The sequence below is a fragment of the Cydia splendana genome, chromosome 15, assembly GCF_910591565.1.
Source record: "Cydia splendana chromosome 15, ilCydSple1.2, whole genome shotgun sequence".
In the NCBI taxonomy this organism is placed as follows: Eukaryota; Metazoa; Arthropoda; class Insecta; order Lepidoptera; family Tortricidae; genus Cydia; species Cydia splendana.
In genome coordinates this window covers 231,322-1,211,726 of record NC_085974.1, presented here as the reverse complement: position 1 = coordinate 1,211,726, position 980,405 = coordinate 231,322, and the positions used below count along the sequence as shown (strand labels likewise).

Here is a 980,405-nt window from a genome sequence, read left to right as displayed (position 1 = left end):
TCGTATGTGACTACGGTTATAGCCCAGTTCACCCAGAAATATTGTGTATGAGTAGCCTTGGTTTACCTTTCTAAGTACCTAAGTATGTCAGAAACATATGAAACAGAATCAACGCTGTATTAGTCAATTCCATTGATAAAATTATGCCGCAATTATGGCGCTTCCTCCATCACTTATTTTTAGGGATCGTTACCGGTATAACTAAAAATGACAATATCACATAGCATTAACAAATAAATAATTATTGATCAGATTAGCTATTAAATGCAAAAATATACATAAATAACCGAGATACCGTAATTGAATACCGGTTAATTTGTATGAAAATTATACCCTTATTCGGTCCCTGCTTATTTTATCAAGGAAATTTACCGATACAGCGGCGGCACAGTAACAGTCACAGCAAAAACAACGCCGCTACAGTAATGCAGCTGCAATTGACATCCGAACATTACCAGAGGGCCTTCCGCGAACCATGTTCGAAGTGTTTGCCTCCCTGTCACACTTACGTACGCATTTACAAGTGCGATAGAGAGGCAACACGTCGAACGTTCGTGGTAGGCCCTCTGAGCCAATTGAGTCATAAACAAATAAGCTTTAAAATTAATCATACCTCCACATAAGGGCTTCATGTACTAACATCTAACTTACCATCGATGTACCTTATGTCTGTCCATTAAGGTTTAACATTGGTCAGTCATGACCGACGACAATGTAACGATGGTAATGTAATTTGTCCATTCTTCCACACATTAACTGTACAATAAAATGATCGGACATTCGGACAAGATCGAGTGCATTTACCTGAAGGATTCTGTTGATGTATGATGAAATGTTAAGGATGCCACAGCGCGTATTATTGATGTTGAACTGACAGATGTGTTCTGAACAACCAGGGAACAAACAAAATTATGAATTCCGTACATAATTTCAATGAATCAGGTCTTAGTCATTTTATTCTAAATATGTGTACAGTCACCGTCAAAGACATGTTTACACTTTTGCACCTTACTCCATTGAAATATGGCGCAAAATGTAAACATATCTTTGACGTCGATTGTACCTCATGCGTACAGAAATAAGTAAAATCACCCATTACTCGCCATAATTTGTCTGAAGTAGGTATATAGTCTAGCCTAAATTAAAAATAAGTTCCCCAGTTTTATTTTATATGCAAATTCGACTTCCCTATGTAAGTCACATGTCAAAAATCCCCCAAATTCACCGGAAGCCGTGCGTTATTGCGCCATTGTGGGGTGAAACAAAGCGTTTCCTCCTCCAAAAACAATAAAAATGCCGCCTGCGCATGTTAGCCGTGCGTGTTGTTCACCAAGCGCTAGAGAACCGAACAAGTAAATTAACCAGTATACGAATCAACCAGGGACGAATGAGTCAATTATCTCACAGCTTGGCATCAAAACACGTCTGTCTACTATCTACCAACATCAGTTGCTCTTTTACTTTGGCCATGTTAGGCGCAGAGGTGATGAAAGCTTAGAACAAGTGATCGTGGTCGGAAAATTGGAATGCGAAGAACCTAAGGGCCATACCAACTAGATGGTCTGAACAAGAAGGCCTCCATCAAGCGGTAAGGTAAGGCGGTAAGGTAATAAGGGCTACGGGAGATGAGACCGATGGACACAATTCACAGCAACTGCAAAACTATACTCGTACTCACGATCCTCAGTAATGAGAGACAAGCAAAGAAGAAGAAAAAGATACGGAGGGACTTATGATAGGACTAGATATCGCTTAGGTACATACTTCACTTAAGAAAATAGGGTACGTACTGCATAATTGTTTTCCATCGTATTTTCTCGGAAACGTTCGTATTTGTCATGCTAGTTCAGTCAATGACAGTACTTTTTCTACCGAGATTGACTGATATAGCAATACACGTTCGTAAGTTTCCGTGAAAATACGATGGAAAATAATTATGCACTACATCTGTATTAATACTTAATCAGTTTAGATATACAAATACATAAGTAAATGTCATTTTTAAAACGTCGGAGATAATTATGAAGCTTACATATATATACGCCTTCAACTTCAACCCGTTTTAATGAAGGTTGTATCAAAACCAGTATAAAATCATAACAAATTGAAATCTGAATCGTGTTTCTGGTTTCCTTGAGTGTTCGACTCTCTATGTTCAGTAACTTCAGTAAGGGAACACACTTGTAGCTTTCAAAGCTCACCGGCGTAAACTATGCATACAATAAGGGAACACACTTGTAGCTTTCAAAGCTCACCGGCGTAAACTATGCATACATACGGTAGCGTTTGTATAACTTAGTTCTAGTATAGCTGATGTAAGGATTGTTTCCTTGAGTGTTTGACTCTTTACGTTCAGTAACTTCAGTAAGGGAACACACTTGTAGCTTTCAAAGCTCACCGGCGTAAGCTCTGCATACATACGGTAGCGTTTGTATAACTTAGTTCTAGTAATGGCTGATGTAAGGATTGTTTCCTTGAGTGTTCGACTCTCTACGTACAGAAACTTCAGTAAGGGAACACACAGCTTTCAAAGCTTACCGGCGTAAACTATGCATACATACGGTAATGTTTGTATAACTTAGTTCTAGTAATGGCTGATGTAAGGATTGTTTGCTTAAGTGTATGCGGCGGCTGATAAAGAAGCTTGGTTTTAATGATGATATTGTTTGCTTTTAGCCTTTACAAATGAATTTGTATGAAGTTATGACGTATAAAAGACACTTGCACTGCGTGTGCTATCAAAATCGTTGCAGACTTCTCTTGGTCTAACTCTACTTCATTTGCAATCTGAGTGTGTCTTATTAGGATCGCTGATAACCATCCAGAAACGAGTAGAACAAGAAATCGATCTATATTATAAATAAAGTCATTTAATATACATTAATATTATATACTTATCTGAATATAAATTAAATAAACAAAACCAACATAATAAAACTTAATACTAAGTACTTAACCTAACTACAGGTAAAAAATTTGCCCTAAATCGCCGTCAACGGGCAAAGTGCCCAGAAGGCTGGCCGCATTTCCTCGCTGTATAGCAAAGCTAATGCGCTGTGCGAAATACTGGCCAGCCCTCTGGTCACCCGAGGCCTCTATTAGGCGCGTCGATAGATCTTTATATAGCCGACGCGCACTTGGCCCCCACGGCCCCAATGTTTCCACGCCAAACGCCGCAAACATGTAGCTGGTTCCTAGGGCGGCATATTTGCGGCGTTTGAGGCTTTCGGCCGAGGATCCGCAGCGCCAGCAGCAGCGCTGGTGCTTGGAACATGGGACGGTGCCAGGGTGTCAACGCAAGTAGCATCCCAAACTAGCGGCCGACCCATGCTCCAAGGCACCAGCGTCATTCCGTCAGGCCTCTTGCTGTCGTCCCGGGCCAGCCCGCTGGGCTCGAGGATTGCCGGCACTTTCGCACTAACAAGGGCCCGACGGATGACATCGTTTATACTGGCGTGGCGGGAGAGTCTACCAGCGCTGCGGACACATGAGAGGCCATGGTGGCCCAGTGTGTCCACCATGGTGCCGCATTGACAGCGATGTGCCTGGTTTGTTGATGCCCCCAAACGTAAGCTAGCTGCCAGGCGGAAGGTGGTGTTATCAAGGAAGGTACCAATGTTTGGAGAGGGTAGCGCCTGCAGCCACAGACCCGACTCCCACTCCGCAGTCGCAAGGAGACGAGCTCGGTCTGCCGAACTAGTTGACGTATTTAAAAGGTTTTTCCGTACTAGTTGACAGAGCGGCTCGTCCCATTGCCTCTGCGAACAGGGATTGGCAGGCGGGTCTGTGTTGGGGCTAGGGTTGCCAGATCGAAAGGCGCTATTATCGGGAAAAAATATATTTTTTTCGGGATTTTAGGACTTAAGTCGGGAAAAAAAAACATTCAAATTAAAGTAATTGTATTAAAAACAACGATATTTTACATTATTGGCACTACGTTAGCTACGCGCTCGACGACAGTTCGGAACATGAAATTATTGTTTTATAACGTGAAGCTATTTTTCGGGACAATTTTCCCTTCGTCGGGAATCGGGAACACATGCTAAAAATCGGGAGAATCCCGCCAAATCCCGACCATCTGGCAACCCTAGTTGGGGCAGGTTATAGACCAAACATTCTTGGCCTCAGAGCAGTGTGCAGCCTCCATAGATCCAATGGAAGGATCTAATATTTTCTCTATAAGGCTTTGCGCACCGTGCACCGAGGACAAGAACGCAGGTAGAGCAACACAAGAAATTTTGCGGATACCCAGGCCGCCGAACCTAATGGGTAGGCTAGCCTGGGTCCAAGATCTATCGTCAAAAGGAATATTGAAGATGGATGTGAGAGTTTCTGCGACTAATGTATCTAATGTTGAGACCAAAGTGGGGTGTTTCCAAAAATGGGTTCCGCGAAGTATATATGTAAATTTTGGGACGAAAAGACAATGCTTAATGATTGAATAGGCTGAATGAAGATTAATTTTGGCCAAACGGTGTGATGTTGCTTTGAAATTTTGAATTTTTGAGTCGACGAAGTTTTCAAATGATTGGTCTAAGACGGGACAACCAAGGAGGTGAAGCGAATCTTCGTTTATAATTTTGACACCCGGGGCGAGTTGTGTAAAAAGGTCGATTGTATTTTCCTTGTCCGGACAGGTATCGGTGATAAAAAGTTCGCACTTGGAAAAATTTAGCGATAGGCCAATTTTTCCCATGTCTGTGTTAATTTATAGTGCGTGGTTTTATAATCTAAAACCACGCACGTCGATAAGAGATCTTTTTAGAGACGTAAACATTATCACATTACCGTCGCTCTTTATTTATGAAGTTATTATGTACGCCAGGAAACATTATGAGGAATTTCTAAAAATTAGTGACATACATAACTATAATACGAGAAACAAAGGAAAACTTGCGGTGCGGCGGTTGCGATTGGGAAAAGTAAGAAAGTCATTTGTAGGACAATCGATCCATTTTTACAACAAAATACCTAGTCACATAACAGATTTACCATACCATCAATTTAAAAGAGTCGTGAAAACCAATTTAACTAAGAAAGCCTACTATAAAATATCAGATTATTTAACTGATAAAAATGTTTGGGATGATTGTGATATTGTAACGTAAAGAGTAGATAATAAGTCTGTATAAGTGTTTAATTACGAGTATTACTACTAATAATACAACTGATATGTAACAATAATGTATTGTACACGACGGACACAAGTGTATCTTGTATACCTATGTGGGAAAATAAAAATAAAATAAAAAATAAAAATTTTATTTAGGTCTTCGAGAACAGAAATCGCTTCTCCGCCGAGGGTCCCGTCATCTAAATACCATACGTTTAATTTTGAATTTAGTTCCTTAATGATGGGATGTATCGCGAGGCTGAAGATGGCTGGACCGAGCGGGTCGCCTTGTTGACATCCTACAGAAGAAGCCAGAACGTTGCTTTTATACAATAATTTGGAAGGAGAACTATAACATTGCCAAAGAAATTTATATACCAGAGGAATTTTGTCTTTTATTTGGGTCAACAAGGCGCCTCTGTCTACGGAATTGAAGGCATTGCAAACATCCACCTTAAGCAGGACCTGCCTTAATTATGCTCGAGGAATGTTCGCACGGCGTGCACGGCAGCTTCACATCCACTTTTGGAGCCAAACCCCAGTTGGACAGGTTGAAGTTCTGGGGTGAGCTTCGAAAGGATGGAGCGGCAGGCGATCTTGGCGGCAAGACGTCGGAGTGTGGTGCCAACTGCAATGGGGCGGATGCCGCCGTCTTGTTTTGTTAGGGCACAAAGGTTGGCTCCATACAGGACGTCCTTGATGCCGTCTGGGACCTGGCCGGCCAGCATGATATTTACCAGTGCCGTCAGGTCCTTTAAGAGTATTTCCCCGGTTTCACCACAGCCGCTGCACAGGAGATCTTTCAGGTGTTGAGGTGTCAGACCATCCAGACCTCCCGCAGAGCCATTGGGGAAAGACATTACGGCTCCAAGGACATCCCGTGTGGTAGCAATAAGATTTGGATCACCAGGTAGTGGGGGATCAGGCAGGCAAAGGTTTGTAGCTGGAGGTGGATGCTTGCTGTGGAGAGCTGTGAGGGTGTCAGAGTTAGATGGGGCTACTGCATCGTCAGAAAAAAGCAAGCGGGCGGCACCTTTTATGTCGCCATCAGAAATTTTAGACTCTACTTTTTGAAATAAATTGTTGTTGGTGTTCCTAAAATTGTGAGAAGAGGGTTGAAATGAAATATCGCTGCAGCAGTTGGCTTTAACCGTTTTCGTGAGTGATTTTGAATTTTCATCGGAATTTATATGAAGAACTTTAAAGGTGAAAGTAAGTAAGTGTTCCCAATTGCGTATGGAGTTATCTGAGAGGACTGTTTTGATTGTGTGGCTCAAGGATTTGGCAACAGATACTCGGGCACCACGTGGTATCCGTTTCAATACCGGGCGCGAATTTTTTAAATCACTCAGAGTTTGGTGAAATGGTACATCCGATCTGGTGTGGTCTGATGACTGTGAAGGCGCTAAAACGTTTGGCTGGGACAGTACGGTAGATGAGGGTTGAGTATGGCTTTGTCGGTGTTTTTTGGTGATATGTATGTTAAGGCCTCTAGGGCCTTTATAATAACTTGGTTTGGGACATTCCGGGCAACGAAGGAGATTTTCTGGCGATGCAGTAGTTCGTGTGGGGCAGGAAAGGCTTACGAGGGGCATCTACAATAAAAAAATACAGTACTTAAATTAAACCTAAAATAAAAGACACCAATATGACTAAAGACTATAAAACTAAAGACTTAAGTAAATAAGTAAAGTAAATAAAAACTAAATTATGTATCTTCAACCGCAGGAGGTACAAACTCTGCTAGAGTGTCCTGTGAGAATGAAATTCCTGTGCGTGGAAACGGGTAGAGCCTCTGCGGCTCTGCTTTTCAGGCAGTAATGGCAGCTTATGCCCTTCAGCTGTGAATTTATGGGGCCTCTGAATAGTTGAAGGATAAAATCAGAAGTATTCACGTAATAAACAAACAAAATTGTACACAAGGCGATGTGGTGCTGTCAGTCGTATATTATATCATATTTTCCTTGTGATATCTGCAAAACATTGGTATATGTTACCGGAGCCGAAAATAGCAGTTTTCAATCGTTTATAGGAGCTTAAAACATGGTTTATATCAAAAAGAGAAATAAAACGGATTTAATTTTGCAGAGAATAAACAACCGTGACAGTTGACGTTGACATATATATGTCAAATTAAGTTCAAAATAAATGAAATCGATAAGTATAACAGAAGGCCTACCGCGAACACCGAAGTTCGCAAATTGCGGGCATCTTTCTCTTTTACTTCAATTAAGGCGTAATTAGAGTGACAGAGATAGATGCCCGCATTTTGCTAACTTCGGTGTTTGCAGTAGGCCCTTAGGAATCCTGGGCGGTTAAATTTGAGTCATATAACTCTGTGTTAAGGTTGAAAATAGATGTGATGGAGTGTAGGTTCTCAAGTGGACTAGACAGTCTGAAACCCGATCGGATGAAATTACCTATTTAGGTGGAGGGTTTCAAGTATTGATCGTATGACCATTTGTCATGGTATATTGTGTTTGTTCACTTTAAGTGTACCTACAGCTAATCTAATAGAATACCAATAGTCTAAAAAAAGATTAAATCTATTAGACAGAGATGGATAACTCATCTGGAGGAGAAGAGGAAATATGTAAGTTTGACAAAAAACATTCGTCAGTGGAGCATAGGCAGAGATGATATTTTTCTTATGCTAGTAGGTATTATAAACCGGATCCCTTTGTTTGACATAATTATTGAAAATTATAATGTAATGATTGTCAGATTATCATTAGTCATAATTCTGAAACCGTTAACTTTTCAGGATCTTCGTAAGGTTATCCTATAGATTGGTTAGGTTAGGTTATGTTTGTTTTATAGCAATCCTGAAAAGTTACGCGTTTCTGAGCAAAACCAAATTCTGACTAATGAAAATGCACACAAACAATATATTATGACTTAAAACTTTATGGTAAACCATAGAAACCCATTATAAACACAATAAGGGCAATGAGTACCTATAGTTTCATTCTACTTTTACTAACAAAATTGGTTTGCCAGACTATGAATAATAATTTCGATTGACTTTGACCGAAGCATTTGCCCTAGCCAACCTTGAAAACTCCTAATAGTACACCAAATAACTGGTGGAAGTGGTCCCCGACCGGCCACATTAGGAGATGGCGAGATAAGAGCGTGGGCGGCGATTAATAAGCTCCTACCACTAAACTATTAGAGGTTAGAGGTTTGCCGGGGGCCTAGACAACTGACAATCGTTTGGAGAAAATGACGAACGAAATTTAAATAATGTATGGAAATGATCACGGCACTTTTCGTCGCATCTATCATTTCAGTTACATTTTTTACTTTGCGATTGGAGTTAGTTTGCTATTAGTCTTGACTGTGTTTTGCTTCCACTAAAAATACCTGTTAAAATGTTGGTAAAGAAATTAAAGTTCTTGGAGTACCTACTATATAAACTGTCACCTTAAGAGTTTACTTGGGTTTCAAAATTTAAGAAAAGAAAAGGAACCCAATTCGTCGCTATTTTGACAAGCTTTTTATCAACCTTTAATTTATTACCTAACCTATGTTATAATACTTACACGTTTTGACCCACTTCCCAACTTCCAATGAAGCTGAAAATTTGCATACATATGTAAGTCGGGTGACAATGCAATATTATGGTACCATCGAGCTGATCTGATGATGGAGACACGTGATGATATTGTGATAAAACAACGCAAACTAATTTTTTTTTGGTGTTTTTTAAATTATCTCGATAAGTATTAGTTGCCTGTGGAAAGAAAAGTACAGTCAGCGATAAACCCTTGTACCAAAAATAAAATTTTTGCCAATAACTTATTTTCCTAATAAATGTTCCCAGATTTTTCCAAGATGTTTGATTAGTTTTGGAAAGTTTTATTGTTATTAATTAATTCAATGTGTTTTAAATAATTCAAATTATTTTTTTGATAAGATCTTGGAGAAATCGAGGGAACACTTTGGAACACATTATTGGCATAGCTAATGATTTGAGTATTTTTAATTACCTCTATAGTAACTTGTACTACATTCGTTCACAAAAAATGACATTTGTTGAAGCGAAAACAACAGTTCGGCAGGTGAAGACTTTTAAAATTATTGTACCATAGCATAGCATGGATTTATACATTCAAAGTTCCAAAACCACAGACTATCTCTATATCGGGTGGAACAGAACGAAGGACTTTTACGCAAACGGGGTATTGTTTAGGCTACGTTCTTTATTTTTCACTTATTAATCACGTTAATATTTCTAACCGTTTTTGAGATACAGATTGTTAAACATTAGTGCAAAAATCTGTATGTTTCAACCCTAGCAAGTAGATCCTATTGAATGACATGACATGTGTCAATTTAAAATGTAAATAACTTTGTAGGGTTGTCACTGATATAAAAATATTTCATTTTATTGATTTTGTTTAACTTTTTAATCCAGCTTTACGATTATAAGAACTCGATTGTAGATCACTTAGATAACACTATCCTTTTAGCTTAGTCTCTAGAAATGTTCCACCCTGTATAAGCTATGGAATGTCATAGATTCTCATCGAACGAAGAGTTTAACCCATCACCGTATTTCGTTTACTTGGCTTGCATTCTTTGCACGGCCGGCGTTGCCACGTTGACGAATTGCACGGGTTCATTGAACCGGCGCACGCGTCGATCGAATTCGCTAGGCTCGGCCGGGACAAACAAAAGCCTATCGCGACAGGCACGGCTAGCCAGAGTGCTTAGCCAAGATGCCAATCGCTTACGCTCCGTAGCGAACGAAACGCCAATATCCCTGTCGTATGGAAGAGTGATAGAGAGAGACTACCGTATCGTTTGCCACGGAGCGAACGATTGGCATCTTGGCTACGCAACCTGCCCCACCCCCACCAAACATATTCCACAAAAAGGTCTACTTTGTAGGGGATGTGAGGCGTATGCCAAAGTTTCCTTGGAGAAAAGAGGAAGGCCGCTTCTCCGTACAAACGGAGTCCCCATTTTCCTATCTAGATATAGACACTATGGAAAATATTTTACATAATTTGATATATATTAAGAAGAAGAAGAAGATGTCCGACCGTTTGATTTTTTTGGATTTTTCTATTATTATAAGAGGAGTATTTTAACATTGTATGAAACCTGTTTTCGCCCCTAACTTTTATAATCATTTAAAAAAAACCGGCTAAGTGCGAGTCGGACGCGCGTTCCAAGGGTTCCGTACATTACACAATTTTTAACAATTTATGTTTTGATGCGAAACGTGAGTGAAATGCCTTTTAAAAAACTCGTAAGGGTCGGATCAAAAACTAAGTTATATAAAAGTTATTAAAAAAAAATATTAGAGATTCTCACAATGAGCTATTTCATTTGATAAATAATACGATATAGTTAACTTTGTTCTTTAATTGTCTCATTTACCCCCCGAAAGTGCCCCCTATGTTTAAAATTCATTTATTTACGTTACACGTCCGTCTTCGGGTCACAGACTTACATATGTCTACCAAATTTCAACTTAATTGGTTCAGTAGTAATGGAGAAAACAGGCTGTGACAGACGGACAGCCAGATTTGTAGGCAATATAAAAACCGTGGCATTTATAGCTGAAGGTGTCAAACGTTATCATGCCAAATATCGGCTTTTTAGCTTTATCAGCAGAGCTCGGATTTTTCACGGCAAAACAAAACACTAGCGTAATCTAGCCAGAGCTTGAAATATTATTTTATCGATATCGAGTATTACTAGAGTATATGACAGGTATTGCCTCAATACATTTTTAGGGTTCCGTAGTCAACTAGGAACCCTTATAGTTTCGCCATGTCTGTCCGTCCGTCCGTCCGTCCGTCCGTCCGTCCGCGGATAATCTCAGTGACCGTTAGTGCTACAACGCTGAAATTTGGTATGAGTATGTATATTTTCCACGCCGAAAAAGTGGTACAATAAAATCTAAAAAAAAATGTATTTTTGGGGTACCTCCCATACACATGAAATGGGGGAAAAATTTTTTTTTCGCCCCAAGCCTACTGTGTGTTCTGACGTAGATTTTGAAGAAGAAATTGCGTCTGTTTCTAATATATAACTTCCTACAAATGTTTTTATTACATATTTATTTTATTTGGTGACGTATTTTCTTCTAGTACTGAATTATCGATATCGATAAAATAATGTTTCTATCACTGGCTAGATTCCGATAGTGTTTTGTTTTGCCGTGAAAAATCCGAGCTCTGTTTATCAGAAGTGAAAAAATAGCATCACGAACCCGACACTTTCCTAAAGAACCTATCGCGAAAACATCACGCTATCGAATGAAATTTACACTAGGGAGGGGCTCAGTACGTCTACCATCAGTTTTGACATTGACAACACGCTCACGTCTACGTAACTTACTTTCTATGCATCTCGCTCGTACTCGCATATTAGTGCAAGCGAGATGTACAGAAAGTAAATTACGTAGACGTGAGCGTTATGTCAATGTCAAAACTGGTGGTAGACGTACAGTTCTATAACCAACAAACCATATTTTCTTCTTGCATCTCAATTATTGACCACTAAAAAGGCCGTAACTCGATGCTCCTTTACATCCCATAACCTGAGTGGTTTACCTAAGACATTAAATGCGTTTTACACTTTACAACCGGTCGATTATCGAATTTGATATGTCATTTTTGTAACCATAGCTGGGAGGCCTGGGTGCATATTCGAACTTTAAAAATCTTTATCTATTTGGACGACCTGTCTGGCCTAGTGGGTAGTGATCCTGCCTGTGAAGCCGATGGTCCTCCTGGGTTCGAATCCCCGTAACGGGCATTTATTCGTGTGATAAACACAAATATTTGTTCCCGAGTCAAGGGTGTTTTCTATGTATTTAAGTATGAATTTATCTATATAAGTATGTATATCGTCGCCTAGCACCCATAGTACGAGCTTTGCTTAGTTTGGGGCTAGGTTGATCTGTGTAAGATGGCCCCTGTTCGATAGCAAAAGTGGATTGTATTTAGCGAGAAAGGGGCGAAAGAAAAAAACTGAAATTCAGGGCCGATGGAGCAAGAAAGTTGGGATAAGTCGGGATAAATAATATGAAGATTAAAACTAAAGTGTGTATAGGTGTACGCGAAGTTACCTTTGATCCGGAGACTGTGGGAGCCAAATCGTTAGTCACCGTTGAAGACCGCTGGTGGTGATTCTTGCTTTCTGTCGCAAGCTAGAGGAAGCGTAAAATCATTACCTGCAGTCGCCCAACTTAGACCTCAGATTTTCTCCTCCACGGATGAGTTCGGCTTCCTCCGGTACACAACACTGATACTGATGCTAATGAATTAATGTTCTAACGGTAGTAGTGCTTTGAATGAAGTGCGAAAATAAGCGAGAGCAACGAAAGGGGGTGTGAAATGGGTGTGAACTAGTAGTAGGTTTTTCAACAGTTTATTTTTTAAATATTTGAATTTTAACTGTGACAAAGTGTTGCCACAGTGAACAGTAACTACTCTAAAAATACGAATGACATAATTGAACAGCCCCTCATATTTTATTATTTTATTTGTTAGAACGGAACTGTGGAATGTGATACTACTTTCCGCGATTTCAGGTTATAAATTATATGGAGATGACAGGTATCATCCTGCCCTTCCAGTTTGAAAAAAACATATTATAATATGTTATTTGACATTAACAACTAAATAATGCTTCATCTTATCAATCAATCTACTTATAATCAGATTTATTAAATTGAATTATGTACCATTAACTGAAACAAGATAAAACACATTACATTCTATTTATCAATGTTATCCAAGTATATTCGTCACAACGGTACCAACATTGTAACATTTGTAACATTAGATACCCCATCAAAATGTTTGATGTTTATTCCGGTCGATTTATTGGACATTTGTAAGTTAATCACGTTAATTAGCAATCCAACATGTACATATAAATCGAGTGCAATAACCGGCGAGCATTTAATTAAGTAATAATATGTTTACAATTTCTGTTTGGCCGCGACGCATTCAGAGGGCTTACCACGAACCACGTTCGACGTGTTGCCTCTCTGTGACACTTACGTACGAATTTACAAGTGCGACAGAGAGGTAACACGTCGAACGTGGTTCGCGGTAGGTCCTCAGAACCAGTTTCTGTGTCCATTGTTTCGAGTCTTCCTTGAAATCCCCTTTACCATGAAATACTAAACTACTTTTTATCTCCGATCGTAATCCGTTGCGGGCGCACTAGGGTTATAGATTTTTGTGTGAAGTTGATAAGGCGCAGTGGATAAGGTGTGGAGTGATGGGTTATCTTGGTAGGGGGACGGTCGGTAGTAGCCTGAGGGTGCGTTAGCTGGTTGGGTCTGAGACCTGTATGTGTGTGGTTCAAGATATAGACGAGGGTTATTCGCGTGGCTATTAACGAGTCCGAGAGTTTATTTTATACATTTATAGCTGGTTTGTTAGTGCACACCGTTGTATGGGGACCTTGCACTTTGAGACTATGCGCTGAAACTTGGCACAGTTGGTTCTTAGCTGGTCTTTAGCAGATACAGACCGGGAGACATCGAGAGCCACCTCTCATTTAGTGGGGGGGAGGGAGGAAGTTCGACGCTGCCGCGCTTCACTTGGAGCAATATTTCTCTAAAACTATACCTATTAGGTCAATGTGATATATCATTTTCGGATAAATTAAGGATGAGGAATCTATTTTTACAACAAAAATAATGCATTTTCTAACAAAAAAAAGCATAAAGTTTAAAAGACTTAAAAATGTATATTCGATTTTTTTTTAAGTATTGTAGGAATCTGAAAACAAAAAATATAGTCATAAAGCTACACTTATTACGTTTAAATATATAGTCTGTTATACAAATCTGTTGATAAATGGGAAATAAAAAATAATATTAAGCGTGGGTCAGAGTGATCTCATATGAAGGTGGGAAGGTTTCTTATAATTTGTTCTACAATCCTTTATTTTTTTTAGTTTTTCGTAAATAACTCGTAAACGGTAGCCCACAGCAAAAAACTATCTTTTACGTAAATAATCTGTTTCAGATTTCTTATAATATAAGTGCTACTTTTTATCGCTAGGATCAATATTTAAAAAAATATTGAAGGGAGAAAATAAAACCTAAGGTCCCCTTTTTTAGTCATTCGTAAATAACTCGTAAACGATGGCCAATAGCAAAAAATGTTTTATTACATGAATAATTTACATAAAATTTCCTACAAAAAAGGTCATTCAAACTTTTTCGCTAGGATCAATATTAAAAACGATATTAAAGAGCGAAAATAAATTTTAAGGTCCCCTTTTTAAATATTGATCCAAGCGAAAAAGTTTGAAAAACCTTTTTTGTAGGAAATTTTATGCTAATTATTCATGTTTAGAAATATTTTTTGCTATTAGCCATCCTTTACGAGTTATTTACGAATGACTAAAAAAGGGGACCTTAGTATTTATTTTCTTCCTTTAATATCTTTTTTTAATATTGATCCTAGCGAAAAAAAGTAGCACTTATTTTATGACAAATCTGAAATAGATTATTTACGTAAAATATGTTTTTTTGCTATGGGCTACCGTTTACGAGTTATTTACGAAAAACTAAAAAAAATAATCGATTGTAGAACAAATTATAAGTAACCTTCCCACCTTCATATGAGATCACTCTGACCCACGCTTAATATTATTTTTTATCTCCCATTTATCAACAGATTTTTATAATAAACTATATATTTTTTTAAACGTAATAAGTGTAGCTTTACGACTATATTTTTTGTTTTCAGATTCCTGCAACACTGTAATCAAAAATTGGTAATTATAAAAAAATCAAAAATACGTCTTTTCTACTTTATTATTTTTTTTGTTAGAAAGTGCATTGTTTTTGTTCTAAAAACAGATTCCTCATCCTTAATTTATCGTAAAATGATATATCACATGCACTAATAGGTATAGTTTTAGAGAAATGTTGCTCCAAGTGAAGCGCGGCAGCGTCGAACTTCCCCCCTCCCCCCCACTAAATGAGAGGTGGCTCTCGACGGCTCCCGGTCTGTATCTGCTCAAGACCAGCTAAGAATCAACTGTGCCAAGTTTCAGCGCATAGTCTCAAAATGCAAGGTGTCGTGCACTAACAAACCAGCTATTATGGCGTTATTCATAAACGTATGTCAAGTCTAACAAGCATTTGATAATCCGTCAATTTGGCATTTGCGTTTGTTAGAAAAAGCGACAAAATTCCCTTAATTCCCCTGCTAGATAGTGTGCTCAAATTACTGCACCTATGCAATTAAAACTGCACGAGGCCATGCGCTTGCAGAGGAACAGAAGCCTATGGAGGCACCTTCTGGTCTTCAACAGAAGGACATGATGTCACGACTGCATTGAAGGAACGACTGAAGAAGAGAAGAGAGACCTAAAAATGTACAAATAATGGTAATTATTCCTCCGCTAGTTTTGCTCTCTGCTACGTGTCTGCACCGTTCATTTTTTTGACCACATTGCTCGCAGAGGTTCTGTCAATCTAGAGCGCCTTTTGGTCACCGGGAATGTGGAAAAGGACCTCGTGGCGGAGCCCTAACCATTGGACAGACCAGGTGGCATCAAGCCTGGAGATATTGCTCAGCACGGCTCTTCATGAGGCAGTCGATGGAGAGAAGCTATTTTGAAACTTAGTCGAAGGAGTCACGATCCTCAGTAATGAGGGAATATCAGCAGGTGGAGAAGTATAGTTTTATCGCAACAACGTGTAACTTGCGCCTACGCAGCCCTATTACGGGCGTTCCAGGGATATTTCCGATGGCCGCTGACCGGCCCGGGAATGTATTAATTTTGCGGCAAAAATAGCCCACAGCCACAGACCTTTACAATTTACATAATAACTCAAGAGACAAGGCTCAGCGAGGGAAGCAAATAAAATGTCGGGTTGGTTTAGTTTTCTGTACTGGATTTTTCAAATTCTTGGATAGGTATGCAACCGAGAGAAAAATATTGGAAGTTTATATGAAGAAACGACTTCTTCATAAGTCAAGTCCACGACACTTCACAAGATGATGATGATGATGATGATGCATTCCTGTTATCCCTCATTAGGGACATAGGGCTCGCAGAATAATCCTCCATTTGTCACGATCTTGAGCGACTTCTTCCAGCTCTTTCCAGCCGAGTCCAGTTGGTCCAGCCTAACAAGTCACAAGTCCTGCATATATTTATAAAACTTACCTACAATACATGTAAGTATACGTACTCATTATTATTATTTTAGATGTAATGTGAAGTTTTATTGTTAGTTGAATTTCAGTAGAATTATTTAGTTTTATACGGTCGTGTCGTGTGTCGTGTGGGTGTGTTTTTTTGAAGTTAAAACTTCTTTAGCGGCGTTGTGCACTTTTGTGATAGGGAAAAAATGTTAAACTCGCGACAGGTCACGTGACCGTAAGATTCATAAGACGTAAGACGGACACGTGACCTGATCGAAAAACTGTTACAATGTCATTGAGTTTTCACTTCTGCCGGCACTCCCGGAGTGCAAGCCGTTGTTTTTAATGTAAAGTTTGATTTCGATCAATTCCATGACTGGGCATTGCAATCCGCGCTTCGTACGCTCTTACCGCTAGGCCACCAGCGCTTTGCACGCTCTTACAGCAGCGCTTAGCGCCTGTATCAATTTGACTAAGTAGGTAATAAATATTAGTAATTTTCGATTACCTAATATTCGTTGCATGAGTTTAGCAGGATGCTCACCGCTCGTTACCTTTCACTATAATTATATATGCTTGGGTGGAAAAACGCCACTTGACGTCAGTTAACATGTTCCATATGCAATTTTAATTATTTCCGTATTAAAGTTCCACTTTCGCGTCGGTTCGCAATCATATTACACGCACACGGGTAAAGTGTCGCAACGTTATGATACGTACGCCCTGACTGGCTTGTCATATCCATGAATCTATTATATAACTGGATCAGGCCTGAGGGGTGGGAGGAAATGACCGAACAGGATAGTCTTATGTATCTTTCAGTAGGAGAAGCAGCGAAAGAGCTATTATTGTGTGTCCTTGTCACAGTCTCACATTGTTTTTTATTCCCCACCGCAAATTTAGTATGGATTATGGTGGGCAACAATTAAATTCGAGCAATCATAGCGTCGCATTGCGTATATTTTATCCCTCACGCAGGCACGCGTATAGCACTTCTATATAGGATCCTACTTTCTATGCATATACCTAACCCTTTGAAGTTTGAACGCCACGCCTATCGTGTATCACGAGGATTGATATTAGGCTGTAGCCGCGCGCATCAGAGGGCCTACAGCGAAAACCGAAATTCGCTAATTGCGGGGATTTTTCTCTTTTACTCCAATGAAGACGTAATTAGAGTGACAGAGAAAGATGCCCGCAATTTACGAACTTCGATTTTCGCGGTTATAGCCCAGTTGACGTATTTGACGGTCAAAGGATTTTTAGGCGAGGCTAGAACGGTCCGGACCTAAGCCAAGGCCGCGGCCGCTCGGCCCGAACCCGGACCGTGCTAAATCATTTCTCGTCAGGCAATAAAAGGCCCATACATACTGCCGTATTCGAACTTCAAGATATTCACAAGAGACGACACGTACTAGATCCATTCTAGATACGTTATAGTTTAGATATCAACTAGTTCTCTTTTGCAGCGCAATTCGGGCAACCAATGTCACTTTTACGTTAGATAGAGTAAGATATCTATATATCTTCTTCTTTCCAGTCGTATCCTCATTGCTGAGGGTCGTGATTACCAACGCTTAATACCACTTTCTTCCAGGCACTCCTATCCTGCGCCATTTGCAGGCAGGTCTGGGCCTTGGGTCCTGCATATGCCTTTACTGTGTCTATCCACCGGGTAGGCGCTCTTCCTCTACTTCTCTTCCCTTCTACTCTATCTATATATAGATAGAGTGAATTGGATCTCTAAGTCATATCCTGTGGAAAATTGGAAATCGTTCAAGAGTATCTCCAGAATCGCGCAAATGTCAAATTTGACAGGTTAGATCTTAAACATATCGTTATCGTATCTTGGTGATGTCTAAAAGATATCTAATAGATGTATATTTCAAAATCCGAATCGGGCCCATAGTATACATACCTTACAATACACATATAATGGCGCGATCTGCCGTGGCGGAAACATGCGCAGGCGCGTTTAAAACACCTTATTTGGGTAGATGGCCTATGGAGTTGGGAGCCCTAGCTATACGCTAGAATTCTAGGTAAATCCCTTTTCACTCATATTTACTACTAGCCTATGCAGTATAAAGACGTGGGAGTCAGCAGCTCTCCGCACTAATATCATGTGCTAATACGAGTGATATCAGGAGAAAAAACTAACATAACTGGACGATAAAACTCAAGTGCACTTTGCGTGGTTAAATTTACGAGTTGGGAGTACCTTTAAACGCTTAGAGGATATAACCAAACGGAGACGCCATGTCTATAATTTTTGGTACCAAATAGTCTGCCGTTTTTTGCGGGGGAGGGGCACATCAAATGTATACGTAAGGGGCTGTCCATAAATTACGTCATCGATTTTTGACGATTTTTGACCCCCCCCCCTATAATCATCCAAAAATCATGCTTCAAATGACCCCATTTCCTCCTACTTCATGCTACCGTCATCCGATGTCCAGACCCCCCCCCCCTAATTTGAAATGACGTAATTTATGAATAGCCCCTAACGTAAAAATTGCCATGTCAGATAAACATCAGTCCATACATGTGGTTGACATGAGGTTGACCATTGGCCGCCTATTTTCGACAGAGGGGAACGCCTGTTAATGACCACTCTGTAAACGTAATTTAGTAATAAAGTTATTAATATATTTATGACCTGCAATCAAACCTAACTTGTTTGCGGATCGGGTTTATACTTACACGTATTTTATGATGGCATAGATTTTTTAAGGCGATATAAGCCCAGGGCAATTGATATAAATAAGCTTTGATTGGATTTCGTAGTAATAAAAATTAAGACTAAACTATTAAGGCTAGGTGAAGTCATAGGTACATAACACTACTACATATGGTCCTACTTTCCGTGCGTATGTCAAAAGTTAAAAGGGCCATATGTACTGTAAAACGTTGTACGGTACACGTGCGAATAAGTAATTCGCAACTCGTGTCGATTTAAAATACTCCCTTCGGTCGTGTTTTAATTTATCGCCATTCGTTTCAAATTTCCTCTTTTCCGCATTTGTATCGTAAATAACTATATCTCTAACAGCTATTTGGAAAGAGAATTTTCGCTGCGTGTAATATAAAAATGAGATCAAATTCCCATAAATTACTAAAGTTCGAATGACATTGCAGTACGGTTACCATCAGTTTGTCACTGACGTAAACGTCGTCGAGAACGTAATTTACTTTCTATACATCCCGTTTGCACTAATATGCGAGTGCGAGCGAGATGTATAGAAAGTAAATTACGTTCTCGACGGCGTTTATGTCAGTGACAAACTGATGGTAAACGTACTGGTGATAAAATCGAATAAGACATTTATCAAATGATATGTAAAACATTGAAACGTCCTTCGTTGCACCTCGATTAGTGGCGATAAAAATATAAATAATCCGGAATTTATCAGTATCAATGCAGTATCTTGAAGACAAATCTTATTTCGATAAAAACGCTTACAATTTAATTATGTAACTCCAGATTCAGTTCCTATATGAATCATATATAATTATATACCTAGAATGAAATAAAATGCAGTAGGTACGAGTACATACTGTTCGACCTTAGACTTACCCAAAAGGAGCTTTTGCTTTTACACACTCTTTACAAAATTGCATGTACCTACTCGTGAAATTCAACAGGACTGCCGTGATCCGGGTGGCCTAGTAGTTAGGTATGGCATCTACAGCAAATGCAGAAAAGTAGGCTATAAGGCCGTTATGTTAGAATGCATTTAAATCACAGATAAGAATAATTGGGCTTCGTGTATGGGACCCCTAATTCTCCATACAATTACATAATAACCAGCTAGATAATAATATGCTATTACGATATTATTAGCTTCAGCCAGTCATGTCGGATAATTTGGGAATCGACACCGGAAAAGTTACCAATAATAATTCTATTAGTTAGGTATTTTAGTTAGTGAACCACAATTTGTATTAATAAGGAGCCCAGTAAGTTACATGACATGGAAAACCGTTTACATATGTATGTATTGAGTGCTTAAAATGTTAAAATAACTGCATAGGTACTTTGACACATAAATAACATAACTCAGGAACAAAAAGGATTCATGGTAATAGGTAGTTAGGTACACAAATAAATGCTCTTACCAGGATTTGAACCCGGGACCTCCTGCTTCGTACGCAGGGTAACTAATGTAACTATCCTTTTCGCCAGTTTGCGCCGCCACGGCAATTAAGTAATAATAAAGGGTCATCGACGCCATGTCAAAAATTGGACATAAACAACGCGTATAATGGCTCCTCTACATGATGGCCCAGCGCTGGTCCAGCAAGATGGCCATGCGATGGTTGAGAGCACGCACTATGGAATGGGCCACGTGTATTAGATGCGTACGCGCCATCGCTAGCCCACTACCATTGCTGTGCGGTCGAAAAACCGACACCGCAGCCATCCCATTACCATCCCGCCGCGCCATAAGCCATCGGACACCACTACCCTCTCTACACGCTGGCCCAGCTTAGTGGGCATGATGGCCCATCGTGAATTGTACTGACTTTATATCAAGTCAATGTCGGTGCAAATGCTAAAAATTATAAATCTAGTTTAACAGTGCAATTATAACTTGTAGCTTTATAAATCGCTAACGAGCATTTATAAAAGTTCGTCCACTCCGTTCAACAGGCCGATATCAGGTGCGATAATGTGATAACATCGCGATTAAACTTCGAGAGAAAGCTCTCGGCCTACGTGCTTTGTTTCGACTTTCACTTCTGTAAACACTTGCCTGCTGTGTACTTTAACGCAATTGCATTTTGTTTCATGTAAAGTAGTTATGAAGTTCCTAAAATCCTTTAATAGATTAGTTATTTTACGGTTTAAAAGATAGTTGGCTGAAAACTGCCAGTACCGATATACCAACTTCCGTTGTTTGTTGTTCCCAAAATTGCGAAATTTCCTATATTGCGAAAAAAGAACAACAACGGGTTGCACCCCGGGAGTCCCGGCAGAAGTGAAAACTCAATGTCATTGTAACAGTTTTTCGATCAGGTCACGTGTCCATCTTACGAAGCGTCTTACGTCTTACGCTGTCGCGAGTTTAACATTTTTTCCCCATGACAAAAATTGCACAGCGCCGCTAAAGAACTTTCACTTCAAAAACTTTGACATTTTTGTATTTAAGGAACTTTTTGTTTATCAAAAATATGACACTTTAGAAAAACAGCCATCTGAGCCATCGGTACATCTGTAAACTTTGTTATGCACAAAATATCCAAAGCGGTCACACGGTTGGGCAGTTGGAGCTGGTGAAATCGAGATAATTCCTTAAGCTAAACTTTTTTACGATAGGTACCTACAAGTTTAGTATATTATTTTAAAGCCTTGTATCAGAATATGTGGTATCGTTTGTGTAATTATTTTCCATTGCTAATTCTGTGTGCCCTTTGGCAAAGGCCTCCCCCAACACTTTCCAATCTTCTCTCTTCTGTGCCAGTCTATTCCAGGTTTTGCCAGATCATCCTCCTATCTTCTGAAAGCTTTTCCTCTCTTTCTCTTGCCCTCTCTTGGGTACCATAGTGTTGCTGAGCAAGCTTATGTAGTATACTTGATAACAAAAAGTCTGTTGAAGATAGCACCCATGAAAGCTATGAGGCTACGACCACAAAGCACGCTCTGACGGTAAACTATGGCGGCGCGCATTCAAGATGACTTCATAATGCTTATTCAGCGAGCGAGTAAGGCAATATAGTTTTGTATACAACTGTCTATTAGGAAATAAGATTATCTGAACAAGTGACGTCATAAAAATACCTGACAGTTTAAAAAGATTGCATTGTGTTTCAACAACTGAGGCAAATTTAACAACACCTTGTCTGTCCAAATCAATGAAATAGGACAAATTTTTATAGGAATATTATTGTTACTTACATTACACTAATTTAATTGACATTAATTTAACAAAATGTAATTAAAAATTAAAACTACTATTTAACTGTAACAAAACGTATTATCCTATCGTATCTTCAAAACATTGTACTTCACACAACATTTTTGTAATTTTTACGTCGTTATTTTTTCCATGGATTCCAACGATAAAGTACGATTTGACATTGTAATCCTTCCTCAATTTTAAACCTTTTATCCCTCTTTTAAAGTTCAAATCGGCTTATGAATATGGTCCTTAATTTAGGGCAAGCCTTAAGGCTGTATAAATTAGAGTTATCTCGGAATGAAGACATAAAGCGAGACATAAATAAGGATCGGCTGCGCCCGCGACTGTAATCCTCGTGCCAGGAATTCACATCGTAGTTGGTTATCTTGTATGGCTGGGTCGTACACAGATTTTACGTACCGTAAAATGGGGTGAGTAGGCGCAAAACTGACATTCAAACCTCGATAACATTTTATTTTTACATATGCAAACTGAATGGTGTATATAATAAGTGTTCCGGACGTTTGTATTTTAGTTTTTATTTTATTTTGGGTAGTTCCATTTCATAACTTTGACGATAAACAGGAAATCCCACCTCACCCCGTACTCCCTCGTCGTAATTGGGGTGAGATGGGTTTTCATACAAAGGTGATTTTGGAAGATTGTTGGATCGATTTTTTTTATTATGAGTATTACTATAGCTCCATTTTAAATTGGAATACATTATTTTTGTAGCAGTAGCCTTAAAATCCCATCTTATCCCCCATTTATCCCTTCTCTCCCCATTCATAACCCAACTCTCCCCGCGAACCCTACTCAACTCACCCCATTTTACGGTAAGTACCTACCGAATGCTCGGATTCAGTTGCTTCATATAAGAAAGTAATAATATCATCTTTACCCGCCAGTACTCGGTATGTGATCTTGTTAAGGTCGCCGGAAGACGCTGGATGCGGGTCGCTTCCAACCGGCACGTATGGAGGTCCAAGGGGGAGGCCTATGTTCAGCAGTGGACGTCTTATGGCTGAGATGATGATGATGATGATGATGATGATGATGATGATGATGATGATGATGATGATGATGATGATGATGATGATGATGATGATGATGATGATGATGATGATGATGATGATGATGATGACTAGGTATGTGGACGATCTTGCTTGTCTCTATTTTTACCCGACTACGGCAACGCAAAAGGAGGGTTATGATTTTGACCGGTATGTTTGGATCATCTAGTAACCTACTAAAGTGGGTTATCTTTTGGTCATACATTAACATAATCTCATTGGCTCAGATTATATTATGATGAAAACCATATATTATTATTCAATAGGATTTCGGTAAGTATGAGGATTATGGAGGACGTAATTTAATATCAAACCAGAATCTTTTTTAAATGTTTTGAGTTTTTAATGACTTTGATGAAATTTTAAATGAGAAACACTACATTATGGTCGGAGGTTGACGATTTTGTATTGATGTTAATATATGCTTTAGTGAATGGCTCAAAAATGTAAATAACTACTACTAAAAATAAAGTTCTTAGTCTAATTAATAATATAAATTTTTACTAGTAATCCAGTAACTTTGTCGAATTTCGGAATGTCGGCGCTCGAGGTCACAAACTTGGATTATTCATTGGGCCAACATCATAAACAAGTCTGCAAAAAATCAGAACTACCGGATTTGACGCAAACACAAAATGTATAATTTTACTGTATTATAGGAAACAAATCAAATTATTTGTGTTATTTTAAGTAGAAACACTAGGTACCTACTAGTGATTATGGCGTCTCTCGCGAATGCCGATGTCGCTGTGTCGATCTCAACCACGCTAACATGATAATCGTTTAAAAATAGAACACACCAACTGTGACTTTTTATCATCTGTAATCCCAAAATTTTTTTTTCTTTTCGTTTCGCGTTTGTCGATGTACGACTATCATGTTGGCTAGACCCCGTGGTTTATAATACAAATTAATGTTCAAAATTAGGTCGGGTGTTATTTCTGAACATAACGGGATTGTTTTAAATATTAGCTTTTTTTAAATGTCTCACTATAATTTTGAAAGCTAGAAATGATATGAGCTTCTCCATCTCACACGTACTCATACAAGTTTTAAACAGGACCACCGTGAAAACATCCTAAACACTAATTAACTATAAACGAATATAAATAATGTCCCTCCATTACACCATCGATTAGCTGGCGTCAAATGCCACCAGAATATTAATTAGTCGCCGTGAGTTATTCAATAACTATGGAAATTGGAGAGAAAGTGATTCATGAGGTTTGTATGGGGTAAGCTTTCTGCTTTCCAGTAAGGTCTGAGGTGAGCACAACATGTAGGCGGTTATCACACATAACATGACATGAGCGGTTTCTGAGAGGCTTGCGGGGATCTTTCTCTTTTACTCCAATGAAGGCGTAATTAGAGTGACAGAGAAAGATGCCTGTAATTTGTGAACTTCGATTTTCGCGGTTATAGCCCTGAGCGGATACTGTCATTCATACGGAGCGCTGACTGCGCTGAGCCTCATTTGCCACCACAATAAATATAATTATGCATAATATTATAAAGCAATTTGCAGATAAAATAACCGTTATAAATATAAAAAACAATGTATTTAATTAAAGCTGGATCATAGGTAGGTATCTAATTCTATTGAGTCTCCATTTTGGACTATGTTCGAAAATCCAAAATGGAGACTCAATTTTAGGTACCTACTTAGTCTGTTTTATTTAAACATAATGTGAATAGCCACCTGATTACATCATGCTTTCAAACCAAACCAAATGATTTATCACATTTCATTCAGCTCCGAACATCCTCAGTAGCCATTCGACCTTATCAAATTTAATGAAATCATATAACTGTACGATGTATTAGTCAATACGATACAACGTTTACGCTACATATAATTGACAGTCGATCCATCATAGCACTTTAAATATATCTCAACTATTAGTTCCACATTAACGAGATATCCACTCGTACGCATGTACGGTTTAATCTTACTCATTTATCTTAAGAACCATCCAATTCCAATTAAAAATCAACCTAAACATCTTATACACAGAGTTGATTATCCCTTTTACGAGCAGGGATAAGGCATCTGTCAACCATGGAACGTCGATAAGTTAACACCCAATATCCATCATGCAATAATTAATCCTACATAATTGTTTTTAAGGTGCATTTTTATTTGATGAGCAAGTGGTGCAGTAACTTTCGAATTTCGAACGATAACGGGGGACGCGTGCTTCGAGCGGCTTTTGAGGTTAGTTTTCTTTTTATTGGCTTTAAGCTTTTTCGCACGCCAGGTGTGAAAAGTGGCCAGTTGTTAATAAATTGAAATCTGCGTCTGGCAGAACTGTAATCACAATTGCAAATACTTTGACTGCTGACTAGATATACTGATACTGAATAGGTACTTACCTAGAAATATCGGTCAAGGCTTATGCAAATTAAAATATAGATTTTATATGTTTGATCGAAACATTTTAATAATTCATCTATTTAATAGTACTAAAACACGTTTAAATTAATTTGTTAGCAAATAAACAAAAGTTGTTACATAAAATAATATTATAATAAAATAATAACGTCAAAATTAATAATATTCATAAAAGTAGATTGAGTCGTTTATTTTATTTTAGGACAGGTGAAAATGAATATGTAAATATTATGTAAGTATGTGACATTAACTCAAACATATCGGAGTCATATATCCACACTGCATTCATAACATCTTGGCTTTCGACTTTCAATATACTCGTACTAAGGACTTAATCGGTACATATTTATTTGTGACGTTCCACGGCAAAAGGTACCTTATGGCGGGTGGCGCTTACGTCGCATAGCGCCGCAATAATATTGGAGCGGCGTTAATATTTGCGTAAGCGCCACCCGCCATAAGGTACCTTTACCCGTAGGACGTCACATTTGAGCTCCTAATATGGAATTTCTCACGCAAAGTAGTGTACAGTCGACGTCAAAGATATGTTTACATTTTTCGCCTTGTTACAAAGGAGTTAGGTGCATAATTGTAAACATATCTTTGACGTCGACTGTACAGTGGCGTTCAAAAGTGCATGGATAGATATCGACCGTAATGCCTTAACATTACGGTTGAAACACGTCCATGCACTTTTCAACGCCAGTGTACCTACTCATTGGGTCCTCTTCGATGTATGTCATTTGCACGACTTAAAATATAGTTGTAAAACGCATCTTTCATTACGTTGTAAACCCAAATTGACTGAAAATTATTATAATATTCACGTTACAGTAGTAATAACAGCAACTTGAAGTCTACATTAAAATGAGATTTAATTCAATTTTATTCCACCACGATACTAAATATGAGAATCAAACTTGCATTTACTTTATAAGGGACAAAATATTTTAAAGACTGGTCATCTCCATACAAAGATGTAACAGGGCCATTATTTTAGGGTTCCGTACCTAAAGGGTAATAACGCGACCCTATTACTAAGACTCCGCTGTCCGTCTGTCCGTCTGCCTGTCACCAGGCTGTAACTCGAGAAGGTTGACATTTTCACAGATGATCTATTTACTGTTGCGCCGCTATAACAACAAATAGGCAGTGATGTGACTTATTTGAAATACTTGTATTTAAAATGCAAATACAAAATGCAAAATACCTATTTTGTATTTTGTATTTAAATACCTTTTGAAGAAAACTATTTTGTATTTTATTTGAAATAGTTTTTGGGACCTATTTTCTATTTTCAAAATACAAAATACTTTATAGTAGCTAATGAAGGTAGGAGTTACATCTCTTCTGATGTAACTCCTACCTACATTATTCTGATACAGTACTGGCAACTCTCTCATTCTTTTAACATGGAACTGTTGAATCTGTTTAGTAACGTCGCACATGACCACAAGCGTAGCGAGTGGTTAAATAAGGGGAATCTTGAGTGTTGCGAGGGTTTCAAGGTACGAGAGGAGAGGAGAACAAACTTTTCTGCCCTGGTGAAACACAAACGAGACGTTTTCATCACACCATCGAGAGGAATTATACTAGCTGTAAAACATCACAAATCTAAATTAATGCTTTTAAAAATTGGCCTCCCGGTTAATATGAGCAAACAATTAGAAATTTGCACTTTAGATAGAAGACTGATTGACACACTGTTTTCAAAGAATAAGGAGAGTCTTTTCAACTCGGAAATTCCGAGTAAACTTTTTAATTCAGACTAGGTATTCACTGTTCTGAGTACCTTTTATCGCAAAGTATTTGTATTTTTAAAAAGTATTTTGAAAATACCTATTTTGTATTTTGTATTTGAAATACAAATTCAAAAACTATTTTGTATTTTGCATTTGAAATAGTTAATTAAGGAAGTATTTGTATTTTGTATTTAAATACTTTTTATAAAGTATTTTTCACATCTCTGCAAATAGGTAGGTACCTACTAAAAACAGTTTTTTTTAAGTGGCGCTCCCATACAACAAACGTGATTTTTTTGCCGTTTTTTGCGTAATGGTACCGTCGTACGGAACCCTTCGTGCGCGAGTCCGACTAGCACTTGGTCGATTTTTTCGTTTATATTATTATTTATCGTTTGATAAACTATTTGATTTAGGTTAGAAGACGTAGATATGAAAAAAAAAACAGTAACTCAAACGTCTCAAACTCAACAGTTAAGAATATTGTCAGTTTTATTTTTGACTTTTCTTCTCTTATATTCAATTAAGTACCTCGTATATCACAGTATCAAATAAAAACTTTTAATGATCGCTAACTATCTCCCCAGCAGCAATTTTGCTTTTTAATCCAGAATCCCTATTATTATCCCTTTTATTATCCCATCATCAAGGCAATGGCGACTCATAATGAGAAACGTCAGTTGACATGTGGGCGCCGACGATAATTAGTACTCCTTTAAGCATGACTCACGCTAGACCGGGCCGGGCCCGGCCGAGGCGTCCGACATGTTTTCTATGACAGCTGATCGGTGATCGCGTAGTGTTTTCCATAGAAAACAAAGCGCCAGAAGCTCAGGCCCCGGCCCGGTCTAGCGTGTCATCCTTTATACACGGTGGCTTAAAAATAACTGCATTCCCGTTGCCAAGAAGGTTTTTGCCTTATACTGAACAACTTTTACTATGTGACCAACCCCGAAATAGCGAAAAAAAAAATTACCCTTCCATAGAAAATGGACCAGCCAAAATGAATGAAACAGCCATTTTTTTTTCGCGATTTCGCGGTTGGTGCCATAGTAAAAGTTGCTCAGTATAATCCCAAAACCTCCCTGGCAACGGGAATGCAGTTATTTTTTGGCCACCCTGTATGTAGTTAATTGTAGTTCTAAAGCCCCCCGCTGAACTGCACAACCGTATGCACTTGCAGTGGACTTGCGTAGCAATTAGGGGTGATGTACGTAACGAGCAACCATCTTGCTAAGATGCCTAGATTAGTTCCTTTAACAACGAATTATAGGTAAAAAAGTAAAGCTCCTCTTTTATATTCTATATATAACCTTTAAGTTTATAATAATAACATTAAGTGCCCTAATTGAAGTGCAGAAACAGGCACCGCGAGCGCGTTGATGTCGTTCGATTCAGATACCCATAAAGTTTTGTTCTTAGGGCCACCTAAGAGCTACTAGCGTCTCCCGAGCGTCGGCGTCTACTCAACTCAATGGCTGCTGCTCGACGCAACGTTGGCGCAACTGCGCAGCGACGCCATTTTCCATAGCGCTGACTGGACGCCGACGCTCAAAAGACGCTAGTGTGGGGTGGCTGTTAAATTATAAAAAAAAATTACAATAGTAACAAAAAGGCGGCAAGATTAAAAATGATAATTAATTCGCGACGATAACCAGAGACGCGGATAGAGCCGTTACCCCCGCTGTGCTTTAATTACTTATTTCCCATAAAATACATAATTATATACCAAAAACATAAAAACATATATGCTGTTATCACCTTTACTACAGTGGAATAAAATTCATAATCGCGAGACAAGTTTGACAATGACGAAATATGTTCTGATTAGTATACTTTATTAATGAGATGTCGCTTTACCGCCCGCGGCTTTGTTTTATTACTTTAGTTTTTTTATTATTTATGTTCGCATGTCAAATGACGCAAACCATTTTGATCCATTGATTGAATGCGTTCCCGTACTTAATCGGCAATGTATTGAAAATCATGCGATTTATTGCAAGGTTTTTAGAGTTCTTTAATAATTTATAACTTTTGTTAGATAGGGCAGACCTCAAAGAAACCAAACCCCCAATCGGAAACCTGACAAGTTTACGAAAAAATAAACTTCTCACACCACCGGCTGATCTTGAAACTGGATACACAATCCTTGTGGTTTTGTAAGTCTTGTAAACATTATACTTCAACAAGGAGCTTTTTGGCAGGTATACTTATATAATATACAGACATCAAAAAAAAAACACGAGAGTAAAACAATCGACAGTGAAAAACACAACGGGACACCTTTTGGCAGAACAGAATCTTAACAATCGATTCAACTGCAATGGTACATTAGATATAATACTAGAAAAACCGGCCAAGTGCGAGTCGGACTCGCGTTTCTAGGGTTCCGTACATAAGTCCGACTCACGCTTGACTGCACATTTCTAATAGGTTTTCCTGTCATCTATAGGTAAAGAACTATTTTGTGTATTTTTTTTTTAATTTTAGACCCAGTCGTTTCGGAGATAAAGGGGGGAATGGTCATTTAATGGCTATTTTCTTAAATAACTTCAAACCTATGTATTTTAAAATTATAAAAAAAAAAATATGTCCATCTTTGGGTCACTAATTTACATGTGTACCAAATTTCAACTTAATTGATCCAGTAGTTTCCGCGAAATTAGGCTGTGACAGACGGACAGACAGACAGACGCACGAGTGATCCTATAAGGGTTCCGTTATTCCTTTTGAGGTACGGAACCCTAATAATACCTATTAAAATTGGTATAAAATAAGGTTTCTACCTAAGTACTACGCTTAGATTAAAAATCACACATTTAACCACTAGCACTAGCAAATTAGTGCTAGTAAAACGAGAATGCCGATCTCAGAAAATAGCAATCGTTAAACCCAATGAAGCAATCACACAGTTAACTGACTTCCTCCGCCGTCCTTGTCAATCTCGCCGCCAAAGACAGGGACAGGGATATTCGCCGGGTGGTCTGCGGTAATCTACAATCACCTGCCAAACTTTACTGCCAATTGCACTTTAATGGTTGATCTATAATCTATATGACCACTTGGAGAGATTGTGAAATTTAAACGAAAGATTTTAAACTCAGGGGCTGATTTTTGAATTCCGATCGCTCGATTTCGGCACTCGATAATCGGTGGAAAACGGAGAAATGCTAATTTTTGAAATACGAGCGATAGAAATTGCGAATGAGTGGTATTATTGACCACTCGTTTTCAATTCTAATAGTAGAATTTAAATGCCTAGTAGCGGAGATATTATTGAACAAAATACACGAAATCCAGCGGTCGAAATTCAAAAATCGGGCCCCTGGGATGCGAAAAAGGCTTTTCCAAAGAAATTTAAATTACGAAATAGGCATGGTATAATAATATACTCCGCCTGGTACCTATTCTCTTCCCGTCTTTTCGTGGTCACGTGACTGACACAAGCCTACGTCATCATGCGACAGCGCTATATGATAATATGCGACAGCGCTATATAAAGTGGCAATGTTATTGTGACGTAGGCTTGTGTCACTCTGGGAAGAGAAGACCATGTTTTATTGGACTATGGAAATAGGTACACTAACATCGAGTCACATGGCAAATAAAATAGGAGTTACGCTATTTGCAATAAAATTATAGGAGAAAACTCTACCGGACTCTACTAACGGAAAAGCTTAGTTTTTAGAGTTCCGTATCCAAAGGGTAAAAACGGGACCCTATTACAAAGACGTGGAGTCTTTGTAATAGGGTCCCGTTTTTACCGTTTGTCCGTCTGCCTGTCTGTCTGTCTGTCTGTCTGTCTGTCTGTCTGTCTGTCAGTCAGTATGTCTGTCATCAGGCTGTATCTCATGAACCGTGAATTTTCACAGATGTATTTCTGTTGCCGCTATAACAACAAATATTACAAAGTACGGAACCCTCGGTGGGCGAGTCCGACGCGAACTTGTCCGTTTTTTTACCACCGTGCGCGGTGGTTGCACTCAATGCAGGTTTGCCATGTTACAACGGCATTTAGGGACGTATTTTTTAATCATAGCATTCCACAATTTTAAAACGTCAATGTTTACCCAACATAACCTCATAAACCACGCCTCATTACTTCGCTGCCGGCTTTGCCGCTTAAAAATATCACATCCCATCAAATTAAAATGGCCGACAATCCCGAGTATCAGATTTCATACGATAGCTGCCCGGTGGGCCGCTGCGTCAAGAGATTAGCTCAGATTACGCTTTCATCCTTTTCCGACGTATCAGAAAAGACAGGGAGGACAGGTGCCGTGGTTGATTTTGTCCGCTTCGCGGGCCACTGTGCGGTGAGTTACTTCTGACAGTGGGTGTTAGTTTCATTTACCGAGTACGGGTGAACCGGGAAGTCACGAGAACCAGTATAAACTTCTTCGATTATTATAAGGCTTTATACTAAAATAGATTATATTGTTCTTACGGTTCTGACTCATCAATAAAGGCATAGACCAAGATAAGTCTGCAAAGATTTTGATAGGAGACGCAGTGTTATTTTAAACGTCAAACTTCTATGAAATTATGACGTAGGTACCTACACTTGCACTGCGTGTGCTATCAAAATCGTTGCAGACTTGTCTTGGTTTAATTCTAGAGTGATATTATTTAAATCAACAGTGCTTTACCAAAATTCGTCGTTTAAATTCGTATTTATATCGCGAGCAAGATCCGCGGCAGATTTTTAAAGTTCTAACTTTAAAAATCTGTACAAAATTTCATTTTCGCTCGTCCCAGATTTAAATAAAATCAATTGGAGATCATGTAAGCTCAAATTCGGCTCCTATACTCGTTCTCGCACGCCGAAACGGAATACTTACAAGGCAGAGAGCCTACCGCGTACCACGTTCGACGTGTTGCCTCCCTGTCACACTTACGTACGAATTCACAAGTGCGACAGAGAACCACGTCGAACGTGGTTCGTGATAGGCCCTCAGAAGCTCAGCCTGTCACCTCGATGCATTATGGGCGCGCAGTCAGCCGATGAATTTGTTTTGTTATGTGTAGACAGGTTTCCGTTAAGAGCTTTTTTAATTTGATCTCGGGATCTTTTTTTGGGCTAAAACTGACAGGTTATTTAAGCCTGTTAAGCACTGACATATAATGGAAGCGATCTAATGGTTTCATTTTTTTTTTTGAAGCTAGACTGTGATTTAAATATGAGTTTATTATAAAGCAGCATTACTATAATAAATTAGTGTAATAATATTATATCGTCGTGTTTCTTTTATATTTATATTTTATGCCAAAATTCAACAGATCATCACGAAATACGAACTACCTTCTACATAATTAATTACCTACCTTTTATAACTACGGTAGCTTTATAAAGTATGTAATTAAATTATATTTATGGATCTGGCTATTACCAGAACAGTCCTAAATAATTATATTATGCCCCTTTCACCCAAAACAGATTGCTTTTTAGGAGGAAATAAAATATCGAAAGGGTTAATACATTTTATCTGTTCCTATTAATCTCATTCCCGACATACTAGACATTTATATCAAAGCTAATTTAAACTATAAGACCGAGGAATAGAGTTCTATTTACTGTGACAAAATACGACGAGTTTGCTAAAGTAATTCATCGATGTACTGAAATATAGCGTAACAAACTTACTAATGCAGCTAGCTGCAAAGCTGTTGACCTTTATGTTACACATCTAGTATATGACACATCTAGCTCTCATTTTAATCAACCGCATATTTAATTTTGTCGATAGTCGGTTAGCCGGTGGTCTCAAAGTAATGGCTACCGATTCCTCACATTAACACTTCAATTGTTTCAGATAAAAGGGCGTAAATGACATGAATTTCCGTTAAACATAAGCCCTTTGTTATGAGTCGATCGAGTCGCTTTCAAATTCCAATACATTTATTTAATTAAAATTGATTTTGTCCGTAAAACTATTAGATTAGAAACACAGTGCGCTTTAAAACGTTTGAAATAGGTAATTCGGTTTGCTCTTTTATCTTTTTGTTTGCCTTTGGGTTTGTGGAAACATTTAATTTCGATTTAATTGGGTACTTTTATAGTCACAGATATGTGTAATCTTTATGCATGGTTAAATTGCTTAATTATTTAGACGAAAAACGTTTTCTATCAAGAAAATATTTCAGAGTAATCTCTGCTATGTAATATGTACCTATTATAAATGCGGTACCTAGTAACTCTTGTCTGTCTGCTTCACGCTTAAACCGGTGAACCGGTGAAACGATTTAGATAAAATTTGGCATGGATGTAGTTTGAGGCCCGGAGAACACAATAGTCGCTTACAATTTTTTGAACAATTATAAAAATTCAAAATAAATACTTAACCACTAAAAACATTATTCATCTTCTTTGCACATGGCAATGATTTGTTAATTTGTTTTTAGGGCAAGATAATTAAGATAACAAAACAAGTGACCCTTCAATTGCACGCCATTGTTAGTAATTAAAATTATCCGTTAAATTAACAATTTGACCGTCAATTTGTGATCATTATACTTAATTTTTCCTTTGATTTACGTCACAGTTTGTTGAAATCATAAAATGGCGTGAAAAACAGTTTATCACAAAAATATTGAAGTAGCTTGTTGCTAATTAAAACCACTGGCAATTTTTAGGGTTCCGTACCCAAAGGGTAAAAACGGGACCCTATTACTAAGACTCCACTGTCCGCCTGTCCGTCTGTCTGTCACCAGGCTGTATCTCATGAACCTTGATAGCTAGACAGTTGAAATTTTCACAGATGATCTATTTCTGTTGCCGCTATAACAACAAATACTAAAAAGTACGGAACCCTCGGTGGGCGAGTCCGACTCGCACTTGTCCGGTTTTTTATGATATAGGAGGCAAACGAGCAGACGGATCGCCTAATAGTAAGCTATAACCGTCGCCCATGGACACCAGCAACAACAGAGAGGCAGTGGGGGATTTGCATGCTTTGCCGCCCTAGGCCCCAGGCCCTGCATGTAGCCGCCCCTTTCTCAACACCCATCATATTGACTACATTTTGAGTTATTTCTTGTTATCGTCAGCGAATTCTTTATCACAATTTGCCGCCCCTAATATCATGCCGCCCTAGGCCGGAGCCTACTTGGCCTCAGGGCAAATCCGCCTATGCAGAGAGGCCAAAAAGCTGCTTCCATAGTTACAATCGAAGAACTTACGCTCTCATTTAAAAATAACATGACAATATACATGAACATACAAGGAATATAAAGGTAAACGTACTAGTGCTCGACATGCTAATGCCCAATATATGACACCTTGCTGTCACCTCTATTGACAATGCACAATGACGTAAGTTTCAAGATGACATGACTGGGACCGCGTCGAGCACCAGTACGTTTACCTTAATGTAAGGTGCAGGAGGGCCATTTCGACTACGGGCAAATTTCAACTAATCGAAATATCTTCCATGTTTTACATTATTAACTGACAGGCTGATGTCGTCCGGCGAACTGGTAAATAATAATAATGGCGAAAGGTGTCCCAATGTTACGTCGAACACCTTATAAAAACCGACAACCCATACGTAATGGTACCTACGTCTTCCCGCCATGACAGATGGTGGTAATTTACCATCCTTTGTTGCACTAATTACAATCATAATGGCAGGACCGAAACTGATTAGGTTTTTAAACTCTGGCAGCCGACGGATGGGAGTGTTGAGTAAATGGGACTTGTGATTGGGTTATCAGTCAAATTGGAATTCCAATTTTTGTGACCTTCGTTTTTTCTTTACTAGGTAGCCTTTGTCGGGCATACGGCCCGATTCGAACTTTAAGATAAGTCAAATCTTACGGCTAGAAACAATATAGGTTAGATATGTCAGTGTCAAAAATGACGTTTTTGTTTGAAGAAAAGTCACTTTTGACACTGGCACATCTAATCCATATCGTTTCTAGCAATATATATATTTTAATATTTGACGTATCTTAAAGTTCACATCGAGCAGTTAGTCTGCCCCCAACTTCATCCTCGTATCTAAATGTCTTTTGAATTTTCGAATCCATTTTCACTTCCCTTGTTTAGAAGTTTTTTCAAAGGTCCTCTGATATCCTCGTCCTGCACAATGTGATTTTTAAGAACATATTCCCTTTTTAGCAAATTATGAATAAAAAGCCAGGACAGGTTGAAATTACACTGAAAATTCTTTTATTTTACTTAAAACGTGAACCAAAGGAAAATCATCTATATTATCCAAATACTTTGGGTTTTTCAATGGCTGAAACTGAGTATGGTGGGCAGCACGGATATCGTGGTCGCATTTTTATCACCTGTCATGCCATGCGTCACTTTCACACTTTCATACTTATAAGAACGTGACAGGCATGGTGACAGATGATAAAAAGGCGACCATATTAGCCTTGCAGGACGAGGGTCCCACACTGGGTGTGTTATAACATCACGTTATACAATAACTTCGTGTGTTAGGGATGAAGTGATAGTATTGATGGTATTGATGGATTGGTGTTTTATTATATCGTCCCTGTCACATCACATATGTTATATATGTAGATAAGAGCCAATGTTGGATTACCACTGGTTGAGCTCTACAACAGTTAGAGAATACAGGATGATTCATGAGACGTGAGCAGGACTAATCCTGCACACTCAGTAACTGATAATTGATATATCACCGTCGTATTTAGGTGAAACAACCACACTTTTTCCTATGTTTTAACTTTTTGGTGAGGACAAATTTAATTCTCTACAATCATGGTCACCCTACAAGACCTAATTAATAAACATAAAACCTCTTTAACCGTAATGACAGCATTTTGATTATGAAGAAAATAAACTGTCAAACTTGAGTGAGATACGAGTTTTCAAAAGTAACCAGACCGTGATGACATTGATGTCATTCAATTTGACACAGAATATCGGTAGTTTAGCATTCTAATTTTAGGGTGACCATGCATGTCGTAAATAAATTAATAACTTTTTTTTTTCAACACGACTAGAAAATCAACGTTAACCTCACTAATACTTATACGAAACAGTTGCTTATAATTTAAGAACTGCGCAGTGTTAGTCCTGCTCACGTCTCCTGCTGAATCATCCTGTATATACCTAATATATTTACATTAAATATTGTCTAACTGTTGTAAGAAGTTGTGTTAAGGCTGTGGGTTGTCTGTCAATATTAATATTTTAAATAATTTAGGTGAGAAACTAAGCTATGCCCCTGATTTCAGCTATGTTTATCTTAACCGGGTTGAATTCTTAAAAATCAATTAGCATATATGATATTTTTGAGTCTGCTTTTTATATGCCATGAAAGGTCGTTCTCCGTTTATAAAATTTAGTATGAACTATGAATATAACCATTCCCACGTCAATTTACCTAAACCAAAAAGAATAGATAGTATAGAGGGGTCCTGTCAACTCCTGTCATTGTAAATTTTGTAGTCACTGTAAATTTACTGCCATCTATCGACACACGACTAAAACTCAAAATGAAAACGTATAAAGTCTTAGAGGATATAACCAACGGAGACGCCATGTCTAAAATTTTCGGTACAAAATAGTCTGCCGTTTTTTGCGGGGGAGGGGCACATCAAATGTATAGGTACGTCATGTCAGATAAACGTCAGTCCATACATATGGTTGACATGTGGTTGACCATTGGCCGCCTATTTTCGACAGAGGGGAACGCCTGTTAATGGCGGCTCCATTGTTAATTACTCCGAGTATAAACTGATATCTATGTGTTAAAATTGTTAAATATGAAACGGTGTCGTCACGCCATCTAGCCGAGGATAGGCTAAAGGTGTGTGCGGCATCCATTCGAGAATGACTTTTAGTTGAATTCCGAGGCACGTTTTTTCCTTAGACTTTATTCGTCTTATACGAAGTTACATATGTCTTTGCCTAAACGTAAGAGAACGATAACATGTGTTAGAAAGTAGATTGCTACAAGTTATACGGTTATCTTTCGCTCATAATCGCATAATTGTCAACATGAATACCTAATCCGAGCAATAAACTCCAAGAAAAATCATAAAACTCAATTTATTTCTATACTCTGTATGGAAAATCAGTATCTTAAAGAAATGTTTTTTTTTTCCTTTTTCACACGGGGCTTAGAATTATTGTTATGGCTGCTAATAACAGCTTAACGAGGAAAGGCACTCATCAAAGGCCTATATATAATGTGATATGTATTGACGCTGTACCTGCATGCTTCAGTAATAAACCAGTCATTGGTCCGAACGGTTGTTTTACTAAATACCTCACTGGCGACGACGCGAGAGTACCCACGCATTAAAAATAAATATGGCGAACTCTTATCTCGGTTCTTTGCCTAATTTCGACTACAAATCCGGAGAATGGTCTATTTTTAAAGGCAAATTAACTCAGTTTTTCAAAGTAAATGCTAATAGTATTACAGCCGATAACAAATGTGCAGTGTTAATAACGCATCTTTCGGACGATTCGTATCGCTTGGCACGTAATCTCGTGTACCCTCGTGATTTAGAAGTGCATACGTATGACGAACTTATTGCTGTTTTAGATAAACATTTTAAAATTAAAAAGTGTTCGTTTGCTAATAAGGCGAAGTTCTACAGTGCGACGAAGAAACCAGACGAGTCTTTAGGAGACTGGGCGGCGCGGCTACGCGGGTTGGCAAGTCATTGCGACCTGGGCATCGCCCTGGAGACGGTGCTGACGGACCGTTTCGTCCTCGGTCTGGGTTCTGGCCCCGAGCGCGATAAGTTGTTTGAACAAGACGCGGCGACCCTTACGTTCGTCAAGGCGCTGGAGGTCGCGGAGCAAGCGGCTAGTGCTAGGCAAGCCCAGGTGGTGGTAGGCGAGAACGGCAGTATCGGCAACGTGCCGATAAAGGAGGAGCCGGTTTTCCGTGCGGCGAGCGCGGCGATCCCTGGGCGCGGCGGCGCCCGTGGTCGCGCCAGCCGCGGTGGCGGAGCTGGTGCCGGTCGTGTTACGGATATCGCATCGGGTTCCAAATGGCATGAACGTGATGACGTCAATAGGTGTAATATTTGCGGTATGAAGAACCACAGTGCGGAAACGTGTCGTTATAAAGGTTATAAGTGCGGCAAGTGCGGTGTTAAGGGACACTTAAAGAAAGTATGCAAACTAAGATTTCACAATATCCAGGCACAGGAAGGAGAATCGGAAACTTCTTGCGAGGACTGTGAGGAGTGTGCGCTATACAATTTAAGGTATGAACATTACGATCCCATTATTTTAACTGTATTAATCAACGGTGACAAATTTTATATGGAACTAGACTCGGGTTCGGGTATAAGTGTGATTTCCGATAAATGTTATAAACAATATTTTTCTCATATTCAGTTACATAAGTGTAACATTAAGTTATGTGTTTATAACGGGCATAAAATGACGCCAATGGGTGTATTGTTAGTAAATGCTGAGTACAATTCAATTAAAGACGTCCTTAAGATATATGTGATACCTAAAGGAGGTCCACCCTTAATTGGTCGTGATTTTATGACTAAATTCGGCATTAAAGTTACTACTGAGGAATATTATAATAATAATAGTATAGCCACTGACCATTACGCCGGGGAGGTTCAACAATTATTACATTCTTATGCCGATTTGTTCAGCGAGGGATTGGGAAAATTTAATAAATTTAAAATCTCACTTCGCCTTAAAGAAAATGTTGTACCAGTTTTTTTTAAACCCCGACCAGTCCCCTTTGCCCTTAAGCACAGAGTCGATGAGGAACTCGAACGCCTTGTTGGTTTAGGTATATTAGTACCAGTGAACTTTTCGAAGTACGCGACTCCAATTGTTCCGGTTTTGAAGGAGAACGGGAAAATTAAAATTGCAGGCGATTATTCGGTAACGCTAAACAAAGACTTGGTTATTGACAAATACCCTATGCCGCGTATAGAAGAAGTGTTCGCGAAATTAGGAGGCGGCGAACGTTATACAAAACTAGATTTGAGCAATGCGTATAACCAATTCGTATTGAGTGACGAGTCCCGGGAGCTCACTACCATCAGCACCACGCGAGGGTTGTTCCAATACACCAGGCTCGTATATGGTCTGGCCAATGCGCCGGCTATATTTCAGAGAACAATGGAGACCCTGCTGGTAGGAATAGACGGAGTGAGCATCTGGCTGGATGACGTGTGTATCACAGGGCCGGATAAGGCGACTCATTTGGAAAGGTTGCGTGAAGTTTTGTTTCGAATTAAAGACGCCGGTTTAAAATTACAAAAAGATAAGTGCGAGTTTTTTAAATCGAGCGTCACATATTTAGGTTACGTCATTGACAAAAACGGCCTTCGAACATGTCCAAAAAAGATTGAGGCAATAGTTAATGCCCCTCGCCCAAATAATGTTCTGGATGTTAAGCGGTTTTTAGGGTTTATTAATTATTATCGGAAGTTTATACCGCGCGCCTCGAGTGTACTTAATCCGTTGCACGAGTTACTTAAGGTTGATGCTATGTGGAGATGGGGCCCCGAGCAAGAGGAGGCATTCATCGCGATTAAACGTGAAATGGCTTCAGGCCGGGTTCTAACTCATTTTGATCCGGAAGCGCGACTGGTTTTGAGTGTTGACGCGGGACCTACCGGTCTGGGTGCCGTGATATCGCTTGGGCCGGAAGGTCACGAGCGACCCCTGGCTTTCGCCTCCCGGGCACTTACGCCCAGCGAGAAAAACTACAGCCAAGTGCACAAGGAAGCCGCAGCCATAGTGTACGGAGTGAAACATTTCCACCAGTACCTTTACGGGCGAAGTGAACCATTTGTACTCAAAACTGACCATCGACCCCTACTTGCCATATTTGGCAAGAAAAATGGCATATCCGTTATGGCTGCCTCCCGTTTGCAACGGTACGCTATTTACTTATCAGCCTACAACTACGTCATTAGTTACATTACTAGTGAAAAAAATGTTGTAGCGGACTATTTCTCTAGGGCACCGCCGAAAGTAGTAAATCCGTCGGAGTTAAACATTGACGAAGGTAGTTCGTATTTAAACTTTTTAGACGAGCAAACCTTGCCAATATCTTTTGAAGATATTAGGGCGGCGACGGCCTTAGACAAGACAATGAAAATTGTTATGAAGTACATTAAAAACGGGTGGCCGCGTAAAATTAAATGTAAGAATATTCAACCATATTTTAGATGTAAAACTGATTTAGAAGTCGAAAAGGGTTGTATTTTACGCGGTCATCGAATAGTTGTCCCTCCGGCTCATAGAGCACGCGTGTTAGAGGAATTGCATAGGGGACACTTAGGGATCGTAAAAACTAAGAGTATTGCGCGCGGTAAGCTTTGGTGGCCAGGTTTGGACTCCGATATAGAACGCATTGTGCAAAATTGCACCGTATGCAGTAAACTGCGGACCGCCCCACCCCGCTCGCCCCTCCCGTGGCCTAGCGCGCGCGCATGTTGGGAACGTCTTCACATTGACTACGTGCAGGTTGGGCAAAGGATGTACTTGGTCGTGGTAGATGCATTCAGCAAATGGTTGGAGTGTCTACATATGAGTAAAGATGTTTCGTCAAAATCCCTAATTGTAAAATTAAAATATCTATTTTCTACATTCGGCTTACCCAAAACTATAGTGTCAGATAATGACCCAAAAATAAATAGTGAATTATTTAGACATTTTTGTGCAGTTAACGGAATAAAATATTTAAACTCACCAATTTACCATCCCTGCAGTAATGGTCAGGCCGAAATATGTGCTAAGATTTCAAAAAAAATGATAAAATGTATTCAAAGTTGCGATGATAAAATGTCAACGGAGGCTATTAATGAGCGATTGTTAAGTTTTCTATTTGAATATCGCAACAGTGTCCATTGTAGCACTAACGAAACACCTGCAAAACTTATGTTCGGTAGGGATTTACGTAGTAAACTCGATTTAATGTTACCTAGCAAAGAAACCGATAGTAATAAAGTGCACGTTGGTTTAGCAGGTGCGCGTAAGTTTGATGTGGGCCAAGTTGTTTTAGTTCGATGTTTTGTTGCTCAAAAGCCTGTATGGCGAGTGGGAACAATAATAAATAAAGTTGGAAATAGGATGTTTACTGTAGACGTTAGAGGTATCGGTAAATGTATACGTCACGTCGATCAGCTGTTGCGATATTCAGGTGGGTCGCTTGCTGATAAGATTGATAATGCTGCGCAAGCAAACGACTCGCCGCCGCCGCCCGCGCCCGCGCCTTCCCCGCGCCCTTTGACCTTTTCGCCCGCTCCGGCTCAGGCGCCGACGGCACAGGCGTTGCAACCCTCACCCCCGCGCTCACCTATGTTATTGTCGAGGCCGGACGCAATTGAAAATATTGATCAAGAGATTAACGAACCACAAGATATTGCATCCGACAACGACTTTTATGAGTGTGATGATAATAATGTCGAGGGAGAGGAAACGGATCGACCGGTGCCAGAATTAGAAACGCTAAGCTCTGTACCCGCGAGCCCCGCGTCCGCCTCGGCTCCCGCGAGCCCTGCAGCGCCCGCGTCCCCCGCGGACTCGCAACTGCTGCGCCCGCGAGCGCAGCAGCAGCACCTGGCTCAGAACGAGCAGACTGATAACCAGTCGGATCCGGTTCCGCGCCGATGTAATTTAAGGCCTAGAACTAAAAGGGTTAATTATAAATAATAATGAAGTATAATATTTTATTATATTTCTTGAAGATACCTATACCTAAAATATTGTCTGTTTTGTTGTCAGGTTCCCAGAATAATGTGGGAGGAGTGATATGTATTGACGCTGTACCTGCATGCTTCAGTAATAAACCAGTCATTGGTCCGAACGGTTGTTTTACTAAATACCTCATAATGTCTTTATCAGATGATTCAAGATATACGTATGTGAAAATTGTATTTACAATAACTTTATTGCAGTTATAAAAATGTATTTAAATAAAATTTATTTCCGCACATTAATTATTAAATAATAGGTATATCTACTAATAAAATAAAATAATACCACTATAGGCAACTAACCTAACTCAAAACAATCAAATTGTATTTAGTAGTTACACAATAAATTTCCTTAGTTTTAGCAGCTTTAGCTAACAAAAATAGGTATCGACGTTAGTTGCTTTGTAACATCTTAAGAACCAACGGGAGTGGTCATTTCTCCGTACAAACGTACTCCTCGTTTTCCTCCGTGGTTTTTGAAGCTAGAGCAATGATTTTTTCAACACAGATTAATATTGTCAATATCTGTGTCGGACCGTTTTGATTTTTTTGATATTTTTGTTTCAAAATTATAAATGGCCAAAATGGCCTAATTGACTATGCCGCAATGAGAGGCGTGGCATTCAAAACTGATATCAATTAGCCAAAAAAGCAAAACGGTCCGACACAGATAATTTCATAATCATTTAGATTGCCAAATTTGGTTACGATTGGTTAAGTTTTGGAGGAGGAAACAGATGAGTACGAAACCTCGATTTTTGAGATTTTTACGCAGGATTTTTCGCCTTGTCCTTATCGCACTACTTTTAGGTGCCGCTTCCGTTAGCGAGACGGGTATATTTACCTAAAATATTTAAAACTCAGCTCCTGTTTCATCTTAAGTCCCCGCTTACGTGTTGTACAAGTTCAACTTTTAGAAAAAAAAGTCATTTATTCAGGAGAAATACCATACCCAATTTTATAACTTTTTTTTTCTTCTGCCAATCTGCAGGACAGTTTGTTGGCAGAGGGAATTCCCTTAAAACACAGATGGGTAGACTTAGATTAGGCAATTAATAGTAGTATACTTACAATAGGCTAGGCAATTAGCCTAGTTCTAGTTAGTTGTGTAATTGGTAGTTAGTTAGTTGTGTGGTTGTTGTTGTAGTAGTAAAATAAAGTTCCAATATCATAAACACAAATATTCCCCTGGGTTACGAGGTTAAAGTTTTGGCACTTAAAGGTTCAGCATCGACGTGTACTTCAAACATGTAAGCAGGATAAAATATAAAAATTAAGCTTAATTGATAGTTATAATAAGTCTTACAACAACGGATGATGATGATGATGATGCCCTCCTGACCGATTTCGGCCACAGCGACTGTGTGCTCTGGAGTAGACAATTTTAGCTCATGTTAATTGCCTTACAACAACAAGATTTTAACGAAAAACAAAACCTGTCCAAAGCGATCGTTTAGCGGTAACTTCAAACAATTAATTGGCACGCAACGTTCCCAACGTGAAGAGACAGGTTTTTTATAATCTAACATTCGTACCATTGACAAACTTGCTAATAACACTTTAATTCACCGCAAAAAGTGAATAAAGCTATAACATAATAACCGCAAGAACAATGAATACATACAACTTTCAACCATACACAGTAAACATAAAGTTTAAAATAGAAATTATTGTAAATCAACCGGTATACTACTTTGTTGACAACTTCGACATATGTAGGTATATATATGTATACTAGCCTGAGCTTGCGGTTTCGCCCGCATGAGGTTACCATGTGAAAATATTTAATAGGTATCCTAACAAAAGTTGGACATCAGCCTGAAAATTCTGACATTTTCTGAACGATTATTTCTTAAGCCACCTAAGAGTCTCCCCTCCTACGTCTATCGACGCAGAATCGACGTATTTTCTCCTTCGATATTTTACTTAGAAAATAGGTTGGAAGCTTTAAAAAAACTGTTTTTGTGTCTCATGAGGCTATAAGGAACCATTCAATTTTCCCTTCCGTCTAATCCTCTCTGGAACGGAGTATAGTTAATGAATAGTGATTGAGAAACTCTTTTAGACATTAAACACTGCTCGTATTCATACCGCATCTTAATAGCTGTCATCGCTTATTTTTGGCCGACTGCTTGATTGATACGACCAACAAAGACATCATACGTGACGTACCGCGATCGTGACGGATTTCGGCGTCGTGATATGTCATAACTCGTCTTGAATATTGAAACGATGATGACGAATTGGGGGTATTTGTAATTCTGTAGCGTATTTAGAGTTGTGAATATAAGTCAATATACATATATCTCGGCAACCTTGTGTGAATTACTTTTTCATAAAATATGATTAAGTATGTTAGTGAAAAGGCATTATTACAATTATGGGATTGTGGCTTATTGGTGTTCTATTGGTTCATTGAGTTCTTTGGATCGTATAGTGTACATGTTAGTTGAAGTTACATGTTAGTTATTATAAGTGCACAGGGTTCATAATGGGTTGTATGTAATGCGTACACGCAGATACCTGGCTTTGAGGGTAAGGTTTCTAGCAGGTTATAGTAGTTAGTTGAGTTTTTCTATTGATTACTTCGTAGTAATGCTTATTATTAAATCTTGCGCCACCTTACGGTCATGGGTACTCATAGGTATCTATCGTAACGTAAGTGGTCGTAATAAACGCGTTTTATTTAACCTTCTGTACCTATAGTAGGTATATGTACTATTATATTTTATTCAGTGTCTACGTGTCTAGTCAGATCGTTTCCGCAGATAATTTGCGTTTTAGTTAAGGACAAACAGCGTCCAATTTTATCCAAACCCAGCTACAATTACGACAAAGGCTGTGCCGTGTAAGGGGACTCCTTTAATGGTCAAGCACGATCGGGTAGGATTACAGGGCCCGTTAGACGGATTGCAATCTGAACTTAATAAATTAGTTTTTGAACCTTGGGACATAAATAGATGAGAAAATGTCTATGGTAGTATACTCGTAGTTTTCAATGGGCCAATGAACTCGATTTCCATCGAATTATTTAGTTTTTGGCATTTGGGGGCCGATTTTTTAATTTCGAGTAGGTATTTCGTTTAATAATATCCCACTACTGGGCATTTAAATACTACTAATAGAATTGAAAACGAGTGGCCGATGCCACTAGATTCCAAATTTATATCGATAGTATTTCAAAAATTAGCATTTCGATGTTTTCTACCGATTTTCGAGTGACGAAATCGAGCGATCGACATTAAAAAATCGCTATCCTGCATGATCGATTCAAATTTAACAATTTGCTTTTGTTTTGAACTAGTTTTGATACGATATTGAAAATTGTGTTGATTGGCGCGTAAATCGGCGTGAGCGCTCTTCAAAGTCTTATCAAAACATTACAACCGTAACAAGTTTTTAAATGTGAATCGGCTCCAAGTCTGTGGTAAAAGTATTTAATTTTAGTCCAAAGCTCGTGGTAAAAGTTATTTTAGTCCAAAGCTTGTGCTAGGCGATGACATCGTTGATTGACCTTTGACATTCCGAATGGATGTTACAAAGAGCCGGAATAATCGATATCGCGTGACAAAGTGTAATATCGCTGACTTGAATACACATGATTATGTCTTCATAACAATAAATAAGAACCAAATAATAAATAAACTCTCTTTTTTTATTACCTACATATTAGGTAATTTTATTAACGCGAAAAAAACTCTGTCTGTCTGTCTGTCTGTTACTTCGCTTAGTTAAATACAGCAGGCCCCGTAGACAATATGCCAATCGCTAACGCTTCGTAGCAAACGAAATGCAACTGTCACTGTCACACTAATATGGAAGAGTGATAGAGAGTCACAAAGCGATTCGATGGCGAAGCACAAGCGATCGTCACGATGGCTAGGCCGCCTGAATCGATTTAAATGGTATAGCGGTTAAAGGTACCGGATATTTAAAGGACACAGGATAGTTCGTATCACTGAATTCATGAATTAATGTTGACAAAGTCGCAGGTAGAAGTTAGCTAACCAACCTATTAGGAGCTGCGGGCTCAGCACGGTTCCATTTTTATCGACTATCACTATGCGCGTCCCTTTCGCACTTACATACTTGTTAGAACGTGACAGGCATGGTGACAAGGGATAAAAATGCGACCGTGCTAAGCCGCCTGGTCAACAAATCAAATGGTCAACTGTGGACAAATCGTCATCGATATGGCAAGAAAAAAAATATAGGTAGGTAAAGTGCTGGTTTCCTAGGATAGCGGTGATCAAGGCACCACGAAGTCTAAATATTTGCTTGCAATGTGTAAGTACCTGCACGCACACACTTAAACCTCTTTAGCCTGTAAACTATTTTTTACCCCACCATTGTCCTGACAGTCTAAAGAGCGAGTGAAAATAAGAGTGAGCGCAGACGTGCGTAATTGGCCTAATCACCGTAAGTCGTGCGTGCGCGCCGGGGCTAAACGCTAAATTGCCGTCTTCTTTATGGCGACAGATTAAAAGCGCATTAGGCTTGTGAATTCTTCATTGAAATGAGCTGTTTAAACTCACGTTGTCACTTGCCACTATTAAGTTCCTATTTATGGACATACGGTCATTTCCATTGAATTGTTGAGTACAGTCAGCATTAGGTAGATGATTATTAGACTACACGCCAAAAGTATGTACTATTCTGTGCCTTCGGATCACTGAGCCAGCTCAGCCAGTAATAAATAAGTTCTTAAATCTTTGTTTCAAAAGCAATCCATTTATCTCAGTCGGTGAGACGCCCCACTGGGAACATATTGCCGACAGACAGGGCTGGTGGTGAGCAAATTATTTCACCGGTAACGAGTCAGGAATATGGTGCGATGACTCTAAATAGGAGGCTACGAAAAACGCTCAGACCAAATTGTGATATTCCTAACTCGGAGGCCTCAAATTGAAAGAGCGAATGCGCGCTGAAAGCAAAAGCATTCTGAACATTACCTAAAGAAACAAATCCTAATGGTGTGTGTTTTATAGGTCGGAGTGGTATCCAACACAAGAAGGAAGGGGATATGATGTAAACGAAACAAGAAAGCATTTTAGAGTCAGACCAAGAAAAGTCTGCAGCGGATTTGATAGCCCACGCAGTACACGTGTTATTTTAAATGTCAAACATCTATGAAATTATGACGTATAATTGATACTTACACTGCGTGGGTTATTAAATCCGCTCCAGACTTTTCTTGGTGCGACTCTAACACTAGCACCGTCGAGCGTCAAATCACGAGCATGGATTTTATTTTACTTTGAATTGCATTGCATGCCCAATTCAAATATTCAGAAGTACGATTTGTAAGATTCTCCATAGCGCTTTATTAATTTTCTTCAGCATCTATCATCAATTTCTTAACCGACACCGATACCAGACATTGTGAAACTGCAATAAAACTTGGGTCTTCCTATAAATCTGAATCTGACTGGACGCCCCACTGAACGTACATTGCCGACAGACAGGGCTGATGGTGAGCAAATTATTTTGCTGCTATCGTGTGAGAAATACAGGCAATGAGCTTTCCATAGAATTGGGGTGATTTTTGAACACTTCGTTTCTCCTATACTTGTAGTTGGAGTAAACTGAGCTAACGGTTCTCTAAAATTTAGAGTTATTAGACTCTAAATCAAATTATTTTTCTGAATATCATTTCTCAATCAACTTTTAGCATAATTTAATTTTTCCGAATGGCCACGTGGCAACTTCAACAGTATGTTTGGACATCAACTTTTCAAAACGCTACGTTTTAGAAAGCAGAATGACTTTGTAAGTCTATTACTCGGTCAGCGCGAACTTACTTAAGTTCGATTCGCAAGCATTTACTTAGCCAATTTCTATGCTTTGTACAAAGAAGTAGAATATTTTCAAAGTTTTTGTATTGTAGTAGGTAAAACCATGTCAATAACTCCTCAATTTCACGCAAATTAGTCTGCGATCGTCTATCCTACAATCGATACCGGTAAACGCGGCTAAAACCCATCTCAGCTGAACCCATCTCGGCTAATGGTGCTTCAGAACATTACGGAGCCTTACCGTTGGTCGGAGAATTAATAAAGGCTTTTAGTTACTGTTAGAACTATATTCGGCCTGAATATTGTCGTTGATTGCAGTTTTGTTTAGGTATACTCAAGGGCAATAAACACGGTTCACTTTCTATGGAAATCCAGATAGCGACTCATCTCTATTGCTGTCTACTGTTGTTTGGTGAATGGTTCCATTGTTTTAAATAATGACAATTTTCTTGCTTAATTATAAGGTGGTGGTACTGGTGCTCGACGCGGTCCCAGTACATGTCATCTTGAAACTTAAGTCATTGTCAATAGAGATGACAGCAGGGTAACATTGGCAGGGGCGTATTTTGAAATTTGGCGCCCCGGGCCAATAAGTTTCGCCGCCCCAGAAGTTAAGGAAAAATAAGTTTAAATAAAAAAACAGAGAATCTTTAATTATTTTTGACATGAAACGTTAGGTAAACGTCTTTAAAAACCCGTAGAAGGAGAGGTCGGACCAAAAACCAGATGTAACGAAGGGTATGAAGTGGTGGCATATATCTCTGTAACTATGTACCTAATTATAATACCTTAAATGTATAGTTTTGATATCAGTGTATAGAAAAAAGTAGCCATTACTCGGAACTGCATGTGCAGCGGACATTATATTAGACGGCGCTGATTCTGCGCTAGAAACGGTGCATTCGGAGCTAAAATTACCCCTATTTGCAGTGTTTATTCCACCCAGTCCATCCATTCCAGTCCATTCCATCATCATCATTGCAGTCCATTAACCGATTCTAGTGAAATTGGTGTCATTTGATAGATTGTATTCAATGTTTATGAAATTTAGAAAATTTAAATACGAGGGATTATTAAGCTGTAAAAAACTAAAATTGTGGCATTATTTACAGAAATTTTACGACTGCCGTGTGCGAGAATTAATGCACAAAACTGACGCAAAATTCCTCGTATAGAAGGATAAAGCAAAAACAGTTTTTTATTCCTATTCCGATCCTTTTTAACCCTAGTAGAACATGTTCATCTCCTCAATTGCATTAGATTTTATGGCCGCGGCGGCTCTATAGCGGGTACAGGGCGCCTGAGACTGTAAGCTGGCATACAGGGCTCTTGCATACAGGGCGCATGCGGCGCCCTTTACAGTATAAGCTTTGGTCGCTCTGATTTACAGAGGGCGCCTACGGCTCACTCGACACTGTAAGGTCGCGCGAAGCGCGCTCTATCATACAGGGCGCCTGCCTGCCTTTACAAGTTTACACTGTGGGGTCCCTATAAGCGTCCCTAAGCGGCGTTTGCGATAACTTTTTTACGTAAACCACTGCGGCTGTGTCCCTGATGACCCTGATACAGCCTATCCCTATTTTATATGTTAATTTTAATTTGAGATTGACAATAAAAAAATAAAAAGTAAAAGTTGGTTGAATGGTGGCGCCAAAACCAATACAAAATGCAATCGGCCAAAATGCATTTGCCGCCCCTGGCGGGTTGGCGCCCCGGGCCATGGCCCGGATGGCCCTAGGGTAAATACGCCCCTGAACATTGGGCCTTAGCATGCCGAGCACTAGTACCACCACCTTACCGCCTTCATAATTTTGAAAGTGCAATGAAAATGTACGAATAACAATGGTGGTGATAGAATATTTGAACCTAGTGATCAACACCCACATTCTCTTATCACCAAAGTGTGTTGGAATATAATATATTCCAACATATTATATAACTTATAACTTGCCTTGTATATACCTAGGTATATTGTAATTTTTACACCGAAATCATGCACTTCTTAAAAAATGTAAAAGAGGTATTTTGTAGGTAGATACGATTCTGGGATTTACTATAATCATCAAAATACTATCTACGAGTATAGGTACTTATTATTATCTATATAATTTCATATTTCAAATGTGCTAATTATATATTATGATCCTAATAGTGTTTTTGTAAAAAAAAATCTTATTGTTTTCATGTTATTATATTTACCATAATTTATGTAGGTACACGTATTTCCTAGTTTCATGACACAATATATTTGCCAGTCCCCGGAGTGTTTGTCATTACTTCCACATACTAAATCACCTTGCAGAACACTTCAATCGCCTAAGGCTCCGTTTTATTTCTCAATTCCACCTTTCCAAGCAAGAAGGTACTATGTATCTATGAATTTATATACAACATACTATTTTCCGCAAAATGGTGGAATCACACATGAGCAGTTCGTAATATTTTAACGGCTTTCTGCTAACTAATCAAGGAATTATTTATGTTTTTAAAATTTACGCGAAAACTGAACTTAAAAGTAATGTCAGTTACGACTTAAAGTGACGATTTTATATGGAAATAAACTTAGTAAAAGCTTAAGAGACAAGTTCGTTAAAGTGGAAATAGGTCTTGTTCGGCTTTAATGGGCGTTACGAGTTATGGCTCAATAACAAAAGGGACCGTAAAATTGTTGATTTATGTATGTATCGATACGTTATTGTAATGATAAGATATTACCTTCTCATAAAAAATATGTCTTAGTTCCCAGTTTAAGATTTATGGACTAGAGAATCAAATATGTTGTTCATAATCAAACACAAAGGCCAGATGCTTCGTCAAAACACAAACGTAATCCGCACAAGCATCGTCATAAAACCTTATTCCACATTAGGTAACACTAAAAAAGGCCAAGGCAAGGCAAAACACATCAACCAAGCAGCTAAGCAGCAGGCTAAGGGTAAAGCTTGTGTCAAAGGCCAAGATCCTTTTTGGGTCACTGAGCCAGCGATGTATGTATGTATGTATGTAACACTAAAACACGATACCTAATTATTTTTGCCGCAAGCTTCGTTACATAAAAACAAGAAACTAATACCCACCCTGCAACAAGTCTGGCCCTAAAGTTCCCATTATGCTTGCTTAGATTAACTAAGATTGTTACCTTCTTTTGACTTTTTAAAATTATTATTTTAGGTACTTAAGAGTTAGTACTTAAACTACTATGACAATATCCAGAAAGGAAAATGGTTAGGACTCCGGTTGTACGAAGAAGCGGTCGATAATTTTCCTCTTCTCCGTTGTCCGTGTCTTTTTTCTCTTTCTCCGTTGTAATAAGTACTATAACTTAATGACTTGCACTTTTATCAATAGTGAGAAACACTCGTAATCGCCAAATGAAGGTTTCCGCTATCTAAAAGCCGCCTATTACCAGATTCGTCAGGCTCTTAGTTATACAATTACACAGTTATTACATTCTTCGGCAATTTCGAACAATTGTCGAATTTGTGTCGACGCGTCACGCTTTTCCTCTCGGAATCCGACATGGTTTAACGACTGCGGCCATGTCATGAGATTTGCCATGTCACTTGTAGCGATGAAACTATGTAGGATTGTAACAAATGGGTTAAGGTGACAGTCCATTTCCAACGACAGCAGCACTACCATTCATTTTACTATGGAAATTGACAATAACACCGACACGTTCGTACTAGTAGTGCAGCTGCGGTCAGAAATGGAATGTTACCATTAAAGGTGACGTTCGGGTGTCAACTGCAGCTGTATTTTTGCGGCGTCGTTGTTACCGCCTCTGTATCTGTCAATTTCTTTGATAAAATAAGTTTTTGGCAAAAATTTCATATTTGATACAAGCTTTTATCGCTGACTGTACTTTTCTTACGACAAACAACTAATACTCATCGAGACAATTCTAAAAACCAAAAACCCCTAACACAATAAGGTTGCGTTGTTTCATCCCAGAGTTCCTATGGCCACCTCCTGTCTCCATCATCAGATCAGTATGTTCAAACTTCTTGAATAAACGTCTTTTATTGATTATTTATTTATCAGGTCGACAGTACCATATTATTATTGTATTGTCATCAGAACTACATACAGCTGCCAATTTTCATGACGCTACGATCCTTGGAAGATGGTTAAATTAGTTACCTTAGATTACATTACATCGACCTAATAAAAGCTTGTTAAGGCCACCTCCTGTCTCCATCATCAGATCAGCTCGATGGTACCATAATGTTGCATTGTCATTCGATTTATACATGCATGCAAAATTTCAGCTCAATCGGAAAGGCTTATTATTAACAGGGCAACTAAAATATTAAACAGGAACTTTCACTGGGCATATAATAATATAATTTGGCTGTGCATTAATATTTTAGCACCAATAAATTTATATTAGCCTCAAATTTAAGCATCATATTATTAAAAAACTGGCAGCAAAATCAAGCCACCCAAAAATATTATAGGGAACTTGAATTGATAGGTTGGCGTCTTAAATAATATGTTGGCAACTAATATTGTAAAGCGATCATAAAATGTGGTTGTTTATATATTTTGTACATATACAGAATACCTAAGATACCTATATACATAAGCTTTAAATACTCCATTTTTAAATAATTTAAATTTAAACGTATGCATACCTAGTACTTTAAATTGTCAATTTTCCTAATCCACAAAACACCACAAATGTATTTACCAATAATACCCTACTATACTTGCTATACTTATAGTCGAAATTCCTAATCATGATTGGCCATTATACCATTAGGTCTTTAAATTTTTAATTACTAAATTCAATAGTTACCACTGTGTTCTGCCGGAGCCAAAAGATAGGTGCGACGACGAGCGAAGCGAGGAGGAGTGTGTTAGGTTGACCGTGTAGTCCGTGTAGACCAAACAAAATATTTTAAAAGAACTTCATCTTTAAATTAATAGATAGCCGTTTTCTTTTTAAAATGTGCTTCATAAATAGTCGCCAATATAATAATTCAGTCGCCAAATAAATATTTGGTACCTGCCTAAAAATAAACAAAAGCTGTAACGGCATTAAAATACAACTCATATTGATATATTTTAAGGCTCCGTTTTTGTTGCCAAACTATTAATTTTAGTACCCATTTCTATTATTTTAAACTACCCAAATTCGATTAATTAGTTGACCGGTTAAATAGGTGCCAATCGGAAACCGGGAAGTGGATCAAATTTAACTTGCAAGATTTGATTACATAGTTACATACAGGTCGACCTAATAAAAGCTTGTTAATAATGAGTGACGGTCACGGGTTATCATTCGTCATCGACGGATGTCACATTACAATATTTTTGAAGCACAAAAGATTCGGGTTTTCTTTTGATCAATGGTTTTTTTTTAATACAAATCTGCGGGCCTACAACGGTCGCGCGTTTATCGTCTGAGATAGCTGCCGTCTCTTTCTAACAAGTGCCAGAGTGACGCAAGACAAGATAGATGAAATAAATGCAACCATCATATCCAAAATCCATCCATACCTACCGATCGTGTTACTATTATGATTGTTTGAGCTAATGTGAATGAGACGAACTCTCGATATAACCAGCCATTTGAGCTTCATATCTTTAAGAACTAACGGCTCAAATGCTTATAAGAAGTCACAGTGGCACGATACCGATCTGTCAGTGTCAAAAGTGATATTGCTTATATCAAATCTATGTAACAGCTGATTCGAGATAACATGTTTTGGTAATGTAGTACGGTCCACCATCCCAATAAAGGCGAGAATACACAGCGCTCGTATTTGAACTTTAGTACCTTCGCGATACAGTTGCTTTTTAAACGGCATTGTTGCTTTGCCACGCGCCAAAGTTGGAAGCTTGGGCTCGTCATAAAAGAAACAATGGCTTTTGTTTAACAGATTAGGGTCTTAGGCGTAAAAATCATTTGAGAAAATTCATACTATAATCGAACTGTTCTTATGCTGGTTTTTCTTAGTGTTCGACTCGCCTATGTACATATTAAGAAGCATTGACAAATAATATGTACTTCTGATCTCATTCTGAAAGATAACGTCCAATGCGTGCTCTAGCTAGCTTACCTATCATATTATACGACGAAAACCAGCAATATTGACTGGATGTTTATAATGCACTCGTGGAAAGCATTATTTCCTATGGGTTAAGTAGTTACGGCCGTACATTTAAGTCATACTATGACGTTCATTTCCCGCACTCAGCAGGGTCGGCTGAATTTAACAGGCTCAGAAATCTTTACTTTAGGACACCATTAATGCCCACTAAAACTAGTTTCTGTAGACGTTTCAGCTCCTACCTAAAACCGTTCCTTTACAAAAAGTTCTGCAAGACCTCCAAAAAATGACTGAAAGAGAAGTATGTGGGTGATACGCTCACTCACACATCTTCACTCACTTTAATTTGTAAATTAATTAGTTAGTAACTAGTTGTAAGCTTCCTCTTATTTTAGTTAATCTCTTCTTAAATTATTTAACCTAACTTTAACTTTTCCTTTTATACTAATTCTTAGTTCTTTAAGTGTCGGTAATATTTTCTGTAAAATTTTCTAATGTCAATTGCTTTCTAGGAGCCCAAGTCACAGGCATAGCCTAGTTTGGGATCCACCTGTGTCCATGTGTTTGTAAGATCGTTTTCTTTTGTCAATAAAAATATTCTATATTCTATATTTTCTGTCACTCATTTTATCATTATCAAACAAATTAACAGATACAGCGCAGCGGCGGCAACAATGACGCCACAACAGTAATGCAACTACTGTAGACATCCGAACTTCATCTGAAGAGTATCGTGTACTAATAGCGATGGTGAGATGCACTGTGAGTAATATCAGATCAATATCAAAACAAGTTAAGGCCGTTCCCTGAGCCAGAAATGTAAAAATACCCCAATAATTATCCTATTTTTCTAAGAAACGGTGATATTTGTAGACGTGGGAAAAATAAATATAATTCTTGATTATATTATCTTTAATAACACAGCTTTCGATACACGATTCATAACACTTCGTTCGATACAATTTATTCCCAAAGTAACCTCCAATTCGAATTTTTACTCCAACTTTACTCGTTTCTTTACTATGTGACACTATGAAACAAAAAAAGGAGAAAAATCAATCATAAGTATAACAGTAATTTGACAGCTTTAGAAAAACGATAATTAGAGGCAATATTTTTAAAATAAATAAACATCAACTAATTCTATCGTAACAAAATATCGACTCCGGCCTGCATGCTCTATCTCCGTCCGTCTTTCGAAATGAGACAGTGATGGCTGAGCGCTCGTGCCAGACGGACCTGTACTAGGTGTCCCCAAAACAAATATAAGATTTACTTATAAAAACTGTGCTGTGTTGTGTGTCCTAGTGATATACCGTGTGCACCAAAACCTTTAAGTTATAATGGGTAACAAGCAATTGAAAAAAAGAAGACATCTCGAAAAAGACAACTCGGAAGATTCCAACAAACAATGGAACTAACGTAAGTAAAAATGTATATTTATTACACAGTGAAATACGTAATTATTACTTAATTTAATATATACTTGATCGTACTAATTAGTAATCCATATAACTTAAAACATTCTAGAATTTAATAATCGCTCCATCTACCGGTTAAACATTGTCATCAATTCATCATCTAAATAGCTTAAAAGGATATTGCGATTCGCGACGTTTACACCACGCGGCACTAGCGCCTTGCACGGCAAAGACAGAAAACATTGCCGTCTATGTGTGCGTCTCCGTGAGTCGTGTAGTTACGCGGTTGCGGTGTAGTGGGCCTTCCTATAAATACGAGCACACAGTGATACATGTAACGCACACAATTAGACGCATAAAGCGTTCTTTTAGCAATCCATCCACCTATCGAGGGTTCGAACCTCAGCTCGTGATTTGTCATGCGTCTAAACTTTTTACTTTTTTGTCTTTCTAGGAAAAGAAGAAAATTGGATAATTTCACAGCCGAACATGATACTATATCTTTAGACTACATCGAGTGAGTATAATTATTTGACTTGTGCTTTTTAGCCCTACCTACGTAACACAATACACTACTACAATTTATCTTTATTTACAGACTGCAAAATATGGAAATGGAATCTCCGATTTCATCAACCACTGACATTCAAAATAACGAGTAAGTTCTAATTCTAATTGTGGCATTATCTATGAAAAGGGACCTTATTGTCTATGGCGCTTACGACGCACTGCGTCGCACGGCGTGGTATTTATATCAGAGCATCGTTAATAATGGCGGAAGCGCCATCGACAATAAGGTCCCTTTTCATAGATAACGTCACAAATACCTACCTACTCAAGTACTCACAGCGGCGGCGTACGAAAAGACCTTAGTTAGATTTAGATACCTACTGTTTTCCTATCAGTGCAGATGCTTATATCTTTTTATGAATTGAATTGATATTCTCAATTATTTGGACATATTTTGTACTTATTTTCCTAGATGGCTATTAGTAGTATTAGTACTACCTACTTAGCAAATGTTCGCCGAAAACTAAATAAAATGTCGCCAATCAATAATATCGTACGAGATACATTGCCCTCATCAGTTATTTGATATTCTCCAAGAGGTACTTAATTTAAAAAAACCGGCCAAGTGCAAGTTGGATTCGCACACGCAGGGTTCCGTACCATTATGCAAAAAACGGCAAAAATCACGTTTGTTGCATAACTATTTATTTTATTCTGTTTTTAGTATTTGTTGTTATAGCGGCGATAGAAATTCAATCATCTGTGAAATTTTAAACTGTCTAGCTACCACGGTTCATGAGATACAGCCTGATGACAGACGGACAGACGGACGGACGGACAGCGAAGTCTTAGTAATAGGGTCCCGTTTTTACCCTTTGGGTACAGAACCCTAAAAATGTACACTGATAGAATGTAATAGGGTTGCCTGAGTAAGTCCCGGAAATTAAAATCCCGGGATTTACCGATTGTCCGTACTTTCGTTATTCTTTTACGTATTTTTTAATGAACTGGTAGTTATTTTATATTATACCTACCCTACACAATAGTAAATGATTTCCTTTTCTTGAGTGTGTTGACCGATTTTTTGTTTTAATAAAACTAATAATCTTGGGCAATTAATTCCATTTTCAATTTCTCATTTACCTGTGATAGAGCATTTTTAGGGTTCTGTAGCCAAATGGCAAAAAACGGAACCCTTAAGGATTCGTCATGTCTGTCTGTCTGTCCGTCCGTATATACAGCCACTTTTTTCTGAAACTATAAGAACTATAGGTACTGTTGAAACTTGGATATTCCAACAAAAATAGAAAAAAAACAATACATTTTGGGGGTTCCCCATACTTAGAACTGAAACTCAAAATTTTTTTTGCATCAATCCCATACGTGTGGGGTATTTATGGATAGGTCTTCAAAAAATATATTGAGGTTTTTGATATCATTTTTTTCTAAACTCAATAGTTTGCGCGAGAGACCACCTCCAAAGTGGTAAAATGTGTGTCCTTTAACTTCTAAAATAAGAGAATGATAAAACAAAAAAAAATATATATGATGTACATTACCATGCAAACTTCCACCGAAAATTGGTTTGAACGAGATCTAGTAAGCAGTTTTTTTAATACTTACGTCATAAACCGCAATTTTATTATGTTACTTGCTAGATGTTACTATTTGGCTACTTTGTTGCTACAAAGTATTTGACGCCGACTGTACCTGTAACCAGCACAATGGTTTATTTACTTTCAAGTAGTTTTCTCCATTGTCATCACTTGTTATAATATAGGTACCTACATAAAAATTTTGAAATTAGTCTGTCTCACTTTTCGAAATAACTGCATTTCTGGAATGCTGCATTTCGCGAGTCCATGATCAATTTATGAAATAGTAATGGACTAATTTATAAATTGAGTGATGTTGTAAAGAAATGACTGGCTGCTACAATTCTTCGACCGACAGATTTGTCCGGATGCTTAATGAGAGGCAAAATGTGGCTGTTATTGTTCATCATCACTTGATGATAAAAAATAGTGCGAAAAATAGTTGACATGAGTTGCGTATTACCTATTCTCACATGTATCGTACAACGTTTTACAGTACATATAGCCCTATAGGTTAACTGGAAGAGATCCCTCAAAGGGATAAGTTCGCCTTTGTACTTCTTGCTAATTGTATGTTATTTTTAATATGTCTTTTTGTACAATAAAGAGTTTACTACTACTACTAGCCCTTTAAATATTTGACATAGTTACGTAATGTGTGTGTGCATTATCGCACTAGTGCGGTAAAGTCCATATGTGCTGTAAAACATCATACATTTATTTAATTTTGGTTTTGTCAGTGAGGCGACCGGCTCAAACATTTTGAACCCACGCATTGCACAGGTGGATGACACTTATCGGGTTCCTAGTATATTAGAGGAAGAAGATACCCATGAGGTAGGTGATTCATGCTAATTATGCTTATTGATTGTAGAGCAGAGAACAATTTTACCTTTTGTACTAACTACCTAGCTAGAATAACATTGTTTCAACTTCGTGTGCCAGAATTCCATCGTAAATTGATTTATCACACGATTCGTAGTCATTATACAGGGTCTTACTTTTATTTCTCTCGTTGGTTCTTTACCACCGGTGCTTTATATGTACAGTCGACGTCAAATATATGTATACATTTTTCACCTTATTACAAAGGAGTATGCTGCAATAGGTACATATCTTTGACGTCGACTGTACATGATGTGACAAATTGTAAATGCTAACACATACAATATATTTTATTTTCAGTTACAAATATCGTTCAATGTGGAAGAAGAGCTTCCTGACAAAACCGTCGGTCGAAGAATTGTCGCAGTTAGTTACCATTCGTTTCGATTCCTCGCATTTTATCCAATAAAAGATTGTATGGAAACTATATACATAAACGCAATATTTCACCGACAAAATCGCAATTTTCTTGTTTTGTTCATACTTCAAGATGGACTCTTTGTGACCTTGACGTCACGGTCACATATCGTTTTGTTCGGGGCGTTTCGCGAGTGAAGTACGACTGTCGGACTTTGACTATCATTTCTGACTTTTGTATTCCTTTAATGCAATGGATCCCATATAGACTTTTGATCCTAAAGACAAACCTGATCGATTGATACCATAAATGAAAATTAGTCATCTATTATCGATAAGTATATATGTTTTTCTTCATCAAATTATCAATAATTTTCATTTTTTAGATTGTTCCCTCTATAAACTCCTAATAGTCTACCTTGGTGCCAAATAGGGAATGCAAATCGGTTATTTTTTGTATGGAAATAATCGGTTATTAACCGAAACCGCGTTTCCATACAAAAAATAACCGATTTGCATTCCTTAGTGCCAAATTTCAAGTTTCTAGGTCAGCTCGAAGTGGGTTAGGTTTTTGATCTATAAGTCAGTCAGTCACAAAAATGCCGGTTTTAAAACGTTAATTTATGAATAACTGTTAGAGCTACGTTTACGAAATTTTGTATTCTAGACAAGATAAGGGGCTTGAATAAATGTGCAAAATTGCATGTGAGTAGGTAAAAATGGTAATAAAATTATCAATAGGAAGGATCAAGAAGTTGTTGCAGCCAGAATTAAGAATTTACCAAGGAGAGGACATGTCACTGTAATATTTTAATTCATTTTAAAATGTCATTCAGATTATCAATAAGAGTTTCTTATACCGTATTCGAATTAAAAGAAATATTTTATTAATAACACAATTCTCTCTAGTTTTTGCTCGTATTTAGTATACAACTAACTAATTATTCGTATAAAATTATTTATCGTAAAAACACTCGTATAGTTTCAAAATAAGCTATTTTATTTTGTTGGCATTGTCAAACCCATTGACTATTTTTGTTTTGCTTTAATATATGGTCAGTCGTAAAAGTATTAGCGTCAGCAATGGATTTATATAATGTATTTCTTTAAAAAACATGATATTTCATGCTAAGTAACAGAAAACAGTCAAATATTGTACCGGAAATATTAGTCCCGAAAATCCCGAAAGTACCGGGAATTTAATTTTGAAATCCCGGTTATTTACTTGGCTCTAAATCCCGAGAATTCCCGGTACTTTCGGTACCGGTATTTCCCGGGAGCAAACCCTAGTATGTAGGACTGTAGGTACTGTAAAACGTTGTACGATACATGTGCCAATAGGTAATTCGCAACTCGTGTCGATTCAAAACACTCCCTTCGGTCGTGTTCGAATTTATCGCCACTCGTTTCGATTTTCCTATTTGCCGCACTTGTAAACGTAATGTAGGTAAGTACTATTACAATATGGTGCTACTTTACCGCATTAGTGCGATAATTAGCACATTACGTAACTATGTCGAAAATTTAAAGGGCCATATTATGTACTGTAAAACGTTGTATGATACATGTGCGAATTACCTATTTTTCGCACTTGTACCGGTATGCCCTAATTAGGGTTCCGTACCCAAAGAGTAAAACGGGACCCTATTACTAAGACTTCGCTGTCCGTCCGTCCGTCCGTCCGTCCGTCCGTCCGTCCGTCCGTCCGTCCGTCCGTCCGTCTGGCACCAGGCTGTATCTCACGAACCGTGATAGCTAGACAGTTGAAATTTTCACAGATGATGTATTTCTTTTGCCGCTATAACAACAAATACTAAAAACAGAATAAAATAAAGATTTAAATGGGGCTCCCATACAACAAACGTGATTTTTGACCAAAGTTAAGCAACGTCGGGAGTGGTCAGTATTTGGATGGGTGACCGTTTTTTTTTTGCTTTTTTTTTTGTTTTTTTTTTTTGGATTATGGTACGGAACCCTTCGTGCGCGAGTCCGACTCGCACTTGCCCGGTTTTTTTTTAATAAATATCGATGATATACCCAGTCGCGTGCACAGAGATTTGGGACTGGGTAGGCAAAATTATATCAGAAAACCGGGAAAGTGCGAGTCGGACTCGCGCACGAAGGGTTCCGTACCATAATACAAAAAAAGGCAAAAAAAAAACGGTCACCCATCCAAGTACCCCGCCCTACGTTGCTTAACTTCGGTCAAAAATCACGTTTGTTGTATGGGAGCTCCACTTAAATCTTTATTTTATTCTGTTTTTAGTGTTTGTTGTTATAGCGGCAACAGAAATACATCTGTGAAAATTTCAACTGTCTAGCTATCACGGTTCGTGAGATACAGCCTGATGACAGACGGACGGACGGAAGGACAGCAGAGTCTTAGTAATAGAGTCCCGTTTTACCCTTTGGATACGGATCCTTAAAAAATGAGAGCTACTAACTCACCAAAAAAATTGCGTGATGGTTTTCATTTTGTTGTCAAGTCTTTTCAATTACTTCTTTTTTTGGCTAAACGAAAGCTTCGAAAACGCATCATTTTTAATAGTTTGCACACACACACACCCACCACAACTTTCACAGTTAAATTATCCATTTTTTCACTAATCGCACTTTATAATTTCCGGCAACTGTTAACTGTTATCTCATAAACTCACCAAAACAAACAAACAATGGCGACCGAATAAAAAATGAAAATAAACTTAACCAAATACTGTAAACGAATAAAAAAATAGTCTCGTATTTGCACTAAATTACCATAGCAAATGCTACTTTTTAAAATAGTCACATAAACATCGGAACTATTCGGAAACTTTCGGGCGTCATTCGTTTACGTTTGGTACGAAAGACACTGCCTATTGCGTCTAAATGTGTGCGTTACTTGTATAATTGTGTGCTCGTACTTATAGGAAGGCCCACTACACTGTAACCGCGTAACGACGAAGGCACACATAGAAAGATTTAGACGGAAATGTTTTCTGTCTTTGCCGTGCAAGGCACTAGTGGCGCTAGTGCCGCGTGGTGTAAACTTCGTCGCGTAGAATTATTATAGATGATGACTTGATGACAAAGCTTAACCGGTAGATGGAGCGCTTATTAATTTTTAGAATGTTTTAAGTTATATCGATTACTGATAGTACGATCAAGTATAAATTAAATTAAGTAGTTTAAGAGGATAGACATCGGAATTATAGTAGGGTAGGCAGTGCCTTTTTGCCTTTATGAAGTGCACGCCACTGGATATACCTGCACAGTATACCTAATAAATAATGATATTATAGAAAACTTGCAGTCATTAATTTGTTTAAATATAAACTGTATTTACCCTTATAATTAAATATTATTGAAATAAGAGTTGACTTCATTAAAATGAATATTTAATTTGCACTATGTTTCATTTATTTTTCCAATTTAACTTTAACGCCATCTATGAGATGCAGCATGCTTTTTTTCAGTATTTAGTAATAGTAGAAGAGCCGGCCGCAAAATTTCTAACCGACTTGATACCACGATGAAATGCACAATGGTTTCCCAGAAAAGTTATGCTAAGTCCGAATTCGATAGTCTGCCACGGCGGAACTTGCCGAAAGTACGAAAAAGAAGGCCACTTCCGGTGCGAAAAAAGGGGCTGATTTAACCCATCTGATACCGAGATAGTAGTTATGGCAGCAGTTAGAAATTTACATGTAGACACAGAAAAGCGAAGTCTGCCACTATTTTTTTTGCCGGAAGTGCTTGGCAGACGCTCTCAAAGGTGACCATCGGGACCCCTAAATTAACCCATCTGATACCACCATGAAACCAATGCCAGTCGGTAGGTATGAACTCTCATGTCAGGAATATATAAGTCTGCCAAGGCTTTTCCTGCCGAAACACCATGGCAGACGAGATTATGTAAGCAAGGTCGCCATCGGTTACCCTACACTAACCCATCTGATACCACCATGAAACCAATTCCATTCGGTAGGTATGAACCCCCATTTTAGGAATATATAAGTCTGCCAAGGTTTTTCCTGCCGAAACACCTTGGCAGACGAGATTATAAGCAAGATGACCATCGGTTACCGTACACTAACCCATCTGATACCGCCATGAAACCAATTCCAGTCGGTAGGTATGAACCCTCATTTCATGAATATATAAGTCTGCCAAGGCCTTTCCTGCCGAAACTCCTTGACAGACGAGATTATGTAAGCAACATCCGCATCCGTGGGACCGGTATACGTGATTACTGTAGGCTTATTTATTACTTTATGCTTTTACATATTTGTATATTATTATGTTATTAATGAAATATATTTATAATTTATTAAACCTATACCTAATACATTGGGAATTCATTACCTGCTTACGGCAGTAGTAGGGAGTAGTGGGTGAGTTCTGGCTCACTTAGCCAGGCCAACAGTCCCTCCCCCTTTTTTTCCCTTGTTGAGGCCCTGCAACCTTACCTTGAACCCAACCTAATGTCATTGTAGCTCGAATCTAACCTAATCTATTTTTATTGCTTTTAGAAAATATTCTAATAACAATTATCTACTTTTGCAAAGTTAAATGTTGAATTATTTATTTCGCAAAATGGAATTTTAATGTGACTATAATGTATGTGCAATCTACTTAGAAACTGGGTTTAGAAATATAAAAACACACATTTTATATAGGATAATAAGTTTATTCAAGTAATATTCTGAACATATGAGATATAGTAACATCATTACTTATTCTGTGTACAGTGGAGAAAACATGCAAGTTGACATTTTTCGTTTTAAAATAAAGATAAACTAAACAGTATTTGCCACAAACCGATGTTAAAAAACTTTGCAGTTGTTGGTTGGCATAGTACCATCTCTTACAATTTCTCTTCATTAACATTTTATGATACCTTCCTGTTTTTATTTACTTAATTTAATTTTTTACTTTTTATGTGATCGGTACTTCATTTATTTTAGATTTTGGGCTAATATTAGTTTGTTAACCGACTTCCAAATCTCAAAGAAGGAGGTTATCAATTCGGTTGTATGTTTTTTTTATTTTTTATTTTTTTTATGTTTGTTACTCTATATCTCCGTCATTCCTGGACCGATTTTGAAAATTAGTTTTTTGATTGTATGTATATGCATACAGATTGGTTCCGTTTTTGTCAAAACCCAGTTCTGATGATGGGATCCATGAGGAATCGAGGGAACTCCTCAAATTTTAAACGCATACATATAGTGATTTTTGGGTTTTTATCATCAAATTAAGCATACACATTCAAAAAAGTGACATTTGATGAAGTGCAACTGCTGATGATGATCAGAACGGAACTCTTCAACGACGCATAGTTCACGTTTGGCGATTTGTCGTCTTCGTTATGTTTGTTAAGCAAGTCAAGTTTTTAAGCCACATTTTTGTCAAGCTCGAGTTCTGATGATGGGATCCATGAGGAATCGAGGGAACTCCTCAAATCTTAAAGGCATGCGTATAGACATTTTTGTATTTTCATCAGAAAATCAAGGATTTTCATTAAAAACTGGCGCATTTGATGAAGTGGAACTGCTGCTGATGACCAGAACAGAACTCTTCAACCACGCATAGTTCACGTTTGGCGATTTTTCCTCTTCGTTATGTTTGTTAAGCAAGTCAAGTTTTAAAGTCACATTTTTGTCAAGCTCGAGTTCTAATGATGGGATCCATAAGGAATCGAGGGAACTCCTCAAATATTAAAGGCATAGGCATAAGTATAGATTTTTTTTGTATTTTCATCATAAAATCAAGCATTTACATTAAAAACTGTCGCATTTGATGAAGTGGAACTGCTGATAATGACCAGAACAAAACTCTTCAACGACGCATAGTACACGTTTGGTGATTTCTAATTTCGATTTTGACTTGGACTGCGACCCGGACTCGGACCCAGAACCGGACTCATACCCGGATCCGGTTCGGACCCGGACTCGGACCCGGACTTGGAATCGAACTCGGACCCGGACTCGGACTCGGACACGGACTCGGACTAGGACCCGGACTCGGACTCGGACCCGGACTCGGAACCGGACTCGGAACCGGACTCGGACTCGGACCCGGACCCGGACACGGACTCGGACACGGATTCGGACCCGGACTCGGACTCAGACTCGGACCCGGACTCGGACCCGGACCTTGACCCGGAAAACCACTATAATATATATTATATTATAATTATTATTATTACACGTAAATTTGTTCACGAAGAAACCGTGTACCGACTCTTCATGCCATTATATTTTTAATTTGCTGTTATTCTCTACAAATCGACACTAAAAGTATCAAAATATCAAAATATGGAGTTCCGTTTGAGAAAGAAGCAAAACAATTTTGTCTTTACTATGAAGTATTTGAACAAATTAAATTATTTTTCAGAAAATATTTTTATTTCAGTTTATAATTTATATAGTAGTGTTTCTACTTGATAAAAACAAATTAAAAATATTTTCTGAAAAATAATTTAATTTGTTCAAATACTTCATAGTATTGATTGGCAGCGCCATCTCTCTCGCTAGCTCGGTATCATCATGAGAATGATCCAGATAGAAGGTTCGAACCATACTGTTCTACCTTAGAGATGGCCAGGGGGCGCCACAAGCCTTCAGTAGGAAGTGCATATACTTGGAAAAATTTGACTAATGTCGCTGTGGCCCGGTGGCCGAGTGGTTCAGGCACCTGCCGCGATAGCAGAGGACGCTGGTTCGATTCCAGCCTGGGGCACTGGAGGCCTTGGTCACTTTTTCTTAGTATATGACATTTATTTCAGTTTATAATTTTGTCTTTGACAGTAATTGAATTATTGTGTGATTTTGAAAGCTAGACAATTCAAGATTTATATTTTTACTCACAAAGACAACACAGAAATTCAATCTCAAATGTAAACTTTCGAACAATTTCCATACATTGACGACATCACTCAAAATTCTTCTTCAAGTCAGATGCCCGCTGGGGCTGCACCGGAGCACACGTATAATTCTTCAAATAAAAATGACAGCTTGATTTGACATTAAATCATATACGCACACGAGAAAGTATACCAGTAGATAAATTGTATTTCAAAAAATAGGGTACATAAATATCAGCTCGCGTCTCCTTTAAATTTGATTTGCTGTTATTTACGGGTCATAATGGTTGAAAACCTCAGTAAACTATCTTAAAACAATACGATTACAGTCGAATTTAAGTATTATGTTCCTTCAAATCAAAACTCGCTTAAAATGAAAAAAGTTTAAAGACTCATCCTTTACTGATTGGGATTAATTTTCATTTTGCGTCATTTTAAAAACGTATTTGACTTCTGTACGTCAATTAATTTTGATGACAATTGTAATCTTGTAATATATTATAGAACTTTTATCTTAAAATATTGCCTATTAACAGGAAGCGTTATGTAATTCGTATAAGTAATACCTGAAAGTCTTGTACCTAGATCTGTAATACCATGGATTGCGACGAATAAATGATTATGATTATGCCGTTCGTTCCGTCTATATGTATAATGCGTGTACGTGCTGTTCTCTTAAAATCTTCAAGAAAAAATAACGGCTAGACCAGCACGAAGTACTAGCGAGTTTTTGCGGCTTTGGAGACCGAGATAAAGCTTACAGGCCAATACCGCTGTGGCCTGGTTATTGTTATGTATACCTATGTATCGAATGTTTTAAAAAAAAATTTACTATAAAAAGCAATGTTTTATTTCGATTAGGTCTACATTTTGTGCATATTGTATATCTGAAGTATTTTCGTACTAAACTTGAAACTTTCGTTGAAACTAAATAAAATAATTATTCCTAATATACAGTCACCTGCAATTTATGTTACACAACACACAACGAAGGCCGCAAAAATATCTGACACGATCTTATTTGTAGAACCATAAGAGCATGTCATATATTTTTGCGGCCTTCGAAGAGTAGGTACCGGTCATTATCACCAACTTTGCCCGCATTAAAAAAAAAACACGAATTTCTCAAAAAAAAAAACAAATCGTAATTACTTTTTTTGCTCAGCACGTCCATTGTGATCAAACGCATCAGTTTATTTGAAGAAAAAATATTTTTATCGTGTTTTTACCCATTTTTTTGCGTTTTAGAGGGTGGGCAAAGATATCCGGAGTTTTCGCCAACATTGCCCACGTCAATTTGGTATTCAAATACAGCTCGTATGATGATGATGTCTAAGGATCACTGGTTTTGGGCAATCCTAACATTCCCTGTTAATAACTTAGCGATAAGTGTAAAAACTTTTAAATAAATTTGCTGGGCACTGTTGCCTACCCGTTTTTGCTCATTTCCATATAAGGCTCGCCTAAGCATTTTACAAAGGCTAGGGTTGTCACTTTTGAGAAAATCTGTTACAATCTTACAATAGTTTAATGGCCAAAAATATGATTTTTGCTGTGTTTTTCATTAGTTAACGGGATAAAACATCTAAGTAAAGGATAATAAGACAAATTAAATACAGTATATATTTATAAACTTACTTTAGTGTACAAACATAACCTTATTTTACATGCGAAGTTGGGTAAATTAGATGAAAGTGACAACCCTAATCCGTTTTTGGTGGTGGGCAATGTTGGTATGGATGCCAAATCACCGGATTACTTTGCCCACCGCTAAAACTCGCTAAAAATTACAAATTAAAGATATCTTATTGATACTGTTTTAACACCCCCTGGCACTGATTAAAATAACCGACTTGGTTTCACATTACATCTCAAAACTTTTTGAAGTGAAAATTTCTTTAGCGGCGTGTAATAGTGCCCTTGCGGCCTATTTGCTGAATAAATGTTGAAGTTTGAAGTTTGCATGCCAAGTTTCGTGCTTTCTGCCGGATGGGACAGGATTTAGGATGGGTCAGACCAGGACCGCATTTTTGCAGGTTCATCTTTTATTAGCCAGACTCTACCTCCATACTAAATCGAGCTAAGGAGTCGCACTATAAAGAAATATTGAACATTTTCTTTCAAGTTGATATACAGGATGTCCATGCATTAGGGTATTTATATTCAATATTCAATAATTTATTCATAAAATCAATACAATTTTACACGTCAATGGTATTTAGAACCAGTATACAAAGTATCATAACAAATTACGATTTTTTTACTTTGGAGCAACCTGTATGTGTTAGTAGCTCCTGAGGTAATAAATAGTATGACTAGATTTTGCCCTGTGCGCGGGGCCCGAGGGCCCCGCGGTCTTCCTGTAGTTTGTTGTTGGTGCTGTTGTTTTTGTTGTAGTAGTAGTAGTTTGTTTTCCAAAGGGAAAAAGAAATAAAGTTGTACTTTTGCTAGGACGAAAAGATCCGCGTGAAAGCACTACATTCCCGCAGCTCGGCCTGGCCTCGCGTGCTTGGGAACTCGTAAGGGACGCTCCGGGCCTTCGGCCCTACGCGGAGCTCGGCCTTCGTCCTTCGCTGGGTTTCGAAGCTCAGCGTCGGGCCTTCGGCCCGCCGCTTCGCTTATTAAAACAGTTGGGAGGGTTGGTTTTGCTTCGGGGCTTAAGCGGGAAGTTGGAGCTTAAACACGACCCAATAGGAAAAGTGTCTTAGACAAGCGAAACGGCGGGCCGAAGGCCGAAGGCCGTAGGCCAACTTCCCCCTCTCGTGTGACGCTTCGGGCCTTCGGCCCTACGCGGAGCTCGGCCTTCGGCCTTCGCGAGCCTCGACGCTTCGCCGTCGGGCCTTCGGCCCGCCGGCTTCGCTTATCAAGACAGTTGACTTTGTAGAACGCTTGGGGGAACTGCATTCACGCAGCTCGGCCTTCGGCCTCGCGTTTTGGGAGTCGGGGTGGAGGCTCCGGGCCTTCGGCCCTCCGCCGGGGTCGGCCTTCGGCCTCCCGGCCTGAAGCTCGCCCTTCGGGCTCGCTTAACACACTTTTTGTATAGGATTTTGCTTTGTTCGTCATTCCCGCAGCTCGGCCTTCGGCCTCGCCCAAAATTACTGGGGGTGGGGCACGCTTGGATATTCGGGGTGAAGCTCCGGGCCTGACGGCCCTACGCGGGGTCGGCCTTCGGCCTCCCGGCCTGAAGCTCGCCCTTCGGGCTCGCTTAACCTACTTGGAAATTTGAATTTTGCCCTTGTCGCCCGCCTTTTTGGATTTTTCCAAAAAATTTTTTTACATGGTAATGATGGGCCCCCTAGCTCGCCGCATGCCAAATCTCAGCGCACTCGGACCAACTTGAAAAATTAAAAAAAAAAGTCGGCCATTTTGAATTTTTTTTTATGCAGTTTGCTTTGTTTCGGGGCCCTCTGGTCGACATTTGTCGGTCGGTGGTGACATTTGGTCGAGCACCCCCCACCTACCTCGCACCGTTTAAAAGTTGCCATACAAAATTAAAATGACCATTATTTCCGCCATCTTGGATTTTTTCCATAAATTTTTTTTTTCATAGGAATCTAGAGGCTTCTATCTCTCGCCATGCCAAATCTCAGCGCGCTCGGACCAACTTGAAAAAATAAAAATAAAAAAGTCGGCCCGTTTGAAAATTTTTAAATGCAGTTTATTTTGTCTCGGGGCCCTCTATGACATTTGGTCGAGCACCCTCCACCTATCTCGCACCGTTTAAAAGTTGCCATACAAAATAAAAGGGGCCATTTTTTCCGCCATCTTGGATTTTTTCGAAAAAATTTTTTCCCATACGAATCTAGAGGACCCCGAGATTCCGTGACCAAAAATTCAGCGCGCTAGGACAAACTTGAAAAAATTAAAAAAAAAAGTCAGCCATTTTGAAAAAAAATGGCGGCGTCAAAAACTGCCAGGGTCCCTCTATGACATTTGGTCGAGCACCTCCCACCTACCTCCCACCGTTTGGCCGGGCCGTCGAACATTTTTCTGACCGGAAGCGGTAGGCCAAAAGTCGGAATTTTCTGAAGTCACGAGACCGCCCTCTATACGACCGTACCAAAGTCTAACACCCCACGAACCTCCTTCTGGGAGAACAATCATGTCAATTAATCAGTCGTGTTGCAGCTTTAAATAAGATTAAATATTAATTATTAAATTATTAAATTATTAAATTAAATTAAATTAATTAAAACTTTCTTCGACCGTTTTGATTATCTTTTTTATTTATGACATTAATAAGATTCTGACTTTTGACAAATGTCATCATTGCCGCACATTTTCAAACAAATTGTCAAAAGCACTGCCAATGATTAATACAGTATGTTTCTTTTTGTTGTCGATTATTGGAATTAACTTTTGTTTGATAATTTAATGTTTTATCTTTTGTTCTAATTAAAAAGAAATTACCGTTAGAGCATTTCTGAGAAGTAACCCTATGTGGGATTTCAGGGTTTGTCCAATGGCTAAGGTCACCCTGTATTTAAAAACGTAAACGTTAAAGTTTTTGGGATATATGTATAGTAGACTATTTATACTCCACATTGATACCATAAGAAGTTAATAAAACTGCCTGAAAGTTAGAGAGGACTATGGAGGAGATTACTGTTTACTAGCTTTTGACTTAACTCATGGCCCCTGTTTCACCAACGTGACAGGTGCGACGAATTGTAAAATCACTGTTGCTGACGTCACAGGCATCCATGAACTACGGTTACCGCTTACCATCGGGCGGGCCGTATTCCTGTTTGCCACCATCATTGTATTATTAAAAAAAAAACTTTATGATATCGGAAAAAAAACAGATATTTCTCTTGCTAAGTTTATGACAATTGTCACAGAAACACTGCAATTGTCACGAAATTCCGACATATAACTCATTACCTGTCAAGAATTACCTACAATTCTTCTAGATCTTTGACAATTGTCAGAAACTTCACAGGAGAAATATCTGTTTTTTCCGATATAATAAAGTTTTTTTATAATAATACAATGATGGTGGCAAACAGGAATACGGCCCGCCCGATGGTAAGTGGTAATCGTAGCCCATGGATGCCTGTGACGTCAGCGATAGTGATTTTACAATTCGTCGCACCTGTCACCGATGTGAAATTGGGGCCTGGCCTCTATTTCACTACGGTGGCAGGTGCGACACTTGTCGACATCACAGTTGGTACTGACGTTACAGGCCTCCATAGGCTACGGTAACCGCTTACCATCAGACTGGCGGTGTGCTTGTTTGCCACCAACATGTTAATAAAATAAAAACTCCATTATATCGCCAAATACTAAGTACTTATTTTGCGAAGCTAATGACAATTGTCACAAGAAACACGACAATTGTCGGTAATTCTTGACAGCAAATGAGTTCTGTGTAACACTATATGAGTAAAATGAATATAGGCGTGGAATCGAATGTATTTGCAGCCAACAAAATGCCAATGTTTGTTCAGCTACCTGTTGACCTGTTTAAATTGCTTATTATCGATTTAGATCCGGATTTTAAACCTGGCTGACATCGGATAGCCATTTATATTGATGTCAATGGTGTTGGTGAATATTTTAATTCATTCGGGCGAAAACCGGAAGGTTGGTTGGGTATCATAAAATGTTCATGGAGAGAAATTGTAAAGGCCCCAGTACACAATGGGCCATTGCCGGCCACTCCAAGGGACGCAGCCATGCGGTAGAATGAGATAGCAATATCATTTGCTCCCTCTAACGCATAAATGCGTCCCTTGGAATGGCCGGCGATGGCCCATTGTGTACTGGGGCCTTAAGATATGGTATTGTAATCAACAACTGCAAAGTTTTTTTTACATCGGTTTGTGGCAAATACTGTTTAGTTTATCTTTATTTTAAAACGAAAAATGTCAACTTGCATGTTTTCTCCACTGTACACAGAATAAGTAATGATGTTACTATATCTCATATGTTCAGAATATTACTTGAATAAACTTATTATCCTATATAAAATGTGTGTTTTTATATTTCTAAACCCAGTTTCTAAGTAGATTGCACATACATTATAGTCACATTAAAATTCCATTTTGCGAAATAAAGAATTCAACATTTAACTTTGCAAAAGTAGATAATTGTTATTAGAATATTTTCTAAAAGCAATAAAAATAGATTAGGTTAGATTCGAGCTACAATGACATTAGGTTGGGTTCAAGGTAAGGTTGCAGGGCCTCAACAAGGGAAAAAAAGGGGGAGGGACTGTTGGCCTGGCTAAGTGAGCCAGAACTCACCCACTACTCCCTACTACTGCCGTAAGCAGGTAATGAATTCCCAATGTATTAGGTATAGGTTTAATAAATTATAAATATATTTCATTAATAACATAATAATATACAAATATGTAAAAGCATAAAGTAATAAATAAGCCTACAGTAATCACGTATACCGGTCCCACGGATGCGGATGTTGCTTACATAATCTCGTCTGTCAAGGAGTTTCGGCAGGAAAGGCCTTGGCAGACTTAACAATTTCCGAAATGAGGGTTCATACCTACCGACTGGAATTGGTTTCATGGAGGTATCAGATGGGTTAATGTAGGGTAACTGATGTACACCTTGCTAACATAATCTCGTCTGCCAAGGTGTTTCGGCAGGAAAAGCCTTGGCAGACTTATATATTCATGAAATGAGGGTTCATACCTACCGACTGGAATTGGTTTCATGGCGGTATCAGATGGGTTAGTGTACGGTAACCGATGGTCATCTTGCTTATAATCTCGTCTGCCAAGGTGTTTCGGCAGGAAAAACCTTGGCAGACTTATATATTCCTAAAATGGGGGTTCATACCTACCGAATGGAATTGGTTTCATGGTGGTATCAGATGGGTTAGTGTAGGGTAACCGATGGCGACCTTGCTTACATAATCTCGTCTGCCATGGTGTTTCGGCAGGAAAAGCCTTGGCAGACTTATATATTCCTGACATGAGAGTTCATACCTACCGACTGGCATTGGTTTCATGGTGGTATCAGATGGGTTAATTTAGGGGTCCCGATGGTCACCTTTGAGAGCGTCTGCCAAGCACTTCCGGCAAAAAAAATAGTGGCAGACTTCGCTTTTCTGTGTCTACATGTAAATTTCTAACTGCTGCCATAACTACTATCTCGGTATCAGATGGGTTAAATCAGCCCCTTTTTTCGCACCGGAAGTGGCCTTCTTTTTCGTACTTTCGGCAAGTTCCGCCGTGGCAGACTATCGAATTCGGACTTAGCATAACTTTTCTGGGAAACCATTGTGCATTTCATCGTGGTATCAAGTCGGTTAGAAATTTTGCGGCCGGCTCTTCTACCATAATACGTTTTACAAATCAGTGTCCTGTTAGTTCATTTAAGTCGCTACTTCTTGCGTGGCGCTGTTGTATCGTCATTGTATCTAGGGGCGGGATGGGTGGCGTGAGGGGAGGCTCGATTGTAGATTTCATTTGGGTACGGGAACGGCCTTAAAGTTCGAATGGTGTCTGAAGGCGTCTCTTGAACCCAATCGATCGTGTTGCGGTTTCGTTATTTACAGAAGAGGGCTTGAATGCGGTCGCTGCACCATTTTGTATTTACGTTTACCGGTAATAGTGTTGTTGCAATCATCCACATCATTATTTTTATAAATTACACTCATTACGAACAGAAATCTTCGTTAAAATGACGTTAAAAAGCCAGGAAATGATAAAGGAGCAAAAGTCATATGGCGCGCCGCGCAAAACTTTACGACGGAAGATTTGACGATTGCGGGGCTTTTAATATTTTACCTCAGTAATTAATTTTGCTAGTCAAATCCCTCGGCTATAATCACTAGCTATTTTTTAGTAAAATTATACTGCCTGTAGTATGCAGAAGAATAAGAAAATTAGAAATGTTTTGAGCGTTTCTTTTATTTTTTGCCATTTTTATATATTGTGACCTTGTTTGCCACTTTGGGGCTGTCCATAAATTACGTCATCGATTTTTGACGATTTTGGACCCCCCCCCCTATAATCATCCAAAAATCATGCTTCAAATGACCCCATTTCCTCCTACTTCATGCTACCGTCATCCGATGTCCAGACCCCCCCCCCTAATTTGAAATGACGTAATTTATGAATAGCCCCTTTGGTGTTATTTCTACTCAGAATCGAACGAGCTCTTTCGATCCTAATGGGATAAAAAAATGTCCCAATGTTTTTTTCCTATTGTGTTACCATTTCCCCATACACTTTGTATGGCGGTAACAAAAAGGAAAGTTTGAAAAATGTATGGAAATTTTAGGACACTTTTTAAAAAGTGTAATAAGGATGAAAAGGGCTCGCGATCCTGACTAGAAATAACACAACAGTGGTAAAAAAGGTCACAATATATAAAATATCAAAAAATAAAAGATACGCTCTTTTCGTGATTTTTTTCTATTGAGCCAACTTTAACTTTTTACGGTTTGGCTGAGAGTCTGTCCTCACAAAATAGTTTAGTTTTCGAGTGAAATTTTTCATGGCATTTGCCCTTCATTAAAACATGTAAAATTTTAACATAAAAACTGCAATTTTGTAAATAAAATAAAATCCATCCTCATTATTATTGTAATATTTTCGATATCTCTTCCATTTGACACGCAGTGTTACCGATATAATCGACCGCTCAATCACTTCGGCCCGTCGCATTCAAAATTTTTATCAGAAGATTAAAGATAGTCGCAGACAAAATAAATTCACATTTATCTTATCCTTTGACGTCCATGCACGTTATTGTAACCGAATATATAGTAAACATAAATCGCCTTATTACCAAGTAATAAGGTACTTAAGACTTAAAAGTACCCACTTAAAATATATGTATTTGAGGTCGATTGTATGGTTTTGATGTCGAGTTTCACGGGCGGACGGGGAACTACATATAAACTGACACCTATACGCGTTCAAAATGACAGTAAAATTGTAACATTATCTTTGGTAAGCTTGGAGTATTGATCATATTCCCAATGGGTCGTCTTTTATACGACATTTATTAAAAATATCTATAATCTTTAGCACTTCATACAAAATAAGCGTAGGCTATCATCAATCATCAAATTGAATAGGTATAAAGTTCTTGATAAAAATGAAATATTTGTAATGCAGTCAGCAGCATTAATGCCGCAGTATTTCAGCGCGACATTACTGTCGCAAATGTCAAAATCGACGTTGCTGTCCGCATGTTTGACATGTTGTGGCAGCAATGCATTCGGCAGTCATTTTACGCTGCATTATAGCAGCAGTATAATAATGATGCAGTCTGAATCCGAACGGTAGCTTTGTATAGAGATCATCATCATCATAACTTAAGAGCTCTGCTCTTGTCGGTGGAGTACCTAATCTCCAACCATTTCTTTCTTGTGGCAGTCTTTTAATTTTCTCATACGACGCATTATCTTATTGTATAGAGAAATAATACTAAAATCCGTTTCATGCGAAGCGTTCGATGCATGCGATGCAGCCCCGTGGACGTCTACCTTAAAGCGCAGTCTGTGTGTGGTAGGCACTAGGTATTCAACTAACCATCAAACCTCAAAATATATCAATCTCCCGTCTATTTAACTTTATGCATGTAATAAAAGTACAAATGTCCCTCCATGTGAACGCATGTTTAACTAGCCCCATAAAAGCAAACGAAGCGAAAACAAAACACAATCATTACTCACGTATAATCATAAATATGTGCACTATTTTGATTCTTACGCCGACGGAATAAGGTATAAATGTGTACTTATAGTATTTTATAAGCGTGGCAAAAGTGCGTGAACTCATGCGCAGTCACGGGCATGCGCAAATCAGAAGAAAGCCTTTGCAACTTTGAATGTCTTCGGGGTCTAATAACATTTCCGATGAAGAATAATTATGGTCAACTCCTAAAAATATCTGCCGATAATATCCCAAAGAATTAAAATAATCGGATTAAATCGCTGCTTTATCTAGTCACACGCCCAGAAATTAAATTCTAGCGGTCTACAAATCAAAACCTACCAAGACCAATTAATTTTTATTTGTTAATATAAACGCTCAAAATGCACAGGACTTGAAATGGAAATCTTTTTTACAGGCACCTGGGAGAAGATAAAATAAAATAGGATCGAGCGCGCAAAGACAGCGCCCAGAGCGACAGAGGTGCGAAGTGCGAACTAGATAAATACCGTCTTCTCATCTTCTCATCGTATGCCCATGATTGCGCGCGTGTGCCTGATGTACCTATGTTTAGCGAGGTAACAGTAACTAAGTACCTATAATATGAAGGTAGTTATAGTAGTTTTTGTGAACATATTTAGCCCTCAGAGTAGACTTATCTTTAACTAGCGACCAGTCCCGACTTCGCACGGGTAGTAAAATAAAACATTACCCCTTCCTTTACACAAAACCTTAACAAATTATACTCCTAAACCTTCCTCAATAATCACTCTATTGATAGGTGAAAACGGTATGAAAATCAGTTCAGTAGTTTTTGAGTTTATCGCGAACATACAGACAGACGCGGCGGGGGACTTTGTATAAGATGTAGTGATTATCTTTATTCAGGACTGTTCTAGTGATTTCTAGCTTTGACCTTAATAATCAATTGTGTAGCAGCACTAGCAGCCTATCTAATGCTGATGTAGTCTAAATCCTAACGATATCTTTTCCGAATCCTAAAAAGGAAATATAACGCCTAGCATACCTACACTGCATCCTGTACCCTTACCAACACCAGATAAACCTAAAGATCCTATTATTTACCTATTTCTTTATCAGGCCAGCAACCTGCCATTGCTGCTGCATAATTCAAATGCCCAATTGCACTCTGGCCGTGACCGCGGGCGGTGTGGAGCCAGCCATTATGGTAATACCGACCATGCCGTGATTCCGGGATGTATGAGATGCGTTCACGACTCGAATGATAATGGCTAAAGGTGATGGTAAGGGCCGAAAGTAGCAATGCACGCTCGAGAACTTTCCAAAGTTGCGAAACTTTCCACATGAGAATTTCTCGGTAACTTCTGAGAATGTTCTCGAGAACGAGAATTTATTTATTTATCGTAGTTTATACCATGAATATTCACGATAGTTTAGGTGTAGTATCCTTACCCCCAGAAAATTCCGACTTTTGGTCTACCGCTTCCGGTCAGAAAAATGTATAACGGCCCGGCCAAACGGTCAGACCTAGGTGGGGGGTGCTTGACCAAATGTCATAGAGGGACCCAGGCAGTTTTTGACGCGGCCATGTTTTTTTCAATATGGCGGACTTTTTTTTTATTTTTTCAAGTTTGTCCTAGCGCGCTGAAATTTTGGTTACGGAATCTCAGGGTCCCCTAGATACCTATGAAATTTTTTTTTTGGAAAAATGCTACAATTGCGGGAAAACTGGCCACTTCTATTTTGTATGGCAACTTTTAAACGGTGCGTGATAGGTGGGGGGTGCACGACCAAATGTCATAGAGGGCCCCGAAACAAAACAAACTGCAATAAAAAAAATCAAAATGGCCGACTTTATTTTTTTATTTTTTCAAGTTGATCCGATCGCGCTGAGATTTGGCATGGCGGGAGATAGAGGCCTCTAGATTCCTATGACAAAAAATTTTTTTTGGAAAAAATCCAAGATGGCGGAACAATAAATTTCCATGTTGCAGAATGTTCTGAGAACATTCTCGAGAACGTTTCTGCTTTTTGGGAATGTTCTGCAATTTGTACATTGCTAGTCGAAAGTCGTAGAAATGTGCAATTTTATGTCAATTTTACAGCGATCGACCTAGTCCCATAGCACAGATTATATAATAGTTTCCACAGTAAGCTCAATAAAATGAGGCTTGTGTTGTAAGTTCTAGACGACGATATGTACTTATAATATATAGCTATATATAAATACATAGAATACACCCATAACTCAGGAACAAATACGAGTAGGTATTTGTGATAAACAGCCCGTACCAGATTATAAATTATAAATGCCCTTACCAGAGTTACCAGGATTCGAACCCGGGACCTCCTGCTTCGTTCAGTATGACTATCTCAATACATTTTTGCGCTTCGCACTCGCTCGGTTAACTACGTATGTATAGAGCCAGCATTATGGTAATGCAGAGATTCCAGAGTGTATGAGATGCGTTCACGACTCGAATGATAAACGAATGGGCTAAAGGTGACACTAACCAGTACGATGCGTTAAAATATATGAAGTTTTCAACCAAAAGGTAGCACATTGTCGGTTGTCGATAAGGTTGATTTCAAATTGAAGCTATATGGAAATAGCGCCTTATTGACAACCGACACTAAGTACGGTAAGTACCCTTTTGATTGAGAATGGTGCATATTTATAGCGAGCCGGAGCTAATTTGGAGTTCTTTTTCCTCATGATTTGAAGGAAAAGTGCTAAAATTTCTGAATTTTTAATGGGAGTTAAATCTATGAAAATACATTGGACAAACCGCGTCTGGTAAAGATAGCACCAACAAATGTCAGAATTTGAAAAAATATTGTCAGAAAATACGGCTAACTATGTCCACTAAACAGCACTCTATATGTAATGCCTGAAACGAAAAAAGGCGATTTAAGGATGACTCACGTTAGACGCATCGTTTTCTATGGAAAGCATCACGTGATTGCCTGTCATGTCATAGAAAAGTGAGCGCCGGAAGCTCCGGCCCGGACACGGCCCGGTCTAACGTGAGTCATCCTTTAATGTACAGTTTTCCAGAATATTCTACTTTGCAAACTTCACTAAAACCTAATTAAAAACAAAGTAACAAAACATTCTCCAGAAATTCCAGAATCAAACTCTCCAGTATATTTCAGCCGTTGTCAAATAAAGCCATAGACAATGATCGTGACCGCGGATCGTGCGCTACCCCACTGCGCATGCCCACTAATATATACTTTACCCGTTTGTGTACAGAATTCACGACTTCATATGATACGCTTCAACACTATATTCTCACATAAATCGTGTAGGTACATAACTCGATACCTGCAGGTTAAAGTGACCTAGGTCGATTTTGTTTGTTCTGTTTTCATTATCTTCAATATCACAGATTTTTCATTGAAGCAGGTAAAGGTTATATTCGGATGTTAACTGTAGCTGAGTTGCTATGCGACATTACTGCGGCAGGGTCAATGATATCACCCCTGTATCTGCCAATTTACTTGATAGAACGAGTGACGTTCGCCGCCTCAGTACTGCCGAGATTTTGACGTTCATTCCGTCAGTCATTTTATCATTCACGGCGGAGGCAATGATGACGTCGCAACAGTAATGCAGCTGCGGTTGAAATCCGAACGCCACCTGCGTTAACGTAGTTTGCATCATTTACTTCAACTTACATTTCTGTTTTAATGTCAGGATGATTATTTGCAAAATTATTATTGCCACAAAAAATACTTCATCAATAAAATTATACAGTATCAAATAATATCACTTTTTTGCAACAAACTAGTCATAATTTTGCCGGTAATACATAACCTCACTTTGCAGCTTGCGTAACGCCCGCGGCAGGTGCGAGAGTTGTTGTTTTGTAGGCTGAATGTCATGGCAAAGTTTTATAAAATTACCGATTTCCTTTACTTATTTATTGTTTACATCATGGTGACCAATACTTCTCTTTTGATTTTGCAAAGAATGTTAGTTATTTTTTAGTTTGACAAGGGTAGTTTTTAATACTTCTAAAAATGAAATAAAGAAGATTTTTGCTGTTTTGAAAATCCATGAAAATTATATAACAGTGCTAGATCAAAATTTGTATTCTTATCATTCACCTAAAAAGAATAAATCGTTCGGGAATGACACTGGTAGGTACTCCAAATGGAGTACGGTACGGTAGTAAAAATTTTTTTCATCCACCTGGACAGGCTAAAGCTCTAAGCCATAGTGCCTAAGCTCTAAGACATACCTTTTTATGTATAGTTGACGTCAAACATAATTTTTACGTTGACTATAGGTACAATCAGCAGCAGAAGTTGCTAAGCGGGCGAGGTGTTCAAAATTACCTCGACACGCTCTTATTCTCTTAACAATAAAGTCGCGTCAAGATCATTGTGAACACCTGGCCCGCTTAGCAACTTCTGCTGCTGACTGTACTTCTATTGTACATGCCGACATTTGTCTGAAAATCTGTCCATGTCAACTAAGAAACTGAAAATATTTCAAGAGGCAGTAAAAAGCTACATAAAAGTAAATGGAAATCAACATGAAAGTTATTATTACTTACCAAGAAAGTTTCTCCGTAGTTCACAATCCTCAAAAAAACACTCGCAAAACACTTTAAATGGTCACGCAACACACAAACCGTCACGTTCCGTATTTTTGAAAATCGAACTAGAAATTGGAGCCGTTCGTGGTCGCTCGTGCGTTGCCGGCGACTGCCGGGCTATCCAAACCGGTGGTTGTTTGTCTCGCTTGCGTACCCATTGATTTATGGGGTAGAAAGGGATGGGTGGCAAAAAACTTTAAAAGCGAATGACATGTTATTATAGGAACAATCTGATATTGCTGGGAACTGGGTGTTAGTTAGTGCGATTGCAGTAAAGTTATAGGTTGCAGGTTTGCAACCCGCATTATGTCATGTCAAGGAATTTTATTTTCTTCAGACCAGCTTGTAAAGGCTCTCTATAATGTTCAAAACTTATGAAAAAGTTGTATTTTGTTCACAGGAGTGGCAAAGTAATGAATTGTAATTAGATGCAAACTAGACTAGGTGTATTAGCAAGGGCAGGCTACTATGCAAAACTTTAGAAGGATAAAGTTCGCTGGATAGAAAAAAAATCACGAAAATATGTCAAATTTTCATTTATTTTGCATACCATAGCAGTATAATTTTAGAATAAAATAGCTAGTGATATAGCCGAAGGATCTGACGAGCAACATTTTAAACAAAGCCAGGTTTTCACCTTTTATCGTAATAAAAGCTGCGCGACGGCCATATCTTCCATCGCAAGTTTCTCGCGGCGCGTCATTTCTTTTGTTCTTCTAATATTCTGGCTTTTGATCCCTCTCAATGTACCTATAAATGATATTTTACAAACGAGCCTGAATCCAGGAGGCATAGGCTGTGACCCTCATGTAACCAGCGGGATGGCCGCGCTGGCAGCCGTCACGGTGACCGAAGGAGGTCACACCGATCTGAAAAATATAGGTATCATCACTACACCTTATAAAACAAAGTCCCCCACCGCGTCTGTCTGTATGTTCGCGATAAACTCTAAAACTACTGAATGAATTTTAATGCGGTTTTCACCTATCAATAGAGTGATTCTTGAGAAAGGTTTGTTGATGAACATTGATTGGACATGAAGAAACTACCTATATAGAGAAAGATACTGACCAGCTGATTATTAGCGGCGTTAGCCAGAGGCCCGCCAGAATCTCCGCTGCACGTCCCGCGGCCGCCGGTGGTGTCAACACAGATAGTGGAATCAACAACGGTTGCAGTGCCGTAGGTGCTGGCGCACACGGCGTTGGTGATGACTTGCACCTGCACGTGGGACAGGACTTGGCTGGTTGGGAGAGAGCAGCCTGAAAACGAAGTTACAAGTGAAAGTTGGTGTAATATTTAATGAGTATCATAGGGGAGACTAAAGCTCAGAGACTCCTTTGGCTAGGCCATCTTGATGAGAGAGTTGAGAGAATAGATGAAGATCGGAATGTGAAAAGAGCGCACCTGGGCCGCCTAGCAGGAAGACGTCCTGTCGGACGCGCCAGATGTCGCTTGGGTGAAATGGTTGAGGCGGATCTGATGGCAAATTTTTAATTTCGATCGCTCGATTTCGTCACTAACGGAAATCGGCGAAATGCTTATTTTTGAAATAAGTACAAGCGATAGTAATTGGGAATCTAGTGGTATTGACCATTCGTTTTCATTTCTATTAGTAAAATTTAAATGCCTAGTAGTGGAGAAATTATTGAACGAAATACACGAAATCGTGCGGTCGAATTCAAACATCGCCCCCCTGTGCGAATTCGCCAATTGTTGCGAGAAACTAGTCTCATTTTGGATCACTGGGGCACCGAAGTAAATACCTATGTAAATAATGAGCATGAGTTGAGTTGAGAGTGGATGAGGAAAGAATATTGACATGTGGCAAACGATAGACACTGAATTAAAAATAACAAGTACCTACTCTACAATAAAGGTGACATTCGGATGGAAACAGCAGTAGCATAACAAAGAATACTGCTGCGCGTTGACGCGGGAAATGTCACTGTGAATTTCCTTGAACTGCGTTACTGCCATTTCCATTACTGCCGAGTAGAACGTTCAATCTGTTCCACTTATTTTATCAGGAACAATAAGGCTGCGACAGCAACGCTGGTGCATTCGTAATCCGAATGTAAGCATGCAGCTTGTAAAAATGACAGAACTTACCATCGCAAGTCAGGCCCCAGCCGGATGCCCAGGCCCAGGTGCCAGCGAAGTTGGCGGTGCCCGTGGCAATGGGGATAGGCTGGATATTATCTGTGGCACAAATTACAAATGTTAATATCTTAAGATGAAAATATTTTTTTTTAACTTATGTTGATATGCGACTTTATTTCCTAAAATCTAGCATTAATATAAAAAGTTGGTAGTGGAGGCCTCCACTAGAACCACCTCTTCACCGCTGAGGTCGAAGACTTGCGGAGTAGCCCCGACTGCCCCGAGGTCAGCGAGCGAACGGGACCAAATAGTAAAGCAAACCAAGCATGATAAAGAAATAAAAATAGTATAGTACTTACGGAGATATAAAAAAAATGTTAAGTCGGAGAAAGGATGATTCACGGTCCAAGTCCGGGGAGCTATAAATCTGGATAGGACATTCCAGCAATAACACTAATAGTAACGCAGAACTTACTGGTAAAGGTAACCCAGGGAAGCCTGATGATCGCGATATCATTGACAAGCGTGTTCATGTTATAGTTGGCGTGCATCTCAACATCGGTGGTGGTGACTCTGGTGCCGCCGGAGAAGAGAAGAAGGGAGCCATAGACGACAGTGAAGGAACGAGCTTGGGAAAACTGCGTGCGCCAGCAGTGGGCGGCGGTGATACCGCGGGTGTTGGAGAGGAGAGAGGAGCCGCAGACGGAGGTACCGCCAGTGGTCATGGTGATGACCAAGCCACCCTGGAAACAGTTTTAAGTAAAAGTACCTAGATTTAAAAGAAGATATGTACTCGTTTTTACAGTTTTAGTTTTATAGGACCCATATATCACGAGGACACCATCACGAGAAAATATACAATAACATGACAAACAAGGAGGATACATAAGATTAAGAGATATAGGACCAGTTGCACCAACCACATTTAGCGGACTGGTCAACATCACTCAGCAGTCAACTATGAAACTTCCGATACGATAAAATTTAGCGAACGCTTTAACGGTGACGATTTGGTGCAACCGACCCTAAGAGAGGTAAGTTAAGCTTTATTAAAATGCCTGGGAGAACACCACTAGCCACCCAGAGCTAAAAGTACAATCAAAGAATTTAATTACAGTTATTTCGTACCTTGGTACAGTGACAATCAATATGAAAATCGCTAGGGACCTCATACTATTGTCACTGTGGCAAGGAAAGAAATGGTACTGAAATTAAATTCTTTGACCGTACAATTGAATAGATGAACACCATTAGATTTTTTATCTTGGCAAATCAAATTGCTTTTGTCTCAGAAATTATCATCATGTGGGTGGATACTTACAGTATAACGGTACTGTCCAAGAGAGGCATGGCCACCGCCTACTATCCTCGTGCCATCGAAGTCCAAAGCCTCTTCAGCCGCCTTCAAGCGAGCCGCCAACGGTATACCGATCTTATTATGGTAGTCATTTTCCACTACAGATTCAGTAGGACCGTGTATGACCCCACCAGCAACCAGACCCACCAGGACGAACGCGACAAGGAGCTTCATGTTGAGACTTGCACTTGAATGTGCTCGATGTAAGTATTTTTTAAATCCTTTTATATCTTCGATGCAGTTGACAAGCTAAGCTAATTGATCGTCATTAATCTGGGATTAATTTTGTTTGATATGATTAAGAAGTAAGAAGATTACTCTGGAGAATCATGTGACTTGATTATTTATTACAAGAGCGATAGAGATGATTCCAGGCTATTTTTTTTGTTATTTATATGTTATTCGTAAGTGATTGTAATTTGTAATGCGATAGGAGTAGCACAGTGCCAAGGAGAATTTTCAAAAATTGCAAAGTTCCCATGAAAATTGTACACGGCGGGACGAAGTGCCGACACAAAATTAAAGAAATTTGAACCTTATGAAATTATATTTTAAATTTATATTTCTTCACTTTTATATCAACTTTTTTCCGCCGTGTACCGAATGTTCTCGGTGTTTTTTCTACACGTTCATTGCCAAACCTTCGTACAGTTTCGATTTAACTATATGACACTTGAAATATACGCCAATGAGTGACGTAAATGTTACATGAAATAGTAATCTGTAATCTGAACGGGAACTTTCTAAGTGGAAACTTGCATGAGAATGAAAGTTTTCAGAAATTTCGGAAATTTTGAAATATTTGTGCAACTTGCACATTGTTTTCTGTGCCATCCGTACTGGTGTTTTATAAACATATCATTTTGCGTATCATAACAACAGGTATAGGGGTTGCAATTAAGTTCGTGTTGTTGCGGAACTTGTGAATAAAAGGTAGAGCCTATCATTTCTCTCTCTCTCAACTTTATCTTGATGTCTATATCAGTAAACCTGCTATGCCAAGTTTCGTATCGTTTTCGTATAAATTGGGGATGCCGAATTCATTTATGGTATCATATTGACACCATTCCAAAATAAAAACATATTAAATATTTTAATTTTTTTAGTTCCTCTTCAGCTTCACGCTTTTTAAAGCGCTTAATCGATTAAGTTAAAAAAAATATATAGACATAGTTTAAGTCCCGGGGAAGGACATAGGATACTTTTTGTCCCAAAAATCATTCCAAGGAGTAGGTACCTACTTATACATATGTATTACCTATTATCTACCTATTATCATTTGAATATAAACTAAACTCCTACCATTATGTAGTCTAACAATACTACCATTTGAATTTATTGTGTCTTCATTAAAAGCAAAGTTTAATTAGGTACTCCTCTGAGACGTAACTCGTGCTGTACAACTTGTTTTAAGACTTAAGGAATGAAACAATCCAATTCGATGTTGCGCTGCATACCGCCAAAGGACCTGTTTTTTTGCAAGAGATGTACACGATAGTGCGCAAGCGATGACGTTAACGTGCCGGTGCCAAGGAGTACTGACGTGGTGGAGAAAATTAAATAAGGGCCGGTTCAGACGGGCTGCCAGTGGCGTAGTGGGCGCAGTGGGCCGTCGCCCACGGCCTTGCGCCTCAAGGGGGGCCTCGCGCGAGGCCCCTTCGGGCACAGTGAAAGAAAAGGGTTTCGGAGAAGCGATTTCGCCCACGGCTAGATTAGTTCACGCAACGCCACTGCGGACTGCAACCCTGTATCGGCTTCGGCCCTAAACATACATTTTCGGATACTTACTCATTAAGCTAATTTTATGGTTTAACTCACGTATTTTCACGAGAGTTCATGTTAAACGAGTAACTAAAAATACGTGAGTTAATACCGTAAAGTTAGCTTAATGTTAGTATGAATCACGACAGTTTAAATTCGATTACTTTTACAAATGTACCCTATTATAAACCAGTCCTGCGTTGCGCCCAGACGTTTGCCGTTTATGTTGATATGTATGTACTACCAAACTTTGTTATTGCAAAATCTGTGCAGTTAGCTTGTACTACTCTAGCCGCCTATAGGTATGGTCCTACCTATAGTCTGACAAGAAATTGTAGAAAATTATTAAGCGCGCCACTTCCTACGTAGCTGTCACATTTTTGACGTAAAATGCTTAAGCATGGCAACAATTTAGTACGGAACTTTTTTAGTTCCATTTTATTTAATTTCTACAATTTTTGTCCCACTATAATACTTACTCGTATTTTCTAATTTGATATAGGTATGTTCAAATTTCACTGGCAATTTTTGACTTTTTTCTTGTATAGCTGGGCCTCAGGAGGCTAGAATGTTTAATTCTTCTCCATCCTCAATCTCCCTCCTTGGCAAGATGGCGGGAAGTAAAAGCGGCCAGTTTGAGAAACGGCGCAGCCGCACAATGGCATTAACGAGGCCGATGCAGATGAGATGCGCCCAGATATACGCAGCTGCATTCAAACTTTACGCAGCTAACATGTCGGCGGCCGTTCGTGAAATCAGGCTGATCATAAAATTCCTAGGCATATCGTGAAACAAGGCAAGTCGTTTGCGATTTTTTTTATATTTGTATAATATACTTAATAGAATAGAATACAATATTATTTAAATCATTAAATTATACTGAAGCAGAAGAGCTATTACGAATCGTGTTCTAGTAAAACAATCTAAAATAACCAGACACACACGCGCGTAAACACACAGAAACACACACATACTCTAAAAATCAGACACACAGAATACTCACACACGCGCGCGTACACTCACATCATAATTTCATCTTTCTTTAATTTTAATATTGTTGAATTTTTTTATTTTATTAGCCTGTTGTAGTGTCCCACTGCTGGGCAAAGGCCTCTCCCCCTGATTTCCACAACTCCCGTTGTAGTGCCTTCTCCGGCCAGCCACTGATGAAGGTGTCAGTCGTCCCGCCTTCTCCGTCTGGGCCTGCCACGTCCGCGCTTCTTTTGTGGCATCCACTTGGTGGCTATACTAGCCCACCTATCCGGATGCATGCGGCAGACGTGACCCCCCAGTCCCACTTCAGTTGAATAATTATGAAATATAAAATGTCTAACATTGTAATATTACCTTACCTACGCTTGTAATTGGGAAGGAACTGGCTCTTGAGACACAGGGAAACCTACTTTGAGAGCCAGGAACCAATGTTATGTAACAACTCAAAGTTGCAATAAAGATTTTTTTTTTTATTCTATATCTGTGTTTATTTGTTTATTTATTTGTTTATTTGTTTATTAGGATCACCAACAGAAGATACAATTTACATACTAAATATAAGTAACACACTAAGAGGGCACATTTATTATTGCTCCCCCACTTATAGGCAATCACAGCATGCATTAAGTATTATAATGTTTGCCGCGCCACGATGTGTCCCGACCGGATGGTACAAGTTTGATCGGTTAATCCGTGTACTTAATTCATCTCTTTTTTGTATTAGCTGTGTAAAATGTGTGTAATCAATTTTTCAGTTTATTTTATGTTTCTTTACTTATTTTTTTGTCTGTTACCTTCCGTGATTATTTCTCACTTGATGGTCTAATCGGAAGATCAGCGCTGGAAGTCGCCAGCAACATGCTGAGATGGGACCATTTCGTGACACTTTATTTTTCACTATGTTTTTTCAATGTATGTCTGTTGTCTGTGTGTTTACGAATAAAAAACTATTCTATTCTATTCTATTCTATTCTAATTTACACATTTTAGTTAACACTCAAGAAAAAGACTAACTAAGTATAATTTACAATAATTAGAATAAGTCCCTATTAACAACTCAATATTAACAATAATTTTTCCACACAACGTAACTAAGGTGAGTTAGACGAGCTAGCTGAGGTTGCCAGCAGATAATAATTTGTTTTTAAACGAGGCTTCACTGTCGTGAAACACATCCAATGAGGGGACAATGTTAGCATGCTTGTTGTATAGGCGAGCCAGGCGAGGCAGAGGGGAGTGAGCTAAGAGGTTTCGACTACGACGCACATAGAGTAAGGCACAAGGATAACGTGGCAAACGAGACGGCACCTTTAGCCCTATCTGACTAACCATATGCATACAATCAATCTTGTCGTTTAGAAGCTTGTGCATGAACATCAGGTCCAGCATAATACGCCTACTACTAAGAGATATTAATTTAAATTGTTTAAGTCTTGTATTATATCCTTGGCGGCCTGTTCCAAAGCGATACGCAATATGTCTAGTAAATCGTTTTTGCAGTCGTTCAATCCTTTCAATATGTACTTTGTAACTAGGATTCCAGATAATGCTACAGTACTCAGTGTACATATGATAACGTTGATATGGAAAAAAAGTGCGACAAATTTCGAAATAGTTACGTGTTTTATTTCAAAATAATGTATAATTGCAACATTTAACAAGAAAACATTTGTAGCTATTTACAAAAATATATTCGTAAGTTCACCAGCAATTACAGTTGACATGAACTTTTAATATCACTGGTGGACGTACGTCGCCTGGTAGTAAGCGGTATCGTAGCTTATGGACAGGTTAGTAACGAGACTGGAGCCAGAAGGCGAACTCGGAGACGCGGGCGAAGCCGGCGGGGTGGCCGACCTGGCAACCGTCGCGGTGGCCGAAGGAAGTCACGCCGATCTGGAGTATAAATAAATAATGGGTAAATACAGAGAAACAGCTTCAGGGAATTTAAATGTATCTTGAGGGTCGAGAATGTCGCGAATTTTTGCCGAACATATAGTCCGTATCTTTAGGTATTTAAATAAAAGTAAACAAATAAAACGAGACTTAACGCAAACGAGTACGTCCGACACGTACTAGATCCATTCTAGATACGTTATAGTTTAGATACCTGTCAACTAGTTCTCTTTTGCAGCACAATTCGGGCAACCAATGTCACTCTTACGTTAGATAGAGTAAGATATCTATTAGATGTGAATTGGATCTCTAAGTCATATCCTGTGGAAATCGTTCAACAGTATCTCCACTTTTCGCGCAAATGTCAAATTTGACAGGTTAGATCTTAAACATATCGTTATCGTATCTTGGTCATGTCTAAAAGATGTCTATTATAAAATCCGAATCGGGCCGTAGGGGTTGGAATTTTTAACTATCTACAACATACAGTGTATCTAACTTGATGTTGTGGTTAATTTCGTAACATTTAATGTGATTGATAATAAAAATAATTAAGTACCTTTATAATTCGTTTTAATGACCATGAGATACCTATATGTAGGTACATACCTACGCTTCGTTTTGTTATCTTTGCTACAATAATCTCCATGATAAATAAAATCTTACTTTGATTACTTTGATTGATTGTTGCCTAATCTTATCCTTAAAATGAATTTAATCTGCCTAATTTTATCAAAGTGACAATTCAAATCAAAATGAAATAGGTATTTTGAGTTTTAATGGCGCTGGGTATTACGAAAAGGCAAATGACCAATGCCAGATATATTTGATGATTATTAAATAGGAGATATAATAGAAAAAGAAGAAGAAATAATTTCCACCGAAAGATCATTTAGGTACCTCATATTAAAATGTTTTTAAAACGAATCAGTAACTACGTAAGTATATAATTTTAGTCTATTGACATATTTCGTTTCGATCCATTTCAAGGAACATGACTGGAGCAGCAGTTTACGTGAATAATTCGTTTTAAACTTGTCCTAATATTGGAGTCGGTGACTGTGAAATGTGTCATAATAAAATCAAAACTTTGAAGAAATTGTAAATCAGATAAACCGTTCAATATCGATCGAGTCGGCTTCCGATGTAAAATGGGTTACTCAGAAGGAAAAAAAAAACGAAAAGTAAGCTCTGTGCATCTGAATCCTTATAGTGTAAATTTCATTCGATAGCGTGACGTTTGCGTTATGTCTATTTTTGTATGGGATATCGAACAGTGCGCCAAGCGGGACGTTTTGGAAACTCGAAATCCCATACAAAATGACACTTAACGCAAACGCGTCACGCTGATAGAATGAAATGTACACTAGGGGAACTGTAAGCCAGTGTTATGCAATTTCAATCATTTTCAACAATAATACTGACCAGCTCGTTGTTAGCGGCGTTAGTCAGGGGGCCGCCGGAGTCCCCGCTGCAGGTGCCGCGGCCGCCGGTGGTGGCGATGCAGATGGTGGTGCCCTGCACGGTGGTGGTGCCGTACGTGGCCGCGCACACATTGTTGGCGATCACTTGCACCTGCACGTGCGACAGGAACTGGGCGGTGGTGATGGAGCCACCTTCAAACAAAAAAAAAAAAAATAGACACGCCGGGACCCGGGTAAATGTCCTTAAACTACGTCCAAGACCACCGGTGGACGGGCAGCAGCGTCCCTCAAATTCGGTGTACTCGACTGCGATCGCCAACCCGCCTGCCAAGCGTGGCGATTATGGCATTCATCCCCCAAAGGAGGAGGCCTATGTTCAGCAGTGGACGTCTTATGGCTGAGATGATGAAACACGACGACTCTTTAACCCAGCGGTCGGCAGCCTTTTAGCAGCCAAGGGCCACAAACCAGTTAACGTTGTTGACGCGGGCCGCACTATGTTAATATTTATGACTTCATCAAACATTGTCATTTGTCAATATTACATACAAAATAACCAGGGAGTCTCGCTGGCCGCATGTTGCCGACCACTGCTTTAAACCCTTTGAGAGCCACGCCTATCGTGGGCGGCCTGCCATCGTAAACCTTGTCGGAATGCTCTAAAGGTGGTTGGGTAGTTTGGCGGTCAAAGGGTTTAAAATGAACTAAAAGATAAATATATTTCGAAGCAATGACAAAAAGTTATACAGATTTATTATCGTGACCCTCTTTTAATCTGATTTTATTTCAATTGTAGTCATGTAACCTTTTAGACGGGAAAATGCAAATGCATCGAGTAAAAAAATGGGTGGGATGTAAGTAAGTGTTGGTCTTAAGGCTTAGTCACGAAAGATTTACGTGAAAGATGAGAAACTACAAAAAATTGTAGCTGGTCATGATGAACAAAGAGTTAGTCACTGGCAGACTAATGAGGAACGAGGAACTATTCGGCAGACATTTTTTTACACTTAGTTTCATTACTGATCACTGGATTTCCAGAAACGTCAGAAGAATTCAGTAAAGTCCAGTTTAGATAAAATAATGTGCGAACATCGTGAAAGTTTATATCATAAATAATTAAAAAATAAAACATTATAAATCTTACCATCGCTAGTCAGACCCCAGCCGGAAGCCCAGGCCAAAGTGCCGGCGTAGTCGGTGTTGCCCGAGGCGAGAGCGATAGGCTGGACAGTGTCTGTAACACAATGTCAAATGTAAAATACAGATTGTAATACTCGTATAACAGGGCCAGATTTCCGCCTAGGCCCACGAGGCACGGGCCTAGGGGCCCAGGCAACCCAGCAATGGTTTGGGGTGGAGAAGGGGGTTCCCTAAATTTTAAGTGCCATACCAAGTGCATATTAGGGACCCTAGGTCTCTATATCCGGGCCTGCGTATACAGCAGGCGTCCATCCATGATGACGGATGGGCTTATAATATCTATTGGTGCTAAATTAGTGTCACTTTTTAATACCAGGTAATTAAGAGAGACAGAGACTGTCATTATGATGTCCTGACTCCTGAGGCTCGCGAAGTTGGAATCTCGACACAATGCGAATTTTAATTCGTTTGTGTTAAGTGTTCCGACTGAACGTCTAGCGACCTTCACCAAGGAGGAGTTATGGCCGAAATTTGTTGACAGTTGAAATAGGTAAACTGAAAATAAACCCCAGGAATAAGTTATAAAAAATTACTTACTGCTGTAGTTGACCCATGGAAGCCTGATAATAGCGATATCATTAACTAGCGTGAGCATGTTGTAGTTAGCGTGCGGCTCAACATCGGAGGTGGTGACCCTGGTACCGCCGGAGAAGAGCAGGGTGGAGCCGTAGACGATGGTGAAGGAATTGGCCTGGGAGAAGAGAGTTCGCCAGCAGTGGGCGGCGGTGACTCCGCGGGTGTTGGTAAGGAGACTCGAGCCGCAGACCGAGGTGCTGCCGGTGGTGAGAGTGATCAGCATACCGCCCTAAAACGTTTTACTGGTTATTAGTGTTAGGCATTTGTGAGAAGTTCTAGCCCTGGGGGCATATCCACAATCGTTTATAGAAAACGCCTATCGAACTTAAATGTTATTTGGAAATGATGACGTGACATGTCATCCCGATATATTCTCGATAAACGATTGTCTCGGTCCCTGCTAAAAAATAAGTTGCAAGAACAACTGAGGTAAATTGATATCCTGATACTTAAGTAACCGTTAAAAGGAACTTGTATCTATGAAAAAGTTTACTCATGAGATATAGATACAGCACAATAGATATTAGTGTCATCTTGTTTAGTTTTACCAGGCTTTACTGAAAAGTCTGATAATCAGCGTCACGTTGTGTGTCCTAGGACTCACTTCGGAACATCAAACTGAGTGAGGAACTTTATAGCGCAATTGACTATGTTCTAATAAAATATTAAATACTTGTGCTAATAAAAGAAAAGAGCATTTGCTGGATATGATAAAAGTTTGAAATATATAGGGGTACTTACGATAAAGGGGTACTGTTCAAGAGAGGCAGCGCCTCCGCCCACAATCCTGGAGCCATCGAAGTCCAAGGCCTCTTCAGCCGCCTTCAAGCGCGCCGCCAGTGGGATTCCGATCTTGTTGTGGTAGTCAAGCTCCACTACCGAGTCGGCGGGAGCATCTATGACACCACCAGCAACAAGTCCCACCAGAGCGAACGCGACAAGGAGCTTCATATTGAGACTGGAAATTGATTATACATAATCATCTATTACAAATCCTTTTATACCATTTTACCAAAAGATTCTGATGTCAGCTGAGTAATTGATTTTCATCTTATCTGGGATTATTTCTAATTAATTACTGATATGTTTTTAAATCGGACGGCTAGTGTCATCGCCTAAAGTGTACTATAATTATTGTGCCATGTCAATCAAAAGGGTACTTATTGTCGGTTGTCAAAAGGTGCCATTTCCAAATACCATGAGTTTAAACTTTATCGACCACCGACAATGTTGTACCTTTTGATTGAAAACGTCACAATTGTTAATATTAAAAGGGACTTTATGCGCAATTTATTAATGAACATGTGTAACGAGCGCCGGATACGATAACGTCGTATTTGCTGTGGCTAAAAATACTGATAATAGGATTAGGATTTCCCAAGTTATGTGTGTCTTGGGAAATCCTAATCCTACAACTGAACTTACTGAAAAACTATAATGGACGATTTAGGGCGTCCTCTAGCTGATGCGATTGCACGGAGCGGGTGGGCGGGAGTCGGGAGTGAGTAACCCGACTCAAATAACTAAGGCTTAACACAGTTCTTCCACTACAAAAAAGTTTCGTCTTTTTACCTGTAATGGTTTTGATGGGATATTTGTTTCTGAGTTATTGACACTTAGAGACCTTTACATCTCTAAGTCAATTTAGGCTAGTAATTATGTGATGCTATACTGTCTTTTTATGTAACATACGAGCACAAAATGCTGTGTCTTACAGCTACATGTTATTACTATTTTAATATTAATATAGGCCGGTAGCTTGAACATGTCATGCTCGCTTAAAAGTCTTTGCTTACGGTGGCGTCGTTGATCGGGTCGCCACTTTCCCGAATGGAGGTTGAGGGAGGCGATGGCTGAGATACGCGTCATAATCGTGAACGGGTGCTGTTTGTGGAGACTGGCAAATCTATCCTAAATAAATAAATTAAAAATTTATCCTTGACTTGGAACTCCGGTAGCCGTTTAAGAAGTGCAACACTCTTGCGGTAGATGTCGCTAAGGGTCCCCTTGACCCGTAATATGGTGGAAAGATTTGCTGGCTATGGATGAGGTCTTGGTGGCTCAGGTGGCAGTGCGCTGGAGTATCGATCCAGAGGCCGTGAGTTCAAGTCTCTCAGTGGAAAAATTACTGTCTTGGAGTAATTTTTCCACTTTTAAATTTATCCTAAGCTCAAGATAAAGTCTGCAACGATTTTGATAGCACATACGCAGTGCAAGTGTTATTTTAGACATCAAATTTCTATGAAATTATGTTAGTACCTCTCCATCTAATACCTTGACAGTGGATGACATGACAGGTGATCACGTGATGCTTTCCATAGAAAACGATGCGCCAGAAGCTCCGGCCCGGACACGGCCCGGTCTAACGTGAGTCATCCTTAATTTTCTTATTTAACCCTTATCCACATGAAAAGGTACTCTTTTTATTTGGATAAGTATGATAAAATCATTACCTACATGCCCACAAGCTGTTAACTATTGCCCACAGGAGAGAAAACTTGTGTGTTCGCGCGAACTGGACAGTTTTCTCTCCTGTGGGCAATAATTAACAGCTTGTGGGCATGTAGGTAATGATTTTATCATACTTATCCAAATAAAAGGAGTACCTTTTCATTTGGATAAGGGTTAAACTAGTAGTTCGCCCCGAACTGAGACCTCACGGTTCGCCAAAAAGATCAATTTAATGCAGTACTACTTAGTCCGAAATGGGCATTTCGTAATTGATTCCTGATTCCACGATTACTTGAAATTACTTTGTAATCTGATTACCGATTCCCAAATTACTTTGTAATCTAACAATAACAATACCGAATTACTAAGTACAATTCCATTTGAGGAATCAGGAATCAATTTTTCGAATGTTACAATTACTAGTAATTGGAATCAATGTCGATTCCTCATTACAGATTACAGGAATGCATTACTTGATTCTTTTCAGATTACATTTCGTACTACTACTATCAAAAGTACATTTCAATAGTAGATATAGATGTTGTTGACTTACTAGGATGCATCTATACCTTATTTGAAACAAGTGTGCAGATTTCGAAAATGATGACCATTTTGGAATCCAAAATGGCGGCCATGCAGTATGTCATAAAAGTCGTCATGGATCACATGAATGTCGTCCAAAATGGACATCATTTTCGAAATCGGGGCCCCCTAAAACCTATAAAACGACATCCATGACGACTTTTATGATATAGTGCATGGCCGCCATCTAGGATTCCAAAATAGCCATTATCAGACCCCGTTATCAGTGGTGAAATTTTATTGAAATTCTAGGGTTGGCACTCACTCCCCGCCCGTGCGGGTAAAATTCCGCAAGCTATTAGGTAAAAGTACGCATGTGGGGTAATTGTTCGCATCAAGAAAATTTTAATGGAATTGTCAATAAAATAAAGTTTAACGAATATTTTATGAAATTGTCTGATCAATATTTTGGAACCACGTGAGCTGCGGACGCAAAGCGAAAGCAGTTCGACACACGTCGTATTATTAATTTATAATTATGACCTCTATAGATCATTTAAGTCAAGTTTTGATGCAATAATGCAGCATTATTCAATATCTTAAGTATTAATGTTATTTAATATTGTTAAAACGTAGGTGGTTATTGATCAGACAATTTCATTTTCGTAAAACTTTATTTTATTGACAATTCCATTGATTTTTTTTTGATGCGAACAATTACCCTACATGCGTACTTTTACCCAATAGCTTGCGGAATCAAGCATATACATTCAAAAAAGTGACATTTGATGAAGTGGAACTGCTGATGATGATCAGAACGGAACTCTTCAACGACACATAGTACACGTTTGGCGATTTCGAATTTCGATTTGACAGAGCTGGCCCTGGACCCAGACCTGGACCTGGATCCGGGCTCTTATCTGGACCTGAACCCGGACCTGGACCTGGACTTGGACCTGGACCTGGACTTGGACCTCGACCTGGACTTGGACCTGGACCAAGACCTAGACCCGGAACTGGACCCGGACCCGGACTCAGACCTTGACCCGGAAAACCACTGATACCTACACTAAATAAACAACTATGATTACCTACCATAAAATGTAGGTACTTATAAAGTATAATGATGCCAAACTTACTAGCCCCTCCCGCTCAAACCCCCGTACACCGCACCGCACACGCCGTTAAGTGGGTTAGGTTAGGTTTGAACTGCGATACTCACAGAACCGAACAAAAGTGGTTTAGGTTAGGCTAAAACTGCGACCCTTACAGAAACGAAATGCTACCTAGAGTCGAACCAAAAAAAGTCTGCAGCGGATTTGATAGCCCTCGCAGTGTAAGTGTTATTTATACGTAATATTTTTATAGAAGTTTGACGTTTAAAATGACACCTTCACTGCGTGGGCTACCAAATCCGCTGCAGACTATTCTTGGTCTGACTCTACTAGAAAAGTGGGTGGTTTTACCTCCTTAGAAGTCGGTTTATTTTTCTTAAAAAATATTTTCTACTAATTTACGTCGCACTATACGAGTGCAACAAAATCGCTCTATATAATTTTTGCCAAACCACGAGTTCTCAGTTCGGGGCGAACTACTAGTTATTTATATTAGGTTGTATAGTAGAAACAATTGCTTCATAAGTGAGAAACGCGCATGTGACACCCTTAAAATAGCAACATCAATAGACTACGAAAACCACTTAGCGTTGCCTGTTAGTCTCCATAGGCTACGGTGGCCAAAATCGTGAAAACAACTGTCTAAAATAGTTATTTGTACAACAAGAGATCAAAGTTTGATATTTCTTCGAGTGCTTATTTTGAGTCCCGTGCAAGCGTAAGATTCTATAATAGATTCACGAGCGTAGCGAGTGAATCTAATTTAGAATCTTGAGCGTAGTAAGGGATTCAAAAGCGCACGAGATGTAAATAACTTTGATCTCGTATTGTACACAAAATTTTTCACCCTAAGCAGTGAGAACATACCTAGAGGGACAGAGATAATAGAACCCAAGTATATCGAACTTGTATTAGACCCCGCATGTTGAAATGACATTTGACTATAAAGGTCACTTGAATGTAATTTTGTCTCACTCAGTGAGCAAAATCGCATTTTGCTCACTGTTTTTAAGAAGCAAAGTACCCTTGTTCGAGCTGCTGAGGTGAAAATTTAATTTAACGCGGAGCAAGTACCAGGGCCTCATGAGTTACGACTGTTACGAGGTATCGTTGACCAACCCGCTGTGAGGCGCGGGGCGCGGCGGCCGAGTCGCGTACGAGTATGAAGGTATCTTAGCTGTATACTTTTGGTTTGTTTGCCTAAATGATTCTACTAGTTAAAATTATTATTTTTGTTGAAGTGTAGAAAAAGTATTGTATACTTGTACAATAGTGATATAATCAAGCTTTTCAATCTCGTACCTTACTTAGCCAACTCAGCAAGCTTCGTTGTCTAAACACGGTACTCGACTGAAAAGCTCTCCATTATATCACGTTTGTATAAAATACTATTGACATTGAGTAATTATTTTAAAATCTTAAAGTTAAAAAAAAACACAATATTATAAATGTGTAAGGGCATTTCGCAGGAGGGCCATTTTTACGTGTCCGGGGCAATAAATGATTGAATTTACTGTTCAATAAATCTGAATTAATTTAGGCATGATCTTCAGCCTATATTCTGTCTGGGGCACTATCAAATTATTTATTTATTATTTATATAATACAAGAAAAAAAAATTCAAATGCCCAAAATGATGTTCGGTGGGAGTGTCCCGCACCCAGATTTTATGAAACAAAAAATTATTACTCAAGATGGGGCATTAGATCGGAGTTATTATGGGTATTCACGCATAGGGTATTAGTTAACTTATCATATTCTTTATATCACAATAATGTGTTTGCTCAACTCATTGAATAAAACCAAATTTACGATGTGTCCCGGGCTAGTGCCTGATTTCGGTGTAATTTGCAAAACATGTCGGTACTCCTTCAAAGTTGTAAACCAGGAACTCAGTGTCTCAAACATAGTATGCTTTAGTTGTGCCTTAACCGTTGAATAGAGCAGAGGTACAGTCACAGTATAATAAAGTGATTTTTTAAAGGTTTCACCGTCCTTCGGTGGGTTTGGTTCTATGTTTTTTTGAGATCGGTGGTGCAATTTACTCCGAAAGTTTTAGTGCATTTATCGTTATGCAAGTGATTAAGAAATCCTCGAAAGTACGTAAATCCATCATTATTACATCTCCTCTGTATCACTCATGCTATTTCTGTAATTGCTAAAAAGCGATTAATTTTGACATCGCTGGTGTTGATTTCCTTGGATTCGGTGGATTTTTTGACCACCGATATCAAAAAAGTGATCACTGAATTCAAATCCTGCTTTGTAACCTAGTTTATTGTACTAATTTCTCACACTTAAAAAGTGCAAGATACGTAGTATAAACGTAAAATTATGTTTGTAAATAAATTAAGTCATAATAGGTACAAAAGATCACTAGTTTACTATGAGTAGTTTTTTAAACCAGACGTGTGTTGAAACTTGAAGACCCAATGTTTCTTTCTAAATTATGTTAATTGTCCTCTGTATCACCTGAGGCCCTACACCTCGATACCTTTAAACGTGTCAGGCATGTTAAATGAATGCAGTCAATTAGATCCCACTTCTTTTACAATAACTTGTGTATGTAAGTACTATGCACACCCAAGGGACAGGATGTTCAGAACAAGGGATTAAAAATAAAGTGGCCTTCTAATGTCGAGATCGCTTCAAAGGCAATGAGACCTAGACATAGACCCAAATTGAACATAGCAAATGTTTTAACAATCCTCAATATCTTATGTCTTTATGTCTAAATATAGGAGTTACAAATTAGCTCAAGTGTTTGAGGGTGCTCTCCAGCACCCTCAAATAATTAACGGGTAATTAGATCTTCAGGCATTAGTCGACCACTTCAAATAGTTTTAAATTGATGGAGTTCACGCTTTAAAACTCTGTTATTCAAAAATACTTGTTTTCCGTATTGCATCACATTGCTTTATATATTTTTGAGCATTGATCAAAAGTTTCTTGTTTATCGGGTGTAGGTAACATAAGTTTCTTTTTGATGCGTGTGCGGTCGGATTGTGTGAAACAAACACCTTCTCCTTTATGGCACTAATGAGCGAATTTGTGGTCGACATGTCTGAAACTCGTTCCAGGACCATACATCGCCCATCACCCTATTATATGAGGACAGTCAAATAGTGTGGGATATCTTCTAGAGATGTTATTTTACAAGCCGTAATTAGATTACTTTAAAATCTTGGGTCTATATCTATTACATTTATGTAAGCTTTCGACATCATTAGCCTTGTTACATCGCTTATAATCAAATAAGAATGAAAAATATGATTAAAATGTAATATGGATATAAAATTGAAATGTGATTTTTGTGTATGCATTATTGAATTCGGTGACGCCAATTGATTTCAGTGCCTGCACATGATTTCGGTGTTTTTTAAATCTCAAATATCTTAAAAACTATAACGTTCTTATGGAGGCCTCCACTACCAATATTTTTTATATTAAGGCTAGATTTTAGGAAATAAAGTCGCATATCAAATAAGTTAAAAAAAAAATTTGGCACCGAAGTCAGGCACCGAAGGTCATCTCTGAGAAACGCCCGTAAACCGAGCACTTTCATTTGACCAGGTACAGGACCAGATTCGAATTAAAATGACCAGAATAGCAAGACCCCTCACAAATAGCTCTTTAGCATTTTAAGCTCTTCTAGCTCAATAACCTCTTGTTCGAGCCTGCTCAAAATTTAATGACTAAAATATAATGCGTTCACCCAATTTCATTTAAATTAGAACAAATTTACTTAAGTTATTGTGTATCAAACTATCCTCTGATAGTTCAGCTTAAAAACATCGACATGCTGGGACGTGCCCCTAGCCAGCAGTGTGTTCCAAGTTGAAAGTAAGCTTCGCTTCGCTCGCTCGTTCGACAAGAAAATTATTAACCTTAATAGCTTTTGTGTAAGTATTTCTACAGGAAAGGCGCGAACACATTTTTGTGTTTGACCCAAATACCAAATACCTACGAGTATGTGCCATTCTGACCGCAGCTCGATATTATGTACCTAAGGAAGTACATTGGGTTTTCCCTGTTTGAATAGCGTCATTCATAATCCGTAGATAAACATGTATTTTTAATTATCTATTACGTATGTACGTATCTACTTACGTACGTACGTATCTTAGTCATTTCCTTAATTTTCTTGGACTTTTCCACGATAACAAGGACTTTAAAATATAATCCTTGATAAATAGGAATTAGCTAAATAAATTTCTCTTTGTGTTTTCTCTCCTGTGGACAATAGTTAACAGCTTGTGGGCATTTTATGTATGTATGTATGTAAACACTTTATTGTACATAAGACAGGTTAAATTACAATGAAACAAAAAATATATATAATGTACAAAGGCGAACTTATCCCTATAAGGGATCTCTTCCAGTCAACCTTTGAGCAATTGAGAGTAAATTAAAACAAACATGATAGACAAACGAACACTATGTACAAAATAGTAAACTATGGTTCAATTATTACGCAAGTAAATAATTAAAACCTATACTTAGCCTATAATATAATAATATCATATTTTATCATACTTATCCAAATAACAGGAGTACTTGAATGGGAGTATTAGTAGGGTTAATATTACCTTCCCCCCCTAACCCATATAAACCGTCAATTAACATACCCTCCCTTGTTATCAGAGACATGTTCCGCGACTGAAACTATTAATATATGATGCGCCTCTGCAGGTTGTAAATTTTGTAAGCAGGTTTTGTAGGCATCGCGATGGTAGGTAGATAGATTTTTTTGGTAAATTTTCAACATAGGCAGAAATTGGATAAAAAAGCAAAGCCGCCTATGCCTATTCTATGGCGCCTAAGACCATTGTGAGTTCGCTGTAATGACGACTCAACAAAGTGTTTTTTTTTACATTTTTCAAGCTTATCGCGAGGCCTACAACTCACAGCCGCTAGTCTAAATTAGTCTGAATCCGTGTAAGTACATGAACATCCTTATCTTCGTATCTATGTACGTATACCTACTTTACAGGATTAGGGTTCTACAGTTAATTATAATTTTATAAAATTACTGTTACGTAACCATAACATAAATCGGCCGGTAGCGTAAAGGGGCCCACTGATTAACAGTCCGCCGGACGGTATCGGCCTCTCAGTTGTTCGAACTGTCAAAATTTTGTTCTAACTGACAGGCCGATAGATACCGTCCGGCGGACTATTAATCAGTGGGCCCCTTTACGCTACCAACTGGTAAGCTGGCCAACAACTGACGCACAGCCGTCCCCGCAATCCGAAGCAGACCCATCACCCCCTAACACAGGAAGGGTGTCGAACGATCTATACACTATCTATTCCGTACCCAAAGGGTAAAACGGGGCCCTATTAGGGCGATTGTGCACTACAATGAATTTTACTGTCCGGCAGTCCGAGTTTTTACGGTCCGACATGGCACGCCATTAAATGTATATAGTGGCTTGTGCACTACACGTAATTTTACCGTCCGACCGGGGGTGTTTCATGCCACTGCGCCGCACCTGCAAGTAAAAAGACGGACAAGTGCATAAGCCAATCATCCGTTTTTTTCATGCCACTGCGCCGCACCTGCGAGTAAAAAGACGGATAAGTGCACAAGCCAATCATCCGTTTTTTTCATGCCATATCGGACCATGAAAACTCAGACTGCCGAACAGTAAAATTCATTGTAGTGCACAATCGCCCTTACTAAGACTCCGCTGTCCATCCGTCCGTCACCAGGCTGTATCTCACAAACCGTGATGTATTTCTATTGCCGCTATAACAACAAATACTAAAAAGTACGGAACCCTCGGTGGGCGGTTACTTTTATTAATTACGAATTAAGTTTTAATACCTTCATTTGGTCTTAAAACCACTCTGACTTGACTAATCCCCGCATTAATTAACACTATCAATCATTACTTAAAATTAGAATTAATCGTAATTAATGACAAAAACATGATAGGCTGCACATTTGCAATACTTATCTCTAAAGATAATTCATAGTATAAATAGCTGATATTTTTGCGGAAGACACATATTTGGTCAATATGAAACTGCTGGTTGCTTTGGCTTTGGTGGGTCTCGTGGGCTCGGCGCTAGCCGAGGAGTTTGTGGCGCCCATCGAGGTGGACTACCACAACAAGATCGGTATCCCCGAGGCTGCCCGCATCAAGGCCGCTGAGGACGCCCTTGACTTCGATGGAGGCAGGATCGTGGGAGGCGCTGCTGCCGCGCTCGGACAATACCCTTACCTTGTGAGTACAAGCATGTTAATATATGATCTGATTAGCAATGTGCCACAAAGAATTTTCAAAACTTGCTAAGTTCTCATGACATGTTATTGGTATTTTTTCTGCACGTTTGTTGCCAAAACTTCTTACAGTATTTTCGATTTCTATGACACTTGAAATAGACGCCAATAAGTGACGTAAATATTAAATGAAACCGTCGTCATCGTCAACAGTTAAGAACATTCAGTAATAATCCCTAATCTGAACGGAAACTTACATGAGAATTTTCTCATGCTAATTGCCAGAAATTCTCGGAAATATTGAAAATGTTTTTAAATACTTAAGTTCTGTAACTTGCACATTGCTAAGCGGGTCAAACTCAAAACCATGTTCAGGTCTTTCCTGTGGACATACCCAAAAGTTAAGGGCTATAAATATTAATTTTCTTATTTAACCCTTATCCACATGAAAGGGTACTCCTTTTATTTGGGTAAGTATGATAAAATCTTTACCTACATCTACATGCCCCCAAGCTAACTATTGAGCACAGAAAACATCACAGTTCGGACAAGTTTTCTCTCCTGTGCCCAATAGTGCCCTGAACATGGTTTTGAGTATGAGCGTGAGCTCGTAAAAGCCCACTGGACCACTCGATTGGCAATGACCACTTGTCTTTAAAACCAACTTCTTTTCCCAGGGGGGTCTGGTTATCACCCTGACCACCGGCGCAACCTCTGTTTGCGGCTCCTCTCTCATTTCCAACACCCGCGCCGTCACCGCCGCCCATTGCTGGCAGTCCAGCGGCGGTTCGGCCCGCTCCTTCACCGTGGTCCTTGGATCCACCCTGCTCTTCTCCGGCGGCACCAGAGTCACCACCAGCGATGTCTCGATGCACGCCAGCTATAATATGTGGACCCTCGTTAACGATGTTGCTATCATCCGTTTCGGCTGGGTTAACTACAGCAGTAAGTATTTTATTGTGGTTTTATTTTTGTTGCGATTTCGTTTGCGTAGAATGATGATTCCCATGAGAAAAGTAATCATATTATTACCCGGGACAAAAATTATTCTATAGGTAAGGCATTTTTCTAAGAATTTTTGTCGTAAAGTTTTAAATCCCCAATCTCCATAAAATATGCGTTAATTGTTAGCTTTACGGTACTAATACAATCAATGGCGTATTTTTTACCGCAATTCATGCAATACCCGATATTGTTTTTTTATTGTATTCTTCAGTAGATAATTACTAGTAGATATTTCCGATAGTATCGTCTGATTCTATAAATTACTCTTAGGCTTGAAATGATGATTTCCACCTTGAGATTATTTCCACCTAGGTAATGGGACTTTTTGAACCCTTTAAGCTCACGATTCACTTTTCTTGCAGACACCATCCGCAATATCCCTCTCGCGTCCGGAACTAACCAATTCGTCGGCACCTGGGCCTGGGCTGCTGGCTTCGGCAGAACCAGCGACAGTAAGTATTTAAGATTATTTTTATGAAGTTTTGTAACTGTGATTACGGATCAAACGATAATCACAGAGGAACTCAAGAGCTTCTGATTTGATGTTTAGTGAAAATGAATGATTTCGAAGATATATCTTCCCTTTTTTCTCTTTTACACTCACAATCACTAAATCACAATCACAATGACGACCAGTCTGGCATAGTGACGCGATCGCAGCTTGAACACACTCAGCGCGTAACTAGTCTTGTTGCGATCATATTCCAACACATCTTCTGCCGTATCCTCTTTGTGCTTGAACTGAATTGTCACGTAATATTTATTTATTATTATTTTATCTTTATCTGTCTAAAAAACCCTTCAATTCTTCCAGCCGCCGCCATCGGCAACAACCAGTTCCTGTCCCACGTGCAGGTACAGGTCATCAACAACGCCGTGTGCCAGCAGACCTACGGCACCGCCACCGTCCAGGCCTCCACCATCTGTGTGGCCACCACCGGCGGCCGCGGTACCTGCGGCGGCGACTCTGGCGGTCCTCTGGTCGCCAACAACCAGCTGGTCAGTATCTTTCTCGTGTTTCCTCATGTCCAAAACCTACGGCACTGCAATTGTTTTTGCCTTAACCCTCTGTGAGTACCGGCGGCCACAGCACCTATAGTGGAGACTCTGGCGACCGCATTTACTTACTATAAGTTAACAGAACACCAAATGTCTACTGTTGTAAGGGTCTTCCCTTAAGGTTTTTGGACACATAATGCACTCTGGTTAGACCAGCTCCCATCTCAAAAGCAAGCATTTTCTTTGTCGTTCCCTCATGACCAATGAAAAAGAGCCACAAAATCCGGATGATGTTAAGATGGTGTTTCATTACTGGATAGCTGTTGGCCCTTTGGCGCGCTTACCTACGACACTTTGTATGGTTTTATAGAGCTGTAAAATAAATGTAGTATTTACTACATGCTACATGTTCTCATAAAACTGAAACTTAGGAGATTAATTTTTCAACTTAGCATGTTGCGGGATACAGAAGTCACCGTCAGTCTCCTTGAAGATCTGCGAGATTAACTAGCAACGATATGCCTTTAGACAGTTTTATTTCAATACAATTTCATAATAAAAGTCCAGTATTTATTACATGGTTATTTCTTTTGCAGATCGGTATCACCTCGTTCGGACACGTCAGCGGCTGCCAGCGAAACTTCCCCGCCGGCTTCGCCCGTGTCTCGGTCTTCAACGCCTGGATCTCGTCTCAACTTTAAACGAATGTCTTTGTAACCGAACTATCATAAATAAAGTACTTAATTTATAGCTAAAGTTTTATTTTACAACTAGCAATGTGCAGATAGCAAAACGTTTTCAAAATTTAAGAAATTTTTGGAAGCTTTATTGAGAAAATTCTCATGCAATTTTCCACTTAAAATTTCCCGTTCAGATTAGGGATTATTAATCAATGTTCTTACCTGTTGACGACTGTTTCATTTAACATTTAGGTACTTACGGTCAATCATTGGCGTCTATTTGAAGTGTCATAGAAAGCGAAACTAACTGTTAGAAGGTTTGGCAATAAACGTGCAAAAAAATACCTACCGAGAACATTTCATGGGCTCTTTGCAATTTTTGAATCTTCTCTTTGGCACTTTGCTAATTAAGTACTAACACCAAAATTTCAAAATATTTACATACTTATGAAGTAATAGGTACCTACCTATGTTAATTTAATGTTTTTTAAATAGAGAGAAGAGGGCTGGCCAATATTTTGCTCAGCGGATCAGCATTGCCATCCAGCGGGGCAATGCGGCAAGCTTTCTGGCCACCCTACCGAGTGACTAAGACTTAGACCTATTTTTTTTATTTATAACAATATACATAACCTGTCAGGCTTTATATAATTTGAGTCCACCATTCCCTTTCAGCCAAGGGGCCGAATTTTGAAATTCGACCGCTCGATTTCTTGTATTTCATTCAATAATATCTCCACTACTAGGCATTTAAATTCTACTAATATAATAGAAAACGAGGGGTCAATACCACTAGATTCCCAATTCTATCGCTCGTATTTCAAAAATTAGCATTAGACCTTTTTCCACCGATTTCCGAGTGACGAAATCGAACGATCGAAATTAAAAAATCGGCCCCCAGATCCACATTCTCGATATTTTACTAGAGTAGGTATCTGCTCCATCTTCGCACTGAAAAACTCTGACATTCCTTGTGCCCCTCACTCATAATTCCTAGAGACTACTTTTATTACTGAGATTTGCATTTTTACTTTACCTTCAGCCAGTATACTGAGAATACGCTTTTCCCCATTTCTCATTATAAGACGAAAGTGGAGGACCTGCGCGAAATCGACTTTTCATACAAACGTAGTACCTAGTCCTCATTTTCCTCTCTGGATATTAACATTATTTAAATTATTCGACACAACACAATTTGTTGAATATCAACCACAGCTATGTTTTTTTCGAAAAAAGTCAAACGTAGGGGCATAGCTACGGTTAATATACATCAAATTATGTAAAAATGGTTTTATTAATGACAATATCCACTATATCCAGAGAGGAAAATGGGGACTATGTTTGTATGGGGAAACGGCCGTCCCCTTTCATCTTAAGCCTTGATGCGTTTTTTTATCTGTTATATTTAGTTCCTAAGGCTCCACCCTGACTCCATCGCACTAGTGGGGTAAAAGAGCCTCTTAAGTCTTCAGTTTCTCGGTCGTATTTTTAGTCCTTCTCTCGACAGGGAGAGCATATACTCATAGTCATACTCATTCTTTATTGGTAATAGGTAATTACATGTCAGCTTACATAACTAGTACAAATAACATTAAAAAATTAAAATTAAATACATTAGCTACTTGCGTAGATTTCTATTTTTATCATTAATATTTCGCAGTCAGAAATTCTTCTATATTATAGAACGACCGCTCAACAAGCCAAGCTTTAAGTTTATTTTTTAAATAGTTATTTGTTTTACAAGGGGGCAAAGTTGTTGTTTAACCGCTCGTGCTAATATTGATACCCAAGCAAGCGAAAGATCCCAAAGTTGAACCACGAGCGTAGCGAGTGGTTCGAAAATGGAATCTTGAGCGTTGCGAGGGTTTCAAAGCACGAGGGTTTAACAAAATTTGCCTCCGAGTGAAACACAACATTTTTCACCACACCAACCCGAAGCAAATATTTAATGTAAAATATCAAACAAAATCAAACCAAATCAAATCCAAATGAATGTTTTTAAATATTTATCATCCAAAATCATCATTTAAAAGTCAATTCTACCAGCAAACATAAGAAAACAACTCAAAATTTGCATTTGATTACTTTGCCTCACATGTGAATAAAATGCAACTTTGCTATCAGTTTTTGAAGTGCAAAGTGAGCCTTTCCGAGCTGGTGTGGTGAAAATTAACAAACTAGGTGCGTCTGTTATTACTGTTGGTAGATTATTATACACAGAGGGGCCCATGACGTGTATAGTTTTTGCCGTCTTTGCTAAGCTACGGGGCACTGCTGCTAGTTTGTGCCCGTATCGTGTAATACGGTCGCTATTGTCACCCCGCCTGTGGTATTTATCTAAATTATCTCGCGTGTATGAGGCTATTTGCAGTATCAAGAGACCTGGCAACGTGATAATCCCTAGGTTAGTGAAGTGTGGCCTTGCAGACTCGTACCATGGAACTCGAGCAATAGCCCTTATAGCTCGTTTTTAGGGTTCCGTACCCAAAGGGTAAAACGGGACCCTATTACTAAGACTTCGCTGTCCGTCCGTCCGTCCGTCCGTCCGTCTGTCACCAGGCTGTATCTCACGAACCGTGATAGCTAGACAGTTGAAATTTTCACAGATGATGTATTTCTGTTGCCGCTATAACAACAAATACTAAAAACAGAATAAAATAAAGATTTAAATGGGGCTCCCATACAACAAACGTGATTTTTGACCAAAGTTAAGCAACGTCGGGAGTGGTCAGTACTTGGATGGGTGACCGCTTTTTTGTTGCTTTTTTTTGTTTTTTTTTAATATGGTACGGAACCCTTCGTGCGCGAGTCCGACTCGCACTTGCCCGATTGTTGGAGCCTAAAGACACGTAGCCAATCGGCCGCACGTCCCCATAGCTCAAGCCCGTATTGAACGATGGACTGTATGCTGGCGAAGTAACAGCTGCGGACTGCCTGAAGCGTAAGTACTGTCATCAGCCTGCCAAGGGCGAAACATGCCCTTCCCAATTTGCCGCACAGGGAATTAATATGACTCTCCCATGTTAGGCTTTGGTCTATGTGGAAGCCCAAAAAGGAGGTACTTTTAACCTGGTCTATGGTGCCGCCGGCGAGGCCTATATGCATATTATATTTTTGCATTATCTCCATAACCGTATTAGGCAAAACATATTCCGTGAGTTTCGGGCTAAAAGTGCTTATAGTTATGTCATCCACAGACTTGCAAACTGTGTTGCAGATCTTGTTTATTGTATCCCATTATAAAACTACAAAGACTAAAAAACCGGAGATTTGCGAGTGGGACTCGCCCACTGAGGGTTCCGTACTTCTTAGTACCTATTTGTTGGTTCATAAGAAAATGAAAATGAAAATTTATCACGGTTCATAAGATTCAGCCTGGTGACAGACAGACAGACGGACAGACGGACTGTGGAATCTTTAGTAATAGGGTCCCGTTTTTACCCTTTGGGTACGGAACCCTAAAAAGGACACGCTTTTAAAGCTTCTGAAGTCTTAAGACGAAACGGGAGCTGAGCTAAAAGTCAATTTTGAGATTTCAAGCTGAATATACCCGTCGCTCTGACGGGGCGTGAGAGACTGTATTTGTGTGTGTAATGCACGCACACAGATGCGTACGCTTGCACCCGCGCGCGCCTCATTGCCGACAATTTGCAATGTTATTTTTCGTGCGTTACTGCCACGAGGCGTTCACTTATTACTTACTGTGTTGCGATTGAATTTTTTGACCCCGCTTACGTTTACGGAACTCGATAATCTTTCTACTACTGTGACTTGGCTTTGTTTACTTGACTTTGCTGATCAGCTTATTGTTTTGGACTCCGTGAGTTGTGGTTACCTATTGGACCGCACGCAATTCATCTACCTTTATTCAAGTAATTAAGCGTAATTAGCCGAAACCTTTATAAGAGTGTAATTCATAAGAAGTACATAAGATATAATTTATGTACTGGTTTGCTGTTAGCTTTTAATTGTATCACTTTACATATATGTTACTCAAATAACTAACACGGTTACACTGTTGTAAGAACATTATTTTTCAGGTAGGCCTTATTATACCTACTATAGGCCTTATTACCTCCTAGTACCTTAGTAGTACTAGTACTACTACGGAAATTGATTCAAAGACTCAAGACTGACTTAAGTGGCAGTAGGGTGTAGGGTTTTTTCTAGGCTTAATGAGTTCGCTGAAGCTTATTTTTTATACTTAGCGCACAGAACCACTAGTTTAACAGTATCAGCTCTAACCACATGTCACCATTTTGTCCTTTACGTAACAAGCTCAGGGGCCCAGAATATCCGATGTACCTATCAAATCCAGGTTCTGTACCAAATAAGGCCCGGTTATTATAGTTCGTTATTTTTTAGCATTAGAAAGAAGGTAAACAATCATGACGTCTTTGACGACGTGACGTCTTTTTATTAATAATTATTGAAAAACGCTTTCAAAAATTAGTTTATATTACTTATGAAAGCAAAAGAATATAAAAAAGTATATGATTAATACATACATACATACATACATACAATCACGCCTATTTTTCGGAGGGGTAGGCAGAGACCACGGATTTCCACTTGCTACGATCCTGACATACCACTTTCGCTTCCTTCACATTCATAACATTCCTCATACACGCTCGCCGGTTTAGGGTGCTCTTGCTTATTAATATGATTAATATGATTTATAATTCTAACATATTTGCTATGACTTATTTTTCAATGGTAATTTTTAATAAGACATGTCAAAATCTGTTACCTTAATGCAAAAACTAGGGTTCCGTACATAAGTCCGACTCACGCTTGACTGCACATTTCTAATAGGTTTTCCTGTCATCTATAGGTAAAGAACTATTTTGTGTATTTTTCAATATTTTAGACCCAGTAGTTTCGGAGATAAAAGGGGGTGAATGGTAATTTTTTGGCTGTTTTCTTAAATAACTTCGAACCTATGTATTTTAAAATTATAAAAAAAACATTTCCATCTTTAGGTCACTAATTTACATATGTGTACCAAATTTCAACTTAATTGGTCCAGTAGTTTCCGAGAAAATAGGCTGTGACAGACGGACAGACAGACAGACGCACGAGTGATCCTATAAGGGTTCCGTTTTTTTCCTTTTGAGGTACGGAACCCTAAAAACGAACTTTAAGCGTGCTAACTTTCAAAATTTCATTTTTTATTCATATTCATATTCATATTCATATTTATTATTAAAAATCTACACATAAATTACACGTCAAATATACAAACGGTGAAATAATAACTAAGCAAAGCATCAAAATAATGATATGAAAATTATGCACAAATGTGTACAATAAAATTAATTATTGTACGTACACAAATTACCTATGTAATAAAATTACTCATGAAAATTATTCTATTTTACTGTGTTCTACAATATTTCATTAATGTCGTAAAAGGCATTGTCAATTAGCCATTTTTTTAACTTATTATAAAATGAATTATTTTTTGATATACTGGCTATATCTTCAGGAATAGCGTTATAGATTTTGGGGCCCATAGCATACGTCGTTTTGGTAGATTTAGTTAGTCTGAATCTAGATGTTTCAAGTATACCTCTGTTCCTGTATCTTAGGCTTCTTAGGTTACCCGCCCTGAGGGGAAATGCGTCAATGTTGGTTCTTACGAACTTCGCGATGTTGAAAATGTACTGCGATGGTAATGTCATTATTCGTAATGATGTAAATAGTTGGCGAGCTGGTGAGCCGGGAGGGGCGTTGGCTATTATTCTTACAGCTCGTTTCTGCAGCACGAAGACGCGATGCCAGTCAGCGGCGACTCCCCAAAATTCGAAATATTTTTTTATAAGATAGTATAAGTAGATGGGCAAAAATTTTGCGTCCATGTCCACCAGTGAGTAAGTGATTGAGATACCTAAACATTTAACTTTATAATGTAAAATGATATAATTTACTAACCTACTCGTTTAATTTCAGGTAGGTTGAATAAGGAACCAAGTAACCATGGGGAGGAGCAGTATTTACTAACATTTTCTTTTTGGGTCTTCAGAGTGTATCGTTTCCTTTTTTTTGCACATATTACACTTAAATATATATTCTCTGTGTAAACCCTTACGTCTTTCAATGACAAAGGCAAGATCAGCAAATGTACAATTTGTATGATCGTGCCTGATATTTGAGATCACAGAAAATAAATATTTTAAATCCACTATTCTGCGACCTTCTAAAATTTTGTTTTATCATGATTCATGATCAAAAAGCTCGGATTCAATAGTCATATCAAACGTCGATTATGCAGTTGATGATGAGCTTGCATTTTCTACCATTGGTGCTGCAAATGCATCAACCGGTGGCGATAAACTTTGCCCTCTTGTAAAACAAATTACTATTGTGATTGTGTCCAGCAAAAGGCCAAAATTCGGTTTACTTTCCTGTTTAAAATATTACTAATTTATTCATATTTCAGATTAGGTACATAGGTAACTGTCTGAATGTTACAATGCCAGCTGGCAAATTCTATCACATTTGTTTGTTTGGTAGTCATGGTAACATTCACTTACATTGATATCCTTATTAAGATCTGTATCTTATTATCCAGACCTTAAAATATTGCCACCGTTGCCCTTTAAAAAAATACTGTTTAAATAATTGGCTACTCAAACAATGCTTCTATAGTATAAATAATGACTACACAAAATTGGGTAGTATTGTATATAATGCACGAAATAAGGCCCGATTCTTAAGCGGGTTTAAATTTTGAGGCCATGTCCGCTAATACTATAGACAAAATATCAAGTTTAATAAACACAAAAAAAAACATTGATGGGCCTTATTTTATAATTTAGGCCTTACTTTGTAATTTAAAGTAGAGTTAGGCCAAGAAAAATCTATAGCGATTTTGATAGAACACGCAGTGCAAGTATTATTTCAAACGTCGATTCTATGAAATTATGACATATAAATAACACTTGCACTGCGTGTGCTATCAAAATTGCTGTAGACTTTTCTTGGTCTGACTCTAAAATATTCTTTATTACACCACAAACATAAAAACAAATTTAAAAAAAACCGGCGAAGTGCAAGTCGGACTCGCACACGAAGGGTTCCGTACCATTATTTATAAAAACGGTCACCCATCCAAGTACTGACCCCGCCCGACGTTGCTTAACTTCGGTCAAAAATCACGTTTGTTGTATGGGAGGCCCCACTAAAATTTTTATTTTATCCTGTTTTTAGTATTTGTTGTTATAGCGGCAACAGAAATAAATCATCTGTGAAAATTTCAACTGTCTAGCTATCACGGTTCGTGAGATACAGCCTGGTGACAGACGGACGGACGGACAGCGGAATCTTAGTAATAGGGTCCCGTGTTTTACCCTTTGGGTACGGAACCCTAAAACCGATTTACAATGTAGATAAAGGTAGCAACAGGCGGTCTTATCGCTGTTAGTTCTTATTCGTTTGTTTAGCATTAGAGTGAAGGTGACGTGTCTTTTTTAAGCATGCAATCGTATAATTATTTAGCTTTTTTTGTAATAGTTATGTACTTAGTGGTTAATATTAGTATTTACTATTTTTTTTTTTCAATAATGCTTAAAAACGAAGTATAGACATGACAACCAAATATTAACGCCATTGTAGGGCAGGATATACAGAACATGAATCATTAGTACTGTCACGCTCCGTGATTGTTGAGCCATTTAGGGTTCTAGCTAAATTGGACATTCCATAGAGCACGAGTAAGTATGGAACAACCAATTCAGCTAGGACCCTAAATTGCTCGACAATTACGAAGCGTGCCTGTAGGTACCTAAAAATTTTGTTAACCCATTTTAACCATGCAATAAAATATTTTTGATTTTGATTTCTAATTTGAAATATTAGAATCAAAAAGTTCATAATAGATTGTATATCATAACTACAAAAATGTGTTCCCTACTCTCAACCCAAAACCCCTTGTATCTTAGGATCTAGATATTTTTACACAAGACGGTTTATCGATAACTTCTTACATCACTAGATTATCGACATTAAATGTCGACTATTGCCCATCACTTTTCTGGCTGTGTACGTATTTAGAAACTTGACTCCGCCCCTAAAATTAGTGCGATAGGGACAACTGCAGCTGAGGCGAAAAATCCTGCGTAAAAATGACAAAAATCGAGGTTTCGTAGTCCTCTTTTTCCTCCCCCAAAACTTAACCAATCGTAACCAAATTTGGAAATGTAAATGATTATGAAATTATCTGTGTCGGACCGTTTTGCTTTTTTGGCTAATTGATATCAGTTTTGAATACCACGCCTCTCATTGCGGCATAGTCTATTAGGCCATTTTGGCCGTTTTTGAAGGGCTCTAGCGCCTTAAAAAACAAAAATATCAAAAAAAGCAAAACGGTCCGACACAGATATTGACAATATTAATCTGTGTTGAAAAAATCATTGCTCTAGCTTCAAAAACCACGGAGGAAAACGAGGACTACGTTTGTATGGAGGAATGACCACTCCTGTTGGCTCTTAAAAAGTTATGCGTCAATATGACACCGATTAGGTACATGCCTGTAGATATTTTAATATTATTAATTGGAGAAAAAAAAGTCTTAATATGTTGAAATTGGTATATTAAGAATATTACGCCATTCGATCCTGGATCCAGTCAGCGAAAGAGGTCACGCGCGTGAAGCCCGCGGGGTAGCCGACCTCGCAGCCGTCACGGTGCCCGAAGGAGGTTATACCGACCTGGGAGGAAAATGCTTGTTAGAACATCATAATTCATCATAACCGTATAGTAGAAGGAATAAGAAGTATGTTGAAAACCATAGTAGAATAGCTAAGAATTTATGCGTCGCTTAACTTCAAACCCGAGTAAATCCATCTGTCAGATTATGCGATTTTGGTATTAAGAAAAGGTAATAGGGTAGATTCGTTGTGATCTACATCTCACAGAACCACTAGTGATTAGATACAGTATACTGACCAGCTGGTTGTCAACGACTAGAGGACCGCCAGAGTCACCACCACAAGTCCCTCGGCCACCAGTGGTAGAAGTGCAGAGCGTGGATGTGCGCACGTTCACGATGGTGTATACAGCCGTGCACACGGAGTTGTCCACCACTGTGACGGACACGTGCGAGAGGAACTGGTTCGTCGTGATCGCGCCACCTACAAAAAACAGTTAAGGGTCAATTTTCAAATAGGCATTTTTTACTGTCCCACGGCTAAAACTAGAAGTCCATATGACTAAAAGACTGGGTAAGTATATATTTTCATTCAATGTATTATAAGCTTTAAAAATCATGCACAACTGTACCTAAAATATTATTGGTTTCTGACAAAATCTCATTTTAAGTTCCAAAAACGGCGAAATTTTCTGCTTTTTCGCGTGTCCCAGTGGCGGCATAGCGCAATAAAAAAAATCATAACTTTGGATGTAGGCAACGTATTATAAACAACTTTGTATTTTTATAAAGAGCATTTTCTAGAGAATTGATTTAATCATATTCATAAATTAATGCGTTATTTAATAAAACAAGGGAAGCCTTTTTATCGCTGTCCCGCGCGGCACCTGTTTTGATATGACTTAAATATAGGTACCCCCTATAATCTTCTTTGTCTATTGAATAACGGTTAGATTAAATTTACGACGCAATAGTGCGGTTAGTTGGTCATCGATTGACATTGAGTGTGGACGCGGAAACAGTTTAATTTATTTAAAAACAGGTAAGAATCTCTTTCGATATATTTTGATACGACTACAATGACATTTGTATGGACGCTTAATACGTTGGTACATAGTTGTAATAAAAATGTTTATTTTATAATAACAGTTGCAAATATAGTGTTACAATATATAATAAAATAAATAAGTGAATCCGTTGTATTGTGTAGGAAATATCGCAAAAAAATATTATTAGCGACATGTCGCGACATTTGTATGGCGACATTTATACGGCTATTTTGACCGTAAAAATGTCGATTGTGGTATACAAATGTCGACATAGTGTCATACAGATGTCGAGAAGGTGCCATACAAATGTCGTCAGGGTCTTATAAATGCAACAAAAATAATAAATAGTGGCATATACATCTTGATACTGCCATACAATGTCGAAAAAATGCCTTATACATGTCAAAAGCGCCTTACAAACGGCTAAATAGTGCCATACAAATGTCGATCTTTAAACGTCCATATCTAGCTAACTATAAAAAGTGCAGAGGTGCCTCGTACAGTATATTTTTTGTTGTTAAGAACCCTTCCTAATCCGATGATTATAAATCAAATTTTTCAAAAATAACAAATTGCCATACAAATGTCGAAAAAACACCCTCTTCAAAAATTTACCCTTAAAGATGACAAATACATTTATTTACATAAAGAATCACAGATTTCGTGCCTCACACGACTATCGAGCACATTGGGAATGAATCTACGGAATTCGAAAAAATATTGTCGCTGAGCGACGAGAAAGTCTGGATAAGGAAAAAGTTACAAAATAAAACTACAACGTTGAATGATAATTATTTTATTCTTAGATTAACACAAGTATCCTGGACATAACGCATGTGAACAAACAAATTGCAAAATTTCCACACGCGTATCGAAGTTTGAATAATTGTCGCCGTGGCCCATAAGTATAGGTACATATTTAATTTTTCGATTAATAAGCAGGATATATTAATGTTCAAAGTACATACAAGAAAATTATTACACGGCAAATCCGTAGTCAACTCGAGAAGTGGTAGCCACATCGCCGTTATCGTCACTCGAGTCTTGATCGGCAGCGGCCCATTTGCTGCAAGATATGAAATTTTCTTGACAGCAGTTTGACGCGACGAGAGATGACCATAACAGCGTTTGTCTATGTTGCACCAAACCTAAGTTCCAATAGGTACTACAAGGGTTCAGCATCAGCTATCTTGGGTAATGCTCTACCATGTGATCATCATGACGAATCGGATGTCCAAAACAGCGCGTGCCTATGTTGCACCAAACCTGAGTTCCGCTAGGTACAACCAGGGTTCAGCATCAGCTCTATCTTGGGTACTACTCTCCTAAGTGCTCATCAAGACGAGTCGGATGACCAAAACAGCGTGTGCCTATGTTGCAACAAACCTGAGTTCCTTTAGGTACAGCCAGGATTCAGCATCAGCTCTATCTTGGGAACTACTCTCCTAAGTGCTCATCGAGACGAGTCCGATGACCAAAACAACGTGTGCTTATGTTGTATTAAACCCGAGCTCCACTAGGTACTGCCAGGGTTCAGCATCAGCTATCTGCTAGCAGCCGCCAGCAACATGCTGAGGTGAGACCATTTCGTGGCACTTTTTCTTTTTTATGTTTCTCTGTATAAGTTTTTATTTTGTGTTTGTGCTCACGAATAAAATTATTTCTATTTCTATTTCTATCTCTGCCTCTACCTCTACCTCTACCTCTACCTCTACCTCTACCTCTACCTCTACCTCTACCTCTACCTCTACCTCTACCTCTACCTCTACCTCTACCTCTACCTCTACCTCTACCTCTACCTCTACCTCTACCTCTACCTCTACCTCTACCTCTACCTCTACCTCTACCTCTACCTCTACCTCTACCTCTACCTCTACCTCTACCTCTACCTCTACCTCTACCTCTACCTCTACCTCTACCTCTACCTCTACCTCTACCTCTACCTCTACCTCTACCTCTACCTCTACCTCTACCTCTACCTCTACCTCTACCTCTACCTCTACCTCTACCTCTACCTCTACCTCTACCTCTACCTCTACCTCTACCTCTACCTCTACCTCTACCTCTACCTCTACCTCTACCTCTACCTCTACCTCTACCTCTACCTCTACCTCTACCTCTACCTCTACCTCTACCTCTACCTCTACCTCTACCTCTACCTCTACCTCTACCTCTACCTCTACCTCTACCTCTACCTCTACCTCTACCTCTACCTCTACCTCTACCTCTACCTCTACCTCTACCTCTACCTCTACCTCTACCTCTACCTCTACCTCTACCTCTACCTCTACCTCTACCTCTACCTCTACCTCTACCTCTACCTCTACCTCTACCTCTACCTCTACCTCTACCTCTACCTCTACCTCTACCTCTACCTCTACCTCTACCTCTACCTCTACCTCTACCTCTACCTCTACCTCTACCTCTACCTCTACCTCTACCTCTACCTCTACCTCTACCTCTACCTCTACCTCTACCTCTACCTCTACCTCTACCTCTACCTCTACCTCTACCTCTACCTCTACCTCTACCTCTACCTCTACCTCTACCTCTACCTCTACCTCTACCTCTACCTCTACCTCTACCTCTACCTCTACCTCTACCTCTACCTCTACCTCTACCTCTACCTCTACCTCTACCTCTACCTCTACCTCTACCTCTACCTCTACCTCTACCTCTACCTCTACCTCTACCTCTACCTCTACCTCTACCTCTATCTCTATTTCTATTTCCACCACCACAAGAAAAATCTGCAGCGATTTTGATAGCCCATGCAGTGCAAGTGTTATTCTGCCGTCATAATCCCGATAATTCACAACAAACACCGATAACGAACTCTGCGAAACATGAAGTCATAAATGTCATGTGAAAAATGTCGTTCTGACTTTTTGACTATTTTAAGGTTAGGCTACAGGGCAAACCCTTAACCCGATCGTCTTTGTTTTAGGCTCAAATTGTAGCTGACTAAATTGTCCAGAGCCGTTTTTCTCAAATTTTTGATATCATTCTTCGTTTCCAAATTATCGAGCACCAAAATCAAAAATTCGGAAAAAATTGAATTTTTTTCACTATTTCGAATAATTATTTTTGCACCTTACAGCTCTCGTGATTATGCGTCTTTTGATCCTATTTTTTAATATCATATCTTCACAACTTTCCGAGATATAAGGGGATCGCACTTTTTCGTGAAATCGGACCCTATACTGGAGCGAACGAAAAGACATTTCCAATGTCAAAACCGTACGTGGTACTACTAAACTAAATTAATTAAACTAGATTAAATAAGAAGGGAGCGTACATAAACTGTAGGAGCACAGACGCACCCTGTTTAATATGTTCTTTATTAAGTTTCCGATTTAGGTTATGATGATGGCAGACCCTCCAACGCGTAAGAAAGCGTGCGTGCACTTTAAGAATGACTCACGCTAGACCGGGCCGGAGCTTCGGGCGCTTCGTTTTCTATGGAAAGCACCACGTGATCACCGATCAGCCGTCATAGAAAATGACATGTCGGACGCATCCGCCCAGACACGGCCCGCTCTGGCGCAAGTAATCCTTTAAATAGGGGGCAGCGTTTATAGACTAATTTATTCCTTATTAACTAGCGCTAAGTATAATTGTGATATCGCAATATCTACATTCGTAACCTATGGCGATACAGACATTATCTAAACTAGATCAGCGCGTGCGATAATAGGTAGGTACGAGTACCTACGTGTACAGTGAAATTATCCTAATTGATAAGGTGGTGGTACTGGCGCTCGACGCGGTCCCAGTACATGTCATCTTGAAACTTAAGTCATTGTGAATAGAGGTGACAGCAGGGTGTCATCTATTGGGCATTAGCATGTCGAGCACTAGTACCACCACTAGGGTGGTTCACGTTTGTATGGGAAAAATTCAAACTCTAGCTAGAAGAAGCGGCACCCTCTCATTTTGTTACACTTGTTCTGTTGACTAAATAATATTTATGCCAAGTTATGTAAGTAATCTTATCTCAACTACAAGGAGGTGCTCAAACACTTTGAAATTTTTCAAAGTTGTATGAAATCCAAAAAAATCAAGGTATTATTTTTTTGAGTTTTATGTAAGTAGTAGTTTTCACATTATTTGAAAGTGTGATTTAAAAGTTATTTGGTGAAAACCCATTTTTATTTCTATTTTTTATGATTTTTTAGGTGAAATTCTAAAAATCTTACTTTTGAAAAATTATAAAAAATTGAAATAAAAATGTTTTTCTACTTAAAAACTTATAAATCACATGTGCAAATAATGTGAAAACAGATACTTAAATAAAATTCTGAATAACAACATACTTGTTTTTTTTTTGGTTTTCATACAACATACAAAATTTTCAAAGTGGTTGAGCTTCCCTTGTAGTTGAGATAAAATTACGAAACTTGGTGTATTTTATCAGCATAATAAGTGTAACAAAATAAGGGGGTGCCCCGTCGGAAAATTAAAAAAAATGTTTTTTGAACCACCCTAACCACCACCTTAATATACAGTAGAATGAACTGTCACCTGCGGTAATTCCGTACACAGCCTTCAAATCTTCAAGGAAAAAGCGTACTTACTCCCATATAAAAGTCCGGCAACGTACTTGCCACCCCATCGCTCAATTGCACACCATCGGGCGATTTGTCTGGTCGTTTGCTTCTTATATCATACTTACTTAGTTACTGCTGTGGCGCAACGAGCAACGACCCGAATTGGATCTTGTCGTCCGACACCAAAGACCGCCATGCTACTCTGTCCAAAGCCGTTTCTGTCCAGTCGACGCGTCGTCGATAGGGTTTGCACGACGGATCTGAAATGTATGGGAAGATCCACGGATCCGCATCCAGATCCGGATAATTTCATACATTTCGGATCCGAATTGCAAACTCGAGGCGTCGGCGGCGGCGGTGGCGGCGGCGGCACTAACACAAAATGAGAAGCGCGCGCTGCTGGTAGCTAACCGGAAGAACTACCGAAAAATATTGGGACCCACACGTCGAGAAGACGGAAGCTATGGACTCCTCTTATATCATAAAAATGATCGTCAACTTACCATCATTAGTGAGACCGAAGCCAGCAGCATAGGCGGTGCTGCCAACGAAGGTGTTGCTGCCTGAGGCGACCGCAATGGGCTGGATAGCGTCTGAAAACATTGAATTAGATATGAAAATATTTTATTTTCGCTTTTTTTTTAGTTCAGATCAATCAATCAAGTCCGAGTTCAATTAAGTGAAGAATATTAGAGTTAGACCAAGATAAGTCTGCAATGATTTTGATAGCACACGCAGTGCAAGTATTATTTATACATCATAATTTAATAGAAGTTTGACGTTTTAAATAACACTGCACTGCGGCCACTGCGTGTGCTATCAAAATCGTTGCAGACTTATCTTGGTTTGACTCTACCTGCAATGACTCGAATGAGAAATCGATCATATATGTAAAATGCGACTCGATGCTGATTTATGTGATTCGACCCATATAGTCAGGTTTTAAAACTTTTACACAAACCCGCAACAAAGCACTTTAGGAAGATGATTACGATTGATATTGTTGTTAAATTGTCACTTACTAGTCAAAGCAATCGCTGGGAACCTAATGATCGCAATATCATTCACAGGCAAAAGACCATTCCAGCTGCTATGCGACTCCACGTCGCTGGTGGTGACCCTGGTGCCACCAGAGAAGAGCAGGCTAGAGCCGAGGACCACGGTGAAGGCTGCGGCTTGGTGGGTCAGGGTGCTCCAGCAGTGGGCAGCGGTGATGGAGCGGGTAGAGGAGATGAGAGAGGAGCCGCAGACGGAGGTCTGACCGGTTGTTAGGGTAATCACTAGACCGCCCTGAAATTCATTATTAGGTATTTAAAACACGACACAGAATCGCTGGCAACATAAACATAAACCCATACCACACAATAAATTATAACATAGGTATACTTAGTACAGTCCTCTAGAGCAGAAACATTTTCTGCACACTTTTTAGAACAACAACGGCCCACTTTCAGAGCATGTAAAATGAAAATAATTTAATCTAATCTATTACGGGCATTACGGCTGCAGTTATCTTTAAGTTGTTCGAAAGCTACCTATGAAATAATCGAATGTACGAAAAAATAAAGAGTACATACGATGAACGGATAGTCTCCCACAGCCGCCGGGGATCCTCCTACGATCCTGGATCCATCGAAGTCCTGCGCCTCTTCAGCCGCCTTGAGGCGAGCCGCGACAGGAATGCCGATCTTTCCATGGTAGTCGAGCTCCACCGGGGAGTCTATAACTGCCTTCCCGGCCACCAAACTTATCAATGCGAACGCAACCAGGATCTTCATTTTTAGGACTCGATTGAACTAGTAAATCTGAGAGGTTGTTTTTTATAGACTAAATGTTTATCTATATTCTATAGGATTAAAAAGATTGATTTTGGTAATTAATTATGATATCTTGATCATTAAGTGAAGATTACTAGTCGCTAATCTGCGTCACAGAATAAGTAATGGTATTTAAATTCATACAGAATAGCGACGCATGCAATGTACAAGTTGCGGAAAGTTATAAGTTGAATCATCGAGAGCGTGGAATTGCATATGTAGTAGTATTGTTTGTTTACAGGCATTCTATATTTGAATTTTCTATTTTCTTGTACTATCAGCATACAACCACTGCAAATGCAATTCCATCTTCTCGATAATTCAACTTATACCAGAAACTTCTTTGAATGATTTTAAGTATATCATTAGAATGGTAAGCAATGACCTTTGCCGATTGACACCCGCAAGTCCCGCAACACCAGTTACCGGCCTTCAATATAAGAGTACGCACTTTACGCACAAAGGATGAAAGTTTAAAGAAAAAGTTCCCGGAAATTATAGGAAAATTTCACACGAAATAAAGGAAATTTTCATAATGATGAAAAATTTAAAAAATCTACAGAATAAAAATAATTAATTGACTTAACCAATTTGAGTTTTTTCAATGATTAGATATCTCGTTCATTAATGAAGATAAGCGGCTAATCTGTGTTTAGGTAAAGTATGGAAATTGGATAAGGTTATGGATTTCCCTATTTATTTCATTCAATTTACGCCATGTCATACTCATAAATACATGTACCTAGATAAACGTATTACAGTCCAGGTCAAAAATATGTTTACACTTTCGCAGCTTATTACGACTTTGTAATACGGCCAAAAATGTAAACAAACACCATTATCATTAACGTCCACTGCGCCTTTTGTTTATTATTGTTGATTATTGTCATGTTACAGTATTTTTATTAATTAATGCGTAGGTACCTACAGTTAGTTTTTATTTATTTATGCCACTCTTATGACTTTTCATACGATTAAGGAGGGAAGTATTTTCTTTGTCAGGAAGAAGGTATTGGTGGCTTCTACCAACCTACTTAGAGTAATTATATAGGTAACACAAAATCGCAATATTGGAAACATTTATAATTTGCATCTTTTCAAGACACAAAAAAATTGATACTTATAGTTAAGAGTTCTTAGATCACTTAAAACTATATTTGCGGATCTTAGAGATTCTTAAAAGTTTTGTGAGTCCGCAAACTTCAGTGGCTATAATTAGAGACGATCATTGATCCAGGCAGCAAAACAGTTGACTCGCGTGAAGCCAGTCGGGTAGCCGCGCGTGCAGTCCCCTGCGTGTCCGAAGGACGTCACGCCGATCTGCAAAACAATACAATAAGAATACGTTTTAATAGTTAGTTAGTTTTGCTGGGCATTTTACGCAAATCGACAGCCATTGTGCCTATTTTGCGTGCTCCATCTGCCTTTATTACATACCAGCTTATTATCCACAACGAGCGGCCCTCCTGAGTCCCCATTACAAGTGCTCCTCCCCCCAGTCGTCGCCACGCAGAGGGTAGAGTTAATGACAACGGGACCGTAGGTCAGTTCGCACTCCTCATTTTTTATCACTTGCACGAACACGTGTGAGAGGAAGCGGTCGTGCGGAATGATAGCTGTAATCGTAACAAGCCAATTGAAGATCAAATGGAGATTCAAGGCTTGACTATACATGAAACTTTTACTAGACCTATAAGTGCATTTTCTGGACCAGCCTAAGGTGCCTTGTCGGTTGTTAGAAGGTTATCCATTAATTACTGAGCAACCTGTATACCTAGGTAGGAGGTAGTTCTGAACAACTGTGTGTATTGTCTTAAAATTCTGGTATCCATATAATAATAATAATAATCTTGAGAGACTCTCGCTAGGTGGTTAGATCAAGGGTCAGATGCAGAAGGCGGTGATCTTGGACACGGCGCGTATAGTACGTCGGTTCCTCTCTCTGCAGCCCTGACCACCGGTAGCTTGGGCCTTGCCCCCCGCTGCTGGCGGCCTACTAGGTTAGGTTTTTTATAATGTGTTTATATTATTTTTTATTGTTTTGTAAGTGTTTTTATATTTTACTTTTATATTCATATTATAAATAACCTAACTTAAGATGAGAAATGAATAAAGAGAGCAATAATAAAATATAATAAAATAATAAAATGTATATATGAGATTTCATTTAAAAAATTAAAGTTAAAGTTATGCGCAGTCAAGTCTAATTAAAATGTCAAGACATAAAAAACTATTCCTAAGTTAGGATAATGTGGGAACATGGAGACTATCCCAGTGCCTTGCTATAGGACAATCTAGCCTATTAGCCACCAGATTTAGGATGCTGTTGGAGCTCTCACGTACGCGGCGTATAAGGGAGGCGGTTCATATCATATCCTTATTACTTAGAGAAAACTCACTCGGGAAGAAATTTTTTGCTTTTATCAGTTTCATCGTGTAGGACTTTGGGGCTACTAATTTGCATTTTGTGATGATGTCCCGAATCAGGAGTACAGCTTGTGCATCTATTTTATGGACCTAGTCACTTTTGAATGAAAATTATACGAAAACCCATTTTTATTCCTCATGGGTGTACAAGACTTGGTCACAAGATGTTAGGAAATGAAGATAAAAATCGTTAGTCTTTACTTACGACTATCACTGGTTCTGCCGAAGCCTATTGCCTGAGCCCACTGGCCGACATAGGAGTCTTCACCAATGGCGATGGGGATGGAATGTATGGCACCTGGAACACATAAATAAATAAATATATATTAGGGGACAACTTACACACCCCCAAACTTAGGCTCTGTGGTACTTTTCATCTAAGGCCGTCATCCTCCTAGAATTATCTCGGCATTTTTACCACGGCTCAATTAGGGAACCGGGTCCTGCTCGGCGACCTCATTCCTAAAATACGGATTACTAGTGGAAAAGCGAATGCCATCCAAACTTCCAACAGATAGGAAAGTAGGCCTTATTGAGACTAATATAGTCTGGTTTCCTCACGATGTTTCCTTCCAATGAAAAGCGGTTGGTAAATAAAATTATCACAATGATATTCCGTAGATAATTTTAAGAAACTAGTACGAGCCGAGATTCAAACCCGCTACCTTTGGTTTGGTTTGATTTGGTTCGGTTCATCTAAGGTTACTTACTGTTGAAATCTACCCAGGCATGCTTAATGATAGCAATATCATTATAAATCGTGGTCGAATTGTAGTCCTCATGCACTTCAACGTCGCTGGTGGAAACCCTGGTGCCCCCGGTGAACAGAAAGATGGAGTCATAGATGACGGTGAAGAGCTTGGCTTGGGAGAAGGTGGTCCGCCAGCAGTGAGCGGCGGTGACGGCTCGCGTGTTGCTGAGTAATGTGGACCCGCAGACGGATTGGGTGTCGTCGATCATTGTGATTAGGATACCGCCCTGGAAAGGAGAGGGGAATATTCTGTCAATCCTAACATTTATAATAGAAGTAACGAATATTGGGAAACTCATTAAATTATTTACGGTATTCTCTCGCTATACATTCCAAATCCAAACTGGTTTTAGGTATGAGACTCCAACCACGCTAATTTTACACTACCTTGGCAGTACCGCAGCGTCTAGTTGGTGAAGAACACGCGAACGCGAAGTCAAGTGGTGCGGCGCGGATGAAACAATCCTTTGATACCTATAAAAGTGTCCTAAAGTGATCGATCTCGTTGCGATCGCGAAACGGCGCGAACAATGCAAACATATCACATAGAAGTGCTATAATTCACTGGCACTGTGCAGAAAAACTTGGCATGGTCCGACTCTATACTACTGTGAATGGTGGCACTGATTCCATAACTGGACACAACGTTACAAGCTTTAACTGTAAACATAGATAATGTCTACGTCTTTGTCAAGCAGTAGGTATTATGTTATGACTGTTTTGTTGTAGCACACGATCTCGTCCATTGTGGACGTCTTGTGTCCAAATAAGTTACAGTTGAAACACTGTGTGTCCCGCATGCTTTTGAGTTTATAATTACGTTATTATAAACAATGATTCTTATTTTTCAGTTATTAGAGGAAGAGAATAAAAGTAACTGCTTGGCTCTTGCTCCAGCTGTCAAACATTTAACTGCCCTTAAAAACTAACCAGCATGAAAGGATTAAAAAAAATATCGAAACTTACTCGAAGGCACCTCGAAGGCCAAGATTCTCTTTAGGTCGCTGAATTTCCTGTCATGCTTATAAACTAGGCTAGGCTAGTTTAACTTCGACTCTTAAGTAACTACTTACAAAGAACGGATATTGTCCAATCCTAGCCGGCGCTCCCCCTGAAATCCTAATACTTTGGTGCATTTCCAACTCATGGGCTTTAATCCGCTTCGCGGCAGGAATACCCACATGGTTATGATAGTCCAAATCCACATGAGATCCCACTGATTTTCCACACACCAATCCAACAAGAGCACACACCACGACAAGATCCATCTTCAAGATACAACTGCCTTACACGTTCTATAAAGAAAGTCAATTTAATCGCTATATCATGGCAATGAAGCACTTTCTTAATAGTGCTATTATTTCTGGTACGGTTATTGTTTTGTACAATACAGCTATTACAGGTGGCATTTAAGTATGGTAAAAATAAACCGTAATAACGGTGTATTTTAATTTACTCGCGCGGAAATGAAGAAATTCACTGTCCCACGTGTCAAATTAAAACTTAGATGAGACAAAAGGGTGTCATCTATTGGGCAATAGTTCCTATGTCAAGCACAGGGACGCTTACCACAATAGGCTCGGAAGCATCGCCTGCCTTCAAAGTTGAATGCTGGCGAGGGTATTGATTTCCGTGATTATCACGAACATTTGTTGACTTATTATGTGTGTTTTCTCTGTACTTATCCAGGTATCTATACCATCTATGGCATTTATCTATTTAAGTAGGTATGTATTTGTGAAGAACGACGTAGTATCTCAATACCTGCACAACCTCGGCCATGGCAACTGGCGAGAGCTATCGCAAGACCGAGAGGATGGCGTGATCTGGTGTCGGAGGCCAGGCGGCTTAGCACGGTCGCGTTTTTATCCCTTGTCACCATGCCTGTCACGTTCTAACAAGTATGTAAGTGCGAAAGGGACGCGCATAGTGATAGTCGATAAAAATGGAACCGTGCTGAGCCCGCAGGACTCACTTTGGGTCGTTACGTCACCGTAGTAAGTATGTATATTGTACATCGTCGTCGTCGTCGTATAGTAGGTACTTACTTAGACCTTACCATGAGAGTGATGAGTGAGAACTTACCATATCCCCCTAATATCTGGCCGAAAGGTGTCGTGTTTCGGAGGTTCCGGGGCAAACTGCCGATCCCGACACAAGAGCAGCCGATGCAACGGAGCCACGCCGTTTTGTCGACAAAATAGTGTTTAGTTTTAAGTTTAAAATATATATGTATGTTAGTCTGTAAGGTATTTAATATGGGCCTTGTTGCCTGAATTAAATTTCTAAATAAATAAATAAATAAATAATATTAGACTATAATTAGTAATCAGCTATAAAACACCTAAAAGAAATTCAAGCGCAGTTTTTACGAGCACTTAAATACTTTCAACATAACGCTCGTATCTTGAAAAAGTTAAGAAAGTAACAAACAAACCTTCGTCTAATCATATAAAGTTTATATTTGACTATAGCAGCAATGTTTTATCATAGTATAAACTAACATAAACATATTATTGTTATCTAGAACGGTATGTTTAAGGTGCGTTTTATACCATTTTTATTAGAACCAATAAAAATCATATTACTTTCGTCAATGGATGTGGGGATTAGATTCAATACCTATTAATTAATAAATGTATCCAATCCGTTATATGAATGCACGTGGTCGCATCGCAGTTGGGTGAATCAACTTTTAGAACACTGATTTCGTGTCCCTAGACTCCCAAGCAAAGAAAAATCGATTTTTTAATAACCATGTTGATTTTTTAACCGACTTCAATTTCATAGAAGGAGGAGGTTCTGTATTCGGTTCACCGATTACTCCGACATCCGTAGTCCGATTTCAGTAATTCTTTTGACATTGGAAATGTCTTTTCGTTCGCTCCAGTATACGGTCCGATTTCACGAAAAAGTGCGATCCCCTTATATCTCGGAAAGTTGTGAAGATATGATTTTAAAAAATAGGCTCAAAAGACGCATAATCACGAGAGCTATAAGGTGCAAAAATAATTATTCGAGAAAGTCAAAAACAAAAAAAGTTATGGTCGAAATAGTGAAAATAAAATTCAATTTTTTCCGAATTTTTGATTTTGGTGCTCGATAATTTGGAAACGAAGAATGATATCAAAAATTTGAGAAAAACGGCTCTGGACAATTTAGTCAGCTACAATTTGAGCCTAAAACAAAGACGATCGGGTTAAGGGTTTGCCCTGTAGCCTAACCTTAAAATAGTCAAAAAGTCAGAACGACATTTTTCACAGGACATTTATGACTTCATGTTTCGCAGAGTTCGTTATCGGTGTTTGTTGTGAATTATCGGGATTATGACGGCAGAATAACACTTGCACTGCGTGGGCTTTCAAAATCGCTGCAGATTTTTCTTGGTCTAACTTTATCTATCCTGTTTGAGACGGGCGTAGATAACGCACTATTCGACAATCTATGCATTATTGTGGTGGTGGAAATAGAAATAGAGATAGAGGCAGAGGCAGAGGCAGAGGCAGAGGCAGAGGCAGAGGCAGAGGCAGAGGCAGAGGCAGAGGCAGAGGCAGAGGCAGAGGCAGAGGGAGAGGGAGAGGGAGAGGGGGAGGGGGAGGGGGAGGGGGAGGGGGAGGGAGAGGGAGAGGGAGAGGGAGAGGGAGAGGGAGAGGGAGAGGGAGAGGGAGAGGGCGAGGGAGAGGGGGAGGGGAGGGGGAGGGGGAGGGGGAGGGGGAGGGGGAGGGGGAGGGGGAGGGGGAGGGGGAGGGAGAGGGGGAGGGAGAGGGAGAGGGAGAGGGAGAGGGAGAGGGAGAGGGAGAGGGAGAGGGAGAGGGAGAGGGAGAGGGAGAGGGAGAGGGAGAGGGAGAGGGAGAGGGAGAGGGAGAGGGAGAGGGAGAGGGAGAGGGAGAGGGAGAGGGAGAGGGAGAGGGAGAGGGAGAGGGAGAGGGAGAGGGAGAGGGAGAGGGAGAGGGAGAGGGAGAGGGAGAGGGAGAGGGAGAGGGAGAGGGAGAGGGAGAGGGAGAGGGAGAGGGAGAGGGAGAGGGAGAGGGAGAGGGAGAGGGAGAGGGAGAGGGAGAGGGAGAGGGAGAGGGAGAGGGAGAGGGAGAGGGAGAGGGAGAGGGAGAGGGAGAGGGAGAGGGAGAGGGAGAGGGAGAGGGAGAGGGAGAGGGAGAGGGAGAGGGAGAGGGAGAGGGAGAGGGAGAGGGAGAGGGAGAGGGAGAGGGAGAGGGAGAGGGAGAGGGAGAGGGAGAGGGAGAGGGAGAGGGAGAGGGAGAGGGAGAGGGAGAGGGAGAGGGAGAGGGAGAGGGAGAGGGAGAGGGAGAGGGAGAGGGAGAGGGAGAGGGAGAGGGAGAGGGAGAGGGAGAGGGAGAGGGAGAGGGAGAGGGAGAGGGAGAGGGAGAGGGAGAGGGAGAGGGAGAGGGAGAGGGAGAGGGAGAGGGAGAGGGAGAGGGAGAGGGAGAGGGAGAGGGAGAGGGAGAGGGAGAGGGAGAGGGAGAGGGAGAGGGAGAGGGAGAGGGAGAGGGAGAGGGAGAGGGAGAGGGAGAGGGAGAGGGAGGAGAGGGAGAGGGAGAGGGAGAGGGAGAGGGAGAGGGAGAGGGAGAGGGAGAGGGAGAGGGAGAGGGAGAGGGAGAGGGAGAGGGAGAGGGAGAGGGAGAGGGAGAGGGAGAGGGAGAGGGAGAGGGAGAGGGAGAGGGAGAGGGAGAGGGAGAGGGAGAGGGAGAGGGAGAGGGAGAGGGAGAGGGAGAGGGAGAGGGAGAGGGAGAGGGAGAGGGAGAGGGAGAGGGAGAGGGAGAGGGAGAGGGAGAGGGAGAGGGAGAGGGAGAGGGAGAAACACAAAATAATGTCGTGTTCGTCATGATGAGCACATGGTAGAGCATTACCCAAGATAGCTGATGCTGAACCCTGGTAGTGCCTATTGAAGTAAAGTTGACAGATGGATACGCTAGAGGACTGTAGTCCAGATAAAATATTTTACAATTAGGTACCACTAAATAAAACTACACTCCAAAATCAATAGCTTTTTTCGCCCTTATTCAAATTTTACACGTGATTTAAACGACAGAGTAGTAGGTGTATATCGGACGATACAGTAAGGTATACGCGCGCGAGCGAAAGCGAAGCGGCCTGCCTGGCTAGAGCGCCACTCACCGTGGTCTTCTTCAGACTCCTGAGGAAGACCACGTGCCCCTTGTAACTTCAATGCGTTGCGAGACTTTCGCGAATGATTCGTTTTTTTTCGGGAAGGCATGGTAATGCGTATAAATTGCGAGTCCCAAATCGTATGACTCCGCAAACGACCAGTGCCGGATTAAGATATTTTGATGCCCTAAGCATTTCTCCCTAGGGTCATCAAGATTACATTGAATTTTTTTGGTAAATTGAGTGAAAGTTCATTGCTGCATTACAGCTGAGAATGGAAATCAGTCACATCATTTTATCACGAAAATTGACAGTGCCGCAGTAACGTTACAACAAAGTAATGCTGCTGCATTCGCCAATCGAATGTCACCTTTATCTTAACTCAGAAAGTGATTGAAAACGCGAGCGAAGCGAGCGCGAAATTTTTTCTATATAAAAACGCAATTTGATACAGTTGTACATTTTTACTTTTAGTATGGAAATCAGTCACATCATTTTATCACGAAAATTGACAGTGCTGCAGCAGTAACGTTACAGCAAAGTAATGCTGCTGCAGTCGCCAACCGAATGTCACCTTTGTCTTAACTCAGAAAGTGATTGAAAACGCGAGCGAAGCGAGCGCGAAATTTTTTCTATATAAAAACGCAATTTGATACAGTTGTACATTTTTACTTTTAGTATGGAAATCAGTCACATCATTTTATCACGAAAATTGACAGTGCTGCAGCAGTAACGTTACAGCAAAGTAATGCTGCTGCAGTCGCCAACCGAATGTCACCTTTATCATATCCCAGAAAGTAATTGAAAACGACAGAGACAGAGACAGATAGTTGTACATTTTTACTTTTAGTCCAAACCAGGCGCGAATCCAGGATTTCATACAGAGCCGGGATGGGACAGTTTTCTATCAGCCTAGCTTCGCATAGGGCTCGATATAAATAAATATTTAAGGGTCTCAGCGAGGTTGTTTTCATACAGAAAAGATGCAAGAAAGCAGAGCTTGGAATTGACCAAGTAAATTGAATTGGCGAAGTGTGAGCAAAGCAGAAGGCCCAGCTGCGAAAGAGGAAAGCTTGGATTTGGATCCACGCCCAAGTGTAATTAAGGCAGAAGGTCAACTTTGCCGTAAGGCAGAAGGCCTCGCATAAGACCTAACGCCGAACTGCAAAAGAGTGGCTTGAAATCGTATCTATGCATGTAATCCGACTCTTCTACTGCTCGCTCTTTGGCTTCACTCGAAAGCGCTACTTGATAGAATGCTTTTAGTTTTCGGCTTTCACGGGGCCCCTTATAACACTTTGACAGTTAGGTCTCAGGATCGCGGCTAAGGAGCAACTCGGCTTGGCCTTTGGCTTTAGCAAAATTCGCTATAAAATCCCTAACCTAACCTATGTCGAAAAAATCGGCTGGCCGCAATCCCGAAACCAAGATTTTTTTTCCATGAGTAGGGTAAGCCGCGTAAGGTCAAATCGAAAGCCTACGTTGGAGATGTTCGTACCCTCACTCTCTTACTTGATCCCTAAGACCCTTCGTTATTAGATGGGTACTTGTACACGTATAAAAGTTTCATGTAGGTACCTACTCCACGACGACTGCAATGCTGATGCAGCCTGCGCGTTTTTTTGCCTACGGTTTTGGTGCCCCCTAGACGTGGTGCCCTAAGCAAGTGCTTATTTTGCTTAAAAGGGTTAATCCGGCACTGCAAATGACAGAAGTCAATGTTTTTTTTTTTCAAAGTACCCATTTTCGTGGCCATTATTAAGTGATTAATACGTATGAGAGTTAGGGCGGGTTGCACCGTGCCCATTTGATGTGCTGATCATGGCTAAAGATGGCGCTAACGAACGCTAACTGCATATTTGGGTTGCACCACGCCTAACGTCTGTTAAAAAGTTACGCTGCCCTTAACCGGTCGTAGACCACTGGGCCCAGTTTTATAAAGTTACAAGTTACAGGTTACAAGAGTACAGGCTACAGGCACCTGTAATGCACTGTGAACGGCTACAGGTGTTTTATAAATACACATAGATAATTACAGTTGTAAAGAACCACGGTCAATCTCGATTACATGTGAAATCTACAGGTGTGAAGGACATCACTATTTAAAAAAAAAGTCTGTCATAGATACTCTGTGCTCTACTAAATGCTGTGTAAGCTGTGTTATTGTTTGCTGTAAAATATTAATTATTGGAAAAATGCCCAGAAATTAAGGAAAAATCGAGTGGTTGAGAGCGGTGTTCGATGCCAAGGATATACTTTTCGGGCCGTTTTCAGATTCAGATTAAGTTAGATTTCATGAAATATTTACCTAATAAGTAAATAAATACTGTTTCACATTACATTATAAAATGTATCGCTTCGGTAGCGGCTCAAAGATAAGTACGCTGTGTATCGAAAATTATGAATAGTACACTTTACCATAATGTGAATGCACTATACTTAAATAAAGAGACGAATGCTAATAAATCAACGACAAATATCGGCACAAATCCTTTTCCGTTTCCTAGTAGATAAAATAAAACGATATCATCAATAAAATCAATATCAAACATATTGTCACTTTATTTCCTATTTACTATATACTTCAGATACATTAACAAAAACTGATGAGGTCAGTGCATGGAAAAATATGCATGCCCTGGCAAAATCGTTGGCGTTGGTGCCTAACAATAAAGAGTAAAGTTTAAAATCGCTCAGAAAACGAATAATTTTAATTAAAAATTAAGAATTACAGGACTCAAGACGTATGTCAGTTTTTGTTACAAGTGTACCAATCTACACTTGTAATTTACAATATTTTTATAAAACGCTTGTTCGATTATGAGTTTAAAACTATTAAACTCCCATATTTTCGTCTATGGTTGAGCTACAGGCACTTGTACCTGTAACCTGTAAAATTGTAACACAGTACTTTTATAAAACGCAAATTGTAAAAAACGGAGCAAGTGTTGCCAGTAAACGCCTGTAAACTTGTAACTTGTAACTTTATAAAACTGGGCCCTGGTTAACGATTTTACCGCCTGATAAAAATGGCGGCACTTTATTGAATTTGTCCGTATTTCATGAATTTATATTTGATTTTTCAATAATTTTAGGAAATATGTTATTTAAATTATTAAAAAAATGTTAATAACAATAAAATGTGGAGTTTGTAAACGCAAAAACGTGTGACAGTTGACATGAATGGCTCTAAAAGTCATTATAATTGGGAGACGATCCGTCTTTCATAAATACATTAATTAATTTATAGTTTAAAAGAAATGTGCGTGTTTTAAGTTTAAATTGCGTGCAAAATGACTCAAAGTTGGAGTTAAGACCAGATTGACGTTATCACAGGTTAACAAATACGTCCCATCAGATGAAACTCGACGGCATATAATGTCGGCACTACTTACTATATACTTGTCGCCAGGATGGTCATTAAAACCAATTAGGCTTCTGATTATTGGAATCAAGATAAAAATGATAAATCCTTTGGACAAATCCACCACGGACGAACTATGATATTCGAAAACAGCGAGATGGCACCTATAACCATCTACAAGTCTGCCTCTGAAAATCGTAACCCGCTATAGAAGTGAACTATGTTTAGAACTATAAACGTACATAAAACAAGTTGCGAAATATAAAATCAAGTATTTTGTGAAGTATGGCAAGTGAAGTTTTGTGAAGTGTGGAATGTATTGGGACAATTCCAGACTAGTTGGCATAACTAATAGGTTATAATAAAGTGACAAAAATGTGTAATGCAAAAGTGATTATAATACTTCAACTCCTACTTACTTGGGTTTTATTTGCTTTTACAACATAATCTTATTCATAATCCTAAGAAACAACAACTTTCCAAGTAGGCATGCCGACCGCTGCTTTAGCATAAAATAAAAATAAATGCCCGAGGGATGCCACTTTCCTAAGTAATAAAAAAAGCTAAAATATATATTACCGTGCCAAGGCGATACTGGCTGCCAAGCTTATTAGAGTAATTATTCTGGAAATATGGAACATACATGAGAACAACTGAGTTGTTTTAAAGGAACTTATAATATGCTTGTCAGATGCAGAAAGGAACAATACCCCTATCTGCATCTGACAAGCATATCTAATATATCTATTGACAAAATTCAAGGTATTCTGTAAGTAGGGCTCTTCCACTATAGTCAAAAAACATTTGCAGTGACTTTAAAAATACAAAGCAACATTTATAAAACTTTAATACAACTACCAATACCTGGGTCAAATAAAATATAATATGGCTTGTCTTCTTGTCACCTGAATTTTATTTGTGTTCAACCAGTCATACATTGAAATATATTTAACCATAGCCATGTATTGTAAATAATGTTCCAGTACAGTACCTACTGATTAACCTACCTCAAGTCCCTATATACATAACATTTAAACCTAACATAGGTACCTAAATAGCCCTGAATTTGTCACAAGAAAAGGCCCTCGGTCTGAATAATTTTATTTGTTTTCCCTCCATACTGGCTTTTTAATTATTTATCTACACCCGAAGAAAATAAAATAGTTAATAAGCAAGTTACCTGTATGACTGAAAATATAATAACTGATAGGTAGGTACCTCCTTAAATATAATTGTAAAATAAATAAGTTCTTTATCTACTCTCCGGGTAACCCTTTACCTCCATTGGTCACTAAACTGCTTAAGTACCTAAAAAGGATAATAGTATGAAATGGAAAATAAAGTAGATAAGGTAACTAGCAATATATTTTCTTGTCAAAATTGAAATTCAGATAATATTTCTAATTGTACTTTATTTTTTGTAACAAGTTTCTTCCGGTTAATTTAATTGTATAATTTGTTGATTTCTTGAATTCATTCACTTGTGTGTAACTTTTATCTTGTATTCCATATCATATGGTGTCAATCTAACCTGAAAAGAAAGCAACATGATATTATTATAAGTCATCATATTCCTCGCGTTTGTCCCGGCATTTTCCACGGCTCATGGGAGCCTGGGGTCCGCTTGGCAACTAATGCTTAGACCAAGTAGTTTTAAATTAAAGTACAAAAGTAACTCAAATGCCTGCTACTAACAGTTATGCATTATTTTGTCAACAATATAATTGGAATTTTTTCCCTAACTATCGTCTTTGCTTCATAGTTGTAGATAGCGTAGTTAGCGCAAGTAATCACTTGTGCATGCTTGTGCTTAGGGCTCTGAAAGGACTGAAAGTAGGAAGCAGCTATAAGCATTAAACTAATAAGATAACTTACCGGGCAATGTCGCTCCTTGTTTGATTCCGACTTTAGCTAGGCCATTCAACAATCGTAGTCAGACATTTCACTTTAGAGTGTTTTTAATATATAACCATAAATATATTCAGGAATGGCTTATATTGTTGAATATTTAGATTTTAAATCAAAGAAAGTGTAGTTCGCGCCTACAAAACTTTTCTCTTTGAGAATTTTGACAACTCAGTTTGGCATTTATGACTGGGTTGCTATATAAAATAAAAATTCTACCATAAAATTTTTGGTAGGAATGCGTTCATAATACGGCAATACGATTACCGATTAGTAATTTTAACGTCCTGTGGCCTATTTTATAAAGCTACAAGTTACAATTTACAAGCGGAAGTCTCGTTCTAACACATAGGGTCAGAAAGAGACTTCCGCTTGTAAATTGTAACTTGTAGCTTTATAGAATAGGCCACTGTTATTTTATAGTTGGTGCAACGCATTTTATTTAGCAATCGTTAAGACCCCCACGTCAGCGTTAAAATTTAGCGAACCGTGCTTACGTTAGCAGGTGGTTTGGTGCAACCCGCCCTTATTCTCAAGAAAGTGGCATCGACAGGTTAAAGTTATTGAAAAATTATTTTTTGTATTTTTTTTACTTTTAATAATGAAAAATATGTTTTACCGCTTCAAGTACCCCAAAATTTCAAAAGGGAACGGAAAATGAAGATGTTATTTTCAAGACATACAATAACCTATACATTGAACACAGGTTAAAGTTAAGCAGGTTACAGTAAAAAATACATTCATTTTTATTTTTTCCCTTGAACGGATAATAATACGAATGTCTCACTTTTAGCATAGATGAATAAACCTTCATACAATATTAAAATTATATTATTACATTAGGCCCCATACCAAATTCGTAAAATAATCGAGACAAGTTAAAGTTAACATTCCGTTACAAAATCCCAGATTTCTGCCTTTAACCAATTGTCTCTACGAAACTACGACACTTGGGTCATAATGGTACCCTACGGTGGTTAGCTTGATACTTACCTAATATTTTGCCATAGTTATGATCTAAATATTTTTTTCTGTGTATGAGTCAGATGCAATACCGCGCATGTACAGGTTGGTACAGGTTAAGAGAGAAAATATCCTTGGACAAACTTCGTGCGTGAATATTGTTGTAAAAGAAAAATATATAAGGCCTGTCCAAAGTACATTTTAAAAGGTATTGTTTATGTTATTATATAGCATGATATTTTATTTACATAAATTGGTGCTTATAAAATCTAAAGAACTAAAACTGGAAGAGCGATGCTTTTGGACAAGACAGGTTACAGTAAAAAGTGCTACTCTTTATTTTTTATTAACCGACTTCCATTTCATAGAAGGAGGAGGTTCTGTATTCGGTTGTGGCTATGTTTTTTTTTTATGTATGTTCATCGATTTCTCCGAGACCCGTGGGCCGATTTGAGTAATTATTTTTTTGTTCGAAAGGAGGTACTTCCAAGGTGGTCCCACATTAATCTGGTGCTGTTCTGATGATGGGATCCATGAGGAATTGAGGGAACTCCTCAATTTTTAAATGCACATGTAGGGTGATTTGGGTGTTTTCTTAAGCAACTCGAGCATTTTCTCTCGAAAACCACCAATTTAATGAAGTGGACCTGATGATGATGATTGTTTTGATGATAATCATGACGATTTCTTAAAATGTACGACGTTCAGCGATTATTCTGAGACCCGTGGTCCGATTTGAGCAATTCTTTTTTTGTTTGAAGGGAACTGCCTCCAAGAGCGTCCCACATTAATCTGGTGCTGTTCTGATGATGGGATCCGTGAAGATTGAGGGAACTCCTCAATTTTTAAAGGCACATGTATGGTGATTTGGGTATTGTCTTAAGCAAATCAAGCATTTCCTCTTAAAAACCACTAATTTGATGGAGTGGACCTGATGATGATGATTGTTGATGATAAATGATGATGATTTTATAAGTGTAGATTACTCCGGAACCCGTGGTCCGATTTGAGTAATTATTTTTTTGTTTGAACGAAGTTACGAGTATGGCGACATCGTTGTTTTTTATAGTAACTCAAACATTTCCTCCCGTTAATAACCCATTTGATGAAGTACAACTGTAGCCTTACCACGAGTTTGACACTACATCTTCGCTATCGTCTTCGTAACTTACTTTCTATACATCTCGCTCGCACTAATAGGATGCCAGTACGAGCGAGACGCATAGAAAGTAAGTTACGCACACGCTAAGCTAATATGTCAGTGTTAGACTTATGGTAAGGCTACTGAGGAGTCGGGAAATGGCGGTTGAAGGGTTGGTGGTTCAGGCTTCAGGGTCGAGGGGTGGCGTGATCAGGGGTTGATGTGCTGTGAGGTTGAGTGATCTGGGGGTTGAGGATTGGGTCAGTGGCGGGGCGGAGGATGGATTTTGTGTTTGTGCACTGTAGTGACAGGAATGATTACGAATTTAGTGATACGCATCATTATTATTTTCATTCATGCGTCACGCGTCACTCATAAGCTGTTAACAATGCCTTACAATTAAAAATGGAAAAATAAAAACTTTTACAAAAAAAAAGAAACCGACTTTAAAAAGGATAAAATAAAATATAATCCGTTTTTAAGTATATGCGTTACTAACTGATATGTTTGAAGTCGGTGCCAAGACAAATAGTAACAATACCGGTCAAAAATAATCAGCTTTATGTGTATAAATCACATTACAACTGTACTATTATAATAGGTATTATAATAGTGAAAGTAATTCTGTCTGTCTCTTTGTCACCTTTTCAGCTAAACAACTGCCATGTAAACTGGTGAAATTTGCCATGCAGGTAAAAAGTTAAAGCCCTGTAGATGGTTCTTGAATTGTTTTATATTTTGAAATCAAGTTCTCTGGATAAGAGGCGGGAAATAACTCAGTCCCAATCCCACACCTGAGTACTATGGACAGTTCGAAAATTAGTAAAAATTGCTGTTTAAAAAACATATCGGCAATCGCATTGGTTTTATACTAGAACAAACATGGTACGGACTGCGCCAAGGTGGATCGACAGTGGGTTCTTAGGTATCTACAGAAAGTATGATAATTGCTGTCGTGTAAGGCAATCCTTGTTATGGCAAACATTGTTACCGGATCGCCCTAAAATCATGGTATGTTTCAAATTTGGCTTGGCACCGACTTCAAACATATCAGTTAGTAACGCATATACTTAAAAACGGATTATATTTTATTTTATCCTTTTTGAAGTCGGTTTTCTTTTTTTTTGTAAAAGTTTTTATAAATATAAGTATTAAATTGAAATAAAAATAATGACTTGGCCTCGATAAACATTGTTTTAGTTTATCTAGATACATTTTTGTTTCATATGAAAAAGAGCCAATAAACATACATTCAATTCAAGAACTCGATGATAGGGTTAAGATGCCACTATTTTGAGAATCACTCATGAATATAGATTTGATATGGATGCGATATAATTACGATTAGGTATAATTCATGACGGAGAAAATTAATAATTTTAAATAATTATGCAATTATACTCGTGTTGATACTTATGTGTGTTTATTTTACTACTACATAACTATGTAAACAAACTCATTTTTAGTTTTCTTGATTACCTACTTAATGTTGACTCAGTTCCCCAAAAGATGGCACTGTGCAATGTGTGGCAATTAATTTATTGTCGTTTAATTTTGTTGTATTATTAAATCAACACAATTATTCAATTAAATTTGTTGATATCCGTACGGCTTCTAAACTTAGAGTTAATTTGACAAAATCCTTCCTCAGTGGCTTATTTATGTCACAACGTATCAAATTCAGCGCCATCGGTTAGTTTACCACGGTACTCTATAGTGGTAGCACATATTTGAAAAAAGTTTGCCCCTCTTTCCTAAGTAGCGCTATAAGATTCAGGGGCAAACTTAAGTCAATCGAGTGTTGTGGCTACCCCCCCTTTTAGGGGTTGAATTTTTATAGCCTATAACCTGGCCGGGGATTTTCTCGACAGTTAGTCAAGATTTCATAAAAATCCGTTCAGCCGTTTTCACGTGATGCGCGTTTAAATAAACAGACAAACAGACAAAAATTCTAAAAACTGTTGGAACGTGTTCTGTTATCGATTCTAAGTATCCCCAGCCAACTTTTTTTTCAAATATCTTCCATGTACAGACTTTCGACCCTCTTCAGCTTTATTATATGTATAGATTCACCCGTAGTTTTTTTCATCTTGGAACTGTCTTGCAAGTAGATAAGTTTATTTAACCACCAATACTCGGGTCTTAAATCACTCCTTCGTACTCTATAATCTCCCATGCAAATCATGCACCGCTAAAATATACATGCGCTATTTATTCATATTATACTTCGCTGAATGTTATAATCAATTAATCAATTAATGTTGGATGGGTGTACGCGATGTAAATAAAAAATTAATAAATTAATTGTTTGATCAAAAATGATTTAATTTCTACAAATTAGTTGGTAGGTAGATACTTAAAGTTGTTTAAAGCAATCTCGATCGTTGGCATAAATATTCAAACTTCTTTAATTTTTATTGTAGGTACTTATTACAATTTCTAGCAATAATACCAGATTTTATATTAAAGGAAAAAGCGGCCAAGTGCGAGTCGGACTCGCCCATGAAGGGTTCCGTAGCAGCAAGTAACATAATAAAATTGCGGTTTACGATTTATGACGTATTAAAAAAAACAACTTACTAATATCTCGTTCAAACCAATTTTCGGTGGAAGTTTGCATGGTAATGTACCTACATCATATATTTTTTTTAGTTTTATCATTCTCTTATTTTAGAAGTTACAGGGGGGGGGGACACATTTTACCACTTTGGAAGTGTCTCTCGCGCAAACTATTCAGTTTAGAAAAAAATGATATTAGAAACCTCAATATCATTTTTGAAGACCTATCCATAGATACCCCACACGTATGGGTTGATGAAAAAAAAAATTGAGTTTCAGTTCTAAGTATGGGGAACCCCCAAAATGTATTGTGTTTTTTCTATTTTTGTGTGAAAATCTTAATGCGGTTCACATAATACATCTACTTACCAAGTTTCAACAGTATAGTTCTTATAGTTTCGGAAAAAAGTGGCTCTGACATACGGACGGACGGACAGACAGACAGACAGACAGACAGACAGACGGACAGACAGACAGACAGACAGACACCTGTCCAATTTCCTGGTCCAATATGCATTGCGTCTCACTCTCTCCTTAAGCAAAATGTGAGACGCAAATACACATTGGACCAAGAAATTGGACACGAGGAATACCACCCTTACTTGAGTTTCATATCGTCGCTATACTTACTCAACCTCATATCTGCAACAATCATTTGATGGAAATGTCGCTTTTCTTTCATTCGGAATACGGGTCTTTTTGTCATCAAATGAGTGTTGAAGAGACGAGGTTGAGTAAGTATATCAGCGATATGTTATTTCAGACTGTCGTTTTAAAATGAGAGCATACATTTTAGATTATATGGCGGCGGCTAGGTACGTGTGGCCTACCTACAATTTATTAAACGTTTATCTGCTCACCGCAATATTTTATACTTAATTAAAACAAACAAGTATTTTTAATGACCATTACAAGCCATCATAATTTAGCCTTAAACCTACAAAGTATACAATTTAATCGGAATTTTCCATCCTCTAGAACCAGTATATAGCAATCATTACATTGTTTGCTCCGGTGTGCAAGCAGGACATCCCTATATACGTGTATATCGCTGTCTCGCTCACACACCCATAGTGTTGATAACCGCGTAAAGCCAGCATTCTTTTAAATAACAACGGGGAATATTTGCCCCGCGAAAGACATCGGTAATTTATGTCTTTATTCGGCCTGAGGCTATAAGATCGGTCAAGTGCGAGTCGGACTCGCGCCCTGACGGTTCCGGTAACAATGAGTTTTTTTCTGAAGTCCAAGTCACGTCTGACCCGTTTTTATTACTTATTTGTTGTTATGCAGTAGATATTCCTTTATTATCAGTAAAAATACAAATTATTTATTTGTACATATTTTTATCTATCTAAGTAATAGGTGCGTATCTAATAGCCGTATATTATATCACATCACTACCGCACTGCACCGCGACTTTGGGGCGGTGCGGTAGTGTGTTACGGCTTTATACGTGGTCTTTGAGATCCAGCTTTATGACAAATAGGGATTGCAAATATTCGAAACTTTCAGGTATTCGAATATTCGACTTTTTCTGACGACATATTCGAATATTCGAATAATTATTCGAATATTATAAAAAATAAGAAAAAGAACGAGAAATCGGTTTATTATCGTTTTATTCAAAAGCTTTTTTCACATATTGCTAAAACTAATGATATTTTGCAGAAATCCACTTAATTAACTAGATTTTATCATCCTACTATGAGATGCCCACATTTATAAAAACAAGTAAAACGCCAAAATAAGACGTATTCAATATTTCTAGATAAAACTTTAATTATAAATGCGTCGTTGCGTGAAATAATATAACTTTAACCATCCAAACACCTAGGTAAGTAAGATTTATTTTCTGATTTAAATTAACTTACAAATACAAATACAAATACAAATCGTTTATTGACCAAATATTTTTGTGACTTGTAGTCACTCTGAGGCCTGTAAAAAGGCCTTTAATTCCATTGTATTTGGAATCTTTATTGACTTTATTTGTTTTAGCAAGTTTTTATTCCTAATGGTCGACTTAATTATACAGGGTGATCAATCCAAATGGGTCAGTATGGAGAAGTCGGAAACTATGAGAGATAGCGAAATCTGTTCTTAGGAACCATGGCTTCGATTTTAGATTTAATAATAATGGCATTCAATTTTTTTTTAAATCTATCATACATAACCGGGATTCGAACCTGGTCAATATTCTTGTTGTTTGTTTGTATGGCAACTTTTAAACGATGCGTGATAGGTGGGGGGTGCTCGACCAAATATCATAGAGGGCCCCAAGGCAAAACAAACTACATTAAAAAAAATCAAAATGGCCGATATTTTTTTTATTTTTTCAAGTTGGTCCGAGCGCGCTGAGATTTGGCATGTGGCGAGCCTGGGGGCCCAAGATTACCATGTCAAAAAAACATTGGAAAAATCCAAAATGGCGGCGGACACGGGCAAAGTCAAATTTCCAAGTACGTTAGGCGAGCCCGAAGGGCGAACTTCAGGCCGGGAGGCCGAAGGCCGACCCCGGCGGAGGGCCGAAGGCCCGGAGCCTCCACCCCGACTCCCAAAACGCGAGGCCGAGGCCGAGCAAACGAAGGCCGAGCTCCGCGTAGGGCCGAAGGCCCGAAGCGTCACACGAAAGGGTGAAGTTGGAGCTTAAACACGACCCAACACTTTTCCTATTGGGAGTCGCGTTTTGGGAGTCGGGGTGGAGGCTCCGGGCCTTCGGCCCTCCGACGGGGTCAGTCTTCGGCCTCCCGGCCTGAAACTCGCCCTTCGGGCTCACTTAACCTACTTGGAAATTTGACTTTGCCCGTGTCCGCCACCATTTTGGATTTTTCCAAAATTTTTTTTTGACATGGTAATCTTGGGCCCCCAGGCTCGCCGCATGCCAAATCTCAGCGCGCTCGGACCAACTTGAAAAAATAAAAAAAAAGTCGGCCATTTTGAATTTTTTTAATGTAGTTTGTTTTGTCTCGGGGCCCTCTATGATATTTGGTCGAGCACCCCCCACCTATCACGCATCGTTTAAAAGTTGCCATACAAACAAACAACAAGAATATTGACCAGGTTCGAATCCCGGTTATGTATGATAGATTAAAATAAAAATTGAATGCCATTATTATTAAATCTAAAATCGAAGCCATGGTTCCTAAGAACAGATTTCGCTATCTCTTGTAGTTTCTGACTTCTCCATACTGACCCATTTGGATTGATCACCCTGTATAATATTGGAATATTTAAGGGAAAAAGTTAGTTGACTACTGGGTGGAGTATTCGTCAGCTAAAGGTGCACTGCATAGTTAGATTATCTAGTTGGGCAGGTTTGGTATGATCAAATTTGAGAATTGCGATAAGTGCGGGCAAGGTTTTGTCTTCAAAACATCTCTTAACGTACGCTTGCACTGAATAAACAGAATGACCCTTTAACTTGAAACTTACGCACCGTAAAAATAACATACTTTTGGTTTCGTTTTCTTTCAAATTGAGTGAAACTTAACTCAATAACTGTATTCACGAAGTCTATCGAGAGGAATACAGTAAAAAAATTAAAAACATTATTTGCTTCGTATTTGGGTACCTACCGTTCCTCATTCACTGTAAATACCCGGAAAACACACAGAAACTGTAACTACAGCGGATGAAATAGATTTTATATAGTAATAAAAAATATTCGAATATTCGAAAACTGAGCGGCCGAATATTCGAATATCAAAACAGGTCGAATATTCGACAAATTCCAATATTCGAATATTCGAATTGCAAGCCCTAATGACAAACAGATGGACAATTAAGAAGCTTAGGTACCGTAAATTGCAGGATCCTACTTTGCTCATATTTAGGAGTCCAAGGACCATTTTACGGAACCCTATCAAAGAGCTTGTTTTTAGGGTTCCGTACCCAAAGGGTAAAAAAAAACCGGCCAAGTGCGAGTCGGACTCGCAAACGAAGGGTTCCGTATCATTATCTATAAAAACGGTCACCAATCCAAGTACTGACCCCGCCCGACGTTGCTTAACTTCGGTCAAAAATCACGTTTGTTGTATGGGAGCCCCACTTATTTAATGTAGTAGTAGTCTTTATTTTATTCTGTTTTTTTAGGGTTCCGTACCTCAAAAGGAAAAAACGGAACCCTTATAGGATCACTCGTGCGTCTGTCTGTCTGTCTGTCTGTCTGTCTGTCTGTCCGTCTGTCACAGCCGATTTTCTCCGGAACTACTGGACCAATCAAGTTGAAATTTGGTACACATATGTAAGTTTGTGACCCAAATACGGACATGTAACGTAAACAAATGAATTTTAAACATGGGGGCCACTTTTGGGGGGTAAATGAAAAAATTTAATTTTTCAAACTATATCATGTTACATATCAAATGAAAGAGCTTATTGTAAGGATCTCAAATATATTTTTTTTATAATTTTCGAATAAACAGTTTAGAAGTTATTCAAGAAAATAGGCAAAAAATGACCATTCCCCCCCCCTTATCTCCGAAACTACTAAGTCTTAAATTTTTAAAAAAATACATTAAATAGGTCTATACCTATAGATGACAGGAAAACCTATTAGAAATGTACAGTCAAGCGTGAGTCGGACTTAATTACAGTTTTTGATCCGACCCCTACGGATTTTTTAAAGAGATTTCACTCACGTTTCACATAAAAAATACATTGTTAACAGTGCCGGATTACTTAGAGTAGTAGTTTTCTTAGAGTAATTGGTGATAATTTTCTGATAAGATAATCATTTTAAATATTTAACGGTCTTACCTACTTACGAGTAATTGTAAGGTCAAATTAAAAATAATGTTTAAAAAAATATGTTAAATTGAGAGCTAGCTCAAAGTTTTTTGTACTCGTCGACTTTAATGGTTGAATTAATAAAGAATTTGTAACCAATAAGCAAAACAAGCACGTGCTTACGGCACCACGTTCAGGGGGGGCACCAAAATGCCAGGTTGAAAAAGGTGAACAAATTTTAAAATTAGGGACAGACACATCGTTTTTACCACACGATTTTTTTCGCTGTCCAAAAGCTAATTTGCAAAAATAATGGCGCGTAATTCTTTGGGAAACAATCGGTAGCAGTAGAAGAGTCGTGATTACATGCATAGATTCGATTTCAACCCACTCTTTTGCGGTTCGGCGTTAGGTCTTATGCGAGGCCTTCTGCCTTACGGCAAAGTTGATCTTCTGCCTTAATTACATTTGGGCGTGGATCCAAATCCAAGCTTTCCTCTTTCGCAGCTGGGCCTACTGCCTTTCTCACACTTCGCCAATTCAATTCCAAGCTCTCTGCTTTCTTGCATATTTTATGCATGAAAACAACCTCGCTGAGACCCTTAAATATCGAGCCCTATGCGAAGCTAGGCTGATAGAAAACTGTCCCATCCCTTCTCTGTATGAAATCCTGGATTCGCGCCTGGTTGGGACTAAAACTAAAATTGCGTTTTTATATCGAAAAATTTTCACGCTCGCTTCGCTCGCGTTTTCAATAACTTTATAAGGTATGATAAAGGTGACATCCGGGTGGCGACTGCAGCAACATTACTCTGTTGCAACGTTACTGCTGCAGTACTGTCAACTTCCGTGATAAAATGATGTGACTGATTTCCATACTAAAAGTAAAAATGTACAACTGTCTATCATATTGCGTTTTTATATCGAAAAATTTCCGCGCTCGCTTCGCTCGCGTTTCTATTCCTTTCTAAGCTATGATAAAGGTGACATTCGGGTGGCGACTGCAACAGCATTAGGTACTCTGTTGCAACATTACTGCTGCGGCACTGTCAATTTTCGTGATAACATGATGTGACTGATTTCCATTCTCAGCTGTAATGCGGCAATGAACTTCTCTCAATTTACCAAAAAATCAATGTAATCTTGATGACCCTAGGGAGAGGGGGCACCTAGAAATGCTTAGGGCATCAAAATATCTTAATCCGGCACTGATTGTTAAAAATTGTGTAATATACGGAACCCTTGGAACGCGAGTCCGACTCGCACTTGGCCGGTTTTTAGTATTTGTTGTTATAGCGGCAACAGAAATACATCATCTGTGAAAATTTCAACTGTCTAGCTATCACGGTTCGTGAGATACAGCCTGGTGACAGACAGACGGACGGACGGACAGCGGAGTCTTAGTAATAGGGTCCCGTTTTACCCTTTGGGTACGGAACCCTAAAAACGGGACCCTATTACTCAGACTCCATCACTGTCCGTCTGTCTGTGAGCAGGCTGTATCTCATGAGCCGTGATAGCTGAAATTTTCACAGATGATGTATTTCTGTTGCAGCTAAAACAACAAATGCTAAAAAGAACGGAACCCTCGTTGGGCGAGTCCGACTCACACTTGTCGGGTTTTTTATTTGCCATTTTGTATTTACGAGCCATAACTCACGCTGCAGGTTTGTTCGTTGCCCGCATTTTTCTAAACACCCTAAACAGGCTATGGGAATTTTAATTAAGACTACAGTAACTGATTTTTAAAAACTACCTACTTTTTATCGAGCGCTGCAGGCTTTTCTTGGTCTAACTCTAAGCACTTAAGTATACATATATGTGTCATATTAAATCATTAGGCATATTTAGACAGGTATTTTATCTTAGAAACATGCATGATATTATACATTTATAAGTATTTTTATACGCGTCGTTTCACTTTAACGTTAATTTTACTGCCATAAATAAACGAAATTATCAGCATTTCTAGCGCCATTTAAAACTTGTCCCAATTAGTGGATGCTTTTACGATGACCAACTATCTTGCGTGTTATTCCAATTGCACCGTGCAAACTATTTCTTTGAAGTTATCGAATTTTAGCACGAGAGGTAAAGCAATAACTTTGCCCCCTGCCCCCTTGTAAAACAAAGAACTATTTATTTTAATTTCCAATATTTTTTTTACAATAAACATATTGAACAAGTTGCGGCATTGAATTCGTTGCTCGTACCATCAGCAACACATATAATCTGTGATCAGCAATTATCTAAATCGCATGACATAAGTAAGGCCTGTAGATTCTGTAGAAGGCTAAAAGGGTTTTGCTTGGTTGGACTTTAATGCCGGCTGTACACACTCGTCGAGAGCCCCCGAGACAGGTCGAGAACGAGTGTGTACCTACATACTGCTCCCTTCTTATCTCGCTGGTACTCGTTTCGTCTCGCGCTTTTCCGATTGGATCAGAGCGGTGCCGAGACTCTCGGCGAGAGGCTGTCGACGAGTGTGTACAGCCGACATAACAATCTAACATCACACGGGTATGTCTGCATTGCAAAACGACAACGAAGGAAGGATCTTAAGAGCCAACAGGAGTGGTCATTCCTCCATACAAACGTAGTCCTCGTTTTCCTCCGTGGTTTTTGAAGCTAGAGCAATGATTTTTTCAACACAGATTAATATTGTCAATATCTGTGTCGGACCGTTTTGCTTTTTTTGATATTTTTGTTTTTTAAGGCGCTAGAGCCCTTCAAAAACGGCCAAAATGGCCTAATAGACTATGCCGCAATGAGAGGCGTGGTATTCAAAACTGATATCAATTAGCCAAAAAAGCAAAACGGTCCGACACAGATAATTTCATAATCATTTAGATTTCCAAATTTGGTTATGATTGGTTAAGTTTTGGGGGAGGAAAAAGATAATTATAAATAAATAAATAAATATATAAATAATTAATATTGGGGACATCTTACACAGATCAACCTAGCCCCAAACTAAGCAAAGCTTGTACTATGGGTACTAGGCGACGATATACATACTTATATAGATAAATACATACTTATATACATAGAAAACACCCATGACTCAGGAACAAATATTAGTGTTCATCACACAAATAAATGCCCTTACTGGGATTCGAACCCAGGACCATCGGCTTCGCAGGCAGGGTCACTACCCACTAGGCCAGACTGGTCGTCAAAGAGGACTACGAAACCTCGATTTTTGTCATTTTTACGCAGGATTTTTCGCCTCAGCTGCAGTTGTCCCTATCGCACTAATTTTAGGGGCGGAGTCAAGTTTCTAAATACGTACACAGCCAGAAAAGTGATGGGCAATAGTCGACATTTAATGTCGATAATCTAGTGATGTAAGAAGTTATCGATAAACCGTCTTGTGTGAAAATATCTAGATCCTAAGATACAAGGGGTTTTGGGTTGAGAGTAGGGAACACATTTTTGTAGTTATGATATACAATCTATTATGAACTTTTTGATTCTAATATTTCAAATTAGAAATCAAAATCAAAAATATTTTATTGCATGGTTAAAATGGGTTAACAAAATTTTTAGGTACCTACAGGCACGCTTCGTAATTGTCGAGCAATTTAGGGTCCTAGCTGAATTGGTTGTTCCATACTTACTCGTGCTCTATGGAATGTCCAATTTAGCTAGAACCCTAAATGGCTCAACAATCACGGAGCGTGACAGTACAAATGATTCATGTTCTGTATATCCTGCCCTACAATGGCGTTAATATTTGGTTGTCATGTCTATACTTCGTTTTTAAGCATTATTGAAAAAAAAAATAGTAAATACTAATATTAACCACTAAGTACATAACTATTACAAAAAAAGCTAATAAATAATTATACGATTGCATGCTTAAAAAAGACACGTCACCTTCACTCTAATGCTAAACAAACGAAGAATAAGAACTAACAGCGATAAGACCGCCTGTTGCTACCTTTATCTACATTGTAAATCGGTTTTAGGGTTCCGTACCCAAAGGGTAAAACACGGGACCCTATTACTAAGATTCCGCTGTCCGTCCGTCCGTCTGTATCTCTGTATCTCACGAACCGTGATAGCTAGACAGTTGAAATTTTCACAGATGATTTATTTCTGTTGCCGCTATAACAACAAATACTAAAAACAGGATAAAATAAAAATTTTAGTGGGGCCTCCCATACAACAAACGTGATTTTTGACCGAAGTTAAGCAACGTCGGGCGGGGTCAGTACTTGGATGGGTGACCGTTTTTATAAATAATGGTACGGAACCCTTCGTGTGCGAGTCCGACTAGCACTTCGCCGGTTTTTTTTAAATTTGTTTTTATGTTTGTGGTGTAATAAAGAATATTTTAGAGTCAGACCAAGAAAAGTCTACAGCAAATTTGATAGCACACGCAGTGCAAGTGTTATTTATATGTCATAATTTCATAGAAGCGACGTTTGAAATAATACTTGCACTGCGTGTTCTATCAAAATCGCTATAGATTTTTCTTAGCCTAACTCTACTTTAAATTACAAAGTAAGGCCTAAATTATAAAATAAGGCCCATCAATGTTTTTTTTTTGTGTTTATTAAACTTGATATTTTGTCTATAGTATTAGCGGACATGGCCTCAAAATTTAAACCCGCTTAAGAATCGGGCCTTATTTCGTGCATTATATACAATACTACCCATTTTTGTGTAGTCATTATTTATACTATAGAAGCATTGTTTGAGTAGCCAATTATTTAAACAGTATTTTTTTAAAGGGCAACGGTGGCAATATTTTAAGGTCTGGATAATAAGATACAGATCTTAATAAGGATATCAATGTAAGTGAATGTTACCATGACTACCAAACAAACAAATGTGATAGAATTTGCCAGCTGGCATTGTAACATTCAGACAGTTACCTATGTACCTAATCTGAAATATGAATAAATTAGTAATATTTTAAACAGGAAAGTAAACCGAATTTTGGCCTTTTGCTGGACACAATCACAATAGTAATTTGTTTTACAAGAGGGCAAAGTTTATCGCCACCGGTTGATGCATTTGCAGCACCGATGGTAGAAAATGCAAGCTCATCATCAACTGCATAATCGACGTTTGATATGACTATTGAATCCGAGCTTTTTGATCATGAATCATGATAAAACAAAATTTTAGAAGGTCGCAGAATAGTGGATTTAAAATATTTATTTTCTGTGATCTCAAATATCAGGCACGATCATACAAATTGTACATTTGCTGATCTTGCCTTTGTCATTGAAAGACGTAAGGGTTTACACAGAGAATATATATTTAAGTGTAATATGTGCAAAAAAAAGGAAACGATACACTCTGAAGACCCAAAAAGAAAATGTTAGTAAATACTGCTCCTCCCCATGGTTACTTGGTTCCTTATTCAACCTACCTGAAATTAAACGAGTAGGTTAGTAAATTATATCATTTTACATTATAAAGTTAAATGTTTAGGTATCTCAATCACTTACTCACTGGTGGACATGGACGCAAAATTTTTGCCCATCTTATACTATCTTATAAAAAATGAAATTTTGAAAGTTAGCACGCTTAAAGTTCGTTTTTTTTGCATTAAGGTAACAGATTTTGACATGTCTTATTAAAAATTACCATTGAAAAATAAGTCATAGCAAATATGTTAGAATTATAAATCATATTAATCATATTAATGAGCAAGAGCACCCTAAACCGGCGAGCGTGTATGAGGAATGTTATGAATGTGAAGGAAGCGAAAGTGGTATGTCAGGATCGTAGCAAGTGGAAATCCGTGGTCTCTGCCTACCCCTCCGGGAAATAGGCGTGATTGTATGTATGTATGTATGTATGTATGTATTAATCATATACTTTTTTATATTCTTTTGCTTTCATAAGTAATATAAACTAATTTTTGAAAGCGTTTTTCAATAATTATTAATAAAAAGACACGTCATGATTGTTTACCTTCTTTCTAATGCTAAAAAATAACGAACTATAATAACCGGGCCTTATTTGGTACAGAACCTTGATTTGATAGGTACATCGGATATTCTGGGCCCCTGAGTTTGTTACGTAAAGGACAAAATGGTGACATGTGGTTAGAGCTGATACTGTTAAACTATAGTGTAAACAACGTTATTTACGGTATTTGACGTCTGTCACTCACTACAGCAACACTACGTAAAATGTCTTGCACATTGAAATCACAAAGGAAAACAACTGCACTGCGAACGTTTACGTTCTACGTCTTTTTTTTTTTAATTTTAGTGTTGTCCGGACACCACCGTTATGAATCGGTAGTCGTCTAAGTAAATCGATATGAATATTTCATTTTAGGTCGCAACAAAGCATTATTAAATTTATTATATTTACTTTCGAATAGATAGTGTATCGATTTCTGAACGATCCGGTATTGACGTTTGAAAGTAAAGTTTTTGTATTGGTGCAGTTCGTCGTAGTTTCTCCGTCTTACTGTGCGCTTTTCTAATTTCTCTTTGTATCTTTCTGACCCGGCTTCGTTTTTGGACTGATATTTGCATTCATCGTTGACCTTGGCTCGTTACTTACTGGACACTGATAAAATTTGTGATTTGGACTTGTGTTTTGACATCTTTTTGTCAAAAATGCCTAAGGTTTTAGGCAAACAAGCTCGGCGTATGGTCGTGCAGTTGTACGAGCATTTTGAGCGTGAAAGACAAAACGGTGGACCGCTTATCCCGGTGACTCAAGTGCAGCAACGCGTTGCAGACGCACTAAACATTAACAAGTGTACTGTTTCCCGTATTTTAAAGGAAAAGTATGGAGCTACCGGGATGGAAGCTAATAAATTACTATCACCGAATAAAAATCGGAAAAAAAAAGTGAAACCTGTGACCGGCATAGATGACTTCGATATTGCCGCAATACGCAACCATGTATATGGGTATTACATAAGGAAACAATATCCAACATTAAAGAAACTTACAGCATCATTGAAGGCGGCTGGACTATTTAATGGCTGCGTGACATCACTTAGGACAGTTTTAAAGGACATTGGTTTTAGATATATGAAAGTTGATCACAGGAAGATGCTTTTGGAAAGGTCAGACATAGCCCAAAAAAGAATGAAATTATGTGATATTGTTAAATGTTGTTTCTGTTTTAGGTTATGCTGCAAGAAAAAATACGAAACCACCCTTCACGACAAAAAAAATGCTGTTATTATTAAAAGAAGCATGTGCAAATGTCACCAGGGAGAACTGGCATAGTGTGGTGGAGCATACAAAAAAAATTATCTTAGAAGATTTTAAAAGAGATGTGACAGTCGACACAATTATTGATAACGAATTTGTCATCCATGTGTTCGATTCGGAAAGCTCTGCATCGGATGACTCTTCTGCATCGGAAGACAGTGATACAGACTAAATTAGTTGATAGTTATATTATAGAAAGCTATAAATGTTTTGTTCTGTTTGTTTGTTTTGTTCGAAATAAAAATATTTCATTTCATTTCATTTCATATGTGTCTGTCCCACTACTGGGCAAAAGCCTCCTCTCTCCCTTATCCGAATTATCTATTAATAAATTTAAGAATTATGTAAAGCGCAAACTTATTTCAGGGGCCCACTGATTAACAGTCCGCAGGACGGTATCGGCCTGTCAGTTGTTAGGAACTGTCAAAATTTTGTTCTAACTGACAGGCCCGACTAAAGCTTATTATACCACACAAGATTACATAATAATACAACGTGGGATTAATTGTTATTCGAAATGATTATTTATTTATTAGGTATATTTGATTATTGATGAGGAAATGGATATTCCGATAGTTTCAATTTTGACGATAGGTGCGACCTACTAGGTCGATGTATTAAATGCATTTACCTTGCGGGAAAAACATATAATTTTAGCTTTATTTAAATCTCAAATAAAAAATCATTATACGTCACAATTCGATACCTCAGTCTATGTGCCATCCAATCGTAATCGCTTGCTGTGACAATCGATTTGCGTTAGTTACATCTCTATATACGTCAGTCATAATGTGTCAAATACCGTAAATAAAGTTGTTTACACTATAGTGGTTCTGTGCGCTAAGTATAAAAAATAAGCTTCAGCGAACTCATTAAGCCTAGAAAAAACCCTACACCCTACTGCCACTTAAGTCAGTCTTGAGTCTTTGAATCAATTTCCGTAGTAGTACTACTACTACTAAGGTACTAGGAGGTAATAAGGCCTATAGTAGGTATAATAAGGCCTACCTGAAAAATAATGTTCTTACAACAGTGTAACCGTGTTAGTTATTTGAGTAACATATATGTAAAGTGATACAATTAAAAGCTAACAGCAAACCAGTACATAAATTATATCTTATGTACTTCTTATGAATTACATTCTTATAAAGGTTTCGGCTAATTACGCTTAATTACTTGAATAAAGGTAGATGAATTGCGTGCGGTCCAATAGGTAACCACAACTCACGGAGTCCAAAACAATAAGCTGATCAGCAAAGTCAAGTAAACAAAGGCAAGTCACAGTAGTAGAAAGATTATCGAGTTCCGTAAACGTAAGCCGGGTCAAAAAATTCAATCGCAACACAGTAAGTAATAAGTGAACGCCTGGTGGCAGTAACGCACGAAAAATAACATTGCAAATTGTCGGCAATGAGGCGCGCGCGGGTGCAAGCGTACGCATCTGTGTGCGTGCATTACACACACAAATACAGTCTCTCACGCCCCGTCAGAGCGACGGGTATATTCAGCTTGAAATCTCAAAATTGACTTTTAGCTCAGCTCCCGTTTCGTCTTAAGTCGCAATGTCCTTACAAGCTGATCTTATCACCTAAATGCACTGCTCTATTTGTCTTTCCAGCATTCTCGTTTCATAAAAGCATTGCAACTTTCAATCATACAAAAATCGACTCTATTGCAATCAACTTAAAAACTGATTCCCTAAAACTTGTAAAACAGATTTAAACCATGATTTATTTACGAATTTGAGCTTTGTGCGGGTGTTTTAAGGTTTGAATTAGGTTGTAAGAGGGTAGTTGGAATGTCTAGTCCAATTTGCTTGCTGTGGCATTTACATGTGTCAATTCGTGGTGATAGCCGTAAGTGACACCATACTTTATTCTTTATTCTTTATTCAAACACTATGTATAAGTTTACAGCTCCAGCCATGGCACTTATACTGTTAATTAGGTACATATGTTGTCAGTATCAGTCAGTATCATAAAATTCATAAAATTAGTAGGTACACTTATTGTATTACACACTTATCTTTATAATTGAACATACATATTATGTATTACTAAGTTACATAGAGATAAAAAAAGAATCTGATATTAAATAACATAGGTAGAGTTTAAAAAAAATCCTGATACTACGTTGTAGGGACGGCCACTTGTCTGCGAATATGTCTGCGTTTTGGACTGTAGCTATGAAGTTATTTAGTAATTCTATTGCTCGGTACGTGGGTGCGTTTGAACCGTGATAGGTGCGAACATTTGGATATGCAAAAAGGTTTCTGGCTCTACGTGCGCTACGCCCTACTGCAGCTATGTAGTTGTCTGGGGTAAAAATACGCATACGCTCCAGAACGGATGGGTTGTCAATACGATTTCTTAAAAGCAGACAATAGTGAAAGGCAAGTGTTTGCTTACGCCTTAGCTCGAGAGACTCTAACCCTACCATTCCCAATACAAAGGATGACGGAAATAAGTACGGGTAGTATCCGTAATACCTTTTGTAAAGATGTCTAGCAAATTTACGTTGGACGCGCTCGACCATTATGGTATATTTTGCTTCCCGAGGGTCCCATGCGATAGAATTGTACTCAAGCTTGCTGCGGACATAGGCATTATAAATAATTATTGCGATTTTAGGGTCACGAAATTCAGAAGTCGTTCTAATAACGAACCCTAAAATTTTGTAGGCACTTTTGCAGATATTTATAATGTGTGAGTGCATGTTTAGCTTAGTGTCGAGTGTTAACCCTAGATCCTTTATTTCTGTTACTCGGTCAAGGGGAATGTTAGTAAGAGTATATGTCTGGAGGATAGGATCTACAGACCGGCTAAAACTTATTACTTTGCACTTAGATTCATTTAGGTACAAGCGGTTTGTTTTACTCCAGCTGTCAACCATGTTGATTGTTTGTTGCAGTACCGTACAGTCGGATGGATTTACGACCGGTTGAATTATTTTAAGATCATCCGCATAGAATAGTGATTCCACGCCTGATATATTACTTGGCAGATCATTGACCATGATTAAGAAAAGAGTAGGCCCCAGAGTGCTACCTTGACTAACCCCGGAACGAGTGTAATACCTTTCAGATTGGTAAGAGTTTAATTGGACATATTGTGTGCGATTCCTGAGGTAGTCAGAGAAGAAAACAAGAAGTTGAGGGGTGAAACCTAAGGCTGACAGTTTGCATAGGAGAGTATCGTTGTCAACTAAGTCGAAAGCTTTCTTGAAGTCGAAATAAACAACATCAACTTGTCGTGCAGTATCCATTTGGCGCAAAACGCTATCAAAGAAGCAAATGTGGTTGGTAGTAGTGGATCGTGAAGCGCGGAATCCATGTTGACAATCTACTAATTTACGATTTATCTGATTAAGTAAGCAGTGGTTTAGAATGGTCTCAAACACTTTTCCAAACACGGACAATACAGCAATGGGCCTGAAGTTTGTGATATCGGAGGACTTACTTATCTTAGGAATTGGGGTCACTCTTGAGACCTTCCATTGGGATGGATATACGCCCAGCTTGAGTGATAGGTTGTATATGTGAAGTAACGAGTGTTTTAACAAGCATACACAGTCCTTGACTAGAAAAGGGGGTATACCATCAGGCCCAGCTGACGACTTAGGTTTGAGTTTCCGAATAGCGGCTCTGATTTCTGAAATACTGATAGTTGGGATAGCAATCATAGATTCATTGTTGTTACCAGCCTCCAGTTCCGCTTTTTTGGGATCTAGTTGCGGAGCTTCAGGCTGGAATACGGAGCTGAAGAAGGACGCAAAAGCATCGACTGCTTCTTGATCAACGACTGTTTTACCTTTATATATGTATTCAGATATTATGTTTCTATTCTGTTGTTTACTTTTTTATTTATAAATATTTCCAAAATTCTTGGGGGTTTTTACTTATATTACATTCAATATCATGAAGATATTTTTTATAAGATTTGTTAATTAACTCCTTTACGAGAGACCTGGACGGCTATGATGGTTTTGTCATCATATCATTAATCATTTAATGCATGATATGACGACTATCTGATAAATGATATAATTCGGTAAAAAGTCGCGAGGATAACGTATAAGTGGCTAATGATAGCGTGATATGTTTTGAGGTTTATAAAAATCAATTTTAAACTCGATGACTTAAGGTGTATTTTAAAGAAAAGATGGTTAAATCACATTCTACCACTTATCCACATATGTCATTGAGAGTTAAAACTTATCCATGATTTGAGCTTTTGAAAAATCAATTCTAAACAAGTTTACTTAAAGCGTATTTTAATTAATAGTTCGCGAGGATAACGTATATGTGACTAATGATAAAGTGACATGTTTTGAGGTTTTGAAAAATCATATTTATACTCGACGACTTAAGGTGTATTTTAAAGAAAAGATGGTTAAACTACATTCTGCCACTTATCTAGATATGTCATTGACAGTTAAATTTATCTATAGTTTGAGCTTTTGAAAAATCAATTCTAAACAAGTTTACTTAAAAGCGTATTTTAATGAATAGTTGGCTAAATGACATGCTATCACCACTTATGCACATGTGGCATTGATAGTTAAAAGTTATCCATGGTTTAAGATTTTGAAATATAGATTCTAATTAAGTTTATATAAGGTTTTTTTAAAGTGAATCTTTTATTCCATCGCCTCAAATTTAACCGTCTTTATCATGTCGCAAAATCTACTTTATTTCTAGTACTTAGAGTTCATAGTCTTTGAAATAAGCTACATTATCGGACTAAAGTAGACTCGGCTATAAGACTTAATTCACGATTGCTGATATTTGCTTGTAATGTCATACAAAATTTACTGTGCAGTCGACCTTATAACCTAAAATACGGTGATCTGACAAAATCAAATAAATAATTCTACCGTGCTTATTAAGAGCAGTAACTCATTTTGAAATCTCTTTCAATTGTAGAACATATTGTACAAGTACAAAGTATCCAATTGAATGACACTTCAAAATGAGTTAGAGTCGGACCAAGAAAAGTCTGCAGCGGATTTGATAGCCCACGCAGTGCAAGTGTTATTTATACGTCATAATTTCATAGAAGTTTGACGTTTAAAATAACACTTGCACTGCGTGGGCTATCAAATCCGCTGCAGACTTTTCTTGGTCTGACTCTACTGCTCTTGTTATAAATAAGCACGGCAGAATTGTACAATCACCCACACTGTTAACTGCACATCGGTGGACTGTATGCCTTTTGAAATAAGGTCCACCGATGTACCTACAGTTAGGAATGTTGCAGTTTAGAAAAAGAAATCGTTTATTTGAAAATAAAACATAACCTATTCGCTGGGTGGGATATGACAGCGGACTTTGAAATGTCAAATGGCTGGCTGTCATTACGAAGAGAACAAATAATTTCAATGAAATATTGTAATTTACAATGAATTTACATATATTCTATTCGAACATGTAAATCTTCATTTCCCCTCTAAAATGGCACAATCAATAAATTTCAGGTAGTACACACACACGGACTTTCTCATGGCTGACTTTACGAGAAGTAAAGAAATAAAAATCGAATAACGCATTTCATATAGGTAACTAATCTTCGAGCAACACGGAAGGGAGGCGGCATTCGCACTATTTCCCCTCTGCCGAGGTACAAGATTAGCGCGTCAATCTAATCTAGCGCGGGTAATAAAACTAGTTGCACTTGGATTTTTCACTAGACCGAGTCCAGACGCGCGCGTGAACACTGCTGCACAAAAATGCCTGTTTGCTCGGTTTTTTGTTATAAAAAGAGGTCGGGGACATCAAATTTACAAAAAGAAAGTGTTACATTTCACATGTAATATTTTTTGACATTGGAAATGTCTTTTCGTTCGCTCCAGTATAGGCTCCGATTTCACGAAAAAGTGCGATCCCCTTATATCTCGGAAAGTTGTGAAGATATGATATTAAAAAATAGGCTCAAAAGACGCATAATCACGAGAGCTGTAAGGTGCAAAAATAATTATTCGAGAAAGTCAAAAACAAAAAAAGTTATGGTCGAAATAGTGAAAATAAAATTAAATTTTTTCCGAATTTTTGATTTTGGTGCTCGATAATTTGGAAACGAAGAATGATATCAAAAATTTGAGAAAAACGGCTCTGGACAATTTAGTCAGCTACAATTTGAGCCTAAAACAAAGACGATCGGGTTAAGGGTTTGCCCTGTAGCTTAACCTTTAAATAGTCAAAAAGTCAGAACGACATTTTTCACATAACATTTATGACTTCATGTTTCGCAGAGTTCGTTATCGGTGTTTGTTGTGAATTATCGATAGGGAGAGGGAGAGGGAGAGGGAGAGGGAGAGGGAGAGGGAGAGGGAGAGGGAGAGGGAGAGGGAGAGGGAGAGGGAGAGGGAGAGGGAGAGGGAGAGGGAGAGGGAGAGGGAGAGGGAGAGGGAGAGGGAGAGGGAGAGGGAGAGGGAGAGGGAGAGGGAGAGGGAGAGGGAGAGGGAGAGGGAGAGGGAGAGGGAGAGGGAGAGGGAGAGGGAGAGGGAGAGGGAGAGGGAGAGGGAGAGGGAGAGGGAGAGGGAGAGGGAGAGGGAGAGGGAGAGGGAGAGGGAGAGGGAGAGGGAGAGGGAGAGGGAGAGGGAGAGGGAGAGGGAGAGGGAGAGGGAGAGGGAGAGGGAGAGGGAGAGGGAGAGGGAGAGGGAGAGGGAGAGGGAGAGGGAGAGGGAGAGGGAGAGGGAGAGGGAGAGGGAGAGGGAGAGGGAGAGGGAGAGGGAGAGGGAGAGGGAGAGGGAGAGGGAGAGGGAGAGGGAGAGGGAGAGGGAGAGGGAGAGGGAGAGGGAGAGGGAGAGGGAGAGGGAGAGGGAGAGGGAGAGGGAGAGGGAGAGGGAGAGGGAGAGGGAGAGGGAGAGGGAGAGGGAGAGGGAGAGGGAGAGGGAGAGGGAGAGGGAGAGGGAGAGGGAGAGGGAGAGGGAGAGGGAGAGGGAGAGGGAGAGGGAGAGGGAGAGGGAGAGGGAGAGGGAGAGGGAGAGGGAGAGGGAGAGGGAGAGGGAGAGGGAGAGGGAGAGGGAGAGGGAGAGGGAGAGGGAGAGGGAGAGGGAGAGGGAGAGGGAGAGGGAGAGGGAGAGGGAGAGGGAGAGGGAGAGGGAGAGGGAGAGGGAGAGGGAGAGGGAGAGGGAGAGGGAGAGGGAGAGGGAGAGGGAGAGGGAGAGGGAGAGGGAGAGGGAGAGGGAGAGGGAGAGGGAGAGGGAGAGGGAGAGGGAGAGGGAGAGGGAGAGGGAGAGGGAGAGGGAGAGGGAGAGGGAGAGGGAGAGGGAGAGGGAGAGGGAGAGGGAGAGGGAGAGGGAGAGGGAGAGGGAGAGGGAGAGGGAGAGGGAGAGGGAGAGGGAGAGGGAGAGGGAGAGGGAGAGGGAGAGGGAGAGGGAGAGGGAGAGGGAGAGGGAGAGGAGCTCGGGTTTAATACAACATAAGTACACGCTGTTTTGGTCATCGGACTCGTCTCGATGAGCACCTAGGAGAGTAGTACCCAAGATAGAGCTGATGCTGAACCCTGGCTGTACCTATTGGAACTCAGGTTTGGTGCAACATAGACAAACGCTGTTATGGTCATCTCTCGTCGCGTCAAACTGCTGTCAAGAAAAATACATATCTTGCAGCAAATGGGCCGCTGCCGATCAAGACTCGAGTGACGATAACGGCGATGTGGCTACCACTTCTCGAGTTGACTACGGATTTGCCGTGTAATAATTTTCTTGTACTTTGAACATTAATATATCCTGCTTATTAATCGAAAAATGAAATATGTACCTATACTTATGCGCCACGGCGACAATTATTCAAACTTCGATCCGCGTGTGGAAATTTTGCAATTTGTTTGTTCACATGCGTTATGTCCAGGATACTTGTGTTAGTCTAAGAATAAAATAATTATCATTCAACGTTGTAGTTTTATTTTGTAACTTTTTCCTTATCCAGACTTTCTCGTCGCTCAGCGACAACATTTTTTCGAATTCCGTAGATTCATTTCCAATGTGCTCGATAGTCGTGTGAGGCACGAAATCTGTGAATTTTTTTACATATCATACGTTTAATTACATTCAAACACAATTATTATATTTTAGTCTCATGTAATTGTTGGATTTATCGATTTTGCTCGCTCAGTACAAATTGCGGATCGGTCGAGCGGCAAATCCGACTTCTCATCTCTCAGAATACAATAACATACATCAACGAAAATGTGTTAGTGTGCGTGTTGTGACACTTGTCACTCGTCCGTACACAAAAAGAGATCGAGGTTTGCAAGATTTGTCTCTGACGTGTGTCATTTTCTATGTATTTGTGTCGTCATTACAGATTGGATTTTGTATGTAAGTGTGTGAGAAGTGCGACTGTGTGCACCTTTCCCCCCGCGAAAAATGGCAGAAAGATTTGTACGGTGAGATATCGCTTGGGCCCCTCCCTTCCGATGTGTCGGAAGCCGGTGTTGCTCGAAGTAACTAATATCTGGGAGACCGAGCTATGCTCGGAAAACATATAAAAACCTAGCTAGATCAATTTTTCGCCCCCGAAAACCCCCATATAGCAAATTTCATCGAAATCGTTTGAGCCGTTTCCGAGATCCCCGAAATATATATACATATAATATAAATAAATAAATATCCAAGACTTGCTCGTTTAAAGGTATTAGATATGACTGTAGTGTCGTTAATAATGCAGACTTTTCGTGTTTTTCCAAAAGGATAATAATAAGTTTTGGCTTAACATGTGCAAGATGTACCTAAAAGAAATCAAATGTGAAGATCATAAGAGCCACACCATTGAAGCTCGTGTACCTAATTCGTCAAACTTCAGTGACAAACATCCTTGAATGTAAGCTGTTTTTTCTGTTTTTGCGATCTTTGACGTAGTACATACATAATATTATGATCCATTAATGTAATAATGTAATAGAAAATAAAGAAATAATTTATTTTTTACAGATTGATTCTAGTCGTTATGTTACGAGTGGAAAATGTGATTGTGCGTACGTTAGGAGTAAACATATCGCGGCTCTGATATACTACATCAACTACTAAGAAAACTTCCCAAAAACCAGTGAAGAGCAGCAATCGGGCAGACCTAGTGCCAGACAGTTCGCCAAAGAAAATAACTCAAAAGGGAAATACCTACTTTGAAGAAATGTATGCACCTGCAAAGAAAATTAGGTGTAATCCTTTGCCGTTACATGTTGGAATTGAAGGGAGATTCAGCATTAAAGTTAATAATGGAAGCTGGTGCTTTATTTATTATTATTACTTTAAATGCACGGATACGTAGGTAAACCTCGCTAGTAAAAAGTGACAGTTGGTCTGCCGAAAGTTTCTTTTTGGGCCACGGTGCGCGTTGCGATCGATTCGTGGTTCTCCGACCCAGCGAATAATATGTAGGTACATCTTCTAGTAATAAGTAAAACTAAATGACTTAACAAATACAATATTACCCCCCACTCTGATTATACCCCGGACGTAATGTGCCAAAAATACTGGCGGCATTACCTCGCTAAATGGCCAGTGATATTTGTTGGACAAGGAAAGAACCAGAGCGAGGGTCACAGCCCCTTTCCCGTAAGCGTCACCTTATACTAGCCCTATAAGTTGCGGCAGGAGCAAATATCGTCAGTCATCGCCTCCCGCTTAATACTTTATCTGAGATGATAGTTTCTTAGATGCTATCGTGAATTAAAAAATTGTCAGCCGGTTGTATCGCTGTGGAAAGACCGTCAGTTGATCACATAAACATGTAAAAAAAAAATTTTTTTTCAATCATCGCCTACTGATACTTTGCCAGATGATAGTTTAGATGCTATTATAAATAAAAAAAACCGTCAGCCGGTTGTATAGCGGTGGAAAGACCGTCAGTTATTTGCATAAACGTAAAAAATACGGGCCTACCATTTCATGCCTTAAAGGGGTGCAATTTTGTATGGGGACTTAACAACAACTGCACATCAAACATTGTCAATAGGAACTGTCCCGTCCGCGCGGTGTAAGACGGGCGCTGGTGCAGAAATTAGTCGAAATTTGGTATGGAGATAGTTTGAGTCCCGGGGAAGGACAAAGGGTAGTTTTCATTCAAGAATAATAATTTAATAATTCAGCCTATATACGTCCCACTGCTGGGCACAGGCCTCTTCTCATGCGCGAGAGGGCTTAGGCTAATAGTCCCCACGCTTGCCCAACGCGGATTGGGGACTTCACATACACCTTTGAATTTATTCGCAGATGTATGCAGGTTTCCTCACGATGTTTTCCTTCACCGAAAAGCTAGTGGTAAATATCAAATGATATTTCGTACATAAGTTCCGAAAAACTCATTGGTACGAGCCAGGATTTGAACCCGCAACCTCCGGATTGAAAGCCGGACGTCATTTCCACTCGGCCACCACTGCTACTCATTCAAGAAATCACTCTTTAAGAAAAAGGGGGGTTGAAGTTTGTATGGGGAATCAACAAACCGCAGATTGAATAAAATAATAGCTACGTACCTAAATTAATAATTCCACGCTGACGAAGTCGCGGGCAAAAGCTAGTATTATAAAGGCGAAAGTGTGTCTGTCTGTCTGTCTGACTGTCTGTCTGTTACCTCTTCACGCTTAAGCCGCTGAATCGATTTAGTTGAAATTTGGTATAGAGATAGTTTGAGTCCCGGGGAAGGACATATATAGGATAGTTTTTATGTCGGAAATCATCAAAGGAAGGAAGGAAAAAATCAAAGGGGGGTGGAATTGAAAGATTTCATGAATTACCTAATAATTGAAGTAAGCAATGCGCGAATTGAATAATTGCTATTAGCATTATCCAGGCGCTATACCTACCTACTTTAGCTGCTATCACTAATTCCACGCAGACGAAGTCGCGGGCAAACGCTAGTATTATAAATGCAAAAGTGTGTCTGTCTGTCTGTCTGTCTGTTACCTCTTCACGCTTAAACCGCTTAACCGATTTAGTTGAAATTTGGTATAGGGGTAGTTTGACTCCCGGGGAAGGACATAGGATACTTTTTATCTCAGAACTCACCCCTTAAGGGGGCGAAAAGGGGAATGGAATTTTGTATGGGCAATCAATAACCGCTGAACCGATTTAAATGAAATTTGGTATGGTGATAGTTTGAGTTGTGGGGAAGGATATAGAATAGTTTTAATCCCCGAAATCATCCCTTAAGGGTGTAAACAAGGGGTAGAAATTTGTATAGGGGTTCAATAATTTCTTGAAATGGGACTTGCCTTTTATCATTCGTTCGTATTAAGAGATAAAGAATGTTTATGTATTTGTGACCAATTTTATTAGCCATACCTACCTTTAAGGGTGAAAAAGAGATGACATGGGGGTGGAAGTTTGTATGGAGAATAAATAAAAAGCAACTTTTAACTTCTCCATCTTCTTTATCTTCCTAACCTTCTTCAACTTCTCCAACATCTTCATCTTGTTGAACTTCAACTTCTTCAACTTAAACTTCTCCAATATATTTAACTTCTTCAACTTCAAATTCTCCAACTTTTTCAAGTTTTTCAACTTCGATTTCTCCAACTTCTTCAACTTCAAATATTCCTACTTCTTCTCCATGGTCTTGTCGAGTTCCTCTTTGGTAACTACCGTCAGCCAGTAGATGCAGTGATGTTAGAACCTAAAACAAAGAGTTGTAAGTTGGTAAGTCGTTATTAAATAAGGTGACAAGAATGATTTGAGGAATAGTGCAACATAATACGAGTATCTTTACTTTAAAATGTGCCGGCAATCCATCGCCATGTTGAGGCTTGAGGTCAGCGTCGAGTTTGGCACACAAATAGAGTGCCAATTCTTTGCGCACTATATATATGTGCTGAAATATCAAATGGGTTGCATGTAGCCCTTAATGGCCCGTCGTTGGAGTTATCTATGCTATTTTTCTCCGATAACTAGCAGCAGCTGCCAAGAAGAAATGATATTATAATCTTGCCATCCCTTAAAATAATGTACGTATTGATAATGTTATATGTAAATTCAAATTTAATTCAAAGTTCAAATTGTATATATTATATTTAAGAAAAAAAACAGATACTTACCTACTGATATTTTAACTTCAAGAAATTGCATTTTCACCACTTATATACCACAAGAGCACTTATGACTTATGAGTGAATTGCAAAAAAATTGTACATAGTTAAGCACCTGTAATTAGTCCAAAGTTAATTGCTTCCATTGTGTTACCACAGTTAAGCCATTTCTATTTAAGTTAGATGCATGAAAGTGTGTTAGCGAATTCTATAGACTTATATGTGTACGATTTAAGTACAATAACTACAATACAATACAATTTACATAGTTAATTTTCGTAACACAAATTAATCAATTAAGTTAAGACTAATCACAGCTTCTTAACTGCGCTTATCGTGACCCAGTGAGCACTACGATAAATTAATCAAAGGCTAGCCGTCAAAAATCGACTTTATGTCTACTTATCCAACAATTGTAGCCACTTACCGTGTATTGTTGTCTAAGTGGACAAAACGGTATGAATGTTATAAAACTGTATAAATCTAGACAAGTGACATTTATATCATTTAACTTATCCACTTATCCACTAAGTTTAAGTTGGAAATGTAGACAAATGACATATTATCCAACGACCATGTTATGCAGTTAATCGTTTAACGACTATCGCTGTCAAAAGTGGAAAAGACGACAAATCAATAAAAACTGGATAAAATGTCCGTTTTATCATCATTTATCCAGCCATATCATTTATACAGTCGACCATCATAGCCTTGCTGTAGTATTTAAACATTTCGAGGTTTAATTGTAGGCCTAATGATTTAAATTTCTTTAAGTGATAGTATTATAGTTCGATATATTTTTTGATTTCCGGTGTGTACCACGATGGATATGTATATACTTTAGTATATACATATCTTGACATACCCTTACAGGATCGTTGGTGGAATTTGGACTTTAACTGCTTGAATTAAGAGTGGTTTTACTAAAATGCTATTATGTAAAAGTTAAGTACTTTATATTTATTGTAGGGTAAATTAAACTTTTGTCGGCGCCGTTCCATTTATGAGCAGTTTAGTCTTAGGTATGTTGGGCCAGTAAGTGGTGCTAAATAGTCAAAAGAACAAAATACTAGGAGTTCTCTTGGAACATCCTCCTGGAAAAAAATGGAATTCATCATAGTAATGCGGCAGGTAGATAAAAATGAAAGTCAATAACATTATTAACACAATGTCTGTAATAATGTACTTAACTAAAAGTGTTTTATTATATACGCTAATATAAGTATGTTAAACCTACACTACACTTATGTAATTTTGCACCAGTGACGTTAACTCCCTTAGTAGTAGTTCGTTGCTTTCTGCATTGTACCCTACATTGGCAACATTTAGATTATTGCTCTTCAACATATCAGTATTATTTCTAATCGCCGATTTTCTTAACAATATAACCTTCTCGCTATCTTTAACCAAGCTACAACATTCTTCTACTAAACCTAGAACTTTCTCTTTAGTGAGCAGCTTGATGGAATTCTTCGATAGCAAACTGTAAGTTTTAACATATGAAATCAAATCCTCAGTTTCTAAATCTGCAGTAATATATAGCAGATCGTACAAAAGTACAAGTATTTCTCCCTCTATCTCCCTATTCACTCTTATTTCAACAACTTTATCTAACGGCTTGCCTTCAGCGTCTAATTTAGGTGCAGAAATATGACGCGACAATGAATTTATATACATGCTATGGAGAATATTCTTTATTATATTCAACACTCCTTTTATTAGTGTTTTGTCCTCTTTTCTCAACTGCCTTACGACGAAATGCAGCCACGACACAAGTCCGTATCCTTCTACCAAAATCTGCAACGCTCTAGGTATAGCTACAACAGCTCCTATCGCTCCTAAAATCTTTTCTTTAGTTTTCCTATCACTCAAAACGGAAGAGTAAAAATCCATGATCATTTTCAAGCACATAGTCTTAAAGATTACACTTATGTCTGTCATGGTTTTGGTCCCATGCTTGATTATATCCAAGATCCATAGTCTTCTATCGGAGGATTCAACGTCACTGTCATGGAAAAGGCTCAGAAAATCAGGGACGACTGTTAAATCTACAAATTGTTTGGCAATTAAGAAGTTGTTGACGGGTTTGTAAAGAGGGTCGAAGGGGGCGGTGCAGACCATGAGGGATTTGGCGAGGTAAATAGCATCGAGTGAGGGGAGACGGGGGTTTTTGAGACCAGAGTCGGGTTGGCTGTTGATTGCGGTGGACAAGCTGTGGCGGAGGGTCGCGATGAAGTCCGTGAGAAGGAGCTTGTCGTTCTTGTGTCTCCTGAAATAAAATTATAAGTTTTAGATGGAGTATGTTCACACACACATCGGCCATCGGGAGTTCTTAACTCAGTGATTTTAAAGGTACAATGTGTCTTACATTGCGGAAAGGGAAGGCCTATAAAAGTTCCAAAAAGCTGGTGGAGTTTCTCCTGATAAGGTTGCCGAAAAGCGGGCTTTAGGCTAGCTAGGATGTAACCGGGAACCGGAAAAACGCTAAAATGCTAAGGTGGAACATACATTACGGAAAATAATCATTAGTTTTTCATATGACCAACAACATAATTCAAGCATTTAATAAGTTCTTGCTCTTTTTACCATTTTACTAGTGTTTTCGATGTTGAAAGTTTAAATAAACATTTACTTACGTTTCAGTCTCCAGAAGCATATGGAACCGATGCAGCACGTGGTACGCGGCCGCACGCATATCAGGACAATGCGAACTCAACGCAACTACAGGCAGAGACAGCAACCCGCTTCTCAACATCTTAAAACACGACGCCATGGACCCCGGAGCTAACAGGTGACTTAGCAAGGGAAATATGAACGCTGGGTCGTAGATACCCTCATCTGCATCGACGTGTGACGCATTCACTATGTCTACGTCCTTTAATTCCGAAATTATGGCATCGTATCTTTGCTTTAATATCATCCGAGTTACATCGCCTTCGTAATCTTTAGTAGTTTTAAACTCCTCAGACATAAAGCGTACAGCTTCTTTAATACCCTTGCAAGAGTTAGATGAAGGTAGCTCATAATCGTAACTCAGTTTTTCAGTCACAGGGAAGTTCCGTACGGTTCTATCGATAATTTCCTTGTCTAGAAGGTTCATGACTTGGTTTGGAGTGGGATGACTCCAAAGAGACGCTGATCTGTTCTTGCGGACAGCGTAGAAGTTAGCGGCGGAATCTCCCCATAAGTAAGGCTTGTATTCGTTGACTGGAAGTCCGTGGGTCTCGTAAAAGTTTAGGATCTTTAATATCAAGCGATCGCAAGGACTTCTAGTGGCATGGTAAGCACTTAAGAACACTGGTATTTGTTGCGTTTTCATCACTGATTGTTTGCGAGAAAGCAAGACGTATAGAAGCTCTATCAATCTCGATTTTATTTCTAAACTGTGGTAACTAAGCATCACGTTTAGGAATTCAGAATGTGAAGTTACCATGTCGAAAAGAGTTTCTAAATCAGAGTGGTCGTTAGGATAGAAGAGTTTTACTAGATTTGTTAAGGTCTCAAGCAATAGCGGACCTGAGACATTCTCCTGGTCACCTGATCTCACTTTCAGGCAGTTTTTCAAAACAGCCTTGCAGAAGTTCTGCCAAATGGAACTTTCAGTCATTTTTACGAGAGATTCCTTGTTATCAATGTCAAAACCTTTGAAAGAGCCAGCAAGTCGAATAACATCGTGGATATTTTGTGCAAGATCTTTCATAACTTCAGTATTAGATCCTTGTAACGCAATTGTTATCAAATTCAGAGACGAGGACAAGTAGTTTATAAGGTAGTCTTTCTTGTGCCCTTTTTCAGAGAGACTAATTTTTAAAAAGCATGCCTGGAATAGATGTATGTGGCTTATTTCAGCGGTTTCAAACTTATGAATCTTGTTAAATATCTTTTCACACTCATTTTGAGACATGCACTCCAGAATCAGTTTTCTTATGAATTTCCAAGAGGAGATATATACTTGTCCAGCTTTATGCGGTTTTTCTAATACTTTTAAAATATTAGATTTGTATTCCTCGTAGACTTTAGGCAAGAAATCTTTATTCGCGACTAGGAAAGTGTCGTGGTGGATAATAGCATTACCGAGTGGTAAGGTGAGCTCCCTTTGGCTTAATATGTCTGGTTTGTCAATTTCGTCTTTAAATATTTTGCAGAATTTCTGACTGAGTTTGAGTAAAGTGGCTGCGAGGTGGGACGTTGTTTTGCGAATGGAGTTGGCTTGAAAGAAATTCTTGAACTGTTCCTCACTAACATGTTTCACTTGGTGAGGCTTGTTTTCAAAATGTTCAATCAAAGAGTTCTCAATATTTGTCAAGTTAGGAATCACTTCTTTGTTAGTCAGCAAGTTTGTGTACACCTTTATAATGCCCTTAAATACTTCTTTTGGTAATTCGATGGTTACACTTTTCGAGTACTTCGAGACAAGTACTCGAAGTACTTCTAACATGAGACTGGGTTCTTTATCATCTTTAACGCAAGCACTGGGATCTGCAGTAAAAATGTGTTGTAGCACTGTGACATCATCTGCTTCCGAAAGGCCAATTATTTCGAGAACTTTTATCGTGTGATCGCTGTTAACATTTTTCCTTTTATTTATTTTAATAAACGCTTTCACAATTTCACTACGGTTTTTCTGTTGATAAGGCTTAAGGACCTTTTGTGTCTTGTTTAAAGATGTCATAATATCTGCGTGTCTAGTCATCACTTCTAATAGGAATTTAGTCGCCAAAGTGTTGCATGGATTCTTGCTTAGATCTAAAGGCGTGTAGATATTAAGGTAGTGCGGGTTTTTGAAAAGCGACAGTACAATCGTACGACAAACGTCTCTCATGTGACATTTCTTCCCAATAAGGATTAAGCAATCAAAGTATAGGTTAATCTTCTTTTGCTGATATTCCGTCAAGGAGTTCATGTTTGTTAGCCTGACTATACAGAATATTAGATATTTCGCCCAAATCAGAAGTCCAGAGCCATCCACAATCTGTGCTGTGTTAACTTTATAAGGAACATCTTCTATGATAATGTCGCATTCTTCTGAAGAAACTTCTTCAAGACATTGGAAGATATCTTTTAGAAGAATTTCACTGTTGCCAATGATTGATGCTGATATATTTTTGATAGTATCATCTCGGCCTGATAAATTATCTGAGAGAGCCTCAGGTTCCGAAGTCCAACTGGCAACATAACTTCTTGCATCTACCTTGGAGTCTCCAATAACTATCTCTGTCAATTCCGGAGAATAATTCGCGTGCAGTAAATTAGCTACATAAATTGATAAAAATTGTTTCAAGGATTTTCTTGCTTCTTTGTTGCCTTGTATATATTGCATGCAGCCTACGATGAAGGGAGATGGCACTTTGTTTTCTAAAAACGTTGTGTTTTCCGTGTTCTTATTCTTCATAAGATCGTTGAATAGTTTGTCTAAGTTTTCTTCACTGGTTTGATCAGAAATCTCAAAGTTCACAATTTGATTTCTGATATTTTCAGTAAGATCTTTAGTGTTTTCTAAAACATATTGGACCAAATCTCCGATCAAGACAGTAGGGGTTGCACGAGAGTTCCTAAGGGTGTAAAGCATAAGGTGTATTTCGTTTTCATCCCCCTCAAAGATGCCTGTGTTTTTGAAAAACTTGCAAATCGTATCCTTGGCCTCAATCCATGTATTATCATCAGTGTTTGTGTAAACTTCCAGCATAATGTTGAAAAGATCTTTGAACATCGGATTGCTTAGTGAAATTGCTGAGCTGTCTAAAGTCAACCACAAAGACACGACTTTGAATTTCAATAGTGAAACTCTCCCAGCAGTCAGTGTCATGGAGAAGTCTAGAATCTTTCTCATGTCTAAGCTTCCTTCTAGCATTTCGAAGAATGTGGGGTGGATGTCGTTATACAGCAATAATAGATCCATTAGATAAATCAGGCTCTCTGTTTCAGATATTTTCGGCAGCCTGTAATCTTGAGTAGTCTCTGTAACCTCTTTACCACTTATAACATCTTGTATCAATGTTGCGATAATCGTAGGCACAGGCATGTGTTTTGGGAAGAAATACTCCATTTTACTCCTCAAATCAGAAATATCTACATGACTGTCTTCCATCTCTAAAATCCTTATGTACCTTCTTAAACATTCCAGCATTTTCACTAAAATCTTCACACAATATAAAGATATAGTTTGGTCTTTTCCTAAATGGGTCTGCATGAACTTTAGCAAAGGAATGGGCAAAGTCACGTATCTCGCAAAATTAACCACTTGAATTGATGATAGATTACCCATTCTAAGCACCATGTCCTCTGGTTTGAGTACATCCAATAATTTAATAGCAAACTGCAATGTTTTCTCCCAAATTGGGGAGTGCTGAGGCTCGAAACTCTGCTCCACAACACTTATTATAGCTCTGTGTAAGTCAGGGCATTTGTGAACTATTTTCAGTATAACTTCACACGCCTCTTCTGTCTCCCAAGGCCTTTTTAGCGTCAACAGAGCCTTGTAAAGGTTCTGATTTTTATTCGCATCCACCATACCTAACGTATTATCAGTAAAATATAACCCAAGCTTATGAGAAGTGAAAAGCGTCAGTACAATTTCTGACAAAAGTGCCATTATGTCCGGACGTAACTTATTTCTCACTTCCTGACTTAATTCTGGCGGTCCCTTCCAAGAATACAGTTTAAAGATATTAAATAGCACTTGGTGACTGAATGTTTTCAGTTTCAAACTCTTTGAAATGAAACTGTTCTCAATTACGTTCTTTTTCAGAATATTTAAGAACATCAATACTGCTTCAGGCTCATCGTGAATCAACCCTGGAATTACCAAAGGTAATAATCCTTGCTTATCTAATAAAGCTTTAATTAAAGGCAGATGTCCATCAACAAGAAAAGAAGTCATGAAATGCACAAATGACGTCCGAACATTATCCTTCTCTTTATAATTCGGTTTTTCAAGAATATACTGCAAATGTTTAGGCGTTAATGGTGCTTGGTTGATAACTTCAACACCCAAATCTGGATTTAAAGTGACTATTGATGTCAGGAGTTTAAGGACGATTTTTCTGTGACGCGGTCCAGAATTTTCACTAATCATGATTTCAACGGTTGGCATGAATGTGTTTAGGAAATATCGACTGGCTTCCTCAGTTATTGCGAACATTTGAGGATGTGAGGATTGTACTTTCATGATGATGAGGTGGAAGAGATGGAAGGCAGGGGTGGCGAGGGTGAGGTTCATCTTGCTGTCCTGGTTGATCTGCCGGAGGATTTCGTGGGAGTTGCCGCCGGCGTTTAGGTATTCAGCCATGTAGTCCACTTCACTGTCGGGGTTCAGGCATACTTGGAGGAACTGGGTCAGTGCTGGAAAATAACAAAAAAAAATTGTTACTAGGTGTTGACCAATGGCTTAATTAAGCCATAGAAGATTGGAAACTTTTAGGGAGCTTTGGAGCAAATGCAAAACATTTTTGATACAAGCTTTTATCATCACTGACAGTAGTTTTCTTTCAACAGGCAACCTAATACTCATCGAAGTCATTGAGACAATTCTAACAAACTCAAACACAATTAGGTTGCATCGTTTTATCACAGAGTACCTATCCTATGGCCACCTCCTGTGTGCATCAAGAGATCAGCTCAATGGTACCATAATAAAGCATTGTCACCAAACTTACATATGTATGTGAAGTTTCAGCCCAATCGAAGATAATGGGAAGTGGGTGGGTATAATTTACCTAGCAAGATTTGACCCAAACACACAGATAGCATACATAGCAAGTTAAATAAAAGCTTGTAAAAATGATGTTTCAATAATTACTGTCTTGTTACTAACTGTGCTCGTTGTGTTGCCTGCATGGAATTCTGTGTCATTTCCCCATCCTTCTCAGACTGAGCCAGGTGGGAGATTAGAACCATTTTATGAAAAAAGTGGCTAAATCTAAATATTTATTTTATGAGCACTCCAATAACACCTAACAAATCTAACAATACCTATTTGCACAAGACAAAAATAAAAATGTAATAAATATTTCGATTTGGTACTCTCTCCCGGACTCCCCCAAATCTATGTTCTTAGGCCTCAACATTTACAAACCTGATTTGCGTTGAAAATGGTTTATTATTAGCCGATTAAGGTAATTGAAGTCTGTAACACCCTGGGGTATACATATTATATTATCAGTGTTTTATTAATCTGTGTTTCCCCCATGGGCCATGGGGTTGCATAGTTCCGACGAAAACATTGAAAAACTGTTATTATAGGCAATGTCCAAGGAAAAATAAGAGTTTACTTTTTTCAATAATTTTAGTGGTTATTCTTTAAAGTTTTCATAAAATATTTCAGTTGCTAACCAGGAAATAGGTTAAATCTAACTCCTTCACAATATAATTTAAATTTAAAAGCTATGGTGATATGCAACATTCAATCCGTCGCTCTCTGGTTCAAACCCCGGCTCATACCAATGAGATCTTCCATAACTTCCTAGAAGTAACCTTAAATGAAGGTGTTGATTTTTTAAGTCAGTCAACCAACTCAATTTTCACAATTTAGATCAAGGAAATACTAAATAATTGCACCCGGTGTCGCATTTATGAATTATTTCATTATAACCCCTAACCTATGCATCATACTCAGAATCGTGCTGTATCTTGAAGCTATATTACTATAAAAATCGGGCAAGTGCGAGTCGGACTCGCGCACGAAGGGTTCCGTACCATATAAAAAAAAACAAAAAAAAACGGTCACCCATCCAAGTACTGACCACTCCCGACGTTGCTTAACTTTGGTCAAAAATCACGTTTGTTGTATGGGAGCCCCATTTAAATCTTTATTTTATTCTGTTTTTAGTATTTGTTGTTATAGCGGCAACAGAAATACATCATCTGTGAAAATTTCAACTGTCTAGCTGTCACGGTTCGTGAGATACAGCCTGGTGACAGACGGACGGACGGACGGACGGACGGACGGACGGACGGACGGACAGCGAAGTCTTAGTAATAGGGTCCCGTTTTACCCTTTGGGTACGGAACCCTAAAAATTACCAATACTCACCCATAGTTTGTCCGGTTTTCGAAGCTAGTTCTTTTCTAAAGTGCTTCACATCAAAACCATGCTGTTTATTACCAGCTTTCTGGTGTTCAGGAACCTTTTGAGGTTGTTCTTCGGATCCATTAACATTTTCTGCTTCCGGAACATCTTCGGAAGTCTTAATTTTCTTAGGCGCCTCTTCACTTTCGGTATTATATTTACGTTTACCCATTTTCAGTTATTAATTTTAATTTATTAACATGTTTTTTACGAAGACACGTGAGATCGGAGTTGTTTTGAAACACTTTGACGTTTGTGACAGTTTGGCAATGGCAGGTGACAGCTCGCCTGCGGTATCATTTGAGATACCTTTTATAGCGCTGATAATAGACTACTCGGTTACAATCGATTACAAAAAATCGATGTAAACTTCTTGTTAAAATGCTTTCACGTATTAACACGTTGCACGTAAATTTAGCCATAGAAAAGGATGCATTTTACAAATTTTATGGGAGAACACAGAGGGCCTACCGCGAAAAATGAAGTTTCGTTATCTGCCTCTCTATCGGTCTTGCATACCTATAGACAAATAAATAAATTTAGATTTTTGTTTTTCGCGGTGGCTCTGGACACAGGAAAGATTTTAATATGACTAATTCGTATTTGAACCCTCGAAGATCATAGATAATCTTTAGTTGTGGCAAAGGTTCTGGTTTATAATTTGATTGTATCTATAGTCTGTCAAGCCATTTCCGCCAGTAGAAAAAAAGCGGCAAATTTAAAAATTGTGGGCGCGAAGGGTCATCTTCCCATAGAAAATTTGAATTTCGCGCTTTTTCTACTGATAAAGTTGTTAGACAGACTATAACAGCTATTTGATAGGGTAAATATAGATGGTCAAGCAAATCTTGTCAGTAGAAAAAGGCGCGAAATTCAAATTTTCTATGGGACGATATCCCTTCGCGCCTACATTTTTCAAATTTTCCGCCTTTTTCTACTGACAATTAAGATCTGCTTGACCAAGTATAAAAAGAACGCGAATTAGAAATATATATCAAATTTAATCAATAAATGCTTTTGTACTCTAAGTACCCGCCATACAAACAAAAAAGATAACTGTTAATTTCCAAGTAACATTAAAATTTCAACTGCCATAATAATTACTTAATAAACACAAAAGTTAACTTCCAAAGCGAATCCAATTAAATCTTAAAGACTAGCCGGATTTGATCCGGAATTAGCAAAACTACTTTCTATCTTAATAAATTCTTTGAAAAAAAACTTACATATTATAGTAGCATCAATCGTTCCTACTCTAAGGGCGTGTTCACACTGCCACATTTGAGTCGACGTGTGCTAAAAGCCTGGCGCTGATAATAGACCCAGTAAAATTACGCCCTAGAGCTTTTGAACACTGGCGCTTTCACCGTCTCTCCTTTTATCGGCGGTATTGCCTCGGGCGAGTCACGTTTCCACCGACCGAGCGCCTCGCGCGACAATTTCCTCGCGAGGCAGCTCGTTCTGTGTGGACTGGCCTAATGTGCATAGGCCTTAAACTTATTAATGTTGTTTGTTCATGCTAAATCACTCCTTAAGTCAGACCAAGCAGCGAAGCGCTGCTTGGTCTGACTTTAATTTAGTAACTGACACACCTTACTTTAATTTAGTAACTGACAACAGTGGCTCATTAAAAACGCAACTACGTTAGACACGGTAAAGATTTGCATTTAACTTCTACGTATTGCTATGATTGCTATGAATAAGTGATGTGTCAGCATAAGCGTATCACTGAGCCGTGACCCTTTTGTCCTGCTGCAACGCACACAGTTTGTACCCACTTTTATTAAATTTTACTTTTGTACCTACTCATTTCCTATCTCATTTTTATTAGGCTATTTTCTTTGCTAGTGTAATAATTATTTTGTTTTGTTTTTTCTGTTCTGATGTCTGTAAACTTATACTGTGTGTCATTGCAGCTGTCAAATAAATCATTTATCTATCTAATCTATCTATATATATATCTATCATAAAAAAACTATGAAAATATGTCAAGGCACTTACACACTATGGGCCAGTTGCACCAACTACATTTGACAGACTGATCAAAATCAGCCGGCGCGCCCCGGCGCTTTACTATGAAACTTTCATACATAAAAAATTAGCGAACTCTTTAACGATACGAACAGTTTGGTGCCACCGACCCTATGTCACGTCCGGTGCAAAGTGAACTTGGTCCGACTACAGCACAAAGTATCACAACTCAGCTTAGCGCTTAGGCAACAACTGTAGAAGGTTCTGATAGATGGCGCCAGCATAGGTTTTACCTGTCACTAGTTTTGTTCTAGGCTTAAAGGGTGCTAGGCCATAACATTAAAATACAAACTAGAATTTGGTACTATTCGTATGACTGACAGGCAAAACCTACGCAGGCGTCATCTGTAAAATACTTCGACCAGCCCAGTAATGATCTTCCTTTAAATATAAATTTAAAATTCTCATAAAAAACGTATCAACAATAAATTACTTCAAAAATATAGTATTAGGGCGACTGCTATAGTTATTTTATTGGCCATTACATAGTAATTGGCCACTCTTAACGATAAGCCTTCAATTGGCTTGTTTCTTTCTGATTTGTTATGTCAGTCACCCTATGATATGATACTTAATTATTTATATTGTACTTACTCCAAAACTGAGATCGGATTGAAATACCCATCTACAGCATAAAAAGTAATTATTAACACGTATACTTAAACACTAATCATAGTAATAATCATTTGTCATAATAATTGTAGAGTAATATAATTTTAATAATAAATGTCAAAAAATAAAAGCGTTCAACTTGGAATGGAATTTCCAAAACAATAAAAAAAAACATACTTACCACCATAATTTTTATATGGAAGCCGACTTGAATAGTATGTGTTATAGCTTAAATGTTCTTACATGTACCTATAATTATCTTTGGCCCGGAATATTTCAGTACGATTCTCTACCAAAACTAACAACTATAAATAAATGATGGTATCAGTTTCACAAATGGTCGACTATATATCTATTATATCTATAACATTTAGAGGATAGTGGTCATAGTGGGCACCGCTTCTCCATACAAATGTAATCCCCATTTTCCTCTCTGTTGTTAAAATGTTACATTTCGGAAAATATTTTTACACAATATATTGTCTATAAGCACATAATTGTGACGTTCGACGGGAAAAGGTACCTTATGGCGGCTGGCGCTTACGCTGTTATTCACGTCGCTCCTATACGAATACGCTGCTACGCGTCGTAAGCGCCAACCGCCATAAGGTTTTTACCCGTGGGACGTCACAATTATTAATTACATAAATGTTCAGAGAGGAAAATGAGGACTACGTTTGTATGGAGAAGCGTTCATCCCCTTTTCTCTTAAAAGCGGAGTGGTTATTCGTTGCGGTTGATATTTTCGTAGTCGGGTTCAATTTCCCGAATCTTCGCCAGCAGAACTTCGGCCAGGTTTTCATCGGGATTTGCGTCTGAAATAAGAAAAAAAAAGCTACCTTTACAATACGAATTATGCTGGCATAGATTCTCATTATAATAGAGGGTTTTACTACTGCGAACATAGAAATTAAGAATTCGGCTGTGTAGACGTGTCTCGGCCTCGGCTGCATTGCTGCGGGCGAGGCAGGTGAGCTGATTCACGCGGCAATTTCCTCGCGAGGCAGCTCGTTCTGTGTGGCCTATCACCTTATAAAACAAAGTCACCGGCCGCCTCTGTCTGTATGTATGGGGAATGGCACACTGCATCCGAGTGTGCATGCCCCTAAGTTCGCGATAAACTCAAAAACTGCTGAACGGAGTTTTATGCGGTTTTCACCTATCAATAGAGTGATCCTTAAGGAAGGTTGAGATGGATAATTTGTTAAGTTTTTGTGTAAACTGTTTGAAATATGATGTCGGAAAAAATCCAGCTTAACTACCCGTGCAAAGCCGGGGCGGGTCGCTAGTTCTCTGATAAATCCGCCATGGGTGAGACAACTGAGACATGATACAGTAAAGAGTTTGTATGAACTGACCGTCGTAGTAAACGAGGTCAATCTTGCCGCGCAGCTCGGGGCTGTTGGCAACGATGGCGGGTAGTGTGGCGCAGAACTCCGCGGTTATCTCATCGCCGTCCGCTGCCGCTAGACCTGCAATATAAGTAATATAATATTACAATAGGTGTTGTTAAACCGCCATGCGAAACAAATTGCCCATCAGTTCGCATTTTTATGTTTGCATTGCATGTCAGATATAGTAGTGAGTCTGATAGGGAATACTTTAGGTCGAGACGGGGAATGGAGGCAATTGCTATACGCTACAGACCACCTGAGTTATTTATAGCCTAATTCGTTTAGTCACGATCGAGTTTAAAGTTTGTTTAGGCCTCGTCCTAGACATTGTGACCGCGCATGCTAGGCGAGGCATAAGCACGCGGCAATTTCCTCGCGAGGCATCGCGTTCTGTTAAGACCCGCCTAAGCATGGTATTCAATCTGTCCAATATTTTTGTCCAATGTATATTTGCGTGTTTAATTTTGCTTAGTGAGAGAGTAAGACGCAATGCACATTGGACCAAGAAATTGGCAGATGGAATACCTACCTAATGAACGCATCTATCGTATTAAGTAGGTACTTACGTTGGTAGACGGTGCGCCGCTGAAGTACCTTCCAAAGTGTGTGGAGAGGTGTAGCGCATTCTGCTACGACGTGAATGGGCCTCGGGTCGTCGGGGTGGCGGCGAATCTATAAATATATTATTTAATTATTACCTACTACCAACTGTTAATTACTACCAACTTTCTTACTTATTACCTATATTATATTTGTTGATTGTTGTTGTTAAAGTAGCACCACCCACAATCTCTCTGCTTCGCCTAAAGGTTGACTGGTAGAGAATCCCCCATGGCATTAAGTCCGCCTTTTATACTGTAAGGTTTTCTTTTGTGCAATAAAGGTTAAATAAATAAATAACTAAAATGATTTACTCAAACAATCTGCTGACACCGAGGACGCAACGCACTTCGCGCGGTAATAAATAATGGTGGTGGTTATAGTTTAAATAAATTAGAAACTATAGAAAAAAACATGGAACATAGGTAAGCAGAGTTAAACCAAGAAAAGTCTGCAACGATTTTCATAGCACACGGAGTGCAAGTGTTATTTTATACGTAATAATTTCATAGAAGTATGACGTTTAAAATAACATTTTTACTGCGTGTGCTATCAAAATCGTTGCAGACTTTTCTTGGTATAACTCTAGCCATTTATTGACACAATTTCTTTACACTGCAAATAGTAGATCTATAATAAGGACGTGAGAACATCACATCATCAGTCGAACACCCTACTGACTCGCGAAGGTTCGGATTTGCTCTAGTTTCGGCCGAAACCACAAAATAAATAATAGTACTACCGTACAGAAAGGAAACTTCCTACAAAACCGAAGTTTGACAGCGGTTCAGGGTCGAATCATGCTGTCCCTTTCTAATATATATATGGCACTATCCCTTTCGGCTACTTAGGGTTGTCAAAATTCAGTGTATTATAATTGAACGGAGCCGAGTTCGCACCCCTGCCGAAACATGATATTTACTGAAATCGAACCTTCGGCCGGACACTATTCAAAATCAATACCTACTCGTATTATGTAATACCTTTTTTTTTTTTTTTTTTTTTACATACAATATATGGCGACTGGTTTGCGACTCGGGGTTTCGGTGTGTACGCCACACATATGCTCTTGTGGCACGGACGTGGACCGACTGGGACACCACGGATTATCTTGTCAAAAAAGTGCAGGCCGTTTTTCGAGACATGCGTCGCTTAATGACATAGTCCGTCGTCCTCTTGCCACCATCAATGTGCCTGCTCTTCTTGAGCCGACTGGCATTATCAGAGATGATGGCAAGAGGCCCGATGGAGTGTCCTTAGTTCCTTGGAGCTTGGGACGGATGTTGGTGTGGGATGCTACCTGCGTAGACACACTGGCACCGTCCCACCTCCAACGGACTACTGTAAAAGCGGGCGGAGCGGCGGAAAGCGCCGAAATTCTAAAACGTAACAAATATAAGAGCCTCGGTAGAGAGTACCATTTTGTACCATTTGGTGTTGAAACTCTAGGTCCATGGGGTCCCAGCGCGCATAAGTTGTTCGCAGAAATCGCGAAGCGTCTGGTTGACGTAACTGGTGACCGAAGAGCTGGCGGCTACCTCGCACAACGTATCAGCATTGCGATACAGCGAGGAAATGCCGCCAGCATCCTTGGTACAATGCCTCAAGGGCCTATTTTAGATTTAAGCTAGTTATTAATTTCGTTTAGTAGTACCACTGTATATATATTGTAATACCTTGTACGTAGTATTTCTGTATATCCGGTCCCGCACTCCCGCGACATCTCTTTGCACGTCGGCCAGACTCTGCAAACATAAAAAAAATGACAATTCATAGTTATTTTATTTGTTTTACAAAGGGTCAAAGTTGTTGTTTAACCTCTCGTGCTAATATTGATACCCGAGCAAGCAAAAGATTACAAAATTGAACCACGAGCGTAGCGAGCGGTTCGAAAAATGGAATATTGAGCGTTGCAAGCCACGAGGGTTAAACAAATTTTGCCACCGAGTGAAACACGAAATTTTTAACCACACCAACGCAAGAAAAATACTAACGGTAAAATATCAAACAAAATCAAAGCAAATCGATTCAAAATGAATGTTGTTAAAATTATTATCATTCAAAATCATAATTTAAAAGTTAATTCTACCAGCAAACATAAGAAAGCAACTCAAAATTTGCATTTGGTTACTTTGCCTCACATGTGGATAAAATGCTACTTTCTTATCAGTTTTTAACTTTTTGAACGCCAAACGGCGCATCCATTTGCCGTGCCACTGACGCCACGGGGGTAAAATTTAGTTTTGTGAATAAATAATGCCAACCTAAAAGTGGGGTGTTTTTCAGTAGATTTTCATCAAAAAACGACTGACGTCAAATGCCGTCTTTGGCGTCGTTGTCACGATTTTGCGTTAACGTCAATTGCCGTCTGTGGCGTTCAAAAGGTTAAACAATCACGAGTGCCTTTACCAGCTGGTGTGGTGAAAAATACTTTAACACACCTAATAACCACACTTTTACAACGTTGTAAAAAATGCAATTCTAGCCTCATTGCCACTTTTTAGTCCTGGAAATCTGCATAAAGCATAAACTAATAACATCGAATTATGATGATGAAATTTGATGTTATATGTCCCGCTTGTTGAAACGCTCCCAGTTCGGCGGACAGAAGAGAGACGGTCGCCACTATGAAGAGTCCTCGTAAGGGCGAGGCAAGTCTACACCTCGAAACGCCTCGAATGAAATTGCCTCGCGAGGCAATTACTTGGTCACTTATTGGTTGTTAATGTTTTTTTTAAACTGATAATCACGTTCAAACGTGGGAGGGTTCAAACCCTCGAGTTGTTATTGACCTCAAGGTCACTCACCCTGCAGGCTTCTAGGCTGGGTAGCAACGGGTCCCGCCTGTTAAAATGCTCCAGGTTGGGCGGACAGAAGAGAGACTTGGTCACCACTATGAAGAGTCTCCGGACTGGGAAGAAGACGCCATGATCGGCTTCGGCTTCGCGAATTTGTTCTTCTAGGCCGTAGAATCTAAAACAATAACCTTTCAAAAGCACACTTGACATAATTAACTGACCCTACCCTATATACCGCGAACACCGAAGTCTGCAAAATGTGGGATTCTTTCTCTTACTCCAATTAAGTTGAAGTCAGATTCTCAGAGAAAGATGCCCGCAATTCACGAACTTCGTCGTTAGCCGTATGCAGTTGTAGACTGTTTATAGGTTACAGTTTCAATAAAAAAGTAAGGTCGGCAACGCGCTTGTAACACCTCTGGAGTTGCAGGCGTCCATAGGCTACGGTGACTGCTTACCATCAGGCGGGCCGTAAGCTTGTTTGCCACCGATGTGGTATTAAAAAAAAAAGTGTGATAAGGGCACAACATCCATCGAAAATTTTCTGTCTCGGCCCCCTTTGGTACACCCCAACCCAGCTTTCGTTGGTCCAGTTACGAGGTAACATTGAAAAGCCTTAAGGGGCCCACAGATTACCAGTTCGCCAGACAATATCAGCCTGACAGTTAAACGCAAAAGTTGACAGTAACGAACAACTGACAGGCTGATATCGTCCGGGAACTGGTAATCTGTGGGCCCCTTTAGGTACTGTTTACTTACTGCTTACTGCTAGCCTTTCTCCGCAGACGTTTTGTCTGGTTGCCCTTGGCATAGGCCTCTCCCATATTCCTCCACGCGTCCCTGTCCAGAGCCTGTCTTCTCCACAAGGCTCCAGTACTGTACTGAGTACTAACCTGGCTCCGTCGCTGGGGATCACTTGATATAGGTAGCCCTCTGCGAAACTGCACGCCATCCCTTCTCCGTACGTTATCGTTGCTGAACGGCGTTTCTGAAATTTCAATTTAAATTACTTAAAACTACACCAGAGGGTCCAGCCAACATGACAATGGCAACAATTTAGTATGAATTTTTTTTAGTTCCATTTTATTTAATTTCTACTATTTTATGTCGACCATTACGAAGAGTGCACTTGCATATAGGCTGTAAAAAATATGAAACAATCAATTCAAAATGATTTCATTCATGTTTTATATTATACGAAAAACTTACCGCTTCAATATATCTTCCAACAGAGCAAGCCATTAGTATCAAAACCACATCCAGCTCCAGCACCAACTGACTATTCACCGCAAGCACAGCCGTTGAAACTCCGAAGGCATAGACAGTGTTCCTATACTTGTCTCTCCATCGGAGCTCGGGGAGGCGCCTGGTTTGGAAGGCACTGTAGATCGTGTGAATAGCCAGCTCGAGGAATTGGCTGGATAGTAGGCAGGCGGTGAAGCGGGCTGGAAATATATTGTTTGCAACAGGGTCTATAAACTTTTTAGGCCATATTGCAGGTCAGAAAAATAATACTCACCTAATAATATCACATATTTCTGTATTGTTGGAATGTCCATGTTTAAAGAATCTGTAACAAAGGAAACTTGTTAATTTAAAACAAAAATCAAATACTTTTGTCCAAAGCTTCAAGCGTCCTGGCTTCCCACGAACTACTGAGGCCCACTAAAACCTTAACAATGGGAGTCCTTGTTTAAAAATCTAAACAGTGCATTCCTTGTTTAAAAACAATGTGGTTTTGATTTTTAAACAATGGACTTTGTTGCGTTCAAAATAAAGTTCAAACTTTAAAAAGCTATGCTTAGTTGCCTACTTGAATAATGGGCTCTGTGACCTCTTTGCCAGCAATAACTTTCATTGTTGTTATTCTTAATCTCTGGTTTCCTAGGATAGCAGTGCCTCATATAGTGGCCGTCTCCATACGAAATACTACCACAGAATAAATAATAGTACTACCCTACAGAAAGGAAACTTCCTACAAAACCGAAGTTTGACAGCGGTTCAGGGTCGAATCATGCTATCCCTTTCTAATATATGGCACTATCCCTTTCGGCAATTTAAGGGTTGTCAAAAATCAAGTGATTATCTTATCTGTGGTCATGCACGCAAAAGGAAGTCAAGTGGTGCCAACCCTAATAATTGGTTGGAGCAATGCTGAGCCGAGCGGAGCCGAGTTTGGCCAAAGTCAGGAGTTTCGACCCCTGATACTACACCATCCATATTTATTTAGACATATAATTATTTTTGGAGACGGCCGCTATTCTATATGACGGCACCGCTATCCTAGGAAACCAGAGCTTTAGGGTTATGTTACTTTATTAGACTTTGAGATAACTGAGTGAGTAATGTGAATAAACTGTAGATTCATATTATTTCTAAGTTCTAGGAATTCATACACACACGCAGATTTGACTAGAATCTAGGTGATATCATAAACATAAATAGTTATACATTTTATAAGGTTGTGGTGTAGCTTTCTTTACTATAACCTAATTTTTTAATGTTATTACTGTCAATTAATAATATTATACTTTTTAATGTACGCTTTTAAAGTGCTGTATTATGTCTGTACTTCTGTAGAAAATTACAAAGTACTTTAGATAATAGTTAACAATGTTATGTGCAAAACTTACGATATCCGGCAGTAATGCCGCCTAGAAATAAAACCTGGATGCCGAGGATATGTTCTAATTCCATCTTGTGACAGAGTTTTCATTGAAATAAAATCGATTTTAATCTAAGTCTTCTAATAAAAACAGAAATTCAAGGAAATACAAGTAAACAACACCGCACATCGCGCTACATCTTTTGCAAAATTTGATATTGAATTTGAATGGCAGAGGAGGGCCTACTGCCAACACCGAAATTCGCAAATTGCGGGTATCTTTCTCTTTTACTCCAATTAAGAGGTACGTAGAGTGACAGAGAAAGATGCCCACAATTTGCGAATTTCGGTGTACGCAGTAGGCCCTCTGATGACAATGACAGTGCTGCCATAATCTTGCAGCAAAATGTTGATTGATGGTTGAATCGAATCCGTGAATCGATTAATTAAATTTGAAACATTTTGTTATTCAAGACAAAGTGAAAAACGTCAGCTTCTTCACTACAAACTTATTTCTGTATTAATCGTTGACGTTGACATTAGTTAGAGTGAAGAGGTTTCAGGACTTTCCACGGACTTTCAGGTTACTACTGTTACTAGACTACTTGTAGCTAAGAGTTAAACCAAAGTTAAAAAAATTTAAGTCGTTGCTGGATTTAAGAGGCTTATACTTCTGTGTTACATTTTATACAATGGTGGTGTGCAAGTTCTTTCAAGAAGGATATTGCCGCTACGGTCAAAACTGCCGATTTGAGCATGTCTATGGCGCAAAATACAGCTACCATGGTACGTATTTGTTTTCCGCCGTAAATTACGACAAACCTTCCATTCATTTAGAATTCTTTGATGAGTCAACAGTGTAGAGGCATAAGCATAACATCATTATAGGATTCAACTTATCCTGAACTCAATCAAATTTCAATATAAAGGTATTGTTGAGTCTCTGTTCTGATCATAAAATCCTAAAAAAGCAGACAAGTTAAAGAGTTCTTTAACTCTATTGATTAGTCTGGGTATGATCATACTACTTTTAAGAAAGTATATACTATTCTTTATCCTCAGCAAATGCACCAACTAACCCGAGCCAACCTCAGAAGCAAGCACCGGGCGGGGTAACTGACGAGCAGCTAGTACAACAAGTCCAGAATGATGTCCAGTCAGTGTTAAAAGGTGGACAATGGCTTCTCTCCTGCTACGCTCCATTCAAGAAGCCTAACTTCCCGGGCCTTACAGACTTGTCTGCGGAGGAAGCCAGATTATTCATTTACGAAGCTAAAGCTAATAATACTGTTGATCAGGCTGTAAGTATTTCAAGGGAGGTTGATGTGGGGAAGACCGGCATATAATATTTTTGGATGAGACTGTCATACGGCAAGAACTCATGTAATTGAATACATACTTTGCTCAGATACAGTCAAAAAGGAAGACCTTCACTCTTTCTGCTCTACCAGCCTTCAGTAAGTGAAGTATGTGTACAAACACAAGAGTTAGAAGCGACAAGAGAGCTTGTAGACATTCTTATCCAGATGGACCATAGTTTAACTTTTATTCAACTTTTCAAAATAATTTTAATTTGGGTTGAATGTCCGTGTATGTACTGACTAAAATAAAAGAACAGCTTGTAATACCATGGTTGCAATAAACTGTTACTGATTTCTATACTGGTTAAATATGTATGCAAAAAAAATACCAGCCCCAGGAACTTTAGTGTCAATAAATGTATACCCTGTATAAATTTTGCAAACCATTATTAATGCAAAAAGCACAAAAATTACAAATAAATTTGTTCAAACTTAAATTAGATTATTTTTCTAAATTGCCAAATTATAAGAGACTATCTGTCATATCACTGAAACAAATTTCCTAATAAAGCAATTAATCTTTAAAAAAAATTGATAAAGAAATCTAACTTAAGTACATCTAAAATATTTCATTTTATTCAGGTTGCCTACTTGAACAATTTGACCAAAGAGGCAAGAAGCAAGTATGAACAATTACTCACCACATCACCGCACTTATTAAGGAGCCTCTACAACGGTGAATCTGTGACATCACCATTCACAACCGGACAAACACCTCAAAACGTCTTCGGGCAAGCTAACAACGCATCTTCAGTGTTTCGCAGTGCTGTACAAGATACAGCAAAATCAATATTTTCTCAAGCGTCACAGAATGTTTTTGGATCGCCGCCAGCCCAAAACCAAAGTATGTTTGGAGTGCAAACACAAAATCAAAGTCCGTTTGGTGCACAAACACAAAATCAAAGTACATTCAGTGCACAACAAGCACAGAGTCAGAATCCTTTCGGTGCACAGAATGTCTTTGGTAGTCCAACAGCACAGTCCATCTTTGCACAGGCTAACAGTTCCGTAGACCCGGCGAAATCTTTATTCGCTCAAGCTAACAGTCCATCAGACCCAAAGTCTCTCTTCGCTCAAGCTACTGCTCAAAGTCCATTTGGATCCGCCCCTGCCTCAACATTCAAAAGCCCGTTCGAACAGCCTTCTCCGTTTGCTCAAAGTTCTAACGTTTTCCAAACTAATGCTCAAACCATATTTGGGCAAGCGAATGTTTTTCAACAGACGCCCGGAGACGATCCTGCAATATATAGCAACATTAATGACGTGCCTCCTGAAGACCTAGAAATGTTTAAAGCAGATAGTTTTAAATTAGGCTTCATACCCGAAATGCCTCCACCGCACGCTTTATGTGTTTGAGTTAAGAATATATATATTATGTAAGTAAACATGCACTGTGATAGACTTTTGTAATAAATCTGTTTAAGAATTGAAGTAACTTGTCATTTTATTTCTCCATCTGAAAATCCACTGAGGCGGAGATGTGGGGCAAATGTGGGGAATAGGGAATATTACGCAAAACTGCGTAGGGGGCGCCGCTACCACTATCGATCACAATCTGGGGGTCTACCGCGAAACAAGAAAATGGAAATTTCGTTATCTAACCTCTATCACTCTTGCATATTCGAGCGATAAAGAGGCAGATAACAAAATTTAGATTTTCGCGGTTAGCATCAATGTCATATTTTACAAACTTTGTCAAAAAATCTTTAACTGTTTTTTGAAAAATGTGAAAATTTGTCAAAAAACAGTTGAAGGCACAGTATGTATAAGTTACTCTACGGTTTACTAGCTAGCTTAGTGCTGCACTCTTGCGGCAGAACATGGCAGTGATACCCCATTAACCAATAGCATTGGTTGTAATTCAGCGGAGCGGAGATTACAACCAACGCTATTGGTTAATATGAGGGCGCCGAAAACGCCCGGTATAGGAGCGCCTATCGCACTTTCTTGTAGGTAATAATAAAACAAAACATATCTTAAATCACTAATTGTATTTCCTTAAATATTTACTAGGTAAATTTTGTCTTTGAATTAAAAACGCTTTTAGAGTCAGGCTAAGCTAACTCTGCACCGTATATGATAGCACAGTGTACAAGTGTTATTTTAAACGTAACAATTTCATAGAGGTTTGACGTTTATTAATTATAATAACAGTTCCACACTCTGTGCTATCAAACACGGTGCAGAGTTAGCTTAGCCCATTATGGGGCAATGCCCTACCTCAAATTCAACTCTGGCTACGGTCCTGGCTTAGCCTGTCTCTAATTTTACTGTGTGACATAATCTATGGTTCGATCTCGCCGAGGTAGAGCAGCTTGTCGCTGCTGGCCGACAGCACGATGGGCTCGCGGGGGTGGAAGCGCGCGTCGGTGACGGCGCCGCGGTGGCCGGGCAGCTTGTACAGCACGCGCCGCGACGTCGTGTCCCACACGTGCACGAAGCGATCAGACGAACCCGCTGTCACCTGGAATTAGGTACCTCTTTATTAATGTTGTTACCACAACTACAAAGACAACCAGTGCGCGCTATGAGCGCCCTACACGAGGGCGGTTCTAGAAACTAAAGGTCGGGTGAAGCTTGGCATACAGAGAGCTCCTTCATTAGGGCGCCTCTAGAAACTCCAAGGTCGGGCGAAGGCCGCCAACCAGAGCGCGCTGCGCGCGCCCTACACTAGAGCGATTCCAGAAACTACAGCGCGCCTTCATGAAGCTCTGTTCTGCTCTGGAAAATAGTACATGGTTGGATACAGAGCGCGTCCTTCATGAGGGCGCCTCTAGAAACTACATGGCCGGGCGAATCCCGACATCCAGAGCACTATATACACGAGGGCGAATAAGGAATCTACAAGACGTACAAAGCGTCCTACATGTGGGCGCCTCTGGAAACTACAAGTTCACGCAAGGCCTGACATCCAGAGCCCTGTCTAAAATTTGCTTTCGTAATCTTTCACGTTGTATCGATACAAAATCGAAGTTACTTGCTGTACAACAAAACAGAACAGGTTAAAATATTAGATAATTTGATCTTTTAAGAGCCTAAATGTTATCTAGGATGTAGTAATAGTACCTTAGAACCGTCCGGAGACCAGGCACAGCGCAGCAGGTTCCGCTCGAAGTTGTGGTGGTGTCCGGCCAGCAGCTTGACGCAGCGCTCGGTGGGCGCGAAGGCGCGGACGTCCCAGATACGGAGCGTGCTGTCCATGGCGTTCGACAGGAGGTAGGAGCCGTCGTAGGAGAGGGCCAGACCTAAATTATATAAAATCTAGGTAAACGGGAATCACCCTATCAATTTTGATGAAATATACAATTTTTGCGGCATAAAGGACCGTATTTTTTACGTTAACTTAGAAGTTTGATTTTTTCACAGGTTCAAGGGACCGTAGACCTAAGTATATGGATAAAATTTCAACTCGATACCTCCACGCGTTCCCTAGATAAAGGGTCTTGACAGACAGACGGACGGACGGACAACAAAGTGATCCTAAAAGGGTTCCGCTTTTGAGGTACGGAACCCTAAAAAAAGATAATTTATGATAATTAATTCTTAACATCTTTGAAGAGAACAGTGTAACAATGAAACTAATTAATTTAATAAATTTGTTCCTTACTTTTTTTTTATTCGTATGTAACTTTTATTTCAGTTTACAAAAGTAAAAAGTTATAAATTGTTGTAAGATGCAACATGGTTGCGTTTTTTATCACTGAAGCAGAATATTTGAAATCTCTCTCTTACACTTTCTTCATTTTATACCATTCATCGTCTTGTCATAGCGTACTATAGTTAAAAAAATAAAGCGGGGTGACAATGAACGCTGAGCACACTGTTTGAAAGTACCTACAGTTCCAGGTTTTTCAAAACATGTTGTGCAGAGTAAATTAAAGTTACTAAATATTTTTCCCACAAAAATCTTAATACAATGAGCATGTTACCTGTAATGCTATCAGTATGTCCTTTAATCTTATACGAAATCTTGTTAGTTCTAATATCCCACACTTTGACGACATTATCGATGCCTCCCGATATGATCTTCTCGGCTGTGTCATTGAAAAGGACCGCTGTGACCGGGTACTCGCTGTCGAAGGAGGCGATGGGGTTCCTTTTTCTGGCGTCCCATAGTTTGATGGTGTTGTCGTCTGAGGCGGAGACAAGGAGCTCGGGACCGCGTCGGGCTCCTGCCATTTAAAAGGAAAACATAAATAAATTGTATGTAAGGAAACAAGGTTTAGTGAGGTCAATCTTAACATGCTTGAATTTACGAAACCATGGTTCTAAAAGTCTCACAAACCGTACAATCCACCATACAATCGCAGTTACGCATATAGGAGCGGTTTTTTAGCGGCAGGCTCATGTGACTCCTAAGAATTCATCCAAGAGAATGCATACATGTCATTCATGTGCATATATTTTTGAAACAATAAGGTGCAGTTTTTTCGGTAGAACATCATCATCATCATTGGCCTTTACATCTTCTTCAGATGTTTATTACAGCTGCTGTGTATTCCGAGAGTTGCATCTTTTCTTGTGACTGAACAAACCGATGCGGGCTCTGCACTGCTTCCCACAACGGTCACAAGTAAATTTGGCATTAGCTGGAGGTGCCAGTTGTTGTCTCTTTAGACGACGCTCCTTAAGTTTCTCAAACCACTGATCGTCTGATTTGTTCTACCTTTGCGTAGTAAGTGACGCCATTCCAGTCTGTCCAGTGCCAGGCGTTCCCAGTTTTTTGGCTCAATTCCAAAGTCCTTAAACCTGAGCATTGAGCATTGCCTACAGTGTTTTAAATACCAACGCCCACACTGTTAACTGTACATCGGTGGATATTATGCCTTTTGTAATAAGGTCCACCGATGTACAGTTAGGAGTGTTTCTATTTGTACAAATGCTACTACAATTTGTCCAGCACTAACCTGACACAGAGTTAACAAAGTTAGCATGCCCCTTCAGTTTCTTAATCCTAGTGCCGGTGGGGACGTCCCACACGGCCACCGTGTTGTCCGTAGCACAGGAGTATAAGTGTGAGCCGTCCGGGGAGAAGTTGATCTCCATGATGGCGCCCGTGTGGCCTTTCATCACCATTATGTTCTCGGATTGCCCATAGACATTCCATACGACTGAAAGAGTAAATTTTTTTAAAGTTTTTTGCTAAATTGATATGGTCATCAGATGATTATTTAAGCTCTTTATATTTCTTAAGTAGGCTACTGTCACTTAAAATTAAATTAAAACTTATGTAATTCACATAAAAGAAATATTTAGATGAGGAGACAGTATGATTTAAACAATATTATGGAAATAAACCTGTTTAGTGTAATAAAGTGTAAGTCAATTGCTCAGAGGTTACCCAGAACATATCCCTTAAAGGTAGGATAAGTTCGCCTTTGAACTAATGATGAGTGTGTTTTCCTGTTTTGTTCTCTTTTTTTTTGTACAATAAACTATTACTACTACAAACACTTAGGTAATGAATGATGATGTTTTAGATCAGCGGTCGGCAACCTTTTAGCAGCCAAGGGCCACATAGTATTATAGTTAAGGAAGTTGACGCGGGCCGCACTTTGCTAATATGTGTGACTTTATCAGACATTGTTGTTTGACAATATTACATACAAAATAACCAGGGGGGCTCGTAGGCCGCAAGTGAGAGCTTCGCGGGCTGACTGCTGTTTTAAATCATTATCAACATCATATAATAGTATTGGTAAATTGACCACAACCAGGTAATGTTTAGTAAGAACAGTTTACTTACAGATTTGTCTATCAAATCCACCGGACGCTAAGTGTTTGCCTTCAGGATGGAATCTGGTGGTAAATATCTCACCCAAGTGACCCTCCAGCAACATAATAGGCGCATAGAGATTTGATGTGCGTGGTACCTAGTGAAACAAAAACAAAATTGATAAATTTTAAATTACACAGTCCAAATCCTCAAAGACTGGTTGATGTTGAGTTAAGTAAAGTCTTTTCGTCATTCTGATGCTTACGTGTAAGTTAAAACATGAATGTAAACAACTCTAGCTAATAAATTTAAGTGAAACATACCGATGAAGTAACCACAGCTTTTTCTCTTGTTCCGACCACTGATATTTCATGTCGGGTCTTTTTTGCTGGGACGACTGAAAAGTCATCCGCTTTCCGTTTCTCTAATTCAGGCATTTTTATAAACTATGCCGTCTAAATTAAAATAGTTTCGTCAACGCAAAATCTAACCTAATACGCGTCGTTTTTGTTTAGTGACTTGACAGTTGATATTTATGTCAAAGCTTAAGCTATTTCAGTCATTGCTACAAACGCGTAATCGTTTCAAAATAATCGAATAACATTACAATCGATTTATAGCTTTTTTTTTCACGCTGTAACCCCTGAAATTTGACGTAACAGGTTTTGATATTTGCCAATCTATATCAAGTTTTCAAATTTCTTTATTTTCAAAATAGAGACTAAAATGAAGAAAATCAAACCCAGATAACATTCCACCATGCAGAAGCTACAACTAACCCTGGCCATAATCAAGCCACACGCTGTTAAAAATCCCGTGGCTCTTTCTTTCATTAGGAACGTAATAAAAAATAAGTTTATAGTCATAAAAACTAAACGGGTCTCCTTGGATAAGGAAGCAGCTGGTAAATTCTACAGCGAACATGTTGGCAAGTTCTTCTATAATCGGCTGGTGACGTTCATGACGAGGTAGGAATCTAAAATAATGGAAAATATAATGTAACCTTAACACTCGTATGACCTCTGGACTGGTCCTATTAGATCTATAGTAACAGCCTTGAGCTAGAGCTTGGTGTCGGCTTGGGCTTGAGTAAACTCCAGTAAAACGTTATGTAGAGTTGATGTTGTCTCCCAAAATTAAACTCGCCTCTAGACTTTTTTTCCTATTTATTCATAATCTCTGTACACCTATGATTTCAAAATGAAAATAAGTGTACAACAAAGGAAAAATACAATTTTATAGAACGGCTACCTCTATCATTTAAGAGATGTCTGCGAGCTAACCTGTAAGCTGATCTCTTGAACAAGATTGGCTCACTTTATATTTTGTCAACTTTACCTACTGCAATCTAAACAAATTTTACTTTAAAATCCATCCAACTGTTCCAGTGGTAGTGTGGACCTGCACATTATGGGCCACTGTAACGCCATAGAGCTGTGGCGCCGCATGCTGGGCCCCACCAGCGTGTACAAGGCACAGTTCCAGCAGCCCTACTGTCTCCGGGGCATGTTCGGCATATCCGACACCAGGAACGTTGCTCATGGCTCTGGTAAGATAGTACAGTCTCATATTTTAACCCATTAAGGCAGCATTTCCCAAACTATGGGTTGCGATCCATTGGTGGGTCGCGAGCGAATATTAAGTGGGCCCTGAAACTACTAGGAAAACTGAGCATACCAATAAAATTTTATGGTATGTAGAAGAGCCAACTGCACCATGAAACCAATTCCAATTGGTAGGTATGAACGAGGGTTCATAATAAAATGAGGATTTCAGGAATATATTAAGTCTGCCAAGGCTTTTCCTGCCGAAACACCTTGACAGACGAGATTATATTTATAAGCAAGGTGACCATTGGTTACCCTAAATTAACCCAACTGATACCACCATGAAACCAATTCCAGTCGGTAGGTGTGAACCCTCATTTCAGGAATATATAAGTCTGCAAAGGCTTTTCCACCTTGACAAGGCGAGATTATGGAAGCAAGGTGATAATCTCATCTGTGAAGGTATGCCTTCTGCAAATGTCTATGTCAAATACAAATTTGTATCTATTTTCACTGTGAACATTACTTCAATGTCGTCATTAAATATTTTCCTTTCTAATTGTAAAATACCAATTTTCAGATTCTCCACCGTCAGCAGAGCGAGAGATCAAATTCTTCTTCCCGGAGTTCTCTTTCTACCAATGGCACAATGGACACGAGGTGCTGTACAGGAAAGGACCCATCATCTTCAACGATCATCTCTTTGAACATGTCAGGAAACTGTAAAGATCGGTTTTCCGAGGATAGCGGTGCCGTCATAGTGGCCGTCTCCATACTAAATAATACGGCTAAATATGGATGTCGTAGTATTTGTATGGAGACGGACGCTATATGACGGCACCGCTATCCTAGGAAACTAGAGCATAACTGTAGAGAGCAGCTGCGTTTCCAGCAAAGAACCAATAGAATAACTTAGTTTACCTAATTGTGGTCAGCGCAGCTCTAGTGGACGATATTCTATTGGTTCTTAACATACACATCCCTCGCTACGCAACCTCGCACATCTGTGGTAAAAACGCAGTCTTACTATGGCTTATGGACAAAGTGGCGCATGTAGTACAGATTAGTGCATTATTATTTTCCATCGTATTTTCACGGAAACGTACGAATGTTGTCTTGCTATTTCAGTCAGTCCGATACAAAAAGTACTGAGTTTGACTGAAGTAGCATTATAAATACGAACGTTTCCGAAAAATTCAATGGAAGACAATTATGCACTACATCTGTAGTGTACTAATATAGAAGCGTAATATAGCGCCGTAAAGCGCCATCTACGTAGCTGAATTTGCGGTTACAATATTGTGCCACTTTTGGACCGCGAGCCACGAACAGATTTCCATGACCAATCGCCTTCCGGGCGATAACTATTGGTTAGCGGCTATGTATGATGATCCCTCATGGACGTCAGCTGGCACTTCGTTGGTGGGTTGAAGAATGGCAGCCACCGAAACATGTAAAAAAATAAAATAAATTTTGTCATCGCCTCCCGTTTGATACTTTGTCAGAAGAAGTTTAGATATTATTATAAATATAAAAAGCCGTCAGCCGGTTGTATAGCGGTGGAAAGACCGTCAGCTACTTGCATAAAGATGTAAAAAATAAGCGCTGTACCTTTTTATTATAGTAATAAATAATTCATGAAACTTTGCTACATGCAAAGTTTTATGAATTAGTTTTCATCAGGCATTTCAATAAACGCCTTACGGATTTGTGGACATGAATGCTAGGCGCATATTTATACAAGTAACTGACGGTCTTTCCACCGCTATACAACCGGCTGACGGTTTTTTTTATTTATAATAGCATCTAACCTATTATCATCTGGCAAAGTATCAATCGGGAGGCGATGACTGAAAAAAAATTTTTTTTACATGTTTTTGTGATCAACTGACGGGCTTTCCACCGCGATACAAGCAAACCAGCTGACTATTTTTAAATTCATGATAGCATCTAAACTATCAACAGACACAGTATCAAGCTGCGGGCTCAGCACGGTTCCATTTTTATCGACTATCACTATGCGCCTCCCTTTTGCACTTACATACTTGTTAGAACGTGACAGGCATGGTGACAAAGGATAAAAACGCGACCGTGTTAAGCCGCCTGGAGGCGATGACTGACGATATTTGCTCCTGGCCCGCGGTCTATTTATGCGTCATATTCTATAGGCAACAATCTTCAATAAGTCATAAATTTCATTTACTTCATTTTCTCATTAGGTAGATAACTTTTTGGGGAATTATCCCTCAGTAAAAATAAATATCTATTTTATTTTCATAAACAGCTGGACTACCAAAGTACCTGTTTAGTATTCATAATTATAAATTATATAATTTATCACTAAGCTAGTCAACATTCAATAAATTTTCGTTGCAGAAAATAAAGATGTTCATATTTTAACATTTCTTTCATCTTAATTTAAATGCCCATGCCGTTTGTACCCTAAAAAGACCAAGAATGATGGAGAGTCCCTGATGCGATCAGTTGTGAAGGGTCTCCTGTTACCACCATTATTAGGTATTTATTCATTTAGGCAGCAAGTAGAAAATGCAAAAAGACAAATAAAGTAAGTATGTATAATGTATTTAAACCAAAACTGTTATAGAAACACTGTAAAACATAGAAACAAACCTCATTTATAGTAATTACAAGAAACAACGTAACAATACGTACATACAAGCATGCATACATCAAGTAACTTAGTTACGAGAATTTAAAACAGAAACTAAGACGGATTCATTTCAATTTATAAAACGTTTTAAATTAGAATGAAGGTGTTCAGTGGTGTAGCTAAGAAAAAAGGCTCCTTGGCTTCATTTAGATCAAGGAACCTTATAAGAAAACTTAGGGCCTTTATCTTTTATCTTATCTTTTATTTTTACTCGATTTGAGTTGATGTTTTTCCCTATGTTAATAAATCTTTCAGTGTTCACAGTTGTGTCAATATTTTACATGAACTATTCTTATTAGTATGTTTAGCTTGGTTAGCTATTTGTCAGACACTGAGGACCATTTGAGGGCCTTTGGGGTCATTCATAAATTACGTCACACGAATTTTATGATTTTTTGACCCTCCAGTCATTGTCACACCTGGCAACCCCCTCCAGGGGCACACTAGGGAGTGTGACGTCACATATTTGGCAACTCCGTTTCCAACAAAATCAGCAATTTGATGTAAGTATTATTATACTTATATTAATATTTTTTAATAAAGCAATATTTGAAAAAATGACACGGAACTGATTAGGAATAAAATTTTCAAGAATAAAAACTATTTATCATTGCAAAAACCTATATTTTAGCTGTACTTCAAATACAAAAAAGTCACAACCAAATGTTCGCTTACAGGTGAAGTTAATGTCACAAGTGATTTCCCCCTCCCCTTGTCACGTGTCACATTTTCTTGACCCCCCCTCACCCGCTAAACGTGTGACGTAATTAATGGATGAACCCTTGTAAACCTCTCGCTTCGCTTGTACTTATTTTTATTTCGGAATCCTTCACTCAGCACCATATGTATACAAGAAATATGTACTAAGTTCGACGGACAGACAGTGACAAAACCACGCACGTGCTGAATTTACCAGAAATTCAAACAATTCAATCACGGAGCTTCTATGCCGAATATTTTTTCGTCAGAATAACATAAAAATTTAAGATTACGATTTCAATTCTGTACAATATTAGTGCAAATTCACCGTAAGTACCTACCTATGTCTCAAAAAACATACATACAATTTGTAACTTCGTAATTATTGTCTCCAAATTTTATCCAAATGTAACAAAAAAATCAACAAAATAAAAAAAAAACGGGCCAAATATCCCATGAACATAGTGATTTTTTTATACAAAAAGACAAGTGACAGAGAATATCTGAATTTACTTCGTAACCATAGAGATACAGGCTAATTTCTGATAAATTGTGGGTTAGGTGCACCCACTAACGCGGTTATCACACTGTTGCGAATTCGCACGTCATGCGTAGGTATATATAGAGGCCGTCTAGGTTAAATTAGCATCGATTTGAACAGAACAAAGCGAGTTTCATTGCCACACAATGTAATTGCAATTGCAAATGCAGACTTAGCTTGGTCCTACTCTAGCGATGTTCCGCTCGCATACCGGGGCGACGTACGAATTCCCATCCAATGTGAAGACCGTAGGGAACTATTTCTGCCACGTAAGCCACGGAACCCTACGCATGTAAACACTGCAACTATTCCCCTATCTTAACGAAGACCTTAGGCCTCGAGAACACCTTGATGCCCTCCTCCAGCTTGGCGAGCTGTTTCTCGAGCTCCATCTTGCGGTTCCGCATGCGGAGGGTGTCGGTTTTGACGGGCATCTTGTTTAATTCGCTTACTAGTTCTGCAAAACCTAAAATTTAAAAAAATGTGTCATAGACAAAAAAATAATGTTGTGGAAGGTCTTCTGAAGATAAAATTCGTATAGAATTTAATCGGTTTTCATCTTGAATGATTGACTCATTACATAAATAAAAACTTGATAGGTCTTCTAGTTTATAACTTTTAGTTTGGCTCAGGGGTCTCCAAGTTTTTTTAAACTCGAATCGATAACTAGGACCGGGACTTTATTTTCTTTACGCCGATTAGGCCCGAGGCCCACGGGTACAGATACAGATCTATGTGAACATTGGAAAAGTTCTCGGAATTTTCATGAGTTTCACAAGAACTGATCAAATGTAAATTTTTGAAACCGAAAACCGAGAAGTTTCCAAAATTATTCCTCGTAGGAATTTCGCAATTTTGGAGACTGTCCGACGGCACTTCACTCACGGGCCACAGTTTGGAGCCACGGCTTAGTTAAAAATAGGTGCAAACGGCAACACTCAACTGTACATCGGCGGACCTTACCACGGCAGGCATAAGGTCCACCGATGTACAGTCAACAGCGGGGACTTACTATTCCTAAGCATGCGCAGCGTCTCCTTGCGCTCCTGGTCGGGCAGCGCCACGTGGCCGGGCGGGCACTCGTCCCCGGGCTCGGCGCCCGCCGCGCCGGCGCCGCCCGCCGCCGCCGCCGCCGAGCCCGCCCCTCCCGCCACCCCCGCAACCCCCCCGCCCCCCTCCCGGCGCGCGCGCAGGTACGCCGGCACCACGCCGCGCTGGTAGCCTAGGAAATACGACCGAGTCAGCTCGGCTCCCGCACATACTTCACACTCGGGTTCCCCCGGTGTCTCGGAATGGAAAATCTATAGAATATTAGATGAATCCCTAGTGATAGAAATTTGTCATGTGGCCCTGGAATCTCATCCGACAATTTATTATTAGTCAAGAATATTACCTACCGTACTGGCAGCTATTGGTGGTGAAAGTTAGAGCTCGGCTCGATTCCAAAGATTTTGACGACCGGTCTAGCCTAGCGGGTGGTGACCCTGCCTGGGAAGCCGACGGCCTCGGGTTCGAATCCCGGTAAGAGCATTTATTTGTGTGATGAGCACAGATATTTGTTCCTGAGTCATGGATGTTTTCTATGTATTTAAGTATTTGTATATTATATAAATCGTTGTCTGCCTTCTTGAGCTTACCGTGAGACTTAGTCAATTTGTGTAAGCATGTCCCTATAATATTTATTTATTTATTCTGCAACCCACTTGCTGACCTACCAATCTGACTTACACCAGTAAACAGTTGCCAGATACTTAAAAACTACAAACTTCTACTACAAACTGTTATTTTTAATAAAATTTTATGTCAAAACTATAAAGTAAATTTTAGAAGAATTATACATTATACAGTGTGATAAAAACATCATGGAAAACCTTGCTAAACTAACAGATTGCATAAATTAAGTTACCTGTTGGTAGATAAGGATCTTTGTTGTCTTTGTCCTTCCTTTCCAATATTGCATTTAGCCTACTGCGATTCCGCTCCGAATCAATATTCATCTCATCACTACCCTTACGTCCCTTAGGCGTCGTCACTCGGTTATGGAGGCCAGAGTCCCCGCTCGCTTTTAACTTAGCTTCCTCATCCTCTTTCTTAGGGTATAAAACAGTAAGTTTAGTGCATTCGGTTAGTTGTTGGGCTAAAGTAGACTCTATAGTCTGACAACCTATATCTCTCAGGCATCCAGATGATTCTGATGATTTGACATCCTCTTCCTCTGTCTCTTCTTCTTTTACTTGCTTGGCACGTCTCTCTTTTCTCTCCAAGAACTCAGCCATATCACCTTTCTTTATTCGGACATCGGTTAATTTCTTCCGAGAGTTGCCTATGGATTTCCCAATTGAGAAGGCAGCTTTGCCGCTTTTGCTGGAGGCTGTTGACTTGACTTTGCTGAGGGCTACGGCTGACTTCCTAGGGATCTGCGGAGGGGCGCTCGTCAGACCTTGTTGTGACTCTTTGGGAGATTTGCCCTGAATATATTTAAGCTGTTTCATGTTTTCCCTTATGAAGTTTTTTTTCTGCTCCTTTTCTGAAAAACATGTAGTTCTGCTAAGTGAAAACGTAGAAATACAATTGAAACGACGCACTACACGACTTTTAAATGTTTAATTAAAATTGATTGATGTCAAAATAGTGACGGCAAATCGAGTACGTATTACTCGTCTATGGTGATACGGATATTTAGGTATATACGATATATTACATTTTTCTTTTGTATTCTAAGAGATGAAAATTAAATAAAGCATCTAAAATAAATTGTACTTACTTGGTTCTGGAAATATACCCTTAAGAGTATACATTTTGAACAATTACAACAAAAGCTCAGAAACAAAATAAACACTCATTATTTAACATACACTGTACAGTACACTTTCTAATGATTGTAAACGTTCATATTCTACACTTTCAAATATTATTTTATGAATATTCAATGGGTTTTGTGAAAATTTACGCTTGGTTTTTGTCACCTTCAAACTTATTCAAACAGCTGTCAGCCGTTTGTTTATGACTCCAAGAGTGTCTGGCCACCTGCGTCGTTTTTGAGGTTTTTAAATTTAATTTTGCTTTATGGTTTTAAGGTGTTTCACACGATGCACATTTACGAATAATATTTTATCAGTTGAAGTGCTTGGTTATTGAGATTATATTATCGCCTAGGGGAATAATCCTGCCTAAATAAAGTTATCATGTCTAGTTAACCTTGAACTTTAAATGAAATATTTTATTAAGTAGCAAAATACCTATTGGAATGAAAATAAGTGACCAAGTAAAAGCCAAGTAATAAATAGGATGGGTCACGTAATAAAGCGTAATAAAGTAACTTTTTAGCCTTTTTAGGTATCTTTTTTTGAAAAAAAGGTGTTAGTTATTTGTCAATGTCACGCTTCAAGTTGGCTTTACATTTATTCAATTTAATTACTTCATTATCGTGATATATTTCGAATATACTGGATATAATTGTTGGCTTCATGATGATGCCAATGCAATTAAATAGATCCGCGCCTCCTATTCTGAGTAACTCCGCCGTGTCTCGTCTTGGTCGGAAGACGGCTGTGGATGATCAGAAAGTGCTCGTTGCACTGCCAAGAGATATTATCCCTGAACGAATCTGGTACTTGTATTTGCCATTTAACTTGATTAATTATGTTTTATAATGACAAAGAACTTTGCATGCACTTGAACTTGCTTTTAAAGGCACACCGTTCTGATATTGTATTTTTATACCGTTGTGATGAGCGATTTATACCTATTAAGCGGAACACTAATATCCCCTTACTGATTATAAAGGTGTTTACTTGCCGAGTGAGATCCAATTAGTAAAATAAGAAACTATTCCCTGTAACTAATCAATCATATGAGAGCCCTCTAAAAGTCTAACAAAGCTCTCTCGAAGCTCCCGTATCGTTGTATTTTCGCGTAGCGCCTGATAAAACTGACTGAGCAATTTCTCATTCCTAATTCAAAACCATTTACTTGTCAGGCGTGCAAGTACTTTAATATTTTTAGGGTTCCGTATCCAAAGGGTAAAAACGGGACCCTACTACTAAGGCTCCACTGTCCGTATGTCCGTCTGTCCATCTGTCTGTCATCAGACTGTATCTCATGAACCGTAACAGTTGAAATTTTCACACATGATGTATTTCTGTTGCTGTTATAACAACAAATACTAAAAAGTACGTAACCCTCGGCGGGCGAGTCTGACTCGCACTTGTCCGGTTTTTGAAGTGAAAACTTCTTTAGCGGCGCTGAGCACTTTTTGAGGTGGGGAAAAAATGATAAACTCGGGACAGCGTAACGCGTAACGCGTAAGGCGTCTCTCCTCTCTTTCTACCGCACGGCGAAAATGTATGCCTGCACAGTGTTCCGTCTAGAACAAGCTAGGTGGACAAAATTCATTATCAAATTTCCACTAATGAGTAATTAGATTAAATAAATAACATTCTTAAACCGCCAAACCCATGAATAGATCATGCCTAACTTTCTAATTTTATGAGTTATAAGGGCGCCGAAGTCAGCTAACGAGGTAAGTGCAATCGCACAATTAAATCAGTTGCAATTCTGTGATGCGTTCAACAACATTATTAATAAGTAATAGTGTATAATTAATTATAAAGTAGACTCCTTAACTCAAAAAATCTTTTTAATTTAAGATTAGTAGTTAAGATTGTAAATATGCATGCTTTTTTTATGAAATAAACAGATTAAATTTTTTTTAATTTTTTTTTTTTTACATCTCTTTCAAGTAAAACATTATATTGTGGAAAGTTGTTGTGATGGATCTTATAGCTGACGGTAAGCACTTTATATTTTTTATTTAAACATATTCATATCTCTCGTAATAGTCCAATATATATAGCATTAAAAATGTACTTTAAAAATGTTGAATTTTATCTTAGTTTTCGTACTTTGATAGACTGGCAAACACTTGACAACACTTGACAACAGTCTAGATTTTACATATTATGTACTTCCATTATCCTTCTTTATGATGGTGTATATTTCATTTTTCACAAATTTTCACAACATTTTGTTTTCCATTTTTTTGCAGAACACGTTTTCTCTATTTCAAGGAAGGGGTTTTTGAAGAATGGACAAATAAGGGGAAAAATGACAAAAATTCCCACCTTTATCAGTTTATATTGGTAAAATATGAGTTACGAGATTTCACGAAAGAGTCTGAGAGACGGTTGAAAAATATTTTAACCACTTATTCATCAAAACTGAATACCAAGCGGAATAGTGCGTCAAGATTAAAGAAGCAGTTTGTGGAAAAGTTTAAAAGTGGTCTGGATGACCAAAATATAGAATTACGAGTGTGCATAACTAGACCAAGTGCATCAACGTCATCTGAAAATGTTAATCCTGCAGGAAGACCCAAATTAAACTTCAAAAGTTCCTCTTTCAAAACGAAACAACGCTGAATTAAAGATCTGGTACAATTACGTAGTGTTTTAACTGCTGCTGAAATCCCGATTGATTCGTGATCGGCAGGAAATGAACACGGCAAAAATGTTAAAAAATATTAGACAAAATCCACATAAGCCAACGTAGTCTTGTTCTTACGACAACAGTAGGAACTTCAATGAATTCTAGGCAGCTAAGTGTTAATGCGGCATTAGCATATTATTATGAGTCAAAATTGACAAATACAAACTTACAAGCAGACTAAAAAGTGGTCAATGAAGTCTGATCATCATAAATATCCATCATATCATTATTTGCCCAATGCAATAGGTGCATGCGTGTTTTATCCTTCAGAAGAACTTCAAGAAACTTACGCAAAACAAGGAAAACAATTATTATTCTGATATAATACATGAGTTAGAACAGATTATTAGGTTATTAATAATTAACAGATTAATAATTAATTTATTAATTATAATAAGTTAAGTTTTAATTAATTTTCTGTATATATTTATATTTATTTGTATATTTTTAAGTAAGTAAATAATTTAAAAAATAATGTATCTATTGAACTGTAAAAATTTGTTTATTATTGTGTTAGTAAATTATTTGTAAAAAATATATAATTAATTTAAATATATATTTTATTTTATTTTTTTTTACTTTTTTTCATGGTATTTTAAAAATTTTAATAAATTATATTTAATTGAACAATATTAACCATAATACTACCCAAAAACATAATAAAATAATTTTGTCCACCTAGCTTGTTCTAAACGAAACACTGTGAGCCTGCTGTTTCATGTAGGCGGCGCAGGGCGCTTGCGTGACTTATGTCATGTGTGACGGACAATGTTATTCACCAAATAACTTTAGTCATAACGTATCATAATCTGGTCAATTATTTAAAACTGGACTTTTATATTAAGCAATAAAGCTCAATGTTCTAATCTTGTACGGGCTGAAATACGAGGATCTCACAGTTACATTCTAACTTTATATCACTCCAATATAATTCAATAAAGTCTCATCTTGATGAAATCGCTAATAAAAGTGAACTCTAGTACTGGTGAATAAAACTCAAAATATCATGACCGAATATATTTAGATGCGAGGTCTGCAAGGTAACTTTACAATTTCTATATTTTAAACAATTAACGCTACAAAGACCATAGTCGGTTTTCCATAGTAAGTTGGCCCTTAAACCAATTTGATTCGGGTTTTTTTTGTGAGTACCTCTTATGGTGAAGGATATTTTTGCTGAGTATCAACATCCTACTAGTGACAGTTTTTGACTTATGATTTTTTTATTTTTTTTTCTTTAATGTATTGTTTATCGGGATGTATTCAAGCGATTTGCTTAATTTTTCTAAATAGTGTTCTTTACTTAGGTATGCATCTATACTCAAAAAACGAATACCAGTTGTCATATAAAAAAAAGAAAAAAAATGTTTAAAAAATTAATACATTTTTTTATGTCCTGGTGAAGTAGTGACACCTCTAATTTTTTTTTCTAGTTGTAGGCCAGACAGTGGCCTAGGTACTACTTGCCTAAATATCAAAATTTTCCAAACGGTACTTCCTGTCAAAAATTAGCAATGTGTGTGGTAACTTCTGTACTCAGTCGGTGTTTTTCAATGTAGTATACAAACTCTTCGATTATGTTTCTTATCAGGTTGTCGTATTTAAGAGTAAAATGCTAATGACAACTTAATGTTTGTATACTACATTGAAAAACACCGACTTTAAGTTCACTGGCCAGCAATTTCGGAACTAAAGTTTTTCAATAGAAAGGAGGATGGGTCAATTATACATAGTGCTGCAAACATTTTGGACTAGTTATTGAGTTTTCACTTCTGTCGGCACTCCCGGAGTGCAACCCGTTGTTTTTTTTTAAATACATACTTATGTCCATACCAAATACGGGTAAGTCTGCTATTGAAATACTGAAGGAATTAATTTATCGGATTTTTTCTTTATGTCCATTGAAAACAAACACACCTATACAACAAACGTGATTTTTTTGCCGTTTTTTGCATAATGGTACGGAACCCGTCATGCACGAGTCCGACTCGCACTTGGCCGGTCTTTTTGAAACCTTTGCCCTAATAATTGCCCTTTGCCTTAAATTCATAATGACAACTACTCATAAAAACTTATTGTATTTTACTATGGACAATATTGTTAATCATAAATATTGTTAACCATAAATATTGTCCAGGGCCGAGGTCCTACAGAAAGAGGACACAGAGATGATAGTCCTAGAGGTGCGGGAGGAGATCGTGGAAGATGCCATACAGATCGTCTTCGAGAGATACATGGAGCGCCAAACGGCGCCTTTCACCGTCCACTGCGCCGCTCAAGCCTGGCTTAAACTAATAGGCTGGTAAGTAATAAACTGATATAGATGTCATATACTAAAGAACAAGTGCGAGTTGGACTCGCCCACCGAGGGTTCCGTACTTTTTAGTATTTGTTGTAATGGCGGCAACAGAAATACATCATCTGTGAAAAATTCAACTGTCTAGCTATTACGGTTCATGAGATACAGCCTGGTGACAGACAGACGGACAGACGGATAGACGGACAGTGGAGTCTTAGTAATAGGGTACCGTTTTTACCCTTTGGGTACGGAACCCTAAAAAGTGACAAAGCCCTCCAACGGCGGAGGATTACTAATACTCGGAGTCACTACATACCTAAAACCTAAAAGCTTCTTAGAAGTCTTAACCACAGATCAATAGTTATTTGTTTTACAAGGGGGCAAAATTGTTGTTTAACCGCTCGTGCTAATATTGATACCCGAGGAAGCGAAAGATTCCAAAATTGAACCACGAGCGTAGCGAGTGGTTCGAAAAATGGAAACTTGCGTTGCGAGGGTTTCAAAGCACGAGGGTTAAACAAAATTTGCCCCCGTGTGAAACACAAAATTTTTCACCACACCAACCCGAACTCGAACCCGAAGCTAATATTAAATGTAAAATATCGAACAAAATCAAACCAAATCAAATCCAAATGTATGTTATTAAATATTTCTCATCCCAAATCATCATTTAAAAGTCAATTTTACCAGCAAACATAAGAAAACAACTCAAAATTTGCATTTGATTACTTTGCCTCACATGTGAATAAAATGCAACTTTGCTATCAGTTTTTGAAGTGCAAAGTAAACCTTTCCGAGCTGGTGTGGTGAAAATGAATTTTAAATGTACCTAGAGTTATTCTAAAAGCTTTAAATTTATTTTCTAATAAATATGTTTGTTAGAAAGAGCCTATAAAATTACAAATTTCAGTCCTTTATAAAATGGACAAAGGGCCCTCAGGGCCCTGCTTTACATTTGAATGGTCGCCTAAAGTGATTCTGTCGAGAGGTCGTGCCTATTCATAGATCGTGCGATCGAATACCTGCCAAATCAATTTATTTTATGGCGAATACCAATTGATGTTTGCACAAAATGTCAATCTATCTTGTATAAATAATTATATAAAAGATTTGAAGGACTCAAATTCCAAATTTCAAATTCCCAATGATTTATTAGTTAAACATAGGTAGGTACCTACAACAGTAGGTCTTAAATATACATATAATAAGTAAGTATGTATCACTATGCTTCGCCTTGTGGCATACTAATAGTTACAAAAGACATGTAGCGTGCATTTAAAACTAAAACTCTATAAATAATAAAATAAAGTAATACACGACAAATCAAAAAGTTGACTGTCTGACAAAAAATCTTGGATTGAGTAATACGCTTTAGTTATTAAAAAATCATACAGCATTTTCTTAATTTTTTTTTAATAACTCATTGTTTAAATCTCTTTTGGTAGCTTTATAAGTCTTTGATGCCATTCCAAAAAAGCATTTTGCTAGTAGTGCAGTTTTACATGACCTAGAGCAGTGGTTCCTAACCTTTTCAGTCCGGTCACCCCTATGACTAACTAGGGGACCCGTATTTACCCCTCCTCCCAATGGTAATAAAAAATAAAACGTGTACGTTTGTTGTATTGCTATATTAGGTTAGCTTATTACCCCCGTAAAATACCAGTTTTACCCCCAGGTTAGGAACCACTGACCTAGAGCTTATTTTATATTGTTGGCGATAACTATTGAAATAAAAGGATTGGACAAGGTTATACTTAATGTATAATGCGGATTCGTAAATATAAAGACAGGGAAGTGTGAGAACGTTTTAACTTAATGAAGTAGGGTTTACATGATTCTGTGGTTTTTATACCGCATACTGATCGTAAGCACTTTTTTTGAGCTCTGAAACTAATTCTCTATCAGTAGGTACAATTGCCCCAAAGTATAACCCCGTACCTCAGAGTTGATGTTTACGTGAGCGTGATAAACTGGTTTACTACTATTCGCAAATTATGTAACGCATATGAATATTTAATTAGTTTTTTACAAACGATTGATCGCATACATTTTGAATAGCTGCGATTTTTCTTACTGGTTCACATACATTTCAAAGCTCGCGGTCACCACTCATTGACGGTCCTAATTTAATATTAAAGTAACACGAGTAACACGACTGTTGGGCTCAGTAGGTACCCATTATTTATTATTATTTCAGATAACAAATTGCACCTTACAGCTAATGCCAAAGCGGCACAAATTGGAACACATTAACAACATAAAGCATTAACATTATTTATAATAATACAATATACAGCTAAGACACAGGTATTCATTATGGTATGGTACTCTTAGGCATCTCTCCCATATTTGCGATCTGAAGATCATTTCAGAACGCTTCTGATTTTCACAAGCAGAAGTCCCTTTCTGAAAGTTGTGGTATCACACAATATTTATATTAATGAAATGACTTTTTGTAAGCTTAGTTATCAATAATGTTAACCAAAATCGAGATTCAGAATTCATGAACTATTATAGTTTTATGGTATGGCTAATTTTAATATATGTATAGGTAGGTAGGTAGTATACAGTATGTAAACTAACGAAAAACATTTACTCAAACCCGTTAATGTGTAGGTCACACTGAGCAACTTTTAGTATGGCACCGATACAACTACGATACAACTATGTACAAACATAATGCAGCTCGTAGTAGGTATTTTGCGAGTAGGAGTGTCGCAATCTTTGCAATCGCAAGTCTTTGAAAAGTGCGACGTCCGAGGGTTTGAGAGTCTATGCTTTGAAAATCCAAAATCCTTACACACATCTCTCCAGGTACTTCTACAAACATGACCCAGGCGAGGATCCTTCCGCCCAACCTCCCTGCTTCATCCCAAAGCGTGTGGAGTCCTGGACCCCAGACGAGATGCCCTCGCCCTCCCCCAGGGATGCCTGGGGCCGGAAGAACCTGAACGTGGTGGAGGAGGTCGTCATCGAGGAGACGCTGAGAAAGTGGCCAAGCTCGCAGTCCATAGACTTACCCGTGGTGGACGAAATTCCGCCAGAGTGCCGGTATGGTTCATTATAGTCTCTCCCTTTAGGTAGTTAAATATGTAAATGTAAACAATGTGTTTTTACATTTTCGGGTAATTGAAACATTTATCAGTTAACCAACCAAACAGAACTATCTGGATCTGTTCCTTATCGTTCTAAGCTTGCTTTAAATAACCTATTTCATTTAATATGGGTTGTAGATGGAACTTGGCAGGTGTGACACAGTTGCCAAAAATGAGATGTCAATAATCTCCTGGGAATTTGCGAATAGGTATGACAGGAGAATGATTTTTTTGAAGATTGGCACTTCACAGTAAGAACTTCAAGAAAAGATGATGAATAAAAGTGATCATCACATCGGACTAAAATAAGAAAGTGTTAAAGTTAAAGAAATGTGTCAAGATTCGATTTTTGTTTTAATTGAATACTAGCGTCCCGCTCCGGCTTCGCTCGGGTTACCCTTAATAAAACCGCTTGAAAATCCGTTCAGTAGTTTTTGAGATTATCGAGACTTTGTTTTATAAGTTGCCTTGCATGTTTCACTAGGTTTCCGGGTAAGGTGATGCTGCCAGGATACATGTACGATGAGAGTTACGACTATGACAGCATTACGTTTGTGAGTAATGCTAATACTTTGACAGCCATTTTCTTATAACCCAAAAAATGTCATAAGCTCATAACATAAGCTATGAAGGGCTCTTAGCATACGCCATACTTAAGATTTATGAGCATTTTTGTCGCTATGAGCACGATATCTCACGGCGTCTTAAGGTTTCATCTTGTTCAAAGGGTTAAAATACTTAAAATTGATATAACTATTAGAGCCATAGTGAATCGTCTGTCTCTCTTCTAGCCGATTTAGTGCTCAGCGACTGCATTATTACATTCCTTATATACGTGCGGGAACTGAGCTAGTCAGTCCGCTCGTGTGATTGTGATCAGTGGCGTGCCTAGGGTTTTGGAGTAGGGCAAGCCGAAAGATATGTTTTCGTAATAACTGTCCAATCTTCACTCTTCGGACTTAAATGTATCTGCTAGCGTGTCGAGGCGAGCTAATCATAGCGCACTGAGGGCATACTATTACTAGATAGAATATTACAAACATAAAGCGATCCCATAAAGCGATCGTGAATATCGTTTTCACCGAAATATCTCAAAATCAAACATAATTGTTCCCTATGACTGACGTCAGGAGTTTCGTCAATTATAACAGAAACAAATTTAGTTTTTTTCACTTCATTTTCAATGCGAGCTCTTATCACGTCTGCTACGGGATGAATAATGTCATTTTGTATTTTGTTAGACAAATAGGTCGAGCTTGGTTTGTCGCTTTGAACATGTTTTTCTAGAACGCCGTCATATTTTGATAGCAACGATACAAGTTCCAAAAAATTGCCCCTATTTAATGAAGTGTTTGACTCACCGTGTCCTCTAAAAGGAAGTTCTTGCTGATCTAAATGGCACACAATATCGACTAACCTCTGAAAAACACTACGATTGATGTCAACACGCATGTTATGTTTGATATTTCTTCTGATAATTGGAGCGACAAAGAGGCCTCGATCCTTTGTTTCCCAAAATTGCTAAAAGAAATCACTGCACACATATGTTTACCGGAATTCATGTGCCTCTTTATCGCTCCAGATAAATTATTTAAATCGTTATAGCCAGAAGTATTCCAAACGTTAATATCGTTCGAAAAAAATATGCAACACCAGCAATACATCTTATTTGTATGGGAATAACCAACAATCCAATGAGTTTTGTAGACGGCCCTACAGAAATTTCTCTTACGCGACTGACTTGACTGAGAAATACACAAGTCGGGTGTTGGTTTTGCCGCTGAAATTATGTCCCGTTTTTCGACAAAGGTCAAAGACTTTACCTTGTTTTGGTTGACTAAAACGTGGACGCATTTCAAACCGTCACAAGGAACCACTTTTTGATCGATTGTTAACACTTATAAACTAAACGCCACAACAATGAACAAATCCACATTCACTATTTAATGAAATTCACTTAAACAAACTTTCGTTATTTTCAACTCGACCACTGACTCGACTTGACTAACTAAATAATAATACACTTGAAGTAAACGCGAACGAGCGCTCGTGAGAACTTATGCAGCTAGCTTCACACCAAACAAAAGCCAGGCTTAAATCGCCTTATAAAATTGCTATACATACCAACAAATAGTTACATCGTTCTTGAGCGGTTTGTAGGCTGATAGTGCCCAGAGCGGGACGAAAAAGCAAGCACGGTTGCAAGCCGACGAGTGCGAGCGCGAGCAGGATAGCTAGAACATCCTACGCCTGATTTCTTTCGCGCGGACGAAGCGCCACGCCGCGGCAAAATTTTGCAACACGCTCGTGCCGCGGTTCGAAGCTGTGACTTGAATTTAATAATACGGGTTCGTTTGGCGCGCGATTTTAAAATAATCTGTATTGATCTTATCACTACGTAATTTCGGTAAGGCAATTAGTTGCCTTAGGGCAAGCCCGGCTTTTGGGCTTGTATGGAAGTCACGCCACTGATTGTGATTGCAGTAGCCACAACTACCCAATCTTCGAGTCGTCTTCGATTTTTGTATCATTATTTTTAAGCATTTTAATGAGTTTTGCTTGTCAATGCAACTATTGCGCTTTCAATACAAGTTGATGTGATATGATATGACCTACATTTCCAAACAGGGCGAGAGCGTTTCTTCGTATATGGCCACCGAGAGTGAGCTTCTTCAAAGGGTCACTAACTACACTCCAGCAGAGACTTCCAACAAGGTAACCCCATGATTTTGTTTACTCCAAGGAAATTCAAAATTAGACTTAAGACCAACGGTTAAATTCACATCAATTATTCGTCGCTATTGGCGATATGTTTCGAACATCGGGGGTCCTTCCTCAGGTTTGAGTGCTCACGACGGCTGCACTCCGTGTCCTGCGCGGGCCGCCCGCTTCACCGCTCGTTGCGCGTGAGCCTGAAGCCTGAGGAAAGACCCCCAATGGGATCGAAAATTCGAAACATGTCACCAATAGCGACAAATAAGTGACGTGAGTTTGTCCGTTTGTCTTTAAATATACCAAAAAAAAATATATTTAATGTCACGACCCGAATAAGTAGACCAACCATCATCTTTGAATGAAGCACGAAATTGTCTTCGATTTTACGCATCTTACTCAACCAATGTAAATGCGTAATTGTGTAATGGCACCCATGATACAATCGTTAACCTTGTTTGTAGGAGTCAACGACCTTGACGACATTCGGCTCTCAAAAGGGTACAACCACTGAGACTACAGAGGTATCAAGCCCTCACCACGGAGGGGGGGACTCGCCCACACATCACAGCAAAATACCCTCCCACTCAACCAAGAGCAGGATCAGCACCCGATCCAGGTACGCCAAAAAACAAACCTTGGTTGTATATTGGGTAGGGTTTGTTCAAAAAACACGATTTCATCCCATTTTTAGAGCACCCCTTAATGTTTTTTACAAATGACTACCTACTGTATTACCTACATCAACAAAAAATGAAATTCGTCGCAATCACAACCTGTACCACGCAATCAAAACGTCGTAAGCGCCGTAATATTCATGGCGTTTACGCGTTTAGGTCGCGAGATTCACGCTCCGCTTCTATGGTTTGTTGTCAAAACAACATCAACTCATGGCGCAAAATACTGGTTCTCTGTGGCGTTCCTATACTTTAATAATAATGGTTCAATGCTGTATTACCTACGATAGGGCAAAAACTCTTGTATTTGTAATTCTGTAGGGGAGACCGAGGTGAGTTGTGACAGAAGAGATGTGACATTGTCGATTTTTTGGAATCTAATATCTGTTAGCTAGCTCGCAACAGTGTGCGTTTGTTAGCTCGTAACTTGAACTAACAAACGCGCATTATTGCGACCTAGTTTTTAGTTAATAGATTCCAAAAAATCGATGATGTCACAACTCTCCTGACTCTCCTCTGTCACAACTGATCTCGGTCTCCCCTATACGTACGTCGCTCAGACAAAGTGAGAAAGGAAGAGCTTCACTCCTTCTCTACCGACCTTTTGTAAGAAGAGTATGAATTATATTGCTGTCGCACGAAGGGAGTGTTTTTAAATCGACACGAGTTGCGAATTACTTTTTCGCACGTGTATTGTAAAACGTTTTACGGTACATATGGACCTTTCAATTTTTGACGTACACACGTATTTATTGTCCTTAATCCCGCACTGGGGCGATATGTACTGTGAGATATTTTGTGTGCCACAGGTGGTACAGTAATTACGAACTCGTGTTAATGAAGCCCTCGCCTTCGGGCTTCAATTCACACTCGTTCGTAAATTCTTGTTTACCGCCTTTAATACATGTTATTATACTTATTATGTACTAATCCGTTTTGTTTCAGCATGCTGGCCAGCAGGTCTAAAAACGCTTTACCTCCTCTCCAGTCGGACTCGCGATCAAGAGCATCTGCCATCTCAGACTGTCGGCTGAGAAGCCTCAGGTATAGCCATCGTTCAAAAGCCGCTCCCATACATTTGAAGTATCGCTCCCATTTTAAGACTTTACGGATTGTAATCATGTACACTGAAAAATGATACTTGCACCATGTATTTATAGTTATCGCGCGTCTCGCCAGCGCCAACACATGTACGGACAAGTACGAACGTACACAGATATCAGATTGACTTCAAACTGATGTCATTCAAATGTCGTGCAGTTCGTTTTGAATATGATTCAAATATCATTCAATTTTTAAAGTCATTCAGTTCAGGCCAATTCGAACAATACAATGACATACAGCGTGACCTTAGCCATTGGACAGACCCTGAAATGCCACGTAGGGTTACTTCTAAGAAGTGCTCTAACGGTAATATTTTTTAAATTAGAACAAAAGATAAAAAAATAAATTTTTAAAACAAAAGTTATTTCCAATAATCGACAACAAAAAGAAACATACTTACTGTATTAATCATTGGCAGTGCTTTTGACAATTTGTTTGAAAATGTGCAGCAATGATGACATTTGTCAAAAGTCAGAATCTTATGAATGTCATGAATCAAAAAGATAATCAAAACGGTCGAAGAAGGTTTCATACTATTTATTACCTCAGGAGCTACTAACACATACAGGTTGCTCCGAAGTAAAAAAATCGTAATTTGTTAATTTCTTCGTAACCGCTACACCGAGTGTTATGATACTTTGTATACTGGTTCTAAATACTCTAATGCATAATAATATGTACATTTCGGCTTTGTCCAATGGCTAGGGACACCCTGTATATCAGTTATCACTTATCAGTTAGGTACATCAAAGATAATTTAGATATTTTAGTATAGAGGCGGATTGTCAAAGTAATTTTAGTAGCCACAGTATTTACTGCCATCTTCCGCCCGCCTGCCAAAACTTTTAGAACGCCATTTGACTTGGATCCTTGTTCTTTCACTGATATATGTTTCAGATATGTGTTAAATTTGTAAAATGTCAGAAAGGGTCGCCATCTACACGAGCTTAGGCCAAAGGTATGGTGCCATCTTTTCGAGCGATGGGGACATACCTTTGGCCTCTGCTCGTGTAGATGGCGATGGCCTACTGTGGCTATAAAAATTACTTTGACAATCAGCCTCTATATCAAATTCTCTTTGGTTATATGACATTCTGATATCAGTGTATTAGCCTTGTTGCCTGCCTTTAGGTTTTTCATCTTGGTTTGTTCTAGATTGGACACTCAATACGAGATATCATCAGAGAAGATGGTTTCGGTACCGAAAGTTAATATCAAGAGAAAGTGACAAGTTGGGTAGGTGTGGTTCATTCCTTATATCAAAGATAATTTTATTGATTGTGGTATAGAGGAAAAGTCTAAAAAAACCGTGCCCCTTAGTTTTTGATATCCACAACAGATGGCGCTGTATTGTACTGCGCCATACGGTCACTGAATTGTCAAACTTCAACTTTTGACAATCAGAGTTACCGCAAAATGTATGGAGCTGTACAGCGCCATCTCGTTTACCTGTCAAATTCGAAGCACGGAATTGTCTTAGATTTTACGCATCTTAATCAATGTGTCTTTGCTTATACCGGGTGTGGCCTGTAACACGAGCAAATAATTAAAACATAGATTGTACTCCTCAAACGGTGACACTTTTGTTCAACAACTTTTAAAATTTATGAAGTATTTAGACTCCCTATTTTTCATACAAAATAAATATTATCTTCAATGGACGCCATCGCCACGCCATATCATTGTGATTGACGTTGCTTGTCACGCCTTAAACATAACAAAATTCGCAATACATTGCGTCTTAGAATAAACTTTAAAGTGTATTAAAAATCAAACCAATAGTTATTTTTAAAAGTCGCTGAACAAATGTTGGTCAGTATGAGGAGTACAGCCTACAGTTAAATTTTTTGCTCACATTACAGGCCACACCCGGTATATTAAATAAATATTATAATACTAGCTGTGATAAATTGCCAAAATCCTAATAAATTAGTTGAATAAACTGAATTAAATCAGAATCGTTATAGTTATTTTCATTTAGGCTGTAAAAGAGTGGGACATTATGTGAAAAAAATATTTTTCGTACTTAAATCGTGACAATCTTTAAAGTTAGGGATCTTTTGTTATTGTCTGTATCGAAAGTAAGAACTATTATAATAATCTGTGGCGAAAGTGCTAATTTTAAAAGTGATTTTTTAACAGTTTTTACACAAAACAAAACTAATCGGGTAATCACTTGTAAAACTGTGTCAGGTGTGCAATAAAGAGTATTGTATTGTATCACTCTATTGTATGTATATATACTATTACCTTTGTTTTAAGCTAAAAAACTTAAGTTTTATATATTATATATCTAGGAAAAAACAGCGTATTTCAGTCAACCTCAGGGACCCGGGGACCAAAATAAAACATTACTACTGATACTTTATTTACGCGCATTCATTTTTTAACGTTCATCCGACAACCTCTGGGTCAGAGGATAGTGGATAAAAAGATCGACAACCTTCGTACAAAGTTGAAGTAAATGGCGCTTTTGTTAATAGGTTTTTTGTATAAGGTTATTAGCCCCAAGAGTTTAGGCTCTTAAATAGAACTAGGATCGGGAGCTAAAGAGCTAAATAGCCTTTTAGCCTTTTAGGCGTCAAGAGATGAGGCGAGCCCTAAAAAAAGAGCTCCAAAGGCTCGAGTCTTTTAGATCACTATTCAGAACAGAATGCACATCTTCAGAATCTGAACGCTGTGCCCATAAAATAAAAGCAATTCTATTATGTTCTTAGGGCGCCACCTATTCTTAACTTTGTTTTAACCTTAATGTTGTCGGTAACAAGACTTCTTTTTTTTGCTAGCCTATTATGGTGTCCCACTGCTGGGCAAAGGCCTCTCCCCTTGAATCCCGACCCGACATAGCGCCTGCTCTGGCCAGTTACTGAGGAAGGTGACAACAAGACCTAACAAGACCTACAATGCTTTATTATTATGCTTTCATTGTACTTTTGTGCCTATGACATCAGCAGACAAGCAAATCCAATTTTATGTTTGATTCCATCTAAGTGACTATGAGATAACAAAGTATGGAAATTTCATTATAAACGTCATATTTTCATTAATAGAAGTTTCAGAGTTCGCTTGGTTAATAGGTTGACAATTTTAATAATCGTAAATATTACTGCCTCCTACAAGAATGTTTGTCTGTGTGTATAAGTCGCAGTACGATAGATAAAGCCGTTATATAGTTATAACCCTAGAGATATAGGTAATTATATGTCGTAACATAGTTATACGAAAGCGATTCATTACTATCTTACTAGGAATATAACTATAATACGTCTTTAGTTTAGTGATATAGTTATATTACTGGATTAAGTTTAGTGAAATAATTGTAGGTAGGAGTGCGGCGGTGCGGCGGAGGTAAGTATAGTTATATCCCTAGGGATATAGCTATATGCCGTATAATACGTATTATAATCATATTCCTAGTAAGATAGTATTTGACTAAACTAATGTGGTTAAATGGTTATAAATCTGCCAGGAAATCAAAGAAAACAGTAAGTATATTCGTTTTTATTTGATTACAAAATCAACTTTGTTGGTTGCAATTAGTTGTAATACTTTTACCAATATTACGTAAAAGTACAGGTCGATTCACGAAAGCTGTGGCGCGAGATTTCTACTGAGTGACAGCTATTTTAATAGAAATTCTGTCAAATCTCGCGCCAGCTTTCGTGAATCGATCGCAATGACTCATAAACCTTTAAAAATAGCAGCATGAAAATATAATATTAAGATACATAGTACATAGATATATATTATGAGTTATGAGAATGATAAAGGCACGCGGGGAATACGAAGTTGTACTGAGGTTGTCAGTCTTTTCAATTTACTAGCCTCTGCTCTAGATACAGCGTTACTGACAGGGGTCGGCCATTAGGGACTGTTTTGAGCGATGTCCGGAATCGAACGGTCCGATAACCCGGACCCTGGAATCTTTTCGCTGTATTATGCAATGCGATTAAATATTAAAGGCAACTCGAGTTAAGTTTTTGCGGAGAGAATGTTTAAAAAAAGGGGAATGGATGCTGAGGTTCACTTAGATTTGATGCGCGTTGAAATATGTGCCGTTTTCGGGCAAAAAATACCATTAAAAATTGAAATACATGGCATATATTAAAGAAAAAGTGACCAAGCCCTCCAATGGTCAAGGCCGGATATGAACCGAGGCGTCATTATCATCTTACGCGGCTAACGTCGTAAGTTCATAACATAACCTCTAAACCACTCGGTCACGGCGGTAGACTCAGACCAAACTAATTTGGTGTATAAATAATGCCACTTTCTCACTTTGATATGTTCAAATCGGTGTAAGGTCAGCTTAGTGTAAATAACTGATTAATTATGAACTGTGTGTACTATTCTGTGATTTATAAATATGTTATATTTACGAACAAATGATCTGAAATCTGAAAAAAAAAATGATGAATAAAATATGATGAATCTTAGAAGGACTCTATACCGTCCCAATTTTTCGAGTACTGTAAAGTTGGGTTACTTTAGCCCTGGAGGGTAACTTTGGCCATTGAGATTTACTCGGTCCAGGTTATATTATTGCACTATAATTATGGAAATATGCCATGAGGTTGGTTTTAGTAACCTTTGACGTTTTTATGTGAATAGAATCAGGCGTTACTTTACGGAAATCCATATTAATTAAAACCAAAATATTACTTTGCTAATTATTTCCTTTATTCAATTAGGGTCTTAGGTTAGGATTTTACAATGCGAGTATAAAAGTAAAATATCAAAACACTTACAAAACATGACAAAAAATATATAAACACATTATAAAAAACCTAACCTAGGGTGCCGCCGGCAGCGGGGCAGGGCTCAAGCTGCCGGTGGTCAGGGCCGCAGAGTGAGGAACCGACGTACTATACGCGCCGTGTCCAAAATTACCGCCTTCTGCATCTGACCCTTGATCCAACCACCCAGCGAGAGTCTCTCTAGGTGTTGGTCGAGACTCTTCGCTATGAGACCGTTCGCTGACACGACTATAGGAACAATGATCGTCGAGTCAACATCCCACATGGCGGTTATCTCGTGAGCTAATTCTAGGTACTTGCTGGACTTGTCCTTCTCGGCCTTCACGAGATTCTCATCATGGGGGATGGTGACGTCGACTAGCACGCCCCGGCGCTGCGATCGATCTATCAGCATGATGTCAGGCTTATTGGCTACAATAGTCCTGTCAGTGATGATAGATCGATCCCAATAGAGCGTGGAACGACCATTTTCGAGAACTGGCGCAGGTGAGTACTTGTAGTACGGCACTTCGCGGTCCACAAGGCCGTATAGGAGGGCAATCTGCTGGTGGATAATTCTGGCTACGAGATTATGTCTGTGCAAGTACTCGCCGTTAGCAAGATGAGAACAACCGGAGATAATATGCCTGAGTAACTCTCCGGGACGGCGGCATGCCCGACAAATCTCGACCGTACCGTCCTTCAGGATATATCTCCGGATATATTCGTCATGATAACTTCATCCGCAATTGCACAGGCAAAACCCTCGGTTTCTCCGAAGAGGTCCCCGAATCGTAGCCAGTTCACCGACGCGGGCAGGTCTACATCGGGTCCCATGAGGGCTCGGGTACTACAGGTTTGCGCCAGTTCTCGTTTGCCAAGGAGAGCGGCGTGAGGCCCCTGTCAGCTGCCACCACATCACGATGCATCCCACACTCGTTGTTGAGGAAATAATTCCTGAGATTGTACACCTCACGGTTGTGGAGATTTTTGGCGTTTAGAAAGCCGCGACCTCCACATTTCCGTGGGATGTACAATCTCATGACAGACGAGCGTGGGTGTAGCATACGGTATGTGGTGAGCAGCTGTCGGACCCTACGATCCAGGGCATCCAGCTCGGTCTGAGTCCACCTTAGTATGCCAAAGGAGTATGTGAGTATGGGCATTACCCAGGCGTTGAAGACGCGCACTTCGTTGCCTCCTGACAAAAGACTGTTAAGGACTTTTGTGAGCCGACCGAAAAAGCGCTCCTTCACCGACCGTCTAATACCCTCGTCCTCAATACCCAACGACTGTGACATACCAAGGTATTTGTAGGTTTCTGATTCAGAGATAGATCTGAAAGACATTGTCTCAGAAAGTTGTAAATTTGTTGAATTTATAACCTTTCCCCGCTGTACATGTATGTATAACTGCACATTTATCGACACCAAACTCCATGTTGATGGCACTACTGAAGACTTCAGTGGTTTTCAGTAGCTCCAACAAGCCTTGGGTATTAGGTGCAAATAATTTGAGGTCATCCATGTACAGAAGGTGAGAAATAACTTCACCCTCTCTCCGAAGCCGGCAACCTAGTCCCAAATCCTTCAATCCTTTGCTAATTATTATGATTATTATTAATTATTAGTAATTAATATTATTTTGTTAATTTCTTTGTTTTTATGTATTTTATTCTCATTTAAAATGGTCTAACCCTTTTAAATGAGGTATTCATGTGGGTCAAAGTTACCCTCCATTGCGTCAAAGTAACCCGAGTTTACGGTATATGCAATCTTTGAAAGAATAGGTAGCTTTGACCAACTCTAAAGTGCGAGTAGTACATGCTTGCACCTTCTATACGGATCCCTTAGGGATCCCTTAGTACTGGAGTCTTCTTCAATGAAAACTAAAAAGTGGAAAACTATTATAAAGCATCTTTCTCTCTTTTTTAAGTTTTAAATGTGTACGGCCATTACCCGGTCAGGGTTGGCTCACGTGTAGAGTTTATTAAATATACAACGGCGTTATGAATAAAAGCGTGTTTTATACATGAGTCGAAATCAGCCGTGCGCCATGTTTTATGCAAGTGGCCACTGCATTTAGGGTTGCCGACAGACCTTAGATAAGACTAGATGTCGCACGCACACTCAGTAGTAGCATGCCAAGAAAGTGTGTCGATTTTTAGAGCTCCGTACAAAACTTTGTTCACGGAGCTCTTTGTTCATATCTCCTGTCATGATACGAGAGCAGTTTAGCGGTGGAAAAGTGACAAAATTACTTAAGATTAATTAAGATTATTTTCTGTTTCAACAATCAGTTATAATTTGTTTTTGCAGAAAAAGACTCAATATTTCATTCCAGATTCCTACAAAAAAAAACCTGAAGATTAAAAGGGTATGAACTAAATGGTAACTATGTTTTGCCTACGTAGGCAATAACCATCCCATCTTTTATCTCTAGATGTATTTTAAGGAATCTAGAAGAGCGCCATCTACATTGTAAGAATATAAACATCTGATAAAACAGAGGGCCTACCGCGTACACCGAAGTTCGCAAATTGCGGGCATCTTTTTCTGTCACTCTAAATAATACGCCTTGGAGTAAAAGAGAACATGACGGAACGCAGCCGTGGTGGTCTAACGTGGCTTTGTGGATGATTGGCCGTCAGTCAACTAAGCGTTGTTCGGTGCTTGGCATTGGCACATAGAAGTGCATTTGCTGTGTCTAGTTCAATAAGTATATGGTCTGTGACTGAACAATGAACGTGAGAACATTAAATCCATGGGGTCGACATGGGAGCTATAGAATATGTGCTCTCTTATTCATAGACTTCCCGTTTTGTGGAACAGGGCGGCAGTGTGATGGATTATAGAAGGATGTCCTTTGTCTTTACTCTATTCTACCTTCGTATTATTTTATAAAATTAATCTGTCTATGTGGATTTTTTACCACGACTCTTCAAAATAATTTAATCATAGATCATATTTTAAATCAAGCCAAACCAAAACAGACGTGAAGGAACTGTCAAAGGTCATTCGACGTAAGAGTTACAGTGATAATATTGATACCCGAGCATGCGATAGATTGCAAAATTGAACCACGAGTGGTGCAAAAAGTGGAATCTTGAACGTTGCGAGGGTTTCAAGGCACTAGTGTTTTTGTCCCTTAGTACAAACAACAAGTACTTAACTCTTTCCTCTCAATTTCGCCCCTATCACTTTAGGGTAAACGTGCGGGTCGCTGTCCTCATCGTCACGCTGACCTGACCGTGCCCAACGCCATCTGTCCAGTTTTATGCTAAACGAGTTCACAACCGAACGATGAACTTCATCTGGTTTTCAAGTGGACATTAAAGGTGCATTCAAATGTACCTACGTCATACAGTCCAGCTGGATTCTCGGGTCACGAAAGTGAATGTACATTTATTATTTTGCCAGTTAAAATTGAACCGTATCACCGAGCAAGATAGGTGATCCTAGGAGACTAGGGGAAGCTGTGAGTATCAAACTCAAGAAATGTCTCTCGCTTACAACTTTACAAGTTAAGTAGGTACTATATATATATACCTAATTGAGTTGTTAATAGGTAGGGTAATTCGCCAGTAACTGGCCACTTTTAGGGGATATTACTGCAATGTTCTGCCGCCAGAGTGCAGCACTACCGAATCTAGTAAATTCATAGACTAACTTATACATACTGTGCCTTAAACTGTTTTTTGACAATTTTTCACAGACAATAAAATATGACATTGATGCATCAAGGCGGTTTGTTAACAAGGGCCTACCGGTAGGTAAACGTAAAAATCAAAATTAAGTTATCTGCCTCTTTATCGCTCGAATATGCAAGAGTGATAGAGAGGCAGAAACCGAACTTTCAATTGTCGTGTTTCACGGTAGGCCATGTGATTAACGTAGTGACGCATGATGTCTCATTGATGTTTGTTTACTGTATGTGCTAGTTGTGCCACCTACGCAGAGCTTTGCCTAATATTCCCTATTCTATTCACCTATAAATAGAATTCATTATAGGTGAATAGAATTCATTTCTAGAGTAGGGCGGCCAGTTATTAAAAGTGGCCAGTTACTGGTAAATTACCCTATATTGTCAAATAACGTCGTTAATGTCGTAATCAAAACGAGACTTTCTGTACTTAGTATTGTTTTTCATTTAAGTAGGTTATTCTTATTGGTCGTAGTACACCATCCCCTTTAAAATGTGTAATTCTAAGAAACCGCCATATTGAAACTGTCACTGAATGATGATTTCAGTACGGCGGTTTGTTTACATAGTTAGCAAGTTCCATAGAATGACACTTTAGGTGCAAATAACCAATATTCATCAGAGTCGAATCTGTGATGCGCGCAATTTGGTAATGGTATACGAGTATATCGCCGCTTTTCCCCTGATGTTTTCCTTTACGCAAAAGCAACTCGTAAACACAAAACAAAATTACAAAATGTTACTGTGAAGAGCTAGTCGAGAGCTGTATCGAGCTACGGATGAAGTGCATAATTGTTTTCCATCTTATTTTCTCAGCAACGTTCGTATTTGTCATGCTACTTCAGTCAACCTCAATACTTTTTGTACCGAGCGAGACTGACTGAAATAGCAAGACACGTTCGTACGTTTCCGTGAAAATGACACTACGGGCCCGATTCGGATTTTGAAATAGACATCTATTAGACATCTTTTAGACATCACCAAGATACGATAACGATATGTTTAAGATCTAACCTGTCAAATTTGACATTTGCGCGATTCTGGAGATACTGTTGAACGATTTCCACGGGATATGACTTAGCGATCCAATTCACATCTAATAGATATCTTACTCCATCTAACGTAAAAGTGACATTTGGTTGCCTGAATTGCGCTGCAAAAGAGAACAAGTTGATATCTAAACTATAACGTATCTAGAATGGATCTAGTACGTGTCGTGATGTCGTCTCTTGTGAATATCTTGAAGTTCGAATACGGCAGTACGACGAGGTATACTATAAAGTGTTGAAATCACTCGCATCACCAGTCTCAAGACGTTGAAACCCCAGTAATTGAGATAATATCTACGTTCATTCCACGTCGCCATAGAGTATAGACCCCCCGTCAATTGAATGGCGTTCCAATTTCCTGCCTCTTTGTCCCCCTCCCCCCTCCGACCGGCGAATTATAGTTGGGGAGGAATTGTGCTTCGATGAATATCCTCTATCATAGATTAGGAATAGTATTTAGGTAAGTCGTAATTCAAGATGGTAGTATGTAGAGTTTAACTCTGCGCCGTGTTTGATAGCACAGAGTGTGCAAGTGTTATTTTAAACGTCATAAGTAATTTCATAGAAGGTTGACGTTGATAACACTTCCACACTCGGTGTTTTTTAACACTGTAACATATCCTATGAATTGGATATTGGTTGTAGCATTTCAGATTATCACATTCAGTGCGGCAGCGCAAAACCCAAACTTACTGCCAGTGCTTTACGAGTCATATACTTCCCGTATTGAGAAAGCCAAATTTGCCAAATTTGTGGCACGACCTACATTTTCCCGTACCATGTGCTGACTTTAAAGGACCCTACAGACCTGGAATGTTATCGATTTGAACTAAAAGTCCGATCAATATAGACTATATCCTTGTGTAAACAACTGCCGTCGCCCGCGGATCTGTAAAAAATTCCAAAAGATATAGGCATTTTTCAAAACCCTTAATATTACGGAAATTTCAAAATTACAATTATTTTTTTTTTCGTTCCTCTAACTTTTCCGATGAGTGTATATTTTTGTATAGGTACCTATTATCTACCTAAGAGTCCTTCCAGAATATTATATGCCATTCTTAATTATTTTCCATAACTAAAATAGTAGTTTGTGTTACAAGGGATCAAAATGATATATTTCCGTCAAGGGCGTACATTGAATCCTGAATGAAGCGATGGATTCTACAATAAATTCTAAAGTAGAATCCTGAGCGTAATGAGGGATTCAAGTGTTAACGCCCAAGACGAAATAATTTTGATACCATGTGACACATACTGCTTTTCACATCAACTATGAGGAAATTGTTATGTTCCAAAATATGTATTATTTGACCAAAAAAAAAATAGTATGCAAGAAATAAAAAATCGTGTCCTAGAACAGAAACGTACAACTTTGATCCCCCTAGCAGGGAAGAAAAGTGCCACTTTGATCCCTCCTAGCGGGGAAGAAAAAGCCCTTTTTCGAATAGGTGATGTGAAAGTAATATTCTTTAATTTTGTTCACAACGTGCAACGTTCCAAATATGACACTCTAAGTTTCTTCGAAATCGAAAGCTGCACTAATAAAGAAATCAATGGATAATCGGGACGGGAACCACACCCTCTGCCAGTTGATTGAGGATTGGAAATGGAAATCTGTACGATAAAAATGGAATTTTCACGCCAACTGACTCGCGAGGCATAATCTTATTATTCAATTATATAATAGAGGGGTTGCGCAGAATGTGAAATAATAAAAGAAAAAACCGGTCAAGTACGAGTCGAACCCGAGGGTTCCGTACTTCGCATATTTTTTATCAATGCTTTTTTTCCTTAAAGCCGACTCACGATTGAAAGCAGACTTTTATTATGTTTTCCTGTAATCTATAGTATAGAGACAAACGGGAGAGGGAATGTTAATTTGCTCCAAAATTGGCTCCAATGTTAATTTAATTTAAGTATTTACGTTCCATGTCCGTCTTTGGGTCACAGATTTACGTATATTAATCAAATTTCAACTTAATTGGTCCAGTATTTTCAGAGCAAATAAGCTGTGACAGACCGACAGACGCCCGAGTGATCCAAAAGAGTTCCGTTTTTTAGAGGTACGGAACCCTAAAACAGTGAAGGGGAGTTTTTCGTTTAACTTTCAGTTAAATCCCGAAGGTTCGACGGTTCGTTCGTTAATTAGTCTTCGGGTTGGGAAAATCTTTAAGAATTGCATAAATTTTCCCTTTTTGCACAATTTTACCGCCATGACATTGAGTTATTGTAAAAATCTCATGCAATATAGCGAGACTGGGTTAAAAACCGGGCAAGTGCGAGTCGGACTCGCGCACGAAGGGTTCCGTACCATAATGCAAAAAAAACGAATAAAAAAGCAAAAAAAAAAACGGTCACCCATCCAAGTACTGACCACTCCCGACGTTGCTTAACTTTGGTCAAAAATCACGTTTGTTGTATGGGAGCCCCATTTAAATCTTTATTTTATTCTGTTTTTACTATTTGTTGTTATAGCGGCAACAGAAATACATCATCTGTGAAAATTTCAACTGTCTAGCTATCACGGTTCGTGAGATACAGCCTGGTGACAGACAGACGGACGGACGGACGGACGGACAGCGAAGTCTTAGTAATAGGGTCCCGTTTTACCCTTTGGGTACGGAACCCTAAAAATGAGTACTTGCCGAGTCTTTAAAGTCTCGAGTCGAGTCCTTTATTGAGTATTTTTTAAGCGTAATTGAAAATTCCTCGAGCCTTCAAATGAAGCCTACGTCAACAATTTTATGGGTGTATGCTAGCACCAGAGTGTCCAGAGTCTTTTTGAGTTGGGTACGCTTAAAAATACACAATAATGGACTCGACTCGGGATTTAAAAGACTCTGAATCGGAAGTTTTTTTAGTGCAGTAAAAACTCTAGTTCCTAATATCGAGTCAACACTATGTGGAATAGCTAAAAAACAAATATTTCTTTGTTTTTTAACTGCACTAATTCGTCGCTTTTTTTATAGAAGCAGAACTCAGTTGTTAACGTTAAGCAGTGTCAGCACAAGTCAAAGGTCACTCACTGCAGTTTGGAACCCCTGACCCGTATAATATCCCTCGATTATGCTGAGACGAGACGATAATGTATAGCATTAATACCAGATTCCCCACATTCAGGTTTAATGTGCATAAATGAATGAGTAAGTCAGGACCAGGGGGCCTACCGCGAACCACGTACGACGTGTTGCCTCCCTTTCACACTTATATACGTACGAATTTACAAGTGCGACAGGTAGGCCCTCTGGACTTTAAGACATTTGTTAAACAGGGGAAGGAAATAATTTGAAGTGGTCAATTGTTAATGACTAGCTCTGATAAGTATTTTTTTTTATTAGCATACTTTGGTGTCCCACTGCTGGGCAAAGGCCTCCCCTCGTTTTCTCCACTCGGCCCTGTCATCGGCGTTTTCCCACCATTTGAGGTGGAATGAGTCCAAGTCATCCTGCCATCTCCTTTTCGGTGTCTCCTTGTCTATGGTGTTCCGTGGGTCCCACTCAGTAACTTTTTTGGCCCACCTTTTCGGGTGCATGCGACAGACATGTCCAGCCCAGTCCCACTTAAGCTTGGCCTTGACGCCTAATACCAACCTAAAAAAATCGTAATAGAGTAGTCCCATTCAAAATTCCCTACACGCACTACTATACATCACAAAAATAACATACCTAAACCACTTTTAATCACGACCTAATCCACAAAAGCTGTTTCTAACCGAATTTACGACTTACAAGGACATTAAAGCGAACATTCGGCCGAATGACCAGTTACACGGTGTATACCTAATATAAAATATACAGGGTGGAACTTTCTAGGGACTGAGCTGAAAGGATAGTGTTATCTAAGTGATCTACAATCGAGTTATTATAATCGTAAAGCTGGATTAAAAAGTAAATTTAATAGCCGTTTAAATTATTTTTTACACAATTTTCGATTATGGCTGAATCCGGGTGGGTCTGTGCCTTCGAATCCTAACCTGCCAAACAAGACAATATGGCGGACGAATGTTTGAAATGTCACCGTATTTAAGAATTATTTCGCTTAAAATTTAGTTTTTTCTTCGCAAGTGTGATGAAAAACATTGTGTGTAACTCCGGGGGTAAGCATATTGTAAACTTGAGTGTTTACAAAATCTCGCTTACCCCCCACGTTGCACAATGTACTATATATCAGTGACATAGCAGAAGATCTAAGGTCCCGTTTTCTAAGGGGACCTTGCATTTTGGAGACAAAGCAAACCGCTTGGAACAGGTGTTCCTGGGGGTGACCTGAGCTAATTAAGCCCGGTTGCCAAGAGGTTCCCCCAGCAGGTGGGCAGGGGAGGGGGGGCAAAAGTGCCTCCGGCGCGCCTCACTCTAAGCTTTATATCTGCATACATCTCGCAACTATATCAAGTTTGGTGTCATTTTCGTATAATTCGAGGATGAAGAATTCATTTCTGTGACTAAATTTTCATTCACCCATACAAAAAATTCGAAAAATTCAAAATTCAAAAAAAATCTTTTAATTTTTTTTTCGAAAATCTTCAACAACATTTATACTATGAGGATTTGCTCTAGCAAAAAAATACATGTGAATAGCCCAGTTATCCTACTATACAGAATAGTAAACTTGTCAAACAATTTTTATCATAACTCTGTTAAAAAAAATGTTTTGTGTCGCGCGGCGTACTTGCTTTGTAAGAGTGGTATGCAACGTTTAGGATTTTTACATATTTAGATGATTTCTGATAAGTTGTTATTCTTATGGTGGTAGATTTCATTAATAAATTACTTCTGGATGTGATATATATACAAATATAAATTAAATATATAAATAAAGATGTTGGGAAAACTTTCGCCAACAGAGTTAAGTATTATAAATGTGATAAAATTAACATAGGAGATGTTTGACAAAAAATGCGGGTTAAAATAAGATATTATATTGTTCGTAATTGCCATTACATGCCCATGGGACTGTGCATTTTAGTTTTTTTTAACGCAGTTGCACCTCCCTGCGCATTTTGTTTTGCAGCGGCAACGAATAAGCTCTAAACAAGCAGCAGCCGCCGCAGGTAGGCTTGTCCATATGGGCTCCCAATAACCTTATTGTTTGGACCAGCCCCAGTCAGCAGGGCATGGTGGCTGTTGCTGAGGGGCTATAATCTGTCCCCAAACATAGACCAAATCGCGCCGTGCGCCAAAAACCGCCGTGTCGCTGAAATAATTTTCAACCAGGTTGACAAGGTGCAGAAAACCCTAGAGGAAAAGCAAACCGGTCTATGTGCGTTCCTTGATGTTGAAGGTGCTTTCGACAGTGCCCACAGAGACCATACTCAATGGTATGAAATCAAAGGGAGTAGACGAAACCACCAGATGGGTACATAGCATGCTCTCAAACAGAGTAGCCACTCTGACCATCAATACTATATATAGAGCATGAATTTTATACCACTAAAGGGTGCCTACAAGGAGGCGTTTTATCCCCACTATTATGGACCCTAGCAGTGGACCAACTTCTTGCAATCATGTCAGGCCAAGACTTTGATACACAAGGATATGCCGACGACCTTGTAGTCATCGTCAAAGGCCCTTGCCTCAACACAATATCCAACCTAATGCAAGGAGCTCTAAACACAATATTCAAATGGTGTAGAGAAAATGACTTGTCCATTAATCCGAGCAAGACTGTAATAGCCATTTAACCATTCACAAGGAAACGGAAGCTCGATAAACTCACAAAACCAAGACTTAATGAACAAATAATACCGTTCTCGGCAGAGGTCAAGTATCTAGGGGTCACCTTTGACCAAAAGTTAACTTGGAACCCTCACCTGAGAAACATTATACAAAAAGTGAAAATGGCCATGCGGTCATGCTGTCGAATGGCAAGAGCAAGATGGGGCTTAAGATCCAAATTGCTATGTGGTTATACACAGCGGTAGTGAGGCCAATTGTCACCTACGCCTCCGCAGTCTGGTGTAACAAAACCAGTCAAAAGACAGCAATAGACACTCTAAACAGACTGCAACACACGGCTTGTTTAACAGTAACAGGCGCCTACTCCTCGACACCGGGAGCGGCCCTAGATGCACTGCTGGACATCATACCACTCCACTTGCAGGTGCAAAAGGAGGCCAAGCAGTGCGTCTACAGAATATGCACGCTAAACAGGCCAAAATGGCGCTCTGAGGCATTAACCAATCTAAAGGCCTGGGTTTTTGCGAATAGAGCCCTTAGCATGCCCACTGATGACGCTCACACCGAATGTCATCTCACCAAACTGTACACAGTAGAAATACCTCCTAGAGACAAATGGATCAACAACCAAATGTACGTCGAAGAGGGAAGCCACATCTGGTATACAGATGCTTCCAAGAAAGGCAATGATGTAGGATGTGGGATCTATGTTGAGAGATCTAAGCTCAGAGCTAGCGTCAGCATGGGCACACTGGCCTCAATCTTCCAGGCAGAAGTCTTCGCCGTCAACAAATGTGCGAAGATCAACCTGGATAGAAACCTAAGACACCAGCTTATCTACATTAACTCAGACAGCCAGGCTGCTCCGCTGGCACTAGAATCCCTTGAGTCAAACTCAAAACTAGTCCAGAACTGTAAAACAAACCTAAATGCACTGGTTGACTCCAACAAAGTTACACTTAGATGGGTACCAGGGCACTCCGACATTAACGGAAACGAAGAAGCGGACGAACTTGCTAGAAAGGGCGCAGACACACCCCTGGTCGGCCCATAACCCTTCTGTGGAAGCACAAAACGAGATGCATATTCTCTGCTCAGCAACTTAGAAAAAACGAGAGCAATCGATTGATGGAAGTTCGTTAAAGGACAAGAACACTCGAATGCTCTGATCCAAGTGTTCAACAGCAAAACTGCTAAGGAGCTTTTAAGACTCAAAAGGCACAAAACCTGCGCGGTGACCAGAATACTGACTGGACACTGCAAGTTGAACAAACATATATGTTTCAAATTGGCAAGAAACAAGATGCGACATGCAGGTTCTGTCAGGAGTCAGAGGAGACTGCAATGCACGTTTTCTGTTCTTGTGGACTACTAATGTCAAAAAGAAGTACCTACCTAGGGCGACACGTAGTGCAACCCTATGAGGTACAAAACATTACGGCCCAAAGAATCTGGAACTTTCTGGATGCAACGGGCATTAGTAATGAACTTAAAGGGCCGTCACAATAGATCAATGCTGGTCAATGCGACACTCAAAGGCCCACAACACCACAATAATAATAATAATGTCCCGCGGGGGCAGCTTGTGGCGAGCTGACGGTGAGTGACGACACCGCGGACCCCTATTCCAGAGGGCCCTGTCATCTTGCCCTCGCCTCTGTGCTTGCCTTGATTGGCCGGCCAGAATGGATTCGTAAGAGCGGGACCTATGCTCCAGGTTGGAAGTGTAAAATGTCATAACGCCGGCGGCCTGCTGAACGGATTACCGGGATCTGGCTACCGCAGACTCACCTCTCGACAACCTCACAGCCACTCCAAAGTGTTGCCCTGTTGTCGCACTGTGCGTGCGGCCATTGCGGGGCCCACTCAATGAGTTGGCGAGTCACCACCTGTCATTTACAATTTTGAGACTGATTGTCACGGCAGGTGTCCGCTAGTCTCTCCCATAGCCCATTATCCAGTCCATCCAACTTTCAAATCTATAGCCCATGACCTTAGTTCCCATCGCAGCACAAAAGTGCTGCACTGCAATAGTCTTTGCACCTGGCGGGGACCATCTCCGGATGTATCACATTGTGCGTTCGGGGATAGTATCCACCACATGTATCCCTTGCTTTTAGATTAACGTGCCTTAAAGGGGCTCTGCGCTGTTGGCTTCGTCCCCACGTACGCCTCCCAAAGGTCCGGGACCCCATGGTCCGGAGATATGGAAAAGACATACAAATAATAATGATAATTTTATCACATTTATAATACTTAACTCTGTTGGCGAAAGTTTTCCCAACATCTTTATTTATATATTTAATTTATATTTGTATATATATCACTTCCAAAAGTAATTTATTAATGTAATCTACAACCAGAAGAATAACAACTTATCAGAAATCATCTAAACATACTTAAAAATCCTAAACGCTGCATACCGCTCTTACAATGCAGGTACGCCGCGCGACACAAAACATTTTATTTTTACAGAGTTATGAAAAAAATTTTTTGACAGGTTTACTATTCTGTATAGTAGGATAACTGGGCTATTCACAGGTATTTTTTTTCTAGAGCAAATCCTCATAGTTTAAATTTATTAGAGGATTTACGAAAAAAAAATTAAAAGTTTTTTTTTTAAATTTTGAATTTCTCGAATTTTTTGTATGGGTGAGTGAAAATTTAGTCACAGAACTGAATTCTTCATCCTCGAATTACACGAAAAAGACACCAAACTTGATATAGTTGCGAGATGTATGTAGATATAAAGCTTAGAGTGAGGCGCGCCGGAGGCACTTTTACCCCCCCTCCCCTGCCCACCTGCTGGGGGGAACCTCTTGGCAACCGGGCTTAATCAGCTCAAATCACCCCCAGTAACACCTGTTCCAAGCGGTTTGCTTTGTCTCCAAAATGCAAGGTGGTGGACCTTAGATCTCCTGCTAACAACCGTCACTACAAAGTTATTGACACAATGTCATTAACTTGACTTTACATTCGATGCTCGGATCTACTGGCTAGGATTGAAACATGCACATTTTTGCACTAATGTAACAATTGTAACAAACTGTAACTCACAAACTGTTAGAAATATTAACGTGATTAATAAGTAAAAAATAAAGTACCTGCGTGCGTAGCCTAAACAATAGGGTATTATACTGTATTTAAAATAAATTATTGTACACCATGCATAATAAAAAAAACACCAGATAATAATTATAAAAACACAGATAGGACTTACTTTTAAACACAAGTTCTATTTAATAAATCGGATAGAAATATAAAAAGTAGGTGAGTTGGCCGTGACGTCACGATGTAATGTTTCATATAAATTCCATATTAGCAAATCGTTTTGACAGTTCTAAAAAAGTAACTAATTTGACTAGTAGGAAAATACCCTATTCCCCGTTAGCATAAAAGTCCTTCGTTCTTTTCCACCCGATATACAAGTTATATAAAGTGATGTTATGGCGTGGAACACGGAATTAAGATAAATGGCAAGTGTTTTTTTACGAAGGGAGTGTCTGAGCCTTATTCTGGATAATTCGGATTATTGGATTATTGTTTTGATATGTTGAGTTACTTAAGCCGGGGGATGAAATAAAATATGCTGAATTTATAAGATGCCTCCTGTATTTCCTTGGGGTTCCAAAATTTTCTTTCTACGCATGAGAAGAGCCTGGATATTAAGTTGTAAATTTGTAGAGTTAAATAATTTCAATACGACTAAATAATTGTAAGTAACTTAAATGTTTGCAACCATGTGATCATCTGATCATATTAAGTTTTATTGAAAATACATTAAAATTGAATACATTAATCCACAGCGCAGGCTTCGTCATAGATGCTACTCACAAAAATAGTATCCACAACATGCTTCGTCAAAAAAAATACATAACAAAAACAAACAAACAAAAAAGCTTTTCTAACAATTAAGCCCCGAACTGGGCTATAACCGCGAAAATCGAAGTTCGCAAATTGCGGGCATTTTTGTCTGTCACTCTAATTACGCCTTCATTGGAGTAAAAGAGAAAGATCCCCGCAATTTGCGAATTTCGGTTTTCGCGGTAGCCTCTCTGTTCCCTGCCTGGCCCAAACGTCCCAAATATGCTAGCTGCATTGCCACGCTGAATAGCCAAAGATTTTTGTTGGACCAGATAAAAGCCAGCCCAGGGGTCGCAGCCCCTGTCCCTTAGCCGACGCCCAATTCCCTAACTAGCTTCTTGTATTGTAGGTATGTAAGTTGTAAAAAATGTGTGTGTTTTTTTGTAGCAACTGGATTAAAAACTAGCTATTCTGTATAGGAGGAACTACTGATGTAATGATGGAAAGTTTCCAAAACTACGAAATTTCCACTTGGATAATTTTTGGATGGTTGCCATATTTTTGTATAGGAAGTTTCCTTTATTTCCTGTGAACTTTCCTGAAAATTCCGAGATCTTTTCGTGGAAACTTTTCGCAACTTGCACATCTTTAAGAGGAACCCAGACTGTTAAGATATGTGAGAAGTATTATGTTTTCTTACTTTTTTTAGTGTCAGCCAAGGAAGCGATACAGTTCTACTATCTTTTCACCTATGGTCGGACGTCCAGAATAGGGGCGCCGTGTTATTAGATTAACAAGCCATTAGCCTGGTTTGTCCGTCTGTCTAAATGTGTTGACGATTGGTGAGGGTTGGAGTAGATACGTTTTACATACCTACATTTACGCGGCGGACATTGGATGTTAGGGGGCAAAACTTCATGATAGGTAGGGAGTTTCTATATCGATAAATTTTATCGAGACAAATAAGTGCATACTCACTGCACTTACTTACCCTACGAATACAAATTCAAAAAATTATAAACTTTGAAAGGCTTTATCTCGGAAACTATTAAATGTACAGAGATTATTCTAGTCTCGTACTGTAGCCAATCTAGTCCGGTTTAAAAAACGCCCTGAGAAGGCACTATCAAAAACTAGTCCTTTAGGGTCATAATCGTCCAAATCTAAAAGAAAACCGAAATTTTCGCGGGTTTTTCGATATTTGACAAAGTTGCGTTCGGCGCTCGAAATCACAAACTTGTATTATTCATTGGGCCAACATCATAAATAAGTCTGCAAAAAATCAGAACTACCGGATTCGACGCAAAAGAGCCAGGTTACAAAATTTGACAAAGTTACTGGATTAGTAATAAATGTGTACAAAAACGAACAGCCTCCAGGGTCTCGCATAATAGGGTTGCCGAACCGTCGAAGGTGACTCCAGAATGAGACGATTTGCCTAGCTATTCCAAGCGACAGCATTTATTTATTTAAATTTTGCACAGTAAAAAATCGTACAAAACATCTTTTTGTAGATTTTCAGCAGGTCAGCAGCCGCATTATGCGAGACCCTGAAGTTTTTGTCCACGTTTATTAATAGCGAGACCTTGTCAAGTTGGGTTTTACTTATATACTAGCATACTATTATATGTATCTACTAGCAGGGCCTGCGGCTTCGCCCGCCGCGTTAGTTACCTACCGTATGTATAATTTCAATTTTCTTTCGCAAAGAGTACATTTTCGAAATGAATTACTCGTAATGCGTCGATCCATGCGCAAAAACGCCATTCGTGTCAGCGTCACATGCAGACCGACTAGTCCGAATAATCGCTCTTTGTTCTAAATAATTTGATATCAAGATTATGCATCTTATAGGTGGGTATTAAATATAGTTGCAGAGATATAAGCGACTGCGCCACATCTTTTTCGCGCTTTCGTTACATCTGGTTTTTGCAATCGACCCCTATGGCTTTTAATAGTACATTACGAAAAATAGGGAATTCGCAACGAGTGGCGCTAAATTAAAACACGACCAGAGGGAGTGCTTTAAGTCGACACGAGTTACGAATTACCTATTCGCACATGAACGTACAAGGTTTTACAGTAGGCACCTATGGCCCTTTAAATTTTCGACATAGTTGCGTAATGTGCTAATTATCGCACTAGTGCGGTAAAGTAGCACCATTATTAAAGACAAATTTTTACGTGTTTTTGTCTCACATTAAAAATATCTTAGGTACTATAGCTTGGCATAGAAGGCAAATCATATTATTGTAGAGTCACCTTCAGCGGGTCGCCAGCCTGATTATGCGAGACCCTGGAACCTGGTGGCGGTTTTTGTACACGTTTATTCCTAAATGTTACTAAACTGGGTTCTGTAGGATAGGTCAAGCTAGACGCCGCTATACACTCGAAGTTACTCTCATTTAAAACGACATGCTACTCGTTATTACATGAAACTTGGAACAAGTTTTCAAGTTCCTAGGAACAATGTTGTTGTTCCACTTGTTCCTACTTATCTGATCCAATTGATTAAATCAAATGAATATAAACTTTAGTACTTTGTTTTTACATCAATGTAACAATAACATTTGCGTAGGAGTTTCCCCGAATCCGGGAGAAAACCCAGAAAAACATCACTTACTGTCTGTCACAATCTGTCAGTTAACAGTTATAGACCTTATTTCAGTGGCATAAGGTACATCTATGGGCAGTTGAGAGTGTTATTATTGGTTTATAGGTACGACAATTTTCCTTATTTTTATCACAAGTTAAATGTTAAATATAAGAGAGGGCATAGAAGGCAGGATATTAGAAGAAAACTAAAGATATGGCGTGCGCGAACGCGATGGAAGATATGGTCATGCGACCCATACTCTTCTGTTTAAAATTTTTCTCGTCATTTCCCTCGTCTACATCACTAGCTATTTTATACTAAAATTATATTGCTATGGTATTAAGGTTGTTCTGTAAATCTGTTGTTGTAAATCTTAGTTGGTCGTATTTTTGCAAACGGGAACCAACCCACACCAAATAGGTAGGTACTTATTCAAATGTTTACTACATTGTTTTCACATTAAGGTTCGATTTTCTATGAGTATTTAATTTTGGTGTGGATGTAGGTTGGTTCGCGGTTGCAAAAATACGTTCTGTTTTTTTTTATCAAGCCAACTTTAATATATTAAGAATCTGGCTGGAGTCTGCCCTTGCAAATATTGTCTAGCTTCCATGTTAATTTTTTCAGGGCATTTGCCCTTGACTATAACGTGTTTAACTATAAAAACTGCAATTTAGCGTCAGCACCCTCTTAAAACACTTGCAACACGAACCCTGAACATATTTACTTTGGAACAATACAATTCCACCTCTATTACACAGATTTAAAGTTGACATTTCAATAGCAGCACATTATAATGTTGTTGACAGAGTTCTAAACACATTTGTGAGTTAAAGAAGGCCCAAGGATACCGAAGTCAAGCACCGGCTAAACGGTATGGAAAATTTAAATGTATTCTGATAGTTTGTTTACGGTGTTACTGTGCAACATTTACATCGTTTGACTATATTAAACTTTGATTTAGAATCTTCTTATTTCTTGAAATTCTTAGATTTCTCAGTCTGCCGTCGGTTACAGATGTAGTGAATTGTTTTCCGTCGTATTTTCTCGGAAACGTTCGTATTTGTCATGCTACTTCAGCTTTCAGTGAACCTCAGTACTTTTGTACTGAAACTGACTGAAATAGCATGACACGTTCGTACGTTTCCGAGAAAATACTATGGAAAACAATTATGCACTACATTTGTACATATTGAGAAGAAAAAAAATACCACAACAATGACTTGAGAAAATGACACAATGCGATGTACAGTCACCTGCAATAATATGTTACTCTTCGAAGGCCGCATAAATATCTGACACAATCTTAATGCTCTACAAATAAGATCGTGTCAGATATTTTTGCGGCCTTCGAAGAGTAACATATTATTGCAGGTGACTGTACCTACCTAGCTACTTTCAGATCATTTCCAATAGTCATATCCTTCGAGCCACACCGGCTTTTGACACGTATATCCCATCATGATTTTCATTACTACTACAATGTTTTTCGATTTAAGTAAGTGATAGCCTGTCATAATATATTTCTATATTTTCTGATAACACCCCAGCTGTCGGGTTCTTTCTAAAAAAGTCCATGTTTACACCAGCAGGCACAAAAGTGAAATAATAAGAGAATATAGTTAATCCCAAGCTGAATAAAAGAGTTTGCACTTAAATAACGAATTTTGCGCAATAAATGTTTTTCGTGCGCCAAGAAATAATAAATAACCCAACAAATACGTTTTCTCACGGCTAACTTGATTTTTCCTGTAAAAACTTTTGGCTACGAAAGTAAATAAAGACTTATATCGTAGTTATCTTATACGTAGTTACGCCGTTTTGGCTTAAGACGTAGTTTATTATTTTCCTTGAACATTTTCTTCAGTGGGAAGTTTCGGAGAGTTCTCGTTAGTGATATAAAGTAGCTCGTTATGAAAGTACGTAGGTTGGGTTTTTGTTATTGATGTTTACGTTTAACGAATTAAAATAAAGAAAATTGACTTTGGCCGCGTAGAGGTTGTTAACCCGGTTTTCACCCCAAGGATCATCATCATCTCAGCCATAAGACGTTCACTGCTGAACATAGGCCTCCCCCTTTGGGGGGTGTATGCCATAATCGCCACGCTTGGCAGGCGGGTTGGCGATCGCAGTCGAGTACACCGAATTTGAGGGACGCTGCTGCCCGTCCACCGGTGGTCTTGGACGTAGTTTAAGGACATACCCGGGTCCATACCCCAAGGATACAATTCCATAAATCCTTTTTTTATACTAAACTAAAACGCTTGAAGTAATGTATGTATCAATTTTCAATCTCACCTTAAACGCTTTGGTATTGTTGAGAGAATTCGTCGTATTTCGACAAAATAATATTTAAATGTCAATATTTTAATGTCAGGGACAATTAATATGGGTCTCTTTGTGTGGCATTTTCTATACAGGGTGGCCCGTTTTCATTGTCCGTGATAAAGTTGTTTATCTTGTTAACTTTGTACCTACGAATGAACCTCCAGGTCTATTTGTTATTTATCTTTGTCTCCGTAGGTACATTGTGTACAATAGTATGTAATATCAGGCGTGGCTCACTCCGCGATTTCGTCGCTTTGCAACAGGTAGCTACAAGTACATCCGTTCCACACCAATTTTGGTGGCTAGCCATAAGCCGCGCGTGGCGCTGTCGCCACCTAGCGGCCGTATCTGCATGTGCTGATCGTAACAGACGCGTTTTGTTAGAGAGTGAGTCTTCTGTACCTAGTACTATTATTTATTCTGTGGTAATATGCTGATTACGACTGTTTGTGTTCTAAATAAACCAAAAAGAAAAATTGTGGATAGATAGAGTTGCCTATTCTGTACATAGTTAATAAGCACAATTTCAGAAAACATGTTCCACCGAGTTACTAGAGTTAGACCAAGCTAAGATGGCAGCGATTTTGATAGCCCAGAATGTGCAAGTGTTATTTTATACGTCAAACTTCTATGAAATTATGATGTTTAATTTAAACAAAAAGAATAGATAGTATAGAGGGGTCCTGTCCTTGTAAATTTTGTAGTCACTGTAAATTTACTGCCATCTATCGACACACGACTAAAACTCAAAATGAAAACGTATAAAGTTATCAAAAAACGTATATATATGGATAAATGATTTTATTATTTTTATATCATTTCGATCCATGTTCATTCACTGATATCTATGTGTAAAAATTGTTAAATATGAAACGGTGTCGTCACGCCATCTAGCCGAGGATAGGCTAAAGGTGTGTGCGGCATCTATTCGAGAATGACTTTGACTTGAATTCCGAGGCACGTTTTTTCCTTAGACTTTATTCGTCTTATACGAAGTTACATATGTCTTTGATTTAAATAACACTCAGTAGTGTAGGCTACCAAAATCCATACCAACTTAGCTTGCTCTAATTCTATTAGTGAGCTTCACCAGCTCTTCAAATAAGCCAAATTTTATCCAAATGTTAAATGTAATAAAAAAACCCGTCCAAGTGCGAGTCGGAATCGCGCACGAAGGGTTCCGTACCATTACGCAAAAAACGGCAAAAAAATCGCGTTTGTTGTATGGGAGCCCCACTTAAATAATTATTTTATTTTGTTTTTAGTATTTGTTGCTATAGCGGCAACAGAAATACATCATCTGTGAAATTTTCAGCTGTCTAGCTATCACGGTTCTCGAGTTACAGACTGGTGATAGACAGACAGACAGCGGAGTCTTAGTAAATAGGGTCCCGTTTTTACCCTTAGGGTACGGAACCCTAAAAAAGAAAACTAAATGAAAATTGGCACATAAAACACGGTGGTTTATCCCCAGTTTATCCAAAGGTTACCGACATGTATTACACTATATAAACCCTGTCAACTCGAGGTGTCTCCATCGCCATCCATCAAGGCGGCCAAACATCATCCATCTTGTTCGATATCTTAATGTCTTTGTCTACTTATCTGAGAGGGTTAGTGGTGTTAGGCCAAATACCGTCCACACTTATCCTTATTACGAAGCCATTAGGTCTACTGGGGGCTTAGACAGGATGGCAATCAGTATCGCACAAACGCCGAACGAAAACATGTATCGCGATGACTGATTACGAAAATTCACGTGATTATTTCATACAAATTATTTTAGTTTCGACTGGCATTTTCTTGCAACTATTGTCACCTGGCTAGGCCTCCTGGGGCCTATTGCATAATAAAATACAAGCTAATAATATTACTGATTTTATTTACATACAAAATCAGGAATATTATTAGCTTTTTATTTTGCTATGCAATAGGCCCCTGCCGTAGCCAGTGAAGTAAAATTTCCGGTATCCTCGGAATTCATTCTTAAAATGTTTATTTATTTAACTATCTTCGTTTTTTTCGCATTAGAAAGAACTCCGTGCAGTTTTTATCAGGCTCTTTGTTAAATAATATTTAATGGAAATATCTAATGTAGGAAGTGTATAGATCTTTTCCCCAAAATCGTTAATTCCGCGTAGCAAATTTTACATTCGCATTTTTTCCCACCCGAATTTGTACCCATACCCTCTTTTGTCATTCGCTTATCCTCCGTCTAGCTAAGTTGTAAACTAAATGTTTTTTGAAAAGAAACAGTGCGGTGAGACCATGGTAATATTATCGCCTAAGAAATAAAAATAATGCGAATAAGACGACTTGGAAAGTATTAATTATGAGAAAAATTTAACCTAAGAAATAAAACTGTAGAGATATAAGCAAATGACAAAACGGAAGAAACGGGACTTTATCGCGTAAAATTAAGTTTTAAATTTACCTCCTAAAAACGTTCAAGTTTAATAAACAAGACCAAGTGCGGGTAGTTCGAAAGACTCGCGCGCCTAGAAGATGATGTCAACTTTAGCCAGTCTTCTTCGAGACCACGGGGACAACGCAGTCTTCGAAACATCGGAGGTAAATTTAAAACTTAATTTTATGCGATTAACTCCCGTCGTTATGAATAATAATGAGTGAAAATCGAGAAAATTGAAATGTGTTTCACAAGCTCACCTCTGCGAATTCTTTCTTATGCTAAAAAAAACTAAATACCTATAATTCTTTAAAAAGTTTTAACAGCGTCACGTAAGGGGACGGCCAAATTAAGCCTCAAAGACAACCCTCGTTAAATTGTTAAAATTTTCTCAGTCTAGTTATGAAGGGTAATTCTACTTATAACTAGCAAGTCTAACTTCTAAAATTTCATTTAAACATATTTGAATAAATAAAATTTCTGAGCAATTTTAAAGAACAAAGGAACTTAAGAAAGGAATACTTATAAAGTTAAATTGAAGCTTCAGCTATATTTAGATTTCCTTTAAAAAGTAAATATTTTTGTAAGTATTTTTGGCTCAAAAATGTAAACCTTTGAAGATAAGACTCAAAGAAATCCAGATTCCATCAGAATTCTGTACGAAAATAACGAAAAATGATAAGAAATAAATAAACTCTTATTCCTATCTGTGAGAATCGTCAAGTGCGCGTCTTTAGAGGAAAGTTGCGATTGATAAAAGGCCCGAAAAGGGCCCTGACGGATACGCACAATTTCCGAGGATAAAAATGTATTTTCGGTACCGAAACACTAACCCTTTCAAAAATCGTATCTCGCATTTATTGCCCAGCGATTTAAAACCGTATCCTACTTTAGTTAAGGTTGATTTTTGGGTGTGAATTTAAAAAAGATACGAGGTTAGGAAAGGTAGTAGAAATGTACGTTTTATATAAATTCCATTTGTAGGAAGGATGTTTATTATAATGTTGGGAATGTATAAAGGTATGTATTGTGTTGCTGGGGGCAGGAAATAGACTGCTCTTTCGGCGAGGTCGGGGGAGATTGAAACGGAGGTGAGTTGACACAATGTCGAATACAGGCTCTAGGTGTGTGGAGTACTAATTTTATCAAATTTTAACAAGCTTTTATTAGGTTGACCTGTATGTAACTATGTATGTAATGGAATCTTGCAAGTTAAATTTGATCCACTTCCCGGTTTCCGATTGAGCTGAAATTTTGCATGCATGTATAAATCGGATGACAATGCAATATTATGGTACCATCGAGCTGATCTGATGATGGAGACAGGAGGTGGCCATAGGAACTCTGTGATGAAACAACGCAACCTAATTGTGTTAGGGGTTTTTAGAATTGTCTCGATGAGTATTAGTTGTCTGTCGTAAGAAAAGTACAGTCAGCGATAAGAGCTTGTACCAAAACAGAAATTTTTGCCAAAAACTTATTTTCATTTTAATACAGTGCGAGAGAACTAAAAAACGAACATAAATGTCCATAAATGAACATAAACGCGACAATGGAAACACCATTTTCGCTTTGAACAATAATGCAAACTCTTGATATTGTCAATTTATACACGACTAAATTAAAGACTTAATACTGTCAGTTATGTAAGTAAATTAATGGCCGCGGCTTTCCGTTGATGAAATTTCGGCACGGGTCGCTCAATAAACGTTGAAATTACTTGGAAACTCGCATAATTAGAACTTTATTGTTCGTGCCACTCCCTGAGGGGGGACGTTTCTATCTAATGATTGTAACGTTAACAAAGCGTTCGGTATCTTCAAGTGTTGTACTCGTATTTTCTGAAGTAATATAGATAAGTAATATTGGAATCATAAAATAAGTAAATAAGTTCTGGGTTATAATGTTGGGTGATAAGTAATTTTCACTTGTATTCTGTCGTACATGCATTTTTAAATTACGCAGTTACTGCCTTTATAACATCAGAATTTGACCTTTTTTTTAGTTTTAATTAAATATAACTTATTCTAAAATTTTAAATTATATCGTTAGTAGTTCTCGGGGTATTTAGCGGCGTGACAGTCGGGCATATGGACAGAGTCGCATCATAAGGTTTTTACCTTTTTGGCACAGAACCTAAAGAAATGAATATATCTGTTTGTTATTATACTCACTTATTAAATCAAATGATCCGGCGGTAGAATCCTGTCAATAGGATTTCCAAAAGACGAACTATTTTTTAAGTACTGTAGGTTTTTAAAGTGCCACAAACTAACATCTTTGGCGTAGGTATACATTTGATGGTAAACAATTAAGACTTTGTTTACCATCAAATGTAGCATATATGTTTGCCATCGATATTTTATAAAAACACCGAATCGCCTCAAACGCACGACCTATATCCATAAAGCCCTAGCAATCCCTACGCATTCCCACACCAAAACTCAAAGCAACATCAAAGTCCGTGAAATACTCGTTTCATATTTCCCTCATACAAAAGCGATGAATAAAAATTGGTCCTTTTATTTAAAAGGGATTTCCCATCAAAGTGATTGCTTGACTTGGGCCCAATTCAATTTTTTTCCCATTGTGCCCTAATAATTTGTTTGGAGCCCTCACGGGTTAGAAACACAAAGGGCGCCATTTGTTATGAAGCCAAGGGGTGTTGTTATAGTCATTGAACGAGTCAAACTCTCAAGTGGACCAGAAGAATAAGTAAGATTTACGAGTCTTCGAATAAACTGGTCTCTCTCTTAATTCTTCTTCAATTTAAGAGGTATCCTCTTGTCGGTGGAGTATTTTCTATTTCTCCCTCTCATATTCCATATCCTTGACCTCTTGATACGACACGACACCAGCTTCTTCTTTTATTTGGTCTACATAGCTACGTCTTGGTCTTCCCCTGCCTCTATTTCCTTCTATCTTGCCTTCTATGCTGGTTTTAAAGAAGTTGTCGTGCCGTAACAAATGTCCTATCATTTTTCCCCGTCTGTTGTTGATGGTGTTCAATATCATCCTCTTCTCCTTCACTCTTCGTAATACCTCTTCATTCGTTATCTTCTCCGTCCATTTTATACCTTCCATACGTCTCCAACACCACATTTCGAAAGCTTCCAGTCTTTTTCGGTCTCTCTGTGGGTCATAGAGAGATGATCGCATGCATATTGATGATCGTCTTGTTAATAGGCGCGCTGCGCGCATCTCACGCACGACTTTCACTACATTTCGCATGCACCAATCAGCTTGAGTGATCTTCAGGACAGGACGCTAAATGCTCGCGGCGCGCCAAGCGGCAAATCAAGGCCAATCTACATTGCGCTCGATCAAATGTATGAACTAGCGGCCTAGCCAAGGTGACAATCGCTTGCGCTTCGCCATCGAAACGCTTTGTGTCTCTCTATCACTCTTCCATATTAGTGTGACAGTGACGTTGCGTTTCGTTCGCTACGGAGCGTTAGCGGTTGGGTCTACGGGGCCTGTCTTGATTTTCTGCTCGCCGCGCCGCGCGCCCTTTGCGTCCAGTCCGCGCCCATTGCGTCCAGTCCGCGCCCCTTGCGTCCAGTCCGCGCCCCTTGCGTCCAGTCCGCGCCCCTCCCGTCCCTCAAGGTCGTATCAAAATAAGATTAGAACCGTAACAAGTTATTAAATCTGAATCAGGCACAAGGTACGAGCGTTCGTCTTTCTTTCGTTTGACAGCATTGGGAATCCGGCAAGGCTGGGTGATGTAAAACTGAAACTCATTGAAGTCAATGGCTTCGACAAAAGGTGGAGACGTGAATTGATTGTACGCTATCGATAAACTAATGTTCAGGTATGATTACTTTGGATTAGTTCTGTTGAAATATTATAATCCAATTTTATCTAAAGCACCCTCAAACCACCTAATAATAAACTTCCAAATTTTGTTTTTACAATTCTGTACTTTCTCCAGTTTCCCCGCCTACGCACCCGAATTTGACTTTCCGACAGAATGTCTAATTTTAACTTGAATAAAGTTAAAACGGATAAACAACGAAAAATAAACATGTTATTTTGATGATAACAGTAAATAGCTTTAGTTAGCGGTGGTTCTGACTACGAAGACGGCGGTCCTGGGTTCGAATCCTAATTTACGATACTAAATTAATGTCGGGCCATGCACAATGTAGGGTTCCGCAATTATAATTCTGTCAGAATAGGCTCAACGGGGGCTATTAGTAAGTATCATGTACATTAGCATAGGGAGTACCTACGCAGCGCTTCGTACGTGAGAGAAAACGTTTTGCGATAAATCCAAAACGGCTGGACCGATCATTTTCGCGACTTAAAGTTTTCATTAAAAGTATTTATTAAGCCCATGGTTCAAAAGTTAGAGGCCACACATTTTTTAGGTTTCCGTACCCAAAGGGTAAAAACGGGACCCTATTACTAAGATTCCGCTGTCCGTCTGTCTGTCTGTCACCAGGCTGTATCTTATGAACCGTGATAGCCAGGCAGTTGAAATTTTCACAGATGATGTATTTCTGTTGCCGCTATAACAACAAATACTAAAAACAGAATATAGCTCCCATACAACATACGTGATTATTTTTGCCGTTTTTTGCGTAATAAATGCGGAACCCTTCGTGCGCACGCCGACTCGCACTTGGCTGGTTTTTTTTCTTTCGGTGCGATTGTTTCCGAAAATATTCACTTTATCAAGAAATAGTTGTTGGATATCATCTTACACAAATCTATTTAGTTCTACAGTAAGCTCAATAAGGGCCACTTGCGCCAGCCAGGGTTAGCCATTCGCCCGGGGTTCACCGTTAACCCAGTGTCAAATGGCACCGGTAACCATGGTAACTCCAGGTTTCACTGGATAACATGGTGCAAGTGGCGCTAAGTCTTATATCTTTACAATGGATTATCCTTTAAGGTTAAAGTGCAACTTAACCCTTTATAAGGCATAAGGGTGGTACTTTGAAATAAAGTTCAAAATCAGATAGGAAATATATTCCCTCTGCCTTGTAAAGGCTTAACCTCGTAAGACTATGTAAGAATATGCCGGATATTATAAAGTTTTCATATTTTTCATTTGAACCTTAGGGCTCATTTAGACGGTGCGAGAAATCGCATCGAGTTTCATTCATCATCATCATCATCTCAGCCATAAGACGTCCACTGCTGAACATAGGCCTCCCCCTTGGACCTCTATACGTGCCGGTTGGAAGCGACCCGCATCCAGCGTCTTCCGGCGACCTTAACAAGGTCGTCTGTCCATCTTGTGGGTGGACGTCCTACGCTGCGCTTGCTAGTACGTGGTCTCCACTCGAGCACTTTTCGACCCCATCGGCCATCTTCTCTGCGTGCAATGTGGCCTGCCCATTGCTACTTCAGCTTGCTAATCCGGTGGGCTATGTCGGTGACTTTAGTTCGTCTACGGATCTCCTCATTTCTGATTCGATCACGTAGAGAAACTCCGAGCATAGCCCTCTCCATAGCTCGTTGAGCGACTTTGAGTTTTGAGATGAGGCCGATAGTGAAAGATCACGTTTCGGAGCCGTAAGTCATCACTGGTAACACACATTGATTAAAGACTTTCGTCTTGAGGCACTGAGGTATGTCGGACGAAAAGACATTACGTAGTTTCCCGCGCTGCCCAACCGAGTTGGATTCAGCGGTTGACCTCTTTCTCGAAGTTGGACCTACCTAATTGGACTACTTGTCCTAGGTAGATGTACGAGTCAACAACTTCGAGTACCGATAGTTCCCAACAGAGACTGGGATGGGCACAACATTGGCATTTGACATGAGTTTCGTCTTGTCCGTGTTCATTTTCAAGCCCACCCGTTGTGAAACTCGGTTGAGGTCATCGAGCATCATGCTGAGTTCCTCCTTCGACTTTGCCATGACTACGATATCGTCGGCAAACCGAAGGTGAGTGATGTATTCGCCGTTGATGTTGATGCCAAGTCCTTCCCATTCCAGGAGCTTGAGGGCGTCTTCCATTACGGCAGTAAACAGTTTCGGAGAGATAACGTCTCCCTGCCTTACGCCTCTTCGCAATGGAATCGCCCTCGTGCTCTGCTCCTGTACTCGGACCATTTCGATGTACCGATAGTTAATAATATGGCATCGATGAAGAGACTCAAGCACCGCCCATGTTTCCACCGAATCGAAGGCTTTCTCATAGTCCACAAACCCTAAGCATAATGGAAAGTTATACTCTTCGGTCTTCGAGTTACATTACATTGCGTTATTTGATTGGTCGGCTGAATTGTTCTAACCTCAATGCATGCGAGTTCGCGCGCCGTCTAAATGAGCCCTTATTCTATATGGTTTGTTTTAAAAAGCAATGAAACAAAAGAAATGCTGCTTTATTTGGTTCATGCAAGGTTCAAATTAGATTGCACGATTATGTACATTGTAATGTACATTTAGTCTCAGGAGATTAAAATAAAACTATCCACCTACCTGCAATATCACCTGTCAGAACGTTGCTCGCTCACCGTTCTCCCACGTCAGATCATACAGGGGCAATATGAAAAGGGCCAAAGACTGAGCCAGCAAATCATTTCGATTCCGCAACCTTTGTGTCGACATGCGTGATAACAAGTAGTTTACAGTATCAGCTACCCCTGAATCAGGTTTGTATAATATATATAAAGAAACACAAAAACAGAAATGAACCTGAATTAGTCGAAGTCTCCACACAAATGCATTTTTAGGGTTTCGTACCTCAAAAGGAAAAAACGGAACCCTTATAGGATCACTTTGTTGTCCGTCTGTTTATCTCGGGAAGGGAAGTCCCTTTATCTCGGGAACGATTGGGTCTACAGTCCCTTGATGCTGTGAAAAAATCAAACTTCTAAAGATAACGTAAAAAAAACGCATATTTCGAATTTTCGACACTCAAGGGAATCAAAATGTATAGGTTTTGATGACCTAGCTAGCTACCTAGCTTGATAAAACCTAGCTAGATAGATGGGACTATGAAATTTGGCAAGTAGTTAATAACCTCCTTAACTGCAAGAATAGGGAAAAATCTGTAATTATATACGTATACATTGTAATGTAGTGGCACCCGTGATCGACAGGGAACCAGTAATCATATACTTACTTAAATTATTGTCCAAGAAAATAAGCGTAGTAAGCCGATTTTTTAATGTGGCAACATTAGATCCTAAATAATGTATGACCATAATGTAGGAAATGAACGCATATAAAAAGTTTTGTTCCAGCAAAATATAACGTCGGCATATCACGCACGTAGAAAATCTTTTCTGTACCAAAACGTCATATAAATATTATGTTATGTCATTCCTTGTGAAAAGGGACCTTAGTGAAATTGGCGCTTATGTCTTGCTTATGTCACATACGTCGTATTAGTATGAAAGTATCGTTAAGAATGGTGTAAGTGCGAGTTAGCATAATGTTCCTTTTCATAGGTGATGACACGTTTACGTAGGTTACGTCTTTTCGAAATGAAAAGGAAATGAGATATATAATTAGTGCGTCATTAAGTGTCCCATTCATAAATAGAAATATGAGGCCTTCGGGTCTCGTGTTGTGGGTTAGTTAACTTGGAAGTTACTACTGACATAAACGAAGTTGTGTGGAAGTTAATATTTAGGTTACATGTTATATAACATACATAATAGATAAATAGGTTTTTATTTGGTAAGTATTTGGTATTTTCTCATATTTGGTATTTGGTATAATAAGTAGTATTATGAGAGTTTTTTACCATGACCAACTGATTGTAGTGTGTCTTATTGAAATTAATGAATATTTTATGAAAGCTAATTTAGTAATATTGTCTTCGTTTACCGCGATCGTTACTCATGAAATAAAACTATGAAAACGGATTATATCGCGTATAATGAATTTATAATACATCCCGATATAATCCGTTTTCATAGTTTTATTTCTAATTTAGTAATAAAATAAATTTATAAGAACTAAAAACTATTCTACGAGCAGTGTCCTGTTACTTCTGTTTAATTTAAATCCAATAAAAAACATGCTGAATTTAATTTAGTTTCATCGTAGGTACTTACATATGTTTCTTGGAAATGAATATTTGAAGAACTAGAAATATATGTAAATATTGATTAGTAAATATATATTAAAAACCCAGTAGAATATCAAACTAAAATAATATGCAATTTACTTATTATTTAACAAAATATACAACTAAACCTATTACAAATTAAAACTTATACCTAAACACACTCGATCAATTAATAAATTAACTCTAAATTAAACTAAATTAAAACTAAGCTAAATAAAGCCACAACCGAGAACTCAATCAAACAACCCGTCCCGCGCCCTTCCAGATGCAAAGGTGCCCATCACGCTCGCCGCGTTGCCACGCTGGACCGCGATAGACAGCCTCTGCATCAGGAATGACCCGGAACGAGGGTCATGACCTCCCTCCCTCAAACGTTGCCCCAATTCACTCAAAAAAATTTTGGCCTCGGCACACCAACACCCGGACGTCTCCACTGCCAAAGGGACAAAAAGATATTTTGTTAGCAGGGCCGAGTACTTATCGCGCTTCCGAAGCGCCGCTAACTCAGCCGCCGCTCCTGCCGCCCGGACCGTCCGGCCCATGTGCGAGGCGGCAAACGTGCTGACACATGTGGCATCCCAAAACAATAAGGCATATGCAATTGTACAGAGAAACATAATTAATTGTAACAAAAATGTAGGCTACGTTTATTCTAGAAATAATTTTCTTTAAAACAAAATTCGGCATAAAGTTTATCGGTTAAAGGGAACGCCGACTTTTTAGCACAGCTTTTACTATGCTTTCACTGTAGAATTAAATTAAAATATGCTACGAACCGCTACGCCGTAGGAGCTACGCAGCCAACTGAAACGCTGTGCTACGCGTCCGCCATTTTGAAAATAGTTGCCCGCCAAATTGCACCGTAGTACTTCTTGTGTCATGTACCGCAAAACTTGGGTGGCTCGATATGATACCTTATTACATTGAGTTTAAGTTCATTTCAGGTTGGTATGTAAAGCATAAGTTGGCAGTCCTTGACATTGACACACATATTACTAAAAATAATTGTAGCAAACTCGTATTTGTATTATTTTTGTAAACTAAAATAGACCGTGAGCAGAGCGTGTAAAGTATAAAATGTAATGGAATATTATAGATGTATATGGGTTTTGTGAAGTTGCGTAAAAATTAATATGCTCCATTTCACGCTTGGAGTAATTTTGTTTGTTTTTAACCCGGAAATTTCATGTTATGAGAGTTTTAATTGAGTTTTACATAAGGACCTTTAAATATTTTAACATTTCGTCCTAATTACACAAGATTATGCGAAAATTTGAATAATATGTATGTTTTGTAACATTTCCCATTGTTGGTCCTCTTTTTTGATAGAATACTGAGGTATTTGTTCTGCATAATTATACCTACTGTGAAATTATGTGTTATTCTGTGATTTTTGTTCGCTTTTGAAAATTTCGTATGCAATATAAAAATGACAATGAGAGTTGGTTGGATCGCTTGACTCAAATGGATTTAATTGTATGTTTTTTCCAATTGTTTAAAGTTAACTAGCTGCTGCCTGCGACTTCGTGTGGACTTTGTCTGCTTATAACGATGATTTCCATGATAAAAACGACTATTAAAACTAAATTATAGTTGAATATTATGTACCTATATGGCCCACATGTTCAATTGTGATTAACCTATTCGACGCCGTGTCAAACACAAAAGCAATCACCCGGACGCCACGTCACCGAAGTGTCAAAACTGAAATTGAACTTTATGCATATGCACGTAGGTCTATGTTGCTCTGTGGTCTGTGACCGATGAATCAGTCTTTGGCGTTGAACCTGCGGTGCGGATATATCGGTCATTGGCGTCGAAAAGGTTAAGTGTTTTTTTGTTTTCATACCTTAACGAAGATATTTGAGTTAGTTTTAAGCTATAGTTCGGAGATTTTAGCACAAATAATTGCCCTTTACCAGGATTAGAACCCGGGACTTCCTCTTTCGTAGGCAGGGTCACTACCGACTAGGCTAGGAGGCCGTCTAACTAACTAAATACCGAATGAAACCCATAATACTTATAGTAGGGGAGCCCACGATGCTAAATCGGGATTTTCTCGAGCATCATACAGACCTATTGGAATCGAAATATTAGATAATAAAAAGAAAAAAAAGTTATATAAAGTTTTTATTTTCCAGCGAGCCGGAAAGCGTCTACAATTTTTTTTTAATTTCGGAAAGTTGGTGGAGGGTAAAAAAATCGTTAAGCAGTTTGTGAGTTTGGTCGTTTTTGTCCTCGTTAATGCTATATTTTTTCTATAACTTAATATAACACTTATTTGTATTTTCTTAATCTGACGAACACGTTTGAAAAGTTTGACGCCTAATTTTTACATTGAAACCGTCAGATTAAGGAAATGCGTGCAAATAATTATCAGATTTAGTAATAGCACAATTATAGCGTTAATTTGGAGTAATATGACCAAATCCACAATCTGCTTAGCAATTTGTTGAACCCCCCACCAACCCCCCACCAACCCCCCACCAACCAAGGGCTCAACATAGATGGCTTAAAGGGGTAAAGGTAGACTACACGGGGTAGCAAGATATCATTCATATCTTAATCTGACGCGCTCGAGTAAGCCCAAAAATCCCCTCTTGGGCTCCTCTACCATTATTAAACTACCCATAACCAAAATACAATTTCAACTGATTAAGAACTAAATTACCAACTTCAATTAATTCGTTATTAAAGTGAAAGAGAAAGATGCCCGCAATATGCGAACATCGGTGTTTCGCGGTAGGCCCTCAGTTCCCACTAAGCCAAGCAATAATAGCCTCTATATCAAAGTCGTAAGAACCACATTGTCGCGTGGTTAGTTCTCGTTTCGGTAATTCCGGTCACGCCAAGAGAAGCCTTGTCGTAAACCTAGCAATATTTTTGTACGCATTCCTGTAGATGCCATAGCTGATAGATACGGGATAAGTTAAACAATTGAAAAAACAGTAAGAGCCATTTACAATATAAATTGATTTTAATAACAAAACTTCCGTGAGACACAGACATATATTAAGAACGGGTCACTCACGTATTTTAAGTCAAAAAAGCGAGTGACGTAGTGAGTGTTGTGTGCAACCCATCATTTGACAATAATGCCATAAACGAGGGTAGTTTCTCGCCCCCCTTGCCTTGAGTCATCGGGCGCGGAGGGCTGCGGCCCGCAGTCTGCGCCGGTCCGTCACCGTAAACGCAAGCTCCTGATGACACTCCTCGGTACGGAGTGAAACATGTCGAGCGTTTTTCGACTTAAAATACGCGAGTGACCCGTTCTTAATATATTTAATATAAATTGAAATAAATGACACATAGGTACTAAAACAAAAGTGGCAGAGGCTAGATTCGAACCGGCGTTTTCAGCTTATACGGCTAATGCGTTTACCTCTAGGCCACTCGGTCACCGGTGACCGGTGATCTATTTCAGTTTATTATTGATGTATGTCGGTTTTATTAAAGTAGTCATATTAAAATATTTAATAAAATGACCGACTACTTAGTTTGTATGCTTGCTTGATGCCGCCCACGACAAACCATGACTATCTAAACATAAACTAACTACTTAACTAACTTCATATTTTGGCTCAGCGATCCAAAGAGAATCTTGGCCTCCGAAACGAGAGCGTGCCACCTGTCCCGATCCTGCGCAACTGCCTGCCAGTTACTGACGCGAAGCTGAAGCAGATCTGCTGTCACCTGTCACACTGTCTTCCCAGCGATACCTGGGCCGACCCACCGGACGGCTACCAGTCGGTCGTCCCAAGCACGCCCTCTTGACAGCCCGATCCTCTCCCATTCTGAGTAGGTGACCGAACCAGCGAAGTCTATAACATATTTCTAGAAATTATTTACTCACGTTATTCTAGTAATAAATAAATAAACTGTTAGGTATTAAATAGCACACTACTGACGTGTCGAAACTGTACAGCATCGCCTCATTCGTCAGATATGAGTCTGACGGATGCCAATATCACGTCGCCATTTTCTTTCACTCGCACCGCTGCTCCGAATGAGGTATTGTCGTCCCTCCATCAAATAGATGAGAGTTTATTTGACTGGTCGATATGACAGATCGTGAGGTCGATCGTGTACTATACAGGATGATTCATGAGACGTGAGCAGGACTAATCCTGCACACTCGGTAACTGATAATTGATCGATCACCGTCGTATTTAGGAGAAACAACAACACTTTTTCCTATTTTTTTACTTTTTGGTGAGGGCAAATTTAATTCTCAACAATCATGGTCACCCTTACCTACTGGACCTAATTAATAAACATAAAACCTCTTTAACCGTAATGGCATTTTGATTACGAAGAAAATAAACTGTCAAACTTGAGTGAGATACGAGTTTTCAAAAGTAACCAGACCGTGATGACAGTAATGACATTCAATTTGACACAGAATATCGGTAGTTTAGTATTCTAATCAGGGCTCGGAACCGGTATTGAAATACCTGTTAATATCGTTCCAAAACCGTTATATTATTTCGTTCATTGAAAAACCGGTTAATTGACGGAACGCGAACTAAAAAATCACGTTCCCTCTCCGAACCGGTAAGAAGAGGGAACGGAATTTTATGGTTCGCAGGGAACTATATAATACCGGTTACTCTTGGCTTTCGGAGACTCTCGGTTAAACTCGTCGCCATTCGTGAAAGAGATAGCAATACTTACTCGTTCTATCTCGCTTCGATATTTTCAATTTAACCGGTTAATTTCGTTCCACAAAAAAGGAAGGCGAACGAATTTGGCATAAATCAGTGTCTCAAGAGAACTGTTCTTTAACCGGTAACCGCGAACGGAAACGAAATCCTTTTCGTTCCCGGATGAATGAACAAAACCGGTTTGAAAAATAAAACGGTCTCCGAGCCCTGATTCTAATTTTAGGGTGACCATGCATGTCGTAAAAAAAATTAATAACTTTTTTTTCAACACGACTAGAAAATTAACGTTAACCTTACTAATACTGATACGAAACAGTTGCTTATAATGAACGATATGCGCAGTGTTAGTCCTGCTCACGTCTCCTGAATCACTCTGTATTACATTTGTCATAAAGCATATTTAAAAACTCGGAAAACTAGTTTTAACTATACGGAATATTAGGGGTTTTGATTAAAAACGGATTTTTACGGTAACTTATAGGTACATAAACGGATTGTTTTTGTTTTGTATTCTTCAAGACGGCTTCTCAGTGATCGTTACGTCACGATAAACATTTCTGATTTCTGATCACTTGCCGTTTTGTTAGGGGCGTTTCGTGAGAAAAGTAGGTAGGTACGATTGTCAGACTTAGACTATCATTTTTGATTTTGTATTGCTTTAATGCAATGGGTCCCATATGATGATGATCCCATAGCTGGACCAACCGAGGAGTCAAGACACATTTGGCCTATTCTGCATTTTGGTGGCAGTTTTTATATTTCACAGGCCGTGTACATTCTAGACCTGTGGGTACAGTCGTAACCAGCGGGGCTACCGCGAACTACATTCGATGTGTTGCCTCTCTGTCGCACTTGTAAATTCGTACGTAAATGTGACAGGGAGACAACACGTCGAAAGTGGTTCGCGGTAGACCCTCAGATATATCGGAGCAGTCGAGGTACTCAACATATCACGCACTCTAACGCCTTAACAATAGAGGCGTGTTCAGATATTTGTGAGCACCTTAACCGCTCCGATATATGTGATAGAGACTGTACTTCATACGAATTTCAATCTAGCAGGGACTAGGAAGAGCAAACTCAGCAGTGGGCTAAGTTAGCGAGATTGCCACGATGTGATGTTAAGTCCTCCGTCTGTTTCATATATAACTTTATCGTATTTCAGCAGAATCACTGAGTAACAGGCCAATTCGAATGTGTACTGATATCAAACTGATATTGGAATCATATCAGTAATCTGTTGCTGTCATTCGCGTGTTCAATTGTTCATTTCGCTCAGACTTGTCGCGCGCTTGCTGACTTGTGTTTGTGCAAGCGAGACGCCCGCGCGAATGACAGCTAACTGATATGATTCCAATATTCTAATATCGCGGTTTGATATCAGTGCACGTTCGAATCGGCCTAAATGTTAAGTTCGTCTCTTTCATAACTTTGTCATGTTTCAGCAGAATCACCGAATAAGTTCCGTTACGCCACGTGGTGTGGCCATAACGTCGAGGCTCGTAAAACTTTACGATGTTGCCAACCGCGCCGAGCTAATGACTGCCACTTAACCGCAGAGGAACACTCTTACACAGTATGCGACACTTATACACTCATACATCATGCCGAGCCGCATCGTGCCGGGACCTTCTTTCAATATTTCGCTCAGCGGATCAATATTGCTGTCCAATGCGATACTGTCTTGCCAGTCTGGTCTGGTTGTCTGTCTGGTCAGTCTTTTGGGCACCCAGAAGGCTGACCTGGAAGTAGCGAGCGACTTAGAGCAATTTTTTTATATATTTTTATATTATGTGTTTTTATTGTTTCACACACTTGTTTTTTGTTGTATCAATAACAACTAAGGTAAGAAAGAAAAGTATTTTATACTTTTACAATTAAATATAAACAACAAAAATTAAGTGCCAGCAAAAAGGTTCAAGCTCAAATCGAAATCGGTTCACATGATAAAGAATTAACCATGAAAAACCAACATACTTACATACATTAGATCGCGCAAATTAGTGAGCCGATTTTCCGAGAGTTGGTGCTGTACACAAGTACCTACCTATACTTGATATACTTCTGGTCAATAATCGTTCGTATCGCAGAAGATTAATTTTATCCTGTTTATACTTTTATACTTTTTTTTAGCGGGAATTGGTGTATTGGATAATATCATCGAAGAAAGGATAATTTCAGTGATATGTGTCAGATAAGTGTGTCATATGGATCGTTTTTCGAAGTCTGTATAAAAATGTAGGCACTAAGAGCTTTGTCTATATACATATATTCTGTCGCTGATCTTATACTGTTTTGACACTGTTGACTGTGACAACAAGATATGGTAAGAGTCGGTGCCTTACACCGAGGAAATTAACTTTGTGAGTACGAACAGTAAAGTGTCTGAAACTTAAGAACATCGGCTGCAGATTTAACTTGGTTCAATTTAAATGAGACATTAATGAGCGACGCTGATGGGTATAATTACCACCTTAATATGTTTTCCTACCATGCAAGTTTATCAGTAAAAAGTATGAAATTAATATTTGGATTGAGTACACCGTGTTTTCTAAACTCCGTATACTTATATTAAATATTGTAAAAACGGGTCACTCACGTATTTTAAGTCGAAAAACGCTCGACATGTTTCCTCCTCGGTACGGAGTGAAACATGTCGAGCGTTTTGCGACTTAATAAGTTTATGGCAAAAATTTCATTTTTGGTACAAGCTTTTATCGCTGACTGTACTTTTCTTACGACAGACAACTAATACTCATCGAGACAATTCTAAAAACCCCCACACAATTAGGTTGCGTTGTTTCAGCACAGAGTTCCTATGGCCACCTCCTGTCTCCATCATCAGATCAGCTCGATGGTACCATAATATTGCATTGTCATCCGATTTATACATGCATGCAAAATTTCAGCTCAATCGGAAACCGGGAAGTGAATCAAATTTAACTTGCAAGATTTGATTACAGACAGACAACGGTCAGGTGAAACTAAATAAAAGCTTGTAAAATACGTGAGTGGCCCGTTTTTACTATATTTAATATGTCTGTGTCTCACGGAAGTTTTGTTATTAAAATCCGTTAACTTATGTTCTGAGGTATTTGGTTATATTTTAATTGACATTGAGTAAGGGCCTTTGTTAAACATTTTCAGATTGGCGGGGGGATTGCTTGGACTAGTTTGTTACGATGGCGTAGATTATGGATTTTCGGGATTAATAGTAATAAAATAATAATAATAATTCAGCCTATATACGTCCCACAGCTGGTCACAGGCCTCCTCTCATGCGCGAGAGGGCTTGGGCTATAGCCCCCACGCCAATGCGGATTGGGGCCTTTGAATTTCTTCGCAGATGTATGCAGGTTTCCTCACGCACGATGTTTTCCTTAACCGGAAAGCTAGTGGTTTACCAAATGATATGTCGTATACATAAGTTAAAAAAAATCTTAGGTACGAGCCAGGATTAGAACCTGCGACCTCCGGATTGAAAGTCGGGCGCCATATCCACTGGGCCACCACCGCTTAACGATTTCGATTGGGGATTTTCGGGATTGTCAGATAAATATACTGTCCTCATGTAGAGACACGTAACCAATACAAAACGTGACAGCTCACTGATGCGTCTCAACACTCTCAACTTCTTTCCAACTGCCATAGTAAGTAAGAACAAATGTATTCATAATTCAACTCTATCCTGTTGTGATAGAGTTGTAAATTGAAGATCGGGTATAATTTAATGCTTTTAAAGTTTAGAAAGCGTGATTCTGTATCAATTCACTTATCAAAACTCACATTGAATGAGATTTAGGGGCATGGCAGTGCCCCCGCCGAGTTGAGTAACAGAGAAAATACGGCGGTTGTTATTATGCTAGGAAATCATAAACAATTATTTTAATAAGATGTGCTCTCATTTCGGAGCAAGCCGTCTTCCCGTCAAACGTTGAATTGAATCATTTGCCGAAAAATATGTACCAACATACAAAAGCTTGTTTTAGGCACCATTGTTTGAAATGTAATTTTGACAGTTGCTTCTATTTGACTAACCCAATTGACACCCCTAATACACGTGCTTGAAAAATAGTTCCCAGAAACTGTCCTAGACTAGATGTCCTCGGGCTCGGGATCCAAACTATCTCCATACCTAATTTTAACTAATTTTAATATTCGTCAAAAACTAGTTCTGGATACGTTATGGGTCATAGTCATACCTAGTCATAGGTCATTTATTTATAAGTACCTAATATTTTAAATATTACCTACATGTCAAGTTATTAGTTATTAGGGAAAGTCCAAGGAAGGCGACCACGTGGAAGAAGCCCAATGCGATGGACAGATCAGATCCGCGAAGGCACTAAATCTAAAATCCACGATGCACTGCACACTGCTGAAGATCGCAACAAGTGGAAGGAGTTAGTCCACAAAATAATTCGTGGAGGCCACGACCCTCAGCAATGAGGAATACGACACAAGGAGGAGTCAAGTTATTTAGCAATAGGTATTCAGTTGTTATATGACATTCAAATTACTAATTAAATAATCAACTTAATTAAAATATCAGAAAAGGTACAATGTCATTATTCATTCTCTTTATTCATTTCTCATCTTAAGTTAGGTTATTTTATAATATGAATATAAAAGTAAAATATAAAAACACTTACAAAACAATAAAAATTAATATAAACACATTATAAAAAACCTAACCTAGGGTGCCGCCAGCAGCGGGGCAAGGCCCAAGCTACCGGTGGTCAGGGCTGCAGAGAGAGGAACCGGCGGACTATCCGCGCCGTGTCCAAGATCACCGCCTTCTGCATCTGACCCTTGATCCAACCACCTAGCGAGAGTCTCTCAAGGTGTTGGTCGAGACTCTTCGCTATTAGACCGTTTACTGAAACGACTATCGGGACGATGATCGTCGAATCAACATCCCACATGGCGGTTATCTCGTGAGCCAAGTCTAGGTACTTACTGGACTTGTCCTTCTCGGCCTTCACGAGATTCTCATCATGGGGGATGGTGATGTCAACGAGCACGGCCCGACGTTGCGATCGATCTATTATCACAATATCAGGCTTATTGGCTACAATAGTCCTGTCAGTGATGATAGATCGATCCCAATAGAGCGTGGCACGACCATTCTCGAGAACAGGCGCAGGTAAGTACTTGTAGTACGGTACTTCGCGGTCCACAAGGTCATATAGAAGAGCAAGTTGCTGGTGAATAATCCTGGCTACGAGATTATGTCTGTGCAAGTACTCGCCGTTAGCAAGATGAGAGCAACCGGAAATGATATGCCTGAGTGACTCTCCGGGACGGCGGCATGCCCGACAGATGTCGACCGTACCGTCCTTCAGGATATATTTCCGATAGTTGTTCGTCATCATCACTTCGTCCGCAATTGCACAGGCAAAACCCTCGGTTTCTCCGAAGAGGTCCCCGAATCGTAACCAGTTCACCGACGCGAGCAGGTCCACATCGGGTCCCGTGAGGGCCTTGTAGAACCGCCCGTGTAGCACCTTACTCTCCCATGCCGCCTTGCGATCCGCAGTACTTAGTACCACAGGTTTGCGCCAGTTCTCGTTTGCCAAGGAAAGCGGGGTGAGGTTCCTATCTACTGCCACCACATCACGATGCATCCCACACTCGTTGTTAAGGAAATAGTTCCTGAGATTGTACACCTCGTGGTTGTGGAGATCCTTGGCGTTTAGGAAGCCTCGGCCTCCACACTTCCGTGGGATGTACAATCTCATAACTGACGAGCGTGGGTGTAGCATGCGATGTGCGGTGAGCAGTGATCGGACCCTCCGATCCAGGGCGTCCAGCTCGGTCTGAGTCCACCTTAGTATGCCAAAGGAGTATGTGAGTAGGGGCATTACCCAGGCGTTGAAGGCGCGCACTTTGTTGCCTCCTGACAAAAGACTGTTAAGGACTTTTGTGAGCCGACTGAAAAAGCGCTCCTTCACCGACCGTCTAATACCCTCGTCCTCAATACCCAACGACTGTGACATACCAAGGTATTTATAGGTTTCTGATTCAGAGATAGATCTGAAAGACATTGTCTCAGAAAGTTGTAAATTTGTTGAATTTACAACCCTCCCCCGCTGTACATGCATAACCGCACATTTATCGACACCAAACTCCATGTGGATGGCACTACTGAAGACTTCGGTGGTTTTCAGTAGCCCCAACAAGTCTTGGCTATTTGGTGCAAATAATTTGAGGTCATCCATGTACAGAAGGTGAGAAATGACTTCACCCTCTCTCCGAAGCCGGCAACCTAGTCCCAAATCCTTCAGCAGGGTGCTGAGGGGATTCAAAGCTAGGCAGAACCACAGGGGACTCAGACTGTCGCCCTGAAAGATTCCTCGCTCAATCCTTATAAAATCCTGCGGGCCAGGGCGGTCATCCCGGCCTCCTGGTTGACGAAGGACTGTGGTCCACTGTCTCATACACGCGCTTAGGAAGGCTCTCAAAGCTGCATCAACTTTATACAGCTCTAAGACCCTCCCCAACCATGAATGAGGCACCGAATCATAGGCCTTCTTGTAGTCAATCCAAGCGGCCGAGAGGGCACCCTTATTCCGCCGGATTTGTTGGCAGATGGTCATGTCTATGAGGAGGAGCTCTTTAGTATCACGGGACCCAACCCTACATCCATTTTGAGCGGAAGCCAGAATATTGTTTGCGACAATGTGCGCGTTGATTTTTGCTCTCAAAATGGATGTAAGGAGCTTGTAGAGTGTAGGCAAGCATGTGATGGGTCTGTAGTTCTTCGCTTCCGTGGTACTACCGGACTTATAGAGCAGGAAGGTGACACCAGTTGTTAAGGAAGGTGGGAGAGAACCAAGCTCGAGGGCTTGTTGAAATTGTGCTGCCAAGCAGGAGTGCGAGCATCGGAACCACTTTAGCCAGAAGTTGTGCAATCCATCCGGCCCAGGACTTTTCCAGTTCTGGGCCGTGCGGATGGCACAACTGACGTCATCGGGGCTGATGGTGACTGCCCCCATAGGTTCGATGGACTCGCACTCACGCTCGACAACACTCATCCAACCCCCCTCGGTGTGTCCGACAGGCACCGACCAGATGCTACGCCAGAAGTCGGTCATGGCAGTAGCATCCGGCGGCTGCGTGTCGGGCGCACGAAGGTTGGCTTCCTCCCACCTTCGGTACACCTTCCTTTGGTCACTTTGAAAAAGGCGATTCTGCTGAAATCGATCCACACGCTCTCTGTAGCGGCGAATACGGTTTGCCCATGCATAGACTTTCTGCTTTAGAAAGTCGATGCGCTCTGTGACATTGGCCATGTAGTCGCAGGGCCTGATATCCGTCCCCGCGAACGCCTGGTTCACAAAGCGCATTACTCGGGGGCGATTGTTGCCCCCCCTGAAGCAGATCAGCTTTGCGATGAGAGTCCTAAACGAGCTGATACGTCGCTCGATCCGCGCTTGCCATGCAGGGACACCTCCGACGGTCCTAGGTGCACGTTCAGCGTCCGGGAACTTGATGCGAGCAACACGGCACGCCGCGATGGCTCCGCAGTACATGATCGAGTGCGTATCATCTAAATCTTTACTAGTCCGTAAATATGGCTCTAGTAAAGCGTTTAGGGCTCCCATTAGCGCTAGATTGCGTCTATTCATAGGCAAACGTGGTAATCGGGGCCTAGAGTTGGTTGTGGCGCGATACTGCGTAATCGCCTCTTCCAAAGTCCTCCTCAGTTGCTCATTAGCAGTTGTACTCACATTCTGACTCGCGAAGTCCCCCTCGTCGGTACAGAAATCAACCCGTGGCGCCCCCGGTGCCAGGTCGGGTGCGGGCACCGGATCCGGCGACGTGGCGGGCAGATCTCGCACCGAGGTGAGGTCCGCGCGAGCAGAGAGAGCCTCCTGGCGAAGCCGATCAAGTGTCGCGTCATCCAAGCGCTTTAGCCGCTGAATGACGCGCACCTGGTCCGATAATCGCTGCTCCGACACGGTGATGGTAGGTTCAAGAGCCTGAAACAGAGGCAGTATTCTCGAACGATAGGCGGACAGCTGTGTTCCCCCCTCTGTAGCCCCATAATAGGCGCGCATGACATTCTCGTTCATGTCTCGAGTCCATCTCATGCGTCGCACTATACCACCGGCAGCGGGAGCCGTGGGCGGGGCAGGATGTCCCGCAGGCCCCAAGCGTGCCGGCAGCGGTGGCCGCCCTCGTCGCGCAGGTGGTCGTGGCGGCGGCGGCGGCGGCCCGCTCTCGTCACTGGACCCGTCTGTGTCAGGCGCCGTCGCGAACTCGTCGCCTGACGACGATGTGGACGAGGAAGTGGACGAGGCGGGCGGGGGTGGTGGGCGTGCGCTTGTTGTTACCGCTTTTGCTCGACTCCTAGTAATCATTTCTATCAATTTCGTAGTTTTGCCGGTGGTGCATGACAAATGTCAACACGGTAGTGCGACTGCGACCCATGGTCGCGGTGTTTGTAATCAAATATATTCATTGTCCGCATGATGTACTAGTAAACATGAGTAAATTATCAATATTTTACGGCAAAAACCACATGTAAAAATATTATTTATGAAAAGAAATTTTAAAGGACGTCCGTCAGTGTCAGCGGTTTTTTTTTTTTTTATTCATTATTCATTATTCTTACATTACATTATTATTAATAAATTCCATTTATAAATTATTCGGTAGATCAAAAAAATCTTTAACATCATAAAAAGAGTAGTCCAACAGCCATTTGCTTATTATTTTGGGTACTACCCACAGTTTGAGCGTAAAGAGGCAACATTAAAAACAGAGACATGCTCTATGGTATTAGTAGGGATTAGTTGTGAATAAGGATCCATTCGTTAGTGTGTGTAGATATGTTGTCATTCACTAAAGAGCGTCTAATTCCAATGTAACACAGGTATAAGCACCATACATCGTAATGTACCCACATCTAATCCACCCATGAATTATTAAACGCACCTTAATGGGTATTAGAGCCGCTGCGAGGGATTAACCATGTTTTAACCGTATTTTCAGTCATTTTGAACCGTATTACAATTGTATAAGAGCTATAATAGGTAAGGGTGAATACATGGAGACATTTCGAAGTAATTGGAATCTTATGTATAAGAGTGTAAGGTTTAAAATAAGGTAGGGTTCGTTTAAGATGAAACAGTAAGCTTTCGTGTTGCGTCTTCTGTAAAGCATTTGTTTTATTTCGCTAATGCTGACAACGTGACAGTAGATTTTTTTTGTTAGGAAATAGGCTATAATTTGGATTTATTAAATGATATACTTACCTACATACATACATACATACGGAGGGGTAGGCAGAGACCACTTCCTTATACACGCTCGCCGGTTTAGGGTGCTCTTGACCGGGCCTTTCTTCAGGATAAAATGATATATAATTTTTAAATAGATCTAAATCCCTTCAAAGGAAGAGTTAACAGCCACAGAACCAGTGAGGAGAAAATTAGGCTATGTTAGCACTTTTACAGGTTGGCCTAAAATTAAGGTGAGAAAGATTTTTTAGAAATATGTTTTCATACTTACACGTCTTTTACAAATAGGTAATTTACTTTTTCCTTTTACTTATTCCTAAAATAACAAAAAATATGCTATAATTGACACTAATCGGTTTTTGAAAAAAAAAAAAAAACTATTTTTGAAAAATGTCGTGCCATATCCGCAATTTACTATAGGATAATTAAACTCTGTTAACAGAAAATTATATACGTTCAATATTTCCTAAATGTAAAACTTCCGAATAATTTTTTTTTGCTTCTTTTCGCTCTCCTGCAAACCAATGTAGTAAGTGGCGTTTGGCACAAACGTATTCTCACCCGACGATATGGCGCATTAAAAAATTTCAACATATTTTTGTGCCAACCTGTAATTGGATGATTTCTGTACCCCTAGTGTGCATTTTATTCGATAGCCCGACGTGACGTAGGTACCTGCTCGTTAGCGTTAAGTGTCATTTTGTATGGGATTTTGAGTTTCCATAACGTCCCGCTTGGCGCGCTGTTCAAAATCCCATAGACTTAACGCAAACGCGTACGTCCGTCACGTTATCGAATGAAATTTACACTAGGGGCTCTGAATTGTCTCCTCTTACTGTTTTTTTTTTTATATTAAAGCTCTACAAATCCAATTCCAATCCAAAATTAATATAGCAGATACAACTTTGTACCTGACATTAAGGTGAAATTGCTAGACAGATTTTTGTTGAATTTTTGAAGTGAAAACTTCTTTAGCGGCGCTGTGCACTTTTTATGATGGGGAAAAAATGTTAAACTCGCGACAGGTAAAGATTCGTAAGACGTAAGACGGACACGTGACCTGATCGAACTGTTTCAATGTCATTGAGTTTTTCTTTATTGATTTAAATGCCATCTAGTGAGTTTCCCTCTAACTGGTACTAATATAACTCGAGTACTAACAGTGATATGCTTAGGGGTTTCAAGTAATGCGACGAAATAACGCTAGACGGCGTTAACCTCAATTATACATAGTGCTGCAAACATTTTGCACTAGTCATTGAGTTTTCACTTCTGCCGGCACTCCCGGACTGCAACCTGTTGTTTTTTTATTTGCATTACCTTACCTAATAAGCAACACATATGATAAACTTTCGTAAATGCATACATATATTGAAAACTTCCTTCTTAAATTCTTTCACTAAACAAAACGGCATGTCAAATTAAAAGATCTCCCAAACCTTCGCCCAAACCAACAATCCATCTCGACTTTCAAATACCCTTGTCATTACGTAAGTTGAACACGTTCTTTACAACCATAAACATCTACACACCACTCGACCCTATCACAAAGTGATAAAATACAAAGCTGTGTAGATATTTATGAAGCGAACAGTTTATCTAAGCGAAGTTGGCCGTTTATAAATAAATGGGGTGAGACGGGCTCTAGTTTTAATTCATCGGCCAAGTTTGGCAAGTTTGCTCAGGCCCGGTGGCGCGGCGGTAACTTGCCTTTGACTAGTGATGTGCCCTTACCAAGAATTACATTAGAATATTGCCGCTTCGGGAATTTTCCTTTCTTTAAATCTCTTTGTATTTTCTGCACAGTATTCTCAAAAGTTAAGAATGTTAGTAAACCAACTGTTCAAAATATTGTACAATCCAAATACTTACTACCCAAATGAAATACCCATCATAATGTTTTACTAAAAAAATATGACTTCCATATTTCCTTATAAAATAATCTAGCACGCAATGTTTTTAAATATTACGCACCCTGGCACGCATTGATTGTTTTTGTTCAAAACATCGTACTTGCTAACACGACGTCACAACCTCACAACTGTCATAAGTGATGACTACGAGTAGGTATGTACAAACAGCAACACCCCATCCACTTACCATCCATCCATCTCCATCGGTGGTCTTTATGCCTTTTGTAATAAGTTTACCGATGGACAGATGACAGTCAGGGCGATAATACGCGACACATTACCGCTCGAAAAAAAAAAATGCATTCCGTTAGTTAAGGCTAACTAAATTAAAAATAAAATCCTTTTAAATTTATTTCATAGCATTGAAATCCTACACCTCGCGACGATTTGCGGTTGTATTAAAAATCCACGCTGCATAATAAATTCCTGGGAATGGTAAAACTTGAAGGCGCATCACTAGCCTGTATTGTTAGAAATTTAATTTATTTATTATCTTTTAAAGTTTGAAAGGGATTTGGGAAGAGAACAGGTTTTAAAAACTAATTAATGGCATGTCTTCAAGATTGTTTTACTTGAATATTTAGGACACGTTTACTGAGTTGTTTTAATTGGTTTTTTATACGGGATTTTCTTCAGGTGATTTAACATGGGGGTGTCGGATAAAAGCATGGAATTTTAACTTACCAAGTTTTAACTTATAATTAATACAAAGCTGCGAGTAAGCATTATAGAGACCGAGTGAGATTTACCTAACATACCTATTATAGTTTTAGTTTTTATCCCTTGAAGATCGCTCACGCCGAAAGGTGCATGCAAAATAAAGTGTAAGTCGTGCTTAAGAATCGAGATGCGTGCCAATCACCAAGACGACCAAGGTCGTGGCAAAACCATAACAAGTTTCAACATCTGAATCGATGCCGAATCCAACTTTAACTAACCGTCAACTATTCCCTAAGTAACCGGCTCTAACCGGCTACGTAACTGAATGGCCCGAATATAGGTATTGGACAATAGGCTATTTCCAGCACAATACAATTCGATCCGGGAGTTGAGAGGTCTCTTAAGAACTAATTTTCGTACAGATGGGACACTTTCGGTATAACAGCATTCGCACGTGTAAGGTTTCTTTACCTTTCAACGAAAATTGGTATTTTGTATTTGTTAAAGTTATCAATGAAGGTGACCCTGGTGTCCGATTGTTGAATTTCGACCACTCGTTTTCGTGTATTTCATTCAATAATATCTCCACTACTAGGCATTTAAATTCTACTAATAAAATTGAAAACGAGTGGTCAATGCCACTAGATTTCCGATTTCTATCATTCATATTTCAAAAATAGTATTTAACCGTTTTCCACCGATTTTCGAGTGACGAAATCGAACGATCGAATTACAAAAATCGCCCCCCTGTACGGTTACCATCAGTTTGTCACTGACGTAAACGCCGTCGAGAACGTAATTTACTTTCTATCAGGGACAGGAACCGGTTACCTTAACCGGGGTTTTTCATAGGGTTATTTTAGAGGTGTTTATAAAAACCCCTACCATAACGGTAACCGCTTAATAAGGTAACACTTTGATTCGGTAACCGTATCAGATCGAGTTAACCTCTGTTACCGGTAACCGAAATAAAAACCCAGTCTATTCAGTTACCTCATTATGAGGTTTTTGACCAGTTCAAACGATTGTAATCTTTACGCACACTTTAATTCAACTTATTATTGAATAACCGAGGTTGGCATGGGCGGTCTATGAAGCCTCCAGCACAAACAAGTTTTTTTGCCTTTCCTTTGTTTATCTTTATACCTACCTGTGTGGTGTGTTCTTATTATAAATATGTCTTTCCCATCACGGAACAATGGTGTTCCGGACCTTTGGGAGGCGTGCGCGGAGCCGAAGCCAACACGTAGAGGCCCTTTTGACACTTTAATGAAATGTAAGGGGTACACCGAGCGGAGGCTGCCCTTGCCCGTGTCATGGGACGCACGCAGAGGCAGCACCCGCCAGGGTGTAAGGACTATTGAGAGTTAATGGAATCTAAAATGAACTAGGTTATTGGGTGAAAGCGATGGACTAAGAACTGAGCTATGGGGTAAAAAACCGGACGCCTGCCTAATAAAACGGTATGCAATTTTATTTCCGGCAGACGGTGACTCGCCCTCACAAGATGGGCCCCCACAAAAAGCGACATCTAGGATGGCTCAAGGACAACACCGGTGTGAGCGGCTCAGGGGTGTCGAGAGGTGTGCGCCGCTTTCTACCCAGTGGCTGTTAACAGCCACTGTGCCAACTCGCGTCTTATTATAAATATTATTATATTATAACTAAAATAATTAAAATAAATAAATTAAATAAATTAAATAAATTAAATAAATTAAATAAATTAAATAAATTAAATAAATTAAATAAATTAAATAAATTAAATAAATTAAATAAATTAAATAAATTAAATAAATTAAATAAATTAAATAAATTAAATAAATTAAATAAATTAAATAAATTAAATAAATTAAATAAATTAAATAAATTAAATAAATTAAATAAATTAAATAAATTAAATAAATTAAATAAATTAAATAAATTAAATAAATTAAATAAATTAAATAAATTAAATAAATTAAATAAATTAAATAAATTAAATAAATTAAATAAATTAAATAAATTAAATAAATTAAATAAATTAAATAAATTAAATAAATTAAATAAATTAAATAAATTAAATAAATTAAATAAATTAAATAAATTAAATAAATTAAATAAATTAAATAAATTAAATAAATTAAATAAATTAAAAAAATTAAAAAAATTAAAAAAATTAAAAAAATTAAATAAATTAAATAAATTAAATAAATTAAATTAATTAAATAAATTAAATAAATTAAATAAATTAAATAAATTAAGTAAATTAAATAAATTAAGTAAATTAAATAAATTAAATAAATTAAATAAATTAAATAAATTAAGTAAATTAAATAAATTAAGTAAATTAAATAAATTAAATAAATTAAATAAATTAAGTAAATTAAATAAATTAAATAAATTAAATAAATTAAATAAATTAAATAAATTAAATAAATTAAATAAATTAAATAAATTAAATAAATTAAGTAAATTAAATAAATTAAATAAATTAAGTAAATTAAATAAATTAAGTAAATTATATAAATAAAATAAATTAAATAAATTAAATGAATTAAATGAATTAAATGAATTAAATAAATTAAATGAATTAAATAAATTAAATAAATTAAATAAATTAAATAAATTAAATAAATTAAATAAATTAAATAAATTAAATAAATTAAATAAATTAAATAAATTAAATAAATTAAATAAATTAAATAAATTAAATAAATTAAATAAATTAAATAAATTAAATAAATTAAATAAATTAAATAAATTAAATAAATTAAATAAATTAAATAAATTAAATAAATTAAATAAATTAAATAAATTAAATAAATTAAATAAATTAAATAAATTAAATAAATTAAATAAATTAAATAAATTAAATAAATTAAATAAATTAAATAAATTAAATAAATTAAATAAATTAAATAAATTAATTAAAATAAATAAATTAAATAAATTAAATAAATTAAATAAATTAAATAAATTAAATAAATTAAATAAATTAAATAAATTAAATAAATTAAATAAATTAAATAAATTAAATAAATTAAATAAATTAAATAAATTAAATAAATTAAATAAATTAAATAAATTAAATAAATTAAATAAATTAAATAAATTAAATAAATTAAATAAATTAAATAAATTAAATAAATTAAATAAATTAAATAAATTAAATAAATTAAATAAATTAAATAAATTAAATAAATTAAATAAATTAAATAAATTAAATAAATTAAATAAATTAAATAAATTAAATAAATTAAATAAATTAAATAAATTAAATAAATTAAATAAATTAAATAAATTAAATAAATTAAATAAATTAAATAAATTAAATAAATTAAATAAATTAAATAAATTAAATAAATTAAATAAATTAAATAAATTAAATAAATTAAATAAATTAAATAAATTAAATAAATTAAATAAATTAAATAAATTAAATAAATTAAATAAATTAAATAAATTAAATAAATTAAATAAATTAAATAAATTAACAAAATTTAAATAAAGTAAATAAAATAAACAATTTTTTTAGTATTTTTTTTAGTTCTGACGGCACATCACTAAAACTTCTTTAATGTAGCAAACCAGTAAGCAACCGATAATAAAGGTTACCATAACTGAATGAAAACCTGTTAAAAACCCTTAACAAAAACCCTATCGCGATGGGGTTTTGAGATTAACTCGGTTAAAGGTTAGGGTTACCGTTTCAATAAGGTTACCATTACAATCAGGTAACAGTATGATAGGGTTACCGAATGATAAGGTAACCGAATCGATTGGGTTACCGAATTGATAGGATTAAGCGTAAAGAGGGGTTTTCCGGTCCTTGCTTTCTATACATCTCGCTCGCACTCGCATATTAGTGCAAACGGGATGTATAGAGAGTAAAATACGTTCTCGACGGCGTTTATGTCAGTGAGAAACTGATGGTAACCGTACTGGTGTTGTTTACACAACTACACAATACCCTTTACCCATTAAAAGTTTATAATCTAGGATTCAATGGAACCTTAAAGGGTCACACGACTCACACGTGACACGAACCCGCCGCCAAAAACCACTCCCATACAATCGACATGCTTAAATTACATGAAAGTTTTCGTTGCTAAAATTACGGCACTTCAAACATGTGTTCTATTTTCGATGAGTAAGACTGACATTCGATTGTCATTTTTTATTAGGAACCTATTATATTATAGGTACTTGGTAAAATTGCACTCTATTTCGTAATATTGTACAGTTTAATCATAATTATAGTTTCATAATAAGTTGATTACTAGCACAGTTAATCGCAGTTGTTAGCGGCGAGTAGAAGGACTGGTTTAAAACTAGTGGAGGAAAATTGGAAAATTATACCTCTGGCTATACTCGTTTAATGCTTGTGTCACACTGTTGAGTAGACGATAATATTCATAGTATAATTTATTTAATCATTTTATTTTATCGGCTAAATAACCAAAGGTGTTCTAGGAGTATTTTGTGTTGATAAGATTTTTGTATTCGAATCTTTTGAGTCTTTGACGAACCGAACTTGTTTTTTGAGACTGCTCTAAAAAAACTTGAGTATTTTAAGTCCCGAGTCGAGTTTGTAGGTATCGGTAGGAATACATAATATATGTATCATATGTAGGCACTCCTTTAACCAATTCTGGAGCAATAAAGAAGTGCTTTTATCAAACCTTCCTATCAACCTTAAAAAGAAAGTTCTCGATACCTGTATTCTACCTTGCCTCTCGTACGCTGGCCAGACATGGATATTCAACCAATGCACAAGGAAGAAAATACAAACATGCCAAAGAACAATGGAACGGAGTATTCTAAAGCTAAAACGACTAGATAAGAAACGAAACACTGATATAAGAAAAATCAGAAAGCTGCAGGATGCTCTACAACACTGCAAGAGGCAAAAATGGAAATGGGCAGGTCATGTGGCTCGCATGCAGGAGGACAGATGGACAAAGCGAGTCACGACTTGGAAAGGACCGCCTGGCAAAAGACACCAAGGGAAACCTGTAGGAAGATGGATAGATGAAATAAAGAAAATAACAGCCAATAACTGGATGACCACGGCAAGCAACAGAACTACATGGAGGAAAATGGAGGAGGCCTTCACTCGCTGAGAGGTCCTTAATAATGCCTACACTGTACTTTTTATTTATGTAACTTATATTATTAAGGAAATAAACGGCTAATATAATATAATAATGTACTCCTTAATTATTTAATAAATTATATTGAAATACGGAAAAGAACAATAAAATGTCTGCGATGGTTTTCACCTGGGCCAAAAATCGACGGTCTCCTTTAACTCCGACAAATAAACAGAGTCAAAACTCAATTGGGGGCTATGTACAGTCGCCATCAGATATATCAGAGCGGCCAAGGTACTCACAAATATCTGAACATGCCTCTAAGCTCTATTGTCATGGCCTCATCATGGCGTTAGAGTGCCTGTTCAGATATTGTTTAGCACTACAGCCGCTCCGATATATCTGATGGCGACTGTTCTATGTGTAGAACGCCGGTAGTCAGAAATTTAATTATATCAAGCTGTTACTTTAATAAGTCGTCATGTGCAACAACCTTTACAGCCAGACATCAAACGCCTCAGAACCGCTCTCGTTTCCGGCCTAACCTTAATGATATTTAATAGCTTCTGTACTACAAGCCACATTAATATTGTTCGGAATATAGTTAGACCAAGACAAGTCTGCAACGATTTTGATAACACACGCAGTGCAAGTGTTATTTTAAACGTCAAACTTCTATGAAATTATGTCGTAAATAAAACTTACACTGCGTATGCTATCAAAATCGTTGCAGACTTTTCTTGGTCTAACTCTATCTAGTACCTACTGTACCTACCTAAAGATATAAACTATATTACTTATCTTGAAAACGGATGATCGTATGAAAAATTGTTTAAATCATAACTTGTCGCAATTTTTACGCTCTACAATTCTTACCTAGCCCTTTACCTACGGGCTATTGAATCGCTCCGTCACCGCCCAATACGGGCATGTTTTGGCGAGAGTCAGCAGTTAGGCATAATTTCACTTACTTGTAACTTTTGAAGTATTACAGCTACACACTTGAAACTTCACACACACAATAAGTATAATTTCGACGACCGGTCTGGTCTAGTGGATAGTGACCCTGTCTGCTAAGCCGATGGTCCTGGGTTCGAATCCCAGTAAGGGCATTTATTTGTGTGATGAACACTAATATTTGTTCCTGAGTCATGGTTGTTTTCTATGTATATAAGTATGTATTTATCCTATACAAGTATGTATATCGTCGCCTAGTACCCATAGTACAAGCTTTGCTTAGTTTGGGGCTAGGTCGATCTGTGTAAGATGTCCCCAATATTTATTTGTTTTATATTTTATTCATAATATGTTTAATCAATAAATAATCATTTGGAGTAATAATATTCACTATTTTTTCTGCTATCAAGCAATATACCAGTCACTAAGAAATTGAAGATTTTTAAGTTACTACTCGCGGATTTCACAAGTTTACGTTTAAGATCATTAGTTTATAATATACTTAACACAAATAAACACTTAAATAACGATAATTATGAAAAGAATGCATAAATATCAATCACAAAAAAACGTTGCACTAAAACAATTTGCCACTTATGGAAAATAGTGATGTGCGTCTATCGACGCATTTGTCGATATATCGATAACCTAGTAAATGTAAAACTGACATTTAACAAGTTATGATTGTGGTGGGTACTATTGTACCTAATAATGATTTCATAACATGTTAAATTCCAATATTTTAACCAAAAACGGTAAAAAAACACTAAAAATAACACTCCAAACACTCCCACGCCGTACTCTCATATCGACAACAAGTCGATGAAATTTGAAAACAACACTATTGTCCGCCATATTGAATTCAATTATTAGCACCTCTGCAGTACGGGTGTCAACTCCAGTTGCCAGCAAAAACGCGGTAATTTTAAAATTATGTTTATGTCAGAGCCATCTACCGAAATATTATGATATTTTTTTCTTTGTATCTATACTAATCACAGTGCATAATGTGACCGCTATTACCAAGCCACAAGGTCTCGTTTTGTTTTAAAAAAATGTTTAACACGACCATTACTTCGATCAACTATAGTTGACACCCGTACTGCAGCGGTGTTGCCTTACTGGCAACTCTGGTTGACACCCGTAGGTAAAGGGCTAGATGTAAACAAAATTGGAGCTACTTATAGAATTCTTCATATCTGCGAAAAAACAATTTTTATAACATTTGATTTAGAATAACTTCCGACGCGCACATGAAACTTTCTGAAATAATTGTAGTAATAGTGTATAGTAGTAATCACTACACAACACACACGCCACTGCTTTATTGTACACAACACAAGTTTACAAAAATAAATTACAGTAATGGAAGTAAAAGGCGAACTTATCCCTATAAGGGATCTCGTCCAGCTAACCTACGAGTAGATGATAGGAAAACTCCAGTCAGGTCAGATAGACAAACTTACGGGATGTACAATAATATTTAAAAAAATAAACTAACATATTGTCAACTCAGAAAATACATAAATAACATTATAGAATAAAATACATAAAATACCTACATACTAGCATACATACAATAATTAATTAATTAATTGTCTGTGCTTTTAAGATATCGAGGTGAAACCCCTAATTTATAAGTAATTTGAACAATTTGCTTAATCTTCCCTCAAAACACAATTTCCTTGACTCCTTTGTCTTATCGGTATTGTTTAGAAGATATTCAATAATAAATTAATTGAGTTTAATACTCCTCGTGCAGTGTTAATTTGGTAAATTATGCTTTGAAGTGGTTTGCTCGTTAACTTTCTACAGGCGCGTGGAAATTTAGTCAAAGTAATGTTAAGGAATTCAATTTATTAAATTACAAGGAAATTATTATATAGCTACATTCTACCCGCGATTTCGTCTGTGTGAAGTGATGATGATGATTGAGAAAAATGATTATATGTCCTTCCTCGAGCCTCAAACTATCCATACCTAATTAATTACATCTACATCCACAATTGTAATAAGCAGTGATCGTACATTTTCCAGCATTTTTGGTGCAGCAGAGTGGTGTTAACGGAATTGGTATAGATAATTTCAACTGAAATGGTAAATTCAATTCAATTCAATTCAATTAATTTATTTATAAAATAATAATTTTACACGTGACATCATAAAAATATATCACAATTATTAATAGTAAATCACACACATAATTACCTACATATAAAACAATAATTTTGTGGTACCTACATATATCACATGCTTATTTTTGTCGAGTATGAATGTAGACAGTTAGTGGTTCGACTTTGTACTTTTTTTTGAATAACTAGGTAGGTACATACTTTTTACTTACTTAAGAAATCACGCAACGAATAATACGCAGCAGAGACTAAGTAAGATTTCAGTTTTGATACGAACAAGTTATTGTTTCTAGCAGTCTTTATGTCATCGGAGACTTGATTATAGATTAAGGTTAATATTAACGTAATTAACGCTAATGAATCATTAGGGTTGAAATTATTTATACCAATTCCGTTAACACCACTCCGCTGCACCAAATCGATTCGCGTGGTGTTAACGGAATTGGTATAGATAATTTCAATTAAAATGGTAAATTAAGGTTAATATCAACGTAATAAACGCTAATTAATCATTAGGGTTGAAATTATTTATACCAATTCCGTTAACAACACTTCGTGCACCAAAAACGCTGGAAAATGTACGATCCCTGGTAATAAGCGTAAAGAAGCAATACAGATAGAGTTACTTTCGCATTTATAATATGTGGCTTTCCATTAGAGAAGGGTCCTTATGCTTCATGTGCATAACTTTGAGCTTGTATTTTATAATGCAATATGCCCCTGGTTAATTCTAATCTTACTTACTTAATTGGGTAGCTAAATAATATATCTTAGACGTGTCGTATGCTTGTTAACCACCATTATAGCGACGGCTGTGGTTGGCAGTCAATAACAGGGCTATCTTAACTTTCTCAGGCGCCGGCGCCAACCGATCATTAGAAAGGCATGGATTTACGGTCTTTTCTAAAATAAAAGGACATAACCGCCATATTTTTCCCATCATTATACGTCCTTTTGTCTGTATTCCATGGACAATGTTGCAACTTCAGCCAGATGTGTATTATAATAAGTCTTTTTGGATTTATGCTTGATCAGTTGAGTCAAAGTATCAGTGAAAACGCAGTGCAAGAGGTCCCGGGTTCCGAGGTGTTACTTACATCATTATAATTTATAATCTACCTAGGTTACCTACCTTATTTATCGAACCAAGGTAACTCTGCGTGAAATTTGCTCACAATACACAAGATTTATTGAGCTTACTGACGGACTTAGTCAATTTGTGTGACTGTGTCCTCATATATATTTATTAGCAATCACAAAGTGTGGTAATGTCTTCATTAATAACAATTTTTTTAAAGAAAATATGTACCTATACTTACCGATAGAAAATGCACTTTGAATAAAGTTTGTAGAAAAATGAGGCTAAAAAAAACGACTTCAAAAAGGATAAAATAAAATCCCTCCCCTGAGAGTTCTCTCAATTGCTCAAAATTTTGAACAAAAAAAATCCAAATTGGTTCACATATGACGGAGTTCTGAAGTAACCAACAGTGTCAACATACAAAAAACCGGTCAAGTGCGAGTCGGACTCGCGTTCCAAGAGTTCCGTACATTACCCAATTTTTAACAATGTATTTTTTATGTGGAACTTGAATGAAATGTCTTTAAACAACCTGGGTCGGATCAAAAACTAAGTAATTAAGTCCGACTCACGCTTGGCTGCACATTTCTAATAGATTTTCATGTCAAATAGGTAAAGAACTATTTTGTGTATTTTTCTCAAAATTTTAGTCCCAGTAGTTTCGGAGATAATGGTCGGACAGACAGACAGACAGACACACGAGTGATCCTATAAGGGTTCCGTTTTGTCCTTTTGAGGTACGGAACCCTAAAAATACGGTTGTATTGATAAGCTCCTCCTTTTTTCAAGGTGGTTAAAAAATCTGAATCAGCGCCACTTGCGCCATTCACTAACCCGGGGTTAATCGGTTAAACCTGGAGTTACCATGGTTACCAGTACAATTTGACACGGGGTTAACGGTTTAACCGGTCAACCCCGGGTTAGCGGGATGCTGCAAGTGGCGCTTAGTGTCAACTATGAAATACCCATTTAAACAAAAGAAGAATTTTCCAAATTGGTCCAGACGTTTTCGAAAACTCGTGAAGCAAATAGGTATCTTTATTATAGGTTTTTTTATACGTTAAGTTTGCTTTTGACCATAAAAACAGCTAGAAATGAGTACCAAAGTACCAAACCCCGTAGCCTCTTCACACAAGCTTGCAACAGACAGCCCACAAAAGGACACTTATCACTAAAAGGCCCACCATAATCAACTGGGGTAAGCCCGAGTAAACAGGGTACCCGGGGCAAAAAGCGCTGCCACCGACACCTGTGTTTGCACACTGTGTTTGCTCGTATTGGTGTCCGAACCCTAAATGAACTTGACAAAGTAGCTGACGCTTTATTTGAACTGTGCCTGGTTCTATATTTAAACACGCTCATAAGTATTATATGTATTTGTGGATATGTATAAAACTTGGGCTAAGGGAGCCATTTCATTTACTTTTGCTATATTTATGGCATGGGTATATGTAAATTGCTTATGTCATTTTTGTTAGTTTTTACTTCACAAAAGGAAAATGAGAAATTAATTTGAGAAGAACGTAAAGTAGCAGTAAGTATGTACTGACCAGTCAAATCGGCTACTGTTAAGGAATCCACTTTCTTTTAATGAGTTTGTTTATTATAACATAATTGATAGCGCAAAAATAATATAATATAAATTATATAAAATTTGTACGTAATATTAATAATATTTTGTATGATAATATTTTAACGGTTTCTTAAATTTCCGTCAGAAACAATACATTTTTTAGAACCTAATAAATATTCCTTGGTGCTATTAAAATATGTATATCCTGAAATAAACTGTTTACATTTCAATGTTTTTGACGACCTTATCTCAGCGTGCCAGGAAAAGTGTACCACAGGGAAAAGTAACTCTTTCCTGCAATCTGTGTTTTTTTAGGACACAAGTCCTCCGGGAGCCTTTGCCCCACCTGACCTTTTGACCCGAATTGCCCCGGAAATGGTTTTAAATTATGAATTTATGCAAAAAAGCAGAGGGCTACAGGGCTACATGCTCGTAGCCAAAACAAACCATCATCTTATCTCGTTTCGGCAATGTTTGGTTTATCCGGCCTGCAGGTGGGTTTTAATATTCATTGGATGTTTAAAGTGAGGCGAACGGAGTAGGATGTAGGACCAGCAAAATTGTATTGTCCAATGCGGTAGACGGTAGACATATATACTCGAATCATTTTCATAAATTGAAGAAAAGACACAGACAACTTGTCGGTGAAGATTGGTAGAGTTAGACGAAGATAAGACATGTCCTGCAACGATTTTGATAGCACACGCAGTGCAAGTGTTATTTTAAACGTCAAACTTCTTTGAAATTATACAATACAATACAAATACTCTTTATTGCACACCTCAATAAAAGAAGACAATACAAAAGAAAACAGAAATACAAGCAGAGGTAGACAATAGGCGGACAAATTAGACAAACAGGAGACACAGGAGACAGGAGAATAATTTTGTGGGTTGGGTAGACAAATTATGTAGTATAAATAACTCTTGCACCGCGTATGCTATCAAAATCATTGCAGACTTTTCTTGGTCTTACTCTATCACAGATGTAGTGCATAATTATTATAATTGTATTCCATCGTATTTTCTTGGAAACGTTCGTATTTGTCATGCTACTTCAGTCAACCGCAGTCCTTTTTGTACCCGGACTGTTTGAATTAGCAAGACACGTTCGTACGTTTCCGTGTAAACACGAAGGAAAACAATTATGAACTACATCTGTACGGATAAAATAACAGTTGCATGGGTGGTTTTACGGTAACAGATTTTAACTGCATGTAGCGGCAAACTGTATACATAGGTACTGTAAACGTTGTATTACAAAACCCAAGCCAAAAGTATCACTGGTTCCCCTCGTCGGCGAATGGAATACGGGAAGGAACCAAAAAACAAACACGGCTCGCGCAAGCCTAACACAATATAATTAAAATATTCACGTGTCGGTACTGCCGGTGCAGGAGTTTAGCCGCTGTTTGTGCTGCGCGGGCGCCGCTCACACCGAAGCTTCTAAGTTATTAATGTTACCTTATGACAATTAGTTAATATTGCCTACGAAGCAGGCGGTCCCTGGTTCGAATCCTGGTGCGGGCATTTATCACAGATATTTTCCTGAGTTTTGGATGTTTTCTGTGTTTTTAAGTATTTATCTGTATATTACATATATCGTCGTCTAGTACCGACAACGCAAGCCTTATTGAGCTTACCGTGGGACTAGGTCGATTGTGTAGTGTGTATTGTCCCATTTATTTTGTTTAAATATATATGATAATTCGTACATAAGTTCCGAAAAATTCATTGGTATAATATATCTACTTCTAGTAGTACTCTCGTGCACTTAATTCCAAATTCAACCTGGTATTCCAATGGTTGCTTGGAATGTTCTCAGCAGTGGGGCAGATTTCACGTGCAACATACTTGTTTACCGTATAACGTTGTTTTGAGTTTCCTTCGATCATCAGAATTTAAAAGGGCATTAGATATTATTATAGGGACATTCTTACACAAATTAACTAAGTCCCACGGTAAGCTCAAGAAAGCTTGTGTTGTGGGTACTCAGACAACGATATATATAATATATAAATACTTAAATACATAGAAAACAACCATGACTCAGGAACAAATATCTGTATCATCATACAAATAAATGCCCTTACCAGGATTCGAGCCCGGGACCATCGGCTTCATAGACAGGGTCAGTACTAGGCCAGACCGGTCGTCGACGATGTGGTGTCAAAAAACGTTGACTTTCCGGAGGTGGCGGGTTCAAACCCTGGCTAGCGTTTTCCAGAAGCCCGCCAGCAACAACAACGCCAGTAATATCCTCTTAAGGCCCAAGGTCACCTATAGTACTTATTCAGTTCAATGAAATTTAAATCATATTCGATTGGAACAGAGTTGCTTTTGCTTTGTTTCTTTCAGTTTTTGAACAACGCAAAATGAACTCTATTTCCTACACTAAAGGTTCAGATTTCTGTGGCAAATATTGCATTTCTCATTTGTTAGCTGGGCCTTAGGAGGCTAAGAGAATTACGATTCGGTGTGTTAGCAGCCGGCCCAGGCAAACTTTACGAAGTATATTATTCATGACATGGCCACAGTTACCATTCCGCCTCGACGCTAAAACAACGTTATCTTAAGTTATACTAACAGGCGAGGCACCGAAAGCGGTACTACCATGTACCATGTACGAGTATAGTGCATGCTAATTTATTGGCGTCTAATACACCCAAGAGCAATGAAAACAGTCGATCGTACTCCTGTACTAGACTGTTTTCATTGCTCGGTCCTGTACGGCTCGGCCACGACTTTGCGCGATCGGCGGCGGCGGCAGCGGCAACCATAGGTGGGAACGAAAGGTCCGATTGCTGTGTCTCGCTCCAACCTATGGTTGCCGTCGCCGCCGCCGCCAGTCACGCAATGTCGTGGCCGAGCCGTTAGAGTTGGTCAAAGACGCCTAATCTTTCAGAGATTGCATATACCTACTCTAGAAATTGGGACGGGTACCGCCGTGGCTGGTACAGGGTACAGGTCCAGGCGTATGTAGACAAAGATACCAATCTTTCACGCTTCGTAGCGTATTAGTTATCTCTCTCTATCACTCCTCCATATTAGTGCAACAAAGACAGTTGCGTTTCGTTCGCTACGATTAACACTTGGCATCTTGTCTACGGGGCCAGAGGGCCTACCGCGAACCATGTTCCACATGTTGCCTCCCTGTCACACTTACGTACGAATTTACAAGTGCGACAGAGAGGCAACACGTCGAACGTGGTTCGCGGTAGGCCCTCAGGGCGTTAGCCGCGTCAACTGAAGACGCCGGTTCGTATCCGGCCTCCGCCACTGGAGGGCTCGGTCACTTTTAGTACCTATATGACATCTATTTCAGTTTATAGTTCTCTCTCTCCCTCTTCAATTGGTCCCTCATTGCTGAGGATCGTGACTCCGTTTGATTCTGTCAACTAGTTGTCTCCATCGGTCTCGTTCTGTAGCTTGGTGGAGTGCGTCGCTGACAGGTATTTTTAGTTCCTCCGCTATTTGGTCCGACCATCGTTTGGGACTTCTTCCCCTAGGCCTTTTTCCCTCGATTTTACCGGTCACCAAAGTCCGGTCACCACCGGTCACCATAAGGCGTTCCAAATTGCTGGTATCCCTGCGTGCATGGTCAAACACATCATAGTTACAGGTAAACAAAGCGTAGGTATAATATAACAATATCCGTGGAAGCAGAAACCCCATATAACCATTCCAGTCGCAGAATCACAAAGTGGTAACTAAATGTCAGATGTGTCGTAACAGAGTCCACACAATGTGTCTAGAATTGTTTCGAAACAAAGTGTCGTCGCCGTGTCTACACTTTTCCGTAACAAGGTGTCGACACATTTGTGTGCACTTTGCGTGCGGTTTGCGACTAAATCTGACAGCAAATTTGTGACAGCAAATGTCAATATAAAATACCTCTTGAAAACCAAGGTTTGTCAAACTACTATTAGTGTCTCGTGTGCTCGTAATTCTAGTAAGTCATCATGGGCAATGCAAATGATAATAATCGACCGAAACCATAGGTATAAACACCCAACACCCGTCAACCTTTTACAGAAACGTTTTTAAAGAAATTCAATAAGCTACTTAGGTCAGGCAACGAATGCTCCAAAAGTTGTAGAGGGAAATGCTCGGAACACAATTTTTGACTCCGTAACTCGGTTTGACAAGTTAGGAGGTGAACATATCAAAAGTCCCCGGCCGTAGCCCTTGAGCGGGGGGGGAGAGAGGGGGCTTTGAAGGTCCCATTTTCCCGTTTTTCGATTATATCTCGGAAACTATGCATCTCAGCGACATGGCCACTTATACAAAATGAAAGTTAATTTAATTTGTTACAAGTTTATTCAGTCAATTTTTTCGATATGTTGAATAGTTTTTGAGATATCCGCTCTTGAAAGTTTATTTAGGGCTCTCAATTTTATCTTGATATATCTATATCAGTGAAGGTGCTAGGCCGTGTTTGGTATCGTTTTCGTATAAATCTGGGGTGCTGAATCCATTTAAGATATCACATTGACACCATTCCACAAAATAAAAATAAATCTTTTTAGGGTTCCGTACCTCAAAAGGAAAAAACGGAACCCTTATAGGATCACTCGTGCGTCTGTATGTATGTCCGTCTGAATACACAAAATAGTTCTTTACCTATAGATGACAGGAAAACCTATTAGAAATGTGCAGTCAAGCGCGAGTCGGACTTAATGTACGGAACCCTTAATACGCGAGTCCGACTCGCACTTGGCCGGTTTTTTTGAAACTCTTCTTGACGCTTAACCGCTGAACCGATTTCGTTGAAATTTGGTATAGAAATAGTTTGCGTCCCGGAACAGGACATAGGATAGATCTTATAACCAAAATCATCTTTTGAAGGTGTGAAAAGTGGCGTGGAAATTTGTACGGGAAATCAATAACCGCTGAACCGATTTATATGAAATTTGGGATGGTCTACATCTTTGATTTAGTTAAAAATGATGAAAAAACATGACTTCAAACCTAAACTTAAACAGTATTAACTTCAAGAAGTCAATTCTGAATTCCCCCCTACACCTCATTTCACACCTTTAAAGGATGATTTTTCAGATAACTTATTATATCCTGTCTCGGGACTCAAAATATATGTGTACCAAATTTAAATTAAAACTGTTCAGCAGTTTAAGCGTGAAGAGGAGTTTAAAAGAAAGTATTTTAATAAGTTTATATGTTTTTACTTCGGAATGGTGTCAATGTGATACCTTAACTAAATTTGGTACTGCGAATTTATACGAAAACGATACCAAACATGGCCTCGTAGCTTTACTGTTGTAGAAGTCAAAATAAAATTGAGAGCCCTAAATTCTTATTACTTGGCCAAACTTGTGTAGAAGGAAAAGGTAAAATAAAAGTCTTCGGCAGGAATATAAGACACAAATATATTTTTTTTTGCGTTACTATTTCATTCATCAAATATAAACATACCTTGATTATAGGTACTATTCTAGTGAGATCCTCATAGATAAACAAAAACATTTACTTAAAAAATTACAAGGTCGAAATGTCACGGAACTTGTGAGAGTAATATGTGAAAAATATAAACTTTTATGACAAAAAAAATCTGGACACAATTTAAGAATCACCCAATTGCGTCGAGGAATCATCTGTATTTTTGCTTGTTTCATTACCTCCTCGCTTCTTTTTTGTCCTTTGTATTCTGTAGCAATTTGTTAGATCTGAAAATAAAGATAACTTGCGTCGTCACGGATGTCGATTTATAGGTTTTATCCCGGAGTGCAGAATTCGAAAACGATGATCATTTTATAATCCAAGATGGCGGCTACGTATTTTGTCATAAAAGTGGAATCCAAAATAGTCATCATTTTCGAAATCTGCGCCCCCTAAAACCTATAAAATGACATCCATGACGACTTTTATGACATAGTGCATGGCCGCCATCTTGGAATCCAAAATAGTCATCATTTTCGAAATCTGCGCCCCCTAAAACCTATAAAACGATATCCATGACGACTTTTATGACATAGTGCATTGCCGCCATTTTTAAATTGAAAATGTTATCAATTTCGAAATCTGCGCCCCCCAAAACATATAAAACGACACCCATGACGACTTTTATGACATAGTGCATGGCCGCCATTTTGGATTCCAAAATGGTCATCATTTTCGAAAGCGGGGCCCCCTAAAACCTATAAAACGACATACATGACGACTTTTATGACATAGTGCATGGCCGCCATCTTGGAATCCAAAATGGTCATCATTTTCGAAATCTGCGCCCCCTAAAACCTATAAAACGACACCCATGACGACTTTTATGACATAGTGCATAGCCGCCATTTTGGAATCCAAAATGGTTATCATTTTCTAAATCTGCGCCCCCCAAAACCTATAAAACGACACCCATGACGACTTTTATGACATAGTGCATGGCCGCCATTTTGGATTTCAAAATGGTCATCATTTTCTAAATCGGGGCCCCCTAAAACCTATAAAACGACATCCATGACGACTTTTATGACATAGTGCATGGCCGCCATCTTGGAATCCAAAATGGTTATCATTTTCGAAATCTGCGCCCCCTAAAACCTATAAAACGATACCCATGACGACTTTTATGGCATAGTGCATGGCCGCCATTTTGGATTCCAAAATGGTCATCATTTTCAAAATTGGGGCCCCCTAAAACGTATAAAACGACATCCATGACGACTTTTATGACACAGTGCATGGCCGCCATTTCGGATTCCAAAATGGTCATTACCCAACTAACATTAGGCGCTAAATTTAAGGGTTACAAGAGATTTATATAAGCGCCTATTTACTCTTTAGGTGTTGTTAGTACTCTAAAAATAGGAGTTATAGCCGGCTATAACCCCGTTTTAACCCCGGATTGGGCACAAATTTTATCACCGTAAGATTTATAACAGTGCTACAGTAGGGTTAGGGGATAAAAAAAGAGACATAAGAGCGGTATAGTGGAGCTACAATAGAGTTAATTAATTCTTTAGGAGCTATAAGGGTTGCATATAGGTGACTACAAACTGTTGTAGTAGAAGAGCGCTAAAGTAGTGCTGTAATAGCGTTGATTAACAACTTAGGATTTAAAAGGGTGCCAAATAAGCGACTACTAACTGTTTGAGTAGTAGTGTAGAGCTATATAGATGATACTTTCAGCTTTAGATGGTATATTAGCATTTAAAGTCAATATTTGTAACACTCAAGAAGGTAATTGCACATTTTTTCCTTAGACCTGACTGCTTTGGTTGCAGATGTTTCCATTTTGTATTATTATTTGTAAGCTTGCACTGTGACAGCTTGAAGTGAAATGTAATGGCGGATAAATAAAAGCAAATAATTATTTTAGTTCACCGATGCCGGTGTTATCTGCGGATTTATGATGGCGAAATTAATTACACTGTCAATAACTATATGTATTACTAACAAAATTTTAAAGGGCCTCTGATCCTTTGCATATTTATCTGAATATAATATTTTTTAAATTGTGGTCCACCGTATTTAATTTTCGCAAAATTACACAATATACGTGAAGTCCGGTTTTAAATACAACAATACTAACATTATGTCTATATTGAGTAAAATTATCGATTTTTATTAAGTATTTACGTTCTAATTAACAGTTTTCGTTTTGCTTATTGATTCATCGGTCATATTAACATGGCGCTATAGGCTTAGGTTGTAAGTAAGACTCTAATAACACTATAAGATGTACTAAGGTATTGAATAACGCCCGTCTGCGACTACATGATCTATAAAAGTGACTCATAACTTCTCTTTTCGACTGTAAGTGAGACAAGAGAGTTAAGAAGCGATTGCGAGTAACGGAGATATAAAAGAGTTTTTATCGCCTGTTTAGAACCTTAAGTGAAAATTGCAGCTGCTTATTACTCATATAGATGTTAAGGTGGTAGAATTCACTTTGAGCTATAACACTAGCTGCTTAAGATCCATTATAGCGGCCAAAACGGCTACTGTGGATCTTAAAGCTATACATGGACTTTTTAAAGACCTTGATGTCACCAGAGCCTGTAAGCTTAGAGTATATAGCTATTCTCCAGCCGTTATATGTCTTTAGGTGATAAAATAAGTGCTAAGTGTCGCCTAATTGTTTGTTGGGTATATTCGAAATCGGCACTCCCTAAAACCTATATATCGACACCCATCTCGACTTTTATGACAAAGTGTTTTGCTACCATCTGCATGCAAGACATTTCTATTATTTTTACGTACAACAAAAATGGCCCCCTGTCAACTTTCAATCGAGATTTAATCGATAATTTATTCGATTAATATTCAGATTAATTCAATTTCAATCTATGTTAGGTCGACTAAACTAATCGCGATTAAAATTTGAGAATTAGCTTTTTTTATTCCATTAATTAGTCGAATAAACAGTTAATCGATTAATGCCCATCTCTGACCACGGCATTTTTACACTTTGAGAATATCTGAAAACAAATCAACACAAGGAGCCATTTTGCAAATCCAGTAACATACCAATAACTTTGTTATTACTTTTGACAGCGCGTGTCATGTGTCAACACAGAGTCGACACAAAGTCGAAACATTTGTGACTGCAATATTTCTCAGCCTTGAACCATATTTATACATCATAATTAACAAGTTTCGTAGTATGTAAAGCGTTATTTCTGTTATTTAAGTATAGTATACGCATCGAAGTACTAAAAATGCTTCAAATAATATAGTTATGAACACAGGCACTGAGAAGTAAACAATTTCATTTCCGGCTAAACTAAAACAATGTGGTGGCGCGTTGATTATATTACACTTAGTTTATCAAATCACTCGAGCAGTTTAATTCCCCATAATAATTTAAGTCATATTGTAATATAAATGCAAACAATATATAATTACGTCTTGTAATCCGTTTTAGAGATGGCGTATTAATGTCACTTATTTTTATTTAAGTATTTTTCCATCTGACAGTTTCCATTTGACAGGAACAAAATGAACGAATGAACGAATGATGTTGGCATAAAGTAGTCGCAAACCCGAAACAATGTGTGCACACGGCGACCACACTTTATGTCACTTTGTGTCATGTGTCGACCCTTCCCCATTTCTGGTAACTGTGTCGACACGGCGACGACTCTGCGACTGGAATTGTGACCGAAACAGACGGTGTCGACACAAGATGTGTCAACACCGCGTCGTAACGGCGACTGGAAATGGTTGTATGGGACGTGTCTGATGGGAGCGGACGTCGCGCCGACATTCAATTTCCGACCAATATCGGGAGCTTCTGACTAGGGAGTGCCTAATGCACAGTCCATACCTAATGTTCTATTTTATGAATTATGATACTACTTACATGTTATTGGTTCATCAATTCTACGCGATTGTTGTAATATTTTTTTTAATTCGGGAGTGTAATTTGGACACCTCAATATCAAGTCCATATATATATTGTTAAATTTGGTTAAATCGTTTGTCCCGTGACATTTTTATTTAGTACTTTTCACGTGTTACCGGCTTATAATTGCATTTTAGTACCACACCGGTTTTAGGGTAATAAGGGTTCAATCAGAAAACAAGGCGTTCGGTTTAACCCTTAACTTGAACTAAGTTCAATGTGGAGAAGACCGTCTATCAGTTAAAAATGTCTACAAGCTTCGTCGCTTCTAACTGTTGCGTTTGTAGACTTAAACCAAGAAAAGTCTGCAGAGATTTTGACAGCACACGCAGTGCAAGTGTTATTTTAAACGTCAAACTTCATGATGAATTGATGACGTATAAATAACACTGGCAATGCGTGTGCATGCTGTCAAAATCTCTGCAGGCTTTTCTTGGTCTAACTCTACACAGGTACAGTTACCAAAGAGAATAAGGAAAAGAAATAGAGGAATATTGTGAAAGTAAATTATGTAGTCAGTACATTTACTGCCATCTTTCGACACAAATGATTGAAACTTTTAAGGCCCCAGTACACAATGGGCCATCGCCGGCCACTCCAAGGGACGCAGCCATGCGATAGAATGAGATAGTAATATCACTTGCTCCCTCTAACGTATAAATGCGTCCCTTGGAGTGGCCGGCGATGGCCCATTGTGTACTGGGGCCTTAAAAGTTTCAATCATTTGTGTCGAAGGATGGCAGTAAATGTACTGACTACATAATTTACTTTCACAGTATTCCTCTATTTCTTTTCGTTATTCTCTTTGGTAACTGTACCTGTGTAGAGTTAGACCAAGAAAAGCCTGCAGAGATTTTGACAGCATGCACACGCATTGCCAGTGTTATTTATACGTCATCAATTCATTGTGTACTGGGGCCTTTAGAACGCCAAATTCTAAATTATCCATGGAGTTAGAGAAGGTCGGTAGAACGGAAGGGGCGAAGCTCTTCTTTTCTCACTGTGCCTGAGCGAAGTACGCATTTAAATACCTACCTACACGTATTTATTTAGTTCTTGCCCTACCCAACAAAAACTATAGGTATACATCTATGCCGGTCTTCCCCACATAGGCCGTATGTTAAAGTGAACTTTCTCGATTAACCCAAGTAATATTTATTAGGTAAGGATTTATACTCATGACAACTTTTATTTTTAAATCTGTGTATGATCTTTTTCGAGTTTATTACCACTTAGAGTGCTTTGACCTGAAATAAAAGCAATATCAGCGATTTCGCAATGTATCGATTACGGGCAATAAGTTGTGGTGATATTTACCTGCGACCTTTCTCTGGCCTGGCGCCATGGCAGAAACCGGCTTGGTTAGGGCGTCTACACGCGATCGTTGTTGCTGCCACTGCTGCCAGGCTCTTTGCCATTTGTAGACTTCGCTGGTTCGGTCACCTATTAAGAATGGGAGAGGATCGGGCTGCTAAGAGGGCGTTCCTGGGAAGACCGCCCGGTAGGTCGGCCCAGATACCGCTGGGGAGACAGTGTGGAAGTGGATCTGCGTCAGCTTAAAGCCGATAATTGGCAGGAAACTGCGCAGGATCGGGAAAAGTGGCGTGCGCTTGTTTCGGAGGCCAATACCCTCTGGATCGATGAGCCATATTAGTTAGTTACTAGTTAGTACGCAGTCGCATGCTGATAGTGATCCTGCGGAGCTCCTCTACAAGGCGGAGTCGGCATTCGTTAGTGGTTTTAGACGGTAGTCCTACCACTGGTTAGTCCGTCATCGCTCCTGGTTCCCCCGGGCCAGGTGGCTTGCGTAAACGCACTTCCCCAACGTTAAAAAAGGCTTTTTGCCATTTGCGGCAGTAATGTCACGTTGCAATACTGCCGCAGTGGGTGTGTAGTCTTCGGAAAGGTACGTTTATACACGTGTAAAAATATTCAATAATAGGATTCACTGTGTTAACAGGTTAAGGGACAAATACAAGTTCCACATAGCCAACAATGTGTATCCTTGGTGTGACGTGGTATAAAAAAACCTTGATGAAACAAGGGGTACTTCTATTCTGGTATTTCCTGGCCGGTACGACTTTCAAACTTTCAAGAAAAAAGCGTAGGTAGTCCCATCTTTAATGCCATTGTTGCAACGAATAAATGGTTTATTTATTTATAATTTAAAGGCTGGCAACGCACTTACAACCCCTCTAATGTTGCAAGTGTCCATGAGAACCGGTAATAGCTTACCATCACGTGATTTATCTGTTCGTGTGCCTCCAAATAAGCCCTAGTGCGTTTTAGTTTCTCCTACTCGTTACTAATCAAATATACCCAGTTGCTCCGTGTGCCGTTGCCCTAACAAGCGATAGATCAACGAGTAGCCTCCGGCGTGCCCTTTGCTCGCTCCTGATTGGTGCGATTGTTCGGAAACCAACATGGCGGCGCAACTTTAACCGCTTTGTCAGTCACAGAGACCATTTACTTATTAGATTGTAAAAGTCGACTCGGCGGCCATACAATAGTATAGCTTGAGTCCGTCTAAACTCTGTCAAAAAAGTCAATCAATAATTTTTTGAGTGATATGGCCTTATCAATATAACCGATGATTTCGCCAACGACAAGGTTATATTAAACAAGATACGAAATTACGAATAAAATTCATATATTTATTTGACTTTCATAGTGACACTGCACTGTTACTTCCACACTTTGCCACTGCAAAGACTATTAGTTACTTATTTCCTTACTTTTATCAAAGTAACCTGTTAATATTTACAGATGTAGTGCATAATTGTTTTCCGTCGAATATTCTCGGAAACGTTCGTATTTGTCATGCTACTTCAGTCAACTGAAATAGCAAGACACGTTCGTACATTTCCGTGAAAATACGATGGAAAATAATATGCACTACCTCTATAAAAACTACATGCCTACATTTAATGTTTCATTTTATTGCTAATTAAGTGATTTTCATAACATAAAAAAATTGCATAAGATAATCCTGAAATCCTTGTAATCTGCCAGCTGCTTTTGTGCGCGTCCGGATTAGTGAGGCCCTATTGTACTTTACAAGTTGAATGAGCGTCTAAAACTCTTTAATGCGGTGTCTACAGAAAGTACTCGGTGATCAATGATGCCCATTAATTTATTGCGGATCTGTCCAAAGGGCTGGCTTATGACAGATGAATTGTTAGATTTGTTAGTAAAGGTTAGATCGATTTCTGAACGGTGATTAGAAACCACTTTTCCTGTCACTTCGTACAAGATAATTGAACGGTAACACTGTAGACAATATCTCTTACCGGACACAATTAGGTATGGACATTGATGGATATGTGAAATAAAACGTACTTCATTAGAAAGGAAATCCTGATCATCATATAAGCCGACAATTCACTGCTGGACATGGGTCTTCACTACTTAGATGATTGGCATTGTGCCTCAACTGTACGATCTTTTTAGATTTACCATAAAGTTGTGCTTATCACATTTTGAATAGTTGAACAATGAACACCTCGCCCACCTATCATGTTATTCCACGGTGTCTGTGTCATAATTCTTTTAATTGTCTTGTTTCTGACCATTCTGTCGCCCTTTTTTTGTGCCTTCTATCAAATAATTAAAAAAATCGAGTGCTATTGTATAGATATGTCTACGTCTTTTTAGCTGTAGGTATTTTACATGAGAAACATTTTAAACCTAATTTCATCACACAAAAAACTCCACTCCGTCACATTTTTTGGGGATAACAAATAAAACAACGTAAACCTCTCTTCATTTTAGCGTTCAAGTTTTAATAAGGCTTTTAAGCTTCATTAAACACTTGTAATACTAACACTTTTATGGACCTATGCAGTCTGAAATAAATATATTGAATTGAATTGAATTAATTAATATAACTAGGTGGTTGTATCTAATACTTACCATTGTCTATGTCAAAAGAAAGCAGTATCACATCACAGATAACATTTCCTCGACACAATTTACAAATTATTTTCCATCTAAAATAACTTTTTTGTTTCACAGCAAATCTTAATGTATATCTCGCTTTCTTATACCCATAAAGATAAGTGTTTTCTGCGGGAACCGTCCTATTGTCCGTTAAGTGTGTAGATAAGTCTGGCTAATGGATGTTACTAAGCCAAGAAGTCTTATAAAACGTTAAAAGGGCTGTTATGTAACCTAAAGGAGGCATAGAAAAATAGGGTCGGCTGGAACTACCGTTTGGCGTTGGACCAACGAAATAGGTACTTGAGTATATAGACGGAGAGCTAGCTACGGAAATAGGTTTGTAATTTATAGAGCAACGAAATCCCTCTAGTTAGTGTGCCATACTATCATTATTAATTAATTCGGGCGCCTGGCAGCTCTCTTAGACCAATAGGCTTTATTCATATTAGGTAGGTATATTTATGTAAGCCAAAAATGAAGAGCGAGGTACTCTATGATATCTCTAAAGTAATAATCTAATATCATCATTTTTATGCAGAATTTTTAGGCCTATGAAATGGTTAAAATAAGGCTTTTTTGGGGATTAAAAAAAAATCTGAGCCGTTAAAAGTGTAGACAGCGATTTTTTATTAAACACAATATCCAGGGAGAGAAATGGGACTACTTTGGTATAGAGAAGTGGTCTTCTATCTTTTTAAAGAAGTCCTGTCCCTGTATCCATATTGCTCCGGGCTACTTTAAATTAAACATAATAATTAAAATTTAATATCATGAAGTGTTAAATTAATTAATTTTAAATTACCTATTTGACAATTAATTTCTATTACAGTCCATAAATAGAATATAAATTGGAATGTTTCCATATCTGGGACCACCCATGCTTAAGTTACTCATTAATATACCGCCATAGGGTTAATAGATTTTCGATTTTAATTAAGAACTGGTATCTTCATGCTTCGAATAATCGAATTAAAGATGGAGCAATATTCAGGTTCATTCGATATGGCTGAGGTGCATTGAGGTAACTTTGAAAGCAGGGTAATTTTAAAAATCAATAAAATCCCTAAGCACATCTATAGTGAAATATAGAAATGCCAGCAAAAAGCAGTACATATGATCGTGACGCTAAATGCTTGTATTTTATATAGATTCCATAGTAGCAAAATCGTTTTGACAGTTCGAAAAAAGAATCTGATTTGACTAGTAGTCAAATACCCTATTGCCTAGTTTCTTTCTGCCTTACTATGAAGTGACCAATTAATATGGGTTAACTTATACCTAACCATCTAGTAGTCACCCTACATCAAAAGTCCAACCGCCGTCCTCATCAATTTCACAATTAACCCTCTTAATTCGTTCGTTGAACAGTCCTTTATCCCGGAAAAGGCGGATTTCGCACGTACGTAAACAATTACCCGTCAGCAAAACGCCCCGCGCATATTTTAATTGTTTGTTTTTCAGGGAAATTCCGTTCCGTTCTGAAATATGCTTTTGAAGTAGGAAAATGATAGCGAAAACATATTGTTGGCTCACGAAATTGTCAGCGCCATTCTTAATTTGCATCGGGGTTTCGGTTGTCACTCAAGGAAAATGACCTAATTTTTTATTTTATTCACCATCGTAAGTATATTTTTACAAACACATATATTACCTACACTTAAATAGCATTCTTTTCTGGCAGTTTCAAAGGTCTTCTTCTTCGTCTCGTTATCCCGGCACGGCACGGCACATGGGAGCCTGGGGTCCGCTTGACAACTAATACCAAGAATTGACAGGCACTAGTTATTACGAAAGCGACTGCCATCTGACCTTCTAACCCAGAGGGGAAACTAGACCTATTGGGATTAGTCCGGTTTCCGGTTCGGTTTCTGGCAGTTTCAAAGGTATCGCGGGTTTAATGGTGTATCCATGTTACTATTTTAACTTGATATACCGCGGTGTGGCATCCAAAACCCTGATTACTGTTAATTATATTTGGAATCCTGTGTTTAAGGAAAAAGACCATAGGTACACCTTTTTTAGGGTTCCGTACCAAAAAAGGAACCCTTATGGTGCGATTCTGTCCGTCTGTCTGTCACATTACTAAATATCTCGAGAACTTCTTGAGCTATCGATTTGAAACTTTGAATAGTTATGGACGACGCTAAACCAGACACATTTTAGCGCCACTTGCACCATTCACTAACCCGGGGTTAACCGGTTAAACCTGGAGGTACCATGGTTACCATTACAATTTGACACTGGGTTAACGGTTTAACCGGTTAACCTCGGGTTAGTGGGATGGTGCAAGTGGCTCTTAAAGTGTTACTTCGCACAGCTAAACTGTGGAACGAACTGTGGTATTTCCGGCCGATACGATCTTAAAACCTTCATGAAAAAAGCGTACTCCCATCTTAAAGGCCGGCAACGCCTCTAGTGTTGCAGCTCACATGGGCGATGGTAGTTGCTTACCATTAGGGGATTCGTCCGCTCGTTTACCACCACTATAATGATGATGATGATTTCCTGTTATCCCTCATCAGGGACATAGGGCTCTCAGAAGGGATTTCCATTTACCACTATAATAAAAAAAACTCATTCTACGCTGCGTAGCTGACAATGAGATATGAAATAGTTATTTGTTTTAACAAGGGGGCAAAGTTGTTGTTTAACCGCTCGTGCTGATATTGATATCCGAGCAAGCGAAAGATTCCAAAATTCGAAAAATGCAATCTTGAGCGTTGCGAGGGTTTCAAAGCACGAGGGTTAAACAAAATTTGCCCCCGAGTGAAACACAAAATTTGTCACCACACCAACCCGAAGCAAATATTAAATGTAAAATATCAAACAAAATCAAATTCAAATGAATGTTATTAAATATTTATAATCCAAAATCATCATTTAAAAGTCAATTCTGCCAGCAAACATAAGAAAACAACTCAAAATTTGCATTTGATTACTTTGTCTCACATGTGAATTACCTACTGATAGCAAAGTGCAACTTTGCTATCCGTTTTTGAAGTGCAAAGTAAGCCTTTCCGAGCTGGTGTGGTGAAAATTAATATTAAATGTTCATTTCTGAGTAAGGTTTACAATTCCGCATTTCCTGAACCGTTGTTTTCCAGTTTTCGGCAAGACAGGTGCGGGCCGTCGCCGCGGGCCTTAAGCCCCCCTTTGATCTGGAATTACGGCTGTTTGTACAAAGAGATGTTTACGGCGAGTGGAGGACGGAGTTACGGGTTCTAGGTGAAGTATTTTTTTATCAGAAGTATCATACTATACAGGTAAATACGAACGTACACTTACAGTCACCTGCAATAATATGTTACACAACGAAGGCCGCAAAAATATCTGACACGATCTTATTTCTAGAGTCATAAGAGCGTGTCATATATTTTTGCGGCCTTCGAAGGGTAACATATTATTGCAGGTGACTGTACACTGACGTCAGAATGGCATTTGAATCATGCGTCTCGCTCGTGCTAATACATGTACGGACGAGTACGAGCGAAACGCAGGATAACTAAATAACATTATTCAAATATCATCCTGATTTCAGTGTATGTTCGAATTGGCCTGTTAGGTTCGGCAGGCCTAGCCAAGATGACGTTGATAGAAAAAGTCAAACGAAACTTAAATACTTACTTTGTATGGAAAATAATCACGTGAATTTTCGTAGTATCTGTCATCCCGATACATATTACAGCTCATTTTCTAGCAGCAATTCCAAAGGTCATGCGTTATCCGATATCGGATCGGACAATGTGATAACGCTCTCAGTGTGTACCTACCTTTAGATTGCAGCTACGCGTCAGCAAACACCGCCTTACAATAAGAAAGATAAATAACAAGTATTTCATACCCGATATCTACAACAGCTAGGTATTTAATGGTAAGATACAAAACTATAACAAAAGAGCTTATCCCGCAAAAACCTTTTTCCACCTTACGCATCACAACCTAGTTGCGAACTTCCTACATCACAATCTGAGGAAAAACGGCGTAAAACGCCTTCAATCTTCAAGGGATAAATCACCTTTTCGCTCCAAGATTAACGTCGAGATTTCTTTGCCTAATGAAAGGGATTTAGGTGGAAATGTATAGTAATGGTTATTAGTGATGTTTTTCGCCCGGTGAAAGTAACTTTGTGCTATTTTTCCCCTAACTGTCCTAATGGCGAAGGTAAGTTTCGGCAAAACAACTAATAAATAATATTCATAGGTAAACAGGGAAGGTGATGTTAGTAAGGTAACGACGTTTTATCTTTGTTTTTATTGTTTTGGAAAGGAAACGTAAGATCTGTTTACAGTAAGTTGTGCCCCGTACACGTCGAAAATATTTTTTCACCTCAGCAGCTCGAACAAGGGTACTTTGCTTCTTAAAAACAGTGAGCAAAATGCGATTTTGCCCACTGAGTCATTTTGTCTCACTCAGTGAGCAAAATCGCATTTTGCTATTACATCTATTATTATTACATCTATTATTTACAGTTATTTACATCTCGTGCGCTTTTGAATCCCTTACTACGCTCAAGATTCTAAATTAGATTCACTCGCTACGCTCGTGAATCTATTATAGAATCTTTCGCTTGCACGGGACTCAAAATAAGCACTCGAAGAAATATCAAACTTTGATCTCTTGTTGTACAAATAACTATTCTACATTTTGCTTCAGGTATTTTAAAACTTAGGTATTATATCCAGGACGTGCATTCGTTACTTGGGTTGGGGTCAAGTGGGAGTTATTTAATTTGCAAGATTTGATACGAACGATACATGAACACAAAAACATTAGGTACCGTAAAATGGGGTGAGTAGGGACAAAACTGACATTCAAGCCTCGATAAAACTTTATTTTTATATGTGGCAAACTGATTTTTATACATAATAAATGTTCCAGTCGTTTGAATTTTTTTTACGATTTTGTGTAGTTCCATTTCATAAATTTAGAGATAAACACGAAATAGTAGGAAATCCCAGCACACCCCGTAGTTGGGGCGACGAGGGATTTCCTACTAAGGTGAGTTTTTACGGTACTAGTTAAATAAAAACTTGTAAAACTGTCTTTTAACTTCTGCGCCCGGCACTACTCGGAACCATCATAATTCATAACTAAACTTTATTTTAATCAACTCCAAAATAAAGCTTCTAAACGTCACCCATTAATCATAATAGGGTACGGGAGCTTTCGTAGCTCGAAAAAGCTAATAAGCTTAATGCGTGAGTTGCGTGACGTGAGTCAACGCCGGCAGTCCAGTGTCCATACAAAGTTTGATAATTATTTGTTAAAGGATTAAATATTTGACGGTTGGATGGTTTTCGAAAATTACTGGTCAATAAATTGATAAATTCGTTTTAATATGATTTATAAACTTTGTAAAATCTTAAAACCACAACTTACACAAACAAATGGATTATACTCAGATTTAGGTTCTATTCTTAACCCTAAGCTATCATTTCTGACCCCGAAAGTTGAGAAACATTATCCCACACTTTTGATACAGTCCAAAATTACGTTGGGACCATTTTTGGCCCGTAAAAGTAGCAACCAGAAATTAGAAAAGAAAAAAAAATAACTTCGCGTGCAGATTTGGGCGTGAGGACCTTTAAAGGCCCAGGGCGCCCAATCTTAGCCCTTAGACAGCTATGAGAATCGCTTAGAAGTTCTAACATAACAATAGAGATGGCGCTGTATAGTTGTTTTTTTATCTCATTTGTTTTTGCGCGTACGCACGGCTGCGCCCACGCACCGCTTGTTTACAACGCTTATAGCACTCGTGGGGCATTAAATCTTCTTTACTGCCGAGGTGAACGAAACGATGTTTTTAAGGGATGTTTAAAAATATACAAACATATTAAGATTGGAATTAAACTAGTATTATTTGCTTCGTTTTTTCCAGTTTCTTAGCTTTTAGATTATATCGGACTGGCCATGGTGGTTAAAATACTTGAACATGAGCTCTAACATTTTATCAATAGAGGAGTGAGCAATAATTCCAACCTCTGTTTTCGTTTCTGTGCAGCTCCTGTTGCGTACAAGAGTGAATCTACAATGAATAAAAAATAAATGATTGGATACTTTGCATTTGTTCAGTGAAATATTTGCCTTAGAAAAGGAGTTACCTAGTAACAAAATTAGCTTCAGAATTACCTCAAGAATTCCTTCGATTTCCAACCTTTTAAACCTTTTTACTATTTAACATTTAAAACTTTTACTGGTTTTCTTTAAGTAATAGCTTTTTGGTTATTAAAATCAAATAATGAATTTTATTTTGTATCACCTTTATTATTTTATTAAGTATCCCATCAAAACACAAATGTATACAGAGCTAGAACACTTTAAAGAGAATTGAGATATAAATGGCTGCCAAATTCTATAAGTAGTTAATCAAATAAGCAGATAACTTAATATATGATAAATTAAAGGTCAATATTTAATAAGCTTTTATCAGCAACATAAACAATAAACATATATATAAACGATATATACTTAGGGCCGGTCACGTCTACCGCATGCATCCGGAGAAGTAGGCTAGCTTAGCCACCAAGTGGATGCCGGTAGAGGGACGTGGACGGGGCAGGCCCAAACGGAGATGGCGAGATGACCTGGACAGCTTCCTGAACAACTGGCCGGAGGAAACACCAAATCGGGAGTCGTGGAAATAAAGGGCAGAGGCCTTTGGTCAGCAGTGGGACACTCAGATAGGCTAGAAAAAAAAAGATATACCTTAAGGTTATGTGGGGTACTACAGGTATAGTTTATTTTTCTCGGGGCAAGTGAAAGAGTGGTATACCTAATACTCAGAATATCCAAAAGATATTCGCTGAAGGTCATTCAGGTATACGCACCGACCTCGTCACACTCCGATGATGAAGTAGAAGCTATGTATGAGGACGTAAGTAGGGCCATACATACTTCTAAAACCTACTTTACTGTTGTTATGGGGGACTTCAACGCAAAGTTGGGCAAGAGAAGCGGGGATGAGTTGAGAGTGGGGCAATTTGGGTATGGGCAACGGAACCCTAGGGGTCAGAGGCTGGCCGACTTTCTGGAGAGAGAGGAACTCTTCATGATGAACTCTTTCTTCCAGAAGCCGCCTCACAGGAAATGGACCTGGATGAGTCCTGACGGTTCCACGAGAAACGAGATAGACTTCATCATGACCGACAAGAAACGGATATTCAGTGATGTCTCTGTGATCAACAGGGTAAAGACCGGTAGTGATCACCGAATCGTAAGAGGCACACTGAATATCAATATTAAACTTGAAAGGTCCAGCCTGATGAAGTCTACGCTCCGACCTACTCGAGCCTATGTTCAAAACCCCGAAAGCTTTCAACTCGAGCTCTCTAACCGTTTTGCTTGCCTAGAGAACTTGGCTTCAGTGGACGAAATCAACGACGGGCTAGTGGAAACTGTCCACACAGTAGGGTCTAAGTTTTTTAGATCCCGCCGTAAAGATAGACCTCAGAAATTGACCGAGCAAACCTTGAACCTCATGGCTGAACGACGCTCGCTACAGTTGCAGTCTCCCGATGACGCGGAGTCATATAGGCAGCTCAATAGACGTATATCTAAGTCCCTGCGACATGATCTGCGTCTCTTTAATACTAACCGTATTAAAGAGACTATTGAGCGAAACCAAGGCTCCAAAGTGTTCGCAAAGGACAAGTCTATTGGGCAAAGCCAGCTGACAAAGCTGAAACGGGAAGATGGCAGCATAGCGTCGAGCAAAGCGGAGGTTTTAGGTGAGATCGAGAGGTTCTATGGACAGTTATACACTTCGATCGCAAAGCCCGTTGACAGCTTGGTAGGAGATCCAAGAGCCAAGCTGTCCCGACATTATACCGAAGATATCCCGGACATCAGTCTGTACGAGATTAGGATGGCCCTGAAGCAGCTTAAGAACAACAAGGCGCCGGGCAAAGACGGAATCACTTCAGAGCTTCTGAGAGCGGGTGGAACACCGGTACTTAAAGTCCTCCAGAAGCTCTTTAATTCCGTCTTGTCCGAGGGCATAACGCCTGAAACATGGAGTAGAGGCGAGGTGGTGCTGTTCTTCAAAAAAGGTGATAACAACCTATTGAAGAACTACAGACCCATCACGCTTCTGAGCCATGTCTATAAGCTGTTTTCAAGGGTCATCACGAACCGTCTCGAACACAGACTTGATGACTTCCAGCCTCCCGAACAAGCCGGTTTCCGAAAAGGCTATAGTACCATAGACCACATCCATACGCTGCGGCAAGTTATACAGAAGACCGAAGAGTATAACTTGCCATTATGCTTAGCGTTTGTGGACTATGAGAAAGCCTTCGATTCGGTGGCAACATGGGCGGTGCTTGAGTCTCTTCAGCGATGCCATATTGACTATCGGTACATCGAAGTGTTGAAGTGTTTGTATAGTAACGCCACCATGTCGGTCCGAGTACAGGAGCAGAGCACGAGGGCGATTCCATTGCGAAGAGGCGTAAGGCAGGGAGACGTTATCTCTCCGAAACTGTTTACTGCCGTAATGGAAGACGCCTTCAAGCTCCTGGAATGGGAAGGACTTGGCATCAACATCAACGGCGAATACATCACTCACCTTCGGTTTGCCGACGATATCGTAGTCATGGCAAAGTCGATGGAGGAACTCAGCATGATGCTCGATGACCTCAACCGAGTTTCACAACGAGTGGGCTTGAAAATGAACATGGACAAGACGAAACTTATGTCAAATGCCAATGTTGTGCCCATCCCAGTCTCTGTTGGGAACTCGGTACTCGAAGTTGTTGACTCGTACATCTACCTAGGACAAGTAGTCCAATTAGGTAGGTCCAACTTCGGGAAAGAGGTCAACCGCCGAATCCAACTCGGTTGGGCAGCGTTCGGGAAACTACGTAATGTCTTTTCGTCCGACATACCTCAGTGCCTCAAGACGAAAGTCTTTAATCAATGTGTGTTACCAGTGATGACTTACGGCTCCGAAACGTGGTCTTTCACTATCGGCCTCATCTCAAAACTCAAAGTCGCTCAACGAGCTATGGAGAGGGCTATGCTCGGAGTTTCTCTACGTGATCGAATCAGAAATGAGGAGATCCGTAGACGAACTAAAGTCACCGACATAGCCCACCGGATTAGCAAGCTGAAGTGGCAATGGGCAGGCCACATTGCACGCAGAGAAGATGGCCGATGGGGTCGAAAAGTGCTCGAGTGGAGACCACGGACTAGCAAGCGCAGCGTAGGACGTCCACCCACAAGATGGACAGACGATCTTGTTAAGGTCGCCGGAAGACGCTGGATGCGGGTCGCTTCCAACCGGCACGTATGGAGGTCCAAGGGGGAGGCCTATGTTCAGCAGTGGACGTCTTATGGCTGAGATGATGATGATGATGATGAAGTGAAAGAGTATGAGGATTCCCTACAAAAGTTTCTCTTGCCTCACTCAATGTACCTATGTATGTATAAACTCTTTATTGTACATGTAAAACAGAAAACACAAATATGGCACAGGATAGACAGTACAAAGGCAGCAAAGGCGTACAATTTTTATCTCACCCCAACTAACCTTATTTTACCAGCATTTCTCTGCTGTCTTTAGATGTTTCCCTTGAAATCAATCTTGAACTGGATTGTAAACAACATGTATTCTGATTAGGGATGTACCGACTAGTCGGGAAAGCCGACTATCCGGCCACATTTGTAGTCGGCGATTAGTCGGCGACTAGTCGGCAAAAATGGCCGATTAGTCGGCACTTTAAAGTGAAAGAAAAACAGAAAAAAAAAGAAATCAACAGTCAATATTTACCATATGTTTTATGTTTATTTTACTAAAATACCTATTCAGGGTGCAAACGAAAACTTTTGTTCATATAATTGACTGTTTGATCCTTATCGTATGTTAGTGGGCTGGTGTTTTCCTCTACAGGTCGATCTCAACTGATTCTCGTGTAATTTCATGTGCAAGTTCGATAGTTATATTTTTTTTTATTATTATTCAGTTTTTTTTTTAATGGTGGAGCCATGAGGAACTATTAATGTTATTGCAAAATTTAGAGACAGTCAGGGCATGTTGCTCGTAAAGACGCTGACCACAGGGGATAGGTTCTTAACTGGCCACTATTACGTACGGGAAATAGAGCCTTGGAAATACCTCCTACAAGCTGTACTGCCGGTCTACTAAGGATCGTAAAATAAAAGAACTGAAGACAGAAATTTAACGAAGATTCTTGTGATAGGTCTTAGAAACTTGTAGAGATCACCTTTTAGCCAAGCTAAATTATGATGAATAGCAACCAAAGGAGCAAAACTATTGTTTTTCACCTGAACTTATACGAAACTAATGATCTGGCCGACTAGCCGACTAGTCGGCCGACTAATCGGCCATTCGAGCGCCGATTAGTCGGCTAGTCGGCTAGTCGGCCAAATCAATAGTCGGTACATCACTAATTCTGATACAGACAGCTGGCCCGATAACAAGCTAAACAAACCGCCACGTGTGGCCTTCGAGCGTGAATCAGATCTCAACTGTCCGTTAATAGCCCATGCTACTCGAATTGGATCAGATTGGGTGCCCCTTAATAGGAGGAGTACTATGCTGTAATAACAGGTTATGAATTTGAATTTGATCGGATATGATCAATTTGATTGAAGAAATGTCACTTTTGATACTGACAGATAATATCCATAACATATTCAGATAAAATTAGTTACCTGCTTTTACAATTAGAATACGCCTCAAGGACATTACCAAGATGAAGAGCACTGCACTAACTATCTAATACACTAATGCCACCTTTCAATCGGCTTTTGTATAGAAGTAACATTTGGAAAATAACTTAGGACACTTTTTTCCGCTAGTATAATCAATAGTGTTCGTGATTCTATAATTTTCCGGAATCCTAAGAGCTTCTTACGTGTTACTGTTACGTGTTAGTTTTCATTGTTTAATGTAACATCTAACACAGTGAAGCTATTTATAACAGTTTGTTCAATGTGCAAATACATGTTATCGCTTTATGTAGCTACTTGCTGATGAAATAATAAAATACTGAACAAGCAGTGGGATGGGATGGAATAGATAATTATAAATAGTAGCGGGCCTAAGACATTACCTTGAGGTATTTTAAATATTTTTGTAAATAAGACTTTTATGGAAATTGAAATGACATAACATAACTAATTTAATAGTCGTCGAATACTGATGTATTTAGTTAACTCACGAAGCGCTTTATGCCCCACAAATGGATTATTATAGGGCATACCCAGCATCAAAATTTCATTCTGTAATAATTTAACAAAAAGAGATATATCTCTATATCTAAAGCAATATTATTACACTATGACAGATAACTGTATATCTCTATTAGGAAAAGTATTCCAGGGTGGCAGATACTTTTGGCTTTTGTATCATCCCCTACTACGCTACTACTATTGATGCTGACTGTCCCTACTAGTCTTTTCAGGCAATTGAATATATTAAACATAAATAATAGCGGGCCTAAAATTATACCCTGAGGTACACCAAACTTTTTACAATGAGGTAATAATACTCAGGACACATGCTGAGATGCAAATTAGACAAATGGAGCAAACAAGTTACCCTATGGTACCCAAGAGACGGAAGAAGAAAACAAAAACATCCAAAAACAAGATGGGTAGATAGACCGCTTAACCTTGGGGCCTTACTGGTCCAGAGTTGCAGAAGACAGAGTACAGTGGAGAAGGTTGGAGGAGGCCTATGCCAAGAGGCACACCGAACTGCGGGACATTTTGTAGAAAACACGATAACATTTCAAAAAAGCTTTTAAACCCAAGGATCGGAAACAAAAGGCTATATAGATAGATATAGATATAGAATAATACTCATTGAAATTACGCAAGTAACTTACCTATCATCAATACCTACATATCGTTTTATCAATGTCTCGAAGACCTCCGCACTCGTGACGGTCTGACAGATAACAATGTCTGACTGATAACAGATAAGTGGCACGTGTAGCCGTCAGACTGTTATCAACTTATCACCCAGACGGTACAGAGCGAGACAGTATGGCGTTGTGTTGACGATATATATACATGTAGTACAGAATAGATGTTCAAGGAGAAAAGCAAGTAGGAAAGCGGACCCTGGCAAAGGCCGGGATAACGCTTAGGTAGAAGAAGAGGTACACAGGCCTATTCAGATTTCGAGATAATCACAAGATCTTGAGACGATTTAGAGATCAACTAGATCTACATTAGATATCGACTAGATGTGACTTGGATATCTAAGTCATAACTTGTCGAAATCGTTCAAGAGGACCTCCAGAATCGCGGAATCGTCAAATTTGACATATCTATCTTATCTTTAAATTATCCGTATCGTAACTTGTTGAAGTCTAGTAGAAGTCTAATTCATTTTCCGAATCGAGCCGACAGATGTTTTAGTTGCGGAAAGATTCTAAAAATTGGAAATTCTCGGAAATTTCAGAAAAAATTCACAAAATCTTAGTATTCCTAAACAAAAATGTTTCCGAAAAATATGTGGCCTGATTGGGCTGATAGGAACATTCCATCATTTTCAGGCTTATAGTCTGACAGGCTAATTAAAACTCACGCTGACATAAGAATTATATCTAAATTATGCCATTCATTTCTCTCGCACATGTCCGTAAATGTATTGGCGCAAGCGTGACGCACGCTAACTAAATTACATAATTTAGATATCATTCTGATATCTGTACGTTCGAATTGGCCTGAGAGTTCGAATGCTATACCGTAAAACGGGGTGAGTAGGTTTCGCGGGGAGAGTTGGGTTATGAATGGGGAGAGAAGGGTTGGGAGGGGGGTGAGAAGGGATTTTAAGGCTACTGCTACAAAAATAATGTATTCCAATTTAAAATAGAGCTATAGTAATACGCATAATAAAAAAAAATCGATCCAACAATCTTCCAAAATCACCTTTGCATGAAAACCCCCCATATAACCATTCCAGTCGCAGAATCACAAAGTGGTAACTAAATGTCAGATGTGTCGTAACAGAGTCCACACAATGTGTCTAGAATTGTTTCGAAACAAAGTGTCGTCGCCGTGTCTACACTTTTCCGTAACAAGGTGTCGACACATTTGTGTGCACTTTGCGTGCGGTTTGCGACTAAATCTGACAGCAAATTTGTGACAGCAAATGTCAATATAAAATACCTCTTGAAAACCAAGGTTTATCAAACTACTATTAGTGTCTCGTGTGCTCGTAATTCTAGTAAGTCATCATGGGCAATGCAAATGATAATAATCGACGGAAACCATATAAACACCCAACACCCGTCAACCTTTTACAGAAAAGTTTTTAAAGAAATTCAATAAGCTACTTAGGTCAGGCAACGAATGCTCCAAAAGTTGTAGAGGGAAATGCTCGGAACACAATTTTTGACTCCGTAACTCGGTTTGACAAGTTAGGAGGTGAACATATCAAAAGTCCCCGGCCGTAGCCCTTGAGCGGGGGGGAGAGAGGGGGCTCTGAAGGTCCCATTTTCCCGTTTTTCGATTATATCTCGGAAACTATGCATCTCAGCGACATGGCCACTTATACAAAATGAAAGTTAATTTAATTTGTTACAAGTTTATTCAGTCAATTTTTTCGATATGTTGAATAGTTTTTGAGATATCCGCTCTTGAAAGTTTATTTAGGGCTCTCAATTTTATCTTGATATATCTATATCAGTGAAGGTGCTAGGCCGTGTTTGGTATCGTTTTCGTATAAATCTGGGGTGCTGAATGCTGAATCCATTTAAGATATCACATTGACACCATTCCACAAAATAAAAATAAATCTTTTTAGGGTTCCGTACCTCAAAAGGAAAAAACGGAACCCTTATAGGATCACTCGTGCGTCTGTATGTATGTCCGTCTGAATACACAAAATAGTTCTTTACCTATAGATGACAGGAAAACCTATTAGAAATGTGCAGTCAAGCGCGAGTCGGACTTAATGTACGGAACCCTTAATACGCGAGTCCGACTCGCACTTGGCCGGTTTTTTTGAAACTCTTCTTGACGCTTAACCGCTGAACCGATTTCGTTGAAATTTGGTATAGAAATAGTTTGCGTCCCGGAACAGGACATAGGATAGATCTTATAACCAAAATCATCTTTTGAAGGTGTGAAAAGTGGCGTGGAAATTTGTACGGGAAATCAATAACCGCTGAACCGATTTATATGAAATTTAGGATGGTCTACATCTTTGATTTAGTTAAAAATGATGAAAAAACATGACTTCAAACCTAAACTTAAACAGTATTAACTTCAAGAAGTCAATTCTGAATTCCGCCCTACACCTCATTTCACACCTTTAAAGGATGATTTTTGAGATAACTTATTATATCCTGTCTCGGGACTCAAAATATATGTGTACCAAATTTAAATTAAAACTGTTCAGCAGTTTAAGCGTGAAGAGGAGTTTAAAAGAAAGTATTTTAATAAGTTTATATGTTTTTACTTCGGAATGGTGTCAATGTGATACCTTAACTAAATTTGGTACTGCGAATTTATACGAAAACGATACCAAACATGGCCTCGTAGCTTTACTGTTGTAGAAGTCAAAATAAAATTGAGAGCCCTAAATTCTTATTACTTGGCCAAACTTGTGTAGAAGGAAAAGGTAAAATAAAAGTCTTCGGCAGGAATATAAGACACAAATATATTTGATTTATAGGTTTTAGGGAGTGCAGAATTCGAAAACGATGATCATTTTATAATCCAAGATGGCGGCTACGTATTTTGTCATAAAAGTGGAATCCAAAATAGTCATCATTTTCGAAATCTGCGCCCCCTAAAACCTATAAAACGACATCCATGACGACTTTTATGACATAGTGCATGGCCGCCATCTTGGAATCCAAAATAGTCATCATTTTCGAAATCTGCGCCCCCTAAAACCTATAAAACGATATCCATGACGACTTTTATGACATAGTGCATTGCCGCCATTTTTAAATTGAAAATGTTATCATTTTCGAAATCTGCGCCCCCCAAAACCTATAAAATGACACCCATGACGACTTTTATGACATAGTGCATGGCCGCCATTTTGGATTCCAAAATGGTCATCATTTTCGAAAGCGGGGCCCCCTAAAACCTATAAAACGACATACATGACGACTTTTATGACACAGTGCATGGCCGCCATTTCGGATTCCAAAATGGTCATTATTTTCGAAATCGGCACTCCCTAAAACCTATATATCGACACCCATCTCGACTTTTATGACAAAGTGTTTTGCTACCATCTGCATGCAAGACATTTCTATTATTTTTACGTACAAAAATGGCCCCCTGTCAACTTTCAATCGAGATTTAATCGATAATTTATTCGATTAATATTCAGATTAATTCAATTTCAATCTATGTTAGGTCGACTAAACTAATCGCGATTAAAATTTGAGAATTAACTTTTTTTATTCCATTAATTAGTCGAATAAACAGTTAATCGATTAATGCCCATCTCTGACCACGGCATTTTTACACTTTGAGAATATCTGAAAACAAATCAACACAAGGAGCCATTTTGCAAATCCAGTAACATACCAGTAACTTTGTTATTATTTTTGACAGCGCGTGTCATGTGTCAACACAGAGTCGACACAAAGTCGAAACATTGCAACTACTTTGTGACTGCAATATTTCTCAGCCTTAAACCATATTTATACATCATAATTAACAAGTTTCGTAGTATGTAAAGCGTTATTTCTGTTATTTAAGTATAGTATACGCATCGAAGTACTAAAAATGCTTCAAATAATATACATAGTTATGAACACAGGCACTGAGAAGTAAACAATTTCATTTCCGGCTAAACTAAAACAATGTGGTGGCGCGTTGATTATATTACACTTAGTTTATCATATCACTCGAGCAGTTTAATTCCCCATAATAATTTAAGTCATATTGTAATATAAATGCAAACAATATATAATTACGTCTTGTAATCCGTTTTAGAGATGGCGTATTAATGTCACTTATTTTTATTTAAGTATTTTTCCATCTGACAGTTTCCATTTGACAGGAACAAAATGAACGAATGAACGAATGATTTTGGCATAAAGTAGTCGCAAACCCGAAACAATGTGTGCACACGGCGACCACACTTTATGTCACTTTGTGTCATGTGTCGACCCTTCCCCATTTCTGGTAACTGTGTCGACACGGCGACGACTCTGCGACTGGAATTGTGACCGAAACAGACGGTGTCGACACAAGATGTGTCAACACCGCGTCGTAACGGCGACTCCAAATACGAGGCACTACGGGGTGAGGTGGGTTTTCCTCTTTATCGTCAAAGTTATGAAATGGAACTCCCTGAAATAAAATAAAAACTAAAATACAAACGTCCGGAACACTTATTATATACACCATTCAGTTTTCATATGTAAAAATAAAATGTTATCGAGGTTTGATTTCAGTTTTGACCCTACTCACCCCATTTTACGGTACTTGATTTCTTTAGTCGTTAGCACCAAGCTGTTTTAATCGTAAGAACGTTGATGAATAACTTAAATATATTAGTCTAATATTGAAGCCATTTAAAACTAGCTTTTGCCCGCGACTTCGTCAATACAAACTTCAACCCCCTTTTTCACCCCCTTAAAGGATGATTTCTGGGATAAAAACTATCCTATGTCCTTCCTCGGGACTCAAAGAATCTCTAAATCGGTTCAGCGGTTTAAGCGTGAAGATGTAACAGACAGACTTCCTTTTATAATATTAGTATGGAAGTATGGATTATAAAAGCACATAAAGAAAGAGCAAACCAACGCTAAATTAAATGTTTTGTTGTCCCTACAAAAATTTGAGTCAACAATGTTATTTGACCTACAAATACATAAATAATTTTCTAATCTAACAGATTAATCAATTACAAGCCACAATAAATTACACTGAACAAAACAAATCAAAAGCGAAAAGCTCTTACAACATATCAAAACAAATGTATTTTTACAAATATCTGTACAATATTTACAATTAGTAAAATGTCACGGCTTGTCATCTCAATGAGACACGTGTAAATAGAGTAAATAATGCGCTGCACCGTGTTATCTAGATAACATCCAAGGCCGCGCGTGGGTTACATAATGCGCACACGCCACAACCATTACAAATACAAAACGACGTATGGATAATTCGACCACACAAACATCTTTACAAGCCACTGCTTCAAAAATATATTCACACGACCTTACTGACAGTGTCTTAGAGGCATGTCAATTTGTTGGAACGTTGGCTTGTTAAGATGCTTTTGAACTCGGCCGTACGTACGGCACTCAGAACAGTTTATACCCCTTTTTGCTTTTACGGCTGTCTAATGCTACTGTAGAATTAAAATGTCGTAAGAATTTGTAAAGGGTTTAGAGTATTCTTCATTCTGATTTTGCGGTTAGTTGTAGTAGTCATCGAGACATCTTTAACATATAAATAATGTTCATTGTAGATTATAATGGTAGGTATATACGTTTGTAGTTGAGATGATGAAATTATAGAGCGGTATTGGTAAAGGTTTTTGCAGTGATTATGATTGACCTTCCGGATGATTAATGCCTTTAATTGTTATTAGAGCAATATAGATTGATGAACGTGTATGAGTAATGTTATATTATTTACACGGTGTTAGAAATACGATACTTTACCAAAACGCCGGAAATTTTTTTAGTAGAGTACTTAAGGATGATTCACGCTAGACCGGGCCGGGCTGGGCCGAGGCGATGGTCCACAACTTTAATTCGTAATTAAATATCAATACGAATGCTATTTTTGGTTTTTGAATTAATGAAAGTTTATTCACAAGAACATATAGTACAATACAGTAGTAGGTGTTATAAAATTTACATTGTTGACCCTTGATATGTTTTGTCTGAGTTTTTGCTTCCATTCTTACAAATATTTTGCCTTAGAACTACGACATTCATACAATAATCACACCTGATGATATTTGAGTCATTTTGCTTTGGACTGTATATGGGTCGTCTAATGGTACTAATTTAGACTCAAAACAACTGAACATCTCGACCCACTCGCTCAACTATCAAAAGATCAAGGGCTATGTTTACATCGTCTGCGCGTGCGGTCATGCATGACCGACGGATTATCACGATCTGAGAGGTTACGCACTATTCGACACGGTGGAAACATTGCTGGTTGTTGCAAATATAGTTTAAGGTACTTATCCGAATATTACTGAAAAATTCTTAACATTAAAAAAAAAATTCGACATATGGAAATAAGTAGGCTTGTTTATTTATTTATGACTTCGATGATATGACCTACATGTAAGCTGAGCTACGTTAACACACATAATAACACTGTAACAAACATTGAAAAACTTATTCAATTGTTTACCATACGTATTTTCCGAGCTAACAAATTTCAAATTCAAATTGGTCTTGCAATAGCTGTTGCCAAAAGAATAATGGATTAAATACATATAACGACAGATAGATAGAATACTCTTTATTGGCATACCTCAGTAAAAGATATAGCTTTATGAACACAATTAATTAAAGATAGAGGTAGGCCACACCCTGATTTATGTTTTATCCCTTTCTTACAAATACATAATCAAAATGACAGATAGAATGACAAATACATAATCAAGATGACAGAGGACAAACGATTATTAGCTAACTGAGGTACTTATGTACAGCAATTATGAATAAGGGGGTTAGGACTTAGGAATTAAGAGATATTTTAGTTCGAGACAAAATTGATCATGATTTTTATATTTATATACATATCTTAATGATACTTTTCAACAACAACTACTTTAATAAATATATATGGAACTATAGCTGATGCTGTAGGTGCTGGTAGGTACTGTTGTTTACATCGTCTTATATCCGGTGTGGTCACGCATAACAAACACGGTTTATCAATGCTATCATTATAATACCGTGTAGCACTAGGAGGTTGAAGTTATCGCTTGTTTTCACGTTGATAACAGATATCAAGCTATTTTTAACAAATTTTACTACCCATTTATTATTGACGTGATAACGTCTTATAAATCGATGAACACCGGTAGCATGCACGAAAAAGTGTCACGTTGTGGACAGATCTCCATGGTAACGTTGTGGACAGATCTCCATGGTAACGTTACGTAATGTTACTTTTTCTTATGACGTTATCACGCAAAATTATCGTCCGTAAACCGACTTTACAGACAACCATATTTTTTTTTCATAGAATATTGTCTGATCTTTATAGCTGTGTTCAAACTGAAAATAGCGAGGTTATCAAATTGTGTTTGGGGTTTTTAGAATTCTGTCGATGAGTTTTAGTTGCATGTGGTAAGAAAAGTATAGTCAGCGATAAAAGCTTGTACCAAAAATGAATTTTATTGCAAAAACTTATGCACGATACTTTTATCATTTTATTGAGTATATTATTATGCAGTTTACAAATGGTCAGTCAACCGTATCGTCGTTGCTATATACACATAGTAAAGTTGGCTAATCATAAAAGTACTGGTTATATAATTAGCGAAGCATAACAAGCAGTGAGTCAATTGTTTACCTCGCTAATACACGGGGAGCTGGCCACGGAAAACGGTCAAGGATTTCAAAAACAACTAAACTAGACTCATCATCATCATCATCATATCAGCCTATATACGTCCCACTGCTGGGCACAGGCCTCCTCTCATGCGCGAGAGGGCTTGGGCTATAGTCCCCACGCTAGCCCAATGCGGATTGGGGACTTCACATACACCTTTGAATTTCTTCGCAGATGTATGCAGGTTTCCTCACGATGTTTTCCTTCACCGAAAAGCTAGTGGTAGTGGTGGTAGTGGTGGTTAAACTAGACTATTTAATTAATAAATATTGTAGTACAACCTTACACAAAGTGGAAGACTTTGTAGGACATAACTACAGTGAAATTGTATTCGACGGAAAAAGAAACGCTATCTACTCGTATCAACCAAATTTTTATCAAAATCAGAGAAAAATTAAAAAAATTACAACAATATAAAAAGTGCCAGTCGGACTCGTCCACCGAGGGTTCCGTGGACTTTATAGTATTTGTTGTTATAGCGGCAACAGAAATACATCATCTCTGAAAATTTCAACTGGTAGCTAGCCACGGTTCATGAGATACAGCCTGGTGGCAGACAGATAGACAGACAGAGGGACAGTGGAGTCTTAGTAATAGGGCCCGTTTTCCATTCGGGTACGAAATTTTAAAAATGGCCCATTTGCGCCTTTATTTCTAAGCTGTTGAAATCGTTGACCATTTTCCGTGGCCAGCTGTTAGTCAATAGTGTTATTCAAGCAAGTGCAAGTAGTGCAACAGACAAGATTTATGTGTTTGTTTGTGGCACTTTGTTTTAGCACGAGTCTCGTTAGCGGGTACTATCGCCCACACTGTTAACTGTACAATTGTACATCGGTGGACCTTATGCCTTTTGTAATAAGGTCCACCGATGTACAGTTAGAAGTGTAAGTGTACTTAGACCAAGGAATGTAAACATTGGCTTAGGTTTAGCGATATCCGCTAGGTGGCATCACAGGTAATAAAAAAAGTATCTTTTACTACTTATGGACTTTAACTCCAAGTTTTTAAAACACTGAAATCGCAACAAAAAGACATTCTTATTTTTAATTTAACGACGTTTTTAATCATAACATGATTACGATTTTCGGTTGAACATCAAAATGGAAAAGTCGTTTCGAGAATATTTCTTTTGTGTTTTGCTCATTATTGTTGTTTGAAGTGTAATATAAATAGCCTATTATGCAGTGAATGAAGGATTAATCTCATTCTTTAGTCAACACCCGGCAACTCATCGTGGTTATTTCAAAGGGCTATTTGTGAAGTCCATGGGCCCGTTTCTCAAAAGCTTGTAACTTGTAATACAAGTGGAAGTCTCTTTCTAACAAACGCTGTCAAAAAGTGACATCCGCTTGTATTACAAGTTACAAGCTTTTGAGAAAACGGCCCCAGCTATCACTTTACTAAAAGCAGCTAAAAGTAGCTACCGAATAACACTATGCGCTCTAAGTACGAGCTCTCTTTTGACATGTTTAAAAAAAAGTAGAACTAAGGGTTAAAAAACACCCCTAAAAACTCAAAGCTAATTCTTCCCATTCCACAGTTTCCCAAGTCGTCCACTATGTCCGTATAATTCGAAGTATTTCAACAAAAACAACGCGGAAGTGGCGAAGTTCCTGAGGGAGATGAAATTTTCCTTTTAATTATTCAGAGGATATACCTGAGTGGGAAGTTGGGAAGTTTGTTCCCAGCGGTGGGAAAGGGGAGATTTAATTTTCACTTGTTTGTTAAGATAACGAGGCGTTGGTGGACTGTGTGAATTTTAAGGGACAGTTCAAATTCGAACTACACCAGAATTACTGCTGCAGTATTGCGGCGCGACACTGCTGCCGATTTCATTGCTGACGCGAATATCTAAATCGATGTAGAATATACTTATATTAACTTATAAACTAAGTAGCAGGTCACAAAATACACCAACATACCAAATTTTATCAAAACATTTTATGGCTTTTACTCCTCGCTAAATTTAGCAAGGTGGATTCTGCCAATATCGAGGTGTAGACTTTTGACTTGTGAGACGAGAATGTTCGGTTTAATTTTGATTTTTGTGAAAGGATAGACTGGGAACCTAAAACAAACAAATTATTATGGACATCACAGACAAATACATGACATGACACAATTAACATAGTACCAACATTAGTGAAAAAGAGCGGAAAGCGGATGACAGATTGTTAAGGCAAGCAACATAGCGGATGAAATTGAGGAAAAAACGTAGAGATTAAATTATAGATAGATAGAAAATAATAGTAAGACGAACAGTAAGAATTAAAGTTTTATATTATGTTCCTGTACCTACATACTTAATATGGATAGAAGTTAGGGGCGGGTCCATTAGAGTGAGAAGTGAGTAAAAATTAATGGGTCGCGGAATATTTGAAGGTAACACATCATACAAAGAGTAATTGAATCTCGGACAAGAGAAGAAAATGTGATCTACGGTGCCTTCGTCTAACCCACATTCGCACAGTGACGTATCCCGGACCCGTATCTTGGCAAGGAATACAGGCGTACAAACTGGCCCTAAGCGTTAACGGCAAATTGTAGACGTGACCCATTTAGGGTATGCTCGGAATCTGAAAAACCATGGTTTACGTGGAATATTGGGTAGAATGTGGCCATAATGTTTTCCTACCTCCAATCTGAAAGAATTCCAGAGATTTTGCCACGTGTTAAACATAACAGTCTGTGCATGGTTTAGAAGGTCAGAACTGTATATCCTGTCGTGGCCTGGTGATCCCATCTCAATAGCTCTCTTTGCCAACAAACATTTCTTATAGTTTCCAAGTTAAATGGCTGTTACAGATGGACAGACAGACGGACATGACCAAACTATACAGGTGCTGTTTTTGCCATTTTGGCTACAGAGGCCACAAAAGAATCAGGCCGATTTTTCGACATAATATATGTAGAGTCTGTGCGGAAAGAGAAGAGTCGTAGAACGTATTGGATCCCATACGACTCTTCTTTTTCCGCACAGACTCTATAATGGAAGTTGTTTGGGTCATCATATGAAAGGTACACTTCAAATCCAGCCACAGTGTCCATGTTACCCATATTTTACCATTAACCGAAGCGTACGCATATTTGTCACCTATTAAAATATGTTTCTAATTCTCTAATATCGTCCTGACACATTAATTACCAAGCGTCCTCAACCAATTGCCTCTTATCACCCAAATGTGTTTTAAACGAATCGTAATTAGGTCATATGGCAATTGTGATTAAATTAACAATTTGTAAGCTTATTTTTGCTATTCGTACACGGAAGCGACCTCCACTAAAACTTGTTTACTTCAAAACTACAACCGAAAAACAACCTAAAACTGTTGCTTTATAGTCGCAAATACTCCAGAATTAAGAACCTATAATCGACCTCAAAGAAAAACGAACTTTAATACAAGTACTCTAAGTTGTATTTCGCTTTTTTATTCATCGATCTCTTGAACTAAACTGCCAGCACGTGTAGTATAACCAACTTTTTTTTGCAGCTTCCGAACTCCATATTAGTCCTTATTAAGAACTGCATAAGGATATTGTTAAAGACAGGATGGACGATCAAGGCCGGTAGTTATCAGTCGTATGGAACAGATGTCGTTGGTGTAGAGTAACCTATTTATATTATGTTGCATAAGTGTTGTAAAAATGTGCCGTATGGGTAACAAGGAAGGCGTTATCAGAGTAGATAATAGTATTATGTTTGTTATTGGGGCCCGAAATTGGATTCTATTTATATTTTTTCATATCTCATGCTCTGAAAGTGGGTCGTTGTTGTTCTAAAAGGTGCGCAGAAAGTGATACGTTTATGCTCTAGCGCAGAAAAGTGGTGTACTCCTCTGCGTCCCCGTCCCACGAATAGAGATGGGTAGTGAGTAAATACTCACGGGTAAATACCGAGTAAATACTCAGTATTTACTCAATATACCCGTATTTACTCGTTTATACCCAAATTGGTGGGTATAAACTATTTACAGTGCTGAAAGGGGCATATAAATTTGAAATATAGGTGTATTTTGTATGCCGCTACTGGATTAAGTACTCAAAATTGTAAGAAATGTATTTTTAAGAGGGGCACTCCATACATGTAACGAATTGTCACAAAAATAAAATTCAGAAAGCACCAACGTGTTGCACATCATTAAATGGGTCTTTAAAAATAACTGGAATGTTTCTATGGACATTTTTGGATAAATTGAATATTTCTGGAAAAAAACCGTTTCGAAAGGCCAAAATAATGTTTATCTCTCTATAATCTACAGTTATAGAGAGATAAAACCAAAAGAAAAAGACCAAAGTTAGAAAAAATATGTAAACATATCGGGAGATTAACCGTATAATAGAGTACAAAAAACAATATTTTGAACATCATCAATTGAGCCATTTTTGAGTTTTCTTTAAAAAACCCTTAATAAAAGGTCGTAAGTGCCGCGTAAACACGGACTTTTGCGCGACATGCAGTTATCTAGAACATCGATAGAATTTAAGTACCATATTTTTAAGTATTTACCTTATTATTATACCTTATTATTTAAAACAAAATTGTTAACTAATGCATTATCACAATTTGCCTCTCACTAATAATTACCTTTTTTTCCTAAATTAAGCGTCCTATATGCTTTTTATTTTATAGATATTGTTAATACACGTTAGCACTCTTCAATAAAAGACAATTTTGTTCTTAAATCTCACTTTTTGAATATTTTATAAGCAATCGTTTTTACCCACCTAAATGAGTAAATACGGGTATTTATCGGGTGCTTTGAGTAAATACCGAGTAAATACTCAGTATTTACTCACCCCTACCCATCTCTACCCACGAACAACTGGGTGGAAACAAAATGGAAAAATAGTGTCTTTATTTCCTCGCCTGTAACAATTGGTAATTGTTTAATTTTACTAATCACACGTTGATCCTTTTTTTATAAAAAATGATGAAAGTAAATTGTTAAAAACAAATTATTCTTAATTTCTTTCGTTGAATTCTATTTACTCGATTTCATAAGACTCGAACCAAAAGGAATACACCAAAAATATTTTTTTAAACCTTACACTTGCGTAAATGAGCAAAGGCAGAATCTTATACAGCCAGAGTAAAACGTTTGTACGATATTAAATTGGTTTTTAAAGTTATTTAGCACTATATTCATAAAAATAAAATAAAATACAAGATAAAAATTTCTTATATTATTAATTACATTGTTATTTAATATTTAAAATACTTTTATTGTTATTGCGTGGTGCGGCGTACCAAGGTCGCGGTGCGGTCCGGTAGTCTGTGGCGGCTTTTAGAACGAAAAAGTATAAAATTAAAAAGTATGAGGCAATCCCGCTGATTTTCACACTATAATGAACAAATCATTTTAAAATTACTGCAGTTTGTTAAAAAATGTGTGTTTTCGTAAATATTGCAATCTGAATGATTTTCGCTAGGGTTTATTAATCTTCACACATGTAAAGTCTCCGATTGCAAGTAAGTCCTAAGGAAAAAAATCATGGCCGTAGGTATATTGGGTACTTCAATTACTGATTTTGCGAAATTGCCTTGTCTTGTTTGGTTTCCTCGCATTCGATATGAAAAGAAGAGTGTTTAACTCGGGTGAAAGGCACCATTTCCGTCTCGGACTATTGGCGCTCTCACTGCGTTCGAGCGCCAAACTACCTCGGCAGAAATGGGTGCCTTTCAACCCTTGGTTAACAATCTACTATATTTTGTTCGTCTCTACAGGACAGCTGTAAATTGGGTTATTAATTGTAAATAAGGAATAAATAGGTACCTAATTAAGATACCTAATTTAAGCAATCTTCAGTCAGTGTCAAAAAAGTGTCATTTTTACACTGACAGATCAGTATCGTATCGCCGTGACATCTTATAAACATTGTTCGAATCGGTTCGCATGTAATAAACATCGGTCAAGAGTACCTACCTGCCTAAATAAAACCTCGAAAACATAATTTGCATTTGGTTGTTATTGTGCATGGTCTATAAAGACATCTTATGCGGAAATGCGTACCGCGAAAAAAATATTAAAACAAGAGTTGCTAGGAATCAGTGTATAGTCTAACGGCTCGGCCACGACATTGCGCGACTGGCGACGGCGGCGGCGGCAACCATAGGTGGGAACGAGACACAGCGATTGGATCTTTCGTTCCCACCTATGGTAGTTGCATTAAACTTTTTAAGAGGCTTCTAATGGTAATCATGTCAATCGATGTATCTACAATAACCCCAACTTAGCCATAATAATGGCTAAACGTGACCAGCTTGTCAGAAGTCACTCCGCAAGTGGCGAGCGTCGTAAAACTCGCAAATGGAGGAATGACAACACTGCGGGTAGTTTTACAACGTCACGTCGTCGTTGCGTATTCGCTGCGCGTTGTCGTAAAACTTTTACTGGGTTACAGACTCGGACATGATTTTTAACTGAATCAGTTTTGCCGGTTTTGATTGCTCATATATTTTTGTTGAAAACGAAATACCCACAATTTATTTTTACTACTATTTCTTGTAAAAAAAAACTGTCATCGGATGATCGGAGCAGAAATTTGTGCCATATGCTGCAGCGTTCTTAGGTAATTAAACTAAATATTTAGAGTGCTTGAAAACAAGTTGTTCTTCCATTTTTTATTGTGGGACGTACCACATATTGTAAATACAGATGTCAATCACAATGAAAAAATCAACGATGACCAACTCTAGCCAACGTGGGACTCGAACCCACATCCTAGGATTGCCGGTGGAATTGGTAACGCATTGGACCGGCAATCCAAAGATGTGGGTTCGAGTCCCACGTTGGCCAGAGTTGATCATCGTTGATTTTTTCATTGTGATTGACATCTGTATTTACAATCTATAAAATATTAGGTACTTATCGCACAAATGCTAGAGATAGAGCGCTGATTTCTGTTTTCATGTCTACATTTCATGCGAGGCTTCATCTTACTGTACGATAGACATGTCGACAGGTATATGGACCGTGATTACCTTTTGTATTGTTTTTGAGGTCCCGGTCGATATAAGTCTAGTGAAATTAACCGTGACACATTCAAAACTGTTATCACACACACACGAACCTGCCACCTGAACCTGGGTGTTACTGTAATACACACGGACGATTTTCACGCGATTATGCGTAAAAAAATTACGTGGCTAATGGAAAATCGAATGGAAACGCGTAAGGGAAAATCGAAACAGCATGCTGAAGGTGATTGCGGACAGATTTAGCTGCCCCATAATGTGGCATTGGATGGAGCAGGTCCGGTCTACTTTGACCTATGCCAAGTAGGTACTGGGCCTAGTATTGTAAAAATTAATTAAAAATAGTGTAGGTAACTAATATAGCTTTTATTTTAAGTTAATGTAACTAACCATATATGGACTTCTGGGTCTGAAATAAAGATATATTTAATTTATTATTGTACGATACTTATCCACGTTACTCAAATCTTGTCATTCCTTACACCTGCCAATCGTAAAATTTATCGCTACCATCACACGTCGCGGCTTTCACACATAAAAGATACATATGGTGTATGTATGTATGTATAACCCTTATGTCATATCGTGTTACGATCACTACTTTATGTTTCCTGCCGATTTTAACAGTGCCTGCGAATAAAATGTCCCTTTTGTAATCCTTTATTTTATCACCTAACCACATGCAGTGACTAAAAAACACGTTGCCAAAAAAATTTTGGAACTTTTTTCTTACTCGTGTCTTTTTGAAACAAAACGTCTTAAAAATATTATCCTGTGGTTTTGATACACAAAATATACAATGTCAGCTGCAGAGAAAAGGTACCCCCCCTCGCATACAAAATTCTGTGCAGCGGGACGTTTTGGAAACTCAAAATCCCATACAAAAAGACACTTAACGCAAACTCGTACGTCACGTTATGCTATCGAATTAAGTTGACACTTACTACTGATGGTTTATCGTGGTCGACACGGACTGGGCGGTCCAAGACCTCCAGCCGCTCGCGCAGCCCTGACCGAAATTAGAGAATACACCTTTGATACCCGAATGGCAATAGGCGGTACCAACATTACAATTTTACATACTTACATTTAAATGTAGGTACATCATGATATATTAAATATTATACGGGTCACTCACGTATTTTAAGTCGCATATTGCGTGATATGTTTACCGTGAATTTCAACCGTGATTGTAGTTAGTCAGTGCCTTGTAGCTGGATTTTAAAGTCTAGTTTTTTTGCTGGACCCTTATAGGGCCCGTGCTCGTTGGAGGGTCTAAGCTGCCATCTTGTGACCTGAATCGGAAACATATGTGCACATGTACATTGCCAAAGCAAGTGCTACCATCTACCATTCTCGTCGGTAGGTACGTTTCCTTGTGCATAGTAGGTTCTGGCATCTTATGGGCTACATCGGAAGCATAAACGATACATTAATTTACGCCTCGCGCCAAAAATCTGACGTCTCCTATGCTGCCCCCTATAGTTCATGCATGGCGCCTATACATGTTCAAAGTTTTTTTTTCTTAAAAGCTATGAATAATCCAGGGAATTATTTGTGCTTTAAGAATTAAAACTCGAATTGATTTTTTACCTGTACGCGAGCGACGTATAAGCGATATTTACGAGAGATATAAGCATTAATAAAATATACCTACAGCAAAGCTCGTTTTTGAAAATATTTTTGACCAATCAGCGATGCGTGGTTAAAGTTTATCAAGTTATCCACCATGTACAAGCACGAATGAGCGCGAGCGAATAAGTCAAAATGAGATCAAAAGTAATTAGTGAGTCTGAATCGGCCCTTTGAAGTTGATTAGGGCTTAATTTTTATCATTCTGACCAGAGGGACCGCAAACTCATTAAAAGTTCCTGAAAAATGGCGGCTAAGTTTACTTTATGGCCGAAAGAGTTATTTATTATTTGTTGACTTTACTGGGTTGCGATATTTCAGTTTATAAATATTATATTTAATTAAAAATATTATAGGACATTTTTACACAAATTGACTAAGCTCAAGAAGGCTTGTGTTGTGGGTACTCAGACAACGATATATGTAATATATAAATACTTAAATACATAGAAAACAACCATGACTCAGGAACAAATATCTGTATCATCATACAAATAAATGCCCTTACCAGGATTCGAACCCGGGACCATTTTTTAATTTATACACAAAGCCACTGTGGAATACTGTGAAACTAGGTCGATCTGTGTCAAATTATCCTATAACACTTATTTATTTATAAATTTACTTAACTGTGCTTTACGACGTACTTACATTCTTACATCCATAGAACAAAGGGTTCTTCATAAGTCATTTTACCATCTTCGAAAAAGCTGTATTAGAATGAGAATTGTATGGAGATACACCGTTTTGGTATCGGGGATATGATACGGGCTAGAGATGTGCCAAACGTTCCCGAGAATTTTCTCTTGATGGGTAATTCACAAAAAATATTCCTCTTCCCACTTTGAGACTTGCTTGAAGCAGTGCATGGGTGCCATTGGCTCGTAAAAACTATTGCATTCTGACTAAACTAAGTACTTATACTTACGAGTAATTTGCAGGTTTTCCTCTTCTATTTTCTATCCAGAAATAGTCAAAGAGGGTATCGGCTTTCATGTTTTTATTTTCTACGCATGTGTCATCTCTATTGCTCTGTATAAGACGCTCCCTGATTATGAAAAAAAAAAGTTTTTTTATTTTCATACATTCCCGGACTTGTCCCATCACTATAAGTCCGTTTCCGGGCAACCTTTCCGGACATCGGTCAAACAAACATTATCTCTGTAAAGACGCTTGAAGTCCCGTTTTTGAGATTACGCTTAAACCCATTAACAAAAGGTTCCCGGTTGTTGTAATTTCGACTTGAATTTTTCAGTTTGAGTTTGGCAAACCAATATAATGTGACCTCGAGCACAGATTTTTAAAAAGCCCAAGTCATACTAAACAACTTTTGATATAAAATATTTAGGCTAATGACGATGTCGACGCTTTTTAAGAAAACCAAATTTTCAGTATGACCAACATACCTAATCTGTTAAAAATGGAGACCTACGGCGCGATTCGGAAAATGAATAAGAGATTCACTAGATTCCAATTGTAAAGATATGTGACGTTCCACGGCAAAAGGTACCTTATGGCGGTTGGCGCTTACGATATTATTAACGCCGCTTCAATATTATTGCGGCCGCCATAAGGTACCTTTTCCACGAACGTCACATATCTTTACTATTTCATATCTAGTGAATCTCTAATTCTTTTCCCGAATCGCGCCGCTAGTCTTTCCGAAACATGTCGCGCGAGTGTCTAAAATCACGTGAATGTAACCGGAAAATGAGCTTAATGTTAGAACCGTAAAACGGGGTGAGTAGGTTTCGCGGGGAGAGTTGGGTTATGAATGGGGACAGAAGGTTTGAGAGGGGGGTGAGAAGGGCTGAGAATTTTAAGGCTACTGCTACAAAAATAATGTATACCAATTTTAAATGGGGCTATAGTAATAAGCATAATAAAAAAAATCGATCCAACAATATTCCAAAATCACCTTTGTATGAAAAACCCTCTCACCCCAAATACGAGGCACTACGGGGTGAGGTGGGTTTTCCTCTTTATCGTCAAAGTTATGAATGGAACTACCCAAAGAAAATACAAACTAAAATACAAACGTCCGAACCACTTACTATATACACCATTCAGTTTTCACATGTAAAAATAAAATTTTATTGAGGTTTGAAAGTCAAATTTCACCCAACTCACCCCATTTTACGGTATGTCTCACGATTGTTTAATTTTGATACCTAATCGTCTTACAAAACACGGTTAATGGTTGCAAAATCACGCACGAGAAGTAAAAGTTGTCGAGGAAAGTGCGCTCATAGGGGCAAATGCGCGTACAGCAGTATCAAGAGCAAAGTCCATCGCACTTTTAAATAAATAAATATTATACGACAATATTTACACTAATCGACCTAGTCCTACAGTAAGCTCTATAAGGCTTGTGTTGTGGTTGGTTGTGGGTACTAGACGAGACACTCGCACTTTTCTAAAAGAAAAGATTTTTCATGATAGAAGGATTAGAAGGGTCTCTAGATAAAGTCGGGGGCAAATTCGCACAAAAGAGTTCTATGGGTCCCAGAGTTCTATGGGTCCCTGGAGAGAGTGCAAAAGGTATTCTTACGGTTCCTCTATAAAAAATGTATGGGTACTATCCGTTCTTATACCCAACCAAATTAGGAATACTGGGTTTCAACTCTCTGGAGGTAAGACGCAACTTTGCACTTCTCAGTACTGCTTGCAGTATCCTGCGCGGGGAGTCGGACTGTATTGAGCTGGTGGGGCAACTAGTACGTCTGTACATTCCTTCACGGACCAGAATCGAGTTCAGACCTCGTGACCGTTTTCACCTGGCAGTCCCGGCTTCGCGTACTGCATCACGTAGGAAGTAGGAATTCCCCTCTGGTTCGTTCTTTGCTCCTTTTGAATGCGCTCCTCGCATCAGCCTCTCAGTCTGATTTTTAGGGTTCAAAAGGAAAAAACGGAACCCTTATAGGATCACTCATGCGTCTGTCTGTCTGTCTGTCTGTCTGTCTGTCTGTCTGTCTGTCTGTCTGTCTGTCTGTCCGTCTGTCACAGCCGATTTTCTCCGGAACTACTGGACCAATCAAGTTGAAATTTGGTACACATATGTAAGTTTGTGACCCGAATACGGACATGTAACGTAAACAAATGAATTTTAAACATGAAGGCCACTTTTGGGGGGTAAATGAAAAAATGAAAAAAAAAAAATTTTTCAAACTATATCATGTTACATATCAAATGAAAGAGCTTATTGTAAGGATTTCAAATAATTTTTTTTTATAATTTTCAAATCAACAGTTTAGAAGTTATTCAAGAAAATAGGCAAAAAATGACCATTCCCCCCCTTATCTCCGAAACTACTAGGTCTAAAATTTTGAAAAAAATACATAAAATAGGTCTATACCTATAGATGACAGGAAAATCTATTAGAAATGTACAGTCAAGCGTGAGTCGGACTTAATTACAGTTTTTAATCCGACCCCTACGGATTTTTTAAAGAGATTTCACTCACGTTTCACATAAAAAATACATTGTTAACAGTGCCGGATTACTTAGAGTAGTAGTTTTCTTAGAGTAATTGGTGATAATTTTCTGATAAGATAATCATTTTAAATATTTAACGGTCTTACCTACTTACGAGTAATTGTAAGGTCAAATTAAAAATAATGTTTAAAAAAAATGTTAAATTGAGAGCTAGCTTAAAGTTTTTTGTACTCGTCGACTTTAATGGTTGAATTAATAAAGACTTTGTAACCAATAAGCAAAACAAGCACGTGCTTACGGCACCACGTTCAGGGAGGGCACCAAAATGCCAGGTTGAAAAAGGTGAACAAATTTTAAAATTAGAGACAGACACATCGTTTTTACCACACGATTTTTTTAGCTCTCCAAAAGCTAATTTGCAAAAATAATGGCGCGTAATTCTTTGGGAAACAATCGGTAGCAGTAGAAGAGTCGTGATTACATGCATAGATTCGATTTCAACCCACTCTTTTGCGGTTCGGCGTTAGGTCTTATGCGAGGCCTTCTGCCTTACGGCAAAGTTGATCTTCTGCCTTAATTACACTTGGGCGTGGATCCAAATCCAAGCTTTCCTCTTTCGCAGCTGGGCCTACTGCCTTTCTCACACTTCGCCAATTCAATTCCAAGCTCTCTGCTTTCTTGCATATTTTATGCATGAAAACAACCTCGCTGAGACCCTTAAATATCGAGCCCTATGCGAAGCTAGGCTGATAGAAAACTGTCCCATCCCTTCTCTGTATGAAATCCTGGATTCGCGCCTGGTTGGGACTAAAACTAAAATTGCGTTTTTATATCGAAAAATTTCCGCGCTCGCTTCGCTCGCGTTTCTATTACTTTCTACGCTATGATAAAGGTGACATTCGGGTGGCGACTGCAACAGCATTAGGTACTCTGTTGCAACATTACTGCTGCGGCACTGTCAATTTTCGTGATAAAATGATGTGACTGATTTCCATTCTCAGCTGTAATGCGGCAATGAACTTCTCTCAATTTACCAAAAAATCAATGTAATCTTGATGACCCTAGGGAGAGGGGGCACCTAGAAATGCTTAGGGCATCAAAATATCTTAATCCGGCACTGATTGTTAAAAATTGTGTAATATACGGAACCCTTGGAACGCGAGTCCGACTCGCACTTGGCCGGTTTTTTTGCAAGCAGACTAGTGGTTGTGCGTGATGAATGTTTGAGGTTTTATGAGAAGATGGATGCACGTCCTTCTACAGTTTAAAATGTGCTAATTATTTATGTTTAGACGTCAATAGGTATTGTAATTTGTGATGAATTGTATACATATTGTATTCTTTTTCTTTAATTTTCTGTATAAGTTAGCAGTGGTTTGGTATTTTTACTGTTATGCTGTTTAACTTATTTGAAATAAAATAAAAATAAATAAATGAGCTCTTAGCTCGCCAGTGCCCAGTGCGATTAGAATAACATGATCCCCAGGACATGCAGTTGCTATGGTGAATCCCGGAAAGGTTGGTATGATTTATGATACTTAAGTATTTAGGACGGGACATTATTTTATTACAAAGGGACTTAATAAAGGGTCGTACAGACGGATATGTAAAGAATCCCTTTGCTTTAAAAAGGGACACTTGAGAATGGAAATATGTATTATCTTTTATGTTTGAGTAAGAAATATATCCACAATCCGCGGGTTGCTTGGTATTTGTTCCAGATTTCATTGAAAAATATATAGGTACCTAATTATATTGTAATAATATCTGGGAGACATAGAAAACATAAAAACTCAAAAATGCGCGTTTTCCCAGGGATAAGACCTAGCTAGATTGATTTTTCGCCCCCAAAATCCCGATAAAAAATAAAAAAAATATATAAATACCTTATACCTCATAGATGAGGAAAAAATAAGAAATGAAAAAAGGTAACTCTGTAAACAAACTCGTTATCGGACCAGGAAAGTAATTTGCGGCCCTGGCTGGCAATGCCTTTATTCCCGATTTCCCAATTATCTCCGAACTTAATCCACCGAATCCGAGCACTATGCTTAATAGGTATCTTAATGTACCTAGCTGAGAAATCTCGTATTCAGTGCCACACACAGGCAAGGAATGCACAGTAGTGGGAGTTTTGTTTGTGTAAGAGCTGTTTCCCACTGACGTCCAGTTTTTTGCGGGTACGGTTTTTTGCAGGATCCAGTTTTCTGTAGTAGGTATGCATGCAGGATCCCGCAAACAGAATCCTGCAGGATCCCGCAAACAGAATCCTCGTCTGAAAGTTACTACTTATATTAGCACCTATACTACTAAAACGAGATCTTGCAAAAAACCGCGTACAATGCAAAAAACTGGACGTCAGTGGGAAACAACTCTAAGCCATTGGGAAAGTTATTTTATGATATTTCCTAATAAGTACTTTGTGCAAAAACTCTGTAAAATGTGCAATTTATAAAACAAATTACTGCTATTTTGAGATAAGATTAAAAGCGTGAAGATGTGGACTTTTCCGTGATTAAAATTTTGACCGAATTTTCATCACTTCGCTTTTCTTTGATCAATTTTCCAACGTCTAATTTGTTTCAATTTACAAAATCATTAACATAATTATTTGAATAATTTCCAAAGCTTTTCATCATTCGCAGTAATCTGCAACCTTTCAAAGCATTTACAATTTCCGAAAAATTTATCCTCTACTGCGTCTCAGTCTATTCAAAATGGCGGAACTAAATTATACAAATTACTGCATAGAATTTTATGAGGCCCTTAGAGTCTCGTAAGGGAAATCCAGGATTGGGTCCGATGGCTTTATTATAATGTGGATGTGCCAACTTTGGATATTAAAGTCGTAAATATGTCTTAATTGTGTCGTTGTTTTGAGGTTGTGAAGAAAGCGGTTGCTGGATAAAACATGAGTCTATTTATTGAATATATGAGATATATTTACGGTGGAAATAATAAATAGGTAAAAAAAGATTGTTTGTTTACATACCTACCTACGTTATTGTTTTCGGTAATCTCGGCATAGGGTAGTTTACGAGGTAAACATACGTATATCTGTTAGTATAAGACAAATAAGAGCTTGTAGGTATTAATTGAAAAGATAATTTTGAAAATTTGGTAAGTATATTAATAAAACAAATAAAAATGTCTTCGTAACTTTACAATCACATGCGGCACATGCCTAAATAGTGTCATAACATGACTTTTGTATTTATGTATATAAAAAAAAAAAAAGTTTTTATTTCTTTGGGTTTGGTACCTACAACATTCAAAATATAAAGTGGCACACTAAAATTTGGTGTAGATATATTATCAAAATAAGAAGTGTAACAAAATAAGGGGGCCGTCTTTTGGCTACAATTTGATATTTTCCCATTCAAAAGTGAACACTCTATTAGGTATATGTGACAAACCGTTCGATGAGCGGTCACGCAACATAATTAAATGCATTTAAAATAATTTCCGATGCCAACCGCCGTATCACGTAGCAGAAACTAAATAAACCATAAACCCTAGTTTATCTATTTATGCCCATAGACAGCCGTGAGCAGCTTCCGCCATTACCCGGCGACACATAAACACCATAACGCAGCATCCGATCCGGAATCGTCCGAAACTTGCAGATATATACATAGAAATAGATCTCACATGTAATGAAATCGTAGCGTCAATTGGCGATCTCTGGACTGCACGAGTGAGCGAGTAAAGGATGGCTCATGCTAGACCGGGTCGAGCCGGGCCGAAGCTTCCGGCGCTTCATTTTCTATGGAAACCACCTCGTGATAGATCAGCCGTCATAGAAAATGACATGTCAGACGCCTCGGCCCGGGCAAGGCCCGGTCTAGCGTGATTCATCTGAGCACTGCTACAGCGAACACTCACTGATTACTGTGTTTAATTATTGCATAGAATAGAACAGAAAATTAAAAATGTATTCATAATCTTGTGCTTATGAATTAATTATTGTATTGTGGATGTGCTCGTGCACAGAAGAGACTATACAAAACAGAAAAACATAAGAAGAACTGCATATACGGAGTCTACCAAAAATACGTCTACAATCACACCCAATCCACGATTTACGACAATAATTTGGGCAAAAGGCATATGTTATCCGATTTACATAAATAATAGCTGCGGTTGGAGATAAAAATAATTTGAGGCTGAGACGGCGCCAAGGCAGCATTTACATACAAACGTGGCTAAATCCGGTGGCTAGGCGTAAAAGTTACATGGAAAAGAGTTCCGTATATCTGGATTTACATACTAGCTTCTGCTCATGACTTCGTCAGCACGGGATGATATTATACACGGTGGCCAAAAAAATAAGTGCATTCCCTTTGCCAGGGAGGTTTTGGGATTATACTGACAATGAGCAACTTTTTCTATGGGACCAACCCCGAAATCCCGAAAATTAAATTTGTCTGTTTTATACATTTTGGCCGGTGCGTTTTCTATGGGAGGGTATTTTTTTCGCGATTTCGGGGTTGGTCTCATAATAAAAGTTGCTCGGTATAATTCCAAAACCTCCCTGGCAAAGGGAATGCACTTATTTTTTGGCCACCGTGTATTGGCGATTTCGAAGCGGTTAAGGCAGTCGCGGGCGAAGTCTAGTTTGTTTGTGGAAAAATCTTTCTCTGTCCAAATGAGTTGAATTAATCCGTAGGTAAAATTTCGGAAATATTAGTCCATATCTGGGAATACATAAAAACGTAGTATTTTAACGTAGGACCCTGAAATTGCTGAAATACAGTATTGCAGGAACAGGAAGCCATATCCCGCATAACGACGTCATAATAATGGCTACCGTAATGTCAATAAATGCTACCTACATTGTAGGTACATATACTTATGCACGTGTGGGGTATTAAATGGAAACAGATTTAACCTGCCGTTTGGATTTAGAATATTCAGACTACACCAGCATTAAGGATAACTCACGCTAGACCGGGCCGTGCCCGGGCCGAGGCGTCCGACATGCCATTTTCTATGACGGCTGATCGGTGATTACGTGCTGCTTTCCATAGAAAACGAAGCTCCGGAAGCTCCGGCCCGGCCACGGCCCGGTCTAACGTGAGTCATCCTTTGCTGCAGCAATATTGTAGCGCGATGTTACTGCCAACATCGATTTCGACATTTGCGGCAGTAGTGGCAGTAATGCAGCAGTAATGCTTTCTGGTTTTTACAGTGAGACGCCTCATTCTGCTCTCGTATGTTTCTTTTCTCTTAATTAATGTATTAATTATACAGGACATTGACTCTTGGAGACCCTATACATCTCTAAGGATAACTTGATAAACTATATAATCTTATAGTTCTGACACCTAGAGATATTTACACCTCTAAATATTATAGATTTTTTTTTGTGTTTTGTATCTGTATTTTTTATGTAATTCGACATTAAGAGACCATATACATCTCTTAGTAATTGTAATACGTTAGATTGAATTGTTAGTTTTATTTTATAAAATTGTTGATGTTATTATTTTTGCTTGTATGTAAATTCAATGATGACCTGTAAAAGTGCCCTTGTGGCCTATTTGCTGAATAAATGTTGATGTTTGATGTTTGGTGTAGCCTGAATTCGAGTGTAGCTAGGTTACCAGCGCATTTGCAATACCGTAGAACCACCCAAACTTGCTAGTCTAAAGCGAGGTTTAGACTAAGACTTGCATGCAACTGCATGCATGGTAGTTTATTTGGACCATGTTTGTAGTGGACTATAGGAGTACTGGAACTGGACTATAGGTAGTTGATTAGTTGGGTGATTTTACGGTATCTATCAACAATGAAGCAAACAAGAACCAAACTACACATCATCAAACAGACCCCTAAACCAGTGGGCTCGTCTGCGTGTTTATGGCCCGGGTCCGACCAGTTTAGGAACGAGTCGCTACCTCAAATTATTACCATGGTAATGTGACAGCTCTGTGCTGTGGTCTCATTGGTGCGACTGGCTGCCCTATTCGGATTTTAAGATACGTCAATTAATCAATCTAGAAACGATATGGATTAGATATGTCAGTGTCAAATGTGACGTTTCTTCAAACAAAAACGTCACTTTTGACACTGACATGACATATCTAAGACATATCGTTTCTAGATCTATTAATTGAGGTATCTTAAAGTTCGAATCGGGCAGTGGGTCACAAGTACTCGCTTTTAAAGACAAAAGTTTTCCCTTCAGCAGGTACAGTCAAAGTGTAAAAATATGGGTGCACTCATCATACTCAAAAATATGTCCCATAGCTCTTATGTCAGCGAATTAAGAACTATGGGACATATTTTTGAGTAAGTTGTATGCACCCATATTTTACACTTGCATGTACCTATAGATGACAAAGTTGTAAAGTTTCATTTCAGCTCATACTCGTAGATATAATATACTTAAAGATGGAATCTAAGCGAGCTGTCACTGTTACCACTTTTGTTTTATGTACGATTAACAATGTGAATCCACCTGGCTGTGGCCATGTCGATAAAGTCATATCGATAAACTATCGACATTTCTTGCAATTTTAATTTTACTTCAAAAGTTTAACGATACTTAAAATGAACAAAAACGCTTTTTTTTATTGTGGTTATCAGATCACGGTTTTACCGTCATGCCCCAGGAGGGCACGAAGGGAAAGTTCAGGTTTTTAATTACAATACATAAATACCTACTACAATATGTGTTCCGCAATAATTGAATTATATTATTATTATTCATTATATTATAATATTTATAATATACTCATTATCCATTAGCATTTCAATTATGTTTATTTTTCAATTATGTTATAAGATATCGAAGCTTTAACTAATCGCTATTTCGTTCCGCTGTGTAGCGTTTATCGATATATAACATGACTAAAATCGACTTTTCACATCCCTAAAAGAGCACACATACACGTTTTTACGCAAACATACACAACTTGACACCACCAAAAACGGTAACACTTTGATTTAAAGTTCATCTTGTTAACAGTATGGTTGTCCTTTTTGACAAAAGAGATTTTTTTAAAAGAGAGAGGAGAGAGAAGTGATACTAGTTGCTGCGCCGTCAAAGAGAACAGACAACGTTGGGGCCTTGTTTCAGCTGAATCGAATAATGGGAGGTGGGTCTAATTTAGCTTGCAAGATTTGATTACAATTATTTTTGTACAATAAAGTGTTTTACTACTACTACATACAGAACATACATTGGAAGTTAAATAAAAGCTTGTAATACTTTGTGTGGTGGGTGGACCTTACGAGGTTATAATAGAGCTTTTAATAATCTGCCTCAACGAAACCGGCGCCTAAAACCAGTACAATTGACATCCATCGACACGACACCGTTACTACGTTGTCAGTTTAGCTCTCGGCCTGCATTCGACATGCACGAGACATATGACTACGATACACATTAACTATGTTTTGTATCGTAAGTTAAGAGGGGGCTAATACGAAATTATAATACAAAAACTAATATTGATTATTTATTAAATTTAAACAAAGCTAAATGCCATGAAAAACTATCACTCGGAAATAAAGTTTAAGTTGGATCGATAGAAAAAATCAAACACTTTTAGTTTTCATTTATTTTCAGTTGTATATCGTTACGCTGCATACCTGAGTAATGTAATTTTAGTAAAAAATACCTAGTGATATAGCAGAGGGATTTGACTAGCAAAATTTTAAACAGAAATATATTTGCAGAGTAATAAAATTGGGATAAAAGGTAAAGACCCGCGCGACGACTATATCTTCGTCGCGAGTTTCTATCGGCGTGCTATATCTTTTGTTTACTTCTAATTTCTTGGTTTTACATCCTTCTTAAAAGGAAACTATAAGTTCATCTCACAAATTCCCATTTTGCGTCGGGATATTTATATTTACCTACATACATATTATAATTAGGTATGCCTGTTTTATGTCATAAAATAGGTACCTACTGACGGCCCGATTCGAACTTATCAATCAATCAATCAAATTTTATTTGCTATAACACACACACACACAGTTACTACTTAGATGTGTACGTCAGTTAATAGATCTAGAAACGATATGGATTAGATATGCCAGTGTCAAATGTGACGTTTCTTTAAACAAAACCGTCACTTTTGACACTGACACATCTAATCCATATCGTTTCTAGATCTATTAACTGACGTTTCTTAAAGTTCGAATCGGGCAGTTAATCTAGTTAATCTTTTTAATCTCTCTGTCATATCAATGACATCTTCATCAGTTTCCATTTAAACAAGTATTGTGTAACTTGCCTTAAATGGTGTCTAGTTTCTATTAGTGTGGGTGGAAGATGACGTCTTTCTACTAGCCAACAACAGTAATTTAATGTAAATCCTTAAGACTTATGTTTTATGTTGTTTTTATATAAGCAATTCTGTTGAAATATTGTCTTGCTTTTGTACCATCCATGTATCCCATGTTTTGTAACAAGCGAGTGTTTAAAAAAAAACAGGGTAAGTTGGACCCCCGAAAATCATCATCATCATTGGCCACAGCATAGTTGCAGCGACTAAAGAAGGTATTTTGAGGAGGTAGTCTACAGCCTGAGATCAATAACTTTTGGTCTTGGCCGGTTAGTATAAAATGTTTCTTAAATTGTTTGACCAGCTATGATATGTTTATTTTGTACCTTTACATAGGTACTAATTCTATAGGTACATAAACAAGAGGTATTTATTGTTGCCACATTAGCGTCAGAATAACACCGTGGGCGTACAGTCGTACAGGTGTGGTCACTAACATGTTTACCTATTTCTACTGCTTAGATCTGTTTTCCTAGGATAGCGGTGCCGTCATATGTATAGCAGCCGTCTCCATACAAAATAATACGCCTAATATGGAGTAGTATTTTTTATGGAGAGGGCCGCTATATGACGGCACCGCTAGCCAAGGAAACCAGAGCTTTTTATATCGCAGTAAGGCCAGTCGAATAGAATACATATTTTACTAAACATGTCAAAAAAATTTAAGGAACGTAAGGACATTGTATCCATGTCTGTTGAACGGACTATAGAACTAAGTGCAGTAGAATAAGAGCAATTTATTGTTGTCTGTGTGTATAGGCCGCCATTAAGTAATTTTGAATTATTTGAAAACATAATGGAATCTGCCCTACTTAAAATATCATCTTCTAGTAAGAAATTGCTTATATGCGGCGACTTTAATGTAAATATTATGGAAAATTCAACAATGTCTTGTAGATTATTGAATCTTTTTAAATCTTGTAATCTCAACCACATGTTTATGGAGCCCACTAGAGTGACTGCTACTAGTGCAACCTGTATAGATAATATTTTCACAGATATTTTTCCTATTGCTAAAAAAGTTATCAGCAATTTAGAATCAGACCACTTAGGTCAATTAATGGTATTTGAGGCATTAAGGAAAAATACCATGAGAAAACAAATAACTTTTGTACCAGTAACCTCGGACCGCGTGGAAAGAATGAAGCTAAGTTTAGTTCAGGCGCTACCCTTTTTGTCTTCCGATATGAGTCCTAATAGTATGTATAATTCATTCTTTCACACTTTTATGGATCATTATAATGCGATATTCACCTCAAAATCGGTCGTAGTTAGTGGTGCATCAGTTTTTAGTGAGTGGGCTACTGCGGACTTACATCAAAGAAGACGTGAACTGTATGCCTTATATGAGGAACGGCGGTTTAATCAGAGTGATGAATTTAAAGAACATGTGAAGGAGTATTCGAAGAAGTTTAAAGTAGATTGTCATATAGCTAAGCGAAATTATCTAAGTCAGAAAATAAAAAGTAGTTCCGACATTGTTAAAGCAACCTGGAAAGTTATAAATGTGGAGACTGGTCGCTCTAAACACACAATTAAAGAGCTTAAACTAAACATTGATAACAAAATTATAGATTCCAATTTAGAAGTAGCTACAGAATTTGAAAAATTTTTCACCGAGGTACCAGTATCCACAACTAAGGATTTAAATTCATCACCCTCATCTGCTGTTACATTATTAAAACATAACGCTCCAGAGTGTTGTGGAGACCTTCATTTTGAACATGTTTGTACCTCAGATGTAATAAAGGCGTTTAAATCAATTAATGTCAAAAAAACTAATGACCTCTGGGGAGTCTCTGTCCATGCTGTCAAATCCTTAGTTGAAATTGTAGCGCCTGACTTGGTAGTTATATTTAACAACAGTGTTGATTGCGGCGAGTTTCCTGATCTAATGAAACATAGTAAAGTAATTCCTTTATTTAAATCTGGTAGCAGCTCTGACCCCACTAACTTTAGACCGATATCTGTGCTACCAACATTTAGCAAGATTTTTGAAAAATTAGTTCTTTCTCAATTAGTACGACATTTTAACGTTAATAATTTGATGCATAATAAGCAGTTTGGTTTTACACGGGGTCGCTCAACAACCGATGCCGGTGTTGAGCTAATTAAGCATATTTTCGATGCCTGGGAGGAATCACGAGATGCTTTAGGTGTCTTCTGTGATTTATCTAAGGCCTTCGACTGTGTTTGTCATGAAACATTAATCAGGAAACTTCATTATTACGGAGTTAGAGGATCGGCACTGAATTTACTTAAGTCCTACTTAAATGGTAGAATACAAAGGGTCGATGTGAATGGACAGCGATCACCTGGGTCATTGGTCTCTATGGGTGTACCACAGGGGTCAATATTGGGGCCTTTCCTGTTCCTTATCTACATAAATGACTTGCCATTCCTTGTTAAGACCCACCATGATATAGTATTGTTTGCAGACGACACCTCACTTATTTTCAAAGTCAAACGACAGCAACAAGCTTACAATGATGTAAACAATGCCATTTCAAAAGTAGTAAATTGGTTCAATGTTAATAATTTATTGTTAAATGAGAAAAAAACTAAATGTATTAAGTTTGTCACTAGTAGTAACGTAAGGCATGTGCAAACAAGTGTCATTGTGAAGGATGAGGAATTGGAATTAGTTGATAGTACAGTTTTTCTTGGTATAACTTTAGATTCTAAACTCCAGTGGGGTCCCCATATTGCTACTCTTTCGAATAGACTGAGCTCTGCAGCTTTTGCAGTGAGCAAAATCCGTCAGTTAACTGACGTGAAAACAGCTCGATTAGTATATTTTAGTTACTTCCATAGCATTATGGCATATGGTATTTTACTGTGGGGCGGTGCTTCAGAGATAAATACCATTTTTGTTCTGCAGAAGAGGGCTATTCGAGCAATATACAAAATGAACCATAGAGACTCACTTAGAGATAAATTTAAGGAAATTGACATAATGACAGTGCACTGTCAATACATTTATGAGAATATTCTGTATGTACATAAAAATATTGTAAATTTTAGGAAAAATTGTGAAATTCATAACATTAATACTAGAAATAAACATAAGCTCGCAGTGCCCTTCACTCGGCTCCATAAAATTAAAAAATCATTCATGGGTAATTGTGTAAGATTTTATAATAAACTTCCAAACCATATTACTGAATTATCTATTAATAAATTTAAGAATTATGTAAAGCGTAAACTTATTTCTAAAGCTTATTATACCACACAAGACTACATGAATGATATTACAACGTGGGATTAATTGATACGTGTGATTGTTATTCGAAATGATTATTTATTTATTAGGTACATTTGATTATTGATGAGGAAATGGATATTCCGATGTAATACTATCTACTTCTTTTGTTACTTATGCTTTTTTTTGACATTTAGATTTTATTCTAGAAATTCTAGACTAGTATTTTTTTATACAATCTTTTTAATGTTTGACGATTCTTTTGTGAAATTCTTAGTGTTAAATTTGATATGTATAATAATCCAATTTTATTATGGAATAATATTAACATCAATAAATTGCTCTGATAATTAGATTAAGATTAATTACGATTCATAAGAGCTTGTTGCTAGGCCTACATGAATAAAGTATAATTTTGATTTGATTTGATTTGATTTAAAAAACTCTCCTTCCTCTTTTTTCAAAATGACGATAACTGAATAGCATCAGTTAGACATCAGTATACGTTCGAATTGACCTGATTATTTCTTTTCCATTTACAAATGAGTTTGTTGAGAGAGTCATAAAAGTGAATGTCTTTGATCGTAAAATTTTGTGTTTATTATTTAAATGTCCATGTTTTGAGGCTCATTAAACGCTTTATATACATATAAATAAATATAATAAGGCAATTTACTTTCGCGTCCGGAAGTTTTTGGAGTCCTAATGTAAAAGATTTGTGTTAAGTTTTTATACTTTACACATAGTTATGTATCATCATCATCCTAGCGTAATCCCAGCTTTTTGCCACGGCTCATGGGAGCCTGGGGTACCATTTGGCAACGAATCCCAAGAATTGGCGTAGGCATTAGTTTTTACGAAAGTGACTAACATATCTGACCTTCAAACCCAGAGGTAAACTAGACCTTATTTGGGTTAGTCCGGTTTCCTCACGATGTTTTCCTTCTCCGAACATACGTACCTACATACATATAGGTTCCGAAAAACTCATCAATACGAGTCGAGGTCTAAACCCGAGATCCCGGATCGATAGTTGCACATCCTCACCGCTAGGCTAACAACGTTTCCGGGCTTTCTCATAAAAAAAAGTGCTAGTATAATAAACGTATAGGTAAACCTATTATTTTAAATATCTTCAATTTTTATTCTTTTATTTTTTACATCATGCAGGCACATGTTTGTCGACATCCTTAAAGGCATTCAATTGGCATATATGTACACTCAATTCAATACCATTAAATTTATTCTCTCATACGTATACGAATACGCTTACAGTAATTCACCTTCACCCAATCACCGCCTATTAGAGGTAAAGCAGTGTAACGAGGCCTAATTTGATCAGCGTCTATTTCAAAGGCTGCTTGAGGAAACATAAATATAAATAAATCATGTAATTAACGTCTACTAGACCCAAAAATACGGGCCGTCGTTATCGTTAAGGTGGCCGCTTTTACACCGATGTGAACGGACGGTCAACAATTCAACAGCAGGGATGTTTCAGATGCAGATTTTTTGACATCCGCGGACGCGGATGCGGATATTTAAAGGTCACATCCGCGGATGCGGAAGCGGATGCGGATGTCAAGATTAGGTACCTACTTAAAAAATGTCGAATATTACATTTTAGTAATTATTATTTAAAAAAATAATGATACGTTTAGTATTTGAGCAAGAATATAGGTGCGTTGTATGTAATAAACAGTAACTTGGCGGACTTTTCTGGATCTAGACGATTTCGTTATAGGTAATGACGAAATTACCTAGCACTTACGCCGCCGCTAAGACGTACATGTACCGACTTGTTCGACATCCGCAGCCGCATTAAGCTCCGCATCGATTTTATGCGGATGCGGATGTGGATTTTGAAAATAATGCGAAGTTCCGCGGTTGCGGATGCGGATATTTGCAACATCCCTGCTTTACAGTTTTACCGCATACCGCGAACGCTGCTGGAAAGGAAACCTGGAAACCATTGCAACGCGGACTTCTAGACGATGGGTGTGGTATTTCAGCAGGTACTAAAATATTTTTACGATATTTAGATAATTAGCTCTTAAATCGATCCATAGGTTGCTGGTTCCTAATGTTCCTATCCGGCTCGAAGGACCATGTTAAGAGCTGAACTGAGGCTCTGGGATGCGAGCATGTAATTTTAATGAAATAAAATTCAATAGCTACACGAAATTAACGAATAATGTAATTATCTAGAGAAGAACGATGTCTGTGGCTGTATAAAACCTATTCAGCAACATCCATTACAACACGGTGTGACATCAGTCTTTAATTTGTAACACCAAAATAAACATAACAGGAGTTGCGTCGCTTTTGGAAAGTCGTCCAAACAAGAAACGTGAAAGCTTCAGGGCTAGAGCTTTGAACTTAATTAAGCTGCTAAGTAAACTTACAATTATCACTTGTGCTCAAGTTCACTTTGTTTGGTCCTGTACGTCACTTCACACATGTGTGAAGTGACGTAACATGAATATTCAGTATTCTGAGCGCGTGACTTTGAATCAAGTTTGAAAGCTGAAATTATATTACTTTACTTTAAGCATCTTTTTCTGCAAATTAATGGATTTTATGATGACAAAAATATTTAAATATATTTTTTAATGACATAATATAAGCCCTTTCCATAATGGGTCATCTACTTACTATATTGTAGAACGCAGTATAAAATTCTTCCAACAAAATAGATAAGTATAGCTGGTCAAGCAAATCTTGTCAGTAAAAAAAGGCGCGAAATTCAAATTTTCTATGGGACGATATCCCTTCGCGCCTATTTTTCAAATTTGCCGCCTTTTTCTACGGACAAGATCTGCTTGACCAAGTATAGTAGGTTAGGTAAACAATAGCTTGTTTCCTGGCTGACAGGACAAAATTAAATTAAAATGTTACTTCATCCATAATTTTATGCAAGCTTAATCCAGATTGCAAAACCAATATTCTCTCTACTAAATGACATAGGAGTGAGCGTAATCATGTTGGAGAAGCGGCATCCATTTTAAGATTATGTTTTTGACTTCCCTTTTTATGCAGATATATTGCAGGCACCAGGCACTCAACATAAATAAATGACAAAACAAATATCACAGTTAAAACATGTCGCATATAAAATCCGAAAATAATCATAAAAAGAAAACCTTTGCCAAAAAACGAATCAAGCTTGCTTTTGACGTAAGCCGTTTTGTCACAAACAACTCTTTTGGCGTCTTTATTTTTTGTCGTTTTTAATCTGTCGCAGTCAACGTGAAATTTATGCAGACAAGTTGATGAAAGGGATAATAACTGTAAATTATAAATATAATACTCTGTTGACGAAATGAGTTGATAACCTTCCAACGGTTAAAAATAATCTTAATTTTTTGAATATCCACGACTAATTCCTATAATTATTGTACATATTAGAGAAATGGCAGCCTCTAGGGCCTTTTAGGGAGTTAGTAGTGGTATCTCTACCACTAATAACTCCATCGTTTTAATGCTTTTATTCAAGTTCCAATGGAGAAAAACCCGTTCTTTTGAGTTAGTCACAGGTCAAAACTTTTTGGTTAGTTTTACTAAAAAGTGATTTGGGTCTACTGCTGCCGCCTATATTGTGGGAGTACATCGTTGTGTCTTGCTAATAATGTAGGTATTATTATGTAATCACTTTTAATAAAACTAACCAAAAAGTTTTGATCTGTGACTAACTCAAAAGAACGGGTTGTTCTCCATTAAGACTTGAATAAAAGAATTAAAACGATGGGCATCTTATCCTAAAAATACGTACAGGTAAGGTAAGCACTAGATTATAAAGAAACTACACAACATGTCAAAAAACATAAACAACGCAGGTGTGTTGTCAAACCCTGTTCACATATATTTGACCACTTCGTCCGTTCAAATCTTTCCCAAAAACGGCTGTCAACTTCAACACATGACATTAAAACGAACAGAAATCTCGGAGCGGACGCTAAAAATAAAGAAACGTTGTTAAAAGATTATGATAACTGCCTTGTTTTTACGTGCGGGGTAAAAATAAATACAAAAACGCCCGTTTGATGTCGCTGTTATTCTTATAATGTGTGCGATGGATACATGTCTATACATGCGTTACATTGTTGTATTCAATAAGCTTAAGTACACGTGTGGCCTCAAAAACATGTAGACAGAGAGAAGGTACCGTTTAAGCTACATATGAAATACTTAAGTATTTATTGTCAAAAATATTTAATATTAGCTGTACCTAGCCGATTTTATATAGGTACAGTCAACAAATTGATTCATTATGTCATGGTTCTATAGTGGCCTAGGAATATAATTGGTTGACTGTACGTTGACAATTTTTTTATGTATTTTCTTCTTACTTAAACACGTTTTACAAAATAGCAATAAAAATGAATCTACTATCATTTAACTAAAACAAAAAGTTTTATCTTCAAAACCCTCCTTTTAGCTTCAATATACAAACGAATTTTTTTTAAAGCTATCTACTATATGCTGCCGTAAAAAAAATCGTATAAATTCAAAGGTGTATGTGAAGTCCCCAATCCGCATTGGGCTAGAGTGGGGACTATAGCCCCAGCACTCTCGCGCATGAGAGGAGGCCTGTGCCTAGCAGTGGGACGGCTGAAATTATTATTATTTATTATTTTATTATTATTATTTTTGAACCCACCTATAAAGTCATTTCTAAAAGAATTGTAACTACTGACGTCTTGCCGTATCTTGATCTAAAAAATTTAGATCAAAGCCTTACTTAGGGCCACTTGCACCATTCAGTAACCCGCGCGGGGTTAACCGGTTAAACCTGGAGTTACCATGGTCACCAGTACAATTTGACACTGGATTAAGCGGTTAACCCCGGGTTAGTGGGATGTTGCAAGTGGCGCTTAGTCGGTACTTTCTCGAATCAAACAGGTATTTTAATGAATTGATATTTTAATTTGAAAACTTCATAAATAACAGCCACATAAAGTATCGACAAACAAAGCTAAATATAAACGAGTTACGTGTTTGTCTGTCAGTCTGCACAATTAGCGGGGGCATTACCATAACCTGTTGGGGCACGTTTCCATTGTGTCACGTTTGTGGGACGGTTCTGAGGGTCTACAGCGAACCACGTTCGACGTGTTGCCTAGATATAGCTAGATATTATAATACAAAGAAATTAAAACTCCACCGACATATTTAAAAGATTAAGTTTTTCATTTTCTTGGTGCTGAGGTAAGTATAAAGGCCTGCGCAAACCGGCGGAGCGCAGCGCATATCACTTTAAAATTATCAATGTATTTTCTTCCCTATTTCAATTACCTTCAGGCATAACTTTAAATGCTTTGAGCCCGACCTCGGAGCATCACGGAAGATTGTTACTCCGCGGTATCGAGGAGCACGCTAGAGGATACCGCGGCGGTAGGCGCCGGCATGCCGCGGCATCCCCTGGCATGCGCCGAGGCCTCCCGAGTGCGCCGGAGTAGCGCCGGGACGACGGGGGAGAACTCGTGCACACTAGTCACTAATCCCTTGTGATAGAGTACACGCGGCGGCATCCCCCGGCCTGCGCCGAAGTGCTCCCTGGTGCGCCGGCCGCCAGTGCCGGGCTGGCGGGCGCTCGCGGTATCGCGGGGGATTTTACCTCGCCGATGTGCGCTACGCGGCGTAAATCCTCCTCGGTGATCTGCGCTGCGCTCCGCCGGTTTGCGTAGGCCTTAATAGCTAAGGGGCCCACTCGTTACCAGTTCGCCGGACGATATCAGCCGGTCAGTTAATCGCAAAACGTAACAGCTCCGAACAACTGATGGGCTGATTATCGTCCGGCGAACTGGTAATCTGAGGGCCCCTTTAAAGTCGCTAACGACAATATTTGGCCAGACTTCTGACGTGTCAGCTCTGCGAATGGACACCAGCTGTGTACGGAAAGGTCACGGGTTCGGTGAAAGCCGTGACGTCACTATCATTGTTGCCACACGGGTTAGAGGTTCACTCCGCGGTTATTATATAACTGTTGTTTATTGTTGCTACGCGCGGTTTTATACTTATAGGCGGATTCATGTTCATACAAAAGGTTGTTGGTTACATTGTTTTTGAGCAGTCGCGTAAAAGCGATTGGCGATCATTTTTTCAAACAAATGTTTTGATTCCTTTTTAGCCCACAGATTACCAGTTCGCCGGACGATATCAGCCTGTCAGTTGTTTGGAGCTATCAAATTTTGAACTGGTAATCAGGGGGCCCCTTAAACGGTGTTACTTCTTTTGTTAAGCGTGCAATAAAGACTGTAATGTATGTATGTTTGTTATTCCCGGTCAGCTGTTAGCAACAAACAGACAAGCGGGCTGCAGCGGCCTCAAGCCTGACTGGAATATATCAATTGTAACTGCCATTGGTAATCGATACGCGTTAGCACAAAAAATAGTCTAAGAGAGCGCCTAAAAATTTTACTCAATAATGTTGCAATATAAAGGACCGGCTCCACAAAAAGGTTAATTTCATTACCCTGTTTAGTTAGACTTGGCTGCTAACGTGTGAAGCATACCCTTTGAAGCAAAAAAGAATTCACCAAATATAGTGTTTTCACAACAGACTGTAAACAGAATAGTTTTTAAGTTGAGCTTAAACAGAATAGTTTTTAAGTGGAGCTTACATCGGTACCAAAACTATCAAAAGATTTAACATACGAGGAAGAAGGCCAGGCCGGCTAGCTATCTACTCAAGATTACAGGAACTAATTAACTGGCTGCGACTTCATAGAATGCTTACTTTCCATAGTTAAAGTTCCTATCAAATTTATAAATATCTGGGAGACAGAGCTTTGCACGGGAATTATATATACAAAAATGCGCGTTTTCCCAGAGAGCTAGCTAGATCGATTTTTCGCCCCAGAAAACCCCCATATAGCAAACATCGAAATCGTTAGAGCCGTTTCCGAGATCCCCGAAATATATAAGTATACGAGAATTGCTCGTTTAAAATTATAAGATAAACGGATGTGTCTTTGTCTGTCTCTTGGACTATACCTAGGTATAACACACCTACCTGCCTCAATATTCAACGCACGGTTAGTTAACATCGCCATTCTGCGCACGAGTCGATTGGGAAAGGATTTATAATGTTTTGTTTTGACGGCTGTTTGAGGCGCGGGCGCATGCTTATCAGCCAAGTGGCAATCGTTTGTAGAAACGCCGATTGAAACTTAAATCATGTGTGGACATGATCACGTCACATCTGTCATTCTTCCACGCGTTTCCCCGGTATTTTGCCACGGCTCATGGGAGCCTGGGGTCTTTTTTTTTATCAGAGGTGGAGGTAATCCTCATTGTATACTGCCAGCCCGGTTTTGGCAGCATGTCCGACTCAGCTGGGATTGCTCCAGCTGCCTACGGACTAAAACCCTCCACCCTGTCCGCTTGGCTACTAATCCCAGGAATTGACGTAGGCACTAGTTTTGACGAAAACCCGTAGGGGAAACTATGCCTTAACGGGATTAGTGCGGCTTCATCACAATGTTTTCCTTCACCGAAAAGCAACTGGTAAATATCAAATGATATTTCGTAAACAAGTTCCGAAAAATTAATTGGTACGAGGCGATTTTGATTGCATTGACGAACAATCGCAGTTAGAATCGAACGATCGTTCTGCAGAACCCCTCCTCGGCGCGATTCGGGAAATGAATTAGAGATTCACTAGATATGCGAATTGCGCTGAGAGTAAATTTCATTCGATAGCGTGACGGACGTACGCGTTTGCGTTAAGTCTCATTTTCTTTGGGATTTTGAACAGTGCGCCAAGCGGGACGTTTTGGAAACTCAAAATCTCATACAAAATGAGACGACGCATACGCGTATCGCGTATGTCACGTCATGCTATCGAATGAAAACACTACCTACTACTAAGGACCTACCTCGCAAAATGGCTACACGGCAGAAAAACTACAACGCAAATTTTCTATAACGCCATAAAAACTACAGTGAAATTACTAAATACTAAAGAGGTATTCAAGAGTAGGTGTAGGTAGTGGGTTTTCTTCAAGTGTAGCCATTTTGCGAGGTAGCTAGGTGTTCACTCCTGGACCCACTAGGGGTACCTAAAGGGGCCCACTGATTAACAGTCCGCCGGACGGTATCGGCCTGTCAGTTGTTCGGAACTGTCAAAATTTTGTTCTAACTGACAGGCCGATACCGTCCGGCGGACTGTTAATCTGTGGGCCCCTTAACACTGATGGTTACTCTAGGGTAGATATTTATGGAAAGAAAATGTAAGTGGCAGAAGTCAAAATACATTTATTCTAAATAATTAATCAATCTTTGAGTATCATTCAATTTAATTTAATCCGCCAAGACGAGCCAAACGAAGCGCAAGGGCACTAGCTATCTTTTCTCGAAGCGCATCATCTTTTTAATTACTATATATATATATATATCACTGATGGGCACCGGTAGTGCCCCCAGTTTTCTTTTTTCACAGTATATTTTGATCTAAGGCTCAATTTTATACTAGAAAATAATTCACAGTCGAGTGAAAAATGCATTTTGAATAATGCTATAGAATGGATTGTATTTATTTACCTGTTATGCTAATAAGTCTATTCAAATAATTGTTTGTTCTCTTAGGACCTTTAAGGACGCTATTAAGAGTTAGTATTGAATTTAATTGTTTCTGAACGTGTATAAAATTATAATAAATTAATACTGATAGGTTCAAAGAGAAACCAGTTAGATGAGAAGCTATTATTAAAACGATCTTGCTACTGTATTAGGTACCATCGCCTACACTGTTAACTAGAATAGAAAAGAATAATATTTATTTAAAAGAAAAAACCTTGTTAACAAATACAATCAATATCCCGTGGCCCCACACTAGGCTATGCCTGTGACGTGGCAGCCGATCAAGCAGATCTAATATGTGACGTACCTAATAGTTAAGACAATTATGAAATTGAAAGAAAGAAAAAGGAATGAAAAAGGGTGCGTGTGTGTGTGTTTGTGTGTGTGTAGGTATGTGTGTGTGTAAGGCTACAGAGATTGTTATCATGTAAGTGATTAGGTGTCAACAGCATCTCAGTTTGATTGTAGTTAAGACCTTGCAACCATTTCTTAATTATGAAGTTTGCTTCAAGAGGAGACTTCAGATATGTTGCATGGTTTTACTATTGTATTGTAAATATACGGATGCAGGAAGTTATAAGAAAACGCCTCGCGAATGTGGTTTTTGTGATGGGCGTAGGAATTATAAAGACTCGATTACGGATTCGGGTAAGATATTCTTCCGAATTTATAGTTTTTTGATGCAGTTTAAGGTGGTGGTCATTGGTCCAGGTTAAGAGTGTTCCTGTTTGTACTGTGTAGGAAACCACAAACTTATTATTATTGTTTTACTTTCAGGTATATACCCTAACTAGCTTTTCCCGGGACTTTTTCTGCGTGAAGTTATGATGATCCATAAAAACTATTCTATGTCGTTTTCCGTGCCTCAATCTATCGCCATATCAAATTGTATGTAAATCAGTTCAGCAGTTTAAGCGTGAAGATAGGTAACATACTGAATACTCTCGTGTTTATAATGTTAGTAAGAATGAAAAGTGTCATTATATATATGGAACTTGCTAACTATGTAAACAAAAATCACTAGTATATATGTTCATCATTCAGAGACAATTTCAATATGGCGGTTTGTTTACATAGTTAGCAAGTTCCATAGAATGACACTTTAGGGACCATACTAGATATGAATCAGTTTGTGTGCCTACTGTAAGTACCATCGCTCACACTGTTAACTGTACATCGGTGACCTTTTTGTAATAAATAAGGTCCACCGATGTACAGTTAGTGGTGTTGCTGTTTGTACCACAAAATGAATGGTGTTTTGCCTAAAGCAGGCAGAGAAAAAATATGCCTAAACTCCTAAAGAGTATTTTATACCATACTTATTTACGTTTCGTTTTCTTCGCTTTAGGGACTTGCACTATAGAATAACTATTTGTGATGATTTTGGTTAGAAAAAAAAAAGGAAATAGCGACATAAAATTTTACCATATTCTCCATACAGTGTTACGCCATTTTAGTGCCTACTATTGTCTCTGTCTAGTTACTCGCTTACATTGTAGTTCTAGGCAATTAGGTGTGCCCTTTCTCAAATGTCGAGGGCAGGTCGAGCCACTATCCAGACCAACTACTTCTCTCACCAATCCCATGTCAATTTCAACTTTAAAAGCTTGGTAATATAGTTGTGTTTTGAATGGTGTAGTGAGGGGTGATGAGAGGTTTTTGAATTATGTTTCGAAAGGCCGAAACATGACTGTTCTGTTGATATAATCACGTTTTGGTTTTCGTGCGATATTAGAGTAAAGTTTCTCAACTGTTTATCCTGATCATAAGTAACATTACTAATATGTAGTATGTAGGTACTTATACAACTGTAATGTAACTAAAATGTTAAAATAACATCAGTTTTAGGTAGGTAAAAAGTTTAATTACTAATGTGTTACTAAAGAAAGTTAACAAAATTGCCAAATTTCCAATAGAGAAGGTTTCGGAAACTCCTCACAATTTAGTAAGAAGAAGGAAGGAAATATTCATGATGGAGAAATGTTTTTTTTTTTTATTTCTTTCAATTCTGCACATCTGTTGGTAGGTATTTAAGCGGATAGCTTACCTAAGTACATATTTTATCTGTTTTAAAATGTTAGACATTAAGGGACTAAGTTTATCGGAGATATCAATTATGATGTAGGGTAGGACAAACAGATAAAACATTAAGATTATTACTATTAGGTATTATTATGCATGCTCATAGTTATAATATAACTCTTAAAAAGCACATTATTATTCTTCTGTCCAGTCTAAATAGAATGAGGTAATTGGAGCCGTATTCTGATTGTAATGTAAGGTATTGATTTTGATCTGAATTTGTAATGGATATGATATGTCATTGTCATTGTCAAAACTGACATTTCTTCAACAAGAAACGTTGTTGTCGTCTAGACAACCAATTATAGGTAAATTACTTTTCCTTTTGAAAACCATCACGTTTTCCATCACAGCTCTAATTAGAACCTTACATTTTGAACCTCGCCATCATCTACAACCTTTCATTAAACCCGTTAACATACAACCTTGTCGCAATACCCCACCATCAAACCCATATTACATCTATCTAATTGACTTATAACGACATAGTTGCACAGCCAACAAATTGTATACACGAACTCTTTTCTCCAGGAACGCACACATGTATGAACTATTGACATTTGATCAATCATCGACCCTATTCCAAAGACAAAGAGCCTACCAACACTCAACTCTGAGGGCCTACCGCGAACACCGAAGTTGCGGGCATCTTTCTCTTTTACTCCAATTAAGGCGTAATTAGAGTGACGGAGAAAGATGCCTACAATTTGTTAACTTCGGTGTTCGCGGTAAGCCCTGTGTTGTTGTTACTTTACCATCGCCAAAGCAACTTAAACCTTAACACGAAGATTTAAGGACTATCAATAACCAGTCAGCTGTTATTAAACCTAGTTGTGTATGTGTGAGTGGCTCAGCTGTTATTTGTTACCATCGGCAGCGAGGGGCCTCGGTAGGTCGATGAACTTGCCATAGAGTAACGATGTAGAGAGGGCATGTTTTTTGTAAAAGATGTCGAAGGTCATTAAGTTTTCAGTAATAAAAACCACCTACTTGTTATTAATTTATAGTATATTCTTGTCCTGCTCTCTGATCTGATAAAACATTTACATCAGGTTGAAAACCAGAGCGAAAGAGAGAACAGGCTCTTGTCTAGAAGAAAAGACATTCCTAATAAAATTATAGCCAAGTTCAATATACCGAAGCATGCTGCTTGTGTCCAGGCTATTCAATTATTTAATAAATTACCAATCGAGTTGAAATCTATAGTAGATCATCGTATTTTCAATGCAAGGCTTAAAGCGTTTCTTTTAAGGAAGTCCTATTATTCTGTCCAGGACTTTATTAATGATAATAATCTTTATTGACTAAACCTATATTATACTTAACATTTCAATAATTATTCTGACATACCATATCTGTAAATATTATATAATAATATTATTAAGTCTTGTAAAATAATAGTTATAGCTGCATGATATAATTTAAGTTTTATTTTTTAATTTTAATTATAATTTATATTCATATACAATGTAAATTGTGACTGAATAAATGAAAAAAAAAAAAAAAAAAAATTAATAATGCTTTATTGTATATAAAGTTCGAAGAAGAGAGAGATGATTTAAAATAAGAAACATTACGAAACATATTTTTCACCGATGTGAATTATTTTCATCTCAAGAATATAGTTTTACCCCTTTTGGTGTGGAAACACTCGGCCCGTGGGGTCCTAGTGCCCTAAATTTTTTCGGAGCGTTAGCAAAGAGGCTGGTGGATGTGACTGGGGACCGTAGGGCTGGCAGCTTCCTCGCACAGCGCATAAGCATTGCAATTCAGCGAGGTAATGCTGCCAGCGTCTACGGCACCTTGCCGAGGGGCGATTTTTATTGTAGTTTAGGGTTGTATTTTTATTAATTTAGTATAATTTTAGTTTTTATACAACATTTATATTTATTTAATGAATAAAGATATCACCTTTCATCTACCATATCTAATTACGTTTCTACATAACAAAGGTAAATTTACACATACGTTTTATTGTCAACCAATTTGTTAAGGAGCTTGTATTTTTTTTAATTCTTAGATTACACTATCCAACTGCCTACTGTCGGGAAGAATTAGCGATGAGTATAATAATATATACTTGTCGTCTACTTATTATCTTTAATCAATTGCTTTTTTTCTGTATTGGTTTTTGAGCCAATAATGAGTATTCTGTCTTTTTATGACGATTTTGTGTCATAATTTTGTCTTCGGTTACCGCGATAGTTGACCACGAGCGCTGTAAAGGGTCAGATGTAGCATGAATTCAATATACGCAATATAATCCGTTTCAATAATTTTATTTCGTGATTTTGTGTCAGTTAAGGTTTATGCACCCAATAGTAAAAAAAGTTTTAGACGCTCAATTTTATATAGGTACTTGAAGGCCGATTACATCATTGCCTCTCAAACCCTCTGAACTCGTAGGCACAAACTGTCGTCGCATCTGACTGCGTATTCCCCGGCATAGCAACAGCGTAGCGCAGTTGCAGTGGCATTGTGCGGCCCGACACGACCCCGGTCCGGTGACGACACGACTACGTTACGTAACGACTACCGGCCCGATTCGAACTTTAAGACACGTCAATTTATATATCTAGAAACGATATGGATTAGATATGTCAGTGTCAAATGTGATGTTTCTTCAAACAAAAAGGTCACTTTTGACACTGATACATCCAATCCATATCGTTTCTAGACCTATTAATTGAGGTATCGTAAAGTTCGAATCGGGCAGTTAGACAATATTAAATATTGAATACTATTAGCTGCCCTTGATTTCGCCTGCGTGGGATGAATTGATGATTGATAAAAACCGGACAAGTGCGAGTAGGACTCGCCCACCGAGGGTTCCGTACTTTTTAGTATTTGTTGTTATAGCGGCAACAGAAATACATCATCTGTGAAAATTTCAACTGTGGTGACAGACGGACGGACGGACGGACAGACAGCGGAGTCTTAGTAATAGGGTCCCGTTTTACCCTTTGGGTACGGAACCCTAAAAAACTATCCCTATGTCCTGTCCCGGGCCTCAAACTAATACCTTTAAGCGATCAATTCTTGTTTATTTATATATTTCAGGGATCTCGGCGATAGTTTACAATTTACATACATAATCACACCATTATAAAAGGTTGCTAGGTTGCTAAAGTTGACAAGCCGATAATAATCGTTTGTCCCTTTCCGACGTATTGATAGAAAGGGACAAACGATTATTATCGGCTTGTCAACTTCAGTAACCGTTTATGAATAAGGGGTTTAGAGTATAACGCATATATAATTACATTCTGAGGTTTTCGACCCTTTCTCTACCAGGGCGTTTTCAGAAATAAATATTGAAAACCTGATTCTTTAACATCTGGACGTTCTTGGGCTCATTCTACTCAGAATCGACAGCATTCTCCATCCCACCATTAAAAAAAGATGTCCCAAAATGTCCATTCCATTACGTCACGTTTTAGTATGAATTTTTTTTCACTTGTATGTGCGTGACGTAGTGGAATGTACAATTTTCATACAAATTTTTGGGACATTTTATTTCATTATCAGAATTGAATATGCTAGTGATTCTGAGTTGAAATAACCCAAATACACCGGGATCTGTGAGAATCGGGTTTTCGATATTTATTTCTGAAAACGCCCACCAACGAGTCGATGTTGTGTAACCCAAAGGTTTGTACAGGATGCCTTTTTCTACAGTTAAAAAAATTATAAACAGATACGTAGGTACTAAAACTTGAAGTAACGGGTAGGTACTTTATGAAATATGATTACCTATGCATATATCAATCAATCAAATAATCTCAATTAAAGTCAATTCTGAGGCCACGGGCGTAAAGTCACGCTCGACATGTTGAATAATAATTAATTAAATGTTATACGAAATTAGTTCCCGTTTAATTTAAATAATGCAACGTTTTGTGTTAAATTGATTGTATTAAAGTGCTGGCAACTCGGAGGTCGTGAATTTAAATAGGTACCAATAGGGTGTCCGCTTGCTGGCGCGGGTGCACGGAGCGGTGCCATTGAACGAAAAGGGGCCCACAGATTACCAGTTCGCCGGACGATATCAGCCTGTCAGTTGTTCGGAGCTGTCAAATTTTGCGTTTAACTGACAGGCTGATATCGTCCGGCGAACTGCTAATCAGTGGGCCCCTTTAAATCTGTCGCACGCGTCTGCGCCAGTTAGCGTTGCTCATACAATTTTTCGTTAACCCGCTTTATAAGCGTTCCTGGCGAATAAGCCATCGGAAGAGATGAAACGCTTTGTTTACTTTGCTCCACAAAATGTGTTTGTTGTTACTTTGCGACATCCCGCCTTTTATCATTATAATCTGCTCATAAAGATTACGAATTTACAGAGTGAAGAAATTGTTTGACGACGTTTTGAAACTAACCGTGGGCTTAAAGGATCCGAAAGTACTTACATCATTATCTTCGGGAAATGAATTAGAGATTCATTAGATATGAAATAGTAAAGATATGTGACGTTACGCATAGCGCTGATGTCTTCGTAATTTACATAAGTAGCTATAAAAAATAAACCAGCTGAAGAAAATAAACAACTCGGAACTAAGAACTCTATAAAACTAAAACGCAATAACCATTCCACACAACCCTGGCACGACATCACACGCTTCAACCCCCTAAAACCTCGAAACTATACACGAACACGACATTAAACTTATAAACACTTTTATATAGGTTATAAAAAACGTTGACGGCGAAAAATGGAACTAAAGTTTTGTCATGCAACTAGTCAAAAACAAAAGAAGATCAGATTGAGTTAGCCATTGATTCTAATTTGGATTCAAATTGCTTTTCATTAAGGTTGAAACTGGAACGTTATTTTTAGCGCTTTTGTCATAAAAATATTTTCTTTTTGCGATACTAGCGCCACAGTAAGAGATACTGATAAGTTTGTAAAGCTGTAAAACGGCCATATTGTTTAGTGAAAGGGCTCTTTATCGCCATTTTGAGATATAAATAACGGTATCGGTTATGGCTCCGATTTCCGTAGGGATGTGGAATTATTGCTAAATAAGTATGACGATTTTTATGGCGAAATGGCTGCATTTACATTTCGATAGAGAGCGTGATTTAAAGTTTGAACATGACATTTTTCTGATGTAACTTTAAAAAAAAATCACCAAAATTAAAAAGAAGGGTGGCCCAATAATAAATATTTTGTTTTACTCCGGCTTGTTTATAATTCTGAGAAACGTTAGCGTTTGTTTATCAAAGGAAAATATTTATAATATAATTCATTCCGTTGTATTTAAAAGATTGCATCAGTAAGAAAGATATTTCGAAAAGAAAAATTGTAACGTATTTTTGGGTTACCCTGTACACCCGTCTGTCATTTTTGTACCGAATTGGTACAAAATCATAATAAATTGGTAGTAAATTGGTTAATCGAACTGTGATTTTTATAATCATAATTTGGGATATGGTCGGGTGAGAATACGTTTGTGCCATACACCAATTATATGGTTTGCAGGAGAGCGAAAAGAAGCAAAAAAAATATTTTTCGGAAAGTTTTACATTTATTTAGGAAATATTGAACATATATATCATTTAGGCATATATGTTTACTATTTATAGTAGGTACCAAACAAATATTGTGAATACAATGGTAATCATGAAATAAAAGCATTTTTATTTTTGCCATATCCGTTTTTGATGACTAAATGTTAAACGTATAATGTATGATAATGACACAAAAGTTGTGGATATGTCACACTTTTGTGATAATTTTCTGTTGACAGAGTGTAATTATCCTATAGTAAATTGCGGATATGGCACAACATTTTTCAAAAACCGATTAGTGTCAATTATAGCATATTTTTTGTTATTTTAGGAATCATTAAATTTTTTTTTTCTCAAAAATGGATATGGCACAAACGTATTCTCAGCCGGCGAATTATAATACACAGTTTTATATATTTAATTTATAACCTAACTAACAAAATCGTATCGTTACGAAACATTATTTGACTAATGCTATTAAAACAAGAAGCTAATCTATGAAATAAACATTCAAAAACAACTTCTGAGTACTAAAATATAGAACTCAAAACCAAACAACACAACTAAAGAGATAGATAGTAGATACTAAATCAAAAACACTGAATACAATTATTTCGTATTATAATGTTGTCAAGTTTGCCTATTAGTTATGAGCAAAACAACTTACCCAGCCCTTTTGTACTAAACGACGTATGTTGCCAGCTAATCCTGATAAAATGCTTCATTTTGAACAAGCAGTAATATAAACAAAAGGTCTTAACGGTGTATACAGGGTGAAATGCAACGCTAAATATCCATGGTATCCACCTGAAAGATTTTGGCGACACATTCCAATGATTAAACGGAGTAAAATACTTATTTAAAACGAATAAATAAATACTTGACATAAAACGAATCCACATGAGAAAGATGCTTAGTAGTTGTTTCAACACAGAAACTTAAGTAGTTAGACGCTTAGCATCTAAACTAAAGAGAAACAAAGCATTTTTATTTTAGGAAATCTCATCCTAACCATGCGAATGAATTCCTATACCTATACTCTGTATCTAAATCTAATGTAGGTTAAAGTCAGGTCATTCAGTGACTGGTCCAGGTGGTTTTGTATTTGGTCGGTTAACCAATATTTAAATGTTATTATAACTACCCGAAAATGTATAAATTGTTTGTTTACTTTTATTTAAATACCTAACGATACATACTATATGTACGTCGCATTTAAACAGTGGTCAGTTGGAATGATCGCAGCATACCTGTTAGGTTCTGTTTTCAAAAGACTACTAGGCATAGAGATCAGTTTACTTTGTTACAGGCAATAACTTAAACTGGTAAGTATGAGGTGCAATTATTACAACGCGCAACGTAAAGTAGGTACCTACATGGAAATTGTAAGTTAGGTTTCGTACCCTGTATATCAGATAAGAGATATGCCTTTTTCCACAGGCCATAAACCGGTCAGCTCAGCGCCTTACAGGTGCACTAACCTAGATCTAGGACAGGTTTCGAGCTTCTATCTAACCCTTTAACGGCGCAGTCACAGCCTTCGCAGCCTTTTAGACGAGCTTTAACGAGGAAATATTTAAACCAGATTTAGTGTGTTAGTCCTGTAGCACTGGGTGGCTAAATAATTTGGCTGTTTCATACATTTTGGCTGGTCCATTTTCTATGGGAGGGTAATTTTTTTCGCGATTTCGGAGTAGGCCCATTGTAAAATTTGCTCACAAAACCTCCCTGGCAACGGGAATGCAGTTATTTTTTAACCACCGTGTATCTGTATATAGAAAAACAAAACTTTTCCGACTATCTTGGTTTAGGCAAAGATAATTGATTGTAATAGAGAGGTAAAGACTAAGAAAAAAACGTGCCCTTTAGTTTGATATCCAAAACAGATGGCGCAAACGTCAACTTTTGACAGTCAGAGTTACCGCAAAATATATGGAGCTGTACAGCGCCATCTCGTTTACCTGTCAAATTTGAAGCACAATATCATCTTAGATTTTACGCATCGTATTCAATCAATGTCCTACCTATCTTTGGTTTAGGTGTGACTATTATCTAATTTACTTAATTCTGAGGAAACATAGTTTCATATTAATGGCATAGTCGTGTTGATTATATTTGGGTAGTTTTGTGGTACCTACGCATTCAAAGGGTTAGAAGCTTATTTGTAAAAGCACTGTAATAAATTGTACCTAAGTGATATAATAACTGGGTGCCTACCACTTAAAGTTATTAGTGAGGCTATTATAGCTGGATTAAATTGTCAATTCAGTCTATCGACTGTTTATCCGAGCTATACTATACTTTGTATACTCACTTATACTTGCGAGCTTAAGGCTGCATTTCCACAAACACATCCTTCGGTACTTGACACACACATCCCTCTCTACGCACCCTCGCACATCTCTGGTGGAAACGCAGCCTTTCTAGCACTGTCAGTGTGATGACACTGTACTACTGTTATGCGTAGGGCAGTGGATAATAAAGTGAGGACGATAATCACGAATAATTCCGTACGTTGACCCACCATTTCCTATCTTTATCGCACGCTTATAATTACATTGCTGTCCCGCTCGCACAGTGGCATTGACCGCCAGTGGGCCTACCGCGAACCACGTTCCACGTGTTGCCTCTCTGTCGCACTTGTAAATTCGTACGTAAGTGTGACAAGGAGGCAACACGTCGAACGTGGTTCGCGGTAGGCCCTCAGTATTAACAGCAATATGCGCGTGGGTTTGAAATTGGGCGGTTCAATGTACGGAATTCTTCGTGATTATCGTCCTTACTTTACACGTTAAGTAATCCAGTAGGAACCAAGTAGTATGCGTGCACTGTTTACTCACTGTACGTTAAAATGTAAAGCAGCATTCAATCTCACTACATTGGCTGCTGTCGAACATTGCCTGATACGCTCGGCATACAAATCGACGGATTATATGGTGACTTGGTTACGTATGATACGCACAGTATAAAATATAAATAAATAAAAAAAGGCTTTTATTCAACTCATATCTAAAGTTTACAAACTAAGGTTACAGGTTTAAGAGCCAACAGGAGTGGTCATTCCTCCATACAAACGTACTCCTCGTTTTCCTCCGTGGTTTTTGAAGCTAGAGCAATGATTTTTTCAACACAGATTAATATTGTCAATATCTGTGTCGGACCGTTTTCCTTTTTTTGATATTTTTGGTTTTTAAGGCGCTAGAGCCCTTCAAAAATTGCCAAAATGGCCTAATTGACTATGGCGCAATGAGAGCCGTGGTATTAAAAACTGATATCAATTAGCCAAAAAATCAAAACGGTCCGACACAGATAATTTCATAATCATCTAGATTTCCAAATTTGGTTACAATTGGTTAAGTTTTGGAGGAGGAAACAGAGGAATACGAAACCTCGATTTCTGAGTTTTTTACGCAGGACTTTTCGCCTTGTCCTTATCGCACTAGTTTTAGGAGCCGCTTCCGTTAGCGAGACGGGTATATTTGCCTAAAATGTTTAAACCTCAGCTCCTGTTTCGTCTTAAGGTAAATAAAATACCAACTTCAAAAAAGGAAGAGGCCCTTAATTTGTTATATGAATACCTATGTAATAGTACCTATGTAAGGGCAAAACTAGTCAAAAAGAAGTAGATTTTACAGAAATAATCACAAATTCGGACGGAAATAAATTTGAAAGCAAAAAAGCGGCAGCAAATGCCATAAACAATCGGTTTGCAGGTGCGGCCGCCGCTTGTGGCGCGGCGCCCGCCGACTTGCCGTGCGCACTCGCTGCGCTGCAAGTCGCCCGCCCGCCCGCCGATCGTTGCATCAGACTTAAGCCTTTCACGCCGGATGAAATACATCGCATCATTACCGCCGGAGTAGCCAAAAAGCCAACAAAAGATATATTCGACATCTCGGTGATGCTAATCCACTCGGTCGCAGCAGAACTGTCTCCTGTACTCGCAACCGTCTACAACAGGTGCCTGCGCGAAGGTGCATTTCCCGACACGCTCAAAGAAAGTCGCATCTCGCCATTATACAAGGGCAAGGGAAAAAGAAATGACATCGACGCCTATAGACCTGTCGCCATAATTCCGGTGCTGGCGAAAATATTTGAATACGGCCTAAGTTCCAGGCTGACGGAATTTTTAAGCTTAACGAACTGTCTATCTGAGATGCAATATGCCTACAGGAAAGGCCGTTCGACGACTTCGCTAGCCCGAGCTGTGGTCAGGCAGATACTGGAGGCCCGTGAGCGCAGTAACCAAGTCGCAGTTCTATGCTGCGACTTGTCAAAAGCTTTCGACGTTGCAGATCACCAAGTTCTGATAAAAAAACTGCGTCACTACGGGTTTGAAGGTTTAGCGCTTACATTAATGTGCAACCTGTTGCGAAATAGGACTCAAGTTGTGGTCGCTGACGGGGGTCGCGTTCGGTCTGACACCGTGACTACATGTATGGGCGTCGCACAGGGCTCCTCTGTCTCGAACATACTGTTCTCCCTACTGTTGAATGATTTGCCAGAAGCTGTCACCAGTGGAGAGACATTCATGTATGCAGACGATGTGGCTGTAGTTGTGCACGCCCCTACATATGATGAACTTGAATGCAAGCTGAACATGACCGCCACATCAGTGTCAAATTGGTTTCGAAGTAACGGCCTTATTTTGAACACTACCAAAACACACTTCATCAGCTTTGACCTCTCTGGACGTCAAATGAGGCAGTTGTCAGTACTAGCGAATGGAAGTCCTATCAATCAAGTTATGAACTCAACATTCCTTGGTTTTGAGTTAGACAGCGGCCTCACCTGGGGAGGTCATATAGATAAAACGTGTGGAAAACTGGCTACAGCATGTTTTGCCTTAAAACGATTGGCACGAATACTCCCAACTGAAATGGTCCGGGCCTGTTACTTCGCTTCAGTGCACTCACGTTTACAGTATGGGATCGAGCTGTGGGCAGCGGCCGCCGACTGGGAGAGGGTTTTCCGCCTCCAGAAACGAGCTGTGCGTGCGATAGCGCGCATTCCGCAAACCAGCTCTGCGAAACCACTCTTCAAGTCGCTAGGCATATTAACACTGCCCTCACTCTTAATACTGCATATGGCAACAAATGTGCGTGATGAGGTGGACATGAACCCCATCATCGAACCCCCGCGAAGGTACGAGACCCGTAGTGCGCGCGCGGGACTGCTGCGACTCGAGCCGCATAGACTAGCTAAGTCCAAAAAACTCACCCACGTCATGGGCCGTAAGATGTACAATCATCTACCGCGGGAAATTATAACAGCACAAAGTGCTTCACTTTTTAAATCAAAACTTAAAAAATGGCTTCTCGAGCAGACGTTTTACGACCACAAGGAGCTATTTAATTAATTAATAATGTAAGTTAAACCTATGGTTTAAAATTTTATTCTTGGGATGAAATCTCATTTTATGTAGTTACACACTGTAATCTAGTATTGACATGTAATTTTTATTATCAATAAATTATTATGATTATGATTATGATTATGATTATGTTCAATCTTTAGCTTTTTGGATATAATTATGGCAAAAATGTTCCCGATTTTTCAAAGACGGCTGAAATTTTTTTTTTACCGCTCCGACTCTTAAAAGCTTTCTTTATTCATTAAAAACTGTGGAGAAAATTGCATTTTATCCAAAAACTGTAATTTAATGCAAAATTTTAGTGGTTTCCTCATCTTGGCTGGTGAAATTGATTTTTAAACGACGATCTTCAATGATAAATATTATAGCGTTCATTTGGATTTGGTTTGTAACATTTTGAGTTTCAGTCTGTAGCAAAGTTCGTTTAAGTCTCGCGCCTTGAAACCCTCGCAACGCTATCTTTGTTTCCAACTAACAGGCCTATTAGAATTTCGAGATAATCACAAGATCTTGAGACGATTTAGAGATCAACTAGATCGACATTTAGCTCAATTTAGGACTTCACTTTTATTTTTTTTAATCATTTATTTACATACAATATATATACAGTGGTACTACTAAACGAAATTAATAACTAGCTTAAATCTAAAATAGGCCCTTGAGGCATTGTACCAAGGATGCTGGCGGCATTTCCTCGCTGTATCGCAATGCTGATACGTTGTGCGAGGTAGCCGCCAGCTCTTCGGTCACCACGTAGAGATGGGTAGGGGTGAGTAAATACTGAGTATTTACTCGGTATTTACTCAAAGCACCCGATAAATATCCGTATTTACTCATTTAGGTGGGTAAAAACGATTGCTTATAAAATATTCAAAAAGTGAGATTTAAGAACAAAATTGTCTTTTATTGATGAGTGCTAACGTGTAATAACAATATATATTAAATAAAAAGCATATATGACTCTTAATTTTGGAAAATAAAGGTAATTAATTATCAGTGAGAGGCAAATTGTGATAAAGCAATAGTTAACAATTTTGTTTTAAACAAGAAGCTATTTACTTTAAAAATATGGTACTTAAATTCTATCGATGTTCTGGATAACTGCATGTCGCGCAAAAGTGCGTGTTTACGCGGCACTTACGACCTTTTATTAAGGGTTTTTTAAAGAAAACTCAAAAATGGCTCAACCGATGATGTACAAAATATTGTTTTTTGTACTGTATTATACGGCTAATCTCCCGATATGTTTTCATATTTTTTCTGAACTTTGGTTCGAAAGTTATAGAGAGATGAACATTATTTTGTCCTTTCGAAACGGTTTTTTTTCAAAAATATTCAATTTATCCAAAAAAGTTCTTAGAAACCTTCTAGTTATTTTTAAAGACCTATTTAATGATGTGCAACACGATGGTTGTTTAGGATTTTTTTTTTGCGACAATTAGTTACATGTATGGAGTGCCCCTCTTAAAAATACATTTCTTACAATTTTGAGTACTTAATCGAGTAGCGGCTTACAAAATACACCTATATTTCAAATGTATATGCCCCGTTCAGCACTCTAAATAGTTTATACCCACCAATTTGGGTATAAACGAGTAAATACGGGTATATTGAGTAAATACTGAGTATTTACTCGGTATTTACCCGTGAGTATTTACTCACTACCCATCTCTCACCAGTTACGTCAACCAGACGCTTCGCGATTTCTGCGAACAACTTATGCGCGCTGGGACCCCATGGACCTAGAGTTTCAACTCCAACCATGGACCTAGAGTTTCAACTCCAATCTACATTAGATATCGACTAGATGTGACTTGGATATCTAAGTGATAACTTGTCGAAATCGTTCAAGAGGACCTCCAGAATCGCGGAAACGTCAAATTTGACATATCTATCTTACAAATATCTTTAAATTATCCGTATCGTAACTTGTTGAACTCTAGTAGAAATCTAATTCATTTTCCGAATCGAGCCGTATTTCATTTTATCAATAAAATGGGGTTGGCCGGTGGAAGTGTTTAGCAGATGGCGCCATCATAGCTTGCCATGTCAATCCCTAGAATTGTGTCAGTTTTTAGGGTTCCGTACCTCAAAAGGAAAAAACGGAACCCTTATAGGATCACTCGTGCGTCTGTCTGTCTGTCTGTCTGTCTGTCTGTCTGTCTGTCTGTCTGTCCGTCTGTCACAGCCGATTTTCTCCGGAACTACTGGACCAATCAAGTTGAAATTTGGTACACATATGTAAGTTTGTGACCCAAATACGGACATGTAACGTAAACAAATGAATTTTAAACATGGGGGCCACTTTTGGGGGGTAAATGAAAAAATGAAAAAATTTAATTTTTCAAACTATATCATGTTACATATCAAATGAAAGAGCTTATTGTAAGGATCTCAAATATATTTTTTTTATAATTTTCGAATAAACAGTTTAGAAGTTATTCAAGAAAATAGGCAAAAAATGACCATTCCCCCCCCCTTATCTCCGAAACTACTAAGTCTTAAATTTTTAAAAAAATACATAAAATAGGTCTATACCTATAGATGACAGGAAAACCTATTAGAAATGTACAGTCAAGCGTGAGTCGGACTTAATTACAGTTTTTGATCCGACCCCTACGGATTTTTTAAAGAGATTTCACTCACGTTTCACATAAAAAATACATTGTTAACAGTGCCGGATTACTTAGAGTAGTAGTTTTCTTAGAGTAATTGGTGATAATTTTCTGATAAGATAATCATTTTAAATATTTAACGGTCTTACCTACTTACGAGTAATTGTAAGGTCAAATTAAAAATAATGTTTAAAAAAATATGTTAAATTGAGAGCTAGCTCAAAGTTTTTTGTACTCGTCGACTTTAATGGTTGAATTAATAAAGAATTTGTAACCAATAAGCAAAACAAGCACGTGCTTACGGCACCACGTTCAGGGGGGGGCACCAAAATGCCAGGTTGAAAAAGGTGAACAAATTTTAAAATTAGGGACAGACACATCGTTTTTACCACACGATTTTTTTCGCTGTCCAAAAGCTAATTTGCAAAAATAATGGCGCGTAATTCTTTGGGAAACAATCGGTAGCAGTAGAAGAGTCGTGATTACATGCATAGATTCGATTTCAACCCACTCTTTTGCGGTTCGGCGTTAGGTCTTATGCGAGGCCTTCTGCCTTACGGCAAAGTTGATCTTCTGCCTTAATTACATTTGGGCGTGGATCCAAATCCAAGCTTTCCTCTTTCGCAGCTGGGCCTACTGCCTTTCTCACACTTCGCCAATTCAATTCCAAGCTCTCTGCTTTCTTGCATATTTTATGCATGAAAACAACCTCGCTGAGACCCTTAAATATCGAGCCCTATGCGAAGCTAGGCTGATAGAAAACTGTCCCATCCCTTCTCTGTATGAAATCCTGGATTCGCGCCTGGTTGGGACTAAAACTAAAATTGCGTTTTTATATCGAAAAAATTTCACGCTCGCTTCGCTCGCGTTTTCAATAACTTTATAAGGTATGATAAAGGTGACATCCGGGTGGCGACTGCAGCAACATTACTCTGTTGCAACGTTACTGCTGCAGTGTCAACTTCCGTGATAAAATGATGTGACTGATTTCCATACTAAAAGTAAAAATGTACAACTGTCTATCATATTGCGTTTTTATATCGAAAAATTTCCGCGCTCGCTTCGCTCGCGTTTCTATTCCTTTCTAAGCTATGATAAAGGTGACATTCGGGTGGCGACTGCAACAGCATTAGGTACTCTGTTGCAACATTACTGCTGCGGCACTGTCAATTTTCGTGATAACATGATGTGACTGATTTCCATTCTCAGCTGTAATGCGGCAATGAACTTCTCTCAATTTACCAAAAAATCAATGTAATCTTGATGACCCTAGGGAGAGGGGGCACCTAGAAATGCTTAGGGCATCAAAATATCTTAATCCGGCACTGATTGTTAAAAATTGTGTAATATACGGAACCCTTGGAACGCGAGTCCGACTCGCACTTGGCCGGTTTTTTGTTTTTTTAATACCCTGGATAAGCTTTAAGCCAAATCTCATAGAAAAAGGGGCAAGCTATGATGGCGCCATCTATGCAAACCTTTGACAGTTGCCAACCCCATTGACGGATACAGCGGCGGCAATCGACGTCGCAACAGTTTTTATGTATTAATACAGTTGCTGTTGACATCCGAACGTCACATGAATTCAGTTTTTCCATATAGTCGTACAGGTTATCCGGTTTCCTCAAATTTAAACCCTTATTCCACCTCTTAAGACTGATTATGCAATGTCACAAGTGAGTTCCGAAGTTTCTATACACGTTTAACATTTTCTAGAATAAATAAGGCCATTATTATTCATCTATGCACAATAATTTAGCCGTGATGGATTTATTTAATGGAATTGTTTTCTTGCAGTTAAATTGAAGAACCTAAATAAACTTACAATAGAAACATCTTAACTAACATTACCGATTCATTGTAATTCGAGTCCTATAACACTTATAATAGAGTTGATATTAAGTTGAACAAAACTAACAGTTCAAACCCATTTGTGCATGAGGTCGTTGACTTATAGAATGCATTCGTCAAACGATATTGAACTTTAATACGATGGAGTAAGGTATTAATAATAGTTTGATTTAATATAGTTTCGTTATTATAGTGTAGGCGTACGTCGGGTTAGGTTTGTTTACTAATTCTGTTGCCCTATTCGAGAGGCTTTAATGACACGCGTGACATGGCCGATTAGTGACATGTGGAGAATTAAAAAGCAATGATTATAACTTAGATATCGCTGTGGCTGCTGTAGAAATGTTTTAATGTGTGTTGTAATAGAAATAATGTAAGTATTGACATGTAAAATACTTCTATTTTATCAATAAAAGTTTGATTGATAATATACCTACAAGGATCAAATTTCGTCGTCTTTGTTATATACTTACTTGACTCATATTTTTCTCAGCTGATGCCCAAAAAAAAAGCAATGCCGATTCTATATTAAGAAATAACACGAAATCTGAGATGAACACTGCTAGGAAAATAGAGCGAATAGAAGTTTTACATTCAACCCTTATAATATGCCAAGTGTCATTAAATTTATGTACTTCGTCTTAAAATGGAAGCGTATCTCCGTTTGCAGGTTTAGTACTTTAATAAAAGGTTTAGTGAAAAGTTGTATCGATCAAGTTTGTGTCCCTTGCTATTTTTTACACCATGTCGGTGGCAAACAACATGGCTCGCCTAATTATAAGCGCTCACCGAAGTCTATGAATACCTACAACTCTAGCTAAGCTTTAGATTACTTTGTTCAAAAACTATATTTGCAGTACCTATATTTCTTACGACGTACCATGGTATAATAATATACTCCGCCTGGTACTCCATTCCCGTCTTTTCTAGGTCACCTAACTGACACGGGCCTACGTCATCATGCGACAGCGCTATATGATAATATGCGATAGCGCTATATATAGCGGCCATGTTGTTGTGACGTAGGCCCGTGTCACTCTGGGAATGGAAGACCATGTTTTATTAGACTATGCGACGTCCAATGTTAAGTATTGGTTAAAAAGATAACAAGAACGCTTTACAAATTTTCTTTAGGTTTAGGTCACAAAAATACACTTACAAGCGAATTTAAACATATAATTGATTATATAACACTGCCATTTCTCGTTCAAATCGTCCAATCTACAGGAAAATAGATAACAGTAATTACAGGATACAAAATTAACCGTACTTTCTTAGCCGCCATCTTGGATTGAAAGGCAGTTTATATGTATGAAGCCTGTACAGATATACCGTTTTTGCCCTACACCGCTTTATCTTGGAAAAGATCTAGATAATATAAAACGATGTGGCAAGATGATATTGAACTTTCTTATTACATAATGTACAGTTACAGTGATCGGTTCCTGGAGTTTATTAGTATTACATAGACTTGCAGAAAAGTTGTCTCTTCTGTTGCCGATAGTTTAAGTAGGTAGGTAATGGATGCAAAATTCTGGTTGTAAATTTATATCGCCTAAAACCGGCCGAAACGTAGTATTGTTATGTACCACAACTACCAATTTATTTTCAGAAGTTTGTATTTTCAGAAGATAAATTGGAACCTAACTTAAATATGTTTATAAATATAATAAGTATTTGCAATATTTTGTGCAAATAATCTGATTGACAAAATAAAACAATAATAAAGCAAAAAAATATTTGTATTGAAATTAATATGCAACATCTTCATCATAAAGCCCTTTGATCATAAGTGCAGAACATTATATACAAATTGGCCCCATCTCCCCTTAATACTGTCATCATAGCAAAATACTATAGTGGCAACTTAAATAAAAAATGCTTCAAAAGATTGAAGGTATAAAAAATAACCTTTGGGCCATCCACCCGTTCCCAGGCGTTATCTCTTTATTCATTTTATCAGTATAACCACATTTCCCTAGGCGGGTGATAAAAAATCGCGAAGAAAAGTTAACATTACCTTACCCACCCAAATTTGAACTTACACACTAGTGAGTAAGGTTGCTTTTCGCTTGGGAATCGTGCGCTATTTTTAGGTATTTTATCCTTGAAAGGAAAGTCAGTAAATGTAAGAAGTTGATACAGTCAGCCCGAAAATAAATGAGCGCTTTGAAGTTTATTTATGGGCTGAGAATATGCTCGTGTTTTTGTTTTTGTGGACTGTACGGAGTTTATACTAAGTGCTTTGGGAACGGGTGCTTTCCGAATGCGAGGAAAGGGGTTGTGTTTTTAATTGCCAAAGTAGAAAGGGTGTTAAAACGATTTGTTGTAATCATTCTTGTTTCGATTTCGATACATTTTTAGGTTTTATTTCTCCTGTTTCGAATGGTTTCAGAATTTACCAAATGCATAATGATATTGCTGCCGACTACGTTGCTGGAGCAAATGTAAAACATCCGGGCTGCAATACTGCTGTAGTAATGCTGCTTACAGATTACATCAGATACGGAAATTGCTTTTTTGAAACTGGAAGAAACTGGGAAAAACAAGGACATGACATATGACGAGGGATAGCGGGACAAAATGGACAAAAATGATTACAGATTGGTCTCCACAAGATGTAAAAAGGAAGAAAGGTCGCCAGTAGCCAATTTAAAAGATGGAGAGGCGACATCAATAAAATTGGAATTAACAGGATGGCCCAAAAAGGCTAACGACAGAGAGGAATCGAAGAAGCTGGAAAAGGCCTATGTGTCACAGGACACGCTGGAAACTAAATAAAAATAATTGGCCAAGCACGAAGTCAAGACTACGGTGTTCAGAGCACCGTTCCCTTTCTCTATACGCCTTACTAACTCTATGTGCTCTATTGTGAAAAAAAAACACAACGACAGTGAAGAACGGAATTCTTAATTTGAATTTTTTCAGATAAACTGCAATAATAAATATGATTCTTACTGGACACATTGAGATAGTCAATTGGTTGGAAAGCTCGTTCGAAATTTAAACTTATTTGCAATATAATAAGGTTGTATTTTGTAGATCTCTCTCATACTTATAGGAGCCTATTCAGAAAAAATATCCCACAAAAATAAGCAAGCAGAATTAAACTTTGTATCAAAGACATAAGTCATAAATTTCAATGCCAAAGTTTTAACTAAGGATCTTTCTCGCTAAAACTACTTCCTAATATGAAATGACCAGTGTAAGCATCAGTTAGCTAGCCCTAAGCAACCAAAGATCAGGCTGCAGTTGAAAAACTAATAAAGATAAAGTTAAGCTGATAATTTTCCCGCCGTCTCCATGCTTCTTTAAGTTGGGTATTGACTGGTCAACTGCCTGTTAGCTATAGTTTTCGCGAAAATCGCCAGGACAGAGGTGAAAATTTTTGTATGAAAACTTGCAACTTTAAATGCATTTTTTATCGAAACTATTGCACTCTAAAATGAAGTCAAAATCAGTCCATCGACTCAATTTTTTGTAAGCTTTCTAATGGTACCCCACACGATTCTTACAAATAAAAAAAAATTCAAGCTACTCCTCTCAACCCCCTAAATTTCCCCCTAAAATCAGAAATAAGCAGTTTTGATTTATTCACAGTGTTAGTGATGGTACTTGCCATAACTATTCCAAATTTTAGGTACCTACATCAAACGGTCTTTGAGAAAAACGCATTTAACCGATTTGCAAGACCGAAGTGATCCCATAAGAGCACCGTGAACAAAGTTTTGTACGGTGCTCTAAAAACAATGTGTGATAAAACTGATAAAATATAGGAAGAATGTGTAGTTTAGTTTCAGCAATAAAGGCTAGCAAAAAAAGAAACACAAACTTGGGCCTACGATTTTCGTTCTTACCCTATAATAAGATCTATTCTACGATCTCTCTTTAATAAAAACGTAACAAAATACCAAAGCTTTTCTGGATTTGGAAAAGGAATCAAAACACCCGCCGATAGACAAACTGACGAGCGACTAAACCTCTTGTCATTTGTCGCACGCGACTCCTTATCGCGGGATCTCTGAACGTTTTTATTTTCCAGTTCCGAGCTTTGGGCACGGAAGGGTAGACTACGAAAACAGGGAGTGCATTTATCATTTGTCGTTATTCCAGCTGAAAAACTGTTAGATTTTTTTCGTGACCTCCTCCTAACCCAACTAGCAAATTATGTCGTAAAAAAAGGCAGCATTACGTTTCTCTTTCAGCTATTGGTCGAGATATAGATTTATACGGCTTTTAGATAACGATAGATCTTTCACACGCCTGTTTTTCGACTTACAGTCGTAAGAGTGAAGCTTATACAATTTAGTTTGCTATAGTCTGTATCTTTAGGTAGGTATTTAAATAAAAGTAAATAACCAATTTTTACATTTTCGGGTAGTTATAACATTTATTGGTTAACCGACCAATTACAAAACCACCTGGATCAGTCACTGAAGGACCTGACTTTAACCTACATTATTTATTTGATCGTGTAATGTTTTCATTTACCCTCAACTGGCTTAAAGAGCCATTTTAGGGTAGATTTTGTTTACTTTTATTTAAATACTTACCTAAAGATACAGAGTATAGTTGGGACGCTATCCTGTCCGTAACTATTTGCATGCTGAAGGGATTTTCATGATGGAGTATCGTTCCAAACATCAATTTGAACAGGTTGGTAATATTATCATGCATTTGATGTGCATCTAGCTTTGAGATTTTAAAAGCTTCATAGCCTACTCGGGAATGGCTGCCTGACCTGGTTTCGACTTACGGTCAGGTCATTTCGCGACAAAAGTATTTGCCACCCCCTAATAGTTTTACAAATAGAGATATGTAGTAAATTCTCTACAGTTCGGGTTCAAAAGTGTAATGCATTGGCATGCTAATTGGAATGCATATAGTGACATATCTCGTTTTGTTAGTTGTTAGAGAAGAAGTTGTTGTTAAGAGAATGGTAGATAATTTGACGCATAGTCTGATCCGCTAAGAGAGATCATATCAATGAAAAGAACGCAAGTGAATGATGAGTTGACGGGCGAGAGAGAGGTATGGAAGAGAAAGACATGCTGCGCCGACCCCAAGTGAATGGGACAAGGGCAAGAGAATGATGATGATGAGGAGTCTGAACTGACTGACTGTATATGTTTATTTAATTTAAGAAAGACTAGGTACTCTGTTTTAATCTATATCACCAAGGACAGGATACTAGTCTAAAAAGTACATTACCTTTCCACCAGCTTTGCTTACACAAAACAAACCTTAAACAACAATAATACAGTCGTTTTTACCTTGTATTAGTTATAGCGAGGATTTCCCTTTACGACGAGACTCAAACATGACATGGCGAGCTATAAAATGATAATTGTTATTTTAAAAATATCGCGGCTGTCGCACGCGACCATAATAAGCCGCTTTAGTATGTTTTCATTTTTTAAGCTTTTTTATGGCTTGGAAGTAGAACGTGTCATGCTAGTATTTATTTTCTGTCTATTTATTTTGGGTACAACAAGGAAATACAGAAGGTAGAAGTTTTGTATGTAAAACTTCTACTCGCTTTAATTTCTTTCTATTGTATTACAATTACAATTCCTAGCAACGAATTAGATAAGTAACAAATGTAGATAAGTATTTAAATATAAAGAAATCGGCTTTTTTAGCTCCATAAAAAGACCATTTCAACATCAAGAAAAGTGCAAATGTAATAATTTCACCGTAAAAGGAGTCGACGCATTAGCGTTGCCCTCACGTCTCATTAGCACCTTAAAACCAACACTCTTAATTGCAAGCAGTGTGCTCAAGTAATTAACGATATGGACTAATGTCCTCACTTGGCAAGGCCAGGATACAATATACAAGTTTTTGTATCTGTTACTATACCTAATCATTTCTAATCCTCTCACGCCTCTCAAGACAGTTCTAAGGCGATCAAACTAGCAATGTGCCAAAAAAAACTGCCGTCTTTCCTATGCACTTCTTATGTGCAGGCATCGGAGTTTTCATCGCATGGTAAGACTAATAGCAAGCTATGGAGTCGACATTTGCCATAAATGTAAACTCTTATTCATACTCATACTCATTTATTTAATTTATCTTAAAATGCCTTTAGAGCGGTCGGTCGTGTATATTGAAGTTCCAGTGGATTTCGTTTGATGAAGAATACTGTTGATATGATTTAAAATAAATTTATGTTTCAATTGGGTGAGTTGTACTTCACAACTCAAGCATACTCTAGCAGATTTTTCATAGTCATATTGTAAATCGTTGTATGGCTCTATCCATGCCAAAATTGCAGCTATTTCTGGGTTAGGCATAATAATTAATTATGGAATAATCCACAACGTATTTACCACTTACAGATATAAATAACTACTACGTTTGCAATCACCAGTGATTGACATATGATAGATACTAATCAATTTTATCAGCGGTCAGTACCTACATGACATTAGGTATTTCGCAGCGATGTAGTTTGTATAGTTGTATGTTAAAATAGTTGAAGTTATGAATTCATAATGTAATAGAAAAATATTTTTATATATAATTCGACTAAGATAATATACACGACCGACCGCTCTAAAGGCATTTTAAGATAAATTAAATAAATGAGTATGAGTATGAATAAGAGTTTACATTTATGGCAAATGTCGACTCCATAGCTTGCTATTAGTCTTACCATGCGACAAAAACTCCGATGCCTGCTTATGTGTCTTCGTATTTCATATGAGTCTTTAACCGTACCTAAATAGGTGCTGCTTTTGAGAAATAGAAAATTTGAAAGACGCTTAACGTAACCTAACATATGAGTTAGATATTATGAAATAAAAAAGAGTTTGATCCAACTATGTAGCGTTTGGTTCCTGATCATGTAAGTACATTATTTATATTAATGTATTTTCTGTTTTCACAAGGTTTATTTCACTTCAAATATAACTAAAAATAAACCTGTAAACCTATAAAAACCTAATAAAGTTCTTATATCAAAGTCCCACAACCACAAAACGTCTTGTCACATTCATTGTGAACTCTTTCTTCAATTTACGATCTACCGTAGTTCCTAGACCAGTTTATCTAGAGCTCTGCCATCATCATCTCTTGGCCCCTGGATGGTCTAAAACTGAGGGGTTTTGGAAAGGCAGGGGAGGTCAGGATAGTTTGGTTTTATATTAGATTTCCGCGTACAGTTAGTGTATTTATAAACTTCTTAATAGGGATGATACAACGCTGTAGTTTGTGGATTTTGTCAAATGCATTTTGGTGATAATACCTATACCTAACCCATAAAAACTCGCAAAATAGTTTTGAAAATTCAAGTTATAAATAAAAAATACAGCATTTGTAAATTAAGTGTGAGAGTGAATTAAAATTTGATACTTGTTTTAAATTGGTCTTTCGGTTTCTTCATCTGCAACAATAAAAGTAATGATTTGGACCCCATCTTGACTGTCATCGACCGATATAATAATTCAGTTTTTAATAAACTAAGCTCCAACCACGTCTTCGTTAGCGTAGATGTTAAAAACTATCACAAATTCACATATCTGGGGGTTGAATTTCAAAAATTCCTCATTGGTTCAATAAATAAAGCAAGCAAAAGGAAACCTTCCTGCTTCGCACAGCTAAACTGTGAATAGAACTGTCGCCAGCGGTATTACCGGACCGATACCTACGACGTTCAAACCTTCAAGTAAAGTAATCTTTTTCGGGAGATCGCCGTGAAGTCCTACTCAACATCAAAGGTTTGATAGGATTAGGATAAGGAGTTGGGCTGGCAGGACTAGCCTGCCCTCCATCCCCGTCACGCAAAATAGGGGCCAATCGTCGGGATGCGGAAAATCGCCCTACAATACAATACAACAGGCAGAACTCCCATTACTTTGCCCTAACGGGGTATCATGTACCTACTTTTCACAATGTTTTATACCATCCTCTGTAATGATCATGATCGCAATAAATATATGAATATGAATATGAATACTTCAGAGAGAGATGACCGTATTTTAGGGTGTACCCTTGTTTTGCCGACAAACTTTTCATCGAATATTATTTCATCGACAACGATTCATCGAAACGTTAGTACTAGTAATATTGTTTGGCGTTATTTTGTTTCATATACTATTTATTTCAATTTTTCTTAATGCGTAGAAATACTATTCAACAAATATTACTTGATCGCTAATAGTTCGTTTCAAATTATTTTAATTGGCACAACTACTTAACATTGCAATTCATTTGTTCGACGTATTACTTTAATACATTTTTATATGTCGTACTACACATTTATAATTTTTTCTGTTATAAGAATTTTAGATTTAGGTTAGGTTAGAACTGCGACCCCACACAGAAACGAACGGCTATCAAAGTCGGTTTAGGTTAGGTTAGAACTGCGACCCCACACAGAAACGAACGGCTATCAAAGTCGGTTTAGGTTAGGTTAGAACTGCGACCCCACACAGAAACGAACGGCTATCAAAGTCGGTTTAGGTTAGGTTAGAACTGCGACCCCACATAGAAACGAACGGCTATCAAAGTCGGTTTAGGTTAGGTTAGAACTGCGACCCCACACAGAAACGAACGGCTATCAAAGTCGGTTTAGGTTAGGTTAGAACTGCAACCCCACACAGAAACGAACGGCTTTTAAAGTAGGTTTAGGTTAGGTTAGAATTGCGACCCCACACAGAAACGAACGGCTTTCAAAGTAGGTTTAGGTTAGGTTACAACTGCGACCCCACACAGAAACAAACGGCTTTCAAAGTAGGTTTAGATTAGGTTAGAACTGCGATCCCACACAGAAACGAACGGCTATGAAAGTAGGTTTAGGTTAGGTTAGAACTGCGATCCCACACAAAAACGAACGGCTTTCAAAGTAGGTTTAGGTTAGGTTAGAACTGCGACCCTACACAGAAATGAACGGCTTAGTAAGTAAAATTATTGTTACCAGCCTATTTATAATTTGCCCAAAATGAAAATGGCAGCCTTGTAAAATTATATCTTCAAAATTAGAGCACATAGCTATAATCGCGCAGAGTGAGCCGACTGACGTGATTGCGTTTAGTTTCGATAACGAAATATTACAAATTGAAATAATTTTACGCGTAATAAATTTTATTAAATACAATCCAAAATGAAATAAGAAAACCCGTAAATAAATACCACGATATAAAGTATATACAAAATAACTCAAGTACCAATTAAAAGTCCCCGATTTAAATTTACTACTATCGATTCTTCGACACAATAACTTGTCGATGAAATGAAAATACTTGAAACGTTGTCTTCGAAATAACATTCGATGAAATGTCTGTCGGCAATTCAAGGGTAAACCGTATTTTAGATTTGCCTACATCTATTCCATTCGATTCAATCGAGTGGCATCCCTACTCGAAATGGATCGAGGCTAGTCCACTTTTGACCGGGTGCCAGATATCGCAATTTAGTGTTTTAATTCCATCGGGAACCTAATAATACTTTATACTTCAGCTTTCCGATTGGATTAACCGCGTTTTCATTTCTAAATTGGCAGAGATCTAATTCTAGAATTTTATTTAAAGCTTAAGCTTTGTTTTCATACTTATTTAAGATTTAAGTATATAACAGTTCGATTGCCTACGTTTTTTTTATACCACAGACAACAGACGAATCATCTGATGGTAAGCAATTCCCGTTGTGGATAGGAATCTTTTTTATTCTGTGTCAGAATTTTAGGCAAATTAAATAATTACCTGAAATTCTGCTACTCGTATTAAGTGCGTTCGTTTATCTTTTAGTAATAGATTTGCCCAGCGTCTTGAGATAACTCGTGTGATCCATTGGCTATAGAGAACCATTATTTTAAGTCCGTGCGTGACTGCTAAAGTGCCAATAGCAAATATTAAGGCCTACCAATATCTATTTAGCTCACAAGAGCCATAATAACATAATGTTCATCCCATTTCCGTTTGTAATCAGCCAATATGGCCTATACGCAATTATACGGACTATAACTTCTACTCTACCACGCATAACAGCCGTAACTTATATTAGAAAATCAGTTTGAACTTGAACCTTTTTGCGCCCGAATACAGTATAAAATTAAATGACTTTTCTAATGTTACTTATACCGTTACGCCTGTTGGGATTGATATTGTCGTGTGCATAGACAATTATATTATTATATTGTATTATTATGACAAGGTAGCTACAGGCTACTTACGATTGTAATTGGTTATATATGGTATGTATGTTCTGTTAATGCGTATTTTTTTTCAGTACTTTACAATTATATTAGAGGGACAAAAGTGACGTTTTTGTTTGAACCTGACATCCCAACAAACAATTAAGCGACACTTAGCACTTATTTTATCACCTAAAGACATCGAACGGCTGTAGAATAGCTACATATCCTAAGCTTACAGGCTCTGGTGACATCAAGGTCTTTAAGAGGTCCATGTATAGCTTTAAGATCCACAGTAGCCGTTTTGGCCGCTATAATGCATCTTAAGCCGCTAGTGTTATAGCTCAAAGTGAATTCTACCACCTTAATATCTATATGAGTAATAAGAAGCTGCAATTTTCACTTAAGGTTCTAAACAGGCGATAAAAAGTCTTTTATAGCTCCGTGTATCATAATCGCTACTTAACTCTCTTGTATCACTTACAGTCGAAAAGAGAAGTTATGAGTCACCATTATCGATCATGTAGTCGCAGACGAGCGTTATTCAATACCTTAGTACATCTTATACTGTTATTAGAGACTTACTTAGAACCTAAGCCTATAGCGCCATGTTAAGATGACCGATGAATCAATAAGCAAAACAAAAACTATTAATTAGAAAGTAAATACTTCATAAAAATCGAAACTTTTACTCAATATTGACCTAATGTTAGTATTGTTATATTTAAAACTGGACTTCACATATATTGAGTAATTTTTCGAAAATTAAATACGGTGGACCACAAATAAAGCAATATTATATTCAGATAAATATGCAAAGGATCAGAGGCCCATTAAAATTTTGTTAGTAATACATATAGTTTTTGACAGTGTAATTAATTTCGCGATCATAAATCCGCAGATAACTCCTGCATCAGTGAACTAAAATAATTATTTGCTTTTAATTATCCGCCATTACATTTCACTTCAAGCTGTCACAGTGCAAGCTTACAAATAATAATACAAAATGGAAACATCTGCAACCAAAGCAGTCAGGGCTAAGGAAAAATGTGCAATTACCTTCTTGAGTGTTACAAATATTGACTTTAAATGCTAATATACCATCTAAAGCTGAAAGTATCATCTATATGGCCCTACACTACTACTCAAGTAGTTAGTATTCGCTTATTTGGCACCCTTTTAAATCCTAAGTACTTAATCAACGCTATTACAACACTACTTTAGCGCTCTTCTACTACAACAGTTTGTGGTCACGTATATGCAACCCATCTAGCTCCTAAAGAATTAAATAACACTATTGTAGCTCCACTATACCGCTCTTATGTCTCTTTTTTTATCCGCTAACCCTACTGTAGCACTGTTATAAATCTTATGGTGATAAAATTTGTGCCCAATCCGGGGTTAAAACGGGGTTATAGCCGGCTATAACTCCTATTTTTAGAGCACTAACAACACCTAAAGAGTAAATAGGCGCTTATATAAATCTCTTCTAACCCTTAAATTTAGCGCCTAATGTTAGTTGGGATATCTAATTCATATCGTTTCTAGATCTAATAACTGACGTATCTTAAAGTTCGAATCGGGCCGTAGGCGTCTTTAACCAACTCTAATAAAAACTTACGCGATTACTTACATTAAGTTCACTCGAGAGTAAATGACATCCAAAGCTGATATTAAAATGTATTCCCATTTTAATTATCAAAGTGACAGTTTAAAAGACGCGTTTATATATTATGGCTAAGTTCAAAATTGCGGGTTGAATTTTCGACGTATGATGGTTTAAATGGTAAAAGATCTTGACATTCAGACGTTTTCTACTGATATGAGCCATTTAAGTAATAACGTTCGTTCATGATTATTACAGTAGCTTAATTTATCATTAGGTACAATTATAGGGTCTACATTATTATTACATATATATATGTGTCTCAAAATCTCAAAAACGCCTAGGAACTTCGACTTCTTCGTTACATTTCGAAGCTTTGTTCTTTTACAAAAGACGCATTTAAATGTCTTAAACTAAAGTTTAAGCCCATGAACAAAACATAAAGCCACACACACACGGGCAAAGCCATAAAGCCGCGCACACACGGCGCACGTGGCGTGAACCCGGTGCCGGTGCTCACGCGCATGTATACACAATGGAGTTTATTTGCTTTGCCGAGGTCGCCTCGTGTTTGGGGCAAAGATTATTCGTCAGAGATGTCTAATTTAAGGTTTTTGTTAAGCTTAGTTGGGAAAATATTTTGAATAAAAGCATCATTCATTCATTCATTCAAAATAACTCAACATTTAAGCTTTTTAGCTTTTTTCCCAGTTTTTGACAGATTTTCTGCTTACATAAGACAGTAGGTATATACTTACTAGAATTAGTTAGGTACTATAGAAAGGCCTCAACATTGCTATCCATATTTTTGGCAACCGTATTATGATCTAAAAAAACGTTAGGATTTTTCAATCTGCTGGCTGAACTCACTGCACCTAACTAGCGTAAGGTTTCATGTTTACCTAGTATTCAAATATTCTTGAATTTTCCTTTTTTGGATTTAATCTAGTAAGTAAACAAATATATAAAAATCGGTTTAGTGAACCCGAGTCCAAAATAAGTCTAGTCGGCAATTTCAAAACGATGAAAAATAAAGATACTACTCCTAAAAATACGTATGATACCTCATCGTATTCGTAATAATGTCTAGAAAAATGTGTTCGAAGCGTTCGTTTCCACACGTATTTTTAGGAGTTTAGTATCTATTTGAACTGTTCATTTTAAAGTTCCTTTGGGAAACATGCATTTATTCAGAGACCAAACTTTTATATCCGCAACGCAGGCTTCGTCAGGTAAACACAAATTTACAATCAGCTACAGGCATCGTCGTCGGCAGGTATCTATTTTACTATTTTTCACCGTTTTGAAATTGTCGACTAGAGTACACTGTGAAAAAACGTACACTCTACCTTATTATCCTATATGGCCAAGATAATCTGTAAATAAGCTGTTTGCCTACAGGTTTGTAATCCGCAAACACTTTAGACCTTGTGATTATTTGACCTATAATTGGGAGTCGCCACGCTATATGTTTGTGACTTCCTTCTTAAAATGGCAAAGGTAAAGATAAGCAATAAAATTCTCAAAACCAGTCAAACAGGAAATCATATTAACCGTGAAAAAATCATGAAAACAAGTTGCAGGGATTTGTGTAAAATGGCGTATTATTTATCTTATAATATAGGTACATAGTAGGGTGGAGTGAAAGTGGGTTAAATTTTTTTTCTTCTTTTTTTTCAAATTTCCTGTATCGTTAATTGATGATACATAGTATTAGAAGTAATTATGCAAAATTTTAGTTTTCTAAATATACAGGGTGGAAAGGCACGACGATCCTTCCCGGAAGTATTAGGTCGTTTAAGTGATACAGAGACTATTGGTAATGGTAAGAATCGTTAATTGAGTAAAAAATAAAAATTGCAAAAATACTACTTTTTAACTGTGGTGATAACCCTACAGCATGTGCACATGACGGCTAGATTAAGGATCTCCGTCGGGAAAGCTCGGGACTTTACACTTTTTTCCGATCGTTGACAGTATCGCAATGATGTATGAATGACGCATAAATGTCAAATAAATCAAATGCATGCAAAAATATTACAAACAATTTTATTACTTTCTTAGATAATTACTTTTTTCCAATATTTAATACTATCTTCTTTTCAAATACGGTGTTCAAATGTACCTCCGTGTATTACAACGCCGCCGCAGCCCGTACCCGAGTATGTCGATGCACATGCGATATAGTGTATGCTCTTCGTAATTTATCCTCCGCAGAAAGCACCAATTAGCCTTTGTCTCATTTCGTCCGCAGTTTCACATTCCGTTTGGTTTGGTACACCATATCTTTTACACAGCCCCACAAATTTAAATAGCCACGAGCATCTAACATTTTTATTTGAAGAATATGACATTCAATAAGTATAGTTCAATGAAAATTTAATTTCAATCATCAGACGTCTTGTCTATTTCCAACCACGCAAGAAGGTTTGTTAGTTTGGTATTGAAGAAGTATTTATTCTTGATTTATTCTTAGTATTTCATTTTTGCAAGTTCATTTGGTGCAACTAACACAACCTACATGTAATTTTTTATTATTTTAAATAGTTTCCAATTATTCGAAAATAATTTTGTGAAACGTGTTAAGAAACTAAAACCTTTTTATCAGTCAAGGAAACCAGAGATATTTATAAGACGATTGCGTACTTTTGAGTGGTTGTCAATGTCACCATTTGAACTGTCGTTGTAAACAATGTTGTGGTTAGTATTATTAACAGGCATCGGAGTTTTTATCGCATGGTAAGACTAATAGCAAGCTATGGAGTCGACATTTGCCATAAATGTAAACTCTTATTCATACTCATACTCATTTATTTAATTTATCTTAAAATGCCTTTAGAGCGGTCGGTCGTGTATATTGAAGTTCCAGTGGATTTCGTTTGATGAAGAATACTGTTGATATGTTTTAAAATAAATTTATGTTTCAATTGGGTGAGTTGTACTTCACAACTCAAGCACACTCTAGCAGATTTTTCATAGTCATATTGTAAATCGTTGTATGGCTCTATCCATGCCAAAATTGCAGCTATTTCTGGGTTAGGCATAATAATTAATTATGGAATAATCCACAACGTATTTACCACTTACAGATATAAATAACTACTACGTTTGCAATCACCAGTGATTGACATATGATAGATACTAATCAATTTTATCAGCGGTCAGTACCTACATGACATTAGGTATTTCGCAGCGATGTAGTTTGTATAGTTGTATGTTAAAATAGTTGAAGTTATGAATTCATAATGTAATAGAAAAATATTTTTATATATAATTCGACTAAGATAATATACACGACCGACCGCTCTAAAGGCATTTTAAGATAAATTAAATAAATGAGTATGAGTATGAATAAGAGTTTACATTTATGGCAAATGTCGACTCCATAGCTTGCTATTAGTCTTACCATGCGACAAAAACTCCGATGCCTGATTATTAATATTAAGGAATAACATAACTATTTCATTCAAGTATTGAACAAGTGGAACCACTAAGAAAGCGAAAATCCTGCAATGATTCTTACCGTGCTGTAAGCAGACCTAAAAATGGTTAGATGGCAACAAATTAGCATAATTTCCTGTCGAATACTGATTGTTTACAAGTAAGTTCATTGACCCTGTCACCTGTTAGGGTTAGAACAAAGTAGTTTTTTGCGTGGATGTTTAAAAGGTCATAATTTAGAAACGGTTGCCCATATTAACATCGTTTCTATGGAGAAAATATAGAGCTTAGGCTAAACTATCTCCCATTTCCGGAAATGATCGTCGTGCCTTTCCACCCTGTATATCTTAAGGTGGCGCATTAGGTTTAAAGTTTGAAATAATGCAATTTTTGACATTCACATATATGATTTATTGAAAACGATATATGGACCCATTTAACAATTTTAATCATAAACTTTACTGAAATCATAATAAACTAGCAAAATAAACTCAAAAAATTACATTTTATTGTTGAAAATCAGTAGTTTCAGGGCGCTCATAAACACGAAAATATTGAGATTTGGTGTCGAAAACGGGTATGTCTTGCCGGGCTTTTATCCTTGTACGAATGAATCCATCTCTAGCTTCTGGTCCACAAACTGCTAACGAAGCCTCCGTTACCAGCTTGACACACCTTTCGACAGCCTGAGTGTGGCAAGGATAGGAGCCTGGGAGTCGAAATTCGCGAACCTTCTTTCCTTTGGTCTCTTTTCGTGCTTTTAACACTCTTCGAAGAGCCAGCTCCCTTATGTGAGACGCATCATCTTGCAACATAGCCAGCAAAAAATTCTCTGGGTGTGTGAAGAATGAATTTCTTTGAATAGTTTTCAGTGCAATACTTATCAGGTTATCTGGTAAATACTGACATCTTTTAACCATGTTAAAAACATGAATTGGACCATATTTACATGATGATTTTGTCTTTATGTCGAACCAGGTTGGTGCATAAACTTTCATAATGAAAGTCGCGAGATCCCTCAAATTCTTTGTTGGTTTAGCTGTTCCAATGTATAAACGGAGAATCCTGTTTGCCTATATTTTACTAGAAAAACACCTGAAACGCCCATTGCAATGGTTTGTGTGCTTGTTAAATGCAAATGAATTACCACTTCGTCATTTATTCTCCAGTTTAGATGTCACAACAACAGGCCCTAATAGTTTTTCTGGCAAAATAGGAAAACAGCTACCTAAGTGCCTCGATTTTAAAGTAGAGGAATTCGGAGCCATTTCCACAGAATTGCCAGCTTTGAATCCTAATTTGCTAAGTACTGATCAAAAATATCTGTTTGAGATTTGCACAGCAATTTCTTCTGGTTCGGTGTCGCCCAACTTAGCTAGCAAAGGCCCAGGAAAACTGGCAAATTCCCGATGGTTGACTTGCGCAAACAGGATTCTCCGTTTATACATTGGAACAGCTAAACCAACAAAGAATTTGAGGGATCTCGCGACTTTCATTATGAAAGTTTATGCACCAACCTGGTTCGACATAAAGACAAAATCATCATGTAAATATGGTCCAATTCATGTTTTTAACATGGTTAAAAGATGTCAGTATTTACCAGATAACCTGATAAGTATTGCACTGAAAACTATTCAAAGAAATTCATTCTTCACACACCCAGAGAATTTGTTGCTGGCTATGTTGCAAGATGATGCGTCTCACATAAGGGAGCTGGCTCTTCGAAGAGTGTTAAAAGCACGAAAAGAGACCAAAGGAAAGAAGGTTCGCGAATTTCGACTCCCAGAACTAAGGGCTGACGCATCTACTTATTATGATGTAATAGATTGGACGAAAGGAAAGATCACAGAACCTCCTATGAAAATGAAATATAGCGACACAGAAATTTCAAACCTGATTACTTCAGGAGCTTTGATGGATTTCGAAAAGTATCCTTGCCACACTCAGGCTGTCGAAAGGTGTGTCAAGCTGGTAACGGAGGCTTCGTTAGCAGTTTGTGGACCAGAAGCTAGAGATGGATTCATTCGTACAAGGATAAAAGCCCGGCAAAACATACCCGTTTTCGACACCAAATCTCAATATTTTCGTGATTATGAGCGCCCTGAAACTACTGATTTTCAACAATAAAATGTAATTTTTTGAGTTTATTTTGCTAGTTTATTATGATTTCACTAAAGTTTATGATTAAAATTGTTAAATGGGTCCATATATCGTTTTCAATAAATCATATATGTGAATGTCAAAAATTGCATTATTTCAAAACTTTAAACCTAATGCGCCACCTTAAGATATATATTTAGAAAACTAAAATTTTGCATAATTACTTCTTATACTATGTATCATCAATTAATGATACAGGAAATTAGAAAAAAAGAAAAAAAAAATTTGGCCACTTTCACTCCACCCTAGACTACATAGTACCTATTGTTAGCGGGGTTTTGAACGTGCCCTAACTGACAGCGTCCCGATGACAGACCACTCTCTGTCAAGATGGGTTCCCGCCATAGTCTAATAAAACATGGTCTTCCATTCCCAGAGTGACACGGGGCTACGTCACAACAACATGGCCGCTATATATAGCGCTATCGCATATTATCATATAGCGCTGTCGCATGATGACGTAAGCCCGTGTCAGTTAGGTGACCTAGAAAAGACGGGAATGGAGTACCAGGCGGAGTATATTATTATACCATGGGTTCCCGCGAAAGGAACGGTAGCGTCGGTCTATGCATTGTCGTGTATCCAGCTCAGATTAAATCGTCTACTCAAGACCTAGTGCGTTTCCATGTTATTAGTTCAGAAGCGAGATATTTAATATTCATGCTCACAAAATATTTCGGCCAAATAAGTTGATTCTCGAACGAAATCGTAGTGTTGGAAGTAGCATCATTACGTACAAAATGGACGCGTATCTATTTTGGTAAAATGTACTAAGTTTTGGGTCGCGAGGTGTCTAGATGTATTGCACGAATGCCTGGTTGGCAAATGTGTGAATTGATACAAATCAGATAAATGAGAAAAAGTACGTAAGTACAGTATTATCGTCTGCCGGTAAGTTACGTGAACGAGGCGAGGCAGCAAGACTCGATCACGATTACCAGAGTCAAATGAAACATTATTAGCATTTATAAAATATTTGGCAATGGTTTTTGCCATTCCTGAATGCAGGTATGTTGAATTGCTAAACCGACTGAACGTTTTGTGTGAGTAAAATGTATTACGCACTTACGCATAACCTAACGCATAAAATGATATGGGAGTTTGTTCTTTACTGTTTGGGCATTAAGTCCTGTGAAAGAATGTGCATTGTATATCATTTGGTATGGTATTGATTGCCTTGGTGTGTTATTTGTATGGAATTCATACTTTATTGTTACATAAATGCATGCATAACATGCATTGTTAATATAATACCACACTAGGCTTAGTGTGGCTGTGGTGTGCTTGTGTTTAATTTGCAGAACAGAAATGATCACTCCAACTCCAATGAAGGTATTTGATGATGCAACAAATTGGTGCTTAATGTCAGTTTGCTACGGCAGGCCTATATGAACAAAGTGAACATCTCTAACACCGGTATACCTTTGGATGCAACAAATAATATGACTGATATCCCTTTCCAGTATGATGTTGGCCTACAATACAGCAAAGTGGTTTGTTTATGATAGCAATACAGGTAATAAAATACTGTGAGATATTTAAATTGAAAGGTGTAAGTACATTTCAATATGTTGTAGTGAATGTTTACCTAAAACCTGTGAAGTGTGCTATTGTATTCCTTGAGATTATGCACATAGTCTAGTTTGTGCCGTTGAGAAAGTATAAGTGATAAAATTATATTACATGACATTTATTTCAAGTCATGGAACCAGTCTTGGTGGCCTCAAACTTGAAATTCTTAATTGTAGCGTACAATCAATGTACTTGAAGAAATACTGAATTCAATATTAATTATGATGAAGACAAGCAATCACTTGTATTGAATGATTTTTTAATGTTCAATGAGGTAATATAAGTGCAATATTGCTAAAGCTGACCGGGCCTTACCGGGGTAGTATCAGCTGAGTATCAACTTTATTCCTAACAACGGGTTATGTAAAGTTGTGGAGATGAACTGCTTTCTAAGCATTATTTTAGTGTTTTGTGTGTGTGTGTGCTTACATTATGTTCACAGATAGTAAATGTGATGAAATATGGACTGGCACAACTAATACAAGTGTGATGCTTATAGCTGGTTGGTTCACACAAGAAAAAGTAATGACAAGTAACTAATACTACCTGAGTACCTCAAATGAGTTTTACAAGCCAAAAAGAATAATGAGATGTTTTATTCATATACAATAATTGCCACAGGGTATGTAAAGTTGTGGAGATGAACTGTTTTCTAAGTATTATTTTAGTGTTTTGTGTCTGCGTGCTGACATTATGTTCACAGATAGTAAATGTGATGGAATATCGACTGGCACAACTAATACAAGTGTGATGCTAATATTTCTTATAGTTGGTTGGGTTTACACAAGAGGAAGTAAGGACAAAACTGACCACTATCCGGTCAAGTGTTGTTAACTCATCTCAAATGACTTTTACTAGGAGCGAGGAATGATATGCATGAGAGTTTTATTCATGCACAGTTTTAGTACAGTATGTAAAGTATGGTGATATACCGTTATCAAAATGTTACTTTTGTCTGTGTGTTCTTACATCGTGTTCACAGATAGTATTTCTGATGGAAAATTGGGTTATGCAACTGACACAAGCGTGGTGCTGCCTGGTGGGTTATTGTGCAAAGTATACACAAGGTGAACTAAGGGCAAAATTGACCACTAGAATAGAATGGCGCTCGCGTTTGGTAGCTTGCTTTCTGTGCATCTCGCTCGTACTCGCATGTTAGTGCGGGCGAGGTGTATGGGGGGTGATTTGTGCCGGCTGGTGTGTCGGTGTTGAGGCTGGTGGTAGCCATATGCGGGTAGGTGAGTGCTCAATAGTCTGATTATGACAAACAATTTACAAATCATTGTGAAGTCTATTACCTGAATTATGAGTAAGGGATGATAATGTTAATAATGTATGGAAGTAATGAATGATGGTAATAAAACTGCAATGTTTTACATCATGAGTAGTATGCTAACATGAAAAAAAAAATATTAACTGCTATTTGTATATTTCCCAAGATAACATAAAAATGAGGTGTTTGTTTATTAAGTGTTCTAGCCCTGAGATTATGTGGCTAGAGTGATCCTGAGTTTATGATTGACATGTTAGTCAAGTAAAACAATTTGAATGCAAAGTTAAACTGAGTAAAATAATTAAATTGAAGTACGAATAAATGTTTTTGTATTTTGGAAGTTGCTAAGATGTGAGTATTTAGAAAGATGAGTAGACCTAATAAGCATATAATGTAATGTAACATGGTTACATGGTTGAGTGGTATGAAACAGCATGAAGCTGCATAAAGCCATTGGTGCTACATGTTTGCATGAACCAATTTACTGCCTTTAGTATGTTTTCAGAAGAACATATGCAAGTATGTCATGTGTTTGGCGAGTTGCTGCCAGCGAGAAATGTTGACATGGCTGATGCGGCACAATGTGAAATGAGGCTACTCGGTGGCCTAAGCGCGAAGACATGATTGCGGTTGGCAGTGAGATGAGATGAACAGTAAGCCGTGAAACCAGTAAAACGTGAGACTCGCAAGAGGATGAAGTAAGCCTGTTTTCACACGCCGTTGGGCGGTGATGCCTGTAGTCACGACGCTTCTTGCGGTGACGTATGTTTTCACACGCCTCTGGGCGGTGATGCCTGTAGTCACGACGCTTCTTGCGGTGACGTATGTTTTCACACGCCTCTGGGCGGTGATACCTGTTGTCACGACGCTTCTTGCGGTGACGTATGTTTTCACACGCCTCTGGGCGGTGATACCTGTTGTCACGACGCTTCTTGCGCTGACGTATGTTTTCACACGCCTCTGGGCGGTGATGCTTGTAGTCACGACGCTTCTTGCGGTGACGCTTGTTTCAATGACGCCTATGTGCGCTGGTGCTTGTTTTCACGACGCCTGTGTGCGTTGATGCCTGTAGTCACGACGCTTCTTGCGGTGACGCCTGTTTCAATGACGCCTATGTGCGGTTATACCTGTTCTCACGACGCCTCAGTGCGGTGATCCTGGTTTCGTGACGCCTCTGTGTGGCGGTGCCTGTACTCACGACACCTGTGGGGTGATATTTGTTTCTACGACGCCTGTGTGCGGTTATGCCTGTAGTCACGACGCTTGTTTGCGGTGATGCCTGTAGTCACGACGCCTGTGTGCGGTGATGCCTGTAGTCACGACGCCTGTGTGCGGTGATGCCTGTAGTCACGACGCTTGTATGCGGTGACGTCTGTAGTCACGACGCCTGTGTGCGGTGATGCCTGTAGTCACGACGCCTGTGTGCGGTGATGCCTGTAGTCACGACGCTTCTTGCGGTGACGTCTGTAGTCACGACGCCTGTTTGCGGTGATGCCTGTAGTCACGACGCCTGTGTGCGGTGATGCCTGTAGTCACGACGCCTGTGTGCGGTGATGCCTGTAGTCACAACGCCTGTGTGCGGTGATGCCTGTAGTCACGACGCCTGTGTGCGGTGATGCCTGTAGTCACGACGCCTGTGTGCGGTGATGCCTGTAGTCACGACGCTTCTTGCGGTGACGTCTGTAGTCACGACGCCTGTGTGCGGTGATGCCTGTAGTCACGACGCCTGTGTGCGGTGATGCCTGTAGTCACGACGCTTCTTGCGGTGACGTCTGTTTTCAGTTCAGGACACTGATGTTTATGGTTACTGCGCTTTCGGGCGGAGATGTTCAGTGTCTACTCTACATGCAAGACTTGAGAGACGTGGATAACAGCGCCTTCCGCACTCGTTGTGCGGTGATGAAGTCTGCGAACTCCCTCATGCCTATGGCTTGGCTTGAGATGAACATCGAGGAATGGTAACAAAGTTGATGCTGGTAAGGCAAAATGTAATATAAAGCACAAGTACTTAAAGTTAGATGACCCATGATCATGTTTGACTTAATTTGAGTTTTGATATCCAAAATTGACATAATTAGAAAATCAGATCACTGTGAAATGTGAAATGTTTAAATGTTCTACAGCCTGTTAAGAAGGTGTAAATGTCGAAATTGTAATACCTAATGTTTCACCGTTTAGGTTGGTCTACGAAAGACATGGTTTGTTTTGAAGGCATAGTGTACCTTGTTGTAAAACGGAACGTTTCAAGTATTATATGGATTATAGAATTGGAGATCATGTGCTGCATTGGAGGCAGCCATGGACGTGGAGCCGTGCGCTTGTTATTCGGCTGAGACCCAGCGAGCCGAGCGAGCGCAATATCTCCTGTGCTGGCCCTGCGTGGAGCACGCATCATCTACATCTACAACACTGCCGTCAGATGTGAGCCCGTTCCTTATTTTCGTTAATAGAGCGGTGTGGTTTACCTATTCTGTTCTGTGGTCCGTTGATCAAGCAACGCCAGTCATGCATCATTTCAGAAGGGTCTAAATTTAATGATATGATAAATTCGATTGACTTTAAATAGTTCCTGCACCTAATATCTGACATTTATTATTCAGTCTTGAATTTGAATAAGGAAAGTTATTAAAAGTATGTGAACAGTAAAGTGAATAATGGAAGTCTGTTTTCATTTTGATAAAATAGACATCTGGAGTGTAATCTCACGTGAACATTAATTTATTTAGTAATAACATGTTAAAGTCTCTTGAACTACACAAAGTTATTGTTTACATCTGTGGAAAGCCTTTTGAAACAAAAACGTTGCGTACGGGCTACGTAGTCAAATTAATTTGATCAGTTCACAGTGCTAGTGAGCTAGTGAGTCGCGCTGCTGAGCTAAGCTGCGAAGAGACTGGTGGTGATGTTCAGCGCGGCACAGGTGGAAGAAACCGTCGTGGGCGACGGTTATGGTCAGATGGCCGAATCTGTTAGCGGGGTTTTGAACGTGCCCTAACTGACAGCGTCCCGATGACAGACCACTCTCTGTCAAGATGGGTTCCCGCGAAAGGAACGGTAGCGTCGGTCTATGCATTGTCGTGTATCCAGCTCAGATTAAATCGTCTACTCAAGACCTAGTGCGTTTCCATGTTATTACTATGTATATTCGGGTCAAATCTTGCGAGCTAAACTATACCCACTTTCCATTACTAGATTGAGCTGGAAATTAAAATACATATATTAGTTGGATGACAATCATATATTACCATCGAGCTGATCTGGTGATGGACACAGGAGCTGGAGCTCCATAGGAACTCTTTGATAAAACAACGCAACCGAATTGTGTTTGGAATTTTCTCTATGAGTATTAGTTGACCGTTGAAAGAAAAGTCCCCGACATAAGCTTGTATTATAAATGAAATTATAGACAAAAAAATTACATATGTTTGCACTTCATTATTTGGAAAAAAAATACTCAAATTATTTATTATTTTTACTTTGATTGAACAAAAATAACCATTTCCTCAAAACGATAAGCCATATTTCCATATCTAACGCAATATCTTCAAGAGTCAACAAAAACATGGTAAATGCCATGAAACGTCATAAGCGTAAAAAATGGTTATTTTATACAAGAAATGTGGGCCGTATTACGAAATAACCATAATGTTAACATTCGGTCAAAGATAAGTACGCTTTATGTCATAAAGGCAATAAATATAGTGTGGCCAACTATTTCCGTCCGTGACTAAAAAAGGGAAATTCTATAAATGCTGGCGGGAAAGGTTATTCTTTCGTACATGTATATTTGAATAATATTATATCATACATATTATTTGGGACCGAGTTAACGTATAATATCCATATTTGAGTTGCTAAGTGTACCTATTAGGCTGTGTGCTCATTGCCTTGACTACTACGCCATGCTTTAAATAAATAAAAAGGTTTTAGACAAATTTTCATATACAACCTTTATCGCTGACTGTACTTTTCTCTCATCGAGAAATTAATACTCATCAATACAACAAACGCAAACATAATATCTATTTTAGGTTGCGTTGTTTCATTACAGAGTTCCTATGGCCACCTCCTGTGTCCATATTCAGATCAGCGCGATGCCATCCAATATGCTTGTGAACTTTCGACTCAATCGAATAAAGGCTGACTCACGCTAGACGGGGCCGGGGCCGGGTCGGAGCTTCCGGCGCTTCGTTTTCCATGGAAAGCACCACGTGATCACCGATCAGCTGTCATAGAAAATTACATGTCGGACGCCCCGGCCCGGGCTCGGCCCGGTCTAACATGAGTCATCCTTAATGGGTAGTGGGTCTTATTCAGCTTGCTTTAGATTTGACCTGAGCATACATTTGTAAGTTAAATTAAATAAAAGCTTGTCAACATATCAAATACAACCAAAAACTCTCATACATACAATAATAAAACTTCCCGTTATGACTTTTTCGTGCTATGAGTACTTTTCGCATGCCATGTGTAACAGAAATAAAACTACAATTTATTCTCGTACATAAAAGCATCACATACCTAAAACAGAGATATTAATTAAAGGATTTATTGCAGTGTTTTTCATATACTCGTAAATTCGTCCAAAAATAGCTCTTATTTCCTCGCATTAAGGCCCAGGGTCGCGACCCTGAGGCCGCCGTCACAGCAGGGCCTGTTATTTCAAACGCTTACCAAGATATTAGTCAATTCAATGGATGACTTTGACTTGAGATCTGCATATACTTTTTTCGAAATTCTCAGTATCTCACTAGGCACGCACTACGCAGTGAATTCGTTACGCGCTCGCTGCGAGATTGTTACGCGCTCGCGGCGAAATTGTTACGCGCCCGTAGCAATATCGCTGCGCGCTAGAATCGCTTTTCTCTCCTGTAAATCGTAAGTGGGATAAGGCTCTAACAATCGGAATCACAGCTGACATGAACAAAGTCATGTGATTAATTCTATTTATTATTTTAGCAGAATATCTGTAGGGAATAACCGCTGTACAAAGAGCACACGTATGCACCATCTCTTTCGCTATAACGTAATCCCGTAAGGGATTTTATAGGAGGTGCAAGCACGTAGGTACTGCTCTTCCTTAGAGTTGGTCAAGGACGCCTACTGTTTCAAAGATTTCAGACAAGTAGGTACTCGAGAAATTGGAACAGGTACCGCCGCGGCATAGCCTACAGGTCCAAGCGGCCTAGCCAAGGTGACAATCGCTTGCGCTTCGCCATCGAAAAGCTTTGTGTCTCTCTATTACTCTTCCATATTAGTATGACAGTGATAGTTGCGTTTCCGACCCCAAATGATATGGGAAAAGGCTAGGCGAAGTAGAAGAAGTGATAGTTGCGTTTCGATTCGATTGGCATGTTGTCTACGGGGCCAGCCGGCCTAGCCAAGGTGACAATCGCTATCGCTTCGACAACGAAACGCTTTGTGTCTCCCTATCACTCTTCCATATTAGTGCGACAGTGACAGTTGCGTTTCGATCGCTACGGAGCGTTAGCGATTGGTACGTTGGCTACGCGGCCTGGGCGTTAGGCGCGAGAGCTGAAGACGACGTTCGAATCCGGCCTCAGCCACTTTTTCTCTAGTAGATAAGGAGGGCTTGGTCACTTTTTCTCTAGTATGTGACATGTATTTCAATTTATAGCATACGTATAGTTTATTTGAGCGTTCTACTCGTGAAGCGTTAGGAACATCACAAGGCCAATTGCATTAGGCACTCAAGTGGCGTTTCGTTCGCTATTTAAAGTGTGTATTTACAGATATGACCTGCTAATGTGTACTTTGTAATATTATACTGATTGATTCTCAATTGCCTCCTGTTTTTGATGTTTTTATTATATATGTTTTGATTCAATTGTTATCACTATAATAGCAATGATTATCACTATAAGTAAGTACCTTCGTTTGATTTAACTACTATTGTGAAATAGTTATTTGTTTTACAAGGGGGCAAAGTTGTTGTTTAACCGCTCGTGCTAATATTGATATCCGAGCAAGCGAAAGTTTGCAAAATTGAACCAAGAGCGTAGCGAGTGGTTCGAAAAATGGAATCTTGAGCATTGCGAGGGTTTCAAAGCACGAGGGTTAAACAAAATTTGCCCGCGAGTGAAACACAACATTTTTCACCACACCAACCCGAAGCAAATATTAAATGTAAAATATCAAACAAAATAAAACCAAATCAATGCCAAATTAATGTTATTAAATATTTATCGTCCAAAATCATCATTTAAAAGTCAATTCTACCAGCAAACATAAGAAAACAACTAAAAATTTGTATTTGATTACTTTGCCTCACATGTGAATAAAATGCAACTTTGCTATCAGTTTTTGAAGTGCAAAGTAAGCCTTTCCGAGGTGGTGTGGTTAAAAACATATTGTATGTACTTAATAATGAGGTCAGTTTTAAATTAGAGTCCGTTTAAACTAACTCTGCGAGATGGCAAAGAATAGAGTGTGGGAGCGTCACAATTATCGGCTATTATTGTATGTAGGTATAGTATTTATGTATTGTATTTACGTATTTTTTACTGTGGCATGTTTTTGATAAGTTCAACAAACCTTTGCGTTTGTGTATCAAAGCCAAAGGGACCACATTTTGAAGATAGAGGGACCACGTTTAGAATATGTATTGTATTTCAATTATTGTAGTTTTGATGTTGACATTTTTTAAATGATGTGCAAGTAAGAATGTTATTACACCTATGTTATGTCATGTCGTGTCGTGTCGTGTCGTGTCGTGTCGTGTCGTGTCGTGTCGTGTCGTGTCGTGTCGTGTCGTGTCGTGTCGTGTCGTGTCGTGTCGTGTCGTGTCGTGTCGTGTCGTGTCGTGTCGTGTCGTGTCGTGTCGTGTCGTGTCGTGTCGTGTCGTTACGTGTCGTGTCGTGTCGTGTCGTGTCGTGTCGTGTCGTGTCGTGTCGTGTCGTGTCGTGTCGTGTCGTGTCGTGTCGTGTCGTGTCGTGTCGTGTTATGTTATTGTTATACCTACGTATATCAATAGTATTTATCATAGTAATAATATTCGATGATCGCAGGATCAGCCAGGCATACATTCAGTCCTTAATAAATGATGGAGTTTTAATATAAGGTTATAAAATATAAACAAATTAATTAATAAACCTGCTTCTTATATGGAAGTTAGTTAAATGTAACCGAAAAGTTCAATATTTTGAATTCTAATCGCATACTTAAGTACCTAATATAATTTACATAGTACCTAATAGTATGTACATATTTTAACATTATAAACAGAATGTTAAAAACAATTGGACACACATTAGGAACGCATAATTAATTTTGTTTATAGGAACTGCTAAAATGTGTCAAGGTTTTTTTTGGTTTTGGCGGTTACTTTGTTGTGAATATTTTATGGTGAAATTTTATTTATTTTATTATAATTGTAAAGTGAAATTTTATTGTATTTTTTTTATGAGTTGTAAATTATATTAGTTTATTGAGCGCAAAGGGTATTTGGGTCTCATAAATATTAACTAGAAATGTCATTTAAATTGACGAATATGTTGGCAAGTATAAACATTTCAGCTTCCTACATATTTTTAGAGATACACATAGATTTATATTTATATTATTATTACAAATACATACAGTTCATTTTATTTGGGCCTTCTATATGGGTCATATTACTAAATCAACGAAATGGGTCCACAATTAAAGACTGATATTCTGACATCGGTTACACGCTAATTCTGGCGTCAGTTCAGTCCATTCGAGTTTTGACTGGTGCCAGAATGATGGAAAATGGACACGGTTACACGATCAGTCCAGACTGACAACAGACTGATAAAATTTCGACACAGTCGCCGTTTGGACACAGAACGCAACACAGTCATTTAGTCTTGTCTAATATGGTGACTGACGTGAGAATGACACGAACAGGTTACACGATCAGTCTCCTATCAGTTTTCTATCATTCAAAACGGACTGACGAATATTATCTAAAAATTAAAATTTTCATCAGTCAAGACCATCAGTCCATCAGTCGGCGTGTTACACGATAATTCTCCTTTCAGTCTGACCAGACTGATGGACTGAACTGACGCCAGAATTAGCGTGTAACCGATGACTATATAATCTACATAGCGGGTCACCATCGTAAAAGTTCGCTATATAAATAGTAAATTAGCCAGTTGAACCGTCATTTTAGTACAGTAGGTATCTCTACTAATATGTAGGTATTATAGACGGGAAAGTAACTATATATTCGTCTGTTGCCTCTAAGATATGCTTAAACCGCTCAACCGATTTAGATGACATTTGGTGGAGATTGTTTGAGGCCCGAGGAAGGACATAGGATACATTTTATCAATCGTCATCAATGTCATCATCCCACGTACAACTTAGATGATGTCGCGGGTAGAAGCTAATAGTATGTAGGACCTATTTGTTTAATAGTTGTTAAATAAATAATATAATAAATATGTATAATAATATAATATTTGTCTAATAGTGGGGGGAGGCCTTTGTCCAGCTGTGGGATATTATAGGCTCCCAATAATAAAATAAAATCCTCATCTCATAATAATTGCTCTATTTGCTTTACGGCGATTTGGGGCAAATTCTCTATTTATAGTTTATTTTTAAGCTTAGTTTTTAATTTTAGTTTTTAGTTTTAGTTTGTATTTTAAGGCTTTTTATTGTTTAAAAAGAGTATTTGACTGTATTTAAAATAAATGATTTCTCAATCATCTAAAGTTGCTCTATTAAAACTGGCTATTATCATCTCTCAGCAATTTAAATATATTATATCAAACACATTACTTCCCTATTCAAATTACCAAATCCACCATAAGTGAAGCTAGTTCAAAAGTGAACTTTAACGCTTGACAACAAGGTACAGAATGAATTAAAACATACACTGAGTGGATTTGGATGAGGTAGCGTGCGTATAAGACGTCACTTCACTTCCCTGTTACAATCCGCATGTTAAGAATGTGATTTCAAACGCTTGAAGCATGCAGTTCTCTAAGAACCAGGTGGGTCAAGCACATGATTGGCGCGACAGTATCTCGCGGCGAGATAGACTAAACTTATGTTGTTTTTTTTATACCACATCGGTGGCAAACAAGCTTACGGCCCGCCTGATGGTAAGCAGTCACCGTAGCCTATGGACGCCTGCAACTCCAGAGGTGTTACAAGCGCGTTGCCGACCTTTTAAAAACCTGTACACTCCTTTTTTGAAGAACCCCATACTGTAGACCCTCGGGAAAACCTCGGAAGGGAGCTCATTCCACAGCCGGAGCGTCCGCGGGAGGAAATTCCTCTTAAATCGCACAGTACGCGACCATTTAGGTTCTAGGGTGTGAGGATGAACACCCTGCCGACGGCGAGCGGTGCGGTGATAGAAAGCGGCCGTTGGCATCATGTCAAATAATTCCTCAGAGCACAGCCCATTGTACAAGCGGTAGAACACACACAAGGAGGCAAAGTCTCTCCTTAGACTTAAAGGTTCAATACCGCTTGTGAGTTTGGGATCATCGACGATTCGTACAGCGCGCCTTTGGACTGAGTCGAAGGGTCCAAGCTGGCATCCAGGTGCTCCTGCCCAAAGGTGACAGCAGTACTCTATATGGGGTCTGACTTGCGATTTATAAAGCAGCAGTCTTTGCCCCGGAGTATCGCCTCGCTTTATTGAGCACACCGAGTTTTTTGGATGCCAGCGCAGCCTTACCTTCCAGGTGGCTACGGAATGGGACGTCACTGGAGATGTCGACACCTAGGATTCCAATACTCCCTGACATGGTAAGGGCTGTGCCCTGGAACTGTGGGACCACAGTAAATGGGGTTTTCTTAGCGGTGAACGCGCAAACTTGTGTCTTGGTGGGGTTGAATCGCACTAAATTGTCCCGACCCCACACGGACACTCTGGATAGAGTGCTCTCAATGTCCGACACAAGCTTTTCACGACTCTCCAGCACCACAGAATGAGGGATGTTGGCACGGCCTGCGTAATAGGCATCCCCAGTACTGTCGTCTGCATAACAATGAATGTCATCGGTAGACAACATGTCATTGATGTGCAGCAAAAACAGCGTTGGGGATAGCACAGAACCTTGCGGAACGCCAGCGTTAATCTCCATGCTATCGGAGCAGCTTCCGTCTACTACGGCTCGTATGCGTCTGCCGGACAAAAAGCTAGCGATCCATTTGCATAGTCCCTCCGGCAATCCATAAGATGATGGTAACTTCGACAGAAGACCCCGATGCCAGACCCGATTGAACGCTTTCGCTATATCTAGGCTGACTGCCAATGCCTCACCTTGACTCTCAATGGCCGAAGCCCAGCGGTGTGTGAGATACACTAGAAGATCACCAGTCGAGCGACCGTGGCGAAAACCATACTGGCGGTCGTGTTCTTCTAGGTATCTCAGGAGCTTTGCGTTAATTATACGCTCCATGACCTTAGAGAGAAGGGAGGTAATAGCGATAGGCCTGTAATTCGATGGGATCTATCGCCCTTTTTAGGCACAGGGTGCACAAGGGCCGTCTTCCACGAAGATGGAACATGCCGTTTGTCGCTAGAGAGTGTGAAAAGACGCGCCAACACGGGACACAACTCAGGAGCACACTGCTTAAGCAGCATGTTAATAAAAGAGGGCCGGGTAGTCTATCTCGCCGCGAGATATTATCGCGCTAATCATGTGGTAGCCCGGCTGTATAAGAAGAAGATATACGAGAAATTGAGAAGGGAAGAACCTGCAGTTTTTTTCAATATGGGATCCATTACGAAATGAGGGAACTCATCAGATATTATACGCACATGTATAGAAATTTGTACATTTTCATCAACAAATAAAGCATTTTCATTCAAAAAGTGCTATCATGTTAAAGTGAAAATGCTCATGAAGACCAGAACGGAACTCTTCAACGGCGCGTATTTCATGTTTGGCGAAGTACGTTTCTAGGAAACATTTTTGTCACCGACTTCCCACATATCCGTTGCTGGCGTATATACCTAAGGTAAAAGGGGAAAGAGGGGAAAGGAATTTTATTTTATCCTTATTGAAGAGATTTTTCTTTTCTTTAAATGTTTTTTTATAAATAATCGCCACGTACGCTCCTGCGCGATGAGAATAGCCGCGCAATATGGCGGACGTCACTCTATCGTGACACGGAGCAGTTTACGTGTTTTGTTTTCAAACAAACGCGTACGAAGCTTTCGGAAATTGGCGATTAGGGTAAAAATAAACTTTGTTTCCGTCTTACTCACACTTACAGGGTCTAATCGATTTCTTACACGTTATGGGGCTATATGCAGCAGACTTGGTATGTACGTACCTACCACTGTGCCGATAAGCTTTAGTTTCTTATTTTTTTTATTGTCGAGAAATTAATGTGCAAATTAATATTCATACAAATTTTTGAGTCAGTTTTGTAACGGTCCAAGTTAGTTGGTATACTCGTTCGAGTCTATCCCGTAGAGTTGTAGAAATTGAAAAGTTAAGGGAGCCTAAAGTTATTTTTTAAGCTTGCAACCTTTACAGGCGGGATAATTTTTTTCAGTACTTGAGTACTACAGTCGACGACAAAGATATATGTTTACGTTTTTCGCCTTATTACAAAGGAGTAAGGTACAAAATTGCAAACATATCTTTGACGTAGACTGTGCTAGATTAGTAAACTTTATTATATTGTACCTATTAGTCCACCAGTGATATTTTTTTAAAGTGTGTTTGCAAAGTGTTTTAACCAATTTCCTCAATTTTTTATACTAAATACCAAATTTCATGCACAAACAAATATTTTACATAGCTATTAATACCCAAGCATGCTAACAGCAACAGCGCGATAAAATGTCGCGCGTCACCCGCTTCCCGCTTCCCTGTCAAGCTTGCGGTTGCCAGAAACGATAGGATGTCACCTCACGACGAATGTGTTGTCGCTGTTGAGGTCGTTGACTGCGTCATGCTTTGACTAGTAACGTCGTGGTTCTGTGAGCTGTCAACCTCGACTTCGTCATTTTGAAAAATTTCGAAAAACTGAATCGACGAAATTAATCTAGGTATACCTATATAATTATCGACAAAACCAGATGAGAGACGCCAGATTGAACGTCGTAGGTACCGCTGGAACGACGTAGTAGCTCAAGACCTGCTCAACCTCTGCCACGGCGACTGGTGAGAGCTATCGCAAGATCGAGAGGCATGGCGTGATCTGGAGTCGTAGGCCAGGACTCACTTTGGGTCGTTGTGTCACCGTAGTAAGTAAGTATACCTATATAACCGTGTATAAGTAAGTACCTATACACGGTGGCTAAAAAATAACTGCATTCTCGATGCCAAGGAGGTTTTAGGATTATACTGAGCAACTACTACTATGGGACCAACCCCGAAACCGCGAAAAAAAAATTATCCTCCCATAGAAAATGGACCAGCCAAAATGTATGAAACAGCAAAATTTTTTTTCGCGATTTCGGGGTTGGTCCCATAGTAAAAGTTGCTCAGTATAATCCCAACACCTCTCTGGCAACGGGAATGCAGTTATTTTTAAGCCACTCTGTACAATTATCGAACTTGCTCACCAAATTTCACGAGAATCGGAACATCGGGACATAAGTAGGTACGAAAGATTTTTCGCCTAAGCTAAGACTGAGATCTTAAAAACAAATAGTATCTAATAAAATTTGTACCTATTTCCATCATTTTCAGTTCAGTCATAGACTTGGGTGGTTATATTTATCAGCACCACAGGTTTCGTCACTCCTCCCATTAAACCCCCCCATTTCAGTCCGATGACCCCGTAAATAACGTGTTAAATGCCGCGATAAATAACCAAGTCATAGGCCAAACACGCCCCAATAGTTATAAATCTGCTGAAAAATAGTCAAGCCGATGTTTTTGGGGGAACATAAATTATGGGCACTATACTGGTGGAGCACAAATCAAATATTTTATTAAATATTTTGATTTGCGTTATTTTAAGTAACCGGTTAGGGAGCTTGGTCACTTTTTCTCTAGTATATGACATCTGTTTCACCAAAAATTATGATTACAATTTTAATGTTTAATCGAAATCGAAGATATAGAAGAAGTTATAATAAGGTTCGCAAATCTGTCAATTTGGTAAAGTGGACTGTAATTGAATGTGTCTAAAATTATCTGTGGTATTGCAATGTATATATTATCCCGAACATGTGATACTATTTTAGAATAATTTCAGGAAAATCCCAGTTTTAAATCACATTAAAATTAGAAGAGGATATAAAGTAGTCAACAGTAAATACAAAACCCACTAATTTCTATTATTTCTCGGAATCGGGAACTAAATGTCAACGAACGTTCTATCATTTCACCGAATTATTGGAACCAAATGTCACATGCTAACAAATCACTTTAAATATACAAAAAGAGCATTAAATTATTTAACAAACTAATTGACAATAAACCTAAAGATTAAACCAAGAAGGTTGAAGATTGATTACGATTGGAGAGAGATCTAAAACGTTTTGATTTCGGGTTAGATGAGTAGGTAATTTGTGAATTTGCTGGAAAAAGTAAACTGCGTAGTGGGATTAAAGAAATGGCTGTAGTAAATAGTACAATAAATGTGTTCACGTGTTCTAGATTTGTCTAGACCGTGACTCAATGTCTGGTGTCTGCTCGGAATTAGGTCTTGATGAAAGAAAATAAGCATGTCGCTTTGTCGCAGAAAGTATTCATTAAATTACACAAAAAATATAGTCGGGACGCATAACCTATTCGAGAGCCTAATAAAAAGAATCATTGAGACGACGGGTAACGCTAAAGCTGGCTCATTTCTAGGCCAACGAATTGGCATCGCAATTCACTCTATTCAGCGTGGGAATGTAGCCATCCTTATGGGCACCCTTCCGCAGGGCACAGATCTGGGGCACTTAACATTATTTAGGTGGGTGTTTTAGGGTGTTTTATTTCATTAGTCTTAATTAATTTATTATGTATTAGGGTATTTTATCACATAATTCGTTTCTTAAAAGGAAAAAAGAGGAATCTTCTTTGCATTTAGTATATGGAAGATGTTATATACAGTTGTATATTTTTAAACTGCTCTCAAATTATAGGTACTTTTGATTCTTTTAAAGCATTTCATAAAATTAAAAAAAGCTTTTCTCACAGCAATAAATGCAATTACGCAGTGATTAAACGTTTATTTTATATAAAAACAAAGACAATCATCCTGAAGATTACTCTTAATTAACTTAAATCGCAGGATGGTCCGCATACGCTGACATTTTGTTTAATTTGTTTCTCGAACCAGAAGGCTACGAGGGAAAATTATGTCTTGAAGTGATTAATTCCTCCCATCTTCAAAATCCTAGATTATTGTATGGCATGCCACCCTCTCCCTTCCCTACAACACTTTATATACATATACTTTGAAAGATACTTTTAAACGCAAACTGTTGAGGTACTTATATCTATATTTGGAAAAGTATTCCAGGGTGACAGATACTTTTGGCGCGTTGTTACATCCGCTACAAATGCTGACTTTATATACAGGGTGTAATCGTTAAGTGTATCCAGGCGATAATTCCGTAAATATAACAGATATCAGAAAACTTCAAATTGATATCGAAAGTGCGTTACCCAATGAGTAAAATTAAAATGAGGAATTATCGCCTGGCTACACTTAACGATTACACCCTGTATATACCTATATTTTTATTTTTATGTAATAAGAAGCAAACGAGCCGCCTGATGGGAAGCAGTCTTCGCCGCCCATGGACATAAGCAACAACAGAGGAGCCACTTATGCGTGACCTTTGAGAACCCTAAATACCTGCTTCTTGAAGAACCCCATGTCATAGCGCAAGGGAAGCACCTCAGTAGGTAGCTCATTCCACAACTTGCACGTTCTGGGCAAAAACGAGCGAGATGCCCGCTTGTTCTTGGTTTGCCACGTGTGTCGAGGAAGTGAGGATGAGCTTTGTCTCTTTGGCGGGAGGTGCGGTGGTAAAAACGCGACGGTGGCGCCAATTCAAAAAGTTCTTCAGAACATTCCTTAGTACAGACGGTAGAACAGGCTCAGAGAGCCAACGTCTCTCCGAAGGATGAGAGGTTCCAAACCAACTGTGAGATCGGGATCACCCACAATACGAACTGCCCGAGGTTGGATAGGAGGATAGGGATACGTGGAAGAATAGGAGGGAGGCCTTTGCCCAACAGTGGGACAGTATGGGCTCATAATAATAAAACGAATCGAAAGTCTACTTGAATAATATTTTTTATGTTGATCCTTATACAGCGTGTTACACAACCATCAATTAACCGCATGGTTCACTTCCTCGCTGCCTAGCCAAGTGGAGCACCATTTATTTTGAGTGATAATTTATAAAATACATCGCGTGGATTTTACGATTGCCCACAGCGTATTATATAGACAGTGCTTCAGTTTAGTAGCTTTAAATAGAAACGAGAAAGATTTTAGTTGAAAATGGTTTTGTGTAAACTTCATGACTTTCGCAAATTATTCTAAGAAAAAATGAATTTAAATATGCTGGATAGGTACTGTAAATTTTGATAATTGCTTACCATGCCAAACATTGAATTACCTAACTTGAAAAACAGTGATTCTCTACCAAACTGCCAAGTTATTCCTAAATTTAATCCCTTAGGTATATTAGGTCTAATAATAAACCAATGTCCCAACTCCCAACATCACGGACAACAAGGTGGGAGGATGATATTAAAAATATTGCAGGCCCACTTTGGAGGAGAGAAGCAGCAAATCGGGCTGCTTGGAGGAGATTTGGAGAGGCGTATGCCCAACAGTGGGCGCATACTCGCTGAGAAAGAAGAGAAGAGAATGTCCCAATATCACAAAATCGAACATGACAGTGGTGGTATGGTAGTGACCCTTCTAAGTCGAGCATTGTAACTTATTTGGATACCTACTTTTATCTGGCAACGTAAACTTTGACTCTTTTTGCATTTTTTTCTAACCCGAATCATTAAGACTAATGAGTGTAAAGGTTTAAATTTGAGCTCACGATATTCACTTTTTTTCGAATGAAGAGCTAAATTATTAAAGACAATTTAGCTAATGAATTGAACCCACTGTAGCACATTACGCTATATAGAATCGCGTGGGCGTCCTATCGACCTACATTCGCCTCTGAACTAACTCACGGCAAAGACTAATGAATTGTGCAGATGAGACATTTTCTTCTTTATTTATGTGCTACCTAATATATCACTTTACTCTGTTAGCTGGCCGTTTGCAAAAAAATATATCGTTTACGAATGAAAAAATAGGTTATTTTGGGATATTTCTACTCTGAATGATTGTATTGTTTCTTTGTATTGTTTTCTGTAATAAGGTGTACAATAAAGAGTTTTTGTATTGTATTATATTTTGTGTTGTAGTGATTTGATTTATTTAAATATTTAATTTAATTCAACGAAAGGAAAATCTTAATTTTCGGTCGGTTAAAAGTGCATTTTTTTATGAACCGTAAACTGAATTTATTGTATTCTGAAGAAGATGAGTTAAGAATTTAATAAAATAATTTCTTAAAAGATGAACTAGGTTTAGTGGGTACTAAAAGGTGAATAGAGTTCGTTTGGAATTATGAGAATACGGTAAATTAACTAAATGAGTTTCGAATGTTATTAACGGTGTACACGAAATGGATGCTTATTATTGCAAATACTTAAATGTACCTTAAATAGCTTTTGTGCTATTGTTTTTGTTGTTCTGTTCTTTCAATAATCTGTGGTAAAACAATACGCTCTCTAGTATCCTTTCAAATAAAATAATATGCGAAATGTAGAAACTAATCTCGGAATACATGGCCTAGAATTTTAAATATTCTCTTTTATTTACGATACTAATAACTAAACTTGGCAGATCGCTATATTATTTAGTTTATCAATATTCATTGGCCTCTTTTCAAAATTAGCTTAGCCGTTAATCGAGTTAGGTATTTTAACTGTGGGTTTTATAGAGAGTGGTAAAAATACGTCGCCATGCTGAAATGGGACTGGGAGTTTTGAGTCAACGGGACTTTATCTCGTTCAATTTTAGTGGTGATTTGGAGATGACTTTCGGTCCAATTCGAATAATGCTTATAAGATGTCAGAGTGATACGATATTGATCACTCAGCGCCAAAAGTGATGTTTTTGTTGAAGAAATGTCAGAAAATACTATATATTGTATCGACGAATTCCTGAAACCTTGAACTTGTATCATATCATATCATGTCGTTCACCTAGGTACCCTAAACTGTCTACCAGGTCTCAGGCCATATGGGCTTTCTTTTTATAAAGTTAACAATGTAATGAAATCGGGCCGGCGCTGCAGCTGACCAGGCCCAAGTACTCAAGCTCCGCAAATACTCGGCGTTGCTCAACGACTATGAGTTTGCGGCGCTCGCGGTTAAGACTTTGGTCCCTGAAAATATTCATGGGAGCACTGTCGGCGCGGCTGGTTGACACCACAGGGGACCCCAGGGCTGGCACGTACCTCTCTCATCGTATTTCCCTTGCGATAATACAGAGCGGTAACGCCGCCAGTGTCATGGGGTCCATGCGCTTCTTTTTGTAAGTAATTGGTTTGGTTTTTTGTAGGTAAGTATATTTTAAAGTTTGTATTTTTATGTTATTTCTAGTTTTAACTTTAGTTTTAATATTGTATTATTATGATTATTCTTGTTTATCCGCGATAATTACATCTTATACCGATATGAAATAGGTATCGTACAGACTTTGGGAAAAGACACAAGGTAGGGACTTAATCAGCGCGGAGATGAGATGGCGGAACTAATCGCATTTGTACGGATTGATAGAAACGTAAACCGCCAAGACGAAAACAAGGGGAGATCAATCTCGGTAATCCTTAGTAAGTACAGTATAACCCGCTTAAGAATCTCACGAATCTAGCCGCCGCGCCGCCATACAGTCGAATTTACGCGGGTGAAAATCAAAATTATGATCACGTCTCTTTCCGGTAGACATATCCAAAAGTTAAAACGATATTTTGAAATAACATGAAACAAATTCAAATAACATATATTGTCTATGTCTCGTAAGTACCTACTACATATGTAGTTGCTGTTGTTAGAAATTGTAATACAAAGAAATGAGAGGGAAATGGGAATGGGATTAGGTTTACAAAGTGATAGGTGATTTTTAGAAATAGCCAAGATGGATTGCCGGGTGTTGATGAAATAATGGTTAAACGCGTTTCAAAATTAATTTTATTGTGCATTAGGTAGTTAAGCTGCACACTTCTTTTAGCTCACTACATAATAATAAGCTACAGATAATTATTTTCCATCGTATTTTCACGGAAACGTACGAACGTGTCTTACTAATTCATGCAGTCAGTTTCAGTAAAAAAAGTACTGACGTTGACTGAAGTAGCAAGATAAAAATGAACGTTTCCGAGAAAATACGATGGAAATAGTAGATTGTACAACAAGGGCATAAAGTGACCCATTTTTACCCGAGGCAATTTTAAAAATAGTAGACGAGGGTAAAAATGAACATTTATGCCCTTGTTGTACACTCTGCTTTTCACTTCGATAGCGAGGAAAATAAAATTATATTTTTCACGGCAATTAACACCACGAAATTGTCGTAAAGCGAAAGAACATAATACACAACCAATTCCTGCCAACTAACTTTTTAATTTCTTTTTAATAATTTTCAACATGTGATCAGAGTTTCACACGCTTGGTTTTCTGCCAAGTCAAACATTTCGGAGCATTTTTGAACGATAATCGACTCCTATTTTATGTGATTTACTAAATTTAATGACAGAAAATACGGATTTCTAATAAATTGTAGCAAAAATAAAATAATATAACAAGTTTTGTCATGTACACTATTTTATTGCTCAGTAAAATTGTGCAATATGTTTTAACTATTTGGCTGTTGAGACCGATTACCTTAGTCTTAGAAGAAAATTTTACTTTTATGCTCTAGACTAGAGCATAAAATGCGATTTTATGTCGTCTACGCACGACATAAAGGTGCACTTTTTGAGCATGAGAAGTGAAAACAATTATACACTACATCTGTATCAATATTACACTTTAAACAACATTAATAGTAGGAAACAAAATAATATTCTCGAGACGACTTCGCCATTTTGAATTTCAACTGAAAATCCCATTAAATCACTCCGTCAAACTGCTAAAATCTACCCCCAAACACACAAACAATATATTACGCAAGCTTACGCAAATTCCAACGTCTAAAAACAATAAAAACAAAAATGTTCAACAAAAAACACCCTCCCGTGACGCAACTTTTTTGATCTCGAGGGCTGTGTTTTTATTTTGCTCATGTCAAAGGCGATTAAATCAGACTGACTGTACACTGCGCCCGGTGGAGCGTGGACGTAAATATTTTTTCGTTTTTATCACAATGTTTTGGATCGTTAAGTTTACTATTGAAGACAACCGATTCGTGAACCTTGTTAAGTTGTTAGTCAAGGAGTTATCTTTATTTTATTTTAATCACAGAATTAATGAACACTTGTCTAATGCAAAAATATTGCAAATTCGTCTTTAATTCGATGACTTCACAACAGTTTGACAAAATCACTCACTTCCCAATTTTTTTGTCAAAATTACCTAAGGAAAACCAAGCCGTGTGTTTTTCAGGTTGGTTCCATTGTGTGTTGATCTCATAATAAACTGTTTCTTTCACACTAACCGCAATGGTCTTATTTAAGCGCGCTAAATTATCTATTCTAAAAAGTCATTTTTAATATTTTTTCCTGTTCTTCGCGAGATATACCTAATCACAATAATATATACACAAACAAAAATAACAGCACAAAATTTGTCACTCACAAAACCATCAAAATACGTGCCCAAGTGCCTTTTCAAAGTCTCTCAATATTCCGTTATCCTTACGACAAAACACGAAGGGATTTACGCAACGAAAGTGTAAAGCAGTGTACCAACAGCACACCTAACTGACCTTACCTGGACCTTAAGTCCTTGGCTATAAGGGTGACAAAATGTCAGCGAGAATGTAAGCAGTGTGAGCCGGAGAAAGCGAAGCTACTTAGCATATTAAAGTAATTAAAGATACGGAAATGGTTTGCTAGGCCGCCCTTGCAACGGGCTGTGGACCAGGATAAGATATTTCTATGTTTTAAAGGAATTAAAAAATCAGAAAATTTTGAACTAAGGTTGTTTTCGTGAAATTGAACAAGCAGATATTTAATTAGAGTTTTGAACTCTTAGGGCCACTTGCACATTTAAGTAGCCCGGGTTAGTCGGATAAACCTGGTTATCACACTGGGTTAACAGTTTAACCGGTTAACCCCGGGTTAATGGAAAGGAATGGTGCAAGTGGCGCTTATAAAAAAAGGAAGTTCCAAATTCAAGTTGTCTGCCTCTCTATCTTTAATTAATTGTTTTTCTTTAAGCTGTACCTTTTACTGAGGTGTGCCAATATACAAGAGTATTCTATATTCTATCTATGTATAATTAATATCAACGCACATACGAAAAATACAAGACTTTCCCAATTTGGTTCCTTCGCTTGACTCCAATTCAATGATAAATTATTGTCCCAAGTTAGGTCCTGTGAAAGAATTATAGCGTACCTCCCGCTGGTAAATTGTCCTTATTCGATAGCATGGCGAAGTGTTGACGTTTTAATGCCGAGGGGCGTATCGCAGCACGAGCGAGCTACTAATTCTATCCATAGTTGTACAGCGTGGATTTTAAATGGGTCAGGCAGGTGGATTTATTACCATCACGTGTAGATTTTGAGATTACTTGCCCAACTTTTTTACAATTTTGTATTTCAATTAGCATTTACACAAATTTAAATCAGAATTAAATGTAATTAAAAGTTAGTATGTATTGACAAATACTTTTGTTTTAAAAGTCACATGAGCATTTGTATCTTTGTTTGTACTAGTTTCCCTTGAAGAAATTATAGTACAAAGAAATTAGAGTACCTAAGTAGAAGTTTAACATAGAAAACTTCTGATCGCTCTACTTTCTTAAATTTTTTTCGGACCCATTTAAAATCCACTCTGTTAACTAAATGTAGGTAACTAAAAATAGGTTTTCTTAAATTTAGAAAATAGATTAGGTATATACTTGTAATATTATGTACAAAATTAACATTAGTTCTTAAGTTGTACTAACAAAATATGGATGTAAATCTGAAATGAATATTTTCAATTTCAATTTCAATATTCATTTTCATTCATTCATTCATACCGGGAAGCATTCCCTTTGTTGCGTTCTTGTGTATTCAAAATGGTGATTGTAATGAGACGGGGTTATTTTGATTCTGTGAGCGATGGCAAATGAAAGGGTGTTTCTTAATTTATGTTTATGGAAGGGCGAGCAGAGGGATCTTATCTTGTTGAAGGAAATATAAATAAAACATCTAAAGGCAATATAATCTTATAAATTTCTAAATGAAATGGCAGTACATTATTCAGACGGAGCAGAAACGCACTGGCTTTGTTTTTTGAACCTTGAATAATCTCTGTAAAAAGAAGATTTAGAAATAATCAAGGTTTCTTCGAATTTAACAGAATACCTCTTGGGTCGTTTAATGTTCAACGAACTAAAAAAACTACAGAAGTTTGACTAGAGCTAAATAATGACACATTTTAAATTTTTCTATGACGCACTAGGTTTGACACAGAATTTTATTTAAGCCTTTACAAGTTTACAACTTCTTTTTAATTGCGGGAAATAAGGTATTTGACTACTAGTCAAAACAGTTTCTTTTTTCCAACTGTCAAAACGAGTTTGCTACTATGGAATTTATGAAACACTAGCATGTGACGTCACAATCAAATGACCTACTCTTTATAGTTTTATACGGGTTTTAAAATAGAAATTGTGTCTAAAATTAACTGCTGTCTACGTTTTTCTATTAATCCTCTGGTGCTTTATTTCATGCATGGTGAAAAATAATTTATTATAAATACAGTTATATACCCTATTCTGTAGGTATTGGGTAAATTCAAAGCTGCGGATGGGGTATTATGGAGAAGGATGGGAGAAGGTAAAACTGACTGTGATAAGTGTCAGTCATGTGGACCGTTTTTCGAAGTCAACTAAGCGAAGGGGAAGGGCTAAGATGGTCGGCTGTTTATCATTTATCACCATGCCTGTCACGTTCTAACGAAGTGCGAAAGTGACGCATGGCATGACAGGTGATAAAAATGCGACCATGTTAACGCTTCCGAGAGCTTCGGCTATAATTAATTCCGTCGCTGAATGCCCTATTCTTCGAAACATCCTAGGATGTCAATTTCTAATTTATGTTAGGGATATCACTAACAAAGTAACAAATATACTAGTTTTTTCTTTATTGTCTTGATATTAAAGTCTATTTTTGAATAATACAACATTATCTAAGCTGCCGAGAATAGGCAGTGCAGGAAACAGTTTCAAAACATCCTATCAGAGGGTAATCATTTACTTAGTAATTGTATGATCGGGCGATTAATATCCGTTGTACAAATTGATGGTAGGTAATGATAACCAGAGATTTACATATATATTAAGGGTCAGTTGCACCAAACCGCCTGTCATCGTTAAAGCGTTCGCAAAATTTTATTGTAGGGGAAGTTTCATAGTTCACTGCTGAGTGACATTGATCACTGTCAAGTGTGGTTGGTGCAACTGACCCTTAGTTGATTTAATTTTTTTATTTTATTTATTTATTCATGATACACTAAATCTAATGATTGCTTATGCTCATTTTCGTTATACATATCTGGAGATTAATACGAAAGTCTTCAGTCATTATACTCGTACTGTCATTAGTCAACAGTTGCTTTCGTGGTAAAGTGGGTATGGTCTTGGGTCGTCCCATTCGTTTTTCGTCAAGTTCTTAAATTAGTCCTATTCTGCTTTCGTCACTCATTCTACATTCGTCACAATCGTCGGTGGCTTTCAATGTAGAATGAGTCACGAAAGCAGAATAGGACTAATTTAAGAACTTGACGAAAAACGAATGGGACGACCCAAGACCATACCGTAAAGTGAGTTCAGTCAGAAACTATTTACATACTTGAAAAAATTATGTACTATTCACAATAATAAATGAACTATGCGAGCAGAGTTACAGGGCATCTGCTCTATCAATAAATAAATATAGGACAATTTTACATCAGTAGATCGACTTAGTCCCACGTTACGGCCCTCAGTATTTGTGATAAACACACAAATAAATGCCCTTACCTTATCTTACCTTACGGATGTAGTAGACAGATAGACAGTTAATTTATGATTCTAGTATTTCTTTAGATATCATTGTTGATGTCTTAAACCTTACAATTACGTTTTTATGAATCGAAAAAACGAACATGAATAATCGTCATAAAAAACAACCTATTTTCTGATGTAACAACAACTACAACATTTTTTCTCATTACCATACCATTAAAACTTGATTCTTTGTTAACAAACGTGATAAAAACGTGAATCGTAACAACAAAACGTTTTTACCATCAATGATTTATTATTATGAATCGCAGGAAAAAACTATGTTCCGGAAATGTTAGCCCTTTGCAAGGTAAAAAGGCTTATATCCGTATGAGTAACATATATTATTCGTTACTAAAAACCTTCATTAGAATTTGAACCTTCTGGCTTAAATGAAAAAGTTCTTATTTGAATGGGTTATGTAGTTGTAATTCGGTTAATGGCAGTAATTTTAACTTGGATTACTTATTAATAGGGCTTTTTGGGTTGGCGGTATATCGTGCGTGTTGATTAGGAGTCGAGTCTTTTGAATCCTCTGCCTTAAGACTCGACTTGATGTTATTGTTCTCCTTAAATTAACGAAATATGTAAAGGTGTTTAGACTCTTGTACCTAATTGAGTTGAAACTCGACCGGCCTAGCCAAGATGACAATCACTATCGCTACGACAACGAAACGCTTTTCGAACTTTAAGATACGTCAATTAATAGATCTAGAAACGATATGGATTAGATATGTCAGTGTCAAATGTGACGTTTCTTCAAACAAAAATGTCACTTTTGACACTGACACATCTAATCCATATCGTTTCTAGATCTATTCATTGACGTATCTTAAAGTTCGAATCGGGCAGTGTCTCTCTATCACTCTTCTATATTAGTGCGACAGTCTGCCCTATTCGAACTTTAAGATACGTCAATGAATAGATCTAGAAACGATATGGATTAGATGTGTCAGTGTCAAGAGTGACGCTTTCGTTTGAAGAAACGTCACATTTGACACTGACAAGTCTGTGGTTTCAGAGCTACTTACAGAACCGGTCGCTTCGCACGAAGATAATAGATAAAACGGGAGAAGAAGCCAATATAAAATACGGCGTACCGACTGGGTCAGTGTACGGCCCGGTCGGGTACATCATGCACGTGAACAGCATTAGCAACGTCGTGGAGCACTGCTCCACCTACATGTACGCGTACGCGGACGACACGTGCCTGGTGTACGCCGACCGGGACGTCGCGCTCATGCGGGACAGGCTGCAGGCAGACTTTAACAACATTCTGAGGTAGGCACACGATAACGGTATTATACTGTATGTAGCTAAGACCAAGTGTATGTTGATAAAGTCTCCGTACCTCAAAATTCCCTGTGAACAATTCGGAATAGTAGGGCACACATATGAATGTTTGCACAATGACATGGTGTCGTGTAAGTGCAGTCGCCTTGAACTGGTCACTAACTATAAGTACTTGGGTTTAAATGTCGATAGTTGTTTTAATTGGAACCTCCATGTGGAGTCGGTGTGTAAAAAGTTAAGGTCTATATTATGCAAATTTAACAATTTAAAACCTATAGTAAATAAGGCGGTTCTATTTACACTGTACCGCGCATTAGCAGATTCTGTGATAAGTTATGGATTAGTGGCATACGGTCGCACATTTAAAACTCAACTTGATAAGATCCTTAACTTATAACTTAGACTTGTTAAGATATTAGTAGATAAGAAAACTAAAGAAAAATGTAACAAGCACTATAACCAACTTTTTCAAAGCTGTAACATATTACCTGTCCACGAAAAACTTATATATCTGTTAGCTGTCGAACAGTATAGGTATGTGTCCTAAATTTAAGATATTAAAAATATACAACAGAAGTCTAAGAGAATCTACACGAAAACGATATGTCGAGCCACAAGCCTCCAATTATTACGGCCGAAGAACAAGGCAGTACTTAATACCGCGTATTTTTAACGTCATACCCCCCGAGCAAAATTTCTCAACAAAAACAATATTTAAGAAAAAAATTAGAAGCTTGTTATTAAATAGTTACGCTAATGCAAGTTAGTCATATTTAGTTTAGTAATTAGCATAGTATTAAGCATGAAAGTATAAATATTTAGGTATAATTGGGTGTATTTCATTCGCCAACAAACTGTTTCGCAGTTTGGCGAAGTTTTGTAATAGTTATAAGTGTTTTTTGTTTATTAGCAATAAAAAAAATCATATCGTTTCTAGATCTTTTAATTGACGTATCTTAAAGTTCGAATTGGGCCGAGTGACAGTTGCGCTTCGATCGCTACGGAGTGTTAGCGATTGGCATGTTGGCTATGCGGCCTGGTTCTTTTAAACTTTTTAAAGCCCCAGAGTCTTTTGTAGAGACTTGAGTCTTTTTGGGAGTAACTCTCATTTAGTAACAAAAAAATAAAAATGCATTTTCTTCATGTAAAATTCATGGGTTAGGTACACCATACAATTACGCTTATTTTCTTTACTGCTACTAGTACCTATTTAGATAAAACCTACAAAATCGTTGTCGCAGTCTATTTTCGGACGCTCGAATACTTTTGAGTTGCGTTTAATAAATTCAAGGACTTGACGCAGGACTTATACCTAATCCTCGGAAGTTTTTTTTTATTGTCGAGTTTTTTAGAAACGAGTCTTCAGATGTAGACTCAAAACACTCGAGTTCCTACCAACACTATTTATTCGTACTTGCGTCGTCACGACCAATAGTGGACGAGACCTCTAATCATTACAATCTTGGGAGGTGTCTTGAGTTATAAGATTTCGTTTCAAACTATGTTAAAATTAGTACTTATTACCAAAAATTCAAAAAAATATACTGTGAGTAAGTATATAGGTAGGTAATACAGAAGACTGAGGAATATAACCTGCCTCTCTGCTTAGCGTTTGTGGACTACGAGAAAGCCTTAGATTCGATCGAAACCTGGGCCGTACTACAATCTCTCCAGAGGTGCCAAGTGGATTACCGCTATATCGAAGTGTTGAAGTGTTTGTACGAGAACGCCACTATGTCAGTCCGACTCCAGGACCAGAACTCGAAACCTATTCCGTTGCCGCAAGTCAGGCAAGGGGATGTTATTTCTCCTAAACTGCTTACCGCTGCATTTCGAGAAAGAGGTTAATCGACGAATCCGACTCGGTTGAGCAGCGTTTGGGAAGCTACGGCACATCTTTTTGTCCAATATTCCGCAGTGTCTCAAGACGAAGTCTTCGACCAGTGTGTGTTGCCAGTATACATATGGAACTGAAACGTGGCCGCTTACTGTGTGCCTCATAAGAAGGCTCAAAGTCACCCAAAGGGCAATGGAGAGGGCTATGCTTGGAGTCTCCCTGCGTGATCGCATCAAAAATGAGGCCATCCGCAGCAGAACCAAAGTAACCGATGTAGCCCTCCGAATCGCTAAACTTAAGTGGCAGTGGGCGGGGCACATTGCCCGTAGAAGCGATGGCTGTTGGGGCGGAAAGGTTCTCGAGTGGCGACCACGTACCGGAAGGCGCAGCGTGGGTAGATCCCCCATAAGGCGGACTGACGACCTGGTAAAGGTCGCGGGAGTCCGCTGGATGCGGGTGGCGCAAGACCGGTCATTGTGGCACTCTTTGGGGGAGGCCTATGTCCAGCAGTGGACGTCCTCTGGCTGATATGATGATGATGATGATGATGAGTAAGTAGGCCTTAAGGGCTCTTTCACAAGTCAATGTAATATTTACAATGACATGAAAAATACATAGCAAAATTTATTAATACTACCTCTCAATACGTGTTTCATGAACTCTCTGCAGCGTTGCCTTTTTTTACCGTTATCGTTACCGTTTATCGCGCGGGTTTTTTTACAGTTTATCTCAATTAACCTGAAAATATACCTACTTCTGCTTAAAATTTTGCTCATCAGATCTTACGGCCATATTAAACTAAGTATTAACATTTTAAGGAGACTCTACATGTTGGCCTCGGCAATATCACTAGTATCCAGAGTAACGATTATACAATTGAAGATTAGACATGTTTTCGCGACCTTTTTTTGCGAGCCAACTTTAACCTTCTAAGCCTTTGCATGGTTGGAGTCTGCCCATGGATACCTATAGTCTAGTTTTCACTTTTTTTTATGGCATATTTATACTTTGCATTTATACTTTTTATATAAATAAAAACTATAATTTTGTGTTACCTAGCCCCCTCTTTAAACAGCCTCCGCTAGTCCGCTCGGCTCTTCAAACTTTAGCCAGGTGTTACAAAACAGAGGCCCTTTAGCATGGCCAAAGGGCCCGTACGCGTCCGCGCATTGTTTGTGGTGGCCTCATCTTTGTTAATGCCTCTTGACCTCTTATTGAGCCCTTATCTGATTATTACGAAATTATAGAAATAAAGAGTTATTAAGTATTTGTTCTGCTTTGGTACTTAAGTTTTTGTGGGTACTTATTTCCGGCTGTAAACATTATAACACGGGCCTTATTATATTTATACTATGGGCCTTTTTGAGTGCCACTCTCTCGACGGGTCTCCCCACATCTATCGACGCGGAATCTTTATGTGTACCTTTATGTGTAGAAAAAAGCTTTATGTGTACGCAATAAGAGCGAAAAAATGTCGACGCGTTGGCAGGCGTCGGCCGAGCCGATCCAAGCCGAAACATGCCATCTTAGCTCCTATTGCGTAGACATTAAGCTTTTTTCTATCGACTTTTGCTGATTCCGCGTCGGTATATTACCTATATGTGGAGAGATCCTTACAGTGATATATTGTGGCGGCCTTTTAAAGGTCAATACGTAGTACCCGTTGAATTTTTTAATTTCCACATTCTTTGGGCTGTAATGTGCTAGATTAGTGGTCTACCTACTGATAACACAGGCCTTAAATAGTAAGGAAGCTACATAAAAAGTCTGTATCTGTATTTGTCGATAAATTAAGTCAAACTAAGACTTTTTATCTGCATGTGGTCTCCCAAAGACCAAAAAACAACAGCATAGAAATAAATGAAAATGCTCGGGCGAGGCTCGAACTCGCGGCAGTGATCACTAGCCCATCGCTCTGCCAACTGAGCTACCGAGAATCCACTCGAGGACAGCGAATATTGCCACCATAAAGGATGACTCACGCTAGACCGGGCCGTGCCCGGGCCGGGGCGTCCGACATGTCATTTTCTATGACGGCTGATCGGTGATCACGTGGTCCTTTCCATAGAAAACGAAGCTCCGGAAGCTCCGGCCCGGCCACGACCCGCCCGGTCTAACGTGAGTCAATTCTAATGCGTCTTAGGGAGGCACGCTACCGGAGTTCCAAGTTAAATTGGCAATTTACCAGTAACAGTATGTTTATGGCATCATTTGCAGGCGTTTCTGCTTAGTAAAAAAATAATTTAACGCAACAGCATGGAAACGTCAGAAAAATGTAATAAGGTAACTAGGTTAGAACATTTAATAACCGGAGTCGCCTTTAAGAGCTTACCCCCTGCCAAAAACCCTGCACAATTGTACAAACTTTTGTATGGACTGACATGGCTATTTGTACGTTACGTAGAAATCATGTAGAAATAGCAATATATTTGACGTCCCCTCCCCCGCAAAAATCGGCAGACTGTTTTGTACAGAAAATGACAGCCATGACGTCTCCAGTTACTAAATGCTCTAAGGTAACTATTAAGTAGGTACCATCAAGTGATTTAGTGCACTTAATCGCTTTGTGAAAATCAAGGTTAAAATAGTAAGTTTTTACCTATTAAGTATATGAGTCGCTTAACTTCAAACCCGGGTAAATCCATCTGTCAGATTATGCGATTTTGGTATTAAGAGAAGGTAATCGGGTAGATATTTGCTGAGAGAATCGAATGGATTTACCCAAGTTTGAAGTTAAGCGACACATATATTGTTAATTATTATATTTATATGTTGTGTCTGTCACTACCAATTAGTGACAAAAGGTCAACCGCGCCGCCCACTCTTCATCCAAGTGACATTAGACACCATGTTATTATTTACTTAGTGGTTCTTTCACATCAACATGATATTATCTATGTTAAGCAATAGTGATATGAAGTTATGGCTTAGGATTAGGATTCAAAAGATAATTATGTAGAGTCAAGAAATTGTGATACAAAGAAATTAGAGCGAATATTAATTTGACATACAAAACTTCTGCTCACTCTATATTTTCTGCGTCGATAAGTCATCGTCTTCCTCGCGTTATCCCGGCATTTTGTCACGGCTCATGGGAGCCTGGGGTCCGCTTGGCAACTAATCCCAAGAATTGACGTAGGCACTAGTTTTTACGAAAGCGACTGCCATCTTATCTTTTCTTCGTAGGTATTAAGTATAACATTTTTTAGTAACGTAAACTAATATCAAAGACATATGTAACTTCGTATAAGACGAATAAAGTCTAAGGAAAAAACGTGCCTCGGAATTCAAGTAAAAGTCATTCTCGAATAGATGCCGCACACACCTTTAGCCTATCCTCGGCTAGATGGCGTGACGACACCGTTTCATATTTAACAATTTTAACACATAGATATCAGTGAATGAACATGGATCAAAATGATATAAAAATAATAAAATAATTTATCCATATATATACATTTTTTGATAACTTTATACGTTTTCGTTTTGAGTTTTAGTCGTGTGTCGATAGATGGCAGTAAATTTACAGTGACTACAAAATTTACAATGACAGGACCCCTCTATACTATCTATTATTTTTGCTAATATCAAACATTGACTACATAACTACAGAATGTTGTTTTAAAATGAGAGTGTAACTTCAATTGTATGGCGGCGGTTAGGCTCGTGTGGCTGGAAAATTGGGATAAATTATATTCAAGCCAGTTAAAATAAAAAGCTCTGCCATAATGTCTGAATATTACAATAGCTTCGTTTTGAAAACAAAGAACGTACTGCAGTTTCTCTTTTCTTTGGCTAATTTTCTTGATATATCGAGCAAAACTCTTTAAGTCAAGTAGCCTGCAACAATTATTGATAGAGTTAGACCAAGAAAAGTCTGCAGCGATTTTGATAGCCCACGCACCCCACGCAGTACCTACAAGTGTTATTTATACGTCATAATTTCATAGAAGTTTGACGTTTAAAATAACTTGCACTGCGTGGGCTATCCAAATCTCTGCAGACTTTTCTTGGCCTAACTCTAGTTCAGGTTCAAGTGTAATCCCGCCATGGTAAATGAAATGGGGTTTAGTTCATTTACCATGGCGGGATGCCACTTGAAACTGCACAATTACCTATATTATGACAATTGCTTCACGAGCTCTGCTCTTCAAAGCATGTGGTTGATGTGGTGGCAAAAAAAGTATGCCGGGTATATTTTGTTGTCACTACCTATATCTAGTTAACAGTAAAAAAAATTAGAATTCTTATCAAACCCATCCCAAAGGAAAGTGTGTTAATATCGAACGAAACATATCGCGGAAAACTCCTGGGTGTGGCGATCACGTTTCTATTATCTTCCTTATTTTTTTGACAGGCCCTTACCTTCGAAACATGCGCCCACGTCTAAATATACAAGCACACAAAGAACTTACCATCTTGAAACAAATAAGTCGTAAGTGCAAAGCGAGATTGTTGAGTTATACGCATTTTTGAAATAGAACGGCAATGATCGGCCGTCACACCTGACCTCCATAGCCCTTAGCAACTACACGTCGCCTTTTCACATCTAAAAATCAACTTTATACAGTACTAATAAGGTCCAAAACTAATCTAGTTTTCTAATAGATCAACTATCACACTAAGCCAAACCAAAATACACCTTCAACTTTTTGGTTTAAAGTTTGAATTTGATTGGTATCACTGAGTAGGTTACCACACACCAAACAAAAGACGATCGTTCTACCATTCCAATACAGTCTCATTTCTGTTGTCCCGCTCTTATATTGCGGTTTGCATAAACTTTAAGTCTTGCATATATGGTTTAAAATCGTGTGATTTAGTTGAGTTATAAGTGTATCAGCTGTACGCTATTTTCTGCCTGGATTGATTGCACATAATTGACTTGTTTTGGAGTCGTTTATGTGTGAGTGTATGGTTTAAATGGATATGGAGTGTTGATTGAAATTAAAAGTAACCGACTGAGAAACGGGATGTTATGTACTTGTTTGTTTTTCGTTTAGCTTCGAAAATAACCTGTCAATTTAGTACGTGGTTACCAGAAACGTTATTAGGTTGTTGTTGTGAGAATGTTAAACGAAAAATAGGCGTTATACCTATAAGTTTTGATGCTTTACTGTAAAATAACCCAACTATAGTCCAGTACGTACTTAAACTATGGAATCTTATTACAGAAATTCGCAGAAATCGCGAAGCGTCTGGTTGACGTAACTGGTGACCGAAGAGCTGGCGGCTACCTCGCACAACGTATCAGCATTGCGATACAGCGAGGAAATGCCGCCAGCATCCTTGGTACAATGCCTCAAGGGCCTATTTTAGATTTAAGCTAGTTATTAATTTCGTTTATTTGTATTTTAATTAGATAATGTAATTACAAAAGGCATAAGGTCTACCAATGGACAATTAAATTAGTATGTAGTAGTAGTAGTAGTAGTAGTAATCACTTTATTGTACACAACACAGGTTTACAAAAACTAATAGTAGAGTATGTAATTGTTTTTGTCAAATTGAATGTTATTTCAGAACGTTGTTTTAAAATGAATATGTCTGCCCGATTCGAACTTTAAGATACGTCGATTAATAGATCTAGAAACGATATGGATTAGATATGTCAGTGTCAAAAGTGACGTTTTTGTTTGAAGAAACGTCACATTTGACACTGACATATCCATACCGTTTCTAGATCTATAACTGACGTATCTTCAAGTTCGAATCGGGCCGTGTATGTTCGATTACATGGCAGCATTTAAATTCGTGTTACTCTGACATTCTGATATTTTAGAACAGACTTCACTCTTACAATATTCTTAATGACGCCGGAACAAGAATTTACAGACTCCGTTATATTTAATAACTCCACTCATTTCCATATTTCTAATCTTGCATCACAATGGCGGAGCAATAAATCTGTTACACTTGTATAAAACACTTTATGTAGTCGTGCATCCGAAAACGATATTAGAAAGTAAAATGTCCAAGTTAATTAATATCGTCCCGGCATTAATATGAAACTGGATGACTGCGTCGCAAATGGAATATATAATAAGGGGCTTTATGAAAGGCTTGTGTCACACCGTTACGTGTATTTGTTACGTGTCACCGTAAAATTGTAAACACTCGTCATATTATAATCTCGCTAGTTACATTATAAACTGACGGTAGGGAGATTATAATCTAACCTAACCTAACCTACGTTAGATTATAAACTAACGGGTTTACAATCTTACGGTGTCATATATAATACAATTACGGTCACAACTCGGATCCTCAATTTCTTTGCACACGTGTCTCGGCGAGACGGAACATCCATAGAACGTCTACCGTCTAGTTGTGCAAGGAAGAGTGGGAGGGTATCGCCTTGGGTCGTCCCATTCGTTTTTAGTCAAGTTCTTAAATTAGTCCTATTCTGCTTTCGTCACTCATTCTACATTGAAAGCCACCGATGATTGTGACGAATGTAGAATGAGTCACGAAAGCAGAATAGGACTAATTTAAGAACTTGACGAAAAACGAATGGGACGACCCAAGACGATACCAGTGGGAGGTGACAGGGCTAGAGGAAGATCGCCAATGAGATGGACCGACCAATTCAAAGCCAGTGTGTCGGCCACAGTAATCGAATGCTCACGGTAAGCAGCTCTACGGGAGGAATGACGACGTGTCGTTAAACGAGTCGCTCAAAAGTTTACATAATGGCCACGACCACTCTGTCAAGAGTGTAACGAATAAGAAGATACAATTAAACTTGCATTTGCTTGGTCCACGTACAAGTGCCTCTCCCTCTCCCTTACTCATCTTCAGACTTCACTGCTTAAGGTATCAGTACAGATGTGCAAGTTGGGGAAGTTTAAAAACAATTGGAAAAAGTCTCGGAAATTTCAGGAAAATGTCATACGAAATAAGAAATCTTTAATTTTGTAAACGGAAAATTTCGATCCCCTTACAAAAACATGAGAAGTCTCCGTAATTTTAAATGTGGAAATTTCGCCGTTTTGGAATTTTTCCGACGGTAGGGACATTAAGGTATCAACTCGGGGTTAAAAAATTGCTACGAAAGAAAAGGATTTTCTAGGATAAAAGCCATTTGTTTGAAAATTCAGATCAAAATATGTTTGAGTTCTTGAGTGATGGTGGGATCATGGTATAATAATATACTCCGCCTGGTACTCTATTCCGAGATTCTTGTATGACCTAACTGACACGGGCCTACGTCATCATGCTGTTTACAAGTTCTCAAACTTTAAAATGTGGGAGAATTTTAAACAACGGTGAAAATTATTTTAACGGCATTAATTTTAAGTTATTCATGTAGAAACATAGTAAAATAAAACAAATCTAATGTATTAAATTAAACTTTATTTATCTATACAAGACAAACGTTTAAAAAACTAATTCACAGTTACACATTAATTACCAAGCTTACGACGTGAAAAGTTTGGAAAACACTGCGACTGCTGACACTGAGCGAGAAGGAAATAACAATTAACACGCGTTCGACAAGGATGACGGTCAGGGCATGAAGTTATCTAGATCCGAATTGTCAAATGTGACAGTGCTATCCTGTGTTGCCAGTAATGTAAACAGAATTACCCGAACGTCTGAAATTTCTTTCGTGAATCGGAAGATATTGCTAACGAATAATTAAAAATGACGTGTTATTGTAAAATTTAAGATAAAATACATTATAAATGAAAATTATAAAATTATAAAGAAATATTTTAACTTATTAACCATAGGTATAATGTACCCATGTAACATGTTATGTTGAAATAAAGTGGCAATGTTATTGTGACGTAGGCCCGTGTCACTCTGGGAATAGAAGACCATGTTTTATTAGACCATGGGTGGGATAAACATTTGGACATACAATCCTAGCTATACCTTTTTTTCTAGCCGCCAGTATAGTACAGACAGAATAAACTAGACAGTAGAAGAAGGGAGTTGAAAAATATTCATCGCAATAAAATTAAAAAAAAATCTAGAATGTATTCTAAAACGACTGCAAGTAGGCATCAAGGGCTCTTTTACAAGTCAATAGGTAACATTTTTTAATTGTTTCATAAATTTTACACAGCATTACAGCGAACTAATACTCTGTGAAATTTATAATAGACAGTATTTATACAAACTAGTTACATGATACAGTCTAGAAAGGACAGACAGAACAAATGTAAGAAAAACTAATACCTACAAGACAGAAGATATATCCATCGCCTCACAGAACTTCACACATTCTTTACACAGATCTATCTATCCAACTACTTGCAATAACATCACATTCCGGTGCTGATGCAATATTTACAGTGACATCATATAGGGACATGAAGAATACATAGCAACATTCACAAATGCAACAGCCGATATCTCTGTGTTAACATTACGAGTATATTATAATAATCTTAAAATAATAAATATGGTGTGACAAGCATCCACCTTTAATCGCCGGACTACTGGAAAGTATAAAGGCTCTGCACTTGGGCGTGACACTTTGTGCCCCTGCTTAATGATACGTGTTGATGTTTGAATTATAATTAAAGCCTTACTTTGGCCCCTTGTGCGCGTAATGCGATGGGGCCTTTGTAAATATGTAAGTAGTTGAAGTTGTTATGTCCAAGTATGTATGTGTAAAGTGTGTTAAATGAGATCATTTGGCTAACAAATAGAAGCTATAAAAAACTTAGACAAATAGTCGTCTAATTAATCTAATGTTGAATTGGCAATTATCGTAACCAGAGTTTTAGTTAGGTACCTATTTACTTTAAGTATTTTTTTAGATTTATTAAAAGGCAAAATAATCATAATAATACAAATGTGTGTCCTTACACCCTGGCGGGTGCTGCCTCTGCGTGCGTCCCATGACACGGGCAAGGGCAGCCTCCGCTCGGTGTACCCCTTACATTTCATTAAAGTGTCAAAAGGGCCTCTACGTGTTGGCTTCGGCTCCGCGCACGCCTCCCAAAGGTCCGGAACACCATTGTTCCGTGATGGGAAAGACATACAAATTACAACTAACACTTACAAATAAAAATGAAAACTATAAATTAAAAAAAAACAAACCGCCCCCTGCCGTTCCCGGTGCAAAGGTGCCCATGATGCTCGCAGTATTTCCACGGACAGCCTTTGCACAAGGAACGACTTGGAGGCCCCGCCCTCCTCTTTCTGTCTGAGTCGACGTCCCAAATCGCGAGTGAAGCGTTTCTAATTAATCTAATTATGCAAGTAACAACGTTTAAATTGTAAAATAAATTTTTATCAAAACTCTTTGCTAGTCTTTCAAATATTAATTATTATTCTCTGAGGTTTTTCTGTAATGTGTGTGAGGTTAATTTTCTGTATTCTTTGTATCCTGTATTGCGGTGTGCAATTTTATCGTATTTGTATTTTGTATTTTTCCGGACCACTTATTAAACTTTTAAATAATGTAAGTACATAAATGCTATTAGTCTAAATGTTTTTAATGTGATAGCAAACGAGCAGACGAGCCGCCTGATGGGAATCGGTCACCGTCGCCCATGGACACAAGCAACATAGGCTCCACTTATGCGTTGCCGACCCTTAAGAACCCTAAATACCCGCTTCTTGAAGAACCCTTTGTCATGGCGCAAAGGAAATTCTTATTCCACATTCTGCACGTTCTGGGAAGAAACGAGCAAAATGCCCGGTTATTATTGGTGTGCCACTAGGTAGAAACGTTTTCTTTTTGACTCTTCAACAAAATATCATTGTCATCGTTCGAACATTAACCGAACGAGCCCAAAACCTTTAAAATGCGATTATAATCGACACCGATTTGGAAAGATCAGCGATAAATATAAAGATAAGAGTTATCGCTTTATAAAGTGGGGCTTCCGTGCTGCGAGAGCGCGGGAGCTGGCTGGTAAAATAATTCATCAATATTTGCAAGGAACCATTATATCTGCACGATTGGCTCGAAGTCGTGAGTGACACCGCTCAACTAGCACCATTCTTATAGTGCCCGTAAGGCCTGTCTTTACATGCAAGGAACCCTTTAAGTGCCATTTTCGTATATCAACTGCATTACTGTAGCGGTATTGAGTTTAGGTGCGACATTGCTGTCGACTGCATTGTTGCAGCAAATGTCAAAATTCTGGGCGCTACATAGATTTGGAAAAATCAATGTTTCCACCCGGAATTTTGACATTTGCGGCGTATATATATTATATTATTGCACCCTATCAGACATTCTAATTAATGCGCTAACTATACTTCTACTTATATTCTTTGTCATTCAACTTTTATGATAGTGCCGTGCGCGAAATTTTAAAACTAAATTATACGCGATTAAGTCCCGATTTCATAAATAATAATGTGTAAAAACGTGAAACTGTCATGTTTTCAAACTAAAAGTATATTTTTCACTGCCAACTCCCGTCCCAAAACGAGCCCAATAAAACGCAATGAAAAGATAATGACAACTGACATTTGACAGTCGCCCGTAATTTACCCCAATAGTGTCTCCGGTCACGCCACCGCAAGTACTTATACTTTTAGCACTCGAAAGTGACAAGTGACAACTGTCATTTCGGAAACCGGTTTGAGTTCATTTTGAGTTGCTTGAAACAGTTGAAAATGTTGAAATGCTATTTTTAGAATCTTAAACGGTATATGCCCAGAATAAGGTTTAAAAATAGTTTTTGACATGACTTTATAACGGTAGGTACCTTTGGTTGTTAAATATGATTCAAAGTACGTGTTTAAATATAAACATACATGTGTTATGCTATTCAGCGAGCTTGTAGTTACTTTAGTATGACATAAGAGGCAAATGACCAGAATAATCGTCTGATGGTAAGAAATTACCGTCACTTATCATATGGACTACTGCAATACCAGACGCATCGCAAGTTCGTTGCCGACCTTAAAGATTGGATTGCTCTCTTTTCTTGAACGTTTAAAGGCATTTGAATAACTGAAATATCTATGAACCTAAGATAGGTCAGTTTTTAGACTGTCTTTCTGAAGACGATACTTTACGTTCGAGGTAGGCCACTTATCATAACGTCACGTTGAGAGGTCACTTTAGAAGTAGGGCACTTCTTAGGCTGCCTTTCTACTGAGGCGGAGATAAGCGGACATGATAGGAGTCATATACTTAACTACGAGTAAAATGCATTCACTACGTAAAATTACTTACTTAGGCACTGCTGGGGCGTGACGATCCGAAGTGGATCTTGGCCTCCGACACCGAAACCCACCATGTTTCTCTGCTTTAAGCCGTTACTATCCAATCGCAGGCGTCAAGACTGTGGCCACTGGCCAAATCTTTTGGAAGTCCTAGGTACCGCTGGAAAGACGAAGTGCAAAAGGACCTTAGGCATAAAGACGAATATAAATTGGTGTGAGACGAAAGAACAACAAAGACAGCTTTTCACCCTAAACGCAAATACCGTCTCCGTTCTTAGAAAAAAAACGAAGGTTCATTACAACTCTGCTCTACAATTTAAAGCCATCACAACTTTTTACATCTTAATACCCTGTCATTACAATGTATCCTGTCAACAACCTTAACCTTATCATACATAACAGCCGCATCCACGGGCAAACTTGTTTGAATTGTGAACTTATTGCGTGTGAATATGGTAGAAAATTGAATGGGATTTCTAATGACTGTTATGCGAACAGAGTTACTTTCCTGTCATTTGTCCTTTAAAGGCTGCCTTTACGAGGTCCAAACATTTATTAATATCATTTCCGACTTTATGTTAACGTGATAAAGTGTAAAATGGGTTGTGTTTGAGATCAGGACGTATATGGAGCGCAATCATCAGTGATGACTGTGCAGGTTGTGATGAAAAGACAATAGTTGGATAATTATTGTTCATGAGGTACTTTCATATAACTTTACAAGCTTGAGACCGATTTGAACGCAATTTGATCTCATTTTAACATCACCACTGAGTTGCATTATACATGGCAGTCCTGTGCATATCTCCAGAAACTTCCTGTCTCGCACAGCGACACTCTGGAATGAACTATCGCTCGCTGTATAATACCTACCTACAAACCTTCAAAAAAAGAAAAATACCAGGATCTTTTGAAACGTGGCAGTGGCTAGCCCCGGAAACAAACATGTGATGTTCGGATATACATATGTTTCTTGAATATATGATAAGGGTTTTGATTCTAGTCGAAACACGAATGCTTAAATTTTTTTCGACGGCCGACGGTAGAGCTGGCCATCAGGCGATTGTGTCTGACCGTTTGCTTCCTATGTATATCAAAAACAAGTATCCTTCCATGGTGCCCGCGAGTTATCTTATATGTTTCATCTTATTGAGGTGATTTGTAAGGTATCAACGTAGTGACTACATAGTTATGTAGTCAAGGCTTCAAAGTATGCAAAGGCTTGCACGGTTACTTAAGCTTTTATGATTCAGATGAGTGCTGCACCACAGGGCGCGCGACCTTAGATGACCGGCGATTAAAATACATTTGCTCTTTGAAATTGCTGGTCATATTTAAAGTCAATGACCACGTACAGTCGCCGTCAGATATATCGGAGCGGCCAAGGTGCTCACAAATATCTGAACACGCCTCTATTGTCAAGGAGCTAGAGTGCGTGTTCAGATATTGTGAACACCTTGGCCGTTCCTATATATCTGATGACGACTGTACAAGTCAGATACAAGTTGAAATATAGGATTCAATAGTTATTTGTACAACAAGAGATCAAAGTTTGATATTTCTTCGAGTGCTTATTTTGAGTCCCGTGCAAGCGAAAGATTCTATAATAGATTCACGAGCGTAGCGAGTGAATCTAATTTAGAATCTTGAGCGTAGTAAGGGATTCAAAAGCGCACGAGATGTAAATAACTTTGATCTCGTGTAGTACACAAAATTTTTCACCCTAATAAGCAGTGAGAACATACCTAGAGGGACAGAGATAATAGAACCCAAGTATATCGAACTTGTATTAGACCCCGCATGTTGAAATGACTATAAAGGTCGACTATAAAAATCGCATTTTGCTCACTGAGTGAGACACAATCAGTGAGCAAAATGCGATTTTGCTCACTGAGTGAGACAAAATGACTCAGTGAGCAAAATCGCATTTTGCTCACTGTTTTTAAGAAGCAAAGTACCCTTGTTCGAGCTGCTGAGGTGAAAAATCTATTATTTTGTTAGGTAACGAATACAATGAGTTGTTTAGGACAATGGATTATTATAAAAACGTAACTGGGAACGGCCAAGATTCCAGATAAAAAAATACGATTCAATTCCCACCGTCTCTTTACAGTTCTTAAAATTCTGTATAAGAAAAAAATACAAAAATATCTATGTAATTGTGCCTTATCTTTATGGGGCACACTTACATATTTGAAGGCGGTAGAGTAGAGGTTGAAGGATTGCTGACACTGATAATCTTTGGTTTCGAAGGCTTATAGAGTTGAAGACCATTCGACAGGCAAACTTGCCCCAAACCAAAAACTAGGTCTGGGTCACTTGCTATAACTAAATAAATAATCATTCTACTACATCTAGGACACTTAACTATAGGTAGAGAACTTTAATTTCAATATGTATAAACTTTACATTAACTTTTCTTTGCTGAAACTAAAAGCAATCGCTGCTTTGTCAAGGAAATTACTTGTGTACTGTTTTAGAAAAAAAGGCTTGTTAACGGAATTACCCGTATGACGGAATTGGCCTTATACGAAATCTCAGCAAAATTGGTAGGTACGTGCGATTTTGCAATATTGAAAGCAAACATAAATAGATACCATAAAACATACAATGTAAAGGAAAACCAAGATGGCGGAGCCCTTTGAACCGAGTATCTCTTGTTTGGGTTATAATTAGCGAGCTGTTGAGGACAGCTTCTGTCACGAGAGATTTATGTCCCAGATGCGAGGAACAGAGGCGATTATGTAAAATAAGACATTTATGTTATGTTAACTGTCAGGACACGTCAGCACATTTTTAGAGCTCCGTATTTAACTGTTCGCAGAACTCAGGGATCACTTTTGTCTTGCAAATCGGTTAAATGCGTTTTTAGGGTTTGTACCCAAAGGGTAAAAACGGGACCCTATTACTAATACTCCGCTGTCCGTCTGTCTGGCTGTCACCAGGCTGTATCTCAAGAACCGTGATAGACAGTTGAAATTATAACAACAAATACTAAAAACAGAATTAAGATAAACATTTAAGTGGGGCTCCCATACAACAAACGTGATTGTTTTGCGGTTTTTTGTGTAATGGTACGGAACCCTTCGTGCGCGAGTCCGACCCGCACTTGGCCGGTTTTTTTAGGATACAATTCTCGCTCCGTGGCAATTATAACATCAAAGGGCCTAGCCGAGGTGACAATCGTATGTCGACACACGCCAAACGAAAACGTAAAAAACCGGACAAGCGCGAGTCGGACTCGCTCACCGAGGATTTCGTACAAATGTAGCTTATTTTTTAATATTTACAAATTTATAGTTTTCAGATATTTCCCTGTACAGTCACCTATAATATGTTACTATTCGAAGGCCGCAGAAATATTTGTCTCGCTCTTATGGCTCTACAAATAAGATCGTGTCAGATATTTTTGCGGCCTTCGTTGTGTAACATATTATTGCAGGTGAATGTACTTACTTGTAGTGTAACTTAGTGTATTAGGATATTACTTGCCAACTTTACAACGGGAAGTGCCCTATACATTTTGATTCCCCTGAGAGTGTCGAAATATACGTTTTTTGTAGCATTTAAACGGTTGTATCTTTTTTATGCTACTTAACTTTAAAGTTTGATTTTTTACAGCTTCGGACTGTAGACCTGTAGTAGGAGTTACAATTTTTTTTAAACCTTGATTTTGGCTACGAAATTTTATTAAATAAATTAGCTTGATTGTATATAAATATGATTTTCGTCAAAAATTAAGCATGGTTGAAGGTATACAACACATACTTGCCTATACGGCCCTCGAATAAAACATTTCACGGCTACTTATATCCCTTTATCTGCGCGCGGGCCGAATCTAGGGCGGGTCGATGACCGAGCGCTGATCGCTCGCGCACGATTATGACTGTGAGGTTAGGTTGATAGCCTATTACATTTACGATTAACATGAAAATCAAACTTTATATTTTTTGAGTTTGAGGTAAATATATTTTATGAAACAAGAGATAATTAATTAAATATAAATATTTATTTTAAATTATAAAATTTATATGTCTGGTGTCATGTGATTAACGAAACATTCCAATTTACACAGAAAAGAAGAAGATGGAGAATGATTTTGAATCTCGAACAAGCGAAAATCATTAGGTACAAAAGGCTATCCTCGATTGCGAGAGTGGCGAGTGACTCTATTTAAATACTAAAACTGAGTGAGAAATGGAGAATTCCTACGAAACCACTCATTTTCGCTGTAGGTATTACATACCTAGCTCTTAGGTCTCCACTATCAGAAGGTTATCTGGAAGAGATTGCTTTTTAGTGACAAGCAGGGCGCGGAACCGGTATTTTTAAAAAACCCCGAAATAGCACAATATTTATAATTATTTTATGCTATTTACGTAGGACTGAATCATGTATTTAGGTAACGACTTTGTATTATTAGGTTGTTCCTTTAAAAATGAAATAATGTATCAAAGAACGAAAAAGAACGTAATAATACCGGTATTTTTGTATGGAGCAAATACCGGTTTCGGAGCCCTGGTGACAAGGCCGCCTATATAAGTTTAATTTGTACGCTTAAGTTGTGACTTGTTTGTACTGTTTGTTTGCTGTTGGTGTTGGTGAGCAATAAAGAAAAGTATGTAGGTACTTTTGTTTTTATTAAATATATTTTGATAAAACATTGCCTCAAGGTATCCTTGTTAGGCCGTTATTTAAGGTTATTGCATATTGCATATTTAATTAACATTTTAACATTTAATTGATTTCCTCCCTGCAGTTGCAATACGCCCATCTAAAAACCAAAACCTTAATCACCCATCAAATACAAACAATTTTAAACTTCACTGCCCTGGAATAAGATATAAAATGCTACGCCTTTGGACTTTTAAGATATTGTAAATTATTAATAAAGTGAATACATTGTTGCTTCTGAATAAATCTTGCGTGTACCATCCACGATTTTAACTGACATTTCAAAAGATCGATGGGCTATACGAGTATGCACGAGAAGTGTTTTTCTGCTCGTCGACTTTAATGGTTGAATTAAGACTTCGTAACCTAAATTATAACCACATGCTTTTCACTATGGGCTTCCGACTCAACAATAATGACTTCATTACGAAACACTTTAGTGGACTGATTTGACCAATTGCGTCTTGCCGCTGTCAAGAGGGACAAAACCAAAGATCAAGAGACATCAACGAGCTGCTTATTTTCTTATATCCTTTTATCTTCTGATATACTTACCTCATTTTGTTTAATTATTTAGGGTTTATAGTAGAAAAAACTCCCTTCCCTTCCCTTCCCCCCCTTCCTTTCCTTCCGTCAGTCGTGTTTTAATTTATTGCCACTCGTTGCGAATTTCCCATTTGCTTCTTCGATTAAGTATCGTAATGTACTGTTCTCGTACTGTTTCATGATTCTTATCATACAATATTTTGGCTGTGACCAAGCCGCGCGCTTTTTGTATGATGCGTTTCATGCCATAAAAAAACCATGCATGTCTATTTTTAACAATGTTGTTTGTACCTACAATACATCGCTGTCAAGTCATCAACTTATTGTACAGCGACATTTAACTGACTTTCAACTTTATTGGCTTTGAAATAAGGTTAAGGAAACGTCAGTCGTATTTACTACGGTAGAAATCCCTTACACGACCTCTATATGTTGTGTAATTGTAGAGGTACCTTTATAGCGCCGAACTTTCTAACGTATTGTTGGTATTGTCTTTATTATTATGCTGTTTTGAATGAGAGCTAAACGTGTATTTGTACCTACTACCTATTAAATTTAACAAGTAGAAGGCAAAAATTCAGTCCAACTGCACTAGCTCAGGCTAAATAACAACATTGAAAACCTACAGTATCTCCATCTAGGTATACTTAAACTATTTATAACGTAAATGACCAAGTGCTGGACACTATCCCAATAGTTGGCACCTTAAATCTTAAGGCGCAGTAAAAGAGGAGACAAAGGGACTGTCAACTACTGGAAGGATGTCATTAGGAAATTTACCTGAATTAAGGTGACAAGGGGTGACAACATGAAGATAATCTAAGGAGTCAAACTGAGTCGCTTAACTTCAAACTTGGGTAAATTCATCTGTCAGATTATGCGATTTTGGTATTGGCAAAAGGTAATAGGGTAGATATTCGCTGAGAGGGTCGAATGGATTTACCCGAGTTTGAAGTTAAGCGACACATCTATTCGTATAAAAGTTCGGAATCAGACTACACCAACATTACTGCAGCAGTATTGCAGCCCGACATTACTGTCGGCATTGCTTCCGTAAACCTGGACAGCAACATCGATTATGACATTTGCGGCATTAGGTAATGCTGTCGGCAGTATTACCGCTGGTGTAGTTTCACATTTGCGGCAGTAGTTAATGCTGTCGGCAGTATTACCACTGGTGTAGTTTGACTTTTGCGGCAGTAGGTAATGCAGTCGGCAGTATTACCACTGGTGTAGTTTGACATTTGCGGCAGTAGTTAATGCTGTCGGCAGTATTACCACTGGTGTAGTTTGACATTTGCGGCAGTAGGTAATGCTGTCGGCAGTATTACCACTGGTGTAGTTTGACGTTTGCGGCAGGAGGCACTGCTGCAGTCGGCAGTAACGCTGGCGCAGTCTGAATTCGAACGGTACATTACATTGTTTTCACTTTATCTACAGTTCTACACATCACTTTAAAAAACACAAAGCGTCAAGCTCCATATAGAACTCATACTTTCTGTTCTGGTCACGTAGTAGATTCACAAGCTGTTCTAAATTAACTTTTATTACAACGACTTAAAGTGGATAATTGCTTATGAGGTCATTTCTATTTTTAGATGTTGTCGAACAAGGGCCGCTGTTTAAACATGTTGGTCGCATGTGGCTGAGAACTGTCTTATTTGTAAGTAGGTTAGGTTAATGAAGTGTGTGAAATATGGTCATGGGATAGCATCAGGCCCGTCTTAAACTATGCTGGGGCCCTTGGGCACATAAGAATTTGGGGCCCTTTTGGAAAGTAAAGAAAGCAAATTAAACGAATATTTTCTACTATGATCTTCTAGTAGGTAATCAAATATACTATTACTGTCTGTCCTTCGGGGCCCCCTGAGGTTGGGGGCCCTGGGCACGGGCCCCGTGTGCCCTTATGGTAAAGACGGTACTGTGGGATAGGTTGATTCAATAAAGTACCTAGAAGAAGAGAACAACACTGTTTTTTTTAGGTAAAACATGGCAGTAGCAGCGCTTCGGACATATCTGTAACCCACCCCTGGCGGCTTAGCACGGTCGCGTTTTTATCCCTTGTCACCATGCCTGTTAAGTTCTAACAAGTATGTGAGTGCGAAAGGGACGCGCATAGTGATAGTCGATAAAAATGGAACCGTGCTGAGCCCGCTGGTGTAAATTTCATTCGATAGCGTGACATGACGTACGCGTTTGCGTTAAGTGTCATTTGTATGGGATTTCGAGTTTCCAAAACGTCCCGCTTGGCGCGCTGATCAAAATCCCATACAATTATAGAAAGTTGCCGTTTTTGCGTAATGGTACGGAACCCTTTTCGTGCGCGAGTCCGACTCGCACTTGACCGGTTTTTTCTGACTTGCGTGCTCAGCTATCTCTAAATAAGCAAGACGGTGGAAATAGATTTCTAAATGTCATCATCATCATCATCAAAATGAATGAATGATTTCTAAATGTAGTCCACCTGTAAAAGCCTCCATAGATATTAATGTGTTAGTTTAAATGGTTGGCAAGAATTTCAAATGTTAAATGTGGTGTTCCGAATTCCGTCATTCTGTGTCAATACGAGTATGTGATGTAATGATGTTTAGGCACTTGATGTTGACATAATACTTGTGATTATTATGGTTATTGTTGTGATTTATTGACCGAAGCGAAGCGAAGGTCTACGTTTTGACTCGGGCATTTTGCTTTCGTATGTCCGGATGTTCTCCTCTACAGGTCGCAATTCTTAACCGATTCTCGTGAAATTTTGTGACCGAATTTTATGACTAAATAAAATTTTTTTGTCAATCCGGTTTTTGGAATTTTTTAAAAATGGCGGAGTCGTGATACCTGGCGCCTAAACAAATAGTCGTATCGATATCATAAGACTTTTTTCTTTTTGAAACATGTTTACAGAGTTAATAGCAAAAAATGCAGAAAAAAATTATCGCTGGTTTAGGCGGTATTTAGATATTTAATTTTAACTAATTTTAATTTGAGAAGGAGTAGCTAAATTTCGTCAACCCATCTAAGAACTATTTGGCTCAGTTTGTAAACGTTCGCTTTTTCTGTTTGCACAGAGGGTCTGGGTTCGATCCCCAGTAATTGTATGCTGGGATATTATAACTTTTTGTATTTTTTTACACATAAATTTCGTATTGTTTTTCTTTAATTTACTATACACCGTGTTTTTATTGAATTCCGTTAACTTCGGGGTATAGTTAAGTACGTTTATAAGAACTAAATGGCATAGTCAATTTTCAAAAAAAAAAATTTTTTTTGTTTTCTTTTTTGTTTTTTTTTTTGTTTAAAAAGTAATTAAATGTAGCATATAGCGTTGTTGTAACACGGGCATTACATTTAACTCAACCAAACAATTGAAATCTGTGACATATCAATGTCATTTCGTACATCAATCGACCGAGATTGTACTTAAGTTTAGTAGCAAATGTATGAACTCATTCTAAACACTAATCAATATGTAAGCCGGCCCTAAGGCAAGTGTACACACTTGTAGAGGCCTTATAGTAAAAAAATAAATTATGGATTATCTCCGAAATGGACTTAATTAGAACATCGGTGTCTTTGAGAAAGTTACTTGATTTAAGCTCAGGAATGCACCCTTGAAATTAACGGAAATCAAAAAAAACACGGTGTATTTAAAGCTCTTAGCACCATGTTATTTCAAGCTCTGCTCGCGAGGTCTACAGCTCACAGAGCCACTAGTTTTATTACCACCAATATATACATTCGCAGTAAAAAACGCAGGTAGAGTCGGACCAAAAAAAGTCTGCAGCGGATTTGATAGCCCACGCAGTGCAAGTGTCATTAACACGTCATAATTTTATAGAAGTTTGACGTTTAAAATAACACTTGCACTGCGTGGGCTATCAAATCCTCTGCAGACTATTCTTGGTCTGACTCTAGGCTGTTTCAGGGACAGGCTAACGGCAGAGCTACAAGACAACTGAGCTCGGTCTAGGACCAATAGCGAAGTTTTCAAAAAACGAGGCCAGAGGCCGAGCTCTGCATAGGGCCGAAGGGCCGGAACGTCCTGAACGTCGCGACACCTTTTCGTGAGAGCGTTGGAAAAAACCAAGATGGCGGAATGTATTCCGCCATCTTGGTGTTTCTTGTGTACAAGAAACACTGTGTTGTCTTTAGTGAGCACAAGTGATATGTAGGTACAACATTGACGTAACACAGTGGTTCGAAGGTACAGCAGATTGGTATAATTAAAGAACAGGCGCCGGCGCTGGCGCCAGCTTTCTAATATTGACTGTACTTGTACTGGCGAGAACGAAAGTGCTATTCATTATTTACAGAGACTTTCTTGCTAGCTCGGAATCACCTGAGTCGATTCAGTTAGATGGTCGAACCATACTGTTCTACCTTAGGGCAGGGGGCGCCTTCAGTAAGAAATGCATATTATGCTTGGAACAATTCGACCTATGCCGCCGTGCGTGACCCAGGTGGCCGAATGGCTCAGGCACCTGCCGCGATAGCAGAGGACGCTGGTTTGATTCCAGCCTTGGTCACTTTTTCTTAGTATATGAAATTTATTTCTGTTTATTATTTACAGAGAGTTATGGAGGGCGCCATACTTCGTTTTCAGCTTCTTCAAACCCGATGTCGAGATGTCGAGATCTGAGGGTCTACCTATCTAAGATGTCTAACCTATAAAATGTCTGTATCTTTAGGTACCTATTTAAATAAAAAATAATTTGTAAATTTTCGGGTAGTTATAAGATTTATTGGTTAACCAACCAAATACGAAACCGCCTGGATCGGTCACTGAACGACCTGACTTTAACCTACATTATTTGATCATGTAATGTTTTCATCTACCCTCAACGGGCTTAAGAAGCCATTTGAGGGTAGATTTTGTATACTTTTATTTAAATACCTAAAGATACAGACTATAGTCAAGAGTTGTTGATAGAAAACCCATTATCAATAAATAAATAAATAAAAATGCCAATCGAAACTTAAAAGAAATAATGTAATGGAAATTGGCATATGACTGTTAAAGGCTATACTGAGGCCTTGGGGTCCAAATAAGTAAATATAGTAATTAAAAATGCAAAAGGTACGTAGTAAACGAATGATATATTGTCCAGGAAGAACATAAGAAGAGCGTTCACATATTACCATAGAAACTTTTTAATGTTGCTATACAAACTGTTTTATTAGTGGCTTTGTGTTATTTTTTTAGGTATTAGTTTTAGTTTTGTAGGTAGTTTTAATTTTAGGTTAATTTTTATTGTAAGTTTGTTATGAATTATGTTTATGGTTTTAATAAATATATACAAACTTAATTCTGCAACAATGATTTTCTGTAGGATCTACTGTTGAGTATTATATTCTTTGATCTACTGTCAGCCCGATACACTTTGGGCCCGATTCGGATTTTGAAATAGACATCTATTAGACATCACCAAGATACGATAACGATATTTTTAAGATCTAACCTGTCAAATTTGACATTTGCGCGATTCTGGAGATACTGTTGAACGATTTCCACAGGATATGATATGACTTAGAGATCCAATTCACATCTAATAGATATCTTACTCTAAAAAAAATTGACATTGGTTGCCCGAATTGCGCTGCAAAAGAGAACTAGTTGATATCCAAACTATAACGTAGCTAGAATGGATCTAGTACGTGTCGTCTCTTGTGAATATCTTGAAGTTCGAATACGGCAGTATCTCTATTCGTTTGGCGATTATCGATGTACGATTGTCATATTGGCTAGGGCCCCGACAACACTTAGAATATGTCATTAGTTTCATTACCAACCAACATGGAAATTAGGTAATCCTATTATTATGCAGCTGTGGGCATAATAATACTACTACTACTCCTCTGACGCAGCGACCCAAAGTGTGTCTTGGCCTGCAACACGACTGTTCGCCACTGATCCCGGTCCTGTGCCATTTCTCGCCAGTAATAATATAAGTAGCCAGTATATTATAGTAGTGGGCATAATATTAAATTTAATAAACAGTCTGGCAATATTAATAATTATTTCCTCTTATTGATAACTTTTAATGTCAATTCGCTGGCCCAATATTACAGGGTTCTATGTTTCACTTTCATGGAACTGAAATTTGAACATTGTCACAGTGACTTAAGTCGAATTTCAACTATCTTGAAAATGTAACTTTGTAATATTGAGCCAGCGAATTACTTCCGGTCTTTAGCTTTTTGGATAGTTAAGTGATTGGTTACTCGCGTGATGGTAAGCAATTACCCGCATCCATGGCACCCGCGACAAGGGATTTTGAGTGCTTTGCCGACCTTTTCGACGCCGTGTCAAACACAATTGCTGTCACTCGGACGCCACGTCACCGAAATGTCAAAACTAAAATTGAACTTTACGCGTATGCACGTAGGTCTATGTTGCTCTGTGGTCTGTGGCCGATTAATCCGTCTTTGGCGTTGGACCTGCGGTGCGGATATATCGGTCATTGGCGTCCAAAAGGTTAAAACGGGAGTAAGCTCTTGAAGTTTTGTTAATAATATGATGAAACACTTTCTGCCAAAGCTTTTCTTACAGCAGCGCTTTCGTTGGCGAATGTACTGGGTGTGCCTATTAGCCTTAGCGACAGGTTTCGCCCGCGGCGATTTACATATCGCCAAACGAATAGAACATAATCACTTTGTTGCCGAGTTTGGGACTTTCGGTGACAGTGATAAACACGTCTAGCCGGGAAACGGCACTTTATCGGTTATTATGCGATCGGAATTAGAAAATTTACACAGACTACACAACAGGTGGCGCCTTCGCATTAATACGAGTATAACTCGATTCTGACTAGCTTATTTGTCAATTCGAGCTTTTTAGTCAGTATTACTTAAGGACAAATCTCGCTACACCGGGCCGGAGCTTCCGGAGCTTCGTTTTCTATGGAAAGCACCACGTGATCACCGATCAGCTGTCATAGAAAATGGCTCGGCCCGGGCACGGCCCGGTCTAGCGTGAGTCATCCTTTAAGTGACTGAACTATCATCAAGCATTAAGCATTAAGTTCGCCTTTTGTACACTTTTTACTGTGCAATAAAGTTTAAATAAATAAATAAATAAACTATCTGAAAAAAGTGGATTTGGCAAACGCATGAGGACATTAGACTATAAAACTCCTGATGCTGGCTGTAGGTACGTGTACACACTCGTCGAGAGACCCCGTGACAGGCCGATAACGAGTGTGTACATACTGCTCCCTCCTCGTCTCGCTTTTTTCCGATTGCGTCGGAGCGGTAACGAGACTCTTGGCGAGAGGCTCTTGACGAGTGTGTACAGGCCGCATAACAAATAAGCTTTTTTAAGTTTCCGTACCCAAAGGGTAAAAACAGGACCCTATTACTAAGACTCCGCTGTCCGTCTGTACGTCTGTACGTCTGTACGTCTGTCCGTCTGTCCGCCTGCCCGTCTGTCCGTCTGTCCGTCCGTCTGTCTGTCACCAGGCTGTATCTCATGAACGTGATAGCTAGGCTGTTGAAATTTTCATAGTTTTCTGTTGCCGCTATAACAACAAATACTAAAAAGTACGGAACCCTCGGTGGGCGAGTCTAATTCGCACTTGTCCGGTTTTTTAGACATACTTTTTTATACTTAGTCAAATTACACTTGTACATATAATAAATTTGTCTATGTATAAATTAGGCCAAAGTAAAACGATACTACTAAAACATTTTTTCATCAAATCGATGACGATGTACAGAAATCAATTCTAGTTGCTTCACGTGTTAACAATAAGCATTAATTAACATTAAATAATCGTAAGTCGTCAATTGCGTTCACGTGTATGATTTCTGCATACATTATCATCACGTGTGACTGGAATACTTGCTTTTTAGATCCTAAATACTAAAATGTTAAATGACAGTTCCATTGGCCCAATTAGCACCCAAATTGGTCAAACAAATTAGGGCAATCAAACTGTTATTTTAGTATAAGTGGCTGTATCAAGGGTCAAATACGGTCTGGTTGGAGCAAAAAGCTTTGGAAACTTAGCAAGAGACAACTCCAAATCATAACAGGGGTGTTTACTGGCCATTACGGGGTCAAAGGAATTCTGGCCAAGATGGGGCACTCTGACAACACCGATTGTCGTTTGTGTGGCGAAGAGGAAGATACAGTAAAACACCTAATGTGTGAATGTCACGCCCTCGCCAGACAAAGAATGAAGGACTTTGGAGCAGGATATCTGAAACCAAAGACTTTAAAATGCTACCCATGAGCTCCATCATCCGGCACATGGAGATGGTGGGAGAAGCTCTTGAGTAGTTGACGGATCTTGCCTAGGGGGTAATTGCGCAAAAGATCCCTATGGGTCGAAGTGTATCCGCAAAGGCCCCTAATAACGATAATATAAGGGTCAAATGCAGTAGGTAGTCTTGGTTCCCTAGTGTTAATTTCATTCGATACCGTGACGAGCGTTCGTGTTTTCGTTATGTCTATTTTTGTATGGGATTTTGAACCTGAGCGCGCCAAGCGGGACGTTTTGGAAACTCAAAATCCCATACAAAATGACGTCACGCTATCCAATGAAATTTAGGTACCTACACTAGGATAATAACAAATAATAAATAAAGTCAACGAAGTAAATAAATAAAATTCTATTAATTTTAAATTCTAAATTATGATAAATTTTATTTAAGTATTTACTTGCTTGACTTTTTTATTATTTATTATCATCATCATCATCATCATGGTGGCCTTTTAGTGATCCGATGTTGGATGTAGGCCTCTTCTTCCACTTCTGTCTATCTGGAGTCCGACTCATCCAGTCCCGACCTCCGTGTCGTTAGATGTCGTCCACCCAGCAGCTGTTATCTACCGCACCCTCGGGTGTCCGATCTGGGCCTCTATAAGCATTATTTGTTGTATGCCGCAGTTGCGCCTTCTTTTTTTTGCATAAAAATCATGTATTGTGTCGGCCGAAGGTTCATTTTGGGGTAAAAACACGCCAAACCTTTCGGCCGCTCTGAAACTTACAACATTGTACATACTGTCAGATCCCGTTAGGCTTAATATATTTTCTACGGTCGTACACTACTTTTAAAAGAATATTGTGAGTACCTACCCTAGCCTATATTTAATTACACAAACGGGTCTACCGCGATATAATTTCATTTAGAGTTCAAAGTGTTATACCCTAGCCTAGTCGTTGGTGAAACGAATAAAATAAATAAATCAATCAATAAATAATCCTAGCTTTACAATTCCACACGTTCGTGTTTGATTCACTGCATACATGATCGCATGTGAAAAATTGTTGGCTAATAGGTCTAGTGGGTGGAAAAACGTGTATTATCTATCTAATACCTTTATACGAGCAATTCTTGTAAGTATATTTATTTATATATACCTATATTTCGGGGATCTCGGAAACGGCTCTAAAGATTTTGATGAAATTTGCTATATGAGGGTTTTCGGAGTCGCAAAATCGTTCTAGCTAGGTCTATCTCTGGGAAAACGCGCAGTTTTGAGTTTTTATATGTTTTTCGAGCATAGCTCGGTCTCCCAGATATTATGATTAATACGAGTGTTGTTTGACTTCTTTGTTAGACATGATTAAAGTACTCATTAAAAATAATTTAATTAATACCTAAAGCATCATACATTTTTTCACACTAATTTTTTGCAGCTTTATGTAGGTAGATAGATAGATAGATAGATAGATAGATAGATAGATAAATCATTAGAGAGATAGGTACCTACCTATTAGCTAAATATTTTATGTTTTTAATTGATTCGGCGGTTTGGTTAAACAGTTTTAATAACTTGTAGGTATTCCAGGTAAATTTTGATAACTTTCTTAGGAAGGAAATTACCCGGTCGGTATATACTTTGAAACAACTTTAATTTTTTACCATGTTACAATATTACAATAAACGATTTTTTTTAATAATACTTTATTGTCTTAAGAAGTGAAACACAAACAAACGAGACAATAGGTACATAATATAAAAGAAAACACAAAATTTACAGTTACACATAAAATTACAAACTAATAAAAATCACGACTAAAAACACGATTTAATCTACGCACATGTCATTAAGGTTTTATAATGCGTTCAGAAACCGTAGGAAATGACCAGCATTATTAAAACCAATTTTACTTATGAGAACTTTCTTATCTGTGGTAGTAGGTAAAAATCTGTACTTTAATGTTATTACATTAGAAATGTTTGTAAGGTTATGAGTTTAAATTTGGAACAGCAGTCAAAACTCATGTAAATAAATATAAATAAATAAATAAATAAATATTATAGGACATTTTTTACACAAATCGACTAAGCCCCACGGTAAGCTCAAGAAGGTTTGTGTTGTGGGTACTCAGACAACGATATATATAATATATAAATACTTAAATACATAGAAAACAACCATGACTCAGGAACAAATATCTGTATCATCATACAAATAAATGCCCTTACCGGGATTCGAACCCGGGACCATCGGTTTCGTAGGCAGGGTCACTACCCACTAGGCCAGACCAGTCGCGACCGTGCCTATGCCATTATTTAGTGCTACCTCAAATGGGCGCAGTTACCACACTGCACATTATGGGAAAAACAAAAGATTTCCATAAACGTCACTCGTTACCATAAACGTAGAAAGTTAAATCGTAATGGCTTGAAACAGATGCGCAAATGATGATGATCATTGCAATGTTCCCTAATTGTTCCCTCAACCACATCCACTTACATCCAAACCGGGGCATTTTGAACCTTAAAACGTGTGTAATAAAGAGGTTTATGTATGTGTTGTATAATACAGTCTTTGTGCAACTAATGCAGAAATAATGGTGGAATAAGGTACACGTGACTTGGGTTGGCAACAGAAGCGATTTTAGCGGATTTTAATAAAATTGGAGTTGTTGTTCAGCAAAATAAGCCTGATAGAGATTTGATACGTTAAAAATATGCATAGGCATACTGGGTCAAGCAAATCTTGTCAGTAGCAAACGGCGCCAAATTTGAAAAATCGCGGTTTAGCAACACTGTGTTTGAATAATTCGAAAATCGCGTGTCATCTGTGTTTTATCTGTGGAATGTGGACCGCGAATGACAGCCAACATCTTTGTTTACATTTTGAATCGATTCTATTTCAAGAGATATTTCTGCTATTAAATACCAATATATTAAATAAGATTGTGCTTAATCAAAGTTAAAAGGTGCCTACAATGCCTACAGTTCCAACTGAGAAATCTAATAAAATATTGAAATCCAGTAGGACATCTACCTGGTGAAACAATGTTTTTATTCATACATTCTTGTTTAACGGCATAATCCACTTCTAATTTTATTTTGAGATCTTCAAATTAGTTAATATTTTTATCAACATCACACACCGCTTTTAAATTGTCCGTCCATACCTATTAATAACAATTTCAAACATTTTCAATAGAGAAATCCGCGAGTGACAATTTGAATTGACGTACATAATAGGGCGCGCTCAGCGGAAAAAAAAAGTTTTGGTTCGATGTACATTGTACATTGCTGCTTTTCTTAGCGCAATACTACTCTTTGAGTGTTGCCCTACTTTAGTTTGCTTTGCATTGCTACTGACAAGATTTGCTTGACGCACTTATATAGTCTGTATCTTTAGGTATTTCAATAAAAGTAAACAAAATTTACCCTCAAATGGCTCCTTAAGCCAGTTGAGGGTAGATGAAAACATTACATGATCAAATAATGTAGGTTGAAGTCAGGTCGTTCAGTGACAGATCCAGGCGGTTTTGTATTTGGTTGGTTGCAATGAATGTTATAACTACCCGAAAATGTAGAAATTGTTTGTTTCTTCTTCGTGGTCGTGACCTTCATGTCTGAGGGACGTGACGGAATGGGTTATTCTTCCTACCACTGCCCTCCAGACCTCTTGATCTTCGGCCATCTGCATCGTTGCCTGGAGCGAAGTCTGGGTAATATTCTGGACCACATCTGACCATTTACTGGGTGCACGCCCTCTACTCCTTCGTCCGTCGTCCCGGTAATAATGCTTATTTACTTTTAAATTGTTTGTTTACTTTTATTTAAATACCTAAAGATACAGACTATATATATATAAAAGGGGCAGTATTCGATATTAATTGGACATTTTATGATTTGAAAATTTTTAACGGAAACTTTTTGGTTTTGGTGTCAATTGACTAATCGAGTCCGTCTAAGTTTACTTTGTATCGATTTGAATATACAAAAGTGTGGGAGTGTCTTTATATTCATACAAAAATAATATTAATGTTGACATGCAACCTTTGTCATTGCAGAGTTAGGGTTGGTCCGACTGTCTCGGTGTTTAGTTTAGGTTATAGGATGGTATCAGCTGCTTTTTGGAGAAGGAAAACATCGTCAGTAAATCAGCTATATCTCTACACCTATAAAACAGAGTCCCCCGCCGCGTCTGTCTGTTTGTGTGTTTGTTTGTATGTTCGCGATATACTTAAAAACACTAAACGGATTTTCATGCGGTTTTCACCTATCAAGAGAGTTTTCTTGAGGAAGGTTTAGGTTTATAACTTGTTAACCCGTGCGAAGCCGGGGGCGGGTCGCTAGTCTGCTTATAAATGTGAAGAGAATCAAAAGTGTGTATAGTTTAAAATTTTTAAGCTGACCGTGTAGAACTATGAGGTCAGCTTAAAAAAAATCAACTATACCTAACTGCGAACTCTCCAATTAGGCTATTGAGAATTGTAGCCCAAAATTTCACGTAAAATGAGAGATGGACTCTAGTAGTTCTTAAAATAGGTAGTCTCTACATATGGGTACAGTCAGTACTAACAACCAACAAAGATGAGACAACTTATCTTATAGAATAGAGATGGGCCGAATATGGACTTATCCGAATACGAATATTCGCCCGAATATTCGGTTCAGATCGTACCGAATACGAATATTCGGTTCGGCTAAAACTGCTTAAAACGCTGAAAACAAGTTCATGCGGTCTGCGATCTGCACTCCTCGTGTTTTTGACCTTTCGGCCCATCTCTAATAAAGAACCATTTATGTGTTAAATTCACGCTGTTGCTTCTTAATGACCGTGTCAAATCAGACTTTTAGTTAATTCAGACAATAAAACCATTTAAAACAACTTCAGTACCCGTTGGAACTATTGCACAACAGATTCTAGGTCATACAAAAATAATCTAAAACCAGAGCTGACTCAGAATACCTATATTTTTCATATTGGGGTAGGTTCGCCTCAGCGGGTCGTCGACTTCGCGACTCACACAGCCGAACGATAACACTTTTGTTTCCACCAACTTAACTTTACAGTTATTATATAACCTCGAATCGGTTCTACCTACACATAAAGCTCAAATTAGCTTGCTTTTTAAATAGCGAAGCGTAAAGATAAGTTGGTTGCAGCTAGTAATCGAATGCATTCATAGTTGTGTGAGTGCCGCAAAGGAATAGGGTTGTGCAATAATGTTGTCGAAATCTGGTAGCTATTATCATGGGCCACGTATAAAGATTTCGTTATATTTATGGCAACCTCGCATCTTTCATTCCATGAGTCACTAAATTAAACTTTAAGATTAGATAGCTAGGTTTTAGTTTTGAGAGTGATGGTTTAAAAGATAGGATGATGATTTTTAACCCTTGATTCGCCGGTGATTGTGCCGGCACGTTACGCAACAACTAATGGGTTAATTCATCATTAGAAGTGAATGAACTGGCAAGGATTGTTTTAAATTTTTAAGTGTTACGGTTAAGCAACCGATTTAGTTAATGATCTATCATTTGAAGGTCTTGGGAGCAGATCGAATTAAATCAAATCGTAGAAATAATTGTATGGCTTGAACATTAGCACAATATAAGTACACCTTTTTGTCTTATTACAATGGGACAAAGCTTAAACTTCATATCTTTGATTTTGATTGGATTATTAGTTACGTCTTATTGATAAGGTTCGAGAAACTTTCATTTGACTCATTGATGATTTCATTCATCAAACTCCGAACGAGACATGAACAATTTATTTCGTCAATTAGTATTGTTTGAACTGCTTACATCTATGTACTTCGATGGACTAACACTCTAGAGGCGGACCAAGATAATTCAGCATGGCCTTAACAGTTAATGACATAGTGTGGCAATGTCATCATTAATGTGGTATTTCTATGGAAATATGACGTTTTAATGAGTTCCTATTATTTTGTTCTATTTATGTCGTTGCAAAGTTATAATTGGTCAACCCAAATTTGCCAGTAAATAAGAACAAAAAAACTCTACTCATCCTTTTCTTTTGGGTGCTAGTACTAGTGTAAGACAAAGATAGTATGATTCTCTCTGTCTATGATTGAAATGAGACAGTCCTTTGACAAAATATATCTTAGATGCACTCTATTTAATTGAAATCAAAAACATTCATATAGGTACATATGTATATATCTCACGTAGTATTAAGTTGAAAAACGCTCGACTTGTTTCGAAATTGGATCGAAACATGTCGAGCGTTAACCAACTCAATAATACATGAGTAACCCGTTTGAAATAATTTTAATTATATTCTAGTGGCACAGGAGTTTTGTAGTTAAAATATATTATAACCTTGGGTTTATTATCATATTGCACAAACTGCTAGTGCGGGGACAATGAAACTAATTATTATATTTACTAATCCATGGACAAAAGAAAATTGGACCATAGGCATAAAGCCCAATTACTTTCGTTCACGTAAGTCCTGTACCAAGAATGGCTTATAGTGCCAAAATAGTCCAAGCATATTATAGACATTAATGATACCTACTTATACATATGTAGGTAATGAGTTAATGACGTAAGTCAAAAAAGCATGGACAACAGAATTATAAATAACAACCCGCTGACAGTAATACCGTCTATAATCGAAGTGTAGTTCGACTGCACCTTATTGCTCTTGGGCGTACAAAAGGCCAAATAGTAAACATTTTGCGAAACTCAACAGCAGCCATCATAAACACTTGTCCATCGTCACGATGTCGCAAGTTTCGCCAACCCTAGCCCAGGTTACTGCACTCACACACACATGGACAAGCCTCGCCTAGCAACCGAAGTGAAGGCAGAGAGATCTACTACATCTACCTTTACTATTGGACTAGCGTTCTATTTGATGCTAACTAATCTAAAAGAGGTTTAAGTTCCATTGCGCGCTTTGGTAAATTTGTTTTGTTGAAGCGTGTTTCAAAAGCAGCAATGGATGGATAAGTGATTGATGTTGTTGTTTTAAAGGGTTTTAGTAAAAGTTCAGAGAATCGCATATATTTTCTAGGTTGCTTAGCAGTATCTGGATGTAAAAAGTTATATTTTAAATGGCGGATGTCCCTTGTATGACGAGACTAGGTTTTCTAAGGCATAGAAATGCGTGTCGTAAGAGTTTGGATTTCTTTCAAGTTTTACGCGTCCTTATTGGTCGAGTTAAATATATAGGTACTTATTTATGGTTGCGAAGGAAACTATTAAGTTCTCGTATTTTAATGTTAAGATTAGATACGGTTTTCCTTTGATTTCTTTATGAAAGTGCTTACGCAATGAATCTGTGAGCGAAATAGTGTAGCGTAGGTAATGTAACAAATTATGATTGTGTTTGTAGCGGGAGTAATGTTGATGAGAGAGCGAAGATTATCGGTATATGAAATCGGTACCTACTTGAAACAGTAAAGTTAATATGAAAAATAACCTTTCAGACACACAATTTATTGCAAAATTAGATCCCAAACAGTGGCGTCTATAGCCTACAGTGTCCGCTCACCTAAAGGCGGACTGTACATTTGTACAACAGCTTGACATCATCTCGTTGATAAAAAAAATAATCTGCAACTTTGTAGAGTCCGTCTAAACTAACTTTGCAATTACTTAAATAAAACAAAGCGAAGAGGTGTCATTATGAACGCCTTCTTTTCATAGAAATTTCACATTAATGATTACATTGCCGGTTAAAAAATGTTAAAAAATATCCGAATCTTTCAAGGTTTGACTACAACATTTAAAGAGTCCCCTCAATTTCTCCAGGATCCCCTCATCCTAGGACCATCTGTGAAGTACCATTTCGAAGAAGGAATCAAAAGAAACCTTCGATCAATCGAGAAACCTGCATAGTTAAAAAAAAAGAACCCCAAGAAAGAAGATCCCGAGGAATTCTCAATCTGTTCCTCCGAAAGTCCGAAATGGGTATGATATAGATTTTACGATTTCCTAAAAAAAACAACGAAAAATCCAATTGTTTTCCCCCTAGTTACTACAAATAATGGCTTTTTTATGCCCCCTTATCTTAAGGGTGTGCATAATGGTCAGTTACTTTTTTACATAAGCTCACGTTGCCGGGCACGTGCGTCGTCGCCCGTTCGGCACACATGGAAACTGCAATCTTGCCAATATGGCGGATTCGCTGACTCAAGTAGGTTGGAAGATTTTGGCTTAATTGCGAACACGTGAGGAATTAGAAGTAAGCATATAAGGCGAATGACGTTCAAATGAGTTCGAGGGTTATAAACTTATAAAAGAATACCTACCTATGTCACAAAAAACAAATATAATTAACTAACCTCGATACAAGAATACTTCTTTATTAAACATTTTTATCAAACGCGTACCTACAAGGCATAACGTTGTTTTTAAACAAATACTTAATGCTTTATATTTATTGGACACAATCTCGTATAGTTTACATTTATCATGTTATTTCCTCTTTAATACCATTAGTTATCTTACTGTGTGGTTTATTATTTATGTTATTGGTACCTAGTTAATAAATAAATCATAATGTAAATACCGTAAAACGGGGTGAAAAGACACGATTTTCAACTTCAAGGACGATTTTCGCCAATAATCCAAATGATAAAAGTAAAAATTTTAATATAATTTTTTGAGTCTTGGTTAGTTCTTCAATTTTCCATTTGTGAAATAAATTTTTACCTACCCAATTCAGAGAAAATCAAAGAAAACTACCTGTTTTCTCCATATGCTTAAAACGGGGTCGATAGACACAAGAAAGGGGTGAATAGAAATATTAAGTTTTAGTTGTCATAAGCATCGAATTTGGTCATTTTTATGTTGATACTCTATTGGCTAATGGTATATATATCTGTTAAATAGCTATTTGACACAAAAATATTTTTTCGTTTCTTTTAACCCCCAAGGCGTGTCTTTACACCCCTTTGCGGTATCTAATCACCCCCTATGGCGTAACTACTCACCCCATATGCGTGTCCACTGACCCCTTTATCACGTAAAATTGCTTGTTATTAGTTTTTTGCAAAAAATATGCTTCATTATAGAGAAAATTAGTGATGTTATTTATTATTTAGGTACTACAGATACTATATTACCAGGTTAGCTCACTTTTACTTAGTTAATGTCAAAACATTTACCGCTAGAACAAAGTTCAGACAGGCTTCATTTCTTACCTCGGAGAGACCTTGCCTTAGAGTCAAAAAAATCTAACTTATAAGCAGTTTGATTAAGTTATAAATAAATGTAGAGAATAAATAGTCTACTATATACGCATTCCAAAAAATCGAATTTCGGAGATGTACGTTTTTAAATATATCAACTTGAAAGAAAAAGTTCAAAATTTCTCTATTCACCCCGCGATTTCTGTTTACCCCGTTTTACGGTACCTAATATTAATATTCATCAAGAATATTTAACTTCTTAATTATTTATTTTAAACTTTATTTCATTGAGTATGGCTATGATCATTAGGGATATATTGTGTAGAAATATTTTCCATAAAGATAATATTCAGAGAAAAAAATGGAGTCTACGTTTGTATAGAGAAGTGGTTGTCCACTATCCTCTTAACAAAAATATATATGTCGCTGTTCATATATAGAACAATTACACGGGTTTCTATTGTTTCCCATAAAGTTTTGAGTCATAATGTATTGTTTGTCCTCATTTTCGTTAGTCAGAATAAATGTCATAATTTGGTTTTTCCCAGAAAAGCGTAACTTTTCAGGATTGCCATAAAACAAACCGAACCTAAGCTATCTACAGATAACCTAACGAAAATCCTGAAAGTTAACGGTTTCAGTTTTAGGACTAATGATAATAATTATGACTAACAATACATTATGACTTAAAACTATTTCAAACAAAGGCACCCCGTTTCCAATATGATACTGATCTGTCAGTGTCAAAAGTGACGTTTTTGGTTGAAGAAATGTCACTTTTGACACTGACAGATCAGTATAATATCGTAAACAGATGTAATAACTAAAACTCGGATTGTTCTGTTAGAAAGCGAACTGCAGAGATATATAAATCTCTATTCGTAGTCCGTGGCGCTCACGACAAAAAAGTGCGATATACGGCAAATGATGATGATGGAATTTCCTTTTACACAGTTGCTCCTTTTGACTTACAGATTGATTTAGGAAGGGGAGCCAATCGAATTTTTGATGCAAAATTTTGACTTAAGGAGGGGTGCCCCCCAAAATTTGTAAAAAAAAAAGTTTTGGCTTGTGGTCAAGTTTGGTATCATTTTCGTGTAATTTAAGGATGCGGAATTCATTTCTGATATTTAATTTATACGTTTTCATATAAAAAACTTTAAAAAAATGAAATAATATAATTCGACGTTTCGATTTTTTTTCAAATAAAAGCCGATTTTTTTTTTAATTTTTATATGTAGATAAAAAAACAATAATTTTACGAAAAAGCCCTATTATTCCTCATTAAAAAAAGTATAATTATGAATATGTTAATTTGATAACTCTGGATGAAAAAAATATATATTTAGACCTACTTTCGAACACAAGCTCACTAAATAGGATACAAAGATGTGAGCTATACAATTCATGGCATTTGATGATGATGAGATCCCCTTTTGCATAGTGAGTCTTTAGGATCCTTAGGCCATTTTAGGAAGGGGAGCCATCTTGATTTTTGGTGCGGTGGGGTAGGGTGAGGGGGTGATTTGTCCCATAAAATCATAAATTATGGACGGCGGACTGGGGCTGGACAGATACCGGAGAATTCTGGCAGCCTAGGTGAACCACCCAGCTCTATATCTGGTAATCCATCAGCCAAATAACAAGATGTGGCTGCAAAAAAGCCTGTAAAGGTCAATGTTCCTGCATAAAACAAGGCCTGTCATGCACACTTTTATGCAACTGTAGAGGATCCTGCGACAATTCCAGGTAGCTTCTCAAAATCTTTTTAGGAAATAATATACAATGTAACCCATTTGAAGAATGGAAGGTATAAGCTGGAAAGAGAGGAAAACTAACACGGAAGTATTAAATTTGGTAGGCGAATAGAGATTGAAAACAGAAGGGGAAACATGTTGTGTTGGGGCACCTGATACGTCACGATACTTACATAAAATCTATAATTGAAGGCAGAAAAGAAAAACAGAGAGGCAGAGGAAGACCGAAACGTGCGTATTTGGACCAGGCCAAAGAGAAAATCAACGTAGTGACGTATCAGGAGCTCAAAACAGTGGCACAGAGAAGAACTGAATGGCTATTACTCCACCGACAAGAGCCAGGTTCTTAAGAATTATGATGATGATGATGATGTAACCTATTTTCATTGCTCTTGAGTGTATTACTTTTAACACGTATTTTTATTTCATTTGTTGCAGTGTAATAGACAACGGAACAGTCATAGATGATATAGATAGAAGATGATAGTCAATATTAAGTATTATATTATACAAATGTTCATTGTAGTAAAACTGTTTTTTAGGGTTCCGTACCCAAAGGGTAAAACGGGACCCTATTACTAAGACTTCGCTGTCCGTCCGTCCGTCCGTCCGTCCGTCCGTCCGTCCGTCTGTCACCAGGCTGTATCTCACGAACCGTGATAGCTAGACAGTTGAAATTTTCACAGATGATGTATTTCTGTTGCCGCTATAACAACAAATACTAAAAACAGAATAAAATAAAGATTTAAATGGGGCTCCCATACAACAAACGTGATTTTTGACCAAAGTTAAGCAACGTCGGGAGTGGTCAGTATTTGGATGGGTGACCGTTTTTTTTTTTTGCTTTTTTTTTTGTTTTTTTTTTTTGCATTATGGTACGGAACCCTTCGTGCGCGAGTCCGACTCGCACTTGCCCGGTTTTTTATATATATATTCATTCTAGTGTCAATTTACTTCGTATTATTTGTTCTTAAGTCCATACATACACAATGACATAGTTTAAACCACATCGTTGTTTCCTATTCAATGGAATTCTTGTCGAAAGTAACTCAACATTTTATTTTATTTTGTCCACATTTTATGAAAATACATACATACATACATACTATGTGTATACTTATTGTAATGAGGAATAATAGGGCTTTTTCGTAAATTTATTGTTTTTTGTCTACATATTAAAATTAAAAAAATATTGGCTTTATTTGAAAAAAAATCATAACGTCGAATTTAAATTTTTCATTTTTTTAAGTATTTTTATATGAAAACGTATAAATTAAATTTCAGAAATGAATTCAGTATCCTTAAATTATACGAAAATGATACCAAACTTGACCACAAGGCAAAACTTTTTTTTACAAATTTTGGGGGGCACCCCTCCTTAAGTCAAAATTTTGCATCAAAAATTGGATTGGCTCCCCTTCCTAAATCAATCTGAGAGACAAATGGAGCAACTCTGCAAAAGGAAATTCCATCATCATCATTTGCCGTATAATAAAGTGAAGACCACGGACTATCGGCAAATAATTCCCGGATGACAGATACTTTTGGAGCGTCGTTTCATCCGCTAGTAATGTGACCTTAGTATTATTTGTATGAATTTTTGACACATTTTTTCATTATATAACATCAGAATTAGACCACAGAAAGTCAATGACTCATACTTGTTTCTTAGATTTCTTACACGATTCACAAAATAGGAGCAAAATTATTTTATGTAGGTATTGAAATTGTCGCCACGCTAATCGTACTTGATATGTAACAAGGCAACGTGACTGCACGGCAATATTAGCTTCAAGGTGATCCTACCTAGCAACAGTCATAAAATATCCCACACATCACGAAAGGACACATCTACCATTTGACCAACATTTGACCAAGGCGGTCGGTAAGATCTTATTATGCACATTTAAGGACTGCGTGCATTAAAATGATTTATATTTTGGTAGCTAAAACTGTAGGTAGGTAGGTAGGTATAGCCTGTCCGATTTTCTAATTACTATGCCATACTTGATCTTAGAAAAGCGGACAAGCAGCAGGCGGCAGGGAGCAGCCAGGATACTATGAGCATTTTTAGAAAAAAGTATAGGTAGTTACTTACCATCTACTCTTTTCGAGAAACCATCAACTTTTGGGTTTTATGTACTTAAAATCACAAGGACTATATCGATTAGGAAAAAAGTGTCAATTTACAGTTTTGTGAGCATTTTGGACAGTCACAAAACTGACACCCAAAATTTGCATGAAAAACTAGGGACACTTTTTTCTCCGTTTTCATCAATAGTTCTCGTGATTCTGAGTCGAAACAACCCAAGAGTTGTAAATTTTTCGATTAAAGTAAATGGTAGGTAGTAGGTACCTATACTTTTTCCGGAAATTCCCCCCTATTTAGTTATAGGCATAAAAGTCAGCTATCTTCTACTAGAACTAGAAAATCACCCCGTAATTTCATTACCGAGCACCTTTAACAGGTAGACCTAAAGTAACATATGACTTTCTGTCCTAGCGCGGTAAATGGTCGTAAAGTAAGAAATAAAATTGTTTACCGGCTTACTGTGCGCGACATTGAGGACGGTCAGGTCTATACCTAAGGTTTCTAACGCAGGAAAAACACCTTTATATGACTGTACATACATTAAGAAATGGCTTGAATTGAAGATTAATCGTGAGTAAGTGTGAAATTAAATACGTAATGTTATTTGAAACTGTTATCGAGCACGGAATTTTTCTTTGAAAGCTATTCGAGAATGTTCTATAGGTATATGACGAAGAATATGTAATTGTGTAAGTGGCATCAGTTGTAATCTACCTAGCAACTCATTTCTCCATTATGATGTTATGTTACCTACAATTTTTCTCGCCTGAAACACAGAGAACCCTAGTTCAGGCACATGTAAACCATCACTTTTTTTAAGTCTTTGTTTTATGTGAATGTAACCATGCAATACGTGTTTTTAAATAAATTATCTTAATGTTTATTTTAGTTCTGCGTAACTTTATAATTGTTCAAAGCATTAAGCATTTCTTTATTATTTGGCATAAATGGGTATTCTTTCCTCTGTTATTTTGGGAGAGGTATTTTTATATAACTGCTGCTTTTTTAAGGAATATGTAAATGGGATTCAGGACTTGATTTTTAAACACTTTTCTTTTTCTTGCGATCTCTAATTAAACTATTAATAATTCTAATATAGTGGGTAAGTAATATAAGACATAAGAACTTATACTATAATATTCATACTATATACGCTCATATTGTATAAGTTTGTTTTGTATACCGTTCAAGGTGTATAACGAACGTTTGATATAACATCAAAATATCTATTTTTGTTAAGTATAACGTTATTTAAGTATAATATCATTGTATTTAACGATCATTGTGTATAACGTTCATAATATATCAGATTTATAATGTATAAACTACGTTCTAACCTAACCTAACCCACTTTTCTGGCAACTGTTTGTTTTCTGTAGGGGTCGCAGTTCTAACCTAACCTACTGTTCTGGCAGCAGTTTGTTTTCTGTAGGGGTCGCAGTTCTAACCTAACCTACTGTTCTGGCAGCAGTTTGTTTTCTGTAGGGGTCGCAGTTCTAACCTAACCTAACCTACTTTTCTGGCAGCAGTTTGTTTTCTGTAGGGGTCGCAGTTCTATCCTAACCTAACCCACTTTTCTGGCAGCAGTTTGTTTTCTGTAGGGGTCGCAGTTCTAACCTAACCTAACCCACTTTTCAGGCAACTGTTTGTTTTCTGTAGGGGTCGCAGTTCTAACCGGAGGCCTGTTTCAGTTTGCCCGGCACCCTGGGCAAAGCGAATAAAATATATTTTTTTACGTTTTGTTCAAAATTGCAGCAATTGTTAAACAGTTGTTTTAAATTAAAAGTTTATTAAATAAAGACTTATTATTGACACTTTTTTCATTTATTCCTTGTTAAATTTTTCTGTTATGTCGAGTCAAAGCTTAAGGTGTTCACTATGCCCGCTAACTACTTTTCTGGCAGCAGTTTGTTTTCTGTAGGGGTCGCAGTTCTAACCTAACCTAACCTACTTTTCTGGCAGCAGTTTGTTTTCTGTAGGGGTCGCAGTTCTAACCTAACCTACTTTTCTAGCAGCAGTTTGTATTCTGTAGAGGTCGCAGTTCTAACCTAACCTAACCTACTTTTCTGGCAACAGCTTGTTTTGTATAGGGGTAGCAGTTATAACCTATTTAGTATATCATACGCTATTATATTTTATAATCATTATACTAAAAGATAGTATATACTATGATCGATATACGTTATGTATGTTATATAAACTGAATTTATAGTATTTGAGTGTTATATAAAAAATCATTATACAAAATGAGTATTATGTTAAATGACCGTTATTCCTAATAAAAATATTGATTTTGATGTTATAGCAAACGTTCATTATATGTGACGTTCCACGGGAAAAGGTACCTTATGAGGGTTTCTAGTTTCGGAGATATGAAATGTTTTGTAAAGAGGTGAAAAAATGCTCAATTTTTTTTTATTGTGTGATCTGAAACCTTAATGCGTAACGTTTGTTTACCTGTTTTTATTTTTGTTATAAGTTAGTTATAAGCCTAGTAATGTCGTCTCAGAGTTTAGTAGAAAAGGTACCTTATGGAAAAAAGATTGAAAATTCCCAAAAAAACTAGTCAATACGGGAAAAGAAGTTTGGTAGAGAACTGTATTAGCATTCTGCAAAACTAATTTGATTATTTCAGTTCTGGTTGGGGCGCCTCGCAAATATTATAACCGTACATCGACCGACATCACAAATCCAAGTAGCCTGCTATTATACCAAAGTTACTCTCGTCAAGTCTTTCTTAACTAGAATAATCTTCATTTGGTTTGGTCGCATGCAGTAAATCAGCCATTGGTTTGCTGAAAATTGCCAATACCCGACGCATTACCTTATGGAATATCTGAGGTCATTGAACCTCAATGCCGCTTATCTTCAATAGCAACCGAAATATATTATTGATAAGAAATAGACGATTTATACCATTACCAAAATATTATTAGTTTATCCTAACTGTTCCATCATCATCATCATCATGCCTCATCATGTAACTTAATCACAAGGTACCTTTTCATTACATACAAATTATTGGTCTTTTTTAAGATTATTATGACGAAGAACTAATTAAATTTGGGGCAGTTTAATGTAAATTAATATTTTCTATTCATAAAAGATAAACTGTAATATGATTGATATTTTGTAGTGATGTATTATTAGATTTATTTCCATAAGGTACCTTTTCGTAAATGTATGGAGCCAATACTGTTATTGTTATGTAAGTTTAAAGTGGCATAAGGGGTTAAATATAGTATTTAGTTGGGGTTTTAGGATTTATTTCATTTGAATGACAGAATTTCTTTCATATGTAATCAGAAAAATTGATTGTGTGTCACATTAAAAGTAAAAATATTCAATTTTGTGATTTTATATGAAAAAGTCAGAAAATACATTTTCACCTCTAAATCGGTATTGTTTTTTGCTTAAACTGTCTGTCAGTGTCGTTTTCTAATAGATAAAATTTAAATCTTGAGAGCTCATTGCAATCAATCGTGAAAATGAAATAAAACTTTATTTTCAAGAGATTGGTTAGTATACACATAAATCAGTCGATATCAAAAGTTTCTATTTGCATTACAGAACAAGTCGCAATATTTTTTTAATCTCAGATATATAAGGTATTATTATTTGTAGTCAACTATGTAACTTACTTCAGGAACATAGTTTTTTAGGCGGCTAAACTTAAAACTTCTCTATCGTAAAGTTGCTCATTTCACAACATTATTTTCAAAAAATCATATCTCTGTAACTACGCAACCTAGAAGGTTGATCTTTTGTGTTATCGATAGCTTATTTATTGTAGATTACTGGGGTATGCATAACTCCATACCCGCCATAAGGTACCTTTGACCGTGGGACGTCATTATCTTGTGAACGTTATTAATATGAAATTATATATTATGTAGTTATATCTCATGGGACGCACCCTAATTGTTGGCATGTTCTCATGTTGACTCTAAAATATTAAAAGTACGAGCAAATTTAACATTGTTATCACAATGATTGAAATTACATGAATTTGTGAGTTGGAAGCAGTGAAACGATTAATATTCGAGAAATCCTCTGTAGCTCACCATTGGAGAGCGATTGGACCGGTCTTCTATGGGGTCGCAGTTTGTGACAAAATTTTGCCATTATTAAGAAATAGTATTATTATTTACAGTCAGAATGGCTAGCTAGAATACTTTTTCAGTAAATACTTTGTATCTACGAATGCCGATAGCAAAGACATATGTAACTCCGTATAAGATGAATAAAGTCTAAGGAAAAAATGTGCCTCGGAAGTCAAGAAAAAGTCATTCTCGGACAGATGGCGCATATACCTTTGGCCTATCCTCGGCTAGATGGCGGTGACGACACCGTTTCATATTTAACAATTTCAACACATAGGTATCAGTGAATGAACATGGGTCAAAATGATATATATGGATAAATGATTTTATTATATTTATATTAATTTTTTGATAGTTTAATACGTTTTCATTTTGAGTTTTGGTCGTGTGTCGATAGATGGCAGTAAATTTACTGTGACTACAAAATTTACTATGACAGGACCCCTCTATACTATCTATTCTCTTTGCCGATAGTAAAGTAAATCATCTACCTATTCTTACCACAACAAAACTACATTGTTTTGAAGTTATTTCAGTAAATAGCTGTACGCGTAAATTATTGTTACTGGCACATATTAGCTATTCACTATTTATGAATGTAACAATGTTGTTTAAGTGGCTCAGGTGACTTTAGCTTGGGATAGGTCAGGCATAATGTGACATTCAGATTTCAACTGCATGCAGCTACGTACGCTGTTCCGACATTTCTGCTGCGGCGTTGATGCCGCCGCTTATCTACCTTATTGGGATTAGTCCGCCTTCCTTACGAATCACCGAATACACAGCACCGAGTACATAATCATCTGGATAAAACACCTTATCGATAAGAACTACGCCACATTTGTAAAACTAGTAACCCCCATTAACTATTCATTATAAATTTCCAAAACTTGAACAAACACAGAACCTTAATTACGCAGGTTTTACATCCAGTTCCAATCAAAAGTTCGGCTATAACTCACTCGGTTAATCCAAAGTTTGCCAATAAAACTTACAGCACCCTTTTATTATGATTAACCCGCACTAGTTGGGCTCTGGCTAAATTAGAATATTACACTCACGAGAAATTAAAATGAGGCGTTTTGTAGAGAATTTCACTAGGTATAATACATTGCTTACGTGTATTAGCTTGACAAATTGCATTGTCAGATGATAATTGTTTGGTGGGCTAGAAATAAAGGATGACTCACGTTAGACCGGGCCGTGTCGGGGCCGGAGCTTCCGGCGCATCGTTGGAAAGCATCACGTGATCGCCTGTCATGTCATAGAAAACTGTAACTGTAATGCTGTGTTACTTATTTGATCAATCAATCTACAAATAAAAGTAAGCTCCGGGAGCTCCGGCCCGGGCACGGCCTGGTCTAACTTGAGTCATCCTTAAGACATGTTGAACGGTTGACAGGTAACAACATTAGGTAAGTACCTATGTATTCGTAACTTATTTAAAAAATGCCTTAAAAGATAACTTATAGATAGCATTGTGTATTTTTTGACTTGAATATTGAAACTTGACGTTTAATGGTGGATTTTCATAACGTTTCCAATTTTACTCTGTTAATATCCAGGCAATATCAGGACTAAGTTTATAAAAATAGACTTAGAATTTCTAAGGCTTTAAATTAAATATCGTCGTAGTCCTGAACGTAGATTATTAAAGTTTTGAAATATATTATGTTAATTAGGTAGTGAGCTAAGCTAGGGAGATATGAAATATTGTAAGAAATATTAAGCGTCCTTGGTAAGGTAATTCTTTTATCTATTACAAGTATATTATTAAATTGAAAATCAAATTTCGATCTTTACTTAAAAGCGTTACACTTCTTGATTTATCAGAGTACATACTTCTAAACAAACAATTATGTACTTAAATCATCATTCGCTTGCCCTTGCCCCATTCATTTGGGGTCCGCGCAGCATGTCTTTTTCTTCCATACCTCTCTGTCACCCGTCATCTCATCATTCACATGCGTTCGTTTCATATCATCTCTCACACAGTCCATCCAGCTTTTCTTCGATTTTCCGTTCCTCGTAGGTACCTACCTCCCTCCACATTCATTCCTAATACCTTTCTCGTCACATGACTTTCATCCCTGTACTTAAATATCAGAACATAACATTTACAATGATTTAAGACTTAATAAAATATCCATTAACTCCTTCAAACTCAACTCTAACATTTAGAGGCATCATCCAATAAGACAAAGTTATATTATTTAACTTTATCATACTGACTTACGACTCTTTTGCTTTAGACTGTTCTACAAGTAGGAGTAAATCTTTTATGAACCTTAAGTCCTTGAAATAAGGTCTGTGCCAGTTAACAATGTAGCTGATAAGTTTAAGTAGACACTCTACTCGCCATAAACTGTGTTAATGTTAGAGGTTTTATATTTTTATCTTCTTGAAATACTCGTTAACGCCGAGCTTGGTGTTATTACGTGGAAAATAATTAGTTCGCCTAATCTAAACTGCCAATAATGTTTAAGATGTGGCCAGGAGCTGTTGTGGGGAACAGTGGTTTTATTTTGAGAGGAGTTTCTAACATTACTACAAGTAAATTTTTGAATAGGTACATTTTCGATATTTTCAAAAGAATAGTGTAGGTATTCAGCAACTTTAACTCCGTTTGTACCAAGACCAAAGACGCTGGCAAATAAGCTTTATAATTTATGTAGGTCCTTACATACGTACAAAACTTCTACCCGCTCTATTTTCTTTGCAGCAAAATATCCCAGCCAGATATAGAAAGTTTCACAATATTTCAGCATGTCATTAATAAAATGAGAGCGTAACTTCAATTGTATGGAAGCGGCTATTTGTCGGCAGGTTCGTGAGACTCTTAAGGTTCACTTTTATATTATTAAAAAGAAATGTCTTATTAATGACTTAATGTAATAAATATTGTGGTAAGTGGTGTTACTACTCGAAAAAAGTCACCAACTCGTAGTATAGTGCCTAATCGCTGCGACTTTTTTATACCTACTTACATACTTATATTTATTTTTAAGAATTTGGAACAAACACGCACAGTACATAATATACATATATTATACTGTGCACGCTTGCTCCACAATTATGTTGGTATTCAACTAAATGGATAGCACTCTCATCATCATGGAACCACTGGATTGCTTTAATAAACTGTCGAACATCAAGTTTTACGAGTCAAGTCTGCTCGTAAAGCCAACGGTGAGTTATTAGTGAGCAACTTTACTGGCCCTATCAGTGTACCCTGCGCCACCCCTCAGGAGCAACTTCACCGGTCCTAACACAGTACCTTGTGCCACCCCTCAGTAGGAACTTTACCGGGCCTAGTGGTATACCCTGTGACACCCATCAGGAAGTCGTTCTGACACCCTAGTCCTAGTTGTAACGACGCTACGCCACCCTACTCAGAAAGTAATTAAAACACCCTACAGTAGTTGAAATAAACATATCTACATTGCTGTTATGTAAGGGACCTATAGGAAGCAAACGACTCGATGAGGCAAGGGTTCACAATTAACATTTTGTTGACTGTATGTGTGCTAAGTAATTATTACTGAAATGTTTGAGAATGAGGAATAAGTAGAAAACGACTGTTTTAAAAGGTTGCTCCTTTTCAGTAGATTCAGCGTACTGAATATCTCATTACGGACATTCAATATGAAAGACCTAATTTTTATGACATACCTACTTAGTAAGTAAGTATTACTTACTCAGTTTTTACTTAAAGTTAGCTGGTTTACAATTTTTACCTTCAATTATTTCCATAATAAAGTAAACCTTCTACTCAATGAACATACCAACAATACTATCCGATTTTTATAGAAACCTTTCATATTTCTCATCATTGTACCCCTAAATAGAACAGTCAAAACGCCACTGCATAGCCCACCTTATATCTTTACCTATAAAGTTCTCATTCCCTCAATAAAATTACTGAAAGATGGCACTCAAAAAATCTTTTCAAATGCTACCTTAATTGTTGAACGTCAAGGTTGATAATCCCTTGTTGAAAGATGGGAGAACGGATAAGGAATTCAGGACATTCTTCGGTGCGGTGGCATGCAGATTTTACGCGCGATAGAAAGGGTCCACCCTTTGTGCAGGGATGGCTACTTGGGGACAGGCAGGGGGGAAAGTGTTATGGAAAATTAAGGAAGCTTTCATGATAAAGGTGAATTTTAGTAAATGCACAAACTTATAATACAATGCTTGATTTCTGATTAGAGATTTCGGAATTAAAATTCGTAAAGTCTTTCAAACAGTAGGTTGCGATTGTCTGGAAGTTTTTATTTGTTTAATGGCAGCATTGAGATCACAGATTGAATTATTGTACATAGTTAAAATAAAAAATAAAAATACGTTTATTACCAGAACACAAAAACAGTACAGTAGTGGAAGGAACAGAAACGTATGGTAACTTAAAACTAAAGTATGGTACATTTTTAGTGTTTGGTAAAAGGATACCAGTCTCAACATAAGCTAGGTCAGCTGGTGATGCCCAGCGTTGATTTTCAGACTGATCCTTTTGCCAGGTTTTTTTTTATCCTAATACTACAAAATTATTATACAGTTGGAAAACTACGATGCCATTTATTTGCGTGTGAGGTGTGCGCTGTGCGTGTAATATTTAGTAGTGTGAGTAGTGCGTGTGTATATGTATTGTAGGCTTAATGATTTTGATGTAAGTTGGTAAATACAAGGAAAAAAATTCTTTGTAAAGATTAACAGGCGAGGAATGTAGATGCTAATATCAATTTTTTTCGTAAGTTCTATTTTGTTGTATTTGAAGAAGGTACGTGTTCATTAATTTCTTAAATTGTAGGAAATGCATTGGCTCCTTCAGGGGTGGCGGTAAGTTGTTCCAGATTTTTGTTGCAGCATATTTAAAACTTCCTCTGAAATATGTTTTTTTATGTTTCGGAATTACAAGCTCAAGCTTTCTGTGGGTTCTCAGTGGTCTATCGTGTATATCTTTAATCCATTTTAATTCGTCGAATAGATAACGTGGAGTCTCTGACTCTATCACTTTACGGACTGTAGCAGCGAGGTGCAGGTGCCTTCGGCTTGACATGTTCAGTATACCTTTGCTGTTAAGGTAGGGCGATATGTGTGCTCTTTTTGGAATGTTGAACAAAAACGGGTACATGCATTTTGTACTCGCTGTACTTATTGTATTATTTTGTCTTTTCTAGAAGCATAGGCCCGTATACAATATCACAGTAATTGAGTTGTGATAGGACTAATGATTCAATGAGAGTTTTTCTTACTTTCTCTGTCAAGTACTTCCTAATACTGTATAGAGATTTAAGTCTGTAGAAGGCGTTTCTGATTTTGACATTCACATGCTCCATGAATCGCATTTCTCCGTCCAAGATCAGGCCAAGATTTTTCACCTTTTCTACACGGATACATTGCTCTGATCCTATGCAAATATTGGGGTTCTGTGCAAGGATATTCTCCCGTTGTTTCCTGCTTCCCATAATGATATATTGTGATTTTGAAGGATTTAAAACTAGATTATTTTTAACTAACTATGTATATATCCAGGTCTTCATTTATTTTGTTTAGTGCCAAATTTATATCTTGTAGTGCAAAAGAATGATATATTTGCGTGTCATCGGCGTATAAGTGAACATTGCGGTGTTTCAGTTATTTTACCGTATCTGCCGTGTATAGAATGAACAGCAACGGATTCAAAATGGATCCTTGCGGTGTCCTTCTGGTAATCATTTTCCGGCTAGACTTGACCACCTCACCGTGTTCAGTTTCTATTTCTACATACTGCTGCCTGCCGTTGAGAAATGACTGGAACCATTTGCATGAATCTTCAGTGACCCCATAGTAAGCTAGTTTTGTCAAGAGAAGAGTATGGTTTAGGCAGTCGAAAGCGCGCGAGAAATCTAACAAGATGAGTATCGTACCCCTGCCCTGGTCTGAAGCTGCGATGATATCATTTGTGACCTTTGCCAGTGCAGTTGCAGTGCCATGTTTACTGCGAAATCCAGATTGTGAAATTGGTAGTAATTTATGTTCTTCTAGATATTTTGTGAGCTGCGAACTAGTTACCCTTTCCACTATCTTCGATAGCAATGGAAGAATACTTATGGGTTTAAGATCTTTGTATTGTAGTCCTCTGCTTGGTCAGATTTGGGGATAGGTCTCACTTTGGCGACCTTCCAGCTATATGAGAATGTGTTTGATTTAAAAGACGCGTTAATAATATGCGTTATTATAGACAGAGTAGCGCTTAATGAGGGACGAATCATATCAATTGAAATTCCATCATAACCTCGCGTTTGTGTCAATTGATGAGATGATTTGGGCCACCTGTTTTTCTGTGCATCAGTGATAGTTATTAAGTAGTCAATATTTTGAGAGATATGTGGATGATTCAACTATCAACCAAAACTTTAATCATTATTAAGGTTATATTCTGGTTGAAAAAGCTTTGCTGCGCATGTTACTGCATGATATAACAGTCAATTTTCTTAAAAATTGAATGACGGGTATGAACGTTCCAATCGCGATAGCAAGGCAGCACGGCAACGACGACAATTTAATTTATAAAGGATATAGACAGTGACACCGCCCGTTTCTTGCTGCATCTCAGTAATGCTTTTACAATCTTAAAGTAACATTTACTAAAATTCAAATTTAAAATCATTAGCTCTTATATCCCCGACTGTACTTAAACTATCCCTTTTCTTCTAAAACGCTATCGCCAGTTCCACTCGGCCGCGCGGCAAAAAATCGCATCGAGTTCTGAATAAATTACCCGGCGACGTTTCAGCCCGGCATTCATAACGCCCTTCTTGGAGAAATGGCCACCAACGTTAGGAAAAGGGACTATGAGCCCTCCTTGTTGCAGACTCTTTGCAAGATGCAGCATCAGCCATATTTATTTGTCTTTGATATTGTATTTTCAATAAAATAAATACTTCTAGATAAAGAAAATGTCATTCACTTTCTTCAGTTCTTAGTTCATGTTGGTTGGTTGTGACATACTTGTGATTTTACGTATCTATTTCGAGTGAAAATTTTACTAAAGCATTAATATCCTTAAGAGATCCTCAAAGGGATAAGTTCGCTTTTGTATTTCTTACTAATTGTATGTACTACTACATACAGGGTGATTCATGAGACGTGAGCAGGACTAATCCTGCACACTCAGTAACTGATAATTGATCGATCACCGTCGTATTTAGGTGAAACAGCCAGATTTTTTCCTATTTTTTAACTTTTTGGTGAGGGCAAATTTAATCCTCTACAATCATGGTCACCCTACAAGACCTAATTAATAAGCATAAAACCTCTTTAATTTTTGATTACGAAGAAAATAAACTGTCAAACTTGAGTGAGATACGAGTTTTCAAAAGTAACCAGACCGCGATGACAGTGGTGACATTCAATTTGACACAGAATATCGGTAGTTTAGTATTCTAATTTTAGGGTGACCACGCATGTCGTAAATAAATTAATAACTTTTTTTTTCAACACGACTAGAAAATTAACGTTAACCTCACTAATACTGATACGAAAGTGTTGCTTATAACCTACGAAATGTGCAGTATTAGTCCTGCTCACGTCTCCTGAATCACCCTGTATATTACTAGTAGTAAACTCTTTATTGTACAATAATGACTAGGTACTACTAATAGTACTAATATCGAAGATGCAAAATCCTGTTTGATTTATTAAGTCGGATTACAGGCCACACGCGTAATTTTTACTCGTCCAACAGATAGAGCCTATTCCACATAATATATCTGAATATGTCGCCTTGAAGAAGACATCATATTGTATCGGTTTACTATAAAAACCGGTCAACTGCGAGTCGGACTCGCGCACGAAGGGTTCCATACCATTTACGCAAAAAAACGACACACAGAGACACACACACACACACACACACACACACACACACACACATATTCAGAGAGATACAGCCTGGTGACAGACACACAGACGGACAGCGGAGTCTTAGTAATAGGGTCCCGTTTTTACCCTTTAGGTACGGAACCCTAAAAATTATTAATAAATATAATAATGTCAAATATGGATGGTCCCTCTGTCAAGGATGTCCATCCCATAAGAAAAGAAGAATTTTATTGTGGAGTGTGAAGTGCAAGGCCTATTGACTTCCTTGAAACGATGTGACCCTTCAAAATTGTATATGTGTTGTCCGTTCCCAGACGAGATTGCCAGTAATTAACATAACAATATTTTACTCCAGCAACATTGCTAGAACTGGCTTTGTCTATAGATACGATTTCTAGGAACAAATGAAATTATTTTATCAAATATATTTTGATTTGTATTTTATGAAGTAGTCATATGTAAATTATTATTTATTTTTTGATATATGTAAATTGTTATCTATTATATTTCAGTTTGTCTTTGTCTATTTTCATAAAATCTACGAAGGGTAGACGTGCCTCTACCCTCCTTAATAAAATTAAAAAAAAACTTTGTCAATAGGCCTCTTTGATAGGCCTTGATTTGGGTCTGGCCGGTAAGAACATAGGTCATTACAAAAGTCTGTAATGTCAATGCTGTCAGTAAAGTAATTTAACGCAAAAATATCATATCAGTCTTTATATAAAACGATTTATTCACTTGAAATATATTTATTTAGGTTCCTATAAATTTTTAAAATAAAAACTATTCATATGTACGAGCAACATATCTAAATGCGTCTTCGCACAGGCTTAGTTAAAATTAAACCGTTGTCTCTCTTCCTTCCTTGCTGTATCCGGCAATGGCGACTTTATCAACAATTCTTATCCGGATTATGAAAAGCCCTAATGTGTGTGTGGAAATCGTTGTAGTAAACCAGAAACAGCGATAATTTCAAGGTAAGAAATATATTAATCTTTAAATAAAAATGAGCGTACTAATTACCAAATTCAAATATAATAATTTAATCTTACTATCCCCGTAAACCCGCGGACGTTATATCGCGTCCGAAATTATAATCAAAATTCATCATAGATGTAAAACTTCACATTGTTTGAGCTGGTAAATTTAGACCCTAGGAATTAGCGACGTTAGTAATTAGGAAGTTAGATTATATTGTTTAATTTGTGACTATTTTGTTTTAGAAATTGAATCAATCAAATTGATGATTGATGGCTTGAGCGTGAGATAATAATATAATCCTGGGCCGTCATATGATTTCTTGGAAAAAGCTCAAAGGGCACGTATATGCCGCATATCCAGACTAGTTTCCCGGTGATCAAGAACGCTGCGCGGAGCTGTGAAGCAGAAAATGTCCGATAACCGGATAGATGTAATAACAACTTGTAACCATTTGCCATATCAATGTATGTATTACTCCTAACATATATACAGTAATGCTAATAGGAATGAAAATATTTATATCTTAATACGTAACTTTTTGTTACCTTTCATATTTGACGAATTTCTAAATATAGTACCTAATCTTAATCCTAATCTTTTAATGTATTTTTTTATTTATTTGTGATATGCTAATTTAAGAGCCCATCAACGTGTACACTAGCGCCACTGCTAAATAATCGTGATTATTTAAATTTAACGACAGGTGTTTAAAAAAGGGGCCGCTACGGACGGTATTGTGTATTGTGTACCTTTTGAATACATCAAACTAGTATTTAAGTTGCTGGATTTGTCGATCTATGAGCTCAAAACAAAAACGGCCGTTTTAACTTTGGACGGGTAGATTGATGAATCTAGTAACATAAAAACTAGGTTAATGTATTCAGTAGTGGCGCTAGTGTGCATGTTGATGGGCTCTTAAAAAGCTGACCCCAACGAAAAAGAAAAAAAATACAAAAAGAAATTCCCTCTCCGGGATTCGAACCCAGGACCATTCGCTTCCTGAACTGGATTACTGCCAATACCCGCTAGGCTAAACGAGTTGTCAATTCTAATTACAATGGTATCCTACCAGGCCCCAATTTCACCACGGTGACAGGTGCGACAATTGTAAAACATCAGTGTTGCCGACGTCACAGGCATCCATGGGCTACGGTTACCGCTTCCCATCAGGCGGGCCGTATTCCTGTTTGCCACCATCATTGTATTATTAAAAAAAACTTTATTATATCGGAAAAAAACAGATATTTCTCTTGCTAAGTTTATGACAATTGTCACAAGAAACACTACAATTGTCACGAAATTCCGACATATAACTCATTACCTGTCAAGAATTACCTACAATTCTTCTAAATCTTGACAATTGTCAGAAACTTCGCATTAGAAATATCTGTTTTTTTTTCGATATAATAAAGTTTTTTTTAAATAATACAATTATGGTGGCAAACAGGAATACGGCCCGCCCGATGGTAAGTGGTAATCGTTGCCCATGGATGCCTGTGACGTCAGCAACAGTGATTTTACAATTGTCGCACCTGTCACCGATGTGAAATTGGAGCCAGAGCGCTAGTAGTATAAACGAACTTTTGAAAGGGACATTTTTTTGTATGGAGTTATCGTTCTTCTCCTAGTGAGTATTATATTCTTTGGTGAAGTGAGTCCTGTTCTGCAAGTTGGCCTTTTTACAAGCTTTTATTTAACTTGCAAAGTGTATGAATGTACCTATGTGTGTTCGGGTCAAATCTTGCCAGCTAGGTACATACCTTATACCTTTTACCTATTTGAGTGACAATGCAATATTATGATATCATCGTTCTGATCTGATGATGGGCCCAGGAGGAAGCCGTAGGAACTCTTTGATAAAACAACGCAACCTTATTATATTAGCGTTTGTTAGAATTGTGTTGAAAGAAAAGTACTGTCAGCTGTTGTGGATAGAACTAAAAAATAAAATCAGTTGTCATCCATCCGTCGTTTTCTTACACAACATGGTGACAGCGGTGGAATACGAAATACGAACCCACGCCCTTTCGGACTGGTAAAACATAAAAGCTTGTATGAAAAATTATTTTTTTCACAAACACTTTTATAATTTCATAATATGTGACGTCCCACGGTCAAAGGTACCTTATGGCGGGTATGGAGTTATGCATACCCCAGTAATCTACAATAAATAAGCTATCGATAACACAAAAGATCAACCTTCTAGGTTGCGTAGTTACAGAGATATGATTTTTTGAAAATAATGTTGTGAAATGAGCAACTTTACGATAGAGAAGTTTTAAGTTTAGCCGCCTAAAAAACTATGTTCCTGAAGTAAGTTACATAGTTGACTACAAATAATAATGCCTTATATATCTGAGATTAAAAAAATATTGCGACTTGTTCTGTAATGCAAATAGAAACTTTTGATATCGACTGATTTATGTGTATACTAACCAATCTCTTGAAAATAAAGTTTTATTTCATTTTCACGATTGATTGCAATGAGCTCTCAAAATTTAAATTTTATCTATTAGAAAACGACACTGACAGACAGTTTAAGCAAAAAACAATACCGATTTAGAGGTGAAAATTTATTTTCTGACTTTTTCATATAAAATCACAAAATTGAATATTTTTACTTTTAATGTGACACACAATCAATTTTTCTGAGCACATATGAAAGAAATTCTGTCATTCAAATGAAATAAATCCTAAAACCCCAACTAAATACTATATTTAACCCCTTATGCCACTTTAAACTTACATAACAATAACAGTATTTGCTCCATACATTTACGAAAAGGTACCTTATGGAAATAAATCTAATAATACATCACTACAAAATATCAATCATATTATAGTTTATCTTTTGTGAATAGAAAATATTAATTTACATTAAACTGCCCCCAATTTAATTAGTTCTTCGTCATAATAATCTTAAAAAAGACCAATAATTTGTATGTAATGAAAAGGTACCTTGTGGTCAAGTTACATGATGAGGCATGATGATGATGGAACAGTTAGGATAAACTAATAATATTTTGGGGTTAAGATGGTATAAATCGTCTATTTCTTATCAATAAAATATTTCGGTTGCTATTGAAGATAAGCGGCATTGAGGTTCAATGACCTCAGATATTCCATAAGGTAATGCGTCGGGTATTGGCATTTTTCAGCAAACCAATGGCTGATTTACTGCATGCGACCAAACCAAATGAAGATTATTCTAGTTAAGAAAGACTTGACGAGAGTAACTTTGGTATAATAGCAGTCTACTTGGATTTGTGATGTCGGTCTATGTACGGTTATAATATTTGCGAGGCGCCCCAACCAGAACTGAAATTATCAAATTAGTTTTGCAGAATGCTAATACAGTTCTCTACCAAACTTCTTTTCCCGTATTGACTAGTTTTTTTGGGAATTTTCAATCTTTTTTCCATAAGGTACCTTTTCTACTAAACTCTGAGACGACATTACTAGGCTTATAACTAACTTATAACAAAAATAAAAACAGGTAAACAAACGTTACGCATTAAGGTTTCAGATCACACAATAAAAAAAAATTGAGCATTTTTTCACCTCTTTACAAAACATTTAATATCTCCGAAACTAGAAACCCTCATAAGGTACCTTTTCCCGTGGAACGTCACATATTTCAAACTGTTTTCCGTAGTTAATCAAGCGTCACTTGGCACTGGATCAAGGGAATCACCTTTCCCCCGCATGCTTGACAGCTTGACACGAGCAACGCGTGTCACGTCACACCGGCGTAAATCTTTGACACTATTATTTGACTATCCCTCCACCTTATTACAAGGGCATAGAGTTTACTAATGGTCAAAGTTTGTTGCTGTTTGCTTATAACAGAAACGTGGCAACGGAGCTGCCAAGCGTTGCCACGAGTCACACGTGGTGATTTTTATAATTGGTATAGATAGTGCATGAGGATATCAAAACTACGCGGTTTTGTTACGCGGATCGGTTTTTGATCCGATTTGATAAATCTATCTGGAGTTAACCTAAACTAAGCTATGTTCTATATTTAAAACTGGCAGCTAAGCCGACTGCCCGGACGGTGAGGATTTTCACCTGAAATTATCAAGTCATTGGCTTCAAGGCTTCAAACCATTTTTGATATGTTTTCAAGCTTTCTATCTTCTTTTGCAGCATGTATAGCTCCTGCTTTCCAATTTTATTGGGTTAGCCTGCAATTTTTTTTCATATCGTCCTCTGATCTGGTTAATTGTAGGTCTGTAATTCGGTCTTTTAGAGGGAAGCTAACAGTTCCATGCTGAAAGTTTGAGTTAATCCATAAAATAAATAAAACATTTGAATAACCGGAACTTCGCGCCAAAGCTAGAAATGGTGATAAAAGTCATAGTTTTATGGCGTGTGGATGCATTAGATCATGCTGATGCAATTATTGATAAACAAGGAAACAAGCACAGAGTGCAAATTATGCAATTGCTGACCAGTGCGAGTGATGTCAGTAATATTTATAATTTTGAAACTACATAAATTCTAGAATTTTGGTGAAGACCAGAAAACAAGCATTTGGAAATAAACTTAGATTTTGCAAAATTATCCACAGAAAAAAAAACCTTCATGACCGTGTTAGAATTTACTTTTTTTAAATAGAAACTACCGTTATTTCTTTGTTAAATTTTTAAGAAAATTCTTTTCATTTTTCCACATCATAATTAGGCCATTATATCAATTCCTTGTAATGTTTTCTCCTATGGCTCTGTTTATCTTCCATATATCTCTTTATCTTGTAGCTACCCCCTCTTATTTATTAAGCCTCCTCGATACTGTGCTTGTATTATCCACAAATTTACCTTATGATGATAAAATAATTGTTCTCCATTTTTATTTCTCCCATATCCCTTTTTATGTCATAAATCTCATAATAACTTTTACATTAACCGCTCGACAATCTCCGCCCATCTTCGGGCGTGTTCGTGTCCACGAATAGACTCCGCGCGTGCGCTGGCGCAGCGCCAGGGTTGACGAAATGCACGCTGCACGCTTCAACGATCGAGTCGTTAATACATTCTTACTGCCGTATTCGAACTTCAAGATATTCACAAGAGACGACACGTACTAGATCTATTCTAGATACGTTATAGTTTAGATATCAACTAGTTCTCTTTTGCAGCGCAATTCGGGCAACCAATGTCACTTTTACGTTAGATAGAGTAAGATATCTATTAGATGTGAATTGGATCTCTAAGTCATATCCTGCTGAAATCGTTCAACAGTATCTCCAGAATCGCGCAAATGTCAAATTTGACAGGTTAGATCTTAAACATATCGTTATCGTATCTTGGTGATGTCTAATAGATGTCTATTTCAAAATCCGAATCGGGCCCTTATTCAGTATTTGGGATGTTTACCGAAATCTGACTATACCTCTACTTACCTACAGGATTTTGCCTTTAAAGACGCCATGTTCTTTTATCATCAACTAGAAGCAAGTAGTAGTTCTGGCATCACAAGAACGTCACAATTTATTAGCAATGAAAAGGAGTCACTGGATAAATAAAAATTAAAGTAGTCGAGTTCGATATTTCTTCAGGTGCATATATTATAGTTCCCATCATCCCGTGCAAGCGAAAAATTCTATACTCGCTACGTTTGCGTTTGTGAATTGCTCAGTAAAAAGTTTACAAAAAAACTTTACCTGTACGTATATTATATCTTCCGTTTGACATAGGTACATTTTCATCGTCTAGCTAAGAAAACAAACAATTTAACCACAAACAAAGTTTTATTAATAATTAATGTCATTAACGGGTCTAACGCGATTAAATTTCATTAGCTCCGTCTTCCATGACCACGGCTAGTGCAACCTGGCTGAAACGTCGGAAAAAAGGTAAAATGAAATTTAATCGCGTTAGACCCGTTAATGACATTAATTATGTGTATAAAACGCGAGAGTTTAAAGTGTTATAAAGTATTTTTAATTAGGTAACTAATCTTATTCAAGCAATTATCATTAGAGACCCAGCGATGTATACGGTGCACGGAGCAGGTGAGCGGGTTAACGAAATAAAAAAATTTAGCAACGCTAACTGACGCTGACGACGCAGCAGCAACGCTAGTAGACGTCCTAAATAATCGGTTAATTTCGTGAATTCTTGGACCATCAAAGACCTCACATAGTAATCCATAGTAGTAATTATGAACATCATAATAATTTACTATTCCTTCTAATTGGCCCCCTGCCCACCACATTGCGTCAATGTAAACATAACAACATGTCAAACATTCTCAAGTTCTTAACACAATAATGTAAGGTGTATTTTACCTTGACAAGTGCAGTCAATCAAACAGAACGACACATGTTCTAATGAGTCAAAATATTAGAAAAACAGGCCAATAAATTAGTGTTTAATTAGATGGATTATGTTGTTTTGGTAGGTATTTTTGGAGTGTGGAAAAATTTGGGATTAGAATGTTTTGTGTTTGGGAAGATTCAGTTCTATGGGCAGACGATACATTTTTTGAAGATGTGGTTTTTAAAATAACTATTCAATTTGAAATTAAAATAACCCAAAACTAATAATAAGATTTTTAACCATGTTATGCAAAAAATTCCTTTCATCATTTCGGAAAAGAGCTGATACTCTTCAAACTGCTGGATTTATTGCATTTAAATGAATAAAAGATGAATGTTTGTGATAGTAAGTAATAATCTTTTTCCATAATGAGTCACCTAAAACATATAGTTTGACAAGTCATTTCCGTCACTAGATAAAGGCGGTAAGTTTAAAAAATGTAGGCGCGAAGTCCTCTCATAGAGAGTTTGAATTTCGCGCCTTTTTCTACAGATAAAGTGAGTTTGTCTGTGTACAGAATATTAGTAAACCGTAGTTCTTCTAACAAGACAGTATTGTCTTTTGGCTGACGGGACAAAATAACAACAGGAAATATGTGATCCCCTCACATTGGAATTCGGGGATGATCCCGTTTAGGATTAAAATGAATTACTGCTCAAGTGAGAGTTCTAACTTGTGGTCTCTAGTACAGGTGTATGGGTCATGCCCAATACACATGTACCCATTGGTACAGATGCACTTGGTGATGATGATGTTGGTTAAGTGCCAAGATTTGCACTTAATTACTACGGTGAAATGGGATTGTGTTACGTAGTATTAGGTAGAGAAAAGGTCAGCTGGAGCAGGCACTTTAGTACTACATAAATAGGTAATATTGTGTAATCTACATGGACTATGGACTCCGATATGAATGGCGTACCGAGCATATTGAGTGGATGATAGTCCAATAATGCTTCCATCAACGCACTAGAATAACTATAGAAGTCTGAGTATAGCTCAAAAATCGGGCAAGTGCGAGTCGGGCTCGCGCACGAAGGGTTCCGTACCATATAAAAAAAAAAACAAAAAAGAAAAGCAAAAAAAAAACGGTCACCCATCCAAGTACTGACCACTCCCGACGTTGCTTAACTTTGGTCAAAAATCACGTTTGTTGTATGGGAGCCCCATTTAAATCTTTATTTTATTCTGTTTTTAGTATTTGTTGTTATAGCGGCAACAGAAATACATCATCTGTGAAAATTTCAACTGTCTAGCTATCACGGTTCGTGAGATACAGCCTGGTGACAGACGGACGGACGGACGGACGGACGGACAGCGAAGTCTTAGTAATAGGGTCCCGTTTTACCTTTTGGGTACGGAACCCTAAAAATGACCCCACGTGTATTTATTGTGCCGCGCGCGACTCAACTGTACTGCGCGCAGTTTGACAACTTAAATAGAGGAGAGGAACAGGATACTTTTTTTAAATAGAGAGAAATTGTGTATTGGGCTTCGAGCAACACGGAAGGGAGGCGGCATTCGCACTATTTCCCCTCTGTCTAGGTACGAGATCAACTAATCTAGCGCGGGTAATAAAACTAGTTGCACTCGGATTTTTCACTAGACCGAGTCCAGACGCGCGCGGAGACATCAAATTTACAAAAAGAAGGTGTTACATTTCACATGTAATATTTTTTTTCATATCATACGTTTAATTACATTTAAACACAATTATTATAATTTATTCTCATGTAATTGTTGGATTTATCGATTTTGCTCGCCCAGTACAAATTCCGGATCAGTCGAGCGACAAATCCGACTTCTCATCTGTCAGAATACAATAAAATACTTCGACGAAAATGTGTTAGTGTGCGTGTTGTGTGACACGCCCGTACACAAAAAGAGATCGAGGTTTGCAAGATTTGTCTTTGACGTGTGTCATTTTCTATGTATTTGTGTCGTCATTACAGATTGGATTTTGTATGTAAGTGTGTGAGAAGTGCGACTGTGTGCACCTTTCCCCCCGCATATAATGGCAGAAAGATTTGTACGGTAAGATATCGCTTGGGCCCCTCCCTTCCGATGTGTCGGAAGCCGGTGTTGCTCGAAGGTATTGGGTAATATTGGACATACCTTTCTTTCGTTAGTATGTGTTGCAATATATATTTGTCGAGCTGTTGCTAATAACTACTTATTTGATGTTGATCGTACCCTACAATGTGTAGGTACGTGCACAAACCAATAAATGTTGTACTAGATCGACCTATATCATATCGATACTTTATATATTATTAAATATAATTAGCCACCCATACACAAGATTCCTTGGCGTGATAACTTGTCGTGTCAACATGCCACCAACATTCGTCGCTAGTAAATATATATAATAATAGATCGTTAATAGATACACATACGAAAGTATTGAAATGTCACGCTATAATAAAGTTTAATAATAAAAGAACTTACGCACCGCCAGGGACTAGTATATAAAGAAGACTGCCAACCGTCATACAACGCTGCAAGAATCGTCAATTGTTGTTGACATCACATTTTAGTTATTTGCGCATGAAACCTGCCACCCTACTGCTGTTTATACTTAATTTCAAACCTAAAATTGAACTTGACTGACCGCAGTTTACCTTACAATGACGGAGGAACAATGGCGAGATGGCGCCATTAAATAAGAATATGCTTTTATTAAGCTTTAATGTTACTTTTGTGCATACGACAGCGGGCACGAAAGTTGTATTTTACGTTTAAAAGTAATAAAAATAGTAACTTAAAACAGAATAAATGTATGGCGCGGACATACATTTTTATTAAAGAAAAACTTAAAACGGAATCTAGAACAAATATGTTTAATCATTGAACCCGCTCATATAATTTGACGAGACCGGTTGAAAATTACGAAATTGTAGAGGAGAATATTTGGAAATAGGAAACCAGCGCTTCTTAGGCTGGACGTCGTGACAGCGGATATGGAAGAGAACAATCTCACACCTGAGGATGCCGAAGACCGGGCAAAGTGGAGAAGACTGAGCAGGAAAGCGGACCCTGGCGCTAGGCCGGAAAAACGCTAGGTTGAAGAAGAAGACGCAAAGCATTTTTGCCCAGGCTGAAAAGGAAACCTTCGCTAACGCTAGGTAAAAAAAAGGTTGTGGAGGTTGTCCGTCTTGAATATTTACTAGTCTCTGCTATTAGTAATGTCACGCTATGATCTATTTCTGTGACTGACATATATGTCACTTACTTTAATATTCTGGGTTGATAAATAAGCTATTTGTATTCATCATTATATTTTTATTTATACATATTCCATGAATGTTTTTCAATTTTACTGGTTTGTGTAAGAAATTGTCGGTAACAATGTACAACTGAAAAAAAAGAAAATTAGACATCTTGGCTTAACTATTATCTTAAATAATAATTATTAAATGGTCATTTTTCTTAATTAATAAATAATAATTATTAAATTGACAAATTTTAAATGCATAGGTACAAGTAATTTTTCTTCACTACTAATTTAGCAAAAAACACATTTCCTGTACAAACCTTTCATTAACAAACATACTAAGCATAGGTGCGGTTCATCAAAGCCAATCTAATGATTCAAACATTAAACACAGCATACTAATAGCAGCTCCATAACCTGCCTATTTATACACTCTATCTCGTTACAATAAAGTCTATAATCGGTCAGAAATAAATCAAATGCATACGTGACTGTTAACGCTTACGCCGAATAAAATATGTGCAAGTAATTTGCACAATCCCGGCCGTATCCAGTACGGGCCGGTTAGCTGCAGTTGCATGCATAACTGCATATCAGGCGTATGCACAATTGAATACGAATTGTGGCTTAAATACTTGATGAAATCGTAAGTTAGGTTTTATGTTAGGTGAACATTCAAGTCACTTTGTATAGATCCTTATTGTGAATTATAAACTGAAATAGATATCATATAAGGTGCAGGTGCCTATTTCGACTGCGGGGTAATTTCAACTAATCGAAATATCTTCCATGTTATACATAATTAACAAGAGTACCATATACCTATGTCCAGATAGCGAAAAAGATGTGTTGTGTGACTCTAGTTAATAATGTAAAACATACTAACTAACGTCCTGGACGTCCAGGCTATCCCGTCCAGTACCCGTCCCAATTTCTCGAGTACCTATATGCAATCATAAAAGGATTAGGCGTCTTTGACAAACTCTAAGGATACTACAAATTCCTAATAGACACACCCCCTCTGCTCACTCTTCCCCGGATCCCTTACTTAAAAAACACAAATCAAAATATTTAATAAAATAATTTTTGTGTTGCTCCCAAAGCCCTATTGTTACCTTCAAAAACAGGAATTCATATCTCTATCTCTGATTTTTTTAATGCTAATAGCGAAAAGTGATATTATAGAGATACTGAAATCTCAGAATTATGATATTGATTGTTAACGTAACTATAACTATGTAGAAGCGTTTTTAGTTGCAACAATATGAACACAATTTACACAATAATTAATGCATAAGTATTGTATGTATTTTTATGGTTGGATTTACGTCAATTATTACGTCCGAAGAGATGCACTTGGACTCAACTCTATGCCAAGTTCTAAAAGTTCTAAGACCAAAACATATACCTACGTTAACGAGTGCAACAATAGATTCTAAAATTATGTAATACGACATAACGTCCAAAAATAGACCAATATTGCGCGCTTGGTTGACGTTTATTATTCATATCGAATTTTGTTTATTAAGAAGCTATAATCGTATCATTTTGACGTCAGATACTTATACGTATAAAGTGGCTCCATGACCTAAGTATGTAAATAGGTACCTAAAAGTTTTGTTATCAGTTTCTTCTGATAAAGCTTATATGGAGGCATGCTTTACAAACCCCCCCCCCCCCCCCCCCCCAATACTAGGCAAGTCCGTCGGCTGCGTTAAGATATTGCACTATAGTTTTATACAGTTATATGTGGCGAGGCCCGAATCGGGCATCTGTCGCTATTCTAAAATTCTAAATTCAAACATCAAATCACAATTTAATTAGCACATTTTTGACAAGTCACAGAAGATAAGAAGTTGCATTCGCAACATGCCATTTTAATAACATACAGTTATCCACGCAATTCTAAAACAAAAGCTAATACACAGAACTCCGGTAGACGACTTACTTACACCACAAAACATCGAATTTTTATACAAACTCAATGGAAAATAAGTCATTTTCGCCCAAGAGAAGCCCCGACTTTCTCGCACGCATTACGCATTCTGTTCTTGCAATGTAACTATTGTTTGAACAATCAATTGATTCCCAGCGTTAATTAATGCCTGATTATACTTGTTTGTAGAACAACCCTTCACTACTCGTAGGCTATGATTCTGACAATCGTATGTCGAGAAACGCCGATCGAGCCGATCGAGCGAAGGTCTCCGCTTGGGCAAAAATCCTTTCGTTTCATTTTAATAAAGTATTGTAAGCAGAGACCTACCGCGAACCAAGTTCGACGTTTTGTCTCTCTGTCACACTTGTAAATTCGTAAGTGTGACAGGGAGGCAACACGTGTAACGTGTTCGCGGTAGGCCCTCTGATGACAAACGTTAATAGAAAACGCGAATCGAAACTTTTTGTACCATCTTTCATCCCGATACATTTTTGTCAACTTGGCTATTCTGTTTTTTTTGTCGATGTAGTTCTGGAAATGGTTTAAAATGGCGGATTTGGACTCGGGAGGTACACAGCTTACATAGCCACTAGTAAAAACCGGCCAAGTGCGAGTCGGACTCGCGCACGAAGGGTTCCGTACCATTACGCAAAAGACGGCAAAAAAAAACAGTTTTGTTGTATGGGAGCCCCACTTAAATATTTATTATATTCTGTTTTTATTTTAGTATTTGTTGTTATAGCGGCAACAGAAATACATCATCTGTGAAAATTTCAACTGCCTAGCTATCACGGTTCATGAGACAGACAGACGGACGGACGGACGGACAGACGGACAGCGGAGTCTTAGTAATAGGGTCCCGTTTTTACCCTGTCACGACGTTCCTTGATCAAATGAGTGACGTTCGCGCCGCATTCAGTCGCGATTATGACTTTCGTCTCGTCACTCATTTCATCAAGGAAATTGACAGATACTGCAGCGGCAACAACGACGCCGCAACAGTAATGAAGCTGCAGTTTACATCCGAACGTCACCTTTATGCGACGACGAAAAGTGACGTGATCAATTTCCTTACATTATAAGTTTCGGTTTTAATTTTAGTTTGTATTTTTTATTTTAATGCTTTTTATTGTTTGTTGCATACAAATAAACCGAACTCTAGGTTTACTCTAGGTTTGTTAAGCTTAAAGGTTATTAAAGTGGGACTATTAATTTCAATTTACTGGAGTCATAAATTTAGTAACTGTGTTATAAAATGAACTAGTTTTCGCATTCAGTGTTGCCTGCGGCCATAATTTGTCAAAATTTCTAACGTTGCATACGTTTCAAATGTTAACATAATGGCTTCTTTCAAATGTTAACATAATTTCTTGAGAAAATAAATTAATAAGCAAAACAAAATACTTATTGCAGCAAAAAAGGAAACAAACATAAAACAGCTTTTATGGTATAATACAGCGACGGAATATATTTCGACGAAGCTCTCAATACATTTTTGACTTCGGAAAACGGGACATATATATGACTAACACTACCCGCTCGTGTAATGCTCGCGCGTGTGCACGCGTGTGTGTGTGTGTGTGTGCGTGTGTGTGCGCGTGTGCGTGTTTGCGCGTGTGTGTGCGTATGTGTGTGTGTGTGTGTGTGTGTGTGTGTGTGTGTGTGTGCGTGTGCGCGTGTGTGTGTGTGCGTGTCTGTGTACGTGTGCGAGTGTGTGTGTGTGTGTGTGTGTGCGCGCACGCGCGCGCGTGTGTGTGTGTGTGTGTACTCGCTTTCAGCTCGTTTCATTATGTAGCAGTCACATAATATGCAATTACTAGTTATTACATAAATTAAGAAATAAACAAACAGGTTAATAAGTTTAACATTAGTCTCTCCCCAACGAGCCTAAGCTAAAATTACAATATAAAGTGCATTTGGAAGGATATTTCGAATTGAGTGGCGTTGTTTTATGCTAATCCTAGTAATTGGCTGGGCAATAAGCAAATTTGGCGTAGACCGCGATTAATCGCGCAAGTGGGTAGATCGCTCACGGCTCACGGTATTCTAACATGGTGGATTTGGAATATCAAATAGTTAGGTATTCATTGCAGAAGAGATGTAAAGGCTAAAGGTGACATTCGATAGTCAACTGCAGCTCTGTAGTTGACTATCAGTCAGTATCAGCAAAAAGAATAGATAGTATAGAGGGGTCCTGTCATTGTAAATTTTGTAGTCACTGTAAATTTACTGCCATCTATCGACACACGACTAAAACTCAAAATGAAAACGTATAGAGTTATCAAAACATGTATATATATGGATAAATGATTTTATTATTTTTATATCATTTTGATCCATGTTCATTCACTGATATCTATGTGTTAAAATTGTTAAATATGAAACGGTGTCGTCACGCCATCTAGCCGAGGATAGGCTAAAGGTGTGTGCGCCATCTATTCGAGAATGACTTTTGCTTCAATTCCGAGGCACGTTTTTTCCTTAGACTTTATTCGTCTTATACGAAGTTACATATGTCTTTGGTATCAGTTTAAACTGTAGTTTATAAATATCCACAGCCTGTTATCTAAATTCGTCAATTGAGGACGATTTACTAAATTGACCCACAAACGCAGTAAATAACCCGTGTACGTCCGTCCGTAGGCGTTCATTGAGCTAAAGCAGTGGCGGGTTAAGTAAGTTCACGTAAACAGTTAATAAATTACTCGCAGGATCGAGTCATGAGCGTTAGCGGATCAAGTTACATGTAGGAGTACCTACTTAACTGCAAAGCACTGTAGTTAACATGATATGGGTATATACCTACAAATATTACAATTCGTTGTAAGTACTTACGTTTATAATTGAATAAAAAACAATACTGGCTTACGGCAAAATATGTAGTTATCAATGCTTTGCTCAAAAAAGTGGAAGTGTATAGCCTAGCTGAGTCGGAACCATACGTTTTTGCTTTTACTTTTGTTTTTTTTTTTTAATATTATTTTACTGATAATTTAAATTTTGTATTTTAAGTTTTTTTCTGTTAGTATATTTGTAAATTGTGTGTGTTTGCAGCAATCAAATAAATGTTTTATCTATCATAAAGCCAAACAACAAATGCACATACAATGCCCAGGTCCTGAGTAAACAGCTAAAAAGCCTTGTTGCATCACTTATCACTCCCGCGCCCGCCTCCGCTCCGCTCATGCACTCACTCCGCCCGGATGCAGTTAACTACGCCCCGACATGCGAGTGTTGAAGCATTGCATTGTTGCATACAAGTCGTGTTGCTACCCAGACGTTGGAAGAGATGGATATGGTATAGGTAGATAGACATGGATGTGTAAAAAAAAATATTTATTAGAAATTACTGTTGTGTACAATTTTATCTAAAGGTGACAGTCCATTTCCACCGACAGCAGCACTACCATTCATTTTACTATGGAAATTGACAATAACACCGACGCGTTCGTACGAGTAGTGCATCTGCGGTCAGAAATGGAATGTTACCCTTAAGGTGACAGTCCAGTTCCAACGGCAGCAGCACTACCATTTATTTTACTATGGAAATTGACAATAACACCGACGCGTTCGTACTAGTAGTGCATCTGCGGTCAGAAATGGAATGTTACCCTTATGGTTCTAAATATAGATCTTGTCGATAATAGACGGCGGGCCAGGCGCTAATCATTTCGTCGGTTATCGCATCCCGGGCGACAACTCGTAAAGTGGTTAAGGGCGATGTTACCTCGAACCTCGTGGGCGTTAGCTGCCCTGCCGCTCCGTTGGAAGGTTGAGGAACGACAGCCACTCAAACACGTAAAGAATGTCATCGCATCTATTGAAACTTTGGCAGATGATAGCTAGTTAGTTTGTTAGATGCTCTTGTGAATATTAAAATCGTCAGACGGTTGTATCGCGGTGGAAAGACCGTCAGGTGGGTTTGCTTCAGTGGCTTTTCCTCCTACCGACGGTAAGCAATGCAATGCAAGATGCATTTTCTCAAAATTTCCGAAATTTCTGGAAACTTTCATGAGAAAATTCTCATTCTTAGAAAGTTCCCCTTCAGAATTGGTATTATTACTCAATGTTCTTAACTGATGACGACTGTTTCATTTAATATTTACGTCACTCATTGGCGTATATTTCAAGTGTCATAGAATTCGAAACTAATTGTAAGAAGGTTTGGCAATAAACGTGCAGAAAAAATACCGAAAATATTTATGGGAACTTTACAATTTTTGAAAATTCTCTTTGGCACATTGCTAGTGGCAATTCAGTACATTCTAAATTGTATAAAAAAAAACAGATACTGCAGACTCACTCTTTACTCATTTCCACTTAACAACAACATTGCCTCATTCCATTTATTCTAATAAGTGTAATTACCTATAATAGTTTAAACCTCGCAACAGCAAAAAACTCATTTGCCTGCAATTGTGCTAACGATCGGCATTGTTTGCCTGTTTGTTTGATTGCAGGCAACTTACTTAAACATCATTAGCTTGGATTGTTTATGTAATTATTTAGATTAACAGGATTCATAGGGTTTTCTTACAGTACATCGGTGTCCAGAATAAGGTAGAATAATATGGGTGTTCTGATTTTAATAAAACTTCGGCGAAAACCAGAGTACTGCCGCCGCAGTAATGAAGCTGCAGTGACATCCGAACGTCACCTTAAAGGTGACAGTCCATTTCTAACAACAGCTGCACTACTGTTGCGACGTTACTGTCATTCATTGTCCTGTTATTAATTTACTATGGAAATTGACGTCTCGGAGCAGTAGTGCAGCTGCGGTCAGAAATGGAATGTTACCTTGATACAATCATCCATGTTTCTGTTCCAATCTGGATCCAGTTGACATCCAAATGTAACCTTTTTGATCGCAACACTAAAGGTACCCTTCGGATCCAGACTACACCAGAATTACTGCCGACTGCATTACTGCCTTAACTTTCCGAATGTAACCTTTCAAAGCCTCAAGCTTGCCGTCATAAATATACGTTTTATTACATCCCATCCCATAAATATGAAAAGTCGTTAATAATCCGTAAAGGACATACAGAGGGACAGCACGCGATGGTACAATGTTTTAATGGCTTTTGTGACAGGACAGGGGTCGCGTTATGGTGTCCATGATACTTTCACGCATCCTAATAATTTATTGTGTATCTATTAGAATTAGTAGGATCAAGAATCTTATTCAAATGATTGTATTGTCATTATTTATCTCTTGCAAAGTTTTATAAATCGATACGTCTTTGAGATAGATTAAAATCGACTTTTAAGTTTTTATACATTGACAAATGAAGTTAATTACTGCATTACTGCTGCAGTATTTCAGCGCGAAATTACTACCGACTGCATTGCTGCCGCAAATGTCAAAATTCCGGGTGTTGCTGCCGGAATTTTTGATATTTGCGGCAGCAATGCAGTCGACTGCAGCAGTATTAAAGGGGGAACATTACGGCAGGAAACGTCAATTTTTATATAAATATTCGATAAATTGACATTTTGAAATTTCCTGTGGTAATGCAATCGACTGCAGCAGTATTGCAGTGCGACATTACTGCCGACTGCATTACTGTTGGAAATGTCAAAATTGATTTTGCTGCCCGAATTTTGGATATTTTCGGCAACAATGCATTTTGCAGTGATGCTGGTTTGCTGGTGTCTGAATCCTTTACGATGCATCCGTTTACCAACAAACCGTACACTTGTTTTTTACTGTTAAAAAATCATGAATAAATTTACCGGAAAAAACACATTAATATGTAAATCATCACCTCATTATAACCCTTGATCAGATATTTTCGAAGCGAGTTAATTTGTGAAAGCATTATCAGGGATAAATTGAATTTCCCGTCCCAGTTGCCGCGGACAAAGGGTCGGGCGCGGCCGACTGTATCTCCTAGTGTGCGCGGGCGCACTGTCTTCCGGCTGTGTTAATGTTGGGATTTTACCGGGATGATAATAAAAATGAATACTTTTATCAGTATTTTTACTTATTTAATTAGTTTTACTTATTTACTTACTAGTTTGGCGTGATGACCTAAAATGAGGCTTGATAAAAAGGAGTGCTAGAGTGTTGGACACAAGAGCACGCCTTTTTACCCGGTCGTGCGCGGATTCACGCCAGTTTTCACTGACGCCGAGCTCCCGGAGATCTGCCTCCACTCTATCCGCTCTATACATATTTACCTATGCCAGTAACATTCAGTTGGCAGTCATCATTGGAAAGAGCAGGCTCACATATTTACTTATTTTATGCTCAGTCCTCAAGTTGTGGATGTGGGCGTGTCACGCTTAACACAAGAAAATCGGCGTGTTATTTTATTTAATTATTTAAACTTTATTGCACAAAATATGCAGTTACAAAAGGTGGACTTAATGCCACTAAGCATTCTTTACCAGTCAACCTTTTAAAGTAATTGACCGAAGCGAAGCGAAGGTCTACGTTTTGACTCGGGCATTTTGCTTTCGTATGTCCGGATGTTCTCCTCTACAGGTCGCAATTCTTAACCGATTCTCGTGAAATTTTGTGACCGAATTTTATGACTAAATAAAATTTTTTTGTCAATCCGGTTTTTGGAAATTTTTAAAAATGGCGGAGTCGTGATACCTGGCGCCTAAACAAATAGTCGTATCGATATCATAAGACTTTTTTCTTTCTGAAACATGTTTACAGAGTTAATAGCAAAAAATGCAGAAAAAAATTATCGCTGGTTTAGGCGGTATTTAGATATTTAATTTTAACTAATTTTAATTTGAGAAGGAGTAGCTAAATTTCGTCAACCCATCTAAGAACTATTTGGCTCAGTTTGTAAACGTTCGCTTTTTCTGTTTGCACAGAAGGTCTGGGTTCGATCCCCAGTAATTGTATGCTGGGATATTATAACTTTTTGTATTTTTTTTACACATAAATTTCGTATTGTTTTTCTTTAATTTACTATACACCGTGTTTTTATTGAATACCGTTAACTTCGGGGTATAGTTAAGTACGTTTATAAGAACTAAATGGCATAGTTAATTTAAAAAAAAAAAAATTTTTTTTTGTTTTCTTTTTTGTTTAAAAAGTAATTAAATGTAGCATATAGCGTTGTTGTAACACGGGCATTACATTTAACTCAACCAAACAATTGAAATCTGTGACATATCAATGTCATTTCGTACATCAATCGACCGAGATTGTACTTAAGTTTAGTAGCAAATGTATGAACTCATTCTAAACACTAATCTTAATTTATTTAATTTGAGAAGGAGTAGCTAAATTTCGTCAACCCATCTAAGAACTATTTGGCTCAGTTTGTAAACGTTCGCTTTTTCTGTTTGCACAGAGGGTCTGGGTTCGATCCCCAGTAATTGTATGCTGGGATATTATAACTTTTTGTATTTTTTTACACATAAAATTCGTATTGTTTTTCTTTAATTTACTATACACCGTGTTTTTATTGAATTCCGTTAACTTCGGGGTATAGTTAAGTACGTTTATAAGAACTAAATGGCATAGTTAATTTTCAAAAAAAAAATTTTTTTTTGTTTTCTTTTTTGTTTAAAAAGTAATTAAATGTAGCATATAGCGTTGTTGTAACACGGGCATTACATTTAACTCAACCAAACAATTGAAATCTGTGACATATCAATGTCATTTCGTACATCAATCGACCGAGATTGTACTTAAGTTTAGTAGCAAATGTATGAACTCATTCTAAACACTAATCAATATGTAAGCCGGCCCTAAGGCAAGTGTACACGCTTGTAGAGGCCTTATAGTAAAAAAATAAATTATGGATTATCTCCGAAATGGACTTAATTAGAACATCGGTGTCTTTGAGAAAGTTACTTGATTTAAGCTCAGGAATGCACCCTTGAAATTAACGGAAATCAAAAAAAAACACGGTGTATTTAAAGCTCTTAGCACCATGTTATTTCAAGCTCTGCTCGCGAGGTCTACAGCTCACAGAGCCACTAGTTATAGGGTTTAAGTCATGTTGATGTGCGTAACACAAGAAAATCGGCGTATAATGAAGGCACAATTTTGTGTAAGCGACCTTGTCCTATCAATTCTATCATACAACTCTGTGGGTTAACAGTTACTACCGGCAATGGAAACGTGCACAACTTTCCCGATGGCTATCTCGCAATAAATGTACGCGAGTCCCGATAAGGTGTCCACGCACCGCGAAACCTGTGTGGCTGTGCGTAACTAGTTTAACGTAACATATGTTATAGGTACCTACATGATACCTACACTTAACCCCACACTAGCGTCTTTTGAGTGTCGGCGTCTGGTCAGCAGCAGCACTATGAAAAATGGCGTCGCAGCGCAGTTGCGCCGACGTTGCGTCGAGCAGCGGCCATAGAGGTTGAGTAGACGCCGAGGCTCGGGTGACGCTAGTGTGGGGTGGACCTAACCTAAGAATGCCTGCCGTATGTGGTATTGGTGCTGTGTATAACCACCCAATTATAGTAAAAAAACTCCCAAGTAATGGTCCCAAACTAACTAGTAGATCCTCATTTAACTACGTGTAACTATTATTTAAAAGAGGTTCTAAGACAAAATATCATAAATGGAAGAAAAAAAGAACTACAATTACATAATAATGGTCCAGCACAAGTTTAATATGTAATTAAGTATACCAATGCTAATATTGAGTTTTTTTTCTTCTATTTATACAAATAATTATGTTGCCTAAGGACTAAGGACATTTAAATAATAGTTAGTCACATCTGAATGATGACATTTGAGTTGATTTTGGACTATTGATGTTTTTGGGGTTAGTTCGGTGCTTTTACAGTAATTTCATTTTCTGTAAATTAACCTTATCTAATTAATTAAACCAAATAACGCAGGGATAAAAAAACAATTAGCTTGTCATATTTTTGACACATTTAATAAAGAGCCCACCAAGATCTTAATAAAGTAGGAAAGTTCAATAACTTCTTAATTAAGATTAAGATTAATTAAGGGTTCTATTTCACTTTTCTCTTCCGGAACTCTTGTTGGGGTAAATGTATTTTATTGATTAACCATTAAGGGTCGGTTGTTTATGAATAACGTTTTGAATTAAATAATTTTATTACAGAAACATTAAATAAATTGCTATTTTGCACGCTAAAGTTACATTAAATGGAAATCTCAATCATACTAATGTTGCGCCGTAATACTGTGTGGCTACCACCAGTTTGGCATAGAAATAAACGAGAACGAACTTACTTTCTATGCATCAAGAGATGTATAGAAAGTGAATTACGTAGACGCTGGCGTACTGTCAGTGGCTCATGGTATGGGTACTGCGGCAGTAATCCTTCTTCTTCTTCCTCGCGTTATCCCGGCATTTTTGCCACGGCTCATAGGAGCCTGGGGCCACTTGACAACTAATCCCATGATTTGACGTAGGCACTCGTTTTTACGAAAGCGACTGCACTGCTGCAGTAATGCTGTCGCGAATGTCAAAAATCCGGGCATCAACATCGATTGTGATATTTGCGGTAAATAATGCAGTCGGCAGTAATGTCGCGCTGCAACACTGCAGCAGTATTTTAATGCTGGTGTAGCCTGAATCGGAACCTTAGGTAAAAAAAAATATATCGACGAACACCCAAAAAACAGCAAAGTAACCTCTTAAACTCACTTTTTCCGAGATAAAGGCAGTTTGTCACCTCCATAACACCGGAGTGTGACAACAAATAATAATATCACGTACGTACCCTATCGTCGTCATTCTTTATAACGCCCGCATTCTCCACGTTCCCCATTCGTCTAAAAAACTGCAAAGCATGCGCAATCATAATAACCCCCTTTGCTGGAATTCACAAAAACACGTACAACTGTGTTGAATTTAAACCAGCATAGTTTCTTCTCCTCGCGTCGTGTTCCTCATTGCTGAGGGCCGTGAAATCCCCGTGGAATCAGCTTCTCTATGATGATGTCCCAGCATCTGTGCCTATTTTTGGCATCGTGAAGCGCGACATGCAGTTGGGTGTCCAGGGTAGAACGGACTTGATCTGTTCACATTGTTCGGCTACGGCCTCTATGTCGTTTGCATTCAAACATAGTGCCATCAAGCATAGAGTTAGGCCACACTAAATTTTCATAATCGAACGAGCGAGCGAAGCGAAGTTCTTACATTCAACTTTGAACACGCGGCTGGCTAGCGGCACGTCCCGGCATTTCGATGTTTTTAAGCTGAACGTCAGAAGATAGTTTGATACACAATAACTTAAGTAAATTTGTTCTAATTTAAATGAAATTGGTATAACGTGTAGTCGAGAGCATTATATTTTAGTCATTAAATTATGAGCAGGCTCGATCAAGGGGTTATTGAGCTAGAAGACCTTAGAAGACAAAAAAGTTGTTTGTGAGGGGTCTTGCAATTCTGGTCATTTTATTTGCAAGAAAATACTTTCTTGGACCATACGGTCGAGTTTGGTATTTTTTGGCAAACCGCGAGGTCTCAGTTCGGGGCGAACTACTAGTATTTTCATCTTTACGACTTAGCTGGTTGGAAGTCCTCAACTGTGTGTTTCTCCAGAAACTTCCTGCCTCGCACAGCTAAACCATCAACCATGGAATGAATTGTCGCCCGCTGTATTTCCGGACCGATAGGACCTTCAGTCCTTCAAGAAAAGGGCGTAATACTCCCATCTCAAAAGCCGGCAACAAACAATGCAACCCCTCAGGCGTTGCAGGTGTTCGTGGACGACAGTAATCGCTTACCATCAGACGATTCATCTGCTCGTTTGCCTCCCGTATCAGAAAAAAAAGAAAAAAGTCTTGATTTTTACAGAGAATGTTTAGTGAATAGCTATATCAACAGTACGTCACGTACGCGATATGCGAGGGACAAAAATGACGCCAAATGAGAGGGAAGGGACATGTGGCATAACATCACGATGGAGATACGTTGGCCTAAAAATATACCGCATAATTTCAAGGAAATAAGTAGTATATCTGCGACGATTAAAACATGATTATTCTATCTAGAATTCGTAAAAGCTGGTTTTCTTCTAGGGTATGAAATGATCGGTCTCTTTGCTACCAATTAGTTTTTAAGATTCGTGTACAAAATACCCTAAAAATTGCTTTTGGGCGAAAGAAGAGAACATATGTGAGAACAAATTCAAAAGTATGGGTGTGTGCAAACCAAACTTCCCAAAATGCATATTAAATATATTTAAAACGGGTCACTCACGTATTTTAAGTCGGAAAACCGTTTTTAATATATTTAATATGTTTGTATTTTTTGTGTCTCACGGAAGTTTTGTTATTAAAATTCCCAAAATGCTTTGGCCTAGTACGGACAGGGGACAGCAAACTTTTGAGAAGCAGAGCCTTTTGCTCTCTAAGGCTACGGCCTTTAGTTTTAGAAACCATAAAGAGCGACAAATGTTGATTTCAGTGGCCTGAGAATTTTGGAGTATTATTTTTCGGATAGCTTGAAGCCGCATACGAACATCATTGAATGATGATCATTCACATTGTTCAACTTTCAATCAAGAAATACTACTTGTTTTACTCTGTGTAGTGTCAGGTCGTAGTTCCAGGGGTCGTGTGCCGTGGACAAAAGCTTTGGAATGCGTGGTGAATACCAAACTGTTTTATTAAGGGTTGAGAAGTGCCTTTTCTATGAATTTTATACAACATTACGTACCTACCTACAGTACAGTATTACACAGTAGTTACACTAGTTTTCCGCGACTTCGTCAGCGTGGAATGATGATGATTGATAGCTATCTTATGTCCTTTCCCGGACCTCAAACTATCTCCATACCTACTAAATTTCGTCTAAATCGGTTCAGCGGTTTAAGGGTGAAGAGATAACAAATAGACAGAGAGACATAATGTCGCATTTATGTTACGAGTAATTAATAGTTATTATAGGTAGATAGGTACTCCGTTTTAATCAGATTAGAAATTTTATAACCTCAAAAGTATAAGTACCTAGTCAAACATCAAACATCAAACATCAACATTTATTAAGCAAATAGGCCACAAGGGCACTTTTACACGTCATCATTGAATTTACATAATTACAAGCAAAAATAATAGCATCAACAATTTTATAAAATAAAACTAACAATTCAATCTAACGTATTACAATTACTAAGAGATGTATATGGTCTCTTAATGTATAATTACATAAAAAATACAGATACAAAACACAAAAAAAAATCTATAATATTTAGAGGTGTAAATGTCTCTAGGTGTCAGAACTATAAGATTATATAGTTTATCAAGTTATCCTTAGAGATGTATAGGGTCTCCAAGAGTCAATATCCTGTATAATTAATACATTCATTAAGAGAAAAGAAACATACGAGAGCATAATGAGGCGTCTCACTGTAATTAATTAATAAAAATAAAGTTACTAAGTATAATAGCTTGTGTTAGCTTAAACAGACCAGTCTCCACAAACAGCACCCGTTCACGAGTATGACGCGTATCTCAGCCATCGCCTCCCTCAACCTTCATTCGGGAAAGTGGCGACCCGATCAACGACGCCACCGTAAGCAAAGACTTTTAAGCGAGCATTACATGTTCAAGCTACCGGCCTATAATAATATTAAAATAGTAATAACATGTAGCTGTAAGACACGGCATTTTGTGCTCGTATGTTACATAAAAAGACAGTATAGCTTCACATAATTACTAGCCTAAGTTGACTTAGAGATGTAAAGGTCTCTAAGTGTCAGAAACATTAAAAATATAGGTATGTACAATCAAAAATAAAAATAAAATATATAAATAAATACTTAGAGATGTATAAGGTCTCCAAGTGTCCAAAACTAAAATTAAATTAAACAATTTAATCAAGCGAGAACATCATTGTCTCATGTGTCAATTCTACTGGACACTAGCATATTTAATTCACAATGTAAAAAAAAAAAACAATATTTATTTAGCTCTTATTATACTAATGAAATCAAGCTACCTGCTTAAAGGCATCTCTATCGTTTATAAAATCATTTACAGTGTAGTACGCCTTACTTAACAAGGAGCGCTTAATGTGCGACTTAAATTTGTGAAGTGGTAAATTCACTACATCAGTGGGGACTTTGTTATAAAAACGTGTACAGTTCCCGACGAAAGACGTACTAACCTTACGGAGGCGGTGGGCGGGCACAGCAAGCTTATGTTTGTTTCTAGTGTTATAGTTATGGATATCACTGTTAACCTTGAATTCGTGGATGTTTTTCCGAACATACATAATATTCTCTAGTATGTATTGAGATGCAACGGTAAGAATGTTAACTCCTTTGAATTTCTCTCTTAGGGATACTCGAGCGCCCAGTCCATAGACGGAACGTACAGCTCGTTTTTGCAGCACAAATATTGTCTGAATATCTGCCGCTTTTCCCCACAACAGAATTCCATAAGACATAACACTATGGAAGTAACTAAAGTATACCAGCCTGGCCGTCTCTACGTTTGTTAGCTGTTTGAGTCTCCTCACTGCATAGGCTGCTGAACTAAGTTTTCCGGCTAGAGTGCCTATATGTGCATGCCATTGCAGTTTGGAGTCTAGAGTGACTCCCAGGAAAACAGTTCGATCCTCAAATTCCAGCGTATCACCTTTTATTTTAATCTTGCTGTTATTTACCTGCTTGACGTTAGGTAGCGTAAACTTGATGCATTTGGTTTTCTTGGAGTTCAAAAGCAAATTGTTTGCCGTAAACCAGTTTACTATGGTAGATAGCGCGTCATTAATGCTCTCGAAGCTATTTTCCTTTCTGTCCACTTTAAATATAAGGGAAGTGTCATCTGCAAATAACACTATATCATGTCTATCTTGCACAACTTTTGGTAAGTCATTAATGTATACCAAAAACAGGAAGGGACCAAGAATTGAACCTTGAGGCACTCCGAGGGCTACCGGGGACCCCGCCGATTGAGTTCCATTAATAACTACTCGCTGAGTTCTATCCGAAAGGTACGATGAGACCAGGCCCCAATTTCACCACGGTGACAGGTGCGACAATTGTAAAACATCACTGTTGCTGACGTCACAGGCATCCATGGGCTACGGTTACCGCTTACCATCGGGCGGGCCGTATTCCTGTTTGCCACCATCATTGTATTATTAAAAAAAAACTTTATTATATCGGAATAAAACAGATATTTCTCTTGCTAAGTTTATGACAATTGTCACAAGAAACACTACAATTGTCACGAAATACCGACATATAACTCATTTCCTGTCAAGATTCACCGACAATTCTACAAATATGTCGACTAGAAAAAATAATTCTTGTTTCATAACATAATTGTAATACATACAATTGTAGCAAAATGCCTGTCATGTTTGTAAGTATTTCTATAGAAAATATTTTATAAAATTGTAATATGTCACCTGTCGCTTGACAATTGTCGCTCGACATATGTCACTGACAATTGTAGCCGTGGTGAAATTGGGGCCAGGTCAAGGGCACTAGCTTTTATCCCATAGCGGCTTAATTTTCTCTTTAAATTTTCGTGATCAACGCAATCAAATGCCTTTGACAGATCACAGAAAATTCCAACAGCATCTTGAGCTTTTTCCCAGGCATCAAAGATGTGTTTTAGAAGTACCGCACCGGCGTCAGTAGTTGATCGACCTTTGGTGAAACCAAATTGATTGCTATCAAGCAGTTTGTTTCTGTTGAAATGTGACAATAGTTGATTCAGAATAAGTTTCTCGAACACTTTGCTTAATGCCGGTAGTATTGAAATCGGTCTAAAGTTCGTGGGATCTGTTCTTGTTCCTGATTTAAACAGAGGGATAATTTTGCTATGTTTCATAATATCTGGAAAAATTCCAGCATCAATGCATCTGTTGAAAATCTCAGCTAAGTATGGTGTAATTGACTCAATAATGGAATCTAATACTTTGACAGACAGGCCCCAAAGATCTTCTGTTTTCTTTAAATTTAAAGACCTAAAAGTCTTAAGAACTATATTCGGAGAGACATACGAAAATTTGAAGATTTCTGTACATTCTGCCACATTTGTCTTCAAAATTTCTTCAGCGACGTCTGGCGATGAATTAAGGGATCTTGTTGTTTCTACCGGGATATTCGAGAAAAACCGCTCAAAATGATCTGCCACTTCACGGTCGGAACTTACTAAAGTGTCAGCAATTCGTAGGTTGTAGTGCGGATCCTTCAGTTTACGTTTTCCAATTTCATTGCTGATAACTTGCCATACAGTTTTGACTTGATCGCTGGAATTTAGGATCTTTTTCGACAAATAATCGACTTTAGCGGCGACACACAACATCTTAAAAGTAGTGGTAACTTTATTCCTCCAAAATTAATCCTGAGTAACTATGTGCACTGAATTATAGTATCGTTTGTTTACATATTATTGTACCGCATTATTAGATATCATAGGAACTCTAGTTTTTCGGAAGAAAATGTTTATTACCACTACTTATGCGGTTAGAAAAAATCTAATCTTAAAAATAACGGGGTTAAATATAGGTATATATGCAACGTTGCTACTTAAGGTAATATTCGAATAGTGACTGCAACAGCGTTGCTGTATCACTGACAATTTCCTCGATAAAGTATTCAATTTGTTCCCTAGTGACTCTAGTAAGTAATTAAGTAAACGTTTTTTCTCCCTTGATCCACAATTAACAGCAATTACCCGATTACCGCACAGTGATGCAACGCTGCGGTAACTTTCATCACCCGGCGACCAATTATCATCATTTAATCTACTCTGTTTCTAGCTTACCTACTGTTTATTTATTCGTATGGCATTTAAAGAGTCGCTAATAATCAATTATAATACAATATCTTAATCCTTCATCGACAAATTTCCGTATCGGGCAATTATTGTATAATACGGTTTGGTCACATTGGTATCACATTTTTAAACCCTGAATACGCCTCACAGATAAATAATAAGCAAAGTAAAGTGAATGCGGAAAGCAATCGGCTTTGTTCGGCACAAAGCTTAGATTTACGGCCTCCATTGTCTTAAGGCCAGGAACGGGGCCATTATTTATTAAACTATGTACCTACTTTACGGGCTTTACGGCGTAGAGGGTAGAGGCGTTGTGTATGGAATTTTTAATTACTGGTTTAGTTAGCGGTTGTTATAGTGAACTAATACAAAGGCCGGGAAATATATTGTTGGATGAATGTGATATAGACGAGTAAAGCGAAGCAGTTTAGTGAATTCTGAATTTCAGAGGGAATGAAACGATTGATTACCGTCGATGGACACCTGCAGTACCAGAGGGGTTGTAAGTGCGTTGCCGGCAGGAAGTTTCTGGAGAAACGCACAGTTGAGGGCTGCCAACTATCTAAGTGGTGAAGATGGAAATGTTGTCGCGTAGAGCCATGGTGGAATGTTTTGACGGTAGTCACATTAAACCCTTGTTCGTTCGTGGTTCGTTTGTGGTGAGCGTTCCGACTGAACATCTAGCGACCTTCAGCAAGGAGGAGTTTTGGCCGTAGGGTGTCAAGTTTCGGCGGTTCCGCGACCGGCTCCCAGACACTGCGGGGTTGCGAACTGCATCGGAACTAAAATGTGATTTGTAGTGTTTAGTTTTAGAATATATTTTTATATAATATGTATGCTAGATTTAAGGTAATTATTTATGTATGGGCTACTAGTTGCCTGAAATAAATAACTCATTTCATTTCATTTTAAACCAATAGGTGGGATAGGTTCGTTAGGTTACTTCAGATGCCCGAAAGTCAAACTGTCCAGCAATAGGGAACGAGACAATGATTCACGATTACCGTTCGGTGTACTGCCATCTCGCCGAAATATTTTTCGCCTAATTTCACTTCCCAACCAACTTATTGCACTACTTTTAGTTGGCAAACCAATGCTTAGTATATTATTATTTAGCATAATTCTTATTTGATCACAATTTTATTTAGCAGATGTTCATTTTACCACGATTTAATTAGAAAAATAGTCACTAAGCAAATGTTTTATTATACCTAACTATTTATTGTTAAATAATGTTTGCCCAAATTGAAACTTTGCATACTTTTTATTTGATCACAATTATATTTAGCGTTTTTTTTTAAGACCCGTAAAACGAAACTGTTCCCAGAGATAGGTAGGTTAGGGTTATTTTTTTTATGACCCTAAAAACGAAACTGCTCCCAGAGATAGGTAGGTTATGGTTATTTTATTTATGACCCGTAAAACGAAACTGCTCCCAGAGATAGGTAGGTTAGGGTTATTTTTTTTTATAACCCTAAAAACAAAACTGCTCCCAGAGATAGGTAGGTTAGGGTTATTTTTTTTATGACCCTAAAAACGAAACTGCTCCCAGAGATAGGTAGGTTATGGTTATTTTATTTATGGCCCGTAAAACGAAACTGCTCCCAGAGACAGGTAGGTTATTCACAATATTAGGCGAAAAATAATTTATGCCTATCAATACATTCGACATAACAATAAAAGACATTTTGAAACATGACCAACTAAATATTATGCCATACAATAATATTGTAAATAATCATTTGCGACATGTTATATATGCGAAACATTGGTTTGCCATCTGATAGTTTTGCCAAATGATACTATGGGAAAAGTAATTTGGGAAGTGATAATTTGCCATACAATTTTCGGCCACATATTAGTAAACCTTACCGTTCCTATTGTGCCTAGGAATTTCTTGATCTGCCTGATTCTACGATCGGCCCCCGACATATATATTACTTACCATAAAAAACATGTCGTCAACGCTCTCAATTCCGCACATACTCGTAGATTCCCCTAGGGCTGTCACCGGCGCTGCATTACTCAGTCACTGCATTACGTGCGGTGCGAGCGATATTGGAGCCGAGTGATGGATTGTACGCAAATATTTGCTAGGGTTGTCAATACACAACATAATTTGATTGAATTGGTGCGTTTCCTCGTTGTTTTGCTTTGATAGGTATATTAAGATCTGTAGAACTGTGTTGTATGGATAATTATTTAATTATTAGAACGCAGTTTGACTTCTGATTCTTGAATCTTGAAGAACTAGAATCAATGAAGTGTGAAAGAGAAGGGGAAAATTCAAGGGGTTAGTGGTAACGGAACCACTTTTCAGCCTGGCAATATCAGGTTTGAAGCCTAGGAACACCACTACAAGTATCAAAAGTCACATTGTGGTCTAATAAGTATGCATATATTATGCATTCCACACAATTCTAAAGATAGAATTTAAGTAAATAAAATGCGAGATTAGCTTTATTTTATTTCGACTTAAATCTAAAAGGGCAAAAATAAATTGCTTGGTACAAGCGAGTTACGACGACAAATAATAGACATAAAATACCAAAAACAAATACTTTTCTCGTGTGACAACCGGGTCTCTATTGTTTCCCAAATAGTTTTAAGTCATAATGTATTGTTTGTCCGAATTTTCGTTAGTCATAATTGGTTTTTCTCAGAACCGCGTAATTTTTCAGGATTGCCATAAAACAAACCTAACCTAACCTATCTATAGAATAACCTTACGTAAATCCTGAAAAGTTAACGGTTTCAGTTTTATGACTAACGATAATATGACAAACAATACATTATGACTTAAAACTTCATGGGAAACAAAGGGACCCCGTGACAACCCTAGTTGCGACATTGAGTGATATTGACTGGTCCCACATGATCCCAATAAGAGAATACAGCCCGCAGAATAATGCGGCTCACAATCAATCTTCGCTCTCATCGTGACGTCAGAATGTAGGCTTTGGAAATCAACCAGCTTATTTAGGTACTCACCGTAAAACCACTCAACTATAATAACAACAATGATCCATACGTAATTAACTAATTATTATAATACGCCAATAACAAAGATGTTTTCAGTTTTTTATGAGTTTTTACTTCCATTTGTGAAATTATTTTGCGTTAGAACAGTCTGTCGGATTCGAATTTTAAGATATTATGTCAGTTAATAGATCTAGAAACGATATGGATTAGATGTGTCAGTGTCAAAAGTGACGTTTTTGTTTGAAGAAACGTCACATTTGACACTGACATATCTAATCCATATCGTTTCTAGATGTATTAACTGATGCATGGTCTAATAAAACATGGTTTTCCATTCCCAGAGTGACACGGGCCTACGTCACAATAACATTGCCACTTTATTTCAACATAACATGTTACATGGGTACATTATACCTATGGTTAATAAGTTAAAATATTTCTTTATAATTTTATAATTTTCATTTATATGTATTTTAGCTTAAATTTTACAATAACACGTCATTTTTAATTACTCGTTAGCAATATCTTCCGATTCACGAAAGAAATTTCAGACTTTCGGGTAATTCTGTTTATACTACTGGCAACACAGGATAGCGCTGTGCACATTTGACAATTCGGATCTAGATAACTTCATGCCCTGACCGTCATCCTTGTCGAACGCGTGTTAATTGTTATTTCCTTCTCGCTCAGTGTCAGCAGTCGCAGTGTTTTCCAAACTTTTCACGTCGTAAGCTTGGTAATTAATGTGTAACTGTGAATTAGTTTTTTAAACGTTTGTCTTGTATAGATAAATAAAGTTTAATTTAATACATTAGATTTGTTTTGTTTTACTATGTTTCTACATGAATAACTTAAAATTAATGCCGTTAAAATAATTTTCACCGTTGGTTAAAATTCTCCCACATTTCAAAGTTTGAGAACCTGTAAACAGCATGATGACGTAGGCGCGTGTCAGTTAGGTCATACGCGAATCTCGGAATGGAGTACCAGGCGGAGTATATTATTATACCATGAACTGATGTATATCTTAAAGTTCGAATCGGGCCGAGTGTCATTCAAATAATATTCACCCCTGAACGAAGATATTCGAGTTAGTTTTAGACTACAGTTGGATGATTTTGGACTATAAATGGGTGGTTTTACGGTGTCTATTTTTAGTTACATTAAGGACACACAGAGACTATTTATCTCAGATATGCTGTAGGTATCACAGATATTGGGGTTTTTCCAATAATAATTATATAGGTCTCTTCGTAAATTGTCATACATAGATGCCTTTTACGCCCTAATAAAGTTTATCTTGTAGTGTATCATCTAACCCAATTCTAAACTAATTTGAATATTTATTTCATTTTAAAAGAAGCAAGTTATCAATTCGCCATAACATTTCATAGTTCAAATTTATTTTATAAGTTGATGTGGATAAAATTATGTCGTATTGTTAATGACGACCGACGTTAAATATGAAATTATAAAATTTACACAATACAATACAGTATAGACTGCTAAAATCGTAGCCCGTTTGGCTAGGTAGTAGCAAAGATATATGTAACTCCGTATATGATAAATAAAGTCTAAGAAAAAAACGTGCCTCGGAAATCAAGAAAAAGTCATTCTCGAATAGATGGCGCCATACCTTTGGCCTATTCTCGGCTAGATGGCGTTGACGGCACCGTTTGATATTTAACAATTTTAATACATATCAGTGAAAGAACATGGTCAGTATGCAACAATAAAATACATATTTTGATTAATTTATACATTTTCAATTTTATTTTAAGCTTTAATCGTGTGTCGATAGATGGCAGTAAATGTACCGCGACTACAAAATTTACTATGGCTATAGCCCTCTATACTATCTATTCTCTTTGGTAGTAGGTATACCCTAATTAGGTACAGACATATTAGTGTCGAAGCGTCCATATACGACTAGATTCACATAGGCATCTTACAAGTTTTCAGCAAAAAACAGACCATTTTGGGCTTCCATAAAGGGTATTGTATGACACGAGATCTATTTGACTAAAAACATCTCCAAATAGAATTATATCGCATTGAATGTCATTTCATTGACATGTCATTACAACAGTAATAAATGCTATCTTTTCTACCAAGCCCTTCATTCTGTTACCATTTATAGCAAAACAGCAAATAAGTATAAATAGATACTGAATTGTCAAACAACAAATAGATACCGAATTGTAAACAATTTCAACAATAATGACGAGTACCTCCGCAAAATTCTTTGTTCTGTCTCTTGGAACACCCCCCTTCCCCTCCCACTTTACCCCCTTTCCTCCCTTTTCACCATGTCATGGGATGGATGGCGAAAGTATAGTGTCTGTCAGACGCAAATTGAAATTTCTTACGTTCCGCGTTATGGGAAAACTGTTTTATGGCGTGTGTTAGATATTTTTGTTATAAGTGTCCCGGGTAAAAATAATACTACGGTATTCATATTCATTTATTTCGTATAAGTAAGTATGCACAGATACATTACACGTCTAAACATTTTAGAGATAAGAATAATATTTAATATTATTAATACTAGTACATTTACAATTAAAAAAACCGGCCAAGTGCGAGTCGGACTCGCAAACGAAGGGTTCCGTACCATTATCTATAAAAACGGTCAAAAATCACGTTTGTTGTATGGGAGCCCCACTTAAATCTTTATTTTATTCTGTTTTTAGTATTTGTTGTTATAGCGGCAACAGAAATACATCATCTGTGAAAATTTCAGCTGTCTAGCTATCACAGATCACGAGATACAGCCTGGTGACAGACGGACGGACGGACGGACAGCGTGGTCTTAGTAATAGGGTCCCGTTTTTACCCTTTGGGTACGGAACCCTAAAAAGAAAGATTTTTTAGTAACGAAGGGGGACTTATTGGGCATCCTTTTCAAAATCAAAATTATAAAGCTTTTAGTCTTTGAGGATTCAAACGGAGGTGACAGAGGTTAATAGAACTTTAGTTCAACTTTACACCCAAATACATCTAAGTTTCAAATTAATAATCATAGTTCAACCGTAAATAACTTTAATGAGACGAAACTGCAGTAATTATTTCAGTGTATTGTTCGTGCAGCACATTAATTTAGTTTAAAGCCTCTGTTGGGCCGAGAGTAATTTAATATACAAATTATGAGGGGCCGACAAACATACAGGGCATTGCTATTGTGACGAGGAGCGGCGAACGCACAGGTAAACAATCCTACTTAATATTATAGGTATTAAGTTAATGTGAAAGTAATTCTCGGCTCGATTCGGGAAATGAATTAAAGATCGACCGACTCGATCGACATATTGACGTTCCACTGCAAAAGGTACCTTATGGCGGCCGACGCCGCGATTCGGGAAATGAATTAGAGATTCACTAGATATGAAATAGTGAAGATATGTGACGTTCTACGAAAACGGTACCTTATAACGGCCGGCGCTTACGTCGCAATAATATTGGAGCGGCGTTAATAATAGCGTAAGCGCCAACCGCCATAAGGTACCTTTACCCGTGGGACGTCACATATCGTATCTAGTTAATCTCTAATTCATTTCCCGAATCGCGTCGTCTTTCTGTCTCTTACCTGTAAAGTGGTGAAAGTTACAGAAAACCGTAGCCAAATAACACTAGACCCTACTCATACTCATAGTGTTGTGTTCCTGCCGGTGAGTAAGGTTGCCAGAGCTCAATGAGGGTGCGATGTGTTATGGTCGGCAACGCGGATGTAACACCTCTAGAATTGCAGGCGCCCATTCCATAGGCTACGGAGACTGCTTACCATTAGTCGGGCCGTATGTTTGTTTGCCACCGACGTAGTATAAAATAAAATAAAAAGTTTTAGTCAGTGTCAAGTCTCCTCAGTCTCCACTACAATTACTTAAATACTGGATGTTATGATAATACAACGGACCTCATCCGTTGCTCTGGCTTACGTTGGACTCATCCCCGCCAGCATAATGCTGTTTGAAAATTAAAGGAATATTAGTCAAGGGACGAGTCGTAAGGTTTGCATCTCTAAGTACACGAGAGATGGATAGAGGGCTACTGTTTATTTATTTAATCTTTATTGCACGAAGAAAATACAATCGTACAAAAAGCGGACTTAATGCTATGAGGCATTCTCTAACAGTCAACCTGCCAGCTGTTATAGTTTAACATTAAATATGTTTAAAACACTATGGGGTACTTTACGAACCATGGCGTAAAGTGCTACAAGAAATTCTAGAAATTATATAAAATGGAACTATGCGGACATGGCAACACCAGTTGTCACGTCAATCTCACGTTTGTATAGATGATGTAAACATGATTCTTATTTTATTTTTGTGTTGAATCACTTATTTTTCGTTGTTTCGTTGTTGTTTCATCTTAAACGTGTTTTATAAGACGGTTGACCAAAATTTTAAAATGGCGGATTGTGATCTGAATTAAAGATTTTTGTAAAGTATCGACGACTTAAGATCCTACTTTTTTTCAAATCGGTTTAAAACAGGTCAAATACTGTTGTCATCGCGTGGTAGAATCCGTTAGGGTAGGTAGTTAAAATGCTCCCAGGTGTAAACACCGGAATTGCGTCGTCGTTGCCCGGAATGCTACTATTTGCCAGTGCCACTACACTTGAGGACAAATTAAAGGAATTGTGCTGTTTCAAGCATAAACATAACAGCCGTAACATCTGTTGTTAGATAAGTCAGTCAATTGTTTACTGTATTCTTGCACTAAATTACAAATTCATAGAGTCGGACCAAGCTAACTCTTCATTTGTAATGACAAAGTGCGGCCATGTCATAATTAATGTAAAATATCAGCGATAATGACGATTAAAATAAAGAAGCGCTGGTGGCCTAGCGGTAAGAGCGTGCGACTTTCAATCCGGAGGTCGCGGGTTTTTCGGAACTTATGTACGAAATATCATTTGATATTTTCCAGTTGCTTTTCGGTGAAGCAAAACATCGTGAGGAAACCGGACTAATCCCAATAAGGCCTAGTTTTCCCTCTGGGTTGGAAGGTCAGATGGCAGTCGCTTTCGTAAAAACTAGTGCCTACGTCAATTCTTGGGGTTAGTTGTCAAGCGGGCCCCAGGCTCCCGTGAGCCGTGGCAAAATGCCGGGACAACGCGAGGAAGAAGAAGAAGAATGACGATTAAAATGACACTCCCTCACATTGTTCTGTTAAAATCGATGAAAAGTTAGCTTAGATGGACTTTAATGTTCTTTATTGTCTTGAAAACTTACAAAATGTCGAAATATTTAAGCCCATAGTTGATTACTAGATAATATATTATTAATAAGTCCACAGTTTCTACTTTTCTGTACTTATCTTGCAATAAAGTCAAAAAGAAATATAGAATGCGGTTAAAATTAAATCATTTGATCACATTATAATAATACATTTTCCACGCGGTCGGACACCAATCGCATTAGGCTATAAATTGATTAATCAACCATATTAAATAAACACCGATAAGTAATCGAAAATTATTTACTTATGGGTTTCCCCTCGAGGAAATTTATGGGGTGAAGTAACATTACAATTCGTTTGAAAATTTAGGTCAATATTAATTTATAATGTCTGTTAAGGTATATATTTTTAATCTAATGGGATTTTATGGGTAAGTACCTCCTTCATAAGTTTAGTAAACTACTTACCTACATATAATGATCGACTAATTTCCTATTTCCTCATCGACAGTTGTATTCATTCGTATATTTCAACTGATTTCTGATTGAACTAAAAATACTAATTTCGGATGCGGGTTCAAGTCCTGCCGGAAGCGTAAATTTTTCAATTTTTTCGTTTCATATAAAATTTTGAACAAAAAATGTAATTTAACTTCTAATAGTAGATTTATTTATATTTTAACTCTGTATTTACATAAAAGATATAAAGGTACAGAGATAAACTAAACTAAATACGGTAATAAACTAAAAATAACAAGCTTAATAACAGATTGTATCAAGGATGCTGGCGGTATTTCGTCGTTGTATCGCAATGCCGCAATCTCGCATGTTTCCTATTTTCTTCTCCATCTGCCATCAATAAAACATATGTCACAAAAAAAGCTTTTAGCTAATTGCGTCCTTTATTGAGGGCATAGACATCCAACTGTAGATTTCGCGTTAGGACTATTAATATAAGTATTAAGTCTTGACGGCTGCTATCGGTTTTGTGGGGTCCCTACCTAGCCCTTTGAACGCGCGGCGCGTCATCGTTCACCTCTGTGGCTATAACCACCAATTTGGCACTGATATAAACGCTATCGAGAACGTAGCTTACTTTCTATGCATCTCGCTCGTACTCGCTTATTAGTGCGAGCGAGATGTATAGAAAGTAAATTACGTAGACGTTGGCGTATATGTCAGTTTTGACACTGTCAGTGACTCATGGCACGGGTACTCGTCGAAATGCCGCGTGAGTTAGTTGAAGTTTTTGGGCTAAAATTTAGAACTCCCATACAAGTGATATAAGCTCCATTTCATCCAGTATACGGAACTATTTTTCAGACAATATTTTGATTATTTTTTTGTTAACTTATTTCACTTACAATTATTTCAATTATACATTTTATATTTGTTTTAATTATTTTTTTGTTATTTCAATTGACAAATATATATTATATATTTGCACGCTTGCATGCAAACACGGGCTATTGAGAATAAAATAACGTCACTAAGATATTTTTTAGACGACCTGTTTGGCCTAGTGGGTAATGATCCTGCTGTGAAGCCTATGGTCCTAGGTTCAATTCCTGGTAAGGGCATTTATTCGTGTGATGAGCACGGATATTTGTTCCTGAGTCATGGGTGTTTTCTATGTATTTAGGTATTTATAAATATTTCTATATTATCTATATACAGTGGATTTCGGATATAACGACGATGAAGGGACCACCGAAATTTCGTCGTTATATCCGGAAGTAGTTATAGGCAAAGGTAAAAAGATAAAGATATATATGTATAAATTTAAATCCGAAACGTGTGTACCATCTCTCACACTGTTCACTGTGCATCGGTGGACCTTATTACAAAAGGCATAAGGTCCAGTTAGGAGTATTGCTGTTTGTACGTTTCGAACGAGTGAATCTAAATAGTCAATATCTACCTATAAACAAAAGGTCACCACGTTTGCTAACCATCTGTCGATGTAAACAAAAGATAAGAAAGTAAAGCTCTATTGTCCTTTGACGACCGACTCCGGTCGCAATATCTGCATGGGATTTCTAAGAACTTGTTACAAATGGTTCATTAAAAACCGTCGCAACACCCGAATTCGGCGCTACACCCGAAGTCGCTATATCCACATGAGTCTTGTACTAAAATATGCTTTAAATTCATGGGACTTGGATTTTACGTCGCTATAGCCGAATGGTCGCTACAACCAAAGTCGTAATAAATGAAATCCACTGTATATCGTGGTCTAAGTACCCACAACACAAGCTTTATTGAGCTTACCGTGGGACTTAGTCAATTTGTGTAATAATGTCCTATAATATTTATTTATATCTTTTGATGTCAAATGTAAGTTCGCGGGAGGAGCCTCATTTACATATACATTTACAAAATCAGTACAAAAGCGTCAATGTAGTGCCTGTGCGATATTTTGATGCACTATTGAGTGAGCGTGATCTCGCAGACAGGGGCGAATGTGACAATCATTTGACAGGGAAGATTTACGGCAAGGGTCGTGTACTTGGTATTGTTTTTCAGATAACGTGCGAGGACGACTGAGGAAAAGGTTTAATGTATTTTCTTTTGTCATTTCTGTTATTAGATGGTTGTAAGTAGGAAGAAAAAAATGGCATATTTGTAGATGGATGTGATATTTTCTATGATTTTTATTGGGGTTTTTATGATTGCGATATGTGAAATATTATTTGATATGTCTATTTGTAAAAAGTCACTGTCAAGGATTTTCAATGTCACTGTGACAAGGTGCGAAATGGCTCAGAAATCAATCCATTGTCTGTATCTAGAACAAAAGCACATTAGCGCCTTGTATCTACATGGCTAGTTTATACTCGTACTTACATATAAACTAGCTTGTAAACTACAAATACACATCCCCTTACTATTATCTTTATACGTTACTTATATACCAACTAACCTTTACTAACCTACACGTCCCTTGACAATTTAAATAAATTAAAAAACCCCATCTCCACCGGAAATTACAATCATTTTTCCCCATTCTCCCCATTTGGCGCCACTGTCTACGCGTAACTGAGAAAAAGTATGGAATATTTTAGTTCCATTTTTTGCCGTTTGTTTTTTAAGTTGGTGTACAGTTAGTTTGTCCGCCAATGCATTCGGTAACGTTCGGGAATCACGCGAAGCCTCTGTGTAATTATTTTTGGGCTGCTTCCGCATTTGAGGTGTGTTGGGGTCAATTAAAAAATAATCCATTTGAAAATCATATTTTTCCCGGACCGATACGACCTTCAAACATTACGGCAACGCAATTGCAACTAGTCCTCGGAACCGGTTTTCTTGTAAAACCCGAAATAGCCCAATATTGTTTGAAATTATTTTAAAACGCTCTTTACGTAAGACTGAATTATGTATTTAGTTAACAACTTCGTATTATTAGATTGTTCCATTAAAAATTAAATAATAAATCAAAGAACGAACAAGAACGTAATAATACCGGTATTTTTTGTATTTGAAGATAAAACCGGTTCCGAGCCTAGTTTGCAACCCCTCTGGTGTTTTATTACCAGGCGATTTCACTAGTAGTTTGCCTCCTAAATATTAAACAAGCTGCCAGATAGGTAAGTTTAAGGACGTAAATCTCAACACATTTCGGAAAATGACATCTAATATCAACGCCATCAACGGCAGCTTAACAATTGTTATTACAGCTTAACTGAGTTTTCTAATTAATCTAAAACTATATCGAAACATTTTTAGACTTGATATTATATTAAATATTATGCATTTCTAAGAGGATCATTTTGTTTTATAAATACTATTATACCTACTATACTATTACTATTATTGTTACTTTATGATTTTATGAAACTATTAAGGTGATAATAATTGAATTAGAAATATTTTTTCCTAATGTGTGTAGGTATACCAACAATGTAGGGTTTGGTGGATTAGATTATAAGCTACAAGAATTGCAAACTATTATGTAAACTAAACACAGCACACAATAAAAATATTTTACTTCACGTTTTACTATGAACATGGTACTTACACTCCACTCACCTAAACAATGTCGAAATTACCCCAAAGCACCTTAATAAGCTTTCTGTTATAATTTCAAGCGTGTTCAACCTTCGTTACAAAAAAGCATTATGTCAGCACGAGATTGTTATGAAGATGAGCCTTTCTGGCCTAGGCCGGAAATGTTGTTTTGTTGGCGTTTTGCGTGGTTTCAAAAGCTATGAGTCAGGGACTTTGTGTTTGCGTTTTGCGCGATTGGACCACTGGGTTATTGTTGTTTGTCAGTCTATTTCGAAAAGGGGCACGTAGTAGCGGCTGGTACACTCGTGGATCTAAACCAAATATAAATATGTGCATTAAAATCGCCTATAGTACCTGCATTACTGCCTTAACTTAATACAGTATGTAGACTATGTAGTAGGTAATATCTCAATCTAAATCTCATCTAATATCTAAATATACTTAATATACTTTCAATTGACATCAATTTCTTCACAGTCTACTATGCTAGGTACTATTCTGTCAGTTTGCTCTTAACTGTAATACGGTCGAAGATATAATTTATGACCCATTTCGTACCTTGTCACGGCAACAATCAATATGAAAGTCGCCAGAGACCTCATACTATTATCACTGTGACAAGGTGCAAAATGGATCCGAAATTAAAATCCTTAACTGTATCTAACGTCAATTTGAAAATCATTGGCAGTTGACAACTTCGAAATCCACAAATCGGTCTGGCACCGCGCCTTAATACCAATTTGACTACGGCCGTAACCAGATCCCGTCAGCTCCAATACTCCGTGACGGGATTTAGTTTAGGGCCCCGACCGGGTGTCGAATCTTGTTACCGGGCAATCGAATAAGCCGTGGGGCATGGGGGGCTAATAGATTCAGGCTCACTACATACCTAATACCTAATCTAACGGCATGGTTCCTATGCATGTGCTGTTATGTTTACAGGGCATTTTACAATTATTATTAGCGACCCGCTTTGCACTGGTTAACAAATTATACACCTAAACCTGAGAATCACTCTATTGATAGGTGAAAACCGCATTAAAATCCGTTCAATAGCTTTTGAGTTTATCGCGAACATACAAACACACAAACAGAATGACGCAGCGGGGGACTTTGTTTTATAAGGTGATAGTGATTTGTTTTTTTCTGCCGTGAAAACTAGTTTTAACTGGAATTTTCAAGCCAAAACTAATTTTCGAAGTGCCTTGGTAAGAGAGGCGATGAAACTATATAGTTGTGACTATAGAAAACGCGTTATCGCTTTAAAAGTAAGACGGGTTTTTACGGTAACATTTACATGTCACTTTTCAAATAATATTTAAGTTTATTAACCACTTGAATTGTTAATTATGTAGTGTGTCTCGTTCATATTATGTTATGCGACTGAGCTACACAGTAGGTAAATTATATGAAATCGCACAATAAAAAAGATCTATTTCCTAAAATTCAGATACTCCTGTCCTGTTCTACTTGATAGTTACGATATAACCGATACTTTCCCAACGCAGGTATTCCTTTTAAATCAAACCCGCATTTTGCAACATAATTATAGTTGCAACATAGTATAGATCCGTTTGGGCGGTATCATAGTTTCGCAAACGGTAATAAAATGTAACCGCTGTCGGTTACAGACTACCGTGTGTAGTGGAAAAACGATGTGGTTAGGTATAGTTTTATGTGGTAAGAACTTCAATATATGCATATGCAAACCAACACAGCAATAGATCATAAGCTGAAATAACTATTAAATTAAAAGTTAAAAAAAACCCCTACGCTATAATATGACAACAAAATCCATTTGATGCCAAAAATACTTTACCTCATTTTGGAAAAGAGCTGATTCTCTTCACACTGCTGGATCGATTTCTATGAAGCATAGCTAAGAACCATCGTAAGAAAATTCGCTTTTACGTAAAAAAAACCGCATCGAAATCGGCCAATCCGTTGGAGACCTACGATGCCGCAGACAGACAGGCAGACAGACATTGACGTGAAACATATTAACACCCTTCGTTTTGCGTCAGGGGTTAATTAAAAATAGATGTCATATACGAAAGAAGTGACCAAGGCTTCAAGTACTCAGGCCAGCGTATTTAGAGTTGGCCAAAGGGCGCCGTAAGCTTTTAAAAGGTTGCATAATATATTTGAGAAAATTCGCTCTTACCGCCGTGCAGGGTGGCCGAGGGATTGAGGCATCTGTAGCGAATGCAGAAGACGCTGGTTCGGTCCCAGTCCTGGGCGCTGGAGTCATTGGTTAATTTTTCATTCGTATTAGTAGTGTTTTAAAATACAAATCAAAATATTTTCATAAAATAATTATATTGTTTCCTAGTAACAAAAATAGATCGCCTTCCACCCTAAGGTACCTATACCGATCCTTATAGAGTCTGTAGGTGCAGAAGGAGAAAACTCGTAGAATGTATTATAGGTACACCATACATTTCACAACTCTTCTCTTTCCTCTCTACTCTATATAATTATATCGATCCTTTATTTTTCCTTAAAAATGTTTTAGGTACCTACATCAAACGGTCTTTGAGAAAAACGCATTTAACCAATTTGCAAGACCGAAGTGATCTCATAAGAGTTCTGCGAACAGTTTTGTGCGGAGCTCTAAAAACCATGTCCTTAATCTTAATAAACAAAGAAAGTAAATGGGAAGCGCGTAACAACGGCCTTTGTCCCGGGATTTGGGTTAATTGTGTTCCCATTCAGCTTTTCCACCTGCGTCGTATTACCCTCTGCGGCCCCGTTTACACGGTACGGGGTTCTTGTCTGGGGTAAGTTCTAGGCGACAAACTCGAACTGTGTAAAGGTACCGTTCGAATTCAGACTGCATTAGCCCTGCTGTAGTATTGCGGCGTGACATTGCTGTCGACTGCCTTGCTGCTGCAAATGTCGAAAATCCGGGCAGCAACATCGATTCAGAGTTTGAGCGACAAGGTAACAGACAGAGTTAAATATTTACGCACGGTGATAGTCAAACCCTATTGACAATTCGTTGAAAATGTGTCAATGAAAATTGGAAGAAACAGTCATAACAAGTACTCTTTTAAAATAAGAAATACTCATTGCTGGTATATAAAAAAATGATCATGAATTATTCTTAGAATAAATTTAAAAGTGAAAATATTACTGTCTTGGGTGAGACTTGAACTCACGGCCTCTGGGCATGGCATGGGTGGATGTATCTGGGCAGACGTTTCTGCTTGTTAAAAATTAAAATGAATTATAATGTTTTTCATCTCAGATTGTGACTGTACTATTTCACAAATCCACACGGGATTGTTATGCCATTTAGGGTTCTTGCTAAATTGGAAATTCTATAGCGTAAGTATTGAACAACCAATTTAGCTAGGACCCTAAATGGCGCAACAATCGCGGAGCGTGATGGTACGAAAATGTTATAAACAAAAATATAAATAAAAACATCTCATGTTATTTACAATGCAGATTTTATTATTAAATTTTCTTCACGATTCTATAGATTGTAATAAAATCACAATGCCATAAAGCACCTGTCAATAAAAACAGAATTGTAACAAACCGGAAAGGGAAATACAATTCCTGGGGGATAAAGATGGCCGACAAACCGCCGCGTCAACAGCCACCTGCAAACTTGGTTACGTACATCGATGTCAGAAGTCGTGGAAGGAGCATAAAAAATGAGCATAAAAAACCTACTCGTATACCTACTATAAATTCTCTCTTTTTTGAACATCTCGTTTCGCTCGTGTCACAGAATATGTAATTTTAAACGTAAAGGTACGGCTGGGATTCTGACTAGGTATACACTGTCGATGTGGCCCGGCATCGATTTTGCGGCAGCAATGCAGTAGGCAGCAGTCACGCTGCAATACTGCAGCAGTAATGTTGGTATAGTCCGAATCCGAGCGGTACCTTAAATCATTGTCAAGGGAGGTGACAACAGGGTGTCATCTATTGGGCATTAGCATGTCAAGCACTAGGAAGAATCGTGGGCATAAACGGGTAACCCTTGCTTTTGCAATTATGATTATTTTCCGTCACCTTCTGTCGATCACAATAGACTAGAAATAAAATCTGGATAAGACCTCGAGTAGTTCATTTGGTAAGTATAGAAGACATGAGAAATTTGATTTTATTTTTTCTGAATAAAGTGCAAAGTGACTTGAGATTGGTTGCTATTCGTCTTTCCAACTATTATCACAGTTTAAGTGTAGTGTGTGTTCTATGCCTCACCCACACACAAGCATAGCCTTAACATAATTATATAAGTGCATGTACGTGTTATTTATGTATAGTGTTATTTGCATTATCATTTCTTATTTTACATTTCTTTTCTTTTATTAAGTAATAAAAATAAGTGACATTATGTAATATTAGCTATTGCTTTCATGGAAAACACACACACTACATAAGGCCATTGTCATTTCGTACCTACTATGTGCCGTACTAGGTTACTAAATACTTTTCGAACATGTTTTGTCCTTCTTTATTTAGGAAAAAATGATTTGTAAATATTTTGGGGATGAGTTTATTTAACGTAAGGTTTTGCTTCATACCTAGTTCTCTCCTCAGTCTTATTAAACGAATCCCTTCTATTTCTCCTATATCTGTGTAGATATGTCATTTGATCAAATTCACCGCCCCGGGCGCCGAGTCAGGCCACCGAATAATCTCAAAATGGCGCCGCCCCGCAGGTACATCATCGGTGGGAGGCATTGAAGGAAAATATATAGACGAAGCTTTTTTTGACATTTGACTTCGAAAAACGTAAAAACGAATATAATGGAGAATGACTGACATCTGACACTTATCACGGACAGTTATCTCTTCTTGAGTATTACCGCACACACAATTTCCCGCTACAAAAATAAAGTTGTGATTGCTCACTCAAAGTTTTGATTGGCTAAAATAAAATTCTCAACTGTACTACTGCGCGCAAATCGCAAACGTCAAATTTTGTAATGCCGCGCTAGAGGTTTAACACATAAAATGTTATTTTAGCAAATCAAAACGTTTATAGTCTGTATCTTTAGGTATTTAAATAAAAGTAAACAAACTCTAGCCTCAAATGGCTTCTTAAGCCAGTTGAGGGTAGATGAAAACAATACATGATCAAATAATGTAAGTTAAAGTCAGGTCGTTCAGTGATCCAGGTGGTTTTGTATTTGGTTGGTTAACCATAAATGTGATAACTACCCGAAAATGTACAAATTATTTGTTTACTTTTATTTAAATACCTAAAGATACAGAGTATAGTGATCAATAACAACTTTATCAATAGCGGAAAATATCACCTTTAGAGACTGTTGGACTGTCAATATCAGGACAATTATTTTACAGAACAAAGCAGCCTTAAACGAATTCCTTCCCTTTGGCTCGCGTTGGCACATTATCTGGCATCTCAGAAGACGGCACTTTCGGCAAATTACAATTTAGAGCTAACCCACCGACGCTGCGTATAAATTAACAAGGTGGCCGACGAAACCGCTTCCTCATACAAAAGTGTTCATAATTTAAAAATAAATAATTATTTTACTCGTCGCGTCTACCAACTGCCGTAGGAAAACAGGTGACATTCGAATGTTACTGCAGCGGCGTTAATGTCCCTCTGCATCTGTCAATTTCTCTGTCAAAAGTACTCATAAATACCTACCATTCGACTGTTATTTTTTGTAGTTTCACACTTGACATAGTGATCGTTGTCACCATTTTAGCGATTGGTGACGAGCTGCACAACCCGCCGCCAATATTCCTCTCCGTTGGCTGCCTTCCTGGAATCCTGGCACATTCGTGTGCCAACCCATCCACTGATTTGACCTGGTCCGTCCATCTCATTAGTGGTATCGGTCTTGGGTTCTTCGGGTATAGGTGCACCACATATTTCAAACTAAAGTGACACACCTGTGAACAATAGTTATTGAGTTATTATATTTTAAGTATTGCGTTTATCACACAAGGATATATGTATAATAAAGCTGTTTAGCCCTTGGTGTATTCATAAGAGAGCTGTAGACTTAATATCTGTGTAGGCATATCGTGGTTGCTTGGTTATTAGTAGTTGTGCCTAACAAAAAATATAATTTTCAATTATAAATTCTACAGTCACCGAAGCATGGTTGTTAAAATATTTCTTACTTATTTATTGCAAGCTTGTAATATATTCAGAAAGTAGAATAACAGATATTTGCCAAGAAATTGATTTATGTTATGGCTTTTTTTAATAGCGTCTGTGCACTGTGCACTGTTAGTACTTAATAAAAAATAATTATGTACTTATTCGTATGAAAAGAAAGTATCTTATTTAAACCTCATTGCAATAAAATTAAATGACGTGTGAATGACCATATAGTGAATAAATATGTAATTAACAGTGATTTATGTTTATAACTGTATGCTTTTTCTCCCTAGAGAGTCGTACGTTATTATAATAATATATATTATATAAAATAAAAAAGTAACATCGAGGGAAGCCTTAGGACTTAGGTGTCTTAATTTCAAATTTTCCTTCAGTTCTTGACAGTAGTGACAAAACCTACCCAAACAATGTAAAGTAATATATACGCATAACCATGTCTAGTAATTACCTGCTTTGCAGTGAATTGTAGTGATATTCTTGGAAAACTTGGATTTCATTTTCATTAGTCAATATAACTACAAAATTCAACATTTAAGTATATTTTCATTGGATAAGGCGATAAGTTCTTATTAAAACTAAAATCTTTTGTATTTTTCTCTACAAAAAAATCATATTTTTATCCCTATTATTTGTATGGCCGCCGGTATCCAGCAAGCTCCTAAAACGGCAGATTAGAGAGCCTTTCGGCAGCACTCAGGGAAATAAGTCCTTGAACTAAATTAAAGCCAGGAATCAATTTATCTCAATATCAGACTCGGCTGTACCTACTCGTAAAGGTACCGTCCGGATTCAAACGACACCGGCAGTAATGACTGCTGCAGTATTGCAGCGCGACATTACTGCCGACTGCATTGCTACGCAAATGTAAAAAAACTGGGCAGCATGGCAGCAACATCGATTGTTACACAATACTGCTGCTGTCGATAACATACTTGATAACCTGTCCAACAACATCGCCTAGGCAGCGAACTATTCGACTGGTTAGTTAGTTAGTTAGGTTAGGTAGTTATTAAATAACTTAATTAAGAATTAGCTTTAAGTTTTTTGGTTGGGAACTGAAAATCAGCGGTCTCGCTGAGTCCCATCCATTTTACTACACAGAAACTTCTAAATTGTGTTGGTAAATAAATATCTTTTTATTTATTTATTTATTACTGTAGGAAACGTCAAATTTCATACCTGTAAATTTCTCGCTGACCTTTTTGACGTTTGGTGCCTCAATGCAGTCGACTGCAGTACTGCAGTGTGACACTACTGCCGACTGCATTACTGCCGCAAATGTCAAAGAAGATGTTACTGTCCGGATTTTTAAAATTTGCGGCAGTACTGCAGGCACTGCAGTGAGCAGTAATGTCGCGCTACAATACTGCTGCAGTAATGCTGGTGTAATCTGAATGCGAACGGTACCTTAATTTAACGTTTCAGGCCTGACCTTGTAGTTGAGAATTCAATTTGTATTTTGCTTAATTGGTAGGAGGATTATATGTATGTATGTATGTATCCTGGTAAATTAATTCAGGGAGCACTTAGTCACACGAACCTTTAACTACAGAACTCTACCATACTCGTAATATACAGTGTGGAAAAATAAGTCGGGCCCTGGAGGGAAACTACTTTATTTTTAAAAAGAAACAAAACTGCATTCAAAGGTTTTTAAAAATTCGCTTGTCTCGACCGGGCATCGAACCGAGTAAAACTTCCAAAAAATAAACACTCGCTATTTTTTTCTAGTAGTCGATACAGTTAAATATTAATGATAACATTTCTCCAAGAAACATTAGGGCTTACACTCGTCTGTCGTACAAAATATCCATAAAATTTAATATTTAGTACTCAAGAATATTTTTAGACAAGCTAAATTAAAGAAAATAAGAAAAATCTTTGAATGCAGTTTTGTTTCATTTTAAAAATAAAGGAACGTCTCCTGTAAGTAAAATGAGCCAACTTAAGGATTTAAGGTAGTTTCCCTCCAGGGCCCGACTTATTTTTCCACACTGTATATTAAACTTACGGATACGTCTGGGAGGACACATCATCATCATCATTAAACTTACGAGAGTGACCTGTTTTAAAATAGTTTTAACCTAATTTATATTCGTTTGTAAATTATCATTGTGATTCTAACAGTTCTCATAAACAATTCATTCCATTTGAACGAGAATCAAATCTTTATATGTAAGCGTATAATTTAAATATAACAGTCATTCTTCGGAGGTCAACAAACAATGAGAGGACAAAATCAAGATGGCCGAAGGAAAAGAAAGCAATTTAGCGAATTAATTCTGTGACTTAAGACATTGAAGACCCGAGGAGGAAAACCACAGATTTACATCCCATAGATGCTCTGTGAAGAATTTTACGCCATTATTATGACCTGAGCAGCATCTTTATCTCTAGCATTTATGGACACCTATGTGGCTACCACCAGTATGACACTGACATAAGCGTTATATGCACCTCGCTCGTACTGACATATTATAGTTTTATGTAATTTATAAAATGTATTTTACTTTATCATAAAAAAATAGTACAAGCGAGATGTATAAAAAGTAAATTACGTAGACGTACGAGTATATGTCAGTTTTGACACTGTCATTGTCAGTGACTCATGGTACGTGTACTGCAACACCAGAGAAGACCGCTCTTTTCCTTAAGGTTTGGAGGTCGTTCGGTCCGGAAATACAGCGGGCGAAAGTTTATTCCACATCTTAGGAAGTTACTGGATTACACACAGTCGAGAACTGCCAACCATCTAAGTGGTGGACATGGAAATGTTGCCGCGTAGAACGATAGCGGAAAGAAGCGGTAGGAATTAATACGAATAATTCCTCGGAGCACCAGTGGCAGTGCGTCTATAAAAGCCGATTCCCACCGGCTTGCCTGTTTTTGGACGTTTCAGCAGAGTTGTAAAGGAAATATGTAAGCCAAATTAGCCCCGGCTTGCCTATGGATATGTTCGTTACAGTCCCCGTTATTCCGGGCTGAATATGAATATTCTTACTGCTTTATCTAGTGAGCAAAGATCTATGCCTCAAACAATATGGGCGCATTGTCTAGAAGATATAAGATAAGTCCATTGTCTGCGTTTTGATGAAATGTGTCGCCTGGACGGGACATTATTAAAATAGATTCTTTGTTGGAAACAAGATGGAACCTCATTGACTGCCTTTAGAAGATTAGTAAAGACTCTTGGGACAATTAATAGACATCGCATTATGAAGCGTTTTCCATGTCGCATACTGAGATGTTTTTTTAATCCCGGCAATATTTTGCGATGTGAATATATTGGTCACACTGAACAACTTTTACAATGAGACCAACCGCGAAATCGCGGAAAAAATTTGGCTCTCCCACAGAAAACATCAAGCCGATATGTATTGTATGAAACAGCCAATTTTTTTTGATAGTTTTTTGCTCGTGTAAAGTTACTTCTTTCAAACATTAGGACAAGGACATTACATGTAAAATTTACAAATAAAAAATGTAGGTAAGTACATACAAGTTTAAATAAAATGGCATAACATTACAATAGTTTCTATTTCCGTATATCCTAATTATTCACACGTTTTGTTTTCTCTTTTATTCCACCATACTAATTACCATAAAGTGTGACATACAGACACCGTTAATGAGCACACACACGTGTCGAATATCTATTCGCAGGACAAGGATTTTAGGGTTCCGTACCTGATGGGAGTTAAACGGAACCACGAGGCCATTTTTGTACATTTTGACATCAAAATGATATGATGAAGTGATAACAGAAATAGGTATATCTAAATGGTGTATTTTTGTTATCACTTGATCACGCCAATACTACAATGTCTGTCGGTGTCTGTCAAATTTATACATATATTACTGTGTATTTCTATTACCGCTATAACCACAAATACCGAAATAACTCAATAAATACGAGTATTACCTAAGGGAGGCTTTTAGGCAAGAAACGTCAATTTAGGTACCTTAGGTAGGAAGAAGATTAAAACATTGAAAAAAAAACCAAATCATAAAAACTGGTGAAAAAACAAATCATAAAAAAGTGTGAGTGGAACTTAAGGAATAATATTTAATTATTGGAAAAAGTGTATGATAGTACGGAACCCTCAGGGCGTAGAACTCGCGCAATAGTTTTTTCTACCGCCAAATTTATCTGCCATAGCGACATCCGATCTCAATAAACATATGGCACCACAAGTCGTAACAGCCATCGTAAACCCTGTTCAAATTTAGACTTTATCACGTGAGTGTACGGTAGAGATTCGAGTGTTTTCAATTGGTTCTTACGGCTGTTATGTTTTTTGTTGTTATCGGTGACCCAATTGTGGCGGAAGTTCATTAATTAGTGTTACCGGTTAATAATGAATAGGTAAACATTGTTATCAGGAGTTATTGTTATGTTACATATAAGGGGTAAACATGGGGACATAAGTTGCATTCATAGTTAGACAAAGGCAAACCCGGGAATCGGAATATTCAAAACATTTCACAAACACACAGGCGTACCTACGCAGACAATACATGTACAATATAATCTGGGGGCACGGCAGTGCCTCTGCCAAGTTGAGCAAAAGAATTAGGCACGGCCGTACCATCCATTTCTCGAAGCCATTCAAGCCATTTTCAACCTCCTATAATTTTGTGCTGGCTAAAGCTAGAATCCTGATTTTTCAGTGACATGTAGGGCATAATATTTCTTAGATACATTCTCAATAACATTAAATTTGAACTTGTAGTTTAAGAACTATTGCACGTCAAAGCTCCTTAATTTTGTTACTAACATACTCCCTCACTGACTGATCATCATAACATTTGAAACATTCGCGTTTTGAACACATATTAAATCACATTTACAGCCTTTTCATTTACACACATTTACAGCCTATCGCGAATTTATTTTATTACTTTAAGGTGAACATTAAAATTTCATAACATAGGTATTAGGTAATGAGTCATTACCTAATACCTATGTTATGAATGACCTATGTTAATGACCTATAACTTATATAACACTTATAATAATGTGATAGTTTGTTAGGTATGTTGAGGTATTTTATATGAAATCTATTTCAGTTAATACTAAACACATTTAAATTCAGCTTATTGAATAAACAGTTGAAAGAATGTTATTTGCATCCACACTATTGTTGGTAACAAGTGTTATGAGTCAGTTGTTCAAATAAAACTGTTAATAAACCACAGCCATATGTCGTAAACTTATGTGGTTAATGTTAATAAGTACTTCTTATACACACTTCTAGAACGTTGTTCCCGGTTAAAAATAATCATTATCTTTAATTTTGTATCAAACAGAAACCTCTGCAAACTATGCTTTTTTAACCTTAGAAACAAATTCAAAGTGGAAAAATTCACTGTCTTGGGTGGGACTTGAACCCACGACCACCAGGCCCCAATTTCACCACGGTGACAGGTGCGACAATTGTAAACTCACTGTTGCTGACGTCACAGGCATCCATGGGCTACGGTTACCACTTACCATCGGGCGGGCCGTATTCCTGTTTGCCACCATCATTGTATTATTTAAAAAAAACTGTATTATATCGGAAAAAAACAGATATTTCTTTTGCGAAGTTTCTGACAATTGTCAAGATTTAGAAGAATTGTAGGTAATTCTTGACAGGTAATGAGTTATATGTCGGAATTTCGTGACAATTGTAGTGTTTCTTGTGACAATTGTCATAAACTTAGCAAGAGAAATATCTGTTTTTTTCCGATATAATAAAGTTTTTTTTAATAATACAATGATGGTGGCAAACAGGAATACGGCCCGCCCGATGCTAAGCGGTAACCGTAGCCCATGGATGCCTGTGACGTCAGCAACAGTGATGTTTTACAATTGTCGCACCTGTCACCGTGGTGAAATTGGAGCCAGATCGCTAGCCCGGTGCTCTTCCATCTGAGCTACCAAGACCGTAATATTTCCGTAACAGCGAATATTTCCTCCATATATGAGCCTAAGGGAGGCCCTAGCGACATCTACCTAAGCTAATAGTCAGAGACTAAAATTTTACTTTTCACCCGAGTTATACACTCTACTTTTTATTTCGAATACGAGGAAAGTAAAATAAATGTGCATTTAAAAAAAATACTTACTTAAAGTAAAAAAAAAAAAAAAAATTTAAACTGTTTATTTCAGTAAAATATTAAGCTTAACTACTAATCTTAACTTTAAAATATTTTTTTAGTTAAGGAGTCTTATTTTAAATATTTATACATAATTAAATTATTTTTTTAGGTACATAATAGGTCTTATAGTTAATTAAGTGATTTCGGTAGACTGTCCTCTCATTTTAATTAGGTAATTAGGTATAGTCCATTCTTGAGGTTAGTTTCAATTAACAATTTAGGTAAATATATCTCTATTTATGGAATAGTTAATTATCAGAATGGAAATTGTACATCAAATCCCTTTAAAACAAAAAAAAATATTGCATATCGTAAAAAAGATAGAAAAAAACGTACCTACATATAAAGTACAGGGTGCCTAGCTAAAATGCCAATCGTTTTCGCTACGACAACGAAACGCTTTCTGTCTCTCTATCACTATTACACATATAGTGCGATAGGGAGACAGATAGCGTTTTGTTGTCGTAGCGCAAACGATTGGCATCTTGGCTAGGCACCCTGTGCTCTAGAGCAGAAACACAGACATTTGCGACCATTCGTTGATAAGATAACTGAACCTTATACCATTCTCCCTTACAAGTACAAAGCAAGTACCATCATAACCAACCACCCCGAATCATCCCTTCAAGTCGGCTTCACAAAGGGACTTATCAATTTGATCTGATAATAACCCAAACTAAACTAATAAGGAGCAGGGTAAGTTCGCCGATTAGCGAACTATGCGGACGGCAAATGACGGTACATGTACCCTATGGGTGCTTTGGGCTGAAGTTTGTATGGAGGTTTGCATGCGCAATTTAGTTATTATAATTAATTGTGATTATGTTTGGGTAGATTAAGAACAACATTTCATGAGTAACTAGATAACTAACTATACTTATTGTTAGTTTTCTCATTATAAATACTAACGGCCCGATTTGAACTTTAAGACACGTCAAATATTACGACAGGATACGGTATGTCAGTGTCAAAAGTGACGTTTCTTTAAACAAAAACGTCACTTTTAACACTGACATATTTAATCCATATCGTATCCTGTCGTAAATTTTGACGTAACTTAAAGTTCGAATCGGGCCGTAAGTCTTACAGTAAACTCAAGGTTTGTATTGTGGGTACCTACTCACACTAAGACATAATTAATGCACTATGTTTTTTTTCTGCACTATGCATTTAATTATACCAAATACTGACTTAAATACATAGTGCAGAGCATTCATCATTCGTCTCACTTGCATCTTTAAAGGCACTGTTCGTATTCAGACTACCAATATTACTGCTCCAGTATTGCAGCGCAACATTACTGCCGAGTCGCATTGCTGCTGCAAATATAAAAAAAAACAACGGGTTGCACTCCGGGAGTGCCGACAGAAGTGAAAACTCAATGACTAGTTAGTCCAAAATGTCTGCAGCACTATGTATAATTGACCCATCCTCCTTTCTGTTGAAAAACTTTAGTTCCGAAATTGCTGGTCAGTGAGCTTCTTTAAAATTCGAAATTCAAATTTGTAGCGTTGATTGTTTCAAATTCGAAAAGAAATTGTAAAGTTACCTTGCAGACCTCGCATCTAAATATATTTGGTCATGATATTTTGAGTTTTATTCACCAGTAATAGAGTTCACTTTTATTAGCGATTTCATCAAGATGTAGCTTTATTGAATTATATTTGAGTGATATAAAGTTAGAATGTAACTGTGAGATCCTCGTATTTCAACCCGTACAAGATTAGAACCTTTTTCATGTAATGTCATTGAGTTTTTCTTTATTGATTTAAATGCCATCTAAATGAGTGACCATATAAACTTTACGGTCACGTGATCGCCTTACGCTGTCTCGAGTTTATCATTTTTTCCCCACTAGCTAGTTTGTTAGTGCACGACACCTTGCACTTTGTGACTATGCGCTGAAACTTGGCACAGTTGATTCTTAGCTGGTCATGAGCAGATACAGACCGGGAGACCTCGAGAGCCACGTCTCATTTAGTGGGGGGGAGGGGGGAAGTTCGACGCCGCCGCGCTTCACTTGGAGCAACATTTCTCTAAAACTGTACCTATTAGGGCATGTGATATATCATTTTCGGTTAAATTAAGGATGAGGAATTTTTTTTTGGAACCAAAACAATGCACTTTCTAACAAAAAAAAAACATAAAGTAGAAAAGACAAAAAAACGTATCTTGGATTTTTTCATAATTACCATTTTTTTTTAAGTGTAGTAGAAATCTGAAAACAAAAAATATAGTTGTAAAGCTACACTTATTACGTTTAAGAAGAAATCTGAAACAGATTATTTACGTAAAAGATATTTTTTTGCTGTGGGCTACCGTTTACGAGTTATTTACGAAAAACAAGAAAAATAAACGATTGTAGAACAAATTATAAGTAACTTTCCCACATTCATAATATTTTGTATTGAGATCACTCTGACCCACGCTTAATACTATTTTTTATCTCCCATTTATCAACAGTTTTGTATATTAAACTATATATTTTCTTAAACGTAATAAGTGTAGCTTTACGACTGTATTTTTTGTTTTCAGATTCCTGCTACACTTTAAAAAAAATTGGTAATTATGAAAAAATCAAAAATACGTTTTTTAGTCTTTTCTACTTTATGTTTTTTTTTTGTTAGAAAGTGCATTGTTTTTGTTCCAAAACTAGATTCCTCATCCTTAATTTATCCGAAAATGATATATTACATTCCCTAATAGGTATAGTTTTAGAGAAATGTTGCTCCAAGTTAAGCGCGGCAGCGTCGAACTTTCCCCCTCCCCCCCTCACTAAATGAGAGGTGGCTCTCGACGGCTCCCGGTCTGTATCTGCTCAAGACCAGCTAAGAATCAACTGTGCCAAGTTTCAGCGCATAGTCTCAAAGTGCAAGGTCCCCATACAACGGTGTGCAGTAACAAAGCAGCTAGGTACACCTCAAAAAGTGCCCAGCGCCGCTAAAGAAGTTTTCACTTCAAAAATCTGGAGAGCAACATCGACTTCGACATTTGCAGCAGCATTGCAGTCGGCAGTAATATCACGCAGCAATAATGTGCAGTAAAGCAGCCGACTGCACTGTTGCAGCAAACGTCAAAAAGGTAATTTTATCGAGAAATAAAAAATATATAAATGATTTATTCAGTAACATAATAGCTTTACAATATGCAGGTTGGTCTCTCTTTTTAAGCATACAAGATACCTGTGTCAAGAGACACCGCTCTTCCTTACTGGTTTGCTAAGTAACAAAACAACAGTTAAAAGAAACAAAAATAAAACTAAAAAAACAAACACAAAACTAAAAATTAAAAAGAAATAAAGTTATAATAAATTTGACATCTGCGTTAGCAAATGCAGTCGGCAGTGATGTAGTGCGGCATTACTGCAGCAGTAATGACGGTGTAGTCCGAATCGGGACGGTACCTTAAACTTCAAGACCTATAGCTGTGTACACCGATCATCCCCGACATTAAGCCGCGCCTCCACTTAACATTTAAAGCGAGCGATATATCATCGCTTCCGACGCTGCTACATTTACTAGGGCTCGTGCCGTCGCGCACAGGAGTGGCCAAACGGAATCGGTGCGGATTACTGACGTACCGTCGAAAAGTCTTCATAATTTGTGAAATTTTCACGTGAATACATCAGAAACTTCTTTTTGTATAGGAATCGAAAGTTTCCACTTCCTAAATGAAACTTTCCTTTGTTCCCTGTGAAATTTTCTTGATATTTCCGAATACTTTTCAGGATAGTTTAGTGACTAAACTTGGTTATATAATTTATATATATGTTTGGTAAGAAAACTGTAATTTATCCAATAGGAATACTTCACATTGAAAACTTATTATTTATAAGATACCTAAGTATTAGTATTAGGTACCTATACCTTCTTTAAACGTAAATATGAATTCTTTTCGCATCAACTTGAAGGAAACGACATTTTTCAAAATGTTCTCAATGTAAATTTGTTGCAAAGGGTGCATTTGCAGATCACTTCGGGCCGCGTTTAGGCTTTGTAGTTTTCTACTGCTTATATTTTAAAAACAATTTACAAATTAAAATTTGAATCAACCTAAACAATACCAATCGGTTTATATCACACTTGTTATCATAATGTTTTTAAATGTTTAAAAGCCTAAGATGCTTTTTTGACGTGTTCATTTTAGAATCTTCGCGGATTTTACTGCATTAATTTTAAGGCCATTTTTCGTGTACCTAAGCGTAGTCTTAATTTTTAATAGGTATTTAAATCATACTTTTTGCTAAAATTAAATTTTCTATTCCACCAATCGGTATCACCGTACCGAGCTCGGCCCGACCCGCAACAAATGTAGTGGAAACTCTGATTTACGGAGTTGGGCGCAAAGTTCAGCGCGCCCTTTGCCAAATGCCGGATTGATTCAACTGGGTTACGTTACCTACGCTGTTACATTTAGTATTTACTTTCAATATTAAAGGCTATCCAAGTTTTAAAAACCTATTAAAAAAAACGAAGAACGTTTAAACTATTTTGTAATTCGGGTACAAAAAATATCTAATAATGCAAAATGTTAAATGTTCATATTTTTAAACGATTTTCTTAATTCAGATTTTGAAAACAGTCCTGTTTAGATACTGACAACGTAGGTGCCCGTGCACGTAGATAGGGGCCCACTGATTAACAGTCCGCCGGCCGGTATCGGCCTGTCAGTTGTTCGGAACTGTCAAAATTTTGTTCTAACTGACAGACCGATACCGTCCGGCGGACTGTTAATCAGTGGGCCCCTTAAAGGTGATGTTCGAACAGATGTAGTGCATAATTATTTTCCATCCTTTTATTCACGGAAACGTACGAAAGTGTTTTGCTGTTTCAGTCAGACTCGGTTCAAAAAGTATTGAGGTTGACTGAAGTAGCATGACAAATATGAACGTTTCCGAGAAAATACGATGGAAGCAATAGGGAATATTAGGCAAAGCTCTGCGTAGGTGGCACCTTTGTGGCACATACATTCTTTCATCCACCTTTCCTGATATTTGGAAGTTAGCAGTTGTAAACCCCTTGCCTAAAATAGCTAACCCATCTGTGATTAAGGACCTTAGGCCAATTAGCATACTACCATGTATGTCTAAAATAATGGAGAAAGTTGTCGGTGCTCAGTTAACCACCTACCTAGAAACCAACAACATTTTGCCGGATGTCCAATCGGGTTTTCGGAAAGGACGTAGCACTACAACCGCTTTACTTGATGTTTCTGACAACATTTTGGATGCTCAGGATAAAGGCATGTGCACTCTTTTAGTGCTCCTTGATTTCTCGAGGGCTTTCGATTGCTTAAATATAAATCTGCTATTATCTAAGTTAACCTACTATGGTTTTGACCAGAAAACTATAAAGTGGTTCCAAAGTTACCTCAGCAATCGGTCACAGATAGTTAAAGTGCGCCTTGGTGATGGTTCCTCCCTTTTTTCAGAAAAAGCAGAGCTTACTAGAGGAGTCCCTCAAGGATCGGTACTTGGCCCGCTCCTTTTTATACTTTATTCTGCTGATATTGTGTCTCACATTAAGCATTGCAAATACCACATATATGCAGACGACATACAGGTCTACATATCATGTAAGCCATCGGAAGTTAACACTGCTATAGAGAAACTCAATCAAGACCTCACGAGTATAGCAACCTGGGCTACAGAAAATTGCCTACTGCTTAACCCAAATAAAACAAAGTACCTTGTCTTTGGCAGCAAGCACCAACTGGCTGGTGTCAGTACTTCAGTAGATGTTATGTTAATGAATGAACCAATTGAGAGGGTGTATGAAGCGCGAAATCTGGGCCTTTTAATGGATTGTGGACTTCGATATGAAAAGCATACCGCAGAGGCTGTAAGAAGTTGCTTCTATAAGCTTAAGGTGCTATATAAAATTCGGCCATACCTAAGCGAAACCTTGCGCATTCAACTGATCGAGTCACTTGTACTATCAAAACTTAATTATATGGATGTTGTAACTGGGCCTAGGCTACTTGCTAAAACAAAAAGACTCATACAACGTGTTCAAAATGCCTGTGCTCGCTTCGGTTTTGATATTCCTTTGAGAGCCCACGTCACTCCGTTTCTTAATAGTCATAAGATCCTCAAAATGCAGCACCGTCGTAAACTTCATTTGGCTTGTTTGCTCTTCGGAGTTCTGAAGTATAAAACCCCTGCATATCTTTGTAACAAGTTATCTTGCATCACGCTCCGCGACCGCCGTAAATGTGGGATTCAATTGTTGACGCCACGCCACGCTTCGGCAGCTTTCCGGGGCAGCTATCGCTATACTGCCTCAAAATGTTGGAATAACGTGCCACCGCCAATGAGGAACCTGCAAAGTATTCATACTTTTAAAACGAAGCTTAAACAGTACATGCTTAGCCACCAACTTAGCCAGGAAACCTGCTTACACGATACAAGCTGCCTGTAGTTTCTGCTTTTACTTACCACTTAGATTACGTTTCCTCTGCATTGCCATAGCACATTACTTTTAAAAATGTTATTCTCGCCCTCTTGTGACTCTCTATATGTAGTTAAATCTATATGATCGATAAAATATTGCTTAAACTGCTTTTGTTCGTAACAAATCGACCTGTTTTATTTGTCATTTTAGTTTAGTTTGCGCAGCTGCCGCATGGCGCTAGATGTAATGTCAGGCGTAATGTACGGCCAAGATGAGTTTGACCTGATAATGTAACAGCTGTATTGTACGTAGTAAAACTATACATAGTAATTTATTGTAATGTATTCTTGACTAATTGCTATCTTTGTCTTTTGTATTCTTATTACTATCTTTGTATTTTGTATGTATTAATTTTGTTGTTAATTCTCTTGTTATTCATGTTACCTGTCGTGATTGTTTCACCGGATGGTCTTATCGGAAGATCAGCGCTGGAAGTCGCCAGCAACATGCTGAGGTGAGACCATTTCGTGGCACTTTCTCTTTTTTATGTTTCTCTGTTTAGTATAAGTTTTTATTTTGTGTTTGTGCTTACGAATAAAATTATTTCTATTCTATTCTATTCTATTCTATTCTATACAGTAAACAAACCACATTGACACATGGCCTACCGCGAAACAAGAAAATCGAAATTCCGTTATCTAATCTCTCTATCACTCTTGCATATTCGAGCGATAAAGAGGCAGATAACTAAATTTCAATTTTCGCATTTACCGGTAGGCCCTTGTTAACAAACCGCCTTGATGCATCAATGTCATATTTTATTGTCTGTGAAAACTTGTCAAAAAACAGTTTAAGACACAGTATGTATAAGTTAGTCTATGAATTTACTGAGTCGGTAGTGCTGCACTCTGGCGGCAGAACATTGCAGTAATATCCCCTATTATGAACTCATCTGTACTTATTCTTTATATTAAATGTTGCAGACTGCAGACCTTCACTAAAAAAAGGTTTTTTAAATCAAAATTATTATTTTTTAATTAAAATTTTCAACGACATCTACGCGAAAGTCACGGGTTTAAATAATAAGATATTCCGTATTTCCGTTTAAGCAATTTACATAATATATAAAGTAGGTAGATAATTAACAAGCTGACTTGAAATATCTCCCGCCCGAAAACAATTTATTTAATTCAGAAATTTCTGATTACTGTAACCCAGTTAAAGTTTATTACCTCATTATTCTTACTTAGCAGGGGAGTTGATCTTATTGCATACCGAGCTATGGCGAGAGTTTTAAGTCGTAGCTCAGTCAACAGACATTTCTAAGCTGAAGCTTGGTTCATTGATTTATACTATATAAATATACCCGACTCTGCCAATGGAGGGTTATACAATGCTTGTCACCACACTTGCAAGGAAAACTCTTTTAAGCCAAAATGTCAATTAAAATAAAAGTTTTTAACTTGCAATAACGAAACATACCCAATTTCATAATAACTTGACATTCTGCACCACCTATATTTTTGATGAATTTCTTCTATTTCTGCACGGATATGATGGTCGTTCTTGTTTAAGTGACAGCGAGATAAAACGGAGTCCGTCACTTTCGATCCCGCGGTGTTAAAAAGTAACGATTATTTTATCACGTGGATAAAACCATCCATAATACACAGGCTGATGTCCACTGCAGCTGCATTAAGGTAACATTCCATTTCTTACCGCAGCTGCACTACTGCTGCTACACGTCGATGTTATTGTCAATTTCCATAGTATTCCAAATGAATGACAAGACAATGAATGACAGTAACGTCGCAACAGTAGTGTAGCTGTCGTTGGAAATGGACTGTCACCTTTAATGTGATATTCGGGTTACTGTGGCGGCATTACTGCTGTCATGCCTGTCATTGTCAATTCCTTTAATAAAGCTAGTGACAGATGGAACGTTACAAATGTTACAATAGCGACAGTAATGAGGTGACGAACATCACTCATTTTAACAAGGAAATTAACAGATACATCCGACATTAACGCCTTAGCAGTAAAATTGCTTAAAGGATTGCTCACGCTAGACCAGGGCGTCCGACACGTAATTTTCTATGACAGCTGATCGGTGATCACGTGGTGCTTTCCATAGAAAACGAAGCTCCGGCCCGGCCCCGGCCCGGTCTAGCGTGAGTCATCCTTAATGCGGAAATACGAGAACTGTTTTGGTTGGAACGGGACCGTAAAGTTCGGTAATTGGGTGACCAGAGTAGAAGTTTTCGCATTTTATTAAACACTCGATCAAAAAGAGGAAGTTCAGAGCGCCAGTAATCGGCACCTTGACCTAAATTCGGCACGCGCAAAATAAGGCGCGATATTGCTTACGATGTATCATTTTTGACATGTAGCAGCTTTGTTACATGTTTCGCAATGTTTTGACGTATTTTTTCTAGTAGACAAAGAACTTTGATGGTTTTGTAGCCAACATGGCAATAATGGAACTGTTATACCTATTACTTATCGGACGGACAGACAGACTTCATGTCAATAAGTGCTTATTACTTAGACTAAAACCGATATTTGTATGAAAGGCTATACCGTAACAAAATAAATCTCATTTGAGATAATAAAAAACTTAATGTTCTACATTCCAATATTTCATGATAAAACTGCTAAAAGGGGGGGTTGCGTCAGGGAAGGGGATGGGTCACTAGTGTGCGTAAAGCACCATACCCAAAGGTATCATACTACATTCATTTCAAGCTGTCTATAATTTGTTTTTCAAAAAAAGCAATTTGGCTGAATCATATAAACTTATCCCGCTATTAACTGTAACCCCAATAACACCTTAATGAAGCACTTAATGAAATACCCAATTCTTATTACATTACACATGCAATTTGCTCCAATTAATCTCAATATTATGACAAGTCCGCCATCTTGTTTTCCTTCTAGCTACACGCATGTGTTAGAGCGGGAGGGGCATAGTTGAGTTAAATTACGGTGTGTTATGTAAACTAAAACTAATTGGGATGTTGTGTTTACTGATGTAAGTAAAACATGGTCGGGGTACATGTACATACATGTTTATTATGTCGGTATTAACTGTATAGTTTATAGTGGGTACACTCAGCAGCAATACAGATGAAGCTACACGTGAAAAGTATTTACATTTCTCTACTTTTGAAATCGATTTTGTCAAAAAAATATTATTAAACAAGTTGTAACAAACATCGTGGGGATCCGTTTTAGAGCATATTCGGCATCGTGTTCTGATTAGGAAAAACAGGCTAAGTGCGAGTCGCACTCGCGCACGAAGGGTTCCGTAGTATTACGCAAAAAACGGCAAAAAAATCACGTTTGTTGTATGGGAGCCCCACTTAAATATTTATCATATTCTGTTTTTAGTATGTGTTGTTATAGCGGCAACAGAAATGAATCTGTGAAAATTTCAACTGCCTAGCTATCACGGTTCATGAGATACAACCTGGTGACAGACAGACAGACGGACGGACAGCGGAGTCTTAAGTAAGAGGGTCCCGTTTTTACCCTTTGGGTACGGAGCCCTAAAAAGTAGGAGAACATTTTTTTGACGACAATTTTTTTACAACTATTGGCTTACCTATGCCTTGTTAAATATTTCTCGAACACAATATCATTATTTCTCTGCACAAACATCACGCAATGTTCACTTCACATTAATTTCATTCTTTATTGAGGTGCCAGAGTGGTCATAAAACGGCCGTAAAACATAAATTGAATACGGCCTTATATTATAAAAGACGTATAATTTGATATACAACAAGTAACATAACACTTTCTTACTTTATCAAATTATAAACAGCTAAACAGACAATGTGAGTGCGTTTTACATTAGTAAGTATAAATGAAAACTAAACGATTATGTAACAACTACTAATTATACTATACCTACTTTTAAACAGGCATATCACAATTCACAATGATAAAAATCATGTATCATCATCATCATCATATGTAATGTAACCTAAATATATTTTGTCATTGAAGTAATGAACGGTCAATGCTATCTTAGGCTACTCATACATTGAAAAGCTGACGCTAATATTATGTAATTGTCATTGATAAATATCCGTATGTTATGTAATAAGGTAGGTACGAGTAGGTATATTATGTACTGAGTAAGCATAACGTGTTCAAAGAGGGTATGATGTTGATTTAGCCTACTTTAAATGGGTTATTGACATTGGATCTAATTTCAGTAGGTATTGGTATACTTAGTTAATGAAATATTATGTAATTGGATGGAAGTTAATGGATGATTTTGCTAACAGATATTTTCTACCTTGGAAAAGATCATAGGATACTTGTATCCCCGAACTAATCCCTTAAGGGGGTGCAATGGGAGTTTCAATTTAGTCATCATCATCATCATCATATCAGTCAGAGGACGGTCCACTGCTGGACATAGGCCTCCCCTAAAGAGTGCCACAATGATCGGTCTTGCGCCACCCGTATCCAGCGGACTCCCGCGACCTTTACCACCTTGTGGGGGATCTACCCACGCTGCGCCTTCCGGTAGGTGGTCGCCACTCGAGAAGAGAACCTTTCCGCCCCAATGGCCATCGGTTCTACGGGCAATGTGCCCCGCTCACTGCCACTTAAGTTTAGCGATTCAGAGGGCTATGTACATCGGTTACTTTGGTTCTACTGCGGATGGCCTCATTTCTGATGCGATCACGCAAAGAGACTCCCAGCATAACCCTCTCCATTGCCCTTTGGGTGACTTTGAGTATTCTTATGAGGCACACAGTAAGCGGCCACGTTTCTGTTCCATATGTCATCACTGGCAACACACACTGGTCGAAGACTTTCGTCTTGAGACACTGCGGAATATTGGACGAAAAGATAATATTCAATTTAGTATAAGAGTGTAAAGAGGGAGGGTATAGCAGTCTACAAACATGTTATCGGTACTCGGTAATAATAAAATTTTATTTATGTACAAGGGGGTAAAGTTGTTGTTTACCCCTCATGCTGATAATGATATCTGAACAAGCGGAAAATTCCAAAATTAATGTACGAGCGTAGCGATACGAATGGAATTTTAAGAGTTGCAAGAGTTTTCAAGGCGCGAAGGTTAAACAAACTTTGCTACGAGACCGAGTCACGCACAATTTTTCACCACGAAAAGGCAAGTACAAATGGCGGACCAATGTCTTAAGGCATTTTCTCCCAGTCAACCACTAGGCAAAACAGAAATCTTATATTAAGTGTTCAAGAATTCAGTTTATCCACAATCTCTATTCTTTATTTAAGTTGCCGTTCATACCTGTCTTATTATGACTAAAATCATGACTAATGTACATTACACATTCGCTTTCAGACTTCATCATGCGTAAAATGTATGAATGCTGTATTCAACATTCATAAAATACTCGTAACTATGCGAAATGAGCATTATGACACGATCGATTGAGTTGTGTGTTATGAATATAGCAATCTCGAATTGTGTGCACATTATTATATATGTTACTATAGCTAGCTGAAACTAAACCCAGTTAAAACTACCAAGTCGTCTTGGAAAACTAGTGTTAAGTAGGTACCTAAAGAAAACGCGTTATCTCGAAGGCGTTACGGAAAACGCGTTTTCACTACAAACGGGTTTTTACGGTAAGTGCCTAACATATACATATATTAGTATATCTTTGTATTACGTCACATAATCCTTTAAATGTTGTCATAGACTTTCATGAAAATAAATGGTAGGTGCTTCAATTACATGTTTAATGAAAATCCATATGTTCCAATAGAATCATTATAAAATTTATAATTAATATCTGGGAGACCGAGCTCTGCTCTGAAAATATATAAAAACTCAAAAATGCGCGTTTTCCCAGAGATAAGACCTAGCTAGATCGATTTTTCGCCCCCGAAAACCCCCTTAGAGCAAATTTCATCCCCGAAATAATATAAATATTGGTATATATACAAGAATTACTCGTTTAAAGGTATAAGATAAACTTTCCGAATAAACAGTTGTTTTTATCTAGGGCCCCAGAGTACAGTCGCCATCAGATATATCGGAGCGGCCAAGGTGCTCACAATATCTGAACACGCGCTCTAACGCCCTGACAATAGAGGCGTGTTCCGATATTTGTGAGCACCTTGGCCGCTCCGATATATCTGATGGCGACTGTACTACAAACTACAAGTAGTAATAGTATTTAGTAGAATAAATATTTGAACGATTTGCGTTACTTGATAAGGACAAATGTTTGTGCCGAGTCTGGGATGTTATCTGTATTTACACTATAATTTAATTATTTTAACGTAGGTACGTTTGTATATGTAGTACAAGATTACGTACTCGTAATTTATATAAAACATTAAGGAACGGTAGATAAGCCGATACTAGTATGTACTCGTAAGTCGGGTTGAAACACGGTTATAACCAGTGGCGTAGCCTGAACCACAATAACTAATAGTACTCCTGAACTAATCTAGCCGTGGGCGAAGTCGCGATCTGCGTGGCCCTTTTCTGTCACTGTGCCCGAAGGGGCTCCACGCGAGGCCCCCTTTGGGGCGCGAGCCGTGGGCGACGGCTCACTTCGCCCACGCCTAGCTACGCCACTAGTTATAACAACAAACTGCCGTATTCGAACTTCAAGATATTCCAAGAGACGACACGTACTAGATCCATTCTAGATATGTTATAGTTTAGATATCAACTAGTTCTCTTTTGCAGCGCAATTCGGGCAACCAATGTCACTTTTACGTTAGATAGAGTAAGATATCTATTAGATGTGAATTGGATCTCTAAGTCATATCCTGTGGAAATCGTTCAACAGTATCTCCAGAATCGCGCAAATGTCAAATTTGACAGGTTAGATCTTAAACATATCGTTATCGTATCTTGGTGATGTCTAAAAGATGTCTAATAGATGTCTATTTCAAAATCCGAATCGGGCCCAAAGTATAATTAAGCCGTGTTCGAATTCGAATCGGACCGATGTCTAATCCGCTACGCCAAGGCACAGAAATAAAATTCCTGATTGCGCTAATTTTGACTCGTCATATTCCAATCATGTCTTCTAAGCCTGGTGTCGCAACGTCCTAAACCAGAAGGTATCCATCATGATTTTCATTTCACGCACGACCATTTCGATTGCACACATAGATATCGCGGTCACTGACCTACCACAAGGATGCACTTGCATTCTGTCACTCACTGCAATTCCTACCTTATTTCTATAACAATTAAGGTACTTTTCAGCTTGTACGACTCCAATCAGGTTGAGCTAATACAAATTGTTTTGGATTTTAATGTGATGAGTTATGGTATATTTTAGATTGAAATGGTAAATGCATGTTTTCGCACGATTAGTATATTTGTTGCAATTATTGTTGTTTTGTATGCAGTTTGTGAAGTAAATGGTTTGCTGAATGTGTATTAATATCGTTCGATATATTCATACATAATTTACATACGTATAATGAAAACACGTACCTAACATTATTTATTTACCTACTCGTTGTAGTTTATGGGTTTAGGGTGGTCCAAAAATACATCGGCAAAACATTTTTTAGGAATAACTTTCTTACTTACACCATAGAGAAATAGGCTTATTAGAGGGCTCACTCCATACATAGATAAAAAAATCGATTATAATAAATTTTAAGTGAGCTTTGGTGACAGGTGAAAGGTGAGAGTCCATTTCCAACGTCAGCTGCACTACCAGAAATTGACAGTAACACCGACGCGTTCTGTACCAGTAGTGCAGCTGCGGTCAGAAATGGAATGTTACCAAGCTTAATTTTGAACAGCGCGCCAAGCGGGACGTTTTGTAGACTTATAATCCCATACAAAATGACTTAACGCAAACGCGTACGTCACGTCATGCTTTCGTAAAAAAATTACCAGGGGTACGGCAGCTTCAATCAGAATATAGTCATATCGAATAAAGATCCAATTATTGAATTTCGAATCGCCCTCATCTAATTATAAGTGACAGTTTATCGACCTCTTTATCATAACACACACACAAACAACATTGGTAAATATGTTATATATACGAGTACATTGATAGTCTGGGGTAAATAGGTTTACTTACATTAGTAACATGTCAACGTACCTACCTAATTATATGTATTGTACGATTGACAAAGAGCGAGTAAAGGGGCCCACTGATTACCAGTCCGCCTGCATTGGTCTGCTGCCACCTCTGCGACTACAGACGAGTCGTCAGTTTCCCACCGTACGGCCGTCCGCCGGCAATAGTCTGATATAATTTTGACAGGTCCCTACAAATTGACAGTTCGCCGGACGATATCAGCCCGTCAGTTGATCGCAAAAGGCCACACATTAACAGTTCTACTTCAGATTTTGGACTGACGGCTATTCGAACTACGGCTCGTCGATTCCGGTCAGCGTCGACAGATATCTGCCGGACAGTCCGTGGCCTGCAGGCCAATTTACACACACATTATCAGATAGCCGGCCGGTGGCCTGTTGGCCGTCATCTGCTGTCAGTCGAGAGCCTTCAGTTTCATGTTTTTCAACTAGTTTAATTTTTTCATCAAAATGGACAATCGACGTCAAAGATAATGTTTACACTTTTGGACCTTATTCCTTTGTAATAAGGCAAAAAATGTAAACATATTTTTGACTACTATAGTGAAACCTGGTTAAAAGGGGATATTACTGAAATGTTCTGCCGCCAGAGTGCAGCACTACCGACTCAGTAAATTCATAGACTAACTTATACATACTGTGCCTTAAACTGTTTTTGACAAGTTTTCACAGACAATAAAATATAACATTGATGCATCAAGGCGGTTTGTTAACAAGGGCCTACCGGTAAACGCGAAAATCGAAATTTAGTTATCTGCCTCTTTATCGCTCGAATAAGCAAGAGTGATAGAGAGATTAGATAACGAAATTTCGATTTTCTTGTTTCGCGGTAGGCCATGTGATTGACGTGACGTGTGATGTGTCAATGTGGTTTGTTTACTGTATGTGCCACAAAGGTGCCACCTACGCACTAGGTTGTTGTCGAATACAATGGCTCGCTTTTCGTATATACTTGCGAATGATTACATCGAGGATGAATGTGTCACTGAGTTTCATAGGATACTTTCCCAAAACACAAATTACCGTCCCCGCGACGTACTTTTGATGCAGGCTATGCATCTAATCGAGTCCGTTCCCGCCGAAGAAGAATTAATGATATATTTAATATATAGTAAAAACTACAAGGGTTGCGAAACTATAAGGGTTCCTATAGGGTAGTTGAATACGGAATCCTAAAAACAGACAAACAACCTCTGTAAAATATAACGATGCGAGCGGAACACTAAATGCCTCGAGCTATCTCGGGCTTGGCCAAATTATTTATTATAAGGTATCAAACAAAAAAATCACTCGGGTAACGGCCAAGTAGACCTAATATAATGTAGAAAAGGTTTAAAAGAGTAGAATGAATATAACAAAAACATAACAGTAAAGTATTTTCATTTCTTTCAATTTGGTATACATAGATAGTACCTAAATAAGAGCCGGTGTAAGTATGTTGAATCCACCGCTTGCAGCTTGTGACTCCATATCCTGTTTTTGTAATAATTGTCACATATTACGAGAATTTCGGGTAGGTAATATCGCCACGCCACGCTCTGTAACTCCGAACACAGTTTGCTCCAGATATTCTCTTAACTTAAAACGGAATAAATTAATGATGTCATAATTCGGATCCCACTTGTAGCTGAAGAATTTCAAGCGTCGGTCTTATCTCTTGTCTAAGCAGGTACCTCCATACTTGCGCTAGTGTTTCTACCACGTGTCTTTATAGCGGAATCAAAACGCACAATAGCTAGTCTTTTCATTGCTAGCTGCCGTGAACGCCATCGAAGGTATACCTCCCGGCGTTGTCTTGAGAACTATTAAAATTTTAACCAGTGTTGTTATATTGGGACGCTAATTTCCCTATTTGAATCTTTCAATGTTTGCTCCTTTTTTACTCGGTTACTTACTCTTCCAGCAATCAATAATCAAGTCTGTATTTTCAAATATATAAGCCATGCAAATACTATAATAACATGTCACATTTAAAATTAATAGAGAAAAAAATAAGGTTTATGTTATAATTCTCTCTATGACATTTATTTTTGACTGACAGTAAACAACAGTTGCGAGGTAACAACATGATAAATAAAGAAAAGTCTTGACAAACTAGATACTATGCAACCTTCGCATTGTTGTATTCATGCCTTAAAATTAAAATGATGCCTATGAACCAACTATGAACTCTAACTACTAGAATTAAAGTTGAATTTTACTAACGTACATATCTGTTTTTTTTTTACTGATTCTATTTCAATTTGACAGAAGCCCTACCGTATTTAAGGTTAATAAGGTCTACTGGCCTTAAAATTGTGTATGAAATTACAAGCAAATATCAGCGTCATAAATTAAGTATTGGATCCGTGATGTTCGAAGACAAAAAGTCGTATGCTTATTTTAGGGACTATGAACTCTTAAGTACTAGGAATAAAGTAGAATTTACTAATGCTGTAACGTGTGTCGATCGCCGGCCGGCTACCTCATGATGTGTGTTTGACTGGACTCGAGGCCACGGACTGTCCGGCGGATATCTGTCGGCGCTGACTGGAATCGTCAGGCGGCCACACACTATCGGTTCGTGTAAGTCGTCAGGCCGAAAACTGACAGAGAACTGTTTAGTGTGTGGCCTTTTGCGGTCAACAGACAGGCTGATATCGTCCGGCGGACTGGTAATCAGTGGGCCCCTTAAAACAATAAATAATGAATACTCTCTTCTTTATCCTCGCCTTGTCCCATTTCAGTTGGGGTCGGCTCTCCTAATCAATCTTCGCCAGGCCATTCTATCCTGGGTCGTCTGTGGATCCAATTGGGCTGACTTTAGATCTTGGTTTATTTTAGATGTCCACGTGTCTCGGGGCCTGCCTCGTCCTCTCGGTCCGGTTTCAATGTCAAGCACTGTTCTGGTCATGTGCTCTTTTGGGCGTCTCATTACATGGCCGTACCACCTCAATCTCGACTCACATATTTTCTCCGGAATTGGTCTTACTCGGAAGATTGTATACTTTTATATTGTTCAAGTATAGTAAATATATCATTTGTAAGTAAGTATAAATAAACCTCACTGTCATATTAACTCACATTTATAGACGGGTCTATAGCGAATTTATTTTATTATTTTATTACCTTTAATTACCGACGTTTCGACACAGGTTTCACTGGTCGTGGTCGCGGCTGAATGACGTCCCAGCAAAATGTCAAAACAGAGACTTGTGCAACTACCCGACGAAAAGTGTATGAAAAAGTTTGGGGTACATCACATTTTCAAACCACCCACTACACATAAATGTGACCGTCTATAAATGTGATCAAAAAGCGAAAGTTTTAAATATTAAACCTCATGGTCTAATAAAACATGGTCTTCTATTCCCAGAGTGACACGGGCCTACGTCACAATAACATTGCCACTTTATTTCAACATAACATGTTACATGGGTACATTATACCTATGGTTAATAAGTTAAAATATTTCTTTATAATTTTATAATTTTCATTTATATGTATTTTATCTTAAATTTTACAATAACACGTCATTTTTAATTATTCGTTAGAAATATCTTCCGATTCACGAAAGAAATTTCAAACGTTCGGGTAATTTTGTTTACATTACTGGCAACACAGGATAGCGCTGTCACATTTGACAATTCGGATCTAGATAACTTCATGCCCTGACCGTCATCCTTGTCGAACTCGTGTTAATTGTTATTTCCTTCTCGCTCAGTGTCAGCAGTCGCAGTGTTTTCCAAACTTTTCACGTCGTAAGCTTGGTAATTAATAATTAGTGATGTACCGACTATTGATTTGGCCGACTAGCCGACTAGCCGACTAATCGGCGCTCGAATGGCCGAATAGTCGGCCGACTAGTAGGCTAGTCGGCCAGATCATTAGTTTCGTATAAGTTCAGGTGAAAAACTATAATTTTGCTCCTTTGGTTGCGCTATTCATCATATTAGCTTGGCTAAAAGGTGTTCTCTACAGGTTCAAAGACCTATCACAATAATCCTCGTTCAATTTCTGTCTTTAGATCTTTTATTTTGCGATCCTGAGCAGACCGTCAGTACAGCTTGTAGGAGGTATTTCCAAGGCTCTATTTCCCGTACGTAGTCGCCAGTTAAGAACCTATCCCCTGTAGTCAGCGTCTTTACGAGCAACGTGCCCTGTGTAAGTCTCTAAATTTAGCAATAACATTAATAGTTCCTCGTGGCTCCACCATTAAAAAAAAACTAAATCTGAATAATGATAATAAAAAATTAACTATAGAACTTGCACATGAAATTACACGAGAATTAGTTGAGATCGACCTGTAGAGGAAAAAACCAGCCCCCCAACATACGATAACGATCAAACGGTCAATTATATGAACAAAAGTTTTCGTATGCAACCCTGAATAGATATTTTAGTAAAATAAACATAAAACGTATGGTAAATATTGACTGTTGATTTCTATTTTTTCTGTTTTTCTTTCACTAATAAAGTGCCGACTAATCGGCCATTTCTGCCGACTAGTCGCCGACTAATCGCCGACTACAAATGTGGCCGGATAGTCGGCTTTCCCGACTAGTCGGTACATCCCTATTAATAATGTGTAACTGTGAATTAGCTTTTCAAACGTTTGTCTTGTATAGATAAATAAAGTTTAATTTAATACATTAGATTTGTTTTATTTTACTATGTTTCTACATGAATAACTTAAAATTAAACCGTTAAAATAATTTTCACCGTTGGTTAAAATTCTCCCACATTTTAAAGTTTGAGAACCTGTAAACAGCATGATGACGTAGGCCCGTGTCAGTTAGGTCATACGCGAATCTCGGAATAGAGTACCAGGCGGAGTATATTATTATACCATGATTAAACCTGTGGTATTGGTTCATAATTATTTATTATTTATTTGCAAAGTCAATGTAGGTACTTCTACAATAAAATGTAAATCTCATTTTAATTGTACACCTCAAAAATAACGTAAAAGGTGAAAATACAAAGCGCTTGTAAACAAAATGTATTTATATCTACACGTCAAACAATGGAATTGATTTAGGCATTTGTAACAAAGTTGATGACTAAAAGGACGTTTGAAAACCATTTTTTTACTTGAGTCCCAGTTAGACGGTTCTAGAACTTACAATATTCGCTACTGGGCCCGATTCGTATTTTGAAATAGACATCTATTAGATATCTTTTAGACATCACCAAGATACGATAACGATATGTTTAAGATCTAATCTGTCAAATTTGACATTTGCGCGATTCTGGAGATACACTTGAACGATTTCCACAGGATATGACTTAGAGATCCAATTCACATCTAATAGATATGTTACTCTATCTAACGTAAAAGTGGCATTGGTTGCCCGAATTGCGCTGCAAAAGAGAACTAGTTGATATCTAAACTATAACGTATCTAGAATGGATCTAGTACGTGTCGTCTCTTGTGAATATCTTGAAGTTCGAATACGGCAGAATATTATTTCGCAGCTATTTAATATTTAGCGCCGGTGGCCTAGCGGTAAGAGCGTGCGACTTGCAATCCGGAGGTCACGGGTTCAAACCCCGGCTCGTACCTACCAATGAGTTTTACGAAACTTATGTACGAAATATCATTTGATATTTACCAGTCGGTTTTCGGTGAAGGAAAACATCGTGAGGAAACCGGACTAATCCCAATAAGGCCTAGTTTCCCGTCGGGTTGGAAGGTCAGATGGCAGTCGCTTTCGTAAAAACTAGTGCCTACGTCAATTCTTGGGATTAGTTTTCAAGCAGACCCCAGGCTCCCATGAGCCGTGGCAAAAATGCCGGGATAACGCGAGGAAGAAGAAGAGAACTTACAATATTCGATACATTGATAACTACAGAGAACCCCTAGTGTAAATTTCATGCGATAACGTGACGTGACGTACGCGCTTGCGTTAAGTCCCATTTTGTATGCGATTTTGAGTATCCAAAACGTCCCGCTTGGCGCGCTGTTCAAAATCCCATACAAAATGAGACTACGCAAACGCGTACGTACGTCACGCTATCGCATGAAATGTACCAGGGATGTTACGGAGCTCCGGTTCCGTTTCCGTTAAGACGGAACTTCCGTTTGGTATTACAAATCCGTTTCTGTTCCGGTTCCGTTATGTTTGAAACGGAAGTTATAACGGATGTCAATGCTTCGCGCGGCGGCGGTGTATTCGTGTTATTAAAATATCATATGTGTTCTGTTGTGTACTGACTGTGTGTAGTGTGTGTGGTGAATGTTAGTGTGTAAAAAAACGCACAATGAAGCCGAAATCAAGTTCGATTTGGAACTATTTTGATGAAGTTAGTGGGGACACGGCTAAGTGTAAACTTTGTCTGAAGGTTTATTCTAGAAAGGGGAAAACGACTACATCGTTAAAAAGTCAGGCTCCGATTCTGGTTCCGGTTCCGTTTCCGTTTTCGGTTCCGTTTACGTTTTCGGTTCCGTTAAACTAAATTGAAAACATCTGTTTCCGTTTTCGGTTCCGATAAAACCACATCCGTTACATCCCTGAAATGTACACTAGGAGTTCTGAGAACAATTAATTCAGTCGATTGACCAAATACAGCAATGTAACGAAAATCACATGCAAGTTATTGAACGGTCTAAATGGGGCTTTGGGTACAACCAGAATCAAAAGTAGTATTCTCTAACAACTTAATATAAAAAAATAGGTGTCTCATTACGTAGAAAAAAAAATAGCGAATAAAAATGAGATTTAATTGCGATATTTTTGCTTTAAGGAAAATAAATGGATATTAAATTAATTTTCACATACTTTTGCGAAACTCATTTACATAGCTTCGAGTTTGAAAGGTTTTTCCAACCAGATATATTTCCAGTATGATTCAGAAAATAGCAAAAGTCTGAAAACAGCATGAATCAGCTATTTACTCAGATGTACATAAACATTATATACCACAATATGAGGACACCTGAAGCGGGGGCTGCTATTATAAATATGATATCATGTTCTTCATTATTATGATGAGATAGAAAAGAAAAACAAAGTACCTACTCACATTAATCATTTTGGCGACACAGCCGTTTTTCGCTGCGTCACCTGTCCTGGCGTAGGATGCGGCAGATTCCCACATCATTCAGCCTATATACGTCCCACTGCTGGGCACAGGCCTCCTCTCACTCACAAGAGGGCTTGGGCTAGAGTATCAGATTCCCACGGAACCGCCGAAATATCACACCCAGAAGTCCGCTCGCGATGGTTTCCAGCAACGGCTTCCGCATGCACGCGCACGTGTAGCTATATCAGTGCCCCAAACGCGTTATTTCCGCGTAGCATGATTCCCGATCGCATTTTCCCCCACTCGCGTAAGTTCCGCGTAGCATTATTCCTGGTCGCATTTTTCCCCACTCGCGTTTGTTCCGCGTAGCATTATTCCCGCTCGCATTTTTTAGACGGAGAGACTCCTATTTCTGCTACCTAACGAACCTAACCTACCTACACTTTTTTCCCCAAAGTGTAATGTTTTCATGGACGTCACACTAAATTAATAGGTTAGGTAGGTTAGGTTCGTTAGGTAGCTTCAGATGCCCGAAGGGCAAGCCGCCCAGAAATAGGAGCCCCGCGAAGCGGGGCTCCGTCTAGCTAAGTTGTGAACTAAATGTTTTTTGAAAAACAAACTCTAGTGGTGAAAAATGCGACCGGAAATAATGCTACGCGGAACTAACACGAGTGGGGAAAAATGCGATCGGGAATAATGCTACGCGGAACTAACGCGAGTGGGGAAAAATGCGATCGGGAATAATGCTACGCGGAACTAACGCGTTTGGGGCACTGATCTAGCTACTCATGCACACTACGCTATGCACTACTAAATCGATTAAAAACTATAGCATGCAATGTGAAAAATATATTTTAGACATAAATTCGTTTGTAACCATTGCGAAATATTCTAAAATAACACAAACAATATTTTTAACATTACCACGAACCTTGCGTAAAACTAATATTAGTCCAAGTGTGTATTTTAATTAATGGTTTAAAAACAAATTCACCGACAACACATTATATTACACGAACATAGTTATAAGTTAAAGTCAGCTACAAACAAATTTCAAACTTAACCAAGTGGGAAATAGTCTCAAATTGTATAAAAAATGTGTTATGTTACATACGTCGATTTGTAAATAGATACGCGCAAGCACCTATTCAAATTCAGCTGCCATCTTGAATTTTCATTCACAAAAAGAACGCAATTGGACAAACAGTTCTGTGTATAGAGCGTCTAAATTATCGTCTTGTATGTTTAGGTATATGTTTTTTTATAGTACCTATATGTACGTTTTACAGCACGCGATGCTGATAAATTTGTATAATAACATTTACTAGCGTTAATTAATATTAACGCTAGTAAATGTTATTATTTTCGCATCGTTATTATTTTTCAGCTCAAATACGCAATAAACTACAATTTAAAGGTCATCCATTATTTGCATCACACGTTTAGGGGGAGGGAGGAGGTCAAGAAAATGTGACATGTTGTGACAAGGGGGAGCGGGGAGTCACAAACTTTGTAACGTCACTTTGACTTCATCAGTAACCGAAAAATTATTTAATATATTTTATTCGCTGTACAGTTAAATAACAAATAAATAATAGTTAAATAAAAAAATAATATTAAAATAAATAATTTATACGTCCCACTGCTGGGCACAGGCCTCCTCTCAAGCATGAGAGGGTTTGGGCTATAGTCCCCACGCTGGCCCAATGCGGGCCCAAAAAATAATATTCCTTTTGACAAAATATTTTGATAAAATATTAATAATACTCAATTCGATTTGCCGATTTCGTTAAAAAATGTGACGTCACAGGCCAGGGGTTTGGTAAATGTGACCAAGTGTGACAAGGAGGTCGACCACTACCTAAAGTATATAATTATATATTATGTAAACATTTAATTTAAATACAGTTAATCAAATCAATCGCAAACAGAGCTTCAATTGTATAAACGACGAAACTGATGTAAATTTAAATTAAATTTTCGCCTTTGTGTAGAACTGAGCCATGAAATCGTAAACAGATTAAATAGGTCGCTCTTGTTTAGTCTATTCGAATTAGTATTAGTGGTAATGGTAGTTAAACTTGTTGCTAAACTATGGGGTATACAATGTTCATAAACAATGGCTCTGCTCTGTGAGGTGTAGCTCGCACACAAGGTGAGGTGTAGCTCGCATACCAGGTGAGGTGTAGCTCGCACACAAGGTGAGGTGTAGCTCGCATACCAGGTGAGGTGTAGCTCGCACACAAGGTGAGGTGTAGCTCGCATACCAGGTGAGGTGTAGCTCGCACACAAGGTGAGGTGTAGCTCGCACACAAGGTGAGGTGTAGCTCGCACACAAGGTGAGGTGTAGCTCGCACACAAGGTGAGGTGTAGCTCGCACACAAGGTGAGGTGTAGCTCGCACACAAGGTGAGGTGTAGCTCGCACACAAGGTGAGGTGTAGCTCGGACACAAGGTGAGGTGTAGCTCGCACACAAGGTGAGGTGTAGCTCGCACACAAGGTGAGGTGTAGCTCGCACACAAGGTGAGGTGTAGCTCGCACACAGGGTGAGGTGTAGCTCGCACACAAGGTGAGGTGTAGCTCGCACACAAGGTGAGGTGTAGATCGCACACAAGGTGAGGTGTAGATCGCACACAAGGTGAGGTGTAGATCGCACACAAGGTGAGGTGTAGCTCGCACACAAGGTGAGGTGTAGCTCGCACACATGGTGAGGTGTAGCTCGCACACAAGGTGAGGTGTAGCTCGCACACAAGGTGAGGTGTAGCTCGCACACAAGGTGAGGTGTAGCTGGCACACAAGGTGAGGTGTAGCTGGCACACAAGGTGAGGTGTAGCTGGCACACAAGGTGAGGTGTAGCTGGCACACAAGGTGAGGTGTAGCTGGCACACAAGGTGAGGTGTAGCTGGCACACAAGGTGAGGTGTAGCTGGCACACAAGGTGAGGTGTAGCTGGCACACAAGGTGAGGTGTAGCTGGCACACAAGGTGAGGTGTAGCTCGCACATGGTGAGGTGTAGCTCGCACACAAGGTGAGGTGTAGCTCGCACACAAGGTGAGGTGTAGCTCGCACACAAGGTGAGGTGTAGCTCGCACACAAGGTGAGGTGTAGCTCGCACACAAGGTGAGGTGTAGCTCGCACACAAGGTGAGGTGTAGCTCGCACACAAGGTGAGGTGTAGCTCGCACACAAGGAGAGGTGTAGCTCGCACACAAGGTGAGGTGTAGCTCGCACACAAGGTGAGGTATACTGCCCTCTTAAAGCAATTGGCGGTAACTAATTTTTAGACATTTCGAGATATTTGAGAAAACGTGAAAATTGATTTCGCGTCACCATAGAGTGAGTTAATTTTAACTGCGACAGAATTTTCATATAATCATGTGTCTTTTTTTATCATATATAGGGTTGTTATCATAAAAATATTATTTTTTTGTCGTTTATTTGAGATACCGCTATTACGCTACGTATTATTAGGTTTTATTTCTTAGTTGTCGCTGTTTCCCTTAGCGTCGGTATATAAAGCTCCCTACAAAAGTAAGTGTATATATTTTGGCTGCAAATGAATAAGAATTGCATACAAAAAACATATTGGTATATTGTAATAATATATTTAATAGTCAAAGATAGAAATTGTAACTTAAATTTAAAGAAAATAAATCATTTTCTATGTTTTTGATGACATGAAACTATGCGCTGGATACAGGTAATTCGTACCAAAATTTCATTCTATTGGATGGTATTATATTTTTCATTGATTTTATTATATTGCGCTTTTTTATTTTAGAATATACCTGCAGGCTTATCCTTTTTCTTTGGAGGTGGGAGGACTTTTGATTTTAATACAATACAATACAATACAATACAATACAATACAATACTCTTTATTGCACACCTCACATACACGTAGTTTGCAATAAATGAACAATAACATAAACAAATACAATAAATAAATAAATTAATATCTCTATATCTTGCTTTAGTTTTTTGTGAAGTTTTAAACTTTCTCTGAGCAGTTTATTTTTCCTGGCCAACTCCATTAACATTTTTATTTTCCTGCTAGACATAGTAAATCTGAAATATTTTTTTTTTCAATAATTTGGCCCGAAAATCGCAACGTAAGAGTTACGTAAGGTCGTGTGCGTCTAAATAAAATATAATATACATATCTATTAAGGATGACTTAAGCTAGACCGGGCCGGGGCCGGGGCGGAGCTTCCGGCGCTTCGTTTTGTATAAATAAATTAATACTGCGTAATTAGCACAAAAAACGAAATACTTATAGGTCGATATTAAGACATCCTTGAATTTTAATTTTTAACTTTATTTCAAATATCTGTTTTTGACGAAGAGTATTTCGTACTCATACCCATAACGAATAATATTAACCTATATAAAATATACGAAACTCACTAAACACCTAACATTCCGATTGTATTTATGTATTTGTGATCCATTGAAATTCAATCAAGTGCTAATTATAAAAAATGACTCTTACCTTAAATCTGTTCAATTAAGCTGGTCACTTTAATTCTCTTTAATCTACTTTTTTAAGTATGAATGGTAATTTCAAAGAATTATGCAAATATTTCTCCTCGCTGTGTTAACAACAATTCGTAATGACAATGAGTTACTAGATAGGTAGGTACTAATTGCACGAAGGACAGTAGGTATCTTGCATACAGAATACTTAGCGATTTGGCCGTAACTAAAGATACGGTCACTCGCCTTCTAATAGTTCGTCTTAAAAAATAGTTTTTTGTAGCAGTTTGGCAGTAATTGACTATATACTGCTATATACCTTAGGAATATTAGACTACTGCTAAATGGCTTCGAAAACTGTGGGAAAATTGAGATATGCAAAATATTCTTTGCGGTTTTTAGTCATGTTATAGATAAAATACGACTTTTTTGTTTCGTACACCTTATGCAGAATGTTTTAAGGTAGACGATGGTATAACTAACTCAAAAATGCTTTTTTTTGAGATACCGCCAATTGCTTTAAGAGGGCAGTATAGCTCGCACACAAGGTCTACACCTTGTGAGCATAACCTAAAAAAGTGAACAAATAATTATCGGCCCTATTAGAACTTTAAGATACGTCAAATATTACGGCTAGATACGATATGGATTAGATATGTCAGTGACAAAAGTGACGTTTTTGTTTGAAGAAACGATACTTTTGACACTAACATATCTAAACTAATATTGAGTAGAAGTTTTTTATGTATGTAAAAGTACTTACTTTAATCATTTAGCGTAGCTACGATTCATCTACCATAACTACGATTGCATGAGAGCGGCTTTTAGTCTACGAGTTCGTGTAACTCTTTAAAAGAAAGTAAAGCCACAGTGCAATTGAACTTCTTTGCCTTACATTGTATTTATATCCATTATCTAATCATAAATAATCGCATGTAATTTAGTTTTCTCGAATAACAAAATAATTAATTGTATGATAGCGGCCATGGCAACAACAGCGCTATTGCCTTCAATTGCAAAATGCCAGTGTTAATTACGGATACGGGATACCTAGCAATCTGCTTAGAAAGCCAGTTATACAATACAATAATGTATTTGAAAATATATGCTTCAAGGGACACAGCTTTAAGGGATAGCAGATCTGAGAATTTAATTAAAATTTCAACTTGAAACCTTCCTTGCTGAGGAAAAGGGTCTTGACAGAATGACAGACGGACAAAGAAATGAATATAAGGCTTTCTTTTCTTTACTTTTAAAAGTAAATGGTACGGCTTATTTCTCTAACAAGTTTTAAAAGTATAGTCCCGTCAGGAATGGAGCAAGCAACTTGTCAAGTGGGTATTTTCCCCCTCTTTTTCTAACCTTTACCATAACCTTTACATATAAGGTGTTACTTTATTAGTTGCAGATATTTTAACAGATGATACTTTACTTTCAAACAATTAACTTTAAATAGAAATTAAGCTTTTTTTTCATTTACCGAACAAAAAATTAATTATAATTTCGTCTAAAAATAAACACCATGTGCATTTAACTGACAAGACGTTTAACACTATCTGTCATGTCATGTCACTCATGTCAACAATTGTTTGTCTTAAATGTCATTATGGTTCGAAGTGAAGTGAAGTGAAGTGAAGTGGCCAGACAGTTAGGTGTTAGGTAAAAGAGGTACTAGAATCTGTTCAATGAGTTCACGTTTAATAATCACATTAACAGGGTGTTTTTACGTAGCAAAGTTTTCAGTTTTCTCCAAAAAAAAAATCGTAAAAGCTACAATGTTTCATACTTAAATATACTCGAGGAACCGCGAGTACTATCAGCTGTAAAAAATATCTGCAACTAATAAGGTAGCACGTTATATGTCCCATTAAGGATGACTCACGCTAGACCGGGCCGGGCCCGGGCCGAGGCGTCCGACACGTCATTTTCTATGACGGCTGATCGGTGATCAGTGCATGATCACCTGGTGCTTCCCATTGAAAACGAAGTCCCGGATGTTCCGGTCCGTTCTAGCGTGAGTCATCCTTTATGGGCATTATACAGTTTTTCACTTTTATTAGAAAAACTATACATATAAGCTACAACAAAACTACTAAGAGCCAACGGGAGTGGTCATTTCTCCATACAAACGTACTCCTCGTTTTCCTCCGTGGTTTTTGAAGCTAGAGCAATGATTTTTTCAACACAGATTAATATTGTCAATATCTGTGTCAGACCGTTTTGCTTTTTCTGATATTTTTGTTTTTTAAGGCGCTAGAGCCCTTCAAAAATGGCCAAAATGGCCTAATTGACTATGCCGCTATGAGAGGCGTTGCATCCAAAACTGATATCAATTAGCCAAAAAAGCAAAACGGTCCGACACAGATAATTTCATAATCATTTAGATTTCCAAATTTGGTTACGATTGGTTAAATTTTGGAGGAGGAAACAGAGGAGTACGAAACCTCGATTTTTGAAATTTTTACGCAGGATTTTTCGCCTTGTCCTTATCGCACTACTTTTAGGTGCCGCTTCCGTTAGCGAGACGGGTATATTTACCTAAAATATATAAAACTCAGCCCCTGTTTCGTCCTAATGAATGAAAATATTCTCCATTACACTACACTTTTTCGTAGGACTTAAAGTTTTCAAGTTATGTATCGTACAAATTTTGATGATTTTGGCGAAATAATTATGTTTTTCTGCCTTACGATACAGGTACAGGTATTAGTATAACGTATACATTTCAATAATCATTAAATAACACTTCCCCGATCCAGTAACCTAAGCTTTCTAAACCCCAAAAACCGATAACAATGATATCATAAAATCCATACGTAGTAAGTCCTTTAATAAACCGGTTAAATCTGGTTCGGTCAACCTACTTTATTATCATCGTTTTCGCAAATCGTTGTAGTTTTGGAGCGCGCGAAGAAATAACAACTGTATTGTAAAGCATTAAGGTGTTATTTAACTCGGTCGTTTCAACGGTGCATGTGTTCATATGGAGTTGGGTAGTTAATTTATCCAAATAACATTGTGCTGATAAAATAAATGCAGAATGGAGGCCGGTGCTCGACTGTGTCATCAAAGTGTTTGTCTCTGATGATTGTTTTAGCGCGGTTTTGGACTTCCGCGCGTTTAAGGTCAGTTTTGAATATTATGCAACCATGCGAGTTGGTCTTGAAAAACTTAAGGAGTGTCGTCTAAAGACACAACAACCGGCACCTCCAGCTAACTCCAAATTTACTTGTGACCGTTGTGGGCAGCAGTGCAGAGCCCGCATCGGTTTGTTCAGTCACAAGAAAAGATGCGGCTCTCGTAATACACAGCCGCTGTAATAAACATCTGAAAAGGCGATGTAAAGGCTACGCACCCAAGGTGCCTAGCCAAGATGACAATTTTCGTTTTTAATTTAATAACCAAATCATTGTACAATGTAGCTGTTCTGGGGGCCTAGCCAACATGCCAATCGTTTGCGCTACTACAACGAAACGGTATCTGTCTCTCTATCGCACTAATATGTAAGAGTGATAGAGGCAGAAAGCGCTTCGTTGTTGGAGCGCAAGCGATTGGCATGTTGGCTAGGCCCCCAGAACTGCTAAATTGTACCCAAAGATTTGGTTATTAAATTAAAAACAAAAATTGTCATTTTGGCTAGGCACCTTGGGTGCGTAGCCAACATGACAATCGTTTGCGCTACGATAACGAAACGCTACCTCTGCCTCTGTATCGCACTAATATGTAAGAGTGATAGAGACAGAAAGCGCTTCGTTGTTGGAGCGCAAGCGATTGGCATGTTGGATAGGCCCCCAGAACAGCTACATTTACCTAATGATTTGGTTATTAAAATAAAAACAAAAATTGGCATCTTGGCTAGGCACCTTGAGTGCGTAGCCAACTTGCCAATCGTTTGTGGTACGACAACGAAACGCTATCTGTCTCTCTATCGCACTAATATGTAAGAGTGATAGAACAGAAAGCGCTTCGTTGTCGGAGCGCAAGCGATTGGCATCTTGGCTAGGCCCCTAGACCAGCTAAATTGAACCTAATGATTTGGTTAGTAAATTAAAAAGGGTGCATTACATTTGTTATAATTACTTTTCATATATTATAGTTTGACATATCGTTATTTTGAATAACGTAATAAATAGCATACTACCGTAATACCTAATTAACGGTATACATAATGTTATTATTGGTATAATGGTCATAAGGTATATTTACACTTCGTCTAATATACATTGCCATATTTATTACATACTCTAAAGCATATTATTTGTTATAACAAGTGACATCACATAATTATTTATGTAGCATAATATTTGCATGACATAAATGGGTTAGGTTAGGTTGGAACTGCGACTCCGCACAAACGAATAACTACCTAACAAAAGGAGGGTTAGGTTAGGTTAGAACATTGACCCTCCGTAGAATAAAATATTCTATCAAAAAAGTGGTTTAGGTTAGGTTTGAACTGCGGTCCCCGCAGAACGAAATTCGTGAAAAAATAGGTTAGGTTAGGTTAGAACTGCGACCTCCCTACAATAAAATAGCTAGCAAAAGCAGTAGGCCTGCGTACTAGTTATAAAAAGTATGTAAAACTTTACGTTATCAGTAAATGAAATATGACAAAAAATGTTACACGATATATGTATTTATACTTGATAAAATTGTATGAAGTATTACGTTATACAAAAATATAATATAACAAATGTCATTATAAAACATGTCTATATACTATTTGAAAATTATATTACATTAGGCATTATATCAATGAAAGTTTAGATGAAATCACTATATAATAAAGGAAACGTATAATAAAAATTACATTATAACATACAATAATATATCAAATGGCGTTATAACAAATGTATGATAGTTTTTTTATAATTATATTAAACATTACACACCCATTAAAAATAATACGGTTACTGAAACTATGCGACAGTCAATTTGTAAGATTTTATTCCATAAAATGGGTATCAATTAGACAAGAGACTAACGGCTCGATTCGGAAAATGAATTAGATTTCTACTAGAGTTCAACAAGTTACGATACGGATAATTTTAAGATATTTGTAAGATAGCATGGGCGCCGCCAGGATTACTGTCAGGGAGGTGCATATTTGGGATACAAGTGGAATAGAAGCACTCGATATAGTTCCAACCTAATCACTATTCTAGAGCTGGGTAAATTTTTGAAGAGTGGGTTTTATGAGGTACCTATTACGTTTTTGACAATACGTTACCTACGCTCAAACTTATGAGTTATGATTTTTTTGCTGAGCCATACCGCACGTGAATACTGTTCGTTATTTAGCCGTAGGACACCAAAAAATGCTTAATCGAGAATTTATCCAGCTTATGACGGATTAGGAAATTTACTCAGTGTTCACAGGAAAAGAGTAGAAGGGATACTGAATTTACTGACAAGGTGATGAACCAATTTGGACATCAACCTAGACGCCTTCCGTTTTTATTCAAACAGTAACTTTACAATGCTGGTGCAGTCGGGTAAACAATGTAATTTCTTCTATGTATTTTCTTTCCTGACATGGGGGTGCAAGTGCACCCCATTGCACCCCGCTGCCGGCGCCCATGTAAGATAGATATGTCAAATTTGACGTTTCCGCGATTCTGGAGGTCCTCTTGAACGATTTCGACAAGTTATGACTTAGATATCCAAGTCACATCTAGTCGATATCTAATGTACATCTAGTTGATCTATCTTGTGATTATCTCGAAATCCGAATAGGCCTGTAACTACTATTACCTAACTATACGTAATTAGTACCTATACGGTACCCAGACCACATTTTTATTCGTGGAATATTATTTCGAATAAAAATCATGATTATATTTATTTGATTAAGAATATGTTATTCTCATTAAATTTTTTCTCATACGAATTATTCCCGACCAAAATTATTTGAATATTTTTGACGGGAATAAAATCTAGATGATTTTATTCCTACAAATTCTTATTCAAATAATGATTTTATTCTTGAATGCCCAAGGGGTCATCCATTAATTACGTCACACGAATTTCTAGGTTTTTTGACCCCTCCCCCCCCCTTGTCACATGTGGTCACATTTGGCAAACCCCTCCCCCCTAGTGTGACGTCACATTTTTTCTACGAAATCGCCAAATCGAATTAAGTAAGTACCTAAGTATTATTAATATTTTATCAAAATATTTATGACGATATAAATATTAGTAATTTTATAACCCAAAACTGCTTAGGAAAGAAAATTAAAAGAATAAAAACGATTATCGTTTTAAAAACTTGTTATTTAAATGTACAGCGAATAAAATAATTTAAAAAAAAATTTCGGTTACTGATGAAGTTAAAGTGACGTCACAAAGTTTGTGTCTCCTCCCTCCCCCATGTCACAATATGTCACATTTTCTTGACCCCCTCCCTCCCCCTAAACGTGTGACGTAATTAATGGATGACCCCCAACACTGATTTTAAGTCGAAAAACTCAAGACATAAGTACCTACTTCAGTCTATACCTAGGTAATAAAACCAAGTTCATTTAATCATAAAATGGCGGATATTGAAATCCTTTGTTTTTCTTAATAACCATTTAGCTTTTTTAACTACAAGTAATAAAAATATTAATAAATTTGTTTGCTTTGTCATGTAAAGGAAAATTTTGTAAAATACAATTATCATAATTAAAAGTAATTATGCATTTATATCGTAAAACTTGTCATTAATAACTTGTTCCGCTCATTGAATAACAATGAGTCAAGGCAAAGATAAGATAAACTCGGATTATGAAAACTAATAAGAATAATAACCCTGAAGACACAACAGTACATACATATTATGAAGATAAATTGATATTTAATAGTATTTATATTGTACAGTCAGCACCGCAAGTAACATATCAGACTATGCGTCAAAAAGAGATTTGTATCTATGTATCGAACAGATATATATCTCAGAGATATACATATTTCAATTTGGAAAAGTATTCGAGGGTGGCAGATAATCGCGTTGTTTCGTACATACCATTGATGCTGCCTGTACTTTTGCGCATAAACAGGGTGCTGTATGGTGATCTTAACTTACACATACACAGGACGGGCTTTCATACAATAACCCATCAGATTTTAACTTCATTTTCCTGACGGTAAATTATAAACACATATTATTTGAGATTCTCACAATGCGCAATTTCATTTAAACACGATGTACTTAGTTTGCAAAACTTTTTATTTTATTTTTTCATTACAATGCCCTAAATTAATTTGTTTATGTTACGTGTCCTTTGAGTCACAGACTCACATATGTGTATCAAATTTAAACTTAATTGGTCCAGTAGTTTCGAAGCAAATAGACTGTGACAGATGGACAGACAGAGCCACGAGTATCCTATAAGGTTTCCGTTTTGAGGTACAGAAGTCTAAAGAAAGAAGTAATTCAATTGTCACATGTCAACTAATATCAGACTGCATCACGCTGCATACGAATGCCAGATATTTGATATTATTGATCAGAAACACTACACGTACATAAGGTATTGCAATAAACAGTGTCTGTTATGCTTTGGAGAATCTGCTGCGAGTGCTATGACTCCTGTTGGTTGTATTTCAGACATGTTATTAATAAAGGACTAGTAGACTCGGTTGAAAATAGTTAATATGTGTTGGTTAAGACTTCAATCCTCGAAGATACTTATAGAATAGAATAGAATAAAAAAACGTTTATTGCAAAAACCATCTACCTACATACAACCATAAAAAAAATTATCTCTAGGTCTCGTCTTGGTTTTTACACTAGGTACAGTCTATAAATAAATAAATAAAAATAAAATAAAATAAAAAAAATAAAAAAGCCTTTTATTCAAGTCCAATTTCGTTACATTTCATTCAATTACATTACAATAAAAAAATAATAATAATAAGTCAGCATTTATTTTAGGTAAGTATAATGTCATTTTGAATTAGTTATTGTTAAGTCATTTTTTACATATTACAAATATACAAAGTATTATATGTGGTGGACAAGAACCCCTCATCGGGTGAAGGCCTCCTCCAAGGACTTCCATCTATCCCTGTTTGTAGCTATATATTTCCAGTTTATACCAGCTGTTTTATTTATGTCATCAGTCCAACGGCTGTTTGGTTTCCCGGAGCGTCGTTTGCCTGCAGGTCCTTTCCAGGTGGTAGCTTTCAAGGTCCAGCGCGAGTCTGACAGCCTGGCAACATGTCCAGCCCATCTCCATTTTTGTGTTTTGGCGTGTTCGAGAGCGTCTATTAGTTTTGTTACAGCTCTTATATTTATATGTGGTATTTTTTGAACTCTTTTTATGTTTAGCAAGCTTCTCTCCATTGCTCGTTGGCATGTAGTTATTTTTGATTTAATTTTTGCAGTGAACAGCCAGGTTTGACTTGCATAAGTCAGTGAAGGTAAAATACATATATCCATAACTTTTTTCTTGATTTTCATACAGGTACAGTCTATATGTTGAAAAAACTCAACATTTTCAACAGTTCATTCCACAGTTTAGCTGTGCAAGGTAGGAAGTTTCTGGAGAAGCGCACAGTTGAGGACTGCCAACCATAGTAAGTGGTCATGGCAATGTTGCTGCCTAGAAGGATGGCGGAAAGAAACGGCAGGGATTAATCCGAACAATTACTCGGAGCATTCCCTGTTAAGGGGCCCACTGATTAACAGTCCGCCGGACGGAATCGGCCTGTCAGTTAGAACAAAAAGTTGACAGTTCCGAACAACTGACAGGCAGATACCATCCGGCGGACTGTTAATCAGTGGGGCCCCTTATACATGCGATAGAAACGCAGTGCTAAGGAGTCAAGCCGAGGATGGACAGTTAGGACGCCCAACCATCTAAGTAGTGAAGATGGAAATGTCGTGTATGACGCATGTGACGCTGAGCATCAACACAAGTCTGAAGACAGTCTTTATTCTCTCACCGTGTCTCTGGTTACACGTAGCCGTTATACACCTGTGTCGACCCGATAAAACCCGTTTAAACAATACTCGTTAATAGGTTACATTATAGATGTAGTTACTTATAGTCTGCCATTTGTCGAGACAATTTTGCAATGGTATTTTGTGGGTAAAACTGGAAATAGGCAGCCATATTGAATATAATGTAGAAACTTACCGACCTAGATGCTTTCGTGAATATATACAATCAGCTGCATAGATATCACATAGGTAGATGACTCCCCCTGCGAACAATATTCTATGCAGGGGGGTCAGTTAGCTCTGCAACTGACTGTACTTTACACCTCTTCGAAAGGTAAAACGGTAAATGAATATCGCGAGGAAACTGTACCTACTAATCCCAGTAAGGCCTTGTTCCTCTGAGCTGGTAGTACTGATGTGCCGTCATAATGTTTCCATAGGTTGTTAAATGACCAACAAGAAACTTAAAAAAATCTGTATAGGAAGCGAAATCTTCCATTTTCAAAATTCAAGTTTCCTATGAATGTTCATTGAAATTTTCAAGAAATTTTGCGAACTTTTTAAAATCTTCCGTAAGGTTAGGTACTGGTAGTCACTTTAGTAATAAACAAGAGCTTGTCCTAATTCTTGGATTAAATTGCCGAGCGGACCCCAGGCTCCTTAACTTGAACAGCAAAATGCCGGAACTAGGTAGGAAGATGATGATGATAACCATTTCCATTTCTGCGTAATAAACTAACGACTTCGCGGAATTTTTTGTTTACTTTACATAAATGTATTTACATAAGTAAGTAAATAATGACGACCTTAAATAACTCTAACCATTACTCATAGACAAAACTTTAATTCTAAAAGACCACATTTTTAAAGAACGCTCAAAGGACATAAGCTTATTTTACCTAAAAACTGTAGAAAACTTCTATTAGAAATGCTCGCATATACATTTCAAAATGGCGGCACTTAAGTCTGTTTTATTTTCAAAACCTGCGCGTGCGACTCACATGAACACCAACTGGATCAATATGGATGACAATATCGCAATTTGCAAAATGTTCCTCCTGAATCATTGCATTGTTTCGATACAAAGAATTCAGGCTTGTGCAAATGAAGGCTGAAGGTTATAGAAATAAGGCCGCCCGCTAGCTGGCGTGGTTGCAAAATAGCAACGCACTGGCGCGGACGCGTCACGCGGATTTTACCTAAAATGGCACCCAGTGGCGGTTTTGCAGTCTTTGCCGTCCTAGGCCCAAGGCCCTATAGCCGCCCCATTCGCAGCACCTATCATACTGACTACATTTTAAGTTATTTCTTGTTATCATCAGCGAGTTTTTTGTCACAATTTTCCGCCCCTAATTTTTTGCCGCCCTAGGCCCGGGCCTACTGGGCCTTAGGGCAAATCCGCCACTTTTGTTGTTATTGTAAAAAGGTCCGACAGGGTTTTCTCTTACCAAAACCTGAACTGGACCAGTTCAGGTTTTGGTATTTAATTTTTCCATCATGGAACGCTGATGGCTTTCGGTAAGAGCGTGCGACTTTCAATCTGGAGGTCGCGGGTTCAAACCCCGGCTCGTACCTACCAATGAGTTTTTCGGAACTTATGTACGAAATATAATTTGATATTTACCAGTCGCTTTTCGGTGAAGGAAAACATCGTGAGGAAACCGGACCCAATAAAGCCTAGTTTACCCTCTGGGTTGGAAGGTCAGATGGCAGTCGCTTTCGTAAAAACTTAGTGCCTACGCCAATTCTTGGGATTAGTTGTCAAGCGGACCCCAGGCTCCCGTGAGCCGTGGCAAAATGCCGGGACAACGCGAGGAAGATGATGATAAATTTAAATATGAAGTTAAATCCAGATGCTATTAACTTATTAAGTGTTTTGTAATGACCAATTTCCTTCTACATTTGACGATGCGTGTTGCGGATGACATACCTATGTGAAAGTATACATTTTATTTTGACGAAACCTGAGGTGGAGTAGCTGTATGTATGATGACGAAGCCTGCGCTGTGGATCTGAAGGTACCTATGCTGTTATTATTATGGTTGTTTTTGCGTCTATAAATCAATTTTTTACTTAAGTATCCAGTTTTAGGGTTACGTACCTACCCAATGAGAAAAAACGGGACCCTATTGCTAAGACTCCACTGTCCGTCGGTCTGTCACCAGCAGGCTGTATATCTGTTGCCGCTATAACAACAAATACTAAAAATTTAATTTGCACGGAACCCTCGGCGGGCGAGTCCGACTCACACTTGTCCGGGTTTTTATTTATTTATTGCATATTTTATGACATTATGTTAGGTTACAAAGGTTAATTTGTTAACTGTTCTAGTTTTTTCTGAAAATCGATATTTCAGTCAGCAGCGTAGACCAACGGCACCTCGGCCGATGACTCAGTGGTTAGCATACAATGCCCGTCCGCGGGTTCAAACCCTGTTTCTAGAGCAGGTGTTGTGAAGGTCGGCCCACTCGTGGATTTGTGACTAATGAGGTTATTTACAAACGGTATGTACATACATGTGTAATGCTTTTGTTAAATTCACTGTTAAAGTCAATTGTTCTAGTTTTTCTGTGGATTATTTGGTAACTAACCTACAAATAAAACACGGTCGAATTGATATCCTCCCTCTTTTTTTAAGTTGTTTAAAATATAACAAATAAAACTTCATAAAATGTCTAATTAAATCATATGCTACTTAATCCATAAAATCAAACAGTATCATTAAAACTAATTTATCTTAATCTGTCATTTGACTTATATACTTAATTGCAAGAAATATATTAAACATAAACTAACTCACTGAGGCTTGTAAACTTTTATGAATAGGAGTTAAGTCCACATTCATCATTCCCAGAATAAAATGGGTTTTACTGTAGAATAAAGTTTTTAAAAGAATTTTATAAAAACGCAAAATTATATTTTTTCATTATCTTAACCATACGACAACATATGTTGTACATCGGTTAAATGCGGCACAACAGCGGTTAAATGATTACTGATGTTTTCCCTTTATGAAGCGACATGTTAATTGCCCTAATCCGAGAATAACCATTATGCGACAGTTACATAAAGAGTAATGTTTGTTGACGACTATAAACGCTCATTATATTATGACTAAACGGTCGCTAGAAAGTAACAGACGAGCTTACAGACTGATACGGTCATAGTAGGGTAGCCATGAATAGGTATTTTTTTAATCATGTACTTATTATTAAATTCTAAATGTCAGCGATGAAATATACCTATATAGATGAAGATGAATCAATACAATTATTTACTTCGCAAAACGGTCCAAACGATTGACGTTATCTGACACATGTGAAATACAAATAAAGAAAATATATGTGAAAACATAAATGAGTAACATTTCACATACAAAACTTCCTCCGCTCTATTTTCTTTACATATACCTATGTACTACAATTCATAGCAGCAAAACCTAATACTAGACATAAATATATGCTAGGTAGCTACTTTAAAATGCATGCCATGTTTCGTGTTATTTTAGCGTGTAGTTTTAAAATGAGACCGCCGTTCGTAATTTCAATTGTATGAGAGCAGTGTTTTGGCGGCGGATTCATGAGACTTGTGTCTCCAATTTCAAGTAGTAAGAGTGCCTATTTGCGTTGACGATTCATTTCCCATTCTATATTATTTTATTTCGTATTTAAACTGCAAGACTATAATCCAACACGTTATAGTACCCTAAAACTAGTGGCTCAGAGAGCTGTGTAGACTAGCGACCCCCATGGCTCCGCCATGTTGAAAAAAAAAAACAAAAAACTGAAAATTTCACGAGAATCAGTTCAGAAATGCGACCTGCAAAGGAGAATATTGGGACATACGAAAGCAATTTTGCCCAAGCCGAAACGGAGGCCTTCGCTGACGCTTCGGTCAATAACTTCATCCTAATTTTAGACTACACCTAACACACAAGTGAGTTTCCAAAATCAAACGGAAAGTCCCTTCCGGATCTGAACCCGCAACATCCCAGCCCGCGGCTTTATATGCCCGAAGTCACGAGTGTAACCGGCAAATAGAAACCATCCGACTAAGGCCCTCATCCACCGCCGCGTGGGCTTCTTCTGTCGACTGTTACTGTTTTTGAAGCAAAAAGGCCATAAGGACGCTCTGATAGGTTTTTCGTATAAAGATATAGGTAAATTTCGTCCTTGTGGTAAGCGAAAATGTGGTACCTTTTGCTTGAAAACGTTATATTCTCATACCTTTCAAAGCACAAAGAAGTAGGTTTTGACACTTTTGACATGCCGATAAGGATAAAGTACGAAAATTAGGGTTTCATTTAAAGTCTTTTTATATTATGATGTCCACAGGAAATCGCATAACTTTAACACATTTTATAAAGTTTTGACCCCTGTGACATCTCATACAACAACACAGTAAAACCTCCATGGCACGAATTTCAAAAGAGACGCCAAAAAGTTCGTGTTAAATGACTCGGGCAATCCGCTCGGTGTACCCACTTTGGTGTACCCCTTACATTTTATTAAAGTGTCAAAAGCCTCCCAAAAGTCCGGAACACCATTGCTCCGTGATGGGAACGATATCAATAAATTGCTGCAATAATTAGCTTAAGATGATATACTTACCAATACTTATTTGTTTTAACTGTGTATATATTTAAATCTTGAATATTTTATTTTTTTACGCTATCAATGGACGAACAGCCTTCCTTGTTGCGCAACTCGTGTTCGGGGCATGTTATATTTTACGTGTCGGCGTTATGGGCCCGACGTGTTATAGTTCCGATGAAGAATGTGTAACAAACTCTGCTCAGCAAGATACGAAAAAAAAGGATTATTTTGTTCTTTGTAATTTTTTGATGTTTGTTCCCCGATTGGAAATGAAAGTTATCTTTTTTTTTTTTTTCAGAAACTAGTAGCCCAAAGAAGAGAAGAAGACCGAGAAATAATTATTTCAACCATATAAAAGAAAAGGTTCAGGTCGTGTCATACCAGAAGGTTAAGGAGTTGGCAGAGGACCGGACGAGTAGGAGATTGCTCCACCGACAAGAGCACAGCTCTTAAATATAAAGAAGAAGAAGTAGCCCAAAGGCAGGTTTCAAAAGAACCTACCTTAAAACTAGCGTAGACAGGTACATATAGGGTAGGTATTTGAATACTAGTCAAATCAGTTACGTTTTTCGAACTGTCAAAACGATTTTGCTATGGAATTTATATGAAACACTAGCATGTGACGTCACAATCAAATTACCTACTCTTTAATATAGTTTTATACGCGTTTTAAAATAGAAATTGTGTCTAAAAATAACTGCCGTCTAAGTTTTTCTATTAATCTTCTGGTGCTATAATTCATGCATGTTGAAAAATAATTTATTTTAAATACAGTCAAATACCCTATTATACAAAAATACATCTACAAACTTCAAAGCTGCATTACACAATCCCGCAGCCCGCAGCAGTTAGCCGGCCGCGGAACCGCCGGAACTTGACAGTTTTCGGCCAAAACTCCTCCTCGATTTTCCGAAGGCAGCTAGACAGATTTGGATATAAAGGTCGGTCTGGTGTAGGCCAGGGATTATTGAAGAAATTTGCTAAAGCCCTAAAGAATATCATAAAAGGCCTTTGAAAACTGTTTTGTGAAGAACATAGTTTTGTTGCTATGAAATTATGTAACGCGTTCATAAATGGACGCACTCTTTTGTTCGTTGTGCAACATGTTATGTTTTAAGTATTAGGTACGTTCTGGGGTTATGGGCTCGACATATTGTAGTTCAAATGATATTGTGTGGTATGAATATACGCTGCTTCATATTTGACTTATACGGACTTAAAATACGAGTAGGTTCTCAATTTGTTGATAATAACTGATAAAATTTATGTTCATGACAATCTAGACAGACCCAATCACCAATTTATATGTTTTTCGCAACTGTTATTGGAGGGATTAGTCACGTACCAACCCAGGAATCCCACATACGCGAAGGTCACTCACTATACTACACTACTATTTGGAGGTCTCTACGTTTTTAAAACTAATAAATATCAACGTTTGTCACATATTCCGCATTTTCCAGCAGACATTACTGAGTCGCGTATATCGTCCAATAGTCAAACAGATGTGACATTTGACAGTTGTGACTATTTACGAAAGTTCTGTTCCACCACGTAGAAAACAGTAAGCGATATTCGAAAACTCATTTAATTGTTTATCTTATTCTACGGCACTAAGGTCCACATTCAAACTAGGTTCCCAATGTCGCTTTATAGTTTTAGTATCTGGGGCAGATTCGGAGTTTCCTCTTGGCACCGGTGGCTGTTGGTCTGGTTGTTGTAATGACACAATTACACGGAAAAACAAGTTTTCCTTGCATTCAAAATTAAACAAAATTAAATGTATTGTGTTTGTAAAAATAAGACAGCAAAACATGTTTTCTCTTTGGTTTCTAAAAGTAAAGGAAATTTATAAAATTTAATTAAGATATTTTTTTTTTCTAACCTGCCAGCTGCCCACTAATTCGTCTGCGTGGTATGATGATGATATTGAAGATGGTTGATAAAAACTATAGGTACCTACAATACAATGTCCTTCCCCAGCCTCAAACGAACTCTATAGGTACCAATTTTCATCTACATATATCGGTTCAGCAGTTTAAAGTGTGAAGAGGTAACAACATACAGACAGAAATACATAGTTACTTTCGCATTTATTAAATTACAATTTAGGTATATGTATATGTAGTAGGTATTCTGATATTTTTCTACATTTTGAGCCCATTTTGCTTTGATTCTTAAACGCTTGGCAGCACCTGGAGTTACACCCGTCCATAGACTACGGCAACCACTTACCGCCGTGGTAAACCAACCCGGAACCCCGTGACGTCATAACTTACGTTGTTTTTTTCTTGTCAGACCAACGACCTTTCTAAAACATGTGTTCTGGCGCACGCGCGGAATAGAAATAGAACGGTACTGTCCGACGCACAAAACTACGATTTTTATACGTTTGTGGTAAACAAGCACACAGACCTGATTGAAACTTTAACGATTTTTACACATTACCTATACTTATTACTTATCTACGACAATGGGATCGCGAGTGACATCTCTAGTGTATACAAACAAAACGTTTACGTTGATAAACCAAGCGCGCATATTCGAAAAACTCGCGAAGCTAAATGTTGATGTCAACTTTAGCCTGCTTTTCTTCGAGATCACGGGGAAAATGCCGTCCTTACTTAATGATCTTGTTGTATAATCTTTTTTTTATGTCTCATATAATTACCTAGACAAATTTGACGAAACACCTGTTACTCAAAGAGGTTAACACTGCAGCCACCATCTAACTCAAATTTCTCAAACGATATTAGATTAATATTATTAGTCAACAAACTGTCAAATCGTATGGGTTTCCATGACAACACACTAATAATATTAGACTAACACTGTTCAAAAAATGGGCCCCAGCTTGACGGTAAGAAATTACATGAGCATTTTTAATTTCAGTTACATCATATGTACATTGAAACTAAAAACTTTATTTACCTACTTAAACTAGCAAATAAGCAGAAGAAGTTTTGTAAGAGCTTATAAAAGTGCATTAATAGATTGAATACCTAGCTGAGTGTACCGCCGAAAGCGCACGGCAAAACAAATAATTTAGCCGCACATAATTCGTTGCGATCATTTAATTTAAACCAGATTTCCTGAGAATACCAGATCTTTCTAGAAATTCGAGAGGTCACTCTAGATTTTTTTGAATCTGCCTAATCATGTGGATAACATAACTCTTCTTTAGTTGTAGGTAAAAGGTTATTTTAACAAATGAAATCAGCTACTTTTTTACTCTATAGACGTATAAAACGATTATTACAAAAATGTATAAAGTCTAAGAAAAAATAATATAAAGTTTAAGAAAGAATTGGCCGGACGACAAGTTATTTAAATAGTATCGTAAAAATTCAGAAACGACAGACAAACAGGCCAATTCGAACGTGCGCCCGACATATCAGAATGATGTTGGAATCATATCAGTTACCTGTCATTCGCGCGGGGGTCTCGCTCGTACTAGCACTTAATACAAGAGACAAGTCTGAACGAAATGAACATACATAGAGAAAAAAACTATAATTCTACTAATGAATACCTAAATTGATAAAGAAGGGAACATTTTCTAGAAATATGTTTTTCCTTAATTAAAGTCAAAGTACGGTTCAGTGCACTATCGATAACACTAAAACCTTTATATACTAAGGTTTCCTGTTGCGATTACATATAATTGCACTGGTAATTATGAGATTAACTCATGCATTGCTTATTAGGAGTAATAACTGCGTTGTGCATTTGTTGCATTATTGTTGCTAACTCAATAATAATTGGCAACTAAGAGCAATGTAGTTTTAAAGATAATTGCCAATACCCTACCAGGCCAGGGTGCCATGGGATCTTTTATTCATTGTAACATTTGTAACATCTATATATTGTATTGTACCATGGTTTGCAATAAACTGTTACGAGTAGGTTAGGTACTTACTTAAACACCAATACCAATACCAATAAGTACTTCGGAACTTATGTATGGAATATCATTTGATATTTACCAGTAGCTTTTCGGTAAAGAAAAAATACTGAGGAGACCTGCGTATTACATCTTTCGAAAAAATTCAAGCCCTCTCGCGCATGAGAGGAGGCCTGTGCCCAGTAGTGGAACGTATCATCATCTTCCTCGCGTTGTCCCGGCATTTTGCCACGGCTCACGGCAGTGGAACGTATATAGGCTATTATTATTAAATAAGATTAAGCATAATAAATTAAAAACCTCTCGCAGTGTTCCTGTGGACATTATGAAAATTAACGATTTGGGTACATTTTACTCAGGCTTTTTTCATGAAACTTATAAGAACTAAAAGGTTTGAACATGCTTATGAGGATCCAGCATGAATATTGCACTCTAAACCCCCACATTAGCGTCTTCCGAGCGTCGGCGTCTAGTCAACTCTATGGCTGCTGCTCGACGCAACATCGGCGCAACTGCGCAGCGACGCCATTTTCGATAGCGATCACTATACGCCAACGCTCAGAAAACGCTAGTGTGTGGTAGCCCTAAAGTCCATTTAAATGATGATGTCCACAGAAAAGACGGGTAACCTTAACTCATAGGTAGGTACTAAAAAGTTATCGACCCTTAAACACGTATTTTCATACAAAGCAATAATGCAAGTAGTTATTTTCAATAACGGGTGATGGTTTCAGCAGATAACTCTTCACCCGCGCATGCGTAGACTGTTTTTGTCATCATACAATGAACCGGGCTTATTTAGTTCCTAGGCTAGAAATAACTTAGATTTGCGTCATCTGATAATGATGGTAATAGGCGTAGCAACGAAACTCTTAAAGATTTTAACTCTTAAAACTATTTATTTACCTTATGTTTAGCATGGTAAATAAATATCCCGTTTTTAATAGTAGGTACTTAAATAAATAGGTATCCTTACTGAACATATAGAAATTACTTTGTCGATGATTGTCTTACGTCATATAACGATGAACTAATAAAAACACTTAATTTCAATTTAGAATTTCTAAAAACTGATCCATTAAAATAAAAGCCATTTTACTAAGAACGTATAACTTTTTGCGAAACTCTAAAAAGGCTAATAAGAGTTATAAGATTCAAATAAAGTAATTGAAACTTTGGTTATGTTTTCTTGACCATATTGGTTCAATAGTTACCTACTTAGAAGGAACCTAACTTTTTTTTTGCTTTCGGAATGATTTTCTGATTCTTTTATTCTTACAACTATAGTCATTTTGGCTAGGTCCCTTGGGGCTCTTGCCAAGAGGCACTCTTTAAAAAAACGATATTTAATGCATGGACTTTTCGTCGCATCTGTCATCCCAATTCCCGATACATTTTACCGATACCGATACCGAAGTTTACCGATAGTCATCTCGGCTACGGCCCCAGATACAATACTTCTATATTTTTATACACTTAATACATACATACATTCACAACTAACACTACGCCAGAAGGTCAGCCAAGCTTGACGTTTAGCGCACAAAAAATATTTTTAAACATATCAATTATTATAATTAAAAACATTCAAATTTATGATTATGTTTATGTAAAATAAGTTTTACACGTGCCACGATACTTAACAAACTGGACTGTAGCCTTCACACTTGAGTACAAACCGGCCTCTGTTTGCCCACCGTACTTTATATTGGACAAAAGCTTTACATAAGATGCCCCACGTGTACTGAACAGAGTACACCTGGTGAAGCACACATATTTGGGAACAGTACGCATACCGCTATAGTCAGATGTAGGGGAAAATGGGAAATTAGGAACGGCGGGTAATTTAGAACAGTACCTACGATATAGAGAACTTCTAATCGCATTATATTATATACAATTCACATAAGAATGGTCTACAACACTTGGTTAACTTGTATGTAAAGACACGTTTTAGTTAAGTCCGTTTATTTTAAGTATGTTTTAGTGAGAGCGTTTAAGGAAGTAAGTGTTCATCTCAATAATATATGTACCTATCAATGTAACCTATTATCCTGTCGCATACTTATGTTGTTTCTCCAATAAATAAATAAATAAATAAATAAATAAATAAATAAATTATCGCACTTCACAATGCTGGGCATGTAAATATATGTATAACGCAAGCATCAAGTAGCAATGCAAACATTTCAGGGGCAGATTAATTAATGCTCTGTCTTCGATTACTAATTAAAATTTCTTTCACACTTTCATTTTAGTCACTTTGTTAAGATTGACAATTTGCTTCAATCGGTTTTGTAGAATATCAATTATAATTTCCAATCACGTCAAATAGAGAATTGATCATTGAATTGATTGATTGATTCAGAGCTTTTATTATAAGATAAGATATACTCTGTAGTCCTCCGCTTTACCATTAAAATCAAGAAGATTTCATATGAATAAAGCTGTATGAAGCCAAATCAAACTTACATTTTCACTACAAACTTACGGTTCACTAAGTACCAGTATTTTCGACCGTCTAACTTCTTTCCTCAACTAATCTTACTGTTTCTCACCTGAGGGCTGCGCGCGCGCCGCGAACCGTGTCAAGGCTGCCCGTACATGAACCCGCGTATCTTATTTACAATAACTATTCGTAGCAAACATATTTAATTTTATACCTGCACCGAACAGAACTCTGAGGGAGCAACGTGTGATATTCTGGTTTTAACGGTTTGTTTTGATCTGAGAAACTTTAGATTTGAAAATGGAGATATAATATGGCCGTTTTAGAGCCTAATCTTTACCACATTTTTCAAATATTTTATATCTACTGTTATTCTTAAATAATAGTGGCCGTTGCAGCCGATGAAATACCTTATGGCAAAACTTCCGTGAGACACAGACATATTAATAGTTATTAAGAACGTACTCCTCCTGATGACACTCCTCGGTACGGAGTGAAACATGTCGAGCGTTTTTCGACTTAAAATACGTGAGGGACCCGTTCTTAATATACTTATTTAATATAAATACCTATGGCGTTTCGTGAACATTCGAGGAGTATCAAACGTAATTTAGAATCTAAAGTTATTAACTTTAGATGTCACCAAAGCTGAAATATATGATAAGATCAAGCTAAGCTTGTGTTACCATTTCCCCATATATGTACTTTGTATGGCGGTAACAAAAAGGAAAGTTTGAAAACTGTATGGAAATTTTAGGACAATTTTTTACCTATAAGGATGATCGGCGCGATCCTGACTAGAAATAACACAAAAGTGGCAAAAAAGGTCACAATATCTTATAAAAATGCCTAAAAATAAAAGAAACGCTCACCTATACCTGTAGGTATATTATTAGGATACCTTTATTGCGTACCTACGTTTCTGTTTGTTAAAAAAAGCACTAAACCCTTTACTACGCGTTGTCACACATATGGCCGGTTTTAATAACAACCATTTGACGCGAGTGACCTTCTTTCGAAGGACATAAACTTAAAAACCCCATTATTACTACTTTGAATGGAACAGCTGATCTCCACCGCAGCTGCTAACCCCCCCTACGAATATGGTATAATTATACTTAAAAAATCACTCCAAACTATATGACATAATTTCATAGTATATATACGGCACTTATGCTTTTTTGGTACTAAGTTATCTACACCACAAAGTGCGGCGTAACGGTACAAATGTTGTAAGTTTCTAGTAAACACAGGGATTTTACGACGTTTTTATGATAAAAACGTTATATTATTCTCACCTGCATTATGCATAGCTTTGTTTTAACATCAGATAAGCGGTTAATAGTAAAATTATTCTAATTATTGGGTCCCCCAAAAACGTATTTCACACATAAAATGGTAGTTAACACTGTGCTTTCACAGTGACTGTGGAAACAGTAAAACTATGATCGCGCGCGTCCTCAGCACTTGCAGTACGGATATGATGGTCGTTTTTATGCCTACGTGACAGCGTGATAAAACGGTATCCGTCATTTTCTATCCCGCGGAGTTAAAAAGTGATAGGTGGATAAAGCGCTCCATAATACGCCTGCAGGTCAATTCAAACGTACACCGTCATCAGAATTATATTATTTAGCTATCGTGCGTCTCGCCCGTGCCAATACATGTACAGACAAGTACGATCGAAATTCACGATTCGAAATGGCCTGTCACTCGCACTAATCCATATAAGTCTGAGTGAAATGTACTCGCGAATGTTAACTATATAACTTGTCAGTTATTCCGACATCGTTTTGATGTCCGGTGCACATTTGAATTGGCCTAAGGGGTCATCCATTAATTACATCACACTTTTAGGGGGAGGGAGGGGGTCAAGAAAATGTGACATATTGTGACATGGGGGAGGGGGGGACACAAACTTTGTGACGTCACTTTAACTTGATCAGTAACCGAAAATTTATTTAAATTATTTTATTCGCTGTACATTTAAATAACAAGTTTTTAAAACGATAATCGTTTTTATTCGTTTAATTTTCTTTCCTAAGCGGTTTTGGGTTATAAAATTACTAATATTTATATCGTCAAAAATATTTTGATAAAATATTAATAATACTATATATATATATATATATTAGGTACTTACTTAATTCGATTTGGCGATTTCGTAGAAAAAATGTGACGTCACACTAGGGGGGAGGGGTTTGCCAAATGTGACCAAGTGTGACAAGGAGGGGGAGAGGGGTCAAAAAACCTAGAAATTCGTGTGACGTAATTAATGGATGACCCCTAAATGTAAAAAAATTGTAGTACCTAGTTATAGTTTATTATGCAGTTTTTGATTTTAGATTATAATTTTTACCTTAAGGCTTTATTTTTTTTTTCTTTATATTACTTGTTATTGCTTTATGAAATAAATTTAAGTATAAATAAGTTTTTGGCAAAAATTTCATTTTTGGTACAAGCTTTTATCGCTGACTGTACTTTTCTTACGACAGACAACTAATACTCATCGAGACAATTCTAAAAACCCCTAACACAATTAGGTTGCGCTGTTTCATCACAGAGTTCCTATGGCCACCTCCCGTCTCCATCATCAGATCAGCTCGATAGTACCATAATATTGCATTGTCATCCGATTTATACATGTATGCAAAATTTCAGCTCAATCGGAAACCGGCAAGTGGATCAAATTTAACTTGCAAGATTTGATTACAGACAGACAACGGTCAGGTGAAACTAAATAAAAGCTTGTAAATAGCTAGATCTATAGTGGTTGAATCTGACGAGCAAAATTTTAAACAGAAGTATATTCTATAAAGATTCAGTCTTTATCATTGCCTTACTGCCGTCATAGCTAACGCATGGATGCGCGGACGCACCTGCCAAGTGCTATTTGCGCTCCGGATCTACGGTCGGACAGGACACCACCAACTACAGTCGATCTCATAAATATGAATATGCATTTTACAATTCTATATTCTATTCAACATGTTTATATTTCAGACTAAATAAGAGCGTTTTAATATTGTCCGATCTGGGTGCGTAGACAAGTTGCCACTGTCTCTGTCGCACTAATGGACGAATTTTGGACAGTTACTGCAGTCGATAGAAATATACTGCTGCAGAGACATGCAGGGAACTCTTGGGAAATTTTGGAACACTTTTTTCTCCTATAAGGATTGAAAAAGCTCGTAGTTCTGAACAGAAACGACATACTGCCCGATTCGAACTTTAAGATACGTCAATTAATAGATTTAGAAACGATATGGATTAGATGTGTCAGTGTCAAATGTGACGTTTTTTTTGAAGAAACGTCACATTTGATACTGACATATCTAATCCATATCGTTTCTAGATCTATTAACTGACGTATCTTAAAGTTCGAATAGGGCCGATATACCAAAATTGAAAAAAATATGAACAGTATGTAGGTATAGTATAATTGCCCTTAAAATGGCCGTTTTGCGGCTGACTATACCCACTACCCTACCCAGTGTACCGAAGGCCACTGCGGTGTAGTCTAGTTTAGGTTTCCAATTCGATGAGCTAATTGTCCATCGTCAGAGCGACCACAGCGACCACGCGTCCGATTGCTTTTCTAATTAGATTCTAGGCAATTAGCTCTAAGATCTAAGGTAGTAGTCCGTGCCCAAAACGCTCGCCGCATTACCACGCTAAATCGCTAAGGACAACCTCTGCACCAAGAATGACCCGGAGCGGGGATCCAGCCCTCTATTTCGATGTCTAGTATAGGTTTCCAATTCGATGAGCTAATTGTCCATCGTCAGACCACAATAACAACCATGAATTGCTTTTCGAATTAGATTCTAGGCAATTAACTCTAAATATATCAGGGTGCGTAGCCAACGTGCAATCGTTAACGCTAGTGGAATCTGTGGAAGAGTGATAGAGAGGAGGACTAACGATACGCTACGGAGCGTTAACAATTGACACGTTGGTTACGCGCCTAGGTCAGATGGATATGGCATGCATCAAACCCATAGGATGATTTTGATATAGAGTTACCCTCCAAACTGTGTCAAGTTTTAAGAAAATTATCCCCGAGGTGAACAGCTGAAGTAGATGGGTCTGCACGGAGCCATACAGCGCCATCTACAAATCAAATTCCAAGCACGAAAAGATAAGGTATCTAGTAAGAAACATAATGTTTGCTGAATAAAAACTCGTCTCGCCAATGGAAACAGACTATATCAATCAATATAAGTAGATCTAATATGACTGCCTATCGTTTATTTTACGTCAGTGTTTATCTACCTATTAGGAAACTGGTAATTGTTAACAATCTGGTTGGAACCAGTGGTCCGAGCAGTTACAGGCCATTAAGCCTTATGGATCTTCCCATACCTGGGTATTCTCTGGCTATCTGATGCAAATATAAGAAAAGTAACTTAAGTGCTGGATGATTCTAAAGGTAACTCGCTTGCGGCCCGTGAGCCTCCCTGGCTATTTTGTATGTAATATTGAGAAACGACAATGTCTGCTAAAATCACAAATATTACCAAAGTGCGGCCCGCGTCAGCTTCGTTAACTACTATGTGGCCCTTGGCTGCTAAAAGGTTGCTGACCGCTGATCTACACCATCATTAGTACTGCCGCAAATGTCAAATTTAAGACCCAGTATAAATAGTAACCGTATTGTGATCTAAAAAAGCGCTACGACTTTTCGTAAACTTTATCTCAGGGCCTACTGCACCTTAATAAAAAAAACTCTCTATAAAATGACTTTTTGGCGTATCCTGCAGCACTGCAGTTGGCTTTGAGTGATTGGACCGGTGTTCTAAAAGGTCGTAACTTCAAATCTTGCCTGATCCATTGAATTCATCCATCTCAATATTTCCTTTATTTCTTAAAGCTTCATTTAACAAGTAGGCTACACACAAATTTATCACCTGACTGATACGGTCATTGGGTCCAATCCATATCATAAAAACATTCAAAAAACCCGAAGTCACACAACTATGCACTTTATTCTTATCATTATAAAATCTAAATCGTAAATGGTTCAACTATGAATAAACCCAACCTCAAAAACGCAGATGTCATTTGACTTTGCACCCTATTCGCAAGACTATACGACTTAAGTACGTATATGGATAAGTTATAGACATATATAGTAGAACGTCATTGTGCACTTAATTTTATGGGCCCGTACGCAGGTTTATGTGTTTAGGATGTGCTATGCGGGTTCCGCTGATGAGTAAAAAGCATGCGACATTCTGGCTCAATCCGGATGAGGCGCATTGAAGTTCAAAAAAAATGTTTTATACTTATATATATGTTACTGTAAAAGCCCGAAGTACGGCAAAACCTAGGTTTTACCGGTAAATCCTAGTTTTTACCGATGCCGATCGGTAAAAGCCCGAAATGTTAAATCTTACTAGTTTACTTCGGGCTTTTACCAACACCGATATGGTAAATCCTAGGTCTTACCACGGCGACCGGTAAAGTTTGAATCATGCACTGATTCTTGAGATTATTAGATGATAATTTTTAAGAAAAAAAAACCGACATCTATGGGGTCCGATGAAAGATTATGGTAGATGGTTCACTATGTATAAAAGGAGGTAAAAACCACCCACTTTTCTAGTAGCATTTCGTTTCTGTAAGGGTCGCAGTTCTAACCTAACCTAACCCACTTTTGTTCGGTTCTGTGAGGATCGCAGTTCAAACCTAACCTAACCCACTTAACGGCGCATGCGGTGCGGTGTACGGGGCTTTGAGCGGGAGGAGTTGAGAATCAGTGCATGATTCAAACTTTACCGGTCGCCGTGGTAAGACCTAGGATTTACCATATCGGTGTTGGTAAAAGCCCGAAGTAAACTAGTAAGATTTAACATTTCGGGCTTTTACCGATCGGCGTCGGTAAAACCTGGGTTTTACCGGTAAATCCTAGGTTTTGCCGTACTTCGGGCTTTTACAGTAACATATACATATCTACTAAGAACCATAGTGACAAAGTAGCTAATGGTACCTTTCGGATTTAGACTGCACTAGCATTACTGCTGCAGTACATATTAAGGCGCGACATTGCTGTCGACATAATTGCACATGCAACATCGATTTTGACATTTGCGGCAGTTATGCAGTCGGTTGAAACCTCTTCTGATGGTGATCAATACCTGTAGGTATGTATGGAGCCAAGCTTGGATGATTTCGCCGAACCTATTTAGGTACATATTAATTTTCGTGAAACAGGCTAATTCGAGTTTTTGTTATTCGATCTGTTTCCATTTTTTTTTTTTTTTTTTTTTTTTTACATTTTCGGGTAGTTGGAACATTTATTGGTTAACCAACCAAATACTTTTCATTTTATATTAAGAAACAGATACAAAATATATAAATCATAGATCTAGCCCTAAATTAGCCTGTGGCATTGTTCCCAGGACGCTGGCCGCGTTCCCCCTTTGCACAGTGAGGCTGAGTTTTTGAGCAAGAAAAGGGGCAGCTCGTAGGTCGCCAGATGACACTGACAGATTTCATGCAGTAGGTATCATATTGGAAACAGATCACACACACATGGGGGTCAAATCTGTACTTTTTATCAGTATCATTGGCCTCCATTTGATTAAACACAACAGACTGTATACTCTGGTTTGAACCTAGGTCTACTTAGATACTGATATCATTACCGGTATCAAGTTGCATCTAATGACGTCACAGAATGCAGTAAACAAGTAACAATGCATCAAGAAATGGTCGTATCTTCATAGGTCACTCGAGTGACTTCATGCATTTTGTTTTTAGACGCTAGGAATGTCAGATAGGCATTTTGTTGTTGTTCTGATGATATGCTTAGATATATTTGCATTAATAAGGTTACTAATACGTATTATGCGGGTAACAAACACTGGAAATAATTGCTGAGATGCCTGCTTGGAATCAAAATTAAGAACGAAACACACCGTAGCCTATGCAGCCCTGCAACTCCAGGGGTGTTTAAAAAAGCTATACGTACACTCCTTATTTGAAGAGTTCTCCAAGTATGAAGTTCATACTGTAGCCCCTTGAGAAAACCTCGGCAGGGAGTTCCACAGCCGGAGCATCTGCGGGTGGAATTCCTCTTTAGGCTATAGGGTGTGAGGATGAACACCCTGCCGACGGCGAGCGATGCGGTGATAGAAAGCGACGGTTGTCATCATGTCCAATTTTTAGGGTTCCGTACCCAAAAGGTAAAACGGGACCCTATTACTAAGACTTCGCTGTCCGTCCGTCCGTCCGTCCGTCCGTCCGTCCGTCTGTCTGTCACCAGGCTGTATCTCACGAACCGTGATAGCTAGACAGTTGAAATTTTCACAGATGATGTATTTCTGTTGCCGCTATAACAACAAATACTAAAAACAGAATAAAATAAAGATTTAAATGGGGCTCCCATACAACAAACGTGATTTTTGACCAAAGTTAAGCAACGTCGGGCGTGGTCAGTACTTGGATGGGTGACCGTGTTTTTTATTGCATTTTTTTCCGTTTTTTTTTTCATTATGGTACGGAACCCTTAGTGCGCGAGTCCGACTCGCACTTGCCCGGTTTTTATTCAGACACAGCCCATTGTACAAACGGTACCAACTCAGACAGGGAGGCAAAGTATCTTAGACTCTCAAATATGGACCCTTTAGAGTCACGTGAGCACACGTAGCAGTCGCTAATCGTTCCTCATTAGACGGTCATTAGGGCCGGTCATTAGCGCGCTAATGCAATCGATCGATTGTACTGTTGTCTTGTCACGAACGCTTTGAATAATGAGGAAAATTAATAGTTACTTTGTTATAGGGCTAACCCACGCTAGCGTCTTTTGAGTGTCGGCATCGAGTCAGCGCTAAATGAAAAATAGCGTCGCTGCCTAGTTGCGCCAACGTTGCGTAAAGCAGCAGCCATAGAGTTGACTAGACGCCGACACTCGGGAGACGCTAGTGTAGGGTGGCCATTAAAGACTTTAGTTGTAGAATTTTTCTTTTTTCGTAGCGATTATCTAGCATCTTTTTATGCCTGGATCTGCTTTCCAATTATTTTACGGCCGCAATGTAGCTCAAAAGTGGTGTCGTTTTTTCATTTGAAGTCTGTTTCAGTCACACTCATGAAATGTTCTTCCTTTTGCACACTTCAATGGGGTTGGCAGGTCAATCAATCAATCAATGAATCAATCCCATAGAAAAAAAGGGTTATTCGCGGACGGTCTAGAACGCAAAATGACTAGTGTAACATTTTGCCTATATCGCTCTTAGTCTACAGCGCGAACGGTCTAGAACGCAAAATGCCTACATCATTTGCCTGATAAGGCACTGGTCCTCTCTGCATTTGTCATTAGTACCTAAGATAGTCATTTAAGTTATTTTTAAGTTAACCTTAGCTATAAGTTTTTTAAATTGTTAAGATGTACTAACAAAATATGGACCATGTTTGTCTGAAATAAATGCATTTTATTTATTTTTTATTTTATTTTCCGTCGTTTTATCTTTACGCTAGCGATGTCGACGGAGCACCGCTGCCGCGGGGCTCCTATTCTGTGCGGTTTGGCCTTCGGCCATTAGAAGATAACTAACGAACCTAACCTTCAGGTAACCCATATCACACAGGTATATAAAAAAGTGGTCATTTTGCGTTCTAGACCGTCCGCGACTATACCGAAAAAAGGGCAAGCTATGATGGCGCCATCTATGCAAACCTTTGACAGTTGCCAACCCCATTATCTTTAAACATAATAAGCGTCATTTTTGTAGGACTTTTTTTCTTCAATTTCGGCTAGCTTTTAGTTTTTATTACTGGAACGAAGTATGTATTACATAATTACTTAGATACCTTTACGACTGTTTTATTTATATCTAATAAGTAATTATAAAAATGCTAATTTGAACGACATATTTATTTATTCGTTCTATTATTCAGAACTTTTTCTTTATCAGAAAATCGTTCTCAAGTGTACTTATAAGAATAATTTGTCACATGATTGAGTTCTATAATATACATGTGATATTTCATAAGATTTCAAGAATAAATTATAATTATTTTGCGTGAGTTATGTTAAACTTATGGCATTCAGTGGGTAGTGATTAAAAATGTGATTTGTGTTTACCCGAATATTTGTTAATTAATCTGTGGGTAGTCGCGAAAATGACCCTTCTCTCCTACCCGCCAATTCTAATGAGGGAAAAGTATAAAATGTAACTTACCATGGGATGGAGGGATCATTCTCGCTTGGCGCTTGAACCAGTAACATGTAACACGAAGGTTACGGCTTGTTAAATAAATATTGTTAAAGAGTGTTGAAGTAAGAAGTTGCAGTAAAATAAAAGTAATTGATTGTACGAAGGACTTTGATTCATCACAAGTCAGAAGCGGTGATCAACGGCGCCCATAAAAGGACTAGAACGTGTGAGTACCTAGTATACATATACATATTTTATATACTCAGACGTTATGGTAGTAAGTTTTAAGTGGCAATGCTTGTAAACTTAAAACCTGATTAAGAATACATGTAGATTCGCGATCATGGTCAATAGTACGTTGCTTCTGGAAAAAAATATATGGAAAACTTGGCATAATTAATAGAAGACTTTTTTCAATTGGGATATGTACGTTATGGACCGAAGTTATTTTTCATCAACCCTCCCCAACCCTCCCCCCTCTGCGTCACCCCCCCACACCCCCGCAAAGGGCCCGAAACGCGGTTTTTCTAAATTTTTAAGAAAACCGTTCAAGATATAGAAAAAGTGTGTAGGAACGAAGTGATCCTTAGTAAATTTGCTATTTATCTCTTATACACACTATAGTGCTATCACTTATAGTTTTTGTGAAATCTGTAACCATGTATGCAACTTTTTTAGAATTTACGTTTTTTTTCTTTTGTAAGATAACTTTTCTCAAAATATACTTACGATATCGCCAAATTTTGTTTAATTTAAATAAATAGTTAATACGTTCTTTAAAATGGTGTATTATTTATTATTAAACTCCTTCATTTGACGATGCTATGCCATTTTGAACATACATCGTCTTCAAACATTTTTAAGCTCACCGAACATCGTTACTATTAACCACTTGACTGTGAAACAGATCGCACGGTCGCGTTTTTATAGCTTGCCTCACGTAGAAGGTAGCCTATAGAATGATGTGCGCGTGCCTCCGTGAGGGACAAAATATACGAAATGCGACAATATTAAAAACACGTTTTAACATTCCTGACAATATACCAAAAACAATAATCTAGGTATTTCGGTCGGGTTATTGAAATGAAATGAAATGAAAAATTTTATTTGTTGCCCACCATAACTCATACTAAATTTATGGCGGGGAACAAACAAAAAGTGAGACTGTGACAAGGACAAGCAATAGTACCACTTTCTTGCTACTCCTACTGAAAGTTCTATAAGTGTATCTCTTTCGGTCATTTGGCCCCTCCCCCGTTTCCTCTCTATTATTGTACCTCTATGTTGCCTCACCATGCCTGTCACGCTCTAACAAGTATGTAAGTGCGAAAGGGACGCGCAGAGTGATAGGCGATCAAAATGGAACCGTGCTGCGCCCGCTGACCGAATTTTATACAACACAAACGAGGGTGAACTCACGATTTTTGACCACCACACACATGAAAAGTTCATCATCTTCTTCGCGTTGTTCCCGGCATTTTGCCACAGCTCATGGGAGCCTGGGGTCCGCTGGCAACTAATCCCATGATTTGACGTAGACACTAGTTTTTACGAAAGCGACTGCCATCTGACCTTCCAACCCAGAGGGGAAACTAGGCCTTACTGGGATTAGTCCGGTTTCCTCACGATGTTTTCCTTCACCGAAAAGCGACAACTAACGCGAGGAAGAAGATGTGTGTGGTGATCAAAAATCGTGGGTTCACCCTCGGTTGTGCTGTACCTATAAATTTCGGTCAGGATCCGTTTCATATACAGACAAGTGGTTAATAACGATATTAGCTGACATTGAAAATATTTGAAGGCGATGTATTTTAAAAATGGCATAGGATCGTCAAATGAAGTAGTTTAATAATAAATAACACATACATTCATATAATCACGCCTATTTCCCGGAGGAGTAGGCAGAGACCACGGTTTTCCACTTGCTACGATCCTGACATACCTCTTTCGCTTCCTTCATTTTCATTACATTCCTCATACACGCTCGCCGGTTTAGGGTGCTCTTGACCTGGCCTTTCGTCAGGATTTCCCCGATCTGATCAGAGAAAATCCGCCGAGGTCGACCCCTTCCAACTCCCACTTCCACTTCTCCCTTATACACTCTCTTTGTTGGCCTTCTTTCACTCATTCTTTCCACATGTCCAAATCATCTCAAAATACCTTTCTCAATTTTAGTCACTACATCAACATTCAGTCCACACTTTTCCCTTATCACACTGTTCCTAATTCTATCTTGCAATCTCACACCACACACACTTCTCAGCGCTCTCATTTCCACTGCATTCACTTGGCTCTGATGCCTCTTCTGCCATACCCAACTTTCGCTACCATACATAAGTGTAGGCACCAACACCCCTCTTTGAACAGCCAACCGTGCTTTTTGCGACACCTTCTGGCTGCTCATAAAAGCGTTAAGTGCCCCATTCACACGTTTTCCAGCATTCACTATCCTTTCAATGTCTTTATCATGCTTACCGTCCCTAGTGAACAAGGTTCCTAGATACACAAACTCTTTCAATAAATAATACCCATTTTAAATAACATATTAACTATTTACTCAAATAAAAAAAACCGGTCAAGTGCGAGTCGAACTCGCGTTCCAAGGGTTCCGTACATAAGTCCGACTCACGCTTGACTGCACATTTCTAATAGGTTTTCCTATTATCTATAGGTAAAGTACTATTTTGTGTATTTTTTCAAAATTGTAGGCCCAGTAGTTTCAGAGATAAAGGGGTGGGGGGGGAGGGGGGGGGGGGAATGGTCGGACAGACAGACAGACGCACGAGTGATCTAGTGATCTTATAAGGGTTCCGGTTCCTTTTGAGGTACGGAACTCTAAAAGCGTGAAAGATATCGTAAGTGTTATTTGAGAAAAGTCATTAGAAGAAAAAAAACACTGAAAATGCTAAAAATAGCATCTTCCGTGACGTATTGCGCAAAAACTATAAGTGATAGCAATATAGTGTGTATAAGAGATAAATAGAAAATTTAATGAGGATCACTTCGTTCCTACACCCTTTTTCTGTATCTTGAACGGTTTTCTTAAAAATTGAGAAAAACTAGGTTTTGGACCCTTTGCGGGGGTGTGGAGGGGTGACGCAGAGGGGGGAGGGGAGGGGAGGGTTGATGAAAAATAACCTCGGTTGACAACGTACATATCCCAATTAAAAAAAGTCTTCTATTAATTATGCCGTAATTTTAGCTAATTTCACTGAACTACAAGTTGAAGTAACGAATGCAGACTTATTACATAATTTAGAATTCTGCTGGTAATCAAAATCGGTACAGGTATTGGGCGAGTTAACCTTATTTTTTTTACAAGAGCCATGTTTAAGATAAGACCGTGGTTACAAGTTTTCTTAGAATTTGAATACTTACTTACGATTAGTGTGTACAGTGTAGATGTTTAGCCGAGCATAGGCACATACGATACGTGATCGCGATTATAGTGAAATTGGATACGATTTGGATAAATATTTAATGAATCCATTAGCAATTAAGATACAAACATGTATAATTGTACGTGTACGGTTATAGGCAAGTAGGTAAGTTTATTGTCATTAAAGGAACAATTTCATTTAACGCAGTGGTTTTAAATTTAAATAGCCAATATTGTGAAGAAACTGAAGAAACATACAGAAGTGCTTTGTTGTCATGCAGATTTAGTTTAAATACTTGCTGTCGTTAAATTGAAAGTATTTACATCATGCATATTAAATATATACGTGAGTTTCGAATACTGATCTTAATCTATTCTAATAAATAGTATGAGCTAAATGATCTAATAAGTAAAGTCGTACACGATAACGCCTTTGATTGGTTTCTGAAATGAATAAAGGGCTCTATTAGGTTAATGATACGTTGTCATTAACAGTGTAGTCACCATGTAGGTGGTGTACCATCATAGTCAGACGGGTCAGACCCTAATGTCTTTGTTATACAGATTTTTTATTGGTAATTTTTTCATGTCTTTCAATTTTTACAAATAAATTTATTATTAACTATAATAAGTGAAAATGTTATAGTAGGTAAATAAGTAATTAATAATGGGAGGTAACCGTTAGGACTTAGAACCCTATTCAATACGATGTGTTGGAATCAATGATCGTTTTGCATAGATAATATAGATTCCTCAATTGAGTAATAAGCGTGTTCTAGAAGTAATGATTTCAGTTTTTGTTGAATGTTGTGTCACTTTTTCATTCCTTTATGTCAGTCTGCACTGAATTACAAAGTGTTGGTCCATGATCTTGAAGAAAGGCTTCGTCAGCAAACATAACGCAGGTTGTGTCTGTGTTAAGTATTTTTGGCAGGTCAAGAAATAGTAGGCATCCACAAACGCTTCCCTGAAATATTGACATAATTGAATAAACAATATGACGCGATTTTGATGTCACGGTCTTTAGTTCCTCGCGGTCCTTATCAAAGTGTTCTACTTGTACGCATTGTTTACGGTCTCCGAGGTACGATTTGATTTGAACCAAATATACAGAGTGCCGCGTATTCCCATCCCGTACAATTTACAGAGTAAGATTTCGTGTGATACTTTTTTATACGCTTTTGTCATGTCCACCAAAAATCCTAAACTATGTGTTCTGTTGTCTTTATGACCTAAGATGTTCTGTATGTATAAATAAAATGTAAATGATAAAATACTGTACTTTACGAAAAAGTCGGATAAGAGTGCGATAGGTCGATATTGGTTTGGATGGATTACGTCACCGTTTGTAAATATGGGTTTAATAATGGATATTTAATGGATATTAAGTAAGTCCTGGAATATTCCTTGATTAAATGATTGGTTAATCAGTTTTGTCAGTGGCTGTGCTAACTTTACAAGAACGGGCGGCATTTCGTCGACTCCAAGATTATTTTTATTTTTATTTTTTGAGTTGTTTTACAATTTTTATTGTTTCGGTCACCGGCTGAATGAATATTGAGTTGATGGCGGGGTATGCACACGGCGCGCGCGGTCCGTTATCTCTCCTGCTTTATTAAATATGAGAACTACATGTTCTGGCGCTGATTGATAAATTGTTGAACTATGGGGAAGCTACATATCGTAACATATCATATAGGCGGTACCCTATAACCAGATTTAATGGTTAATTACCTATGTAGGTTGTTATGGTGTAGTTAGTTAGCTTGTAAGTGCTATGTTGCTCGTGGACCCGATGTTCCATTACCTGAGTACGCGAAGAACGATCTAGTTGCCACGTTATTACCTACATATATTTAATATTATACTACGTACACAAGAGCTTGATCCTATGATTAGTGGTTTGAATATATATGTTTTGATAGTATCATTGGGTACAGGACAAACAAACCACATGAGATCTGTTATTGAGTTCACTGCAAATGGATATTAAGACTACTATATTACGGGTACCATGTAGGATTGGAGGTGGTATGTTATAGCTAGACCCAACGTCTAATGAGCCAGTTATGTGTGATCGCTTTGATTATTTAGTCGAATTATTTTGAACCATGTAGGCGAGCTGTTTAGGAGTGCAGCTGTTTATGAGTGCAGCCATCTATTAGGTGTGCTACCAGAAAGTCTACAGCCATGTAAATGTGCTGTTTATGAGTGCGGTTATGTAGTGCTCAGCTAGAAAGTCGATAGTCATGTAGATGTGCTGTTCATGGGCGAGGCCATGTAGGTGTGCTGCTAGAGTCTACAGCCATGTAGATGTGTTGTTTATGAGTGCGGCCATGTAGTGTGCTGCTGGAGTCTACAGCCAAGTAGATGTGCTGTTTATGAGTGCGGCCATGTAGTGTGCTGCTGGAGTCTACAGCCAAGTAGATGTGCTGTTTATGAGTGCGGCCATGTAGTGTGCTGCTAGAGTCTACGGCCATGTAGATGTGTTGTTTATGAGTGCGGCCATGTAGTGTGCTGCTAGAGTCTACAGCCATGTAGCTGTGCTGTTTATGAGTGTGGCCATGTAGTGTGCTGCCAGAGAGTCCATAGATGTGGTATTTAGTACGGGTTTGCCGTTACAGTCGAAAGTCAGAGTTAGGATCTGAAGAGTTAAAGTGTAAAGAGTTAAAGTTGAATTGAGTTAAATAGTTAAAGCGTTAAAGTTCAATTGAGTTAAAGAGTTAAAGTTGAATTGAGTTAAAGAGTTGAATTGAGTTAGAGAGTTGAATTGAGTTAGAGAGTTGAATTGTGTTAGAGAGTTGAATTGAGTTAGAGAGTTGAATTGAGTTAGAGAGTTGAATTGAGTTAGAGAGTTGAATTGAGTTAGAGAGTTGAACTGAGTTAGAGAGTTGAACTGAGTTAGAGAGTTGAACTGAGTTAGAGAGTTGAACTGAGTTAGAGAGTTGAACTGAGTTAGAGAGTTGAACTGAGTTAGAGAGTTGAACTGAGTTAGAGAGTTGAACTGAGTTAGAGAGTTGAACTGAGTTAGAGAGTTGGAGTTAAACAGTTTAAAGAGTTTTACTTTGAGTTAAACAGTTTAAAGAGTTTTATTTTGAGTTAAACAGTTTAAAGAGTTTTATTTTGAGTTAAACAGTTTAAAGAGTTTTATTTTTAGTTAAACAGTTTAAAGAGTTTTATTTTTAGTTAAACAGTTTAAAGAGTTTTATTTTGAGTTAAACAGTTTAAAGAGTTTTATTTTTAGTTAAACAGTTTAAAGAGTTTTATTTTGAGTTAAACAGTTTATTTTGAGTTAAAAGAGTTTAACAACTCGCTGGCGTAGGGTGATAACAAAGTTTAACAACCAATCATGCAGCGCACTGAAATTTAATTACAGGGTAAAATGGATTCCGATATTGACACCCCGAGATCACCTAGACTGTCGTCACGAGCACGACGGATGCAGAGTCGGGAGCGGTAGACGCTGAAAATCAGCGACGGTGAATCTACCACAGAGGACGCTGTGGACTGCGACAGCCGAGCGGGAGGTGCCTGAAGACAGATGCCGTCACCACAGCAGGCGCTGACGACGGGGCCTCTCTCAGATGACCAGTACGAAGAAGGCGACGCTCAAGAGGGACTTACAGTGGAGGACGTCATCAAGTTTGTAACTAAAGTATTGTAATTTGAAAAAAAAAAATATCTGAATTCAGAGAAAAAAGTCATTAGATAATTGCATCTGTTAATTACAAACCTGAGTAAGCCGTTAATGTAATCACGTAGCTTCCCCAAAACATTATTTCCATAAACAGTTCCTACATTTACTATGGAAGGTCTAAAAATTCGATTATTGATGTCAATTATTATCGCTCATGCTGTGGTAGTTGTTTCTTTCTTCTTATTCTAATATATCAGGCAAAATTTTATTGCTCGCGTCATGTTTGTTATACTTAAGTAGAACTTAATTGAAAATAAGTATGTTACAGTACTAAAATCAATGCAATGAAATTTGGGCTTATATTCTATAAGCACGTGCCGATAATAATGTGTCTATAACCCTGCGTGTAATTAGGTAAAATAACTTATCGTATGGGGATGTAAATTTTAGTAAAAGTAAAGGGGTTGACAGTGTGGACGATGTATTTCGTGAACCTTTACATAATTAGTAGTAAAAGTAGGTATTTAAATATCCCTTTTTATGTAACAATAATACTAGTCTGAAGAATAAATACCGTTTACATCTGCAATACCTGCTACCATGAGTAAATTAAATAATTTGAAGTTTAGCTCTACTTGAGTTGCTGTAATTCTTTGTATTATTTTATTGTATTCTGGTGTACAATGAAGAGTATTGGTATTGTATAAACAGACTACTTTTAACTAATAGAATTGAAAAGGCAATAGGCAACACGGCCGAGTGTGATATTATTGTTGATCGTGCACCGGAGGTAGCACGCAGTCGGATGGCCGAGTGTGATATTTCATAAGATTTCAAGAATAAATTATAATTATTTTGCGTGAGTTATGTTAAACGTATGGCATTCAGTGGGTAGTGATTAAAAATGTGATTTGTGTTTACCCGAATATTTGTTAATTAATCTGTGGGTAGTCGCGAAAATGACCCTTCTCTCCTACCCGCCAATTCTAATGAGGGAAAAGTATAAAATGTAACTTACCATGGGATGGAGGGATCATTCTCGCTTGGCGCTTGAACCAGTAACATGTAACACGAAGGTTACGGCTTGTTAAATAAATATTGTTAAAGAGTGTTGAAGTAAGAAGTTGGAGTAAAATAAAAGTAATTGATTGTACGAAGGACTTTGATTCATCACATACATAACAATATTATGCTCTCATCATTAGTTCAGTTACGTTAGCTTTCAAATAATTAAGTGTTACACACTTAATTATATAACCCATAAGCATTTTGACATATTTTGAACAAACCTAGGCTAGCCCATAGTCCGGGGCGAGCACCGTATTATCGCTGTTATCGCTAAGCCCTTATCAACACTGATAACACGCGCAAAGACTATCAAAACAGACGATACTGAAGGTTACAGGCAGTAATGTCGCGCTGCAATACTGCTACTGTACCTAAGTCTGTATCTTTACGTGTTTAAATAAAAGTAAACAAAGAATTTGTACATTTTCGGGTAGTTAACATTTATTGGTTAACCGACCAATTACACTCTAAAAAATGAAGACCAACTAAGAGCAGTTTCTTCTTAGTTGACGTTAAGTTAATTACAACAATTACGATCTTATATAAATCAAAGAAAGCTGATTACTTAAAACAATAAGTGTATCTGTGATTGAACTAATAAAGTAGGTATTGATTAATCCTAACAATTGTATACCTTGCATCTATTATTAACTTGTTGACATAATTATGTAACGTAGGTTGATTCAATAAATATCAAGCTTAGTTGATCTTACTAGGGTCAATTAGTTAGCATAATTCTTTTTCATGTATATATTGAACAAGATCTTAGTTGGCTCAGTTACATAGCAATAGTAAAATCAATCAGAATTACCTTATTTGAAATGTCGAAGTCCTTGTTAGGCTCGTATGGAATCAAGATGCTTGATTACGACTATCAAAATATTGATAGGGCCAACCAAATTTTTTTTAGAGTGTACAAAACCGCCTGGATCAGTCACTGAACGACCTGACTTTAACCTACATTATTTGATCGTGTAATGTTTTCATCTACCCTCAACTGGCTGGAGGAGCCATTTGAGGGTAGATTTTGTTTACTTTTATTTAAATACCTAAAGATACAGAGTATAATGCTGGTGTAGTGGGTATTCTGAAACCAAACGGTACCTACGGATAATAGTCACGGTGGGCTGTTTTTTAAATATATAGATACTAAGTAACTATAAAATAATCTAAAAAGAAAAGAACCAATTAACCTAAATCAATTATACTTAAATTTTAGAAAACGAGAAAACCAATTAACCTTTTAAGAGTTAGATAACGCTTTTAAGAGTGACAAGAACCGCCTCCCGTCATACAATCGAACTAATCGAAGTTCGCTCTCACTTTATTTATATTATTTTATGAAAGACAACAAATGGTCCAATCAGTGTTAGTTGATCCTAGCCTACGTTAGTACATTGTAATATACAATACATGGGAGACCGAACTTTGATCGGAAAACATATAAAAACTCAAAAATGCGCGTTTTCCCAGAGATAAGACCTAGCGAGATCGATTTTTCGCCCCCGAAATCCCCCATGTAGCAAATTTAATCGAAATCGTTAGAGCAGTTTCCGAGATCCCCGAAATATTTATATAAATAAACTAGAATTGCTCGTTTAAAGGTTAAAACAACATTTTTAAATACTTAGCATGAAATTTGACATGAACATTAAAGTACCTAATCTATGTCTTTTACTTGTACTCGTTGCTAGAAACTGTAATAGGTAAAAAGTGCGTGTCGAAAATTTACCTACATACAAATCTTATAAATGAAATTTGAAATTTTCGTGTAACAATCTGTTAATTAAGGAAGAGCGGTGTTGCCCAACACAGGCAAATTTTGCTTACCGGGCAGCACTATCCCCTACTTTATAAACACGTGTATATTTTACGAAAATAAATAATTTTAATTTTAATTTTTTTTTTTTTAATAAATATACTTGGGTTTTTTTGTAAGTTGGAACTGTTCATAAAGACCGTACAAGTGCCTTCTGATTTATGAAGCTGTTTTGTCCGTTAAAGGTTTTTTCGCCAACTGCATCGCTCATTGCTGCACTGCTCGCTGCATTGTGCTTTTTTTCATATTGGTGAGCAATAAAGAATATTTGTATTGTATTGTATTGTATTGTATTGTATTGTATTGCTCCGTCGATCGTGACCGTGTCGTCACGGAAAGGTACCGGCTTGCCCCCCTGACCTGCTTGACAGATTTCGCGTCTTCGATAATTTAAATTAAACACCAATCCAGTATAAGTAGAGTTAAATCAAGATAAGTCACGCAGTGCAAGTGTTATTTATACTTACATCATCATTTCATAGAAGTTTGACGTTTAAAATAACACTTGCGCTGCGTGGGGTATCAAAATCGTTGCAGACTTTTCTTGGTCTAACTCTATCAGCTATTATCTCGCTAATAATAACGCATATGTATGTGACTCTTAAATGTATAGGTTTATGTGGCTCTTCAACAAGCTGTCCTGTCTGAAAAATAATATTCTTTAATACCAAGGCTTAAACTCAGTCAATATTAGGTTAAGTCTTCATTTTACCCTAGAAGCCCAGGATTAGGCTGCCTTAGGCAATAAACCTAGTGGTATAATATGGTACATAATCAAATATAGGTACATACCTATGTAAGTAAATAACGTAATTTCGGGTAACATTAATTCGTGGGGCAATATTTATTTTAAAACAAAAAGGAACTTGTTTTTCAGCGTTCGTTAAAAACCAAATATAGTCTAATGATTATGGGCCCGTATCGGATTTTGAAATAGACATCTATTAGACATCTTTTAGACATCACCAAGATACAATAACGATATGTTTAAGATCTAACCTGTCAAATTTGACATTTGCGCGATTCTGGAGATACCGTTGAACGATTTCCACAGGATATGACTTAGGGATCCAATTCACATCTAATGGATATCTTACTCTATCTAACGTAAAAGTGATATTGGTTGCCCGAATTGCGCTGCAAAAGAGAACTAGTTGATATCTAAACTATAACGTATCTAGAATGGATCTAGTACGTGTCGTCTCTTGTGAATATCTTGAAGTTCGAATACGGCAGTATAGCTTAAAAATATATAGCTGACTAATTTTGAGCCATAACCTTGAATTTACTTTTAGAAAGCTATGTAAACACGAGGGCTTGTCTCGATGTTTTTCTTCACCTAAAATACTTAATTTAATTATTGTTTTTATTAAATTTTAAAAACAGAATGAGATAATATGGCAAGTCATACGTCGGTATTATCAAAGTTTAATAAACACTCAAACCGCTTGTTTACCTACCTATCTTCACTTTTATTTAAACAAACATACATTATCTCATATATTTTTATAATTGCTCACTTCCTATATCAAAACAAATATGAACAATCCTGAAACCCGATTCAGAGTTGATAATTTCAGTTACAGTGATCTAATTTTAATTATCTTCGCTACTTGGCGGTAGGTAACAATAAAATTGTATACGAAGTATTTTATGTTCAAAATCTGAAATCTTTTTACATTACATTCGTCTGAATTATATTAGCAGCAAAAATAGAATAAAGATGCATATATAACCCTCTGGCCCTTTTCAAAAATACACAACGCCACTCAATGAATAAAAACAACTTCATCTCATTATGAAGTCCCTATGAACTGTCACCAGCTATCTCCAGTGCTAAAAATAGCCTCCCTAAATCAATACTGCGCGAATCAATAGGGCCTAGGCACCCAGCGACCGCCTAGAGACGAATTTAGTTTCGCCGCCCGCCGAGAGATGGCGCCACGGGTATCGAAATTGTAAGTTGCGTGCATGGTAACAAAGAAATTTAGTACTTCCGTGGGATATGATTTCTTCGTTTTAGTCTAAATTGGTTGTTTTTATGTTAATTTGTATGTGATTGCTAGATTATTGTAGGTCAACTAGATTGCTATTGGGAAATTCGCTTTGAAGGAAGTTAAAGCATGTATAATGCTTAAAACATGGCAATTATTCCTAAACCTATGACGTGAGTTTTGGCGATCTACATAAGAGCAACCATAAGAATATACTTAGTACCTATTATTTTATTACATAATAAAGATGTAACATAAGTACTTACTTACTTTTTTATAGTCGAATAAATAACGTAAAGGTAAGTTTACTTTCTACCCGCATGCATTGTCTGCGTGGGATGATGATTACGATTGACTATTATATCGTATGTCCTTCCTTGGGCTTCAAACTATCTCCATACCAAATTAAATCGGTTCAGCAGTTTAAGTGTGAAGAAGACAGGCAGACAGATAAATGGCTATCACATTTATTATTAGATTATTTTACAATGTAGGTAGGTACAGAAATAATTTATGGTTCTCAGTTTTACCGTCGATGGATGCTATGATAAGTATACTGTTTGGAAATATGTAGCTTAATATTTAGAAATACCTTGGCAAACGGTTGCCATGCAAGATAACCTTATCAGGTAGTAACAGTATTGAGTGCCTTTCCTTGTACTGATATGGGTGTTCAAACTTACATATTTTGGCTTTTTGGTAACCTATGTAACTTTAATGATTAATTAAAGTTACATATGTAGTTTCTTTTGCCAAATAAATAAAAAAAACGGCCAAGTGCGAGTCGGATTCACGCATGAAGGGTTCCGTAAAATTACGCTAAAAACGGCAAAAAAATCACATTTGTTGTATGGGAGCCCCACATTTATTTACTTCTGTTTTTACTATTTGTTGTTATAGCGGCAACAGAAATACATCATTCATCATCTGTAAAAATTGCAACTGCCTTGCTAGGTTCATGAGATACAGCCTGGTGACAGACAGACGGACAGATAGACAGACAGGCGGACAGCGAAGTCTTAGTATTAAGGTCCCGTTTTTACCCTTTGGGTACGGAATCCTAAAAAGTACGGTACCAACATTAACATTTTATGAATTTTTATTAGACATAAAATAAATTAAAAATTTAAACATTATCAAACTACACAACGGGACTTGATCGCGTATTTAAGTTTTAAGATTTACCTCCGACGTTTCGAGGACGGCGTTGTCCCCGTGGTCTCGGAGAAGACTCAAATACGCGAATAATAATACGCGATTAAGTACCGTTGTGTAGTTTGATAAAATTAAAAATTTGTTGCATGAAATACCCACAACTGTCAGTTTACTGTTTCGATACGACAAATCTTAAATTAGCTTAGAGTTAGCAACATACAAATCATACAATTATAGTAAAAACAATGAAACAGTATACATACCTATAATTATCGTCACCCACACTGTTAACTGTCCATCGCTGGACCTTATGCTTCTATAATAAGGTCCACCGATATGTACAGTTAGGTGTGTTGCTGTTTGTACAAGCCAGATTGAACATAATCGACCACAGCACTAGCTGATCGACTCCAATACCGATATTGCAGTCATTTCAATACCGGTGTGAAGTAAACCATACTTTACTAAATTAGCTCGAACCGAAATCTCATTTTGTGAGCGTTGTAACATCCCGGTGGGTGCGTTACCATTGGCCTTTTGTTACGTAATGTTAGTTCGACTTCGATGTAAACATATTAAGTAATTGTAACTTTTTAAAGTTTTTATTACCATACCTTAAAAATAAACTAAAATTAGGCCTAAAAATAAATTAGAACCACGAGTAACAGAAATAAATGAAACTATGAACTAAACAAAACTAAAAAAATTGTCCCCAGATCTGTTTCGCCAATGCAATGTAGGAATTAAGAATATAATATAGTACCTATATAAAAGTCAATTCTACCAGCAAACATAAGAAAACAACTCAAAATTTGCATTTGACTACTTTGCCTCACATGTGAATTACTGATAGCAAAGTGCATATCCGTTTTTGAAGTGCAAAGTAAGTCTTTCCGAGCTGGTGTGGTGAAAAAGGTTAATATTATATAACGTGAAGTACAGTCAGCAGCAGAAATTGCTAAGCGGACCAGGTGTTCAAAATGACCTGGTCGCAACTTTATTGTTAGGAGAAGAGCGTGTCAAGGTAATTTTGAACACCTCGCCCACCTAGCAACTTATGCTGTTGACTGTACGCAACAAATATTGAACTTGGTTGAACTAAATAACATATTGTTTGTTTGATACAGTGCAAAAACAATTAACGATTCTTAATAAAGCGGATCTGCTCGAAATAAAATTAATTAGTTGTACCTACATACCACCTACACCTTAATTAATATTTTTTATTACGTCTTCAAAACAAGAGTTCCATATTTGTAGCTATGTTGTGACTGTTTTCGTTGTTAAAACAATCAAAAACATAGTTATCTTGATCAAGAACTATATATGATGAATGATTTTGATTCAGACGTCTTGTCTCAAAAACTGTCGTGTCATGTCCGAGCTAGAGATGCCCTCATCTCAGTCAACACCTCAAATTAAAGGTACCGTTCGGTTTACGACTACATTATTTAGCATTACTGCAGCAGTGTTGCAGCGCGACATTGCTGCTGACTGCGCTGCTGCCGCAAATGTCATAATCGATGTTAGAGCAGACGACTCAACGGAGCCACGCCGTTCTGTCGCCAAAATAGTGTTTAGGTTTGTTATTAAAATTTATATGTATGTTAATTTGTAAAGAAGGTAAGTATGTATCTGATGGTCCTTTGTTGCCTGGCAAAAAATGATTTTTAATTTTGATTTTTGCCTCCTCGTAAAACAAATTATTATTGCAAATCCTTTATCATTTTAACTGACAACTAGAAATAACCTCAACTTTTGCCGATTACAGACCTGCCCACTCAACTGAGGTAAACCTTACAACTGTCCCATCACTATCCACCTGATTGTCTTATTCACCACACTTGTGACGTCATTAGTGATCTAAACTAAATTTCAATAGAAAGCCAAAAACTTGAAGAGGCTTATGGCAAAGATCAATCGATCCATCTGTGTCGGTAATCTTTTGATTGATCTATGCCTTTTGCCCCTCGTTATTCATTATCTCACATTAAAAGAACATTCTACATATCACTGTCTCTTTTACCCTTTACTTAAACTTAATCTTATGACAGAGATAGAAGACTTTTGACCGCTACAGTTTTTTACTATTATCAATTTGGGATACGCCGAGCAGAACGTAGATGACGTCTATTGTTCGAAGACGGAAATGTGTGTTATGTTAGTTTTTTACGGCGAAAGAATTAAATTGATATATTCGTATTTTGTTAGCGGACAGCATTTCACAATCAACATTATCTTCTTACATCTATTTGTAACGGTGTGGCTATTTTAAATGTAATTTAGAATGTAACTCTAATTCAAATAAAATTCATGTAAACTTATTTTGTGCCACTGTCGTTTTATAAATAAGGAAATGGCTTGCTTGGCAGTTTAGTAGGTGTGTTCAAATGCATACATTTTTGCAAACCATTTCAAACTGTTGTTTTTTTTCTAAATGACGCAAGAGAAACCTGAACTAAGTAGCATTTTTATTTGCCATGCGAAGCATTATTAAACGAAAGGTTTAAACTTCTTTTATACCTACTCACTGTATCAGTTACTTACTGCATTACAATTGTTGTCATATTAGATGTCTATGTCTATGTCTATGTCTATTAACTTAATTGCATTAACATAGATATCTAGGGACTGGCCTTACGGGCAATAATGATGACGCATGACAGGGGCCAGTAGTACAGCGGTGTGACACCGCTACAACGCGATTGGTTGATGAGTTCGCATCACGCGCGCGATTGGTTGACGAGTTCGCATCACGCGCGCTATTGGTCGCAACTAGTTGCGTTAGACTGCACGATTGGCTGGAATTCGTGAGTCACACCGCTGAACTAGTACCATTTTTAGTGCCCGTAAGGCCAGTCCATAGATATATACGTCAATGCTTAATTGCCAATAGTTCCAGTAAACCATCTCACCTCACCTCATACTAAAGTCAAAATAGCGACTACTTTTATCACATTATTGAGGTGAAGCTAGGTATATTACATCTTCTTCCCCTAAATGTTATCCCATATGATGAACCTTTCATTTGTGTGTAGTGGTCGAAACTACACTAACCTAGGATTTAAATATAGATCAGCAAAAATCTTTCTCAAAAAAAAGATGACATACAGTTCGTTAATTAATATCATAAAGCAATCATATATGTAGTCTGTGTTAATATCCAGATAACTAGTTTTGATATTAACTCATTTTATACTCACTTTACCATAGTCAGTCAATCAAGTGAGTCCACTTCGAGTTCTCCTAGTGCCGCACTTGGCTCATTTCCTTCATATCGTCCTCACGGCAAATTGAAAATCTACCGCCGGCTATTTTCTATCCGATCCGGTCCCATGTATGCATCGATGTGGTTCGATAATGGCTTTTTATATTTGCTATCATTTTACATGTATTTTACTTAGGGTCACTTGCACCTTTCCACTAACCCGGGGTTAACCGGTTAAACCTGGAATTACCATGGTTACCAGTACAATTTGACACTGGGTTGACGATTAAACCGCTTAACCCCGGGTTAGTTGGTGCAAGTGGGCCTTAGGGTCACTTACACCTTTCTACTAACCCGGGGTTAACCGGTTAAACCCGGAGCTAACATGGGGGTTAAATAGTAGGATGGTGCAAGTGGCCCTTAATGTAGTATGGTCAAGTATGGTGAAGTTAGCGAGGCTTGAACTGACGATTTTTTTTAATTTGCCTAGGTTTTATTTATGCTTCAGAAAAAATAGATTTTTTGGACAATTTTTTTAAACAGTTTACATACAAGATATGTACAGTACTACTAAACGAAATTAATAATTAGCTTAAATCTAAAATAGGCCCTTGAGGCATTGTACCAAGGATGCTGGCGACATTTCCTCGCTGTGTCGCAATGCACAATGCTAATACAAATTAAATTAATATAATTCTTTAAGTACCTATTTACATAAATGTCAGATAGATGTATCCTACCAGTCATAGTCGAATAAAACATGGTCTTCCATTCCCAGAGTGACACGGGGCTACGTCACAACAACATGGCCGCTATATATAGCGCTATCGCATATTATCATATAGCGCTGTCGCATGATGACGTAAGCCCGTGTCAGTTAGGTGACCTAGAAAAGACGGGAATGGAGTACCAGGCGGAGTATATTATTATACCATGCTACCAGTGAGATAAAAATTGTCGTAAGTATTATTTGTTACATAGTTTACGCACAGAAAATATATGTACAATTTGGCAACGACAACAGACGCAGTAGGTTAACTGTAGTTTTATGGCTATAGTGGGTACTATTAGCGGCCATCAATAACTTTCTAGGCCTATCTCCGACGGATATATCGTTTATTGGTACCAATAACAATTAGTCTGATAGTTGAACTGATTCCCTTGCACGAAAAGAAAATTGTGGCCCTATTTAAATAAACTCAAAATATGAAGTCAACTTTATCTTGACTATATGTTAGGGTGGGTCATTTTTACTTTTTTTTAATTTAATAGGGGGCACAATTAAAAAAAGGTGCCATTTGGTAATTAATTATTGCACGTATTTTTATTTTATTTTTAGCTTTAATTTTACTGCCTCCGGATTGTAGTCAAAGTTTTTGTTAAATGTATGGACATTATGAAAAAAAAATGTTTCTTTTTGAGTATTTTTTTATTTATTTATTGGCTCTGAACCTTTACCATGCTATTTCGAGCTAATAATGGTATAACTTTTTAGCTACAGTTTGAATAAAGAGACGATACATAAATATACTCCGCAGACCATACAAAATATAATAATATTTACACGAAAACTTTGAAATGGATCCGGAGGCAGAAAATGAATTCCGATTACAGAATAATTTGAAATACTGTATATTGGCATTATTACGCAACTTTTTGTAACTGTGCCCGAAGGATAACTAATACTTTTTTTTTCTCCATACACGAGTGACCCACCCTACTATATATCCCACATGGTGATGGGGTCAGCTTTCCGTGTTATTTGCTTCCACTTCGCCCTATCCTCGACGTCGTTTTCGGACACTTTGCACTCAATCATATCTTTTAGCACTACGTCCTTCCATCTTGTTTTCGGTTTACCTCTGCCTCTTTTACCGGAGATGGAAAGTCGTAGTGCTAAATTTCCGACGTAGTCTGGTGGTCTCCTTCTAACGTGGCCATACCATCGCAGCCTACTTACTCTCCTGCATTTTGTCGGCGATGTCACGCACGCCCAGGCTGCCTCGCACGTACTCGTTGCGGATATGTATTATAAAAATAATATTCACCACACCACCTTATTTTATTAAGTAATTTGATGAAAATTTCGAAATATTTCCTCATATGTTGGCTGGTGGAATTGACTCTTAACTATTTGTATCTAAGAATGTATTTATCTATATATGTAGGTACCTATATCGTCGCCTAGTACCTACCCATAGTAAGAGACTAACTTGTTTGGGCCTTGTTCGATCTGTGTTAGATTGTCCTTAAATATTTATTTATAAGTTTATAACTACGTAAAAATAGCTACGCACACAATGTTATAAGTAATGGATAACTTGTTTATACTGCTCAATCTAAAATAGTAAAAGAAGCATCAAACCGCGGAGAAGGTCGAAAAACAATTTAGTCACGGCTTGTTACTTTAATTTTAAAACGACCTATGTTTCCATTCTAACCCTTCACTTTATAACGTTTTAATGTAACAGTATTTATTATGGTTCTTTTGGTAGCCTATATTTTATCATGGCTTTTTATTTATAAGTAAGTTTTAAGAGCCGCATCCAGACTTACAAAACCTCATCTAGTCTTATTATGACCGCATAATTCGCAAACCTGTTAAAAATACATATTCGATTAATTTACGAATTTAAATTTCCATTTATGACTTAATGAAAAGCAATTTAACCGTCGTACTGGGGTTGGCTGTAGTCAAATAGACCATAATCGTCAATCGTCAAACGCCAATCGAAAAAATATATCGCAACGACAGACGAGACAAAAAGTCACGAGATCATTTGCACCGTAGGTACATTATTTAAGTTTCGAAGCGTTTTCTATAAACGGTTGCCACCAGGTTGCCTAGCCAATATGACAACCGTTGATAGAAAAAGCCAATATAAACTTAAAATACCTAATGTATGGAAATTGTCACATGACTTTTCGTACCATCTGTCATCCCCCTACATTTTTTTTTTGTTTGTAATCTTGGCTAGGTTGGACGTCGTGACTGCGGACAGGGAAGAGAACAATCTCACACCTGTACGGTTACCATCAGCTTGTCACTAACATAAACGCCGTCGAGAACGTAATTTACTTTCTATACATCTCGCTCGCACTCGCATATTAGTGCAAACGGGATGTATAGAAAGTAAATTAAAAAACGCTAATAGGTTGAAGAAGAAGGATCTTGGCTAGGTTACCTGATGACTTCAACACTTTTCATAACTGACCAGGATATGTGGTTGTATTGCAATCTGAATTTAAACCAGTTCAGTATATTTCCAGTTTCTTTTTGATTCCGGCTCGATCGTTCACATAAAAATGATTGCAAAACAACTCAATAAACTGTTGCTAACCAAGATGAGTCAGAGGATGTTTACTTTGCATGGCTTTAATGTTAGGTGTTAGTTTCGCGTGTATGCACTTATTATCAACGTTATGTAAACAGTATGTTTACTTACGTCAAGACATATTTCACTTTGATTAGCGGACAAGATATTCGAATAAAAACAATAGGTGTTTAACTCTTCGAACTAATGCGAGCGAAATACTTTAAAAAAACTCCACGTGCATAGCCAGTGGTTTGAAAAATGGAAGCCAGAATGATTGCCAGGGTTTCAAGGCACGAAGGTTCAACAAAACGAGTGAAACACCACATTTATTTTCACACCAACGCGAGAAAAATACCTACTGTAAGACATAATGTTTGGTATACTTACCTGATAATGTAAGTTAGTCAATAAATAAATGATAAAAAAAATAAAAAAAGTTGAATTCACATGAACGTTATTAAATAAGTAGATAACATCCATAACTCAGAAACAAATATTATTAAAGAACACACAAAGAAATGCCCTTACAGGGATGCGAACACGGTATACCTACAAGAACCAATTCTATTATTAAATAGTTAAGCAATGCCGAAGGTACAGGGTACAATTCAAGCGTACCTCACTATCAAGGGTCTCACTTTGAGGTCAAAGAGATTGGATCTGACAGATTATCTCCCAGCTACAATGTATCATGACGCTTTTCTGTAGCCCAACGTGAATAAACAATGAAAACGCACAGTACTGATACGGGTCAAAGTTACCCTCGAAGGTTGAACTGGTCAAAATGCCCGCATTATGGAATAAGTAATGAGTATAACAATGTATAATTATAGCGAAAGGGTTCGCCCTTTAGATAATAATCATGGTAAACTAACTCAGTTGCATAACCCGTCATTTAATTTAATGATGCTCTTGTGTGCTATAACTTTTTATTGAAATGAAATATCATTTCCTGAGTTTAGAAATTCAAACATTGAAGTTATTGCATTTGTATTGTTACAAAAAGTATTTATACAAATAACTTTGTTTATACACAACCTACCTAGGTACAGAGTCAGGTCCGTATTTGGAGACCTAGGGCCCCTAGGCACTTTATGGTACTAAGAACTTATGGGGTGATTCTCCATCTCAAAACCATTCTCTGGCCCTGATTATAGTTTGGTAACTACCTATGTTACCCATATTTGGCCAACGGCGATATCAAATTGGGTATTAAGATTAAGTTAAAAAACATAAAAAACAATGTCACTATTTTGGGACTAAAATTAGTGAAATTGTTAAAACATAAAGTTTGCTCGATAAAAAATCTGCTGGAAACTTAAAGATGTCGGTTTCAGCAATTGAATTTATGTTTACTACCTAGGTAGGAATTATGTTTGGTACCTGATTGCAATAAATGATTAATAATCATTAAAGTATATTGACTTGTTTTGCAATGATTCTTATGTTAACCGGCATCAAACCGGATCAAAAAAGAAATTGGAATTTTGACTGAGAAAAACACATTTTATGCTTTTACACCGGCCAGATGAACCTATCCGTGTATTCTCAATTAGCGTTATAGTGTTAGATTTACTATGTTAAATCTCTTCTTTATTATACCTACCACTAAGTTAAAAACCGCCCAGTTAAAAAGATTCGTATGAAAAAACGACTTTATAACTTAGCCCGGTTACCACATCTGCTTTCAGAAGCCTTTCATCAATTCCAAATATTACAAATTTAAATTAAACATGCCCAGTGAATTCTCTCATCGGTTCAGCACATGTTTGCGTTTCAAACACTCGTGTCCCAGTTTTAAAAACGGTTAAATAATGTTTATACGATCGCATTGAGTTTTAAAACGGTGTAACTTTGGCCCAAACTCGAAACGGTTACGGCGTTTTGGTCAAAATGACAACCATCTTGTTTTTAAAGCTTGCCAAATATACGCACCTAGACTAGGGTATCTCTACAAACTCGAGTTTTAATTACTTTAAATTAAATTTCAATTTGTTAACTATTTTATTTATCCTTAGTTTAGGTATATGTATAAATAACAGATTAAAATGTAGTCAGACAAATATAGCATATAGTTATAACTTCTGACAATATATAGGTAGTTATATCTTGTTATAAGTATCTAAATTGGACACCATTTACTAATATATTCTTTCATTTTTTGTATTTCAGTCATATGTGTATTAAAACTGTATCTTGTTCTTTGTTAAGATGTCGTATACCTGTTTTATTAATCGGCGGTCGCTAAGTCACAAGTTTATACTCATTTAATAGGCTGTAATGTAGATTTAGACCACGATAAGAACCTATGTTTCTTCTAAATATAGTTACGAACCATATAGGCAAGTCAGTAGGTATGTGATAAATCACAATGCGTACGCAAAATGTGTTTTATATCTTTGAAATAAAGATGAGAGTTGTTCAAAGTTTGTTAGACCTAAATAGACTTAGCAATGTAGTATATTCTAAAAGGCAATTCAAACGCATCTGGTATCCATCGTGGAGTCGAGATAAACGTAGAAACGGCCTAAACTAGTATATTTAATGGCTTTGTTTGTATGTTTCTACTAGATGGGGTTGCAGCTGAACCGGTTCTAGCGGCCATCTAGTTTGAACCGGTCTCAACTGGTCACGAAATCTTACTCGGCCCTATTCGATATGCTAATGTGGAAAATGGCGGCCAGTTTAGTATTTTTTTTCTTTTCGCTCCGCTTTTGTTTTTCAAGCCGTTTGCTGATGCGGTGATGTCATTGTTTTCGTCGTCATGGACTGATTGTTTTCTACTCTTAGAAATATATGTATAGCATTCTAATTCTAACTAATAAGGCTAATAGAAAAGTCAGACCTTTATTCGAAGGTGTGACTTGGGATTGGGAAAGGATAATTGAAACCATTGTTTTCCATTATTGAAACTATGTATTTTTCTTTTCAATAATTTCTACATTTTCTTTTACGGTCTATCAAATAAATATCAATTATAAACAATTGATACATTTATTATTATTGTTAGTTTTGTATATGTCGACATTTCAAGTTTAGAAGTAAAATGTTTTTGTAGCATTTTTAAAAATGTTTTATTGTTGAAAGTGATTCTATTTCTATGATAAGTATTGTGCGTTAACACTGGACCCTACAAACATTTAGATTTCCTTTTAAAACAGTTAGGCTATTGATTTACATTATATGTAGTAATTACACTGGTTGAAGAAAATGCATCGTCTGCCTTTTGTCAAACCGCCAGAGCGAGCTCGGCGGTACAAAACAAACTTACAAAAAATTACAATCTTTTATATTAACTTAAATAACTTAATACTTTTAATAATAACTATAATATAACGTGAGATCTTTGCAATATATTAGCGGGGCAGCGGCCCGCGCGCGTGCTCCATCTAGCCCCACATGGCGGGGTAAGATGGACCGTCGCGCGCGCGCCGCCTATCGCTGGCTCTCTCATTGCCTCCGCTCATTCTCGGCACTATAATACACCTCTAACATTATTATCTGCATGCGTGCTCTCATTCATAATAGTATCTTTTTCTCTTTAAATTTTATACATTACAAAAGTAGTATCACAAACAAATGTACGAACTAGTACCATTACGAAAAACGTACACATATCTGACCTCCTCGGAGATCGCCTCTAATAAATACGATACACGAATCCTACAACTTCAGAATAGAATCGAACTCGAAACAAAAAATAATACCTAAGACTAAATCGTTCAGGGCATTCTGTATCACACGCGCGGCAGGCTGAGATCGGGCGCGCGCCGCGCCTGGCGTCCTACACACGGAGATAACGTAAGTACGGCTCGCGGGCGGCGGCAGCGGTGGGACGGGCGCGCCGACGCGGGCGAGCGGCTCACGCCGACCGGCGCGCCGGCCGGCCTGCGCCGCTCGCTCGCCCCGCCGCGCCTTAAGAGCTTCTTACACCTTCCTGGATTCAGTAACTGAATTCGGGAAGGCGTAACAAACTCTTTACAACTCTGCGCCTACCCGTTCGCTTACACTACAACTATACATTACATATCACGCTGTGCTTTTTTTTCTCTTATTAAAAATATATAATAATTAATATACATATAATAATATTGATATTTGTTAAAATAACGATACGTAGATCGAGGAGGGCAGTCAGTCGACTCGCATCGCGGGTTCACTCCGCTTCGCTTCGGAAGAGCTTTTGTTTTTCTATCGTGAACTGGGGGCTGATTATTATGGTGCCGCCTCGCGTTAAATTTCTGTAACAATAGAAAACATCTGTTAATATCACATTAATTTACTTATACTGTCACATTAAATTAAACTATTACTAATAGTTGGAAACGAAATTACTTTAAAACCTTTTTTCTAAACTAAATAAAAGTAAATTTGATTCTTAAAGACTTCGTATTTAAGACAAGATTATGCTAAATAAAGAACTGTAACTATATTAAAGTATGATATTACTGATAACTTAGAGTAAAAGTTTTATGATAAGAAACTTACTTTAAAAATTGCGGCAACAGGCTAGTCCAGTTCGTCGCATCATGTTCCAGATGCAGATGTATTTCGTGCGTGGTCAGCATGTTGGGGTCGATCTTGAACGCCGCCAGCCTCCTGCCGGCGACATCAACGATGACCGCCGCACCTCGGGACCCGCACGGTTCGCCTTCGGCCAACGCCAGTAACTGCCGCGCCGCCCTCGCCAAAAGTTCGGCAGGGACTAGCACCTCGGCGGCGGCGAGTTCGCTCGCTCCTTTGGCCGCTCGAAGCTCACGCTCGAGCCTTTGAGCCAGCGCCGCCTCCGTCGGTACCGGCATCGGCGCGTCCCGCCATGTCGGCCCATTCCAAGCTATAACAATAGAGAAGGAACTTTAGAACTAATGCTTATAAATACGAAAATGTTACTAAATTAAAGATTTAATATAAAGAAGTTTTTTGTAGTCATTTGAAAGTTTATGTAAAGATAAAGTTATACAAGTTGCGCAGTGTGGTAAGCGCAGCGCGACTGTCACGTCAGCTGATCGGCGAGCTGCGCGCGCCGCTTGGCAACAGCTGAGCTAGAAAGCCGGCTGCGGCAAATAGAAAGTCAAGCATCCTCACCTTTTTCACTGTTGAACACTCCGCTAAACTGATTCGTGACCGGCAATATCTCCATGTTTTCCAAATTTTTACTTATATTGTACACTTTTTAATACGAAAAATTAAAGCGTTCCGCCACGGAACTTATATACTAGAAAAATATCACAAGTCTCTTTTGTACTGCGAATGCGCACTCAACCGACCGACTAGTGTATCGTGAGAGATCGATGGGAAATGAAAACGTCCAAGGCTAACACTGCATCAGATCTGATCTCGTAACCACTGGGCTTCGTCACTCGCCCGCGGCTCACTTTTCGACCCACCCGACCCTGTCGCTCTGTCTGACGGACTGACGAAATATCGCGGAGCGCGCGGTTATATAGAGAGCCGCGGCCGGGGGTGCGGGAGGCGAGGCGCGGGCGGCCGCGGGGGCCCCGCGCGCCAGTGTCCGCCGCCCGCCGGCCGCGCCGGTCGTCCCGCTGCGCGCCGGCCGGCTTCTTTGTCCCACAAACGCCGGTATACGTATCCTGCCTAATCTGAAGGATATAACCATTTATATCCCTTCACAGTGTTTAAAATAGGACTATCGTTACAAAAGTGTAGTTATAAGTACGTTACTGGACTTTTAGTTTGTAAGTTTGTCGAAAGTTCTTTGTTCACAGAACCGATTTCATGTCGCTTGTAATTTTGTTATTTAACCGGTATCAGGTAGGATTATAGGATATATCAGACGAGCCGGCGTGGCTGGCTCGCGGCCTGACGTCCTCAATAAACATAGATAAGGTTTCTGATAAAGAGATAGTGCTTTTCGTTCTATGTATGATAGCCGGTTTTGTAACTATGTATTTAGCGTGTAAGTACTGTATCAACTGTATGTAATACTTAAGTATCTAATTAAGGTGGTAATAAGGTTAATTATGGAACTGACGTGAATTATAAGTTCGAGTTCTATGACTTGGTTTAGGTAAATAATGAAAACTGTACAAATAATGAAAATGGTGTGTAATGTAAACCAAATATATATTTTAATGTAAATCGTAAATTTGCCCTTGAAAAATGCATTTTGAAACGAAATAAGCAGGTAAAAGTACTTACATGAAAATCGATATGTAGGAACAAGTTTAGAAGATAAGGTTCTTATAAATGTGACAAAAAATGTATTAAGGAAGTCATCAAAACTGTAAGTACGAGAAAATCCGATATAAAAAGGAAATGTTTAATAAGTCACAAAACTGACGAAGTGTTCGTAAAATTTAAAATTGAATAATAAATAATTAACCAAAATAATGTTTCCAAACTTACAAAATCATTTTCATGCAAACTTTCAAAACTCCAAAAATGTAGTAAAAAAGCCGAAACGGTAACTGAATAAATTGTAACGTTATCAGCGGTTGCATCAGATCGCGAAAGTTCGAACAACATCTCGGTCCTTCCAACTCCAGTGAATAATGTATTGTATTTGAAATTTAAATCTTATACAAAACATCTTTTACATTTAACCGAAACTTTAGAATTTTAAGTTTATGAAGGCATCGGAATAAGCTTTGTGCTTTATAACAGAAGTATTAAATTAAGATAATAACGAATGTGCTCATTAACAGAAGCAAGGATTTAGATGATTAAGTAGACCCCGACAAAAACTTTGTACAATATCTCGTTTAAAATTTAACTAAACTTTTTGCGTCAATTTCACATCAGCATCTCTATAACTAAGCTCAAAACAATCAGTGTAATCTAGCGCAAAAACTCATAAGCAATAAAAACCGTATGTAAAAAAGAAAAGGTAAAAACGGTTGCTAGGCCGCGCCGGCCGGCGAGTTGGCCTTCATGACTCACGCTCACAATAGCGCTGGAAAAAACATCGGTCGATTTCAATGCGAGGTAGGTATTGAGCTGTATTGACTGACTTTTTGTTTATCGAAATCATTCACTTTAGTTGTTGATCGGAAAATGTACTGAAAAAAATGTTTGTATAATAATAAAAAAAACTTAAACATTAAGTAATCAAAAAATAAATTTTGGTCAAAATGGTCAATATCCTGAAACGGATTTTGTTGTTAGGCTGTTACAAACTGACCATTTGACCGGTGTGACACATAGTTCGCTTCTCAATTTTTGTGTAAGTATTAACAAAATATTTTATCATTGCTATGAAAACATTTATTTCAGTGTGGACGAAGTCATTGATTTAAAAAAATACTAAGTACTTATATAAAAAACACCTGAAACTGATAGGATCATTGTTTTAGTAATGAAATAATAAGCTTTGTCATTATCTAGATTTTGATAATGGACAATTTAAGAGGAACCTCGACACGAGAGAAGAAGAAGAAGAATCTTAAAAAGAGATGATAAACAAGATAACAGTAATAATTACAATTATTGAAGGTGAATTTCATAACTAGTCAAAGATTCCTTTGAAAATTGTGTAAATATTTAGAATCTTTTTCAAAAACAATATTAAACTCAAAAGTGATTAATACTCCCAAAAATTAGACATTACTTCGAAATCAGAAAATTTCAACAAAATCGTGTTAATTCCAACAGTTTTCTTTTCAAAAATATCGACCAAATGTCGAAACCCACTCCAAATCGCTTTATCTAAGCAGTTAACAGCCGTAGCGATAAGACCCGATATACCTACCGAACGAAACTAAACAGTTCCCAAAATAGCAGATTCAGATGTATGAAGCACGTAATAGGGTTACGAGGTACGTGACTGGGAGCATTTAAGTTTCTTAATAGGGTAATAGGTATAACCCAAGTAAAGTTATAATATAATCATGCGATCAAGCTGGGCTTTGTTCAAAGAAATTTAATTTATTCTGAAAACGGGATTGTATTTTAGTAAATGTTTTAAAGGTTTTTCATGGCATACTGGGACGACTACAGAAAAATATGCTTTATATTCCACTATTTCTTTGTCTAACATCCAAAAATTTTGAGTCAGTTTTGTGACGTTTCATACAACATGTGAAAAGAAGTATTTATGTTACATACAAAACGTCACTAAAGTAACAGGTGACTTTATTTCCCCTTTTAAATGAAAATTACATATGTAGTTACAATTCTGGTAGGTATATATGTAGTTAATACCCAAATTAAGCTTACAACAACAAAAACTTTTATCTTTTTTTTGTATACAAGTAGAGGTATATAGTCAATGTTGTCATAGGTACCTTTCAAATCTATATCATATAAGTCTGAAAGAAAACGTTTATTATGGTAACATAGTCGAAAACCACATAGGTAAACATGTATTTTATTCAACATTAAGTTCTTTCTTTTCATCAGCTTTCCTTTGTCTATTTTAACTTTCATTTTATACACCTTTGTCTTTGCCGTTTCAAACACATTATACCAATACCTTTTATGTTTCTAAACTGCCTAGAACTGTCCCATTACTGCCAAGTCTGAGAATGGTCGGATATTAGCAAACGGCGATTGTTTAACAATATGACATCCAGACAATGAGTTATTGTTTGCTCTTTAATTACAATTATCCACGCTACCTGGCGTCCTGTCTTTGCTTTAACCTAAGTAATTTATACCTATAAGTATGTGAGTCATTAAATAGCGATCAGTTGCAGGACAAAGATAATTTTGTAAATTGCGAATTGGATTAGTACTGTCTTAAGAACTGATATAGGTACTCTCTAAAAGTCATTGGTATATTCATTAAAAAAGGAAGTAGAGTCGCACCAATAAAAGTCTGCAGCGGATTTGATAGCCACCGCAGTGAACACATACACTATTTATACGTCATAATTTCATAGAAGTTTGACGTTTAAAATGACACTTGCACTGCGTGGGCTATCAAAATCGCTGCAGGCTTTTTACGGTCTGACTATAGCTTCCTACTTGTTTATTTTGTTATTTTGTATAATTGTGTTTTTAAAACCAAAATCTGTAAAACTTATTTACTTACTATTGATTCCGTCGAAATAAGTGTTTCCAATTTGGTGCATAGGTATATTAATTTTTAATGATTCAAAAACTACACAAAAGAAAACACAAATGTGTTTGGACGGTTTAATACCATTTATTTGTTTGGTCCTAAAAAAACACATGATTTTTTGTTTCAATAGTTTATTAAACAAAATTTCATTTTTTTGGTTCTAAATAACACATTATTTTTTCTAACTGTGAAAGACATTGCCTTTAAAAAACTAAAGTGCTTCGATTGAAGTATTATTTTGCAAATTGCTTTTATCAGACTACTTTGAAATTCTTATTATGTGCGAAAGGTTAGATTAAAGTCAGGGATTTTAGGTTTTCAAAATAAAATAGATGCCTACGGCATTGTGTCCATTCGCTTTTAATTTCCGGCATCGACTTCAGCGAAATTAAACAACTGGGCCAAAGGTTTTTGACAACTCCCTGCCATTGTTTGGACTTTGTATATAAATGTGTTTACTTGTTCAACTCATTTGCAATTTACATCGCTCAAAATAAATTTGAATCACCGTAGGTATCCGAATATAAATGTAAATCAAATTATCATTTAAGTAAACTTGATCGCAAAGTAGATAGCGTTGTCTGAAACGAGTTTATTAATATGACACTATATTATGATATCAAGAAACGCCGGCAATGTTTTCTTTATGATATAATAAAACAAATATCTATTGTCACGAGTATAACGAGCGGCAAACGTATGATTAAACTCGATATCTTGTATATCGTGAGGTAAACAACTGTATATAATAGTTCGTTAACTTTTCACATCGACAAACGATTTTTTTTGTCCCAATTCCCATGTTACGTTCAAGCATTAAAGTATTATTTAAAATCAAAATCACCGTTTATAATCCTCTATTATAATACGTCACTATTATGGGTCGCGTGATTTGGGAAGGCCGTTGGTTATAATAAAACCTGCAATAAAGTTCTTGACAATAGTCTTGAGCAGGTAGCATCCTTTTGTGGACCCTCACACGAGATGGGACGTGCGACGTCCCGTATGGGCTCCTGTCCCGACCGGTCCAGGCAGGTTTCACGACCAAGTTACTTTTAAGTGGCCCTTTAGTCTTGAATGTCTACAAGAATTATTTTAAGATGGTGTTCCCTTTTAGGACCGTACCTTTCTTTTAGTTTTGTTAAGGGATATAAATTTATCACATAAAAACATAATATCATATAGTGCACTAATAAATTGCTGTATAAGCATATTTGGATACTGCTGCTAGTTACAAATACAAAGTGTTTATTTCAGGAATAGAATAATAACAGTGTTACATATATGCTGCCCCCCACACTTGGCATAACCTGTTCACTAAGAAAAGAAAGCTGTTATGAACAGAGTTCATCCTATAAACACCTTAAAGAACTATTTTAGGCCTTAATGTATTCACTGCATTAAACATCACCTAGATTGCCTCATTCTGTTATGAAGGCTAATATTTATTCAAGAGCTCGATCCAACAACATTGGATCCAATCCTTAACCACCTATTCAAATATCACGAGTTTACAGCTTAGTGTAGTAGTCATTTGTATTCGGCAGGGTTGCTCATTTCCATGGCAAATGTTGGCCATAATCAGTATTCAATGCTCGTGTAAACGTTGTGCCAAGTTTAGGCAACCACTTATTAGCAATTTTAAATTAGCTTTGTTTGTGTCGAGTTTCTTAGTCAGTGCCACGCGTGTCTGCTATTGTTTTGATACTATCGTATTTTTCTTTAAGTTTATCATCATTGTTAACATTATGTGCTATGAATATTTTTAAAATAATGTATTTTTGTTGCAATATAACTACCTACTTATTTAGTTTTTACCTTTTCGTGCCAATATGTCTCATGAGATCATAATTTTGTATTTTTTAAAGAGAATTTTTTTGTTCTATCAGGCATGTCTTTTTTTACCAAGAAAAGGGATAAACATTTTTTGTGTATTGAAAAATATATAATTATTATCTTTAAATACCTACATATGTAATAAAAATGGTGTGTTACAAACATGTTAAATCTCTTTTAGTTAATCTTCGTATAAAAATGTAAGTAATGTTCCAAATTTAAAAATAAAACCATTAAAGCAAATTGTGTTTTAATTTCTGCCTAAATTAGAGACCTTGGTCATATTGGGTTATCACGAGACCATTATTTATCAAAGTCGAATGTGTGCCAACGTATCGGCGCGCGATAGTGTAGTCGTTTAGATAAGTGGATATATTGTGGCCACTTGAGCCCTGGCTCGTAATGACAGCTGTTAATCTGCTGACCTATTTGAATACACGAGTATAATATCTACCTAAACTCTTACCACGTTATTCATAAATGCTTGTAAAGTCTAACCCTTGATAACCGTTTGTCCTTATCCGTCATTTTGTGATTCGTGTTTGTTAGAAAGGGACAAAATTTAACAGAGGTTTGCTAAGTTTTATGACTAAGGGGGTTAGTCTTGTTCTATAATGTGTATTTTGTAGGGGCCATTTTATTGAAAGTTGTATACTACACATTTTTAATTTACACATTTTTTCTCCCTACTCAGAAAAAAAAAATAGGAAAAAAAGTGTCCCAAGTATATTATTTCAATTCCGTTGCCTTTTTTCATAGACTTTGTTATGACGGTAACGGAATGGGAGTGGTATTTTGGGCCACTTTTTTTTCGATCTGAGGATCGAAGGCACTTGAGATTCTGAATAGAAACAACATAAAAATTGCAAAATTTGAAAAATGTAAGTGTCCAACTTGAAATAAAATTGACCAAGTGGAACTAAGCTAAAGGGGCAAAATATAATCTTTTACAGTGGTATTCAAAAATTCATTTGCGGTGATTACCGCGACACTTAATGAATTAAACTTTTATTTTATTACTCTCAGTTTTTTTATCTCCATGATTTTGAACACCTCTGTACCTACTACGCATTTATTGAAGTTCTTTCATTAGACATTTTCATTCCGAAGTCTGATGAAGCTTACGTATGAAGGCTTCTGATTTAAAATGTCACATATAAATATTTATCAGTTTTAAAATCATAAGACAGACAGGAGCTAAATGAAGTTTGGTGAATCTTCGAGTGGGCCAAAGTATCACAATGTGGGACAAAGTAAGTATCAAAGTGTGGGGCAAAGTAAGTATTCGATCTTACCTGCACTGTGTCGTAAGATTCGTAAGTAATTGAAACAAAAACATTATCAACTCGAATTAATCTTTTCGACAGAGATTATATGCCGAATTCTTTAACAGTTAAATCCAATACACTGCTACCGTTAACGATGTAAGTAGGTAGGTATTGTATGTATAGGTACCTAAATGGTACCTATATAGATACTTGTTCTGTTAAAAATATAAAATACGCCATGTGTTTCATACATTTATTGTAGTGTGATGTTACCGTTGTACTATTGATTTATGTAGGTATGTATGTATAGATTTTTTTTATAGAAAGATCCCTCTCGGATTTACTGGTTCTTTAGAGTATTGTTCAGACAGAACCAGTTAGGTACTATCTTAATTTGCAAGTTTCTTATTGAAGTTATTTATAGGATATTTGTCAACCCTTTGCGTGTCACAGATAATGTCAGCTTGTAAAACGTTGGCCTTGGCCCCCTAATATGCATATGGTAGGAACTAGACTAAGTAGATGCTATTATAAAAAAGGCAAGGTGACAGAGAAGAAGAAAAATAGGGGTAAGTACCTTTTATTTTTGGCCCAAAATTAAAATTGTAGTAAGTGCTAGTTTTTTAGCCCCAATAATCCACAAGCTGAAAGAAGGGAGACTCCGCTGGTATGGCCACGTAATGAGAAGGGAGGAGAGGAGAGCTACTCTGTAAAGACTGTGCTCAACATCAAAACACAGCCCAGGGGAAGAGGCAGGCCACCAGCCACGTGGTGGTCAACTGTCGAGAGGGATCTAAAGGCCCAAGACTTTTCGCCAATGACAACCCGGGACAGAAGGTCCTGGCGCCGCTGCACAAGGAGGCCCGACCCCAGATGAACTGGGAATATGGGCAAGGACAAGAAGAAGAAGTGCTAGTTTTTTTCTAGTGATATAACGATTGCAGCGTTTACTGCCTGCCTTTAGTGTTTATTAAGGTGCAGATGCAGTAAGGTCAGACCACGGTGTTTTTGAAAAGTCGTAGCGCTTTTTTAGATCACGCGGTTGCCAAAAATTTAATAAGCAATCTTCAGCGATTCGAATCCTGAGTTTATGACTTTCTCTCAATAGAAAAAAAAATCACTAACATAGGTCTAATGTACTTTAAAAAAATATAATAAATTTTATACGAAAAATATGAAATTTATTTCTAAAAATATGCAATTTAGGTATGCTTGAGGGAATTCAGCGATTACTTATTTATTATTGAAACATCAAAATAAAACTAAAATCAGATATCAGTCCCGAGCACGCACAGTCGCACATCCATTTCGCTTACGCTCAGTGAGAGTGAGAGAAGAACACGAATCTACTGGGCCTTAAATTGTTTTCTAGAGAAGGGCTACTGTATCTGACAGTATAAAAACGTCATATAAGCAGGTGAAACCCGCATTATAATACACATTTGTACGCTACTGTTCTACATTACCATGCAAATGAAGCCACCAAATGTATTCGTATTCTAATCTGGCTTCCGTGTACAATTGTACATCAGTGACAAGGAAAAATAAAGAATGGCAATCTTCAAACTAAGTCACCTGATATATCACTGTTTCTCTTAGAAAAAAAAGTAATGAAAAGGATGTAACCAACTACATCCAAACACATTACTCTGTGGAGAGCTACCTATTAGGCAGTTATTGGGCTAAAGTATGCCCTGAGTCCTGAGTATCATTCTCAAATGAGAAAAAATAAATTAGGAATATAGTTCAAGAAATAAAGGCTCCTTTAGTTAAATATCGAGCTTTGCCAACTTAATTATATACAATAAAAATCCAAATTATATTTCACGTAAGGTTAGATGGGATAGGAAAATACTGGGGCAAAAGAAATACTCGTAAGGGAATCCTCATACTGTTTCTCTTGCCCCGAGCAATATAAATTATATTTCTCTGTAAAGATGTAGTGCATAATTGTTTTCCATCGTATTTTCTCAGAACCGTTCGTGTTTGTCATATTACTTCAGTCAACCTCAGTACTTTTTGTACTGAGACTGACTGCAATAGCATGATACGTTCATATTCGTACGTTTCCGTGAAAATACGATGGAAAACAATGATGCACTACATCTGTACTATACTTCACGATATGACCTTATTTGATTTTGACAACAAAACGGCAGTATTCCCGTATAGGCTAGTGAACGGAAAATGATGATGATGCTCTCCTGACCGATTTCGGCCACAGCGACTGTGTGCTCTGGAGTATGCAATTTTTAACACTCGTGTTATTAGAGTGTAGCTGATCCACTCTCTGGCAAAGCACGAGACTGTTCTGAAATAAGTACACAGTTTTTATTATTCGCTCGTCTTTAGCGTAGATTGTATCTGTATCCACAGGTCCAGTCAACACATTTTTCGTAATCGTGGAGCGAGTTAATTGCTATCTATGGGCGAGATAAGGATGGTGGGTAAAGGGAGGAGGGTTTCGTGCCGTGGAACACGGAAAGTGGTGTTTTTATGCTAGAACGCCTTAGAAAACTACACACACACACAAACAATCTAATAAGTAAATAACGCTTTCTTCACCATACTATCATATTCTCTATTTTTAATAATTTCGTGGCGTTTAATTTTTAGAGCTCCGTACAGAACTTTGTTCATGGAGGTCTTATGGGATCACTTCGGTCTTGTAAATCGGTTAAATGCGTTTTTACAAGCTTTTATATTTAGTTTCACCTGACCGTTTTCTGTCTGTCTGTAATCAAATCAAGTTAAATTTGATCCACTTCCCGGTTCCCGATTGAGCTGAAATTTTGCATGCATGTATAAATCGGATGACAATGCAATATTATGGTACCATCGAGCTGATCATCAGATGGAAACAGGAGGTGGCCATAGGAACTCTGTGATGAAACAACGCAACCTAATTGTGTTAGGCGTTTTTAGAATTCTCTCGATGACTATTAGTTGTCTGTCGTAAGAAAAGTACAGTCAGCGATAAAAGCTTGTACCAAAAATGAAATTTTTGCCAAAAACTTATTTTTTTTATAAAAGGATTGATTAAATTAAATTCAACAGCATAAAAATGATGTGTCAACGTTTTGATCTTCATTTTCAGACTAAACGTCAATTTATAGTATGTTTTTGTTAGCAATATAATAATCAAATGTATGTACCTTAAGATTGAATGGTATAGCCGATCACGAATGTATTAAAACCACAGACATGGCCCGATGTTGTGGTTTATTAGTGGTTTAACATCAATTACGTCTCAATTACAATGAAATCATCTTATGTCTATAACTAGTTGTGAGCCGTACCATCACCCACACTGTTAACTGACAGTTCGTCAACATTATTACAAAAAAAATAATGTCCACCGATGGACAGATAAGAGTGTTGCTGTTTGTACCAAAGCACAAAAAAAAAACATTATTCTGATTCACATTCATCATTTGAAACATTGATTCTGAGATACTATGATAATGTAACTTTGATCTCTGTCAAAAATCAATTAGTAATACCAAATCCTATTAAAAACACCTACAGGTCCCAAAATTTAGGAAAAATAAACGCACATGTTTTGTAGTAAACACCCAATGCTCCAAGTAAAAATTTCAGATTTATATTAGGTATTAAGTACATGCTTTGTACTAAAGGCACATGTTTTGTACTAAACACTCTAAATGCTCCCAGTAAACTTTTCAGATTTACATTAGGTTTGTAGGTGTAAGTTTTATCTGGGCGATGTGTCTCGGAGAAACTAGGTATTGATGTTCAAGCACTAGTAAAAAGTCCATTGTACACTTCATGCTCTGAAACAGGCGCAAATTTTACGGAAACCTCTATCAAAAGCTCACCGTTTTCATTCCCCTTGAGAGCATTAAGAACTCAAGCCGGTACAAACTGTAAAATGATGAATTTCAACTAAAATACTTACCAAATGTTCATGTCACACCGCACTAATCCCAAAATTAATTTCACCCCCCACATTATTCAGTTTCTGGCCCATAAGTTACCTTTGGCTTTCATAATAATTACATTATATACAGGATTACGGGTATTTGGGGCCATTGTTATGATTTATGTGTCAAAGGAGGCCATTATGTGCCGGTCGATGGGGGTTACAGGGTTCCGTGGAAATGCTTTTGGGACGGGTTGGGCCTAAGGTAAAGGTAGTTCCGTAGGTACACGCTAGATGTATATTTTAGGACGAAAATATATTGGTGGTAACTTTATTTTGGGAGAGGAAAACCTAAGGTGGAGGTTGGGCACCGCTTGGACTCTTCTTTTGGATGCTTTAGCCAGGAAATTCGATGAAAACAAAGAGTTCATCAGTTTGCCAAGGGAAGAAAAAAACGCCAGGAACCTTTAGGGGGCAAACGAACAGACGTATCGTCTGATGATAAGCAATTACTGTGCACCATGTGTTACAACAGCGTTGCCGGCTTTTAAGGTGGGATTGCGTACTTTTCTTGAAGGTTTGATGGTCATGTTGGTGCAGAAATACCGCGAGCAATTCATTCCACAGTTTTAACTGCACAAGACAGGATGTTTCTACAGAAACGCACAGTTGAGGACTGCTAACTAACAAAGTGCTGGAAATGGAAATGGGACCTTATGTAGGTAGTAGGTAGGTAATGAATCCTAGTCAGATATAGCTGGTGACTAATACAGAATCAGCGTTTAGTATTAAACTGATTAGGTACAAACAAATCAAACAACATACTTTGTTGAGGTGATAGATTTTAAATATAGTTTTTGTGTAGTTGCATATATCTTCATGCGGGTGCCGAAGGTTTTCTCTTATGACTCACAACTCTCACAAGTCATATGCTGAACAGAAATTGCTGATTATGTATAACAGTTGATGAGTCATACTGCATAAATCGAATGAAATTAATTTCATATCATTAATGGAGATGAATTGCATGTCCTTTGTTCGTCTTTATAGAACAAAAGAAATTAAAAACGGAAGCAACTTGATTTATACTTAATAATTAACATCCTCCTCATTTTATATAATAATATCTTGATGACATGACTTAAGTAAGTAGTCTAGTAGGGTAGGGAACAGTAGCTTGGAAAAAAAATCCTCTTAACTATAGTCCAAATGTTAACTCGTATATATTTTTGTATAGGTGTGAATATTATTTGAATTTTGTAGTTCTAAGGCAAAACATTTTCATAAAAGAAAGAAAAACTCAAACAACACCTACTCGATCCTTTAAAAATTGTTAAATAATGTGTTTTCGCTGCACATGTTCTAAAATTCTGGCAGTAAAGTTTTGCAACGCTCTCATACAACAAACAGCTTTGTTCTACCATTACCATACTCTCCCCTCGAGCCATACATTTTGCCGGCCATAACTGTCATCGTCGCCGCACGTCACGCTGCCTCGGCCAATCACGGCGCGGCATAAAAATAAAAACGCATCTGTCACCCTCGACACCCTTCAGCTAGATTTGCTGTATTTGGGCAGTTATTATTAAAACTATGTAAGTATGTTTAGGATTATTTAGTTCTATCGAAATAACTACAATATTCAAACCAAAGAAAGGTTATTTTTGATATTTCACAAAGACCTGTAAAATTTCTACTGCTTTATAGGTTGAACTTTTTATTCGTCTTTTATGTTTTCGACGTTTTTAATGAAAAATATGTAGTTACTACCATTTTATACTTCAACTGAATTACACAACAAAACTTAGTTGAAATAACAAATTTACTCATCTACTTCATCTTATTTATTGTATTACGTAAAAATGGCTGACACAGTTTTCTTTTTCTATAAATAAAAAATAAAATAAAATGCATTGATTTCTATATTATACGAATAAATGTCAGGTTATCTGATTTTGAAAATCACTATTAGTAGTTAGTTTCTGGCGATCTTTATCAATTATCAACTTTACTCTCACATATATGTATATCAAGAGTCGTCACAAACTCCTCCTTATTAACAAACTTGACCTCTTCTGTAATTCATCCCTCTAACCACTGCTTGTCATTGAGAAATTAACTATTCAGGAAACTGTTCTCAACACACAGGTTGTGCATCTAATTCTAAATTACCTACCATTAGTTACTGCCTACTTCTTACTCTCACAACATACCAAGTGGTCACAAACTTGACCACTTCTGTAACTTATCCCTCCACGGCTGGTCATTGTCAGAAGTTATTGAAATTGTTCACTCGACGGGTTGACGCAACTTTACTTTAGTTAAGTTTAGTACAATAATAGTGAAGTTTAGCATGAATGATGGTGTTTTAGAATAATAGTTTGAAGTTATTGTGTTATTGATTAGTTTCAAGTTTTAGTTTAGTTACGAGTGTTACGACGGTTAAGGGTTGTCGAAATTTAAATTACTTATGTAAAGATGTCACTAGTACAAACATGAACAAAGTGTGCATAAATTATTTTATTATTACATATTTGTTTGATTAATGTGACTAGTGTAAAAAGGGGTTTAATTTAGCTACTTAAAATACAAGTAACCAATATACAAAATATATTGAAAGAAAAATGGTGGACCTACGGCAATTAAGAATTAAAAAATCTGCCTTTCGTGGCCCATAAATTGCGATCTTTAAATATAACTACATTTTATATTATTAAGTGGTACGTTAGAGTAATTTTTGTATTTTAATCCTCTATTTAATAATATAAATTATGTAAATAGGGTAACTTGTTGATCAATGAAACACTAAAAGTTCAAGCCTTTCTATCTCTGGTGTTTTTAAAGTTATGAGTGTGACATTTCGTATGAAGATAAACAATTTCGTTGGCTATCATATGGCATTCTTGGTTTCTACTTATCTGTAACAGCTCCTGTGTTATAAGCCTTTTTTTGAAAAATGAGTTTTGTTTCATTGTGTACTTGTGCATGTTTTCAATGAAACACTCTGATTTTTACAGTGAAACAAATGTAATAATTATACTCTACCATGAAACATCATTAATAAACATTGAAACGGTGTAATAAATAAATGACATAAAAATGTTTCATTGTGAGACTAGGGGGTGTTTTTTGAATCAATTAATAAAAACTGCACCAAAAAGTGAAAGAAATTTAAAAATATTTAGCTCCAAATAAACTTTAATACACATAGAACATAACAAAAACTTAAAAAACGCCAAACTCTAGTCTATATCTTGGTAAAAAATTGCGAAACTTAAATGAAAAAAAATACTTTTCTTGCACGAATTCACAATAATGCTCGTAGCAACGTGCAACTACTCCGAGGCGCGCTCGTGTTTTGGGGAGGTGCTGGGGGTCCCTGAGCCTGCCCTTGCTTGACAGACGGCACTAGCTGGTAGCACCTAGTTTCCGAGATATCGCAAAGTTACACTGTGTCCGATTGTTTCAATGTACCACAACTGACCCTACCTATATAGTCATATTTGTATTTGTCTTCAATAACTTAAACAAAATATTTTGTACAATTGTTTTTATTTATATCTATACAAAACACTTCCAAATCATTCCGTCAGCAAACCGTGTACATTTTTAACAGCTATTATTACAACTTAACCTTTCTGATATCCACCGAACAAAATAATAGCTTGAATATATCACCCTCTGTTGCTAACTGAAACCCTCCAATCAAAAACCAACCTTAACTTTACTACTTAAAGTCGTTTTCACTATAAACATTATTTTGTTAATAGTTTTGTGAATTGGTTCAATTGAAATTGAACTTTATAGAGTTAGTTTAAGGTTGAGTTTGGGAATGGCAGTTCAAGGTCAGTCAGTAGGGGTGGACAGCTGACAGTTATTGTTCAAAGCGATTTTGATTCGATCGATTGTTGTTAGGGAGAACAGACTCTTTATTTGTATTATTAGCGAATGTATAGAATTAAAATAATGTGTTTCAGTAACAAAGGCTTGCGTAGTAATATTGGTGAAAGTGGTGGTTGGAAAGTTGACGAAGCCAAGTTATTTATGTTTATTTTATTAATTTATACTTATAATGTATTATGATTTTCGTTTCCATGAAAAATTATTTCAAAATGTACTTAGGTATGTAATTCTAATTTCATCTTAGTTTTGATATTCGTACTAAAACATTCTGCTTTACTATACTTTTACTTTTAATTAATGTATTGTGGTATTTGTTCCCATTTCAATTTCAGTAAAAATAACTTTAATAATGAATCGGCTTTCCTCTCTGGCTTCCACCTATACTGTTAACTAATAACCTTGTGCTATGACCATCAATTCATTTAAGACTTTATTTCCTTAATAATTAAGTTCAAATTGCCTTGCGCTATAGCATTTCGATTATCCACGCTAGGATTAGTAGATGAGCAATGGGCACAGAGTTCGATTGCCGGCTTAAGTCGATTTTGGTGCCTTTTGGATAGCACCGCCACTGGCGGCGTGCGTCAAAGAACAAATCAATTTGTGGCTTTCCTATAGAAAAGGGTCCTTATATACATGAAGCATAAGGATATAAGGACCCTTCTCCGTGAAAATCCAAATTTTGGGTGTGTGAAAATTGTGTATGTTAGGTTTTAATTGCTACTTGTGCCAGCTGTTCTACTTGCATGGTATTTGGTTTGTGTCGCTACTGATTTGAAAAAAAGTTATCGAAGTGCCACATTGCTAAAAAGTAACCTTAAATAGTATAGTTATTATCCTTATTTATTTCTCCTCTTAAGTTAGGTTATTTATAATATGAATATAAAAGTAAAATATAAAAACACTTACAAAACAATAAAAAATATATATAAACACATTATAAAAAACCTAACCTAGATTCCCGCCGGCAGGGGGGCTTGGCCCAAGCTGCCGGTGGTCAGGGCCGCAGAGTGAGGAACCGACGTACTATACGCGCCGTGTCCAAAATTACCGCCTTCTGCATCTGACCCTTGATCCAACCACCCAGCGAGAGTCTCTCTAGGTGTTGGTCTAGACTCTTCGCTATGAGACCGTTCGCTGACACAACTATCGGAACAATGATCGTCGAGTCAACATCCCACATGGCGGTAATCTCGTGAGCTAAGTCTAGGTACTTGCTGGACTTGTCCTTCTCGGCCTTCACGAGATTCTCATCATGGGGGATGGTGACGTCGGCGAGCACGGCCCGGCGCTGCGATCGGTCTATCAGCACGATGTCAGGCTTATTGGCAACAATAGTCCTGTCAGTGATGATAGATCGATCCCAATAGAGCGTGGCACGACCATTTTCGAGAACTGGTGCAGGTGGGTACTTGTAGTAGGTACGGCACTTCACGGTCCACAAGGCCATATAGAAGAGCAAGCTGCTGGTGAATAATTCTGGCTACGAGATTATGTCTGTGCAAGTACTCGCCGTTAGCAAGATGAGAATGTATACTTATTATTATTAATAAATGAAAATGAAATTATTATACATACTTAGAAATTGTAACAAAGTACCATACAATAGGGAATATTAGGCAAAGCTCTGCGTAGATGGCACCTTTGTGGCACATACAGTAAACAAACCACATTGACACACGTCAATCACATGGCCTACCGCGAAACAAGAAAATCGAAATTTCGTTATCTAATCTCTCTATCACTCTTGCATATTCGAGCGATAAAGAGGCAGATAACTAAATTTCAATTTTCGCTTTTACCGGTAGGCCCTTGTTAACAAACCGCCTTGATGCATCAATGTCATATTTAATTGTCTGTGAAAACTTGTCAAAAAACAGTTTAAGGCACAGTATGTATAAGTTAGTCTATGAATTTACTGAGTCGGTAGTGCTGCACTCTGGCGGCAGAACATTGCAGTAATATCCCCTATTATAATTACGCTTTAATTTTTAAACGACATGATCATTCAAGAAACATATAGAGTTAGACCAGGATAAGTCTGCAACGATTTTGATAGCACATGCAGTGCAAGTGTTAGTTTAAACGTGAAACTTCTATGAAATGATGACGTATAAAATAACACTTGCACTGCGTGTGCTATCCAAATCGTTGCAGACTTATCTTGGTCTAACTCCATCTATGTTTGGCACCTACTAGTTTTCGTTGCTAGAAATTATAAGCAAAACTAGTTTAAGTTACTATTTAAGTACATTAAAATTATATCAATCGACTGCTTTCTTTTCAACTAAATTATACCGTAAATAATATATGACTCGCTTAATTTCAAACTCGGGTAAATCCATTCGACCCTCTCAGCAAATATCTACCCTATTACCTTTTCTTAATACCAAAATCGCATAATCTGACAGATGGATTTACCCGAGTTTGAAGTTAAGCGACTCATATATAAGTACAGTCAACCGAATGAACTCATTCAATTAAGTTTCCAAAGTACAAAATTAATATAAACCAAACCATTACGCCAATTTAACCGACTTAACCAACTTAGGTTATGCTCAAACAATCACCAGCTACCAATACAAGTCAATAAGAGCTTTAAATCTTTGATTTAAGGTTCAAATTAGATTATATTTGTATCGTTTCCCGAAACATTTTCCCACACTTTTCCCGAACAGAGAAATCTCAATCATCTCAGAATTACACTGAAATATAAACTTTATATAAGGGGGTTAGGGTTGGTTTTTGTTTGTGATGTGTAGCGAGATAGGAGGTTGTGTGAATAAAGGTTTGTACATATATGGATAACGGAGTAAATCTAATAGTACTGGCAAATAAACGCCTACGCAGGCCACAAAATACAAGTTGTAGCGATCCCATCGAATCCAAGCAGGAGGTCCCGGGTTCGAATCCTGGTAAGGGCATTTATTTGTGTGTTTATCAACCACAAATATGTATTCCAAACCAAAGTTATGTATGTTTTCTTATATATGTACATAGACCAAGATCTATAGAACGGTATCGTTGTAGAAGAATTGTTGATGGAGTCGCCATTTCCGGATAGGGCAAGGAAGGAAGGTATAGATACATAATTATTAGACCGCGATTTCACTTCTGATCCATGTCTTCTTCCTCGCGTTATCCCGGCATTTTGCCGCGGCTCATGGGAGCCTGGGGTCCGCTTGACAACTAATCCCAAGAATTGACGTAGGCACTAGTTTTTACGGAAGCGACTGCCATCTGACCTTCCAACCCAGAGGGTAAACTAGGCCTTATTGGGATTCGTCCGGTTTCCTCTCGATGTTTTCCTTCACCGAAAACCGACTGGTAAATATAAACTGATATTTCGTAAATAAGTTCCGAAGAACTCATTGGTTCACTTCTGATCCATGTAGTAGCTAGTATTTTTAGGTTTAAATAAACTTGGTTTTGCCAGGGTGAAAATTGGTGCCGTTACCCCTCACCAGCGCCTTGAATTTTCTCCTCAAATATACATTCGCCTTCATAAAACACCTTTTTTTTAAATCGGATAAAAAAAAGTAAAAAACTGCTATCAAACTGCTGTTTAATAATTATGCATTTAAATTTTAATATTTTTTTTTTTTTTTTTTTTGCATAATTATAAATCATTTATTTACATACAATATATATACAGTGGTACTACTAAACTAAATTAATAACTAGCTTAAATCTAAAATAGGCCCTTGAGGCATTGTACCAAGGATGCTGGCGGCATTTCCTCGCTGTATCGCAATGCTGATACGTTGTGCGAGGTAGCCGCCAGCTCTTCGGTCACCAGTTACGTCAACCAGACGCTTCGCGATTTCTGCGAACAACTTATGCGCGCTGGGACCCCATGGACCTAGAGTTTCAACTCCAAATGGTACAAAATGGTACTCTCTGCCGAGGCTCTCATATTTGTTACGTTTTAGAATTTCGGCGCTTTCCGCCGCTCCGCCCGCTTTTACAGTAGTCCGTTGGAGGTGGGACGGTGCCAGTGTGTCTACGCAGGTAACATCCCACACTAACATCCGTCCCAAGCTCCAAGGAACTAAGGACACTCCATCGGGCCTCTTGCCATTATCATTTAGTTTAGTTTTTAATGTCTTTAAGGTACTTATCTCTGTTTACTATCCCTACAATACCTAAGAAGTAAGAACATAAAACTTAATTTCTTCGACCTGTCACTTGCACCACTCACTTCCGCTTGTTCTCAAACTTTACTGCTTAATAATAACTTGCCTACAAAAAGGTATTTAGTCGCGGAACAATTAATCCCTTTCAGCGGAACTTCAGCGGTCAAGTTAACAAGCTTTTGTTTACTTTGCATTGTTATTTGTTAGAAACAATGCTGAGAACACAGCTTTTGAGATAACTTATTTAACATTTACAAGTGTTGGTAAAGAACAGCGTTGGTACGTTGGTACCTACTTGGTAGCCTAGTGCTTATTACTGCCTACTTTCATCGGAATTCCGAAGGTCTCAGCGTCAAACCCTGTAAAATTCCCGCTTTGGTAAAAGTGTTTTTCGGAACTTATTTGCCTTTGAAATGTTTTCATTTGATATAAATCAAATAAATTTAATAACAAAACTTCCGTGAGACACAGACAAATTAAATATGTATATTAAAAACGGGTCACTCACGTATTTTAAGTCGAAAAACGCTCGACATGTTTCACTCCGTACCGAGGAGTGTCATCAGGAGCTTGCGTTTACGGTGACGGACCGGCGCAGACTGCGGGCCGCAGCTCTCCGCGCCCGATGACTCGGCGCAGGCGCCGGTGGCGGCAGGGGGGGCGAAAAACTACCCTCATTTATGGCATTTAGTCAAATGATGGGTTGCACACAACACTCACTACGTCATTCGCTAATGGTTCGTCCACACTGTCCACCGACGTAGTACCCAGCAAAACAGTTTTCCAGCTTGTAGGCACTGACCAACCACAATCACGGTGACCCGTTTTTAATATATCAAATAAATTTAACAGAACCTCTAGTGTAAATTTCATTGGCTAGCGACGCCAGTGTGACGAGCGTTTGCCTTTGCGTATGTCTATTTTTGTATGGGATTTTAAACAGCGCGCCAAGCGGGACGTTTTTGAAACTCATAATCCCATACAAAATGACACTTAACGCAAACGCGTAGGTCACGTCACGCTGCCGAATGAAATTTACACTAGAACCACTACCACCAGTTTTGACATTGACAGATACGCTCGCGTCTAAGTAACTTACTTTCTATGCATCTCTCGTATTCGCATATTAGTGCAAGCGAGATGTATAGAAAGTAATTTACGTAGACGCGAGCGTATCTGTCAATGTCAAAACTGGTGGTAGCCGTATAGGGGTATACAGTTGCTTTTCGGTTAATATGTGGTATATCCCGCTCTTTTTCTAATAAACTGTACATATGTCATGTGTTGTCTGTGATGTCCATAACAATAAATGTTTTTGTTTTAGGTTCCCAGCACAATTCCTATCACCAAATCAAAATTATTCACCGAACATTCTTATCGTGCGTAGTACGTCTTAAAACGTCGTCATTGGCAAAATCCCTCCTGCCAATACACACAAGAGGGGAAAGCCATAAAAAAAAAAAAAAAAAAATATGTGGTATATTTTAGGTAAGTTAATTCCTAGTGATCCCGACGCACAAATCGAACGTTCAGGGTTCGAATTCGAATCCCACAACTTTCTAGATATTTAGATAGTTTTTTTGAGGTGTAAAAAAGATCATTAAGTTTATATTATTATTAAGTTTAATTTATATAAGTTAGGTACAAATACTTAATTATATTGCCGCTAACCGATTGACCTAATTAATCAGCTGAAAAATAAGGAAATACATGAATATAACAAAACATTGTTACATTTGACCGCAATCGTGGAAACCTACTAATAAAATTATATCAAATACGTTAGGTATAAATATAAATAGTACCTACTTCCTTTTCCGATTATATACTATTAGAGGTCATGACTAATATCCACCTCATTATTGCTCAAGTCGGTTATAATTACGTAAAATATTATAGTCATACAGTTAGGAACTGAAAAATATTGAACCTCGGTGAAGAAACCGGACTAATCCCAATAAGGCCTAGATTCCCCTCTGGGTTAGAAGGTCAGATGGTAGTCGCTTTCGTAAAACCTAGTGCTGACGCCAATTTCTGAGATTAATTGCCAATCGGACCCTAGGCTCCCATGAGCCGTGGAGAGGAGATGAAATATTGAACCTTATTGCGAAGGTCTAGGGGACAGTTGAACTGCTGTTATATTATTTTTCTTTGTGACCTGAGTGAGAGTGTAGACCTTCCTGGCGGCGTTGCCAAGGTGACGATTACTTGCGCTTCGCCATCGAATCGCTTTGTCTTTCTATCACTCTTCCATATTAGTGTGACAGTGACAGTTGCGTTTCGTTGGCTACGTGGTGTTAGCGATTGGCATGTTGTCTACGGGGCCTGAGCTTAGCTTGCCTGAGCTGAACTTACCTGAGCTGAGCTTACCTGAGCTGAGCTTACCTGAGCTGAGCTTACCTGAGCTGAGCTTACCGGAGCTGAGCTTACAGCTCTTAATGCAACGTTCATTTTATTACGCCGCCGCCGGGCCGTACAGGTTATCTAATCTAAGCAATCGCCCCACACCACATTTCGAATGCTTCTAAATACTTGTTATACGAGTATTATAGTAGATAGTAAAGTATATGATGTCGATACCTACTCGATAATTTCACCACCTTTTTATTTATGACCAAGCGTCAAGCATCCTGTTTGGATAAATTTCTGTACAACAGGATACATCATGGAATATTATCAGTTTGATTACCTATCTAATCAAATTAGACACAGCAAAACTTTGAAAGGCTTCTTCCTCTACAACTGATAAGAATTTGTATCATATTTAATCTTAATAGGTATAATAAAATATTAATAGGTATAAGTTTATTGAGTTTCAGTCTTCTTTAGAAAGAACAAACTACAAGAAAATGGTTTCTTTGAATTTAAGAAAACTTAGTGCTTATCAATTACTTTTTTCTCCTTATACTTAGGTACCTAAGTATAAAATATATTTAAACACGACTAGGGACTTCAAGGATGAAAATGAAAAATATGACTGAAATCGGGGTCACAATTTGCCCAAATGATTTTTTACTTATATACCTACGTCTTATGCAGTTTATGTGTCGTTTAATACATTTTTTTGTAATTTAAATCTAGTCATGTACTTGTACTTAATAAAAGTTTTCCGGGGTTGAAGTTGAAACTGTTCAAATTCTGTCTCCTTTTCAAATCGGTCAAAACTGCGAGACGAGTTCAAGTTAGTAGGTAGGTCGTATAATCCAAACGAATTCCTATGTTAAAAATGTTTTAAACTGCTGCTTTCTATTTTGTCATACCATACAGACATGACCGCTTAGCAACCAGCCTAAAAATAGCACAATTGTAACAACCATTACGTCAATTAAATATGGATCACCCCCACACGTAACTCGTCGCGACACGTCACTGCGCGCGCGGCGCGCTGACTGTAATTTCACTGTATTTGACTCACTGCTCACTGTTGCTATGCGAATACACATGGCGAAATTACTGAATCACTCATGCATCTCACAACTAGGGCTTGCAATATCGGATGGTTTCCAATTCCGGAACTGATTTTCGATATTGGATTCCAATTCCGGAATTCCGGAACTGGTTCCGGAATTAGGGTTTATCATATTTTTATTCGATTTTTTAGTTAAAAACAACAAAAAATGTGAAATTCTGATACTTTACGTTTATTAAAGTTAGTATATTGTTTAAGAGAAATTTAATTTGAAGTAGGTACGTTTTATTTTCCCACCTTATTAAAATGGTTACTTTTATTCACTTCTATGATACGGGGTATTTATTTGGGGAAACTATAGTTGCTAGCAAACCATTCGATGCATAATTTTATAAAATAGTTAAATGTAATAGCTTCCTACTCTTCCTAACCTAGTAGGTAGTGGTGTTGTTTAAGAAGTTGAAGGTCTAAGTTTGGCTTTTTCCTTCCTAGTTCCTAATTATGATTCAGAATATCACATATTATGTGCTTCTACAGGATTCGAAATCGTTAATAGAGAAAACCTTTCTCTCTCTGAATTCAAGATAAAAAGTCCAAATATTTTTAAATTTCAATTCTACAAATTCGCTTATGTAAGATTCAGATTATTCTGACTATTATAAGCAAGTAAATCGCTCTGCTTTATTGTATTTTTATTTTTTATTATGAGTCCATATTGTCCCACTGCTTTAGCAAACGGAAAAGTAAAATATACCTATACTATAGTTCACTGAATGACTAAGAAGCACTTAATAACTACAAAAAACACCCGTACAGTGTAGTTTCTTAACAAATTTTAATAACAAACGTATTAAAACCTACAAAAAGTACTTAAATCCAATTCCGGAATTTTCGATATTGAGAGGTATCAATTCCGGAATTGTAATATCGGAAAAATTGTCCGAGATTCCGGAATTTCGAAATTCCGGAATTCCGGAATGCAAGCCCTACTCACAACTCATACTAACTTACAACTCGCAGTAGTATGAGAGCGTTACCGAATCCCTACTATATAATATTATAACATTCTCTACTCTACCTTTCCTCTACTCTTATTTTCCTATACCTCTGTTTTTCGTGAATTTTATTTATTTAACATTTTAAATCGGGCAACAAGGCCCATATTACGAATAAATACCTTACAGACTAACATATACATATAATAATATATGCATTTTTATAAACTTAAAAAAACTAAACCCTATTTAGGCGATAAAACGCCGTGGCTCCGTTGAGTCGTTGTGATATGAATCCCGTTGGCTCTTAAAGAGCCAACGGGAGTGGTCATTTCTCCATACAAACGTACTCCTCGTTTTCCTCCGTGGTTTTTGAAGCTAGAGCAATGATTTTTTCAACACAGATTAATATTGTCAATATCTGTGTCGGACCGTTTTGCTTTTTTTGATATTTTTGTTTTTTAAGACGCTAGAGCCCTTCAAAAATGGCCAAAATGGCCTAATTGACTATGCCGCAATGAGAGGCGTGGCATTCAAAACTGATATCAATTAGCCAAAAAAGCAAAACGGTCCAACACAGATAATTTCATAATCATTTAGATTTACAAATTTGGTTACGATTGGTTAAGTTTTGGAGGAGGAAACAGAGGAGTACGAAACCTCGATTTTTGAGATTTTTACGCAGGATTTTTCGCCTTGTCCTTATCGCACTACTTTTAGGTGCCGCTTCCGTTAGCGAGACGGGTATATTTACCTAAAATATTTAAAACTCAGCTCCTGTTTCGTCTTGACATAGGATAGTTTTTATCAGTCATCATCATCATCACCCCACGCAGACGCAGAAGCTAGTTTTAATACAAAGAATTCCTTTTACTACCGTATTCTAGCTAGGTCTCCTAAAAGCTAGACTGCAATTTACTTTTCCGCACCTGTTTAACCTTCGCAACCAAAATTAACTTGTCGTTCGATCTAGAACTTTTTGCCCGTCTACCGTTACTCAGGGTGACTAATGATTCCGTCATACAGCTGGTCTTTTCTAACCCTAACTGAGTGAAAGGGACGGATTAGGTTTTTTGTGATTGTTGCTAGGCGGTGGTGATAGGTCAGTTGACCGTCGGAATTAATGAGATTATAGCTTATTGTGTTAGGACGAAGGGGTTCAGATTTGAATAAATTTTAGGGTGTTTATATTGCTTTGTTTGTTTGAGAATATACTTAAGTAGATAAAATTTGTTGTTATTTTGACCATGTCAGCTGAAATTGCTTAGATATTTTTTCCCTTGCCTAGGTTAACTGTAGTTTCATTAGCTATGACATTAAATTGGAATGTTATAATAAAACATGTCATTTTGTGTCATTTTTAAGCAATATAACTAATTAGCATTATGCTTTCATTATCATGTCTACGGAAATATTTCAGAAATCATTTTAATAAGCTTTAGCTTTTTTTAGCTGAGCCTTTTTTTAGCTTTGTAGCTTTGACTTTGAATGCCGTTTTTGTAATGATTTTCTCAACAAATAGGGGTAACGATTAAGATGATATATCCGGTTTTATTTAAAAGCAAATCGTTTCTATTGAAGGGCCAAGTATTCTAAAATATTAATTTTCAGCAGAAGCGAGGAAAATAAAAGTCTTGCTCAACTAAAAGTGGAATGACCCAAGCCAAGAGCTATTTTTTTCGCTATTGGTAATAAAGGCAATAATACCTATGTACGTATTATGGACCTAATAGGTAGGTATAGGTACTGCTAAGTATTAGGGAACCACGCAACTTCCGTGCTTCAGTGATAACTGATAACAGTACACATTTTCCACGATAGGTACCTAAGAAATTCGTTAAATTTCCCTGAATTTATGACTCACTTCAATTCCATAACATAACTCAATACAGACCTACTTACGTTGTACATCCGTCTAAATCGATTGCTCACAATTTCATAATACAGCGTCAAGTTACATTATTATATTAGGTATTATGAGTATACTCATTTCAGTTGAGGGTTACGCTTGCCTTTTTGGGTCATGAGAAAGTTTTTCATTCGTATATGTAATGCTAGTTTTTGGTAACTAGAAAAGGCTTAAAATAATGTTCCTAATAGGGTAAGTACCTATTTTTTGTAGGAGGAAACAAGAGCTCTAATTTCTTGATACAAAAACATTCTCCCGACTCGTCTGTTTCCTTCGTGGTTTTGGCCCTAGAGCAATGATTACTTGAACATAATGTAGATTGGCATCCTCAAAAATGTTTGCCTCAATATGGTAAAGTTTGGTATTATTATTAACCAAGTCCTCAGATTTAGAGAATTTATAGAGATAGCATATGTTTTGCAGGTCTGGCTACATATTTATAAGTGATGTAGAAGGTTTTCAGGTGATGGAAAGTTCCTTTTCTTTGGTTTTACTCTTAATTACTATAAAAATCTAAAACACACATCAAAAAAGCACATCTAATAGCTATGCTTATAAGTTCTCATGTTTTTTGTATATTATTTACTGTAAACGCTGTTGAACTTCTCAATAAATAAAATTAAAATTAAACAAATTCATCAAGTTGTTATTATATTCTATGTATCAAAATTTGCTTCCTACTTCAGATTGTCCTTGTTTTGGGTCGTCTGTACCGAAGATAACAATGAATTCATTGCCGATGTGACAATAATGGATTCTTCGCGTTTCGTCACCAATTGTTCGCGTTGTGAATGTGAGGAGCGCATGTCATTACCTATAAGATAATAATCTAAGAAGTATAATTGTCGTATAAGCATATCCCGGGGTTTCTAGGGGTTATTAGTAAAATATGGTTAGAACTAGAACTTAGAGTATGGCATTTATAGCAGATTCGCTTAGATTTCTACTGAAAGAATTTATTTTTCTAAAGATAGAAAATACTTTGCGACAAAATAACAAACCAAAAAACATATTATTTTATTAGGTAAGTACCACATGATGTAAAAATAATTATGCTTATAATTACCTATACCTAACCTAACTAAGAAACTAATTTCGTACAACTGAATATGAATATTTTTATTTAAGCATGTATATTGTAGCGTTAGGTATCTAGGGCAGAAATGAGCAATAAGGCTTAGGCTACAAAATGCACAGTGGTTTTATTTGGGCTTATATAACGTGGGTCGTTGGCCTAACGTGGTGGAGGCACTTGGATCGGTGTGTAGCGGGGCGTTACTGTCCTGGCGTTCTTGGCGTGGCTCGTAGTGGCAACCCGGCGTTTAGCGCTGAGCACTGGCAGCGAGAGGAGCACAGACGCAGAGGTTGGACGAACAATTAGCCCGTAGGGTAGACCCTGGAATTTTATTCCACTGTGTTAAGGCTAAGCAGTAAAATCAGTTCCATGGAGCGTTCCGCCTTATTTATAATGCTCATGTCTTGACAGCATACGACATTCTGGTGGCTATATAATCTAAGTTCAGTTTGTCTGTGGCGGTCGGTACATGGAATTCAGAACGGAGATAAATAAGGCTTAGGAACATAAGCGTAAGGTTGCAATTGGCAAGGTGCGATATTATGGAAGCTAGGACATTTATAGCTAGGTATTATCTTACGCATGACCATTACGAATGAAGTTACTTAGGCTAAGAATATAATTTACATCCATGGTACATTAGCATTCAAAATCAGAGTCCGCCATTTGGCGCAGCGTAAAGCATTAGGCTGTATAATATAGTAGCAAGCTACGGAACAAAGAAAAACTTAAAACTAGAAGAGGTATTTATGTGTTCAAACTTACCCAAAGCGGGGGAAAACAGATACACTCGATTATATTCGGAAACTTAGTGGCACGGCAGTGGAAGAGCACTTGTTCCCTATTAAATTATTTAATATTCGACATCGCGAGACAAGGCCGCGGCCGCAAGAGCGACATGCGTACAGCGCTGCAGTCAGATCTTCAATGCCCGGCTGTGGTGGACCGTTATAACATGGCGCCGGCTATCGCGTAAACAAGTTAGTAGCCGGGATTGGGAAAGTCGATAATATCGACCACATCGACATCGATACTTATCGGTTGTTAAGATTTATTTATTTATTTAGCTAAGAAAAATAAATTAACGCTACAGTTACCCCGCTCCCTTAGGAAGGATTTTTGCTCACCTGACTAACTTAAAAAAAATCCGATTAACTAACTACAATTTTTATATATCTACTTAAATTCTACTGGCTAAACTAAGATGAATTGTCATTATCTTGAGCGCTTTACTAGTTTAAGGTCCTTAATATGCCAAGTACCCAAATCTTTGCCGGACATATCTTGCAAGTCATAGACTAGGGGGGACCTCTTATGTACTATTCTGCATTCTAAGAATTTTGGTGCTAACTTCTTACTGAAATACTGATCTTTATCGCTTTGGTAGTAGGTTTTTCTCCAAACTATGTCATTGACGTTGAATTCAGTTGGTAGACGCCTGAGGTTGTAGCGGGAGGTATTTTTAGCATGAGCTTGCCAAAGACGAGTTTGGACCTCATCAAATATATTTGCCATGTGACCAATATTTTCGGCATAGATACTGCGTGGTAGAAAAATAATCTCGTTAGGCAGATCGTTATCTACGTAGTGCGAGCCGCATGTTACCAATTCTCGTGCGTAGACAAGGAAGGATGGCGTGTAATTAGTTACTTCGCTTCTTGAATTATTAATAGCAAAAGTTATTTTTGGTAGATTAACGTCCCAAGTCCTATGATCGTTTTCTATGAAAGTCGAAATACACGTAATAAGGGTTCGATTATGACGCTCGACAGTATTTACTTGAGGAGTGTAACGAGGGGTAAAAAAAACGTTGGGTACTTTGTACTTCTTAAAAAATGAGTCTAAATTTTTACTTATAAATTGACTCCCGTTATCTAAGAATATCGTCTGAGGAACTCCATGAACAAGAAATACTGAGTCCTCTAAATGTTTGATTACTGCCTCCGCATTCGCTCGTCGTAGTGGGAACGCGAGGCAATATTTCGTAAAACAGCACACTACTACGAGTAGAAATGTGTTCTGTTTCCTACTTGAAGGAAGAGGACCAATAAAATCAATTGATAACATTTGGAAGGGTCGTGAGCACTGTTTAGGTCTGCCCATGACCCCTAACGTAGTATGGTTCGGTAGCTTATGTGCCAGGCAAACAGAACAGCTAGAAACAATCCTAACTACATCAGAATGCATACCGGGCCAGAAATACCGCAGAGCCAGACGGTGGTAAGTTTTGTGGATGCCCAAGTGACCAGCAGTTGGAGTAGCATGGTTATCTATGATAATTTGCTCACGCAACTCACGAGGAACCACTTCCTTCCAAGCAAACTCCGACGTTAGTGCACACTTATTCTTAGAAAGTCTGTAAAGAACATTGTTATTGATAGCGAAGTTAGGGAGACTGGAAGGTGACGTGCGACATGTATTATATTTGTTTATATACCACGGATCAGCCGTACGCGAGATAGAATCAGTAGTTGTAATGGAAGCTATGGGTAGAGCGCGAGAAAGGGCATCAGGTATGATATTATCCACACCCCGACGGTGTTTTACATTAAAGTTAAAGGTAGACAATCGTATGCCCCAACGAGCTAACCTACCGGTTGGGTTGTTGAGTGACAGAAACCATTTTAAAGCTGCATGGTCCGTGTACACAGTAAAGGTCCGACCATTGTCCAAATAACAACGCCAGTGTTCCAAAGCGACTAGGACGGCCAAGGTTTCTCTTTCGGTAATGCTATAGTTACGCTCTGCACCCGTTAAGGACTTACTCATGTATGCTATGGGGTGTTCTTGGCCGTTAATTGTTTGACACAGCATAGCACCGATGCCGTAATTACTCGCATCAGAATGAACCGCGAATGGAAGATCGTAATGAGGGCACGCCAGGACCGGACAAGAAGTTAGTTTGTTTTTAAGCTCCTCGAAGGCATCGTTAGCTTCTTTAGTCCAAACAAAGGGGGGGCCACCTTTTTTACCTGAGGTTAAGCTATTTAAGGGACCAGCGATGGTACTGAAGTTCGGAACAAATCGTCGATACCATGAAGCGGTACCCAAGAAGCTCTTAATATCCTTCTTTGTAGTTGGTGTAGGATAATTTCGAATTGCCTCTACTTTCTCAGGATCTGTGCGTAACCCCTCGGAGTCGACTACGTACCCGAGATATTTTAGACTTTCCCTAAAAAACTGAGTCTTCTCAAAATTAATAGTCAAGTTAGCTTGTTGAAGCCTTTCTAAGACACGTGACAATAAGGAAACATGGCTTTCAAAACTGTTACTTACGCAAATAATATCGTCTAAATAACAGAAGACTCTGAGTTCAAATTCCGGACCAAATAACTTATCGACCAGCCGCTGCTGAGTAGCAGGGGCATTAGTGAGGCCAAAAGCCATTGTTTTAAAACAAAAAGTTCCCCGATTAGGTACAAAAAAAGCAGTTTTGCAACGGTCTTCCGCGGCTATAGGAATTTGCCAGAAGCTTTTAGACAAATCGATGCTCGTTAAGTATTTCGCATCTCTAAGATTGTCTAAGATCTCTGACATATACGGAAGACTGTACGCGTCCTTAACTGTTACTGAATTAAGTTTCCGGCTATCAAGACAAAACCTTGGTTTCCCATTTTTTTTGTTAACTACTAGTACCGGAGATGACCACGAACTTTCACAGGGTTCTATCACATCTAGTTGTAGCATTTCGTCCACCTGTCCATTAATAATTCTACTCTTTTCCGGTGACATACGGTAGTAACGCTGTCTAATAGGGGACGCATTACCTGTATTTATGTTATGTTGAATCATCGAGGTTCGACCTAATCCCTTTTCCTCATAAGATATAGCCTTAAATTTCTTAATTATATCATCGACGACCGAGCGCTGATTGGAATCTAAATTTTGGTAGGATGTAATGTGATTAGCATCTTTTGGGTTAGTCTGATCTGAATCGGAAGTTTCATCTATATTTAGGGAGGCAATGTATTTAGGACACAAGTTGAACTTCCGCCAAAAATCTAAACCCAAGATAAGGTGCGTTGTTACCACTGGGGAGATGTATGCTTTAAGGATATGATTCTGTCCTTCAAAGGCTACAGGTAGATTTATATAACCAATACTTGGTAACCTATTTCCGCCCGCTGCTTCCATGTTACCTTTGTCATCATTATGTATAGTAAAGTTTGAAAAGATAGGATCATTGTGAAAACCGTTACCAATTACCGTTACAGCGGCACCGGAATCCAGAAGTCCCGAGGTTTTATTATTTTGTATTTTTACATCAACAAAAACTCGGTTATCATGATTCATTGATTTTGATTGCAGAATTGAAGTTACTTTATAGACACGAAAGAAATTCTTTATAAATTTTAACCAGTCCTTCCAGTTGCTAACGCTACAAGTGGCGCCCCACGTTGGGCGCCACTTGTAGCGTTAGGTATCTAGGGCAGAAATGAGCAATAAGGCTTAGGCTACAAAATGCACAGTGGTTTTATTTGGGCTTATATAACGTGGGTCGTTGGCCTAACGTGGTGGAGGCACTTGGATCGGTGTGTAGCGGGGCGTTACTGTCCTGGCGTTCTTGGCGTGGCTCGTAGTGGCAACCCGGCGTTTAGCGCTGAGCACTGGCAGCGAGAGGAGCACAGACGCAGAGGTTGGACGAACAATTAGCCCGTAGGGTAGACCCTGGAATTTTATTCCACTGTGTTAAGGCTAAGCAGTAAAATCAGTTCCATGGAGCGTTCCGCCTTATTTATAATGCTCATGTCTTGACAGCATACGACATTCTGGTGGCTATATAATCTAAGTTCAGTTTGTCTGTGGCGGTCGGTACATGGAATTCAGAACGGAGATAAATAAGGCTTAGGAACATAAGCGTAAGGTTGCAATTGGCAAGGTGCGATATTATGGAAGCTAGGACATTTATAGCTAGGTATTATCTTACGCATGACCATTACGAATGAAGTTACTTAGGCTAAGAATATAATTTACATCCATGGTACATTAGCATTCAAAATCAGAGTCCGCCATTTGGCGCAGCGTAAAGCATTAGGCTGTATAATATAGTAGCAAGCTACGGAACAAAGAAAAACTTAAAACTAGAAGAGGTATTTATGTGTTCAAACTTACCCAAAGCGGGGGAAAACAGATACACTCGATTATATTCGGAAACTTAGTGGCACGGCAGTGGAAGAGCACTTGTTCCCTATTAAATTATTTAATATTCGACATCGCGAGACAAGGCCGCGGCCGCAAGAGCGACATGCGTACAGCGCTGCAGTCAGATCTTCAATGCCCGGCTGTGGTGGACCGTTATAACATGGCGCCGGCTATCGCGTAAACAAGTTAGTAGCCGGGATTGGGAAAGTCGATAATATCGACCACATCGACATCGATACTTATCGGTTGTTAAGATTTATTTATTTATTTAGCTAAGAAAAATAAATTAACGCTACAATATATATGCGCTGCGCGCTGCGCTCGGAAACTTATTTAAGTAAAAAATGCCAAAGTTTAGGTACACTAAAATAAAATATTGTTAAAAACATTTTGTGAAAATGAATGTGTTTATTGACAGTGTTGTTACTTGTTACCATGTGTTAATACGTAAATAATTACAATGTCGTCATTAATTGTTTTAGGTCTAAATGTCATAATAACGGTTAGTAACAGATGTGGCTACGTCAGGGGTTATCGAATAAATATTTTATCATGTAGACGTCAGAACTAGACCACGTGTGTTATATATAACCTTACTAATATTATAAATGCAAAAGTAAGTCTATCTGTCCGTCTGCCTTTCTATCTGTCGGTTTGACCGATGGATGGTTAGATATGGCGATATTTTGAATTCTGGGGCATACAATAGGAAAATGGTTATCACGGGAATCATCATTCTTCGCAGACAAAGCCTCAGACAGGAGCTAGTTTATATCATAATTGCGAAAGTATCTCTGTCTGACGGTTCAGCTGAACTACCTAATTTCACTGAGGTAATGCCTAATTTAGATGAAATTTGATGATATGTAGGTATAGAGAGATAGTTTGAACTTCGAGGAATGTAAAACAACTTTTTAGTGGACAACTAACCAATTAGAAAATATTTTTTACATGAAATATATATTTCCTTATCGTAATAAGTATAGGCCATAATTTTTTTTTGCAATCCGTATTTTCCCATTTTCTATACCTACCATGTTTATAGGCCATGTAGGTAAGCCATGTTTGACGACATTATTATATTTATAAATCATTAGATCGCTCGAATTTCGTCATCATTACGATTTTATATCGTTACTTCGCGTGGCAACCGTCGAAACGTCGAGTGCGTCAGGGCCACGACACGACTAGTTGCGACATGTCTTATCGGTCACCTCATGTCAAGGGTGATAACGAGGTTTAACACGTGTGGTTGTTTTAGTGTAAAGTATAATGATAAAATGGTAGAAACAATGAATGGAAATGGATTCCAATAGTGACAGTTTTCGATACAAAACAGATTTTAGAGTCGGTGTAGAAATTGGTGCACTGTTGCATAACAATTACAGAAAATATAATCATATATAGGTAGGGTTGCCAGATGGTCGGGATTTGGCGGGATTCTCCCGATTTTTAGCATGTGTTCCCGATTCCCGACGAAGTGAAAATTGTCCCGAAAAATAGCTTCACGTTATAAAACAATAATTTCATGTTCCGAACTGCCGTCGAGCGAGCGAGCGACCCGCGTCGAGCGCGTAGCTAACGTAGTGCCAATAATGTAAAATATCGTTGTTTTTAATACAATTACTTTCATTTGAATGTTTTTTTTCCCGACTTAAGTCCCAAAATCCCGAAAAATTTATATTTTTTCCCGATAATAGCGCCTTTCGATCTGGCAACCCTATATATAGGTACTTATTATTATGATTATACCTATAGTGGCATTAAGTCCACCTGTTGTACTCTTTCTAATATGCATTAAAGTTTAAAATTATTCCGCCCCGTTCGAATCAAAGGACGAATTTTAATACGACTCGCAAACACGCCTGACTTACGTACCTACTTACTATACAAATAGATCAATTTCACAGTCATTTGTCAAATTGTCACATGAACTTTTGACCGCCATTTCAACACGCGGTCACATTCAGTATTGCCACGGACAGATAGAAGTCGCAATCATTAAATCTTTGACTGGTCTTTAAGTTTTTAAGCGGCAGATTTACAAAGTTACAAACAGAATCAGTTTATTCAGAGACTTCGCTTTGACAATATTTTTTATTAATGTACATAACTATAAGCAACATGACTTTATGCTAGGTTTTTACATAAGTACGTTTACTTACAACAGAAAACCGTTAATTTTTTTCTCAAGATTACACAATTATTACTCATAGGTTACGGATAACGGGCAACGGCGATCCGCTTGGCAACGAACGGTGTGAGTCAGCTCCAGCGCTGAACGTGCCCAACTGCCCGTACCGTACGCAACACGTGCTCTTCTAGAACTATCTAGAGTTCGAGAACTTCATCTGCTCGTCTTTTGTTTTTATTTTATCGTTTAATTCGACACAATGTTTTTTAATTTATTTTAATGTAAATCGGGGGTTCCTAGCTCGAAGGACAGTCTCAACACTCTCAACTGCTTGACGAGGAGTTTTCACTTTTATTTGCACATATATTTTATTAGTACCTACCTAGCCCTGTCGCTAATGAAATAGGTATTTATAAAAGGTCTATGGCTAAAATATTGAAATAAAAACTGTAGGTATTCGTCGTTTATTTAAATTTTCAGAAGAATTGCGAGTTTGTAGATAATTATGTATTTCAGAATAGGTAGATAAACAAAATGCTACAATCCCAAGAAGTAAAACTGATTAATTCGCCAAAAGTAAATTATATTGGAAACCATATTACATAAATCTTGCCGCGGTTCTTTACTAATTTCTAAGAAACCACTGTTTGTTCGTCTCGCAACTTATTTTCAGTAGCTACATACATTCATGAAGACTGAAAAGTGATGAAACGTTTATTAAAATTATATTATGTATTATTTAGGTAAATATAAGACATCATGTAACTAAATGAATATAATTAAGTATAGGTTTGAGTTATCCATACGACCTCTGAGATTTTTTTTTTTTTAATGTCCATATTGTCCATGTTGGAATGTTTCCTGTAACTTTGATATCTTATGTAAGTACAGACCCATATTTTTAAAACTGTCCGAAATCGGCTTATTTACACAATTAACAACGTGCGAGATTTTTACGTAATATTTCCTTAAAATATTATTTGTTGATTTCCGTGGACCATTTTTAAATATTTAGTTACATATAAGTAGTTATAATGAATGAACAGGTTTGTCTGTCCGTCGATAAGAACCACGTGGAGACTTCTGGTTCGATAAGACCGCCAATTAAGACGAAACAGGAGCTGAGTTTTAAATATTTTAGGTAAATATACCCGTCTCGCTAACGGAAGCGGCACCTAAAAGTAGTGCGATAAGGACAAGGCGAAAAATCATGCGTAAAAATCTCAAAAATCGAGGTTTCGTACTCCTCTGTTTCCTCCTCCAAAACTTAACCAATCGTAACCAAATTTGGAAATCTAAATGATTATGAAATTATCTGTGTCGGACCGTTTTGCTTTTTTGGCTAATTGATATCAGTTTTGAATGCCACGCCTCTCATTGCGGCATAGTCAATTAGGCCATTTTGGCCATTTTTGAAGGGCTCTAGCGCCTTAAAAAACAAAAATATCAAAAAAAGCAAAACGGTCCGACACAGATATTGACAATATTAATCTGTGTTGAAAAAATCATTGCTCTAGCTTCAAAAACCACGGAGGAAAACGAGGAGTACGTTTGTATGGAGAAATGACCACTCCCGTTGGCTCTTAATATGTGTTTACTATTTTGAGGTAATAAGTGATAAGATAATGACAAATTTAATATAAAGTAGGCAATTATAAGTTATTTTTATGTTGAGCTTTGAACCAGGTTTTAATGCGTATTGCTTTTCATGAAGTTTCATAAAGACGCAATATAATTTATATTTAGGTCATCTTACAATAATAAATTATATAATTTTGTCTTAAGAGAAATTTGTTTATACTAAAAGAGTGGATTCTCGGTGCATAAAACATTCAGACATAACATTTTTAACTGGATTGTTCATTTGAAAATATATAACTCCGATTTTACACAAGAACAAAGAAGACATTGTGTGAAGAGATCGCCTTTAGGCTGTAAATGCGCTCATTGTTTTTTCTAGTGCCTGACTGCCTGACCGGAACTGGATTTATTTAGAAACCAAAACCGGAACTTCGTTGGAAATTTTTTTTCTATCCATAGAACGCCTTACGCAATATGTCCATCTGTTACATAGCCGCAGGTAACACCCAGCCTTAGGTATACATATACCTGCCGACCTATTCGGAACAAAGGTTCACCCAGACGTGCCTATCCTGACAAGTTCCGTGTCCAATCTTATCACCAACGTCACTTCGCTACGTGTGTGATAAGAGTACCCATGGCGTAAGTGGTGGACACGTCATATGATGACATGGATTTTGCACCATCTACCTAGAATAGGATTCTACAAAAAACTCTTTAAGGTAGTCTCTCAAAAAACTAATATCTGGTCTGGAGACAGCTTTTTTTAAACCAATTATGTATGTATTTGGTATGATCAGATAATGTACCTATACCTTGGAGTATATCCGGCTGTTTTATACAAGTCGCATTTCTCAACCGACTCTCGTGAAAATAGCAATTTAGTGATTTATCGTTGATTCCGTTTTGGCTTTTTATTTAATATTTAGCTAAGCATAGACAGACTCGCGAGGTCTACACTACACTCATAAAGCCAGTAGGTACCTACATAGCGTAGATAACCTAAATTACTTTATTACTTCTGCTGTTACCATGTGATTTAAATAAATGTGTGTTTCCATTAACCCATTAAACGCGTTCAGACCACATTTACCGTTTAATTGATACTACCATTAGTCCAAAACGTGGTATTTATTAGATTAATCGATGGCTGATGTAACACACACTTGTCTTGTTCTACCTATACTATCACGAGACTGATGCAATACTAGTGCGTATTTCAGTAAAGTGATAACCCTAGGCTTTAAGTTAAGGAAACAAAGACTGAACTAGATTTAGTTTAAATATTGAAACAACGCAATATAGAGCGTCGAGCGCTGGTGGCCTAGCGATAAAAGCGCTCGACTTTCAATCCTGAGGTCGCGGGTTCAAACCCCGGCTTGTACCAATGAGTTTTTCGAGTTTTCTGGGTTGGAAGGTCAGATGGCAGTCGCTTTCGTAAAAACTAGTGCCTGTTCTTGGGATTAGTTGTCAAATGGACTCCAGGCTCCCATGAGCCATGCCAAAAATTCGGGACAACGCGAAGAAGATGACGTGACGTTTTTGTTTGAAGAATCGTCACTTTTGACACCGATATATCCGACCCATATCGTATCTAGACCTAATGTCTGACGTATTTTAAAGTTTGAATCAGGCCTTAAGTCAACTTGGTATTTAACAAAGAAACAAGGTCTGTGCAAAGAAAGCATGTATTCTTGCAAGCGCGAGAGAAGACAAGACCTGACAAGTCTTCTACTGTCCCAACAGCAACTTCACTGAATATTGGATCTTATGCCATTGCAATATAGTTTATAATCATCAGTTATGTGATGCTTATAGAACAGGGCTTCGTCATATTCCGTGTCAATTTTGCAACGGCTGTGACTAGTCACCGGTATAGTTTGACTCATCATTAATATCGTAACGTAGAAGTAAGTAGTCAAAGTAGATGGTAAGACTTGATTAGAACTAATAGTCCGTGGTATAGGTACCTACACTTATTTATACGACAAATGATGATGATGGAATTTCCTTTTGCACAGTTGCTCCTTTTGACACACATTGATTTAGGAAGGAGAGTCGATGAATTTTTTTCTTAAGAAAATGCCCACCTTAAGTAAATGAAATTGATCGACTCTCCTTTTTTCCAAATTTTTGGGAGACACTCCAGTGTCTTCCAAAAATGTGGTTATGTTTGGTATCACTTTCGGGCAGGTAAATTAATATGATAAATTCTGTGCATGTGAAAATTAAGTATTCTTTAAAAATACCTACTTAAAATATCTCTAGTTTTGACATAAAAACTACGGTTAAAAATCGAATGTCTGTAAACAAGTACTCTAAATAAATACTCGATTCTTATCTTAATTAGTCAGTGTAAATACTAGCCAGTACAGCGCAGACGCATTATTTTTTTAATAGACGCCTATGAGTCTACAGTCACGTATACTTATTACAAATAATATATTGAAAAGGCGTATTTTTCTTTGAATTTCATAGTGCCTTACGACATTTCGTTTTCGTTGTGTTTCTGCAGCAATGGCTGATGCAATTTTCTACGATTAAGCTCGATAATGATCTTATGGAATTAAACTAATGGTAGATAATAATTAAATAAATGTACCTACGTTTACTCTGAACGGAGGTATTATGTTAACATTAACATCATGTGATTGGAAATATACAGACCACAGACACCGCATTGAAGCGTTTACGAACAGCGCGGGGTTACCTAGCTATCAGTTTATCACACAATATGTGCAGTTTTACCTACCTTCTTGTAAAATTAACCAGTGCAAACTCTGTATCTTTAGGTATTTAAATAAAAGTAAACAAAATCTACCCTCAAATGGCTCCTAAAGCCAGTTGAGGGTAGATGAAAACATACATGATCAAATAATGTACGTTAAAGTCAGGTCGTTCAGTGACCGATCCAGGCGGTTTTGTAATATTTGGGTGGTTAATAACCAATAACTAAATGTTAATATAACTACCCGAAAATGTACAAATTGTTTGTTTACTTTTATTTAAATACCTAAAAATACAGACTATAATAATGGTAACCACAATAACTCGAGTAATAATTGTTATAAGTTAAGAAATACACCTACGTAAGTTACTTAATACCTACGTAAGTACCCGTACATACGTACGTAAACATAGCTGTTACGTAGTCCTTGCATTTGTAATAATTTATTTTCAATAAAATATACTGAAGATGTGCCTGACTCACAACCGGATGAAAATGTCAACTTACGTTATATTTAAGTATATTATCACAATGACTGCAATTTATCACTGTCTGATTGTAAATCCACGTTTGACGGTTTACGTTCAAATATTTAAAATATCAAGCAAGTAAAGTGAGTTGTAACTAATTTCGGTTAAATTGCGTTAGATTAAACGCCAGCAGAGAAATAAATGAGTTTTAGAATTTCGATAATGCAGTCGGCAGTAATTTCATTTCATTTCATAAATCCGTGGTTTACAAATGTAACCAATCAAATCACTTTCGCCTGGCGAGCGGTCCATGGTTCGATTCAGGAAGCGATCACATATTATATTTGCACTTTCCTAGCAATTTGCTGCGTAACGACGCTGTATCTCTGATGGCTTATTGGCTACTAATAGTTTCCTGTCTATATGCTATAGTTACGTTTCACTGTGTATGTAGTAAATAAATTCTAAAATTATGAAGTAAACAGTCGCGTTATAAAGATACAAGTACGAAGTTTTAGTCTGTATTAAAATAGAGATGATGACACATGTTAAATTTGATAACAAAATCCAGTTAAATATATAGAACATGAGCACTTTATCACAATAAAATGGATGAAAAAGTAATGTGAAAATGATAAAAAATATACTAGTTCAAAGATTCATAATTTCATTTTTTTTATTTCCAAAATGATAAAAGGTACGTACCGTTCGATTATTTACCTACATTTTATTAGATAATAAATTTTGTAGCGACTATATACAAAAACGCAATATTTCACCATCATAATCGCAATTGCTTCAAGACGGCTTCAACTTGATGGTGACGTCACGATCAAGATCGTTTAGTAAGGGATTACTGCATTTCGCGCGTAGAGTAAAATTGACATTCTTTGACTGTCATTTCTAGGGCTCCGTATCCGAAGGGTAAAAACGGGACCCTATTACTAAGACTCCTCTGTCCGTCTGTCATCAGGCTGTATCTCATGAACCGTGCTAGACAGTTGAAATTTTCACAGATGATGTATTACTGTTGCCGCTATAACAACAAATAAGTACTAAAAACAGAATCATACAACGAACATGATTTTTTTGCCGTTTTTAGCGTAATGATACGGAACCCTTTGTGCGCGAGTCCGACTTGCACTTAGCCGGATTTTGACTTTTTCTTTTTGTCTGATTCAATGGGACACATATAGTCATAATTTGACCCTCAAAAGAAACCTGATCGACTGAGATGAGACCATTATTAAAAACTTTCCATCTAGCCTTCGTAAAACGCGCAAGCAATAATTATTATTTTTTATAAAATGTATGCTAGTTTTAAGATCTTTGGGCCAATAGTTGCCTGAAATAAAGTTTTTCATTCATTCATTAGTACTCTTTAATTAAACAAGGTAATTTAAAATAATAATTGAATTAACAGATGATCAAACGTATTGTTTAAAGCCGCGCCGTGACCTCGATCGATTCAGTGACTAATTAGAATAAGGTGACTCCTTTGTTACCATTCGTCATACAAGGTCTTATAACTATTATAAGCAGTTAGTTTTTAAAAACCTATACCTACTTCAGATTTTTGAATAATAGGACTGGTATAACAAGAAAAACCTCAGAAAGTAGCTTAAAACACTAATAGGATCCGGATCAATTGCATATTCTTTTTTTGAACTGACCTACACCACAAATTATTTATTTGTAATTTACTTAAATTAAAGATAATATGTAGGTACCTATATCCCACATCCCACAACCTCCACCATATTTGCAGTTTTCATTTTACTGTAAAAGGTAAAACCCGAACACTTAACAATACATATTACAAATAATTTTATTTTATTCTAATTTCAATTATTGTACACTAATCGTAGTTTCGTAATTGAATGTATAATCTAAATTCCATCAGTTCAGTAAGTACAAAACCTACGTTAAAAGAACGCACATTTCTTTTTTACCTATCACACATTGCCTAATAAATCCTACAGCATAAAACTGTGATGACGTCACAAAATGGCTGCCGTGAAACAATAACTATACTATCAAATCAAAAGGTCTTAAGCGCCAATGATTTTGTACTAAATCACGTCATTTTGGAAATGTTTACGTTTTCTTATTTTAGATCCGAAGCACCTGTGCACGTAAAGAAGGGTGCAAAAATGATATATCGGCTTATATTACTTGTCACCACGTGTAAGAAAGTGAATTATGCCTGGGTTTATATGTAGGTCGAGAGTTGGGAAGGAGATAGTGCGAATATTAAGACGAAACAGGAGCTGAGTTTTAACCCTTTACCTACGTATCAACCAGAGTTGCCAGTACACTGTTAAAAATTATGTAATTTTACATGCAAAAAAATTACATAATCCTGTAAAATTCCCGAAAAATCTGGGAAATTTACGGAAAAATATGACATTTTACGTAATTCTCGTAAAAATTTACGAGAATTACGTAAAATGTCATATTTTTCCGTAAATTTCCCAGATTTTTCGGGAATTTTACAGGATTATGTAATTTTTTTGCATGTAAAATTACATAATTTTTAACAGTGTAAGGCAACACCGCTGCAGTACGGGTGTCAACTATAGTTGATCGAAGTAATGGTCGTGTTCAACATTTTTTTAAAACAAAACGAGACCTTGTGGCTTGGTAATAGCGGTCACATTATGCACTGTGATTAGTATAGATACAAAGAAAAAAATATCATAATATTTCGGTAGATGGCTCTGACATTAACATAATTTTAAAATTACCGCTTTTTTGCTGGCAACTGGAGTTGACACCCGTACTGCAGAGGTGCTAATAATTGAATTCAATATGGCGGACAATAGTGTTGTTTTCAAATTTCATCGACTTGTTGTCGATATGAGAGTATGGCGGGGGAGTGTTTGGAGTGTTATTTTTAGTGTTTTTTTACCGTTTTTGGTTAAAATATTGGAATTTAACATGTTATAAAATCATTATTAGGTACTATTGTACCTAATAATAATTTCACCACAATCATAACTTGTTAAATTTCAGTTTTACATTTACTAGGTTATCGATATATCGACAATTGCGTCGATAGACGCACATCACTATTTTCCATAAGTGGCAAATTGTTTTAGTGCAACGTTTTTTGTGATTGATATTTATGCATTAATTTCATAATTATCGTTATTTAAGTGTTTATTTGTGTTAAGTATATTATAAACTAATGTTCTTAAACGTAAACTTGTGAAATCCGCGAGTAGTAACTTAAAAATCTTCAATTTCTTAGTGACTGGTATATTGCTTGATAGCAGAAAAACAAGTGAATATTATTACTCCAAGTGATTATTTATTGATTAAACACATTATACTTATTGTGTGTGTGAAGTTTCAAGTGTGTAGCTGTAATACTTCAAAAGTTACAAGTAAGTGAAATTATGCCTAACCGCTGACTCTCGCCAAAACATGCCCGTATTGGGCGGTGACGGAGCGATTTAATAGCCCGTAGGTAAAGGGTTAAATATTTTAGGTAAATATACCCGTCTCGCTAACGGAAGCGGCACCTAAAAGTAGTGCGATAAGGACAAGGCGAAAAATCCTGCGTAAAAATCTCAAAAATCGAGGTTTCGTACTCCTCTGTTTCCTCCTCCAAAACTTAACCAATCGTAACCAAATTTGGAAATCTAAATGATTATGGAATTATCTGTGTCGGACCGTTTTGCTTTTTTGGCTAATTGATATCAGTTTTGAATGCCACGCCTCTCATTGCGGCATAGTCAATTAGGCCATTTTGGCCATTTTTGAAGGGCTCTAGCGCCTTAAAAAACAAAAATATCAAAAAAAGCAAAACGGTCCGACACAGATATTGACAATATTAATCTGTGTTAAAAAAATCATTGCTCTAGCTTCAAAAACCACGGAGGAAAACGAGGAGTACGTTTGTATGGAGAAATGACCACTCCCGTTGGCTCTTAAGAGAAAACATATTTAGAGAGGTAAATTTACATTTATAAATTGTATAGCAGGTCTACAGGTAACGTCAAAGAATAATTAATAGTACCTAGGTACTGCCGTACAGAAAAGAAACTTCCTACAAAACCGAAGTTTGACAGCGATTTAGGGACGAATCATACTGTCCCTTTCTAATGTATGGCCTGTCCCTTTCGGCTATTTAGGGTTGTCAAATTTCAAGACATTACCTATCTTATCTGTGGTTGTGCACGCAAAGTGACGTCAAGTTGTGCCAACCCTAATAATGCTCGGAGCAATGCTGAGCCGAACGGCGGAGCCAAGAATGCCCGAAAGGATCAGTTTCCTTTCCTGGTAAAGTTGGCGCCATGACAAAGTACAATTATTTATTTACTTACTGTTGAAAAAAGTTATAGGTACGACGTTTAGGAATAATATTACTAAAACATTTGAACAATTAAAGACCATAAACGATACCAAAAAGAATAGATAATATAGAGGGGTGCTGTCATTGTAAATTTTGTAGTCACTGTAAATTTACTGCCATCTATCGACACACGACTAAAACTCAAAATGAAAACGTATAAAGTTATCAAAAAATGTATATATATGGATAAATGATTTAATTATTTTTATTTCATTTTGATCCATGTTCATTCACTGATATCTATGTGTTAAAATTGTTAAATATGGTGTCGTCACGCCATCTAGCCGAGGATAGGCTAAAGGTGTGTGCGGCATCTATTCGAGAATGACTTTTACTTGAATTCCGAGGCACGTTTTTTCCTTAAACTTTATTCGTCTTATACGAAGTTACATATGTCTTTGACGATACTTATATTACTGTAAGAGTGTAAACTAAAGCCTGACCATTAAGTAATATATGATCATTGTCAAGAGGGCGCCGTGAATCTAATATTTCTAAATTATAGGGTGCCAGTTCAGTATAGTATGAAGAATTTTTTTTCAGTGAAATTCCGCAACATGGCGCGTGATCACATTCCTGCGGGCTCAGCACGGTTCCATTTTTATCGACTATCACTATGCGCGTCCCTTTCGCACTTACATACTTGTTAGAACGTGACAAGCATGGTGACAAGGGATAAAAACGCGACCGTGCTAAGCCGCCTGGTCAGGCTTTAACACATTTTAAATTTTTAATATGTATTTATATATCTTATTTTGAATTCTCAGATTGATACAGGATATTTTTGAGTTCCAAAAACAAAACCCTTCTATTTCATCATGTTTGTCTGTATGTCTGTCCATCCGTTTATCGGTTTTTTTTTGTCTAGATTTGTCACAGCCATTTTATTCTACTAGTATAACTATACAGGGTGTCCCAAACTTATGGGACATGAAGGGGAAGTACTTTAAATATCGTAGATAGTGTATTTTGCTCAAAGAAGACTTTATGTTATTTTTAAAAGTTAGTAATTCTGCATTCATAGATTTTGAATAGCAAAAAAATAATAACTCTGCTTAAGTAACATTGTATTTTAAAAGAAAGGAACAACGTGAAATTAATCATTTTAATCAAATTAAAAACATACATGAAACTGCTGTAGTCAATTAAGTGGGTATTTTTTTGTTAATTAATTAATTAAATGCTCAAAATGTGATCCCTCTTGTCTTACGCAAATCGCCAATCTTTTAATGAGTCCGCTGCCTGTTGATTTTGTTATCATTTTATGGTGAATTATTTCTTCTTTTGGGGATACGTGAAAAACACACACACAAAAACACACACAAAAAGCGATACGAGAAAGTGGGCGAGTTGCAAACAGAATTGTGCCATATCACATCGAGTGTTCACCATAAAATGATAAGAAAATCAACAGGCAGCGGACTCATTAAAAGATTGGCGATATTCGTAAGACAAGAGGGATCACATTTTGAGCATTTAATTAATTAATTTACAAAACAATACCCACTTAATTGACTACGGCAGTTTCATGTATGTTTTTAATTTGATTAAAATGATTAATTTCACGTTGTTCCTTTCTTTTAAAATACAATGTTACTTAAGCAGAGTTATTACTTTTTAGCTATTCTTTCGATTGGCATCATAAAAATAGGGTGATTTTTTTTTGACATTTAAGTCGGTTCGATTCCCAGACGAAGCGAGTAATTTTTAGAACATCTATGAATGCAGAATTACTAACTTTTAAAAATAACATAAAGTCTTCTTTGAGCAAAATACACTATCTACGATATTTAAGGTACTTCCCCTTCATGTCCCATAAGTTTGGGACACCCTGTATACGAATAATACCTATACGAATGAAATTTCGACTGAACGTGTATTTTTCAGCTCAATTATTTTAGCTTATTATTTTATAATCCTTTCTTTACCTAAATAACAAACTGTCTTTTAATCACCATTAAAGCTATCTTATCTATGACAATGTAAGTCAATAATCGGGCAAACATTATACGATGCTCAGCCGATAACAGGTACATAGAAAACTTAGTGCGGTTCTTGGACTTGGTGACTAAGTGATGATTGGCTTCGATGTGATAATTCACACCTGAGTTCAACACTGATAAACTTCTACCACAAAAAAGTTACATTTTATTACGCCACTAAAACATTTAGATATGGCCACAGTGGATCTCAATACTAATACGATGAGAATGAGCAAGTAAAGGTGACATTCGAATAGCAACTGGTACTGTATTACTGTTCGACGTTGACGCGAGCGCTGTCACTGTCTGTCATTTCCTAGATGAAATGAATGATGATTTTAACTTTCTAATCGAGGCAGTGATGCGGCAACGAACTTCACTTATTTTATCAAACGTCAACGCCGCAGCAGTAATGCCGCAACAGTAATGTACCTACAGTGATACATAAATACATATTATCATTACTTCTACATAATAAAATAATAAATACAACACTTTTTGTTGTAAAGCTGAGCAGGTATTAGAGAAGGATAGATACTTTTGACGCGTAGTCTCATTCGTAACTATTGACGCTGACTATACACCGCGCGGCGGCCATCTTTGTTAACCTTGAGTGCGTGCTACTCACTCGCGCAAGTGTACGAAGCGAGCAAGGCGAGCGTCAGTCAGGGCCGCGCCTCCGTGCCGCACGCCGCGTAGCCGCCATTTTGAAAACGTGTGTACGCTATCGCGCCGACGCTATTTTGCTAAACAGTTTTAAGTTGGAGACATTAAAATGCCGAAGATAAATCGTACTTATTGCGCAGTCTATGGCTGCCTTAACAACAATATCAAGAATCCGGATTTTTCATTCTTTTCAATACCTCGTGAAGCAGAAATGTAAGTGTTTTTACGTTGTCGCAATAAATATACCTGTTCAACTACTCAAAAGTATTTGAATAACAGGGTAAATGAGTTTATTTATTTAAGCCAGTATTTTAGAATAAAACTTATTATAAAATTGATTAAGGTAAAATTTGCGACATGATAACGACTTAACTACAGTAATTACTCGTGCGAATTAGAATTTTAGGAAGAGAGTAGCCAGATGTTTTTGTTTCAGTCGTCTACGCTGGCTACAAGTAATATGCCGAATGGACCTGACCAGTTATGGCTACCACCGCGTGTGCGAGGAGCATTTCAAGCCGGAAGACATCTTGGTGAAGGCCACGAGGAGGCTGCTGAAGAAGGATGTTATGCCGACCTTGAAGCTGCCTGTTGTAAGTCTAATACAGTTCACAAGCTTAAAAAATTGTTAAGCAATATATCAATTTACTTTTAAGAGGGTAATCATATTTTAGCAAATTTTATTTCTGCCCGTATTAACTCTTTCATCCTATGCCTTTGTCAAAAATTTGCTACTGAATTAAGTAATAACTTTGAAATTGTATATTACAGTCCAAATTGTATGGTACGTACCTATACGGGACAAGGCATACGAAAGGCTTAAGTACTTATGTAATCTACCCACCCTGACTTCAAGTATATTTTTTCACATTCGACTAAGTATATTTTTTTGTGCGGTGTACTTCCCTGTTTTTCGTCACTCGTTATGACTTAGTGTACTTATATAAATTTGCACAAGAAATAAATCTATCCTGGTAATCCCGCCCTCTCTTTTTAGGCCATCTCTTTAAATCAAGCTTGCTTTCTTTTTGAGATGTTTACCAAAATTTTCGTCACAGAACGTTGCCGGTGTCCAATCTCCTGCAGAAGAAGTAGAAATCAAGCAAGAAACTGAAGACTATTTCTCAGAACACGACGACGATATACTGGAAGCCCTGGAAAACAGAAAACGACAGAATGAGTCTGATCCTTTAGGTGAATCCAGCAAGAAAATTAAAGAAGAAAATCCAGACTCTGACGTACTTTCTTTAGATGATTCTCCAAAATCAGTATTTAGTGAGATGATAGACGAAATGCAGAAAACAGAGGGTTTTATTTCACAAATGGACGAAAATGAAATGGAAACTATACAACCTGAAATAATAAGAGAACAGCCAATAACAAAAGCCAGTCAGAAATTTAATTTTAGACCTATTAGGCCTAAAGAAACGCCTGATATGCCTTCAGGATCAAAACTTAAAGAGTTATTGACAGTAGATATGAAAATTAACAGGAGAGAAAAGGAGATTTTTCCTATTGATTTCATGAGCTCTGTGCTAAGCTCACAGCAGGAGATCCTGACGATATTGAAGAGTCAGGTGTTGCTAGAGAATCCTGATCCTGATTTGCTAAAGTTTCTCAGGTTGGTAGGAATGAGGCTTTCTCGACTCTTTCCCTTTCAAAGGAAAAGGATGCAGAATGAGATTATGAATATTTTAGATAAAAAATAACTGACTAAAAGTCTGTTATGTCAAATACTTTTTTATGATAAAATGACATTATGAAAATGTACCTATGAGAATAAATAATTTAATTATTTGTTATAAGTTCGTACTTAAGTTTCTTCACTTATGAAAACTGTATTTGTTGTTAAGAATGTAACGTGATTTAAAATAAAAACGATATATAAATTAAATAGGTACTTATAAATCAGTTGTATCATTGTTTTCAGTCCCGTAACTACTTTAGCTTTATAGAATAAAATTATGTACTTATACTACTTATACATCAACCGCGGTTGTAAACTGTCAATCGCAATTCACGATTATCAATCATTCATTCTATAATCATTTTTATTGCACACACATCACAATTAGAAATATCAAAAATACAGAACTAAAATGTCCAAAAATAATTTGATTTGAGATTGATAATCGCAATTGATCGTTTCGTTGAAGATTCGCCTAAGATATGTATTGTAGTACGTCAATCGTAACATGTTTTTTGTTTACTCTGTGTTACATTACAAAACATTTACGTATTTGGGTTGGCAAATAAGTGTAACGGTTCTGCCTGAAAAACAAGTGCTTGAAATTTTAGGGATCCTTCTTTTCTTCGTGATGATACACTTGATTTAAAAAAAATCTGACTAAGTATCAGAGTTTTCTTAACTTAGTAAAACTTAACTACAAAAATGCGATAGCAAACAGAATATCCATTGTATCCTAACCTCTGACGAAAAAAGAGGTAAATAATAACTAGAGATGCCACAAATATTCGGTGACTATTCGGTAGTCGGCCTATTCGGCCATTTTACCGAATATCTGTTGCACCTACCTAAAAAAAAAATTACACAGTAAAAATAACCAAAAACTAGGAATACCTACTACCTATTTAAAATGTATTCTTGGAAAGTTAGTTTAGTTCATAGTCTAATAAAACATGGTCTTCCATTCCCAGAGTGACACGGGCCTACGTCACAACAACATGGCCGCTATATATAGCGCTATCGCATATTATCATATAGCGCTGTCGCATGATGACGTAGGCCCGTGTCAGTTAGGTGACCTAGAAAAGACGGGAATGGAGTACCAGGCGGAGTATATTATTATACCATGGTTTAGTTAAGTTGTTTAGTTATGTAAGTTGGTAAGGGCTTGTGCACAAATCACGCGAGGTTCGATAGGGGGAGGGGGGTCATGAAAAAATCACGATAGATCACGTTGGGGGAGGGGGGGTATAAGGAGACTTCACGTGTATTTTTCTACAGTGAACGAAACAAAGAAAAAAACCTACCACATGAGTAGATACTTTTTCTCGGTTTCGTTAAACATAAATCTTCACTCTGCACTTCAAAATAGCGAGTCTATTTGACGAGAATAGAAAAATAAACAAGATTTTCTATATACAATACTCTTTATCTTTAAATTTGGTCGAATGAAAAAAATTCAAAAAAATACACGTTAGGTCGTGTGGGGGAGGAGGGGTAGCCAAAAACTTCACCAAATATCACCAAGGGGGAGGAGGGGTCAAAAAGTAGCCGAAAACACCTCGCGTGATTTGTGCACAACCCCTAAGTTACGAAGACCCTTTTTGAGCATTTGTTGATTACAAAATATTTTATTTTTATCATGGGTCTGATTTCATTGACTCTAACTACATTCATTAATTCTCTTCTATTTCTAATAAGAACTCTAACATGTGTATCATACTATTTCTATTTGTATGTGGGATCACATACTACACCTACAAAAGGCATGAACCACTTTAAGACGAAACGGGAGCTGAGCTAAAAGTCAATTTTGAGATTTCAAGCTGAATATACCCGTCGCTCTGACGGGGCGTGAGAGACTGTATTTGTGTGTGTAATGCACGCACACAGATGCGTACGCTTGCACCCGCGCGCGCCTCATTGCCGACAATTTGCAATGTCATTTTTCGTGCGTGACTGCCACGAGGCGTTCACTTATTACTTACTGTGTTGCGATTGAATTTTTTGACCCGGCTTACGTTTACGGAACTCGATAATCTTTCTACTACTGTGACTTGGCTTTGTTTACTTGACTTTGCTGATCAGCTTATTGTTTTGGACTCCGTGAGTTGTGGTTACCTATTGGACCGCACGCAATTCATCTACCTTTATTCAAGTATACCTATACCTTTTGTTATACCTACGTGTTGTTTACAAAACTTCTGGTTATAATATTACAATAATTATGACATTTGTGTTGTACGTAGGGTACCTACTTATGATACTTACTTATAAAGAATTCATGATAACGTCAAATAATGAGTCAAAAGGGTAGGGAAAATAAATCGTGTACTTACTTATATATACTCTTACACTCAACAGCCAACTTTAACATTAGAAAAAGGCACTAAATTTAATTTATAATGGGAGGTCGATCATTGTCGATTACATTTTTTTTAAGTTTGCTGCATTTTTCTAATGTCAAAGATGACTTGCCGAAGTATAGGTAGGTACCTACATACATATAGGTAAATCGTGTTTATTAGTTACACACATAATATTTAATGAATATGGCAATAGAGTTTGGAATTCATACTTACCTACTATTCTAAACAACTTTCCTAATAGAGTTTTACTAGAAATAAGTAATAAGCCTAATAAGATTAAGTATATAATAAAAAAAGAACTGAATACCATAGTACAAGAATAATTATTAGTTAAGTAAGCACATAAATATAATACATATACCTACACATAAATATACATTATGTATTTATAATGATAAGTAGGTAATAAATATATTAGAACTTAAGATTAGGGAATAAATTTAATATGTCCCCCTCATCCTAGTTACTAAAATCTTAAATATTAAAGATTATAACTAGGTTAAGAACGTGTAATAGTATTATTTTTTGTGAATTAAAAACAGATTTCATTTAAAAAAATTTAATGTAAAATGCCTATGTGCGTTTATATAAACCTACTTCGATATATGAAGCACATAATTCTTATAAGCACCATATACCTACTGTATTCTCATAAGGCCCAGGTACTCAAGAAATATGACCAATATTTGCCAGTATCATATTAGTTTTATTTTATTTGAAAATTTAAGGCACTAAAACATCTCTATTCCGATTGAAAGTAATTTATTTAAGTATCTAAATTTCAACGAACTTAACCTCTAAGTATTATACTATAAAGGTACCTGAGGGTATTATTATTATACGAAACATTATTTTAAGAATACGAGTATTCATTACTTTAGAAGGTACCTACTTATAGATTTTATTGCGTGATGCACATATGCGTAATTAGCCGAAACCTTTATAAGAGTGTAATTCATAAGAAGTACATAAGATATAATTTATGTACTGGTTTGCTGTTAGCTTTTAATTGTATCACTTTACATATATGTTACTCAAATAACTAACACGGTTACACTGTTGTAAGAACATTATTTTTCAGGTAGGCCTTATTATACCTACTATAGGCCTTATTACCTCCTAGTACCTTAGTAGTAGTGGTACTACTACGGAAATTGATTCAAAGACTCAAGACTGACTTAAGTGGCAGTAGGGTGTAGGGTTTTTTCTAGGCTTAATGAGTTCGCTGAAGCTTATTTTTTATACTTAGCGCACAGAACCACTAGTTTAACAGTATCAGCTCTAACCACATGTCACCATTTTGTCCTTTACGTAACAAACTCAGGGGCCCAGAATATCCGATGTACCTATCAAATCAAGGTTCTGTACCAAATAAGGCCCGGTTATTATAGTTCGTTATTTTTTAGCATTAGAAAGAAGGTAAACAATCATGACGTGTCTTTTTATTAATAATTATTGAAAAACGCTTACAAAAATTAGTTTATATTACTTATGAAAGCAAAAGAATATAAAAAAGTATATGATTAATACATACATACATACATACATACAATCACGCCTATTTCCCGGAGGGGTAGGCAGAGACCACGGATTTCCACTTGCTACGATCCTGACATACCACTTTCGCTTCCTTCACATTCATAAAATTCCTCATACACGCTCGCCGGTTTAGGGTGCTCTTGCTCATTAATATGATTAATATGATTTATAATTCTAACATATTTGCTATGACTTATTTTTCAATGGTAATTTTTAATAAGACATGTCAAAATCTGTTACCTTAATGCAAAAAAAACGAATTCAATAGTCATATCAAACGTCGATTATGCAGTTGATGATGAGCTTGCATTTTCTACCATTGGTGCTGCAAATTCATCAACCGGTGGCGATAAACTTTGCCCTCTTGTAAAACAAATTACTATTGTGATTGTGTCCAGCAAAAGGCCAAAATTCGGTTTACTTTCCTGTTTAAAATATTACTAATTTATTCATATTTCAGATTAGGTACATAGGTAACTGTCTGAATGTTACAATGCCAGCTGGCAAATTCTATCACATTTGTTTGTTTGGTAGTCATGGTAACATTCACTTACATTGATATCCTTATTAAGATCTGTATCTTATTATCCAGACCTTAAAATATTGCCACCGTTGCCCTTTAAAAAAATACTGTTTAAGTAATTGGCTACTCAAACAATGCTTCTATAGTATAAATAATGACTACACAAAAATGGGTAGTATTGTATATAATGCACGAAATAAGGCCCGATTCTTAAGCGGGTTTAAATTTTGAGGCCATCATCATATCAAGTTTAATAAACACAAAAAAAAAACATTGATGGGCCTTATTTTATAATTTAGGCCTTACTTTGTAATTTAAAGTAGAGTTAGGCCAAGAAAAATCTATAGCGATTTTGATAGAACACGCAGTGCAAGTATTATTTCAAACGTCGCTTCTATGAAATTATGACATATAAATAACACTTGCACTGCGTGTGCTATCAAAATTGCTGTAGACTTTATATACAGAACATGAATCATTTGTACTGTCACGCTCCGTGATTGTTGAGCCATTTAGGGTTCTAGCTAAATTGGACATTCCATAGAGCACGAGTAAGTATGGAACAACCAATTCAGCTAGGACCCTAAATTGCTCGACAATTACGTAGCGTGCCTGTAGGTACCTAAAAATTGTGTTAACCCATTTTAACCATGCAATAAAATATTTTTGATTTTGATTTCTAATTTGAAATATTAGAACCAAAAAGTTCATAATAGATTGTATATCATAACTACAAAAATGTGTTCCCTACTCTCAACCCAAAACCCCTTGTATCTTAGGATCTAGATATTTTCACACAAGACGGTTTATCGATAACTTCTTACATCACTAGATTATCGACATTAAATGTCGACTATTGCCCATCACTTTTCTGGCTGTGTACGTATTTAGAAACTTGACTCCGCCCCTAAAATTAGTGCGATAGGGACAACTGCAGCTGAGGCGAAAAATCCTGCGTAAAAATGACAAAAATCGAGGTTTCGTAGTCCTCTTTTTCCTCCCCCAAAACTTAACCAATCGTAACCAAATTTGGAAATCTAAATGATTATGAAATTATCTGTGTCGGACCGTTTTGCTTTTTTGGCTAATTGATATCAGTTTTGAATACCACGCCTCTCATTGCGGCATAGTCTATTAGGCCATTTTGGCCGTTTTTGAAGGGCTCTAGCGCCTTAAAAAACAAAAATATCAAAAAAAGCAAAACGGTCCGACACAGATATTGACAATATTAATCTGTGTTGAAAAAATCATTGCTCTAGCTTCAAAAACCACGGAGGAAAACGAGGACTACGTTTGTATGGAGGAATGACCACTCCTGTTGGCTCTTAAGTGCGGTTGTCGGGAAAGGATTTATCATTCACCTATGACTTTAATGCACTAGACCGCGTTGTTATAGTTTTATAAATTTTTATTTAGACTTATGGCTGAATTAGATGGCGCTTAAACTCACATGCAATTTTAGTTACATTGCGGACTGTTGGTTACGTGCAATTCAACCGACCAATCTAAACCCGCAATGTAATTAAACTCGCATGCGAGTTCTCGCATCGTCTATGAGCCTGTCGAGTTACCTTTATTTAATCCGAACCCTCAGTAAAATATCAAAACGCACTTAACCAATTTTTTTTTCACGCCATTCGTTCAGGAGTCTTCTGATAATTTGAAATACAAACATTATAATTGTCAGTGCAAATAAGAGGAATTAACACGTTACTCTTCTTTCGGCACCGTTTTGGTTAGGGGGTTCGCTATAATTACTCGTGAACGAAAACTTTAACATACGATTTTAAACCTTACTTCTTTACGATAAGGTTCGAATTACAAATTAATTTTGGAAACTAGATTTTTCATGTTGCTATGATGAGGGCACTGTAAATATTTATTGAATTTGCAATGAGCCCTTGTGGCCTAATCGCAGGTTAGGTTAGAATTATGAATTTTAGACATTTCCAGTTTTGTTTTATTTTTCACTTAGTCGAATGTATATTAGAAGTACAAATTTCATAATGTAGTACCTACCCAAGAGAGCATTGCTGCTGTCAAACCAATAATTACTACAAGCTGGGTTAATTCTAGTTTATAAATAACCATAGCAACACCCTTATTACATAGACAAGAGAGTTCAAAATAAAATACTGACCGGCGAGTGAATGCATTTGTTGAAGTACCACCGGCCACACTGTTAACTGTACATCGGTGGATCTTATGCCTTTTATAATAAGGACCACCGATGTAGTTAGGAGTGTCGCTGTTTGTACTATTGTTAGGACCCTTGTGGCAGTTGTGGCCCTACGCCAGGGAAAAACCCGCGTGCAGAGGGGTGTATGTTTGACATGTATGGACCGTATTCATATTTATTTTATTATTGAATAAAATAGGCGAAAAACAACCAAAATCACATTTCCATCAATCAACATAGTTCCTATGAACCTGTGACTAAGATAGTTCTGTGGTAAGTACCTACTTGTTAATAAATATAAAAATATTTGCCAAGACTATAAAGTAGGTACTTAAATAGTAAATATCATTTATTCCATTCAAAATGAAAGGTTTTTTATAATTATTACAGTTAAGTCATATTAATAGTAATAAAAGTAGAAAAGGTTTATTTCCTTACCATAAAATGTTACGTATGTTTTAGTAATTTGCGAATTATTTGCAAAAACATGACTCGTTGGGCCTATTTACAGAAAACTACCACGCTGAGGAAGAAAGGTCGCGGGAGTCCGCTAGATGCGGGTGGCGCGGAAGACCGGTCATTGTGGCAATCTTTGGGGGAGGCCTATGCCCATGCAGCAGTCGACGTCTTCTGGCTGATATGATGATGATGATGATGATGACCACGCTGAAATCGACACAAAAAATACAATACAAATACAATTTTCTTTATTAACAATGTCTCTAATATTTTGTTTAAGTATAATTACACTTATTAAACCATACTTTTAGCGGGTTTATCACGAATTTATTTTGTTTACCTTTATTCATATTTTGACATGGATTTAGGTAAGTTTTTTTTTGTTAAAATAAGTACCTAGGTAATTTTTTAAAGTACCAAGTTAAATATGTTGTGTTATTAAATGTAGAACGTGTACTTTGAAGTCAGGTACTCTGAAATGACAAGAAGTCTTTGTAGGGTCACGTTTCTGTACCTACTTATTTAATAGGTATAACCTACTTTAATAAAAGACTACGTATTAATAAGTAGGTGTCTATTTAATTATTTGATATGACACGCATAGCATAATAAATAATAGCACATTAATAGATAAGTGCTCTGGTCATAACATGTAATTTAAGAGTACAATTCAATTTATTAACGACATGTGAACAAAATAATGATTCAATTATTTAAAAACAATTGTGATAAGGCAGCCACGTTGATAACTAAGTATCATTCTCTCATGCGTCTCACTCACACCAATAAATGTACGTACAAATACGAGTGAAACACACGTGCGAATTATAACTAAACAACATCATTTAGATTTCGAATTTGCCTCCGTATCGAGTAACAAAAGGTTAGAATAACAACGTGCATAAACTGCGCGTGAACTGGCATCAAAGATGGCGGAAAAAAGGGCGTGGCGTGCGCACACGCCGCCGAGAGCGTCGCTACGCTACGCCGCCGGCAGTCAGCCGTGGCCACGCTCGCGCACGGACGTATCGCCGCCATGTCAGAATTCACGCAAACGCAAAACTCCATCCTTCGCATTAGCGATGAAAAAACTCTCCAACTCATAGAGCTTTACGAACAAGAACAGTGCCTTTGGAACACACACATTCCAGAGTACAAATGCAGGGAGAAGAGACAGAAAGCGACTGAGAGAATCGCTCGGAAACTCGATATTAAACACTTTGAAGCCCGCCATGTTGTGATCAAGTTTAAGAATTTGAGGAACTCGTATTGCCAGGAGCTGAAGAAGATAGCGTCGAGTATCAGCATGGGCTTGAGCGAGGACGAGCAGTACAGGCCGAGGGTTTTCTGGTTTTCGAAGATGGACTCATTTCTACGGCCTCATCTTCAGCCAGCGAGGGGCCAGTCGTTGTCGTCGTTGGTAAGTAAACTTGAAATCCATAGATATTTTAGATGTAGGTAAAACTAATGGAGCCGACAACAGTAGCCGAACGGAACCGATGAGAGCCGATATCGCGAGGATTCAAGCGGGTGCCGTGTGTATTCTGATTTTGGTTCATACCTAAATATGAAATCTATCTACTGTTTATAAGTTTCAAATTTCTTTGGCATCTAGCAAAACTACGCGACGGCATGTCACGTTTCACAGCAGGAGATTGTTTACAGTCACTTTTAAATTACCGTGGACATTGAAATCCACGATATTCCGTTACTTTCCAAGGGAAACTAAAAGCGTCTTTTTTATGATATAGGAGGCAAATGAGCAGACGGGTGCCTGATGGTAAGCGATTACCGCCGCCCATGGACACTCATGGACACGACGGTAAAACGTGCCTTGTGGACTGAAACTAAAATTACCTACTATAATCCTTTTTTTTTTCTCTTTCTAGCACGTGTCGGAGAATGAGCAAGTGAAGAGCGAAGCGGGAGCCGACAGCGACTCAAATCAAAACAGCGAAGATTACTGCATAAAGGACGATAGCGTGAACTCCTTCCCTATCGTAGAACTAGATGTAGATGACAGCATCCATTCTGAGGATGAACCACCAATGAAACGACGCGCCTTGAGATATTCTTCCTCATCTTCTAGAATGAGAGATGTATCACAGTCTTTTGTCCAGACAGATCTTGCTAAGACTGTGAAAGACTTGGAAGCGAAAATACAAGAGTTAACCAACGAAAAGAAGGAAGATTATTATGATTCGTTTGGGAAGTATATAGCGTCTCTGTTAAGAAGTATGCCGAAGGAAAAGGCGATGTTGCTACAGCCTAAAGTGATAAGTCTGATAGTGTCCGGGTCTGGGTTAGGAGACGGTTCAGTGAGTCAGTCTGATATATAGTTTTTATTTGTATAATTATTTTCTAATTTCATTCCAATAAAGTTAAGAATAAACCTTGTTGTTTTAATTCGCATGTGTTATAAATGTTATAATTAGTTAAAATTACCACGCTTGTCAAATTCTTAAAGGAAAGAAGACTAATGTGTTTATAAATTAGTAACTTAGCCATAGTTTAGTGGCAAACACACAGGGTGCAATAAAATGAGTTAAATAAAAGTTTAACATTCAAGAGCTCCGCGTGGAAATATATTTTTAACGTATTCTTTCTGACCTAGGTACATTATTAACTTCCCAAGTATTTTAGCACTTCAATTTCGACCTAACGACCACAACAATTTAAAATTACATTACAATAAGTAATAAATGTGCCAACAAATAATAACATTACGTTCAAAGTGCGGGCAGTTCGGCCGAAATGAACACATAACTCTTTCGTCTCAGCGTCGAATATCACTGGAGTAAACGACGTAAGCGACTGGGTTTTCATATGAAAATCCGTCCTTTCATATAACCGACGACCAGTAAGTTGACGTTAACAACATTTGATATTCAATCTAGTTACGTAGACTTTTAGGTAGAAATTAGGTACCTAAGTTGTTTTTGTGTTTGTAAGATGTTTTTTGCCTAGCGTACGGTATTTTTGCCACTTTACAGAGAGTGTATACAAGATTAAGTTAACAAGTAGTAGGTGCCTACTACTTGCTTGGCTACTACTTACGCGTATTATGTACTTAACTTAGTACTACTTACGCGTATTATGTACTTAACTTAGTACTACTTACGCGTATTATGTACTTAACTTAGTACTACTTACTTAATTATTGTTTATTGATTAAGGATACGAAAACAAAAAATATGTCTATGTTGTACGTACTTTAACTTAATTTTAAAATCAGAAATCTCTTATTATTCGACAGATCGTCAAATTGTAACTATCGGTCCGATTCGAACTTTAAGATACTTACATGTTCATGCTTGGCTAAAATCATATTTACAGGACAGAAAACAATATGTACAAATAGATCATTACAATAGCCAACTACATCAGATGCAGACATTTAAATCTACCCTCCGAACCATAAACAATTCCATTCCCCAAGGTAGCGTACTCGGTTGCGTACTTTTTTTAATTTATATAAATGATCTACCAAAAATAACAGAACACACATGCATTATGTTCGCTGACGATGTATCCCTCCTGTTTAAATGCCCTACAAGCAAAGACGCTAATACTCTCATCACCGAAACATATAGAACAATAGTAGATTGGTTGCAAACACCACAATCTGGAAATTAATAATAAGACAACGAAAGCCATCCAATTCAGACCCCATCAGAAACAGCCCATAGATATAAGTTCGACATCCGGAGAACTAAATGTAGAAGAAGTATCAGACTTTACATTATTAGGCTTCACAATTGATACTCATTTGGATTGGAAACGACATGTTGCGCGAATTAAGAACAAATTATCTTCCTTTGTGTTTGCCCTATATAATCTAAAAGTAAATACCGATGAGCAATGTGCTCTGTCAGCCTATTACGCGTATGCTCACTCATTATTAAGTTATGGCGTTCTACTTTGGGGACACAGCGTTGATGCACATGACGCATTTATTATGCAAAAAAAGTGTATACGCATCATAGTTAACATCAAAATACCCTCTAGCTGTAAACCACACTTCATTCGACTTCCCATCATTATATATACTAGAAACAGCCAAATTTGTACGTAAAAATATTAACCTCTATGAATCCAATACAAATCCTCGCCGAAATCATGATTTAGCCTTACCGGAACCCAAAATTGAGATGTTCAAAAAAAGTCCATACTACAGGTCTATCCACATATATAATAGCATTCCCAGACAAATAAAATCAGAAGAAAATTATAATACATTTGTTAATAAATTGAAACAACTACTTATAAATAAAGCCTACTATTCAATAGCCGAATTTTTGGAGGAATAACAATCTTATGTCCGTACTTTCATAGTCCTAGGTCTACTTTTTATAATCTGGCAAATTCATCTAAGACCTAATTAGAGTAGTTGTTGGTTTTTGTAATGTTAATTCTATACATTGTTATGCTTTTTGTATAAAATACGAGCATTTATTGTAATAAGACTTTAGTATAAGATTAAAAGTAATTGCTATACCCTGTCCGGGTTCATGTTCACTTATGTGTGTACCTTGTATATTTATAATGTTGTACATGATTGCAATGATTAAATTATTAAATGATTAAATGATTAAACGATATGGATTAGATAGGTCAGTGTCAAATGTGACGTTTCTTCAAACAAAAACGTCACTTTTGACACTGACACATCCATCCATATCGTTTCTAGATCTATTAATTGACGTATCTTAAAGTTCGAATCGGGCAGTATGCATGATGTTAGAAATATGTTAATCTGCTGAAAATGTCTGAACATACCTTTTTCATATGTATTTATGTGAAATGGCACAGGACCGGGACCAGTGGCGAGCAGTCGCGTTGGAGGCTAAGACACACTTTGGGTCGCTGCGCCAGAGGAGTAGAATACCTTTTTCATATGTATTTATAGGCTTGAGACATCTGTCAAACAGCATAATAAGAACAAAATAAACTACGGCCTCTGTCAAAAACGTCGAAATAAAAATATAGGAAATATAGCGTGTGTCAATTGGAATTTACCATTTTTTTGTTGTTGTTTTGCTCAGAAACGTCTTGTTTTGGAAATCCACAGGTTTCGACACTTTCGACCGTGACCCTATTCAATGTTAAATATGTATGACAAGACACATAAGATATGTGAAAATCCAAGTTAAATTTTACACGGAAAAGTAGAAAAAATGTTATTTTGTAACATACTTACCTAACATTTTAATGTCACTGTCAATTTCCTTGACAAAATTCGTAGCTAGATCAGTGCCCCAAACGTGTTAGTTCTGCGTAGCATTATTCCCGGTCGCATTTTTCCCCACCCGAATTTCTACCCATACCTACCCTTTTTTGTCATTCGCTTGTTTCTCTATTCTCAAATTATCGCAATATTTTTATTTCTTACGCTAAAATTTTCTTATAATTAATACTTTCCAAGTCGTTTTTTTCGCATTATTTTTAATTCATAGGCGATAATATTACCATGTGGTCCCAGCGCACTTTTTCTTTTCAAAAAATATTTAGTTGTCAAGCGGACCCCCAGGCTCTCATGAGCCGTGGCAAAATGCCGGGATAACGAGAGGAAGAAGAGATTTAGTTCACAACTTAGCTAGACGGAGCCCCCGCTTCGATGGGCTCCTATTTTTGGGCGGTTTGCCCTTCGGGCATCTGAAGCTACCTAACGAACCTAACCTACCTAACCTATTAACTTAGTGTGACGTCCATGAAACAATTACACTTTGGGGAAAAAAGTGTAGGTAGGTTTTAGGTTCGTTAGGTAGCTTCAGATGCCCGAAGGGCAAACCGCCCAGAAATATGAGCCCCGCGAAGCGGCGCTCCGTCTAGCTAAGTTGTAAACTAAATGTTTTTTGAAAAGAAACAGTGCGGTGGGACCATGGTAATATTATCGCCTAAGAAATAAAAAGAAGGCGATTAAAACGACTTGGAAAGTATTCATAATGAGAAAATTTTAACCTAAGAAATAAAAATTTTGTGATAAATGTCAGTAGGTCATATTTCATAATAGAGATATAAGCGAATGACAAAAAAGGGTATGGGTAGAAATTCGGGTGGGGAAAAATGCGACCGGGAATAATGCTACGCGGAACTAACGCGTTTGGGGCACTGATCTAGCTACTCCAAATATCTACCCTATTAGGTACCTTTTCTTAATACCAAAGTCGAATAATCTGACAGATGGATTTACCCGAGTTTGAAGTTAAGCGACTTAATTATCAGTCATATTGGGCGTTAAAACCACTAGAAGAATGTAGGTAAATACAAAATCTGATTAACCAACTATTTATCCTCAAAATAACAAAATCAAAATTGAAGAATTCTAAATTAAATGAGGAGTCAAGGTTTGAATAGAAAATTAACTTGCAGACGGAAACAAACTTAGTACCAGCGACACTGTTTAGTGACCAACGATGAACCTTCTATCTTTGAAATAAGATCTAGGAAATGCAAGTTAACATTGTAGACGATTGTACACGTTTATGCCAAAGAACGCTGTTTGTTACCTACTTGAAGCGAGGTCGAGCTGGCGCATGAATATTAACACGGTACTGTCAAAACCTAAATTTGCATCTTTTAATGAACTAATGTACTTATTTAAATTAAGTGGCGAATAAAAACCGCTGAACACTGGCGGCCAAAGCGGTCAAGAGCGAACGGGATCACCGGGTTCTGTTTCTAATTCTAGTATTAGTAGGGATACCTACCTATCTTTAATAAAATAATTTAACATAGGTAGTTGACCGAGCTAAACGAAGTGTCTCAGTTTCAGCTGTCCGGTTGTTCTCTATAGGTCGCATTTCTTAACACATTAATTCGCTAGGTATTTTCCTTTTTGTTCGAGAAATACGGCGCCAAAATAGTGTTTGGATGTGTCAAACTATTCTTGGCAAATTGGTGATCGGGTTCGACAATTCATTACACAGATTTTCTGTCTACTCAGGTTTTTCGAAAACTTATAAAAAGGTGCAGCCATGGGAGTTCACAAAGAATGTACACTATAGCTCACAGGGCAAATTTACTCATCATCTTATGTCATCTTATATTTTTGGGAGCCCTTGCAATTAACCCCTTTACTCATCACCAGGATTAGGTGTAAGACACATTTTTTTTATTACCAATATAGTCTAGCTATTGCTGTACTGCAGATATGGACACAGGTAGTCTTCGATAAATCTAGTTTGACAATTATTAAAATATGTATAGACTGTATTTTCATGAACTGCTAACCATCTTTGAAAAATTTCTTGGTGACATTTTTGAAAACGTTTAGTATACCATAAGAAATAAATTAAAAGCAATACATAATCTAAACCTGACTGCGGTTAGGCTTCGCAAGCAACTTCAAGTACTACATATATATATAGGTACCATAGTATGTCACTCCCACAACTGAGAGTGCTGAGTGAGACGTATGTAATGATACCACATTTTAATTCATCATTGTAGGCCGTGCCAAAGAATTAGACATTCATAAATTATCATACACTTTTAGCGTTCGAAAAAAATAATAATTTGAAGATGCTTGTTGAACAACTCGATTTATTTTGCCTTGGTCAGGTCAGTGACAATCCCGACCATCCACCACACCGACTAAAATATTTTATCCATGGTCACGATCACGACGTTGAAAAACTGCCTATTTTAATAAACATGTCCACATACATGTTCTATTAATGAGTGAAGACGTCGGCTAACAAATTAGCACGTTACAAGTGTTATATTTGTGTTAGCTTAGGTCATGAGCTGTGCTCAATGCATCGCTAACAACGTCATTAACCAGTATAAATGAAACCGTAGATCTGTAACAAGTTTATGTATTTGGAGATCAAATGATTGCTGGTTTTTAAGATGTGGTTGAGGAGAATGACATCTGGGCGGGTGCCATATTAAATATAGACGTTAACCTGCTGTTGAATGATGTACCTACGTAGGTTCGAGTCCCGGAGTTTGTTGAATTTATTGTCGTGGTTATGGATGGTTAGTTTAAAAGTTTAGTAAAAGCTTACTAAAACTGCACCGCTTGGGTCTGGTCAAACAGAACTCGTAGAGATTGCCTTTTATTTCTTATTTCATGAGTGCAATAATTTTAAAAATAAATATTAAAAAAATGGAAGGTTATCTTAAAATCACTAACTTAAGACAAACAACAAATCAGATCAAAACGTATTTCTTGCAGCATATTATTATCACATACTAGCTCGTTGTTAGGACTACAAAAAACTTTGCATAAGCAAATACATACCGAGTTATAATGAAGTAAAATATTAGGTAAATGACGAACAATAAATGATCTAGTTGGTATTATTTCATTGTTATGTAGTATAAAGCTATAAAGTACAGTACCCTATAAACATCTTCATGCGTTGGTGTGCGGTGTCCTTTCTAAGGCTAAATAAAAAATAGTACCTATAGTTGGAAAATTAAAAGTTAAACACTGATTTAAACTTTCACGATTATTAAACATTATCAAACTACACAACGGGACTTAATCGCGTATTTAAGTTTTAAGATTTACCTCCGACGTTTCGAGTCTTCTCCGAGACCACGGGGACAACGCCGTCCTCGAAACGTCGGAGGTAAATCTTAAAACTTAAATACGCGATTAAGTCCCGTTGTGTAGTTTGATAAAATTAAAAGTTAGTTATGAGATTTCAGAGGCAAACTAAAACCATTCTGTGGTTATTTCATAAAATGCATGCATCACTCATCAAAAGCCACATAATGTTATTTTAAAGAACCATTAAAGATATCTACTGCGAAATACAGTAATTAAATGGAACGAGCACGTAGTCATAATTCCGATACACTGCTTTAAAACCGAAACGTCGACTTAATCCTATAGCTGAATAAATCTGCGTTAAGCCTAACTTAACTAGCTTAAATAATCGTTAGGTTAAGCTAAGTACCCATTAGAAAAGCCAGGAAATGGTCTTTTTGTTATCGCCTTCGAGCGCCAGATCACGTACACCAGCGAACAAAATTATTCCTCTCATTTACCGAGTACTGACCCTTGAGGTACCCAGTATAAAAAGAACTGTCTTTAAACTAATTAACAGGCTTTCAGAGGCAAACTTCAACTGGTTATTTAAGATAAGTATTTAGTAAGCTACAAGAATAGAATAACAGAATTGGGGCAAAGTTGTTTGTCCAGAGTTGCGATAATTCTGAAATGCTTGATGAGTCAAAGGCCTTTGTAGGGTTTAGGACGTTATGGATGTAAGGGATAGGAATGGTGACAGAAGTTGTATGCTTCCTTCTAATTTTGTTTCTAACGAGTCTAAATTGCGATGGAAAATAAGCCAATTGTCAACATGACTCTTTTACCCTTTGTAAATAATCCGTAGAATATAAGGTTTGTATTACGCCTGAATATAATTTTAATATTTGAAATACATATGTTGAAATTGGAAACCATATCAAAAGGTAGGTACATTATTTTAACAGTGGGTGTACCTCAAGGGATGCACTCTTATCAGGTCACCAACCCGAGATAACAAGCTTTTAAGATTGCATTGTCTCCTTGTTATATTCTGGTCTTAAATGTTATCAGTTCCTAGCGTGGCCGATTAAATGTGCCTTCGGCAATCGAGGACCGAGGTTGATTTATTAAGGTAACTTGATGTTGATATTGTTTTTTCATTGAACGATAAGGTGTTCTTTTATGTAGTTTTCGAATAATAGTACATATTTCATAAAATACATCTTATATTAAATTCCCCATTGGTCGGGAAAAATTACAATTTGCGAGCGATTCTGTATTCTACTTTATAGTTTTACAAAACCTTTCACATAAATTACAGTGTTTAGAATCCCCAATGGTCGAGGAAAGCTAAAATTTAGGAGCGATTCTGTATTCTCGATTTTTTACAAACCTCTATGATTGGGAACTTCATTTAACAATCACTTCTAAATCGCCCTGTAATGTTTCTGATTGTTCAATAAAATCTACACAGTTCTTCAGTTAAACCTTATTGACACTGCATTTTTTACAAGTTGACTATTCAAACTAATTGAATCCTGAACCGTAAAAACACATTCTTCACTCTCCTAATCAACGTATAAAATCATCTTTTGTTCCCACTATTTTTTACCCTCCCCTGCAATTTACAAAAAATCGTAGACAAAGCCCAAGCCAAAATCTGCCTACGTGCCGCTTGCCTCGGGCGATGAGTGAGAAGGAACTATATTCATTATAGTGTGGGTGAGCAGAACAGATGAGGTGAAGGACCGAGTGGCGTGATGCAGGCCGATTATTCCCGAGGTGTTGCGAGGCGAGTGTTTAAGCTAACCAGAGTAAATATGACCTTGAGCAAAACAAATATGTGTGGATATAAAGCGGAGTTATAATAGAGCGCTTGTGGTTCGACTCTTAATGCGATAGGAATGCTGGCAGGTATATGCGTTATTAGGTAATAGCAATGCGTATTGATTTATTTAGATAGGTTTTGCCTTCGGCATTATTATGAGTTAGTTTGTAAGTTGTTTGTTGTTTAACGACAATATTTGCGGTTTTTAGGGTTCCGTACCCAAAGGGTAAAACGGGACCCTATTACTAAGACTTCGCTGTCCGTCCGTCCGTCCGTCTGTCACCAGGCTGTATCTCACGAACCGTGATAGACAGTTGAAATTTTCACAGATGATGTAATTCTGTTGCCGCTATAACAACAAATACTAAAAACAGAATAAAATAAAGATTTAAATGGGGCTCCCATACAACAAACGTGATTTTTGACCAAAGTTAAGCAACGTCGGGAGTGGTCAGTATTTGGATGGGTGACCGTTTTTTTTTTGCTTTTTTTTTGTTTTTTTTTTTTGCATTATGGTACGGAACCCTTCGTGCGCGAGTCCGACTCGCACTTGCCCGGTTTTTTTACAACAGCGTGTATAAAGTTTATCTATAGATATGCACTGAAAGAATTTATGGAGAGAGTTTTCTGTAATTAAGTTAAAACAAATGCATCTCGGAAAAGTTTTAAAAATGTTAGTAACGTTTTTTATTAAAAATTAAGCTAATATTTAAGAATTTCGAGTTGTACAACATCTTTCTTTACCTTAAAGTAAGTAAAGTAGCCAATTCTTTTAAACGAAAAACGTCTAGTTTCAATTACATACCTATATTTAATGTCAGGTTTCATTTACATTCTACATACAAAATTAGGTTTATCACATCAATAGGTATCTAACAATCATAACTAAATATTTGTATAAGTTTCTTTACTAATTTGCCCTAAAATTTCAATAGCTACATTTTGTACAATTTCTTATCTAGGTACGCGTGGCATTTGTCCTAATGAGTTCACTAATTACTTCAATGTTAAAACTGATAACTTATCAACATATTGCCTAATTTCCTTTACAGAAAACACGTGTGCTAAATAAACGAGAGATAATAATAGAAAGATATTCATAATCAATATATTTACCAAATTTGAGTTTTGTGAGTTATGACCCTCATTGTTGTTAATTTTACTGTCTTGCACAGTGTCGGTATATTTTTTATATTAAGTATTTTCTTAATTATTCAAAGATTTCCAGACGAACAAAGGAATAGACAGGAATCTGGTCGTAACTCTTTAACCAGTAGTTTTGTTGTTTCTTTTGCAACAAGTATTTGACTACTTATAAAAATAATTAATTGTACAAATGTGACATTTTACTGAAGATTAATTGGCTAAAGACAATTTTAACATATGTCCAATAACCATGGCGCCACTTCCCATTATCCTGCCTATATCTCCAAATCTCCATCTCCAATAAACAGCTTCCCAATACAGTAAAAACGGCAATAAATAGCTTAAGTGGCTTAAGCACAAACAAACATTGCAATACAATAAGTACGAGGATACGAGATAACAAAGAACTTTCGCGTAGCGTCATCTCTTAAAATATCCTGATAATAATACATCCACGATTGCATGTTTCTCTGCACGTAGGCACCACGCTTCGGTCAAATTTCAACCCAAGTGGAATGTTTTAAAATTCATAATGGACTGACAGAGTCATAAAGAAATTTCTGACAAAGGTCCTGACACGCAAACTCTTTAGTAAATCAGAACCACGTTACATATACCTTCGGTAACGATCTTATGGAAATGATTTAGAGTTTATTTTGGCTTAGTGGCGTTGTTTGTGGTTTTGTTGACCTTTTTTCAATGCCAGATTTTTTGGAAGAGTTTTTAGTGAGTGCGGATTTTAGTTGAAAAGTGGAGTCAAAGTCAAGACCTTTTTTAAAAGATTTTAAAATTGGTTTGTGTTATTGATAAGTTGTTTTTTTTTCAGGTATCTAAATAGTTTACCATACTAATGCTCGGTAATACATAGTAGTAGCACTTTTAAAAAGATTTAAGACTATCTCTATTTTACTACTACTTAATAATAAATAATAAAATAATAATTCAGCCTATATACGTCCCACTGCTGGGCACAGGCCTACAGCACTTACATAAAACCTAATGATCTACCCCAAACCAAAGCTCTGCTAAATTAGACTTATGTAGTTTAGCAAAAAATATCAATCGTCAAAAATGTGTAATTAAAACAAATGACTATTCTATTTGATAGAAAGTTCAAATTATATTGATAGGTTTTTGTAGATTTGGATCTTTTTCCTAATTACGTCCAATTTGTTAACATTTAGAACACAATTTACCAAAAACATCTTTACATCTTAGTAAAATCCCAATGAGAACTTAAATTACCTCTGTGGTTCTTGACAACTCCACAAATCTAGGTTTATTAGTCAAACCGCAAACTGCCTTATCTATCACAGCCTGTTATGTTAATGGGCTTTTGTCTACTAATTCAAGTAAATAGAACATTATATATTATATTATTGTGTGTTCGTGTCGTGACATCATCCGCAAATGGGTTGGTGATTAGCATAACTTGGTCATTTGTTATCTGGTACTAGTAAAGGAGTTGATAGAAATATTGCTAACGAATGTGGCTCATTTGAATTCTGGGTTTGGTATTGTTCATAATTAATAGGTATGGAAACAATGGGGATTTAAATGTTAATATCACAAATTTAAGAAACAAAATAGACAAAATCAAATTGTTTATTTATAAGGTAGATACAAACATTAAAAATAAAATAAACTAACTTATCTATAAAATAAAACTAAATTAAAACTAAAACTAATAAGTACTAAATAAAATAAAATTAAAATACGTCTAAGAAATTGGGCCCCTTTGGCATGGTGCCGAGGACGCTGGCAGCATTTCCCCGCTGTATTGCGAAGCTAATACGTTGAGCGAGAAAGCTGCCAGCTCTTCGGTCACCAGTGAAATCGATAAGCCTTTTTGAAAGGTCTTTAAAAAGTTGTAGGGCATTAGGACCCCACGGGCCAAGGGTCTCAACCCCAAATGGCATAAAAATATACTCGGGGCCGAGACCCCTGTACTTATGGAATTTGAGCTTTTCGGCCGCTTTAGCCGCCGCACCTGCTTGGTGACTGGTTCCCGTGAGGTGGGAAGGGGCCAGAGTGTCAACGCAGGTAGCGTCCCACACTAGCACCCTTCCCAAACTTCAAGGAACCAGGGACATACCGTCCGGTCTCTTGCCGTCGTCTCTAGCCATGCCAGTTGGCTCCAGTAGAGCTGGCACGTTGACGGATGCAAGAGACCGCCGGATTATGTCATTCAGTGCGGCGTGTCTTGAAAAGCGGCCAGCACTTTTTTGACAGGATAGCCCGTGGTGTCCTAATTCATCGACTTCACTGCCGCAGGGGCACCTGTGTGGAGCACAGACGCGGACTCCAAGCCGAAGACAGGTCGCGATGCGGAGAGTGTCCGGCGTGAGGAAGGTTCCGGTGTTCGGTGAAGGATAAGCCCGGAGCCAATCACCGGACTCCCTCGACGCCGAAGCCAGTAGTCTGGCCCGTTCGCGGCCTGTACTACGGCTTAGGAGGGAATTCACTGAAATTTGGCACATGATGTCATCCCAGCTCCTTTGACAATTTGGATGAGTTGGGAAATCCTTGTTCGGGCAAGCACTTGACCAAGCTTTCTTAGCTTCGTCCAAGCCCGCAGTCTCATAGTTTGAGGGAAGTCCCCGTAGGATTTTACCTATGAGATTTGCGGAGCTGTGGACTGAAGACAAAAAAGCTGGCAAGGATACACTAGAAATTTTTCTGATCCCTAGCCCACCATGACGGATGGGAAGGGTGCTTGGGTCCAGGAATCGTCGCTGAGCTGAATATTGAGAATGGATTCCAAACTTGACTTAATAAGGTCATCTAAAGGTAAAATAATATTTTCGAATTTCCAAATAGGGCTGCAGCGAATGGCGTATGTCAATTTAGGGACAAAAAGGCAGAATTTAAGAATTGTAATTGCGTAGTGAGGACTTATTTCAAGAAGGCGGGTTGAAAAGATTTTGAATTTGGAAATTGAATTTTGTATATAGTTTGGAAAAGACTCTTCGAAAATAGGAGACCCTAGGAGGCAAAGTGACTCGTTGTTAACTGTTTTTATGTTTGGAGTTAGGGTGTTGAAGTTTTGTTCAATATTGTTGTGATTAGGGATGGAATTTGGAATGTACAGTTCGCATTTGCTAAAATTTATTTCAAGGCCGATGTTGCTAAATTCGGTCTTGATTGTGGACAGGTCGGAAGTGACAATATCTACGTCACCTCCTAGGGTTCCATCATCTAGGTACCACACGTTAAATTTAGAATTTAGTTTTTTGATGATAGGGTTAATTGCCAAAGAGAATATTGCCGGCCCGAGCGGGTCACCCTGCTGACAGCCAACTTCTGAAGAAAGCACGTTTTGGCGATATAATAATTTTGTAGGATCTGCGTAGGATAGAAGGAGATAGTTGTAAATTTCGGGTATGTTATGTTTTGTTTCTGTCAGCAGGGTGTCTCTGTTTACTGAATTGAAGGCATTTTTAACATCAATTTTGATCAACACCTCGGACGTCGTGTTAGAGAGGTAAGTGCGCAGGGAGTGTATTAAAATAAAATAAAATTAAATATTATATATAAGTATGATTAACAAAAACAAAAACGTAAACAGCGTATAAAAGAACAACGGAAAAGAGTTAATTTATGATAATTTATGCGAGTTGCAAATATTTGTAGATAAAGTTTAAATAGGAAGGAAAACTGCATAAACAATACACTAGGTATATTTGATTCATTATCGCCAATTCGCAAAATAATGCAAAATCTAACGAACGGAAAATGTTGTTTTCATACTGCTCCGGCCATATCTATTATCGCATAATGTGATTATCATGCCCAGAATATTAACACCTTTAAAATTATACAGAATATTTTCAAAGAGAGGTAAAGTGATTTTGGTCGTTCCGCCAAATGTCATAATGTGAAAAATAAGAATCAAGGTCAGAGTCAGTAAACAATAGCGGGTTTGAATGTGTCACGTATGTAGGTATTGGAAAACAGTGTTTCCTGATGATAACGGTAGGAATATTTTCAATAAACTACATATCTTTCGTGATATATTAACGGATTACTAAGGTAAGCTCGATTGAGTCAGTGGACGGATTTTACCTGTTCTCCGATTTATTTCTTGAATACCTAAAGGAAATCTTTTCATTAGGCACCTAAAACTCTGAAATCTTAAAAACACTTATAAGTACTTATAGTACATATATGTATTAAGTCTTTACTAGTGTTAGTTTCATTGAAAGTGTCCTTTTTAATATTTTCTTTCTATCCACATCTTACATATTTTATTTTATGTTAACTTCTTTAGTGATTTTCTTTTTTAAGAAATGTTTTTCTCAAGTTTTTAAGACTCTGACTGTCTCAAAAACATATTTTTAGTCTTTTCTTATTTAAGTTTCATTGTAAGCGTCCGCTATAATATTTTCTTTCGATCCACAACCATACATATCTCAGTAGTGTTAATCCAACTTGGCGTACATGTCTGCAGAAAATGGCCTCACATTTATTGCAAAACCTGCTACGTCAGCCACCTGAGGGTTCCCGAATGATGCTCTTGGCCAGTTTTCCCCAATTGGCTAGGGAGGTATGATTCGTGATAATAATGGAACGAATTTCGTTCAAGCATTTGCTGAATAAATAGTTTTCTCAGACTATCCTGAGACAAAATAAAGAGTTAATCTTAAACGAAGGTTCTTAAATAATGGAAACGATACATTTAAAGTGGCAGTTTGATAAATGTAATGTAGCAATTGGATTCATTTTAAAATACTTTTGTAACAACAATTAAAAGTGGCCACGAAAAAAAGAAATGTATTGCATCAGACTTTTAAACCACTTAATGTCCGATATCGGTGGCCATTAATATAGATCATTTGCTTAGAATTACTGGCATAAACATGTTTATGCCCCTTTATCGAGACTTTTTGAAGGTGAAGTGAATTTATTGTAAACATGTTGATTCATGAATTACGTGACTAGAAACACATATAGGTCTTCTAAACTCGACATATTAGCTTGTTGTAAACAGGTTTAACTTGAAAGTTATACATTTTAGTAGATTCAGTTAGCGATTCTAAAATTGTGTCAAAGATTGATGGTATTAATTTTGTTATTTTACGTCATACTGTAACTGTACTGTAATTCCAAGATCTGAAGACTGAAAGAAATTTGGCATAAACATAGCGATCTCATGCCAAAAGCAGTCAGATATCAACCTGATAACTAAAACTCGACGCGTGAGCTTCTGAAACACTCGTGAATCGCACGATACTACACATACAGCTAATACAAACCAATATCGATCATATAACTAAACTAATAAAGACGTTGTGAGCTATAAATGTATGTTGTTGCTGTTTGTAAATGTCACCGTGCAAAAACAAAAGAACATCGTGACTCAGCATTACGCAAGCAAATTTAGACTCACTATACAAGTCTTAAAGTAGATATTTCAATGGATGGTCTAGTCACTTACTTCGTTTAGAATTTGAAGGTGTGATATCGTGTGTTATAATATATGAACGCTTACGCAAGGGCTATATATAGCAGGCGACAGCAAGTCTGCCTGGCCTGCGCGATCCGAGACCTATTGTTACTGCACAAAGGAGTAGGTATTTAGCTAAACAAGACTTGTCAAGGTAACTAAAATGACTACTTAGGTAGGGAAAATCACAGGTAGGTACTGTTGCTTAGAGAGACAATGTCATTTTATGAAATTGTTGGTAAAATTTTAGGTTTTTGATCAAAATGTTAGAGAAGCAGCGTTTTACTCAAGCAAAAGATAGTCAGGTAGAACAAAACATAGTAATGAAGATGAATTGAATAGGTAATCTTGTCTAATTCTCTCCTAGAAATTTATGACCTTTTTACTGCCAATAAACTAAGAAACCATAATAATATTGTTAGCTGGGAAAATAAATCTTCTGAGCCTCTGATAAAATGACTGATTGATATTGTGTTTACAATTTACTGTGCTTACACAGTTTCACTATCTGATACTACCTCGTGACAGTCGTGACGTAGATATTATCATAACAAAATAAAATACGCTTGTCAACATTTTTTTTTGTGACTTCTTTTTCATCTCCTCATAGTCCAACATGTCTTCCGATTCGCTTGATACTGAAAAAGCTTTGATCGTGTAGGTACATATTTTATTTCTGGACTAATTTTTGTGAGTTCTTATTTATATGTAGTTGTACAGATACATTGGTTTTCTTTCAAATAACATTTTTTTTATTAGCAAATGTAGGTATTTCTTACTTTTGATATTTGACCTTGACATTTTCAAAGAAAAGCAAAGTAATCTAATAGTAAACGTGCTGCACCTTCAACCCTGCTATCTATCATTTGCACAGACTGAGTTCACTGAGGCCAACCACACCCATTACTCTTATGTTGCAGTTTAGTTCAAAACATACAACTATTTTAATGTAGTAATTTCAGTAAACCTACCTCTATTTTTTAAGTCATAACTAATACGTTGTTGATAAGAAATGAGACATTTTACTGTACATTTTCATTTTATTCTTCCTTATTCCCATGGCAACAAATGTAAGTTGTTATTTATAGGTTTACGAATAATGGGGTCATTTTAGCTGTCACAGTCTACTTATTCAACATCTTGTCCGCGTATATGATTAGATGATCTTGACCTTGAATTTTTAGTCATCCTTTTGCATTTTTTTTTCGAATAACGAATTTTCTGCACTTTACAGCACAGCTGAGGCTAAAACTCTTTGGTTCCTTTGGTCTTAGGTTTTTGACCACACACGCTTGAAAGGTTAATCCTGACTGTCCGTCTAGTATCGATAGTAATAAGAAGTAGGTAACATTTATCTATTCTTGTTGTGTCTATTGTCTAATCACCTACATGATGACTTTCCCTACACTTTTGCACCATCTCCGGATCATCCCAGGTCAGGTCATGTAAACAATGATGCAAGTGCACCGTCAGATTTTCCTTATCACTTACGAACAGAGAAGTACGGGAAGAGATATTAAAGCGGAATTTGCGCGATTAGCGAAATCATCCAACTCATTGAGGGTAGTAGGTGTAAAAATATATAATAGCTTGAGCCCGGAAATCAAAGAGGCAACTTCTTACGAGTTGTTTGTCCATAAACTAAAAAATTACTTGATTGATAAGGCCTTTTATAGTATTAATGAATTTTATGGGTATTAATTAATTTTTAATTTATTTGGCCATTATTATTATCGTGTAATTGACTTGTGTATATGTACAGTTGTAGGTTTAATTAGTTTTAGGTGTGTATGTGATTTTATTTTTATGTTTTTGACATGTATGTTTTTTACCGTATTAAACGCTCTGAATCTGAATCTGATACAGGGAAATAATAATGACACATGACTGAATAACTTAATGACATGAACAATGGTGTTATTCAATGCTTCCGCAGAACTGAAACTTTCCGTCTTCCTTTGTGCAGGTGGAATCAGTTTCCTGGTTGCAATAAAATCCTCATTAGAAATTGGTCTAATGGAAAAATAGATGTTTGTTTTGCTGTGTTAGATAAGACTTAAAGGGCCGAGTTTCATTTGTTGTCGAATTATTTTGAATCAGGTTTCTAATCATTTCATGAATACAGACAGAGAATTTCATAAATATAAACGCATATTCACCGTCTATATTCTAAAAATTCTTTCTCTGACTTAAAACTGAGTCTGAGTTATGATATTTTCCGAGCTCAACGGAAAATTACATAGGTACATACAGTTTTGTACGGGACAAGTTTTGATTTCAAACAAAACAATTTAAGTATCCAAATGTATCGACAACTAAATAAGAATTGGCCCTAAAATAAGACAAGTTACATTAGTATACCTACCAAAAACTTGCAAAAACCAAACAATTGCAACAAATGTAAAAAATAACACTAAGTACTTAGTGATTCCTTTCGAATATACATGCACTAAATGAGTAGGTAATTTGATGCCAAGAAGGTCGATCCGCTCTGATTACTCCACCTGGTGTTATTGTGCATGGTCTTTATTGTTAGGTAGGTATACCTCTCTTTATAAACCTAACAGTGCATTTTCGGAGTCACGTAACTTCAAATTTGGTTGGTAAAGTACCTTTAGTACCGAACCTACACGGAAAGAACATGTCTAGTAACATTTTGAGTAGGTACGTCAGCAGCAGAAGTTGCTAAGCGGGCGAGGTGTTCAAAATTACCTTGACACGCTCTTATTCTCTTAACAATAAAGTCGCGTCAAATTTTAAACACCTGGCCCGCTTAGTAACTTCTGCTGCTGACTGTACCTAATCGCGTTTTTAGTTTGGAACGATTTAAAAATTTTGATGACAAGAATTAAAAGTTATTTAATTACATACTTAATATACAAGTAACTGTCATAAAGAGCTCGGCATTTTGAGACTAAAATCTAATTTTTTGAAAAAAAAAATTACTAGACATGTTCTTTCCGTGTACCTAATACCCTTTAAATGTGAATTCGAAAAAGTCAAATTCATTAATAACCCGACTGAGTTAAGGCTATTTATACACCGTGTGGCCTGTAACACGAGCAAATAATTAAAACATAGATTGTACTCCTCAAACGGTGACATTTTTGTTCTACAACTTTTAAAAATTATGAAGTATTTAGACTCCGTATTTTTCATACAAAATAAATATTATTTTCAATGGACGCCATCGCCACGCCATATCATTGTGATTGACGTTGCTTGTCACGCCTTAAACATAACAAAATTCGCAATACATTGCGTCTTAGAATAAACTTTCAAGTGTATTAAAAATCAAACCCCAAGTTATTTTTAAAAGTCGCTGAACAAATGTTGGTCAGTATGAGGAGTACAGCCTACAGTTTAATTTTTTGCCCATGTTACAGGCCACACCCGGTATACCCTAAGTCACTCCCACAACTGAGATGAATCTAATAACAATTTGTAATCCATCAGACGTATGTAGTGTGGGCTGTGCCAATTTAAAGATTTATCTAGATACAACATAACTACTACATGCCTTTGAAATATATAAACCCTTCTTTAACAGTCGGGCAAAAATTAAACGAAATCCTTAAAAAACGTCGAATAAAACAGTAGGATTTTGTTCAAAAATTCACTTCCATTTTGACCTTGCTCTTGACTGTGATAAACGTAATTAGCAACAGTCGTTTTCTTCACATCCATGTGGGAGTGGCCTTGCCCACAAACTTCTGCTGATTCTGCCCTTGAAACTGAGTCATTGCCGTCAACCAGTCTGTGCAGAACACCAACTTCGCCTTTCAGTTGAGCAACTACTGAAGCCATACCATTATTAACACTAAAAGTCTTATATTCCTCAAGCTTTTCATGATCCTAAGTCATTTTAGTCCCGAGCAATTCCGTCGAGCTATATGCGTGCGAAACGAAACTGCATCAAGGCAGTCGATTGATGATAAAATGTAAACTCAAAAGCGTAATACTTATGATTGAAAATTGAATGCTACAAAACGTGACTTAAGACTATTTGAGTGGAATGAATGATGTATGTAGCGTTTGTTTCTAGATTTTTCGACCGGTAATGCTAAGTTTGTCGGACAGTGCATAGCTACAACTATAATTGCATGGATGGATTGCATCAGCCTGCAATTGCGGTTTCCATGTGATGAATGGAAGTGGAATATTTTGTATGAGGAAAATCCGATATGTTTTACTGTTGACCTTCTATTAGAGGTGCCTAAAATTATAAACGCCAAAGTTAGTCTGTCTGTCTGTTTTATTGTTACGGGAAGGATAGAGAATAGTTTTCAACAATCATCATCATCATCATTCCAAGTAGAAAAAATCGCGGACAGAAACTATTTTGAACGCTTTATCCACTATTACCTGAGAAAATATCAAGAGTTAATAATTTTATTTTTTAATATAGCTTCCTGATTAGCTCAAAAGAAGCTTGAATAAATTAAAGTGTAAAAAGAACCGACAAACAAAATCAGCTGTGATATTAATAATACGTTTCAACTCCAAGAGACATTTCATATTTTACCTATTTGCCAAAATAATTTATCCAAATGAAGGGTCTTATACAGCGTGCTAATAAATTGACTATTGACATGAAGAAGCTCTTAATTTGGTGCCTTAATGTCATTCCCCTCAAGATAATTTAAAGGCAAGCAGAATTAAAACTGTAATCAGCAAATTACATGGAGACAGGCTCCCTCATTATAATCTGAAATTTCTTATGAGACCTTTGTTAACTAGATAAACCAATTTATACTTTATTTCCAATGCGTAAGATAATTTCTTGATTGAGGGTTGATTGAAGTTACCAAATTGTCTATTATGGGAGTTCATCGAAGCAGAAAATTATCGTTTACTTGTCGCCGGTGATGGCTTCATTCTTTCCTCAATCATATAGTATTCCATCAGAATCACACAAGGCATGATTGTAGGGCCTATAGTTTTCCCATCAAACATTCCGCCCCCTTCTTCACAAACCGTGAAATCCACAGTTTTCCCACGAAGTAAACATAAAGAATATCCAATTATAACGGATATTTGCAAAAGTAAAAACGCGGAAAATTCTTTACCGGGCCAAGCAGAATTAAATGCATACAAATTGACTGTAGATTACAGCAAAAAGTGCACTAGTCGCTGTCCAGTTTAATGACGTGAGGTGGCGTGATGTCGGCTCTAATGCACCACTTAGCCGCTAATAGCGTAAATAACATGCTCGATGAATTACCTGTTCTAACTATTAATGATGCATCCATTGCTGCTGACACAGAAAAGTCTATACTAGCTGTTACTTTAAATGCCGCAATCGAAACTAAACTTCTAGGAAGAATAGAAAGTAAAGAAGTTTCGAAATAAAATTGCGCTGCAACTATCAAATTATAATTGGAAAAATCAGAATCAGTGTTATACATGGCTACTTGAATGTTAAAGTAGATTTCGATGAGGAAAAACTGGCAGCAATGGATGTCGAAAAATATGGAATTATCGCTATTGTATAGGGTGCTGATGATATTGGTAGAAGCGATACACCGTGCCTCGAAACACGTAGGCAAGTTGAACTAGATTTCCGAGCGATAGAAAAAATATGGAATAAATTGGTTGATGCGTGACTGGCATTGATTTGCGAATGTATCGATAGCTTTGAAGAACTGTTGCCGGGAGCTCTGGGAGATACAAATCTATGTTTCTGCTTCAAGTAACTATATAATCTTTTCTATTGTAAAACATTGCTGTTTTATATGCATCAGCAATTATTCGGTATTGCACTAATGTGCTTTTAATTCTAGTCTTGCATCGATTATTACAAGAATCATGTTTCTTTTTGTTGCTAAGAAAAGAAAATACTTAAGTACTGGAATTAAGGTATTTATTTTAATAATGCTTAGAATATACAACAGTTTTTTCAAGTAGGTACCTACTTTACTCTTCGCTCAAATTAAATGATCTTGACATTAATGATTTCTCCTTTTAACAGCCGTTTAATTAATGTTTCCGTTTTATTAATCTTTTCAATTAAAGGACAATGAAATTGTGCTTATTTAGAATCGTTTAAACTGTAATTTTTGATTTAAATGTAACAGGAAAATATTAGCAAACATCTGGGTAAGCGGTAAGGAATTGTAATGGTTTTTCAATAAATGAAAATGTTAATTAAATAGCAAACCCCTAGCCACTCGTAAGTAAACTGAAATAGTGTTACAGTAAAATGGTATTTATGGAATCATGGCAAATATAGTCAGACCAAGCCAGCTCTGTACGGATATGATGGTCGTTTTGGTCTACGTGACGGCGTGATAAAACGGTGTCCGTCACTTTCTATCCCACGGTGTTAAAAATTGACAGTTATTTTATACCGTGGATAAAGCCAACCGTAATACGGCCGCTGCATGGCATTTGCAATGACAATGACAAAGTGTGATATGTCATTCTTAATGTCAAATATCTTTAAAATATGACGTTTATAATGACACGCCATCACTTTGTTATTTTCAAGTCGGTGCAAAGTTAGCTTGAATGGACTCTAATTATTATTTGAAATATTATTTAAATCTAAAGATTATTTATCATCACTCAAAATAAGAGGATTCTCATCAACCCCTGAAATGACTACAGCATATTGCCCGACGCTATATTTCTTCATCTCCTGCTCAAACAATATGTTGTTTATAGCTTGTTTTATCATCGATTGCGTCCTTTCATCGTGTTTCCTTAAAGATATAGCTATATATTCACCAAAACTGTCACACTCATCTTTCTTCCTGGTCAAATCTGATCTCCTAAGCAAACTTAGTGTTTCTAATACCTTACTGTCAAGATTAGAATTATTGTTAGTATTATCTTTAACAACTTTTTTGGCAAATTTAGTCAGTCTCGGTTTATGAGTGGCGTGAGTGTATCTGAACCGTTTTCTTGGTCTGACGTACTCTACAGTTTGTGGTTCTGACTTGATGATAATTTCTTCGTGAACTACTTCATCTTGTTCTTCGTTGGCGTTGTTGTCTTCGTCTGAAGATTGTTGTTCAGGCTCTTCGGTTTCTTGGTGGATTGAGGTCTGAAAATAAAGAAAATTTAGTTTACATACGCATCCGAAAATCCCGAACAATGTTGGCGAATGGACTACGGATTGATTTTACAAAAACTTTCTAATTTTTAGCAATTGCTTAAAAATATAATTATAGTTTCTACGGTACTGTGGAACGGTTGTACAAACTCAATCTGCCACATACAATAAGTAAAGTTTGCACCGACATAGACTTGTAAAATACAAAACTATTTGCTTTTCCGTAGTCGGTTAAAAACAACGAAGGCAGGGTCCAAGAGCGCTCACTTCGCAAACAGGTATAGAATATTCATCCCCGAGTCTGGACTTTAACAAACATTGTATTATCGATGTAAATACATATTAGCTAATAGATAACACAGTATATCATATCATTTAAGAGCCTCATGAATCTAATACAATCATCTTATTTTAAAACGACCTTCAAGTAGGTAACATAAGTATAAAGCAACAAGGAGTTATTCGTCTGAAATTCCAACAGAAATTCTGATAGAATGGTTCTTATTGTCATAAAGACTCTTCTCTGATGGAAAACCACATATCTATTATTAGGTACTAGTTTTCATTGCTAGAAATCACAACACAAAGAGTACATCTTACATACTTACAAAACTAGACTTTCAACAAACATTGTTATCAACGTCTGTAGCTAATATACAGCACAGTAAATCATTTCGTTTAACCGATTGTGCGAAAGTGCGTCATGTGGTGATAAATTTGCAGGCCGATAGCGGTTTAATGCGCTGTTTACTAACCGGTTGGAACGTGTCTGCTTCGATAAGGTAATGATTGAACTCTTTTTATGCCTACCTACCTACTCATATTCCAGATATAAAATTGTTATTTATTTTACAAGAGGGCAAAGTTATTCTTTAACTCTCCTAATATTGAAACTCGAGAAATTGAAATGTTTCATACCTAATTGAATTCAAAAAAGTGCAGGCCGTTTTTCGAGACATGCGTCGCTTAATGACATAGTCCGTCGGTCTCTTGCCACCATCAATGTGCCTGCTCTTCTTGAGCCGACTGGCATTATCAGAGATAATGGCAAGAGGCCCGATGGAGTGTCCTTAGTTCCTTGGAGCTTGGGACGGATGTTGGTGTAGGATGCTACCTGCGTAGACACACTGGCACCGTCCCACCTCCAACGGACTACTGTAAAAGCGGGCGGAGCGGCGGAAAGCGCCGAAATTCTAAAACGTAACAAATATAAGAGCCTCGGTAGAGAGTACCATTTTGTACCATTTGGTGTTGAAACTCTAGGTCCATGGGGTCCCAGCGCGCATGAGTTGTTCGCAGAAATCGCGAAGCGTCTGGTTGACGTAACTGGTGACCGAAGAGCTGGCGGCTACCTCGCACAACGTATCAGCATTGCGATACAGCGAGGAAATGCCGCCAGCATCCTTGGTACAATGCCTCAAGAGCCTATTTTAGATTTAAGCTAGTTATTAATTTCGTTTAGTAGTACCACTGTATATATATATTGTATGTAAATAAATGTTTTAAAAAAATTGAATTTCATACCTAAAAGTGAAATCTTCAGCGTTACGAGGGTTTCTAGGCACGAGTGTTAAACTTACTTTGCTACCGTTGACCGCAAAATTGAGGAACCAACTCAAAATTTGCATCTTATTATTATGCCACTTGTGGATAAAAATGCATCTTCTCACCGGATAAATTAATGTCACAAACAAAATAAATGGTCTTTTATTAATTCCTACCTACATTTTTAAGTAAGTGCATGCCGTAGCTAATGCACGCTTGCTACGGTATCACAAGCGCATTGCCCTTTATAACTAACCATACAAACATTGACTACAAGATTTTATTAACACTATATACACAGTTTTTTGTTATATGAGAAGATAAAAACAGAAAACGCCTAAGTAAAAAAAAAAAGAAATTACCTCAACAACACTATCATTAGTACTATTCTGCAGATGCGTCGGCAAAAAGTTCATATACGGATACAAAAACCACGTCGACTTGCCCCCGAGTCGAACTTTCGCTTTCTCCCTCCGATGCGACGCGAAAATCGAATTCAATTTCTTCCGCAACTCCGCTATATCGCATTCGAATAGCCCCGCCAAGTCCGACCATGCTTCGTATCTCGCTGTTTGTACTCTGTATAGTTCGTTTGTAGTGTCCCAGAGCTCAGGTCTTTTCGCGTATTCTTGCATGAGTCTTATGACTAGACGATTTGTCCACTCCATTTCTGTCATGCTAGTTGACAACGAACAAATATGGCGGCCGCGATCACACTTGTTAAACAATTGTTTTCAAGGTTAATAGAATTCTAAATAGAAACGCGCGAACGTTCGTGTTCGCTGCGGGCCGGCTCGGTGCGACTGGCGAGGCGGCGCGCGGCGCGAGGTTCGGGCGTTCGGGCGCGCTCGGCGAAGCTCGTTCGTTCGGTGACGTGGTGAATGAATTTGTTTCGTTTCGTTGCCGCTCGCTCGCTGGGCATTTGTTCGTAAGATTATAATATAAGTATTATAACAGTATACGGCTGCGTTTCCACCAAAAATGTGAGGGGAAGCGTTGCGAAGAATGTTTATTAAGAACCAATAGGCACGGTTAGCGAGGAAAACCACTATACCCTTAGAGAAGAAAACAAATGAAGTGGTTCTATTGTTTTTTAACAAACACATCCGTCGCTCTCGCTACGCATTCTCGCACATCTCTGGTGTCAACGCAGCATTAAGAGAGTTTTCATATTCTTATAAATTACCTCTATTCGGAATTTTATGTGCTATTGGCATATTGATTAGTTTTTATTGAAATTTTGCCATATTGGAAATTTGTACTTAGTAACCACTTATTATGCACCTAATTGACCGAGAGTTAGCGCAGGTCTTCGTTCCTTGGAGAAAAATGCTATCCTATGTCCGATTTCTTCTCTAGGTACTTACAGGTCGCATTTCTCGTCAAATTTTGTGAGCAGTTGCGAGAGCATAAAGTTAGTCATATTCATTTCTATGTCCTGGTTAATATAATGCTAAGCTATAGGTACTAAGCAATATTTCATCTAAATCCGTTTAGACGTTTTTGTGTGGTGGAGAATCAAAGATCCAAACATCCTAGTATAAAAACTTACTTACGCATATATTAATTTTATAATAATTGGTGTTTCGATGATATACAAATTAACATATTTTTTGTCGTTAGACTTGTCTCCGTAATCAGTACATATTTTTTACTGGTGCCTAACTCCTAATTCCTGTAAATATTATAAAGCAATATAAACTGTGTATATAAGTATTGGTACCTATTTAACCCTTTTGCAACTTATAGAAGGCAAAGATTTTTATATTTATTCTAAGAAATCTATAGAAAACAAAAGAACAAAAACCCAAACAATCTATTTTAAAACGAAGCACTATTATTTCAAGACTAAGTAATTCAAGCCAAAACTTTTGTGAAACTCAACACTGAAATAAATACATTTCCCAATCCGGTATAATTCTAAAATAAGAATTTCATTACATTCCACCCTTCGATCCTCACACCACCCTCTCATTCATCCCCCAATGGGATGAAACCAGTATAAAAAGACCTGAGAGCCTACCGCGCACTCCGAAATTACCAAATTGTGGGCATCTTTCTCTGTCGCTCTAATTACGCCTTAGTTGGAGTAAAAGAGAAAGATGCCCGCAATCTGCAAACTTCGATGTTCGCGGTAGACTCTCTGGTTTTAACTTAGAGAACTACATACCCATAATCATCACAGCTTCCAGCTCAAGATATATTGGTTTATGCTGGCGGTTCACAGAGCTCGATTTTTGAAGGATTTATATGAAGGAAAAGGTCTTATTATAATGGAAATGTTTTGGGCTTGACCTTGAGTTTAGAGACTGACTAGAATCGATAAAGCTTATAGTTAGGTAGATATCTAAGTTTGTTAAAGGACTGTTTGGACCGGCGATTTGGTGAATGGATTGTTGAATTGAAAATAATAACATCAAAAGTAGCGGCACAGACTACGCGTCAAAAGTAGGTATCTACTTACTACTTAGTAATTAGTCTCCAATAACTTTACAAAAAGAGATGTGATGTCGAATTTATTTCTACAAATAAATTACTAGTAAAAACATAAAAAAAAAGCTCGAGACATGATGAATAACAATAAGACTGAAAAAATATATTTACAAGCGTATGTACCTGACGGTCTAGCATGAGTTTCGTTCTCGCGCGCGGCTCCAAACATCAAGCGCGACTTCAAGTACTTACCTATACACTGTTAAAAATTATGTAATTTTACATGCAAAAAAATTACATAATCCTGTAAAATTCCCGAAAAATCTGGGAAATTTACGGAAAAATATGACATTTTATTATTAAAATTTACGAGAATTACGTAAAATGTCATATTTTTCCGTAAATTTCCCAGATTTTTCGGGAATTTTACAGGATTATGTAATTTTTTTGCATGTAAAATTACATAATTTTTAACAGTGTAGATAGACTCGCGCGCGAGAACGCAACTTATGCTAGACCGCCTCGGGGCTGATTTTTGAATTTCGGTCGCTCGATTTCGTCACTCGAAAATCGGTGGAAAACGGCGAAAATGGCGAAATGATAATTTTTGAAATAAGAGCGATCGAAATTTGGAATCTAGTGGTATTGACCACTCGATTTCAATTCTATTATGTAGTAGAATTTAAATGCCTAGTAGTGGAGATATTATTGAACGAAATACACGAAATCGAGCGGTCGAAATTAAAAAATCGGCCCCCTGGTCTATTCCAGTCTATTCTATATTTAATTTTGACGCGTTTTTTTTGTACATACCTACTTAGATGGATCGAGTCACAAGCAAAGGCTAGTATAGTATAATACCTATAATAAGTAAATCCGGTGACCCAAAAACCTGTTATAATGTAGACTATACGATAATACAAACAATAAAGTATCGTTATCACCGAACCGACCGACTCACGCGCGTGGTTCAACCGAAGCGGTTTCAACCGGTAAGTATCTGAATGCCCTGCTAACGCACCTTTATCAATAAGTACGATACGCCTTCATATACCTTATTTCTAGATTAATTAATGCTGGTGTTTATTTATGTTTTTCCTTAATGGGTAATTCTGAAGACTTTTTTTTAAGAAATCTAGAAATTACCTACTACATATCTACACTTCTACAGCGACAGCGAACTTGACATATTCCAATGCACGGAACCTAGTTTTTTGTCAGTTAGTGGCCGATACCTGGAGTCAATAGCGACGCCGAGCTCAATTATTAATGTATAGTTAGCACTTAACTAAAATGTTACTCTCAATGTTTATAATGTCACTCCTTTTAACATGAGTAGCTTGACTGTAAATGTTAATTTAAGGAATAAATAAATTCAAATAAAAAAATTAATACTAAGTAGGTATGTCACTGTAAATCTGTTTTTGTATTTTTTTCTTTGTGGTGCAATAAAGTGTATTTACTTTACTTTACTATGTCAATTTTTGTGCGGATAATGAGTTTCGAATCAACAATAAAATATTAATTTACCGTTTGTGTTTTTCTTGCAAAATTTAAAATTTCAATCGTATCAAATTATAAAGGTAAACGTACTGGTGCTCGACGCGGTCCCAGTACATGTCATCTTGAAACTTAAGTAATTGTCAATAGAGGTGACAGCAAGGTGTCATCTATTGAGCATAAGCATGTCGAGCACTAATACGTTTACTTTATGAAAAGAGGCATTTGGGTCAATAACTTTGAGTATGAGTTAAAGTTTTCCGTCTTACTCGTGGACATCATAGATAAAAAACGGCTTACCGGATCCTTATATGCATATTCTAAACCTAGTAGGCACTTCTTAAAAATACGAAGAAACGCACGGAAAGACGCCTGTTTTCCTGAACGTTGAACCACCATTTAGTTTCTAGAATCCTTCTTTGTCAGTAGGACGTTTATTAAATTTGTCTACTTTTTTACTGACAGAATATTTTTACCGCCTGTGGCAGTATGGGGTTATTTACATTTCTACCTACGTTTTATAATTTATGCAGTTATCAACAGGAGGAATCATTCGATGATTCAGAGTGCGTCCTTTGTTAAAGAAATATCTAAAAACGTGAGACAATTCACGTACACTTTTATCAGAGAAATTGTAGGCATGTATTAAATTTTCTTTTAGTTAAGTAAACTTTTTGTTTGCGATACGATCATACAAATTTACATAAAAATCGTATTCTAGCGATAATTTTTAACAGAGTGCGAATGAAAGTGACGGATACGGTTTTATCACGCTATCACGTAGACAAGAACGGCCATCATATCCGTACTGATATATTTTTCATTCCCTACTGGCTGTTAATGCTATGGGCAGAAACGGAATAGATATATAACCGACAAGAATGCCCCCTATTTTTCATTCCCTACTGGCTGTTAATGCTATGGGCAGAAACGGAATAAGGTAAGTACCCCTATTAACGAGGGGGTTAAGCAACTTTTACAAAGACAGCCAAAAATGAAACACAAGCTGGCTCTGTATGAACAAAGACATATTTTTTTATGATAGTTTGTACATCGAAATTTATATTTCATTCGTTTTTGGTCTTGTTTTGGCCAGTTATATAGAAAAAAATAATTATTAAACCTAAAACGTCGAAATCGCCTATTACCGTGGTAATTGATCATTGCTACCCAAATACCGCGGATAAGGGTTCCTTTTTTACGAGGATAGATAAACCCATCGCATTTTTAGTTCCTTCTTTATATACTTACTTATATGGAAATGCTGCCAGCGTCCTCGGCACCATGCCAAAGGGGCCCAATTTCTTAGACGTATTTTAATTTTATTTTATTTACTATTAGTTTTTAGTTTTAATTTAGTTTTATTTTATAGATAAGTTAGTTTATTTTATTTTTAATGTTTGTATCTACCTTATAAATAAATTTAATCTTACTTATATTTATTTGACAATAGTAGTTAAATAAATAGTAGGTGTTATATTTAATCAGATTTCCAATCATACGATTCAATTAATATTTTTTTTGGTTTTTCTATAAGGAAAAATAAGAGGATTTTTAAAACATAATTATGAAAGTGAATTCCTTTGAGTCTACTTACACCTACTAACTACACTTAGATAATAATATATATGTGGTCGTATCAAAAATACATGCTGTATACAAGTATCTACATAAAACAATATAAAATAAATAAATATAAGGGGACATCTTACACAGATCGACATAGCCCCAAACTATGCAAAGCTTCTACTATGGATACTAGGCGACGATATACATAGGTACTTATGTAGATAAATACAAATTTATAATATAAAAATAATAATTCAGCCTATATACGTCCCACTGCTGGGCATACTTATATACCTACATAGAAAACACCCATGACTTAGGAACAAATATCCGTGTTCATCACACAAATAAATTTGCCCATCAACATCAAATTGATCCAATGATACAAGATATGTGAAATCAAATATTAAAATAAATTAATAGTGGATGTACTGCATCACGCTGATTTTATTAATAACACATAATCCAAACATAATTTTAAATTAATTAAAAACTAAAGTTAAATATAAACTAAATATGTATAAAATAAACAACCTACTGAAACCCGTACCGGGCTGCCCCCGACGCAAAGGTGCCCATCACGCTCGCTGCGTTGCCGCGTTTGATTGCGATTGTATGTTGGTGTATTATATGTTCTAATTAAAATAATACAATAGGTTTTATAATAATTATATTATGGACCTATTTATTTCCTACCAAAGTTGTAGGTGGGTCGGTATTGGGTTCCCATATATTTTATTACCGAGTGATGTCTTTTGTAACCATCGCTAAACGGCTTAATTCACATTATTGTAAAACTCATTTACGAGTAATAATAATAAATAAAGATCGCGTATATTTGGAACACAATCAAAATTGAATATACTAAATATTACGAAAAATTGTATAAAACAGACTTGACAGCCAAGCTTTTGTTTTTATATCAATATTTAAACAAGATTCTCATATAATGGTTTCTAAGGAAACCCCCAGTTAAGTGCTTAAAATTGTAGTCAAAATTAAGAGTTCTTGAATAGATTTCATACCACGTTAATAGCTCTTTAGCTTTATAGATGGTTAAATATTTCAATAACAGCAAGAGTTAGGGAAACCTGTATTTACATATGAATATAAACTCTTCGAACTTAAAATACTGTTTCCGCTATTACCGAGGTATACCTCGAAATTAGGAACCACACCAAAAAATGGAACCCAACACCGAGGTTTTTAATTTCCTGTTTTTTTTACATTTAGTAAGCAAATATTTACAAATTGAGGATTTGGGAACCATAAATATCATAATTAAGAATTGATATAAAGTCTTAATCTTTCTGTAATATTCACCATTACTATGAAAATCACTAAATAAAATACGCGTTTGCTTACTTGAGGCAGAGATATATATAACTCCGTATAAGATAAATAAAGTCTAAGAAAAAAACGTGCCTCGGACGGCCAAGGAAAAGTCATTCTCGAATAGATTCAAAATTCAAAATTCAAAATTCAAAATTCAAAATTTTATTTGCTAAAAATGCACGTACATATTAGATGTTGTCATATACAATAGAATGTGGGTATCAGCGCATTTAGCCAGAAGGCATGCAAATCAGATGGCGCCATTACCTTTGGCCTATTCTCGGCTAGATGGCGTTAACGACACCGTTTGGTATTTAACAATTTTAACACATATCAGTGAAAGAACATGGGTCAATATGGAACAATAAAAATTAAGAATCATTTATCCGTAAACATATTTTGATTATTTTATACATTTTCAATTTTATTTTAAGTTTTAATCGTGTGTCGATAGATGGCAGTAAATGTACCGTGACTACAAAATTGACAATGACAGGACCCCTCTATACTATCTATTCTTTTTGCTTGAGGTGTTGCGCGTTAGTATGGAGCATTCAAATCCTGCGCCCCCGATGAGTTAGTTTACGGTTTTCGAATTGTTTACTTCGTGTTTCTTTAATAGTGCTATACTTATTCGACAGTCAATATATAAAGCTATATTTGTGTGTACTTCAATATTTTTAAAGGCAATAGGCTTTCTTATAAAACGCCTTTTTGTACATACCGCGGTAATCAGTGCCGATTTTAATGGGCTCGTTAATAGGGGTACTTACCTTAGATATATAACCGACAAGAATGCCTGATGAATGATGAAATCTCTTCATCAACATGTTGACTTCACCTTCAGTTCAGCCGGTAACTTACGGTTTGCGAGGTTCAGTTGCGTCAGACAGGCGTGAAAGTTGCGTCAGTTTTCACCGATATGATTCACTTAGTTTACTTAATGTGTATTTCTCCATTTCATACTTATTTTTACTATACATACATAGGTAAGTACCATATACAGGGTGTCCCAAACTTATGGGACATGAAGGGGAAGTACCTTAAATATCGTAGATAGTACATTTTGCTCAAAGAAGACTTTATGTTATTTTTAAAAGTTAGTAATTCTGCATTCATAGATTTTCTAAAAATTACTTGCTTCGTCTGGGAATCGAACCGACTCAAATGTCAAAAAAAAAATCATCCTACTTTTATGATGCCAATCGAAAGAATAGCTAAAAACTAATAACTCTGCTTAAGTAACATTGTATTTTAAAAGAAAGGAACAACGTGAAATTAATCATTTTAATCAAATTAAAAACATACATGAAACTGCCGTAGTCAATTAAGTGGGTATTTTTTTGTAAATTAATTAATTAAATGCTCAAAATGTGATCCCTCTTGTCTTACGAAAATGGTGAACACTCGATGTGATATGGCACACATGTGATGTAGCTACATTTTTTTCAACGGGCAACTAATACTCGTCGAGACAATTCTAACAAACCCAAACAGAACTAGGTTGCGTTGTTTTATCAGTTCCTATTTAGTCTGACGATATTCCTTGAAATATATGGCTTAGCAACCCAAAATAGATCTTGGCCTCTGAGAACACCGAAGTTCGCCAATTGCGGGCATAATTATCTTTCTTTGTCACTTTAATTACGCCTTAATTGTAGTAAAAGGAAAAGATGCCCGCAATTTGCGAACTCCGATGTTCGCGGTAGATTGGCGCTAGCGCACCCTGTGTTTTGCAATTCACTCCAAGTTTTTTAATGCTTCTTTTCTAACGCTCCAAAAAGGCAGGATTAATTTGTAAACTCATGAATATTAAAGAATCAATCTTCAAGGCCGCCGCCATCTTGTTTTCGGTGCGTGTGCGCATCCGGCGTTTGTTTGGCGACAGTTTTCACAACACGCCGGCATTCTCAGGGGCGTGACGGCGTGACGTCACATCCTGACCGCTACTTAATCTTCAGCCACAGTCGTCAGCCAATATTAAGATTACATTCGAATATCTACTAGCGTTAATCAAAGACGCCTAGTCTTAAGGGGCCCACTGATTACCAGTTCGCCAGACGATATCGGCCTGTCAGTTGTTCGGAGCTGTCAAATTTTTCTTTTAACTGACAGGCCGATATCGACCTTTTAGACGAAATTATGCTCTTTTTTTTTAACATATTCATTGCCACTAAGTGCTACGGGTTACGCTCGTAGCGCGTAGCCACGTTTTCGCCGTATGTAGCGCGTAGTTAAAATTCGTAGCGACGAACAGTGTACCCGACTGTCGGGTTCTTGGCCCTGAATGTGTTAAGGTTTGAAGATTTGGTCCAGAACGACGGTGGGTGACAATTCATTCCATAGTACCTACCTATAGCTGTTTCCACAGTTTCAACGTTTTTAGGTATAACGAGAATACCAAGCAATAAAAGCATATCTTTTCTTACATAACTTCATAACAGAATCATAAAATGCTGTAATTTGCTAAAAATAATCTCTCGTGGCTTTTTAATGGGCATTAAACATGTTTTCATTATTGTACGACCTTGATCTTGAACTTACCTATAACTAGGTCTTATCTCAACGCAACACAGGCTAAAATCACTGATTCACCAAAAACTATATCTAGAAAGACACAAAGAATAACGCAAGATCATTGAAATTACAACTTTAATTACCTTGTAATAAGATTTAAATTGTAATGTGTTATTAATGTACTAAATGCGTTTTAAAATAACGAACCAGATAAACCTATAGTCAAGCGCAAGCTCATTGAAATTCATACTTTAATTTACCAATAATAAGATTGAAAATGTAATGACAAAATTTTGTGCTTAAGACTTTTGAATTAAAAAGCGTACACGCAATTTTATAGGACTGTTTTTTGTAAAGACAGTGATGGATCATGTTTGAGATGTTGCAAAAATATTTACTCTTGAATCTTGTGAAGTGTTTTACACGAAGTTGTTTTTATTTCAAATGAACTGGCAGAGAGCAATACACTCTGGTGCAAAGATAACGGGTGTCGAATTTCCATGCACAAATCATCTGGTGCCAATGAGGTGAATGCGCGACCATGGATTATAAAATGTTCCGCCAGGAACCACAAAAAAGCCGTTATAATCAGTGGTTTATATATGTATAATCAATGTTTATTAGAATTTTGCCGACGGATGCAAGGGATTGGCTACTCATTTTAGATATTGAATTGTAAATATTTTCTTTCTGTGTGCCTATATGAATTGTATATTCAATGTTTATTCAGGAATAAAGCCATGATGATGATGAGATCCTGTTATCCCTCATCAGGGACATAGGGCTCCATTTCCATTTAAGAAGGGATTCCATTTTTCGCGGTTCTGCGTGGCCTCCTCCAGCTCCGCCCAGCCGAGGCCAACTGGTGCAGCCTCCTTTTCCACTGTGCTCCTCCAGGTGGTACGTGGGCGACCTTACCCTCTTTTTCCGGAATTTTCCAAATAAATAAAGTAAAGCCATACAGGTGTATTTTTGTGATGACAAGGGGGCAAAGTTGTTGTGCAACCCCTTATTATGCTAACATTGGCAAAACTGTCCATCTATCGCTTTGGTTCGAAAAATAGAATCTTGAGCCTTGCAAGTGCTTTAAGGCACAAGGGTTAAAACAAACTTTGCTCTCGAGTAAATCATAAAAATTTTCACGACACCAACACGAAGAAAATAATACGTACTTAACTGTTATTTATAATTACAAATAATTTCCAACTAACCGTTATTTAATTAGTATAGGTGTGTGGTTTAGTACATTATAAATAACACCAAATGAAATTAAAATTGAATCGAAAATACCACAAAACTCTCGGCATATTTCATTCTTAGATGAGAAGATTTATTAAATCCAGCCAGTTCCAAACTAAAATTAAATAAATCAAAGATATCTAAATACTACATAATACTACCGACTATACCTATAATTATCTTGATAGCATGATTATTTTGAGATTAAAGAACTGTGTTCTGTTTTGACACATGTCTGGCGCGGGCTGATCAAAATAAACAAACTTATTGAAAACTTGTTTTTCAGTGCTCAATGCCAAATGTTTTGGGTAAGGATAATATACTGAAATAGATATGTTTGCCCAAATGTATTTATACTTATATGATGGAAAAACGGTAAAGGCTCTGTTTATGATGGATGAGAAAGTTGCATTTTGTCCACAAGGATAGCAATGGCAAAGAAATTTGATGCAAAAACCAACTTGCCTGACTAAAGTAAGTACATATAACATTGTAAATAGATAGAGATAGATATTCAGGATTTTTTAGCTAGTTTTTTTTTCTCAGTATGTACTTAGTTAGTTTCCTGATAGACAGGGGCGTATTTAGCCTAGGGCCATCCGGGCCATGGCCCGGGGCGCCAACCCCCAGGGGCGGTATATGCCGCCCCTGGCGGATTGCATTTTGTTTTTCTTCCTTGACTTCTGGGGCGGCGAAACGTATTGGCCCGGGGCGCCAAATTTCAAAATACGCCCCTGCTGATAGAGGATTTAGGCACTGTGACAAATTTAATCCATAATTGAGTGTACTAAGTTAATTAAAGCTATGTATAGTCAAAAGTTTCCTTAGCTGAGCAAGGTAAGGCGGAAAACCGTGGATAGGTACAAAGCGTTGAAATCAATATTTTGTTGAAATGATTCCCTTTTAAAATTTTCCTGAACAGTATTAATCATATTTAATTACACAAACGGGTCTACCGCGATATAATTTCATTGTTTTTACCTTAAATTCCGACGTTTCAGCTGAGTTGCACCAGCTGTGGTTACGGAAAGATACACGACAGACTCAGAATTAATCACTCAAAAATCTTTATTAATGGGCTCGATCAGGTGATATAACTCGTAAAAGTCGTAAATATTTGCATATGTGTGAACAATAGCGTATACTTCTAACTTTCTAGTTAATGATTAATGATTCATACACAAACAAAATCATCTGTTGTCTTAATTACTTACGAACACAAACACCTTAAATCATTAGCGTCACTATACAAACCATGGGACGTGTCTGTTTGTCTGTCCTCGTGACAGATGAGCGATGGGTTGCGTCAGCCGACTGGAGAGGCCCGGGTTCGAATCCTTTGTTGCCAAAAAGGTTTTGTTAAATGTGGGACTTTTTTGCGTCTGTCAAATAAGTTAGTATTTTTTGCTGTTTCGAAAATAATTAGGGCAATATGGTGCCTTTATTTACATGCTTACTTTTGTTGTTTGGGTACGTAACATAACTAAGACATTTAAGTAAAGTATAAAATAGATTTAAGAACATGTAAAACACGGCGATTATGTATGTAAATAGGTACCTACACAAATCGAAGACCGGCGCTATCGAAAAGTTTCAAATATTTAAATATTTTTGATTATTTTGATAATCTTCCGCTTCTCTTCTTCTTGTGCTTTCATTTTCAACTAAATAAAAGCTAAAGAACACGTACATCGTGAACCAAATAGATATAGATACAGTCAGCACCGATAGTAGGTAACGGATGAAACAACGCACCAAAAATATCTGCAACCCGTCAAAAATACTATTCCAAACAGATATAACTTTACAGTTCGCGGTCAAAAGGATACTTAAATTTTTTTTTAGACCTTGATAGATATGTCAGTCTAAATTTTCTACGTATTATACTTACAGACACATCTCTTTCCGAGATGGTAAGCTCTTAGAATAGTAGGTAGATACTTTTGACGCGTAATCTGATCCGCTACTTTTGATGCCGACTGTAATAATATTGGGTTTTTCAGCAGACCCAGTTTATGACCTCTTATCATCAACATGGAAAGTACGAGTTGATAGTATTTTATAGCTTTTACTGATAAAAGTCTGACTAAAATATGAATCATATTATATACTAGCTGTGCCCGCGGCTCCGCCCGCGTGGAATTCGGTCTGTGTCAGTAAGCGGCTAATTACTAATCCTAATTTCTCGCCCTCTCCCCTGGAGGCGGAACTTGAAGTAAAGTTGACAGATGGATATGCTAGAGGACTGCAATCCAGATAAAATATTTTACAATTAGGTACCACTAAATAAAAGTACACTCCAAAATCAATAGTTTTTTTCGCCCTTATTCAAATTTTACACGTGATTTAAACGCACGACAGAGTAGTAGATGTATATCGGACGATACAGTAAGGTATACGCGCGCGAGCGAAAGCGAAGCGGCCTGCCTGGCTAGAGCGCTACTCACTGTGGTCTTCTTCAGACTCCTGAGGAAGACCACGTGCCCCTTGTAACCTCAATGCGTTGCGAGACTTTTGCGAATGATTGGATTTTTTTCTGGAAAGCATGGCAAACGACCAGTGCCGTTTTGATGCCCTAAGCATTTCTAGACCATGGTGCCCCCTCTCCCTAGGGTCATCGAGATTACATTGAATTTTTTTGGTTAGTTGAGTGACGTTCATTGCCGCATTACAGCTGAGAATGGAAATTAGTCACATCATTTTATCACGAAAATTGACAGTGCTGCAGCAGTAACGTTGCAACAGAGTAATGTTACTGCAGTCGCCATACCTTAGAAAGTGTTTGAAAACGCGAGCGAAGCGAGCGCGAAAATTTTTCGATATAAAAACGCAATTTGATAGACAGTTGTACATTTTTACTTTTAGTATGGAAATCAGTCACATAATTTTATCACGAAAATTGACAGTGCTGCAGCAGTAACGTTGCAACAGAGTAATGCTGCTATAGTAGCCATACCTTAGAAAGTTATTGAAAACGCGAGCGAAGCGAGCGCGAAAATTTTTCAATATATAAACGCAATTTGATAGACAGTTGTACATTTTTATGTTTAGTGTGGAAATCAGTCACATCATTTTATCACGAAAATTAACAGTGCTGCAGCAGTAACGTTACAACACAGTAGGTAATTCTGCTGCAGTCGCTACCCGAATGTCACTTTTATCATATCTTATAGTGTTTAGTAAACGCGAGCGAAGCGAGCGCGAAAATTTTTCGATATAAAAAACGCAGTTTTTACTTTTAGTCCCAACCAGGCGCGAATCCAGGATTTCATGCAGAGAAGGGATGGGACGTTATTAGATGGGTATACTTGTACACGTATAAAAGTTTCATGTAGGTACCAGGTACCTACTCCACGCCAATGCTGATGCTGATGCAGCCTGCGCTTTTTTTTGCCTACGGTTTTGGTGCCCCCTAGACGTTGGTGCCCTAAGCAAGTGCTTATTTTGCCTAAAAGGGTTAATTCGGCACTGCAAATGACAGAGGTCAATGTTTTTTTTTTTTCAAAGTACCCACCTTGTATGAATATGGATTTGATATGGGTGCGATATAATTACGATTAGGTAATATAATTCATGATGGAGAACATTAATAATTTTAAATAATTATGCAATTATACGCGTGTTGATAATTATGTGTGTTTATTTTACCACTATGTAACTATGTAAACTCATTTTTAGTTTTCTTTATTAATTAATGTTTACTCAGTTCCCCAAAAGACTGTGCAATGAGGGGAAATTAATTTACTGTCGTTTAATTTTATTGTATTATTAATTTATTAAATCAACATAATTATTCAATTATTTTTGTTGATATCCGTAATACCCCCTGTTCTAAACTTAGAGTTAATTTGGCAAAATTTTTCCTCTGTAGCTTATTCATGTCACAACATACTAAATTCAGCGCCATCTGTTAGTTTACCAGGGTACTCAATAGTGGTAGCACATATTTGAAAAAAGTTTGCCCCTCCTTCCTAAGTAGCGCCATAAGATTCAGGGGCAAACTTATGTCAATCGAGTGTTGTGGCTACCCCCCCTTTTAGATGTTGAATTTTTATAGCCTATAACCTGGCCGGGGATTTTTTCGACAGATTAGTAAAATTTTCATCAAAATCCGTTCAGCCGTTTTCACGTGATGCGCGTTCAAATAAACAGACAAACAGACAAAAATTCTAAAAACTTTTGGAACGTGTTCTGTTATCGATTCTAAGTATCCCCAGCCAACTTTTTTTCAAATATCTTCCATGTACAGACTTTCGACCGTCTTCAGCTTTATTATATGTATAGATATGTATAGATTAATCCTTTGACCACCAAAAATGTCAGCTGACGCGCGCGGTGACAGCCCAATATCAACCTTCGTGCATTCGGACAAGGGTCACGATGACGCGCCGCGCACGATAGGCGTAGCGTTCAAAGGGTTAAAATAAACTGGCCAAGTGCGTCGGACTCGCGCACGAAGGGTTCCGTACCATTACGCAAAAAACGGCAAAGAAATCACGTTTGTTGTTAAATATTTATTTTATTTTGAATTTAATGTTTGTTGTTATGTGAAAATATCAACTGTCTAGCTATCACGGGTCATGAGATACAGCCAGGTGACAGACAGACGGACAGCGGAGTCTTAGTACCTAATAGGGTCCCATTTTTACCCTTTGGGTACGGAACCCTAAATATGAGAATTTCCCCACTAGGTAAGTCATTATATACTTAATAGCCAGCATTCTTACCAATCAAGTAGGATTCTTTGTACATAGTTCACATATTATTGGTGCATTACTTTGCAGTTAACTTATTTTATTAGTGATTCACTCTGAAGGATGTATGACTGATGCAATACGAGTATTGTATGGAAGCGGGTGAGAAAGTTGGGGTTGCATCAGTATGATGATGATGAAATATCGGACTATATTTTAACTTATCCGGTGATTAATACATATATTAGATATCTAAGACATTTAGTCTCTTGTTATTTTAACAAATTCAGTGCCACTAACTGCTACGGGTTACGCTCGTAGCGCGTAGCCACGTCTTTGCCGTATGTACCGCGTAGTCGCTACAAAGAGTGTACCCGACAGTCGGGTTCTTGGCCCTGAATGTGTTAAAGGATGTTTTGACCGAGGAAAGCGAAGGTTAGATTGCTTTTATTTGGTGTGTGCAGATGTTCTCCTCTCCAGACGCATTACTCGACCGATTTTCAGAATTATAAAGTTAAAATTGTCGATTCAGTTTTTGAAAGGTTTTCAAATTATAATAGCCATGGGGAGGCACGTGGTCTACAGCCACTAATACAGGACCACTAACACCATATTGTACACCTAAACCTTCCTCAAGAATCACTCTATTGATAGATGAACACCGCATGAAAATCCGTTCAGTAGTTTTTGAGTTTATTCCAAACATACAGAAATGTAGACAAACAGACGCGGCGTGGGACTTTGTTTTAGATGTTGTCTCAGATTGCTGGTCAAAGGTTGTCATTTGTCATCAAGCCATGCCGTTTGTGCAGACACACTATAGAATAGAAAATACCTAATAGGAAAATATTTTTTGGCCTTAAACATTTACACATAAAAACAACAATAAAATTAATCACAAGTACCTACACCAAAAGGGTTGCGCTCAGCACTGGTTTTCAAATACTTATAGTAAATATAAATCTCTGAAAATACTTTACTCCACCGGCAAGCGAAGAGCTCTTAAGTTATGATGATGATGATGAGAGTTAAAGATGACTCACGCTAGAATGGGCCGGGGCCGGGCCGGAGCTGTCGGCGCTTCGTTTTCTATGGAAAGCACCACGTGATCACCGATCAGCCGTCATAGAAAATGACATGTCGGACGCCTCAGCTCGGGCACGGCACGGTCTAGCGTGAGTCATCCTTTAATCGTTATAATTTCATAATAATATTCCACAAACGGTTATCCTTATTGAATGTCTAATTCTATGAATGGGTGTTCCCTTATTCATTCATATTGCCTGGTTTTTCCAGGCATGGTGGTGTGTGTTGAAAATATACAATTATACGTAATATTTGTGTTAAATTACATTTCCGGGAAAATGTTTAATGATATAGAGCGAGGAAGTATTTGAGGGTTAAGAGTCCCCAGCAAGCTCGGCCGAATTTCACCTTCCCATACAAACGGAGTTTCGTTCTCATTTTAAAACTACGTGTTGGATTGTAATGAAACTTTGAACATACAATGACACGAGGTGTATCTAGTCCTTTAATTAGTTTATATAGCTCCAGTTTATAAAACAAACGAAACAAAACAAGTTTTGTATGAGAAACTTAAATTCGCCGTATTTTTTTTACCAAGGTATCTGAAGCTACATAAACTAATTACAGGACTAGATATACCTTATCCTATTGTAAGTACAAAATTTCAAAGCGATCCAGCTAGTTGTTTTAAAATGAGAGCTTAACTACGTTTGTATGGAGAACCGAGCTTGCTGGGGACCTGATGTCCAAAGGTGTGTGTATATTTAGGAATAACTATATGATATTGACTAACTAACTAGTGCTTGATAAATACAGAAATACACTTTGATGAAATAAGAAAATCTTGATACATACACCTACCAAGGAAGGAAGTACATACATACGAGTAAATAACATAAACGTGTTAATAATTATTAATTATGTAAGTAGTGAGGTATCCTATATTATTCATAATAACATGTTATTTGATAACTATTATATACATGTAAATATAGCTGTTTTGACCGCAATAATAAATGATACATATAAGCAAAATAACGTGACGCATCATTACGTTCGTACAGTCACCTGCAATAATATGTTACACAACGAAGGCCGCAAAAATATCTGACGCGATCTTATTTGTAGAGCCATAATAGCGTGCCACATATTTTTGCGGCCTTCGAAGAGTAACATATTATTGCAGGTGACTGTACCTACCTAATTATAAAACGCTCATGCACAAGGTCGTTATAGTTGTACTTCAGAACTAAAGTTACCTAGTATTTTACGGTATCTAAGGCGTATCGATGTAGACTCAAATCCAGTTGATTTCTTCAATGCCTGAAGTTTGTTCCGTTGACAACAAATTGCTACCTTTTATAACTATGTAATATCTTAAGCTGCTAAGTCATGCAAGCCTTACGTAAATTAATGATGTCTTAGCCCTAGCACAATTAACTCACCACTATTCGACCTTACGTCTATTGTAATAAGATTTATCGTCGGTCAGCGTTGAAGGTACGAGTGCATTTGGCTCGAAGCCCCTCTCTAATTGGATGAGCCAGTCCAGAAGGGGTTTCAATACTTATATTTCATCCTATACGAATTACCATATATGGAATGGTCATTGCATATGTGTAAGTACCTACCTATTGCCCTATGAAGATACCATAGATGTTGGCCAGACTTCAACTGTGTGTTTCTCCAGAAACCTACACAAATCTAACCTGTGGAATAAACTGTCGCTCACGGTATATCCGGACCGATACAACCTTTAAGAAATAAGCGTACTTTACACCCATCTTAAATACCGGGAACACACTTGCAACCCCTGTTGTTACAGTTGTCCTTGGGCGACAATAATTCCTTACCACCAGGGCTATTTCATCTGTTAGTTTGCCTGCAATATAAAAAACACTTCAATGGGTACAAGAAAATAGTTAACTCAGAAAATACAGCAACTCAGAGGTAAACAACAGCAGAAATTACTACGCTCTTGATTCCATTATTCAGTCTTTCTTTTGTTCAGAAATCAAACACCAATTTTGCTCTCTAGTTGCACAAAACAATAAATTAAAGTCACGCAAACGGAAAAGTAAATGTAACAGGAAAATTAATGTTGCAATATGTCTTCTGGAACATTTATTAATGATTCATATTCGCTTTATTATAAATGAGCAGATATACAATCTCGACACGTAGGTTACGCCAAGATCAAAATAATAATAAAACTACCAAAATAAATCACTCATTATTACTATAAGCACTTAAATAACTACTAAGAACATAAACAAATAATATGTTACTGTCATGTGAAATCATTTTTGAAATCTTTTTACAATTCTTGATAGTCTTGTCGAAATGCATTTTAAAGTACTAACATTTATAATAAAATTAATAAATCAAGGCGTGATCTTTATTGGGCATCTAAAAACAAATAATCTAAATATATATAGTGGTGAGACTACTTTAAAAACACAAATCAAAATATTTGAAGCAAATAATTTAATTAGTTCGGGGTTCATCCACATATTACGTACGTCACAGCAACAGGGGGGGGGGGGGGGCATGCCAAGTGTGAGAGTACTTACATATTAAAGACCTATCTTTTCCTACGAAAAAGTGTGACAAAGGGGGGGGGGGGGGGGGGGGGCGTTAGGCTAGCGTCACAAAGTCGAAATTTTGTATCAAAGTCAAACTGTATCTACAAGTTTCGAGTTGTCAAAGTCAAATATACTTTATTAATGTAGGCCTATCATACGCAGGCAAAGTCGCAGGCAGAATCTAGTGTAAAATATTTTGAAATGTACTACGCTTCGTTTTCCATATGAAAGGAAGCTGGCCGCGTAGCCAAGACGCCAATCGCTTACGCTTCGTAGCGATCGAAACGCAACTGTCACTGTCACACTAATATGGAAGAGTGATAGAGAGACATGGTGCTTTTCGTTTTCGAAGCGATAGCGATTGTAACCTTGGCTAGGCTGGCTGGATCGTTTCGGCAATGCGAATTGCAAATTACACGAACAATAGGAAAGGCACGTGACTGTTGCTAGGCCGCCATTTGTAATTTATTATATGTACTGTCGGCAGAGCAGCATAATAACAATGCTCCGTACAGAATTCTCACTATCACATCACTACACCTTAAAAAGGGGCATTCCACGACACCGTCGCTTACGTAACGCTTTGCCCTATATGGCAGCTACCTCAATAAAATCTGTAAATCTCGAGAATATACTGCCAATCTGTTAGCCAAGTCATGAAATATTACCTGACCCAATATATATCGCTTACTCAGCATTTTCAGAAGTGTTAGAAGAATGGCGTTACGTAAGCGACATACTCGTGGAATGCCCCAAAACAACGTCCCCCGCCGCCGCGTCTGTCTGTTTGTGTGTTTGTTCGCGATAAACTCAAAACCTACTGAACGGATTTTCATGGGGTTTTCACCTATCAATAGATTGATTCTTGAGGAAGATTTAGATGTATAATTTGTTAACACGCGCGAAGCCGGGGCAGGTCGCTAGTACTTGTACAGGGTGGCTGTAACATAAAGCATTCCCGTTGCCAGGGAGGTTTTGGGATTATACTGAGCAACTTTTACTATGACACCAACCCCGAAATCGCGAAAAAAAATTTACTCCCCATAGAAAATGGATCAGCCAAAATGTATGAAACAGCTAAATTTTTTTGTCGAGATTTCGGGGTTGCTCCCAAAGTAGCTCAGTATAATCCCAAATCCTCCCTGGCAACGGGAATACAGTTATTTTTTAGCCACCCTGTATAGGTAAGGTACATAGAAAATACCCATGACTCCGAACAAATATCCGATTTTAAAACGAATGACGGTCTAGATTCTAGAAGAACAAGACCTATTTGCAGGAGTAGGCACGAAAGTATTAAGTATAAGCAATACACATACAGGGTTATGTTACCAATACATATAACCATCTTATTTATGACTAAAGCTTGTTGACGCCAAACGCCAGTTGCACTCAATTTCATTAAGTACTCACGCAAAAACCCATTTCAGTACACATATAAACATCCTGTTGTTTTCGTACACACGTTTCCAATAAAAAAGAGACTATTTGCCATAGAATAAACATGTATTTACTCCGTTTTATGAAGATTTCACCCTAAGTCGTAAAGCGGCGATATGCAATATCGCGAATTAGTTTCGTTGTGAACCACCCCTAAGAATCGTACTTAATACAAAAAGGACGTATGTGTCGTAGGAGCTTGTATGAAGAAATGCCTTTTTAAGAATTATGGAGCTCCCCTATGGCTCATAATCCTTAATACAAAAAGGACGTAGGTGTCATAGAAGCTTGTATGGGAAAGAGTATTTTTGAGAATTATCTAAAATGTCGTATGTGGGATATAGTTAAGAATGATCCTAGGACTTTTAATATTGCTAAAGTAGTAATGGTTGTGCTTTGCTTTACAGTATATGGAGGATTTTGAGAGATTATGGGATACGTTAAGATAAAAAGGTACATAAGTAATAGATTGAGAGGAGTGATCGTGACCTGTAGAGGAGAACAGGTGGACAGACAGACATATGAAATAATTTTTAGTCGCTATTGGCGACATGTTCCGGGCCCTTCGGGGGTCCTTCCTCAGGCTCTAGTGCTCGCGGCGGCTGCTCTTCGTGCGTAAAATTCAAGTGAGTGAAACCGTTGTCGTCTAAATAGTTTAAAATATGTCTCACGGAAGTTTAATTTCGATCATACGAAATAATTTTTGCTAGTGTCCATCTAAACTGGATTCGAATTTGTTTCGACCGAAACCCAAAGGCTCGCTTTGGGTGAAATATGATTATAAACTTCGGTTGAACACTTATTTTTGCCCAAGCTAAAATGGAGACTCCGTTTCGCTCAGTTAAAATTATTTGTTCGAAAGACGAGAGTAAATTCCTTCTTAAAATTTACATACGCCCTTTTAAAGATACATACCTACTTAGTTAAAAATAAAATATACTTATACTGTAGATATTTATGGTGCCGGATATGACATTATAAAGATAACTATCACTATTTATATTTAAAGGTAACGTACGCTATTCAAATTTAAATTCACAGCTTGTCATTTCACTTGTTTTGCATAACTAATACTTATATCTACACTAATTATACCCATTACCGTACTGTTGCTACGCTAAAGAAAACAATAGAACTATACATTAAAAACACAATAAAGAAATTTATAATAACCAGCAGCGCGGAAAAACAAAAATCTAACAAACATGCGCCATTGTCTTTAGAACAATATGGCCGCTGTGCGCGTACGCAACTTTTTTGAATCTAAAACAATAGACGGCCTCATATACCCGTCCCGATCTTTCTTTAAGGGAATGAAAGAGAGGAACTGATGTTCTGCGTGGGAGTTGTGTGAAGTGACTGTGAAGTGAAATGTTATGGCCTGATAGTTTGACCCGTTGGATTTTCGTGATGATAAAAAAACGCATATTATCTTGGTTTTCTATCGGGTGTGTAGTGATGTGGATCTGATAAAAAAGCGTTGTTAGAGAGGTATTTTGTACACGTTTTGAGTTTACATCGAGTTATAAGCGAATATAGCGTCTAGTGAAACAACTTATGCATTGAATTATTTTTGAAAAAGCTATAGGTAAGGTGCTACAAAATGTAATCAAATATCCAGTTGGCAGCAGAAGTAACTTAGGGTCAGTTGGGGTGGGGTTCAAAGTGATGTGGGGGTCAAGATGATATTCGTTCATAGAAAACGCTAATCGGAACATAAATAATGTATGGAAATAATCACGTGACTTAGTTTCTGTCATCGTCATGTCATTTTTTCTTTTCGTTTGGCGTTGTCGATGCACGATTGGCAATTTGTCATCTTGTCTCGCTGAGCCATTTCTAGTACCTACTGACTTTAACCAATATGTATTTTGTTTCTAAAGGCGTGTCTATACATAATCCATTTGTCCATCACAAAAAGGCCTTTTTACGATTGATGAATAAAGTAATTGTCCACGGTTGAAACTCATTCTCCTTTCATTCTGACTTTTATTATCAATAAAGCGTAGTACTACAGTGAAGAATTTTTAATAAAAGCGCACAGTAAAAGCAGATTAACAACATTAATCCTAATAAGGGATCATCCATTAATTACGTCACACGAATTTCTAGGTTTTTTTACCCCTCCCCCCTCCTTGTCACACTTGGTCACATTTTACAAACCCCTCCCCCCCTGGTGTGACGTCACATTTTAGGCAATTTTGTTTTCAACGAAATCGACAATATTAACTCGGCATTATTTTTTTAATAAAAAAATATTTTTGATATATAAATATTAGTAATTTTATAACACAACGAAAGTTACATCCAAAATCTCATTATTTAACTGTACAGCGAATAAAAAAATATAAATTAATTTTCGGTTACTGATGAAGTTAAAGTGACATCACAATGTTTGTGACTCCCCCCTCCCCCATGTCACAACATGTCACATTTTCTTGACCCCCTCCCTCCCCCTAAACGTGTGACGTAATTAATGGATGACCCCTAACAAAGGAGAGCAATTTACATCGTCAATAAAATGTCAGAATTCCCCATATACTAGCGCGCTGTTATACAGGGGGGACCGTAAAATGCTACCATTGCTACCTATTCGGCCACCGTAAATGTCACATAAATTGTTCGTCAGAAACGCATCTCTATGATAGGGCGAAAGCCGACGATGGCCGATGATTGCCGAGGCCCGAGGGTTGAAGATAAACGTACCTATTCAAGTAGAGGCCCTATCCGTCAATGCCATTTGTCCAATATAAATTTGATCGCTGTCTTTGAAGCTAGTATAAGTGTAAGGGTCAGAAAATATAGTGGTTTGATTACAGTTTCGAAGGATAAGGTTTTTTGAATTGCTAAATTCAAGCCCTAAACTATATTTAGAGTTGAACAAAGGATTTTAAACTCTATATCAATGATATAAGAACCATATTGTAAATGAGATAAGCGATGACAATTGATTGGAGGGAGAGTCGATAAGATTTTGTCGATTTTATGACACTTTGTATTTGCGACGGAGAACTGGGGTCTGAGCTTTTTATTGGGTTTATCTCTGGATATTCTAAAAGGGTAAAGCATTGGAAGTGCAATACTATCTTATCTGTATTTTTGGCTTATATATTATTACTAGCGACCCGTCCCAGGCTTCGCACGGGGTACACAAAACCTTAACAAATTATACACCTAAACCTTCCTCAAGAATCACTCTATATTGATAGGTGAAAACGGCATGACAATCCGTTCAGTATTTTTTGAGTTGATCGCGAACACACATACATACAAACAGACAGACGCGGCGGGGGACTTTGTTTTATAAGGTGTACCTAGTGATTTAAAGAGTGTATTCAGTGAGAGCACTATTAATTTTTCGTAGTAAATTGTAGATATAAAGCTTAATTTATTAAGAGTTTACAATAGTGATATAATTATAAATTATTTCTAAAAAAAAATAAAAAATAAAATATATATATATATATTTTTTATTTTTATTTATTCTTATTCTTAGTCTTATTTATTATATACCTAGTAAAGTTTGCATAGTAATGGTTTGGCACGAGTGCTGTTACTGAAAGCTGAAGAATTGAAGGATTTTAAGATTGAAACATGAGCATAACAAGCTCTCTTTTCAAGTAGGTACGAAATGGCTTCTGGATATATATATTTTATGTAAATAGATTAAATAAATTAAATGGATTAGGTAATATATAAAGATCGTAAATAAATTATGTAAAGTAACGCAATATACAGCGTACGGTGTTAGACGAGGCGAAGAAGATCGGGAAGTCTTGGAGCGAAATGAAGCGAGAAGCTCAAGATCGATCTACATGGAGAGTCACTGTGGACGCCCTCTGCCCCATCTAGGGGACATAGGATCTTAAGTCAAGTAAGTCAGCGCAATATACAACTTTGTATACTTACACTGTAACAATTTATGAATTGTTTATGTTCTCTAACAATGTAACTAGATAACTAGAACTGTCCCGTGGACATAATGTTATGAAATACCACTCACACAAATTGAATAACAATAATAAACATCAACTAAAGGGCAGTTGTCATAATAAATAAAGTCACCGCTGTATTTATGTATAATAATTCTATAATTTCTACTAGCAGGAGATCTAAGGTCCCGTTTTCTAAGGGGACCTTGCATTTTGGAGACAAAGCAAACCGCTTGGAACAGGTGTTCCTGGGGGTGACCTGAGCTGATTAAGCCCGGTTGCCAAGAGGTTCCCCCCAGTAGGTGGGCAGGGGAGGGGCGGTAAAAGTGCCTCCGGCGCGCCTCACTCTAAGCTTTATATCTGCATACATCTCGCAACTATATCAAGTTTGGTGTCATTTTCGTATAATTCGAGGATGAAGAATTCATTTCTGTGACTAAATTTTCACTCACCCATACAAAAAATTCGAAAAATTCAAAATTCAAAAAAAATCTTTAGATTTTTTTTTCGAAAATCCTCTACAAAATGTATACTATGAGGATTTGCTCTAGAAAAAAAATACCTGTGAATAGCCCAGTTCTCCTACTATACAGAATAGTAAACTTGTCAAACATTTTTTTTTCATAACTCTGTTAAAAAAAATGTTTTGTGTCGCGCGGCGTAGTTGCATTGTAAGAGTGGTATGCAACGTTTAGGATTTTTAAGTATGTTTAGATGATTTCTGATAAGTTGTTATTCTTCTGGTGGTAGATTACATTAATAAATTACTTCTGGACGTGATATATATACAAATATAAATTAAATATATAAATAAAAATGTTGGGAAAACTTTCGCTAATAGAGTTAAGTATTATAAATGTGATAAAATTAACATAGGAGATGTTTGACAAACAATGCGGGTTAAAATAAGATATTATATTGTTCGTAATTGCCATTACATGCCCATGGGACTGTGCATTTTAGGTTTTTTTTAACGCAGTTGCACCTCCCTGCGCATTTTGTTTCGCAGCGGCAACGAATAAGCTCTAAACAAGCAGCAGCCGCCGCAGGTAGGCTTGTCCATATGGGCTCCCAATAACCTTGTTGTTTGGACCAGCCCCAGTCAGCAGGGCATGGTGGCTGTTGCTGAGGGGCTATAATCTGTCCCCAAACATAGACCAAATCGCGCCGTGCGCCAAAAACCGCCGTGTCGCCGAAATAATTTTCAATCAGGTTGACAAGGTGCAGAAAACCCTAGAGGCAAAGCAAACCGCTCTATGTGCGTTCCTTGATGTTGAAGGTGCTTTCGACAATAGGCCCACAGAGACCATACTCAATGGTATGAAATCAAAGGGAGTAGACGAAACCACCAGATGGGTACATAGCATGCTCTCAAACAGAGTAGCCACTCTGACCATCAATACTATATATATATAGAGCATGAATTTTATACCACTAAAGGGTGCCTACAAGGAGGCGTTTTATCCCCACTATTATGGACCCTAGCAGTGGACCAACTTCTTGCAATCATGTCAGGCCAAGACTTTGATACACAAGGATATGCCGACGACCTTGTAGTCATCGTCAAAGGCCCTTGCCTCAACACAATTGACAATATCCAACCTAATGCAAGGAGCTCTAAACACAATATTCAAATGGTGTAGAGAAAATGACTTGTCCATTAATCCGAGCAAGACTGTAATAGCCATTTAACCATTCACAAGGAAACGGAAGCTCGATAAACTCACAAAACCAAGACTTAATGGACAAATAATACCGTGCTCGGCAGAGGTCAAGTATCTAGGGGTCTTTGACCAAAAGTTAACTTGGAACCCTCACCTGAGAAACATTATACAAAAAGTGAAAATGGCCATGTGGTCATGCTGTCGAATGGCAGGAGCAAGATGGGGCTTTGGGGCTTAAGATCCAAATTGCTATGTGGTTATACACAGCGGCCGCTGCAGTCTGGTGTAACAAAACCAGCCAAAAGACAGCAATAGACACTCTAAACAGCCTGCAACGCACGGCTTGTTTAACAGTAACAGGCGCCTACTCCTCGACACCGGGAGCGGCCCTAGATGCACTGCTGGACATCATACCACTCCACTTGCAGGTGCAAAAGGAGGCCAAGCAGTGCGTCTACAGAATATGCACGCTAACCAGGCCAAAATGGCGCTCTCAGGCATTAACCAATCTAAAGGCCTGGGTTTTTGCGAATAGAGCCCTTAGCATGCCCACTGATGACGCTCACACCGAATGTCATCTCACCAAACTGTACACAGTAGAAATACCTCCTAGAGACAAATGGATCAACAACCAAATGTACGTCGAAGAGGGAAGCCACATCTGGTATACAGATGCTTCCAAGAAAGGCAATGATGTAGGATGTGGGATCTATGGTGAGAGATCTAAGCTCAGAGCTAGCGTCAGCATGGGCACATTGGCCTCAATCTTCCAGGCAGAAGTCTTCGCCGTCAACAAATGTGCGGAGATCAACCTGGATAGAAACCTAAGACACCAGCTTATCTACATCAACTCAGACAGCCAGGCTGCTCCGCTGGCACTAGAATCCCTTGAGTCAAACTCAAACTCCAGAACTGTAAAACAAACCTAAATGCACTGGTTTACTCCAACAAAGTTACACTTAGATGGGTACCAGGGCACTCCGACATTAACGGAAACGAAGAAGCGGACGAACTTGCTAGAAAGGGCGCAGACACACCCCTGGTCGGCCCAGAACCCTTCTGTGGAAGCACAAAACGAGATGCATATTCTCTGCTCAGCAACTTAGAAAAAACGAGAGCAATCGATTGGTGGAAGTTCGTTAAAGGACAAGAACACTCGAAAGCTCTGATCAAAGGGTTCAACAGCAAAACTGCTAAGTAGCTTTTAAGACTCAAAAGGCACAAAACCTGCGCGGTGACCAGAATACTGACTGGACACTGCAAGTTGAACAAACATATATGTTTCAAATTGGCAAGAAACAAGATGCGACATGCAGGCTCTGTCAGGAGTCATAGGAGACTGCAATGCACATTCTCTGTTCTTGTGGACTACTAATGTCAAAAAGAAGTACCTACCTAGGGCGACACGTAGTGCAACCCTATGAGGTACAAAACATTACGGCCCAAAGAATCTGGAACTTTCTGGATGCAACGGGCATTAGTAATGAACTTAAAGGGCCGTCACAATAGATCAATGCTGGTCAATGCGACACTCAAAGGCCCACAACACCACAATAATAATAATAATGTCCCGCGGGGGCAGCTTGTGGCGAGCTGACAGTGAGTGACGACACCGCGGACCCCTATTCCAGAGGGCCCTGTCATCTGGCCCTCGCCTCTGTGCTTGCCTTGATTGGCCGGCCAGAATGGAGTCGCAAGAGCGGGACCTATGCTCCAGGTTCGAAGTGTAAAATGTCATAACGCCGGCGGCCTGCTGAACGGATTACCGGGATCTGGCTACCGCAGATTCACCTCTCGACAACCTCACAGCCACTCCAAAGTGTTGCCCTGTTGTCGCACTGTGCGTGCGGCCATTGCGGGGCCCACTCAATGAGTTGGCGAGTCACCACCTGTCATTTACAATTTTGAGACTGATTGTCACGGCAGGTGTCCGCTAGTCTCTCCCATAGCCCATTATCCAGTCCATCCAACTTTCAAATCTATAGCCCATGACCTTAGTTCCCATCGCAGCACAAAAGTGCTGCACTGTAATAGTCTTTGCACCTGGCGGGGACCATCTCCGGATGTATCACATTGTGTGTTCGGGGATAGTATCCACCACATGTATCCCTTGCTTTTAGATTAACGTGCCTTAAAGGGCCTCTGCGCTGTTGGCTTCGTCCCCACGTACGCCTCCCAAAGGTCCGGGACCCCATGGTCCCGAGGTATGGAAAAGACATGCAAATAATAATGTTAATTTTATCACATTTATAATACTTAACTCTGTTGGCGAAAGTTTTCCCAACATCTTTATTTATATATTTAATTTATATTTGTATATATATCACTTCCAGAAGTAATTTATTAATGTAATCTACAACCAGAAGAATAACAAATTATCAGAAATCATCTAAACATACTTAAAAATCCTAAACGCTGCATACCGCTCTTACAATGCAGGTACGCCGCGCGACACAAAACATTTTTTTTAACAGAGTTATGAAAAAAAATATTTGACAAGTTTACTATTCTGTATAGTAGGATAACTGGGCTATTCACAGGTATTTTTTTTCTAGAGCAAATCCTCATAGTTAAATTTTTTTAGAGGATTTACGAAAAAAATAATTAAAAGTTTTTTTTTTGAATTTTGAATTTCTCGAATTTTTTGTATGGGTGAGTGAAAATTTAGTCACAGAACTGAATTCTTCATCCTCGAATTACACGAAAAAGACACCAAACTTGATATAGTTGCGAGATGTATGCAGATATAAAGATTAGAGTGAGGCGCGCCGGAGGCACTTTTACCCTCCCTCCCCTGCCCACCTGCTGGGGGGAACCTCCTGGCAACCGGGCTTAATCAGCTCAGATCACCCCCAGGAACACCTGTTCCAAGCGGTTTGCTTTGTCTCCAAAATGCAAGGTGGTGGACCTTAGATCTCCTGCTATACTTCTTTTCCATTAGGAGATGAAAGAAATTAGTGCTTAAAATCTAGGTTAGAAGGAAAACATACGTTTAAAAGATGAAATCAGCATAATATTCACTCTTAATCGAAGAACCCCACTGTCAAATTTGTTTCTGTGGATATGGACTACGAAATGGTAAATCATTCAATAATGGAACTTTAAGTAGAATCCTAACGGTCATCGTAATTATGTACTTACCTCACAATGACCTGTCAAAATGTCAAAATGTCAAAGTTGGATTATAGAAAGCTACGAAATTACCTTAAAAGTCTTAAACAATTGGGACTTGAATTACTTTTATTATAGTGTTCCCACGGAATGCTGTCAAAACTTGAAATTATCTAATCACTTTAAAAGTAGATGACGCCATTTTTAGAGTTCTGTACACTGTTTATGTATACATGGTGGGCCTGTAACAGAAACAATAAAGAAGTTACAGAATGTACGCAAAAGAGTTTATTATTTTAAATTTAAATCATCTGAATTGTTTTGTTACCTGTTACCTAGATTTATTAACTTTCAGTAATTGATCCAAACTTTCTTTTTTTTTGTACTTTCTTATCCTATTTGATATTTCTATAGAAAAATAGAATGCCAACAAATACCAACGTAAATATTAATTACTGCCCCGTTGCATAAAAACAAGCTATTTTTTAACGGCTAAAGAGCGATTTCTTCCAGAGAATATTTGGTTAGCTGAAAGTCTAGTTTAATTCGATCGAATTAAAAGGTGGTTCAATACAAACACAACTTCATTATTATACCGAGTGGGCCTGAAACAGGTGCAATAAATTAAACAAGTGACTTCTTAAACCATTTCAACTCCCGTCCTGCTTCTATTTACTATCTATGGGAGAAAAAGGGTTATTTACTAGATTTTAAACTGACTAGTGACTTGTCAGTTTAAAATAAAAATGTAAATTTAAGACTAAAATAATCTTGAATGAATGAAGAGAATGAGAATATAAAAGAGAATCAGCTATACGTATTCTTCTCATGGATTACCTTTAACACAATGCGTATAATAGCCCTTAGTATTGTTTTCTATTGAGACTACATTTGTAATGTAGGTACCTAGTGTGCAGCAAGATATAAGTAGACCTTATTCTGTTCCAATAAGGTTTACAAACGAAAAGTTAATGTAATGGTGGTACCAGAACCGCCCAAACGAGAAACTGCTTATTTACGATAACGACAATTGTCAACCACATGTATTGTGGGGATGGGGGGAAAAAAGATGGAAGAAATTTATAGCTAACAGCTAACCGATCGATTACGTTTCACACATTATTAAGTTGACCTGTTTTTCACGATGTTTCATCACAGTGTCAGTAACTAGAAACTAAACTTGGCTTAGCAAGAGAACTCTGTGAGTGAAAGTAATTAACCAAGTAATTAAGTAGGTATCAGGACCCGTCATTATTGCCTATCTACCTAGACTGGTGTCTATTTAGGACACAAAAATAATAGGCAGTAGGTTTATTCACCAAATATGACTGATTTATTTGACTTACTACTGAAACACATTCAGATTTGATAACAGTCATTTTCAAAATTTCTGCAGATAAAGGCAGACCAAAAATTAGATGGCGAAACGACCTGGACTCATTCTGTGGCGACTGGCGGGAGCATGCACAAAGCCGTGACGAGTGGCGAAAGACAGGGGTGGCCTTTGCCCAGCAGTGGGACACAATATTACGCGACGCGACACGCTATTTAAAAAAGAAAGTTAGACCAAGAAAAGCTGTGGCCATCTCTATACCTGTACCTGTAGTGTAGGTATCTATACCTGTGGGGCGGTCTGATTGGCACAATTCTAAATAAAACCTATAAACAGTGTAAAAGTAAAAAAAAAAGAAAATTTAACCAGCTCAGTACACCCTATCACAATTTAACTTATTCAATCGAAACGTGTTTCTTTGTGCCCCCGTTGATTACCGGCTCTAAACAATCCGTCATTGTATCGGTTTAGAGGGTCAGAGGCTCAAGGGCCCACGTGGTTCATTGTGCCCTCTGTTTCCCACCCTACTGATGAAAGGTAAAAGAGAAAAAAAATGTATACATAGCTCTACATTGGTAAAATTTGTCGGGTTATTCAAGTCCACGCTGTATAAATAATTCTTCTATTCGAATTATAGTATCGTGGGTCATACTTATATTAAATGAATGCCCGATCCTCAGTACTTTGAGTCATACGAACAAAGCCGCCACCGCCATACAATCGAAGTTTCGCTCTCATTTCTCTCAACGATATGTGTACATGAAACTTGACATAAGCATTTATGTAACATGTATCTATGAGGCCAATTCGAACATACATACATAGATACATATATCATGCCTATTTCCCTGAGGGGTAGGCAGAGACAACGGATTCCCATTGCTATGATCCTGACACACCTCTTTCGCTTCCTTCACGTTCATAACATTCGTCATACACACTCGCCGGTTTAGGGTGCTCTTGACCTGGCCTTTCTTCAGGATTTCCCCGATCTGATCAGAGAAAGCCCGCCGAGGTCTACCCCTTCCAACTCCCGCTTCTACTTTTCCCTTATACACTCTCTTACACTGACACTGACATCAAAATTATATTTAGTGATGGCATTTAATTTTTGATGTATTTCGCCTTTCATGTACCTACTTGTCCGTACATGTATTGGCGCGAGTGAGACGCACGATCACTAAATGATTGAACTGAATTGAGAAAAAACAATATTGCGTTGAAACCTAGAACCTCCAGGGTACAACTTACAGTAGGTACAGTTCAAAACAGTAATGTACATTACCTAGATATAAATATCTATATCATCTTCCAGCTACCTACTCCCAATCGCAAATATAAGATGCCGATCTTGTTTATCATAAACATGTTTACTGTCCTGTTTACCGCCTGTTTACTGAGTGTTTACCGCCCATACTTCGCTTACGCGTGCGATCTTAATGTTAACAGTTTTGGAAGTGCTTTTTAATCCGTACGACGATTATTTATTTCGGGATTTGCAAAATGGAGTAAATATTCTCGTTATATATTTTTCTAAATACCATAAGTATAAGAGGTTTATAATTAAGCTAATTACTAAACTCAAGTATTTTTAGTCACACGCGCGACATGTTCCGGAGAGCGTATTAGGTCTCCAAATTCAAGTAATATTAGGACTGAATACCGGTCCACGTGTATTGTATTATAAAACGCCCAGCTATGTCAAGTAGGTGGTACCTAAAACTGTAAACAACTTTGCAACAAAAATAAGCGCAAATATAAAGATATTTTTACGTTTATTTACATCCTACTCAATTATATATAAGAGTCTTATTCTCTCATATTTGATAAATCTTAGCTAAAAATACTTTTTCCTCGGAAAAATGAGAATCAAAATAAATTCCAACATATTAGATTTAACATACAAAAGCATTAGCTAACATAATGATGTCACAACAAAGAACATTGCCATTACTTGCAGAGAATTTCAAATAAACCAGTATAAATTGATCCCCTTATTACTAATGTTTGTTAAAGATTTGAAGGTCAACATATACTGTTCTTAATGTGAGTTTTTAAGAATAATAAGGTATCATGTTCACTCAAATGTAATTCAATATGAGGGATATTTTATTTTGACTCGGATTGTGTACATTTTCTTTGTTTAGCATTGAATAAATTGGTTTATAATGACAAAAAGAAATTGGATGTCGTAGGTAGTATTATGTTTCTTTATTTTGGGAAATGTATAGGTAGGTATCATTGAGAGCCTCACAAACCCGCCGCCATCGCCAATAAGCCGCTCTCATACAATAAAAGTTACATTCTTTAAAACGACATGCTTAATAAATTATATGAAACTTGACATGAACATTTACGAAACATAATTAACGAAATATACATACATATATTTAAAAACAAAACCAAATTAATGTTAGGACTTTAGGTCATACTGAGTCACTTTTACTAAGGGACCAACCCCGAAAAATAATTACTCTCCCATAGGAAATTTCAACATCAGACAAGCAAAATGTATGTAGAAAACACCCATGACTCATTAACAAATATATTCGTTCAACACACAAATAAATGCCCACACCTACCAGGATTTGAACCCGGGACCATTGGCTTCGTAGGCAGGATCACTACTCTCACTACCGACTAGGTCAGACAGGTCGTCAAAATAGACCGAAGAAAAGCCTTTTAGCAAATATTGCTTATCGTTGACAACAATAGCAACCCAATATCTACTCCCAGTACAGATGGCGCCACTTTTATTAGCTCTTATCCTAAAGTCTTTTGTTTACTTATTTGTTTTTTGTCCCGAACAATTTAGCCGCACGGGGCGTAAGTGACGCGACATGGTGTCGCCGAGTACGCTGTTATTGTACCACTGGCTTGTCACCGTGACTTTACTTGGGAGGATAGTGGACAAATAGCTTTGCTTAAATATGTGTTTGAATAAAGTGTTACAATCGGAATATGCTAACTTTGCGTGGACTTTGCAATAAAAAGCATGGAAGCGTTATCATTATCATACATTCCTACGTATGTATGTAATTAGGTAATTTCTATGAAACTATGACGTGTATAATGTTAGTTCTACATCGACACTGTCCTATCAAAGTCGGTGCAATTGCAATTGTTTATGAAGGATAGGGATCTAGATATAATTTCATAGAAACACTGACAACGACGTTAAAAACAACACTTTCACTGCGTGTCCTATCAAAATCGTAGACTTATCTTGGTCTAACTCTAGATATCAGGCATCGAAATCATCGCATCGTAGCATCATCAAGACATCCAGAATCATCGAAGCAGCGAAGTTTAACCAGACCACAAAGTCTGGTGGTCGTGATCTTTGATTTCGAGTTTTTTGAGGATTCTGCATTTCTCGTCCTCCTTATTTTAACGGTAACTGGAAAATTTGAAGTGTTGACCTAATGCGAGACTTCATTTGTTTTATTTGAATTGCCACAATCGAAGTCTCGACATCAGAGCTGTTTCCCACTGACGTCCAGTTTTTTGCAGGTACGGTTTTTTGCAGGATCCAGTTTTCTGTAGTACGAGTATGCATGCAGGATCCCGCAAACAGAATCCTCGTGTGAAATATACTATATTAGCACCTATACTACTAAAACGGGATCCTGCAGGAAACCGTACCCGCAAAAAACTGGACGTCAGTGGGAAACAGCTGTCAGTTTACGACATCAAGGATTTAGATAGGTACCTAATCTACACACAAACAATACAGCAAGGTCTAAAATATCCCACTTTTGCGACAGATTCCAATTAGGTCACCGGACAAATCGGTCAAGGAAGTAGGTTGCACAGCAGGAAACAGTGTTGCCAAAATATACGGCGTTTACTGTCTTTATATTAGTAATATATATAAAGTAATATAATATTACGCATAAACTTGGTTCCTAAGAAAATATCCTTTTTTGATAGGAAGCAAATGAGCAGACAAATCGCCTGATGGTAAGCAATTACCATCCTGCATGGATATCTGCAACACCAGAGGGGTTCCCAGTGCGTTTCCGGCCTTTAAGATGGGAATACGCTCTTTTCTTGTTATGAATAAGCGGATATCAGGTTTCCTGTGGCTGTGGATATGGATAATCCAGTGAAAGTCCCGTAATTATTAATCCTTTTGCTGAATATTTTCCTGGAAAAGATTTATAATAAAGAAAATTACACACTTACTAGAACAATGCCCAAAGTTCCGTCCAGCCTGAAACAATACACATTTACTTTTCCTTTACTTAATCCACGAAAGTTCTTGGCAACTTCTCACATTTCATTTGCTTAAATCACCGCCCCGTAAACTTCCTTCTTCGTAATTTTCCTCGCAATCACAATAAAAACTACATAATAAAACATAACTTTCGTGTCGTCCCCAAGATTTAGCGCTAATAGCGCCTATTAGGGCCTGAGAACCCTTAATATATTCACCAACTTGGAAAGTTTCATCCAAACTAAAATTACGGCCTCCCCTGGCTTTGTCCGAGTGATGTAACTGCTGGCTATAACTTTAAATGTCCCCTGTATTGTAATAATAGAGCACAATGGCTGCCGTAATAAAATGCCCAACTTAAACAAAAGTAAGACTGTAGGTCGAAAATTACGTTTTGGTGCGAGTTTTTGGATGTAGCGTGTGCAGGGTTTGGGTCTTTAAATATATTAAGGGGTTCCTAATTTTGTATCGAATATGAAATTTCTTTCGTTCAGCAGTTGGAGCAAGTGAAAGAAAAAGTAGGGATCGTGTCGTATCAAAAAGTCAAAGAGCAGGCGCAAGATAGGGAAAGCTGGAAGATACTCCATCGACAAGAGAATAACTCTTAAGTTAATGATGATGATGATGATTTACATACTAAGATTTTCCAGTATATTCCGGTATTCAAATTGTTGAATATTACTTTGCTGCTTAAATATTACTTTGCAGACTGTTCTTTCCTGTTTGAGGCAAAACCGTCACTTTATGGGTCGAAATTTTCTAGTGCTGAATTGACAGATCTACAAATGGAGCGTTAAATGTTTTCCGCTGTTGCTTTAAGCTTGGATCACACGAATCACCATGAAACTTGGCCCACGCATAAAAGTCCGTGAATAGAGCCGGGCGGCACAAAAGAATTGATTGCAACGTAGCCTGCCGGCGATTAGGCTTATCAGGGTCTAAAGCTTCCACACTTTGGAAATTTATTTCATGGATGTGCGCAATATTGGGTCTAGCTAGAACCTCCACACCCTGAAAATTTATTTCGTGCGTGTAGGGATCTAAATTAAGTAGGGGGCTATCTTTTTGGTCATATCATGCGTTATAAAAAGCAAGACCTAGAAAGGCAGATTATCTTGGGTCAAATAGATGGCAAGTTTGCGCGAGGAAAAGCACCCACGAGATGGTCTGATCTTGTGAAGAGCACAGAACTAAGAATAATATCTTTAATATTTTCTGTGGTGAAGAGGGTGGTTGGCGGCAACATACAGTGCGTGACCTGTATGGCTTATGCTCGCGTGGTCGCGATCCTCAGCAATGAGGGACTGAGGAAGAAGAAGAAGGGATCTAAAACTTTATCCACGTATTTATATTTAAAAATCGTTGACGTTCGATTTCCTGGTGTCCTTTTTGAAGTTTCCTGCAGTAATGCAGTTGGCAGAATTACTGCAGTAGTATTTCAGAGCGACATTTTTGCCGACTGCATTGCTGCCTCAAATGTCAAAATCGATGTCGCAGCCCGGAATTTTTACGTACGGTAGCAACACAATCAGTGATACAGTGATACAGTAATTTATTGGTAAAAGAAACATATACATTTACACGTCATTTTGTTACTTAATTACTATTTACATTTTACTTATTATAGGTACATATGTGTATACAATTTATAATATAATATAATATTAGGTACAGCGCTGGGTCAATGATCTTACCGTATACTAGTGAATTCATCGATGCTGTAATAAGCTTCATCTAAAAGTAACATCTTAAGTTTCTTTTTAAATATTAAATCTGTTTTTGAGTCTTGTATCTCATTCGGTACTGCATTATATATATTTAGCCCCATGATACTGAGTGACCGTCGCGATTTGGCGAGTCGGCGTCTAGGAGCAAGTAACCTGGGTCGCCTGCGCATTTGAGACCCACGGGCATGAGTGTTAGATTTATACATATCTATGTTCACTCTTACATGCATGCATGCCGTGAGTATATATATGCACGGTAAAGTGACTATCTTATGTTTTTTAAACAAACTCTGTGCTGGGTAGTCTACAGGTTTTCCATCGATTATACGCAGGGCACGTTTTTGCATCTTGAATATTCGGTCGCGCTCAGCAGCCATGCCCCAAAGATCCACACCCTGCAATAAAATCGAGTGGAAATACCCGTAGTATGCCGTTTTTAGGTTTTCAGCAGACAGACTGGGTGCTATTCTTGACAATGCGTAACACGCAGAGGCTAATTTGTCACATGTTATCTGTATATGTGGGGCCCAAGTCAGTCCGGAGTCAATTTGGAATCCTAGGTACGTCGCGGAATCAACTTGCGGAATTTCGGTGTTATTTAGCACAATATTGAGATTAGGTTTGTTAGATTTTTTTAATTGGAAATGCACTATACTAGTTTTCTCTAAATTTAATAGCATGCCATTGGCGGAGAACCATCTTACCATTTGATTTATGACATTGCAAAGTTTAGATTTTAAGCTCTCAAAATCGTTAGCATTGACAATAATACAAGTGTCGTCGGCAAACATGACATACTCCTGACCTGGGCAAGCGGTCGTGATGTCGTTGACGAGGATCAAGAATAAGTTATTTCCGGAGACCGATCCCTGAGGGACTGCACAGTTACCAATCGACTCCATTTCTGACTTCGCGTTCAGGACGTAAGTACATTGCTTTCGATTATTTAAAAAGGATGAGATTGTATCCAGAAGGCATCTCGAAGGCGCGCGACAGATCGCAGAAGATCGCAGCAACCTGTCGACAGCAATGTCATGCAGCATTACTGTTAATGCTGGTATATTCTGAATTCGAACCTTAAACAAATTGAAAAATATCGGTATAAACAAGCATTGAATCCAATAACACAAATAAATCGGTATCCGTTTATCTCCCAAATTTATTTTCACTTAAATCTTTTTTTAAACCCGACAATAAACAACTGTCTAGTGACTCAATAAAAACCCTTTTATATTGCGGGCTTGTGTACGTTTAAACCAGCTTTTTACGAAATTAATAGGGCCGATAAACATGTCACTTTTGTCACCTTATCGCCGTACGGTATGTTTAACCGTTTATATAAATATAGCTGAATGGTGTCACAAGGGAGCAAAATGACATATTTACGGCGTAGGCGTAGGTACATTGAATCCTGAACGAAGCGAAAGATTCTATGATTGAATCCAGGCGTAGCGAGGGATTCTAAAATAGAATCCTGAGCATAAGTGAAGGATTAAAGTGAGCTCGAAATAATTTTGCTACCATGTGACACATACTGTTTTTCACATCACCTAGTTATGATAGAAAATTATTATGTTTCACATATTATTTATGCTAAAAAAAATAGTACCTATGCCAAAAAAAAAGTGACCTAGAACAGAAAAGTGGCACTTTGATCCCTCCTAGCAGGGAAGAAAAGCCCTTTTTCGAATTGGTGATGTGAAAAACATCATTATCCCCATGAAAACAGAAATGCTCATTATGAGCCAACCTCAGATTAACCTCCCACATACTTACGTAAATACCTACATTTTCAAAGGTAAACCTCACGCATTACATCGGACTACGGACCCCTGACCAGGGGTCGTAAGCTGCTTATCTGACCCCATGGCTTGAGGGGCAGATACTTTATGATAAGTTGATAAGGGCTTAGGTTTCGCGTGTCAACTTGGATCTTTTACATGTTGTGTTGGTATGAGAATTTTGTAGTTCGAAAGTAAAAAGAAGAAACCGGGCATCAACAGCGATTTTGACATTTTTAACATTTGCGCCAGCAACGCAGTCAGCAACAGTGTCATTTCGCGATATTGCTATATTCCTTTATTTAGTATTGATTATACGTTGTCAAACAGATAACAAACATCAATATGTACAGCAGTGTTGGCCGAAAGTTAATGTGAATTGAAAATGTTGGCCATTAACCATTATAAATTGAACCTTAAACCGTAACGGACGATTACAGATTACGGTTCAATTTATAATGGTTAATGGCCAGCATTTTCAATTTGGATTAACTTTCGGCCAACACTGATGTACAGATAGTAAAATAAATTAGGTTTGGTCAATTAAGTATTTAAAAATTAAAAATTCAAATATTACAATAACAGTTTTCAGAGTCACGGTTCAGTCGATATAAGTCTAGTCAAATATTACAATAAAAAAAAATGCTGCACTAATATGGGACACAACACACAATTATACATATCTAAGTTATTTAACTTCATTCAGATAGAAATTCAGAGACGGAATAGTAGGCCTTCTGTAACAGCAGTGATTTTAGTTTTAGGGCAAAGCCCAAGCGTGTCTTAGTGCTTTTAATGGTAGCAGGGATTTTATTAAATATCTGCGGACCCATACTGCAGCAGTGCCTAATGCTGGCGTAGTCTGAATACAAACGGTACCCTATTTTGCATAGATCATATTTTTAACCCTCTATAAGTCCTAAGGATAACAGAAATCTGCAAAATGTGACCATATCACTTTGAAATAAAGTTCAAAATCAGGTGGGAAATATATTCCCTCTGCCTCATAAAGGCTTAACTGACTTCAAAAAGAAGAGGTTCTCAAATCCTCAAGGTTTTTGGTCCAAATAGGAATGATAATGTAGGTATGTTCGATTTCTGCAAGATTAATACTGGAAAGTTTTTATTAGGGTTCCGTACCTCAAAAGGAAAAAACGGAACCCTTATAGGATCACTCGTGCGTCTGTCTGTCTGTCTGTCCGTCTGTCACAGCCGATTTTATCCGGAACTACTGGACCAATCAAGTTGAAATTTGGTACACATATGTAAGTTTGTGACCCAAATACGGACATGTAACGTAAACAAATGAATTTTAAACATGGGGGCCACTTTTGGGAAGTAAATGAAAAAATTAAAAAATTTAACTTTTCAAACTATATCATGTTACATATCAAATGAAAGAGCTTATTGTAAGGATCTCAAATATATTTTTTTTATAATTTTCGAATAAACAGTTTAGAAGTTATTCAAGAAAATAGGCAAAAAATGACCATTCCCCCCCCCCTTATCTCCGAAACTACTAAGTCTTAAATTTAAAAAAAAAATACATAAAATAGGTCTATACCTATAGATGACAGGAAAACCTATTAGAAATGTACAGTCAAGCGTGAGTCGGACTTAATTACAGTTTTTGATCCGACCCCTACGGATTTTTTAAAGAGATTTCACTCACGTTTCACATAAAAAATACATTGTTAACAGTGCCGGATTACTTAGAGTAGTAGTTTTCTTAGAGTAATTGGTGATAATTTTCTGATAAGATAATCATTTTAAATATTGAACGGTCTTATACCTACTTACGAGTAATTGTAAGGTCAAATTAAAAATAATGTTTAAAAAAATATGTTAAATTGAGAGCTAGCTCAAAGTTTTTTGTACTCGTCGACTTTAATGGTTGAATTGATAAAGACTTTGTAACCAATAAGCAAAACAAGCACGTGCTTACGGCACCACGTTCAGGGGGGGCACCGAAATGCCAGGTTGAAAAAGGTGAACAAATTTTAAAATTAGGGACAGACACATCGTTTTTACCACACGATTTTTTTAGCTGTCCAAAAGCTAATTTGCAAAAATAATGGCGCGTAATTCTTTGGGAAACAATCGGTAGCAGTAGAAGAGTCGTGATTACATGCATAGATTCGATTTCAACCCACTCTTTTGCGGTTCGGCGTTAGGTCTTATGCGAGGCCTTCTGCCTTACGGCAAAGTTGATCTTCTGCCTTAATTACATTTGGGCGTGGATCCAAATCCAAGCTTTCCTCTTTCGCAGCTGGGCCTACTGCCTTTCTCACACTTCGCCAATTCAATTCCAAGCTCTCTGCATTCTTGCATATTTTATGCATGAAAACAACCTCGCTGAGACCCTTAAATATCGAGCCCTATGCGAAGCTAGGCTGATAGAAAACTGTCCCATCCCTTCTCTGTATGAAATCCTGGATTCGCGCCTGGTTGGGACTAAAACTAAAATTGCGTTTTTATATCGAAAAATTTTCGCGCTCGCTTCGCTCGCGTTTTCAATAACTTTATGAGGTATGATAAAGGTGACATTCGGGTGGCGACTGCAGCAACATTACTCTGTTGCAACGTTACTGCTGCAGTACTGTCAACTTCCGTGATAAAATGATGTGACTGATTTCCATACTAAAAGTAAAAATGTACAACTGTCTATCATATTGCGTTTTTATATCGAAAAATTTCCGCGCTCGCTTCGCTCGCGTTTCTATTGCTTTCTAAGCTATGATAAAGGTGACATTCGGGTGACGACTGCAACAGCATTAGGTACTCTGTTGCAACATTACTGCTGCGGCACTGTCAATTTTCGTGATAAAATGATGTGACTGATTTCCATTCTCAGCTGTAATGCGGCAATGAACTTCTCTCAATTTACCAAAAAATCAATGTAATCTTGATGACCCTAGGGAGAGGGGGCACCTAGAAATGCTTAGGGCATCAAAATATCTTAATCCGGCACAGATTGTTAAAAATTGTGTAATATACGGAACCCTTGGAACGCGAGTCCGACTCGTACTTGGCCGGTTTTTTAAAAAGGTATACGTCCCCAGTTTGATATAGTATGATTATCGTTCGATGATAGGTTTTAGAATCTGAAATTTAGGGGAAATCTTCATATATATTTTTTGTATTTTACTTCCGTAAAGTATCATTTTGGTGAGGTGGAACTGCTGGGGTGAAATATAATTATGTTATTTCCGAATAAAATGGCAGGCACAACTGCAGCAAAAAATGTCTAACTGCGTCCGCCATTTTGAAGTCCATTTGCAAAATCTCCTCATTCCCAATACGGCCTAATCAAATAGAATCGGAGGCAAATTAAACAGTGAAATGGGGTTTATTTTAGGGGTTTCCAGTTTATTTATTGAACAGGACAAAAGGGGTGACCGCAAACTCTTCCCAAAAACTGACTGCTTTCTAAACTTTCCAGTATAACCGTGAACCTATTTTGTCGGTACTTACTATGCATAATAAGACCAAGTTATATTAGATACTTAATCAGGGAATACTTTTTGAATAAGGCGCTGTTGACTGAACATTAGTGTATCTTATGGCTTTCGAATAAGGGTTAGGTTAGGTTAAACCTTTATAAGATATAAGCGTGTTAGAATTACGTAAAATTGAACCCTATCAATTTCATATAAAGTTCAAAATCGGGTGGGAAATATATTCCCTCTGCTTTATAAAGTATGGACGATGGCCGCTATTTCTAATAGAAATAAAGGCCACAATAGCTTGATAAATTGACGTTTTGGTGTTGGGTTTTGGGGTAGGAAAGATTTGGCATTTTTTATTCCATAAAGTGGTTGGAACGGGTTGTGATTGGAATAAAAATGAATTATCAATATTTTAAAGGGCTATGGAGGACAATTTATACTCTGACTGGGTCTGATGGTGATTTAAAGCTAACATATGTATTATTTTAACTGTCTATTGCCCCCGCACTATTAGCGTCTCCCTAGCGTCGTCGTCTAGTCAACTCTATGGCTGCTGCTCGAAGCAATTTTGACGCAACTGCGCAGCGACGCCATTTTCCATAGCGCTGACTTTTAGACGCCGACGCTCAAAAGACGCTAGTGTTGGGTGGCCTTTAGGCTATAGTTCGTTTTTTTTAGCATTAGAAAAAAGGTAAACAATCTTGATGTGTCTTTTAATTGAAAAACACGTTTTAAAAATAAGTCAAGGCAAATATGAATCTAATACAACCATTTATAATCTTCTTTGCTTTCATAAGTAGTAGTTACTGATTTTTAAAAAGCGTTTTTCAATTAAAAGACATGTCAAGATCGCTTACCTTCTTTCTAATGCTAAAGAAACGAACTATAGTATCATAGATTTCTAATCGTTGGTACTACATATATAGAAATACATCAGTAGTCCGCTGTTGCCAGGCGGGATTATTTCGGGCAGTTTTCCTCACAATGCCGGTAATGCATGCTAATGGGGCTTTGTGTCGGTTCCAGGCAACTGACCACGCCACAGAACACACCGGAGTGGTCACAGGGGAGAAAAACAACTAAACTAAAACATGCCTTAAACTTCATAACTGGCTCACTGGATTAAAATACTCATTATACAGACTGTACGTTACGCTATTACAATGGATAAAAACTTGGCTTGATCTAGTCAGCAGGCCTAAAACCAGACCTGCTAGCATGAGTTGTGTTCTCGCGCCCGATTTCATACATCTAGCGCGACTTCAAGTTGGGACACTCGTTGACAGACCCCGAGACAGACCGAGAAGCGATTTGAACACTCTCTTTTGAACTCCTCACCCGTCTCCCATTAGGTCGATTTTTGCCGAGATTTTTGGCGAGAGGCTTTTGACGAATAGGTATGTCGCCGCAGGTCACAGCCGCAGCGTTTTTCTAACCAGTGCACTATCGGTTACTTAACACATCTGTCGTCAATTGTGCGGGCCTTTCACACAGAGTATCAAATTAGTGCACTTTGCAGCAGTACCTACCGAGGCCAAACGGGTTGGAGTTAGTTGAACCCCCAAATTGATGTAATTTGCTGCCTAACCCGCATCTATTGACTTTTAAAATCTTCATCTGAATGATCGTCATCATGTCTAGCATTGAAAGAAAGGCCTTCAGGACTATCGACTATCGACTGGACTTGGGCTGGCTGTCCTCACCTCACAATTTCCAGCGATCCTGCCATTATTTTTATTTACCGAAAAACAGTTTTGTAAAATGATTCATGCAAAATCATTAGTAATTTTGGAACGTCCAGTTTGGCCGCCGCTTCACCGCTCAGCGACCAACTTAAAACCGCATTTAAATATTGACTCAATGCAGGCGCAGCCACGGGGCATCGCTAGCGCATTAAGCCTCTTATCGTACATTTATGTCTCATAAAACTGCGGCGACCTGCGACCCTAATGTTATTGTCATTGCACCGACAACACGCGAATTGAAGACTCAGACCTCATCTTATTTTTTTGGGTTTTAAAAATGTTGTATGACAAAAAGGTTAAAAAACATATATATTTGTACGCCACTATTAAAGAGCCTTCATGCCAATAATTTTAAAAGACACTGAAACCAAAGTATACTCTCAATCCTCCCGGACTAAACCCAATAAGGTTATTGGGATTAGTCCGGTTTCTCGCAATATTTCCCGTCGCAGACGGTAACCCGTATTTTATCCAAACTACATATCATACCATCATAAAGCATATGTCAGGTCCAAAAAAATACATATATAAATAACAATAGGTCTTGTTACTCTGGTTTCCCCGCGCTCGCTAGTCGCCAACACAATGATGTTCGACCAGATTTCGAAACGGAATCGTAAAATACCGCTTTCCGTCCGATAACTTTAAAACCTCATTTTATATGTTATCGTAAATAATATTTATCAAGATTTTATATAAACTTTTACGCGATCCCGATTTTAATTCGGATTGGAGAATTTTATTGTGGACACGAGTTAACTGCGTATTTTAAGATAAAGATCATAAAATGTTTAATAAAAAACGCCAGGGGTTATGAAAATTACGTTGGTAATTAATTTTGTTGGGGAATTTTAGTAAATAGAAATCTTAGATGCCATAATTATAAATATTATAATACATATTGTGTACTAAAGAAAAAATCCAATGGCCTAAGGTAAATGTGGTAATGTGGTAAAGACCAGCATATAAAGCGTTTGGTTGGGTCTTAGACCGTCATAGGGCAAGAACTCTCGTATTTGTAGGTATACGTATTTCTCTCAGACACAGTCCAAAACGAAGAGCGTTACTCCACCTGCGCAACTTATCTTCTGTTATTGAAGTATACATATTTACAAACGTAGAAACGCAAACGTTAGAAGCGACGAAAAATCATATGAGTACAGACTGTCTTACCTAATAGACGGTTCGCTATATTGGCCTCACACACACTGTTGGCCACGAAAGTTGATCGGGTTCGGGCCCGCCTGGGTACAAAAACCTATGATCCGTTTTTGTATGATACCTTAGTATGTACCTACGTACACAACAACATTCTGTTTGTTTCGTTTAACAGTTTTAACCATACTTTAAAATAGCTTCAAATTATAAAAGGTCCAATAAACCTTCTCCCTACACTTATTACTACGTCTTTTCTATAGAAAAAAATTTAAAAGCGTATGTCATGTATAAAACATCCTAAAGACTTCTTAAATTAATTCAAAATCAGTCCTTCTTCCGTTGAGATATAGTAAAAAATTGTATAGGTATCTACTTATCTGTATTCTATCAATATGGTTGTCACCTGCCAAATGCGGAGCATCTTATTGTGTTTAGTAAAAACTGGGACGACAAGTGGTACATTTTTTGCAATTTCGGGACGGGGGTTGAAAGTGACAGTTGCATTGAGAATGAGATTTGACGGGTAAGTAATATAAGACATAATAACTTATACTATAATATTCATATTATATACGCTCATATTGTATAAGTTTGTTTTGTATACCGTTCAAGGTGTATAACGAACGTTAGATATAACATCAAAATATCTATTTTTGTTAAGTATAACGTTATTAAAGTATAATATCATCGTATATAACGATCATTATGTATAACGTTCATAATATCTCAGATTTATAATGTATATTACTCAATACATCTAACACCAAAATGCATAATGCTCGTATAGAATAACCTAACCTAACCTACTTTTCTGGCAACAGTTTGTTTTCTGTAGGGGCCGCAGTTCTAACCTAACCTAACCTACTTTTCTGGCAGCAGTTTGTTTCCTGTAGGGGTCGCAGTTCTAACCTAACCTAACCTACTTTTCTGGCAGCAGATTGTTTTCTGTAGGGGTCGCAGTTCTAACCTAACCTAACGTACTTTTCTGGCAGCAGTTTGTTTTCTGTAGAGGTCGCAGTTCTAACCTAACCTAACCTACTTTTCTGGCAACAGCTTGTTTTGTATAGGGGTAGCAGTTATAACCTATTTAGTATATCATACGCTATTATATTTTATAATCATTATACTAAAAAATAGTATATACTATGATCGATATACGTTATGTATGTTATATGAACTGAATTTATAGTATTTGAGTGTTATATAAAAAAACATTATACAAAATGAGTATTATGTTAAATGACCGTTATTACTAATAAAAATATTGATTTTGATGTTATAGCAAACGTTCATTATATCTTGTGAACGTTATTAATATGAAATTATATATTATGTAGTTATATCTCGTGGGACGCACCCAGATTTGACCACTAGTTTTGTGGGCATTCTGGCAAATAGATGTGGGTGTCTGCAAAAAATGTTATTCGATGCAAAATAATAAGCGTGATTTATAAAGAATATTATTATGAACTTTATAATAACTATGAAGTATTTGAACAAATTAAATTATTTTTCAGAAAATATTTTAATTTGTTTTTATCAAGTAGAAACACTACTATATACTTACTTGGTCACTTTTTCTTAGTATATGACATTTATTTCAGTTTATAACTTTATAATAAGCTGATGAAAAGAATTATTTTATTTTTCATTGTTACGTTTCTGATCATTCAACTTGACAGGACAGAACAGGATAAAAAATAGCATATTTTACAGTATACAAGATTACTACTTGCTCTATTTTCTTTGTATACCAATTTTAAACAATGAAAATCAAAACCAGGCATAGATATAAATGTTACCTTAGTTCATGCAAAGCTTCAAGTTACTTAAGCATGTCGTTTTAAAATGAGATAATAGAGTGGCTAGTTAAAATACCCACGGCGCTCCCGTTTGACTACCAACCATATCATAAATCGGTCTGTCTGTCTGGTCATTTATTGTTGTTTATTGTCCACGGGCCCTGGCCACTAATGAGGCCGTGTTATTTATTTAATGGTGTTTAACGACTTGTAATCATTGTATACTCTCACTCGGATATTTTTTATCTTAAAGTTAGGAGTCTTTGTTAATAATAATAGCTTGGTTAGCCCTCTACATAGAGCAAGTAGAAGTTTTGTATGTAAAACGTTCATTAGCTCTGATTTCTGTGCATTACAACTTCTAGCAACGAAAACTAGTACCAAACACACATATAATTATGTATGTTACTAAACCCTTTACCAGGCTGACAGTTCAAAAATGACAATCGAATGTCGGTCTTACTCATCGAAAATAGAACACAATGTTTGAAGTGCAGAATGTGGGAAATATATACCCCTTAGCCTGGTAAAGGGTTAAATTTAATGTCCATACGAAGTTTCACGTTATTTCAGAATGTCGTTTTAAAATGAGAGCGTAACTTAGCTTAACTCGTTCGCGTCTTTCCTGTAGACATACCAGTAAAAAAAAAAACCTAATTTTTGGACTGCACCCTTACAGGTGGGATACATTCAGTACTTGAGTCTCGAATAAGAAAAACATGTACTCATGTTAACTTTTGATGTTTTGTCCACACAAGCTACCTTTTTCTAGAATTTGTTTGACCCTTCTTAATTAAGCTCCGTCTTTCCTTCACATTTCTTCAACATCCCACTGCCCTTTTCCCTTCAATAACTGTCATTCTCCCTGAGATTAAAAAAATAAATACAACTACATACATACATACACCCACACAAAGTAAAGAACACGAGATCACCTGAGAGACTCAAAATCTCTTAGCGTAGTCACCCTACCCACACGAACCAACACTAACAAAGCTATATTAATCAATTTTAAACCTTAAGCCAATTCGTTAAGAATCATCCTGGATGAAAAGTGAACGTGGTAATTGTATCTTCGTTTATACCCTGCACTTGCTAAACATCCTGTCTAATGATGCCTGTCATTGCTACTGAGTTCTATATTTTTAAATGTCAACTTTAATTGAAGGGAGTAAAGTTTAAATTTCCTTGGCTGAGCGTAGGGGAGGTTGGGTACGAGGGAAAGTGGACTTTAATAGTGGGATTTAAGGTTGAATGTTGTGGGATAAGTGTAGTTATGCTTCGTCCGAATACATAGTTGCAAATGGAGGTAGGTTCGTCTTGTAACTTAATTGATTCTATTTTTAAATTGTTTATAAAATTAACAATTTCAGAACCAAATGACTATTTGATAGTTAATAACATAGGCATTGATGTAAGTCACGAAAAAAATTATAAAATCTACTTGATAGATAAGATGTCTTTCCTGAGGAAACAAGATATTTATTTTTACAACACTAGGCTCGTAAATGATCGCTTTATATTTAAAAACTTATAAGAAAGTTGCATTTTATCCACAAGAGAGACAAATAACCCAATAAAAATTGTGTTGTTTGTTGTGTGGTTGGCTGGTAGAATTTGGAATGGATTTGAGTGAATTTTTTTGTGTTTGACTCGGACTTGAAACACTCGCAACAATTAAGATTCCACTTTTTTAATCACTCGCTACGCTCGTGTTTCAATTTTGGAATCTTTCACTTGCTCAGGTATCAATATCACGAGGAGTTAGACAACAACTCTACCCCCTTGTAAAACAAATAAAGTAGGTACAACTCCGAAGTCCAAATGCGAACCCACCAAATGCACTTGGCAACCGGTCCCCCGCTGTAAACATCCCCAGCCAGAACCATTTCCACACCCCATTGATTTCCAACTTTACGACCTAAGACTTATGGTCCAAATTCAATTGGACACCACTACTTTGTAAAAATTTTGTTGTTAAAATAAAAATGTATCGATGGAATTTGAACCTTACGGAGTAAACAATAAGGTTGGTTTCGGAATGGGCGTGGGTATAATATATTACACTCACATGCAGGTAGGTTTAGCTGGCAGAGACAGCAAAAAAGGGAAGATTTATAGTTTGTTTTGTACCGTCGACAAAAAATGGGTTAAGTGTTTAAAGTTTATTCGTTCTCTGGAACATGTGCGTGTTTTTTTTAATGGATCAGGTTTCGGGCCGGGGTAGCCCGGTAGCCGTTTTTGTACATTAAAAAAGGTGCAGGGAAAATGCATGGACTTTGGAGATTTTGGTACCTACTTATGTTGCAGGTTGCAAAGCTCTGTTTTTAACCGACTGCATGAGGAGAGCTGGAATGTTTTTCAAGCGTACCTATGTATGTAATTGTATGTAAGGTCAATGTGGCTAATTCCGTCATAGGGACTATTCCGTCCGCGAGCGTAACGCATTTTCAATCGTAGGAAAAAAAACAGTTTCTTTTCATTGCTGAAACTAAAAGCAATCGCTAATCGCTGCTTTGTCGATGAAATAATCAATTTTGTTCGTTGTTCGAGACAAACGCTAGTAGACGGAATAATCCCTATGACGGAATTAGCCACCTTGACCTTATGTCTGTCTAAAGGTGACGTTACTATGTCAACTGCAGCTGCATTACTGATGCAGCGTCGTTGTTGCGACTGCTATTCTAATCTTCTGTTTCGTAGGAAAACCCAAAAAAAACTAAATAATCATTATGGTATGGTGGTGGTGAGCTGATCTGATGATGGACACAGGACGTGGCCATAGGAACTCTGCGATAAAACAACGCAAATTGTGTCTGGGTTTGTTAGATTTGTCTCGATGAGTATTAACTGCCTGTAGAAATGTTGAAAGAATAGTCTATCATCTATATAATATCATCATCATCTGAGGCATTACAGCCGCGGGTGGGCCTTAGCCTGGTCAAGCAAGTCTCTCCAGTCCGATCTGTTTGTGGCCTTCCTTCTCCAACTTTTCACTCCCAAGGTCCTGATGTCCTGGTATACGCCGTCCAACCATCTGAGCTTGGGCCTGCCTTTACCTCTGCGGCCCTCCGGTCGGCCTTCTAGAAGGCGCTTGGGTACTCTGGCGTCGTCCATTCGTATCACGTGCCCTGCCTTTGTATATGTAACATTTATTTATTTATTTATTTCAAACAAGTTAAACAGCATAACAGTAAAAATACCAAACCACTGCTAACTACACAGAAAATTAAAGAAACAGAATACAATATGTATACAATTCATCACAAATTACAATACCTATTGACATCTAAACATTAATAATTAGCACATTTTAAACAGTAGAAGGACGTGCATCCATCTTCTCACAAAACCTCAAACATTCATCACGCACAGCCACCAGTCTGCTTGCAAACAAATCACACTGAGAGGCTGATGCGAGGAGCGCATTCAAAAGGAGCAAAGAACGAACCAGAGGGGAATTCCTACGTGATACAGTACGCGAAGCCGGAACTGCCAGGAGACAACGGTCACGAGGTCTGAACTCGATTCTGGTCCGAGAAGGAACGTACAAACGTACTAGTTGCCCCACCAACATATATACTTATGTATTTATTTTGACAAATTAATATGTCTTGACACAAGTTTTGACAGTGGGCGGCTAGAAGATAATTGATGAGGATGATCAACAAACTTGCAAAATAACAACCGAGGTATCTGAACTCAATATGTATTATTCACGCATTTAGTTTTGTGCTTCCTTAGTTTGTAACATTGTATTTAATGTCAGCCATCTGTATGAAATGTAATGCTATTTCAGTTCAGTTAATATTAAACAGAGCAAAGATGGCGATAGTGCCTGATGGTTATTTAGCACTACATGTACTAACATATTGCCAACAAGGAAGTAAAGCAACATAGTTTTGTCCTTATGAAACTACGAACAAAATTAGATCCACACTTTGTAGGTAGGTAAAGCCCGACCAGAAATATATGATCATTGTCAAGAGGGCGCTGTTATTCTCAAGTATGTGGTTACAGTTCAGTTTTAATATGAAAAAAATAATTCTAATGAAATTCTGCAATATGGCGTGTGATCACTGATCATATTACTGGTCAGGCTTTAGATACTGCCAAAATCATATATTTTTTTCTAAAAACTGTTTCCAACATATTTAGGTTAAAAGAACAACAATATTGGAATTAGCGAACGTGTTACGTACAAACTTCTGTTGCAAATACCGATAATGTTAAGTAGGTACGTGACCCCACAAAAGCCAAAATCTTCGGCACACTTACACTCTTTGTACTATATTTAGCAGAAACATATCCGCAATTCGGAGAACCCACGGCATCTGCAAAAAAATCTCGGGAATCCCTTTTCTACAAAGGACAAAGAAACAAGGACCATTATTGCGTAAACATTTTCTATTTTAACGTGAGTTTCGCCTTAGTTATTGAGATGTATCACAAGCGATTCTAGCCTTTAAAGATTTCTTTGTACGTGTTTACACTTTGTTTATTACGCGCGTCAAAAGAAATCATTTGTTACCGTAAAGAGATGCCTCTTAAACATACAATTTTAGACCTTTTTCCCTTGACTTTAAACTTCACTTTAGGGTATAGTGTAATAGTGAAAATACTCGGATATCTATTGAAGCAGAAATGTCCGAAAATAGCCCAAGTTTTCCGAAAGCGGTCGCTCGGAAAATCAAAAGCACCAAGGACCAAGTTTGGCGCCACTGTCTTTGTGAAACGGGATATTTGTATGGGGGTTTTTAGTTCGCATTTCCGCCGTTGTTGGGGAACACAAAAGACGCGTTGGAGCGTGAGGGGGATATGAGATTCCTGGGCATTGTGAGGAGTTCAAGTCGACTGGGAAGTCGTTGGTGTAGATTTATTGGAAAAGTGCACCTATAACGAATTGACTACCTATGATTTTATCTTGTACACAAAATCGTTCGTTGCTAAATTTCGCCAAAATCCCAGTACTGAGCACCTTACTTATGGCCTTGGTCACTTTTTGCGTAAATTAAACACATACATATTTAATTCTAGTTTAAAAATACCCTACATTTTAGGCCCCATTATTATTTACAAATTCAGTAGTTACCTCAACTCAAAACATTTTCTTATTGTTTAAGACTGTCATAATATAAGCTACTTACATTCAAAAAAGTTTGATATGACATCACTTTCAACTTTCAAAGGTTTTAAATGAGGGGTAGTACAATCAGGATCAAAAGTAGTAAGTAGGTAGTTACGGAACACATACGGAAAACTATACATACGGAAAAAATATGTTGTCAGAACATATACATAATCACCTTACACTTATTTTATTATAGGTAGGTACATAGCACCGTTTACGTATTAATACCGAATAAACAAAGCGGTATAGAATTTCAATTAAAATATAAAATTTCACAAAATTCGCGAAAATGGTCAGTTAATCGGGTTTCGAATATTTGAAATGAAATTATTGGGAAGTGGTAATACAATATTCAATGGAAACCATGTAGAGTAGGTACATATTCAGTTGCTTTCTGTTGAAAAATAATCCGGTTATGATACAATTAAATTTTATTATGTATATCTCTATCAGGAACAATACACTAATTATGCGTTTCAAAGGGTGAAGGTCATACGAACCTGCAAATTATTTTTCACCGAGGAGTATCTTTGTCTACCGATTCCATCATGTTATGTATGTCGCAGTCGAATCGTATAATCCGCCGTATTACATTATGGCTAGCCGTTTTCAAAAACAGGGGCGTTTTGAAATGCGGCGGTTTAACGATTAGCCGGATTGAATGCGGCTGAATGAGAATCCGCCGGAATGTATTCGGCGCCATACGTTCTTCAACACGGCTAGCCGTAATGTAATACAGCGAGTCATTAGCCGCCGCTTTGACAGTTTATAGTTCCCATTTTTAACACCCGTGGCGCTGCCTGACAAACGCTGGGGTGTCCATCAAATCTGGAGTTCGTCGGACTGTTTCTTTTCAAAAAACATTTCCTTCGCAACTTAACTAGACGGAGCCCCGCGAAGCCCTATTTCTGTGCGGCTTGCCCTTCGGGCATCTGAAGCTACCTAACGAACCTAACCTACCTACCTACCTATTGATTAGTGAGACGTCCGTGAAAACATTACACTTTGGGGAAAAAAGCGTAGGTAGGTAAGTAGGTTAGGTTCGTTAGGTAGCTTCAGATGCCCGAAGGGCAAACCGCCCAGAAATAGGAGCCCCGCTTGCGGGGCTCCGTCTATTTAAGTTGTGAAGGAACTGTTTTGGAAAAGAAACACATGTAGTGCGGTGGGACCATGGTAAAAATAAATTAAATTGCAAACATTGTCAAACTCCGGTTACGTAGGCGACCGAAAGAACTGGTCACTCTACAATCTAAAATAGTAGTACGATGCGGCTAAACGTAGGCCGCCTTATTGAAGAACGTATCGCAATGACAATCCGGCTAATCGTCGAGCCGCCGCATTTCAAAACGCCCCTGTTTTTGAAAACGGCTAGCCGTAATGTAATACGGCGGATTATACGATCTGACTACGACATGTACAAGACTTGAAGCTACATTACATACAAAGTGTAACAAAAAAAAAATAGCCACAACCGAATACAGAACCTCCTCCTTCTATGAAATTGAAGTCGGTTAAAAAATAGTGGGGACCCGTGGCATATTCGGTATCGTATTCTGATTAGGAAAAAACAGAATATTTTTTTTACGCAATTTTTTTTTCTTTGGGACAGGGCAGTTCGCTCAAGTCGGCCAACTCTTCACACACAGGCCAAAAATATTTCGCGTTATTAAAATTTGTCAATATGCTTAAACGGATCCCCACCCCCAGTACCCGACTATTTTTGTTACACCTTATAGTCCTTAATGTAAGTAGGGAGTTGTGACAATTTTTACGTTAACCGGCATATATAGATATGTACATGGTATGCTTTGTTAATAAGATCATTAACAAAGCATACCATCGCATCGCTTACCATAAATATTACAGAATGAAGTTAAATAAAAATGTAACCTGACTAAACAGCATTCTTAGTAAAGATGGTACCTACGTTAAAGGAACAATCTAGAAACGTCCAGCAAAAAACGACCACAACTTATTTCGGAACCCACATCCCAGCAACCTTGAAAAACTATAACATCACTTTATATGCAGTAAAAACTAAAATAAATGCTCTCCCAACACATTAAAATGCTCCAAACGCAACCATGACGTAACCTTACCATAACTCAGAATTAAAACCCATCAAAAGGGCTTAAGCGCCATAGATTTCTCATACATTTAATCCCTTTTGTCGTTAGAGACTCAGTCTGAATACAATCCAACAAAAGGGCGTATGTGCCATGCATTTCCCATACACATAAGTCTTTTAGTTACAAGTACATTGGTTCGAATTCAGTCACGAACAAAGACGACCTTCAAACTGTCCTAAGAAAGAGATAGAAGATCTAAAAAGGGGCTAAATTATGACATAACGATGGCACCCCATACGAGAATGTAATGCACTTTATGATTATCAAATTAAAGGTCATTTTTGAACGATGTAGTTTTATAGACTAAGAGCGTGACTACTTTTTGAGTTTGGGGTCCAATTTTGCGTTATTGTTTTATTTGGCTTTTTGAAGTTATTTTTGGCTACCCTTTGCAGGAACGCTTGAATGACAATTGAATGTTAACAGATTTAATAACGATTCGACTACATACACTAACAACAACAACTTTGATTTTGCGTTCTACACTGTTTATACTTCTATATGTAATGGAGAGATTTAAATTAGGTAGGTACATTAATTAATAATATATGTACATATACTTATGCATAATTAGCACATTACACCAGTATTTCTAGTTTTGTGTCATTAATCTGGCCAGTACTATCCAGTTGATACTCGTAACATTAACTATTAATTAAAACAAATGACTGCCAATAATTAAACAAGGTTAAAAACACGCGGAATACATGTTAATAAGTAAATCATTTGAATAGCAATATAAAACGTTATATGTATTATAATATAACTAAAAAAACTGTATAATATAGTCGTTATACCGCTATTTAAACAATTGGCAAACATCACCTTATTAGGTACATTACTGTACTCGTATCTCATTTGCATTGTTTTATACATAATTTTAATTAAAGTACTAAAACCAAATCAGTTAATACTGAGGAAGGTTTTTTAACTGCTTCATATAAATAAATTTACATAGGTATTTCCTAACCTAACCTTTTTTGTAATTGAGTAGAAAGTTACAAAAAAATTACCATATAACATATAAAGCTTTTAAAGTTAGAATCTTTTTTAAAGTTAGATAAACTACGGGTTGTCATAATAGTACAGTATGGGGTTCCTCAAAACAGGAGTGTACAGGTTTATGAAGGGTCACCCGCATGTTACACCCCTGGAGTTGCAGGCGTCCATAGGCTAAGGCGACCGCTTACCATCAGTCGAGCCGTAGCTCATTTGCCATCGACTTGTTGTGAAAAAAAGTTTGTTTTTCTACTGGTTTAATACTATTTTCTTAACTTTCACAAGATGATAAGATAAATGTAGAAACGTAATTTAAAAACAACGCGTGTATTCAAATGCGTTTATAAACAGTTTAATTAAGTCGTAATACGTCAAGCAGCTGTATGAGAAGCACATTTGCATGCGAATTTGTTTCCTTAATATCTAGGTATAATAAACAGGACAGAAATAGTTTCCTCTATGTTGTATTTATACACGCGTTGATGCACATCCAGCGTTTCATGGGGGCCTAGCCAAGATGGCAATCGTTGATAGAAAACCTCAATCGAAACTTAAATAATGCGTGGAAATTACCTACCACGAAAAACAAAATTAAAAATTTCCTTTTTTGCGGTAGACTCTCTGGGCCACCTGAACTCAACAACTTGTAGATAGTCATACTTACCTGTTTTTATTTCTATTTTACAGATTTAAGCGCTTTCTTCTTGCATCCTTTATTAAAGAAGACAAGGATATGCTAAAAAAACATATTTTGAAGCCTTCTGCTTTTGATCTTTCTACTCGTATTAACCATACGAATTAACCATAGAAATGAATTAACCCCATTTTCTTGCGATGATGAAATTCATATAATAAGTAATAGTTTAATAAAAGAGTTAAGCCCATAGCAACACTATATAGCAATTATTAATAATTATCAATAGTTAACAGCCTGTTTTCACACTAGCTTGCAAAAATGACAGACGCCCACCACTATGTCATACATATACACATAATTTGCATAACAGCTTCTTCACTCGAAAGAACTAAATCAACAATGAACTTTTATTAAGTTTAATTCTTATTTCTGAAGCCTTAAGGATGTATTTGGCGTGACTTGGCTGTGTGACATATATTTGTACTTGTAAAAGGTCATATATATGTATCACAGGTGAGACCTTGAGGAAACAACGATTAAAGAAAAGAAGGTAAATAATTCATTACCATATAAATATATCGCTTTATCTTTGTTGTTCCGACATATGTTTTTCATTTTAGCTATGACAAATTCGAAAACAGTACCCATAGCTGTTGTTGTTACATTTGCTATTTTTTCATACATAAAAAAATAAAGTTATAAATAAAGTATTACACATTGTTATGTTCGTGTAGACATTTGAATCAAATGGAAAGAGGCAGATGTAATGCAAGAGGTATTTTAGATAGGTAACAAAGGTGAAAATAAATTAGTAGAAGTACAGTACAAGGAAGTAAATAAATTGAGTATTAAGTATTAGAAATGGTAGACATTTCAAGCAAAGTGCAGGCTAGCATGCACTGGGCCCAGGACAGAGCGACTTGGAGATCACTGGTGAAGAGTGTCCACAATCATCACGATGAGGTCACGACAAGGAAGAAGATTTTAAACTCATTTTGTAGTTCCGCAGTGCCTTAGTAACTGGATTTAATAACAAGATAAAATGAAGATAGCGACAGAAAACTTCTGTTTGGTATATGCTGAGCTGAGATTGTAGTTCATTGTCCAATCATTGATTTACTTACATACATACATATACCTACAAGTAATAAATATTTCTGATTCTGACTCTGAAAGAATATAGTGGTATTCTTTTTAGGGTTCCGTAGCCCAAATGGCAAAAAACGGAACCCTTATGGATTCGTCATGTCTGTCTGTCTGTCTGTCCGTCCGTATGTCACAGCCACTTTTTTCCGAAACTATAAGAACTATACTGTTGAAACTTGGTAAGTAGATGTATTCTGTGAACCGCATTAAGATTTTCACACAAAAATAGAAAAAAAACAACAAATTATGGGGGTTCCCCATACTTAGAAACTCAAAAAAAATTTTTTCATCAAACCCATACGTGTGGATAGGTCTTCAAAAATTATATTGAGGTTTCTAATAGAGAGAGACACTTCCAAAGTGGTAAAATGTGTGTCCCCCCCCCTGTAACTTCAAAAATAAGAGAATATTAAACTAAAAAAAATATATGATGTACATTACCATGCAAACTTCCACCGAAAATTGGTTTGAACGAGATCTAGTAAGTAGTTTTTTTTAATACGGCATAAATCGTAAACCGCAATTTTATTATGTTACTTGCTGCTACGGAACCCTTCATGGGCGAGTCCGACTCGCACTTGGCCGCTTTTTTCGTTACCATCCTAATCCTACATAATTCGGTCCGGACTCCCGGCCTAGAGATACGGAGAGCTAGACAAAGTCAACCCTTCCTGCGCGTGGGCACGTCGGCTCTAAACTTTTATTGGCCCATAAACAACTTTAAACTTTCCAGCGTGGGCTTTATGCCTTTATGCGTCACGGTGTAAGTTTCTTATTATTTGGGCTTAGAATATGCTAATTATAAAGGAACACATTTCAAGACGAATTTACATCACGCGTGTCTTTTAAAAATGAAGAACCCAGAAAGATCAATATACGTAGCTAGAGTTATTTTAAACTTGCATCTGTTTTGCCTAAATGTATGCAGCCTTAGACTAAATACACACATGCCTTATTAAATCTATGTACCTATGTAGGTATGCAGGAGTGCTAAGCATTATATTTTTGCTGATAGTTAATCTGTCCCGTTAGCCTGGCGAGTACTGGTGACCATAAGTAACATACTATAGTATGTTAGAGGAAATGTTATACTACATTCTATTTAATTTTGGAAAGGGCTTAAATATATTATAACTGTCATAAATACAACACAACAACTGTTTGATTACAATTTATAGATAAAAAATACTCATATTTAATTACACAAACGGGTCTACCGCGATATAATTTCATTGTTTTTACCTTTAATTCCGACGTTTCAGCTGAGTTGCACCAGCTGTAGTCACGGAAAGACCACACCTCCACCACACCACACTGTGGTCACTGTGGTGTGGTGTGTGTGGTGTGTGGTGTGGTGGTGTGTGGTGTGGTGTGTGGTGCGTGTGTGTGTGTGGTGTGGTGTGTGGTATGGGTGTGTGTGTGGTGTGGTGTGGTGTGGTCTTTCCGTGACCACAGCTGGTGCAACTCAGCTGAAACGTCGGAATTAAAGGTAAAAGCAATGAAATTATATCGCGGTAGACCCGTTTGTGTGTATGTGTACAAAACGCGAGAGATTAAGTGTTAAAAAAATATGTTTTGTTATTTTAAATATCATAATAGCATGAGGGTTTTAAGAGTAACCCAAGAGACCATAACCGATTGATTCACCTGTTTATTAAGTAAGTAGGTATCTAAAAGAAAGTTTTCGCCAATGCCTTCAATTCGCAAGAGTGTGATTGACAGGATGCGGTGCGGGTTCGAGTCCGGCGGAAGCAAACCTGTCGCGCTCGGGTTACAGCGGGTTGGCAATGCAAGTGCTACTGTGCAGCTTTGTAGCACTGTGGCTAACAAGCCCAGTGTCCGGCTTATGGTAAGTGGTTAGTTGGTTACCGCAGCCAAGGTGTTTGCATGCACGATTGAGACCATTTAAATCCCTGTACAAATGAGATATCTTGATAAAGTATACTTGATAAAGTCTACTAGGTAAGGTCAGCCAGGGCAATTGCAACTATGGGGCAAATGCAACTACTCTAAAATACAAGGAGTCTTGATCTAGAGCGACTTGTATTCATGGCACACTTTTATCAGTCAAAAAAGAGAGTTGACTCATGGTACAAGTAGCTCCAACTCTAAACTCTATCTGGGTTTGAATTTTTAGAGTTTTGAGTACCTAGTTGCATTTGCCCCATAGTTATAATTGTCCTATCTGATATTATACGAGTCATGTATGTTATGTCGTAGGTATAATGTAAGTAAAAGTTTTCACAAATATCTAATATTTACGTAAAAAAATCCAATGGCAAATTTTCCTTTGTTTAACTTTTTCTTCACATCTCAACCTATTTCGCCGTAACGCTTTTAATAGACAGTTAAAAAAACTTAAATATTTCACGATCAGGTAGTACCTTACCATATTTATTTTATCAGGTGCAACGATTATGCCATTTCAATAAGATGCGTCTATTGAAGCCAAAAAGGGTTAATTCGGGGCGTTTTTTAATTCATTCGATTTTATATTTGAAGTATTTTAAGATGCACTCGCTATCCAGGAACTTCTAGAAGGGAGAGAAAACACAAGACGCGTCCACTTGGTAACAACCATTTATTGAAAGAGAACGATGATACCTATATTATGTAGGTGGGCCATTTTATTTAAAGTTGTCCCCTAGACTTTTTTTTTCAAAATTGGGATTTTTTATGTTATTTCTACTCAGTCACGAGCTCTTTCTATCCTAATAGGAGAAAAAAAGTGTCCCAAGGTTTTTTCCCATTCCATTTTTTCATAGACTTTGTATGGCGGTTTCGGGATGGAAAGATCGAAAAATGTATGGAAATCTTGGGACACTTTTTTTCTCCTATTAGGATCAAAAGAGCTCATGACTCTGAGTAGAAATAACATAAAAAATCACAATTTTGAAAAAAAAAGTGTGGGATACAACTTTAAAAAATAAAATGGCCCAGGTATACCTACATTAATCCGTCGCCGAGAATAGGTTCTACCCTCTTAAATACATAATTATACATACTCATATTATATTAAGAAGAATAATAACGCTATATGTGACTCCAGTGTGTACAATAGGATCCTTTTCTGATGGAAATACCCGTATTGCACATGAAGCGTAAGGACCCTTACCTACTCTAATGAAAATACACGCATAGGTAAGTTTTTCGTACAAAACTTTAAGTTAAACTTTGTGCTCCTTGCTCCCTTCAGAACTCAGGAGTTTTTATAGGAAATAAATTGTGTTCCATGGGAATTCCCAGCGGATCGGAACTTCCATGTAAACTTTTATTCCCTTCGCAATTCCCTTTTAACCGTCTTAAAATGTTAGGTAAAAGTTAAACATTTCCTTGTTTTAAACAGAGTTAGCAATAAATAAGTTACTTTGTTGCCAAAAAAGAGTTATAAAAAATCAAGTTTAACATACATACACTGTAAATTAAATAACAGCTTGTAACATATCCGGGAGATGTGTTTATATATATATAATATATAGTTTATTTTATCATAATAACATAGAGTTTTAACAAGAAACCGTGGAACAAAAAAGGTTTTTTAACACTGGATTCGGGGCTTAATTTCTTTACTAAGAGTTTACACATTTCCTTTTTGTAAGATTATTAGTAGATAAATAAATATATATATTATGGGACATACGTACAAATTGACTAAGCCCCACACAGTAAGATCAACAAGGCTTGTGTTGTGGGCGTTTTGCCTAGGTAACCTAACCTATACCTAATATACAAATACTTCAATACATTGAAAACACTCATGACCATCAGAGGTCGGCGAGGGTGAGCCTAATATACAGGAACAAATATCTATGCTCATCACACAAATAAACGCCCTTACCGGGATTCGAACCCGGGACCATCGGCTTCATGCGCAGGGGGCCGATTTTTGAAATTCGAGCGCACGATTTCGTCACTCGAAAATCTGTGGAAAACAGCGAAATGCTAATTTTTGAAATACAAGCGATATAATTGGGAATCGAGTCGTATTGACCACTCGTTTTCAATTCTATTAGTAGAATTTAAATGCCGGGTAATCGAGATATTATTGAACGAAATACACGAAATCGAGTGGTCGAAATTCAAAAATCGGCCCCCAGGGCCATAGGGCCAGACCCGTCGGTCAAATTACATATTAAATAAATATAATACTGGCAGCTTCACAAAATAGGTATTACATTATTCTAGAATAGTTAAAGCTAACTTTAGTATCAAACTTTCGAGTGCAGGCAATCAATCGGGCGCTCGTGACTTTCCGTCAGCGCTCGGGCGCGCTCGGCGACCAGCTGACGATCTGTTGCTATATGCACTTGCTTGTGAGCCACGCGGACATTTCACGAGAATATATAATTATGTTGCTTTTTAAAATTAAGGTTAGAAGTGCGGTTGTTAAGGGAGATAGTTGGAATTTGTTTGGTAGGTGAGGTTTTGCACGGTGGAAAAAAAAGTTGTTTTTATAGGTTTTTTTGGTATGGAAAATGTGATATTAGATGAATCATATGTCAATCTAGATATAACACAGCTAAAATTAATAGAAAAACAATCAAAGATAACTCATAAACAAGAAAATCTAACCCGGCTAAACAAAGAAGCGTATTCTAATCAGAATGAGCACAGAAATGTCCTAAAAACTCCTGTGTCAACTTAACCGAGCCTACGTGACCGAGGCGATGTAACTACGCACACTAATAAAGCGTTCGAACGCACACATTCAAACGCGCGGTTAAGTCGGCGAGCAAATCCAAAATGGCGGAAGCGACGGCGACCTTCACAAAGAAAAGCGTACATCCGTCGACCTTATGCTTATAGAATAAGGGTGTTTTTCTAAAATTGATGTGCCAGGCGTTTGCAACATTTTTGTGTTGGTTCGAGTAATAGCCCGGTTGCGCTAGAGAGTGCATTTATGGCAGCGGCGGGAGTTGCCAACCTTTTATAAATGTACCTACGTTTTATTTTACGCTATAAACAGTAATGTATTTGCTTTTATTTAATTGAATTGCGCTTGCTCGATAATGAAATGCAAATGTTGCAATGGAAATGTGATTTGCTGGTAGGTTTATTGTGTTTCGTGGCTTGAAAATTTGAATATGCGCGTTAACCATTATGAAGTAAACAATTAATAAAATTAGCTATGCAGTAGGTACCTATATGGACGTACTTAACTATTTTTGTTTCTCACTACCTATTTCTTATGCAGATTTAAACTTTCACGATTATTAAACATTATCATAACTACACAACGGGACTTAATCGCGTATTTAAGTTTTAAGATTTACCTCCGACGTTTCGAGGACGGCGTTGTCCCCGTGGTCTCGGAGCGCGTGGCGTGGTCGGGGTGGAAATACGCGATTAAGTCCCGTTGTGTAGTTATGATAATATTTCTTATGTCTATTTTAATTTGTTTTACTACTATAATATTAAGTGAAAAAAGACTTGCAAAACAGATTGTGAGCTTTTTGAAAGCTTAGAGTTAACAAATTTAACTAGTCATCATCGTCAATTCATCAACAGGTCCATGTCCCATTGCTGAACACATGCCTTCTCTCAGATCTCTCATACAAGGGATTGAACACCTCTACGTAAGTCCGATACCGATTGGAGCCTTCATATTCACACACGCCACGCCATACATCTTTGTTTGATCTTCGGAGATATATTATGTGAAACTTTCGCCTTTGTCTAAATTAATTAACAAAACTGTAGAAAAAATAATGAAACGAAGACTGTAAAGTTATGTTATATATTTTATTTGTCCATTATCAGACTCAACCAATCACCCGATATTCTCGTAAGATGCCGTAAAACATCAGCAAGCTACAAAACATCCAATACAATATCTAAACAAGTCAACATGTTTATTTCTACACCTTGCCCTAGAAAAGGTTCGCTACCCCTGCGCCCGCCTCACGCTTAGTTCGCTTAGTAACAGGAGAATGAAAGCATTCAAACTGCACAAACAAATTACAACTTTATTTGTAAGCAGTTAGAGTTGATTTTGTATCGGAGCTATTTTGTTATTGATCGAAGCTTATGCGAAAAAGTTTTGTACTTATCGCTACAAACGACACAGTCGTGTACTATTTTATTAATTGTCCAATTACATTGTCATTCCAAATTGTGTTGTAACTCTATGCGATTAGAGTCTAATTTAGTTTGAGTTATGTACACTTTTTTGTAATTATTGAATATGGGATTCTCTTTGTCAGGGGTGGTTAGTTAATAATAGGCAGTTAGGGATCAAAATGTTCCCTTTAATTGGCTGACTTTATAATGGCAGGTTAATGAGTTGTTAGACTAAGGTGTTATTAGATTTAGATATTATTTTTCGTGTTTTTATTACTAATTTTCTGATATTTTAGTAGGTAGGTAGGTACCCAGCAAGTGTCAGGAATACTCAGGAACACACTGGGTATGAAAACTTAAGACCTTTTTAAAGTGCATAAATTGTAGCTTTGTCACCAGCCGCAATGTTCCAAAAATATATACACGACTCTAAGACACTGACAATAAGGTAGCGTTAAATATATTATAGAAATGTTGGCTTGTAAAGAAAGATGTTCGTGAACTCGTCCGTACAGAACTGCCTACTGTTTTCTTTTTTTTAGCCTCTAAAGCCCGCTTGCACCATCCCACTAACCCGGGGTTAACCGGTTAAAACTGGAGTTACCATGGTTACCAGTACAATATGACACTGGGTTAACGGTTTAACCCGTTAGCCCCGGGTTAGTAGAATGGTGCAAGTGGCGCTTAGATTCATCAACCTTTTATTTTGTTCTTAAATTGTTTGTGAATTCGACTCTACTTTTAGTGGGCCGTAAGTTCAGGTTTTAGGTTAGGTTTCATTCATGTCGTCTCGGATATGGGTGAATATGGTATCGATGCATTCATTGTAATGCCCTGAACACAAATATATGAGATGACAAGCGCGAAAGTGGTGGGGGTAGTTGCTGTGGCGTCATAAAGTCTGCAGTACAAACTTTTTTTTAGTTTCTTTTAAACGTACCATGTGGGGTACCAAATGAAAGGGCTTTGTGAGTAGATCACAAATATATAACATACTGTAACATTTTCAATACTTGGTCTAACAAATTATTAGAAAACGTTCAAAAATTTCACAATCCACTGTTGACTTTCAAGTGCTCTAAATTGAAAATGGCTGAATGGATTAGTCTAAAATACATACCAAATGACTGTGAATATTCTCTATATAATGTTAAAAAATAATTAACCAGATATATCAAAAAATAAGAAAAGTACATCAAGTTGAAAAAGTATAATTATCTGTTACATTAAACTGCAACTATTATTAAAACAAACAAAAACCCGACTGTTTACATATATTTTTGAAATGGTATTTTCACTAGCTTTCATTTGGTACCCATATTGCTATAGTAAGAAAAAAAACACAATACCCCCCCCCCTCCATTTTTTTATTTAGCCGGCGCCACTTTTGACATATGAGGTGTGGTTGAATTCGTCAGAATTGTGGTAGTGACATAGGCTACATACATTTTGAGAATGGCGCCCGCTAATATAAAAATGGAGGGGGGATTGTTTTATTTCCTTACTATAGCAATATGGGTACCAAATGAAAGCTAGTAAAAATACCATTTCAAAAATATATGTCAAACTGTCGGGTCTTTTGTTTGTTTTAATAATAGTTGCAGTTTAATATAACAGAAAATTATACTTTTTTCAACTTGATGTATACTTTTCTTATTTTTTGATATACCTGGTTAATTATTTTTTAACATTATATAGAAGATATTCACAGTCACTTGGTATGTATTTTGGACGAATCCATTCAGCCATTTTAAATTTAGAGCAGTTAGAAGTCAACTGTGGATTGTGAAATTTTTGAACGTTTTCTAATAATTAGTTAAACCAAGTATTGTTAATATTATAGTATGTTATATATTTGTGATCTACTCACAAAGCCCTTTCATTGGGTACCCCACATGGTATGTTTAAAAGAAAATAAAAAAAAGTTTGTACTGCCGGCTTTATGACGTCACAGAAACTACCCCCACCACTTTCGCGCTTGTCATCTCATATATTTGTGTTCAGGGCATTACACTGAATGCGTCGATACCACATTCATCCATAGCCGAGACGACATGAGCGAAAATCGATTTCTAGAAGACTTTTCTTTCGTTGGCCGGGCCACTATTTGTAGACTAACTTAAATCTAAGTAACTTAAACAGTCCAAAAAGAACTGAGGAAATTTTATAAAATGAATTATGATAGTTAATTAGTTATATACCTAGTTTACCTACCTGCATCATGATGGAGACAGGAGGTGGCCATAGGAACTCTGTGATACAACAACGCAACCTATTTGTGTTTGGGTTTGTTAGAATTGTCTCGACGAGTACTAGTCGCCCTTAGAAAGAAAAGCACAGTCACCTATAAAAGCTTGCATCAAAAATGTAGATTTTGACAAAATACCTAACCATTTGGATAAATCAAACAGCAATCATTTTTCAATCAGACCTGTCAAACGCCCACGTAGGAACAAAAATAAATCAGCATAGGATTTAAAAATGATTGAAAAAGCAGTCATAACCAGATATTAACCAGTTACGGCTGTAATCGAATGGGATGTGTTCCAGTAGAAATCATATTGTGTGCGTAATAGCCTAGCGTGGGGGACGTTCGGAAAATAAAATAATATGAATTCAATACGTGAACAACTTTAGTACATTTTTGTATCTCAAAACTTTCGTAGTGACCGTTTTTGTTTTCTTCAGATTTTGATAGGTACTCTGATAAGTTTGAAGAGCTCCTCAACTTCTTCCCGGGCGAAATAAATAGGAAATCCCAATTGAGCACCAAAAAAAAATTATTTTCCATAGAGTTACGAAACTATCATACGTTTTCGTAACTTAGAAGTAAGTAGATTTTTTAGGCACTATGGTGAAATTGCGCTTATATTGTACAGAATAGGGAACTCTATCTTATCTATCCGCCAAATTTTATCATAAGTAGAACGAAAAAATAAAAAAACAAAATGAAAATTGGCCGAATTACCTATCAGTTTCAATACAATTTCAATTTGTTATACAAGAAAGTAGGTACAATACCTATAAATTCCATAGAAGTAAATTTTACACAAAAATGATTTTATAGATATTCTTCTTTTCTGCATCACGCTCGCACACACACATGCTTCCGCTCTAGAGTAAGCGAGTAAGTAAGTACCTACACAATATCCCATATCAATTTGATATCAACATTCAATCGGAGAATTAAGTCCCGGGTAGCGGGTTCGATTCGAGCTAGGGGAAAAAATAAACTAATCGCTTCTCAATAGGGCTGACACACGTCGCTTTAGCGATGTGGGAAATCGCAGAACTTTTATTGCTATAATTTTGGGTTTTTGAGGTTATTCATATAATAAATAAATAATAAATAAATAATAATAAATAAATATTATAGGGACATTCTTACACAAATTGACTAAGCCCCACTTTAAGCTCAAGAAGGCTTGTGTTGTGGGTACCCAGACAACGATATAATATATAATATATAAATACTTAAATACATAGAAAACAACCATGACTCAGGAACAAATATCTGTATCATCATACAAATAAATGCCCTTACCAGGATTCGAACCCGGGACCATCGGCTTCATAGGCAGGGTCACTACCCACTAGGCCAGACCGGTCGTCAATATATTCAAGTGGGTGAAAGTAAGATAGCTTAGATGGGCACTAAGTACCTGCCTGTAGTCCTGTACATAAAACCTGTACATTTTTGGTAACCCTAAGTAAAAGAGCTCCTGATTCGATTTCAGTAAATTTCCTTTCTTTAGGGTCTTTTGGTGATTGTTTCGCCGCTTGCCCGAAAGATGGCGTAAACCAATTACTTTTTTGCCCGACGAGAGTGGTGAGGGTTCATAAATATTTAACTACAATTGTGTATAGGTAACTGTAGTATTAAATTAGGAAAGTTACGTTATCCACGTAAATGACTGACTTTAAATCAACAAGTTGGTAAATAAATGCCGTTCGTTGTATGACTATGTCAATTGTTAGTTGCCTTACCTACTAAAACTGTCACTTTTGAATAAAATAGTAAAAGTAACTGAAGGTAGCGTTACAAAAACTTGCACCGAAAAGCCGTTAACAAAATCGAATAGAAACAGCTGATCCTCCAATTCCGAACCCAAAAAAAATTGAAAAGACAAATTTATTCATTTTTTTCCGTGCCACGGTTCTACCTGCCAAATCCATTATGTAACTATTGCAAAATGGCGTATTAAAGTACGAATACGAAAGCGGTTACGACTTTGTGAAACTGATAATAAAATTCACCTGATGTTTTTTCATATTTGTGGGCGTATATAAAATGTAATATGATCTTTATAGACATGTGCATAAAGGTAGTTTAGTAGAAAGTTGTTTGAGGACGCATTAAGTGGGCAATTTCATGGTTTACTGTGCTTAATATAATACGCGGTATAAATTACGTTCAGGATTATGGGAGATTAGATTAAACTAATTTGTGTGGAATACAGTCATAAGGTGTTGCGATATCTACATTATGTACTAGATATGTTTAAATATAAACCATGTCATAAGCGACATGAACCTCTATAACTGCCTCTAACTGGCCTACGAAAATGTAAAGATCTAGGTTTTATTAATTTTGAAGGAATTTTGACAAATCATAATTGCATTTTTCTCGGCAAGTTTTAACGTGTCGTTCAGCCCCCTAGAATGATATGGCTTGTGTGTGTAGCGATACCTAGTGATAGAAAACCTAATAAATAAATAATAATAAATAAATAACAAACAAAATATTTATGCCCTAAAACGGCACATCACACGCTTAGAAACTTGTTTACAGACGCTCAACTATCGCTGTGCTGACTGTACACTTAGTTAAGGTTAAAAATAGGTACATTTAATTCCTTATTTTTAATGAACACATTTATACACTCTTGGTTATGACCTTGACTTTCCCTACTAGTAGAAAGATCTAATAAAAGCATGAGTAAATTATTCATTATCGATTGAAAAATCCTATCTCTTACAAGCTTTATAGCCAAAAAAGCCCTAAAAACCAGTGAATAGTAATTCCATTAAGGGAACTCACGAAACCCTTAATCCTAAAAAAGTGAAAAGGTCCAATCAATTTGAACCCGCGCCCTATTCAACTTAACATACCTACCGAACGGGACGTCCACTGCTCAGATATAATTGATTGCCCCGGTGCACTAGAAAGGACGTAAACGACAAACTGAACAATTTAGAGTAAGGTAGACAAAATGATATAGATTAGGAAAAATATACTCATAAAAAAACTAAGATAGAGTCTGTGCGGAAAGAGAAGAGTCGTCTGTGCTGAAATTATATTTTCGGTAGTGCCCCACTGAAGTTTCGGTTTCGGTATAAGTAAAAACTACTTATGTTTCGGCCGAAGGGTCGGTTTCGGCCGAAACTAGAGGTAGAGTAAAACCGGTTTTACTTTACCTGTACAATGTAGATTAGATTACCTATTGGTTGGGATTGGGCTACGAAAAATAATCAAATCAAAGTAATCAATCAAACAATAAATTGAATATTTTGCCCAACGGATCAGCATTGCCATCCAGTGAGGCAATGCGGCCAGCCTTCTGTGCACCCTACCGAGCGACAACAATAAATTTGTTCTTGGAAAATGTATCTGAACAGTCTAAAATTTTCTTACAAAAATGAATACTTAATGCCTATGTTTGCGTAGGCCCCTACTTCTTAAACATTTGTCTATGAATGATAAGGATCATCCACAACCGAGGTTTGAACTCTCGATTTTTGACAGAAAATAACAGTTAAATGTTTTGCTAATATCCGAAAATCCCTAAATATTTATGTAGAAATCGAGCCACGAGGATCCATTTTGCGTTATATGCCTACTAATTATAGAAAGTTTACGTGCGCGTGTGATTTATTTTGTTCATATTTGATTAAAGCCCCATTACCGGTACAAAATACATGTACTTATTACCTTTTAAAGTAAAGTTAAATGTACCCTTTGTTTTTCAAGCGTTTGCTATGATTTCTGGAGTTGAGTAATGTTGATTTTGGAATATATGGAGCGCGTTAATAATGCAATCTCCCCTTTGGAAAAACAATCGAAATTTCGTAATGCCTCTCTATCACTCGAATCGGCAAGAGTGATAGGGATGTATATGAAGAAATTTCGATTTTCGGTGTAGTGAGCACCTACTTACCAGCTAATGGTTACGTTTTGATGGTGGGTAAACATGTGGATAGAAATTGTTTTTTAATGGGTTTCCAAAAGCTTTTCTTATTGAATATTAAGGTCTTTAACTGGGGTGGAATATATTGAAGGTAGATTTGGAGTGATGACAAAGATAACCAGAAATCAGTGTTTCAGTATTACCTATTGGATATTTCTGGATAAAAAAGAGCGTATCTTATAGACCGGCAACGCACTGGCAACCCTCTTTGCAAATGTCCATGCAGATCCACAGCGACTGTGTGCCCTGGAGTAGGCATTTTTTAACTCGTGTTATTAGAGTGTATATATAGCTGATCCACTCTCTGGTGCTCAGCCAGCTCAGTTGTTGGTGAGCCTTTAGAGGTGTCTCACGTACCCTATCTTTTTGCTAAATACTCGAGCGCAATTTGGGCACGTCAGCACACAACCAGACCTATAATCTATATAGTTGTAGGAAATTGAGGTAGGCGGCCAAGCCTTAAGCTCATCTCGTTTTTTGTTGAGCGCTCACAAAACCTCTACCACCATCATAAACCACTTTTTCAAACAGTTTCATAACTATTTGCAGTTTAATACGCTACAGACCAAATAAATCAAATAATCACACACAGAAGACCACCATGGACTCCTTTGATACTGTTTACACGGCGCAGGAAACGTAAAGTTTAGTGTCAATGAGTGGAAGTCGTAAACTGTGTGTGTGGTTACTAGCTACTTAAATGACCATTTATGAGCTTTATCGCAAGGCGATAAGGACTGAAAATAGTCAAGTGTTGTTATTGGTCATTGCAGGAGCCACGGGTTTGAATTTGGTCATAAAGAACCGAGAAAAGAGTTTTAGTTACATAGGTACTTTTGTAAATCCATTTGTTTGTGAATAGCTGTTGAGCTGGTCAACTAGATATACATATTATAGGTACATTTTGTATCGTCGTGCTTAGCTAAAATAACGGCAACTGGCAGGTGCTTACTGATTACACTCCCCACTAATATTTATGCCATTTGGCTATACTTTTTATAATAGCCGTAAAAATTGTGTAAAAATTTAAAAGGTGTGGAATGACAGCTGTTGGTTATCGCTTTTTATGTTGGCCGACAATTTTGGGCGAAAAAAAAGACGGTGTTCCCCGCATTGATATTACAATTGCTTTACACATAACTAAGATGTTTGTGATATCACTTCTTTCAATCTTTCATATTCTGTGTGTTGGTCGAATCGAAATCGTGTTAGTGCTGCATATAGAAGATAGTTTTCGGAAAAATAATCACATAAAATTTGATCAGGATATACACAGACAAGAAGTTAATGATACTTTTCATCACACTTGCTCGAAAAAGATCTTATTTCATGCAGGTGTACTGAAGGACAAAGGCCTATATTGTTCCCGCGGGAGTTATAGATTCTGAAAAAAAAAGCTATAACTCACGAGTGAGTTATGGTTTTTCTTTTAATTATGTCACTAATTTATACGAAAAAAGTTGTTTTAAATGAGTTTTACATTGAAAATACTGACGTTTATAAATTATTTTTTATGTGCTTGTTTAAAAATATTTAATTTGATTAATTTAATAGCCGTTTAAATTATTTTTTACACAATTTTCGATTATCGCTGAATCCGGGTGGGTCTGTGCCTTCGAATCCTAACCTGCCAAAACAAGACAATATGGCGGACGAATGTTTGAAATGTCACCGTATTTAATAATTATTTCGCTTAAATTTTGTTTTTTCTTCGCAAGTGTGATGAAAAACATTGTGTGTAACTCCGGGGGTAAGCATATTTTAAACTCGACACTTTAGACCTCGTCTACAAAATCTCGCTTACCCCCCCAGGTTGCACAATGTACTATTTTAATTTTTGTCAGTAAAACAAAATTAATTAAATAATCGTTTTAATTTTCTATTTAGTTGTGTTTACAAGTACTGCACTGCAATCATCGACTGAAATTAACAAGATATACCTAACCAAAACAATTAATCGTTAGACATAACTATGTTCCAGAAATTGTGGTTCCGTGTCAGGATTCACAACTTGTGAATTTTCATTCAACTTATTAAGTTTGGCAAAAAATATAGCATCAGAAATTAGCTTCTGACAGATCACCAACTGTTCTCCCTTTAGATCCTTCATTTGATGCCCGATTGATTTACCGTATGCGACTTCCCAGGATTCGTTACGTTGAAAATTAGGAAGGAATCTTCTTGCTAATTCTGAAGGATGTGATCTTTCTATTAGTGGTCTGCCTAGTTTTCTTTTTCTAGTGTTTAGAGTACTGGGACTGGGTTCATTTTTTACGATTGGTTCAATTGTTTCGTCGTCAGATGGTTGCTCTACTTCAATTTTTATGATAGTTTCCCCATTGTCCAATGATTGCTGTAAATAAATTCAAGAAATTAACGAAACACTTAAAATATTGCTAAAATTTAAGGAAAAAATGTTGTCGGGGAGAAAGCATAGCACCAAATGATTTTTTTCAATTTTTAACTCATAAAATCAAGGATTCACAGCCACCATTATATCGAAGCGTTTATTAATTCTAAAATGTTTATTTTAATCCAAAACATAATTTTCAAAAATGTATTGTACTAGTATCTTGTAAATTAGTTGTACATACTTAAATATCTGGCCATATCTGTATTTTCACAGCGCCAAATGACATTTCCAAATATGTTAAGCACCATGGCCGATGCGAATCTAATTTTAATTGGAAGTACTTAAAAATAATAAACAAAATATTTTACTTACATCATCTTCTAAAGGGTCCTGTGAATGTAAACCATTCTCGTCATCATCATCATTACGTCGGTCGTTCAGGAAAGTTAGTAAATGGTAATACCACAAAGTTGGCACATGAACTTTACCACCTAGTTGTTGTGATGCTATGACCTGGAACACATTTTTTAACTAATAAAGCATTTTTAGAGCAGAATAATTACATATACTTACCTAAATTATAATTATCAGTCTCCATAACATTAACGTATATATCTATGGACTGGCCTTACGGGCACTAAAAATGGTACTAGTTTAGCGGTGTGACTCACGAATTCCAGCCAATCGTGCAGTCTAACGCAACTAGTTGCGACCAATAGCGCGCGTGATGCGAACTCATCAACCAATCGTACGCGTGTTGTAGCGGTGTCACACCGCTGTACTGGCCCCTGTCATGCCTCATTATTATTGTCCGTAAAGCCAGTCCCTAGATATCTATGTCAATGCTCCATAAACATATCGACTACCGTAGGCTGAAAGGGCTTAACGGACAAAACGCGATTTTTCAGGAGAGCCAAAAAACTGTTTTATTTTGAGAAAAAAAAAATATAACTTTTTTGTTTCTTTTAATAAACTGATGCTTGTATGTTGCTTATTCTTAACTTTTTGAGCTCTTTTCAACTGATTGGTTGAACTTATAAAACAATGCTTATTTACGAAAATAGCATGTCCGTTACGCCAAAAAACACGACTGTTTTTTAAGAAGGGCGTCCCTTACGCCTCTTTTTTATGATTTATAATATTAGCAAAAGGGCTTAATGTACAAAAAATAAAACTGTTTTAGTACCATTTGGCGTAAATCCAACATTTTCGTTGCAATATTGGTAACTTGCATATAAGTAACACTATACTTCTAAGTACAAATGTTTACAAATGTTTTATTCATAACTTATAGAGATGTATTAACTGTTAAGTTTTTTCCCCATTTTTGTTATTTTGGATATTTAAACGTGGAAAAGGTAAATTTTTAGCCACAAAACCAATGTTTACTTTTTATTTCTTTATATTACTTCAACAGAATCACAACTGTCTATATCTAGTTATGTCTATCAAAACAATTTATAACAATTAATTTTATTATAAAAAGCATATTTATGCGTTATTTCAGTTTGTATATCTTAATATAATTATAAATTTTACTTGTACAAGTAGGTAGAATAGTGGTTTTGACATTTCGTATGTTTGTTTGGTCAGTAAAACTTAATTAATATTTAATTATTTATGACATAACATCAGAGTAGGTAGTAAAAAAGCCATATGGCCAGGCGTACGTACTTCTATGGACTTAAAACAAAACGTTATAGACAATAACTTTCATAAGGTTAATACTATAAATAAGGGTTTAAACAAAAGGTATGTATTAATTAGAGATGCAACGGATAGTTGTTTGGCCGGATAACGGATATTCGGCCTGATTATCGGCCGAATATCCGGTATCCGGCCGCCGAATATTCGGCCGGCGAAAGTATACCTACATTTCGGTTTTTCAGGTGCGCATTGTGCAGGCTTTGTCTGTTTCGTAGTGAAAGTTCGCGGGGAATCATTTCTAGGTTCGAAAATGAGTGCGCGTGCAATAGCGGAATGTTTAAAATGTTTTAAAATAATAAATGAGTATGATTATGACCGTCACTGTTTCTTAAATCCAATTTGTTGACTCCCTTAATCAAGCAAAATTACTATCCGGTATCCGGCCGGATAGTAGGTCACTATCCGGTATCCGGTCGGATAGTAGTTCACTATCCGGTATCCGGTCGGATAGTGAAAAGAGGGCCAGATAGGCTGGATACCGGATAGTAATCGGATATCCAGTGCATCTCTAGTATTAATATTACGTCTAAATCAAAATTACAAATGGCCAAGTCACATACAAAACTAAAAGTTATCAGTCTCATCTTAATTAATCACCATAATTATCATTTAAATATAGTTATATTTCATTATTTTAATAGAACTGATGAACAAAGTACCCACTAGTTCATTCTAAATTGTAAAATTTTAGTAGCCCTGTAATTAAAGCATTAATGAGCACATGAGCAGGTAATGCAAGAACCTACTTAATAAAAAAATTGACAAGGAAAGTACAAGGTCATCCCACTTAAACACAAAAAAGCAATTATAAACTCGAAATTGTACGTAGTATCTTGGCGTATCTCTTACATTGAATTCTCTAATAGTTGTATAAATATCCACTAGTTGTGGGCGTAACGTACATTTAGCACTTAAAAATCTATTGCAAATAGGCGTAACGGACAAAAAATTAGCACAGATTTAAGAAAATTTCCGAAGCAAAAGGGCGTATCGTAGTTGGGAGTTACGCCAAAATGTCTCACAACATTTTTTTGAGTTGGCAGATACGGCAAAATGCGTTGGAAAATTGTGTTCAAGCATTGATTTTTCATAGGGCTTAACGGACATTTTTTTCAAGTTATCGAGACGTTAAATATACCACTCGATAGAGAAAAAAATACTGAGTATAACTGCATTCATAACTCATTTTCGCCATTTTGTCCCTTACGCCCTTTGAGCCTACGGTAGTCGATATGGTAGGTACATACCGAACCCCTAGTGTACTTAGTCATTCGATAGCGTGACGTGCGTTCGCGTTTGCGTTACTTATGTCTATTTTTGTATGGGATTTTGAACAGCGCACCAAGCGGAACGTTTTGGAAACTCAAAATCCCATACAATGACACTTAACGCGTACGTCACGCTATCGAATGAAATTTACACTAGGGGTACCGTACATACAGCGAGTTTCATTTCCTACCTAAAGGGAGGGTTTTATACCTACCTATCCGTCGGACACCTTCTACAAGGAAATCATATAACTTTCTCTGTCCGTCAACAGAAAGTGTCCGGTGACCAGACAGGTATATTAACTAGTGTCCGACCGAAATCAGATTTTGTTCCATAACTGAAACCGAACATTTGGTCTTGCTCTAATTGCGGCCGAACCGAAATACTATGATTTTTATGACGAAACTTGCCGAAACATAAACTTCCGTCGGACATTAATAAAATAACCCCTTAATTAAGTACAATTTTTCGCTCCTGAAAACCCCCATATAGCAAATTTCATCGAAATCGTTAGAGCCATTTCTGAGATCCCCGAAATATATGAATACACATATATATATACAAGAATTCCTAGTTTAAATGTATATTTAAGATAATTATAAAGTATGCCAAGGTTCGAAAGCACACTTTCTAGCATTGAAAGCCCACGTCACTGAAGAGGCATTCTAGTTTGTAAATCTAAAAACAGTAATAGGTAAGTAATTTTCTTAGGTAAGTAATTTCTAACAAATATCAAAATACATTCTAATGTTATAAACACATACCTTTTTATATTCCTTTAAGTAATTCGAGCGTAAGTTATCAATTTTTTTCTTAAGCGTCGTTATAGTACTATCTTCATCCCAATTTTGATAAATATCAAGCAACGCTTTGTATCCTTCTTCCCTTACTGCTTTATTCGAATACTCTTCATGCTCCTTCTTCCAGAGAAACGGCAATTTTCTATATTTCTCTATCAATGCTGTTATAACATTATGTTCCTTTTTGGATTTCGCCGCCTTCGACATGACTGGATCAAAGAGAAAAGCAAGATGGCGGCCGCTCATATACGGACGCGTGAAAACAAAATGGCCGCCGAACGTAAAAACACAAGCCCCACGTCCGCTCTCCGCGCAGGTTGCGCGCGTACTGACCCCCTCACCGCCTTCCCCTCCCGATCGAACACGAACCGTTGAACGGATGAACGAATGAAACGGACGTCGACTCGGTGGAAAGTGTCCGGCGCGGCTTTGTACGCCACGCCTATCGTTTCCGGTACGTCATCGTGAAGTCAATCTTGTTGCAATGCCCGAAGGTTGATATTAGGCTGTCGTCGCGCGCGTCGACGTATTTGGCAGTCAACGCGTACAGCGCAGGATACGTCTACTCTGCAACGGACGGCGGTAGAAAGTGTCCGGTGGAACGGAATAATGGCTGCCGGCGTAATGAGGTCAACGGTCCTGTGCGCCGGATGCGGCGCGTCGATAACGGAAGACTACCTCCTGTAGAATTCGCGTTTTGAAGCGTTTGCAAATGTAGATAAGCACTATTTTATACTCTGTTATTTTACTTGTTCCACTCTTGCACGTTGTTTTATACGTACTAACCACGAAATCTCAACAAAACCATTTTTATTCGAAAATATCCCTAACTCGTTATAAAGTATTTTAACCGTTGGACTAGTTCGAAAAATTAGTGAAATAAAAGTAATTCTATGCTTGGTAATTAGTAATTTTGCGCCAGTGACAGTGAGTCGTCCCATAATGCTTCGTCTAGTGGTATGTATTCTGTGGTTAGGTACTTCGCAAAACGAGTGTAAGTTTGTAGGTCGACGAGTGATCCTTTTTACAAGCTTTTATTTAACTTGCAATGTACCTATGTAAGTATGTAGTTATGTAACTATATTTGTACGGGTCAAATCTTTCAAATTTAATTTGACCCACTTCCCGACTTCCAATGAAGCTGAAAATTTGCTTGCATACTCGTACATATGTAAGTCGGGTGACAATGCAATATTATGGTACCATCGAGCTGATCTGATGATGGAGACAGGGAGGTGGCAATAGAAACTCTGTGATAAAACAACGCAAACTAATTGTGTTTGGGGTTTTTAGAATTGTCTCGATGAGTATTAGTTGCCTGTAGAAAGAAACGTACAGTCAGCAATAAAAGCTTTTACCAAAAATTGAATTTTTGCCAAAATTTAAACTTATTACGAAATAATATTACGATGTAACAATATTAAAGTTTGACGACCGGTCTGGCCTAGTGGGTAGTGACCCTGCCTATGAAGCCGATGGTCCCGGGTTCGAATCCTGGTAAGGGCATTTATTTGTATGATGATACAGATATTTGTTCCTGAGTCTTGGTTGTTTTCTATGTATTTAAGTATTTATATATTATATATATCGTTGTCTGAGTACCCACAACACAAGCCTTCTTGAGCTTACCGTGGGGCTTAGTCAATTTGTGTAAAAATGTCCTATAATATTTATTTATTTATTTATTATTTATTTATTTAAAGTAACATTGCCTCAAAATTCGATAAAATAAGGATACCTACACCTAGTTTATTAGTTTTAAACTTAACTAGAAATTAAAATTTTGCAAGTGTTCTGTTACAATTAGGGGGATAATTAATTTGTAATTTTGTGAATAAAACACAATTATCCAAAGGTCTTAACAGTTTTAATTTTCAAAATAGTAATGTGAGGAATGACGAAAGGAAGGGGCTGCTTTTGCTCCTGTAAAAGCATGCTTTAGTCTAGTAATTGTCGTCACCATCCATGCGATCAAAACAAAACATAACAAACCAAATATATTATTCGTCAGACACATAACTATGTACAAGAAATTTAGGCTCCGTGTCCGGAATGTCTGGATTCACAACTTGTGAACATTCATTCAATTTATTAAGTTTGGCATAAAATATAGCATCAGATATAAGTTTCTGACAGATCACCAACTGATCACTTTTTAGATCCTTCATTTGATGCCCGATGGATTTCCCGTATGTTATTTCCCAGGGTTCATAACGCATTGGGAGGAATTTTCTTGCTGTCTCTAATGGGTGAGATCTTCTCTCCGTTATTGGTCTTTCTAGTTTCCTTTTGCGGGTGCTGGGTTCAATTTTTACGATTGTTTCTTCGTTGTCCGATGTTTGCTGTAAATAGATAGGTATAAATGATATAAATAATGTTCTTTTACAGTAGACCTCGGCGGACTTTCTCTGATCTGATTGGGGAAGTCCTGAAGAAAGGCCAGGTCAAGAGTAAACTAAACCGGCGAGCGTGTATGAGGAATGATATGAAAGTGAAGGAAGCGAAAGAGGTATGTCAGGATTGTAGCAAGTGGAAATCCGTGGCCTCTGCCTACCCCTCAGGGAAATAGGCGTGATTATATGTAAGTATGTATGTATAGGTAATATATTAGGTATGTGCTACGTGTGTGTCACAATTTAAGTACTTGTCAGTAACTTGTACTTACCTCATTTTGATCGTTATCTAAAGGATCTTGCGAGTGCAAGTCATCGTCCTCGTTGGCCCCTCTTTTGTTCAGGAAAGTCAGTAAATAGTAATACCACAAATTTGGTACATGCACTCTACCTCCGGCTTTGTGTGATGCTATCACCTGAAACACGAATTATTTATTAATAAAATGTTTTAGTTACAGAAAAACAAATTAAGGATGACTCACGTTAGTATAAGTAAAGGATGACTCACGTTAGACCGGGCCGTGTCCGGCCCGGAGCTTCCGGCGTATCGTTTTCTATGGAAATCATCACGTGATCGCCTGTCATGTCATAGAAAAGTAACCTCCGGAAGCTCCGGCCGGGACACGGCCCGGTCTAACGTGAGTCATCCTTTACTTATGCCTAAATTATAAAAAATCATTAGGTCATTTTATCAAGCAATCTATATTATATTTGACGTTTTTGCATTAATGCAATCGGCAGCAGTATTGCAGCGCGACATTACTACCGATGGTATTGCTTATCTACGTCAAAATCTATGTTAATGCCCCATTTTTTGATATTTTCGCCAACGATCCAAATATAGTCAAAAATCATACCTTTTTCTTTTCCTTAAAGTAATTCGAGCGTAAATTCTCAATTTTCTTCTTCAGCGCTTGCATAGTACAATCTCCATCCCAATTGTGATATATATCGAGCAACACTTTATAACCTTCTTCTCTAGCTGCTTTATTTAAATAATCTTCATTATCCTTTTTCCAGAGAAATGGCATATTTCTATACGTTTCTAGTACTGCTCTAATAACTTCTTGTTCTGTTGCCTTCGCCATTTTGATTCAAAGCTGCCACTTTAGTACAAAACTAAAATCAAGATGGCGGCCGCTCAAATACGGACGCGTGAAACACAAAATGGCAGCCGAGCGCAAAAACACGGAATCCACGTCCACTCTCCGCGCTGGTTGCGCGAGTACTGACTTGTTTATTTTACATTGACTCGGTCGCCGGGCACTAATAGTAGGGACGCGGGCCCCTACAAAAAGTGCCCGACCGTGAGATGTACGTAGATAATAAAATAAGCACTTGATTCCCTCACCGCTTGTCTCAAACTCCTATCACAGAATAAATAATAGTACTAGGTAAGTACAGAAGACTCAGTGTCTGTTACGATCCGGACAGATATGGCCGCTAGGTGGCGACAGCGCCACGCACGGCTTATGGCTAGCCACCAAAATTGGTGTGGAACGGATGTACTTTTAGCTACCTGTAGCAAAGCGACGAAGAAAGCGAAGAAATTGCGGAGTGAGCCACGCCTGCTCCTATATAGTCGTTCGATTTGTAGCTGGCCCCGAACGACTAATCCCTTATCTATTGTTAAATAAAACCTCAACGTTCCTATATACGAGTACTATTTGAAATATGAATCCCACGCCTATCGTGAAGGGAACGTCATCGTAAACCTTGTAATTGCAGAAGGTTCATCTTGGAACGAGTTGTGATGTCTACGACCCGCATGAGGAACTTTTCAAAGCAGTCAAATTTTGTACAAATGTATAGGTACTTAACGAAAATAATCGATAACAAAATAAAAATCGGCTCATACCATCACGAACGTCAGTCCCTTGTCTAAGTCGTGAGAACTTGACCAGTTCTTTACCGTTTAATAGGTACATTTAATGCCATGTGACAAAAATACGTAAAAATACAAAAGAACAATAATTACAGTCAGCTGACTGTAGCCCTAACGATCACGATATTGCGAGAAGCTCCCGCTGCGCCGTCGGGTAAACAGCTGTGAAAATCGATTAACTGCCAACAGTATGACGAAGCGTTGCAACTGTACAGGCTGGCAGAAAATAGCTGCGAATTCTTCGACCCTTCCCTGCGTATATACATTTATGGCTTTGTTTCTTTTCTTAGTGTTCCATTATGGACAAACTAGTTAAGAGTCACGTGAACTAGTAGCTACTGCCAAAGTTACAATACAATAAAATACTTACAATTGCACACCTCAATAAAAAACAATACAGAAAGAAAACAGCAACAGAAGTAGAGGTAAACAACAGGCGGTTAAGGCGCTTTTTAGCGATAAGTCGCTAAAAAGCGATCTCTTCCAGACAACCTTTAGGTAGCGGAAATCGATAAATTTACACAATGTTATCGCTAAAAAGCGATCTCTTCCAGACAACCTTTAGGTAGCGGAAATCGATAAATTTACACAATGTCAGTACTTAGGTGTCGCAAATCCAATGAAAGAAATCTATCACGCTCAGTATAACGCTCTCATTTTAAAACGACATTTGAAGTAAATTAAAATTTGACACGAACATTCAAGTCTGTAACTAGTTTTCGTTGCTAGAAATTGTTATAAGGTACATACATATAAATAAATTAGAGCGAGTAGAAGTTTTACATACAAAACTTGTACTCACATTATACAGGTTGGAAAGATAAGTCGGGCCCTGGAGGGAAACTAGGGACCTTAAATCCTTAAGCTGGCTCATTTTACTTAAAGGAGACATTACTTTATTTTTAAAAAGAAACAAAACTGCATTCAAAGATTTTCTAAAACTCGCTTGCCTCGCCCGGGATTCGAACCGACTAAAAATTCCAAAAAATAAAAAGTCGCAATTTTATTCTACTAGTGATACTAGTCGATACAGTTAATGTTAATGATAACATTTCTCCAAGAAATATTAGGTCTTACACTCGTCTGTCGTACAAAATATCCATAAAATCTAATATTTATAGTGCGTCAAGCAAATCTTGTCAGTAGCAATGTAAAGCAAACTAAAGTAGGGCAACACTCAAAGAGCAGTATTGCGCTAAGAAAAGCAGCAATGTACGTCGAACCAAAACGAATATGATTTTTTTTCCGCTGAGCGCGCCCTACGTACGTCAATTCAAATTGTCACTTGCGGCTTATTGAAAATTTTAGAAATTGTTATTTAATATGGACGGACAATTTAAAAGCCATGTTAGTCAAAATGATTAACGAATTTGAAGATATCAAATTACAATTAGAAACGGACTATGCCATTAAACCATTCTGAGAGAACTCAAAATCACCAAACGACTCACAACAATCTGCCAGGAGAGGGCTCTTAGATTCTTTGGGCACATACTGCGGTGGCCACACCACAGCCTCGAACGTGACATCATACCGGGGCAAGTTGAAGGCAAGCGCGCTAGAGGAAGAGCCCCTGCAAGATTGTCGGATTCCATAAAACAAGCATGTGGTTCCATGCAGAGGGCAGCCCAAATAGCCCTTGTTCGCGATAAATGGAGGGACATAGTTATTGGTCACGATCCTCAGTCATGAGGGAACGACAAAGAAGAAGAGATGCCATTAAACTAGAATGTATGAATAAAATCATTGCTTCCGCAGGTAGATGTCCTACTGAATTTTAATATTTTATTAGATTTCTCAGTTGGAATTCAATTTTAATCATAGCAAAATGGAAATTGTGGAATATTTGATACTTACAATATAATATGCTACTTGTTAATGTAAATTAGTGTACTTTGCTGGATCAATATCACATACCTACCTGTGTAATATTTTGATTGGTATATATTGTACAATATACATAATAAAAATAAAACAAATGATATTTGGGTGCTTATTTAATTTAAATGTAAGAGAAGATAAGGGTCACTTTAACCTACCTACACTTTAATTCAGGGCATTCATTAAAAAAATATGAAGTTACCAAGGTTACCTGGTCACTTCAACCAAGCATCATAATACTCTGTAGTCATCTATTGCATCTTAAGCATAAAACAGATTTGTTACAAAATGTGTAATTTAAGTTTCCAAACATAAGGAGTTAACTCCTTTTATCTTCCCTATATAACTTGAATTAACTTACAATAAACATTTCTTGGGTAAACTAAATATTTTTAGTTTAGTTTAACAATAATTTGTCTAATTTAACCCTTGGTACCTATTTTATTTCATGGTCTAAGAAATACTATTCTTCTATTCAATTTATAATTTGTAGGGTTTTGTGGCAGGCATAAAATAGATTCTTTATGTAGTTTGGCCCAGGACTGACTGTCTAAAGACAGAGGGAATCATACTCTTTTTCTTATGCTAAAGCTATGAGTATAATTTTCTTGGATCTGACTAACTGGCTAGTTGTGTTTGCCCGGCTAAAGTTTAGGAAATATGTTTGAGAAATATAACACAATTATAATATTGTATAATAAAAATAAAAAATACTGTTAGGAAATTTTATTAACTTGTACATTAGGCTATTCAAGACTTGTCATTTTGGAAATGTGAAAATACTTTTCTAAAATGATACCTACACTGCGTCTAGTGCTCCATATGAATGCTGACTACATTATTTTCTTTTATTGAACAAACGGGTATGTAAAGCGACTTAAAACTTCTTTTAAAAAGATACATAGGTACAGTCAGCAGCAAAAGTTACTAAGCGGGCCAGGTATTCAAAATTACCTTGACACACTCTTATTCTCTTAATAATAAAGTCGCGTCAAGATCATTTTGAACACCTGGCCCGCTTAGTAACATTTGCTGCTGACTGTACCTGTTTCAGCAAGTATAAACTAGGATTTCCCATAGGTATATATGTGCAGTAGCTGAGAGCATGAAACAAATTAGCCTAAATAATATACTTTCTTAATGACTAACATAAGGACAACTTATACAAGAATAATCTATTCCATCAATATTTAAGCTCTCAATATTTTTGTTACATTTTTAAATACAGTCAAAACCGTTTACGACGACATCGTTTAGAACAACATACCGGTTATATTGACCAAAATCAAAGGTCCCGGCTGAATTCTATTAGACCGCCTTATAAAAAACACCGCTTTTTGCGACATCGCTTATTACAACATATCTCTTTAGGCGACTACATTTAACTGATATTTTCGGAGAATTATATCTGTTAGAACGACCAGCCGTATTGTAAACATTTGAATAGGTGAGGGCATTATCCCCTTCCCACATCTGGCACACTAAAGTCATTAAGATCGCAAAAGTAAACAAAAACAACTTGAGTTTAGGGTCTATTGTATTTCTCAGAAACAAAATAGGTACACGTGTATGCAGTATAATCGAAACCCAAAGCCCGCTTTCTCATTTCTTTTCAGTCAGTTTGTTACTTATCCGAACACAAGACGCACCAAAACATATTATGACAATACATACTTTAATTAAAATTCAGCGTGAACTAGTAAAGTGCGTACGTACTACAGAAGTGTTTCAAACAAACTAAAATAACAGATTTTGTTAATGTAGAAAAATGATAATTATATGTACCTACGTAATGTCTTTTTATTATAATTTTCATGTGATATAAATAAAATGTAGTTTTATTTTATAGATGAGTATATTAATCACACATTTAATAATAAGTATTAAGTACGTCATCGGCTGTTACGACTATCGGTTTTTACGACCAAATATGAGTAGTCCCTTCGATGTCGTTATAAACGGTTTTGACTGTAATAAATTTATTTTTCGTCTTGGTTGAGCTGTACACGTATATAAACCGCCGTAGGTAAGTATTGTCTGACTGAACTTCTGAAGAGAAACTACCTACTACGAACGCCTCATATTGAGCGAGATGTAATCCTGCAACAAACATATGTAAGGATTAGGTAATGTTGCGAAAGAACGGCGATATAATCAAAGTTCTTAATACTGTTTTAAAAGTTTACCTTTGTAAATTATGTAGTCGAATCAGTCGCTGAAAATAGTAAGATATGTGGGCCTATGGACGGTTTCCAGGACACAATGTGTGGTCTTATTGGATAGATTTAGGCATACGTTTTAATTTTATTTATGCCTTTTAACCCTAAAACAAAAAAAACTGCACATAATCTTAAAAGTTCCCAAGTTCTTCCCATGTTCTTCCAGTACTTGTCATAACCTAAAATTTTAGTAATGTTTACTATGAACGAGTATGATTATACATTGCAGGCTTAGCTTTGCTTAAGGTAATGCACAATCTTATTAAATATCAGAAAATATCACAGGTCACAGCAGAAATATCTCTTGAAATAAAAACGATTCAGAATGTCAACAAACAAGTTGGCCACAGATAAAACACAGACGACACGCGATTTTGGAATTATTCGAACACAGTGTTGCTAGCCCGCGATTTTTCAAATTTGCCGCCTTATTCTACTGACAAGATTTGCTTGACGCAGTATAGTACTTAAGTTTTTTTTAGACAAGCCAAATTGAAGAAAAAATGAAAAATACTTTGAATGCAGTTTTGTTTCTTTTTAAAAACAAAGGAATGTCTCCTTTAAGTGAAATGAGCCAGCTTAAGGATTTAAGGTAGTTTCCCTCCAGGGCCCGACTTATCTTTCCACCCTCTATATACATTTTATTTGTATCAAAAACGGAAACAAGCCTTTATCTCGTAATCCACTGCCCACTGTGCAGTTAAATTGGTGGGCATGCCCTCCGTTTGATGTGGTTCTGCTCGGTTTGCAGATTAGGGTTCCGTGGAACGAACGGCATCGCTAATTTAAGGACGCTGTTGTATACGCTTACAGTGTGAAATGCTTAAAATAAGTTCTGTGAAGCAGTAATTTGTGTTTTTTAATGTTTGATATTAAGTATTAGCTGTGTGCGTAACAGTAGCATTCGCGTAAGTAAGCACATGATGAACCTTATCACAATGCACGAAGGTTGATTTTTTTTTTTTGGTGTTCAACTCTTGCGGGCTTACAGGTGGCCCCAAAACGCTCACAAGATAGTACAACATAAAATTACCATATAAACAATGTCAACTTACCTAATAAATAAATTGAATAACACAATTATATAAAATTAAATTAATTGAGACATTGGGCTGTAGCTGCGCGCCATCAGTTAAGCTTTGACTAGCAAATGTTTCATACACCTAATTAGTATTAAGTAAGTATTATAGGTATGTGTAAACACTAACCAGATCCTAATTTTGAACCTTTCAGTATAACATAACCAGTGATCGGAATAGGTAGTGCCATTTCACGGGAACTCGGTGCGTAAGCTTAGTATGGACATAGCTTTTAACCCCGGGATTTCATATGAAAAATTTTAAGTTTATGTTTAGTTCAGAAATGTTATGTGTGTTTTTTTTTTTTGGTTACTATAGAATATGGCATCGACAAAATATGAAGTAGATACACTAACTTTGACATCCATGCAAACAAAGAAAATAAGCACGTCTTATCAGTTATCTTTTTGCATTTGCATGTTGTTTTTCTAAGTGCATTCTTAAATTAGTTGAAAGATAATGTTTTAAACAAGGCAAGTATTTTAAGATTACTTATGTTCTTCTGTTCGTTAAGTTCGCACGTATTACTCATGGTTGGTTCAATTCGACTTTGGCTTGTTTACCGGACTTTGTGATCGATCATCTTATTGTGACGACGTTGGCTATCCCTAATTGGACTCTGATTTACTTGTGATTGGACTAAGTGGAACTTCTTATCTAGCTAAACATGCCTGGGCGAGCTAAGGAAGAAACTATTCTGAGTTGGATTGAATCCTATCCCGACTTAGAGTTTGATTCAACAAGACATTTAATACATTGTACTAAATGTGACGTTAATATTGGATGCAGAAAGAGTACAGTGAAGCGACACATCGAAGGACCTGTACACAAAGGATTACATCACCAACCAAATGAAAGTTTTTACTTTGATCTGATCGAGTTCCTCATACTTTGCAATATCCCATGGGTTCAAATCGAAAATCCAGCATTCACAACCTTCTTCCAGAAGTATTTTTGCTGCACTTGTACAAATCAGCCTCTACGTACTCTACCCAGTGAATCGACAATAAGAAAAGTATACCTGGACAAGTTTTATCAAGCCAGAATAGCAGCTATACGCAGTGAAGTGGCAAATAAAAAAATTTGGATTTCGTTAGATGAAACGACAGACTTTCTAGGCAGATACGTGGTCCATTTCTTGGTGAAACCTTTGGATGCAACCGTTTCTCATAAAACTTATTTAATGGCGTGTAAAGTGCTCACGGTAGTGAATGGGGAGACTATTGCTAAGTTTGTTACAGACTGCTTAGAAAAAATGTGGGGAGAAGGCTATGAAAATCAACTCGATAATGTGCTTCTCTTATGTACTGACAGCGTTGCGTATATGTTGAAGGCGGGGCGAATTTTAAAAAGTGTGTTACCGAATATGAAACACGTTACATGCTTAGCTCATGCTCTGCATCGTGTGGCAGAGCAAATAAGATGTCAATATCCGGACGTAGACACCCTGATAGCTAACTTGAAAAAAGTATTTTTAAAGTCTCCTAGTAGAGTGCAACTGTTAAAGGAAATGTATCCAAATTTGCCTTTACCTCCTAAGCCAGTAATTACAAGGTGGGGTACTTGGCTCGCTGCAGTATCTTACTACGTGAAGTATTTCACTGAAATAAATACGGTTTTGTCAAGATTAAGAACATCAGATGCTGTTTCAATTAAAAAGGCTAAAAAAGTGCTTGAAAAACCCAACATAAAAAAAGAATTGGATTATATCCACGAAAATTTTAATATAATAGAGGTGGCCTTAACTCGTTTACAGGAACGAAATATGTCAATGGTCGATGCCTTAATCGATTTTGATCAAGTTAGGATGGTAATCAATTGGTCTAATAGTTTACCCATAGAAAACAAATTTGAAGGGGTTATGGCTCGAAACCCGGATTTAGATACTATAAGATAATACGCAGGAGATATTTCAAAAGAAACCGCATCTGAACATATTTCCTTTTACAAATTTGCCCCGCTGACATCAGTAGAGGTTGAAAGATCGTTTTCCACATATAAATGGATATTAGACGTCAAGAGAAATAGACTGACAGTTGAGAACATTGAAAAAATAATCGTTTGCTATTACAATTTTAAAGAAAGCAAGGAATAAACGATGTAAAATAAAATCTGTAAAGTTTGACTGGAAGAGATCACTTATAGGTGATAAGACGCTTATTCTTTACCTCTATTTTTGTGTATAATTTGTTGTATTGTATAATTTTAATTTGTATAGTAAAAAATAACGAATGTTTTAATAACGTTGATTTAATACATATGTGTACTAATGTTGATGTTTGACGATTTATTTTATGATTGTAATTTGTAACTGTTAAAAGTTATGTTGAATAAATAATTGACGTATTTATAATGACAATTTTTTATTATTTTGCATCTTCTTAATTTAGGTCAATAATATTCACTGTGAAAAAATACGAGTCCCGAAATCCCAAGGCTTATCCATGTTATGTTTAATGTTTAAGGTCATTCACCCGAAATGGCACTACCTATTCCGATCACTGAACATAACATCGAAGTCCAAGTAATAGAAGTATAGAGCGATGAACTCGTCCGTTCTTACAGCGATTGCAACACGCGAGCATCCAACCCCGCATAATCGATGTTCCCAGCTGTTAGCCGACCGCGCCGCGGGAGGTTCTGTTACGGTGTCGAGGCAAAAGGGCTGCGGATAGTGGTTATAATCGTGTTGGCGTCATTACATGTTGGTATGGAAGCCACAAATCCAGAAATGATTTGAATAAGTTTTTAGTCAATTACTTATTACTGTACTATTCATTAAATAGGCAAAGAATACTCATTAAGACAATTCGAACAAACCCAAACACAATTACTTTGCGTTGTGTTATCGCAGAGTTCCTATGGCAACACCTGTGTCCATCATCAAATCAGCTCGATGGTACCATAATATGACTCGAAAAATACATACTTACATACATACATACAAGATGATACCAACCATTGCATGTTAAATAAAAGCTTGTAAAAACAACAGGAGATTAACGGTCGATCTTCTTTGCCTCCCTTGTTCACTTGTGTAACCCCCACAGCTACTGATGTCGTAAACTGCCTTAATCTCAAACCAAAGCCATAAACCACACCACGCACTGCCCATAGGGTGAAACCCGAATACGTGTCCCACTTAGAAAAAAATTAGAACTTACCAATATTCTAACAAATAAATAGTATAATAGTAGTCATGCAAAAACAGTTGGGTCAAAAACGTTAAAGAAAACGGGCGTCTTTTTTGTGAACATTATGAAAGTTAAGGATTTGGGTAAATTTTACAAACATGTCCTTATAAGGTTTATGAAGAAAATTAGGGTTTAAAGTATGTATATTTATTTTAAGACACAGCACAAGAAGAACCTGAACTCATACTAAAAAGTTTTTGACCCAATAATAATTAAGTCAGCAAAACTAACAGCCGAATAAGATGAAACTTAACAGTCCTGCTATCAACGAATATCTATATACCTATTCGTTGTAGTTTGTCATGGATTTCAAAAAAAAAAAAAGTAGGGCATCTATCCGGGTTTTACCTACATTCACTCCCCCCCTGCAGTAATTGTGTCCACATTAAACCAACACTTTCACATAACACCTTTACAGCGTTCACACGTATCACCAGTTTTACGACGCATATAAAAAATGTCATACAATTTACATACAAACAGGGAAGGTCACCCCTCGATGGTTAAAAATGGCTGCCATGTCAAAGTGATAGTTAAAGGTAACATTCGGATTGTGCCTGCAGCAGCATTACTGATGCATCATGAAACGTTGACGCCGAAGACTATATTAATGCGGCTACAGCAACAACATCAGAGAGAATGTAACCATAAGGAAGACATTCGGATGGCAACTGCGACTGCATTACTGTGGCAGCATTACTGCTCTGAAGGCCTACCGCGAACCACGTTCGACGTGTTGCCTCTCTGTCGCACTTGTAAATTCGTACGTAAATGTGACAGGGAGCGAACACGTCTAGGCCCTCTGGCGTGGACGTATGCCGCCGTATGTCACGATTTGAACGTTCGATCCGTCACTAATTTTATGTAGATAAATGAAAGTGACAGCGCCCGCGTCAAGTACACAGCAGTAAAGTCGCAACAGTAATACTTAATGCAGTACAGTTGCCTTCCGAACGTCACCTTTACCCGCGTCGATTAAAAATGATCGCTGTCACAATGTCAAAATGACTGTAGGTAGTTAATGGATAAGTCAATATTTTGCCTTATAAAAGGAAGTTGTTAATTGTCCGCGATTTGTATTATGATTATTTTCGGACGATAACCGTTTATGGGTATTGTGTATGGGGTATGAGAATATTGTTGCATGAAACCTTCATTGTGTTGAGATTGATTCCCGGTCAGGTCAACTTGTGAGTTAACAATTCACTTGATCTTATTAGGACGGGACGGGTCGGCTGTGTGTAAATATAAGTAGCTACGATAACATATACTCGTAAGTGTAGGGTTTACATAAGTATGTCATTAGGAGACTATTTGACTCAAAAGTGTAGTTTATATAGTAGACAGTAATGCAACTTATAAGAGTATTATTTATATGACTAATATTATTCATTACATACATACATACAATACTTCTTTATGACCTCTCACTCACCCACATATCCTCACACGTTGCTATGCACTCGTGCGTGCACTGCAGTGGGGGTATCCCTAAATAGAACATCATATGTGCAACATCTGACCGCCGCCATCTTGGATTCGGCTTTGATGTTACATCTGTTAATCGTTAAGAATTAGGTGATGTAGGTTCAAATTATGGGAGTATGACAGTTTGGAGATTTGACATTTTGACATCAGTTTAAATGATACCTATTACGGGTTTTAATGAGGCATTGACTAACTACTCGTATACCTGAAGCGATATTTATTTATGTGCCTATTGAACCAAATATAATAAAACCTAATGGCTGTGTGTTGTTTACGATGGTTTGATTTGATTGTGATAAATCAAAAATAACCCATCTATTGATATCACATTCCGTGACATTCCCATCTTATTGGCTAATCTACATTTATTCATACCTCCAGCAGACTCGATATACATCCATCTCATTACCTCCAAGTCTTCCTAAATATATTCTATCGCTCCCAAAAAACCTATCGGTATACAAAGCGCCAATTTATGTATACGCTGATCAGTATCAACGTCAACCAGTCATCACATTACCAGGGAAACTCAATAAATATCTCCCGCGCATCACCGAATATGCCCAACTCCGCAACTTCATGAATTTCATCAATTCGGCATCCCTTTCACGCTTGTGGGTTCGTCCTTGTCGCTCCCATTATGACGATAAAGTGACATTGAGCGTGAGATTGTGTCCCAGAGGAAAATTTTAGCTTTGCGGTTGTTCAAAGCAAAGCCAAGGGATTATAGAGTTTATGTCTTTCCCTGGAAGGTTCTGGGCAGATTTTTAGGTTTTATTTTATTGATGGAGGGTATGAGGAAGTGCCTCCTCGCGTCGTATCGCCTTCCGCAGCTCCTGCGACGACTAATTATGATAAGGTACAGAGTTTTATGAGTCGTTATTAACATTTCTGAGAGGCCAAGATATTGAACGGAACTAATAAAGATAATTAAGGTTCAAGTCATATTGTGGTCAAAATCCTCTATCAAAAGATGTTAGAAAATGTGACTTACTTACTCTAGGGACAACTTACAATTATTATGCCTTTAGTATTTCGCTAGGTGACGACGAAAACTCACTAATTAGGTGCTACGACACGTTCAGAGAGTCATAATAATCCGTAAACTAATGATAAAACAAGGTTGTTTTTTGTTTGATAATTTTTTTTGCAATTAGTGAGTTTTGGGTTTGCTTCTTTTTGATTTAATTTTAATGCATGTAAGTTAATCCATAAATAAAGGTAGGACTCACGTGTTTCTTCAACTCAAAAATGAAAATTTGAAGCATCAACACCTAAAATATTTGAAAAAAAAACCCATTAAATACCTAAGTTACTTTCGATATCTAAATCGCTTAGATATATCTTATATTCTGGTAGCATAAAGCTATCATGATTTCTGATATAACTCGCTTTGCGGCCAATAGTTTTGTAACACCAATATCTGGCTAAATCAATAGCGGGGCGCAGTATGAATACGAAATTGTCAATTCAGCACACCCTCCGAATGGTATCGTTGAGTTCCCCTCCACAGATGACGTAACTGACGTAGGGTGTATGAGCTTGAATGTCTAATATATTCTCTAAAACTCCTGCTTTTATTGCTACCATCTGTAGCATGATTGCGAATTTCGCGAAATGTGTTAGGTACATCTCAATGAGTTTCTTCTTACTTTTGAAATCGGCATGCTTTGAAACTTGGAAATATTCTGTCTATTGTAGGTACTTTCCCTTTTTCTTTTTTGTTAAACTTACGTATTTTAGAGCCAAGCTTAACAAGACTGAAATGATATTCATACCTTTACTACCCGTTGGCAACAGCGTTGTAATAAACAGTAGTTTGCCTGTCAACCTAATGAGGCCTGATGCTGTCAGTTTCACTTAGCCAGTGTCACGAGCGTACAAACAAGATGGAAGAGGGACAAATAGCTGGTTGAGTGGTGCTGTAGTTGTTAAAAATGTTCACTCACTTACACCGTATCGAGTAATAAGTGGTGCACCGCAAGGTAGTGTTTTGGGTCTACAATTCTTTAAGCAATGTTAGGTGTGCCTCAAGTTTTTGGGTCCTCTATTTTTAATATTTAGTGGTTGAAGTCTGAGTACCTCAAAGCAGCGTGCTGGGTTCACTAATCTTATCAAGAATTGTAATAAAAAGAGCTTATTCACAATTCTTGATTTTCCAATTTGAATTTCTTGATTTTTATCTCGAGTTTTCATGTTCATAATCACACCTGAGGCTCAGTCCGACAATCATAACGAGTAACATGTAGATGTGGTAGGTGTGGTAAAACGGCGTAATACGCAGGAAATCGTAGTGAGCATAATAATCCGGTTCAACTATATACCTCTAAATCTATCGAATTACTTCGAACGTGCTCCGTCGTTCGCAGCCGACTTCGGTGTGACAGCCCCCTAGTTTTATAGCAGATAAAACAAAATTGAGTCGCCTGTTACTTTGCACGGGACATTTCACTGCCGGGGCCGGATGTTAGGGTAACGTCTAGTTTAATTCGCTAGTTGGCTCCGTTGATTGCTCGTTGTATGGACAGCCGTATAATTTAATTGTGAGCCACTTTTAGCCTTGTCAGAATAACAATGCCTACTACTATTTCATTTTTACCTAGCGAAACATCTCCGCTTCAGCTTGGACAAAAAATGCTTTCATACGTCCGGCTTAGAAAATTATATGGAATTTTATTGTCGATTCAGATTTCGGAAAATTTTCGAAATAGCGGAGCCATTTTCCGTTAATAGCTATATTCAAAGACTCGCAAGCTAGGTCTGCAGCTCATAGAAATAGTATTTTTGTATTGTTTTAATTTCGTAGTTACAATTACAATATCAATCCTTTTTGAAATTTGTATATCAAAGTACTTACCTACAAATTTTTTTTTTATCATTTATTTACATACAATATATATACAGTGGTACTACTAAACGAAATTAATAACTAGCTTAAATCTAAAATATAATTAAACTAAATTAAATGATTCAGATTAGCAATTAATTTTATTACAAAATGTTGACTGTGCAATTATACCTAAACTTAATTCAGTATTCCCTTATTTCAATGAGATAACACCACTCTCACAAACTGCTATAATTTCAAAGGCATGAAAAGGGGATTAAAAAGAGCATTTCTCTCAACCGGCTATATATTAAAATTAAAACCAAACCTGTCATCAGAACTCATAAATCCTCCGCTCCTGATAAAACAATAAATTAGCAAAAACAATAAAAAAACTCAACGCTAAAACTCGAAGCCATTAATTAACCCTAATGAAACAAAAGCGAAGCGATTAACGGAACAAATTCAAAAAGAGAATTATACTTTTTTTTCTATTTAGCCGCTTTGTTCGGGATCTGAGTTTAATTGCCAGCATCAAAATGCAAATTCTGTGCGCTAGTCCAATCAGAGGGGCTTGGGTTACTAATTAAAGAAAATGAATAATGAATACGAGTTTGTAAGTCTCTGTGGAGCTTTTACAAGTCGCTAATATCAGTCTACCCTGGGGTCATCTTTTGAAATCGCTGATTATTTTCAACAATTGATAAAAATGTGTATATTATGTAAGTATATAAACTCACACTTTATCTCTGAGAACTTTACATCAAAATGTAAGTTTGTAATGACCTTCCTTTTCTATTAATATATTGTGTCGTAAAAACCGTTTTATCTGCACAAGCTGTTCATTATTTTTAAGCAAAAGATTTTCGATTTTCTGTGCTGAGGCACTGGATATCGGGTATTGACGTTTACTATTAAAGTGATGTCCCACTAGCCCTGGAGTATGAAAGTATGATAGCCGCTTATGGCGGCCTTTCTACGGAGGCGGAGATGACTGAGACGAATCAATCAATAGCATTGGTTGTAATCCAGCGGAGCGGAGAAGTGGTCTAGATTATATCAATACGATTTGTTGATTCCCACACGACTCCTCTCATCTCCACTCACCTCCGCCTGGAAAGTGGAAAGTCAGCCTAAGAGTCTTTGTCAACTGGACTAAAGCCTAACTCGCCTTCTGCAAAGTTTGGGCAACTCTCATGATAAATGGAATGCTGGATACACTTTTGACACATTTCCACTTTTTGTTTCGTCAGATGGCTTTCAACTTCTTCTGTTTAGGCATGACAAGTTAATGTAGACCTTATTTCTGTGGTATAAGGTGTATAATGCAGTTTTAAGTGTTTGTGCTTGCAAAAAATCTTTTTATCCGAATATAAAGAAGCGCTTTATCTATTATTACAGTACACAGTTTGCAATGCAACTGTAGTTTTTGAAGTCAACGATCTAAAGCCCGAACTCTCTATGGAATTGAAGCGCTTTAATATCATTGTCAAATTAAAATATATCCTTCAAATTATCATTGTGGGCTTCAAGACGATTAAATATTGATCAGCTCAAAAATATGTTAACAAATAGTTTTTAGGGACAATTTTCTTACTTACACTGTTTTTACAAACGAACCTGGGGGCTTAGCTAAGATGCCAATCGTTTGCGCCGTAGTACACAAATATGGAAAAGTGACATTATCGTTTTTTTTCGCTACGGCGCCAACTGTTGGCAGATTTGTTAGGTCCTCTGCAATAGTTACGCATAATCTAATCTTAACTAACAATAAAACAAGTTTTTGTTCACTTTCTTTTGTTTAATTGTAATTGTGTACAAAAAGTTATAACGACATTTTCATCCCCCTTAAATTTTTGAATTTTAATAATTTTATTTTATTTTATTATGACTTAGGTAAGTGTTAATTGAATTTAATGAATTTGTGATTAATTATTTATTTTTATATTTTTAATTCTTTTTGTAATTTTTTTATGTAGGTATATGGACTGTTTGTCTGAAATAAACGTGTCATTACATTACATTAAAAGTTAAATAAATTTATTTGTTTATTTCAATAAATCTTTCTTAGTGTAGTTTTTTCGATTTGTAGAATAAATATTATGTTGAAATCTTCAAGGTCATCTTCAATCTTAAGGTTGTGCGTTTTTTGTTTTATATATAAGTACTTACATGTTAGATAAATACTGCTAATCAAATGAAAACACAGTGAAATTGAACCTCCTTATGAAGTCTGTTGAAAATATCATGATAAAACCCAGCCCGTCAAAATTTTCCAAATGATCTCGAGAAAAATGGGTGTCAAAATCTCCCCAATTTTAATAACGCTGAACGTTGCCAGCTCGGGTTGGGGCCAATTTATTTCCCTGTGCTGTTATTCCTAATATTTTGCGAACAATCGCCCAAAGATCTGATATAAAACTGACCTGAGGAAAAAATAATGTTTACAATTTTCGCCATATTGCAAAGGAGTAGACCAGGTATGGTGTAAAATATAAACATATTTTTGACGCCGACTGTAACCATTTCTTAACTACGTGTGTATCTTCCTAGTACTGGTTTGCGCGTTCTTAGTTGCATACTTTACTTAGTTAAAAGTTTACTCAAGCAGTTGGCAGATGTCGCTAAACTAAAGGTGGCAATTTTTACATCCACAAACGAAATTATTATGTACCCACATATGTACATAAGCAAATATCTAGATTGTTTATGATATGGGAGGCAAATAAGCAGATGAATCGCCTGATGGTAAGCAATTACCGTCAAACTAGAGGGGTTACAAGAACGTTGCCGGCCTTTAAGAGCCAACAGGAGTGGTCATTCCTCCATACAAACGTAGTCCTCGTTTTCCTCCGTGGTTTTTGAAGCTAGAGCAATGATTTTTTCAACACAGATTAATATTGTCAATATCTGTGTCGGACCGTTTTGCTTTTTTTGATATTTTTGTTTTTTAAGGCGCTAGAGCCCTTCAAAAACGGCCAAAATGGCCTAATAGACTATGCCGCAATGAGAGGCGTGGTATTCAAAACTGATATCAATTAGCCAAAAAAGCAAAACGGTCCGACACAGATAATTTCATAATCATTTAGATTTCCAAATTTGGTTACGATTGGTTAAGTTTTGGGGGAGGAAAAAGAGGACTACGAAACCTCGATTTTTGTCATTTTTACGCAGGATTTTTCGCCTCAGCTGCAGTTGTCCCTATCGCACTAATTTTAGGGGCGGAGTCAAGTTTCTAAATACGTACACAGCCAGAAAAGTGATGGGCAATAGTCGACATTTAATGTCGATAATCTAGTGATGTAAGAAGTTATCGATAAACCGTCTTGTGTGAAAATATCTAGATCCTAAGATACAAGGGGTTTTGGGTTGAGAGTAGGGAACACATTTTTGTAGTTATGATATACATTATATACAATCTATTATGAACTTTTTGATTCTAATATTTCAAATTAGAAATCAAAATCAAAAATATTTTATTGCATGGTTAAAATGGGTTAACACAATTTTTAGGTACCTACAGGCACGCTTCGTAATTGTCGAGCAATTTAGGGTCCTAGCTGAATTGGTTGTTCCATACTTACTCGTGCTCTATGGAATGTCCAATTTAGCTAGAACCCTAAATGGCTCAACAATCACGGAGCGTGACAGTACAAATGATTCATGTTCTGTATATCCTGCCCTACAATGGCGTTAATATTTGGTTGTCATGTCTATACTTCGTTTTTAAGCATTATTGAAAAAAAAAAAGTAAATACTAATATTAACCACTAAGTACATAACTATTACAAAAAAAGCTAAATAATTATACGATTGCATGCTTAAAAAAGACACGTCACCTTCACTCTAATGCTAAACAAACGAAGAATAAGAACTAACAGCGATAAGACCGCCTGTTGCTACCTTTATCTACATTGTAAATCGGTTTTAGGGTTCCGTACCCAAAGGGTAAAACACGGGACCCTATTACTAAGATTCCGCTGTCCGTCCGTCCGTCTGTCACCAGGCTGTATCTCACGAACCGTGATAGCTAGACAGTTGAAATTTTCACAGATGATTTATTTCTGTTGCCGCTATAACAACAAATACTAAAAACAGGATAAAATAAAAATTTTAGTGGGGCCTCCCATACAACAAACGTGATTTTTGACCGAAGTTAAGCAACGTCGGGCGGGGTCAGTACTTGGATGGGTGACCGTTTTTATAAATAATGGTACGGAACCCTTCGTGTGCGAGTCCGACTTGCACTTCGCCGGTTTTTTTTAAATTTGTTTTTATGTTTGTGGTGTAATAAAGAATATTTTAGAGTCAGACCAAGAAAAGTCTACAGCAATTTTGATAGCACACGCAGTGCAAGTGTTATTTATATGTCATAATTTCATAGAAGCGACGTTTAAAATAATACTTGCACTGCGTGTTCTATCAAAATCGCTATAGATTTTTCTTGGCCTAACTCTACTTTAAATTACAAAGTAAGGCCTAAATTATAAAATAAGGCCCATCAATGTTTTTTTTTTGTGTTTATTAAACTTGATATTTTGTCTATAGTATTAGCGGACATGGCCTCAAAATTTAAACCCGCTTAAGAATCGGGCCTTATTTCGTGCATTATATACAATACTACCCATTTTTGTGTAGTCATTATTTATACTATAGAAGCATTGTTTGAGTAGCCAATTATTTAAACAGTATTTTTTTAAAGGGCAACGGTGGCAATATTTTAAGGTCTGGATAATAAGATACAGATCTTAATAAGGATATCAATGTAAGTGAATGTTACCATGACTACCAAACAAACAAATGTGATAGAATTTGCCAGCTGGCATTGTAACATTCAGACAGTTACCTATGTACCTAATCTGAAATATGAATAAATTAGTAATATTTTAAACAGGAAAGTAAACCGAATTTTGGCCTTTTGCTGGACACAATCACAATAGTAATTTGTTTTACAAGAGGGCAAAGTTTATCGCCACCGGTTGATGCATTTGCAGCACCAATGGTAGAAAATGCAAGCTCATCATCAACTGCATAATCGACGTTTGATATGACTATTGAATTCGTTTTTTTGCATTAAGGTAACAGATTTTGACATGTCTTATTAAAAATTACCATTGAAAAATAAGTCATAGCAAATATGTTAGAATTATAAATTATATTAATCATATTAATGAGCAAGAGCACCCTAAACCGGCGAGCGTGTATGAGGAATTTTATGAATGTGAAGGAAGCGAAAGTGGTATGTCAGAATCGTAGCAAGTGGAAATCCGTGGTCTCTGCCTACCCCTCCGGGAAATAGGCGTGATTGTATGTATGTATGTATGTATGTATGTATTAATCATATACTTTTTTATATTCTTTTGCTTTCATAAGTAATATAAACTAATTTTTGAAAGCGTTTTTCAATAATGATTAATAAAAAGACACGTCATGATTGTTTACCTTCTTTCTAATGCTAAAAAATAACGAACTATAATAACCGGGCCTTATTTGGTACAGAACCTTGATTTGATAGGTACATCGGATATTCTGGGCCCCTGGGTTTGTTACGTAAAGGACAAAATGGTGACATGTGGTTAGAGCTGATACTGTTAAACTAGTGGTTCTGTGCGCTAAGTATAAAAAATAAGCTTCAGCGAACTCATTAAGCCTAGAAAAAACCCTACACCCTACTGCCACTTAAGTCAGTCTTGAGTCTTTGAATCAATTTCCGTAGTAGTACTACTACTACTAAGGTACTAGGAGGTAATAAGGCCTATAGTAGGTATAATAAGGCCTACCTGAAAAATAATGTTCTTACAACAGTGTAACCGTGTTAGTTATTTGAGTAACATATATGTAAAGTGATACAATTAAAAGCTAACAGCAAACCAGTACATAAATTATATCTTATGTACTTCTTATGAATTACACTCTTATAAAGGTTTCGGCTAATTACGCATATGTGCATCACGCAATAAAATCTATAAGTAGGTACCTTCTAAATTAATGAATACTCGTATTCTTAAAATAATGTTTCGTATAATAATAATACCCTCAGGTACCTTTATAGTATAATACTTAGAGGTTAAGTTCGTTGAAATTTAGATACTTAAATAAATTACTTTCAATCGGAATAGAGATGTTTTAGTGCCTTAAATTTTCAAATAAAATAAAACTAATATGATACTGGCAAATATTGGTCATATTTCTTGAGTACCTGGGCCTTATGAGAATACAGTAGGTATATGGTGCTTATAAGAATTATGTGCTTCATAAATCGAAGTAGGTTTATATAAACGTACATAGGCATTTTACATTAAATATTTTTTAATGAAATCTGTTTTTAATTTACAAAAAATAATACTATTACACGTTCTTAACCTAGTTATAATCTTTAATATTTAAGATTTTAGTAACTAGGATGAGGGGGACATATTAAATTTATTCCCTAATCTTAAGTTCTAATATATTTATTACTTATCATTATAAATACATAATGTATATTTATGTGTAGGTATATGTATTATATTTATGTGCTTACTTAACTAATAATTATTCTTGTACTATGGTATTCAGTTCTTTTTTTATTATATACTTAATCTTATTAGGCTTATTACTTATTTCTAGTAAAACTCTATTAGGAAAGTTGTTTAGAATAGTAGGTAAGTATGAAAACCAAACTCTATTGCCATATTCATTAAATATTATGTGTGTCACTAATAAACACGATTTACCTATATGTATGTAGGACCTACTGTAGGTACCTACCTATACTTCGGCAAGTGATCTTTGACATTAGAAAAATGCAGCAAACTTAAAAAAAATGTAATCGACAATGATCGACCTCTCATTATAAATTAAATTTAGTGCCTTTTTCTAATGTTAAAGTTGGCTGTTGAGTGTAAGAGTATATATAAGTAAGTACACGATTTATTTTCCCTACCCTTTTGACTCATTATTTGACGTTATCATGAATTATTTATAAGTAAGTATCATAAGTAGGTACCCTACGTACAACACAAATGTCATAATTATTGTAATATTATAACCAGAAGTTTTGTAAACAACACGTAGGTATAACAAAAGGTATAGGTATACTTGAATAAAGGTAGATGAATTGCGTGCGGTCCAATAGGTAACCACAACTCACGGAGTCCAAAACAATAAGCTGATCAGCAAAGTCAAGTAAACAAAGCCAAGTCACAGTAGTAGAAAGATTATCGAGTTCCGTAAACGTAAGCCGGGTCAAAAAATTCAATCGCAACACAGTAAGTAATAAGTGAACGCCTCGTGGCAGTAAAGCACGAAAAATGACATTGCAAATTGTCGGCAATGAGGCGCGCGCGGGTGCAAGCGTACGCATCTGTGTGCGTGCATTACACACACAAATACGGTCTCTCACGCCCCGTCAGAGCGACGGGTATATTCAGCTTGAAATCTCAAAATTGACTTTTAGCTCAGCTCCCGTTTCGTCTTAAGATGCTACGCTCTTTGCATGAAGTTCTGAAGGTCGTATCGGTCCGGAAATACCGCTGACGACAGTTAATTTCACAGTTTAGCTGAGGTAGGAAGTTTCTGGAGAAACGCACAGTTGACAGCAGCCAACGAAATGCTGAAGATTAGAAGTTTTGTCTGTTTATTTAGAGAAACATTTATTGTATTTAAGTTATCAGGGGTCAATTTAGACTAGTTATTTTGAAGCTAAAGTGAGTAATATTTGGGAATATGAACGAAACGGGGAGACCGGGCGATTTGCTTGTTTATTCTTTACATAAAGAAATATTGGGTTCGTAATAAGGAAGCGAGCTTCTATTTAACTTTAGTTATAAGGAAGTTATTTCGTTAGAAACCTGCTCGTTCAAACAAAAGCCCTTGAAAGTTTTCTAGCTTTGTCTACCTTTGTTTGCTTGCTTTGCGCTTGCTTTTACACCAATTTTGTAATAAGTATAATATCTAGATCTAGATCTATCGGACAATCTAAATGGGATATAAAAACCAAATAATTTTCGCCATCACATATTATTTCTGAATTGAATATTCCTGTGGACTTGATAACATTGCGATTTTGATCGCACTTTTGTTATTTTACAGGCAAACTTGTACATTTTAGACTGTGACACTTCTTTTTAAACCTTCAATACATAAATTATCTTGACGCGTCTCAACTTTTCTGAATTTTGTGATATTTGTCATATTCTTTCGTCTGTTTTGTAAGCACTAAACACCCTTTAATGATTATTTATTCTTATGAAACACTATACTTGACCACCTTGCTATACAAACTCAAAAACGTCTCTAACCTGCCTATCCAATACCAAATCGCCATAAATATCACACAAACATTCTTACGCTGTTTTTATACCGTATCAAGATAACACACCAGCCGCAAAAAGCACGTAGGTAACCCAAGATTTCTCAAATTCAAACAAAGGATGCGGGCTCAATGTGGTGCCATGAGGGTACCATGGGGGTATCCTTTGGCATAAATTTTGAGAGCACGTTGACACTTAAGAGTTTAGGTGGTGCAATTTAAAACAGATGGCGGTTATGGGTTTGGCAATGATGTAGAAAGGGGATAGAAATTGGCTTGGGTTGTTAGGTTGCAAATATTGTGTAATGCATGTAGGAGGATACAAAAATAGATAGAAAACGGTTAGTGTATAATTAATTTACGCCTTTGCAGTCTGTTAATTAAAACCAAAAAAAAATATTAAGTTTATATTAGAACAAGTGTTGGATACGCAGTTGTGTATATTGTTAAGTTACAGCTATCGAATTGGGTATCAAAAGTGCATCAAGAAATGAGAAAGCGGTGCCTAGTTTAAAGCTTTAATATGTTTATTTAAGATGTGCAGACGACTGTTTGGTTTGGATATCTTTTTTCTTCAATAACATTAAGTAAAGCTTTAAACTAGGTACTTATTCCGTGTTTTTTTTATTGTTAAAATACAATTTAGTTTTATTTTGTTAAAATGGTGTTTAACATAAAAATAAATTCTATGAGGATCTAAAACTGTTAATGACAGTTAACTGTCAGCGAACTGTAAAGTAATGACGCTTAACGACGGTTTAAGTGTGATGGGGCTGAATATAGTTTTAATAGCCTGCTTTCACCAGACTTCATGACTCTACAAGGGTGTACGTTGACGATTTTACGACATAGTACTTACAGAAGCAAAAGTAAAATCAAGCATCGAATTATATTAGTATAAGAGTCACACTAGTCACAAGCATAAAAAGCACCCAAATATATGTATATTATCTATTTTTTTACTGAGTTTGATGTAGCAATAAGCCTTGAATGTATATAGAATAAAATTTATTTCTTAATTCCATTCAATACAATTCAAATTTATTACATCATAAACCATATACAACTAATCCTATTAGAAAGTAAAACTTATACCTAAACATACTCGATCAATTATCAAATTAATAAATTACATTTAAATTAACTTTAAACTAAACTAAACTACAACTAAGCTAAATAAAGCCACAACCAAGAAGTCAATCAAACAACCCGTCCCGCGCCCTTCCAGATGCAAAGGTGCCCATCATGCTCGCCGCGTTGCCACGCTGGACCGCGATAGACAGCCTTGAATTGTATTTTTATAAGTCAGGTCAGTTAACGGGTTATAAAATGAAGTGACGTTCACTGCCGCATTGCTGTCATGATTATGTACAACATTAATACAGCTGTAGTTGACATCCGAACGTCACCTTATAGTAACAATTACAAAAAACCGGCCAAGTACGAGTCGGACTCGTGCACGAAGGGTTCCGTACCATTACGCAAAAAACGGCATAAAATCACTTTTGTTGTATGGGAGCACTATATTCTGTTTTTAGTATTTGTTGTTAGAAAACGGCAACAGAAATACGTCATCTGCGAACATTTCAACTGTCTATCACGGTTCATGAAATACAGCCTGGTGACAGACAGATGGAAGGACAGACGGAAAGACGGACAGACGGACAGAGGGACAGACGGACAGACGGACAGATAGACAGACGGACAGACGGACAGACGGACAGACGGGCAGACGGACAGACGGACAGACGGACAGCGGTGTCTTAGTAACAGGGTCCCGTTTTTACCCTTAATAAAAACACAAATACTAGTTGATGACAATAACTGTCAACAGTAAATCCAAACTATTCATTCGCCTGTAATTTGACCCCTACATCATCACTAGGGTGATTTCTATGCATATTAGAAAGGGGTGGGCCCAGCGGTGGGAACGAGTGGTCAGCGACAAAGGAATTTGCGATTCAAATGTCGAGAGCTTCAAACGTCGAAAATATACAATTTTCGACCCTATCCCTTTACAAATAAGTGACTAAATTATAGACACTTGATGTGAAACTGTTTTTATTCTCTTTTGTTAATAAAAGTATTTAATTCTGATACAATGCGTACTGAAATAATGGGTTGTTATTTTCATAAAAGGTACTTACGCGCGTTTAGCTTCGGGAAGCAAAATAATGAAATGTTCTCTGAATAAATAATTATTTTGGAATTGAATAATAGTTCTTTTAGTACCTTTTTATGACTTTTTATTGATTATTCAATTCGAAGGCAATTTTGAGCTAATACGGCGTCTTTTGTTTCAAAGGTGATAGAGGTGACATTCGCATGTCAACTGCAGCTGCATTACTGCATGTGTATTGACACATAAAATAAATTGTTATTTTATAAAATGAGTGACGTTTGCGCCGCATTAGGTACTGCCGCGCACAGCCAGCTCTTTTATGCAAGAGAGTATTCTTCAGTAAAAAAAACATTGATCATTAAACGGTGTAATTTTAGTTGAAGCGAATCTCACAACGTAAAAAATCAAGTTTTGTGTATACAAAAAACATATTTTATGACATAGCAACAGATGTAGGTACATAATTACTGGATTTACTGCCCGTGTCATAAAACTGCATTACGCGTCATTGTATTCAACACATATAAAAGAAAAGTAATTATATTTAGTGTTATGGTCTCTCCTGGAATATAATCATGGCGTTCTAAACTTAAATTGTCACGTTATTTTGAACCATATCCTTATGTCATTAAAGTCTAAATGATATTTTTTTTTAACTGCAAATATGTTTTTGTGAAATCGTAAGTTATGTCTGAGACTTTGTCGCCTCTTGTATTATGTTTACGTTTTTTTATGCAATTGTGGTTGTATACCATATTTACTTTTATTAATGCTTTGTCATTGGATTTAGTATGAAATAAAATCTTTTATAGCCTTTCAACTTAGCAATTTGTTTTAAATACAGTGAATAAATAAAAGTTGTGCAGTTAAGTGAATTTGGTCGTTTACGAGTTATAATAAATTTTATATCGGGCATTGAAGATATGTATAATTTCTATTGTTGTTTAGAAAGAAAAATGTTCTCATCGTCTGAAATGACTGAGTAGAGTATGGGAACTGTGATATTTTTACCAGCTTGCAATGTAAGTAGGCATTATATGCATGTATATATGTTTGGGTTGGGTCAAATCTTGCAAGCTTAATTAAATTAGACCCATTTTCCATTATTCGTTTGAAGTGAAACTTAACATACATATGTAAGTTGGGTGACAATGACAATGCAATATCATGGTGCTATCGAGCTGATCTGATGATGGACACGTGAGCATTAGTTGCCTATTGAAAGACAAGTACAGTCAGCTATAATAACTTGTATCAAATATGAAATTTGGTCACATAACGAGTCATCCGTAATAAAATGTTAGTTAGAACTAGACTATATGACTATATGGACTAGAGTCCATTTCAAGCCCCACCCTGTATAAGTGAAGAACAGAACTAACCTACAATAGCGTCATTAGTGTGAGAAAGCTTGCATTAGTTATTAGTGCAGTTTGCAGTCCCCTGCCAGTACCGGTAACATGCAATACTTTGTCAACAATCATTGTACCTCTTTCTAGAATACTACACAGTATAATTCGTGGTATATTAAAGAAGTACTTCGTTCCTACTTTTTTGACTGTTAATAGCTTATTCACTGAGTAAAATAAGTTCAGTCAGCAGCTGAAATCACCGAAAAAAATAATTTTCTACAATACTACCAGAACGTATAGTAATTAAAAACGCCTATTCCACTTATCCCTACCGCGATATCCCCCCCAGTGGGGATACGTGGAATATTTTTCCATGTATTTCTACTAGTAGGGATACTTTTCCATCTATCCCTACTAATAGATGCCAAATGGATTTTTTTCCGCATATCCCTACCATTTTCCCCCTGGTAGGGATAAATGGATTTATATCCACCCGTACCTACTATTTCCCCCCCTGGGGGGGACAGGTGGATTTATTTCTATGTATACTCATTGGTTTCCCCCCCGGTGGGGATAGGTGGATTTTTTTTCACTTATCCCTACAACCTCGCTTTTTGGTAGGGATCGATGGAAACTTTCCCAATCATCTTAACCTGATTGTATTTTGGTAGGGATACATGGAAACTTTTCCAATTATCTTTGGCTGATTGTATTTTGGTAGGGATACATGGAAGTTTTAGCGCAGATCACTTTACATGTATCAATGTGTATTCTTCCTTCGAGCAGACATCTTTACCTGATTCTTATTTTGGTTGAAATACATGGAAACTTTTCCAATCATCTTTACCTGATTGTATTTTGGTAGGGATACATGGAAACTTTTCCAATCATCTTTGGCTGATTGTATTTTGGTAGGGATACATGGAAGTTTTAGCGCAGATCACTTTAAATGTATCAATGTGTATTCTTCCTTATTTAAATTTCATTCAGGTATAAATTTGAATGCTCTGAGACCGATCTCGGAGCATCACGGAGGATTGTTACTCCGCGGTATCGAGGAGCACGTTAATCCTCCTGGGTGATCTGCGCTGCCGTCCGCCGGTTTGCGCAGGCCTTAAACAGCTAGTAGCAGGGACTAGTGGAAGAAATTCCATATATCCCTACCAAACAGCAAGGTAGCAGGGACGAGTGGAAAAAAATCCATATAGGTATCCCTACCAACTAGCTACGTAGCAGGGACGAGTGGAAGAAATTCCATATATCCCTACCAAACAGCAAGGTAGCAGGGACAAGTGGAAGAAATTCCATATATCCCTACCAAACAGCTACGTAGCAGGGACGAGTGGAAGAAATTCCATGTATCCCTACCAAACGACAAGGTAGCTGGGACGAGTGGAAGAAATTCCATATATCCCTACCAAACAACAAGGCAGTAGGGATAGGTAAAAAAAAATCCACCTGTCCCCACCTGGGGAGAAAAAAAGAGGTTAACGTGGAAAAAAAGTTTTCTATCCCCACCAGGGGGGAAATCAATAGGTACACGTGGAAAAAAATTCACCGATTTCTACCAGGGGGGAAAGTAGTTGGGAAAAGCGGAATAAATTCCATCTGGCCCTACCATTCAAAAATAGGGGGGATAGATGGACGACTTGATTCCATGTATCCCTACCAGTAGAAATAGATGGAAAAATATTCCACATATCCCCACTGGGGGGGATATCGCGGTAGGGATATGTGGAATAGGCGATTAAAAATATAGTTATACCTACTAAAATCCGGTAGATATAACAAAAAATGTTGTATCGTGTAAAACTTGTTTTTTAAACATCATTCTAGTTAAATGCAATTTAGTACTGCTTACAATTTCGTTGTATATGTAAAGATGCAAGTGTTGTAAATATTAAACGTTTGTCTCGTTTAATATTGTTGTAGTTGACCTCTTTTGTGCAGACAACTGTTAAGTTTTCTATTTTCTATTTTTGATATACATGTATTTTAAATTTGTCTAGTTACCTTACTTCGAATAAAACACTCTTGTCATGAACATCTCTTTCTTACTTTATTTTACAAATACCTAATTTTTACAACACGTTATCAGCACGAATGCTATAATGTATGATGCAAAGTTTAGTGTAATGTGTATTTCGTAAAATATTGCGTTGTAGTGATTGTGTGATTGATGAAAATAATAAAAATCGTAAAAATGTCACACGAATCGGGAGATGCTTCGAGTGGTTCTAATTCCCGTTCAAGCTCATCTTTTCCATCGTTTTGCCTGAGGAGCAAAGATGGATATCCTGCGTGGAAATTTAAGATGCGCAATTACCTATTGCACGAGGATCTGTGGGAGACAATCGGTGGCTACGCTGAAGGAGACACGACCCCTGCCTCTACAAAGGTACGAAAAGATTCGAAAGCCCTGGCAAAGATATGTTTGACAATAGATGGTGCGGCAATCATTCATGTTAGATGTGCGAAAACCGCAGCCGAAGCATGGAAATCTTTGCAGGAAGCTTTTGAGGACAAGGGAATGGGACGAAGACTTACTTTAGAGCGAAAATTGTACAGGTTGAGTCTGTCGGACTTTTCGAATATGGAACTGTACATTAACGCAGTTATGTCAACCGCACAGGATCTGGCGGATATAGATGTAGTCTTAGAGGATAAGTCTATTGCTGCGATACTTTTGGGAGGTCTCACTCCAAAATATGAACCTCTCATTATGGCTTTAGAAAACTGTAATGTTGATGTGACTACAGACTTAGTTAAGACAAAACTGCTAAATGAAATGTCCAAGGATGCGGCTACACCACTAGAATCGGTTTTTCATGCGAAAAGGAAGCCGAAGTCAAAGAAGAAGGATCTGGTTTGTTACGAGTGCAAAATGCCTGGACATAAGCGTCCAGACTGTCCGATGAGAGGCAAGAAGGAGAAAGCCAGTAAGGTAACTGTCAACGATACGACATTTACAGCGCTTAATACTTCTGGCACCTCAAGTAAGGACATCATTTATGTAGATTCGGGGTGTACTAGACACATGACTTCTAGACGAGATTGGTTTCAGAGTCTTACGATACAGAATCAAGGTACCGTTACTGTCGCAAACGGAGAACAGATTAAGTGCTGCGGAATTGGAAATATATCAATAAACACACCCGAGAACGTGGTCAACAAGATCAGTGATGTTGATTTTGTACCAGATTTAAAAGCTAATTTGTTGTCTGTATACAAAACTGTTGAAAAGGGTTTTATATGTGTTTTTGATATTAATGGATGTAACTTTTATAAATCTGATAATTTTCGTTTTACAGGTGAATCTGTTGCTCATGCCTCGCCCTGTGGTGGACTGTACGTTTTAGACGGTACTGTCAATGTTCCCGAGAATGTGGCAGATAATTATATGACACAGGATGTGCACTCTGACTGTCAGGATAGTTATCAACTTTGGCATAAGAGGCTAGGACATTTGTGTCGCATAGGCATGAACCAACTGAAGAATCACGAGGTAGGCGTAAAGTATTCAGTAGTAGATAAAAATAGTTGCATCGCTTGCGTGAAAGGTAAACAAGCGAGGAAACCTTTCAAGAAGGTAATAGCGTTTAATAGAGCTACTTCCCCGTTAGAGCTGATCCATATGGATCTCATGGGACCGGTTTCTACAACCTCTTTTCAAGGAAATAGGTATATGTTAACGATAGTAGACGATTATACACGAAAGGTGTTTGCTTATTTCATTTCTTCCAAAACAGAAGTAAAAAATAAATTCTGTCTGTTTCAAACTTTTGTTGAAAATCAATTAGACAAGAAAATAAAAGCGGTTAGGACTGACGGAGGTAAAGAGTTCGTAAATAAAGAGTTTGTTGATTATCTTGCTTCGAAAGGTATCGAGCATCAAACGACGACGCCTTACAGTCCTCAACAGGTTGGAGTCGCGGAGCGCACACATCGTTCGATTACAGAGAAGGCGCGGACGTTGCTAGCTGAAAGCTCACTGTCAAAAGCATTCTGGGAAGACGCATTTCAAGTTGCCGTGTACCTAAAGAATAGGTCTCTTCATCGAGCCTTAGGTGGAAAAATTCCTTTTGACAGGTGGTATGGTCGTAGAGGTGAACTTAGTCACCTGAAAGTGTTCGGATGTAGAGCACTTGTCCATATACCCTCGTGTCACAGAAGGAAATTAGATATCAAGGCACAGGAAGCGATTTTCGTCGGTTATTCAGAAAATCCAGGTACTTATATTTTTAGGGATCCTGCCAGCCCACGAAGAATGTTTATGTCCAGAGATGCAACCTTTTTTGAGAATTGTTTTACAGAGCTGAAGCAGAGGTCACCAGAACCTGAGGTACAGTCAGACTCTATTTTATTGTTCGAAGATAAAAGAGAGACCGAGTCTGAAAACTGTCAAGATTGTCAATTTTATGACTGTGACGAGAGCAATGACCCTGCACCACCGCCTTCGCCGATAAATCTAGAAAGTGCCGAAGATTTAGTATCTATGGAAGAGCGAGAGCCCTTCAGTGAACCACGGCTACCTAGTGCGGATGAAGAGCCTGCAAGTGTGGAAGAGGAAGCTCATCCTGAGCCGAGATACCCCTCAAGAGATAGGAAACCACCAGATTTCCTAACATACAACGTGTCTACGGTTGATTCTAGAGAACCTACGACATATCTTGAAGCTACTCATGCCGATGATGCAGATAAGTGGAAGCATGCTATGGCTAATGAGTATAGTTCACTGAAAAAACTCCACACATGGGACCTAGTAGATAAGCCTAATAAAAAGGTCATACCATGTAAATGGGTATACAAAATTAAAAAGGACGCGTACGGTAACATAACCAAGTATAAAGCGAGACTCGTCGTGAAAGGCTTTCATCAAGTCGAGGGAGTAGACTACGATGAGACGTTTGCACCTGTGATTCGCCATTCTTCCCTCCGCACTTTATTTGCATTAGCTGCAGAGATGGGGTTAAGAATGAAGCACTTGGACGTTGATACCGCGTTCCTAAACGGAGATTTAGAAGAAGAAGTTTTCATGGAGCAACCTCTTGGTTTCATCGAAAAGGGCAAAGAAAACAAGGTTTGTTTGCTGAAGAAATCCCTTTACGGCCTTAAACAGGCACCGCGAGCATGGAACAAAAAGTTAAATGAAACGCTTTTAAAAATAGGTTTTACAGGAACTCCTTCCGAGCCTTGCGTATATACGAAACTTTTTGGTAAGGAACTCGTGATATTGGGTATTTTTGTCGATGACATAATAGTCTTCTTTAAATCTGATTCGACGTTTGACACTGTCAAAACGAATTTGTCGAAATATTTTTCTTTGAAAGATCTCGGAATATTAAAATGTTATTTAGGTTTACAAATTGAATGCGATTCCGAGAGTATTAAATTAAATCAGCGGAGTTATATTCTTTCTATATTGGAAAAGTTTAACATGAAGGATTGTAAGACTGTGGATACTCCTCTAGTTAAAAAGAATATGGAAAGAAGAACCGATGGTCAAGAAGGTGAGTCTTATCCGTATCAGAACTTAATAGGATGCCTCATGTATCTTACGGTAAACTCACGACCCGATATCGCTTACGCTACGAGCTATTTAAGCCAGTTTAATACGTGCTTTACTAAAGAACACTGGAATGCTGCGAAAAGGGTTCTGCAGTACCTGAAGGGTACTTTAAATTACTCCTTGGTTTACAGGAAGAGTGGAGAACCTTTAAAAGGCTTTAGTGACGCGGACTGGGCAAATTGTCCGATTGACAGAAGGTCGTACACTGGATACACCTTCAAGTTAAGTGGAGGTCCAGTATCCTGGGAGTCCAAGAAGCAGCCTACAGTGGCTTTATCTTCAGCCGAATCGGAATATATGGCACTAGCGTCTGCCACGAAGGAAGCATGCTACTTACGACGGTTTATCTATGAGATAACAGGTAAATTGCATATAGTTCATTTAGCTTCTGACAGTCAGAGTGCCATCAACCTCGTTCGAAATCCTGTACACCACAACAGGACGAAACATATAGATACCAGATTTCACTTTATTAGGGAAAAGGTCTCAAATAATGTTGTTAAATTAGAATACATCAAAAGTAGTGATATGCCTGCCGATGTACTAACGAAGCCACTAGGACCTATAGTACATAAACGGTGTATACTTAACTTAGGAATAGAGACTTAAGTTTTTTGTTTTGTGTTTGTCTGGCACAACTTCGATTAAGGGCGGATGTTGTAGTTGACCTCTTTTGTGCAGACAACTGTTAAGTTTTCTATTTTTGATATACATGTATTTTAAATTTGCCTAGTTACCTTACTTCGAATAAAACACTCTTGTCATGAACATCTCTTTCTTACTTTATTTTACAAATACCTAATTTTTACAACAAATATATGCATTGTAACACTAACTATTGATATGTAAAAATAAAGATACGAGTGTACACGTTACAAGTTATTATGTTGTGGTTACTATAATGCATTGTAGTCTGAACGAATCAAACAGTTGTGCCAACACCACGGTGTATGCGCGGGTGGCGGGGGGCGGAGAAAGGAATTGCGCAAGTCACAGAACAGCAGCCATTACGCCAGCGTCTTACGTTGCGGCCGGTCGATGGATTATTTACGTAGATCCTGTCCATAATTTTATTGTAAACTAGTACAAGTGTATAGTATAAGTGCGTGTTGTTTGCGTGTTGCTGACACAGTGAAATGTGCGGGCTCCGATTAAGGAAAAGTCCTCCCGCACCGATGTGGATAAGGAGGGATTCACACTGGTGGAAAGGAAACGCAAGGCGCGCAGGGCGCCTCGTAAAACTCTGTGTGGCACTGCGGAGCCGGTTAATTCTGGCCTACGAGTTGCGACACCGCGTAAGGCGCTCTACGTGTCTCGCCTGCATTACTCCGCCGGGGCCGACGAGGTGGTGGAGTACGTCCGCCGGAAGACTGGCTACACGCTGAGGGTGCACCAGCTACAGTCGCGTCACTATGTGCACTTCAGTTCATTTGTAGTGCGCGTGCCGCGGCCTCTGCAGGACACCATCGCAAGCGCGGACTTCTGGCCGAAGGGTGTTTCGGCGGTTCCGGGGCAACCTGCCGAATCCTACGCCGAGTCAGACGACGCTACGGAGCCACGTTGTTACGTCGTCGCCCAAATCCAATGTTTAATTTGTATGTCATTTTTGTGTCTATTGTTTTCTTTGTGGAGACAAAATGTTTTTTTCATTTGTAGTGTCACAGTGCCTTGGTTTTACTGTAATGCTGTGTTACTTATTTGATCAATAAAATAAAATAAAATAAGTGTGCTTAAAAACTTGTCTGTATTTACTAGAAGAGCAACCCCGGCTGTCAAACGATAAGCAGCTGATTTTGCTAGGTCCCTTGTAATTATTTTAATTTTAATGATATTTCATGTAATATTAAGCATTAAAAGTGTGAATCAAATAGTTTTAACATTGAGTTTAATGTATACATAATAAGTGAAGTGCTTTAGTGACGTTTACTAGTGTCTTGTAATATCTCAGATTTGTAGCCGTTACAGGTTATAAATTTGAAACCTGCTTTCGCCTTGGATTTCTTTCTGGGTTATTTTTTATCACTAATATTTACTATGTGTGTTTATAATAAAGCGTTGATCATTGTACAGGGTTAGAACGCAGTGTAGATACAGTCAATCGTCACTATTTCACGTAAGTACGTACCTAAAATATCACTTAGCTTGAGTGAGTGATTCCTTGTTTATTTTTGGGTTTAATTTCAATTGCAAAACTGTCTACAATGCTTACCCGCAGAGCAGCCGCAGCGGCTCGCCAGCAGGAGACTGATAAACTCCAACTTACCTTGCTGGAGTTGAAAATATCCAAGGAATCTTGTGCTCAATTGCTCAGTGAAAGGGAAGACAGTGAGAAGGAACTATTATTAGTACTTAATAGCAATGATAAGCTTAAAAAGGAACTTTGCTCATTAGAAACTGACTACAATAATGTAAATTCAGAGCGGGCCCGGCTTCAGGAGACGGTTGACAGGTTCACTGAGTGTAGTGCTGCATATGAGCAGGCCCTGAAGGACATCAACTCATTGGAGAGAGCACTGCACGACGCCCACGAACAAATCTATGAGCTACAGGAGGCCCAACACAATGCAGCAGTGGCACACTCTCAGAGCTTGTTCGAAGAACTGGTCCGGCCCGACTCTCAGTTGGTTGCCGCACCAATTGAAAACCTTGTGGCCCCTACAGATTTAGCCTATGATACTACCACACCAAGGTTAGTAAATTGCAGCGGGAACAAACTAAAGAAATATATTAAATTAAATAGACTAATAAAAAAAAACCGAAACTTGTCAAAAATAAATAAATTGTTTTTAAAAAAATTGAGATTTTGTAAAATTAATGTTAATTTAGTGGATAAGTTAGATTTATATTCTGCCCAGTTAGAAAATAGTCAATTGCAATATGAAACCGACACACAGACTTTAAAATTAAAAATTCAGAGTTTGGAGGATTCCATAGAATCCTTAGAAAAAATAAATGAGAGTTCTAAAAAGGTGATTAATGAATATTCCTTGGCCATGGATGATTTAATATCCCAGATTAAGCTTAATTCAGAACGGTTTGAGTCACTGACCAATGCCCAGTCTTGTGCTTGTAAGCAAGTGACTGAACATTCGTCGACTAGTTTACTCGACCTAAGCCTGTGTGACGGTTTACCACAACAGCATGTAAATGATAATAGCTCCTTCCACACTACACAACAAAGCACACCTAAACCTAATGTTATTATGTATTCTGATGAAATTGGAAGCAATATGAGCTCATTTTTAAGCTTTTACCTAAAGGGACTTAGTACAATCAGCAATTGTCTGCCTCACAGTAGCTTTGAAAATATCTTAAAACAAATTTTAAATGACAGTAATATTAATTCTAAGACAACACTGCTTATTCTTATGGGGAATAGGGGTAATGTGAACAAAAATAATTTAATTAAATACTTTGAACAGTTAAACTCGCTTGCAGTGCATGAAATTATTTTCTTCACATTCCCCTATTGTGAGCAAATGTCAGAGGCAGAAAATACCACTAGACATAAGTTAAATATATCTCTATATAATCTTTGTACATATAGTAGTAAGTTTAGCATAATTGACACTAACAATTTTGTTAGTAAATACCATATGCCTATGGTGTTTTTGACTAAAGGCAAGTGTTGCCTTTCAAATTATTACAAAAGACAAATAGCTTTATCGCTATCATATTTACTTGACATTTCTGCCAAGAATTTGGCAGACAATTCTGCTCCTATTGAGCAGCCCAGTATGAACATGGAATTGGTTCCAGTCATAACCAATGATTTAATAGATTTAAACTAGGTGTTAAGACAAAAGATTCTGTCTCTGGCAATTTAGTTTTAAATAAATATAATGAAAAATACTGCAAACATGGAAAGTATATCCACCTGGTGCATCAAAATATTCAATGTATTAGAGGAAAAAATTTACAGATAGAACTTTTTTTGAATGATTTTAATATTGATATTTTATGTCTTACTGAACATTGGTTAAATAATAATGAATTAATGCCCCAATTTAATAATCACCAGGCGGGAAGTTCGTTCACCAGACTTAGTTCCATACATGGTGGGTCATTAATTATATTAAATAGTCAGTTAAAATTTAAGGAACGTAAGGACATTGTATCCATGTCTGTTGAACGGACTATAGAACTAAGTGCAGTAGAATTAGAGCAATTTATTGTTGTCTGTGTGTATAGGCCGCCATTAAGTAATTTTGAATTATTTGAAAACATAATGGAATCTGCCCTACTTAAAATATCATCTTCTAGTAAGAAATTGCTTATATGCGGCGACTTTAATGTAAATATTTTGGAAAATTCAACAATGTCTTGTAGATTATTGAATCTTTTTAAATCTTGTAATCTCAACCACATGTTTATGGAGCCCACTAGAGTGACTGCTACTAGTGCAACCTGTATAGATAATATTTTCACAGATATTTTTCCTATTGCTAAAAAAGTTATCAGCAATTTAGAATCAGACCACTTAGGTCAATTAATGGTATTTGAGGCATTAAGGAAAAATACCATGAGAAAACAAATAACTTTTGTACCAGTAACCTCGGACCGCGTGGAAAGAATGAAGCTAAGTTTAGTTCAGGCGCTACCCTTTTTGTCTTCCGATATGAGTCCTAATAGTATGTATAATTCCTTCTTTCACACTTTTATGGATCATTATAATGCGATATTCACCTCAAAATCGGTCGTAGTTAGTGGTGCATCAGTTTTTAGTGAGTGGGCTACTGCGGACTTACATCAAAGAAGACGTGAACTGTATGCCTTATATGAGGAACGGCGGTTTAATCAGAGTGATGAATTTAAAGAACATGTGAAGGAGTATTCGAAGAAGTTTAAAGTAGATTGTCATATAGCTAAGCGAAATTATCTAAGTCAGAAAATAAAAAGTAGTTCCGACATTGTTAAAGCAACCTGGAAAGTTATAAATGTGGAGACTGGTCGCTCTAAACACACAATTAAAGAGCTTAAACTAAACATTGATAACAAAATTATAGATTCCAATTTAGAAGTAGCTACAGAATTTGAAAAATTTTTCACCGAGGTACCAGTATCCACAACTAAGGATTTAAATTCATCACCCTCATCTGCTGTTACATTATTAAAACATAACGCTCCAGAGTGTTGTGGAGACCTTCATTTTGAACATGTTTGTACCTCAGATGTAATAAAGGCGTTTAAATCAATTAATGTCAAAAAAACTAATGACCTCTGGGGAGTCTCTGTCCATGCTGTCAAATCCTTAGTAGAAATTGTAGCGCCTGATTTGGTAGTTATATTTAACAACAGTGTTGATTGCGGCGAGTTTCCTGATCTAATGAAACATAGTAAAGTAATTCCTTTATTTAAATCTGGTAGCAGCTCTGACCCCACTAACTTTAGACCGATATCTGTGCTACCAACATTTAGCAAGATTTTTGAAAAATTAGTTCTTTCTCAATTAGTACGACATTTTAACGTTAATAATTTGATGCATAATAAGCAGTTTGGTTTTACACGGGGTCGCTCAACAACCGATGCCGGTGTTGAGCTAATTAAGCATATTTTCGATGCCTGGGAGGAGTCACGAGATGCTTTAGGTGTCTTCTGTGATTTATCTAAGGCCTTCGACTGTGTTTGTCATGAAACATTAATCAGGAAACTTCATTATTACGGAGTTAGAGGATCGGCACTGAATTTACTTAAGTCCTACTTAAATGGTAGAATACAAAGGGTCGATGTGAATGGACAGCGATCACCTGGGTCATTGGTCTCTATGGGTGTACCACAGGGGTCAATATTGGGGCCTTTCCTGTTCCTTATCTACATAAATGACTTGCCATTCCTTGTTAAGACCCACCATGATATAGTATTGTTTGCAGACGACACCTCACTTATTTTCAAAGTCAAACGACAGCAACAAGCTTACAATGATGTAAACAATGCCATTTCAAAAGTAGTAAATTGGTTCAATGTTAATAATTTATTGTTAAATGAGAAAAAGACTAAATGTATTAAGTTTGTCACTAGTAGTAACGTAAGGCATGTGCAAACAAGTGTCATTGTGAAGGATGAGGAATTGGAATTAGTTGATAGTACAGTTTTTCTTGGTATAACTTTAGATTCTAAACTCCAGTGGGGTCCCCATATTGCTACTCTTTCGAATAGACTGAGCTCTGCAGCTTTTGCAGTGAGCAAAATCCGTCAGTTAACTGACGTGAAAACAGCTCGATTAGTATATTTTAGTTACTTCCATAGCATTATGGCATATGGTATTTTACTGTGGGGCGGTGCTTCAGAGATAAATACCATTTTTGTTCTGCAGAAGAGGGCTATTCGAGCAATATACAAAATGAACCATAGAGACTCACTTAGAGATAAATTTAAGGAAATTGACATAATGACAGTGCACTGTCAATACATTTATGAGAATATTCTGTACGTACATAAAAATATTGTAAATTTTAGGAAAAATTGTGAAATTCATAATATTAATACTAGAAATAAACATAAGCTCGCAGTGCCCTTCACTCGGCTCCATAAAATTAAAAAATCATTCATGGGTAATTGTGTAAGATTTTATAATAAACTTCCAAACCATATTACTGAATTATCTATTAATAAATTTAAGAATTATGTAAAGCGTAAACTTATTTCTAAAGCTTATTATACCACACAAGACTACATGAATGATATTACAACGTGGGATTAATTGTTATTCGAAATGATTATTTATTTATTAGATATATTTGATTATTGATGAGGAAATGGATATTCCGATGTAATACTATCTACTTCTTTTGTTACTTATGCTTTTTTTTTGACATTTAGATTTTATTCTAGAAATTCTAGACTAGTATTTTTTATACAATCTTTTTAATGTTTGACGATCCTTTTGTGAAATTCTTAGTGTTAAATTTGATATGTATAATAATCCAATTTTATTATGAAATAATATTAACATCAATAAATTGCTCTGATAATTAGATTAAGATTAATTACGATTCATAAGAGCTTGTTGCTAGGCCTACATGAATAAAGTATATTTTTGATTTTGATTTTGATTTTTGATTTAGAGCAGTGTACTGGTTATATATTGTTTACGTAACCAGAACCCACTGTGCTGAAGGGACTTCTAAACGGGCCATATGTTCACTGCAATATGTGGCCGGCAACTATTAGTGTCCCTCTCTAACATGTGAGTAAGAGGACACCAATAGTTGCCGGCCACATATTGCAGTGAACATATGGCTCGTTTAGAAGCCCCATTAGCACAGTGCGTTCTGGTAACGTGAACAATATAAAACCAGTACACCGCACAAATCGTTCAGTTACATATACTGAATACCTTGTTATAACAACAGGACAGGAACGTATATGTTACTGTATTATTTAGTAACCATTAACAGACCGGCTAGTTGGGTTTACTAAAAGTCTTATACCCACTACTATACACTTCATAGAATTAACAAATTTTATTTAACAAGAATGGTCTGGTTATGTTTACAAAGTGTCCTGTCGTCACATATACAACAAGACAATATAGTACAGCTAACCAGATTCTGGTTACCAGTACCAGGTTTTTTTTTCAGTGATCGCTAAACTGTTCAGTTTTAAAAAGAACTTGCACCTGGTTCTTCTTACATTAAAGGAATAGGTAATGGAAAAAATTCACCGCTTCGGGCTAGACTCGAACATCGGGACCTTTCGGAACACCGTTGCACTTAAACAACTCAACCGATAAGTTCGCGCGCTTGTGGTAAATTTCGGCACCTCAGTTGGTTAAGAAGTTCAAGACTTGTCCGAAACCAAGTACTGTTTAGATGATTTTAACTGTGACATGCCGCCATAGTTGTGCCATTTATGCAAATCCTGGAGCATATCATAAAGCGTCAGTAACCAGCGTCTACGGACGCGACGCCATTGCAGTTCGCTGCCACTTTCTATAGGCTTGTGGTGGTCCGTAGCTTATGGGGTATGGTGGTTAAGGTAACATAAATATTTAACAAATAATAAGAAATCCCACCCAAAACAAGATGCAATTTCTCTAGGATCCGATCATCAGATACTGACCGCATGACAGTGGATCTTACTATGAGGGTCAAACAGATCACTGTGTTATGTCTTTCCTGTAGACATACACAAGAGCTAAGGGCTATAAAGGTTAATTTTCTTATTTAACCCTTATCCACGTGAAAAGGTCCTCCTTTTATTTAGAGAACTATGATAAAATCATTGCTTACATGCCCACAAGCTGTTAACTATTGCCCACAGGAGAGAAAAATGTGCTGTTCGCGATAACACGCTAGTTTTCTCTCCTGTGGGCAATAGTTAACAGCTTGTGGGCATGTAAGTAATGATTTTATCATAGTTCTTTAAATAAAAGGAGGACCTTTTCACGTGGATAAGGGTTAAATAAGAAAATTAACCTTTATAACCCTTAACTCTTGTGTATGTCTACAGGAAAGACATAACACAGTGATCTGTTTGACCCATGAACACCCTTTCAAATAAAAAAAGTATTTTCTAAATCGGTCCAGTGGTGTTCTAAAAATCGGGGACGGTCCATAAAAGATACCGACGATTCTTCTCCTTCTAAATTTAAAAATCGGTTAAAAATTACCGAGAATGTTTTATCAGCAACCAACCATATCCTCATCATCACGCTATTTTCCTAAATATTAGCTAGTTATTACGATTATCTCTTATCAGCAGATCCGTTTCCTCTGAATTATTACAGTAAATAACATCATCTTCATCAAGCCATTATTTCCAATATATTAGCTTATTAGTTGATATAATCTTACCTATTGAGTGAAACCCAAAGTACCTTCCAAAATGACCGATTACCTATCTCTTATCAGCAGATCCGTTTCCTCTGAACCACATCATTACAGTAAATATGACATCATCTTCATCACGCTTTTTTCCAAAATATTAGCTTATTAGTTCATATAATCTTACCTATTGAGTGAAATCCAAAGTACCTTCCAAAATGACAGATTACTTATCTCTTATCAGCAGATCCGTTTCCTCTGAACCACATCATTACAGTAAATATGACATCATCTTCATCACGCCATTTCTCCAACACGCTTATCTTCCATTCGGGGAACACGACACAGATATCACGCAGACAATAATGACACTGTGACTTTGTTTCACGCTAACACTTATAAAATAATTTATTTACATAATAGATACAGAGGTACTATACATTAGTGGGTTAAATAGTACGAATCATGATGAAGTCGACGTATTAAATGCTTGAAGATTAAACTTCTGACTCACCTTAAGTATTTCAATTTGCCAAATTTGCTTTACCTTTGCTAAAATCATAATGTTGTGTTGATAACTTTATCAAAGTTCTCATCATGATTATATTCCATATCATTCTGTTTGTTTAGAAATTCCAAAACAAGACCTCTTTAAACAGCATTTTATATGCTACGTCCAATCCTCTCCCTCCGGCCATCCTAATTATGAATTTCTAAAACCTGCCAGACCCCTTAAACCCGTGACATGTCAGGCACTTTGAAGCTGTAGACATCTTTATTCTAAGCTCTCAAATCGTCTGTAAAATGATAAATTATTCGCGAGTAAACTTAATAAATTTCCAATTTCACGCGTTCGCAGATTCGACTTCAAAGGCGGACTTACTACGTCATATCAATCATATGGCAACTTTGAGATAACCGCCCAAGATCTGTTGACCCTTCATCTTGCTTTAAACCCACTATAAAGAGGGGTCTTCGTAATGTGGTAGTGCTGTCTCAGGGTAGCAATTTTCCGGCAAGATTCCTTCCTTAGGGAACTCGAAATGTTTTTGTAGGGTGAGCGTGATGTTTGACATAGTGAGACTTTTGTTTTGACATAAACGCAATAATGATGACTGTTGAAAATAATATCATTCAAGCATGAACATATTTGTGAAATGTAGATGAATGTGTAAGTTCATTTGATACAAATCATAACATACTTAGTTATTTATAATGCACCCTTGGTTTCTGCTTGCAATAATTCAAATGCTGCTCTATGCTTTTCTCACTTTGTGATACATATTTAAATAAGTTTGTACGCTACAAAAACAAATTCTAAACTTAATTTTTCGTTTAGTATCGTTCTGTTTTGTCGGTGTAGGATACGTATGTAGGTAAATTATTGCAGTCATCATCATCATATCAGCCGAAAGACGTCCACTGCTGGACATAGGCCTCCCCCAGGAAATAATTATAGCAGTGTCTTCGACGAACTAAAACAATAAATTTGCTATTGCAATTATGTTAATACTTGTTGTTGACTGTAATCTTGTTCTTTCCAGCTAGTATTTTCTATATATGAAGATAAACTATATAATGGTCATTAACACTATATCACGCTGAAGTGCGAGGTACGAGTATATAGTACACAGTACGCTCAACTGTTTCAGTATTTTGACTGAAACTCGTGAAGTCCCACTTTTATGTAAAAATATGGTCACCCCGTGGACTTATCCGCTAAAAAGCTACTCATGTATTAACTGACAGCTCAACGTGTGTTGGGCTTTCTTTCCTCGCCCTGTCAAAACACACCCTGTATAGTATATAGGCACTACAACATCCTGTTTATATAGGCTTATGTGTTGTGTGGGTATTAGGGGCATAACTACTTAAGAAAGTGTCACTATAAGGAAGTTGTATGTGTTTGGAGAAATTACTTGTTGAATAAGGAAAAATTGTTTGGCGCGAGTCGTGAAAGGCGAGCCACCGAAGGATTCGTAAATTGGAAACGCGAAAGATTCATGGCACGAAACACACATTTTTGATGCTCATTAAGGCTTAGAACGTACTTCAATTAATTTCTTGCGGTTTCAGAATCGAAAAAAGTGTAAAGGCGGGATTCCACCAGTGTGCGGCACTGAACGGCACAAGCATTTTTGTACTGAATATGCTTGTGCCGCACAGTGCCGCACACTGGTGGAATCCTGCCTTAACGTACGGCATGCTTCAGAAGTGCACGCACTGGCAAGACTAAAAACCGCAAGAAATTATACTGAAACCGCAAGAAATTAATCGCAGTGCGTTCTAAGCATAAAACACAATTTTTATCTACCACGGCGATGGAAACGAAACGGAAAAAGTAAAATACTTTGCCGAATTAGCTTTTGTATAGGTATGTTGTTTACAAAAACAATAAATTTTATTTATTATAGGTATTAAATATCCCTTAAAGTAAAATACACTTACACGTTTAACTATTATTAGGGTAGTTATTTTTAGATGGAGTGCATAATGGTTTTCCTTCGTATTTTCTCGGAAGCGTTCGTATTTGTCATGCTACTTCAGTCAACCTCGGTACTTTTGTAGAGTCTGTGCGGAAAGAGAAGAGTCGTGGAATGTAAGGGAGCCCATACATTTCACGACTCTTCTCTATCCGCACATACTATACCGAGTCTGACTGAAATAGCAAGACACATTAGTACGTTTCCGAGAAAATACGATGGAAAATAATTATGCACTACATCTGTCTGTACTTAGCAAGATTAAGTTTTTTAACAATAATAGTTTTATTGTGTGTGATGGACTTTTTATGCGTGATTATTTATAGTATTTTTTTATTTGTTATTTACCTACACTTAGACGTAGCCTACACTCCTACAGAATAGGTACCTAAAAATTACATCACAACCGAGTACCTACTTAGGCAATCATCATTATTCATTATTTAAGGCATCAAGGCATTTTCAACTTTTGTCCCTACGGACAGCTTTTAGACTTTTTCATTTGAGTAGCCGTGTACTCTTGAAGGACAGAAAATGTCCCCAATCTCTCCGATTATTATTATCTGTTGACTTGATAACGATTAATTTTACTCAAATAAAACTGCTTTTATCTTCAAAAACAAGTTTATCCATCAAATTATCGCTAATCTTAAAACCAAATACTTGTTTTCAACCTTATAGGAGTTAAGACAAAGTTTAAAATACATTGTACTTGAATGTATTTTGCATGTTGTTGTCATACGAACCGGTTTTATCAGGTTTTTTATTGTTTTAGGCTCGAATGAAAGCGCGAATCGAATTTAAATTGGCAAACAGACAGTTATTGGTATTCTGATACTGTTAAAGGCAAATTTATGGAATACATACATAGTTTTTATTTATATAAGAGAAATTGAGAGAAATTTTGCGCGTTGACGACCATTTAAAAACCTGTACACTCAGCAGCAATAGTAGCAGAGAAAAGTATCTCAAATAGAGGTATAATATCACTTGTTGTAGGACATTAATAAGGAATTGTAGGACCTTTTTATTCGCAGTCTAATCTGCTATTAAGGAGGCTGACAGTACTTTTATTCCTTTTTTGAAGAACCCCTATTATAGTCCCTCGTACCTACATACTCATACAAAAAAAAATCTCTTCTGTTTCCAATAATTAGGGATAAGTGTGTGTTTTGTTATTTTGCTGTCGTTTTTTTCTGTAAATTCGGATAATATTTGGTTGGTTTGAAAAGCTCTTCATTCTGGTTAAAATAAATACGAAATCCCAATTTGGTCCAAAAAAACTTATGTACCCTATGTAGTTGAGGTACTTACTGAATGTAACGTAGGTGTATTCAGTAACTCAGTGGAAGACTTTTTTGGACATAGGCTGCAAATTCGTTTATAGCAATGTTTTTCAAACTTTTTCATGATGCGACCAGGGAGTACGAACAAAATTTTTCGCTTATGTATTGTTTTAAGGCTGGCAGAGGCTTCGCCATAGTTTGAAAAACACTGCTGTACAGATTAGGGACTTTATCTGTCCATCAAATTTTATCGACAAAAATATTAAAAAATTAACAACAACGACAAATCGGCCCTACAATAGGGACCGTGCGCGTTGGAGGGTCTGCCATCTAGTGGCCTGAATCGGAAACATATGTGTACATGTACATTGCCAAAACAAGTGCTACCATCTACCGTTTTAGTTTACCGTTTTACCATAGTAGGTTCTGCCATCTTGTGGGATACATAGGAAGCATAGACGTCACATTTACACCTCGCGCCAAAATCTGACGGCTCCTATGCTGCCCCCTATAGTTCATGCACGCCCCCTATAGCTATACAACAACCACGTTAGTCATTTTCACAAGTAATCAAGAGTCAAAGATTAAACGAGCCAACTAAGCTGCATGAATTAATCGTAGCCACTTAATGAGTTTTTAATATTTCACTATTAATCGGCACTGAATTAGTGGGGCGAGTCCCTTTAGGCTGGCTGCATATGCGCGACTATCCCGAATTATGGACTGTTTTATTTTTATAAGGGACTAAAACGAAAAAAAGAAAAACTTTTTTCTGCCTAAGCACGGGTGTGCCTGAATAAATGAAACATCCCTAATTTCTATTTTTTACTTTTATCAAAGACAAATTTGAATACACAATGGAGGATATTTAAGACTTTCGCGTTTTGAACACATATTAACTCACATTTATAGACGGGTGAAAACAGTGAAACCTGTGTCGAAACGTCGGTAAATAAAGGTGATAAATAAATTCGCGATAGATCTATAAATGTGAGTTTTTAAACAATGGAGGGGTTATTAGTCATGCTCTACTTTGAGACTTTACCTAAGACAGTTTGTATGGCATCATGCCATTGTAAGAGTGACTGTAAATACGTGATAATAAATGCGTGTACGTCCAGAATTGTGAACACATATTGTAAACGTTATTGTTATTTAAATTAAGTATTTTATTATACAATCAAGGTTTCAATTACTTAATTACTCGATCACATATAGTTTACTCAATAGTAAATGACGACAAAAATGAGACAGATATATTATGCGACAAAAATTGAGAATATTGTTATTCACTATTAACTATTTTATTAAACAATCAAGGCTTAATTATACGATCACATATCATAGTTTAAAAAGTCGCCGTCGCTCGTCAGTCGCACGTCCGCGGCCGCCCTTAGATGAAAGTTTGATGTCGTTAATGCGACGCAGGCTGAATACATTACCATAATCGCTTGCACGCTAGGTGTCACAGGCCAATTCGAGTTTTAGTTATGCGATCTGTTTCCGACGTGATACTGATCCGTCAGTGTCAAAAGTGACGTTTTTGGTGGAAGAAATTTCACTAGTGACACTGACTTGACTATGACTAGTAGGAAAGTATGTATATCATCCCTATTTGCGTATATCATCACTAGGTTGCTGATCTTAATTTATGAAGAGGGGAAGAAGATTTACAGAAGATTATCTTGGGGGTGAACATTATCGGGAGCTAGGCATATTTGGGGACCCCTGTTATTGCAGGGGGTAAATAATGAAATTGCGCCATGAAAACGCATGTCATTTGGTTAATTTCGACTTCGTTTTTGACATAACAGTTCAAAATGAGGTATAATTTTTTCCAAAAACTGTGGTATGTTTTAAGCTTATAATAATATATAAAGCTTATAATGTAATATCGTTCGCCTGCCAGTACAGTCAGCTTCAAATACAACAATGTGGCCAAATATATCGAAAAAATATACCTTTGTGTTATATTTTAGGAGCTATATATTTCAGCAGTCAAGAAATAATTTGATTTTGATTACTGAACAACTCGAACGTACACTGACATCAGAGTGATATCTGAATTTAGTTATCGTGCGTCTCACCCGCACCAATACATGTACGGACAAGTACGAGCGAAATACACGACAACTGAATGACATCAGTTGGATGTCATTCTGATATCAACGTACGTTCGAATTGGCCTGTAGGTAAAGAAAGGAGTCTTGGTAAAATGTACATCACTTGACAACCTCTAAGCCCTGTCTTGAAAATTTCAATTTTCTCAACTCCGACCCATTAGTTGCAGAATGAATATTCAGGTTTTAATTAAGACCAAACTTAGTTCATTTCCTTGGAAGCCTCAAGTATCAATAACGACGTAAGCGCCCTTAAGGTCGTGGGGTTTTGGGACGTTTTTGTTTTGAGTGGCCGAAACCTTGGGGTAGTAGTTTATTTATGTACGTAAATAATTCGCTGCCGGGTCGGCTTAAGCCTGCTGCGCGTGTAACGGGTAAGGCTACGTATTTTTATGGAGGAGCGGTTTGTACAGTGGTCGAGTTCTTAGATACAAGCAAAGGTTTCAAAAATATATTTACACGACATTATTGTCAGTCTTAGAAGCGTGTAAATATATTTTTAGGACGTTGGCTTGTAAAAATGTCTGTGAACTCGACGGTACGAACAAGACCCATGCTTCTTTGCCTAACTTATTCATAAACCTCAACCATTTTCAGATTGAAACATAGTTGAATTTCTCTTGCTTTGTTTGGTTTTCAAATGATATAAAACGAATTTTCGTTATTATCCAACTACGGCGAAGCAAAAGGGTGGATTATGATAATGATATTATATAAACATAACTTCAAATTTACTGGCACTTACTGGTATAGTACCTAGTACCTCATAACATTAAGAAGTAAGCTAGGACTAGAAATAATCAATTGCAAGTATATCGTTCTACTTATTTTGTATAACGCGTGACGTGATGTGCCCAGATGAATCGAAAAATCTAAAATATAATTCTAATTGATTGCGTGTACGTGACATTTTTAAACGTCGCTCCGCTTCTCTCTTAATGCAGCCTTACCCAACCGAGGTCGCTTTAATTTGCTTAGGTGCCTAAAGATAATAAGAAACTTTGGGAGCCTCCCGAGCGCCTCACAGTTTGTTAGTCCACGCAGAAATACACAATTTGTAAGATGTACACAGGATTCTGTATGTCAGTAACATGTAAGGCTTAGGGAAATGTTGGGTCGGGTTCCTTCCTTCATTATTTTGAACTTCAAAGCTACTTAGTATAAGTACTAAACTAACCTACTAAAGATAAATTAATTTGTGTTACAGCAGTCATGAAATAACTTACGAAAATAGATTGAAAACTAGGTAGGCCTTCTTTGCTTTGAACAATTTTAGTTATACATCATTAAACTCAATAAAAAAAATTATAGGTACCTAATTATACTGTTATACATCTTACTAATAATGGGCCAAGCAACAAGAAGGTATAGAGGTAAATGCCTGGAACACAATATTTGACTCCGTAACTTTGTTTACTCCGTAACTAGAGGAGGTGAATACCTACAGGATGGTCCAAACCTTGACGTCCAAAATTTATTTTTAGATTCCTCACGTCGTGGGCTATCAGAATATACCCCATATATGTTAGCCGATTTTTCGTAGTTTTTGAGTTATGATTTTTTGAACTTTTAACTTTTGTTATGAAATTCCGGGGTTCCCATACAGAGTGGCTAAAAAATAACTACATTCCCATTGTCAGGGAGGTTTTGGGATTATACTGAGCAACTTTTACTATGGGACCAACCACGAAATCGAGAAAAAAAAATTTGGCGTTTTCATACATCTTGGCTGGTCCATTTTCTATAGAAGGATACATTTTTTTTAACAAAAGTTAAAAGTTTAAAAAATCATAACTCGAAAACAACAAAAAATCGGCTCACATACATGGGGTATATTCTGATAGCCCACGACGTGAGAAATCTAAAAAAAATTTTTGGACGTCAAGGTTTGGACCACCCTGTATATCATAGCCGTATACCGTAGCCCTTGAGCCGGTACCGTTTTGGTTACACTGTGGCAATACTTTTCTCAATACCTTGATATCTTTCAACGCCATGCCATCAACCTCTGTCACCTACCAGGCTATCACACATGGGTGTGGTGTGGCCTAATCACCGTAATGTCACGTCACTGACATTCGACGACGAAAACACTATAAATCATAAGATTATCTGATAAGTATGATAAGATATCATGCTCGGTGCACTGGTCACTCACCTCTAGATACGTTGACAGATAGATGCGACAATAGAAAGGAATACAGCAATAAAATTGGACACAGATCTACATAACAACAGTACGGATATGACGGTCGTTCTTGTTTACGTGACAGTGTGATAAAACGGTATCCGTCACTTTCCATAGCGCTCTGTTAAAAAGTGACGGATATTTTGTCACGTGAATAAAGCCATCCATAATAGGTCTGCAGCGGTATCATGGTCGCTTTTTAATCACCTGTCATGTCAGGCGTCACCTTCGCATTTACGTACTTGTTAGAACGTGACAGGCATGGTGACAAATGATAAAGAGCCGGCCATCTTAGCCCTTCTGCGGTAGGTAGGTAAGTGATATTTAAACGAGCAAAACGTTTGAATAACTTTAATATGACTACGTTTTTTAAAATTTCTAATGAGGTACCTATTTTAGTACCCAAATGTTAAAATCGGATAATTGGATTAATTAGTATTACTCCTTTGCTGTCATTTCATTTATTGCACTAATCTTATACCTTTAAACATGCAATTAATGTATACATATAGATACATATATATATAATAATATAATGTCTGGGAGACCGAGCTTTGCTCGGCGAACATATAAAACTCAAAAATGTGCGTTTTCCCAGAGATAAGACGTCGTAGCTAGACCGATTTTTCGCTCCCGACAACCCCCATATAGCAAATTTCATCGAAATCGTTAGAGCCGTTTCCGATATCCCCGAAATAAAAACCGGACCCGTCCATTACGTATAATAAAACCATTGTTTTGACGAAAAGACCCAGAAAATTTCAACATACCTATTAATTAATACGTACGTAAAATTAAAAAAACGGACGAGTATAAGCATAGGTAAGTAGTCCTGTATATTATTACAACTACAACTTTTTGCTACAAGACATTAGCGCTATAAATGTATTTATATAACGAAAATAACAAAAATGGGGCCACATCATTAATTACAGAAATCTTCACGGTTCTTTCTATGACACATTTAATAAGCACCAAAAAATGCAAAAGAAAACAATGTCTCATTATGGCAACCTTCAAATAATCACGAGAACAAAACAAGTGTCGCCCGCCGTTTTCCACGCGATTAATTTTTCCGAATAATTTCACCCCCTCCTCCTCCCCCCACTCGAAAAGGTCTCATTATAACGCTCTAATTATTTATCGTTTTCTTTTGACGAGCTTCATTTTTCTTTGTTCTTTGGCATTGTTATTTCTTGGAGTATTTAAGCTATTTCAGACTTAATGACATACTGTAAATTATAGCGCATATCTATCAATTAGTGGAAATAAATACTAAAGTGCTGTATAATTTTCACTTACTAAAACGACGCTGTTTCCGCCCGTTTAGCTAAATTAATTACTTACATTTGGGTGGCAATGTCCTTTACTGGCCTATATAGTGTGAATGAAGATATACATATATCGTCCTAATTACCAACTAAGTAGTTATTCCTGTCTATAGCTTTTTCTGTTGATTAAATCGACAGGTAATAATAAAATCAGGCTTTGAAATTATTAAATACGTTATTGGCTAATATACGTTATACCTTCTAAAGCATCGTCTAAAGAGGTTTAAAGAAGCACGTCTTTGTATTTTTACAATTCGCCTGAAACTTTCAACCACGTTTTTATTCAAGTTAGGGGTTGAGTTAAAAAATTCCTTCTTAGTAGAGATTTAGAACATTTTAAAAACCTATAAGTATCTTTCTCATGTTATTTAGAATGCCGTTGTAAAATGAAATCGTAACTTAGATTGTATGGCGGCGGTTAGGTTCGTTCGTGTGACTCTAAAGAGCTCTAAATATTCGTCATTTCGCCTCTCAACATCAAAATTCAAAATTTCTTGAGCTTACCTTATACACTCTTATAAATAAACTAAAAACAAAAAAGTCTTACTCGTAACACCTACACAATATTCAAATGATAAAACACGTGGCTATAAAGCTTAACGAAAAAACAATGTGTCCATTGTGATTACGAAAATACTTTATCACCCTAACGGCGAAAACATTGTCATGGTCAGAACCAGAACAACAGGGGGCCGATTGTGTTTCAACAATTTGACATCGTTTTGATCTCATCTTGATACGACTTTATGGTCATCTTATAAGGCGTCTCACGCGTACCAATAGATAAGTGCGAGTAGGGTTGCCATATGGAAAAATTAAATGTCCTGATAAAAATCCGGACATCACTCTAAAAATCCGGACATTTCTTGTAGCAGAGATTTGGCGTAACTTGAACGACGCCCCGGCGGCGCGCTGCTCTCTGCGGTGTACTCTATCGTGGATCTACTTTTCCCTTTCCCTTCGCCCGATCCCGTAGCCCCCTCCCCGGGCGCGCATTTTATTTTTTAAAGGTCATTCCTAAAAATCCGGACACATGCCAAGTCCGGCCGCAATCCGGACAAAGGGTCAAAAATCCGGACATGTCCGGACAAATCCGGACGTATGGCAACCCTAAGTGCGAGTGAAATACCGTATGAGTTACACGAACCCGCTAACCCGCTGATGAATTGCAACTCGGCTGAAACGTCGGAATTAAAGGTAAAAACAATGAAATTATATCGCGTAGACCCGTAATTAAATAAGATTAAAACATATTTAATTCCCAAAACAGAATCGGCATTGTCGTGGTCAGAACAACAGAGCGATAAAACCTAAAACGGGCTGTTAATTTATTCAACGCGTTTATTTTATTAATATATAAACAAGGCGCCATCGCCATTGCCATCTTGTTGGTACGCAAAATTGTTAGTTTTAAAATTAAGGAGTCACTAGCATGATATTCCTTTATAATTGGCTTATCTTTTATTTCGTTAAAGGTGTATTTCCACTAAGGTAGACATGAGCGGAGATGAGAGAAGACGTGCAGGAATTAACCAATACCATTGATTGTAATCCACGCAGAGAGATATGGATTACGAGTATTACGACCATGCTATTGGTTGATTGGATCGAGATTTAAGAAGAAATTACCTATGGGGGCACTAAAACGCTCTATTATTGACTAGAGCTTACTAGGAAGGTATTCTAAATATATAATATATACAGAAGGCGTAATTAGAGTGATAGAGAAAGATGCCCGCAATTTGCGAACTTCGGTGTTCGCGATAGGCCCTCAGAAGATACAAAAAGCTCGCCATGCTTCTCCATGCGGCTATAAAAAGCCAGCTGACGTAACAACGCGCACCATTACGTGTTCTTTTTTGCGCGAACCGGTTGGGACTTGGGACTGGTTTTTGCGCTTTAATCAAGGGCACGCTTGCGAACCTCGCTGGTTTACTTGTGTTTTTAGGGAAATATATTTTACTAGCTTCTGCCTGCAACTTTGCGTGGAATGATGATTTCTATGTAGCCCTGGGACTCAAATCTATCTCCATACCAAATTTCATTTAAGCGATCCGGCTCCTGGCCATGGTGTCCGACCCTTCGTCTTTTATGATGGATGATCGGTGATCGCGTGATGCTTTCTATGTTAAACGAAGCCTCAGACGCCTCGGCACGGACCCGGACCGCTCTAACGTGAGCTATCCTTTAGCCTGAAAGTTAACAGACAGGGAAAAGAAGACCCTTCCAATTTCTCCAGTTATTTTGCCAGTGTTCAGTCCATCCTTCAGTACGGCCTCCAGCTCTGGGGACAAGCAAGAGCAATGAAATCGAGCCACGTGGTATGAAATCGAATTTTAATACTCAATTACCTAATTCGGTTTCTCTCTTCAGTTTACATAAAAAAAAAACCTCGAGACCCAGTGACCCTGTTTCCGCCATATTCGCTTTTATGAGCGCAGGCGCACCTAATGTTACTACGGACCGCTAACTCTGACCAGGGGTACGTTAGAAGGGTTTTCACGTGACTTTATAGACAAGTATACATATCCCATTATATTTCTAATATCATGAGTGTTAAAAAAAAACAAGGTAAAATACGCAATTGGGGCCTAGGCAATAGTTATTTGTACAACAAGAGATCAAAGTTTGATATTTCTTCGAGTGCTTATTTTGAGTCCCGTGCAAGCGAAAGATTCTATAATAATAGATTCACGAGCGTAGCGAGTGAATCTAATTTAGAATCTTGAGCGTAGTAAGGGATTCAAAAGCGCACGAGATGTAAATAACTTTGATCTCGTGTACACAAAATTTTTCACCCTAAGCAGTGAGAACATACCTAGAGGGACAGAGATAATAGAACCCAAGTATATCGAACTTGTATTAGACCCCGCATGTTGAAATGACTATAAAGGTCACTTGAATGTGACACAATCAGTGAGCAAAATGCGATTTTGCTCACTGAGTGAGACAAAATGACTCAGTGAGCAAAATCGCATTTTGCTCACTGTTTTTAAGAAGCAAAGTACCCTTGTTCGAGCTGCTGAGGTGAAAAATATATTTATTACCACACAATTTAAATTTAAGTAAACCTTTTAAGTAGTGTAAAGTGATAGGTAAACTTAAAATAAAGGGCCTATAAATAAAACACGTCCTCCAAGTCACTGCCGTTGTGCCTTAGCCAAAATGATAATCTTTGATTGAAAACGCCAATCGAAACTTTTTCTTTTCGTTTGGCGGTTGTCGATGTACGGTTGTCATCTCTTCAGCTGGCTGGCTCTTTTTAAGAAACGCCCTGCGGGCTCAGCACGGTTACATTTTTATCGACTATCACTATGCGCGTCCCTTTCGCACTTACATACTTGTTAGAACGGGACAGGCATGGTGACAAGGGATAAAAACGCGACCGTGCTAAGCCGCCTGGTTCCAATGACCCTTGTTCTGTAACACATACCTACAACAAAATTGTATTATAAGTTTGACTCTTATCTTGAATTTTTGCGTGTCTAAAAACCTTCATCAACTCATTTCAAGCCCTGGGCGTGTACATTTTTGCTTCGTTTCTTGCAAATATAAATAGTCAACGATAAAAACTTGTATCAAAATGAAATTATTGACGTAAATCTTATTTAAAAGAAGAAGAACCCTCTTAAATGAAAAAGTCGCTCTTTCTTGCCATATTATGACGACGATTTAAATAAAATTACAGCGTTCGCGCAGAAACCGGTTCGCTGTTTTTGTTCGCTAATTATATGTCTATGATACTATGCTAATAATTAAATTTGCATGTTCGTGTGTTAGTCCACATGTATCGGTATAGATTGCGGGGTGATATATTGGTTAAGCGCTGGCAGGTTGTTATTTAAATGTTGAAAACATCATTATCTACTATTGGCTTATTTATGAACCCCCGTGGCTCCGTCATTTTCTATAATAAGATCTGAACGACAAAAAAATCTACTATATCATCGAGCCTGCTGAGAAATTTCCACTAGAATTGGCTAAGAAATGTGACGCGAAAACATACGGAAACATTGTATACGGATTATGGAACCTTCGCTTCACTCTGATTAGATTAGATAAGATGAGATTTATTTTCATAGTAATAGCATTACATTCTGTTAACTATATACTAGCCTAAGGGATGAAATTCCGGAGAAAAAGCACCCTATCTAGGTTATAAACTAGCTAGGTATGTGCCAAATTACATTCTAGATCCAGTCAGTCGTTTACATTAAATTTCCAAACATACCTACAATCATTCTTTGTAATGTTTGTAGAATTGTGGTATGAAATAATTACTCATTATTAATTTACTTATTAATTTTATTACACTTCCAAAAGGGCTCTAAGAATTAGATTTTTTTAACATACATATGTCTAAGTCAAGTACCATAAAAAAATATGACATCTTATTATGCTTTATCTTTTCGAGCCTTCTAATTATTTGATTGCTATGATATTTTAATTAATTATTGCAAAAAAACCCGTTCTAACTACTAATCAGTGTAACCATAATTAGATGTTTTTGTCTCACACATCACACACATGTGACTGTAATTTGGTGACTAAATTTCGGTCACGTTTTAAATTTATTTGCAAATCATTGCCTCAAGGCCACTGAAACTAGTTTAGTTTTATGGAGCTTAAAAATAACGTAAGTACTTCTTTATTTTTTTTTTGTTTTGTTTACTTGAATATCAACACGGATCCTGTACCTACATACCTACTGGGTTAACACCGATTTGTTGTTTTAAACTTATGTGTTATGTTAGGTCCACAACAAGTTACATGATGTCACACAAAAAAACAGCTCTACCAAGAGTACCAGGTCAAGACTTTACTGCTATGAACCTACGAATTTTGTAAATGTAGACACATGTAGCTTGAAATAGTTTCGTTTTCTTTATTTTAAAGGTAACATTCAGATGGCAAATATAACCGTTTTAAGGTAACATTCAGATGGCAAATACAACCGTTTTAAGGTGACGTTCGGGCGTCATCAGCATCTGCGTCAGGTACTGTTGCGGCGTCGTTTTTGCCGCCGGCGCCGCTGTCTATTAATTGATTTGATAAAATGAGTGAAATTACTGTCACGATTTTGCTATGCTTATGTATGTGACATTTCAGCTCAATCGAATGATGGGAAGTGGGTTTAAATTAACTTGCAAGATTGTACCCGAACATACTAATACATACAACCATTGCAAATTGTAATAATAGTTCCAATTGTCGTCATACAAGTGACATTTCCCCTTATTTAGCCAAAAACTCCTGGAAGACATTATCATTGTTATCACCCACTTAGAAAGTGTACTGTAATGCTCTGCCTCGTGTACCTAACATTATAATAACTACACACAATATATTTACACAACACTACACTTTGTTAGTCATTGCTAAGGATGTGACGTTATCAAGTTATCATGCAGAAGTACTTTTTCGTATGTGTATGTATGTATAATCTATTTATTGTACAAAACACAAATATGACACAGGATAGGAGGATTTTCTTATACCCAAAGGCTGTTCTCCTAACAGTCAACTCGGCAAAACTATGAAATATTAAAACTATGTTTTCTATGAACTTATGAGAGATTTGTCTATAACGACACAATTTGTAAATGTTTGCTAAGTAGTTATGTTTTTATGCTTTTAAAAATACTGAAAGTGCTAAACATCTTATGAGTTATTTTGTAACCACCATTGTTTTAACGAAAATATTATATCGAAAAATTCAAATAAACTTTATTATTTTCTTCAACAATCATGAAAAAAGAGAAAGCGACAAACACACACTTATCACAATTTTACTATTAGTAGTAATACGCTAACTAGCTGGCCATTTTAGGCTCACCTCCCGTCCATTTGAAGAAAATCAATGCAATAATCGTCAAATAAAATCAGATATTCAACTTTAGAATCTATTTTCTCAACTCAAGGCTCAAAGTCTTATTAAGGCTTAACTGATGTTTACATAGTAGGTATATGAATCATATATATAGGTACTGTATGTGATATGGTATGACTTTATCATGGTCTTGTTATCATTTGTTTTCATCACTGTTTCAATGAGGTAAGAATTGGCGTCCATTCGTCTGAAAAACACTGTTATGTAAAAGTCAGGTGCGCATGTGTTTCTCATATAAGTAAATATCAGCTTAAGTGCACTCATATAGTATGAATGCATTTTAAGTGGTAGATATAACAAGTACCACTTGTCTACGTTCTCAGTATGATATCTTATGCTATTACATTTTTGGTCACCTAATACATTATGAAGTAAAATCATAGCAAAAAACAATTTGTGCTTTCGTCAATTTACCGCGACTTTTCTTTCCAAGTGAGTAGTGTCGACATATGATCATCATCATGATCATAATCAGACCTTTATCGCCCAGTGCTGAGCATAGACCTCTCTTCTAGTTCGCCACTTGTGCCAGTCCTGAGCTAATCTCATCCAAAAGTGACCCGCAATTTTCCAGATGTCGTCCACCGAACGAACCATCGGACGCCAGGAGCTTCTTTCATCCGAACAACCAGTTTGTTAACATTTTAGTCCACCTGGCCATCACTCTGTCTAGCAACGTGTCCCGCCCAACTCCATTTTAGTTTGGTAATGACGAAACCCACATATGATACAAACTACGATAAGTTCAGCAGATTGTAAACCTGCGTTTTCATCCTGGACATATTATCATGATACTATCCAGGTGACATCTAGGTATCTCTATCACCTATCGGCTCTCATTATACAACGCGCACGCGCACAACACGCGCGAATCACGCGCAAGCCACGGCTGCGTGATGCAGATCTTAATTGATTAGCTACTTGACAGACGGACTGGCGGTGTAAGCATGTTTAAATACAAATATACGTCAGGGAGGAGCCCAATGGGTGCCAAAACATGGCTCAACCGGGGTATAATAATATACTCCGCCTGGTACTCTCTTCCCGTCTTTTCGTGGTCACGTGACTGACACAAGCCTACGTCATCATGCGACATACAGCGCTATATGATAATATGCGATAGCGCTATATAAAGTGGCAATGTTATTGTGACGTAGGCTTGTGTCACTCTGGGAAGAGAAGACCATGTTTTATTAGACTATGATTGAACCAAGACACGCAGGCGAGCTCCTGCTCCCTGTTCCGTTCCCGTTCCCCCGTTCTGTGCTCGTGTTGAAGCGCCTCGTTATGGAGCGAAATATGTCGAGCAATCTTCGACTTGTTTGTACGGGTCAAATCTTGCAAGTTAAAGACCCACTTACCGGTTTCCGATGAAGCTGAAAATTGCATACCTATATGTAAGTCGGGTGATAATGCAATACATATTATGGTAGGTACCATCGAGCTGATCTGATGATGGAGACAGGACTAGAAACTCAACTCAATACAACAACGCAACCTAATTGTATTCGGGATTTTTAGAATTGTCTCAATGAGTAGGTATTAGTTGCCATTGGAAAGTACAGTCAGCAATAAAAGCTTGTACCAAAAATGATTTTTTTGCCAAAAACTTATTATTAAAAAAAAAGAAACGTTGATCCTATGGTAACCTCACTCGTCGTAAACGGGTCAAAAACTTTTTTACCTATGCGTTTTTCCGTATCATGAAATAAATGGACGGTAAAACCTAATTTTCCTGCTGAACCCTTATAAATATAGATGTTATCTTATACATACTTCTTAAAAATAGTATGTCCACAAAAATGTCGTCCGTTTTCCCGAACGTTTTTGTCAAACGGATATGCAGTAATAGCAGTGTCTGTGGGTAAACCTGAAGTGTTTTAATATAGGTACTCTGGCATACCCACTTTGAAGAAAAGCGGCAAATTTGTTTTAAAAAATTGGCGCATTGGGTTGATTTCCTAAAGACATTTTGAATTTCGCGCTTTTTTTTACTGCCAAAATGGGTGTGGTTGAGTATATTTAAGTTTGAGTTAATATTGTTACCATTCGGAAGCGTTGCTAACGTTGCTATGCACCAAGCTATCCAAATAAAGTTACGTTAGCACTCAACGGCCATGAAACATCTTTTGTACACACACGTGTCTTCATAAATGTGTCTTTCCGTATTACCTACGATAATATTTGCACTTGCCGGGAGGAAAACTTGTATAAACTTGGTCCCTAATTACTCAAAGAATCAATAAAACATAGAGACCAAGTTATATTAGGTTTTATAGTCTAGAAATGGTGAATAAGACAGCAGATAGCACCAAGGACGGCTTTATGCCAGGGAGCGGCTATCAATGCAAATAAAGAACATAATGTTTGCTGATTTGATCGAGTTTTTGCGTGTTTTCCATGTTACATAACTGCAAAACAGTTTTTTTCGCTGGTGTCCTTGTGTTTTTTTGGTGGAAAACAAGTTTAGGGCAATGCATACCCTCCGCCTTACGGGACCAATTTTGACCCTGCTTGTATCCTCGAGAAAAGTTACCATTAGGCCTACCTCACGCATCACTAGGAACAAAATACAACAAAATAAATTTCATTTACACAGACTTTTCAGTGACAAAGTGAGACAGAAAAATAATTTCCTATGAACATAATTATGATATTTAATTGTTTATAGTGGCACCTCCCCTCCCCACTTCTGTCAGTTAAAGTCGGTGCAGAGTTGGAATTGCACAATAATGATTTTTATGTGAAAATATGATTTATTATATAAAAATCTTAAAATAGGTGAAATGTTGGCGCCAACCTCACTTCACAAGTTTTATAACAGGAACCAGGAACCTACTCAAACAATAAGTTATAAAATGTAATAACAATTATAATTTTGAAAGTCATGCAAATTTATACAAAGTATCAACGGTTTCCGAAAAACAAGGACTTTAATATAGAGAACGAGGTTATTCGGACACATCCGCACAAGAATTGAAAGTAAATATAGCATTCAAATATGTATTTATTTTGTCTGGATAAAATAATCGTCGTGTGTACCTAACTACTATTAGTCACACGGTATCAATAGTCTTTTTCTGTTTACTGTGGACACTCTGATAAAATAATTAGAAATAAAACTGGTGGGGATAATGATGTAATTTGAACAAACAAAATATAACAATTTTAATCTGAAGTCGTTACTGCAGACGATATCAAATAGGATATTTTTATAATTTGTTTCTAATGTTTTTACATACAAAATTTTTATTTGCTCTAATTTCTTTGTATATGTAACCAATTTTCAGCAAGGAAAACTAGTACCAACCAACATAAACATAGGAAAACTAGTAAGAATCAAAATAATATACATATCGTACCTACATAAGTTCCGAAAATCTCATTGGTACGAGCCGGGGTTTCTCTCTCACTCTCTTCCAAGCTATATATCCCACATGGCGATGACTTGATGAGGTCAGGTTTCCGTATCTATCGCCTCCACTTCGCCCTATCCTCGACGTCGTTTTCGGATACATTACACTCAATCATATCTTTTAGCACTACGTCCTTCCATCTTGTTTTCGGTTTACCTCTGCCTCTTTTACCGGGGATGGAAAGTCGTAGTGCTAATTTTTCGACGTATAGTCTGGTGGTTTCCTCCTTACGTGGCCATATACCTATACCATCGCAGCCTACTCTCCTGCATTTTGTCGGCGATGTCACGCATTTTAACAATAGTTCAGCATTAAATATTTCTGACATTCTGTAATTTATAAAAATTAAATTTTTCACTTAGGTACAACATATCTTTAGTAGGAAACTTCCTACAAACTATACTATTTTTGATTTTAAACTTAAAATCTAAATATAGCTCTCAAGAATGTACCTATATGTTACATAAATCCATAGCGAAACTCTTTCTAATTACAAATCTGTTACCAACGACTATATCACTTGTAACTAATGCCCATTAAACAACTGCATTCCTCATTTTCATCGCTTTTCTTCGGTGTTCGGAATGTCACCAATATCACCATCATGACGTGACTTCACCACTCAAATATGCAGCCGTGTTCAAATATAAATTAAACAGTTTACTGCAATTTCATGTTTAAATCGTGAAATTCCTGAATATGAATCATTTTCATGTACGTGTGTACTGGACTGGACACGACCGGTCGTCTGAAGGTTTTATGAAAATTCCATTTGACATTGGAAAATAATCCCTAAACTTGGCCAAGCAGTGCATTAGAGCGCGTAGGGAATGAAGCCGCAATGTCACATAAGGTCTGACTTATTACCTAAACTTATACTCACGGTTTTTCATTTGGCAGTGATGGGGGCATAATGATAATGACTTCATCTGATATATGTATGCGGGAACGAACAATAAAGAGACGGTTTTAAAATAATAGGTACTCCTGGAATAACAGAAACTTACATATATTAATGTGTAGATTTGAATTAGCAGATTGTATTTTACTTTTATTTCGTCAGTCTTCTACGTCGAGAGGATTCTAAGTTAGAAACTGCAAAAAACTTTCCACACAACGATTATTGCCAAAAAAAACTACTGGTTTTAGTTCTAGGTACACCAGGAAAAGTAGTGCAAAAACGAGCATTTTGCAGATGTTTTCGATTTGAATTGAAATCGATATGTAAATAAGATAAGTAGATAGCCACGCCTGTTAGTTCAGGTTGGCGATAAAAGACATAACTGGGTTATTTGTCGACTCAAGGTCGCGTGTGTTTATCTCTGTACGTGGCGTGCATATTGATGTGAGCAAAAATACCTATTTGTAGAAGTATACATATACCTAATAGCATAATACATCTATTCCTTTTGATAATACCTAGTTTTTGAGTGTGATGAGTAGATATATTAATCTCTTTTGTCGACTTCAATATTAAGCCAGTAAAGTATCTAAAGAATTAAAAAAAGCCTGTAAAATGTTGATTTATCAGCACATAAGTATTAGTAAAAAGTGTATGGATGAGATTAGCTCAGGACCGGGACAAGTGGCGTACTAGAAGAGAGGCCATGCTCAGGACCGGGACAAGTGGCGTACTAGAAGAGAGGCCATGCTCAGCACTGGGCGATAAAGGGCTGATATGATGATGAAAAAGAGTATTAAAATTGTCTAGAATTGATAAAATGGTAACTATTTTAAAATATAATGATTCTAAGTAGGTATGTATACTTAAGTTTAATTAATATTATGAATGAGAAAGTTTGTAAGTATGTTTAGATATTTGGTTTTCCTTCACGCAAAAATTACTGATTTCGATGAAAGTTCTAAAGGATTACAGATCCGTATTAATATCTTATTCGCGATGTCCCGATTTTTTTTGCCACAGCTCATGAGAGCCAGGGGTCAGCTTAGGAACTAATCCCAAAAATTGGCGTAAGCGCCAGTTTTTACGAAAGCGACTGCCATCTGGCATCCAACCCAGAGGTGAAACTAATACGCATTATTGAGATTAGTCTGGTTTCCTCACGATATTTTCCTTCACCGAAAAGCGCTAGTAAATATCAAATGATACAGATCCACGTATCTTGATCTAACATTTTTAAATAAATGTTAGGCTCTCCCAAGAGTTCCTCGAAAATCTTGTATATCCAAGTGTCAACTCAATAACCTGTAACTGTATAAGCTTGTATAGTGAGGCCACGCCAAACATGCGCACACGCAAGTCAACACAGCTTATCGAGCTATCTCTGTCGCCGGCGCAGCAAAGGGTTGTCTTATCGCTTGGACAAACGTCGTGATTCCTTCAAACATACGATAGCGTTTTGGTAAAAAAAATGCTAACTTGCTTTTGAAGGTTGACTAGGAGATTAGAGAAAGCAAGACGTGTGTGTTGGTCAAAAACGTTCAGGGAAACGGATGTATTCCTGTAGACATTTGTAATAAGTAATAAGTCAATAATTTGGGTCCATTTTACCAAGGCATTTATAAAACTTTTAAGAAATGGTAGATTTCAACTTTACTATACTATATGTACGGCACGTATGGAGGTCCAAGGGGGAGGCCTATGTTCAGCAGTGGACGTCTTATGGCTGAGATGATGATGATAATGATGATGATATACCTTCAAGGGTCTAATAATGTTAAATCTCTAATAACACAAAAATATATGTTATGTCTGTATATGTATGTGGAACTTAGACTTCCGGGGCGACCAACTGGGAAACGTCCGGTCGGAAGGCCTAAGTACCGATGGATCGACGAGGTCCAGAAAGACGTGTGTGACATCCAAGCGGCTGAATGGCGTCGGATCGCACAGGACAGGACAAGGTCAATCTAGTGTTGGAAGCCAAGATCCACTTCGGGTCGCTGAGGCAGCGAAGTAAGTAAGATACTTTAGAACACGGTCTATAGAGAATGTACTATTATATAGAAATATAATTATCTATACTTGGAAAGAAATTCCATTACATGACAAGATACTTTTGGAGCGTTGTTTCATCAGCTAGTTTTGATGCTGACTGTACACTAATAATAGCACGCCCTGCTGACTCGTTTAGTTTGAGCTCAGCTCCATTTCTAGATGTACTTCGTGACCGCATAAAATGCAAATGGAATCGAATTTAAATAAACATCTAACCAGTCCGTGTCACGTGAAAAAAGGTTATTGATGAACAATAACTGACAATGGATAAAAACTGAGATGTCGACCATTCGATGTAAATTTATATCAAGTGCATGGTTGCCACGGTTACTTTGTATTGGAGGAGCGTTTGAATGGCCGAGTTACTCGCTAATATCATTCTTGTAACTTGCCTAGAAAGAGAGTCTGTCGAATATAACTCCTAGCGTCAAATATGTAAAGGCTCGGCTTACTAAACAATTTCGATCAGGTTTACTTTTGCCTTTGGCACTCGCAGAAATTTTCCTTGGATTCCAATTTTCAAAGGCTTCCAAGCCTTCAACCCTTTTTTTGGCAATGCATCTTACATGATACATAATCTTACACCCTCTTTTTGTATTTTCTAAATAAGAGCATTGTTTTCCCCTATCACGTGCAAATGTGCTTTTTTGCGCTGTCACCGAAATTTCCCTTTTTCCTACTTGGGCATATACACCAGCACTCATATGCGTAGTTTATTATAACCTAAGTAGCAGTTATTTAAAATATTCTTTTGTTTAGTCTTCAAAATATAGTACTAAAATGTACCTACTCACTTACAAACAAACCTAACCTAAACCTAAGCGATCACTAGTTTACCCGCACAGGGGAAACATCGATAATTGAGTTTATCGATAGGCATAGGAACTCCTCTCTACCTGACATTAAATTTAGACTCCGACGTATGATTATTACTACACTGCCAGCTACTAAAAGCTTTGCAAGTGAGTCCAAAGGCAGCACAGCTACCTGCTACTATGGCAGGACTATACTTCACCCGAGTTTTTCTGTCGGGTTAGAAAGACGTACGGCGCCTGTCCGCGCAGGACTTAAACATGTTGCTTGGGGTCCTTGTTTCTTTAGGACCAAGTATTCCCGTTTCAAACTTTAGAGTCCCCAGCAAGCTCGGCCGAATTTCACCTTCCCATACAAACAGAGTTTCGTTCTTATTTAAAAAATACCTGTTGTATTGTAATGATACGTTGCACATACACTGACATAAGTTATATGAGTTATATCTACACGCAACACTCACAATATCCACGCACCCGTCCGAAGATAGATCCTTTAGTCAACCGCGACTACGACCAGTGAAACCTGTGTCGAAACGTCGGTAATTGAATAAAATTCGCGTTAGACCCGTCTATAAATGTGAGTTAATATGTGTTCAAAACGCGAAAGTTTAAAATATTATATTCGATGCTAGATGTCGACTGCGAAAATAATAGTCGTTATGGTATCAAAACTGATGTATGGAGTGAGCACTCTATTCTTACTATATTTCTCTATGACGATAGTCACGGTCGTATCAAAACCAGCTCAAAACCATAACTAATTGTGAAATTAGAATCGTCCTCTTTAGCAAACGGCTGTTATTTGTGAAAGGGGACAGTAATGGCAGTGTAAACATTAAACTACGATAGATCTTAAACTTTGCTATTCGTTAGAGGAGTGCCGATTCATCTTAACCTTTATTTAACACAACTATTGAACCGTTTAATATTTATAGACACATTAGGAAGGGGTAAGTAATTTATAGAATAGGGCTTTAGAATTACTTTGCTTTCGCTGTAACAACTTAAAGGATTGAATTCATACATAAGTATAAAATAGATACTACATAGTAGCGACATCTATCGTCAAAGCAGGTTACCTACTGCAATTTTTAAGAGCATATTCACATTTTCCGATTCGATATTAGATCAGACAATGTGAAAACAAACTATTATCTATTATTGTTTCTATGTATTACATATATGTATATGTATTATATTATGACTAGGTAGAGACTTTATTTCAATGTCTTTTATTAAACTCAACAAGCCTATTTATCGCACGAGACATCTATTTAGATAATTTAGATAACTCGTTGGTAACGTGGCCTGTTTAATACAGATTACTATCTAGATGCTAAGTCTAGACATGACAAGTGGTTATATTATAATCATGGCACTTGAACGATGATAATAAACAATTGGCAACGTTGCATCATCATTACTAGCGCATCCGCGGACGATTCTCGAAGCCGGTATTGAAATCCAATATTGACCCTCAATACTGGAATAAGAAAACAAAAAGTAAAAGCAGGCAAATTATAGGATTCGACTAAAATACCTATTATACCTTTCTGGACACCTATAATTAAGCAATAAATGGCATACTTATTCTCTTAGTCTTATTACAGTATATATGGTGCTTACTTTACCGCACTAGTGCGATAATTAGCACATTACGCAACTATGTCGAAAATATAAAGGGCCATATGTACCTACTGTAAAACGTTGTACGATACAATCAATCAATCAAATCAAAAATATACTTTATTCATGTAGGCCTAGCAACAAGCTCTTATGAATCGTAATTAATCTTAATCTAATTATCAGAGCAATTTATTGATGTTAATATTATTCCATAATAAAATTGGATTATTATACATATCAAATTTAACACTAAGAATTTCACAAAAGGATCGTCAAACATTAAAAAGATTGTATAAAAAAATACTAGTCTAGAATTTCTAGAATAAAATCTAAATGTCAAAAAAAAAGCATAAGTAGCAAAAGAAGTAGATAGTATTACATCGGAATATCCATTTCCTCATCAATAATCAAATGTACCTAATAAATAAATAATCATTTCGAATAACAATTAATCCCACGTTGTAATATCATTCATGTAGTCTTGTGTGGTATAATAAGCTTTAGAAATAAGTTTACGCTTTACATAATTCTTAAATTTATTAATAGATAATTCAGTAATATGGTTTGGAAGTTTATTATAAAATCTTACACAATTACCCATGAATGATTTTTTAATTTTATGGAGCCGAGTGAAGGGCACTGCGAGCTTATGTTTATTTCTAGTATTAATATTATGAATTTCACAATTTTTCCTAAAATTTACAATATTTTTATGTACATACAGAATATTCTCATAAATGTATTGACAGTGCACTGTCATTATGTCAATTTCCTTAAATTTATCTCTAAGTGAGTCTCTATGGTTCATTTTGTATATTGCTCGAATAGCCCTCTTCTGCAGAACAAAAATGGTATTTATCTCTGAAGCACCGCCCCACAGTAAAATACCATATGCCATAATGCTATGGAAGTAACTAAAATATACTAATCGAGCTGTTTTCACGTCAGTTAACTGACGGATTTTGCTCACTGCAAAAGCTGCAGAGCTCAGTCTATTCGAAAGAGTAGCAATATGGGGACCCCACTGGAGTTTAGAATCTAAAGTTATACCAAGAAAAACTGTACTATCAACTAATTCCAATTCCTCATCCTTCACAATGACACTTGTTTGCACATGCCTTACGTTACTACTAGTGACAAACTTAATACATTTAGTCTTTTTCTCATTTAACAATAAATTATTAACATTGAACCAATTTACTACTTTTGAAATGGCATTGTTTACATCATTGTAAGCTTGTTGCTGTCGTTTGACTTTGAAAATAAGTGAGGTGTCGTCTGCAAACAATACTATATCATGGTGGGTCTTAACAAGGAATGGCAAGTCATTTATGTAGATAAGGAACAGGAAAGGTCCCAATATTGACCCCTGTGGTACACCCATAGAGACCAATGACCCAGGTGATCGCTGTCCATTCACATCGACCCTTTGTATTCTACCATTTAAGTAGGACTTAAGTAAATTCAGTGCCGATCCTCTAACTCCGTAATAATGAAGTTTCCTGATTAATGTTTCATGACAAACACAGTCGAAGGCCTTAGATAAATCACAGAAGACACCTAAAGCATCTCGTTACTCCTCCCAGGCATCGAAAATATGCTTAATTAGCTCAACACCGGTATCGGTTGTTGAGCGACCCCGTGTAAAACCAAACTGCTTATTATGCATCAAATTATTAACGTTAAAATGTCGTACTAATTGAGAAAGAACTAATTTTTCAAAAATCTTGCTAAATGTTGGTAGCACAGATATCGGTCTAAAGTTAGTGGGGTCAGAGCTGCTACCAGATTTAAATAAAGGAATTACTTTACTATGTTTCATTAGATCAGGAAACTCGCCGCAATCAACACTGTTGTTAAATATAACTACCAAGTCAGGCGCTACAATTTCAACTAAGGATTTGACAGCATGGACAGAGACTCCCCAGAGGTCATTAGTTTTTTTGACATTAATTGATTTAAACGCCTTTATTACATCTGAGGTGCAAACATGTTCAAAATGAAGGTCTCCACAACACTCTGGAGCGTTATGTTTTAATAATGTAACAGCAGATGAGGGTGATGAATTTAAATCCTTAGTTGTGGATACTGGTACCTCGGTGAAAAATTTTTCAAATTCTGTAGCTACTTCTAAATTGGAATCTATAATTTTGTTATCAATGTTTAGTTTAAGCTCTTTAATTGTGTGTTTAGAGCGACCAGTCTCCACATTTATAACTTTCCAGGTTGCTTTAACAATGTCGGAACTACTTTTTATTTTCTGACTTAGATAATTTCGCTTAGCTATATGACAATCTACTTTAAACTTCTTCGAATACTCCTTCACATGTTCTTTAAATTCATCACTCTGATTAAACCGCCGTTCCTCATATAAGGCATACAGTTCACGTCTTCTTTGATGTAAGTCCGCAGTAGCCCACTCACTAAAAACTGATGCACCACTAACTACGACCGATTTTGAGGTGAATATCGCATTATAATGATCCATAAAAGTGTGAAAGAATGAATTATACATACTATTAGGACTCATATCGGAAGACAAAAAGGGTAGCGCCTGAACTAAACTTAGCTTCATTCTTTCCACGCGGTCCGAGGTTACTGGTACAAAAGTTATTTGTTTTCTCATGGTATTTTTCCTTAATGCCTCAAATACCATTAATTGACCTAAGTGGTCTGATTCTAAATTGCTGATAACTTTTTTAGCAATAGGAAAAATATCTGTGAAAATATTATCTATACAGGTTGCACTAGTAGCAGTCACTCTAGTGGGCTCCATAAACATGTGGTTGAGATTACAAGATTTAAAAAGATTCAATAATCTACAAGACATTGTTGAATTTTCCATAATATTTACATTAAAGTCGCCGCATATAAGCAATTTCTTACTAGAAGATGATATTTTAAGTAGGGCAGATTCCATTATGTTTTCAAATAATTCAAAATTACTTAATGGCGGCCTATACACACAGACAACAATAAATTGCTCTAATTCTACTGCACTTAGTTCTATAGTCCGTTCAACAGACATGGATACAATGTCCTTACGTTCCTTAAATTTTAACTGACTATTTAATATAATTAATGATAACATGTGCGAACAGGTGCTTAATTCGCAACTCGTGTCGATTTAAAACACTCCCTTATCGTCACACGTTGCGAATTCCCTACTTTTCATATTTCTATCGTAATACTATATTATATGTAGGTATCATGGTGGGTCAGCATTAAATACCTACATATGAAGTTCGTGTCAATTTTTTCGAGATGAAAGTAGCCCTAAAATAAATTGTCAATTGTAAACACAAGCGGATAATTATGAAACTCTTTTGACACAAGTGCGGGTGATTTGCGCTCGGCATACGATACGATGCACTGTGCGAGGCAGTTATGGCAATTGATGGCAATTGTCCTGGGCTATAGTTAGACTTGTGCTATTCTCAAACTAACCAGTTTGAGCAGCCACAATAAATGCATTTTGAATAAGGCTAGTGTATATAGACATAATACAGGTGACATTTGAATTGCGACTTAAATACGTTTCTCTTCAGCTTACACGGCTAACGTCATTCATGACACGTCCCAAAATCTCGAGTAAGTATATGCAGTCTTTGAAAGCTAAAGACGTCCGCGCCGGTTCGATTCCGGCTTCGGCTACTGGAGGGCTTGGTTATAGGGCAAACCTTGGCTTATCGGTGATACTTGGTAATTCGGTGATAATGCGTTGTCATCTTTCGCTGAGCTTACAATGCTGAAATGTAAGCAATTAAATCGCTGCCAACCCAATTGGAAGCATCAAAACTGACAGCTGCCAATGATTTTATAGCTCGCATTTCCTCATGGTGAGAACTGTGTAAGATTATAACGGAGTATCACCGAGTTACCAAGTATCACCGATAAGCCAAGGTTTGCCCTACATACTAACCCCCTTATTCATAAAACTTTACGGGCCTGATTTAGTTAAATTATGTTATAAGTACCCCTTTCTTACAAATACATAATAAGTCAAAATGACAGATAAGGACAAACGATTATTAGCTAATTGAGGCTTGTAACGCGTTTATGCATAAAGGAGGGGGATAGTCTTTAGTAAGTATATGACATTTACTTCAGTTTATAATTTATAATTAATGAAATAATTTGATTTGTTATTTATTCCGGGATGGATTGTTATATCACAAAATACGTCGTCTCGATAGACGGCCGATACCTGATTCTAATTTTAATAAACATCAAAAATTAGATCTCTATATGCGATATGGATCGGATCTATCAGTGCGTTTCTTCAAACAAAAACGTTTTTGACGCAGGTACATATATTAAAATTAGAATTAGGCCGTAGCGTAGGTACCTATATTATCATCGACACTCTAGCTTATTTAACTCGTTATAATTATAAAACATCCTATTATGCTTGATCAGGGTTCATCTTTTACTGGATTTATGTATCGTAACTGTAGACATGTTAGTGAATAGTAGAAGTAAATTAGATATCCAGTGGCGTGTGGTTACTATTAACTAGTATCTACGCTTATGTAATACTAGGTTCTAATTGAATACTTTTTGTATAACTATATGTAGTGAATAAATTGCTCACAAGTATAGGGTAGAATGGGACATATTGAGAAAAAAACCGGCCAAGTGCGAGTCGGACTCGCTAACGAAGGGTTCCGTACCATTATCTATAAAAACGGTCACCCATCCAAGTACTGACCCCGCCCGAAGTTGCTTAACTTCGGTCAAAAATCACGTTTGTTGTATGGGAGCCCCACTTAAATCTTTATTTTATTCTGTTTTTAGTGTTTGTTGTTATAGCGGCAACAGAAATACATCATCTGTGAAAATTCCAGCTGTCTAGCTATCACAGATCACGAGATACAGCCTGGTGACAGACGGACGGACGGACAGCGGAGTCTTAGTAATAGGGTCCCGTTTTTACCCTTTGGGTACGGAACCCTAAAAATTAAGTTTTGTTTAGTATCAAGTTTGTCCCTCTCATTTACTTACGTATATTTACGTTATCATGAAAATATAAGCTTCTAAAAATGATACTCTTTTTGTGGTTAAAATCAAAAATAGGTATAATGAAAATGAATATTTTTTTGGATTTTGATTTTACAGAAATAATTATGTTTTCAAGTGACGTAAATCACAGACAAAGGATTTTGCTATAGAAAATATACCTTTAGTAGCTCTGCTCAATTAAGATATATACAATTGTGTTGTTTTATTTTAAAAACCATTTTTTACTGGCCACTTTTTCAGCATTATTTAATGCCAACTGTCTTAGACAATAATTAAAATTTGAGATGATTTGGACATACTTGAGATGTGCAAAAGCCATATGGCGAAACATTAAAATCTGCAGAGCCCAGCTGTTGCATAGCCCGTGGCTCTTGACTTAATTATTCTGACAGTTGGCTTGGAGATCTTTAAATGTCAGTTTTTTGTAGGGATTTTTTGCCAAAAATGGCCAGGGAGCGGACGACTTGGCCACCTGATAGGAAACGGACACTTATCACCAATAGGTACCCACGTAAAATGATCCTTGCTACAAAGTTTGCTCTTAATTAAGTAAATCATGAATATGGTTTACCTACCTACCTGTAGTTTACTTAGGGGCGCAAAGTCTACCTACGTATGTATATTATACGTCTACCCGAGTATATAGTTAGGATTGAAGTACAGTGGAAACTGGATAAGTGGAACCTGGGTTAGTGGAAAACCTCTTTAAGTGGACCCAAGTTCTCGGTTCCAGTCCCTTGGCAACGAATTACCTCTATAAGTGGAATTTTGGGACCTCTATAAGCGGAATCCATTATTTCGAAAATTTCTTATTTTTACCTCTGTAACTGGAAGCAGCCGTCTCCGAAACCTCTATGAGTGGAATAGCTCGGTGTTATAAAATTTGTATTTTTAATAAACCGTCACAAGGAGGGTAGTTTGTTTCGTTAACATTATGGTTCGTGTTTTAACTACGTATTTTGTATGAGATCACACATCGTTCAGTTTTTTTTGCATTAAAGTACAATCGGTACATTGATTTATTTAACCATACTGGTTTCTCTTGCATAAATAAATATTAGGAGTGATTTAGTTTTTGTAATTTTGAAAATTGTATACGAGTAGGTACTGTGGATTATTTACAGTATTGCTTTTTTTAAAGTCAGGATTACATACCTATTTTTGTTAATACATACATATCTACATATATATTTAATAAAAGATGATTATTTAAGTCTTGATCATACCATACGTGACCTCTATAAGCGACATTACTAGCATCCACAACCTCTGTTAGCGAGAGCCTCTGTGAGTGAGAAAACGTTTTATTTGAACCTGGTTTAGTGGAAAACTGGATAAATGGAAAACCTGAATAAGCGGAACTAAACAGCCGGTCCCTTGCGATTCCACTTATCCAGTTTCCACTGTACCTAGTGGTATAGTACAGTCAAAAAATAATAACCGTAATAGGTACCATTTCGTATCTTGTCACAGTGACAGTCAAAGTCGCTAGGAGCCTCATAGTTACCATCGCCGACACCTTGTGACAGTGATAACTGATAATAGTACAAACAGCAACATTCCTAATTGTACATCGATAGACCTTATGCCTTTTGTAATAAGGTCCACCGATGTACAGTTAGCAGTGTTGCTGTTTGTACTATTATCACTGTCACAAGGTACGCAACGGTACTGTACTCGTAATTAAATTATTTGACCGTACTTATTTATCAAGGAGATTAGAATGTCATCGCCGGCGGCATCAATGATGCAGTACCACTTTATTTATATACAAAAAAATACCTGAATCACGAAACATTTTTTAAACTTTAAAATAAGCGAACAATACAACTTATTCAAATGGCGACCTTTTCTGACCTTTATAACATTGTCCGACCTCGTTATTCAAATTAAAGTACATTTGTATCGCAAAAACTGACTTAGTACACATATAATAACTGCTACTGAAACTACCTGTCATTATATTTTACAAATTCAACTTTACATTCATCTATTCATAATTTGACCTTTATTTCAAAACGCATAAAGTCTAAATTGCCTGAGTTTTTTTTGTATTTGGACTTAAGTACAGTCGTATAATGATAGGTATTATTAAATTTGGCTCCAATCGTAATGAGTTAAAATAATGAATGCACGAAATTAGATCTTGAAATTGACTGGTTTCGTTTTTATAACGTGTTACTTTAGCTACATCCTCATACACTTAGTTTATTATGGACTTTATTCCGTAGATATAAGAGTGATCTTAAGATTCTTAAGAACGTTTGACATGACACGTTGTTTTCTTAGAATTGTTTTTTTGACGAGAATTAGACTGTTTTTGTTGCGTGGGCGAGAATAATTTGCTCGTACGAGTTTTTAAGTACGTCCCACATATACTTTATGTTACGTCTAGTACCTACTTAAGTATCAGATACTTTATGTTTATCTAATAATTAAAAGCAATATAAGTGTTTAAATTGCGATATGACTCAAACCCACTCGAAGTGTAAGTGTACCTAATACATAGTAAGTAACAAGCTCCTATGGGTAGTTGATTTAGGGCCTCTTGCACCACCTTACCCAGTGTCAAATTGTATTGTTTAACGGGTTAACCCCGGGTTACTTATTGGTCCAAGTGGCCCTTAATAATTTTACAACTAAGATTATCACAAGCGGAGTCGCATGCAGTAGCTAGTATTGTCTCACATAATCTTATTCTCGTAACATCCGTTCTTCAATAGCTCTGTCATCAATCATTGTTATTTTTATGAGTTTCGTATTGCTGCCGTGATTGCTTTCAACAAACAGTTTGATATTAATAATAACGCCCCCGTTCGGAAAACTACGCCAGCATTAAGTACTGCAATATTGCAGGGCAATATTACGGCCGACTGCATTATTGCCGCAAATGTCAAACAACAGCAACAACTTCTTCCTCGCGTTGTCCCGACATTTTGCCATGGCTCATAGGAGCCTGGGGTCCGCTTGGCAACTAATCCCAAGAATTGGCGTAGGCACTGGTTTTTACGAAAGCGACTGCCATCTGACCTTCCAACCCAGAGGGTTAAACTAGGCCTTATTGGGATTAGTCGGGTTTCCTCACGATGTTTTCCTTCACCGATAAGCGACTGGTAAATATCAAATGATAATTTGGAAAAATGTTCCGAAATACTCATTGGTGTGAGTCGGGGTTTGATTGAACCCGCGACCTCCGGATTGAAAGTCGCATGCTCTTACGGCTAGGCTACCAGCGCTTACCAGGCAGCAACAACGATTGTGATTTTTGCGACTGTAATGCAGTAAGCAGAAATGTCTTACAATATTGCCTTACATTATTTAAGTTTAGATTGGCTTTTTATACCATTGTCACCTTAGCTAAGCCTCCTTGGTTCTTACTTCGTTTAACCATGCTCTTGCCTGCTTAGCTAAATGATCATACCTAATTGATTCATACACTGTACACGGTTTACATTTTATTCGCAAATTCTGTTCTGATTCTAATTCGATCAATGATGAAACCTGTTAGCGGCCGAACTTGAATGAAAGAGTTGAAAGACAAATGATAACTCGATGCCCTAATTTACTATAAGCGCTTACATTATCGGACTTCAATATCTTTATAAATGGCAAAGTACCTACCAGATAATAGTAGATATGTATGTATAAAGTCTTTATTGTACAAAACACAGTATTTTTAGTATTTTAGTAAAATTTATTTCTACGACATACTGAAAAACACATCAAAATATCAAAGAGTTCCAGTAATCCAAATTGTCCAGTAAGTATACCGGCTCTCTTGTGTCAGCATTAGTGCCGTATTAGTGCGATTGTATGGTATTGGAATATTTTGTATGCTTAATAAAATCCTGATACTGCATGATCAGTCGTTGTAGTAATCCCAAAGGATTATTATGGTTCGCCCTATTTTCGGTAGTGGACATCTTTCGACAAATTTGGTTCAATTTCCCTTACAAAAACGACTGCTTCAAATAAACATCGATATTAACTTACAATGTTCCATACGTACAGCTAAGTCGACATACAAACGATACTCTTCCGATGTGAAAACTGGCTTAGCAGCCTGTTCCGAGCGAGATAGCTTAATACAACACTATCAAGTCAAAAAGAAACAAATACATTAAATTTTCACTTATCGAAAAACATCTTAACACCAGTTCGAGCGTTAAGCAAATATCGACTTTGCAAGACCAACACAGGGTTGGTTTTCGCTTGGAATGTAGTTGGATTTAAGTCGTTGAAAAGTTAGAGCGTAATCGAAAGCGTTATCGTAAAACATCTTAAAATCACTTCAAGCATTAAACTAATTTGAACTTTCTGTTGAAGGCACAAGGATGAATTTTGATTAAAGGTAACAGGGAGTTAAGAGGTTGAAAAGTTAGCTTTGGCAGCAAGCAACTCAAATAACCGGTCGTGTTTGGAGGCTTGTCGCTGGTCAAACAGGGTCATCAACGCGTTGTTTTTTGACTTGAAAATGTTTTTTTACAAATTGGATTATATGCAGGGATGCGACGAAACTTTGATATTGTAAACGTATAAAAATAACTTTAATTAGTGTTTAAGTTTTGCATGGTTTTTTGGGTTTTACTTTATGGTCATTATTGTCGTAATAAAAAAGGGATGATTCTTATCAGGCCTGTATAGTATATTCTTACGTCTAAGTGTTATTTTAAGACACAAATAAAAAATATGATTCAAAAAGGGAGTGACCCGCAGTATGTGGCACAACAATTAAGATCGTGTCAGAGGGCCTACCGCCTACACACGAAAATCGAAAAACGTTATCTGCCTCTCTATCGCTCTTGCATATTCGAGCGATAGAGAGGCAGATAAAGAAATTCAGTTTTTCGCGTTAGGGTCTCTGATATTTTTGCACGCTTCTTTGTGTAAGATCTCCTTTAAGAAATCTTTAACATTTTAATTATACCTATATATCTCTACTTTTTACGATGTATGTTTGGTAAAATGAAACGTAATTACCATCAAGCGTTTTCACTTTGTGTACCTTTATGTAAGTTGTAACATTGTATTTATTTAGGACTGGTTCGAGGTTTCCACGATGAGCCAAGTTGTCCACTAAACTTTGACCTGATGTTTACTTAAGGATAAGGTCATGGAAAGGATTATTTTTGTACACTTAAGTAAAAGGATCTTGTAGATAACATAATTTACCCTTTGTTTTAGGTGGATTACGATTGATTTAAGTAGGTGCCTCGTTGATTTTATTTATGCTAAGCGCTAAAAATATATTTTTGTGCACTTCCCAAAAAGCGGTTGTTTAATGTGAATTTAACAAGTGATCGTGTCAGGTAATAATTTTTAAACTTTTTATTTAGGAGCTGTTTGTCTGATTATCGGTAATTATTACGGTTCAGTCATAGAGCAGTTATGCGTAGTTATTATTTAAATATAAATCATTTCATTTATTTCATTTTATTTCATTTGCTTATAGTTCATAATATTATTATCTAGACTAACTAAACGTGTGTGCACAGATGGATAAAAACATTAAATTAAAGAATAACGCTAGAAAATTAGATATAATTTTACGATAGGTTGCACAAGACGGTGTCAACGTCGAATTATTATTTTTTATTTTTATTTATTTTTATTATAAATGTAAACTATTGTAAACCACGACCGGCAACCCTATAAAGTTGTTTTGCCACCGCCTTACGCGTCTTTTTCTGCCCGGCATACATTATGGACATTACCATAATACTTGTACCTACATGTACGCGTGACTTACATCACCAAATTATGGCATTGTTTCTATTTCTGTTAATAAGGTAATCTGATAAATGGCGCAGAATACAGAAGCCCTAGTGTACATATCATTCGATACCGTGACGAGCGTTCGCGTTTGCGTTATGTCTATTATTATATGGGACTTGGACAGACAGCGGCGCGCCAAGCGGGACGTTTTGGAAATTCAAAATCCCATACAATATGACACTTAGTATCAGTATCAGTATATTTATTGCATCATCATGTTGTTTTTACAAGGTGTTCAGGTATTTTATATCTGGATCAAACATGAACCCTGTTAGGGCATAGCAATCTTATAACTATATCTTATATCTAATAATTTACATAATACCATTCTTGCATAAAAAAAAATCAACATATAGCATTAACGCAGTTTCGTGACGGCCTTGCGATCAGATACGGGCATGAACCTTCTAGCCTGCCACTAACCTGCGATGGCTGTGGTGAAAATAACTTCAACCTAAACCATGCACTTAATTACAAGAAGGGAGGGCTCATAAAAAGAGGCCACGACCAACACAGAGACGATATCAAAAGTTGGGCTGAACCAGCATGGGGTTCGGCTACTACTGAGCCAATAATGCGAGCCGCAACCTTAGATCAACCAGGGCTAATAAGCGACTTACTACTGGAAAGTGTATGGGAGCCAGCGAGGAAGGCGTTCTTTGACGTTCGCATTGTAAATGCCGACGCCGCCTCGTATGGTCTACTCACATGGCCCACGATTGCCCAAATACACGCTCGCGAAAAACATCGCAAATACGACCTGGCTGCAGAAGATCTCAGAGCCTCATTCACTCCTCTTGTGGTCTCCTGTGATGGCGCTGTTGGAACGGAATATGAATCCTTCATAAAAAGAACATCCCTTAAGCTCCATGAAAAATGGTCGAAACCATACTCACAAATAATCAACTGGATCAAAGTCAAAATACAAATATCAATCATCAGAGCTGTCTCTCTAAGAATTAGAGGAACGAGAAGAAGGATAGAAAGATTTGGATCTGAAGACGGCTGTGGAATACCCATCCTTGAAGATTAGATTTCTCTTCTTGCTACCACACAACTGTATTGAAATAAGCTTAAAATTGTATTATTTAACGTAATAAATGTGTTATCACATATAGCATTAAAAATTGGTCCAAATCATATTTAAAAATTAATTTTCAATAATACAATAATACAAATCTTTAATTTTTGATGAACTTCAAACATTCAAATTAATTAGAATTATACACTGAGATTATAGTGTTCATTAAATTAGTTATGGAAGTAAAAGACGAATTATCAGTTTTCCGAAAAAAATTCTGCAGTGGAATAAATGTTCTTTTGTAATAAATATTTTTTTAACTGGGTTTTAAATTTGGGTATACTAGTTTCATTTTTTATGTTAGCTGGTAAATTATTATAAACTTTGACGCACATTGCAAACGGGCCGTTATGTACCATTTGTAACTTTGAGGTTGGTCTTTCCAATTTATTTCGTGGACGTAAGTTTTCTGGTCGCGAATGTTGCGGAAATAATTGCATATTTCCTTTAACAAACATGCTCGCCTCTAAGACATAAATTGATGGCAGAGTTAAAATTCCTAGCTCTATAAAACAATCCTTACAGCTATCTCCCATGCCCATGCTTAAGAGTTCAAGCAAGCTCGGTTCTCCATACAAGCGTAGTTACGCTCTCATTTTATAATGACTCGCTAGATTGCTCTGAAACTTTGTACTCACAATAGGATAAGGTATATCTATGCCTGTAATTAGTTTATGTAGCTTCAGATACCATTCCTAATTAATAAAAATAAATTAAGTTTTTCATACAAAACTTGTTCTTGCTCTATTTTGTTTGTTTTATACTAGAATTATATACCTCATATCATTGTAAATGCAAAGTTTCATCATAATCCAACACGTAGTTTTAATTAAAATGAGAACGAAACTCTGAACGAATGAAATGTACACTAGGGGGAACCAGAAAGTAATCATAGCAATAAAAACAGAGTTAAGGTTATGTTTGTTGGTTGTTCGTAATATTGTTAATAAAATATAGAATGGAGCCCGACCTCGAGGGAGCGGAAGCGAACACGGCAGCGGAAAGCGGAAATGCAATAACAATAAATACTGCTTTATAACAAGGAACGGTGGACTGAATAATGAAAGCAGTTATAAATTATAAACTGAAATAAATGTCATATACTAAGAAAAAGTGACCAAGGCCTCCATGCCCCAGGCTGGAATCTAACCAGCGTCCTCTGCTATCGCGGCAGGTGCAGGTAAGGTGCCTGTTAACAAATTAAAATACTTACTGAAAATAATTTAATTTGTTCTAATACTTCTAACAGTTATACATTGTTCGTTTATTCAAGACAGGATTTTACAAGTATTTGGGTAACATTAACCCCTAGTGTAAATTTCATTCGATAGCGTTATAAATTTCATGTATCTCCGTCTGTTTTAAACCGCTGAAACCTATTACGTACTCCACTTTCCAATTTTACACCGACTTTGAAGTAACAAAGTGTCCAAATGTCACTACAAACAGATATTCAAAATAGGATGGACAAAAGCTATCACAATATAATATTATCTTTCCTCATCACAACTATCTCCCTTGGCCAATTTTTACGTACCAACTTATAATAGCCTCGACAGGCAAAGGGTTAACTCCGTCCATCTAACTTATCCAGTTACTTTAACTAGATTAGTTGCGAAAGAACCGTTGTTTGAAGGCTCGGAGTTTTGATTGAGTCCGCCAACTTGATCAAAACTACAAATTGTGTGGTGAGTTTGGAACTGTAGCGGAAAAGGTGAAGCTATCAGGAATTGAGAAATCACATTATTAGGAGTTTCTTAGGAAAATTGCTTAAACAAGCAGTCAAAAACAGAAATGTGAGAAGACATTTATATTATAAACTAAAATAGACATCATATCTCTCTCTTCTCTCTTCGCCTAGCCTTATCCCATCATTTGGGGTCGGCTCTCCTAGTCCTTCTTCGCCAGGACGCTCTGTCCCGGGTAGTCTCAGATGTGACATTTGCATCTTTCATGTCCTTGTTTATGGTGGCTATCCTTGTTTGGCGGGGTCTTCCTCTTCCTCTTTTTGGCGCCGGAAACATTTCAAGTACTTGTCGGGTCATGTGCTCGGGTGGGCGACGCATTACATGCCCGTACCATCTAAGTCGACCTTCCACTAACTTCTCTTGGATTGGTTTTACCCTGAAGCTACCACGGATGAGGGTATTTCGGATGCGATCTAGCAGCGTTACACCTCCAGCCCAGCGCAACATCCTCATTTCAGCGGCATGTAGTCTATCCTCTTATTGTTTTTTTTATGTCATATAAAATAGATGTCATATGTTAAAGAAAAAGTGACGAAGCCCTCCGGGCCTCCAGTGGTGAATACCGGATAAAACATTAAAATGGCCAAAGTTGTGTACGGAATTTATATGTCAGTTTTAAAATATAGTAAGAATCTACTTTGCTGAGTCTAATTTTAATTAATTAACCCATTTTATTTTAGGTAACACTCGTCGCTAAAGGTCAAAATACTCAAAATATTCCCTATTCCGAAAAAGCAATACGCCGTAAACGAAGTCGACTGTACTAGGTTGCGACAAGTACACTCGAGGTAACAATGTGGCTTGTTAACCCTCTACATGCCGAGGGCCCTCATCCACCTTTCGGAGGCATTCGCCCGAATTGGCCTTTGGCCCTCTACTGACAGGATATTAGGTTGGTATGGATATGGTCTGCAACTTCAGTCGAAATGATTCAAGCATGTCGAGTGTGGACGTCACGCTAGATGGTAAAACCTTGCCTAGAGTAAATACGTTCAATTATTTAGGCTCTGTTCTCGCAGAAGACGGATCGATATTTGCCGACATTACATACAGAACTACATGTGGGTGGAATAAATGGCGTACCTTAACAAGAGTCTTATGCGACCCGAAGATGCCAATAAGAACCAAATGTAAGGTTATAAACTGAAATAAATGTCATATACTAAGAAAAAGTGACCAAGGCCTCCAGTACCCCAGGCTGGAATCGAACCAGCGTCATCTGCTATCGCGGCAGGTGCCTGTGCCATTCGGTCACCGGGCCACAGCGGTATAGGTCGATTTTTTCCAAGTATATGCACTTCTTACTGAAGGCTTATGGCGCCCCCTGGCCGTCCCTAAGGTAGAACAGTATTACGGTTCGACCTTCTAACTGGATCATCTCAGGTGATACCGAGCTAGCGAGAGAGATGGGATGAGAGAGATGAGATGGATAGATAAAAACAAATTAAAATATTTTCAGGAAATAATTTAATTTGTTCTAAACTATTGATTGGCAGCGCCATCTCCCTCACCAGCTCGGTATCACCCGAGATGATCCAGTTAGAAGATCGAACCATACTGTTGTACTGTATCCAGGGTATAAATTTCCATTAAAAAAACAAAAATTAGGAAAAATTCTAGGGATTGACCGGACAAGCAATACTTCGATCGGCCAACCCAAAGAGTACCTATATTAGTAAGTATGGCCAGCCCCATTCCTAAACCTCTAAGCTTTATAAAAAAACATTAAATGTTATGCTCCTATAAACCTTAAAACATAATTATGATTAAATAAAGCATAAATTACAGCTACTTATCTAAACAGCAATTTTATTCACCTGGAATAAAGTCTCGTCTCAAAAACCTCCCATCCGTGCTTTAAAAAGAAACAGCTTATCCTCCTGGTTGGACCGGTTTCAGTCTCTGTCTGACACTAAGTTGGGAGAGTGGGACGGGGAATACCGGTCGGAAGTTAACGGGCTTTCAGAAATGGGGTCCCGCGGGCATTTCAAATTAAGAGTGTAGATTTACAGGGAAAGGTTCCCTGTCTGAATACGATTTGATTTATTTTGATATATCTTAGAGAGTAGTCTAAAAACTCTAAAATAACAGACACGTATTTATTCGCTGCCTAATCTCAACCTATTGGGATGAATTGTCCAAGGTGACTAATAAACACTCTAACATATGTAGAGAGTTTTGTTCAAGCAAACTTACTAGTTAATTACTGATTTAGTCACATGTTTGAGAAGATAAAAAATAATGAGCACGTGTTTTCTTTTATCGGCTCAAACTCATATTTTCCTAAAACAACACTCTTCAAAGTTTACATCATAAAAAAGATAATAAAAGTTATATTAATAACGAAAAGATAAGACAAAAAGTCAACGCAAAAAGTTTTATCCTCATCAAGTAATTTAAGAAGGAAGGAAGAATTTAATTTATTTTTATGATATAGTAGGCGAATAGTCTGATGGTAAGCAATTACCGTAGCCCATGGACACTTGCAAACCCACATAGATTTAAATATAAAATGTTATAAATGAAGGTGACGTAAAGATTGTATACGCATCCATTTCACTGTCCATCTACTTATTATCAGATATTTGCGGGGTTTCGTATCGAAAACCATAAAAATATATCACCATTGCATCAGAGAAAACCTTTTTCCTCCGGGAAATCTAACCGCATATCATTCCACATAATTATGACATGATAAAATCTTTGTTAATATTCATTAAGAGCCTTATATCGCGCAGTCACGGAACCCAACGCATTTCGGCCCTTATTTACGATAAGTGTGCGTCTGAGATACGATAACTACGTCAGTGTGTTCGCCCCGGCTGCTAAACCTTCATAATTAACAGTTTTTATGTAGAACTACCCTAAAATTACGTGAAGACACCCCTTACGGTGTTTTTTATTTTGTTGTCTAACTAGTTTTTTTGCGTCAGATTTTGACAAAATTTGGTGGATATAATAGAGTTCCCTATTCTGTACAATGTAAGCGCAATTTCACGTAAATAACTATTTCATTTTAGAAGCCCTGCTTATTCATTCTATATGCCCAGTATATATAGGCTAATATACAATAGATACAGAATAAACATTAACATAGTGGCAAGCGGAGTTTCTCTCCCAGCGTGTAGCGAACACTAATACTGCGCGGGCGCCGGTAGCTAAAACCGGTAGCAGACCGGTTCCGTGGCCGGGTTCCACGGGGAAATTTAAAAACCTCTCACTATATAAAGGCATTTGAGCTTGTATTAGTCTTGAATAAAACAATGTCTGAATTATTCAATGGTAGTTAATTTTTATTATATTATATCACATTTGTAGGTTTGTTTGCGATAAACTCAAAAACGACTGAACGGATTTTCATGAAATTTTCACATATCAATAGAGTGATTCTTGAGGAAGGGTCAGGTGTATAATTTGTCAACCCAGCATGCGAAGCCGGGGCAGGTCGCTAGTATAACTTTAAAGTTATTCAACATTTTGGTAATAGAGAAAGATCTTATCCGTGTAGCTGTCAATAGTGGAAGAGGGCGGGGCTAGATGTCATAGGTATCACTGTCAGGTGTCAGACTAGTCTTGTTAGAGCAGCGTTACACCTATGAATGTTAACGTTACTGTACACTCTACTACAGAGCCAAAACACATTTACACGATGCGACGTCGTATCACATTGCGACGACTTTTCGTGGCACGATGCGACGATGCTGATGTAGGGATGGAGAAATAGAAGGATTTCTTCAAATATTAGCAGTAATATTATAACCATGATCACTATAGATTTTCAGAGCTCCTTATCGAGGCTCTACTTTACTCTATGATCAGGGACTTAACACTACTATCGAGGTTCGTCAATATGTCTATGAATTATTTTACTTGACAGAACCCAGTATTTAAATCAGACCGTACTTGATGCTTGTTTTTTGTCGGATTTATATCGAGCTGCAAATTAATCGTCGATCATTTTATCTGCCTGTTAAGGCGGGGACACCCTACCGGACGTCACGGATACTTAATACTAAAACGTGTTTGCTGATACTGGTTTTAAAGAAGATTTTTAATATTACATTGTGGAAATTAATGTTTGAATTTTTATATTGTTTTGTTTCGAAAAGTTTTTTTTTTAATAATGGTCATTTTATAGGTTGGTACTATTATTAAAAGTACGAGTAAGGTAAGTAATCTGGGTTTAAAATCTCACTAAGCGTAAGAGTGAGCGAAACATGATGTTTTTGAATTTTATTTGTTTGTAAGTTTTAACAAAATAAAGTACGAACAAAAATAAAATTGCGCATATTTAGAAGCAATTTTTACGTTATAGCTATTGTGCAAAATTTAAAAAAAAATTAATGTGCGTTTCAGTGTTCGTGATTTTTTTCTACCGATCGAAAGTAAAAAGAAATCAGGTTTCGAATCGATGAAGTTACTAGAGAAAGGACTCAAGTTTGCTGTTTAATTTTTGGCAATCGTGTTGTGATCTAAAAAAAAAGCGTTAAGATTATTCAAAAAAACTGCTGACTGATCCTACTGCACCTTAAAACCATACATGTCATTTATTAATCGGCCTGCATATTGTAGCTGTATAAGTATGTTATTTATGGCTTTTCTTTGCAAATGACGCGTCATCGACAATTACAGAAGATATATGACAGGCCTCGAGACGTGTTCATGAAATATCAATTTGTTGTTTTTCAATGCCAATCGGTATCATATTTTATGTTTCTGAATGATATTATTCATACTACCAATCATTTGTGACGCTACACAAGTTAAAATCATACATAACTTAGGAATCAAATCAAATTATTATTTTACCAGCTCGTTCACGGGAACGAGCTGGTAAAGATCTGCGAGTGATCGACGTCACGGGACTTCGTCTGCGTTGAATGATGATAGAGTGATTGATAAAAACTACCCTAATGTCGTTTCCCGGGCCTCAAACTATCTCCATGCTTACCAAACTTGTACTCCATGATAAATGTTCTCGATAAAATTACGTTTTTGACGTTTTTAAATATACATAAGAACGGGTCACTCATGTATTTTAAGTCGAAATACGCTCGACATGTTTCACTCCGTACCGAGGAGTGTCATCAGGAGTTTTTGACGTTTCCTGCAGCAATGAAGTCGGCTGCATTACTGCAGCAGTATTGCAGCGTGACATTATTACTGCACTAATGCTGGCCTAGTCTGAATACGTACGATACTTGTCTAAATGCAACTCATAATAATAAGATAACATTTAACATAAGATACGAGTATTGTTTTCAAAATATTGAGAAAACGATAGGAAGTTTATATTTGGCCTGAAAATATTCCATGTCTCGTCTTGGCTTAAACAAATACACACTATTTCATATCTAGCGAATCTCTTATTCATTTCCCGAATCGCGCCGACAATATCATGTCAAAACACACCTGACAATTCTCAAAAAACAAAACAGTAGCGTTCGCAACTTCGCAAGCAAATTCTCCAAAACAACACAAAGCTACCTGCACACCATTGCTCTTAATCATCAGCTGCTTTACCGTACCCGCCATAATCCCGCAATCCCGAGATAGGGACGTTCCGCTCACAGGAATATTCCGGGAATTTTTAAATACGTCGTGGCACACTTAAAACACCAAACGTGCTTGTAAGTCATTAGCTGCTTAACCGTACCCGTCATAATCCCGCAATCCTGAGATAGGGACGTTCCGCTCACGGGAATATTCCGGGAATTTCTAAATACGTGGCACACTGAAAACACCAAATGTGCTTGTAAGTCATCAGCTGCTTAACCGTACCCGCCATAATCCCCCGATCCCGAGATAGGGATGTTCCGCTCACGGGAATGTTCCGGGATCGTTAGTGGCAAAAATTTTAGTTTAGAAAGGGCTTGAATTGTGGAGAGGCTCGAGCCGATAAAGGTTTAGGTAGGGACGAGGGGATGGTCCCGGGAATTCCCAAGACCGTACCCTATTGCCTACATAAACGGTAATAAGTTTCGCAAAGTATGTTTCTTGCAGAAAGTATTGTATATAATATTTTAATAATTAAGTGTTTTAAGTATTGTGTTTTTATAGTACGAAAAGAATCAGTGCTGAGGATCCATCCCGGTTCTTCCGTGCTGTACTTAAATTACCAGTATGCGTTTTTTTTCTCCTTTTTATACATTTCGGGAGATTAAAATATGTACATGCATTCCAATAACGTTGCGTATAATAATATAATGCCAATTTTTATGACTTTGGTGTCATATGGACCCTAATTTTTATAAAGGGACTAGGATGCTTATCCTATTAGGCTCAAGCCGTTGCGCTCTCCTATGTGCGGTAACTGCGAGTTTTTTTTATATGTTCCGTCGTATAAAATGAAGGTGATCTCTGGAATACATCTCCAATATGAATATGATATGGTATATATCCTGGATCTGGAATAGATCTGGAACATTCCCACAGCACACCCCTACCTGCACCCATCCCCCAGATCCAAGTCATTGCGTTTCCGAGTAGATAAGAGCAGCTAAGCCGCGGTAATTCCTGAAATGCGCAGCGTAAATATTTACTCAGTAATAGGTAGGGAGTTACTCTTTTGCCTGAATTCATTAAAGGAAAGCAGTTTTATTAAGGAAACGTGGAAATTTGGTTAAGAAATGGAAGAATAATTTGGATTAAGTTAAAAATAAAATAAGCGGAGCCACGGAGGGTCCCCGAGGTCTACTACTACCTATATATCAGTGGTGGAGTGGAGGACTGTAACACTAGTTTAAATATCATTCGATAGGGTGACGTGACGTACGCGTTTGCAAGTATCATTTTGTATGGGATTTTGAGTTTCTAAAACGTCCCGCTTGGCGCGCTCAGGTTCAAAATCCCATACAAAAATAGACATAACGCAAACCCGAACGCTCGTAACGGTATCGAGTGAATTTTACACTACTCTGGCTGGCCTTGTCGATAGTGACCCTACCTTTGAAGCCGATGAATTTATACATTGATTTTGCCTTTGGTTCAAACTCAAAGGCATTTTGTCTGAAAGGAATCTTTCATCTTCCTTACATACTTATTTACCTTCTGAGCTCTGTGTGTACATACAACACTAACAAATTTCAGGCAAAGTCGAAGTATTATACGTGTATGAAATTACATTAACCACCGTGTAATTACATACAAATTACCCCCTTCCCTTTTCGTGGCAGCCAGTAATTTGCGCGTTTACCTGATTAATACAACATTGTATGAAACCCAGCTTCTCAATTTACATTAAACAAAAAGCAACTGTATTTATTTATAAATACAGTTCAAAGTCAAAGGATAAAAGAGTATAGTTACTTTATTGCACCTTGCATCTGAGCTTCATCATTATTCAACAAACAAAAATGAACTTTAATAACTATGAAATAGCCTTTGAAATCGAATAACGAATAATCTAATTTTACATTGTAACATATATTAAATTTAAGGGCAGCTAGGATAAAAGCAGAACTGAATGCAGTGTTTGATTTTAAACCTTAAATGTATGATTTTAAGGTGCTTAATTGAAAGGGGTGTGGTTAGATAACGGAATAGAACATACAGCCCGTTTTTACAGTTAGTCGGCCTTATTGTTTGATATAATACGACATTATAGGGTTTAACATATGGATATGTTACTCGTACCAAAAAGAATAGATAGTATAGAGGGGTCCTGTCATTGTAAATTTTGTAGTCACTGTAAATTTACTGCCATCTATCGACACACGACTAAAACTCAAAATGAAAACGTATAAAGTTATCAAAAAATGACATATATATATATATATATGGATAAATGATTTTATTATTTTTATATCATATGACCCATGTCATGTTCATTCACTGATATCTATGTGTTATAATTGTTAAATATGAAACGGTGTCGTCACGCCATCTAGCCGAGGATAGGCTAAAGGTGTGTGCGGCATCTATTCGAGAATGACTTTTACTTGAATTCCGAGGCACGTTTTTTCCTTAGACTTTATTCGTCTTATACGAAGTTACATATGTCTTTGCTCGTACTTAGTTTATGTTTATTCTTCAACGGATTTATAGACAGAATACATAATTCGGATATATACAGTAGAGTAGTAACCCGCACCAGCTTCGCACGGGTTACACAAAACCTTAACAAATTATTGAAATTATACACCTAAACCTTCCTCAAGAATCACTCTCAGGTGAAAACCGCATGAAAATCCGTTCTATACCTTCTTCTTCTTGATCGGGACACTCTTGACAGAGCGGTCGTGGTCATCATTGGAAATCTCCCTTTGTGACACGTTTGACGGCTCGCCTCCACTCCTCCCTGACGGCTGCGCGTTTAGCGCATTCGTGCAAGGGGCCGTCCATTGCTGCTTTTATTTGGTCCGTCCACCTCATGGGCGACCTTCCTCGCGCTCGGGTACCTTCTACTCTGCCCTGCACCACCAGTAGCTCTATGGATACATCTCCACGTCGAGAAACGTGTCCAAAGAAGGTGAGGATGCGAGCTTGAACGATGGAGGATAGACGCTGCCGAGCTCTTGGAGTATAATACCTAGTTTTTAAGTGTATCGCGAACATACATTACATACACACTATTACACACAAACACGTGGCGAGGGACTTTGTTTTATAAGGTGTAGTGATGGAAGGAACATAACACAAAATGGTTGAGGTGTTGGGATGGAACTTTATAAGTCTCTGCCAAAAAAAAATATTTACAAAATACTAAAAATTATTATGGTCAGCTTTATGGTTCGTCTATATTAAATAAGTAACATATATATTAACTTATTTTAGACACTTTAGATCCAAAACTAGAAAATCATTCGAAATTTCTTATAATTATAAGTTCGCGAAGGCGTCGCGACACTAAGTTATTGGGTAATATAACACTTATATAACTGATTTACATTATAAACCATACATGTTGCTTGTATATGGCGCTGAAAAAAGTAAACATATGGCGGTATTCATTAAGAATTAGAAAAAGGCTGTCAAGACGAATTATGCATCTACATATAGCATGTGGCAAAAAAATGCTACACTGTAACATACGAACAAAGAAAAAAGATAAATGCGTATAGCGCGAAATAATCTTGCAAAAAATACGATTGAATCAAAGTGACAGAAACAAATTGAGGGTGAAGAATCTTTGGTAATTATTAAAACACTTGCAAAGCATTTCTTTGTTTTTGACACATAATGCTTTCCAAGCAAAGATTGTATCATGAGTCATGACATGAGTTGTTCTGACTCATACAACGAAATTCTAAAGTCACAAGTAATTTAAACAAAAGAAAAACAAATAACTGATTCCTTTTCATGTTAATTATTATCATTTAAAACTGTAATCTAATCATTTTAGAGTTAAATTTCCAATCGCGTGTAACTGAAACTACATATGAGTCATACATATGAAGGCACAATTTGTAACACTTAAACGTATTTATAAACTGTGTAATTACAAGAAAACCATTTGAAATGCCTACTTGTACAACCTAAATCTAAATATTTAGAGTTCAAATTCATGAAGCAAACTACAAAATATGTTTTACAAATGATATGCGGATGCGATGTCTTTAATGTTTAAACTTTAAAGTGCATTTTCGATTGCGAAAAGTTATTTTTCCTTGGTAAGTGCCTAATTTAAAAGAGCGAGTTCGTTTTGTCATCTTGTTGTTGTCTTAAAATAGCTGATTAATAATGAACCGCTTTTGTAATTGATTGCTGAATTAATTCTCTCGGAGCTAACGACTGACACTTTGTTAGGAACTTAAAAACAAAGGGAGTTTTAAGACTTTGTAAGAGGGATTAAATTGTGTGGCAGGCTTATGAAGTGTTTTGACAAATTTATGGAGTGAAAGGGTTTACAACACGGCCTAATATACTCGAATCTACTGTTGTTATTATGACATTTCTTATTATTGGTACTGTCAACGTTGAATACTGTGCCCTTCGGTAGCTCATTTTTAACTTTATAAATATTGGATTTCGAATATCTCTGAAAAACAAATGAATTTAATTCGACCTCGTTTAAGTATTAATCAACGATTACATTTTAGGCGATGGCGGTCGTAACCATAACATGCAGTTCCTGGACACATCTTAGAGAGCTTTGTAATATGATATGAGTAAAGCAGTGTATGATAAATGTACATAATTCAGCATTAAGTGTGTGTGGTGCTTTTGCCCACACTCGTATCATATTCTAATAGCTTTCATTATGTAGCAGTCATATAAACTGTTATTATGCTGAGACAATGTAATATTTACATGTGGATAGGATATGGGATTACCCGTAACACTTGGGTAGATTAAAGAACTAATCGACTAAGAACTAATGAGTAAAATTGGCGATCTTGCAGATGTCAATGTCAACTGAAGACCCACAGGGAACACAGGCCATGGCCAAGGTCAGGGTCCCTTGATCCTATTACGATATTTCGTCATCCACTCTATGTAACGGTATCATTGACATGTTTACTTACGATTCTTAAACCTTATTAGAAGGGCATAAGGTTCACCTATGATTATTGATTAGAAAGTACGAGTATTGTCGCAATTGATCGCCCGGAAACCTTATTAAAAGGGGATAAAGTCTAACATTGGTCAGCTAAAGTTGTGATTAGAAATGACTACTTGTGTGGTGTGTAGGCGTGATTTAGCTTCAACGGTAAATCAAAAATAGCCAAACTCATACTTTCTTCCTGTACAGATTATCCACCTTTTGTGCATGGCATTCGAACAGACCGGTTGAATCTTCGTACTCTATATTTGGTAAAGGTAGGCCCAGGCCCAGGTGGTCGAGGTTGGAGTTACAACTGGCTGAAAGAACAACAACACTAGGTACAAACCTTTATTGTCCAGGGCCCCATTTCTCGAACGGTATTAGACTAATATTATTAGTCTACGAACTGTCAAACCGTATGGGTTGCCATGGCAACATACTAATATTATTAGACTAATACCGTTCGAGAAATAGGCCCCAGCAGTGGGACTATAGGCTAAAAAAAAATTAAACTTGATAATTAAGTTTTACAGCGATTTGGGAAAGAAATGTGACCTGTGAAGTTCCCAAACCGCTTCAGGCCAGCGTTCGGACTATAGCACAATCCCTTTGGTACATGGCTAGCAATGGGTACCTAATAATCATTATGTAGGCTGAGTAATTATTATCATATTAGGTATATACTGCCGTATTCGAACTTCAAGATATTCACAAGAGACGACACGTACTAGATCCATTCTAGATACGTTATAGTTTAGATATCAACTAGTTCTCTTTTGCAGCGCAATTCGGGCAACCAATGTCACTTTTACGTTAGATAGCGTAAGATACCTATTAGATGTGAATTGGATCTCTAAGTCATATCCTGAGGAAATCGTTCTAGAGTATCTCCAGAATCGCTATCGCATATAATCGCAGAATCGCGAAATGTCATATTTGACAGGTTAGATTTTAAACATATTATCGTTATCGTATCTTGGTGATTAGGGTGATTCACTTTTGTATGGAGAAAAAAAAGTTGTAATATTTTTCCTGACTTTGCTCACCAATGGAGCCTCCCCACACTAAAAACTATCTATTTCAATTTTCAAAAGAATCGAATAACGTTTAGAGGTTGCACAAGTTGAAAAGGTAGAGTGAGAACCCCATACATTGCGTGAAAATGAACTATGTTCTAAAATGACAAAATATAATGAACTGATACTAAAATCGAATGAGAAAACTGAATTTTGCGTCTAAAACACGAAAAAAGCACTTTTCCTTTGGAAACAGGTGGAAAAACTGAAAAATCTTAATTAGAACATTTATCGAGTAACCAAAATCCAAGTTTATTACTAATTTTAAAATTTATTTATACATATTTCAGAAGGTTCAGTATCACACTACTCTCCGCTTTGATGGTAGCCGCTTAAACCATTTTCTACCCTCCGATGTAGAGTCGTTGGTTATTTGAAAAATCTTTGTTGATGTTGTGCAACCTCTAAATGTTGACCGATTTTAATTTCTTTTAACGTATAATATTTTTTTTATCAGTTAGAACAAGAATTCGAGCAATGTCAGATGAAAATCGAAAATTCGGAAAAATTAAACACCCTATAATGGTGATGTCTAAAAGATATCTAATTAATGTCTATTTCAAAATCCGAATCGGGCCCATAGGCAAAGCTTTACCTAAGATCGGAGGCTGTAGTTCTAGATAACGATTGCATGTCTCTTTTTGTTGCATGTCTCCAATTTATAAACCTGCCTAATAGACCATTAAAGCAATCAAACGTATTGTATTGAGTATTGACAGGCTGCCGGCGCACGTTCATCCCGTTAGCCCGTTACTAAATTCAATTATAAACGGGCAACCGCACAAAAACGCTGCAAATATGCATCCGTCAGTCCGTCTGTATGTCACTGCGGAATATATGACCCGTCTTTTTACATGCCGCTTGCAGAACATCAATTTTGTACGTACAGGTGCATAGTTTGTAAAAAAATGTTTACTGTTGAGAACCGCAATGTAACAGTTATTAGATTTAATTTATTTTTTATAAAGAGGAAAGGGGACGCCCTCTACTCCATACAAACGTTGTTTCCAATTTCTTCCCTGGATATAGGTATGGCTCTATCGTACTAATATGGAAGAGTGATAGAGAGAAATTACTAGAGATAGTAGAGATGCCCCGAATAGTGGTTTTGGCCGAATACCGAATATTCGGCCCCTCTCTCGGCCGAAGCGCCGAATATTCGGCTTAACATGCGAACATTTTGAGTCACGTTAATTATGAAAACTTATCGCCAACAGAGCACAATGTTTGCTAAATTTTAACTATTGTTGCTCAGAACTAGTGAATGTAGATATAGAGTCAATCAAATCAAATATTTTTAATCAACAAATGCTCAAAAACAGGGTCTTCGTATTTAACAAATTGCCAAGAAAACATGTTAAAATTAAATATCGTCGTCTGCGGATATTTTTATTGCGTTATTTTTCTTTTTAGGTACGTGCATCAGATATTCGGTATTCGGCCGAATAGTAGGCAACATTCGGCCGAATACCGAATATTCAGCAAAATGGCCGAATAGGCCGAATATCGAATAGTTGCCGAATATTCGTGGCATCTCTACAAATTACCGTTTCGTTCACTGCGGCGCAAACGAATGGCATCTTGGCTAGGCACCCTGTGCTGCAGGAAAGCTTAAAATGTGGTTAGGTTTGCCTGCCACCACGCATATAAAAAAAACAACGGGAGGGAGTGCCGGCAGAAGTGAAAACTCAATGTCATTGTAACAGTGTTTCGATCAGGTCACGTGTCCGTCTTACGAAGCGTCTTACGTCTTACGCTGTCGCGAGTTTAACATTTTTTCCCCATCACAAAAAGTGCACAGCGCCGCTAAAGAAGTTTTCACTTCAAAAATCCTTGTACTTACTTCCAATTGACTCTAAAAGTTGGCTTCTCTTATAACTGCTAAAGTGCTTAAAGAAACTTGTAAACTTGAACAGCGTAGCAACAGCCGAGTCATTAGCCACTCCATAAACATATTGTTTAAATTTCCGTCTCATCTAACTTCAATACAATTGTGCCGCCATTATGAACCATTGGCGATCATTAGAGCGTGCTGATCATAATGACTACACGGAACTTCTAATAGGCTAAGAGCTGGCTCCGGAAAATGGTACACCCAGCCGCAAAATTGTATGACCGCTTTATGAATACCAAAATTACCTAATTCATAGTTTTTGCCCATGCAATTTCAGCTCGCTGTACACTACAACATAACCAAACTAGACAGTTATTTTGCTATACTGGTCTTTGTTACTGGATCCATGCGCCTGACAGCTGTCCACCAGTGGAGGTCAGACAGGCCAGCAAAACAAAAGTCTAAAGTCAAAGATTTTCAGCTGGAAACAAAGAAACGCCAAAGTAGGTACGTGAAAAGTGCCCAAAATGTCTTGATTATAAAGGACAAGGAGCGGGCATATAATCTATCTTTAGAATAAACAGCATTATTCATTATTGTGGAAACATTCGCAGGAGAAGAATATGAATAACGTTAGATGTCACCTGCCCTTGTTTCCTTCTCTGATGACTTCTATTCGATTCGTCTTATAAATACACCCAGAATTTGCATCCTTCAAGGAGCCTGAACCGACCTGCCAGACGCCTGGATACACTAATAAGTATAAAATAACATACTGTCCAATTTTGTTCGTCTCGAAATCACGAACATTTTCCGAGGCTAGCTCTCTATCTATAATGACTACACGGTACTTCTAATTGCCAAGACCAGAATAACCTGAGCCGCGAGGGTTCGCGACCCGAAGCAAGTTGGGTTGAGGATTAGGCTGGTCGAAGGTCAGGGAGAACTGGTCAGGCCGATGAACTGCTGAACTTGACATGCCACAAGGCCGTATAGTTTGTGAGAGAAGATACATCAAAATTAGTATTGTCAAAATCGAGACATTTCAATCAAATCACAAAATATACATTATTTAGGTACCAAAGAGTGCCTCTTACTTAAAAGGGAACTTGATGCCATTTAAAGGGTTGCCTTATCTAATTACATATGAAAGTTTTAAACGTCTGTACCCATTTCATTTGATAGCCTGACGTGACGTACGTGTTTGCGTTAAGTGTCATTTTGTACGGGATTTTGAGTTTCAAAACGTCCCGCTTGGCGCGCTGTGCAAATGCCATTAAAAAATAGACATAACGCAAACGCGAACGCTTCGCGCTATTGACTAACGAATGAAATTTACACTAGGGGTTCGGAATATTTACACGGTTGGGATAACTTGTCGAGTAAATAATCGGGCGAAATGTTTTTTAACTCTATGATTATAAAATGAAATAAATACCAATCAGGCACAAATTTTGCCGTTTTAAGCGTTTTATTTCTTCATGTTTTATGTTTTACTTTCAGCAAGACTTGTTTACTGACAATTGGTAGAGTATTTCGTTGTAATAAGGTAACATACAAATGGGTTAAAATGATGGCAATCAAACTACTACTCGCTGGTACTCGCCAGCAGGCCACACCTTGTGTGCCAAAAACATTTAAAAGTGATGTGTCTGTCCCAAACTGTGCAGAATGACGTCAATCCTTCATTGTGAGTGACAGCGGCTCGTGTCATCGCTACACGCGCATGCGCTATTGAGCACTTCCACCGATTACGTACAGAAGAGGCATTATGTTGCTAACCTGCCTTTTGCCCGAGGACATTATAGGTAGATGCCAACGGAAGTTGAAGCTTATACAGGTTGCAATTTTATTCACTGAGCAACTTTTATTATGGGACCAATGCCATAATCGTACATACATTCCGGCTGATGTGAGGCCGCTGATTTCTATGGGACAGCCAAATTTTTTTTCGCGATTTTGGCATTGGTCCCACAATGAAAGTTGTTCAGTGTGACCTATAAATTCAGTACGCAGAGTATGGCTGGTGGATAAAGTTTTACCTTGTAGTATGGTAGTTCGATTTCATATTTAGATGAGATGAAAGAGCTTGGTAGCTGGTTTACTTCAACCAGCGTTGGGGCCTAGGACATTGACAGTCAAAGTACCATAGTCAGCTAAATCAATTGCAACTGTGGGGCAAATGAAACTACTCCAAGTACAAAAAGTGAGTCTAGTTAGAGCTACATATACCATAGTTCAACTCTCTCTTATGATAGTTATGACTGACGATAGGGTATTATGAATACAAGTGGCTGTAACTCTAAGACATCGGTTACACGCTAATTCTGGCGTCAGTTCAGTCCATCAGTCCATTCGAGTTTTGACTGATGCCAGAATGATGGAAAATGGACACGGTTAGACGATCAGTCCAGACTGACAACAGACTGATAAAATTACGACACAGTCGCCGTTTGGACACAGAACGCAACACAGTCATTTAGTCTTGTCTAATATGGTGACTGACGTGAGAATGACACAAACAGGTTACACGATCAGTCTCCTATCAGTTTTCTGTCATTCAAAATGGACTGACCAATATTATCTAAAAATTTAAATTTTCATCAGTCCAGACCATCAGTCCATCAGTCCGCGTGTTACACGATAATTCTCCCGTCAGTCTGACCAGACTGATGGACTGAACTGACGCCAGAATTAGCGTGTAACTGATATCTATAAGTGAGTAATAGTTGGAACTATGGGAAGTTGCAATTGTCCCGTCTAACCTAATGACATAACTCCCAATTTTTCCAGTTCTAGTACCTACCTAGCCACAATAACAGCTAGGGTTACTCAACTCTGTAGATTTGACACAAAGATAACCTAATAAACATGACGTCAATCCCTCATTGTGACTGACAGTCCATGTCATCAACATTATCCGCGCATGCGTTTAAGTGCTTCCACCAATTACGGCACACCTTTGTTCATTAAGGTTACATTCGGATGGCAACTGCAGCTCTACTGTTGCGGCATTACTGCTGCACCTTTGCGGCTGTCACTGTCAATTTCCTTGGTAAATTGCGTTGCTTTGCCGCGTTGCTGTGTTTAGAACGTTCAATCCGTCACACATTTGATCAAGGAGATTAGAAAGGAGCTTCTTTGGGTCAAAAACTTTTTTTTACCTATGCGTCTTTCCTGTAGACATTTATATTAAATGGTCTTAAAGCCTAAATTTCTGAATTCACCTGACATGTTCAAGCCTTCCATTTAAAAGGCTGTTGACCTAAACTGTTAACTACGAGAAAGTACCTATTGTATTGAAAGGGGCCAATTTCCCTCTGCTTCAATACTGCAGGATGCAGCAGTAAAGCAGTAACAGTTACTCTGCTGCGGTAATACGAATGTTACCTTTACGCATGCGCGTTATTGAAGTACTTCCAACTTCCACCAATTACGGCACACCTCTGATCATTATGCTCGTTGCTATGCCATGATCTATTGTGATCAACAAAGTACTTATACAAATTATAGCCTATTTAGTTCATTACAGAGGTACCTATTCGTAATTTCGTAGTTGGATGAAGCTATTGTCATCTATGTAAGTAACTGGGCTGGGCAAGTTTCCTTTTTGTTACCTTTGTTTTCATCATCATCATCATCATCTCTAAACGACTTCACAAACAGTACGTCGTAATTTTATGGTGCTTCTATACACAATATACTCGTAGGTAGGTACTACTTATTAAAAAAACACCCAAATGAGTATAGGCATGTATAATCGTATAATGTATAGGTATCCATCTAAGTCCTGACGCCCATTGAAAAGGACACAAATCAAATTTTGTTCATCTAATGGAATAAAAGAAGGTTCCATATTCAAAACTGCAAAAACGACTCTTGGCTGGGAATTGAGAGGATAAAGATTTCCCTCAACTTCTGTTGAATCCTAGCATTAAGATTTTATGGAACCAATTGTGAAGTAAAAAACATTTTCGATAAATTATACGCAAAGAATCGAGATCCTCCTATACTATTTAAAGTAAAAAATACACGCGTAAGAACCACAACATCCTTTTGAAGTTGGTTGAAAAACTCAATAAATTCGCTAAAAGTAAAAATCCACCCTTACTGTCCGGCCACGACATGCGACATTGCGCGACGGCGGCGGCGGCGGCGGCAACTATAGGTGGGAACGAAAGGTCCGATCGCTGTGTCTCGCTCCAACCTATGGCCACCACCGGTCGCGCAATGTTGTGGCCAGGCCGTTAACAGTAGACGCTTACCCAACACAAAAATAAGCTGTAAAAGGTCCCATTGCTGACCGTACACTTTTGTCGCTAAATCGCCTTTCCTACTGATTTATTATTTAACAGCAAAAACAACAAATAATACCCTTTGAGGGCGGCACGTACTTCACAATCATCTTTACAAGCCAACGTTCCAATAATATGCTTAAAAGGCCCCTCGCCCACGGCGACTTTTTGTAGCGATGCTGTAGCGCGTTTCAGCATCGCTACTAACGCGCGTTAGGCGCATTTGCAACGCGCTACAGAAGCGATGCCAACACACTACTAACGCGCTACAGCATAGCAACTGTATCGATGCAAACGCGCGACCGTGTCGAACGACATCGGGGAGGAACTTCTGAAAATGTTGCCTCAACGGAGTCCATCTTGCTGCATCGCGACAGAAGCGCGACGGTATCGCGTTAGCGTCGAGACAGAAGTGCGACGGTATCGCGTTTGCATCGCGACAGAAGCGCGACGGTATCGAGTTTGCATCGTGACTGAATCGTGTTATGTGGGCGAGGGCACACAGCTAGCGACTGCATCGCGACTGTATCTATGCGAACGCGCGACAGCATCGCTACTGCATCGCTACAAAAAGTCGCCGTGGGCGAGCGGCCTTACACCCCTCTAAAACACGCTAGCTTGTAAAGATGTTTGTGAATTCGATCGTACACAACATTCTTAACTGACCTTTGTTGGACCTTAATGCCTTCATAATAAGGTTCAAAGTGTCAGTTAACTGAGTGGACAAATGCACGTACCTACGACCGCTTAGTGTTACCTACATACTTCCAAAACGTTTGACCACAAGATTATGGTGTCGTAAAGTTTATTGAGGTAATAAATAAAATACTTGGCTAAACGTTACTAGTAAATTGTCAGTGCAAAACTATTCAGATTCAGTTTCGAGTCATAAAAGGTGACACATTGACATTCGATGTAAGTTTGGTATTTTGATGCGAACACAGTCTCAAAAGGGATACTTTTCAGAAGGTGTTCTGCGATCTGTGTGTGTGACCGTCAAACAAAAAGAGTACAGCGACGTCAACATTTTACGATTATTGGCACTTTTCTTATGTTGGTGTGGCCCTCCACCGATGAACAGCTGCCAGATAGCTGGACCCGGTAAGTATAGTATAACAGAATGTAAGTGCCTTTCATTATGTATTAGCAGTGAAATAATCTATATTCATACAAAGTACCCATTTTCATGACTTTTCATTACTTGAAGCCAAAGTAGCTTTCAATGTAATGCCTTATCCCGGCCTCTACCTTGAGCAGATTACGATTATATCGATAACACTCGGTATTTGCACAGCTATGTAAAACGGCTCTTATCGCCCGAGTGTTATTTCATAATTACGTACTACTTCCCGATTTTAGTTCCGTGCCGCATATATTACTTACTTACTACGGTGACGCAACGACCCAAATTGAGTCCTGGCTTTCGACAGATGACGCCATGCCTCTCAGTCTTGCATGTTTGGGGCAAAAACATTAAATATTCCCATGTGGAAACCTTTGGCAATTTTAGAAACTCACCGGCGGCACATCTGACAAACAAACGTATAAAAATCTCGTTAATATTCCATCATAGTATGCTATCTTATATACAATACTCTTTTCACATCACCTATTCGAAAATGGGCTTTTTCTTACCCGCTAGGAGGGATCAAAGTGGCACTTTTCTTCCCTGCTAGGAGGGATCAAAGTTGTACTTTTCTGTTCTAGGACACGATTTTTTCTTTCTTGCATACAATTTTTTTTTTGGTCAAATAATACATATTTTGGAACATAACAATTTCCTCATAGTTGATGTGAAAAGCAGTATGGGTCACACGGATTCAAAATTATTTCGTCTTGGGCGTTAACACTTGAATCCCTCATTACGCTCAGGATTCTACTTTAGAATCCATCGCTTCATTCAGGATTCAATGTACGCCCTTGACGGAAATATATCAGTTTGATCCCTTGTAACACAAACTACTATTATTGCACACCTCATTACAGAAAAAATATAATAATACAGGAAATAATACAGGAAGAAAAGGTTAAACAACGGACGGTCTTATCGCTAAAAAGCGATATCTTCCAGACAACCTTCATACTATCATATCTAGCATATCTTATACTTAGTACCTACCTAGGTATAGACAGCCAAAGCTAGATTAGTCACGTACAGTTTTTGTCATCGATCGAATCCCCAGGCAGAATGATCGCGTATCAAAGTTGTTTAAGAGCAACAGACGGACAGACGGACCGACGCAGATGGAGATAGGCGCATATCGGCTTTCAATTAGTGAAGGTAGATGGTGTGTAGTGTAGATGCGGGATGCCAAGTTTCAGAATAAATAAAGTCAGCGTGATTTATTTAATGGACCTTTTTTACCTTCTACATCTTTTTCTTCTTTCGTGTCGCCCCTTAAAACAGTGGATGCCCAGAAAGCAGCGGCCCTGACAGCCCTGACCGTCGCGTCCCTCAGGTCAGATTCCGAGCAGGAGTACGGGCACGCGGGGCATGCCAACAGGTGTGCTATGATTTTCGGTGCGCGGTAAGCGCTTTGAGTAGAGTGGAGTGGAGTAGAGTGAGTTTTTTCCCCTAACAGGGTGCAAGGGAAAGTGCAATTGAATAAGAAAGTACTAAAGGGCAGAAGAACGGACGGAGTGGCGCACTACTGACAACAGGCAAAAACGACGACAAGGGGTTTCAGTACGGTTCTCCTAAAACCTCTCTTGTCAGGCCTGCGGCAGATCAGAATGATGAAAGGGAAGAAAATGGAGCCTGATTAATTATTTTTACGCGAACGTAGTCGCTGGCATTTTATTAGGTACTGTTGGATGCGTTTTAAGCATGTGTGAGTGATCGTGTTAATGTATGCATGTATGTGTCAAAATCAGTCGCCAATAAATCTTCAAACAGTCCACACGTCTCTCTTTAAGAAAAATCCCTACATACAAATATCAACCTTATTACAAAGAACATTTGGTCGACATCGAACCGGAGGAAGAACCAGATAAGCGAAGTCCAGCCGGCCGGCGAGAACAATAGAGGACCGCATTCCTGAGCCTATAGTTGCTATCTGCAGTTGCGAAATAAGGAAATTATGACAAATTAAATAAAGTGAAGATTATTAAGTTGTGTTATCGTGTTGTTTACGTGAATGGACAAGTAAATACTGCAATATGAGTACTAACGAACAGTTAATTCGTGTTTTGGAGGATACAGCGGTATTATTGAAGAAAACTGAAACTAATTTGAAGAAATGTCCCAAACAACGTTTAACTAAAGGCTACTTAGAATCTCGAGCACAGTGTATCGACGCTTATTGGAAAACATTTACATCGGCGCATAAACAGCTGGTACAGAATACTACAATGCAGGAGCGCGGCGAGGTGCAGTACTTTCTTAAGGAAGATTATTATATCGTGGAGGAGTTATACCTATGTTTACAAGGTGATATCAAGGACGCGCTCGCTGTTGCCGCTCCCACACATGTTCAAGGAACAAGTTCGCTGGATATCACGATGTTTGAAGCTGTACAACAACATGTCAAGTTACCTGCTATTGTTTTACCTGTGTTTTCTAATAACTATGAAGAGTGGCCGACGTTTCACGATTTATTTACGTCGTTAGTACATAACAACACGAGTCTTAGTAAGGTTCAGAAACTGCACTATTTAAAGTCAAGTATCGCCGGTGAAGCCGCTGCCTTATTGAAGCATGTTACGATTACAGAACAAAATTATGATTTAGCCTGGGATACTTTAAAGCAAAGGTATGGTAATAAGAGGTTAATTGTGAACTCCCTTTTGAAGAGATTGTTTAATCAAAAGAAGATTACTACGCAAACATCTAGTCAAATAAAACATATACTCGACACTACGACGCAATGTTTGAATGATTTACAAAATCTTCAAGTGAATATAAACCAATGGGATCCGTTCATAATATACCTGGTAGTGAATCGACTCGACAACGAAACTCATAAGGATTGGGAGGAGCATGCCTACAGTTTAAATGCTGACCAGTTGCCCAAGTGGACTGAATTAAAGAAGTATCTCGAGTCGAAGTTTCGCACGTTAGAACTGGTTAACCCTGTCACTGCTACCGTACCTAAAGAAGCAAAAACACTTAAGGAAAAGTCTTACCACGTATCAGCATCATCGAAGAGCTGTGTTTTATGTAGGGATGAACACACTTTATGTCACTGTCAAGAGTTCACGAAAATGTCACCTGTGGAGAGAATTGATTATGTGAAGAAAACTAAGCTATGTTTCAACTGTCTCCTGCCTGGACATTCTGCATCACGATGTCGTCTTTCCTTTTCATGTCGTATATGCAAGAAGAGGCATCACACCATGATACACCAAGCGCAGAATAAGGAGTCAGTGAAAACTCAAGCTCACCACAGTCAGCTGACACACCACGAAGAAGACCCGCAGAATGATGAAGAAGTAGAAGAGGTGGAAATTTCGTGTAACTTTGCCTGCAAGAAATCCAAAGGTCTGCTAGCAACAGCAATGATATCTATAAGGGACGACGAAGGTCACGTGACTCCCCTTCGTTGTTTAATTGACCCAGGGTCAGAATCAAGCTTTTTAAGTGAACGCGCAGCACAAGCTCTGCGAGTCAAGAGGTCACCTGTGAGAGGAATTGTTACCGGTGTCGGCGACCTCCAGATCAAGATCAACAGCGTAGCACATGTTCAAGTACTGTCAAATCAAGATGACAGTTTCCAGCTAGATGTCAAGGCTTATATAATGCCCTCAAGGCTCACATCACAACTACCATCAAGGAAGATTAAGTATGACCCACAAGCCTGGTCACACATACAAGGACTCACTCTGGCTGATCCTAAGTTCCACCAGCCAGGGCGAGTAGACATGTTACTTGGTGTAAAAGTGTATGCACAAATACTAGAAGGAAAGGTTAAGAAAGGTCCACCTGGCACTCCATGCGCTCAAGAAACAAGCCTAGGTTGGATAATATTCGGAGATGTAGAAGGCACAGCAGGCACTTTACAAGACACCATAGTTGTGATGCATCATCAGGTCGACGTAGACGACATGTTAAAGGCATTTTGGGAGATAGACACTACAGATACAAAGAAGAGTCTCACGAAAGAAGAAGAAAGGTGTGAAATGATTTACAAGGAGACGCATACAAGAAACGAAGAAGGAAGATACATAGTAACGTTACCATTCAAAAAAGAAGAACCACTATCTCCCAAGGGACACACAAGAGACATCGCCATGCTGAGACTGAAACAACAAGAAAGAAGATTCGAAAGGGATCCTGATCTTAAGAATGAGTATGTTAAAGCTATAGAAGAATACATAAATCTAAACTACATTGAAGAAGTTCCTGAAGAAGAAGTTAACAAGGAGGCAGTATACCTACCATATCACGCTGTGATTAAAGAAGAAAAAGAAACTACAAAGACTAGAATAGTCTTCAATGCTTCTTCTAAAGGCTCTAATGGCGTATCCCTGAATGACGAGCTCCTAGTCGGTCCTCATCTACAGGAAGACATGCGAAATCTAGTCATGAGATGGCGTATGCGACGTGTAGCCATGATATAAGATATAAAGAAGATGTACTTACAGATTCTGATGAGTCCGAAGGATACTAATTTCCAGAGGATACTATGGCGTAAAAATACAAGCGATCCTGTCAAAGACTATAGACTGCTTCGCGTAACTTTTGGCACTGCTTCTGCGCCTTATCTTGCTGTCAAGACGCTCCAACAAGTGGCAGAAGATGAAGGCAAGGAATACCCCCTTGCATCGAAAACCATAAAAGAAGATTTTTTCATGGATGACCTGATGACCGGGTCAGACACCGTGCAAGTGGCTGTAGATGTTGCCAAGCAGATCACTGAAATATTGAAGAAGGGAGGGTTTGCTCTCCAAAAATGGGCTTCCAATAGCACTGACTTCCTTAAAGAATTCGAACCTTCAGAGAGAAGTACGCATGTCAAGATTGATATCGAGTTAGGAGGTACAATCAAAGCCCTAGGACTGTGCTGGAATATGGGCGAAGATATCTTCCAGTACACTTTAAACTTACCAGATCCACCTGAAGTCATCACGAAACGAAACATATTGGCTGACATTCAGCGACTCTTCGATCCATTGGGCTGGATATCTCCCGCGTTACTGCCTGCAAAAAGAATTATCCAGAAACTTTGGCTCTCACGTGTTGGCTGGGACCATGAAGTAAACGAAGAGATAAAAGAAGAATGGCTAGGTCTACGAAATGGATTAGATGAAATTAAAAATATAAGGCTAGATAGGTGGATGAATACGACACAGGACTCGATGGAAGATGTCACTATACACGGCTTCTGCGATGCTTCTAATTATGCCTATGGCGCCGTGGCTTATCTTCGCGCTAAAACACAAGATGGAGAATACAAGACAACACTGATAGCAGCCAAAACAAGAATAGGACCTGTAAAGCCAATGAGCGTCCCAAGACTTGAACTGTGCGGAGCTGTTTTACTATCAAAACTGCTGAAACAAATAAGCGAAGCAACCCGAATACCTACCAGTAAGATGTACGCGTGGACAGACTCTACAATTGTGTTGTCCTGGCTGCATGGAGATCCTGCAAGATGGCAAACATTCGTAAGAAATAGAGTGGTTGCCATACGAGACATAATCCCCAACCAATGGTACCATGTTCGAACTACGGAGAACCCTGCTGACATTTCATCACGAGGTATGGCGTTGAGTGAACTGAAGAACTGTGGTCTATGGTGGCATGGACCGCAGTGGCTGAAACATAAGAACATACAATTAGAACACCCAATAATAAAAGAGACAGACCTGGAAATGAAAAAGGTAACAATACAAGTTAACCTAAATAGAGAAGAAAATACAGAAGTCTACAAAACCTTACCTGAGAAGTTTGAAGACTATGATAATTTACCTGATTTACTGAAGTCCATTGTTTATGCCAGAAGACTCTTGACGTACCTGAAAGAGAAAACCACGAACATGGAAAAGACAATAACAACAAAAGAATTAGAGAAGGCACTACTAGTATGTATAAAGGCTGTGCAAGCAGAGTATTTCAAGGAAGACATAGAAAGCTTAAAAACAAAAAAAAGAGTAAGCACTAAGAGCAAATTAAGAACTTTAAACCCTTACCTTGACGAAAACGATATCCTCAGGGTGGGCGGTAGATTGTGCCATTCTGAGTTAGACGAAGAACGAAAGCATCCTATCATTTTATGCAAGTGTCACTTTACATACCTCATCATGCACGACGCCCACCGAAGAACCATACATGGGCGATATCAGCTGACCCTGAATGATATAAGGTCGAAGTACTGGATCTTAAGAGTAAAAGGATTGCTAACAACTTACCTTAGAAAATGCCTCAAATGTGCAAGACATAACGCTACGACTAGAGATCAGCTGATGGGAGATTTGCCGAAACAAAGAGTAACACCTGCTAAACCCTTTTTGAATAGCGGTGTTGATTTTGCCGGACCATATCAAATTTTGATGTCTAAAGGTCGGGGTGCTAAAACATGTAAGGCCTATATAGCAATTTTCATATGCATGGCCACCAAGGCTATTCACCTCGAATTGGTGAGCGACCTAACATCTGAAGCATTCATCGGTTCTTTTCGAAGATTCGTTGCACGACGGGGCCGCTGTGCTCATATTTGGAGTGATCAAGGCCGTAACTTCGTTGGTGCTAGCAAGGAGCTCGCTGACAGTTGGCAAGAGGCAAAACTTGAGTTTGACGGCGAAATTGCAGAAAAACTAGCCCTTGATGGTACGCAATGGCATTTTGTGCCAGCCTATAGTCCTACGTTCGGCGGAGTATGGGAGGCTGGTGTCCGCTCAATGAAGTACCACCTGAAACGAATCCTCAACACACACCTGACCTATGAGGAAATGAGCACGATACTCTGCCAGATTGAATCTTCTTTAAATAGTAGACCTCTGTGTCCGATTGACGAGAAGAACATCGACAGCATGGACGTGCTCACGCCTGGCCACTTCTTACTTACCGAAGCACCGATTACCGTCCCTACTCCATCTCTCAAGGACGCCAAAATAAGCAGTTTGAGCCGTTGGCGATACACTCAGAAATTAGTCAACGACTTTTGGCGGCAGTGGCTGCAAGAATATTTATGCCGGCTGCAACAGCGTCCTAAATGGCTTACGAGACGAGAAGAGCTAGATATTGGTCAAATAGTCGTGATCAAAAACGACCACTTACCACCTGGGAAATGGCAGCTTGGACGCATAGTAGATAAACACCCGGGCGCTGACAACTTAACCCGTGTATACAGTGTTAAAAGTGGTGATTCAATCATAAAAAGAACTATTACCAAATTGTGTCTTATGCCCGTTGATACAGAATCTTAATTAACTTAATGCTCCAATTTAAGTTAATTTTGCATGTAACTATGTTTCAAATCTTCTACTTTGTTTCTGTAACTAAATACTTAGATAATTTCATAACTTTTAGTAATTGAACAATTGAATTTTACCTTAATTGCTGACATGTGTTATATAATACTCTCTCATACTTGCTTTTCCTTACTATACATAGTGCTATAGTTTGTCAATGCAATTGCATGCATATAATGTAGTTTATCATACAATTTGTTATAGTTAAATACTATGTACACTTTTGTAGATGAGTATCTATACCTATGTAGTTTAATAAAAGGTCGATGCCCTTTTGGTGGGCGGTATGTTGGATGCGTTTTAAGCATGTGTGAGTGATCGTGTTAATGTATGCATGTATGTGTCAAAATTAGTCGCCAATAAATCTTCAAACAGTCCACACGTCTCTCTTTAAGAAAAATCCCTACATACAAATATCAACCTTATTACAAAGAACAGGTACTATCGTCTATTTCGAAAAGAAAAGAGGTTTTTTTAAGATTAAATTGCTCCGGTTTTCACTCAGTACCGTATCTACCATGTTCACGTCTCAAGATCCTATCTCGGGGCTTCGTTAGTCGGTAATGACGGACGAACTTAAATTGTTATTCACGTCTCGGGTTACCCAGCTGTATCTATTTAATGTTATATGCTTTGAAATAGTCCAGGTTTCGTTTAAATTTAGTTTTTGATCATTTGAATATGCGATGGACTGTAGAGATGGTTTAGAAAAGTTACAATACAATACAATTCCTCTTTAATGTACTTTTAAATGTACGAGAACATGGAAACACACATAATACATGAAGACAGAGGTAAGCAACAAGCGGCCTTATCGCTAAAGAGCGATCTCTCCCAGACAACCTTCTGGAAGTGGTTCAGATAGTGGAAAGTTACGTATATTCCAGTATAGGAAATAGGAAGCCAACGCACATTTTTGACCATCGTTACTGCTGCAGAACGCGGGGTGAGAGTCAATTTTCTTGGAAAAGAAATGGTGTATTCAATGTTCTAATCACGACCGCAATGCAGCAACGACAGCAGCAAAATTCATTAAGGAAATTGACATCGCTCGCATTAATTAATGCTTAAGCAGTAACGTTGCATGCAACATTATTGAAAAAATATCCTAAGTTAATAGGGAATATCACGCAAAACTCTGCGTAGAGGGCGTCACTGTTATCACGGGGCCTACCGCGAAACACGAAAATCGAAAGTTCGGTTTCTGCCTCTGTATCACTCTTGTCTATTCGATCGATAGAGGCAGATCTGATAACCTGTAAATAAACCGCCTTGATGCATCAATGTCTGTGAAAACTTGTCAAGAAACTGTTTAAGGCCTAGTATGTATAAGTTACTCTATGGTTTACTAAGTGCACTAGTGCTGCACTCTGGCGGAAGAACATTGCAGTAATACTCCCTATTCCCATTACTGAACTGACACCTAGCGACGTTCAACAAGTAAAGGAGGAGTTTTGGCCGAAGGGTGTCAAGTGCCGGCCGTTCCGCGGCCGGCTCCCTGATGGCTCCTCTACACGATGGGCCAACGCCGGCCACTCCAAGGGACGCAGCCATGCGCTAGAATGAGATAGCAATATTATATCACTTGCTCCCTTTAACGCATAAATGCGTCCTTTGGAGTGGCCGGCGTTGGCCCATCGTGTAGAGGAGCCATAACATTGACTGCAGGGTTGCGTAATAATCGCAAACATCGTTTGTTTTGTAGTTTTTCGTTTTTAAATATATTTTTTGTAATATGTATGCTAGTTTTAAGGTATTTATCTATGGGCCACTAGTTGCCCGAAATAATGTTTACCATCGTCATATCATTCCATTGTCCGTCCGTCCGTCTGTGACCAGGCTGTATCTCACGAACCGTGATAGCTAGACAGTTGAAATTTTCACAGATGATGTATTTCTGTTGCCGCTATAACAACAAATACTAAAAACAGAATAAAATAAAGATTTAAGTGAGGCTCCCATACAACAAACGTGATTTTTGACCGAAGTTAAGCAACGTCAGGCGGGGTCAGTACTTGGATGGGTGACCGTTTTTATAAATAATGGTACCGGAAGTACCGGAACCCTTCGTGTGCGAGTCCGACTCGCAGTTGGCCGGTTTTTTTCTCGATCAGACAGCGCGGCGCGCGCGCATGACTCGCATGACTCGCATCCCGCATGCATGACACAACGCCATTGTTCCGCATATGCTATCAGATCAGATACGATCGTATCTGCTGAACACGCCCATGCATACCTTAGTTACTAACAGACTACCTATCTCTAGGGGTTGCATTTTAAAACACCGGGGTAAAACACGAAACGCGATTTAGAATATTGTGTCGCCTTTGGGTCCTTTCCGCGGGATAATCGGTGAAGAAAAACATCTTGAGGAAACGGGATTAAGCCCAATTAGGCCTGGATTCCCGCCTGGTTTGGAAGGGCATATGGCAGTCGTTTTCGTAAATAAACTTGAGTTTAGTAGCCAAGCGAACAGGTTCCCATTATAATATATATACGTGGCATAAAGGTAGGGCCACGCTAGGAAGATGATGAGGTGACTATTACTGCGAATATCGAAAATATCTAAATTTCTTTTGTCTATTGCGCTTGCTAATTCGAAGTTCGAACCATAAATATTCACGGTCGGCCTCGGGCCACAGTCATCCTCATCACTTTATGAAATGTTTCAAAGACGAGGAATGTGTTGATATTTGTAATTAAGATGGGTTGCAGACGTCCATAGGCTACGGTGATCCTTTACCAGGTGGTTCTTATGCTTGTTAGCCCTGGCGACGTATAAAAAAATATATGAGTGAACTTGAACGCAGCTAAACTGAGAGTTAGTGGCTGCACCGCGCTCTCGTACCAAATTGCAAGTAGTATTAAATTACCTAATACCTATGGGAGCATCAATATGTATGTCTACCTCGAGTCTTCAGTGCTGCATCTACAGTGAGTGATCTGTGGTAACGATACAAAAAAACATGTATAGAGGGTACAAGTATAAGTCAAGTCAAAGTCAAGGTTATTTTGCAAACAATAGGCTTCATAAGCGGCAAAAAAAGGAGCTTTTTTATTATCAGTGCCAAAAACGGCACCTCTATGGGCTCTATGCCTTGCTTACACTACCCTTACAGGCCTATTCGGATTTCGAGATAATCACAAGATCTTGAGACGATTTAGAGATCAACTAGATCTACATTAGATATCGACTAGATGTGACTTGGATATCTAAGTCATAACTTGTCGAAATCGTTCAAGAGGACCTCCAGAATCGCGGAAACGTCAAATTTGACATATCTATCTTACAAATATCTTTAAATTATCCGTATCGTAACTTGTTGAAGTCTAGTAGAAATCTAATTCATTTTCCGAATCGAGCCGTTAGTCTATAGGAGCTTTTTTTTAATGTACACTTAAGTAAAAGGTACAAAGGTGTAGGTGGAATGAAAGTGTACTCAATGGGTTCTTTTCTTACGTAAAAAGTATTAATGCTTCTTTTAATATAAAGGCTGCAAATTTCAAGTCGGTTATGTACCTACTTGAAATTTTTTAGCCAGTTTTGGTCATTAGTGACCATAACGAACAAAATATTAATTTAAGTACAAATTCGTCACTGGTGACGAAAGCGAACTAAAAATATACATGGCTAAAAATAACTGCATTCCCGTTGCCAGGGAGGTTTTGGGATTATCATATTGAGCAACTTTTACTATGGGACCAACCCCGATATCGCGAAAAAAAAATTTACCCACCCACATAAATTGGACCAGCCAATTTTTTTTCACGATTTCGGGGTTGGTCCCATAGTAAAAGTTGCTCAGTATAATCCCAAAAACCGCCCTGGCAACGGGAATGCAGTTATTTTTTAGTCACCCTGTATAATTACATTTTTTACTGGTGACGATGCATACTGGACCCAAATATTAGTTTATTCAGTAATAAATCGTAAATGCATGTACTTATAACAGTAACCAATCCAATCACATCACGGCTTCAAATCATGATACAGCCGTTTTTGCTGTTGCTACGCCTTTTTGCCGCAAGACCTTGACTCGCTGTTTTTTGTTGCATTATATCATCCACTGCTCTCTTGAACAAGTATTATGCCAATGCGAACCAAGCATTTATAAAAAACTAAAAGTAACTTTAATTATAAAGACATAAGAGTGATTATTTAGTTTTAAAATGGTAAAAATAAAGTTGTTTGTTTTTTGTTAATTTTAAAAAGCGCCGTGAATGTTTTCCTTGGAGCAAAAACGTAATGATGGCACATTTCCTTTAATAAAAGTTGCGTTTTTTGTGTGACTTTCGCATCCTGGTCCGTCTGATGTGATGTGATCGACTATTAAAATCACAACTTGGAAACAAAAAGTTGTTTAGAGGAAAATTTCTTGTGGCAATTTGTACAAAGAATCATACCTACACATTTTAGTGTAGGTACCTTATGCTTAACTTTTTCGCGTCTTTCCTGTAGTTATTTTGTGCCTGTAGATATCGATTCAAAGCTAAGTTTTATGCTGCACGCTCAGGCGGGATACATTTTTTCAGTAGGTACGTAACTTACTTGAGACTCAAATGAGAAAAATGTGATATACATATATGTCCAAAAGTCCACAGAAGTGTCCTATTTCTAAAATGTTTGACCTTTATTTTTATTATTTAAGTTAGATTGTGATGTGTAATTTGTTGACAACCTACTTTTTTTTTATCTTTATTAGATTTCAATACTTAATGTATTCTGTTTTGAACATAAGCAATCGTACCTACATGTAGGTATAGTCCTACGAGGCCCACAGGGGCAACTGTATAATATTGAATAACAATAACTGGGTAAATAATTCAAGCATCGTAGATAATTTTATTCAATTTGGTCTTGTTACGCGTTGAAGGTCAAAAAACGGCGGAGAAAAAATCTCCACCGAGAGCAAAAACTCTATGACAGCATTATTTCACTGGTAACAGAGGCCTACCGCGAACCGCGGTCGACATGTTGCCTCCCTGTCAAACTAACGTACGAATTTACAAGTGCGACAGAGAGGCAACACGTCGAACGTTGTTCGCGGTAGGCCCGGCCCTCAGGGCAAATTGATGAAAATTATATACGGTTGGACTTGGTCAACAATAACGTGGATGAGATCAGAACTTTAGCCAAGTGGCTTTTTAAGAGGAAAGAGGAGGGCTTCTCCTTACAAACGTAGTCCTCATTTTAAGAGGAAAGAGGAGGGCTCCTTACAAACGTAGGTTTCATTTTCCTCTCTGGATATTGCCATTATGGAAATCATTTTCACATAATTTGAAGTAGGGTCAGGTCATCATCATCATCATCATTGAAGCCTTGTGTGTAGACTTCTTTTTAAATGGAATAGGAATGAACTAGAATAAGTTTTAGTCTTACATTTACCCTACCTGACCCTATACCATAGCCATGACATAGATAGAGAAATTAGTGACCTGCTTACATACGTCCTATTTCTCTATGGCTATGCCCTGTGTTTGGCTTATTGAAATTGTTTGATAAATTATAAGAGTTAGGAGCAAAAAACCATTTCCATACAATTTTTTAAATGCTCCTTACACTTATAAAAAAAAAATCGAAAAAAAATAATGAGGGCAGTCACTGCCCGATTCGAATTTTAAGATACGTCAATTAATAGATCTAGAAACGATATGGATTAGTCAGTGTCAAAAGTGACGTTTTTGCTCGAAGAAACGTCACATTTGACACTGACATACATATCTAATTCATATCGTTTCTAGATCTATTCATTGACGTATCGTAAAGTTGAACCGGGCCGATAGATGCCCGCATCTTGCGAACTTCGGTGTTCGCGGTAGGCCCTTTGGATCTGAGGGCTTACTGCCAATATGGAAACTAGAAATTTAGAGTATATCCCAGTGGGATATGTCATAAATAAGATATTCTCAACAACACACAACAAAGTAGACATATGTTAAGGTGTAGGAAGCTTCAAGTTACTGTCATTCGAGCTAGGCATTGTCCTAGATAACTGCGCGCGCGCACGGCCTCAATATAAATCTTATGTCTAGGCAATAAGGTCGGTTTTACATTGACTGATGGACGGCTGATCGACTTGCAGATTGAATGTCACGGCAGTGGTCGGCCTCGGTCTTGTATCTGTTAAATGATTATTTTATAGTAAAGGTAATAGGTACTTATGTCATTTATTTATTTAGACTGTTGCAGAAAGTCTGTTGAAAAAAAAAATACCAACGGTAAAGTTGTACGTACTTAATTCATTTAATTCGGAAAAAAGCATTCTGCAAAATCGACAAATATCATCCTTAAGCAGGTTCAGAAGCACAAACTTACATGATTTTACTTTTTTATTTAACTTGGGTCTTAGGTTAGGGTTTTATAATGTGAGTATAAAAAGTACAATAAAAAACACTTACAAACATTACAAGAAATATATTTAAACACATTATAAAAAACCTAACCTTTTAGGGTGCTGCCGATGACTTTATACTTATTACTATTTTTTATTATTTGGGGTGTTGTTGGCTCTTGAGTGCCCCGTCGACCAAGCAGTGATCTATTGTGACGGCCCTAATTTCATTACTAATGAATGCCCTTTAACTTTGAATCCAGGAAATTCCAGATTCTTTGAGCCGTAATACTCTGTACCTGCAATACGTCTGTACGTCTGTCTGTGCGTGCTCTGGGTTGCAATACGTGTCGCCCTACGTAGGTATGTACTTCTTTTTAACATTAGTAGTCCACAGGAAGAGAGAATGTGCATTGCAGTTTCCTCTGACTCCTGGCAGAACCTGCATGTCGCTGGATGCTGTTTTCTTGAGATTTATAATCAGTTAACAGCATGACGGTATCAGTCTCCCACAACCGTTATCATAATTACGCTGTACAAGTAGGTACAGTTAGCCGCATCCTGGGTTTAATTACGTTTTCATTCGGTTAACAGCTGACTTCCGCCTCCGACTGTACTTGGGTGAACAAATACCGGTTTTATCTACAGATGTAAAGGTTGAAAACTAAATTATACCAACTAGCGTACAAGCTATGTACTTTCATTTGTGTAGGTTGATTAAATCTATGAGTTATCTTAAAATGCTGAAGATGCTCAAAATTAAATAATAAAAATTAGGTTAAAGTGACTCCCGTAAAAAAAAATGGCAGTTGTATATTTTAAGGAGACTACTTACGTACTGGCCCGTTTTTTAAACTCTTTATTGAAGGTTTGATGGTCCTTGAAGGATTTAAAAACATATCTTCAAGTAGATACCTGCATGCCTACGAGGAATCAAATGTTTGGTGGTATGTTTCCACGTGTCTTTTTTCCTTAAGGTCTGATTCAGATTATAAAAACCTGCCATTTCCTTGACCCCCGTGATACTTTTTTGCGTGTGGTAATTTTATCGCCATCTGTCATCTTATGCCACTTGTTACTTTGTCGCCTCGTCATGTCAGATTTGTCACATTTAATCTGACGCGATAGTGTTACCGTGTCAAATTACTCACTCGTAAAAAATATAGCTTCTGTTGATTCGGTATTCGGTACCTTCATATAAGTAGTCTAAGATAAATAAGATATTTCTACTATGTAGGTATATTTTATAAAAAAATTAGATAGTATGGTAGGTTCACATTCACACGAACTTGCCACAAAAAGCCGCTCCCATGCAATCGAAGTTATGCTCTAATTTCAAAACGACATGTTTTAAGTTAAGTACCTACCTCTAGTTATTTGGCATGAGCATTTGAGTAAGTACCTATTATCTATGTCTGGTACTAATTTTCGTTGTTAAAAATTCTTTTTTTTTTTAATCCTTTTTCCTAGCCTATTTGAGTATTTGTCTGCTGGGCAAAGGCCTCTCCCCTTAATTTCCACGACTCCCGATTTGGTGCTTCCACCGGTCAGTTGTTCAGGAAGCTGTCCAGGTCATCCCGCCATCTCCGTTTGGGCCTGCCGCGTCCACGTCTTCCCTCTACCGGTCTAATAATTCTTACCTATAAGTACAAAGAAAAATTGGAGACCGAGCTTTGCAAAAACTCAAAAATGTGCGTTTTTCCAGAAATAAGACCTAGCTATACCCAATGACATCAAAATGTTAGATAGTACTAATATGTTTATTAACAAACTTAAAAAATGGCTTATTGATAGAACCTTTTATACTGTAATGCAATTATTTGAAATTGAAAAATGCAATAACTAATTAATTATTACCTAACTATAACTAATATGTACCTATCTACTAACATGACATGTTACCTATTTTAATCTTGTCATACTATTTCAATTGTATTTTTAATCTAATGAACATAATGATTATCGTAATTTTAATTCTAGACATACATTTTTTATTATTCTCAATAATGTGATAATAATGTGTATTTTATTTTCTGATGTTGACATGTAATATTTTAAGAATATTATGAATAAATGAGTATGAGTATGAGTATGAGTATATCGAGTTTTCGCCCCCGAAAATCCCCATACTTAGGTATAGCAAATTTCATCGAAATCATTAGAGCCGTTTCCGAGATCCCCGAAATATATAAATGTATGTATATACAAGAATTGCTCGTTTAAAGGTATATTAAGATAAAGCGAGTAAACGATTTGTACTTAAGTACCTACCTATATATGTAAAAATTCTAATGTATACCCAATTACACATTAAACCAGACATAAATATGCACATGTGAATGTTCATTGTTCATGTCCAATTGAAATTGAAATTATTTATTTCAGGCATAGAACCCATAGTGTTAGTACAAAATATATATAATTTAACTACCTATATCTGGTACCTGTTATTGTACAATATGTAAAATAATAAATACCTAAAACTACTTAATACTAATTTATTTTAATGATGCGTAATGTTATTTCAGACTGTAGTTTTGCCATATCTTTGCAAAAAAGTTTTCAGTGATAGTAAATAGTGTAAACTTGTAAACGAAATAATTAGGTATAACTTACAATTTTTCCACTTCCTCAGCCCATTCCATTTAAATACCTGTGCTTATAACAATAAAGCTCAAAATACCATCGTTTTCAGCATGACGTCATCCTGCGCAGGCGACGCGCTGTCTGCCCGCCGCCGCCGAGCGAGCGAGGCATGCGCGCGCGCAGGTGCGAGAGGGACGGCACGACACGCGGTGGAGCGTGACTATAGCCCGATTCTGAATGAGCAATTTGTTACGGTTTTGACCTTATTGTGATACGACCTTGAACATCGCTCGCGCTGATTGGTGCATGAGAAATGAAGTGTAAACTGCTACTTCAGCACTAAGTGTGGTGTAGTCAGTCAGTACTTTTAGAAAATAGAATAACATTTATTTATGACAAACAAACACAGATGACAAACATGTTGACAAATATACAATGTATAACATTTAGTGCAAAATGCCATAAAAGGGTCACAACACAACATGTAGCTGGCAAAGCCAGCGCTGTTCTTCCGTTGTATCTTTTGTGTCGTTGTGTCTTTTGGTACTGAGGCTGAATGAATTTCGTGCATTTACGACTTTACGTGAAAATAGGATGGTAAAGTTTTCACAGGGTACCATCGCAGTGTGGGCCAACTGTACAAATTGTACAATGTACATCGGTGGACCATATTCTCCTACTTCGTTACACTCTTGACAGAGTGGTCCTTATACCTTTCCTAATAAGGTCCACCGATGTACAATTAGGACTGTTAGGAGTGTTGCTATTTATATCTTATCGATATTTTAATTTGATACTTAAAAGTTGCTTTTCGGTGAAGGAAAACATTGTGAGGAAACTGGACTAATCTCAATAAGGCCTAGTTTCCAAGGTCAGATGTCAGTCACTTTCGTAAAAACTAGTGCCTACGCCAATTCTCAAAATTAGTTGCCAAGCGGACTCCATGGCTCTCACGAGGATAAAAGAAATAAAAGCCATAGGAAGATGATGATCTTATAACTACTGTATGTACTTACCTAAGTGAGATCAGGGAATTTGGTGCATTCCCCCATTTGTCCCCACCACAAAACTATATAGTTAATAAATTCCGTAGTCCCCATCCCATGGGACCGCCGCCATGCATGAGGCGGGGAGAAATGGGAATGAAAACACCTAAGTATTCCCATCTGTGCCCGGACTGCCCGGTGGGGACGAATAGGAGTACACCAGGAAAGTGCAACCCCCAAGTCAACAGTGTAAGAACATCTATAGTTTGGCCTAGAACTAAATAGGTACGGTTGCCATACGTCCCGTATATACGGGACTGTCACCGTATTTAAGTATCACGTCCCGTATTTTTACTGGTCCCGTTTTTGTCCCGTATTTTGTCGACCGGTCTGGCTAGTGAGTAGTGACCCTGCCTATAAAGAGTATGAAACCGATGGTCCCGGGTTCGAATCCTAGCAGCAACCAGATACACCCCCGAAAGAGAGGGATGAGTAGGTATAATTTTCCTGTTTCTTACTGACTGACAAATTGTATTTGCCTGACTATAGGTACTCTTTATACCACCTTATTATTTTATTTTATAGTACGTTTTAAAACCACGAGAGTATTTTTAAACGCTAACTCAAACAGTTAACTCCTTTAGCCCGGTCGCCCAGTGAGTGCCTCTAACTAGTAAACAACCACCGATATCAATCTATAATCAACCTTATTGACTACGGAACACGATTATTTATCCATTGACAAACTTTACCATCATACTTGCATTTCGTTACACCCTTATCACAATGAAAACAAGGTTGAGTATAGTTTAAATGAATGATTAGATGAAGTGGTTCAATTGGCAAACTTTACCAAAACACTTGCATTCAATCACACCCTTATTTTGATCACAATAAAGTTGATAATAACTTGAGCGGGTGGTTAGATAAAGTGGTTTTGCGATAATAATAATGCGTGCTGCGTAGCGACAGCGAGCTGGCGACAGCGCGCAGAGCGATGGCATAGAATATGGTGGTAAACGGGACACGGTTTTTTGCCTACACTTATGATTAGATACTTGATAAACTTTTGTGTTATACAGGAATTGAAATATGTAGTTGTAGATGTCATTATAGTTGTAGTTGTTAGGACGACATAGATATTGAAAGGGAACGAAGGGCCTTGTCGGTGCGGGCAAATATGATAGCACGAAGGTTTGCGGGTTGCTCCAGGGGGGTAAAGATCACTCTCTTTAGAGCGTTCTGTACTTCCCTGTATACCTGCAGCCTTTGGGTTCAGTATTCGCAACGGGCTTATAGGGCCCTCCTTCGAGTCCAATATAATAACGCGTTCCGGGTGATGATGGGACTGCCTCGCTTCTGTAGCGCATCAGGGATGTTTGCTGAGGCGGGCGTCGATTGTTTTCAGGCGACCTTGCGTGTGCGCGCCGCATCCCTGGTGCGCCGGGTGCGGGACAGTCCCAACACCATCTTGAGAATGATAGCGGAAAAACCAGACTGTCCCATAATGCTCCACTGTGAGGGACTACATTCCCCTACAAGTGTGATACAGTGGTAGCAAAAATTGAGAGTTTGGCTAGCACTGTATATGTTGTGTCAATTTTAATGTGTATATGTTGTGTTTATGTGTAATTCTTGTAAGTTTATTGTTTATTGTTGTGTATTGCTATGTGTGTACCTAAATCACATGAAATAAATAATTTTGAATTTTGAATTTTGAATTATTAAAGAAACAGACACAATTTGTTACCTACTACAAAGATAGTACCTAAATAAAATACTGAACACGACTCTTAATCCCAGTAGTTTAAATAGGTACTTCTTTAATACAGAATTGGCATTGACTTATTTATTTATTCGTATGGCATAATTGTTCAATCGTTTATAAAGATACCCATCAAAAATCAAAAACATAACTGTACAAAGATGCATGTCTCGCAACACAGTTCTTCTATTCTACTACAAAAAAGTTTTGAGTACCTAGTAATATGAAACCAAATCGGTTATTTTAGTCATTGCCAGGTAGGGTTGCCAACCGTACTAAATTATATAGTAGTGTACTATATTTTGGCTCTCTGTACTATATACTTTTGGAAAAATATATAGTACGCTAAAATACCATATTTCCGATTAAACGTATATTACACTCATGTTTAGTATTTTATCTAAAAGGACTAAGTATATTTTTTTGAACTGTACTATATTTTTGATGCCTTATTCTGGAAAATACTATATTCCAACAAAAAAAAGTTGGCAACCCTAGTGCCAGGGGGCGTTAAAACCGTAACCATATTAGATACCTTTATTATTTTAATACCTACTTATAATAACTTGGCAACTTGGTGTGTGTTGTAATTAATCAAATATTCACATCAACTCACCTGCCAACCATTACGTACCTACTACTTAAGGTACCGATTAGATTCAGGTCAGACTATACGAGCATACTGCAGCAGTATTGCAGCGCGTCATCACTTACTGCCGGGACCGACTGTAGGTATAGGTATTGTCAAAATCCGTGCAGCAATATCGATTTTGATATTTGCGGCAGTAATGCAGTAGACAGGCAGTGTCACAGTGGCAGTGTACTGCAGTAGTAATGGAATCCGAACGGTAACATTTCTACCTATTCCCGCGTCTGCGTGCCCCGCGCTCCGCGTTAGCCACGGCGCACACCGCACGCGATGGCAACGTCGCTATATCTCGCATCGCGCAGTATCGCGCCGCCCTCGCTTTGGTTCGCTCGCCACCATGTCGAAGGTCTATAGAGAGAAACTCATCGACGAAGTGAAAAAATACCCGGTTCTTTATGATACTAGACATGAGAACCATAGAGATATTGATGTGAGAGACCGCTGTTGGGCAGAGATATCGGAACGGTTGGGAGAGAACAGTGAGTTTTAAACCTAATTACGTTACATTATAGTTCTTATTCGACTGTCGTTACATAGAAGTATGGGAGCGATTGAGGAGGAACAGTTGATTTTGAACGTTATTTACTTAATATTAAAGTTTTATTTTGGCTGTAGTTTTAAGCCTCGCTTCGTTGCGCGTTAACTGTGCTCAGTGCGGATTTATTAAGCCATTTGAATTTGAACTTTATATAGTTTTAGTGAAGTAGATATTTGACTGAGGGCCGTTAGTTTGTGAAAAGCATAGCTAGAACCAATGTGGTTCGAGTTTGAGTTTTATTTAGTTGAACGTAGGGTTGAAAGTTGTGTAGAAATTAAATACCGGTTTGATCGGAGCCATGCATCAGCTGTTCTTGTGCCAAGGTGGCCGTGCCGGTTATGATATGAGACTGATCGAATACGATAACGAAAGATGGTATTAATATTGCTAATTGGAATCGTAAGCCAGACCAACAAATCTTAAATACATTAGGCAACATTAGGCTATGTTGCTGATATCGGATTTCTATCCGTTAGATTTTTTGTTAGTTTAGTTTTGGCAATATGTATTTTATCTTCCTTATTGCACACTGTCTGCCATTAGTGTGATTAGTGGGTTAGGTTAGGTTTGTTTTATAGCAATCCTGAAAAGTTACGCGTTTCTCAGAAAAACCAAATTAATAAATTATGACTAACGAAAATGCGGACAAACTTTATGATTTAAAACTTTATGGGAAACAATAGACTCTATAGAGAGTTCCTTTGCCGTCTGGCGTTGAAAGGGTTAATTGTAGTTTAGTTTATATTAAGTAGGTACTTACAAGAAAATATAATATATCACTGTTTCAATTGGATGGTCCTCTACAGGCGAAATTTTAAAGCGGGAATGGAAAATCCTCCGCGACTCCCTCCGCCAGTCCCTCAAGAAATGTAAACAAGGCGTCACTACTAAGGCGGGCACACCGTGCAAGAAGTGGAGGTTTCAGAACAGAATGTCTTTCGTGCTACCCTACATGACCATCCGAAGGTAATATGTGACGTTATCTATGAAAAGGGACTTTATTGTCGATTGCGCTTACACCATTATTAACGATGCTCCCTTATAAATATACAATGCCGCGCGACGCTGTGCGGCGTAAAAGCGCCATCGACAATAAGGTCCCTTTTCATAGATAATGATAATTATGTAAATATCAACAAACGAGTCCTCCAAGAAATGTAAACAAGGGGTCACTACTAAAGCGGTCACACTGTGCAAGAAGTGGCGGTGTCAGAACAAAATGCCCTAAATACAGCAATAGGTACTAGGTATAGCAGCTTAGCATCTTTGCAGCATACAAACTTCTATCACTTCTATGCAGGGTGGGGGAGGTCCCTTTTCTCTGCAGCTGATTGTACTAACAAATTCAGCCGCGTTACTTCAAGATCGCTGTAGGTATCTTAAGTGTTTCATCTCATTCTATATAGTTACGCGTTTCTTTTATATTTTGCCAGTTTTATATATTGTGACCTTTTTTGCCACTTTTGTGTTATTTCTACTCAGAATCACGAGCTCTTTCAATCCTGATGGGATAAAAAATGTCCCAGAGTTTTTTTCCTATTGTGTTATCATTTCCCCATATACTTTGTATGGCGGTAACAAAAAGGAAAGTTTGAAAATGTATGGAAATTTTAGGACACTTTTTTTCTCCTATAAGGATGAAAAGGGCTCGCGATCCTGACTAGAAATAACACAAAAGTGGCAAAAAAGGTCACGATATATAAAAATGGCAAAAAATAAAAGAAACGCTTACCCCATATAACCATTCCAGTCGCAGAATCACAAAGTGGTAACTAAATGTCAGATGTGTCGTAACAGAGTCCACACAATGTGTCTAGAATTGTTTCGAAACAAAGTGTCGTAGCCGTGTCTACACTTTTCCGTAACAAGGTGTCGACACATTTGTGTGCACTTTGCGTGCGGTTTGCGACTAAATCTGACAGCAAATTTGTGACAGCAAATGTCAATATAAAATACCTCTTGAAAACCAAGGTTTGTCAAACTACTATTAGTGTCTCGTGTGCTCGTAATTCTAGTAAGTCATCATGGGCAATGCAAATGATAATAATCGACCGAAACCATATAAACACCCAACACCCGTCAACCTTTTACAGAAAAGTTTTTAAAGAAATTCAATAAGCTACTTAGGTCAGGCAACGAATGCTCCAAAAGTTGTAGAGGGAAATGCTCGGAACACAATTTTTGACTCCGTAACTCGGTTTGACAAGTTAGGAGGTGAACATATCAAAAGTCCCCGGCCGTAGCCCTTGAGCGGGGGGGAGAGAGGGGGCTTTGAAGGTCCCATTTTCCCGTTTTTCGATTATATCTCGGAAACTATGCATCTCAGCGACATGGCCACTTATACAAAATGAAAGGTAATTTAATTTGTTACAAGTTTATTCCGTCAATTTTTTCGATATGTTGAATAGTTTTTGAGATATCCGCTCTTGAAAGTTTATTTAGGGCTCTCAATTTTATCTTGATATATCTATATCAGTGAAGGTGCTAGGCCGTGTTTGGTATCGTTTTCGTATAAATCTGGGGTGCTGAATCCATTTAAGATATCACATTGACACCATTCCACAAAATAAAAATAAATCTTTTTAGGGTTCCGTACCTCAAAAGGAAAAAACGGAACCCTTATAGGATCACTCGTGCGTCTGTATGTATGTCCGTCTGAATACACAAAATAGTTCTTTACCTATAGATGACAGGAAAACCTATTAGAAATGTGCAGTCAAGCGCGAGTCGGACTTAATGTACGGAACCCTTAATACGCGAGTCCGACTCGCACTTGGCCGGTTTTTTTGAAACTCTTCTTGACGCTTAACCGCTGAACCGATTTCGTTGAAATTTGGTATAGAAATAGTTTGCGTCCCGGAACAGGACATAGGATAGATCTTATAACCAAAATCATCTTTTGAAGGTGTGAAAAGTGGCGTGGAAATTTGTACGGGAAATCAATAACCGCTGAACCGATTTATATGAAATTTGGGATGGTCTACATCTTTGATTTAGTTAAAAATGATGAAAAAACATGACTTCAAACCTAAACTTAAACAGTATTAACTTCAAGAAGTCAATTCTGAATTCCCCCCTACACCTCATTTCACACCTTTAAAGGGTGATTTTTGAGATAACTTATTATATCCTGTCTCGGGACTCAAAATATATGTGTACCAAATTTAAATTAAAACTGTTCAGCAGTTTAAGCGTGAAGAGGAGTTTAAAAGAAGGTATTTTAATAAGTTTATATGTTTTTACTTCGGAATGGTGTCAATGTGATACCTTAACTAAATTTGGTACTGCGAATTTATACGAAAACGATACCAAAACATGGCCTCGTAGCTTTACTGTTGTAGAAGTGAAAATAAAATTGAGTGCCCTAAATTCTTATTACTTGGCCAAACTTGTGTAGAAGGAAAAGGTAAAATAAAAGTCTTCGGCAGGAATATAAGACACAAATATATATTTTTTTTGCGTTACTATTTCATTCATCAAATATAAACATACCTTGATTATACTATTCTAGTGAGATCCTCATAGATAAACAAAAACATTTACTTAAAAAATTACAAGGTCGAAATGTCACGGAACTTTTTTTTTTTTCCTTTATTAAGGGGCTTTTTCGATTGAACGAATATGTCACCCCATAAAAAACAGACTTAATTAACAAAGTTAAAAGAAAGTAAATAGCTACATCTAGTTTAATTACATCACACATTTCTGTCCCTCAGACCGCACTTAACAATATTTAGTACCTTTTCAACAACCTCAGACATGGGGTTCGAAAGGTAGGTATTACATAACCCAATGGAACTGTCATTTTCATGAAATATCTGTCTTCTAAGTCGCTCATTTCGGACACACTCCATTAAAATATGATACACATCCTCGACGCGATTACATAAGGTGCATAATTCCGAATTCACTTTACGCATGAGGTAGGCGAACTTATTCAATGGAATGTGTCCAGAGCGCAATCTCAATAATAAAACTAGATCCTGCCTACACAACACACTATTATCAATCCAAGGAGAATTAAAGGGTTGTGGCTGTATTGTCTTATACCAAATACCTTTGTCCCTAGATCTCTCGTCGAAATATTCCTTCCACAATTCGCGACACTTTAATTTGACTAAATGTAAACAGTCATTATTGCCCCCATATAATGTTTCAAGTGAAATTCAATGCCATCGCTGCATGCCTGTTTTGCTAATGCATCAGCTGTCTCATTGCCACTTATACCTACATGCGATGGAATCCATTGCAATATTATAACTTTTGCCATAGATTTAGTAATATGTGAAAAATATAAACTTTTATGACAAAAAAAATCTGGACACAATTTAAGAATCACCCAATTGCGTCGAGGAATCATCTGTATTTTTGCATGTTTCATTACCTCCTCGCTTCTTTTTTGTCCTTTGTATTCTGTAGCAATTTGTTAGATCTGAAAATAAAGATAACTTGCGTCGTCACGGATGTCGATTTATAGGTTTTAGGGAGTGCAGAATTCGAAAACGATGATCATTTTATAATCCAAGATGGCGGCTACGTATTTTGTCATAAAAGTGGAATCCAAAATAGTCATCATTTTCGAAATCTGCGATTTGGAATACAAAATGGTTATCATTTTCTAAATCTGCGCCCCCCAAAACCTATAAAACGACACCCATGACGACTTTTATGACATAGTGCATGGCCGCCATTTTGGATTTCAAAATGATCATCATTTTCTAAATCGGGGCCCCCTAAAACCTATAAAACGACATCCATGACGACTTTTATGACATAGTGCATGGCCGCCATCTTGGAATCCAAAATGGTTATCATTTTCGAAATCTGCGCCCCCTAAAACCTATAAAACGACACCCATGACGACTTTTATGGCATAGTGCATGGCCGCCATTTTGGATTCCAAAATGGTCATCTTTTTCAAAATTGGGGCCCCCTAAAACGTATAAAACGACATCCATGACGACTTTTATGACACAGTGCATGGCCGCCATTTCGGATTCCAAAATGGTCATTATTTTCGAAATCGGCACTCCCTAAAACCTATATATCGACACCCATCTCGACTTTTATGACAAAGTGTTTTGCTACCATCTGCATGCAAGACATTTCTATTATTTTTACGTACAAAAATGGCCCCCTGTCAACTTTCAATCGAGATTTAATCGATAATTTATTCGATTAATATTCAGATTAATTCAATTTCAATCTATGTTAGGTCGACTAAACTAATCGCGATTAAAATTTGAGAATTAACTTTTTTTATTCCATTAATTAGTCGAATAAACAGTTAATCGATTAATGCCCATCTCTGACCACGGCATTTTTACACTTTGAGAATATCTGAAAACAAATCAACACAAGGAGCCATTTTGCAAATCCAGTAACATACCAGTAACTTTGTTATTACTTTTGACAGCGCGTGTCATGTGTCAACACAGAGTCGACACAAAGTCGAAACATTTGTGACTGCAATATTTCTCAGCCTTGAACCATATTTATACATCATAATTAACAAGTTTCGTAGTATGTAAAGCGTTATTTCTGTTATTTAAGTATAGTATACGCATCGAAGTACTAAAAATGCTTCAAATAATATAGTTATGAACACAGGCACTGAGAAGTAAACAATTTCATTTCCGGCTAAACTAAAACAATGTGGTGGCGCGTTGATTATATTACACTTAGTTTATCAAATCACTCGAGCAGTTTAATTCCCCATAATAATTTAAGTCATATTGTAATATAAATGCAAACAATATATAATTACGTCTTGTAATCCGTTTAAGAGATGGCGTATTAATGTCACTTATTTTTATTTAAGTATTTTTCCATCTGACAGTTTCCATTTGACAGGAACAAAATGAACGAATGAACGAATGATTTTGGCATAAAGTAGTCGCAAACCCGAAACAATGTGTGCACACGGCGACCACACTTTATGTCACTTTGTGTCATGTGTCGACCCTTCCCCATTTCTGGTAACTGTGTCGACACGGCGACGACTCTGCGACTGGAATTGTGACCGAAACAGATGGTGTCGACACAAGATGTGTCAACACCGCGTCGTAACGGCGACTGGAAATGGTTGTATGGGACCTATGACTTTATACTCAGAAAAATAACTATTTCTACTTTTCACTTAGCGCAATGTTTTTAATATGTATTACATTTCAGAACTCAGAGGCGACTAAGAGACGTAAAGATCGACGAGACGGAAAAGGACATACATTCGGAAGCGGAGTCAGACACGTGGGACACCGGCTGCGGGGACCAGGACTCCTTGGAGCTGTTCTTCGCCAGCGTCTGCCAGAGTACCAAGAGGCTGCCGAAAACTTATCAGAATCAGGTGTGTAACATTGACGTATATCTCAGGACTGGCTTTACGGGCAATAAGAATGGGGGCCCTGCATATAAAGCGGATGGTCCTGGGCTCGAATACCGGTAAGGGCATTTATTTGTGTAATGAGCACAGCTATTTGTTCCCGAGGCATGGGTGTTTTCTATGTATTTAAGTATTCATAATAGTACATTACGATACAGGTCCGAAAAGTAGGAATTTCCCAACGAATGGCGATAAATTGAAACACAACCGGAGGGAGTCTATGTGTGTTAAGTACGTCGAAAATTTAAGGGGCCTATACTGCCCTCCTAAGCCGAACAGCGCTATCTCAAAAACAAATGATTTTGAAAATGGAATTCTCAGTTATAGAAACTAAAGTATACATTAGCAATGCATTTTCTTTTGAGATAGCGCCACTCGGCTTAGCAGGGCAGTATATAGGTACTTACTGTAAAACGCTGTACAATACACATTCGAAAAGGTAATTCACAACTCGTGTCGATTTAAAACACTTTTTTTTTAATTTATCGCCACTCGTTGCTATTTGCGATTACCTACTTTCCGCACTTGTATCGTAATGTACAAACAGCCACACTCCTAACTGTACATATTGGTGGACCTTATAATAAAAGGCATAAGGGCCACCAATGAATAGCACTAACATATGACATACATCGTTGTCTAAGTACCCACAACACAAGCCTTAAATATTGAGCTTACTGTGGGATTTGGTCAATTTGTGTGATAATGTCCAGTGTCCTATAATATTTATTGTTTGTGTATGATGCAGGTGAAACGACAAGTCCTCGACGTCCTACTCAGGATAGAAGAAGAAGCCGAAGTTCTGGATACCAAGACTGCCGTCAACAGGAACTTTTAGCTGGTCAGCTTGATTCTGATCCGACCCACCCCCTACGCGGCTATCACACTTAGGCCCACTTGCACCATCCCACTAACCCGGGGTTAATCGGTTAAACCGTCAACCCAGTGTCAAATTGTACTGGTAACCATGGTTACTCCAGGTTTAACCGGTTAACCCTGGGTTAGTGGAATGGTGCAAGTGGGCCTTATCAGGATTTGGTTACCACTGCTAAATACCACCAAGTCGTTACCATGGTAACTACTAAGAAACAAAATGCCATTATTTACCATTATGTATAGCATGTTGGTGGTAACTACAGGTATTTTGTTTTCTCAGTTACCACTGGGAAAAGTGTGGGAAATAAATCTTAGTTGTTACCACTGGTAACAGTGGTAACTTGATGATAACTAGTGGGTATAGTGGGTATAATGGGTATTACATGCGCGACGTGTGGATGGTAACCGTATGAACATGTCGGACCAAGCCAACTCTGCATGGTATTTGCAATGACTAAGGGCTGGTTGCACCAACCACATTTAGCAGACTAATCAGCGTCAGTCGGCAGTGAACTATAGAACACCCATACGATAGATACCTAAAATTTGATTTGTGACAGAAGATTTGGTGCAACTGACCCTATGAACATAGTTTATAATGACACTCCTCACATATTTTTCTGTTTTTGACGGTGCAAAGTTAGCTTGGACGGAGTGTAGCTCGCTGCGTAGCGTGTGCGCCAGTGGTTCCTAACCGGGGGGTAATTACCCCCGTGGGGGTAAAACTGGTATTTTACGGGGGTAATAAGCTAACCTAATATAACAATACAACAAACGTACACGTTTTATTTTTTATTACCATTGGGGGGAGGGGTAAAATCAGGTTCCCTAGTTAGTCATAGGGGTGACCGGACTGAAAAGGTTAGGAACCACTGGTGTGCGCACCTCGGTTGTAATGTTCAGAACCCCCACGGCCCGATTCGAACTTTAAGACACGTCAGTTAATAGATCTAGAAACGATATGGATTAGATATGTCAGTGTCAAATGTGGCGTTTCTTCAAACAAAAACGTCACTTTTGACACTGACACATCCATCCATATCGTTACTAATAGATCTATTAATTGACGTATCTTAAAGTTTGAATAGGGCAGCTAGTGTACATTTCATTAGATAGCGTGACGTGCTCTCATGTTCGCGTTATGTCTCATTCTGTCCCACGTCCCGCTTGGCGCCCTGTCACAATCCCATGGTTTAGACAGGGCGCCAAGCGGGACGTTTTGGAAACTCAAAATCCCATACAAAATGACACTAAACGCAAATGCGTAAGTACGTCACGTCACGGTGAAATTTGCACTACCTGTACCAGTGTAGGTACCTTATGTACCTACCTACAGAATTATTATATTATAACCAGGGTTGGGCAGTATTTCAATTACATGTATTTGAAATACGTATTTGAAATACATTTTAGTATTTTGTATTTGTATTTCAAATACTACCTGGAAAAGTATTTTGTATTTGGTATTTCAAATACTGCACTCACATGTATTTTGTATTTCAAATACTTCAAGCTTCAAAATACATTTCTACAAAATACATTTATTAAATTCTATGATCCTAAAATGGAACATTTTTTTAAATATAATGTACGACTTGTACGAGCGCAAATAGGTACATTGCGCGAGCTATTCTGCGCAGATCTTTTCGTCAACAGCCAGGGGATAGAGTCATTGTAGTAGTTTCCGTCCATGCTCTAGTTTTCGACCACTTGACAGATTAGCATATAATATATTTCATTTTTAATTTACTATTTGCGAAATATATGTTTTATATGTAGACAGATATATTGTTTAGCTAAGGATTGAAATCAGTCCAAATTTGTGCAGCAATGTAGGTTTATATTCAAATTTCGTCAAGTGGACGAAAACTAGAGAAGGACGAAAACAAGCGCAATGACCCTATAAGTATATAGGAAAGGATATTCGTTAAAAAAAACTAAATGATTAAACAAAAAAAAAAGAAAAGTATTTTGTATTTTGTATTTGAAATACATTATTTTAAACACTGTAATTTGTATTTTGTATTTCAAATACCAGTCACCAAAGTAGTTGGTATTTGGTATTTCAAATACTTTTAAAAATGTATTTTGTAATTTGTATTTGAAATACGTGGAAGCCAGTATTTTGCCCAACCCTGATTATAACCGTGTCGTTTACGTTGCGTGCCGGTAGGTATCATGCGTAAGGTGCCCAACACAACTAGTTTTAAGTTACTTGATTGTTATCACAATTATACTATTAATTATTTATTGCAATTTTTATTTTATTTATACTATCCAATACCTTAATGCCATAAATAGGAGATTCTTTAAATCCGAAGATCATGATTTGATTCCGACTACTACCAAGTAGTACCTATAGCTGGAATTAACTGTTAAACAAAAGGTAATATTGTTTCTTTTATGCAGCGCAGCGGTTTGCTGTTGCTACTGTTCCATGAAGCGTGAACGGGACAAACCTATAAAACTATAGCTTCTCGTAATGGCTAGCGGAATATCAACTTTATACTACGCCCCAAGATCCTACGAGTGTGTTCAGCCAATATCTAAGACAATTTCCAAACTCCTACGTTATTGGGTAATTAATAATAACCTGTCACATCGCAATTAAGGCCCGAAACTATCTTCTGAACTGCCATACCTCCGTCAAACCTCCTCGAGCTGTCAGATGGTTCCGGCATTCGTCATACAAGGTCATTAATTATTGATACGAGATACTGGACGACAATAATAGGGTAGCCGGAAAACCATGGGTTTTGGCTCGGTTTGAGAGTGATCTTAAATTGTACATCTGGGGCATTAACCATCTATACGAATATTACAGCATGATAACGACAGTTCATGTCACTCTCAATTGCGTGGGTTTAAAGTGACCACTTATCACGTGAATAAAGTCTAAAGAATAAAGTCTAAAGAGTAAATAATACGCCTGTAGGAAAAAAAAATCCGGTGACGTAACCGTATTTTACCTTTAATACTGCGAAACTCTGTCGAATATTCCGTTGAATTGAAAGCTAAGTTAAATAATAATCATGCTATCACCGTCTTAGCATTACCAGAAGAATTAAAAAAAATAGCGTCACGTTAACGATACTTTACTGATATTGCGCCTACTACGCGTAACTCTGTACGGCTACCACTAGTTTTGACATTGACATAACGCTCACGTTTACGTAACTTACTTTCTATGCATCTCGCTCATACTGGCATATTAGTGCAAGCGAGATGTACAGAAAGTAAATTACGTAGACGTGAGCGTTATGTCAACGTCAAAACTGGTGGTAGCCGTACTGTTCGAGCCTTAATTATGGCATTATAATTTGGGGTAACGCAACTGACGTAGAAGATGCTTTTGAAGAAAAAAAATAACTTCATTTGAAAAATATGCCATGGGCCTTGGTATAATACTATATTTTTAAATATTAGCAACCTAATTGCGAAATTATTGGATGTTAGTTCGGTTTGGAGTAAATAAATGTGCAAGAGTTGAACATACCTAAATATAGTCCAATAGTTTTTCAATCAGCTCAGCTCGATCTTTATTGAACTTTTCGTAGAATAAGGTTGCTTGGGCATTGAGTAAAATCGGATAAGATAAACAACCTAGTAATTTTATTTGCAGCCTTATTCTAATAATTGATAGCCCGTTAAGCTGAATATGGCAACTCTTGAAACAGTGCCCGTCACTTGACCATAGGCAACATATAAGCGACAGTTCGCGGCGAGACAGAGACAGGCGACGTCCAGCACGGGGACATTTATGAAAAACTTTGTATAGTACCACGCAACTTTTCCAACGGGTACATTACCATTATTTATTCTGTGGTTTTGTTGGCCATTTCAGAGAAAAAAAAACGGCAAAGGGAGGCCGCCTACCACGTGGTGGAGAACCGTTACCGAGGACATGGAGCGGGCGCAGATCTACCAGCAGACAACCCAGGGCAGAAGAACCTGGCGCCTTCGAAAGTTCGAACGAGGAGGGCCGACCCCGAATAACGGGACACTGCAAAGAAGACAGATTAGTTAGTTACGAAATAAAATGATCTCAACTGTTTCATTTTAGTTTATACCTACACAACTATCAAATTTTCAAAACAACAGGCACAACATCCATGAATAAATAATATGTCAGCTATCTGACAGATGAAGGTGAGAGCAAAAGGGTCCGATAATTGGCGGTCCTTAGGGAAGACCTGCAGAACCCCAATCATATCAATGTTATCAATAACATAGCTTATTGTTTTGAACCTATTTTAATATATTGAATTAAATTTTCAGAAGCATTATTCAGTACTAGATCTGAGGCGAAAATATCTTATTTGCAGTTTAAAACTGATGAAAACAGTTCAAGAGTCCGCAGCAAGCTCGGTTCTCAATACAAATACAAACGTATTACGCTCTCATTTTAAAACGACTAGCTAAATTGCTCTGAAACTTAGTAAGTACTTACAATAGGATGATGTATATCTATGGCTGTAATTACTTTATGTAGTTAAAATAAAATACCATATTTAAAAAATACAGCGGGGAAAAGTAGTGCCAGGTGATGAAAGTACACAATCACTTGAGCGCCTGCAGGAAGACCACGAGCAAATTGCACCTGACTCACAATTGCTTTACGCATAGGGCATTAAAGCATACGGCCGCTTTTAGGTATGATGTACAGGATGTTTTTTTCAGTGGCTATTGAAGTGAAATACGAATCTATAGACGATAACGGGAAAATGTCTTAAGGTACCGTTCGGATCAGACTGCACCTGCTGCCATAAATGTCAAAAATCGGGGTAGCACCATCGATATGTCACCCTATATGTCATAGGTACATAAAAGTGGCCTTATGCCGTGCAGCTAATATAATTGCTGGTACCCATTGTTCGTGCAGGCACACGTTGCACGTGCATACTAAAAAAAGTGACGTACTCAGAAAGTGACGTACTCAGAAATGACGTACTCAGAATGTGACGACCACAGATAGTGACGAACTCAGAATGTGACGTCCTCAGAATGTGACGTCCTCAGAACGTGACCTAACTCGAAAGTGACCTCCTAAGAAAGTGACATACTCCGCCTAAACCGCTAGCACTAAGTAATCTAAGTATAATATATCTTTGCTAATGAACTTCACATGGTGACTATTCGCGTTATAGAGGTTCGTATATTCTCTCTTAACATGCAAGTAGGTACCTACTTTAAACATGCACCTGTGATTTGTGAACCATTATTCAGAAAACTGCACTATTTGTGTCCACAAAATGCGCTTTTGCAGCAATAGGGTACATACAACGTTCCTAAACGCTGAATAACAGTGAACCAGAGGCGGCTGTGTAGCACTTCCCATCAGGTCATTCATATGCTCGTTTGCCTCCTATATCATAAAAAATTGCAATACAGAATAATGCATTTATATTGTGTCTCGTTATTTCTTATGAATTGCAGTGAACACTATTATGTCGTTTAAAGTGCTTAAACAACCGATGTCGAGTTGTGGACATTGTGTGGAATTATGTTCGACCGTCGGTCTGGCCTAGTGGGTAGTGGCCCTGCCTACCAAGCCGATGCACGGTGGTCCTGGGTTCGAACACCGGTAAGGGCATTTATTTGTGTGATGAGCAAGGATAGTACCTGTATTTTGCGATTTTTTAAATTAACATCGCATACCCCCTAAATATAACGATACTAGTCCAAAACACCCTGTAAATTTATTTCAGGATATTCCAGTAACAAGAACCCACGACGTACAACTTACAACTGAAATTCCCATACAAATTACTATGCAGAAATTTGACCAGACACTAATTTCATAATTTTTCATTGGTTTTGTGTTCGCATCGAGATTTTTTTGTTAAATAAAGTTTATAAATATGGCAATATTATACAAAATCGATATGAAAAAAAAAAGATTAAAAAAAAAATATTTTCATACATTGTATGGGAAAATCTCATGAAAGTCGGCACGGGTTACAGTTACAGGAATGACCTGATTTTTTTTTACAGAGTGTTTTTTTTACAGAGTGTGATAAAAAAATAAAAAAAATAAAAGAAACTGATTTAGGGGGTATGCGTTATTTATTTCTGAAAATCGTAAAATAAGGGACACCCTAGTGTATATCTATTTATTACATATATGGTCGTCTAGTATCCACAACACAAGCCTTATTGAGGTTACTGTGGGGCTAGGTCATTTTGTGAAAGATTTGTCCCATCATTTATTTATAAAGGTTAATAATTTGTAGGTCTCTGTCGTGGAGTGACGGTTTTGAGGTGGGCTACGTGGGCCTCCAGAATCTTCTCCTGCTCGTGTCGGATGAGCTGCTGCCGCATCCTGACCATCTGGTCTCTGGGCACTCTCTCCGTTATGTAGTCCACCTGTCAACATATTCGAGGTTTCACTTGTAAACTTATTTTTAATATTGTCTTCGGTTACCGCGATAGTTAGGTACTCATGAAATAAAACTATTGAAACGGATTATATCGCCTTTCCGTTCGACGTTTCGAACCCTTTACAGCGTTCGTGGTCAACGGGTGACTGAGGAAAAAGTACACTGTGCAAAAACTACCCACTTACAAAATAATGAACCATCATAAACTATAAATTTTAACTTAGTTTTATACTACGTCGGTGGCAAACCAGCAACCAGCATACGGTCCGCCTGATGGCACGCCCGCAACCCCAGAGGTTATTAATGTTTTAAAGTTGGTGCGATGAATCTTTTTATTGGGTAAATACGCATATAAAATAGAGCGGATTATTTGATCTGAAAAAAAATTACATGTGATCATTCGTGATATTTTGTGTATTCTTGGACAACATATGACATTTCTTCTCCATCCACTACCACTGTTATTTTTCGGGTGTTAGTCATGAGCTTGTTTTTTGACATGTTCATCATTAATCCTACCTCAAGGCTTGCCCTGCTTAGGTCTTGTAGCATGGCGCCGAGCTCCGTAGCTGAAGAGGAAAACAAAACTATGTCGTCAGTGAAACGGAGATTTGTTAATCGCCGTCCACCGACGTCGATACCCTTGTTCTCCCATCCAGCCGCCAGCTTCCTTAAATATTTGCTCAACTGTTCACAGCTTGGGAATGTGTGAATAGAAATAATGTGTTTACATGTAAAATACTTCTATTTTATCCATAAAAGTTTGATTGATTGATATCGATTTGTGTGTGTCCTAACTGCTGACGATTGTTTCATTTATCTTTACATAACTCATTGGCGTCTATTTCATATGTCATAGAAATTTAAACTAATTGTAAGAAGGTTTGACAATAAACGTGTACCTACATTTTTTTATGGGTATGTTGATGAAGACATTCGGGAAGGATTTACCTACTGATGACTTTCGTTAGACCGGGCCCTGTCCGGGCCGGAGCTTCCGGCGCTTACTTTTCTATGACATTACAGGAGATCACGTAATGCTTTCCATAGAAATCGATGCGCCGGAAGCCTGGTCTAACGTGAGTCATCCTTTACCAGGTAAGTGACGTCTATACTCCTCCGCATGACTTGCGAGTACAACTGCAGGCGTTTCGTTATATCCATGTCGGGGCTGTAATTACATTATAATACACATTCAGTTTAAACATTGTTACGTTTCCTTGGAAGTCCGGAAGGAAACAGGCGCCACTGGTGCATGGGCCGTCGATCGCTTGTCACGTTTATTCAGGCAATTCCCTTGAGTTAAAGAGGTATGCTTTGAGTCTACTTTTCCCATGACGCTTCTTCTGCTTCTTAAAAGCTGTATAATTAAAGCGTCAGTAAAATGGTGTATTCCCATGCAAATAAATCATTCCCATTTTTCCCCGCCTCATGTATAGTGGCCGTCACGTAAGGCACATGACACATGAGAATACACCAAAGTATATACCTCATAGGCAACTGTCACACAAAATAAACAATGGCCTTTGTTTAAAAGATTAGGGTCTTAAGCGTAAAAATCAATTGAGAAAATTCATACTAGGTATGTATATGTGCAAAGTTTCATTGCGATCGAACACGTAGTTTTAGAATGAGAACGAAATTCCGTTTGTATGAGAAGGTGAGATTTGGCCGAGCTTGCTGCGGTCGGTCTCATAAGCGCGGCAAAAGAAAATTAGTACTTACAATCTATCTATGTACATCTTGATGGAATGGCTCTCGTGAACCAGCTGATCCAGCTTCAAAAAGATGAAGGCCATGCGGTAGGGGGTCAGATGATCGTACTTTGCCACGATTGGCGCTAGGGGCCAGAGACGCTCCTGAAATCATCAACGTATCAGTAGAAGGACCTAAGATGCAGGCCATGCGGTAGGGGGTCAGATGACTGTACTTGGCCACGATTGGCCCTAGGGGCCAGAGACGTTCCTGAATTCATCAACGTATCAGTAGAAGGATCTAAGATGAAGGCCATGCGGTAGGGGGTCAGATGACCGTACTTGGCTACGATTGGCCCTAGGGGCCAGAGACGCTCCTGAATTCATCAACGTATCAGTAGAAGGACCTAAGATGAAGGCCATGCGGTAGGGGGTCAGATGACCGTACTTGGCCACGATTGGCCCTAGGGGCCAGAGACGCTCCTGAATTCATCAACGTATCAGTAGAAGGATCTAAGATGAAGGCCATGCGGTAGGGGGTCAGATGACCGTACTTGGCCGCGATTGGCCCTAGGGGCCAGAGACGCTCCTGAATTCATCAACGTATCAGTAGAAGGATCTAAGATGGAGGCCATGCGGTAAGGGGTCAGAATAGGGTTGCCAACCGTACTATATTATATAGTATTGTACTATATTATGGCTCTCTGTACTATATACTTTTGGAAAAATATACAGGGTGAAATTTAAATCACTGGCCATATTCATTCCCGGCACTAGGTTACACTTAAGGAATCTATTTAGCAAAAAAAAAGAGTACACTTTTTTTTAATTTTCATTTTTCAATTTTTAAATATTTTCCACGAGTCGTGGTCACCCTATTACCACAAATGTAAACAAACCTAATAGTAGGTTTTAACAACAACATCAGCAAAACCCTTATCTGACCATCACTAAACCTTATAATCGTTGCAATAGGGTCCACCCAGTTAGTATTGGCGATGGTAGGCAGGTTTATCAATTTCGAGGGTAGTCCAAACCATTCCGCGCTAGCGGTAAACATAACGGTAAGCATAAATGATTAGTCACTCGTCACTCGCCAACCTTAAAATAATAATCGCGCGCGTACTAAGGTTTAAAAAAATGTTTTCGAACCGGGAATATTACGAAATGGTACGGTGTTATTTATTAAGTGGTGAGTGTTTACGTGGTGCACAATGATTATACGAAATGGAATCAGTTCCGCGCCTTCGCAGACAAGGATTGAATCCAAGAGTACCATCTCGTGGGACAATTTTGGCAGCAAATCAAAATTTGTAAGACTTTTTTCTGTGGGGTGAAATAAAAAGACGCGTCTACGTGAACGAAGCCGAAAGCCTGTGGACGATTTAAAACGTAAAATTGTGCGTGCAATTGACCAAGTGCGAAACAACGTTGTAGTGCTTAGAAAACTAAAGAACAATGTGCATAAACGTGCCGCACTTTGTTTGGAGCAGCACGGATTACAGTTCGAACATTTATTGCAGTACAACTAAAGTGCAATTACTTGCTTCAGTAAGTACCGAGGGTGATATGTAAATAGTTTAATTGCGTCGATTTTGAATCAAATGTACATAAGTTGATTCAATTTTTTAAATACGCCTGACCTGAACAGAAATAACATTTTAGATTAAAAATGGGTTGCCTTTGCATTTTGACGGTCCTAAGCCCGTTAAAGTATGAATGAAGGAAAAATTAGCAACTTATGTAGGTAAGCGTCTTATCTCGCTGCAATAGGGTTCATAATTGGTGACGCGATTGCAAACAGCGGGAGGGGCGGGGTGTCAATGACCTTAACTGATAAGAGAGAAGCGGGTGTAGTGGGTAGTTGACGGTTCACCATAACGTACGAGGTTTTTAGGACAACTTGATGATGATTTATTTCGAAAAAAATGTACTGAGCGGAATTAAAAGAAAAAACACGTGTTTAATATTTTTTCGAGTTCTTTCGGGTGTTTCAATTTGGCCAGTGAATTAAATTTCACCCTGTATAGTACGCTAAAATACTATATTTCCGTTTAAACGTATATTACACTCATGTTTAGTATTTTATCTGAAAGTACTATTTTTTTTTTGGAATGTACTATATTTTTATTCCCTATTCTGGAAAATACTATATTCCACCAAAAAAAAGTTGGCAACACTAGGGTCAGATGACCGTACTTGGCCACGATTGGCCCTAGGTGCCAGAGACGCTTCTGAAACATCATCAACATAGATGAAAGGGCCTAGGAAGTGCTGATGCTGACTCGAAACGTCCAACTGGAAGGAGCATGTATGACAATGGTCTTTGTAAGAACATTAGTCACATATACAGGGTAACCATGAGACTCAGCAAATGTGTTAGTTAAAAAAATAATTAATTATGTAAGTATAACAAAATACGTCCACAGATTTTTAAATATTGTTACGTTACGTACAAGTGTTTAAATAGGTACGGAGTATGAAACACATCGCATATTTCAGATGACGATTTATGAATCAATCTGTATACTCGGCTCTAATAAGTAACATAGACCCCTAGCCAATAGTCATACCTGCGCCGAGTACAAAGATTGCATCATCATATTCATGATCTTCGTTTTGACAAAGCTGCGATTCGTATGACCTGCGCGAAGCACGCCCGGCACCTCAGTCGGCATCCCAGGCCATCGCGGAGGCTCCAAGTCTGCTTGTCTCTTTAATCTTTTTAAAGAGCCATTAGAACCCGATTTGGGTCTCTTCAATGAGGGATCTAAAGAACTAGAGTCATACATTGAACGCAACTCTGGGATTATCTTTTCCAATCGCGCTTGACTGCGTACTTGAGCTGACTCCTTTCCTTGTTTTAGTTTCTTATTGGAGATCGAATGTGAAAGAAGATTCTTGTTAAAACTTAAATGTTCAAGAATTTTCTTTTCTTGCAGTCCAAGGGATTTTGAAGTCTGTCTTCTGAAGCCCTTGAGACGAGCCAAGGACTCCGAAGGTTCCGGGTCAATGTCCAACCAGCGAAGGAATTCTGTATCCTCTTTATCTAAATTCTGGATCAATCTTTCCTGTAAGGCCGCATCTAAATGGACAATAATTTCAGAGAGGTCGAAGTCATTCTCTTGTTCCTTGCTGATTCCAAAGATTTTGTGAGAGCTTGAGGCTTCACTAATGGTTGTATTATATAGGGCAGTTTTGTTGTTTCTGAATACATTTGTGGTATTGGTATTTGATGTTTTGAAATCTTTGGTAGTTGTTGATACCGAGTTAATATCTGAGTTAAAAACACAAGCATTAATAAAAGCAAGCAAGCAAGAAACAAATATATGAAAATATCTAAATTAAATAGAAACAAAAAATATCTTACAAAAGATAAGCACCAGAAATTCTATTGCCATGCAATACTTTCCAAAGTAATATCGATCCATACACATAGTTATTTATACTACAAATACCTACCTGCTACTAGCATAGTAAACCAAAACCCAACGATTTCTTTAATATATTCCAATTATTAACAGTTCCGCTAATCACAATTAATGGCTAATAAACAATATAAACATTGGATAGGTACATAATTCTCAAACTTCATAAAACCTTAACACAACGCAATTACGAACCAACATAAATTTTCAATTATGATTCGTAAGATTATACAGGTATTTGCTTCCCCTATAAGGCCCGTAATATGAGCCCCCTCCCCCCTCTTCCAACCCCCCCTCACTCCCTATGGCCCTGCTCACTGCCAAGGTCGCGCGGATCGATACAGGGGCGGACGTGAGTCGGGATTCGGCAAGCCCTTTTAAAATGTCGTGTACAGATTTGGGCTTTTCTTTGAGATATGGAGGCACAGATAATAATAGGGTATTATTTATGTGTGTGACCCAGGCGTAGGCATATGTCAATATAGTTAACTTGTAGAGCGCGTTTAGATTAAGTAAGTAGGTACCTACCAACCTACATTTCGACCACTTCCCACAACTTTTCCTTTTTCATCATCTTCCTCGCGTTATCCCGGCATTTTGCCACGGCTCAAACTTTGCACCAACTTTAACAGAACAAAGTGAGGAAATCTCATTATAAACGCCATATTCTCATAGAAATTTGACATTAAAAATGACATTGCCACACTTTATCTCTGGAAATGCCATGGATAGATACTCGTAGCTGCGTCCGACTCTAGGAAGCCGATTTTGATCTCATCATAGTCCATGACTTGGCTTCAAGCCAAAACATCTTTCCATCACTCTTTCTAAGCTTTCTAACGTATGATTTTATTTGAATGAAAACCATTTCCTCACTACCTACGTTTAAATATCAAGTGTTTGATGGCTCCTTCGTTAGGTAAAATGTGTTAAAATATAAACTACCTACTTATATTTAGGCACCTTCTACGTGCTGTATTAAGAGTTCCTCTCCAAGCCATTGAGGTGTACTTAAGAAACCCTCCGATACTTAAAAATAACCCCTGAGCAAAATCCACCCAACGATCAGCTGTTGCCAAGGGCGCTGCGAAAATCTTCACATTACTTTACCAGCTGTAATAGGAACATAACCAGTATAAGCGAGAACTCTAATGACGTACAATAAGTACAGAGCTCAAGTAATACCTTATACTGGGTTTATAAGCGATGCGCTTGGGAGGTGCTCGTATTAACAGTTCGCAATCGACCCGAACCTTTCCTAATGCGCATGCCCGAAAGCCGCCATCTCTCTTTGCTGTTTCATTCGTAATTGAACTGTATTTGTAACAAGTTAAGGTTGGTTTTGGGTTGTTAAAACAAAATCGATTCCCGTTGGGTGCTAACGAAAATAGACAATAAAATTATGTGCCTGTTTCTGTATTAGGTACGTAATGACTCAATTTCGGGAGCTTAGAGCAAAGCTACATTGATCTCTTTAAGTAGAAGGTGATGTAACTAACTATAACATACGGGTTTTTCGTTAAGTTTCTATTTTGTGAATGGACTTGGCAACATGATATTTTTAGGCTATCAGGAAGTGGGATCTGATAAGTTTCTTGGAACTTATTTACGGAATATCATGGAATATTTCTGATAAATGAATATTCGAATAAAACCGACGTAACTTCGACAAGACTAAAAAGTTTGGTTGCAGGTGATGTCGGAAAACATTATACCTAAGTGATAAGGTAGGTAGGGATATAAATTACTTATAAATAGGTATTTGAACTATTAGGACTTAGATGGGAAATAAAATCTTTATAGGTATAGAATAAAGTAGTCACATGCAAGCGCTCTGTAATTCGGCGTTCAGCTGTGTAAACTGCCGGATTATAGAGTAAAAAGAAAGAGTAAAATATTCAGTGTCCTATTCTAAATGAGAGAGTATAGTAGGGCTCGATTGAAATAAATAGATACATATAGTGTTCTGTCCATCATGTGTGACGATTAGGTACATACTTACAATAACTGTTATTCAAATAAAAGTTCGTTACAATAAAAATGATTTAAATGCGTATTAAGTATATCTTTCCCAAGTTGCCCATGGGACTCACATCATAATAACGGGATGACTGTACCCTAAACCGATGAGCACTTGCTATTATTCAGATAGGTTACCGTGGGATCCATCGTGGGTGTCCTTTCGTCACGATAATTCAAGTATTCATTACATTTAGGGTCCTTCTTTAATTGTACCTAATGCTCGTATACACATTGAATTATTGTTATTATTAAAAAATAAGATTTAACGGGTAGATATACCGGTATTATGTTATCGTAAAATTCGAACACATTTAAGAAATTCCAGTTACCTACACCGGTTGATGTAGTATTGAAAGAAAACTTGCAAGCCAAAGTAAAATTCTTCTTATTTCTACATTTGTAAATGTTTGAGATGTAAACGCAATATAATTTATTGGCAATCTCTAACGCATTACGCAACCCTTCCTTCACAGGATGCTGGAGCACAAATCATTGCGATTCCCGCTATCTAAACATTATTATTTATTACAATTTACAACCATGCAGCTACATATTATAGGAGATACATGCAAACTTAAGGATGACTCTCGCTAGACCGGGCCGGGGCCGGGCCGGAGCTTCCAGCGCTTCGTTTTCTATGGAAAGCACCACGTGATCACCGATCAGCCGTCATAAAAAATTACATGTGGGACTGGGACGTCTCGGCCCGGACACGGCCCGGTCTAGCGTGATTCATCCTTTAAGCGTTATACTCGTAGGATAATTAAACTTTTAATCTATGTTATGAACGTAATTAACAAAGCAACGATATTTATTGTTCATTTAAACACATAAAAATAGCATTATCATTTAAGCTAATAATAAAAACTTAACTAAAACTAGAATATAACCACGCTAGTGTGGAGTGGCCTTTAAAGAAATGTGTTGTTTGAACTATGGAACTCGAGGACTTGAATTGTAACATTTGCAACCATAATAGGTATAATTGTAACATTTGTAACCATAATAGGTATAATTTCAATGAAACTTCGGTATTGTTACGAGCCAGAGATATAATCATGATCTCCGGTTAATCTAAAGAAAAAAATGTCATCATGTTGTACATGTAAGTACTTATGCATTTTCTTGCAAAGTGATCCATTTTTATTTCTTTTGGGTGTATAAAACAAGTCTGTTTTTCGCAACCCTTCCACAGGAACCCGCACACAGTAAATCACGGCCGATATTGCTCCCGCGCCTAAATCATAATTATTTATCCCAACAGCTATTGTCAGCCCCTGGTTAAGGGGACTTATGAAAGAAAATAAAACCGACCAAGTCAGAGTCGGACTCGCGCACGAAGGGTTCCGTACCATTACGCAAAAAACGGCAAAAGTATCACGTTTATTGTATGGGAGCCCCACTAAAATTCAATTCAATTTAATTATTCAATTAATTTATTTATAAAATAATAATTTTACACGTCACATCATAAAAATATATCACAATTATTAATAGTAAATCACACACATAATTACCTACATATAAAACAATAATTTTGTGGTACCTACATATATCACATGCTTATTTTTGTCGAGTATGAATGTAGACAGTTAGTGGTTCGACTTTGTACTTTTTTTTTGAATAACTAGGTAGGTACATACTTTTTACTTACTTAAGAAATCACGCAACGAATAATACGCAGCAGAGACTAAGTAAGATTTCAGTTTTGATACGAACAAGTTATTGTTTCTAGCAGTCTTTATGTCATCGGAGACTTGATTATAGATTTTAGGACCGATGTAGTTGAGACACTTTTTTGCCTTGGCCAACCGCGTTCGAGGAGCGCGGAGCTCCTGGCCGCGCCTGAGGTGATATTTGGGTTCATCAGCGTTTGACTGGAAATATTTATTATATGATTTTTTTAGTATTTGTTGCGGAAAATCGCCCGTACTACAATACAATACAATAGTATTTGTTGTTATAGCGGCAACAGAAATACAGCATCTGTGAAAATTTCAACTGTCTAGCTATCACGGTTCATGAGATACAGCCTGGTGACAGACGGACAGTGGAGTCTTAGTAATAGGGTCCCGTTTTAGCCTTTGGTTACGGAACCCTTAAAATATCGTGTTGTCATTAGACAGAAACAAAAGACAGATAAAAGTTTATTTGGTTGCTGCAAACACACAATTTACAAATACAAGAGCCACAGAAATAAGTTTTAGGCAAAAATTTCATTTTTGGTAGCAGCTTTTATCGCTGACTGTACTTTTCTTTCCACAGGCAATTAATACTCATCGAGACAATTCTAAAAACCCCAAACACAATTAGGTTTCGTTGTTTTATCACGGAGTTCCTATGGTCACCTCTGGTCTCCATCGTCAGATCAGCTCGATGACACCATAATATTGCATTATCACCCGACTTACGTATGTATGCAAAATTTCAGCTCAATCGGAAACCGGGAAGTGGATCAAATTTAACTTGCAAGATTTGATTACAGACAACGGTCAGGTGAAACTAAATAAAAGCTTGTAAAAATAAATAAAATACACAATTTAAGTTCATATATAGGTATATGTAGGTGTATATAGGTATTTGTAGGTATATGTGTACAAAACGCAAGAGTTTAAAGTGTTACAATTTAAGTAGGCATCAGAAAAATAATTTAAACATTTTAAACACAAAAACTGGAATTATATGCAGTAGGTACGCTGTGTGCATTGCAGCAAAAGTGTTCATGCAGATATAATTATGTATCACATCACATACATACATCACATACCTATGTATTTATATACTTAGGTATCATACAGAATTAAAGTTATGTAAAAAATGGTGTAAGTAAATATGTTGAAACTCGCCTGAGACGGCGTTTTTTCTTGGCCTTGTAAGTAACAATCCATATAATTATTTATTTTTACTCTACGTACCTACTTTTATTGCAGTTCCAAAAATCGCTGACTCCGATGCCCCCTTAACTGCAGCCAAATTGAATTACTTGCGCAAAGGGGTTAGAGGACTTGGAGGGAGGGGGTATTGGCTGTTTATCACGCGACCCTTGCTATTACTCCATTTATGAAATGAAACGCACTGATTAAATGGTTCGGATACTTAAATGTTTTGGAATATTTCGATATTTCGTGATCAGCGAATATTATTGAAATTAGAACAATAGGGTTACCTAACGATGTTGTTGTCGATACAAACATTTTTATCTAATCTGAGCGAAGATCGCAAGTTCATTATGTGGCTTGTACTCATAGTTTTTCGGGACTTACGTACGAAATATTGTTATTTTATATTTACAAAACTGCCTTTTCGAGTTTTCGATAACATGCAGAACCGATCCTGCCAGTAATAGTTAACCGTGACCCATTTCTTGATCGAGTCAGCCTCGGAGCAAGGTCAGCTATCAATGCATTTACGGCCGAGTCATTTACGACCGTCAAGTTCAACTCTGGCATCATAACGTAGTAGTGCGTTTGTCTGGAAGAGATCGCTTTTAGGGTTCCGTACCTCAAAAGGAAAAAACGGAACCCTTATAGGATCACTCGTGCGTCTGTCTGTCCGTCTGTCACAGCCCATTTTCTCCAAATGTTCTGGACCAATTAAGTTGAAATTTGGTAGACATATGTAAATTGTGACCCAAAGACGGACATCTTACGTACAAACAAATGAATTTTAAACATGGAGGCCACTTTTGAGGGCAAATGAGAAAATTAAAAAATAATGTTTTTTAAACTATATCGTGTTACAATATCAAATGAAAGAGCTCATTTTTATAATTTCAAATATATTTTTTTTGTAATTTTAAAAAAATAGCCAAAAAAATTACCATTGCCCCCCCCCCCCTTTAACTCCGAAACTGCTGGGTTTAAAATTACAAAAAATATATACTAAATAGTTGTTTACCTATAGATAACAGAACAATCTATTACAAACATGCAGTCAAGCGTGAATCGGACTAATTGTGTACTAGTTTTTGATCCGACCCCTACGGGTTTTTTAAAGGCAATTCACTCGCGTTTTACATACAAAAAATACATTGTTAAAATTTGGGGTATGTACGGAACCCTTGGAACGCGAGTCCGACTCGCACTTGGCCGGTTTTTTAGAGACAAGACCACTGTTGTTTTCGTCTATTTGAAACACAAAACTAAAATGCACCAAGCAAATGAATCTATCTGAGGAAGTGTAAACAGATATTCAAGATCACTTCGGCGCAAATTAAATAAATGAATAATAAATAAATATTATATTCATGACATCCTTGCACAAATTGACTAAGCCCCACAGTAAGCTCAAGAGGGCTTGTGATGTGGGTACTCGGACAACGATATGTTAGTACCTATACAAATACTGAAATACATAGAAAACACCCATAACTCGGGATAAATATCCGTGCTCATCACACAAATAAATTCCCTTACTGGGATTACAACCCAGGACCATCGGCTTCATAGGCAGGATCACTAGGTCGCTACCGACAGGCCAGTCTGGTCTGGTTGTCAACTACATGGCTGTCTGATCGGATTACCCTTGAAGAAAAGCAGCTTCTAGAGAGCTCCCTAGATGGCATTTTTTAGTGTTTCGTACAAAACATTGTTCACGGAGCACTTATTATGGGATCACTTCGGTCTTGCGAACAAATCAGTTCGTCAAATCGGTTTTTGGTTTAAGGTTATCTTTTAAACAATCAATAAATAAATTCAGTTGTAGGTACACCTACACCTGTCCCACATATCCCCCAGGGCTCCCCAGGCCGGGGGAATGCGTAACGCATTTTACCACTCCGTCAAAAAAAAAAAAAAAAGTACACCTACACCTGGCGTAAACTTACCAAGTAAAGTTGGCGCTAATCTCGTTGTTTTGCGATACACGCACGTCAGCGTCACAAATGAAAATAAATGTTCGCACGAGGCAGATTAATGGTGTTTAGTAATACTGTTTGACAGTTCCCGAACGGGACGGGATTAGTAAAATCAGGGAATTTATGACGCGCGAGATTAAGACGTGTTTTCACAGTTCTCTTAATATCTGAATAACAAATACTACTCTTATAAACACCACTATATAAATAATAAAAACAACAACTGATACAAATTTCGTCAAAACATATAAGTACAAATATAAACATGTTGAAATATCATTCTAATACATAATTTATTCGGTTTAGATCGTTTTAGAAAGTTATTGGGCTCCAAACTAAAACTTCGTTTTATGAAACGAAATCTTGCGAGAAAAATAGGTAACTGGCCATATTTGAATCTATTGTGCTAGCTAATATACAATTACAATCATGTTATTAGCAGGGTTGGGCAAAATACTGGCTTCCACGTATTTCAAATACAAATTACAAAATACATTTTTAAAAGTATTTGAAATACCAAATACAAACTACTTTGGTGACTGGTATTTGAAATACAAAATACAAATTACAGTGTTTAAAATAATGTATTTCAAATACAAAATACAAAATACTTTTAATTTTTTTTGTTTAATCATTTAGTTTTTTTAACGAATATCCTTTCCTAAAAACGTATAGGGTCATTGCGCTTGTTTTCGTCCAGCTCTAGTTTTCGTCCACTTGACGAAATTTGAATATAAATCTACATTGCTGCACAAATTTGGACTCCTTACCTAAACAATATATCTGTCTAGGTACATATAAAAAAAATATTTCGCAAATAGTAAATTAAAAATGAAATATATTATTTGCTAATCTGTCAAGTGGTCTAAAACTAGAGCATGGACGGAAACTACTGCAATGACCCTATCCCCTGGCTGTTGACGAAAAGTTCCGCGCAGAATAGCTCGCGCATTGTACCTATTTGCCCTCGTACAAGTCGTACATTATATTAAAAAAAAGCGTTCCATTTTAGGATCATAGAATTTAATAAAATGTATTTTGAAGCTTGAACTATTTGAAATACAATATACAAAATACATGTGAGTGCAGTATTTGAAATACCAAATACAAAATACTTTTCCAGGTAGTATTTGAAATACAAATACAAAATACTAAAATGTATTTCAAATACATGTAATTGAAATACTGCCCAACCCTGGTTATTAGTTGGCTCGTTGCCATACGACGACCACTATCATATACTCGTACTCTTCCGTGCCAAACTCCAATAGATATAATCCTCGTAATTAATAATATTATGGGCTTTATAAATTATAATGATAAACGGGAATTTATGTCAGACAGAAGTTTTATAGGCGGCGCCGAAATTTCTTTGATGTTGTTTTTTTTTATTAGTTCCGCATTTTCCTGTAATTAGCTGTGTCGTTTTATTAAACATTCATCTTACGTACCCTATCCAAATATTAATTTTCTTATGCACCAGCTCTGATCTGACACGATTTTATTTAACTACCGTAGGTGTACTACTTTGTGGTTTATATCGTATTAGAAATTAATTAGACATGTCACTTACAAAAATATGCTGCAAATTGTTTTGTACATAGAGCTACAAAAATATACATAATATATACAGGGTATAGCACATTTTGTGTAAAGGAGACTTTCCTTTGTTTTTATAAACAATAAATTCTTCATTTAAGGATTTAAGGACTGGCACTCGATTTTTCCACACTGTATACTTGTTTTTAGTTTACTACCGTATATTGATTGCTGGTGATTCTGCGGCCAATTCGGATGTTAATTTCTTGTTATGAAACGGTTATGGATATGATCTGTCAGCTCTCAACAGAGACATTTCTGGACCAGAAATTAAAATCGGAATCGCAGTCGGAATCGGGCCCTGTATCATTGAACCTGGTCTGTTATTAAATAATAATAACTAAATCAAACTCTTTCATGCCTCCTCTGTGACAACTCAAGACTTACGAAAATTCAATCATTTTAATAATACCTAGGTTCATAATAGGGCCGGACCAAGCTATTAAGTCTGCATGGCATTGCAATGACAAAGTGTGGCAATAACATAATCAATGATAAAATTCTATGAATAGATGCTATGTTCTATTTAAATCCCTATCTAAATACAATCAGTCCTAAGAACAGATATTCTTCAGGCGTTTTATGTTACTGCCACAAGTGCCACACCTTCGACCTCTATACTGCACCGCGCATGATCAAGGCAAAAAATTGTCACATCGCTGTCTCCAACGTTTCACTGGCGTAGAGTGTTTTTAAGGTTCCGTAGCCAAATGGCAAAAAACGAAACCCTTATGGATTCGTCATGTCTGTCTGTCTGTCTGTCTGTCCGTGTATGTCACAGCCACTTTTTTCCGAAACTATAAGATCTATACTGTTCCGAAACTATAAGATCTAAACTTGGTAAGTAGATATATACAAAAATAGAAAAAAAACAATAAATTTTGGGGGTTCCCCATACTTGGGGTATCTATGGATAGGTCTTCAAAAATGATATTGAGGTTCCTAATGTCATTTTTTTCTAAACTGAATAGTTTGCGCGAGAGACACTTTCAAAGTGGTAAAATGTGTCCCCCCCCCCCCCCCCACCCCCTGTAACTACTAAAATAAGAGGATGATAAAACAGAAAAAATATATGATGTACATTACCATGCAAACTTCCACCGAAAATTGGTTTGAACGAGATCTAGTAAGTAGTTTTTTTTAATACGTCATAAATCGTAAACCGCAATTTTATTATGTTACTTGCTGCTACGGAACCCTTCATGGGCGAGTCCGACTCGCACTTGGCCGCTTTTTTTAATTTTGGCGCGTCACTTTGTTCTTGAAAACGTCTAAGCTGTTTCCTTAAATCATACTTGTAATAAAATTGTGTGTGACATTTAAATTAAAATTGTAGGTATCAAAAACTATTAATATTGTCTTTATTTTCCGTCGTTACAAAAGAGCTCGAAACGTCGGGAACTACACAACTATACCTGTGTTTTTTAAGTAGTCACAATAACTCCTTCGATTATCTAAAACTACCTATAACATAACAGAAACAGTATGATATATATATGCCTTTCTCTCTCATAAACAAAGATGCATCACTGCATTCCGTACCTAGACAATACCTTAAATCACTCAAGCTTAAACAATCCTCCTTTCAACCCATTACTTACTCAATCGATGCACATATCCTGTCCATACATTCCCAAAATACAATCCCACTATAAACGGAGCTCTAAATTCCTTCCAACAATATCGGATACTGTCAAAGTTAAACTGGGTTCTTTGAAGCTTTCGACCTATCGAATCACATGCATACACATTTAATTGACAACTGGTATGCCTTATTACGTTGCGATAAGGTTTACACATGGTCTGGGTACGCTTTCTTCGAATGAGGGATGACTTCCGCAGGGTTCTCTTCTCGGACCGCTTCTCTTTAATGACTCGAGCTATTCAATGGCGCGCGACGTTATGGCGGGCCCATTCGTTACTGCGATTTTATCTTCGGTTGTGTATTTTATATGATAGATCCATTTCCTATTAATTATCTCTGGGTGATTGGAGTAATGGTTCAGTTGTTAACTTAGGGTTTAGGGTGTAAGGTTAATGTGGAGATAGCCGCCATATAAAATAATATATATTCCCTCGAAGACCGTTAGAGGGCAAGAACTCTCGTATTTGTATACGTGCGTCGCAAAGACACAGTCAGAATGGAAGAGCTTCACTCTTTCTGTTCTACCAACCTTCTGTAAGTGGAGTATGTGCTCAAACGCATGAGAGTTAAAAGCGACGAAAGAGCAAGCTGTAGACTGTCTTCCTTTAAAATTCAAAAAAATATTCTGCAGGTAAGCTTCTTTCACAAGTCAATAGGTACCTACCTAATTTGGAATAAAATTGTCTTAAGTACAGTTACCAAAGGTATTGATTGTAGAAGATGTGTAGTAGATGTGTTTAACAAAAAATCCATACTTACCACCACTTTTTATGATTTGTTGCTATTGAATTGTCAAATGTCAACTTATGGCAGACTTACCTCACAATGTAGCTACAGCACCATTTATTCGACTGTCGATTTTGAGGCACGAATTTTTATAGTGACAGTTCTCTTTTCTTAGAAGATATTATATTTTTGTACCTACTGAAAGACTGCCAGATGACGTTAATTGGTAGATCAAAGTCAGGGACGGGCGAGGTCATTTACAATGTAAATGGATGATGTAATTCTTACATCATCCACTTCCACTGTTGCCAGTCGACACGTGGAGTTTCACGGAAACGACATAGTTAAAAGTGTTAAAATGGTCTAAGAGCTAGCCACGGAAATAGGTATGCAATTTATAGAGCAACGAAATCCCTCTAGTTAGTATGCCATACTATCGTTATTAATTAATCCGGGCGCCTGGCAGCTGTTTAGCGGTGGGTGCGGGAGTGGTTGGGCAACAAAGGGGTTGTAAAATCAATCGAAGGTGTGCAATTTATAGAGCTCTGATTTTGGTGTGATATAATAGCTAAATATGTATTTAATTCAAATATAATAATGCCAGGCGTTTTAATTGGGGGAAAAGTAGTGCCAGGTGACGTACAAGATTTCGCGAAAAAGTAACAAAATAGGTTTGCAATTTATAGAGAAACGAAATCTTTCTAGTTAGTGTGCAATACTATCATTATTAATTAATCCGGGCGCCTGGCAGCTGTTTAGCGGTGGGTGTGGGAGTGGTTGGGCAAGAAAGGGGTTGTAAAATGAAACGAAGATGTGCAATTTATAGAGCTCTGATTTTGGTGTGATATAATAGCTGAATATGTATTTAATTCAAATATAACAATGCCAGGCGATTTAATTGGGGGAAAACTAGTGCCAGGTGACGTACAAGATTCGCGAAAAAGTACCAAAATAGGTTTGCAAATTATAGAGCGACGAAATCTTTCTAGTTAGTGTGCCATACCATCATTATTAATTAATCCGGGCGCCTGGCAGCTGTTCAGCGGTGGGTGTGACAGTGGTTGGGCAACAAAGGGGTTGTAAAATTAATTCAAGGTGTGCAAGTTACAGAGCTCTGTGTTTGGTGTGATATTATCGCTAATTATATATTTAATTCAAATATAACAATGCCAGGCGTTTTGTTTGGGGGAAAAGTAATGCCATGTCCAAGATGCGCGAAAAGTGCCAAGTCATCTCATTTACTGTGTCAAATTGTATCGTGTTTCGTTACTTGGGTGGGGTTGGGCTGATTTGAAAACGGGACTCTATTACTAATCGCACTTGGCCGGTTTTATCGAACTCGTACTAAGTAATTTAAATTTGTCAACAATTTTAAAGATGATTTAGACTGGTTATCCGTAACACATCTAAAGAACTCAAGTTGCGGAGCGTTGGGCGTGACACGGCAGCGCGGTCGACGCGGGCGGCCCGGGCGGCGCGGGGCCAGTTGCTCTTTGTCGTCGCCTGGCGGGGTGATCGACTGAATATTTGCGCCTGTATTTTTGCACACACGATTTTGAAGGTCCACTCTAATGAAAAAGTAAAGGCCCAGACCTCTATAAATGAGACAACTTTGGCAGTTTTTTCCGCACCTTGTACGTCACCTGGCACTAGTTTTCCCCCAATTAAAACGCCTGGCAGTGTTATATTCGAATTAAATACATAATTAGCTATTATACTACATCAAACTCAGAGCTCTATAAATTGCACATCTTCAATTGATTTTTCAACCCCTTTGTTGCCCATCCACTCCCGCACCCACCGCTGAATAGCTGCCAGACGCCCGGATTGATTAATAATGATAGTATGGCACACTAACTAGAGGGATTTCGTCGCTCTATAAATTGCATACCTATTTCCGTGGCTAGCTCTCCCTCTAAAACTCGTTCAGCGTTTGCAGAGGTTTTTTTGAAAAACTGAAAATAGCGTAATTTCCTAGATTTTTATACCTACGCCTTCATTTAGCTTGAACGCGTAGGTAAATTGTATGTATAACTAATTAGATATAACTATATTATGTGCTTCAAATCTTGTAACTTAAATTTGAATCACTTCCCGTAGTCAGATTGAGCTGAAATTTTATATAAATAAATAAATAATAAATAAATAAATATTATAGGGACATTCTTACACAAATTGACTAAGCCCCACGGTAAGCTCAAAAAGGCTTGTGTTGTGGGTACTCAGACAACGATATATATAATATATAAATACTTAAATACATAGAAAACAACCATGACTCAGGAACAAATATCTGTATCATCATACAAATAAATGCCCTTACCAGGATTCGAACCCGGGACCATCGGCTTCATAGGCAGGGTCACTACCCACTAGGCCAGACCGGTCGTCAAAATATATACATCCATATTTCTGAAGAAAATGCAATAACATGCTAACATGAGTAGAAGATCTGTTGATGCAGTCGCAAGGAAGCCAAAGGAAATTTTCGATGGGAAAACTTAACTTAACTTCGATTCTGTGACTCTTAATCCGATCAAGCCCCGTAGACAACATGCCAATCGTTAACGCTACGTAGCGAACGAAACGCAACTGTCACTGTCACACTAATATGGAAGAGTGATAGAGAGACACAAAGCGATTCGATGGCGAAGTGCAAGCGATCGTCACCTTGGCTAGGCCGCCAGTACCCCTAGTGTGAATTAACATTCGACAGTGTGACGTGACGTACGCGTTTGCGTTAAGTGTCATTTTGTCACAACGTCCCGCTTGGCGCGCTGGTCAAAATCCCATACAAAAATAGACATACGCAAACGCGAACGCTCGTCACGGTATCGAATGAAACACTAGGGGTACTGTGCTACATTATAACCACAATTCTTCACGCCCCCGTTTTTCAGTAACATGTGACGTTATATTTGTGTAACCTTTTGTAAGCGACCGGTAGCGTGTCGGTAATGGCGTCGGCGGGGATGGCCGTCAATGCGAATGTATATTTGATGGAACCAGGGAGTAGGAAATTAATCAAGAGCTTCAACCTCCATGCCTCGATACAAACACCGCATGCGTCAGGGCATTTCACATCTCTGGCGTTTGTTACCAAAACTGGCCTTTGACCAAGAAATCACGTTTCCAATTTTTATATTTGCCAAAATGTTAGATCAACAAGAGAGCAAATCGATTATTTTAACATATAAAATACGATACGTATAAAAAGTGATATATTTTTATGAGCGATAATTTTTTTTTTTTGCGTGCACAGTTTAAGTGTCGGTTGTGTCGGTCGGCCGAATCTAAAACATCACCACCTATAATGACGACTAGGGGCACATGGAGATTGTAGGTCTTTTACTTTCACAAGCCTCTGGAGGCACACTCGGAAAGAACTCGCGATGACAGGCATCACGGGATATGATTGCAGTGTAAGTATAGTGATTGAAGTGATTTGTGCTATTTATTTGTTTGACTATAGACATGGTAAACCAAAAATCATGAAAATTCCACTATTTAGGTACCTATACCTATGCATACGCGGAAATGTGTCATTAAAGGAAACATTCAATAAACCTCTACACATAGTATGAAAATGTCCTTTAAATATCCTCGTCAGGTCCAGTCCGGTCAGCTCTCCGCTATCAGAGGCCGTTGAACTGTGATAACGGTGCCCTACTTACAACATACCATTCACAAAACGTTAAACACCCATCTAGTTAAATATACTTAACTAGTGTAATTTGGCCTTTGCCGGAGGGGTGCTGGCCTGCAGTGAGTGTGGCCGTACATTCACAGCAAAAATGGGCTAGGCTAGGTATACACGTCAGCCACCTGTGAGAGCTCGCGATCGTCGCTCTCACCTAGCCAATACTATCTCATCAGTCGCCGTGGCCGAAACCGGCCAAGACAGGATGATGACGAAAATTTGGCCTTTGGATCCATAACGACTGTAGGTATACGTGGATCAAAAACGTTCCGTATGACGTATACCTACATTTTACTGAAGGTTTTATCGACATGTTATTTAAAGAAGTTGAATTTTTGAAAATGCGTATAGTATAAAACCAGCTAGAAAATTTAAACAGACAATTAAATGCCCTTACTAGGATTTGAACCCAGGACCTTTGATTCGTAGAAAGGGCCACTGGGCCACTGCCGATTAGGCGAGGAAAAATTATGACCCATGTAAAGGTCTGAAGATATATTGGTGATCTAGCGAAGTGGATTGAACATTTTATGAATTGCTTTTATGTCACCAACGATTTATCTATCGACATCTTGAGATGTGAACAACTTGATTTATTTGCTTTGGCGTTAGATTTATTGAATTTATGCTATCATATCTGTTTTAAGAATCTATGTGGCAAAATTTTATATGAACGTCGTTAAGTAAAATTATATTATTGAATAGGTCGTATGTAGTAAGTCAAAAATGTTGACTACCTAACATACCTACTATACATAATTGAGCGTTTAAAGAAGTCTTTGTAGGTTCATTTATTGTTCAAATTTGGAAAAAAAACGTTATTCGTACTTCTACTAAGAGAAAAGTATCTATTTTCGAATTTAGATTACCTCCCCTCCATACAAGTAGGTACCTAATACCCATAGAAAAGTGACCTAGTTTGTCACTTTTTATGTCCCAGTGCCCTTAGTGTTATTAATATAATTTATGATTCTGAGTAGGAATAAACTCAATTATCTCAGAATCAAAGGAACTAAGTACCTAGTATTCTTAAATGTACAATGATTTCTGAAAACCATTTAAAATAAAGACATTTAAACGAAAATTGACGTATCGCTTGTTAACGTTGTTTCATGAATAATCTCCCTTAACACCGTATAGTTCAGCTAATGAAGACGGGTGGAAGATATTCCATTGTAACGGCAAACTTATCTGTCATGCTATAACATGGCTACGACCATGTAAGACGGGTAAGACGAATATCCGTCACGCTGGGAGCTTGATGTGCATAAAGTTTGCTTGCAATGTTTTGTTGAAGGGGATTATTATATGTATTATATTAAGCTCGAATAAGAACAATGAAGTATTTTCAATATGGATTTATGGATGAAACTTTCTATTGGGTGTTTTTATTTCTTCCATAAAAGTAAACCGTGACGGAATTACCTACACCTTTTTGAATTGGCTTGAAAAACTTTTTGTAGTTGAATGCAATGGGACACTTAAAAAGGCAAAAAAAAAATAGGAAAGGGATAGCGCGTCATTAAATCCTTACTAACGTTATAAATGCGAAAGTCTGCGTGTATATGTGTTTCTGCTTCACGTTTAAGCCGCTGAACCTATTAAAAAGAAAAGAGAAGAGAAGTTTGAAATACGGGAATCATCATTCCACGCAGACGAAGTCGCTGGTAGAAGCTAGTACTTATGGTTATAAAAGGCAATTATTTTATAGTAAATAATTACCAAACACCTTATTACATTTTCCGTAAAACTCCCAAGTGTATTCGTATATAAATAAATAGTGGATGATGCAAGCGGTCACCTTATCCTTCACCCTGACTTTGATCTACTCATTAGACAATCACCTAAAATAACTGGCGTAGTTTGCCACGATTTGTGAAGAAAATATCGTGATGAAACAATGGCTTGTTCTCTGGGTAGGAAGGTCAGAGAGCACTTAATTTTATAAAAGCGGATTCTTGGGAGTTATATTATTGTCTAAGGTACGCCAAGCTTCTTTAGCGTGCAAGCGCAAAAACAAATGTTGCGACTCCACGAAGTTTGAACTGTGTGTGGCGTGACGAGATAAGAACTTCTACTCTACTAGAAAATGATGATGATGATTGATAAAACTACGCTTTGTCCTTCTCCGGTCTTCAAAATATGTATCTCCTTACCTACCAAATTTTACTCGTATCTAAAGCAGTTCATCGGTTTTAAGCGTGATGCGGTAACAGATATAACTCTATCTAAAAGAAACTCGGTATGTATAGGTATTTTCGCTTTTATAACAGAGTAAGGAAGGGTTTATCATTTATCAAAATGATTGCGCTTAGTTTGAATTTCCAACCTCATCTGTTAGAATTGGATTTTGAAAGTATTCTTCAAGAAACAGAAAAATGCTTTCAAAACCTGTTACAAAATGTCAGAAATTGATTTCACGGGTCCACAGAATCCGCCAGATTTACATTGGCTGCAAGCGAATCTGCCAGTTGTACGCACCCAGGCGAAGCGGCCAACACGCGAAGTCTGATATCGACTCCCGCGCATGTAGGTACCTACTGGCAGACATCACTGTCCGCGGAGACAGGGCGGCGGCGCGCGCGCTTGCCAAAATACATACAGGCGTATTGTTATCACATACCGAGTGCAGGCAATATCGATAGTAGGATCCAACAATAGTAGTTTGTGTTACAAGGGATCAAAATGACATATTTCCGTCAAGGGCGTACATTGAATCCTGAGCGTAATGAGGGATTCAAGTGTTAACGCCCAAAACGAAATAATTTTGATACCATGTGACACATACTGCTTTTCACATCAACTACTTATAAGGAAAATAAAAAATCTTAGTGTTGACGCAATCTGATGCTTAAACAGATTATGTAAGCTAAAAAAATAATGTGCAAAAAAAAATGTAAAAATAGTGTGCTAGAACAGAAAAGTGTTACTTTGATCCCTCCTAGCAGGGAAGAAAAGTGCCACTTTGATCCCTCCTAGCAGGGAAGAAAAAGCTCTTTTTCGAATTGGTGATGTGAAAAGTATATATCTGCATAGAGAAATAAGTATAATAAGTTGTACGGGACGTGGAAAGAAAAATTAAGCCTTCATTTTATAGGTTTTTGCAATTATAACAAAAAAATTAACATACTTTACACATCCAAATGTACTTTCAAAAAGTACTTACTCTTGGATGTTTTCCCATCGCAACGAGATGAAAAATACATGAACATATCTTTGACGTCAACTGCCCAAAATAACATCACTAAATGTAAACTTTATTGTATTGTAATAAGGTATACATCTAGTCAAACCGATCCAATGGTCTTCGTACAGCGATGTTCTCATCTTTTTACTTGGACATTCATCAAAAGATGCTATCTATGATATATCGGCAAGTAATTTGGCACTTCACATTTGTACATCTGGGGACACACCTGTGGCGTTGCCAAGGTGGATTACTGAAAATATATCGCTGTGACGTCTTGTTGAATAATTATTATATGCAGTGATTAGTGGCCTAGTTGAAAACCAAGCTTTTATAACATTTTAGTGGCGGTTTTTTCCACAAGTTAGCAGTAATACTCGTGATTTGTCGTTAGTAGGTAGGTACCTACGTTAACTATTAACTAGGTACATAGGTATCTAGGCATATATTAGATATGTATGATAGGAAGTGCTAGTACATGCGTACTTAGCCTTAAAATATGGCAAAACCTATAACATTTTTTGATTTGAAATATTTGTTGCTACAGGTCCCAATAATTTAGACGCCATAGTGTCAGCTAAAGGCAGTAGCCACGAAAGCAGGAAGATGTTAAATATTCATATAACAATCACCTTTAGCCATTTCTTGTTTATATTTATAGGCTCCTATTTTCTAAGCTGCTTCTGCAGCCTAGGGTCCGCTTTCCTTCCTTTTCTCCTTCACTTCGCATATCTTCCGCATCCTCTTTTGTCAGACCGTTGGCGCGCATTTTTTCTTAGTATATAACATGTGTTTCAAATTATGATCATATCTTTAAAGTTATTTCACTGTAACAGTGCGTGGGAGTCATAGTTCGCTTCAAATGCTAATGATGTAGCTCGCGTGCGCACGCGCCGCAAAGTGGTGACTTCTCATTACGGGTCATTAGTCATTACTCAATACGGTCCCTTTATTGGCAACCTGCCACTGTCCCTTCTCATAGTGGCGATTCCTTACTCTCTTGTTGGCTATTATTACCTTTCTTTTATCAATCGTTTTAGGATGTTTAGTTTTCTGCCAGTTAAAGTGATGTAAGGATTCGGTTCCTTGACTCGTAGGTAATTGGTAACTATAAGTATAATTCACGTAAAGTTTAGCTGGTAGTGCTGACTAAATTAATTTAAAAAAATTATTGAAATTTATTTGATCAATGTCTTTGATGTTTGATATAGGTTCCCACTTAGTTATTTGCGCTGAAGAAGCAGCAACAAGCAGCAAGCAGCACCAAGTGACACTGACGATTATCAATACCACTTGTTGCTGTTGCCGCATTGCTGTCTCAATTAGAATATTCAATCCATCGCCGATTTTGCCAAGGATGTCGACTATGATATCGCTTATTTCCTGCTTATTTGCTGCCTCTGCCTGCTGCCTGCTGCCTGCTGCTGCTAGCTGCTGCGCGCGAAGGTCCATACATCTTGCGCGACTTCAAGTATGGACTTAAGCGCGAGAACGCAATTCGTGCTAGACGGTCTGTTGCTGCACTCTGGAACACTAAGTCTGCATGGACAATGTTACTGCAGTCGCAATCCGAATGTAATCTTCATGAAACACCGCACCAAGTGACCCGCGTCCCTGACACCTGCCGCGCGTCATGTCATCTGTCTTCCACTGACGCTTGAGCCCAGAATAGCCCGCGCGCCGCGCTGCCAACTAAGCGGGGAAGATTTATGTGTTATGGCAGAACCAAAGGTTACACCTAAGCTTTTAAACATGTCTTGTAGGCCATTTTACAAGCTTTTACTTAACTTGCAATGTGTGTATGTATTACCTTTGTTCGGGTTTCACCCGTTCAGCTTGCAAGATTTGTCTTGCAAGCTAAATTAGACCCACATCCCAATATTCGATTGACCTGAAACTATACATTATATGTAAGTTGGGTACGTGACCGACTGACAGTACAATATTTTGATCTGATGATGGACACAGAAGGGAGCCATAGTTCATCTTGATTATAAAGACGTGATAAAAACGATAATATGTAAACAATTTTAGAAAATGTGTTACAAAATACATAGATTTGTTTTCCTGAATGAAAATGGGAAAGGCCATTAGCCCACAACATACGAAATATATCTATGTAGGTATCTATAAGTATGTAGTAAATAGTCTTAACTAATTAGCTCTTTTATCTTTTCTCAGACAGAAAAGAAATGACATCAGTTGGCCGTGAACTAGGCGGCCTTGCCAACGGACGAAATCACTTGGCACGGGCTCAGAGAGAGTTTTTAACGACAATCGATGGAAAAGAAGGAACCCTTACTTTTTTATGTGATAGTCAGCAAACGAGCAGACAAGACGGCTGATGGGAAGCGGTCACCATCGCCCAAAGACATAAGCAACATCGGAGGAGCCACTTATGCGTTGCCGACCCTTGAGAACCCTGAAAAATACCTGCATTCCCGTTGCCAGGGAGGTTTTGGGATTATACTGAACAACTTTTACTATGGTACCAACCCCGAAATTACCTCTAGGATCGCAAAGATATTCTTCCCTCTTAACTAATAAATTAATAATTACCTAAGTAATGATTATTTTTATTTTTTTGCAGAAAAAGGAATGACATTAGTTGGCCATGAACTAGAAAGGCCTTGCCAATGGACGGAGTTTGGCACGGGTTCAGGGAGAATTTTAAACGGTGACAATCGATGGAAGGAGCATTAACCGGCGTTTCCTTGTTACGAAATAGGCGATCAGGCCCTTTAGCCAACATGCCATGCGGACGAAACGCTACTGTCACTGTCACACTAATATGGAAGAGTGATAGAGAGACATAAAGCGATTCGATGGCGAAGCGCAAGCGAATGTCACCTTGGCTAGGCCGCCAGTAAGTCATTAGTATCGCTCGGATCTTAAAGTGGAATCGTAGGCAGATGAAAGTCGTTATAAGTTCGCTTGTATCTTTGTGTACGTAAGTCGACGGCAGTCGTTATAATGTGAGGTGAGCGAACCTACCGGGTAAAATTTTCAGTCTTTATCAATATGATAACTCCTCACATTGGCTGCTCTTACCATCTTTATGCTGACGATCTCCAGCTTTACACACAAGCGAACGTAAAGGACATGAATCATGCAGTCTCTATCATGAATAGTAATTTAAGCCGCCTTTCTGCATGGTCACGTTCTTTTGGAATCGTGGTTAACCCAACCAAATGTCAAGCCATCGTGCCTGGGAGCCCACGGATGCTCGTGTTGATGGATTTGAATAGCATACCACCGATCAGGTTTGAGGATGTCGTGATACCGCTGTCACCTAAAGTGAAAAATCTGGGGTTGGTTATAGATGGCCTTACGTGGGAACCCCAGGTGTCTGATGTATGTCGCAGAGTGACGAACACGCTGAGAGCGCTTTACAGGTATAAAAACTTCTTGCCAATAAGCACAAAGATCCTACTCGTTCAAGCTCTTATCGTTCCCGTGATCGACTATGCTGATGTGTGCTACTCCAATGTCGTTCAAACCTCCCTTAGCAAACTGGATAGACTGCTCAACAACGGTATTAGGTTCATATTTGGCCTTCGGAAGTACGATCACATATCAGCTTATCGTAAGCAACTTGATTGGCTTCCCATTCGTGAGCGTAGATCTCTGAGACTGTTAAGTACTCTTTATTCTCTTCTTTTTGACCCTGCTACACCTGAATATCTCAGATCCAAATTTAAATTTGTTACTGCTCGGCCAGGTTGTGTTCTCCGTACCTCCCGCAGCCTTAAGCTTCTTATTCCCCCTCATCGTTCCGGTTTTCTGACCAACTCTTTTACTGTTCAAGCGATACGCCTGTGGAATAACCTTCCTCTCAACATCCGGAAAGCCCAGAGTAAATTGACTTTTAAGCGCATGCTGCGTAAGCATTTATCTGCGAAATATAAGTAATGTTTCAGAGTAGGTACATGTATAATGTATGTATATATGTAGATATTTATGTAAGTGTATCATATAAAGTATATGTGTAAGTTTATTATTTCATCGTATGTTAATTAGTGTTTATTTTGTAAATAGTAGTAGTAGTTTTGTGATTATCGTTTTAATTTTTCTATTATAAAACCTGCACCTAAAAACCGTCTCTTTTTGGCCCAGTGGTTGACTGGTAGAGAATGCCTTATGGCATTAAGTCCGCCATTTGTACTTTTAATTTTATGTGCAATAAAGTTTTAAATAAATAAATAAATAAATAAAACCTAAGGATTTAAGGATGACTCCACGCTCGACTGGGCCGGGGCGGGGCCCGAGCTTCTGGCGTTTCGTTTTCTATGGAAAGCACCACGTGATCACCGATCAGACGTCATAGAAAATAAAAAATGACATGTCGGACGCCTCGGCCCGGGTTCGGCCTGGTCAGCGTGAGTCATCCTTTACTCAGGACCTCCAGCTTCGTAGGCAGGGTCACTACCGACTAGGCTAGGGCTAGGAGGCCGTTGACAGTATACTTTGACAGTTCACGTTCAAAAGTATCTGCAGGAGGTTAATTGTTCTATGTGTATACCATAAAAGCCTGAACCTAGCCCAAACCTAGGATTTATCGGTAAAACCTAAATTCACGAACCCGTTTAGGTAGAAGTCTGAGTTGAGGACTTTTACGGACATTAAGTTGGTAAATCTTAGGATTTACTACAGCGACGGGTAAATGTTGTATTAATAAAGGGACATATGTGACGTTCCACGGGAAAAGGTACCTTATGAGGGTTTCTAGTTTCGGAGATATGAAATGTTTTGTAAAGAGGTGAAAAAATGCTCAATTTTTTTTATTGTGTGATCTGAAACCTTAATGCGTAACGTTTGTTTACCTGTTTTTATTTTTGTTATAAGTTAGTTATAAGCCTAGTAATGTCGTCTCAGAGTTTAGTAGAAAAGGTACCTTATGGAAAAAAGATTGAAAATTCCCAAAAAAACTAGTCAATACGGGAAAAGAAGTTTGGTAGAGAACTGTATTAGCATTCTGAAAAACTAATTTGATAATTTCAGTTCTGGTCGAAGGGCCTAGCAAATATTATAACCGTACATCGACCGACATCACAAATCCAAGTAGCCTGCTATTATACCAAAGTTACTCTCGTCAAGTCTTTCTTAACTAGAGTAATCTTCATTTGGTTTGGTCGCATGCAGTAAATCAGCCATTGGTTTGCTGAAAAATGCCAATACCCGACACATTACCTTATGGAATATCTGAGGTCATTGAACCTCAATGCCGCTTATCTTCAATAGCAACCGAAATATATTATTGATAAGAAATAGACGATTTATACCATCTTAACCCCAAAATATTATTAGTTTATCCTAACTGTTCCATCATCATCATGCCTCATCATGTAACTTAATCACAAGGTACCTTTTCATTACATACAAATTATTGGTCTTTTTTAAGATTATTATGACGAAGAACTAATTAAATTTGGGGCAGTTTAATGTAAATTCATATTTTCTATTCATAAAAGATAAACTGTAATATGATTGATATTTTGTAGTGATGTATTATTAGATTTATTTCCATAAGGTACCTTTTCGTAAATGTATGGAGCAAATACTGTTATTGTTATGTAAGTTTAAAGTGGCATAAGGGGTTAAATATAGTATTTAGTTGGGGTTTTAGGATTTATTTCATTTGAATGACAGAATTTCTTTCATATGTGCTCAGAAAAATTGATTGTGTGTCACATTAAAAGTAAAAATATTCAATTTTGTGATTTTATATGAAAAAGTCAGAAAATACATTTTCACCTCTAAATCGGTATTGTTTTTTGCTTAAACTGTCTGTCAGTGTCGTTTTCTAATAGATAAAATTTAAATCTTGAGAGCTCATTGCAATCAATCGTGAAAATTAAATAAAACTTTAATTTCAAGAGATTGGTTAGTATACACATAAATCAGTCGATATCAAAAGTTTCTATTTGCATTACAGAACAAGTCGCAATATTTTTTTAATCTCAGATATATAAGGTATTATTATTTGTAGTCAACTATGTAACTTACTTCAGGAACATAGTTTTTTAGGCGGCTAAACTTAAAACTTCTCTATCGTAAAGTTGCTCATTTCACAACATTATTTTCAAAAAATAATATCTCTGTAACTACGCAACCTAGAAGGTTGATCTTTTGTGTTATCGATAGCTTATTTATTGTAGATTACTGAGATATGCATAACTCCATACCCGCCATAAGGTACCTTTGACCGTGGGACGTCACATATATGTATGTATCTCTTTTTATTAAAATATCTGGGAGACCGAGCTTTGCTCGGAAAACATATAAAAACTCAAAAGTGCAGCGCGTTATCCTAGAGTTAAGACCTAGGCTGGATCGATTTTTCGCCCCCGAAAACTCCCGTGTAGCAAATTTCATCGAAATCGTTAGAGCCGATTCATAATTACCCAAAATATATATATGTAAATATGCAAGAATCGCTCGTTTAAAGGTACATAAGTATAAGATATATTTGTAAACCGTATAGGTATACGTGAGTAACCCGGTTTAATATATTTAATATGTCAGTGTCTCACGGAAGTTTTGTTATTAAAACATACCTATATCTCTTTTAGTTAAGCTATCAGAGAATGGTAGATACTTTTGGTGCATAGACTGATACACGCTACTTTGGATCTGACTGTACATAGTCGAAACAGCGAGCTGTATACGCAAAGCTTATTCCTTAATTATGACATGTAGCTTCTGACAGATGCCTCGAAAGTGGATATTCGACCGAAATACAATAGGCTGAGATCCCGACTCATGTTGAAGTACCTACCTCATCTGTTATCGGAATGGCCCGCATTTGTTATAGGAACGGATAAATGAGACAATCGCGATGAGATTGGCTGATCATGTCTTATATGGCGATCAGTTATAATCTGTCTTCATTACGATGTGCTAATATAAAAGCAGAATTCTCGTGACATTGGATGTGTTTATACCCATAAAAATATAAAGTAAATAAATGACGATGTAGGTACTTCTAATCGCTTGTAACTTCTATATCTCGGCTTCTCGCAGTTTCTTAACTAAAGCTGAATGGCATATGAAAGGTCCTTTAATAAATTTATATTTACATAACACTAAAATAATCGTAACACTAACGGCATATATAAGCTTAAAATTAACAATATTTATAAATAAAATACATAAAATACAAAATAAAACAAATAGAACACAAACGAGGTGAGGCTAACATCAGTGGGATCATGCACTAGAAACAGTGAATGAAAAAGTGCTAACGTCATTTACCTGGCGCGGCTCCATCTCACACTCGTTTAAAATTCATTTTACACACTTTTACTTATGACTAAAGATGGGTAACTATCCGGGTATATACCCGAGAGCGGGTATTTACCCGGTAAATACCCGATATTTACCTACCCGCGGGTAAATACGCGGGTATTTTCGTTTTTCTTCTAAATTTGATGTCTTTAATGGTATGTGAGCATAAATAAGATTAATTTAAGCATTTTATAATAATGTTACATAAAATGTATGTTCAAACTAATTACGAAAAGGTTGCTATGAGGTGAAGTTCGATTTTAACATATCAGTCCAATTATGAAAATCGTGTAAAATCATTCCCTGGCTTCCGGAAATGTTTTAAAATGCTTTTAATATACAATAGAAAGATGAAAATAATGAATACTTATGAATGATAATAAAAAAAATTGTGCAATATCCCAACTTGTGAAGCTTATAAGTCAAACACAGTTAGTTTTAGGACAAAAATGTATATAACCTTTTTTGTAGAAAATTATGTCTACTTTAGTTTGTACATACCATACTTTTCGATATTAATGACAGATTCCAAGAAATATGAAAAAGTTCACTTTTGCCCCCCTCCCCCAAACCACACCCCCCGCCGACCGAAGTTGGAATATGTATTATCAACATATAAGTACGATAATTTACTCAAGTCTAAAAAAATACTCTTATGACGGCCTTTTTTTAATATTTATCAAAATTGTACTAAAAATTCCTTAGTTACAACTGCAACTGCAACTAAACCATTTCATTTTAAATGACACACAATAATTACAGCCATTAACTCGGTTTATATCTCCACTTTAACACAAATCGACATGTGCAACAAGAAATGAATCTACCCGCCCATTTGGGTAGATACGGGTAAATACCGGGTAGATGGGTATTTACCGGGTATTTACCTGGGTGGGTAAATTGGGTAAATACCCGCGACCCATCTCTACTTATGACGTTCTTATTAACATTGAAAAGACATTTTTTCGGTGTTCCTAAGTATTCCGTATTTTTGATGATGATGAGGAAACGAATAAATGTGGCGTTTATGAGGGTGTCACTTTAATATCATCATCACTGATGGATTTTTGGAGATGGAGTAATATTTTTTATTACCCCCAGTTTCTATTCTACTCCAACACCTTAATTTACCGCTTTGCAAATCTACAGGTGCAATCCGAACTTTCAAATGTTGTTATTAATATTTATATTATAACTCACTGCATCTCGCTGGCACCAATACAATATAAGAACGAGAGGAGAATGGATAAGTGATGGCAATATAAAATCTGCTTCGGGGGTCTGTTTTACTTCATAAGACTGGATACCACTCTGTCTAGGTTGTGCTCATGTTGTTTATCTTCTAGTCTGCACTATTATCCCTTAATTTGTACCATGTTTGTGTTGTAGGCATTTTATTTTGTACAGTAAAATGCACATACAATCACATCATCAGCTCCGTAGTGGTTATTGCCCTAAGTATAGCGACTAGCAAGCAATCCTGCTGTCACGTCTGTTCGTCGATTATTCCACTCACGCGCATGTAATCTCATACTAGCCGCACTGACAATAGTTAAACCTTATTACACGGAAACAAGGTCCACATTTGTTCAGTAAAGAGTGTTGTTGTTCTGTGCAGCTCTAATCTTGATTTAAGGCCGACGTGGAAGTATGGATGGAGTGGATTGTCTGTGATGTTTTAATGGCGAGAAAGATTGAAAGCTTTGCCGCGTTTTTATCCGATGGATACATGTATTTGTAACGTCATGTACGTTTGTGCATTTTAAATAGCTTCTTGGAAGAGACATGGGGTTTAATAGTAATTCTAATCACTCAAGTTATTATTTCATCCTACATATTAATTTAAGCTTTGAGTAGAAGGTCAAAATTTCCCAACAAATGATGACTGGAAAAATATCGATAAATAATCGGGATAAATGCTAGGATTAAAAGTCGGTTGAAAAGAAAGGCTTTATTAGAACAAGTACTTACTTAATAAGTACAAAAATATATCGACAGGTATAGAATAATATATTTTTCAAACGTTTTTTTTTTTTCTACTAAATCACCTGTTTTTTAAACTTCATTGAGGAAAATGTCGTTGCAAACATTTTTTTTACAAACAAACGTACTCTGATTTTCAGAAAACTCTAAAATAACCATTCACACATTGGCACGACAATCTTTATTCATTTCAGTTATAATTGCCTCTGACTAGAACATATTACACAATGGAAATGCTATTCAATTCCTACTGACAGATTGACTTGAACATTTGTCCGCGGTCCAACTTTACACGAACCGCCATAAGTGCCATAACAATATTAACATTCAGAAACGCTTAAGTCTTTTATCCTTTAAATACGTGACATGTGACATTTATGCTTTACACTTTGCACAAAAATTATCTTATTCCATAGACGCTAAGGTCGTTTTTCCTATGGACGAGTGTGACGCGCGCGCGCCGCCTTGGCTACGAGTTCGGGGTATTACTGGCGGTTCCATCACCGAGTGAGTGCAGAGTAATTAGGACTTTAATTACAGAAGGTTAAGGTTGGATGTCGATCAAAAGTTTAGTAAAGGATGGTGCAGATGGATGTCAAGAAAAGTTGACAAAGAAATTTATCACATCTAGTCTAAAAATAGATCTATAATGTGGGGAAGACGATCTTTTCCACATTAAGTATTTACATAGACAGTTAAATAACAAGAACCAAATGCCGGGAAAGAGAGGAAGCCTTTGCCCAGCAGTGGGACACTCTTATAGGCTAATAAATTTAAAAAAATGTTGGGCTTGTCACAGATACCTAGTTGGGCTTGAGTCATATGTATCGGTATAGGCATATCAAATTAGATCCAGAGCTTTCGGCTGTAACTATATAAGCTTAGCTTGTTCTCACTTTTTTCCGCCTTTCCTCGCCTCGCCTAGTCTAGCCTCACTTTTCCTCTCTTTATCTGCCTTTCATCTTGGTACCATTTATATCACGTAATTATCAGTCGTGTAGACTAGGTTTGTGCGGTGTCAGTGTGATCGAACATTATAGAACGTCGTGCGCAGACAGGGCGGCGCGGCTGCCAGCGCGTGCGCACGTTATGTCACTCGCTATTGGACCAATTACCATCTAATACAATGTAAGTAGCTAGGAAACACATCATATTTTATTAAATACTTTGTATTTCAGTTTACAAATACTATGTCATCATCATCATCATCATCATCATTTCATTCATTAATTTTTTGATGTAACGATGCACATTATGTTTTGGCAATAAGGATTATTAGGTATGTACGAATTTAAGACAATCTTACACTATTTAGTCTACGTAATTTCACCTCAATGGGACTACTAAGACCACAACGACACACGGATCTTGAGAAAAAGAACATTATTTTCTTTTAACGTTTGTGTTGCTATGTATGAAGTGCTTAAATGTTTTTATATACATATATGCTGCCGCGTTAGCACACAGTCGTAGCGTCGGGAAATGAATTAGAGATTCACTATATGAAATAGTAAAGATATGTGACGTTCCACGGCAAAAGGTACCTTATGACCGCAATAATATTGGAGCGGCGTTAAGACGAAACGGGAGCTGAGCTAAAAGTCAATTTTGAGATTTCAAGCTGAATATACCCGTCGCTCTGACGGGGCGTGAGAGACTGTATTTGTGTGTGTAATGCACGCACACAGATGCGTACGCTTGCACCCGCGCGCGCCTCATTGCCGACAATTTGCAATGTTATTTTTCGTGCGTTACTGCCACGAGGCGTTCACTTATTACTTACTGTGTTGCGATTGAATTTTTTGACCCGGCTTACGTTTACGGAACTCGATAATCTTTCTACTACTGTGACTTGGCTTTGTTTACTTGACTTTGCTGATCAGCTTATTGTTTTGGACTCCGTGAGTTGTGGTTACCTATTGGACCGCACGCAATTCATCTACCTTTATTCAAGTAATTAAGCGTAATTAGCCGAAACCTTTATAAGAGTGTAATTCATAAGAAGTACATAAGATATAATTTATGTACTGGTTTGCTGTTAGCTTTTAATTGTATCACTTTACATATATGTTACTCAAATAACTAACACGGTTACACTGTTGTAAGAACATTATTTTTCAGGTAGGCCTTATTATACCTACTATAGGCCTTATTACCTCCTAGTACCTTAGTAGTAGTAGTACTACTACGGAAATTGATTCAAAGACTCAAGACTGACTTAAGTGGCAGTAGGGTGTAGGGTTTTTTCTAGGCTTAATGAGTTCGCTGAAGCTTATTTTTTATACTTAGCGCACAGAACCACTAGTTTAACAGTATCAGCTCTAACCACATGTCACCATTTTGTCCTTTACGTAACAAACTCAGGGGCCCAGAATATCCGATGTACCTATCAAATCAAGGTTCTGTATCAAATAAGGCCCGGTTATTATAGTTCGTTATTTTTTAGCATTAGAAAGAAGGTAAACAATCATGACGTGTCTTTTTATTAATAATTATTGAAAAACGCTTTCAAAAATTAGTTTATATTACTTATGAAAGCAAAAGAATATAAAAAAGTATATGATTAATACATACATACATACATACATACATACATACAATCACGCCTATTTCCCGGAGGGGTAGGCAGAGACCACGGATTTCCACTTGCTACGATCCTGACATACCACTTTCGCTTCCTTCACATTCATAACATTCCTCATACACGCTCGCCGGTTTAGGGTGCTCTTGCTCATTAATATGATTAATATGATTTATAATTCTAACATATTTGCTATGACTTATTTTTCAATGGTAATTTTTAATAAGACATGTCAAAATCTGTTACCTTAATGCAAAAAAAACGAACTTTAAGCGTGCTAACTTTCAAAATTTCATTTTTTATAAGATAGTATAAGTAGATGGGCAAAAATTTTGCGTCCATGTCCACCAGTGAGTAAGTGATTGAGATACCTAAACATTTAACTTTATAATGTAAAATGATATAATTTACTAACCTACTCGTTTAATTTCAGGTAGGTTGAATAAGGAACCAAGTAACCAAGGGGAGGAGCAGTATTTACTAACATTTTCTTTTTGGGTCTTCAGAGTGTATCGTTTCCTTTTTTTTTGCACATATTACACTTAAATATATATTCTCTGTGTAAACCCTTACGTCTTTCAATGACAAAGGCAAGATCAGCAAATGTACAATTTGTATGATCGTGCCTGATATTTGAGATCACAGAAAATAAATATTTTAAATCCACTATTCTGCGACCTTCTAAAATTTTGTTTTATCATGATTCATGATCAAAAAGCTCGGATTCAATAGTCATATCAAACGTCGATTATGCAGTTGATGATGAGCTTGCATTTTCTACCATTGGTGCTGCAAATGCATCAACCGGTGGCGATAAACTTTGCCCTCTTGTAAAACAAATTACTATTGTGATTGTGTCCAGCAAAAGGCCAAAATTCGGTTTACTTTCCTGTTTAAAATATTACTAATTTATTCATATTTCAGATTAGGTACATAGGTAACTGTCTGGATGTTACAATGCCAGCTGGCAAATTCTATCACATTTGTTTGTTTGGTAGTCATGGTAACATTCACTTACATTGATATCCTTATTAAGATCTGTATCTTATTATCCAGACCTTAAAATATTGCCACCGTTGCCCTTTAAAAAAATACTGTTTAAATAATGACTACACAAAAATGGGTAGTATTGTATATAATGCACGAAATAAGGCCCGATTCTTAAGCGGGTTTAAATTTTGAGGCCATGTCCGCTAATAAACATTGATGGGCCTTATTTTATAATTTAGGCCTTACTTTGTAATTTAAAGTAGAGTTAGGCCAAGAAAAATCTATAGCGATTTTGATAGAACACGCAGTGCAAGTATTATTTCAAACGTCGCTTCTATGAAATTATGACATATAAATAACACTTGCACTGCGTGTGCTATCAAAATTGCTGTAGACTTTTCTTGGTCTGACTCTAAAATATTCTTTATTACACCACAAACATAAAAACAAATTAAAAAAAAACCGGCGAAGTGCAAGTCGGACTCGCACACGAAGGGTTCCGTACCATTATTTATAAAAACGGTCACCCATCCAAGTACTGACCCCGCCCGACGTTGCTTAACTTCGGTCAAAAATCACGTTTGTTGTATGGGAGGCCCCACTAAAAATTTTATTTTATCCTGTTTTTAGTATTTGTTGTTATAGCGGCAACAGAAATAAATCATCTGTGAAAATTTCAACTGTCTAGCTATCACGGTTCGTGAGATACAGCCTGGTGACAGACGGACGGACGGACAGCGGAATCTTAGTAATAGGGTCCCGTGTTTTACCCTTTGGGTACGGAACCCTAAAACCGATTTACAATGTAGATAAAGGTAGCAACAGGCGGTCTTATCGCTGTTAGTTCTTATTCTTCGTTTGGTTAGCATTAGAGTGAAGGTGACGTGTCTTTTTTAAGCATGCAATCGTATAATTATTTAGCTTTTTTTGTAATAGTTATGTACTTAGTGGTTAATATTAGTATTTACTATTTTTTTTTTCAATAATGCTTAAAAACGAAGTATAGACATGACAACCAAATATTAACGCCATTGTAGGGCAGGCTATACAGAACATGAATCATTAGTACTGTCACGCTCCGTGATTGTTGAGCCATTTAGGGTTCTAGCTAAATTGGACATTCCATAGAGCACGAGTAAGTATGGAACAACCAATTCAGCTAGGACCCTAAATTGCTCGACAATTACGAAGCGTGCCTGTAGGTACCTAAAAATTTTGTTAACCCATTTTAACCATGCAATAAAATATTTTTGATTTTGATTTCTAATTTGAAATATTAGAATCAAAAAGTTCATAATAGATTGTATATCATAACTACAAAAATGTGTTCCCTACTCTCAACCCAAAACCCCTTGTATCTTAGGATCTAGATATTTTGCACACAAGACGGTTTATCGATAACTTCTTACATCACTAGATTATCGACATTAAATGTCGACTATTGCCCATCACTTTTCTGGCTGTGTACGTATTTAGAAACTTGACTCCGCCCCTAAAATTAGTGCGATAGGGACAACTGCAGCTGAGGCGAAAAATCCTGCGTAAAAATTACAAAAATCGAGGTTTCGTAGTCCTCTTTTTCCTCCCCCAAAACTTAACCAATCGTAACCAAATTTGGAAATCTAAATGATTATGAAATTATCTGTGTCGGACCGTTTTGCTTTTTTGGCTAATTGATATCAGTTTTGAATACCACGCCTCTCATTGCGGCATAGTCTATTAGGCCATTTTGGCCGTTTTTGAAGGGCTCTAGCGCCTTAAAAAACAAAAATATCAAAAAAAGCAAAACGGTCCGACACAGATATTGACAATATTAATCTGTGTTGAAAAAATCATTGCTCTAGCTTCAAAAACCACGGAGGAAAACGAGGACTACGTTTGTATGGAGGAATGACCACTCCTGTTGGCTCTTAATAATAGCGTAAACGCCAACTGCCATAAGGTACCTTTTGCCGTAGAACGTCACATATCTTTACTATTTCATATCTAGTGAATCTCTAATTAATTTCCCGAATCGCGCCGATAACGAATTTTTCAAGAGTTCCACCCAATCGCTGTCAACACATCAAACTGTGCCGTGACAGAGGGCCTACCGCGAACCACGTTCGACGTGTTGCTTGGGATGTCACACTTACGTACGAATTTACAAGTGCGACAGAGAAGCAACATGTCCCTGCGTGGGCCCTCAGAGCCCAAGCAATTAACCCTAACTCACTACCCTTAGCCAAGGGCAAGCGTAATCCACCCTTATTTAGGGCGTCCTATATCTCCCCGATTTGCATAATAATGTCCACAGAGCCATTACAGTGAGAACTAAATTTAGACCTTCATTAAGCTACTTCACACCCAAAAAGATACTCAAGTCGTAAAAGTAAACGTAGTTATAACGTTTTAGAAAGGACAGGTTTGGCCCAATTTCGAGTTGAAGGTTTATTAGGGGGTATTTGATATCGGACGCGTTTTTACGGCCGACGAATTGTTTCGACGTGATTGGATCGAGTTTTTTTTTATTAAATTGAAAAAGGAGCGTCATATTTCTTAAGAGGCTGTAGGGGCATCACTGGATTACCTTAATAAATTAAATATTTGAAGGCGAAGAAGCTCGACGGCAGATGCGATAATTATTATGTTGGGAATTAAAGCATTTGTCAATTTGCCCTTACAATTTTTCTTAAAGTAAAAACCGTTTTTTTTCCGGTGTTTCAATTGCCAAATTAGACTTTCCGAACGGTTTTTTGTAAACCGTATTGAAATAAACCAAAAACCTAAGAACCTAAAATTGTCTAAACTAACCTATTCCATCCGGCATTTTTTTGCGTCGTATAATATAAAACCTTGTTATGCATTATAGCCTGGGCCAAAGGCGATCTAAATTTAGTGAAGCCCTTAATGATTAACTACTCGCAGAATATAAGTATTGAATTGAGGTTTTTTTTTATTTTGACCTTGACTTGAGGACTGATACCTTACAAACTTTGTACCTACCTACCTATAAAATTAGAAGGAATTTATCAAGAATTACATTTCATATCTCCAATTCCCAACCGAAGCCAACTATAATCATCGTCAAAACTGGCATGGCAACAGCAGCTGTCACTCCGCCTAATTACTCCACCTACTAACATGACTAATAATAAACCTTAACTCTTAGCAAGAAGGTCTAGGTAAGATCAGGTAATTGTGACCAGCGCGTTGGCCGCCTGCCTTCTGCGTCAACGCCGAGCTGTCTGCGAGACACGACTTTTGGACAATGTTCAACCCTAGATGTAGAACGCGAACAACAATCAAAATGCGACCGTGTGACGAAGTCTTTAGGTTGGGTTTAGAATGGGAGGTGTGGAGTGAAAATAGCGTCTGACGCAAGGGATGGCAGAGAAATTCAATACGGTAACATTGGTTTGCAATTTGTGTGAAAGCACTGTCTTACTGCAGGGGTTCGCAGCCATTTTAATTCGACCACCTTTAAAGTAAAATCATTGGAGCAGCTAGGAAAAGCATACTCGTACTTTATTGCTAGAAAACAGTATGCAGAAACTTACAAGAAAAAACAACTGACTTTAAAAACAGTCTATAACATGTTACCACGTATGGTCGTCATCAGCAGTTCCACTTCAAATGGTGTCTTCCAAGAGCAAATGCAGGAGTTACTATAGAAATACCCAAGCGTGCGTATATTATTTGAAGATTTCCCTTAATTTCTCCAGGATCCCATCCCATCCAATCATCCACCATGGGACAAACTGATAAGCATTTTAACACATTCACTGCCAGCTACCCGCGATAGGCGCGTGTTCCCTACATACGGTTTTCCCATGTTGACGGCTCTGCTGTAGCTCACGCTGGCAGTGAATGTGTTAAAACTCTAAAATATTTTCCAAATCGGTCCAGCTGCAGCTTTAATATCCCGATGAATTTCCTCGTTGAATTTGGTTAAAATCTACTCGGAATCAAAGACGGAGTCGTGTCGGGATTCGAACCCTGCGTGATTCAATAGGTCTAGAGGGGTTGCTCTTTGACAAGCGAGGGAAGTGACACAAGCCCGGTGACAGCACTTAAAGTAATGAGGATGATGTGGCTATTGTTTTAACCCTTGGATGCATGAATAAATGCGTTTTTCCACGCACAAACACGAGTTATAATATATATCGAATTTGATACGCCCTAGAGTAGCTAGAAAAGTACTGAAAAACACCGAAAAAATCATAAATAAAGATTCAATGAAGAAGATTTCACAAAAGGAAAGATAGAAAGGAAGGGTTGAAAAAAGGAAAAAAGGAGACAATATAAAACGTCACATAGAACCAGGATCGCTTTAGAAATAAAGTCCGTTGTATGTAAATGTTATGCTTACTTCCTACTTTTAATATCATAAATGCGATAGTAACTTTTTCTGTCGGTTACCTCTTCATCTTCACGCTTAGCTGAACCGAATAAGATGAAAGGTAAGTATGAAAATAGTTTAAGGTCCGGGGAAGGACATTTTTTACCAATCATCATCATCATATCTACACAGACAAAGTCGCGGGCAGAAACTAGTTTGACATGATGTCATATATGTGAGTGAGAATTTTATATAGGGATTTTAGCAATTCTGATAAATATGGAAAATGACAAGGACAGGTAGGCAGCGAAAGGGTTAACAGTGATTGGTAGCCAAACTTGGCCAGAACTATTCGTATACAGCGTGAGGCTGTAATGAAGGCGATAAATTGCCAGAATAGACGCCATCTGTCTTACTTAGTCAAGTTGGTAACGGATTTGCAGTCTTAAGATTTAGTTTGCATATGGGTATAAGTATACACAATATTGGGGATATAATTCTATGGTACGTCACATGCTTACTTATACAATATTTTTCTAGATAGATAGCGCGACGGCAGAGACTAGCATGGGCAGCGTACTCCAACTTAAAGCGATGGAAAGAAGAATGGTAGGAATCTCACTTAGGGACAGGAAAACAAACAAGTCGTGGCTTCAGGAACATAGTAAAGTCACTGATGTAACCAGACGAATGGCGAAACTGAAGTGGGAGTGGGCTGGACATGCCGCCCGGAAAGACGGCTCGTGGTGTAAGAGGCTGGTAGAGTGGAGACCTTGGGGAGAGGCACGCCCAGTAGGAAAACCAAAAATGCGAAATGGTTTGACGACATCAAAAGAACAGCTGGATCAAAATAGATGCAAAGAGCACAAAATAGAACAGAACGGCAAAATTTTAAGGATGCATTTCTTTCGAGGATTGAAAAGGGCTAAAAAGAAGAGAAGAAGAATATTTTTCTTATGATATAGGAGGCAAACGAGCAGACGAATCGCCTCATGGTAAGAGATTACCGTCGTCCATGGACACCTGCAACACCAAAGGGGTTGTAAGTGCGTTGCCGTTCTTTAAGATGGGAGTACACGCAAAATTATCTGACATATTTCGCAAGTTCTGTTTTATCTTATCCCAAATTTTAAATTGATATTTGATTTGATGCCCGAATTAGAGTTAGATTTAGCAAATTGCCGAATCTAGGTATCATTTTAGTATCCGGGATATGAATCAAACAAAGTCCCGGGACTCCAGAGAGCCTAGCCAAGATGGCTAATATTATTTATTGCATCAATAACAGTTTTACATACATTTTACATTAATATATACAGGTATGTATAAATATATGTATACATATATATGTATGTAAAATTACAAAGAAATTACAAAGAGATTGTAACTAGTAACAACAGGCGGTCTTATCGCTAAAAAGCGATCTCTTCACGGGAAATGAAAAAATCATAATCAACTCCAAGCATTCAGCTCCGAGCCTCCGATATATCAGATAGCGACACGGTCAATTTATCCAACATTCGCAAAGTTCGCCCTCGCGCCCTATCGTCTATTATTACCAATCATTAACGGAAGATTTCCCCCCGATGCGGCGATCCTATCTAGTAGGGTCACCAGTTGCCCAGAAGTTTTCGGGACGTCGCCATTTTTAGGTTTGGACTTCATTTTGAACACCTTGCCCGGCTAGCAACTTCCGCTGCTGTAAGCATTTCGCGACTCCGATATATCAGTCAGCGATACGCGGTCTCTATCAAGTTGAAGAGAACTCGAGTTTGACTTAATTATATTAAGAGTCTGGAAAACTGAGTCGAGTCTTGAAGCAGAGGACTCAAAGGACTCGAGTCCTACCCAACACTAGCCCGGATGGGACGTGCGCGAAGTGCGAGTAACTTAAGCGTCTCTGTAAAAATGCTTTCATATGCTTGTCTCGTCTACAGGTCGCATTTCTGAACTAATCCACATGAAATTTCTCATTGTGAGCAGATTCGATTTCGATAGTTATATGGAATTCGTTTCCAATCCATATGCCGGGGATTCGCGAGGTAGGTATACAGCTCACTAAACCACTACTTAGTTTAAGTTTGGATTAGCGTTATTGTCTACGAACGATTGTTTCTTTGCCCCTTGGCTGGTAACCCTACCGATGAATTACGCCATCCGTTATGTTGCGATCCATCATGACATACGCCGGAGCCGGACCTACCGTTGTCGTTCCGATCGCGTCGGCACAGGGTCAAGTGACCAATGAGTCAGCTAGGTCGATTTTCAAAAACCTTAATTTGTTATTGATTCGGTATATTTGTACACATATTATTGAGGACGAGATGTATCGATACGTAGCAGATTAAGATGAGATTTATAAGCTCCAAGTAAGCCGCTAGATTTCAATATTAAGAAGAAATGAATGAAACGAATGATGAATTAATGCAATTACACATTTATGGAATAAATCTCGTTTCGTTTGTCGATGTACTTTTTCTAGGCTCTCAGGACCATAAGAGCTATCGATTTCGCCGCCATTTCAATATAAGATCACAGTAGACTGGTCACTTCTGTACCTTTCCCGTTGGAACACTCCGGAAGGTCGAGTCATAAAAGTTGACATGTCGATATTGAGAGAGATGGCCGCGGGCTTATTGCTGTCATATATTTTGTTTCGGAATTAATGTGTGATGTAACAGGGGCAGTAACGGACATATTTCATGTCTGAGTTAGGTTTTGGATCGTGATTTTAATGCTAGATATCTAACAACGGATGTGATTTAAAATGATTTAAAATCTAAAGGGGAGAAAGCCTTAGTGTTTTTTGCATCGATACCAAGATTCTAAATATGTATTCTTTATTAGCAACAAGCACTTTCATGTCTGGCCTGTGATATATTAGAGTTAGAACCTGTAGGTTTTTTGACACTCTTAATTTGGACATGCATGATTAATAAGGAGCTACAGGAGATGACGAGCATAGTTAAGGTATCCGTATTGATAACCAGACAAACATATTTTCTTCATACGTAACATTCATTAATCAAATAATACCTACAAATTCGTATTGACAAAATACAAACAACAGGAAAGTGCAGCTTAAATGTTTTAATCATTCATTCATTCTAAGGATGTGACCATTTAGAACGTCATTAAAGATAAAAACATGAAGGGATAACTGCCTCCTAACAGCCTTAATCTACGCACAAACCTTTTTATCCGCAACATTAAAAAGGCCGCAATTTAATCTGAATGTTTAATGTTTGCGTTAATACGGCCGTGTTCGCCACCGCTCGTACACTCCGACAAGTAAGACCACCTACAGATGTAGTGCATAATTATTTTCCATCGTATTTTCATGGAAACGTATGAACGTGTCTTGCTATTTCAGTCAGTCTCGGTATAAAAAGTAGTGAAGTTGACTGAAGGTATAGCATGTCAAATACGAACGTTTCCGAGAAAATATGATGGAAAACAATTATGGACTACATCTGTAGATGAAGCTGGAAGGTTTGGGCTCGAACTGTTCAAAGTGTTCGAACCTAGCTTGGTAAGGGCATTTTTTGTGTGTTTATCTATTTGTTCCTGAGTAATGAAAGTGGGCTTGCGGCCTGATTCAAAAATTTAGATCTCGATACGATGGGATCGAATCTGTAAGTGTCAAAAGTAACGCTTTTGTGTGAAGAATGTAAGTATCTTCAAAGAATTTATAATTTTACTTGTCGGACTGTACGACCATCGTAACGATGTCTTTATCCAAGGCGTTATTTGCGATTGTTACGTATATTTAACCGCCTAATAGCCTTAAAACATCCCCCCCCCCCTGTCCCTTCAACCGAATGGGAGGAATTCAAATCACAGCTTCCGGGCTATGGAAAAAAGCGAAATTATATGGTGATATTTTGTTTTGGAGGGTTCCGTCGGTCGACAAAGTTGTTGAAATGATAGGATTGTGTTTGATGGTGTTAATTCTAAATATCGGCGGTGTTGGCCACTGCTAAAGCTGAAGTGTTTTTCGAGTGTACGAATGTGTATGTATCTATCTATAAAGCCAACTAAAAGCTTAATGTTGGCAAATCTATTTCTATTTAAAAAAAATCCATATATCTTTATTGTAGATTCATATTTACAAGCATTTAATTAGCATCAGAACTGAGAAAACATCCACTGCTGCCTTGATGATCATAGACCTAGATATATGATACCCGTCGACGAAGAGCATCCGTCTTGAGACACTGTATTTTGGACAAAAAGAAAAGCAATCACAATTGGTGATAAAAGCTTGGCCTGAATCAAATCCTCTACTAATACTAATGAGTTTCTTGGAACTTATATACTATCGAAATATTAGATGATAATATTTTACTTACCAATTACCAATCGATTTTTGGTGAAGGAAAACATCGTGAGGAAACCAGACTTATCCCGATAAGGGTTAGTTTCTCCTCTGAGTTAAAATAAGATCAAATGGCAATCGTTTTCTTAAAAACGAGTGTTTGAGCCAGTTATTAACTTTAGGCTCCCGAGAGGACCTGATGATAAAGCTTGTTCTGAAATCTATTCTTTGTGTATTTACCTAAGGATCTCCAGAAAATGTTAGTAATGGCGGGCATTAGGCGTAATTGTAGAGTAAGCGCCGAGAATGTTCCTCGCGCGCCATTTCCCTCGGAAGGGCCCGACACGAAAATGAGGCTTGGCTCATGCTTTACGAAGCTTCCGGGTTCCAGCTCATTTGGAACAGCAAAGAAATATTAAAATATACATTCATTCAGCAGCCAACACATATAGGTATGTATAAATACTGACTTAAACATGTCTTCTACAAATCTACAATTTTCCAACATGGTCCTAGATTTTTTTATCTAAACGTAGGCACTAAATAGCTCGACAGTTAGGCTGCGTTTCCACCAGAGATGTGTGAGGATGCGTAGCGAGTGATGTGTTTGTTAAGAACCAATAGAAACACTTCATTTACCTATCCTCAGCGCAGCCCTGTCTATTGGTTCTTAACAAACAGATCCCTCGTTACGCATCCTCGCACATATCTGTTGGAAACGCAGCCTTAAAGTCCACGACTAGGTAATTGACAAAATGTAATTCTTAACAGCTGACCACCAGCTGACAGATCATATTCATAACCGTTTCATAACAACAATATAAATTTCGAATCGTCCTCTACGTATATATTCTGTAAGAAGTATTAGGTACCAACTTTGGCAGAACTCGTAAAAGTCTTTCATCAATCAATCAACAATTTTTGTGACGTGTGAACGTCAATTAACTCTTACTAATTTCATAAGAAAGGGAAACGAAGCTAAAGTTTTGTTATAGCAGGGTTCAGACCCTTCCTTCTATCGACGAGGTTAATTTGATAAGTTTTGATGGGCTGACGCGAGATCCGTTGATGTTGGTTTTCCCTTTGGAAGCTCAGTTTGTGATGAAAGCAGCGAATTTTAATGTATTAATAAAAATTGGATCCCAGTCTCACGAAGATATATACTCTGTATCTTTAGGTATTTAAATAAAAGTAAAGAAACAATTTGTACATTTTCGGGTAGTTATAACATTTATTGATTAACCAACCAAATACAAAAGCGCCTGGATCTGTCACTGAACGACCTGACTTTAACCTACGTTATTTGATCATGTTATGTTTCATCTACCCTCAACTGGCTTAAGGAGCCATTTGGGGGTAGATTTTGTTTACTTACTTTTATTTAAATACCGTAAAATGGGGTGAGTAGGGTTCGCGGGGAGAGTTGGGTTATGAATGGGGAGAGAAGGGATGAAAGGGGGATGAGATGGGATTTTAAGGCTACTGCTACAAAAATAATGTATTCCAATTTAAAATGGAGCTATAGTAATGCTCATAACAAAAAAAAATCGATCCAACAATCTTCCAAAATCACCTTTGTATGAAAACCCAATTCAACCCAAATACGAGGGACTACGGGGTGAGGTGCGATTTCCTGTTTATCGTCAAAGTTATGAAATGGAACTACCCAAAATAAAATAAAAACTAAAATACAAACGTCCGGTACGCTTATTATATACACCATTCAGTTTGCATATGTAAAAATAAAATGCTATCGAGGTTTGAATGTCAGTTTTGTACCCATTTTACGGTACCTAAAGATACAGACTTTAGGTTCTGTTCCCAAAGGTTAGCATCGGTTAAAATCTCGCAATCAACACTGGGCCATTTTATTTAAAGTTGTCCCCTACACTTAAAAAAAATGTATGGCGGTCACGGAATGGAAAGATCGAAAATTGTATGGAAATTTTGGGACACTATTTTCTCCTATTAGGATAGAAACAGCTCGTGATTCTGAGTAGAAATAACATAAAATATCACAAATTTAAAAAAAGTGTAGGGGACAACTTTAAATAAAATGGCCCCACTACACCTTATAAAACATCTACCCCGCCGCGTCTGTCTGTGAGTATGTATGTTCGCGATAAACTCAAAAACTACTGAACGGATTTTCATGCGGTTTTCACCTATTAATAGAGTGATTCTTGAGTAATGTTTATGTGTATAATTTGTTAAGGTTTTGTGAAACCCGTGCGAAGCCGGGGCGGATCGCTAGTGCTGTATAAACTTCATTCACATTGACAGAGTTTACTGAGTTCAAGTAAAGTAAAAGTTCAGTCATTGCTGTGACTTTGACCGTTCTATTTAGGAAATAGAATATGTATTAAGGCCACAAACTTGAAACTAAGTAGACGTTTGACGCTTCCTAAGCCCTCCTCGAACTTTGGAAGTTGAATGCTAAATTTCATTGCTGGAACCATATTTTATAATTGAGTGATAGGTAAATTTTAAGCATTTAACTACTTTACTAGAATACCATATATACTACGGAATGGTTGTAGCTCGTGCCTGGAGAACTAAATTGAAAACAACTCGCAACAAAGAAAATTAATCAGCGCCGAGTTGTATTCCTCTTGAGTGTACACGTTCCCATTTGTGAAGCTAACGAGCGAGGGGGAGTCAAATTCTGAAACCTTCCAACAGCGTGATCTCGAGGGCCGTGCCGCACCTAATGGCTATGGTTTAAAACGTCGGATTACATGAATCAACCAAAGAAGTTGGTTTTTGAACGGATTTAAGGATGACTCACGCTAGACCGGGCCGGGCTCGAGCCGAGTCGTCCGACATGTCATTTTCTATGACGGCTGATCGGTGATAACGTGGTGCTTTCCATAGAAAACGTAGCACCGGAAGCTCCGACCTTGCCCCGGCCCGGTCTAGCGTGAGTCATCCTTTAATGACGTGGATGCTTAATACGTTCAGGTATTTACAAATCCCTAGTCTACGGCACTAGTTTTGGATGTCCTCAGACTTGTGGTCAACGCGTCGTGTTTGGTAAGCATCTTGAATAGCACCCTTTGTCGACTGGGACTTATATTATAACTGACAAATAGTGAATCTTATCTCGTTGCAATAAGGTATACAAATCGCCAAACAACTATCACCAAGATGCGCGCTGAGGGTTACTTAGTCAACACCAATCAATTGTGTTCAAACAATTTGCAACTGATTATCTGAAACGAGGTTGTGGGTTATACGTATACAATCCTAGCTTTGAACCAATTAAATTCTTGAAACTTACTCGTATGTCCAAATTATCCTTTGATATTGACTAGCTCTTCGAAGGAGCACATTGTGGGGAAACCGCACTAATTACGACAAGACATAGGTACCTACTAAAGGCCTAATTTCACTGTTGGTTTGGACCAAAGATGGAATAGAATAGACTAGGTACTGTACTTTATTTGTAAAAAAGTGTAAAGAACAGTGCATAGGCCAATGACTCTTCAGATATCAATAACCACATTATAATAAGGATGTACCTACGTTTATCCATAGTTGAATCTTTGCACAATAAATCCAGAAATGTTTGACCTATAAATTTTGATCTGTTATGTAGTAGGAGTGATAAAATAAAACAAAGAAAACGGTATTATGGAACTCACCCCGAAATCGCGAAAAAATCCCTGCAATAGAAAATGGACCAGCCAAAATGTATAAAACATTCAAATTTTTTTTTTCGTGTTTTAGGGGTTGGTCCCATAGTAAAAGTTGCTCAGTATAATCCCAAAACCTCCCTGGCAACGGTAATGCAGTTGTTTTTTAGCCACCCTGTATTTTATTTCGTTTCATTTACCGATTCATCAAGAAAAATCTCACTGCTAAAGAAAATAACCAATCAAACGACAAAATACGTTGTCATCAGGCCATCAAAAGTTATCAAATGAACATTGTCGATACAAGCAAGGGCCTGACTCGGAGCCCTACAATAACTTGGGGCTTGTTTCCCTTTGTTGGGAAACAGTTTATTAATTGACTCGGTCCGTCAGTTTCTGTGAGGCACAGTACGTAGAATGCAGACAGTAGTTCAAAAAAAGTAACATAAGCCAGTGAGTTGTTCAACTAAATCATGAAGTACCCATAGTCTAGCTAGGCATTATAAGTTCATTCGTCGTGATTTGGTCCTGAGAAATATTTTAACTAGCTAATACTGGGACCGCAAACCAGGTTCGACGTGTTGCCTCCCTGTCACACTTACGTATGTATAGGTACTTTACAAGTGCGACAGAGAGGCAACACGTCGAACGTGGTTCGCGGATGGTCCCCTGAACCTACGAGTACAAGGATGTACCTAGCTTTCCTAAAGAAGTATTTTTAAGAGTCTCACAAGCCTAGGCGCCGCCATACAATCGAAGTTACAGTCTTATTTTAAAACGATATTCTGAAATAACATGAATTCTGACATGAACATTACGTACTCACGTATATTATTTATTTCATTTATTTGCTTATAATATTCTCGCGCAAAAAAATATATATTTCAACTGGTTTTCCAATAGCTAATATGCCGTTTATGAATATTATGAATAAGCATACTCCAACCATAAAAGGAGTACTGCCCTTGTACCCTGTAGGAGGCTGTAGGTGCCTCGCCTCATTACCGACTTGCCTCGCCCGACTCGCCCGAGGCATCTGACTCTGCCATGTTTCCCACCCCATGCTATTATGGTATCTCCCTTTCTTTTAAGGTGAATTGTTTTAAGGATTATGAGTTTCCAATGAAATTGTAAGGATAAACTCCTATATAAAGGAATTTATTTAAAAGACCGATTGTTTTGCTTTATTTAGATAAGTGGTGTTGTTAATTGAAATATATAAATTTACAATGATTCCTCCCTCGTAAAGAAAATGAATAAGGAAATGTCAAAATGATAATGTTTTATTTAGATCTAGATAGAAATCGACTCAATCAAACTTTATTTAATTTTTGCAAGTGTTACAGGGCATTTTCAACACACTAGCTCGTTAGTATTAAACATCAACTTGGACCCCTTGTAATGTAAAACAAGCTACATATTTCAATCTAAACGCGCCACATATTTATTACGGCACATAATTATGCACTAGGTACATTGTACATACGGTTATTATAACAAGCAAAGTCACATTAAAAGTAATGTTAAATTAACATCCAATCAAGAACAGATATATACAATCGAAATGCCACTCCTGCATAAAGGATGACTCACGCTAGACAGCCGTGCCCGCCTGCCCGGGCCGAGGCGTCCGACATGTCATTTTCTATGACAGCTGATCTGTGACCACGTGGTACTTTCCATAGAAAACGAAGCGCCGGCAGCTCCGGCCTGGCCCCGGCCCGGTTGGTAGTGCTACTGCGCCACATTTCTGCAATGAACTTGTGGGGTTCAAGTAGGTAACTAGGTACTCGCACTAATTCCACGGAGACTTACTTATGAGTAGGGCATGCTCCCGGGAATTCCCGGTTCTCATATTCCCGGGAATTCCCGGGAATTTTATAGTGTCAAAAGAACCGGTACTGAAGACGCGGTACCGGTACTTCCCGGTTCTCATCATATGACTATTTATTCCCAATTCAATAGTATTAATGTTTTAGTACTTTAGCTCGGGACATTAAATAACATTTAATAATGGTGCTATGAAACTGGGGACCCAAATAACCCGACAAACTAACCTAGTAACGTAGGCATTCGTGCAGGCAGGCCGTGCCGTCATAGCGCTGAGTGCATCGACTACGCTACGGCCGTGTTGTGGCTCGGCCCAGGCGGAGGCAAAGTGTGCCGGTTAATTTCTTAAAATAGGTTGGAACGCCAATTAAGTGTTTTTTTTTTTAATAAAATAAGTCATTTATTAATTCTTATGCAATTATTTATATGAAAAAAAAGTCATTCATAAAGATTGTACGCTAACACAAACAATTTCTTAAAAGTAATCAATAGATGCCTTGAGAACCGGGAAGAACCGGGAATCCCGGTTCCGGCCATGCCCAGAACCGGGAAATGAAATTCTTGGTACCGGGGCCGGTACTGCATGCCCTACTTATGAGATTATTTAAAATCCTATTGTTGGCTTTTTGCTCGAGATTTTCTTGTATAAGTTGACGACCGGTCTGGCCTAGTGGGTAGTGACCCTGCCTGTGAAGCCGATGGTCCTGGGTTCGAATCCCAGTAAGGGCATTTATTTGTGTGATGACACCACAGACCAACCCCTATAGACATAGCTTATAGGACGACTCGCGGCCTCCACTCGTGCGAGCAATAGCGCTTATAAAATATTTCACGCGCGCCGCTCCGATCAGTTGCGTCCAAATTCACGACCTGTTAACAGTGTGCGCGTGTTTACGAAAATAAATCGCAATTTATTCAAATCATGGGATTTTGCAGTGTGAAATGGTGTGGCAAGTCATCTAAGACTTCCAGTTATAAAACAGATGGAATAACATTCCACAGGTAAGTCAAAATCACTATTTTGTTGAAAATTATTTCTTGTCCGCGGGGTTCATTTTATACTGGTCAATGTGGTTGTACTGAGCGGCAGTGAAGTGGCCCGTCCTTTTCCGTCAACTTGAAAATGCAATGTGCTATCCCTTTCACGTCAACAACTAGTGATGTGACGGTGATGGTTTTGTCAATTGCGGTAAATTCGTGCTTTCGCTCGAACCATATTGTACCATTTTAAGAAATGTAAAAGATAATTGTGATTCTCTTTCATTTTTAATTGAGAATAAATAAAATTGATCTGTAAAATCTATAGTTTTAATTAGGTAGTTGGTAGTTTATCTTAGTGGGTATATGTAGTGTGTAGTTTAGTTTTTAGTTAGTAGTACCATTATTGAGGTAGCATCAAAATAAGAAAATGATCATATTTTAGCAGGTTTTCAGAGCAACGCCCATGTGACATTCTCCTAGTTGCAAGCGCCATTAGTTAGTAGTATAGTTTCCATAGGCTGCGTTTGCCACCAAAGAGTATTTTTGAAATTCATGATTGATTTATTAATAATAAATTAATGATGTAATTTTTTTTTAAGAAGCCAGGTGAGCAGTTAGGTCACGAGATGGACCTGATGATGAACTTTGAAGAAGTGCAAGGGAACTCGGTGATGGTTTGTGATAGACACATGTTGTGTGGGTTTGTTAGAATCCTCTAGGTGAGCAGTAAGGTCTTGGGTCACGAGATGGACCTGATGATGAACTGAAATGGACTTCGACGAAATGTGAAATTTATTACACATTTATATTATTTTATATTTGTTTATGTTATTGCCGTAACCAAACTAATTTTACAGATGTGCTGGGATCATATACAAAATTGTCGCGTCGGTTTATTCGTAAACGTAGGTACTTAGATGCTTTAAATAGATTATGCATGGTTGTTTAGTATGAATTAGACTAGGAAAATAATACAGTATTTTTCATTAGCATGCATGCATTGGTGTATAGCGGCTTTTGCCTTTGTGTCAGTGACGTGGTGCCTCAACGGTACTACTGTAGAAAACAGTGTTAATAAAAACTGAATATCTGAGAGACCGAGCTTTGCACAGCAAACATAAAAATCTAAAATGCGCGTTTTCCTAGAGTTAAAACGCCTCGCCTCCGTAAACCCCCATATAGCAAATTTCATCGAAATCGTTACAGTTTTTCTTATGTTTACAATCTTAGCTCATTAATAATATGCAAAGTAACATTTTTAGATACATTTTTAAAGTACCTAATGAATGATTATATTGTATGAATATTCTGAAGTAATTAATCTGTGGACTTTATTGATAACAATTATTTTACCACAACAGATTACGGTACCATTGGTACCAGTACCACTGCAAGTAATGAACATGTCCCATCCCTACGCTTACACGTGTCAGCGCGCCACGACCAATCGCAACGCCGGGAGCACCCCTCCCGCGCCTCACAGTTTGGTGATTTGCGTCGCGAACAAAATGGCCAATATTAGGTTTCTAGTCGGGTGTTCTGTGGATGACACAGATATTTGTTCCTGAGTCATGGTTGTTTTCTATGTATTTAAGTATTTATATATTATATATATATCGTTGTCTGAGTACCCTCAACACAAGCCTTCTTGAGCTTACTGGGGGACTTGGTCAATCTGTGTAAGAATGTCCTATAATATTTATTTATTTATTATTATTATTTATAAGTGAGCGTTTTATTATATTGTACGTCTAAGGAATATGATTATTGTAACGGTGCGTGTAACGAAGCGTTACACTATCGACCTTCATACTATTTCTGGCACCATACAAATTCTAAATTCCCTTTTGAAATTCAAATCCTATTCCAAATTCCATTCAATGATTTTTATTTTCAGTTCGATCACATACTCTGATCGATCAACATCATTTAATCTAACAGACTGTACTTCCCAAGTTTCTAAACACGACCGTTTAAGTGTGATTTTTATTAGTAAACGTAATAATTCATAAGTGCGTGCAGTTCAGTATAGTGCTCGTTTTGTGGCCCTGCACACCTTCCAGATATATATCTACATCATCACCAAGGCACATATTGTAAGTTATTTGATTTCTAACCTTCTGAATTACGAAAGTGTTTTTATACATACCTATCTGTTAACACGTAACCTGGTTTGTTACAGGTGCCTTTTTATTTAAATAATAAATACCCCTCATCGCTCTGGATCCTGCCTTTTCATTCCCATCATCCCCGTGAGGCTCCTCTACCTGCCCCCTCACAATTATCACAGTGACTATAATATACAGTGTGGAAAGATAAGTCGGGCCCTGGAGGGAAACTACCTTAAATCCTTAAGCTGGCTCATTTTACTTAAAGGAGGCATTCCTTTATTTTAAAAAAGAAACAAAACTGCATTCATGGTATAATAATATACTCCGCCTGGTACTCTATTCCGAGATTCGCGTATGACCTAACTGACACGGGCCTACGTCATCATGCTGTTTACAGGTTCTCAAACTTTAAAATGTGGGAGAATTTTAACCAACGGTGAAAATTATTTTAACGGCATTAATTTTAAGTTACTCCTGTAGAAACATAGTAAAATAAAACAAATCTAATGTATTAAATTAAACTTTATTTATCTATACAAGACAAACGTTTAAAAAACTAATTCACAGTTACACATTAATTACCAAGCTTACGACGTGAAAAGTTTGGAAAACACTGCGACTGCTGACACTGAGCGAGAAGGTAATAACAATTAACACGCGTTCGACAAGGATGACGGTCAGGGCATGAAGTTATCTAGATCTGAATTGTCAAATGTGACAGCGCTATCCTGTGTTGCCAGTAATGTAAACAGAATTACCCGAACGTCTGAAATTTCTTTCGTGAATCGGAAGATATTGCTAACGAATAATTAAAAATGACGTGTTATTGTAAAATTTAAGATAAAATACATTATAAATGAAAATTATAAAATTATAAAGAAATATTTTAACTTATTAACCATAGCTATAATGTACCCATGTAACATGTTATGTTGAAATAAAGTGGCAATGTTATTGTGACGTAGGCCCTCTCGCTTGCCTCGCCCGGGACTCAAACCGACTAAAAATTCCAAAAAATAAACACTCGCAATTTGATTCTACTAGTCGATACAGTTAATGTTAATGATAACATTTCTCCAAGAAACATTAGGTCTTATACTCGTCTGTCGTATAAAATATCCATAAAATCTAATATTTAGTACTCATATTTTTTTTAGACAAGCCAAATTGAAGAAAAAAAGAAAAATCTTTACATGCAGTTTTGTTTCTTTTAAAAAATAAAGGAATATCTCATTTAAGTAAAATGAGCCGGCTTAAGGATTTAAGGTAGTTTCCCTCCAGGGCCCGACTTATCTTTCCACACTGTATATCATAGTATTATTCAAACAGCATGGGTACGATGGCACCCGTCATCTCAGGACAATTTTGCTAGATTTTGAGTTTTAAATTAAATTAAATATAATTTATTATCAGGCAACTAAGGCCCATCGAATTTAATATAGGTACATACCTACATACAATAGTAAAATTCTTAAAAGCTAAAAATCATCAAGGTTATAAATTGTATGTATGTAGATAACATCTGTCACCGTACCCATGCTGTTTCAAGAAAACTTTAATAAAGTTAGTTATTCCATATTGGGTCTGAAATACGTTACAGATGGTACACCCAACCTAAGTGTGCGAAGTGGATAATATTATGCAAAGATCCAATTTCCGGTAAAAATGGAGGTCGAAGGCGCGTGATTTATCTCCACGAACCTTTTTACGGGTCCCTAATCAGGGTCATAATTACCGCCATCCACGGAACCCAATTACCGATCGCCCGATCCACGCTTTGCATCTACCAAGTTATAATAGGTACAACCTATGTTTAGTAATCACAACCTTATGCTAGACGAATACGACTCAAGTTTGCTTAGCTGGGGTTTGCGAACCGCAAAATAATGACGACGCGTGTAAGCGATCGATTTAAAAAAAAAGTGAGAGTAATCAAAATGACTTTTAATTCGGAGCGATAAGGCTCTTTTTGAAATGTAGCGGCCGGCGGTAACGTTACGTGTGTAGTTGTGTATGGATATTTTGTTTCAAGGAAACGGGCTGCTGGTGTCTGTGTGAGTGAACGCACTCGTATTCAACGAACACAAAAGTTAATTGTGTATGTTGGCGTTTGGCGTACGCACAGGGCCAGGGCCCCACGGGTGTCGGGCATTCAGTATCGGCTGTAACGCCGGTGGGGATGCAAGTGTCGAGTGTTGGATTATTCGCGTCAGTGTATAAGTACCGTCAGCATGGCAAGTGAGACAAAACGGAGAAAAGTGGTTCCCGCTGAGGTGAGGCATTTTTTCGTTTTAAATGTTTGTTAGTTTACTCACGTGGCGCGATAACGCGAAATGATTTGTTGTTGAATATTTGGTTTCTTAATTGGTGTTAATTTAAATATACCTACGCAATTATTAGCATGTAGAAGAAATGTGTTTATAATAACATGTGCTTTGTTGTTTATTACAGGGCCGTGCTATCATTGCTAAAGTTTTCCACTTTCTTAAAGACGAATATAAGTTCACGGAACTTTATAAAGAACCACATTGTGATTTATCACATTTGCGCAACATATCCAAGCGCACCGCGGAAGCAACGGGCACAAGTCAAAGAACAGTACAGAAAATATTGCAAGAAGAAAGAAACCTTCCCAGTGGATCTGCTAAATTTCCATCACCACACAAAAACAAACAAAAAAGAGCCGGTAAAGTAGATATTAACGATCGCCTAGCTTATACCATACGAAGCTCAATACGTAATTCTTATGTCAAACTTAAACAAATACCGACAGTAAAAAAAGTGAGACAGACCTTAAATGAACAAATCGGTCACGATGCATGCCCAGCAACGATTCGTAAGTTATTATTGAAACTGGGCTACACGTGGACTAAGTCAGACACTGGTCGAAAAGTTTTGATTGAGCGACATGACGTCCAAATGTGCAGATTACAATATTTGAAAAAAATTACTGAATACCGCTCCCAAGGTCGGCCTATTGTTTATACTGACGAAAGTTACGTCACGACGAAAAATGTTAAATGTGGCTCACGAGCCCCACACGTAGCTAGGTATATTTTAGCACACGCTGGAACTTCAGATGGCTTCATTGAGAACGCCTGTTTACTTTACCAAGCACTTACACTTAGCGGAGATGATTATTCAAAGAAGAACTTTGATTTTTACCAAAAATGGCTGGATGAAAAATTGCTACCAAATTTACCGGATCGTTCTGTGGTAGTGTTAGACAACACATCATTCGATAACATTTTCGTGGAGACTCTGCCGACTATGCATGCAAATAAATCTGAAATGGAGGCATGGTTGTCGTCCAAGAACATACCTTTCGAGGCAAACTTACGCCAAATTGAGTTATACGACATAATAAGACAGAACAAAAGAGCTTTTACTACATACAAAATCGATAACTACATCAAGAATAAGGGATTCGAAGTACTGCGCCTGCCTCCACACCACCCTGAGCTCAACGCCATATTGAACATATGGGACACCGTTAAAAACGATATCGTTACCGTCGACCATGATGTAGCTTACACGGAAAAAATCATTCGCCATGGTGTTGAAAACATAACTCGTGAAACATGGCGCAATACCTGCGACACAGTAATTAAGAAAGAAAATGAATATTTGGAGTACTTTGACACTGGATTTGTATACCTAGCCAATTTGCAGGACGAAAGTGAGGGAGAAACAGCATCTGAACCTACTGAATCTGAAGGTGACGCTAGTGAAGCGAGTGATTGTGACGAGTCAACTTTTGTGGATGAGTAATTAAATAATTAAGTACATACTCGAATTAATCTCATCTTTCATTAACCACATTCCTCCTTAATCCCTTTGTACCTAATTTACAGGCTGCGGCCAAAAGGAGCCGAAAAAAATGAGCAACCGCCGTTGAGTCTAGGTCTTATTAAAATTGGTTTAAATAGTTTAATAATGGAATCTCACGAAAAATAAACTAATACTAATACTTTATATATTACACAAGTCAAAATGTATTATTAAATTTAACATTTGTATAACAATTCAATCTATTTAAAGACATCTTATAATTTCTCTGATAACTAGCTTAACATTATATGTATGTAGGATGCGCGGATAGAAACGTAAGAAGTGAATGAGAGATAGACTGATAGAACGAACTGTTGAATGAACGATGTGTGAATGAGAGAGTATAATGCCGAGTGTCAGTGTGTGTGAAAGGGATGGCAAAACGCCGTGGGCAGAATTTGAATTGTAACCGGACATTCGAAGAGACTGATTTCGTACGCAATAATGTGACGGTGTAATTTCTGTGTTTTGATTAAAAAATATAAGTTTTATTAGTATTTTGAGCTGTTTGTGTTCGCCCGACCCACATGTGTTTGTAAGACTTTTCAATGATGCCTACTTGAATTTGAATAAAGAATATTTTCAAATTTTGAATCTAACATTTTGTTTCTCTTCATCAAAAAGCTGGAAATAGATGATTAAATATTACATCAACACAAGACGAAAAAAATTGAGTAAAATAACTTATACATGTTGTTTTGTGGCCCAAAAATACGTTGACAAAAAGAGAGAGTTTTTATTAAAACAAAATGTATTATATTCAAAATATTGTCCTTTAGCTTTGATACACAAACGTTTGTTAAAATTATCAATAATATGCCTAAGAAAAAAAATTCAACGTATTTTTGGGCCACCATATTTTATTTATGTGCGCTGAGTTTGCTAACGCTACTGGCTCACGCACCCTAGCACGTGTTCACAGCTTACTACTACACGAGCAGGTTGCACGGTGTTTTGAGATAACACATAGACAGTATAGACACTGATATTAATGGAATTTGAGCTCTATTGCTTACGCCATTCAGTTTAAAGCAGTTTGGTGTTCGTTTCGCTAGCGGCGTAGCTGGCCGCCAAATGAAATAGTCGGTACGTAATAACTTTTATAGTGCATTGTAGGTGATTGTAGTGACTCTTTATTTTTGCAGTGTAATATATTTGAATTAAGCTTGGGTTTGGGTTGTTCTGCCTTCCCCAACACGTTTAACAACTGAATGTTAATATTATTATCAATGTTATTATTCACATCATATTGACAATAACTAGTTTAAACTTATATTTTACTGTGCGAGAATACGAAGGTAAATGAGTTTTCGAATGTAATGTATTAAATTGTGTACAAATGCCAAATTATCTGTCTGACGCTTTACCGCGACTAAACCGATTTCAATAAAATTACTTTGAAACAGAAAATACTTACCAGAAAAAAACAAATAAAATGTTAAAAACCTAATCGCAGAAAACTCTAATTTAACTAAGTACTTACCTACTCAAATAGGTGAAATATTGACGCCGAGAGCCTAAATAACGAAAATAGCACGTTTGACGGCCGTGTCATAAAAGCCCACTTTAAAACAATATTTCGTGCCGTTTCACCTTTCCTTAATTTCAATAACATGATATGACAATGAATCGTGGCTAAACGGCTACCTGGACTGATAACAAACATAAAGGATGACTCACGCTAGACCGGGCCGGAGCTTCCGGCGCTTCGTTTCCTATTTAAAGCACCACGTGATCACCGATCCGTCATAGAGAATGACATGTTAAGAAGAGCCGGCCGCAAAATTTTTAACCGACTTGATACCACGATGAAATGCACAATGGTTTCCCAGAAAAGTTATGCTAAGTCCGAATTCGATAGTCTGCCACGGCGGAACTTGCCGAAAGTACGAAAAAGAAGGCCACTTCCGGTGCGAAAAAAGGGGCTGATTTAACCCATCTGATACCGAGATAGTAGTTATGGCAGCAGTTAGAAATTTACATGTAGACACAGAAAAGCGAAGTCTGCCACTATTTTTTTTGCCGGAAGTGCTTGGCAGACGCTCTCAAAGGTGACCATCGGGACCCCTAAATTAACCCATCTGATACCACCATGAAACCAATGCCAGTCGGTAGGTATGAACTCTCATGTCAGGAATATATAAGTCTGCCAAGGCTTTTCCTGCCGAAACACCATGGCAGACGAGATTATGTAAGCAAGGTCGCCATCGGTTACCCTACACTAACCCATCTGATACCACCATGAAACCAATTCCATTCGGTAGGTATGTACCCCCATTTTAGGAATATATAAGTCTGCCAAGGTTTTTCCTGCCGAAACACCTTGGCAGACGAGATTATATGCAAGATGACCATCGGTTACCGTACACTAACCCATCTGATACCGCCATGAAACCAATTCCAATCGGTAGGTATGAGCCCTCATTTCATGAATATATAAGTCTGCCAAGGCCTTTCCTGCCGAAACTCCTTGACAGACGAGATTATGTAAGCAACATCCGCATCCGTGGGACCGGTATACGTGATTACTGTAGGCTTATTTATTACTTTATGCTTTTACATATTTGTATATTATTATGTTATTAATATATTTATAATTTATTAAACCTATACCTAATACATTGGGAATTCATTAACTGCTTACGGCAGTAGTAGGGAGTAGTGGGTGAGTTCTGGCTCACTTAGCCAGGCCAACAGTCCCTCCCCCTTTTTTCCCTTGTTGAGGCCCTGCAACCTTACCTTGAACCCAACCTAATGACATTGTAGCTCGAATCTAACCTAATCTTCTCATTTTTATTGCTTTTAGAAAATATTCTAATAACAATTATCTACTTTTGCAAAGTTAAATGTTGAATTCTTTATTTCGCAAAATGGAATTTTAATGTGACTATAATGTATGTGCAATCTACTTAGAAACTGGGTTTAGAAATATAAAAACACACATTTTATATAGGATAATAAGTTTATTCAAGTAATATTCTGAACATATGAGATATAGTAACATCATTACTTATTCTGTGTACAGTGGAGAAAACATGCAAGTTGACATTTTTCGTTTTAAAATAAAGATAAACTAAACAGTATTTGCCACAAACCGATGTTAAAAAACTTTGCAGTTGTTGGTTGGCATAATACCATCTCTTACAATTTCTCTTCATTAACATTTTATGATACCTTCCTGTTTTTATTTACTTATTTTAATTTTTTACTTTTTATGTGATCGGTACTTCATTTATTTTAGATTTTGGGCTAATATTAGTTTGTTAACCGACTTCCAAATCTCAAAGAAGGAGGTTATCAATTCGGTTGTATGTTTTTTTTATTTTTTATTTTTTTATGTTTGTTACTCTATATCTCCGTCATTCCTGGACCGATTTTGAAAATTAGTTTTTTGATTGTATGTATATGCATACAGATTGGTTCCGTTTTTGTCAAAACCCAGTTCTGATGATGGGATCCATGAGGAATCGAGGGAACTCCTCAAATTTTAAACGCATACATATAGTGATTTTTGGGTTTTTATCATCAAATTAAGCATACACATTCAAAAAAGTGACATTTGATGAAGTGCAACTGCTGATGATGATCAGAACGGAACTCTTCAACGACGCATAGTTCACGTTTGGCGATTTGTCGTCTTCGTTATGTTTGTTAAGCAAGTCAAGTTTTTAAGCCACATTTTTGTCAAGCTCGAGTTCTGATGATGGGATCCATGAGGAATCGAGGGAACTCCTCAAATCTTAAAGGCATGAGTATAGATTTTTTTTGTATTTTCATCATAAAATCAAGCATTTACATTAAAAACTGTCGCATTTGATGAAGTGGAACTGCTGATGATAACCAGAACAAAACTCTTCAACGACGCATAGTACACGTTTGGTGATTTCTAATTTCGATTTTGACTTGGACTGCGACCCGGACTCGGACCCAGAACCGGACTCATACCCGGATCCGGTTCGGACCCGGACTCGGACCCGGACTTGGAATCGAACTCGGACCCGGACTCGGACTCGGACACGGACTCGGACTAGGACCCGGACTCGGACTCGGACCCGGACTCGGAACCGGACTCGGACTCGGCCCCGGACACGGACTCGGACACGGATTCGGACCCGGACTCGGACTCAGACTCGGACCCGGACTCGGACCCGGACCTTGACCCGGAAAACCACTATAATATATATTATATTATAATTATTATTATTACACGTAAATTTGTTCACGAAGAAACCGTGTACCGACTCTTCATGCCATTATATTTTTAATTTGCTGTTATTCTCTACAAATCGACACTAAAAGTATCAAAATATCAAAATATGGAGTTCCGTTTGAGAAAGAAGCAAAACAATTTTGTCTTTGACAGTAATTGAATTATTGTGTGATTTTGAAAGCTAGACAATTCAAGATTTATATTTTTACTCACAAAGACAACACAGAAATTCAATCTCAAATGTAAACCTTCGAACAATTTCCATACATTGACGACATCACTCAAAATTCTTCTTCAAGTCAGATGCCCGCTGGGGCTGCACCGGAGCACACGTATAATTCTTCAAATAAAAATGACAGCTTGATTTGACATTAAATCATATACGCACACGAGAAAGTATACCAGTAGATAAATTGTATTTCAAAAAATAGGGTACATAAATATCAGCTCGCGTCTCCTTTAAATTTGATTTGCTGTTATTTACGGGTCATAATGGTTGAAAACCTCAGTAAACTATCCTAAAACAATACGATTACAGTCGAATTTAAGTATTATGTTCCTTCAAATCAAAACTCGCTTAAAATGAAAAAAGTTTAAAGACTCATCCTTTACTGATTGGGATTAATTTTCATTTTGCGTCATTTTAAAAACGTATTTGACTTCTGTACGTCAATTAATTTTGATGACAATTGTAATCTTGTAATATATTATAGAACTTTTATCTTAAAATATTGCCTATTAACAGGAAGCGTTATGTAATTCGTATAAGTAATACTTGAAAGTCTTGTACCTAGATCTGTAATACCATGGATTGCGACGAATAAATGATTATGATTATGCCGTTCGTTCCGTCTATATGTATAATGCGTGTACGTGCTGTTCTCTGAAAATCTTTAAGAAAAAATAACGGCTAGACCAGCACGAAGTACTAGCGAGTTTTTGCGGCTTTGGAGACCGAGATAAAGCTTACAGGCCAATACCGCTGTGGCCTGGTTATTGTTATGTATACCTATGTATCAAATGTTTTTAAAAAAAATTTACTATAAAAAGCAATGTTTTATTTCGATTAGGTCTACATTTTGTGCATATTGCATATCTGAAGTATTTTCGTACTAAACTTGAAACTTTCGTTGAAACTAAATAAAATAATTATTCCTAATATACAGTCACCTGCAATTTATGTTACACAACACACAACGAAGGCCGCAAAAATATCTGACACGATCTTATTTGTAGAACCATAAGAGCATGTCATATATTTTTGCGGCCTTCGAAGAGTAGGTACCGGTCATTATCACCAACTTTGCCCGCATTTAAAAAAAACACGAATTTCTCAAAAAAAAAACAAATCGTAATTACTTTTTTTGCTCAGCACGTCCATTGTGATCAAACGCATCAGTTTATTTGAAGAAAAAATATTTTTATCGTGTTTTTACCCATTTTTTTGCATTTTAGAGGGTGGGCAAAGATATCCGGAGTTTTCGCCAACATTGCCCACGTCAATTTGGTATTAGAATACAGCTCGTATGATGATGATGTCTAAGGATCACTGGTTTTGGGCAATCCTACCATTCCCTGTTAATAACTTAGCGATAAGTGTAAAAACTTTTAAATAAATTTGCTGGGCAATGTTTCCTACCCGTTTTTGCTCATTTCCATATAAGGCTCGCCTAAGCATTTTACAAGGGCTAGGGTTGTCACTTTTGAGAAAATCTGTTACAATAGTTTAATGGCCAAAAATATGATTTTTGCTGTGTTTTCATTAGTTAACGGGATAAAACATCTAAGTAAAGGATAATAAGACAAATTAAATACAGTATATATTTATAAACTTACTTTAGTGTACAAACATAACCTTATTTTACATGCGAAGTTGGGTAAATTAGATGAAAGTGACAACCCTAATCCGTTTTTGGTGGTGGGCAATGTTGGAATGGATGCCAAATCACCGGATTACTTTGCCCACCGCTAAAACTCGCTAAAAATTACAAATTAAAGATATCTTATTGATACTGTTTTAACACCCCCTGGCACTGATTAAAATAACCGACTTGGTTTCACATTACATCTCAAAACTTTTTGAAGTGAAAATTTCTTTAGCGGCGTGTAATAGTGCCCTTGCGGCCTATTTGCTGAATAAATGTTGAAGTTTGAAGTTTGCATGCCAAGTTTCGTGCTTTCTGCCGGATGGGACAGGATTTAGGATGGGTCAGACCAGGACCGCATTTTTGCAGGTTCATCTTTTATTAGCCAGACTCTACCTCCATACTAAATCGAGCTAAGGAGTCGCACTATAAAGAAATATTGAACATTTTCTTTCAAGTTGATATACAGGGTGTCCATGCATTAGGGTATTTATATTCAATATTCAATAATTTATTCATAAAATCAATACAATTTTACACTTCAATGGTATTTAGAACCAGTATACAAAGTATCATAACAAATTACGATTTTTTTACTTTGGAGCAACCTGTATGTGTTAGTAGCTCCTGAGGTAATAAATAGTATGACTAGATTTTGCCCTGTGCGCGGGGCCCGAGGGCCCCGCGGTCTTCTTGTAGTTTGTTGTTGGTGCTGTTGTTTTTGTTGTAGTAGTAGTAGTAGTAGTTTGTTTTCCAAAGGGAAAAAGAAATAAAGTTGTACTTTTGCTAGGACGAAAAGATCCGCGTGAAAGCACTACATTCCCGCAGCTCGGCCTGGCCTCGCGTGCTTGGGAACTCGTAAGGGACGCTCCGGGCCTTCGGCCCTACGCGGAGCTCGGCCTTCGTCCTTCGCTGGGTTTCGAAGCTCAGCGTCGGGCCTTCGGCCCGCCGCTTCGCTTATTAAAACAGTTGGGAGGGTTGGTTTTGCTTCGGGGCTTAAGCGGGAAGTTGGAGCTTAAACACGACCCAATAGGAAAAGTGTCTTAGACAAGCGAAACGGCGGGCCGAAGGCCGAAGGCCGTAGGCCAACTTCCCCCTCTCGTGTGACGCTTCGGGCCTTCGGCCCTACGTGGAGCTCGGCCTTCGGCCTTCGCGAGCCTCGACGCTTCGCCGTCGGGCCTTCGGCCCGCCGGCTTCGCTTATCAAGACAGTTGACTTTGTAGAACGCTTGGGGGAACTGCATTCACGCAGCTCGGCCTTCGGCCTCGCGTTTTGGGAGTCGGGGTGGAGGCTCCGGGCCTTCGGCCCTCCGCCGGGGTCGGCCTTCGGCCTCCCGGCCTGAAGCTCGCCCTTCGGGCTCGCTTAACACACTTTTTGTATAGGATTTTGCTTTGTTCGTCATTCCCGCAGCTCGGCCTTCGGCCTCGCCCAAAATTACTGGGGGCGGGGCACGCTTGGATATTCGGATTGAAGCTCCGGGCCTGACGGCCTGAAGCTCGCCCTTCGGGCTCGCTTAACCTACTTGGAAATTTGAATTTTGCCCTTGTCGCCCGCCATTTTGGATTTTTCCAAAAAAATTTTTTACATGGTAATGCTGCGCCCCCTAGCTCGCCGCATGCCAAATCTCAGCGCACTCGGACCAACTTGAAAAATTAAAAAAAAAGTCGGCCATTTTGAAATTTTTTAAATGCAGTTTGCTGTGTTTCGGGGCCCTCTATGACATTTGGTCGAGCACCCCCCACCTACCTCGCACCGTTTAAAAGTTGCCATACAAAATTAAAATGACCATTATTTCCGCCATCTTGGATTTTTTCCAAAAATTTTTTTTTCATAGGAATCTAGAGGCTTCTATCTCTCGCCATGCCAATCTCAGCGCGCTCGGACCAACTTGAAAAAAAAAAAAAAAAAAGTCGGCCCGTTTGAAAATTTTTAAATGCAGTTTATTTTGTCTCGGGGCCCTCTATGACATTTGGTCGAGCACCCCCTACCTATCTCGCACCGTTTAAAAGTTGCCATACAAAATAAAAGGGGCCATTTTTTCCGCCATCTTGGATTTTTTCGAAATTTTTTTTCCCATACGAATCTAGAGGACCCCGAGATTCCGTGACCAAAATTTCAGCGCGCTAGGACAAACTTGAAAAAATTAAAAAAAAAGTCAGCCATTTTGAAAAAAAATGGCGGCGTCAAAAACTGCCAGGGACCCTCTATGACATTTGGTCGAGCACCCCCCACCTACCTCCCACCGTTTGGCCGGGCCGTCGAACATTTTTCTGACCGGAAGCGGTAGGCCAAAAGTCGGAATTTTCTGAAGTCACGAGACCGCCCTCTATACGACCGTACCAAAGTCTAACACCCCACGAACCTCCTTCTGGGAGAACAATCATGTCAATTAATCAGTCGTGTTGCAGCTTTAAATAAGATTAATTATTAATTATTAAATTAAATTAAATTAATTAAAACTTTCTTCGACCGTTTTGATTATCTTTTTTATTTATGACATTAATAAGATTCTGACTTTTGACAAATGTCATCATTGCCGCACATTTTCAAACAAATTGTCAAAAGCACTGCCAATGATTAATACAGTATGTTTCTTTTTGTTGTCGATTATTGGAATTAACTTTTGTTTGATAATTTAATGTTTTATCTTTTGTTCTAATTAAAAAGAAATTACCGTTAGAGCATTTCTGAGAAGTAACCCTATGTGGGATTTCAGGGTTTGTCCAATGGCTAAGGTCACCCTGTATTTAAAAACGTAAACGTTAAAGTTTTTGGGATATATGTATAGTAGACTATTTATACTCCACATTGATACCATAAGAAGTTAATAAAACTGCCTGAAAGTCAGAGAGGACTATGGAGGAGATTACTGTTTACTAGCTTTTGACTTAACTCCTGGCCCCTGTTTCACCAACGTGACAGGTGCGACGAATTGTAAAATCACTGTTGCTGACGTCACAGGCATCCATGAACTACGGTTACCGCTTACCATCGGGCGGGCCGTATTCCTGTTTGCCACCATCATTGTATTATTAAAAAAAAACTTTATGATATCGGAAAAAAAAACAGATATTTCTCTTGCTAAGTTTATGACAATTGTCACAGAAACACTGCAATTGTCACGAAATTCCGACATATAACTCATTACCTGTCAAGAATTACCTACAATTCTTCTAGATCTTTGACAATTGTCAGAAACTTAACAGGAGAAATATCTGTTTTTTCCGATATAATAAAGTTTTTTTTTAATAACACAATGATGGTGGCAAACAGGAATACGGCCCGCCCGATGGTAAGTGGTAATCGTAGCCCATGGATGCCTGTGACGTCAGCGATAGTGATTTTACAATTCGTCGCACCTGTCACCGATGTGAAATTGGGGCCTGGCCTCTATTTCACTACGGTGGCAGGTGCGACACTTGTCGACATCACAGTTGGTACTGACGTTACAGGCCTCCATAGGCTACGGTAACCGCTTACCATCAGACGGGCGGTGTGCTTGTTTGCCACCAACATGTTAATAAAATAAAAACTCCATTATATCGCCAAATACTAAGTACTTATTTTGCGAAGCTAATGACAATTGTCACAAGAAACACGACAATTGTCGGTAATTCTTGACAGCAAATGAGTTCTGTGTAACACTATATGAGTAAAATGAATATAGGCGTGGAATCGAATGTATTTGCAGCCAACAAAATGCCAATGTTTGTTCAGCTACATGTTCACCTGTTTAAATTGCTTATTATCAATTTAGATCCGGATTTTAAACCTGGCTGACATCGGATAGCCATTTATATTGATGTCAATGGTGTTGGTGAATATTTTAATTCATTCGGGCGAAAACCGGAAGGTTGGTTGGGTATCATAAAATGTTCACGGAGAGAAATTGTAAAGGCCCCAGTACACAATGGGCCATTGCCGGCCACTCCAAGGGACGCAGCCATGCGGTAGAATGAGATAGCAATATCATTTGCTCCCTCTAACGCATAAATGCGTCCCATGGAATGGCCGGCGATGGCCCATTGTGTACTGGGGCCTTAAGATATGGTATTGTAATCAACAACTGCAAAGTTTTTTTTACATCGGTTTGTGGCAAATACTGTTTAGTTTATCTTTATTTTAAAACGAAAAATGTCAACTTGCATGTTTTCTCCACTGTACACAGAATAAGTAATGATGTTACTATATCTCATATGTTCAGAATATTACTTGAATAAACTTATTATCCTATATAAAATGTGTGTTTTTATATTTCTAAACTCAGTTTCTAAGTAGATTGCACATACATTATAGTCACATTAAAATTCCATTTTGCGAAATAAAGAATTCAACATTTAACTTTGCAAAAGTAGATAATTGTTATTAGAATATTTTCTAAAAGCAATAAAAATGAGAAGATTAGGTTAGATTCGAGCTACAATGACATTAGGTTGGGTTCAAGGTAAGGTTGCAGGGCCTCAACAAGGGAAAAAAAGGGGGAGGGACTGTTGGCCTGGCTAAGTGAGCCAGAACTCACCCACTACTCCCTACTACTGCCGTAAGCAGGTAATGAATTCCCAATGTATTAGGTATAGGTTTAATAAATTATAAATATATTTCATTAATAACATAATAATATACAAATATGTAAAAGCATAAAGTAATAAATAAGCCTACAGTAATCACGTATACCGGTCCCACGGATGCGGATGTTGCTTACATAATCTCGTCTGTCAAGGAGTTTCGGCAGGAAAGGCCTTGGCAGACTTAAAAATTTCCGAAATGAGGGTTCATACCTACCGACTGGAATTGGTTTCATGGAGGTATCAGATGGGTTAATGTAGGGTAACTGATGTACACCTTGCTAACATAATCTCGTCTGCCAAGGTGTTTCGGCAGGAAAAGCCTTGGCAGACTTATATATTCATGAAATGAGGGTTCATACCTACCGACTGGAATTGGTTTCATGGCGGTATCAGATGGGTTAGTGTACGGTAACCGATGGTCATCTTGCTTATAATCTCGTCTGCCAAGGTGTTTCGGCAGGAAAAACCTTGGCAGACTTATATATTCCTAAAATGGGGGTTCATACCTACCGAATGGAATTGGTTTCATGGTGGTATCAGATGGGTTAGTGTAGGGTAACCGATGGCGACCTTGCTTACATAATCTCGTCTGCCATGGTGTTTCGGCAGGAAAAGCCTTGGCAGACTTATATATTCCTGACATGAGAGTTCATACCTACCGACTGGCATTGGTTTCATGGTGGTATCAGATGGGTTAATTTAGGGGTCCCGATGGTCACCTTTGAGAGCGTCTGCCAAGCACTTCCGGCAAAAAAAATAGTGGCAGACTTCGCTTTTCTGTGTCTACATGTAAATTTCTAACTGCTGCCATAACTACTATCTCGGTATCAGATGGGTTAAATCAGCCCCTTTTTTCGCACCGGAAGTGGCCTTCTTTTTCGTACTTTCGGCAAGTTCCGCCGTGGCAGACTATCGAATTCGGACTTAGCATAACTTTTCTGGGAAACCATTGTGCATTTCATCGTGGTATCAAGTCGGTTAGAAATTTTGCGGCCGGCTCTTCTACCATGTCGGACGCCTCGACCCGGGCCCGGCCCCGCGTCAATAACAGAGAGATGACCGTGGTTTTACAATTTACATGCAACTTTTAAGACGTAGAAGGTGTTAATAAGGATAAAGTAAGAAAATTAGGCTTTAAAACTACTTTAAAGCTAAATGAAATAAACAAAAAACCATTAATTCTCAAATTTCTTTTTAAATTATAAATTCGTAATTTGATTATCATTGTTGACATTGTATAATTACGTTTGCATGCTAAATTATTGACGATCATAATGTAAATTCATATAGATTAGCGTGAGAATAATTTATACTGTAATTTATCATTATGAAATAAATAAACTAAACTAAACTAATTACTTAACCTATATATCCTATGTGGCCTAAATCGCCGTCAACGGGCAGGGTGCCCAGAAGGCTGGCCGTATTTCCTCGCTCGCTGTGCGGAATAGCTTTAGGTATTTTATGATGTTCACAGGAAAGACACATAAGCTGAACTCGTAGGTATATAAGTAGGCACTAAATATAAACATTTATCACTCAGGTTGTAAACTTAAATCTTCGTTTTTCCCTGCAAATGCGTAGTTTTTAGCATTGCCGCCTTTGAGTTTGAGTATTAAATTAACCTTTTTACGGGTCCCTAATGAGGGTCATAATTACCGCCATCCACGGAACCCAATTACCGATCGCCCGATCCACGCTTTGCATTTACCAAGTTATAATAGGTACAACCTATTTTTAGTAGCTCTAGTAATCACAACCTTATGCTAAACAAATACGAATTAAGTTTGCTTAGCTGGGGTTTGCGAACCGCAAAATAATAACGACGCGTGTAAGCGATCAATTTTTAAATAACACTGAAGAAGTGAGATTAATTAAAATGACATTTAATTCGGTGCGATAAGGTTCTTTTTGAAATGTAGCGGCCGGCGGTAACGTTGCTTGTGTAGTTGTGTATGGATATTTTGTTTCAAGGAAACGGGCTGCAGGTTTTTGTGTGAGTGAACGTACTCGTATTCAACGAACACAAAAGTACATTGTGTATGTTGGCATACGCATGCCTGCACGGGGCCACGGGCGCTCAGTGTCGGCTGAAACGCCGGTGGGGTTGTCGAGTGTTGGATTATTCGCGTCAGTGTATAAGTACCGTCAGCATGGCAAGTGACAGAAAACGGAGAAAAGTGGTTCCCGCTGAGGTGAGGTATTTTTTCGTTTTAAATGTTTGTTAGTTTACTCACGTGGCGCGATAACGCGAAATGATTTGTTGTTGAATATTTGGTTTCTTAATTGGTGTTAATTTAAATATACCTACGCAATTATTAGCATGTAGAAGAAATGTGTTTATAATAACATGTACTTTGGTGTTTATTACAGGGCCGTGCTATCATTGCTAAAGTTTTCCACTTTCTTAAACAAGAATATAAGTTCACGCAACTTTATAAAGAACCACATTGTGATTTGTCACATTTGCGCAACATATCCCAGCGCACCGCGGAAGCAACGGGCACAAGTCAAAGAACAGTACACAACATATTGCAAGAAGAAAGAAACCTTCCCAGTGGATCAGCCAAATTTCCATCACCACTCAAAAACAGACAAAAAAGGCCCGGTAAAGTTGATATCAACGAACGTCTAGCTTATACAGTACGAAGCTCAATACGTAATTCTTACGTCAAACTTAAACAAATACCGACATTAAAAAAAGTGAGACAGACCTTAAATGAACAAATCGGTCACGATGCCTGCCTAGCAACGATTCGTAAGTTATTATTGAAACTAGGCTACACGTGGACTAAGTCAGACACTGGTAGAAAAGTTTTGATTGAGCGACATGACGTCCAAATGTGCAGATTGCAATATTTGAAAAAAATAACTGAATACCGCTCCCAAGGTCGGCCTATTGTCTATACTGACGAAAGTTACGTCACGATGAAAAATGTTAAATGTGGCTCACGAGCCCCACACGTAGCTAGGTATAGTTTAGCACACGCGGGAACTTCAGATGGGTTCATTGAGAATGCTTGTTTACTTTACCAAGCACTTACACTAAGCGGAGATGATTATTCAAAGAAGAACTTTGATTTTTACCAAAAATGGCTGGATGAAAAATTGCTACCAAATTTACCGGATCGTTCTGTGATAGTGTTAGACAACACATCATTCGATAACATTTTCGTGGAGACTCTGCCGACTATGCATGCAAATAAATCTGAAATGGAGGCATGGTTGTCGTCCAAGAACATACCTTTTGAGGCAAACTTACGCCAAATTGAGTTATACGACATAATAAGACAGAACAAAAGAGCTTTTACTACATACAAAATCGATAACTACATCAAGAATAAGGGATTCGAAGTACTGCGCCTGCCTCCCCACCATCCTGAGCTCAACGCCATATTGAACATATGGGATACTGTTAAAAACAATATCGTTACCGTCGACCATGATGTAGCTTACACGGAAAAAAATATTCGCCATGGTGTTGAAAACATAACTCGTGAAACATGGCGCAATACCTGTGACACCGTAATTAAGAAAGAAAATGAATATTTGGAGTACTTTGACACTGGATTTGTGTACATAGCCAATTTGCAGGACGAAAGTGAGGGAAAAACGGCATCTGAACCTACTGAATCTGAAGGTGACGCTAGTGAAGCGAGTGATTGTGACGAGTCAACTTTTGTGGATGAGTAATTAAATAAATAAGTACTTACTTGAATTAAACTCATCTTTCATTAACCACATTCCTCCTTAATCCCTTTGTAATTTACCGGCTGCGACCAAAAGGAGCCGAAAAAAATTAGCAAGTTCCGCGCCGTTAAGTCTAGGTCTTTTTAAAATTGGTTTAGTTTAATAACGGAATCTCACGAAAAATAAACACATACTTTAGATATTACACAAGTCAAAATGTATTATTAAATTTAACTTTTGTATAACAATTCAATATATTTAAAGAAAGATAATACTAACATCTCACAATTATTGGTCTGATAACTAGATTAATATTATATGTATGTATTGGTGGGTGCGCGCGCCGAGGCCGCGGCGACGACCGAGGTACCTGTGTCGTTATCATCCTTTGTAGAGCCGACAGATCTTTCGCACCGTGAATGGAATTTCGCTAAGGCTGACTTCCATTTGTTATATCACTCTTTAGCCAACATAAACTGGAAGCTGCTTTATGAAATCAGCGATGTTGCGGAAGCGGTGGACTGTTTCTATGCTAAATTTAATGCAGTATTGGATAGCTGCGTTCCTAGTAAGAGAAAAATGGCGGTAGTATCTCGGTACTCTTATCCTGAATGGTACACGACAGAGATAATACAAGCTATTAAACTCAAACACGCACTTCATAAACAATACAAAAAAAGTGGCTCTGAGGATGACTATAATAAATTTTCAAATAGTAGAATGAAATTAAAATCAGCAATTTCACTAGCACACGACCAGTATCAAGATCAGATGCAGGAAAACTTGGCAAAGGATCCTAAATCATTTTGGAGTTTCATAAAAAAGAAAAGAGAGGGCAATAACTGTATTAAACTAATGGACGATGGTGGAAGGGTCTTATCACAGCAAGAAGCTGCCGATGAATTTGCCAACTTTTTTTATTCAGTGTACACCTCTAGGCCCGCTACACTTGACCCTGCAGTCGCCAGCGCTACGGCATCGCCTAATAGCACGTATGTACACATTCACGAGCTACAGGTGGCGGAAGTGCGCCGCGCGCTGGAGAAACTACCGTCTAAACGCTCTGTGGGACCGGACGGCATTCCCCCCTTTGTATTAAAGGACTGTCGCTCGGTGCTAGCAGAACCACTGTGTCATTTATTTAATATGTCGTTAAAATCTGCCACCTTCCCGGAACAATGGAAATTGTCGCGAGTAGTACCAGTACCGAAGGGAAGTGGTGGACCAAAAGCAAGTAATTACAGACCAGTTGCAGTGTTGTGTGCGCCTGCAAAAGTTTTTGAGTCCGCTGTACAAAGGTCATTACAGGAACAGGTCAGTTGCCAGTTGTCAGACGCTCAATACGGATTTCGGGCGGGACGCAGTACTGGGGGAAACTTGTTGCACCTTATGTCTCGGGTGGCACCTGCGGTGGACGCCGGCGGTCAGGTAGATGTCACTTATTTCGACTTTAAGAAAGCTTTTGACATGGTAGACAATGACATCTTACTGAAGAAGCTGGCGGACGCGGGGTGTACGCCGCATACCCTTGCATTTTTTGCAAGTTATATGCGGGGGAGGAGCCAGTACGTGGACTGCGCCGGCAACAGGTCAAAGCCATACTATACTAGGTCCGGGGTCAGTCAAGGAAGTAATCTGGGTCCGTTACACTTTGTACTAATGATCAATGATCTGCCTAGTGTAGTAAAAAACGCGGACTGTTTGCTCTTTGCTGATGACCTGAAACTGGTGCGTCAAATTGAGGATGTATCGGATTGCGTCGAGTTGCAAAATGACATTGATCGAGTGGTCCAATGGAGTCACGACAATAAATTGCACTTTAATATGGCTAAATGCTCGTCGATGTCCTTCAGCAGATCCTACAGCCCGATACATCATCAATACCTAGTAGAAGGGGCGCTGATGGAGCGTTTGACGGAAGTGCGAGATTTGGGGGTGCACTTTACCGCAGATCTTTCCTTTAGGCACCACATTAGCACTATTTGCAAGAAGGCTTATAGGAACTTGGGATTCGTTCTGCGGCAGTGTCACGGGTTTTCCAACATAAGAGCTATACGCGCACTGTACGAAGCCCTGGTCAGAAGCCACATGGAGAGCAGTTCTTGTGTTTGGAGCCCAAATGAGGCGAAATACAAGTTTATGCTAGAACGAATCCAAAATAAATTCATCAGGTTCTTGTACCTAAAGTTGTATGGAGTGTATCCCTTCTATCCTCGAATGTATCCAACCCTGTTTGTGCTCGGAATGGTGGGATATGACCAGCTAGAGGTTAGAAGGGAATTGGCACTAGCCTCTTATATATTTAAGCTAGTGCGAGGAAAAATCAGTAACCCAGAGTTACTAGAGACGATAGGTGTTTATGCGCCGCCACGGTACGTGTGGCGGAGGCGCAGACCACCTCTACTGGTTGAGCCGCACGCGCGCACCGGATTGATGCGCACGGCCCCTTGGACGAGAGCCCTGCGCACATTTAACCAAGTTGCCAATCGAACTGACGTATTTAACTGTTCTGAAAGTGAATTTGTAAAGGTTACATTGTTTGTGTTGTGTTATTCTTAGCTTAGTTATAGTACTTATAGTATATACCTAATAATAGCCTGCCTATACTATCGCATTGGGAAACTGTTATGATAGCTGTAAGATTTATTAATTAAATAATAAAAAAAATTAAATAATTAAATAATTTCTAACACTTTTCAATGATGGCTACTTGAAATTCAAGTCTTGAATAAAGATTAATTATCTATTTTGAAACCTTGAATCTTACATTACGTTTTCTTCAGCAAAAAGCTGGAAATAGATGATTAAAAATTTAGTGAAATAACTTATACTTGGTGGTTTGTGGCTCAAAAATACGTTGACAAAGAGTTTTTATTAAAACAAAACGTATTAGGTATATTCATAATATTGTCCTTTATGGCTCCTCTACACGATGGCCCAACCTATTGGTCCAATATGTTGGGCCAACGTGTAGAGGGGGTAGTGGTGTCGGTTGGCTTATGGCGCGCGGGATGGGGATGAGTTGGCCGCGGTGTCGGTTTTTCGGCCGCACATCAAAGGGATTGGGCAAGCGATGGTGTAACCTGTAAACCTATGAAAATGTACCCGGCTGGTTACATAATACCTAGGGATGTAATAAAACACAAGAGGACTCTTGTGTTATCAAGTGGACACTTGATAGCTGTTTTATTTCTTCTCTGAAAACTCCTACATACCCTAAAAATTACATCTTCTAGCTCTGACTGCTAACGGTAGAGCTGTTGGTTCATTAATATCTGTATTCTTACACTTAGGATAAACCACCAACAAACTAGTTGTTTAGTTAAATTTTATTCAGATAATTATAACCCGTAAAGTTACGCCTGAGCATTAAATTGGCAAGTAACACTGTCCATTAGATCACAGTAAACCTTGGTTATGATATTAAAGTTATTCATTATAAATGTGACAAAAGCAAAAGGTTACCGATCTATGACAAAACAAAACATGAACTTCAAGTAAACTATGAGCTTACTATGGGCTACCTAAGGGCCAACACATACCTGCTGCCACAGACGACGTTAATTCCTCCAAGTTAACTCCTCTGCATTCCGCCAGACGAACGAGATAGACGATCTAAAAAATATAACAAATATCATGAGATTTAGCTTTGTGCACAACTGCTGAGAGACACCTAAACACTGAACCGAATCATAACACTTACAGAAAAGTCTGCAGCGGTCAAGAAATAGTATTTGGGTCGGAACTCGTGACAATGACCATGAAGGCGTCCCGATCTTGAGAAGAACCGTCTCTTACATCAGCTTGCCACGCTCAAGGGCACGCACCTCTTTCTTCAGCAACATGGCAAAGGAAAGGAACATTTGCCACGACATATTAAACCCTGGAAATAATAAATAACTTAGTCTTTACCGAGTTTGGATTTAGCCGGTTTGCCGTGAAAACACAACATTGCGAGAATTACTTACCCAGTAACCAAAATAAGTATCTCCGGAACTATATACAGCGACAATGGATTTCCACGCTGAGTTTTATATTAATATATTTTAATTTTTGTAACAATCAATATATGTTCTGACACAAATCCATGCCGTCTTTTCTTCTCATTCTATTTTCCTTCCATTTCAAATTTCGTGCTCTTTACAACACGAACTGCATGTTGCCAGTCATATTGTGCTATCTTTTAAAACATAAAGGTTTAATTACCCAACGACACAATATCAAGAAAAAAAGGTGAAATACAAATATTTCTATTTGTAATTAAACTATATAATTAAATTAAATCATGTTCAATATTTCTAAAAAGAAATTAACACTAACAGAAATAACAGAAACAACGAAGTTCCACCAAAACCACTAGCTGGCGCTATGTTACAATGGCGGTACGCACTACGCATCTACACGTGGCCCAATCCACAGTGCGTGCTCGAATGCGGTCGAGTGCGGACGTTTGTGCTCAGTATCAATTTTCGTTTTTTATTTTTAATTAAAATGGCCTCGTTATGGAAGTAATGAAGGAATAGGAAATTTACGCAGACAGTACATTTACAATTTAAATAAATAAATATAACAATACATACTTATAGTTAAATAAATGAATATTAAATACATATCTAACTATATATAGTAAGTACCTACATAGTTTTTTGTAATATGTTGACATTTTTACTATACTTATGTATAAAATGCGACAGAATTTTGCACGCCAATAAATGGCTGAATGTAAATGGAGACCAGAATTATCACCCTGACATCTTGTGACTATGTCCTACATTCTTGCAAATAAACATTTATCTTATCTTATCTTATCATTGCACAATTTGCACAGCTATGTTGGTAAGCTAGTAACAAAATTAAATAAAAATTATAATATGGTCTAAAATAATTTAAGCAAATTATAAGGTAACATGCATTTAAAAAAAATATTTAATTAATTTGGCGTGGCGTATCTTAGATAAATTGCTGCAACGGCTAATGCTTCCACGTCCATCTTGGAAACCGGTTAGATCACAACTGAATGTCGCCATCGTGTAGATGCGTTCCATTCCAACCACCACAAGGTCATCTCGCTGGCGCAGCGCTGGGCCATCGTGTAGAGGAGCTGTGTTGATACACAAACGTTTGTTAAAATTATCAAAAAAATGCCTATAAGTAAAAAAAATGTCAACGTAATTTAGGGCCACCATATTTTATTTATTTGCGCTGAGTTTGCTAACGCTACCCGCTCACGCACCCTAGCACGTGTTCATAGCTTACTACTACACGAGCAGGACGCATGGTGTTTTGAGATAACACATGGACACTGATATTAATAGAATTTGAGCTCTATTGCTTACGTCGTTCAGTTTAAAGTAGTTTGGTGTTCGTTTCGCTAGCGGCGTAGCTGGCCGCCAAATGAAATAGTCGGTGGGTGGATTTCAAAATCCTGCGAAAACTTATGGTTCGGTCTTTATAAAAAAAACTAGTAGGTTGTGCGAGTTGCAACTTTTGTATATGTTTTTAAGAACTATTATCTTCATGTTCCTTCAATTACCATCTCCAATAACTTAATAGTTTATTTTATATAAAATGTTTTATGTGTCTAAAATCATCACCGTCTACCGGAAAAATCTGAACCTTATTGTTTGCAGTGAAAATTATAGCATACCTCTCGTACGATTGCGATTTTTCTTTTACTTATATCTTTTCCATGTTGTTGTTTAACACATGGGAAAATATGCAATAATTCCTTTACCGAGAAAGTACATTTAAAAATATTTAAAATTTTGTCACGAATATTCGTCAACACCGTCATGGTAATGTCAATGTGAGCTTATCTCCGTGTATGAACAACGAAATACCGCTAAAGGTCCTTGCCCTATTTTTCACTTTAATATAGAATGCCAAAAATGATTTCACTATAAAGTCACATCATTGAATCGTGAGAAATATTACGAACAAATTTGTAAAACGTAGTTTGTCACAACAGAGCATCATCACCGTTATGCTTTGGTTTAAAAAAGTTACAAATGATATATTAGAAATAATTATTGAAATGAATGGCAAACTACATGAAGTTTATTGTGTAGCATAGACATTAACTACTATTATTCGTATTCTAGAAATAAAAACAAGAAACTCTCAAATCGTCAACACCATACCCGTCATCACCGGGAAAAAATGACGACCGGTGATGATTTCATGTGTATGGTGATGACGGTTCTCAGAAACTTTTCTAGTTATTTTGCTATAATTCATTATGAAATTAAGCTGTATGTTTGAAAAACGTTCTCTATGTCTTCTAATACTATATAATGTCTACCTTATAAATGTAGAATAAATGTAGAAGAAGATATGACTATTTTTTTCACACAAGAGGATGGTTAGTTTTTGTTTTAGTTTTTGACTGAAGTAGGCAAAATTTAGGTCACTTAGAACTTAGAACATACAAATGTTTATTTTTTATTATCTAATAATGTAAATCGTGCAACTTAGAGTCTGTAATTGCATGTTAGTCGTGTTAAAACAAAGTATTTAAACAAGCAACATATATTAAGTTTTAAGCGACCATAGGCTACGGTACTGGCTCACTATCGTAATGGCCTTATGTTTTTTGATAATATTATATTAATTGATGTATATAATTACAGCAATTAATAATTATACCATTGGGTAGTCACCGGACCCAATACCTAACATTTTGTAACTTATGACATGCATTACAAGTAGGGGTCTTGCAACTTATAAAACACTGATTATATATTAATGTTTAGCTATTAAACAATATATATATGGATTTAAATCATTATATCTATTTTTAAAGTTAATTTATAAAACAACAAAAATACAAACTTATGCAATGAATCAAATTATCAAAAAAAAAGTAATATATCATAAAAATTAAGCTCACTGGTAAGCCAGCAATTTTATAATATGATATAAATACCAAATTATGCAGTAGATAAAAGAAGATGCGGGTTTAAACTGATAATAAGAGTACAATATTGTTAATATGATTTAACATTGAAAAAACCCAAAAAAATAAATGAATACATAAATTGCCTATTTCGGAATATAAATTATTTAAAATTATACAATAAAAATAGTTGTTATATATTTATTTATATGAATAAAATGTATTTTTTATAATTTTCTAAAAATAATTTATGTAGCTAGTCTTATGTTCAAAAACATGTTATTTGTAATGTTTATTAAAGTTCTAAAGCCTTACAATTAAAAAAAGTTTTTGTTTTTTTAATACGTTTTTAATTCATATATAAATTAGTTCCCAAATCGTCATTACCGTACATGCAGTGTCATTACCGTCTATAAAAGAGTCATTATAGTGTAAATAACATTATTTGCGGTATTTGACACATTATGACTGACGTATATAGAGATGTAACTAACGCAAATCGATTGTCACAGCAAGCGATTAAGATTGGATAGCACGTAGACTGAGGTATCGAATTGTGACGTATAATGAATTTTTATTTGCGATTTAAATAAAGCTAGAATTATATGGTTTTCCCGCAAGCTACCGGTCGGTCGGTGTATTTAATACACCGACCGAGTAGGTCGCACCCATTATCAAAATTGAAACTAACTGGGGATCTATTTTAAAGTTTATTTATGTTATTTCTGTGTCAAATTTGTTGTCTGTTAAGTGACGATAAATATATCCATATTTACAGTTAATTATCCACCTTTTCCTTATTTTTATTAAAAGAAAAATGAAAAATTCATATCGATTTACTTAGACGACTACCGATTCATAACGGTGGTGTCCGGCCAACCCTAAAATTAAAAAAAAAAAGACGTAGAACGTAAACGTTCGCAGTGCAGTTGTTTTCCTTTGTGATTTCGATCGCTGTTGTGAGTGACAGACGTCAAATACCGCAAATAATGTTATTTACACTATACCATACCATGATTGTCATCACCACCTTGCGTTTTTATTTTCCGAAAGCGATAACTTCAAATATAAGCCACAAATGATTGTATAAATACCATAAATATCCTCAATATACAGCCCCCTATTACTTTACCCAGCTAAAATCGTGTTAAATTAAACATTAAAAAAAAATATTTTTTTTGTATTGTGAAATTTTTGGTGATGAAATCCACCCTTCAACGAACACAAAAGTTAATTGTGTATGTTGGCGTTTGGCGTACGCACAGGGCCAGGGCCCCACGGGTATCGGGCATTCAGTATCGGATACTGAATGCCCGCTGAGTATCGGCTGTAACGCCGGTGGGGATGCAAGTGTCGAGTGTTGGATTATTCGCGTCAGTGTATAAGTACCGTCAGCATGGCAAGTGAGACAAAACGGAGAAAAGTGATTCCCACTGAGGTGAGGCATTTTTTCGTTTTAAATGTTTGTTAGTTTACTCACGTGGCGCGATAACGCGAAATGATTAGCATGTAGAAGAAATGTGTTTATAATAACATGTGCTTTGTTGTTTATTACAGGGCCGTGCTATCATTGCTAAAGTTTTCCACTTTCTTAGAGACGAATATAAGTTCACGGAACTTTATAAAGAACCACATTGTGATTTATCACATTTGCGCAACATATCCAAGCGCACCGCGGAAGCAACGGGCACAAGTCAAAGAACAGTACAGAAAATATTGCAAGAAGAAAGAAACCTTCCCAGTGGATCTGCTAAATTTCCATCACCACACAAAAACAGACAAAAAAGAGCCGGTAAAGTAGATATTAACGATCGCCTAGCTTATACCATACGAAGCTCAATACGTAATTCTTATGTCAAACTTAAACAAATACCGACATTAAAAAAAGTGAGACAGACCTTAAATGAACAAATCGGTCACGATGCATGCCTAGCAACGATTCGTAAGTTATTATTGAAACTGGGCTACACGTGGACTAAGTCAGACACTGGTCGAAAAGTTTTGATTGAGCGACATGACGTCCAAATGTGCAGATTACAATATTTGAAAAAAATTACTGAATACCGCTCCCAAGGTCGGCCTATTGTCTATACTGACGAAAGTTACGTCACGACGAAAAATGTTAAATGTGGCTCACGAGCCCCACACGTAGCTAGGTATATTTTAGCACACGCTGGAACTTCAGATGGCTTCATTGAGAACGCCTGTTTACTTTACCAAGCACTTACACTTAGCGGAGATGATTATTCAAAGAAGAACTTTGATTTTTACCAAAAATGGCTGGATGAAAAATTGCTACCAAATTTACCGGATCGTTCTGTGGTAGTGTTAGACAACACATCATTCGATAACATTTTCGTGGAGACTCTGCCGACTATGCATGCAAATAAATCTGAAATGGAGGCATGGTTGTCGTCCAAGAACATACCTTTCGAGGCAAACTTACGCCAAATTGAGTTATACGACATAATAAGACAGAACAAAAGAGCTTTTACTACATACAAAATCGATAACTACATCAAGAATAAGGGATTCGAAGTACTGCGCCTGCCTCCACACCACCCTGAGCTCAACGCCATATTGAACATATGGGACACCGTTAAAAACGATATCGTTACCGTCGACCATGATGTAGCTTACACGGAAAAAATCATTCGCCATGGTGTTGAAAACATAACTCGTGAAACATGGCGCAATACCTGCGACACAGTAATTAAGAAAGAAAATGAATATTTGGAGTACTTTGACACTGGATTTGTATACCTAGCCAATTTGCAGGACGAAAGTGAGGGAGAAACAGCATCTGAACCTACTGAATCTGAAGGTGACGCTAGTGAAGCGAGTGATTGTGACGAGTCAACTTTTGTGGATGAGTAATTAAATAATTAAGTACATACTCGAATTAATCTCATCTTTCATTAACCACATTCCTCCTTAATCCCTTTGTACCTAATTTACAGGCTGCGGCCAAAAGGAGCCGAAAAAAATGAGCAACCGCCGTTGAGTCTAGGTCTTATTAAAATTGGTTTAAATAGTTTAATAATGGAATCTCACGAAAAATAAACTAATACTAATACTTTATATATTACACAAGTCAAAATGTATTATTAAATTTAACATTTGTATAACAATTCAATCTATTTAAAGACATCTTATAATTTCTCTGATAACTAGCTTAACATTATATGTATGTAGGATGCGCGGATAGAAACGTAAGAAGTGAATGAGAGATAGACTGATAGAACGAACTGTTGAATGAACGATGTGTGAATGAGAGAGTATAATGCCGAGTGTCAGTGTGTGTGAAAGGGATGGCAAAACGCCGTGGGCAGAATTTGAATTGTAACCGGACATTCGAAGAGACTGATTTCGTACGCAATAATGTGACGGTGTAATTTCTGTGTTTTGATTAAAAAATATAAGTTTTATTAGTATTTTGAGCTGTTTGTGTTCACCCGACCCACATGTGTTTGTAAGACTTTTCAATGATGCCTACTTGAATTTGAATAAAGAATATTTTCAAATTTTGAATCTAACATTTTGTTTCTCTTCATCAAAAAGCTGGAAATAGATGATTAAATATTACATCAACACAAGACGAAAAAAATTGAGTAAAATAACTTATACATGTTGTTTTGTGGCCCAAAAATACGTTGACAAAAAGAGAGAGTTTTTATTAAAACAAAATGTATTATATTCAAAATATTGTCCTTTAGCTTTGATACACAAACGTTTGTTAAAATTATCAATAATATGCCTAAGAAAAAAAAATTCAACGTATTTTTGGGCCACCATATTTTATTTATGTGCGCTGAGTTTGCTAACGCTACTGGCTCACGCACCCTAGCACGTGTTCACAGCTTACTACTACACGAGCAGGTTGCACGGTGTTTTGAGATAACACATAGACAGTATAGACACTGATATTAATGGAATTTGAGCTCTATTGCTTACGCCATTCAGTTTAAAGCAGTTTGGTGTTCGTTTCGCTAGCGGCGTAGCTGGCCGCCAAATGAAATAGTCGGTACGTAATAACTTGTATAGTGCATTGTAGGTGATTGTAGTGACTCTTTATTTTTGCAGTGTAATATATTTGAATTAAGCTTGGGTTTGGGTTGTTCTGCCTTCCCCAACACGTTTAACAACTGAATGTTAATATTATTATCAATGTTATTATTCACATCATATTGACAATAACTAGTTTAAACTTATATTTTACTGTGCGAGAAAACGAAGGTAAATTAGTTTTCGAATGTAATGTATTAAATTGTGTACAAATGCCAAATTATCTGTCTGACTAAACCGATTTCAATAAAATTACTTTGAAACAGAAAATACTTACCAGAAAAAAACAAATAAAATGTTAAAAACCTAATCGCAGAAAACTCTAATTCAACTAAGTACTTACCTACTCAAATAGGTGAAATATTGACGCCGAGAGCCTAAATAATGAAAATAGCACGTTTGACGGCCGTGTCATAAAAGCCCACTTAAAAACAATCTTTCGTGCCGTTTCACCTTTCCTTAATTTCAATAACATGATATGACAATGAATCGTGGCTAAACGGCTACCTGGACTGATAACAAACATAAAGGATGACTCACGCTAGACCGGGCCGGAGCTTCCGGCGCTTCGTTTCCTATGTAAAGCACCACGTGATCACCGATCCGTCATAGAGAATGACATGTCGGACGCCTCGGCCCGGGCCCGGCCCCGCGTCAATAACAGAGAGATGACCGTGGTTTTACAATTTACATGCAACTTTTAAGACGTAGAAGGTGTTAATAAGGATAAAGTAAGAAAATTAGGCTTTAAAGCTAAATGAAATAAACAAAAAACCATTAATTCTCAAATTTCTTTTTAAATTATAAATTTGTAATTTGATTATCATTGTTGACATTGTATAATTACGTTTGCATGCTAAATTATTGACGATCATAATGTAAATTCATATAGATTAGCGTGAGAATAATTTATACTGTAATTTATCATTATGAAATAAATAAACTAAACTAAACTAATTACTTAACCTATATATCCTATGTGGCCTAAATCGCCGTCAACGGGCAGGGTGCCCAGAAGGCTGGCCGTATTTCCTCGCTCGCTGTGCGGAATAGCTTTAGGTATTTTATGATGTTCACAGGAAAGACACATAAGCTGAACTCGTAGGTATATAAGTAGGCACTAAATATAAACATTTATCACTCAGGTTGTAAACTTAAATCTTCGTTTTTCCCTGCAAATGCGTAGTTTTTAGCATTGCCGCCTTTGAGTTTGAGTATTAAATTAACCTTTTTACGGGTCCCTAATGAGGGTCATAATTACCGCCATCCACGGAACCCAATTACCGATCGCCCGATCCACGCTTTGCATTTACCAAGTTATAATAGGTACAACCTATTTTTAGTAGCTCTAGTAATCACAACCTTATGCTAAACAAATACGAATTAAGTTTGCTTAGCTGGGGTTTGCGAACCGCAAAATAATAACGACGCGTGTAAGCGATCAATTTTTAAATAACACTGAAGAAGTGAGATTAATTAAAATGACATTTAATTCGGTGCGATAAGGTTCTTTTTGAAATGTAGCGGCCGGCGGTAACGTTGCTTGTGTAGTTGTGTATGGATATTTTGTTTCAAGGAAACGGGCTGCAGGTTTTTGTGTGAGTGAACGTACTCGTATTCAACGAACACAAAAGTACATTGTGTATGTTGGCATACGCATGCCTGCACGGGGCCACGGGCGCTCAGTGTCGGCTGAAACGCCGGTGGGGTTGCAAGTGTCGAGTGTTGGATTATTCGCGTCAGTGTATAAGTACCGTCAGCATGGCAAGTGACAGAAAACGGAGAAAAGTGGTTCCCGCTGAGGTGAGGTATTTTTTCGTTTTAAATGTTTGTTAGTTTACTCACGTGGCGCGATAACGCGAAATGATTTGTTGTTGAATATTTGGTTTCTTAATTGGTGTTAATTTAAATATACCTACGCAATTATTAGCATGTAGAAGAAATGTGTTTATAATAACATGTACTTTGTTGTTTATTACAGGGCCGTGCTATCATTGCTAAAGTTTTCCACTTTCTTAAACAAGAATATAAGTTCACGCAACTATATAAAGAACCACATTGTGATTTGTCACATTTGCGCAACATATCCCAGCGCACCGCGGAAGCAACGGGCACAAGTCAAAGAACAGTACACAACATATTGCAAGAAGAAAGAAACCTTCCCAGTGGATCAGCCAAATTTCCATCACCACTCAAAAACAGACAAAAAAGGCCCGGTAAAGTTGATATCAACGAACGTCTAGCTTATACAGTACGAAGCTCAATACGTAATTCTTACGTCAAACTTAAACAAATACCGACATTAAAAAAAGTGAGACAGACCTTAAATGAACAAATCGGTCACGATGCATGCCTAGCAACGATTCGTAAGTTATTATTGAAACTGGGCTACAGGTGGACTAAGTCAGACACTGGTAGAAAAGTTTTGATTGAGCGACATGACGTCCAAATGTGCAGATTGCAATATTTGAAAAAAATAACTGAATACCGCTCCCAAGGTCGGCCTATTGTCTATACTGACGAAAGTTACGTCACGATGAAAAATTTTAAATGTGGCTCACGAGCCCCACACGTAGCTAGGTATAGTTTAGCACACGCGGGAACTTCAGATGGGTTCATTGAGAATGCTTGTTTACTTTACCAAGCACTTACACTAAGCGGAGATGATTATTCAAAGAAGAACTTTGATTTTTACCAAAAATGGCTGGATGAAAAATTGCTACCAAATTTACCGGATCGTTCTGTGATAGTGTTAGACAACACATCATTCGATAACAATTTCGTGGAGACTCTGCCGACTATGCATGCAAATAAATCTGAAATGGAGGCATGGTTGACGTTCAAGAACATACCTTTTGAGGCAAACTTACGCCAAATTGAGTTATACGACATAATAAGACAGAACAAAAGAGCTTTTACTACATACAAAATCGATAACTACATCAAGAATAAGGGATTCGAAGTACTGCGCCTACCTCCCCACCATCCTGAGCTCAACGCCATATTGAACATATGGGATACCGTTAAAAACAATATCGTTACCGTCGACCATGATGTAGCTTACACGGAAAAAATTATTCGCCATGGTGTTGAAAACATAACTCGTGAAACATGGCGCAATACCTGTGACACCGTAATTAAGAAAGAAAATTAATATTTGGAGTACTTTGACACTGGATTTGTGTACATAGCCAATTTGCAGGACGAAAGTGAGGGAAAAACGGCATCTGAACCTACTGAATCTGAAGGTGACGCTAGTGAAGCGAGTGATTGTGACGAGTCAACTTTTGTGGATGAGTAATTAAATAAATAAGTACTTACTTGAATTAAACTCATCTTTTTATTAACCACATTCCTCCTTAATCCCTTTGTAATTTACCGGCTGCGACCAACAGGAGCCGAAAAAAATGAGCAAGTGCCGCGCCGTTAAGTCTAGGCCTTTTTAAAATTGGTTTAGTTTAATAACGGAATCTCACGAAAAATAAACACATACTTTAGATATTACACAAGTCAAAATGTATTATTAAATTTAACTTTTGTATAACAATTCAATATATTTAAAGAAAGATAATACTAACATCTCACAATTATTGGTCTGATAACTAGCTTAATATTATATGTATGTATTTCTAACACTTTTCAATGATGCCTACTTGAAATTCAAGTCTTGAATAAAGATTAATTATCTATTTTGAAACCTTGAATCTTACATTACGTTCTCTTCAGCAAAAAGCTGGAAATAGATGATTAAAAATTTAGTGAAATAACTTATACTTGGTGGTTTGTGGCTCAAACATACGTTGACAAAGAGTCTCTATTAAAACAAAACGTATTAGGTATATTCATAATATTGTCCTTTATGGCTCCTCTACACGATGGCCCAACCTATTGGTCCAATATGTTGGGCCAACGTGTAGAGGGGGTAGTGGTGTCGGTTGGCTTATGGCGCGCGGGATGGGGATGAGTTGGCCGCGGTGTCGGTTTTTCGGCCGCACATCAAAGGGATTGGGCAAGCGATGGCGGTACGCACTACGCATCTACACGTGGCCCAATCCACAGTGCGTGCTCGAACGCGGTCGAGTGCGGACGTTTGTGCTCAGTATCAATTTTCGTTTTTTATTTTTTATTAAAATGACGAGTACGTGGCCTCGTTATGGAAGTAATGAAGGAATAGGAAATTTACGCAGACAGTACATTTACAATTTAAATAAATAAATATAACAATACATACTTATAGTTAAATAAATGAATATTAGATACATATCTAACTATATATAGTAAGTACCTACATAGTTTTTTTGTAATATGTTGACGTTTTTATTATATGTATAAAATGCGACAGAATTTTGCACGCCAATAAATGGCTGAATGACCAGAATTATCACCCTGACATCTTGTAACTATGTCCTACATTCTTGCAAATAAACATTTATCTTATCTTATCATTGCACAATTTGCACAGCTATGTTGGTAAGCTAGTAACAAAATTAAATAAAAATTATAATATGGTCTAAAATAATTTAAGCAAATTATAAGGTAACATGAAATTAAAAAATATATTTATTTTAATTTAATTCTTTAAAAAAATCTAACATTCATTTATTTTCGGGAAGTAGCTAGGTATCATCAAAAAACTCTTGCAGCTTCTACGACATTTTTTTAATTACTTGATGACGATGATGATGAATAATGGTACGTGCCGTGGCATATCTTAGATAAATTGCTGCAACGGCTAATGCTTCCACGTCCATCTTGGAAACCGGTTAGATCACAACTGAATGTCGCCATCGTGTAGATGCGTTCCAACTAGGGTTGCCAACCGTACTATATTATATAGTATTGTACTATATTTTGGCTCTCTGTACTATATACTTTTGGAAAAATACGCTAAAATACAATATTTCCGATTAAAGTATATTACACTAATGTTTAGTATTTGATCTAAAAGTACTATATTTTTTTGAAATGTACTATATTTTTGATGCCTTATTCTGGAAAATACTATATTCCACCAAAAAAAAGTTGCTAACCCTAGTTCCAACCACCACAAGGTCATCTCGCTGGCGCAGCGCTGGGCCATCGTGTAGAGGAGCCATTAACTTTGATACACAAACGTTTGTTGAAATTATCAAAAAAATGCCTATAAGTAAAAAAAATGTCAACGTAATTTAGGGCCACCATATTTTATTTATGTGCGCTGAGTTTGCTAACGCTACCCGCTCACGCACCCTAGCACGTGTTCATAGCTTACTACTACACGAGCAGGCCGCACGGTGTTTTGAGATAACACATGGACACTGATATTAATAGAATTTGAGCTCTATTGCTTACGTCGTTCAGTTTAAAGTAGTTTGGTGTTCGTTTCGCTAGCGGCGTAGCTGTCCGCCAAATGAAATAGTCGGTACGTAATAACTTGTATAGTGCATTGTAGTGACTCTTTTTTTTGCAGTGTAATATATTCGAATTAAGCTTGGGTTTGGGTTGTTCTGCCTTCCCCAACACGTTTTAAGTAACAACTGAATGTTAATATTATTACCTATGTTATTATTCACATCATATTGACATTAAATAGTTTAAACTTATATTTTACTGTGCGAGAATACGACGGTACTTAAATAAGTCTTCGAATGTAATGTACTTAAGTATAATTTGTGTACAAATACGAAATTAACAGTCTGACGCTTTACCGCGAAACTACTAAACCGATTTCAATACTTACTTAGAAACAGAAAATACCAGAAAAAAGCAAATAAAAGGAATGTTAAAAACCTAATCGCAGAATACTGTAATTTAACTAAGTAGGTAGATACTTAAATAGGATAAATATTTAAGCCGAGACCCTAAGTAACGGAAATAGCACGTAAGTACCTATTTTTACGGCCGTGTCATAAAAGCCCATTTTAGGTAAAAAATATTTCGTGCCGTATTCACCTTTCCTTTCTTTAAACATAATATAATAACATGATATGACAATGAATCGTGGTTAAACGGCTACCTACCTGGATTGATAACAAACAGGTAAAGGATGACTCACGCTAGACCGGGCCGGGGCCGGGCCGGAGCTTCGTTTCCTATGGAAAGCACCACGTGATCACCGATCAGCCGTCATAGAAAATGACATGTCGGACTCGGACGCCTCGGCCCGGGCCCGGCCCCGCGTCCTAAACTCAGGATGGTCCCGGGAGAGAGATGACCATAGTTTTAAATACATGCCACTTTCAAGACGTAGAAAGTTAACAAGGATAAAGTAAGAAAATTAGGCTTTAAAGTAGTTTTATTAAAACTAAATAAAATAAACAATAATAACAATACTTATGGGATGTCATTGATTCCCTGGAAGATGGGTCGTGCGTTGGTATGGGACGCCACTTGCGCTGACACGGTAGCGGCGTCCTACGTCCCATCGACCAGCAGGCGTGCTGGCGCGGCGGCGGACACTCGGGAGCGTCAAAAGGTAGCTAAATACAGCTGTCTCGGCGCTCAATACGAATTCGTCGCATTTGGTGTCGAGACGCTTGGTTCGTGGGGCAGAGGTGCACAGATGCTCCATAAGGCGCTCGGGAAACGGCTGAGGGAGGCAACGGGCGACCCCCGCGCGGGCAGCTTTCTCGCGCAGAGAATTGCCATCGCAATCCAGCGCGGGAACGCTGCCTGCGTGTTGGGCACCCTCCCGAGGGCACCAAATTTTGATAGGTATTTTTAATTTTTAGTTTTAGTTAATTTAATTGTAGTTAGTTTTAGTTTTATATACGTGTTTATTTATGTCTTTTAGTAATTTATATTAATAAATTCCCCAGGATTTTAGTATAATAAAAAAAAAAAAAAAAAAAAAAACTTATAGGTCAAAAATTGGCCTAAAATGCCGTCAACGGGCACTACGGGCACTACGGGCAGGGTGCCCAGAAGGCGGGCCGTACTATTTCCTCGCTGTATAGCGATATTAAAGAGCGATACTAATACGTGTGCGAAATAGTCGCTTTATTTTATGATGTTCACAAGAAAGACGAATAAGCTGAACTCATAGGTACTTATTTATGTAGTAAATAGTAAATATAAACATTTTTCACTCAGATTGTAAACTTAAATCTTCATTTGTAAACATTTTGCCTGCAAATGCGCAATTTTTAGCATTCCCGCCTTTGAGTTTGACTATTAAATAATCCTATTAATTAGTTAAAATGTACTCGTAAATACTACTTAAATAATTTGACTTAAATAAAATGATTCCATTCCATTGAAATCTTCCGAGATTAGATGCGAATCGAAATTATTTCATCAAAGTAAAGTTTAAATGAAATCTCATTAATATCATTGATTTAATTGAGAAGTTTCAGAAGGAAGAGGAATCCTTTTATTTAATTGCAATTCGCAGACAATAAAACAAAAACAATGTGGAGCATTATAAAAGCAACAACTTCTCCTAAGCTTAAGCGATTACCACAGCACAAAAATATACGTCTAGAAAAAAATGGCGAAATTATACGTGAGCCTGAACAAATCGCTAACGTTTTTAATAACTACTTCATCTCTGTAGGCGAACCATCTACGTCACAAACAAATCACGAGAAGTGCGGCCGGCCCGTCCGCCACCCGACAACAAATTCTATTTATCTCGAACCCGTTACGACACAAGAGGTATTTAATATTATCTCTAAATTGAAAAATAAAAAAAGTTTTGGATTTGACGAAATACCTACTACCCTGTTAAAAGCATGCGCATCAGAAATGACTATACCCTTAACGAAGCTAATCAATCAATCTTTCGAAAAAGGAATATTTCCTGACAATTTAAAACAATCTAAAGTAAAACCTATTCTAAAACCCGGAGGAAATGCTAAAAATCCTGAAAAATATAGACCAATAGCGTTACTGTCATCACTGTCAAAAATATTCGAAAAGTGTATGACAAATAGGCTTTACAAATTTTTAGAAAAATATAATATATTCGATAAAAACCAACATGGATTTAGAAAGCAGCATTCGACCACACTCGCAGTATTTAAATATGTTCAAGAGGCTCTACACAACATAAATGAAAAAAAATACTCAGTGGGCTTATTTCTTGACATGACAAAAGCGTACGATAAAGTATCGCACCAAATCCTGCTAGGTAAACTCTATGGCATCGGTATCAGGGGAAATGCATACAATTGGATCAAATCCTACTTACAAGATCGGTCACAATATGTACAGATAGACCACTATAACGAAAACACTGGGGAAATACAAGCCGTGGTATCCAAATCGCGCCGCGTAGTAACATCGATACCGCAAGGGAGTGTAATTGGATGTATCCTCTTCTTAGCATACATAAATGATCTACCAAAAGAACTAGACACTACATGCGTAATGTTCGCAGACGACATTTCAGTGCTTATTAACTGCGTAGAAAGTGAGGAATGTCACAAAAAACTAGAAAATTACGCTAACACAATTTTTGAATGGCTACAAGATCATAAATTAGATATCAACCTAAGCAAAACTAAGATCGTTCAGTTTAAACCATATCAAAAAAAAGAACTAGAAATAAACTTCAAACTAAATAACCAGACTATTGAACAAGTTGACCAGTTCAAACTTCTGGGCATAACCGTCGATAGTGGAATGGATTGGAAACCACATGTACAAAATATAAAGAATAAGCTATCTACATTCATATATGCACTTAATGTACTCAAAACTAATACAAATTTCGAAGCGTCGTTATCTGCATATTACGCATATGCCTACTCGTGGCTACGTTATGGACTTATCCTATGGGGTGAGAGCACTGATGCACACGATCTGTTTCTTCTACAGAAAAGATGTGTCCGAATTTTAGTAAATATTCGAAGGAGAGAAACAACTAGGCCACACTTTATAAAGCATAACCTCCTGACACTGCCTTCCCTCTACATTTTGGAAGCAATCATGTTCGTTAGGAAACATTATAATTTATTCGTGCAAAAGAAAGAGATATGTAATAATTATAATTCAAGGACAGGGTATCAGTTAGCGTTGCCAAAAGCGAACCTTGTTATTTTCAAAAAAAGTCCATATTACCGATGTGCCCAAATTTATAATAAAATACCCCCAAATATATTAAAACAAAATAACAATACCAGATTCAAAAATATAATAATGAAAATTTTAATACAGAAATGTTACTACTCAGTTGACGAGTTTTATAGAGATAATATTAATGAATTCGATATCACATATAATAATTGACCTTAGTCTGCATTGTTTTGTTATTTTGTCTTTGTCTAAAATTTATAAAGAATTATGGAATTGATTTGTTGATATTTAAGTGATGAATTTTGCGGGATTTTATTTTAATTTTTTATTTCAAATGACTACAATTTTTACGATTTTAATTTACTTTTAAGAATTTTGTGTAATTATATAATAATCTAGTGTAAATATAGCATGTACATACATCCTTGCTTTGCCCTAACAGGGCCCATGTGAAACTGTTTATAATATTGTGTAACATCTATATTACCATGGTCGCAATAAAGTATTATGATTATGATTATGATTATAATTATTTAATTGTTTCTAAACTCAAACCGCGGAGAAATTCAATTTGTGAGTTATCTGTTATTTATCTCTGTAAATAACAATTATATGACATTGAGCTGTATTCGGGTTTCTATATACTTACGTCCTCGCCACGAATTGAAGTGCTGGTTTTTGTTGTCGTTTCTTTTCGTTAAATTTCGAAAAAAGTTAGTTGGTATGAAGAGTTCCTCATTCTGGGCGGAATAAAATAAGTATAAGTACGAAGACACAACGTGTCCAAAAAACGTGTGTATTTGTCCTTTGTGTTACGAAAATCCCATAATATTATATTTTCGTAACTCAGAAGAAGATTTTCTTAGGACATACTGTGTAATTTGCGCTTATATTGTACAGAATAGGGAACTATCTCTCCACCAGTACGGTTACCATCAGTTTGTCACTGACATAAACGCCGTCGAGAACGTAATTTACTTTCTATACATCTCGCTCGCACTCGCATATTAGTGCAAACGGGATGTATAGAAAGTAAATGACGTTCTCGACGGCGTTTATGTCAGTGACAAACTGATGGTAACCGTACAGGAAACGTTATCGAAATGTAACGTAAAAAAAACGACAACAAAAGAAATATTGACCCAAATAATAACCTACATCTAACATATTAAATAGGTACTTATATTAAATCGGGTCACTCACATTTATAAACATAAAGTATCGAGCAAACATCGACTTTATAAACGTGAATAAACGCTTTAAGATCTTTAATATATCCACAAATATGTCAGTGTGTCGTGGAAGTTTTGTGACTTACATCTATTTTACTGCATTTTCTAAACCGTGTTTTTATATCCAGTTCGGTCGGCCACAGGCCAATCTACTCATTTTACCACAAAAGCCACACAAAAATGGACAGATCGTAAATCAAACTGTCATTTTAGCATCTGAGCGGACTGTTAAAAACAGAGCTTACAAAAGTATGACGGAAAAGCACCGAAACAATGACTGTTTTTAATCAAATATTTTCCCACTCTTTTTGCAGACTAACAACAAAAATATGGAAATAATGAAAAAAGAAATCGTGCTTTAATATCCCGGATGGCGGCTTCTTACTTCCGCAAAACAACTAAGGAAAAGAAATTTCATAATTTTCCATCACGGTCAAACGAGCTTGAGCGGAACGCGGGTTTCCAAATCTGATCTTGATCTGAATAAGTAAATTTAAAAAGAAAGTGTTTTCCGGCCAATCATTGTCTATGGAAATATAGTTTTAAAAACTATATGTGATACCCCTCTTTGTTTCATATTCCATATTCTTCTATTGCAAAACTTATCTAGTGGCTTACGTAATACTTCAAAATAGGAAGGAACGGGGGACCTTTTTATAGGCCTCTGGGCGGCTAGAGGACAGAACAGTCTTTTTTTTTACATTTTCGAAGTTGGTCCCGAATAAAAGTTCTTGAGCATGAACTATTTAATTCCATTTACTTAAAATACCCTGTTTAGTTGCGAGCGAGATGTACCGTTTATTACGACTAATGTCAAATCAAGATTATATTTTTTCCGACTGAACGCCACCCCATACCCCTAAACCCATAACTTACCCCCAAGCCAACTGCACGCACAGATCCAAACGCTGCCGCATCACATAAAGTGGCGAAGTAACTGCCGAAATGAAAACGCAACGCGATCGTAACTTGCCGAGATTATTTCCTATCATACGCAGGAAAATTGAATTTTTTTAAGACGTTAGTAGGGTGACCCTACGACGAGGATATGTCCCTTTCAGTCCCTATTGATATCTTGTCAGCAGTAAAAGTCGGTGAGTTTAAGCCTATCTTACAGTAAATAGATTAGGCTAACTTATAAGTTCGAGAATAGAGTAGATTTTATTTGGTGCATTGGTGTTGGATTTTTTATTTGGCTTGCCAATGATGCCAGTAGGTAAAATAAAATTAAGACTTGTCAAATTGTAGCCAGGGCGAAATTCTTACTTTTTCTTCATCGTAAAAAAAGGTGTTAAAATATTTTTGACCAAATCAGTGGCCAGGCTCTTTGCCTTATGCGTGGTCACCCTATTTGGAGGCACTGGTGTTTACGAAATGGCTGCCAATATAACGCACTGTTTACTGCTCCGAACTTTCTCTATCCTAATATAATTTGACCCACCAATTGGAAACTCGTCAAAACAAAACTAATACCTAATATATTTTTCACCTCAGCAGCTCGAACAAGGGTACTTTGCTTCTTAAAAACAGTGAGCAAAATGCGAATTTGCTCACTGAGTCATTTTGTCTCACTCAGTGAGCAAAATCGCATTTTGCAGTGAGCAATGCGATTTTGCTCACTGAGTGAGACAAAATGACATTCAAGTGACCTTTATAGTCAAATGTCATTTCAACATGCGGGGTCTAATACAAGTTCGATACTTGGGTTCTATTATCTCTGTCCCTCTAGGTATGTTCTCACTGCTTAGGGTGAAAAATTTTGTGTACTACACGAGATCAAAGTTATTTACATCTCGTGCGCTTTTGAATCCCTTACTACGCTCAAGATTCTAAATTAGATTCACTCGCTACGCTCGTGAATCTATTATAGAATCTTTCGCTTGCACGGGACTCAAAATAAGCACTCGAAGAAATATCAGACTTTGATCTCTTGTTGTACAAATAACTATACCATTTAGATGGTTGGCAGTGCAACTGTACGTTTCTCCAGAAATATCCTGCCTCGCACAAGTAAACTGTGGAATGAACTGTCGCCTGCGGTGTGTCCTAACCGACAACCTTCCAAGCCTTCCAATTCCAACCTCCAAGGAAGAGCGTACTTCAAGCTTAAAGGCCGCCGACGCACTTGCAAGTCTTGCAGCCCCTCATGGTGTTGGAGTTGTCGAAAAGCACCAGGCGACTCATCTGCTCCTAGTCCTCCTATATCAAAAAAGTGTGTAAAAATCTATACAAAATGACCCTTTCTGATTGATCTCCAGTTTACCTCGTAATTGACTTTTCGCGTGCGCGTAAGTTACTAGTCCCGTCCCATCGTAGGTATAACTCGCTCACGTTCCGCCCCCGTATACACTTAGCCATCAATTTGGCCTGATTGATCCTCTTTAAGTATAGTACTTTTATGAAGTTAATGTGACTTAAATTTCAGTAATGAATATCAAGTGGGGTAGACAAATGAGCTCACTGGGTAAGTAAAATGGTGGCCGATAATATATTACATTACCTTTCTTACATATAGAGGTAGAGTAGATGATATTGAGTTAGATTAGACGGATTCTATAAGGGTCCAGTAAAAGAATAAAATATGTCTCATGGTATAACGGTCCTGGTCCTGGCCGTGCAGTGTGAATTAAATTTTTACATACAAAACATCTCTATTTTCTTTGTATAACAATTTTTAACACGAAAACTAGTACCAGACATAGATTACGTAAATATTCGTGACAAAGTTTCATGTAAGTAATTTACCTAAGCATGTCGTTTTAAAATGAGATCTTAATTTTGATTGTATGGCTTTATGGCGGGGGGTTTATGTGACTCTTAAATAGTTTATGGTAGATCCCAAAGGGATGTCAAATTAATGTATTCTAAGTTGATAACGGATTCGCTAGAAGCCAATAATTAACAGTAATGTTCGTACACGGAAATCGCTACGTGATTTAGCTGTACATCTCATTTATTATTTGCTATTAGCAACCGAGGAGCAAACATCGTAAACTACTACTATAAGTATGTATAATGTATATACGCTTCCTCCCCCTTAGCTTCATTACTTCAGCTTCGTAAACAACTAATATATTCCATTTTCATTGCTTAGTTGCACATTTTGTGTTTAGAAAACAATTAAATGTCTACCATCATCATTGTCAGTAAAAAGTTTAATGGCACGTGGTTAACTCATTCAATCATTATCCTATAATATAAAATAGATATAAACTTAAACCTATTAAATTATTGGAATTTGTTGCTGTTATCCAAATAGTTTACCCATGAACAAATTTAGAGGAACGCAAAAAAAATAATTACTAACTTTGAAATTACTTTAGGTGCTGTAATCCAGTACCCCCACACTGTTAACTGTACATTGGTAGACCTTATGCCTTATTAAAGTTCCACCGATGTACAGTTTCAGTTTCAGTCTAAAAAAGATCATCGATCTTCGTTTTGGTGTCTAAGTTTTTTCTTCCATTTATATGCTTCAGAACTCAGGGCCGGATTTCCGCCTAGGGCTACAAGGCCCAGAGCTGAGGGCCCAGGCAACCTAACAATGGTTTTGATGTGGTGAAGAGGGCCCCCCTAAATTCCAAGTGCCATACAAAATGCCTAGTGGCCCTAGGTCTCTAAATCCCGGCCTGTCAGAACAGTGAAATTCTAATAATATAAGTAGTTATACACACCTGGCGGCTTAGCACGGTCGCGTTTTTATCCCTTGTCACCATGCCTGTCACGTTCTAACAAGTATGTAAGTGCGAAAGGGACGCGCATAGTGATAGTCGCTAAAAATGGAACCGTGCTGAGCCCGCTGAACGAAGATTTATTCAAGTTCGTTTTAGAACTTTTGGATAATACGAGTAGTTGGGAGATTTTGAACTATGGTTGGGTGATTTTACAGTACCAAAAAAAAACAATTTAAAAATGGGAATCCCAGTGCTAAAGTTGCCGGGAAATGGTAACCACAGTTCAAATATCGTAAACTATAATCTGCACAGCCCAAGCCCCTCGCAGCCCTAGCCCTATTACTTCGGCCCCATAAACAAGCTTTAGGGAGTCGACGTTGATGCTACATAGAGTGCTGTGTGCAATAAACGTTCCGCCGGGTGCACATCTCTGTCTGGAAACTGAAATTAAATGGCAGGATATTTTTTGATGATTAGAAGGGAAAGTACAATACAATACAAATATGTACTCTTTTTTGCACACCTCAGTAAAAGAAAACAATACAAAATAAAACAGAAATACGAGCAGAGGTAAACACCAGGCGGTCTTATCGCTAAAAAGTGATTTCTTCCAGACAACCTTTAATATTTCTTTAGTATTTGTTTGGTTAAGCGTCACACGGAGCCACTGTCAAAAAGCCGCTCCCATACAAATCATACAATCGAAGTTATGCTCTCATTTTACAACGACATGTCTAAATTACATTTAACTTGGTATGAACATTCACGTATCATACCTACTTACCTATAAGTATAGATATATCTATGTAGTTTTTGGTTTTGTTTGAGCTTTTTCTTCAATTTATTTATGTATTCAAAATTAAAACTATTTTGCCATATATAGATCTACAAAATTCAAATAAAAGTCACACTTGAACGAAGATATTAGAGTTAATTTTGGTCCTTAGTTTAGCCTTTGGATTTGGACTATAGTTAAGTGATTTTAATTACCCCTTTAGGTATAGGTTAACTGGAAGAGATCCCTCTTAGGGATAAGTTCGTCTTTGTGCTACACACTTAAGTATGTTTTATCTGGTGTAACCAATATTTCTTTCTTTTCGTACAATAAAGTGTTTACTTACTTTTACGGAACACTAAATAAGTAGGTAATGTTACCTATATCTCAAAGTTCCAAAAACAAAATATTGCAATAAAACAAGCGAATCGATGAGAAGCAAGTTTATTTAAATAATTTATGTCTCTGGCTGAGCAACAAGGAAGTAATATCATACAATTACATTAAGTATATTTTGTTGACTGACAAAGATTGTTTTTTTTGCTTTCATCTTTAGGTACTTATACCTACTCGTTGTGAAGTCGGAATTATTTACGAAGCCAATGCCCGTGTATTATTCACAGACAATCTCACAAAAGGGAAAACGAATACAAATTGAAACTAAACATTCATGAAATAAACAAAGAAAGGCAAAAAGGGTAATTCCTAAAGTTTCCCGACCGATTCACTACCGTCCAGTTCTAGATTAGCTTTTGGAAATGTGATTGTCAATTTTGCAGCATATACTACTTAAAGTTTATGGTCTATCGGGGTTAATCCGTCACTTGGTGTAAATGCGTATATTAAAGATATCTTCCAAGCGGAACATTTTAGAACTATTGCAAGCCTCTATGTTCGAAGTATGGTCACTTAAAAGAATCTAACTAAGGCCTTTTCCGATTTATTTTTTCAATGCAATAGAAAATAAACAACAAATATTTCCTCCACCCCATTTTCTTAAATCGAGTATATTTTCTCTGAGACGCGTACAAAGTACATTGTCGTTTGTGAATAATAGGAAGTTTATACAATACAATAAAGATCGCTCCGAATGCAATACAAACAAACGAAACGAAATGAAATGAATATCGTACATTTGTTTGTTCCTGGTTGTTCCCATTTCTTACTGATTCTGAGCGCACCGCATCGAGATTTCAGAAACTATGTTACTCTGACATTGTCTATCTACTCGTAACAAATTGTGGGTACCTGATTCAAGTAAATTCATGCGACTATAAGTTTTACATACAAAACTTCTACTCGCTCTATTTTCTTTGAAATGAGAGCGTTACTTTGATTGTATGGGAGCGGCTTTTTGGTGGCGCGCTCGTGAGACTCTTAATTCGTGTTTGTTCGTAATCAAACCATGATTAATTCTTTGATAAAGTGCTAATGTTAATATCAGGGAAAGTTGTCCAGGGGTCATTTGAACACAGACATCACGGTCACGCTCCGATACAATTTGTTCCACAATTGGAACATGTACCCCAGATTTTTTTTTATTCCACAATGGAACAGGACCATGGTGTCCCTAACACACGCCGCACAATAGAGTCGTGAGTCAAGCGCGTGCTATACTTTTAAAGTAAAGGAGAAATTTAGTTCAATCCCTTTGTGTGAACCTACAAGCTCAAACCAACCTTAACTTGTACCAAAACAGTTCAAATTAAAATGACTTTAAGATAGAACGCTAGATTGCTACTTTGCCAATTGATTTGAAAGATTATATATATTAGTTTAAGGTTTAAAATTGCTTGAATGGAAGTCTAAACTTAAACTGGTCTTAAACTGCATGATTGTGAGTTTGCCAATGGATTTGAAAGGCTATAACTATATGTATAGAGTTTGGAATATGTTGGTAGGGATGGAGAAAGTAGTCGTGCCCTTTGTCGGGACACTCGGGACTCGAACCTACGACCCGGCGATCTTGATGGATGGTTGATGTGGTTAAGTACACTCGGCAGTAGATGTAAATAAACAAGAGGTTGAAAGGATCAGTAGGTAATATGTATTTATTACCTACTTCATTATATATAAACTTATTTTGAATGAGAATTTCGTTTCAGTGAATAGTGGAAAATTATACAAAAGTGCTTGCACTCTACGCACATATTTGCCTATTAGGCTGCCTATCCACTGAGACGCGGAGATGAGAGGAGGCGTGCGGGAATTAAACAGTAATTGTGATTTGTGATCCACCTCTCTTCTCCGCTCCGCTGGATTACAAACAATGTTATCGAATGATTTCCACACGTCTCCGATCAGTTCCGCATCTCAGCCTCAATGGGAAGGCAGCTTTAGCTACAACCTTTGCTAGGCACAGGCTTCGTCTCAATGCGTACAGAATTTGGGCAATAGTACACTTTAGTAGATTTTTTTTTCTGAAAAATAATTATTTAATATTTCTTAAATGACTCCAGAAAGACTCCAATCAATCTGGAAACCACGCTTTACCAGTCAGTTCTAATTATTAGTATTTAGTAGGTAGGTTGCTTTACCAGTCACTTCTAATTATTAGTATTTAGTAGGTAGGTTGCTTTACCAGTCAGTTCTAATTATTAGTATTTAGTAGGTAGGTTGCTTTACCAGTCACTTCTAATTATTAGTATTTAGTAGGTAGGTTGCTTTACCAGTCAGTTCTAATTATTAGTATTTAGTAGGTAGGTTGCTTTACCAGTCACTTCTAATTATTAGTATTTAGTAGGTAGGTTGCTTTACCAGTCAGTTCTAATTATTAGTATTTAGTAGGTAGGTTGCTTTACCAGTCACTTCTAATTATTAGTATTTAGTAGGTAGGTTGCTTTACCAGTCAGTTCTAATTATTAGTATTTAGTAGGTAGGTTGCTTTACCAGTCAGTTCTAATTATTAATATTTAGTAGGTAGGTTGCTTTACCAGTCACTTCTAATTATTAGTATTTAGTAGGTAGGTTGCTTTACCAGTCAGTTCTAATTATTAATATTTAGTAGGTAGGTTGCTTTACCAGTCACTTCTAATTATTAGTATTTAGTAGGTAGGTTGCTTTACCAGTCACTTCTAATTATTAGTCTTTAGTAGGTAGGTTGCTTTACCAGTCACTTCTAATTATTAGTATTTAGTAGGTAGGTTGCTTTACCAGTCACTTCTAATTATTAGTATTTAGTAGGTAGGTTGCTTTACCAGTCAGTTCTAATTATTAGTATTTAGTAGGTAGGTTGCTTTACCAGTCAGTTCTAATTATTAGTATTTAGTAGGTAGGTTGCTTTACCAGTCAGTTCTAATTATTAATATTTAGTAGGTAGGTTGCTTTACCAGTCACTTCTAATTATTAGTATTTAGTAGGTAGGTTGCTTTACCAGTCAGTTCTAATTATTAGTATTTAGTAGGTAGGTTGCTTTACCAGTCACTTCTAATTATTAGTATTTAGTAGGTAGGTTGCTTTACCAGTCAGTTCTAATTATTAGTATTTAGTAGGTAGGTTGCTTTACCAGTCACTTCTAATTATTAGTATTTAGTAGGTAGGTTGCTTTACCAGTCAGTTCTAATTATTAGTATTTAGTAGGTAGGTTGCTTTACCAGTCAGTTCTAATTATTAGTATTTAGTAGGTAGGTTGCTTTACCAGTCACTTCTAATTATTAGTATTTAGTAGGTAGGTTGCTTTACCAGTCAGTTCTAATTATTAGTATTTAGTAGGTAGGTTGCTTTACCAGTCACTTCTAATTATTAGTATTTAGTAGGTAGGTTGCTTTACCAGTCAGTTCTAATTATTAGTATTTAGTAGGTAGGTTGCTTTACCAGTCAGTTCTAATTATTAGTATTTAGTAGGTAGGTTGCTTTACCAGTCACTTCTAATTATTAGTATTTAGTAGGTAGGTTGCTTTACCAGTCAGTTCTATTTAGTTTAGTTGCTTTTCGCTTTTACTTATTGAATGGTAATGCCGTCATGTTCAAGCTGATACCGTTCATTCGTTCAGAAAATGACGTTTGCTTTATCTTTGTCATTATCGACGCGATAAACCGTGTACCATATCACCATTATCATAACGATTGACGCCTGATCAGCCATCGGGGTAGCAGTTAACTTTTATGTGCGTTTACGATACTTGCTCGACTAGATGTCTGACTCCGGCCATATGAGCTTAATAAGGCGTACATTTTGCGAAGCGACATTTTTGAATGACGGTAAACCAGCGGTAAACCCACAAAGCGTTAGAGCTAGCCGCCTCCATCGCCATGCTTACTTGAAATTACGTTCTCAATTGAAAACGACATTTTGAAATGACATGGACACGAACATTCATGTACTTAGGTATCTATGTCTGGTAAAAATGATTGTTGCTAAAAATTGTTTAATAGGTACGACAAAGACGTATACAAAGAAAACAGAGTGAGAAGAAGTTTTGTAGGTATGTAAGACTTCTAACTCACACTTTGTAGGTAAGTATTGCAAAGAATACTAGTAGGTACCAGATGGATATACCGGGTGTGGCCTGTAACATGAGCAAAAAATTAAACTGTAGGCTGTACTCCTCATACTGACCAACATCATTTCAGCGACTTTTAAAAATAACTTGGGGTTTGATTTTTAATACACTTTAAAGTTTATTCTAAGACGCAATGTATTGCGAATTTTGTTATGTTTAAGGTGTGACAAGCAACGTCAATCACAATGATATGGCGTGGCGATGGCGTCCATTGAAAATAATATTTATTTTGTATGAAAAATAGGGAGTCTAAATACTTCATAATTTTTAAAAGTTGTAGAACAAAAGTGTCACCGTTTGAGGAGTACAATCTATGTTTTAATTATTTGCTCGTGTTACAGGCCACACCGTGTATATATGCATGTAGATAAGTACAAGTACCTATGTATATGAATAAAAGCATGTCAAATTTCATGTTAGGTATTTTATAATGTTGTATTAAAATGTAAGCGTAACTTCGATTGTATGGCGGCGGCGTAGTTTTCCTTTATAGAATCACCAGGTGTAGATACCCGTCTTGTCTTGTATTAATGTACTCCGTAGTAGGTCACATCGGCGATCCCGGACAGGATGCGCGTAACGGTACCAGTAGCAGGCGCCATCTGCTGCCGCCGTCTTTTTGCAATATCGCCTACAATATATCTCTAAAGAGCTATTGCCTCAATAACCAGCGTAAGGCTGCCTGTCCACTGGAGCGGAGCAGGGCAAGGAGCGGTGTGCGAGATTAAAATCCACCAATAGTATTGCATAAAAGGGGTCATCCATTAATTATATCACACAAAATTTCGATTTTTTAGACCTTCTCCCCCCTTGTCACACTTTTTCATAGGAAAAAGATAGAGGTCGTTAATTAATACATAGGTACTGTCACACATGGCTAGATCATAGAGGCTACTTTGCAAGACTAAATCAATTACCTACCTATCTTTTGTCTTCTGCCATAATACAGCTGGTTCGTCGGCGAGTATTCGGTAAGCAACAAGCAATAGGAACTTGGGTCGACGCAGGCGCCGCTTTTTTCACAAGGAAACCGTTTTTGCGTCCCTGCGAAGTTCACACGGGTGACAGACACTAAGAGACACAAAAGACGAGGTCTACATTTCCGTTCTTGCTATGACGGATCATAACTAGGGTTGCCAGATGGTCGGGATTTGGCGGGATTCTCCCGATTTTTAGCATGTGTTCCCGATTTCCGACAAAGTGAAAATTGTCCCGAAAAACAGCTTCAATTAAGTTATAAAACAATAATTTCAAGTTCCGAACTGTCGTCGAGCGAGCGAGCTGACGTAGTGATTAAGGTAAAATATCGTTGTTTTTAATACAATTACTTTAATTTGAATGTATTTTTTTTTCCGACTTAAGTCCCAAAATCCCGAAAGATTGATCTTGTTTCCCGATAATAGCGCCTTTCGATCTGGCAACCCTAAACATAACGCGGGGACACGATTTGAGAAAATGATAAAAACTTTCACTACGCTACGAAATCGATGATGTTATTTAAAAAGATAGGTACGAGTATATGTATTTAAATGAACGTTAAATATGACTATTTATATCAATAGTTATATTTAACGTTCGTGACATAAATACTAACATAACGTTTAGTATTTATGTCAATTTTACCACCCAACATTAGGCAACAACTCAAAATGTACATGCAGATTACTTTGCCACTCGAGTGGATATAATGCAACTTGGGTATTAGGTACTCGTAAGATTTTGAAAAATAAAGAGAGCCTTTACGAACTGGTGTGGTGCAAACCATGTTTTCCTTGCGGAGAAAATGGAAATTTCTCATCGGTTTTTAAAAAACAAAGAGAACATAGGAGCTGTTGTTATAAAAACATGTTTTCTTTGTTTTTCCTTGCATAATATATCTCATTAACTGCTACCTTTATGCCTCAGCCAAAACGCCTCCAGGCTAACCATCCCTACAACCTCCTCCAGGAAGCAACATCGTTGATTACCTTACCACATGTAATTACTTCTTTTGTCAAACGAGTTTCATTTCGGCAATTACCCGTATAATACCCGCAACCCCTTTGATGAGCCCCTTTAACCTGGTTAATTAACTCGTTTACTCTTCTGACGTTTCTTATGTATAAGATAATTATAATTTATGTAAGGTAATTTTGCAACGTCTTGCTACCGCGCTGCGGGTATATATTTCTTATCTGTTTATATGGGGATTTTTGATTCTAGATACGACATAATAACTATACCTATCTATATGTAGGCCCACATAAAAAAGAAAGTTCTAATTTACTTATATTAGTACCTCAATGGCTCTCTTTCACAAGTCAATATGACATCTACAGTGACGTCATATATGGTGACATGAAAAATTTCATAGCAACATTTATAAATACCTACAGCTAATACCTGGGTAAACATGACGTCATTTACATACGCCAATTACTTAAAATCAGTTACCTCTCAAGTAAAAGCCACAAGAATGATGATGAAAAAACAGACAGCTCATATATTATTCAACATAAATGATTTCCCCAAATGACCACAGTTCAAAAAACTTCTGGATCGGATACCTTTATTCGTCCAGTGACATCACAATTTCCTGCCTCCGGGGCGAGGGACCAATATCATAACATTGATGCTAATAAGTATTCGTTTTGTTTACCTTTTCCGTATGAAGAACAAGGATTTTGTGTTGACCTATTTTCTGCTTAAGAGAAATGGACGACCGCTTCTCCATACGAAGGTAGTCCCTATTTTCCTCGTATTTTTGAGCTCATAACTCTTAAACAATTTAAAAATCGAAATATGTAAAACTAATAACAGTAATAACCCTCAATTTCTATCAAACTATGCTCAAATATTCTTGAAGTGCTTACTACCGTCATACTATTAAAGTACCTGGTCAATATTTGTTTTGTGGGTAATTTTTAAGTTTTTGGGTTACAGTTTTTTTTTATAAAGAATGTTGGAATGAATTAATATTGGAAAAATGTTGTACTTGTACAGAAATGTGGAGGCCATACGTTGTTAGGATGGAATTATATTGAACCCAATTCAATAATTTGATCAATAATTCATCAATTGTTTGCGGCAGATATTATTTTTTCGTGCTAACACAAACATGTGATCTGAGGCACTGTTATTTATGGAATGGGGAGTTAATTAACAGAATGGAAATTGTACAACAACATTCAAACCAAATATTAATTACTTACTTATCGTAAAATAACGTATTTTGAACGAGAAACGTATAATTCTGCACTCTTTTTAGAACTACAACGACCCACTTTCAGAGCATGCAATCCTCCATTCTCAAACTTGTCAACAAACAGGTACATATTATTATAACAAAGTAATCTTCTCGCTAAATAAACAAAACGACTACCTATAACCATTTTAGCACCATAATGCGCTCCGTGCAACCGTGTTACATCAAAACGAGTGTCGTGAACTTCCGCCGCGCCGCGCCGTTTCATGATGATAAGCCATTTTTCTTAAGTGGGAAGTGTCGCTGTTCTTCTAGCTTAGCAAACACATATAAACCAGTATACATAAATATGTAGGTATTTTTTATGATATATAAGGCAAACGAGCAGACAAATCGCCTGATAGTAAGCGATCACGTGAAAGGTGCCTTGCCGGTTTTTTTCGACGGGAGTACGCTCTTTTCTTGAAAATTTGATTGTCGTATCGGTCCGGAAATACCGCAGTTCATTCCACAGTTTTGCTATGCGAGCCAGGAAATTTCTGGAGAAACGCACAGTTTAAGTGTTTGTACTTACTACTTAGGTAAATATGTAGGTACCTCTCTAGTAGGAATTATTTATTCGGCTTACCTCTGTAACCCGAAACCTCTCTAAGATAAGACGAACAAAAGCCTATAAGAATCTCTCTAAATTGATAGGTACCCTTTATAAGAAAAAACTCGTTATCACGAACTTTTTGGCATTTCCCTTGTTATTCGTGCTAAAGTTGAACCACGCTAAGTTTTCATGTCAATGGAGCTTATATGCACGCATGGAATATTTATGCATTCCTACTGCCAAGTCTGTGCCAAGTTAGCGTGACCAGAGTTTAGCTCGCCGAGGCAACTGCTCTTAAACAATACGAACAACACCCTGCTCAGCTTCTTATCTCCGGGTTAATGCGCCACAATCTGTGCCTGCACACTGCATTCGATAACAGAACAAATACTCACCAACCACCCCCACTTTACCCCTAACACAATCCCGAACCCACCCTAAAAGAGCTCAACACACACTGGCAAGCGTATTAGTCGACTAGTTTAGCTAGAACTTTGCTTGTACACGGATCACAACGCGTGTAAATGTCATGTAGAATTGGCCAATGTATTTAACGATTTAAGCCCGCTTGACGGTTCAGTTATGGGCATTTTGCTTAACCAATTTTTATAATCCATGGCTTTTGTTCAGCTACAGAAAAAGAAAACTTATTCGCAAGAAATAAAGTTTGATTTTAGTTAGTTTAAAGAAGAGTGGTTTGGGAAAATGTGATGCGCGTTATAAATTACGCCTTCTGGTTCGGTTAACCGATTACGCCGAATTTACGGGTGCACGGCGCGTAATGTTATATGTAATATAAAAAGAAAACAGGGTTCGGTTTTGTTATGGGAAATAAATTGAGTGCTTATGTCCCGTTTTTAACCACGATTTTGGCATGTTTAAGTATTCTGGCAGTTTATTGCGGACCATTAAATAAAGGTAGCCGAAATAAAGGAACTATAAAAAGTTAATGGTTTCAGAAAGTGGTCTTAATATTATTACCTATGTTATTCCTGGTTATCCGGTACAAAATTACCAAGGAATTTGTTCTTCATTGAATATACCTAGGTGAGTAGGTATGTACTTATAATATAACGTGCAAGTACAGAACCTAATGGCGTGAGTTTAAGTAGGTAATGCCTTAAGGCGTAAGGGCGGGTGTGATGTGACTAGCGTTTTATCCGAGCGTAGGTACGCGTAAGCGCGTGTAAGCTCGTATAGGAACCTTAGCCTAGACCAAATGTACTTACGGAAATGTAACGCACGTGTAAGCTCGTACTCGTGCCGCCGAAATGACCGTATACGCGTAGAAAAAACTGCCTACAAAAAGTTGCCTTTCCGTGCGAGAACACAATTTATGGAAAAATCTGAACCCAATTTAGCTACGAATTATCAACCTTCAGATTCTATAAATGAACCCGAATGAAATATTAACATTACAGTGCTTCGAAGCAATTTACTTCAACCCCTGCCAATGAAAAACAGATCTTCTCACCAAGACATAAGATTGAATTTGCAGAAGTCATGACAGGAGTAATGAAAGTTGGTCAAACATTTGATGAAAATTGAATCTTACTGTCATTTGTTTAACGTTAAAAATGCTTCGTATTCTGTATGGGGAGGTTTAAGTAACTGCTATGACGACAAAGAGTTTTTGGGTGAATTTTTAGTGAAAACGGTTCAAAGGAATATTGAAGCGCCGGAGAGTGGGGGGGGTAATTGGGACACTCTTGTCTCAGAAATATTACGTTGTCAGAAAAATCAAGGGATGTTTTAATAGAAAATGTGTTCGTGTCCTCTTTAAATATAAGTTTGTGGTTCGTGTACAAATATACGTATCTGCTAATCAAACTTGTCAGTAGAACAAGTCACTTTCAAAAACGATTATTGCTGCCTTTAGGTAGGTACTTCTTCTCATTCGCATGTCGAGACCTTTCTGAGCCTAAATTCGATGTGTTTATGTTTTTCCATCGAGGAGTTCCTTCGGCTACCTTCCGACTGCATCATCACATCAGCTCCATGTTATCAACATTGATGATGATGATTGACATTTCTCGGGTCTCGATAGTAATTCGGGGGTAAATCGGGGGATAGTAAGTTACTATCCAAATTTTATCTAAATCCGTTCAGCAAATTAAGCGTGAAGAGGTAACAGACAGAGAGACAGACACTGATTTACAGAGACATAGGTAGTAACTTTCGCATTTATTAAATTAGTAGAAATGTAATACACTCAAGAGCAATACATTTGAGTCATTTTGCACAGAAGTATCCATTTAAACGACCAGTTTGCATTGCCCCTGAGTGTTTTTGAAATTAAAAAGACTGTTCATGTAAATATCAAACTTTCCTCCTTCTTTTGTTCCCTTTATAATTTACAACATCCATTTTTCTAAAGAATACCGCCATTTCCCGCGGCGACCATTTTTGTGGCCTGCAAGCCTGCAATTTCACTAATTACGTCCAGTAATGCATCCTTTTGTGCACTTTTGCGTGCTGCATTGTTACATTTGATGCAGGCATTTTTGGTCATGATACGACTACAAAGAGGAAGTGGGTTTTTTAGCAAATTGGCTAAGTATATAGCTAGCTAGTATTTTATGCCTCGGTTGCACACGCACTCATATATGTCACTTTAGGTAAGTCAATAAAACAGTCGCGTTCGTAGAATTTCGATATTTAACGCACTGGCAGTGAATGTGTGTCCCCCCCCCCCACCACGCATTTTAGGAAAAAGCCAAAAGATTACCTTTACCCCTACAGTTATGACCATTTTAGAATCCAAGTTGGCGGACATGTAACGTAGTGGCATGGCACCAGTCACCAGTGACCGACAGGAACCTTTATTCGACACTTACTTTTTATCCAAGAAAATAAGGGTGGGAAGCCGATTTCTTGATACGGCAACACTGTGCAGTAGGGAAGCAGCTAGCCACCCTTATTTTCTATGATAAAATGTAAAAGTGACGGATATAGGATCCTGTCGGTCACCGGTGCCACTGCGTTACCTAGGTTAGTTACTCTTTACTGCATTAAAGACCAAGCAGTCTTATCACTGGATCGATCTCTTCCCGTCAACATTTAGGCAGTGGCTGATTTAATATAGACAACTTGTAACCCAGAAGTACTCGCTTACCAAATATTTGATACCACGTAACGTATCCATTAAACTATTACGAGTGCATTAGGGTGCCACAAGCTGCACAAAACTGATCCTTAAGTCCTAGCTGTAATAAGGGTGAGTTTCTCTTTACATTGTGATATAAGTAATCAAGTTAGGGGCGTAATTTGGAATATTTACTTTGTTTATGATTGAACGATCAAACCGAAATTATATTGCTACAGAAATAGGTTTTCCATGCTCTCTTGAACAGAAAGCTATGATTTGTTTGCATTCATTTATTCAATTATAATTGAGTAGTAGGTAAATGTAAAATAAATGCAGGGGTGGAAAGTCCCTAAGGACAACAAATTAAAGAAGACTTGAAGGAGTTGAAATTATTAATGATAATGATTTACAATTGTATTTGCAGAAAAGCGTATCAGAGTATATGCTCCAAAAGTATCTACCCTTCCCTAATAGCTAAACAAAAACAGATGTATATATAGGTATATAAAACAATAACACTGTTTCAGACACTTTTGTACGCGAACTCTCGAAATATATCTTTATTTGAAAAAGTAATCCAGGGTGGCACTATGGCAGATACTTTTGACTAGGGATGTACCGACTAGTCGCCGACTAGTCGGGAAAGCCGACTATCCGGCCACATTTGTAGTCGGCGATTAGTCGGCGACTAGTCGGCAAAAATGGCCGATTAGTCGGCACTTTATTAGTGAAAGAAAACGGAAAAAAAAAGAAATCAACAGTCAATATTTGCCATATGTTTTATGTATATTTTACCAAAATACCTATTCAGGGTGCAGACGAAAACTTTTGTTCATAATAAAAAAAAAAATCAAATCAAAAATGTCTTTATTGCAAGATTATGGTACATTTACAATAGTAAAGTAAAGTAAAGATGTTACAATGTTTATCAGAACACATAATCTACCCGTCAGAGCATGCAATAGGTTCATCTCCTTCATCTCTTCAGTACTGAATAATACCTAGCATTTTTACATTTAGATTAGAATTTAGAGAGAATTATTACATGAGATCATTAAAATTATAATCAAAATATTCATTTAGATTATAAAAACTTGCTTTTATGAGTATGTTCTTTAATGTAGTTTTAAATGTTGTTCCTGACATCATTTTAATGTAGTTTGGCAAAAGATTGTATATTTTAATACTAGTGTAATACATCCCTTTACGTACCATTGTCAACTTTGAGTCAGGAACTTGTAAGTTGAGTAAATACTTATTTCTAACAGGCCTGTTTGTTTGTTTAACATGAAATTCAGAGGCGTTGTTTTTGATAAAAATACAGCATTGCCAAATGTAAATACTAGTTAGGGTTAGTAAACCTTGGGTCTTGAATATATTCCGACATGAATCGTCGTCTCTCAATCCAAAAATAATTCTAACACATCTCTTTTGTAGGATGAAAGTTGATGAGGCATTTACAGAGTTTCCCCAGTAAATGATACCATAGTTTAGAATGCAATAGATATAACCATAGTATGCTAAAGTCGCAGTTTTTGTGGTTGATACATTTACAAGTACTTGCAGTCCATAACAGAATTTTCTTATTTTACTATTAACCATGATGACTTACGGCTCCGAAACGTGGTCTTTCACTATCGGCCTCATCTCAAAACTTAAAGTCGCTCAACGAGCTATGGAGAGGGCTATGCTCGGAGTTTCTCTACGTGATCGAATCAGAAATGAGGAGATCCGTAGACGAACTAAAGTCACCGACATAGCCCACCGGATTAGCAAGCTGAAGTGGCAATGGGCAGGCCACATTGCACGCAGAGAAGATGGCCGATGGGGTCGAAAAGTGCTCGAGTGGAGACCACGGACTAGCAAGCGCAGCGTAGGACGTCCACCCACAAGATGGACAGACGATCTTGTTAAGGTCGCCGGAAGACGCTGGATGCGGGTCGCTTCCAACCGGCACGTATGGAGGTCCAAGGGGGAGGCCTATGTTCAGCAGTGGACGTCTTATGGCTGAGATGATGATGATGATGATGACTATTAACCATCTCAATGTGTTGTTTCCAATTCAGATGACTATCAATTACGTTTGACCAAAGACGATTACGTTTGAAATAATTGACCGTTTGATCGTTATCGTATGGTGGGCTGGTGTTTTCCTCTACAGGTCGATCTCAACTGATTCTCGTGTAATTTCATGGCCAAGTTCTATAGTTAAATGATTTTATTATTATTCAGTTTTTGTTTTTTTTTTTAATGGTGGAGCCATGGGGAACTGTTAATATTATTGCAAAATTTAGAGACTTATAAACAGGGCACGTTGCTCGTAAAGACGCTGACCACAGGGGATGGGTTCTTAACTGGCGACTACGTACGGGAAATAGAGCCTTGGAAATACCTCCTACAAGTTGTACTGACGGTCTGCTCAGGATCGCAAAATAAAAGAAAGACAGAAATTGAACGAGGATTCTTGTGATAGGTCTTTGAACCTGTAGAGAATACCTTTTATCCAAGCTAATATGATGAATAGCGCAACCAAAGGAGCAAAACTATTGTTTTTCACCTGAAATTATACGAAACTAATGACCTGGCCGACTAGCCGACTAGTCGGCCGACTAATCGGCCAATCGAGCGCCGATTAGTCGGCTAGTCGGCTAGTCGGCCAAATCAATAGTCGGTACATCACTACTTTTGACACGTTTCCATTCTCTACTATTGCTGCTGACTGTACTTAATGTAGTAGGTACATGCAACAAATGTACCTAGTACGTATTAAATAGGTACAATAATGAAGATTCACCTATGTATATACCGTCATTGGAAAAATAATATATATAAGTACGCGGGAATAAGATCAACAATTGAATGAGTATTCGAACGGTGCGGTGCG

The 980,405-nt window shown here is 37.6% G+C and overlaps 25 protein-coding genes and 4 long non-coding RNA genes across 29 annotated transcripts; 15 read left to right on the top strand and 14 right to left on the bottom strand.

The window, feature by feature from the left end:
- The first annotated feature begins 37,558 nt into the window (after positions 1-37,558).
- Positions 37,559-47,081, top strand: LOC134797321 (uncharacterized). The gene is made up of 3 exons (XM_063769544.1): positions 37,559-40,356; positions 41,494-41,964; positions 47,038-47,081. The coding sequence occupies exons 1-3, from the start codon at positions 37,665-37,667 to the stop codon at positions 47,079-47,081; spliced, it is 3,207 nt and encodes a 1,068-aa protein (XP_063625614.1). The 5' UTR covers positions 37,559-37,664.
- Positions 47,082-54,889: 7,808 nt separating this feature from the next.
- LOC134797227 (uncharacterized) lies at positions 54,890-55,972 on the top strand. Its single transcript, XR_010145055.1, has 3 exons — positions 54,890-55,325; positions 55,779-55,841; positions 55,923-55,972. It is a non-coding gene; the product is annotated as an uncharacterized LOC134797227 (long non-coding RNA).
- A 24,536-nt stretch (positions 55,973-80,508) lies between these two features.
- LOC134797319 (collagenase-like) lies at positions 80,509-83,378 on the bottom strand. Its single transcript, XM_063769542.1, has 5 exons — positions 83,169-83,378; positions 82,323-82,590; positions 81,857-81,946; positions 80,816-81,006; positions 80,509-80,613 (listed from the first exon to the last, which is right to left on the bottom strand). The coding sequence occupies exons 1-5, from the start codon at positions 83,376-83,378 to the stop codon at positions 80,509-80,511; spliced, it is 864 nt and encodes a 287-aa protein (XP_063625612.1).
- Positions 83,379-87,643: 4,265 nt separating this feature from the next.
- Positions 87,644-92,045, bottom strand: LOC134797440 (trypsin alpha-3-like). Its single transcript, XM_063769680.1, has 5 exons — positions 91,796-92,045; positions 91,016-91,283; positions 90,423-90,512; positions 89,280-89,470; positions 87,644-87,854 (listed from the first exon to the last, which is right to left on the bottom strand). The coding sequence occupies exons 1-5, from the start codon at positions 92,003-92,005 to the stop codon at positions 87,750-87,752; spliced, it is 864 nt and encodes a 287-aa protein (XP_063625750.1). The 5' UTR covers positions 92,006-92,045; the 3' UTR covers positions 87,644-87,749.
- Positions 92,046-101,148: 9,103 nt separating this feature from the next.
- Positions 101,149-104,120, top strand: LOC134797226 (brachyurin-like). Its single transcript, XM_063769452.1, has 5 exons — positions 101,149-101,375; positions 102,049-102,316; positions 102,739-102,828; positions 103,191-103,375; positions 103,972-104,120. The coding sequence occupies exons 1-5, from the start codon at positions 101,169-101,171 to the stop codon at positions 104,074-104,076; spliced, it is 855 nt and encodes a 284-aa protein (XP_063625522.1). The 5' UTR covers positions 101,149-101,168; the 3' UTR covers positions 104,077-104,120.
- An 8,510-nt stretch (positions 104,121-112,630) lies between these two features.
- On the bottom strand, positions 112,631-120,308 carry LOC134797390 (brachyurin-like). Its single transcript, XM_063769610.1, has 5 exons — positions 119,885-120,308; positions 119,330-119,597; positions 118,811-118,900; positions 113,008-113,192; positions 112,631-112,769 (listed from the first exon to the last, which is right to left on the bottom strand). The coding sequence occupies exons 1-5, from the start codon at positions 120,083-120,085 to the stop codon at positions 112,662-112,664; spliced, it is 852 nt and encodes a 283-aa protein (XP_063625680.1). The 5' UTR covers positions 120,086-120,308; the 3' UTR covers positions 112,631-112,661.
- Positions 120,309-120,991: 683 nt separating this feature from the next.
- Positions 120,992-124,593, bottom strand: LOC134797391 (serine protease 1-like). The gene is made up of 5 exons (XM_063769612.1): positions 124,376-124,593; positions 123,262-123,529; positions 122,757-122,849; positions 121,562-121,740; positions 120,992-121,444 (listed from the first exon to the last, which is right to left on the bottom strand). Exons 1-5 carry the CDS (start codon positions 124,568-124,570, stop codon positions 121,340-121,342), a joined length of 840 nt encoding a protein of 279 aa, XP_063625682.1. The 5' UTR covers positions 124,571-124,593; the 3' UTR covers positions 120,992-121,339.
- Positions 124,594-163,511: 38,918 nt separating this feature from the next.
- Positions 163,512-171,651, bottom strand: LOC134797389 (uncharacterized). The gene is made up of 3 exons (XM_063769609.1): positions 171,346-171,651; positions 164,951-169,655; positions 163,512-164,583 (listed from the first exon to the last, which is right to left on the bottom strand). The coding sequence occupies exons 1-3, from the start codon at positions 171,551-171,553 to the stop codon at positions 163,548-163,550; spliced, it is 5,949 nt and encodes a 1,982-aa protein (XP_063625679.1). The 5' UTR covers positions 171,554-171,651; the 3' UTR covers positions 163,512-163,547.
- Positions 171,652-174,647: 2,996 nt separating this feature from the next.
- Positions 174,648-181,772, bottom strand: LOC134797435 (stimulator of interferon genes protein-like). Its single transcript, XM_063769670.1, has 9 exons — positions 181,450-181,772; positions 180,336-180,386; positions 180,026-180,261; positions 179,710-179,804; positions 178,826-178,991; positions 177,695-177,763; positions 175,985-176,090; positions 175,383-175,496; positions 174,648-174,839 (listed from the first exon to the last, which is right to left on the bottom strand). The coding sequence occupies exons 1-9, from the start codon at positions 181,511-181,513 to the stop codon at positions 174,748-174,750; spliced, it is 993 nt and encodes a 330-aa protein (XP_063625740.1). The 5' UTR covers positions 181,514-181,772; the 3' UTR covers positions 174,648-174,747.
- Positions 181,773-182,035: 263 nt separating this feature from the next.
- On the top strand, positions 182,036-184,168 carry LOC134797225 (nucleoporin NUP42-like). Its single transcript, XM_063769451.1, has 3 exons — positions 182,036-182,207; positions 182,484-182,722; positions 183,365-184,168. Exons 1-3 carry the CDS (start codon positions 182,114-182,116, stop codon positions 184,136-184,138), a joined length of 1,107 nt encoding a protein of 368 aa, XP_063625521.1. The 5' UTR covers positions 182,036-182,113; the 3' UTR covers positions 184,139-184,168.
- An 805-nt stretch (positions 184,169-184,973) lies between these two features.
- Positions 184,974-188,944, bottom strand: LOC134797388 (U5 small nuclear ribonucleoprotein 40 kDa protein). Its single transcript, XM_063769608.1, has 6 exons — positions 188,822-188,944; positions 188,529-188,655; positions 187,690-187,893; positions 186,712-186,954; positions 185,849-186,027; positions 184,974-185,246 (listed from the first exon to the last, which is right to left on the bottom strand). Exons 1-6 carry the CDS (start codon positions 188,933-188,935, stop codon positions 185,067-185,069), a joined length of 1,047 nt encoding a protein of 348 aa, XP_063625678.1. The 5' UTR covers positions 188,936-188,944; the 3' UTR covers positions 184,974-185,066.
- A 195-nt stretch (positions 188,945-189,139) lies between these two features.
- On the top strand, positions 189,140-190,787 carry LOC134797386 (nucleoside diphosphate kinase 6-like). Its single transcript, XM_063769607.1, has 3 exons — positions 189,140-189,466; positions 189,887-190,047; positions 190,626-190,787. Exons 1-3 carry the CDS (start codon positions 189,258-189,260, stop codon positions 190,769-190,771), a joined length of 516 nt encoding a protein of 171 aa, XP_063625677.1. The 5' UTR covers positions 189,140-189,257; the 3' UTR covers positions 190,772-190,787.
- Positions 190,788-192,612: 1,825 nt separating this feature from the next.
- On the bottom strand, positions 192,613-197,028 carry LOC134797434 (uncharacterized). Its single transcript, XM_063769669.1, has 4 exons — positions 196,721-197,028; positions 195,863-196,483; positions 194,969-195,178; positions 192,613-194,422 (listed from the first exon to the last, which is right to left on the bottom strand). The coding sequence occupies exons 1-4, from the start codon at positions 196,752-196,754 to the stop codon at positions 194,262-194,264; spliced, it is 1,026 nt and encodes a 341-aa protein (XP_063625739.1). The 5' UTR covers positions 196,755-197,028; the 3' UTR covers positions 192,613-194,261.
- LOC134797458 (uncharacterized) lies at positions 195,261-678,210 on the top strand. Its single transcript, XR_010145083.1, has 3 exons — positions 195,261-195,548; positions 487,966-488,092; positions 678,071-678,210. It is a non-coding gene; the product is annotated as an uncharacterized LOC134797458 (long non-coding RNA).
- Positions 197,362-210,602, top strand: LOC134797224 (uncharacterized protein C2orf81 homolog). The gene is made up of 8 exons (XM_063769450.1): positions 197,362-197,566; positions 201,581-201,745; positions 204,557-204,793; positions 205,322-205,391; positions 207,466-207,552; positions 208,014-208,168; positions 209,172-209,270; positions 210,486-210,602. Exons 1-8 carry the CDS (start codon positions 197,424-197,426, stop codon positions 210,556-210,558), a joined length of 1,029 nt encoding a protein of 342 aa, XP_063625520.1. The 5' UTR covers positions 197,362-197,423; the 3' UTR covers positions 210,559-210,602.
- LOC134797385 (uncharacterized) lies at positions 560,656-564,913 on the top strand. Its single transcript, XR_010145074.1, has 3 exons — positions 560,656-560,764; positions 563,795-564,536; positions 564,576-564,913. It is a non-coding gene; the product is annotated as an uncharacterized LOC134797385 (long non-coding RNA).
- LOC134797384 (protein charybde-like) lies at positions 579,510-582,041 on the bottom strand. Its single transcript, XM_063769606.1, has 3 exons — positions 581,702-582,041; positions 581,105-581,450; positions 579,510-580,857 (listed from the first exon to the last, which is right to left on the bottom strand). The coding sequence occupies exons 1-3, from the start codon at positions 581,754-581,756 to the stop codon at positions 580,773-580,775; spliced, it is 486 nt and encodes a 161-aa protein (XP_063625676.1). The 5' UTR covers positions 581,757-582,041; the 3' UTR covers positions 579,510-580,772.
- On the top strand, positions 627,173-628,824 carry LOC134797318 (uncharacterized). The gene is made up of 3 exons (XM_063769541.1): positions 627,173-627,328; positions 627,552-627,708; positions 628,174-628,824. Exons 1-3 carry the CDS (start codon positions 627,225-627,227, stop codon positions 628,822-628,824), a joined length of 912 nt encoding a protein of 303 aa, XP_063625611.1. The 5' UTR covers positions 627,173-627,224.
- LOC134797223 (uncharacterized) lies at positions 636,729-638,210 on the top strand. The gene is made up of 2 exons (XM_063769449.1): positions 636,729-637,291; positions 637,761-638,210. The coding sequence occupies exons 1-2, from the start codon at positions 636,908-636,910 to the stop codon at positions 638,208-638,210; spliced, it is 834 nt and encodes a 277-aa protein (XP_063625519.1). The 5' UTR covers positions 636,729-636,907.
- LOC134797383 (uncharacterized) lies at positions 658,770-662,128 on the bottom strand. The gene is made up of 2 exons (XM_063769605.1): positions 661,741-662,128; positions 658,770-659,824 (listed from the first exon to the last, which is right to left on the bottom strand). Exons 1-2 carry the CDS (start codon positions 662,053-662,055, stop codon positions 659,330-659,332), a joined length of 810 nt encoding a protein of 269 aa, XP_063625675.1. The 5' UTR covers positions 662,056-662,128; the 3' UTR covers positions 658,770-659,329.
- A 53,677-nt stretch (positions 678,211-731,887) lies between the features above and the next one.
- On the bottom strand, positions 731,888-736,294 carry LOC134797317 (uncharacterized). Its single transcript, XM_063769540.1, has 3 exons — positions 736,021-736,294; positions 732,653-732,793; positions 731,888-732,280 (listed from the first exon to the last, which is right to left on the bottom strand). Exons 1-3 carry the CDS (start codon positions 736,261-736,263, stop codon positions 731,888-731,890), a joined length of 777 nt encoding a protein of 258 aa, XP_063625610.1. The 5' UTR covers positions 736,264-736,294.
- A 1,762-nt stretch (positions 736,295-738,056) lies between these two features.
- On the bottom strand, positions 738,057-739,632 carry LOC134797315 (uncharacterized). The gene is made up of 3 exons (XM_063769539.1): positions 739,307-739,632; positions 738,722-738,865; positions 738,057-738,398 (listed from the first exon to the last, which is right to left on the bottom strand). The coding sequence occupies exons 1-3, from the start codon at positions 739,535-739,537 to the stop codon at positions 738,057-738,059; spliced, it is 717 nt and encodes a 238-aa protein (XP_063625609.1). The 5' UTR covers positions 739,538-739,632.
- A 97,732-nt stretch (positions 739,633-837,364) lies between these two features.
- On the top strand, positions 837,365-840,472 carry LOC134797382 (uncharacterized). The gene has a single exon (XM_063769604.1). The coding sequence runs from the start codon at positions 837,711-837,713 to the stop codon at positions 840,108-840,110; it is 2,400 nt and encodes a 799-aa protein (XP_063625674.1). The 5' UTR covers positions 837,365-837,710; the 3' UTR covers positions 840,111-840,472.
- A 15,104-nt stretch (positions 840,473-855,576) lies between these two features.
- Positions 855,577-863,984, top strand: LOC134797446 (uncharacterized). Its single transcript, XM_063769686.1, has 4 exons — positions 855,577-855,760; positions 856,626-856,785; positions 861,994-862,165; positions 862,950-863,984. Exons 1-4 carry the CDS (start codon positions 855,619-855,621, stop codon positions 863,037-863,039), a joined length of 564 nt encoding a protein of 187 aa, XP_063625756.1. The 5' UTR covers positions 855,577-855,618; the 3' UTR covers positions 863,040-863,984.
- Positions 863,985-869,134: 5,150 nt separating this feature from the next.
- LOC134797222 (uncharacterized) lies at positions 869,135-874,639 on the bottom strand. Its single transcript, XM_063769448.1, has 5 exons — positions 874,522-874,639; positions 873,725-874,428; positions 871,183-871,316; positions 870,553-870,628; positions 869,135-869,443 (listed from the first exon to the last, which is right to left on the bottom strand). The coding sequence occupies exons 1-5, from the start codon at positions 874,586-874,588 to the stop codon at positions 869,297-869,299; spliced, it is 1,128 nt and encodes a 375-aa protein (XP_063625518.1). The 5' UTR covers positions 874,589-874,639; the 3' UTR covers positions 869,135-869,296.
- A 7,253-nt stretch (positions 874,640-881,892) lies between these two features.
- LOC134797457 (uncharacterized) lies at positions 881,893-980,186 on the bottom strand. The gene is made up of 3 exons (XR_010145082.1): positions 979,623-980,186; positions 978,130-978,346; positions 881,893-882,195 (listed from the first exon to the last, which is right to left on the bottom strand). It is a non-coding gene; the product is annotated as an uncharacterized LOC134797457 (long non-coding RNA).
- Positions 924,525-926,131, top strand: LOC134797424 (uncharacterized). The gene is made up of 2 exons (XM_063769652.1): positions 924,525-924,623; positions 924,802-926,131. The coding sequence occupies exons 1-2, from the start codon at positions 924,582-924,584 to the stop codon at positions 926,119-926,121; spliced, it is 1,362 nt and encodes a 453-aa protein (XP_063625722.1). The 5' UTR covers positions 924,525-924,581; the 3' UTR covers positions 926,122-926,131.
- LOC134797221 (uncharacterized) lies at positions 938,939-940,517 on the top strand. Its single transcript, XM_063769447.1, has 2 exons — positions 938,939-939,019; positions 939,198-940,517. The coding sequence occupies exons 1-2, from the start codon at positions 938,978-938,980 to the stop codon at positions 940,515-940,517; spliced, it is 1,362 nt and encodes a 453-aa protein (XP_063625517.1). The 5' UTR covers positions 938,939-938,977.
- On the top strand, positions 948,714-950,296 carry LOC134797381 (uncharacterized). The gene is made up of 2 exons (XM_063769603.1): positions 948,714-948,847; positions 948,967-950,296. Exons 1-2 carry the CDS (start codon positions 948,806-948,808, stop codon positions 950,284-950,286), a joined length of 1,362 nt encoding a protein of 453 aa, XP_063625673.1. The 5' UTR covers positions 948,714-948,805; the 3' UTR covers positions 950,287-950,296.
- Positions 980,187-980,405: the final 219 nt, after the last annotated feature.

Bases quoted from the DNA above. Each gene is read 5' to 3' on its own strand.
- LOC134797381 (XM_063769603.1), top strand. From the start codon at position 948,806: ATGGCAAGTGAGACAAAACGGAGAAAAGTGATTCCCACTGAG. The intron at 948,848-948,966 runs GTGAGGCATTTT...TGTTTATTACAG, and splicing joins GAAAAGTGATTCCCACTGAG to GGCCGTGCTATCATTGCTAA.
- LOC134797386 (XM_063769607.1), top strand. From the start codon at position 189,258: ATGCAGAAGCTACAACTAACCCTGGCCATAATCAAGCCACACGCTGTT. The intron at 189,467-189,886 runs GTAGGAATCTAA...CAACTGTTCCAG, and splicing joins CTGGTGACGTTCATGACGAG to TGGTAGTGTGGACCTGCACA. The intron at 190,048-190,625 runs GTAAGATAGTAC...ACCAATTTTCAG, and splicing joins GAACGTTGCTCATGGCTCTG to ATTCTCCACCGTCAGCAGAG.
- LOC134797223 (XM_063769449.1), top strand. From the start codon at position 636,908: ATGTCAGAATTCACGCAAACGCAAAACTCCATCCTTCGCATTAGCGAT. The intron at 637,292-637,760 runs GTAAGTAAACTT...TTCTCTTTCTAG, and splicing joins GCCAGTCGTTGTCGTCGTTG to CACGTGTCGGAGAATGAGCA.
- LOC134797434 (XM_063769669.1), bottom strand. From the start codon at position 196,754: ATGTATACTCTTAAGGGTATATTTCCAGAACCAA. The intron at 196,484-196,720 runs GTAAGTACAATT...CATGTTTTTCAG, and splicing joins GGGTATATTTCCAGAACCAA to AAAAGGAGCAGAAAAAAAAC. The intron at 195,179-195,862 runs GTAACTTAATTT...CGTATTTCCTAG, and splicing joins AGATCCTTATCTACCAACAG to GCTACCAGCGCGGCGTGGTG.
- LOC134797315 (XM_063769539.1), bottom strand. From the start codon at position 739,537: ATGGCGAAGGCAACAGAACAAGAAGTTATTAGAGCAGTACTAGAAACG. The intron at 738,866-739,306 runs GTATGATTTTTG...TTCGTGTTTCAG, and splicing joins ACTTTAAGGAAAAGAAAAAG to GTGATAGCATCACACAAAGC. The intron at 738,399-738,721 runs GTAAGTACAAGT...ATCTATTTACAG, and splicing joins TAGATAACGATCAAAATGAG to CAAACATCGGACAACGAAGA.
- LOC134797391 (XM_063769612.1), bottom strand. From the start codon at position 124,570: ATGGATCTTGTCGTGGTGTGTGCTCTTGTTGGATTGGTGTGTGGAAAA. The intron at 122,850-123,261 runs GTAAGTAACCTT...TATGTGTTCCAG, and splicing joins TGCCTGGGTAGATTTCAACA to GTGCCATACATTCCATCCCC. The intron at 121,445-121,561 runs GTATGTAATAAA...ATTGTTTTGCAG, and splicing joins TCGTTGTGGATAATAAGCTG to ATCGGCGTGACGTCCTTCGG.
- LOC134797390 (XM_063769610.1), bottom strand. From the start codon at position 120,085: ATGAAGATCCTGGTTGCGTTCGCATTGATAAGTTTGGTGGCCGGGAAG. The intron at 119,598-119,884 runs GTATGTACTCTT...AATGAATTTCAG, and splicing joins TGGGAGACTATCCGTTCATC to GGCGGTCTAGTGATTACCCT. The intron at 112,770-113,007 runs GTCAGTATACTG...TTTTCCTCCCAG, and splicing joins TAGTCGTTGACAACCAGCTG to GTCGGTATAACCTCCTTCGG.
- LOC134797384 (XM_063769606.1), bottom strand. From the start codon at position 581,756: ATGGAGATATTGCCGGTCACGAATCAGTTTAGCGGAGTGTTCAACAGT. The intron at 581,451-581,701 runs GTGAGGATGCTT...CTATTGTTATAG, and splicing joins AGTGTTCAACAGTGAAAAAG to CTTGGAATGGGCCGACATGG. The intron at 580,858-581,104 runs GTAAGTTTCTTA...CTATTGTTACAG, and splicing joins CTGTTGCCGCAATTTTTAAA to AAATTTAACGCGAGGCGGCA.
- LOC134797382 (XM_063769604.1), top strand. From the start codon at position 837,711: ATGAGTACTAACGAACAGTTAATTCGTGTTTTGGAGGATACAGCGGTA.
- LOC134797222 (XM_063769448.1), bottom strand. From the start codon at position 874,588: ATGTGTATGGATCGATATTACTTTGGAAAGTATTGCATGGCAATAGAA. The intron at 871,317-873,724 runs GTATGACTATTG...TGATGATTTCAG, and splicing joins AATCTTTGTACTCGGCGCAG to GAGCGTCTCTGGCCCCTAGC. The intron at 870,629-871,182 runs GTAAGTACTAAT...ATGTAATTACAG, and splicing joins AAGATGTACATAGATAGATT to CCCCGACATGGATATAACGA.
- LOC134797317 (XM_063769540.1), bottom strand. From the start codon at position 736,263: ATGTCGAAGGCGGCGAAATCCAAAAAGGAACATAATGTTATAACAGCA. The intron at 732,794-736,020 runs GTATGTGTTTAT...AATGTGTTCCAG, and splicing joins ACTTAAAGGAATATAAAAAG to GTCATAGCATCACAACAACT. The intron at 732,281-732,652 runs GTAAGTAAAATA...ATTTATTTACAG, and splicing joins AGGACCCTTTAGAAGATGAT to CAATCATTGGACAATGGGGA.
- LOC134797383 (XM_063769605.1), bottom strand. From the start codon at position 662,055: ATGACAGAAATGGAGTGGACAAATCGTCTAGTCATAAGACTCATGCAA. The intron at 659,825-661,740 runs GTAATTTCTTTT...CTTTATTTTCAG, and splicing joins CTAATGATAGTGTTGTTGAG to ACCTCAATCCACCAAGAAAC.
- LOC134797435 (XM_063769670.1), bottom strand. From the start codon at position 181,513: ATGGAATTAGAACATATCCTCGGCATCCAGGTTTTATTTCTAGGCGGC. The intron at 180,387-181,449 runs GTAAGTTTTGCA...CCTTTGTTACAG, and splicing joins CGGCATTACTGCCGGATATC to ATTCTTTAAACATGGACATT. The intron at 175,497-175,984 runs GTAAGTACCTAC...CTTATATTGCAG, and splicing joins GCGGCGCACCGTCTACCAAC to GTCTAGCGGCAGCGGACGGC.
- LOC134797226 (XM_063769452.1), top strand. From the start codon at position 101,169: ATGAAACTGCTGGTTGCTTTGGCTTTGGTGGGTCTCGTGGGCTCGGCG. The intron at 101,376-102,048 runs GTGAGTACAAGC...TTCTTTTCCCAG, and splicing joins TCGGACAATACCCTTACCTT to GGGGGTCTGGTTATCACCCT. The intron at 103,376-103,971 runs GTCAGTATCTTT...TTTCTTTTGCAG, and splicing joins TGGTCGCCAACAACCAGCTG to ATCGGTATCACCTCGTTCGG.
- LOC134797221 (XM_063769447.1), top strand. From the start codon at position 938,978: ATGGCAAGTGACAGAAAACGGAGAAAAGTGGTTCCCGCTGAG. The intron at 939,020-939,197 runs GTGAGGTATTTT...TGTTTATTACAG, and splicing joins GAAAAGTGGTTCCCGCTGAG to GGCCGTGCTATCATTGCTAA.
- LOC134797321 (XM_063769544.1), top strand. From the start codon at position 37,665: ATGGCGAACTCTTATCTCGGTTCTTTGCCTAATTTCGACTACAAATCC. The intron at 40,357-41,493 runs GTAGTTCGTATT...TGCGATATTCAG, and splicing joins GGAGTTAAACATTGACGAAG to GTGGGTCGCTTGCTGATAAG. The intron at 41,965-47,037 runs GTAATTTAAGGC...TGTGTTTTATAG, and splicing joins GGATCCGGTTCCGCGCCGAT to GTCGGAGTGGTATCCAACAC.
- LOC134797225 (XM_063769451.1), top strand. From the start codon at position 182,114: ATGGTGGTGTGCAAGTTCTTTCAAGAAGGATATTGCCGCTACGGTCAA. The intron at 182,208-182,483 runs GTACGTATTTGT...CTTTATCCTCAG, and splicing joins CGCAAAATACAGCTACCATG to CAAATGCACCAACTAACCCG. The intron at 182,723-183,364 runs GTAAGTATTTCA...CATTTTATTCAG, and splicing joins ATAATACTGTTGATCAGGCT to GTTGCCTACTTGAACAATTT.
- LOC134797318 (XM_063769541.1), top strand. From the start codon at position 627,225: ATGCCGAAGATAAATCGTACTTATTGCGCAGTCTATGGCTGCCTTAAC. The intron at 627,329-627,551 runs GTAAGTGTTTTT...TTTTTGTTTCAG, and splicing joins ATACCTCGTGAAGCAGAAAT to TCGTCTACGCTGGCTACAAG. The intron at 627,709-628,173 runs GTAAGTCTAATA...TTTTCGTCACAG, and splicing joins CGACCTTGAAGCTGCCTGTT to AACGTTGCCGGTGTCCAATC.
- LOC134797319 (XM_063769542.1), bottom strand. From the start codon at position 83,378: ATGAAGCTCCTTGTCGCGTTCGTCCTGGTGGGTCTGGTTGCTGGTGGG. The intron at 81,947-82,322 runs GTAAGTTCTGCG...TTTGTGCCACAG, and splicing joins TCCCTGGGTTACCTTTACCA to ATAATATCCAGCCTATCCCC. The intron at 81,007-81,856 runs GTAAGTTCTGTC...CTTCGTTTTCAG, and splicing joins CTGGGGCCTGACTTGCGATG to GCTGCTCTCTCCCAACCAGC.
- LOC134797424 (XM_063769652.1), top strand. From the start codon at position 924,582: ATGGCAAGTGAGACAAAACGGAGAAAAGTGGTTCCCGCTGAG. The intron at 924,624-924,801 runs GTGAGGCATTTT...TGTTTATTACAG, and splicing joins GAAAAGTGGTTCCCGCTGAG to GGCCGTGCTATCATTGCTAA.
- LOC134797440 (XM_063769680.1), bottom strand. From the start codon at position 92,005: ATGAAGCTCCTTGTCGCGTTCGCTCTGGTGGGACTTGTTGCTGGTGGT. The intron at 91,284-91,795 runs GTAAGTACCCCT...AAAACGTTTTAG, and splicing joins TTGAACAGTACCCCTTTATC to GGCGGTATGCTGATCACTCT. The intron at 87,855-89,279 runs GTCAGTATTATT...TTTATACTCCAG, and splicing joins ACGCCGCTAACAACGAGCTG to ATCGGCGTGACTTCCTTCGG.
- LOC134797388 (XM_063769608.1), bottom strand. From the start codon at position 188,935: ATGCCTGAATTAGAGAAACGGAAAGCGGATGACTTTTCAGTCGTCCCA. The intron at 186,955-187,689 runs GTTAGTGCTGGA...TTTAAATGGCAG, and splicing joins CTTTGTTAACTCTGTGTCAG to GAGCCCGACGCGGTCCCGAG. The intron at 185,247-185,848 runs GTACTATTACTA...ACCTAATTCCAG, and splicing joins GGTCTCCGGACGGTTCTAAG to GTGACAGCGGGTTCGTCTGA.
- LOC134797389 (XM_063769609.1), bottom strand. From the start codon at position 171,553: ATGGGTAAACGTAAATATAATACCGAAAGTGAAGAGGCGCCTAAGAAA. The intron at 169,656-171,345 runs GTGAGTATTGGT...GTTATTTTCCAG, and splicing joins GAAAACCGGACAAACTATGG to CACTGACCCAGTTCCTCCAA. The intron at 164,584-164,950 runs GTAAGTAAATGT...ATTTTATTTCAG, and splicing joins ATGCTTCTGGAGACTGAAAC to GAGACACAAGAACGACAAGC.
- LOC134797446 (XM_063769686.1), top strand. From the start codon at position 855,619: ATGTCGAAGGTCTATAGAGAGAAACTCATCGACGAAGTGAAAAAATAC. The intron at 855,761-856,625 runs GTGAGTTTTAAA...GGTCCTCTACAG, and splicing joins GGAACGGTTGGGAGAGAACA to GCGAAATTTTAAAGCGGGAA. The intron at 856,786-861,993 runs GTAATATGTGAC...ATTACATTTCAG, and splicing joins CCCTACATGACCATCCGAAG to AACTCAGAGGCGACTAAGAG.
- LOC134797224 (XM_063769450.1), top strand. From the start codon at position 197,424: ATGATGATGCCAATGCAATTAAATAGATCCGCGCCTCCTATTCTGAGT. The intron at 197,567-201,580 runs GTACTTGTATTT...AATATTGTCCAG, and splicing joins ATTATCCCTGAACGAATCTG to GGCCGAGGTCCTACAGAAAG. The intron at 208,169-209,171 runs GTACGCCAAAAA...GTTTTGTTTCAG, and splicing joins AGGATCAGCACCCGATCCAG to CATGCTGGCCAGCAGGTCTA.